This window comes from Vicugna pacos, chromosome 3 (genome assembly GCF_048564905.1).
Source record: "Vicugna pacos chromosome 3, VicPac4, whole genome shotgun sequence".
In the NCBI taxonomy this organism is placed as follows: domain Eukaryota; kingdom Metazoa; phylum Chordata; class Mammalia; order Artiodactyla; family Camelidae; genus Vicugna; species Vicugna pacos.
In genome coordinates, this window is record NC_132989.1 from 31,823,122 (window position 1) to 32,931,989 (window position 1,108,868).

A 1,108,868-nucleotide genomic window follows, 5' to 3' on the forward strand; every position below is an offset into this window, starting at 1 on the left:
TGAATATAAAGCTTGAGGCAGAGTTGTAAGTCCCGTGGCCATATACCAACACCTGGAACTCAACCTGAGATGAACCTTAGTCGATCTGGTAATTCACAGGGCCAAGACCAGAAAATATTCAATGAAAAAAGGAAAACAGGGAGAGGATTCTAAGACTCTCCAGAGTCTACCACCTTGAATAGTAGTGGGCTGCCACAGATCACCGTGTGGAGCTGGACACCATCCAAGGAGTGGGTGGTTTCACAGTAATGATTTTAGTGGGAATCCTCTGAACAAATTTCTGAGGATCATTCTGGAGAAATCGTCCCTTCTTTCTGGAGGAGTTTCTTCATTTATGCTGCTTTCATTTACTTTTCTAGGGAGCCTCATAGATCTCACTCAGAATGAGAGCAGACTGAAAGCTCTTTGGAAGGCTGACTGTGTCTTGGATTTGTCACATGAGGGGATTCCCAGTCCAAACCTGTACTGAAGCTGCTGCTGCTTCCGTAGTGTTGTGGGTGGGAGAAGAGAGCCAATAACTTCATTTTTAGAGAGGGTTTACACAGCTCTTATTTCTGAAACAAACTGACTATATGAATATTTGTTGCATAGCTTTTACCCAGTCCTAAAAAGATTTTTCCCTCCAAAGACTTACAGTCAATTCAGGGAAACAAGATTACCACATAAGATTATGAAATGGTATATAGTTAAAGGCCCAGATAAATGGTCCAGACTTTGTCTTGAAAAAGTGAGTGGTCCTTGAAATGTAGAGCTACTGGAAATGGTCTCTCAGAGATGGTGAGAATTGAGCTCGACCTTGTAGAATGAGGCAGATTGGGTACAAGGTAGAAAGTTGGAAGAATTTCCTGGAAGATAGACTAGCATGAACAAATTTTGAAGTTATAATGGGGATGACATATTGGAACACAAGGAAAAGATAGGCTAACGGGCCACCTTGAATGATGGTACCATGAACAACAAAAGAGAAGATTATTAGGTAGTATGGTATTCAGGCATGAGGAACCCTGAACACCATGCTGACCCATTTGGACTTTACCCTTTAGTCAGTAGCTACTGAGGGTCATTGGCGTATGGATGAGAGTTGATGGAAAAAAGAGGACCTTGGACCAAGCCCTAGGAAACTTTTTATCAAGAAATAGAATAGGAGGAGCTGAAGAGCATCTGGGAGAAAGAGGAGGTGAAGAAGTAGTAGTGAAACCAGAAAAGAGAAGTGTCAGGGATGCCTAGACAGCTATTCAAGAAAGTATCATGAGAATTTTTTGCTAACAAAATCAAATCTTCTCCTTTCTCCCCCATATCTACTCACCACAACCTCCAATCTTCATCTCTTTCTTCACATTAATCACTTTGTTGCAAGCAATGACAAAATAAATGATGTACATGATCCCTGTCCACCTGTAGACCTGAGAGGTAGCATGGCAGAGTAGGAAACAGATAGCCTTTGAGGCAGGAAAAAGAATTGAGTTTGTATCCGAGCTGCCATTCATACTTTATTCCTAGGATTATTATGAGGATTAGAAATATGAAACTCTCTAAGCACAGAGCCTAAAATACAGGGCATACAATAGACCAACAGCTGCTTTACTTATGTCAAGAAGAAGGAGCCCTGAGTTTTCCTCAGTCCCATCCCATGCCATATATTACCATGAATATCTAAGCCAGGATGAGTCTGCCATTCACAAGAGCTTTGCCCTTTTTATTCATTGTCTTTGCATCCTCCCCATCTCTCTAGATTGGGCAGGATGGAGCTAGGTTGGCCACACTGGGCTCAGTCCCAGGACAAACCAGGGCCAGGACTCTTTGTTTCTGAAGCACATGTTGAAGAAAGGTGGGGTCTTCTCTGCACAGGAGGTAGATTTCTACATTTCACAAAGGACCAAGGAAAACGGCAATAGGAAGAACCATTTATGATCCCCGAGCTTTGTGCCCAACAGCCCCAAGAAGGGTGGAAATAGCCTAGCTAAGTAAAAGAGAGATGAATCAAATGCCATAGTTGTATGTCAGCCACTTTAATTATTTCTTTCCATGCTGTCATCCTTTGCTTTTCCTGTAATACTCTCCTAAACTGTTCCATGGGCTGATTGAGTACATGCATGTGAAGCTTTGTGTAGAATAAATAGTTACACAAGACGGTTTTGAAGGCATTTGGCCTAACAAAACTAATTCACATCTTAAAAAGCCAGCTTCTCCAAAAGCCAGTTATGTCAGCTAACTATTTCTTCAGCAACCTAGCAATTTAATTCTTTACCCTTGTCTCCTTGGCCAAGTTACACATGAATGGTTTTCAGAAAAGAAAAAAAAAATGCTTTCCAGTATCTGTTTTAAATTTGTTTTTATCTACTTTATGTCTCTAACTTTTTCCTTGTATTTATTTTACAGCAAAAACAAAATAGAGAAAAGATATTAACTATGTCCCCAAAGGTTTATATATCTGTAAGTTCCCTTTTGCTGTTGATAATGAAAGCAATTCTGTTTCATAGCATAGGTTTTGTCCATAAACCATAAACATCCACTTCTCACTTCCTCAGGTCTCTTCTGAGGGCTGATGAAGGAAGGGATAGCCAGCGGCATGTGAGTGTCTCTCAAGGTCAAGCCTAATAGCAGCCATTTCTGTTGCAAGGAATCTAATTGCCTGATTGCTTGATCTTCTTCAAAAGAGGAAACTGAAACCATGCTGGAATCAGAGAGAGCCAGGATAAGGGGTTGTGTTTCTGAGCCCCTGGTTCTGACTTCATCCAATAGCTGTCAACTGACAAACCCTCAAAGAAATCACACTTTCTATGTAACATATCTGCCTAAACATGAGGCAACCCCAAGTGTAAGTAAGCACCCACTTTCCCAACTGAGACTGTTAAAGAGAGAGAGAAAGAAGGAAGTGTGGCCAAACTGAATCTATAACTGTTAGGAATTGTATAAAATAATAATATTCACTTTCTATTTACCAATTCATTACACACCTATTTCAAATTGTATAATATCTAAAATAATATATTGATTTAATATATTTTATTTCTCTACACTCACATTTTATAAACCATTTTTTATTTAAATTCCTTGCATGCATCTTTGCCCCATGTATGTTCTGCACTTTTCAAATCATTTAACAGATTTCCAAAGCATGCTATCTCCAATGTCACCTAAATTGTTTTAAGACATAGCACTGTTCAAGTGAGGTTGTACTGCAAAATTTTTCTCAAGCTACAAGTGCTCATTTGCATGGTATTAGAGCAGTTGATAATTTTTATTCATCCTATAAATGTATATTCATGATCTCTGCAGAGAAATCATTCACTATATTGCTTTTTAAAATTATCATTTAAAAGCATCTTTAAAGGTGATCTGAAACTTGCAATCAAGAATAATTACTAAATCTGGGACTTAGGGCCTTGATAAAGAAACTGAATTCTATTAGAGTTAAATCTTATTTTGAGTAAAATGGGAAGCCGCTGTTGGGTTGTAAGCAGGAAATGAAACGATCTGATCTCCCCTCCTGCTAGCTTCTCTGTGAACTGTCCCTGGAAATGCAAGGGCAACAGTTGAATCACAGAGGAGGTAACAGCAGTCACCCAGGGGGGACATGGTGGAGGTGGTAGGAAGGAGGAGCTTCTGGATATGTCTGAGAGAGAGCCCACACAATTTATTGATGAAATTGGTATAGGATATTAAAGGAAAAGTAAAAGAGTAAAGGATCATGTTGGAATAAGCCGCATTTCTGAATGGTGACTGAGCCTGACAAAGACTGCCACTCTTATCCTCTGCCAGGAGTAGAATGGGTTATCCCCATGAGAACAGCCTTTGCTGTCATTTAACCAATGACATCATGAAAATACTAGGCAATTTCAGCTTGTCCTGTGTCCCTCTTTAGTTGCCCTAGTAGTAGCTCCACAAAAGATAGTCTGCTGGAATAAATCTATATATTTCTTCCAAGCTAGAGACTAAAATTGTCCTTTCTTCCACGTTGATGAGTCCCATTATGAGATGTTTGCCCATCAGGAAGCTGTTGCCCCAGAGTATGGCCTCGTTTAGCATCAAAATTGTCCGATAAATGGACAGAAAAAATATTTTATCCTAATTGCATTATCCAATGAAGATGCATCATATTTAGAAGTCATGTGGTCTTTATCGAGCAAAGAAAATGTGACCCAAACACAAGATTTCCTAAAGGGTCACTTTGCTTTCATAGTCCTCCTCTGCTCTACATATCCATTCCACACACAGAACATGAACTAGGCTCTTGGAAACAAAGTGCACAACTTACCTCATTTCCCATATCTTATAAATACATACAAAGAGAAAAAAATACATTCAAGAAATTTGGATTGATAAAACATCACCACCATGTGGTTATCCTTTCACAAAAGAAAAGAAAAGGGGCTAGCAGAAAGATCTGGCAAGATGCAGAATAAGTCATAGGAAATAGTACTAGTAACTTCAGGAGAAAGAAAGGACATGCAAATATTAGAAAGAAAGCAATTAGTAAACATCTTGATAGCCTCCTATGTCTCTTCTTCAATCCTGGTTCTAAAACCACCAGCAAAATGCAACACTCCTCCAACCTGTTCCCAAATAAAGAGGCATTTCTTCCAAAAGAGGTGGTGAGAAATTCAATCCAGTTCTGAGGGTCATGAATCAGACATGACACAAGGATGGTTCAAAAAACAATATTCAGAAACATTCCCCATGGGAAATATTGAGTGGAACAACCAAATCCTCAAATTTTGCTTACAAATGTAACAATCTCTACACGGGTACTTTAAGCATAGACTCAGTACTATGTATGGCAACAGCCCTTAAACTCAAACAGCTGGGTTAGTAACCTAAACAATTGCCTGTTAAAAGCGTACTTATGACAATGGTGGTGAAAGCGTATGGAAAACTACAGCAGGAGCCCTCAAGTCAGAAAGACAAGAGTCTAAAAATAAAACCACACCTATCAAAATGAAGAATGAGACACAGATAAGAAAATAACAAGAAACAGATGACTCTGATATTTTCCATTGTAGTGTTTAAGTTTTAAGTTCTTGTTCTGAAAAAATTTCTACATGAAGACACTGAACACTTCTCTGTGCACTCTACCCGTGCAAGAGAGAATTGTAATACTTTGCCAAACTTGGAGAGAAGCATTTGGCTGGTGTGTTGGGGAAGACTCGGCAATCTAAGTACATCCCGAGCTCATGGAGGAAGGATTCCCCCAAGGCATGGGAAGGCACTGTGGGGGAAAGCCAGAGGGGGCCCTTCTGTCAAGACTTGCTTAGAGATAAGCTTTGGAAATTATACTGCTTAAATAGTGGGACACTTGCCACAAGAATCCTGAATAGTTCTATGGTTTTCTTTCTCTTCTCAGAATTAACCATTAAAAACTGATGCACTAAGATATTAATTCTTTACCAGCCCCAGAGAGAAGTCACCCTAAGACTGAAAATATAGCTCCCATTTAGCCCATCACAAAGTCTAAAAGAATGTCCTCTCCTGATTGGCAGAGGAGGGTAAAATTTATTTTATGTGCCTATCTTAGTCTGTTGAGGTGGCTATAACAAGAATACCATAGACTGGGTGGCTTTTCAACAGCAGAAATTTATTTCCCACAGCTCTGAAGGCTGAGAAGACCAAGATTAAGGTGCTAGCAGAGGGCCCACTTTATGGCTCACAGGTGGTGGTCATGTTGCTGTGTCCTCACATGGTAGAAGAGGCAAGGGAGCTTTCTGGGCTCTTTTTTATAAAGTCATTAATCACCCCCGAAAGGCCCACTTCCAAATATCATCACATGGGGGATCAGGTGGACACAAATATTCTATATATAGTATTCCCCTTGGGGGAGGGGTAATATTTCATCATCATTTCTAAGTATGAAAACTGCTTTTAAAATTGTTTCTTTTAAGTGTTTATTTAAATTTGCAGGCAAACTGATTTGGATTTTTGGTTTTTGTGTGGATCAATTCTCAGCATTCTAGGGGAACGTGTTCTAAAGGTTTTTCGTCCCTGAGTAAAGATGTTCTTATCAACTGGACTTGAAAAGAACTTTCTTGTTTCATATTTGGGCTAATCTTAGGTAGTGTAAGAAAAAATAAAGACAATGGGCTTCAGAATTAGATAAGGGCTTGAGGTCCTGCTCTGGTGTGTGCTATCTCCATGACTTTGGCAAATCACTTCACTTCAGTGACTTAAGTAAGGATTACTATTAACCTACCTGAAATTGTTATAGAGGTTAAGTGAAGTAAGGTTTTAAGAACTCCAAGCACAGAGTCAGGTTCAGAGAAGGTGCTAAACATATGTCCACCTCCATCCCCTGCTCACCACTGGTTTTCCTGCAGGTAATACTCTTCTAGGTTCAGATCAAGACACTCAAATGTCTCTTACTTCTCTCCATAAGGAGAAAATCTAGGTTAGAAAAGGTGGAACAAATTCTTTTGGTGTGACTTCCAACTCTCTTTAGTGTTATGTGTCAAAATTAATTTATTCAGTGATTTGGCTGATTTTTTCCTACACCTCAATCAGCGATTTGGCTGATTTTTTCCTACACCTCAATCAGCGGATAGCTGCCAAACAGCACTTAATCCCTGCCAACTCAGAAATCTCAGCTCTTATTTCTAGTCATACCAGCCCCTCCCTCCCTAAACCTTCTAGAAAAAGTAAAGCTGTTAAGAACACACCCAAAGTATACCTTGATCAAAGGAAAGCAAAGCATAGGTCTTGGGAGCCTGTCAGCTTTACCTTGACCCAGGGTGGGTTTGGGCTTTCTTCTCCAAATGTTCGTTTTGGGTAACTTTTCAGAATTGTGAGTTATTTTTCTTCCTCCCATTCTTAATACAGTGGGGAGAAAAAAAAGCACATGCCATAAAAAGCCCCAGTACAACACCTGAGCAGTATAATCAGCTTGGAAAGTGAGGTGTCATTGAACGAAGCCAGCCAAGAAAATGAAGTCAGCCATATTAACATATGAGCTGGAGTCAGAAAACATTCTTGGTGAGGAAAAAAAGGAGTAGGGGAGACTTTGCCGAACTGAGATTAACTTTTAAAATCACATTTTATAAAGACACTGTGCCTAGCTCAGTAATATTGAGAATTATGATAATGTTTTCGGTGGGGAGTAAAGGATGTACTTCCTGTGGGACTCCAGCAATTAATTGATGGTGAAACAAAGTGAAGTTTAAACAGTTAGCGTTTCCGAGTATTTCTTGCATTATCTAACTGTGCCCACAAGTTGGCAAACATGAGGACATGTTTGCATCCTCATCTGTGTATCACATTCTTTGTGGTATGTGGGATGCTACCCCTAGTGCAAATCAAGGAGACCACCCTGCAAGATTCAGAGCACCCATTTTTGGTAGCATTAGTCACCCTTCAGCTTTTATCAGGCTGTGTTTCGAAGTAACTGTATCCAGAGGAAGCCAAGGCAGTTCAAGAAATTTTAAGGACTACTTTTCTTTCCTGGGAAAGTTTAATTTGTTGATTAGTGGGCTTGGAACAATGCCACCCACAACAGATGCTTTAGCAAAGAGGAACAGTAAAACAAATGATTGCTCAAATGTGGAGCGTCTGCAGAGAATCTGGGTAAGAATTACTGGTGTTTAATGACCTAATCCTAGCAAAGCTGGCCAATAATAGAGTTTAGAACGAATCAAATCTTAATTCCTTGGTGCAAATGAAGCATAATTAAGATGCAGTGTGGTGAGTTCTTGCACATGTTAATTGTGCCTGAGTTGGCATTAATATCTCTGATAAATGTTCACAGGAGATTTTTTTGTAATTATCTTTTTAAACAGTATAGGTAATTGGTGTTTAGTAAGCTAATTTCGTATCTTTCTTTATGGTGTCTGTCTATAGAGGACAGTAAGATCCTTAAAATGGTGCCAAATGAAACCTGTAGCTACAATGAATTTCTCGGACCCAGAGCAGGTCAGATAGGTAACAGGGCTTCAGGAAAATACAACCCTATTCAGAGCAGGCATTTGCAATGCTGCCCACCCTCAAGACCATGTAACACATAACCCCAGAATGGAGACAAACCTGGGTACCTCCTAGGCTTCTTACAGAAGAAGTAAACCATTCCCTAAGTTAGCCAACATCTTGTAAAATCAGTGAGTCATCCTTATCAAAGGAACCGAAAGAGCAGGTGTAGCTATATTTATCACCCGAGCCAGGATGTCAGTATGTGTGTATTATGAGGTCAGGGGGGCCACCAACTGCCAAGTGTGTCATTCTTAAGGATTAGTATAAATCAGCATAGAAGGATGTGACTGGGCCCATGGGTATCCACCTCTACCCCTCTCTCCCTTTCTCTCATACACACACATACACACATACACAGAGGTTAGGATGGACCCATTGCTAAAACAGCCTGGTGAAGAAGAAAGAGTACTGAATTTGTAATCAATAATCTTGTTCTGATTCTCCTACTACTTTGGCTGTATGACCCAGGCAAGAAACTTTTTGTTGTTTTGTTTTCCTCACCTGTAGAATGAGTGTTGTATCCAGATCATTCCTGTGGTCCTTTCTAACTTGACCTGAGTTTGTAAGTCTATTTCTTGTGCCCACTCATTTTTTGCCTATATTCTTTAATTTAAAAACTTACAACTTCTTGGAGTTCCCTTCACCAGGATGGATCTTACAGTGATATTCAGAGTGAATAAGGGAGAAAGCTTAAAGAAATACATACAAAATGTATGGTGCTGTGATTCTTCAAGGGGCCACAATATTTTCTCAAGGAAACCTGGTGGTCAGAGGTGTAAACTGTAGAGAAGGCACAAGTATGATTCAGCTCAGTGTTCTATTCCTGTCACAGCTCCCTGGAATAAATACTTCATTTCTTCCTCTCCATGGCAATGGGCCACATCCTTCCCAGGCTTGCCTCACCCTTTTGGCACAATTCCTCTCCTGTAAAAGCAGGATCCTCCCTACTCCCAAGAACCTGGAAGGCTAAGGCATTGGCACTTCCACCCTCTGAAAACCTGCCCTCCAGCCCCAACTCACATCCCATTCTCCAAATCTACCTCTTTCTTCCCAGCTGCTACCACCACGAGGCCAAAGTAGGACACTAGAAAGTCTCTCTGTTCTTTAGCTTTCTTCTGAGGATGTTTAATGGTGGTGGATTGCACCATATCCAGCTAGCTACAGCAGAGAGGGAAGCAGCCTTTTTTCCTCCAATCACTGAGTACTCGGCCACTTATCCACCTGTGACCCTACTGCCACCTCTCCTGATTCTACCCATTTGTGTATAGAGTCGTCCTCTTTCAGCTAAAAGTCCAGCAAGTTTCTTCACTTTTTTTTGTGGAAGGGGGGGACCAAATTACATTATTTGAAGAAATGGTACAAAAGAAAGAATTTAAGTAGTTGTTTTGGTACAATTTATAGAAAAGATAAAGTTAATCCCAACATGCACACTCAGCCTGGTGACCAGGGAAATCACCCCCATGACTATGAGAAGCCAGCCTACAACTTAGCTCTGGTTGCCAGTCTCCCAGGTATATTGGTCAAAGAGATACTCTGCCATGCCAGATTTGGGGGCCACCATGTTGCACAAATTGGTTATGAGGTCTCCCAATTCTTTGATGAATTTCACCTGCTCATTCAGGTAATGAGTCTTGATGAAGTCAACAAAAGTTTAGTTTCCAGACTCATTCCATCTACAGAATTCATACTCTTATGCACTGGGCATTTTAAAGCCATTGGGAATCTCCATAATTTGGGAGATCTGTCAAAGCTGTGTGTCATAGAGCAACTATCGGCCTAGAACCAGAGGGAAAGGCAGGTGACAATGCACAGTAACTAACTCACAGGCCTATCCTTGCCTCTGCTAATGGTCTCCTTTATTCAACTTGCGGGGAGGCCTCAGAGCTTCCAAAAGGCTCAAGTGTACCTGTGACACATTATCTGGAGAGGACATGAAGATGTCAAATTGAATAAAGACGTGGATTTTTACAGTAAGTAAAAGTGAAGTATTGTAACAAGATCAGTCAGCTTCTCGTGTGGGACGGAACCATGAGCCCGTAGGCATTCTGTGTTTGGACCTTGATCCCATCCCAGCACTGGTAACCAATGCTGTCACCCGACTCCATGACACTGCCCTCCCTCTGAGACTCATCTGGCCCCTTCTGGTGATACAAACTTGATTCAGAGTCCAGGCTCCAGCACATAGCCTTCCCACTTAGGCTGAATCTTTTGTACAAATCCACAAACCAGAAATGACTTGGCAATTGCCCCCTCCATTCAGTTTCCTCCTTGGAAGAACAGGAGAGGGCCCTATCTGCTGCAACCAAGCCTTTTTAATGGAAGTATGGCTAAAAGATGTATTTAGAGGAAACACAGTATTGGAACTTCATAAGACTAACATTCTTTTTGTTCTTTTCTTCATAAAATGAGACTTCAAAGCCACATTATGTCATATTGTGGATGAAAAGGGGCTGGGTTCAAAATAAGGAATTTCATTATTAACATCACCATGGTTAACCCAAGTGCCAAGATTAACAAACTAACCTAGCCCTCTGGCAATTCATTGTCATTTAATATATATTTAGAGCCCACCCTGTGTGCAGAAATGAAGAGAACACACACGTGGTCCCTTCCCAACCAGACTTTACAGCCCAAAAAGGCAAGGCTCACATCTGGCATATCCTTTCCATAAAAATATTAAAATGCCACATAAGCATGGTCCAATCATACTAAAATGATTCTGTAAACCTTAATGTTTGATAGGTGTAACCTCTGTCACTGAAACATCTTATGGAGATTTGGACAGAAATAACAGTATTCTTCTTTTCCTTTCTCAGACTTTCTTGTTCTGCTACTCCCAAAAAGCCTGTTATATGACAGGCATTCTGTGAGGCTGAGTAATATATAGAACACGCTCTCAAAATACTCAGACTGGAAGGGAGAGAGGGAGATAAGAGCAGAGGTGGGACCAGATAAAGACATACTGGGGGTGTTCATGACCCAGATCATGAAGGAAGCAGCTCAAGAGTTTGGATATAGTAGATGAAGAGGGCATTGTATATGGAGAGTAGGAGGGCAGAGAGAAGATTTGGGTAGTAAACTTTGTAAACCAGGGAGGAAAATGATCAAGTTTGTCCTTCAGGGAGATAAGCTTGATGGGTGGGTGGGGAATGGATCAGAAGGGAGACTAGGGATTAAAGCTGCTGAAACGGCCCAGGAAGAGAAGAGGAAGGTTGGATTCTAAGGCGGAAGATATCTAAGTCTTTCCAAGTGCTGCCCAGGCAGATATCCCACCTACATATGTTTTCTTTCCTCAAAATTGTCAGATTACCCACACTAACTCACCACCAAAACCCTGGGACTGAGAGAGGGAAGAGCTGGGGAGTGTATCTAAGGCCATGCATGCAGAGAGGAGAAGTCGACCTGATCCCCTATCGATACCTACAGTCCTCCTCTCATTGCCCTTGGCAGCCACCAGCCCTCCATACGGCCCCATGGGCATCTCCTCATGTTCAGGAACCCTGAGTCTCCATCTGTCAGGTTCATGCAGGTTATTCTGTGCCTGCCTTACCTGACAGCCATGCCCTTTAGGGGTTGTAGGCTCTCCTTCCACTCTCTCCTACCCCCTAGTCAGAGGGCCCCTGAAAGTTCTGGGTGCTCTCTCATAGCACTTTCAGGGATGATGCTGGGCCTGCTGGAGCCTCCACAAACTTCCACTAGGTCTACTGGCCTCACACAGCACACACAGAACATGGAGTTTCTTCCCAAGGCTTAACTCTGGGAATCAAGTCACAGGATCACTTTGCTCTGGGACCACCAAATCCACTGGGGATACTGTTATTTCCTCCCCAGCTCTGGCCCAGGAAATACAAAGACAGGCTCGGGTTCAGAGAACTTCCATCCCCTTCAACCACTATCACATGCACAGTCTATTCAAACTCTTGTTTCCTTTCTCTCATCAGCAACTCCCTCCTTCAGCCTTGGGCACCTCTTATCTAGTGACAGTGGATATGGGGTGGCACTAGTTGTAGGTGATAGTCTCAAGCTCCTAAAATACCCAAACTCAAGGCTTTTGAAATCAAGGGCCCAGACTCTGCTGTCTTTGCTCTCTGGCTCCCTCCTGACACTCTTCCCCAGCCTGAGAGACAATGCCAGGCTCTGGTCTCAGGCCAACTGGCAAGAGCAACTGGTAGAAAGAGGTGGGGAACTTCAGTTAATACTTCACGTCCTCTCACTGCATTCATTTTATGTGACGTACACCTTAGGTGTGATCTGCAATATTCCAGTTTTCGTTAAGACCTAACTGGCCCAGGGTCTGACTGCAGCTGGCACTGAGTCATGTTCCAGCTGTGGGTCTGCGGTCAAGCTCATCTGAGCACACTAAGCCTAGCTCAGGAGGCCATGGGCACAGGCCACAAACCACTGGCCTGAGGCAAGCTGCTTGGCTTCCACTGGGAGTCGAAGAAACCCAAGCCTTACTGCACAGCAGGGGAGCAGGAAGGGAGGGTGAGAGCGAGGGGAAGCCAGTCTCCCATGCCCTGTCCACATCGGGGCAGAAACCCTGCCAGGATCAACAGCCTGGCTACTGGCAAAGCCTCTGCCAGGTTCCCTCAACACTGTGGTCACCAAAGGCCTATGATTTTCCTGAGATGTGGATTTTGAAATTGACCTCCTGAGGTCTGGCAAACAACTGAGTTTTTAAAGAAAAATGGACAGGGAGGTGACGGCTCGCTCATAGGGGGTTATGAAAGCAGAGCAGGCTGTTACTGCATGGGAATGGTGCTGTAACAGCATCAGTGAAGGGTCAGTGTTTGCCTCTATAAGACAATACTGCAGCCTAGGATGTGAAATCATATCATAGAAATATACCCCCTCAAAAGGCCTGGAGACCACTGAATCCATACCCTTCATTTCAGAGCAGCCAGCCAAAGCAGAGCACTGATAAACATCTGGCTGCCGTGATGCTTCCCCTTCTGTTCACTTACTTCCTTTGTGTGTTTTGCCTTTTACTGAGCTTTAAAAGACATCATAAGCAAACCTTGCCTTATTTTAGAAACCTTATTTTAGAAAATCAATACACCACTGACCTTCACAATTTACTGGCTTCACATCTGGACTATCCTCAGTTGCCTTATGCAGTCAAACTTGGAAAAGGAGCTGGGCCCATGAATTAGGTTAGGTGTGAGTCTGAGGCCTACCTTAGCCACAGATCAGCTGTGGCTGGTCACTCTGACAAGGTGGATTTGAATTGCTCAGTAACTCAGCTAATAGTAATCATCTGAATCAGGGTGTGGCAAGGGCCTGGAAAGATTTTGCGTCCCAACAGTGGACAGGTCAGAGTCTCTCTTAAAAAGGTTTGCATATGGGTCACACTAAAGACCAGAAGTAGAAAGTGATGGAAGAGAGAGGCTGAGTCCTAAGAATGCAGCTGTGTGTGCAGTGGGTGCCTGATTATGAGTAGAATGAGACCATAAGTGCCTTGGATCCTGCTGAGCGGCCGAACCTTGGGGAGTGACAACAGTGCGGCTCCCCAGGAGTCCTCACAGTAGGGGCTGTCCAGGCCGCTCCAGACTTTCTTCCCTCCATATGTGACGGAGAGACCGTGAGGGTCTCTGTTCCTCCCAACTTGAAACAGCAGCATGAGTGTAATCCACGTTTCCAATAACCAAAATGCTAACTCTTGTTACACTGGAGTTTTATTTTGTTTTAATGACAATCTTTCTAAAAGATGCACTTATTTTTCTAATTTCTAAAATGCTGGGCCCACAGTTTAGGGGTGGATGCCATTTCTCAAACCACTTGGCTCATTCATCTCTGTTATCCTCTGCCTGAGCCATGCAGTGTCATTACCTTACCCTCCTCCTGCTTCTGCTGAGAGACATTCCCTTGACTCTTCTTTCTGCCTTGTTTTCCTGTTCTTGATCTTCTCCTCTCGTGATCTCCTTTTCTACAGAGAAAACTGACCTTTACATACACTTTTGACCGATTATGGAGCATCTTATACTCCATGCACTTAGATCCATGCAAGAGGGCGCCAGCCAGGCCCTGTGATTTGTGTGCCCTTCCTTGGCTGTGCTCTGCTGTATTCCATTCCATGGGGTGGAAAGTCTGCAGGGTTAAGAAAGTATGATGACCCAGAGCCCTTAAACCACCTGCAACTCAAACATGGTCCTCAGAATTTCCTACCCCATTGGCTCCAGCCAGCTTCTAGAACCTGCACCAGCTTCTTCTCTGGGTCCTTAATCTAAAGTTCATAGAGATCCATGGCGTGGAGGGCAAAGGGCCGCTGTTTGTGAGAAGAATGGACAGAATATGGAAGCGTGGACTGAGGTGTCCACATACACGCACGTAAGGTCTCCTAAGCAGCAGTATTTCTTCTAAACCCCCAATGACTAGCTGTAAAACCTCAGGAAAAATCCTTCAACTTTTTGAAAGCCTCATCTGTCAAATGGGAGTAATGATATCTACCTTATAGATTTTTGTGAGAATTACATAATAGCAGGCATGTAAAATACTTGACACAGTGCCTGACTCATAGAAAACACTCAACAAATAGTGGGCATATTTGTAATATTATTATTGTCATTGCTTTTTAAAAATTAGTTCCTAAAATTTGCTATTGTAGAAGTATATCAACACGACAATTTATCTACCATTTCTTCCAAACAAATATCCAGAGTACTTTTTTCAAAACTGGTAATTTGATAGATTTTTGTCAGCTCTTTACTGCTTCTTTTGATGAGCATATTAGGAGGTCTGAGTAAATGGCCTGTGGTTGGCATAAACTCCTTCCCTACACCTACTACTCTGGTCACACCTTGGAACATAAAAGTACAACCTCAATATAGCAGAAAGGTATAAAAAGCTCATAAAAAGTTGAAGGAAACTTCCAGCTTCTAGAAATGCATAATGTATACATTTCTAACACAACTGAAACAACATTTTAACCACAGATTTTAAATGTGTTCACCTCAATTCACCAGCTTCTAACAGGCAGCTATTTTCCCCCAAAATAAGGGCAACATCGCCATCTACTGTTTCCATTTCACAACCACTGAAGAGAAATTAATTGCTCTTACTTATTAAGGTAAAGCAGGGAAAGTTTTCTACCTTATAAAAGTCATAATGCAGTTTCTATTTCAGCTTCCAGGATAAACTCTGTTTTACAGAAGTTAACTGCTTGGAAATCTCTTGTTGGGACCTGAAGGTGGCTTGATATTGAGTATGGGTCTTGCCTAAATTTAGTTAAATTTCTTCTTCTCCCAAATGTTGTACCATGTGTAACTGTCTTCAAGCCTTCACCCTCGACTTAGTTATACTTAAAACTGACTAATGAGTGGCAAATTGTGTATGGTTTGGTATCTCTGCCTTGTGAATTGGACAGGCATGGATCACCAGAAGGTTGGTGAAGCATGAGAAATATTGAGAAGCCAATCTTGTGGTTATTGCAAGAAAAGTAGTTATTCTTGCTTGACAGAGCTGCGTAAGACCCTGAAAGACTGGAGTCAGCAATCTAGATCAGCCTTGTGGTGCCCAGCACAAAATCTTTAAGCTGCCCCACCCCACAGACAGTTGACAGCTGTGTCATCTCCTGGATGTAAGTTTTTCTTCTACCTTTACCATAATTTATTACTGCATACCAACAAATGGCTAATACAGAGCTTTTTATTAACTGTAAAGTGCTTTTGGAAACAGTCTGTATGAAAGGCACTTTGCAAAATCAAGCCCTAAGTACTGCATGAAGCTGGAGAAGAGGTACCCTTTCTACATTTATGTACACACTTGTCTGGAGTTTTATTTTTCCATCACCTCACTCGGCCCCTGGAAACATCTTTCATCTTGGCACGGCTCTCTTCCACACTTCTGTGTTAGTTCAGTCTCTGGTGAACTGTTCCTGCCCCTGGGCGTGTTCCTCAGACACTAAGACTCTAAGATTCCTATGGAAAAATCGGGGAGGTGACAGTTCATTTTCCACTGACAATAAAATAATATAAAGTGTCTTTACCAGGATAAACTGCACACACCTCACAGAGAACAAGGACCCCTGTTCTTGGGCAGGAAGCAAAATGACTTAGAACAAGTGGGGATTTTCCACGTCTTTGAAAGTGTGTTCATCTCCACCACTGGATTAGATGCCAGCCTTTAGATTTCAGCTTTTTGGGGTCATTTCCCTCCTGGAATTGGGATCAAAGTGGACAGAGCCCACAGCCTGGCCAAGGTATACCCTGAGGGAGGCAGCTTGGTTTACTTTAGAGCAGACAAGGGGCTTTCCAAAACTAAAGTTATTGGGGAAAGTAGGAGGGAGAATGTTTGGAAAAAATGATGTTAACACCTGATCCATACTTCTTTCCTCTCCCTCTGTTCATAATCACTCACAGACTTGGGATGTTTAGGAACAGATTAGGTAACCTCAACTTTAAAGTTTCCCAAGACACAAAGTCCCTGACACCTCATCTCAACTCCTCTGTTTCTGGGTCAACTGTAATTGTACATATTAACTGTTTGGGTTTATTTTTTAACCTTTTGACCTCTTTCACCCATTTCTCCCAACCCTCAACCACCTGTCTTGGGCAACAACCAATAATCTGTTCTCTATATCTATGAGCTGGGGTTTTTTTTGTTTGGCTTGGTTTTGGTTTTGGTTTTTTAGATTCAACATATAACTGAGATTATACAGCATTTGTCTTTTTCTGTCAGACTTACTTCATTTAGCATAACGCCCTTTAGGTCCATCTATGTTGTCCCAAATGGTAAGATTTCATTCTTTATTTATGGCTGAATAATTGTGTATGTATACCACAATTCCTTTATCTGTTTGTCCATCAGTGGACACAGGTGAGGAACCTATGTTGGTTATTGTAAATAGTGCTGCAGTGAACATAGGGTTGCATATATCTTTTTGATTTAGTGTCTGCATTTTCTTCAGATAAAATATTCATAAGTGGAATTGCTGGGTCATATGGTAGTCCCATTTTTAATTTTTTGAGGAGCTTCTTACTGTAAACAATAGTGACTGCATCAATTTACATTCCCCCAAAAGTACCTAAGGATTCCCCTTCCTCCACATCTGTGCCAACACTTGCTGTTCTTTGTCTTTTTGATAATAGCCATTCTAACAGGTTAGGCGAGAAAAACTTTTAAAAAGAAAATAAGCATCACCCTTCCAGTATTTTCTTCTTTGCACATTTCCTTGCAGTTTTCTCCTCTCCCTACCAATTTCAGAGAGGTGTGTTAAAATCTACTACTATGGTTTTAGATTTTATCTATTTCTCCTGGAAGGTCTGTCCATTTTTACTTTACATATTATGAGACTATGTTAATTAAATAAATGTAAACTGAAAATGATTACATCTCCACTGTAAATTGAACGTTTTATTCTTTAAGAATAATCTGCTTTATTTTTTAGTAATGATTTATGCCTGGAAGTTTCTTTTGTCTGATATTAATATGGCTAATTATTAATATTACTATCAGTCTTTTCTTCAGACTTTAACAGATACACTCTCTTCTATCTTTTTCCTTTCAACCTTTGCTTATCTTTTGATTTAGATATGTCTCTTGCTAACAATATATGGTTGGGGCTTTTTGTATATCCCAACAAATTCTTTTTTCTCTTAACTGCATAATGCAATTCATTTAGGTTTACTGTAATTTCTATCTATTCTTGCTTGAGTATTTTTCATACTATTTTTCACTTTTCTATTTTGGAAGCTATCCAAAATTTTATTTAAATTGTTTATTTAAACATTGTCTTGCTTTTTTTAAAATCCCACTCAAGATATTATTGTCTTTTGTATGGTCAGTGCTTACTATGACTTACCTATATATTAGTTTCTTTTCTCTTCATCTGTTGTTATAGCTTAGCTATTCCTTCTGCATTCACTTTATTTCTACCTCATGACCAACCTTTGAAATTTTATTTTGTGAGGATTGCTGGTAGAGATCTCAATTTTTGTTTGTCTGCAAGTTTCTTTATTTCACCCTCATCTTTAAAATCCTGAGAACTTATTCATCTTTTAACTGGAAACTTGCACTTTTTGATCAACATCTCATTTCCATACCCTCCCTACTTCCAGCCCTTGGTAATCACCATCCTAGTCTCTGTTTCTTTGAGTTTGGCTTTTTTAGATTTCACATTTAAATGGTACCATACAGTATTTGTCTTTCCCCATCTGACTTATTTTACTAAGTATAATGCCCTCCAGTTTCATCCATGGTGTTACAATTCTTGCCACTTTTAAAATCTTTTTAACTTTTTTGTACAGTTTCACTACTAAATGCCTAGAGTGTATTTTTTATTTATCCAACTTCTCATTCTTGCTTCTCATATTCTCAGTAATTACCTTTGTTTTATACCATTCTTTTTCTTATTTCAGAACTCCTAAAGAATGTATTTTGATTTTCACACTCCTCCTCCATATCTCATATCCTCTTTTGTATTTTCCATCTCTTCATCTCTCTATACAACTTTCTACACTCTATACAACTTTCTCTGGCCTACCCTCTACTCTAGTCTACTAATCTCTTCAGCTATGTTGAATCTGCTATTAAATCTGTCCATTTTTTAAAATGTTAACTGTTTTTTTAAGACAAGAAGTTCTGTTTAGTTCTTAAAATGCTGCATGTTTTAAAAGCTTAAAGTGTCCTTGTCCCTGCAGAGATTTTCTAAATTGTCTTTTCTTTTGATTAGTACGTAAACAAAATTTTCATATTCTGTGTCTGAAAATTCCAATAGGATATTTGAGGGTCTGTTCCTCTTTTGTTTCTGCAAGTTCTTTCTTGTAATGAGTATGAGTCAGAGTTCTCAAGAGAAAAAGAATCAATAGGATATATAAGAATATTATATATATTATATGTATATATTATATGTATAAGAAAAAAATGTATTATAGCAGTTGGCTCACATGGTTATGAAGTCTATGAAGTCCCACAATCATGCATCCTGAGGGGACAGTACGGAAAAGAACAGGAAGCTGGCTCTATGTAGCTAAGGTGCATATCAAATGATTTAAATGAGCTCAGAGTCTTACACCTTCTCATACATAGAAAAGCACTAAATTCATTAACTTGAGATACCTGATTTTTCTTTAATTGACAGTAATCTTTTGATGTTCTGACTACCTGCTTTCTGTGACAAAAACTCCTAGATTTCTTGGCTTCTCCCTTCCCTCTTTGGAGCAGCCCCTCAGAACTATTTGAGAAGATTTCTTCCCTGCCTAAGTCCTCAAAAGTCTACTAAATAAAACATAATTCTCAACTTTTTTAAGGTTTTTTTTAGGTTGTGCATTTTTTTTCAGTTGACATGTAGTAACTTTTAATGGAGTATAAACCGTAAAAATACCGAATCACACTACTATACACTTGAAACTGATATTATAGACCAACCATACTTCAATTTTTTTTAAAAATGGGGATGACAATTCCCACTCAAGTTGACATACTCTAAGATTACATAATAATGTAAACTGCCTGGCACTTAGTGGGTATTCAATTAATCGTGTTTTTAGCTTCTCCTTTTCCTCATCTGTGTGACAAAAGCAGCCTTGAGGAATTCTGCAGTAATTTTATCCCAAATTGTTTCGCAGGCAGGAGTCTGGTTACTTAAAACTGGATGTCACTGAATTCCTCTCCCAGAGTCCATGTTAGACTGGGAAAAGCTGGAAACTTTCTACTCTGAAGGAGACCAAAAAATGTGCTAAAAAGAAAATGAGACCATCTCCTCCGTCTGCTCCTGAGGGCAAGACCCTGGCCTTCTTTATCAAAAAAGAACGGAAGCAAACATTTAAATCACGGGCTTCACTGTCCGCAGGTGCCACGCGGGAGAGCCCCTGACAGGACAAACCAGCAAACTGCCGCTCCAGGAAGCGTCCCCTCCCCACTCCCCCCGCCACAAGAGGCAGACACAGCGTGCGCTGCTCTGTGAGGTGGAAGTCTCCACAGGAGCGCGAGGCGCGCGCTGCCCTGTGACACACAGGCCCTCCTCAAGCGGGCGAGGCGCGCGCTGCTACCTGAGGTGGGGTCTCGTGCGGGAAAGGCGCGCGCAGCTCTGTGAAGCGAGGTCTCCATAGGAGGCCGAAGCGCGGTCTCCACGTAAGGGCGAGGTGTGCGCTGCCCTGTGGGAAGGGCCCTCCACGTGCGGGTAAAGCGCTCGCGGCTGCCTGAGGCAAGAGCCGGCACTGGAAGGTGAAGTGCGCGTTGCCCTATGGGACTGGCCCTTCACGTGAGGGCGAGGCGCTTGCTGCCCTGGGGGGCGGGGTCTTCACGTGAGGGGGGGGTGCACGCAGCCCTGAGGGGCGGGGCCTCAACGTACGAGCGAGGCGCGCGCAGCCCTGAGGGGCGGGGTCTCCACGTGAGGGCGAAGCGCGCGCTGCTCTGTGAGGCGCGGTCTGCGCAGGAGGGTGAGGCGCGCCGGTCTCTTCAAGATGCCTCAGAGAGCTTTGGGCGGGTCTGTGCCAGCCAGGCCTCGCTCCTCTGGTTGGCGTTTAATGAAACTGAAGTCAAAATAAGGAAGAAAGATCTGTTTTCAAAAGTAGAAAATATGTTCAAGGCACGTTCTTTTCTTTAGAACACTTCTCCAAAGAAAGAAATGAAATGGCGAAACTTGAGAAATGTGAATAGAAAGCAGGAGGGGATGCAATAAGTTAGAATTACAGTTGTACTAACTGGAAGAGGGGGGACAAGAAAAGGAGGCGAGGAGGGAAAGAGGAGGGAGGGAAAGGGGAAGGAGGGAGGAGGGGAGAGAAGGGGAAGGGGCGGGGGGAGAACGGGAGGAAGCGTCAGGGTTTCGTCAGCCGGTCTGCACCTGAGCTGGGCGTGACCCGGGTTAGGCAGGATTCCGCGCTGCGTTCGGGACCCTGAGGAGAAGTCAACCCTCAGCGTCTTTTGTTTCGGAAAAGGACCTCTCAGAAGACGGGAGGTTTAACGGCAAGTGAGGGTTTGCTTCCCATTCGAGTACTTTTCGGCACAAAGTTCTCTCAAAACAGCAGGCACCTGTAGGGCAGAATTGTTCAATAATCCTCAGAGAACAAAAGCCACCGAGAAGCATTTACAGGGCAGTTAAGATAACAGTCTTAACTGGTGCCTGGACTTGGCTGAGCGGGTGACTAATTTCTTAAGCAAATACTTCGACACCTAACAAAACATTGGCTCCCTTTCCTCCTTGTCTTCAGCATTTCACCCCCAGCCCCACCGCCCTCCACCAGAGGGGGCCGGAGCCACAGGGCTGCCCTCGCCGCGCTGCTCCCAGCCGCGCCGCCCGCAGCTTCCTTCTCGCGCAGGGTTTGGGGGCTCACATCGCGTGGGAGCCGCCTTTTAAAGGTGCCTTCAAGTAATGGAGGGCGCCCCTCGCCCAGCTCTCCAGCCCTAGATGTCCTCCCCAGTTCTTCGTCTTCTCTCCCAATGCGATTCTATTCATTTACTCCATAAATACTCACGGTAGGACCTGCTAGGTGCCAGGACCTGCTAGGTGCCAGGCACTTTGCTAAGTATTAGGGATACAACCACCAACCACTTATTCAATGATATCCTAATGATTAGCGCAAAGGAAACAAAAATCATGCATTGAAATGGTAGTTATTGTAGATTAGGCCTCAAGAATTCAAGCACACATGTCTTACAACATGCAAGCATTATTAGTGTAGTTGTTACGACCAGAACACTGAACCAAATCACCCATTTCTGAAAGCTCCAATTCTAATAAGGCTCCGTGCCTGTAACTCCATTCATCCATTCCCCTGTCATCATCAGCCTTCCCCGTTATATAATTTTTTCATTAATTTATTACTTCAAATATCCTGTATTGAAATCTCCTTGCTGCTCACAACTAAGATAAGCCACTGGAGATATGAAAGTGATTGTCAGTTAATCTAATTGGGAAATCAAGTATAAAACAATAGAATGGACCAAGGAAAAAGGTGGGAGGTCTGCAGAAGGAGTTTGGCAACAGAACATAAGAGAACTTTCATAGAGAAGGTGACTTTTGAGTTGTGTCATAAAGAAAGGGCAGAGTTTTGCCAGTTGGGAAAAGTAATGAGTAATATTTACATAATATTTTGTCATTCATAAAGCAGATAGAAGAGCGTGGGTTTGGGAAGCACTTGGTCCTCAGGCACTTGACAAGACAAGGCATTGATAGCAGATGCTTTTTCACAATGATAAGACAAATTTGTTTAATTTTTAAGTATTTCAACACTCCTACTTAGTCCGAAAATGTACTGATACTCTAATATCATAAAAGAAGTCAGAGTGGAGTGGGAAAGAGAAAGGATGTAAAAAGCCTTTGAATACCCACCATATACCCCTGTTAGTACTTAACCTATCAGTCAGGGTTAAATGGGAAACAAAATAAACTACATGGTCCATAGGGTTCATAAGATTTAAAAAATTCATTCACTTCATTTAGTGTATTCACACACTCAACAACATTAAGTGCTAAACAATGTTGTAAGCCCTGCCTAAGGTCATGCCCCCAGGGTGCTCCCAGGCTGGTGTAAAACACAGAACAAAGGAATAACTCTGATGCAGATGGTGAGGCTTTGGCAGGGGAAAGTGGGTGAGCACAGAGGGGTACAGTAGAGAGGACAGACCCCTAATGCAGCCTGGTGGCCTCAGAGAAAACTTCCCAGAGCAGGTTCTCAGCTTTCTTTTGAGGAAAAAGATCAGGGACAGACCAGCCAGTGAAAATGGGATATTCAACTTCTTGGAAGCAAAAAAAAGAGCCCTGTGCAGATGTTTAGTCTGGCTGGAGTAGATAGTTGAAGGCATGGGGCAGTGGGAGCTGAAAATGAACCTAGAGGGAAGCATGAAAGAACACGCTGAAGCACCTGGAGCATATCCAGAAAAAATAGGGAGCCAAGTGGTGGTGTGAAGCAGAAGAGCAATACCATCAAATCTTGTTTTAAAACCTTCAACCTGGCTTTAGTGTGGAGACGGGTCAGAATGATGTAGTATGGGAGCAGAGACAAAGGAGAAACCTGTTTTAATAATGTGAACTATATGATCATTTTGGCCTGTCTACAAAGTCCAGATCTGAGTTAGAGAACTAAAGAGAATAGAGATTTGGACTCAGGTTAAGGGGCCTTTGCTTGGGTTTACTGAAAGAACTAGCAAAGAAACAGTGCAAAAGAGGGACAATGTAAGGATACAAGTTGGTGGATGTACTCTGAGGTGGCCCCCTAGTTCCTCAGGAATGCACTCAACACCTTACAGAGATGTGGAGAGAGAAATTCACCTTAGGATAAGGGAGCCCAGATACTTGGTCCACATTAGTACCCAATCCACCTCTGCCAGGCATGAGAATTCTTCCTTTGCCCTGACTTAATAATCCCAGTCTCACAGTGTAGGAAATAGGAACTGACATCATAGCTAATCTATTGGTTGGAGAGAGGTAGAGATTTGAATTTTTCAGGAGAATAACGTCAATAGGCCTGGGTGATGGACTGTCTTGGGGGCTGAGCAAGACGAGAGCCACTCACTTTGTCCTAATTGCTTAAATATTGTCTTCTTAATTCTATGTCCAGAGAGATGTGGAAGAAAGAGCTCACATGAACTGAACACTTCCCACATGCCACTTATTTACATATATTAACTTATTTAAATTTCACAACCCCTCTCTGAAGTGGATAATCTTATCCTCAGCAGAACTGAGGAGCAAGGCTTACAAGGGACTGTGATCCTAGTGAACAACACAGAGTCAGCACGGGAACCCAGGTCATTCTCTTTTGAAAACCACAGCTACACTTCCATTTCCTCTCAAAGGAGTGCCTTGTCTGTATTTTTATACTCTGCTTCTTAACGTCTCTGGAAAAATGTGGTGTCCTGTAGTGAGCAGAAAATATTCCATTCAGTATACTATACTGGTGACTTTCTTCATCTTTTTTTTGAAGTTCAAGAGATAGCTCTTGTTTATCAGCTATTCTAGTGCACGTTCATCCAATAGAACATGTCAGCTCTGTGTGGCACCCTGAGCTCATGTGCAGCTTTCTGCCAAGGAGCTAATTTTGTGCCATGATTTTAGAAACAGAGGAGTATCTTTGATGTTTTGGAAAAGTTAAGCCTGTTGGAGATAGGAGCATGACTTTTCCTTTATCTACAGACTATTATTTGCAAGATAGTGATACCTTTTGGAAACTAATGAATATCTCCATAGATTTATATCTCAGAGTGTACTTTTCCAGGATTAAGAGGGAAAAAATATTCCATGTAATTTAGGTAATTTCTACTGAGGGGGAGAAATAAAACATAGAGCACTGCCTTTTTTGCATTTGTCTCAGCCATAACACCTGAGATATTTAATGGAAGTGATAAATTCAAAAGTGTTGTCTCTTCTAAGGATCAGAAACAAATCCAATCGAGAAATGAAAAAAAAATACAAAAAAGGAAAGGAATAACGTCAAGTGTATGAAATTTGAAATTATATAAAATCATGGTCTAATTGCTAAGAAAATTTCAAGATACAGGAATTAACATTAATAAAAGACTATTAAAATTGACACGGCAAGAAATAGAAAACCTAAAAACAGTTAACTGTGGAATGAAAACAACATAAATTAAGTACTGCTTCCAAAAATGATTTAATCAGATGATTTTATTGGTAGATTATTTCAGTGGTTCAATGGCTAATTGTCATGTTGGGTTCCAGACCCTGTATCTTACCTTTAACTCATGTTCTAAACAGCTCCTTTATCCTTATCCCACACACACACACCTTTCCCCAAACCAGCTAGGCTTCTTGTGTTATAAATTTTAGCTTCCACCCTGTGACCCAAGCCAGAAACTTTGATGTCATCCTCATTTCATCCCCTAGTCTCTCCTCCTACCCGCACTACATCCTGTTGCCTTTTAAAATCCTTTCTTTCTGAGCTCTCTATTCTTCCTGCTGCTGACTTGGTTCAATCCCTTCATCCCCATATTCTCTTACTTGAAACTATAATGCCCTCCCAACAACTGCTGATGCCACCAATGCCAGTAGCTCCCCCTACTATAGTCTGGGAATAATGAATGTCTCCTTAAAGCTTTTTTGGGTTTACCATTGTCTGGGTATGGTTCAAGAGTGACAGGGTGAGCTGCTGAGAATTTTATACAACAGAATAGGAAAAATCAAACTGTTTTCAATTACTTTGGAAAAAGCATAGTATTCTATTTTGGTGAGTAAAGACTCTGCTATTGCATTCTAAATGCAACTCTAAATGCATTTCTAGATACTATAGGTAAAGCAGACTGTTCTGTGATTTCGAATCAACTACCAGGTTTTTATTTTCCTTTGGGCCATACGGACCCAGTGTCAAGGAAAGGGGAAGGGAAAGAAAGGCTGGTTCTTGTCCCAGGGTTGAGGGGAGGCTGCTCCCTGGTGTGGGTGGGGACTAGGGTAGGAGGCAGTTCCAGGAGAGATACTACCCTAAGGAGAAAGGACATGAGGGGTGTGCAGATTGAACTGATGAAGACTAGCGAGTCAGGAATCCTCTGCCAAATACCCTCTGAACACAAACTTTGAATTGGGATTGACTGTGGGACTGACTGCTAGGGAAGGGAGTGGATATTAAGCATTCAGCTACAGAGCTTGGGAACCTAGTAAAGGTGTTGGTAGCTTGGATTTAGCCTGTTCACCTTTGAATCAACCTTCATCAGCACCTGATGAAGCAGCCAGCCATAGGTGTACCAAAGAACAGAGGCCCTTCCTTAATTTCCTGGACTACATCAACCCCAGAGTCCAAGGGCAAGCCCAAAGGAGAGGGCATGGCTCCTGACAAATAATGAAGTAATTCTAGTGGCCAACATAAAGCACTCTTTTACTACAGTAGTTGAACTCAAGATTTGAGTTGTTTTTTTCAGAAGCCATCGAGCACACTATGTAGTGACAAGTCTACCTGAACAATCAAGTCAAGCCTGCAGAGGTAAACCAGAGAGAAGAAAAAGGTAGACAGAGCTCTACTGACATTGTTCTGAGTCCCTGCTTACACTAACGAGTCCCTGAACTCAGCTGTCTTCTTTGTTAACCTGCCATAGGTTCTGTTCCTACCACTGAAGATCTAACATAAAGTGAAAACACTGAGGAATGCAGAAGGGAGGTCATTTTCTGAATTCACAGCTGGTGTGAGAGGAGATGAAAATAAGTGTACTTTGTGGAAGTAACTCAACAAATGAGGCATGGGTAAAGGACGGAGGCAATAATAAAGAAGGGAGGGTTGTACTGAGAAGGAACGTTTGTGAAGGGGAGGAATTTCACTCAGAACAGATTATTTGGCAGGAGCAAAGTATGTTTTAGCAAACCCTCCAGGTGATTCTGATGCACACTAAAGTTTGAGGAACCACTGTTCTAGTCAGTTTCAATACATAATACACCTGTGCTTCCTTACCGTCAGTTTTCTGAAAAACACCCAGTGTAAAATTTATGTCAACAATTCTAAACTCACAGGTGCATAGACAGTAAATAAAGGATTACCTTTACTGATGGAACAACCATAGAGAAAGACTACCTGAAAGAAAGAGGCCATATGTCTGAGAAAGCTAACAGGAGATGCTAATTAAAATCAACAGATTTTAAAGTTCAGGAAAAAAATACAACTTTCATTCTTCACAATTCACTGTTTACTGGGAGGTATGACTGCATAAAGAGGCAAATCTTTCACAATCCATCAAACTCTTTTCTTTCCTAACTTTCCATCCTACTACCCTCAACAACTTCAGTTCCCAAATAGTCCTTGTCATCTTTTTAATGTCTTATCTATTAACTCTTCTTAGAAACTCAAAAAGAGTTTTCATGGCTTAAGCAAAATGTTGTAGGCTTAAAAATAACTTGTGTCTTACTCGCCACTCACATAAACTCCTAAAGCTCGCTCCTTTCCACACTGTCACAATCTCCTTCAAAAATGGCTTACTTGGGGCTTAATCTTATTTAGAATGTAAAAGAGCAAGTATAATCTTATCTTACAGTAGTTGTTACATGCCATATGTGTACCAGAGGTAAATTAAAAATACACTGCCTGCCTAATTTTGAAATGTTTTGGTCTGTTAATTAGAGATGTGAGCTGGGTATGAAATTACCCTGTAAACCACTTGCCTTCTTCAGACTGTGTAAGTTAAGAATAAACCATGTAACAGACTGTGTAACTTCCAGAATAAAATCTCCACAGTTCTCCACCCCAAAAGCTTATTTAGCAGTATTCTAATGAAATTCTGTCAGTTACTATGTCTGGGGCCTCTGCTTTTGCATTCAGTATCCATGGATCACTGATACTTTTCTACAGATCAAAAAAGTAAATTTCATTTGTAGCTCTGGGCAAAATATCTTGCTAATCTGCATTCATATCTTAGAAGAGTAGAACAGAGGTTATATATATGTTGACAAGAACTAGCATTTTTGGGAATCTGATCTTGAGGACAGCAGCCATAAGTAAGCCTGAACAACAGGAGGTGACAAATTCAGAGGCCCTCACATTTCCCTCTAAAACAGTTTTTCCCACCTTGTCTAACACAAAATTCAAGGGTAGATTCAAGGGCAAAAAAATGGGCTGAAGTTCTTAATGCTACTATATTATAGGCTACCTAAAACTCCTATCCCACAGTGGTCTGTGACCACTGCCTTCGTGTTCTATAGAGAGCAACAATATCTTCAGGTATTTTAGTAGTCTACCAAAAAAAAAAAAAAAAAAAAGGAAGTCAAATTGTTAACCCACGAACACCTTTTGTGTACCTACTATCTGAACTAGCTAAACAGTACTTTCTGATGAGTATATCCTAGAACTTCTGCTGTCTTTACTCAGTTAAACATTAAACTACTGTCTGTTCACTCTGATCGGACAAATATCCTGTTGATTTGTAAATAAAGACAGAAATGTATCAAACACATTTATATTCTCTTCCCAGCGAATGAACAACAACAACAACAACAAAACCCTGCTGGCTTAAAGATGAATTACATTCCTGTTTTGAAAACCTTTGGATGGTCTAATATTAGGAAATACCACATTCATAGTTGTCTCTGAATTCTCTTTTAAAAACTCCCCAGACAATTGGCCTGAAAAGCAGCTTACTGGAGAAGAAGCAAGATCATACAATGCATATATACGTTTGTTTCAGATTAAGACAGCGTGTAGCTAACGTATACAATGCATATATACGTTTGTTTCAGATTAAGACAGTGTGTAGCTAACAACTTGTATTACCTGAGCATATGCTTGCTAGGCAAAAAGGTATGAGTAGTTTGGAAATGACCAATCTCTCCCAGCCAGTAAGTTATGGATCAGGCAGAAGCACATGTTAAGATGGAGACATCCCTGGAGATGGAAGATCTGGGCTCTGGGCCAGTAGCCTCTGTTGATTTATCACATAACCTTGGGAAACTTGCTCCAATGCTCCAAGCTACTTTCTCAATGGTAGAAGAGAAATAAGCTGTCTTGCACATATAATATACCTACTGTAATGTTCAAATGAGAAAGTAAAAAAGCTTTGTAAAACTTGAAACTACCTTTGCCAAAAATTTTCTAAAGAATCAGATTATATTCACAAATTATGAATCTATTTTAATCTTCTAGTTTCCTAATTCATAAACATGTGATTTAACCCAAAGATAAATAAAACAGAATTAGAAAAGCTGTATCATTTACAAAATATTAAAGTGAGCTGCATTTGATATGGCTCAATCACACTGTCAGTATAAAAGTGATTTTAACAAAGGCTTTAAAGGTAGTGCACAATTTCAAACAACTTTTCCAAGGTGTGAATAATAAGATAAAAGACTTAAAAAAAAAAACTCAGACATCCATGAAATAAGTTATATAAATGAGGTTAAATCACAAAGTTGACATCAATTTATAGTAACAGATAAAATATACGAGTAGACATTAAATAGTTTTAATGAATCCACTTCCTTTATTGCAGTAACCTCTGTACAAAGCAGCAACTGCAATACTCAACATTAAAACATTAGAAAAGCATCTGTGTGACAGTTATAGTACAGTATTATCAAAATATTACATTTTTAAACTTAGTAGATAAACATCCACCAGAGTTCAATTCTTTAAATTATTTTTCCATACTCTTTAAAAATATGTAATGTCAGAAATCATAAAAAAGAATGTAAAAGGAAACCTAAAGTACAAAATAATGTAACAAATAAATACTTGATTTAATTAACTATTAATAATCAACACCACCATTCTCTCTAAACCCACTGAATTTTTGCCTATAGAAATAATGAACTGTCATATGCCATTGCATAATTATTTCCAAGTTATCACCAATGATTAGAACTAAAAATTTGGTATTAAAATAATCAAATTCAGTATAAATAAAATGGAGTAGAATAGCTTCAACACTAGCTAGCATCTCTTAAGAATTAATCGTTCAAATTTATTAGAGCACTACAACAACCTTGACAATTTTGATCTGGTGTCTAGTTTTAAGTGAAAGTAATACTTTTTTTTAAAAAGTGAAAAGCTTCTTACATTATTTCACAGACAATATTACCCTCCCCCATTATGCATATTTAGATATATTTTATGTACTTTATACACATATGTATGATGTATGACATTTGGTTCCTGCAGTACAGATCACAATTATGGTTTCCTGAATGGGAAAAACTTAAAAACAAAAAAAAGTAAGTGTACCTGTGCACATTTCAAGATAGCAGCACTCAGTTATGCCCTATTATCCATTTAAAAAGGTCAAACATGATATTGTTTACTGAATAGTATGACATTTCTACTGTCTTTTCCCCCTCAAACACTACAGAACTTCCAATAAATGGTATGATTCTATGAGTTACAATGTAGGGAAAAAATTTTAGATTAACAACCTCATTCTCTTAACATCCTGAATTCAAACTTACTACCAGATCTCCATTTTAATATTAATTTAGTTCATGACTCATGCAGTAAAAATACTGCATTATTGACAACAGCAGTGATTTTACAGATTTCTATCAAGATTCATGAAAATCTGCATAAATTCTTTACCAGTGAAATTTGTACCAATGAACACACTGAACAGTACTTTGGATGAAATGTTCTCCATTTCTAACTGAATGAAGTTACATGCCCTTCAAATGATCACCTTTGTTCTCTATGAAATGTGTATCTCTCAGTCTAACTTTGAACTTATGTTTGCTGAAACAATTTTTAATCTGATTAATCGTGATCACCTTAAAATGCAAAAAACCAGTAACATGTCATTATAAATACACATATGCATCTGTGTATGCATATACATATACACACACACATACAGATATGTAGACATATATCCCTTGAAATGTTTTTAGGAAATCCTTCCTTGAATAAAAAATGAAAAAACTTCACATTAATAATTGCATATAAAGCTTTTTAGTAACAGTACATATGCACTGTCAAAATTGTACTAGTAGACTATGATGTCAAAACAGACATTTCAAAAGCACAAACTGGCAGTTTTTCTTAACACAAAAGTTTTAAAGTATTAAGAATGGGTTAAATTTAAATGTTCAGAATAATCTGTTCAAACCTGAGTATATTAATTAAGACTAAGTGTACTTGACAATTGAATGAATTAAGCCTAAAAACATTTCACTAAGAAACCCGTGGTCCATTTAACCATTTGATGAAACATTAAATATTTTAATGATTTATAAAAGGATGCTTTAGTGAAATTCCATGTAGTGTTTATTGGAATATTCTATTAAACGACAATGCTTTGTCTAATTTTCCTCCAAAAAATCTTTTAGCATTTCATAAAAGTCCCTCATATTTAAGGAAAACTCTAAATTAGGTAAGATCTTTCTTCTACTAACTACCAATAATCTTGAAATTTTTTGCCTAAAGAATGACATGTGAATTTTCAGCATGTTTTTTAGAAGTACTGGATAAATCTTCAACATTGCCTAAGATTTCAAGACAGGATAATCAAATAAAGATATAAATAAAAGCCAATTAGAGTTTGTTTTTTTTTAAAGGTTTATTTGGCCTTTTTTCTCCTTCAATCTACATTTATACAAACTCATGCAAACCTAACCTCAGGGTCACATTTTGGTTCCCATTTTTTTCTTGGATTTTTATTAACTTGCCCTAATTTCTCACTTTCTTTAGTGTATCTAACAGACACTTTTATATAAGTAATAGAAAACATACAGTACTCTCAACACTAATTGTTCAATGGAAGATGAAAAGCAGTGTCCATTTTATTTTAAGGTGAAAAGACTAAAAATAAAAAGAGCTAAAGGCAAAGTTTGACATTCTACAAATTTATAAAAGAGGATAGATGGATGAAATTTGGTTAATTTCAGAAGGCACCTCAAGGCTAAAGGCTTTTTGTACTCCTTTCATCAATCAAAAAATAACATACTTTTATTGCTATTCAAGTAGCAAAGGAAAACTTTCATGAGTTTCAGTCCAACAACAAGGAATCATCAAGAGTGAGATACAGAATTGACTAAAACTGAAGTCTCCGTACACATATCAATGAAGCAACTTCCCTGTGTGCTTTCAAATTAATGAAATAGTGAAAGAAAAGTCACAGTCTGCCATTGTGATGTTAACGTGTCATTGAAGATTTCAGTGATTTCAGTTTCACTAGGCACTGAAGTACCGTGTGGAGGGCTGTCCACTGTGCGGATAGAACATTTAAGAATAGAAGGTAAGGACACTCTGATGATTCCCACGGACTAGGAGAATTGGCGGTAGGTCCTTGGATAGAGCTTCTAACCATGCCATGTAGAGAGCACTAGACACAGCACCTTTCCGTGCAACTGGGAGACTCCTGGTATCCAAAAAACAAAGGCAATTAATTAAGCAATGCATTTAAGTTGAGAAGAATAAAATGTAATAAAAATTTATAAATTAAGTTACAGTAATAGTAACTAAAAATTACCAAAGTTACAGAATATTTTTGAGTGCAGGGAAATTCTGCCTATAATATAGCGACTATTATACTCACATATCACTATTCTCATTTTTTTCAAGTTTGAAAAGATTTTTAAAGTATTTCTTCCTGAGAACAGCAAATAAATATTTCTGTAAACCGTAACATTTAATATCTAACATTAAACCCCGAACTACCCTTTAGAATTCTTTTAGGAAAAAAGGATGTTTCTACCTGAATTTAGATAGTGGTAACTATACATGGACAAATGAAATTCAAACACAATTTATTTTACATATTAATGTCCATTTTCTCTTATCTCTCTGGGCTCTCATTTCCATTTGTAAATAGTGGTAGTATGTTCAGCCTTTCCACAGAGTGTTTTTCACTAGATTTCGATGTTTTAGTATCTTCTATTACAGATACTTGACTATCATCAGCAAAATCTACAATTTGCTGGTGTAGAAAATGTTAGTTGTTAAAATAACAACCCTTTGGAATGACTTTATTTCATCATTTGGCATGTGTTCAGAGGTCTGGGCCTTCCTTACCAATTTAAGGACCCAGACTCTAGGACTGTGTTCAAGAAAAGATCTAGCAAACCTGGTTTAGTGGAGGAAAAGCCAGAGTAAGCATAAAGATCTACATTCAATGCAAGGACACGTGTCTATATGAAAAGTTTGTGTGCAGGAACTTGGGGGTGGGGATTCAGATAGGAATCACGTTTTAAAGTTAATTCTCCACGTAACTTTATGGGGTTATTTTTATGAAGAAGCTACCTGGGGTCCAAATTTTAACTTGCAGCTCTCAAACCCTACATATGTTGACTATGCCGTGGTGTTTCCAAAGCTAAGGAATTTTTAAAAGAAGGGAAAAAGCACAAAGGAAAAATTACAAAATAAACTACTATGATAAAGTACTTAGATCCATACAAACTTCAGACTAAAATTTTTATTCTTCTTTCCTCCTATCTTAAATTATTTCTTCATATGCTTAAAGCAAGTGTATTTTTTTAAAAAGTTAATTTTTTCCTCCTTAAACTACTAAGTAATTATGTATGTTATGTAGATACATATTTGGTAATAGAAATTAATCCTAATTGCATTATCATAAAATGAATACCCCCAAAAATCTTAGTATAGGTATTACTTACATGACAATGATATTAGCTGTGCTTGAATGTTCCTTTAATAATTCATTTAACCTGATCTGCCGGTATGTCTGAAATGAAACAGAACAAAGTCATTCCTAGACTTTATGAAAATTAGAAGCTACCGTGGTTCATAAAACTATAAGGAGACAAAAGGAAACCAAAATCAATTTTGATGTAATAAGAATATCTGTTCCCTAATTTAAAAAAATTAATCCTTTGTACTATCCACATAAAATTCAAACTTCAAGTAGATTTAATTTACACAGCTGGTTCCTCTCATAACCAACTACAGTTCCTGATACTTATGTCTTAAGTAAAAAAAATCATAGGGAAGATTAATGAAAAGGAAGCAGGAAAGAAAGAATACCTTGGTCTTATAAAGTTCAAGCTCATTATCTGTTATTCGCCATGGTTCGTCTTCTTTCATTTTATCTGCAACATCTTGTTCTTTATCATCTTCATGAAGTCTGTATGGCTCAATCATTTCATCAAAAGCTATAATACTTACAGAGAATACTGACAATTAACTTTATTTTAAATTACTTAACAATAAGATCTTAAACATTAAATTATAACTTGAAAAGTTAGTGTTTTCCAGCTATTCTGCTCCCTTCTGTATCCTTAGATAATCACTGTGGGAATTTATTTAGAAAACAGCAATCACTAGTTTCTCAAACTGATTAGAAATTTAGAATCATACTCCTAATAACAGAATTGCAATTTTAACTGCTAATGCAGATCTCCTTTTATCTACCCCTGCTCCCACACCCACCACCCTCAATCTAAATAAATTTCACCCTGTAGCCAAAATAACCCTCTTGAGTAGTTAAGTAAAAGTGTGTTACTCCTTTACTCAAAACACTTAAAAGCTCTCCCAGTTCAAGTTCCAGTGAATATAAGTAGTTAAGAAAAGATTAGAATTTTGTGAAGGGAGGAAAGGGCAGATATTAAACATTTAGAAGATGCAGAATTAATCTCTAGATCTAAAGATACTTAACAAGACAGAAGATAGTACAAGAACATGAATAGCACTCTAATCCTCTATGAATGTGAAAAACCTATTTTTCAGTATCAAGTCTCATACAAAGCTCCTGAAATATATAATTTTATAAGAGGAAAGAAGTCCTCTCCCTGACTGGAACTTACAACGAATATCTTACTGTTTTCTATTTAAAATGAATTTTTCATATCAGCTTCATCATGTAGTCAACATATATCTGAGAGTAATTAAAATTATATACAGTAATATAAATATATAATAACAATCTCTGTATACCATTTTCAGGTAAAATAGTCCACAAGTCTACTTTTCTTTGACTTGAGAATTCTGAATGCAATTATTATAGACAAATTCTTAAATTTTTCCTATTTTAGTAAGAAGATAAAATAGTGGAAAGTAATACATATGTGGAGTAGGGACTGAAAGGTCATAGTGAACAAGAGATGAAAAATGGATATTTAAAGGACTGTGTGGAATTTCTGTGGCATTAGTAATTTTCAGAAATTACTTGTCAGGCAGTAACTGAATTCTTCTCTAAATATTGAAAATGCTTTGGACTTACTTCTCTTCTACAGGCATGCCAATTATCTGCTAGATTAAAACAAAAGTTGACTTTACATGTAACTAACAGCAGGCAAAACTCCCAGGTAATTAGTTTAAGTTAAATAATCTGTTTTACTTGAATGTCTGAGTAGGTCACCTATAAAAGAATCAGAGATTTGTACAAAGTAATTTATTCAATAACTTACTTTTCTTTCTTTGGTTTAGTATTAATATCTCCTAAGACCATGATATCAGAGAAGTCTATCCGGAACTTGCTAAGCAAAGTAGCCATCCTGGAACAAAAGACAGCAGTACTGAGATACATGAAGGGTGTATACAATAAGTATTTTTGTTCTATTTAGGGCTGAAACCATATATCTAAAAAGCATGATTTACAGGAAAAGTCTATCAAGTACTGAACAAAGTCCAAATGAATTAATTCATACTGTACATTCACAAAACAGACATCTAAATTCTCTGAGTAGAAAACTTCTATTGTATTCTTTTAGTTTCTCTGAATCTCTCCTTAGCATCCAATAATGAATGGACAAAACAAGAAATTAATAATAAAACTGAATAGCAACTACTTTAAGTTAATTTTAGACAAATTATATTGGTAAGTATATTGATTTTAGTAAAAACTTAGTCAAGTTATTTTAAAATTATTTTTGGATTATTCTTCTATCCATGAAGAATGCTTATCTCAAGAACCAAATATGACTTTTTGAGCAAACCTGAAGCTATTAACTGATGGCAGATTAAGTTCACAGTATTTTTTTTTCTTTTGAACTGGGCCAAGCACGGGAAAAGAACTCCAAGCCTCTGATTTTCCAGTGAATGCATACCTTTTTGGAGGCAGAGTTGGTAATGAATCTTTTGTTGGTAATAACAAAAAAGTTAAAACATACATATAGGAAAAGCAATTAACAAAATAGATTTTATTTTGAATAAAATGAGTTTTCTAAATTAAGATGTTAGAAAACAAATGAGCTACAGGTTTAACTTTTAAATTATTACCAGTACTTCTTGCATAATTCACTGACATTTTCTGAATTGTCTAATTTTTTTCCTACAAAATCTATATTGAAATAATGAAGTACTACTAGATAAATGTCCATTAATTTAAAATAGACTTACGCTCTCCGGTCATGGTCTATTCTGTTTATTTTTCCACCAATGAATACTCTGATCTTACAATCTTTCCACTTTTTCTTGGTAGTCAGAAGATAAGGTATCAATAAAGTCAGACCTAAATCATAAAAACATAACAAATCATTTATTAAACACTACTTCCCCAAGTAAGAAGTTTTAATTCAAGTTAGTTGCTAAAAACTTGTTTACTACAACTCAGTATGAACCAGTATTTTTCTTTCTGTCCCTCCTTAATAATTCAGTCAAAAAGTCATTTGGCACATCTGAACAAGAAAGGACCTGTAGAATCAGAGCCCATGTGAAGAAGGCAGAGAAATGATACAGTGGCCTGGCAGGGTCAGGAGATTAGTCACATCGGGACTGAGGAAATGAGAATATTCACTGAAGCTAACAGGAGCCATGTTTCTCACTGAAATGAAAAACATAAAAAGTGAGAAGCTGGACCAAACCCTGAAGTGCTGGACTGGAATTGGTTTCAATCTATATCTGTATATATAAACCAATGTATATATGTGTATTTCCTAGATCTGTCCACTGAGAGCGCCAGAGAGCAGTGACACCCTAGTAGCAACAAGCCTATCTAATACCATTACCCACTAAAAGGAATCAAGGATCCTTGAATAAAGCTGACTCAAGGATTGCTGTAGGTAAAGTACAAAACTGAGCCTGGAAGATTTTTTATCAGAAAATTAAAAAATGATTGGGACACAGCAAATGAAAGTCAGCCTAAATTAGAGGCTACTGCTGACCAAATCTGGGACAATCTGATCAAACACAAATAATGAGAATGAAAAATCATATGCCACTAAATAGGAATCTGTACGTTCACACAGACAGAAAGAGAAAGCTCTTCTTTACAGTAAAACACCAACTAACAGACGAGGAAGAAATGATGGGATTGATAAAATCATCATTTGGCAACCACAAACACATCTCAACAAAAACAACACTAAGAATAAATTCAGGCAGAAATATCATTGGATGCTAAAGATGGTGACAAAAACCACAGTAACAATGGTATATATTTACATAGTCTCAAAATAACTCCCATCACTCAAATGCCTGCAATTATAAAGGTGAATAACATTAATTTTTTCAATATATAAACCTGGTGAAAACCAACTTACTCAATGGTCAAAGCTAACCTCACCAGTGGTGAGATAAATTAACGGTATGTGCCACTTGATAAGAGACAGACAGAAGGGCACAGCATCACTTCTGTGATATTTCTACCCATAACACGTAACTTGAAACTAATTACGATGAATTATCAAACAGCACTCCAAATTGAGTGACATTCTACAAAATGGTCTGTAATATTAAAAAAAAAATTAAGGTCATTAAGCTCAGGGAAGGACTGAGCAACTTCCAAATTACAGGCCACTGAAGAGACCGACAACTAAGTGTGATGCCTGATTCTAGAACTAATACTGTTGCTTTTGAGAATGCTGGTCTAACGGGAATGGGGTTTATGGGTGAAGAATACACGCTATCTCCAAGTACTATTCCCACAACTTCAGAAAATTTAAACTTGTTTAGAAATGTTAGTAACCTTACCTCCATCATCAAAAAGCCACCAGACATCAATAGTATTCTTTCCCTGCTTTTTCTGAAACTGTGTACTAGCTTCAAGAAGCTTTTGATCAGCTACATTTAAAGGCACAGCAGGGCCTTTGGATTCTAAAGAATTAAGCAGAAAAATAAGATATAAATAAGGGAGGTAACTATTAAAGTCTCTTTAGCTAAATTCCTATAATTCTCTAACTTTTATATATTAAAATGTTTATAATGTAGTTAGTTGTATACCTGGCATCCATCATAAGTTTTTAGTTGTTTATAATTTAAACATACTTAAAAATCATTAAAGATAAACGTGTCTCTACAATACCTGTTTAGTATTGAGTATGTACTCATCCAAATTATCTTGCCTAATTTCTAATATTTGGAAACACTCTGAATTAAAGAGAATCATAAAAACGACTCGAGAAAATTATAAGTGACTGCTAGATTCTGAGTTTTGAAAAGCTGTTTTATGCTGAGTAAATTAAGTTTAGGCTTGTTCCATGAACATATTTCTTTTGCAATCTGGTTTCTCAATAATTTAAAGCTCGAAAAAAAATTAACACAAAATATTGTTATCTGTAATATAAAAGATAGAAGGAAGTGAAAGACATATCAATACAATCTTGCAATTATCACAGTGAAACCTCTCAGCCTAAGAAAAATCTCCCTCATGTTACCTCCCCTCAATATGTGAGACTGAATTCTGAAGTCATATCATCACCACATCTTTCTTTGAACCACAGAAAGATGGTGGGAACTCCCAGGAAGGGCACCCATCTGCTGTAGGTTTAAAGAACGATTTATCAAGGGAGTTCCCATTTGTATCCCTAGGAAATTAAAAAAAAAAAATGGCACTGGCTCTATGAGTAAGCAAATGACTATAATGAAATCCCTACAACAAATTTTAAAAGCAGAAATCCACAGAAGGAAATCTGATCACTTTTGTAGAATGTCCATCATTCACTTTTCATGCTGCCATGATGTACGCAAACATGATGAATGATTTTGCATGATGAAATATGGCTACCAAACCACACTGCTCCATAACTCTCACCTCTATCTCCTTCTCATAAAATTCATGTACGTTGACATGACTGTGTATCTCCCAAACGCAGCAGGACTGTGAGAAATATTGTAATTTTTGAAATGAGAAATATATTAGTATCAAAATTAAGGACTTGGCTGGGTACAACCGATGGTAAAGAATGCAAGTGACACTGTAAATAGACCTATTTCAGTGTCTCTATTTATCATCTAAACCATGCAGTTTAAATTAAAAAATTAATTTTCAGGATTTGAATATTTCAGAAATGCTATGGTGATTTAAAAGAATTTGTCTTTGATACATCACCTTTTCCTGTGATGATTTAATGCTTTAGTTGGACTAATGACAATTCTCCTAATCTGCCTTTAATAAATAACTGTAACATCACCTCACAATGGAATAAAAACTAAGATAAAGAAAGAAAATAATAAGACTGGAGTTAAAAAATCAGCAGTATGAGAAAAAGGATTAAAACAAAATGATGAAAAATGCCTGCCTTTTTTCAACAGTGGTTGAGTTGGAGTCTTGCCATCCTCTTCCTCATCTAGATTATGTTTAAAAAACACAAAATGTAAGTTAATTGCCTTTATATTAATAAAGTAATGAAAATATAAATAGAACACATTTATAAACAAAACATAGTATGAAGAAACAGTGTGAAAAATAATTAAGACTGAAGATATTTTCTACATTGAGTGTTCAGGATTTTAAAAGGTGTATTTTAGACTCCTCCAACAGGGCTACTCAAAACCCATCCCTAAATTTTATTCCTGTAAAACTGGAATTTTTACTTCAAAAATTTCAGAATTTTTAAACTTTCATATTTGAAAGCAGTTGAAAAGATGTTGAACTATGGATTACAGAGTAGAAACATGACATTAAAAAAACTGATGTTGCAGATAATACTTAAATTTCATACAGGCCACTGCATCACTTTGCAAATGACTACAAGTAATTTTAGAAACATTTAATGAATATTTGGTATTTGTAAAAATTAATCACCACTTGGAATATTAAGGAATTTGATCAGACACGAGTTTTGGTTTATATAAAATGCCAGGTTACACGGGAGTGATTTTTCATATACATAAATTTATATATGGATATGTATATAAGTATATGCATATATGTATACATATATTTGTCCATATATATTCACATATACATAAATATTTCCTGGGCTTAGCAGTTTCCCTAATTTCAATTTTTTTTCCTTATCACAAGCTATACTACTTTTAAGGCACATAAAACTCCCAACTTGGACAGGAAAGAGTACACTGCAGTCAGCTCTTAAGCCCAGAATTCCAGGATTACCTCTAACCCTTTTTCTGGCCATGTGACCTTGAGCTAGTTAACTCCTCACTTTCCTCATTTGTTAAAATAGTGAACAATACCTACCTCTTAAGGATGTTATATTGCAAGCATTAATGCACTCAGCTCAGTGCCTAGCACAAAATACATATTCAAAGGGTATTGTTTTTGTCCCTTTGCACATTATATGAGTCAATAAGACGGATATACCAAGTATAATAACTATACCAGAATGTTTATAATTCTGAAGACTTAAATTGTATAAACTTTCTAAATTTTCTATGCTAATTTTGAAAATAACTGGCTAAATGGAAAATAAACATGTAACAAAGTGAATGCTAATTTTTATGCCTGTTATGGAACAAGAAACATTTCAGTTATCACATTTAATTTTATAGTATTAAATATTGTTGTTCTTAGAAAGCAGACATTTGATATTATCTTTCTTTAATGATAATAAAAACATTTATAAATATAACTATGGACATTCTGCATTTATTTCAAAGAACTCACAAATGTCAAGGAAATCTTGACACTTAAAAATGATTTAAATTAAGTTAAAGGCATTTACATTTTTATACTAAATGATGAGCAGAAATGTACTGACCCAGTTTCCTACTCTATAATTACTTCATAAGATTGTGACACACATTCATTAATGAGCTAATGTATGGCTGACACCTACTACAATGTGCGAGGCACAGGCAGATGCTTGTTATTACTTCTTCCCTTGCCATTATAGCTTTACCTATTAATTCCTGACAGATTCCATAAAGAAAGTATCTGTTTTAGACATGAGAAAAGGACAACAACCAAAAGAAAAGTAATAGAAAAATGAAAGAATGTATACCATAAACTAAAAATGCAGGAACATAAGAGTTATCAGAACCAGTTTATAGAATTTTGAGGTAAAAGACAAAACAAATTACAATCAAGCCAGCAAAGAATTGAAATGGAAAGCGAGTATCAACTAAACTCTCAACTACCACTACTCTAAGCAAAAAGTTAAATAAAGAGGAAAGAAAAAGCAACATTAATGCTTCTAAATAATCTAGAAGAGATCAATTTCAGAGATAAGATTTGTCTAAGGTTATCAATTTCAGAAAAAGAATGGTAATTATTTTACAGGAATCAAAAGTGTGATATGGTTTGATGATTTACAGTGCAGATTTTTCTTGTTGCTTGTCAGCTGGGAGTAGGACAGATGGAGATACTAAACTGAACAGAGGTAGGAGTGAGGGTGGGAGAGTAAGATTTGGAAGTCATCTCTCTTTCCTTCTTATAAACATGACATAGAGATTTGTGGATGAAATTATCCCAAAGTCTTACGAGATTAGGAAAACTTTCTAAAAAATTAAACCACATTAGCCACTAGGGATATTTATGTCTATAATTATGACCCAAGAGTTCAGCAACCAAATACAAATAGCTAATTTTTTCAGAAGATTAAACTGAGGAATAAAATTGCGCTTGATATTTTATTACATTGTTTTACCTCAGCAACACCAGGTATAGTAGATATAAAAATAATCTGAGTATCTAAGCACATAAACAAAACTGCTAGTATTCAAATATCTTGATTTACCAAAAAATTATGCAAATTGATTTTATAAACCTCATACCTTTCAGAGTTATCATAAGCTATATGCACATTACTCCAAAATTACCATGTTTCTTTCCAAGTTCAGATTTAACCTATGCTTCAAACTAAAATTAAGTATAAATAAAAACATACAAGAGCATACTAGTATATAGTTAACTGGTATGGTTTCTGTTCAATGATCTACTTTAATATCTTAAAAATAATTAATCACTTGTAGTCATTTCTGAGCAACTAGAAATGAACAGTACAAGTTTGAGAATTGGTTATTTTGTAAGACATACCATATATAACAAAACCATTTCTTCCAAAATTAAAACATTACCATTAATAAAATTTCTTGTTTGAACAAATATTACCTTTATGTGTAATTGATTTTTCACTAGATGGTTTGGAAGTATCTATATCTGATTTTTTACTATACTCCACACTTAGTACCACATCCTTGACACCAGGAGATTTCTCTTGTGACGACAATAATTCTTCTGCAGACATAAAAGTATTCAAAATGTTATCTAAATCTTATTTTAACCAAAGAGGGCATCATGGTGTAATATCAACTAGATGACAACTTCAAGCAAAGTTCATTATGAAATAATGTTAAGTTTAAAATGATTTCTTAAGTAAACAATGTGATAATCCATGCTGAAACTAGGGGACAAAGTCATTTCCTAAGCTCATGTTGAAAAAGCTATTTTTAAGGCACTTTCTTCATTTTCTGCTTCTTGGGAAGGAGTTAGTAAACGTTAGCTTCTACCATTAAAACATATAAAGACAAACATGATATGAAATTGATCATCTATTCATAATCCTCATCACTGATACGTGTATAGTAAGAGAAATAACAACAGAAACTATGTAAGCCTACATGCCAGCACTATGCTAAGAGCCTCACAGGCAGTATCTCTTATTTGATCTTCATACAATAGCCCTACGAAGTAAAGAGGAGGAAACTGAGGCTTGGAAGTCAGCAAATTTGCCCAGGCTACAAAACTACTAAGAGAAAAAGTTGGAATTTTTTAAGTGTATCTGACACCATAGCCTATGCTCTTTAGCCCTGTGCTAAACCAAATTCCTGTCTTCAAATCTTAATGATGAAAAACGAGGCTTTCAAAACAATTCTCATGATTATAAACACATGAAAATATTTTGTCAAACTTCCAATCACACTCAAATCTCAGCAAATTATAGAACTATATAATTTATTAGCCAAACTGTGATACTTTTGAGAGTAAAAGGGAATACTACTAATAGTTATGCAGAGTTAACAGGTACCCCTACACCGAAATTACTGTTAGAGCAAAAGAGAATGGAAATAGTATTTTGCAAGGCCTACTCCAGAGTAACAAAATGCATTTTCAGCAGGCCATACTTTTGTGTTACATGAATAAAGACTTCAAAGCATTCCTTTCAGAACTACACAATACCCTTAAAACGGTGGGGGGACTGGGAGGATTAAAACAGTTTAAATACATAAACAGATGACAAAAGTTCATTATATGCCTCTCAGCTATTTAGGCTTAGCTAATTTTGATGATCTAGGTAATTAATTGATAAGGGTAAAATATTAGGTATGCAAACTTTCTTAAACTTATAGTTTTTTTTAAATTCCCAGGAAATCACTAGAGGGTATGGAATTTTCCAAAGTTTTTATAAAGTTGGCAAAAGTGATAAGTACACTTTAATAGGTTTTAATTAAAAAAAATTTTAATGCTTAAAAAATTACATAGTTGGAGAAGAGATTAGTGGGTGTCTGGGGTTAGAGGACAGGGGAGGAGTATGATAAAAGTAGCACAAAGGAGATCTTGTGGTGATGGAACAGCTCTGCATCTTGATTGTGGTGCTGGTAACGTGAATCAACGTATGTGACAAACGGCATAGAACTACACACACGTGCACACATGCACACAGGTACACACAAGTGTATGTAAAATTGGGGGATCTAAGTAAGATATGTAAATTGTCCCAGTGTCAATTTCTTGGTTTTGATAAAGAACTATAGATATACAAGATGTTACTGCTGGGGGAAAGTGGATGAAGGGTACACAAGATGCCTCTGTACTATTTCTTGCAACTTCTTGTGAATCTATAATTACTTCAAAATGAGAAAGTTAAAAAAAATAATTTATAGTGTCTCTTCTGAATAAAGAGTAAAAGATATAACAAAGTTAAGTTTTTCTTTATTAATATGCCTCTATGTACAAAGCATGACTTTCATAAACATAAAAATGTTTAAAATTTTTCCTCTGATTATTTATCATGTAATTTTACAAATCTGGCCAAACTACAATCATAACTAATGTTTGTTTCTCTTAAACTTATGATTGAAGTGAATTTTATTCTATTAATAATTACTAGCCACCATTCAGGTTGGTACAAAGAGAAAATACAAACTCTGGTAGAGTCAAACAGATCTGATCTTAAAGTGCCACACAATAAGTATATGACACAGAACAGATTACTGTAGAATTGGTAGAATTATATATAATTTTCTAACAAAGTAATTTGTATTTTTAAAATAAAGAAACATATTTCAAACAAGATTTACCTTGTCCTTGGAGATGAGATATATCCAGACCCTCTTTTAGGCGGATAACTACTACTCCATATTGTATATCAAAGGCATCACTATAACAGAGAAAAAAAATAAAAAAACTTTAAAAAATCATAAAAGTTCCTGTCTCTTCCTCTATAATTTTGAAAGCAATAGTAGAAGACTTCTAAAATTACTTTCAGCTATAATGTCTGATTTTTAAAATATGCTTTAAAAATTACGGCGATAATCACATTAGTTTCAAATCCTACACCTTTCTCTTTCCCCTTTTCTGTAATTCCTCTAAAAATTACTGAAGTATTGATATTTGTAGTACTGATATTCTACCTACAGCAGCTGTTTAAAGCAGTATTTTTATCCTATCATAAATAAACTAAAATTTCAAGAAGAAACAATGCTCAGAAATCCCATCATACTTAATTTAGGGTTATACCCTTAGAGCCAAAAGAAATACATGAAGACAAAGAAGACAGATTCTACTGAGAATGAGAGCAGGCTGTAGAATATGGAGGGATCATTTATCAAAGAAGAAAGGGTATTTTTCAAGTAATTATAAAGTTTTTACAAAACTAGTTTAAAAAGTAGTCCTAAGATTGTACACGCATTTGCAGACACGTATTCATATGTCTTTTTAATATTTTTAAACACAAACAGGGGCATCCTAGACACATGTAAAATACGTTAAAATCTCAAAGACAACTCTGAAAACAAAATTTGGAAACTTTGTTAACATAAATCATGTAGACCTAAGTTCCTCTCAAAACTACTGAAAGACTTTCAAATTACAAAACTTCAGGTTGTCCCCTGGAGTGGCAACAGGCATAACTTTAAGTAATATTCATTATATGTATATAAAAATAATAACATTAATCCACAGGCAGACATAACAAACAGAAAAAGCTAAAATCTAACAAAATGATCAAATTTTTGCTCCTACTAATAAAAACAGAAGAATGTGTTCAGGGTATTGTTGTAAATGGTCTTTTCTTATTGTTTTAAATCACAGGGAGGTTATATTTGGCCTCATTTCTATGTTGAATTAACTAAGGTCAAAAGAGATTCACTGGAGATAAAAATTGGAAATGTTAACCTTTCTCAGCTATACTGTGAAAGAACTAATCAATTTTTAGAGAAGAAACAAATACAGATATTTAAAAAAGTATTTAATAAATCAACTGAATCAAAATCAATTTCCTTAAAGAAAAGCCAGGGAATATAGCTCTTAGTTTACTTCAGATTGAAATAGCTAAATGTTTTTGCTACAGGTTATAAAAATTTCTATAAACTATACCATTTCTTTAAGCTATAAAAATCAGATTTGCAGTTTCAGAACCTCCATATTGTTAATACATACACAGTAAATAAAGTATATCTCAACTGCTGAAGGTATTTAGAATCACAACCAAAACTTAAGTGTCACAAAATAAAAGAGTAAGCAGTATCACTGCTTTAAAATGACCATCAACTAACTTCTATGGTGCCAGAAACCACAGAACAATATTTTACCTTTCTTTAAATTACTGCCTGACATAGAGTGCTTGAGTCATACTTAACTCTCAGAGCAAATATTCGCTTCAGTTCCTACAAGGTAAGAGTCAGAAAGACTCCCTTCTTCCAGCACTCCCATTATGACAGACTACAACTAATAATGAATGCATTATTTGCAAAAATGTCACTTCTTCTATTTTCTAGGATAATTTCTCCATCTCACTGGTCTTGCATCTTCAGAGAGAAAAAGCATACTCCATGGCTCAAGACCCACATGATGTCTTTCTTTCACACTGTCCTTCTTTCCCTAATCCCCATATATACAAAACACAGGAGACAAAGTTAGAAAGGTAGGATGAAATGTTGCTTACAAAAAATAATAAACCCAAAGCCAAAGAGCAGTCACAACCTATGACAAACCAGCAGGGCTTGAATTTTACTAAAAGTATTCAACAATACTTGGAAAATCTTATTCACTGTACACTTTACCCAAGCAATATAAAGAGATTTTTTAAAAAGTGAAGTATGAGAACTGCTCACTTCTACAAAGACATTTCAAGGTAGCTACAAAAATAAAACTATTACATGTGATACAGGCGAATAATGATATGGCTCTATCTATAGATAAACAGGAGTACCAGGAGGGGAAATAGTGCCAGTGAGTTAAGGGTAAGGAGATAAAAATTCACAAAGAAAGAGGATTTGAATCTGGTCTTAGAATTATTTTGCCAAATACAAATTTTTAAAAATGACAATTGTTTGTATATAAAGAAATATTTTATAAGGACTGAACAGCTATTTTATCAGCAGCTATGGCAAGAAAAAGACTTCTCTTCAATCAAGTATGATGTAGTGAGAGGGAAACCTTATCCTCTATAAAACAGTGCGAATGAGGTAGAGGGACCTGTTAAGTAAATCCCAGAACACTAGAAAGGTACATACTTCTCAAGAGTAAGAAGAAAATCTGGCAAAAATAAAAAGTTATATTCTTTTTATTAAGTAACTCACTTAGTTCCAAAAAGCATTTGTAATATATTAAACAGATACATATACAAAAATTAATAACATGGATAGAGTAAAATAAGAAATATAAAGTAACAGAAGAATAAAAAGAACTCAGTAGACAACCCATAAGAAGGAAGTTAAAGTGATATAAATCAAAACTAAGTTGTCTGATGAACAACACTGGAAATAAAACTGGAGAATGAATAGTAAACTCAGAACCTAGTACTTCAAGGGGGTGGAAAAGCAAACATGTAAGTGCATTTTAGAAACAGAAATGTAAATAACTTAATGAACTTTCAAATGATTAACTGCAAATTTAGTTTGAGAAGGAAATAAACCTAAACCTCTGAGGGCATCAGTGATGATGTGCCTGACAGGCCTTCCTCAGGAGCAGGCACCATAATGACTTGGCTTAGAAGATGAGTCTGACAACATTCTGGAACTCTGCTCAGCAACAGCTGCATGGATATGAACAAGCTTACTAACTTAAACAGGAAACCAGAGAGTAAGAGTATATGCGTGTGTGTGTGTGTGTGTGTACTTACGTGAATATCTGAGTGTATAAAGAAACTTAGAAAGATCCATTCGTTTTGTAGATCATCAATTTAAAACCCAATTAACCCCGTGTGATTATTTTCATTCTCATGCTTCTACTAGAAGAGACTGTCTGAGAAACAGGCTTCAAAAACCAAGGTGGGCTTTCAAAATTAGTATTTTCTGAATCCACTAAGTTACTGAATACTTACTGAAATAAGTTTATATACGTATCCACATCCCTCATATCTGCTTGCAACCAATCTTTCTTAAATCCAAGGACAAGTGTGTTTGGTTTCATCCGCCCAAGACCAGCAGCCTAAACCATAGGAAAAAATACAACTTTTAATAAAGACATACTGTAGACAAAATGTCTTTTAAATGAAAAACTCCTCTAAATGGACAGCCTCTAAACATTTAAAAGTTATGTACCCTTACTCAGCCAATTCTTGAGCATCCAATACATGCATATTTATAAATTATACATACTACATTAATTATATTACTTATGGTTAAACATGATACATAATATAAGATAAAATCAAAACACCTGAAAAATTCTAAATGTGTATTTTTCTACTTTTATGACTTCAAAATTTTCATATTTTTATTAAAAGATGACAGAATATACTAAATCTTTCATAAAAGTCATAAGAATATGGTGGTGTTCTTAGTTACATATTTTAGTAACAGTCATTAAAACCTAGAAGCAAAAGTCCAAATGGAAGACAGGCATTGTTGGCTGCAGGTCAGAATTTCATCAGTTTTTCTTGCAACGTCATCAAGAGTTGTAATTCAATATGCTTAAGAAATATGCCCCAAAATCCAATTAACTTCTACCTTTGTAATATTTTAAAACACACTAAAAATTCTATTACCAAGGTTGTATACACACTTTTAAGTTTTTTTTAAATTTTTTAAAAATAAAACATTTTGCAACTTTAGCCATTTTTAAATGTACAATTTGGTGGCATTGATTACATTCACAATGTTATACAACCAACCCATTTTCAAAGTTTCTCATCACTTCAAACAAGAATTCTGTAACCAGTTCTCTTCTCCCTCTAGGCCCTAGTAACACCTAATCTACTTCTGTGTCTCTGAATTTGCTTATCCTAGATAGTTCCTAAACGTGGAATTATACAGTATTTGTCCTTTGTGCATGGCTTATTTCATTTAGCCTATCACCTTTCAGGTTATCCATGTCACAGCATCAATCAGAACCTCTCTCCTTTTTAGGGCTGAGTAATATTCTGTTTTATGAATTTACCATATTTTGTCTACCCATTCATCTGTTGATGGATACTTAGGTTGTTTCTACCTTTTGGCTACTGTGAATAATGCTGCAACAAACATTAGCATCCAAGTATCTGTTTAACTCCCTGATTGTAATTTCTTTGGGTATATGTACGCCTAGGAGTAGAACTGTTGGTTATAATGTAATTCCTTGTTTAGCCTTTTGAGGAACCACCAAACTGTTTACCACAGCAGCTGCATCTTCATACTCCCACCAGCAATGCACAGGGTAAAATTTCTCCACATCCTCAGCAACATTTGTTATCTCCTGTTTTTGTTTACATAATTACATGCATGCTAGCAGTATAAAATGCTATATCATTGTGATTCTTTATTTGTATTTCCCTAGTAACTAATAATATTGAGTATCTTTCCATGTGCTTATTAGTGATTTTTATAAATTTATATCTTCTTTGGAGAAATGTTTATTCAAGTTTTGGCCCATTTTTAAATTGGGTTGTCTAACTTTTTGCTGATGTTTTAGGAATTCTATATATATTTTGGATATTAAACCTTATCAGAAATATGATTTGAAAAGATTTCCTTCCTTTCTGTAGGTTGTCTTCACTTTCTTGCTATTGTCCTTTTATGTACAACAGTTTTTAATTGTGATGAAGTTGAATTTGTTGTAGAATTTTGGCTTCATGTTCTGGATGGTTAGTTTTGAGATGTTGAGTTAATAGTGATGGCTGTAAATTATCATTAGTTAATACCATGGTACTATACACACACACACACACACACACACACATATTTATGAAGATGCTATAGGACATGGATATAATTTATATTTCAAATATTCTTATTGGCAATTTTAAGTTATTTTGGTCTACTTATTTTAGAACAATTTTTTAAAAATCACTGTTTTACTTCAAAATGTGGCTGATGAAGAAGTGGAAAGGTGTCAGAAACAGTATGTTTACTCAGGGTAACTCTAAGCTAGTCTTGCCTAGAGGAAAAAAGGTAGAGTTAGAGTTATGGCTACACAGAGTATTTGAATGAGATCCACTTGATTTAAAGGGCCATAATGATGTAATCTGAATTTTCAGTAAGAACAAGGGATTTTCGCTATTTGAAATAAAAGTTTAAAACTGGATTGACAATCAAGCGGCTCATACCTTACGAAAAAAAGGGAGAGGGATCCAATATACAAAGAAGTTAGCAATGTTAATACCCTTCTGCCAAAGGGCTCCTTCCTTAAAATAGTTAATCTCCAAATATATACTTATGATAATAATTAGTAACTAGACACATGAAGGGACAAAGAAAGGAAAAGTCAGAGTGTAGAGTACAACAAAGCCATCTAACAAGAACATCTCTAGAACTCTAAAATAAGTCACTGTAGAAAAAGATCAATGTACAAAAGAACTATTTTGACAATGATTACAAACCTCTAACAGACATAAAGCCATTTGACACTTTATGTAAAGGTTTCCAGAAGGTAAAAAGGAAAGATAAATACTCTCAGTGGCAACATGTACTAAAATTTCAGTGATTAGTTCTACAGAGACAATGCACATATTTCTAAGGATATTTTACACAGGTCTTCAGATAGCTCTCCCACTAGAATAAAGTCCATCTCTTGGGCATTTTTGTAAAGGAAATAGCATTTGCTATTAAAATGATACTATTCTATACATCCTCCCTGTGCCCTCCACTGGAAACTGTCATGATCCATGAGGGTGAGTATGTGAAGTAGAGGAGAGTGATTAGGAAGATGCATCCTAACTCTCGTCAAACATAATGATGTTGTCATTTATATCACAGAAACCCTCTAGAATAGTGGTTCTCAATGTGGAATGCCTGGAATGGACCAACAGCAGCAGCAGCATCACCTGGAAACCTATCTGAAACGCACATTCTTGGGCCTTATTACCCTAGACCTACTGAATCACTGTAAAGATGGGTCCAGCAGTCTGTGTTTTAAGAAGTCTACAAGGTGGTTCTGATGCAGGCTGAAGTCAAGAACCATTGCATGAAGGAAATATTTTACTTCATTTTGTTCATAACATTTATTAAATACATAAAGTAGTTATCAAAATGTTCCTATAAACTGTACAAAACCAAGCAAGATTTACCCATGAGAAACAACCTTATGACCAGGTAGTATTTAAGTATTTCACATACAAAAGTGAACAAAGAAAGTAATATATAATCATGTATACACCCAGCTTAAGAAAATAAACATTACAAACACAAATCAAGGACCTTATATATCCTTTTCAAGCCTTCCTTATATTTTTACTATAAATTCCATTATTTAGGCATACATACATATACAGTTTTATTTTACATACTTTAAATAATTTATAATATCTTCATATTGTTCTTTTTTAAAAACTTATTATTTTCCTTAACAGTTTTTGTTTTTGAGGTTTATCCCTGTTGATATGAATAGTTCCTTTTCACTACTATATGGAAATCCACTGCATGATTATTTTCAAGAATTTTATTGATGTTTGTTGAAGTTGCTTTAATTTCTTTTCCACTGTAACAAATGATAGTGCTATGAAGTTTCATATGGCCTTCCTCACATGTGTACAAGCTTCTCTGTAGTATACACTTAGGAATGGGAATGTGTCAGAATATCCACACTTTCAAAGTTGCAGGAAATTGCCAGGCTGCTGTCCCAGTTGGTTGTCCAATCTGTATTTACCACAGCAGTTCAAAGATCTCCAAATGCTCTACACAATTTCTAACACTTGGTATTGGCAGACCTAATTTTGGTTAATCTGATGACCATGGTTTTTTTTTTTTTCTTCCTGTGGGACAGGTAATTAGGTTTATTTATTTATTTTAATGGAGGTACTGGGGGTTGAACCCACGACCTTATGTATGCTAAGCATTAGCTCTCTCACTGAGCTACACCCTACCTCCCAACTGATGACTATGGAATAAAGCTGTATTGTGGTTTTAATTTTTACTTCAGTCATTTAAATTTCCTCTTCTTTTAATATCTTTAGCTCCTTTTTTTCCCTCTCATTAATTTATGGTATTTCTTTATATAATGTAGATCATATTCTTTTGCTGGTAACATGTTATCTTATCTCGCTCTGTGGCTTTGTTTATTACTTTCATGCTTTCTTTAGAAGCACAAAATTTTAAGTGTTAACTAAAAAATAACTCATCTCTTCTTCATAGTTCAAGTTCTTGTGTCTCAATTAAAAACTTCTTTCCTCGTCCAAGGTCAAAAAGTTATTCTATATTTTCTTCTAAAAGCTTAAAAATTTTGCATTTCATGTTTAGGTCTTTAATCTCTCTGGAAATGTGGTCTTTGTATGGATCTGTTTTATCATTTTTTTCAAGTAGTCAATTATCTCAGCTCATCCTTTCAGTGTTATCTCAGTCATGTATTAAAATTTCCTATACAAGTGGCTCTATTTCTTCTCTGTTTTGTCCCATTAGTTGAATTGTCTGGCACTCCTTCAATACTACAATGTCTTTATCACGATAGTTTAATGATAGGGCTTTATACCTGTCAAAGCAAGCCCACTCCCACCCCTTATTATTTCTGAGGATTGCCTAGGCTGTTCTTAACCCTGTGCTTGTCAAGTTTTAAAAAACACACAACAGGAAAGGCTCAGCAACAGCACTGTGCTCCTCCCATCTCTACTTCAACAAAGCAGCCCCACAATTAACACAGTAAATGGGATCTTGCTTAAGCTTTCTTTTGAAGAAAGAGGTTCCTCTAAAAATAAGTTGGCAAACACTGTCTCCCCACAACCTCTAAGAGTGGAGGAAACTGAGTTTCAGAGAAGTTAACCAACTTACTGGGTCCAAAATCCATAATAAGGAAGTGGCAGTGCTAGCATTTAAACCTACAGTTTATTACAAACCCCACATTCCAGCTACTATGCAACACACAAAACTGAAAGAGAAGTTTTAGTACTAGTAAAATAATAGTGAGAAACATAATAAGGATCTATAATTTTTAAAAAATTAAGGACTGCCATTACTTACTACTCTTCAAAAAGGCTAGTGAGGTGGTGCAGTAGGGAGTGAATGGGGAATATCTTACAGAAGAACAGGAACAGGCTAGGATAATTCCCAAATAGGTTCTTTACTATTTACAGCCAACAGCACAGTAGTTCTATAGTCCCTTTAATTCTCAAATTGTATAAACTCTATTAGTCTACTTTAATAAAGATATTTTAAAAGATTTACTATTTGTATCAATATGAACAATGAAACCTGGAATAAAAAAGTTTTTAAAAGCTTACACAAAACTAAAATATTATCATTTGAAAGGCTCAATAAATTTACCTGCATCAAATACTGTGCACCCTCTCTCAAGTCATCTGCATGTACTGGAGCATAAAAAGCCTTCATTTTGTTTTTAATAAGCCACCGTTGATATTTGGCCTGATCAATGGACATCTCTTTCATGGCCTGTCTTCGAGGACCCTTTAAGGTAAAAATATGAACAATGAAAGGTTATTTATTCCACCTTTATAAAAACCTTCCTGTTATCTTGGCTCAAACAAAGTTTCTAAACATGGGTGGAAGAGAGCATAATAACAGCATTTTATTTTCATGTTAGTGAATTCTTTCCAATACTTAAGATTATGAAAAGATAGTGTTGATGGAACAGTTAATGCAGAGGGTGACAGTAGAAGGTAGAAGAAAAGAGGAAGAAACACAGACCGAAAAATAAGTTTTCAATACTAAGTAAATGAGAGAAATTAGTAATTAAAAATGGAGAAGAAATTACACAGAGAAGAATAAGAGCCTTCTGTGTTTCTACAGAAAGTTTCCCAGCTTGTTTTTTGTTTCAGCCAAATGTTAATTTCAACCAAATTAATTCTCAGTAACCTAGTCATACAACTAAATATCAAAGTGAGCCATACAAATACATTTTTCTTCATACTTCTGTGAAACGATGAAATAACAGAAGAAAGGAAATGAGTTTTTAACTTGCAATTCTATTTTGATCCTTGCAAGCAACACATAAAATGTGTTACATGTCTTACCTAAAATGTATGAAGAAAAATCTAAAAATAAGATTAAGAGCACATCCTAAATATACATGAATAAGTAAAGGAAAAATACAATTTATCTTTCCTAGTAGAAACATTGCCCCATTTGTAATTTCTTATGCTCAAGACCCCAGCTTGAATTAACCAATCTGGAGACAAACTATAAAAACTCCACAAGTCCCAAATGGAGTCAATGCGTTCTTCCACTATCCTACACACACACACAAACACACACACACACACACACACACACAAACGCATGCAGCTGACTTCGCTACTATAGGAGTAGAAGATGAACTCCAGCAGGGGCTAGGACGTGGGCCATACAACATGTATTTCTAGCACCAAAACACGACAAACAATAGAGCTTGGGAGAAAAGTTAATCTGGCAAATAAATACTCCAATTTCTTATGCAGAAAAGGTGATCCATCACCTAGTGATTGTTTTTAACAGCCAAGATGCCCAAAACAGAAAACTATTTTTGAATGACGTTTATCCCTAATTTTTAATAATTTTCTTACTCATGAATAAAACTAAAATGTATGAGCAATTAAAGTGTCTTAATGTGGACATTCAGCATTCACTCTGCTCTTCTTAAATAACAGATATTAGATATTTATCATGATTTGTCCACCTTCTCCAGCCTCCTTTTTTGTGGTAAATTAATGTTTCCAGTATTCTCAAGATTTGCTGAGTAATATCAGTAAGAAAACACACATACTAAATTCCATTTAGGCTCCTTAGTTAGCAAGAAGCTATTTTTCTTAGCCAAGGCAATATAATTTGCTGAAATCTATTCAAATTATTTCAAGTCTACAAAGACCCACAAATTATAAATTGTATACACAAAGTGAAAAATCTTTTAATACAGAAAACAAAACTAATACTTACCATATGTACATGACCACAGATCATTAAACCAACATTTTTTGTGAAATCATGAACAAGATGAAGTAAGGCTGGGCGTGAGTTTGGAGCACCTGTCATAACAAGACACTGAGGCCTAATTTAAGATTTAAAAGAAAAACAAAATTAGAGAAATTTAGGCTTTTGGTAACATGGACATGATGTTACGTTGGTTCTCTAAAGATATTACACTAGACTGTTCTTTACGCAACTGTCCTTAAGACACAAGCCACAAGATTCTTACAGAAGATGACTTAACCAGGGTTCCTTGGTACATGAGAAATACAGCAACAAAACCTTCATGGAACAAACATGCCAAATGTCCTAAGTTGATAGGTAATATTATACATCAAGATTCTGGTAGGTATTATAGAAAGAAAGGACCATGTTAATTAAAAATATATAATAACTCTTCATCTTCTGAAGGTAATAAATATTTAAGTTCTTTCACAGAGTTCACAACATCCTGAAAGCATAGCCTTGCCTTCATGTAGAAAACAGGTCACTTTCCTCCTTAGTTTGATCACATCATAGTTAATTCTACTTTGTAATATTAGCCTTCCTTAATCTAGCTTAACTTTTAACGACTATTGTCATATGAGTAAAACCACCTGTGGTGAAGAAAAGGTTTCCATTTGAACTCAAAGTTTTAATTCTAATTAATTATGATGAAAACCAGAATTGAATTCAATTGTCTGTACAAACATTTTCATATATTTCATATATTATTTTTAAGTCCTGATTTTCGCTAACTAGAAATAAAAGTCAATCTTGTTTGAGGAAAAAGTATTCAGGTATCTATTTTATAAATTCAAACAGATTCACAAAAATTCTTTAATACAACAATGTATATAATTAAAAGAAACTTCAACAAAAATAAATAGACTAAAATTTTGACTTAACTACTCAATTGTTAGGGTAGTTCCTAACCATGCTCAGAAAATAACCATGAAAACCTGAATAAAGACTTAAAAAAATACTAACTTATTCAGAATTTTAGCAAGCTATCTGAAAAACTAATCCCGTCTGGGGAAATTGCTTTGAGACAACCAAACATGAAATCATCCTCTACGGCCCAGACTGCTACTAATACAGTCTCTCCATTTCAGCTTAAGCATGTTATATAGCTCCCCAGCTAAACATTACATTTCCTCACCTTCCTAGCAGCTGAAAGTGGCCCTATGAATGATTTACAGATCATACGATGTTCCTATTTCCACATCATGTCATTTTAAAAAGGGAGCTGGCCACCCTTCATACTTTCTTGCCCTTACCTATAAGCTAGACTGTGGAGGTAGCAATGACTTTGACCACATGGATAAAAACACGTCCCAGGGGATGGCAGAGTGATAAGACACAGGGAATGTGGGACCTGAATGATCAAGTGCAGCCACTGCCTACCAACCACGAACCATCCATCTGAACTATCACGTAACACTGATGTCTGTCTTATTTAACCACTGCATTTTTTTTCATCTTTTTATTATGGTAGCTAATCTACACTCTAATATAACCTATTACCGTGGAAAAACACACTTTAGTCCCTATCTTTACCAAACAGTAAACATACCATAAAGGCATAATTTGGTATAATTTTGTCATACCAAAAAAGGAATAGTACAAAATATATTAGGAATGACTTCCGGTAACAGTAGCAGAGTGAACATCTGCCTTCATTTAAGTCCTTCCTCAAAAATCTCCACGGTAGGATGGGAAATTTTAAGGCCCCCAAAATATGGACAAGAGTATAGGACACAATAGCACTGAGATATTTAAAGCCAGAAAGCAGATGGAAGACAATTAACGATTTGACAAGTCAGGCACAGGCTAAGTTCTAAGTGAGCGTAAGAGGAAACTGTGATGCTGCCTGACTGTATACCTAAGAATCATCAAAATGCCTGGGACTCAGAGGCAGCAGATAGCTCTGGAAGTGGCTGGGATAATGTATTAAAGAAACTAAAATAAGAAGGTTTAAAGTTTGCAGAAGAAACACCTAAATGAACCCAAACTATTTCTATCACTATGATGGGCAACTATCCCTGCCCCTCTCCAATTCTGTGAGGCCACAGCTTATTCATCAGAGAGGGCCTCTGGTCTGGGAGTAAGAGCTGAGAGCAGGAGCAGCTACTTCAGTATGGAAGTTAGGAGAACATTTACTATATGCTCAATCTCAAAAATTCCAAGCTGCCTTTCTACTTGGCTCTTAGAACTCCGGTAGCCAGAACATTATCAACAAGCAGAAGATTACAAGATTCTTTTCTGGGAAATCTAATCAGATCAAAAAAAGAAAGCCTTTAAGATGACTTAAACTTCTCAAAGAACCAGCAAAGCCACATTAATCTACAGTAAGAGCTTCTGTGACAAGTTCTGAACCCACCAATACAGAACTTCCCTGGCTGAGGATCACAGATACTTCAGACAAGGCTAAATCTAAGAATCCAAATTAAAGAAACGGGAAATAGGGAGAAAGATGCGTCAAGGAAATATAAACTACAAAGCGAAGAAAACAAACTCTTTCAGCAAGTTTGGTGAAGGCTGAGATAGTGGTAAAGAGAAATTTAAACAGAAAAAAAAAAAGAAGAAAGAAAATTATTGGTTACATAGAAAACAAAAAAACAAAAAGGCTGTACAGGGAAAAAAAGCAACCGTAACTTACTACATGGCTGACCTACAAATCATGCTTAAAAAATCATAAAGATATAAATGATCAAACAAAATCTAGTCCAAATAATGACACAAAAGATGTACTGGGAGGGTGAGATAAAGAGAAGGGTTCTTGTGTGTGGTGGTCATACATGAAAGACATCAACAGATAATGCCTAAAATTAAACCTCAAAAAATACATTGAGGCAAACATGTTATTTGGGAATATGAAGTAAAACATACTACACGATTCAGCCAAGAGTTGAAAGTGGTTGCCTGTCGTATGAGAGAAACAGGGATGAGAAATAGGGTAACTACTAATTTTCATAACAAACCTAAGTTTTTCCTCTTTAAACTATATTCATGTACAATTCTGATAAAAATTTAAAAACATTTACTAGAATAAAATTTAAAAAAAATTCTCATTACTATAAGCCAAAATAAGTTTTTTATTAATGATAAATTAACTCTGACTCTTGGTCATACTCTCAGTTTTGGGCTATAACTTTTTATATAAAGGAACGATTTCTATTTTCTGCCATACTTGGCATCAACTATTCAAGATGTTCGAAATGTGTTGTAATTAAAGTTTTCCTCTGAGAGCTCTCATTTCTCTGTCTTTTTCCAGTTTCTGTCTACTCCAAAGCTGAAGATCTGTGGTCTATGAAAACCTTTCATTTTGGAAATAAGTTGGGGGGAGGGGGGCCAAAAAGTAACAAAAAGAATATACAAAGATGTTTCTTATTGGAAGAAACTTGATAGAGAACTTCTTTTCTGGTGCTTATCCACTCTTCAGAGTTCCTTTAAAAAGATTTTGTCTTTTGGTTTACTGACAAACAAGGACCTTATTTCTGTGTTTACTGTGCAGAAGCCGATGAAAATTGATTGCTCATGACTATGAAAAATCACCTGTCCACAGCCAGGCGTATGTGAACAGTATGAGAATGACTGTTTAACAATCTATTTTTAAACAATGATAAGCCTATTTTTATACTATTGTTCAATATAAATAATAATCTATAATTTCTAAAAATGTATATAAGTAAATAATATTTCTGGATTTACAAGTGCTTTCTTTAATAACGGAATCTTATCAATTATTAGGAGCATATTAAATTAAAAAATAGTTTTTAAATTGATAACTGATAAAATAAACTATATTTTATTAGATAAAATATAAAACAATTTACTGAAGAAAACAATTTATTGAAGTAGTAAGAAATGCTCTTGAAGGCATTAATCAATTCCTTTATCACTAAAACTGGTTTCCAGTTCAATGATGAGAAAGAAGCAACTAACATGAAAATATTTTTTGCCTTAGTAAAATTATAAAACAAAGATGTCAAAAATATAAATTCCATACTCAGTAGTTATACAGTAGTTACCCACATAGGGAAGAAATTCACCTTATGACACCTACTATTTAAAAGTTTTCAAATGAGAGACCTCCAAAACTTCCCTAATGTTTTTTGTAAGGTAATTTATTTTGTAAGATAATTTATCTCTGCAAAATTTTGCTAAGAAACCGCAACCTTATTTTTGAATAAACTGCTCAAATCAAAGCAAAACAAAAAACAATATTCTATGCTTTTAGAAAACTTTTCACGAAATACCAGCAAATGAAAATGTTACTGAACAATAAACGAACTGATGGCCACTTAAGGTAACATAGAAACATTTTGTCTTATCTTTTACCTGAAGTTTTTCACATGGTCTTCCACTCCAGAAAGTCGAATTGAATGCTGCAGTGCATTCAGGTAAGTGAGGGCTTGTGTGGAGGATCCCCAGTTCACGTCTGTGGAAGGACAGTGTTTGTTCACCATTTAACACCAGCAGTAACAACCATCCATAACCAGCGTGACATATACAGAGAAGTAAACAATGCTAGCACATCTTTAAAGTAAATTGCTAAAATAAACTATTTTACTTGGAACATATAATAGTTCAAGTTCATGGCAGGACATTAAGACAATGTTAATCTTAAGTATAAATTACATTTAAAGAAAAAGTACAATTTCGAAAAGGCTGACATGATAGGGCAGCAGACATGCTGTGAAGAATACAATTAAAAAGAGTCTGTCACAAATAAACAAAACATTTAAAAACTGTTGTTTATACAGCCAAAGGTCTAAAAGGAAAAGAGGCAGTTCTGTAATTGTTATAAAGTACTTAACAGTTCAAGTTATTTGAACAGGCTAATTTTACTCCTGATTGAATAAACAGTCCAGACTCGAATGATGACTTTAGACATTTGTTACATTAGAGACTGAATAGGCATATGAAAGAAATAACTGCTCCTAAAATAGTAAAAGCAGTATCTTCTTTGTCTATTTCATTTCTAAAGCCACCACTCGAATCCAAAACCTCATTGTCTCTTAGTCTCTTACCTGGACTACAAAATGTTCTCTTACTGTTTAAAATGACTATACTGCAACTACTCTTGTAATCTCTTCCTAATCTATTCTGTTGGGCCAAAACTTTACAAACTTTTCTCAGTGGACTTTCTTGGTTTTCATACTAAGTACTAGACTAACCCTAACGGATTGCAGCAGCATCTTCTTACGCGGAGATATACCCAGAAGCCATCAGCATTACACATTCTAGGTAAACAGTTAAAACATGTTTGTTCAACTCTCCCTACTACACAGTAAGCTAGTGGGAAGATACTATGCAGTAGATACTGAAATCACAGTAGGTAATACATATGCTTCTTAGGCTAACAGCTACTAAAGTACTGCAAATATAATCCTTTCAAAGATTAATTTAAAAATACATCAAGTGCAACAGAATGATAGTTATATGAATTTGTTACTTCTCTACAAACAGGATTAGTTATATTTAACTTATGGTAAGAATGGAATTCCATAGAATAAAAAGCCTTGCAGTAATTGTTTCATTAAAACTACATATATTTGGAAATCAAGTAGTTTAGATTTTACACAAAGTACCTTTCAAATATACAAAACATGATGGTTAGATTGAAAAGTTACAAAGAGCTTCTAGACATTTTCGAGCTTGAAATACTAAATAGAAAAGGCTACTGACCTGGTTTTTTATAGGTAACATAAATGTAAAGTCCAAGAACTATCACATATGTTAGTAGTGCAGCCCACCAGTTAATGACAAACATTACTATGCAACAAAGAATTGCTCCAAGAAGTGATATCCACATGTTGTAGTATTTGAATGCAGGACGCCATCCTAACAATAAATAAAATAGATAAATGAAAGTTACTCAGATACGTCATCTGTTTTAGACAGTGGTACATACGTATGCACAAATTTCTTTGCGGCTTCTACAGTGAGAGGGCTTTAAGTATTAAGTATATGATTAAAACATAAAAGTAAAGTCAGAACATTATTGATCACAATTTAACTTCATGATTCTTGATGGCTATCAAGTGGGCACATCTATTTACATTCACATTATTCTATCTTACTAGTTCTGTATTTAAAAAGTTCCTTACTAAAAAAAATACAAATTGACCTACCTCAGCGAATACTAAACACTAAAGAAGATTAAAAAATTAGGTTTCAAATTGAGTCCTTAATATTGAGGCTTTGTTTTCTGGTTATTAACATGAGACTTCTAAATTCTAATGTATATATAAAACAACTCAAACTAATTGTTCTTCAGAATTGTTAAAAATTCATCTAGTCGCTAGAAAAACTAAGAGCTGACTGCAGAAACTTATCTTCCCATTTGGTGAAGTATGTATTAAGCTCACTCTAAAAAATGTTAAAGACCCATGCTTTAAAATTTTCATTCATAGGTAGTTCCAGAGTCAAAAATACTATCTTAAAATCATTTCAATAAAATTTATGTTCTTTTTTAAAAATTAAACTTTTAATTTTGAGATAACTGCAGAGTCACACAAAGTTGAAAAAATTATACAGATTCCTGGGACCCTTTACCTAGTTTCTCCCACTGATACCATCTTGCAAAACGATACCAGAATATCACAACTAAACTACTGATATTAATGTATCAAGATAAAGAAGAGTCCAACAAGAGAAGGATCCCTTGTGTTGCCCTTTCATAGCCACAGCCACACCCATACCCACCTCTACAATTTATATTATTAAATTAAAAACCAAAGCTGTTTCTGTCCTAAGTTTCCATACTTCTGTTCTGAAAAACTTTTGGACCCTTAGAAGGAAAAGTACTTTTGGACCTTCATTTCCTTCCCTAAAGTCCAACTGTTGTGATGGTTTCTAACAAAATGCCCACAAAAAAGAATATGGAGTATTTTTTCAGTTGAAAAAGGCCCCTTATATTAGAACTTCACAGAACTCATTGTGTTAACAATACTGCCGGACAGGTTAACAATATCATAATAATATTCTTAGAACTGAAAAAGCAATCAGCTAAATAATAAAAAAGGGGGAAAAAGAAGAAAATAATTCTTTCATAGTATGAGTCAGAATTTGAGATTAATGCTATTTTAAATGCTTTGATGATAAGAAACAAAATATTACCAGTAAACTTCATAAGAGAGCTCTGAAGACTTATTTAATTTGAATTTGAAATTATATTGAATATAATTTCAATTATAAAGGCAGAGTGAAGCAATAATGAGCTAACCCCCTACATGCCATCTTTTAAAACGTGTTAAAGTTTTTTCTCCAAAGTCAAAGACATTATCACATTTACAGAACTTTTAAAAAATGTAAAATCACCTGGAGATTTTGCAAGTGATGCATGGAATACTGAAAAATTGATCAATGCATACGATGCAAGGAAGAAGTTAGAGATAATTGGAGCAATAACATTCAACTCAGCTGCAAAAGAAACACGAAGCATATTTAATTGACATATGAGACATTTTTTAACTCTTCAAAACTATGATTTCAAACCTTTAGAAAATGACATAATACTCCTACATTTACCACCCAGATTTAATGAATTTTGCCATATATATTTATCTACTTTACTTTTATACTTAACATAAACCCCTTTTATACCTCACTGTCCCAAAATTGGAATATTCTTTCCAATGACAATATATAGTTTTATTACATATATATATGGTCCATAAGCATTATGTTGTGCTATTTTGGGTGTTTTAAAATTTACATAAATTATATCATACTATATTATCATTCCAAAATTTAACTTTTTCACATGTATTAAGTTTGAGATTCATCCATATTAATATATGAAAACCAAGTTTATTCACTTTTTTACTGCTTAACATCATTCTGCAGTTTCATTCTTCTGTTGATAGATACGTGGAATGCTTCCTTTTTCATTATTATAATTAATAACACTAAATATTTTTATATATGTGAATTCCTGTAGGGTAAAAACTCCTAAAAATAACTGTTGGATTGTAGGAAATTTTACTAAATATGCCAAATACATTCCTAGAATCACAGGGGAGTTGTTTCCACACCTGTGCCATTATCAGACTTTTAGTGAAAGTCCAAGGTCTTCTTCAGCAGCAAAAGACCCTTCAGCTCCCTTGCGATCAGAGGGAAAAGTGCCAAACAGATCAGCAGAGGTTCTATCCTCATGGAAGACACTGGAATACTTTTCCTTATGCTTCCTTATTAAATAAATATTTGCAGTATTTTCTAATACAACTTTCCTTTGATCAAAAACATACTTAGTATAGTAGGGAAAATAATATTTTGTTTATAATTTAATAATTCAGTGTTGACAGCTAATACTGTAAATGCACCAAAATCTACATTAGCACACCATTTATAGACTAACCAATTAAGATGAATCCAAGCGCAATTAAGAATGTTAAGAGGTAGCCACGAAGAGGTTCATTATTTTTCCCATAACCTTTAGCAAACATCTGGAAAGCTGGGTAGATGTTGTCCTTACATAGGGCCTAAGGAAGAAATGTAAATATTAAAATCAAATATATCAAAATAAGATATGCAGATCTGCTTACAGTTACAATAGGTTAATCGGGAATCAAACCCACGTATCTAATTCTTGGTCCTCTTTCTTTCCCCTCACACTGCTTCACCTACAAACTGTAAAGGAGATTCAAACATTTCAAGCATCAGAAAGGCAGGAGGTTTAGAATACCACTGAATTTTTAGTCATCTTACCCCACCCCAGGCTGAAATTCTTATATGAAAAGAGTCAAAGAAGCAGACATATATATAGAAGAAATTTGGAAGCTGAAGAAGTGTAACAGAGGTGTGACCTACTTTAAGAAAATCAAATCCAAAGCCTAAACTTAAAGAGACAAAAATCCTAATTATAATACTTAATCACTTTTCTTAAAACAATACTGAAAATAATTTTAGAAAAAGTTCTATACTTTTACTGTACTAAGTAACTACAACAAAAAATTAAGAAGAAAAAGAAAAAAATTACAAAGCTGTAGAATCAATTACATTTGTTTTAGTAATGAAAAGCATTTTATATTCAGTATCAGCTGTTTATTTAATGGTCACTAAAGGGAGACAATATCTATATTATTATCATTACACTGAGTACCTAACACAATGTATGGCATATATTAGACATTCAAATATTTGTAAAATGAAATATTTAAGTTGGCATCATGCTAATAGTAACAAGATCCTTTAATTCTTTTGATTTATGGTCTTGGACTTCACTTTCTATTCCTGGTAAGACATTATGAAAATTTATGCTAAGAGTATGTCAAAAAAGCAAAAACTCATCCCCACTTCCAGAAAAACAACTCAAAAAGCACACTCTGACAGTAGATAAACGCACAAGCGTTTATATAAGTATACATATTCACAGTTATATGCATAAAATCAAATATACCAGCCGACATATGTGTCTGTATGTAACATATAAATACATGGGGTTGATAAAAGTAAACAAATAAACTAAAAATGTTAAAAATCCCAAATTGAAATATATTGCCTTTAACTCCCCCTCTAATAAAGCTTGTAATGTGAATATACTTACCTGAAATATTTTGGGTGCACTCACAAGGGATGCTAATGCAGAAGAAAGAGTGGCTGAAAAGATACCTGCAGAAATTAGTGGCGCAAATCCTGACACCATGCTCATTACCTTTAAAAAGGTGACAAAAATGGAAAAATAAGTCTTAAATAAAATCCTTTATTATTCTAATGAAAGACTGATATTAATATTGGGGGAAATCTATTAACAGTAATAATGGCTATCTGTATTACAAACTTCTGAAATTGATTTACCACTAGTCCTTAATGTAAAAAAAAAACCAACCTTTTTCTTTTGTAAAATTTTGGAGACACACACAATGGCAGAGAAAAAGCATACTTAACTGCCAGGTATCCATCACCCAGTTTCAACAGAACCAATCTCTGCATTACTGTGAATCAAATCCAAGATATAATTTCATACATGAAAGTTTCAGTACATACCTCTAACAAGTAAGAACTTTTAAAAACTGTAACTACAAAGTCACTGCGACAGCCTGAGGATTGCATAATTCCCTAACAGCATCAGATATGGCCACTGCATTCTAAATCCCCAAACTGTCCCCCTCTTCTTGCTTTTTAAAATGGTTTGTTCAAATTAGGATCCACAAAAGGATGACAATTTACATTTGGTTGATACGCCTCTTAAGTCTTTTTCAATCTACAGGTTTACCCTTCCCTTTACATTTCATTATTTTATGTCATTTCTCCTACAGAAATCCCACACTCTGGAGTTTGCTGACAATCGCCACAGCATTGTTTAACCTGCTCCTCTCGCCTCTACTTCTAGTCAACAGATATAGGCAGATTTAGACAGTTGATCTAACTGAGGTGCAAGTTTTCTGGGAAAAATATTCAAGGTGGAGTGATATACTTCTGATTAATAGGTAGTTTCCTTTTTTGATGTTAAGATAGTAGATTGATAGTGTGGTTGTTTTTGTTTGTCTGTTTTTCAAGAGTCCTTATTTTTTAGAGCTAAAAGTAGAAATATTTCCAGCCAAAAGGATCTATGCCTAGAATCTGCCTCTAACTAATCTGGGAAGTGGGGAATCACAAATAAAACAAAATTAGCCATGCACTGATAAATGATGAAGCTGGAAAGTGTGTATGTTAAATACATATTACTTTCTCTATCTTTGCACATGTTCAGGCATTTCCTTATGAAGAAGTTAAAAATGGATTGATCACTTAGACCATGATGAGACAAGCAAATAAATCCAAACTGAGGGGTACAATGCAAAATAATTTGCCTGGACTCTTCAAAATGCCAACATCCTGAAAGATTAAAACAGGCAGGGTGGGAACTGCTCTAGATTAAAGAATTTTAAGATAACATAACTAAATGCCACGTGTTATCCCAGATTGAATCCTGGATCTGGGAAAAACTGATCTGGGACATTATGAGAACAAGTAAGTGTAAATATGGAATATATACTTAGACAACAGTACTTCATCAACACCGAATTATTTGGGTGGGACAACTGTACTGTGCTTGTACAAAATGTTTTAACACTCCAATCTGACTGTCATGTTGTGACTGTCTACAGTTTATTTTCATGTGTTTGAGGAGAAAAATACTATCCATATATATAAAGATAAAACCAAATGGGGCAAAATATAAACTAGTAAATACAAATGAAGGGGAGGCACGCAGGTATTCATTGCACTGTTCCTTGTGTACCTTCGAAATTTGTCAACATACAAAATTGATTTGGAAGAGTTGCTTGATGGATTCAGGTGCTATAGTGGTTGATTCAACTACTATAAATTTTACCAGTAATGAATGGTGATCACCACCTAGATTCATTACTTCATTAGTGGAGATTTACCTCTCATTTAAATTAACCAGGAACATGCCAACTGAGACAAGGAGGTAAGAAAATTAGGTTTAAGGTTGTTTATCAGACACTTGCCTGTAATTTAATACTTTCAACCAGATATAAAGCTAGCACAATCCCTAGCCATAACATGTAAGTCTGGTTTCACGTATACATAAACCATCTTGTTTCACTTAAGTTGCTCTCCCTGCATCTTTCCGGAGATTTAGGTTTAAAAACGAAGAATATATTTGTTTAAGAAACATTAGCATTGACTTCTCTGAGAATCTGAGGGAGAAAAAACTCACTGAAAAGATGATTTTCTATTCAGCTCTTTAATACCAATTTAGTAGTTACATATACACCATGCATTTTTCACAATCACTATCTTTATATAGTTGTTAATGCTAGCACTGCCAAATCTGTCTTTAGGGAAGAAGAATATAAAGGATAGGGTGGACCAAGATAAAAATGAGAAGACTTGATTTCTGCTATATATATTTATCAGCTAATACAAACTTCCATGTCTGTGTGTAATGACTTCAAAGTTAAGCAAGTACAAAGGCAGGAGGTAAATGAAGAACAAAGGGGAGAAAAGAGAATATGATACATTGATGGATTAAGGCAAAACTGACCCCAGGAACTTTACATATAACTATATTTCACCTTTCATGTTTTGAGGAAAAAATTCATTTTCTTTTCTTGCATCACCTCTGAATTAAGGTAAATAATGCTCCAAGCTTATCATGACTATGCTTCTATGATGTGCCAAGTTTCCTTTTTCCCTAGTTATATATTGATCCAGTAACCTTTGTGTTTCCTATCATTTTATGATAAAATGAGTAGCAAGTAAATGAAAATAAATGTATATAATGGTAACATCAGTGTGGTTTACGATACAAAAGATAAAGACGAGAAAAAAAGATGGTCTGGTCTTTAATAAGGGGGGATAAAACACAAAAGTCTAATTAAAGGTTAAAAAGTGGCAAGTAAAATGAATGGTAATTAAAAAGTGGCAAGTAAAATGAACGGTAATATTCTGCATGGGGGACGAGTATGTACTGATGATTTAGTGTTCAAAAAATCTTCATGGAACTGGGTCTCCCTGAAGGGCAGACAGAATTGGACATGTAAAAAGAAAAAGCCAGTGCCTTTCAAGCAGAGTGAAGCACCAAATAAAGGAACAAAGTAAAGTGTGCATGTTTACATACACAGACACGCAATGACTGGAGTTCAGCCTGGACGAAGCTGTGGCACTTAGCTTTGGGTATGAAGGGCTTTGACTGACAGAGCAAGGATGCTCACATTTTGCTTATTAAGCAGTGGTGAGTCAAAGGTTTCAGAGGACATTAAAATGTAGAAATAGAGTAAGAAACATAAAACTATAAAAAATTTAAAAATTTAAGACAAATAAAGTGACCCAATTATACATGCATATTTTTATCAATTATATGCAAATCAGTATCATATAGTGTGCCTTTGTATAGGTTTCATTTTGGAATCTCCACTTATATGCTCCTCATTTATGTTCTATTCACCATTCTTCATTCTCCAAGTGACAAATATTTTTACAGGAATGTCTTTCCATTTTGTATCGCTTTACAAAGCATTTTAAAAAATTTACTTAAACTAGAAAAGCAGCTTTCTGTATACCAAACTCCTCTTTGTTTGAATAAATCTATACTTAGGGTTGATAAACACAACACACTTTTGTACTTTAAGGCAAAAACACAGAAATCTGATTGGCATTTTCAGTCACTGGGCAGAGACCAACATTTGTGCCTTTCATACACAATATCAATGTCAGAACTGGCCTGAGTAATTAGCTGGATATGAATACTGTCTTTCATTCCTACGATTTTGCCTAGTCTTGTGACTAGGAAAAACAAACTTCTATTATATAATTGAGTTCAATATTTATAACCACTGAAATTGCCATCAATTGCTTGAAACTATACAATAGAAAATACAAATAATACCATTAAAATTTTAAGTTAAAACTTTTATTGTAAAATACAGTCTACATAAAATTTCTACATAATGTTCTGAAATACACTAAATCTTCAACTATTCTGTTTATTATATTTACATAATACTGGAAAAACACTAGGAAGCAAATTTTTTATTTTCCACTTTGAATTAGTAGAACCATCTATTCTATAAATTTGCCACAGAATATCTTGTTTTAATCTCCTGATCTATACCTTTGTGTTTTCCTTCTAGCATCCTAAGACTTATCAAGCAACTCTCAAAGTATCCTCCAAATTTTAGTAATCCCCTTTCTTCTTATAAATCTTTTCTAAGACCCATAAATTTTACAAAAATTTTATTTTGCTTTCAGTATCTTATAGACATAATAAAAAGCAGAACTGATAGTCTCCAAATGCTTGAGCAGTAATACTAATCTTTACATAGTTCATATATTTTAATAGTTCACAAACTTTCAAGCAACCGTTAATAATTTAATTCTGTTGTTAAATGGAGGTTTAACACAGCATCACTCTATAAGCCATATCTTATTAAGTAAGATTACTGATACTGATCAACACTTTTTTAAAAGGGTATTTATATATAAAGCAATTACGGAGAAAACTCAAATTAGAAAACTGAACCCATTTCAATTAGTATGGATTTAAATTGTTCAAAATAAAAATGAAATACTTAGGTATAAATCTAACAAAATATGTACAGGACATATTCTGTAAACTACATAATACTGATGAAGTCAAAGAAGATCTAAATAAACAGAAAACATATGGTGTTCATGGACTGAAACACTCAAACAGTAAATCTATCAATTCTCCCCAAATTGATGTACAAACTTAATGCATTTCCTATCAAAATTCTAGCAAGATTTTTTTTTTGTAGATAAACATAAGATTATTCTAAAATTTACATGGAAAAGTAAAGTAACTAAAATAGCTAAAACAATTGTGAAATAGAATTAAATGGAGAACTCAATCTACCTGACTTCAAGACTTACAACCTAACTATAGTAATCAAGGAAGTATGGTACTGGTGGAGGGACAGACACAAAGATCAATGGAACGCGAATCCAGCACACACAAGCATGCGTGAGATGTTTCCTTGCTTTCTGAAATAGTATACTACATATATGTACTATGCACTATATTCTATTATAAAAGTGTTACCCTCTGGGGCCCTTTTGCCATTAACAACTTCAGATTTTGTCCTTTCATATTTTTCTGTTTGCCCAATTAGTTGTGTACAGTCTTTGATATCTAGGTATAAAGCAATGACAATCTTCCTTTCTAAGTTACTGTTATATTCTGAATGGTCAGATTTGGTAGCAATCTTACCTCAAGATGAACAGAGAATTTCTGTATCATATAAATTTGGTGCTCACCTGGAAGTTGTTCATTAGGCCGTAGGCACAAGGATTGCTTTCACAAGATGAGAAATCAAAGTTTAATTCGCAGGCTGCTGAAGTACAGTTTGTTAGCTCTGTTACAATAGTGTCATTAATGTTCCCAGTGGCATCCCGAACGACACAAGAACCTGAAGCACAAGTGACAAAAAAAAAAGGATAATGAAGCTAATATTCATTTTCACTTCATGATGATATATACTGATGAAGAAATTATGGCACTGACTGTATACACTTGCTTATAACAGCATACACTGCATTTACAATTAAGATAGCTTTACCTGGAACAGAATTTGGAAAGCATCATGGTCCTCAATATTTTGGTAGTGAAATGGAATCTTATAAAGACTAGTATGTATACATACACACTTAAAAACCCTGTAAGCATCACTGTAAAAAATGGTGTAGTAGCAAAACCGTTTTCTGCACTGTTTGGTTAAGATGTCTTTAAGCAAATATAGAAACATTTTTTTTGTATGAGTGTGTGCTGAAGAGTTCCAAATGGCAAAAATGTTTTCCTATACTCCAAATATTTTATATTTAAAATGTGCCAAAGATCAGACTTGAGGTAATATCAATCTTCTGTGAGGGAAAACAATTTGAACATGAATTTATAATTCTATTTAAACCTCTGTATCAAGTAAGTCTACTTTGACAATAAGAAAATACATGGTATCTGAGATTTGCTTTAAAGTAACCCACAGGACAAAGTGAATGAGCATAGATGAAATAAGATTAACCATGTACTGATAATTCTTGGTAACTTTTTTGAAGAGGGATGATGGTTACACGTTGGACTCATTAGAAAACACTCTACTTTTCTGCAAAGTTGGAAGCTTTCCTAATAAAATATTTTTTAGAAGTTTTCTTGAAAAAGCACTTAATCCTTTGGAATAACACATGATGTAACAACTACCATTCCTTAGACTTCATATAGTTTTACTTCTGAAGAACTTTAACATTGCTGTATCATCATATATGAGGTAAAAATCATAGGTATTACTGCAAAAACTGAACAATAAAACAAAATTAAGTTTAGAAAGGAAGAATATTTTAATGACTAGACAGTTTTTTATTCTTAAATTTCTTCTAACTTTCAGAGCAGTGTTTGCAAAACCATCTTAAAGGCATTCCTGCAAACACTGAAGGGTGAGCCCTATCTAACCCTAAAACAGCTAAGCTTTTATGTTCTGATGTCCTGCATCAAAACTGGGGAAAAGATGTTCCACGGCTTGAACTAGTGACACAGTCACTGGTGTAGAACTGATCTTTATTAGCCCAGCTACTGAATAACAAGGATATTCTTTAAATTAAAACTAAATTTCCTTTAGCTAGCTTATGTATAATGTATATAAGCAAGCTAGAAACTTTTAGGGAAACACAAAAAAATTTTGCTCAGCCTAAATCTAATTCATTTGCTTTTTCAAAATGAATTTCAGAGATTTACATATGGATTGTAAGGATAAATGTAATCCAATTATTTTTTTAAATACTAATTTAGGCCACCGTAAAACTGACTACTAGAATTTCTAACCCTGTTTAGAAAAATTTTAAAATCATATATAGGCAAATTAGCAGCAGAGTTTGTAAAAAGTTCTGTAACTGCTTACAAACAAATGACTGGCAAAATTAAAAATGGCAACATTAAAAATTTTCTAACTCAAATACTATGGAAAATTTATATTCTGTAAGTCTATGAATTTGGAGTTTGTGATTCTTCTGATTAATACTTGACTAAGATTTATTCCTGAAGTATGCTTTAAAAACTTTACTGTAAAATCCGAATTTTGGAATTTAGACATTCAAGACAATGCTTACATTTTAAGAACATATGTTTTCTAGGTAAAGCATATAGTTTTATGAAAGTGTAATAAACTCAAAACAAGACAGGATTTACAGTCAATACACGCAAATTATATGTAAATCAGTAGTTATTAATTTTTTTCTGGACTAGAATGTTTCAATTAAAGAATCTACCACTATAAAAAGCCTTTAAAACGTTATTTATTTATAAATAAATAAGGCACCAAAACCCTCTTTTCCATGAAAACAATTTTTTAAAGCAAATGCCATTATCTCATTTTTGGTAGCAAAATCTCTAACCTTTAATTATCTATAAAACACAATAAAACAAGAATTTAGAGATTGGTTGACCACTTTTACCCTTTCTTCAAGTTCTAAAATGTTATGATTCCATGAATGTATTAAAATGGCTTAAAACTACTTTCATTCAATTTCTTAACATTTTTCATTCAATGTAGTATGTCCTGTTCAATGAAATCAGGTTTTATGGTTAAAAAAAAAAGTCAGGTACTGCTTAGTAGTCTTGAAGTGATCTTTATACAAGAATACATAAGAATATATAAGAATCATCACAAACAAAAATATTCCAAAATTTGTAAAAGTCAGAAACTTAAATGCATTTACTTTAATATTAATTAAATTTTCTATAAATGTATCTTGGTGTAATTTAAGAGTGCAGATAAGATTGTACATAATTTTCTAATTTACTATATAATTAAGAAAAATCCTAGAGGGAAACAATAGATCATTTGGTGGCTTAGATAATCTCTATAAAATCACTACTAGTTCACTTACAAGTGTTTTTGAAATAAAATATATAAAACTCCATGTCTTCTTAATAAAATACTTCTTAATTTAAAAGTTAAATATACTGTCATGAAAAAAGAATGTTTATAGTATGTTCATCATGAAATTTTTGAAACACATAGAGAAATGTAAGGGTATTTACCTACAGATACTGCAATTCCTATGTAAACCATCGTAGTAATTAAAATGGCTAAGAGTGTTCCTTTGGGTATGGCTGACTGAGGATCCTAGAAGACAAGAAGTTTTTTTTCAGTCTATCTTTAAAAATAAAAATATGTATGTCATTTTTATATGAAATCAACACAGCAGTTGATAATACTTACTGCAAGATCACCTGAGATATTTGCTCCAGCCAGTATACCAGTTGCCGCAGGAAAAAAGATGGCAAATACAGAAAAAAAGGTTTCCTCGTCTCGAAAATCTGGCCCAAAGTTCTCATTAAATATTTCAGCTGTAGAGAACAAAATATTTTTGGCAATTAGTGGATAGCAGATTAGACCATAATTTAGGTTAAGAGTAAGTGGTTATCTATGATCCCTGACTTTTCCTCAGTTCAAGTAATTAGTAAATTCTTGAATATTTCCTGATTCAAATACTGGTGTTTTTCTTTTCTTGTAGAGGCAACAGTTTACAACCAAAATGGTTATTTGACCTGGCTCATGCCGTACTGTCTTCTATACCTTACTAATTATGTTTCAAGCACCTCTAACTTGATTGTTCTCACCAGACCAAGAAGTCAAAGAAACAAGAAAGGAGGTAGGAGAACAAAAGGAACATGATACTAACCTGGAACCATTTTTTTTCCCCTGACATACAAGTTACATACTATCTGCACAGCTTTCTCTGTTTCCTAGTGGTGATCTATTTGATTTTTGAGGCTATTCATCAGGCATCCAGATAATTTTACCTAAGACAAACTAGGTAAAGGTCCTTTCTATTTCAACAATTATGAAAGCTTCAACTAGTCCTGTTGTTTCCATCTATTGTGACAGGCTCTGACACTGAAACAACCAATTAACTGTCATTTATCTATCCATCCATCCATCGATCCATCTATCATAAGAGTATACACCACGTGCAGGTCCTACACTGGAGCCATCTACTATCTCAAGGTACTAAGCGATAATTTAGCAACAAGCTACCTTCATGAAACTGAAGCGTATCAATGGGGAACTACAAATTAAGTACAGAAATAGGTCACTGCAAATAGCAGTAAACTACTGATGGAAACAGGGTGCTGTGAAAGAGAAATAATCTAAGTCATTGTGGTTACAGAAGGTTAAAAAGATGACTAAAGAGCTGACACTTAAGCTGAGACTTTACTGAGTAAGAATCAGCCATGTGATGATTCAGGGGAAAGAGTATACCAGGGAAAATCAACAACATGTACAAAGGCCCTGAGGCAGGAAAAAGGTTAAGCTCTTTTGAGAAACTATAAGAATACAAAGTTCTCACAGTAAGGGGGAGATGAAATGAGATGGGAGGGGCCAACAGGGGTGAGATTATGCAAAATTTTATAGTTTCAATTTTATCTCAAATATAATGGCAAGCCAAGGTGGGTTTAGAATCATGCAAATGACATGATGTGATTAATGCTTATGTGGATGCTATGTGGATGCTATGTGGACGGTGTACTGAAGGCATCAACACCCAAAGCAGGGAGACCACCTAGGAGGTTATTGCAGTGGTTCACTCTAGCAATGGGAGAATAATGAACTGACTAGAGAAGGATTAGAAGGTAAGAGGGCAAATAGAAAACACTGATATCCTGGTTTCTTTCACTTATTGGGATGGAAAAGTCTGAGTATGATTAGGTAGGAAGGGCATTAAATAAGCAGTTGAACGTACACCTACATCTGGAGGTTAAAGGAAAGGAACAGAAACATGTCAGCCTCTTGAGAGCCTTTTGAGCCATAAGAAAACATATTGCAGAAGGAAAGAATATAGTTAGAATGACCAGGACCACACTCTGTACAACTCTGACGTGTAGGGGATGGAAAGAAGAGAAGTGTTCACAGGAGTAATAGACATAGTGACCAGTGAACTAGGTAGAAAAGAACTGATCAGAACACAGTGTCTGACATCAAACAAAACACAGTACGTATTTCAAGGAGAATGGGACAACTAAATATATGGGACAACTAAAGTCTGCTGAGAGTCAGAAGACTAAAACACTGCACACTGTATCTAGCACCAAGTGACTGTGACCTTGACAGAAGCCAGGTAAGAGGGGTTGATAATGAATGAAATAAAACCATTTGGTGAAAGTATGATGGTGAATAGGCTACACACAGTCTCAAAGTACCTCTCTGCACACCACTTATTAATCACACAAAAAAAGGAGCAACCTCACAACAGAGAAACCTCTCAGGTACCATTTTCACCAAGTCATCAAATTTAAAACAATCAGTGATTGGGAAAATGGCATCCCAATGTGATGATCTGAGGAAGACACATTGTTTTCAGCAGAAATGAGCAACTGAATCTACGGAAATAAATCAGACAAACCCAATTGGAGGGACCTCCTAGAAAGACAAATGGCCTGTAATCTTAAAGAATGTCAATGTAGGGAAAGGGAAAAAAAAGGGTTAAGGCACTGTTCAGACTAAAGGGTACTTAAGATTAAGTAAAGAACATTTTTAAAAAAGAGAGATTAAAAAGACATGACAAGTCAGTGCAATATATGATCATGGACTGGATCCTGGAACAGTAAAAAAGTCTCTACAAAATCTTTATAGAAACAATAGGAATATTCTGTATGTGAAAAATATGTTAGCTATAACACTGTGCCAAAGTTAAACTTCCTGAACTGTCCTTTTCCTTAGTAGATACACGCTTAAGTATTTACAGATAAGAAGTCATGATTTCTGTAACTTATCTCAGAAGGTATCAATCATAGTAACAATAATTAGACATATATGAAGTGATAAAAAAAACTTGTCAAAAAAAGAATACAAAAGTGTGAATTTTTTTGTGAACCTAGGTGGAGGGTGTAAGGAGTTTACTGTATTAATTTTTCAAGTTTTCTGTAAGTTTGAAATTATTCTGAAATAACAAGGAATCAATGGAAAGAAAGGTTATGAGAAATTTGTCTATGAAAGGGGCTTGGAAAGTAAGGTGGTAACTGAAGGAGAATAAAAGACAAGAGAGTATTTTCAAGGAAGGGAATTACTAGAGCAAGTATGTAAACGTATATAGAGGTGATAGTTTCGATGCAGGGAAGCAAGAAAATTACCAAAGAATAAATGCTTTGAGAAAGTAAAACAAACAGGAACTAGGTCACAACAGGGGCACTGGTCTTTGGCAAAAGGGAGATAATTCACATAGGATAGAGGAGAAAATGAATATCCCTATTGGGAAAGTAGTCATTTGAACAGACAAGTTTATCAACATTTACTGCAGATACTACCTTAGAATAATGAGTGAGAGGAGGGCCAAGCAGTATCAACTGCCAAAAAGAAAAAGTCATGATCCAAAGTATATTTAAATTTATTCACCTCAGCTGAGATAGCCCAGATGTCCTACTTAAATACAATGTAAGTTATTCCTATACTAAAAAATTATGCCATACTTTTATAAGTTGTCAAGGATCTGAAAAAAAGGAAATGAAAAATATGGCCTAGTCGATATTTATAGATATTAAAGTCATAAGCAGAAAATATGTAACTAGAAATATTTTAGTAGTAATAATTTACTGTAATTTTAGAAATAAAAGTGTCAAAAACAAATGTTCAAAAATGCATAATGTAAAATTTTAAGTAAAAAAACATTCATAATTAGAAGAAAAGTCACAAATATAATTTCTTAGAGCACAAAATAGAGTGAATTATTATCTAACTAATGCTATTAAATTTCACTTCTGGCATGCCTTAAAGACACCTCATTCCCTAATCCAGGAAATGAGGATTAGAAGGTTAGTGCCTTGTTTTAAAAAGTAGGCATAAACACTAATAACCAGAACAGATATCATACTATCAACCCAGGATGAGTAGGCACAAATTATAGGCAGGTGTCCTTGGGTAAGGTAAACCTTGAAACAATTAGAATCAGAAAACTGCCCAGCCAAGTCAGTGTCAGACATAGGCCAAACCAATGCTACTCACATGTGACCCAACAACAGTGTGTTGTTACCAGGTGGCAATAAGATCAATAAGGAGCTTGCACCAGAAGGTACATCACCTAGGTCTCTAGGCCCTACATTTAGTTCAACTAATTTTTCTCCAGTAAGACTTTCTGAAGCAAGAAGTGCATTGATTTATATTCTGCATCTTTTCACAAATCTGTACAAGTAGCTCTGGTCTAAACAACTCAGGAGAACTGAAGCTAGGCTTTTTCTTGCAAGGCTTCAAAACAAGGAGTTTTTGTCAACTTAACACAAACCTATTACCCTAAGTGATAAGCATCTCTGATACTACTGCAACTATTCTTTCTGGCTTCCATTCTACCCGGCAGAGATGGGTTCAGAGCTGCTGCTCAATGCGGAGTGGGTGGAGGAGACATACAGAAAGACACTTTCGGAAATAATAAATGACAAGTAAATTTCACCTCTAGTGAAAATTAGGTGCAGAATGAAAAGGGTTATGAAAAGTGAAAACTGGAAAAATTCTCACACAATTAATAGTGTAAATTGTAAAAAAAAAACAAAACAAAAAACCTAAATTGCAATTAATGTAAACTGTAGAAAAACTTAAATTGCAAAAAACTATTATTTCTAGCTGCTTTCACAGCCTGAGGCACTTTTAGACTGTTGTGTTTAAAAATAACCAGAAGAATAAAAAGATGTTAGATGTTATGTTAGAACAAAAGTTACAATTTCAGTAACAAATTCCCCAAATGAATAGAGAACAATAGAATTTTTCCTCAATAGCATTGATTTCTCTACATTCTATCACCTTTTGTTGCTAATAAAGAAAAATGAAAGATGCCAATCAAAATGACTTTTTATTCCAATTATACAACAAACACAAAGGGAACCAAATTAAACTGAACTGTCAGTTAGTGTTAGTCAGTACACCAAACTCAATTACATTGCAAAATATCTAAAATGCACTACATTACAAAATATCTGAAATGCACTAAAATATTTAACACTAGAATGCTATAATATCCAGCTTTATAAAAAATAGTCTATTTTTCCTACTTACATTTATAACCAAAGAAACCTTTGGGCTTCTTGCTCTCCAATGGGATAAATGTTCCTATGATGAAATCAGCAATAGCAAGTAGTAGAATCACCAAAAGAACAATCTGAGCCTGAAAATTTAAAAATCAAAATCATATATATCGTGTCTAGACATTAATTCGTTTCCTAGAATTATACTATATATGTAACTTCCATGAGGGAAAGGATTTGTCTTGTTTCCCCAGTGCCTTAAACAATGCCAAGCACAAAGCAAGTCCCTAATAAATTTTTATCAGAGGAACAATCTTCAAGAACTATCCTACAATGTTCAGCACACTAAGGGGAAATGGACAGCAACAGTAGGATCATGCTATACATTTCTGAAATGAATCAAAGATGTGCAAGTCCTGCTAATAAGTGCCACAGAGGAAAAAATTACAGTACTATTATTATCTTTACTAGCTCCCCTGATAGGTGATTTACCCTATCATCCTTTTTTTTTTTTAACAAACTCTTAGATTACCTCTTAAAATGACTGTTATCTACAAATATTCCCCACATTGCCAAATAGAAAATCTTAAAAATAATCTTATACGTAAACTTCGAGAATGGCCACTTACGAATCTTCAACATCTAAAAATATTGCCCCACCTTAGAACACTCCTAAAATGTACACTCTAAAAGTTTATACATTCAACATATACAGATGTTCTAATGATATCATTACTTACTTTTGCCTCCCATTCCATTCCAGCTACTGAGATGCCTAAAAGGATCACCACTGTGATGGCTCCAATAATTCGGATATCATTGATTTCATCTATCATAAGTATGGAATGTTCCTAGAAGCAGAAAATAATACAATGAGCAATATTAGTTATTTCAGAGACATTCTTCATTTCTTTATGAAAGGCATTTTAGAGATATCACAGTGCCTCACACGCAGCAGTTGAATAAAATGTCTATTTAAGGAATGAATAGAGATACCTAGGGAAAAGGAATGAATTACTGTTTACTGTTAAGGTGTCATTCAAGCATCTGAAGACATCAAAAATATCAAATTACTGTATTTAATACAGTAACAAACAAAAGAAGAATTGCTAACAAGAAAATAAAAATTATAATATGACTAAATAGTACTAATAGGATTTTTTTAAGTTACGAGGCAAAAATGTACTTTTATTCATTGTGGTTAGTGAACCCATGCTTTTAATGTCTCTTACATTGCTTAAGGAAAACAGATGAACACACTTTCACGAAGCTGTTCAAAAACACACACTGTTCCATTCTACAAGCAAAATTATTTGTGGCCAAATATCAATGACATTAAACACACACTAAATTACACAATGAAGGAATATGAATTCTTAATGATTTTCTTGCTTGCTTACTGCCTTTTCTCCATCCTTCGGCCTATGCAGGTTAAGGTCAGTGCCAATGCAAATGCCAGTCCTTTTCAGATTTTATACTTCCTAACACATAGTATACTACAGTAGAACAACAGTTACAACCTAACATGAACACAGGTGTCCACTCAAGGTTTCTCTCATTTAATAACACTGAATCGTATTTCACTTCTGCTGTTTTAACTATACACATACAAACTAGTCTTTTCAAAACAGTTCTCTTCTCAACTTCAGAGCAGTATCATCAACTACCTTCCAGCCAGCTCTACTTAGATATACCAAATTAGACACCCCAAAATACACTGTTCTGAGTTCTCTCAGAGTTAAATCGCATTACCACCCATTTAAATCCCCCTCCTTCTCTAATTCCCCAAATCCCATTCATCAAGTCCACTTACTCAACTTTTTAAAAATCCCTCCAACTCACCCACATCTCTCGAACCCCACTGGTCGGTCACTGGTATAAGATTAGCCACCGTTTCCCCTTCCAGGAGAGCTACAGCAACTTTTAAATGGTCTCCATCTCCTTTTGTGGCCCCACAAATCCATCCTCTATATCGTGGCCAGTTATTTCCTTAGGCCCAAATCTGACTGTCATGGATCCCAACTCCAGTCAAGGTAAGACCCAAATTTAACAACAAATAAGACTCTTCCTGACATGATCCTTTTCTTCCCCTCTCATCTTACATCTCTTGCCAGCCATACTGAAATAGTTTCAGTTTTGGTTGGCTTTTTTTTTTTTTAAACACCATACTCTACCCTTTCCAGATCTTTTCTCTTTTTTCTTCCTTATTCCCCTCATACCATACATCTCCACTCCTATCTGCCTGCTAACGTCTAGACTCCCTTGGAAAACCCTGCCTTGAGACTCCTCTGCCACACATTCCTGGATAGTAAATTAAGTGATCCCCTTCATGTTGCCAAGGCCTCCTACTATTACCCATTTCTAACATTCTATAATAAACTTTTGGTCCCTCTCCCACACTAAACTTCTTGAAGGATGACTTTTGTGTTCCTTGCTGCTTTCCTAGCATCTTCTATGGTGAGTGGCACATCAACTCTCAATAAAGATTTGGGAAACCCTCAATAAAGATTTGGGAAACAAACGACAAGAAAAAGGTGATTTACCTTAAGCAACTCTACCACCGTTTCTGCAAATCCAACCACATACATAGCAACTGCGACAGCATTGGCAAAAGCGAAGATCAGGCCAATTGCACCACCAAATTCTGGCCCTAGACTTCTAGATATTAGATAATATGCTCCTCCTAAAGAAAAGGAAAAAAAACAACAAAAGTACTAATGTTAGGATTTTAAATGTCAGACAGTCATTTTAATTACACAAGAGTTCACAAAGCACATGCCTCCAGTGAACACAGCAGTTAAACTAAAAGGCAAGTGGGTGAGCATATTTTCAGAAAGAAACACCCAGAAAGAATTCTTTACAGCCCACTTCATTCATTAACAGTTCTCAACATCCAGAGAATTCTCTTCATGTCAAATATAAAATCATTCTGCTATTTAAATCTCTACTTTCTCTTCTAAAGCTTAGATTAAAATGGGTAACAGCGTCCTCCTCATACTCAGACACCAAGATCATTTCCCAATGATTTTCTAAATAATATTTTTAATCTTAATGTAACATTTAAAATCACAATTGACATGATTTCAGTTACTTAAATTAGTATGGTAATTTGCTAGTAATGTGAATACTAAGGTAAAAAACAGTATCACAAGAAACTTAAAGAACAGCAGTATACTGGCATCCCAAAGAGATATAGTTTGTATTCTAATAAGTCCTGCCTAAAAGGCAGAGTAAACAAAGACATTAATTGAGCTATCATGAATCAAGTATTTTTCTAACTTAAAAAATATATCAGTATTATAATTCTGAGTCACTCTAATGCTTAGCTGAAGTCTCTAAGAGCTCTCCTAAAATTCTCATTTATTTCTGGCCTCTACGTCATAATCAAAACTTAGTTTCAATAATAATGAAGTTACATGAAGTTATATACATTTTGCTAGACATTGATGAAGTATTTCATTCTTAAGACCATATAATGAAATGGCATTAAACAGCTTAATATTTATTTCTATTGCTTCCCCAATATAATGAAGATAAATGCAACAAAAAAAATTCTACTGTTTAATAAAGTACTAAATACGCAAATGTTATTCAGGAAATACCTGTGACAGGTTTTGTTGTTAACGTTATGAAGTTTCTCAAAATATTCTATACTTTAAAACTATCCAACAATACTTCCTTAGTGATGCACTCTACCAATTAATAATTTTTATCATCTTGGAAATTCTGAAGAAAAAGAATGCAACCTGAGCATTTAATATTAGCCTCATTTTTAAAATAAGATGAAAACTAAAAATTTCTCCAAAATGTTTTCAACACTAAAAATTCTAATGGACTTATATAATGACAATTTTTTGTGTCAAATAAAGATCTCTCTTGAAGTTCTAAAAATATTAAATCACATTGTAATTAATCACAAGGAATACCCCTGGAATATTATAATCATCACGGACTATATTTTGAAACGTTGTCAAAATGCATGTAAATTATTTCATTTGATACCAATACCAATAATGAATTAAGTATTGTTTACTCTGATTTTATAGATAAGAAACTCAAGTCACAATAAAAGCTTAATTGAAATCAGTCAACTACCTATGTGTTTCCATAGTTGACAATATAAACTTTAGAATGAGAACTATCACCAACAGAACCCGTAAAAGCAGGGAATTCATTTGTAATGTGTTTAAAGCTTTGATTTTATAAAATTTCAAGTCTTTCTATTATTAAAAAGAAAAAAATACATCTTATGATGGATTTGACATGGGGAAAGATAAAGGGAAGGGAGATGATGAATATAAGCAACAAATTCTGAGATTTCAGAACTACTTTAAAATCTTCTACCAATTCGGATATCTAAACTTAAAACCCAGAACACAGTTTCATTGCTTTTTAAAAGGTTTTTTAAGAAAATAAGAAGTTACACATGAAGAATATAAAAGCATCTTCTCGTCTTCCTATACTCTGAATTTCTGATGAACAGCAAAAGTGTACTAGTGCTCTGCCCTATTTCGCCTCACTTTCATTCCTGGGTCCTAGAAGCAATCAGCTTAAGAGTAGTTTTCTCCCCTACTTTTTTTCCCCTTAGCATCAAAATAGTATAAAAGACCTACTACTTAGAAAGACTGGTGTATTTCCTAATCAGCTTAGGGTGGCACATAAATTTTTATTTTGTTAAAAATTATACAGTTTACTCAATTCTAGCAAGTACAGTTAACCCTTGAACAACATGGGTTTTAGGTGTGTAGGTCCACTTATATGTGGATTTTTCTCAATAAATATACTCAAAACGTTTTGGAGATTTGCAACACTGAAAAAACTTGCAGATAAATCATGTAGCCTAGAAATATTGAAGAAATTAAGAACAAATTAGGAATGTCATGAATGCCTAAAATATATGTGGATACTACTTTGTGCTTACATAGGTATGAGTGATATTTAACATAAAAGTAATAATGTGTTAGTTTTCTCAGGGTTTTATAACTTTGCCTTCAAAGAATTAATTACTGTACAGTATGTGTTAATCTCTCTCTCTCTGAATTAGAGAAATTGTGTATCATCACAGATGAGTGGTTTTTTAAAAAATGTAACAATGTTCCCCATACTGTATTATGAATATGACTGCAATTACTGTATGCCATAAAAACTGTGTAATGATTCATTCATTACTGAATAGCCTGGGCTACCACAAAGCAATCATATCACTATACTGGGCTACAATAAAGCAATCGCAGTGCTGCCTCTTTGCTATCAGTGCATGGTTAGACCTGTAAATAAATACAAATTTCTTTTTTCACTTTATCTTTTCATTTTTTATCTCTAGTGTTAGTAATACATATAAGATATGTAGTGTTTTGTATCATATAAGACAATACTGATGTGGCTACTCAGATAAATCATCTTGTAGACAGATGATATAAACATATGGTATCAGTACAGTACTGTAAATGTACTTTTTTAAATAGGATTTTCATAATAACATTCTTTTTTTAGCTTACTTTACTGTAAGAATACAGTATATAACACATATACAAAATGTATGTTAATCAACTGTTTATATTATCCGCAAGGCTTCTAGTCAACAGCAGGCTATTTAAGTTTTGGGGGACTCAAAAGTTCATGGATTTTCAACTGCACAACGGTCAGCACCCCTAACTTCTATGCTGTACAATTATTATCCCCACTTTAGATATGTGAAAATCAAGGCTTAAAAAGGTTAAATAACTTGACCAATGCCATGCACGTACAAGGGGAAGAACTGGGCTTAAGCTCAGGTCTCTCTGACTTGCTTACACAGTACAATATGTATGATGAAATCAGCCTTTCTTTATCAATGAATAGGCTAAAGACTATGATAAAAAAAAATTAAGATCAATTAAAAAGCAACAACAGAAAAAAACTATTTTCTTTTTAAAAAATCTATTGCCCAGGCAAACAGAGCTTGATATGAAAAAAATACCCTCATAGGATCTCATAACTTGGCCATAAAATACTCAATTCTCCTGAGTGCAGAGGACATAAATGAGTCAGACACCACAGATACTAAGTAATAACAATACCATATATGATGGGTTCCACTATGATTACATATTGATTTAAGGATATACTTCCCTATAGCTTTCACTAGATTAAAAATCAATAACCAAAACCCTGACTAGGTTAATCAAGAAACTTATGATCACTGGCCATAAAACAAGTCTTCATAAATTTCAAAGAACAGAAATGAGATGGCATTATTGACCACAAGAGAGTTAAATATATGGATTACTAAATATTTGTAAATTATGCAAGACACTTTTAAGAAACCCACTGATAACGGAATAACCACAAGGGAAATTAAAAAGTATTTTGAATTGAATGATAATAAAAACAAAACATATCAAAATTAGTGGGATATAACTAAAGCAGGAATTACAGGGAAATTTACAGTTTTAAATGCTCATGTTAAAAAAAATAAGTGATCTAACTTTCTACCTGGTAATGATAATAATTAATAAAGTTATATAATGGACTAAACAAAAACTCTGATGATCAATGACAATCTATTTTACCAATACAGAAAGTACTTTCTGTCACTTACAACATGTGAAAAATGTTAGTTTTCCTCACTTCCAGTGTTTGGCTTTACTTGTATACAGAAGTGAGGTCAATTATTTCAGAGAAAACAAAAAGATATGAGTATGTGAAAGTAATTCTGACATATAGCAGACATTTTATAGTCACCAGCAGAATCTGCAGAAAATTTAATTTCATTTTAAAAAAGTGTATTTGTTTCATTTTTGCATAATGCAACAGCAGTGCTGCACTACATTAGATAATGTATGTGAAGACCATGGTATCACGCCTAGCAGTTAAATCTCAAAAAATAAATGCCACTATTATCTGAACATAAGCTCCAAGAAAATAGGAACTTGTCTGGCTTTCATTGTTGCAAATCCAGTGCCTGCCTTGAAGAACTCAACAATTTTCTGTTGACTGACTGAAATATAAGGAACAAAAACTTCATCTTAGTCACAGAATAAGTAGATTTCTAATGACTTTACATTTTCAGAATTACCTATCAAAATTTTGATGTACCTTGGGTTTTTACTTTAAGCTGGACTGACCTCCAGTTTAAAGTAAATGCTCCAAACCAGAAAGTGGGTGAGGAATTGCTTGCTTCTATGTCTCAGTTCATATAATACAGTGTAGTTCCAAAACCAGAATCTACATTTGCATCTTACGAAAGGCCGCCTGCAGTTGTTCTCTATTTCATAAATCAGTTGATATTCAGAGATGAATTATTTGAGGATGGAAGAAACTCTGGTCTGTGAAATCTAGGAAATGCAGATCTGAGGGAAAGTGGCTACTGACCAGCACCATCTAAGTTGCAGAACCTGTTACACATGACCCAAATAAATTCTGTAAAATCCAAGTTCTTAAAAACACTGGTAGGATTTGCAGAACAGGAAACAGCTTGGGGTTCCTAGCTACAATAATCTGTAGAGCATGAATGTGCCTGTTACGGCAGGGACTACACCAGAGATGAAGGTAAAGGGGGTGACTCCATCAGCTAGTTGGTGCTCCTAGTCCTAATCTGGGTAGGCAGAGAATTGAGGGGATGGTTCTCTCAGATGCCACTGGTAGATTTAACTACCACCCAAAAATCACTAGCAAAATCTAATCAAGCCTGAAATTAAGCATCTTGTATTTTCTAAGTTTTGATTCTTTTTTAAAAACCCTGAATATTTTCAAATTATTTTCATCCTAGACTTCACAACCAGACACTTTGTTTACAAATTGGCAGTTAATTTATATTTTTTAAAAAACTACACTATTCTAGATTAGTATCTGTTTAATCTCTAAAATGTACTGTTAAAGCCAATGTTAAAGCTACTTAGTAACATTAAATCTCTCCTTTGGCATAAAGCACAGGCAAAGTATACATTTTATACACTTCCGCAGAGCTGGAAACACATACCTTACAAAACAAGAATAAAATATTATTCAACATTAATAAAATTAAAATGTGGTAATTCAGTTGAGAATCAAGATAAACTGTCAAACACTACCCCAGAATAGTTCTTTATATTAATAACTACGTACTCAAGTTTAAAAGAGAGCTTTTCAAACTGAAATTATTAGACAGAGCAACCACAACCTTTTGTAAGCACACTGGGTAAGATATTTCCTTATTAATTCCCTTAACAATCAACTTTCAGTCCAAAGGAAATTAAGATGGGTCTCCAGACATCACTATTCCCATAGTACCCCTCCATTTCTCCTATCAAAGCCTTTGCGCCCTGCCCCCCTGGATGCTTCTAGCTCTATTATTCTCATCTTATGTAGCCTCTTCAAGAGAGGAAGCTGTGCTAGAGGGCATGCAACACAGGCACTTTAGGTCCTAGAGCTACTAAAAGATAAAATAATTTATTGTTAATAAATTCACATCTATACATTGAGTCTTTTAAAATTTGTTTTATCTTTTTTGCTCCTTGGGAAATTTTATTGAACAAGGATTCCTTGTTCCGGAAAGATCCCCATTCCAGCATCTGCTGTCGTCAGCCTCTAGTGTCACTTAGTAAGTTCATCTCTCCCATACATACTCCATAAAATGCTTCCTTGAGCTATAGGTATGATGCAATTCAGATTCAACTTGTTGGGAAACAATACTTCGCAGGTATTCTTATTGAGCAAAAAGTTTACAAAGTTGAAATATTCTAATTCTCTTTGTTTTTTCACTTATTTTGTAGAATAATGACCTAAAGAACAAATCTCTTATCAATTTCTTGGTTACACTGAGTTCAGATAAGGAAATTTTCATTCAGGAAACTTGGTTCACAATAGATTCTTTACCTTTATTTATCAATTTTCATAGTAAGTTGCCTAGCACTCTTCAAAGGTAAAAAAAGATTTTTTTGTGTGATGTCTGTGAACTTACGGAGTTTGTCATAAATCATGCTTTCATTTAAATCAGTAGCAGCAGTAGTATTGCTGTTCAAACTATCCAAACTTGAGTCAGTGTTAGCTTCCTCAATGTGGCTACTGGGTGCTTCTGACATGTAACTAGCAGCCTGTTACCTTCTTTCCTTTCTGCTGTGAAAAGATGTCTAGGCTCCTCTAGTACATTTCCAGCCCAAATCAGGAATAAGTCATTCCTCCAAGATTCCCTGGTTCCTTTGTATGGAAATACACAATGTAGGCACTAGGGGTGCTCAGTGATACTGCGTTGGTCATGTGGTACAGTGACTTTCCTAGAAAGAGCTAAGAAATATATCCTTTTGGGATAAAATGTATGAGTCATACTTTCAATTTAGAATCATGAATACAGAATACAATATAATCTCATTGGTTTTATACCTGTATCTACTTTCTTCCACACAGAAATAGTTCTTTCAAGAAACCAAATAAATCCTGTCACGGATCTCCAAGTCTGCAAAGCAGATAGAGAGGAGACAGAACGGGTTGACATTCACTGAAATAATCTCTGGGGACTTTCACTGCAGATGATACAACTTGTTTATATTCTATAAAGGATCATCTTGGTTTCTAAAGTCACTGACTGTTAAGTGAAAAATGAATGACTTCTAGCAAAGCTTCAAAGTATTTGGACATTTCTCTACATCAATGACTTTCTCTAGGTTTCATTATTTCAGCAAGCTTATTTATTTTCTCATTTATGAATATCTGGTAACAGAAGAACTCCAAATTGTATAATCCAATGACTTTTTCCCTAAAGTTTCTTACTTCATGAACTGACTATCATTTTGAGGCAGCTCAGGCAAAACTGCAACATGTGGTACTTTGCTGGAACACACCTTCATGCACTCCACGTTCTCACACCTCCTCGGTATCCCAGGAGAGAAGACTAGATGCAAGTCTCCAAGGCATTCATAAATATACATGAAAACTACTGGTAGTACCGAAAGATGAGATGTCTTTTTAGTCACAATACAGGAAAATCTATGCTTCCCATAATTTTGAATTCGCAGGGAAAACAGTCTGGGGTTCATGCTGACAGTGGGTTCATGACTCATTCCCCTCGAGGATCACAACCTAGATTCAAAGGGCTGAAGATAAGGAGAAATTCTTTGATGCTTTGCTGATCCTCACAAACACCTAACACTCCACCCCATTTCTCCTTCAGCTTTCGTTCCCCAATAGCAGCAGAATGAAATGAAGCATGAGGCATTCAGCACATAAGAAACCAAAAAGAATCTCACAGCAGTGTCTAATTAACTGTTGGACATATCCACATCTTAAACCCCAACTTGCTCAATCCAGATTCATGTACACAACGAAACTTCAGCCAACAGTGATGCATGCTCAGCATAGTCAAAATTGTATTGACGTGAGCTGCCAGCTTTCCCGAGGGCCATAGTGATCTGACTCCTCTGGTATTTAAGAAATATGAAGACTGGGGAAAAATGGAAAGCTCAATCTGGTTCTCTCTTTCTCCAAATACCAATGCAGTTAAAGCAGAAATTGTATGTATATAATGTCAAATACAGATATGCAAAGACAGTTGAGACAGAAGGAACAAGTTGATTATTTTCTCATTTGATCTACTATGACTTTACAGGGGCTAGTATAAATTTTCTCTCCTTTTTCTAAGGCTCTTCCTCTCACCCCAGCTAAATGATGAGTTTTGGTTTGGAAAACAGATTTTTCTTCTTGTTCTCAAGGGTCTCCATGCCATTCTCCTGGTGTCCTGGGTTTTCTCCTTAGGCAAAGTGAAATCTCACAAGGTAGATTTTGTGGACTACATTGCTGCCAAACATACTGAACGCTCTAAACAACTTGAAGCATACAGGTTTGTGTATGGATCAACACAAAATTTCATATTGCAAAATTTTAGTTCAAAAGCACTCAACAGCAACTTTCTTGCCTATACAGACCTGATATAATTATTTTTTACCTTAAAGAAAAACAAAGACTTAAATATTAATTTAGTATCGGTAATCCAATGATGATGATCTGAGAAGACTGAATTTACCTCCTCGTACAAATCCATTAGTAGCTATTGCTGAAGTAGACAATCCTGTGATAGTTGTCACAACAGTGGCCATCATTATTACAAGGACTGACAGACCTTTAGGGAAAAAGAAAAGAGACTTGAGGCTCAGAGCCTACACATGCACACAGCCACTTTGCCTATTCATTATCAAATGAATCAAGCAGTTTGTAACTTTACTTACCTATTCCAGCTTGACCCACAATCCATGACAATCTAATAAAGAGCATCACTCCCCAAATGTTTAACATACAACGTACCTAGGAAAGAAAATGAGGTCAAGTCACAGATGAAGAGTAATCAAACACAATGCACAGTAAATGCTAAATTAGCCAATAGCAGAATAACATATTTAAAACTATAGAAAGTTGTTTCCAATCTAACTCTTATCCCACCCTTTTCTTTAACAGCTTTTTGAAGAGCTTAATGAGATCTTACATGAGCTAATTTAAGTGTAATGTAACATATGAGTATTTGTATGTACATATTTTATCTACACATACACACATACACCCACTACAATTATCTGAAGCAGCAGGAGCAAATAAACAACAAAGGTACAAGGAGTATTTTAAGACTTCAACTCTAAAAAGTAATAGTTTATGTTCCCTTTTCTCAATATAGGTTTAATTTTTGCTTATTCTTTTATAACAGCCTCATTTCATGATTTCTACAGCAGATTTAAGTATTAGATAATATTTGTCAACACAAAATTGTTCACACATCTCTCAAAATCTAAACTCTTTGTAAGACAGTATGCCCAAATTATTTTTACTTTTATTCCTTATGCTCCTATATAGAACACAGTCTTCTAAAAGACCAAAATCGAAGAATAGGCAAACAGTACGACTCAGAGCTTAACATGTACCCTGATTAGACAATAAAATTACTACTAGAATTAGGGTTTTCCCTCTAATTTAGTGCTTCCAAAGTCTTGATGAGACTATCTACTCTAGTCAGATTCTTAGTACCTACTCAAACACAGAAAAACAGAAGTAAATCTGAAACTTAATCACCTAGTCCTGACTACTGAAGTGATCTCAACACTTACGTATTTCTCCTTTATTCTGTGCTTGTTAAATTCTATACATTTCTCTTCTAAAGATAAGGAGGCAGGCTTATTTCAGCTAAACTGCCTGCCCAGCTTTCTTGATTCTGACGCTCTCATAGATTTAATAGCTTCATACCTAATTTCTGAAAAGTGACAATATGTGAGATTCACAAGAGGTTATAAAATATCATTTAGAGGTAACCAAGTATATTTTGATTAAATTATTTCCTTTGCTGGATTTAATACCCATAAGGATGAGAGGTGTAAGTTATTAATTTGGTCCTCCATAACACTCAGATAAAACAGTTTAAAAAAGAAAAAGCCTTCTCTAGAGAATTAACGCGATTAGGAAGATTTTTTAATAAACAGAAATGCTATAATTCTAAAATAAAGTCTTTAAGTACATACGAGTACACCCTTGATCCAGCCGAACTTCACAACTCCTTTACTCTCTGCAGCATACGTAACCACAGCCTCTCGGGTGGGTGTACTTTCTTCCCCATTTGCAAAGCCATCCTCAAAAGGTTCCTGGTGATAAAAGGAAATGTAAACTATGCTTAAGAATTATTCATAGTTTAATATCACCTGATAAAAACAAACATCACTACATACACTTGTCCATGTTTAGGAGGACACAGTACAGATTTCCAACAATCAAGGGTTTCTGAGTGTTTTACCAGAGGAAAATGTAAAGCCATTAAGTGGAATAAAACCTAAATTACTGGGAATTTTAAAAATTTAAATTTTATCATGACAGCAAACCTATTTTAATAATTTCAAATTTTAATTATACTTTGGTGGTATCTGGAGCACACAATGAATACTGTTTGTTAAGTACAGGCTAGCCAGGACTGCGATTTAGACCGTCTCCCCAGGCACAACTTTATATTGCCTAGTTGGCATCCATCCCATATCTGAAATTCAGTGATAACTGTACAGGAATCCTCCTAGTCACCCATGAACAGGCTTCCCTTTATAGTCCCTGACAGCAGGACTCACTCCTGCCTTTACTCATCCCTTCTCTGTGTTCAGTCAGTCACTCAGCGCTCTCCATTCTTTCCTTTCTAATTTTTCTCAGATTCAGACATGAACTGGTTGACATGCATTTTCACAACTAGTGTTTCCTTCTAAGGCTTTATGTTTCATGTCTGATTCAGTAATTCTTAGTTTTTCGTTCTTCACATTCTCTCCCTCTCTCCATGGTTCTCAACTTTTGTTCAGTCCTAACACACCCAAGGCACATGACAAATTTCTAAACCAGTAGCAGTGCCTTAAACAGGTCATTAAGGGTGGAGGGAAGTGTTGGGAGACTGAAAATGTCCCAGATCTAGAATCATGTCCCTAACACTATCTCCACAGTTCCTCCTCTACCCATATCTCAACAGCAAGGAACAAACTACAGCTGTATTTCAAGCATTCTTTAAATGCAGAAGAGCCAACTAAATTATCATTTAATTCTGACCATTGTGATCTAGATTTCCTACAGTCCTTTTTTTTAAAAATCATTTTCAGTGGTTCACACTCTCTACTGAATTCTGAATATAAATTTTTTTCATAGAAATGAGCTGTAGCAAGTTCTGTTACAACACAGCAAATTCATGTGATAATCCAAATTTCCATTTTTTTCTTTGACTTCTGTTAGCCAAGTAGATTCATTTAATTCCATTTAATGCATTATTGCTATATGGTTTTCCAAAGTGCTATCAACCTAGATCAGCTCTCATATTCCATACTTACATACTTACCTACTACAAATTCTTAGATTTTTAAGCAATAGAAAAAAATTATAATAAATTATATGCCTATAATGTAATACTACTCAGCCATAAGAAAAGAATAAAATGCCATTTGCAGCAAGATGGATGGACCTAAAGATTGTTATACTAAGTGAAGCAAGCCAGAAAGAGAAAGTAAAATACCATATGATATCATTTATATGTGGAATCTAAAAAAAGGACACAAATGAACTTATATTTACAAAGCAGAAACAGACACACACAAAACAAACTTATGGTTACCAGAGGAGGAAAGAAGGAGGTGAAGGGATAAATTGGGAGTTCAGAATTTGCAGATACTAAGTACTATATACAAAATAGATAAACCACAAGGTCCTACTGTATAGCACAGGGAACTATATTCAATACCTTCTAATAGCCTATAACAAAAAAACATGAAAAGGAATATATATACATATAACTGAATCACTATGCTGTACACCAGAAATTAACAAATTAACACAACACTGTAAACTTTAATTTAAAAAAGTCATATGCAATAATTTCTTAATAGTAAGTTATATGCAATAATTTCTTTAAGCATTCTTTTTATAAATTATTTTACCCAGGTTTTTTAAAATAATCAAAATTTAAACTAATCCCCATGTTAACACTAAAAGACATGGCTATAATTTCAACTATGTGAAATCCATGGAAAATAAATCATTTTAAGACCACTAAGAACTTTAAAATGAACTTTAATCTTAACTACTTTTGATAGTTCACAAATTTTTAAAAACAGATCCCAAGAGAAATAAATTATAATCATTTCCCTTACAACACATAGTTTCATAACTACTACCTACTGTATCAAGGATTATTGTACTATAAGAAGGCTGCAGGGGGAGGGTATAGCTCAATGGTAGAGCACATGCTTAGCATGCATGAGGTCCTGGGTTCAATCCCCAGTACCTCAATTAAAAAAAAAAAAAGGTAGAAAGAAGGCTGCCCCAGGCTTATGGCATATAAAACTTCCATTAAAAAATTTTTTAATTATCCCAATCTGCTATACTTTTTAAAAACAGCTTTATTAAACTATAATTCATATACTCACTCATTTAAAGTGTAAATGTCAATGATTTTTAATGTACTCACAAAGTTGTACTATTATCACCACAGTCAATTTTAGAACATTTTCATCATCCCAAAAGAAACTCTATTCTCTATTTTCCCTTTCCTGAAGCTCCTGGCAATCACCTACTTTATGTCTCTATAGATTTGCTATACTGACATATCACATGCATAGAATAATGGAAATATATGATATGTGGCCTTTGTATGTGGCCTCTTTTACCTAGCATAACGTTTTCAAGGTTCATCCATGTTATATTACATTATCAGTATTTCACTTTTTTCATTGCCAAATAATACTCTGTTGTATGAATACACCACATTCAAAAAATCTCTTCATCAGGTGATGGTCATTTGAGTTGTTCTCCATTTTCAGCTATTATAAACAATGCTGCTGTAAACACTGGTGCACAAGTTTTTGTGTGGACATAATGTTTTTCACCTATCTTGGGTATACACATAGGAGAACTGCTGGTCATGAAATGCTTTTTGAAATAACTACTTCTGGTCATCTTTCTCACCTCTTCTGTATCGGACTGCAGAATGTCACTCCTCATTTCAGTCAATATGTCTGCCTATTTTTATCCCTCTTTCTCACTTAGAATTCAGTATAAACATGGAAACTAGTAACTATTAAGCTTGTTAGAAATATGTAGAAATAGAAAAAATGTAATCATAGGCCTGTGTGGCTCAATCATAAGAGAAACCCACTTTGGCTTGACCTCCACTGCTGTATGTGTTCTAGACAGTCAGACATCACTGAATTCCCCCAACCCTACTCCCAAAAAAGACTCCTGATGGGAACTGATGTTCAATTATTCAAATAAAGCCAAAACAAAAATATATGCCTATTAACTCAGTTGACTTTAAAATAGACAAATGTTCCTTAGTTTTCATTCTAGGATATCTGGTGCTTTTCAGGCAACTTATAAAATAATACTTTAAAATATTATATAACCTCCAAGTACTACAAGAAAATATAATGCCTATAGTAATATGCAAAGAGACATTTCTTTCCCATCTCTATTAAAAGACAGCTAAAAATGTGTGTACTTAATAGGCTACCTTCTCCAAGGCCAAGTATTGACGTGGGTGTCTTTTTAATAATTCAGAAGCATGCAGGCATCTTAAAATTTTCCCTGTGGGTGGTTATCAGAATTCCACCTTCAAGTTGAAGATCTAGCAATAATTACACTAGTTTCCACCACTATGAACAACTATATCCAAAAAACGAAGATTTTCCTGAGTGTATGAAGTAGTATTTTAAAATAAAGACAGATCCAAATAATATCAAAGTTTAATTTCCTTATCATGTTCCAATAGCTGTATTTTAAAAAGTGTTATTAATCTCTAAAATACAATTCAAAAATTAAAATCAAATGAGTATTTTTTATTTATATTTCAATCAATAGATTTAAATATAGTGAAATTAGGTCTATAATTATATTCATTTCCTAAACAGGAAACCAAAGCAGAATACATATTTTGTTCTTATAAATACATTAGTTTCAGAGAAATAAGGAAGTTGTTGAGTATGACATTTTATCTACAGAAACACAAAATTGTGCAAAAATCTTACTATCAGGAAAATTTCACATATACAATTATGAACTATAAATTATACTAATAGAAAGGTACATAAAATCTTCAGTCTCCCTACCATTTTCACAGAAATGATGAGTTTGTGTTTACATAACGAATGTCAAAAACAATAGCATAAATGATTTTATGGCTAACACCATATAAAATGAGGTGGACCAAATTAATTTATATTTATTTGGGAAAATGGTCTTTCAAAAAGTAGCCCTGTGAATCTGAGTCTACAAGGCAGGGATTAGGCTGGGAGCGAGAACAGAGCGGGGAAGAGAGGAAAAAACAGAGGAGCCAGTGGAAGACCCGGAAAGGCAGACGCTTAGCAATTGGAAGGATTTCTTAATGAAAGAAACAGAGATGCTAACAAGTTACCTCTGTCTGAAAGGAAATGATTAGCTCGGTTGGACATGTTGAATTTGAGGAGCCATGAGACAATCAGTTAAAGAGTTCTATCAGGCAGTTAAAAAATTCATGACTGGAACTTAGGAGTGGGGACAGGGATAAAGAGCTAGAGGGTGAAGCTATGGAAAAAGAATGAAAAGAGAAACATGGGGAGAGACAATGTGAAGAGTTCAACGTTTTTCTGAGAATACAGAAAACACAAGAATGAAAGGCAACAGTGGTCACCATGGTCAAAGGGGAATTTCTACACTGTGGATATTCTCCCTTGTATATTTAAATTTTCACCTCAACTTGACCACTCTCCTTTAACCACAGTTATCTTACTTGCACACTGCACACCCCCTCTTCAAATGCCCAGCCAAACTTGTAGGAATACTACAGCAGGTCCTCAGTGCATGCCATCCTGGCTTCACCATGCCACAACCCCAAAATAGCTTTATTAAGACATCCAAAGACTTCTATGTTGCCAAATATAGTGTACATTTTTCAGCCCGTCTCAGTGGATTTTTACAACATCTTATGATACTGTTGACCACTCCCTCTTTGTTGAAACTTTATGTGAAATTATCACAATCTCTCAGCCTTTTCTACCCAGCAATAAAGTGGTACCAGTCCCTTTAACACTTGGTCTTAGACCCATCTCTTTTTCTATTCTTTCTATGGTCATCTCCCCAGATCTATAGCTTTAAACACCATCTATGTGTGATACGTAGTAAGGAATGGCTCTTATACATTTCCAGATCAGATCTGCCCTCTGAATTTCAGCCTGAATAAAGGCTGAATAAAGATGTTTATTATTGTACAAAGAAAGATCAAGACTGTCTAGACAGTGCAAATTCTCAATATAGTTAAAATACTAATAAAACACATTTCTGGGAAAGTCTATTACCAATCTATTCATTTTTATGCTAATTTATTCTGTGTTTACAATTAATCTGATAAAGGCTTGGTAAAATATCTTTGCTCAGCAATATTAGGCTATACCAGGCAAAAGACAGTAATCTAGTGTACTTTTTTTTTTTAAAATCTGGGAGAAGGGAAAATGTTTGGGTTCTTATTTTGTTTTATGGGTGTTTTAAAGAACAACTGAGCAACACTATATCCAAGTATCTCTTTAGGTCTATGGCTGTCACAATATTGTTTCCAAGTAGACTTAAGGATGCTCAAGTATGAATACCCTTTGAAGAGAGAAATGTTCCAATCCCTTAAAATAACTTCAGCTGTTTTTATTTTTATTTTATTTTATTCTTCTATTTGAAAAGTCTGCAGTTGCAAAAAGCAGTTTCTGGGGATAAACCACTATCACATCCTTCCACTCATTCATGAAACAAATACTTATTAATCAATTTTATCAAGCACCATACTAGATATTTTGCAGGCCTCCCAGTTGCTATTTTTATAGTATAGGCTAGAGATAAAAGGTAGGTCTTTTATCTTAAACCCAGGGCATTTTCCACTATAACAAACAGCCTCTACTAAATTAAGTGCTTACTCCAGTCAAAAAAGGTTGAGTTCCTTTTCCATAAAACCTCCCTTTTCATGTCACAGCCTCTCTGTGACAGTTTCCCAATTGTAAAATGGAAATAATAATCCCTGCCTATCAGTACTATCCCCTTGGAATCTTAAGGCTCTGTAAATAAAGATCAATTTGTAATAAGACAGCCACATAAAGCAGCCAAGGCTTCTAGAGCTTGACTACCAAGCCAGCTGATAAGACTTGATTATAATATGGCAATTTAGGTTTCAGTGCCATGTTAGAAATGTGAGAGTGTGACTCACTGTTATACATTTCAAAAGGATTGGTAGGAAACTTATGCCGAGGCCTGGCTTTTCAATGGGTGGCCACTTTTTGACAAGAACAAGATTACATACTCAGCTGACCCTATCAGAGCAAAGACAGCACTTTCCCTGGGCCTGCACATGCTCTCAGTGTCGTCAATGCTACTCCTGTGGCACCTGCTGGGAAGCTCAAACCCATCACAGTATACGAAGGACCAAGGTCCATGCCAGTGAGCACCTCTTAAGTCTTGGCAACTAGGGATCCTCTCCCCTTTGTTCTCACACTGTATCTCTGAAATATATATTGCATTATATCTTGATCATGTTTTATGGGCCCACTGTGAATCTATACTTCTGTGTAAAGGTCCATTTATTTAGATGAACAAGATTTTCTATCGGCATCACCTCTGCAACTAGAAAGTGGCTATTAAACTAATACACTACCTTACATAGTTCATGTGAGGACTGTGTAAGATAAGGTGTTTGCTTACATAAAAAAACAAAGCTAATTTATCAAAAATGAAGAAGGCTGTAAAGGGAGAAAGGTAGGATGTCATATGAGAGAGTTTTACTAGTTTTTCAGTAAGATGACATTACATATACTACCTAATCATCTTCTTGCTGCCACAAAATACAGGTCAAACAATCATTTAGCACGCGAAATGAAGACTAGGGAACTACATTGCTTTCTAGCATTTTGATCAATGAAATAAAATCTGGATCCCAATCACAACTGATGTTACCTTTTACACAGTAAATCAACCTTACCAAATAATCTTAAGTGACAGAAAAAAAATGAACAGGAAAAGAAGGGGGAGCTTATATATAGCTATAAAGTCTTTAATGCATTTAAACTGCTTATTCAGAAGATGCTATGTACAAGGTAGTAGCTATGGTAGAGAATATCTTAAAATATACACAATGTTTACCCGCACTCAAGTTATCCAATTTCAAATTATTCTGGCATATCACATCATCCAAATGCTAAAATTGAAATAATCCTTTCCAGAAGTTTTAAATTCTATCCCAAACCAACACTTGTGCTAAATAAAAAACAAGATGGAAAAGCTTATTTAGCAGTGTAACGAGCTGCTTTAGTAGTTGAATACACATCATTTCTATCTGTTTCTAAGCAATTCTCTTACTATTTCCTGTAACAACACGCACACTTTGGAAACAAGGAAAGAGATTATTTTTTTCCCCATGACTTTAAGAGAACTTTTTACAAGTTCAACTCTGGATTAAGAATGGATTTATAGGTTAGGCAATAAATTGGTTTTGCAATTTGGAGTGAGGTGAACCCTGGCACAGAATCCAACCCAATTCAAGTTTATTGTGATACACGTCAGATTTTTTTGTGCTAAGTAATACTACAAGATACATCAAAACAGTAGTTTTCCTACAGTCAAGAAAAAAGTTCTCTACAAAACACAGTTGTTCATAATATCTATGTCTGGCTACCCATTAACCATTGGGCAAAATAAGAATTCTTAGTATATGAGACCCTCATAATCTGGCTGGCTTCCTTTAAAAACAGCCAGGGCTTACTGAAAGCCTACTGTGTGTCACATACTTCTCTGAATACTTACATGTACTACTTCCCTGAACTGGCACATCTTACAGGTAAACTTACCCAAAATCATGCAGGTATTAAGGTGGCAGTGCAAAGAATCTTCTAACTGGCAGAACTCCACACTTTATAGCGAGACAAAGTGAATTATTTTAATTATCTATTGTTGGCAAGGTGACAAAAGACAAATCACCCAACTCAGGAAACCATCCCACTCGAAATTCCCAATTGCCCAGCTATTTTTCACTCTTTACCTTGCTTCATCCTTCCCTCCTTTCTCTGCTTCCAAATCTACATAAGCTAAGGGTTTCTGACATAATCCTCATAAAAACAAAAATGACAGCCCAAGTTCTGCACTATATGGCACCAGAGGGGATTTTCAGAAATCTCTTGGTGCTTTGTACGAACTCCTCAGTCTTCAATGTCTAAGCAACTCTTCGCCCTTCAGGACTGTTACAGACAGCCGCACGAGACCACCTCTGGAGGAGAAAGAATTGCTGGTGTCCAGACAATCCATCTGGGAAGGCATGTAAAATGTCTCACTATGAAATTGTGTCCTAGAGTCATGTGAGATCTTTAACTCTGGAAGCTTATTTGGAGGCTATGGTGGTAGAGAGGGTGGGTAAAATAGGCCCTTCAGTTTGTGTATTACCTAGGATTTTCTTTTTCCAATTACAAACCCACATTAGCTTCTCAAGCTAGCAACTCATTTTAATCAAATGCTAAGTCCTACTAAGTTCTTTCTCCTCTTAAATGCTTTACTTACGCAACCTCTTGACCCCTGATTCTACCTACACATCCATGCCCTTTCAGGAAGGCTTGAAAAATAAAATTATCCACACAGAATTCTTGAGATTTGTCATCACTGTTTTGTAATCACACATAGTAATATTTGGCATGATTAAAGAAAAGGTAAATATTAGTCTGTTTTAGAAGGTCTCTGTACTTTTCCAATCACAGACCACTTTCCTATTTCTATTGTTTTTCCTTGAAATCTTTATACACCCTCAAACTCCCATCCTTTAAATTAGAAAATTACTGAAAGAGTTCTAACTAAAATATTTAATTTGACATGTTGCTTTATTGCTGAAATACCAGTTTTAAAGTATTTTCTCCTGGGAAGAGAAAGTCAAAGCCTTTAACATACTTTGAAGACGGATCTGAGATCATCCTTTAGATCTTAGCCTAAACGTAGCTTCCTTCCCAGAGCACCCAGCATAGTTTCTTCTCATCAGTGCCCCTTTAAAAACCTTCTTCAAGGGATGTACCACACTCAGTAATTATTTTTTTACTAATTCAGTTTTTATAATCTATGTACCTACCTCCACTCCTTCAACATGTATTAAAATGGAAGGTCCACAAGGGCACAAATCTTTCCTGTCATTTTAATCAAAGACATACTGAATGAATATTGAGACTTTATGGGTAATCTGCTTTCCAAAGAACGTCCTGAAATAGTAAGAAGTAAAAATTTAAGTGTCTGCTCCTCAGTTAGATCCAGGCTTAAATTCCAGCTCTGCTACTCACTAGCTATATGAATTCTGGCAAATTGTTTAACCCCTATGGCCCTACAGTTTACATCTATAAAAAGGAGATAATATTACCTACCCCATACTGTTTGAGAAGATTAAGTAAAAAAATATGCTGATTGTATGGAATACAGAAATTCTCATACACTGCTGGTGGGAATATAAATTGGTACACAACTTTGGAAAAAAGGTTTGGGCATTATCTTCCTCAGTTGAAAAAATGCATACCTTTTAAGCCAGCAATTCTACTTCTATATATATCCCTATAGATAAACAATACTTATATGAAGCAGGACACTTATATAAAAATGTTCTTATCAGCATTGTTAATAAGTGCTTAGAACTAAAAACACCCACAAACATCCGTAACCACAGAGTAAATTGTAGCACTTCATATAATGGAAGAAAATTAGCAACAAAAATGAATGAATTATAAATATACACAAACACAGGTGAGCAAAAGATGACAGATTTTAAAAATACTCTAATTCCATATAAAGTTTTAAAGCAGTCAAAACTAGACTAACAGTCTTTAGGAACACATAAAGGTTAAAAAAAAAAGAAGCCATTAAAAAAAGATCAAGACCAAGACTCAAAAAAATGATCACTCCTCCCCGCAAAAAAAAAAAAAAAAAAAAAAAAAAAAAATTCATCGCAAGTCAGGAAAGAGGACAATGACTATTTTCGGTGCAGGGGATTATAAAGGGTGCACAGAGGGCTTCTGGGGTGCCAGCAATGTTCTATTCCTTGATCTGGTTGGTGATCACTTAATGAAGTTACACATTTATGCTTTATTTTTTTCTGATATATTCCCTAATTAAAAGATTAAGCAAGAAAATATATTAAATGCTTGATACATTATCTAACATTAACAGAATAAGTTAAATTTTGGCTATTATTATAAAAAACAAATTACATAATCTATTATTGCAACTGTCCATTGAGTAGTTTAAATGACTCATTTTTAAACTCACCCAAAAATGCATACCTTTTAACCCAGCAATTCTACTCCTAAATATTCCCTATAGATAGACAATACTTACATGATGTAAGACACATATAAAAATGTTCTTTTCAGCATTGTTAAAAATTGCTAAGAACTAGAAACAATCCTATACACCATTGGATGAGTTTAAAAATAAATACTGCAATAGTATTAATCTAGATTCTAATATATCGCTTCTTATAATTTGATACTGGTAGAGTTTAAGATTACCTCTGGAAGAATAAACAAAAACACTGAACTTTACATACAAATATGGATCTCCATTTGGAATAGTGGCACAGGATTTATTATCCACACCATCATCAAGTCAGCAGGGTACAGAGTGGAAGAATCTGGCTTTGATAACCAACTATCACAGCACTACTAGAAATGTTTTGCAACTTCTTAGGCATTAAAAATGTGCTTAGTCAATGAAAGCTTCCTCCCTTTGCTATTTTCTTTAATGGCAAATGATAAACACTTTACAGCAGGGCTGGCAAGAGTTAATGTTAGATTGCACAGATTGCAGTCTGAGAATAGAAGCAAAACTACTGGGCCCAGCTTTATTTAAGCAAATTAAATCACTGTTGGTGATAGCCAGAGGAATGGGGAATCTATTTCAGAGCACAGTTAATATAAAATAACTCACTGCTTTGTTTACAAGCAGCTTATTGTTAATTGAAAAAATCAAAACGAAAAACAAAGTCACACTACAAAAAAATTAAAGTTCACCCGAAAATGCTATTTAAACCTTAAGAACAAACTTCTGAACTAATGTATTAGTAGATACTTTAAAAGATTAAAATTTTCTCATATAGTTTAACAGCATCTGCCTAATACCAAGGTAAGGTGTTAAAAATCATGAAACATAGTCAAATCACTAACTAAAAATAGATGCATACATATGCAAATTTAGATGCCAAAGTGGCTGGGTTTATTTTAACCATTTTTTCATCAAGTATTAGCCAATTATATCATCCCAAAGCTACCAACATTTCCTATCCGTGCTGTCGGTGATTGGTGTATTCAGTGTAATGCTGCCCATACAGACTACACTCTCAAAACAAAGTATTGTTTTACAGGAATCCAATCTGCTCTGGGTAACAATGGTCTATTAATATCCAGTGGCATTAATGCAAAGCTCAAAACTCAAGTGCCACAGATAAAAGTGGATGGTGTGACCATGTGACTTTACAATGAATCAAGTCAGAACTGCTGATTGCAGTCAAAGAATTCAGTCCTCTACCTAGCCCATGTGTTCTTTACTAACCATTCAAGACTGAGTTATAACGAAATGCATTAAGAATAGCGTAACTTATGCACCATTTCAAATCCCTCACAACAGACTAATGGCTGAAAAATATTTTCATTCAAATGACCAGAAAACTTGTACCTTCCAGTGTCAATTAATATCTGTGTCATCTACATTGCAAATTGTTTTATTTTTTAAAATAACAAGAATCAAGTTATCAAGAAGACAACTATGACTAGCAGTATCATAAATGGGTCAAGTATTAGAACAGCAATATAAGTGGAGAACCATGTAATTTAGTGCATGATATGCACTTGGTATTTCATGTATTTCTCACATGAATATATGCTATTTCTCACTATAAATTATCACCTTTCCCGTTTTCTATAAAAGGAAACTGAGGATTACAGGTGGCAAGTCTTTTTTTGGAAGATCACACAAGTATTAAGGAGAAAGGCCAAGGTTTAAATCCCTGACTGACAGCTTAACATATATGTATGGAAAATAACCTGGGACAAATTGTAAAAAAGCAAGCCCAGAAAGGAAATACTCTTGATAGATACAGCTGCAATGAGTTGCTGCCTTTTTAAACAGAACAGTTCCACAACTGTGTGTAACATGGATAGCTTAAAGTGAAGTATTACTTGCTTAAAATATCAGAGAAGTGAGCCGAAGAGACAGCAGAACTGGTAATTAAATGCAAATCTCTAGGGAAAAAAAAATGGAATGATAGCAAGGGTAAGCTCCAAATCTCAGGTGACTACTAAATCACAGAGGTACTGGGGAGGCCCCCCTCACATACACATCCTCTCCCACAATGAGACAGGCTAAAAAAGTAGCAGATGAAAAACACAGAACACAACAAAGATACCAGCAACTGTATAGTGGGAAGAGAGAACCCAGTGTGCAGTCTGAATCTAGACAAATCAAGTACCTATTAGAACAAAAACAATAATCCTTAGAAGAATATTTTAAAACAACTACCCAAAGTTGCTATAATGTATTATCTACATGTCCAATCTTTACCCTTAACTACTACTAAACAGGAAAACGTATCCCATAATCAAGAAAAACACAATCATTAGAAATTAAATTCAAGTGTGCACAGATGTTAGTTTTAAGAAATAAGACTTCAAAATAGCTATAATAAATGTTAAAAAAAATTAAAGGTAAATAGGGAATCAGTGAGTAACAGGGAATCTCAACAAAATAAATTTTTAAAAATTAGATTTTGAGTACTTATTTACTAAAGATTAATTATTTAATGCTGGGTAGGAGGACTGAGGTAAAATTACAGTTTTTAAATGTATATAAAAATGCAAAGTACCAAGGATTTGAGGTCTTTAACTTTTCTGTTTTCCAAACCTCCTGTATTATCTTCTCTTTATAATGAAATAATTAACATCTTAAACAAAGTACAATGAAACCCTTGGAGTAAATTTTTAGTTTTTGTTGTGAAAAGGATTAATCCCTCGCCTCTTAAAATTTGACACTCTAGGATGACTTGAGACTGAAATTTTCCAAAAACATGTAGCTGGTTGACTCTTTTGTACTGAGATTTTAAGCACCATTATTTTGTGCCAGCACTATGCTAGATGGAGATGCTGTGACAACCAGAACTGAAGTCCTGTCTCTGCGTCTGCTCTATAGGGCTATTCTAGACTGCTATTGTCTGAGAATTCTGTTTCTGCTTTTCCTAATCTTCTTAACTTCTCTCTCTCTCAACATGCTGGCCATTGTTGAATCCACCTCTGTCAGTGTTCATTTTCCCTTCTAACCTGCCCTGGTTCTGGAAAGCAGAAAGTCGTATTTGTTACAACTATGTATGAAGTGTTTAACTATGCCGTCCCCAAGTGCAGGTGTGCTTAATCCTTTTATATGAAAGCCTTTCTGTTATTATTGTTGCTTTGCTTAATTACTAGATCAGCCTTGTTTCTGATCAGCAAATCTGCCAAATAACTGGGGCTGAAATAGGTGAGACAGTAATTTCTTAAGTGCAACAATCCCAATCTATTATTTCTAGAAATTAATAGTAAGCCAGTGCTGTGAGTAATTTATCATAAAGCTTAATTTCTAAAATAATAAAGCCTGATTAGTTATGTCTGAAGCCATCAGGTTCTATATGAGAGGTAATATCTAGACCCAACTTTTCCAAGTGATATCTCATCATGATTCAAACTTACCATTTAGAAATTGTATATCTGACTTCCCTATAGGATTCTAATAGGCCACTTAATAAGCAACTTATATGTTTGTCCTAATACCTCACATGTGAGCTTTTATTAACGTGCCTAGGTTTAAATCCAGGACCTACTCCTTACTGGCAATTTGTTATTAGCCTGAGTTTCTCTATCTATAAACTAACTGGTATGGAAGGTTAAGGTGCCCAGATTACAAAATGCTCCTGAAACACAGATGTTGAATAATTGGTAACAATGCAATTCAGTGTACAAGTTATCTAAGGGTTAAAGCCAGATCTTTGATAGCTAGCATTTGTCTATATTAGAATGTTTAAAAGTTGACAATCAGCATAGCAAAAAAATAAAAAATAAAACAACATGCACTATGATTACCAAGGTGTAAGACTCTCAACATGATCTAGGACATTGGTTCTCAAACCTGGCTCTCTGAGAATCATTAGGAAACCTTTTTTAAAAATGACATATGTATTCTTTGTGAGAGAGGAGTCTGTAACTTTTCTCCAGGTTATTCTTCTAGAAATTTGGGGATCACTGCTACAGAAGAAAATGAAAGCGAAGCAGAGCACTAGTTTCAAAGAGATGCAGACTCACCAAGTATTAGTTATGCGCTTTCAGCAAACTGCAGCCTTGCAAAATACAACTGCCACTCCAAGACCTTCTGAAAATCCACCTTCTCAAAGACAGGTGGTGAAGATCAAACAGACATGTGAAAGTGCTTAACACTTTATACAATATTAAGAAATTCTTCACAGCCTTTCCAATTAAAGACCCAGATCTAAGAGATTCCACTGATTTAACAAATACTCCATTGAGGCCTAATATCTTCTAAACACCTTTATTTAAGGAAGGACCCCATGCAAAATTAGAAGAAAATTTGACTGTTTAATGGTTTTAAACTAGTGGTGATTATTTAATATGGAAGGAAAGGAAGGCAGGAAGAAAAGAAAGGAGGAACGAGAGAAGGAAGTTCCTTTATATATCACTTCCCTTGACACCACTGTCTAATAGATCTCCCTGTGATGAGGGAAATGTTCTACTCCACTGTCCAGTATGGTAGCCTCTAGCCACATGTGGGTACCGAGCACTTAAATGTGGTTCAAGTTACTGAACTTTTAACTTTAATTTAAACTTAGTTTAACAGCCACATGTGGCTACAGTATTGAAAAGTGCAAACCTAGAACATTAAAAAATTTCCATTACACTTTTGGGAAATACAGATAGGGAAAGGCAGAGGAAAAAGAAAAAAGAAACCCTCAGATTCCATTTATAAGAAACTTCTTTATAATTTTTTTTTAAGGTTTGTCTATAGGGAAAAGATACATCCATACAGTGAAGCTGAGGAATCCAAATATTTTCTACTTTAATGGACTAAAAATACAACTTTTTTTGAGTTTTTAAAAAGAAAAAAACCCACCAAGATAGTAAGAACTTTATAGTACTAAACTGCCGAATACTGGAATTAGCAGCAACTGGGAGTCAAAATGGTTGCTCCAAGTTCCAACCTTGGCTCTGCCAGTTACAGGTCCTATTTTTTTGGGACAGTTTACTTACCTCTTTTGTGTCTCCAAATGTACAGACTGGGGCAATCTGCCTGTCCAATGTTCTTTAGAGAGTCTAGTAACAGTATAAGGTATGTAAAAGAGTTTAAAATTCTTTCATACTACATTAATTTATAAAGAATAGTTCTGTTATTCAACATGTGTTGACTGAAGGTCTGCTATGAAGTAGGGCCATAATAATAAACAGACACAGTCTGTTTCTCATGGAGCTTGAGAAGTCAACTCAATTCAAGCTGACTCAAATAACCAGGTTAATAAACATACTATCACTAACTGAAGTAAGGGCTATAAGGGAAAAGGAGTTTGTCCTAGACTGGAGGAGAAAGGCTTCCTCTCTGAGGAAATGAGGATTAAAGTGAAATCTTACAACTGAAAAGTCAGCAGTGTGGCATGGGGGGAGAAGGGAGGAGTTCACGGACAGTGCTCCATACAAAGGCTTACAGCCAAGGGAAGTATTGAGCCATTGAGGAATTGAAACAATGAAGAGGCAGACCAGAATTAGACAATGTAAGGCTAGTTTTAAGCCAAGGGATAACATGATCAATTTTATTTTTAAAAGATCCCTTTGAACACAAAAGTGACAGGAGGGCATAGTAAATATAGGGAAACTAGTTAGAAGGCTGCTGGAGACGGACATGCTGCAGTTTGGTCTATGATGCCAGAAATGAGGATGAAAAGAACACTAAGGAAATAAAGGTGATACAAAGAACTCGGGGATGAATTGGATGTAGAGGGATGAGAAAAAGTGTGAAGGATGACTCAATTTTCTCACCTGCATAATATGATGAATATGTCTCACAGAGACCAAGGACATGCTGAAAGAAGGCCTGGGTTGATTTTCGGAGGAGGAAGGAGAAAATTATCAGTCTGTGACTCTAGGGTGTCTTTGAGCCATAAAGTGAAAAATGTCCAGCAGGCCTTGGGTGCCCAGAATTCAGAGAAGGGGTATTAGCAGGAGACAAAATTTAGGGAGTAATTAGCCTACAGGTGATACAGACAGGGTGATATACAGAGAGAGAAGACGACATAGGAAAAAGAAAAGCTAGAATCAAGCCTTGAGGATGGACAGTTTAGAGATGGAGGAGACTGCAGAAGACATTGGGCTGAAAGAGCCAGAGAGGGAGAAGGAAAATTAAGAGAGTGGTGTGACAGAAGCCAAGTAAGTGCCAAGAAGACTTCAAAAGAACATCAAATGCTGCTGGAAGGTTGAATATGGCTGCGAAAAAATGTTTCCTGGAACTGGTGATAAGAATAACTGATAATTTTAATAAGAACTACTTAGGGGAAATGATGGGGTAGGAGCCATACTACAGCACAGAGTCAGGGTCCTCAAAGGTCCTTTAAGTCTTCCTCCACTAGAGTAATAAAGCCTGCTCTACCAAGCCACTTACCCACCAAAAAGCTCCAAAATGACGCTCACGGTAAACTCTGTTAGAAGCTACACCATTGAAGGAACCAATTCACATCAGCCCAACGAATAGCCATCCAGAAGATTCTGGTTATTCTTAATCTAGATGAATAGCTAATTTGTCAATGTTCAGGAACAGCACAGTAAAAAATTAAAGCAGAGAGCTTTGTGAGCCCATGAGTACTATGAATATACCAGCCATAATTATCTTCTCCAGAGGCACAAGATTCCACTAAGCTACTTCTGCTTTTCAGATCTTCCCTTTCTAATCAGAAATCCCCAAGTTCTCTATGGGCTCCAAGTTTTTCATAATGGCTTAATACATCACTAGTACATGTTCTAGTGAAAAATGGAAGAATAATACAGCCATTGTCAGATGACAGCTTTCATATTTTAAATGGGAAATCATTGCTATACTTTAGACTTCAACATTTTAATTAGTTTTCCTTGTCCATTCCCCACTCCTTCACTTTGTGGAGGCAACTCACTAGTTCCCTGCAAAATACTCATTTTCATGGTTTTACCTAAAATGTAGCATAAAAGCACATTTTTATGCTATAAATTAAAACTCATTTTCTCAAGTTCTATTATTATTTCACAAATCAGTAGATGCAATTTTATAAGTGTTTGCCCCATTATAGAACTAATTTGTAGAATGCAACCCACCCAACTCTTTGAGTCCACCTCCCAAACTTGCTCTTCCTAGTCTTCCATGTCTCCATAAATATCGACTCCATTCTCAACAGGGGAAGACTCTGATCCAAACTGTCACCACATCTCAACAACTACATCCAGCATCTAAACACCAGTCATTGTATCAAACACTATCACTCTGTAAGAGTTATCATCGTCTCAACTGAAGCACTGCAATAGGCTCCTAACTGGTTTCCCAGCTTCCACTCTTACACCCTTACAGGATATTCTCCAGAGCAATGAGTGACAGTTTGATAGTGTAAGTCAGATCATGTCAAGTCTGTGCTCAAAACTCTCCATGACTCCCTACATCATTCAGAGTAAAATCCTAAGTCTTCATCATGATCTACAAGGTTCTACACTATTTGTTCTTCACTGCTCTCTAACCTCCTCTCCTATCACTCTCCCTCATCACTCCAGTCTTGCTAGCCTCCCTGTTTCTGAATCAAGCTTAGCACTTTCCAGCACACTCCCGCCTCAAGGTCTTGGTGTTTGCACTTCCTCTGCCCCAAGTATTTGCAGGGGCTGATCTTTCACTCCTGTCTAGTGTCTGTTCACATATTAGAGAGGGCTTGTCTAACTACCGTAGAACAGCACCACCCCAGCTATTACCATCTATCCACATTTAACTTCTTCACAGCAGTTACATCTGAGCTATTCGCTGGTCTCCTACCACCAGAATGAAAGCCCCATGACTTTGCTGTGCTCACAACTATATCCCCAGCATTCACAACAGGGCTATTTTTGGTGCTCAATTAAGATTTGCTGAGTAACTAAACTCATATTCAGTTCATTTCAGCATGGAACCAATTCAATTAGTACCACAGACTTGCCAAACACGTAGGAAACGTGTAATTAAAAATTAGTGAAAATAAACACACTCAACATGTAACAATCAAGAAACGTTCTTTTGGTCCTTTAAATTCTGGTCTGACAGAATCAGGAATTTAAGTGTGAACACAGACACACAGAGAAGACATCAATGAAAACAGCAATGTACAGATTTTTTGCCAAGTTTTAAATCCCCAAATTTACCTTTCCTTCTGCCCAGGCAGGCAGTTGGTATATACTTGGGGAATGTGTACAGTCTTATGGGTAAACCAGACTTCAGCCCTGGTGGCATGAGTTTAGAGCGTGGAGCCCCTGACAAAACTGTCAAATAGTTCAAGTTTGTGTCACACGCAAATATTTCTGATTAGAGTCCCACCTTTATTCATTCCTAGGACTACTGTACTCCTTATACCCAAGGATATGACCCATTCTTGTTCCTCCAGGGTGACCTTCACAGACTCAAGTTCTGTGCTGTCGTGATCAGTAGTATGTGAAATTTTTTGTCCACGAGTCAACACAGCCCCTTCAGAGCAGCAGCTACACTTGCTCAGTCTTAAAGTACTTGTTAAGAGGGAGGAACTGCCAACCCTGATACACTCAGTAAACAAATCTTTATTGAGTACCTATTCTCTATATGGAGATGAATGAGATGCAAGCTCAGATCCTAGTGAAAGAGACAATCATATTAGTTAATAATTACATTATCACAAACATCACAAGAAACTATCTCTTTTCCCTCAGTTATGTAATCATTTCACTCTCAGAAGGTCAAGGTAGAGGACTGATGTTTGCAATCTCCAACACATCCCCCCTCCACATCCCTGCCATATCAGAGCAGGTCTGGGGGATAGGCAGGAAGAAGAGGTAACAAGGAAGAGGAGCCACTGTGTCCTGGCAATAGTCAGAAAAACTTGGGTGTGACTTCCAGCTGTACCACTTTCTAGGAGAGTGGCATTATGCAATTTCTCCAGCTTCTATGAGCCCATTTTATCCTAAGTAAAATGTGTATAAGACCTATTTCACATTATATGAAAAAAACCAGCAAGCCCAGTGAACCATAAAAGACACTTGATGCACTTGCTTCCTTAAACCTTTCCCTTTTTATTAATGAGAAAGGCTAAAAATAGAGAAACCATATACAGAGACTGGACGTATCACCAGCAAAAGGCTCCCAAGCTTTGGCCTAAGGACAACTATGCAAAGGTAATGCTATCTTTTAAAGCTACTTTAATAATGCTTTAAATCCAGTAGGAACTAATATGAACTGTCCACCACTATACTTTTCCACATTTGATAATCATGCTTTCCATCGTACATGCTGAAGTTGTCCATCAAATACTTACTTCTTTCTCCTTCCACTTTTTAATTTCTTCTTGTAGGGACAGGAATCACTACTTTTTTGTTCTTTCAAATACTTAAAAAAAAAAATCAATTCCTGGCACCGGATTTGAAGAGTTTCTGCCTTCTTTAAAACTCTTTTCTTTCAGTTTCTCTGACACTGCTCTCCTGGCTATTCCTCACCATCCCAATAGCTCCTTCTTCATTTCCTTTGCTAGTATCTCCCTAGTCTCTAACACACCTTTAGACATTCCCTAGGCCCAATCCCAGGCTCAATTTCTGTTCTCTTAGCTACCCACTCTCCCTAAATAATTTCACATATAACTTTAGTCTTTCTCTCTCTCATATATATGTGTGTACACATATACACACACATATATACACATAATGTATATACAAATATAATGCCCTCCTCTCTCAAAATGACTGTTGGATTATGATGTCTTAACAGGCTACTCAAACAGAATTCTTTCTTTCCTCCCTCAATCTATCCCTCAAGTACAAAACTGGGGAACCAGCTTCTCTTTCACTCCCACATCCAATTTACCTACATCCAATTCATTCTGCCACCAACCCTTATTATTCATAAACAGACCACAGTAAAAGCTTGAGCATCCCTCCTCCCATTCCTTGCCCCTGCCAATCCCTTCTCTATGCAGCGATCAAGATGTTAAAACAAAACAGATCATGTTGCTACCTCACACAAAACCCTTCAATAACTTCCCACTACCTTTATAATAAAATCTTATACTGGCCTCCTCACGTTCTCTGGACGGACTACTCTCACCACACTATCTTCATAGATTTTGTTCCTTTGGTCTGGAACTTAGCCTATCATAACTTAGCCTTCAGGTTTCAGCTTCAAAGTCACACTTTGTGAAAAAGGCCTCCCCAACCCCAATTAAATGAGGTCCTATTATATCCTTCTATTATTCTACAGTTTTCTTCCAAAGCACTAGGAAAAAAAGTTTGTAACTGTCATTTGTACAACCATTTGGTTAGTCAGTATCCGTCCTATTAATAACTGCATCACCCCACAGTGCCACAGCCATGTGACCAAACACCTAAGAAACTCTTCTCCCCAGCAAATTTGATAATGGGAGAACTCATGAGTACTTGCCCTAGAATGGCTGCATAATACACCAAGATGCACCATGGTTATTTAACTATTCCCTTTTAGTTAGATTTTTAGGCAAAATACTTTAAAAAGTCACAGTGCTGGGCAACCACAGGAATTCAAGTAGAAGGAAGACAATATAGTCCTCTCCCCTAACAGGTTTCTGGAGTCTTTTTCTTTTGCTTCTTTTGTTCTTCCATAGTTCCCAGGAAAGAGTTAGATCCATGATAGATACTTTTAAGCATTTAGTGACCAAAGTAGACTACAGAATAATCAATTGCTAGGGTTAAATGTTACAGAATTCTAAATAACATGATTTCACCTAAGGCTAGAAGAACTAGAAAATGTTTTAAGAAGTAAAAGTTAATCTAGACAGAGTAAGGAACAACTTTTGGGAATCTATCCAATCTATATTATCAGCCTTCTCCTGCCTTCCTTCAATAGCAACATGTCTATAGCCAGATTTGTACTCCTTAACACTACACATTTCTTTAATCTATTTGCTAAATTCTAAACAAAATTATCTTCAAGATGAAGTTCTATGTTTAGTTAATCTAATAAACCTTTCTCTTTGCCCATACAGGACCCAGATGGTAAAATGTAAAAAACTATAAATAATTCATTACACTACCTGATGCACAAATGAAACTCTGAACATAACATTTTATAAACTACATTCACTCAAAAATGTAGAAATTAAGATCTAAAGTTGATCTAAAATTGAAATCCTAAAGTTTAACTATGTACTTTCCCAAGGACCCATATAAGATTGAAATAATAACTACACTAGCCATTATGTTGCAGGTACTGAACATGGGCCTTTATGTGAAATATTTTTCCTCATCTCCAAAATAACCCTGAAAGCTGAAGAAGCTGAATCTGAGAGGCTGGGGTGACTCCTTCAACTACTATACATCTAAACCAAACAGGTGTTCTCTTTCCGACTCTGTGAACTGACTGAAAACACCAAACAAAAAAATAAAAACCTGAAGTTTTGGAGAACTAGAAGTGTTCTGTTACTGAGAAAATTAAATATAAAATGACAAAAAATTTGAGGGAGCACACAAGATCAAGGTATATGATATCCTTCAATTTAAAAAAGCCTTTCTAAAACTCATAAGCAAATATAGACTGCTTTACTACTAAACTGCAGGGTTTTGGTGAAGTAAATCTGAAAACATCTAATATTTTCAATAACAAAAATGCTCTCAGAAAAGAGAAATTGTATGTATCTACTTTACAAGGATTTTGGGTTTTGAAAGGAAAAAATAATAGATTAGAGAGAAACTACAAGAGTATGAATAAAATAAGTGTTTTAAAAATTGTTTTCCTTCTGATATGACAAAAGACCACAACAGAGTAACAGGAGTAGTATTATCCAAAGCTAAATGCTGTCAGGCTTTTAAACAATCAATAAGTTGTAAGGGTTGGGACCTCAGTAATTATTTCAAACAGTATGAATGTTACATTATCATCACTGGAACAAGTACAATCTTTCCAAATAATCATATCCAAAAGAAATTGTATACTTTCTGTATTTAAATTTTCAACCTTATGATTATGTCAACTTATATGGTACCCTTTGCAGTTACAAAATTCCATCAATGTAGTCATTATACACTCATAAAGGCATACTTCAAGTTATTCGAACTCATAAAAAAGTTAATTATTAATCAAATATCAAAAGCATCGTTATCTCAAAATAACGATTTCTGTACCTGAAGAAATAAAAGTCGTTATGTGGCCAAAAAATATATATATAATTACAGAAATCAATAGAGTTTATAGGAATGGCTTTCTGTTCACAAAGTGAGTAAAACGACTTACACAAGACCCTAGAAGGTCTTATGGACATCCTCCACAGAAAAACAATTCTCCCATTTCTATTTCTCTCTTCCTCTCTTTTAAACTCTGCTCCCCATCTTTTAGATGTAATCCGCTTTTAAAAGATTTACATTATAAAAAGTGGATTTATGCCATTATCAGGAACAGCCTGTCCCAAGACTTAAGATTTCTATGATCTTTGCATACTCAAAACTGCAAGAACTAAGCTTTAATAATTCATAGACCACAAACACACTCTGTTAAGATTTTCCCTTCCAACACTAATGTTCCCACTCTTGGGACCCCTAATGGGTGTACGTAAGCCATACTACACAATCTTTAAAAGGAACGCGGATCCTAGGTGCTCTCCACTCTGTCCTGAGAGACGTCCTCACCTAAACCTTCTGCATATTCTCTTCTTCAGGCCTAAAAAAAGCACAACTGTCATTCAGAGGGACGGAAATTGTTAAGCGTGGGTGAGAAAAAAAAAAGCGTACACAAGATATGTTAACTGGATGGGGAAGGTTGTTAAATGCAGCCTCTCCTGTATCACGTAACTAGCCTAACCCGCTGCAAACTTTTAAGAGATTAAGTTACATTCCTCTGCAATTCCACCCTTGACAGCTGAATCTAGGGATGCCAGCGAGTCGTGCACGTCCATTCCCGCCGCCTCACCCGCCGGGAGCCGGCGGCTACATCCCGCGGTCCGCGCGGACCAGTGGCTAGGCAAGGAGGGAGGGCTGGCGAGAGGGCTGCAGGGAGAAGGCCGGGAGAGCTCACCTTTTCCAGCTCATCGTGGAGCTCCGCCAGGCTGGGCCGGAGCAGCTTCTCGCCCAGCTGCGCTGCTGTGTGCCGGTAGTGGTCGATCCTGGGCACGGCGTCCATAGTGTTGTGGCCGAAGGTGCGCAGGTAGTAGGTGTTGGTGTGGGTGTCATAGTAGTAATGCTGGTGGTGCCCGCTGCCGCCGCCGCCCGAGTGCAGGCTGCTCCCCTCGCTCAGCACTGTGTCCCCGCCGTTCTGGAAACTCACGTTGGGCCCGTCGCCTCCGATCCCCGCCGCATCCGACACGCTCTCGTCCGCAGACGAAGAGGCAGCTGGGTCCACGAAGTTCACGCGGAAGCGGCCCTTGGCTTCCTCGCTACCCTTGGCTAGCCCGCTTTCGCCGCTGGCTTTCCCGTCCGCGGGGGTCTCCTTGCCCCCCACCCCAGCGCTAGCCGCCGCCGCCACCGCCGCCGCCGCCGCCGCCGCCCGCCCGGCATTCTCCGAAACCAGGTCCACCTGGAAGCGGCTCTGGCTGGGGGTGGGCCCCAGGGGTCTGCCCAGCCCGTCCCCGGCCGCCGCAGCGCCCTCCCCGCAGACCCCACCGCCGCCCCGGCTCGCAGCCACAGCATCCTCCGGCACCGAGAGCACGGCCGTGCCGGGCAAGTCCACCCCGGCGGCGGCCAGCGCGGCAGCTGGAGGCGTCTCTCCGACCCCGGCCAGCCTCGGGGTGCCGGAGGAGGGCGCCGTGGGCCCCGGCTCCATCGCCGCCCGACCACCGGCGGACCCGGCGAGCCTTGCGGACCTCACGCGCTGCACGCCCTCCGCGCCCCTGGCCGGCGGAGGTTACTGCCGCAACGCCAGGTAAGGGAGTCGCTCTCCCAGCCGCGCGCTCGCCGCCGCTAGCCCGGGCCGGGACGAACGCCTCCGGCAGGCGAGTCTGCGCGCGAGTGCAGCGGGCGCGGGGCGGGCCCCGCTGTTTAAAGCCTCGGCGGGGCCACGGCGGTGGCGGGGCTCCGGCTGCAGCACGCGGGAGGCGGGGCCCGCGGTCCTCCGCCCCTCAGCCCGCCCACCCGTGGTCCGGCAGTGGTTCTCAGTTGAGGCTCCCTCGGCGCCCGGCCCGCTCAGACTCCCGCGCAACCCCACGCAGGAATCGGGCCCGACCAGTCCACGCCGGGACTCCGTCGTCACAGAACAGCGCGATCTGGGAGCAGGCGCGGCCGCTGGCCGCCTCACCGCCGTCTCCGGGAAGATCTCTGCGCCGCTACCTCCTCTTCCGTCGCCCTCCTCCCACCCTCCACCTCCTTCCCCCGCCCCGCTCTGCGGCGGAGAGGAGCGGGCCCCCCGGCCGCCTCCCTCTCTCTCCGTCCCTGGGGCCGCGCGTCAGTGGGCCGGTAGCCCAGGCCGCCGCAGCCCACGATTCGGACAGCGCCTGGCCCGCGAAGGGGCGCGCGGGCCCTGCCTCGGCGCTCGCCGATTGCTGATGCTCTCGCGGCAGCTGCCACTACAGCAGCTTCAGGGACTATCGCCGCTCGCTTTTTTTTTTTTTTTTAAGTTCTATGCTCGCAGTACAGGGCTGAGCCGGCGAGATCTCGCGAGATGCTGGAGGGCAGCCGGCCGCTTCCCCTGCGGCGCGTGGTACCTGAGGCGATGCAGTAGCCGCCGACCGCCCTGCGCTCCCGCGGGTGATGCCGGGGGCTTTCCCTTCCGGCCCGCAGGTGCTTCCGGAGTTGCGGGCAGAGTGCGCCCCAGTCGCGAGGCCTACTCTGAGCACCGGCCCGCCGAGACTTCCGATCTCACTACAGGCCTGAGCCTAGGGGAAGGCAGGATTTCCTCAGTGCTGTCTTTGAGGGGATAAACTCACTCGCGTGGCAGCGTTAGATTTGCATAACCAGATACTAATTCCAGTCCTGATGCAGTGGGTGTGTCCACAGTTCCGACGACAGCTTCCTTTTAAAAGCTGTGATGTTTGAAGGTGAGAAGGGAGCCTAGTTGTGATACCATGTTGTTTTAAGACAATTTTTAACTTGAGGCATTTCTGAAAAAGATAGGAAGCTCCACTTAGGAATGAACACACTGAGACAATACCTAATGGTGGAGAACTAACCTGGTAGCTTTGACAAGCTTTAAGGTTGTAAAGAATTCCGCTGTTTCAACTAAAACAGAAAGGTCTTCCTCTGCAGGCCTATTTTTTCTTTTGTAAAATGTTGGGTAATATAATTACTTTGCAACTTTCGTAGCAGCAGAATCCATTTCTAACCTAAATTTTACCCTCCGCGTTGCATAAAAACAACCATGAACGTCTTCTTCCATCAGTTGTCTTTCATTGTTGTATTGATATTTGTGTGTTTTTAAATTTTATTTGTGGGATAAACACCATCCTTTGCTGAATCCTGAAAGCAGGATCAAAGAGACGCAGAATTTGCAGAGCTGTTTGGAAATACCATGAAGAAAGCTGCAATCAGGCAATTTTCAAAAAGTTGTCTTATCCATGAATTTGACATTCACAACTTTTCGTATCAGTTTATTATCTCTTGTAAAGGTGGAGAGAGGAAGGAACCGCCCTTGGAACATGTAGCCAGGGTTTTTAAAGCCCCTCATGAGCTTTAGTAACATTAGCAGAAAACTAGGGAAGCCAGAATAATCAGGTGGTTCTTGAATCACTACAGTTTCTGCTGAAGAATTGCTGCCTTGGTAGCTGATTTGTGTGGTAACTTTTAGCTCCAAAGCTTCGTGGTTGTGGTTATTCAACATTCATTGATCTAAACAAATGGAGAGCCCCTACTGTGACGTTCTCTGAGTTATGGGGATATAGCAGTGAGCGAAACAGACAGCATCTTCTCTCATGAAGTTCATAGTCTTGTGAGAAAGAGGCAAGAAACAAGATAAATAGGTAAAGTATGTTGCCTGCTAGTAGCGCTAAGAAAAAGAGAATGGGGTATGTAAGATGGAGGTGGTAAAATTTTCATGGGGTGACCTCATTGAGAAGGTGACATTTGAGTGTGGAAATAAGTGATGCAAGTATTTGGGGAGAGAGTGTTCCAAGCAGAGGAAAAACTAAGGCCCAGAGGTGAGAGCTTGCTGAAAATGTTCATGGAATTTCATGTAGGCCAGTGTGGCTGAAGCTGCTTGAGGAATGGAGGAAATCACAGGCAATTAGGTCAGAGAGGTCAGAGGTTGCGGACATGACAGACCAGAATGTGTAGCACTTCTGGCTATTCAAAGGACTTTGGCTTTTACTCTGAGTGGGATGGTATATTAGCTTGGGCTGCCTTCTCACTACGTCCACTCATGGTGAAAAAAAGAACTCTGGTGTCTCTTCTTTAGGGCACCAGTTGTATCAGGGCTCCACCCTTATGACTTCATTTAATTTTAGTCACCTCCTTAAAGGCATGATCTTGAATAGAGTCACACGAGTAAGTGCTTCAACGTAAGGATTTTTGGAGACACAATTTAGTCCCTAGCAGATGGCAACTTATTAGAGGGTCTGAGTAGAGGAATGACATTATTTGACAGTATTTTAAGGATTAATCTACCTGCCTTCTTGTAAACACACAAGATGGTAAGCAGTGGTGGCAAAGAAAGAAGCAAGGAGATGAGTTAAGAGGAATTGCTACATTTGACCACTGTGGGTAGCAGTGGAAATGGGAAGAAAGTTGTCAAACCCTGGGGAGTCAGTAGAATTTGCTGATGGTTGTGGAAGATTGAAGGGAATCCAAGGATTTTGTCCTGAGCAAGTGGAACAATGGTATTACTGTTTTCTGAGATGGAGGAGATGGTAAAGGGAGCAAGCTTGGGTTGGAGGAATATCGGGAGCTCAGTCTGCTATATCTGTTGGGGGAAACAAATAAATATACAATAGTAATAAATAGTAGTCATTCATATAAATGTGTGATTGCATCTGAGAAGTTTTAGGACAAGAGAGGAATATGGTACACTGAGGGACCAGACTTGGTCATGGGGGAAGTGACTTTTCAGCTGAGGTCTGAAGGATGATTAAGATTAAACTATAACTGTCATGGGGGTTTCAAAAAAGGGAAATATTGTGGGCAAAAGCCCTCATGGAATGAATATAGCCTGTCTAAGGAGTTTGAATCCAGTTTGGTTTAAGGCTAGGAAATAAGGGGCAAGAGTGATAAAAGATGAGACTATTCTAAAAGCCCTATAAAACCATTAACGGGTTTCCAGGGAGATGGTAGGGGATGACCAGATGTACATTTATTTAAAGTCTCTCTAGTTATATTGTAGGCAGAAGATTGGAGAGAAGCAGGAGTAAGTATAGAAAGACAGGATACAATTTCAGTAATCTAGGCATAAGATGATAGTAATAATAGTAGCTGATTTTATAGGAAGTTTATGTCCTGGATTCTGTACTAAGTTCTAAATTCATAATCTTATTTAATTCTTACAACAACATTCTGAAGAAAATGATAACATTACCCATATTTTTACAGATTAAAAATTTGGTTAAGGAAAAAAGTTTAAGAAATTTTCTGTAAGAAAATAATTAATTAAAAAAATTTTTTAAAGAAACTTCTCTGAGGTCACTCCAAAACCAACGATTTGAATCCAGGGAAATTTCTCCACTAATCAAGCTTTAGGAGTTTGGATTATGGGGGATGCAGGGAAATGAGAAAGGAAAGAAAATCAGAGATACAGTATTTAAGAGGTAACTCAGAGTACTTGGAAATGGATTGAAGGAATATGGGAAAATAAAGAATAACTTGAGTTTATTTTTTTTATTTTTTTTTATTTTGGTGGGGGGAGGTAACTTGGTTTATTTATTTTTAGAGGAGGTACTGGGGCTTGAACCCAGGACCTCGTGCATGCTAAGCAAGCGCTCTACCACTTGAGCTATACCCTCCCCCCTAACTTGAGTTTTTTAATTTGTTCATCTGAAGTTAGATGGTAGTGACATTAGAGAGAAAGAGAACATTCTAAAACTAGGTTTGGAGATGAATATGAGAAATTTGATCTTGGGCATACTGGGCTTGAAGTACCTTTGAGACATTCAAGTGGTAAATTCAGGAAGTATTTGGTGACATGGGTCTTGTGCTCAAAAAGAAAGTTTGTATGAGACTACAAATGTGATGGTTCTCTGCAAATAGATAATAATAACTGACACTTGGATATGAATCAGCTCACTCAGGGAGATAGTGTAGAGCAGCACTGTACAGTAAAATGTTGGAAATGTCCTCTGTCAGTGCTGCCCAATTTGATAACCATGAACCACTTGTGGTTTTTGAGCCCTTGAAATGCCTAGTGCAATTGAGGAACTGATTTTTAAATTTTAGTTTATTAATTTAAGTTTATTAAATGGCCCCATGGGTTAGTGGCTACCATATTGAACAGCATAGGTATAGAGTTAAGGAGAAAACCTAGGGCCCAGACTGGTGTAATTCCAACATGTAATGACTAGACTGAGGGAGGAGTGGCCAGAGAGAGGAGAAAACTCAATGAAGGCATTTTCAAAGTAGGATCAGCTGTGTTAAAATGGGCCAAGAATTGGAGAAAGATGAGAGGTGAATATGTATTGAATTTGGTAACGTGTGAAATAACATAATGAGAGGGTTATGGCAGGGAGGGCAGTGTTTCAGTAGGTATGATCTTAATAGGCATGTGAAATTTATAGAAATGCTGTCAGGAGAGGTCTCCTGTGGTTCGCTGTTAGCAAATATTTTGTTTATTTGATTTACCGGGTGTTGATTTGGAGACTAACCTTGAGGAGAACAGGCTCATTATAAGGGCCATGATGGAGGGGTACCCTGGTCATTTTGCTCATTTTCGCCTTCTGCCAGGAAATCAGTCTTTGGCCATGTATGTATCAGTGTCCTTAGTACTATACATTGAACGTACTTAGAATTTTAGGACTAGAAGAGACTAGGATGTTGTTCCAGGCCTCTAATTTCACAAATGCAAAAATATCCTAAAAGGAGACAAAAATTATACTAGACCTATAGTTCTTCATATCTGCAGCATTAGAACATGTGAGTTACAAAACCATATACAGCCTTTAAAATCACTTTTTTTTTTTATTACAGTGAGTTTTAGTTGTGTGTTCTTTCTGTGCTTACATTCTACTTGGTTTTGGTTTTCCTTTTTTACTAGTTAACAGTCAGTATACAGATTTGGGCAATGGTATTTCCCTTGAGAAATAAAGTGATTCTCTTATCATGGGAAAAAAAAAAGTTACCCTAGAGAAGCTTGTTTATACTGTAAATGTTACAATTTTTGTTTCCTTACCTAAGTACCAATTGCATTCTTCTTAAATTAAAAATATAAAGATTTTCAACTCAGTCAGAATTAATCAAAAATCTAACTATGCTTTTTATCTAAATAATATTTAAATTAGTTATTTATAAATTATGTCTTTCAAAAGAGATAGCCCAAAATTTTACTGAATTTAAATCTTTTATGTTTTGTTTATCCAAGCAGTAAATTCATGACAAATGCATTTAAAATAAACATAAATCTGTCTTCTTTCATTCCCTACTTTCACCTACACGTTTGTCATAAATCTAATCAAGGAAATTGCTTTCACTCAGATTTTGTATTGCTGAACTTATTTTCCATCTGCACTGATTAACTTTTATACTTCTAATTCTGAAGGCTATGAACATTTGCAAACTTTAAAGTGCAAAATTGTTGTCAAATATTAATATATCAAGTAAATACTTTTACCAAATAGCTAAGTGGTTACAATCATGATCTCCATAGTCTACCTGGATTTGAATTGCACTTTCACTAGTTATTAGTCATGTGACCTCTGTGCCTCAGTTTCCTTATCTGTAAAATAGGAATAATAATGGTAGCTAACTCAGAGCTATGAGGATCACATGAATTTCTATCTATAGAATGCTTAGAACAGTACCTGATACATGGTAAGCCCTAATTTATGTAAGCATTGAATAATTGTTTAAAACAATGTTTTAATCAAATGAAGAAATAGTGGTAAGGGAAATCTTTTATTTTTTTTTAAAAATTTTTTCACTAAAGATTATTATAAGATATTGAATATAGTTCCCTGTGCTATACAGAAGAAACTTGTTTTTTTATCTATGTGTGTATATAGTTGTTAACATTTGCAAATCTTGAGCTCCTAAATTTATCCCTTCCAAACCCCTCCCCACTCCCCTTCCCCCAGGAACCATAAGATTGTTTACTATGTCTGCGAGTCTTTCTGTTTTGTAGATGAGTTCATTAGTGTCCTCTTTTTTTCTTTTTTTTTAGATTCCACATATGAGTGATATATGGTACTTTTCTTTGTCTTTCTGGCTTACTTCACTTAGAATAATGATCTCTAGGTCCATCCATGTTGTGCAAATGGCATTATTTTATTCTTTTTTATGGCTGAGTAGTATTCTATTGTATAAATATACCACAACTTCTTTATCCAATCATCTGTCGTTGGACATTTAGGTTGTTTCTATGTCTTGGCTATTGCGTGTAGTGCTGTTATGAACATTGGGGTGCATGTGTATTTTCAAATTAGACTTCCTTACAGATATAAAGCAAACCTTTTAAATTGTATGTCCTGTGTATCCTGTTTAGTTTTTAAATTTTGCTTTTTGTTTTGTTTTTGAGAGGATTTTAAATGACTTTTTTGCGTAGTATACAAGTTTTTTCTTTTTTCTTTCCTGTTACAGATTTGGGGTTTTTAAAGCAGTTGTTAGTGTCATTATTTTGCTGCCACTTAATTTGGAAGATAAAACAACAGCCTAGGCTGAGGATTTCTTTTTTATTTACCTTAAATCTATTTTTCCCTCCTGCCGTGCCCTTTAAAACTAGTGGTTTTTTTGTGGTTTGTTACTACAACCATTATGTACTGAATGTATGTTATATACTAAAATATGCTGTAGGAATGTTTTGTCTGTATTGCACTGTAATTTCCCCCAAATAAAGGTTTAAAACATATGCACTTACACTTACAAAATATACATGCCTTAATAATTAAATTGTCCCTCTTTCTGGAGTCAGATATTGTAATGTATCCCATAACTAAATTACATACCCACTTTTTCTTCACTCTTAATGAAAAATCTCTAATTTTTTATCTTCTTATATTCCTTAATGATTACTCCATTTTTTCACTTTCAAAAATCCACAAGTATAATTGAGATATATTTTTATAATTGTTGATGCCTAAAGACATTCAAAAAGACATAAATACAGAAGTGATCTTAAAGGTTTATAAAGTACACCCCTACTTTGAGGAATAGAGTAATCATTCTACCTTTGACCATTAAAAAAAAAAACCTTTTTTTTCTTTAGTAACTCATTCTCATGGTTACAAGTCCTTATAGTATTAGACAAGTAATAAAACACTCAAATACTTATTCGAACAGGACATTCTTCCTAATGGCTAAACTAAATTATTATTCTAACATTTCAGAAATTTTGATTCTTGTCCTGTTCTTCAGAGGTTATGGTAACCTATAAAATGTAAGGTTATTTTTGGTTTTATTTTCTAAATGATTTCCTCTTGCACATCATTATAGATCCCGATTTCTAAATATGTAATTATTTTTATTACTTTCCTCTGGGCTTTTTCCAAGTAATTTAATCTTTCTTATTTGTGAGCCCAAACTATTAAATGCAATATTCCAGTAAAAAGCAACAACTGATGATTATAAAGATAAAGACAGATTTTTACAGTTCAAGTAATTGTTTTTGCTTCCAACTGGGCTACCATGTCTGACTTCGAATATGGCCCTGAGTATTAGCTCTTCTGATTAGTCAAAAAATGTCAATTGTTCTTTAAAACTTTTGAACTAAAAGTCTATCTCTATTTTAACCAATTTCTAAAGACATAAAATTTCAGAATATTAATTTTAAAATCCACATTTGTGAGATCAATTAATTAGAAATAATATTTTTCTAATTATAAAGGTAATACATGTTTAATACAGAAGTCATAGGAAAAACCAAAGGGAAATAGTACTTATAACACCATCACCCTAAAAAAGCATTTACCTTTTGGTGTTTGATATAATAAAAAGATATATTATATATTTTGTAATTGTTTAAACTTACCGATGACATGAACATCTTTCTGCATATATAATCATCTTGTAACTGCATGATTCCTAATGGCTTCAAAATATTGCATCATTTTTATTTATCATGATTTACTGAATCTACCACCTATTTTGAATGCTTAGTTTCTTTCTTTCCTTTATAAATAAAGCAGCAAAGCTGCATTGAATATCTTTGTGCATATAACTTTCTTCATAGTTGACTATTTCCTTAGGATAAATTCCTAGAAGTGAAATTTCAGGGTATGTGTGTTTTTATAACTTTTGATGTACGTTGCAAAATTGATTTTCAGAAAGGTTGTATCAGTTTATTCTTCTATTAGCATTGTATTTTGAGTCTCTGAATTGCCTGATGGTTGCTGTAATAGACATTTGCTATATCCTGAAAGTTTGGCGTCCATTCTGCCTTGTTTTGGTAATAGCATACAAATTTTTTTTGGTGGGATGTGGGAATGATCTCTCTGTGCAGTTCTGGAAGGGCAGAATATTAAAGGACCTTGACTGCCTGTGCCTAGTTGTGAGCACATGACCAAATGTGCCAATCTGCTCTCTGAAGTGTTTTGAATTTTGAGTGGTATGATGCAAAGTCAGAAAGTAAGTCCAGTTGCTGGGACTACAAACTGCTCATAGTCACTGCCTCACTCACTAGAGAACTGCCTTGCCTGGGGGCAGCCCAAGGCAGAACTGGCTAAAGAGACAGTAGAAAGGCCTTTCCCTCTACTTGGGACTACTCTCAAGAGCAGCCCACAGGATTAATTGAGGCTTCAGCTGCATCTGCATTATAGATCTGCTTCTCCCTCTACCCAGTCCCGCCTTCCTCATTTCCTTAGAGATGTATCTCCTGAAAGCACTCACCACCTCAGTCTACTTCCAGGAAACTGTCCTTTTATTCCAGTGCAGCACTCAGAGAAGATTGTATAGTATTTCCTCTGGAACTACTTCTCCTGTTCTCTCTGTGTACAATTCTTCTTCCTTTCAGCTTTCCCATATTCTCCTAGTAATCCACTCTAAGTTAACCAGTGTTCATTCCCATTGTTTGCAACCAAGAATCAGTATTAATACAATGTTCCGTATTGTTTTTCTAATGCCTTTTATTTACCAATTTTAGGAGTTTTGTATCATAGACATAGACCTTAAACTAAATTGGTTCTGTTTCATTTGTCAATTGCATTGTTTTTGACACCATAGTTTTGTCATTCAGTTATTTTAAAAATGTATTGTGGTCAAATATCTCAATCTTTTCCTTTGTGATTTTCACCTTTTATATAATGCTTAGAGAGGACTTTGCCACTACAAGACCATGTACATAAAATTATGTGTATATAAGTTTCAGTTTAATGTTTTATGTTTAATCCCCAAATTCATATAATACTAATTTTACTTTGTATGAGGCAGTGATTTAGCAGTTATCTACAAATAATTTAACTGAGTATTTAGGCTTTTCTGTTAAAATCTACTTTAACAGTAGCCTCAAATTTCAATGAATAAATAAGGTAAACATTTATCTTTTACTCAGACAGCAGCCCAGAAATATATCTCAAGCTGGCCAGGTAGCTCTGCCATTCTCATCAGGAGTGCGCATCTCTGGGTCAGGCACTTGCTTCTTTTCTTGCTTTTCCTCCCCAGCCACTGGGGAGAGGGAACTAGAGAATGGAAAATAGGCAACCTCCTTAACACCACATACACACTCTAACACACACAGACTCACATGATTGCATCTTATTGGCCAGAATTTAGGCCCTTGGCTAGGCATAGCCGGTTGGGAGATGCCATCTTTCAGTGGGCAGTCATGTGGCCAGCCAAAACCCATGGCGTTCTGGAATTCTTTATGATGATGAGTCCTGCTAGTGGATAGAAATATTGATGCAGAATGGTATTGGGTGCTTTGTTTTTGTAGTTTTTATTATGATATATAACATACATACAAGGAAGTGTCTAAAACATGTATGTACATTTTGATGAAAGTTACAGAGCAAATATCTATATAAATCACAATGTAGGTCACCAAACATAACATTGCCAGGTCTCCAGGAGCCCCAAGATGTGTCCCTTCAAGCTTATAACCCTTTTGACCCCCTCCCCATAGTTTGTGGATTGTCATTTCCTTGGTTTTACTATCTGGATATACATCCCTGAACATACTATAAATGGATTCATGCTGCAAGTTGCTTTTATATATGTGCTTCTTTTCAGCATATGTTTGTGCAGTTGATCCATGTTGTGTGTATCCTAGTGAGTTTATTTTCACAACATTATAGCTTTGCCTTGTATGGATATACCACAATTCATACAGCCGTTCCACCATTAATGAAAATTTTGGTGGTTCCCAAGTTAGCTTTTGTTTTTGCTATTGGAAACATTCTTGCAGTGAACATTTTAGTACACATGTCATGGTGAATATGTGTGTAGGGTTTCTGCTGGGTCTATTTTTAGGAGGATGTTACTGGTTCACAAGGTATATTCTTCACCTTCAGTAGATGGTGACAAACCATCTATAGAAGGTGACAAACCATAGATGGCAAACTGTTTTCCTCGTACTTGTACCAAAAATGATATTATTTTTAAGGTTATTTACCATGTCTTCAAATATTTGCTAGAAGTTTCCTGAGAGAGGAAAGTGGTTATATTATAGTATTATAATTTTAAAATATTCCAGAAAGGATGGAAACCCATTCTTTCCTAGGCATAGTTTAAAAAGGTATCTCATTATGGATGATATATATTAATACATATTATGTAAAATATTTATTGTAAATTATATAGCATTAATATATAATACATTATAATTTATTATTTATGTATTACTATTTATTATGTATAAACATGTTATTGATGACATGTTCATACAACAATTAGATAATAATATAATATATAGGTAAATATAGATATATATTAAATATACTGTATATTACAGCATAAATATATAATACGGATAAATATATATGGCAAAATAAAATTTTAAGTCAGGCAAAAGTTATAAAATGAGAAACAAAGTCTCCACTAATTCCTCTCCCTAAAGTTCTGCCTTAACTGACTGCCTAATTAACAATTTCTTTTGTATGCATCCTAGAAAATGTTTATATATATTTTCTCCATATACATAAGCAGGTGACAATGCACATAGTATTACTTTTTGTTTATAGTCACTTTATTTAACAGCATATATGATTCCATTCTTTTAATAGCATGTATAATTCTTAATTTACAATACTAAATAATATTGAATTGATTGTGATTTGGTATATAATAATTTATTTAACCGGCAGACTAATTGATGATTAATTAGGGCATGTCCAGGTTTTGTTATTATCAGTGGTAAATGCATTGGAACATATGCCTTGTAATTTTTGAGAGTTTATTCACTGGATAAAATCCTAGCTGTAGACTTAAAGTTCACACTGTACAAGCATTTTCAAATTTATAGATATTGCAAAATTGCTGTCCAAAAAGTTGTATCAATTTATATTTCCATCACCTGCTATTTGCCAACATTGTGCATTACCAGAATACTTTGCTTTTCTGATCATTGAAAAATATAATTTGTTTTGGTTTGCATTTATTTAATTATGAATGAAGTTAAGCATGATTCTATTTGTTTTTCTTTTTCTGTCAAACTGCCTGTTAATATCCTTTGCCTGTTTCTGTATTGGGTGGTTGCATTTTTTCTCTTAATGTTGCCAAACACAAGAGAACACAGGTTCCTGTGTCTTCCTATGCGCAGTTAGACCAAACAAACCAAAATGTTGGAGTTTGGAAAAGAGAAAGGTTTATTGCAGGACCAAGCAAGGATAACCAGTGGCTAGTACTCAAAAGCTCTAAACTCCCTAATGGTTTTGGGGGAGAACTTTTTAATAGGCAAAATTTGGGGTAAGGGCTGCTGGGTGTGTGTTTTTCTTCTGGTTGTTTGGTGATGTAGGTGGTAACAAGGCTGTATTCCAGAACACCTGTGCTCAGCCTGAAGTTGTCATTCTCCACCTGGGTGGGGGCCTTAGTTCCTGCAGAACTCAAAGATACGTTGTTATGTACATTCCTTGAGGAGGAACTAGAACTCTGTTTGACTGTTCTCTTTTCTGGTTAGCAGCTGTTTGAATCTGCCCTTTGTAACTCAGGGACAATCTAGGAGGCTAATGCATTTTTCCTACAAACAAGAAATGAGGGACATGGAAAAGGCTTTTGTATCCAGAAGGGCCCCACAGGGTCCTGCTCAGTTTCATTAGTGATTTGTAAAACTCATTATAAGTTAAAGAAATCAACTTTTTGTTGGGGAGGATATAGCTCAGAGTTCATCCTTAGTGTGCATGAGGTCCTGGGTTCAATCCCCAGTACCATTTAATAAGTAAATTCAATCAATCAATCAATCAAATTACCTCCCCCACCAAAAAAGCAAAAACAATTTAAAAAATGGAAACAACATTGTCAGCCTTTTTGGAAAAAAGAAATTAACTTTTTGTCTATTATGTGTTATAAATATTTTCCTGTTTTGAAGTTAATTTTTGCACTTTGCTTATAACTTTTTTGTACATAAGTTTTAATCTTATGATTTTGGGGGTTCTACATAATTTTTAAATTACTTAAAAGTCTATTCATGTTTTGCCATTTGTTTTGTAAATTTGTAAAAACAGCTAAATTTAGTTCACATATAGCTCAGCCTTTTCCTTCTCTTTTTTGCCAGGAAGTCTTTGAGAACAATTCTAGAAGGAACCACTGTAGATAGAAGAATAGATGATTCCAATGAATCTCAGCTGTCAAACAAAAATGTGTTCAGCTTTTGAATAACTACTATTTTCCTTTTTCTTCAGTCATCCTAAAAGTCAATGGGAGAAGAATTGTTAGTAAAGAGCCTTATCTTACCAGACGTAAATTATTCTAAGAAGGTAAAGAATACCTTCCTTCCAACCTTTCCTTCAAACTACAGTTCCTCACTTCACCTAAAACACTTTATCAAAAGCTGTCAGAAATTCCAGTATTTACTATAAAAGTTTAATTCATGGTTAAACGTTGGCTTGTAATGAATGAAATGAAATTGGTTTATATGGACTTATTTCCTATATTCTGTACTTGCCTTAGAAAACCTATAATACATATTTTAATAGAATAGTTAAAATATGACATATATATAAAGTTTATCAAAACACTTAAGTACATCTAAATGAGTTAACATTTGAATATATAAAATAATCCATGTGAACTAGCTTATACTTAGTTCTCAGCTAAAATGACTTCTTGTTTAACCCAGATTTAAATAAGAGACTGAAACATGTCTAAACAGTAACACTTACAAGTAGTGGGAAGCACCCAATCATGCAAGACTTTTTAAGTTTATATTCTTATTTCTTGTATGTTTTAAAGCTATTTAAAAATTAATAAGTACAAAACAACCTACTGAATGGGAGAAAATAATTTGCAAATGATGCAACTGACAAGGGCTTAATTTCCAGAATATATAAACAGCTCATACAACTTAACAACAAAAAAAAAACAACCCATTCCAAAAATGGGCAGAAGACCTAAACAGGCAATTCTTTATAATTCTCTGATGAAGACACACAAAGGGCCAATAAGCACATGAAAAGATCTTTAATATTGGTAATTATCAGAAAAGTGCAAATCCAAACTACAATGAGGTATCACCTCACACCAGTCAGAATGGCCATCATTAAAACCTCCACAAATATAAATGCTACAGAGAATGTAGAGAAAAGGGAACCCTCCTACACTGCTGGTGGGGATGTAGTTTGGTGCAGCCATTATGGAAAACAATATGGTGATTCCTCAAAAAACTAGAAATAGACTTACTATATGATCCGGCAATCCCACCCAGGGACATATATCCAGGAATTCTAATTTGAAAAGATACATGCACCCCAGTGTTTATAGCAGCACTATTTACAATACCTTAGACAGGTAAACAACCTAAATGTCCATCAACAGATGACTGGATAAGGCAGTTATGGTATATTTACAGAATGGATTACTATTCCACCATAAAAAAGAATAAAATAATGCCATTTGCAGCAACATGGATGGACCTGGAGATCATCATTCTAAGTGAAGTAAGCCAGAAAGAGAAAGAAAAATACCATATGATGTGACTCATGTGGAATCTAAAACAAAAAAATAAGAAGACACAAACTTATCTACAAAACAGAAACAGACTCACAGACATAGAAAACAAACTATGGTTACCAGGGGGAAGAGGGTAGGAAGTGATAAATTGGGAGTTCAAAATTTGCAAATACTAGAGAAGAGGGTATAGCTCAAGTGGTAGAGCACATGCTTAGCATGCATGAGGTCCCGGGTTCAACCCTAGTACCTCCTCTAAAAACAGATGAATAAACCTAATTACCTCTCCTCCAAAAACAAACAAACATAGAAAACAGATTTGCAAATACTAACTACTATATATAAAATAGATAAACAACAAGTTTCTTCTGTACAGCACAGAGAACGATATCCAATATATTATAGTAACCTATAATGAAAAAGTATATGAAAGCAAATATGTGTATGTATGTTTGACTGAAACTTACACTGTGCACCAGAAATTGACATGTTATAAACTGACTATACTTCAATTTTTAAAAAAATTAATGAGCAAAATTAGCTAGTGTAACATCAACTCCGAAAGTGGCTTTTGTTCTGTAGACTAGGAACTCAAAGCCACCAGACGGAGCCTAGCTGGAAACATGAGCTTCCATATTGTTCCCAAACTAGCTTTCTCCAGAGTTCTTCAGCTCGGGCCTATGTGATAGCACCATCAGGCCGGTTCAGACTAGACCTCATACTTTTGGTTTTGGGGCTTGAGAAAGCTTCATATTGCACTGAGGCAATTTTGCGAACTATTCCACAGCTGGTGTTTAAAGATGATCCAGATCTTCTAGATTCCCAATTTCACAAAGCTGATTGTTTTCAATAAAAGCAGCTTGTCAGATATTTAACTAGATGCTATTTAGTTTGTAACTTTGTAGAAATTAATCTTAAAAAATTTTTTTTCTTAAACTGCGTCTTAAGTTTTACTTAAATACTGTTCCATTTATAATGTAAGAAAACTGCTTAGCTGGCTCTACTTCTATACATTAAATAAAACTGATGATACCAGGTAGAACATACATTTAAAATGTTCCTAAAATTTTTAAATATCTTCTCTAAAGTGTGTACTTCTCATTAAACTTCAGGATAACTTAAAAACAGCATTCTGGGCTGTAGTATTAAAAGTTGAATTGAATATGATACAGTGTTGTGCCTCCACTAAAGAAAATGCAGAAGTCAGTTCAGAAATGAGTTAGAAGGTAAAATATAGAAGTAATCAGTTACCTGGACCCTATCAGAAATAAACTCTTCGGAATATCAGAAAATTCAAAACAGCTGAAAAATTGTTTTGTAAGTGTTAGAATTTAAAATTGTCTTTAGAAGTATCTATGAGGTACTATAACCATTATTTCCTCCACTCTTTTAGAGGCTACTACAAACACTAACATTTTCTTGGCTTAGATCGACTTTTAGAGTGATGTAGCTATATAACATGCTCAAGGTGGTAGCCGTGGATACAAGTTTACAATACTCCATCAGTCTCCTGGGTGTCTGCATATCTTGGAAGCAGAGACTTTGATTATTTTTATTCCACTCTGTCTTTTCCTAAATGTTTGTATAGCAAATAGCTTTGGAAGATTGAGATTATGTGTCCCTGGGAGCAAAGATGAGATATGCTCACTGTCCTTTATGGAAGGTTCAGGTTCCCTAAACTGCTCTCTTGCAGCACAGCCACTGTGCGTGCAGGTGTTACCTGGCTCTCTTCGTATTGCCAGATGGGAGGAGATTGGGCTTGGGGAACTGATGCAAATGCTGATATTCTGGTGACTACTGTTGCTATGAGTAATATTAAAGTTAATTGTTTCTGGCCCTGGATTCTCATGTCTTCTGCCACCATCCATGAAAATACAGGCATACCTCAGAAATATCGTGGGTTCAGTTCCAGACCACCACAAGAAAGTGAACATCACAATAAAGTGAGTCACACAAATTTTTTGGTTTCCCAGTGCATGTAAGATTTATATTTGCACCATGCTGTAATCTATTGTGTGAAATCACATTATGTCTTTAAAAGGTGCATACCTTAATTTAAAAATACTTCATTGCTAAAATATGCTAACCATCATCTGAACCTTCAGTGAGTTGTAATCTTTTTGCTGGTAGAAGGCCTTGCCTCAGTGTTGATGGCTGCTGACTGAGCAGGACAGTGGCTACTGAAGGTCGGGGTGCTGTGGCAATTTCTTAACATAACAGTTTGCCACATCGATGGACTTCTCCTTTCACAAACGATTTATCTGTAGTGTGCAATGCTCTTTGTTAACATTTTTCCCACAGTAGAACTTTCAAAATTGGGTCAGTTCTCTCAAACCCTGCCACTGCTTTATCTACTAAGTTTATGTAATATTATAAATCCTGTCTTGTCACTACACCAATCTTCACAGTATCCTCAGCAGGAGTAGATTCCATCTCAAGAAACAACTTTCTTCGCTCATAAGAAGCAAATGGATGAGAAGTTGCTCATAAGAAGCAACTTCTCATCCATTCAAGTTTTTTCATGAGATTGCAGCAATCCAGTCACAGCTTTAGGTTCCTCTTCTATTTCTAGTTCTCTTGCAGTCACTTTCTCCACCGAAGTCTTTAACCCTTCAAAGTCATTCATGAGAGTTGGAATCAATTTCTTCCAAACTCCTATTAATGTTGATATTTTGACCTCTCCCATGAATCATGAATGTTCTTAATGACATCTAGAAAGGTAAGTCATTTCCAGAAGGTTTTCATTTTACTCAGATCCGACAGAGGAATCACTATCAATGGCAGCTGTAGCCTTATGCAATGTGTTTCTTAAAGACTAAGACCTGAAAGTTGAAATGACCCCTTGATCCATGGGCTGCAGAATGGATGCTGTGTTAGCAGGCATGAGAACAACATGAATCTCATTGCACATCTCTATCACAGCTCTTGGATGACCAGGTACATGGTCTCTGAGCAGTAATACTTTGAAAGGAGTCTTCTTTTCTGAGCAGTAGGTCTCAACAGTGGGTGTTTAAAATACTCAGTACACCATGTTATCAACAGATGTGCTGTCATCCTAACTTTGTTGTTCCATTTAGAAAGCACAGGAGAATAGATTTAGCATAATTCTTAAGGGCCTTAGGATTTCTGAAATGGTCGGTGAGCCTTGGTTTCAATTTAAAGTCACCAGCTACATTAGTCCCTAACAAGAGTCAGTCTATCCTTTGAAGCTTTGGAACCAAGCATTGACTTCTCCTCTCTAGCTGTGCATCCAAAGTGCTAGATGGCATCTTTAACAATATAAAGCTATTTCATCTACAATGAAAATCTATTGTGTAGTATCCACCTTCTTTCTTGATCTTAGCTAAATCTTCTGGATAACTTGCTGCAGTTTCTACATTAGTGCATACCGCTTCACTTTTCACTTTGATATTATGGAGATGGCTTCTAAACTTAAACCTCATCAGTCAATCTCTGCTAGTTTCAGCTTTTCTTCTACAGCTTCCTCCCCTCTCTCAGCCTTCACAGAGTTGAAGAGAGTTAGGGCTTTGCTTTGGATTAGGCTTTGGTCTAAGGGAAATTTATTATATCTGGTCTGATCTATCCAGACTACTAAAACTTTCTCCCTATCAGCAATAAGGCTGTTTCACTTTCTTATCATTCCTGCACTTTTGATTCCCTTCAAGAACTTTGCCTTTTATTCACAACTGGCTAACTGGTGTAAGAAGCCTAGCTCGTAGCCTGTCTCAGCTTTTGACCTGCCTTCCTCACTAAGTTTAATCATTTCTAGCTCTTAATTTAAAGTGAGAGACATGTGACTCTTCCTTTCACTTGAACACTTAGTAGCCATTTTAGGGTTATTAGTTGGCCCAATTTCAATATTTTTGTATCTCAGGGAATAGGGAGGCAGGACGAGAGGGAGAGACACAGAGAACAATGTGTTTGTGGGGCACTCAGGACACACACACACAACACAGATCGATTAAGTTTGCCATCTTGTGTAGGCATGTTTCATGGTACCCCAAAGTAATTACAATAGTAACATCAAAGGTCACTGATCACAGATCACCATAACAAATATAATAATGTAAATAATTGGAAATATTGTGAGAATTACCAAAATGTGACACAGAGACAGTAAGTGAGCAAATGCTGGTGGAAAATTGGCACCGATAGACTTGCTCCCACACAGCGTTGCCACAAACCTTCAGTCTGTAAAAATGCAGTATTTGTGAAGTACAATAAAGCAGCCATGCCTGTATAGCACAGTAACTTGTTAGCTTACCAGCAGGGTAAAATTCTCAGAACTTTGACAGGTTTTGCAAGATGATATATAACAGGAACCTGCAAACTTCTTCTGTAAAGGGCTAGGCAGATAATAGGTGATCTCTGTCTCATATGCTTCTTTGATTTTTTTTTTTTAGTGTAACCCTTTATTAATAGAAAAATCATTCTTAGCTTGCAGGCCGAATCACAACAGTGTTTGGAAAGGATCTGCTCTGTTGGTCATAGGTTGCTGGTAGAGAGCTCTCATAGGCCCCTGACATGGAGCACAGGCTCGAATGGCTCCCACATTTCCTCAGGATTTTTCTCTAAATCTTATGGCTTGCTTTTCACACCTGTTTGTCTTATGACTGAAAGTAAAATGAAGCATGTGCTGTTGCACATCTGTATGGAAATACAATATAACCCAAAACAGGAAAATCTTAGAGCAGCCAAGAGAAAAAAACAAAGCAGTGTACAAAGAGCAACAATTGGTCTGAGAATTGACTTCTTTTTTTTTCATTGTAGTAAAATATACATAACATACAGCTTACCATTTTCACCATTTTAAGTGTATAATTCAGTGGCATTAATTACATTCACAGTGTTGTGCAACCATCACTACCAGCATCATCCCAAACCAAAACTCTGTACCCATTAAACAGTAACTCTCCATTTTCTTCTCTCATCCCTGATAGCATATATTCTATTTCTGTCTTTTTGAATTTCTCTGTTATATATATATATTTCATACAAATGCAATTATACTATATCAGTCCGTTGTGACTGGCTTATTTCACTTAGCATAACATTTTCAAGGTTCATCTATGTTGTATCAGAACTTCATTTATTCTTATGACTGAATAATATTTAATTCATATTTAATTCATATCTGTTTGAATCCCTGTTTTCAGTTTTGTTGGGTGTATACCTAGAAGTGGAATTGCTGGGTCATATGGTAATTCTATGTTTAACTTTTTGAAGAATTGCCCAGCTGTTTTCCAAGAGCTGGCTTTCTAATAAAAATAAATAAGCCACAATATAATGGAATCTATTTTCAAAATGATGGAAAATGACTGCCAAACTAGAATTATATATCCAATGAAAATACCCTTTCAAAAACATTTTCAGACGAAGAAAAATTAAGAGAATTCGTCACTATCAGACCTAAGCTAAAGGCAAATTCTTTAGACAGATGTAATCTCAGAAGGTTGAAGATGTAGGAAAAAAAGAAAAACAATTAAAGTGGTAAATATTAGGGGGGGGATATAAAAGAGTATTAACAGGAAAAAGCAATAATAATAATAATAATAATAATTATAATGTCTTAGGTTTAAATATAGAGGGAATTAATATACCTGACAAGAATGGTGTATAAACCAAAAAAGAGATTAAGTGAGTTCAGGTTTACTAAGAACTTTGGCTTGTCTATAAAAAGGGTAGATGTATTAAATAATATTGGACTTTGATAAGGCAATGATATATGTTCTAATCTTTAGGGAAATTATTAAAAGACTAATAAAAGAGTGTGTAACCTCCAAGTTAATACAGAGGGCAAAATGCAATAAAAAATCCAAATGAAAAGAAGTTTGAAAGGATAGATAAGATAAATAGAAAGCCCTTCATAAAATGGTAGATTTAAACACAAACCTATTAGTAATTATATGTAAAAAATAAATTCCTCAAAAGTCAAAGTCAATGTTTATAGGCATAATATTTTAAATGTAAGGATGCAGAAAGATTAAAAGGATAGAAAAAATGCAAACATTTGCCAAAGGGATGCTAAGGTAGTGATATTAATATCAGAGAAAGAAAACTTTAGGGAAAAAAAAAACCATCATTGGAAATAAAATGTAAGCTTCATAATAGTGTTTTAATCTATCATTAAGATACAAAATTTTATTTATGTCGAATTATATAGCACTGAACTATATAAAACATAAATTGATGTAACTAAGGAACTAAACATTTTGTACACTAGAAGTAGAAGGAATTTCTTTCACATCATAAAACATTTGAAAGCCTACATTAAACATTGTACTTAAATAATATGCTTATATTCACACTTAAAATATTGAAACCTTTCCTTTTAAAACAGCAGTTAAAAGTATCATGGACTAGATCTACCTAAAAATGTGCAAGTCCCCCAGGCAGAAAGCTATAACATTTTATTAAGAAACATTAAAGAAGACCTAAAGAAGCAGAAGGATCTACCATGTTCATAAATTGGAAAACCACAATGTTATAAAAAAAAGGTAATTCTTCCCAAATTGGTATATTGATTCAATATAATTCCAATAAGACTTCTAATCAGGTTTGTTTTAGGGGTGACTTAAAGAAGAAGCAGCACAAATGACAAGCTGGTTCTAATATGTATATGGAAATGCAAAGGTTAAGAATAGCCAAAGTACACATGAAGAAGAACAAGGTGGAAAGGATTTGTTCAAATAGACATTTTGACGTATTAGAAAGCCATTGCAATTAAGTCTATGATGTATTGGCAGAAGAAAGACCTATGCAATAGTATGGAGATCCCAGAAACTCTTCCACACATGTGCACTTGATTTACAAAAAAAACACCACTATATTATAGTGCACAAAGGAGAGTCCCGTCATTATATGGTACTTCACGATTGGATTTCCACATAGAAAAGAAGATAAATGTTTCTTTACTTACATTTTACACAAAAATCAACTCAGTTGGATGTTAGAGCTAAATGTGAGAGGCATAAAATTCTTCCAGAAGATAATAAAGTATAATATTTTTATAAACTCATGGTAGGGAGGGACTTCTTAAACATAACACAAAAAATACTAATTGTAAAGCCAAAGATTGGAAAGTAAGACTAAATTACAATTACGAACTCTGTTCAACAAAATACACTATTAATAGGGTGAAAAGGCTAGAGAAACAGGATCTAAATGTGAGAGGCATAAAATTCTTCCAGAAGATAATAAAGGATAATATTTTTATAAACTCATAGTAGGGAGGGACTTCTTAAACATAACAATATTGATTCTTCCAATCCAAGAATGTGGTATGTCTTTCCATCTACTTGCATCATCTTCAGTTTCTCTCATCTGTGTCATATGTTTCAGAGTAAAGATCCGTTGCCTCCTTAGGTAGGTTTATTCCTAGGTATTTTATTCTTTTTGATGCAATAGTAAATGGGATTGTTTTCTTAATTTCTTTTTCTGATATTTTGTTGCTAATATATAGAAATGCAACTGATTTCTGTATATTAATTTTGTATCCTGAAACTACCAAATTCATTGATGAGTTCTAGTAGTTTTCTGGTAGCATCTTTAGGATTTTCTATGTTTGGTATCATGTTATCTGCAAACAGTGACATTTTTACTTCTTTTCCAATCTGGATTCCTTTCATTTCTTTTTCCTTCTTTGATTGCAGTGGCTAGGACTTCCAAAATTATATCGAATAAAAGTGGTGACAGTAGGCATCCTTGTCTTGTTCCTGATCTTAGAGGAAATGCTTTTGGCGTATCACCATTGAGTATGATGTTAGCTGTGGGTTTGTCATATACAGCCTTTATTATGTTGAAGTATGCTCCCTCTATGCCCACTTTTTGGAGAGTTTTTATCATAAATGGATGTTGAATTTTATGAAAAGCTTTTTCTGCATCTGTTAAGGTGATCATTTGGTTTTTATTCTTCAGTTTGTTAATGTGGTTTATTACATTGATTGATTTGTGGATGTTGAAAAATCTTTGCATCCCTGGGATAAATCCAGCTTGATCATGATGTATGATCATTTTAATGCATTGTTGGAGTTGATTTTCTAGTAGTTTGTTGAAGATTTTTTTGCATCCATATTCATGAGTGATATTGGCCTGTAATTTAACACTCTTTGACATAAATCACAGCACTATTTTTTTGAAACCAGCTCCTAAAGTAATGGAAATAAAAGCAAAAATAAATAAATGGGACCTAACTAAACTTAAAAGCTTTTGCACAGCTAAGGATACCATCAGCAAAACAAAAAGACAATATACAGAATGGGAGGAAATATTTGCAAATGATGCAACTGACAAGGGACTAAATTCCAAAATATACAAACAGCTTGCATAGCCTAATATAAGAAAAATAAGCAACCCAATTAAAAAATGGTCAGAATACCTAAATAAACATTTCTCCAAAGACATCCAAATGGCCAACAGGCACATGAAAATATGCTCAGTTTCACTAATTAATAGAGAAATGCAAATCAAAACTACAATGAGATATCACTTCATACCAGTCAGAATGGTCATCATTAAAAAATCTACAAATAATAAATGCTGGAGAGAATGTGGAGAAGAAGGAACCCTCCTACACTGTTGGTGGGAATGTAAATTCGTGCAGCCTCTATGGAGGACAGTACAGAGGTTCTTTCAAAAACTAAAAATAGACTTACTATATGATCCAGCAATCCCACTCCTGAGTATACATCTGGAGAAAACTATAATTCAAAAAGACACATGCACCACAATGTTCATAGCAGCACTATTTACAGTAGCCAAGACATGAAAACAATTTAAATGTCCATCAACAGATGACTGGATAAAGAGTATTACTCAGCTATAAAAATGGATGAAATAATGCCATTTGCAGCAACATGGATGAACCTTAAGATTATCATAGTAAGTGAAGTAAGTCAGATAGAGAAAGACAAATATCTATGAGGTCACTTATATGTGGTATCTAAAAAAAAAAAAATAAGATACAAATTTAATTTATAAACCAGACTCAAGGACATAGAAAACAAACTGTAGTTACCAGACAGGAAGGAAGGTGGGGCAATAGATTAGGAGTTTGGGACTAACAGATATGTATTTTATATATATATAAATATATATATATATATAATAGATAAACAACAAGGACCTACTGTATGGCACAGGGAACTGTATTCAATTTCTTGTAATGAGCCATAATGGAAAAGAAACTGAATATATATATATATGTGTATATATATATATATATGTATGTATATGTATAACTGAATCACTTTGCTATACACCTGAAACTAACATTGTAAACCAACTACAGTTCAGTAAAATATAAGATTCAAAAAAAAGAGGCTATGTAAGCCCCGCTTCAAAACATCTCTTTGAGTTATTTATTCATCACTGAACTCTCCCGTGTATATGTGCAAAGCATGTGTTAATAAACTTCTGTTTGTTTTTCTCTTGTTGTCTTTTGTCCATCTAAACCCCAGGCATTGAACCTAAGATGGATAGAGGAAAAACATTTTTTAATCTTCTACACTTCCCATTAACTGACAGAAACTTCTCAGGGAGGTCACTGCCATGCTCTGGATTACTCTGTACTGGGTCATGTGCACATCACTGGGACTGGCTGTTGGTGGATAGGGATAAAGTCAGCCTTGCCAGGACCTCTTGGCAAAGGAGACAGTGATTCCCCAAAGGGATGGCAGCTGGCAAACACACTGAACAACTGCATCATGAAATCCTTTTCATTTCAACTGCCTTGGTCTTACTGACCTAAAACAAATAGACCACCAGTTATTTCTCCAGCAAGAATGGCTTTATTTGGGATCAACAAAAGAATTGCATTTTGGATTCTAGAAACAGGGTGAGCCATGAGCAAGACGCCAGCCTCTTGACTCTATTTTAATTAAGGTTTCTGTGTATTAATTTTTACAATCCATAGCAGTGCTTTTTAATTCAGGCTGCAAGTTAGAATCATTTGGTGAGCTTTTTAAAAATAAAGATGCGGAGACTTGACCCTAGAGCAATTAAATCAGAATTTCTTGAGTAGAAGGTGGAGGGAGGAGGGGGTTAGGCATTCAGTATTATTTTTTAAGCTCTTCAGATGATTTTAATGGGGTATTTAAGTGTTGAGAGCCACTAGATTGTTGTGTAAGTCATTGAAGTAATATTCAAGGAAGAAAATAGCAAAAATATTTGTAGGTAATAATCTGTTGTCTCATGTGAGTACTGTCATTACCTAATATCAACATTACTTTTTCTTTTAATGCGTAGATCATGACAGCCTGTGATTCTAAATAAAGATTTAAAGAGGAGAGTTCAGCTCTTCGAGTGTTGGTTTGCATTCCTTAAGCCAGAGGTAAATATACCTTTATAAAGTCTTAATTAACATGCCTTAGTTTCCTCCCATCTTGCAGTGTTGTAAGAATTAGAACTGACAACTATCATCCTTCTGCAGTTTTGCTTCAGGATTTTAAAAAATTGCATAAATAAAAAGGGAGTAAATGTATTCCTCTTATAAAAAAGTAAAACATTACAGATAAGGAATTTAGTCTTTGATGACCATACTTTTCCCACCTTGCCAATGGTAACCGCTCATGTCAGCATGGTGCATAGTGAGGGACTGAATATACAAATGAACAAGGGCCAGACTGCATGTATCACCAGAACTCTGACATACAGTCTCTCTAGCAACCAACAGTTGGTCCAGAAGTGTCAGAGTTTGATCAATGACTGTCAGTTTCCAATTCAGGGCTAACCAGAGAAAGCCAAATATGCTCCCTAAACCGATCACTTAAGATACCCCTGCTTCTAGTTAGCCCACCTCTAGCTTTTCATGCCAACAATTTCCAATCACAGAATACCTGAAGCCTTCCCTTTTTTTTTCACTGCAATGCTTCTTTTTACCACTCCCCTGCCTGTCTTCGAGCCTCTGCCAAACATCAGTGATGGTGGCTGACTCCCTTTCTATAGCAAGCCCTATTTAAAATAGCCTTTTGAGACAGGAGGGAAGGGGGCAGGGCACAGCCATTAAAAAAGATGACACAGCAATTAGCACCAAGATGGTGGAAGATTCAACTCCCAGTAGACTTTGAGCTTCAGTATATGCTCATTGACATGCAATAAAAATAGCATACTAAATGGCATTCCCATAGGAGACATGACAGTTTCAAGTCTGACCATAAAAGGTCAAAAAGTGGGTAATGGCTCAGTTCCTGGGAATCCCAGCCCCTTCCCCAAAGTAGTTGGAATAATGCTCCCATTTGTTAGCATATGAAGTTACTGAGCCCATAAAACTAACAACCCCCACACCTCACCATCAATCTCATTTTTCCTAGCCAACCCCAGGCTCTGAGTCCACTGCTCTCCCTTCTGAGTAAGATGGCCCGCATTCTGCCTACAGAATGGGTATCTTCTAGACCTTTCTCTTGCCTTCTGAGATGGCCTGCACTCTGCCTATGGAGTGTACATCTCTCCAAATGAATCTACTTTTACTCAACTGTGGCTCATTCTCGAATTATTTCCTGCACAAAGCCAAGGACCCTCACTTGATGGGACATATCCCAGGGACTCACCTGGGACCTGGGACACAGCCAATCTCTAGTGGCCTCCCTTCATTTTTCCCATATCACTTTGATTGTTCTCATTTGGTGATCTTTGTTGATTTCCACAATAGCTTTCCAGTCTTCTTATTATGCATTTATAGATGAATATTCTTATGTACCCATGTGAAATATATACCTCTTTGTGAGTTTTTAAAAACAAAAACAGTGCTGTTGTATTACATATATTGTTTTGTTACTTGATTTTTTTCCTTAAAAATATCCTGGAAATCTATCCATGTTAGTTCATCCCGATTGTTTCCACTGGAGAGGGTAGTAATATTTATTCTGGTTTCCTGTAACAATTAGCTTGGTGGTGCTACCTACTCCAGTGCTTTGCAGGTTGCTTGCTTTTCTGTGTCCATCACAAAGGCTTTCTTTCTACCTTTGCACTTCCATCCTACTCCTCTCCCACCTACTCCCCTCCCACCCACATACCCAGGTTACTCCTCCTTTAACCCTCATCCTCTGAGCTGCAGCTGGTTCTCCCTGACCCTGGCTAGCTGTCTTCCATCATAGCCATTAGTAATGGCTGTCCTAGGGCAGTTTCTTCATCTATGCAAAGCTGAAACATATCTAGGACTTCAGAGATACTAGTCTCTGACTGCTCTAGGTCCTGTGTATTGTCTGCGCAGTTTCCTCATTGTAACATGTGACCAATACATTCTTATTCATGCTAGATTCTTTCACCCTGAGTCAGTTTTCCAATTGTATGTAAGGAATTTCTTACAAAGAATTAAACATACCAATCTTAGAAACAAGTTTGTGAAAAAAGTAAAATAAAGTTAAATGCTTTATTTATCTTTGTTTTTATTGAATAACTTGGGTCAAATTTGCAGCCATCCAAATAATGTCCCTCCTGGTAAATATCAAAACATTTAGAATTAAGACATCGATGGTGAGGTCTTGGAAGAATTGCTTTTATGTTTTGACAGTTTACAGGGACTGTTGGAACCTCTAGACTCAATAAGAACAGTTTAATGAATTGATAACTAGTATATATACTCTAGAGCAATATATAGCCTTATCTTTGAATCTCGATTTCTCTGATTCAGTGAACTTGGTCTAGTTTCCTAATTTCTATGAGTCTTAAGTTTTCTCATGTCTGCAATGAAGACGAAATTACTTACACTGCAGGATTTGTCACAGGAAAACTTTTCTCCTACCCTCTTGGGTTCAGTAACCGAGGACATGTGAATTAAACTGACAAGAGAAGATTAGCAAGAGAAAAAACAGCTTTTAGTCAACTGTACATGGGAGCACAAGGGAAAATGTGACTCTCCAAACAGCTAAAGACAAGGGTTTATATATCTAACTTCATATGGGGTAGGGAAGGGGAGAAAAGTTTTCTATGGGAAGAACAAAAGAGTTTCTATGGGAACAAATGGGAACTAAGAGAGTCTGTGATAATGTTTGTTTATGCAGGGGCAGGTACTCATCTCCATCTTCTCTCTGGCTGGTAAAATTCCCTTGGAGAGGGGATTTATGGCAGCCTCACTCCCAGAAGTTTCTGCCTTTATTTTGATAAGAGAAGCTCTGTAAAGGTATCTTTCTGCATCTGTTAAATCTGTTAAATCTCAAATGTCTTTAGCTTCAAATTATCTTCTTACCAACTCTGGGAGTCTGAGTGAGTCTCAGCAGGTTGCTGTGAGAATCATTGAGGTGAAGCTCATGAAACTCTTAGCATAGCACTCCAGAAGTATTTGCTGTTATTACTAATATGTGAAAATTAGTCTTTCTGCCTTGGCACCAGCAGCAGGTGGGAAATGATGGTGCTCTTTAGTTCTAACATTGAACTATTTAATAGATTTCAGCCAGTCTGCTTAATTCCTGGATCAGCATAGTTATTTAATTGTTGATTAATCTCCTTTTGCTTATATTCAATTAAATTCTCAATGTAACTTTTACAAATCAATTTCTTCTTGATTGTTAAACTTACCTTAGAATTCTTAGCAGTTGTCCTAAATAATTTGTGTGACGCAAGAAAATTAATATCTGCTATGATCTGTTCCTACCATTTTTACCTCCTACCTGGCCTCTGGAGGATGTTCTGGGATGTCACTCAAACGGGGGTTTTTCAGGGTTTTTTTTTTCCTCCATATTTTCTTCATTTCATTTGGCTTCTTGACTCACAGAGAAGAAACAGAAAAATGATATCTTTACTTTTGTGATCCTCTCATGTCATCAGTTGTTTACAAATGCTTAGCATTTATTGTACCCTATGAGTTAGTGGGGAAAATGCATCTTATCAATAGTTATCTTTTTTGCCATTTGATAACATTAAATGTCTTTGTAATTGGTCTTTGTAATTGGAGTGAGCAAAATTCTAATATGTTTAGGATAGGTCGGAAGATTTGGACATTAGGCTGTATTGCTTACAGAAGGTATGTAACTTCTCTTCAAATTGGCTTGAAACATATAAATTGCCAATATTCTCTTCTGCCTAAAATCACCAGATATATATTTGGTTTACTTTGCTTGGGAAAGCATTATCACAATAAAAATATTTTAGGTGTTCTCTATACACACGCAGTGGAGTATAAACAGGCTTATTAATTTGCTATTTTAACTTGGTAATTGCTATTTTAACTTGGTAATTGCTATTTTATTTGTTGTTAAAAGTTTTATTTATTATTATGATATTAAACGATTGGTATAACTATTTATAGAATTATGTACTAGTTTCTAAAAATATGTACTATAGCTTGTTTATGAAAATGTGTTTGAAAAAAGTAGAGTTGGTCATTTGACATGGAAGCATTATTTCATTTTGTATTCAAAGTTGCCAAGAGAAAAATATTTGTTGCCATTTGCTGAAGGCTAGTAAGTTTACAATTTATTGGACCACCAGGGGGAGTGAATCCTAGTGCTAAGAACCCCTCAGTGATTCTACAGTAGACTTGAATAAAATAAGGTGAACATCCATTTAGTTAACGAAACAGCCTGACAAAATGCTTAAGAAAGAGTTAGTTTGGTAGCCTTGGGAAATATGATTATTAACAATAAATTTCAATATTTTCAATTAAATAAACCATTAACTTCTCTTAAAGCAATGTTTGCATTTGATAAGTCTTTTCTTGCTGGAAAAGTAGAATTGTGTCTATGAATGTCAGAATAGACTCAACTTTAGGATCCATCTTTGTGGATGAGGAGTTTGCTCCTGGTTTACTGGCAACTAGTACAGTGCGAGGGCTTCTGAAAGAGCTCTTTCTAAAGTTTCTATCTTCCTAAGAAGGAAGTTGAGCTCTAAGATGTCACTTAGAAGATTGCCAACTCAAATCAGAACACTATTTACAATAAAAATACAATAGTTCAGGTCTATAACCATAATTACTTGAGTAACTTAGGGTAGGAAGCCCTAATTTTTCTAAATTGCCAACGTAACTGAGGGGTTATACAGTCAATTAGCCTGGATTTTCCCAGTGATTTACTGTACAATTCAAATTACCTGATAACTAACTCCATAATTTTAAGCCTTATTTTGAAAAAATGGCTTTTGTCAAGTTTTGAGATATGTAATTTAAAAAGGAGGCACCTCTTATTGAAAAGTACTACTAATTAGTGATTGAAGCTAATTAGCACATATTTTTCCTGCTTCATGGGATCTTAGAGATCCTGATGAGTATTTGTAGTTTCTCATAGTATGCTGTTGGACATTTATCCCATAGCATCTTATTTTCTCCAGCTGACAAAGGATAGTTTGAAAACCTGTCTGAACAACTCGGCCCTCTTAGGAGTGACTGGGATAAAGCCAATTGTTCACAAGACAGAGAAGTCATGAGGAGGATTGACTTCTTAATGACTGATGATCCACCATCTTAGTACAGAGCATTTGATATAAAAGCTATTCAACATGGATTCTAGGTAAAGCAGCTAGCTGGCCTTGGATCAGACCAGAAGTCACACCTGCATGACCTGGTCCTCCTTACATACCTGCTATTCAAGGAGAGAGGTGACACCAAGCCTCAGTACAGGAGCTTGACACAGGCTGAACAGGATTCTTATTTATTTCTGAGTATTGAAGCAGAATGAGAACCAGGACTAAGGCAGAAGTTCAGCTAAATAATTACCAGTGCCAGGGACTGAGGACCAAGATTGAATTCTGTTATCGTAGATATCTGGTCACACAGAAGTGATTCTAATGGTACCATCATTCATTACCGAGGCCTCCTATGTCAGACTTATTACTTTTTTTATCTCTTAACTCAAAGGATCTGCTCTCTCCTTTCATAAAAAAACTTGACTGCACAGTAGAACTATAGCAAAAATTATTGTCAACATAAAGCCAGCTTCATTTACTTAAGGGCAAAACTACTTAGTTTTACAAACATGGGACTCAAATTCACATTTTGAAGAAGATTGGAAATACTTGTTTTAAGTCCGGAGGGTACAAAGATGGAGAGAAGGAAAGATTCTTTTCCCCATAGATGTATCAATCTCCCTTTTAATACTAGATTAGAAGGGAAAATATTCAAAACTAAAAAAGGCTAACTGTTCATATCCAGCGTACAAATAACTTACGGAAAACAAATTTTTCTGAAGGGAAGTGCTATGTAATTTTCAAACATAGGGATAATAATGGGCTTTGTTTTCAATCTTCTGGCAGAAATGTTAAAAATGATAATTTTACCAGTATAGGCACTTTTTCTCATATGTGAAAATGAGTCACTGACATGATAAATCAATCTCTGTCTTATGCCTCTGGTTAAGGTAATAGGAAAGAATGTTGAGAATTTGACATCAGCACCATGTATGCTTCAAATGATACCACTTTCTTGATTTTCAAAAACCAGATAAGTATCAGTCTTTCTTGCCTGTACCGCCAAATTCCATTCCCAATTAAACGCCAAAATTTATCATCTTGTGGTGTACATAGAGAAACTCTATTTAAAATTGGTAAACATCCCTTTATGATCAGAAGGGGTTAATGTGACAGCTTTCTAAATGTCTCACTTAACAGCAGACACTCTGGGGAATTGAGCTTATTAATATAGTTTGTTTTGGTCTAGTTTTTAATGAGACTTATGAACTGCCCCCTAAACATTTTTATTAGCCCATTTGTGTCAGCTGTTGGGGTAAATACCATGGAAAATAAGACATAATCCTGATGACTAGAAATTGTGGCGTCTACTTGAATAGAGATTCTTGAATTTTTTAAACCTTCAATTTATTCCCATGAAAACATTTTGAAGAGGACTCCACCAAAGAAGTGCTAGAGACATCTTGGTGTGATTACAGATGCTTTTATGTTTCTAAGTTTTTTGTTTGTAATTTTGCAGAGAGTATATTTAATTTTTTATTGGTAGAACACTAAACACTTGTTTTTGAAGTGATGAACAAGATCTTACAAAGTGGTCCCCATCATCCACGACGAATGTGTCCCAAGACCCCTAGTGGATGCCTGAAACTGCGGATAGTGCAGAACACTACATAAAGAAGCTAGGTTTTCTCCTATATATACTATGATAAAGTTAAATTTGTAAGTTAGGCACAATACAAGTATATCTAAATTGCCAGCATTGCTATTCTTGTGCTTTGGGGCCATTATTAAGTAAAATAAGGGCCACTGGAACACAAGCACTGCGAAACTGCTACCAGAGAGCTAGTAAATGACTGATGGGCAGGATATGCTAGAGAAAGAGCTAATTCACATCCCCGGCAAGAAGAGGACAGCACAAGATTTCGTATGTCACCCCAAGTGCTGTGCAATTTAAAACGTATGAATTCTTTTATTTCTGGAATTTTCCATTCAATATTTTTGGATCATAGTTGACCACAGGTAACGAAAACTGTGTAAAGCAAAATGGCGGGTAAGGGGGACTACTGTGTGCTTTTTCACAGTAGCATGCTCAGTTTTTAAGTGAATGAATACGTTTTTCAAATTCTTGAACTTTTTTTCCCTTAAAAATAAAGGACATTTATTTCAGGTCAAAAGAATGCCGCAAGTTTCTGCTGGGAGAGGTATCCTGCTAACTTCATCTTCAACATTTGAAAACCACCGACAGGTAAGTAAAGAGCTTAATAAATTCTATGAATGTTAAATGAATGTACTCAATGGGTAAAGAAGGTGAATTTATTTTCTCCCTTTTCTTTTTCTTAATAGAACTGGGATTATTTATTCATTTATTTAATTTTTTATTAAAGTGTAGTCATTTTACAACGTTGTGTCAATTTCTGGTGTACAGCATAATAGTTCAGTCATACACATACATGCATGTATTTGTTTTCATATCCTTTTTTACTACAGGTTACTGTAAGATATTGAATATAGTTCCCTGTGCTATACAGTATAAACTTGTATATCTATTTTATACATAGTAGATAGTATCTGCAAATCTCAAACTCCCAATTTATCCCTTCTCACCCCTTTCCTCCCCTAGTAACTGTAAGTTTGTTTTCTACGTCTATGAGTCTTTTTCTGTTTTGTATATAAGTTCATTTGTGTCTTTTGTTTTTAGATCCCACATATAAGTGATACAATATTTTTCTTTCTCTTTCTGGCTTACTTTACTCAGAATGATGATTTCCAGGTCCATCCATGTTGCAGCAAATGGCGTTTTTAATATTTTTATGTCTGTGTAGTATTCTATTGTGTAAATATGCTACAACTTCTTTATCCAGTCATCTGTCGATGGACATTAAGGTTTTTCCATGTCTTGACTAATGTATATAGTGCTGCTATGAACATTGGGGTGAAGAGTTCCCTCTGGATATATGCCCAGGAGTGGGATTTCTGGATCATATGATAAGTCTATTTTTAGTTTTTTAAGAAGTTTTCATACTGTTTTCCATAATGGCTACACCAAACTACAATCCCACTAACAGTGTAGGAGGGTTCCCTGTTCTCAACCCCTTCTCCAGCTTTTATTATTTGTGGACTTTTTAATGCTGGCCATTCTGACTGGTGTGAGGTGATACCAGTAGTTTTGATTTGCATTTCTCTGATAATTAGCGATATTAAGCATTTTTTCACGTGCCTATTTGCCATTGTATGTCTTCATTGGAGAATTGCTTGTTTAGTATTTTCTCTCTATTCAATTTTAGAACATTTTAGAAATAAACATTATTGGTGTGTAGGATATAAACATGTTTGAGCATCATTATAACTTGAACTTATACACAACTGTTAAAGTCTTCCAGACCATTGTGATTGACTAGATTAAAGAAGGAATGCAAAAAATGTCTGTCTAAGCTGTAGGATGTAAAAATAAGAAAATGTAATGAAAACTGACCTTAAGTTACTAGGTTAGTTACTTAAGCTACTAGGTTGGTTGGCTGGAATGTGAGGGCTAATGAGTCCAGTGTTCCAGCTTTAGGTAGTCCACTCCCTTTCTTTATTTCTTCAGCCAGTGACTGTGTTGCTAAACTAGCCAGACTCCCTCCATAGATGTGCCATGATCTTAAGGAAGCCAGATAACAGGAACACAGTAACATCATGAGAAAACAATTCAAAATACAAACTTTAAAAACAGTGTGTATGTGTGTGTGTGGTGGGGGGGTGCCTTGGCATCAATATTGGGGGCAGAGCCAGGAGAGGGTGGTAGTGTTAGTAAAATTCTCTACTAGTTGAATATATGCCTCTGAGATATTTAGAGTCCCACTGAAGAGACAAGAGAGACACACCACAAATTAAATAAGACATATCTTGTGCTTTTATAAGCCACTCAGTTCCCTTTGTGCCATGTCTTGTAGGTGCAATTGGACAATACTCACGTAAGCTCAAAACATTTACCTACTACTTCCTGCCCAGGGCTTCTCTAATGCCATAGTGAAGGCCAGTGGAAATGCACGGACTTATGCATGTGCAATCAGGAAGTGCAGGCGAGTTATTGCCAGTAGAGCCATCTTTAATCAATGGGGGACAGGATCTTATAAGTAAATATTTCCTTCTTTCATCCCCCAGGTGAATTTTCAGAGATGCATTTCATAAAGCCCATTAGTAGATCCTGGTGAGACTTAGCATCAGTTACATACAATGGTGGCCAATTCAATAGGCATCGTTGGAGTGGCTCTCCCTCCTTCTCTATCCCACTCCCTCGGCCTTTCAATCATGCTCCTTGGGATCACTGCCCATGTACACTATCAATATACAAGCCTGTGTCTTAGCTCTTCTTTTGAGGGACCAATGTCAGACAGCAGGCAAGGAGAAATCCATGTGATGATAGGGCCATAGCCTAAGACAAGTAATTGCAAAGAGAAATCAAGAAATGGATTTCAGAGACTCTATGAAAGAATTGTTAGAACCCAGTAATAAAATAGTAAAGAATGAGAACAGTCAGCTTATAGAGCAAGTTGATGTGTTCTACTCTAGATGGGGCCAGAACATAATGGTAATACCCAGCCGGCAGTTGGCACTAAGATTTAGGAATCATTTTGACTGTTGAGATCCTGAGAATGAATGAGTCTCTAAAAGAAGACTTTGTGAAGAGATGACCAGTGGGCTATAGACTGAATTTCAGATAATGATCAGATTTCAGGAGTCAAGAGGAAAAAGAAAAACTAATAGAAAATAGGAACTCAGGAAAATAGGAGTTTAGGGCTATGTGTAATGGTGGGAGAGAACATATAGTTCAATTCTACCATCAGATCAGAGACCAGACTGAAATAGGTAACACAGAATGAAGAGATCGAGACAGTAATGTAGATAGCTTATTGTACAGATGATGAAGGTGGAGACAATTCACCCTTGAAATGCAACAAGCTTGCTATGGGTGAATTGAAAGAGAGAAGTTAGAAGCTTGTAGATTCAAGTAACTTTTTTCAGAATTTAATAAATGGAAAAAAGGTAATGGGGAGAACTTCCATATTAAAAAAAACCAACAAAACCCTGAGCTTATTTTATTTCTAAATAAACTTTATTGAAATTAATCATTAAGTACATAAAAAATCTGGGACTTACATTGCTCTCACACTTTAATGCCTTTTTATTCTTAAGAACACTCGTTTGAAAAAAAATGAATACTCATAAGCACTTCCTCTACAATGTTGGTCTACAGGATGGCATTATTGAAAAGTACCTCTCTTCCAGAAAATATTGGAAGAATTCCACTTGAATAAATATTGCATAACTCAGTGCCTACTTTTACATACCCATATTTGTGTTAAGCTAATCCTAGTTTCCAAAAAAAGGATTTTGTACTGTTGAATAGCATTTCTGAAATACTGCCAACCCCATCTTGTGATTGAGGTTCTTTGGTATAAAAAAGGTTAGAAAGGGTGAGATGCCATGCAGGTATTTAGAGAGAATTTCATTTTGATGTTTTATATTTGAATGAATCATGGTTTAGTTAATCTGTTTCTGCAAAAATGTTTTCAGTATACAATCTGATCATTTTCTACTTTTTCATTACATTTTTTTCTTTTTGGTCCTTTTCAACCATCTCCTTCAAATATAAATGACAGTTTATCACTGTGTGCTTAGATTTTAGCATACTTCGTCCCTCCAGGGTATGCTTGTTATCTGTTGGATTTATACTTTGGATTAAATAGTTACTGTATGAGTGAGATTAGAGACAGTGGCTAGTTGCCCACAGAGAATGAGCGAGCCTTACAAACCACATACTGTTTATACAATTAGTTTTTATAAACCTGTTGTTTATCTGCACAATATAACTATGACAATCAAACTATAATGCACTTGCAGGAGGTTTTTTTTTTCCTTGTTTCACATTCTCACGACCATCATATGATCTGATTTCACTTGATATTAAGCAAATGCCAAGATCTCTCTCTTTTTAAACCTTTACAGCTTTTAGTTTTACTGAACTTGTGGACTGACAAACATTCCACATATTTTAATTTTGCTTTTGATGTTAAACTTTCTTTGTTCTTAATGTACAAGAAATGCAAGTTCCTTACTGATAGTGAGATTTTTTGAAAAGGAGGGGAAATTAAAGTTTTGCAATTCCACTGTTCAGAGAGTGCTACAACTGACATTGTAGTTTATGCAATGCCACAATTTCCGATATGCCAATATATGAATAATTAAAAACAAAATGTTGATTATATAGGACAGAATCTCAGATTTACTTTTTTCATTAGCATGTATCATAAACTTATCATCTTATACTAATATTACCCTACAACATGGTTTATATTGGGTACATTATAGAGGTAGTAATCCATTTCTGTTAAATGTTTAAATGCTCTGTTAAATGTTTTAAATGCGCTGATCAATAGCTGTATAGTTAAATCTTTCCTTATTTCCTTAATTAATCCTTAGACTATATCACTATACTATTTCTGTATTTGAACTCTTTTTTTAATAAACAAAACCCTGCCTGAGTTTAACAAAAAAGAGGAATATATTAGAAGAATACAGGGCTAACTTAAGGACGAGAATGGAGCTAGAAACATTCTCTCGACTCCTGTGTATACTCATTTCTGCACTTCTGATTCATTACCTCCTCTCAGCCACCAGTCTTCCTTTGCTTCATTCTGCATGGATAAAAACATGGCCAAAGACAGCAACCAAGTTTATGTCACAGATTGAGCCACCTTGAGAAAGATGAAATCAATCCCAGTCTTCTCGCATCTCCCCACCCCGTTCACCATTCCAGATTTCCAGGATTAGCAGATGTTTACCTTGACACAATCAACTTGGGCCAAAGGGTGTTGTCTGATGAACATGGTTGCCAGGAGTCACCCTATAGCTATGTAAATGGTAGGGAAGAAAAGAGGGACTGGGGAGATAATCTGTAAATGCCATCACATTCTCATCACTCAGCGCACTCATCTTTATTTGGAGATATTCATTATACTAAATTGGCACTGTTAAACCAGCAGAAGAAAGGAAATTCTTTTTTCTTTCTTTAATAGGAATGGCTTTTTCTAAGACTGGGTTCATTTTATCTGACAGTGGACAGCAACACCTTCACGTGTTTTTGAGCTATACATCTACAAAAGAGAATCCTCTACACTCTAGTTTGAGGGAATGGAAAATTACCTATTGTCAAAAATCATGATAAGAATAAGAAAATTCTGTAGTGGAAAAAAATCTTAACATTTGTTAACTCTTCTCTTCTAGACTTCAATGTAAAATCATGTTTCTTACATAATAAATTTTATGGTTATTATAAGAAGAGTACATCTAGTATTGAAGAATAGAACATTAATATTTATAGAGAAAAACCATGACCAACTTAAAATAACTAAATTTTCTACGGACTTTCATTATATAATTAGAAAAACGATTCCACAGGAGAGTAAAATCTTCCCGTCAATCAGGTTAAAATCTTTTGGAGAGAAAGGAATTAATAGGATAGAAGGCTAGGTCTTATACAATTTCACCAGTTCTGTTTTCCAGAAAAGCCTCTAATGTTACATAAATCTGAGATCTCTACATTTGTGTTAGTTCTCTTATTCTCTACTTTATCTATTGCTATGTAACAAATTACCCTGAAATTTAGTAGCTTAAAACAACAAACCTTTATTATCCCACACAGTTTCTGACAGGAATCCAGGAGGAGCTTAACTGGGTGGTTCTGGCTCGGGTCACTCATGAAGTCGCAGTTAAGCTGTCAGCTGGGGCTGCAGTTATCTGAAGACTTGACTTAACTGGGACACCTGCTTCTAAGCTCACTTGGTGGCCATTAGCAGGAGGCTCGTTTCCTCACTACCTGGGCCTCTCCTAGGGCTGCTCGTGACACGGCAGCTCGTTTCCCCCAGAGCAAATTATCTGAGAGAGAGAGTTGGTTGGGAAGGGGACATGGAAGCTAACTGTCTTTTATGACAGCCTTGGAAGTGACAAGCTACCACTTCTGCCATATGCTATCGTCGTAGAACAACTGTAACATAACGTGGGAGGGGATTGATTATATGAATATCAGGAAGTGGGAGTCATTAGGGTCTCTTCTAGGCTGGCTACCACGTATACCATTCTCAGAGCTTAAAAACTGCCTTAATAACTTGATTTATATTTACATCTCTAGAACTCTGATTCCCTTCTATTTTTTTATTGGTACTTGCAATAATGCTACAAATCAATTGTAATTTTACAGTTTGTCTGTAGAGTCTTTCTTCAAATATCCCTAAAACTTAGGGCTTAGGTTTTTCTTACATTTTAATCAATGATATAAATTCTAAACTATACATGTTACGCTTATTTTAAAAAGTAAGTTGATTAAATTACTCTGTTTAGGCTATCATTCATGTATTGATTCATTCAACAAATAATTATTGAGTTCAGGGCATTGTGTTCTCTTTACTATTCCAAGGTGTTATCCTGTATTCTAGCCTTCTCTCTTAAAACAATTTTATTGACATGTGTTTCACAGATCATCCAATTCACTCATTGAAAGTATAAAGTCCCCCATTTTCAATCTATATTTTTCAAGACAAATGGCCTGACAATTTATAAATTGATCGAATATTTTTGGCCACCCTATACATACTTAAATAAAGAGGCCCACCTTTAAGACTATGGACACATGTTCTACCAGAGCAAACTAGAGGAACAGATGTCTTATTTATTCTTCCCGTGACTGCTCTGCAGAACTCTGGAAACCATGAAGGGGTGTTAACTGTATAGCAAACAGGACCAAACAAGTAACTTCAGTGGCCTTTCAACAGGTTTTACTAGGATAAGTTCTCCAACCACAGCCCTATGATTTCCCCTGAAGAACAGATAAACAAACCAAGTCCCAAATGACTCTATAAGACTATGTGTACCGAATTATCGGTACACACCCACATGCTGCTACTCCAAATAATCTGATCATTAATGAATGGCAATTATGTCTTAACTAATGATATTCCAAAAAATAAAAGATGTTTTCACATGTTCTTCAAAAACTGTCATATAAGCATAAAAAAGTATGTGTTGATCTTAACTGAAATGTGGTGTATAATCTTTTATTTTCCTCCTTTGGAATAATTTTACACTAGTTAGAAAAAATTATACAACTAGTACATGCACATTGCTGAAAAAACAAAAAATACACAACAGCAAAAGTGAAAGAGAATTTATAAGCATTCTTAATCCTGTTATCCAGAGATAGCCTGTGCTAGTTTTGGTGTGTAACCTTCCAAAAAACAGATTTGGCGAGGAGTATATATTTCTATGAATTGTAACTGGTATATTGCAAACTTTGACAATTTGCAATTAAAAACTGGACTTTCATTTGTATCTAATACTCAGATCATTCCTAACTGTTACATAGTCGGCCTGCTCTGATCTCCAGGAGGTATCCACCTTCCTGCTGTGGCTCCCCTGGGTCCACGTCCACTGACTATAATGGTCCTGAAGGAGACTTGCCGTCACCATTGCCAATGGTGCCCTTGCCTGTGTGAAGGCACCTTCCATCTCACAGTGCTTAGAAGGCTGCCCACTATCTCATGGCCTCAAAGCAGCATTGACATGTACCATGACTCTAGAGAAAATAGCTCTTTCAACTTCTCAGAACTCAGATCCAAATTTCCTATCAGCAAGACTGAAATGAGTACACACATTTATCCATAAGAACAAGAGACATTTTTAGGACAGTGAGATCCCAAGCCAAACATATAAAACAAAACAGTTCTCTTAAAAAGAATAATACTTGCACACAGTAAGCACCATATGCATATAAGCTAAGAACACTTTGCTTACCCATATAGGCAGCCTCCTATGTGAACCTCTGCGTACTCAAATATTCTTTGAGGGGCTCACCATCTGAAACACCTTCTATTCGGATGAGAGATCATCTTAATACTTGCATAAATGGCCTATTCAGGATTATTAGATCAAAGAAACAATCTGCCCTAAAAGTGGATTCAATACTGCAAAACAAACAAATCATAAAAACCAGCTCACCCCATTGATGGTCTTGTAAGGTTTTCATCTCCATCCAGGTTTCTGTTGGCCAGGTTTCAGTAAAGGATTGAGTTCAAGGTCCTTGTTCCTTGATTAGCAATCTCAGCTCCTATATCAATTCCTCTAACTATGGATGTGGATTGCAAAGGGGGACTTCATTTTCATGCTTCAGACACATGTATACTTGTAAGTTGTTGCAGTGAGAATATATTTGTACATTAGTTACATAATTTAGGGGGAATAAATCTGCTGGTTTCACTACCAACAAAATAAAAGTAGAAACCTAGCCACAAACATTGAGGCATCCATAGCAGAGCTCATGGTACATCTATTTCTAGTGCACTGTTATGTAACCGGGCGGCAGCATGGTCCAGTGGAAAGACTAGCTCAGAAGTCAGTGTGCCTGGCTCTGTAACAACTGTGCAATCCTCCAGCATGTCATTAAGTCCCCCAGTTTCCTTATCCATCCCATGTTATGTGGCATGCTGAGGCCTCTTGGAACTCCACTATTTAGAGTGTGTATGACACTCACTTGAATGCTCTGCTTGTAAGAAATGTCCCATTGTTTTCTTTCTCCAAATAAAATTTAATCTTTTGTTCTCTCTTACTATTTTGAGGGAAAATTCAATGTCACTCTTTTTTTTAGATTTCCTTCCCCTTCTGTAGGATTCTGTCAGAGTCCCAGGGACATTGTGCTATTCACACACTTTGGAGTAAACCTGCTGATCTTTGATGTTAAGCACCGTGAACACGTTCCTTGTCCAGTTCTGCAAGTACGTGAGTTGAGATAGCTCAGCTTCTTTCAACCTTGGTTTGGCCATGGAGATCTTTTAATAAGACTTCAAGGTACTACTCTTAAAATACATAACTCTCTCTCCTATACTGGTCATTTGTCTGTTCGCTTTCAGCTCTGCTCCTGCTGCTCTTCTTTGCTCTTTTGATATTCTAGAGAGCTGAAAGTCAGCAAGTTACATTTCCCAGGGTCCCTCGCCAGCAGGCTTCTGACTGCGGTTGTTAATGGGAGGCACTGATGGGATACTGGAAGTCAGGAAGTGAGGAAAAGTGATCCACCTATGGCTTCCCGTTTCTGACATCATCTCAGGCAGCAGTGATGGTATTTACTGCAGTGACAGTGTTGCCAGGGTTCCCTGGTTGGGGCAGCACCTCAGCAGAAGATCCAGAGCTGACTGCAGTGTTGTCTCTGTGGGCACAGTGGCAGGTACAGGCTTGTGAAGCCCAGCCCAGAAGCATTGGCAGTGTCTGTTCTTTGGGTATCATCCTTGCTTTTCATCCTCCACCTTCCTTCTTCCCTATTTTTTCTCTTACTACTTTGATAACCAATGCCTTGGATTAAATTTCCTCTAATTGCAATATTTAACTTGGCTTTGGTTTTCCTGACTAGACACTGATTAACAGACTCCATGTTTCCCTACCCAGTATTCTTGAGCCACAGTGTCACAAGATCTGGTTACCTCTTGCAGAACTCTGTGTAAGAATAAGATGCTGTCCCTGCTATTCTCAGATCCCATAAACCCCTGGTTGCTTAAATTTTGGGGGGTTATAAATGACAGAAATTCAATGGAGAAAACTTGAGATAAACTGGAAAATTTATTATAAGACTAAAAGCTTGAACCATGGAACCTTAGTGCTGGGATGTGGCTAGGCCTCCAGAACCATGGACGGAAGCACTGTAGGTAACTGTATCAGTTAGCTAATGCTGCATAATAACAACCCAAGACTTAGCAGCTTATAATAACAATTGTTTATTATTTTCCACAAGTCTGTGGGTTGGTTGGGTAGCTCTCTTCATTTGAGTTGGGCTTATGTGATCTCAGCTGGGTTTCTTCATGTCTCTTTAGTCAGCTTGTGCCTTACTTAGGGACTGGCTTCTTAATTTTCTTTCTTTCTTTCTTTCTTTTTTGTGTGGGGTGGGGTGGGGGAGGAGGTAATTAGGCTTATTTATTTATTTATTTTTAATGGAAGTACTGGGGATTAAACCCAGGACATCATGCATGCTAAGCACATGTTCTACCACTGAGCTATACCCTCCCCTGGAAGTGGCTTCTTAGAATGGCCTTGGATGGGCACATTACCTATGTTCCTTATCCTTCCAGCAAGCGAGCCAAGCATGTTCTCAGGAAGTGGATGGATCAAAGAGAAAAAGTATAAGCATGCAAAGCTTCTTGTAATCTAGGCCTGAAACTGGCACTCTGTTACTTTTATCAAGTCATAAGGCCAGCTCAGATTCAAAAGATGAGATACCAGGCTCTGCCTCTTGATGGGAAGAGCTGTAAAGTCATATTGTGAAGGGAGTGGCATACACGAAGGGGAGTGAAGAACTGGAGTCAGTTTTGCAATCTACCCACTCTAGAAAACCCAGGAAGCCACTGCTGCTTTTCTGTCAAGGTTTGATTTATTTTTCATTTGCACAACAGTTTTTTTTTTTTCTCTCTCTCCCTTACCTGGTTCATGTGGTAGAAAATGGTCTTTGCTACTGGCTTCCTTGTTTTACACGTTCACTATTCAAGAAGATTACCAGGTAAAATTGGAACCTCAGTCAACTCTGCATATCCTGGAATAGGTCTCAGTGGCTCATCTTGAGTCAGTTGTCCACCCGTGGATCAGTAAGTTGTGGTCTAGAAGACAGGGTCAAACTGCTGCCCCCATTGTAGCCATATGGGTGGAAGGAGAGTAGACAGTAGTTATCAGAGAAGGAAGCAGCAACCCAAATGTTATCCAAATGAGCCACAAAACTTTTAAACAGTTCCAAAATGTCTTCAATTTTATTTTTAAGAGAAATGTTTTTGTTTGTTTGTTTGTTTTACCAAATCTGTTTTCTTTAGGGGGGTGTAAATTAGGTTTATTTATTTACTTACTTACTTACTAACTTACTTTAATGGAGGTACTAGGGATTAAACCCAGGACCTTGTACATGCTAAGCACACACTCTGCCACTGAACTATACTCTCCCCCTACCAAGAGAAATACCTTTCTGAAACTGTGACTTAGGTCATGAACAAAGGAGGAAGATGGATCAATCTGGAGAGCAGGAGCGTGGATTCTAGAGTAAGACTGCTTAAGTAGGTATCTCCCATCTGCCACATCCTAGATGTGTGACCTTGGGCGAATTCTTGACCTCCTTGTGGTCCAGTCACCTTACTAATTAGACTGGATTCCTACCTTAGAGATTGTTGTAAGAATTTCATTAGAGAATGCTTACTATACATATAACAGTGTCTATGCATAGTAAATATTTGATAGTGCTGGCTATTGATACTCATTACCACTAAAGAAAAAGTTTTGAACACTGGGCGTAAAATTCAGCAGTACAACACTTGTTATTTCTGTTCACCCTCACTGTCAGATATATTTGCTTAGGTGCTGCTAGAGATCCCTAGTTTGAAATTGAATTAAACTTATCATAGGACATCCCACTGGAAATCCCAGATTTCTGTTTACCATTCTGAGGATTAGTCATCTTTTCAAGGCCTTCCTTCACGTTTTTGGGTATGCCTATCAAGGATACAAAGAGTTAAGCCAAAAGTGTACAAAGGCCAGGAATGTCAAAATGCCAGTGATGAAACCGTGAACCCATCAGAAGGTGACTCTGCTTGAAGCTGTAGTAAGTTAGAAAAACATGTAATTTTGAAGAAAAAAAAAATCATCCTGATCTAATTTTCCCCCAATAAAGCCCAGGAACTGGGAAGTGTTAGTGATTGTAAACCCAAGAATCCTGGTCAAAAAGGAAAAGAAACATTTACATATTAAAAGACTTAATACAGATAATTTAAATCATACTCTGTAGAATGCAAGTAGATAGGAATTTAGAGGACACCAAATCAGGACCTTATTTTAGTAAAAATAGGAAGATCTCTTTTTTTTTTTTTGCTTTTAATTTGTATTTATTTTTCTTTTAATTTTTAGTGTAATATAATTTTTTAAAGGTCAGATTGCATTCAGTGAACTCAGTTTAAAAGTATGTGCAAAATGTTATGAAGATGTATTAAAATAGCTTCTTCTGTTTTATTTACCACACCTACATTCTTCGTGCATAGTCACATAGGAAGCCGCTAAGACTGAAAGCAGGCAATTCCTTTATAATCTTATCAAAAATAGAAGCCAATAGTTGTAATGACTCACTTGTTTCCTTCTGTTTTCAATCCTTATCTTGGGACCACAGATTGCATTACAGTTGATAAGTAATTGTACATCTTTTGTGAAGCACCTTGAAGTGTTCTGTCATGACAATAACCTGGCTACGTTTTAGAATTCCCAAACAAAGCTAAATTTTATGACTGAATCCTGTCCCTTTAATATAACACTTCATACTATTTTGAGAACCTTCAGCAAGTCACTAGAAAAAAAGGTCAGAGCCAAACCCTTAACAAATAAAGTACATCAATTTATACAAGCGATTTCTTTGGAGTGAAATCTATTTCTGTAATTATTTTCTTCACTTCTAAAATGTACAATAAGCATGTCTCATTGTAAATTCTAGGTAACATCATGTTTAGAGATTTTTTTTCTTCTATATGGTCCTTGATTCCAATTTATGTTTTCTCTGCATGAAGTACATTTGAGTAGTTTGAAAACTATGAATAATGTTAGTTTGGCTGAGGGTCCAACTAAGATTAAAGAAATTCCTATGGCACATCCTAGGCACAACTAATTTGATTCTTAATACAAAGTTAACATGTGGGTGTGGTGTATAGAAGAGACTGTTAGTTGTTCCCTTAAATCCATTTTCCACTTATTCTCTGTTAATAAAGTCCCTGGTATTCATCTGGGCACATGGCTGCCCCACATCAAGGCCACATTTCTTACCCTCCCTTGTAGCAGGGTAAGGCCAAGGAATTCAGTTCTAGACAATGGGATCTAAGTAGTAGTTAGGTATGACTACCTATGGACTTGCACGTGAGAGAGAAATACACCACTATTACCCCACATGCCACCACCCACCTGCTCTCACTGTATAAAGGAATGATGGGAGATGACAGTAAAGTGAGTTCTTTGTCATTAGGTACAAAGGACCCTGAGAAGAAACTAACCTCTGTCTGTAATCAGGGTAACAGTCCTGAGTCTTCACAAGCATATCCAATTTCAATAGAAATGATATATGTGAAAGCCACTCTTAACAATACAAAACATTTGTAAGCTGGTAATTACTTTTCTAATGGAGACTCTCACATATTATAGCCATCACTAAGGTTCTACCTCTGTTAAAGGTTGGAAAATGAGAATTAGACTCAAATCACTGAAAGAGAGATTTGTGCCATAAGAAAAACTTAAGGAAGAATTTAAAGATACTAAAGATGATAAAAAGTGAAAAAAAAATCTAAATAAAAGATCTTAATACTGGTTATATCTGAAATAGGATTAATAGCGGCATTTTGTTCTCTAGTTTTTCCAAGTCCTTCTGCTATAGGCTTACATGAATCCCCTAAACATTGCATCTACTTAAAATTATAGAAGCCCTTTTCTGAGAAAAAGTATAGTAACCTTTATTCTTATTCTAATAGGCATTACTTGAAAGAACTACATTTGACTGCAGACATAATTCTTAGGGAGACTGAAAAAAATTAGCTTACATTTTAATTTTTGTCATGGAAACCTTAGATAGTCAGGTAAATATATATTTAGTCATATCAAAGCATCCAGTTAAACTATAATTTCTTAGCCATTTTACAGGTCATAAATAGGACAAAGATGTCCTCATTACATATTGTAAGTATTTTGTTAGGAGCATCAGGTTAGATTGGCTGTAATTACAGTTTCCTTTATCGAATTTAGAAGGATATCAACCATAATACACCAGTCATTTTATTTATTTATTCTATCAGTCATTTTAATCAAGTCTGAAAACAAGGGCAAACATCACTGTATTTAGTAGTCATATGTGGCCTGGGGACAAATATACCTAAACGATTCTTAATTCTCTGGGACAGGAGAAAGAATCAAATGTGGAAAAAAAAAATCTGTAGTTCCTTACAGTGGTCTATGCACATTCTTTGCTGTTGGTCATCTCCTTTCCCTAAAAAAAAAAAAATTAATTGATGAATAATTGATTAATTTATGCTCTTTCTATTACTCCTATAGTAACAGCAAAACTGACCCTAATTTTTCTCTTGTAGCTTGGAAAAGTGTTCCACAATAGCCACATTTCTTTAAATATTACTTATATCTGGGCAGCCAAATCCGGAGTTTTTTTCCTAAGTTTTACAAATACATTGTCAAGATGGAGACTCTACCAGTAGTGTATGTTTCCTCTTTTCTTCCTTCTAATTTTGATTATAGTTCACTTGTACTGAACCTTGGCCAGGATAAAACATAACATTATCAGTGAAGCATTAGGATATTTATTTATTTTTTAAAATTATTTTCCTGGTAAAATGTGATGCAATGAAAAGGAAGGTAGACCAGGAATTAGAAGAACTAGATTCACTTTCTGCCTCTGATGTCGATTTGCAGTGTGAACTTGGGTGTCCAGGCTGTTAGTGGGCATCATTGTCTCACCTCTTCTATCGAGGGAATTAGACTAAAAGATCTCTAAAATTTTTCTCCAAATTACAATATGCTAAAGTCATAATTTGAACAAACATTTTAAAATGCCTGTTTACTTACTTGGTATACTCAACTTATGTAAATTTTCCTGGTTTTTGCTTTTAAAACTGTAAACCCTAGAAATTATAGCACTTGTGGAACAATTTTAGTGGGAATTTTAAGTAGATCTTTACTGATGTTTAAAAAAATTCTGACTATATTTTCTTTCTGAAATGACTGGATTGTATATGATCATTTTTATAGTTCTATACTTCATAAGAATTTAAATATAGAACCTCTACTTATAACCTAAAGTTACACCTGGAGTAAATTAAATAATGAATAAGTCTGCAAATTTATTACTAAAATTATATTTTTGTTTTGTTTTGAGTTTTTTCAAGCTTTAAATGTATATTTTCTAAATTAATGCTTAAACTTTTGGGGAAGACATTTGGAATTATAAGAATCTTTATTCAGATTATCAGAAACCATAGACATAAAGCAATTCCAAGGATGAACCAGATTTTATTGTAACTCAAAGTTTGCACATTAGCCATTCCCATAGCCCTGAGTGTTATTTTTCTCACCCAGAACCCATTAATTTATATTCTCAGAAAAGGGAACCCTACTACACTGTTAGTGGGGTGCAGCCATTGTGGAAAACAGTATGAAAATTCCTCAAAAGACTAAAAATAGACTTACCATATGGCCCAGCAATCCCACTCTTGGGCATATATCCAGAGGGAACCTTAATTCAAAAAGACAACAGCACCCCCAATGTTCATAGCAGCACTATTTACAATAGCCAAGACATGGAAACAATGTAAACGTCCATAGTCAGATGACTGGATAAATAAGTTGTGAAATATTTATACAATGGAATACTACTCAGCCATAAAAAATGATAAAATAATGCCATTTGCAGCACATGAATGGCCCTGGAGAATGTCATTCTAACAGAAGTAAGCCAGAAAGAGAAAGAAAAATACCATATGATATCACTCATATGTGGAATCTAAGGGAAAAAAAGACGAATGAACTTATATATAGAACAGAGACAGACTCACAGACATAGAATACAGACTTGTGGTTGCCAGTGGGGAGAGGGATGGGAAGGGATAAACTGGGAGTTCAAGATTTGTAGATACTGACCGGTATATATAAAATAGATAAGCAAGTGTATACTGTATAGCACAGGGAAATATATTCAATATCTTGTAGTAGCTAATGGTGAAAAAGAATATGAAAATGAATATATGTGTTTCCATGTATGACTGAAGCATTGTGCTGTACACCAGAAATTGACACAATATTGTAAACTGACTACCTCAATTAAAAAATTTTTTTAATATTTTCAGAAGCCACTCCTCTTCCTGTCCCCACTATGAAGTCTCTTCTTGCCCTTACCTTCCCCAGCCACCTCCCCAGCCACCATACTATGTACTATTGATTACTGGTGCAGTTCACTTTGGCCTTTTCTCTACCAGCTGTCCACCAGGCACTGAGACAGCTCAAGGGAATGTAAAATCCCAGAGCTCATGGATTCAATGCAGTCTGTCTATCCTCGACACCTTTTTTCTCTTGGTTGGTTTTAGCCACAGAGCATTCACCCTTTGTCTTTGGAAGGTGTTGATCTTTGTTTATGTTGTATAATAAATGTAGCTAACACCTGCAGTTTCAAATTATTACATGTTTTACACAAATGAAAACATCAGTTCATATGGATTCCTCCTTGACTTTCAAATAAGAGTAGTTACCTAAAAGCTGACTTAAATCAGAATTATGCATTAGAAAACTTACAACTCATTGAATTTACCTCAGGACTTTCATTGTCACTTTTAAAAATTCTCAGCTCATCTATATTGACTTTACAATTTTCTGTAGAGAAAATGCCAAATAATTTGAAAGAGATAGTAGTTTCATCAGCTGCAGCATGAATACAAATGAGGAAAGAAAGAACTGAAATTTAAGAAGCACCTGGTGCTTCAGACTGACTGAACAGCTGAACAGCTGTTTTCACTTTTCTGAGGAGAATCATCAGAATGTAGGATCACAGTGTGTAGTTAGCTGACTGATAAGGACATCAGAGAGGTAAACTTTAAGCAACCGAAGACTGTAGAAGGTTAAAAATCAAGGGCATACTGAGTCATCTTAGCTTGAAATTATAAGTTGGGCAATGATAAATACTCTAGAATAAACTAAAATCTTTGTACTGTGGAGAAATGAAGACAAGAAAGGAAAGTTAGGTAAGCAGAAAACCCAAATGTGTAGACAAAACATTATTCAAAATCATGCTTTTCTGAACCAACACTGACTAGCAGTTTTTGTTTATATAATTCCCAGACATACTTGAAAAGTGTATAATTTCCATTGGTAAATATCATATTTTGTGTAGGACATTCATTCATAGTTAGAAACATTGTCATGATGTAATCATCTCTCCTTGGAGAGGAGGCTGTAGAGAAGTCAAGTTTTGGGGAGCTTTTCTTAAAAAACATTGCTATTCAACATAGTCTTGGAAGTCCTAGCCACAGCAGTCTCTCAAGAGAAAGAAATAAAAGGGATCCGAATTGGAAAAGAAGAGGTAAAAGTGTCATTATATGCTGATGACATGTTACTATATATAGAAAACCCTAAAAGGTCCACACAAAAGCTACTAGAGCTGATTGAAGAATTCAGCAAGGTAGCAGGTTACAAAATTAACATTCAAAAATCAGTTGCATTTCTTTACACTAACGATAAATCAACAGAAAAAGAAAGTAAAGAAACAATCCCCTTTAAAATAGCACCCAAGGTAATAAAATATCTGGGAATAAATCTAACCAAGGAGGTGAAAGAATTATACACAGAAAACTATAAACCATTGATGAAGGAAATTAAAGAAGACTTTAAAAAATGGAAAGATATCCCATGCTCTTGGATTGGAAGAATCAATATTGTTAAAATGGTCACACTGCCCAAGGCAATCTACAGATTTGAAGCAATCCTTGTCAAATTACCTGGGACATATTTCACAGAACTAGAACAAATCATAATAAAATTTATATGGAACCATCAAAGACCTAGAATTGCCAAAGCATTACTGAACAGAAAGAAACAGGCTGGAGGAATAACTCTCCCAGACTTCAGACAATACTATAGAGCTACAGTCATCAAGACAGCATGGTATTGGTACAAAAACAGACATATAGACCAATGGAACAGAATAGAGAGCCCAGAAATGAACCCACAAACTTTCGGTCAACTCATCTTCGACAAAGGAGGCAAGAATATACAATGGAATAAAGACAGTCTCTTCAGCAAATGGTGTTGGGAAAACTGGACAGCAGCATGTAAAACAATGAAGCTAGAACACTCCGTTACACCATACACAAAAATCAACTCAAAATGGATCAAAGACTTAAACATAAGACAAGATACAATAAACCTCCTAGAAGAAAACATAGGCAAAACATTATCTGACATACATCTCAAAAATGTTCTCCTAGAACAGTCTACTCAAGCAATAGAAATAAAAGCAAGAATAAACAAATGGAACCTAATGAAACTTACAAGCTTCTGCATAGCAAAGGAAATCATAAGTAAGACAAAATGACAACCTATGGAATGGGAGAAAATTTTTGCAAATGAAACCGACAAAGGCTTGATCTCCAGAATATATAAGCAGCTCATATGACTTAATAAGAAAAAAACAAACAACCCAATCCAAAAATGGGCAGAAGACCTAAACAAGCAATTCTCCAAGGAAGAAATACAAATGATCAATAGGCACATAAAAAAATGCTCAATATCACTAATTATCAGAGAAATGCAAATCAAAACTACAATGAGGTACCACCTCACACCAGTCAGAATGGCCATCATTCAGAAGTCCACAAATGACAAATGCTGGAGCGGCTGTGGAGAAAGGGGAACCCTCCTACACTGCTGGTAGGAATGCAGTTTGGTGCAGCCACTATGGAAAACAGTATGGAGATTCCTCAAAAGACTAAGAATAGCCTTACTGTATGACCCAGGGATCCCGCTCCTGGGCATCTATCCAGAAGGAACCCAACTTCAGGATGACACCTGCACCCCAATGTTCATAGCAGCACTATTTACAATAGCCAAGACATGGAAACAGCCTAAATGTCCATCAACAGATGACAGAATAAAGAAGAGGTGGTATATTTATATAGTGGAATACTATTCAGCCATAAAAACTGACAACATAACGCCATTTGCAGCAACATGGATGCTCCTAGAGAATGTCATTCTAAGTGAAGTAAGCCAGAAAGAGAAAGAAAAATACCATATGAGATCGCTTATATGTGGAATCTAAAAAAAAAAACATGAACAAAGCATAAATACAAAACAGAAATAGACTCATAGACATAGAATACAAACTTGTGGTTGCCAAGGGGGCAGAGGGTGGGAAGGGATAGACTGGGATTTCAAAATTGTAGAATAAATAAACAAGATTATACTGTATAGCACAGGGAAAAAATACAAGATCTTATGGTAGCTCACAGAGAAAAAAATGTGACAATGAATATATATATGTTCATGTATAACTAAAAAATTGTGCTCTACAATGGAATTTGACACAACATTGTAAAATGATTATAAATCAATAAAAAAATGTTAAAAAAATTGCTGAGTCCATCCAAAAGAAAAGAATCTAAAATATTGAAAAAGGTATAGTGTTAACCTGCTCATTCCTAGACTTGCTTTTAAGCTGCATGATCACCCTTTGTTTGCAAATGCATCAAATTTAATTTTAAGTCAGATAGATTTTTGCTACAGTACTGCTGTGTTCTGCTAGTGAATGCAAATTACTTAATAACTTACCACCAAATTCTTTAACCAATTCATTATCTGGGATTAAAGTGCTAACCATTCATTCTTTTGCTAAGTGGGTTTTCTTCAATTTAACTGAGAAATTTTACAGACAACAGAGAAGGTTTTCCTAGCTTTATAAGTGCATCAGTGTGTCTGTATTAAAATCCCATGCTTCTATTGAATTATTCATGCTACTGTCGTCCAATTAAGAATTCTGTCTTCATTTTGTTAGAGCATATTTTTGTTTTTATGTCACATGAAAATGGGTAAAAATGCATTTACTTGACAAATAAATGATTTTATCTGTAAAGTCCTTTGTAACACACAAGTTCTACAATAAAACATTAGTATTTTCTAAAAAAAATTAACAGCTGAGAATCACTCTATTAGTCACATATTAAATGACATTATTTGCACCTACATCCAAATTTTTTCTTTAAAACATCCTTTAAAATTGTTTAACAGAGTACAAGACTTCCTTGGGGATAACAAAATTTTGAATTATTTTCTGCTTTGAGAGCTTAAATACTAGTTGGAATCCCCTTCTTTTTAAAATTTATTTTGTGACTTAAAAATGATATATGTGTCACCATGGTCAGGTGGGTAGATTCTAATGCAAAAAGGTGAGGTGGTTAGCATTTCTACAGCTTCTGGGAACTCTGTAAATTAGAGGAGGAGGAGTGGTTATGGGGGGAGATAGCATGCAAATTCATATCGAGGTATCAAGATAAAATCCTTTTATTTTCTTACAGAGTTTCATACACTGGGACCACCCCTGGGAGACTGCCTAATCTCAAATTCTCTAAGTGCTTTAATGGGAAATAGTTAAGCCTTATGTGTTAGTTTTCTATTATAGCTGTCTTAACAAATTACCACAAATGTTTAAAACAACATAAATTTATGTTTTTTTTTATTAAGCCAGACACTGAGGTCTCACCGAGCTAAAATAAACTTGGCAGTGCTAAGTTTCTCTCTGGCAACTCTAAAGGAGAGTCTATTTCCTCGCTTTTTCTAGCTCTAGGCTCAAGTTCCTTTCTAGTATCCACATTCCTTAGCTCGTGGCCTCTTCCACCATTTTCAAAGCAAGCAGCTACAGTGAGTTCTCGTGCTGCCATCTCTCTGGTTCTGTGCAGCAAGGAAAGTTTCTCTCCTTTTAAAAATTCAGGTAACGAGTCTGAGTCCATCAGATAATCCAGGATATTTTCCCATTTAAAGATCCTTAAATTTAGGCACATCTGCAAAGTCCCTTTTGCCATGTAAGCGAATCACAGGTTCTGGGGATTAGGGCGTGGACGTATTTGGAGGAGAGGGTTCATTATTCTGCCTTCCATACCTTGATAGGCATGCATTTGCTAACCCCTTTTTCTTCCTCATCTCTCTGTCTGTGCTGATAGCAACGGACATTCTGTCTTCTCTTCACTCCCTTCTTCAGGAATTTCATTTACTCTCATGCATTTGACACTACATATAATGAGGATTTTTTTTTATTACCGACACACGATGAATTGTGTATTTTGTCTTTTAATTTCAGTTAACAATGTGAAGTCACTAATCTACTGTTACTTAGTTTCATTTATATAACCTGTAAATCAGTTATTAAACAGGCTAAGTTTTAGCTGATTTAGTAGTTTGTAGCAACTATGTACAAACTGATTGTTTTATTAGCTAAAAATATTGATGTAAATAAATGAGGAATTTTAATCTAGAATTCCATCTTCTAACTGATGAAAGGACTGATTTTCTGTTAGAGCCAAACTGCTTTCCACTTGAGTCTCTGATTGGCTGCATAAGAATACAGACTAAAATTTAACTATATTACAGGAACAGGAGTGAAGGGTAGGGAGATTAGAGGTTTGGAATTAGGTTATTGTCCTTTTTAGTGGTATTTGTCAAATCCTCCTGGTTTGTGGTCCTTTGATTTCAAGTCACTAAACTACTCACTTTAGAACTAGTGTTACCAAATGAAATTCAGACACTCAAATTTGAATTTTAAATAAACAATGGATAGTTTTTTAGTATAACTATGTCCTATGTAATATTTTATGACATACCAAAAAAAAAAAACCCAGTTGTTTTTCTGTATTTCAGATTTAACTGAGTATTCCATAGTTGTATTTGAGAAATCTGGCAACTCTACTTGGAACTAAAATTTGCACCAGAAATGTAGTTGAATTTCTGACAAAGATCAGGTTAAATTTGTCTTTACTTGTTCCCAGTAAATTTCTCACAAATACGCCGGAGTTAAGGATGGGATGATGAAGCCATACAGCAATTAGGGAAGCAAGCTGACTGTCTGTAATTTTTCCTCTTCTATCCTGCTAGGAATTCTATGGGAAATTAGAAGTTTCTATGGGAAGTCCTAGTCCCTTGCATTTTAGTTTTTTGTTTGAAACACAGGCCACCTAATTCAGAAACATTTGCAAATGGAAGACGATGCAGACCAACTTTGGAATATAACTTTAAATATGGATGAGATTAGTAAATGCGGCAAAAGAACACAACATGGTTATTATTTGTGTCACTTTCCCTCAACTTTATTTTCAACAAAACTATTTTTAAAGTTGCCACAGGTCAAATTCCCTTATCACTACCAGCTCTAAAAGCGACTGTACTTTCTCAGTTTTTGCTATCACTTGGAATTTTTGATGTTTCAGATATCACTTGAAGCAAAGGGGCAGCTGGCTGGTTGCTTTATCCTTGGACTGTACAGAATGTTAGTTGAACAGGGACATTTTGCCAGGGGGTTCTCTCTACTAGATGTCTGGAGCCTTCACTTTACCTTTGCCGTCAACCCTAATGCTTTTTAGATAAGTGTTTACATTTACATCATTAGTCAACTTTAGGCTTGTCGTAAATCTTTAGATCTCTGTAACCTTGCACATCTTCTTCCTCACCACCTAGTTTCCACATGTGGGCATGGCACCACCCTAGATTTTCTGTCATGAATTTTTCCAGAGACTTTGAATAGAGCCATTTCTCCTTTAGGAGCACCTTCTCATAGCTGCTGTCTTCTCTACCCCTCCTCTTTTAGGCAGCTAATATCATTTCTCCCAGGTAAGTCTTCCCTGGACCCCTTGAGCTGGCTCTCTGCCTGATTTCCTCTCTGACCTTTCCAACACTGTAGATTCCCTTCCATCTTGAACTTTCCATGACCTGGGCCTCAGTTTCACAATCTTACAGATCTTCTTCTTTAGCACCTGTTCCTTGGTAAGAGATCTCTGTTAAAGGATACAGGACACTGTGGGCCAGATCCCCTGCAAATCCAGTTGTGTCATTAAAAAGATTATAGGTTATGTCTAGAGCCAGAAACAAGTATGAGAGGCATGCAAGATCCAATCGGGACTAAAAGAACAGAAAAGTTTGCAGCTTTTCAGGATGCAGTAAAGAGATTAAGGGAATCAAATCAAAGCATGAAGGAAGTTAATTGCAAGCAGGATGAGGGTACAGAATTCTAGCTATGCCAGTTTGGGGGTTAAAGTTGACTTGATAAATAGCTTGGGCTTGTTAACACAGTTTATATGAAAAAGGTATTCCATTTGTGGTTTCAGCAAAATCATGGTTATGCAGATCTCAAGTCCCACTTCCTAGTCTTAAATTTCTGAACTCTATGTAACTGTATCAAAGTCCTAGAACTTTAATTTAATCACTTCATTCTACCTGAGGTGATAAATCTCCACTAAGTAAGTAAATGTCTTGCTATTCAGAAAGCTTTTAAAAATAAAATATAAATACAATGAAATAAATCAAGCCCATGGTACTTTATGCTTTTATATAGGAACATTTTATACAATCATTAGAAAAATGTGTGTATTTGTTACTTGAGAGATTACACATGTGACTTCCATTTGAAATATGTATTTGATTTAACACTATTTATGTGGAAAATATGTAAAATACTTTGAATATTTTTAAAATCAGTTGTGCAATATTTAAGTATGATGGGACAATTGTAATTTGCATTTTTTTGTAGATATAATTTATTAGATCTTTAAGAGTTATGTAGGAGCTGAGGAAGATCTTTCCTGTTGGGGTTGTAATTGTGTCTGCTCAGGCATTTGAAATGCTTACCAAAAATCAAGTCTTTTAAATGCATAATTTAAAATGTAGGATAAGATGTAATTAACTAAGTAAACAGAACTTCTCGTGTGATTTAATCTGTTTGACAGAGTATATATGAATTTTCATATATAAAGAATATATGAAAATAGTTTTTCTCATTTATATGACAATTATTAGATTATTTTAAATGGACAATTTGGCTATTGATCTCAAAGGCTTAAAAAATTAAATTAAAATAAATTGAATATTAAGACAAATAACTGTAGATAGCCCTATCTGAACACAAACTGAAACACCCAACATAGCACTTAAACACAGTATGTTTTCCCTTCCATAATTTGTTTTACTGCTGCCAGAATACAGTAAACGGCTTTCTGTTCTTCCTAAATAATTCTTTTTCTTCTGAGCCGGGTTGAAGTTCTGCGTCTTCAGAATATCTTCCTTAAAATACAACTCTCAATGATTATTTCTTGCTTTGAACTTCTAGTTCTCTTTTATCTGCTTCATTCACTTTGGACTGAACTGTTAGAATTTTCAGGCGGAACAGTGTCTCTTAACGCACTGGAAGGCAACATTTTTGCATCTTTATGACTTCTGGTGCACTATTAGATAGACAGTTGTCTGCATCAAATCCTTGACTGAGTGATTTTAAATATTTCAGTAACTCAACAAAATGTTTGTTTTATTTCACAGTGCAAAACATTTTTATTTTTAGCATCTTATTGGGGTATAATTTACTCACCATGAATTTTTCCCATTGAAAGTGTACAGGTCAATGATTTTTAATAAATTTATAGACTTGTGTAACCCTTGCCACATCCAGTATTTTTTTAAGTAATTTATGTAAAAATTTTTGAAAATTTTATTGAACTATAGTTGATTTACAGTGTTATTTTCTGGTGTACAGCATAGTGATTCAATTATACATATATACTTTTTCATATTCTTTTCTATTATATGTTATTACAAGCTATTGAATACAGTTACCTGTGCTATATGGTAGGACTTTATTATTTATCTATTCTGTACGTAAGCTAATCTCAGACTCCCAATTTATCCCTCCCCACCCTTTCCCTTTTGGTAACCATAAATTTGTTTTCTACATCTGTGAGTCTCTTTCTGTTTCATAAATACGTTCATTTGTGTCATTTTTTTTTAGATTTCACATATGTGATATCATGTGATATTTGTATTTCTTTGAATAACTTCACTTAATATGATAATCTCTAGGTCCATCCATGTTGCTGCAGATAGCATTATCTCATTGTTTTTTATGGCTGAACAGTATTTCATTATATATATATATATATATATATATATATATATATATATCACATCTTCTTTATCTAGTCATCTGTCGATGGGCATTTAGGTTGTTTCCATGTGTTGGCAGTTGTAAATAGTGCTGCTTTGAACACTGGAGTGCATGTATCTTTTCAAATTAGAGGTTTCTACGGATATATGCCCAGGAGTGGGATTGCTGGACCATATTGTTAACTGTATTTTTAGTTTTTTAAGGAATCTCCATACTGTTTTCCATAGTGGCTGCACCAAATTACAGTCCTACCAACAGTATAGGAGGGGTCCCTTTTCTTCACACCGTCTCCAGCATTTATCATTTGTGGACTTTTGAATGATGGCCATTCTGATTGGTGTGAAGTGATACTTCATTGTAGTTTTGAATTTAATTTCTCTGATAATTAGCAATATTGAGCATCTTTTCATGTGCCTATTGGCCATCTGTATTTCTTCATTGGAGAAATGTCTGTTTAGGTGTTCTACCCATTTTTTAACTGGGTTGTTTGTTTTTTGTTATTGAGTAGTATGAACTGTTTGTATACTCTGGAAATTAAACTCTTGTCAGTTGCATCATTTGTAAATATTTTCTCCTGGTCCATAGGTTGTCTTTTCATTTCATTTGTGCTTTCCTTTGCTGTACAAAAGTTTATAAGATTAATTAGGTCCCATTTGTTTGTTGTTGCTTTTATTTCTATTACCTTGGTTGACTGACCTAGGGAAACATTGCTATGATTTATGTCAGAGATGTTTTACCTATGTTTTCTTCTAGGAGGTTTATGGTGTCCTGTCTTAAGTTTAAGTCTTTAAGCCACTTTGAGTCTGTTTTTGGGTATGATGGGAGAGAGTGCACAATTCAGTTTTAAAGCATTTCAGTCACCTACTCCTCCAAGAAAAAATTCCTTTGTGCTTATTTGGAGTCAATCCTTATTCCTATTTCCAGCCCCAGGTAATCACTAGTCAATTTTGTCTTTATAAATTCACCTCTTCTGGACACTTTATGCAAGCTGAATCATATACTGCATAGTTCTTTGTGTCTGACTCCTTTCACTGAGAAAAATGTTTTTGAGGCTTATCTACACTGTAGCATATATCAGTATTTTGCTCCTTTTTATTGCTGAATACTATTCCATATATGGATATACCATTTTGTTTAATCATTCACCAGCTGAAGAACATATGGGTTGTTTCCAGTTATGGGCTATTGTGAGTAACACTGCTATGAACATTTGTGTACAAATCTTTGTGTGAATATATGTTTTCACTTTCCTGGATAGATTCTTAGGAGTGAAAATGCTGGGTCATATGGCAAACTTATGCTTAACTTTATAAAAAACTACCAAACTATTTTCCAAAGTGGCTATGCCATTTGTAATCCCACAACAACAAACATTCTGAGGACTACTCTTTTTCTAGACTCTGCTGGTTTCTGTGGTTTCAAAGACAACCCATATTCCCTGCTTCCTGGGGGTTCATAGTCTAGTATAAATGAGTAAATTTCCCCAGATTTGTTTTTTTCGGTCTTGTGAAAGGCAGGAATGCATTTGATTGTAAGTCATATAGTATTTGATTATCAAATTATCAATATTTCAATATTAAAGCTATTTAATGATCTCAGATGATAAGGAGTCTAAAGATAAGTATCTTGACTTGGGAGCAGCTGTCCAACAGTACTATCAGTGGCCAATATTCTTTGCATCTTTCCTTTCTGCTGTCCTCTGTGGGTTGAATTTTTATTCTAATGTTTGTCATACAAGGTTTCAGTATGACTATGTAGCTCCAGGAATTGCATCTCCCAACTATTGCATTCACAACCAGAAGAAGATATAGTCCTCGGCATTTTTCCTTTTATTATGGATAAATTCCTTTCAGAAATCATCCCCCATAGAAAATTTCCCTTATATCTGTTTGACTGATGCTGGGTTACATACCTACTTGTAACCCAGTCTCTATCAAATAAAAATGGGTTACTATGCTCACTTACTCTAGGGCTGGGTGAGACATAAGTGTTGAATCTCATAATTCTTTGGACAGTCTTTAGAATCCACACTGGGACCATCCCTTTGAGCCTCAGTTTCCTGTTCTGAAAAAACAAGGGGATTAAAGTTAAACCTCTGAATATTTTTTCCAGCTCAAACAACACCTTGGCATACTAAGGTTATTCAAATTTTTCCTTTCAAAATTCGAAATTTTTTTCAAAATTGGGAGTTTGAGATACTAACTAATATATATAAAATAGATAAACAACAAGTCCATACTGTATAGCACAGGGAACTATATTAAATATCTTGTAGTAACTTACAGTGAAAAAAATATGAAAAGGAATATATGTATGTTTATGTATGACCGAAGCATTATGCTGCACACCAGAAATTGACACAACATTGTAAACTGACTATTTTAGTTAAAAAAAAAAAATATATATATATATATATACACACACATAAAAGAAGAAGTGAAGAAGTGGGCAAGACATTTTTCTTTTTGTCTTCAGGCAAATCCACTTTTTTCTCCATCTGATTTCATTTGGATCATATCTTAGATCTTAATATACTTTTTAGATAGCATTGAAAGAATTCAAATCATGATCTTCAATACTAAAACTCCATTGTTTAAAATTGTCTTTGTGGTTGGCCTGTCTGCTATTTTAAAAGCACTATGATGCTTAAATATTCCAGCTGCTAAATAGGACAGGTGTCTGGTGATCCTCAGAGCAGTTGTCTAAAAATAGAACTTCAGCCTGGAATATATTCTCTGGCATAGCCATAAGCAATCACCACTATAATTAATGTAAATTAACACCAGGTAGCTTTTTTGGTGAATTTTAATGCACTACAAAAGGATGTTCATTATTTACCAAAAAAAAAAAAAAAGGGTCAATTCTTTGAGATTAGAACCTGGAGATTTACGATTTAGGGGGAATTTTTCTTAGCTTGCTGCCAAAAGGGTATGGCATAAAAATATTCTATGCCAGGGGATATCCATTTGGTATTTTTCATATGAAATTCTGAATGTAAGTGGCATGCTGAAATTAATTTTCTTGGACTTCACGAAGATGACAGGTATTGTGTTTTGAGAGATGATAGAAATCTGATGGAGATATGAGGACAAAGGATAGGCATTATGTAGAGCTTACATTGAACTCACTAATTTCTCAAGCATTTTACTTGCTTTATCTCACACAATCCCTGCAGAAAACCTATAAAGGAAGTACGACTATCCTCATTTTCCAAGTGGGAAAATGGAGTGATTAACAAAATTTTCCAAGCACAGTTACTAATTTATTTTTTTACTGAATTACAGTCAATTGCAATGTGTCAATTTCTATACAGTTATTAATTGATAAAACTAGGATTCAAATCCAGATTTAACTAATTTCAGAGCCATGCTGCTAACCACTGTGCATACTGCTTAAAATGAAGTTATGGTTGTTAGTTTTTAAAAAAGTATTTTTGAGATATGTTAGCTATTATTTTAATGTCAGAAAAGTACAGTTTAGTTGCTAATAAAGAGTGCAGTAAAATCACAGAATAGATAGTATACATAAGTCTTAAAATAACTTGGTGTATTGGGGTAAAATGTATCAAAATAGCCAAGCTCAATGGAGGATTAAGAACTCTTAGCAGAGGTCAATTACTTTGGGGGTTTACGAGTGGGTTGGAGTATGGGAAGTTGTATAGAATAAGGGGGAGACAATGTAGTAGTTAGAAAAAGAAATGGAAATAGGTGGAAGTTAGAGGTCAGCCAAAAAAGGCAAAATGAATTACTGGAGAGGAGCAATGAACGTAGCATGGGAGAGCTGCGATGGCAGATCAGGAGTCCAGGATCTTGTTCTAGCTGGGGAATAGAAGTAACGTATAAACTGGAAGCTGGAGTCAGTACAGAGATGCACCCCTATTGTTATAGCCAGAGATAAGAGCTGGGTAAAGGAAGAACTAGGGCCCTACAGGAAAGAGTTAGATGGGCTAGGAGGAGAAGAAGGCTTGTGGAAAATATTGTGTAGTAATTTTAAGCTGAACCTGACATCTGTAGTAAAAGCAACATGCTTGAGCACAGAATTAAATGGACAGAACAATGTGAGGATGTACCATGGTCTTATATCCCTCTGCACTTAGTCTGTAGGAACTGTGAAGAATGCGTCAGTGGCTGTGGAGCCCAAGGACTTGGGTCAAGTTTACTATTAGGCTGTTTACTATTAATCGGTATGATGTCAGAGTTACACTCTCTAAGCCTCAGTTTCTTCATCCGTAAGAAGAGTTGTGTTTACATTAAATGTAATAAGGTGTGTGAAAGGGTTGAATACTGAATTGTTTCCTGTAATACTATTCTTAAAACATTTTTAATGAAAAAATTAATGATTATTTAAATTAAAAGATCCAAAAAGGATAAAAAGTTATACAGTAAAAAGTGATTCTCTATCCACCTATTACACTTAGTCCTATCCCCTAGAAGCATGACTTTTCCCTAGTCTCATGTAGCCTTCCAAAAATACTGAATTATATATAAAATCTCCCTATTTAGTTTTTACATGATTGGAGATATTCTACACATTGCTTTTTTCACTTAATAGTATGTTCTGGAGATTATTTTGTAACAGCACATGTAAACATACTTCACTATTATAATAGTTTCAAAGTAGCAATTTATTTAAACAGTTCCCTCTTGATGGACACTTAGGTTACATTCAGACCTTAGTTTATTAGCAAGCACTGTGCAATTTAACAAACACTAAATATTTAACTTTTAATTAAGCCCTATTTTTAATATTATTAGATAACTCAGAAAAGATTTTTGCCATTAAAGAACTCACAACCCAGTAAGTGTAGTTGGCTGACAGTTGGTTCATGGCCTGTACACAAGAATCCAACCAACGTCACTTTTATCTTGGTTCCTTCTCAAAGAATATACATAACAATGCATCTTTGAATTATTCCATGGAAACTGAGGCCCCCACCCAGGTGGAAGATGTTAACTTCAGGCTGAGCACAGGAGTCCTGAAACACCGCCCTGTTACCTCACCACCAGTGAATCAGAAGGCAGTCACACACCCTGCAGATCTCACACCGAATTTTACCTATAAAAATTCCTCACAGAAAACCATTAGGGAGTTCGAGGCTTTGAGCACCAGCCACGCATTCTCCTTGCTTGGCCCTGCAATAAATCTTTCTCTGCTTCGAACTCCTACGTTTTGGCTTGTTTGACCTCACTGTGTGTCAGGCATGAAAACTTGTGTTTGGTAACACAGCCACTACCACAACCTAATTTTAGAACCTTTCCATCACCCTAAAAAGTCACTCCCCATTCCTACACCCAGCCCTAGGCAACTACTAATCTAATTTCTGTCTCTCTATAGTTGTAGAGCAGTTAAAAAAAATTCTTTTTACTTCTATCCACAGTAAGAGATATGTTCAATATCCAAATCATAGATGCACATGTAGACAGAACAAAAGTTTAATAAATAAAACTCTTACTCTGTTCAGTGTGCTCTGATAAAGTCCATTTTATTACCAAAATTGATTTTATGGTCCACTGATAAGTTTTGACCCCTAGTTGAAATGCTCTGTCCTAGAGGGTCTACCCTAGGTAAAAAATAAAACCAAACTAAACCTTGAAGCATATGGCTTCCTTATTTAACAGCTAAAGAAACAGAAATGTGACTTGCCCAAGGCAAAGGTTAAGATTAGAATTCAGTTCTCTTTTGTCCTTGGGCAGTTCATTCTACTTCTGATTTACATGACATAAGAACAAAAAATTATTGAACAGACAGGACAAAAATTGTTTAATGTGTTATCGTTTGGGGCAGGAGAGAAGAAATTTTATTCTCCCTGGGGGATGGGAGAGCATGGCTGGCAGAGCAGGTGTGAGGTTACTCTGGACCACTAGAGGAAAGCACGCCTGTTGCAAGGTGACCAAAATCATGCCCTGGAGGCCACAGCCTGGGGCTAATTGCCTTGCAGGCTATTAGAGTTGAAGCTAAGCAGCCTTTTCCACTGAGCTATCTCTTGTGACTCTGTTGCCCAGGAGGTTCTGGCATGATCGAGAATGTTTATAATCTCTAGCAGCAACTCTGCAGCCCAGGCAGAAGCTCCTTCATTTGCTTTCTGCAGTGCCTGCGAACTGTCACCCATCTGCATTCAGAGCACATGCCTACAAGTGCACTGTCATTCCTGTTTGCTTTGCTGCTTGTTGATTTGTTAGATCTCCATAGACTGCAGAAGAGTCAGTGTGATGACCGTGATACCTGTTGCCTGGGATCCATATTTTGGGTAACAAGTAGCAAATTGGAGAGTGATGGTAGGTGTCAATGTTAAGAACTCAGACGTTAAGCAATTAATCACTCAAATAACTGATGATAACTGAGAAGAGCGTTATGAAGGAAACATACAGAATGCCCTGAGATCTCACAACAGGGGTTACCTGGCTAGGCCTGATGAATGATGGAATCTGAACTTTTACCATTCTATCTACAAGATGGGAGAGGGGAGTGTTTCACATTTCTAAAGGTCTCCAAAACAGCCACTCCTGAGCTTTGAATGTGGCTGAGTAGATGAATGTAGTGTAATGGGAAATTTCCAGAGCCGTTCTCAGCTTCTTTGGTAGGGAGATGTATGATTACACATTTTGTCAACCAAAGCGTTCATAGAGAGGAGTCACAATGAATGAGGATTCCATTTCAGGTTCCAATCCCAGAACTTCTTACAACTACTTGGCTCCTAGGAATGGAACTAAGGGTAATGTGCTAAGGGTAACTAGCGAATGTGCTATTTATATTCTCATCAGAGGAAAGAACCACATATCTGTATGAACTCCATGCCATTGGGCTTGACCAGAGTGTGGAAGGACTTGGGGAATGAAAAAAAGTTGGATGCACAGTTCTTGTAGAGAACTGAGAAAATGAGAAAACAGTGCAACACAGAATTCCAATGAGATGGAAGAGAATTGAGACCTGAGTCAGGAGAATAAGAAGTAAAGGAAAGTGACAAGAGGAAGAAGATAAAAAAATCTACCCCAAGGAGAGGTAAACAGAACAAATGTGAGCCTCTTCATACTGAGAAGTGTAATACAATCTGGACTGTCTGGAGAAGTAGCATGCCTTCTCCTGAGAATAATGGTGAATCAATACCTGGCTCGTGAGAAAGGAGAGCAGACGAATGTGAACTAGATGAGAGAAAAAAAAAAAAAAGGAAAAGAATATGAGACAAATAGTGGAATACTAACCTGGGGAGAATTATGATTCATCAAGGAGGGCCTTAAGTATTGTTAGGTGAAAATTAACCTTCAGAATGAAAAACAGGCGTTTTGATTCCCTGTAGGTGCCAATATGCAGATTTGATGTGGTTTGTCTTTCCACAGTAAAACAGTTGGTGTAGAAAGTCTAAAGAGACTTGTTTGAGCCCATTTGTTGGAAAAGGAATGAGTTTGGAAGCATATTTGGTCAAGAAGTTTCTAGTAAAAGAAACTGATGGATCTTAGGCACAGGAAAATTGTCATTCACTTTTCCTAATCAAGTTCTGTGACTTTAGATGAGTGATAAAAATTTAACAGGTAAGGACTAGTTACCAAGATGGGATCAGAGAATGGGATTTAGGTCTCTCATTCATGGTTGCGAATAATAAGATGGTAGACTTTTGGCTGGGGGTAGGGCACATCTTGCTAGAATAGAGAAGAGTGCATTTGCCTGGTCTAGAGTTCTTTGAACTAAATCTGGAGGAAATGGAGAGAAGATGAAGAGAAACACCCAGCCCTCTGGGGAAGTGTTGGTTGACACAGAAAGAATATTGTGCGAGCTACTCAGGTTTTGACAAGTGACAATTGGCAGGGCACCAGAAATAACCCTTGAAGCCTTAGACATCCATCTCTTGTGTAATATGGGTATAGATAGCAAACAAGGTGAACAAAATGAGCCTAAGACCATAATCATCCGTATGAATTCAGATGCATCACTCAGTGTACTACGCCAAAGCTCCCATTGGAAAAGGGCAGTGGCAGGAGGAAGAGAGTAGAGATGATGATGTGTGTCAAGAAGCTATGTATCTGAAAGGGAATCCTTTTACCTGCCCATGCAAGCATGCTGAAGAATAGGAAAGAGAATGAAGGAAAAGAAAAGCATTTCCTTATCCTACAAGTACAGTTGAGTCCATCTGGTGAGATGGATGTAATGAACAATGCATCCCTGCTGCAGATCCTAAAATTGTCCCAGAGAAAATGTATGGTGGTGATGGAGCATTTCAGCTAGCCAGGCATCTGCCTGGCTGTTTCACTTGGCTAAAGTTAATCAAGTTCTTGTCTGATCTTACTGACAATTACATTCACCAAAAAGTCATTCCTGTAAGTCAGCCGTACTATTTCTCATTCAATGTGTATACTCTGATGGCTTCAGCCCATTTGAATAGTATTTTCAGTCCCGGAGAACCACAAGACTAACACCAGGTCACAGCTCTTCCAGAATTTAAATAAAGTTTATGTTGGATAGTCAATTGACTAAAACGATAAAAATAACCTAAAATGTTATGTTACCAATTTAGTAAATTTTCTTCTATTTGTTATTCTGATAGCTTTTGGAGTCTGCATCCTCCCCACCTCCCCCTTTTTTCCCTTTCAATGAAGGGGGAATTTTGAGTTTTCATTCAACATTACATTAAATGCAGGAGAGAGTAAGGGCACTGCAAGAAGGGAAAATGGGGTACAAGGCACTGCTTTTCAAAATAGTATGTCAATAAGAAAATGAAGTAAATAGGCCAGGTTAGCTGTGGTTGGCTGTTGATTTAATGAGAGAAGTAGTGGGAAATAATCTTGGGTAGATAGTTGGCAGGCAGACTGTGGAAGCCTTGAGTGCTAACTTAAGTTATTTAAATTTTATTTTCAAAGTATTGGAAGTCTGGAAATGTTTCAGCAGGAAGTGTCAAGACGAGAATGATTTTTAATATTAATTGGGTTACTATAGCTAGGGTAAATTTGAGGGACTAAGGGGGTTGGGGAGATACTGACAGCAAGAAAACCAGATAGAATAACACACTAGTGCAAGCAAGAGCTGGAAAAGACCTGAACTAGACTGATGATAGTGGTAGTGAAAGAGAGATGGGAAAGAGAGAATATGCAGAAGAATTTTCAGGATTTGGTAAGGGAGAAAGGGAGATGTGTGATTAGGCTGAAATTTGGAGTTCAGGTGACCAGGGTAATGAAAGAGAAGAAGAAAAATGAAGTTATTGATGTATGACTTCCTGGTGCTGGCAGAAAATCCAAGTGTGGAAGTCCAAGAAGCAATCTGAGATAAGAGAAGGCAGACCGGATTAGAGGATGGAAGTGGAAATACAGATTTTGAATTCATTTTCACAGAGCTATTAAGCTGAAGCTACAAGAAAATGAGCTTTAAACCTTTCATGCTGTTAGAACTATTTTTACTAAATATTTTTCTTCCAGCAAATTTTGTTGAAGCTAGGTTTTTTTCATACCTTTATCAGTCACAGAGTTCAGCTGTAGGCAACAAAGTCTAGCCCCTTTAAGCAGAAAGATGTTTGGCTCTTAAGATGTTTGTAGAATCATTGTGGAGAAGGAAGATGTAGAAAACAGTTCCTAGGTTGAACTTTGATGACTCCCTAAATCTCATTCCAGACCTGAGCATCACGGTGAGATACTACCGTCTCCCTCCGCTTGGGCCAGAGTGTCTGGAGCAGGAGGCCCTATCCCTGCTGCTGTCCGCAGGACAATGCTGCATCCGTCACAGACCCGGCCAGGAAAATGTCCACAGAACCCTGCCTTTCTCTCCAGGAGAATGTTTCTGAATCAAAATCTTGGACCGTAAATTTAAAGGGACCAGATGGCATTTCTTAGCTTTCCAGCTTCTACATTCTAGAAGGGAGCTGGCCTTAATGTTGAGCCAATCCACAATATCCAACATAGTGTTTCAGCCCCATTTTTACAGTGAATGTCTGGAGTCAAGCTGAACTTTGGATTTGCATGACTCTCTTAATTAGTTGAATGAGACTGCAACTCTGAACTTTCTGTAGGCAGAAGATCATGTTCTTTACAGTCTTTTGTTTTTAGCATGTTCTCCACAGAGCTACAAGTTCAGGCATGACAGTGAGAGCCAAGATTCTAAGGTTGTGCCCAGGTTCAATGAGAAGGCACGCCAAGGTTGATTAATAATATCTGCGCTGGGATGGAGAGGGGACAATGGTCCCTCCTATTTGCCATCTCCATACTAGGTCATTGCTTCATTAGTGATAAACTTACTACTTTGTGACTATAGATTACTGTTATTACATGTTATAAGAAACAGCCACTCCAATATTTTGGTGACTGGAAATGTTTTCTCTTAATAGAATGCTTACTAAGTCCTATGTACTCTGTGTGTATTATATATTGTAACTATTTTTTTTTTAACTCTAGGCTTATCCAGTAGTTCCTCCCTGCTTCTTCTATGATTCATCTCCTGGTTTTTCCCTAGCCTTGTTCCAAACTGCTGCCTCAGGTGAGTGAGACCCCTCTGTGTGTGCTTGTGGGAATGAGAAGTGGTATCAGGGCCACGCAGTGAGGTGTGAAGCTGGAAATGGTCAGCATCCTACCTGAGGGGATGAACTCTTCTGCTGCTGCCTGGAGGGCTTCCTCACCTTCCAAGGACGTGGTGAATGCAGAGTGAATTCTCTGAATGTCTCTCGTTGCTCCTCTGTACTTATGCTTCAGGGTCCCCTGCTCTTTGATGCTTCGTTGGTGACATCCCCTTCTAGCCCCACTCTAGACAGAAGTAGCCACTCCTTTATCTGTATTCTCAAATTACTCGGTGGTACACCCTCTGTTGTAGCAAATATCAAAGTACATTTTAGTTGTTTATGTACATGTCATACTTCAGACTGAGCTACTCAAAAGCAGAGGCTGTCTTTTTAAAACCACTATTTATTGAACATTTTACATACATTATCGCATCCAGTTCTTACAATAAACCTAAGAGGAAACAGAGGGGTTAAATATCATGCCCCACTGTAAGGTAAATACCTGGCAGAAACAGGACTTGAAAGTAGGTCATGTTTTATATGTACACCTAGTGCAGTGCTTGGCATCAGGTGTGTGTGTGGGATGTCAATAAATGCTCATCAAATGAGTAAGTAATTATATGAATAAACCGTATGCTACAAACTACAATGAAGGCTTTTGGCCGCCAGTTGAAAACAAGTCCTTTCAGTTACTCTCACAGCTCTGAGCATGCTGCAGACTTTAATTCAAACCAGACCTTAATACCTAAGAGAAGAATGTATCACCAAACCAGATTACTGGAAACAATGCAGCAGACCATCTCACTTAAGGTCATCTACTGAGCCTGGTCTTGCCCATAATGTGGTTCTCATCACAATGATTATTTAAAGATTCAATTAAAAATGTTAATACCCCAGTGTTAGAAACATACAAACATGGAGAAATGTTGGAATAAAAGACGGCTTCCTTCCATTCTGTGACTTGAGTTTTGTTCTGCCCTGTGTTCAGATGAGAGGTTTTCTTTTGCTAAATAAGCCCTTCCTAAGGAACTTGAGCAAAACAAATCACGCCAGTGTTTGTATATTCTTCATTGATTACTAGTTTTTGGTATCACTGTCTTCCAGTGTCTCAAAGGATTTCCTTGCTCTGATTTTAATAAATAAAAGTATTGTTCAACTAGACTAGTGATTCTGTCTGCTGGTATAATTGGTAAGTGGCAGCCAGGGGTCGGACTTAGTTTTTGGCTTTCCTTTTCTGCTCTGAAGTGGGTTTTTCCATCACTCGATCTTCTTCCACATTTACCATCAATGGGGAGGAGGTTGGGAGTGGCCAGGTGCTTCCAGGGTGCTGCGCTGGGAATGCTGGGTTCTATTCCCCTGGGTTCATGAGCTCACCCTGTTTCCATGTGTCACTGCGCAAGTGTTGGATTCTGGTGGAAAAATAGTTGAGTTTGAGTGGAAATAGCAGGGAGTGGGACAGCTGCATTTCAAAGCTTTTCATTTCCTTTTCCTCTGCATCCAGCATATGGCTTTAATGGAGTTGCTGAATATATAGTTCTGTGTAGTTTCCCCTTTCACTTAGTTTTCTCTTTTACCTTTGTGCTAACACCATCCCTAACCTTAAAAGCAAAATTGCATTCTCATGATCTGTCTCTTGGGAATATATGTTTCAATTTGATTAAAAACAATTTTTAAAAAGTTAAGCTCTTAGAAATTCTGCTCATATAACCTAGAGTTACTTTTCAATGTGACAATCTGCTGTAAGATTTTTTTTCTTTCTTTCTTTTTTTTTTTGGCAAATGAGTGGAGGTTTGGGAAGCGGCAGTGTGATGTGATAATATGATGGTCCTGTGGGTAGCTAGTAGGAATGGAGGTTTGTTTTCTGGTCCTAACTGTGCCTCTAACTAAATTACTATTTCAGGCATGTCTTATAAACTTTTAGATTTGTAGAACAAGAATGTTGAAGGCTAAATGGATGATTTATAAAATCCCTTTCAGATTAAAAAAAAAAGATTCTAGGATTATATCCTAGAATATACATTAGATGCCTGATGCCTAGTTTCCATTTTATTATTTATTTGTTTGTTTGCTTGTTTGTTTGTTTTTTAATTTCCCAGAATTTGAATGAAATAGAATTTGGAGGAAGTAAAAAGTGTGAACAGATAGGACTATTACTATCCAATAAGGATCTCCTACCATAAGCATGTTCTTCATTGATTTGTTATTCTGTACATTTTCTGTGAATCAAATTCTTCAAAATTATCTGTGGTTCACAATGTATTTAGAACTATTGGAATATAATTAGATCCTTTGAATGACTCTCAGAGTGACCACTAAATCGTCTCTGGAACTTTACTAGTTTATTGAAAATAGGGCCTTAGTGTCTTCTTAAGAAGAAACAGAGTGTGTATCTTGGGAAGAAACGTCTTGGAATGGGTTAGTTCAAGAATTTGTGCTCAGGATTTTAGCTTCCAGTTCCCTCCTCCTCACCTTTATTTTTGCACTTAATTTACTATTTAACCTTTAATCTCTTCATCTCATTAGGCTACAGATTGCCTAGGTAATGAACAGTGGTATTGTTTCAAAATTATCTAGAATTTAAGGGTTACCAAGTTAATTTCTGTAACTTGTTTTGAGATATTATTGTAAAAAGTGATAAGGACAATGTCTTATTTTAGCCTCATGTACCTCTTCATGCTGTTAAAAACTTCATCATGAGAAATGCTATTTCCGCTTTCCACGTAGAACTTTTGAAAATGTTGACAGTGATAACAACATTTTTAAAAGTTCATCAGATATTTATTAAACATAAGCATTCACATTATTTATTAAGCTTCAAATCATTAGCATTAAGTTCTCCCTCCCCCTCCCCTCTGGGAACTCTCCAATTTCTTTGCATATCTTGGTGATTAAAGGTATCTTATATCCACTAACAAGAGGGTGACTTTACTTTGTGCCAGATAGAAACTCTAATTCTCCCTATAGAGTTTAAACTGTATAGAGCAGATCAGAAGGACATCTCTCTTAGTTCTACCAAGGCCACTTTTATCCAAGGACCTTTATTCCCTGGCCTAATTTAGCAACAGGCGTCCTTTAAAGCTGAATGGTACCAATGATTGATAAATATAATCTGTATGGAGATATAACAAGTAACAATCTAAAGACTGTTCTTTATATTTGGCAGTGGAATTTCAAATCCACAGGTCTTTGCAGATTAAATACTTATCTCCTGGGTTGAATAACTTAAAACATCAAAAACTCATTGCTTTGAAGTGGCTGGCATGTAAACTAACCACATTATTGTCATCTAGATCCTTTATTATTTTATTTTTTCATGGCTTTCAAATGTTACACCAGTTGAAGTTCTGCTAGGTCAGTAAGACGGGCATTTTACCTGCTGATTTATGCCAGTGCAAGGGTGAATCCAGGTTTGGGGAGCCCTGTCTGAGTTTGTTTAGACTGCTATAAAAGAATACCATAGACTGGGTAGCTTATAAGCAGTAGAAATTTATTTCTTACAGTTCTGGAGGCTAGGAGGTCCAAGATCAAGGTGCTAGCAGAGGGCTTACTTCCTGGTTCACAGGTGGCTGCCTTGTTGTGTCCTCACATGGTAGAAGGGATAAGATCTCTCTGGGGTCTCTTTATAAGGGCACTAATCCCATTCATGGGGGCCCACCTTCATGACATAATCACCTCCCAAAGACCCAACTTCCTGATACCATCAAACTGGGGGTTAGGTATTAACATACGAATTTGGAGGCTGGGAGGACGGTGGGGAGAACACAGACATTCAGTCTATAGCAGCACCTAAATCTTATGTAATTGGAGGACTCTCTAAGAAAAAGAACACAAAGTAGATATAATGGTAGACTTAAATTTAGAAAATCACACAAAAATACATTTAAAAGAGCTGATAAATATCACAAGTAAAATTAAATTAAATTCCTGAAATTAAAATGCCCTCTCCCCAATGTTTTTGAATGTATGAGCTTGATTACCTCTTCATATGCCAACAATTTAAATTTTATATCACTTAGTGTAGATAAAATAGAATAAATTAAGCTTTTCACTAGCACAGTTGATTGAAAATTTTTTTTATTACTGATAGTTTCTGAAAGTTTCTTTTATTTCCACAATCCATTATGGGTCATGAAAAAGTTTCATTCACATATACACTCTCTCTAGTATTTCTCCAAATGCAGAAACTGTAATAGAAAAATTTTATTTCATGCAATGGCTATCAAAAGAAAAAAATGTGTGTTGATGATTGTATATGCTGTATTATTGAATATATTCCTGACAGAGAACTTCCTGACAGAAAGAGAACTTCTGCTTTGACTAGGCATTTATGGGAACTGCACCCTCCATTTGCAAATTTACAAGTCTGATGATTGGAAGAATTTTCCAAAGATTGGCTCCTGATTCCCCCTGTCTCCTTCTTCACCCACACACTTCTGTTCCTGGGAGCCTAAACATGTCATGTCATAGTACAGCCTCTGGCTCTGCACATTTGTGTTGTGATGTCAGGCGAGTCAGCATAGTAGGCGTTAGGGAAATTCCTGAAAGCCATTTCTTACAAACCGTCATGGCTAGCAATATCTCATTGATATGTAGAATAATTGTGAACCACAGGAATATATTTCATTCAAACCAAAGTAAATGTATACTGTATTCAATTTCTCTTTAACTGGATCTTAAATATGCTTACAGACAGGTGGCCACTACCAACATGAGAAGTTAAGTGATAGTCAGGGCATAGGAATTGAAGGAGGCAGTGATCTTAACTAATTGCTGATACGAGATCTCACTTTTCCACATTTTACAGAAATATAATATCCTCTGAGCATGTCGCTGGGGTCTTTCCCAGGGCCTCAGAATTTGTCCATGAAAGTGTGGATTCTCAACCTTAAGTGCTCTTAACCACACAGAAAACCTGGCTCTGACCAAGTGCCTGGGCTTTTTGCTTTTGGAAATACTGTTCCTTCTGTCTCTAGTCCAGGAGCGAACACCCCCTCAAGGCACCAGAGCATGGTGCTGACGTTGTGCTGTCAGGGAGTAGAAGTGAACCTCTCTCTTTCCCCTCCCCCTGTTTCCTTTTGCTTCTGGTATTTCTGGAGCCTTGCATTATACTTGGCACGTAGCATGTGGAGAAGCAAGAAGATGAGTCCATTCTAGAGTTCAAAGCCCACTTTTGCCGTTTGACTTTTGGAAAATTTGTTTCTGTTTATGAGCCTCAATTGTAAACTGGAGTTAATAACATATCTTTAAAGGCTTCTGCAAGAATTTGAGATGATACATGAAAATTAGTTAATTTTTGTGAACCTTGGTTTACTCACTTATACAGTGGAATTACAGATATCTTAAAAAGTTTTTTTTTTGAGGCTCTGAGATAATGCATGTATATTAACTAGCACGGTGCCTGCAAAATAGATAGCACTGATCAATAAATTATCGTTAATTGTAGGAAAGTCTCACCAAATTTTCCTGTGCTCGTCTATACTTCCCAGCCTGTGTTAGGTTGGAGTCATATGAGGAGCTCCAGTCAATGAAATGTGAGGGGAAAGTGGCATTTATGGGCCAAGACTGTTAAAAGTTGGTGTATTTCCTGTGTCTCCTACCTCAGCCTTGGTGATGGTGTGGCAATAATATGCATGGAGCCTGGGTCCCTGAGTCACTGTCAAAGGAGAACTTCACAGGAGAGCTTCTGGACTGTAAGGGACTTTGTGAGAACATGAAATAAGAGTTGGTTGTGTTAATTCACTATGAATTGGGTTTTTTTCCTGTTGTTGTTGTTGCTGTAGTTTAGCCTAGCATTGTATTGTCATTGTTATTATTGTTTTATTATTAGTACTGAATTGAACAGAACTACTCACAAACATCAACACTTTTAGTGGTAGAGTAATGGCTAGCTAGAGTAACAGCTCCTGCCCTCAGTAAGGGGGACATAAAAATATTGCTGTTGTACATTAAACCCCTAGTTCCTCCACAAATATTGATTCCAAGGTCAAACTAAAATAAAACAGGAGGGAGAAAAAAATGCATTAAACTTTCCATTTGGCTCACCAGCTAATCCTTTCTATTCAGGCTACCTCATTTCCTTGAAACCCTGACTCTAATAGCCAGCACATATTTTTATGACTTATTAAAATCTGATGTCCTTTTCTATCAAAGTTTTAGAAATTATGCTTCCTCCCTTCTGAGTTTCAGTGCCTCAGCGAACCTCCATGCCTTAATAAAAGGTCTAATCAGAGTGTTGTGCATTACCTTCACCATTGGGAATAAATTCCATCATCACGGATTCTCAGATGAGCGGCTGGTAGGTTACATTGAGTTCAGCCAGCAGCAGGCACTGGCATAGACTGAATATCTGTGTTTTATTTTGAGGGGGGGAACAGCACTTAAACTACATGGGAAACTTCTGTTTAACCACTTTTTAAAAATAGAGTGACGCTAAACATGGTTCCAGATGCCCAGCTCTCTTTGGCAAGACTGGTAGAAATGCTATCTTGATGAGCTGTTTCCTAGATCCTGTGCAGTTGTTAACAAGAGCCTCCAGGGCTAGACATAATTCAAGGGGACAGTGCAAACTTTGGCAAGAAATTAGTACCTGAAAGGGTTTCAGGATATGCCATCCCCAGATACACTGTTTTGGCATACTGCTTATTTTGAGCTAAAAACACTTGAGAAACAGCAGATGCAGGAAGGGCACTCTAACTCACCCTTTTGTACCTGGAAACAGATCACAAGGTGAGAAATATGCCCTTCCTGTACAAGGAAGGAATCGATTTTAAAATGGTTCTATACAAACTTACTAAAATAATCTTACCTTCCTAGTTTTGACCCTTCATATATTTCCTGGTCACTTCCCACAATTTGCTGCCTCTGTCCCAAACCCCTTTATGTTATTTTTTACAGTTTATTGTCTCTGTCTAAAATGTATAAAAGCTTTTTGCTCTGGTCACTCATTCTCTTATGCAGATCTCCATATAATGTAGAATTCTAATAAAACTTGCATGCTTTTCTACTGTTAATTTATCTTTTGTCAGTTTAATTCTTAAGTCCAGTCAGAGACCCTAAGAGGGGAGAAGAGACTTTGTCCTCCCCTACATACCAAAGAAGAAATACCAATATCAGGTTGGAAATTGGTGTGACTTGGTAGAGAACTAACAAGACCACAGGTCAGAAGGTTGAAAAGTAAGGTAGGACACGCATGATTTGGGAAGGAGGCCTTGAGCCAAGAGAGCACTGGATCTTGTTCTTTCTGAATGATGCCTACACACCTGGGATGGGGGCAGGCAGGTAGCAGGAGTGACAAACAGGTCACAGCCTTAACGATGTGGAATTAAGTTAGACTCTCAGTCCAGTGAGAATGCTCTTGACCCAAAGGAAAAATGCTCATATTTATTAAACTTGAAGATTTTATAAAAGAAATATATGTATATGGATTTTTAAAAACCCATAACATTTGACAGCATTTGGTTAAGGGAGCTTCATAACCTTAGTCTAAATATGGAAAGAAGGCTTTACTACTAGTTTCTATATGGTCCTTTTTGTCCAGATATTCCATGACAGAAAAAAGAGCAAAGATAAAAAAAACACATATCCAGAAAGACTCAAATCTCCCACTGACCCAATTAATTGTGTTGAAGAAATACTGGGATAGTCATAATGGGTAGGCCTAACTGGAAAAGTCTTCTTGGCGATGTTGAGATATGACTATTTGTTCTGGAAGATTTGAAGAAATCTACATGATAAATTGCAGAAATACTCCCAGTGAGGAGACATGCAGAGGAAAAGGAGAGAGGTCCTGCAGGTGTTCTGAAAGCAGGAAGAGTCCTTCTGCTGCCTCTCTAGCAGAGACATTGTCCACATTTGTCTACAGCTTTGGTTTACAAACACTAGCAACAGACAAGGAGTTCTGAGCAAATCAGAAAACCTCCCGGAAAAGGAGATTAAAATCCTCCCCCGTGGGCTTCAGTGCTTTCCCCACTTGCGAGAGCAGTTGCCTCCAGCTGCCTGTGGTTCTCTCTCGGGCCAGTTCAGTCTGGGTTACCACCTGCAGGCTTCTCTTCCAGTTCCTGCATAAGGTGCTGTTTCTCACACTTTAGCATCCGTGTCCCCTGGAGGGTTTATGAAAGCACGGCTTGCTGGCCCCGCTCCCCATGTTTCTGTGCAGTCGGTCTGCGGTGGAGCCCAGAAACCGGCCTTTCCAACAACTTCCCTGAAGATGCTGTTGCTGCTGGTTTGGCGACCACTCTTGAAGAACTTCTGCCTTGATACACACAGCAGAAGTAATTTTATAGGACATTATTAACAGAAGTGAATCTTTCTCTGTAATCCTGGAGTATGCTTACCAATCACTTTTTGCTGCTTGATGCTGAATGTTTATAATGTTTCTAAAGATCTCTGAATCAGCAAATTACTGAATCTTAGGTGTTGGACAAGCCTTACACAGGGCCACATTTTCTAATTTCCTAGTTCTCCCCGTTTGTTTATTGGGCTTAAGTAGAATTTCACCCTTTGTTCCCCAATCCCTGGATTTTCTGATAAAGACTCTGCCTTCCTCTCCAGTCAGCTATTTATCAGTGACAAGCTCCTTCTTCCTGTTTTTCCTCTTCCTAGGTAAGGATGGGAGTCTAAGGAACATGCTGACTTTAATAAAAGCACTGTAAACAGACAAGATACTGTTGTAATCGGTCCTCCTTATGGTCACCTCCCCTTTCAGAAATAGCACTTCTCATCCTAGCTGATTTTCTGTTCTTTTATTTGATCTTCTTTCGTTTTTTTCTCTATGAAAAAGTGATATAATCTTGAAGATGAGAATCCAAGTTAATGCCTTCTTTTTCCTAGTTCTGAAAATTCTGTTTTCTTTTCTCCAGATTCATGCCGTTTTAACATTAGATACTTTCTGTTATTGGCTCTCCCACTTGCTTTTTTTTGTTTGCTTGTTTGTTTTGATTATATATTATAATATATATATATACATATATTATGTATGTATGTATTTGCTGTGTTAAAATGTATGTAACAAAGTTGACCCTTTCAGTCAATTTAAAGTGTACAATTAACTGACATTAAGTACATATACAACACTGTGCTACCAGCACCATGATCCATTTCCAGTCATCCCAAACTCTGTGCCCAGTGAACAATAACTTTTCATTCTCCTCTTCTCTCAGTCCCTGGTACTGTGTATCTACTGTCTGTCTCTATGAATATGCCAATTTTAGGTCCTTTGTATTGAAATCCTGCAATGTTTCTATCTGGCTTATTTCACTCCCTATGTTGTCAGAATTCATCCTGACTTATTTTTATAACCTGTATGTCTTCTTAGTTCTCTACAACAAAGCTTAACATTTATTTTATCAAGTTCCCATTTGCAAAATAAAGCTCTTCTTTTTGTTTCATGACCCCCTTTTCTTTTGAAAACTGACTGTACCTATCATGAAAGTAGGGATTCTAGAATTGTTTCTTTTATTTGGCTTTTACTAGAAGGTGAATACAGTTTTGTGGGCTGATTATTCACCCTGTGATTCATGTGCAGCATGTCACTGAAATCTGTGCTCTCATCTTGTTCCACTACCAGCTACAGCAAGTAGATTCTCCCAAAACATTTTAGGGATCTTTCAGAATTTTGCCAAGAACTCTCTTTCTAGGTCTTTCTAGAAGTAATCTCAGTAAACTGAGGGCCTCAGAAATAGGGAAGAATAAAAGCACCTGTTGCAAGTAGTAATTGCTTGTTCTTTATCTGCCAGGCAACTTCCTCCTTAGCCTTCTGTCATTAACATGGCTGTTGTTTTTTCTCAAATAATGAGTGAAGAAAGTAGACACTAGGGTTGTGGAAAAGTTTCAAAGACAGGAGAGTAAAGACAGGAGAGTCTTTCAATCACCTTTACCAGTATTTTGTTTCATAGGCAGGTGCCTTACATCTGACAGGGCAGCAACACATGAATCTCTGCCAAGGGGGGAAAAAACTCAATCTGATAGATATGGTTGAACAGAGCGATATCATGGCTTTTGATTACATTTGAGTTCAGGTTGTGTATCACTTTGTTAAAGTTGTGGAGAAGGTAAGGGTATCTTCCAGGAAAGTAAATAGTACAGCCAAAGTACTAGATCAAAAGAAATTGTTTCCACCAACAGCAGTGAATTTCTTTTTCATTGTTTGAAAGTCACACTAGCTTATAAACTGCTTGAAATTTAGGCTTGTGCTCAGCTACTGCCTATCTACCAGTTGAATGATATCAACGTGCAATCAATCAAAAAGTTATTTTTGTTCATAATAGTCTCATTAATATAATACAGTTGTACACCCATGATTTGAAAAATTCAGAAACTTCTAGTTCCATTTTTTTCTTTAAAAAAATTGCTTATTGGTACTTATTAATGAAGGATGTTTTAATAAATAGTATTGTTTCTTTCCTTTTGTGTATGACAAACTCCTTGTATTCAGCAAGGATAGAGATTATGTGTTTTTACTGGATTTGCAATTTAATAGGCTAAGCGTGGCTTCATTTCCAAGTTCAAAGTTACTTTAGCAAAATGGGAAACATAGAAAACATTGTGTGTGCCTTTTGTAGGCAGATATAATAGAAAGTACTTTTGCAGAAACATTAGCCTTGCACATTCATTTTGCCTTTACCCTGATATAACATTCCCTCACCCATCATCAAACATTTAGAAAATTATGTTTAAAAAATTATTCACACCACAGAATCAAGGAATAAAGAGATGATTATAAGAATGGAATTTTAACTCCTCTGTCTTCCATTTAGGAACTCAGTTAATCCATATTGCAGCTGTATTTTCCAGCATGGAACTTCCCAACAGATATTAAAAAGAAAAATTTTCTTCTACTTCTATTTCTTTATTCTGTCTCTTATACCTTGAAGACTAAGATAATTTGATTTAATTTAGTCAAGCCAATATTTGAAAGAAATTTTGTTAAGCCCTGCTTTCTATTTGAAAATGAGTAATCAAAATTCCTTTTTGCAAAAAGTTTATAATTTCTCAAGGGTAAAGGGCAGGTGTGAAATGAGGTGAATAGACACATATGGTTTAAGACAGTGCAAAGGAAATAAATGCTAAGGAATGGTCTCAAGTGCTCTGAGGGTTTGAGTGGGGGAAGAGATCAAGTTCCCTTGGAAGGATAAGGGAAAAACAGATGGATGCATTTGAGATGAATCGTGATTCTCAAAGTTAAGTGTCCATCAGGATTACATGGAGGACTTGTTAAAACACGCATTGCTGGGCCCCACTCTTAACATTTTTGATTCAACAGGTCTGGGGTGGGGCATGAAATTTTGTATTTCTAACAAGTTCCCAGGTGACGCTCACCCTACTGCTTATTCAGACAGGGTGCTTGAAGAACCATTGCTCTAGAGAGATTGAAAAAGAGAAGAGGGTGTTTAACACAGAAAAAGAGAAGGGGCAGATTTGAAAGGCAAGAAACTGAAGGGCACTTTAAATAACAATAATGATACCTAACTTTTTTGAGTTATGCCAGTTTGGCCAGTGAGGAGATTAAGTTTCAGAGAGCTTAAAGAACCTGCTTAAAGTCACAAACCTAGTAAGTGGCAGAGTCAGGATTTGAACCTCTGGAGTCTGCATCCTAGAACTTTATGTCTAACTGTTATAATTAAGAGTAGAAAGTAGTACATCTTGACTGACATAGGCATTTTTTTAGGCAACAATGAGTGTTAAGGCTTAGCATGCAGGTCACGGTTGTATTTCAGGGGGCTTAAGTGCCAGGGTAAGGAATTTTGTATTTGGTACTTAGCATGTTAATAGAGATATATTAAATGTTTTTGATGCAGATTAATTGAGTGGCAATGTACATAATCAAGAGATGCAAAAGGAGAGAAGCCTGGTTAGAAGCCTTTTATAATAGCCCAAGTCAAAGAAAAGGAGGCCGGCCAGGGCAGTGGCAGTTGGAACGGGGTGGAGGCGTTGGGAGAAGAGCTCTTCTTCAGGTTTGCTCTCCTGGTGATTCTTTGTCCTTCTACCAACGGTGATTCCATGGTTTGAAAGACTTGGTTTATGAAGCAAACTGCTTTTAACTAAACAAAGAGAAGTGGGCTCCATCTGAGATCATTATTCTTCCCTCTGTAACACATCCAGATTGTAACTAACAGTTCATAATCATCAAGGGCTCAAGATCCCAGCACTGTCCTGGTTGTGACAACACCAAACTTGAATAAATGAGCAGATATTTAAAAATTATTTACTGCTTTCGGTTGCAGGCCTTTGTCCTGGTGCCCATATCCAAAGTCAAGCACATGATGAACATTTAAAATTTAAGTCTGATCTGTGTTCATGTTTCAGAAATTCTTCTGATGCCATCAAAAGCCAGAGGAATGTTGTAATAATCCTGAGATAATAAATTACCATACTGATGTAAAATAATTCCAACCCAAACAAAGAAATCCAGGTGGTTTTATGGATAAATACATAATTTGCACTAGGTATTTTAAAAATTGAATGTATCTTTCCTGTCTTTATGGTTCTAATGAGACTGACTGGATTTTGCTGCCTGGTAATGTACGTGGGGGCCCACACATAGGAGTCAAAGAACACTCTTGCTGTCAGAACTGGAGTTTTGAAGGCAGGTGGAGAGCCCTGACCAAGACAGGAAGTTTGGGGAACGGCCCCACGTGGAAGGCTTGGTGCTAAAGGTGACGCGGATCAGGACAGGCATGTTGGGATGTCTTTTAACTCAGGACCCTAAGGCAGGATATCATTACTTATCAGCCTTTATGAGAACAAGAAGTACTGAAACTTTTTGGAGTCCAGAAAAACCTAATTAGGTTTTCTTTCCAATGTGAAATATTTTAACCTGATAAACTTTTAGAATGACATTTTCAGATAAAGTGTAACTTTTCTAATGGTGATCTAAACATTCCACTTAAGCTTTCTGTCACTGCTTATATCCTCACATCTCATGGGGGGAACAATAAGAAAGAGTATGGTTTCTTTTAGACATAACAGCGGGAGCCCACAGGTATGTGGTCATGAAATAGTAAGCTGCTGGCCCCAGTAGGTATAGCTGGAGAACGCACTCAATAAGGAGAACCATTTCTGCACAGCAGGGTCTAGTTTCTCCCCGACAGCAGTGTCCAGCCTGAAAGTCAGTCCTGTTCACACTCTCAAAAGCCAGGGTGCCTGGGAGGGGAGTCATTCACAGAAGCAGGCCCTGTTTTACAGAGGGCCTGGGGAAGGAGAGTGCCTGCCTCTCAGTTCTAGTGTCTGTCCCGGGGAAAGTATGAGCTAGAGCTGTAAATACAATTCATTCTGTGTATTTGGAAACCCAATTTTGAGCACTTATCGTCAAAGATGCTGAATATACACTGCAAATGAGCAGCTCAACCTCACTAAAGGGAATAGCAGCTCTGACATATACTAAGGTAGGAAGTGAAACAGCACAAAAACAGGGAAATAGCAGCAGATAACATGTAACCAAGATGATGAAAAAAGAGGACACAAGAAAGACCATAGCTGCTATATTATTCTTAGCCACACATAGCTAAATGCAGCAGGTCTAAAATTATTTTTAGCCACACATAGCTAAACGAGTCACCATTCCCTAATGAGGGAAAATTAGAAACAGTGCGGAAAGGGAGTCATTCCAAGCTGTGTATCACTTACAGTGAATATATGTATGTATGCATGTATTTGCTTAAGTTAGCTGTTAAGGAAGCTCTATTTAGTTTATTTCTCAGTGGGGTTGAGTCATCAACAATTAAATCATCACTTTCTTTGTAGAGTCCATGAATCTTTCGGGTATCGCTAACCAGAACCAGGTGGATCCAAGAGGCAGTTGCAGCCAAGCCCCTGGTACCCAGCACAGAGAGATGAGGGAGCATCCCTGCGTGCCTTAAGCTGCAGGAGCATCCAACCAGGGTCGGTGTGGCCCTGGCATCTGGTGGAGCACAAGCTGGGACAAAAGGGAGATTTAGGAATGAACCTTTAGTTCAAGGTTAACCAGAGAGTGTCGTTGGGTAATGCAGGCTGTTGTATCTTGTACTTAAAAGGGTTTCCTGTGTGGTTACCTGACATAAATGGCTTGCATGAAACAACATGCAGCATTCTGCAGATACTGCGCAATTACCGTATACCATCACCATGCAGTCAAAAGGCAAAGAGAAAATACAGGGAGAAGCTTTTAACAGCAATTTGTAGCAAAGATGTTTGGAATAAGAACACATTGCTTGTTACCACTGGCTCTTATGTTAATCATCTAATTGCAAATTGGCTTTCATTAATGGCTGGATACAAGAAATAAAATCTATTTTCCCAGCCCTGTTATCTTGCTACTTATATTTGTAGAGTAAATGCCTGTGCATAAAGATTTTTCTTTCCACAAGTATTTAATGGCCCCATTTTTGGAGACAGAGAAACAAGACCAGTGAACCATGGGGCTGTATTCTGAACCCATAGCTCATAGATGGATTATAATATAAAAATGGAAGTGTTCTGAAAAGCAACGTATAGATTGTTATTCACAGAACAGCCTGCAATCAAGTCTGAAATTTGTATTTGAACTTTGCTCTCCTCTTACCATAGTCCATCCTGGCATGGTGACCCTCTGTTCTTAAAGAGAGTCAGGCTTAAAGCCACATGTACTTGCTGCATTCTAAAGGTGACTGTCACCTTCCATTAATGAAAAAGAACACTAACCACCCATTGCTTGTTGCACTTGTTAGTGTACAAAACCAAGAGCATAGTCTGCATGGTCATCCCTGCCCCCTAGGCATGTACCATTCCAGATGCTCCCATGGGACATATAGTATCAACACGTGAATAAGTAGCCCTTAAGTGAACCAGTCTGGACTGAGCTAGTAACTGAAGCGTCCTACCAAAGGAAAGGGGCAGCGCCAAGCAGGTCTGGGCAGCTTCTCCTCCACTCCCACCTCCTCCTCCTTTTAAAACTTCTCTCTAGTACAAAGTCTGTTCATTATAGAAAATCATGTAGCGAGGAAAAAGTGTACAGAAGAAAACAAAAATGATCCTTTCCCCTATGCAGAAATAATCGATACAAGTACTCCATGATTTTTTTATCCATTCTTTTTCAAGATTTATTTCTATTTTTTGATTCCTCTGGATATATTTATTTCATTATCTAAAATGAATCTATATTGTCATCCGTCAGAAAATGTTCCAAGCCTAAAGTGTGAATGCTACTAATTTGATAGACCTTTGATAGTATGTATTTCATGAAATGTGTTGATCTTATTACATTCTCTAAATATATATAAAAAAGATGTTCCAAGCCTATAAGGACTAGTGTTTAAACAGCCAAATTTTAGGTCAGTATAGCATTTAGATTACAGATGTTCCTTTTATGAGCTACTGAAAAGGAAAATGCAGAACTGCCTAGTCCATTTGTGGCATAATATAGCACCAACATGTATCACTGATTTTTACTTATTTCAAAGCAAGTTGAAATACCATGTTCATCTCCACTTGGAATTTATTCCCATAATTTTCTTTTTCATAGCTCTGGGTTATGCATTTTAACTCATTGTCTTAGTGACTTTACCTTCAAGTACACCGAATTCAAAATTTACCATTTATGAAAAATAAATGTGTCTTCTAAAATGTAACCTTAAGGAAATAAATAGAACACACCCATGTAATGAATAAGCAGGATAAAAGGAAAAGCTGTGAATGCGGCTTGAGTTTTAAATCTTAACTCCTTAGTTAAAGCCCTCTTTACTCTCTGAATCACAGAAAAAGGACTTTCTGTTGTTGTTGTTTTAAAATCACAGCTAAACATAGCACCAACTAAATAGTTTAATTTCTAGCAACTAAAGAAGTCCAGGTTCTCTGAAGCAAAGGATTTCCTTTTTCCTCTTTGTAACAGGCTGAACTTGCCATCCTGCATTTCAGAGGCTTTCTAAAAATGAACCTGCTGAAGAAAGTGATAAACCTCTTTGGTTCCAACTGAAAATTTAACAACCGAAATCAAAGTGATGAAGGTAGAGAATAGATTTTTGTGGATAAATTCAAGGAGGATGAATGAATTAATTCAATTTTTGATCTGCGTACTTTTTCCAACATCAGCTTCCCAAGTCTACTGAGCAAAGTTTCATTGCCATAAAGAAAGGGTGACCAGTAGTAGAGAAAAGGGGGAACATTGTGACCACTTCCTCAAATTAATCCCTAATGCCAAGGCTAAGCCCTGGCTCCTATGTAACGGTTAAAGGAGTTTTGCCAGAAAGGGGCCTGGCAGCTTCAGGAGACAGTGGCCTCCGCTCAGAGTTCTGCACTCTGAGTAGGGAGTGCTGTACCCTTAGAGGGCATTGGCGGTGGCCACTGCTTTTTGGTGTCCGCAGTGGGGGTGAATATCACCCTAGATCTAAGACAGGAGGCGAGGAGCACCAGCCAGAGGCCATCCCGAAGACTGGCTTGTGGAACGCGAGAAGCAGTTCTGGAGAAGTTTCATACTTCTTAAAGGGAACTGAGGCTGATGAGGACAGAGGCAGAAAATACTTACTTTGTGATAATTGTTTTGACAACATAGTTATTTTCTGGCTACTGGAACCTAGGAGACGTGAATTTTCCTTCAGCTTAGAGTTTGTGCTAGAATAAAGCTGAGCCAAGATGGATGGAAAAAGCATCTGAGGCATGGAAATAGGATTATATATGCATTTGCATATGAGACGCTGTCACATAATTTTTATTCAAGTGAATTGATTGTATCTTATTGATCTGCATGGTCCAGGTCCAGCTGGGTGTTGGATAGGAAGTGTATCAGCATATCTATCAGTTGCTAAAATATGATTTATTAAAACTTTATGGTATGAGGCACGCCACTATGTATAAAATAGATACACCCCAAGGACCTACTGTATAGCACAGGGAACTATATTCAATATCTTATAATAATATATAATGGAAAGGAAACTGAATATACATATATATATAACTGAATATGTGTGTGTGTGTGTGTGTGTATAAAACTGAATCACTTTGCTGTATACCTGAAACTAATATAACATTGTAAATCAACTATACCTCAATTTAAAAAACTCCATTAAATATACCACGGAACATATACATTAGAGGGATGGAAATAAGTTATGTGTGGCAAATTCCTTTCCATCGAATGTGTCTATAATTCTACGTGATGCAGTTGTCTTAATCATGGACTAAATGACTACCAGTAATTGTTAAGGATGTTAAAGGTGTGGCCTCTTATAAAGGAAGAAAGGAAGTATGTCTTTACAGGCTTCCCTTGTAAACACTGTCTAGTGCTGGGTCCCCATAAACAAGAGCTTAGTGTGGGGATTTAGAACCCAGGAAGCTGGTAGAAGTCAAGATAGTTCTGTAGTTTGGGAAATATAGCTTATCAGGAGAATATGCTCGATGTAAACCCCTGAGGCCATGGGCCTTATTAGTTTTGTTCAGTACTGCAGCCCCAGCACCTAGAATGGTGATGCTTATTAAATATTTGTTGAATGAATGAATAAATGGACATGCAATGAGGGTATCTTATACAACTTAGGGGGGCAGCCAGCTTCAAGCAAACTGGATGAGCACAGCTCAGCTTCAAATGAAATTAGAAGTTGTCAACCTAAAAAAGGACTAGGCAGTCTTTCCCAGGAGGCAAGGATGATGATTTTGGTCCAGAGGTAGTTAAAGAGATATGTTTAAATCAGGGCCACTGAGAAAATTTTGTAACTTAGCTGGACTCTTTATCAGCTATTTATGTCCCCTGCTACCTCCCCTCTGCCTTTAGTCAAGAGAGTTTTTTAGCGTATCTATTATGAGAAGTGTACAGGCTGCGTAGTTATATTAGTTATCTGTTGCTGAGTTACAAAGTTACCCTGAAATGTAGCAACTTATTTTGGAATCCAGATGCAGCTTAAGTGGGTGGTTCTGGCTCAGATCTTTCGTGAGGATGCTGCCAAGCATTTGGCTGGGGCTTCAGTCATGTCAAGGCCCAACTGGGGTTGGTGAGTCTGCTTCTAAGCTCACTCGGGTGGTGGTTGGTGGACTTCATCTCTTCACTGGCTGTTGATAGACCAGCAGGTTCTGGTCATGTGAACTTCTCTTTAAGGATGCTTAAACATAGGACACTGCTCTCCCCCAGGGTAGGTGATGAGAGAGACAAACAGAGAGAGAAGGGGGGGTGCGGAGAGAGAGAGAGAGAGAGAGAGGAAGAGAAATGAGACTGAAACTAAAAAAGGCAGCCACAATCTTTTATAACCTAATCCCAGAAGTGACATCCTATGATCCCTGCCATATTCTATGGCTCATACCAACCAACTTGTGAACAGTGTGGGAGAGAACTATGCCAGTGAGTGAGTACCAGTTGGCAGGGATCCTTGGGGCCATTGGAGAGGCTGCTTATGGTAATAGCTCTAGGCACAGCTCCATAGAGTGTGGCTCCACAGGGGAAAGAGTGGCCTAATCTTAACCCTCAAGGAGTGTATAGGCTATTCTGGACTATAGAAATGTTTGAATAAATTTTTCAAAGTAAACTGTATGCAAGTTCAAAATAAAATCCAAAGATCTTTACGTAGATTTCCACCACAGTGTTTGAAATGGAATGCTTCTACAACTAATTTGGGGGCCAAGGTCAGAAATGTATTCCAGGCTGGCATCTCTGGATCAGTCTTGTCTGTGCAAACTGTCAGAAGGGACAGAAAAGACTCACCTTTTCAATTCAGCTTCTATTGGTTCATTTTTGGGGCAGAAGTGAATTAAAGTGAATCCTTTAATTCACTCAACCCCCCATTTTCTGGGTTACACAAACTCTTTTTGACATTAGGATTATCTTCACAGTAAGGGGCTTCCTCAGACCTCTAGCACAGCCTCTAAAAAAGGTATATTTCCGTCTGGAGAGCATTACATCCACTACAGTCTCACTGCTTATGCAATGATTAAAAAGACATCTGACAAACGAGGACACGCACCTGTGTCCTAGGAGAGAGTCTGGGCTTCTCCATAGGCTGAGCTCCACACACTGTCCCCTGTGTGGAGTGTTTCTGTCTTCTCAGCCCTTGGTGAGGCTTCTCCTGTGACTAAATGTCCACAAGGGGGAAAGATCAGCAAAATAAGAGTCCCAGAATGTCCTGTTGAGATCCACCGCCAACCTGGCTACCCAACAAGGAGTTAAAGCTGTTCCTTTGCACCCAGTGAAGCAACACGGAGCAAGGGAGGATCTAATTGCTTCTCCAGAGCCAGCAGGGGATCGGTGGTGGCAGTGATCTAATGGTTTTTTTCCACAGCTATTGTTCTGAGCACCTGAGAGCTACTAGTAGTCCTTATAATCCAAAATGTCCAAAACCTGGCACTTGTCATGATTTGAGTTCAAACTAACCTTTAAGCCAATTTGTTCCTTAGATCCTTGAAGCCCTTAAACAATGAAAGTGCAAGTTGCTAAACTTCAGCTGCTTTGTAAAACCGCACGGTAAATAATAATTACAGAGGTCCTTTCCATTGCTTAGATAAGCTCTGCTGGTCAGATCGATAAACTTGCTCTCTGCATTTCAATGAGGGGAGTGGTTTTATTAAATGGCTGAGTGTTGATTCTAGCAAAATTCTTCTTTTTTTCTTCCTCCAAGTGTTTATATTTTATTTATTTTTAAAATTGAAGTATAGTTGATTCATAATTCTTTACAGTAAAAATAAAGGAAAATCTGATTCTTGTTTACAGGGAAAGTGAGGTTATTCATCAAAATTTTACTCTGATCTAAATTCCAATTTACTTAATACGTGTCTTTAATACATTTTATTGTAAGCACATTGTCTAAATTATAGACTTTAGTTACAGTTCTTGCCAACTCTCTGGGTGCTAAGAAAGCTAGCATTTGGAGGATTGTTTTTATGTAGGTATCTAATGAGAGAAGAAATAGTGCCTTCATTTAACACATGGGAAAGAAAACAGATGAGAATTTTTGGTGACCATGTTCTTTTTTTTTTTTTTTTTTTGGTCTCCAAGAGTTTATTTCCTGGGATTTTGCCCATCGCATGAGGAATAGGGCTACTTGGCAAAATCTGATCTGCTTAGTAGAATTCAGTTACTAAGGCAATCACACAAAGACGGTCCTACCTTTAAAAATGTACTTAGTCCTTGCACATAATGCTCCAGGAATTCTAGGCAGAACCACAACAAAAAAGGAGTGTGCATTTGGGAGTATAGTTGCAAAATATCCTCAACAGAGGACGTCTGGTCCCATGGATAGGTACTTCCACTGCTGCCAGCATGACTTTGAGAAAATGTATCACGTGGTTGTCATCAATGTCTTCACAAAGGTCACTTTATTCATCTGCTAACATTTAATAAGCACTTGTTGAATTCTACTTTGTGCCAGGTAGAGAAGTAGGTGCCCTTAACAACAGATGCATAGTATAGTTGTTAAGAGCTTGGATTTGGAACAGTGATTGCATAAGTTAGCGTCCTGTTTCTGACATGCTAATTGTGTAGCCTTGGCCAAGTTACTTGAATTCTTTGTGCCTTTTTTTCCCAGTTGCCTTGAATTCATTGTTTTTTTTTTTTTCAACTATAAAATGGGCATAATAAGAGTATCCATCTCATAGAGTTGATGTGATGATGAAATGAGTTAACAGACATAATGCGTTTAGAACAGTGTCTGTCATATACATGTTTTAGTTATTGTTATCATAAAATTATTACTAAAAACATAGTCTCCATTAACTATTTTCATCTAAATCTCTCCCCATCTACTCTTCACATATTATTTCTCATAATTGCTTTCTGGTTAACTATACAGGAAATTTTCATAAAGCTTCAAGAATTATAGCACTTTGCAATAGGAGACTCTTATGTTATAGGTTAAATCCAACCCTGGAAAGGCTGTATGAATGGGCCAAAGTAAAAAACAAACTTGGTTACAGTGCCAGGATTAATATCCTGTTTATACCTCTAATACCTTAATTGTGGCTTAAAGGTCAAGGTGGCATAGCTTTAGGGGCCTGAGCTCAGATCCAGGTCAGATCCTCTGGGACCTGGATCTCATTCCCCTCTTGCCACCACTGCCCAGTCAAGAAATCAGCGTTTATCCCTTCTCCACCAAAGCCAGAGACTGGCTTTGAATCTCCCTTAGGAAAGAGTTGTGGCTGCTTTCCCAACCCCAGGCATTTGTATAGCTAGCATTCATCTCAGAGTGAGGAAAACGTGAGTGTCTGCATTTTTCTGTGGGTCGGCCGTTATGTTGTTGACAGAAACCAATCCACATTAGCTTACACAAAAAAGGAGACGTATTCAAACTGAGGGAAGATGTGAGAAACAAACCTTGAGAAGTCTCCCAAAGACTAGAACTAGTTTACTTTCCGTAAGGATTCTCTGTCTCTCATCGCTGCTGGAGAAGCAGGATATTGGCTTAATTCTCCCAGAGCAGCTCTCCCCACGTATAGGGACCTGGCTGCCACAGCTCCAGGTTCAAGATCTTATGTGATACGACAGGCCTGGCTCACCCTGTGTGCCTATCACTGTCAAGGGGCGGGGGAGGTATTACAAGTGCACATTTGGGGGGCAGCAGAGCAAATGGGAGAATGAAATGACCAACTGTCTTTTACTATAACAAAACTTCCTCTGACATCTGTTAGTCTGGGATTTAAGAACCCAAAACTCCTCTCTGGGTTAAAAACACAGCAGCTCGCCCAATATGTATCATCACTTATCATTTTATAAGCACTTATATTTGGCCACGCATGGGGCAGTTGTTTACAAGCCATTTCACAAATAAGAAAACCAAGGATCTAGCTTGCTGTGGTCACATACTTAGTAAGTAATCAAACATGAAGCAGAAGTGGGTCATTTTGTCTCATTAAAGATTCTTTTTACATATTTTGCTAAATCAAGGCGAGCAAGGGTACTTACTGTTTCTCAGCTTATGAGCAAAAAAGACATTAATATAGTGTTGTAGGAACCTGGTTCAGGATATGCATCAGTATGTATTTGGTGAATGAATGAGTGTCTCGCCCATGTCCCAGAGCAAAACCTCAACAAGCTGGGGAATAGAAATGGAGATCTGTGCACCAGTGAGGCCCCATCAGCCTCCTTGACACACATCCACCAGGGCTGGCACTTTTCTTGAGTTCTGGCTAAGGAAAAGTTTTCCTTGTTTTGTTTCCTGATTCAGGTTGCCAGATCCTTGTGTTTGACTTTAAATTTATTAAGACAGCACATCCTGTTTACACGGGTTAGTCCACAATTATTCTTTTTGTCTTCTGTTCTATAACACAGGGGTTACTTTTTCATACCTGACCGGATGCTTAGCGTGTCCTTTATGTGTTTGAGTTTATTCTTGGAAATGCATTTCGCAACTCTATTTAACAACCTGATTAATTCATGGGATTGGGGGTGATGGTGAGTAGAGTAAAATTCTACAAGCTCTTTTGCCTGGCTATTAATGAAATGATTCATTCTATGTTTACTGTTACTCAAAACAATTCTTAAAGGGATCCAATTCACTAATTAGGTTGGTCATGATGTCCTCACTGAGAGTTTTTGATTTCCAAATTCAGGACTTGATACAGTGAGTAAGGACTTGAGAATATGGTTCTGCAAAGAAACTACTTCTGTTTCAAACCTGGGCAACACTTGACCAAATCTCACAGAGGCTAGAACATACACCTGAGGCTCCATAATTATCAGTGAAACCAGTTTTTAAAAGTGACACCTCAACCAACAAATAGCCAACAGTAGAAGTATTTCATAACTGGCAGCAACTAACCCTTTTTTACTTTCTTTGAGATGAGAGATGAGATTCAGTGTGTAGTTTCTCCTTTGAAGCCCCAAGCTCTTTGAAAAGAAATGAATTTACTTTTCATGGAAATGAAGGGCTGGCCTGGTCTATAAGTAGTGGAAAATTCCCATGTGTCATCTTTGGAGGTATGAAATTAGTGATCAGAGAATTCAAATATATGCTGACCAGATCTGTGACTATTTACATGTGTGGCAAAATGTACCACCTCACACTTTATGTATCTATAAATGTATACATTGGGCTATGTAAGCACTGGCTTTGTATTTAAAAGGTAAAAAGAAAACGAGCTCTACATTTAGGGTCTTGTTCTTAGGTTTTCAACTCAGTATTTGCTCCCATTGTAACCACATTCCCATTTCTTGGCCATCTTGTTGTTTTGATTAGTTTGCCCCTAAAATCATAGTTTAACATCAATAGTCTTCTCAAAGCACGTGCTGTGTTTGGGGTGGTTTTTCTATTCTTCGCATCTTCCTTGTCCTCTACATCATCTTACCTCGCATTTCTTTCTTGGTTTTTAATCAGCCTTCTTTACATGTACCTTTCCCACAGATTCTCCACTGCTCTTGGTTTTTATGCATTCTCAGTACTCTGCTTCATTGACTCTAATGCTGTCTCTAAAGAAGTCTCTTTGGGATGAAGAGTGGTGAAAAAGAGAGGCGCATTTTCTCAATGGCACTCTAAGGGTTGGCTTTCAGTTTTTAGAGTCTTAGTTTTTCTGGCAGCCATTCTGATAATACCTCTGTGTAGCAAAAACTTCTCAGTGTCAGTTGGTCCTCAAAACAATTCTAAGCCCTGTTAACGATGTCATTATCCTGAAAATTCAAAGAATCGGTATTTTTTTCACCAGCCTAGGTTTCTTTCTGGACAAAGAAAAGACTGTCCTGTGGTCTTTGCTATCAAGCCCAGGGCTAACATACAATGAGTTGTTTAGGAGTGGAAGAGCCTAGTCATCACTCAACTTTGGGATCCAAGTATGTCATGAGCCCATTTGACTGCAAGCCACTCTGGATGTCGAAGAACTCCATGTGTAGACAATCTGTGTGCATTCAAGACATTCTTCTCAATGTTACCTAAAATCTCTCGTTGTCATTTAGGGCCCTATTTCTCTTGTTTGTCTTGGGTGAATTCCTCTGCAAACTTGGTATCAAACTAAAGCCTTCTGTCACTCATTCTTTTCAAACAAACTCTTGTGCCATCCCCTGCTTTATTGGCCTCTTTTGGGTCTCCAGGAACACTGAGGATCACGGGAGAGGTGAGAGCCTGGCTTTTGTAGCCAAGCAAGGAGAGAAAATGAGTATGATCAGCTCCCAATGCCTCTGACTGTCACAAGATGCCACTGTTGGAGACCACCCAAGCAAGGTGGTTTGTTGTATTTATAATGACTCTAGGTGTCTAGACCCTGCCTGGGTCACAGAGGATCTTTAGAGGAAATCTGGTGCCACTCTCTCAACATGAAGCGTGGCTCCCACACAGGCCTCTCAGGGCATTAGAAGGCCTCAGGTGTGCTAGGTTGGCCTGGTCTAATACCTGTCTACTTACAGACCCGGAACTACATCTCCCCTCTCTCCTCTGGGTCAGAGTGTTTGATTTCCATCATACTAAGAAAATTTGCTCAGCCTCTCTTCTGATGCAGGATACCTCAGAAACACAGAGGTGTTTTATCCTCTAAGAAGGTCAGAGTCATTCCAAGGTGTTCATAGCTACTCTTCTTTTAGGTAGGGGAGGATCATTGTCCCCAGGGCACAGACTTCAGATTTAAAGGTGATTTTTGGGGCACTTTTCTAGTTGACTGTAGACTTTAATTTCTTTCCTAAACTGGGACATTTCTGAAAGGGCACTATTAGTACTTATATCAGACTCTGGTCATAAACAAGACGAATTAGGATGTTTTGGTCACTATAAACTTCTTTTGCTAGAGAGGGAAAGGAAACATCAATTTAATCTATGGTGGGCATTCTACTACAGTGGGCAGAACTGTAGCAACAGTTAATCCTCGACAGAAAAATCAAAGTTTGTCTTCAAACAAAAGTGGATATTATACAAATTTCACGAAGTCCCGTAACTCTTTTTTATGTACATAATCAACATTTATTGAGGATCAACTACGTGCCAGGTCATACTAGCCATGGAGGATATACATGTGAATAGATGCATGCTTTTTTGAATTAAAAAATTAAGTCAATCTTTATATTTGCTCTTCCTTCTATGAAATTACTGGTGTTCCTTATATTAGGCAGTATTAAAATTGAAATTATTTTTGATGCCTTGGTAAATTCCTTCTTCATTATTAGTTAAAATTTCCTTTTATTTAAATAGCAATTGAAAAAATGGTTTGGATTGGGAACACACCCATATTTTATTCTCCTTAAAATTGGAGAGTGTGATAACTCGGAAAAATACGCAACCTAGCTTAGCAAAAGCTTCAGTCATTGCTTATTGTGGGTATATTCAGGGTACATCTTGCCTAACTTTCCAGCTCAGAAGACAAAGTGCTTCTGAGGTTGTATTTGATACAACCTGAAGGTTATATTCCATCAGACCTGAAGGCTGTACCTCAGGATACTTGTGAGTAACTTGTGGGTAGATAACCTGTTCATGTGGCATAGTTAGATTCAACAGAGTATCAGTATGTCTGGATTTATCATAATAACCCTTGTGAACATTAATAAATGGCAGAGGCTATTTTATTTGCATTCCACAAAGGATGATCTTTTTGTAAACTTATGGTGTGGGGGAGTTTGGGGGGCTCTCTTTCAAGACAACTCAGCTCTTGTCTGGCTGTTCTGTGAATTAGTTACCTCGAAAATAATGTAAATTACAGTTACAATGACGAGTTACAAGTAGGGAGAGCTAGGATGCAGGTCGTCTAGCATGCAGAAGAGCCCTACTTAAATAAGAAAAAATGATTACATGGAGGAAAGCCCTGTCTATTAAGGTAGGCATTTAGGTCACTTGGTGACACAATGGAGACGAATTTATGGAATCATTATGGTGTGCGTGTGTGTGGGTATCACGCTCAATGGTGCTGGGTACCCATCATGATGCCTTGACCATAGGTACTGACTGCAACCCTAGCTCTGCCAGCTCTGGAGAGGGTGAAACAAGAGTAGTACAAATTTGTTACCACTCCTTAGAAAATAACTCCAAGTTCCCCCAATTCTAGAATATACCATGTGGTCGAGCATCTAATGACATGCTGCCCCGTGTTTTCTTGAAATTGTTTCACATAAGATACAGTCTTAGTTCTCCAAATAGATGTTAGCATGACTAGCCCCAGGCAAAACTTGGAAGTAAGAGCAGCTGGTGTTGGAAGTCCTCCCGCCTCCTCTCTCCTGGTCTCCTCCACCACACCCCAGGCCCCCAGCGTCACTATCATTCACTATGTCCTCTTTCCTCTAGTAGGAAACCAGCCAGCGTGACCTTTCCAAGTAGACAAATCTGCTTAGAATTCCCGCTCAGTACTTATTATGTGACCTGTGACAAGTTTCTTATTTCCTGGTTTCCTCATTTCTATGAGGCTAGAAATACAACGTGGTTGCAAGGAGTAAACAAAATGGAGTATTGAGACACCTTCCACAATGCCTAGCACATGCAGCAAAAACTGCTACTCCCTTCGGCTTCTTCCTCACTTCCCTTGGTCAAATTCTACCTACACATCATACCACACTCACTGGGGCTCTCATCTGGCTGTCTTGCATAAATTACAGCTAGTAAATGAAAATGATGTACTTTGAGGGATGAAAAGGCCTTAAAAGTGATCTAGACTAGAGATTTTCAAGGAATGTTCTGCAGGGCCTCTGGTGCCCCTGGGGAAGGTGGCAGTGTTGACCAAGAAGTAGAGGGGATGGGGCTCTGGCCCTTGACCTCTTTTGACCAGAGACATGCTGCTTTTGCCAGTTTTAAATAATGAAATTTTTAAAAATAAGATTTCATTTTGAGGATGCAGAAGTGCTCCGTTTGAGAACAAAAAGAAGTGTGCAAAGCTGCTTTGGCCGATACTGCATTTTATAGAGAGGTTAGAGGTCACTGCCTTGTTCCTTCCACCCTGCCAAGTCATTAGACTCTTCTCCTTGGAGCACTTCCTTTAGACTTCTTTAATGCCATTTGGTCAGGTTCCACGTTAGACTGTAGTCCTGTGAACCTTGTTCAGTAAAGATTTCATAAATTTAAATTCCCCCTGAAGTTTCACAACTGTTTGGCATTAAGGCTCCTTCTGAGTGTTGACATAATTCTTTCCAAGACACTGATGATTGCCAAGACTCTTAAGTTTTACTACCCAATGTATTCAAATTTCAAGAAGTGAATATATCTTTAAAAATATTTGAAGAAAATTACTTGAGTAATACATAAATATATGCTACTCAACATTCAAACAATGTAGAAATGTATGGAGTTAAAAAGCAAAAGTGCTTCTTCATCCGTCAGCTTTCCCCTGGGCAAGACCCACTAACTCCCTACCCCACTGTTGAACTGCTGTTAAAACACTTACCTTATAGCTTACCAGATAGTGTGCTATGTATCCACATACATTCACATGTAGTTTTAGTTTTCCTTACGTGGAGAAAACTCATATTGTTTTCTGTCTTGATTTTTTCCCTGCTAACACAGCTTAGAGTTTTTTCCAAGTTAAGTACATACATATCGATGTCACTCTTTTAAATAGCTTCACGGTATTTCCATTGTATGTCTTTCTTTTTTTTTCTTTCCCCCAAGAGATCATTCATTTATTCATTCAACAATTGGCATATGTGACTAAACAAAACAGTCAAATACCCCCGTTCTCACTGGCCTGACATTCTGCAGGAGGGTGTACAGGATGGAATAAGCAAGAAACAATCCATTGTATTTCACTGAAAATGGGCAAGTAGATGGTTTCCTTCCCCCCCCCCATTACAAATACTCTTGCGATGAGTATTCTTTTATGTGCTTCCATGTACACATTTGAAATTATATCTCTAGAATAAATGCCTGGAAAATTCCATAGTCAACTAAAAAACTTGATAGTTGTAGACATACGGCTCTCCATATTTCTGTATTTATTTGTATTCCCACTAGTAAAGAGTATATATTTCCTCATAATGTCAGTCAATTCAGCACATTTAAACTGGTAGTTTTCTCTTTTATTATATTTTCTATTTTAAATCTTAATTTTTCCAATCAGAAAGACTATAAAGACATATTTTATGTATTTGTTAATTGGTGGGGTTGACTGTTTTTGCGTACATTATTTCCCTTTGTAATATTTCTGCAAATTATCCGTTTGTCATTGTGCACATTCTTCCATTGGGTTGTCTTTTTCTTATTGATTTATTACTTTCTTTTTATATTTTGAGTATTAATCCCTTTTTATTAATCCCTTTTAAATATATTTTTTCCTAATCTTCATTTGTGTATATTGCATGTATTTTCTCCTAGTTTGTTGTTCAGCTTTTAATTTTGTTTATGGCCCTTTAATATACAAAATTCACATTTCCATACAGCCATATCCATTGATCTTCTGCAAGTCCTCCACTTAAAAAAGCCTATCAGATATTACTCCTCTCCTTAAAATTCTTTAATTGCTTCAAGTTACATTTAAGATAAAACCGAATCTTCTTACTCCAGCTTACAAAGCCCTAGATGGTCTGGCCTGCCTCTTAGATGTCATCTTTTATGGTTATAATTGTTCAGCTACATGAGCATTTAAGTTTCTTAAAAAAGCTAAGTTTAGTCTTAGTTTATGGCCTTTGCACTGGTTATTTTCCCCAAGTAGAAGGAATCCCGTTCAGCTCTTTGAAGTACTTGCTTCTTGATGTTCAAATCACAATTTAATCTCTTCAGAGGAGATACTCCTCCAAAAATAGCAAAGGTAACTTTTGATCATTATACCCACCTTTAATTCTCACCATGACACACATACCACTATTTAAGCCTATTTTTATTAGTTGGTTGTTCATTGAATGATCAGCCTATTCATTATCTATATATTCACTCAGCTACCTATCTATCCATCTATCCATTTGCCCATCTATTTCCCTACTAATGTATCCTATCCGCTCATTCATCCATCAATCTGTCTATCCATTCATCCATCTCTTTGACCTTGTGACTTGTATTTTTAAAAAGTATTTACTGCCATTTCTGAGGGATTTAGGGAGTGAGTAGAGATAAATACACATGATTAATTGTAGGGTGGCCATATAATTCATCATTCAAACCAGGATGCTTTTAAGAGTAAAAGAAATTGTAATTATGCTGAGACAAGAGGTATAAACTGGGACTGTCTCAGGCATATGGCTACCTAGTTAACTATCAGAAGCATTTTGTTTAAATTAATGAAGCTTCATAATGTTTTAATATCTTGTATGCTTTTTATTCCTTTATTTATTCTTTATTTAATAAAGCATTGACTCTTCTAATACTTTTTATTCTTCCTGATGAAATTTACATTAATATTATCAAATTTACATAACTCTATGTTGGATTTTTACTTGGAATTAAATTACATTTGTAGCAGAAGTAGTATTGTTCAGTAACATGATATATTACATTTGGTCAGAAATGACATTATTAAGAAACATAATATATTTCTCCATTTATTTCAGTTTTTAACAGCATTTCAGAATATTGAATGTTTTCTTCATATGAGGCCTATGTAATTTTTTGTCAACTTTCTTCTGAATTCCTTTATATTTTGTTATGCTGATATAAATGGGACTTTTTCCTTACCTGTTATTGTTGGTATGTAGGAAAGCTCTGAATATTTTCTTATTTATTTCATAGCCATTTAGAGTCCTACTTCAGATAGTTTTTCTTTCATCCCCAGTTATTTGTGTAGGAAATATATTGTGCTTACTGTAGAAGATTGTATTTTTTAAAGATGACTACAATGGCATCTCCCACCCCAAGTGCCCCTCTGAATAGGACATTGGCACTTCTCCACCGAGAGTCCCCTTCCATTGAATGTGGGCTTAGTGACTCACAACCAATAGAATGCAGCAGAGAGGATGCTATGTGACTTCTCAGCCATTTAGTTTCTGCCTAGTCCTTTTGAAACAATCCCACTATGGACATTCCCTGCTGGGATGCTTCTCAGTGTGCAGATGCCATGCTGTGCAGAATCCAAGCCCCATGGAGAGGCCATGGTACGTAGGTGTTCCAGTTCAGTTTCAGATGAGCATTTTAGTTATCCTCGCCCAGGAAGCAGCCTTGTGAATAAAATCTTCACCGTGCCCTGTCCAAATTCCTGGTGCTCTGAATCTATGAGTGCTAAATTTGGGCTTGTGTGTTATATAGAAACAGGTAATGAAACCTACATGAATCAGTGCATACATACATCTCTGCCATTTGTTAGGCTTAAGACCTTCATCATAACAATTCAGCTTTCCTGGACTCAAGTTTCCTTATCTATAAAATGAGGACAGTGTTATCTGCCTTTCCAAAACCACAAAGAATTGGTGAGAATTAGGTGAGAAAATTATATGAAAGCTTTTTGCGAACATGGATGTGAAAGGGTAAATATCACTCCATAAATATGAAGGAATGCATAAACATAAATATAAAGATGACTTTTTGAGTCTTTCTCTCTCTCTCTCTCCATATGGATCAGATAGGCTTAATGATTTCCCTGGGCAAACACGGCCAGACAGTGTGGGAAAGGAGATCTTGGCCCTATGAAACCACATGCTGGGTCTCTGAAACATGAAAAGTACTCTCTGCTCTTTAACGATAAATGACTGAAATTTCTTCTGGGAAAGGCAATGTTTGTGTGGTTCTATTCAGGATGGAAGAAATCCAGATTTCTTAGATGTGACCCAAGGTAAAACTAAAACTGCTAGAGAGTATCTCATCTTTGTAGAGGTTTTTCTTTACAACCTAAGGTCACCACATTAAAAACAATCGAAACCACTTATCGGGAGAGTAAGCATACTGTGTTACTTTAAGGCAAACCAAGGCATCGGCCGAAATGGCTTAAATCTCCAACTTGTAGTGCCAGAGCCATCAGTGATGAAGCCAAGCTCACCAATTTCCATGCAACCCAAGAAAATCAGTTTGCTAGGAAATTGACCCTTAGAAGAGCAGTGAGAGAGGGATCTCTCAGTGCTTCCACTCTCAATGTTTCCACCCTGTTTTCTTGTGGATCTAGAAAATGCAGGGTTTATACAGAAGGTATAAACTTGTGAGTTTTATGATTTTTGTGCCTGGGTTATTCTTCAGGAAACCCAACTGCAGCTCACCCTCTTTTTGACTCTATTGATTCTGCTGTATCTAAAACAATTGACCGTCCTTTTTAGTTGCCTGTCCATGTAAAGAAATTTACTGCTGTAAATAGGGAAATGAATAGTATTTAAGGCTCAAGGGTGGTGTGTGAGCTACTGTAAAGGATATTTACTTTTTAGTAGGACCTTGATTCAGATCTTCCTACACACATAGAACAGCATTGACTTCAGCTATCTACCTACACTTTTTGAAGCTCAGAGGTGCAGTAAACAGAGATAATAATATTTAACTTCTCTTGCTATCGTGAGGATTAAATGGCCTCTTATGTTTGGGGAAACAAAGTCATGCTGGTGTTTTCCCTCCAACTTCCCTGGATTAGATCTTCTACAAACATTACTGCTGAACATCCAAATTATTTCCTTCCTTTTTCTCAACTTTCTCCAGGTACTCCTGCAACTTCCTAGGTGTTTCTACGACTACTCGTGCCTGGGTCTCAGGCCTCATAAAGTTGAGAATAAAGCAGTTCTTCAGCCCCTCACCCTGTAGACTTCAGGCTGGAGATTAGCTGTAATTTCCTCTCTGTAATCCTAGTTTCCTTCTCCCTCCTGATTTACCTTCCTGTTCAAGGTCATAACTTAACTATCTTTTACTTGAATGCAAATCAGTTCATGAAATAGACTTGGGGCTCACCCTGAATTTTAATTTGGGCTTACTGGGACACCTGGGTCTCACATACATTATCTAATTTAACTGAAGAGAGGCTGAGTGACATATCCAGGATCACACAGTTAGGACTCAAACCCAGGTCTTGGGATACCACTGAGCCTCTTCTATAAGCAGCAGTTGGAGTGAGGCTCTGAATCAGGCTAGAGACCTCAAAACTAGGATCAGCCCCTTTCTCACGGGTGACTTGGGAAGAGTCCACTAGGGACAGTAGACTCAAAGGCTATCTTGTGGCTTAGCCTGATAGCTGCCCTTCATGATACTGACCTCCAAAGGTCACCCTGAAAAACCTGTGACGCCTTCTTACTCAGTAGGGAAAAAAACCACATCTTTATTCTTCACCCTTGGCAAATATGTACTTTTCCTATGTAAATAATCATTGTTTGTGTTCAATTTCTATTGTGTATTCACAGTTTCCATTTATGGGCGGAGTCATGGCTTAAAGTAAGCCAACCGCCTGGAATTTCATGTTTAATACCTTCCCTTTCCATTTATATCTTGTTAAAATGCTGCGATATTTCTTGGAAGTATTAGCAGAGAAGGTAAATAGTGCAGTCACACACATACAGAACAATCCAATGATTTTTGATCCTTTATCAAAGGAGCAGACCAGCGGCATCCAGATTCGGGTGCAGGTGACATGCAATGAATGTTCATGGGAGTCAGCTTCGATCTCAACTAGCTCACTGCCCTGAAGACCTCCCTGTAACTCAGGAACCTGATAGGCTGAAAATCAATATAGCATTGGTTTCCAGTCAAAAAACTAATAACTGCACAAATATTGTCAAAAGAGATGCAGCGTCAGTTAAAATAAGCCTTTGGGGTCCCTTTAAAGTGGGAGGTCTGCAGGCCTCCCCAAGTCTCAGCCAAATATTTTCTACCTTTTTGGAGGGTCTGGACTACAGACCTTAGAGAACTACATGAAGCTCTTGGCTCCATCTTGGAGACTCCTGAGGAGGTAGGAAAATCAGAGCTGCATGATCTTGTGTAATGAGAAAGGGGATTCCTGTAAAGGAATATTGTATAACTACTAAGTTATAACCAGGACTTTTATCATTAAAAATGTTTGGGAGAAAATGTCTCCTAAAGAATTCCTTCATGTCCTTCCTCATTGTCTTTATTCAGATTTCACTTCATTTCTTGTCTTTTTAGACCTTTGGGGCTGGAATTTAAACGAAATGGAAACTTGTATCAAATACCATAACCGCCAGGCTGACTTTCTAACCCTGAACCAAAGACAGGCCAATCAATTCATATTTATTTAAGACAAAGGGTAAACAAAAGGTTTATTTTAATTTTTTCTTCCCTTTTGAAGTTCCAATGAATAGACTGAGATAAAACAAACTTCTTTTTTCTTTCTTTTGATCAAGAACATCAAAATACTCTCAGAAATAAACTGAACAAAATGTCTGGAGTTTTAATTCCAAGGTCTACAATCAAAGGGAGAGGTTGAGATCACTACTCGGGCCAATAGGAAGACACCTCTTATTACCTGAGATGGGAAGATTAACAAGCTTTTTGTAGCTGTGGCTCATTTCTTTCTAGTGTTCCCTGTTGACTTCAGGAAGTCTATTATCTGAAATCGGGATTGATGCCTACACTTTCCTGGTGTTGCATTGGCTACAAAGTCCCTGGAATGCTAGGAGACTGTTAACCAATCAAATTATTGTTCTGTGTACTCCTATTAGCTCCTGATGCTTATAAGGCAGGTTAGGTACAGCTCCAACTTCCCGGAAAAAAAAAAAAAGACAAAAAACCTAATTTTTAAAAGATACTGTAGAAGAGCTCTCCTTTTAATGCTTGCATTATTTAAAATAATTACCATAACACCTGCACTTTGTTTTTCTGAGATGACCTCAATTTGTTGTAGCAGGCAAAAATAAGCCCCAGGACCACTTTGTACATTGAACTTCGCAGGGAAACAAGACTCTCAGTGTAGCCTGGCATTTCCATTAGTGTTCAAATGAGTGATAGCCATGCATCTCACATTAGAGCCCTCCAGTCTCCACCTAACTGTAACAGGGAATCACTCCTGACACTTCAGGGGGCAACTGTTCTCCACCCTCAACCCATCTTTATGTACCCAAAGTCTCACTCTTGTAACTTACATTGATTTTAGCTCAATTTGTGCTAGAGATAAGAATCTCCATTTTTAAATAACAATAACAGCTGATATTTATTGAGTGCTTATTATGTACCTGGTACTTTGGAAAGCACTATACTTATTAACTTATTTAATCCTTAGCACAACCCCACAAGGGAGGTGCTATCGTTCCCATTTCACATGGGAGGAAAGTAGAGGCATCATGCTCTACATTCCCTGAGTATGTAAACTCATGAGAGCCTGACTGGTTTTGCCCACTGCTGTCTTCTCAGCCTCTAGAAGGATGCCTGGCACATAGTAGGTGTTCAGTAAATGCTTGCAGAATGAATGAATGAATGAATGAATGCACAAACAACCCCAGGATCACACAGCCAACTGGTACCAGACTCAGCTGTCTGGCCAATGCCTGTGCCCTTCGCAACCTCAGCACACAGCTTCAGGCATTGTGGCCACCCTGTGACCTCACTCAGCTCGAAAGGGGAAAATGTGGCTAGCTTCTCATTTTCCTAGCCTTTGTGAGATCACCAGCCAAAGCAGGACCAGATTTAAGTCCTTAGGGCTGCCATTGCTGCTTCTTTGGGTATAATATAGTCTGGTGACCTGAAGAAGTAACATGGTGTAGTGGAATCTGGTAGAATGCTTAACCTTTCGATGTTCCAGTCCCATCATCTGTAAAATAGAAATAAGTGTATCTACCTCATATAGCTATCGTGAGGGTTAAATAGAAACAACACAGGTGAAGCAACTAGCACTGATGTCTTGCATAGAGCATGCGTTCAGTGTTTGTCCTCCTGCCATTGAACCTGTGGTGGTATCATGCATTTTTGGACAGGTAGTAAAATTCTCTGCTCTTTACCTTCAATGAAACATGGAGGGGGACAGCTTGAACAAGGACATTCCCTCTAGGATATGAAAGACACAAATGTACTCAATTTGTACTGACTGTTCTCCAGCAGGTAAAAACGTTTCCTTGCAGACATTTCTGCGTATGTGTAAAATACTCTGAGATAATCCTGGCATTCGTGGACATGGGGAAAAAAGCCAAACAGAGTAAGAGGTTGTGGACTGGAATAGAGCCTAATTAAATAAGTTGTGAAACCCTGTAGGTAATGTCTAAGGCCCTAGCTGTTTTGAGGTTAAGGAAGGACGCCTTTTCAGAATTGTTTTAAGAGAAGGAAGGATGATAATTAAACCTTACAAAGGATTCAAATTTTAAGAAAATCTGGATTTGGAAAAGTGTACATATGGAGCTAAATTAATGCAAAATTATCCCTTACAGAAGAAAAGGAGTGGATTCCTAAATTTAATTGAAATGCCTCTAAACTTTTCCCTTGAATACAGCCAGGGCTCCTGTGCAGGACTGAAGAGGAAGGGAGAGTGCTGGGGAAGACGAGCAAAGTTGAGGGGCTCGACTGCAGACTAGGGTCACCTGTGTTGCCGGCCCTGGGTCTGCAGCTCACCTCAGCTGAGCCCTGTAGCAGGAGCTCGTTATGGAAATAAGCTTTAATTTTGAAGAAGGAAAGAAAAGGGATGGGTGGTGAAGCGCGTGTGGAGGAGGCCACCTGTAGGACGGAGTCCTGGGAGCCCCAGTTCCAGAGCTGCTGGGTCGGCTCACGGTGTGCTGCTCCGAGCTTGCGGAGTGCTATAGTCTAAATTCAGAAGGAAATATTCCATCCCAAACAGGACCGTCAGCCAGAACTCAAGCAAGTCCCTAGACTGGGAAACAGGCTCTCCCTATTTACTTGTTCCTGACTTAACAGTCACCCAAAGACTTAGCGCTGTTGCTGGAACTCTATAAATTGTCTTGGAGATTCGAACAACCGAAAGAAGGCCTTCAGTGGAATGTGTTCCTTCTTAACGTGACGGCTAATAGAGCCAGATTTAGGAACAGAAAAGATAAAGCAAATATGAAGTCCCATTTGTCTTTTTCCTTCTGCCTCCTGCAGAACTACATTAAGAAGCAGTGTGTGAGGAGGGATGTCGGCTGTGCTGAGGTCCCATTTCCATGGCTGCCTCACCTATCTCCCTTTTGCCTGCCATCTTCTTGTCTTCTGGTCTTTATTTGTCCCCTCCCCCAATTCCAGCTATTTCAATTTCCAGGCTTTTCTCCTTTCTTCTTCCTTTCTGACTAATACACTCACACAGCACTTTCCGAACTTGATAGGTTTAGTGGTGCCCCTTTTCCACATCTCCCAAGCGATTAAATGTGAGAGATTTTTATTTTAGAGTTAATTTAAAAGAATGTTCCTCTGAAAGCTGTTTTAATAATTTGGAACTCATTCTGAGATAATTTGATGCAGATCGGGGTGTAGCAGGAGGGTCATGCATCCCAGCATTGGAGATGGTGGTAGATCCCAAGCCAAGTACAGTACATTTGTCTTCAGTACCGTGATGGCCCCAGAGGAAACTGAAGGATAATTTAGAGGTGACCTAACATGTTTTCTGTAAGCACGCTAGCTGACTACATTATTAACCCTGGACCTTCACAATATGATTATCAACTTTAATAAGAACTCTAAAGATCTTATTCATGTCTCAATCCTATATGCCTTAAACCAACTTTACATTATTCACGCATACTTAAACCAAAACATTTGGCATTCCCCTAGTATCTGGCTCTCTTCTTCTGTAACATATTTAGGGAAATGACCAGGATGCAAAATCCATAATAAAATCTACATAATATAACTGCATGTCTAATATTAATTACTTTTTTGGCTGAGTAGCTGCTTTGGTGATTATTCTTGCCCAATAACTCTGTTCACTTCTTTTTTCTATCCATCCTGGATTGTTCATTTATTCCATAGAAACTGAATGCCTACAAGCACATAATGCTACATGCTGGGAGTTAGAAATGCAGTGGTGAGTGGTCAGACGTGGCGACATCATCTTGGATCTTAACGTCTTCTTGTTTTCTTAAGTGCTTTGTTTAATAAAATGAGAAAGAGAAGTTTATTCCTTGACTTGGATATCAATACTTTCAAATAAACTTTCAAAATACAATGAATCTCATTTAAAGGTTGAAACAGTTTGGCTCAGAGGACTATATTTTGAAATCACTAATTTATCAAACCTTGTAAAGTATCTACAGGGTGTGATTCACTGGATATAATAAGATAAACCACAAGTAAAACCCAGATGCAGTCTTTGAGGAATATATAGCATATACACACATACATTTTCAACTTTTTTCTACTTTTGAGTTAGATTTATTTTTAAAGTTTTAAAAAATAGAAGTATGATTCACATAAAATTGATAGATCTTAAGTTTTCTGTTTAATTTTGATAAATGCATATGTTTATACAGGACACACCTCTAATAAGATTAAGGACATTTTTATTATCCCAGAAAGTTTCTTCTCCCATCCAATTTCCTCTTCTCTCAATTCCAGAGATCACTACTTTTCCGAATTCTCTTACCATAGATTAGGTTTTTCTGTTCTTGGTCTTCATGTGGAATCAGATAGTATATACTTTTTGGTTTCTGAGGGCTTTTTTCCTTAATATTATGTTTTTAGGATTCATCCATATTATTGAGTATATCAATAATTGGTTCCATTTTAAGTCTGTGTAGCATTGCATTGCATAGATGTGCTAGAATTTGTTTATCCATTCAGTTACTGATGGACATTTGGGTTGTTTTTAGTTATTATAGTCATGCTTCCTATACAAGTCTCTTTTTGGCTGGTATGGGGAGGGGGCAGGGAGAGATGAATAAGTGGAGCACAGAGGATTTTTAGAGCAGTAAACAATACTCTATATGATATTATAATGGTGGACACATCTTTATGCATACATCCGAACTCATAGAAAGTGCAACACTGTGAGGGAAGCCTACAGTAAACTATGGACTCTGGGTGGTTATGATATGTCATTGTTGGTTCACCCTTGGGGAAAAAAAAGTACCTTTCGGGTGAATGATGTTGATAATGGGAGAAGCTATGCATGTGTGGGGAGAGGCATATATGGGAAATCTCTGTACCTCCCTGTCATTTTGTTGCAAACCTAAAGCTGCTCTGTAAAAATCAAATCTTTAAAATGATCTGACCAAGTGTGCCTTCCTGAAAGTAATTCCTCTTTGCTGTTTATCTAGTTCCTTTCCTTTTGAAAAATTCTTTCTCATCATTAATTCTGTTTTCTATTTGGTACTGCTGAGTTTGCACATTAAATTTACTTTTGCTTTGCAGCACAGCTCTATATATGTCTTGTGGGAAATGAGATACTAAAGACAGAGGGAGAAAAAGACAGAGAAAAAGCCCGACATCGTATGGGATCTTTATGAGACTCTAGGTAAAACAACATATCTCATAATGAGCCCCTACCAGAATGTTGAAAAGGCTCACTTATAAACTTTTGATCTCTCTTACTTCTTCATGTCATCCTGTCTTCACTAAAATTTGCTAATAGTTATGGAGCACATTTCAGCATCTGTTTGCAGATTCTAATTTTCCCTCAATCTTGCAATAAACACGCTCAATTATTCTGCCAAAACACAGCCTCCTGTGAAAATGAATTTAATAAGAAGAAAAGTGAAAGGAGAAAATTGAAATTATTCTAGCTTTGGCTTGGTTTGCAATAGAACCCTCATCTGATTTTTCCTTTAATAATAGTTGACTATGCCAGTTCATTACAAAAATTAATACTACCTCTGAATCAGTGTTTGAGAGAATAACTACAACCCTGTAGACTTCTTGGCTAACTATTTCCATTACTCAGTCAATGGCTATTGTCACATAAACCCAGATTTTCCATCCTATTTTCTGTTTTTCTAGGATGAATGGCTCATCAGTTGTATCTAAATTTAGAATTTTAGAATACTTCTGAAATCTAGTATTATTGTCTATCTATTATCTGTTATTGCCTTTCTGGAGCCTATTACTATCCCTCTAGCTTCAAGTATTCTTCCTTTAAATTGTTTCAGGCCAAGAGGCAAGTCTCCTGATCTCCAGGAAAGCACATGTTCTTGTGACCCAATCCAGGACTCAGTCAATTATGCTGTTTTAATTTAATAATAGTGATGGGAAATGCAAAGTATAAAAGTCAGTGCCTTCAAGGATATCAGCATCTAGCTGGGGAAGTAAGACCCATGTATGTGAAAAAAAAACCAGCTAATACACAAGATTATTAAGTGCCTAGTGTAGGGTTTTGAATATGTGCTGTAGGAATTCAGAAGCAGGAGAAAGCAATGTGGGCTAGAGAACTCAGGAAAGCTTTTGTGAAGGAATGGAGACTGAAGGATAAATAGGATCCCAGGAGGAAGACAGAAGTAGGGATGGCAGTCCAGGTAGAAGACATAGTACAGGTGAGGCACAGAGATGGAAAGGCATATGAGAACTTGGGAAATGATGATTAGAACAAAACAGTTGGAGAGGAAGTTTTGAGCTCAGAAAGGGGATATAAGATTGGAAATCTAGGGTGAAATTTAGGATCCACAGTGGTGGATCTTGAATGTTACTAGTCTGGGGAATTTGGAGTTTGTTATGTGGGATGTGGAAAGCTATGTTCAAGCAGGGGAGAAACATGATAAATTTGAACCTACTCTCTTTGTGGTTCTCAGTAGACAAACGACTGCCATTAGCTTTTGTCTTCCATGCACTAAAAATTTATCAGACGTTAATTATTAAATTATGTCTGGTTCTTCCTAGAACTAGATGCATCCCTGAATCTGTCTTCAATTCTTTTAAGGGTATATTCACAATTCAGACTCTTGAGAAGACACTGTAGTCTTTGTTTTGCTGCTGGAGATGTTCAAGGAGGAGTATCTGACTCAACTGTCAGTTATTAAGCTGAGTCACCCAGTCACTGGCTGTGAGTCATGAACCATAAGATGCTAATGCCTCATATTTAGTTTTCCCTTTTCTTTTCTTTTTCCCTTACAGAAAACTTTTTTAGATTGATGAACTCTTTATTGGCAAGGAACAGGTCAGTTTTCTTTTGGGCTGTAAGATGCCTCCCAGAGAGGTGATACACAGATGTTTCCACTGAGAACTTATTTCACAGAAGAAGGAAATTTTCTGAAGGTCATTGATCACAGGAAAGGGTGAGGGGGCAAGAAAGCAACCACATACACTCTAGGACCTGCTATCTTTCCCAGTGACTTGATGCTGGGAGTCACGGAGATGAGCAACCTCTTGGTCTCAGCTAGAGAAAGTTTCCTTTTATTTTGACCAGCCCTGTACCATCCAGATCACTGCATCCTGTATTCATGGCTTCACAGAGCCTTGCTCTCATTCTCATTGGAGGCTCCTCTCTATTCAGGACCTTTGTTGTTGATAATCACCAAATAAAATAAAAGGGATCTGTTGTTGATTGGGACAGGCTGGACAGATCTGTGAAGTAGAAGCTCTTAGTCTTAAAATGGGGCTCTCTGCTGGCCCAAGCATTTCCCCTTGCTTTTGCATCTCCTACTTTCTCCTAGCTTTGAGTCTTTGAAAAATATTAACTTTGCTCTCTTTGTTAGTGAGGGTGTGACCTATCTATACAATCCTGTTGAATTGAATCTTTGGGATTTAAAATACTATGTTACATGACAGAGGTAGCATATTTGAATAGATTGACCTTTTGGTGCAGGAAAAATTGTATTGTGCAAGCTGCTTATTTGTATATATAGAATTTTAGAGCTAACTGAAACTTAACAGATCATTCATTCTAGTCATCCCATTTTACAAATGAGGAAATTAAGGTTCATAGATAGCAACTGATATGGTGATCAACCAACTGTCCTGAATTACCCTGGGCTGCAGGTTTCCTGGGCTGCATTGCTCTCAGTGCTAAAACTGGGGAAGTCCAAGGCAAATGGGCATAAGTTGGTCATCCCAACAACTAATTAACTAACTCAAAGTTTCATAGCAGTTATTGATACAGTGCAGATTAAAACCCATGCTTTCTAACTTCCAGGATAAGGTGACACCATAATGTGATAAAATTATTTCCTCATCATGAGCAACAAATTAAGAATCTAGAATATTGTAATGATCAGTTTGACTTTATGTTCCAAGATGTTTATGAAAGTTTTCTCCCACTTCTGATTTAGGCCATCTTATCCCTAAGAACTCAGCATTAGTACATAAGTTTTTAACTTAATTTAAATTTATTAAGGATGGTGGGCTATTTCTGTCTTTATTGGGTGGAGAAAAAAATTAGTGAACTGTATTGAGGATATCCAAAGAAAGCATTTGTCCTGAAAATAAATTTAGGGCCATAGTATGGCATCTAAACTATATGAAGCTTGGATAAAAAGCATAAGACAATGGATAGTTCTATATTAATAGAAATTGGGACAGCTAACCCAAAATTGTTATTAACAATTCTTCCAGCTCAAATTATTGTTGATGTAGCTATAAAACAATGAAGTCAATTGATGCATGTAACTTTCAGGTATATGTATATTTCAGATTCTTTTCCATTATAGGTTATTACAAGATATTGAATATTACTTCCTGTGGTATACAGTAAATCTTTGTTGTATATATTTTCTTATGTATTATTGTGTATCTGTTAATCTTATACCCCTAACTTATCCAGATGCATTCTGCTTTCAAATTGTCTCATTAATTTCTAGGTGAAACTCCTACAAATCTTTGAGGCTCCTTGTAATGAGGGTGAAATCCTTAAAAACCCAGGTTGATAAAAACATGCTGAACATGTGTGAAAACAGACCTTCTTTTATTCACTTCTTAAATATTGGTGATCCTTTGAATTCCTCTTAATCACTAGTGTCTTCTCATGCTATGTGCTGTTGGGGGGCAAATGCATTCTCACTCATTACTGGGGCTTCCGTGTATAACAGGCAAGCAAATGAACTGTGTGCTTGCCCCTACACCTCTCACCTATGCCATGGCTCACGTCACTGATTTGTCTTCATACCCATTCCTGCTCAACACTGACTTGGCCTTAAAGTCCTTCTGAACACGTGTCTTCAATCTAACTACAGACTGATCAGAATAGGCCCCAAGTCTATTCTTGGATCCACAATTAATCAATCTTGGACCCCGATTAAACCCAAATTTATATATCCAATCTAGACCTCCTCTGACCTATATATCTGAATGTCTCATCTCTACCTGAACAACTTAAGGGTACTTCCATTTCAACATGTTCAAACATGAAATCCTCATTTTTACCCCCAAGCCTGCTTCTCCTCTGTCTTTCTTACACCTACCATTCAGTTAGTCAGCAAAGCCTATTCTTGCCTCACTCTTGAATCCTTCTTCACTAAAAAATAAGAACAAGATAAATATTCGAGGAGCCTGCACCTGCATTCTTACTCAGAAAAGGTACCATTGAAAAAATTCTTTATAAAATAATTTGAATGTCACAGTGAATATGTTTCTCTTAATGCATGTGGAGAGAAGAGTATACTTAACAGTAAGAGAATATAAATTCTCTTTAAGCTCCATGAAATATTAATAAAAATTGACCATGTATTAGTTGTCACACACATATACACAAAAGCTCACTAAATTTCAAAATGGAGAATTTACTTCAGCCACATTTTTCTAACTTTAATACATAATAAATTAACAACAAAAGTAGAGTAAAAATAATTCATTCACTTGAAAATTATTAATCATCTTTCTATAATAAAATCTGAGTAAAATAAAAAATAAAACTCAAAAATATAAACAAGTTCGAGCTGAATAACATGGAGAATGTGGTCAAAACAATATGCAGAAGAAAATCCAGAGCCTTAAAAACAGTTAGAAGAGAATATTAAGATTGAAAATAAATGATCCGAGCCTAGAATTCTAGGTTGAGAGTGGCTTTCAGAATTGTGATGATACTGTTCTTTTGTTTTCTGGCAACCCTGTTTGCAGATAAGAAGTTTAATGTTGAACTGATTCTGTTTCCTTATTGGTGCACTCATTGTCTCTGTGAAGTGTTTTAGGATAGTCTCTTTGGTGTTTGGGTTCTGAAATTTCACCGGAGTGAGCCTACTGAGCCTAGAGTTTTGTTCTGTTTTATTTTTTAAATTTGGAGTTTTTCATCTGAAGGTGTGACAAAAACATTTACTCCTTTTTTTTTTAAACTCTTTCTTTCTCTTCCTCTTTCTTCTACATTTTAGAATTCCTACTAAGTAGATCTTGGTTCTCCCAGATCTCTTCCTCATGTTCCTTGGGTTTTTTCCCCTACATTTCCCACTTCTTTCTATATGCACTGCATGATGGGAGAGTCTCTTGTCTCTGTCTTCCTGCTGGCTACCTGACTCTTCAGCTTTGTGCATTTTGGGCCATCATATCTTGATCATATTTTCACCTTTGGAGACCTTCTTTGTTGCTTTTTCATTGCAATCTGTTCTTTTGTTTGACCACAGGATCCCTTCCAACCTATTTGAGGAAATTAATTATATTTATTTTGCAGTTTTATTTAATTTCCTATGTTTACATGATTTTGTAGTTTTCTTTCATTCGCTGTGATTCCATCATTTCCCCAGGGGTTCATTCTTTCATTTGTTGAATTTAAAATTTGTCGTCATTATTTTTTAAATTATATTTGATGTCTTTTCTGTTGGTTTTCCACAAGCAGTTAGACATCCTGGTTGTTCCCAGCTGTAGATGTGAATCTTCATGGAGATGAAGACCACTGTTCCTGTAACACTGAAAGATGTTCTGATTACAGGAGCTCGGCTCCAGCAGTTTGTGTGGGGAAGTGTGTGTGGGATGCGAGTACCAGGAGTCCCAGTCCCTCCAGGCACCACAGGCTGCCCATAGTACTGCTCTCCAGCCTCAGCCTCTCTGGAATTTCCTGTGCCTCGAAAGCCACCTTAGAGAGTCACCCTCATGGCTTGAATCTACAGCACAATCAAGAGTCTGTAGCTATAAGAAGTAATCCTTCTGTTCATGACAACAGGGATGTGGGTGGATACTGATGTAAATGTTTTGTCAGCCTTAATTAATCACCTCACCAACTGTCTTCATCCTGTTCTTTCCCCTAGTTCCCACTATTTCTGCTTGTTGGATTATTTTGAGGCACAGTTGGGAAAACACTCTCTGTTTGACCTCCCATTTCTTCTGTATGAGATTGTGACTTCCTTATTTCTCTTAGGTTTTACTTGCAATCTGGTGTGAACTGCTGTGTACCCTCCAGAAATCCAGTTGGTGGCATCTCTTTCAAATTTACCACTCTACTGAGATTTAAAAAAAGTATGTATATACATTTTTCTGTTATTTTATGGGAATTTTTTCTTAAAGAGTAAACCTTGTATTCAGTTAGCCACCTTGAACTGAAAAGCCAACTCTTTTTTAGGCCTTTAACATGTAACTAGGACTTCTCCATTTTATTGTTCTCTCTGTTGAAAATTTTAGAAGATGTGCCAAGGATCAGGTCAGAAGTATTCTCAGCTATGCCCGAAAAATTCTTCTGTGCTCATGGTCAATTGGAATTCCTTGCTGAGGCATATTTTAGATGTCTTCCTCAGGGTGAGACTTTAAAGACCATCTTACTTCTCCTTTTAGGGAGTATAGTCACAAAGGCTCAAACTTTGAACACATGTGTCGAAGTCTACTTCACATTTATCTTAGGAAGTTTTAAGAGCTTTATTCTATAAGGACCTCTAGTTCATTTATCCAAGAGTTTCCAAGGATCTAATCTACAGATTAGACCCTTTTGAATTCCCTTGTGTTTGTAGGATACTTTTCACTTTCCCTAGGATTTCACACTGATATTTCATTTGAGCCTCTTGACAGATTTTCTCAGTGGATATGTAATAGTCTCCTCATTTAGCACATGAGGAAATTGGCAGGTTACTTGCCAAATTATACAAGGAAAAAAAAATAGGGAATCCAGTTCTCAAACCCTGAAATTCTTTCTCTGACTGTATGTCATGTGGATCTTTTAGTGACTGAGGTAAGACTAGAGTCCTTTGACAGACGCTGATTTTAAGTCTGGTTATGTATCCTTGAGGCTAGACAGGAATCAAACTACACTGTAAGGGTTGGATTCAATACTTATTGAGAGAAATGTGCCTAATTATGACAGATTTGGGTTTTATATCATTTTTAAAAGTCATAGAGACAATTATTCCTTTAAAAATTTCCCCTGAAAAAAAATTTCAAAGGTGATTATAGGAATTATTGCTTTAGGGTGCTTGATCACCTGCATTAACTTCATACTTCTGTCCAGGTTTCCTTTATCAGGTGTATCATTTATGTATTATTGTTTTAAAAAGCATCCTCCTCCCGAGCTCATTAGCTTAAAACAACCAACATTTATTATTGCTCCCAAATCTACCAGTCAGCTGGGCAGTTCTGCTGATCCATCCAGTCTCAGCTGACCTTAGCTAGGCTCAGTCAGGTGTCTGTGTTCAGCCTGAATGTTGATTGGGAGCTGGCTACTCTACTCATGAGTCTGGTGGCTGGCTGACTGGCTGTTGGCTGGAGCAATGTCTTTCACCATCTAACAGGCCAACCTAGGCTTGTACATGCGGTGGCATCAGAGATCCAAGAGGGCAAGTGAAAGCTCGCCATACCTCTTGAGCCCTATAAATAGAACTGGCATAATGTCACTTCCACTGTATTTTGTTGGTCAAAATAATTCATAAAGAGAAAAGTGCACAGAACTAGAACAAATAATCATTAAATGTATATGGAATCACAAAAGACTCATAATTGCCAAAGCCATACTGAAGAAAAAGAACAAAGCTGGAGGCGTAACCCTCCCAGACTTCAGACAATACTACAGAGCTACAGTAATCTAAAGAGCTTGGTATTGGTACAAAAACAGATATGCAGATGGATAGAATAATTGGCCTAAATTTTGCTAACAATCTACCACACTTGTTTGTACCCGTGCCTCAGCTGCTCGGAGTGGTAGCTGCTAAAGGCTTTCCTTTCTGGAGAATTGCTAAAGGGGGCCACCTTGTCCTACAGATTATGCCCCATCTTTCCTATGAGGGGAAAGAGGTGTGGCCCGCAGTAGATGAATGTGGAAATACAAAAGGCCAGCCTCCTTGCCTCAAAGGGCAACAACTCTGTGGAGTGGTTTGTGTTCCAGAACCTCCCTGTAGTTCGAAGCAAGACTAGTCTGAGACCACATCCTTGCTCTGCTTTTACCCCTCCCCTCTCTTATTTCCCTCACCCCTTCGCATGTTTTTCCTCCCTCACTCATTCACAGGCATCCAGTTCCCTCCCTCAGCCCTACATCTAGGGAACTCTACCCAGACGGGTGTTTTATACTATTGATATTATGTGACATGTTAAATATGACATGATATTAAAGGACAGCAGGCACTTGTCATTAGTACATATTTATGCACATGGTGGCATAGTTTTAGCTTAGCTGCAGTCTCTATGAGATTTCAAGATGCTGTTTTGCACTTTGGTAAGAATAACAACGGTTTCCATTTACTGAGCGCTTACCATGTACCAGGCTCTGTGTTCAGCATGTAACTTGTATGATCTCATTTAATCCTCACTGTAACTATATGAAACAGCTACTGTTATCAGTTTTTATACTTCCAATGTTTTCTAAATGATTTCATATCTGGAATTTTGTTCTACTATTCTTTAGCAACAAAAGACTTCTATATCTGCATAAAAATAGCCTTTGACTCATGGCTGTGGTCATACATGGTATGAGGAAAACACCTGGAAAGTGTCACAGAAAGGCAACTTGACCTTCCTTCAGCCAGGAAAATCAGGCTCCTCTGGGTTCATCACTGAGCAGTGTTGATGGGGAGACCTAGTGAACATGGGAACAGTCCTGTTCAAAACATCATATCTTTTCAATGAAGTCAGTTGGTCACTGTGATCCATTTTGGTGTTGGATGTTGCAAAGTGTTTGCTAAACAATGCATTTGTGGGTCCAGACATGCCCATCTTACTTAGTAAAAAGTTGTATCCTCTCAGGTTTTCATCAAGTAGTGTTCAATCATTCATGTGACAAGCCTTTATTAAGTTTTCATCACCACATTTAGGTACTTGTCTCTCTCTTTCTCTCTCTTTTTCTCTAGTTACATATATATGTATATATACACATATATACATATACACACACACACATATATAGTAAGTGTTGTAGACGTCACAGGAAGATAAGAAATGAGTCAATAACAACTGTTCAAGTCAGTGATTCCCTAATTTCAGCAGCTGCAGCAGGAAATAGGAAATCTTATAAAGGGAGGGTCAAGGAACAGGCGTCAATTCTTTGTTAGTTGCATGGCGGTGCTTTATCTTTCTTAGTTGAGGGGGAAATGGCCTCTGACTCCAAAGGCAAATCCAGAAAGGAAGACCAAATAAGGCTGTTTGGCATGGTGCTAAGCCAGAAACCATGGCAGAGGGACCAAGGGGACGACCCCTAAGGTTACACAGCGAGGAAGTGGTGCAGTCCACCCAGAATTGAACCTGGGTGCTCTGCTGCCTGCAGAAGTAGCAGGCAGTGAAAGAGTGGGCCACGTGATGATGTGTAGCAGCTGCTTCCTGGAGAGGAGCTCATGTGGACAGATCTCTCCTACAGCAAAAGCAAAGCAGACTCCAAGAGGGAGCATCCCATGACGCTGTCATGATTCTACCTACCTGAGATAAACCCCTGCAGGTCTTATTTTTAGGGTTTTTAGTTGGGTTTATAAACTTAAACATATTTAGTTACCCAGACGCAGAACAGATGTTTGAAGAAAAGAGGAACATAAGACACAGACTGAGTAATGAATGTGTTTCTGACTTGGCTGGTTGGAAACCTCTGCGAAAACTGGCAGGAAGCTGCCAAGAGGCTTAGACTTTGGAGCCCTTGTAAGAAAGTTTCTCTGGAAAGTGAATAATTAAGACATAATTCTTTCAGTGAGCGAAACAGAGCCTATTTTACCAGGAGATTGAGTCCCTCGTTCTGTAAGAGATTGCAAGGTTCCATGGGGCAGTCTCTGAATTCCTCTGGGCAGGGGGGGACAGTCACTGGCATGGAGCCCACAAGTGACCCACCTGTTTGCACACCACACAGGAAGGATCCCCAGGAAGAACTCAAGTTCCCAAAGACTGTTCGTTTCATCTAAGAGAAACATCATCACCCCAGAGGCCCCTGAATGCCCAGCCTAGTCTCAGCTTTCAGTGGACTTTTATGTGTTTTGTGTGTGGAAGACAAAGCCAGCAACTGATTTTCACATCCTCGCAAGGTGGTCTTTCCTTGCTCTGAGCAGGCAGCTAGGGAATGCAGGTCACTTCTATTACCTGACACGCAGGAGGCATGTTATTAAAGAGAGAAATGAGAGCATGAGGCTGAAAGATTGGGTGGGATCAAAAAAGGGCACGAGGGGCCTGGTGAGCAATCCTTGGCAGGGGGCCCAGCGCAGCTTCAGGACAGGGACAGAGCTCAGGAAGAGCATTTCCTGCTTTAGGTTAAAAAAATAAACCCAACTATCCTCCAAGAGGTGGTCTCTTCATTCTTTACAGCACTGCATCATTCCTTTGAAAATTGCAACTGTCATTTTCTTAGCACCTAGATCCCCAGGCATCCCCCTCTGCACAGCTGGGTTATATTAATATTATCTTGCATATGGGTTGTTTCCCAGGAAGCTTCAGTCTTGGTAAAATCTTGAAGAGCCCATTGCTTCTCTGAAATTTCTCTTATGTTTCCCATCTACTTCTGTTTCTCTCAGCCCACACTTATCTTTGATGGAAAATAAGAAGTAATCACCATATAGGCCAGGAAGCAGCATTTTTTTCGTAGCCCTAATTATTCTGGAATTAGCAAAACCCTTTGGTCCTAGAATCCCGAAGTGGCTTCATGTTTCCCCTGCCCTTTAGAATTCATCAGTTCCTCTCATCAACGGGACTTTGCGAGTTTCCAAAGCACTCCATACTCTCAGTCTAGCTGCCTTTCTTTGAGGAAGCTGATAAGCCTGGCCCCTGTTTACAATTGGCCAGCCCAGGAAATCTTGAACTTGGGGAGGATTTGTCTTGTATGCCCATGTTTGCTACTGTGAACTGTTTTCTGTGTAAAATTTTCCTGATGCTTACACAACCTGTAATAAGACCACAGTCCTTTGAACTGTGAGCAGGTGTATGGTTTTACGACTCAATATTTTAAGATAGAATTTTTTTTAATCTTCCAGTTAAGCCTCTTTATACAAACAGAGCTGCCAAGAGAACAAATGCAATTCACTTGCAAGTTGTTTGTCTAGTTAACAGTAAGTAGGCAAATCAGTTTCCTGTTCACACAAAGGATTTTCTTGTGTTGGAAATCTTTGACCAAGGGGACATTGGCTTGGATATTTATAGGGAATTCAGAGTGTTAATTATGTATGGTGTTCTGTGCACCAGGATGTGAAGTGACTTAGCAAGCAGCTGGTAAGTACCAAACAAGTATACTGCCAGAGCAGAGCTTCTGAAAAGGAAATTTGTGTGTGCAGCACGGAGGCATCACGAAGGGTCCGAGGGAAACAGAGGTTCAGGGCAGTGAACGGTACCCGGAAGTTGAAGGACAACACAGAGGAAAGGAAAAGAGAAGCTTTATTGTCAAGAGAAAATTAAGACAAGGGTTTGCAAATGGTCCATTTCCTTCAGGTTTCGTAAGGGTTTCCTCTACTTTTGTCTTTTTCTTCCATGTATTTCTTCCTTTCTTTAACAAACATGAAACATGAGGCATTCCAAAGAGCTCCTGAGTCTTAAGGCCTGCTAGATTATCTTTGAAAATAAATTGTATGCAGTGTTCACAGAGGAGGCCCAGTAGCCGAGGCTCTATATGCTGTGGGAAGGGTGGTACCTTGGGAGCACTGCCTGCATACCCTTCACTTTACTGTACTTGACCCTTAATTTTACTGTAATGACGTAATTCCCCCTCCCAACGTATTAATTGATGTGCTTTTTCCTTTTGACGTGCTGTTTAAATCTCTTCTCTCAGCTTCATTACCCGAAGATATTTCTCATCAAGCCAAATAAGTTAGACACAGTTGCACATTGCTTGGGGGACGGGAAGACATTATGAAACCTGAATAACTCAACAAAATGTTAGCAAACAGAATCCAAAGACACGAAAAGATAATACACCATGATCAAGTTGGATTCATCCCAGGGACACAAGGATGGTTCAACACACACAAATCAATCAACGTGATCCCCCACATCAATAAGAGAAAGGCAAAAATTACACGATCATCTCAATATATACAGAAAAGCATTTGATAAAATTTGACACCATTTATGATAAAAACTCTAACCAAAGTGGGTATAGAGGGAACATATCTCAACATGATAAAAGCTATTCATGAAACCTGAATAACAAGGTGGCATATTCTTGGCTCTTAGGTTCAAAACTGCTGGTTTAGATGGAAGACAAGAAAATTCACAAGCATCCTTGTACAACCAGTTTCTTTTATAGTCAAGTCTGGGAGAATGTGGACGTGAGGAAATCCCTTGTTAAGTGTGCCATTTGGAAAACAGAAACGAATAACCAGGATTTGGGCCAGGGAACAGCAATTTCCAGGGAAAAGACACTTCCCTCCCTCCCATGCCATTCTGATATGACAGCTGGCAGGTATTGGTGAAAACCAGTGGCACAATGTCTCGAGGTAGTTGGGGCCAGAGACAGTTTCTTCAGTTTTACGTGCACGTGAAGTTGTGGGCAAAGGCACTCAAAAGGCCCCCAGGAGCAGGTCACTGATGTAAGCTGAGGGGAGCCACTGGGCTCTGGAGGTCCTGTGGCAGGAATGAGGAATTACATCATGACCAGGGGATTGAGGCCACATGCTAGCAGATGGACACCAGGATACTATCTGGGAGCCAGAGCAAGGTTTGCAGCCCTTCCAAACACCATAGGAATAAGATGTATTTATATGTGCATATGTATAACTGAATCGTCTTGCTGCATAACTAAAACTAACATCGTGAATCAACTATACTTCAGTAAAAAACAAAACAAAGCAAAAAAGATAGAACAGAATGAGTCACATCTGGAGCAGGAAGCCAGCATGGTCCTAACACAAAGACACCTGCTGCCCACTGCTGCAGGGCTGCCATCTGCTTACATCCTCTCTGAGCCTATTAGCATCAACCCCAGGATGAGGATAAAGAAGAAACAATCCTGAACAGAATTTTTTTCCTATTAAGTTTTTTATTTGAGATCTTTATAGATTCACATGCTGTTGTAAGAAATAATACGGAGATCCTGTATATCCTTTACCTAGTCTCTGTAGTGGCAACACCTTGCAAAACTACAGTATAATACCACAACCAGGATATTGACATTGATATAGTCAAGGGACAGAACATTTCCATCACCACAAGGATCTTCATGTTGCCTTAATATAACCACATGCACTTTCTTTTCGCACCCTTAATACCTGGCAACCACTAATATGTTCTCCTTTTCTGAAATTTTGCTTTTCTAAGAAAGTTTTCAGTTCACTTTCATCTTTAAAGAATTATGTCACTGATAAAAAAATTCTGGGTTGATGGCTTTTTTCTTTCAACACTTTAAATATTTAACTTTTTTCTTACTTGCATGGTTTCTGACAAGAAGTCCAATATAATTCTTATCCTTATTCCTGTATCGGTAAGACATTATCTTTTCTTTTGGCTTCATTGAAGATTTTCTCTATATCTGCTTTTTTTTTTAACTTTTTTTTTATTGACTTACAGTCATTTTACAATGTTGTGTCAAATTCCAGTGTAGAGCACAATTTTTTAATTATACATGAACATACATGTATTCATTGTTACATTTTTTTTCTCTGTGAGCTACCATAAGATCTTGTATATATTTCCCTGTGCTATACAGTATAATCTTGTTTATCTATTCTACAATTTTGAAATCCCAGTCTATCCCTTCCCACCCTCCGCCCCCTTGGCAACCACAACTTTGTATTCTATGTCTATGAGTCTGTTTCTGTTTTGTATTTATGCTTTGTTTTGTTTTTTAGATTCTGCATATGAGCAATCTCATATGGTATTTTTCTTTCTCTTTCTGGTTTAATTCACTTAGAATGACATTCTCCCGGGACATCCATGTTGCTGCAAATGGCATTATGTTGTCGGTTTTTATGGCTGAATAGTATTCCATTGTATAAATATACCACCTCTTCTTTATCCAGTCATCTGTTGATGGACATTTAGGCTGTTTCCATGTCTTGGCTATTGTAAATAGTGCTGCTATGAACATTGAGGTGCAGGTGTCATTTTGAATTAGGGTTCCTTCTGGGTAGATGCCCAGGAGCGGGATTCCTGGGTCATATGGTAACTCTATTCCTAGTCTTTTGAGGAGTCTCCATACTGTTTTCCACAGTGGCTGCACCAAACTGCATTCCCACAGCAGTGTAGGACAGTTCCCCTTTCTCCACAGCCTCTCCAGCATTTGTCATTTGTGGACTTTTGAATGCTGGCCATTCTGACTGGTGTGAGGTGATACCTCATGGTAGTTTTGATTTGCATGTCCCTGATAATCATTGATATTGAGCATAATTAGTAATATTGATCAATGAGCCTATTGATCATTTGTATTTCTTCCTTGGAGAATTGCTTGTTTAGGTCTTCTGCCCATTTTTGGATTGGGTTGTTTGTTTTTTTCTTATTAAGTCATATGAGCTGCTTATATATTCTGGAGATCAAGCCTTTGTCGGTTTCATTTGCAAAAATTTTCTCCCATTCCATAGGTTGTTTTTTTGTTTTACATATGGTTTCCTTTAATGTGCAGAAGCTTGTAAGTTTCATTAGGTCCCATTTGTTTATTCTTGCTTTTATTTCTATTGTTTGGGTAGACTGCCCTAGGAGAACATTTTTTAGATGTGTGTCAGATAATGTTTTGCCTGTATTTTCTTCTAGGAGGTTTATTGTATCTTGTCTTATGTTTAAATCTTTGATCCATTTTGAGTTTATTTTCTCTGTATCTGCTTTTTGAAGTTTGAAATATGCATAAGGGCATTTAACCTGTAAGTCAGATAGAGAAAGACAAATATTAGATGATATCATTTATATGTGGAATCTAAAAAAAGAGACAAGTGAAGTTATTTACCAAATAAAAACAGACTCACAGACATAGAAAATAGACTTATGGATTTGACTTATCTATATCTCTTTGTATAGCTTTTTCAGAAGTTTACTCTAGATATTACATTATATATACATTACTTACGAAAGCCTGTTGTTGGAGATAGGAAAGTATTGCACATTTTCAAATGCATTTAAAATAATAGTTCTCAATCATGTGTGGATTGTTTTCAAGGTGAAAGGTATGTTAATGCCATTTCATTGTCCAACCCACTGTGATTGGTAAACTTCTTGCAAAAAAGAAAAAAAGGTAACACAATGAAGAATCTCATAAGGTGCTCTCAAACTGGCAGGAAAATTAAGTTGCTTATTTTATAAAAATGCCATAATAGTCCTTTTAGTCCAATGCTATTTAGATCATCAGGAAGGATGAAAAAGTATCTATGAGCATCTAATATATATAAGACATGTGCTTTACCACGTTATCTCACTTTAGGGCAAATTCTAATTAACTTCGCTCTTGGGAAAATTCCGCCAAACTCATCCTATAACAAACCTCACTATCACTAGCGCTGGCTGGAAACACACAAAACATTCAACTCTCTGTTTTCCTGTATCTGGGGAAGGGCTGAGAAGTTCAGATTGGCAGTTCTCTGTTTAGTGTTTAACAACTATAGTTAATTATAGTAGTACCTGCTCAATACACAGTTGAAACACTCATAATTTAATCAAGCATATAGAAAGCCAACTATAGTAGACCCAAAAATAAATAAATAACTTGTTTCTCTATTTTCCAACTAGGAACTTAGCAATTTTCATTTCATCTAAGGATTTATTCCTCCTATAGAGAGTTCATTAGAGTAACAGAACATTTGTGTGTTGGAACTCAGAACTCTTATGAATTTACCTCAGTTTTCTTCGGGAAAAAGTATCACGATATTCCAACCTGTTAAAGGTGAATACGGTGCTAAAGAGAACAGATTTTCTTTGGGTTCATCACACAGAAGAGATTTTCCAGGTTTTTGGTTTGTAACCCGAGTATTTTATCTTCTGACTTTGATTACTAAAGAAAAGAAACTTCAGTATAGACAATGATTCTCTTTTTAAACCTAATTCTGTTTTCTTGGTATGCACTGAGTTCTTCAGTTCTTACTGAAAAAATAGAAGAATGGAACATTTTCTCTCAAATTACACTTTTCAGTTTCAATATTTGATTAGATTTCAGGAATCCATTAGTATGGCCTGATGCTTCAAACAACTCCTGCCATTACAGACAGGCCTTCCACAGCCTGAGCTCCTGATTCACAAACACTCTGATGTCTCAGGAGATAAACGCTGTGTCTCAAAATTGTGGAGCAAACATCGAGATGGAAAAACATTTTTTTTCTTTCTTTAGGATCTCTATTTGTTAAAGATTTCAGTAAGATGCAATCTCAAGAACAACCTTTTGGAATGAGTCTAAGTTTCTATTGTAAAATAATATGGTCGAGTAACTCCCAGAAGATAATTAGATTAATTTAAATTCCTGGCTTCTTCAATAAAGTGGAAAGGGAGCCACAGCCCTTCTGCATCCCCTGACCTTCCTTCAGGCATCTGAACCTGCAGTCTCCTGCAGACTAGACTGTGTATGACCTGACTCTCTGGAAGTTGTTCACCCCTACAAAGTAGCATTCATCTACTCAAGAAAGTCCATGGAGGGTTAAAAAAAACCCTCTAACCAATTTCCTATGTATTTATAAAAGAAACTGTGATAGAGAACTTTTCCCTCTCCTGATTTCTTTTTTAGTAGCTATTTCTTGAACTTCCTATTTAACATACTTAAAAGCTATAGTAAACATCTCTAAAACCAAAATAAACTCTCTATTATTCCATATATAAACTTGGGCTAAATTTAAACATCTGACATGATTGATAGAGCATATAATAAGTACAAGCTCATAGTAAGTCCTCAGTAAATATTTGTTGAGTGAATGAGAGAACATACATCTGGCTATTAATCTACTTAAAAAAAACCAGAAACTTATACCAAAAATGGCAGTGTGGTGAGAAGATTTCTAGTTTGATTTATAGTGATGCTGCTCCGTATGGTCCTTGGAGTGGTAGAGGGTGCCGTGGCAGGGAAAGAGACTTTGTTTTGTGCAAGAATTCCCGTATAAGTTACCAGCAGCTGGATTTCTAGAGTTATGATTTTAATTCACCCTTGGAGAAGCCTTCCCTTATATTAGAAAAATTACAAAGATGGTTATTTAATTACAGGAATGTGAAGCAAATCGTTGCTTCTCCTTCTTGATGATGAAGGTGCCGTTACCTACAGAAGAATGCAGAAGTATAGGCTGATACTTAGCGTTCTGTAAAGTAGTATACATTGGGATCATTTCCTCCTAAGCATAGATATCCATAGGACTGTTGGTATCCCACAAAGGGCGTTATTTAAGCTTGAATAACCCAGGTTTTAGGACATATGTTTAGAACCCATGGAGGCTAGAGACCACACCCTGTGGGTGGGGTAGACTTTTCTCCAGAAGAAGAATATTGTCATCATTAATCATCCTGGGGTTCAAGATGAACAGCTTTGGACTAGGAGAAGTAAAAACCTGCTCCTTTCTCTGGGGGAAGAAATAGGCTGTCAGCAGTGAAATGCATGGGTAGTGGTTGAGCTGGTGTCTGCCACATGGAAATCTGTTGAGAACAAAGAAGGAACTTGTGATCTTAAGTTTAGGCCTGTGAGTTACTTGAACTAACTGTGTGACTTTTTGCACCATATCTTGATTATTCACAAGCATTTGATGAGGTTTTGTCAAATACCACAGACTGATTTGGCTGTGCTTCAAGGAGCTAAGGGAGATGCTTCTGATCCTGGCTGAGCCCATCAGGGTATCAGAGCAGAAGTGGGGCGGGGTGTAGGCAGTCACAGTGTGGCAGGAGGCGATGACAGTGACAGACATTCTCTGAAGCTGCAGTGGTTCAGGGTGAGAATGTTAGATTGAGGTGTTGAGTCACCAGGAAGGTGGGATTTCTATCGGTTTCAAGGGGAGTACGACTCAGTGGAAGCTTGGACCCAGCTGACATCCTTTGCCTGTGATATCATCATTCTTAGAAAAAGGTGACATCAGATAACAAACTCTTGTTTAAGCTTATTTGTGACATTTAAGAAAATGGGTTCAAGAATTATTAGATAATACATCATGTGATTTTTTTCCATCCAAGAAAAAAGGATTGATGTTATTGGATTTGAGCACTAAGGGTCATTCTTTGTTAAATAAAAAACAAATGTAAACCTTTGGGATGGAAATGGTCAGACAATTAAATGTCATCCTGCCACAGGTTCATGCTGTTGAGTATCTAACTCCAGATGCTCAATTTCTCTGGGAAACTGGGAATAAGAACTGTTTTTGGTTTTGTTTTGTTTTACCATAAATGTCCTAGTTTCATTAGGTATGGGAAATCTCATGGCCAGCCCTGTCTTTTGCTGTGAACTTTGTCCCAGTGTACTAGTACTTTTATTTTAAAAAGGTTATTTCCTACTTGAACTTGATTTTCCTCTATGAGCAAAAAAGTTCTCTTGTGTATGGGAAATCTTAATAAAAGACTTTGTTGTATAGCCGGGAGACAATTATAATAATGATTTATTCTTTACAATTTACTTTTTTTTGTCTAATTTTTTCAGATTATGAGAGTTGGACTTTTTGAATCTCAGGCATCTGATTTTCCAAGTCCTTTAACAATGTTTGTTTTCTTATGTCTTTTGGAATATTTTTGCCTCTGCAGTCCCTATACTTGATAATTGCCAAATAAATATTACTTTGACTTGGGCCTGCAACGTTCATCAGCACTTCTCTATTTATTGAGTTAAAGCAAAAATTCTTTACTTCAGTGTAATGTAGAAGCAAATGATTGGGTTTTGGAATAAGCAGAGACTGTGGGAGATGACTAAAACCTGATTGAATTCATTCTTTCCCAGAAATGCATTTAAGCAGGAATATTATAGTTTCTTTGCTTTTGCTGAACTTCATTGAATCCTAGAGCACCTCTGTCACATTTCTGGGTCGGTTTCTCCAATGACTTGAGTTCCTGCTAGTCTTTAACAAGTGTGTTACCATGATTTCAGCTTACCATGTACATCACAATGAAAGTAAATTGTTAAATCCAACGTTTATTTAATTAGACAGACCACACATTCAACTTAACTTTCTCTCTGAGGAAAGTTCATAAGTAATGAAAAAGGAGAATGAAAACTATGTATATATTTCTGTAAAAATCTTTAGAATATTTCGAGAATGGCTTTAGTTACTTGTTAAATATTATGATTTTTTGGATTTTCAATTATTTTGAACCAGATACATTACCTGGTGATTTGCTAAATTTTCATTAAGAAACAAGGTCATCAGCATGCTAATCACCTTGTGATATTTACACCAGATAGTTTACAGGTCAGTAGTCTACTTCAGCAATCCACTTGCTCCTAAGAAAATGAGACTTTGGCTTACAGTGTGGGCTATAATCTGATTTTTAGTTTGTCTGATGCAGGTATTTGGCACAATCCAATTCTCTGGAGAAATGGCAGAAAATGGAAATGAACTTTGGGGGGCATACAGTGGCATAAATGATCAGCAAGTAATGTCATATTTTTCGCTTAACAATGCCTCAGAGCCAGAGGTCTGCAACACTTTTTCTCACTGCCTCCCACATCCCATAAAACCTGGATATTTAAAGAGTTCTTGTTACTAAGATGTCACAGAGGTAAGTCTGTTCACCTATGGACCAAATCTCCCCACTTCTGATTTGAGGATAACCTAGACCTGAGTCAAGATCAGTTTCTTGTAAAGACGGGTTAGCAGGGTAATATGACCCTCCATGCTTTCTTTTTCAGTGGCTGGTCCTTAGATATTTACAGGTGACAGGCTCAATTAATTATTAACAGCAGTTCTAGCTCTGTCTGTTATTTTATCTCCACTGTAAGGCTACTTTCATGCTGAGGGCTAGCCAAGGCATTAGCTGGGGGAAATTAATCTAGAAGCAAACACCCTCCTATTTGGGGTGTGATGGCATTTTCTTTTTCTCTCCCTCTCTATTTTTCAACTTTCTCAGCCTCAGTATCCCATGGGATTAAGACAATCTTTGGTGAAATAAAGAGATGGAGACTTGATTGTCATAACAACACATCAAAATTGCAGAGATGAGAGTTTGTCTTGGAGATAGTCCACTCTTAACAAACTGAAAGATTTAAGGCTTTCTACAGAAATGCACAGTAAAAACATGGCAACCTTCAGTGTTACCATGGTGTCAGATGCAATGGGCAGAACTTCAAGACTGGAGCAGGGAGATCTGGTCTGTACCAGAGAAGCATGAAAGACCCAGGGGACCGTAGGTTTTGAGGACATGAGAAGGAGGGACCAGAATCAAGGGACTTCTGAAGTGAGCTTTGTAGGGGCTGATGTAGACTCCATGGAAAAACTTCTTTTGGAAACTTGGAAAAGTGCTCTGAGTCATTTTCTGTGGTAGGTGTGTATTCATTATCACAGAGTTGTAAGTGGGTTTCATTTCTGATAATGAACTATACCTGAACATACATGCAGGCATTTCAGGTGAAACTCTGAAGTTATATACAAATACAGGAGAATTCTAGTTTCATAAGAAAACAGAACCTACTAGTAGAACCTGTGGTGTTTGTTTGTTTGTGTTCGTTTTTGTTTTTGTAATGAAACTCTAGAGTCAATATTGCAAAACTACCATGAGCCCCAAACCCAGTTACTTCCTTTAAAAAAAAGTCAGGTTTGGAAACTTTGTTTTGCAGATGGTCAGGATTCATAATCAGATTTTGTACTCTTTACATACTGTCGAAGACTTCTCCCCCTGGTTTTCAAGGAGCAATTCTCCTCTGGGGATAGTCTTTTAATCTGGGAACAAAAGTGTGACAGCTCTGCTTGAATCCAGCCCTAAATCAATGTGTCTTAAAATGCAGTTCCTGGAATATGTTCATCAGGAATACTGCATGTTTGTTAAAATGGATATTCCTGGGCCATACACTCGAGTCTAGGAATATGCATTCTTACTGATCACTCCTGCTTAGTTAATTTAAGAGCTCTACTAAAGCAGTGCTAAGCAGTTCATCCACGTTTCTCTTCCATTTTTCGTCTTTTATTGCAATCACCCTCACTTTAAAGAGACTCTTCACTGTGTCTATGAAGTCCTGAATGATAAAAAAAATTGTGATTTTCATGTTTGCTATGATATTTCTAACATCTATTACTGTGCCTGGTAGAAGAGTTTTAATGAGTATCTGTTGAACTGATTGAATTAAATCAAGATGTAGCAATACAGTCAGACTCATGGGAGAGCTATAGCTGTTTGCCTGAGTCATGCTGTACTAGGAGAGTTAGAATTAAGTACCAAGGTCTTAAAGTTAGTGCTTAGCTGCTCTCTTTGGATGGGAGATAGTTCATTTGAAAGGGATGCCTGGAAGAGGAATATGATATTTTCTATTCCATTAATTACAGGGTGACTTTCCTTTGCTCATCCTCTGTTTTTCCTGACATCATTTTGTGCTGTCCACAGCTCCTGGGTACAATCATAATAGTATATTTTGCTTTGGTCTTGGTCTTGCTCATAAAGAAAGAATCAGTATTATTTGTTTTCCCAAGGAAATGCGGTCCCAGGACACTTTCCCCAAAGGACTGCAGCTCTGATTCATCCATTCTTTCTTTCTTTTGACTTCTTTGGTTTTATTTCATTTCTACCCTTGCTAAATGTTAATAAAATACATGCCATAGAGAAATATATTCCAGAGGACACAGAAGGACAGACATCATAGCTATTTCCTCTGCTGGCAATGGTTCTACTTTTCAGACCCTAACATTCCCCTGTTTGAAGCTTGCCCTCCACAATGGCTTTCTGTTCACCATTGAGCTATATACTAAAATGGGATTCATGCCAGCCCTCCCTTGCAGTGTGACAAACCTTTGGTAAGAGAATGATGCTAAGCTCTTTGACCATCTGTCTAGTTTTGTGTTTTTCCCTCTCTCTATGTTACCAGGAATGTCTAAAAACATAGTATTCTACAGCTGTGTGGATTGTGTGATGAATATCTAAAAGGGAAACATTAAGTGTTGGCATCTGAAGACTCCTCATTTTTTGTTTCCTTCCAATGTGAACCTTATAGGATACAGTCAAACCCATGAACTTGAACTTGAGTTTGCCAATAAGGAGACTTCTTGCACTCTGGACTTTACCTTGGTGACACTTAACAAACCTTTATTGTTTTCTTACTGGGAATCTTTACATATCCTCATCATAGACCACAGGAGTGATGCTATTATCAAGGAAAACTGGGGCTTCTTGTAAACATTCTGCAGAGTCCTCGACCTCCAGGAAGGGATGGGGCTCCTGCTCGGCTTCCAGCTGCTGAATCTTCCTTTCCTTTTCCTCTAAAACTTCTTCCAGCTGAGTGATCTTCTCAGTCTGAAGGGAAACCTGGGTTGACAACTCCATGATCAGGCTGATTTTCCGATCACCTTCTTCCACAGGTGGGAGACCACCACAGGACACTCCCAGCAACCTGCCTTCTATATAGCAAACAAGAAAAGCAAAGTCTGAGTATTTTTAATTGGATTTCCCAGCAGTCAAAGAGAGGGAAGATGAAAAAGCTTCATTTCTCACGTTCTTAAAAGAGAACACAGATGTTGCATCATCTGGTCAGATAGGCTGAGAACGGAATCTGGACCCAGTGTGGGGAAGGACTCTGGGTGCTTGTGAAAAAAGAACGTAGAAGCCTCTGGAGAGGGAGGAGAATCCGTCTTTGCCAACTCTTTTATACACATTTAACTTGCAATTAACCATGAGAATGAGCTGTCCTTGACTATGCAATCTACAAACAATAGCCATCTCAAATTTCATGTTATCTTTTTCCTTAAGAGTCACAAGAGTTACAATCAAGTAGAAATACACTTGAATGTGAATTTTAATTTGACTGGGGGAAAAATGCTGCCACTGCCCCTTCTGGGAAAAGTGAGAGTGAGAAAAGACTAGTTTTTTTTTTAACCCAAGTCAGCTTTAAAGTTGGCAGGGGTGTAATTTGAGGTGATCAGGAAAATTCTATTAGCATGGTATAGAGTTTTAATTTGTTTTTGGGTCTGAAGACTTTCTGGCATGTCTTAAATAAAATTAGAAGTACTTTCTTGATGTAAAAGCTTATCTTTATCAATTTCTATCAGCTAACCCCTCAGATAAAGATAAAGGTTTGAGTGAGGAAGGGGAGAGGGGTTCAAAGAGGTGAAAGATTTGTGGCTGGCAGTCATCAAACAAATGTAGCTGCTGAAAGGAAACCTCATTCTACTAGACGTGAGCAGCCCTACCCTCCTCACCACTCGCATCATGAAATTTCTACCATTAACATAATTCCTCAGAGGTGTGTAAAAGGCAGCTTCAGCTGTAAGAAATAAGGGATGTCAAGGGCTTGAGGATAATCCCAGGAATAATTGAGCCAAGAGAATATGAGTGAACCTGACACATGTTGTCGACAGCTGATGACTAAAATTGAAGGTCCAGCCTTTACTCAATCCCCAGTGAAAACAAACCCATCAGCTGCACCCAAAAGAAACCTAACAGTCCAGGATACAAAAGCCTGCTACCATCGGGTACCTCCACACCTGCTTTTCTGCGGTACTCCACGCAGACGAGGACTCACCCATTTCTCAGCAAATAAAACTAATTGGCAATCATCACTCTCGCGAGATCACGGGGCAAAAAACGCGAGCACCGACTTGCGCATGGGCACGATGCTTCGGCATCGCAAGAGCGAGGAGAGGAGAGCGGCGTGTCCTGAGGGAGAGCTCCTACAAATTATTACTAGCTAACTGGTACGTTTCAAAAACTCATGGAGGAATTTTTCTCTGAATATTTGAAACCCTAACAGTAATATTTAAGGAGGTGGTAGTTTGAGTATTCTTAAAAAGCAATGAAAAAACCCCTCAAATCTCGAAGGAGCGTTTAATTTGTGGCCTCTGCAGTGGGGCTGTACTTTCAGGCCCAGGAGCGGAGCAGGGCCTTCCTCAGATCTGTGGGTATGCCCGGCCTCAGCTCGGAGCTTTGCTGCCTAGTACGGTCGCCACTAGCCACGTGTGGCCACTGAGCAACTGGATGGCACTGGTCTGAATTGAGATGCGCTGTAAGTATGAAATACACTTTGGATTTGGAGGACAGTTTGAAAATAATGGGAAATATCTGATTAAATTTTAAAAATTGAATGTGTATTAAAATGGTATTTTTTTTACATTTTTTATTGATTCATAATCATTTTACAGTGTTGTGTCAAATTCCAGTGTTCAGCACAATTTTTCAGTCATTCATGGACATATACACACTCATTGTCACATTTTTTTCTCTGTGATTTATCATAACATTTTGTGTATATTTCCCTGTGCTATACAGTGTAATCTTGTTTATCTATTCTACAATTTTGAAATCCCAGTCTGTCCCTTTTAAAATGGTATATTTTGATATGCTGTGCTAAGATATATTTTTAAAAATCCGTTTTACTCATTTGTGTTTGCTTTTTAGAAATGTGGCTGCTAGAAAATGTAAAATATCATTTGTGTCTCGTATTTCTGTTGGGTAGTGCTGGGCTGGAGTTTCCATTTGGGTAAGGCACGCTTTGAGACCCAGGTGCATGTGATCTTGTAGCGGGATCGTTAATAGTTATTTGGGAGGCTTGCTGGTCCTCGACCATTAGCACATAGATAATTTGTTTACTCCGCAAGGTGAAGACGTGGAAAACCTGGGCTTGGGAGAATGCGTTCTTATGGGTTGAAGTGATTTTCAACAGGAGAGGAAAAAATAGATGGGAAGAGGCAGTGAGAAAGATGGTAAGGAAAGGAACAGCAGGCAGGATGGGGAAGACTGGGCTTCCGTGAGGCTTGGGGACGCGGGGCATCAGGAGTGTCTCTTCCGGTCTGTGCCTGTCAACTTCTCCTTTCTTTTCTACCTCTTTTTAAATCTTTTTTTCCCTCAGTTTTTACTTTCTCTTTAGGAGAAGTTATTTTCTACAGATTTGCATAATGAAGAAAGGAGTTGAGTGCCATTCTGAAAGGCAAAGTGGTCAAAAATACTTTTTAAATAATGCAAGATAGGTAGAATACTTTTCCACTGAATTCTTTATATATATGTGTGTGTATATATATATATTTTATTGAAGTATAGTCAGTTTACAGTGTGTCAGTTTCTGGTTTACAGCATGCTTCCATCATACATGAACATTCTTTTTCATTATAGGTTACTACAAGATACTGAATTCCTGTGCTATACAGTATGAATTTGTTGTTTGTTAAACATATATTAGTCCGTATCTATAAATCTCAAACTCCCAATTTATCCCTTCCCCCTCCCCCCATAACCATGTTTGCTTTCTATGTTTGTGAGTCTGTTTCTGCTTTGTAAATAAGTTCATTTGTCTTTTTTTCTTTAGATTCTACATGAGTGATGTCATATGATATTTTTCTTTATCTTTCTGGCTTACTTTGCTTAGAATGACGATCTCTGGGTCAATCCATGTTGCTGCAGATGGCCTTACTCTTTTTTATAGCTGAGTAGTATTCCATTGTATAAATGTAACACAGCTTCTTTATCCAGTCATCTGTTGATGGACATTTAGGTTGTTTCCATGTCTTGGCTATTATAAATAGTGTTGCTCTGAATATTGGTTTGCATGTATCTTTTTGAATTAAGGTTCCCTCTGAATATATGCCCAGGAGTGGGATCTTTTTCACTGAATTCTAATGATAAAGGGGCAGAAATGCAGCAAGGTGTGGCATTATGTAGGCAATCACAATCACTAGGTCTGTACCCTCTGCCCTCTCAGAAAAGAGTAGTAGAGGGAGAAGGTGGAAAGACAATGAGAGGAGAGTCAGGGTGTGTTGGTTGGCTCAGGCTGCCCCAAGAAAATATCATATGCTGGATGTCTTAACAGGTTTTTTTTTTTGTCACAGTTCTGGAGGCCAGAAGTCCAAGATACAGTGCCAGTGTGGTCAGGTTCTGATGAGGACTCTGTTCCTAATTTGCAGACAGCCATCTTCTTGCTGTGTCTGCACATGGTAGAGAAAGAGATTACAAGTTCTCTGATTCTACTTATGAGGGCACTAACTTCACTAAGAGAGCCCTACGCTCGTGACCTCATCTAACCAATTACCTCCAAAAGGTACCATTTCTAATACTATTACATTGGGGTTGGGGCTTCAACATAGGGATTTTGTCGGGGACAAGTCCATCCGTAGCACAGGGAGAAGACAATAGGAAAAGGAGTAGAGAAGGAACAGGAAGCTGAAAAAAGGAGATGGCATAAGGCCTTTGATTCCCACTGTAATGTTTTCATATATTAAACGAAAATGCTGATGAGGAGACAAGCTAGAGTGTGCACACCAAAAAGGAAATTTCTCATACAAGTGTATTTTACTATTAAATGACCTCTTTACACATAGAACGAAAATATTTTTGTTCCGTTTCTAAACCTATTACAAATAACAAAAGTCTTTTAAGCTTTTCAACAAGTAAGGGACTCCAGGACTCTCACATCCTATTTGTATTGGAAATAGCCCAAGGCCACCCCAGTGCGTTTTCCAGACTCCACCACTAACCTTAGCATGCCCTTCCCTGCTCCGGGCTCTGTGTCTGTAGTAGGAAGGGCTGGGTGTCCCTAAGGTCCTGTCAGCTCTACAAGTCCTCAAATCTCAAACACCTGTGGTCTTTGCGGCCTTTGGCCAGGAGCTCAGATAGTCTTGCCAAGGCCATGGCTGTCTGAGGCATGGAGGATTCTGTCATCTGACCAGATAATCTGGCTTTAACCCCATACCTAGAGGCCCTAGGAGACCCAGAGCCTCTTTTATCTGTCAGAGAGAAGGGACAAACCTGAATAGCCACAGACGGGGTATGAAGTCATCACAATCGCTTCTGTTGAGAAGGTTTTTAAAAGCATATGTCATTTGCCATGATTTTCCCTCTTTCTGCCTTTGCTTAAAATGGGCAAAGCAGGAGTGGGAATGCAGGTTTAGGGTCATGGCAGAGAGGAGGCAGGAGAAGGGATGGTGGTAGTTGTGCAGGTTTAGAAATGTTTAGAAAGAGGACAGCCAAGAGGAGCCTCCTGCTTACAGCTGGACCAGGCTATCTTCACAGTTTTATGTCAGCTTTGAAAGATGACATATACATAGATATTACATATATACATATGTATATATACACATATATGCATACATACATATCTGTGTATATGTGTAACTGAATCACTTTGCTATACACCTGAAACTAACTTTCAATAAAAAACAAAAGAAAGAACCATTAAAAAAAAAAGAAGGCAAAAACTTGCCTTGGGCCATTTCCAACTTTGCATTCTTAATACTGTCAATACCTTCATGCTCTTAGCAAAGAGTCACATGAGAGCTGTGTCAAAAATAAATAAACAGATAATAGCTGAGGTAACTGTAGTTGGGGTAGCTCAGAGAATTAGAGTTGAAATGTTCATTTTAGGGGTGTTCTGACCTCACCTGTACAGTAACTATTTCTACAACATCCCAAAATGAGGATTTTCTAAGTGAGTGATTCTCAGATGTTACTGTCCCTCAAGCTCTTCCTAGATTAGCTGCCAATTGTAATCAATGAGTAGAATTTGCATTTTGCCACCAGTGCAGGTACACACTGTCATAGAGGTACCTGACAGGTGGAGGCTGTGATGGACAGAATCGGGGAGAGCTGGGTACAACCTAGTGCCAATCAGAGGAAAGAGATGTGGTGTAATATTAGGTCAGAAGACCTACAACATGTGAAAACATTGCCTAGTGCTTTTAGGAAGTTAAAAGTTTTGTGTAAACAGTGATACAGTACTGAAGGGCCGCTCAGTGAATGGCTAGAAAGCTTTTTTTAGATTTTATATTTCTAACAAGGGGTGTTCCCCTTTTCATTTCTTTACTGATGTCACCACCCAAAGTGTTCATTGAGCAGAGAAAAGCTGAGAACCACTGATCTAGTTTCTAATTCCAAACTTCTAAAAATGGGAAGCAGACTTGTTCCCACTTGGAGCTCAAGCATCCTGCATTGTCATCTATTCATTCATTCATTCATTCAGTAGTTAGTTCAGGAACTGGGACCCAGCACACAGAGTGAATCAGACGTGTGTTGGCTCCACAGTCCAGTTCCCTGGTTGGGTAGGAAAAGCAACACCGAGTTAGACCCTAAAGGACATTCAAGATTTAGCCTAAACAAACAACTCTGCTGGGTACTCACTGGTGGACGTTTACTTTTCTCTCTGCTGTTCAAGCTCATGACCAGGGCTGCCAGGTATTTACTCAGTAAGACTCTTACCGGTGAGGTGATTAACTACCTCATTCCCTCAGAGCCACCCAGGATTACTGTTTGGCCTAAGGTCTATGTCAGCTTCCTCTTCTGTACAAGCACCCATCACTCTGACTAACCTTCAGGCTGGTTTTGAAAGCTGTGTATGTTTCCGAGTAACCACAAGGGATTCCAGTTTCATCTGTTGCCATACTTGGACTTAAAAAGTGGCACATCCTTATAAAAACATATGCCTCTCATTACTTGAATAAAATCCAAAATGACAACAAAAACCTTCCTAATTTTCTATCCTTCTGTAGATTTGTACAATGAACATTTGAGAATGGAAATTCTCTGAAATAAATGATTCACTTATGTTTTGCATTCTTGTAGTGCAAATGTGTTACCAGTTGAAAATAAGATTAGTCTTTCTTCTTGAAGACTTCTCTGTCCTCTTTGATGTTTTGATTTGAACACTTAGAATACATTTGAAGTTGGCACGTTTGTTGATTTGGGGAAAAAACCACGCTGCATTAGAAGAACAGATTTAATTGGCGAGTAAGTTTGGTCAGTTAAAGTGATTAAAATGCAATGTGATATTTACTAAGAATTTTTAATCTGTATTGCAAAACTTCCCATATCATGATGGCCATTCTTATAAAAGAATTGTTTTAGAGGAAGAATTTGAGGTGCAGTGACAGACTGGAGCAACCACTGATCAGTCCCATCCCTAAGAGCTGAGAAACATCTGGCTGTTTTGATAAAGTGCTTTGGAAGGAAGACATACTTAGTTGAAACCTTGATGGAAAGGCTGTAGCCCTGATGATGTGGGGAAGTGCTGGGGACAGAAATGGGATCAGAGAGCCTATTGAACACCTGATGGAAAGAAAACCACTTCGGAAAAGCAGGGAGCAAGAGAGATGGTGTAGGAAACACTTGTTGCTTCATGTTCATTGGGCCTCAAGTAGATGCTGTGCCTGTGCGGGGTCTGGCTGATGTGGATGCTTTGAGGCCTTGTTTAGTGTTTAGGGACCAGGTGGGGTGAGAAGCATGCCTCTCTAACTACTAGCATCACTCCTGTGGTGGCGCTCTCACCATTAAGTATGTGTGGCAGCTCAGCAGTCCCAGGGAACTGCAGGTTCCCCACCTCCTTCCTAGGCCCACTCTGAGGCATAGATGCTCCATGATGCCCATGCTTAGCGGTTAATTACCTCTTGCCCAGCACAGGTAGTTGAAGTATTACAGTTGCGTCACATCTGCCACCCTGCTTCTGCCCTTTCAGTCCGGTTTCAGTTCTACACAGCAGTGTTCCATTAAAACATAAATTGGGTGTCGACACTCTTTTGTCCAAAATCCTCCAATGATTTTTCATCTCATGTGGACGGAAAACCCAAGTGCTTACACTGAGCCTTGTGATCTGGCCCCGTGAGCCTCGCTGACACACCTCCTGTTCCCCTCTCCTCATTCACCCTGCCACGTTGCCACCGACCTCATCTCCATTCCTACCCATGTTGCCACCCCAGAGCCTTTGCATTTCCTCGGCCTGGTTAATTGTACCCCTGGTTTATACATGGCTAGTTCCCTCAATTCCTTCAGGTCTTTCCAAAGTCACCTTCGCCCAATGAAGCCTTCCCTGGCCGTCTTGCCTGAAATTTTAACCCAGCCCCCATGCTCAACATGTCAAATCCCTGTTCCCTGCTTTGGTTTTACTGACATGCTACATCTGACTACTCTATATTTTATTTTTATCTTGTTGCTAGTCTTTCTTCCCCATTAGAATAAAACTCCACGAGGACAGGAGAACTTCACTACTATGTCATCTGTTCCTTAAACAGCCATGGCACATAGTAGGTACTCACTAGTTAACTGAATAAATGAATGAAAGTTAAGTGCATACATGATACAGAGTTGCCATGGCAATGACCAGTCCAAAGATTTCAGCCGGTGTATCACTGGGATGGTCCCTACCTTTTTTCACCAGACACATATTTTCTTCAAATAAAGCTCTTTCCTACTGTATTTTTAAAAGATAATAAACTGTTATTTTTGTACAACATTGTACTGAACGTCTCTGAGTTTAAGTTAAAGTGGAAAACTTAGAGTAGATTTCTTCCAGATCTATGGCTTAGATTATATAAGCATTAAAAAGGGTTTTCCAAGCTGGCACCTGGCAAGCCTCCTCCTCAATATGGAGAATCCAGGGCCTCACTGCTGACATTCTGCTCAAGGCAATCTAGGAGGATGTCTGAGAATCTTTTTATGAAGCTCCCTATGTGATTCTGATGATCAGCCAGGTTTTTGCAGTTGAATTTCTACTGACCTGTAGTAGACATGGTGACCCGAGCTTTTGGCTATGTCCTAAGAGGTAGGCCAGAAATCCCCTAGGACAGCCTCTTGACAAGGCTGCAGTGCACACAGCTGGAGGAGAGGTTTCACATTGATTACACTCTTTTTGCCTCTCCATGGTTACGTGAAAGGGCTCTGCCTATAAATGTCACTAGCTTACTGAATGCATCCGTTGTCCTCACAGTCCCACCCTGCTTCTAATGATCTTAAATCTTATCTTGGCGGTTCTAACGTGGCTAAATGAGCTCCAGGATACCCAGAGAAAATGACGAGTGCCTGAGAGTTTGTTTTTGTTTCTGCTGCTGTTTCCCAAGGCATGGATGGATCCATTTCCTCCCAAGCTGAACTCGAGAGGAGTCTCTCCTTTCCTTCCCTTGAGGAGTGGGTGGGTGAAGGAGTGAGCAAGGGAAAGGAAGGGGAGAGGTCACGCCTAAGGGTGGAAGCACAGTGACTCCCCAGCTTTTGTAAGAGTTTAACAGCTACCACTGCCACACAGGGAACAAGTGAATCCCCTCTGCAGATCTGAATCCAGGGTTTTCTTCTTGGAACCTGCCAGAGTCAGGTGATATGTCCAAGAAGACTGATAGAACACTATTACAGAAAGATATGTTAATATTTTGGCACTAGCTTGGGAGGCGGAGGAGAGTTGTTTGTATGGGAAAGCAAGTGAGAATGTCTCAAGGTGGTGCACAACATGAATATAGGTTGGGACGTGGTGGAGGGACACAGGCAGTTGACAGAATGCAGTGCTGTGTTACATCTCCTATCTACACCAGTAGGGCAAAGGTTTTGCTAGGGCGAGGGTAGGACAGCATAGGTTAACTTAGCCCATTGCTCCCTTTCCGGGCAGGGTTCCTTCCCACCCACTATGGGGTCTCAGACCACAGCAGGCTGTTCTGTGGACGGGTTCTTTGATGAGATACACAAACACTGTCAGCATAACAACACACCTGAGTTATCCCAAGATGAAATCAATCTAAGCAGAAGGAAGGCTTTTTGGAACCTCTCTTACCTCTTCCTAGGGCAGGACCTGGTGTCCCCTCCCATAGGTCTGGCTCCTTTGAAGAGAATAATGGGATAAACACAATGACTGACAGCCTAGCCAGAGGCCAAAAGGTAAAAATGGATTCTGGTGGGAGAACAGGACATTCAAGGGAGGGTGAGAAGCAGGAGATTGGGAGAAAGAAAGAAAAAGAAGAGACAATAGATGGAGTATTTCTATGCTTATTTGAAGTGGAATCAGTATGGTCTCAAGGTATTTTAGAAGAATTAAAGTAGGGGTAAGGGTGATTTTCCATCATTTGGACTGCATGTTGCACCAGAGTGACTAATAGTGAGACTTTTTCCTGCTTTTCTTCCTAGGTGCATGGGGATTTTATGAGGCTAAGTCCTTATGACATGAGGAATGCCAACTTCCTGTTAATTTTCAAAATATAATACAGTTTCTGGTATTGTACGGCATTGAGAAATAAAAAGATGCTGTAGTAATAATAGTATGGAGCCCTTAATGCCCTCCTGGCTTTAAGTTGGAGAACAGAGTTACAAGCCAGAGTGCACGTGGCTTAATGAAACTGGAAAAGGTAAAGAAAGGGATTCTTGCCTACAGCTGCTGCAAGGAACACAGCCCTGCTGATGCCTTGAGTTCAGCCCAGTGACACTTGTTTTGGACTTGTGACCTCCAGAACTATAAGATAATGCATGAGTGTTGTTTTAAGCCACTAAGCTTGTGGCAATTTGTTACAGCACGAATAGGAAAGAAATACAGAAGGGAAAACTAAGGAGCATCTGAGGAATGAGAAAAATCCATGTGCTGTAGGAGGCCCAGAAGCTGCTCATTTGGGTGCAGCTTCACCATTGGACTTGGATTTCAATTAGGGGAAACTCAGGGTTTCCTAACATGTAGAGAGGTCTGAATTCAGAGCCTCCTGCATCCTGTGGAATTTTGTGCCATTGCTATGTATTTCCTCTTCCTTGTAAAGGCTAACTTTGCTATGGGCTCCAAGCATTTAGCATTTAAATATGTTCTATAGCTACTGTCTGAAAAGGAGATAAAACCCTTTTGCTTGTTGACACCTCTTCAGCGGTTTCTCTGCCACTCTTCTCTGCTTCACAGTCACATCTCTCTGAAGGGTTGTCTATACTGTGACTCTCTTTCCGCATATGTGAACCCATCACACTCTACTTTCTTTTGAATTAGGTTACTCAGCTTGGCTTTGCTGAGGTTACTGATGTCACTAAATCCAATAGACTTGCTTCAACATCTGTCTTGAATGAGCTCTGAGCATTTGTCACTGTTGACAGCCCCCCTTAAAACACCCTTCATTTGACTTCTGTAATATGATACTCTGTGTTCCTTCAAACCTTCTGTCTACTCCTTTGGTCTCATTTTGTGGGCTTCTCTTCAGAGCAGTTACTGTAGGGAGATCCTTATGTTCCTGGTCTTCAACTTTCTTGTTTCTCTGCATAGATAATTTCATTTACTCCTGGGGCCTTGGTTTGTGAAGGGTGCCTAAAGTTACAACTCTAGGTGAGACCTGGGCTCTGGACTCTGGACTCCTCCCTTGACTTATGTCATAAACATCTCAGATATGGAGAGAGGGTATCGCTTGGTGGTAGGGAACTTATTTAGCATGCACAAGGTCCTGGGTTCAATCCCCAGTAACTCCATCAAAAAAAAAATCTAATTATCTATCCCCCTTAAAAAAAAATCTCAGATACAGTATGTTCCAAACTGAAGTTACTATGTAACCTCCAAAACAGATCTCCTTCCAGTATTTTCTAGCTGAGTAGAATGGCATCGCTTTGCATCTACATGCTGAAGTCAGAAATCTGAATTACTTTAGATTTCTCCTCTACACTCATACTCTTCCATCCATCTCATCACAAAGTCCTGTTGATTCAGACTTCTAAATAATTCGTAACTTCGTCTGATTGCCTCCATACCCATTAGGTCAGGAAATACACTCCTGCAACATCCTTCACGTTTATGGCCTTGTCATTCTTAATCAAAAATGATTTTAAAAATCTCTTTGGGGTACTGTTTTATCAGGGACTTTGCCAAACTCCATTATTTGCTCCTCAGTTTTAGTCCTTTACCAATGGCCATAAGGAACTAACAAGACGGTGGGGGCCACTTATCAGATGATATAAATGGGCTTTTTAGTGGCACATCTGAGCAGTCAGACACATTGCTGGAATCCACAGGTTCAATTCAGAAGAGCCCAAGAGAAAAGTAGGCTTTAGGGAAGGAGCCATAAAGTGGTTTAAGTGCACAAGAAGCAATAGCAGAGCTGAAATTGGTAAGAAAATCACCAAGAAAGAGGGTGGGTCTTATACACTTGAGAGGAATATTTCACAGAATGCTGCTTATCAGTCTTACCTCCTATGCAAGTAACTGTATCTAACTTTATTTGTATTAACTCTTCCCTTCACTTTTATTTTGTGTAACTTGGTGTCAGTTTAAATTTCATGGTAGTAAGACAACAGTAAGTTGTTAACAGTTAAGGGTAACTGACTCAGGGATTGGCGAGGACCAGGGACATCTCTCATAAATAAAATTGGCAGCATAAAAATGCCCTATTCTTGAGGACAGCCTGTGGAGCATGGTTCTTTGAATTCCTCCTCCCAGTGGAATGCCATTCTAATACAATCAGCTTGATTTTTATTTTTTTGAAATTTCAAGATGTAATTCCATCTTGAAATTACAAAAGATAATTCAAAAATGATGGAGAAATTCCCCAAGAGGGAGCTCAGATAAGCTGTTCTTTATTTAGGAAATCTTCTGATACTTGGTGCAAATGTTAATTTTCATAGATGTTTTCCCATTAGTTCCCTCTCTATCATGTAAATTACATGCCTTGAGAACATTATTGAAGCTAATGGAAAGGGAGTTATTTTCAGTTTGGGCTTAAATTCAGGGCACTTTAGAGAAGCACAAACAATTGTCTAGGAGTCTACTGAAGCATTCCATTCTGATACTGGGAAGTTTTCTATGTATTTTCAATGTTATTGCACATAAATATAGAAAAATAAAGATATATCATTTTTAGAGATGTCAAAGAACTTACATAGCTATGATTTCCTTTTTGCCTCTTTTCATAGCCTTCTCTATACTTGCAAGGCAGGAGGAGAAGAGGGGGAAAAGGGAATTGGGGAAAGAAATGAACATTACAGAGCACTGACTTCATGTCATTTTACTAAGAACTTCTGTAGTAATCACAGCAAAGCAGAGTAAATGTTGACATTTGGTTTGTATTATTATGACTGCTACCACTAGAATCCTTGTATAGAATCAGGTCTGAAACATGCAGGCCACTTTTCAACGTCCCACTCCACCCTGCCTCTACCATCAGGTGTTCCTGTAAGCCCAGGCCAGCCTCGTCCCATTGGCATAGCCTCCTGGTCTGGGATCACAGCATACCCATGGGGTGGGGGGGCGTATTCTGAGCACTTCTCAATTGTTTATGGAATATTCCTGGTTTTAAAAGAATAAAACTACAAGCCAGGTGTCTCATTCTTTTTTGTTTTTATCTATTATTAATGTCTGATCTGAAAAATGCCAAGATATTAGTAATCCTAGAAATTGGCAGCAGGATTACCATAAAGACTTGTGGGCATTTATTCTGGCTGCTTTCCAAGATGACCCTCCCATTGTCTTCTGGTTCTAACCACCTGGATAAACAAAGACTCAGAGACACATTAATTTTCAGCAGGCTGAGCTCTCATTTTGCCTCTGGTTTAAGATACAGAAATTATTGAAATTTAATCTGTATTATGTATTATTTGGTCACTTCTATTCTTTCAATTACTTAAATTGAACCTTCAAATGAGAACGTGTGCCTAAAATTTGAAAAGTATCTGTTCTTTTAAAGACTCAGATTAAATTTCATCAGTCAAGTACAGTGATTTTTCTTGGGGTTAGCCTCAAGGAATCAATATTGTCTGTGAATATATCCGTCAGGGTGATTTCACTTCCAAATAACAGGACATGTGACTCTAAGCCACTTAGACAATGGGAAGTTTATTATCACAAGTAAGGTGAAGTCGGGGAATTCCAAGGTTAGCTCATTCTGTGGCTCAAGGAAGCCAGGTTGGCTTCCCCTAGATTCTTTTGTTTCTCCCTCCTGTTGGCAAGGTGGCTTTGTTCTTCACAGGGCACTGTATAAAAGTTGGAAAGTCTTGTTGTATCTCCCCTTTTTAAGAGTTAGGAAATGAAATCCCCATGATTGCTTAACACGTTAATCACCTACTGTGGACAGGGTGCCCCTGAAGAAACACAACTGTTGCTCAGATTTTGGTGCCGTGGCGATCAATGTGACTAATAAGCACTGACATTCTAAGGTGGTAGATCTCTGAAATAGATTATCTGCCTAAATTGTTGATAAAATTGGGATTCAGCCAAGAAGGAAGAAGAATTTTTTTGTATGGGTGACTAATACTGTCTGCAATAGTGAATAAAACTGTTTTTATACAAAATGCCAGTAACAGTGTGGCATTCTGTACTATTTTTGTTGTAAGAAGCCTGAAAACCCAACTCTAACAGGCTTTTGCATAATAAAGAGAATGTACTGGGATAGGACAAGACTTGAACTAATAGTCCCAATAATGTGACTGAAGAGCTTTTGGTCTCTCTGCTCTTCCTTTACAATGTCAGCTTCTTCCTAAGCCTGGTACTGTTCTGGTAGCCAGAGGACTGTCTTCCAGGGATAACCCTCCTTTCTACCCAGTGTCAAAGAGGGTCTCTACCTGTATCAGAAAAATCTGAGGCTTTTCTCTCCCATAAGCTTCAGAAAATATCCTTCACATTCCACTGGCTCCTATTAGATTACAAGCTCATCTCTGAACTACTGGGTGGGGTATATAATTGATGTTTAAGCTTATAACACCATAATGCATTTAAAGCAACACAATTTATAACAGTGATTTTCTGACAGAAGTGAAAGGAAGTCAAGCAGACAAGCAAATGAATGAATGAATAATGAGTAAATAAAGACCTCTCCCAATTATTATGAGTTTCATGTTGTAGCTATTTCCCTAGCAAGGGTTTCATTAAATTGAATAGTCATTGTCTGGAAGATAGCTTAAAGTAAAGCAAATCAGAAAAATCAGGTTCATAGGAAACATCTAGTAAAAGCCACAACAGTATCAAAATCCTAGCAGAGCAAAAAAACTGGTTGTTCTGGATGGCATTTATTGGTTTTGAAAAAGATTAAGAAGTTACTAATCGTGACATTTTGATATTGGGGAAATTGAATTATTTTTTGGCTAAAGAACTCATGTAGAATGAGTTTAGGTTCAAATTTGGCTTTGATATTTTTATCATTTGAAGAGACTTTGAAGTTCTAAATAAATATTTTTAGTGGCATGTGCTTTTCAGCACACAATGATGTTTAATGTTAAAGGAAATGTCAACATTTCTGAAATAATGACTGTATACATCACAGTAAAAAATAAATATGTTTATGCGTTCTAAAATACACCTTTGGATAAATTAATGGTATGTAAGAGCCAACAAGTGAATTATATGACTCAGCATGGAAAGAGAGGGCAGCTCCCGAAAGATGCAAAGGGAGGGATGGAGAGTTGAGGACCTACTCTACATGAATGGCCAATAAAATAATGCCCTAATATATTGGACAAATCAGCCTCTTTTGTGTGTCAACCTCTTCATTTATAAAACAAAAATGTTAATCTATATAATCAATGAAAAGTTTTCCTGACTCTAGAATTCGGATTGTATTAGGGACTTTGGACTTGTGGGCATGTATCCTTAACTATTTGGAGACTTAATGTAATGTCTCATGCTGTTAGCTCACATGTCTGCATTTAAGCCTCTTATCCCTGGTATGACAGGCCATGCTACATCTATATTGCTCAGTAGTGGGTACAAAATAAGTGCCAGACTCTTAGACTGGAGGCAATTATGGTGATTATGACTGTCTTCCATAGATGGATGAATAGGAGTGAATAGCTTATTTAGTATCTCCCTAATTAATTAGTATCCCCTCTAAACTATTTGTCAATCTTTTCTTGTAGCAAAATAGCAGAAGTACCAATAATGGGCAGAAATAACTTGGTTAATACTTCTTCAGCTTTTTTAGCTTCCAGGAATTTATGAACCCTGTTGATGATAAACCATGCAGTTACGTATTTGCATACAAGCCCGAGTCTCCCTAAATTCGAGAACAAATTTCAATTCAAATTGATTGAAAAAAATTTTTTAATTGGTTATCTGTTAATAACTGGCATGATAAATGTTTGTAAAGCCAATAGGACAATTTAAATCCTCAAATTATTATCTGTCTGCAAGGATGGTTTAGGAGTGCAGGTGTGTGTATCTCTGCATATGTAAGCCTATGTGTGGTCCAAGAATACCCAGAGAAGCAGCAGATAATGTGACACAGAAAGTAATAAAGGGCTGGTGGCTACTATTCAATGGGGAATCCTTTATCAGGACTTACCCCACCTGAAAGCTGTACTGTGTCACAATAGCCCACTCTGCCCCTGAAGGACAGAAGAGAGAGAGGGAGGGAGAAAGGGACAAGGAGCTCCAGCAAGGTAGCAAGTGGAGGGAGAAGCTATAGGAATGGGGTGTTATTGGCAGTTTTTTGCAGAGGATACTCTGGAAATTGTGACTCTCAAGTCCCAGCACTGTCCTATGCAGTAGAAAAGTAAATCTGCTATCAAACCTCAATGGAAAAAGAAAATCTTTGTGCTTTGAGAAAGAACTTTATGCAACTGCAGATAGACTGAGAAGTCTCAGTATGGAAGTCCTGAAGAAAGAGACTGGCTCTGTCATTTAAGTTTGAAACTAGAACAGTGCAAGACGTGGGAGATTTCTTTGGAACCATGGCAATGGTGCAAAATATGGACAGAACCAGGAAGGAGTTGGTTTTTTAGCCACAAATTTCTTAATGAATAGGACTGGAAATTAATATGAGAACTACAAGGTTAGCTTGAGGTAAATTTAGAAAACTGTGTATAGTATGGTTTATAGTATGGCTTCAGCACTTCCCAATCCTTTCATCTTTATGAAGTTCTGAATCAAAGAACTCTTCAGATATTGTAGAGACAGGCATGGGAACCAGGTAGAAGCACCTGACTCTAGCAATCAAGTAAAACTGGATAAACAGCATCATTTCCCAAGCACTGCTTGTATAAGGCCTGATGCTATCTGGTGTGTCACACATTCCATGTGTGTATATACATAGTAAATACACACACACACACAAGCATGGCCAGGAGTCAGTAGAGCCCAGCTAAAATAATACATTCAACCAAGGACAGAGTGGTTAACCTCCCACCCATCCATGCTGTACTTTTATATAAGAACAAGTCAGCATAAAAGCTTGATTTCATTAAACATTCTAATGGATTAATGTCAATGAAGAGCAAAATGTAAGTAAGTGGAATAATAAAATTAGCATTTTTGAATGGAACTTATTTGTTTAGAGGTGGGGTGCGGTTTGGGGATTTGAACTCATTCATTCATCTAAAAGTGCCTATTATACACAAACTTCTGAGTTAGGTCTTCAGGAAAAAACAGCGACTAGAAATCAGTCTCTACCTTCAAGGACAAATGTAAATACTCTGATTCTTCTTATATAACTCACAGTAAGCTTGTATGGTCAATAATTTGTAAATTGGTTCAGTTTCAAGATGAAGAATTACAGATGTCCTGATACAAAAGACATTTCATGATGAAAGCAAGCATCTTGAGAAATAAGATAGTAACCTTAAATGTAAAATCTACCCCTTAGTTTCCTACAGGTTAAGAGGAGTGTGTGTAGAGTGATATATAAGAACTGTTTTCTTTGTGTAGAATGTGAAACTACAGTATAAATATTCAGAGAAGGCAGCAGTCTTCAAATGAGGGCCCCTCCAGTCATTTGCTGTGTGTGCTGTGCAGGGTTACTTTACCTTTGTGTTCTTCACTTTCTTCATTTGTCAATAGGACTATCAGTACATCACTATAGTACCTCATAGAATTATGAGACTTAACATGGGTTAATTCATGTTAAAGTCTTAGCATGATGCCCAGCACACAATAATTGTGCAAGAAATGTTGGCTATATTATTATTATTGTTTGCCTACTACTTCTAAGCACATTCCTCAAATCAAAGTTCACCATCTTCCTGTAAATTGATATTTCTATTTAGCAGAATAATTAAGCAGAAGTTTCCATTTGTACAGTTTCACAATCCCATAGCTGTATTTCCAAAATCCTAAAAGCTCTGGAAAATGAGTTTTCCATAGCTCATCTGGTGGCACAATCTGACCTGACCTGACCTGAATTCATTTGGCAGCAAAATCTGATCTGAACTGATAGGAAGTTATTTAAGTAGTTATACATCCCATTCAGTGTAAATATTAATATATTTGAGCTTGGAATATTATCCTCAACCCTATTGAGATTACCTTTCAGATTTGAAAAATTCTGCATTCTGAAACATATTTGCCGCCAAAGTTTCAAATAAGAAATTATAGAGGTATACTAGTCAAGATAGACAGTGTAGAAGAAATTTCCATCCGTGGCTCTGTAAGGCAGGATTTATTAAGCCAGGATGTGAGTTTCTCCAGTTATAAATATCCTGAACCAATCAGCACTGCAGATCCCAAAATGTGAAACGTCCTCTGTGACATCTATTATCACCAGATCAGTCTTCCCTCCTACTCATTCGATGTGCTGTAATTTCCAAGGAGCAGTTATTTTGGGTTTGGAACATTTATCAAGTTATGATAATTCTACCCCTTCTCCAGTTACTTTAGTCTCTTACCCCACTCCCAGTCTCTATCCACATTCATACAAATATACGCCAAATAGAGGTCAGAACAAACTCAAATTGTTGAGTGTAGGTATATATCCCCTTAACCCTGTTCTTGATAATTTTCTGCATTTTCCTCCACCTAGGGTAAGTCAAGGAATCAGGAAGGATGGGTCTGACTAAGCATATTAACTCCATTTTGCCCTCCAGCACATGTCCTGTTATGTGTGTGAGCCAGTGGTGGGAAGAACTGTCCAGGCTTCAGGCAGTTTGACTGGTTTTGTCTCAGGACTTTGATGGTAGATCCCAATCTAGAAGGTCTGTCCTTGTTAAGGGCTCCTAAGATCTCCGGAGTTGTCTGGGAGAAAATTTTTCTAAGGCTCCTTCCTCTCTATCTCCAGGGAGTCTAAAGCCATGTGTTTTAAACTTCTCCAAAATAGACTTAATCTCCACATCAGATTTAACCACAGTAACTATGGCTGGATTTAAAAATCTGATCTCACTCACATCGCTAACAGAAAACAGCAGTCTAGGTAGAAGTGAACCTGAAAAATCTCTTTTCCAGTGCACTCAGGATGTTTTTCTTTTTTGTGGTCAAGGAGGCCTCAAGATGTAGAACTCCTTAGTTACCAAGTTGGCAGCAGTAAGAGGTAAATGCAGGTTTAGAACAGACATTAGTCCAAACAAGTGGAGCGTTCATGCGCCAGTGAGGTAAAGACCCAATTTTGAAGGAAATAAGGTAAAGTGGCGTCTACATTGGAATTCTCCCTGGGCTATTTACTCGTGATGTGTTCTACTTAACTTTAGAGCAGACTGCTTAACTTCTTGGGGCTTTGCTTTATCACTGCCATGGGCTTTATTTTCTTTATCAGTACCATAGACATCATAATATCTACTTTTGCAGAATTACCGCAGATCACAGCAGAAAATTACTGGTCTGGGATTCAAATTTCTTTCTGTTTGACTCTAAAAACACTGATCTTGTCCTTACATTGTGTGGTCTCTAGGAAGTTGATGTGTAAAACAGAACGTTCCCTCTGCTGCTGAACAACCATGCTGGCTATTAATATAGTGTGAGAGTACGTTTGGACAGTTTAACTTTGCTAGTGGAACCTGGGGATGATCAGGGCTACAAGCAGAGCATGGCTGCAGTGTTCAATTTAAAAGGCTAACAAGTCCTAACTAACAGGGTGACAGCAGGGGCAATCCAGAGCTGGCTGTGGTCCTTTCATGGTTAGATATAAACCTGGTTATGTGGTACCGCATAGTAAACTTTAGGAAGTCTCATTGGAAGCATTGGGAGCTCACTGAGAGCTGAACAGAAGGGGAGAAGCTAGAGCTGAAATTTCAGTTGCTTACAAAAATCTAAACAGAGAGTAGAGAGTCCATCCTTCCCTGCAGTCCTGGATCTCAGATATCCTGGCTCCCAGGAACTCATCACTAAAAGGAGTCCATTTAAAGTAAGAGACTGCCTGCATCCCTCTTGTGAGGAGTCCCACTACCTAGGAGCTAGTATTCTCGGGTGATTTCTGTAAATATATTCTGTGGCTGTAAAGCCCTGGGCTTCCTGGGATACTTTAAGTTTCAAAATCTCTTTGGTATATAACCTTTAATCACCACATTTAAAAACAAAAAAGTAGAAATAACTTCTTTTTTCCCTAGACCCAGGAACTTGTTCTGCTTGGAGATAACAGGAAGACAGCATTATACACCACTGTTGTTTGTTACTAACGAGGATGCACAACTTATGCTTTAGAAGGAGGCTGCTGGGAGAAGAGCCTGAAAGCACCGTCTCAGGTCAGTGGCCTTTCCTGTTTGCTGTTGTTTCCCGGAAAAAACGTTTTTGCTGAGAGGTTGGGGTAAAGAGTAACAGTGGGTATAGGTCTTAAAATAAATGGGTAAATGGCTTAAAATGAGGCAAAGATAGGGAACTGTGGTATTAATTCCCTCCCTCTTTCTCAGTTGTATGTTGCTACCCCCTCCATGGGCCACAAAGTAAAAATTCTCCATAAATCTGTGTCTGTTAATAAATACACCTAAACTATGGAGCACACCAGTTTATGGTGCTGAGAGGAATACATTATGTGCTGTTTTAGTTTTCTATGCTCGTTTGATAGGAGAGGGTATAGATTTGGGGTCCATTTAGATTATAAGTAAGTGGTAACATCTCCAGAATCATGAGGACTTCCCAACTTGATACATTAATGGTGGGTTTTCTTCAGCCATCAGCACACTGTGGATTTTTGTTAGTATTTGCCTGTCTACATCCATACCCCCTCCTCTGGCATGTAAACTCCTTGGGGACTGAGACAGGATGTCACCTGGTTTCTTATCTCCATGGCTTGTACCGTTACACGGCCCACAGTGGTGATCTACAAATGTTTGGACTCTTAGTAAGATTGTAGGACTTGGGGTCTGCCTTGTGAAAGTTAAAAAGGGGATTTCTGCTCTAGGATCTGATGGTTGGACTGATAGTGAAGGGGCATGGTTGGGAGCTGTTTTGTGTTCTTATTGGATGATGTGCTATATATAGCTTGGAGGTCACATTTTACATAAAAGTAAATATTTCAGTTGACTAATACAAGTCACTCAGAGCAAGTTTGTTTATGTCTAATAAAATTACACAATGCATGAAGCTACAGGAAACTCACATTCTGCCTATCTTCATTTTCCAGCTAAATTAGGCTCCAAGAAAGGAAGCAGGCTTCTCTCTCACAGTCTGCCACTTTTAAACAACCTCAAAGGTCTATTCCCTGTGGGTTATATTTTGGCAGAACACTGCTATTAGCCTGTGTTTGGGGTCATGTGAAATATTGTGATCTGGACAGTGAGTGGTCCCCTGTTTACCACTGGATGCCACCTTTCTTCTGGCTTCTGCATGGGAAAAAAACTCCTCAAGTTGATCGCAGTGGGGAAACAATGGGAATGGTTAGGGGATTGTGCTGCATTCAACTAGTTAAACTCCTGTGTATTTATTCTGCTCTGAACAATCGCTAGGTCAACACTGGGCATCTATTATTGTCTGGATTTCCCTATCACACACCCAACCATTTAGAAGCACAGCTGGAGGTTTCCTTTTATATTGTATCATTCTGCGTCGATCACTTGCTAATAAAGATGAGTATATTAACCAAAAAATCTGAGAAAGGTAGAGCATTGGTTTCATTTGAACATGGATTCCTTGTGATTATTTAGGAAGCCTGTACAAAGCACTGCCAGCCATTCTTGCCTGTTGAGTTTTGCATTTTTTCTTTAGTGAGGGTGCCAAAGGCTTCTAGGGATCTGTTACATAGTGATCCAGTTTAAGGGTAAACAGAGGATTTTACAGTACATCCCCTTGAAAGCCATGAAGGCATATATCAGTTTGCAGATGTACAGACAAGATAGGAAGGGTCTGTATAGCCTGAACTTCAGGCAAAAGGTGCAGATCTGAGGTCACTTCAAAGCTTTGAAGACTCTGAAAGGTTAGCTTTTCTTTGTAACACTTTCTGATTATCTCCATCTTCTTAAAGGCACTTCCTCTGTTTTGTCTAAGTTTGACTTAAGTCTCTTTCACACCAGCACTTGTCTTAGTAGTCTCAGCGGGAATGAGGACACTGAGCCAAATTAAAATGAACATATTTTGAAAATACTGGAATTTGATCTTTATATTTTTTTTTCACAGGAGAGGTAATAAACATCTTAGAGTTGAATGGAGATTCTGGCCTTCTCTAAGTAAAAGTATATGTAAACCATTCTACCCAGTCTTGAACTTTTCCATTTATCTTAACCAGAAAAATTAGAAAAAAATAAAAGAAGTCATTTACCCATTAGTTCATTAAATTTCAGTGCATTGTTGTCTTAGCACTTATAACTAAAACTGTAAACAAACAAAATTCTGTTTCTTAGAAAGTGCCCTGGACCAGGTATCAGAAAATACAACTGTTGCTTCTCATTCCTTCATTAACTTCATAGTTTCATAGCTGTTGAGGTTGGGACCATTGTAAAGTAAGGGCACAAAAGACTACAAATTAGGTAGCAAATTTAAAAGTTACAAATGTAAAAAATAGGAAAAATAAAGTTGTTTCTTAAATGCAGCTCATTTCAGATAAATCCAAATCTAGTGTGGCATACCTCAACATTTAATTGATTTCTTCTTTTTATTGGTCTTCTATTTTCTTTTGGTAGCAGGGGAAGAAAATGAACTTAAACTTGCCCACTCAGCAGAACTATGTCCTTACAGTTTAAAATAGTCACTTCTCAGTCCCCAGAGGATTTAAGTCAGTCAGCTTTGGGGTCTTTTCACCCACCTTCTCCTGTAATTTTCCATGATTTTCACCCACCTTCTCCTGTAATTTTCCTCTTTAGGAGGTCCATAGACCATACAGCTAGGGTTTGACAGAAGGGTGTCTGGGAATTGTGCAGTCCTGCTGTGGTCAGTATTGTCCCAGTGTTCTCCTGTGTCTTTTACTGATTGGTCTCTGTTGAGCTAATGCTGATGTCACCTGCTTTTTCAGATGCTGCTCTGAATGCTTTCTGACGTGGCTCATTTTCTCTAGGCCTTAATGCCATGTTCTTGTCCCAAACCTGTGCCTCTTCAGGTCTCAGGTCTTCTGCCACTCACGAGTCAGTGCACATGCTAACTGGGGTGTTTTCTTGCTGGTATGTATGTGTGAGACATGGGACACCAGAAGTGCTCCTGGTTCTGGCCAGTCAACATGGGAGATCTTGAAGGGCAGAGCCCTCAGGCTCTGTGTGGTAAAGCAGCGAATTAGCCCACAGTCGAACTGGGTGTTTATACCACTGTCCATTGCTTACTGCTGGGGGTTTGTTTGACCTTGTGACTGTCTGCAGGAACCTTTTCTCTCTCTTCTCTCTGGTGCCTCCTCCCAGCAATAGTAAGGAATGAGTTTTCTTTGCATCACATCACATGATCTCTCTTCCTTCTCTGTGATATAGTATACGGCCACTTATCCATGCTTGTGTTTTTAATGTACATTGTATGTTGAATAATAATATATTTCCATTTTTGTAGGTCAAAAATGGCTAAAGATTAGAAATTTCATGTAATTCAACCTATAAAATTTCACTTTGAAAGTCTGGCAAAATAATTCTTCTTAAAACCTTATTTTCAAACCTATTATCTCTCTATGAAGCTTAAAAATCTCAGTTTGAATGCTAGAGCTAAACAATTATTCTTTGTTCTATACGATTGCTGCATTGCCCTGTCCTGAGGAGGAAGCCTCAGTCTCAAGGTCTACACTTCATGGCAAAAGGAAATTCAAGGGAGAAATGAAAATAAACCTGAGTTACTGAGACTAGAAAATCAGAGGGTGTTTCAGTACAATATTTTTTTTATCATTACAAAAATTCAGATTAGAAATGAATGTAACAGTTCCAAGTTTTCCTTGAGGAAGTGGTATGATAGTACTAATACGGTTATATTTTACCAGGAAGAAGTGATACTAAAATTTATTTGAGCTAATTTAGTTGAAGTTTTTATTCTGTTTTGGGAAAGTGAAAGATGAGACAAGAATGACTGGGAATCTAGTTTTAAGAATAATATTCCTTTATACTTCTGTAAATACTAAGATTACAAAAAAAAAACCTTTTCATATAAACTTCATTTAGTTGTTGGTTAAAAACCTGTAGACCTCTTAAGTTTCTAACAGAAACTGATTTGGCCCAAGTTAAAGAGCTGTTAAATTACATGACATGGGGAAATGACTGGGGTTAGACTAGTAGTGTGTTTTAAGTATTCCCCTCCTCAAAATAATCATCCATCCTGGGAAAGAACCATAGTTATGTGTCCTAGAGCTGAATAGGCTATGAAATGTGTTTAGTCAACGAGTATGTAAACTGAGGCATCAGACGGTGTGACTCATCAACAATAGACCAAAAGTATGGCATTAACCTGTTTTTAGTTGTGATTATCTTCTTAGAAAGTGCCAGCCTTGAGACAATAATCTCCTTCATTCCTTCACAAATATACTTCCTATTCATTACAACCTGATTACCCTATCTGCAGAGTTTTACACCGTTCCCATTGTGTCTGGAAAGGCAGAATGCTGAGTGTTAACCAAATCAAATATCTGGCTTGTCATTTCATATTAATTCAACTGAATGTAAAAGGGCTAAGAATTCTTAACGTTTTTTCTTGGTTGTACCTTGTAGAGAGGCATCACCATCATACCAAAGATTTGTGGTGATGTAGTTTTTCATGTTGTGTCTACTAGTTGAAGTTACTTAATGGAAACTTAAAACGTCTTGAAGTAGAACTGAAGTAAAATTTTTAATCATTTGAAATAGCTGTTTAAGATAGTCATTTTAAGGTAAAAATTTGAAATAGTTGTCAGACTTTAATATCTATCTTCACTAGTCTCTTTTTTTAAAATTTATTTTTATTGCACGTACTTGATTTACAATAGTGTGTTAGTTTCAGGTTGACAGCAAAGTGATTCATATATATATATACACACATACACTTTTTCAGATTTTTTTCTGGTGTGTATCCTGGATTCAGGGGATAAAAATGGCACTTCACCTAGGCAGTCTTCCCCAAAACACAGAATGCCTTTTGAATCAAGAGAAAAACATCGGATATGTCTCAACTGAGGGACTTTCTACAGAGTAGCTGGCCAGTACTTCATAAAATTGTCAAGACCATCAAAAACGAAGACAAGAGGGAAACACAATGGAGACATGATGACCAAATGTGATATGCCATCCTGGGTGGGATTCAGGAAGAGGAAAGGTCAATAGGCAAAAACAAAGGCAATCTAAACAACATAGAAACTTCAGTTAAGATTAACGTGTCAGTATCGGTTAGTCAGTTGTAACAAGCGCACCATGCTAGTGTAAGATGTTAATAATAGGGGAACTGGATGTGGGGTATATGGGAGTTCTCTGTACTATCTCCACACTTTTTCCTGGAAGTTTTCTATAAATCTATTCTAAAATTAAAGAAAAAAAGCTCAAGTTATGAGACACTAAGCTTTCCCAGAAGCAAAAGTTACCTCAAACAATTTGGTTTTTACATTTGTTAATAAGAGTGATTTGTAAAAACTGAAAAAAAAAAAGGCAGTGGTAGGACTTCTCAGTAGTAAAATGGGGTGATTTTTTTCAAAACAACTATGAGATAATACTGCACACCCATTAGGATGACTGTTATCAAAACAAGGAGAAACCATCCCCAAATCCCAGAAAATACCAAATGTTTGCAACGATATGGAGGGAGAAATTGGAACTTTTGCACATTGCCTGGTGGGAATGTAAGATGGTGCAGCTTCTGTGCAAAGCTGTATGGCAATTCCTCAAAAAGTGAAACGTTAAATTACTAAAGAGCCAAAATGTGGAAATAATCCTAATGTCCATTGACAGGTGAATGGTGAAACAAAATACAGTATATACATAGAAAGGAATATTGCTCAGCCTTAAAAAGGAAGGAAATTCTGACAACCTACAACATGGATGAAGCTTGAAGATACTTTGCTTAGTGAAATAAGCCAGACACAAAAGAACAAATATTTATTATGGCATTTATAGGTGGTACCTAAAAGAGTCAAATTTAGAGAGATAGAAAATAAAATAGATGTTACCAAGGGCTAGGGGAGAGGAGTTGTTATCTAATGGATACAGAGTATCAGTTTGGGATAAGGGGAAGGTTTTAGAGATGGATGGTGGTGATGATGGTTGTACAACAATGTGAAAGTATGTAATGCCACCAAATTGTACACATGAAAATAGTTAAAATGGTGAATTTTGTATATTACCACAATAAAAAAATGATGTGATTTTTGATCATGTAAATAGCTTGCCACTAACAAAATAGCTACTTTCTACCTGCACTTATATTTGCTCTCATGTATTATCTTTCTCCTGTTGGCTAGTGGCATAGTTTCTGTAGTCCTCAGTTTTCTCTTCCATCATTTGAAGTAGAGGAATTGGGTCTTCTCTTTTTGGGCTGTTATTAACACCTTGGATGATTAAATGGAAACTATTAAGCCATTACTTTAAAATAGACTGCGCTTTCAGTTTACTTTTTTGCGTTTCAATTCTCTTGGGAAAATTTTACAGACTATAGTTTACTTTTCCATGTCAGTTGTACCCTTAGATGGATATCAGTATGCTGTTTTGCTAAGGTTCATTATTATTTTGGCAAGTATCTTAAATGTAAAATTTTGGTAGAAAAAAGCAATTTTCATCATATATGTACAAATTTCCATTGAATAACTTGACATGAACACTTAATACCTACATTATCATTACTAGTTAATGACAGAAAAACAAAAGTATTATTTCTTAATAAAATGTAAAACTCCTTTCTATTCCAAAATTAAAATTCATTTTGTATGATATGAATAGTAGAAATAAAAGGAATGGTCGTTTATATGACACTCAGTTTTTTCTCAAGTGCTATGTAAAATTGCTTATCTCCTAGTTGTATGTGTAGGGAAATTGAGGCGTAGAAGATATAACCTAACACGTTAATAAGAGAGAGTTAGGAAGTAGTGTTTAATGCTAAACTATTATTAATAGGTTGGATTCTTTGTCTCTTGGGATAGCTTTATTCTAAGTAAGTCTACCAGTCAGGATAGAGTTGGTTCATCTGTGGAAACAAACCTGGAAACTTCAGTAGTTTAAAATATTAAAATTTATTTTTCGCTGATGCAAAATCTGTTACAAGTCCAGTGGTTCTGCAGGCAGCTTGTCATCAGCAGACTCTCAGGGATGCAGGACATTTGTCTCTTGTGGCACCATCATCTCAACGTGAGCCTTCCAGTTTGCACAGGCAGAGAACCAAAGAGATGGGAGGTGGGTGTGCAGGGGCATTTCATTGTCTCAGCCTGGGACTTGACATGTTACTTAAACTCCTAATCCATTGACCAGAGAAAATTGTTGACCCTCTCTAACTGCACAAAGACTAGGAAGGGTAGATGACACATCTGTACTCAGTGAGCATTACATGTCTCTGCCAAAATGAGGTTCTTTATTCTGAGTTGTTCCAAGTGGTCCGAACTGATCAAGTCCTGAGAATTGAGACCACAGGATATAAGAAAATGCCATATTAACTGCTGTATTAGTTTTCTGTTGCTACTCTAACAAATGACCACAGATGCAGTTTAAACATGCATTTATCTTTTCACAGTTCTTTAGGTCAGAAAGCCAGCATAGGTCTCACTGGGCTAACAGTATGACGGCAGGGCTGCCTTCCTTCTGGATGCTTTAGGAAGGATTCCATTTCTTGCCTCTTCCAGTTTTCAGAGGCTGCCTACATTCCTTGGCTCCTGGTTCCCTTTCTCTGTCTTCAGAGCAGTAGTTGTTGTGTTTCTCTGTTCCCTCCTCATGGTCACATTTCCTCTGACCACAGCCAGGTAAGGTTTTCTGCTTGTAAGGGCTCATGAGATCACACTGGGCCCACCTGGATAATCCAGGATAATCTCTGCATCTCAAGGTCCTTAACATTAGGCACATCTGCAGAGTCTCTTTTGCTATGTCAAGTAGCATATTCATAGGTTCCAGGGTTCAGGATGAGGACTTGTTTGGTGGCAGGAGTCATTATTCTACCCATCATAACTGCTTTTTATCATGATGACATTCACTCATTTAAATTTAGTAAAAATAACTAGCTGCCTCCTTAGAACAAAACAGTTTTCTTTGTTTATATTTTTTGCTCCTATAGTTGAAATACAGTTGATGTACAATATCATGTTAGTTTCAGGTATACTACGCAGTGATTTGACATTTGCATACATTGTGAAATGATCATCATCATAAGTCTAGTAACCATCTGTCTTCATACAAAAGTTATTAAAATATTATTCTCCATATTCCTTATGCTGTATATTACATCTCCATACACAAATGTTTTTAATAGACATGTCTATTTCTTTGGATTTTATTTCTTTTAAAACTACTGGTTTATAGTTTGGTCACATAAGACTAGACTTGGGATCAAGTGTTTAGCATTTCTGTTTGTAGTGGACAGCTATTTTTTTGTCTGTTTCTATCAGGTAGTCCTATCATTAGTAACACCATCCCAGTTTTTGAGTCATCTGCCACTTGTGCTCTCAGGCTGTAGAACTTGGTGCAGCTGACCTTACTCAAGGTCCACAGGTGTTCACGTGAACCAGGCATGCCCATCCCAAACTTTACATCATCCAATCATAATGATTCATTCAAAAAAAATTCTACGAGAGTGAACTGCAGAACTTAGGTAAGATTACTCTAAGAGTTCTTATCCCACTGGGGTTGCTACGCATGTCCAGTGTAGATGTGGAACCTCTGGTGTCCATTTTGATCTAGCAAGGGAAAGAACGTGCCTGAGAATGAACCCACTGGGCAGGAAAGCAGGGTGGGATGACAAGAGACAGAGTCCTGGCTCCCACTGACATCCAAGCATCTAGACCTAGTCATGCCTGAGAATTTTATTACGAAAGCCTTTACCTTCTCTTTTTATTTAAGCAAATTTCATTTGTGTTCCTAATACTTGTAACCACATGAGTCTTGACTGTTAGAGGCAATAAAGCTAAATAGAGGTGATAAACTCACATGCTCTAGAACGACTAAAGATAAGTAAGAATTTTGATCCCCACACTCAAATTAATCACTGAAGCACTAGGGTACTTAGTGGTTTGACCTGCCCAGGATAACTAGTATCATCACTTATAAAAATACCAGTGCTGATTGCTCAGTAGGTTATTGCCTCTGTGATGCCACAGAACCCCAGAAAACTGTCTAAAGCTATGGCAGGCAGCAGTTCTTGTGAGAACTTACTTCTCACTTTATAGTCATGCAGAGTGTTGAATACTCTGCTGAAGACCAGTCTAACAGTGGATGCATCACTTGACTTTCACTGCCAAGCATGATATATGTTCCATGAATGTGTACAGATAGGTATGTGAAAACCGGGGGTGATGACCCAGTGAGGAATGTTTGTGAAAGTAAATTGAAGAGCATTTAATAAACTGTTTAACTGAGGGCAGGAAGTTTTTTTAACAAGCATGTTGTGAATGTCAGACCAAGAATGGAAAAGACTGATTCATAGCTTCCTGCTGTTATGCTCTTTCTAGATTATTTGGTTACTATTGGTAAAGATTTATATTCCTTTCAATTATTCTCTTATACATATGATTTATTCATCATATTTGGGATCCCCATAGTAATGAAGTTTAAAAGATCTTATTAAAATGGAACAGAAAATATAGTATTTTGATGATAAAATAAGTACATGTAAATATATTTGTGTAGAACTGATAAATGAAAAAATTTTGTTGGGACCATAAGATTATGGGTAATTTTTATCTTGCTTAAAATTTTGGTTAATATTATTAATGAAATATTTGTTAAGTACTCTTTTTGGTGGACATAAGAATAATGGGCTTATATGTAAAAATGTTTATCAAAATTTTCTCTGATTAGGTGGATGTATGTAGTGGTTTCGTCGAGAGTCACTGATTTCAAGTAGATGCTTGTTAATTTCAAGCAGCATTGCCTTTCTCTTACTCCTGTGACATTTCCCCCATCCTCTGTTTCCCAAGAGTCAGAATTAGCATTATCTTGGGAAACTGTCCTAGTTTTGCCTCTGAAATTCCCTAATGACTTCTCAGCAGCTGTAGAAGAGGTGACATAAAGATGTTTTATATTGATACCCTTTTCAGTTTCAAACAAGGACAAGTCTCTGGGAATCAGTTCTTGGACAGCTTGCTGACAGCTCTGGGGTGTACTCAGGAGGGCCATAATCTTTTCCCAAGTCCCAAGAGACTAGAAGTAGCCGTCTGTCATATTAGAGCTGGTACATTTGTAACCTGCATTTGTTACTGAACTGGAGTAACTAGGCAGAAAAGGTTTCTGGAAACATCTGTTAAGCAAGTCTGATTTTTCAGAGGCTGCCGGTCCTCCCTCATCACAAACCCCAGAAGGCTCTCAACCAGGGGTTGAGAACACAAATTCCTGCATAGGCCAGTCAGGTAAATGTGAATGAGTGAAGGGGACTAGTGAGGGTGGTAGTGAACTCTGCCATACACGCCGCATCAAAAGCAAGTGGCCACACACTGTAGACATTTCTCACAGTGTGTGAAATCAGCCCTGTGCTGCAAGAAACCAAAAGTCTGAAAATTGTATGGAAGCTTGCTAAACACGTGGATTCTGGGACAACCCCCAGATACTCCAATTCAACTGATTTGGGATGGGCTCAGGATTCTGATTTTCTCTGTCACATCCAAAGGTGTTTTGATACAGAAGATCCCAGCCTCATTCTTCAAAAATTTTCTTTTTTAAAAAAATTTTTACTGTGATATATCTGCCTTAATTTATTATTTTTAACATTTTTGTTATTTTTATTTATATATATTTATTGAAATATAGTCAGTTTACAGTGTTGTGTCAATTTCTGGTATATAGCATAAAGTTTCAATCATACATGAATATACATATATTAGTTTTTACCGAAAGTTACTATAAGATACTGCATATAGTTTCCTGTGTTATATAATATGAACTTGTTGTTCATCTGCAAAAAACATTCTTAAAAGATTCCAGGTTTTACTTGGTAGCTTATGAAGGGGATTGGGACATGCTGCCCCAAAGTATATTGCTTTGACATATTAATAATTTTGAGCTGAAGGAAACTGAGAAACAGCAGATGTACGAAGGGCACTCTCCCCTCCCCTTTTCTGCCTGAAAGCAGAGCATACATTTCTCATGAGAAAGGTCCCTTCCTGTACTATTCTTATCTCTGGAGACAGGAATGCTGAGATGAATATGTACAAACCAACCTTACTAAATGACCCTCATCTTCCACTAATTTCCCCCTATACGTTTACCCTGCCACAGTTTATTGCCCCTAAAAGCCCAAATTCTTTTTCCTTTGTCTCCAGCGCATCACTCTTTGTTAAATGGTATGTAAGCTCTTAGGCCTAACTGCTGCTTTTCCATGGAGCTTTGGTGTCATGTAAAAATATTAACATCAAGTAAATTTATATACGTATCTTCTGTTAATTTGTCTTTTGTTAGGTTTAGCTACTGGAGGCTGCAAATTAAACTGAGAGGGTAGGAGAAAAGCTTTTCCTCCCCTACACTAGTATTGACCTACTTGAGGAGTAAGCTGTTTACCAGCTCCCTGACCACCTTGTCTGAACCATTTAAGACCATTATCTGTCTGTGGTGCTGCACCGGGCCTCCAGCTCCCCAGCTAACGTGTGTGAGGAGAGAGGTCAGGGAAACGGAGTTGTTTTGTTTTGGTTTTGGTTTTGCTGAACTAAGGCTGGGGATGGTGCCTGGTTAGTGTTGCTTACTTGAAACTTCGGCCTTGGTGCAGGAATACGCTCCAAGGATCTTTATAAAAAGAATACCGTGAGGGAACTGCACAGATTTCATCCTGACTACCCTGATACCCTCATCTGTATCTCATTTCGCTGGACGTGTTTTCATGTTGGGAAAACAAGGTTACTCATTTCTCCTTTGACTTTGTTGTTGACCGACTGGTCCTGAAGGTAGACTGGTTACTTGGGTTTGACAAAGCTTACAAATATGACAGTTAGGAAAGTATGCAAAGTAAAACACAGTCAAGGGCCATAATAGGAAGGAAGCACAGGGTCTGGGCTCTGGTAGGTCAGTAAGGGACCAAGTGAAAATAGGGTTGGAATGTTGCAATGGCTTCTGGGTGATGGGATTTGAGAACCGTCAGCGATGTGTGAGTTGGGGACACACACAAGGTGAAGAGTGCCTGGCTGGCTGAACACAGAGGAAGATTCTTGGTGGCTGTGTTCCTCCTCAAGCTTCTCTGGGGCTTCCTTTCTCTCAACCCTTCAGTAATTATTTAATTTTTGTTTTAATTTTAATTGTGCTCACTTTTCATATCTAAACTAATGACTCTTCAATTTTCTCTTAATTTTCAGACTCTTGATACTTGTTTACTTTTCTATTCAGTCATTCATAGGGCACATATGTTCACAAGACGCCCATCACCTCACATATATATTGTCATCAGCAAAAACTCTTACTAATCACTAATAAAAATACAAGTGAGAGAGAATTTTGCTAATAACCTCCTAAATGTTCCTTCTTTGGCCTAGGTTTATCCAAAAATAACACTAATCACTGATGATTATTCATGCCTTTATGATTTTTCAGAACAACTGATTTTTTGCCATTTGGAATAGAATGATTTTTCATGCTGTTACTAGCAATGTTATGATTTAACAAAACAGTTTGATTTCTTGAGGAACATTTCAGTGAAACAACATGGAATGAGTTTCATTATATAAGCTTCATGGAAGTAAGGAATACATCTTTTTGTTTATTGCAAATAGATGCTCAATTTTATCGTGTGGAGTAAAATTGATTATAATTTTAAGTCATGTCCCATTGTCTAGACTTTTTTACATTTCTGCTTAAAGCTTCTAAAGACTTAAACTTTTTTTAAACCAAATTCTGTGTTCTCTGGAGAAAAAAAGTTGAACCTAGAAATTCAAAGATTTCTTTCTCAAGTCAGTCATTTTTCAGAAAAGAGGCTATTTAGTAAGACGTGAGCCATAAAGCAGTATCAACTTTATACAGCACTGCTTTAATAAAAAATAATTTTAAAGAAAACCTAATTAAATATAAGGGTTTACACTATCCCTCTTACTTGTTAGTGAGGCCTGTAGGAAGCTAGGCAATTCTGTCCACAAGGTCATGACTCAGGAACGTTGTCAGTTTGTCATAGTCATAGGTGCTTTTGTGAGAGTGTTTTACAATTTTAATGTGTTCTGTTCTTTTGTTTTCCTGAATCCAAAATCCTTTGTACTAGTCTTCTGTAAACATTTGTCTGCCTGAGGAGAAACTGGAATTTGTTACCAAAAAATACCAACAGGCTATCTACAGTCAATATTTGGCCTTCAAAATTGGGTGATGCAAAGAATTTCCAAAGATGGCCACAGCAATATGTCCTGTCCCGCATGCTCTTCTGAAATGTGGACTGGCCACACCCCATCAAGAAGTGGAATCTGATTCCTCTCCCGTCGAGTCTGAACTGGCCTTAGTTACTCTCTTATAACTAGTAGGATAAACATAACTCCATTGTACTTGTACATCGGAGTTTAGGATGTTGCATTTCTAAAAGGAACAGACACCTTCAGGAAAAGGAAGGAATGGAACACTCATGGTTCAGGAGTTTCCATATGCTTCTTTCAACAAAATCTTGTAGCACTGTTCCAGTTTTAGAGCAATGAAGAAATTAAGGCACAAACAAATACTAGGGTTAGCAGAGCTGAGATTCGGATCCCGGTTTTTCTGTTTCCATTCTCTACTCTTTCTCCTGAGAACTAGAGATTCAAGGCAAATGCTGAGATGTCTCTGACAAATAATGGTACACCTGAACAGTATAGTAAACACCTGTGAATGCAGGTGCTTTTTGGAACTGCCTGGGGAGCTTTTGTTGGGGATCAGAAGTCATTACTTAAGTGTTAATGGAAACATGAACTTGATAACCACCAAGGAGGGTCCAGAACCCCTGTCCCCTGTTATGCCCATTGCCAAGTTCAGTGGGACATCCAGACATCCAGGGTATTTGGGTAAATATTCAAAGATAAGCATGCAGGTTGTTTTGAGAATTTTCTACATTAAAAAAAATACTATAAATATTGAGTCCTGCAAGGTCAAGTTCAGGCCTGAGTCTTTAAGCTGAGCTCCTACAAGCCCACAAATGAGCAGTTTCTCTGCTGAGGGGTCAGATTTGAAGGGACAGCAACTTTTCCTCATTGATCCTTTTCCTCTTTGTATGTGTGTGTGACCACTTTTTACATTTACGGCTGCCAGTTGAAGCTGTGTTTATGTCCTTAAGTTCAGAAACAGGCCCCCGGCTTGTTGACACTGCAGCTTTACGACTCAGCTAGCACCCCTGTCGTCCCAAAAACTCTCTGTCAACTAATTTCCTCTCCTGTGGACACCGTGTGCCTGCTGGGCCCGGTCAGCAGCCTCAGAGCAGGGCTTATTTCTCTGCTTCTCTGCCTTACCCTCCCCACCATGCAGCCTGCACACCTTCCTCTCCTCCAGCCAACATCTGTTTAGACTGGTTGCTTTGTGGTCCTCTCTTCATCTCTGTATTAAACGTTTGTTTGATTGGAAAGAAGTCCCTCTACACCCCAAAAATGAAGAACAGGAAAATGAAGACATAATTCCTACCTTTTACTCTGAAATGTAAAAATTACCAGCATTCTATAATTTTGGAACCAAATTTCACAACATGTCTGTGACTCATTCCTCATTCATTAACTTTTTATTTCCTTCCTCAAAAGCTAGTTGAACTCACTCTCCGACTGTTATCACTGCCCTGGAATTCAGAACAGGCGCCGCAGAGAAAGCAACACTGAGGTCAGGGACTCCTGCTCACAGCACGAATCTGTCCTCATTAGATCGGACTCATGTGTCCTGGAACCACAGGGTTATTGGAAAACCAGAACTCTGTCCCAAGTACTGAACTGCTACAGATTTACCCTGGAGCCATTTCAGTCAGAGTGCCGTCTTTCCCCCTTCCCAAGCCTGTCAGCAGGATGGTGAGCTCGGTGCAGAGCTGGGAATGGGCTCCCCCACAAGGCCTGCCCTTCCACATCCTCAGTATTCCATGGGCTCAGACTACCTTCTCACTTGATTGCTGTGTTCATGCCTATCCCCTCTCTGTCCTACTTGCCCCTTGTTCCCCCACCTTCTTACTCCTGCAAAACAGGTTACTTACTGCTGTCTAAAGTAGGGCATGATTTCAGGGTTTTTTTCTTAGATTACTGCACATATAAACAAACTATTATATAGAGAACTCTGAATCAAGTAACTAACTCAGGTCCCCTCTATTAGCTGATAATTGGACCATTTTAGGAACTCTTTGAGGCCATTAAAAAGTTCTCTAGAATGTTTTTAAGCTATCCAGTTCCTAAATTCGTATGTTAATGATAAAGCTGAAGTTAGCTCTAGTTACATTACTGTTACACTACCCAGTGCGTTAAGCTGCTCCTTTGATATCAAGAGGGGTTTTAATAACTGGATAGAATCCTGTAAATTAATTACTTCTGCAGCACATTAACTCATGTTCTATTGTAATAAAAGTTACTTATGAGGTAAAATATATTAAGTATTTTCCCATTTTCCAACGATTTTTATAAAAGTACTTTCTTCAGGTAGAATTCCCATTATAATGCAACATTTTGAAAGATAAAGGAATGAGAAAATTCTCTAAAGGCTAATTCCTAAGAGGAAACCTGAAAAAAGAAAACACTTTTTCTAAAACTGTTTTATTCCATATATCCAGAAGTTTGGTTTCCAAAGATAATATTAAAAACCCTCCAAGGCTTTACCTCCTCTTCTAAGAGTGTCCTGATTAGATATGCCTGGTCTCACATCAAGAATTGCTCTATTGTTAGCACTCATAACCTGAGAGCTTTATTTTCACATCCTACTGGGAATTCAACTCAATGCTTTGATGAAGTTTTTCTTCATATTCTTCTTTGCCTTCTGTAATGTGGTGCTACTTCTTCAGAGTTTCCGTATGGTTTAATTGTGGACAGGCAGCATCTTCCTTTTTGGCAGTGTCTTTCCTCTAAGAAACTAATTTTTTGTTTGATTTTTTTTTTCACTTTTTTTGGATTGAACATAGAATTTTTCTCTTTAAAAATGTCTTTAAGTAAGATAAACTTAAATGGATTCTGGTATCATATAGCACATAACATCTAGTTCAATTAGGTGGAATCAAATAATAGTCACATGTGAAGAAACTACTGTGTAACAGTTTTTATTTTGCTTGTGTGATTATATTAAAAAGTCTGCTTAAAAGGTATAGAAGATAAAGTATGAGAGCTTAAAAGAACACTAGTTCTGGGGAAGAAACACAAAAGAGAGGTTGACTTGAAGTTTTAAACCAAAGTTACAAAATTTTCTGGTAGACTTGGTTCATAAACGAAAATATTTTTCAATTTGAATTGAAATTTTTTTTTCAATTCAAAGCAGCCATTCTTTGGAAAAAGGAATGGTAGGAGATATTGTATATTAGTAACCTAGTCACTGTGGTAAAAACTTTCAGGTTGAGCAACTACATTTAGTTAATTACATTCAGAGCCTTTGTACTGCACGGATCATGATATCGTCTTTGTTCCCCCTCCCCCTCCACAAACCACAAAGCAGAGAATACAGAAAAAGAACAAAAAGAATCAGGGACCACAGGAAATTTCTGTTTCCTGAATGAAGGGGAACATAGTGCCACGATTAAGGTCTGGAGCTTAAGATCAGAATGAAAGAAATCAAAGTCTGATGAGTAAATGTAATAAATCACCTGTTAAATCATCAAAAATGAAAATTCCTACATCTCAATACAGATCTACTCAATCATAATGTCTTTTGAAAGAGCCTAGGAATTTAAATCTCACTAATTTTCCAAGTGATTTTTTTTGGTATATTAACATTTGAAATCCAAATAAAGCCAGTTTACAGATCTTTATTTAAAAAAATCATACAAAGCAAATTGCCTGATAACAATTAGTCTTCCTCTTAAGAGTATGTTTGTACCCTAAGATCAAGCTAAGTAACAACTCATGGTCAGTAATATTTTGTCTGAGGTGACACTGCTTTTTACCTAAGGATTTCATTTCTTAAAAATCTTGCTCTAGATTGTATTTTTGTGTTTAATTATCTCTTAGGACGTAGTCAACAAACTAATACTCATTAAAGACTCTCTAAAATGGGAAAGGCACTGTTGACTAGGACATCTGGGTTCTGGAGCTAGCTTCAGTCTTCTAATCTCTCAGGGTTTTGGTTTTTCTCTTCTGTAAAAGACTAAATCAGGAGCTGTGAAGTTAAGGACAGTGGGTGGTAGATGGTGCTAGTGGAATAAGGGGCTGGCACTGTTGAGCTCTAACTGAACGTTACCAGGAAAGAATTCAGACCCACTATTGCCTGAGTGTCTGACTTTTCAAGGGAAGCTCTAAATCCGGCTTGTAATGTGAAATCTGATTGTTAAATAGTTGCAACCAATGCAAAATATCTAACATATTGTACCGGACAATACTTTAGAGAACAATTAAAACACTCTGGTTGGCTAGAGTTAGCCTGTAGGCTAATTTGTGGCCTTGTTAAGATTCTTTCTAGTTCCAAAATCCTGTGTATCTCCTACATTTCATAGCTATCCAGTTCTTTGTTACCATATTGCGAACTCTAGGCACCTGGAGACAACCTGTGAATAGTAACTAAGAGAAGCTAGTTACATGGTATTTGCTTATTGACTTAATCCTACTTCGATATAAGACATTCATATTAATTTCAAGGGGATGATCCTAAAAAGGTAATTAGCAGAGTAGATGCCTGGTTGTAGAAATTTAAATTGTCCATCTTCCTTTAACATATCATGGCTAATGACTATATTCATACAAGTGAGTTAAGATTAGAAAGGACTAAAGGATCTGAGCAGTCAGATTGTCTGTAATTTATCAAGTCTATCCTCTAAGTGGTAGGGGTAGGGCCTGTGTTTCTATGTCATGTACATACACAGTGCAGACAGCTGATTAGGACAAATAAACATTTCAGCTGGGCCTCTTTTACAAATTATAAAGTCTTCAGGAATCTTTCTTTACCTCTCTCTATAATTCGTTTACTCTTTGAAGGTTTGGGGGGTTTTCTCCTTATTAAATGTCAGATAAATCTAATGCAATTTTATTGAATTAAAAAAAGGCCATTAAATCAAAACTACAGTATTACCTCACATCAGAATGGCCATCATCAAAAAGTCTATAAATCATAAATGCTGGAGAGAATGTGGAGAAAAGGGAACCCTCCTGCACTGTTGGTGGGAATGTAAATTGGTGCAGCCACTATGGGAAACAGTATGGATGTTCCTTAAAAAAACTGAAAATAAAGTTACCATATGATCCAGCAGTCCCACTCCTGGGCATCTATCCAGAAAAGATGAAAACTAAGATGAAAAAGTACATGAACCCCAATATTCATAGCAGCTCTGTTCACAATAGCCAAGACATAGAAGCAACCTGAATGTCCATCAACAGATGACTAAATAAAGGTGTAGTATATATATACAATGGAATATTACTCAGCCATAAAAAGAATGAAATACTGGCACTTGCAGCAACATGGATGGATCTAGAGATTATCGTATTAAGTGAAGTAAGTTGAAGACAAATATCCTACATCACTTATATGTGGAATCTAAAAAAATACAGATCAACTTATTTACAAAAGAGAATTAGACTCACAGACATAGAAAACAAATTTATGGTTATCAAAGGAGAAAGGGGAGAAAGGAGGGATAAATTAGGAGTATGAGATTAACAGATACACACCAGTCTATATAAAATAGATGAAGAACAAGGATTTACTGTAACACAGGGCATTATATTCAGTATCTTGTAATTACCTATAATGGAAGAGAATCTGAAGCTGTATACCTGAAACTAACACAGTATTGTAAATCAACTATAGTTAAATAAAAAAAAAACCAGGCCATTGTATAGTTTCTAAAACCTGCTCTAGCATACACAGCTGTAACAATGACACCCTATCCCCACACATACTTAAGTATGAAAGATTAAGTTCAGAAAGATTCCTTCAGTTGTATTTAGAAGCGTTTTCCCCAAAGTTACCAGCTTTCTACCCCTTGTGTTGAACTATCCTTTGCTATGTTGAAGTTCTGGAAAAATTTAGAAGTTCTGTTTGGCATTTTATACAGTGCTGACTGACTTATTTGATATTTCCAGATTATTAAAGGCCTAAGTATTTATAGAAGGGTTACCACCTTGTCTGCTCACCCTTTTTTTTGAGAGATTTGCTTACTAGGGAAATCTCTAAAGGTATGTGTATATATATATATGTATATGATATTGCACGTAAATATATACAGTATACTGCCACTTTTTTTAGTTTACGTATATGTACTGATCATTGTTTCTAAGAACAGATAAGAGTTTTAGCTTTTTAAACTTTCATAGTTATCAAAGGAATAAAGCCAACCACAAAATAGGTGTCAATAGAACGCAGTAATCCAATCATAAAGGCCAGTCAAATGTGCTTACACATATTCAAGAAATCAGTCATCCTGGGTACAAATAATAAGTAGTTCATTTGTGTCCCCATGATTGTTTTTTTTAGATTCCTCATATAAATGATGTCATATGGCATTTTTTCTTTCTCTTTCTGGCCCACTTCACTTGGAATGACAATCTTCAGTTCCATCCATATTGCTGCAAATGGCATTATTTTTTTCTTTTTTGTGGCTGAGTCATGTTCCATTGTATACATGTACCACATCTTCCTTATCCAGTCATCCATTGATGGACATTTGGGTCGCTTTCATGTCTTGGCTATCGTGAATAATGCTGCTATGAGCATTGGGGTGCATATGTCTTTTTGAATTTTATTTTAAAAGTATATTGAAGACACACTTGGATTGAGGTGCGCATCCTTGTTTTGCCATGAACCCTGGAATTTGGGGTAATAAGACCTGACATTTGTTGATTCTCTATGTGCCAGATGCTTTATGTACAATATTCATAATCGTATGACCACCCTGCAAAATAGCTACTCCCATTTTACAGGTGAGGAAATTGAGGCTCAGCGATAATGAGGGGCTTGTCTGAGTAACCAAACTGGGATCTGAACCTAATTCTGTATGGTTCCAAAGTCCATATTCTGTCCACTACTTCCTGGTGCCTCCCAGCACTGCAGAGTGGAGAGAGTTTTCTGGGCCCCAGTTTTCTCATCTGTAAAACACAGGAGTTGGACAGGATGATCACTAAGGTCTGTTTTACTTCTAACATCTATGCTGATATTTTAGGGCTTTCTGTTACAGAGACTATGACTCATTCTTAGGCGAAACCCCCTTTGGATGTTTTCAGATACCTCAGATCCTGGCTGAGATTTTCAAACAGGATGTTGACAGATATACTTAATATTAATCTTGACTCCTGAGGTATTTGGATTCCTGCCAATTCTTTGTCACTCAGAACAATGAAGAGCATTATTTTCTCTGGTCTTCTGCTTTCATATAAACCTACTCTATACTATTTCTCTTCCTAAGCCTGAGTTTATATTTAACCAGACCCTTGACTTTTTAAAAATCTTTATTTGCATTTTCAACGAACTATAATACAGATTTCCAAATCCGTTTTTTAAATCTGTAATAACCTAGGTTCTCTTTAGAACATCTTGTAAAACAATGCCATGTCTTCAGAGAAAACTGGACAATGATAAGATGATGCCAGAGGATCTCACTGTTAGTTGCCAGGTGAACTGTTAGAATTAGTGAAGGTAAAATTTAAATTCTCTTCTGATTACCTATGTATCTGAAATCTATATACACACTTGCAAATACTTGTGATTATTATGGGAATACATTTTGAGTTCACTTAGATTATTTTAAGGCATTTGGAAATCTAAGCTAGATCTCAGCTAATGTCAGCATCTTAGATGCTAAACCAATTTTTATATTAGTTAGAAAAAATGACTACCTCTGTCCTTTTCTGTGCTACTAGTTCCATCCAGGAATTAAATCTTTCTGATGTTTAGGTTTACATCATAACAAAACAGCAATGACAGCAATAAAAAATAGCCCTTTAGTTATCTCAAGATTGTCTACCTTTTCTTTTCAGATAGTGAGGGTCTGTGGTATTTACTTCATAACTTAAGAGGATTTCTCTGTTGCTCCAGAACGTGATGTAATAGCATCAGATAACTAATTCTGAAAAAAAGAAAGAAAGATCTTCAAATGATAATTGTGGTAGCAATCATTCTGTATAGCCTCTTGGCTTGTTTTAGGCTTAGTAATTTGCACAGCGTTTTTTGTTCTCATTCACGATAGTGATGCTTGGCTGAAAACCAACCTTTGTTGACAGCTTTCTTTATGCAAGACAGTAGTACTGGGTGCTGTGGGAGGATGCAAATATGCTAAAGATGTAATACATGCTCTCAAAGAGCTTATGGTATAATCAAGACGATATGGACAAAAATTGTTAGGGGAACTAAAAGATGGTAAATGACATTAAAAGAGCATTTTAAAAACGAGCATAAATCAGTCCTTAAAAGGGGTCCGAAGAGCTGGGCATTTCACTTTGGCCTTGAAGATCAGGAAAAATCTAGACGGGGACATGAAGAATTAGGGAAGGATAGTCCAGGGAAAAGAGATAAAACCAAGATCTTCAACACTTACATCATTTGGTCTATTCTTTTTGAATTTTCTATTTTCTAACACCTGTCATGCATATCTCTCATCATGGTTAACTCATATTTATTGTTAAGACCCACTGGGGGCCTCATCTTTCAGTTCTCCTCCTCCATCCCATTGGCTGTGAATTCTAATTAACTTTGGGATAAAGGCATATCCTTCTCAGTCTTCCCAATTTTATTAAGTTTATCTTCTGCTACTTATTTTCACAAGTTAGAATCCTAGGACTCATCTTTGTTACTTTCATCTCCTTCTTTCACCTCCACATCTAGTTTATTACCACATCTCACTAGTTTTATCTCCAAAATAAAGATTACATCAATTTTAGATAAAGAAAAGGCATATATGTATACATATGGCATATACGTATAATGGAATATTATTCAGCCATAAAAGGAGTGAAATTTTAATACATGCTACAACATGGATGGACCTTAAAAACATACTTAGTGAAAGGAGCCAGACACAGAGGGACAAATGTGATTCCACTTATATAAAATACCTATAATAGACATATTCATAAAGACAGAAAATAAAATGGAGGTTACCAAGGGCTGGAAGGAAGGGGGAGTTATTGTTTAATGGGTACAGAATTGTTGGAGATGATGAAAAAGTTTTGGGTATCAATAGTGGCAATGGCTATACAACATTGTGAATGTATTAAATGCCCCTGAACTGTACACCTGAAAATGGTTAAAATGATAAGCATTCTGTTATGTGTATTGTATGACAATAAAACATTCAAATTAAATCCATTCTCTCCAATTCTACTTCTCGGGTCCATGCCCCCTCTACCCCTCACCTGGCCTATTGAAATACTTATGTTTGATCTAGTCTCTGCCTGTCTTTACACACTCTTCCTCTGCTCTCCTCCTGCTCATTGACTTCACTTCAGGGATATTAGGTTTGTTACTATTACGAAAATGCATTGAACTGCTTTCCTGAGACATTTTTGTGTTTGCTCTTTCCTTTTGGAGTGTGCTCTTCCTCTGCCTCTCTGTATGCTTGACTAATTCTTATAATTTGTGTTTCAGTTGAAATGTCATCTCCTTTTAAAGAAGTTTTTTGCTGATATGCCTCATCAGCATGTTCTCTGCTTCTGTTCCATCCCTTATCATAGAACTCCATTTAATTTCTGTACTGTGTTTATCCCAATTTGTAACTTCTTTTTACCGATTTATATAGCTTGTATAACAGGGTAGATGGTGGTGCTGCTGCCTAAGATGGGAGAAGATAAGGTGAAACCATGTTTGAAACGTGGTTAGGTTGGAAGAGAAAATGTAAAGTTCACCTACAGACATGTGAATCTGGAGTTAAAGGGAGAGAGGGGCTGGAGATACAAATTTAGGAATTACTAGACTAGAGGTGATAGTTAAAACCATGAGAATGAATGAGACAATCCAGGGAAAAACTGAAGATTCAGAGGAAGAGGGGGCCCTGGACTAGGTCTCGAAGGTCTTCAGAGGTTCTTTAAAGTAGAATTCAACAAATTAGAGAAGTAACCAATAAGGAAGAAGAAAAATCAGGACTGTGGTTTGACATAGGCCAAGCGTAGAAATGTATCAAGAAGAAAGCAGTAATCATTTGTGTTGTGTGATGCTTTGAATTCAAGTAGGATGGACACAGAAGTTTACACTGGGTCTGACCTTGAGTAGAGCACTTCCAGTTGAATATGATCATCTAACTGGGGGTGGGGAGAACAAGACTGAGGTGGATTAAACAGCAAATGGGAGGCGGGTGAGAAAGTGAAGACATTGTGTGTGGTTGTTTACTTTAGAATAAGAGTGGGAGAAAGGTACTGAGTGATGAAGAATCAAAGGAAGTTTTTGCAGAGTTGTGAGATACCAACATGTGCCTATGCAGATAGAAGTGAGCTAGCAACGAGGATATGATGCAAGTGTGCAATAGGGTACATGGTAACATACCTACGAAGGTGAGAACCATGGGTCTGGAGCACTAGTAGGAGGATGGAACCTTGGATGGAAGGAGGAACACTTTCTCTCCGGGTAACAAAAGGCAAGCAAAGGCAGAAACAGACTCAGAGACATGGAAAACAAACTCATGGTTACCCAGGTGGTGGGGGGGTGAAGGGATAAATTGGGAGTTTGAGATTTGCAGACACTGACTGCTATATATAAAATAGATAAACAACAAGTTTATACTGTGTAGCACAGGGAACTGTATTCAATATCTTGTAGCAACTTGTGAAAAAATACGAAAACAAATATATGTATGTTCCTATATGACTGAAGTATTGTGCAGTACACCAGAAATTGACACAACATTATGAACTGACTATACTTCAGTAAAAATATAAATATATTGAAAAAAAAGGTAAACAGAAGAAGACAGGTGAGACTATGAAGCAGGATTTAGATCTGGCAGTAGAAGGATGAGATTCTCCATTTGATGACCCGTGTATTCTCTGTGAGTTATAGAAGAGGTCATCATTTGGGTGTATGTGTGCAGGACGGAAGGGAAGCTTGAGAAGAGATATGAGGATGCAAAGTAGTTGTCTTAGTGAGAAAGCAACCTACTGGGGGAAAAAATCATAGCTATTCTGCCGGGAAAAGTTAAATGCTTATCTGAGGTCTGTAATTATACAAAGTGAAACCAATCTGGCAGGTTTTGTTATTTTGTCAGCAGATACGAAGAACAGAGCTAGAGGGCTTCTACCAGGCATTTTGTCAGGCAAATGATGGAGAGAGGGAATATGAATGTGTCAAAGGACATTTTAAGAAATAACTCTAGAAAGATACATGGAGGCAGTTCATAGAGGACTCTGAATGCCAGGCTAAAAAATAGGAACTTTAATTCAAAATGAGCCGTTAAAATATTTCTGACTATGAAAGTGACGTTACCAAAACTGTGCTCCTGCATAATTAACCTGCCTATAATGTAAGTCACTGAGATGGTTCAAGAAAAAACCAACAAGACCATTTGTGAAGGACCAGTGATTAGATAATCAAGACTGAAATGAAAGTAAGCAACCAGACCATTGAAGGTTAAATTCTTAAGAGATCTTGGTATCTATGGGAACCAAACCAACTTGATGGGAATACCATCAGGCCACAGGGGAAAGAATTCTACAGGCTGGGCCAGGATTAGGCAGGATATTACTTAAAGCAGCTGGCAACAGCTGTACATCAAGGGACATACTGATTAATTACAGAATGAGCAAGAACCCAAGAATCACCTTGAGTATTAGAACCAAGTAAATAGTCGTAAAACTGTTGGTCATTGGTCAGGCGTTCAGGAAGAATTCAGGAAGTGGTATGCACCACGGGCAGGGTCATAGTGGCTCAAGGTATAGACCATGGTGAGCACAAGGATACTGGGTGCTGACCTGAGGTGCTAAGTAGGGCAAGGAGGCCAGCCAGTTTAAGAGTAGAATAAAAAGGACTTTGGAACAGTTCAGTTGTACAGATTTGGCCAATTTCATAATAAAGCTTTGATCTGAATCATGAGTGCTAGGTTTTATGCTATCTAAATAGATGTGTATACTGTCAGTATGAGTTGAAATAGTGAAGTGAAAAGTCAGAAAATAGCAGAGTTGGAGAGAGATCAATACCAACTTGTTACAGTGCAGTGCAGAAGACTCAAGAATACTTTCCATCAGTCCTGAGACTTGATAGTCTCCTTGTCTACAGGGAGCCAGTAGCTGTGCTGGTTGTCCCACAAACGTTACCAGCATCTGAAAGTGCAGTCTGTTCCCTGGTAAATCTGCCAGTCAGGTTGGCTTTAAATTTTTAGTTTTATAAGCAAACTTTTTCCAATGCCTAGCAGTTCATAACCATATTAAGCAGTGGAACACTGAGACAGATTCCCATTAAGCTGTATTCAGTGTCCATCTATCCAACATTTCATGACCTTCAATTGTCAGGCATAGTGTTAGGCTGTGGATATAAAGAAAAATAAGATGCCATCTCTGTTTCTTTTCAAGGAAACTCTAGTCTATTAGTAAAGCAAGATAAAGAGATATTTATATAGCAGATCTTATGACTGTGGTGTACACAAGGTTTATAGGTGCATAACTCATGGATAGGCTAGTGAGTGGGTTGGGAGATGCTAGTGGTGATGGAAGTAGTCCCAAAAGATTTTCTGAAGAAGGATTGGCAGGGGTGGGGAGAGGGGTTAAGGGTTAGGACATCTTAGAAAGAGGAGATAGATGATGACAAAGCCTTTAGGGAACTCAGCAGAGTGGCACCTTAGGGGAAATTCCTGGTAGTTGCCCATGGCTATATCATTTCAATTATGTTTGGACTTCACTTGTTTCATGTGGATTTTGTTTAGTGTAATTTTTATATATTGTTTTTTTCCTCCCTTGAAGTTCAATTAAGATTTTTTTTTACTCTTGCTTTACTTTCATAAGCAATGTGTTTAATACAATGAATGCATGTAATAAATCCAGGAATAATATGTAAAATTTCACTAACATAGAAATATACTTGTGAAATTAGTCATTAAAAATGGATAAGAAGATTAATTTATTGCATTAAATTAACCAAAAGGAAACTGATGTAATTGAGGCAATAAAAGACTGGTAGGTCCATCATTTTTCTTTAGAAATGTTTTTAAAGAAGGACTAAAGCCTTTTCATATCATATAGAGTGTTCATCAGCATGTGCTCATGAGGAAGGGGAAAAAAAAACCCTCAAGTTTCGAGTTCCTAAGAACTGGAATTTCTTCTGAAGTGAATTCTTAGCATCTTGATGCTGCTTTATTGACAAAAGAATTAAGGTACTTAATTTTATTTGCCAATATTCCCACATATACATCTTTGTTTAGAAGCCACAGTTTCTGCTAAATAAATTACTTCCCTTTGGCTTTAGATCAAAAGCAACCTCAAAAGGACATCTTTTCTCAAATTCAATTACTGACTCTTGGGATTTACATGGAAAAGTTGTGAAAAAGAAAAGATCAGCCACTTGCATCCGAAAATGTTTATAGCATTAAGATAGATGGATTATACAAGGTCTGGTTCTAATATTTTCTCTCCTAATGATACAATTTGAAAGAATAATCACCAATTCTTATTTTCAGAGTACTCAGCTCCGTATTTCCCTCACTGTCTCCTGGCATTCTCTTAGATTTGTGATGTTAATTATATTCTACTAACCTTCCTTTCTAAGATCCCAAGACTCTTAGCTGCTGAGATCCACAAATAACAAGTAGATAAATGTGGCCTTTCCACTCTCCCGTGCAATCCTGTTTGAACTATAAATATCATGATAATACATCTAGGATTCTGTAGCTTGGTCCTGATTTCAAATATTTTTGAGTATGGTCAATAGGATAAAACTTACTGAGTTCTATAGAATCCTAATATTACCTTAAATCTGAAAAAATTCCTAAATTTATAACATAACAGGGTGGCACTGAACTATCGAGGACAGGATTCTGACCTCTAGTATTTGACAAACAGTCCCTTTATCCTAACTGACCAGAGTAACAATTTTGATAGCTCTCTAGGGTAAGTAGGTTTTTCTAACTCAGGATAAGTGCCAAGACCTTTCATCTTATCCCACATTGCTAAGTAAATTTCTGTCAAAAGGTGGTTAATTTTCAATATGCTTTTACTTTTTGTAAGGTATGTCTCAACCAGACACTATTCATTTTCATTTAAAGTTAATATAATTCATATCTATTTTTAAAAGGTTACCTGGAGTTTTAAAATGAGAACTCTTTTAAAATACACTTTTCATTTCAAAGTTTTAATATGTCATAAATGTATAGTGACTGTGTTTTAGAACTAAAAATCAAAACACTGCCTAAGTTCTAGCAAACAAATTTACTAAAAAAAATTTGAAATCAAGACCATAGAACTCAGTGTTTTATCCTATTGACCTGAGTCTTGTAAGTGCTTGTTCTGCCTTTGAGGACTCAAAAGAATTCTTGTTTTCATCCATTTATGAAGGAAACACGTATCTCTCCACCACTTCTCTTGCATCCTTTAATTTCCTTGGCCACAGAGATTCACGTTTTGGAGTTACTGACCACTTCACGAGAATACAAGTTCAGTGTGTGGCTGAGGGCTCCTCTCTCCTTTGTTTACCAAGTTCTATTCAAAATGCCCTGGAATAGAAACAGGGCTTCTTCCTTATTCACTGGGAATGGCTGAGGAATAAAGGGGCCTTGGGACGATGTCAAGACCATCTATCTTTGTGGAACAGATGTTCTAACAGTGTGCCGAGTTTAAAAGGACAGCTTGTCATGGCAGGACTTCCAGGTCTTTCTGGAAAATCAAAGCGACATTGTCTGATAATTTCTGGGATTGAGGAAGGCATCTGCAGAAGAGCAATAATGTTTTCAGATCTTGCAGGCACTGTTTATTAGACCAGCATGATTAACACACCTCCTGGATCCAAGTGCATGTTAAGCATATAGGAATAATGCTGTTCCTCTTACCTTTCCTCTTTATTTCTTCTTAGTTATGTGTTCTTTGTACAGTATCAAACTGTGGCTTTGATTGAAAAATTTAGAGGCATAGTAAGGTAATCTGGTCCAAAGCAGCATATTTTTAAAAACAAATATTCTTCCAGACTACAACAATGCACATATATATCTAATGTATACATAAGAGTATAAATCTAACAGAATCCCACTGGACAGAAAGAAATGCCATGTTTTCAAATAGAGTGTTCCCACTTGTGCAGCAGAATCTTGTCCTGTGAATCCTTTCTGAATTTGATTTGATGAGCTCAGTGACCCCCTCCCCCCACAAGTATCCATTCATTCCTCCAGATTTATACATATGACCAATGTAGCCATCCTCCGGCTTCAACCTCCTGTCAGGAAACGCTGAGTCAGTCAGTGAAATAACATTGTGGTTTCTGGGGAATACAGGAGAGAATATCATTTTCTTTATCTACTTTGGCACCAAGAGATTTGTGTCAGGAACAGCTGCACCAGTATCTACAGCTGACTGACAATTGTATGCAACCTCAAACTCTCCAGTTCATTTTATGTTGACAAATAAAGCTCCATCTGCTCATGTTTGACAAAGGAGTGCTCACTATTTCTCTGCACATTTCCTGGAAGGAAGCATCTTCCTTCTCGGCTCTGGTCCGAGTTCTTTAACAGTATTTCCAAACGGCACAGGCTCTTCTGGTGATCATAGCAGTCTCCAGGGTTAAGTAGGAAGCCTTTGAAATTGATCAAGCTCCAATTCCCGTGTGCTTTGTCTGACATTTAGCTGGTGCTTGCCCTGTCAGCCAACCTCTCTGGATACAGAAGCCAGGAGACTTAAAACAAAACAAAGCAAAACAACAAAAAAACCTATTCCTAAGGGATGGACAGAAGGAAGGGAGCCCCATTTCCTGATAACAGTATAATTCCAAAATTAGTCTTACAAACAAAGGAGGGAGGAGACCCTGACATCATTAAATGCTCACAGCTGACCAGAGCTAGCAAATCCTGGACCCCAACCAAAAATTTGAGAATGGATCTTCTTACCCTTTGTTAATTATAATTTCCAGACATTTTGCAAAGGGCGGGCCTAAATAGGCACTTTGAACTGACAGGGAAGAGAGATTTTAAATTTTGCACTTTCCTGACAAGAGAAAACTGATCTTCTCATGACTGTCCTTCTCCAGGTTTATGAGATTTAACTAAAATAGATTAAAGGGGACAGTAAGAGGTATTTTTTTTTTTTTGTCTTCTGTCCGGAAGCTTTTCCTATCTTCTTTTATTTAATAATATTCCTAACCCTTGACCTTTGACACAGGACCCAGGTGTGGTCCATGATAAGATCCCATTGCCTTGGCCACTGTGATTGATCCACATAAGAATGTGCTACAAGTAGAGTCGATCAAATTCCTTCCTTGAGATTTCTGTATAGATTATGTGAGAAAGAAGTTGTGTTCCCTGATATTGGGTACAAATTAAGGTTCTTTGGTTGCAAGTGTTACAAGCCAATGCAGACTACTTTAAAGTTTAAAAAAAGAAAAGAGTATGTTGGAAGAATATGAGAAAGCTCTCAGTACTGAAGGGAAGTTGAATAACTTGACCTTGTGAAGTCAGCCCTAGGAAAAGCTATCAAAAGCTAATAGACAGTTGCTTCAGGGGGCAGGGCCCAACCTTCAGAATGAATCAGCTCTAGTTTTTTTCTGTCCTCCTTCATTCAACTCAGCTCAAGATTCAAATTCATGAAAAAAATAAAGGTGTGATTGCCTTAGCTAGTCAAAAACCTTTTCCTGGGTCAAGTGGGAAAGGGACATCATGACTGACACAGGACTGCAGAGAATGAGAGAGGGGTACTTCCCCATGCTTCTGTGACTAAAAGAGCAGGCAGAAAGAGCTGCTCACCAAAGACTGATAAGCTGTGGCAGCTGGGGGAATCTTTCCTGATTTGTGCTTGGAGTAGCTCAGATGGGGCCAGTAAGCAGAGAGGAGCCAAATGAGCAGTCGAGAAACCCTCTGCTCAGCCCTGCTGCCAGCCTTTGCAGCTAGTCAGTTTCTTTTCTGCTTAAACTAGTTTCATTTTGGTTTCTGTCCCTTGCAGCCCACAAAATCGTGAGCTATACCTGATTTTTACATGACTCATTTTTAGGCCTAGAGGTCTCTAGAATGTCCTTTTGAAAGTTAAAACCATCCTAAATTTGTACATACTGAGTAAGTAACACTTCTTGCAATCTTCATGCAATAAATCCTTAAGCTTTGCAGGGACTCCTAGAGCAGTTATTTACCTGTGAGGGAGCTTCTGAAATCAATGAGGCGGCTTTGGGTTCTATTTCAGGAAGACTTAAGGGGACAAAGGAAGAGGCAACCTGACAGGTAATCTCTGAATGAGACTAGGGATTATAAAGATAAATAAAACCTATTCCATGGGTAAATATTAGAACTCCTAAGGAACTTGTTATACTTAGAAAGCACACATTGGAGTTATTCCTATATTCTCTCACTTTCCCCTATTGTTAGTTTCTGGTATTTATTGATCTAAATGTACAATATTCCACTGTGGAACAGTTTCTATATCTAAGGATTCGGTGGGAGCGCTTAAAAGAAAACAGTTTTCTGCAAATGTTGGGATACTAATGTGGGTGGGAAGATCTCTACATTTTGTCTCCTTGAGTTCTTGTTACTTTCTATCAAGGTGGTAACACCCTTGGCAGCATGAGGGAAGTACAGGCTGCCTGTTTTTGCTTTGCCCAATTATCAGCCTGAGCTTCATGCAGTCTGACGGCCATGGGTGGTGAGCAGTGTTTCTGACAAAGTCCCAGCAGTGCAAACAGTGAGATGCCAGGGCCCTCCTCGTTACTTTCTTAGAAAACTCTAGGTAGATAGGTAAATAAAAATCTGTGCTCAATGGTAAGAGAAGGTTGTGCGTAGAACTGTTGGTCAAGTAATTGGTTCCTAGTCTGAGGAATAATAGCCTTTTCAAGAGCTGTGCTGAGAGTAGCAGAGAAGAGGATGGCCTCGTTTAAAGAACCTAACACGGTGGGCAACTATTCAAGACCAGCCTTACTCCAATAAATATTAATATGACCACTCTGTGAAAGCTTGGAATTTAACCAAGGCAAGATTTTATTTAGGCCCAAAGCATTCTTATTAAAATACACTTACACTTGACAAATTGTTAGTCATTACGTCTTCGTGACGATTGTTATAACCACTGTTTTTTTTCCCCCTGAGATAAAGTTCACATACCATAAAATTCACCATGATGTTAACCATTTTAAAGCGTACAATTCTGTGGTCTTACTATAGTAACAGTGTTGTGCAACCATTGTCACTGTCTTAGTCCAGAACATTTTTATCATCCTCACATCCCTGTTTTCTTAACATCTGGTTGCAATAGGAGCTTTGGTCCAGAGGAGGTTTGTAGGAGGAGAAATAAAAGAGGGAGGGAGGGTTTGGGCTGAGTGCCTGGTGATGCACATTAAGATAAAAGATGCTCTTTAATATGCTGGTTAGAGTTGGCCCTGGGGTTTTGGTAAAGAGGTATATCTCCAGGCTTTCTTAAAGGTATAGATAGACAGCAAGTCTGACCCTTAAAATTAATCGGATAGTGTTTAAAATAATTCTGTGTCACTAAAAAGTGAGATTATTACAAGCCTCCCTCACAGGAGTGGCTGGCTCTATTCAGACATTGGGTCCTGGAAAAGCTTGCCCTAGGACGCACCTGCACTACCTGGGAGTGTCTTCTTAATGAGAGTAAAACCAAGAGATGACTTTATGTGGATCGGCTTTCACTGGGACAGTGGGAACTTCATGTGGGAGCTAGATATACGTTATTTGATATACTAGCTTTGCATACTTAGAGAAAAGAATTAAAAGGAAAAATAATGCAGAAGAGTGCATTCCCTGGCTTGAAATCTATAAACCAGGTGTCTGATGTTCTTGTCAGAAAGAGAAGCTTTCATCATAGTGGGTGACTTGATGCTCATGTACCATCCTCAAAACTTAGTCATTAAGGTCTTTTGCAAAGTAACTTTGTCCTGTAAAGCTGAAGGAAGCAAAGATTGCTTTGAAATTTAACCTTAGGTTCCTGCATACTAAAGTTTACCAAAAGGTGGACTCAAGCTTTGAAGGAGTACAATAGACATTTCACTGAATTCTGCTAGTAAGTTAAACTGTAAGCACTTCAGGTGCAGGCTGTGGAAATGAGGCAGGGCCTGGGCTCTGAGTATTTGCACAAAGTAGAATCAATAAGCAATGCTCAGTCTGTAAGTAAGTTTCCTGCTGTGCCAGTTTTATAATAAAGGTTTTTTTTTTTTTTCAGTTGAACTTTCCATCGACTTAAATCATTTATTTCCTTGGAGGTAATTTTAAGTAAATAGCCAATGAAATTGTTTTTCTGTGTTAAAAAAAATTGGTAGCTCACTGTTTCATCAATTTGAATATGCCTTGAATAATAAAATTATTCCTGGTATTATAGGACATTCCTCTGATTAGGAGAGCTAAACAGCAACTTTATACACAGACTTTCTTAGAAAATGAACCAAAAAGGGTAATGATTTGCATATTTAGATAAAAAGAAATTCTTATTTATTTGGCTATATCTCATTAATTTGCTTATTATAAAGATAGGCATTGGTTTATAACTATAGCAGAGAAGTAATTTTATGTTAATGCAGGTAACATGTCACTTAGACTCAACACTTTTTCCCCTCTTGCAATTTCCATTGTTACAACAAGGCAGGCCTTCAGAATGGGAAACCGTGATACCACTTGATGGAGTCTGGAAGGGGACTCCTTTCCCAAAGTGGTTCACTCTTCAGCTACTCTGGGGTCTAAAATTGTACCATTGGACATTTATTTCTTGGGTCATGAAGGTCTTTTGTTCATCAAGAAGAATCTACTTAAAAAGTGCAAATATTCGTGGATGGGTAACTCATTAAGCATTTTATTATATTTTAACTTAATCACTAGTCAATAGTGTATTGGACATGTTGGTTTTGTCCCTCACTTTTTATTCCTCATAATGGGTTGTTCCTTTAAGGAAGTACTCCCCTCCCAGTCCAGCCCTATGCTGCTGGTGGGACCCACCAGTCACTACATTCTCCTTTTCCAGTCTTATTTCCCTCTCCCCCTCTACCCAGTGGCTGGTGTATGACTGAAGCTTGTCCAACCGTAGTTCCTCACTCCGGCCACAAAGAAGGATTCATGTCCCCGGGTGAGTACCCAACCTAAACCAGAACGGAGTATTTTCTTTTACTTTATCTAGCTGGAGCTGGTGGAAAAATGCTTTCTTTCCTCTCTGGAGGAGAGATAAGAGGGGTGGCCTTCAGTTGCTTGTGGCAATGTTTCCAGTCTCTTGTGACATTCTGCTTGAGAGAATGAAAGTCTTAACAGAAACAGAGGTGAGAGACAGAGTGTCCTGATGGTATCTGAGACCCTGTATCTGTTGGGCTCTAAGGCTGATGGCATGCGCTTTCTTAGTTTGTTTACACCTGTGCCAATAAATCACCCTTTCTTCTTAAGCTGTTGTGATTGGGGCATCTGTCATTTGCAAACAGAGGTATGAGAACCTGGAACAAATGTTTTATAAAAGGACACAAGATTAACTAGGGAAGGAGTGGTGTTCTGATCAAGGCAGTGTCTGGGAGGTGGGTCAACCCTAATTGTTCAGTGGTTAAATGGGAGTCATTGTGTGTTAAAGTTACCTCCATCTTTTCAGACTTTACTTTCAAATGAATTGAGAGGTAGGGCAAGGTGACCGAAGTCTCTGAGAATGAGAGCTAATATTAATCAGGGGCCACGATGGCCTTGTCAGTCTCCTGGATTATTGAATGCAGGGTGAGGCTACATGGGACCCATGGGAGAGTAAGATTGTGCAAATATTTGATTTAAGACCTTATGCTGTATGTCAGTCCACTGACTTGGTTTTTCCACCAAATAAGACAAGTAACACGTGGGTTCAGAAGGGAGTCACTGCTTTCATAATTGACGTTGGAGTACTTGGCTTTATTTAAATTTGTATCTGTTCATAATACATTAGGTTTTTTGTTCTTTTTTTCCTTTTTTTTTTAAACCAAAAAATGGGCAAAGAAGCAGATGTGGAATTTAATATTTTCTAACCTCCTCCACAATCACTAGAGTCCTGATACCTCAGTATTACTTTAATTTTGACCTATCAAAATATCAAAGGGAAAAATTATCATTAGATAACAAGTGATACTCTTTTTGTCAAAAATTAGACTAATAAGAGTTAGATACCTTGCAATAATACTTTTTTCACTAGATACAAAATACAGTTGAAAAGTTGAAAAATTCTCTTAGGTGAGCTGGAGAACTTTCTTCAGTGTGCTAAACAAGCATTCTCAACTTACACAAACGATTTGAAATCTGGCTAAGATGCCTTAGAATAAAGACCTTTAAATGGATAATATTCTCTAATGGATTTTATTCCTTCAGGTTTCATGGTGGTAAAAGCAAATTAAACTGTTTTGTTTATGTTGTTCTGTGGAAAGGGAAAAACATGTGTTTCAGGGTGACCGTGTTACATGCCATTTCAATCTCGGAAAAGTGCTATTCAAATTGAAAATTAAAACCAAACTCATAGTAAAACCTTTACCATGAGGTCAGGATGCTGGGAGTGTCTCACTTTCTGCAGCCACCACGTCACCTACTTCCTCCTCCTCCGTTATTTCCACGTTCCTCCTCTTTTTCCATAACTACTTATGAGTAATAAAGGAAGTGAGAGTAAGAACAATTCCATGTTCCTGGATTTACAAGTGTGCCACACATCAAAGGAAGACATTTATCCCAGAGAACCGTAGTTTTGCAGGAGATCCCCCAGGCAGAAGGAGGTTTGACGTTACTGCCGCAGAGCAGAGACATGCCGTGCTGCATGGGAGCCGCGCAGGCACCCTGGGGAAGGGTGTGCTGCTTCCTGGAGGCTGATTGCCCAGGTGTTGCACACACACGTCTAACCTAGGGCAAGGTATTAATCAACATCTCTAAACCTGTGCTTATTCTTGTGGAATTCATAAATGTACTTGCTTCAGAGATTATTCTGAGAATTAAATACATGTGAAGTGCTTAGCAAAATGCCTAGCCTGTGGAATTAAATGTTAACTCATTGCTGACGATGACAATCTGAGGGCTTTTTCCCCAAGTGTGTTTATAGTCTCTTAGACAAGACTTTTTAAAAAACCCAAACCAAAGTGGCTATTAAAATTTTTCTGAACCACCCAGATTTCATACCATCCAGCCTTCCCTGCTTGTTTCTAGCTCATTAGCCTGTTGTTAAAACACTCATTTCTTTCCTCCCTGATGCCTGTCGTAGTCTGTAAGTCCATCTACACTTTTAGACAAGCCTCTCTCTTTTCCTCATATCAAAGGCCCTTCCCTGGGGGCCTGAGGTCTGTCTCCTTGGGCCCTACACTTCCCTCACTGCTACCTAGCAGGACACTTACCTGGTGTTTTTCAGTCGAGCTCTTTAGCCACAGAGACTGTCCTTCAAGGAACTGGTTTTTCATCCTCTGCCTCTCATACAGTGAAAGTATACCCAGCCTGGAGCCAGCAATTTGTGTGCTGTCTCTATTCATGCAGAATGGAGGTCAGCTGGGTCAGCACGCTGCTGGTCCAGTATGCTGCTTGGCACTGTGGCCTTGGTTTCTGCTTTCCTGCCAGTAAAACTGTATACATCTCGGGACCATGGCCAATGTGTCATTGTCACGTGATAATACTGACCTCTAGGGGCTGGCTTTCCTTCACATAGAGTCTTTATCTTCTCATTGAGTTCCAGGACTGTGATGGCAGCCTCCTGCTTAACTGTTGCCAAATCGGTTTGTAGCTTTTTCAGTTTCCTTTTGTGCTTTAGTTTCTGTTAAAAAAAAAAAAAAAACACTTTCCATCACTAGAGACAGATGCATCAAAGGAATGAAAAGAACTAATGATGTCTGAACAAACATGACCTTTGAAGCCTGGCTTAGATGAAATGCTCCCTGTTCACCTTGACTGAGTCCTTACGAGGGACAGGCACTCCTGTCAGAGCACTGGAACCCCTAACAGTAAAAGCCCACTCTCTGCACCATAGTATTTTTTACCCGATTGAAGGGGTTCTGTCTGGATCTGAACCTTGTGTTTTGGCTGCATATATATAGAAGCAGTTATAGAAGAACTCCAGTTGACAGTTGGCATTTTACCACTGAGGTGCCAATGCCTGAAAGCATCGGACTATTTTTCCTGATCTAGTAGATGCACGTGAGGTAGTCACAGCCTTGATTCTGTGTCATTTTCACCCCAACACCGTAATGGTCTGCATTCGAATAAACTCTAAAGGGAGTGATGCTACCTTGGAATGCTGATATTTACCGATATTTACTATGCTGTCTGTATAGAGAAAGTGGTTTGGGATAAGAATGGTTTCCAAGTAATAGCGGACAGGAATTCCTTGCTATAGAATAATCTGATTTATGCCATCTCAACCTTTGAAAGGACTACATTAAGAGGTTGTTACATAACCAAAGGATTCCCTTTGAGACTGTATGACTAGAAAGCTCCTATCGATCTCAGGATGGATTTAATTTGTCAAAATTGGATTTCTCTGCAACTACAGAGCTATCTGTGGTGAAAAGTGCTGTCTTTGCATTTTTGTGTTGCTGCCTTTCCTCTAAAGAACTCACCTTGCCAAGACTTTGTGGGCAGGTAATTAGGAAGCCCAGGAAATAAATGACTAACGTTTCTTATTAGACATAAATCTTGAGGTAGGGAATGGAATGGTCTTTGCTCACCAGGGAAAATGATGTTCTTTGATTTTTAAAAAGAGTACCCTCTGGCAGTGGGGAATCACTTCCTGTTTTGAGAGTAAAATTAGTAAAAATTGGTTTATCAAAGATGGGGTTATACAGATACAGACCTCTCATATTAAAGTCAGGATGGTCAGGAGTTCACAAAAGCTTAATTAATGGCCTATGCATGGCCAAAAGGGAATGCATTATTCAAAGGAGGATGGTAGTCGTGGAACTTCACTAAAGAGCATTGGAGGGATGGAAATGGGTGGACTTCACTCAGGACCATCCTGATGAGGCGTGCCTGGTCTGCACAGCTGTTCTACTGGAGCTGTAGTTAGTATTCATGTGCCCATTTCATCACTGTAATTGTGAAGCACTCCTGTGGTGAGAGACACTGCTGGTCAGCTGTTGCAATTCCATCAGTGCTGGTAAGGTCTCCATTCTGTGTCACTAAGACCTTCTTACCAACTCTTCCTTAGTGTGCAGCCTAGTTCAGGGAGAGACAGGTGATCAAGAAATGCACATGCTTAGGTATTTGGTAGCTGTGTTTCTCACAGTAAATTATTAAGTTGGCTTGCCTAATCTGTACCTCCCTCTCTTTGTAAGTTGGTTTGCATCAGCTTATTCATGAGGACCTTGTCCCAGGCCTGTGGTGATCACACCTGTGGCGGACCATTCCTGATAGTGCTTCAAGATAGCTCAGTGCTCAGATTTTCCATACTTTGCTTTTACCGCCTAGAACTTTGGGGAGAGAAACTGGGAGGCAGGGTGTAGATATGAAAATTGAGAAAGTAGAGGGAATGAGGGAAAGAATGGCAAGAAGGATTCAGAAGAGAGTACTAATTAAAAGTATCAAAAAAAGAACTGATAACGATACACACGCTGATGAGCAAAACTTACACTGAAATGCATAAAAAGGTAAAACAGGCTGATGGCTTGATAGAGAAACTCTCAGACACATGATAAATTGAAGATCTCAAAGTGTTCATTGCAGTTTCTAACTATTAAGAATATGGTTGTTTACTATAAAATCATTTCAACTTTTCTGTGTTTGGAATTTTTCATGATAAAATTTGGGGAGGCAAAAGAACTAAAGATTTAGTTTCCTTACATTGCCCTTCCCTTAATTCTTAACAGATGGTGTTCAGATTCTGAAATGTCACAACTGTTTGTATTCAGATAAGTGTTGTCCCAGAAACTTTTCTCAAAGTAGGCATTGCTACTAAATAAATAAAAGTGAAAAATAAATGCAAGTTGGTAAGAATGGATGGACAGTGTCACCAAGAAAAATCTTAGCAAACTGCATTTCTGTTCTGACGGGATCACTTGATGGACAGTGTGCAGGAACTCAGTGGAATGATATAGAGCTCCTCAATATCGTTTTCAAATTTCACCTTTTAAGTTAAAAAAAAAACTCTTTTAAAAAATTCTAGTTTCCAGACCACCTTTTTGTCTTTCTCTTACGGTGATTATATGTTCTCTTATTATTGTTTTAACATTTGTCTATTTGCCTTATGATCTGAGAAAGAAACTGAGGATATTTAGTTTGGAGAAGACAGGGTATTGGAGAGTCATGACAGCTGACTTCATGGGGACTTCTAAGGGACTATTCAAGAAGACAGGAAGTTGAGTAAAATAATATTGTTCTAGAGATACTATGACAAACAATGGGTAGAAAACACAAGGAGGCAGATTTTGGCTCAGCATGAGAAAGCACCCTCCAACAATTAGAGCTTGTATCCATAACGAGATAGGATGGATCCTGGCAACGGCCTCCTGCTCTGGAAGAATCAAGCAGGAACTTGATGAACATCTTCAGGCAGGCCCGTAGCCACCTCTGGGAGCTGGGTCAAGAGATAATGGGAGGTCTGGCTTACCCCCAACTTCTTCCACCCCCAGCTTGCCCCAGCCCTCAAAGGGCACAGCACTTGCTCGAATAGACACCTCAGCTCTCATGGTCTCTAAGGTGGGTACAGTTGTCAGGGATACTTTAGAGACAATTCTGGTGTGTGTGAGGTGTCGAGTAAGAAGTCCAAGAAGGCCTCTGGGTCCCTCAGAATTCAAGGATAATGTAACTCAAAAGGTACAAACTTTATTGTTTAGCTATAAGAGAAAGGGGAGGGGAAATTTAAATTGAAATTGAAAGTGAAATAAAGGACCTAGATTGATTCCCTAAGATTTCTGTTGGAATCTTTTGGTTATTCAGATAAATTTCAAAATAGTCTAACGTCATTGTACTTTTTTTTTCTTTTCTCCAGACAAAACTACTGTATGCTATTAATTCATAACTCTAACCAAGCCCTTTGGGCATTTCTAAAAATTCAGTTTGCCAACATTTTTTTTTATTAGTCATAGACATCAAATGATTTCAGTAAGAATAATATTTTCCTTTGCTTTTTTGGCATTCTCTAGCCAGGCAACCCAAGTGTTGTACTTGAATCTCATGGAATCTGTTATGGTTTCCCTGGTAACTGGGAGCACCCCCTCAGTGATTACTGAAAGGATAGGAAGGCTTTATAGCTTAGAGGTAAATTCCTATTACCTTGCTCTTTTCCTACTTCTCCTACAGGCTGGACAGAGGGAGGAAATCATGTATTTGTGCAGTGTTTTGAAAAGGAAATATTTATCTGTATCGCATTGCTGAATAGCTTGCATTATACCAAGTCAGTGGGAATTAGGAATAATCAGGAAACTATTTTATTTATAGAAGAGTTTTGACACAGAGTTGCCAGCACTATTTAAAATTTCTTGGTCTTTCCACACCCTTTGAATCATAGCTTCAGATTCTAAGGCTGGGCCTTGTCAGTTACTGACCATAATTACTGGCCATGAGAAATCAGGCCAGGTACATGACATTTCCAGGCCCTGGGTCTCATTTTTTAGTGTTGGTGATTAAATGATGTAACACATTAATGACAGTACCCAATACTGTGTTTGCAATGTCATGGATATGTCTTTCTGTTTTTTGTCATTATTCCTTGAAAACACATCAGGAAAACTCTAAACCAACCACTAACACACCAAAGTATCTTCTCTAAAGATGACTCTGTCACACTTTACAGAAGAAATTTGTGCCTCATTAGATGTAAGACTTTTGTTGTCTTTTCTTTCTCCTCCTCGTCCTCTTCGTTTTTCTTCTTCTAAATTAAGTTTTCTGTGTGATGGCATTGATCTCCTTGTCCCTTTGTGTGGGTCAACAAAATTTTATGTCCTGCAAACAGACATGCAAATAGCCTTGATCCAATCTCCTGCTAGAGCTGGGCCAATGAATAGGCACAGGAAGCAGCTGCCTTCATGGAATGATATGAGGAGCACTCTAAAGCTCTACCTCTCGCGTCCTAGGGGATCTGTCTTGGGCCTGCCACAGCATAGCTCCTTCCCACTTTGCCTAAAATCTGTGCCATCCAGCCCACATTCATTCACTTAGAGAGCATATATGACAGTGTCTTCAGAGGTCCACTGATAAAATGCTCACTACCAAGGATTACAAGAGAATTTGGTTTAAATACAGAAGATATAAGTAGGTTTCTCCTTTAATTTCTCTTCTGGTAACATCATTAATAATGAAACTGTTAAAAGTGATAGCATTTGGATACAACGTGGCTGAAAAAATCAATTTCACATCTCTTATTTTGTTTTATATGTATACTTTCTCAGGTGAATGTTTTAAAAGTCCAGGGATGGTAAATATGTGCCATGTATGTTTCTTCCTGCTCTATGGCTGGCCTTTGATTCGGGGATCCTTTCACACTTGGTTGCACACATGGCTTCACAATCTTTAACCTACACTCGCAACAGCCACTTCAACAGCTCACTGAAGAAACCTAATTGTCATCTGTATTAGTGTCTCTTTTTGTGGCTGAGAGATCTGAGGTCCCAGAGAGCTTGAGTAGATCTAATCGTGGTCTCTTAGTAAGGAAGTAGCTAAATTGACTTGAACTAAGGCCTTTTGATTCCAGATGCTGATTTTTTTCCAAGGGTAACCTGAGGCTTCACTAATCAATAGCACTATTAATTTGTTAAGTTCTTAAAGGTGACCTTGGATAGTTACAAAGGGAGTAGAAGCAGAAAGACAGTGTAACAGACTTGGTTATAGAAGAGTAGCACTGAAGTGTGATGGCAAGGCATTTATATAGTATGAGTTGCTGTAATATCTTTCAAGGATTTGGGAAATAAAGGAAAGATCTGATGAACCCCTGCTAAGGACTACCCATGCCAGGTGTTGTTCTAAGTGACTTCCATCAGAGTATCCTAAATTGATCCTGAAGATTGGGATCGTTCTATTCTGTTGAGTCATCCGAAGTGACAAAGAGTGAATCAGATGAACCTTTCTTAAAAAAAAACAAAAACTTTGAATGAAAGACAAAACACAAACGCAAAATGTAGCTTAGTCTTCTTGCATTTAGTAAGGTCATGCAGGAACTAGTTGATGCACAGATCCTTAGGCCTCATCATAACTCAGCCAAGAGCCAGGTCCCACATGATTGCTGTTAATATTTAAAGGCCAAGAGAGTCAGACTTGAGAAGTCATAGCTGACACTTTTCAGCTTTTGCAGTATCCCTTCCTTCTGAGTAGCTTATTTTATGTTACAACATGTTAGAGAAATGCATTTTAATTCTGCTCCCCACACCCAGAGGGTTTGGAATTTCTAATAAAAAGAAAACAAAAATCCCAGTAATTAGACAAATATCTTGACTCACCACAGTGGAAGAGGTTACCTATAGTTGGAGCCAAGTCTCAGTTCTTTCCCTTTATGGGCTAAATAATTATTAGAGACAGAGGTGGAGTTTGCCAGTAGAAGTCCTACTTTCCAGAAATGCCTGTATAAGTGTTTATGTAAGAGATGGTACAAATTAATACAAGATAAAGAGATAAACTTTATCTTGCAGTGAATTAAAATAATAAGGTAGAACTTTCTAACAGCAGAATTGTCCAAAAGTTGAAATTTGTTTCCCTAAGAGTTAATGAGCTACCCTTCCTTGTGTGTGGTACAAGGACCATTATTGGGACTGTGCCAAAGAAAAGCTAACACTTACTGATCACTTGTAATATGACACCACGATCAAGTGGGATTTGTTCCAGAGATGCAAGGATGGTTCAGTATTCACAAATCACATATTAACAAAAGGAAGGATAAAAATCACATTATCATCTCAATAGACCCAGAAAAAACATTTGTCAAAATACAACATCCATTCGTGGAAAAAAACTCTCATCAAAGTGGATATAGAGGGAACCTATCTCAACTAATAAAGGTCATTTATGACAAACGCACGGCTAACATCATACTTAGTGGTAAAAAGCTGAAAGCCTTTCCTCTAAAATCAGGAACAAGATGAGGATGCCCACTCTAATCACTTTTATAAATCCATTTCTTAAAGCAAGAAGTGTCTAATTTCTGATCATGAAGTTTTGAACGATGGGCTGACCCCTCAGTATGATGTAGGAAATCAGAATCACTGAATTTTAGATGATACAGAATTGGGTGCAATCATTGGAGACAAATTGTCTAGTCCTTGCATTTTAGAAATGCAAAAGTGGAAGCAGAAAAAAGGACATAATTTGCCCAAAGTCACAGCTAATAAAACTGAAAGAAGCAGGACTCAAAGCCAGGTCCATGTTGCTTTTTGTCCATACGAACTGAGGGGCAGTGGAATGGATGTATGACTGAAACCTGGAGCAGTAATTAAGATCCGTGAGGCCTATGTCCCTGTGTCAGAAACAGCAGTTACTTAGACAGGCAGCCTTCCCTTCATGCCTTCTCTATACAGAGAAGCAGGAAGTCCTGGACTCAGGTCATACTATATGGTACATATAGAGGTTGTGTTTGATAGAAAGAAGAGTTTTTAGGTAATTGAGATCCTCCTAACTTGAAGGAAATAAGCCGGACCAATATCTACCAGCAGATTTGCCTTCATACAGCATTAGAATATCTGTATTCAGGCAAATCCATTTCTGAGATTAACAGGTACTGCTTGTGTGTTCTTTCTTGGTGTGAATGTAACCCTGCCTTGTCATTCTTATCCAGTAAACATTAAGCAAGCTGACAACTGAGATTTTTGAGAAAAAACCTGCAGTGCAATAAATAAGTTTTCAATATTACTAGCTGAGCACAGCATAGGACAAAATTGAGTGTACAGTTGGTCTTGCTAAAAGAAAAGGTAGCCAGCACTTGCTAAAGCCAAATCTACTTTTTGGGCTTACCATCTCAAATCACACCCTGAGAACAGAGGGAGAGGTGCATAATCACACCTGCTGGAGCCTGCAAGGAAGCTGGTTTTCAGTCTGAACCTCTCTGCGGACAGAAAAAGCCCAAAGGGCAAAGCTGTATGTGTAGCAATTTCATTTTCTCAGCCCCACCTCTACAGGTGTTGGTTTAACTGGCAAACAGCCATAAAAAGTGATGTGAGTGGAAGAGCACAGAAACCAGGGGACAGAGTATACAGGTGGTAGAGAAGAATTCCTGCTTCTGCCTGAGGAAAGTGCTGCTAATCTCCTCCAACATAGTGATGAATATCGTGAAGAGGTTTTTCTCTGCAGTGACTTAATTGGGGAGATACTTGTTTTGTTTTCTTTGCTCAGCACTCTTTTTGAACTTGACTAAGGCTGCCTTCTGGGAAAAAATCTGTAGTTATCAGCCATCTGTGACTTATCTTGAATCATACAGCAAAGGCATGTGTTTGAGGACTGGAAAAATTAAGATCCTGAAGCACCAAGTTGCTTAAATCATCTTGAAGGGTTTTTCTGTGTGGTAACGAGAACCTAATGAAGTTAACCTTTCCAGGAAGGATCCCTCTTCTTCAGAAACCCCACTCTTTTCCTGAGAGCAGTGAAATTTTAGGGGATATAAACTCGATGAGTACAAAAACTGGCCTGAAAACAACTTAACAAATCATTAGGAAATCTAAGTAGAGAAAAGGAAAATTATAAGAGCAGAAATGATTCTCATATAGCATGAAATAACTTTCTACAGTGTTCAAGACAAATTTGACAAAACAGCAAAGTAGGAATTTTTCTGTGATAGGTAGTATCACGTTTTAAAAAAACTGCTTTCTTTAAATTAAAATTTTTTTTTTTTACTTATTTTTTGCAGGGGGAGGTAATTAGGTTTATTTATTTATTTATTTTAGTGAAAGTACTGGGGAATGAACTCAGGACATCGTGCATGCTAAGCACGCTCTGCCACTGAGTTATACCGCCCCCGCCCCACAAAACTGCTACTTTCTTAATGCAGAATTAAACTATTTTATAGCAGAAATTTCTAAGTTTAAGGTGAAGTGGACCTGATCTCATATAAAAACCTATGATGATAAAAGTAAGAGAGTGAGTGTATGGATGAGTGTTTTGTAAATTGCTGAGTGGTGTTGTATTAGCTAATATTGATACTGCTATTATTATTTTAGAATCTTTATAAGTAGGACTTCTGGGACAGTGGTTCTTGGTGCTGAATTGTTGAGCAAAGGGCTTTACAGTGATATCTCTTAGTTAAATATTCTGTAGCTACAATTGAATGAGTAATTTGTCAATTCTTTAATTTTTCAATTGCTTTTGTCTGGTATGCCTGGAAACAAAAGTAGTTTCATAAGGAGCAAGAATCTCAAATCAAGTTACTCCCTAAGAAAATTTAGTATTTCCAATCAGGTTCATTGCAAGCCACATTTGATAGTTAATTTGACTAAGAATATTTAAATGCATATGGAGAAATCCCCAGAAATTGAAGCATTGAGCTTGGCTCCTAGCTCAAGTTGCTTGTTTTTTTTTTAACTCTTTTACTTAAAAGGGAGGATTCACTGGAATATTAAACTAATTGAACAATATTAATTCAAGTAGGGAGAATAAATTGCTGAAGCAGTTGGTGGGAAGTCACAACCAGCTGGTACTACTGAGCCGCAGAATCTATGATCTATAGTTCACATAGGCTGTTTTTACCTAAAACCTCAGACCACGTTCAGTAGTTCAGTTATTGCTTCCTAAACATTCTTGTCTTGTTTTTTCTCTTATCAGTTCCTTCTCACTATCCACTGTAATAAAGAGGAAGTCATATTGTAAAAAAAGACTCAGAGGGGACACGAAATGTCACTAAAACTGTGTTCTGGCCTTGGGTTAGAAAAACCTAGTTCCTCAAGGTACCATTGGTACAAAGCAAACAGTTGATGTTCAGGTTAATTACAAACATGTCTTGATGACTATAGATATAACCCAGTGATAACACTGTACTACTTCAGAGTTCATTTGTCCAAGAGCTGCAAGGCAAGGTCATTTTGGGGGTCTCATGGCAAAGACATTTTATCGTCCCCTCCCCAGTTCTGTTCAAATTCACACTGTCTTATGAATGTGAACTGATGATGCATGTGTGATAGATGACATTTTATCTAGTATTGGTGACGTTGTACTCTGTGTCCAATTGAAGATAAGAAAACCATGTTTCCAGCACTGCAACAAAATCTTTCCTTGCTTTTCTTAGCTAAAACCTTGCCGTCTAACAATCATTAACTTAGTCTCTCCTTTGGGACTTTCCTGCAGTTCCTGCCTTTGACCACTGGGGCAACCTTTACCACTCCTCGTATTCCAGCTATGATTTTAGGTTTTTTTTTGTCTTGTCCTCCACTATTTAGAGAAGCTGTATTGTTCATGTCATAAAGCCACATTTCACAGGTGGTGAAATAACAATATTTGGATTAATATATAGTTGTTTTCAGTAGTCCTTAGAACAAAGTTTAATTTCAGTCCCAATGCTGTATGTGAATTGAGTTATATGTATGCAAGATGATGTTGCAAAGGCTTAACCCAATGAAAGAAGCATTTGACACTTGGGAGTAGTATGCGAAGCATCAAGAGTGGGAGGGAAAGGTGTGGTGATGATGGGGACTTTTGCTCTGCAGATATTTGCAAGTTGCAGGTTGCGTATTTTGACAAGTCTAGACAAATGTCTTTGCTATAAGACAAGTCATCAGATACTGATTATTCCTTGGTTTTGTTGTGCTCAAGAGTCTGTCTCTCTCTTATTTCACTCTCTAGCAAGGTGATTTCTCTAATTCCATTAAGAAAGCTGGCAGTGAAAAGACAACACATGAATTTAAACTTCCAAACAGAAATCTTTAAGTAGATGTCAAAGTCCCATCTGGTAGACCTCTAAGCCTGCTCCCATCAACACACCCTTGTCTCTGAGACAGGCGAGGGGAACATGTGAACTGGGCTTAAAGCCACTTGCCTCATCTCTCGTTGGTGACTGGTGGTGTCACACTTTCCAGTGTCTGAGACTTGAGATATAGGGATAATCAGATGAGTTGTTCATCAGAAACAGGTTGAAGATTTCCCAAGTTAGACAAATGATAAATTAACTGTTCTGGTCCTGACCCAGGAAACCCACAAGACCCATAATTGATCAATGCTACTTTAGATGTGAACTTCCAGGTCATCCTTTGTAATTGTGGAAACACCATTGGCTTGACAGGAGACCACCCAGATCTGAAAATGTCACATCCCCAGAAATACATTGTTGGGAAACCCCAGACTGAATCTGATTCCCCATAGATAAGAATGAGGCTGACTTACTGCCAGTCAAGCATCAGTGAAACTAAAGTTCAGGAGATGCACAACAAGTAAATACTTTTTAACTGTTAAAGAGAATTAATAGATGAATAATATGCTCCCGAATTTTGCTCAAATCTGTCGACATCAAAACTGGCATCTACTTTCTCTAATTTCATTTCTATAGTGCCTTTTCTAAACTGACAGTGTCAATCATTGAGTCACAAATGCACTTGGCTTTTCAACTGAAGATTTTTTTTTCCTTTTTGCTTGTGGTATAAAACTCATGGCATAAAATTTATTAGCATAACCATTTCTAAGTGTACAGTTTGATAGTGCTAGGTATATAGTTTGGTAGTGCTAAGTATATACACATTTTTGTGCAGCCAATCTCCAGAACTTTTTTATCTTTCAAAACTGAGGCTTTTATACTCATTAAATAACAGTTTATCATTTCCCCTCTCCTACTTCCTGTTTCTATGAATTTGACTTCTCCAGTACTTTATATAAGTGGAATTATATAGTATTAGTCTTTTTCTTATTGACTTATTTCACTTAGCATAATGTCCTCAAGTTTCATCCATGTTATAGCATGTGTCAGAATTTCCTCCTTTTAAAGACTAAATGATATTCCATTGTATGTATATATTAGATTTTTTTAAACATTTTTTATTGATTTATAATCATTTTACAATGTGTCAAATTCCAGTGTTCAGCACAATTTTTCAGTCATTCATGGACATATACACACTCATTGTCACATTTTTTTCTCTGTGAGTTTGTATATATTAGATTTAGTTTGTCTGTTCATCCATTGAAGGTGTTGCTTGCAGCTCTTGCCTCTTGTAGAAAACATCTCTTGAAATAGCGATCATAGTTGTAAAATCATTACACTACTTGTGTTTTCTAGAAAATTGAAACTTTTAATTACAAATTGCATTTTTATTTACTAAAATGTTTGTTTTTTGTTTTTGCTGTCAACCAAGTACGCTGGTCCTAAAGTAGGAGATCATTCAGAAGCCACCTCAGATATTATTAAATGATTTTGGTTAAGACAATTTCTATCACAGATTTCTGAATTAGGCATTTCTTTTATGCCTTACATAGGGACCTCCTCCTTTTTCATAAAGGAAAGGCCAATAGTACTATCAATATGACTTACAATTCTTTTGCAAAGGAATGCAGAACTCCACTGACAGACAAACAGGCCTGGAATCATTAAGCAGACAGAACTCAAGAGTGCAATAGCATAGGAAACAGGTGCATTCTGGGAGCTATTTAGTGGTTATAAAAGGAACACTGAGGAGATGATGATTATCAGACAAGCTCATTCAGTGCTGTGCCGCTTTCTTTCATTGACTCTTTCAGAAGGGGGCTGTTAAGGCTTCCCCTCCTGCTCTCTAGGTTGATATCTGCCTATCAGACCCATCTGAGATGCTTTTTAAAGACACATCAACTAAGCTTCTCTCCAGTCCTACTCAATCAGAAGTGGAAAGAGTTTGGGCGTGTGCTGGTAATCCGGTTTTTAAGGTCTCTGGTTGGTTATGATGTGGACATCTGTATAGGTTGACTGGAGGAGTGTCTCTAGACCAGGGCCAGGTGCTGGCCACAAGGACAGTGGGAGAGTCCCGTGGACATCAGTGTGCTGTGTACCTGAGGGCAGGCATAAGTGTGAACTGGAAAAGTGAGGACAGTGGCAACTATAGTAAGCTGCAAATGAGGAGGTTTCCGTGGGGGCTTGGTCCACTTAATGTCTGCTGTTTTTTCTTTAGAAGGCCAATTGCAGCTGTAGAAAGAAAGAAATTAATTGGAGCAAAGGATTCTCTGGTGTTGGAAATCACACTATGCTGTGACATTGCAGTTAAGGAATTTGTGAAGTACATCAGCTTCCTTTCTTAGGGTAAATATGAAGGGATAGTAATCATGGTACCAAACTGCATCTAACCTTTCAGAGCACTAGCATTCCCTGCCTCCCTGACTGGGACACAAACACCTTAATCCTTCTGATTTTTATCTCCCACCCACAACTCCCTTGAAACTCTTTGCAGGTCATAGCAGCTAAGGATAATCCCCATACCTACTTTCACACTCACTGCATTGTTCAAAGTTATTTCATCGACTTTCATAAGCTTCAAAGAAATCTAGCAGGAAAATTCTAAGTCCTGTTCCGAAGTCTGTTAACAACACAGTAATCTGAGGCAAGTGCCTTGATGTTCACGTTCTCTAATGACAAATGGAATTTTTTAAACCACTTCAGGGTTTACGTATGGGTGAATTAACTCATCCTGATTAAATGCTTTGAGCCTCAAATGTTCACAGTGAGGTGGGGAACAGACACAATAAAAAGGATACTTCAAGAAAATCTCCCTTTTTTAGCTTTAAAATTATCTTTTTCTTTTTTAAAAGCAATTCAAGTTTGTTTTTATTTTTTAAAAAAGGAACCTGTGCTTCTTAAATGCTTTAAATCCCTTGATAATCCCTGCGTGCAATTAACACACACACACACACACACACACACACACACACACACAGCAGAATAGAAAAAGAAACATCATTTTTGTGGCACAAAATACCACAAGGTCTTTGCTGACTAGCCTAATTTTTGTGCGTTATAGGGGGAAAATTTTACGGGACCTCAGAGTACTCCAAGGTAACTCTGAAGTATTCTAGTGTATGAAAAGGAGGAATCCTAAATTGTCTGAAAAGGTTTAATGTGGAGTATAGTTACTAGACAGTCTTTGATCATTCGTATTGTTTCTGTTTATTTTTTCTATCTAAACCTAGACTCACACTGTGCATACTTTTAAGGAGAGAAAATATGATACCTAATTGCATCTCTGTTATTTTTGCTGTCTTTTTATTTTTAAATGAGGCTGTTATGACTGTCTTCTATGAAAGAGTAAATGAGGGAAAATCTGTAAATTAGATAAGAAATTATACTAGAGGTGGTATTTCTGTCAACCTAGGAAAGCCAAGCAAGAATATCAACAAGGGTTGAACGTTTCTGCTGGACTAATCCCAATTTTCCAAGCACATACACTATTGGAAAACTTTTTAGTCTGAGACTTCTGAGGACGTTTTTCTGATAGGGTCAAACATTTCAAAGTAGATAAAATTTTAAGAAGGAATCAAACTAATTGTAAAGAGCTGGCTTTCTGTGATTCTCTGTAATTTAGTTCAACAAACATTATCTGCTATGTGCCAGCCTGTAAGCCAGACACTGAAAATACAAAGATAAGGTATAATCCCTTTTCTTCAGAAACTCTTGTCTTGTGAGAAAGATACATACTAAAGTTGCCATGTAATGTTTTATAGTGGAGTGTGTATAGGGGCCTTTGGGAGCATGGAGGACGGATCTTTAGTCCTGCCTGGAGGGTCAAAGAAGGTTTCCTGGAGGAGATATTGCCTTAGCTGAATTTTGAAACATGGATAGAAATGAGATAAATTAGGAAGAAAGAGGTACATGGCCAAAGTCATTCCAGGATGCACAAGACTGAGGTTCATAAACATTGTCTATGTAAGAAACCTCATGAAGTCAAGCTCAGGATATCAAGGTGAAAAGCAAGAGCAATAAAGGGTGGATTTTGGATGATCTGTCAGGTAGTTTGGGGAAGTTTGGAGTTTATTTTCCAGAGAATGGAAGAATTTGGGGCTTGGACAAATGCATGCTATAGATAGATCACCCTCATGGCCTGAGGTGAGTAGAATTTTAAGGGAGAAAGTCTAGATACAGGGACTTCAGTTGTGAAAGCATTTCAGTAGTCCACGTGAACTGGAGAGTTACAGGAAGAAAAAAATATTTAGGAAGTAAAATTTAATTTGAGTGGTTGTCTCTGTGGTTGTGGGATGGTTTGGGGTAGGGGGAGTGGTAGAAAAGAAAGTATTGAATTCCATAATGCAGTGACTTTCAAACTTGATATATTATGACTTCCAAATTTTTGTGTCTATGGGAATTACTTAGGGAGTTTGTTAAAATGTCAATCCAGACTGTGGATCAAGATGACAGATTGATTTGGGGACATAGCCTTTCTACTCAAGTCATATGGTAACACAGAAAAATGTATTATAGATCTAAAAACATATATAAAAAGCTCCAAAGCAGGGAAGTGAGATATCTGGGTGTTAAAAACGCAGTGGGAACACAAAGCAAGTAATCTTGGACAGGAGTGGAAATGAAGCAGCCTGCAGGGGTACTGTGAGCAGTTTAGGGGTGGAGTTGTCATGGTCAGTTAGGAATGGAGTAAAACCTTGTAGGCTTTGTGCACATTAAGGAGCTGGAAGAGGACTGTCCTTCCCTTGCATGTACCCTTGAACTAGAAAGAGGCTTTTCAGTTGGGAAAAATGGCTGAAAATGCACTACTTACCAACTCAGGGCCAACCTAAGAATGCACCTTGGGTCCTAGTCCTAGAGAGTCTAATTCACAAAATACTTATTACTATAAATATTTACAACCTTTAACATCTCATGGCACACCTAGAACCTACACTTGGAACACACAGTTCTCTGGCACTCGTGTTGATAGAGTAATAGCTATACAGACAAGTAGGCTCAAGGCGAATAATTCTATGCAACTGGAGCTATGTGGTCATCAGGAACGATCTCGTACACCTGTATATGTGATGGCTGGAAGGGGAAGAGTCCTGTCTGATCATTTTTCTAGGGTTATTTTTAGCTCTAAAAGAAAGAGGTATGAATATCAAAGCATTCCCTATCCTAACCCCTGCTTAGGGTTTTTATTTGTAAACCACTGAGATGAGTTTAATTACAAAAATAATTTATTGCTGAGAAACTTGAAGAATCAAACTGGGGAACAAGCTGGACACAAGGGGAATTTTGCAACAATCAGAGCAACAATCTAAACATTCGGACAGAACTAGTTCAGGGTCACAAGCAGCCCAGCTTGCAAATCCTTCCCTGCGGTGCTGAGTGATGGACATGTCTTACAGCTCCTACTTCACCTGCCTCTGCTGCTTTGGAAACTCAAATTTGCTGCTGCCCCAAAGAATTCTTCCTGACCTTTCCTGTGCATCTCCAACTCCCAATTCACAGTCCAGGGAATGTGCTTCTGTTTGGTCATATTCCTGCATTCTGGCTGTGAGAGAGAATGGAAACTTACAGCTGGCCTGCTTGGCTTGGTGGCTCTGCTTCTTGTGAAGACCTGTATGATGGAGAATTCCCCCAGCTTACTTAGGCAAGGGGATTGGAATTCTGGGCAGTTGAAATGCCCACCAAGAGTGCTACTGCATCCCATAGAGCACCTCTGTGGAAACTAGTAAAAGGTGCCCCGGGGATGGAATACATCTTTGTGTTAGCCATTGGACTATCTTTTGAGAGAACTTTTTAAAGCACCCTTCCCTCTAGGTGAGTCCTTTACTGAGTGAAGATGCTCATCTCAGTGAGCAGAGTGTGGCTGGATATGAATCCACACTTGTCCCTCGGCTGGTGTCCTTATTCACAGAATAAACTACCCAGCTATAAGCAAATTCCTTTAATTTTTTTTTACTTTTATTTTTTAATTGAAGTGTAGTCAATTATATGGAATGTTCCTGATGGCTCTACACCTGTCAAAGATAAGGAGATTAAATGTGGTGAAACTACATCACAGAATTGGCAGACTTAGGCTGCAGCTCTGATCCCACACTGTTTAATCCATAAGGCCTTTATTTTACAACCAGCCTGAAAGCCATAAACTATTGCTTCATAGTCTATTGGCAAATGTTACCAGAAAAGTGAGATAAATTCCCTTTCTCTTGTTGCTGTTTTCTAGGTTCCTGACCTTAGTAAAGTGCAGGTGTCTGGCCAAGTATGATAAATTCAAGTGACTTATTTTGACTTAAGATTCAAAGGGTCTTATTTGGGTTTTTGGAGTCCTGTCTTGAGAGACTGTTCTTCACAAGGAATTTTCCTTAGCCTGGAGAATCCTGAGCGATCAGTCTTTATTTGGTCTAGGAAACGGGAAGGGCTTCAGGAAAATGTATTACTAAGAAGTTGAAGATGTGTTTCCTCTCTGTCCACCTTGGATCTCTCCCCACCTCTCATAGGTTTTGTGTGTATCCAATCCAAGTAAGGTATAAATTAACCATTTGGTGACATTTTGATTTTTATAAGCTAAAGAAACTTAAGGCCAGGAGGATGAACTCTAATGGTGGAATTTTGTTACTAGTAGACAGTAAAGAAAAGTTTTCTCAGGGTCAATCAGAAAACCACAGCATCCCAGGAAAACCAGCTCTCTCTGCATTCTGGTATTCCTGAGGCTGACCGTCCTCCAGAAAATCTCTAGAACACAGGTGAGCCAGGACTCTCACTGCCCTAGATCAGCGTGGACTCCTAGCAGTGAGCCAGATGCAGTCAGCAACCAGCCCTTGTGGTTGGGTTGTGGGCTGTGGCTGGGCTGGGAGTGCCTCAGAGGTGACATGATAGGGGGAAATTCTGGCTAAAGTACTAGGGCACAATAAAGGCAATCTCTATTTACTAATTCAAATAAATTCAAGGCAAGAGATAGATAAGTATTTCTAGTGTTTACACAGAAGCCTTTATCTCTGGGTAGACAGTAAATTGCTCTATTGTATGTTCTCTCTTCCACGTGAAATGCACATAACCAAAGTTACTCTGGTTTCTACAAGGGACACTGCCTTTATTCCCCCAAGTGATCTAAGTGTCTCTGAAGTATTAATGAGAGTTGACTCTTACTTAGTGTTTTCTCTATGCCAGGTACTATTATAAACACTTTACATATTAGCTCATGAAAATCAGTAAGAATTGCTTGTGGTAGAGACTCTTTAGCATCCTTATTTTGCAGTTGAGGAGACTGAGGCACAGAAGATTGGCTGAGGTGAGTGGCAGAGTTTAGGTAAGAGAACAGAGTGTACTGTCTGTACTAAGTGGCAGACATGGGTTTTGAACCCAAAAAACTGGCTCCAGGTCTGGACTGTTTATTGCTCTGCCAGAACGGCTCCAGGAAGGAAAGCAAGCCAGGGTTTCCAGGAAGAAAGTCTGAAGGCTGTGGCTGTGAGGTCAGATAATCACTAGCGCAGGGATGTGACGTAAATATAGACTGAGAGAAAGTACGGATATGGACACGGACTCAGGGAACTGGGGAATACAGATTTCGCTGTCACATTGAACAAAGACTGAACTCCTCTGTAGTCCGTCTGTTGTGAAGTTGTTTTATGGCCCTCAGAATAAAAGAACTCAAGAGTTCATGACCATGTTGAGGATTTACTGGAAGACAATTCAAGGAGGATGCAGAAATGTTTCCTAGACTGTGAGCACAAGAAAGAACCATGCTTAGGAGCAGTAAAACCAAGAAAACAGCAGTCACTCAAGAGTTGGGCCATCAAATATATAGAAAAGGAAAATCACCTTAAAGTGGAAAAAAAAAAAAGAAAATTGTTCTTTTACAGTGGAGTTGTTAAATGGAGACCAGTTAAAGGTTGTGTTGTCCTGTTGTCCTCCAAAGTAAAAATCCTGTGTTCTGTTCAAGTCAGGTTAAAAATAAAACACAACCCAAGAGGCACTCACTACCTATTACTTCCTATGATTTGATCCTCTGGTGATGCTGTTGGAGATGTGAAACTCAGGTCTTAACGAGCCTCAGTAGTGACTAGAATTCCTAGACAAGAAGCTTTGGGGCCAGTAATCCGGATGGCAGGATGCAGCCAGGCCCTGTTCTAGACCTGTGTTTGCATAGAAAGCCCATTGTGTTGAGTTAGCTAGGAGTTTTATCCTGGGTGTCTTGGGGGAGGAAGGGCCTTTGCTCTCCTAGCTGTGCCCTGTGCTGTTCTCGCTGCTGAGCATCCTGCAGAGGGAGCATCTCTAGTCTCCCAAGCACTTGCCTCAAATCTTCTTGAATCAGGTCAGCACTTAGATATTAATGTATGTTGCCTGAAGATAAATCCTGTTTTGCATTTCCTGACCAGCCGTTCCACATCAACTGGCTATAGATAGCTTGTTCACTTGAACCCTTGTTAGGTCTCTTTTCATTTTTTCCCGGAAACACAAACCACATTGTCCAGAAGAAACAAATTCATGGCACACAGCCGAAGTGAATAAGATTTATTTATTTATTAAAGCATCTACCCATGCCTGTTAGGATTACACTTCTGTCGGAATCTCGATTTCTATTGAGAAAATAAAAAGGGGGGCAACTGAGGAGTTAGAAACAAACAGGCCCACAAAACAATCTTATAAATACCAATTGATACCTACATTTTAATGTTTAGAAGATGTTAATTTTCCTTTCACCAAAGGTATACCAACTTTCATTCTCACAAGGTATTTAAGAGTGCCTTTCTTTTAACCTATCTTGTTTTTTAAATCTAACTTTTATATTTTACCAATGAGAAAGGTGCAAAATGACCTTTTATAGTTGTTTATAGTTGTTTTGACTTATTTTAACCTAAGAATAAGGAAAGTAAAATATCTGTTAATATTTTATATCCACTTTTATACATTTAAGTATTAATTTAACTTTGCTGTTTTCTGGTAAACTCATATCACTAATACTGTTTTTAAAAGTAGTTTTTTTTTAAATTGAAGTACCGTCAGTTATAATGTGTCAATTTCTGGTGAACAGCACAAGTCCCAGTCATTCATATACATACATATATTCATTTTCATATTCTTTTTCGTTAAAGATTATTGTAAGATACTGAATATAGTTCTCTGTGCTATACAGCAGAAGCTTTTTTTAAAATCTATTTTTATATATAGTGGCTAACATTTGTAAATCTAAAATTTTCAAATTTATCCCTTCCCACCCGCTTTCCCCAGTAACCAGAAGATTGTTTACTATGTCTGTGAGTCTGCTTCTGTTTTGTAGATGTAGTTCGTAGTGTCCTTTTTAAAACTTTATTTTAGATTTCACATATGAGTGATATCATATGGTATTTTTCTTTCTCTTTCTGACTTACTTCACTTAGAATGATGCTTTTGTGGTCCATCCGTGCTGCTGCAAATGGCATTAGTTTATTCTTTTTTATGGCTGAGTAGTATTCCATTGTGTAAATGTACTACAACTTCTTTATCTAGTCATCCGTCAATGGACATTTAGGTTGCTTCCATGTTTTGGATATTGTATATACTGCTGCTGTGAACATTGGGGTGCATGTTATCTTTTTGAATTCGAGTTCCCTCTGGATATATGACCCTGAGTGGGATTGCTGGATCATATGGTAAGTCTATTTTTAGTTTTTTGAGGACTCTCCGTACTGTTTTCCATAATGGCTGCACCAAACTACATTCCCACCAGCAGTGTAGGAGGGTTCCCTTTTCTCCACACCCTCTCCAGCACTTAACATTCATGGACTTTTGAATGATGGCCGTTCTGACTGATGTGAGGTGATACCTCATTGTAGTTTTGTTTTAATTTCCCTGATAATTAGTGATATTGAGCATTTTTTCACGTGCCTATTGGCCATTTGTATGTTTTCCTTGGAGAATTGCTTGTTTAGGTCTTCTGCCCATTTTTGGATTGGGTTGTTTATTTTTTCTTACTAAGTTGTATGACCTGGTTTTATATTCTGGAAATTAAACCTTTGTCAGTCTCAGTATTTGCAAATATTTTCTCCCATTCCGTAGGTTGTCTTTTTGTTTTGCTGATGGTTTCCTTTGCTGTGCAAAAGCTTTTATGTTTAATTGGGTCCCATTTGTTTAATTTTGCTTTTATTTTTGTTGCCTGGGTAGACTGCCTTAGGAGAACATTGCTAAGATTTATGTCAGAGAATGCTTTGCCTATGTTTTCTTCTAAGAGGTTTATAGTGTTTTGTCTTATGTTTAACTCTATAAGCTATTTTGAGTTTATTTTTGTGTATGGAGTGAGTGAGTGTTCTGACTTTGATTTATGTACTGCTATCCAGTTATCCCAACATCACTTGCTGAAGAGACTGTCTTTCCTCCATTGTATGTTCTTGCCTCCTTTGTCAAAGATTAATTGACCATAGATCTGTGGGTTTAATTTTGGGCTCTCTGTTCTGTTCCATTGATCCATATGTCTGTTTTTATGCCAGTACCATGCTGTTTTGTAGCTCTGTTGTATCGTGTGAAGTCTTGGAGGGTGATTCCTCCAGCTTCATTCTTTTTCTTCAATATTGCTTTGGCAATTCTGGGTCTTTGGTGATTCCGTATAAATTTTGTTCTAGTTCTGTGAAAAATGTCCTGAATAATTTGATAGGGATTGCATTAAATCTGTAGATTCCCTTGGGCAATATGGCCATTTTAATGATACTGATTCTTCCAATCCAAGAGCATGGGATATCTTTCTATTTCTTTAGGTTATCTTTAATTTCCTTAATCAGTGTTTTGTAGTTCTCCATGTAAAAGTCTTTCATTTCCTTTGCCAGATTTATTCCCAATAATTTTATTGTTTTGGATGTGATTTTAAAAGGGATTGTTTCTTTGCTTTCTTTTCCTGCTAATTCATTGTTAGTGTAAAAAAATGCAACTGATTTTTGTATGTTAATCTTTTATCCTGCTACCTTATGGAATTCTTTTATCAGCTCTAGTAGTTTTTGTGTGGAACTTTTAGGGTTTTCTAAATACAGTATCATGTCATCTGAATATAGTGACAGTTTACCTCTTCTCTTTCAATTTGGATCCTTTTTATTTCTTTGGCTTGCCTGATTACTGTGGCTAGGACTTCCAAGACTGTTGAATAGAAGTGGTGAGAGTGAGCATCTTTGTTTTGTTCTGGATTTTGGTGAGAAGGCTTTCAGAGTATTAGGCTGGCTGTGGGTTTGTCATAAATAGTTTTTATTATGTTGAGATATATTCCCTCTATACCCACTTTGGTAAGCATTTTTATCATAGATGGGTGTTGAATTTTATCAAATGCTTTTTCTGCATCTATTGAGAGGGTCATGTGGTTTTTATCCTTTCTCTTATTGATGTGGTGTATCACATTGAGTGATTTGCATATGTTGAACCACCCTAGTGTCCCTGGGATGAATCCAACTTGGTCATGGTGTGTGATTTTTTATGTGCTGTTGGATTCTGTTTGCTAATATTTTTTTGAGGATTTTTGCGTCTATGTTCAGCAGTGATATTGTCTTGTAATTTTCTTATTTGGTAGTGTCTTTGTCTGGTTTTGGTGTCAGGGTGGTGGCAGCTTCATAGAATGAGTTTGGGAGTACTCCGTCCTTTTCAGTCTTTTGAAAGAGTTTGAGAAGGACCAGTATTAAAATAGTTTTTTTGAGAAGGAGTATCAGCAGTTGTAATGGAACTAAGTAGTCACCATATTGATTTCAACTGAAGAACCTTATTGGAAGATGAGTTAATAATAGAGGGAATATGTGAAGTATAGTTACAATTTTATAACATGGGCTGGGAGACAAGGCTTTCTAAACAGGAAAAATGGAATTAAAAATTATAGGTCCATCCTGAATGGCAGACGTACAAACTGGAAAGAGACAACACCTCAAGCATAGCAAAGGGTTAGATTGTGAAACTCTTAAAGGCCATACTAAGGAAATTTATTCTGAAGAAAATAATGGGTCATATTTTTAGCCAGTGGATGGGCATTGAAATAACACTGGATCAGTGGGAAAAATTGGGGTCAGGGAACCTAAGTATAGAAGCAACACAATAAGCTAGTGAAGAAATGTTGGAGACGTGCACAGAACAGCACTGCAGGAATGCTGAGAGGGAAAAGTACTGATGACACTTTTCCGTGATAGAATTGACAGAATATGGGAACTGACCGGTCCTAGAAATGGGAATGAGGGAGGAATCATGGATGTTTCCATTTTTTCCTTTGGTTGACAAGGTAGATGGAAACACCTTTAACTGAAATACGTAATCCAAAGAAAGATCAGATTCTTTTGTGATGTGGGAGTATGTGGGGTGAAGATGGTGCAAAATGAATCCAGTTTTGACTCTGAGGTGACTTTGAGAAGTCAAGGGGAAAAGTCAACCCTGTTTAATGTATTCACTTCTTCAACAAATGTTACTGAATGCCTACTCATCCAGATCCTGTTCTAGGTTCTGGGGATACCATTGTAGGAAAGACACAAACCTGGCCTTTACAGAGGTTATATTCTAGGAAAAGTAGCTAGAACGTAGTTTACATTGGGTAAGTCATTCTAAATACTTGGTTGTATTCTTTTGATTTAAAGCATTTCTTCTCTCAGAACTAGTCATATTGATGAAATCTCAGGGGAAAAAGAAATACCTTTTATAGACTAGGTTTTGAGTGAAAAATGACTCCATTCCATAGACTAACTCTTTTGAAGTGAATTTGGAGATGGAGTTGAACTATGGTTGGTTGAAATTGCTCTCAACCTCAAGCCATTTCCTCCCCAGGAGAAGTCAGTGCCTATAACAGCTGTACCTGCAGGGTAGTCTTATTTTGGGCTAGTGTTTTTCACAAATAGAACAAGGCTGAAACCTGTCAACTAGAAGAGTTTTCTGGTCATGTACATGCTGTAGGTCTGCTTATTGGGGCCTGATCTTGAATGCACTCTTTCTCATGCCTGCCGGTGAGCATCATGCATCCTTGAGGAATAACATGTTGGATACACCAAAAAAGTCCTACACCTATCACAGTGTTTTTGGATGGCAACAGGTATTTGTTAAAATGAAGACTATCTTTCCTGCTTAGTTTGGATGGTGGTATTCACTTATTTTATTACAAATGTGGCCTTTCAAGTCAGTCCAGCTCCCTCTTACTATCTTGGGATTATTTATCTTTCACACATGATCCTTCTGAAGGACAGAGAAAAGCAGTGGATTATTGTTATCTTCAAAGAACCGCAAAGAGAAGCGTGGCACCCTTCGGCTTAAAAATAATAAATGAATAAGAAGAGCCAGTTGCGCTGTGAAATGATGGCACAAGGCCCTGTGTGGCTGCAAACATTATTTCCTCCTGTCTTCCCAGGGTTACTGGATGTTTTAGGGGCACCTGCTGATGGCATCAGCTGCCAGAATATTGCTGGCCCCACATGGTACAAAACAACAGAGGAGCAAACACAGGGTATTGTTGGACTGGTGGCCTTACAGGCTGCCACCATGAATACACATGTAGAGCAGCTACACCATCCACATCCTGCTGCATCCCCAGAACATCCCACTTGTCTGCCATACAGCCTTTCCTCCCCAGCCTTTGTCTCTGCAAAAGAGAAATCCAGTCTAGTCCAGCACTGGGTATAAAAGATCAGCTAATCACTTGAAATGACCTGGGGAAAGAACAGATACTCTCACAGGGCAGGGTGAACATTCCAAAAGAAAATTGTTTAAATTAAATCAAACGCTTCATCTGGCTGAGACTTAGGGTTCCATGATAGTCAAGGCACAAATTGTTTGTTTTTGACATTTTCCTTTGTAGTCTCTCTTTGTAGTTTCTTATCCGTCACAGTATTTTTCAATTAAGTTGTCTCTGAATCCTACTACTCCATTAAAAAGTTTAATCCACTTTGAAAAACGGACTTTTGAGGCACACAGGGGTGAGATGATTATGCTAGCGGCTTCAGGTATGAAATGTTACTATTACAGATGTAATCATTGCCTGCTCCAGGATCTGTCAAAGCACATAATCAATTACTAATCGCCCATCACCAGAGTTCTCTGAGGGCATAGAAGAGGGCAGAGGGAAAGACACAGAAATGAGGGCAGAAAGGCAAAGAAATATAAACTGGGGAACTCTTTAAAAGAGATTATTTTGTTTATTTCACATTCTTAAAGAAATAGGGCTGGATCCAACACAAAATGAAAATTTATAAAAATAGCCAGTCCATACAATGTGTGGTAACTCAAGAATGCATACTTTTCTAACATAATAATAATAAAGGAGATTAAAACACTTAGGTGAGAAGATGATTGTACATTTATACGTACAGTTTTTTCCCCCTTCTTACATCACATAACCTGTTACCAGAGCTTGTGGCGTGAAAAAAGGAGGAAGGAAAGAAATTGCCCAAACAAAAGACTGTGGCCCTTGGGTGGGAGCTAATACTCAAGTTCCTACAGTTGACTGGGCTCTAGAAATGTACAGACCCCTGGCTAGGTTAAGACTAATATACTTGGATAATTACTGTGTAAATCATAATAAAACCAATGGTGGCTTACAATCACTGGTGAAAAAAAATACAAATCACAACTCAAAAAAAAAAGATGAAAGAAATTTTCTTGGCAAATCCACCATCCACAAAATTAAAATGATGAAGCAGAAAGTGCATACTGTCACAGATGTCATAAAACTCCAATTCCTTGTGTGTGGGGAGTGTGTCCAGTCTAGTGGGTGTTAAATATGACGGCCAGTGTTTCTGTTTTCATTCCTTGTGGCTCTTCCCTCATCGGAGGATAAGGGGATTGGCCATGTTGCATCAGAGAGCTCACAGCTCCAAGTTCTAAGACTTTAGGATAATCATTGAGACACTCTGCAAGGTTAAAATCTGTTGCCCGCTCCTAGACCAATGAGCTTGCACATGTGTAGCATTCACTATATTATAAAATTTGTGTTAATTGCTAGTATTTAAAAATTGGAATGAATCACAGAAAAGGATGGATGCACAGTTCCTCTTGGAAACAGGACTGGCTTCATCAGTTGGGGAGTCTGGTACAAAATGGAATGCAGCTGCTCTTGTTCAAAAATAGTTAAGAATTTTATGATGGTGATGGTAGAACATGAGAGCAAGTGTGGGCCCTACTAAGTGCAGGCCGGATGTGCCTCCACAGGTGGCAGGCCCAAGAAGCCAGCATCCCACGAAAATTTGTATGAGCTGACAAGTGAGCCCCTGTTCTTCAGACAGCAAACAGTGGGAGCTGGAGGGTGGCTGCCCCTTTAAAACGGAGCCAGCCTTCTTACAGACATCCCAACTTCCTTCATTCCCTTTATCTCTTACATTAAGGCCAAGTGTCAGTCAGTTCAGTTGAGTTTTTATTCACCTTGAATTCGCTGGGCCATTTACATGACCAGTTTGGCCTCTGTATAAATACGAGTTTGTGCCCAAAGGTTAGAACTGGTCCAAAGGTGAAAACTGCTCATATAAAGACATGCTTACTGATCCCCCATTGGGGGTAGTGACCCACACCAAGGCTTTTATTGCTGTTTGAAAGTAGGAGTCACCCACATACAGGTTGGACAACTCTTTTTGTTCAAAGACAGTGCAATCAAGGGAGGAGAATGAACATATGTCAAGAAGTAGCTCAGCCTGACCCACGGAGACCTTCCTGCTTTGTGACCTCAGTATGCCTCTCATCCTCCTGAAGGATTACGTGAACAGTGCAAGGCTGGAAGATGGATGAAGCCCCTTCCACTGTAGGATTCAAAAAAGTCCATCATTTTATGGAAACCTAGAAGAATTTGTTCTAAAAACTAAAACCAAAATAAGAAAAGAAAAGACAAGCACAAATGCTCCTAAAAAAAAAATCACCCACACAAAGTGTTGACTATTCCCTTTAACCCCATCTGAGGGACTTTGATGAATCTTTCTCCTATAAAGGATAAAGCATGCTCTTTGGGAACCTGGAGGATAAATCTGAAGGGCTTAAATTTTCCTGTATGGTAACGATGGGCTTGTTCTCTTGAGCCTCAAAATTCACCATAACCTTGAAGGTTGTTTATTACAGACCTCACTCTGGCGTACTTCTACCCTCAAAAACTTACTTGTCTGCTAAGAGCACCTAAAAACTGAAGGAAAATCTTTCTGCCAACAGTTTCTCTTTTTTGACGTCCATGCAATCCCTGGCACCACAGAATTTTTCATTTTCTGGATCATTTCTAGGTCAGATCTTGTTGCTATACAAAACTTGAAAGTTTCTAGGGTCAGGTTTTTGACCAACTCAGTTGGACAGATTTCTCCCACTTGGGCAACAGTCTTTACCTCATCTCCTGGCTGTAACTTTTGCCAGCACTTTTGCACTCATCTAACTTAAGCACCTACAGAGTAAATATTTGGTAAGTACTTTATACGTGAATAAACACATAATAGATTTATTCTTTAAGTGATAAAGCATATCACCAATGTGATAAAACATACTGCTTTTTAATGCTTTTAATAACTCATTATTGTTGCTCTTAAGCAAAGATAGGTGTGAAAACTTTGTTTAGTCACTATTTGGTCTTTTTAAAAGAACTTGAAGAAAAGCATTAATTTCCTTGAACCTTGTTGCATCTCAGAAAATGTGAAGTAATTTAATAAAAATATATTTTTAGCATGTCTCCCTTCTTGCCTTTATCTTTATTCAGTTCTGCAATTTGTGCATACTCTTATAGGCACGCAAGGTGCAAGTGTTGCTACACGTATGTTTTTATTTTGTCAACTTGTTTGGAAAGTCCTTAAGGGAAGAGACTGCAAATGTGGTTTTTCCATGTAGCTCTGTCTCCACTACACCCATGTAACTCTAGGGCTCCTTGTGTCCTATGGTTACTCAGTAGACATTAGAGATAAATGAGATAATTTGATGACAGTAATACTTAAGCCACTCAACCTCAAATTTTCTTTTTCTTCCTCTTTTTTTCCCTTGAACCCTCAACTTTTAACTTCTTACCCAGTTATATGAGAATGTCCAGTTTCAGGGCCCTATGTAATGTTGCTTTCTAAAACAGTGGCTCTGTCTTCTTACTTATTTATTGAAGTATAGTTGATTTACAATACTGTGTTAGTTTCAGGTGTACAGCATAATGGTTCGGTATTTTTGCAGATTATACTCCATTATAGGTTAGTACAAGGTAACAGGTATAATTCCCTGTGCTATGCAGTATATATTCTTGTTATATATCTATTTTATATACAGTATTTGTCTCTGTTAATCCTATACTCCAATTTGTCCCTTTCCACTTTTATCTCCCCTTTGGTAACCACAGGTTTGTTTTCCATATCTGTGAGCCTATATCTGTTTTGCATATACATTCATTTGTATTTTTTTAGAGTCCACATATAAGTGAGAGCATATGGTATTTGTCTTTCTCTGTCTGACTTAGTTCACTGAATGTAATATCCTTTAGGCCCACCCACACTGCTGCCAATGGCAATACTTCATTCTTTTCCACACCTGAGTAATATTCCATTGTATGTATGTATGTATGTATGTGTGTGTATATATGTGTATATGTGTGTGTGTGTATATATATATGTCTCACATCTTCTTAATCTGATAAGCACTTGAGTTGGTTGCATGTCTTGGCAATTATAAATAGTGCTGCTATAAACATTGGGGTGTATGTGTCTTTTTGAGTTAGTTTTCTCTGGGTGTATGTCCAGGAGTGGGATTGCTGGATCATATGGTAACTAATTTTTGTTTTTAAGGAAGCTCCATACTGTTTTCCACAGTGGCTGCACCAATTTACATTCCCATCAGCAGTATATGAGGGTTCCCTTTTCTCTACATCCTTTCCAATAATTGTTATTTGCAGACTTTTTCTGCTTGTGGCTCTCATTCCTAGCCAAGCAAGGGCAGGGCGCTCTAGCTTCAGGTCTCCATGACTGGAGTCAATCTTCCCTAGTGTTCAGCCACTTCCACCCTTGTTTCAATGTCCATCTCCATGCCATCCTCCAACCTCTAAAACTGAAATCTCTGCCTTCACCCTCAGAGTTTGTCTTACTCATCTTAAGTGAGTCTGCCGTAATGACCCAGATTTGTTAAGCATACATAAGTGTTACAAACTTTTCCAGGAACTTTACATAGATTATTTTATTCAGTCCTCACAAAAGCTTATGGTGCAATTGTTACCATAAATCACCAATTCTCTGACATGTTTATTTCACGTTCTGAAATAGGAATGTGTGTTAAAGTATTGGCAGCATTTAAAGAAGCTTATTGGCACAAATGATGGTGTATGTATTTTATAATCTGTGGAATCTTAGGTTTGATGAAATATTCAACTGACAAGGAAACACAAGCTCAGAGAAATTAATTTAAGGCCATGAGGCCACAGTCTTCTTCCAAAGCCTAATCTCTTAACCATTATCCTGCAACTAATGGCAATAATCCCTGATACTTTTCTCCATAATTTCTTTTTCATGATTATGTTTAAATGTATCATTTGAAAACCAAGGATTATTTTCATTCTGTGATTTGAAAGTTAACACATATTTTTTGTAAAACTTTAAAAGGCAAAAAATTTAAGGAAGGAACATAAATCATCTTGAATTCTACTAAGATATTACCGTTGCCAATATTTTGGTATATTTCTTCCTGGCTTTTTTTCCCTCTTATGTATATTCACAGACAAGTGACCCTTGAACAACCCAGGGGTTAGTGCTGCTGACCCTCCACACAGTCAAAAACCTGCATATGATTTGTAGCCAGCCCTCCGTATCTGCATTTCCTCCCTATCTGCAGTTCCGCTTATGGATTTCAACCAATGATGGATTGTGTAGTGCTGGTAGTGTTTACTACTGAAAAATGCCTGTGTAGAAGTGGACTCGCCCAGTTCAAACCCGTGTTGTTCAAGAGTGAACTGTATATTTATAGCACTGGTAACACACCGGTGATGTGGTTTTTGCGTCCCTCTGTTTTATCCCTATATGGTGAGCCTTCCTCCCTGTTATTACACGTTGTATAAGTACAAGACTTTGAGTAGCCTTCTAACTTACATTGTAAGGTTGTGCTGTAATTGAACACTTAGGTTTTCTCTAGAAGTACATGTGATGAGCAACCTTATTATTGTCTTAGAATTCCAAGAACTGTTTCTAGTTCTTTTTCAGTTATCATTGTTTCTTCAGTTTTTCAGAATGAAAGAGTACATGTCTCCTATATAGAAGAGCTGGAAGTGTCTGAACAATCTAGAGCTCAGCCGGGAAACATTTCCCTAAAGAGAACACCAGTGGCTTCCTCTGGAGCTGCTTCTTGGCATTCAGCCTCTTGGGGAGAGGACTTTATCCTCGAAAACACTTTATCCTTAGAAAAGGCTTAAGTAATCAGTGTGTTTGTGGTTGAATTACTGTGGCAGTAGGGCCTTTACTCCTGATGAGTGCTGGTCGTATCATTGAGATGGAGGCTAGAAAACGGGCACAGCTTTCACACTGTTGGGTTGTAGAGTGGAGGCATGCAGAAACCGTGGATATGGGAACTGGAGACTGGGAAATCTGATCTAAACACTGGTAGGGCTCATTTTCTTAGTCTCATTTTCTTTTTACCTCTTCTGAGTACTGACAAGAGAGGGAAAAATTAGTAAGTAATCATTATAGCAGAGCTTAATCTTAAAAAATGTCACAGTGGACCATAGAAAGCGAGGGTTCAGAGCCCTTGGGAAGACTGCACATTCCTGACAGTTCAGCCTCTAATCCCCGGAAAGAAATTTTGTACATATTCCCATCTTCAGAAAATAGTAACTGTCAGTTGTGGTTTTTATTTCCTGGGTGCATTCCTGTTTATTATTGTGATTAAAATGTGTCTTGAAAGTTAATGTTTTTTGATGACTGAATGATACTTTCTCAGTATTCCCAATTAAAAGTCTTCAGTAGCATCTTTTAATTCTCAAACAATCTAGAACTAAGTAATCGTAACTTTCTCTAAGTGAAACTAAAGCATCGCACTCTTTCTAACTGTTCTGTCCTCGTCAGTACTTGCTATGTGTCAGCTCTGTGTGTGGCCCCATGCTAGGTGCTCTGGGGGCCACCAGGTGCATGTATTGCTTTCCCAGTGGCTATCACCTGAGGCAAAGTTTGAGAGTCTCTTTGATATCAGGGAGAAAAGGCAGAAGAGTGAATGTGTTTCCTACCTATGTGGGGGAAAGTCAGATAAGATGTATTTGTATAACTAATGCTTTCTAGAATTCACATAGTCCTTATTATTCAGTATTAAATAATGAATATTTGTTTTGAGAGTAATGGGTGTCATTTTTCAGGGTGAGTCTTAAAACAGTGAAAGTATAATCCCTATGCCCAAAGCATTTACGTTCTAATAAGGGGAGAGTGATTTCTCTAGAATCACCAGAACCCAAGGCGTTGTCTGAGCAGGCCCGGAAGAGAGACCCAGCATTCAAAAGAAGAGAAAACTGGTCGAATATGTGTATGTATATGATTAACTGGAACATTGTGCTGTACACCAGAAATTGACACATTGTAACTGACTGTACTTAAAAAAAAAACTGATGACGGTCTCATTAGGAAATTGACTGGAGGTTGATTAGGAATTTAGCCCTATAAATTGGGTAAAAGGAACTTTATGAGAAAAGAATCCAAAAAGGAAATATTAGCGTGAATTTGGGAAACTGCAGATTCTAGGTTAACTCCTGAAAAATATGAAATATTTCCTGATATGTGAGACCAACTTTCTTCTTTAATATTTCAATTTCAGTAAATGTACCACCTGTCTGAGAATCCCTTAGAACTTCCTGTGAAACGGGATGGGATGTATGCATACCTAATACTCACCATAGGACCAAATAGGAAGAACTAAAGTTAACTTACTTTTAAAATCATGCTTGTTAGCTTAATTTAAAGGCATGGTCATTATTTTTCTCTCTCCTCTCAAGTTACATGTTTTCTGAGACAGCTGGCAGACTTTTGCTGATGAGACAGAACAAATTTTGGATCTATGTAGCTTTTAATTTTTTGTATTAGTTTTCCAATAATTTAAAATCTGCTTTTCTCTGCTTCGTGAAAGAAAAATATACACTGGCCTCTGTAGGTTACCAGAGCACTGAACAACACATTTACCCTCGTTGTATTATTGTGCAGTTATATTTTCTTCACTTATTAGATGATAATGTTTTTATAGGTCTAAGACTCTTCATAGCTGTGTTACCTTCACTGGAGACTTAAGCAATTAGCAGCCAACCCTCAAGGATGCAATTGCTTGACTCTACCCAGGAGAGGTTGTTGTTTGCACAAAACAGTTGCTCCCTTTGAAAAATTATTGTGATGATTTCGGATTGTTTTTCAATTTGAAATCTTTGCCTGCAAAGATGCTATGATTGCAACATGTTATAAAACAAATTTGTATTATTTATAAAGTTTGTTTAAGCACTATTATTAAGTGATATTGAAGTTTCACTTTTTATTATGATTTCTATTTTTTTCATTTGATATCTAATTTTCTCTTTTGAATGCATAGTAAAATATGTGTAAGTTTTTTGGGTTTTGATGGAAGAGAAATTTTCAAGGTCTGTCTTGGTTGAAAATGGAAAAATTTCCTGAGAGACAAAATTCAACTGAATTGTTTTTATGCAGCTTATTCTAACACTTTTGTGGCTAACTGCAGAGATTTGATCTTTTGTAGCTAGAAATTAGCTTTTTTATTTAATAGGTTTATTCTAGGAGTACAAACAATAGGTTATCTGCAAACAAAATACTGATATCAAGCATTGTAACTCTCTTAAGATCCATAGATAGAGATTTGTACTTTGGTAAGGAAAAAGAAATTTAAAATACTCTTCTAAAACAATCATTGAAGCAATGTGAAGCAATTGTTATATGTAAGAAATAGTAAAACATATAAGCAGAGTACACAGAAGATAACGTTTCTACTCTCAAGAAGTGTGCTATTTTGTCTTTATAATGTGTTGTAAACAGAAACTAGAAGAAATAAATCGAAGTTCAAATCATTATATATTTATTGAGCACCTAATGTGCCCAATATTGGATACTAAGACAGTGAATTAGAAGTTCAATAATTTTTAAAGTGATGACCACTTGAAATTCTAACAAAATATAAATTTTTTTTTGGTCAGGTCCTCTCTTGCCTTTCTTTTTATTTATTTATTTTTTTTACATTTTTTATTGAGTAATAGTTATTTTACAATGTTGTGTCAAATTCTAGCGTAGAGCACAATTTTTCAGTCATACTTGAACATATTTATATTCATTGTCACTTTTCTTTTTTCGCTGTGAGCTACCACAAGATCTTGTATGTTTTCCCCTGTGCTATATGGTATAATCTTAATAAATAGTATTATATATATAAAAATATATATATATGATAAATATAATTTTAATAAATAATTCAAATAATAAAACTGCTAGACAAGAGGTATAAATTGTGTGCTATGAGAGAATTAATTAGCTGATTATCTGCAATCAGTCCATCAGTGAAAGTGAACAAGGTAAGTGTGAAATGAGAAAGAAGGAAGGGGCGTATGAGAATGTTAACACTTAAATTTTGCTCCAAGCCATATTTTCTGAGTAAGAACTACATAGAGGGCAACCAAAGAAACATGTTTCATGGGTTTTTTTTTTTGAAATTTCACATTGATGCTATTACACTATCGATAATAGCATATCTATGCCTGTATCTGTAACAGCCCTCGATTTTTGTCCTGGTGTGAGTCTCTTCAGGGAATGCACCCAGAAGTGCAATTATAGGAGTATAGGACATGTGCATTTTCATCTGTATTAGGTATCGTTTGAGGGCTGTAGGGTGAATGTACCAATATAAACTCTCCTGGCATTTTGTGACTTGTTGTTTCTTACATTCTCTCCAATATTTGATGGTTTTTCTATTTTATCCAGTCAGATGAATATGCAGTTGTATCACTGTATTTATTGATTTCTGTTTTCCTGATTACTAATGAAAGATATTTTCATTTATTTATTGGCCATTTAATTTTACCCTTAACTTCTACTTTTTCATACTTCTATTTTTCATACCTTGCTGATTTTCTTTTTCTTTTTAAAAAATTGACCTGTAGGAGTTCAATTCTTTTTCTGTTTATTTCAGTTCTATTTACTTGAATTTACTGTTTTATTCTTTATTTAGCATTTTAAAATTAGCAGTTAAATAAACTTATTTTCAGTTTTAAAGACATAAATACAGTTAAGGTAATGATTTTCCTTCTGTGTATCACTTTAAGTTTTATTCACAAGATTTTTTTAAAGTAATGTTCTTGTTGTGATATTTTTGTATTTCATGTCTGTTGTGATTTTTTTTAACTCATAGGTTAATCAGGAGTGAGTGCATGTCCATGTGTGTTGTTTAGTTTTTAAATGTATTTAAATATATTTTTAACTATTTTCTTATTAATGAATTCAAATTTAATTCTGTTTTGATGAGAGATCATAGTCTATAATGATAACCGAATCTTTTGAGGAATAGCCAGTTTTGGAAAATGGTTTATGTATCCTTGAAAATAATATTTTTTGCCAATTAATGGATGCAGGATTCTGCATGTTAGTCTGTCAGTTGTTTGTTTGTTTTTAATGTTTTAGCTATTTCTAGTAATTTTTCTGATTTATCTTTGTTTCTGAAAGAAGTGTATTGAAATATCCAGCTCTAACAGTGCATGTATCTCTTCTTGGAATTCCCTCAGTATACACTCATACTTCTTGGTCACTTTGAAAGAGTATTCGTGTTCATTGAGTGTTAACGTCTTCTCGGTAGAAATTTTTTTTTTCTTATGTCTCTTATGTCACTGTGATAACTTTTCCTTTTAGTTCTGTTTTGTTTCATGTTGTTTTGCCAGTTGTGGTTTGTAGTTTTATCTTTGCCTAGTGTGTGTGTGTGTGTGTGTGTGTGTGTGTAAAGAAATGTGTATATAAAGAAATATGTATCTTTATTTTAATGCATCCCATACTATTTTACTTTAAGTGTGCATCAGGTAAATTTCACAGAGCTAGATGTTATATTTTTAATCTAGCCTGTTCAGCTCTCATTTTTAGTACTGAAGTTAATATGTATACATATATTGTGATTCATATGTGGACTTATTTCTGTTATCTTATTTTACATTTTCTAATACTTTATTTATCTTCTCTTTTTTCTTATTTCCTTTCAGGTGTTGATCAGGATTAATCAAGTTTATTTATTCCTTTTTCTTCCTTATTTTTGTCTCTCAGAGTTTTCTCATTTACTCTCATTACTAGTTTGGCTATTAGATACTCTAAAGTTCCTGTATTTTCATATTAACCCTTATTATTTTTTAAACACATTTACCTGAACTAACAAAGTCTAAAGTTAATCAGTACCTTTACAGCCTAGTCCAAATGTTACAAGGACATTAAAATTTTTAACTCATTTTTAGCAATAAACTGTTTTTAAATTAAGATATGTACATTTTTTTAGACACAATGCTGTCACACACTTAATAGACTACAGTATATGTAAATATAACTTTTATATGTACTAGGAAACAAAAAAATCTATGTGACTCTCTTTATTGTGAAATTTGCTTTTTGGCACTGATCTGGAACCAAATCCACACCATCTCTGAAGAATGTGTATACATCGGCAAGCATCTCCTAAGAAAACAACTTCTGTATGACCACAGTGCCATTAGTGCATCCAAGAAATTCATACTGAGATAACAATATTACCCAGTATCCAGTCCATATTCTGATTTCTCCAGTGGCTTTTAAAGTAGCCCTTACTTGTTTTTGCTTTTAAGTCCAGCATCATTCCAAGGATCATGTGCACTGCCTTTCGTTGTCATACTTCTTTAGTTTACTTTAATCTGGAGCAGCCCCTGCCTTTTATTTTCTTTCATAATCTTCACATTTTTGAAGCATTCAGCAAGTTGCCTATAGAATGTCTCACAGTCTGGATTCATTTGACTATGTTTCCTCATGATTAGGTTAAACCTTTTGGACCAGAAGACTATTTAGATGACGGTTTCTGTCTCTTATCAGGAAGTACATAATAACATGTTGTCCTATTACCCATGATGCTAGACCCAGTCACTTGGCCAGGGTGGCGTTTTCTGGAGAGCACCATTGTAAATGTCTTTACCCCTCATTTATAATTAATAAGTAAGCTGTAGGGGCTCCTTCCTGTCCTTTATTTTTTATTTATTTAATTTTCGTTTTTACTACAGCATATTATGTAGCAGATAAATACACATATCGTTAGTGTGCTGCTCAGTGAAGTTTCGCAAATGGAGTGAATCCATGTAATTAATCAGCCTCCAGCTTGAGATATAGACTATCACCAGCATGCTGAAAGCTCCCCTCACAGCCTCCTTCAGGTACTTCCTCTTTCAAAGATAACTACTATTTGAATTTCTAACCTCATAAATTGATTTTATCTGATTTTATACTGTGACTAAACATAATTACACAGGATGTACCTTTCCTTGCCTGGCTTCTTTCACTCAAGGTCACGTCTGTGAGGCTTATGCGTGTTGTGTGATGACTTTGTTTTGTTCATTCTTCTTGTGGTTTTTACATTCTATTGCATGAATGCATAAATGATTTATCCATTCTCCTTTTATGAGTTTTTGGATAACTTACAGTGGAGTTATAATAGTTTCTGTAAACATTGTACATTTTTTCTGGTTAAATATTTATTTATGTTGGAAATACTCTCACAGAATAGAATAGCTGGGTCTCAAGATATGCCCAAGTTCTGTTTTCAGAGTCCTTTTATTAATTTACTTTTCCATATAAAAAAAGTGTTTAAGTGTTCTAGTTGCTCCTTATCCTTGCTGACACTTGATAGTATTAATTTCTTCTATTTTAGCCATAGTAGAGTCCTACTCCACTTTTAAAGTTCTCTAAGTTAATCATTTAAAAACATGTTAAAATAGACAACACTAAATTATATTTGCCCAACTCTGTTGCCTGGTTGTTTTTTTTTTTTTTTTGCTCACATTTATTTTTACATTCAGCTACTGTGCTCTTGGTTCAGTTTCCTGCTTGATAAAGAATATTAGAAGTTCTTTCTGTGGGAAATAGTATAATTTTTGACTCTGTTTATCTAATTATTTTATTTCACTTTTATTTGAGTGATAATTCAGTTGTGTATGGAATTTGGGGGTGATAATTATTTTCTCAGCCCTGTTGAGACTTTTTTCTCTTTGTTTTCTGCCTGTCATCATTGTTGATGAGAAGTCTGCTGTCAGTTTAATTGTATCTTTATAGGCATATATCTTTTCTCTCTGATGACTTTAATAAAATTTTCCCTTTTTGACATTGGTTTGTCAAAAGGTCATATTACCTTTGGACATTTTACTATGATGTATCTATATGTGAACTTCCATTATTTTTCTGCTGAAAACTTTATGAAATCCTTCAACTTGGAGATGTATATGTTTCTTATATGCTACAATTTCACATTTATTATTACTTTGGAAATTTCTTCCCCTCTATTCTCTCCAGAAATTTTTAGCCCTTTTCATTCTCTTTTCCATATGTCTTAAATTTTCTTTCATGTATTTTCACTTATTAATTTCTCTGCAAGATTCTGTGTGAGCCTCTTGGATCTCTCTTTTAATTTACTTATTCTGTGTTAGTCTAATGTTAAATTTGTCCTTTTGAGCTTTTAAAATTATAATCTACTGTATTTTTCTTTTCTAGAATTTCTGTTAGGTAATTTTTCAAATCTTCCTTTGATTTTTCGTACCACTTTCCCTTATTTTATGGTTTTCTTCATTTATTTGTGAACATTGTAAATAATTTGAAGTTCATTTAAAATTACTTCATTACCTCCATTTCCAAAATGCTCTACAAATCCTGTTTGTTTGCCAACTCACTCTTAACAGTGGTTGCTTTATTCAGAGAGGTTGTCAGTTTTTAAAATTATTATATCTTCTTTCTTGGGATTCATCTCTCTGGCAGTCCTGTTTACAATAGTTTTTAATAAATTTGTGTTAATATCTCAGCTTGGGGATATCACAAGGCCCTAGCCTTGTGTATCACATGAAGTATGACCTCTACTCTTGAACGGAGAAGGCTTAGTTTTTCAATTTCTTTTCGTTTATTATATTTCAACATACAGCTATGGGTAGATAACAAACTTCCTACCAATTATTCCAGAAATTTCTTCTTTTCATTTGACCTATGGAACAGTCTTTCCCAGCACCTAGCTTTATGCATAAAAGTCAGTTCTAGCTCTCTGCATCCAGGGTCCCATGGTCTGGTTTCTCTTCCACAAGCAATCAGGTCCTCAGCCATTATCAGTAACTTGCTCCAAATTTCTGTTGAGCCTCTCGGCATCAGCTTCAACTCAGCATTTTCACTTTGTGTTACTCTGCATATCTGGCAACTGAGAATTTACTCTTTTAAAGTCTTAATCTGGATTGTGTATTTAAGATTTTTTATGAGGTGAGGAATTGTTACAACTCAGCATTCCAACATCTTCACAGCAGCTTGGGAGATTTCCTGCATTTGATGTGTCTTCTATAAAAGCTCAGAGTCCTGGGTCGTTGTTATTGGCAGGCTACTTCTTTGCCCAAAAGTATGCTTGAGGGAGTCAGTTCTAAAATAGATGGAATAAGTTTCCACTTATTTGATAATGTACACTTTTACTGGTTGAATATTCTTGTTTGTTAAAGATAAATCTTCAGAAATATAAAAAACTTAAGTTTTACGGTGTCACTGACAGAGGAAGAGTATCAAGGGTACAGTTTCCACCACTGTGCCCCAAATTTTGAAATTCTACCATTCTCACTTGTCAAAGATCCTTGTCTGTGTCTGTATTGCCACTAGTAAACAGTTGTAGGGGCTACAGATGGGGAAACAATACTGCAAATATATTTAAGTGTATCGAATACCTCTGTGGAAATCAACAAAGACACAAAGCACTGATTCTGGAGATCATTAATCTAAGAAGTAAACTTAAAAAAAAAACCCCAGTAAAGTGTTGTATTTCTTCATGCATCTAGATTTTATTGCAAATATTTTATGAAATTGGAAAGTTTTTATTTGGGGGATTTAAAAAATACATTTCATGGTGTTAGCTGTTCTTCACCTAGCTCCCCCTCTAGCAATCTTTTGTTCCTTACTATCGCTACTTTTAGTTACCAGGAATTATGTTAAAAATAAACAAATAAACTCATTAGAATTATAGTGCTGTCACAGATATTTGAAGGACAAAGGTGGGAGGTAATTTGTGTTTTCTTCTTTGCAGCACAAGTTTATAAAGTTAATTACCACAATTCTGAAGAAAAGGTAAAAGAGGATCTAAATTTCCCATTTTGTTTACTTGACTTGTATTTAAAAGTTTCCAACTCTCTTCTCACTTTTCACTTCAGAGGTGCATTTTCAACTGTCTTTCAACTAAGTGCACTTTTCACGTCCCACAGGCAAATCAAAGGCAGTATGTTCAAAATCAGATTAATTATCTCTCCCCAATCTCTCCTCAACAGCTTCCCTCCCTTGTTCCACCCCCTTGCTCAAGCTCTTGCCTCTGACTTGGTTCTCCCCTGTTCCCTGTACATCTCCAGCCTCTCACGGTCCCACCGAGCTGCTGCCTTCCCCTGTTGTCTCTGAGGGAACCGTCACCTCCCACCAAGGTTACTGCAGTAAGTCTCCTTGGTCCATCTTCTCCACTTAACTTTCCACACTTCCCCCAGTTTGACATTTCTCAAATACCAGTCCGACTATATCTATAGCTGTTCAGTGGCGACCAACTCCTCTTAGCAATGCTTACCTCTTAATACTTACTTCTGAACCCCTTTCTGTTCCAAAATATGGCCATGCTCATTTTTGAAGAAATGAACATTATACCCCTCTTCTGAATAGACTTTCTCACCTGTGTCTGATGTGTACATTTTTTTTCTGGGAATGTTCCATGTGCTCTCAGCCTCAGTTAAGGACTCTCTTCAGGTACATATATACCCTGTCTGAGCACTTTTCATTCTGTGTTGCATTTAACTTGATTGTGTCATCCACCAATCAGAAAGTGCCAAAGACAGAGGCAGTGTTTATGTTGCTCACCGTTATGTGTGCACAGAGCCTGGGCCCTAATAGAGGATGAATAAGTATTTATTAAATGAACAAAGAGTAATTAGAAAACAAAGATCACACTATTTCTGATGGACTCATTTTTTTTTATCTTTTTGTTTGAACGTTTTAGAAATACAACAGATCACTCCAATGTGCTTGAAAAATCCAGAATTTACCCTAACTGAACCTTTATTTTATTCCTCATACAACTCTCAAGGACAGTGTGATAGCAGAGAAAGAAAGTTAAATGATTCTGATTCCAGATGGATCAAAACGTTGACTCGTTAGTCCGTTCCCGTTACTTAATAATACAGGAAATAAGTGAGGGCTGTGACTCACTGGTCCTCTCAAGGGTAATGGATTTTTCCCAGTGGTTTCTATTTATTTAAGATAAGTCCAAATGAATGTATGTATGTTCCTATATGACTGAATTATTGTGCTGTACACCAGAAATTGACACAACATTGTAAACTGACTATATTTCAATAAAAATATAGATTAAAAAAAGGAAAGTCCAGCTTTTCTTCCAGATGACATGTATAGAAAGTGAAGGATACTTTATATTTCTTTTAAAAATTGATTAAGATTTAAAAAATGAATGGATAAGTCAAGCCTACAAATCCTTAGCAAATAAATGAGTGGAGAATTTCTGACCTTGGTCAAGGATTTTAGCTGGTGTGAATCCAGGTATATGTAGGCCTCTTGTTCTGTCCAGGAACTGCTGGGACTACTCCAAGAGAGTAGGAAGTTACTATCTGACAGAAAGATCAAGTTGGAGGCAAGAGTTCCTTTATTGTTTTGACATTTATATGTTGGTCCACTATTTCAATACAGTCCTAGTACATGGCCCAGCTCTGTCCCATCGACGGGAGACTTGCCAGCATTAATGACAGTCAGCAGCACAAGGAGTTCTGCTGACTGTAACCTTGCCTAATGCTTTGATACCGATTAAATATTTAAAAACAGAAAGGTTCCGTATTTAAAGACAATAAACCGTGCCACTCTGAATTAAAAAAGTTTTAAAGTGTCAGACATCTCTAAGACTTTGGGCTAATCATTCACCCTTAGAATGATCAAAATAAACTAAATTTCTAATTCTGTGCCGCCATCAAGAACATTTGAAGTGGGAAGAACTCCAGGGCAACATTCTTCTTCCCGGCTTTATTCCCAAGGGACCCAATGGATGTATACATGGCCCCCCCAGAGCAGTTGCTCGAAACTGCCTTTGAAGCCCTAGATACTGCCTTTGAAGTTTACTACCAAGATCCAAGGTCTTGACAGACCACATGTGTATTTGGTGCTTGCAGAAAAACCTCTTTCTACTCTTCCTGGAAGAAGTGAAGGAACCACTCAACTTATCTGAAAAAGATTCTACACTTTGGGAATGTTTCTGGCTTACTTCGTGAAGCCTGCCCAGCCCTCCCCATATCTTGCTTCTTCCACTGCCAACATCTTGGAACACAGGCCTCAGAGAGACTACATAGGTGACTTAACTCATCCACTTCATTAATAGTGTTTTATTCAGAATTTCCATTTTAATTTGATTTATCAAATTTTAAAAATGAGTAAAAATGTTTAGATAGTTAATTTCAAATTATAGAAAGGTATGCTGATCAAAACATGGTTCTTTAAAAAAAACTACTTTATTAACATTGTCACCAAAGTGTCATCAGGACATTGAAGGTACAAAAACTCAATAGGTGGTCTTTTCTTGTTCTCCAGTGAAAGAGACTTATTTCTAAGTTCATTACAGAATTCAGTTCAAGATTACTATGGGTCAAAATTCAGCAAGGAGACAAATGACTGGGTTTAAACCACAGAAGAATTGGAGACAGTTGTCTCTCCAAGACATAAATTCTGTATTTTCTTGAAGCCAAAATCTTGCTAAAGTCATGAAATACTGTTAAAAGATAAATGGACAGCCCATCTTATCTATGGTTCAGAAAACACATGGATTGGGCATAGAACACTCAAAAGGAGATAAGAATTTTGTCACTCACTTAATTTCGTCTATACTAAAATGGTTTCTCTGGCAATTTGACCATGTCCCCAATAAAAAAAAAAGGCTCATGTTTATACCTGTCTGACTTTAATATATTTCAGGATATGTCATGATTTAAAACAGTGGTTCTTCCTACTTTAAAAAAAAATCATGGCCCACTTGATTGAAGGGGGTTGGAGGGAAGTCTAAAGTTCTAGTCTACCTGCTTGGTTCATTCCTCCTTTTTAATTGAAAAGAACTCAGTGATAAGGAAGAAAAAGAAAAAAAAAAACAGTTGGTAGTGTGAGCTTATACATATGTGCTATAAAACAATGTCCTCTAAACCAAAAAAAAAATTTATTTCATCACCTTTGTTTTGAGAGTGTGTTACAACTCAGTCTGCACAGATTCAATAGTACACCTACCAACAAGGTGCATGTAAGTAGCCATTTGGTGGAGGTGGGATGAGGTGGTGGTGTATGGGTTGTATACATCTTCTTTACCATTAGTGACATGGATGATTCCTATTTAAACCTCAGTATGCACATATCTTAATAACTAGTTACTTGAAAGACATAAGCTAAAAGCATCATTAATGTAAATAATTCATTAACAAATGATAACCAGATGGTCCTCAATAACCAAAAAAATCCTCAATAAATTAAATTGAAAATGATAAAGCTAAACTTTATAAACATTAATTTATAATTACAAAGCAAAAAAACCCCCAAACAATAGTAAACTGAAAATTGACCATAAGGTTGACGAAGTCCTGAGAATGAAGCACACTAGTTGTTCACATGCATGTGGGTAGCTTTCCAGCACTGCAGATGTTGCCTCAGTCTGACTACTTATAAAATACCTTCTTCCTTAAATTCTAACAATATGCTGAGTTTAGTTTATGAACCTCAAATATTAGTAATTCATAATGACTCACCTATTTAACTAGTAAAAAACATGTAGTTCTTCCTAAAAATGAATGTATATGGAATTGTACGTCTTTGGCAATAAATAGAAGAAAGGTTTTGTACTTTTGGATCAGTTGGAGGCTATCAAAAGGCTCTGTCAGAAGCACCTGGGGCTGTGGAAGCCCAGGTGTAGCAAACGGAAGACAGTTGTGGCCTCTTGGGCTGCAAGTTGAAGGGTTGGTGAACTGCTGAGAGCTAGAAGCCTGCCTAATGGGGCACGTCTGCTCATCCTTCAAGGACCGGGATGCTGCTGAGACATTTCAGTCTCTCATGGGCTTGGAACCAGATGGCCTCCAAGGCTCCTGATGACTCTGGGAGTCACCATTTATGACTGATGGGGAGATAACTGCACTGGCTTCTGCTCAGAGTTTTATTAGCTATACAGTTAATCTCTAGACAGTACTCTTTATATGTTCTGGAGAAAGCGACCACACAGATGACCTGCTGGCTTCTGGGCTTTGTCTCTGAACTATTACTCTAATTCCTTTGTGGTAACTTGTTTTTATATTCATTGTAAATTGGGAGCGAGTTTTAATAGATAAAGCAGAAGTGCTGTTAGCAATCCCTTTCCAGATGACTATCCATCCTTAGTTGGTCCTCTGCAAGGTTCTTCAGGCAAACCCTTAATGAAGATACTTTAATTTTCAATTTTATAGGAGTGTCAAAACTGATCAAAGAGGTGGACAGTTCTATTGTGGTATTCCTGTTGGAATATCTAGGTTATCTTAAAGATCATCTCATGTGTTTGAAAACTACCAAACTTGTCCTTTCCCATATTCATACCTTTTAATAAATACTTTCATTGTTTCTCTTGAAACAGGTATGTTTGGGTTCAAAGATTTGCCACCAATACAACCTTGTTTATCTTAACATAGGTGGTGAAAAAATAACCTACTTTGTAAGGAGCTCTGTGACTTCCTGAACATTCTCTTTTCTGAGAGGGAGTGAGCCAGACTGGAGGACAGCATCTCCCATGGGGCAGGAGAGACGGTGAGTGAGTTATGCGGCGATCCCACATTTTGTAAAACACTGAAAGCTTCTGTCTTTCTGAATCACAATCGATTTTTGGACACAGACTCTGATTTCATCTTGATATCTAAGACAATGGTGAAATTAAATGCTCTCCAAAATCTAGGCAACTGGATCTTTGTCCTTGGGTCTGTGAGATTCCATGAACAAAGTGCTCAGAAAGAGCTCCATTCCGTGAAATATTGGAGTTTTGGAAACACACAAAGCCTGTTTAATTTATATGAACCCCCAATGAGGGAAACATCAAGAGGTTTGAAGTAAAATTTTTCCACGTTATTTCACAGGCCCTGCTTCCTTGCTGAATGTTGCTTGTTTGCTTTTATAAATAATATTTTCTCTAGCTGGCACACTTAAACAGGATCCTTTCAAATAAAGTTCCTGGGACATTGAGCAATTCCGGTCTCTTTCTCAGTTGAAAATAAAGGTTGTATTCTTTCCTCTATCCTTCCCTTTTGAGTGGCTACGAAGAAGTTGTTACTATTGTTCATGTTAAAGAGAAAACTACAGCTGCTAATTTTTTTCTGAAGTGAAGCACCGCTTTCAGCCTTGGTCATGTCCCTGAAGACAGGCTTTTTTAGGTGTTACTGTTATTTCTCAAAGAGCAAGAAGTGGTAATAGAAGTCTGAAGTCTAGGTTTGCTCTCGTTTCTTTCCTGAATGTGTTGTGGTTAGGAGTCCTGCTGCTGGGTGGAGGTGCGCGCTGATGTGACCCCCTCGTTGGCTCATGGTGCTGGGTGGCATGAGGGCTGAGCATTTTGGAAGTGGCCATGATTTCCATCAGCAAAGAAAAATTGGCTAGTTGGCAATTAAAGGTCAAATCAATAATGATTCTTTTGTGTGGGTACAGTTGGAACAGAAAACCTTTCACCAATTTTAATAAAAACTCTGAAGCATGATTGTAAAGGAGCACTGGGTAATCCTATGACCTCCTTGGAACATATAAGAACAACTCTCAGGGTGATCCTCAAGGTCAGAGAGACGATGGAGCTTTGGGGATGGCTCTTTCCAAAGAGGGCATCATGTTCTCATTGGCTGTTTTAGAAGTAAAGCAGAGATTGCAGCAAGGCTGGAGAATAGAATTTATTGGCTAGCATGGGGGAAGAAAGTTGGCCCAGAACAGCTTTGTAGCCTTTAACCCATATGGTGGAGAGAGGCTAGTTCACTAGTAAAATAATTTTCAGTGTGGCAAATTGAACTGGGAAAATGAGTAGAGAGAGGATAGGGACATGTTACAGACATATTAAAATGTGTCTTCCAACAATGTGGTATAAGGGAGACTTCTGGACTATCCCAAGGGCATATGGGTCAACCATGCACTCAGTAATAAAAAGCAGAGAGCCTCCTTCTGACCAAATACCTGGGCAGATGGTAGGGGAAAGGGGTGTGGCTGCAAACAGCCCCAGGCTTTGTCAACATCAACTACCCACAGACTTGAAAAATGGATTTTACCCTTACAAAGTGTGGGAAAAACACCTGTGTGGTCAGATTACCGTCTGCACTCGTACTATCAGTATCCACTCAGGGCACAGGTACGACACAACCATACGCCCTCCTAGACACCTTCAAGAGAGAGGCAGGTTTGCCTGGATTTCTCTCTCACAATGCAGGGCTGATAGGCAAGGTATTTCTCTGGATTGGGGGCACTTCTTGAGGAGCACTGAGAGACACTGGTTCCTTTTTTCCTCGGAAATCTTGCCTTAGCACCTGCACCAAGGATGGTCTCCAGCCTGCAACACAGACCTAGTCTGGCCCTGACACTAGGTGTCATTCACATGCCTGTGGGGCCTGAGGGACCTGCGGCAGCAGCGCCTCATGCTTGAGGACCATGTTCTCTGTCGTGCTTCAGAACTCTTTTGTCTACAGATCTGCAGAGATCTGTGCTCTGAAACCAGCATTGAGCTTTGCTTTTCCTGGAGCCTCTCTGGTAGAATGTCCTTCCCTAGACATTCCCTGAGCTTGTTCCCTCCCGTTACTGCTTTTATATTGTCTCCCTAGTGAGACCGTTCCCTGTCACTCTGTATAAAATAGTCCACTTCTCCTAGGATCTACCCAATTTCCATGCTCTGTTTTTCTCTTATGCCCTTTTGCACCATCTGGCACTTTATACATTTTCTAGTTTATTTGCTTATTTTCTTTCTTGTCCCACTAGAATATAAGTTCCATGAGAGTAGGGATTTTGTCTGTTTTGTTTACTGCTATTTTTTACCACAGTTATATTTGGGAAATAAATGAGTGAGGGTCTTAAGCAAAGCTTGTAACTCTGATCTCTCTGTTTCCTGAAACCCATACACAGTTTGGGCATCAAGACAAACGACAGATGGAAAGAGATTTTTTGCAAAGGATGTAACCTGAATGGGGCCAGGGTCCCACCGTTAAACAGTGTACCCAAGGAGCAAAGTGAAAGCCTCTTTTCTCTGAAAAGGACAAGCAGTTTTCAGTGCTTCCGGATTAGGTGATGTTAGGTGATAAGGCAGGAACCTACCCAGCCCAGAATGTTGTCCCTGGAGTGACAATGGCAAGTTTCTTGTCCTCTGGGGAAAAGAATCAGGACAATTGATTCAGATGTGGCCCTAGAAAATGCCAGAGTCCAATAGTTACTGATCTGTGTCTAGATTTTAATTTCTTTAAATCTTCCCTTTTCTGTCCCTTGATATACATTTTTGAAACCAAGGTAGCCAGGGAGCTTGGGAAACATGCTTCATTTTAGATCTTTAAAGTCACATTATAGGAGTGATCTCCCAGCCTTAAGAAAAGAAAACATTTATTACCATGTTACTGACTCCACCACATCAGATAAAGGCAACTTCCCTATAACCTTAAATATTCCTCTGGAAATAACACGCTGATTGTTTACTCTACCAGAGAGCCACCTGTATTTGTTTGGCAATTGGACTTTAAACATAAGAAGAGTACAGGGCCATGAGCCTGAAGCAGAGTCTTTTACATAATTACGTGGTAACTATCCAACTCCCAGAGTTCTTTTAGGGATAAGAGAGAGTTAGGCACCTCTTGCTCTATATGGAAATTCCTTTTAAGTTTGTCTCCTAGTAGTTGCCTAGTTTGTGTTCCTCCGTGCTTTTCCGTGGTTGCTTAATTTAGAGATGACAGAGGATCCTTACCTGGGATGTGGGCTTAAGCACTTCTGGAAAAGTGGCTCTGCAATTGATATGAGTAGACATGGATTAAACACTTTACAGATACGTCCAGGATCCATTTCAGTAGCTAATGACTTCACCGGAAAACCCAGCACTATAGATTGTCTTCTACTGTGAGTCCCTGATACAGGGCACTAGGATGTTGCTACCTTTCCTCAAATGCAAGAAAGGGAGAAGATGCTCTGACCTAGAAGTCCTAACACTGCCTACTCAGGCTGGTTTCTGAGGAAACACTCAGTGGTATAGCCAGCTGCAAATTAGGTCATGTCTATTGGGCTTTTACTTAACAGTCTTTTCTTAAAGATGACATTCAGGCTCTTCCACTTCTCCCTGCCTCTGCATGGTCTGCTTCCTGTGCCTGGATCTCTCTCATGCTTACCCCATCTTCACTTGGCCAAAGCCTTCTCCCAGTTTAATACTCAGCTCAGGTTTCACCCCATACATGAAGACTTGGCTGGGCGGTCCCCGTCTGCAGCCTGGGTTAGCAGTGCTTCCTCTGAGTTCCCAAAGCAATTTCTGATTACTGCCATGGTATGTGATATGACCTGTGTATGGTTCACCTCTTTCTGATAGCAGTGGTTCTAAATTGTGGTTGTATATCAAAGTGATCCAAGGAGATTTTTGCACTCCAGGCTGATGAAATTAGGGTCTATGCAAGTGGGATCCAGCATTCAGAATTTTTAAAACTCCCAGTTGATTTCAATGTATAGCCGAGGTTGGGAACCACTGCATTAGAGGGCAAAGTCCTAGAGGGTGACGGTGGGCCCTTTCTTCTATCAACCCAGTGCACAAGCTTGTCTGATGCTAAAGTTTTGTTATATTAATAAATTAATACAATTCAAGCTAGAAAATTTTAGACTTTTCATCAAGTTATGTAAGAGATAGCAATTTCTTTTTTCTAGAATGCAAATGGGTTCAGGATAATAAATACAGGTATCATATTTATTAAAAATCATTAAGTCCATTGGTGTTACAGCATTTATTTAGGGGAAACCTATTGTGTTTTTTTCATAAATCATTTTCTGAAGACTCTTCTGATAGTATTCTATACTTTTTAATACATATTTCCTAAGGTAAAATGATGAATTTGAGGAATTGTGGATTTGTATGAATGCTTCTGCAGTGTTATGGTTTAGGAGATTATACATGTGAGACCCAGATACAGTGCTTATCAAAGTTGGTTTATAGACTGACTGTATCCAAAGTAAAATACATGTTTTCTAGACTCCAGCCCAGACCTACATTTAGAGTCTTTGGTAGAAAAATTGAGAAATCTACTTGCATCTTTTCTCTTTTTTATTGAAATATAATTCATATAATATTAACCCCTTTGAAGTATAAAATTCTGTGGGCTTTAGTATATTCACAAAGTTGTGCAATTATCACCACTGTTCAATTAGAGAAAATTTTCATCAACACAAAAAGAAACCTATACCCATTAACACCCATTTCCCATCCACCAGCAACCACTCCCTCAGGCAAGTAGCAACCACTAATCTACTTTCCATCCTTGTGGATTTGCCTGCTCTGGATGTTTCATATCAGGGAAATCATACACTATGTGGATTTTTGTTTCTGGTTTCTTTCACTTAGTATTTTCAGGATTCATTCATTTCATAGCATGAATCAGTACTTGATTCCTTTTTCTGGCTGAATAATATTCCATTGTTTAGATATACTGCGTTTTTTATCTAGTCATCAGTTGATATGGATATTTGAATTGTTTCCACTTTTTGGCTATTATAAATAATGCTGCTATGAATGCTTGTGTACAAGTTTTTCTGTGGATATGTTTTTAGTTCTCTCAGATATATACCTAGGAGTAGAACTGCTGGGTCATATGGTAACTCTTTTACCTGTATTTTAAACAACCTTTTTAGGTGATTCTAAGACTCACTGAGGTTGAGGACCACATTCCTAATGTCACTGTTTCCTCCAAGACACTGTACCTGCAATCTTAACAACTGCCAGCAAGTGTGAGATTGTGCCTGCTAATGAGTGGAAAAGAAGGACTATCATAGCATCCAATCAGTTATGATTCATAAATAAAAAGACTACTAAGTTAGAATAGAAAACTAATAATATCACATTGTTATCTATGTTTGATAAATTTAAATTCCAATATAGTAAAGGACAAGATTTAAAGAAACAGCTAGGAGTAGGTCAATCATTAAGAACCCTGGTATCCTCCCAGGCTACAGTTAAATTTGCCTCAATTTATTTTTGTCTAAGAACCTAGACAAAAGCTAGAGCTATTCTGATCAGTCTTGCTCCAGGAACCAGATTCTGGATTTGACAGGTGTAGTGGAAATATACCATTCTTTCTGTCTTCTGAGTATTTTGAGCACTTTTCCTAGACTTGGAGGTTTCCTTACTTATGTGTCCTAACCTTCTCAAGGTAGAAGCCTAAAATTCACTTTCCACCTCCTGTGCATCCTCATTGATGCTTGAGACTTGCTCTCTACCAGTCAGAAGCATCCATGCCAGAATTCAGATCAGAACCATTTCTGGGCAGATTCCACTCACAGCAGAAACACTCTGTACAGAGGTAGAGGTTCTCAAGGAAGCTTCCAGGGCTGGCATCAGAGGTACTAGTTGGGGTAGCACAGTGGTGGATGATTGCACTGGGGCAGTTCTGTGTAATTTGAGCATCATTCCTGGCTTCACTTTCTAAGTCTGGTCCTCTGGCCACCTTGGAGAGTCTGAGAGTCACTCATGATCTTTAATTAATTCATATTCTGCTAAAATTGGAGGGAATATATTTCTGTTAAACAAGAATATTATAGCTATCACAGAACTCTTCCTTTGAGGCCCCTTAATGCTGAACTGTCAGTAGAAGCTTACCCCAAATTTGCTGGTTAGCTTTAGGGCCCTGGCAAATCTCTTTTCCAGAAAAGCCCTCCTTTTTAGGTTTATTTTGAGAAATTGTCTCCACCATTCAGAGTTTAAGGGATCTCACTGATACAGTCTGAACCCTTTGTGATATTTGATACTAATTATAAAATATTTATCCACACAACTATATGTTGATTTCTAAGATACTCTCTGCAGAATACTAACTCTGAATGATGACCTCTTTGCCAAGTCCATCAGCCTAATAAGTTTAGGTGGTCTTATTTCTTAATCAACCTGTCTGCCCTGCTACCTTTCTCAAATACCGCAACAGCTTGAAAATACAATGTTTAATAGCTTTATCTGAGCATCAGCAATGGATGAAAAGTTTTGAGGAAAAAATATGAATCTGAGTTTTGAACTTTGTACGTACATGTTGTTATTATTTAATAACACCTAATCAAGAACATATCCAACCATTGCTTTTGACAAATCCCTTCTTACACTTTTTGATACAAAGAAACTTGTTAGACTCTAGTGGGCAACCTGGAAGGCCTATGAGAAGATGGGTTCTGTGATGCCAAAGGTATATTCCATGCAAGAACCTGTGAATGTACTGAAATTATGTTAAACCTGATTCTTCCCCAACCTCTTCCATCCTCAAATGGGCTACCAGCCTTAGGAGACCAGGTTTTGAGTTTTGTAAATCACTGTGAAATGAAATCCAGGAAAGAAGTGTTTCAGTTGATGTTCTGACATTTCATCTTGATCTTCCTAGAGGTTGATATTGCTCTGACATGTGATAGTCCACAGAAAATGTCACAAATATCAATCAATCCTTTCTAACGTACGTTGAAACTGACTTCTGCAATAGCTCCCGTGGTGTAAACATACACCATTCAGACCTAAGAATACATCTGGAATCTTACTGCTATGCGTTTTTAAGGCAGCACATGATCATTGCAAAAAGAAAGAGAGCCTGTTATTGTAATTAGTGTTATTCATGAGGGCTATAGAGAATTACAGGTTTAGGCTTTAAATTTTCCCAGAACGTATGCTTGAAAATAAAAATAAAAATCCATCCATGAAAACTGATCAAAGTTGAAGTGTCCTAAGAAAAAGAATTTACAATACTTAAAGAAGATTTTGAATACAATTATTTATCCTCAACAGAGTTTAAGACAATGCAGATACTTAAGACCTGACCGGGGGAGCAGTGGGAGCCCAGTGGCATAGAATTTTACTGGCTTGAATTCCCAAAAGGGTCACGCTTGAGACTGACCAGCAAAAGATCCATTTGCAAGGAAGTTATCCTGAAGTTTAAATTCATATCCTAAGATCAATGGCTGAAAGGCAAACTCCCCAGGCAACACACTTTTGGAGAAGTCATGGAACTATCCTCAAAATATTACTGAATCTCTTACCAACTAAACTGCACGATTCCAATATACTGAAAAAGCTACACATTTATGAGCATTTAACATGCTAGATGTTCAGGCAAAATCCACCTCGATCCTAGGTTTCCAACCAGTGTAACTTTTGTCTCCAGCAATAACTAGCTAAAAAGTGCAGCCTTTTAAGGGTTACTGTAACAGAGCTCTGTAATTACTTCTGTTACCTCATGTGCTGTATCTCTGGGGATGGGTGTGTATCAGGCATGGGAGAGTGTTGAGGGGGAAACATTCCCAGGAGCTCTGACTGGACATAACTTGTTTTTAATGCTAATGTAAACATCTAGCTGTATTCTCATTAGTCATTCCACAAAGCCAAATAATGCCTCTTATTCTCATTTCCGCCTGTTCCCTCTTTTGAACTTCCAGTCTGACTGTCTGCATTGTTCCTGCTCCCACCCCCAGCCTGGTGCACTGGGCATTCTCCCCTCCACAGGCAGCAGCCTCCCAGTTTGATCCCCAAACTTCCTCCTCCTGCTCCGCTCCTCCTCCTAATACTTCCTCTTCACCGGTTCTTCCGCCAAGACAGACAATAACAATTCACAGTCAAGACTCCCTGCCCCTAGTGAGCCTGAAGGATGAGGGACTGGCTTTTTAGGATGAGCAAAAATAGTGGAAGAATGAACAATTACTTTCTTTCGGTTTTTCATTTAACTGTTCCTCTTGCTTGGGGTCTTTCCATGAGAAGCTTAAGTTCTCCTTGGCTCCTGCCACATGATGTTGCCATACATTTCTAATGAAACAGATTTCAACAGATTTCAAAGTTGTGGAGTTACTATTTTAGGTTTTCTTCATTTTTAGGGTGACTCATACCTAAACCATGTCAACTCTCTGATTATCCAACTTTGAGAAACTATACCGGTTTAAACAAGTCTGTCTAAATGATTTCTGTTACAGGATTGCAGGTCATTGTTACAGGTTCTGAGGTTATGACAATACTTTTATCATTTAAAAAGCCTCAAATGAACTCTCTGGGACTCCTCTCTCCTGGCAGTCTCCCCGTGGGGTTTATGTCACTTCTCAATAAATGGAACTCAAAGGGAAGAGCCTGGGCAAAAGATTGGATTATTTATATTTGAAACAGTACGAATGATAAACATCTGCACATAAGCAGTTACTTAACATTTAAAATTAGAAACAATTTCCCTTTTTCATTTTGCAAAAGAGAAGGTTGACACCATCAGTGATTTCTAAGAAATGATATTAAAATTTACTTGCTTAAAAAGTTTCCTTACTCAATTCAGTTGAGGTGCTTCTATTCTAGAGGAATTCCTGACAGTATCTGAGAATAGTAAGGCCAAAGCCAAAAAAGGACAGAACAAAAAATAGGGCCAGAGAAGGTGTGAGCCAGCTGCCCCTCCTCTTCCCTCCGCTGGCTCCCCGACTAAAGGCGCACTAATGTGTCCAGAAACGTGCATCCAGAAATGGACGTCAGAGAAAACTTGGCTGAGTCAGCTGCATTTCATTTAGCACTACACAGGGGGAATTTGCGTCATCACAAGTCCCATTTGGGATGTTTGTTTATGGGGTCAAGCAAGAATTGGATGGAATCAGGTGGGGTGATATTCTCCAGGGGGCTGAGGAAGTAAAGGTTAGGAAGGCGAATGTGGAGGGGCAGGAGTGTGGTCAGAATCGCCTCTTAGCATCAAAGATGGTCTTTAGGAGTTGCAAAACTCCTCAGCAGTAGTTTTCCATTCCCCCTGGGATTGACAGCTGCCTAATACAATTGCTGTGTTCTTACTCAGGTGAAGGTGAGCCAAAGTGCCCCTATTAGTTCCTCTGCTTCTCTTCTGGCAGGTGCAGTATCCCACCTGCTCTCCTCATGCAGAGACAGAATAAGTACTTACAAGAATAAGTACTTTGATGTAATTGCTGTGAAGGTGGTAAAATACCTAAGAGTCAAACTCAATAAAAGGAAATCTGGTACTGAAAAATATGTGCTTTTATATTGTTAGAAGAATGTCAGAACATTTATTGCAAATGATCATCACGATAAAGTAGCAGCACCAATTAATGTGAAGGTCCGTGAGGGCTGGCTGTGTCCCAGGCACTGTTTTAAACCCTCTTCCTGTATCGTCTCATCTAGTCAGAAAATCATGATGCAGAATTCTCAGAGCATTCTCTCACCAAAAATTCTCTTAAAATTAGCACTGAACAAAGCCATAGGCATGTTTGCTGGCTTTTGCTGCTGCTGCTGTTGTAATTTTTGTTTTTGTTTTATTAGTTAGCCAGCACTTATGTAAGATTTCCTATGTGGCAGGTACTGATCTAAGAACTTGATAAGTGTTAACTCATTGAATCCTTGTGACAACCCTGGGTGCTATATACATTTACTATCATCATTTTGAAGTTGTGGAACTTGAGCTTCAGGAGATCAAGCAACCTACCAAAGGTCACCCAGCTCGTAAACCAGGAGAACAGGGCTCTGACCCCACAGTCTGTGTCTTTTACCAAGAAGTTGATGCTCAAGCATTTCTTAATATTTAGTCAACTTACCCAATTAACCAGGATAGGGAGGGGTGTGTGGAGCATGCGGGTATTGGGAAGAAGAGGTTGAGGAGGAAGCAGAGAGGCCTTTTTCCCATCTCTTTTCTTCTTCTCAGACTTTGCCACTGACTCTTAAACCTCCTAATTATTGGTGTGAGAGCTCACATTTCTTTCATCTTAGGAATGTTACTGCCTTGTAAACCTAGTTGTGAAGATAGGCTGATCATTGGAGATTAGAAGCTGTCTAACATGTGACTGGTCAAAGTCCATTTTAATGCTGACAGGTAAAGTTAACAGCTCAGATTTTATTTTACTTAATAATTTCAATACTTCACATTTAAAAACACAGTGAACTACAAAATATGTTATATTTCTAATCAGTTATCCAAGCATACATTTCTACCTATTTAGACAATCCCTTAAGTTTCAAATAAATCCAAAGTGGAAACTTCAGCCTCGTGAAGGGGAGTTGGCCTTACTCCAACACTGACACTACCCACCTCACGCTCTCATGCAAGGAGAGGAAATGAACATCCGTTGATGGAGTGTTAGGCATTTGGACAGCCTGTGATTGAGAGGCCTGGCCTCATTAATAAAAGAACCTAAAAATATCTCAAGTAGGAAGGGGATAGAGTTCAATGTTTTGAGAAGGAAAAGAAAGTAAACAAACTCCAGGGGAGGAAGTTGGTTCATTCAAAACAGAGAGGATGAGGTACTGGGGGAGCTTGAGATGTTAGGGACCATACTCCACTTCTACCCAGGTCCTTTAGATAATAAGACCTCAGATAGGCAAGTGTGCCAAGGAAGGCTGAATCCTGGTGCTATATAAAGACCAGGAGCTCCCACAAATCTTCTGGTAAGGCCTAGCACTGAACAAAAAGAGCCACTGGTCTTTGAAGAGCCAATAGGTATGGGCTTGGAGCAGAGGGATCGGCAGCCACAGTTAACTAGACAACAGTGCCTCCAGCTTTTGAATAGTAAAATCCCTGGGGGTCTTACGCAAACCCCGGGAGGGAGGGAAGACTACTCTTCCTACCAAATGCCTGAGACTTAATTTCCTCCTAACAATGACAAAAGGGGCCTGAGTCAGATTTGTATTTATTAAAAAAAAAAAAAGCAATTTGATATTTTTGTCTATTGGCTATCATGGAGCAAGATGTGGAGGGATATTGTACATTCTCTTTCATACCTTTTGATTGTCTAATAGTTACTGCATAAATTTTAATTTCAAGTTCTACCTGGTTTAATAATTATTGTTAATGATAATAATTGTAATTATTTACAAACCAATTTCTAATGTCCTTCACTCTGGGGTCAGATTGTGAATACCTATAGATCCAAGATAAGATGAATGACTTAAACACTGGTGTGACAGAATCTGACATCCACTCATCAAAATTCATGCTCCCTCTTCTTCCTGAGGGCTCAGCTAAACTATGTTTCCCAGCATTCCTTGCAGTTAATCTGGCCTCCTGACTAATTTCTAGCCAATGGAACATGAGCAGAAGTGAGGTGCTCCATTTTTCCAGGCATAACCCATTAGAAACCTCCCAAGCAAACCCCTCCATGATCTCTTCCCCTCTGGCCAACTGAAATAGACTATTACTGGAATGAGCAGGAAATAAACTTCTGTTGTGTTAAGTCACTGAGATTCTGGGGTCTCTCGTTACAACAGCTACTGTTATCCTAATATCAGAGTGGCTGAAACGACAGCCGTAAAGACAGACTGACTCCCCTCAGGTGTAGCCACACACTCATGTCCTTTGTAATGAAGATCTTACAGAACAGATGTAAGGAAATAGCAGTCTAAATTTAAAAATCAGTATAAATTTCATATTTAAGCTGCCTGTAACTGTGTTTTGATCGTCACACAGAGCATTCTATTTTATTTGAATTAATTGCCAACATTTATAAATGAGATTGCACACAAAAAGTTGGATTTTCATCTTCTGAAAAATTGGATAGTTTGGCCAACTTGAGCTTTATTCTCCCTTTTATGTAAGTCATGCGCTCTCCAGATTCACATGACTTGTTCTGGCCATCTTCCCTTGCCTGCATTACTTACTTGGCCTTTGAATGCCATTGAATTTGCCTAGTGGGTTATTATAAATAGCTGGGGATTAAAAAAGTATGCAATCCAGCTACACAACAATTACAATGAGTAAAGATTACTTTAACTATTTGCATGTTATGCCCTTGGCTTCTTTTGATGGAAATTATAGAAACAGTCATATAAAACCCATGGCTACATTTGCCGATCTGATATTTTTGATAGGTTTTTCCCCTTACTATATCTCTCAATATTCCCTATATGAAATCTAACATAAAACTCATTTCTGAATTAACTAATTAAAAAATAATTAATAACATCTCCTCCCTAATATGATAAAAACTATTTATCTGCTCATTTTTCCTATTTTGCCTCTGGCTGTTAGGAAGATCAAAGCTGTATTTCTGTTTCAACTCTACTGTGTGGGAATTTATGACTTAAACATGAATATTCTATTTTTCCTCCTTTTAATTGCTATTTTACTTAAATATATATATATGTTCTCAATTATGGTTATTTATATACTTATAAAAATTCAAAATTCAGCTGTTTCTTACTTGCATTTCTTATAAGCCACCTCAAATTCTCTGTGAAGTTAGAGTATAAATAATTAAGTATGATTAAGTTAAACATTATAGTTAATGTTTAATAACAGTATAAAATTATATCAAGAGAACAGATAAAGTTTAATATTCATAAAATGCCAGACAATATCCATTTAAGATACAAATTTTTATTTGATTTTGTTTCTTCCATTTTGAAAATAGGTTAGTTACAAGTAAATAATTTATTGGTGTTTCTTGATGATTGGCTATAAACTAGAGGGACACTCTTAATTTGCTGTTGTTTTATTTTAAACAATGAACATTAAACAGCAGCCAGTGTTTACAGATAGGTATGTTCTCTCATTTATTTGTCCATTCACTCAACAAGGCATCTACTGAACACCTACTTGATGTCAAGAACTCCATGTGAATAATAAAGCTGAGTCCCAGAACTTGGGGACTCACCTAATGGAGTAGAATTGAGGCTAAAAGAGAGATCCGTAGAATGTATACTTGAGAGAAGGTGAGCTCCTATATCTGAGGAGTCAGGAGATGCTTCTCACCTGGAGGATATGTGCATCCTTTGTTGAAAGGCTTGTAGGGATTGAAGTAGGGGGAGGGGCCTAATTTGCCAAGGGATGGAGGCCTGAACCTAGAGGAATCCTTAGTTAATTCCAAATCCTCGAATCAGCACCACTGTTGGGTGTCAACTGGCAGGAGAGGAGAAGAGGAGAAGTCCAGGAGATGAAACTGGCAAAGGAAAAATAGGAGGGACCTGGTCAAGGTCCTTACATGCCATGATAGTTATTTACTCTCTTGTAGTCAGTGAGCAGCCCCTGAGAGTTTTAAGTAAGAAATTTACGTAACTGAATCTATTGTCCGTGGAGCCAACTCTTGGAGAACTGCCACGGCACTTTTATGGATTCAGTCTTATTACTTCCCTTATGATGTGTTTATTTAATTTGGTATTGATACATTTTAGAAAGAATTTAGGGTAGCCTGAAAAGGTAAATAAATTTGAGTTACAAGCTGCTAGAATAAGAATTTGAAAGATACAGAAAAAGGAAGTTAAGGGTGGGGAAGCAAGTGTGAAGGCTGGTTCATACATTTTACACCCTGACATCCTACATAATCACTTATAGAGGTGGGGCACAGAGGACTTGGTGCTAGCCAAAATTATAGTCAAAATAACCATTTATAGAAACACAGACTCCATGGAGTAAACGCAAGCCCAGTGCTCAGTGGAGGTGCCAGTATTCCTGGTGCAGAATCTGCAGGAAAACATACTTTCTGATAGAACAATAAATGTTCTCAATAATAATCTGACAGCAAATATGTTAATAAGCTTCAGAGGACAATTATAAAGTCTTCCCAGACTAAGCCATCAGCATCGTGCTGTACCGCCTCCCCCTCATTCAATAGAAGGAATTCTAGGACAGTTTGATGAGGTCCAGAAATACGGCTTTCTGCTGACCTCAATTTAGGAATAATTTAGTGTACCTGCCTGAAAGAAAAAAATGGACCATCTTTCAGGTACTCCTCTGTGATATGCTTCCTTTCAGCCAAGTTTTTTTTAAAGCTAAGCATTGAGGCCGAGATGGCACTCCTGGTCAGCCTCTGAAGTGCAGGTAAGAGCAGAGCTCTCTGGTAGAAGTGGTCAGCTGCATTGGGGCTAGAACTGACATCTTGTTTTGGAAATTGTGGCGCCTAAAATGATACTTCTTGAGTTGAAAGTTTGCTCCCTTTCATTCACCTACTCACCCCTTTGATTGACTCATTCATTTATTCATTCATTCATTCAGCAAATACCTACTGAGAACCTACTGCTCGGCAGACACCATGAATTAGACCCAGGCTCTACTTTTAAGATACAGTGTAATCAGAAATACAGACAGACAGACACAGTTACAAGGAGACAGGTCTGTGAAAGGGTTCAGAAGACCTTCTTCAGGGGAAGAGATGAGCTGAGGAAGTACTGACAGGACACAGGACTCTCCTCAGAAATTAACTTTGAGTCTTTGATTAATCAACCTCCTATAAATAAACCTCTCTATAAAATAAACTGGCCGCTAAAATGTGTACTTTATTTTAACAGATTATTAACCACAACCCCATAAAGGTTTTGGAACAGTTACGGAAATAGTTTATTTTGGAATAACTGTTAACACATTTCTTTGAACCTAGGTTTGTGTCAGGCACTCTAACTACATCATATATGTTACCTCACTTCACAGTTAGTGGATCTTCCCCAAAACACTGTGAGGCTGTTATGTTATTAGCTTCTTTCCCCAGATAAGAACAGAACCATAGTAACCTTTGTCAGGCAGCAGCTAGGGTACCAGGCCCAAGGTTCCAGCCCAGGGCCTAGTCCCCTCACTGCTCTTCCACCTGGCAGGAACTAGATAGCAGGACCAGTGATCTTTTAAAACCCACTCATGATTCCTATCAATAGCGTATCTTTCTCTTCTCCATAGTGGAAGGATATGACTCTCACTTATGTTTAAGAGATTTGAATTGTTAAGGAAACAAAACATGATTTCTGTTAGATGCTTGTAGTAATAGTATAAGGTGAGTTCTGTGTGAGCATGAATGACTGGCAGTTTTGTGGATTAAATCAGCTCAGGATCATTTTTTTGACAAGTAGGTAGAGATTATACCAAAAGTCTATATTGAAATGTTTGGGCCTCTAAACTCTATGTATTCCTTTGAGAGGGTATCGGTATTAGAAGTCTAAGCTTCTCAAGTAAAAAACTGAAATAATGTGTTTGAAGCAATGCATAGTTAGCTAATAGGTATTTACCAATATACTTACCAAAATAGGTATTTACCAAAAAAGTGAAGGGATTATATCATGTGTCTGGTTAGGTGGGTCAACAAAGATCAGACACATGCAGTGGTTCTAAAGTAGCTGGAGTGGCGGGCATTGTCCTTGGGTGCTTGTTCAGCTTAAACTTATTCGTCATCCATAGAAAATGAAGAAACAGAACTCGGATCTAGTTAGAAAGGGAAAATGAGTCTTCTGGGTGTCAGCCAGAACCCATGCTTGCTTGATATGACTGTCCAAACTGATGCCTTAGGTCCCTGCCCCTCCATTTGCCTTTATAGGTAGATCCTACAGCTAAGATTAGTGGCTCCCATACCAATTTATTGTGCCTTGGCTTTTTAATGCCAAAAAAGAAAAAAGAAAAGAAAAAGGCAATTTTGATTAAACAGGAGTCTGGTGGCACTCTAGACTTTTGTATTGAATATTGTCTTATCAATGTGCTGTTAGCTCTTTATGCACTCCTTGCTAGGCAGGAGCCATTTAATGGCGCCCAGTGCAGGGAGTCCTGACTGAGTCTAGCTTAGGAGCAACCTGCTTGGTGTGATATGGGAACTCAGTTGCCCTCCCTTCAAGCTCGCAGAGAAGTTTGGCAGCAACACTCACCAGTGGGTTCTGTCCATAAATAATCATTGAGGAATTTTCCATGTAGATTAACATGTCTGGCTCTAAAAGAATGGCCCACAGGAAAGGAATTTCCCCATTCCACATTGGTTCCAGGTAGGGCTCTATTAGGTCCTAATACCCAAGTCTCTCAGGCTGATAACTCTGCCATGAGATCTGTAGATTAGAATAAAGTTTAAAGATAATAAAAATTAATTTATTGATATAACTGGAATGTGTTGGCATATATATTTAGCAAAAAAATCAAAAAATTAAAAATTAAATCAAGCTTATGAAAACAGGCCCTGGAGACAGAGTATCTGCATGCGAGTCTTTGCTACGTACAGGGTGTTTGCTGTGAGCAGGCTTCTTACTGCCTTTTTTTTTTTTTTAAATTGAAGTATAGTTGACTTACAATGTGTTAGTTTCTGGTGTATAGCATAGTAATTCTGTTTTTTATATATATATTCTTTTTCATTATAGATTATTGCAAGATATTGAATGTAGTTCTCTGTGCTATACAGTAGGATCTTGTCACGCATCTATTTTACATATAGTATCTGCTAATCCCAAACTCCTAATTTATCCCTACCCATACTTGATTCAGTTTCTTCATCTGATATAGGAGGAAGTAATACTTGCCTCACAGCACTATTGTGGAAAAAAAATGACATAATGTGGGTGGGAGCCTTTAGGAAATTGTAAATTGTTGTATGGCTGACTCTAAAGTGTTATTAATCACTGTTGCTTTCCTTCAGAGCTCGTCATGATGATTTAATGGAACGAAGTGATACTTCTTGAGTACACAGAAGTATGGGATTTAGAGAGGAAGGAGCAGGAGGTTCATTCTTGTTTGGCTCATCAGTTGAACAAACAGGTCCTGTGGGCCGCGATCCTAACTTGCTGATCTAAGAACCAGGCCTGGAGATGCTTCCCAGAGGCAGGAGCATGTGGACGGAAAGGCTGGCCCCCAACAGTGAGACACTGGTCAGGGGCAGTGCTGCTGGTGAGGACAGATGGTCTAGGCTGAAAGTGATAGGGATTTCATTGGACAGCATAGTGCTTCTCAGACATTAGTCATCCTCAGAATCATTTGAGGACTTCATAAATATGTACTCCCAGATCCCACTCCCAGAGTTTCTGATTCAGGAGGTATGAAATGAGGTCTCGAAGTTTGCATTTCTAGTCCCAGATGACTTTAATGCTTCTGGTCCAGGGGCCACACTTTGAGAACTACTTGGAGAATCTAAGAATTACAGCTTCTCAACTGTAAACAACTGAATCTGCTTCCTACTAGCTTAAAGAAAAAGGGAATTTTCTTCAAGCTAATTAGGGTTATTGGATGGTTCCTAAAAATGCACAAGAGTCAGATTCAGGAATAGGATCTAGAGCAGTCCTGGTCCAACAGCACAGACTCCTTGGCCATGATGCCTGGGTGTCACTGTAGGATGTAACGGTTCCAAGTGTTTTCCTCTCTTGCTTCACCTGAATTAATATTCAGAGTCCATTTGACTTAGGACACATGCCAAACCCCCAGCTAGTAGCTGAGAGGGTGCTGTGAATTATAGATCCTCCAAGACTGTACGATCATAGAGGTGCAATTGGCAGGATATAGGAGTACTGTTGCAAAAGGTGTGTTAATGGATGCCTAGGCAGCCAAAAACGGCAGCAAAAGCAAAAACATTCCATGTTTTCTATCGTAGTAGGAAAAGACCAATTAGCAGAGGACTTAAAATTCTAGGAGAAAAGAGTCTGTACTTAATCTAAATTGGAGGCTCTTTTCTTATTTTCCAAAGTAAAATGGGAGTTGATAGCTTCTTTAGAGAAGGAAAGGAAGAAGTTAAACCAGCTTTTTGGGGAAACCTCTGTCCTGGGTACTCACAGTGGTCCCCCCATGCCCTCTGTTTCTGACTCTGAGCATCAGGACCATTGCTTCTAAGTGTGTCCTCAGAAACTGTAGGTTACGAGCTTCTGATTTCAAAGACACACTCATCTATCCTACAGCTTGAAGCACCCTGTATAATTCATTGGAAGAGTTTCTTATGGATATTTGTAGCCGTTTAGTTTATTATGAATATTTCAGGCATGCAGGGCAGTATAGAAAGCAACATCGCACTCAAGTTATATACCACCTAGTTGTCCAGATTTCTCTTTTGAAATAATCCTATGGAGTATTATAGAACTTTTGGCTCTGGTTAAGTTTGAGGGGTAGCTAAACCAAGAGATGAGCTGGCCAGCCATTGTGAAGGAGGTGAGGGGTGGGGAGAGGCCAACCCCTGGACTCCTGAAGATACATCATCCAAGACAGAATGGATGGACAGGGCTGAGTACTTATGTGCTCCAGATACTAGAAGTAGGCAACCAATGGATTCAGCAAATTGGAAGGCACTCACTTTATTTTTATTTTTTTATTGAATTATAGTCAGTTTACAATGTTGTATCAATTTCCAATGTAGAGCACAATTTTTCAGTTATACATGAACATACATATATTCATTGTCGCATTCTTTTTCACTGTGAGCTACAAGAACTTGTATGTATTTCCCTGTGCTATACACTATAATATTGTTTATCTAGTCTACATATGCCTGTCAGTATCTACAAATTTTGAACTCCCAGTCTGTCCCTTCCCACCCCCCTCCCCTCTGGCAACCACAAGTTTGTATTCTATGTCTGTGAGTCTGTTTCTGTTTTGTATTTATGTTCTTTTTTTTTTTCAAGATTCTGCATATGACTGATCTCATATGGTATTTTTCTTTCTCTTTCTGGATTACTTCACTTAGAATGACATTCTCCAGGGACATCCATGTTGCTGCAAATGGCATTATGTTGTCATTTTTATGGCTGAATAGTATTCCATTGTATAAATATACCACATCTTTATCCAGTCATCTGTCGATGGACATTTAGGCTGTTTCCTTGTCTTGGCTATTGTAAATAGTGCTGCTATGAACATTGGGATGCAAGTGTCTTCCTAAAGTAGGGTTTAGAAGGCACTGACTTTAGAAGGATTTTTTTTTCTTTAAGTCACCTAGTCCTGATTCAAATTGCCCTAACATGAACAATTATCTTTAAATTATTATAAACATTCACTTCAAATATTTGTTTAATCCCATATAGTTCTCTAAGCATGTGAGTATCATGTGGGAGGGAGTGATAAAAATGCCCAGGGCACATGAGCCCTGTGGGTGGCTCGAGGGGCTGCCCATGTGTGCATTGGGAGGGCAACCCTTTGCAATCTTAAAATTATAAGCTGTGACTAGACACAGTTCATAGGATGAGATTTTAATCTTCAAAATATTAGCAGTGACAGCTCACTCTGAAATGTTCAGGCTTGGATCTTCTCCCCATTTCATAGCTTTCAATTTAAAATTTTCGATTTAATAGTATAATTTAACTATTAGGTTCTAGAATAGTGAACTCTGAATAAGAAGCCTAGACCCTTGGTTAATTTTCACGTTTAGGCCACAACTTGCTTTGACGTTTTTCTTTCTTCTTCTGAAACTGATGCTTCCCAAAACTGTAGTTTTCTTTCTCTGCTGTTTTTTCCTTCTATTTCCATTCTAAGGAATAGAATAGAACCTTCTGTCCCTTCTATGTTGTACCTTGAAAGTGTCAATTTCAGATTAAAGTAATGCCTTATGTAACTGGCATTTTTAAGAGTAAAATTTCATAAAGTAACTTTCCCAGAGATTTAAAGCAGGCTCTTATAAATTCCAAAATAACTTTACGTTTAATGTAGCCATGTTAACAATTCATTTTAACGAAATCTGTACAAGGCATTGAGCCAGCCACTGTTGAGAGACATACATGAAAACAGACTTGCTCCCTATTCTCCGGGCACTCACAGTCTTGGGGAAGAGCTAGACCACATCAGGTAATTCTATTGTGGGCCCTAGTGTGACAAGCGATAGAAGACAGGTACAAAGAAGTGCTGTGAAACTGTCAAAAAAGGAGAGATCACTTCTGGTTTGATGGTCAGAAAAAACCTTCCTGGAAGGAAATTTCTTGATAAGGAATGGGAAAAATCTGGCAAACACCATGTTGGGGACAGACATTCCAGTTGCAAAGAAACTGAGCAAAGGCCCCAGAGCAGGAATGCATAGGTATGCTTGGAGACATAGATGTGTGATGAGAGGAGACAGGAGAAAGGGGCATGCTCCCATTTTCATTTTTTTTTTTATTGACATACAGTCGGTTTACAGCATTATGTTAATTTCTGATGTATGGCATAGTGATTCAATTATACATATGTACATTTTTGTTGTATTCTTTTTTCATTATAGGCTAACAAAGTATTGAATATAGTTCCCATTGCTATACAGTAGAATTTTATTGTTTGTTTATGTTATATATAATAGTTTGTATCTGCAAATTTGAAACTCCATTATTTACCCCTCCACTCCTGCCCCCACTTTCCCCTTTGGTAACCATGAGTTTGTTTTCTATGTCTATGAATCTATTTCTGTTTTGTAAATAAGTTCATTTGTGTCATTTTTTAGATTCCATATATGAGTAATATATGATATTTTTCTTTCTTTCTGGCTTACTTCACTTTGTATGACAAATTCCAGGTCCATCCATATTGCTGCAAATGGCATTACTTTACTCTTTTTTATGACTGGGTAGTATTCCTTTGTATAAATATACCACAACTTCTATATTCAATCGTCTGTCAATGGACATTTAGGTTGTTTCCATGTTTTGGCTATTGTAAATGGTGCTGCTATGAACATTGAGGTGCATGTAATTTTTTTGAATTAGAGTTTAGGCTCTCATTTCCAGTGTGATAAATGCCACAGTCAGGAGGTTGTACTTTATTCTGGGGTAATGGTCAGCCTTAGTCTTCCTTTAGGGTATAGAACAGGGGAAATGACATGATCAGGGTAAAATTCAATTGAAGTCAGCAAAGTATATTAAGTGGTTGGCATAAGCTTGCCATGTACTGGTGTCATGGATACAGACACACATTCTTGGTGCTGCCCTCAATGACCTTCAAGTCTAGTGGAGGACAGAAGTATAAACAGATAACATAAATGAAATGTAGTATTTTGAGCTAAAATAAATGTATCTACAAGAGGCTGTGGGAGCCCAGAGAAGGTCATCTGGGGGCCAAGGGAGAAGTCGCTTCCTGATAAGAGTTTTGCACAAAGAGTAACATTTATTTGGATAAAGAGGAGAGAGCAGGATAGTCCAGACCATGAGAGCACAGAGAGCAAAGTCACGGAGCATCAACGAAATTGGATGTGAAGAGAAAGACAGCAGTTCCGTTTTACTGCCTAGCGTGAGGCAGAGAGAGTGGAGTGAGAGAGAATGGGGAGATGAAGGGTAAGGAAGGTCCTTTGGAAACCTTGCTCAGGGTGGCAGCAGGGAAATCAGGGGAGCACTGTAGTGGTTACATCCTCCAGCATGGTTATACTTAGGCACAACCCAGAGAGGAGTTTCAAACTGCACATGACTCTCACCCACTTAAGGAGGTTCAAGAACATACTGCCTGACAACTCTTACTAATATTCTCAATTACTTCTTAATCTTAGGCATCCCCAGAACTCCCAGGAGCCTTCTGATCTCCTATCTCAGAGGGACCCTCACCCCATCTACTGCGTTCCATTCTCACCAACCTGGTCCCTTAATCCTCCTTCTCTTTGATTCTCTGGTACATTTCACTCTCCCTAAGTGTTAACCTGGCTCTGTTTGGTTCTCTGCCCCCAGAACTACTCTGTTCTGTGGTGGGCAGGGGTAGTGGAGGCTCTGGACTTGAATGTGTTAATAATTTGGGGCCAGTAGCAATAATTGAGATCTATCATGGTCAAAAAGAGCTAGGAATTGGCAAAAAAAAAAAAAAAAAACGGAATTCAAGACAGGGAAGTGAGCTAACTTACTGAAGTATACACATAGCCTGACAACTAAATGTAGGATGGAAGCAGAGACAGGTGGGATTTTAATACTACTTTGTAGTTTGGATCTAGAATATTTAACAGCAGAATGAGATTGTTTGCCATGCCTGGGGAACAGAGAGGAACACATTTCAGAGATGGGGATAAAAGATGATAAATTTGACTTTGTACTAAACTTGGGGTATGAGCAAGATATTCAGGTCATATTTTATTGATAGTGCTTTTATTCTATGCAGTATGCCAGCCGTCTCCAAACCCATGTGCTTAAAATATCACTCATAGACAAGTACTCCTGGAAAATGACATGCTGTGGCCTTGGAGATTGTACACACACAAGTGTTGCAGTAAATAAACTGCAAGTAAATTTAATTTAACTTTATTTCCAGTGGCTCTTTCGTCTTTTTTCCCCCAGAATACCTATTAGCATGTTTTTTTTTTTCCAGGAACAGTGTTTTAAGAAATGCTCATTATAGCACTAAGGAGCTGTAATCAGGAGATGATTAAGATGGAAAGACCTTGATGGGGGTGGATGGAGTTGCTTATTTGCAAGGGAAAGAGAGTTGAATCATTATGAACTGATGGATCTCTCAGAGTGAATAGCAGGAGAGAGGAGGCTGGAAAGAGAACATTTATAAACACCGTTTGACACCTCCAATGGCATTTAGGGAAGAGACAGAGGCAGAGAGTTGTGAGAGCAAAAGCCTCGATTTCAGAATCAACATGTGTGGTGAATGATCTAATCTCTAAGACTCGGTGTTCTTATCTGAAAAAGAATGCTCACCTTGTTGGGTTATATTGAGATTTAAAATCAAAAACATATGAACCCTCTACCTCAGAGGGGAGAGACAGGCCACTCTCAATGAATGCTATCATTAATATATTATTTTTCATTTATTCTTGATGAGTTGAAGCAAAACCTTGGTGATTACCCTGCTATATTACAACCTGAGCATTAAACAGTTGCACAGGAAAAATCTCAGTGGTTGGTGTCAATACCCTAATACAAAGAAGCACTCACAGTTCAGACATACCTGGGCCAGGAACAGTATAGTTTAGGAATAGAATCTACAGAAGCTGAGAAATGGAAGAAGACACCACAAGAATTTCCCTACAGCACCCATGACCATGTGTTTTCATCAGTTTTTCATAAAGAGATGCTGAAAGCTAATAACTAAACCTTAGCGAGTATCTCTGCTTAAAAAATTCTGGACTAAAAACTCCCTGGGCAAATGACTGTAGATATCCATCTGGCATGAGGCAACATCCTCTGACAGTAGTCATTACCTGGCACCCTGAGGGGCAGGTCTGGGGAGAGGCATTTGTGACAGAATACTGGGCTAAGGAGATGGACTTCTGTCTGAGTATGTCACAGTGTCACAAATGCCGGCCTTAGTCATGTCCATGACCGGTCAATTGAGCACACAAGGCCAAAAAAATGCAGAATTTAGAGTTTAAAACTCTGCTCTCTGCCACAGCAGATTAGCTTTTCTCTACCCCAACACAAAAATGGGGCAGTTACTGTGATTTTATCCAAATCAGCTCATTCCCCCAAGGGACGGTGACCAGAATTTATTATTTTGCAGTCTTTTCTGTAGGACTTCTGGGCTGCAGCATCTCAGGTCTCAAACCTGTCTAAGTTGTTTGTTGTTCAGATTGGCCGTTTAACATGACTGGCCAGTGTCCTTAAGAAGTCATCTCATAGCACCCAGGATGTGGATGGAGGAGATAATGAAAAGGGTGTTGAGCAACTCTTGGAGGGAATACTTAAGGCATCAGATTGTTCAGATCCTTGGGACAGTGGCAGGTTTCTGGTTACGACAACTGGTTTATGCGTGAGAATACACAAGGCTGTCGTGGCAAGAAATGCTCACTAGTTGTCTTCTGAGCCAAGTTAGGCTAAAGGATAAATGAAATTTTCCCTGCAACATCACAGGGTCTCTCTCAAGGGAAGGCTTGCAGCAGAAAATGGGCAATTCTCTGATTTGTTTTGTGGTTGCTTGCCTAAAAAAAATCACAAGACTGGTGCAAAATAAATGTATGTAAAACAATGCTGCTGAAAATACAGTCAAAAGATAGGTAGCAGAAGCATCATCTGAATCAAGTGTCACTGGAAGTGTATATTCTCGGGTCCTGTCTTAGGCATTCAGAAAACTCCAGGAAGTTTGTTTTCAAAAGTGTTCCGGATGTCTCTTGATATACTAAAGTTCAAGAAGTGCTGCTCTAAGCCAACATTTGAGGTATCTGTAATTTCCACTTCCATTCACTCACTAAACTAGCCCAGCTTCCTTGTCTTTCTACCCTTAGTTTCCAGTTCTTTTATCCTGATGGTAACTTATTAGACTATCTGATTATATATAAGAACTCAGTTTTGTAATTTTTATCATCAGTGCAAATCAGAATTCTATTTATGGATAGCAACTCTATAGAGGCAGTAAAAATAGTGTTTCTTAGCCTTGTGGTTTGGTTTGCAGCAGAATGACCACAGTTGTAAGTCCTGAAAAATTTCTGCTCATTTCCAGTATAATAATGATGTAATTTTAGGAATGAAGAAACGAGAAAAACACTTACGTGGGCTGCAAGTTGCTCCTGGGTAGCTTTCACTTCAGCTTGTAATTTCTCAATGCACTGAAAAGGAGGAACATGTAGAAATAAAGTGCATAACTCTTCCTGTTACGTATTCAAAGTATTCCAGATATAAATATATACCAGTTCTCACATCTTAATGAATGGCAGCATTATCTCAGCTAGATGTTTTGAAAACCATCATTAAAGAAATCATTGCTTCTATCCCTGTAGCTCTTCCACTCTATGGAAGAACCCAGCAACAAAGTACATGAGTTTATTAAGAAATAGGAAATGATTGGGAAAAATAATGTTTGCTTGATGTGCTGCAGATAATGTTAATCCACCTTATATCATATATATATTTGACCAGATGAGTTTGTATCTGCCTTTGGAATATTTGGATACATTGGATATGCTGTTAATATGAAGATATCTATCCATATACAGATAGATCAGTATAGCTATGGGTAGATAACTACATTAAAAACATCTATCTATCTATCTATCTATCTATCTATCTATCTATCTATCTTCCAAAGGCAGATAAAAACCCATATGGGTTGAACAAGAGATACATTTATATAATGACATAGGTATGAATGTTCAGATATTCAGAGATTAGTAACTTTTTATAAAGTAATTGATTAAAAGTGTGTGAAAAAATGTTTGATACAATTGTTTTACTATGCAGAAAGAAACTATTATTCCTTGATTAAGTTCAACCTTGAAAACTAAGAAACATTTGTACAGTCAATACCACTTTCAAAAAATATATAATATTCAGCTAATATAGTTCAAAAGTATACATATCTAACAAACTAAAAATATCACCAACAAAGTTAATTTTTTGTCTGTGAATACTCATCAGGGAATACAATTACCTGGAATAAATACAAATATTATTTACCATCTTGAACTTAAATATGAACTTCCAACCCATTCAGAAATGGCTACAGATTGTCAGTTTATGTAAGTATATGTAGCTTTTAAAGTAAGGATTACTTTTCTTCTACATCATACCTGGTCTTTTTCAAGAACCAGTTTTTCATATGGTTCCCCACTGTCTTCCTTATGGTCCAGAGCCTCTAGCTTTCCCTCTAGCCAGGAAACTTGCTCAAGCAGTTTTGATTTTGTTCCTTCAGAGGCTGCAAGCTAAGGACATTTAGTTGTAAGAGTATAGAAGTATAGTGATTTTTTTAAAGCTCCTCTTAGAAGTCTGATTTATAAATGAGTTAATTGCCAATATCTATTAAATATGAAAATGGCTATTGAAATATTCCTCATAGATAGACTATAGAGAGGTAAGGAAATAATGTTGATTTTATTTATTTTTAATAATAAAGATCTTTCTGTGTAAGAGATGACACCACATAATTACAGCAGGCAGAGAGACGTCTAGTGCAGTAGTCTCAATACTCATCTTTATTATGTTTCAAGATTGCACTTTATGTGTACAGCTGAATCTGCAATCTGTATTATGGTTTACATAGAGTTCTTGAAACTTAACTCTTGAGGGGCAAAAGCTCTCTAGAAAGAGTAGGTGTTCTGACTCCCTTGAATCTTCACCACATAAATAGCAGGGTGGATGAAACTGGAGGGAAATGCAGGAATTTCTAGTTAAAGTCTGATCAATGGCAGATCTATGCTAAACCATACCCTAAAAAATGTCTAGAGGTGACTGTTTTCTTGTTTGTGGATCTCTCTTGAGGGGAGTGGTAGTTTGATAGTCCCTAATCCCTTAATTCCCTTGGAGAGCCCTTGCCCTCACTTTCTTTCATTCAAGAAGCTTATTGTGCTTTTTCTGTATAGCTCAGCAACAATTCTGAAAGAATCCCTGAAAAGGGACACACAATCTTGTATTCAGTACAACTCGCAGTGTATCCTCTGAGGCATAGATTATCTCTAAGTATCTCTTTCATATTACTCCAAGTATTATTGCAAAACATGCTATCTCATCTTGAAAAGGGCAACAGCATTTAAAGACAATTTACCAAATGGAGAAGCATGAAGAAGTTAGTCTGCCATGGTAATAAGTTGGGCACATCATGTATACTGGCATCTGTCCGTCCGTCCATCCATCCACCCACACAGTCATTCACTTAACAAATGTTTATTTAGTTGGTTCTGTATGCAGCCATTGTGTTATACGCAGGGAATTACTAAAGTGCAACGTGAGGGCCAGAGGGAACACATACGTCATGAACTATGAGCTTTGCCTTTCAGCTTTCAGTGGCCTGGGAGAGCTGCAGTGCTCACATGGGCACTGGCATACTTAACTTTTGGGTGCCTGACGATTTGAAAATGTGGCCTGGTTTCTCTGAGCACCTTTCCATTTTATTACATGGTATAGTGTAATGGCTAAAGACACAGACTCTTGTGTCACAGTTGTTGGGTGAAAATACCAGTTTGCTACTTGCTAGCTTTGTGATTTGGGCAAGTTGACTGGTCTCTCTGAGCTTGATTTTCCTACCTATAAAAAGGATCCGGGATGAAAAGAACAGTATTTACCGCAAGCATTTGTTTTGAGGTTTATATGCATTTATACAAGGGAGACACTTAGAACAATGCCTGAAATATATAAGATACTCAGTAGCTATTATTATTATTTCTTCTACTTCCTCGAGGCTACAATAAGCATTCATATGAGATTTGTCCAAATATTCATTATTTATCAAATTGTAAAACAAAACATCTGAAGAGATTACAACTTCTGTGAGCTAGTTACCCTAAACTAAAGTTGTATTTGGTTTGCTCACTTCCTGAAACCACTGTAGTCTTCAGGAGAAGGGCCTTTGTAGGTCTGTTTTTTTCTCCTCTCAAATATGTTCTTTCTCAGTCTGGCCCATTTTGTTTCTATATCCTGACTGACCTGTAACTCATCCAGTCAACATTTGGTTGCCTTTCTTTTAAATCGAACTCCTATTGTTTTTAGCCCTTTATTTATTCACTTAACAGATACTCATTTATTCACTCATTTGTTAAAGAAATATGTTGGCTATTTATTATATGTAAGATTTTGGAGGTAAAAAATGAAGGTGATATTATTGTTTGTATTTTAGAAAACTCATAATTTACTCAGAAAAGCAGACAATTAAAAAACCTATTATGTAATATGACTGTTATAGATGAAGAATAATAATATTAATAATGCTTAATATTTACTGGGTGCTTACTACATATCAGACACTTGAGAACTTTTTGTTTTCATATTCATTTATCTCAGTTCAGCTTCATACCCATTTTGCAGATAAGGAAATGCAGTAAATTCAATAATGTTGTATAACTTGCCCAACAACATAACAAATAAATATTTGAACTCAAGCTGAAGTAGTGGACTCTGGGTCTGATTCCCTAAACCTAAATATGACCCTAGAAGTGGTGCCTGATAATCATGACAATCCCATCCTCTCTCCTGCTGATTGGTTTAGGCCTTGATCCTGAAAATTAAGGAATCAAGGCCTAAACCAATCAAAGTGTGGCTTTTCTCTGGTAGCAGTTAATGTATAAGGAAATGTGACGTAATTGGGACCACTCACTGCGCAGGAGGAAATTTGATGATTTGGAGAAGCACTTTCTCTTATCTACCAGCTATGAATGCTACTGTAGCTATCCTACAAACATCCAGGAAACCAGTTATATACTGAAGCCACATTCTGAATGGACGTGTGGACAACAGAAGAAACCTGGGTCTTGTTGACATTGTTGAAATGTCTTATCAATCAATTTCAAAACATCTCCTACCTTGGGACCTACATTTAGTAAGCTTATAAATTCCCTATTGTTTAGGAGTTGACTTTTCTCTTAACTTGCTGCAGTAAGCATTCTAGTGATAAATTGTCCGATTGCAAAATTCCATCATCTTGACCAAAAACAAGTGAAGTCTATGAAAAAATAACAGTAACTAACATTTCCTACATATATGGTGTGGCTACACCATACCACATACCATACCACATACAGATATATATATATCCGTATTCTGTTGCTCAATATCCTATTAGAAGTTTTGTTACCACTATTTTAAAGATTGAGGATCTAGATGCTTTTAGGGGTGAATTGGCTTGCCCACATCTAATAAGCAGGCAATGGTCTGCTTCCAACTCTGGGTTCTATATTATATTCAAACCCTAACTGTAAGGCTGCCTGCAAAGGTCATGTCTTTGATTCACTACCACCACCACCCCCACCCCGCCCACCCCAACTATGTGGCTTTCAGTATTCTTTCTCTGTGTGTTTACTTATTTACCTGAAGGAAAAGAATCTTTCTTTTTCTTGAAACCTGAGAACTCTCTTCTGCCATCTTGACTTCTTTGTATATGAATACCAACCCCATCTCTTTCCTGTCCTCTTGAAATGGGTTTCTGTCTAAATATCACTTTGATTCAGATATCTTTATGTCAGGTTCAGCTTAACTATAAGAAACCTTGATGTAGAATCAGTAGATCTGTGTCTTAGGCTTGACCCCACAACCCTCTGATGCTATGACCTATGTACCCATAATAAAATTTTACTGTGGTACCTTGCTATATTTTTACAGGGTAGTTCTCCGATCATATGTATTCTAACTAGATTGTAGATTTCCCAGAAGAATGAATGGAGAATTCTGTCAAAACTTATCACAAGACACATCATATTGGCCAGGAACAATCTTTGCTTAATTGTTTCATTTTTTTAACTTTTTAAACCATAGGTTTTAATTCTCCTATGTATCATGACCTCACAAAAGCAAGATAAAGGATCTTATTATTTCCTTTTCATCTGTATACACTAGGGCAAGAACTCATAATTTAATGTTGGATTCCATTATATAATGATGAAACTTTATTAGCATAGGACAATTGATATTCCCCTAGTCCATTTGAAAATGACCCATCGAATAAGTCTGATAATCCAAAAGGAACAAAGAGAAAAAATAAAATAAAAACTATGCATTTGAGGTTTGTTTTTTTTTAAGTACTGAATAAAAGACTATACTCTTGCTGAGTCACAAGATATTAACTGCCATTTTGAATTCAATCCACTGTTTTGATGGGAATTTTAGGACTTTTCAAAACTTAATTTTCAATTCAGGAAGCCCTTAGGAATGCTGCTTAAATTAAAATTCAAATTATGAGATAGAAAACAAGGCATCAAAGTAAGTAAGAGGAAATCCAAGTTAGCAGCTGCAAGATACCACAATTGAATTAAAAAACTTCGGGAACCTTGAACATTGCTTCTTTTTTTATTACAATTTTTTCTTTTCTCTTTCTTTTTTCATAAGAACTACTTGGTTTTTACAGAGTTACTGTTTTGAAGGGAGGATAGAAAAAAAAAGCTCACTCCAACCTAGTATTCAGGTATTTGCTTACAAAAAGAGTAAAAATGCATCTATTCTTGAAGTAATCAATTTTTATGTATCCTAATTAGCCATCTTTGTTGGAACATACGGTTTACATGATGTTGAGAGGTTCATATTCTCTCTTTGATTTTTGAAAAGCAGGTGCCCTGTCCCTCTGCCCAAGATTCTAACAATTTTGAAGGAAAGAGATGATTTTAAAAGTATGAGCAGTGACAACTTTTGTATCGTAAATTCGAGGCTGTGTACATCTTCAAAAAATCAGCTTTTAATATATACCTCAGCGTTCAATAAAAGATCATCATAAAGATAGTGCAATATAGTTAAAAGTCAAAGAAAGATAAACTGTGTCCATTACATAGTTTATCGATGCAGTCAGGAAAGGGTACTGATGTATTTTAGAACTGTATTCAGGATAATAGTTAAAACAAAATGACTTGGATTTCAAAGAAAATGGCAGAGTAGGGAGCTCCAGAAAGTGGTCTCTCCACGTAACTAATTTTTGAGCTGGCAAGAACTGTCAGAACCAACCATTTCTGAACTCTGGAGTCTAGCAGAACACTTTCAGCATCCTGAGAAGCACTTGATGAAGAAAGAGACTGACATTCAAGGAAATCTTCATCAGATCACTGGCTAACTGCAGAGACAATGGAACAGGACTTTAGTGACCACACATGACAAGAAATATAGTCTCTGCAAAATTATTTTGGATAAGTAAATAAATGACTATAGTCCTCAGCAAGTAACAGCAGCAATTCTTGGGATGGGAGGAAGAATCTGATTTCCAGAGCCACCATGTTATACTATTCAAAATGTCTAATTCTCAATGAAAAATTACAGAGTTCACAAAATAAAGTATGACCCATTTATGAAAAAAAAAGAGTGAAATTGATTTAAAAAAAAACAAAAACAGCTATCTCTGAGGAAGCCCAGATATGGACTTTTGGATTAATGCTTTAAATATTTTGAATATATTCAAGGATCTGAAACAAACCATGGGAAAAGAAGTGAAGAAAATTAGGCGAATGTTGTATGAGCAGGTAGGGGATATGAATAAAGGGATAAAAATTATAAAAAGAAACCAAGTAGAAATTCTGGAGGTGGAAAGCAAAACAGTTGAAATGAAAAAATCACTGGAATTCAGTAGCAGACCTTAAGTGGGCAGATGATGGAATCAGCAAACTTGAAGATAGGACAACTGAAATTACCCATTCTGAGAAGCAGGAAAAAAACAAGAACACAGAAATAAACAGAGCCTAAGGGACTTACAGATACTATGGACAACTACCAAGCATACTAATATAGATATTAAAGGAGCAGATAACAAAAAAAGATAGGGTCCAAAAAAGGAAAAGGGAATAAAAATGGTACACTACCAAAAATCAACATGAAATAAAGCAGCATTGGAGGAGCTGAGTAACAAAAAGATACAAGGTATAACAAATAGCAAAGTGGCAGAATTACATCCATCATTTTCAGTAGCACTTTAACAGTAAATGGGTTAGACTCACCAATTAAAAGACAGAGACTAGCAAAATAGACAAAAAAATGTGATTCAACTATATACTTTTTATAAGAGACTTATTTTAGAGTCAAAGAAACAAATAGTGAAAGGATTAAAAATATATATATATTCTATGCAAATAGTAGACAAAAGAGAGCTGGAGTGGCTATACTAAAATCAAATAGTATCAGATAGATGCCAAGTCAAATTATTACAAAATACAAGGAAGGACGTCACATATTGATAGAGTAAATTCATCAGAATTATAAACATACATGCACCAAACAACAGGAACCCCCAAAATATGAAACAACCATTAACAGAATTTAAGGGATAAATAGGTAGTAATAAACAATCAAAGAGGAGTTAGAGACTTCAGTATCCTGCTTTTAATAATGGATAGAATATCTAGACAGAAGATTAATAAGGAAATAGGCTTGAATAATACTACAACCAACTAGACCTAACAGACGCGTACAGGATAATCTACCCAACAACAGCAGATACGCATTCAGGGAACATTCTCCACGATAGACTATATGTAAGGCCATAAAATAATATTCAATATGTTTAAAAGGGCTGAAATTATACAAAGTACCTTTTCCAGTCACAATGGAATGAACCTAGAAATCAATAACAAAAGAATAATTTGGAAATTTGAAAATAAATGGAAATAAACAACACATTCTTTAAAAAATCAATGGGTCAAACAAGAAATTACAAGAGAAATCACAAAATTTCTTGAGACAAACGAAAATAAAAACACAGCATACCAGCACTTAAAGAATGCTGCAAGGAAACTGCCCAAGGAAAATTTATAGCTGAAAACATCTACATTAGAAAAGAAAAAATATGTCAGATCAACCTAACTTCACACCTTGAAGAACATGAAAAAGAAGAGCAAACTAAATGCAAATCCAGCAGAAGGAGGGAATAATATACTAAAGCTGACATAAATAAAACAGAATAGGAAAACAATAGAATCAATGAAACCAGAAAGCTGGTTCTTGGCAGTGATCAACAAAGTTGACAAATCTTGAGTTATATTGACTAAAAAAAAAGAGAAAAGAGAAAAATATAATCAAATGAAAGTAGAAACATTCTAAGAGGATTATGAGAGAATACTATGAATAATTGGATGCCAACCAATTGTTATATATTAGTAATGTATATATGAGTATTATAATTACTAGATAATTATATTATCTAGATGAAATGAATATATTCCTAGAAAGACAAAAGTTACCAAAACTGATTCAAGAAATTTTGAAAATCTCAATAGATCTACAAGTAAAGAGATGAAATCATTAATCAAAAACTTTCCTCAACAAAGTCCACAATCAGATAGCTTCACTGGTGAATTTACCAAGTATTTCAAGAACAATTAACACTAATCACAAAAACTCATCTAAAAAATGGAAGAGGAGGTAACATTTCCTAATACAAAATCAGACAAAGATACTAGTTCTAGAAGAAAACTATGGACTAATATGACTTATGAATTAGATGCAAAAATCCTCAACAAAATTCTAACAAATTGGACCTACAGTATATTAAAAAGAGTATACAACACAACCAAGTGGAATTTATCCCAGAGATGCAACATTAAAAAATGTTCAGCATTAAACAGTTCAGCATTAAAAAAAATCAATTACTATAATACACCACATGAATAGAATGAAGGGGAAATACAACATGATCATCTCAATAGGTGTAGGAAAAATATTTGACAGAATACAGCATGATAGAAATGCTCAGCAAACCAGGAATAGAAGAAAAATTTTTCAACGTGATAAAGGGGTTTAATGAAAACCGCAGTTAACATCATATTCAATGATGAAAGATGGAAAGCTATCTCCCTAAGATCTGGAACAAGACAAGGATCCCTGCTTTCTCCATTGCTTTTCAACCTTGTACTGAAAGTCCTATCCAGATCAATTAAGCAAGAAAAAGACATTTAAATTGGAGGGAAAAAAACACCTATCTCTGTATGAAGATGACATGATCCTATATACAGAAAATAACAACCAATCCACAAAATAGCTATTAGAGCTAATAAATGAACTTAATAAAGTTTCAGGGTACCCGATAAACACCCCAAAATTAATTTGAGTTGCTGTATATCTGTGTTTCAAAATGTAGATTTTATTATTATTCAGGTATAGTGAGATCAACAGATGAAGAGATGACTGCCTCTGTTTGTTACTCACCATTCCCAAGAAGAGGAGCCAAGATTTGGGGGAGTGGGATGCACATGGGGAATTATAAGGATCAGTCAGGAGGTAGAGGAAGCAAGGGAAAAATGTAGATAAGAACATTTGTTGTAGTTACTATGGAAAGGAAGGGGTGAGTCAAGAGAAATAGGTTTAAAATTGTCTAGTTTGAAAAACTTCAGTGGGCTCTGGAACATAGAGTTTGTCCCTAGTTGTGTGGTACTTGGACCTGGGATGATTAGGGCAGTGGAAGAGTGATCCTGAGTGTGAAAGCCTGTTAGAGGAGGTTGGGGGGGGGGCTTTGGATTGGTTAGTTTGCACATGAAAATCACATTCACAGGCAAGTCATTTACTCTCTAGGAATTGGCAAGCATTGGGAGGGGCAATCTCTCCAGGGTCAGCAAGGCCCCAGATGTCATATCAAATCATCTGAAATACAGAAAATAAAAGACATGATTAATACAACCAGCAATGAGCAATCCAAAAAGGAAATAAAGAAAACAGTTTCATTTCCAGTAGCATCCAAAAGAATAAATTACCAAGGAGTAAACTTAACCAAGGAGGTGAAAGAGTGATGCACTGAAAACTGTGAAACATGGCTAGGGGATATTAAAGACCTAAATAATTTTTAAAAACCTCATGTTCATGTATTACAAAACTTAATATTGTTAAAATGTCAGTACTCCACAAAGCAAACTACAGGTTCATTGCAGTCCCTATTAAAACTAGAATGACTTTCTTTGAAGAAGTGAAAAAACCAATCCTCAAATTCATACGGCATTTCAAGGACCCAAAATAGCCAAAACAATCTTGTAAAAGAAGAACAAAGTTTTAAGAGTCACATTTCCCCAATTTCAAAATGTACTTTAAAGCTACAGTAATTAAAAACAGTGCTATACTGGAATAAAAGACACACAGATCAAAGGAATAGAGTTGAGAGTTGAGAAAGAAACTCAAACATCTGTGGTCAATTGATTTTCAACAAGAGTGCGAAGACCATTTAATAGGTAAAGAAGAATCTCTTCACAAATGGTGCTGGGACAACTAGATAACCAGGTGCCAAGGAATAAAGTTCTATTCCTGTCTCACCTCCATAAACAAAAATCAATGGGGAACAGTTTTGTAGTACATCAAAGAGTTAGAAATAGAATTACCATATGATCCAGCAGTTCCACTCCTAGGTATGTACCCAAGAGAAATAAAAGCATACATCCATACAAAAACTTGCATAGAAATGCTCATAGCAGCATTATTCACAATAGCTAAAAGGTGGAAACCAAGTGCCCATTAACAGATGAATGGGTAAGCAAATTGTGTTGTATTCATACAAGGGAATATTGTTTAGCTGTAAAAAGGAATGAACTACTGATACTTGCTATAACTTGAATGAACCTCAAAAACTTACGCTAAGTGAAAGAAGTCAGACACAAAAGATCACATACTGTATGATTCCTTTTGTACTAAAGATCCAGAGTAGGTACATCCATAGAGAAAGAAAGTATATAAGTGGTTGTCAGGGGATGGGTTGAAGGGATTATGGGGAATCATTAATGAGTATTCATCTTCTGGGATGAAGAAAAAATGTTGAAACTTGAGAGAGGTGGTGGTTGCACAATATTGTAAATACACTAAATGATGCTGAATTGCATCTGTTAAAATGGTTAATTGTATGTTATATGAATTTCACCTCCATAAAAATGAAATAAAATGACTTTCAAGTTAGCTCTCAACAGTCAAGGAAATTGTTAGCACCACATCCATTCACTGAACGTTAGAAAAAAAATAACAAAATTGGATTGGTTTAATTTTACATTAAAGAATTCAAGTCTCTGACAGATACTCAACACTGCCCTGAAATCAAAATATGCTATTTTTCTCCAAGTAAATTGGTTTTCCTCTTCTCTGAGATAACTCTTTGTTACTCTCAAGTTATTCCTTAAGTATCATTTCATACTCTCCTTCTCTTCAAAATTCTGTCCCCACCTCTCACCCCAAATGACCACCTCATCAATAATTCACTGAGGAAACAGAAGCTGCCAGATGGTCACTCCCTCACCTTCCCACCAGCCAATATATAAACCCTACTGCAGTAGACACTGCTAATCTGTTTCCCAACAGGTGTTTCCCCATTTATCCCTGTTACCAGACACCAGGTTGGATTGGCCAGCAGCCATGTGTTTTGGGGAGCTTGCCTTGTTCAGCCCCTGGAACAAATCACAATGGCTAAGTCAGCCTTGTTGGTCTCATTACCAGAAATTAAAAATCATTTTAGGTATGGGCTTGCAGTCTAGTAGAGGCCCCTGGAGCCTGAGGAGAAGGATTTTACCAGATGTTTAAAAAAAAAAAAAAGACATGCAAGAGGAAGCATATATCTTTTTCTCAGGATGTTTTGACTACAAATAATGCTTGGAATTGCTGTGGATGTCTTACAAGTATGACACAGCACTGAGGATGTTAGAGCAAAGAGGGGAGACACTTGTGTTCTTGAGCCATTAAATCATTGAATTAACCAACCTTAAACTGCTACATCTCTGGTCTTTTTTTTTTTTTTTTGGTGTATATATATATATATATATATATATATATATATATATATATATATATATATTTTATTGAAGTATAGTCAATTTACAGTGTGTCAATTTCTGGTGTACAGCATAATACCTCAGACATACATGAACATACATATATTTATTTGCATGTAAGTTACTACAAGATATCAAATAGAGTTCCCTGTGCTATACAGCATGAATTTGTTGTTTATCTGTTCTATATAATATCAGATAGTATCTGCAAATCTCTTAACTTCCAATTTATCCCCTCCCACCCCACTCCCCTTCCCACCTCCGGTAACCACAAGTTTGTTCTCTATGTCTGTGAGTCTGTTTCTGTTTTGCAAATAAGTTCATTTGTTTTTGTTTTTGTTTTTGTTTTTTTTTAGATTCCACATTAAAGTGATAACATGATATTTTTCTTTCTCTTTCTGGCTTATTTCACTTCTGTAGAATGACAATCTCCAGGTCCATCCATGTTGCTGCAAATGGCATTATTTTATTCTTTTTATGCCTGAGTAGTATTCCATTGTATAAATATACCACAACTTCTTTATCCACTCATCTGTTGATGGACATTTAGGCTGTTTCCATGTCTTGGCTATTGTAAATAGTGCTGCTGTGAACACTGGAGTACATGTATCTTTTCGAATTAGAATTCCCCCTGGATATACACCCAGGAGTGGGTTTGATGAGTCATATGATAAGTCTGTATTTCATCTTTTGAGGCTTCTCCATACTGTTTTCGATAATGGCTGCACCAAACTACATTCTTTTTTTTTTCCATTTTTTAAAGTCTTCTTTAATTTCCTTCATCAATGGTTTATAGTTTTCTGTGTATAATTCTTTCACCTCCTTGATTTTTTTTTTTTCCAAACTGCATTCTTACCAACAGTGTAGGAGGGTTCCCTTTTTTCCACACCCTCTCTAGCATTTAACATTCAGGGACTTTTTAATGATGATCATTCTGACTGGTGGTCATTTGTATGTCTTCATTGGAGAATTGTTTGTTTAGGTCTTCTGCCCATTTTTGGATTGGGTTGTTTGGATTTTCTTATGAAGTTGTATGAGCTGTTTATATATTCTGGAAATTTAGCCCTTGTCAGTCTCATCTTTTGCAGATATTTTCTGCCATTCTGTAGGTTATCTTTTTGTTTTGCTTATTGTTTCTTTTACCATGCCAAGGCTTATAAGTTTAATTAGATCCTATTTGTTTATTTTTGCTTTTATTTCTATTGCCTGAATAGACTGCCATAGGAGAATATTGCTGAGATTTATGTCAGATAATGGTTTGCCTATGTTTTCTTCTAACAGGTTTATCATGTCTTGTCTTATGTTTAAGTCTAAGCCATTTTGAGTTTATGTTTGTGTATGGTGTGAGGGAGTGTTCTAACTTCATTGATTTATATGCAACTGTCCAGTTTTATCCCAACACCATTTGCTGATGAGACTGTCTTTACTCCATTGTATATTCTTGCCTCCTCTGTCAAAGACTAATTGACCAAAAGTTTGTGGATTTATTTCTGGGCTTGCTGTTTTGTTCCATTGATCAATATGTCTATTTTTGTACCAATACCATGCTGTTTTGATGACTGTAGCTCTGTAGCATTGCATGAAGTCTGGGAAGGTTATTCCTCCAGCTTCATTCTTTTTCTTCAATATCGCTTCGGCAATTCTGGGTCTTTTGTAATTCCACATAAATTTTAGGATTGTTTATTCTAGTTCTGTGAAAAATATCCTGGGTAATTTGATAGGGATCGCATTAAATCTGTAGATTGCATTGAGAAGTATGTCCATTTTTAACAATACTCATCCTTCCAATCCAAGAACATGGGATATCTTTCCATTTCTTTAAGTCATCTTTAATTTCCTTAGCGTCTCTGGTCTTATTTTTAAGTGAGATGATAGGAGGCCTTAACACATGGCTTTAACTGGGTTTCTGTTTGCTGAAGGAAAAAGCATCTTCACTGAACAAATGGAGGAGGCCTTCTACCAAAGGCCAGCCCTTGGCTTTGAATCTCATCTCCTCCAACTGTCAAAAGCCTTGGTCCTATAATTTCTATAACCCCCTGCCAATCCATTTCTGCACTATCTATCTCACCCTTTCTTGATGATTCTGTTTAGCAGATAAACACATTATAGTGATTCCCATAAACAAAAACTGTCTGTTGAGCTTCCTCCCACCTCCTTCTCCAATCACCATCCCATTTCTATGCTGCTTTTCCCACTCAAACTTCTTAAAATGATTGCCTACCCACACTGTTGTCACTTCCTCACAATATTCTCACTCTTTTTTTTTAAAGAAAAAAATTATTGGCTTATGTAACTGAGGAGTAAGAATTAGATATTTGTCTCACTCACAACTAGATTCCACAAACTCCAAAGAGGTCACAGTATTCTCTCTCTTTTTACCTCAGTATCTTGGTGCTGCTCCTGTGTGTTGGCTTCATTATTTCTCAGTGCAGACAAGCTTTCTTTACACATTGGAGAAAATGTTACCTATACCCTTCCAGGGTCAAGTCCTCAATAGTAAGACAATTGTCCTCCAGTAACAAATTGAAAATGACTCTGTCTGCCTCATCTATGTTCATATGGCCACTCCTGGATTGGTGTTTATGGTCAGCAAAATGGGATATAATTGACTGGACCTCGGTCATGTGCCTAAATATCATTCCCTCTAGTCAGGAATACTGTGATTGACAGACACAGGATTATTAAAAGATCAGAACCATAAGGAGTTTTTCTCCAGAAAAGGTGGACGTAAACAGAGGCTACTGAAAGTCCACCCTCTGGGTGTTCAGCACAATTACATCCTTATGCTCAGAAGTAGGTACATTTACCCAAATGCTCCTGCATGACATGATGCATCTATTCTACACCAGTCCAAAAATGCATGGCCCCCTTCCGAGAAGAGAGATCCCAAAGTCATATCATGTTTCTGCAACTGGCTCTGCATTCAGATCTCCAAACTTGGTGCATTCCTCCCTGAATCACATCCATACGAGGCCTCATCACGATATGGCACCTGAAGACAAAATTTAAAATGTTCCTTACCTAAATGTTTAAATAGGGAGAAAACAGGACAATCACAGTATAATCCCTCCCTTGAAAAAGAATAAAAGGGAAACCTCTTACACTTGTCATAGGCCACTGGAAACATCACATTATATTAGAGATAATAAGGCCCGTCCATCCTGGCAGGTGCGGTGGGTGGAGGTTTCTGATCTGCTTGACTGTTTCTGACCTCTGGGAAGCTTCTTTGTCCTTTTCTTTCATGGCCACCATCAAGAAAAAGGCTAGAGGGTTTTCCTTTGGTGGGGTTGTACTGAGTTTGAGCTTCGAGTATGTCACTAATTCCTCTATTTGTCAGGACCATTTTGGTTATGTAACAGGAACCCAGTGCAAATGGTTTAGATTAAAAAGATAATTAATTGGTTAATTTAACTGAGAAGTAGAGCACCCCTAAATTTTGAGTCTTAAAGTAGATTCTCAGAATTCTCTCTCTCCCCCCCTCCCTCCTAACCGCTCTCCTTTTTAGGTTATAGGGGAAAAAAGTTCCCAGTGTCTGTGTAGAGGGCTACCCTAAATTATTTTTTTCTCCTAATCACTCTTTGGTTGCCTTCTGCCCTCCTCTGCTCCTCTACTTTGCTGAAACTAATCTTGCCCAGGTTACCTATGATTCTCATTTTTCCAAATGCAGTGGATGCATTTCTGGTCATCTTATGCAACCTCCCAGTGAAATAGTCCACGTTTGAGCACACCATGCCTTGTGAAACACTTTTTCTTCCTGCTTCCAGGACACGATTCTCTGGATTTCTTCCTGATTCTTAGTTTCCTTGGCTAGGTTTTCCTCCTCTCCTAGTCTTCTCAATATCAGGATCTGAGAGTCCTGGGTGAACTCATTAGGTGCCATGGTTTAACCCTAGTTGTACACATGTTTATGACTCCCAGTTTTTTCACATACAACTGCGTAGCTTGTTGGATATATACATCCAACCACCTACTTAATATTATCGTTTGAATGTATACTAGGTATCCAAGAATTCATGTACTCAAAATGAACTCCTCATATTCCATACCTTTCCCAGACTTCCCTCTCTTAATAAATGGAACCATCCATCCCTGTGTTTAAGCCACAAGTATATTTAAAGCTTCTCTTTCACTATCCACCCCATCCATCAGAGTACAATGATTAAAACCACCCCATTAAGTAATGTGAATTTTTATGTTTATCTCTTGTCACTGTTGGTTCTCCTGGATCTTCTTCTCCACAGCCCACACCCATATACACAGCAATTAACATTGTAGAATAGGTTGCCAGTGTCACTCAAAAACAAATTGAGTCTTGGCAACCCTTGCAGAGCTCAGGCTACAGAGAAGAGTGGCTTTATTTAAAAACAAAGACTTCCTTTGTGCTAAATGCTTTGCAGGCTGACTTGGACTAGCACTACAAACTATGAAATTTCTTGGCAATAAATAACCAGGGCAAGCACTGTAAAAATGAACTGTCCTACCTGTGGAACGGGCAGGAACCTCTGTGCCTAAAGATACATTTAGGTCACAGAACTGGATTGGTCTCATTTCAGTTTTACGACTGAAAACAAACAGCAAGTTCCTCATCCTGCCCTGTCCTAGACAACAGAGACTTGTACATATTTCTACTTTTAACAAGTTATTTCCAGCCATTTCTAGGTTTATGCACATCTTAAAATAGACGTCCAGAGGCCTGTAATTTAGAATTATGGTTACCCCCTGTATTAGTTTGCTAGGGCTGCTGTAAATGACTAACACAAGTTGAGTGGCTTAAACATACATTTACTGTCTCACAGTTTTGGTGGCTAGAACTGTGAAATCTAGTGTCAGTAGGGTTGGTTCCTTCTGAGGTTGAGAAGAATCTCTTCAATGCCTCTTCTCTGATTTCTGGTGATTTACTGGCGATCTTTGGCATGCCTTGGCTTCTAGGAACATGACCCTGGTCTCTGCCTTCATCTTCACATGACTTTTTTTGTATGAGTCCAGATTTCCACATTTATAAGGACACAGCTATATGGGGTTAGGAGCTCACCTTTTTTCAACATGTCCTCATTTTAACTAATTGTATCAGCAAAAATTCTCTTGCCAAATAAAGTTGTGTTCTGAGGTACTGGGAGTTAGAACTTCAACATTTGAATCTGGGAGGGACAAAATTTAACCATGATACCCCCAAATTGGGCTAGGGCAGGGGAAGCAGGAAATGCTGAGTAATAAACATTTACCACTGAGTGAAGATAGAAGTATTCACCAAAAAGTCAATTGATAATTGAAATATAAAGGTAGCAGTTCAGGAATTGAGATTCCTAAGATTCTTTTAATCTCCAAAAAAGTCCTCTAGGCCATATGAATAGACAAAAATACCAGAGAGAAAAGGGACATGGGAAAAGGTGAAGCAATTAATCGTTGACTTGGATGTAAAGGTCAAATGCTTAGATGTAAAAGTCAGAAAGTAATAATACCAGGTTCTGAGAAATTAAAGCCAACAACTGAAGGGACCTAGAACCCATCCCTAGGATACAGCCTGTCCCTTTAAGATCTGGCCCTTTCTCAGAGCAGTTTTGTGGAACAGGGCACAGATACCCCTGCTGGTAGGACTAACAGGGATCTCTCCACTCTCTTGCTTGGGTGAAGTGCATTCTCCTATCCTTGAGTTTCTGTCAAGGGTCGCTCTTTCTCTTCAAATCTCTGTAGTGTCTGGCTTAGTAGAGGACAGTTGGATTCTCAAACCTGCTGTGTTCAGTCTTTCCTATAGCATCTAGGAAACATCTCTCTGTGTACTTATGAAAGAGTAACAGTAGAAAAGGCCAATAAACTGTTACTACTACTGTGTGAATAGTTTAGACTTGAATATCACCTAAAGGATAGCAGGGACTGTCTGTCACTACACATCCATTCAATAACTGCAAGAGACTTACATTTATACACCTCTAAATTTAATCACTAAATTTTTCCTGAGGCTAGTAAATGAGATCTTCATTCACAAAATACATAGTCATCCAAAAATTAATCCTAGAAACAGCAGGGATTGAAAAATGGGAAGAAGAAAAACCTATTTCTAAGATATGGATTAAAGTTCTGCTATATCAAAGGACTGAAACATTCAAAAGACCTAGGTGAAGAAATCCAAATTACAAAGTATTAAGTTGAGTCCAGGGCATCCTTGGGGTAAATTGAACCTGTAGGGAACCTTCCACAGGAAAAGAATCACCTTTAACATCTAATGATTCAAACAGAAGACAGCTAGGGTGACCATAGATCATCCAGTCACCTGAAATTTGGGATCAGTCTTGAATACCACTTTCCATTTAATTAATTACAAAATTCATCTCGTAAATATTTCGTCTCTTTCATCTCTTCACTACTAACAGGCATTCATCATTTCTAAACTGGATTTTTACAAGAGCCTACACACTGATATACCTGACTCTGGTCTCCTCATAAATCTGTTCTTCCCAGGAGCCTTAGAGTTTTTTCTCTGTGTGCAAACCTGAATATCCTTCAAACCCTTTAATGTCTCCCCACTGCCTGTAGGTCAAGTCCATTTGTTACACTAGAAAGAGCATGAGCTTTGACATCAAAGAGATAAACGGATGAATCCTAACTTGATTTAAGACTCAGAGAAGTCACTGTCTGCAAATCTGTTCCACGGAACATGTGGTATAATGGGAGGTACAGACAAATAGACAATTACTGTTGGTGGAAGTGGGGTGGCAAATTGGGAGAAGGATTATGAGAGCACTGAGGAAGGATGTGTAACTCAAATTTGAAAGAGGAAGCAAAACATTTTGGAGTATGTGGCATCTGATTGAAGATTGGAAAGGAGTTTGTTGGGATTTGTTGCATTATGGGAAAGTGGGTGAGAAGAGGTGGTGGGAACAGAGCAAAGCAATTCGAGGCAGAAGCAGAGGGAGAGGGATACATTAATTAAAGCTTGGTTCTAAGGAACACAGCCTTTGTTTTTTGGTTGTAGTGGAGAAAAGTAAGAGACAATATAGTATCTTGTAGAAATTGAAAGTGATGTAATAGTAGTATGCCGAGGGTGGTGTAAGGTAAAACTGGAGAAACAAGTAGGAGGTTAGACCACAAAAGATTGTAAAATCTGTTAAGAAGTATAGATGTCATTCTGACAGTTAAAGGGAGCTAATTTAGGATTTAAGCAGGGAGAAATATGAGGTGTGCATTGTAGAACCTTTACTGTGGCTGTAGTGTTGAGGAGCCATTAAACAAGCCATTAAATATAGTGAAAGTAAAGTAGGGAGAAGTTTCTGCAGTTGGTGGCCTGGACAAGGACAGTAGTGGTGGAGATAAGGAAGATGGATTGAAGAACTTTAAATGAGAGTCATCGTTCATAGTACTTAACAATTGATTGGATGTGTGGGGTGAAGAAGAGAGAAGAATCAAAGCATCACAGATTTCTGATATGAGCCACAGGGTGGCTGGTGGCACACATCCCTGCCCTAGGGGATGTGGGAGAAGGAACAGATTTGGGTTAGGAAGCTAATGGCTAGGTAGAGCTGAGTTATGAGAACCTTGGTGGAGCTATTCAGTAGGTAGGTAGATATTTCAGGTCTTGGGTCAGGAGGAAGATCAGGACTAATGATGATGAAGACTTATTTCTTCTTGGTAGGTTGTGTGCTTTAAAGGCAGGCCACCAAGAAAGAAGGTATAGGAACAGCAGATAAGAGGTCCATAATCTCACAAAAGAACTTCCATCCTTTATAAAATGGGAATACAAATTTTAGGGCCAGTGGGAGCTAACACGTATGGGAGGACCCAGCAGAATGCTCAGCTCACAGCAAGGACTCAATAAATACTTCACTGAAAGAATAAATGAGTAATTGAACAAGAACATATACCTAATCTACTAATTTCCTTGTAGAGATTAAGCAAAGTGAAAGTGAGTTTGCCATCTCAGAGAAAATCTTACAAAGAAAATGCAGGTTATGCCCAGGCAAAAGGACACCTGCTTTTATCAGCAGAGCCAAGACTTAAAAGGGGCAAGACATTTTGCTTTTTCTTAGACAAGAAAAGTCACATTTATTAGTACCCGGTCAGCTATTTGAAACTGACCTCTGTTTGATCTTGACATTTACAAGCAAAAGGAAGTCTTTAGTTATGCAACAGGCCAGAAGTCCACACATCCCGTCCATAACAACAGTAACAACAGAAGCCCATTTGTCACTGTGCTTGACTCTATTCAGAATAACACATCTCACCAGTTTGTGTTTTTTCCTTTTTCTGAGATTCCCAGTTGATGCCTAACAATCCAGTAAGAGGGTTAAAATTGACATCTGCTTAGATAGGAGTGTGTGTAGGGTGTGTGTGTGTGTGTGTGTGTGTGTGTGAGAGAGAGAGGGAGAGAAAACAGGGAACTCTTCTGTTATAAAATAAACCAGAACCAAATTATTTAACAAAAATCTCAATTACTAGGTTTCATGGTGATTAGGGAACACATTCTAAGTCAAACAAGCTGCTTGTGATTTTGTGGCATGAAAGTAGACTTCCAAATAGATTGGAAAACAAAAACTCATTCACAAAAACTCATGATTTCAGATTGGCATATCAAGCATAATTTCTGAGCATTTGCAGAAATGAATACTCCTACCAAGGGCACATTACTTATTTCAAATAAACTTGCCATCAAAGGATCCACTGTTGCATTTAAACAATGGAAAAAAAGAACCAGAGCATTTTTGGGGGCAATCTCAGTATGCAGCAAATCACTTTTAGCCACTCATACACATGTTCAGCATCTAAAATTTTGCTGGGTATCTATTTCTTTCTATTCTTAAACTTAAAATTTAAATTGAACACTAAGAGGCAAATAATGGGATCTTATTTTAAAGCCTTAGGTATAAAGCAATGAATAAATTTTGGTTATTAGAGTCAAACAGACTAGTCTTTTGTCTTTGTTTGCTTACTATGCTAAGTGCTAAAGGTAAAAGATCAGTTAGTAGATACATTTAATCCCTAACAACTATTGCATACGCCAGAGAGGTTCACCATAGGTCTCACACTAAAAAAGGATATTGGTAAAGAACTCAGAAGAATTAATTTAAGTTCCAGCTCAAAAAGTCACCTGCGATTTACAACCAGGATTATCTGCTAAAAATCACACCTTTAGAGTGCCATGGAATTGAATTGAGAATCCATAGAATCATGAATCTATGAATAATTTTTGACAAGCTTGTCAAGACCAATGGGGAAAGAATCATCTCTTCAACAAACAGTGCTGGGAAAACTGGATCTCCACATGCAGAAGAACATAGAAGTTACCAGGACAAAGCAGTGTGTGCAACAGTATGGCCGAGGGGTTGGTTGAGCTAAGAGGATATTTGCTAACCTATTACCCATTCTCCCTTTCTTAGTAAAAGAGTCCTCATGCTCTTGGGGTGGCAGTGTGTCCAGCTGAAAACCCATTATTTCTTAGTGTTATTTCTTAACCTCCATGAAAATAGCAGTGGTCAGGTGTATGTAGGAATTCATTTTATTGGAGAAAACCTCTTAAAAGAGGCTGTTCAGCTGGCAGTGATCCATCCCTGTTTTGCATTTGTCTTTTCTTTCTCCATGCTGTGAACTTGGACACCCGTGTTACTGCACCCCCTTCTACGCTTTGTCTCTGTTAGTGCTTCTGCTATTTTTTAAGATGGAGGAGAACCTTAGAGAGATCCCAGGGGAGAAAAATAGAATGACTGCGGCTGCAGGTGCATCTTGGGCCGTGAGGATGGAAGCCATGTTTGTGAATGTGTGGGAGACCGAGCCCAGAACCAAGCCTTCCTGGGCTGCCTGTGTCCAGACTTACTTTATATGAGTGAAAAATAGACTTGTTTATTTTTTTTTTCCTACTTGTTTAGGCCACTCTTACTTGGGTTGTTTGTTTTATGTACCCAAGACTAATCCTGACTAATTAACTTAGTTCCTGTGCAGCTGAAGGGCACAGAACAAGGGTGAAAATTCTTTAGGTTTGGGTTAGGGCTGGAACTTCACTTCAGCTTAGAGGGGGAACTTGTTAGAAATGCAAATCTTGAGGTGGGACCCCAACCCAGGTCTACTGAATGGGAAAGTCTGGGGGTGGGACCCAGCAGTCTAACAAGCCCTCCAGGTTCCAGTTTGGGGACCAAGTAAGTTCTTGTTCAGTGCTGCTTAACTAGGAAACTTCTTTTAAATGGCTTTGACTTGTGATCACATGTTCTAAAGAACAGGGTCTTTGAATTTTAAAAATACTTAGGTCCTATTATCAGCCTCACCTTGGGAAGATGACTTAATGCTTATAAGTCTCCTTTTCCTTATGGGGATTATAATAATAGTGCCCCTCATAGGGTTCTTGTGTGGATACAGTGAAATGTCTATCAGTCTAAACATAGTACCTGGAACACTGTAGGTGCTTAATAAATGTTTGTTTCTCCACTCATGGCCTATACATTGTAGGGCTCTGGTACCAGAGATGTACTTCTATAGGATGTGAACTTAGACACCCCCATCACTGCACCCCTTTTCATGACTTGTTTCCATTATTGCTTCTGCTATTTTTTAAGATGAAGGAGAACCTTAAACAGAAAGATCTCAGAGGAAAGAAGAAAGAGAAAGGAATTGTCTTTGAATATATAACATAATCAGTCAAGTTTAGTAAAGAGTGAGGATACTGGAAGCGCCTGTTACTAGTTTTATTTTGGGCCTCTGGAAACAGCTCTCATCTGGTAAGGGAAAAACTATCTAACTGGCATGTGAGCTATTAAGAAGAAGTAAGAAAAAGGCTCTCCCACGTGCTTTTTCTGAAATTTGTGGAATAAAACTACCATGTCCTTCTCCATGAAATTTCTCTGCGTTTTGAGGGTTACCAATAAATCTCTCTTTATGAAAACAAAAGAGGCAAAATTATATTGCTACTCCAAAAGATTAAGAAGGACCCTTTGCTGTGTCTTGTCTATGCCTTATTCCTACCTGGAAAAAACAATAGTTAGGGGGAAAAAAGGTCATTTTCCTCACCAAGTTTCCCACCTCCTCGGTCTTGCTTCAAATCAGGTTATTTCTTTCCCAGCTAGGTTTTAGGCCATACTTAATACACAGCTAATATTTTGCTAGATATGGTGTCCAAAAAATGCCTGAAGCTAATTCGACTACGTAATTATTACTAGATTCACCTCCTTGGTGAAAAAATGATCACAGATTTCCCCTCACTTCCCAGTTTCTTCCCCCTCAAACTTCTGAAAGACCAAATACCAGCACTGCCCATTCCATTCCCAGTCTGGGCAAAATCAGAGAGTGGGTAGAAACAGACAGAAGACTTCAGAGATGAAGCAGAAAGAATGAAGGTTAAAGTACTAAAGTGTCTTTACCAAGCCAAGGACTGAGAAAGGAGAGAAGAGGAAGCTGGGTGGGGAAGAAGCCAAGCAGCATAAGGAAGCCGGGGTGGCGGGGGGCTTTTCCTGCTCAAAGACTTAAAGGTTGTGTTGCAACTGGGTGTCTTTCAAACACTTTGAGAGATCCCAGTTAAAAGTGCAACTTGTTAAATCTGTACAGACACACACACACACACACACACACACACACACACACGCACTAGCCCATGACACGTGACTCAGAGAACCCCTCAGTTCTGGGTACTAGAAGAAGCAGAGATAACTGAACAGTTTTTGAGAAACTGCTGAGAGCCTGGTACACTTAATTTGATCCTCATAACAGCCCTATGAAACCAGTGTGTTTATCCCCTTCTAGATAAGACAGCTGTGTCTCAGAGAGGCTGAGTGAGTTGCCCAAGGTCATAAAGCTAGCAAGCAGTGGGGCAAGAGCCTGCACTCTCCTGGGTCTGCTGCTGGGAGCGGGGAACCAGAAGCCAGTGATGAATGCGAGACATGGGCCAACACTGTTGCCAGAGAAAGTGTCTCAGAAACTGGCCTGCTGTGGCCCTCTGCACACACACACAGCTGTGGGATTCGAGCACAAAAGTGTAGGATCCCTTTGCTGGTGTTAAGTGGTAAACTGCAGCTTACCAGAGCCCCTTTCTTTGTCCCTCCTGTGTGCACTGGGGATTGAAGCCAGCACACAGTCTAAAACTGCGTTTTATGAGTTTCTCCTGAAACCTTTTTACTTCTTACCACTTTTCTTTCTTTCCTGCTCTTCCTCCTAGTCCTCTTTCAACTACCTAATTTTCTAGGCATTCTCTTCCAGTGATCTTAACCTATGGGGAATATAATCAATTATTTTCTTTAGGAAAACTTAGCAATATTTTGAATTATTTACCATTACTTTCCAGGACAAGAGTTGGAGTCTCACGATCCTTTCTCTCTCTGACCAGTTGCTTTGCTGCGCACTTACTTCTTACAACTGTGAACAGGCCAGATTAAAAGTCTTAATTGTAAATTACCCTGATCTCATATTTCTTTTATTTTGATACTAGTGACACGACTGCAGAGAAAGAAAGAATAATTGTTAGCTAGAGGGAAGCCAACAAAGAACTCTGTTTACTGTGTGACTTCACAGAGGAAGTGCCACCCTCTCCTGATTTCCTCACTGTTCTAATTTCTCCTTTTTCCTGGTGACTCATCAGAGACCTTGCTGGAAGGGATCCTGGAAAGGTTCAGTTTAAGTAAACTGAGGCCCGGGACCAACGGATGCTTAGTGTAGATGAACCCCTGGGCATCTCTCTTGAGTTCATTCCATGTGCAGCTCTAAGAGGCAAAGCCAGGAGGTAAGAATTTGGCTAACATCAAGATTTACCCTTTTCTCAAAGACTGGTTACCATACCATGACCTTCTACTCCTGAGTTCCAGCACAAATCTTTGTCCTCGACATTTCCTCTGCTCTCCCCACTTGTTTCTAGCCCACCTGGCTGGTGGCCAACCACAGTGCTGACAAAGTGATTGGGATTTCCAGTGAACACCAGCTAGCATTCCCCCCCATCTTTGTGACAAATCCTAATTAGTAGTATTTAGATGAAGCCTTAGCATATGTACATGTATGCCAGAGAAAATATTCCTTGACACACACACACACGCACATGCACAAATGGTCTGTAACAGTAAAGATTTTTTTTTTTTTGTGACCACTAAGTGGCACAGCCTGGTAAGGAAGACAGTGGCACCCAGTGGACAAACGTTTGATTGTCTGAGACAGGTGCTCCACTCTGAAATATCTCATCTCTTAGTCTTAAGAAAGGTCATGTGTTCCCTGTATTGTTCCCTATCTTTCTGTCATCATTTTTTTTTAAAAAAACACCTACTAGGTTTGAAAGCAGAATGGGGAGGGGAATGTTCTTACAGTTTTTCTCTCTTTAAGAATAAGAGTAAACTGAAACAATAGACATGGCAAAAATTTCAGGATTAAGTCCTTTGAGAACAGTGTCTGTGTGTGATTAACCTGTTTCAACAGTAACGGTGGAGACTAAGCCAAATCGAACAAAATACTCAATTAAAAACTTAATATTGAAAATGCCATTAATGTGCTTTAAAAAAACACATTAAATTCTCCTTTTCCTCATGCCTTTGCCATCTTCCAATTAAATTCACGTGGCTATGCAAATTTGGCAACTGCAGAGGCAAGACTTCAGGAAAATAATGCACACAGACCCTGCAACTTAATGCTTTCTGCAGTCTGTCTGGGAGCTGTACAAACACCCATTCTCACTCTCCAGCTCTTAGAGTAATTCTTCTGGTCATGAGCTACTTGGGTAGAAAAGCTTTACTTATCTTCCCCAAACACCTAACTAGCATCTTACTCATGGTAGTTACAAAGAAGTTGAGTGAAATCCAGTTTCCATTTTCTATAATTAATCTGCTAAATGCTGAAAAAAAAGTATCTCATTGTTTGATGTTACATAAAGGGATCATCCAGTTAAGAATCTTAAATATTAAGGGCTTTTTGCATTGGATAAAAATATTTTCTAAAGAACAAAGGGGATGAGTAACTTTATGGGGGAATTGAATTTTATTGATTTAAATCATTAAAATCAGTACAGGCATTCAGTTACAGTACAAACATGTATCTTCTTAGTGCAACCTTATATGAGCAAGTGTGCCCTCTTTTAGTTAGCTATTCCAAATTTCTCCAGGTTTGCAGGCTCTGAAATTCTTAGTTTTAATGCTTTGAAATCATACTTCATGTTCATCTTTACATTCTTTGTAATTCATAATTTTGCCACAGTCTGAAGCTTGGCTTTTATTTGTTTTAGAGAAAAGACCAGCTGGTAAGCTAGGGTTATTGTATGCGGATAGATGGAAACTCTCTCCTGTGAGTCTGGGCCTAGGGCAACATCCTTTGATTAACTGACCTATGGCCCCGGGCGACTGCTTGCATCTCTCACGTCTAGGCAATCAGCAGTAAACACATCCCAAAGTACGAGATGCACTTTGTCTTGTACAATTGAAAAAGAAATGGAGGCTGTTTGTGTGTGTACCCTATATTACATGTTAATTGTACTTCTTTTTCTCATAACACAAACATCTCCCCACCCTGGTTTCTGTAAACATTCACATAAAATCCTGATGCAGTCAAATTTTGCTCTATAGGCCTATGTTATTAAAAAAAAAACCCTCAAAATCCTTGTTTAAAAGTTTGTAAAAATATGTTAGTCAAATGTCTGATGTCCATGATAGATCAGTAAACATTTGTAACATTTCAGGGCCTCTGTCCTCTTTCCTCCACTGACTGCCAGCAACAGTGAGCACTGGTGCCCTGGGCTATAGGAGGACTTCCAGTAGCTTTGCTCTCTGCCAAGCCCCGCTGCCTGTGGGGAAGGGCAGCAGTAACAGTGGGATCTGCATCAGGCACGATACTGTTTGCCAAGTGTAATCATGCTGAGAAATGGTCTGCGCTTTACTGATACCCACACTCCGTGTCTGAAATCGGAGAGCTTGTGTGTATGCGCACGACCTGTAAAGCAACCTGACTGCCCAGAAGAGGCTACGCTCCACCTGTGACCTGTTTTGCTTCTGTGAGTTTCAAAACCCAAGAGCGAAGTATTGGGTTGTGAAACTCTTTTCAGCTAATTTGAGAAAGTTGCTCCTGTATGGTTCCTCTAGGTTTTATTTTACTTTGGAGCTCATCTGTTTATAATGCAAATGTTTCGCTTATTCAGAAATCTACTTGCTTAAAGATGGCTTTCCCAACTCATGGGCTGTGGTGAATGAAAATCAAAATATAAATGTGAAAGGAATTTTAAAGGCTGGAAAGGTTCATATAGATTAAAGTAGTTATTGTTATACCTAAAATTAATGAAATGCTGGTGTGTGCATGTGTATCAGTAGGTACAGAGATTGAGACGCATATTTAGACTTACCCTTGCTCTGCTGCACAGCGAGGAACATACATTTCCAGTCCCAGTGGCAGGTATTACCTGTTCAGATAAGGCTTTAGCCTTTTCTTCTGCTTCCTTTAGGCAAATCTCCAAGGAATCCAGTTGTGCCAAAGTAAACGCCATCTGTCCGGTTTCCAGGGACTCCTTCTTTAAAACAATGATCAAGTATTAGTCTTTGACATGGGTCATTTCCTGAGCATATCTTAAACAACTCTGCGGACTAAGGATAGGCTGAATAAACTCACACAAATCACCTCCTTTTCTTCTTCAACATAGTAATAAAACAATGAAATGTTTCAAAAACGATAGTGTTATTTAACAGTTCACAGTCTAAAGGCTAGAGTGAAAAAATTCATATTAAATTATGACAATGCACAACTTTTTTTAAAAAGTTGAATAAAAGCCCATGTTTAAATCTGATTAATTGGCAACTTTTATTCTTGATACAAACAGAACTTTTCTTCAAGAGGTTAGAACCAAAATTTCACATTCCTAGTGAGAGATGTCACCTAGAATGCCTATATTGTTAACATTTTCCTGGATCTTGGGGGACATAGTCATTTGAACTCAGAGAAGCTCTTGTTTCCTTTCATCATCACCCTCTTATCACAAGTTCCCTTAATGCAAAGATAACACATGGTTTATAATCAAGTCATTCTTCCCCAGAACATGGCTAATGTGACTCAAATCAGCAATGTGTAGATCTTGCCTCTCAAAATTGTTCTAAAGTTGTTCTTCCTCATCTGCAAGTGGAAGAATATGCAAAATCGGTATGGAAATATCAGTCACCTGCACTCTGGGACTAGAGCACTTCCTGACTGTTCTGTGGCTATTGTGACAATTAATAATGACACAGCAATACAACAACTTAAAAAGAAAACCTTATATGTACTAGGCTTATGACTTTCCTATATAGCCTCCTTGGGTGTGGCCTATTTTCTTGTGAATGTCCACGCTGCTGCAGCTGCTTCCTGTTAACCCCATAGAAAAGAAAGAACTTTACTCCTACGTACTGAAAAAAAAAAAATCAATTTTTTCCCCTTTGGTTTAGGAGCCCACCAATTTTACACGTGTCCATTTCCTGATGATACAATAGAGCCATCTGGTGGTAAATGGAACCAGTCATAAAAATAAAACAGTCATTGAGTTCCTAATTGTTCACACCACACTCTGAGCCTTAGGGCCCTGCCATGGACCTCTAATATAAATTAAATTCTGTGGGATGAGCGACAAAGAAATGCTGCGACGTCTCAAAAACAGTGTGGCACCTAGGTCACACCCGGCTGCACAATCTCTCCCCACATCAGCCTTTGGGGATAAAACACTGATATTTGGGCTGAACCAATGATCCTCAGCACCCCATACATGATTCCAGTAATTTCAAGAGTCAGTCCAAAAAGTCTCAAGCCTTAAAACAAAATTCTTGTGGATTTACACGTACAGATAGTTTATGCTACAAAAATTTTTAAGAAGAAAGGAAAAATTGTTAAGAGGCCAAGCTATTCCAGAAAAGATAAGCCCCTCATCTGGACCACTCTTTCCAGGGAGAATCTTCTTGTCTAATGTTTGACCTCAAGAGGAAGTTTTCAAAATTTTTGTGAGTAGACCCAGCAAGATCTAATCTATTTCTTTAGGTCTTTTTCTCCAAACATCCCAAATTTCCCCAGCCAACAAGGACAGCCATTTCCAGTAAGACAAAAGCATTGTATGTAGGTCAAAGCCAAATGAAACAGGCTTAACTGGACACTGTTAGGAAGTAACATAGGACTTTTGGTGCAGGTAGATTTAAGAAATCACCACGTGTTACATAGAACAGGGAGAGTCCTGAGCAAACAGTGAAGAATGCAAAGCCTATTTTGTGCGCCTTTACCCAGCTGCCTGCTGTCACTCCCGACTCCCTGCCCTGCCTCCCTGTCCCCCACTCCTTTAACCGGAAGAGCCATGAACCCATCCACATGGAGGTAAAACTGGCTCACACCAAGCCACATACTTTTTAATAGGAGGCAACCCCCAGCCACCAAAGGATGAAAATTAAACCAAGAATAACTTCAGGAATATATACATTCAGAAGTATATACACGGGGTTAAGAAGTTTTGGAGGTAGGTGTGTAATTTCACAGACCCTAGACAGGCCTAGTTAGTTGTTATCCCAGTTGGCAAGGATGTGAGGGCAGAAGGGCGGAAAGGTGAGACTCACACCACTACGTTCATTCTGCCTCAGGCACATGCGGACACACCCAACGTGAAACGATTTGTGTTTCTTACGAACACGAAAGTGTCTTGGTAGTTAAAGTAATTGATGAGTGAATTATACTGATCAAAAGTGAAAATATATGATACAGATGGTTGTTTGCGGATTGAACCTGTGTCTGTGGAATTCCAAATGGTAAATTCTCGTACTTCAGCGGGTATTCCAGGTTTTAACTTCAATTTGTTGTCTTAAAATTTTCTACCTAAATATCCATCAGTAATCTAAGTGCATATGTCTAAGATAACCAGGATGATCAAATTAAAAGAATATTACAGAATATGAAAAATTCAATACTCTTTGATTACGGTAAATACCGTAGACTATTAGGTGTGTGTTAAAGTTAACAGTCTGCTAATTGACAAATCTGCAAAATGCTAAGAGTAGATTTTCTTTGGCTGCAATGACTCCTCTCTTGAGAAGCTGGAGGGAAATCTACTCTTCTTTAAAATTTAGTTTTTCTTGATTTCTCTAACCCATCTCAGTACCTTGTCATTGTCCCCTTCCTTACTTTTAAGTCAGTTATTTCTTTGTCTTCAGTGACCTTGCTCTTACGCCTCACCATACAAATCCCTTACATCCTTCAGGACTAGTTCAAGGTCTCTGATTGATCCAAATCCTCCATTCTGCTCTGAATCCTTGTGCAGCACTTAGAAAGTGCCCTGCATGCAGAGGCCCAATAGCTCTGCATTGAGTGTTTAGTAGGAACTCAATAAAGACATGTTGATTGAAGGCCCAGCAGTCAAAGAAGGTGACTGCACCAGAAGGAGCAGTCCTTCTTGCTGAGAGGCTGTAACAGTGACTTCTTTGAGCAGTACTTTCCATGCATCTGGCTTAAAACACTGCCAGGGGTCAGAGCCCCAGAGAAAGTACACTTGCCAAGGCCAGGGCTCAGACAGTCCAGCAGAGGGCCAGGAGGTGGCTATGAGTTTAGGTGATGACGGCAGGGCTGATGTGATGAATAATGCGGTAAATCGGATAACTGGACAGATGAGGTGCTCGATTAATATTATTATTAATAACTCTATCATCCTAATTCCTTTCAGGAGAATCATTTGATATTAAAACTTTCTTGCTTATTTTTAAACCCTGGGAATAGAAAGTCCCTATGGAGGCACTTTTGTAACAGCAAATGATCAAACCACAGCAGTGGGAAACTCAGTCAAGTATGCGATTAGAACAAAGTTAATACGTTAAATATATGTGTGTACGTTTCTTTAAAAGCAAGATTGCTAAATCAAGATGTGGTTATGGCAAATTCCACCTTTACAGAAAAGCATCTTGACATGGGTCAGTGTAAGACAATTAAATGTTTTTTAGCAATCTGAAGCATCTCATGTCCAGGGTTCCGGCAGCAGCCCCTACCCAGAAGTGCAGTAACTTCCTGCTTCCTTATTGCCAGATGAAACGTGCTTTCAACACATTTTTCAGTAGTCAAGCTTCCTGCTTGATGTCTCATCTGTTTATTACAGCTTTCCATTCCTTTCTCCCCCTCAACAATCGCCAAAGGCCCTTAAGTTCCTTACCCTTCTACAACCTGCTCATATTTCTCATGTAGATTTAAGTCTTTCCACAGCCCCCCACCTCAAGCTCTTACCCCTGGGCAAATTTTTTCATCCCTTCCCCAGTCTCTGGTGATCAGAATTTACTTTACAGTGAAAACTTACCCACTCTTGTGTCCTTTTGTGCTCAGCTTTTGCAATAGCTCCTTAGGCTAAATTGCCAATTTTAATTTAGACAACAATTTAGCAACTCAGTTTTCCTGATTCTAGTCCATTCTAGTGAAAACAGTATTCCTCTGTGTTTGGTATTGTGTCACTATTTACCTTATGAGACATTTAAATTTAAAGCTTGAACTATTGTCAAAGTCCAATGAAAAGAGATTCCAGAATGTGCCCATTACTACAACTATGAAGGAGGTGGTCATGGGAGGTCATGGGAGGTCATGGGAGGATGAACCCTGACTGAGGAGAACTCTTGCTTTAATCTGGAAGGCCACATTCTGGACCTGACAGGACTCACACTGACTATGTGACTTGGGCTATGTGACTTTTGGGCTTCACTTCTCAGGGCCTCAGTTTTTTCATCTTTCAATGAAAAGTGTATTGGTCCAGTCCCAGCAGGGACTAGATGGCCACTCCAATGGAGTGACTGAGGGTAGTTTAATGAAGGGAACAGCATGGGTACAGTTAAGGGTGTCAACAAAGGATGGTGAGATACAAAGATACTCTTTGCCTTATTACCATGACCTGGAGAGGTTATGGGAGAGCGTTACTGCAGAATCTAGAAAGGGAGCTTGTGGAGAGGGTCATCCTGTGAACTGAGACCTTGGGCAGAAAAATACAGCCACTGCCAATCTGTACCCAGGCAGTTATGGTGAATGGACCAGTGGAACAAATAGCCCAACCCTCCTCTCCTCTCCCCCTCTGTGCTTCTATCTGTATCTTTCTTGGGCTAAACCCAATGAGAAGCCAGAGGGCGAGAGAGCCTCTATGACAAGTTCAGAGAGACCAGCTCCCTGGCAAAGAGCAATGAGGGATGGATGAGAGTGGATTTGGAGGGAGAAGCAAAGAAATCTCTGGCCAAAGGTTTTTTTTTTTTTTTAATTGAAGTATAGTCAGGTACAGTGTGTCAATTTCTGGTATACAGCATAATGTCCCAGTCATGCATACATAGACATGTATTTGTTTTCATATTCTTTGTCGTTAAAGATTATTATTCTCTTTGTGCTCCCCAAATGCCAGCCCATAGGTCAGTGTTAGTTTGTGATAACATTTTCACCAGTCAGCAGGAAAAGGACAAAAGCAAACTTTTAAGAACATTGTGAATTTTTCATGAAGCCCACGTTTTTCCATTTAGAAGACTGTTGTTTATTCTGAGATGATGATCATCCAATAGATTTTGGTGGTAAAAAGATGTTTCTTTAATGAATGACAGTGATAGCCTTTGGGAATTATTGTATTTCACTGTTTTTTTTCCCTTGAAAAACTGAAAAGTTGACAGTCCTACAAGAACTAACCCCAATTATTTTTGATGGAAATTCTTACTGGTTTGTGAAATCTAAGTGTAGAGACTCTATCAAATTATACACTGGATGTTTTATCAGGTGGTCATTCTAGAACTATAGTCTCTGAATTCCCCTGGACCAGGTCCAAGATGGACCTGAATTCAATATCAAGTTGCTTTAGCAAGATTCCAAGATACTATTATTCTAGAAAAAAAACCCACACACACACACATTTGTAAAGGTCAGCCTTTTACCCTGTGAAAGATTTAACTCCTTTTCCATTTCTATAGCATCAGTGATAGAATAAAAAAGGTATTCAAAAGGAATTGTTGACCCAGATTTTAACTTACAGAAAGATTGTTGGCTTGAAAGTTAAAGAAAAATGGCCATGTGGCATATGATAATGGCTTACCTGAAACTCTAAAGAGGCCAGCTCATTTTAGTTTAATTCAAAGCAATTCAATTCATTAAAGTTAAACAGTATTGGTAGCTCACTGTTTGCCAGGTACTGTGCTAAGCAGTGGAGAATAAGTAGTAACCAAACAGACAGGATTAATATACTCACCAGATTCTTCATTTAAAATTTCTCTCCAATACAAAATTCTAGGATTTAGTTTTATGTAAAACTCAAACTAATGTCAAAAGTTTGGTGGTTAATTTAACATTTTTATACTCATTCATAATACATTGCTCTGTGCTTTGGGGCCCTGTTCGTTTCTCTTTGATGAGGATGCTGGTAAATATTAGGAGGAGTAAGGCAGTCCTAACCTGCTTTCACATATTCCAGATCTGTCTCAAACAATGGTGTTTTATAAGTCCTTATAGACTGCGTCTAAATAGTGTCAGAGGGAAAAGGGGACCTACTAAACAGTATGTATCTTCTAATCATTTAAAGTTAACAGTAAAGCAGGGATTGACTTAGGGGAGACCTGAATTGGAGCTCATATTATGTTATAGGATTTGTTCCATGGCTTAAAATAGCCCTCAACCATTTTGGTTTTATGATTTGATTTCTTAAAACTGAGCGTCACAGATACACCTGATAATATCAGTCAGTTCTCTTACTAGAAAAAAAATGCCATTGCACATGCTTGCACACATACACAATAAGCACACGAGCATGCAATTTTGCATGTACTTTCAGGTTGTTTCTTTCAGTGCTATTCGTGTAGCCCAAATTACAAGTTCAGAGGGAATAGTGTATTCCAGCTCCTTTAATTTTTATTCTAAAACAAAATACCAAATCTTAATGAGAATATCGATATTTTCTCACTGCCTGTGTTGTAGATCAAATGCAGATGAACAAACAATCTCTTCCTAGAGAAATGCCCCAAACTCAAAAGAAACAAAGTGGCTTCTCTTTCTGGACAGTACAGCAAATAGCATACCTTCCCAGGGACCCCTGTTTCCTGTACCTGAAACCACACAGCAATTAGTGCTAACCTGCCCTGCTGACCATCACGTGAAGATTTTATTTTATTTTATTTTATTTAAGAATGAGTTGGGTAGTTTATTTTATTTTTTTAATTGAAGCATAGTTGGTTACAATGTGTCAATTTCTGGTGTACAACATAATGTCCCAGTCATATACATATGTACATATATTCGTTTTCATATTCTTTTTCATTATTGATTACTACAAGGTATTGAATGTGGTTCCCCATGCCATATAGAAGAAATTTTTTAAAGATCTACTTTATATGCAGTAGTTAGTATTAGCAATTCTTGAACTCCCAGTTTATCCTTTCCTACCCCCTTTCCCCTTGGTAACCATAGGTTTGTTTACTATGTCTGTGAGTCTGTTTCTGTTTTGTAAATAAGTTCATTTGTTGTTTTTAGATTCCACATATGAGTGATATCATATGGTATTTTTCTTTCTCTTACTGGCTTACTTCACTTAGAATGACAATATCCAGGTCCATCCATGTTGCTGCAGATGGCATTATTTTATTCTTTTTGTGTCCAAGTAGTATTCCATTGTATAAATATACCACAGCTTCTTTATCCAGTTATCTGTCAATGGACATTTAAGTTGTTTCTGTGTCTTGGCTGTTGTAATAGTGCTGCTGTGAACATTGGGGTGCATGTATCTTTCATGAAGTAAAGATTTTAATAATGAGAATATATTTCCTTCATAATAAAAAAAATAAAAATACATAGCAAGGTAATTTGCTATTAAAAAAAGATTTTGATTTTTTTAAAAACTAAAGGAGAGAGTGAAATGGAGAGTTGTTATTCAGTGGGTAGGTGTAGAGTTTCAGTTTTGCAAAATGAAATTCTGGAGATTAGTTGCACAAAAATGCCAACATGCCTTAAACAACTGAACTACAAGTTAAAAATGGTCGATTTTATGTTATATATATTTTACCACATTTAAAAATTTAAAAAATTATAAAAGAAATGTATAAATTATGGGGTGAAGTCAACACTAAATTAATTTAACTACACTACCTATTTCACAGGATTGTTGTGAGAACAAAGTGGAAAAAAAGATTGAACATAATAAAAACTGTAAAAGTTAGGAAAAGGAAGAAACATAGTAAAATGATATTACTGAAGGAAATGATTTTGATTCCTCTAAAAACTGAAAAATACTACTTGTTTTAAATTAAATTTTAGTGTAGTGGAGTATATGTAATGCAGATACATTCCCCATTTGTAAAGATAATGCACTTTGAATAATTGAGTTTTTTGTGATAGAATTACTTATTTTCTCACACATCATACAAAAGTGCAGATTCTGAGTGCTTTGGCATGTTGACCAACAACAGTGTTTTCATTTTCCCACTGTTTCCCAGTGCTTTGGTAAATGCATATACCTGTAGGAACAGGGGTTTTCAGGTCAGCTTATGAGTACAGTGATGGAATTCTATTGCCCAAGCTGAAGTTTTTCAAACTTACTTTTGTGACTAAATTATTGCTATAAAGTGTGTAGTCAACAACAAGCTTTTATGATTGGCAGTTTCAAAGTGAAGGTAATTTTTTTTCTGCCAGTGACTATTAGGCTCTAAATAACTAACTTTTGTTTAAAAAAATCCGAAAAATTTAACTGCAATGATAAGGACGTCGGTACTCTAATGGTGCTTTTCCCAGAACTAGCAAGGAAATCCTCGGTTGAACTTGATGTTCCTTGAGAAAACTTTTCCATGATAAACCCCCCCTTACCCCAAACCAGCCTGGCATTTGCTCAGACTCCCCTCTTTACCAAGATCTGAAGGAGAAATGTGTTATGCATCCTTTTGGATCAGATAAAAGTTCAGCAACAATTTCCATAGCACATTCCAGTGTGATAAGGTAAGCTGAGGACAAATATGAGAGCTCTCTTTTGTGGTAAATTTCCACTTCTTTTAAGGTCTCCCAGTCAAAATAGCAAAAGAGGCATGGCCAGAACGTCAGAAAAGGTGGCATAGCTACTCATTGGGACTCAGTTTTCTCACCTGTGAAATGAGATCATTATATCTAATTCATCTTGCACTCTGTGGTGGCCATTTATCACACTATATCTTTCCCTGTTTGGAGAATTTCCCATCTCGTGAATCCCATCTCCCCAAAGTGTAAACCAGGAAGTCCCTCTCCAGCCTCCTTTGCACCCCACTATAGGCATGTGACTTAGGTTCCCCAAATCAGACACACCAGCCTGAGAATTCAGTATCAATGAGAGTGGTATGAAAAAGGTGCCAAATAGAATGGAATCTGGCCAGGTTGACAGGGTCGTTCTGCTTTCATAAGCTGCAGTGACTTAGAAGTAGCATCTCATACTCAGGGGAAGTGGCAAGAATGTGGGCCTGTGCCCAGTGGCAGCAATAACAGGTTCTTCACCAGAATCTGGCAAGGAAATTGGGTATAGTCTCCAAGCCTCATTCTCTGACTCGCCTAGGGATCTTCTGAAATCCATTTTCTCCCTAATACTAACTAGAATGGATCCTGTTGGTTTCAAATGTGAATCTGACTGATTATTACTAATTGTTCGTGTAGCTTTAAGCAAGTAATTTAATTATTCCGAGTCTCCATTTCCTTACCTCTAAAAATAGAGGACATGATATCTCAACAAGGGCAGCTGTGATGGTTACATGTGGTAATTGTAGAAAAATGCTCAGCATAACGCCTGACCCGTAGAAGGAAGTTTTAAAAATTATTTTCCTTTTAAACTCTAGGTTTTATTTCTATGATGTAGCTCTAGGAGCTCACAGCTTAGGAAAGAGCCCGAGCCTTGATCATAAAGACCAGAAACTCTCAGAAACTCTGGTGGTCTTGGCACTGTGTAGCTACACCTGGCCTGGTTACTCCTTGTTGCAAAAGTAAGTCATTATGCGTAATATGAGAACAGAAATTCAAAAACATGTTAGAAGAGGGAGCAGCCTGTACCCTCATCTGCCTGCTTAAAGAGGGTTTGTCCTTGGTTTGCTCCATTTCTTCTTTTTCATGGTTTCTTGGTAGTCATGTTTTTTTGGGCTTCTGAGATGAAAAGCGGGAGACTGAAGAGCAAGAGGAGAATGAACTAGGGCTAAAGGCAGAAGTGTTCCAGGGAACCTCTGGGGTGAAAACTTGGGAAAAGCTTTCATGTGAGATAGAAACTTAATGGAAAAGGAAAGAAGGATTTTTTAAAAAGTGCATCTCTGAAATTTTTCCTCACATACTGTTTAATTAACAAAATGTAGCCCTCAGTATACCATCAGAGTTCCTTGGACCCAAATGTAGTTTTGAGGGTTTTTGTGCCATTCTATTCATAAACATCTATATTTTACAGATTTTATTCTTTCTTAGAGGTCTTACAACGAATGCATGTGTATATATATATATATATATATCTATGTGTGTGTGTGTGTGTGTGTGTATACATATATATCTTTAAAATGAAATAAAACTCACTCTGTCTTGCAAGTATCATACACATCTATTGGAACCTTTTATATAATCTAAGACATTCTGGAATCTTAATGATCTTATTTTTCCTATATTTGAAATATATTGCTACTTAATCATCCTAGGAATTATTTTTTATCATTATTCCTCAATTATTTCCAACTATGGCTTCAAAAAAAAAAGGCTAAGAAAACAAAAAGAACTGTGGAATTGACTAGAAGGACAACATAATAGTAAAAGTAATCATTATCTCTCAATTTCTAATTGTATTACCAAAAGCATGGCATCATCTTTCAAGATAGAAAGAGGAGACACCATTTTTATAGGACATTTTTGGCTTTCATTAAACACAGGTGAGAATACTGCATTTTTCATTTTGCATCCATCATGCCCAAAGAGAAGAAAACAGGCAGAGGAACACATTTCACGATCTCATGCAGATCAGAAGGTGAATCTTGACCAGCACAGTGCAGTGCAATAGCCACTAGCCACCTGTGGGGTTGAGCACTTGAAATGTGGTCAGTTTAAACTGAGATGTGTTGTAAATATAAAATAGACACAAGATTTTGAAGACTTAGCCCAAGCATATACAAGAATGTAAGACATCTCAATATATTTATTTTATATTGATTACAAGTTAAAGTGACAGTATTTTGTATATATTAGGTTAAATAAAATATATTATTAAAATGTATTCCACCTGTTTTCTTAAAAATATTAATGTAGCTACTAGAAAAATCTTAAATGGCTTGCAGTATATTTCTGTTGGACAGTGCAGTTCTAGACAGTAGATGGTAGAATTAATCATGTAAGGGAAATAGACTATGCATCTTCAAATCCTGACTTCCTAGAGATTCAGATGAATGTCCTTGAGGTCATGAATCAATGAGTGAAAAACAGATCTCTAAGGACAAAAAAGGAAATAGGGTATGCTCATAAAGATAGGCTATATCACACAGTATTTTGTGATAAGAACTTGGGCTTTTGTGTTTTGTTAAGAAGAGGTGTAACAGTAGTCTTCCATATTTTATAACATTTATATGTCAAAATTTTTACTTGATAACAAAGATTTGCTGTGTTTAAATTCTGACCAAAATTTCTGATGAGGTTCTTTTACCTCTGCCTTTTTTCTTCTGTGAGTTATTTGAAAATGATTTTTAAAAAAATTTATTGGGGTTATTTCATACAGATGGTAAATGGTGAAGACTATTTTCCTAGTATACTAAGGATTAAGACATCGAGTAATCTGAAAGTTACCTTGTGGGTAATAGACTGTTTTCACCAAAAAAGCACTTCTGAGATTGGGCCATTTAGATCTCAGTGTTAGATGTTAAGCAGTTGCAAAGAAAGTTATTATGGGAGACTTTGTGTAGATTTTCAGTAGCGTGATTGTCAAAAAAAGAATGTCAGGACACATTTGAAAGCAAAAGGTCAAATGCTTTATTCAGAAGAGAAAAATTAATAGGATCAGAATATAGTCACCGTGGACACAGATATTTCTATTTTAAGGAAGAGTCCAAGTAGAAATAGCCCTTAGGGAAGCAGACTGTTCTAGAATTTATAGTATTTTCCTTAAGCATTTGAGGCAGGCAAAACAAGGCTTACTCCCTTCTAAAAAAACACTTCTGAACTACATTTAATTTTAAAATATCTTACAATTTAGTCTTCCTTTGCATTAAGTGTATGATTCAAGAGCATTTTCTTCTCTAACTGAAAAATGTGTCCAGCTATTCAATAACAAACACGTGAAAATCATTTATATATTGATTGAGTGCTTTTTATATGTAAGGTCCAGAGCTAAATCCTGGAGGATAAAGCTGAATTTATCAAACTCCCTATCCATCAGGAGCTCAAAATGTGAAAAAGTTTGAGAAGGAGAGGAGAGATGTATCAATATTTTAAGGATGAGAAAAGACAAAGGGTAAAAGACATGTATTGAGCATCATTACTGTGCCATGAATTTTCTACACATTATGTCTCCGAAATTCAGAGAATATAAATGGTATAAAAATGAAAATGAAAATCATCCAGAATCCTACAACCCAGAGATTGTCACGTGTTATTATGGACTGAATGTTTGTGTCCCAGGCCCCCTCAAATTCATGCATTGAAGCCCTAACTCCCCATGTTGATAGTATTGGGAGATGGGGCATCCGAGAGGTCATTAGGTTTAGATGAAGTCCTCAGGGTGGGGTCCTCATGATGGGATTAGTCTTTATAAGAACAAACCTGAGTGCTCTCCCCTTCTGTCACCTTCTCTCTCTCCCTTCCTCACTTCCCCCATGTAAGGATATAGCAACTAGGCAACCATCTGTATGGTCTCTGACTTCCCAGGCTCCAGAACTGGGAAAAATCAGTATCTGTTGTTTAAACCACCTAGTCTCCAGTATTTGGTTATGGCAGCCAGGGCAGAATAAGACACCATGTTTGGTGCACATCCTTCTAGACTTGTGTGTGTGTGTGCCTGAAGATGCAAATTATATAAAACATTGATTCATACTCTACATGGTTATATATGATTAAATTATGATTCTTTTCAATTAATAATATGTCACAGGTACCAACTATATTTGAATAATAATAAATGTCATTTTCCACAGTTTTTAACTTTAAAAGTTGCCATAATTTTTAATGGTCACAGTGAGTTTTGCTACATGTATATATAGTTTTCCCTTCTATTGGACAACCCTGTTAAAAGCATATTTATGCTTCTTTGTGAACTTGTTTTTTAATTAATATAAATGGAAAAAATGGTTACTGGATTTTAAAGAATGTATACTTGATACACATTAAAAATTACATCCCCCAAATTAATATTCCCACCACAGTACATGAGAATCAGACTTTTGTTACACGTTTGCCAGTAGTGATACTTTCAATACTTTTTATGTCTGTCAAACTCACAGGTAAATGTAATATCTAAGTTTTAAAAATTGTCTCCAGCAGTAAATTTCAGTTTAACAAAACTATCGAAACAAATTAAGCTGATGTTATCCAATCTGCCTGATGAGACTGAGGGCAGCCAAAGGCCATGTTTTATCCCTGAGAGCCTGCACCCTTGTGCTTTGTCCCTGAGAGCCTGCACCCTTGTGCTTCTCACTCCCTAATCAGCCCACCCTCTTCCAAGTTCCCTCCAAGCATCCAAAAATGGCCACCCAAAGGGAGACTTAACTCCTTTGGGAAAGGCTAGATTGAGTAATTGTCCTAGCCCCTTGGGAGGATATTTTGTCTCAGGAAATTTTGGAGTTTGGTCAAGTATTTTTCTTCAGACCACAGCAATTGAAATGTGCTCTCATAGTCAGGCTGACTCCATGGTCCCCAAAACACGCTTTTCCTCTAATCTAAATATTCAGATTTTAGAAGATGAGCAGATTGTACGTGAAGCTTGAGTTTATCCAGAACATTAATTTGAACTAATATATTTAGCTTTGTATAGTTAAATATATGTATATATTTAAACTCTGTCCCCTTTTTACATTTCACAGCTTCCTTCCCTGTATACACACAAACTTCTCAATGTTTCCACCCTCACAGAAAATAAAATATGTCAGCACTACACAGCACAAATTACTGTGCTTTCCCCAAATAATGCCCGTTGTTTGGAACTTTTTGCCTTTTGGAGAAGCCAAATAGAGAAAAAATGTCACGGGCAGCTGATGAAACAAATTTGCAGAGACTCAAATGCTTCAGTTTATAGAGGTCCTTTGCGCCACTGGTGCCTCTTGGGGAAATTCTGGAAAACTATCTGTAAACAATCTGTTTCAGTGCCACATGTTTTCTAAATTTCTTTGCCTGTTGACATTTAAAAAAAAAAGGAACATATTTGCATGTGAAAACAGGACCTTTTGTTTCTTACATTTACTCTATCAGAGATACTAAAAATGAAATAGGTCATGTTGCCCAATTGCCTATAAAGGATCATTTTTTTCCAAGTATAGATGTTGTTTAATAAACTTTTAAAACTAACAATATGAAACATTTTCAATATTCTTTCCAATAAGAACTTCTTATTGAAGTATATGTTATGTTATTGGCATATATGTGTTGTGTTAATTTCTGGTGTACAGTATATTGATTCAGTTTTTTATATATATATATGTGTGTGTGTGTGTGTGTATATATATATATATTTCATCATGGGTTATTACAAGCTATTGAATATAATTCCCTGTGCTATACAGTAGGACCTCATTATTTATCTATTTTGCATATAGTAGTTTGTACCTGCTAATCCCAAACTCCCAATTTATACCTCCCACACCCTTTCCCCTTTGGTAACCACAAGTTTGTTTTCTATGTCTGTAAATCTATTTCTGTTTTGTAATAAAGTTCCTTTGTATAATTTTTTTAGATTCCACGTATAGGTGATATCACATGATACTTGTCTTTATCTGACTGACTTCACTTAGTATAATACTCTCTAGGTCTATTCATGTTGCTGCAAATGGCATGATTTCATTCCTCTTATGACTGTGTAGCATTCCATTGTGTATATGTACCACATCTTCTTTATGAAGGATCATTTTCTAAGGGATACATCCTAATTCTTTGGGCAACCTTATTTTAAACTAAGGTTTTTTTTTTAATGGTCTCTGTTCTCAAGTTAAATAGAACTTAAAAATGAGAGATTCTAGAGGTAATGTTTTATTTTGTATCTATCTATAGCATTTCCTTTCTTTCCTTAGGTTTAATTTTCTTTTTTATATCTGGTTTTATATTGCTGTAATTTTTGTCCACCAAAATTTTTCTAAAAATTCTCCTAGGCGCGTGATATGATTTCATTTGCCTAGTCCTTCAAGTTGTTTTTGCCGTATGACTGTTTTGATTAATGCAGTAGGAGCAGAAGTGGTGTGTGTAACATGCGGGCAGAGTATTCTCTGTGCAGTTCGCTTCTCCTTTCATGTCTGCTTGCAGGATGGCAGAAGTGCACTCCTGGGCAAAGCTTCCGTCCAGAGGGCCCCTTACCAACTACAATGAATAGAGTCCCTCTGCCCCCACCTAGGATGAGTGTTGTGAAGAAGAAATAAATTATTCAGATAAATAAAATATCAAGATAAGCCATTAGCCAGTTGAAACTGATAACCTTCCAAAATTTTAATGAAGTTTTGATCTTTCTTGATAGTAGCCAAAGGAAAAAATAGATATAATGGTGCCATCACTATGGCTTTTCTGTGTGCTGCTTGACCTTAAATTTCTGTTGAAGTTCTTAAAGAACTTAGGCTATTAAACTAGGTGAACTTTGAGATGATTGTTTAGGGACAAAGGTGGGATAGGGGCAAGAGAACATAATATGAACCAGCCCCTCACTTATCACAGGATCTCAGCATGAAAGTAGTTATACAAGAGGTTGAACAGTGAGTATAAACTCCACCAAACATCTCATGTCTCAGTATCTGAGGAGATAACATTGCTCTCCTGGGTAGAGTAACGTTAAATGCTGTCTAGATAACTAGCAGATGTCCCTAGAAGTAAAGTTTCAATTTCTGGACTATCTATGTTCTTTCTTGGGGAAAAAAAAAACTTTTTTCAGGTTGAATAAATGAACATTACCATGTTTTATTAAATGAACATGAATAGGTGCTCAAACGCCGTCAGTTATTAAGGAAATGCAAATTGGAACCACGATGAGATACGCCACACCTATTAAAATGGCTAAATTTAAAAGGCCGACCTTACCAAGATGGGAGAGAATATGGATGAACTAAAACTTTAATACACTGCTGGTTGGAGTGTAAAATGATACCACAACTTTGGAAAACAGTTTGACAGTTTTTAAGAAAGTTAAAAATACACCTACCATGTGATTCAACCATTTCACTCTCAGGGATTTACCCAAGAGAAAAGAAAGCATACGTCTATACAAAGACTTGTACGAGAATATTTATAGCAGCTTTATTTGCGAAGAGTCAAAAACTGGAAATAACCTAAATGTCAGTCAGTGGGTTGAAGGGATCAACTAAACTGGCACATTCAATTCAGGGGGATGCCACTTACTAATAAAAATGAATTCTTGATACTCACTAAAACATGAGTGAATTCCAGCATCATTTTACTGAGTGAAAGAAGCCAGTAAAAGGGGTACATGTTGTATAATTTTTTATACATATAAAGCTCAAGGAAGTGCGGAATAATATACAGTGATGTGAAACAGACCATGCTTTCTTGGAAACGAGGTGAAAGAAGTGGATGAGAGGGGCTACCAGGGAACATGAGAAACGTCTGTGGGTGATGGAAAGTCTCATTTTCTTGACTGTGATGCCAGTTTATGTGTGTACACGTATGTCCCAACTCAACAACTTGTACACCTTAAATTTGTCCAGTATGCTTTATGAAAAGAAAGGAAGGGAAGGGGAAAGAAGAAAGAAAGGAAGGAAAGAAAATGAAAGAAGGAAAGAGAATGAAAAGTCCAAAACAAGAAGTTCTGAGATAGCATTTCTCATCTATTAGAGTTGCAAAATAAATAAATAACCTATCTCTTACACCAGCCTGAATCCTTAAATATACATAGAAACCCAGTTCTGTGTTGATATCATTTAAAGATAAATAGGAATGTCTCTTTTAAATCATTTGACATGCTCATTTAAAGCACAAGTGATATATGAACAAACTATAATTTATGAATGATTTGAAAGTTCAATCAGAGGGAAAACTCTTCTAAAAGCCGTTTTAGAATGTGAAAATTTAGAAATGTCAGAAACATGACCAAATATATGCTTCCTGCAAAAGTTTATTATATTTAAATACTTGATGATACCAAGTACTGGAAGAATAGAAGTTATACCGTGGACACAATTTAAGGTATCGCTTGCCTTTCCCACTTTATCAAATGTAATATTTTTTAGCTAATTTAAGGTTATTTTATAAAGCTGACTTACTATATAGTGTGCTATGAATTTGAACTTACCAAATTAAAAATTAAAAAGTGCTTCAATATCTTTGGCACTTAAAATAATTCTTTAATGAAGTCATCACAGAATCACAACTTGAACACTAAATGGCTTATGAAGTTTTATAATAAGCTTAGTTCTGCACAGTTAGTGAAATACTTCACACATATTCTAGCACTAATGAATTCATACCCACACTCTCACTTTCCAGTGTGCCACTCCACGTAACCTACGTTCCTCTGAGGTTTTACTTCGTTCATTTCTACTTGTCCTAGTTCTCAGGAGTAGTTCAGGGTGAGAAACCCTAAGCCAGCTATCCGGTTCAGGTCAAGCCTCTTTGCAATAGAATTTTTATTTCCTACACGGTTTCACATGAGGTGATTTATAAGCACTACCCCTTATCTGTTAAAGAATGTTAAAGTGGAGCAAAGGCAGCAGTTCAAATAACATTCAAATCCTCCAACAGGACCAAAGGAAAAAGGCCCAGATAAACGGGACAGCTAGCACATGAGAAATGCATCTAAATAAGTTCTCACTGGCTTATCCCATAATGTTCCTGCTGTACAGTAAATACATGACTCATCAATCACTCAACAGCTAGACTCTCCCTCAATCTCCCTGACTCTAAATTTCTTAATTTCTAAAGTGGTAATAATAGTAATAACAATATTAATAGTGAAGAGGAGGAGGAGAAAGAGGAAAAGGAGGAAGGGAGGGGCAAAGGGCAAGAAAAGTATCAGTACAACAGTGATGATTCTGAAAAACCACCCCTATCTGCTGCCTAAGAATTCAGGGGGTTGGCGTCTGTCAGTCACTCAGTGCTATATCTGGAGCTCAGCCCATTTGTTCTGTTTCAAATAGTACTGATGGAATGCCATTTTGATATCCAAAATTTTGTCCCAGGGACATAGAAATGAATAAAGGCTTTAAGAATGCACAGTTTACCGGGAGAGTTGAACAGTTAAAAGTCCTATTGAGAGACCAACTCAGGTCACTCAAGGCAAACTGGGAACCATCGTCTCCAGATAGCGGTGCCACAAAGGTAGAGCATGTTTCACTCTGCGTGGATGGTCAAGGTATCTTCACACCCTTGGAGAGATTTTGATCCTTCATCCCAGTCTTCCCTACCACAGTTAACCAGAACTAGTTAAAAAGAGGCATCTGAGATCCACCTGCAGTTTAGTCCTGCATGTACAGAGCAGAATCTATTCTGCTGAGTGATCATTTTGTGAGTGCCAGGATTTAAAAGGGATTGTGTCATCAGGAGGCAGCACTAATTGTGACTATCCTGTGGCCTTGAGGTGTCTAATCCTAACCTCCTCCACCTACTCCTCCAGCTAAATATATTCTTTTAGAAATGTAAAAATTCAGTAACTAAAGCAGAACCAGTTACTTCAAGCCCCAGGGCTCCCAGCTATGTTAAATGTAAATTGAAAGGAGATAGATTCTGAACTCCAGGAAGCTAATTAGGAGCTCTAGGCAGAAATCCTGAATGTGGTAATTGCCACCTTGTCCTTTTTCCAGTCTTAAGCCGCCAATGGGATGGTTACCTCTAGGGCGCTAATTGATTAGCATTGTTAGAGGAAAAGTCAGTAAACAGAGATTGGTGAACTGAAGTCTCCCATTTCCAAAACTCCAATTTAAATACTAGCCCAAGGGTTCCAGCTAACTGGAGAAAAAATGTTTTCATATAGTGCAGTTGAGGGACACTCTTTCTTTGGGCAAGAGACTCGTAAATAAAATAATAAAATAATGTCACTTGCAGCAACATGGATGGACCTGGAGATTGTCATTCTAAGTGAAGTGGGCTGGAAAGAGAAAGAAAAATGCCATATAATATCACTTACATGTAGAATCTTAAAAAAAAAAGGACTCAAATGAACTACTTAATATTTATAACCTCGATGACTGAGTTCTTGAATATGTGTAAGCACATGTGACTATCGTTTATGAGTGTATTACCGCATTCTGTTGATTCTTATTTTGTGATTGGCTTTATTCCTTTGATAACCATGTAAGTTTAAAAAGCTAAAGCTCTAACCTGTTCTTAGAAACAATGAACAGTACATATATGTAAATTTAAAAAAAGAATTTCACTATCTAACAGATTAAAAAAAAGAGAATCGTAAATAGCTCTACTGTATAAAATGAAAACTAACATCAGGTTTTCTTTTGCTAGATTAAAAAATATAAGCTAAGACTAAACTGTCATTAGAGTTAGAAAGCAAAATTTTAATGAAAGTCATAGTCTACTCATCTAAGTTGGTTTCCCTTTGGCTTGTATTTCTTCAACAAAAATCTTCCTCCTGAAAATTATTATGGATTTGAGATACACGCCCAGTCTGTCTGGGGCCAGATTAAATGAACTCTACTTAGAAAAGAGATGAATAAAAGTGATTGTGCAGAAGTAAATTTCGGAATATGCTGCTGACTAGATGACTTGTTCTTAGCTGGTGATGCTGGGGTGGGATGAGAGTAGAAGAGCAGAATTGCTGAATCCAGGAAGAAACAGGGAAATCGAAGAGCAAGGTCCCATGGTTTTCAGGGAAGCCCGTGTGAATTGAGTCCATTCTGAATAGCTGTACTCCTGTACATTCATAGATACTCTCCCATCCAGTTTCACCTCCCAAACATCTTATTTGAAGTAAACTCTTAGAAGTCTCATCATCCTCATTCTTTGGTTGAAAAACAGGCTCAGAGGGTTGAAACGTGTTGGCTATCATCACACAACTTGGAGGTGGCTAAGTTGGGCCTGATTCCTGGTCCTGAGATCTTTCTTGTATACCACACTGCCTCTACATCAGAGCTAAAAAGATTGTTCCAGAAATGTCTCTGGATGGAGTCTAGGGGACTCCTTACTACTGAATAAAGGGTGTATAGATAGCTTATGTTTTTCTTTTTTAAGGGAAATTCACAGACTTAAGTCAAAGTAGAGAACTACTAGAGTGAGCCTGCACATGCCCATCACGCAGCCTCAACACTTCACCACGTGCACAGTTGTCACCTGAGGCCTCGAGAGGGGCTAGAGGAGGCTCAGGTGGAAAGGGCCCAGCTGTCCAAGGACTGACTTGAAGGAGCATAAACTGAAAATATCCGGAATAGACTGTGATTTACACCCAAACCTAAATGAACCAAATAATATGATTTACCCAATCTGTATCATATCTAAATTCCAGGATTTTCTCTCACACAAGCCAATACTCTGAAGTAACCCAGAATGTCTCTGATACTGTAAGACCACAGAGAGCAGTGTGGGATTCCAAGTAAAAACAGGGGTGGTCACACCACACCTACCTTCCCTCCTGCCCAATAACATCCTTTAGTTGGCACTCTGCCCACTTTATCTCATCCTACTTGAAAAAGGACAGTTTGTTTTATTTTTAAATTTTTCACTAGTAAAATGAAAGCAAAGCCGTATTAGGAAAATCTCAACAGTAATGAAAGAAGTTACAGTTTCATTAACTGTAATGTTTAAAAAAAAGAAAATCATGCAAATTTCATTTCTTACCGGTATTTTGTTTGTTTGTTGTGTATCTGACTCTAAACTTCGGGACGTGGTGCTGAAATAAAGTAAGAGTTCAGAATTCCAGATTTTTATCCCAGACCTGCACACATTCATCCACACACACAGACACCTCACGTCTAGTACATCTTTATGCTGTAACAGTGAAGCTCCATTTTCTCAAGTATTTCCTCCCAATGTCAATTTCTGAACACTTCTACAGGAAATCAAAACTAGGGAATGTAAACTTTACTTGAAGAAGATAAAATAGCCTTTAAAGGTCCTCTTGAGAATAAGCAGTGTGAACAGTACAATCTGTTCTGAAAACCTGCAAAATATCTTATTTCAACTAAAAAAAAAGAAAAGAAAAGGAGAGGGAGGAGAGCATATCATCCTATGAAACAGCAGACTTAGGGAATTCTTTGTCTCCTACACTGCTTCTCAGTCAATTTCTCTCTCTCTCTCTTCTGGGTCATTTCCAATAATTTACAGGCATGCTGTTATTTACTGCATCTTGAGCATTCTTAACCCTTTAGTTTCTCCTTGATTATTCTGACCCCCATTAGAGCAAAACTGTATTCTCACTGTCTCCAGTTCCTTTCCTCCTATTTTTCTATAAAGTCACTATGTTCAGCCTGTCACAAGTGCCATTCCACAGACACTGCATGTATTGAATTCACCAGTGGTCTCCGCATGACTGTGTCTAGTGGTCATTTGTCACAACTCACCTTACTTGACAACTTTTGACATGATGCATTACTCCCTCCTTGATACTTGTTCCACTTGACTCCCAGGACATTATAAGGTTCCAGGCTTCCTTCCTGTCCTACCTGCTGGTCCTTCTCAGTCTCCTTGGATGGTGAAGAACCATCCAAGCTGGCAAGCTCCAGGGCTTCCTCTCTCTTCTCTACTCATATTCACTCCCTTGGTGATCTCATCCCACTTCAGGGATTTAATTATCAATATGCTGATCACTCCCAAATATATGTTCCCAATCTAGAATTGTCCCTTGAATTCCATGTTCATTCATTCAGCTGCCTTCTTGACATCTCCAGCAGGATGTCTAAGAGACATCCCAATTTCAACATTTCCAAAACCTAAGTCCTGATTCCTACTCTCAAATCTGCCCCATTTACAGTCTTCTCTGTCTTAGTGGATGATGACATCATCCTTCCAGTTGCTCATGTTAAAATCTTGACTCCCCTTTTTGTCTTAGGACCCATGTCCAATCCAACAGGAGATTCTTGGCTCTACCATTACAGTATACCCAGTATCTCATCGATTCTCACCACCTCTATTGTTAACACCCTGATTTAAGCCTCAAGCTATCATCAGCTCTTCCCTGGACTGTTGCATTAACCTTCTAAATAGCTCTTTCTGGTTCCGCCTTGCCCCCTACCTTCTATTTTCGATACGCATCAACCATAGAAAAAATTGTTTCACTCATCTGCTAAAAACCCTCCAATTTACTCATTCAGAATAAAAGCTAAAGTCCATATAATGACCGACAAGGTCCTACAGATGTCTCTGCCATTCAGCCTTCCCACCCACCATAGGACTCCATTCCATTCCCTCCCTCTCCTTCCAAACACAACCCTGCCTTCACCTGCCTGAATTCATCTCATATTCTCCTTCTGTATCTCTCCCCACAAAGGTCACACTATCCTCCTCATTGTTCGTCAGTCACCTCTGCCAGGAACACTTCATCCATACTTGTCCACCAGGCACTTTCCCATTTCCTTCTTGTCTTTACTCAGATATCCCTTTCTCAGGGAAGCCTACCACATGTCCCTCACTTAAAATTGAATTCCTCACCTCTATACCCCTCCTCATCACCTTGTTTGATTTTTCTCTGAAGTACTTGCCACCTTCTAACATATTATATAATTTGCTTATTTATTATATGTATTGTTTCCCCCCAACTGAAAATACAAATTCCTCGAAGATGGGGAATTTTTCTGCTATTATTTTGTTACTCCATCCTTAGCATCTTGAAGAGGGTTAGGATGGTCAATAAATATTTGTTGAATGAATAAGTAAATGGATGATTTAATAAACTTCAATCTTAATAAGTCTCATTCTCCTGTTACAACCAGTAAGTCTTATTTAAAATACCGAGTTGCCATTATTTTCTATTTTACCATCTCTCTAATGAATGTATTATTTTATATCCATATTTCTGTACATGTCTTTCACTTTTCAAAAAATTTAAAACCATTTAAAAGGTTTACAAAGTAATCAGGGAGTACTGAACAAAATTAATTAAATTCCCACTTTAGTGGAAGGACACACTGGGGTTCTGAGAGATGTAATTGCTTTTCTTGCATCATATCTAAATCATCAAGGCGCAGTATTTTGGTGCTTTCTACTTGAGAGTACCTCTTTATCATGAAATGGAAAACAAACTTTTGATCATTGCAGTTGCTGACCAAAACAACAAATGGTTTTGAAGGATCTTGATAAGCCGGCCCCTCTTACCTTCTAACTGATTGATCTTCTATCAGTGCATCTCACAAAATTGGCATGGTCACCAAACTCCACTACCCTATAGTGTCAGGGTACTTGTTTATCTTTTTCTTCATTTGTTTCCTTTGACTAGAGTGCTCTTGCTCTCTTGTCTGTTTGTTAAACTCCTACCTATTTACACCGTGACTCAAAGGCTGTCTTTCTCTGGAGTCCCTTTGGTCCAGTGGGTCGCAGCTAGTTTTTGCCTCTGTGTCCACAAACAATTTTTGGATGTCTGTCTTGTATAGCCTTACTAGCTCTCATGAAGTATACAATTATTTGTCTACCTATGTTTTAGCCTTTCTCAGTGACATCTCCTAGAAGACAAGGAGTATGTATACCTTGTCCAGAAATTAATACTTGGTCATTGAATGAAACCAAACAAACAAAACCATTTTGAGTATAATACATGTGCATGTTCAGATGTGCCACAAATACGTAAGAGAAAGTACTGTTTGAAGCTGAACCTTTTTTTTTTTTTAAATAATGCCTGAAACAAAACTACTAGTTTAAAACCGAAGGAGCTTTGGCTGCCTGACAATAATATTTAAAGGTCATGAGTCATGGCCTCAGAGTAACCATAGTAACTCAGCATACACAGTACAAGTCATGTTGTACCGTAATTAAGGGAACAAAAGCTTTAGAAAGCCTATTAGCCTTGAGAGAAAACAAATTAGAATTAACAAATGTATTTATGAAGCTTGTTTTTATTGCAGTGTTTTCTTAATTCAGCGCCCATGGAAAAGCTGAAAAAAATCTTTAAATTTCTATTGGCAGGGAGTAACACTGTGACGTCTAAGCCTTACAGTTGCTGTTTTCAGTATTTAACGATAACATAAATATTTCCTTCCTTTCAGTGGAACATCTGTGTATCTGTTCTCACAACTTCTACTCTGTGCTGTTTATGGGGGAGTACTAATTAGTCACCAATCAGTCCATGTGAATAAGTGATTTTAATAAAATTGGTTTGAAAATACAGCTATTGAGCACTCGATTCTTCTAGGAGAGGATTTCCTGGGAAAGTGCTTTTTTATTCCCCTAGATTAATTGCATCCAAGGTCTAACCCTCCCCGGCTTAGACAGCATAGGCTCAAGTTCCCATTTGGTTTATATAACTAAAGCAAAGGTCTGTCTCAAGGGCAAGAGGAGAGAGAGGAGGAGAGAAAAGTAGGGCAGGCAGACAGGCACATAGCACGGGTTTGTTCCTGCTTAGAAGTGAAGGAGCTGAGTTGAACCCATCTAAAGGTGAAGCGAGTCAGCACGGTCCTCCACTCTCTCCTGCATCAAAGCCCCGCTCTGTGTTTGCACAGAGCACCAGCTCCATGTGCCAGGAGAAGAAACACCAGTGATGTACAGTGAGAGCAAGTCCTGCTTTCCACTTGGCTTCCCTGCTGGTGGTGCCCTGGGCTACTCATTTAAAAGTTGTTAATTACAGGCCGTTTTTCCTCCCTTTGGTAACATTACATTCACCTCTCCAGTTGTCAGCACATTGACCTATTGTCTTTTTAGGTGCTGTGTTCAGAGAAATGAAAAGAAAGAGAGCGTTTACTAAATTTTTATTTTCTTTAACAGACAAAAAATTTCCTTCCTCCCAAAGGCTGTTAATATTTGAGGATGCCAGACTCCTTTGCAGATTGAAACATTTCTCATAAAAATTGAGGGGATTTGTGAATTTTCCACATCATCTGTGGATCATAGACCCAAGCTTACAAGCCAATAAAAACAAGGCCCACACATTTCATGTAATGAAAATACATTTTCAACTTTAACAAAGCAGAACAACGGTTACATGTGTACGTATCCCAAGGACACCACCTTCCAGGATCCAGCTCTTTCTACAAAGGAGTTATGGGCATCTCTCATTCAAGGTTTAAAAGAAAATTCTCAAGGAAAGTTATTTCCCCATTTTTAAGGGGAAATGAGTATTGTGTCAACATGTAAAGTTTCCAGTAATTAACTATAGATCAGTTGTAAAGGTGAACTATGCTTCCGTATTTGTAGCCAGAGTTGGTTTCTGTTCTTATTTGAGGAGAGCTGGAGGGACCTGGCTTCTTTTGTGTATATCTCCTGACAAGGGGGCTGTGAAGGTGACATTTTATTACAGCAGTCCTGAAAAAGGGCTAATTCAGCCCCCTTTCCCACACGAGTAAAAAAAAAAAAATGTTGGGTTAAGTATGTGATTTTGAGAAGAGCAAGTGAGGGACATTTATTCATTCAACAAATATTTAATTGAACATGTACAGCATGTTAGACCCTGCCCTACGATCTGGGAAGACAGCGGTACTCAGAGAAAGGGGTTATTCTCCAGGAAGGGAGAAAAAGCCTGTCTGATGTTTTCTCCAGACATGAAGGAAAGGTTATCTTTGAAGCACTAAGTGAAGGCTACTTTCCCTAGAAATTCCCATGAATTCTTTTGGAACAGAAGGAGCTAGGAACTCACCTGCTTCTCTCTGGGGTTTCAGACCCTGGGGCCGCAGATGTCCTGCTGTAACATTCTCCCATCTCAACTCAGGCCCACTGAGGTACCCTGTCCATGGGACAGACATTGACTATCCCCATTCCTTGGAAGTTTAGAATCCCTGTTACTGCTCTGCTGTTCCCTGTTGCTAGGCAACAGTAATGGCTGTGGAAAGGACTGTTAACTTCCCAGAGAAAAAAATCTCAATTACAAAGCCACAGTAACCTCTTAAAACATCTCACAAATCAGATCCAGGCATGAGTATAGGTGAAGAATCACTGCATATTCATCATTTCTGGAAAATGCGTTCAGAGTGGGCCAGAAGCAGTGGTTTTGTGTTCAGGGCTCAAACCACGGCATGTTTACATCCAGAACCAGTGCTAAGGAAACAGTCACACTGCTTGTCTGAGATGGGTACACACATTGAAATGGTTTGGTTTACAGGTTAGCAAAGGTTTTTGCCACAAAACCACCTCCCCTTATGATAATCTTCATTTTGTGGGACCCACAGACCCCAAGCAAAAGACCCCACCTGGCTACATCATAATTAAGGCTCCTTTCCTGTCCCAGGATTGCAGAAGTGATAAATTGTGTAGGTTAGCTGGCTTTTTGCTCACTGTCCCAAAGCATCTGCAGCCACTGCTCATTCTTCCTTGTTTGTCCAAAAAACACCAGCCACTGTCTCCCAGCCAGTCGGTGCATCTCTCCCTGGATGCATTTGTGGACCCAGGTCAGCTTGCCCCTCTGGCAGGAAGTTAATGTAGGACCTTTGCAGTCTACAGATCAGACTTACTGCTGGGTTTGAATCTCTTATGTCCTGGGCTCACCCAAACCTAATCGCACAGCCTATCCCCAAATAAATTAGGTTGGTAGGACAGAAATGTTTCTTATCACAGCGTTTGTTTCTAAGGATGGAGCATATAGACCAAATAACTACAGTAGTAGTGGGAAGAGTCGAAACTTAGCAATTAGAGAGTGTCATTAGCAGTTACTTCTCCATTAGAACCAAGATCCTTGGTAAAACAACCCAGCGAGTAAAGTTATGAACTGTTGAGCAGTTGGTGTTCCGGGCGGAAAGATCAGCATGAATTAGGTAGGTGTGGAATGACGAAGATTGGGGTATTGACCTTGCATCTAGTTGGCAGCCTGTGTGGAATTCAGAAAATCATCTTACTTTTCTATGACTTAGTTTTTTTTTTAGTGTATAAAAATCTCACTTGAATTGTTTCTGTCATCCCTTCCAGCTTTAACATTCTCTTCTGTTTCCTTAGCCCATCTTATTAAAACCACACAGAGTGGATTATACTTCAGTGCATTTTAGAGGAATGTGCAGATGTAGTTGGTTCATAACAATTTATGAAAACAAGGTCATCTCAATAATGGCTGATGAAAGGCAGTGTAAGCACTAATTATTTATAATGCTTATTAATCTTATCTTACATCTCACTGATCAAAAAGAGGCGGAAAGATACATCTGGTACCAAAACCAGACTTTCAAAAAGTCCTTGAAAAACAAAGTGACTTTTCCACTGTTACTCCTTCTTAAATGAATGCTATAGAGAAGGATTTCAGAAGGAGGTGGTGAAAAAATTAATAGGCTTATTAAAGCCACATTGTTCTACAGAATTTTTGACTGAACAGGCTCAGTAATGAAATAAGTGGCAATATTCTTTATGATTAAGTTAAAGGAAAGTACTTATTAATGAAAGTCATTGAAATGATCCTATTTTTTAAAAGTTGGACTGAATTTTGAGAAAAACTACAAATTTTCCCTCTAGGCTAGAGGGAAGAGGGGCTGTTATAACAAAATTTTTAGAAATATATATAAATTATTGACACTTACACCATTACCCTGTGAGCTCATCAGGGATACTATGCACAGTTTGAAAACCTGTGGTCTCTCAGAAACGCATCTTTTCTTAGAGTCAGACATCATATATCTGCTTATAGCAAGGAGGAATCTTAAGGGGTAGACATACTTTATGTGCTCTAAGGCTAATGCTTATGAGTATGTCTCATTATACTTTGGTGAGATCAGATACAAGGTAAGAAATAAGACCAAAAAGGAAGGGAGAAGATGAAATATACAATTAGGAGAGGGCAAGGCAGAACTGATAGGGTAGATTTACAATGAAGCAGAACAGCTGAGGAAAGAAGAAAATGCTACTGTGGAGGTTTTTAGAGTCTCTGCTTGGGAAAAGCTCTTTGGTTTTTATCTGTCCACTCACTTTCAATTGTACCTATGCTTATTCCCCAAATATTGAAAACCCACTGTGCACTAGGCATGGCACTCGGTGTGAATCAAATTGATACTGTCTCTGTTCTTTTGGAGCTGATCCTCCTATCAAAGTTATCATTCTAGTAGCTGTGAATGTTCTATTGAAAAAAGAGTAAATGAAGCAGGTCTTGGATTTCCGAAGGCTCTTCTAAGTTAAAAGATCCCAAACATCGAAAAAAATAAATGACTGAAAGCAAAGAGAAGTAATTCATAGGTATTCCTCCTGTGGAGGTACAATCCTGTGGAGACTACATACTGCTTTGCACAGAGTTGACCTAGGGACATTCACTGTGCCCTCATTGTAATGAACACACGGTGACTGGGAGTCAGGGTGTGTCTGAGATAGGGGAGGATAAGGGGAGTGGGTGGAGATGAGAGAGAAACCACGATAACATCACGCAAACAAGTACATGGACTGCTCAGTCCATGAACCATAACAACCTAGATATCTTTCAGCTGATTGCAACAGCTTTCCTTCTGTTTCCCTCAAGAATTAGCCAGCTCTCTTGTCATTGTTTTTTGTGACCTCTTCCCTGGGTTGCTGATTGCTTGACACAGTGGGTCTAATTATCTCCAGACTTCCAGCCTGTTTTAATGGAGAAGAATGTTTATCTTTGTGAGCAGAGAGACTTGCCTACCCTTTGGTCCTAAAGTCTTTCATCAGGAAACAGGAGAGAAATTGAGAACTGTTAACTGATGACCAGGAATGTAAACTTTTCACTTATGGCTTTTCTGTTTCTATTGTTATTTTTTTTTTTAGAGGGATAGGTAATTAGCTTTATTTATTTATTAAAGGAGGTACTGGGGATTGAACCAAGGACCTTGTACATGCTAAGCATGCACTCTACCACTGAGCTATAAGACGGCTTTTTTTAAGGACAGGAAGTAAATATTCCTTTTCTCACCTTACGGTTGAGTGGTACATAAGCATTTGTCATTTGGGGATCCCAAATAGTCCTTTATTTCCCTGCAGGAATTGTCTCCTCCCCCTTATATTCAGTTTGAAGAGAAAATAAATTCACATACTCAGCCCCATCATATAACCCAGGGTGGGACAAACACTGTCTAGACACAGGGCTGCATAGCATCTGAACTTGGCTCTTCAGCATCTGGATCCTGGGACTTTGAATCTCAAACACTTGATAGAATAAAAGAAACAGTTGAAGTCCCACTTACCCATTTTCCCATTTATTTTTCTCACAAATATTTATTGAAGCTCTGCTATATGACAGGTATTTTTCTGAATGCTGGTGATACAGGGGTAAGCAGGACAAAGCTGCTGCTCTTAGGAATTTCATACTTTAGTTAGTGGAGGTGATCAAAGGAATGAAGAAGATCATTTCAGACAGGGACAAGTGCTACAGAGAGAATGAAACAAGGATATACAACCAGGAGCAGGAGACAGCATACAACCAAGACATGAAGGATGAGAGGGAACCAGCTGAGGGGCCTTGCAGGGAAGAGCGTTCTAGCCGGTGGTTCAGTGGTCATAGGGCTACGTGCTAAGTAGCAGTTTTTTTTTTCTGTCACTCTTTTTTTTTTTATTGTCATATACTTGATTTAACATATTATGTTAGTTTCTGGTGTACAGCAGTAATTCAATATTTTATAGATTATACTCCATTTAAAGTTATTACAAGATAATGACTATATTTCCCTGTGCTATACAATGTACCCTTGTTGCTTATTTATTTTATGCATAGTAGCTTGTATCTCTTAATCCCATATCCCTATCTTGCCTCTCCTACCTTCCCTCTTCCCACTGGTAATCACTAGTTTGATCTCTATATCTGTGAGTCTTTTTCTGTTTTGTTACATACATTTGTTTGTCTTATTTTTTAGATTCCACGTATAAGTGATAAACAGAGTATTTGTTTTTCTCTGTCTGACTTATTTCACTAAGCATAGTATCCTCTAGGTCCATCCACATTATTGCAAATAGCAGAGTTTCATTCTTTTTTTATGGCTTTTTTTAACATACATATCACATCTTCTTTATCCATTCATCTGTTGATGGACACTTAGGTTGCTTCCCTATTTTGGCTATTGTAAATAATGCTGCTGTGAACATTCAGTACATATATCTTTTCTTGTATATACATTTTTTTAATTGAAGTATAGTCATTTTACAGTGTGTCAATTTCTGGTGTACAGCACAATGCTTCAGTCATACATGAACATGCATATATTTGTTTTCATATTCTTTTTCACCATAAGTTACTATAAGATACCTAATATAGCTCCCTGTGCTATACAGTAAGAACTTGTTGTTTATACTAACTGATATATATAGAATAGATAAATAGTAGTTTTAAGACCTCTCTGACCTCATGCCTTTCTGTGCTCCCCTTCACAGGAAAATTCATCCCAAAAAGTTGTTTATTTTTCCATTTCTCTTCAGTCTTCTCCAACCATTCATAGTCTCCACTGAAATGGCTTTCCTTTAGGTCACTACCCACCTCCACCATGTCACCTTCCTTAAATAGCTGCATCCTGACCTGAATTGTCCCTTTCATGAGTCTTACCTCTTAAGTCTCTGGAATGGCCTTGATTTCTGCCCGTTCCTAACCAACCCTAACTGCAACCTGCTAATTTCCTGAGCTCTAATGTACTGCAAGTTAAATCCCATTTTCTTTTCTGAGCCAGAGTTGGTTTCTGTTGCTTTGAATCAATAAAAGCCTAATTCATGCACTTGTATTTTTCATATTATTGTTGGTTTTTATCCAAGAAACCTAATTGTTCAGCCTACAGCACAATCCTCATCCACCTTTTCCTTACATCCACTGTTTTCCTTAAAATGTTATACTGTGCTATTGAAGACATACTTGTGTTTCTTCTGTGACTGACTTATTGTTCCTTTATGGTTATTCACCTCTTGAGAATAAGTCATTCATTCACTTAAAAATATTTATTATTATGTATGTTTTTATCACAGTGCAAGATATTGGCACAGACATAGTTCAAAATAGTAATGGTTCCAAGATGTATTCACTGAGAAATTTCTCTTTTAGGTTAATGTATTTTAAAAGCATCTTCCTGTTTTTCCCAGAGTTTTGTGGCAGTAGGCTCTGTAGAGTCCATGCCCTTTGTGTCTGTAATTGTGTCTTTATTAAAGTTTCTTAGAGATTTGTTAGCTGTAAAATTAAATATAAGTTATCCAAATGTTATGTTTTTACTTCTTTAATAATTTTCCTATACTTCCGATAAAGAGTCTAATCTCAAATAAGTAAAACCAAACAAGGTGACAGTAGAAATTCTAAGAAGCCATTTCTCAGAAAAGTCATCTTTCCCTCTGGAAGTTTTTCATGGCTCATGGCCAAATGAGTGAACATGTTTTGGTGGATATTGTATTGTGAAGACTTTTCAGTTACAAGTAACAGAAAGGGCAACTCACAGTTAATTCATAAGGGAATTTGCTGTCTCATGTGAGTAGAAGGTCCAGAGATTCGAGGTTCTTCAGGGTTAATCAGTGATGTTATCAGTGCACAGTATCTTTCCTTCTTGCCATTCTTCTGTCAACAGTGTTGGCTTCTTCTGAAGGCTTGCTTTCCTTGTGGGCATAGAAAGGCTGCCAGTAGTAAATGTGAGTGCGGGTGACTTTGTTCATGGCTAGAGGTAGAGGGTTGCCTTCCATGACCTTAGGAAGAAAGTCCTATGTTTTGTTCTAATTGGGTGATCCTAAATAGCTGAATCACTTCATCTGAGGGAATGCTGGTTGACTTAACTCTGAAATATATGCCCACACCTAAACTACTGTGGCAGTGGGAAAGGATCCATGAGACCCTTTCCCCCTCAGGACTGGGAGTGGGATCAATGCTATTTAAATCCCATGGCTACTACATAGTAGGGAAGGATGAAATATACTTGAGAGTCTAACACTATCCAGTGCATGCCTACATTTGCATATACTCTGTATATAATTCACATGTGCATTATTTAATTACTTTATGATAGAAATAGTAATAATCATATCTTACTAACATAAGGTATTGCCATATAAGTGCTAGTAGTTTATATATAATTTATCTTCAAAATGTAATATTTCTATTTAAAATACATTATACTCACTAATCTTACTGCATTCATGAAATTACCAATCACCTTGTAGCTATAGCTTAGAAGTTATTTTGAAATTTTTATGTCTAATGATGTATTTATTTAACTTAGAAAAGATATCCATTTTAATATCTCTATTCTTTCTTTCCCCTTTTTGAGTTTTATTATATAGAATTATTACAGTTTGACTGCACATACACATTATATTGCATGTAAATACATATATATAGTATACTACTTTTTTTTTAGTTTTCATATATGTGCTAATTATTGTTTCTAAGAACAGATTAGATCTTTAGCTTTTTAAAGTTACATAGTTATCAAAGGAATAAAGCCAACTACAAAAGAAGAATCAACAGAATACAGTAATTCATCATTAATCTCTCTATTCTGAGGGTGAGGGAACTTCATCTTTACCTTCACAGAACCAGCAACAAAACATCTTGCTCAGTTCAAAAATGCACTGAAAAATCTTCCTTCATATTTCAGTGTGGTTTGTTTCATGAGTTATTCCTTTTTTTCTATTCATTGAATTCATTCACTTGACTGAATACTGTACTCTCTGCCAAGCACTCTCCTGAGCACTGAAAGTGTGTGTGTGTGTGGGTGTCTGTGTGTGTTGTTTGCAAAATGGACAATGGTTTTGAGAGGGTTTTATACCCTTCCTGAAGTACACAGACGTTGGGGGAAAGCTCAGTAGACTCAGAATTGGGATAAAGACAGGCAAGAACAGAGATAGGAGAGAAATACACACATTTTCCTTACAAAAGGCTAAGACCGGGCCACTGAGTGACAGGAGAGAGTTCTCACCTCCATTTCCCAGAGTCTGAACATGACTGACAAGTCGTATCATTAACCTGTAAACCACATCTTTATCATTATCCTTCACCAAGAAGACAACACCTTGGAACTTGATGTGAATGTGAGTTGAAAGTAAACAACAAGTAGAAAAGACATTCAGCACCATCTGTACTTATTCAATGCAGGGGACGTTTCGCTGTCTAGAAGTATTAATCATCGTGAGCTGTCAGCGTGGTGGGGAAATGATTCCTTTTAGAATCTATTTCAGCACAGGAATGCATTTGTTTCATAGACAACATATGGAAATTTTTTAAAAGATGAGTTAATCTTAAACAACTAAAAAGTATTAAGAAACGTATTTATTGTTTTAATTTAGGGAAGAAAAGAATTATCAACTGCAATCTAAACAAAAGAGAAGAAATGTGATCTTGGAGAGGTTTAACATGTGACAGATCAAAAATAAGGAAAAAATTTAAATAGAGCAATTCAAAAAGGTGAACAGTTTTGTCAGTGTTGTTAGTGTTAATTAGGAACACCCAACCTGTACCACGCAGGGGCAAAGCTCACCATCTACCAGGTACACCTCAACCAGTGAGTTGTTGCTTGTCCTTTTGAGACATTGATTATTATTTTATTATTCTATGAGAAGGTGTGTGAGATGCTTCCTGAATCTAAACACCATTCAGCAAGATTGTTAAGTCCCAGAAACTGTTAAGATGGAGCCAGCTCGCCACTTTCAATATATCATACTTGTTACTTATTCACAGAGGATTATTTTGGCCATTCTGATTTGCATTAGTGAAAGAAGTTACATGAACAGTAAATCCCAAGATTGAGTAGAAATTATAGGTAAAAGAAAGAAAGAGAATGGAAGATAAAAAGCATGACTAAGTGCCTTAACAAGTGTCATTCTTAATTTTTAGCTACAATGAATAAATATACCATAATTTGCTGTCATCTAAAGGCTCTCGTAAAAACACAATGGTTTCTAAGTTGATTTGTAAATTTTAGTTACTAAATAAATTTTGGCAAACTGTATCACAAGTGTAAAACTTACAAATGAAAAAAGTAAAGAAATAGTTGTTATAGTCCCATCCCTCCATCTTCAGAAGTATGTTGTTCACAAGATAAAAATGCCATATACATAATTATTAGGATCAGCTGTTTGTAATTTATGAGATGACTGTGCCCAGCCTTCCAGGAGTCGTCTTTCAATCTGTGTTGCTGGAAACAGACAATAAGCAAATATTTAACAGTAAGATATTTTTCTTGCGATAGGAAAAACATTGACAAGAATAAGACAACCTTGTCAAGAGAAATCCTTTCTCTATGCAGTAGACATCAGCTGTCCCTTTAATCGAGACACAGCGTGATAAAAGGGAGGCTTTATGAGACTGCTCCAAGAACCAGTGTATCCTCCTGATAGAACAGTTCCCAAAATAAATTGTCATGTTTGGCTTCTCTCTGTAGGTGTATTGAATTTCCTGAATGATCTGCCTGTCATTTCACACATGGCAGATGCAGCAGATCAACAACCAAACAAAACCCCTGCCAGCGGTGGTTGTTGCTCACTTAACCCACGAAAACTACTTTCATTTGCCTCTTGAGTTACCTAATGACATTTTTAAAAAATCATAAATCTCACATTAAGATTTCATGAATTTTGCTTATGGAAAAAAATGAAGCAATCAGTCTTCACTCATTGAAGATGGAAATGTAAATGAGATTAGAACCACAAATTGAGATGGTGCTGTAGCTTATCCTAGGTTGACAACCTCTCCTTAAAGTAAGATATTTCCCTAGTTAATTTACAACTTCAAAAATCACAGTTTAAAGATTAACTGATAGCTAAACTATATGTCCTCAAGATTTTTTTTGTATCTCTCAAAACTTGTCTTTAAACATATATTCAGAAGGTGTTGTGATTTATTTTCATTAGTAGAAATACCAATTTTTGCTGGCAAGGAAGTCTCTAAAGTCTGTTAACCATCTGTTATTTTCAAATATTGAAACACTACATTACATTAGCTTTAATATAGTGTTGAGTTCAGGAGCAAAGCCAAGTATTCCATGGTACACTTGTCACCTTACTGATTGATTTTAAGATTCAAGTGTTCAGTTACTCCCATTAGATATAATATGCTAGGAAAATAATTACTTTATAGAAGTTTCTAAAAGATACTTATTGAAAATACAAAGTTTAAAAAACTGTTCTGGAAAAAAAAATACTGTTCGCTAGCTCTGTGGTACTGAAACAGCATAAAAGAAAAGTATTAATCAGATTGTATAATTCAGTATTACCCCCTGACACTAGTATTAATGGTACACCAGTGACTGTTCACTGGATACAGAACTGCTAGATACAGCATTGTTAATAAGCTTGGGGTAAAATGATTTTTTCTGGCAAACATCATGCCATATGACTATGTTTCAGACCACATTAAAAAAAAACAGTAGTCTATATAGGGTACTTTATTAAATGTCACTATATGAACATTTAAGCTTCTACAGCAGATAAATTAAGGATTGGTTTATTTGCAGTATTGAATGTTTATTCACTTCATTAAAAACCTCAGCTTTTTTTTTTTAGAGGAGATACATGTGCCCTTTTAATTGTACGTGGAGATTGTGCATTTGGACCAGAAGAGAGGATGTATAGTGGTTCTCAGATTTTCAAAAGACTCTGTTTCAGCACAGTTTAAAAATTGTTTCTTTAGTGTAATGCCCATCTCTCATTATCACACATAATTTGATTTACAAAATATTGATTTACTTTGTTTTGCAAAAGAAAATATACCCACATAAGAGAAAAAAATGCTGCTATAATATATATGTCTGTTGATTATGAGGACGAATGCACTCAGAACCTGAGGAATATCATTAAAATGTATTACATCTCCACTTTTATACATAATTTAAGAGTGCATAAACAATAGCATTGTAAGCAGAGCTATCATTTATTGAGCTCTTATAATGTGCCAGACTGAGTTCTGTTTACATTATTTCATTTTAACTCTGGTGACAATTGTTAAGATTATTGCCATTTCCCATATAAAGAAACCAGGACTTGCAGAACTTAAATAACTTACCCAAGATTTCACAGCTAGTAACAAGAGGGCCGGAAATTCAAATATATGTCTTTTTGTTACTGAAATCCATACTCTTCACTGCTGTGTTAGCATGCATTTCCTTCAGCCTACCAGCATTCAGAATATTATCATGGATTTTTTTAGGTCAGATTCATCCACTGAATATTAATCAGAGGCCTAGCAATCGCGGTATTTACTTCTGGAAACTGGAGAGGTCAGTATGATTCCCCTTCCTTCCCATCTTGGTGCCTCGCATCTTTCAAGAACGAGTATTAGTTAGCATAACCTCAGACTGCCCTTTCTTTTTGCATCCACTTTATGTTGAATGCAAAAGGCATTGGCAACTTAATTCAAGGGTTGATTTCTCTTGAAACTTATGTCATCAAAATGGGTTCTTATTTATATAAACAACTGGTCAGACTTACTTTGGGGGATAGAGTTTAAAAATACATAGTTTTAGAAAAAATAATTTTAGTTGAATTCTTTTCATTTCTAAAATTTACATAATGAAACTCAGAGATCTTTTTCATGTCAACTGAAAAAAACAAAAAACAGAAAACCTTCCAGGGATCCTCTGTGCCAGACATATCTTTGGATGTATCCTTAAAGAATAGAATGAAGATTTGAATCCTTCATTCAGCTTATGAGTGGCAGTTAGGTTTCTGTCACAGCATCTGTGTTTGAATAGCTGAGTCATGTTGCTTCTCTTGGAATGGTCTGAAATTTATACACTCCTGTAGCAGTAAAAATCAGGAGCATGATATGTAGAACAACATATTTCACCCTTTTTTTTTAAAAAAATCTCAGTGGATTTCTAAACAACATTGTGGTACTGTTGCTAATGAGGAGACTGAGGCTTGGAGAGATGTCATGAATTACTCACATAGGTAGACGTGCTGGGTGGTATCCAAATGTCCTGATTCCAAATCATGTCCTCTCTCTCCATCATAGTGTAAGGCATAGCTGGTCGTTCTGAAAGTCACCAAATGGAGAAGGTCGAGGTGAAACCCAGAGTTGTCCCTTCTGAGATATTAATCTCTCCTTGAGGAAAACACTATAAGGCATTTCTCTTATGTTGAATTATTGCCTTACTAGTTAAGTGCTCTGTGAATGAGGGCTGAGGCTACTCCTAGTGGATCAATCCCCATCTTCCTATGAGATGTTTATTCTGTTGAACTTTCCATTGACAGCTGTCTTTCCCCTTGTGCTTGTGGCTCATATCTAAAAGTAGAACAATCTCTCAACTCCTTTAAGGGAGGCATCAGACGTTTTATTTCCTTTGAATTGCCGAGGATAGGAACTCTCTTAACCTTTAACACAGATTACTGGACTTCTCTTAACTAATCAAAATAAGATGACATAATATGGTAATAAGAAGAAGGAATCTGACTTCGGGCAGAAGGGAAGCAACTGCTCTGTTTTATTTAAAACAGAAGGTGTAGTGGTCCCTCAAACATGGCTTGATCAGGGTCAATTGTGAATGAGGTGATATGTTTCCACTTCTCCATCCCTCTATTCTGGGTTCTCCCTCAGCCTGCTTCAGTCTACCACTAACTCTTAAAACTCTAAGGTTGTCACCTCCTTTTGTGTGAGAAAAAAAAGACTTGATGGATAAAAACATAAACTTACTTTGTTGACTGCTGAATTCATCATTTTGTGAAAACCTTTCACTTTGTGAATGTGTGAATAAAATCTCTGTTATTAAATTTCTCCTCTAGTTTTCATAATAATAAACATTTAAATAAGTCGAAGAAAATAATGTTACCCTCATCCCTACCAAAGGAATCTCCTGAGGTGGCATTTAAAGTGATGAAAGCAAAAGTCAAGGAGTCAAGGAGGCGGAGGCAGTGTGGAAAGGGAAGAATGGCCTTCTCTAGTCCCCTAAATTATAATTTCTGCCTCATAAGCAGAGGGCCATATGAGACATTCTTAGGCAAATTACTTACGTTAGCAAAATGCTCATAAGTTTTTAAACATTTTCACTCACATTAACACAGAAATGCTAAGGGACCAATATTATTCTAGAGGAGGCAACAGAGGTGTCCTCAAATGGAGTCAGAATGAATGTGCCTTTGTACAATATTCAGCCCTCCACAATAAACATTTTCTGGAGAAATTATACATCCCACTATCAAAAAGTAAGCTCTTCATTTTTTTTTAATCTTTCACAGAATCTAGCCAAGTTTGGGCATATATATAAGTAGATACTCAAATCTATATAAATAAAAGTACCTATAAATACATTGCTATAGAATTTCCAATCTTTATTGTGAAATTGAAGTAGTATCCTTAAGAATCCCAGTGCTAGTTGAAAAGTAAAATGTTGAGTGGATATCCAATCAGTTCTTTAACAGAAATAACAAGCACAGACCCAGGAGCTGTCATTAACTTTCTTTGTCAAAAGTAAACACGCCTGAGACCAAATTTCTTCAGGCCATTCTAAAATCCACACATTGCCCTATAGGATATGATAACTCATTTGTATGAGAATTTCAAAATAAATATTTGCTCTGTATTCGAAGATATGGTATGTTAACATCACAGTTTTGTACCTTGAAAAGTCTTCATTGGAAGCTCTGGAGGCAGAATATGCCACAGAGGGAGTCTCACTGGGAGACAGTACAGTAGTGGAATGGGTCCAGTTATGGCTGTAATCAAGGTGTCAGCCAGGCCTGGGGTCTCATCTGAAGATGCAGCTGGGAAAAGATCTACTCCGAAGTCCGCATGGTTGTTGGTAGATTCCACCTCCTCATGGGCTGTTGGACTGAGAGCATCAGTTCCTTGCTGGCTCTTGGCCAGAGCCTACCCCAGGCTCCTTGGCAGGTGGGCTTTCCCACGTGGCAGTTAGTTTCATCAAAGCATGCCTCCAAGATGGCAATAAGGAGAATCTGCTCGCAAGATGAAAGTCACAGTGTTTTATTGCCTGATCACGGAAGTGACTTTCCATTCCTGTTGCCATATTCTACTGGCAGTACAAAAAGGGGAGTCACAGGACAGCTCACATGTAAGGGGGAGGGGATTTCAAAGGGTTGTAAATACCAGGTGTCTGGGGTCCTTGGGAGCCATCCTGCAGCTGCCTACCGTACTAATGCATTTTGAAAATTATTTAAATAAGGGCTTAAATATTTATAAGAAGTAAAAATATACTTTTTGACAAAAGAGTAAGAGAAAATAATACCTAAGAGCCATTTAAACAACCTCATTTTAAAATATTTTTTAAAACCTGAAAGAAAAATTAAAATTTAAAATAGCTATACAAAAATACAAATTAAAATAATTATTATTTTTATGTGTAAAATTGGAAAAGATTAAATATTTAATAGTACCCATTTTTGGTAAGGATAAATAGGTACTTTATAACCTGCTTGTGGGGTTAAACATTTCTGAAGGCATTCTGGTAATATCAAGATTTGCATACCATTTAGCTTATCAGTAGTAGTTCTAGGTACTTATTTTCCAGAAATAATTAAGCCAAAGCACAAAGATTTATGTACCAGGATGTCATTGCAGTGATACGTATCTGTGTAGAATTATCCAGGTAGAATTATATGTGTATGTGCTGGAGTGTTTTTTTTTCCCATAGTTTCAGAAGAGAAAATCTGAAAGGATATTTATCAAAATATTAAGAGTGATTACCTTTGAGTTGTGGGATTATAGATTATCTTTATTTTATTTTTATGGTCTGTATTTTTCAGGTTTTTTTTTGCTTTGAGCATAGTTATATTTTATAATGATAAAACATAATGAAACTATTTCCAAATAATCCTTAATATAATTTCTTCCTATATCCCTATATGATAATGTTCTCAGCTTTTATCATAGTATATGTTAATTTTAAAAGTATAGCATCATAAGATCCTTTCATTTTGAATGTTTTAGCTGCTTCTATTGATAAATGAATATGTTCCAAGTCTTCCTGGCAAATTATACTTAAAAAAGAAAAATTCTCCGAATTCTGTATACACACAAGTATCATCAATCAAAGGGGAACTGGAAATTAACTATCAGGTTTCTCCTTAACCTGGCTATTTTGGAAGAATAACTCACTGGGAGACTAGCCCTGAAGATTTTGATTAGCTAAATAAGGAAATAAATCTTTGTTTGCCATAGTTAATCCTTCACTCATCATTTATCCTTCATACCCTCAACATTTTTTAGTATCTACTATGTGCTAGGCCTTAAGCTAAGTGCTGGAAATGCAGTAATTAATCAGAAACACACTGTGCCTGCTCTTACAGCCTAATAAAGACAAATCTAAGAATTGCACTGCAGAAGATGTCTCAAAGGTTGTAGTCCAGAATTTCCCAACCCCCACTTTATGAATCTGAGAAACAGATTTTCATCTTCTCTTTTTTACATATATTGTTTGACAGAAGACTACCATACACTTCTCTCTTCTATCCTGTGACAGGCAAAATTCTAAAATGATCCCCACAATCTCTGCTCCCTGGTGTTACTTTCATAATTGTGTTATGTTTTATAGCAAAAGGGATTTTGCAGATATAGTTAATGTTACTGATCAATTGACCTTAAGACAGAGATTATCTGGGTAGCCTAACCTAATTACATGAACTCTTTAAAAGCAGAGCATTTTCCCCATATGGCAGCAGAAGAAGTCAGAGAGATTCAAAATGTGATAAGCATCCCATGTGAGGAAGGTGCTCCATTGCTAACATAGAGGGAGTCACTGTTCAAAGACCTGAGAGGATTCTATAAGGGCTGAGAGCTGTCCCAGCGAGAAATGGGGACTTCAGTGCTACAACCTTAAGGAACTGAATTCTGCCAATAACAGGAATGAGCTTGGAAAGGACACCCTGGGCACCAGATGAGACCACAGTAAGCTGCCACCCAGATTTCAGCCTTCAGCAGGGCACCCAGTCATGTCATCCCAGACTTCTGTACTACAGAACTGAGATAATAATTATTACACGAAGCACTAAATTTGTGGTAATTTGTTACACAGCAATAGAAAACTAATACATACCCTTTTTCATTAGTATGTCATTCGTGGGGACTAGTTAGCACACTACAGTATGGTTGGAGCTCAGATCTGTGAATTTCTACTATCCTCCTTATTGTCCAGATGATTAAGTTGAGGGCAAATGTTTCTAGCCATATTGGCCTTTTTTCTCCTTTTAAATTAATTGATTTGTCTTTTTGCTTTGAAATAATCTGAAATGTATAGAAAAGTTGGAAGTATAGTACATAAAACTTTTTTTCCTTAAGTATTTGGGTGCATATATTGCTGACATGGTGACCCATCACCCACAGATACTTCAGTGCATTTTTTGTAATCAAGGGCATCCACCTACATACTTAAAATATGACCATCAAAATCTTCATAGCAAATTCATCTCTCAGATCTCAGTCGATTTTCACAAAGTATCCAAATAACAGCCATTATAGTCAAAGATCCAATTTGGAATTACATACTGTGTTTAGTTGTCACCTCTCTTTAGTCTCTTTCAACGTGCAACAGTTTCTCATTCTTTCCTTGGCTTTTATCATCTTGAAACTTAAATATCACAGGCCATTTATTTTGGAGAGTGTCCCTCAGTTTGGATTGGTCTGGTTTTTCTTCATAATGGTTGTGCATGTTGGGGAAATAATAGTTTTCTTTTCACTGATTACTATAGAATAGTATACAATTTCCATTTTTATAATTCCTAACGATGTTAATTTTAATAAAGGTGGTGCCTGCCAAGATTCCCCATCATGAAGTTTCCCTTTGTAATTAACAGATATTTTGTAGAAAGGGAATTTGAGAGTATATAAATATTTCATTTCTTATCAAACTTTAAATTTATTCATGTCTAACGCTTATATCAGTATGGGCTCATGGTTTTCTGTTTTATTCAGTGTTTCACAATATGCTACCATGATTATTTATTTTAATACTCAAATTGCCAGAAATTGGTCAAAGGAAACTTCTTAAAGCTGGCTTGCTTCAGTGATGTTTTGACAAGTCCCCTCCATCCTTTGAGCATCTCCTTACTTACTGACATAGCAAGATATCTTTGGCTCATCTTGTTCTTTCCCTTTCCTAGCGCTGGAATTGGCCATTTTTCCAGGGAGTCCTGGTTTTTGTTAGTGAAAAATACTGTTTAGAAACCAAGATTCAGACTCTGTTAGAGTTGTTACTGTTTCCAGTATCACATTGAACTTTCTTTAACTTTTCATGCTCTCTCCTGCCCAAGGCTTTTGTATATGATGTTCCCTCTGCCTGGAATGCTTTTCCCTTCTCTTGGCATAGTGAACTCTTACTTATCCTTCAGATTGCAATTTAAGCCTTGCTTCTTCAAGCAGACCTTCCATTAGTACCCAGACTAATTGAGGTCTCTGTCATAGCATCATGCTCTTTTAAGGAGTTTTTAGTGTAGTTATCATTTGGTAGCATGTTTTCTCCTCACTAAACTTTGAAGGACAAAGGCTGGATTTGATCAATATGGTATCACTAGTGCCTGGAACAGTGCCTAACACATAGTCATTCTCAACAGATACTCACAGAAAGAATGAGTGATGTGAGTGAGTAAATGAATGAATGAATAAACAAATTAATGAATGAAGCCAGAACCAGATCCCTGGACTTTCCAGTTATTCCACAATGGACACTTAAAACTTTTATACATAAAGAACTCACTGAAACAGTACTCACTAAATGCTCAGACATAAAGGCATAATTTGAATCTTTCTAACAAAACCATGGATTTGTCACACTGGATCAAATAACTTTCCACATTATTTCTGGTTAGTTCTTCTTGGAATGGATTCAGACAGAAATGGAAAACCAAGTACCCTCTGAAAAGGTCATAGAGTTTGCCACTATTGATTAATCACTTGGTTTTATTCTCCATTGGATTTATTACATTCTGAGTAACTTTGCTAAGTTGTTAAGAAAACAAAAAGCTGCAGAAGAATATTTAATCTGATTGCATAATGCTAAATCTTTTGCCACCTCCTGGGTCCCTAATTAAATCTTGCTTTTACACAGCACCTTGTCCTTCAATGTGGGCTGCTCTAAGAGTCTCAGGAAGGGAATTTATGACAGAGAGAATCCAGAAACTTGCTTTTAGACATTGTGGAAATCTAATAGTCCTACCATTGTCTCTACAGGAAGAGCAAACATAAGTTGTCTTCTTGGCCTGACGCTTTATGGTTTTCCTCTGGTTTTGAATCAGACCTAGACTCAACAAAGACTCACCTAACTTTAGACTCAACCTAAACTCACCTATAGTTTCTGCCTTTCCCCAGCAGTAACTCCAATAACTGTCCCTGGGAATTATGTCAGACCTTTTGGCATCCTCTGAAGCATTTGATTATTGAATTCTGTTGACTTGCTAGAAGGAAAGTGGGATCAGAAGGGCAGAACTAAAATAGTTCTAGATCTTTCAGTCCTGAAAGATACATTAGAGTTCTTAAAGGCTTTTTCTCATTTTATATTTTCTGAGATGGGACCCTTGGTAATTCCTCTTCCATTTATTTTATATTATATGAGGTTTATTATAAAAACAGAGAATCTAATAGGTAACTTATGCAATGGAAAATGATTATTCAACTATTTTTCCTTTTCCCCGACTTGTACAATGGTTTTCTTCCAGTCTAAGATATCTGGGAAAAGTGAAGACCTGGTTGAAAAAAACTACATATATTTCCATTCAAATCAGATGAGAAATGCAGAACACCCCCTACCCCATGTGAATGAGGAATCTCTCCTTTATTCTTCTGGGGCTGCGGTGGAGGAAAGATTCTTGGCCATATTGAGGCTCCTATAAATTGATATTTTAATATTCCCACCAGAGAACCTAACCAATATTTCAAATTCAAGAAAAATCCCTCTATGCTTTAGCCCCCTTCCAGGGGTAAATTTTCCTTACTCACTTAGTCATGTTTCAAGTGGTTTAGCATTCACTCATGACCCATTTAATCTAGTTTTTAAAAGGAACAGTTATTAGTATATCCCATCTCAAAAGTAATTGAGATGGATGCAGTTGATTGATGTAATTTAATTAACCAGAACTTTACCTACACTGAGGAAATCATAATGTGAGCTTTACTGAACTAAAATTACCTGACCAGGAACCAGCAGAGTATTCAAAGAATCAAAGGCAAGAAATCAAAGCAAGCTTACAAAAATCTCCTCTAATGAGCACAGTGTTTGAAAATATATTGTTCAGCTTTGAAGTAAAAAAAAAAAGCTGAGCAACTAGGCTCTAATATTTTCTCAACAGAGATAGATTTTAATTGCTGTATTACTTTTGAACTTTAGAAGGGAGATTGGCAATTTATGTGCCATTTCTAGCAAAGGAAAAAGAGAGGTAATTGGAATTCTGTGCACCATACCTTCAGTAATGGCCACAGAAGATGGAACTGCAAAAGACCCATTCTTCCCTGTATGACTGTATTTCATTTGTCAGGATGAATATGGGGTATGAAGTCACTCCCAATATTTAGTAATGTTCTCCCAGGTCAGCAGAGCACCATAGTTGTATGCAGGGTAGAACATACTGACAAGAACAGAGATGCTGGTAATATTCTAGCCTTGTCAAATGGCAGTGTCTGGCCATGATGAATGTTGGATAGGGCTCTGTAAAATTATCTGAAGAATTATTAGATATCTGGTTTATCTGTCTGAATAGAGAGCCTCTTTCACATCCTCCTGTAAGCTACTTAAAGTAGAATAGCATCCTACAAATGCCATATTCTAGGGAGACATTCAATCTAGAATGTCTATTTACCTACCAAAGCAGATGAGTAGGAGTGATATTATGTGATAAGTGTGTATGTTTTTGGCATAAATGTTTACTTGCCTCTGCTTCTCAACAGCTGAGTAGTTTCTCTGTCCTCCCATGTGGAGTCATATGATATCCAGTGAATTTCGCCTCCTTTGGAGGCTGCTCGTGTTTAACTTCCAAATAATCTTAAACAGAGCTCTTGATTCAGGCAACAAGTGAGCCTGAATTTCTGAGCATTATTTCTTCTCTATTCTAGAGTTTTCCATAAGGGCAATTACCTTTGTAAAGTGCTACTTCTTTCAACACAAATCACAAGTGTCTTCTTGTTTAGAAGTTAAAAAGCAAATACATATTTAAAATCAAAATAAAAAATATCCATATATTTAGAAAATTCTATTGCTCTTTTAACTTTAAAGCATATTCATGAGAGATTTTAACAAAAGTTTTAATGTTCACAAAAACGGAACTATTTAGGGAGTTTACAAGATATCTGAAAAAAAATTCTTAGTTTGACTATAATCCTTTCTTACATAGAAAATTAAGTTGGCTTGTAGAATTAGAAACTAAAATTTGTAAGTTCTGTGGTGGCAGAGACCATAGTAACCTCAATCCCTAGCAAGTAGTAAGTGTTCAATATCATTTGTTGAATGGATGAATAGATGGATGGAATACTGACAAAATCAAGTCTTGTTAGTAAGACAAAAATAACAATAGAATAATAATACAATTATATAGTTCTTTTTATAATTGAACATAATTTTGACCTATTCATTGGAATTTTTAGTGACTTTATATTTATCTATAAGAAGGACATTCTGAGAAAGTATTACTATAGTATCATCTCTGTATTCATTCTGTACTGGTCTCTCTTTGCTTTACTAAACATACTTTCATACTCATGCCTAGAGTAAAGAGGACTTTAAAATGGCAAAGACAACTGACTCTAAAAACAGCATAACACAATGAAGAACGGTCATGGCAAATACACAGAAGTAAACCAGACTGTTTACGTGGCAATTTTAAAAGCTTATCACATCTATGATCATTATTTCATTATAAATCATTTGGCAAATATTTTAAAAATTAGGTTTATTCAATTTTGTTTTTTCAGAAGCCTTTTAAGTCTCTGGGAAACAGAAATCAAACTTGTTGAAACTTAGGAAATAATTTACAACATTGCTTAGACGTTCATATTTCTTTTTAAACCATTATAGAATGATGAGTCAATATTTAGCATCTACTATGTACCAATACCATGCTGAACAATTCTTAGGATGTAAATTGAGTGTGTGGCATGGTCCTACATTCAAGTGACATATTGTTGTAGGGAAAAAATGTAACAATCATAGAACAAATAATAAACAACTGAAAATAGAAGGAATTACATTTTAGCTAGTTAGAAGAGAAAGATGCTGGACAAAGATGTCATGAGACGGTTGCATCTGACCTTATGTCTTACGGGTAAGAACTAGGAAAATGAAGGGAAGGCTGAATATGTCCAGCCTGTGAGGAACCTGACAGCAGAGGGAGGAACGCACATGAAGAGTGAGATTAGAATACTCATCCAAGGAGAACTGGTGGTGCTCTATCAGAGAAGCATATGAGATGCTAGAATCCTTTTTAGATGCCCTACAAGCTATTGTTGGCAACAATGTGAATGGAAGGAATTCTATTAGAAACCACATTAGAGCTGAACAGCATTCACTTGTCAGGAGAATCATTTGAAATACCAATTCACTCTCACCTCCTGTGCCATTTCCATGATGGGTCTTGAGATATGGGGCCACCATTCAGCCCCACACCTCAACAGGAGGACCTGTTTTCTCATGGGGCTGGAGAGCAAAGCCTCCAAATTCTTGGCTCCTAGATTCAAAAACATTGATGCAAGTATAATGTGTGACCAAGTTTTAAAAGGAAAAGCAACCTGGTAGAACTCATCAGTGCTTCTACTACTGTCCCCAGACCAGAAAACCATCTGAGCTGTGCAGGAAAAAGGAGCAAATTTGGAAGAGAAGCAAGAGCACACAGACTTTTGTCAGTCTTTGTGCACTGCCCCTGCCCCTCCCCATCTCTCACCCCACACCTGAAGGTGGAGAAAAATACAATGGAATTGTCATTTAAATTTTGATTTCCTGTAACAAAAGGGATACATTTCTCTCATCCTGGCCAAGGCTCACTGAGAGAACAGCCTGCATAGAGAAGTCCTGCACCATCATGATGGGAGAGAATACCTCACTGGTCCAGTCTGAACTCCAAGAGTTAGCCACCAAGTCAATGTCCTTAATGAGAGCAGAGTTTCAGATAATAGAGCAGAGATGGGTAAGAGACAGTGTTAGGGACACAGTGGGAGCCTCTGAACATCCCTGAGCCTGGAACCTCAAGATGGGGGAGAAAAACTAGGACGTGGAAAGGAAGACCAAAAGAAGCTTGGAGGCTGGGCCAAGGAAAATGCATTGTGACAACCAGAGACCATGGCAACATCACAAACTTCTAAATAGGTAAACCCTGGGAAGAGGCTAATGACCACTCTGAATGTAAAATCGTGTATTTTGGCAGGTGGTAAAACATGAGATGTGTCTGAAAATCAAAGCAGATTAGTTACAGCTCAAAGGACATCTGTGTAGGATCAAAACACATCAAAACTAAGAAGTAAATGGCTTCCTTCCCAACCATATTGCATGGCTTTGGAGCATATTTATTTATTAACCCACCCTATTCCTCCAGCTCAGACTCAAATCCAGGGAGAAGAGAAGGGAGAAAAGCCAAAGAGGAAGTTCTGTCCAGAATGTGCCTGCATTATAAACTAGGATTGCCTGAGAAATTACCATATTTTCACTGTGTTTATCTAGAACAAATCATGATTATGTTTGTGTGCATGAACACAAATGAAGGCTCAAAGTCAGGAAATGTATTTTAATTATAGAAAGTAGCATTGTGTTTTTGAACTTCATTCCATGCCCTCAGAATGCAAGCCTAATAAATTCATCTTCAGGGCCCTTCAGTTACTGCATTCTCCCTGCCCACCCATTCTACAGGGGACCAGGGTTCAGAATTATTTAAATATCCGTAGTGCACAGTGCTGCTGCTGAGAAATGCTTCTATAGCTAAATTATCTTCATTTCCTGAACAATCAAGTGAACCTGTGGGTAGAGAGAACAGAAATAGTCTTTCTGGATTTAGCTAAGGATCTATAGTGTCTGAGTGGGATCCTGAAACTTCTAAGACTTATCAAGCTATAACTTTTGCCCTTACTCATGGAATAGTGCCAAATTGGCATGGAAGTGTTTTTGATTTTTTTCCTTTTATCTGTTTTGTTATCTATCCATTGTCTCTGTGGTACACCTCTGCCCCAAACACCAGTCTGCTTAGATGTGGCCTAACATCATCATCATGATATGAACAAAGGCTGCCATTGATCACATGACTACTCTGTGTCATGCTCTTAATATACATTTCCTCATTTAATGTGCACAGCAACTCTATGAGGTAGATTGTACTATGCTGAAACCAAGGATTGGAATTAAAGATTATCATTCCAAGCCTCACATCCCTGGTAAGAGGTAAGGCCAGAATCAAATGATGATAAAAACTGTGCCAGTGACTATTCTATACTCCACTACCGCCGTCTACTCTTTTTTCATTAATTATTATTCTCCAGGAATTAACATATCCAGGTACTATGCTTTCCCAGTTGACTGAACTGAGTGGTTCATATTGCTCTAACACAAATGATATGGCTCCAGTTTGGAATCAGGACTGTCTAAAGATGCCTTTGGTTTTTGCAAATTCATCAGCCTGGAGATGAATGTATTCCTGAATGTCAGTACAAACTTAAAGTTTACACTTTCTTTTGACAGTTAAATATGGAGAGCTCCATTTTCTTCCCCTTTATCCACCCACACACTACACAAGTTTCCATCTCCAGTGCCCTTGGAATAACCAGCCTTAAGCCTAGATTTGTGGCCCTGGTTTCAGATAGGGACATTCTTTGTTTTACTTTGTCTCATTTCGGGTAAGACTGTGATATTAACATTCACTGACAAAACAACATTCCAGTATCCAAGCCTACAAAGATAAGCCTTTTTTCTGCAATACCATCGCTGCTTATTTGGATATGTAATATTATATATTTATTGGCTTGTTATTTAATAACTATGAAGGTAAATGGTCTACAAATGAGTAATTGGTCTCAAATTTTATACATATTGAATTGACGTCTAAACGATGGGATGGGAAAGATTTATATCTTTGTATCTTTACATTTCTGTGAAAAACAGATAAAATGAGCAAAGTCAACATAGATATTCAAAGCTCAACATAGGCTAGATTTTCCTCACCAGAGTTAGTTTAATTTGAAGGCCTCAAAATTTGGAATAATTGGGAATGGCTAAGTGCTGTTTTACCTGCTAGCTTGTTCTTCTGACAGTTCCTCTACTGCTGACTGCTTTCTGGCCTATACTCTTAAAATTCATGCCTTCTCTCTATAACTACTCCTTGGTAAATTATTTAAATCTTTTAAAAAACTTGTTACTTTGAATATCACACTTATAAAAAAAAAGTTGCCAAAATAGCATATGCTTGTAGACCTTTCATACAGCTTCCTTAAATTACTATATTAAGTAATCTATATATTTTGTTCAGATTTTGCCACATTTCCTATGTTCATTTTCTGGATGAGAATCCAATCTAGGACCCCATGTTGTATTTAGTTGTCACATCCCTTTGAGTCTCCTTTAAACTGGGACAGTTCCTTGGGCTTTCTTTGTCTTCCGTGACCTTGACTCTTTTGAAGAATATTGGCTAGTTGTTTTGTGGAATGTCTCTCAATTTATGTTTGTCAGATGCTTCCTCATGATTAAATTCAGTTGTGCATTTTTGGCAAAAATACCAAAGATATGATATTGTGCCCTTGGTCTAGAGATGAAGCCAAGGATGTGACTGCAAAATCTCTTGTTAAGTCCTCAGTAAGATGAAAGGTAGGGCCTCAGAGAACTATTTAGTCATACAAAAGGCCCTTTGAGATTAAAGATGTGGCACTGGCACCTTGAGTTGAAAAGGAAAGAGACAGTATAAAAGTACAGAGAGCAATTGGATCCCCAAGATATCAGAAAGTAGGCTGGGAAAACTACTCATTGGCAGATGTGACCTCTTTCATGCAAAAGGAAGGATGACTCGACAGGCTGAACCAAGAGCCTTGTTGTGGACTGAATTGTATCTCCCAAAATTCATATGTTGAAGCCCTAACCCTCAACGTGACTATACTTGGATAAAGGGTCTTTAAGGAGGTCATTAGAGTTAAATGAGGTCATGAAAGTAGTGGACAGGACCAGCATCTTTCTGAGATGAGATATGAGATCTCTCTCTCCCTCACAATGCATGTGCACAGAGGAAAGGCCATGTGAGGACATGGCAAGAAGGTGGCTGTCTGCAAACCAGGAAGAGAGGCCTCAGCAGACATCAGCACTGCTGACCCAGTGATATTGAACTTCTGGCCTCCAGAATTGTGATAAAAATCAGTGTCTATTGTTTAAGTCACCTGGTCTGTGGTATTGTTATAGCAGTCCCAGCTGACTCACACAAGCCAAGAAGGCATAGTCAAAAGCCACAGAGAATGATTCCTGGGCCTAATCAAGGAATTTCCAACATTTTTCCCAGTTAGGGTTCAGAATTGCTATGCGTTAAATTGTCTTTCATGGCTCTCATTTTCCCCTTTTTCTGACCAGGGGTATTTATAATGGTTATCCTATAGGCCTGGAACCCCATTATCTGTGTTGAGTGTGTGAGGCACAGGTAACGTGGATCTTCAGTTTCACAGGTCTGTATGTTGAGAACAGTTGCACACAAGAAGCTGTATTTAAGAAACTATACCTGAGAAGCCTCATCCATATCTGGACCTGATTTAGATGATGAGATTCTGGACTTAGAGCTGATGCTGTAAGGGAATGAGACTCTGGAGACCTCGGAAGGGAAGAATGTGGATTATTGGGGCCTAAAGTGCAGAACGTAGTAGACAGCCTCTCTTATGGCCCCCTGTGATCCCCGTCTCCTAGTGTTCTCACCTTATGTAATCCTCTTCCTTGTGGGCTGGACTTACTGACAGGCTTTTAACAAACAGAATATAGCAGAAGCAATGGCATGTCATCTGAAATTAGGTTACAAAAAGACTGTGGCTTCCATCTTAAATTTGCTCTCTTAATTGCTCCCTAAAGAAAACCACTGCCATGTTGTGGAGCTACCCAGTGGAGACACACATGTGGGCAAGGAACTACTGTCTCTGGCTAGCAGCCAGTGAACATCTGAGACCAGTCAAGAGCTACATAAACGAGTCTGGAAGCAGATGTTACCTAGACAAGCCTTGAAATGATTTAAGTTCATATCAACAACCTGACTGCACCTCTGTGAGAGACCTTGTTCCAGAGACACCCACCTAAACTGTGCCCAGATTCCTGATGCACAGGATAATAAATATCTGTTGTTTTTAGCCAGTAAGTTTTGTTATAATTTGTTGTGCTCTGAGAGATAACTTGTACATTTGTTATCACTGCATCTCTTCTTAAAGTATCTCTAGTGTGACTTCTAAGTTTCTTTTTCATCCAATATTTGCTTTTACCCTCCAATTTTTAGCCTATTCGTCTCTTAGATTATGCTTATGCTAATTATACATATAGTTATATGTCATATAATTATTACTTATATAATATACACTATATATAATATAGTATATAGTAACTAATTGTATATAAATATATGTTATATATTTCAGGTAGAACAAATTTTTTATTTTTATTATTTATTTTTATAGAGCATTTTAAAGGCATACAAAAAGAGAGTGAAAAATATAGTGGACCCCATGTATCCATCACTTAACTTCAACAGTCATGATCAACATTGACACAACACAGCAACCCATAATCACCATTGTTCCGTGTCTATCTCTACCTACTCCTCTCCCCCAGATTATTTTGAAAGAAGCCCCAGACACATCATTTTTCTGTAATATTTTCAGCAAGTGTTACTTTTTAGAAAAACATTTTAAGCATACGAGTTAACCCCATAAATCACATCAAGGAGTATCTTGATAATGAAGACAAGGTCTTCAGAGCGGAGCCTAGTGTAACCATTCTTGGTAATATTCTTCTACTTGAAGATATAGATATATTATTATGCAGAAGAAGTGAACAATAATTTGGGGGTTAAGGATTAGGAGGCTGAGGAGAGAGGGGGAAAAGGGTAAAGGAAGAAAGGGGAACCCAGCAACATGACAATAGACTGCAGCCCAAGTCAAGTATATAACCAGTAAAAATTAGCTCAGTAGGAATAATCAGGGTTAAGAATAAGCTTGTCTAACACTGAAGGCTAGAGGCCATCAAATATATAACTCTCCTTTAGCACCGCATGTCCTTCAGGAAAATCTGCTATACAAATAGCCTAGACCCAGGGGTATTTCGATAGTGGAGAGATTCAGACAGTGTAGCACAGAGTGAAATAGTGCAGAAAAGGAGCCTGACAGCGAGTGAAAGGCAGAAAAGAGATTGAGAATTCAACAGAACAAGAACTAGAAGGCAGAAGTCATCAGGAAAAATGTAAAGCGACATCCCTCACCAGCAAATCCCGACAAAAATCAATGCAGCTCCTGGAAATATGCTAAGATTCCAACAATATGTGAAAAGAGGAGTCAATGAACTTAATTATTAAAGGAAATCTAGAGTACTTGTTTTACTCTGAGAAGCTAATGTCTTGGTTACACACACAGGCAAAAAGTCTCACATACAGATAGAGCTCCTATTGAAGGAATCAGAAACAGTGCTACTGCTGATTGCTTGTATAACATCTGTAAGTTCATGATGGATTTTGTATAAGAGGAGAGAATTAATTTTGCCACCTGGTTATACCCTATCAGTGAACTCACAGATATGATAGTGCCCAAATAGGATTGGCCCAGCTGAGTACATCTACAAAATGCAGACACACTATTCCTTCACAAACTGCTCATGAAGGTTGTTAAAGATACAATAATACAGCAAGAATATCATACTCTATTGATACTAGGAAAGATAGCTTTTAAGTCCTAGTCTGTGAATTATAGCCGTTTTCAGTTAAACATGAAGTAATATATTTTTAACAGCTGAAGAATCCTGTGGCAAATCCAATCCAATTTACTGTGTCTCAAAATTAAGAACAAAACAAAACAGAAATTTTGATCTTTTTGTTTTACACAATCAAGATAGCAGAGGGAAAATTGTGAATTTTATATCAGAATTCCTTATCCTGGTCTCCGAAAACTCGCTTTTTTGGCAACAGTACCCATGATTCACAACTCTTCTTCAACCCATAAAATGGAATTTTCATCTCAGTCACCTAACTTACTGCACTGGAGGAATATTTTATTTTTCTTGGATTTTATCATCGAATGCAGAGGAATAATATTACAGAGCAATTTTCTTTCCTTTACCCATAACAATGATAAATCGGAAATGTGTGTAAGTAAGGAACAAGTATAGTGTCAATCAAAAGATAATCAATTTTGCCACTTAAAGAGATCTTTTTTAATTAAAATATCTTCCTGATATAGGTGTTGACCTGCCCCTGTTTTCTGAAAGGAGGATGGTTTTGCTGGATTTAGTCAAGGGCAGCCAATACCTCTTTTGTTTCTTATACCCTCTCATTTTATGGGATAGCCATAAAATGCAGAGTTAAAAATTACAGATTGTTATCTCCCAGCAACCTATCATGTTCCTGAGTTTGTCAGAAACATTTTAATACTGGTGGAAGACAAATATTACTTGAAGGTTAATCTAGGTATATTTGGTTACCTACATACCCACTCATCCAGCCATAAGCATATATGTGTATATGAATGTGTGTGTGCAGAGAGAGGGAGAGGATGAAAAAGATAGAGAGGAATGAAGAATGAAAACCATTGTACCATGCACAGTCCCCTCCCTGGGCTTCCATTTACCTTCACCTTCATCTTCTTGATAGGTGTATCCTTCTATCACATCTCCTCATCCAGCACCTCCCTATCATGTAAGATCCTTTGTGAGCCTTTCCCTGACCACTGGTTTCTGCATTCTCCCTCTTCTTCTTGCCCGTCTAGTATACAGTTTTATGCATCACATGACTTTGCATTTAACTACGTACTTTATTGCTCTCCAAATGTTCGGTTTGTCAGCTTTGTCTCCCCAACTAGATTATAGATAACTGAAGAGCAAGAACGCTGTATTATCATGCATGAGCACATCTTCTATTGCTATGCTGTATCATCGATGCTAAGTAAATGAGCACTGATATAATGAAACAACAGAAGTTCCAATTAGCTTGTGATTTGGATGAAGAAATTATAATTGGTTGTTAAATTGGGGACTCAGCTTTTTAGAATGTTTCTATGCATTCCAGACATCCATTTCCCCTTTTTGAAACATAACTTAGAGGTTAAAGCCACACTGTTTTTGAATCCTGCTTTCCAATTTATTAATCGTGTGATCCTGAGAAAGTAGCAATAATGTTCTCTGCTTAGACTTACTCTCTAAAGTAGGGATAATGATAGCATCTTACTCATAGACTCTTGGGATCATTGAATGAATTAATTCACGATCAGCATATAGAATACCTGGCGCATAGAAAGCACTCTACACTTGCTGACTGTGGTTAAATGAAAATCATAGCTTGTATTTCCAAACTGGCAACATGCACAGTTGGCTTTTATTAGTTTGAAAAACCAATGTCATTTTAGGCTCAGTTTCTAGAAGATGAATAATCTAAGAAGATATGGATGGGGAGGTGACATCTTGAGTTAAATCACAGGAGGTTTATGCCAAACACAAGGCAGGAACGATCAAGGTTAACCAAAAGTCTAAAATGTTATATCTTTCCCCTGTCCTAGAAATTTTTTAGATCCCTGACCAAAAAGGGTTTAGACCAAATTAGTACAGGAAAGTTGATTTCAGATCAACTCTAATGTAGTAACTTGGTGTTTTGAGAGTAATATGCCCAATAGCTGAAAAAAGTGTGTTGTTAAGCTGAAAGAGGTACTGTTTTGGGGGTGAGGGAGATAAGAAAAAATAATGCATGTACATGACATAAATTCATAAATGTATAAAAATGCTATTTGTCATGCCCCATATATATCTGTCTACCTCTTGAGAGCTTTATTAAGAATAAAGGTGTCTAGGATAAGTTGTAAAGGGTCCCTTGGCCATATCATTATCTAATAATACTCTATCACAGCATGACCCTTAAAATTTATTTCATAAGGTGTTCGTGAAAATTAAATAAGATAACGTTTGTAAAGCTTGTACCACAGTATTTGGCACAGGAGAGGAAGCAAGGTAGAAGATAACATGTGTTACCTTCTCTTATTTTATTATCACAATTAGAAAATGGTAACTCAGAAAAACAGTAGTTGCTCTAAGATAGGTGAACAGCAGAATGAAATGCAGCAAACTTACATGAGGCTCAAACTTAAAACACTCATTTCTTTTTTTTTTTAATTGAAGTATAGTCAGTTACTGTTTGTCAATTTCTGGTACACAGCATAAACACGTATTTCTTATCATGCTTCCATTTCCCTCCAGTCTAGCGTGACTTCTGAATCCCAGGTGGACTCCAGCACATTGGCCCCTCACTCTGGCTCTGCCAGACCCAGCTCTCCTTCCAAGCATCTGGCTGTGACCCTTCTTTACTTACCAAATTGCCTTCCTTCTTGTAGTCCCTCCAATTGCAGCATTTTTCCAGGCTCTTTCCTCTCCCTGCACTTGGTAACCACATTGAATATCGCTGTTCCAGTCGTTACCCTATTAGAACCACTAAGTCTGGATCTCCATTCTGATTTCTGTCTTCCGTTCTGAATTGTAATCTTGCCTTTATAGTTGCCTGCTCCATATTTCCCTATATCTGTTTTATTGGAACCTTTAATTCAAAATAAGGGACTCATTACTTGCTCATCCTCTGTATCCACTCTCTTTCCCCAACAACATGGAACTTTTAACATTTCCAGTTATAATAAAGGAGTGACTCTTCTTCCTTTGACTCAAATCCTCAGATTCTCTTCCCTCTCTTCTTCCATGCTCCAATCCATGTATGCCGAACAATATGGTAACCGCTAACCACATGTAGGTATTGAACACCTGAAATGTGGCTAGTTTGAATTGCGAGGAGCTGTAAGTGCAAAATGTACACCACATTTTGAACACTTAGTACAGTCAACAAGAATATAAAATATTTTAGTAATTATTTTTCACATTGATTACATGTTAAAGCAGTAATATTTTGGATATAGTATGTAAAATAAAATATTAAAATTAATTTCTTCTATTTCTTTTTGTTTTATTTCAATGTAGCCACCAGAAAATTTAAATTACATACATGGATTGCTTTATATTTCTATTGGACAGTGTTTTTCTAGATCATGTTAGTTTTCCTTCTCAATATTTCTTGAAGCTCTTCCATTCCAGTCTTAGTATTATCGTCTAGTTCAAGCTTCTTACAATGCATCCTAGCTGGTTTCTTTGCCTGTACAGTCTCCCTCCTCCGATGTCCCTCATCTGTGTTGTGTTCTGTCTCCGAATCAGTCTTCCTAGTGATAGGTTCAAATCAAACCATTCCCTATTCAAAGATATAAAAACAATTACTTTGCTCTGTCCATCAGATAAGGTCCTCGGCTTTTTGCTCCTTCACATGTTAGCTGTGATACCTTGGGGTATCAAGGTAAAACAGAGCAGGATGGAGCTCTGTGTAGCTGGAAGAATCTTTCCTTTTCTTTTTGAGAAGGAGGGGGCTCATGTGGCATCTCCGTGGGGGCTCATCAGACTTGAACAAACCAGGCTCAGAAAAAGTTACCCTTCAGAAATATTTCATAAGCTGAAATAATATATCTTCTTTCATGAGTCCCCAAAGTAACCCATCTGTTGACAAATCCAGCAACTTGTATAAAAACAGGATAGAAGCAGGGGTTCCTGATGCTGCTGAAGGATGTTGGCTCCTCCTTTGAGATATCAGCATTGATTGTGTCTTCAAGATCCCAAATACTTAAATTTTATCCACCAGTAGGACTGATTCCTCTTTGAGAAGAACAAGAAATAATCAAACTTTTCTGAAGCAATTAATTGAAGCAATAGGAAGTACACAGGGAAGAGTGACAAAAACCTCATGCAAATATTGGGTCATTCAGTACGGCTTTCTGAGTGTCAGTTCGTGGGTGGAATGGACTCACAAGATTTTGTTCTTCCAAACTAAAATCTGATACTATTTTAATATTAGATCTTGTTGTTATTGTTAATATTGTTGAAGGTAATCTCCTCAGTTTGAGATTCAAGACCAAAGTCTACTACTTTTTCTTTCACCATGAACACACCAGCCCATCTTGATTACTGCTCATTCTAGACCATTCATACCAAGTCCATGCCTTTTGATGGCCAGAGAATGGTAGAGCTGGAAGAGTATTTGGAGATCATGCAGCCCAATTTTTCATTTTACAAATGAAGACCCTGAAGTCCTGGAGCCCATGAAGTAAATTTCTGACAGTTACCAGAACCCAGATCTTGTGCCTTGTATATCACATCATTCGTTCTTCCCCTTTCTTCTGATTTTGCATATTGAAATCCCATCTATTCTTCAGCACCTAAGATAAATGGCACTTCCTTCATTATGACCAACCAGCAGAGGTCCATCCTTCCTTGCCCACCCTCAGTCTGTAATCTGCTGTATGTTTTCCTTAGCTCCTTTATTGGATTTTAAACATTTTGAAGCCGATGAACACCATCTATGACACAATTTGAGCCCAGGAAAGTGCCTCTCACATACGAAACTATGCATTTTTGTCAAATAAATGATTGAACAATGGAAAATGACATAGCACCTTGAAGCCTTGACTTCTAAATCTATAATATCAGAAAATGGATGCATGAACATGTAGGAAAGGAGAAGCCATAATGCAGTGCATTTTGATCTCCTTGAACAAAAAGGCCCCACATATATTTCAAGGTTTGTTATTGATTTTTTTTAAATAATTTCATCCCTCCTCATTAAGCCTTTCCTTTCATTTGAACAAGCAGAAGGGAATTAGTGAATTGTAGCAGAGACCAAGCTATTAGGGATTTAAAGATTAGATTTGGAAATCCATGTGTCTCTTTAAAATATGAAGAGTACCAGTTCAGCTGACTGCAGAAGGGCTGCCAGCCAAAAAGGTCCAGTCAAGTTAAACTGAAAAAGAGTTGGTTAGTTTTTGCCAGTGGATGTTTAAATGTAAGATCATCCATCACCCCAATTCTTTGGTCCTCGTATGTTTATTAAGTAAATGTTTATTATACTAAATTCCACTTCAAACTGGGGTTGTAGGGTAACTTTTAAAAAGCAGAAACTTCATGTAAAATGGGATTAACTTAAAGAGACAAACTCCTCAATATATTTCTGTTTTTAAATATGTTATTTACATAGGGATCAACAAATGGCTGGAAAGTAAAACTTACTCCCCAAGTGCAAATTAGCCCCAAGGAAAATTCACCCTGCCCCTACATACAGAATTCCCTTTCAGAGCGTCTACTAATAATTATTGAAATGGGAGGGGTTGGACAGAAAGAAAAAGGCAGTAACAGGCCTTCTAGGTTTTTGACCTTAGGAGTTAGTATGGAAGTTTGTCACAGGCAGTATTTAGTGGCCACAAGGATAAGTAGATATTTGCCCACTTGCCTCAATTAAATTCACTCTATGCTATGCAACAAATAATTATTCAATATTTGTTATATCTAAGGCAGTGTGCTGACTAGGAAATGTGAGGTAAATAAATATGATTACAAATAATCCCTATGCTCAAACCGACCAGCGATTTCAAGTACTGTGGATACTACTTACAGATCAGCTGATCTGAATAGCAGCCCTTTCCCATTTATAGACTTTAGCACTGGTTCCTTAGGGGAAAAGAGGTCTGAATTGCATGGATACTGCTGTCTATTTACCATTTAACTTATTTAATTTGGCTTCCTAGAACTTATGGTTCATTGTTTGGCCTAAATCCAAGTGTTTTCTTTAAATCTATCTTAAAGACATTTCTAGAAATTAAAAAAAAAACATTGGATAGTTTTGGGATCTGATGACATCATTCAAGACATGTATTTCAATAATACTTACTCATATATCATATTTTACTGGATTCTGTGAAATGTTTTACAAGTATATTCATTTAAAACTAATAGAGGGTAATACTGTTTCTGGACAGTAAATTGATACACAGATCAAACTTAAGGAGCATCTTGAGCAAAATTTTATCAGCAAGTTAGCTTCTTCAAAAATAATTAAGTAAAAAATGGAAGCTGAGCCTTTTCCTGCATCCCAACTAGAATGTATACTCCTCAGGAGGAGTTACTTGCATGTATCTCTCCAAATCAGATGAGGGCCTAGTACAATGCCTGACAGTCATTAGGCACTCAGTAGTGTATGTTGATGAATGAATGAACTGATTAATGGGAAAACGTGACCTTGCAGCATTTGGAAACTTTCACTTCTTAAATGTAAACTACCCAGAAAGGTAAGCAAAGGTAGAGAATGACTCAGTAATGTAGGACAATCCAAGAAAAGAGGCAGGTGTTTCGCAGGGCAGAAGAGAGATGTTATCTTTTGAGAAAAGTCTCTGAGGGGGATAGGAACTGACCACAGAGGCACCTCTACTCAGCCTCCCAGTGGTAGCCTATAGGTTGCACCAATTACAGCTCTCTCCCTAGAGCTGGAGCCAAAAGCTGTGACCAATAACCTGATATCTCAGAAAACTGTCCAATGTACTAAGCAGAGCTATCCAATTTCAAAGAGTCAACGGGGTTTATTGCCAAGAATTTCTTTGCAAAAGTTAGAGGACATATCATTCTCATATTCGCCCTCCTTGGTGAGATATTTAAATAAACACATAGTTTCCCTCCTAGACTCACTAGCTGGTTATTCTTTGAAACTTCAGTTATAGGTCACTCAAAGGAACAGAGTGACCTCCATGAAAGCTCAGTCTTGGAACTCTGTGAGAAGGGTAATCACGAGATTATGTTTTCCCTATTTAAAATGAATTTAAAACTAAAAATAGCTGCAAAAGCCTCTACTTATCTTAGAGGGGGTGGCAGGCTGGCAAGGGGCAGGGATTATACGGCTAGAGAACATCCACCACAAATTCTCCAGTATTTCAGGATTAAATACATTACTTGGGACTACGAAGTAGCCTTTGTAACACATGCCATGTATCTTGTTTTAGTAATAAAATGTGTGGTTAATCTATTTCCTTCAGGGACTCAATAGAATTTCATTATTTTCAAAAATTCATATTTTAATATTTAATATTTTGGCAAGGTCTTAAGCACTTAAAGATCATTGATTTATTTGCCAAATAGTCCTATTTATTAATTCCATTTTCTGGGGAACATGAAGGAATTCAATTGACTTTACCAAGGTCACCAGCAAAGCAATGATAAGAAACCTGAGAGCGAATCCTTTCTGCTTCCAAACATTTTGAAAGTTAGCTCATGTAAAGAAGAAAATTTGTGTGATGAAAGAGCACTTCTGGGAATGAAAAAGAGAAACCTTGTCTCTCAATGCCTAGACAGTGACACCTCTTTTCCAGGCGGTTGCGTAAAAATAACAATAATAACAACAACAAAAATGTCAGCAGAAAGTTGAGTCAGTTTAGTGTTTCTATATCTAGAGTCTTTATTTCTGGAGCTTTTGCTGTTGGTTTGATTCCTAGTGCTGTTTTGTAGATAGGCAAGCACTCGTGGCAAACTGAATCCCAGTTCTCACTTTGTCTCACTCTGGCTGTGTGACCTGGGGCATATGATCTAAGTTCTTCACGTCTCTTTCATACTGGTGTTCAGTAAATGGTTCCCGAATTTCTAACTATAAATCCTTTTTTTAGGAAGGAAAAAGGTATTTGGAAATTAACTAGTCCAAATATATCAACTTAAAGTTAAAGAAAATAAGGCCCGGAGGAACTAAGTGACTTCATAAAAGCCCCTCAGCTAGCTCCTTGCAGGACCAGTAAAGAATCCAAACTGTCTGAGTCCCAAGCGTGTACACTTTCACTGTTTTGTGCTCTCCCAAGTGGATTAGTATATGATTGATGATCTCTGCCACCAGGAGGAGTTTTTTCAGGCAGATATTGCCTGATTATTTTCGTATGTAACCAGAGTTACAGTGCTGGACAGAGAGGTGGGTGTAGCCAAAAGTCTGTTCACTGCCTCTGAGTTTTAAGCTCTAGCAAATGTGGCTAGAGTCCCTTGTTGCCATTTGTGTGACTCCTACTTGCCAGTTTGGATTTCAGCTGAGCTCTGAAACTTGCTCAAATAACACTTTGGTGGCTTCCTATCTTCTGAAGCTCTCCTATAGACTTAAATGAGTCTTCATGCTTCATAGGTTTCCCCTCTGTTAACCATCTCCATGGAGTGTCTCCATGGAGCTTCCTGTGAGGGGCGTTTCCTTACAATGACTTCTGCCAACTGATCTAAATACATTGAGATTCTCTGTGGCATGGCCCAGGGCTTTCTGCTTGGCTCTGGTGTGTTCAAAGTTTTACCATTAATGTGGATAAATATATAGAAGGCTTGCTGAGCCAACCTCTGGATGACACAAAAGGGGTGTGTGCAGTGAATGTGAGAATGAGGGAATCGGGTTCTAAAAAGCCTACAACAAGGGACCAAATGGAACACAATGAAATCAAAAAAGGAAAATTTTAAGTTCTTAAACTTGGGTGCAAATTTTTAAAACCGTAGGAGAATAGGATGGGAATTTGTTTGACATCCCATTTGACATACATGGTATATGTAAATTTCTCCCTTGGCACAGATAAAAATGCCAATTGTTTAGGCTGACCATGAATTTGGTATTAGTCAACAGTAATGTGGCTGCAAAAGATCATTTCTTCTTGGGCTGCCTTACAACATGTGCTTTTCAGAACCAAATAAATGATACTTTGGTTCTACTCAGCCACATATGGATTATTATTTTCCTTTATATGCAGCAGGGACATAGTTAAACTGAGGAATGTCCAGAATGTTTGATAAGAACAAAAGATGATTCCAAACATATGACATTATGAAATATGGCTGAAGGAACTAGAATTTTTTTTGTCCTGGGGGAATAATGATAACTGTCAAAAAATGTGAGATTTTACTGTCCTTACAAGATGACATGTTAAGCTGACAGTTTTGTGGATGGTGGTGGAAGACCCAAGGAGCAGAGACAGAGGACAGTTCATTAGTCACAGCACTCATGGTACACAAGCATCAGCACTTCCCTGTACCAGTTTCAAAACGTAGGCCCAGTTCCCACAGGGTGGTGCAAATAGGACCAGCTAATGCTTGTGCACACAGTGGGTTGCATTATAGGATACGAACCCTGAGCTTAGGAAATCCCAATTTTTTATAATAGACTACAAACAAATCTGCCCAGCCATCTTATTACGGAAAGGGAGATATGATCTCTAAACAAACATCTTTGAAAAGAACAAACCACTGTCAGTAACCCTGCTGACAAGACATGCAGACAGAGGGGTCCATGGAGAAGTGTCTTTCAAAAACAGCTACATCTTTTTTTTTTTAAATTGAAGTATAGCCAGTTTACAATATTGCATCAATTTCTGGTGTGCAGCACAATACTTAAGTCTATAGGAGCATATGTATATTTGTTCTCATATTCCTTTTCACCATAAGTTACTATAAGACAATGAATAGAGTTTGCTGTTTTATACAGTATAAACTTGTTGTTTATCTATTTTATATATATTAGTATCTGCAAATCTCAAACTCTCAGTTTATCCCTTCCCACCCTCTTCCCTCCCTGGTAACCAGAAGTTTGTTTTCTATGTCTGTGAGTCTGTTTCTGTATTGTAAATAAGTTCGTTCGCTTGTCTTTTTTTTTAGATTCCACATACAAGTGATATCATACAGCATTTTTCTTTCCTTTTTTGGCTTACTTCACTTGGAATGACATTCTCCAGGTCCATCCATGTTGCTGCAAATGGCATTATTTTATTCTTTTTTTAAGGCTGAGTAGTATTCCATTGTATAAATATACTACAACTTCTTTATCGAGTTATCTGTTGATGGACATTCAGGTTGCTTCCATGTCTTGGCTATTGGGTATAGTGCTTCTATGAACATTGGGGTGCATGTGTCTTTTTGAATTAAGGTTCCCTCCAGATATGTGCCCAGAAGTGGGATTGCTGGATCATATGGTAAGTCTATTTTTAGTGTTTTGAGGAATCTCCATACCGTTTTCCACAACAGCTACACTAAACTACATTCTCGCGAACAGTGTAGGAGAGTTCCCTTTTATCATTTGTGGACTTTTGAATGATGGCCATTCTGACTGGTATGAGGTGATATCTCATTGTAGTTTTGATTTTCATTTGTCTGATAATTAGCGACATTGAGCATTATTTCTTGTGCCTGTTGGCCATTTGTATGTCTTCACTGGAGAATTGCTTGTTTAGGTCTTCTGCCCATCTTTGGATTGGGTTGTTTGTTTTTTTCTTATTAAGTTTGTATGAGCTGTTTATATATTTTGGAGATTAAGCCCTTGTCAGTCTCATCTTTTGCAAATATTTACTCCCATTCTGTAGGTTGTCTTTTTGTTTTGCTTATGGTTTCCTTTGCTGTGTGAAAGCTTATAAATTTAATTAGGCCCCATTTGTTTATTTTTGCTTTTATTTCTATTGCTTAGGTAGACTGCCCTAGGACAACATTGCTAAGATTTATGCCAGCTAATGCTTTGCCTATGTTTCCTTCTAAGAGGTTTATAGTGTCTTGTCTTAGGTTTAAGTCTTTAAGCCATTTTGAGTTTATTTTTGTGTATGGTGTGAGGGAGTGTTCTAACTTCATTGATTTACATGCAGCTGTCCAGTTTTCCCAACACCGTTTGCTGAAGACACTGTCTTTACTCCATTGTATATTCTTGCCTCCTTTGCCAAAGACTAATTGACCAAAAGTTTCTGGATTTATTTCTGGGCTCTCTGTTCTGTTCCATTGATCCATGTGTCTGTTTTTGTACCAATACTATGCTGTTTTGATGACTGTAGCTCTGTCATATTGTATGAAGTCTGGGAAGATTATTCCTCTAGCTTCGTTCTTTTTCTTCAGTATTGCTTTGGCAGTTCTGAGTCTTTTGTGGTCCAATATACATTTTAGGATTGTTTATTCTAGTTCTGTGAAAAATGTCCTGGGTAATTTGATAGGGATTGCATTGAATCTGCAGGTTGCTTTGGATAGTATGGCCATTTTAATAATATTAATTCTTCCAATCCAAGAACATGGGATATCTTTCCATTTCTTTAATTTTGTTAGTGAATGTTTTACAGTTCTCCTCATCTAAGTCTTTCACTTCCTTGGTCAGATTTATTCCCAAGAATTTTATTTTTTTGGATGCAATTTTAAAAGCAATTGTTTCTTTTCTTTTCTGATATTTCATTGTTAGTGTAGGGAAATGCCACTGATTTCTGTTAATCTTATATCCTGCTACCTTGCTGAATTCTTTTATTAGGTCTAGTAGTTTTTGTGTGGAGACTTTAGGGTTTTCTGTATATAATAGCTACATCTTGAGGGTTATCATGTTAAAGAATATTAGAAATCTGTCACTGCAGAAGAAAAAAACAAAAAAAAAGGAAGAAAAAGAAAAACAGTGTTCAGTGGGTGAAAATTACCAAAATACAAATTAAGAGTAGGTAAGAAAATATTTTATAAAAAACAGAACAAGCTCAAAATGGGATGGACTCCTTAAGATGTTGCTGAGGGAATATTCATATAGCAGACGGATACTGAGTTTAATGTTACAGTGAGCCTCTTCCAGCTCTCTCCACTTAATCAGAAAGTCGAGTGAAAGATAGAAGTGAGGTAACTAGGAAAAAATGCATGACAGAAAAGGATAAAGGGTACTTTCAAACTTGAAATACTTGGTTGTATAACTTCTGAAGCTCTGTCTATGTCCTAAGAGGATCCAGACATCACTTTGATAAACCAGAGATAAGGCTGTATCCAAAGCCTTTATGAACTTTATGTTGTAATCTCCCTTGGCGGGCCTCTTCAGCTAAGAGAAACAGCTCAGAGGTCTATTTGGAAATAAAGAAACTTTGAAGCACTATCCTAGATAGATTATCCTGTGTTTTGAGAAATAGAATCTTTGCTAAAGAATCCTTTATAATCTACCTGAAAATATTTCTGGTTGTCCAGACACCTAAGCTGAAGCTTTGGAATATCCCAAAAGAAAATATATTGTCCACAGGGTTTTTTTTTTCCTAAGAAGCTAAACTCGTTTATTCCTTCCTCCTCCAAAAAAAAGAGAGATTATTTAAAGATAACTGTCATGTTAATTAACAAAAGGACATTTTTCACTTCATAGATTTATTGACTGCTCATTCTGTTTGAATTCATCTGCACACACACCACGTATGTAAAACGACACAACTGTGACCAATGGGTGGAGAATGACCGTTCGATCTCTTTGCTTCTCTGTTTCTTTATATGAAAATTGAGGGGGTTGAGATAGAAGATAGCAGTGTTTCTTTTCAGCTTTTCAAACTCCAAAGAATTCAGGAAGAGCCACCTTCTTAAAAGCTGGCAAAAATTTGGAGCCCTAAGGATGTAATAGGGCTTAGAAGAAAATAAGGGTGAAAATCCCCTTTGAAAGATAGTTTAAGGGAATCTCTCTTACCCTAAAGCATAGACACATTAATGAGGATACCTGGAAAGTCTTACGGGATGGAGTGATATAAGACTATCTTGTGGTGCTTTGTGAAACTGGAAATAAAATGTCCACTCTATTCTAAATTCAGCAGGGAAGCCTATTCTAAAAAATGGCCTTGGTAAGGGCCCCAGACTGGCCGAAGTGTTGGGCACTGACTCATCAGGCCAGAGCAAGCTACCGGATGGGGAGGCCTTATTTCTGTAGAGGTAGGCACCTATCTGGATATAATTCATTTATTCTTTTAAGAAACAGGAGATACAAAGTTTAGAGGGTCCTTCTTTTACATCTCAAAACAAGCAAATAACTGACCTCTTCTGGCATGGGTCAGTTTGAGTCCAGATTGCATATATACATATAGTGATTTGAGCATGTTTTGTTTTTTTCTGGAGATCTTGGCTCTACAACTTTGTGATTAATCAATAATTGAGACACCCTTCTGCATAATTGCTCTCAGTAGACATACATATCAGATCTCACAAATCCCATCTCAGAATTTATTCAATGATTTGGAGCTTAAATATTTTTTGAAAATAATTATGTTCCCATATGTTTTACATGTCAGTTCTGAAAGTTGACATCTTGAAACTACCAGGCTTTTTAAAATGATTTATAGTGGGCAAGTAAAATTTCTCATCACACCAAATTTATCAACATAATTACAATATAAAAGCTTCAGTGTTTCAGTAAAACACTATGCAATGAATCCAATTAAAAAAGGGAACTTGAATACATATTTTTCCTGTATGTGTAAGGATCTACTCAGATTTCTGTCTCCCAAAACTGTTGCTTATTTTGTTTCAGCTTTAACCCTTAGAAATAAGTAAAAGAATGATCTGGCTTGGAATGCTCATTAGTTTAACAGCAGGAGTCAAGTTAATCTCTTTCAAACCCCATGTTGGACTCATGTACAGTGTTTAAGATATTTTTAAAAAGAGGTCTCTTGGAAGGAGCAGTGTTGATCTAGAACTTGGGGTCTCTTGGGGGCATAAACCAGTCAGGACTCAGACTGGGAATGAGTTCGCCACATTTTCCTGATTCAAAAGGGAGCTCTGTTCTAGAGTGACCTTGGGAAAGTAATTTTTGTCATCCTGGGATGCAGATATACATGATAGAGGGCAGCTGCACTCATTATAAATATCTTGTAAGGTAGACAAAATGCTGCACTGTAACTCCTGTAGCCAGAAAGCAGGGAAAGAGGAGGCTTATGTGACCTTTACAGAATATGCTGTTTACCCCAAGGAGCTATGAGTAATTAAAACAGAGAGTTAGCACTTCTCACAGGAGGGATCAGTTTACTCTGAATAGCCCAAAGCTTTTTATCACTTGTTATGGTACTTTTGCTCTGGACAAGGGAGGAGTAGAACAGGGGAGACCCAGAGAGAAGGTGGTTGAAGACGGAGCAGTAATCTGAGAAGGGAAGACAAAAATAGAGTGGGGGATAAAGAAAGAAGAGCTGGCCTTGGGAGGCCCCGTGGCACTTACTGGCAGTTCTGTGCTCAAAGGCCCCGGTTAGGGGGGGGTGGCAGTGACTGTTTATGTCTGTTCTCATTATAGAAGTAGATCCCAGAGTGGCCCCAAGGAAGAGTGCCGAACCTGGAATTGACAACTACTCCTCATGTCATTTTCTTTCTCAAGAACCCCCAGTGACTCCCACACTTCATTTTCCCTTTTGGGACCTTCTGATGTTCAGCTCTACCTTTATTCTTCCTGTGGGAGTTCCAGCTGCCCTTCCGACTATCTTCCCAGCCAGGCTGCCCTCCTACCTCTAAGCCTCACACCCACACCTCCTTTTCCTGTTCTACGGGTTTCCCTCTCCTTTGCTCCTTTGCACGTATCTAAAACACTTCCATCCTCTTAGGTCCAGATGTAATTTATTTCATAATAATAACTTATATTGCATACAGCTTTATACCAAGCACTTAAACATGTGCTATCACTGCCTAAGCCATTGTTTCCTGGGTCATTTCCTTGACTTTCTTGGCCACCCAGCTCTCGTATTGTATCTCCTGAAGCATTTGTGCATTGACCCACTTCTCCAGAATTAATGTCAGGATGGAAGGCTGTAGGAATCTAAATTTTCCACCAGCTCCCCAAGCAGAAACTGAGGAGACACAGTGACCTCAGAAGGCAAAATTTTGACTATTGCTATTTCCTTTGTGCTTTTCCATATTGTTTATACATTTTTACCGTGATCATGTACAACTTTAATAATGAAAATTAGTGTATATTTTTTAAGATGCCTGATGATTCTGATGGTGTGGGAACCATAGGTTCCCACAGTCATTTGGGCAATGATTCAGACACATGCCTTCTTTATTCCTCAGCTCTCCAATGAGGTAGAAAGTTATTCAAGAGAAAGAACTAGCCCTATACTTTTTTTAAAAAAATCTCTCCAGTGCTAGAAATGCCAGGCTCAAAGCAGGTGCTCAATAAATACTTGAATGGGTTGAATAGACTCCCGATAAAATAATACAAAAATTAAATAAGGACATTCATTACATTACATTTGAAGAAAAAAGAAAACTTTATAATTATAGGTTAAAGAAAGATGGAATAATAAGGCAGAAAAAATACACAGGTGACTTAATAGACGGAAGGATGGTCACCAATCAGCATCAGTGTTCTGCTTTAGATCTAGAAGCAAAGAATCTTCGAAGGTATCAATTATCTTGTAGCGTGAAGAAACCAGGAGGTGGTTCTCTCTTTATAATCTGGCTCATCCTTGAAGTGATGTATTCAGTTATAAATTCTATAGCTAAAGAAGAAATGTGAGTAGATGGGGAGAGTTAAGAAAAGAATCAAAACTTTTATACATTGCCAGTGGAATGTAAAATAATGCAGCTGCTTTGGGAAACAGTCTCACAGTTCTTCAAAAAGTTAAACATAGAGTTAGCATATGGCCCAGCAAATCCACTCATAGAAATTTATTCAAGAGAATTGAAAACACATAACCGTACGAACTCTTGTACAAGTGTGTTCATAGCAGCGTTCTTCAGACTAGCCAATGGATAACCATGACAGATGTTGGATAAACAAAATATGGTACAGCCAAACAATGGAATATTACTTGGCCATACAAAGAAATGAAGTACTGATCATGCTACAACATGGTTGAACCTATCTTGAAAACATGCTAAGTGAAAGAAGTGAGACACAAAAGGCCATGTGTTCTTTGATTCCATTAATATGAAATATCCAGAGTCGGCAAATCCACAGAGACAGAAAGTGGATTAGAGATTACCAGGGGCTGAGAGGATGAGGGATGGGAAGTGACTGCTGATGGGTATGGAATTCTAGAATTAGTGATGATGGTCACACAGTTTTGTGAATTACTAAAAGCGATTTAAAAGTGATTTATGTACTTTGAAAGGATAATTTTATGGTATGTGAATTATATTTCAATAAAGCTGTTATTTTTCAAGAGGAAACATGGAGAGGAAGGAAATCTGGACAGAAGGACCTCCAAAATGTTTTAAATAAGAGACAAGTTAGCAGTTTTACTAAGGGCTGCCTTTTTAGGCACAATTGGCTTTTTAAACTTCTTTTCAATTTAAAAAATGATGGCTAACTGAGGAGAAAGTTAGATGATACAGACTATAAATACAACTTGAGGAGTTTAGTTTAGGTGCAAGTTTGTTCCTATTAATACAGAAGTTGGAATAAGAGGTTTCACATCTTTCCTTTTGGTGGACTTAAAACAGTGCTCAGAATAGGTCTCATGGGTCAGGACAATTTGTGGGAGCCCTTTCTGAAAGGGGAGAGGAATGAATTAGATGACTTTTCATGGTCTTTGCTCTTTTTCTCCTTCTCAGAACAGAGGTACAACACACTGCCTCCAGAGTGCTGGAATAAGAGAGGAGACACTTCTGTTTCTTGAACAGTTTTATTTAGTTTCTGTATTCAGCCATATACACACATTCCTCTGAAGACTGTAAAAGTCTTCTCTAAACAATTAACTTTTTATTTGAAACAAAACAACTTGAAGCGGCATTTGCAACCTATTATTTCAATCAATTGTGCAAAGACAGTAAATTCAATGTTATGCATAGCTACCTCTACACATGTTACTAATATGAATACCTAGAATGCACTTGGCCTGGTAAATAGTTTTAAAACCTTCGTAAGCTTTTGAAATCAGTTTTATTGGAAAAATAAAGTGATATCATCCTCACTCATGTTTTCCAGGGATAGAACCACCTCTTCGAAGCCCTCCCATTGCCTCCCAGTGCTCTTTGCTGTAGGAGAAGACAAGTACCTGTGCTGAGGCCACTCAGCACAATCTTCCTCATTCTCTGCCCAGCACCCAGATTCCCATGAAAATAGAACAAAACTGGGAGACAGAATTAGAGTGAGGAAGCCTCTTCTTGGCCCTGTCATCAGATTCAGATCAAATCCTTTCTAATCCTTATACTCTGGTCAGGTCTGACAGTGCTTCATTTTAGGCAAAGTCACTATTGTTGCTCTTGGTTTCACCATCACATGCTTTCAACAACATTCATTCATTGAGTAAATATAGAAATTCAAACTTTCCTATTTCAGTTAGTAATAGAAATCTCCATTTCCAATATCCTTAAATGTCTACCAAATAAATGGATTGTGGTCCTAGAACCAGATATGGTTAAAACTTGAGTTGCTGAGAATGTTGATGGAAGAGAATCCCTTGTGAAGACATGAATCACTTCTCCTCCTCAGAAGCAGCACCTGCTCCTGTCCCGCTAGGCAAGGGCATGGTCAAACTGCCCTTTCTCCAGGCCTTCAAGTCCGTCGGCCCAGGTTGAAGTCGGCATGCTCCGATACGGGTCCAGAAGAATCCGGAAGCACCTCACGATGAGGATGCCCAAGAAAATAAACAACAAAATCACAAAAACAAATGTGGTTTTCTGCTCCAGAGACATGCTAGAATCTGACGACACATTCCCAAGGGGCACCAGAGGTGAAGGGACGGGGTGTCCTCCCTCCATCGTCCAGGGAAACTGGAGCACAGGATCTCCCAGGTTCTTTCTTTTCCATCATCAGACTGCTGAGATCATGGTGGTTGCACCCTGGAGAGGCTGCAGGAAGAAAGAAAGGGAAGGAAAGGGAATAAACACCAAAAAACAACATTATTTCTAGGCTGATCTTCATATTTTTCAGAGAAAAGAAGGACTCGCTAAACTTTTCACCAGGGATATTTAATTCTGTATAATTATGGGGAAAGATATGTTACTGTTGCATGAAATTACCAGGCTGTCCTCAGAGCAGCCACCTGGGGCCAGGAGGACTGGGCAGGGAAGGCAACCAGAGGACAGGAGATGAGAAATGTGCAAAGTAATGCTGACCTCAGGGTGTGCTGCCAGCTTGACATCCAAACCCAGCCTCCCTGCCAAGTCTCTTCTAGATTCCCTCCAATAATAGTACTCTCACATCATTCTTACAATAATACCATTGAACGGACACTTGCTGTGTGCCAGGGCAGTGGCTAAACACAACAGAAATGAGCCACTCTACTGCAAGCTTCATGAAAGCAGGGACCTCTAGCCCAAGGAGAGGAAACTGAGGCTGAAATGTCCAGCCTCTGGTCTCCAATGAGTGTGGGACCTTGAAGAGGTCACTAAGCTGTAATGAAGGACATAGAAATGGTTGTGTATCTCATGGTGCTGTCATGAAGATGAATGTCTGTGAAAAGCCTTTGAAAAGTATGTGAAGATGAAAAACAAACAAAACAAAGTGTTACTTCACTGAAGGCAGGACTAAGGGAGCTACGATACCTCTCCTTTGCTCTCTCTAGCCTGGACCGTGGGAAAAGGATGTCTCAGACTCCCAAACCATCAGACTCCTGCTGCCTTTTCTCTTTTCTTCAAAAAACAAAACCTGGTTCAATACTTGACCCTGGGAAGGACCTAGAGAACTGAGCCAGGGAAGAGAAATTGATTGCATTTTTAAAAGCCTTGCGGCAGCTTTCTACTGTTTGTTAAAGACCATTTGGTGAGAGGAAGAGAAGGAAAAAGATGTTATGTTTTGCTAGTAGAAAAATTAAGGTATAAGGATACTTACTGTTTGTCTTTAAAGGCAAATTGAACTGTACACAAAGGCCATGAACACCTTCATATATTGAACTAAATCTATTTAAATTATGTTTTATAAAGAGAAGTATCTATATTACTGTATAGAAAAATCATATGACATATTTATGAATCTGTAAGAAAAATTACATAGTCATCTATGGAAATTAACATGGCTTCAAAAGAAATTATGCTCAATGAAAATGAGCAACCAAAGACAAATAGAAATTATTGACCGAAAGGATTAACACAGTATTTCTTAAGTTAGCTTATAATCATTACCTTGAAGTATAGCATTAGTGATCATATTAACAGTTTTGCGTGTATGTTGACACTTCAAAATTTACAAAGTCAAAGTTAAAAAGCAGTTTTTAAAGGAATTTACAACCAGTATCTGGGAGGAATGAGTTACTAGTTTGCGGAAAAGAATAGTTTGCAGCTCCATGACTCTGGACTTTCTAAAGGCTAGAATAGTTGCGATAGATTTAATGATTTTTTTTATTTCAATGTAAGATTGGGATAAAATTTGATTCTATTTTTTAAAAGCCTCCTTAGTAACACAGAGAATATTCATGGATTGGGTTTGGTTTTAATTTGCTTGTTGTTAAGCACCCTCCCTGTCTGAGAGGTAACTGGAGAAGGGGCAGGAAAGGTTGGCCAGATCTTCCAAGGCAACTCTCCCTAGTGCTTCTAACTAAGGACATTCACATACTCAAACTGAACTTAAATATAGCAAATATAAAATTTTCCAGGTGCTGGGTCAAAAAAAAGCCAGGTGGTGATAGAGGAATAGTTGTCTAAGCAATACCTGTCATGTTCCCTCTTGTCCTTTTATGTCCTGCTCAGGACCTGTCACTTTGACTCCTGCCTTCCCTACTGGCTTCCTTGAATCCCTTTCTATGTCCACTTTTCCTCCAGCCCAACTGAAGCCAGAGTCCTTTTCTCTGTCTGTTCTCAACACAGCTGAGACAAGTATACATTTTCAGGAAGTATTCTTTATGGAAAGACTATATAATCCAAAAAGGAAATATAAGAAAAATGAGGACCATTAACTGTGTAAATTTACAACATAAAGATTTCTGGATCTGTGAGACTCAATGAAAACAGTGAAGAACTGGATACAGAACCTTTTGAGCCCATGATAATAACTCTCTAGCCATAAGCTGGCAATCTAGTATAGCAATACCTGTTCAGTCCCTCCCTTCCCAGGCCTGGTCTCCACTTGATGAATGCCATCATGACACCCTGGACCAGTCTTCTGCATCCTTGTTCTACCAAATCCTTTTCTCCTAGCTCAACGTCTCTTATTTCCCAGGCTTATCCCATAACTCAGGTTTTAGAACTGGGACTCCATTCATGTGGGGGCTGTCGTGATGGACAACCATTCTAAGAAGCCCCAGTAAATGACCAAGTCGTCCCGATTCAGATTATCAGTCACAACTCCAGACTCCAGAGTCTGAGGTCTGGCTTCTTCACAGGGAAGCCAAATATTAGAATGATTAAAGACTCAGTTTTAATTTGCAATTTTACCACCCTATGCTGATTCAAAGGCAGATGCAAGGGTATGGTTAACCCTCTTTGCAGCCTGATCACGGGTCTTGAGAAGCCTGCCAGAATATAAATACATATTCCTATCTTCCCACCCTTTCATCACCAACCCCTTTTAGATGTACCAAATTGATAATAAATGGAGATGAAAGCATTTTGAGAACTCTACAGATCTGTATCAACTGTAAGCCTCTCCCGTCCCAGCACGTGGTACCCAAGTTCCTATTAAAATGACGTCATTGAGTCCAGTCATCAAAGGCCTCTATTAAACTGCAGTATTTTGCCGAGGAAAGTGACGCATTAAAACGTTGGTAGGGATTTGTCTTTGAGTACTGATCCTATTTGAAGGAGGAAGAAAAACAGTAGATAGCAAGGAAATTGAGGGAAGATCTTGCTGAGTGTGAGGGGCTGCAGGAGAGGTCTTGTGGGAAGCAGACATGGGATGCGTGAACAGATGGCCCAGCAGAAGAGTCCGGCGGAGGGAGGGGTGCAGAGGTGAGAAGAGCAGGAGATGGTTATAAAGGGAGATGGAGATCCAGTGATCTAGAAAGAAATGCCAGCTATTTCACAATGTTGCCTAGGACTGATTGATACCCCTAGAAGAGCCTGCATGATTTTAAACCGCAGTCAGCTAGTCAATAATTTACAGATTTGGAAAGCTCCACAGCATGTTTAAGTTAAAGGAAGCATCCATATAATAAGATGCAGAGAAAGAAATGTTACCACTTGGCTACCCAAGTACAAAACTATTCAAAGACATCTAGATTTTTTAAAATGTCTCTCTTAGGTGAACACATTCCTTTTTGGTAGAAATGATTCTCAGAAAATGTTTATGATTGCTTTTAAATAGATAATGAAATGTCTCTTTTAGATGAATAGTGGAATCTAGGCAGGTACATTATCTCAAAAGATTTTGACACAACCATCAGAAGTGTTAATAATAAGAAAAGGCAGTTATTTTAAGTCTAAGAAGGACCACAGTTACTCACGGCAGTATTTTAATCCTGCCTGACTTCCCCCATCACGCAGCACACCTGTCTTCCCTCTGCCGGCTCCATTTGTGTGTGCTCAGGAAATAAAGTCTAATTTTAATATGAACCCAGGAAACCTTAATTAAAAGACGCCATTTTCAAAAGTTATATACTACATCCCTTTTGGAGCAAACCAAGCTCCTTGGACTCTGATATTCTCAAAATGTAAATTCCCTGAATTACTTATGAAGCCCCATGTGAGCAGTGCATCCTAGCCCAGTTATCCTAACCACTGACCACTTACTTTAAAGTAATTTTCAAAGAAGCCCTCTCTCTCTTTCCCCATACTTCCTTCATACTGCGTCAAGGTTCATCTTTCTAAGCTCAGATCGTACCACTCCTCCCCTCAAAAAGCCTTTGTCTTCTGATGTCCAAGACCCTAACCCACCCATTAACCCCCTTATGGACCCAGTACCCCTGTTTCCTGGACCACAAGTTGGGTCATACTGACAATGGGTTTTTCTAAGGTATTAACATATTTTCATAACAAGTTTAAAAAGGAACAAACATCACATCACATTTGGTTTCGAGCACAAAAACCAGTGGATAAGAACAAACTTACATGCAATTTATCTGCAGACACCTGAGCAGACCGTCCAGACTTTGCTCTGCAGCTCCACCTGACACCTGCTGTTCTTTGAACACCTCCAGGTTTCCCACCTCCGAGCTTTGAGTCATGACGCTCTCTGCCTGATACTCTCCTCCCTCCCCTGTTCCCACCTGGGGATTTCTCTTCTGCCTTCGGGGCCCACACAGAATCAGTCCCTCCTCCTCGGTCCTGGGGGGCCCAGTCTCTCCCTTCCCCAAGGGCACGGGGGCTTCCTGCTGTGTCTTCAGCAGTACCTCCCCTGCATCCTGCAGCAGCACCTATTACAGGGCCCGTCTCTACGGTGTTCGTCGCCTTCCCCTTCAAGTCCAGGAAACTGAATTCAAACTTGGAGACGCCATCTGATGGAGGGGTGGGGGGCTGGGAGCACATGTTTTCCAGCCGGACTGGGATGTCAGACCATTGTGTTTGAAATAGATCTCGTTTCAAAGAATCACAAATAGTCTAAGTCTCAGTGACACTTTAGTAGTCACATATCTTATGATTTAAAAAGCGGTTGTTTGGCTTTTAAATTTTTCCTTGCCCTCAGTGCTGGTGGGTGGGGTCCACTGGAATTAAGCACTCTCCTTTCTGCTTAAAGTGTCAGTCCTTTCTTACCTGAATTGCTTTTTTGTGGAGAAGGGTAGTCATTGACAATATCCTGAATCCAACTGTCTTACATGGAAACTATCATTGTCAACCTGTACCCTTCTCAAGCTTGGGTCCTTCAGACATCTCGTTAGCATCTCATTGTACAATTTCACAATAAGGAAAATATTTTATCGAAAGAAAATATACCCTCAAGCAATGGCATGTTTCTTTTCTTATTTTTCAAGTGACAGCAACAGGATTTGTTCAGTGCACTTGGCCCCCTTTTTTGTTTGTTTTTTGGTTTTGTTTTTTGAATAAAGGTAGATTTATTTAGAGAGATACATACTGCATCGAGTGTAGGCTGTTTCAAAAGGCAAGAGAAGGGTCATGAGTTATGGGGGTTGGGTGCTCAGGTTAAAGTAAAAGTAGGTACACACTCCACAGACAGAGTGCGACTTGGCCCCTTTGTTTTGTGAAACCACACCCAGGCGTTTGATTCCACCTGCTCGCTTTTGCGGTCGTCGATGCATGCGCCCTCCCTCCCACAATGGGTAGATGCAGTACATGTGTCGTCCTGACTGGCATGTAGTGAGTGTTCAAGAAATAGGTAAGGATGAGTGTGTGTTTTTCTTTGTCTCATCTTTGTGCAAAACGAGGTTTATTTCTAATTTCCCATGAAGGAATGGAGCCCCAAATCATAAAACTCAAAAGAGTACCATCCCCCAAGGGGTGTGGGATCACAGGCTTCTCTCTGGCACGTTGCAGTGAGTAGGAAGTCCTCATCCCTTGGCTGCTAATGGCATGCAGGGTGCAGTGAAGCGGCGCTGTCTGTGTTTTAAGTACTCCTAAACCAAGTAATTGCTGTACCTAATTTTTAAAACCTCTAAGCCAGAAACCTGCTTATGTGACTTGACATGTTTTCAAAAGTAGATGTAAAAACAGTCTGTCCATTGAGCAAGAACACTCAGGGGCTTGTCCAGTTTCACTCACATGTGACGGACAGGACACTTTGTCCCACAAAGACACCCTGTGTACCTTGTTTGTATTTATCTGGCTGCCGAGTGAGACCGATCTGTGGACTGTAACAGGAAGGGAATTGGCGAGGTAGGCAGGACTGAGTTTGCAGTGACTGGCAGAGGCAAACTTACCCAAACTGCTGCATTATTCTTCAACAGTCATGAAGCTGACTGTTGAAATGTTAACGTGGCTTTCAGTGATTGAAGTAATACATATCCTGAGACTGAGGGAGAAAAGAATCCCTCTCGACTGGAACTAAAGGAAGCCTCAGCTGCATTGCTGTTTGTATAGCTGGAGTCTCTGGAGTTACACCCCACCCTCCATCCCGCCAGACGTGTACACATCCCAGTCAACCCCATCCTACATCTCCCCTTACAGCTGTGAGCCCTCCACCAAAGCCACCTCATCATCTAAGTAATCAAATGACTACCTAAGCAAAAGTTACCCTCCTGTGAATCTTGTGGAAATTCTGTCTGTGAGCCCAGTGAACAGTAACTTGCATTCCAGGATATACACACAGAGATACAAAATATTTCGTATAAATTCAAAGAATCTTGGTGGCCAGCCAAGAACTTCAGGTAAATATTTCCTGGCTCTTTCTAGGTACTTCATGCATTTTAACCAACCCTCCTCCTATTTTTTTGGCTGTGATAAATACATGGCAACTTGTATTTTCTTCTTTTCCAAATACAGTCCTCCCATTCCAATACAATAGCCCCATTGCTTCAGAATTCACAGGATGGTTAAGAGTAAATATTATTTTATACACTCAAAAAATAGACCCAAGGCTAGTAGAAAGCCCATAAACAATGATTTTAAAGACAAGTGAATGTGCCCAGCTACAAATGTCAACAGGCAGTTTTAGAACTGTTGCCAGCCCTCACTGCTGCACTGGGAGGTCTGTTTCCTCTGGCCATGCCTGCAAAGTCAGTCTGCAGACACGTCTGCTCGGGTTTGGGAGTGGACCCTGTTGTACCCCGTTCACCGTGCTTGTCAGCTCTAGGTCGGCAGGAGATCTTTGTCTTCAGCCTGAGCCCTAACCTCAGCTTTACTTGTTCCCTGTCTTCATCTTCCTCCTAGCATCTGCTTAAAGAGTTTTAAAGGGACTGCAGGGCAATGCTGCAGCCTTGCTGAGAACATTAGAAAAATACCATGTGAGTTCCCAGGCAGTACATGGGGGTAGCAGAAGGCACCACCAGCAAGATGGAACTTTTTACTTAAAACAATACAGCTTATTGTTCTACCCAGTTTTCTTTCTCTTTCCTCGTGTGTTTCCTAAAGAAAAAGAAATTTGTCTGCTGTTATCTCCAAAGGCCAGGGCTGCTCACTGCTCATCACCTAGGGATGCAAGGGACAGTCAGCCCTATCATTAGGAGTTGTTGCTTTGTGATCCTTTATAAACAAATTAAAACATCCCTGTTACATTTTGAAAGGTTTGAACGGCAAAAAATATTGTAATGGGCAAAGAGCTTTGAGGAATAATTTACTGCAGTCTAGCAAAGAAAAGCCTTGTTTTACTATTCCTTTATCCAGTATCAGTAGCATTATAAACTTAAACATGCTTTAAAAACAAAGGCATAATTACATTTCACCCCCTTACATTAACTTTACCCAGCAACTGTTTAATTAGACTTTATCTGACAGCTAGATCTAAATTCAGAACTTGGATCCGAAAGGCATCCATGCGATTACTGCTCATGCACAGATTGCAAAGTTAGAGAAAAGCATTTAATTAGCCCATCATAGACACAGATTTTGGTCAAATACCTGGATCTGGTTGAACAAACACTTGATCCATTTCCTGGTGGAACAGTTACAGGTAGTTACAAGCCTCTTTAGTTTCCATTCTTCCCGACCAAGCTGTGTTAAAGCAGTAGACAGTAGTGGCTGCAAGCAGCTGGTGGCACACCCCAGATCTAAAGCTGTTGTTTCAGGCTTAGAAACTTCCCATCAAAACCCCCGAGTTAAAGGAGCATCGTCTTCCTGTGTGAGGCATCATTAGCGGCCAATACAGCTGCTTCTCTGAGGCGAGCCATGACTTCAGTTCTGCCTCAGCAACTCTTCAGAGGATTCTGCTTCAGTGAGTAGAGGCAGTATCCTAGCAGTGTGTCTGAAATCATCTTCAAGAAAGCATTAACATTCAAAAGGAGTACGGGGGAAAACATCACTGGGCATTCCCATACCTTTTCAAAATCAAAGCCATAAATCTCCCCGTGCTCTGCTCTTCTCTATTGATTGTTGACACTATTCCTCTTTGGGGATGTCAATTAGCACCTTGCAGCAACCGGCCTCCATATTGATTATGGCTTATGACCTTCAGGCCAACTTAATTAATGGGAAGACTTCTAGGGAAGGGCATCAACTTAGTATTTGGGAGAGGAAAGAAAGACTCCTTTTCCTAAAGAAAACAAAACCGACCTTTCAGAAAAGCAGCAATTAAGGGAGGCAATGAGGAAAGAACAATTAAAAAAGAACAGAATTCTATTTTCACCACCTGTTTGTAAATTTACTAGGCTGTGGGTTGCCAGGTCCACTGTCTCCTTTGGCCAGCCTGCATCACTGTGACCTTGGCCGGACCCTACCCTACACAGGCCAGCTGAGACCACTTGATGAATAAACATAGACCTTTGTTGAGAGAAAGTTGTTCTCATTCTAAAGATTCTAGTTACTCGGCATAATACTTTAATTATTTTCTTTGGATAGAGTGCTTAAATAAATTTGGAAAATATTTTAGCATAAAATTCATCTTTTTTAAAAAAAAAGTACTTCTCTGGAAAGAATTCAGCATCATCCTTAAGAGGGAACATCCTTGTTTTTTGGCAACTCACCACTTTCTTTGTTGAAGTGGAAGCACAGTTCGCAGCAACACCCACCCACCAAATGATGGGGTGCATGATATTTCAAGCCAGCTCTGTCTGTGCCTGTCAGCTCTGCTGTCTTGTCTCCTTTTGTGAGAAGCTGGCCATTACCCAGAAGCTCTAGAGGACTGGAGTGGGGCTCATTTCCTAAGAGGAAACCTGCCCCCGCCCCCATCTGCTAGCAACGGATGACAGTCCTGGATAAGCCTCAGACCCAAGGAAATTCAAATGCTAAATGTTGGGGTCTAATGTTGGAATCAAATGCTTGACATTAGAACCTCCCCTCTTGAGAATATGAGGGTTCTTTCTTTCCCCATATGTTTTTCAGATTTTTAAATGAATTTCCTTTCCAGTTAGTGTCACTTACTATATTTTCACACACACACACACAAAAATGGGACAAACAAAATCCAGCAGAGCACTATCGTTCAGTACTAACTGGTTTCCTTGGTGGTTTTCAGCCCACAGTGCCGGTAGACAGAGTGCCCTGTCTCAGCAATGCCAACAGTGTGGCTGAGGGAACATTCTGACCCCACCCTGACTTATATACTTATCATTCCATGTGGTCAGAAAGAACTCAAGTTAGAAATGAACCTGGATGACTGCGGGCTCCCCGTGCCCAGAGGCCTCCTCAGATATTGTTTTAGCCTTTAGACACGGGGAGGTGGGAGGGAACGTGAGAGGCCTGTGACTGTCCTCCGGCTCCTCCGCAGGCTGAAGCCATCCCAGAGATGAGAGCCTGGCCTATTTTTAAAACTCTCCAGTGAAGTAGATTCCAAAACCCCCCTCTGACAACCTCTGTTTAAACTAACTCCTCCGTTGCTTACTTAATCTAGATGAGTTGGCATGTTCCTTTTTATTCTATCCTTGCCGCAGTCATTAACCACCACAAGATTTTGTTAGAACGCTCTTACCCCAGGGAAGCTGAACTAGGTAAACCAAAGAGCATTTGATGAAGATCTGCTGGTACAAAGATCTTCTAGCCAAGTTTTGGATATTTCTATGATAATTATAAGTTCCATTATGTTAATCACCATGAATTCTGAAACAGTGAATAAGGATTTACAGAAACTTTCTTTCTTTGATAGCAGGTCCTGTTTCTTTAGTCTTGAGTAATCTTTGTAGCTTTTTTGTCTTTCTTTTTTTCTGAGTTCTTCCCCCAATTTCTGCTCTCTGGTCCAGCTTTAATCAGAAAGCATAGAAGGCTGTTTGATGTTTCACCCTAACATGAAATGGTGAAGAAACAGGCTGATTTCAGAGGTCGTATATGCCATGCTTCTCTCACCCATCCTGATCCCAGGGTTATTCCTGTGTGGTAATTTAGTCTTTCTTTTTAACCACACAACACCATGAGTTAACATTGTTAAAACTCTTATTTTAAGAGCTTTTCCTGCCTTCTCATTTTGTCTCACCTTTAATGTTCTTCAGGTTACAGTTCTTCCCTAAATGTCCTATACTGCACTTTTCCATAAAGAAATAGACAATGAATATGAAAAAAAAAAGGGTGCCAGGAGCTGTCAAACTTGATGCCAACAGAAAGCTGTGCTATTATTACTATCATTATGTTTCTTTCTGGCTAATCCTCAAAATAAAATTGAATTATTTCTTAGTATAATCTTCAAAATATAAACATGATTTTCTTTTCATTTTCATCACTAGCTTCTTGGTAAAAATCATTTCTTCTTTTTATGTACATTTTCTCTTTGATGTCACTCAAGAAACATTCATTAAGTTTATGCATTAAGTGTCATGTGTGTTCAGTGTTCAGTGTTGCAGATAATAGAAACTATGGGTACTAGGTCCCTGCTTCAGTTTGTCCAGGTTGTGGACTGCACAATTCGAGGAGACTTCTTGATAAGGGTCCAGAGGAGCTCATCTTCTAGCAATGGTTGCTTGGCTTCTTGACAGATGAACCCACCTCTACTATTTCCCACTTCTTTACCCCTCCTTCACTCCTCACCCAGATATCTGAATTATGTCCTCACCTCTCTACAAGACCTGATTTCACAAGGTCATCTCTGGCCTCTAATTGACTCAAGCAAAAACAAAAACAATATCTTTAGCATTAATCTTCCTTGTTCTTTGTGACAACATTGGACATTTCTGACTACTCGCTTCAAGAAAGTTCCAGATAAAAGAATATACAGAGTAAGATGGATGGTGTGGCAGGAACTGACCTCTCAGCCCTTAGGGCCCTTCTTCTTTGGGACCTTCTCCTTTCATAGACAATTGCCTTCTGAAGCTAAAGCCGCTTGTAACTCATGCGACTACCAGCCAATGTGAAGCTGAGGGTGTAAAACCAGGCAGACTCAGATACACGTTAATGACTCCACCACTTTCAATTCATTTAAAAAGAAGATTTGGAAGTCAGTTTATGTGTGTCATTTTTAATTTTGTCTTAGTTTAAAAAAATCAATACAACATGCAACATGAAGTAAAAAAGAAAATCAAGATTAGCTCTCTTTCTAATATCCCTCTGGTTTGCCAGGTCTAAGTATCAGTTTATTTATCCACTCGGCTATCTTCACAGGTCAGTGAACATTCAAAGTTCAAGGGAGTAGTAGGAAAGGTTTAATAATATTCACACCAAGCCTGTGAATTAGGATCTATATTCAAGCATTATTCAAAGCAAGCAGGTTAAAGTCCAACTGCAAATTGGCAGCCTCCTGTTTAATCTTTTCTGGAATGCATTCCTGTACACCTCACATCTGTGGTATGTTGAATGCTCAATTAGTAGCCGATGAATCTGGAGCAGAGAAGTATTCAAAATGAAAACGAGAGACAAACAATGCACACCTCGGTGGAAATAGATTTGAAAGAAAGAAAACACCGATGAAATTTCATACTTGTCAGGGTTACAGATTACCCTAGAAATTACTGAGTTTGTTTACTTCTTCGTTTATAAGTCAAATACCATAAAGCGGATAAGAAGGAAACACATGCTCATGAAAATGCTGATGTCCAACCCTAAAAAGGAGCAGCGTCACAAAATACATTGGATTAGTTCTAATTAAAGACAATATTTGAAAAATTTTAGTTGTTAATTCTAATTATAGTATGAGAGTACAAGAACATCACTGTAGATTATTCACTGTTCAAAGGAAATTCATACTGAGGAGTTAACAGCCTAGTGGGTAAATTTATTCTTTTAAAATGACTTGTATAATAATAACAATATTCTTAATGACTTTGAAATACTTAATGCCTTTAAAATGTCATATAAAGTGCCAATTAAGAGTTTCCTACAAACCATCCCTCTCAGTTTTTATGCTGTCATTTGGCACTGTTCTTTCTTTCTGTTCAACAGCTGCATTTCAGAAGGGAAGCTGTGTGGACAGTTTGACAACTGAGCAGTTTAGAACATTAAGATGATTTAGAAAATGAAACAGGCTGTACCTGAGAATTACTGACCTTTGAGCCTGACTTTTATACCTGACAAAATTCTGCAACTGAAAATCTTGCCACTGAAAAATCAAGTTGAAAATAACCAGAGAGGAAAAAAAAATCATATGAAGCCATTAAGAAATTCTTGTTAAAAAAATGATGAAAACCCCACCTCAATTTCTGATATTTAAACTTGTAGAAATTAGGGAAAGGAGGCTGAGGCACTGGTAATGAACAGCAGTTACGATGTGTGATCACTGAATGCAAGTTTCAGCTATCTCCTTGTTGCATTTTATAGATGATGCTTGAGAAAATATTTAAGTTTACAAATATTTCAGTGAGATCAGTCAAAAGTTTGTCATACAGCATATTTTAAAAGGCACTAAGAGTATATGGTTTTCTTTCAATTCTACATTCCAAACTTTGGTAAGAGGCCTGTCATCTGTAATTTTGTCTTTAAATAACACATATTACATGTTTATGTATAGCAAGTGCATAAATGGTATAAATCATCTGTGTTTCTGATGTGATAGTAAATGACACCAATTTAATTTATAAATAAAAAATATTGATATTAATATTAAATTACATCACAAGCTTGTTAAGCATGCAGTTTGAGAGGCCTGGGCCCAGTTGATTGAATTCAGTAAGGCCAAGAATCTGTATTTTGAATAAGAAACCAGTATGATTAATGATGTAAGGCATGTGAAGCCTGTATTTTGAAAATGATATGGTTAGGTGTTTTTTCCCTCTCCTTGAATGTCTGGCCATATTAGGCATTTTAACTCTGAGTTTTAAGCTTAAAATTGGGGAATCAGAGACCTCTTTGAAAAAACTGATTGAATGCATGGATCCATCATAAGAAAAATGCATATCCCCTGCTTTGAGAACCTCCGGCTGAAATGCCCATTCAAAATACATGCATCTTCTCTTTCTCCCTTCCCCCCTTCCTCCCCTGCTTACCTCCCATTAGAGTGGTGGTAAACAATGACCAGAATAAAAGGCCATAGAAATAAAGACAACAGGATGGAACAAGAGGCAGAGAGAAGCTTGGTCTATTTCTGGGAGAGGAGAGTGGATGGAGGAGTGCTGACTGGAGGCGCCCAGCTTAGAAAACGTGCACAGGAGGCCGCAGCTGCGTAGGGGATGACTGCAGGGCAGGGAAGGCAGGAAGAGAAGAGGGGCTAAAAATAGGAAGAAGTGGGAGGCCTGGGGACGCATGAGTGACCCCACTGCTTTCTGAGCTTGTAGAGGTAACTAACTAGTGGGCCAGGAATCCTGGTGCAACCGTCTGGAAGGGTGGTGGTAGAGGCTGAGCTGAAGCATCACCTGTGATGGCAGAAACAGAAGAGATGATGTGAACATCAACAAAATAGGCAAGGGTGAAGTCAGTTTGTTAATAAGATAATAATAAGAGAACTGAAGAGGGCAACTGTTAAATTTTCATTCTCTTGGGATGAGACTTGAGAGATGAGGGCCATGCAAAGGGTAGCTCCTTTTCATTAGAAGCCTTCCTAAGCAATTTGATTGTTTAACCACATGCATATTGTTTGACTATGTGCAATTTCACTTTGCAAAGACAGTCAGTGTAGTCTGAGCAAACCATTAAGAAATAAATAAAAACCTTGCCTGAAACCCAGGCAGTGACTCTCCTTACAGTGTCATCCTAGGTACCAACAGCAAATGAGTGGATAATTCTTTGAGAACAGGAGCTTTTTTGAATACCCAGAATCTCCCCTGAAGGGCTGTGGTCCGTTCCGCATATAAGTAAAGCTGACCCTTCTTGGTCCTCCCCAAACATCTTGTGTGCGCTTAAAATCTGATTTTTTGTGATCACATAGGTGCAGTAAAATCTGAACTATCATCCTGGTTTTCCCATATTACACAGACAGCATCTTTTTTGTGTTATCTATTTATTCATTTATATTGCTAAATTATATTTATTTACTTGTTCATTTATTTATGTGTATATATTTATATCCCATCCAATTTCAGAAATGCTGGAAGAAAGCTATGAAGTAGAGTATATGTCATTAGTGATAACAGACTATTTTGTTTTATTTTTTATTATATGTTCAGTGAATTTTCCATTGCTAGGAAAGGCTAGATGTACTTGTTTTCAAATTTTCAAAGATAAAATCTTTTCAGAATGGTTGTGTGGCTGAAGCAGTAGATAGCATATTTAATCTAAAAAGTACTCTGTTTTATAAAGTTTATTTTGCAGGAGTTGTACATAAACAAATGCAGTAGTGTATTCTTCAGTATATTCAGCGTATATTACTAACACAAAGGTGAAAATGCTGCTTGGTAAATTAATAGGGACTGAATATAATTCAGTAACAGTTTTCAAAGAGCTTGTGGAAGAAAGCAGCTCTTCATTTGAAATGTTCAAGAATGGCACTTTGAAAATAACTTGAGACAGAGCAGATATTACCCAAGTCTCACTTCCACTTGCTTTTGTCCTCCTGAGAATGTCCTTCAGCGTTACTTTCAGTAAGGGGCCTTGTTTTTGTTCTTAATAGTTTTCTTAATTCAAAAGTAGGTGTAATGTCAATTGAGAAAAATGAACATTTAGTGTTCCCCAGGGCCCCATCTTTGGTGTTGCCTGTCACGAATATGGGTAGGAGCTTGGGTCAAATGCCAATTCAGTATCCAGTGGACTATGGATTACTGATATGTTAGCCAAGAAAAGCTGTGTTTGCAAATGCGAAAAGGATGAAGAAAAATCTCTGCATCATTCTCTGGACATGTCCACATTCATAGGCCAAGTCAGGACGGAAGAATGGGACATTGATCATTAACAGTCACCCCTCCCCTGGCCCTGCCTTCCCATGTTAGCCTCTATGATCTGAGACAAGCTCTCGCTGGCTCCTGGGGCTCTGTCTTGATTTCCCTCTAGGGATAGGTGGAGTCCAAGCCTTGTCTGTCTACCTGATTACAGTTCCTTGCATCTTTTCTTTTTTGGAAACTTTCTCATTTTGTAGTCCCATCACTATAAACCACAACTTTTCCTATTCCTAAGCCATCTGTTTATTTAAAATAATAAATTACCTTTCTTCCTGCAAGTATTGTCCATTCAAAAGTTACCTGCCTCAGAAACTAAATACTCCAAAGAAAAACATTGGAACTTATTTTTTTCAACTCCAGTCAACAACTAGTCTTTTTATGTCTTCTTAATATCTAACACCACAAAGACAACAGTAAAATAGTAATGATGATGGTGATGATGATTAGAATAACAACACAATCACAGTAATATAACTCAGCAACCTTGTACCTTTGTTCTCCTTAGACCTTGGACTCTTGCAATGGCAAGATTTGGACCCTTTACGTATATTTTTATCTGGTGAAAGTTGTATGTTGTGTGTGTGTGTGAGTTTGTTCCAACATTCTGATTAGGCTGTAAGATACTTGAGAATAATGAAGATTGGGTCTCCTATTAACATATTTGTCACTTGACTGGCTATAATATTAGCAAAGGTAATACTTTATCCACAGATTTCACTCTTTGTTACAAATTGTTACAGATCGTCCTAAATAAACTTTGTAGTCGTATTTTTTTGCAGATGTTTTCTTTTGCAACATCATTGTCCTACTTTGCCTGTCATATTAAAATAAGTCTAACCAGGTATAACTATTAATTAGTGGTTTCCAACCAGTAATCTTCATTTGTATCACTCAAGAGTGGCTAGATAATCCTGTGATCAAAAAAAAAACACAACAAATTTTCGGTGGCAGAAAATAACAAAAATTTATTTCTGGCTACATGTTCATTGAGGGTTATTTGGGAACTGTGCTTCAATGTCATTCCAAGACCCAGAGAGGCCAGCCTCTACCAGATATGGAGGTACAGAGAAAAGAGAACATGGCAGAGCTTGTGTTGGCATTTAAGGCCTCAACCAGGTGGCTTAAATTGCACTGGACAAAGCAAATCTCATGGCCACATCTGAATTTAATAGGCTGAGAAGTATAATCCTTCCCTAGGTAGGAACATGGAACATTGTCATACAGTGACATATCTAGTGACATTTAACTAGAGTTTTACCCTTTACAGAGTGACTCTGCATAGATTATTTCCCCACAGTAACCTTTCTTTGGCATCTCAGCATCCTTGAGTTTCAACCTGTACCAAGCTGTCTCCCATCCAGCTCCACCTCCACCTCATCTAGGTCAGATCTCCTGCTTAAACCTCCCTGTATCTCCTTTGCTTCTAGTCTCCACTTGGACTTTTTTTTTTTAACACCTTTATTGTTGTGTAATTCCTGTACAGTAAACTACACATATTTCAGATGTACAATTTGATGAGTTTTGATAAGTGTATGCACCTATGAAACCACCACCATAATCAAGATAGCTAACATTTCCATCACTCCCAAGAGGTACAGATTTTGAGCTTACTATATGATCCAGCAATCCTACTCCTGGGCATATATCTGGAGAAAATATAATTCAAAAGGACACATGCACCCCAGTGTTCACAGCAGCACTATTTACAGTAGCCAAGACATAGAAACAAACTAAATGTCCATTGACAGATGACTGCATAAAGAAGATGTGGTATTTATATACAATGGGATACTACTCAGCCATAAAAAAGAATAAAATAATGCCATTTACAGCAACATGGATGGACTTGAAGATTGTCATTCTAAGTGAAGGAAGGCAGAAAGAGAAAGAAAAATACCATATGATATTGCTTATATGTGAAATCTTAAAAAAAGGAAACAAATGAAGTTTGATGGATGCCTCTGGAAAAACAGTGACATTCATTTCTTAGTGGGCAGGGATGGTGGATATGGACACTACAAGAGACTATCAAATGTGAAGTTAGAACACTGCCCCTCTGGTCTGTAGGAATGTCTTGTTCCGGCAGAGAGAGAGAAGGAGCACAGCCTTGGTGGGTCTGAGAGGCTGGGGCAGGGCAGGGAGAGGCAGCAAACTGGATCTCTGCAGTAAGGCAGCCAGCCATTTCTTGGGTTTGAGATCCTTAGGGAAAAGTTATTTAGGTGCCCGTTTTCATAATTCTGACCTACTTGCTTTGTTTCAAAAATAATTTTTTGTTAGAGTATTTTCATTTCTCTTCCTTGTTCTCCTGTTCTCCAACCTCTTTTATTATTGTCCTAATTGGGCAGAGCCTCTTAAATCCTTCTTGTCATCACCCTGACCTTGGTCAGTCCCTCTCCTAGATCCACGTAGAGTCAGAATTTTAAAAGAGCAGTACCATTTCAAATAAGGTGAAGTGATAATTTAGATGACTGGAGACTGACTCCTCAAGGTATAAACATTGTTAATGGATTTTACTTCTTCGCTGCCTCTAGGAGAACATAAGCCTGAGGCTTCCTGAGTGCAGAGGCAAAAAGCTCCTCAGAGCAACAACCACAAACCTCCCCCTCCAAATTCACCCTCATATCTGAAGTCCATGTTCTTGATGGAGACTGGTCCATTCACCTTCTTGTGTGACTATAAGAGTTCTGAGATTTGTAAAGATCCTGAAGTGGCCACCACGTATGTAGCAAGACCACTGACTCAACAATCAGGCAGCTGAGTTCCCTTGGTCCTTTGTTACCTGCCTCCACCTCTTACGTTTAGACAGTTGAATGTGCTCTTGAGTTAAAATACTGGATTTAAGTTGCTCCACACTGAGCATAGCATTGGGTCTGGGTTTGCTTTGGGGGAATAGACTAGCTAATTTATAAGTCCACATAAATTATGAAAATGTGTTTTAAAGAAGAACTTTTCATCAATTTTTTATGTTCATGTTTTATATTATAAAAGCATTTCTCAAAATTGTATTCTAATGAGCTTGGAACCAAAAGAGAGTGTTTCATCTCAATGATGTTTTACTATAGGAAATATCAATAAATAAGGCAATCACTGCTCTGCTACTTTAAGAATATTGAGTTCTTTTATTTCAGGGAGAGTATTTTTAAGTCTCAGACTATATATTATAACCAGAACAAGCTGCAATTTGGAGGGAATCTTATATAGTTTTGGACATGGTAACTCATTCAGAACACTATAATCTCCTACTGAGAAAAGAGGATTAAGTTACCTAAGAATCCGGGGCCATTTGAGTTGTGACCTGTGAGAGGCAAAGCAGTGCAAGGACCCTAGAGATTTGCATTCTTACAGTGGCTGCAGGACAAAGTCACCCTAAGCTCTGGGGGTCCCATGCTCCCCAGCTATTAAATTAAGAAGGTTATAACTAGACCTGAAATTCTGTGATGCTACATCTGTCATGTAACCAAAAGAAAAAAATCTCCACTGTCTTCCCATGCTTGGAAGAGCTTACCAGAACACTCACCATCTCCATCGGGACTCCCTTCAAGAACTCCACCTTTCCAGGGGAGAATGGTTCCACCAGCACTGTAGGAGGAAAATTAGAAGGGAATTTTTGTCTGAAGGATGAGAGAGATGTCTTGAGTTTTCTCAGATGTTCTTCAGAAAAATATTTTGCAATACTGCCTTATAGACTGTTTCTCTGAAAGAAAGGAGGGGAATGACAGTTCATTACTATTCACCTCAAGTCTTCACCTGCAGAGTCAGAAGTCAGAGGTTGGAATCTCAGGAGTGAAGGCTCTGAAGCATGGTAAGAAGAGATACCATCTTTTCATTTTGCAGGAAAGTTTTGCACAGTTCCTACACGTATGTCAGCTCTCTGGGGGCAGGAGAGAGAATCAGGTCTGTTGCAGATAAAGCACAATCACACCTTTGATACACAATCCTACCTTTAAAATTGAAAATGTCAAATATCCAGAAGGATTTTCCACAATCCATTTGAGTATCAAAATAGTTCAGTGTTGCCTATAAACCAATCATAAGGAATTATACTGTTATTCTGAGATACTTGAGCTTTCTTCTTACTGATAAATGACGGGAAAGAAAAATTCAGTTCTAGAAGTACATTTTCATAAATACAAAGAAAACTCATTCAAATCCATCATGATTTGAGTAATTGGTTCAATTCAAACTTGGTGGCTGGTAATAGCACTGGCGATGTTCCTTTCAAAGGTTGTTTCTAATATGAAAATAAATTCAATGGATTTCAAGCAGAAGCATATTCTATGAAGACCGAAATGAAGATTAATTTCAGAGAATAATTAGAAATCATGATGCTTACATCAGTACTTCCAATGGAAAGCTTTGGGGGTGATTTGCTAGATGAGTTTTTGCCTTTAGGACTGCTTTATAAAACAATTGACTAAGTACCTTTATTTAAGCATCTTTACCATTTTGGAAACTGGTCATATTAAACCAGAATTAATTTCAAAATTATTTCCATTGTTAGCAACTGTCATTTGTGTTGGCTTCTCCAGTTCTCTGACTCCTCCCTTAATGATCTCCAGAAACTTGCCATCCACTGTAGTCAAGTGACCCTCCATGGAATACACAATCAGCAAAACCTTAATATAAATAATTCATAGATGAAGCTTCACTTTAAAAATTAAACTGATAGATTATAAACATAAATGAAAGGCCAGGAGATCATAATTGCCATCAACATAAAATGTAAAACAATTCAAATAATGGCATTGTTCTTCTTTTTCTCTGTGCCTGTTATCTTGTGGATGTAAAATTGGGATGACAGTAGTACTTGCCTAACTCTTAGCATTGTTGTAAGGATCAAGTGAATTAAATTTATATAAAAGAACTAAGATTAGATTCTGGCACAGAAATGTATGCTATTATATAAGTAGAAGCTATTATATAATCATAAATTTTCCTTTTATCTTCTCTCTTCTGATTGCACCAATAATAATAGCACATCTTCCCATGATAAAGTACATTATAATTTTTCATTTCAGCATAAATCCAGCAAATTCAAATACAAGTGTAATTTTTAAATCTCTACCTATTCTCCAATTGGTATTGGAAACCTAAAGAAATACTGAGCTCTATTCTGGATCATTAATGTATATGTTATAGTTATTTTTAAAATTTTCACTATGTGCCAAACAGCTTAAACGTGCTTTACATGTAATAATCAATTTAATCCTCACAAATCACTCTCAAATCCTCACAATCTGTTGTTTTTATAATTTTGCAGCTGAGACACAAACTGGTTATGTGACTTGCCCAGTATTGCACAGGTGCAAAGTGAGGAATGAGGAAACCAAACAGAGGCAGCTGGCCTCTAGAGACCATTTGATTAACCTGTACACTGTTTATATGCATGGAAAATTCCACATTCCACATCCTGAGCTAATAGCTACCTACTATTGTGCAATAATGGGTAAATCAGTGTATAACTTTTGCCTTCTGTAACTCAGCAGAGCTGTCCAAGTTCATGTTCTTTACAAGGGGCACAATTTTGTTTAACGAGTAAATGGTCACATAATATATGTCCTATCTCCCTAATTATACTTTAACCTTCACGAGGAGATTTATATCCTCCAGAGTGTTCAGTATAGATTAAGACATGTAGAAAGCCCTCCATAAATATTAGAACTCAATGTGATACCTTCCCACTTGATTGTAAGCATTACAGAATTTCATTTGAGTAAAGTTATTTTCTGCTTCTGATTTAGGACTGGTTTCCTCTGCCAGTACTTCCTCCCTCTTTCACACATTTGGCTGAGTCTGCACTGAGTTTTCTGGAGGGCCCTGCCTGGCAAGGCTTTGTCTTCATTCTTCTGTGAGCCATCTGCAGCTATCTTGCTTTTAAAAGATAGTTATCACTCAGGTCTTGATGTAAATACGGGGCTCGAGACGATGTTAGCTTAAGAGCTGAAGTTGTCAGGTATAGGGCTTCAGGACCTTCCAAGGAACCCTGGGTTGGGTAATACAGATCCTATCATGGGTCTCAGGGTGATTTTCTTGCAAAGCTACAGTGTGCTGAGTTAATATATTTCAACTATGTCTAACAGAGACAGCCACATCTAGACATGCAGATTTCATTAATTTCTAGAACAGGGAGGTAAGCTGTGATAGAGGAGGAGTCCAAGATTTCTACTCAATGGTACAAATTCCAAATCTGCCATTTCCCACACACTGTAAACTTGAGTAATTTACTAACCTTTTCTTTTTTGTTAATTGAAGTACAGTCAGTTACACTGTGTCAGTTTCTGGTGTATAGTACAATGTCCCAGTAATGCATATACATATATTCATTTTCACATTCTTTTTCATTAAAGGTTATTGCAAGATATTGAATATAGTTCCCTGTGCTATGCAGAAAAAAAACTTGTTTTTTTAATCTATTTTTATATATAGTGGCTAACATTTGCACGTCTCAAACTTGCAAATTTATCCCTTCCTACATACTTTCCCCAGTAACCATAAGATTGTTTATTATGTCTGCAAGTCTGTTTCTGTCTTGTAGATGAGTTCATAGTGTCCCCCATTTTTTTTAGGTCTAGAGTGATATCATATGGTATTTTTCTTTCTTTTTCTGGCTTAGTTCAGTTAAAATGACAGTCTCTAGGTCCATCCATGTTGCTGCAAATGGCATTATTTTATTCTTTTTATGGCTGAGTAGTATTCCATTGTATAAATATACCACAACTTCTTTATCTAGTCATCTGTTGATGGACATTTAGGTTGCTTCCATGTCTTGGCTACTGTATATTCACAACCCTTTTTGAGTCTCAGTTTTGTCAGATGTAAAGTGAGGACAGGGGTGCCAGCCTTCCCTGTTTGCTACTCATGAGTATGTTCTCACTTCTTAATTAATTCCAAGGAGCACTTTAAAGGCTGAGTGTGCCTTTAAAAGGCATACTGTATAGGGAAGTAATGAATCAGGATCATCATTCTTGTTTGTCTTGTTTTGTTTCTGTATATATTGACACATAGTTGATTTATAGTATTATGTTAATTTCAGATGTACAGCATAGTGATTCAGTATTTTTATAGATTATGCTCCATTACAAGTTATTAAGAAATAATGGCTGTAATTCCATGTGCCTATCTATTTTATATACAGTAGTTCATACTTCTTCACCACATACCCCTATCTAGCCCCTTTCCACTTCCCTCTCCCTACCGGTAACCACTAGTTTGTTTTCTCTATCTGTGAGTCTGTTTCTCTTTGCTATACACATTCATTTGTTTTATTTTTTTAGATTCCGCATGTAAGTGATATCATGCAGTATTTGTCTTTCTCTGTCTTATTTTACTGAGCGTAATATTCTCTAGGTCTAATACCCACTTGCTGCAAATGGCAGAATTTCATTCTTTTTATGGCTGAGTAATATTCCATTGTATATTTATCTCATATCTTCTTTATCCATTCATCTGTTATAGACACATGGTTTCCACCCATATCTTGGCTATTGTAAATAGTGCTGCTATGAACGTTAGAGTATATGTATCTTCTAGAATTAGGTGTTTTGGGTTTTTTTGTTTTTTTATGACTATATACTCAGGAATGAAATTTTTGAATCATACGGTAGTTCTCGTTTTAGATTTTTGAGGAACCTCCATAGTATTTTCCATAGTGGCTGCACCATTTTAACATTTGCACCAATAGTGTACAAGTGTTCCCTTTTATTTACATTCTCTCCAACATTTGTTATATGTAGACTTTTTGATGTTAGCCATTCTGACAGGTATGAGGTGACATCTCATTGTGGTTTTTGATTTGCATTTCTCTAATAATTAGAGATGTTCATGTGCCTGTTAGCCATCTTTATATCTTTTTTTGAAAAATGTCTCTTCAGGTCTTCTGCCCAATACTTTCAGTGGGTTGTTCTGGTTTTTTTATATTAAGTTGCATGAGCTATTTATATATTTTGGATATTAACCCCTTATTGATAATATCATTTGCAAATATTTTCTCTCGTTCTGTAGGTTGTCTTTTGTTCTGTTGATGATTTTCTTTGCTGTGCAAAAGCTTTTAAGCTTAATTAGATCCTGTTTGTTTGTTTTTGCTTTTATTTCTTTTGCCTTAGACAGATCCAAAAAATTGCTATAATTTATGTCAAAGAATGTTGTGCCTGTATTCTCTTTTAGGAGTTTTATGGTTTCAGGTCTTACATTTAGGGATTAATCCATTTTGAGTTTATTTTTGTGTACAGTGTTAGAGCATGATATAATTTCAGTCTTGCACACGTAGCTGTCCAATTTTGCCAGCACCACTTATTGAAGAGACGTCATTTCTCTGTTGTATGTACTTACCTCCTTTGTTGCAGATTAATTGATCACAGGTGGATGGCTTTATTTCTGGACTCTCTCCTGTTCCATTTGATCTAATTGTTTTTGTGCAAGTACTCTGTTATTTTGATTATTGTAGCTTTGTAAGGATCATCATTCTTGAAAGTTAGTACTTTTCTCCTCTCCCCAACTTTTCCTCTCTTTAAGATGTTAATGGGTAGACAGGATACTCAGACTTTATAAGGAGTGAGTCTTATATATCCATCAAAAAAGCATGGTACTCAGCTAAATGATGATCAGGACCTGATAAATGAAACAACGTGCATTGGGATTAAGCATTGTCAGTCTCCTCAACCTCAAAGATAAGGCAGGATTAAACCCAAAATGGCTAAATAGGTAGAATGGAAGAGACTGAGAATTTACAAATCCGCTATGTGGGAGAATCTTGGGGAATCATTTCCTCTCTGCCCATCGTTCTTTCATATGTGAAAACCTAGGCCCAGACTCTTCTTCAGCCATTGACCTGCCAAGACAAAACTAAGGAGAGTGGAAAATTCCTCTCCAATTCTCTTAGCAATGCACATTTATTTATTGACATTTAGGAGAATATTTTAGATACAAAGCAATTGTTTCCTCTTTTATTCGGTTTTCTCATTTAGTTGCATTCACAGTGGGAAGAGCCGTTTCCTTCTGACTCACTGTGATTGTAGAGTCACCTTAGCTTGTATGAGTTGTGATGGTTAAATACTGTTGATGGAAAAAAACTCCACAAGTATGCGATGTCCTCAAAATATTAAACACGAATAATTGATGGTGGAAGATGTGACTGTCCCAGGCAGTTGCTCTTTTCTTCCTCAGGGCTGTACTTTCTTTATGCTTGCATTTCAGAATTTCCTACTTTATATTCTAATTCAGAGATTGGCAAACTCTGGGTAAAAGGCTAGATTGAAAATTTTTTCAGTTTTGCAGGCCAGGGAGTCCTGGTATTTACAGCTAAATTCTGTTGTAGCTTGTAAGCAGCCATAAGTAACAAAATAAACAAATGAGCATGTCTGTGTTCCACTAAAACTTCATTTATGGACACTGAAATCTGAATTTCATACAATTTTCACGTTACCTCACATATTTTTTGTTTGATTTTCCCCCCTCCTACTTAAAAATATAAAACCGTTCACAGCTCTTAGGCCATACAAAAACCCCTGCCCATGTTTGAATTCATCTATATAAGGCCTTTGACAGCAACAACCATATTTTTCTCAACTAAATGAATGATAATCAGATAATCAGCAAGGAATATAAATGCCAAGGATCACAGGAATTTTCAAACCAGTGCAAGAGAGGAGAAAGGAAGGAAGAACAGAGAAATAAATAAATGAAATGTCACATCCTTAAGAGTTGCTGAAATGGCACTGTGCTATCTGTGAAAACATTTCTTGATAAGCTATTTGGAAATATTGCCTGTATTTTTTACTTTTAGAATTCGGGTCACAGTTGAACATGGATTGCTCAGCAGTGCTTCAAGAGGCTGCTGGGGCTTTGCCGTGATTAGCATCAGAACTAAAAAGATGGGATACAAGCCATGATTGTTAATGGAAGCAACGGCTTCGTCGTTTTATCATTGTGCATGGCAGACAGAGGGAAAGCAAATCCAAATCCAAAGAAAGAGATCCCAAGCTTGTTTATCTGTTTTGATCCTAGCCTTAGGGTTGAAGAGGATTTTCAGTATAATTCAACCAAGGCTACATCTCTCTGAACCTAGGAAAGAACCTTGAGATGAAGAGATTTCTTCAGAGTTACCTGGGGCTTCTAGGTTTCCATTGGGCATCTTTAGCCATATTGAACTCTGCTGATAACTTGTGGTGTGAGTTCACCTGGTGCCCAGGGGAGAAATGGGCTCAGTGCCAGGTCAGAAAGTTTCCTACTAGTTATTACCCTGATCAAATGAACACATCCTTTCCCAATGAATAGCACAATCCCTGGGAGAGCTACCTCAAGGCATAAGACCAAATCATTTTACTTTCAGATCTACGTGGGTTTTTAAAAAAATCATACTACTACAGCTAGATATTGTTAATGCAAATAAGTGCCTTTCTGCAAGTCTCAGAGTCTCTAAAACTTGGGCAACATGAAAGCACTCTAAAACTACTTTCATTCCAGTAGAAGAAATCTTAGAATTACCAGGTTGGAATAAACTTTGGATACCCTGTAGTGCTCCTCGGCATTTATCAGAACAATGCTTAGGTCATTTCAGGTGGAAGAAAACCCCAAGCACCCTCCACACACACCAGATCTTCTGTCCTAATATTTATGGGGCTTTCACATCAGAGGGAGGACCCTTATTTACATCCTAAGAGGCAGTTCATCTGCTAGACCATTTTTCTGGAAATTCACAAAAACATGTGCTACAGGAAAGGCAAGATATGAAGTGACTCATAAAAATCTAGTCAAAAAGCTTGGTCCTAGACCACTCCTCTAGTCTAGAAACTGAACTGAAGCGAAAAATAAATTTGGGGTTTTTGATGTTGTTTAGGAGTAATCAGTTTTACACCTGCAGCTTTTTGTTTGGCACAATATAAGCTTATTTAATTTTAAAATTTTTTTATTGAAATATAGTTGAGTTAAAGTGTTTCAAGCATACAGCAAAGTGATTCAGTCACACAATTTATATATGTGTGTGTGTGTGTGTGTGTGTATATATATATATATTCTTTTTCAGATTCTTTTCCATTATAGGTTATTACAAAATATTGAATGTAGTTTCCTGTGCTATGCAGTAGGACCTTGTTATTTATCTATTTTATACATAGTAGCATGTATCTGCTAATCCCAAACTTCTGATTTATCCCTCCTCCTGACCTTTCCCCTTTGGTAATCATCAGTTTGTTTTCTATGTCTGTGAATCTATTTCTGTTTTGTAAATAAGTTCCCCTGTATCCTTTTTTTAGATTCCACATATAAGCAACATCATATGATTTCGTCTTTCTCTGTCTGACATACTTCACTTAAGTATGATAATCTCTAAGTCCATCCATGTTGCTGCAGATGGCATTATTTCATTCTTTTTATGACTGAGTAATTTGTGCTGTATATATATATATGTATATATATATACATATACACCACACCTTCTTTATCCAGTCATCTGTCCAATGATGGACGTTTTGGTTGCTTCCATATCTTGGCTATTGTAAATAGTGCTTCTGTGAACACTAGGGGGCTTGTGTCTTTTCCAGTTAGGGTTTTCTCCAGATACACATATATGCCTAGGGTTGGGATTGCTGGATCATATGGTGACTCTATTTTTAGTTTCTTAAGGAACCTTCATACTGTTCTCCATAGTGTAAGCTCATTTCTGCCATCTCGTAATGAGAGCTCTTCTTTCACCTTCCCTCAGCCAAGCACTTATACCTCCTCTCTTCCAACAAACAGCTCCTCCAACACACATACCCTGAAGCCTTGCCTGCTACCTCTGAAAAAATGTGGGGATCTCTTCCTAAATCTACCTTTTCTAAATATATATTCCTATGATTCTTGGTTTTTTTCACTAGAGTAATTAAATGTCTACTAGAGTCAATAGATTGTATCACCCATTTAATGATATAATGTGAATACTTATTTAATTAGTGGAGCTGGTAGATGCTTCATATGTCTACCTGTATACGAATTTTATGTCAGATTGAAATTGAGGGTAGTGCAGGGACTGAGTTTAATTAATTTTGTGTCCCAGAGGTGTCCCTAGACACTGTCTTCAGGACTGACCTTTTGTATTGGCAAAGTTCACACACAGACTTCCAGAGAGCCTTCTCTATTTTCCTGCATCAAAACTGACCAGCTTAGAGCCCCTTGTCAGGACTCTGCTCTCAACCGGCTGTCAGTTTGGAAGGAGCTGTGATAAATGCAATGATGTCAACAGATACTAATGTCTTAACATAGCACTTTTTTTGGAATACTGTACTTATCAGAATTGTACTGAGGAGAGTCAGAACGGCATAAATGAATCTGTATCAGAGCTGGAATTGCAGGCCAAGGTGTGAGACATTTGTTAGCCTGAGAGCTTTCTGAAAGCTCTCATGTGGGAGACAGGCACCTCACCGCCCCCACCAAAGCTAGTCTAAATAGCCCAGCCCAAAGAAGTGCCTTAATATACAGTTTTGATAGTAATGACATACACACAGAATGGACATGAAAAATATTCATGGCAAATAGTATACATGGCAAAATTTTTAAGATTATGATTGTAAACAGACTGTTAATATAATAATTATAAAGAACAGGAAATCGCTAGGCTACATGGAATTTATTTCAATAACAGTATAATGATCTCAGCTTCATCATATTGACCATATGCTTGAGCTGTACATGGGCTTATGAGCATAATTAGTCAATTCATGAATTTCAACCCACTTATACTTCTAATATCAAAATTTAATGTAAAAATTTTTTTCTTGTGTAAGTGGCTCAACCTCAGTTAAGTCATTAATTGCAATGAGAAAGGAAAAAATGTATTTGCATTTTGAGTAGCTCATATTTCAACCAGGCTTGGTTATTATGTTTCCCCATGTGGTCTCTAATGAAGGCAAAGCAAATGTTTCTTAAATACGTGCTGCAGCTAACAAAACAGTGGACAATGACCATACAGGGAAAAAAGTAGTTAGAAAATTCATAAATGAGTGTTCAATATATATTTCTGTGATTAAAAGGGCAGTTCTCAGGTTAAGGAAAACCATTTGCTTTTATTACAGATGTAAATATTTGAGATTATTACTTGAACTTGAGTCACTCTTATTAAATTCCTGTGATCACCCAAAACTTTAATGAATATTTTTGCATTAAATAAACAAATAATTAGCAGTGGGAAAAGATCTTTAAAGGGATCCTAGGTTATAAATGTGTTTAGTTTTGCCCTAGATGCAGGTAATAAGAATCCGCCCCACCACCTTTTTTTTTTTTTTTGGTCATAACAAACATGTTTATATAGATCTGAGTTTTCAGGAAGAATTTAGGAATATCTATAGAAAAAGTATCATTGCTAAAACTACATTTCATAAATATATACCCAAATATTTAAAAGGGATGGCTCCTCACGTTTTTAATTATATTCACTGACTTATGATTAGAGAACTGTTTTTGCCGACATTCATGATTTATTGCTTATGTCATTTATTTTCAGATTTATTTAAGAGGCAGTTAGTTTAGTAATCACTTTATAGCTGAAGGAAATAAAACTGGAAAAGCTTAAGTCTCTGTGTCTCTGTGTGTGTCTCTCTTTCTCTCTCTCTCTCTCTCTGTCTCTCTGTCTCTCTCTGTCTCTGTCTCTCCAGGTAAGGTGGCAAAATGACTTGCAGAGGAAAGGAGAAAACGTGAGCCTTCTGCATCGCAATACAGTGTTGAAATCTGCCAGGAAACATCACTTAGTGCTTAATTCTTAAGATACTTGTATCCATTCAGGCTTGTTTACTGTCAGTGGATGCATGAGGTGTCAACAGATAAGCTCATGGAAATCTAAAAGGAAAAAGAGCTCATGCTTTAACAGTGTCAGCATCGTTTCTAGGTCCCTTACCAGAATATGGGGGGCCGTAGGCCTGGTGACAGGGCCAGAGACCAGAGCTGACAGTTGGCTGTGGCACCCAGCAGGAGAGGAAAATCCTTCATCCAGGCTTAGCTCACATTTTCCTGGAGTAAGGGGACCCAGACTCCGTCACAGATCTTACATAAAGTAATTCTACAGAAGCCCTGCCCACTGGTGGGAGCTACCACTCTCAGTGTGCTAACCAGGTTGGGATGACTCGGTGTACCATTAAACTCCAATCCACACTTACTCGGTAATAAATAAACCTTTAGACTTCCAATTATGGAGAATGGAAAAGGTCCCTTTTACATGGAGTACTAATGATTTACACTTTCAAGCCAGGAAGGCAAAAATTACATTTTGAAGAAGATTATGTTATATCTGAAGGGCTTCAATTCCAAGAGGATGACAAAGGGAAATTCTGTCACCCCAGGCTGTCCAGTCCTAGCTCTCTCTGATGGAGACCTTTAAAAAGTCCATCAAGGCAGGATAGTGTTAATGGTGTTTTCTTTCTCCTCCCTTGGGTGAAATCTGGTGAGGAAACCTCATGGCCTGAGGTGTTAGGATTGTGGGACAGAGTATGTCACCTCTTGACACCTGGCATTGTGAGCTTACTTTGGAAGATGTGGTGGCAGCTCCTCAGGGAATCTTCCACTGCGGCCGTTTGGCTGCACACTTGTCATGTGGTTGTGTTATTCAGTGTCTCATTCTCTTCTGTCTCTATGGGTCCACTGGCATAGACACCAGAGTGTAGAAAAGCTCAAGATGCACTCATGTTTGAGCGGGGGCCTTAGATCCTCAGAGGACTCGGAAGACCTGAGGAGAGGTGGTGCTGGAGGGGGCAGTGGAGGGCGGAGAGAGAATGTCACATTCATCACAGCTTCCATCAGAACCTCCTCCGGGTGAGCAGGTGCAATTGTTCAAGTGTGAATGAGAAGTGGGAATACTCTAACACTTCAGTTATTGGATTTCACAGCACTGCACTGGGGAAGTGAAAAGATAATTCACAGGAGTCTCGCAGAAGTTTTCTGTAGACTAGTTGTATTCCAAGAACATAATTCACCTAAATATCTTGAATAATGGTGAAAATATTAGTGTGGATAGCATTAATTGCTTCCCGTGAATGTATGGTATATACATATATGTAATCTTTAAATTTTCAAACATATATAGGGATACAAATAAAAATGCCATCATTCAAATAATAGAAATATAGTCTGTATACAATACATAATCTCATATATACGTACAGATATGTATAGATATATAATATGTCTATATGATCAGTCAAATCATTTTATCTTGAAATTGGTGAGGCCGTTCAGCCTCCCTTAGTAGTCCCTCTTCCTCCATGACAAGCCTAGAACTTCCAAATTAAAGGGCAACAAGGAACTTGAAATCTCCTCAACCATTTTACATAGTCTGGAATTTTTTAATTAGGTTCACAATTTGTATCCCAAAATATAACACTTCATAAAATCAACCTTTATAATCCAATCCAAAGTGGTACTGCTAACAACAGAGTCGTACACTAGGCAGTGTTACTTTGCGCCCAGAGTTAAACACAAGGACACATAGACACACAGGCATGTGTTCAACTTACTGACACATTCAAGTGCCTTTCCCGCTGGGAGTTAAAACACCAACCCTTCTCAATTCCACCACTGAACATTGCTCAAACCTCAGGGGAGACAGAGAAGCAAAAGGAGGTGGAAACCCAGGATTTGACTATTTACCCAAGAGACTGAGAATGAATCTTCAAGTCACACAAGTTGCCTAGAAGTAACTAGATAAAAACTTTCTGTTAGAAGGCATAATGAGAAACAGAAGTCATTCTATTCTTGCTTCAGAATTAAAACAATAAATAAGGTTGCATTTCTTTTGCACAACTCAGGGTTATGACTGTAAGTTATATAATAAACTGTGCCATTTTTAATTTCATTTACAACATAAGATTCAAAGCTGATATTCAGAAACTCTGGGAGTACCAAATAGTACTGAAAATACTGAGTTGTACATGAGGTAGGAGTTTTGCTGGGTGAATGCAAAGCAGACTGCATGAAAAACTCTTTGTCTTTAAAATCAAAGTTTAGTATCTACTCTAATTCATATGCTTGTAAAAGTTACTGTGTGATAGCATCATAATGGTCTTTTTCTCATTGTTTATTTTCAAGCAAATAAAAAGGATTAGAGGATGTGTGTTCGAGACAAATCAAAGAGACTATACAGAATCACTCATGACAAATAATATTTTCTTGAGGATAAACCACAAAAATTATCAGCTAAGAAATACTTCCTTTAAATCTGATATTAGGATTTGGGACATAAAACATAAACACAGGAATTACTTTGTCACAGGGGAAAATGCAAGTTCTCTGAATAAGTAATTAATTCAGGTAAAACACAACTGAAATACTTCTGATCTTTCCCAGTCATGTAAAAATAAACTTAAAATGATTTTTCCTCTAATAAAACAAAAATTAACTTCGAACTTCATTAGTAACTTTATAAACAAAAGAAAATCATTTTCATTTCAGTAATTCCCATTAGTTATCATTATTTTATCCATCAAGTCCCAATACAAATTTAAGAAGGGAAGACTTGAATAAATTGAATAGATTAATGTTGACAGCAGTGTTCAAATTATCTGAAAGAGAGCATGGATTGGAATCAAATGAGAAGAGACTATACCCACCAGGTAGAGGTGTGGAGGCATGTTCTACTTACTGAGCATCGTTACTGCTAATGGGACCGTGACATGTCTTCCTGATGGGCTAAGGCAGAAAGAAAAAGCAGTATTTCATCTGAAATTCTCAAAGGCATTTCCCATTTCTAGTATCATTCTAATGCATATTGTAAACAACTAACCATTGTTAACTTGAGAAGCATTAATTTATACCAAAACAGCTCAATAACTGCATGTCCCTTTTACAAAATCACTAAAATTCTAAATCTTAAGATTAATAAATGTAGGGGCATGCTTTTGGAGTAGCCCGTGTGAGGAATGACTCAATCAGACAAGCTCCAAAGATTGAACTGAGAATCACAGATTTATATAAAAAGCCTCAGTTGTCTCGGTGCAAAAACAAAGGTTCTAGGCTCTTCCACATAGTTCTCCATATAAAGAACAAGGGTTTCCTTTAAGGAAAACTGAGTCACAGGCCTCTTCCTATAGGACCCTGTTCTCACCCACTACTCCATTGGGGGAGAGATTCCCAGACTTCCAGATTTCATGCTAAGAGCGCCTCTGATGTAGTCCCTGCTTCTATGATGCATAATTTGACCTCTTAAAAAAGTGGCAGCCAACACATTACCAGGATATCCAACCCTCATTAATAGAAAAATAGAGTCTGAATGATTGGATACAAAGGAAATTTAGTCTCATTCAGGTTGAATTGGATTTTCTTCATTCTTGTCTATGGGAAACACAAGCTCTTACAAGATTCCAATTGAGATACACCAATCTTTAGTGTAAGCCATCATTTTTATGATCTCATCATCCATTCTCAGTCATGGATCTCATCAGGAAATGCAGTGGATTCACTAACTTCCATTATACCTGTCTCTTCCTCTGTGGGGAAGGCTGGAAGTAGAGAAAAGGACACCGTGCTGTCCTTGGCCACAAACATTCCATCTGAAGCTGTGGACTGTTTGCCCTGAACAATGGGTGCGAAGTAATGTTCTTGGAATCCCACCTCACTATTTTTCTAGGGATTACTTTAGCCTCTCTTCTGTGTTGGTTTCCTGTTTCCTGTGTCCTGTGTTTTCCTGCTTTTTGATTTTCTCTCTCAGGTTGGTGGATCACATTTTCCAGTAGCGTGCTGGGGTTTTAAAAAAAAAAAAAAGGCTCTTACCTTTGATAATATCTGCATTCTGTCCTCTCGTGTGACTGATATTTTGACTCAGTGTCAAATTCTGTGTGGGAAATAATATTCTGTGAATTTTAAAGGAATTCTCCATTTTTCCAGCTTACAGGGTTGATAGGATTTTTAATGCATTGTATTTGACTTGCTTTTTCATCTGGAAGCTTTGATAACCTACCTTGTGCCTAGTTCTGAAATTTCACAATGATGTGCCTTGTTATGTAAGCCTATTTTTCACTTGCTATTTAAGCCTCCTGTGAGCCCTTTTAATCTGAAAATTTATGACCTTCAGTCCTGAAAAAATATTTTCATTTATTTTCTTGATGATTTCCTATCTTCAGTTTTCTCTGTCTTGCTCTTTTAAAATATCTATGATTGTATATTAGATTTTCTGAACTGTTTTCTAAATTTCTTTTCTCCCTCACCAAGTTTCTGTCTCTTTGTTCTACTTTCTGAGCTATTTCTCTAACTTTATTTTCAACTCTTCCACTGAGTTTTTCATTTTTGCCATCATCTTTTATACTTTCCCCCCAAAATCTTTTTTGTTTTCTGAATGCTTTTTTCCATAGCATCTTGTTTTCAGTTTATGAATGCACTATCTTCATTCTCTGGAACATGCATAATAGACTTTTGAAGGTTTCTTCTTCTGAACTGGTTTCTTTTTTTGCCTTATTGTATTTTCCCCACCTGTTTTGGTCTTCATCTTCTGTTTTGGAGGTCTTCCCTAGTCAGAAGCTCTGAACATGTGTGTAAGACTTGTTGACTTTGAGCTTCATTATGGAGTGATCTGGGTGGGCCATTTATCTGAAAACTATGATGTACAGTGACTTTTGATCTTTTCTCTTAGGCTGCTCTGGCTCCCCAAAAAGAGAATTTCCTGAGTGCTATCTGAGCGATGGAAGCCTAGTGGAGCACCTAGACACTGAGCATCCAATATGTGTAAATCCATCTAAGACTGTTGTTTTCAGAGTGGTTGCTTTCAGGATGGTTTTCAGGATGGGGACTGGTAGTCTAAACTCTCATTACTGCCCCCTCCTTGGTCTCCCTGTTTTGTGAAGTCCATTTGAAATTTACTGTTTTAAATTATTAAATATGAGGAGGGTATTTTCATCTCATTGACCACATCTAGTCATTGACTCATTTATTGCTCAGATATGATGGAAGGACACATAGTATGATTTCTATATACAGATAGGAAAACTGTCTCCTTGATGGCACAGGGTCTTCTAAGCAGTAATGTCCCCTATTGACCTGGGAACCTGGTGATCAACTCATTTCTCAATGCAGAATCTTTTATTCAAGTTCCAATGCCAAGGATGTAGAGCCATTAAACTTAAATCAATCCAGTGCTTGTAAACAGTAAGCATATAAGGCTCATGGTAAGTGTTTCAGGTGACTACAAGCTAAACTTACATGTCCTTTTAGTGCTGTTAATTAACAACAGACTTCTTTTCTTAAAGAAATAAGCTAAGGGAAACGAGATAAACTATAAGTGCTAGTGCCAGTCATAAGAAATTCTTACACAGTGCTTATCCTTCAGTCATTTATGCACTAGTTTTTCACACCGAACAAATACTTTCCTTATGGCTTCCCCTGTTTTCTGTATTTTATTAATTGTGATTTTTTTCTCTTCTATTTGGCATTTTTTATTGGAGGTTTTTTTTTTTTAATTTTCCTTTTTTTTTTTTTGATACTTGTCCACCTCCTTTTACGAGAAACAGCTGTTTCTCGCCCCCATTTACAGAGTAATCTCATGATCAGGACATCTTCTAGCCAAGGTAGCTTCACAGTTATCAGTAAATCAACCAATAAATGATTTCTGACTAGATTAAGTGTGTGAGAGTATGGATGTGTGAACAATAGAAGAAAGGGTAAACCCAGGAAATAAAGCATGAGAGGTATAAGAAGTCACCTCATGAGTATCTATGGTTGTAAGGTTTTTCTATGCAAACCAGTTAAATTAAATGTATGCAAAGTGTAACATAAAAGGTAGAAGAGATCCCTAGTTAAATTTCCTCCTGCTGGTTCTTTTCCCCCAATTGACATTTTTAGGGATGACTAGCATTCCACAACATCCAAGTTCACAGTGTCAGTGGATTGTCTGTGAGCTAGTCTAGGTGAGTAGAAATTCATTCAGATCTGGTTAATACTATTAATAAAAAATAACATGCTGGCAAGATGTGTCTTCTATCCTTTATTCGCCAAATCTCCATTTTGAATGTAATCAGAACATACTTTTAATACAGAAAGCAGCTCAGTAATAGCCAACATTTATCGAGCATTCACTACAAGTCATGCAGCATATGACGAACGTGCATTATTATATTTCATCCCTTCGGATCTCTGTGAGATACTTGTGATTACTCTGAATATTTAACAGGTGGAAAAACTGGGTCTTAGATGAATAATGTGCCAGAGGCCACCTAGCCAGAAGAACATAAGCGTTCATGGTTCCGGTGGCCATGCTCTTACCCTAAAGGATGCTTTATTGTCTCCAGTACTAGATAGACTATACTTCAAACAACGAATCCCTTAGGTATTCAGGGTAATAGTTTTCAGTGTTTCTCCGTGCTGTTTTATTAAGAATCCATGATAGGGAATAAGGAATAAAGTCACCCAGTACTGTGAATCCTGAAACATTCTTCATACCTCAAAACTGCCTAAGCATTAGAACCACTACCTCTGTTAAGAATGTGTTAGTTACATATTGTTGTTGACTAGGAAACATTCCTGTGTTTATTCTACCCTATGTCAACACTTCTGACACCAGATGTGTGGGTTATCTACATGAAGCAACTCTGACACTAACTGCCTAGGTTAGTGCAGCCTCCCCAGGTTAAGGGCTCCGTCTCACTAGACTGCCCCCCACTTCATATTCCAGTCACAGGTCAGGGGCAGTCTTGTAGACTGAGCAGGTCCCCAGGTTATTCACAGTTTCCTTTGGATTCAGCTACAAAGGCTGAGGCTCCCATGTCCCCCTCCTCCAGCTTAGTAATTTAATAGAGAGGCTCACAGAGCCCAGGAAAATAGTTCATTTAGTATTGCCCATTTATTACCAAGAATAATTTAAAGGATACAGTCAGATGAAGAGGTGCAGAGGACAATGTCTGGAGAGGTCCTCAGCACAGGAGCTTCTGTCGTCTTCTGTGGAGTTGGGGTGCACCATCTTCTTGGCACATGGATGTGTTCACCAACCCAAGCTCTCCAAACCCCTACTTTAGGGATCTTTATGGAGGCGTCAACATGTAGGCATGACAGATTATTAACTCAATTTTTAGCCTCTCTCTCTCCTCTCTGGAGAATGGGGAGTGGGGCTGAAAGTTCTAAGCTTCTAAAGATGGCTTGATCTTTCAGGTGACTAATCCCCATCCAGGAACCCCACCCCCCGAGAGTCATCTCATTAGACCAAAAGATGCTCCTATCACTCCTAAACATTTTAGGAGCTCTGTCAGGAACTAGGTCAAAGATCAAATATTAGCAAGATCTAGGGCAGAGACCAATATGTGTATTTCTTATTACTTCACAGTTGCATAATTAATTACTATAAAACTTAGTGGCTTAAAGCAATAATAATTATTTTCTCTGACAGTTCTTGTGAATAAGAATTGAGCAGTAGTTTGGGAAGTTCTGTATTTAACTTCCCACTTCTCACTTTTTCAAATGAGTTGCAGTCAAATGTCAGTCAAAACTACCATGATAATGAAGTTTGATGGGACTGGAGGATCTGCTTCAAGACAGTTCGGTCACATGGATGGCAATGTGAATGCTGGTGTTGGCAAGCAACCTCAGTTTCTCTCTACATGGGCCACTTCACAGAGCTGCTTGAGGGTCTTGAGGCATGGCTTCTCCTAAAGTGAGTAATGCAAGGACCAAGGTGGAACCTGCAATGACTTTAGTGACCTATCTTCAGATGTCATGTATTGTCACTTCTAGCATATTCTCTTGGTCATACAGGCCATGATTATTTAGCCATGACTAATTGTAGGTGGAGACTACACAGGCAGAGTGATTTCCAGGAGGCAAGAATCATTGGGGGCCATCTTGAGGCTCATTACCACAAAAGAAAGAACTTGTTTTGTTTGGTAAATACTTGGAAAGCTACTGTGTGTAAGACATGAGATCTCAAAGGGTTTGGGGGTAGTGATAGTCAGTGGTAGAGCAGCTTCCAAGGGAAGTGGAACCCACTGTCTATAGGGCTGCTGTTTCGCTGAATGGGGTATACTTGCTGAAGGTGAGGGCAGTATTACTCCAGAAAATGGAGAAGTTTCTAAGGGAGAAAGGGAAGGAAAGCAGAAATTCGAGGCAATCAGAGAGGAACTCTGGTGAAGTTCTGAAACATCTAATGCCAGATATTATCATTTGGGTTTCTTTGTTTTTGTTTTTGTTTTTGATTTTTGTGGCCAATGTCATTTTGCTTTCCTGTCTTCCTACCAAATCTTGTTAACAGCTACAGTACTTTCAGTGTGCTGTGGAATTGGCTTTGTTCTTTGGGATGTAAAGAAAATGTTGAATTATGTTTCAAAGTGAACCCAGACTGAAAAGAGACAGAGCCCCAGAATCCTGTCGTGTCTGGGGAGGACAGCTCCATCACCTTCTTACCTGAAGCTGAAGAAAAGTACCCCTCTCTGGAGAAACTGTCTTACAATTTATTTTGCAAGAATGATGTATTCATTGTTTTCACAGTGTCATCAGAGATTTTAATGAAACATTAAGAAAAACTGTCAAGTAAATGAGATACTTGAATGGCTGATGTTGAAGATCATATAATCTGTCTCAATGACTTCTTAGCAATGAGTTTTAAAACTTTCATAAGTAAGTGTTTGCTCCTCCATCTTCCACTCCCATTCTCACCTCTCTCCATCAAGCAGTAGTTGGAGGTGCCATTTCTCTGGTGCTCTGGGAGGAGCTGGAGCAGGTCACCTTGCAGTCTCTGACAGCTTTACATTCCTACCCATCCCTCGGGGATAACTAATAGAGAAATACCTAAAACGGTGTGCAGGAACATGTCATGAATATAATAAAAACTTGCCTCCCGGCGTGACATATGCATTAAAAAAATTCCCCCTTGTAGACATTGACCAAAAGTGGAATTTTTGCTTCTATTGCTGTCTTGTTTCAAGTTCTCCTTGGTCTGTTTTCCATCACATTCAGAAACTATTTTCAAGTTTTTGATGAAGTTTTTATCCTTTGAAAATAAGAGTCATCTTTCTCCAATTGTACGTTCACACACATTCAGTTGTTTCCCTTGTGTTTGAAACCACAGGTGAAGTCTGCCACCCTCATCACAGCAGTCTTGACAATGAATTTTTCTGAGATTCCCAGTGTATTTACCTCCAACTGACCACATAGATTCCTGGCAAGTTTTCCAGATTGATTTTGCATTATTTAATTAACCAACCATCTATTACAGATTGTGATCACTGACATGACTCTGCATCATAATACAGTAGTATGGAAATTAGGAAAAGTGTCTCTTGAAATGGACTTGGAAAAAGAAAATTTTAAGTTTAATGTATGTATGGCTTCAGGTTTAATACATTTGTATAGGTGGTAAAGGTGACTGTCCCACCTCCCTGTACTCTCACCTAAGACCTTTTACCGAGGGAATATAACAGTTACCACTGGATAAAATCATTTAAAAGGTTTTGCCACTAGTCAGAGATTTCCAGAATCAGGGATGAAACTTACAGCTGCTGCTCCATGCACAAAGAGCTGATTAACTCAGTTACTCAAACAAAATTCCTCCTTTTGATAAGCACATACTGGCCATTCTTCCCTCTGTTTTTCTCTTACGCAGGGTTTATAGGAAGGAAAATAACACTAAGTATGTAACAAGGAAAAATCTGCTATTTTGAGAAGAATGATGACATTACAAATTTGGACTAAAGGATATAAGGCTGCAGATAAAAAGCAGGATATTCAGTAAACATAAATTTCAGATAAATAACTAATGACATTTTTAGCACAAAGCTATCCCTGATATTTTACTGAATATCCTGTATTTTTATCTGCTAAATCTGGCAACCCTGCTAAGGGATTTTGAGGAGCCTTTCTTCATTTTCCTTCCCCAGTTCTAATGGTCATGAAATGACTTGAAGAAGAGTGACCGGAGCACTTGGCTCTGGAGGAGGATGTGTAGTTTGCGGAAAAGATAAAAATGTCTGCTTTCTAACCATTTATATGGGGAAGTTGGCTGAATAAATAGCGCCGGGGATGCTTTTGTTAGCACATGTGCAGTCTCACACAAAGGCATGGTAACGATTTTGAAAGGCCACAAGCTCTGGGTTGGTATAACCTGGCCCTGCTGACTGCTTGCTCAGTAACCTCAGGTATGAAATTTGATCAGAGTTGCATTTCATTGCCTGTAAAATGGAGATCTTCACCAAACTACTTGGCAAATGGCTCGTGCCCAGTGTGTAGGCTTGGCGTTTTCTTACACATTGATGAGAGAGGTTGAGATTCCAAGACTGAGGGAGAGAATGCTACTTGCTCCCAAACTCCTTAAATTACCTGGTCTGGTCTAAATTATAGGGATGGGAAGCAGTGTCTTGTCTAAAAAAAAGTTGTGTCCGGGGTAATCAAGGTGTATCTGAATAAAAAGACAAAATTTATCTGAAATTTTGTGGGCAATGCTGTTTAAATTAGCAGTTTATCCTACACTGTATTCTACTATTTTCTAGCAATCTGTATGGGAGAGTGTTTTCTTCTCAGGATATTTATTAATCCTTGAGGGAATATTCTTCAAGTTCTTTTGTGTTCCCTACTGTTTATAGTAGTTTACAGTTACTGTAGCTTTTGCATAGAAAACTGGGATATGTAGCCTGACCAACAAATGGGTTTTTTAGAATTTGTTAATTTACATATGAAGCCAGCTAACATTGTACAAATTTAAGTTCATTATTTATACTTTTAATTGATTGCCTCTGTTGAAAAGAAAAAGAAATCCATGAAAACTAGACTGTCCATAAGATCACAGTGTGTGGTTGTGGTCCTTCCGGTCCTTGGTGTATCCCTGGGCATTCCATACCTCTTGAAACCACAGCGTTTATGGAATTAAGAGGGGGTATCCAGATTTCATAGGTACCAAATAGACTTCTGGGATGGTGGGAAATAAATGGAAACATTCATTTCACTGAATGCTTGAAATTTCAACTCAAAGAGCAGTGCAATAGCAATTAGATTGCCACTTTCTCACTCCAACATCTTCATCTAAAGATAGCACAGAGTGCATAGTAAAAAGTACTCAGGACTGGAGAGCCTGACCTGTAAAATCAATACACAACAGTAAGAGCATCAAAGGAAGAATGCTGCCAAGACAAAAAACCCAGCAAACTTGATGATTTCCTAATGGAGGCTCCTTAATGTCTAAAAATAAGTAAATAAATGGGCAGTGGACTATGTGGAAACAGAAGTCCTGGGGGAGGGAGGACCCAAGGGCCACATTGTGGCTGTATTGATTCAGTACAGCCTTAGGAAGAGGGCTGTTGCTTCTCAGGAACAGAAGGACTTTGTCACTGAGATGTTTTCTTTTGAGGAGACAATGAGTCCCAGTATGTCCAGGTTAAAAAAATTTTCAAGTCTAGTCACTCTCCTCTTTAATTTCCTATTACCTCCCCATTATGATTTGCCTTCCAATCTCAGAAAGAGGCATCCAAGACAGATGTGACATCCACATTTTAATAGTCATGGATGTTTACACAATTAAGCACATTGCTTTAATATAAACCAAAAGCTGTTAGATATTCAAAGGGAAAACTGACATACCTAAAATCATACAGAGAGAATTTAACATAACTTTCTTAGATACTGTTTAAGACAGTAAGGGCATAGGGGATTTGAGGTTTATCATAACAAGATTGAATATATATATTTTACACAAGAAATAGAGAATATACGTGATTTTTTAAAACCTGGTAGAAATTTATAAAAACTGACATAGTTTAGACCAAAATAACCCTCAGTAACCAAAAAACATAAATCATACATACTACATTCTTGTACTTCGATGCAATAACTGTCTAAAATGGTCAAAGGAAAAAAGAGCCCATGAAAATTTTTCAGTGACTCAAGTTAAAGAAAGAAACTAAAAGTGAAATAAGAGGATAATTCCCTCAGAATAAACTGTGATATTCTAGTAATTAAAGCAGATCAATAGATCCAAAGAGCAAAGTCCAGAAACAAATGCAGATAGATATCAGAATTTAGTATTTGTTGAAGATGGATTTTTGAGTCAATGGGGAAAGAATATGTATAATTCCAAATGGCTACCCATTTGGAAAATGAAATAAAGCTGTAGTTCCTTTTCACAGTCTGTGTAAAACTAGTTTATCTGGATTACAAAGCTATTTTTAAACTATAGTAACATTAAAAGGAAATGTAGGATACATATGTTGTGTTACTGTAAAGGAGATGGCCAATTCCCAAAGTTGTAAAGAAACAAATTTGATTATATAAAAAGGTAAAACTCCAACATGAAAAACAACAGTCTAGGAGAAACTGTTGTCTGCTGTATACAATAAACAGTGAGAGCCTTTTCAGGATACATAAGAGTCCCTGTGAATAAATAATTACCTATGGTGACAAACTCAATATACAGGCTGAACAGACAGACCATAAGTAAAAATAGAACTCTGACCCACAACCTCCAGCAATCAGCCCCCAAAGTCAATTACCCCTGTAGCAGTTGGTCCAAAACAGCCAAGACTTACTAACTGACAGCTCTCCTAATTTCCCCCTTTTCCCATCTTTGGACCGACTGGAGAAAGCCAAATATGCACCCGTAACCAATCATATAGGATGCACTGCTTCTGGTTAGTCTGCCTGCAGCTTCCTCATGCCAACAACCTCCAATCAGGGCATACCTGAAGCCTTCCTTCTTTCTGCCGTGAAGCTTTCCCTCTCCTTTGCTTGGCTTTGGGTGTCTGCCGAAAGCAAGTGATGGTGGCTAACTCCCTTAATGTAGCAAGCCCCGAATCGGTAGACACTGGTTGATCTCATTTGAGTAGTCCTCATTTATTTCCGCAATGGGAACTCTTCATTAAGTTTCTGTGTACGTGAATTTACAGAGAAAGCGTTGTAAAGTCATTTGGCTGGTTTTACATTGACTGGGGATGGGGAAGGTGGTCTTACAGATCAAGGGGTTTTCGTTTCTTTTCCTAAACACGTTTGTGTGGTTTAAACAAGGCCCAGGCCTTTCTGCTGTGTTCCACTCTTTTGGTTCCCCCACTTACCGGCGCTGTGGTTCTGGTGCCGCTCCAGAGATCCTGTCAGGAATATAATAAACGTAAAGCTAACCCAAACTGTGGGTTAGGCAGCATGGCAGGATCTCAGAGTTTCTCCCTCTGTGACCCAGTGGCATAAAATCCACTGGATAGCACTTACATGGTCAACACACTCACTTCTGCCATCATTTTACTCCCTCCGAAGCAGGCAGTGTGCTGGGAGAGTGTCTGTCTTCAAAACAAGGAACTCAGGAAGGGCTAATCACAACAGAGCCGGGGGTGGAGGGTGGGGGAGAGGTGGAGGTGGTGCCATGTTTAACCTGCTTGGACTCTTTGTTGGATTGTGGTGGGTTTGATATTGTTTTTAAAATATGCCGGATAATAACCCTCACTGAAAGGGAGCAGCTTTAATTGAAAGATCTAGAGACCAAAGTCCCATGTGACTTTCCCTCAAAATATAGTTTCAGAGAACAGGCAGCAGACTCAGGACCTCAGGAGAGAGGCACTCGGGCCTGGGGAAGCCTTGTGCCACCCAAACACTTCATTTGGGGAAGGCAGCGTATAAACTGTACAGTGACTCCACGACCACTGAGGCAGTTTCATCGGCAGTGTTTTTAAGTATTGGTACCTACCAGGATTCTCAAAGGTCTAGAGAGGCCCAGGCCGCTTTTGTTCGTTGAAAAAAGAAGAAATGCTAAAATAGGGATGCAGTGTTGTGTCAACATTTTAAGTGTTCAGTCTTGACTGTGTACCTCTGTGCCTGCCCGAATAACCCAATTTAGAGGTCCGATTTGCAAACGAGGCCTGGGCCCAAGGCCGAGCAGGGAGCCAAAGGCTCTTGAAGACGGGGGTCCATCCAATTAAGATGGAGCCGCACATGTGACTATAGTTAGGATTATTCTTTTTCCACGTTTTGCTCTCACTAGGGTAGATTTTCTAATTTTTAAGGATGAGTTAAACTTAATTAACTGGTATACTGGTGAAATCAACATTTACATTTTTGTATGATTTTTATTTGTTTCCTCTTGTGGTGTCTGTGCTTTCTTCCATCCATTATCCACAACTGACGTGAGCTTTGTGGCTGCCGATGTCTAAACACCCCAGAGTCCCCTTCCTAAGCAACCCAGGCAACTGGAATGTTCTGTCTGACCCGCTCTTCAGTCTTATACTTTAAAAAATTCTGTTGGAATGTCATAGCAAAAATTTAAGTTGCTTCAACCTTGATTCCAGTCTAACGTCTTCAAGCAAATTTTATTCAGTTCAGATAATTTATTCTGAGAAGTAGAAATGTTAGATTATATATTCTAATTCCAAAAATATTAACACAGATGTCAGTGACAAAGTTACTAGGAAATGACTATAAATTCTTGGAAGGCAAACTCAAAGTAATTTGTCTCCCATAGAATCTCAATGAGTTTAGTTAGTAATTTATAAAAATGTTTTCCTGCATCAGAACATTGTAGTCTAGAGAATAATAACCAAGTCACAAAAATAGTAAAAAACAAATTACAAAATAGTGCAGGAAAGAACTTTTAGGACCTTTTAAAGTAAAGGTGATTTGGAGGAGTTCAGGAATCATTCCCTGAAGCCCAGGGATTTAGTCTTCTCTTTTTAATGCATGTGTAAACAAACAACCATTTAGTGATTTAATTGAAATAATTTATAAGTCTTGACTCTATTTATATCTATAACTCAAGACTATACCTAAAAGGAGAAATTTCCTTGGATTTATTTTAACTGAAAGTATGTTGATGGAGTTTGGGATATTTTTTTAACCTGACAGATGTTTCTAGTTTATGTTACTCCACATTTGTTAGTGGTCAAAGAATGATTTCTCTAAGATAAACATGGACACTAGTTCTAAAATATGTTCAGCCTACTTCCTTCCAGCACAGACAAGACCCAAATTTACTGCTGGAACTTCTATGTCAAGGGCTTTTCCAGATCCCATGTTTCCCAGCGAGGACAAGGCCTTTTCTCTGGGAACAGATCTGAGGCAGTAGGCTTGTATTAAATATCATTCATGTTTATATCCACCACATACTCTCCAAATAAAGGAGAAATATTAACTCCTGAGTATCAAGGTAGTCATCATTTTAATTCCTTTATGAAACAGTATGGTTTCAGACTCTAAATCCCTGTTTCCTTTCAAATATATAGCAAGTTGCTATCAAGAAAAGAGGAGCACTGTCGACTGAACTGCCTACCCTCAAAATTCACATGTTGAAGGCCTGATCCCCAGTACCTTAAAATGAGACTGCATTTGGAAATAAGGTCTTGAAAGAGGTAATTAAGTTAGAATGAGGTCATTAGGGTGGACCCTAATGCAGTATGACTAGAATCCTTTGACAGGTTAGGACACACATGTTACAGAGGGAAGATCATGTGAAGACACAGGGAGGAGCCGTCTGCAAGCCAAGGAGAGAAGCCTCAAAAGAAAGCAAAACTGGGGGGAGGGTATAGCTCAAGTGGTAGAGTACATGCTTAGTACGCATGAGGTTCTGGGTTCAATCCCCAGTACCTCCTCTAAAAATAAGTTTAAAAAAACCTAATTACCTCCCTCACCCCTGCCAAAATAAAATAAAGTAATAAATAAAATATTTTTTTAAAAAAAGAATTCAAAAAGAAAAAGAAAAAGCAAACCTGCCAACACCTTGATCTTGAACTTCCACCCTTCAGAGTTAGGAGGGAGTCAGTTTCTGTTTTTGAAGCCACCCAGTCTGTGGTGCCGGGTTACGGTGGCCCTAGCAAACCAATCCAGAGGGTAAGGCCTAGATTCACGGCCCAGCTCAGGGTAAGTGACTTAAACCCTGAGAATATCCTCATAATGGACGTAGCACTTTCACTAAAACCTTCTAACAGCTTTTATGGCTTTCCATTCTGTCTACATGGCTGACTCTGACTGTCTGTCTCCTGCCTTTCTCCCAAATCCACACTCAGCCACCTGTACCCTCATATCTCTATCCAGAGGTCTGATGTGCATCTCAAATTAAAATGGCCAAAATAAAACTACTGTTATTCCCCACAAAAATGGAATTCTTCTCACTAAGGGGAAACTAATGTTCCAGTGCCTCAAGTCAAAATCTTGGAGTTGTGCTTGAGTCCTCTTTTTCTGATGTCCCCCAGCAAATTCATCACCCAACCCTGTCAGCTCTACCTTCAAAACATATTTACACAACTATACCACTGTTTAAAAAAGAGTAACAGAAATCTCTATGAACTGATACAGAGTGATTTCCAGGAGATGATATTAAGTGGGAAAAAAGCCAAGGACAAAAGAGCATATTTAGAATGTCCTAATTTGCATAATAAAGAAGTGAAAATTAGAAAATATGCATCTGTTTTCTTATGATTACAGAACAATCAAGCAAAACAAAATATACAGGAATGATAAACCCAGAGAGTAATGAAGTTGGTGGCCAACACGATAGCCATGGTAGAAGGGATAGATGAGGGAGTGACACTTCTCTGAGTATATCATTATGTACAGTTTTGATATTTGAAAGTGTGTTAATATTCTACATATTTGAAAATAAAGTTAAATCAATAAGGACAGGAAATTAAAATTGAAACTGAAAGTAAACTGAAACAAATGAATCTTAACTGTATGGCAAATGAATACTACAGCTGCACAGAAGGGAAGGGAGAGAGGGAGGGAAGAAAGAAGGAAGAGGGTTGCCAGATATAACAAGAAAAAAATATAGGACACCCAGTTAAATTTGAATTTCAGATAAGTAGCAAATAATTTTTTAGTCTAAGTATGTCCCATGTGATACCTCCCCTTCCCCTCCTTATCTCTGTGTCCCCATCTTGCACTACTCACTCACTCAGCATCAGACACGTGGACCTTCCTGTGGTCCCTCAGATGTGCCAAGCAGCTCCCACATCAGGGCTTTGCACTTGTGTACTTCCCCCTCACTTTAGGATTCTGGTCAAAGGTCATTATAATTGAGAGATCTTGCCTGCCTAGCACACTCCTTTTACTTCTTTGATATATTGTTGTTTTCTCTAGCACTTACCAGAAGATACATATATATGTGTGTGTGTGTGTTTGTATGTATATAGATATTTGTGTGTGTGTGTATATATATGCCTATATAAAAATATATATATATATATAGTATGTGTGTGTAAGAGAACATAGCATGTAAGAAATGCTCCACAACTGTTTGATGAATGAAAAAATGGTGGTGTTGGGCCAGTTGAATGAGTAGAGATGTGAAGCCCCTGACATTGAACAAATGTTACTTCTCATTTATTCACCCATCTTTGCATACAGGAATTTCCTTTTAAAGCCTAGAATCTAAAAACTAGTCAAGAAATTCAGCAAAAAAGAGTGCAAAGAGAGGGGAGGTGTTTTGCCTCTAGCTCTTTGTGACTAATCAACTCTGCTTCAAGGGCCTTGAGGAGCTATTTTTCTTCCAGCTCTAGCTCTTCCATTTAAAATGGTAATCCCAGGTCTCATTTCGTATTTTCTCTGGTACAAGGATGTGAAGGTCACCCACTTAGCAAACTCTTCAGTTGATGCAAAATGCATGTAGAAGCAGCAACTAAAGCAATATAAAAGTGAAGATGAATTGAAGTTATTTATATTCAGAAAAAATGTGTTGGAGGAGTAGGGTATAAGAAAAATGTGTCTCTCCAGCAGGAATGCTTTATCCATGGTTAAGAAATACCACCAGCCACCAGCTAAGGTTACTCACTTTTTCCCAGAAGTGTCCAGGCCAGGCAACAGGCAGGATGGTGAGGATGTGCCTAGGGCATCTCTAAAACAGAGAACCACGGGTTCTGAGTGAAAAATGGAAATGATTATATATGTTCACATGGCATTAAAGTGATGACCAATGGAAAAATAAGAATTTGATTAGTTTATTCCTCTTTTATACTTTAGTCTTGTTTCAAGTTAAATTATGGTGTAGAGATTCTTCTTAATCTTTTCTGGGCTTTGATTTCTCAGGGTGGTCATTTGGCTCTTTTCTGAATGACCATTTAGCTCATCTAAAAAAGTGAACTCCATCCTCCATCAGCTAGAACCTTACCTTTCCCAGTAATACCTTCTCCTCTCACCCAGTAGAGCATCTTTAGAACATCTTGAAGCATCTTCCAGCTGGAGATAATTTTGATATTTTTCCCGAATAAAATTATTCAACCCTTAATAACTCCTTTTTTGCAGGGAACGGGATCATAAGTGATTAAGGGAATCAAATAGTAGCACTTTTTCTTCTATACATGTGTTTAGCTTGTGTTGACAACTTTGATGGGATTCTGTGTGTGCTGAAATGTAACTACAGGTGTGTATAAGCAGTAAAATAGATTCCAGTGAAATTTTATCAACACTGTAGGACCGAACCACCTCTGCGGCTTTGGAAAAAAATCTTATTTTTCTTGATAGTCTGAGTTACTCAATATCATTGTTCCACAAGTCATTATGCATCTAACAAAAATAATTTTAACAAAAATGTGAACCATAATCTTCATGAATCTTCACGATTCAAGGATTTAACTTTTTAATCTTTTTATAATGGAAAATATAAAACAATTAATTTGGATTGCCCATGATCATGGTTTTCTCTTTTTAGCTCAAAATGAGTTTTTGTATCATTTAATTGAACAGTATTTTTAATATTGCTTATTATAAAACCCATTTAGTGGGTCATAACAAGTTGTTTCTTAATGAAATAGAATAAAATAGATAGAAATTACCAGAGTACAGCTACAGGAAGGGAAATTATTTTTCATAAAGCTTTTATTTCAAAAATATGTAAATGTCTGTCTGTAGTATGTATATGTACTGGGCTGCACCAAAAGAGGTACTTTTTACTGTGGATCACAGTGTAAAAAAAAAAAAAGTGAAAGCCTTAGATTTAATATTTGCACTTTCATAAGCAATTAACAGACACCCATAGCAACTAGAAAATCTAATTCTTAGGTTAAATGTAAAAGAAACACCTCTATGTGAACTACTTTATAGATAGACATTCAAAAATATGAATGTCTCTCAAGAAAAACAGGTACTTTACTACAAAGAAAACATGTTTTGACTTCTTGAAAATCAAATCCCAACACATAAGCTGAAGGGTAAAAAAAAAGGAAAAATGTTATTTACTTTAAATAACCTTTAAACTAGGATTTATGATGACTGGGCTTTGTTGGCATTTTGATGACTTAATTTGAAAATTTTTTATTAAAATGAAATGCAGACAGATTTATTGGGATTTAACGATCTTAAAAGAAGCCTTTCCAGGGCTTATTTCATTATGATGAAAACCATGATGAACCCTTGGTGGGGGGAATGACATCTCTTGCATCTCAATGGATGATGTCAAAGATGGGCACTTGAGAGATGTTGCCCTGGTCTCTACCCTTGTTCTGGAACCCTCAGTGGCTGCCCATCTTATGACTGCACAGAAAGTCAGGCTATGCAGGGCCATAGCAGGAGAGTAAGACTGCAGCTTGGGAGCTGCTCTGGGAATGAATGAAAACCCTAGGAATTGCACATAAAGATTTGCCCTTGGGGTCTTCTGGCGGCAGAGATGGCTGATGTGGAGACCCACTGAGATGACCCTCAGGCTTCTGAAACAACCCTGTGCCTTGGGGGTCAGTCTGGGATACAGTGCTCTGACTGCAGTTATTCAGCCTACTTTGCTCTCTGCCGTTGATTGCTGTTTGCCGGTATGTTTTGGAGCTCCTTTGTCCCCATCTCACTCCATGGTACCCTTTTATTGAATGCCCCTGTGTTTTTGGAATAGAAAAATCAGCATAGAATGTGAGACCTGAGTAAGAACAGAACAGTTTACAGAAGAATCTGCATCTTGGTTTAATGCTTTTGGAGAAAGTCTTGGTGTAAAAATTAATCTAGTTCATCAGTAAGAATATTTGAAACTCATTGACTAGCACTAGAAACCTTGACAAGTCATTTTCAAAATGGCACAGACTATAAATGGAAAATGGAAAATGTTGTTTTTGCTGGGAAGAAGTCCAAAACAGTAAAGCACTCCTAAAATTTATTTCACAGCATCTACATATTCCTGCTCTCATTCTCTCTTGCAAACAGAGGTGTAAGTTTAAAAGCTAAGTTCCTAAGCCCAAAGTCCATAAATAAATTCTTACCAGAGAGACCCCTGTGAGACAAGATGGTGTAAATATTAGAATTATAACAGTGGCTGCAGTTTAAACTTTTACACTATCCTTGTATATCCTCAAATATGAGCATAGGGCCTGCTAACTCTTAAGGCATTCTGATATCCTAGTGTTTAAAAGAAATCTCAGCTAGAAAAAAAAACTGAGGGCTGTAGAGCATTTGTTTACTGCAGTGTACCAAGTAATGGACCCCCAAAGATGTTCTTTACATCCTGAAAAGTGCCTGAGCACTATTTCATCAGTTGCTACTCATTTAATAGCAGAAAATGGAGGATAACAAATTTGCTTACTCACCCAAATAATCTGAAAAATTCCATGGTGGAAATTTTTTTTTTTGATGTGACATCTCAGAAAAAGTACAGTTTTAGTGAGGTAAGAATATATAATAAACTGGATAAGTGGAGATATGACACTGGAACATATTTAAACTACTGCAGTTTTATAAATAAATCAGGCTTCTATGAACGCTGTATTAATTTCTAGGATTTCTCAGATCCGTCTTTGCTTACTTTGGTTTGTACCGAAGTTTCTGAAACAGTAAAAAGAAGGATGGATTAATTTACCTTCTCTTTCTTATATTTCTGTGATATTACCAGGTGATTTTCCTACTGGATGTATATTTTACTATTTACTTTAGATGGGATCAGGTGCTTCAGTTGAAGTCCAAATAGACTATATTTTAACAAATAAGGTAATTTAGCTATTTTAAATCAACAGTTGGTAAAAATATTTTCTCCATCATTAAAATTTCAGGAGTAATTTCCATGCTGTCAAAGATAACATTTTTCTCCAAACTCTTCCTTCTTATTTTAGAAGGTATCACTAAATAAAAGATTCATTCTTAGTATCTTATCCATTCATATGTATCAGTGGTGCTTCAAAACAGGAAAGGTTAAGTACAAATACCACTGGTTTTGATCATGATCATTAATGTTGGACTTCTGTGTCACACACACACGAAAACCATGTTAAGGAGAAAATTGAATGTCAGATTCTCTAGGGTTTGATATTTCTGGAATAATTTTTTTTAATTTATTTTTTTGAGAGGGAGGTAATTGGATTTGTTTATTTATTTTTGGAGGAGGTACTGGGAGTTGAACCCAGGACCTTGTGCGTGCTAGAAGTGTGTGTTCTACCACTTGAGCTATACCCTCCCCCTGGAATAATCTTTTGGAATAATCTGGAATAATCTCTGGAATAATGGAGCAAATATTTCTTCAGGTTCAGTGAAAGTGCCTGCAAGCCATAAAGAGAAATCTTGAAAAGTCAAATTTGCATAAGATTTGAAATATGAAAGTCTGAATGGTAGAATTCAAGAGCTTGCAGGAAAACCTAAGAGGTGATTATTTTGTCTTATCCTGGCTCTAAGTTTCTCTTTTACAAGTGAGAGTTGGCCCCCGTGTAAAATACAGCCTGAAGTGCAGAAAGTTCACACAAGAAAGAATTCACCCGAAAAACTTGCAGATAAAAAAGAGCCACGCAGCAAGCTGGCAGCAAAATGAGAAACAACCTCTCAGAGAAAGGTCAAGAGATGATGTGGAGTGAAAAATCTCCAGGGAACTGTCACTTTCTGAAAAGGAAAATGACAAAAGTGACAAATTTTAGAGAGTCTGAGGAGAACAAAGGACAGAGGTTGAAAAACATAGAGCAGGACTGCCTGCCTTCTTTCTTTGAGAGATCATTCAAGGTCATTTCCCCAAGATCCCTTAGGAATTCTCCTTGAAAGGAAAAGAGGTGAAATCCTCATCCCCTCATCATTACTAACCAGGAAGAGGCATCTGAGAAGGCAGAGATCTGGGTTCTCTGAGCTGGCAGCCATGTCCCCAACCTTACTACCCGAGCTCCATGAAGATTCTCATTCTCCAATATTAAAAATAAAAATGCATAGAAATGTCAGACCACCTGCCTCACAATGATCTCCTGAGTGATAATGACCAAGCTTAAATCCACACACACACAGAGTTAGAGAGTTTTTAAGCCACTTCCCAATTGGTGACCACTTGCCACGTCATTGGTAGGGAACCTTATCTCTCTTTCTTTCCCATCATTTTGTTTTGTCCCTTTCCATTTTTTCTCTCCCCTCATCCAGCTTTAAAGGTAGCAGGGGAAGCATCCAAAGCATTTCTTTGCACCACTGATAATACCCCACAATTTAAAAGGTTCTCAAGCTTTACACGTCGCTGTGTTTTAAATCATTTTGAGATACAGTGCACCGCCTCCAGTCAGAGGGCTCCTGACTTGGGGCCAAATGGAGACTGAACTGAGAAAGTTCTGAGGGTTTGCAAATAAATATACAAGCCTATCTCCCAACCAGTTACTCTAGCCTCAAAGAGATAAAGAGCTGAAAAACTTCTCTTTAGATAGTAAAATATGTAATGTTTGTCCAACAGTGAAAATTCTTTGCTTTTAATACCTCCAAATTTAGAACATAGTTTAAAATATACAGATATCCATCATTTAACCACTCTAAGATAACTTTATATCTTTGGAGTTTTGATCATTTCTTTTGAAAGTTATTTTTAGAGATGTTCATTTTTGGTGGAAGCACTAAAATACAATAGCATTCCGAAACAGCAGTTTCCCATCAAAAGCTTTTTTCTGTAAGTTGTGAAAGCAACATTGATTATCCTGCCAAGCGCTGCTGAAAACTGCTCTGCATCATAAAAGGGTTTGGAACCTCATTTATTATCATCTAAATTGTACATTGTACCCTTGATAGCAACATGTTGTAAACTAAACAGTCTTTCCTATCCAGACCAATAGATACCATAATAAAACAATTCAGGCGTTTTGTGAAAAGCATGATTTGGTGGATTCTGAATCTAAAACAAATCTTTTTGTTCCTCTGTAACAAACGCTGATTGTGTGGCTGCCTCAGTAGTTTTGCCCAACAGCGTTTGGTAATCCCAGGCACTTAGAATAATAGCAGTGAAAAAGGTTAGATGAAATGATGGAGATGCTGAAAGTGTCTGAATCCCATCACCAAAGAGCAAAATCCTGAGGCAAATGCCTGGTTTTTGGTTCTCACATTACACCACACAGAGGTGTTTGTGTTTTCCTCCTGGGAAACATCAAAACTTCAGAGAGACAAACTTACTTGCATTGAACAAACTAATCCAAAAGTCTATCCTATTAGAACTAAGATAATTTTCCTGATATCAACAAAGTCTATGTCAGTTTTGGAACTAAATTTGTGGTCTAAGTTCCCATGGTGTGGACTGCATTTCTTCAGCCAGGTAGAAATAGGGAAGCCAATCTTATGTCCATGGTCTAAAAGCGAGGTTCAGAGTGTTGGAAACATGAGTGCTGATCTCATGATTTTCTAACACTGGCACAACAAAACGGGATTGACTCTTGAGCTCTGTGTATTGCAAAATGTAAAAATTCAGGTTGATAATGAAGAAAAACTAATGCAGAATTCATTCATTCACTTAACTGACTTTCGTGACACAGGAATAACTTTATTTGACCAGTATCATCTATACTCCCATACATAGTACGTAAGAGAGGACAGTAATGCTGGTTTTCGTATCTGTCTGCTCTGGTTCCTTACAACTGATGGAATATTCTGGGCTGAACTTATATACTTCAAGTGGTTTATTGCTAATGCAGATCCATAATACATGAATTACTGAATTTATATACATGTAATTTCAAAAAATCAAAGGATTTAAGTTATAACATTATTTCTAAACTTCTTTCATTGGATTTTTTACCATCAGAAAATATATTATCTTTATAACCTTTTGTATTTTCTAAAACTGTCCCATCCTATGTGTTCTTACAGATCTTGTCATTCCCTACCAAGAGGAGGAGCCCTCATCTCTTCCCCTTGAAACTAGGTGGGCCGCTGACAAATAGAATGGGGACGACCTGATGCCATGTGATTTCTGAGGCTAAGTTAGAAACCATGTAGTGTCTTCCAGACTCTCTTGGGATGCTCACTTGTGGAGCCCTTAGCCTCCAAGGCAGGAAGAAAGGCCTGGTGGCCAGGCTGTGAGGAAGGCCAACTAGGACAGACAAAGAGTCCACATGGAGAGGCCCCAAGACTGTGTGAAGCGAGGGAGGTGCCCGGACAGCCCCCAGTTGCAGCAGCCACACCCGTCTGCATTCACACAAGACATCTCTGATAGAACACCTACCCTCAGCCAAGCCATTTGTGGATTTCTAACCCGCAGAAACAGGGAGCAAGAATAAATTATGTTTGTTGTTTTCAGCCAGTTAGTCTGGGGATAATGTGTTACATACACAGTATTAGATGACAGGAAAAAAAAATTTATACTCTAAGTAAGGGACCTCTGCCCCCTTGCAGTGGATCTGCACTGTATTGCCCAGATTTTGACTCCGTCTCTCTCCATCCCGATCAGAACCAAGGAGCTGATTCCTCAGCTGAGAAGTGTTGGCTGCTGAGGGTCCACAGCTTTGTCCCTTCCAGACATGGCCCTCAGCCAGAGGACGCTGTCTTACTCAAGGTATGCCCTGCCGTGAGGACAGCCTGCGGCTAGTGTGGTTTATGTGGGATTATGAGAACTTGCCTCCTGGCCTAAATTCAGGCAACACAGCAGGATCATTGCAGCCCCAGAGATGCTTGTGGGGTAGGTAGGCTAAGGCCTCGGTTGCCAACAGTGTCATCAGCTCGATCTCTTCCTTCAGTCAGTCTTGTTTCCCTCGCTCCCTTACAGGTGTTACTCCCCGTGTCTGCACCAGGAACCTCCTGCCCACAAATTCCATTTCAAGGACAGTGTCCGGATAACCTGAACAGGCCTCAAAGGTTAATTACCATTGGGAAAGAAGATGAAGTTAGGCTCAGAGATACTTCAGTTCCCAGAGTTTTAGTCTGTTTAGGCTGCTGTTTTTGCAGTAAATAGCAATAATAATTTTTTATTGAAGTATAGTTGATTTACAATGTTGTGTTAATTTCAGGTGTACAGCATAGTGATTCAGTTATACATAAATAAGTACACACATATATATTCTTTTTCAGATTCTTTTCCATTATAGGCTATTACAAGATATTGAATCTAGTTCCCTGTGCTATATAGTAGGTCCTTCTTGTTTATTTTATATGTGGTGTATATGTATATGTTAATCGCAAACTCTTTATCTGTCCCCGCAACCCCTTTCCCTTTTGGTAGCCATAGTTTGTTTTCTATGTCTGTGAGTCTATTTCCAGTTTGTAAATAAGTTCATTTGTGTCTTTTTTTAGATTTCACATATAAGTGGTATATGGTGTTTTCTTTCTCTGTCTGACTTACTTTACCTCATATGATAGTCTCTAGGTCCCTCCATGTTGCTGCAGATGGCATTATTTCATTTTTTTATGGCAACAATAATTAAAGATATATTGATCCTCACAATGACATGAACAAAGTTTCTAGTCAGTTTATAATTGCCTGTACATTGATATGATTTCCCTGACAGTCTTCAAGGCATCCTTTGCTCATTCTGATACTTGCTGGACATAATTTAACTTGCCTGACCAAAACCTATTTGATCCCAAGAAGTTTTGACAATGTGGTGTTTCAGAAGAGAGCATGTTAAAAATAAAGCCTTTGTGTTATGCATCTGCATTAGCAGTGAAACCAAGACCACAGCTCATCTCTAAACCTTGGTCCTGGATCTGCAGCAGAACTTAAGTAAATATCTGCTATAACTGTTTAAGAAAGAAATTTTTACAGCAAAGCTTAGGATATTTGAAGGTGCCTAGTTCCATTCTTGCTGGAAGAAAATGTTTCATTTTCTTATTTGTTGTTTCATCTCTTATTTTCTCCACCAGTCATCTTCCCAGAAGTGATTCATTATTTCACAAGGACTGTGAAAAGAAAGACCGAGTTCAGAGATCTTTGCTAGAGGCTGATGGTGTGGGGATAGCTCAGTGATTTAAACCCCAGGACATTTTTATTTTTCAAACCAGGTCCTATCCTCTCCTTCCGGCGTTTTATGATTAATTCATGAAGACGAGCTTCAAACTTGTTTTCTCACTTGTCTATCCTGTGTTTGCCCGCTCCTCCATATCTTCATGTGAGCATAGCTCCCAGCAGGAACTACTGATGTCTCAAATTTTTTCAAGTTCTCTTGAGGCCATTCCATCAGCACTAAAGACAATCGGCAGTTGAATGAACACACTTTTATTGGCTTCCCAGTAATCTGCACAGTGAAATAAGAAATTGTTCTGTATTGCTTTACTAGCTTAGGAAGCAAAATAAGGTACCTATCTTTTTAATATTCTAATTGAGTTACTCTAGTCCCTCAGTCCACCTGTGAAGGAATGTATTTCTTCCATCCCTGAGTCCTTCCTTCCCAAAAGAAGTCCCAAGACTCAGAGGTGTTTATTCAGTCCAGTTGGTCCATTTTCATAGCCAACTAATTCAGAAGAGAAAATGCAGTACCTCCTTCATCAGTTTTAGTCCCTTCAGGTTACTGTAACAAAAAATACCACAGACTATGCAGTTTAAAGAGCAAACATTTATTTCTCATGGTTCTGGAGGCTGGGAAGCTGGGAAGCCCTAGGTCAAGGTCCCAGCATATTTGGTGCCTGGTGAGGTCCTGCTTCCTGGCTCACAGAGGGCCTTCCTCGCTCTGTGTCCTTACATGGTGGAAGGGTTGAAGGAGTTCTCTGGAGTCTCTTTTATAAGGGCACAGTCCCATTCATGAGGGTTCTGTCCTTCTCACCTCATCACCTCCCAAAGGCCGAAAGGCCCATCAGTTGGTGTCAGGATTTCAACATGTGAATTTGGAGGAACACAAATAATCAGTCTCTAGCAGTCAGTTGAGCGGTCGGTGACCATTACCTGCACAGGCTGTTACTGCCACCATGCCAGCACACCTGCCAGTGCTGACCTGATAGGGACTTCTCCCCACTTGGGGGAGAGAAGCAGGGGTGTCTTGTTCAGCTTAGATTACTCTCAGCCCTATATCTCTCTAGAGACACAGCTCCCTGGCCTGTACATGAACCTAGTTGCCGTCCCAAGGACACCATCCCATGATGCTAAAGTAGCTGGGCTAGAGGTGTCCAGTCATCTAACACCTGCCCAGGTTTGCATCCTTCTATCCAAACACCAGTTACTGCCATGGCTTGATTAATCCAGTCTCCTTGGAAGATGAGTCCCCAGGGCTACTTCACTAGTCGCATAGGGATAGGCTCAGATCCACAGAATCAGTGGTCCTGCTGCTACAGCCCAGCCACCTCAAAGCCAAGGGAAGGTCACAACCACACTTGATCTGTCCACCCTCCAGCTCCAGGGCCCAGAGGTGTCCTGACCTCACAAGCTTCTGTTGCATTCTGTCTCATCCCCATAGCCTGCCATCAACAATCCCGATATGGTCCCACTATCCCAATACACAGAGGCTTGATTTCCCGTAACACATCAACCTGGGATAGCAGGAGTCTTAAAGCGATACCATTACATAGCATTTCTCTGATTCATCTCCCCTCTGTCTGGGGGAAGTCTAGCAGTTCTCCCCTCAGAATACAGCCTGCTAATTCTGGGAATTCTCAGAGGGGTCCTGCACATGCTCCTGGAAGCACTTCCTTCTGTGGTCACGTCTTTCAATTATCTCAGTGTTCACAGCTATTATTGCTGCTCATCAGGGAGCCGTCTTTGTCATGGCTGACCCCAAAGCATTATTTCCGTCACTCTTGGCACTGCCCACGAGAGGCCTGGCTCTGTGGGCATGCACCAGAAGGCTGCCACCATGGCACCTTCCTGGCTGGGGCACTACCATATGGCATGGCCACTGGCGGCTCCCAGCAAAGCCACATCAGATCAGGTGCCATGCACTGCAGGGGAGCTGTCTTCCATCAGCGCCCACTCAGGAGTCCTGGATTGCTGGCACCTTTTCTCCAGGGTCTTTAGTTTTTGCCCCATCTCACTTAGGCCTCCTTCTTTGGATACAGGACTACACCCCTGCGGACAATTACAAATCCACCCTGTGCTTCCCCAGAACTCACTTTGTGCAATACCCACAGCATGACTCACTCTGCTTCTAGGGCACCTTCTTGGCCAGCGGGTGCCCTGGTCAGACAGGGAAGCAGCCTGGCAGCCCGGCCACTGTTCCGCGGACGTGTTCACACACACCGGAGCTCAGGGGCGAGTGCGGCTGAGCCTCCTGCTGCCACTTCTGTGGCTGGCACGAGGGCACGTGTGCTTTATGGATTAGGGTGGACTGGTGGCTGTGGGCTCAGAGTCTCGGGGGAGAGGTTGAGATGGGGGTGATGTTGAAGTGGGTGGGATGCTGAGATTTCTTCTGTAGGACTTAATCAGGCACTAAAGTTCAATGTGATGAGGTGGGAAGTCACCAGAAAGTTTCCTCAAGAAAAGGAGGAGGAATGTTCGGGGGCCGCAGCTCAGTTATAACATTTTCATTTCTCCTTAGTTTCATCACCGAATATCACTTTGATTATCCTTTGAAACCTACGTTTTCCAGCAAGGATGAATTACATTGTGTTTATTGTGTGAAGAGAGCGACCCTCTGAGAGAAGTTATGTATTTTATGATAGTTTCGTCCCCAGGTCCAGAGATTTAGAGCACTGGAAGGTTCTTTGTGGAAAAAAAATTCAGCTTTCTAAAATCCATGAAAGGGAAACTGTCAGGTCTATTCGTAAGAAGTCAATTAATTAAAGTTAAGTCCCCACAAACACTGCCAAATGCCAGCTCCAGATTAAAGGACGTGGACAGGCAGTACGCCGTGACCTCTTGTCACTGGTTGAGTACCTGGCAGATTTGTGGAAAGTAGCTTGTGTGCTGATCCAACAGAAATGAGTATTAACTCACCAGGAAGGGAGATAAAGAAAGAGTTCAAGGACAACCTGGAGCGTTTAAAGTTTGTGACTTCTCATCTTTTTTCTCCTTCAGCTCCTTTTTGCCAAGTTTTCTACTTTTTTTCACCCACGCTTGGATTTATTGAATCGCTTCAGTACTGTCTTCTCATGGGGGTGTCTGAGATGAATGACTGCTTTGAAGTCTGTCTGATTTGGGGTATGTGTGGCCACCTCTCTCGGCTAACATACCTTCCTCTCGGATTTACAGAGATGCGGCGTGATTCTGTCGCAAAGCGCTGAGTTTAAAGCCAGGCACAGAGGAATCCAGAGCAGGTGGCCAGTCGCTGGCTGTAAAAGTTGATGCCCACATTGGCAAAAAGGTAGTTTTGTCATCAGAGGAGCACCAACCTGGTGGTGGGGCTTCGTGGGGTCCTTCCAACCCTAAACCTTTCCCGTCAGGTTGCACAAGCATGAAAGTTCAGGGTCTGAGAATTCTACTTGCTTTCTGTCTTCCAGATTTCTCTGATAAAAGGTAATCTCCAGTCTAAGCTATAATCAATCATTTCTACCTTAGTCGAGATTCGTTTATTAAATGACTTTCTGGAATAAGTAGAGGAAACAGAGTGCAGAGCAGGAAAATTCAAGAATGCTGGGCTTCCATAGAGGGCTTGTAAGAGTTTAGAAAGAGGAACAGGGCTAGGAGAACTGGGAGGGAGGAAGCAGACAAAGGAATGCCCATTATGTGCACAGCAGCCCCAGTACATGGGTATTAATCCCCCTACAGTAGGTACATGTTATTTGGGGATTTTTTAAACTTGAAAAAACTGAAGTGCAGAGAAGTTAATAATCTGTCCTACTACTGACTGTGGCGCCAAGGTTCCAATTCAGGACGACCTGATCCGTCTGCCATGGTACTTCCTCGGAATCTGACATGTCACTTAAATCATTTTCCCAGGGAAGCCACAGCTGGTAGAGGGCCCACCACCCCTGAGCCTGGGGAGGGATGGCTTCACAGTTCCCTCTGCTGCGTCCTGGAACTGTCTCTGCTTCTTTGCCTGCTGGTGGAGAGTTGCTGAGAGTCTAGTTGGATATGTCTTAAATCAGATGCCCTGGAATAATAACTACTGATAACTAGTGTAATAATGTTACTGATTTTTGAGGGCGTGCAGTGTGCCAGACGCTATGCTAAACACTTTATAGCCACTGTCTTGGAGAGAATGCACGTTAAGCAAATACCATCACTGGCCATCAACATTTGACCTTTTCCTTAGAACCCTCAAAGCCACATAATCTCAGTATGTGTTCAAGTCATGGAACCAGCTTATTAATTGATCTAGATACCAGTTTCATCTGCCTGTTAAACTCCCTTATCCGTTCTCTTCTGACTCTGAAATGAAATCTTAGGGATGTCTCTGGTTTCTAATAATGCTTAGATTAGAAAAGCTCCCTCTTCCGAAGGAGTTAATTAAAGTTAAGTCCCCACAAACACTGCCAAATGCCAGCTCCAGATTAAAGGACGTGGACAGGCATTATGCCGCAACCTCTTACATTCAAACATTATCGAGTCCAGTCTGGTTGACAATGACGGAGTTCAGTCTGTCCTAGTAGAGTGACAAAAATCCAGACTCATTTAGAGTTAAAGCTTGTCCTCTCCCCACCCCTCCATCCAGCTCTGCTCCCTGCTGGAGTTATGCCTTGAGGAAGGGGAGGAGCAAGTGATGGACCTCTTTCCTGTGGCTGTCTCCTCTCTTCCCCTGACAGGTTTCTGTTTCCGAGGGCTCTGTGACTAGGCCTGAGGTTTGGGTTTCCAGAGAAAAAGTACAGATGTAAACTTGTGTCAGTGCCCTTTAGGCTTGGGCAATATCTCAGGTTGGCTTTTATTTTTATGGGGCACTTGGGCTGATTCCTCAGAGAACCCAGCTGCGGCCTTGGGCCACATGCCCTTGAACAGGCAGTGCCTCTTTTCAGGCTGGCCACTTAGCACCCTCTTTGTCTCTGGGCTTCAAACGTGGTCGCTTCTGAGGGATCTTCTCCCCACTCCAGACTCTCCTCGGGGTCAAGCTGGCTTTTTTCTATGAGACTCACATCCAATCCATGGAAAGCAATCCCTTTCGCCCTGCTGTCTTGTTTGCCCCCAAGGAGGTACAGTCTCCTTTGCGCTGCCAGCTCCAGGCTGATCTAGCCACAGACTCCAGCCTGGGGGTGGAGCATGCCAGACGCAAGGTCAGCTGTCTAACCTTGAATTTTCTCTCCCTTGGCCCAATGGGTGACATTCTCCCTGCCCCAAAGCCAGATGGGGTGGGAGAGAAGAGAGCAGGGACTCCCACAGCACTGCGAACTGTGTCCAAAGAATGTCTGTGAACGGTTGATCGGTTTCACCGAGCTCATGGCGTGTCCTTAACATGCTGGCACATGGGAAATAACAAATTTGGCACCTCATGTTTTCCTATTGGGTTGCGGAGCTCAGTGGAGACAGTGGAGATGCCTTTGAGGTCCTGTTGTACTCCGGGAAGCATACCCATGCACATTCTCACCCTTCCTTCCAACACTCACACCTTCTGAGAAATCCTGCGCTTTGTAACAATCGGAACCCCTTGTACTGCCACGTTCTCAAGCAGCCAAGAGCACCCCCTGCTCTGGCTCTCTCTCGTGTGTTGTGACTGGATACAAACCCCCACTTCTGGGGAGGGGGAAGGTTAGGCCACTAGGATTTGTCACACTTTTGAGGCTATGGCAGTTTTCTAAGTATTTTTGCAGTCGTCCCATCCCCCTCAATAGTTTATGGAGTATTATTGCAATGAGACTGAGAACAATTTTATAATCATTGTAAGGATCCTTTGGAAATGTCTTCTACATTAAGCCAGCTTTTAGAAACAATCCCGTCTTAGACTAGCCCTCTTCTCCAAGCTTTAAACATGACTCTGAGGCTTTTATTTTTCTCTCATCAGTGATAACGTGAAGCCCATGTAATATGGGAGAAATTTTATCTGAAACTAGACATGGAGAGAAGATATTTTTTATTGTCACCACTAAATACATATATTAATCCGTCTCATAGTGGCTCCTTAAATGATCACAGGCTGAAGAATAATGCTCAAATTGAAGCTTGAACTCTTCACATTCAATCCCAATATAGTTAACTAAATTTTATTGTTAAAAACAAAAAAAAGCTTTGCAATGTTGATAGTTGCTCACTGAAATTTCATTGATTCTTCTCATTTATTTCCAATGATTAGTATCATGAATATTAGTATTATGACTATATATATAGACTTTTTATACTGTGTGAGTGTAATAATATAGTTAAATAACAGTATGTGTGTTAGATAAAATATAAAGCCATAGCCCTGGGTGTGATGACTAAGAACTCTTTTTAGAAAAGGACAGGGTCTTGATCAGACCCTGTTAAAGTCAAATTAGCTGCCTCCCTTCCTTCTACCGGGATAAATTTCAGAGCAATTATCAAGGCCCAGGAGGCTGCTTTTGTAACCAGAAACTATTCATTAGGCTGTAAGCTCCTCGAAGGCAGGGGATGGATGCTACGTAAATGTATATGCTGTGGGGCATCTGGTAGGTTTTGCTACATGACGCTTATTATTTTTTTTTATTGAAGTATAGTTGGTTTACAATGTGTTAATTTCTGACATATAGCATAGTGATTCAGTTATACATATATATATAAATATTCTTTTTCAGATTCTTTTTCGTTATAGGTTGTTATAAGGTATTGAATGTAGTTCCTTGTGCTATACAGTAGGACCTTGTTGTTTATCTGTTTTATATATAGTAGTTAGTATCTGCAAATCCTGAGCTCACAATTTATCCTTTCTTACACTCTTCCTCCCTGGGAACCATCAGTTTGTTTTTTTATGTCTGTAAGTTTGTTTCTGGTTTGTAAATAAATTCATTTGTGTTGTTTTTTTAGATTACATGAAAGTGATATCATATGGTATTTTTCTTTCTCTTTCTGGCTTACTTCACTTAGTATGATGATCTCTAGGTCCATCCATGTTGCTACAAATGACATTATTTTATTCTTTTTTATGGCTGAGTAGTATTCCACTGTCTATAAATATACCAAAACTACTTTATCCAATCATCTACCAATGGACATTTAAGTTGCTTCCATGTCTTGGCTATTGTAAATAGTGCTGCTATGAACATTGGAGTATATGTATCTTTACAAATTAAAGTTTCCTCTGGATATATGCCAAAGAATGAGATTGCTGGATCATATGGTACATCTATTTTTAGTTTTTAAAGGACTCTCCATACTGTTTTCCATAATGGCTGCACCAAACTATGTTCCTACCAACAGTGTAGGAAGGTTTCCTTTTCTCCATACCCTCTCCAGTGCTTATTGTTTGTGACTTTTGAATGATGGCCATTCTGACTGGTGTGACGTGATACCTCATTGTAGTTTTGATCTGCATTTCTCTGATATTTAGCAATACTGAGCATCTTTTCATGTGCCTGTTGGCCATCTGTATATCTTCTTGGAAAAAAATGTCTATTTAGGTCTTCTGCCCATTATTTGATGGATTTGTTTGCTTTATTTTTTGGTTGTTGAGTTGTATGAGCTGTTTATATACTCTGAAAATTAAACCCTTGTCAGTTCAATTGTTTGCAAACAGTCCCCCAGTACATAGGTTGTCTTTTCATATTGTTTATGGTTTCCTTTTCTGTGCAAAAGCTTGTAAGTTTGATTAGGTCCCATTTGTTAATCTTTGCTGTTAATTCTATTGCCTTGGTAGGTTACCCTAGAACATTGCTACAATTTATATCAGAGAATGTTTTGCCTGTATTTTCTTCTAGGGGGTTTATAGTGTCTTGCCTTATATTTATGTTTTTAAGCCATTTTGAGTTTATTTTTGTAGATGGTATGAGGGAGTATTCTTACTTTATTGATTTACATGCAGCTGTCCAGCTTTCTCAACACCACTTGCCAAAGAGGCTATTGCTTTTCCATTGTATATTGTTGCTTCCTTCCAATTAATCCAACGATTAATTGGCCATAGGTGTGTAGGTTTATTTCTGGGCTCTCCATGCTGTTCCATTGATCCGTACGTCTGTTTTTGTGCCAATACCATGATGTTTTGATTATTGTGGCTTTGTAGTATCGTCTGAAGTCTGAGAGGGTTATTCCTCTAGCTTCATTCTTTTTCTTCAGTTTTGCTTTGGCAGTTCTGGGCATTTTGTGATTTGATATAAATTGTAGGATTATTTGTTCTAGTTTTGTGGAAAATGTCCTGACTAATTTAATAAGGATCATATTAAATCTGTACATTGCCTTGGGCAGTATGGCTATTTTAACAATATTGATTCTTCCAATCCAGGAGCATAGGATATCTTTCCATTTCTTCAGGTCATCTCTAATTTTCTTAATCAATGTTTTGTAGTTTCCATGTGTAAGTCTTTCATCTCCTTGGTCAGACTTATTCCTAAGTATTTTATTGTTTTAGATGTAATTTTAAAAGAGATTGTTTCTTTGCTTTCTTTTCCTGCTATTTCATTGTTAATGTAAAGAAATGCAATAGATTTCTGTATGTTAATCTTGTATCCTGCTACCTTGCTGAATTCTTTTATCAGCTCTAGTAGTTCTTGTGTGGAGTCTTTAGGGTTTTCTATATATAGTAACATGATGCTTATTTATAGAATATCCTTAGTATGGGTTTTATTTCTCTTTCTGGGAGCAGTCAAAGGAGATAACATATTCTCCATGGAACTGATGGAGACATCAGAGATGTTTCTTTGGGGAAGTTGCAGTGCTGTGGCATCCCTCACATTCAGATTTGCATCACTTTACTGGTACTTCTCACCACTGAGGCCCTGGCACCAACATCCTGTCTTCAGAACCTCTTTTCTTCTATCACATCCCCACTTTGATACTGTAAAAGGAGTCATCACTGTCCAAAATGCTCTTGTTCGTTTGTTATTGTGTGCCTCCCGTTATCTGATGTTTAAACCCCAAGAGGACAGTGTCCTTGACCTTGGTTTGCGGCTGCTTATCTGGGACCTCGAATGACATCTGGCACACGTTAGATTCCCAACAAAAGAACTTACAGCCACCGACCAGAGAAACCTTGAACAAGTTATTCCATTGCTCTAGGCTTTGGGGCTTTATCTTCAGAGTCGGAGAGCTGCTCAAGGTAATTTTTAAACTTCCTTTGACTGTAAAAGAACACCACTCCTTAAAATACTGATATCCTTATGTAATTTGCCTTTTTCATAAATTCACATTGGTGGTAAAAGTGGGAAGGAGCCATATCCTTACTAGTCATCATTATCGACTTTCAATTAAAGTGTATGTCCTCAACCTAATCTCTCTGGTATCTGGGAATAATTTGAATATATAGTTAATCTCTTCCCATTAGTAGATTCTTGTTCCTTAAATATTTTATCACAAACTGCTGAAATCCCTCTAGTAGACTTCCAGTGCCAGCCTCCCAGTCCATCTCTATGGCAGAATGGAAGGTTGATATTCTGTGCTCAGGAAGTCCCTGGAGAAACCACAAAGACAAGACTGGGCGAAGCTCCACAACAGAAGACACCAGAACATGTAGCCAGGAGTATCTACAACTGCAGGACACACAGAGGGACGGGGAGAGGCCTAAACAAGAATGTATCCACAGACTCAAGGAAAAGTATGAGAGAAAGATTTCCCTACAGATGCCTGGAAACTCCAAGGAAAACCCATAGATATTTTCAGGAATGAGACCACACGCAGGCACCTCTGTCTGTGATAACACCGACATGGGACCTGGTCTGCACACCTGAGATGGCACTACTTAGGGTTTGATAGTAACCCATACAGAACATGAGGCTGGCAAGTCATCATTCCAGCCCTTAAAAACACCTGGATGTTTCTAAAATGGTTTTCAGAAAACTACAACTGTGAGAAGCAAGGTGGCCTCGCTCAACATTCAGGGTCCCAGGCCTTTTCAGCTTGTAAATCAGCGTGCCCAAGCACTTGTTTCTGAGGGACAGAAAACATTGACAAAGGAGCCAGCTCATTTGAGCCAGCATTTTCTTTAGGCATCTACTAGAGTTTCCAGCCCATTTATTTACTAGCAGTAATCAGCTTTCTACTCTCTGGAGATGATCTTGGCCTGAGTTAATCTGTAGGTAATCTGGATTAAGGAGTTCTAGCCTCTTAGTAATAGGGGTCACCCTCACAAACAGGTACAATAGTATGAAAACAGTTATCACCATCTTCTAACCTCCTCAGCCAAGAAAGATACTTTAGCTGAATTGCTCAGCGCCCTGACCTTTGTCTCATGGATGTGGGTAGTGGGTAACACAAAGGGAAGTACTAAAAGATGCTACGTTTATTTACATAGTATTTTTTTCCTAAGAAAAAGCTTGAGCTCTCTGGAAAGGAGAACCTTCAGAAGCAACAGGGGAAGGAGGAAACAAGGCTGAGAATCACAAGCAATGAAGAGAAAGCCAGGGACTCTGGAGATGAAAAGAGACAGTTGGGAGGGATTTGGACGAGCCGCTGCTGGGCCCGGTAGAAAGCCGAACAGAGAGGTTGCGGGGCAATTCATTTGTGTCTTACATGATGCAATCCCCCTTGACATGACTTCACTAAAAACACACTTTATGTTTCAAGCCTGTGGAAAGCAGAAATTTCTTTAACATACGTTACTGCCTTGGGCTGGACCTTAAAGCAGGAGTCCATGGCCACGATGTGGGTTAGAAAATGAAAGGATGGCGTTTGAAGTTCTGCCCTTGGGAACAGAAAGTCACTGAAATGGCCCAAACCTGTCAAGAGCAGTTAACCCTAATTCATGTGTACTTACAAGCCAGATGAGCGAGCACCACGTGACCTCTGCTTGCACCCTTCTGCTGCTCCTGCCCCTCCCATGGGCTCCCACCAGGAGTCCCTGCAGGGACCTTGGGGCACTGCCGTGTCTGCTGGCACCTGCACCACCTCACACACACCCCACCAGATTGCCTGCAGGAGGATGTGCTCCCGAAACGTCCAGTCATTTCTGACATTGTGAATGGTTTATTTTCTTCCGTAGCTTTTTCTATATTTTCCAAGTATGCTGTGATAAACCAATAATCGATATGGTTATAGTCCCTTGACATGCACGCATTATTTTAAAAGAAAGTAAGCATATCATCTTCCTAGTTGTGGCAGTGATTAAACCATGGGTCAGGTCAGTTGCAGTTGCTTATAGAATCAATGCCTCTGGACAAATGTTTGAAAAATAAAATCAGTGACTTTGGTAGTTTAGAAATGAGTCCTCTTGGAAGCCTAAAACTGGATTCAGCAGTCCTTAACGATCTCTTTCTCCTCTGTGTTAAGGGAATGCGTCTTCCTCTTTCAGCTTTCTCCCTCCTAATCCATTTTTATGCAGATCTCCTTGTCAAACAACACGCACTTTGATCATGTTCAGAAACCTACAATGTTATCAGCTGAATTAAAGCCACAGTCCTCTGCCAGGTTTTCAAGGTCTCCCATACACAGGCCACTTTACCTCTCAGATCTCACCAACCACAGCCAGCACCCTCGGCCCACTCCAGCCCCCAGGCCTGTGTACATCCAGGCCACCCCTGCTCCTGCTGGCCTGAGAGCCGCCCCCACTTCTGCCCCTCCCCACTGCCCAAGTCCGCTAGACCCTTTAAGCTCCAGCTCAGGCGTTGCGTCCTCCCGTGCACCCTCCCTGTTGGCAGTAGTCCCTGACATGCCAATAGCTCAGTCTTTAAATTCCTTTGAATTTATTGCTTGTACTGTTTGCACCTTTTTTTCTGTGTTCTGATTTCCTACTTAGTTGTTCTGCACAGTTGAGCCTTTCCATGTGTCAGTGTATCACAGCACTGCTAGTTACGATGCTGCCATTGTAATAGGTGGACCTAACGTTGCAGGCCCTCCTGAGTGGGGCAGTTTTGGCAACTAAACTCACCTGGTTGGCTGGGCAGTCCATCTGGCCCCCAGAAATCCATCTGCTTCAGAGTCCTATTTTAATTGCCTTGGAAGGGCTGTTTTAGTAAGATTATAAAAAGACAACCAAACTTGAGAAGCAACGGTTTCTCATAATGGGCTATGGAATATATCATATGATTAAGTATTTAGATGATGCATTTAAATTATACAACAAAATGGATCAAAAGTTTGTTCTTTGGGATTATTTATAGACCTCATACATACCCCTGAGAATGTTCAGTGGTCAGATAAATTCAGTAAATACTGGGTTAAGCAAACAGAAAGCAGGTTTCCTTATTCTCGCATTTCTGACAGTCTCCTAATGTTTGCACTGGGAAGCTCCCTGAGTGGGTTAGTGGATAGTGTATTCCTACCAATGAGTTGACCACGGGACTGTTTCTCAGTGGAGCAACTTCTGGGGAGCGTGTTCCAAGAAACTCGATCTGTCTGATACTGGTGTGGTTCGGGCATCCCCTTCCAGAGCCCCCCTCATCAGGATCTCGCTTGAACCGTCACTCAAGGGACAGCTAAAGGAAATGTTTATTTTCTGTTCCCATGTTCCTCTGTGTTTTGTCTCCTGGTCTGGTCCTGTGAAGGGCCCTGCTCTTTTTTTGGCGTGTCTCACACTTGTCACATTCAGCATTCAGCTACATCACAAACCACAGATAATTCTTAGGCTCTGTCTGCATTTGCTCAGTTTGAATGCCAGCTCAGAGAGGGAGCTGCAAAGACCAATTAACATCGTGGCCTCTGGGGTCACACAGCCTGGCTTCCCTTACCAGCTGTGTAAACTGGGAGCATTTCTTAAACTCTTGGTGCCTCATCCCTAAGGTAGGAATGATTATGGGACACAGTTCCTAAGATGTTTGTAATACATGCAGTGTTATGCAGAATCTGGCCTCTAGAAGCGCTAATAGCATTGATTTCCAGTATAGTCCTCAGTGATTCTGTTTCTCTATCTATAGTTAATGCTGTAACCATTAGCTGTTGTGAGGATCCTTGTAAATCCTAAAACATCAGGAAGTCTGACTCATGACTTGAAAACTGCTTGCTGTATTTGCCTGAGAAAAATCTCCCATCTGTTCTTCGGTGGGAAAAAGGAAGAAGAGAAATAGTGAGAAGAGGTTAATCTCTGTTGGTGAGAAGAGAACAGCTTCTGGGCTGAGTGTTACCTCAAAGAGTTCTTCCCCATGACTGTGCTTCAGAGGCCAGCAAGCTTTTTCTGTCAAGGGCCGGATAGTAAATATTTTAGACTTTGCGTGGTGCAAGGTCTCGGTGCAGAATCCTCCGCTCTGCCATCGCGGTGTGAAAGCAGACCTGAGAGATACGTAGGCGAAGGGGCCTGACTGTGTTCCAGCGGAACTTTATAAAATGAGGAAGCTGGCTGGATTTTGCCTGCAGGCCTTGTTTTGGGACCTCAGCCCTCCTATTATCAACCCTGGATTTCCCAGCCATGGGATTTGAATAGGAATGCCAGGGTGGCTCTGACCAACAAATGTGAACAGAGAAGCCTGCCCATCTGGGAGCCAGCAGAAGTGGGACAAGCCAGTCCAAGAAAAAGCCAACAAAGTTTGCAGAGTAGCTTTGAGAGAACCGCTGGGAACAGCAGCCCAGTCCTGGTGACGTTGTAAACTTCTAGACCAGTTAGAAGACTAAGCCTGCCCTGCCTCAGGACTTTGATGGTTACATAAGCCAGGAAGTTCCCATTTTGTTCAAGCCAAGTTGAGTTGAGTTTTCTTGTCATGTGCCAACCAAAGTCTTCTGTCGCTATGGTGTGATTACAGTATCTTAAATACATCAGCTCACACATTATGGGGGATGTGCCTGGTGTTTAATTTGTGCTGTATGTCTAGTTAAAACTTTTGCTGACTTAAGAAAAGGAAATTGAACAAGCAAAGCCCATTCCAAAATGAATTTACAGCCATTCATCTAAAAATTTCTAGGGCATGCTCATCATTTCTAAAGTGCTTAGGGACATTATCTTTCAAGTATCTATTATTCCTATTTTATTTATAAAGCTCTCTTACATTTTGGTTATATTGCTTCTGGCTCTACTGTTATTTTGCATAATAAAAACAAGCAAATTCAGCCATCAATCTATAACCCCTCAAAGTCCTGACTCTAGTCGAGAAGGACTCTAAGTAAAAACAGAGGCGTTAGCGCTGCCTTCATAAATCAACTTCTTATAAAAGTTTCTTTAATGCCTCAGAGTCAGCCCTAAACGTAAAGCTGCAGGATGTTGTGACCACCATTTTCTCTGCCGGGCAGTCAGGTGAAGTGTCTGGAAATGTTGTCTAAGTCCACCAAGAATCTTGAAAACAAGAACTGGTAAAGGCCTTACTCATGGCACTTACCCCAAAGATTGGGACCAGGCCTGTGACGTCTGTGAGTGAGTGGCGGGAACTCAACACGACAGACACCATCCCTCTTCACTCACACACATTCACACACACACCCCACCCACCCACACACACACAGACACACCCTGTGCGCCCAGGACTTGACTGACTCACTGAGCACCACTGGAGACTGCATGATAAAACAGTCCTCGCTTTGTGCGACGGTTCCCACATTGGCCCAATGACAGGACTCATCAATGTAAATGTAACCTTTGTATGCACTCGGAAACCAATCCATGTGACATGCTGTATTTCAGTATTCACTGTATTGTGGCGGTCTGGAACCAAACCCACAACACCTTCCTGGGAAGACTGCAATGAGTATTTGCCCACTAATATTAGCATCCATCTGTGGTCTTTACTGTAGCAAGTGGTGTTCTAATGGTGATTTTCTATTTCCTTAATTCTTCTTATGTTCAATATTTGGAATTCTTCTGTAAGAAAGATTTACGCCTTCTCCCTTATTTAGTTATTCATTTATGTATATGACTATAGACTCATGGATAATCATTTTGTTCTTTGGATTGTAATCCAATACTATCATTATTTCTTTTGTTTGTCCAGTAGTTCTGGCTCTGGCTTTGGACTTTGGGAACTCTTTGGCACTGGCTCCTGTGCCCATTTGACATGTCCTGTTTTTTTGTTTGTTTGTTTGTTTTGGTTTGGTTTCAGCATATCCTCGCCTCCTAGTGCTTACTGTAAGATGCCCCAGGCTCATCCTGTATTTTTCCTGTCCCACCCCGAAAATCATCCATTTCTGCACGAAGCCCTAGTTTCTTTATTGGAACATGGTATTAAGAAACCAAGATCTGGGTACTGTTGTGTCACTGGAGTGATTTGGGCAGAAGAATGATATCCATGACTTATGTTTGTAAAGCATCAGTCTTAGGACTGTGTCCAAAAAAGCTACATGGGGGTGATGTTGCAATAATCCAGACTTCTTGACAGTCATCTGGAAAAGTTGTTGAGTGAAGTGATTCAATCATGGTGAAGCGCCTCAGGGACCCTTCTGAGAACCCACACTTGAACCACAGCTATTCTTCATTCATGAAATTTTTATTGAGCCTCACTATGTCCCAGGTACGGTGCTATCTGCTGTTAGGAAAAACAGCTTTCCCTCTCTCTGGGGCATTCACAGTCTGGTCCAGGAGGTGTAGCCCTGCAGGGGAGTTAAGATTTTTAAAAGGTTAAGTGTTAGTGCAAAGGAGAGACTAACTTTTTGGGGAAGAGAGTCATAGACAGCAGAACACAAGGCTAGAGTGTGGTTCTGTAGTTGGAATCAGGATTCTCCCTTGTATTAGCTGATGACTCTGAACCTTTGAGCCTCAGTTTCCTTATGTGGAGGGGATGACAGCGCCTACCTGTGGGAGAGGCCGTGCTGTACCCGCCATGCAGTTTCACCTTCATCCTGCATTTCTTGGTTTCCCTGCAGCTAGGAGGGGCAATGTCTCAGACTTGTGGCAGATTGAATGTGGGGGAAGTGGCGGGGTACCACCCAGAGGCCTCCCTAAAACATCCTTGTGACCCTCCACATCCTCTCTGGCTTCTACACCAAAACTCCGGGACGGAGGAGGTACAGTATGGAAGGGGCATGGAACCCTGTGCTCACCGCCTGAAGGGGAGCCTCTCAGGAAATGCCGCCAGCCAGGAATGTGTGCTCCAGACCCTGCATGAGACCGAGACAGTGTAGCTGCAAGTCTGAGACTACTTCTTGCAACAGTCAGTCTATCCTGATTAGCACACTGTCTCAAAGGTGGCTGAAACACCCAAGGGAGAGAAGAAGCACATGATAAGCTCTCAACAACTGATAACCACCGCTAGTATTACATGATACAGAGAGGGGGACACCCTGTAGAATTGGGCTTGAGAGGATCTGCTAGGTGGATGAGGGGGAGAGGTGGGGAGAGCTCTGAGCAGAGGGTAAAAAGTGACAAGTGAAGAAAAGAAAAGGGGAAGGGGAGAGTGTGAAAAAGAGGGGGAGGAAAAAGATGACCCAGAACAAAGGCAAGCAAGAGCCATCCAAACCTTGGGCGGAGCCACTGCTGGGAGGAGTCCTTGCCCCAGGGTCCCGCCTCTGTCATGTGCACACAGGGGCGGGGTCCAGCCCACCAGCCTGCCCCCACTGTCCTGCTCAGAGCCTCCCTGATGTTTCTCCCCCAGCTGCTCTAGATCCAGACGGAGAAACTGGAGGCCTGGCTTTTTCATTTGTCTCAACTTGATGGCAGGATCCTTCCTGGACACTTGTTTTTCCTATTTGAAATGTGTTGCTTTTATCACCTTCTGGCCACAGGAACAGTCTTAATGGAGTGTAGGACTGGAGAGGGACCAGAGAGCTCCGCAGAGGGGAGGCCAACCAAACCAAGGACAGAGGTGCCTTTGTCTCTGCGGGTCGTCAGGGAACAAAGGACGAATGTGCAGAATGGAGCTGGAAAAGCTGCAGTGGACGCTTTTCTTTAATGTTCCCTCTGAACGACATAGACACTTCCCTGGGCTTAGGGGTACAACCCATGGCCAAGCAGAAATTGCTGTCTGTGCAAAGCTAGCCAGCCTGGAAACTGAGGCAGCCTCACCAGACCTCAGTAGCGCTATGGTCAAACTGGCAACCTGCGGGGTGGCCTCCCCACAGAGGAGAGTCCTGAGGCTCGGAAGAGCACTGTCTGTTGTTCTCTTCGCTTCAATTTACTAAAGTTCACTGATCCGAAAAGTCCTTGTTCTGGGGAGCCCATAAACGTTGTTGAGCTTTGGGGATGGTTAAGGTACAGCTTTCGCTGATGACGTGAAAGGGACACACGTATGCAGCTGGAAAATTGACCTCAAGCTGACTGGACCAAATCAACCTAAGTTGTATAGAAATCTCATCAGACAGAAACCCCCATGTGAGAGAAAATAAAGCAGCCAGTGTTTCCAGGCAAAAGGACCACCCAGGCCTGAAAAACAGGAGATAACTAGCACAAAGCAAACAAGATCCAGATAAATAAAATTTGGATACATGTGAAATTGAGGGAACCTTTCCAGTGAAATGTTGAGGTTCATGCCCCCCAATTTCTTCCTCTCTTCAAATCTTCCCCTCCTACTTCCTCACCTCCGTGTCTTTCCAGACTGACCATCTACCAGTGAGCACATGGGAGTGATGCTTCCCACTGAAGGACCCACTTTGACAAGCCCCGACTGTAGCCCAGACTTCTACAAGGCTCCGTGTGTATAAAGTGTATTAGCCATCGTGCCCTTTTCCTGGAAAGGAAATCACATCTTCTTATATGTATCTGTAAATCAAAACCCACTTGTCTGTGGCATTCTCCTGGACATGCCAAAACACAGGCCGGCTTGGCTTGCAAGAGGTCTGAGCACACAGACATCTGTTCATGCTCTCGGACCTCAAAAGAATCATATGGTCCAACTAAGGCCACAAGATGATCGCAGTCTGATTTCAAAGGTTTGTTTTTAAAGGTACCATTCACAACTGCTGCTAAAAAATTGTTTTTCCCTTTAAAACAAACACTCAGAGATAAGAAAAAAACAGAAGGAACGTCCAGTCTGGCTGGAGGTCATGTCTCTTTAAGATATGCAGCTGGTGTTACATCGTGAATTGGCTGTAAAGTCTTTTTTAAAAAGCCTCCTATATACCACAGGGTTTACTCACAGGATGTGCTGAGGAAAACTGCCTGAAATGTCCACAAATATCATCACTATTTAATTGCATCAATTTCTTCCACGTCTTAGCTAGTACAGAATTTGGGGGGAAAATTTTCTTCCTTTACTTCTTGAGCTTACTTCCTTCCTTCATTTGTTCCTCTTTCCCTATTTCTTCTCTCTCCTACCTGCCTTTGTTTTTATCATCCGTTTTTCATGAAAGGAGACAAGAAAGATATTAACATACATTGATGTTAGCCACTATATATAAAAATAGATTTTAAGGAGTTTCTTGTGTCTAGCACAGGGAACTATAGTCAGTATCTTCTAATAACCTTTAGTGAAAAAGGATATGAAAACAAATATATGTATGTATATGTATGACTGGGACATTGTGCTGTACACCAGAAATTGACACATTGTAACTGACTTGTACTTCAATTAAAAAAATAATAAAATTAAAGAAAAAAATTTTTAAATAACATATTGAGCACCTACTTTGATGACAAGTGTTTCCATGTATTATTCAGCCACCATAAGGCTGCCATCCCTTGGCTTAATCTGAAAGTCTGTCGTTTTTCCAATGAGTTCATTTTAGTAGAAATTTATTTTTTAAGTAAAACAGGCAATTTATTAAATGCACTGTTTTAAGATGTCAGAGTCCTCTGAATGACTTAATATGGCCAATCATATCTAAACTGCTGCCCTCTTGTATGATTTTCAGAGGATACATTTTCTGGTTGGATATAAAAAACACACAAATGTACACACATATGCACAAACACATGTTCTTTCTTCTTTTGTAATTTGTATGCAAAGTTTTTTTGGCTATTGGTTCTCTCTCTCCCCCTGCAGGACTTAATTTGTTTCTGGGGAGAAGGTACAGTTGAAGCAGTCTTGCGAAAAGAAACCTCTCTGTCCTTCCAAGGAACATTCTCTGACTTTGCCTAACCTCCTCTTCCTCTGCGCCACCTTGCCTCACCCACTTTCCAAGTAGGCTTCCCCAGCTGGGCATCTGCAGACCTCGTGCTGCATCTTAACCCGGAGCAGGAGCCCGGGAGGGGAGGAGGGGAGGAGTTGCTATAATTGCTCGGTATTTTTCCAGAGAAATATCCATTATCCCTTCAGATTAAACTTCTGTGGAATGAGATAGTTACTCGAATGGAAACAGGTTGAATTTATTTAAAGGATTATGTGGAATCTTGAGAAATGAATACAGTGTCCCTTTTATGCACCCATTCTCACCCTGCCGCCCCTGACCTGGCCGTGCCCGCACACCTTCCCGGGCACCTTCCCACACAGGGGGGCCCGGGGCGCCTCTCAGACTCGCTGCTGCAAAGGGGAGGGGACAGGGTGGTCTGCAGCCTTTTCCAGAGGTTTCATTCACTCTTCTCCAGGTATTTTCCCATCCGGTCAATTCCTTCCTTTACTGCTGCTTCACTAGGCCTTCTCCTAAGAAGGAGTGGGAAGATTAATTTTCTCATATGCTTGGGACCAGATAAATTTTAAATGAAGTTTTACTCTTTCCCAAAATGGCTTCTGAGACGCCTTTGAAGTTATGTTTCTCTTGGGTGACGTCACAGTCGCGTGCATCACAGGTGCTGTCTCTTGACCTTCTAATGTTAACAACCCACACCTGCTGAGCTCTTTGCTCCCTTAGTGTCCACAAAAGTAAGATGAAAGGATTATTTAACCTTCACTTTAACGATGAGCAAACTGAGACACAGAAAGGTTGAGGAGAGCTCGGCCTCTAACTGATGGAAACCCCTGCCTTCTCCAGAACCATCCTTTCACTTGTGCCCAGGGAGTTCTGGAAGAAGGGCCCACAGCCTTGGAGGTGGTGGCCAGTGCATCTCCCCCGCACCCCGCCGCCTTGTTTTCAGGTGGAGATGATGGTAGCAGTAATCTCACTGCTGATAAAGAGCCCGCTCTACCAGTGTTAGCTCATTTCACAGGGAGGCGGCTGAGGTGGGAGGTCACGTAACTGAGGGCTAGTTGGTTCGCACAAATGGAAGGCGCCATCCTTGGAAGTTTCTTCTGTTTTCCCGGGTTTTGTGTGGTAAGTTTAGGAATCTCTAAGAGGACGCCATAGCATGTTTAATTTTCTAAATGTGTTTGGCCATGGGACTCTCTGTCTGAATAAAGCCACAGGGCCCTTGTTATATAAGATTCCTGGGACCTGCTCATCTTGGTGACCTGGCTTTAACACAGGGTTTTCAGGGTATGCATATAAATTAATTTATCGGGCTTTTGTTTTTTTTTTTCAATTGTAGAATGAAGCAGCAAATCTGGGGACATGATGTGGTCGAGAGTGCCTAGATGGTGGTGACGTGGCCAAGAGCGGCAGAAGGAGGCGAAGGTGGTGGTGCACGTAGGTAAGTGATTTAAAGTTTCTCAGCCTTGAGTTTCTTACCTACACAGTGGGTATGATGCTGTCTCCACTGCAGTGCCGTGAGGATTGGGAGGATAGCTCTCGGTACGGGGGATGCGTGTGGTCAGTGTTGGCTGGTTTTTCTTCTCCTGTTATCTATTATAATGAGCAGGGTCATCTTGGGCAAATTGTTAAAATAAACGTAGCCGCATTTCGTCCTCTATCAAACAAGAATAAATGTTCTTAAGAGTTGAACAGATTTTAAAAAAACCCAAAAACACCTAGCCTCATGCCTGGCACTCAGTGGCTTCTCAATATGTGATGCGAATTAGTCCTTTAGCCAGTCCTGCCCTCACACAGGGGCCCCCCTTTAACCCGCTTGCCTCTGTCCTGGAGAAGATGGAGATTCTAAGGGCATGAAAACCTCTTGCTTCTTAATCCTTTTTCTACCTTCTACTTGGGCTAATTCCTTTATCCTGGGTTCATTAAGCTCATCCATCAAGCCTCACACAGTCCGGTGAGGAGCGGGGTGGTTTAATTTCCATTTTTAGAGCGCGTAGCACAAAGCACACTGTGATTGAAGATCCTGCCTGACAGCCCTCAGAAATGCACGTCGGCAACTGCTGTCACAGAGTCCCTAATGCGCTTGCTCCCACAGCCTGTGTCTGACCCTCCCATCAGGTGCCAATTAGCGCTGACCTGATACTGGGTCTGCCTGGGGGAGGCAGAGCCCCTGTAAATCTATTCAGTACAGAGGACCTGTCAGCACTCAACAGAATCCTGTAGTTCTGTGAATACTCACTTTCCATTTTCTTTTGCAAAGCGCAAGACTATGGATCAGGGAAAGCATCGCAGATGAGAAAAAATGAGCCCAGTTTTGCTTGTATAAACTTCAGCAAGGTCTTGGCATAGGGGATCGTGCCCCTGAGGCCAAGCAAGGGAATCTGGAAGGCTGGCAGCTTCTTTATGACTGTTTCTGTGCCGTCCCCTGCAGGGTTACATAAACCAGCACCTGAGCAGTTTTTAATTTTCAATAGAAGAACATAAGGACTAGGTTTTGTAGAGATACCTATACGCTGCATGGTAGAGAGGTGAACTCTGTCTCGCAGTTTTGCCGTCCGGGGCAGATATGCTATCCATACCAGCCATTTTCATTTTTTGCAGGATCTGAAATTAAACCATGTGATAAGCTCATATAAGGTGGTACGCATCATCCAACACATGGTAAAAGCCAGATAAGTGGCAGCAAAGACTATGTAGTCATGGGATTTTGTGAAAACCATGCTCATGTCTCCAACTTACTAGATCTTGGAATTAAAAGAGAATTCGTAAAACATAACAGAGTCCAAGTTAGCGTATTTCTTTTACTCAGAAGAAATGGAGTTAATAAGGACAGGGTAGTGGGGAAGCTACCTTATTGCAAGCCACTTTCTTGTGAGATTTGTCTGGTTTTGAAGCTTATGGACGTTGATGTGTAAACATTCTGTGTGCATCTGGTGCCCTCTAGTGATGGGGGCGCAGACTCTCTCCATGTATTGTCTCATTTGAAAGCCAGAGAATTTCAGTCTTGCTAAGTATCCTTCCCTAGACTGACAGGGAAGGGAGAGGAAGTGGAGAAACTGGAAGGCATGAAGGTGCTTTGGAGTGCCTTTGTAACTCAGCACTCCAAGCAGCCATCTGGGGTTTGCAAGATAAGGGTCTTAAAGGCCTTGGTGGTTCTGCACTTCTCCCAGAAATGAGGACGTTCTTCAGCCAGGTATCTCTGAGAGCCTTCCTACTATGGGAACTGAGTTATTCCAGGCTGCCTCAGATAACTCAGTTAGCCTCCAAAAATCACACAATTCCTCTTGGCTCTGAGGGACTCGGGAATAATGAGACAGAATTCAAATATTCCACAATCCCTAGCCAGAACAGAACATGGACCTCTCACGAGCTGAAATCCCTTAGAGCCAGCAGAGGACCAAAGATGCCATCCACCTTAGTGTCCTCCATATATATGTACTGTCCAGAGCCTTTTGTTGCCGTCAAAACAGCTCCTTGGCTTGGAGGACCATCCTCGCTGATGGTATCCACACCACCTCGGGGCAAAGACCACACTCGTTCTGAGCTGGCATTATCACCTGGCGATGGGACATCTTCCATTCATCTGTCCTGGACACCACTGCCATAATCCAGGCCTTGATCATGTCCCACTGAGACTGTTTTTATTTCTTGCAAGTTGGGTTCTCTCTCCCTTGCTAATTAATGCATCTTCTACACTGCTACAAGCTGTTTCTCTTAAAAATTTTTATTACCTGGTGACCTTATGGAAAAGTACAATAGCATGAAATGATCCCAATTCACTTCTTCAGCCCTTCTCCCATTTCCCCAGAATCAGAATGTGTTGTCCTTCTCTAAACATACCACATGCTCATCTTTGTGCTTTGCCTTCTCCCCAGAACATTGTAGACCCTGGCCATCCTTGCATCTCTCAGAAGCATCCCCAGCATCCTCATGTCTCCCACCCATGATCCTACACCTTCTGCTCTGATAGCAGCGCTGCTCCCAGAAGTCTTGGTACCACTTGCTTAAGTGTTTGTCTCTAGTTTGACCTCCTGTAGAACAACACAAGAATTACATTTTTTTAATTTAAAAAACATTTTCTTTAATACTAGAAAATACTATACAGAAAATACGCAATTTTGCTAAAACTAGAGCAATCTAAATGAACATGCGCTTTCATATTTTTATTGAGATATAATTGACGTATATATAAGTTTCTAGTGTATAACAATGATTTGATATTTGTATACATTGACAATCATAATAAGTCTAGTTGACATCTATCACCATACATGCATCCTTTCTTGTGATGGAACTTTTAAGATTTCTCTAAGCAAATTTCGCATACAAAATTATGTAAATAATTGCTATTATGAACTCTAGGAGCCATGCTGTACATTATATTCCCATGTGTTATTTCCATAAGTCCCCCACCTCTGGCAGCCGCCAATCTGTTCTCTGTATCTATGAGTTCTATTTGATTCCACATACAAGTGAGATCATTTGGTATTTGTCTTCCTCTGAGTTATTTCACTTAGCATAATCAGGCTTCACATGCCCCAGAATTGCCTGGCGTGTAGCAGCACACACAAACAAGATAGTTATAATTCTATGTAATTTTGAAGATCAGCTTCATTTTATCTGTACTTCACCAGTCAGAATGGAAGGAGCTTGAAGTTCAGCCCTGACAGCACCGAGCTGGAGTCTCCCTGTCACCTCTTACCAGCTGTGTGACCCTGGGCAAGTAGTTCACCTTACTTGCAGAATGGAGATAATAGTACTTTGGTGCCAAGTGAAGACTGAATTCGGTAATGCATGAAAGTGCCTAGGAGCGCTTGGACGCAGGCACGCGCTGAGCAGAATTTAATCTAGCCATCTGATATGTAATATACATGTGTATATGGTTAAGTGGATCTCATCTTTCTGCTTCAGTTGTGGAAACTCAGAAAATCTAGTTAATTGTTTCTCTGATCTCATGCTGAATAGATCTATTCTTTCCACTATGATTCCATACACATTTTCACTTGAATTTGAATTTGGCATAGGCTGATTTTTTTTTTTAACTAATGAAAGCTTTTTCAAGGGGCAGTTACTACTTCATGGAAATATTTGTCTCTCATTCCTTAGTTTCTTACTAAGAAGCAGGGGGAAGGGTTGTTTTTACTCCTAGGCAATTTAATCATTTCTTCCCCCTCTCACCTCCTATATATCCACTGGGGCCAAGTCAGCTGAAAAAACAAAACTATATAAGCAGACCTCTCCTTCATCATCTTGTCTCAGAAACTCCTGCTGGCAACACACATTTCATATACCCAAAATGGGGTGTTCTGAAAGAGACAGACAGACTCCAGCTCCCTAATTTACTGCCCTCCGTTTTATAACATCAGATTCATAAAACATCGCCTGGGTGGCTAGCTCTCTCACTGCCGGGAGGCTGAAGCAAGGCACAGGGAGTCTAGGAAGGAGACGTTAATGCCAGGTCCCTGCTGACAAGAATACTTGCCTACACCCTTTTAAAGTGTTTAACATAGGCAAAGAAGCAGAGTGGGAAAACCCAGCTTCCCAGGAAACCATTACGCAAATCTAAAAATCTGGTATTAAGTTTTTCCTCATAAGTGTTCTTTCCATGACAAGCCCTGCTCATTGGCGTGTCAGTTTTCAAATGATTTCAGTTTGTATGTTACAGAAAGGACTTAAGCATCTAATTAGCTTTATTTGTTAGAAACAGTTGTATTTTTTTTCTACCTGTTAATTTCCCTGTTAGATAAAGTAGTGAAAGAAGTAAAGTTAGAGGAAGAATTTTAGGCTAATGCATTAGGTCATAATTTTTCCCTAAGTGATGTGATTTATCTGGGATACACCAACTCTGCAAAGGCAGAAAGAAGGAGACTCATCTTTACACTATTGGGAGGAAAGCATGGATGAACCAGCCCAACAGTAGAGAAATAGAATAGGTAATCTAAGTGACAATTGAATTGAAATCTGATCTGAGTATCTGTAATACACGTTGTGTAGCATTCTATGCAGTTCCAGCAATAACCAGATCTTGAGTTCAGTTGGTACAAACCCACACTTTGGGGCCATAGCAAGCTACACAACCATCGCGGAACTCTCCCCACGTTAAAGCTCTCAGGGGAATGGACAAGTAGATTTGCACAGTCTGTTAGTTTCTAACAGGTCACCCCTGAGAGCCCCAAGGCTGGATCCCAACCTTCTGTTGTCATTTCTTTGCTCAGGGTTTTAAGAATTGGATAAATTTATATAGAAATCCAGACATCTGGATACCTCGTGGGGAAAAATCAGGCCTTGCCACACCAAGGCCCACGGTCCCCGTGACCGCAGTCCCCTGGAGCTGAGCGCACCTGTCCTCTGTGGTGGGCTTTGTGTTTTCCAGGGCAGCCCCTTGCGCTTCCCACCTCTTTTGCTCCCCTGAGCTCTGCAGGCATTTGACTTTGCCTATGATGGTTTACGTGTGCTTTTTAATATAGTGGTAATGAGTTTCTAGCAGTTCTTGGGCTACAAGTTGAAGATGTCAGCAGGGTTGCTTTCATCTGAGTCCTCTTTCCTTGGCTTGCAGATGGCTGTCTTCCCTCTGTGCGTTTCTGTCGTCAGCCCTTGGTAAAAAGTCACCAGTCACGTTAGCTTACCGGCCTCATTTTAACTTAAATTACCGTTAAAGATCTTATTTCTAAATACCATCACATTCTAAGATGGGGGTTAGGACTTCAACATAGGAATTTTGGAAGGGCATAAATCAGGTCCCAATAATTCCTGAAGATAGCAGGTAAGACAAATAGCAAGTTTAGTCTATTCTGCAACAACCCACAATTCTGTAGCAATTAGCTTAAGCAAAATTGGTAAATGGGTAGACATTGTATTCTTTCTGGTTCGTGTAGCTGAGCAATACCCCTTAAATGCAAAATCGCAAACACAGATGAGAACAGGAAGCTCTGGAGTGCACCACCCTGGTTTCCAGTTCAGCCAGTGCTTTTCTCTTTGGCTTAGATGAGACTCCTGCTCTGACATGGAAGTGCTCATTGCATAGTTTTCCCCAGTCATTCTGTATTTTGTCCTTTTTCCATAACTCACTCTCCTCAACGCTTTATTAGTCTCCTCCTTTTCTGTCAAGCTACCTCCACCATTTTTTAAATTAAGATACAGTTGACATTACAATAAACATTATATTGGTTTCAAGTGTACAACATAATGATTCAAAAGTTGTGTATATTGTGAAATGATTACCACAGTAAATCTAGTTAACATCCATCACCACACAGTTAATTTTTTCTTGTGATTAGAGCTAAGATTTGTTCTTAGTAATTTTCATGTATACAATACGGTTTTATGTACCATAGTCACCATGCCGTACATTATATTCCCATTATTAACTTATTTTATAACTGGAAGTTTTAACTTTGGAACTCCTTCACCCATTTCATCCACCTTCCACACTCCAGCTCTGGCAACCAGCAGTATGTTCTCTATATCTATGAGTTTGATTTCTTGAGGGTTTTTTTTCTTTTTTTAAGAATTTACATGTGAGATCGTACAGTACTTGTCTTTCTCTGTATTTGTCTTTGACTTAGCATAATATCCTCCCTCCAGGGACATCCACATTGTTGCAAATGGCAATATTTTCTTTTTTATAGCTGAATAATACTTCACTATGTATATATACTTCTTTTTATCAAAGGACACTTAGGTTGCTTCCCTGTCTCGGCTATTGTAAATAATGCTCCAGTGAACAAGGGAGTGTAGATAGCTTTTCAAGTCAATTTTTTTTCCTTTGGATAAATGCCCCAAAGTGGAATTGCTGGATCATATGGGAGTTCTATTTTTATTTATGTTCCCATCAGCAGTGCACAAGGGTTCCCTTTTTGTCACATCTTTGCCAACACTTTTTAATTTTTTCCAATTTTATTGAGATATAATTGACATACACCACTCTGTAAGTTTAAGATATGCACCCATGCTGGTTTGGCTTATATATATTTGAAAATGACTACCACAGTAAGCTTAGTTATCATCCATCATCTCATTTAGAAACATTGAAAAGAGGAAGCCAAAAGAAAAAGATTTTATTCTTAGGATGAGAATTCTTTAGGATATACTTTCCTACCACCTTTCATATATATCATGCACCCGTGTAATCACAGCCACTCTCCTATACTTACTTACAACTGGAATTTTGTACCTTTTGACCAGTTCCATTGGGTCCTCCCTTCCGCCAACCTCCTGTCTTTGGTAACCACACATATGATCTCTTTTTCTATGAGGAGTTTCATGGTGGTGGTGGTTTTTTGCTTCCATATATAAATGAGATCATAAAGTATTTGCCTTTCTCTAACTTACCTTACTTACTGTAATGCTCTCAAGGTCCATCCATGTTGTTGCAAATGGTGAGATTTTTCCTTCTTCTTTGATGGGATAATAATAATTGTATATAAACAGCACATCTTCTGTATCCATTCATCTGTCATTGGATGCTTCCATGTTTTGGCTAGTGTAGATAATGCTGTAATGAACATGCCGGTGCTACTGTAAGTGGAATAATTTTCTTGATTCCTTTTTCAGAAAGTTCATAGTTAGTGCATAGAAACATTACTGATATTTGTGTGTTAACTGTGTGTTCCGTAACTCAGTTGGATGATTATTTCTAAGAGGTTTTTGGAGGAGTCTTTAGGATTTTCTGTATATAAACTTATGTGCAAATAGAGACAATTTTACTTCTTCCTTTCCAACTCTGAGGCCTTCTATTTCTTTTTCTAGCCTGATTTATCTGGCTAGGACCTACAATACTATGTTTGAATATAAGTGGTAAGGGAGCATGCTTGTCTTGTTTCTGATCTTAGAAGAAAGTCTTTCAGCTTCTCACCATTGAGTATGATGTTACATATAGTCCTGTCATATATGGCTTTTATGTTGAGCTCTTCCTTCTGTACTCAATTTGCTAAAAGTTTTCATCATGAGCAGATGTTGAATTTTGTCAGTTTTTTTAGATGATCATATGCTTCCTTCCTTCCATTCTATTAATGTGATATATCACATTGATTGATTTCTGTGTATGCTGAACCACCCTTGCATCCCAGGAATAAATCCCAGTTGATCGTGGTGGATGATTATTTCAGTATGCTGCTGAATTCAGTTTGCTAGTATTTAATTAAGAATTTTTGCATCTTTGTTCATCAGGAATATTGCCCTGTCATTTTCTTTTCTGGTAGCATCCTTTTATGGCTTTGGTATCAGGGAAATGCTGTCCTACAAAGTAAGTTTGGTGGTGTTCCTTCTAAGATATTTTAGAAGAGCTTGAGGAAGATTGACATTGATTCTTGTTTAAATATTTGGTAAAATTCACCAGTGAAGACATCTGGTCCTGGACTTTTCTTCATTGGGAGGTTTATAGTTGCTAATTCAATCTCCTTACTTCTTATTGGTCTGTTTTGAATTTCTTTGTAATTCATCCTTTGTAGGTTGTGTCTTCCTAAGAATTTCTTCTTTTATTCTGGATTGCCAGTTGGTTGACATATAGTGGTTCATTGTAGCCTCTTAGGAACGTTTGTATTTTTGTGGTATTAGTTGTAATTTCTCCGTTTTCAGTTATAATTTTGTTGATTTGAGTCCTCACTCTTTTTTCTTTGGTTATTAGCCTAGCTAAAAGTTTGTCAATTTTGTTTATCTTTTCAAAGAATCAACTCTTAGTTTTGTTTACCTCTTACATTGTTTTCTTGTTCTTTATTTATTTCTGCTCTCATCTTTATTAGTTCCTTCCTTGTGCTAATTTTGGACTCAGTTTGTATTACTTTTTCTCAGTTGTTAAGGCACAGAGTTATTTTACACCTTTTTTTCTTAAAGTAGGTATTATATGAAATTCTCTTAGAAGTGTTTAGTTTTAGCTCATAAGTTGTTTTTTGGTGGGTAGGGGTTGAAATAAGTTTATTTTTTAATTGAAGGGTACTTGGTTTACAGTACTGTTAGTTTCAGGTGTACAGCCAAGTGATTTAGTTACACATATATACATTCATGTGTTTATAACCATATTTTTCTGATTCTTTTCAATTATAGGTTGTTATAAGATATTGAAAATAGTTCCCTGTGCTATACAGGAGAAACTTTTTAAAATCTATTTTTGTATATAGTGGCTAACATTTGTAAATCTCAAACTCCCAAATTTATCCTTTCCCACCCCCTTTCCTCGGTAACCAGGTTGTTTACTATGTCTGTGAATCTGTTTCTGTTTTGTAGATGAGTTCATAGTGACTTTTTTTTTAGTTTTTACATATGAAGGATATCATATGGTATTTGTTTTTTCTTTCTGACTTACTTCACTTAGAATGACAATCTCTAGGTCCATCCATGTTGCTGCAAATGGCATTATTTTATTCTTCTTTAAACCTGAGTGGTATTATTCCATTGTATAAATTTACCACAGCTTCTTCATCCAGTCATCTGTCGATGGACATTTAGGTTGTTTCCATGTCTTGGCTATTGTATATAGTGCTGCTATGAACATTGGGGTCCATGTATCTTTTTAAATTCGAGCTCCCTCTGGATATATGCCCAGGAGTGGGATTGCTGGGTCATATGTTAAGTCTATTTTTAGTTTTTTGAGGAATCTACATACTGTTTTCCATAGCTGCTGCACCAAACTACATTCCCACCAGCAGTGTAGGAGGGTTCCCTTTTCTCCACACCCTCTCCAGCATTTAACATTCGTGGACTTCTGAATGATGGCCATTCTGACCCGTGTAAGGTGATACCTCATTGGAGTTTCGTTTTGCATTTGATTGATAAGCGATATTGAGCATTTTTTCATGTGCCTATTGGCCATTTGTATGCGTTTCCTGGAGAATTACTTGCTTAGGTTTTCTTGCCCATTTTTGGAATGGTTTGTTAGTTTTTTCATTATTAACTGTTTATTCTGGAAATTAAACCTTTGTCAGTCTCATCTCTTGCAAATATTTTTTGCCATTCTGTAAGTTGTCTTTTAGTTTTGCTTATGGTTTCATTTGCTGTGCAAAAGCTTATAAATTTAATTAGGTCTCACTTTTTATTTTGTTGGTTTATTTTCTATTGCCTGGGTAGACTGCCCTAGGAGAACATTGCTATGATTTATGTCTGAGGATGTTTTGCATATGTTTCCTTAGGAGGTTTATCATGTCTTGTCTTATATTTAAGTCTTTAAGCCATTTTGAGCTTATTTTTGTGTGTGGTATGAGGAAGTGTTTGCAGTTCATTGATTTACATGCATCTTGCCAGTTTTCCCAAAACCATTTACTGAAAAGACTGTCTTTCCTCCATTGTATGTTCTTGTCTCCTTTGTCAAAGATTACTTGACCAAAAGTTTATGGGTTTATTTCTGGGCTCTCTATTCTGTTCCATGGATCCACGTGTCTGTTTTTGTGCCAATACCATGCTGTTTTAATTACTGTGGCTCTGTAGTATTGTGTGAAGTCTGGGAGGGTTATTCCTCCTCCTTTGTTCTTTTTCTTGAGTATTGCTTTGTCAATTTTGGGGTTTTTGTGATTCCATATAAATTTGAGGATTATTTGTTTTAGTTTTGTCACAAATGCCCTGGGTAATTTGATAGGGATCACATTAAATCTGTAGATTGCTGTGGGTAGTATGGCAATTTTAACAATATTAATTCTTCCAATCCAGAAACATGAGATATCTTTCCATTTCTTTAAATCATGTTTTGTTTTCTTGCTCAGTGTTTTGTAGTACTGCATGTTAAGTCTTTCAGTTCCTCGGACAGATTTATTCCAAAGTTTTAAATTTTTTTGGATTCAATTTGAAAGGGATCGTTTCTTTACTTTCCTTTTCTGATACTTCCTTTTTAGTGTAAAGAAATGCCACTGACTTCTGTCTGTTAATCTTGTATCCTGGTACCTTTGTGATTTCTTTTGTCAGCTCTAGTAGTTTTTGTGTGGAGCCTTTAGGGTTTTCTCTATATAATATCATGTCATCCACATATAATGACAATTTTACCTCCTCTTATCCAATTTGATTTTCTTTCTTTCTCTCTTTCTTTCTCTATTTCTTTCTTTCTCTATTTCTTTCTTTCTCTCTCTCTTTCTTTCTCTCTTTCTCTTTCTTTCTCTCTCTCTCTCTCTCTCTCTCTGTCTGTCTGCCTGCCTAATTACTATGCTTAGGACTTCCAATACTATGTTGAATAGAAGTGGTCAGAGTGGGCATCTTTGTCTTGTTCCAGATTTTAAAGGGAAGACTTTCAGCTTTTCACCATTGAGAATTACACTGGCTGTAGGTTTGTCATAAATAGCTTTTATTATATTGAGATATGTTCCCTGTATACCCATTTCAGTTAGAATTTTTATCACAAATGAATGTTGATTTTTATCAAATGCTTTTTCGGCATCTATTGAGATGATCATGTGGTTTTTGTCCTTTTTCTTGTGGATGTAGTGTATCACGTTGATTGATTTGCTTAAGTTGAACCATCCTTCTGTCCCTGGGGTGAACCCAGCTTGATCATGGTGTATGATCTTTTTTGTGTTGTTGGATTCTGTTTGCTAATATTTTGTTGAGGATTTTTGCATCTGTGTTCATCAACGATATTGGCGTTTAGTTTTCTTTCTGGGTAGTGTCTTTGTCTGGCTTTGGTATCAGGGTGATGGCGGCTTTATAGAATGAGTTTGGGAGTATTCCCTTTTGTTCAGTCTTTTGGAAGAGTTTGAGAATGACTGATATGAGTTCCTCTTGGTATGTTTGATAGAATTCCCCAATGAGGCCATCTGGTCCTGGATTTTGTAGGGAAGCTTTTTATTGCTGATTCTATTTCACTTCTAGTGATTGGTCTGGTCAAATGATGTTCTTTCTGTTTAATTCAGTTTTGGTGGACTGTATGTTTCTAGAAACTTGTCCATTTCTTCTAAGTTGTCCAACTTATTGCCATATGGTTGTTCATAGTATTCTCTTATGATTTTGTATATTTCTGTGGTGTTGGTTAATTTCTCCATTTTCATTTCTTATTTTATTTATTTGTGTCATCTTTCTTTTCTTGGTGAGCCTGGCCTGAGGTTTGTCAATTTTGTTTGTTTACTCTTTCAAAAAAAACCAGCTCTTGGTTTGAATGACTTTTTTCTATTAATTTTTCAATCTCTATTTTATTTGCTCCCTGATCTTTATTATTTCTTTCTTTCTTCTGACTTTAGGTTTTGTTTTTTTCTTTTCTAATTCTTTTAGGTGGTAGGTTAGGTTATTTGAAATTTTTCTCATTTTTTGAGGAAAGCCTATATCACAGTGAACTTCCCTCTTAGGACTGCTCTTGCTGCATCCCATAGATTTTGTGTGGTTGTGTTTTCATTATTATTTGTCTCAAAGTACTTTTTAATTTCTTCTTTGATTCCATCATTAATCCTTTTTTTTTAATAGCATGTTTTTTAGTCTCTATGCTGAAATTTTTCTCATTTGTTTTTCTGTGATTGACTTCTAGTTTCATGACATTTTGGTCAGAGAAGTTGCTTCAAATAATTTCTATCCTCTTAAATTTGTTGAGGCTTTTTTAGTGCCCAAGTGTGTAGTCTATCCTACAGAATGTTCCATGAGCACTTGAAAGAATGTGTATTCTGTTTTGGGGGGATGTAATGTCTTAAAATTATTAACCAAGTCCAGTTATTCTATTGTGTCATTTAGTATCTCTGTTGCCTTGTTGATTTTCTATCTGGGAGACCTGTCCAGTGATGTTAGTGGTGTGTTAAAGTCTCCTACTTATTGTACTCCCATCAATACAAAATTCCCATTAATTTCTCTTTATATCTGTTAGTATTTGTTTTATATATTCAGATGCTCTTATAATGAGTGTAATAGCCTCATCTTGTATTGCTCCTTTGATCATTATATATTGTCCTTCTTTATCTTTTCTTGTGGCCTTTGTTTTTGTCTGTTTTGTCTGAAATCAGAATTGCTATTCCTGGTTTCTTGTCATTTCCACTTCCACTTGTATGAAATATATTTTTCCATCCTTTCACTTTTAGTCTATATGTCGTTCATTCTAAAGAGAGTGTCTTGTAGGCAGCATATTGTAAGCTTTTGTTTTATTATCAGTCTGCTACTCTGTGTCTTTTGATTGGAGCATTTAGTCCATTGACATTTCTAGTAACTACTGATACATATGTGTTTATTGCCATTTTGAACTTTGTTTTCCAGTTGATTTGGTATTTCTTCTTTTCCTTTTTGTTTTTCTTTTTGTGGTTTGATAAGTTTTTATATTATCTTGGTTTCTTTTTGGTTTTTGTGACTCTTATTGTATGTTTTTAATTTGTGGTTACCCTGTTTTTCAAGTATGTTAACCCTTTAGTGTTTATTTTTGCTTTAGACAGTCAGTCATGTAGGCTTCATCCTAAGAAGAATGAAGGGGAAAAATAGAAAGAAAAACTGAAAAAAAAATTTTTTCTTGCTCCCCCCTCACCCTTTGTGATTTTGATACCCTTTTTTTTCTTTTTATATCTTCATGTTTATTCTCTTGCAACTCATTGTTATCATATTTCCAAGTATGGTTTTCACGTTTCTATAGCTTCCTGCTTCTTTTCTATTTAGAGTAGACCTTTCAATATTTCTTTTAGCATAGATTTAGTCGTGCTGAATACTTTAAGTTTTCGCTTGTCTGTGAAATTCTTTCTCTCTCCTTCTATTCTAAAGGATAGTCTAACTGGATAGAGTATCCTAGGTTGCAGCTTTTTCTTATTCAGGACTTTGAATATCTTGCCACTCCCTTTTGGCCAGCAGTGTTTGTGTAGAGAAATCAGCTGAAAGCCTTATGGGGGTTCTCTTGTAACCAATTTTTTGTTTTTCTCTTGCTGCCTTTAGAATCATTTCTTTAATTTTGGCCTTAATATTATGTCTTGGTGTAGGTCTGTTTGGGTTCTTCTTGTTTGGGACCCTTTGTGCTTCCTGTACTTGGTTATCTGTTTCATTATTTAGCTTTGGAAAGTTTTCAGTCATGATTTCTTCAAACACCTTTTCAATCCCTTTTCTCTTTCTTCTCCTCTGGGATCCCTACTATGTATAGGTTGGCACGCTTTATATTATCCCATAGATCCCTTATATTGCTTTCATTGATTTTTATTTGCCTTTTTCTCTTCTGTTCTGATTGGATGACTTCCATTGTCCTGTCTTCTAAGTCACTTTTTCTTTCCTCTGCATTGTCTAGACTGCTTTTGATTGCCTTTTGATTGGCTCTTATCTTTGATACTGAGTTTTCTGTTTTAACTGGATCATCTTTATAGTTTCTATTGCCTTTTTAAAGTATTCTTTGTCTCTGTTCATGGTCCCTTTTAATCCCTTTGGTGCTTTGATCACTCCCTTCTTGAAGTCCTGATCTAGTAGACCATTGAAGTCTGTTTCACTGATCCTTCTTTCAGGGGATTTCTCTTGTTCTTTTAATTGGGAGTAGTTCATCTGCTTCTTCATTTTACTTCATATTTCTCTGGCTCTGTGGATTTAGGAATGTCAGTTACCTCCTGTGGTCTTTAAGGGCTGTTTTATTTTTTGTTTGTTTGTTAAAGTGGGATCATTCCCATGTAGGCTGTGCGCATCTAAGTTTTGTTGAGAGGGCTGTGTTAGTATGGATGGTTGCCACATCGTTCTTCAGTGTGTGTTGGCTGTTATCCCTTTGATTGGGGGTGTGGTTGGTGCTGTGGTGATCAGAGTCTGCCATGTTTGTTGTTGTTGAGTGGGGGCCCCTTTATTGTTCTGTGGTTGTCACAGCCTTGACAGGGGCTGGGTCTGCTCCCCTCTTGCTGGAATAGAGGCTTTTAGACCAGTTTCTGAGCTGTGCTGCGTGGTAGGCAGGGTTGGAGCACTTCAGCTGGGAAGAAGAGTCACTGAGTGTACCTCTGCAGGAGATGTCCACTGGGAAGTGCCCTCTGTGGTGGTGTCTGTCACTTGTTATGTGGGCTTACAAAGCACTCTTTGTTGACACTGCCTTTGTCCCTGCCTCAGCTGCAGGAATGTCAGCCACCCTCTCTGGTGTCCCCCAGGTTCTTGGCCCCAGGAAAGACCAGTGCAGATCGGCCAGTATCAGGCACTAGGTCCTGCCGTAGGGAGCACGCAGTCACACACCTGAATCCATGGTGCACCACAGGGTCATTGCAGACTCCAGCCTTGCCTTTGTGTATGGTACGGCTCACTGGCCTGCTGTAAATACCCAAATTTGCCCCCACTGCATGCCAGAACTTTGTGCCTGTTTGTCCCAGAGGTGCATGTCCACCAAGGGTCCAGAGAGAGAAAATCAACCCTCTCTTCCTGAGGTTGTAAACAAATCTCAGTCCCACCTATGAAGTTGCAGAGCTGCTGGTTATGGATTCAGCTTTCAGCCCAACTCTGCACAGCAGTGATGGCTATGACCAAGCCCTGCCTCTCTTCTCAAAAGAATACACCAACAACGGAGTCAAGGGGAGGAAGCAACTGGTGTGGCTGTGTTTCACCCCTCCCTGCAACACACACCATTAGAGGTGCTTTTTTATGGGGGTCCCAGGCTGTTCTCTTCCACACACACACCCAGAGCTCACACAACCCTCCAGTCCCCTAAGGCTGCCTCAGCTTGGCCTTGTCACCAATCTCCAGCAGCCAGTGTCAGTTTGTCCTTGCTGACTCGCATCTAAGGCTGGGGACTAGGGACCCTCCATGTCAGTTTCCCTTAATTCTGTCTACCTAGCAGCTGCCATTTTCTCCTTTGAGCCTTAAAAGTTCCACTTCTGTCCACACTCACCTCCGGCTGGAGAGGGGGTGTCCCAGCCTGAGGGTGCCTTCCTTCCTATGCTGCTCCCTCCCTGCCTGCAGAACTGGTCCTGCACCAATATTTTCTTTTTTTTTTTTTTGGGCTTACCAGATTTTGTGAGAATCCTCTTGTATTTTGAAGTGAGAGACACTCTAACTGCCAGAGATCAGTAGGTATTCTGTGCAATTCAGTGGGTTTGTAGATGTAATTCTTGGTGTATTTGTGGGAGAGGGTGAGCTGTGAATCTCTCTACTCTGCCAGCTTGGCCTTGGTCCACAAAGGTGTTTGTTTTTTGTTTTTTTGTTTGTTTGTTTGTTTTGATAAATACTACACATACTACAGTACTGTAAGATCTGTGGTTGGCTGATCTGTGATGCAGAGTTATGGGTATGGAGGGCTAACTGTCTTTAAGTGTCATAGTTACCCTTGAAAGATTGTATTTGAAGTTGCTGTTCCGTAAGAGTTCTTGGCAGCCAGTAGCCAGTTGAGACAAAAAGGAAAAGGGTCCTTCTAACATGATATTAATATGATGAGCACTTCAAAAAAATCATCATACACCTTTGGGAAATAAGTCGAGGTATGATTTATTTATGACATATTTACATACGTACAAAATTGGTTTTATCCAATACATCATCCTACATAGTGTCTTTTTAAAAAAGTATATTCTGGGAGTAAAAATCCAAGTTTTTAAATTTATGCATAACCCAGCATCTTTTAGAGCAAAGGATACTATCATTTTGGCTTCAGAGAACACAAATTCCTGTTCAAATTTTTTTCTAACCAAGGAACAAAGTAAGTTCAGCATCTTAAACTAAGTTAGTTGACCCTGAGTAATGACTAATTTGCATAATGTTGAATTGATGTACATGATACACTTTCATCTGTATTCTTGTCTGTTTATATTATCATACTACCATTTTGTCTACATCCATTCATCTCAATTTTCTGCCTCATTAATCTCTTGAGAGAAAGAAGAACAAAGAATGAGGAAGTACTCAACAGAGACTCAGGAGACACAGCTACTGGTATTGTGTCATGCTTTCCCCCTAGAATTCTGAGGCCATGCTCTGCACCCAAGGTTACCTAATGAACTTACTAACAGGACAATATTGAAAACTTTGAGTACTTTCTGTCCCTGAGTATGATGTTAAATTACTCTTCCTGCATTTTTTCCCCATTCTTTCATACTGCTTACTTAAAAGAAAAAAAGTGTACAAGCTTATCAAATTCAGTACATGGTTCTGGGAGCACTTCAGAAGAAAAACAACACAAACATAACCAAAACAATAGTGGCAAAGAACTGTGATAGAGACAGATTGTCCCAAGAAGCTTGAGGGGGCAAAAATAACAAATAGCCCCCAGCTCAGCTCTCCCTAAAAAATGATTGTGTGGAAGTTCAGAGGAGACCAGGAGAAGAACAGGGGCATGTGGGCGAGTGGCAAAGGGAAGGAACCGTGGTCTTAGGTTGATGGTCAGCCTATTTCACGCCAAAATGAAACCAACACGGAAAGACCGCCTGGCTAACGCTGTTGTGGTGTGTGACAGACAACCGGTTACTTTACTTGTCCCTTGTACAGCAGGGAAATCTAAGAATGAAAAGATAAAGAGGCTGGGAAAGTTGAGTGTGTGGAGTCAGTCATACACGGATACCTTTCAAAGGTAACTGGGCCAGAACGAGATCATGTATTTATCTTTTCCATCTTCCCTCCCCTAATCCTCACTTACAAAGCTCTGAAGGTGCAGACTGCCAAGTGCAGGGAAATCACCTACACCCACGCCTTAGAAACAGTCAGCCACTGGTGTTCGGGGACTCTAGGAAAATCATCCTCTAATGGAGTATCAGTGTCCATGATTCTATGAAAACAACCCTGAATATCAAATTAAGATATTTGAGACTTGGTAAAACAGAAAATTAAAACTCAGATATTTTTAGGACTTGTAAAATTTCCCTATAATTGGAGGAGGAAAAGGCAGAAATATTAAATATGGGCATTTGTCCCTTCACTCCAAACAGTGATGTGTCATCAGGCCAGTGCTTGATAAAATATTAGAAAACGGTAGCTTTTAAAAATAAAGCACAGAAACAAATGGTAGCGAAAGGCATCTCTTATTCAAAAAAGATGGAGAAAACACAGATGAAGTGTTCCAAAAATACCAATAAAGAGGGAGAATAAGTATTTTGTCCCTATTATGCTATAACAACTGGCTACATCTGTCTTCTCTCATTACTTTCCATGACACAGAGTCTGAATTGCACTGAACAATCATTATATAGTGCTTGGAAATTAACACATACCATAGTTGTAAAATTAATACTTAATCTTCTCATCCTCAGGTAGAAAAAGAACAGAAATCAAGTAAGTACTTGAAATAATATTAATACAAAGCAAACATTACATGTAATGACAGTACAGGATAACAACTTCAACACCTTAAAAGATTTTATAAGATTGTGCTACTTCTTTTACATCTAAAGACTTGTATAGAAGAGTAAATAAAAATTAAATTACATTTGTATAAGAAAGTATTTTGAAAAAGATATTTGAACTGTCATACACAGAGTTCAAAAGTATATGACGAACTTTTTATTTTTGATTTATATAAATCCCAAAATGGTAAAATATATTATTTGGGGGAAAAAGAAGCTTTCATTAAATACAAACGTAATGGACTAAATAAATCACACTAACTAAAAAATAGTTCCTTTGAAAGCTTCCATAAAAAGTAAAGGCAGAATGGCACAAAGTTAGAAAAGCAGCATTTAAGGCAAACTAAAGAAGTAACCTTAATTAAAACAAAAGGCATACAATTCCATAAATAACAAAGTAACTCCATCTCAAAAGTTTCTCTATTACAGTTGGGGAAATGAGTGACAGTAGAAATAGGGGCTGCTGTCACAATTTACCTGGAAGCACTGAATGGTATTATTAAAAAAAAAAAACCAAAATGTTTCTGATTTAAATACACTAGAATCATTTGTCCCTTAGCTGTCAAAAACCAATGAAAAAATACCAATGCTCAACATATACTAATACAAAATGCTAAAACTTATTTAGAAAACAGAATTTTTCAGACTATGTATAACATGTTAACCAAAAGAAAATGATGGATTCCGTTATTCTGGCCCATGTTAAAAATATGCATAGAAGTGTGCACCATCTCCCTATAAGGTGCCTAGGGTCCACAGTTGAGCACACCGCTCAGCCGCAGAACCGCGATCACGTGCACACACACAGTTTCAAAGACTGGTGTGGAAGAAATGAATCATGAATTGAAAGAAACCATGCTTTTAAGAACTATTCAGTAAACATGTTCTGACAAGTATTTCTTAAAAAAACAAAGTAATCAAGTATATCTTAGCGCTTAAATTTTCACCTTAAATTTGGTGTATCAAATTGTCCTATAAAAATATTTATATACTTTTTGAGGACCATGGTATGTGAAATTACATAATCATAAAAAGGATTTTTCTTCTCACCTACTGGAATGATACATGCCTTCCTAGGAAAAGAGAAACTGCAGCCTACAGGGAAATGATCAAAGGTGCCGGACTGATCAGAGCTGTCCCGTCTGAGAAGGAACCACCTTTCCTCCCCCAGCAAGCTCACCGTGGGCAAGCCGCCGTGTCCCGGGCGGGCGTCCTCACACGGCCCTGGGCGGCAGGCGCTGCTTGTACATGCCCGCGATCGCTTTGGCCGCGCTGTAGATCATCTGCCGCCGAGACATGCCCGTGAAGGTCATGTGCCAATCAGTCCGGCTGACGTTTAGTAAACTCTTTTCCAAGACTTCACCCACCGTCACCAAAAGGCCTGACCACCTCAGATTGTAGTCCTGGGGAGTTAGACTTTGAGCCTAAGGAAAAAAGAAATTGGTATTTTAATTTCATTAAAAAGTATCACTGGAAGTAGCTATAGGTGGTATTTCGAAATCTCTCAGGTTGCTTTTAATATAGATTATGACAAACCCTAAGACAGCTAAGCTGCCAACTGTATCTTTGAAGTTGTAAGGCTGCAAAAGAATCAAGACAATATTGCATGCATACACTTGGTTTAAAATGTCCACAGTAATCTCATTTTGTTCTTTAAATATAATCCAAGTCTTAAATCTAATGACTCCAACCTAAAAGAGCTCAGTGTCACAAGGTTTAAATTATAGTTCTACATTCAGCATCACTTCAGGTATAATAGTAAGATTAGTGCTAAAATAGGAATGTTACTTTCATCTCTTTAACAGTAATGAAATTCCTACCAGAAGGAGGTAAACTGCTTACTAACGCGTCAAGCCTATCAGAAAAGAACGGTTAAAATAATTTGTAGAAGAACATTCCTGGAAACTTCATTTACACGTGAATAAGACAATACAGATCAAACAGCATCCAGCCTAGGAGAGAGCGAGCACCAACCTCTGTCACGTCACTCACGCCTAACACAGCCTACGACTGCTGCCACTGAAATCATGTATTCACCTACCCAGGTGTGAGAGTCAGGCCACTGCTTGATATCCTAGAATGATGGAGGGCTTTTTGTTCTACAGCGTTAGGTCTAGTCCAGGGAGCTACCTGTATGCAGGATGGATATCCATGCAGTGATTCCCAAATGTGTGCTATACCTTATAATCACCCGAGATGCTTTTCTTTTCTTTCTTTTTTTTTTTTAACAAAACCACAGTTTTCACGTCTCACCTCAGACCACTGAATTGAAAACTCAGAGATGGTTCCAAGAGAAAGAGCACAGTATTTATAAAATAGTTTCCAGGAAAATTTGCTGCCCATAGCCCAGCAGCTGGGGACCCTGCCCTCAGTCTTCTCTTCCACAACATACGCTGTGCTAGCAGCATCTTCCTATGTTTCAAAGAAGAGAGACAGCAGATAAAGCAAAGCACTCAGGTCCTCAGAGACACTCGCAGAACTGTATTTCTCAAATGTGATGTACACCAGGCACCTGAGGATCCTGTGAAATTGCAGATCCGAATTCTGTAGCCTTGGGTTAGGGCTCAGGAGTCTACTTAAAAAAAAAAAAAAAAAAAAAAACCAACAACAAAAAAACCCCAAACTAAATGGGCAATGCACAAATCCCTTTTTCCCAGTTTTGAGATGTAACTGACACACACCATTGTGTAAGTTTTAAGATGTACAGCATGATGGTTTCACTTACATTTATTGTGAAATGATTACTGTGATAATCATCTCATTTAGATACAATAAAATGAAGCAAAAAAAACACCCCAAAATAAAAAAGAAAACTTTTTTCCCTATGATGAGACCTGTTAGGATTTACCCCTTAACAACTGTCATATACATCACACAGCAGTGTTAACTCCCCATTCTACACATCATATCCCTAGTACTTATTTATCCTGTAACTGGAAGATTGTACCATTTGACCATCTTTCTGTTACCCCCCATTTTAATGCATTTTTAACAAGTTTTCAGGTGATAATTACGGTTCTAGGCCTAGGATTACACTTTTGAGAAACAAGATATTTAACATCAGCAAAAGTCCAGAAACTGGGTTTTGAATTGGGGGAGGAGGGATCATTAATATTTAAGTTTAACAAGCGTAAACTGTATAAACTTCCTGATTTTCACTAGTGTATGTGCTGATTGTAGGTACAATTCCCTTCAAGACTAATTTCTATTAAATAAAAAATTCCAACTATAAATTAGCAAGGAATCAAATATTTCCCAATGGATAAAAGAAACAGGAGAGCTGAGAGCAGGGGTAAGAGGAAGGCATCTCAGTACACACACACTTTTGTATCTTAATTTTGAACCTTGTGAAAAAAATAAAACAATGACAACAGAAAAATGGAAAACTAAAAAGCAAATGACACCCCTTGAACACCACTGTGCAGAGTTAAGCACATTAAAAGCCTGTTGTGTTTTTTCCAGGCCTTCCCCCTACCATTCATTTATATACATTTTAAGGTAAATATGTGTATGTGTATACACACACACACACAAAATTATGTATTAGTATACAGTTTTGATTAGTTTATATACTTTTTAAATTAAAGTATAGTTGATTTACAATGTTGTGTTAGTTTTTGGTGTACAGCAAAGTGATTCAGTTGTACACATAATTTTTCCCATATTCTTTTCCTTATAGGTTATTCCCTGTGCTGTACAGCAGAACCTTGTTGTCCGTCTATTTTATATATAGTAGTTTGTATCTGCTAATCCCAAACTTCTAATTCATCCCTCCCCGACTCCCTTTCCCCTTCAGTAACCAGAAGTTTATTCCCTATATCTGTGAGTTTATTTCTGTTTTGTAAAGTTTATTTGATCATTTTTTAGATTCCACATGTAAGTGATACCATATATTTGTCTTTCTGTCTGACTTACTTCACTTAGTATGATAATCTCTGGGTTCATCTACATTGCTGCAAATGGCATTTCATTATCTTTTTTGGCTGAGTAGTATTTCATCACACACTCACACACACACACACACACACACAGCGCCACCATTACTTTATCGAGTCATCTGTCGATGGACACAGCTTACTTCCATGCCTTGGCTATTGTAAATAGTGCTGCTATGAACACTGGGGTGCATGTATCTTTCAAATTAGTTTTCTCTGAATATATGGCCAGGAGTAGGATAATGGATCATATGGAAAGTCTATTTTTAATTTTTTAAGGAATCTCCATACTGTTCTCCAATGTGGCTGCACCAAACTACACTCCCACCAACAGTGTAGGAGGGTTCCCTTTTCACCACACCCTCTCCAGCATATACTGCTTGTGGACAATTCAGTGATGGGCATTCTGACCAGTGTGAGGTGATACCTCATTGCAATTCTGACCTACATTTCTCTGATAATTAGTGATAATGGGCATTTTTTTGAGTTTACTGACCATCTGTTATGTCTTCTTTGGACAAATATCTATTTAGGTCTTCTGCCGATTTTTTGCTTGGGTTTTTTTTGTTGTTGAGTTGTATGAGCTGTTTGTATATTCTGTAAATTAAGCCCTTGTCAGTCACATCGTTTGCAAATATTCTCCTATTCTGTAGGTTACCTTTTCGTTTGATGGTTTCCTTTGCTGTACAAAAGCTCCTAAGTTTTGATTAGGTCCCATTTGTTTATTTTTGCTTTTATTTCCATTGCCTTGGGAGTCTGCCCTAAGAAAGCATCGCTATGACTTATGTCAGAGAATGTTTTGCCTCTGTTCTCTTCTAGGTTTATGATGTCCTGGTCTTATGCTTAAGTCTTTGTTTTTGTAAAAGATCACTGACTTCATTAGGATTAAAGTGAAATGAAAAACTAGGTATCCTGATTTTAAATCATTATTCACTAACTAAATCTGACTAGACCTAATCTAATGCCAAGAATCACAGAATCTAATAGTAACTGAAAATTCATAATCAATTCCCCAAATTCTTCTGTTTTAGGCAAACTGCTACCTAGAAAAGGGAGAGAAGCTATTAATTCCAAACACTTTAAGCTCCCCACTGTTGCGGCCTTGCAAAGATGATAAGCTACCCAATTATGTCACTGCTTTATTCCTGTTTGTAACATTTGCATTTTAGGTGCTAAAAAAGTGGCATAAACAAATTTCAGTGCATTAGGAGAAATAGTAAACTGTAACAACAACAGAAAAATGTAAATCACAGCTACCTACGGATTTTTATGGACTATAAACCTAATTCCCATTTATAAAATGGACGCCAGCAATTTATGTATGAAATTATATATCCTTTGAAATTTTTTGCTTTATTTATTTATTTTTATTGAAGTATAGTCATTCACAGTGTGTTAATTTCTGGTTTTTTAGGACTCTCCTAAGTTTAGTTTTTTGAGGAATCTCCAAAATGTCCCAGTCATGCATACATATACATATGTTTGTTTTCAGATTCTTTTTCATCAAAGGTTATTACAAGATATTGAATGTAGTTCCCTGTGCTATACAGAAGAAATTTGTTTTTTAAATCTGTTTTTGTATATAGTGGCTACCATTTGCTAATCTCAAACTCCCAAATTTATCCCTTCCCACCCTGTTCCCCCAGTAACCATAAGATTGTTTAATAATGTCTGCGAGTCTGTTTCTGTTTTCTAAATGAGTTCATTAGCGTCCTCTTTTTTCTTTTAGATTGCGCATATAAGTGATATCACATGGTAATTTTCTTCCACTTTCTAGCTTACTTCATTTACACTGACTATCTCTATGTCTGTGTTGCTGCAGATGGCATTATTTTATTCTTCTTTATGGCTAAGTAGTATTCGATTGTATAAATATACTACAACTTCTTTATTCAGTAATCTGTCAATGGACATTTAGGTTGCTGCCATGTCTTGGCTATTGTCTATAGTGCTGCTGTGAACATTGGGGTGCATGTATCTTTTTGAGTAAGATTTCCTCTGGATATATGCCCAGGAGTGGGGTTGCTAGATCATATAGTAAGTCTATTTTTGGTGTTTGAGAATCTCCAAACTGTTTTCCATATTGGCTGCGCCAAACTTCATTCCCAGCAACAGTGTAGGAGGGTTCCCTTTTCTCCACATCCTCTCCAGCATTTATCATTAGTGGACTTTTGAATGATGGCCATTCTGACTGGTGTGAGGTGATACCTCACTGGAGTTTTGATTTGCATTTCTCTTATAATTTGTTCTCTGATAATTTTTTCATGTGTCTACTGACCATCTGTATGTCTTATTTGGAGAAATGTCTGTTTAGGTGTTCTGCCCATTTTTTCTTTCGTTTTCTGGGTTTTTTTTTCTGGTTTTATTAAGTTGCATGAGCTGCTTATATATTCTGAAAATTAAAACCTTTGTCAGTCTCACCTTTTGCAAATATTTTCTCCCATTCTGTAGGTTGTCTTTTTGTTTTGCTTAGGGTTTCCTTTGCTATGCAAAAGCTAAGTTTAATTATGTCCCATGTGTTTATTTGTTGCTTTATTTTTCCATTGCCTGGGTAGACTGTCCTAGGAGAACATTGCTGAGATTTATGTCAGAGAATGTTTTGCGTATGTTCTGTTAGGAGGTTTATCATGTCCTGTCTCATGTTTGTCTTTAAGCCATTCTGAGTTTATTTTCGTTCATAGTGTGAGGGAGTGTTCTAACTTCACTGATTTACATGCAGATGTCCAGTTTCCCAACACTACTTGGCGAAGACTCTTTTTTCTATTGTATATTTTTGCCTCTTTTGTCGAAGATTAATTGACTGTTAAGTCTTTGGGCTTATTTCTGGGCTCTTTCTGTTCCATTGATCCATATGTCTGTTTTTGTGCCAATACCACACTGTTTTGATTACTGTACGTCTGTAGTATTGTCTGAAGTCCGGGAGGGTTATGCCTCCAGCTTTATTCTTTTTCTTCAGTATCACTTTGGCAGTTCTTGGTCTTTTGTGGCTGATACAAATTTTAGGGTTATTTGTTCTAGTTCCCTGAAAAATATTGTGGGTAACTTGATAGGGATCACATTAAATCTGTAGATTGCTTTGGGTAGTATGGTCATCTTAACAATATTAATTCTTCCAATCCAGGAGCATGGAATATCCTTCCATTTCTTTAAATCATCTTTAATTTCCTTTATCAATGTTTTATAGTTCTCAGCATGTAAGTCTTTAACCTACTTGGTCAGGTTTATTCCTAAGTATTTTATCTTTAATATGATTTTAAAAGGGATTGTTTCGTTGCTTTCTTGTCCTGCTATGTCATTGTTGGTGTAAAAATATGCAACTGATTTCTGTATGTTAATCTTGTATCCTGCTACCATGCTGAATTCATTCACCAGCTCTTAGCAGTTTTTGTGTGGCGCCTTTAGGGCTTTCCATATACAGTATGATTTCATCTGCATATGACAATTTTACCTTTTCTGTTTGAATTTGGATCCTTTTTATTTTTCTTGTCTGACTAGTGTGGCTAGGACTTCCAAGACTATGTTGAATAGAAGTGGTGAGAGTGGGCATCCTTGGCTTGTTCCAGATTTTAGTGGGAAGGCTTTAGTTTTTCACTGCTTAGTATTATGCTGGCTGTGGGTTTGTCATAAAATAGCTTTTATGTTGAGATACGTTCCCTCTGTGCCCACTTTGGTAAGAGTTTTTATCATAAATTGGTGTTGATTTTATCAATTGCTTTTCCTGAATTTCTTGAGATGGTCTTGTGATTTTTGTCCTTTTGCTGAAGTGGTGTATCAGATCGATTGATTTGCTTATGTGGAACTATGCTTGTGACTCTAGGATGAATCCACCCTGATTGTGGTATGTATTTTTATGTGGTGTTGTGTACAGCCGGTTTGCTATTTTGTTGAGAACTTTTGCATTGGTATTCATCAAATATACTGCATTGTAATTTCCTTCTTTGGTTATGTCTTTGTCTGCTATTGGTATCTGGGTGATAGTGGCTTCAGAGAATGAGTTTGGGAGCGTCCCCCGCGCTTCAGTCTTTTCTAAGAGTTTGAGAAGGATCGGTATTAGTTCTTCATTGTATGTTTGGTAGAATTCTGCAGTGAAGCCATCTGGCCCTGGACTTTTGTTTTCAGGGAGGTTATTAAATTGCTGATTCTGTTTCACTTCTAGTGGCTAGTCTGTTCAAATGATCTATTTCCTCTTGATTCAGTTTTACTGGACTATATGTTTCTAGAAACTTGTCCATTTCTTCTAAGTTATCCAGTTTGTTGCCATAAAATTATTCAGAGTATTTGCTAATGGTTTTTGTTATCTCAGTGGTATCAGTTGTTATTTCCCCCTTTCATTTCTTATTTTGCTTATTTGGGTTCTCTCCCTAATTGTCTTGGTGAACCTGGCTAGAGTTTAATTTTGTTTACCCTTCCAAAAAACCAGCTCTTGGTTTTATTGATTTTTTTCCTACTATTTTTCTAATCTCTATTTTACTTATTTCCTCTTTGACCTTTTTTATTTCTTTCCTTCTGCTGACCTTAGGTTCTGTTTGTTCTTTTTCTAATTTTTTTAGGTGGTAGGTTGGGTTGTCTGAGATTTTTCTTGTTTCTTGAGGAAAGCCTATGTCACTGTGAACTTCCCTGTTAGGACTCTTTTACCTGCATCCCATTGATCCTCTGTGGTTGTGTTTTCACTGTCATTTGTCTCAAGGTATTTTTTAATTTCCTTTTTGATACCATTGTTGACCTATTAATTTTTTAGTAGTTTGTTTAATCTCTATTCACTTTTCTTTCTTTCACATTTCTCTTTCTGTGGTTGATTGCTAGTTTCATGCCACTGTGGTCATAAAAGATGCTTGAAATAATTTCTTTCCCCTTAAATTTGTTGAGGCTAGTTTTGTGTCTGAGTATGTGGCCTAGCCTAGAGAACAGTCCATGTGCACTTGGAAAGAATGTGTAGCCTGGTTTTTTTGGTTGTAATGTCCTGAAAATACCAAATTAAGTCTATCTGTTCTATCGTGTCATTTACGATCTCTGTTGCCTTAATGATTTTCTCTAGATGATGTGTCCAATGATGTGAGTGGGGGTTGAAGTCTCCTACCATTGTTCTGTTCTCATCAATAGTATATGTATTTTTGATGCTTTGTTATTTGAGTATAATGTCTATCTCTTTACAATATATATTTTTTAAATAAAATAATAATTGTCCTTTTGCAATGATCAGACAGACATCTAGAAAAGAGTCACCAAATTTTTCTGAAAAGGAGCTACACAGTAAGTATTTTAGGCTTCATGGGCCCAACAGTCTCTACTGTAAGTACTCAGTTCTGCTGTTGTAGTATAGAAGCAACCAGGAACAGTATGTAAACAAAAGGGTACAGGTGAGTTCTTTACAAAAAAAAAAAGAAACTTCTTTACAAAAACAAGGGTCAGTCCAGATTTGGCTGCAAAGACATTTTTTGGAGGGAGCTGGTCCCTGATTTCAAGTAATGTTAAAAAGCGACAGTGACAGAAGCAGCCTTACAGTTACAAGGTTTCTAATGTATTATCATTAGATCTCATTTTTGCGTTTCCTTTCAAAGGTATACACGTACCCTTTAAATCTTAATTAGCTAGGAGTTATGAGCATGGTGGTTGTTTCTAGCAAATACTTTTCAACTCTATTGAAATCCTTTTTCTCTGTTAATCTGTTCATGTTTTCAACTACATTAACTGATTCACTTTTGTCTGAGCCATTTGGCCATTCCTGGGATAAATCCTTCTTGGTCAGAATATAATGTTTTTGATACCATGATTTATAATAAGTAGTACCTATCTCATCTTCGTCTCCAGTTTCTGGCACAGTGCTCACTTGGATTTCCTCCGGGCTAAGAGCCATAAAAAAGGTGTTTTGTTATGTTAATGAGGTGATTTTTGAAAAGCTCTCAGGTAGCCTAAGGATGGGGGTTGGTGGCCAAGGGACCCAGTCCTGTGACGACAGTAGGCACTTGCAGTCCCATTCACCACCCCATCTCACCCAACCTTTTGGGAGGGAGGAGGGCTGGAGGTAGAAATCAGTCGGGCCTGTGTAACAAAGCCTCCATAAAAATCCAAAAGGACAGGATTTGGGAACCTCCAAGCTGGTGAGCATGTGAAGATCCGAGGAGAGTGGGGCCCAGAGACAGCATGGAAGCTCCATGCCCTTTCTGTATACCCTGCCCTGTGCACCTCTTCCGTCTGGCTCTTCCTGAGTTATATCCTTTTTAATAAACCAGTGATCTAGTGAGTAAACAGATTTCTTGAGGAGGAGGAGGTATCTGGAACCCCCAAACTACAGCAAGTCGGTGAGATGCACAGGTAATAACCTGGGTTGGCTACTGGCATCTGAGGTAGGGGGCAGCCTCATGAGAAAATGAGCCATCAGCTGGGGCAGTAGCTGGACAGATTAATCAAAAGAAAGACTGACAAGAGGGCCAGTGTCCCTTGGCTCAACCCCTGAGGACCCAGAGACCTCTGCACAAGATGGGGTAAAACAGGAGTGGAGAAGGAGTCCCTTGTGCTGTGTTACCAAAGTCCACTGGTGAAGTCCTGACGTGTGCTACAATTAGACTGAAAGAAAGTAAAAATGTAAAGATTGACAGGATTATGAAAGTTGAATGTAACATAAATATTTACCTGGTTGGCTATGATGTCTGGCTGAGGAACACTTCCCTGCTTAGTGTTACAAAACCAAAGGCCACTGATGATGGAATTACAGTAAGTTTGTAGGAGAACTGGTACGTCTGAACAGGTTTTATGAGAAGTGACTGTTTTTTTCACCTGATTGTATTTTGGGGATGGACATTGTGTCTCACTAGAGCATGTTTCCCCCGTCCAGTATTGTAAAAGAAGAATGTAAATCCACCCTTCCAGCATGATTAACTGGGCGTGCGATATGGGAACCAGGCAGTAAAACTGCCCTGACCCACACAGTGCGGCAGGGAAGCTGGAGTGCTGGCGGGGGACACAGTTCTCTGCACCAGAGCCCTATGTGGGGCGCGGACTAAGGCTTACAGCAGAACTCTGTGAGCGCCTCCCAGCAATGACTACTTGGACTCTAAAGTGGAACTTCCACTGGAGGGGTGTTACTACCTAGCCATTGGACAGTATTAACTGAAGCTACTTCTATGATTGAAAGATGTGAAATTATCTTGAAATATGAAATACTCCTAATGTCTGGGACAATGTTGGAGAAACACCCTAATAGGGAAGGCAGTGCCCAGAAGAGTTTATAATCACATGGAAACGGTTTATAACAGGATAATGCTGCCAGGGGGAATACAAGGAGGTGAGCACAGTCTCTTTTCCTCTAGGACAGAGTCTGGGGTCACCTGAGGAGCTGCTGGAACTGAGTGCCCCATGCACAGTGCCGTATGAACAGCTCTCAAGCACAAAGAGCTGCTTGGTTTATGGATGGCAGTTCCAGGTGAATGGATAACATACCATCTGGAAGTCCACTACTCTGAATGACGAAGGTAAAAACAAATCAGCTCGGTAAGGCTGAACTGCAGGCTGTTTTCCCAGCAGTGGTGAAAGAACTGAACAGAGGTCAAGTCCCCTACCTCTGTTTTCTTCTGACTCATGGGCAGTGGCCGATGGTCTGGCCATACGGTCAGGCAGGAGGGCAGTGGAAACCTGGCCTATTAAAAGGATGCCCATATGCGCTCTACAGCCCTGTGGAATCGCTGTGGGAATTTGAGGACTGCATTGAAGTAGGACATGCTGATGCCCATCAGAGGAACTCCTTTCCGGGTTTAAAAGGTAAATGGAACTGACAAGCAGATATCCCCTGTGCTCCCTTAAGACGGCCTCGTGGGTCCATGAAGTGAGTGCATCTGGGGGCAGTGCAGCAACACAGGGATGGGCTGACTCTAGACCCATTCCTCTCGTACACTGAGGCACCACTTCTGACTGCCAGCAAAAAAAGACTGCAGATGGCTCCGTGGCATATTCCCAGTTGGGAAGGGCCTGAACATAGCTGGCAGATCAGCCTGATGCTGGAATCTCTGGGGGACAACAAACGGGTCTTCACAGAAAGAGACGCTGACTCTGGGCTGGGCTCTTCTTACCCAGTGGTAGACAAATGCAGAGCCCTGTAAGAGAGCTGGCACAGAGGACAGTGCACTCCTTTGCACAGCTGAGCAGCATTTCTTCAGAGTAAGGAACACAGCTTTACAGCCCATAATGTCCAAAAGCAGGCAGAGCACGCCCCTCAGAGGACTAGTCTGATAGAGGACTGGGAGGGGCACTGACACACGGGCTGTCTACAACAGGGGGAGACGAGGCATGAAGGGCTGGTTACAGGACTTCGGGAATGCATGCTCACACTTGGCGTGAGGGGCCTAGAGTGGTGTCTTCCCTGGACAGAGTCCCATGTTGTCCTGGGGGAAAGAATGCTAACAGGACTAAGCAATTCTTGCTAAGGGAGGAGAACACTAGTATAACAACTTTTTTCTTTCTTCCTCAGGTTGCCTGTACTTTTCCACCATGTGATTATATGACCAGACTTACAGATACAAGCACTGGAAACAGATGATTCCTCAGCCAACCGTAAGCATGCTTTTAATCTATAAGCAATCCTTGTTCGAAGAGCAGGGGGTGGACTGTGATACTGTGCTTTATAACAAGAAATATATATCTGGTCTTCAACACTAGTTTCTGGCACAGAGCTCCTAAGAGCCCTAATTAGAAAGCCCTCAAGTAACCTAAGTATGCAGGCTGGTTGCCAAAGGAACCAACCATGTGATTAGAAGGTTGGAAGCTTCAGTCCCACTTACTCCTCACCCAGGCCCCCCTCCACCTTTGGGGAGGGGACTGGAGGTCAAATCAATCACCAATTGCCACTGATTTAATCGGTTGCGCCCATCCAATCCAATGAGGCCTCCATAAAATCCCAAAAGGACAGGGCAGGGAGCTGTGCCCCCCTCTCCCCACACCTGCCCTGTGCATCTCTTCATCTGGCTGGGTTAGATATATAATAAACCTGCCATCCAGGGAGTAAGTGCGTTTCCTGAGTTCTGTGAGCTGCTCCAAGGAGAGGGTTACAGGAACATCTGATTTATAGGCAGGCACTCAGAAGTACAGGGTACGACCTAGACTTGTGACAGGCCAGGGGGAGGTGCACAGAGGCAGGGTCTTGTAGGGCTGAACCCTTAACATGTGGAATGTAACATTGTTTCTAGAAAGTATCAAAGATTATAGGATATACAGCTAATCAGAACCCTTTTTAATGTTCTTCTAATACATTTCAAAATTTTATTAATTTTGCCACTGATTTTGATATTTAGTGATTAAACGATACAATTTTTTTTTGTGTTAGGTGACAAGCTGGTCTCACAGAATAAAATAGGAAACTTTTCCATCTACCCATCAGAGCCTATGTACTTTGTAGATCTCACTTTTAACACCATTAGGGCTCTGATTTTTTTCTGGAGCTAGATGAAATCTTCCATCATAAAGCTTCAATAAAATACTTAGGTTGACTCATATGAAACTGCCAAAATTGGAATGGTTTTGACTTCAAAGACAGCAGTTCCATGTGGTTCAACCTAATGGTTTGAAACTGCCATTTTATGTAATTTTTCTAAATTACTGGTCTAACAGTATGCACAGTATTTGTTTACAATCTTTTAATCACCTTCATGTGGTGGACCACCTTCTCAGAGAGGCAGTAAAACAATAGGGAAGGAACAGAAAAGCAAAAAGTGAAGCAAAATCAAGAATATATCATTTCCAATTAAAAACTCTTATTTTGAAAATAGTATTGCAAGTTTCTCTGGAGATTATGAAAAAGAAAAGGATTAAAACTAACCTGCTGTACAAATTCCAAGGGTACTGGGGTGGCTTGTGTAAATGCTTCCAGATGAATGCCATGCACAGGGTCTTCAACTATCAGACAGCCGATGTCAAACCACCTGCAAAACAAGGTGTGACTTGCAAGTTGTTTATGTGCTAAGCAAGTCATAGTGAACAGATGAAGTACTGTCATGCACATAAAACATTAGATTAATTAGGAAAATATTCTTTTGAGGTTTTCAAGAGAACAATCCATAAAAACATTACCCTGTTGGCTTAATTCCAAGAGGCAGGAAAAGCAACAATGAAAAAAATTGAGTATTACATATTATGAAAAGTTCCTTTTCTTGCTAAGATTCGAGGAGAGGAAAGGGAACAGGAATATTCAAATACGCAACAGGTAAATTTACTCATTTGAAAATGCAAAGGCTCATCAGAAATAATATAAAATGTCACTTGTTAAAATATGGGAAATAGAAATTTTCATTATATATTTAGAATTATTACTAAATTATATTACCATCTCTATGATTAACATATAGCTGACTTGCAAAGTTACTAGCAAATCAAAAAATAAGCTAATTCAGGAAATAACAAATCCTCTCCTCATTTCCTGATAAATCCTCCTTATCATACTTTCTGAATTGTTCACAATGAATCACTCTTTGAAAACAGCTTCATGAAATCAAAGACACTTTTTCCATTTAAAGATACTCATATAAAAAAAAAGTGATAACACCCCCAGCATTTTACCTAAGGAGCATCAGGAAACCAGGAGATGCCCTGAAATCATGAGTTTAAATGAGAAGATGCAAAGCAAGAAAATTAAAAACCAACCACATCTATTAAAGTGTGACAATATATAATAATAAGGTTGCCAATCCACATTATATTTTAAGAACCAGCAAAACAATATATTGAGTAACAACTTTGCTGAGTGTTAAAACAGCAGTTTGTAATGTCTGTAGTATTCACATCCTCAAAGTTTGCTTCAAATTAAGAGCCTTAAATACCTATCTTACTAAGTGTAGGAATCTGTCCTGTATTTTCCATGCCCGCTGTGTTATGCAGGTGGTGGGGAGTAACTGCAGTGACGCGGCTCTCGGGCACGGCTTCCTGAGCAGCAGCCTCCCTGAAGGTACAGGCGTGTCTCCTACGAGGTCTGTGAACACACGTTAGAACGCCAAGGGCCCCTCTGCTAGCTCTTCAGGGCAGCCCACTCTCCTCAACTCAGCTGTAACCCTGCAGTCACGCCCACCCACACCTGGACTGCCGACGCAGGAAACTTTCCCTTCCTCTCCCTCCCCCCCTGCACCAGGAGGAAGAGCACTGGTCTCCACTGCTCACGTTCCAAGACAGTCACCGAGCATCTCTCTTGTCCTCCTGACCCTCCCTATGTGGCTGGGGAACTAAGGGGGACTTGAGCAATCCTACAAGGAGGCCCCTCTGACTTAAAGACTGAAGAAGAACTGTGGTTCCAAGATACTCAGATTTCATGTAGAAGAAAAAAAAGATAGAATCTGAGGAACTGAAACAGGTATGCCAATTTGTATTGTATCAGAGATAGACCAAGATTTTTCAACTTGTGAAGTGACAGTTCTTGCTTATACAGGTGTTCCATTTTGGTATATACATCATGTTAATGTTTCTCCCATGGCGTGAACTGATGCAAAGTTCATCACAGACAAATGGTCTATACTGGCTCAACTCTGTTAGGGGCCAACGACACTTGGGGTTTCTTTTTTTGGCTGACGCGCTCTTCCCTTATCTTAGTTATAAGCACGCGCTTCCCTGACTTTATCTTCGGTGCATTTATTGCCCATGGGAACCATATCAAGTGTTTTGGATCCTCAGTCCCTTATTATCACAGTGTTTCCATCCTTTCTCCTCCTTAATCCACACTAGAAACCATCAACAGACTTCCTAATAATGCTATATACTATTCATAATCTCCCTAACATGGCACTCTTCTGCCCAAAAGGTACCTGGGAGGAAAAATACCACATCTGCATATGATGGAGCAATTGATGGCAGATCAGTGCCCCCAGGGAAAGCTAGACAAGCACACAAGCCATATGTAAAGGCATCCAAGAGCTGTAACCGCAAGAAGGACAAAGTGGATGTAAAGGCATCCAAGAGCTGTAACCGCAAGAAGGACAAAGTGGAGTAACATTCTGGACAAGGACAACCTTTCAGAGGTAAGCTGGTCCAGGGAGGAGTTCACAGAAAAAACTAAGTGAACAGACTGCACAGAATAACACTAGTGCTGTTGAGGGAGTGCAAACTGCGTACACAACTAAGATACCAAACAATACTGAAAAGGTGAAGGGGGGTAAGTGGTATTAAAAGTATTTTCAGATTATTAAGTCATAATTTTTATTATAATGTAACACATGGAAAAAGGCACAATGGCCTCTCTAAGGTAACCCTTAAATGAGTATTGAAAGGCTAATAGAGGGACAAAATGAAATAATGATCACTGGAGGGTTCCTTGGTGCTTACACAAGTTACAAACTTGCCAACCCAGCATTCCAAGCTCTCCAGTCTGTCCGCGAGCTGCTGCTTCATTTCCTGTCCAGCAGTGTTCAGGCAAGCTGATAGAATCCGTTACCCAGAATGCATCTTAGTCAAATGTCCTACCTATTCATTTCCACTTAACCCTGTTTTACCCACTCTTCAAAACTCAGTTCAAGTCCCAAGCATTCATAAATCTTATCTGATGGTGTCTCCATTGAAAATGTATATAGCATATCCTATCAGTATGAATTTACAGTCATTTAAAACTGGTCACCTGTGCGTGTTTTCTCCCCCAGCTGGCCTGTAATACACCCTCTTTGTAGGTATACTATAGCTACCAAGTACTAGACAGAATATTATGAAAGATAAACTAACCACAAAACCACAGTGTAATTACAGGAATGTAGTTTTGATAACTGGAAAGTTGTTATTTTCACTATAAATCGACTCACAATATTAAGAAAGCCTCTGTTAAAAGTCCAATACCTCAAAAACAATGATGAATTTTCCACACTAAAAGCTGAAGTACTGCTCAACAGAACTCAAACCAGGTGAGTTCCTCCTAGCTTCCTCCTCCTGCATTAGAAAGACAGACGAACAGAGACACTAGCCCCCTCTTTGTCCTCTAGCACAGAGACACTAGTTGCCGCCGCCTCCTTCTCTTACTGGAGGTCAACATCCAAGCCACTGTATCATATTTAGTGCTGTTAAGTGACAGTTATCACAGTCTTAGAATGCAGGTATCACATGTCCATTTCACAATTAAAAAGGAGAGAGAAGAGCAGAAATGTGAGCTGAGCTGCACAGGCTACGTAGAGGATACAGCTGGACCAGCACATGACTTTCTCTTCTTTCTCATTCTAAAATAGGATATTTTCCTTACTAGATATATGAAGAAATGCATAAATTCCTGAAAACACACAGCCTCCTACGACTGAATCAAGAAGGAATACAAAATCTAAAACTGAGGACTTGTAAGGAGACTGACTCAGTCATCAAAAAACCTCCCAACACACCAAAGTCCAGCAGATGGCGTCACTGGTGAATTCTACCAAAGTTTGAGCATACCAATCTTTCAAAAATAGAAGATGGACACTTCCAGACTCACTTTGCAAGGCTAGCATTACCTTGATAGCAAAACCAGATGAGGACAGCACAGGAAAGAAAATGAAAGCCCAGTGTCTCTAGTGAGCAGAGATGTAAACTCCTCAACAGCATACCAGCAATGCTAGCAAGCTCCCTGCCATCAGCTGTAGCAGTGACTTTTTGGATTTGACACCAAAAGCAAAGGCAACTACATCAAAAAGCTTCTGCACAGCAAAGGAAACCATCAACAAAAGGATAAGGCAACCTATCAAATGGCAGAAAATATCTGTACATCATGACAAGGAGTTAATATACAAAAAAGAAATTCATACAACTCAACAGCAAAAACCAACCAATCCCATAAAAAAAATGAGAAGAGGATCTCAATAGCCTCCTTTTCCAAAGACATAGAAATGGCCAACAGGTCCATGGAAAGGCGCTCAGCAGCATCAGTCCTCCAGGGAAATGCAAATCAAAACCGCAGGGAGACAGTACCTCACGCTATTAGAATGGCTACAAGCGAAAAGACAAAAAATAACAAGTGTTGGTGGGAATGTAAACTGGTGCAGCCACTACGGAAGACAGTAAGCTGAACTACAAAATGATCCAGAGATTTCATTTCTTGGTCTCTATCTGAAGGAAACAAAATTACTATCTTGAAAAGATACATGTATCCTCATGGTCACTGCAGCATTATTTCCAACAGGTAAGACATGTATTTGTTGATGATAAAGAAAATGCAAATTATATATGCAGTGTGTGTGTGTGTATATATACACACACACAATAAAGTATAAATAGGGAGGAAATCCATTCCATTTCCAACAAATGGATGGACCTTGAGGGCATTATGCTAAGTGAAATAAGACAGACAGAGACAAATACCATATGATACCACTTCCATCTGGGGGTAAAAAAGTGAAATCGCATACACCAAGAACAGATTGGTGGTTGGAGAGGCAGCGTTGGAAGGGAGGGTAAAATGGATGAAAGGGATTAAAAGGTACCACCTTCCAATTATAAAATTAAAAAATCATTAGGATACAGTGTACAGCATGATGATGATAGTTAGTGATGCTTTTTATACATCTGAAAGGTGCTAAGAGCTGAGCTGCACAGGCTCTTGTCTTGAAAGTTTTCTTTACAAGAAAAAAATTCTAACTATGTTTAAAAAAATAAATCTTCTTACTTGTCAGGAAGCAGTTCTGCAATGAAGTTTTCTACTGACACGGCAGTCTGCTTTTCATGGATCACCCCAGTTCGACGCAAGCTATCAATCCGTTCCTGGGCACCCTGAGCAGCAAAAGTGTATGTTAGAAGCGGTTTCTATTCTAGTCAGTATTAAATATACTAATTTATGATTATATAAGTAATGCATGTATACATCTATACACTCACATATATACTCATTACAAACATTCAAACAAATGATATGATAGGACTGTTCAAAAAGCAAGATGAAAGTATTTCTGAATAAAACTACCCATGGATAATACATCTATTGTGGACACTACAAGGAAAAAGGGAGACCTGCTACGTAAGTTCAGAACCTGCTTATGGGATTCAAGGGCTATAACAATTTCAGTAATGGATTTAAATGTTAATACTGGGTTAAGAAGGTCTCTTTTAGGACTGACTACTCTTTTTGTGCTCCTGGCATGTGGTTCCTCCCTTGCCCCAATAATCAAAATCTCTTTGGGGTTTCTTTAACACGCCACTGTTATCTTCCTAATACTATAGAGCTGTCTAATCAAAAACCAGATTGGTGTATCAGTATGTAAAAACCCATTAGCTTCATACAGATAGGATTATCATCAGAATCATGGAAGAATGTAATGTATATAGTGATGTTCTCTTACTCACTTTTAATCCAGCTGCATAGCCCACTGGTTGTGGGGCAATATTGGACTGTCCAGCTTCCCCTATGACCATGGCTAAGCCGAAGACCTCCTGGAAGGCATCTCGGACGGCAGCAACTTTTACTTCTTTATTTGATGTCACTACAATATCCAGTTCACCTCCAGATTCTACAAAGACCAGAGGAAAATTTCAGTTCCATAGTAAAACAATGAAATTCTCTTAGTTACTATCATCCACTAACATTTTATTACATTATTACTACCATCCTCGCAAAACGATGCGAGATGTAGACTAACTTTTGTATTGGCTGACAAAACTTGAGGCAGATAAGGTCTCCCCTAGGGTCACACAGCTACTCAGCGGTGTCAGAACTCAAGCGAAGTCTGCATCTGTTCACTGCGCCACCTGGTGCACGCACACGTTTCCCCCTGTCATCTAACGGCATCTGAGTCTGTGACTTCTCAAGAAAAGCAGTTTGTACTGGGAAATATTTGGGCCTCGAAACAATGGTATGCTCGGTTATTATGAATATATGAACTGTATATGGTTGGGTCCAATTTCTAAATCCTTTGGCAGTTATGAACAGAATAAACAATTATAAATGGTACTTATCATTGCTATGTCTTCTTTGACATTTAGTAGACAGTAAACCACCAATAGTCACAAGTTGTGAAAAGTCACTTTTCAAAATGTTTAAAATCAGTGGAAAAGTACTGCCTTGTTATTGCTACTAAAAAATGTCACTTCTGCGTCCTAAAAAACAGTATATTTTGAATATGTATTAAGATGCAACATACTGTATATGTGAAGTTAAAGAATTCTAGGATGGGTGGGGGGAAATCGGAAGACACAGAAGTCTCTGGTCAGGGGCTCCCCCTCCCCCCACACTGAGTACACACTGATGTACGGAGCCATGCCAGGGTCCAACGTTGTGATCATGCTCTCCACAGAATGTTTGGTTTTATCAAGTACAGACTTCACCACAGGGTTCCCAGCCACACCCTGCAGAGAACAAACACACAAATACCCCTTCTGAGCAAAAACACCATGATAACCCGATACTGAAAGAAAAACTTTTGAAATTTCCAATAAATTGCAGACTCGTACTTTTGTAAAATTTAAGAAAAACGAGGTTATGGCAGCGTCAAAATTGCTGTGAAGTTTCAAAACACTCCCTTGGTGTATCATCATAGACTGACAGCAGTCTGCAGACCCCGCTTCAACTTGCACTGCCCTGAGAAGCATGCTTATTCTATCTATATATATGTTTATTTCATTTCTATGGATACATCTTTTCTTTCAATTACTATTTACATATACATACACGTATATATATACATACACAAGACTAGGCAAAACCTGTCCATCAACTTCCCAAATAAAGACTGTAATCAGATGTCTCCAAAGACCGTACTGTGTTCCCTAATGCAAAAAAGAAAACAGCAAAAACATTTCTCATCTTTATTCCCCAGAGTAGTTACTTAATTATATAATATATGTAATACTCTACTATGTTCTACTAAAGTTTCTTTTTTCCCACTTCCTATTTGTTTTGTTCCCAAATTCTCCCTTTTAATAAAGCCAGACCTATTCCTGTGAATTCTTAGAACCACACTGTTATCCAGGAGAAACCAGATCTGAGTCTTTCTTTCTTTCTATACTTCTCCCAGAGCAGTGCCTTCTGAGATGGCATCTGGCTTGACAGGTCATGATTCTACCTTTTCCAACAGACCATTAAACCAAGGTGACTCAGAAAAAAAGATGAGTTCATTAACACTGATGTTAAAGACTGTTGACCCATCTAATGCTGAATTTTAGAAGAGTTACTTACGGGGCCTGTAGAGTTAAACTGGGTATTACAACAGGTAAGTGACACGCTGACACGTGTTCTTAACAAGGAGAAGAAGTGACAGTCCCCAGATAAAGAAAACCTTTAAAAAGCACTAGAGGATGCAAGGAAGCAAGCTGAGAAAAACGCTCTTTCTGAAACAGAAAACTCAAACGCTGTAAATCAGTTAACCATCTACCAACTTAAAAGTACATTTAATATATAATTAAATAGCAGCCAGACTCAGCAGGGTACTGAGGGGCAGCTGACAAAGTGATTCCAAATTTCATTAAGAAAAATAAATGGAAAAGACCAGTAGAGAAAAATTCTGAAGAAAAAAAGAAATCAGCTAACTTACACAACCAAATGCTGATCTGTCTTTATAAATGCAGAGACTGACAACGACTGACCTTTCTGTCTCACTCATCAGTGATGCCCCTCATCCCCACCTCTGCAGAGTAGGCTTTCAATAACCATCAGTATCATAAATAAGCAGAATCACAATAATTAAAATGGAGTGGTACCACTGTGAAGACAAGCAGAACAGTGGAATCCAACACACAGCCCAGAAACTGACATTCACACACAACTGAGTAAGAGAACAGTGACGCATCGCGTCACTGGGATGTGACTTTGGAAGAGCTGATAAAGTGGCTAGAAAATTATTATGTGAGGCAAAAGTCACACTTAAAGTACCAGCTTCATCAAATTGGTAAATATAAAAAATTAAACTATAAGAAAACTAGATTAAATCACAAAATGATCATAAAACATAGTTGGTAAATGTCATTTTTATCATGTAAAAAACTGACAGAAATGACTTGAAATTTCAAAGCTTTGGTGTAAAAAGCATGATAAAATTAAAATGTCCGATAAAAATGGAGAAAACAAACATATTGAGAGCATATAATAAAACATTCTTACTATATTCAGAGCTCTTATGAATTCCTTGAAGACAAAAATCATCTCAATTCACACCTGGCAGAGAACACGAATACAGACTTCAAAAGAGACACAAATGGCTAGAAACCGCATTAAAAGACGTTATAACTCAGTAACAAAGACATGCAAAGTTAAATAGGTATTTTTTTCCCTATCAAATTAGAAAATGGTGTATTTCAATTAATAATCAGCACTGGCAAATGAAAGATGCTGGGAGAGTGTATCTTGGTATAACCTTTCTGGAGAGCAAGATGCAGTAATAACTCTTAAAATGCTCACTCTGACATTCCACTGACATACCTCTCAAACAGAGACACACATAAAGACCTACATACTAGAGTGCTCATCGTAACTGTATTGATAATTATGGCTAGAAAATGCCAGTAACGGATAAGTGAAATAAAACATGGGAAATAAATGCAATGACATGTAGGGCAAAGTAGCCATAAAGGAAACAAGTTCTGGAGGATATTTTATGGCTGAGATGTTCATAATACATGCTAGGTAATGACAATCAAGAGACACAAAATAGTGTCCACATGTCACTACTCCGATTTGATTTTTATTACAAAAGAGGCACACCTACACAGATATGCCCATCCACAAGACTGAGAGGAACTACAGAGGGAAAAAGTGTAATAAGAATAAAAAGCTATTTTATTTTTCCCTTGTACCATTTTTAATTTTCAACATTCTCTCCAAAGAAGACCTACTAGTTTTGTAATTAAAAAACTAAGCATGGTCTTTGAAGTAAATACCCCTTACCTTAATAAAACCCCAGAGTCCACCAGCTGACACCTCATCCTGACCTCGACCAATTCTAGGATCTTCTTGTTCCTCTGGAAAAGTAATGGCTGATGTGGTTCCAGTTCCCTGTGCCAGAGATGTCAAACCAGCTTGCTGAGTAATAGGAGGTGGCAAAATACCTAGTGAAAGGCAAAAATTTCAATATATGTACTGTACTCCGTAAATGATTTCCTATGAAAAGATACAACATATGAGGTAAGTAATTCAAAGCAGCTTTAATAATGTAACCATATACTCAGGCATTTCCACACTGAGTTATGTGCTCAAAGAATCACCTAAACCTTTATAAAATACAAATTATGCAAAACTCCAAAAAAGAAATTTCTTTCCCTCCTTATAGGTCTATATCAGATGTCCTGAAAATGGACAAAAAATATATACCCAAAAGTACTTCCTGTCTGTCCTGCATAGCAGTTGGATGTGGTCAACCATAGTCTGAATCTCCTTAATGCATGAAATTAACTGATGTGAGCACTCAAGCCCATCATATAAGCAGCTTGTAAAAACCAGCAAACATATCCACATACCCAATTTTAACTCAAAAAAGAAAACTGACACATACATATACATGAGTGTCATACATATACTCTGCAAAAATTTTTATTTAAGATAGTTAAGCCAAGTTGGATAATAAAAAAAACGCAACAGTTGTTTCTTTTCCTAAGATGAAAAAAAACAGGCAGAATATGACAAGGACGAAGTTTTCATACTGGTTTCCAGCAACCATTCCAGGGAAGCCAAAAAAGTAGGTGTAAGTGACCCAGAAAAGAAAATAGTCCAAAACCATCTGCTTGTGGCACAGACACTATTTACCTGACTAAATAAAACCACTTCCTGGACCACTGAGTCCTGGTAATTTTTTAAGTAAAGCTTTAAAAAAAAACTCAGACTTCACCTTGGTGTCCCTCTGTAAGTGCACAAAATGTTAGGACAGAAGTTTGGAGTTCTGACTGACGATCCATATACTACTTGTGTACTATGTTTTATACAATATAAACATCATATACTACATAGCATCAGCTTTATTTTAACAATTTATATGTGAATACGAAGCTCTGGAGATCTAGGAAAAGAGAATAAAATACTTTTTGCAGAGTAACTGGAACCCTCATACACTGCTGGTGATAAGAAACATGGTGGCAGCTGCTTTAGAAAATACTCCGGTAGTTTTTCAGAAGTCAGCAATTCTGTGCCTACATGTTCACCCAAGAGAAAGACAAACATGCCCACATAAAAACTTGTACATAGTGTTCATAGAAGCAGTATTTATAACAGCCAAAAAGTCGAAACAACCTAACACGTCATCAACTGATGACATGAATAAACAAAATGCAGTATATCCATATGGTGGAGGGTTATTCAGCCTTAAAAAGGGAGCTCTGACACATGCGACAACATGGGTCAATCTTGAAAATACCACACTAAGTGAAAGAAGCCAGACACAAAAGACTACGATTGTAGGATTCCATTTATAGGAAATGTCCAAACAGGTAAATTCAGAGACAAAAAGCAGAGTAGTGGTTCTCGGCTGTGAGGACTGGGAAGAAGTAGGCAGGGACTGCTCAAAGCTGTGGGGTATCTCTCAGGGCGATTTAAAAGGTTCTACAATCAACTGGCGATGGCTGCACAACTCAGTACATATGGCAACAACTCCTGAATTGTACACTTGAAAGGGGTGAACTGCATGGTACGTGAATTATATCTCAAAACTATTACTAAAAAAATACATCAGCTATAACCATTTTATTTCAAAGCATCGGTAAGAGAGAGAATTACCTGTTACTGGAGGTGCGGAAAACGACGGCATCAGGGGTGTCTGGGGAGCTCTTCCTGCATGTCCCCTTGTAATGTCGTAGGATGAACCCACGGAAAAGCCTGATGTGGGGGGACCCGAGGAGGGCGCAGCTAAGAGCGTGTTTGGGGCCGGGGCCGGAGGTGGGAAGTGCGATGGAGGAGGATTACTGAAGGCGGCAGCAGCAGACGGAGGAGGGACAGGAGGCGGGACAGAGGTGACAAGCGCTGGAGCAGAAGGCACGGGGGAAGGGGCCACAAAGGGCACCGTGGAAGAAGGCTTCACAGGAGGCAGGGACGGCTGCGGGGTGGAGGACGCGTGCGGCGGCAGGGGCTGCCCAGAGGACATGTTTGGAGAAGACAAAGAACTGGCTGCAGCTAGAAAAAAAGAGGAGGGAAAAAACACATAACTGGAAATGCTTTTCACTTAGTTTTCAAAGTATCTCATTACCTTCTCCTTGCAAAATTTTTAACAGCCCCTATCCCAAGAGTTATTTTAAAATGTGTCATTTAAAATGTATGAGTATGATTGAGTCAAATGACATTCAACTCCCATCAGCTATTTCCCTTCATCCTGGCAAAGATCAGAGAAGTTTTAACACACAGGCACACTTCATTTTACTATGCTTCACTTTACTAGGCTTCTTACAAACTGAAGGTTTGTGGCAACCCTACACTAAGCAAGGCTTTCGGCACCATTTTTCCAACAGCATTTGTTCTTTGTGTCTCTGTGTGATATTCTGGTAACTCTTGCAATATTTCAAACTGTTTATAATACGATATTTGTTACAGTCATCCGTGACCAGTGATTCCTGACGCTACTAATGCAAAAAGATACTAACTCTCTGAAGGCGTACATGATGGTTAGCAGTTTTTAACAATACTTTGGCAAAGGATTTTTTAATTAAGGTATGTACATTGCTCTTTTAGACATGATCTCTTGCACACTTAACAGACTACAGTATAGTGTAGTATATTTGCATATACACTGGGAAACCAAAAATTCATGTGTCTCGCTTTATTGCAATATTTGCTTCACTGTGGTGATCTGGAACCAAACCCACCTATCTCCGAGGTGGGCCTGTATGCTTTTTGTTTCCTGACTCTGAGAAAAGGTAACAGTACCTTGACCACCCTCAAACACAGATGCCACACAACTGCACGTACCTAGAGGGGCGGGGGAGGAAGACAGCGTGGCGGCGACCAGTCCTGCGGAACTGGGCAGAGGGGTCCCAGGGGGTGTGCTCTCTATTCCACTCTCTTCCATCATTTTCCTTCAGTTAGACTGTAAAAACAGCAAAATGTAGTAAGTGATGCACAGTCACAAAACTATGTTTTTAAAGCTTGTATATTTAGGAATAATTTTTTAAAATAATCAACAGATACATGTCTGTCTTTATAATTTATAATGCCACTTATTTCCAGATGAAGGGTCAGTCAAGATTCCTAAGAAAAGTCTGAGAATATATAATGTGCCAACAGTCTGAGCAGTTTCATATGTCTACTTTATCACTGGGAAATAATTTTCTGTTACCTATGTAATTAATTACCCAATATATATATTAAACAGTAAATTACTAATTTAATTTTGCCATTCAAGTGCATGTTAGATTTATATCTAGATTCCAGCTCCTATTACTTTTAAAATAAAAATAAATTATTTAAGGCATTTTTCCAATACTTCCTCTCGCCACATTAAGCAATGTATGTGGACTACTACTGTTAACAGTAAAAAACCAAAAAACAAAAACTTTTTACTGTGCTCAATTCCTAGGTTTTCCTAGTTCACATTCTAAAATGTATCCAGCAAAGGCTAAATGGTATCTCTCAGGTTTTAGAAGTTACCTAGATACCATTTTGTCCTAATGGATAAAAATGGACTGCAAAGTATGCAAAACCTCCTTAAAAATTACACATTTTCAAGCCTGCCTCAAGTATAAAATCAAAACTTCTAAATGTACCAAATTTGGTTTTGAAGTTTTACTCCTTTAACAAATACTCAGTGAAAGCCAACCACTTGCCAAGCACGATACTGGTGTCTCTGGAAATACAGCGTAAGCAGAAACAAACAGGACACTTACAGTCCACTACAGGCGACAATCATGTAGGAACACCAACATACAAAGAGCCATAGCCCAATGATGTGCTCTGAGGGTCAGAACACATCTGTTTGATACGAACATGATTTCAACTTGGGGTCAGAAAAGGGTTCCCCCCAAGGAGCTCACGTACAAACTGAAATCTGAGGGATGCTGAGAATTTAATTAGGCAAGGGAAAGAAGAGAAAAGGAGGGCACATGCCAGAAAAGTGAATATACAGAAGGTATAAAGGTCCTGTGAGGTTAAGGAAACATGACAGGTTCAAGACAATGCATGTGGCAAGGAGCAGAAAATAATGAGGACTGGAGACACGGGCAGGAGCCCAGACTGCGCTGAGATTTACAAGCCAAATTAAAGAGCTGGGTCTTTTAAGAACAGAAAGTCACTGTAGGGCATTCAAACTGGGGTAACATATTTGCCTTTTGTTTCAATTTATTGAAGAAATTTTATATTCACAAGAAGATGCCACAATATAGCAGACTTCAAGAATGTTGTAAACCCAGCTTCTTCCAGTAACAGCATCCTACATAACTGGAGCACCGTGAGCAAGCCCAGGAAATCAACACTGGTACAACACTAGGTACTATAGACTTTACTTGGATTTCACCTGTTTTTACATTCACGTGTGTGTTTGTAGTTCTATGAGGCTGCATCATATGCAGTGACTCATGCAGTTGCCACCAAGATCAGGATATAGAACTGTTCCATCACCCCAAGAAACTCCCATATGCTGCTCCTCTGTCACATCCTCTCATCAACCATAAGCTCTGGCAACCAACTGGTCTCCACCACTTTCTCTGTTACCTAAATGGAATCACACAGCATGTAACCTTTTGAGATTGGCTTTTCTCACTCAGCAGAATGGTCCTGAGATCCATCTAAGTTGTTGGATATATCAATGGTTGGTTCTTTTTTATTGTCGCATAGTATTCCATTTTATACATGTACCAGTTTGTTTATCCACGTATTTGTTGAAGGACATTCAGGTTGATTCCAGACATTAGCAACTCACATTTGTGTTTTAAAAAGATTCCTCTGACTACAGCATGTAGATTGGGCCACCACGCAGTCTGAGTAGATGCAGAGACTATTAAGAAGGATATGGTGAGGGCAAAAAAGATACAGAAGTAATTCGAATAATACCCTAGTCTAGTGACTCTCAAATGGGGGGTGGAGGAGGGTGATTCTGCCCCCACCCAAAGGTCATTTAGCAATGTCTGGAAACACTTTTGGTTGTCAGAACTAGGGGGTTTCATCGGCACGTAGTAGGTAAAGTCTGGTGATACTGCTAAAAATCCTACAATGCACAGGAAGGCCCCCACAAGAATTATCTGGCCCCAAATACCAATAATGCCAAGGCTGAAGAATTTCAGCCTAAAGTGATGACTATGGAGATGGAGAAGAGTGGACAGACTCAAGAAATGTTTAGGTGGTATTCAGTGATAGACTGAACATGGGGTCCAGGATGGGGAGAGGCATGACTTGCACAACTGGACAGATGGTGGTGCCACTCAGGAAGACAAGGAACACTGGAGAAGATCAAGGTGTGTGTCTGATGTCTGGGGGAGGAGGGATTATGCAGTATTTAATATTGGACACACAAAGTTCAAGATCCTTGAAACATGGAAGTACAGACATTGACTTGGTCAGCAGCTCAGAAACCACAGAAATGTGGGCTTCACCAGTTTACTGATAGTCTCTAATGTCATGTTCTGAAAAGGGGATTATCTAAGAAAAGAAAACCAAGTGAAAAAAGATGATGATCCAAACAAGCCTTGAAGAACAGCCAGGGAGAAAAAGCTTGCAGAGAAGAAGGAGACAGCAGAAAGACAGGAAGAAAACCAGGACACTGTGGTGTCCACAAGCCACAGAGGAGTGTTTCAAGGTAGAAAGAGGCAACAGTATCAAATGCTGCAGAGAAGCCAAACTGGACAGTGCATGAAAAATTCAATGGACTCCCAAACTGCAGAAACTCCATGGAATGAATGGGGACAGAAGCCAGCTTCAACTGGATTGAGGTGGGAGGTGAGGCAAACATGCACAACACTTTGAGAAAGTTTCACTGTAAATGTAGAAGAAAGATACGGCAATAAGTAGAAAATAGAGACCCAAGGAGGCAAAATCCTTTCATTCAATACCTACACAAAAAGGTACACAACCTTGGCCAGAAATGGCCTTCTGGGGACTTTATCAAACCCTGACAAAGCCACCTCTTTCACCTCCCTTCACTGGTTATTCATCTTCCTCCTATAGATGCTACCAAATCCTCACAGTGGTCACACTTCCCTCACAGGGGAAGTCAAATTTAATGATGAATGTTAATGAATGCATTTGCAAAACAACTTGTACAGTGAATACAACCCATAAAACGGAGTAATTGGTGGATTTCGTTCAGCCTTTAAAAGCTGTAATTTTTGAGAATAGGATTAATAACAGCAATGGGTAAATTGTGGATACATAAAAACATAATACCTTCTACTTTAAAAAAAAAGCTACGTTAAAATAACAGCGAAGTTTTAGAGTTAGTAAAAGGTTCTAGTGCTCAAGTCTCCGCACAAAAATATTAATGTATCAACTTTAAAGAAAAAGTGACAGAAATGGCTTGGAAAATTGAGTCCTCAGTCACTGGACAGACCCTGCTCTTCCAATCTGCTTGTGTCTTTCCCTTTCTGTTAAAAAGTGCGTGGCTATTTTTAAGGATACAAGAAATGGAACAATGAACCTTTGATAAACATAAAAGCTTATTAAAAGCAGCTACTATTGTTGACATACTACTGGTTCAAAAGACAGTCTCTCCTACCGCACAGTGAACACTGCTGCAGCAGGGCCTCAGTTTTGTCCCTACATTCCCAGATCTGACCCCAAAATAACTCCCAGAGTGTTCACTGATCAAACAGTGGCTGCACAGGGAAGAAAGACTGGAATGCCAAAATGTGTCATGTTCGCAGAAATGTACATGCTGTGTCTCTCAAAATAACTGCTTTGAATGACAAAAGCTCTCTTGGATTGGACAAATTCTGCCAATCTATGAGAACGGCTGTGCCACAAATTTGCCTGAAGCAGGTCCCAGGAATGAACAGAGACAACAGAGTGCAAAAGCCCTCTGGAGCAGCGCTAGGCGCGGATGGGGGAACCTACTGGAATAGAGGTTACTTCCCACCGCCAGTCCCGATTTGTTGACCTACGAGTCTCCTAGGCAGGAGCGGCCGAAATGCCGTTCCTGGAGACAGCGCCCCCCCCCCCCCCAGGCTCTGCCACGTCTCCCGGCCAGGCTGGGCCAGGCTAAGGTCAATGGGCGCCCGCAGGCAGTCTCTCACCTCTCAGGAAGGTGGAGCCAAATGGCCTGGGACACCGGGGGGACCGGCGACAGGAGCAAAGCGCACAAGACCCCCGGGCCGCACCCACGGCGGGACAGCTTGCCCCACGAAGCGCACCGGTAACCCGGCCGCATCCGGCAGGCTCCCAGGGCCCGCGCCCGGACAGAACCCCCGCGGGGCTCCGGAACGACTCTGGCCTCCCCGGGGCCGGCCGGCCCGCCCACCTCGCAGCCGCTGCGCCCCTAAACGCCGGCTGTGGTGCCCCCGTCCCGTCCCGCTGCCCGCACGCACCCGTGCTGCTGGCTGTCGCTCACCTGCGGGCCCGAAAGAGTGTCTGCGTGACAGTGAAGAGTGGGGGCTCGGGAAGCTGGGGTGTAAGACTAAGGCTCTGAGAAGACGAGGAAGATGCCCACAAGAGCTCGCCGCGCGCAGCCCCGCCTCCAAGATGGCCACCGGAGGCGCGTGTGCCTGCAGCTGCCACGTCTGCGCGCCCCGCCCCGCCCCGCGCAGCACGCCGCCCGGCCCCGCCCCCTGCCCTGCGCCCCGCCCCGTCTCTCTCGCGGGGAACCCCGGCACCGAGGCCACAAGTTAAACCCGCCGGAGGACCTTGGTCCGCCCACTAGGGCAGGGCGCTGCCCCACTCTACAAGCATTCTGCAGCAGGACTGCCCTCCTTTCCGCTCCACAACCTCCGTACGCGAGAATGGCACCTTTGTTACCAGGGGTAGCTCACTTAACGCTGTGCTGGGACCTCCCACGGGGAGGGTGATGGGCCAGCCAGGGTCGTCTAGGCCAGTCCGGGCCTCTAGGCAGGATCTCGCTCCGGAAACAGGAGACAGCCTTTGTATTTTCGAAGATCGCCAGATAACAGCTCTTGCATCTGGAGAGAGAGAGAGCAGGGTGCGAAAATGTAGCAGCTATCAGACTGATGTTTCCCTCGAAGTTCATCTTTTACACTTTTTTTTAAATGGAAAACCGAAGACAAAAATGATCAAGTTTCTTAACCTTATGTGCTGCACTTTAAACAGTTCCTCAAAGTCGGTGCTCAATAATGTACACCAGATAAATCAGCGAGTAGAGTGCAATGGAGTAAAACAAGCAATTTGCCGTCAGAAGTCCTGGTTTGGATCTGGGACTGCCCTAATGCCATTTGTGCGGTTATGTGACCTTGTACAAGTCACTTATCCCCTAAGTGTCCATATTTCCATCTGTAAGGTGGGAATAATATTTGCCATCTCTCATCAATCAGGTAACAGAGTCACATAAAATAAGACATGAACGTACACTTTAATCTGCTGAGTGTTAAATGCATGAAAAACTCTTGTTTTTATTGTTCCAAAATTCCTTCAGGAACTCACTTGTAGATTTAACATTAATATATCTCTCAGACTTGACAGCTGAAAGCATTTAAAAACACCTCGCTGAAAAGTCAGTACTATTTACCTTGCCCTAACTTCAGACAAGGTGATTTGTACCTGCAATGGGCTGTTCCCTTCAGAGGTGACTCTTATCCTGTCCACGGAGAATGTGTGTAGGTGGCTGTCTAGATTACTCTCCAGAAGGTGCTGTTTAGGGTGGTGCTGATAGTTACCATCTCTGTCCTCTTTGGTTGACACCCTTAATAGCTACAAGCTCTGTGGGTTTCTTCATTTGTTCAACAAACATTATTTACTAGTGGCTGCAATGTGCTGGAAATGTAGCAATGAACAAGACAGACCAGATCCTGACACTAAGGGAGCTTTCATTCTCAGAGAGAGAGGCTATGAATGAGAAAATAAAGAAAGTAAGTACTATCTGCAATGGGCACTTTGAGGAAAATCCAAAGTGTGATGTGATATGAGCAGTCATTGGGGTAGGCCACTTTGGGTAGGACAGGTGTGCAAGGCCTCTCTGAGGAGGAGGGATCTGAGAAGAGTCTGTAAGGAAGCAGGTCTGTGGTTATCTGGACAGAAGGAAGAACATGCAGAGGCCCTGAGGGAGGGTGCCTGGCACCTGTTCCTTGCAGAACAAGGAGATTGGGACTGAGAGAGTGATAAGAAATGAGGTCAGAGAGATTGCAAAGCCAGACCATATCTAGCCTTGTAGGCATCTTCAGGCCTTTGGGTTATATTCTGAGAGATATGAGAAGCAGGTGGGAGGTTTTGAGCAGAGGACTGACAAGATCTGACTTCAGTTTTAAAACATATTCTGATTGCCGTGTGGACTCCAGGGGTGCAAAGACTAAAGCAGAGTGACCATCATGAGATGACACTGGTTTAGATTAACTAATGGGGTGGGGGTGGGGGACATGGTCTGGACATAATTTGAAGGCTGAGCTGTCATGATTTACTGACGGATTGGATATACCTGTATTTGTCTCCTAAGTCTGCCAAAACAAGTTACCACAACTGGGTGGCTAAAAAAACAGGAATTTACTCTCTCACAGTTATGGAGACTAGAAGTCCAAGCTCACGGTCAGCAGGGCCTCCCTGAAGGCTCTAGGAGAGTCTTTCCTTGCCTCTTCCAGCTTCGAGGGAGTCAGATGTTCTTTGGCTTGTGCCAGTGTAACTCCCATCTAGGCCTTTCCATTCACAGGGCCTTCTCTCCTGTGTCTCTGTGTCTCAAATCTCCTCTGCCTTTCACTTATAAACATACTTGTCATTGCACTTAGGGTCCACTCTAAACCCACAGTGATCTCATCTCAAGATCCTTAAGGGTCCAAATCCTATTTCTAAATAAGGTCCTATTCACGAGTCCCAGGTGGCCATATCTTTCTGTAAAGGGCCCTATTGTACCCCCTACATGGGTCATAAGAGACAGGAGTCAACCAAATAAGCAGGGTTATAAAATAAGTTTTGAAGTTAACCTTGAATTCCATTTATAATATCTTACACTTTACACACTGCTCCTCATTTAAATGTCAAAAGAACTTTGTGTGGCAGGTATTATTATTTTCATATTAGAAATAAGGAAACTTAGGCTCTGAGAATGATGTAAAGACCTGGAATTGGAACCCAGAATTCTTCAGCTGTACCCTAAACTTCTTGCCTGCTTTTAGGGTGGTAGGGTAAGATGATGTGTTCTTAGATGTAAGACAACAAGGCAAATCAATGGAAAATTAGAGCTTCCTGACAAAGCAAAAAACTACTTAGCTTTTTTAGTTGCTGCTAGCAGAACTCATCAAGTTTTTTTCTTATAGGAAGTTTCTAATACATCACAGACTTTATTTCTGAGCTATAATGAGAGCTACAGTGCTAGAGTGGAATTTTCTTTTATTGCTCAAAAACAAAGGCAAACAAAACTACTTCCCACTTGAGTTGAGGCTTTTTTCTAGCTCATTTCACAATTGATAGATCTATTCTTGAATATTCTTAAAACTGTCCATAAAGTTTATACTATTCATGTGAATACTGATGTGTGTATTTCCAGGTTCTCTGCCTGGAGACAAGGCTGAGTCTCTGAGCATCTACAGCATAACCAGGACTAGAAGCAGAGCTGGGTCTGAGAGCCCATGGGCTCTGCTGAGAGAACAGTCCACGAGTTACAGAGCCACGAAGGACACTTCAGCAGATGTATTAAGGGTACTGGCCAAGGCAGAGGTCAGGGGCTCATGCCCACACCCAAGTCATCAAAGAAGATATAGAAGTTCCTTTGGCAACTAGGAAGGAGGAAGAGGGTTGACCCAAACATCGCAGGGGTTCTTGTACTGAACGGTTCTTCATTGCTTACGTGAAATTCAAATTTAAGGCAGCAAGCAAGCCATGACCAAGAGTCTGAGAGGCAGTGAAGTGCAAATTACAACATAGATGTTGGTAGCAGATGCCCTGGATTTGAATCCTGGCTCTCGCACCTGCTAAGTTAACAGCTAGCCTTGGGCATGTCACTTAAATTCACTGTGTCTTGATTTTTTTCTACCTTTAAATGAGAACATAGGTTAATACCTACCTCGTAGTGTTTTACTTGAGAATTAAATCATTAATTTGTGTGAAGTGCTTAGAACAGTGCCCAACTCATAATATTCTCTAAGTGTTCTAAGTGTTAACTCTTACTCTTTGACTTTTAAATTGTCTAAATATTCACCTGACAATGACTGTTTTAAACCAAAAAGATTTTTACTTAGGTGAGATTGACTTAGGATTTCCAAATTGAGGTTTTATTCGGTTTCTTTTCAACTAAAGAAAATTTAGTTTAGTTGGAAACAGAGCGACTCAACCTCTCAATTTGCCCAGTTGGGACACTCCCAATTTAGGGCTGTATTCCCAAGCATAATTATTAAAAGCTCTCATCTTTTATTCTCAAAAGTGCTCCAGTCTGGACAATGAATCTTGTGCCCATCCTATTTACAGACGTGTTAAGAAGTTACTCTCTTTGCACGTGTAAGTAGTGTTAAAATGTCAGTAACTACCCGCCCTGCACACATATAACTATCAATACCAGAGTCCATTCCAGTTTGCTTCAAAGAAGAACTAACTTGTCTTTCTAAAACATGTACTTATAAAAACACTCTCTGACTCCTCATTGCCTGCATAGGAAAATCTTAAAAACTCAACTCACCCTTACTTGCTAGACTCTCCTCCCCTTCCTGCATTTTCCTCCATACTCACCAGGCACCAGCCTCAAAGATCTGCTCCCTCCTGAAACCACGTGCTTTGCTCCTGTCATTCCCTCTCCCTGAAACGCCTTTCCCCTTTCCACAGGCTGCTAGTAAGTACTCCTCATTTTTCAATGAAGCCAGTCTAAAGTTTTCTTCCATCATAAACCTCTGTGCATTACATGTTTATTGGTTGGCTTTGATGGTTGGTTACCAACCTCGACGGTAAAAACTTTGTCTTTAAAATCTCAATATATTCAAATGTTTACACAGAGTAAAGAATACTCTATGAACTTTCTGGGAATTGATTTAAATTTTCTATGAGAATTCATGTGTAGTATGCACATTGCAAAAAGTACTTATTATCATCTCCTTTCTCTCCCTTAAGTATGATTTTACAAAAAGAAAAATTGTGTAGGATGCAGAACAAATATGCTTCCTTTGGAAAAGTATAGATTTTACTTTCAACAAGAAACAACGCAACTAAAATGAGTTCTCTGGCCAAAAAGATGCTGATAATATGCAATAACATACTAAAAGGATTCCAGTTCTTTCCCAGACTTTTGTGTTTTTATGAAGTTTGCATAATTTCAACCAATGGTGCTCAATGAATAATAAATCCTAAATATTTAAACCTGTAGTAGTGTTTCTCAAGCCTTTGAATTTACAGAACACTCCACTTTTCCCCTCTAGGTTTTACATCATAGCTTAGAAAAGGAAATATAACACAATTATTCTTACAAACACCTTCATTTTCGAACAGTGTTTAAAGCCCAGAACTTGCATTCATTCTCGTTGGCAGTTCAGCATTTTCTCTAAGGCTTACAAGTGAAATTTTGGTAAGACAGCCTAGGAGATGAATGAGACCAATTCATATAACCACACATCAACCCAACTGCATGTAAACAGCCATGTGATGTCATCTCACTTGCTGTTTCCTAGAACTGCCACTGAGCAGGTCATCAGAGTAAGGTGAAAAACACACTAGACTAGAAATCTAATACTACCACAAATTAACAATGCAATTCTCTGAGCTTTAGATTCCCCCCCTGACAAGGGAAGGATAGCTGAGTGATTTCCGTAGCAGATGTTAATTATGGTTGACTTCCTAACAAGACAAGACAAGAAAGACAACGTTCTACTTATCAACATAGACAGTCCTAAATGAAATGTCAGAAAATGGAATTGAGGGGGAGAGTATGATGATGATGATGATGATGATGACAGTCATAATGCTGATGATATATATACACTGTGATTAAGTAGGTTTTTCTCCCCAAGAATATACAAGGGGCTCCGTTTCAGAAGAATGTACTGATGATTTAATAAATATTAAAAGAAAATGAATATGATAATATCAATAGATAAAGGAAAGAGCATTCACTAAAGTTCAATTCTTTTGCCTGATAACTCTTGGTTAGCCAGAATGAGAAGGCATCTTTAACCTGATAAAGGGCTTTGGCAAAATAGCACAGCAAATATCACACTTAATGGTGAGCTATTAGAAGATTTTACTTAAAGTCGGTAATAATGTAAAATGAGAGAAAAATTTTTAACAGGGAAAGTAAAAACCAACACTATTCTCATTTGCAGTGAAACTTCCTGTTGAAATGATCCAGCACTTATTCCTTGCATCTCTTTTCCCAAATTTCCAGTGATCTAGTCCTTGGCCTTAAACGACATCTATATTCTAGTGGTTTCCCCCCTTTATACGGCCAACCGTGACATCTCTCCTAAACTCTGAACTATTCAATAGCTTTACTTTGGGGTCTAATCAGGAGGCTAATTAAAACTCTTGATGTTTCAAAAAAAGAAAAAAAACCAACCCTACTCCACCTGGACTCTTCCTGCTCAGTAAATGGCAACTCTGCTTCTTCATCTGCTCTGGTTAAAAACAAAAACAAAAACAAAAACACCTTGGATCAAAGTCAACATCGAAGGTGCTAAGTCACGTTGACAAAACCTGCCCTTCACAGCATGTGACTAATCCGGATTTAATCATGAGAACAGAGACAGGTTCTACAACATATCCGACCAGGATGCCTCAAAACTGTCAGGGTCACCAAAAGTAAGGGAAGTCTGAGAAACTAACACAGCCAAGAGGAGTCTGACACAATGACAACTAAACTTAAAGTTCTGTGGAAACAAACAACGGCCACCCAAATGAGAACAGGAAAAGGCTATTTATTCAGAGCTTGCAAGGAACCAGCCACCACCAGTTTTGTGTGGCAGGGACTCAAAGGCAGGCAGCGGAGTGGAAAAAAGGGAAAGCTTCAGGTATGCACCGATTAGAGGCTTGGTGTGAGCACGTTCTAGGTGAGCTAATTAGAAGCCCTGCATCCTATGTGACTGGTTAGGAGGGCATATTTGGCTTCTGCTGGTTTGTCCTAAAACAGAAGCTGTCAGTCGTTAGGCAAGTCCTGGCCATCGGGGGCTGACAGCAGGGCTCACGATTTGGCTTCTGGGCAGGTTGCTGCACGCTGCGGTGAGAGCTCTATTTTTATATGTGGTCTGGCCATTGACAATTTTTATATTCAGTCTCTCACTAGGATCCTAGATGAGATGCTGGAACTAAAAAGGACATCAGTTTAAAACTAAGGAAATCTGAATGAAAGCATGGATTTCAGTCAATAATATAGCAAAGTTCGTTCATGTATTGTAACAAACGCACCATACCAATGTAACAGGTTAGTAATACAGGAAACTGGGTCTGGGATATAAAGGAGCTCTCTACACTACCCTCTCAATTTTTTTGTGAATCTATAACTATTCTGAAAAAAAAGTTCATTTAAAAACAACACCATCTACCAAACATTTGGAGAAGAGTTACACCTATCCTGAAACTATTCCAAAAAATTGCAGAGGAAGGAAAACCTCTACACCCATTCTATGAGGCCATTATCACCCGGATACCAACATCAGACAAAGATATCACAAAAAAGAAAATTACAGATCAATGTAACTTATTAATATAGATGCAAAAATCTTCAACAAAATACTAGCAATTGGCCTCCAACAATGCATTAGAAGGACCAGACACATGATCAGGTGGGATTTATCCCAGGGATGTAGGGATTTTTCAGTATCCACACATTAGTCAAGGTGATCCACCACGTTAACAAATTGAAGAATAAAAATCATATGAGCATCTCAATAAATGCAGAAAAAGTTTTTTATAAAATTCAACATCCATATTATGATAAAAACTCTACAGAAAGTGGGCATAAATGGATCATACCTCAACAGAATAAAGGCCATATAGGACAAATCCACAGCTAACATCATACTAAGTGAGGAAAAGTTGAAAGCATTTCCTCTAAGATCAGGAACAAGACAAGGATGCTCACTCTTAGCATTTTTATTCAACATAGTTTTGGAAGTCCTAACCATAGCACTTGAAGAAAAAGAAATAAAAGGAATCCAAATTGGAAACGAAGAAGTAAAACTGTCACTGTTTGCAGACGACATGATATTATACTTAGGAAACCCTAAAGATGCCACCAGAAAACTACTAGAGCTCATCAATGAATCTGGTAAAGTTGCAGAATACAAAATTAATATACAGGAATTAGCTGCATTTCTATACACTAACAATGAAATAGCAGAAAAAAGAAATTAAGGAAACAATAGCATTTACTATCAAACCAAAAAGAATAAGATATCTAGAATAATAAACCTACTTAAGGAGGCAAAAGACCTCTATTCTGAAAACTATTTAACCCTGCTGAAAGAAACTCAAGATGACATAAACAAATGGAAATATATACTGTGTTCTTGGATTGCAAGAATCAATATTGTTAAAATGGCCATACTATCCAAGGCAATCCACATATTCAGTGTAACACCTATCAAATTACCAATGACATTTTTCACAGAGCTGGAACAAAAACTGTTAAAATTTGTATTGAAACACAAAAGACCCTGAATAGACAAAATAATCTTGAAGAATAAGAATTACGCTTCCTGACTTCAGACTATACTACAAAGCTACGGTAAACAGTATGGTACTGGCACAAAAACAGACACACAGATCAGTGGAACAGGACAGAAAGTCCAGAAATAAACCCACACACTTATAGTCAATCTACAACAAAGGAGGCAAGAATATAAATGAAGAAAAGGCAGTCTCTTCAATAAGTGGTGCTGCGAAAACTAGACAGCTACCTATAAAAGACTGAAATTAGAACAGTCTCTAACACAGTACCTAAAAATAAACTCAAAACGGATTAAAGACTTAAATGTAAGATCAGATACTATAGAACTTCAAGAGGAAAACATAGGCAGAACACTCTTGGACATAAATCATAGCAATGTATTTCTTGAACCAGTTCCTGGAGTAATGGAAATAAAAACAAAAATAAACAAATGGGATCTAATTAAACTTAAAAGGTTTTGCACAGCTAAGGATACCATCAACAAAATGAAAAGACAGCCTACAGAATGGTAGAAAATAGTTGCAAATGACGCAACCGACAAGGGACTAATTTCCAAAATATACAAACAGCTTATACACCTTGACATAAAAAAAAAGCAACCCAATCAAAAAATGGGCAGAAGACCTAAAAAGACATCTCTCCAAAAAAGACAGACAGATGTCCAACAAGCACATGAAAAGATGCTCAACATCACTAATTATTAGAGAAATGCAAATCAAAACTACAATGAGGCACCACCTCACACCACTCAGAATGGCCATGATTAAAAACTCTACAAACACTAAATGCTGGAGAGAATTTAGAGAAAAAGGAACCCTCCTACACTGTTGGTGGGAATGTAAATTGGTGCAGCCACTCTGGAGGGCAGTTTGGAAGTTCCTTAAAAAACTAAAAACAGATTTACCATATGATCCAGCAATCCCTATCCTGGGCATAAACCAGGAGAAAAATATAATTCAGAAAGACACATGTACCCCAATGTTCATAGCAGCACTATTTACAATAGCTAAGACATGGAAACAACCCAAATGTCCATCAACAGATGACTGGACAAAGAATATGTGGTATATATATATATATACACACACATATACACACACACACACACACACACACATATACACACATACAGTGGAATATGACTCAGCCAGTAAAAAGAATAAAATAATGTCATGTGCAGCAACATGGATGACCTGGAGATTATTATTCTAAGTGAAGTAAGCCAGAAAGAGAAAGAAAACTGCCATGTGATATCACTTATATGTGGAATCTGAAAACAAGGACACAAATGAACTAGTTATTTATACCTGAGATGACTGATTTCTTGAAATATGTGTAAGCATGATTGGATTACTGCATTCTGCTGATTCTTATTTTGTGCTTTGCTTTATTCCTTTGATAACCATGTAAGTTTAAAAAGCTAAAGCTCTAACCTGTTCTTAGAAACAATGAACAGTACATATATGTAAATTTCAAAATGGTTTTCTCTCTCAACGAGTTGCTCTTCCTAGAATAAGCTTTGTTTACCCCCCAAAAGAAACAAAATTTAAAAATAAGTGGGAAAAAAAACACCACCACCACGTTAGAGATACCCTGACTCCTCCCTTTCTCTCACCCTTCAGCAAATTCTTAGCATTTGACCACACCCACCCTGCTGTGCTGCTATCACCTTAGCCCCGACTCCACCGTCTCTCACTTAGAAACCTTCAGTAGGTTCTGAAGGGCCCACCTGCTTCAACAGCGCTTCTCCACAGAGCTTTATTGTGGTATACAAAGCAACAGAAAGCTTTAACAGGTCTGTGGCCCCAATGAATGTGGCTGGTGGAGGAGAGAGAGCTGTCAAATTGCATTTCTAATGACTGGATCAAACACAGTCCCTAAAAGAGTCGGCAGCTTGCTCTTTTCAGAGACTGGGTCCTACAAGCAGAGCTCTTCCTTGCTTAGCAAGTATACATTCAAATGTTTATTTCAGATAAAAACTTAAAAATATTTTTTTTAGTTGAAGTATAGTCAGTTTACAATGTGTCAATTTCTGGTGTACAGCATGTTTCAGTCATATATGTACATACATATACCCCTTTTCATATTCTTTTTCATTATAGGTTACTACAAGATACGGAATACAGTTCCTGTGCTATACAGTAGAAACTCCTTGTTAATCTGTTTTATATATAGTAGTTAGTATCTGCAAATCTTGAACTCCTAATTTATCTCTTCCCACCCTCTTTGCCCCTGGTGACCATGTTTGTTTTCTATGTCTGTGAGTCTGTTTCTGTTTGGTAAATAAGTTCACTTGTGTCTTTTTTTAAGATTCCACATATAAGTGGATATCATATGGTATTTGTCTTTCCCTTTCTGTTTTACTTCATGTAGACCGACAATCTCCAGGTCCATCCATGTTGCTGCAAATGGCATTATTTTATTCTCTTTTATGGCTGAGTAGTATTCCACTATATAAATATATCACAACTTCTTTATCCAGTCATTTGTCAATGGACATTTAGGTTGTTTCCATGTCTTGGCTATTGTAAATAGTGCTGCTATGAACATTGGGGTGTTTGTATTGCTTTGAATTCGAGTTCCCTCTGGATATATGTGCAGGAGTGGGACTGCTGGATCATATAGTAAGTCTATGTTTAGTTTTTAAAGGAATCTCCATACTGTCCTCCATAGTGGCTGCACCAAATTACATTTCTACCAACAGTGTAGGAGGGTTCCTATTTCTCCACACCCCCTCCAGCATTTACCATTTGGACTTTAAACACTTTTTTAAAGTTTGATTTGATTCCATATATTTATTCTGTTGGTACTGTACAGACAGTACAAAACACAAAGTTACAGAAAAGTGTGTAGTGCCACTTTTCTCTCATCAGCCTGTACTCCAACCTCATATTCCTCTCCTTAGAGATGACCGCTGCTCTGTATCTCACAAGCACATGTAATACATGCTCTTTTTCTTGTGTTTTTCACACAACTGGAGACGCACCAGATATATTATACCTTAGTGCGTAGTGTGTATATGTGTAAATACTGCATGCACACACACATGCTTGCACATACAATTTCCACATCACTCTGTTGCCACTACTTCATTTTTAACGAGTTCCATATGCTTCCATTCATTGAATTAGACTGTCAATAATTTCTTTAACTGGTACCAATTCCTAAACATTTAGTTCATTTCAATCTTCTGTTCATATCAGCAATGCTATATTGGTTCTACTCAGGTACATGTCATTTTACACACATTCAAGCATATCTGTAGAATACATTCCCCCAAAACAGTATTACCTGATCAAACGGAATGTGTCTGTGGAGTTTTGATAGATGTTGCCAAACTGCTCTCCACTAAGGATGTATCAGTTTATACTCTCACCAATGACCTCCCAGGCCTGCAGCCCTATTTCTTCTCCAGCTACAATTTGTTACCAAATATCTCAATCTTTGCTGATTGACAGGTATAAAAGATGTCCCTTTGCATTTACTTTATGAAGAGTGAGATTAAGCATTCTATGCAAAAGTAATTTGTATTTCATCTGATATGCTCTCTAGCTTACGTTATATTATCGATTTTTAAAAATTAGTTTACAGGAGGTCTTCATACAATAAAGAAATTAGACCTTTATATGCAATACATACTGCAAATATTTTGCCGCCTTTGTAATTCTGGTTTTGACTCTGTGTGTGTCTCTTTGCCATATGGAAATTTTATATCTTTCTAGAATCAAATTTATTAGATCTTTATGATCAGTTTTTGTATATTACAGTAAAACTCAGATGAAATTTTTATTGAGATCTTATCAAACGTATAGATTGCATTAAAGAAAGCTGACATCTTTATAATGCTGTGTCTTCTTATCCAAACTCTTTTTATGTGCCCTGATAGCACTGAATTTTTTTTTAAAAAATACAGAACTTTTATATTTTTTCATACGTTTCTTAGGTATTTTATCTTTTTCTTGTCATTGTCAATAGTTTTTTCTTCTATTACATTTTCTAACTGATTATTGCTTGTATATAGGAAGGCTACTTACTCATTATATTAATTTTGTTATCAGTCACTCTCCTGAATTGGCTTGTTTCCAATAGCCAGTGAATTCATTTGCTTTTGTTTACCAATTCTTTACAATATTTACACTTCTTATTTCTGTCATCTACTTTTCTTAAATTGACTAAGGTTTTATTTGTGTCCTAAAAGGGTCCAGTTAAGGCCAATCTTCTATGGGTATGTAAAAAGAATGTGAAGTCATGGAACTTAATGACATGCAAATCAATTTTAACTACTTGTTACTTACATTTCTTATGTATTCCACTGACGAACTAAACTTCTTAGTTACTTGCTCTGTCATGAACTGAGATATTGGATTTAGGATCTCCTATAACTAAATTGTCTCTATCTCCTCTTGTGTTTCCTGTAATTTTTTGCTTTAATTATGTTGATACAAGGTTGTGTGATTAACAGGTATTTACAACGATAAGATCATCAAAGTGGACTGTACCCTTTATCATTTTCTTCAGATGTGTCTGATAGGACTTTGCTCATCCTTTGATTTTCAATTTTTATGACTCATTTTATCTTAGGTGTGTCTGATTTTGAAAATACAATTAAATTTTGTTTTATGATTCAATTTGAGATGTTTTCTTTCAATGAGCACTTAATCAATTTACCTGACACATGTTTAATTTTCATCTGATGTTATCATGTTGCCTGTTATTTTGATTTTCTCTTATCATCTTTCATTATATTGTCTATAATGTTTTGTATGTGTGTGTTGTCTGATAATTTGGAGTTCGTGTTTTTGTTCTAGTGATTACCTGTATAATTATCACTATATATATCTGACCCACTATGTAATATCTGTGGACTCCCAACTGTGAATGAAGATGAAACCAGTATATGTCCATGGCCTTTTCTTACTGCTACTATCTCATTTTAGTTGATTATATATTTTAGTAGTATTTATTTTTACATTTTAAATCACACACTTATGTTACTTGATTTACTGTCTTAATACGATTCCCAAGAACTTTCCTAGTCTTCCGTTCTGTATCTCCAACCTCAAACCCTCACACTCAATCTGAGAGAAAATCAGAGTCTAGGCCAAGCCAGAAAACAAGTCCTGCAGCAGAGCATCAGAGCATCAGAGCAGGGAAAATACAGAAACCAGTGCCCTTTTTCAATGGGCAATTCTGGGATCTCAGTTTCAGACACCTGGGGACAGAGGAGCAAGGAGGCATTATGGGAAGCAACGCTTTTCAATTAAGTTTGGAGAAGCAAACTAAAACGGACTTTGCTTTTGAGAATATTCATCAAAATGAAATACTCCATGGGGTTTGTGAAACTGGAGCCTGTGAAGGAGGTCAGTGAGACAAAGACCATGTTCTGAACATGGGTTTTCAGCTGCTACTGTCTAGAGAAAAAAGAGGATGCTTCTTGTTGTAAAACTCAGTACTGTACTTTAAGAGTAAGAGGAAGTATGAGCTTTGCTTCTTTCCAATACAAAAGGTTGATTTCCTTATTAGACCATTTCCTGCATCTTCAACTGTACTTTTGATTCTGCACTGCTCTTGTCTACTTCTTGCCCCCATTCTGTCCCACAGCATTTAGTAATTACCAAGAACTAATGTCCACAAAGAAAAGAAAAACTCAAAGTTAATAAATGCTGAATGCCTACTGTGTGCCAGGCTCTCTCTGGAGTTTTCAGGTGCTTGCTCACAGATTCCAAACAATTCTAGGAGGTAAATACTATCTTTATTTTCTGATGAGAAAAATGAATTTCTAGAATGTAAGGGCCAAATCCACACAAATTATAAGTGGCAGGATTCAAATCCTTGTCAGATTCTAAAATTCCTTCTCTCTCTTTCCTTTAAGTAACAGACTGTATTATTTAGAATGGCGTTAGGTTTATAGAAAATTTGAGTCTTGTATGGGTGTAGTGCCTTTGTTACAGCTGATGAACCAGTACTCATGGCATACTTTCACTGCCCCCAAATTCCCCAGTGCTCCCTCTACGCCTCCCTCCCTCCTTCTGGATACCCAACCCCTGCCAAACACTGATCTTTTCTCTATCTCCACAGTTTTGCCTTTTTCAGTTATAAAGTTGGAATCATACATATGTAGTCTTTTCAGACTGGTTTCTTTTACTTAGCAATATGTGTTTTGGGTTTCGCCGTGTCTTTTCACAGCCTGATGGTTCATTTTTTTTTTTAACCACTGAATAATACAGTCCACTGTAACGATGTACTACAGTTTCCTTATCCATTCACCTACTGAGGGATGTCTTGGCTGCTTCCAAGTTTTATAATGAATAATGCTGCTGTAAACATACATTTTTGTATGGACATAAGTTCTCAACTCATTTGGGTAAATACCAAAGAGCATGACTGCTGGATTATATGGTAAAAGCATGTTTATTAGTTTGCAAGAAACTGCCATGCTGTCATCCAAATATGCTGTGCAATTTTGCATTCCCACAAGCAATAAATAAGCATTTCTGTTTCTCCACATCCTAGTCAGCATTTGGTGGTGTCAGTGTTATGGATTTTAGTCATTCTAAAAGGGTTATAGTGGTATCTACTTATTGTTTTATTAGCAGTTCCATAATACATGTGATGTTGAGCATATTTTCATTCCCTTATTTTCTATCTGTGTATCTTCCTTGGTGATGTGTCTGTTCAGATATTTTGGCAAGTTTTTAATCATGTTCTTTTTTTTCTTATTCTTAAATTTTGTAAGTTAGATTTTTAAGCAGTAGATTGTCAAGAAATGGTTCCATTTCATCAAGGTTGTGAGCACAGAGTTATTTGTAATATTTTTCATTATCCTTTTAAATGTCCATGAAATTATGGTAATGGCCCCTATTTCATAGCTGATATTGGTAATTTGTATCTTCTCTCTTCTATTCTTAGCTGGCTTGCTTGAAGTTAGTCATTTTATTCATCTTTTCAAAGAACCAGATTTTGGTTTTATTCATTTTTCTCCATTAATTTATCATTTTCAATTTAATTATTTCTGTTCTACTTTTTATTATTTTCATTTAGTTCAAGATATTTTAAAATATCTCTTAAAATTTCTTTGACTCTTACTTACTGAGAAGTAGACAGTTTAATCTCAAGCATTTGGGGATTTTCCAGCTTCCTTTCTGTTACTGATTTCTAGTTTAATTTTACTGTGGTCTGAGAGCATACTTTATGATTTCTATTCTTTTAAGTTTGCTGAGGTGTGTTTTATGGCCCAGAATGTGGTCTATCTTAATAAATGTTCCATGTAACCTTGAGAAGATCGTGTATTCTGTGGTTGCTGGAGTAGTCTATAGATGTCAACTAGACCCAGTTGTTGAAGGTGCTGTTCAGTTCAACTAGGTCCTTACTGATTTTCTGCCTGCTGGATCTGCCAATTAGTAAAGTCATTAATTATAATAATGGATTTGTTCATTTCTCCTTGAATTTCTTCCAGTTTTTACCTTATATATTTTGACTTTGTTGTTAGATGCATACACAGTTAGGATTATTATGTCTTCTTAGAGAAGTGACCCTTTTATCATTATATAACGTCCCTCTTTATCCTTGATAATTCTGCCTGCTCTGAAGCCTGCTGCCTCAGAAATCAGTAAAGTTACTCCCACTTTCTTTTGCTGAGTATTAGCATGGCATATCTTTCTCTGTTCATTTACTTTTAACCTATATGTGTTTTTATATTTACAGTGGGTTTCTTGCAGACAACATATAATTGAGTCTTGCTTTTTATCTACTCTGATAGCCTCTTTTAAGTGGTACATTTAGACTAGCAATGTTTAAAGTGATTATTGAGATTGCTGGATTAATGGTACCATATTTTGAAATGTTTTCTACTTATTACCTTTGTTCTTTGTTTCTTTTTTTGTCTGCCACTCTTTTCCTGGCTTCTATGATTTTAACTGACCGTTTTATATGATTCCATTTTCTCTCCTCTCTTAGTATATAAATTATGCTTTTTGGGGGTATTGGTTACCCTAGAGTTAGCACCCTACACATTTACGACTAATCCAAGTCCACTTTCAAATAACACTGTATCACTTCACAAGTAATACAAGCTCCTTACAACACAGTGTTTCCAATTCTTCCCTCCCATCGAACATTGCTCTTACTCAATCCACTTATCCATAAGCTACAGTCACTGAATATGTTGTTGCTATTATTATTTTGAACAAACTGTTATCTGTTAGAGCAATTAAGAATAAGAAAAAACGATCTTATTTTACCTTCTCTAATGCTCTTCCTCTCTTTGTATAGATCAGTGTTTCTAACTGATACCATTTCCCTTCAGAAGAATCTCTTCTGTCACTTTTTGAAAGGCAGCCTACTGGTAGTAAATTCCTTCAGTTTCTGTTGAGAAAGTTTTTATTTCTCCTTCAATTTTGAAGGATAATTTCACTGGGTATAGAATTCTACATTGGTAGTTTTTCTTTCAATGCTTTAAATATTTTATACCACCTCTTTTTGCACAAGCTATCCATTGCTGTGAGTCTGTGCTGTTCTTATTTTCCTGTCCTGATTCCAGCTACTAGTAAAGATTTTTGTGAGCTAACACCATCTTACGAGCACTATACTTCACAACATGATCATAACTACAACTTACATTTGCTGCACATTTACTATTTCCTAGGTGCTGATCCAAGTATTTTACCTTGATTATATTCCTGTCACAACCTTCTTAAGTAGGAATTATCACTATCCCCATTTCACAGCAGAGAGAGTAAGTCAGTCTGTCAGGTTGAAGCACATGTATTGCTAGTACCAGGCTTCAACCAAGCCCTGTGAACCCAGAGCAGGCTCTCATAATCTTCTGCAAGACCAAGTTATTGAAAAGGAAGCCCTGCTGGCCACAAGATTACTCGCTATAAAATATCATTTTGCTTCCTCATCTTGGTTTTCATGGAATTTTTAAAAATTTATGTCTCTACTGTACTATAAGCTCCACAGGAACAGGGACTTTATTTATTGCTGCAGCTCAAGGGCCTGTGTGCTCAATAAATATTGGCTGGTTTGAACTGAATGAGACCATGGCAGTTTAACAGTACGCTTTAGAAAACTTTAAACGAAAAATTGGAGAGAAGGTGCCAAGATGGTTGGGTAGAGAGACTCACAGCTTCCTCTCTCCCACAAATACACCAAAAATTACATCTACAGCCCCACTGAATCACTCAGAACACCTACTTAACTCTGGAAGAGCGTCTCTTGCTTCAAAATACAAAAGCATTCTCACAGAATCTGGTAAGAGCGAAAAAAGGAAAAAGGAAAAGAAAATTGGTATGGGACCAGTCCTGCAGACAGAGGGCAGCAGAGGAAGAAAGGCACCCTCAGGCTGGGACGCCCCTTCCCCAGCTGGGAGGTCAGCAGGGACACACGTAGAGCTTGCAAGGCTCAGAGGAGATAGCAGCAGCCACTTGGCAGACAGAACTAAGGGAAACTGACATGGAGGGTCCCTGCGATCCCCAGCCCTAGACGCGAGCCGGCAGGGACAAGCCGGGACTTGCTGCTGGAGACAGGTGATGAGCCTGGGCAGAGGGCTGGGGCCGACTGCACAGAGGCAGCCTCAGGGGACTGGAGGGCGGTGTGAGCTCTGGCTGGGGGGGGAGGGGTGTGGAACAGAACAGCCTGAGACCCCCACAGAAAAGCACCACTGCTGGTGTACATGGAGGGGACAGGCGCAACACAGCCGCACCATAGCCTTATCTCTGCCTGGCTTCACTGTGGGTGCGTTCCTTCAAAAAGAGAGGTGGGGCTTGGTCATAGCCATTACTGCTTCACTGAGGCAGGGCTGAAAGCTGAATCCATACCCAGGGCCCTGCAACTTCATAGGTGGGACTGAGATTTGTTTACAACCTCAGGCAGAGAGGGTGGATTTGCTCCACTGGTGCCTCTGTGAACCTACACCTCTAGGATGAGCAGGCAGTGAGCAGAGTTCTGGCACACTGCGGTGGCAAGTATGGGTTTTCCAACAGGCCGGCAAACTATACCACATGCAGAGCTGGGGCTGGGGTCTGTGCTGACCCTGTAGCACACCATGGATTCAGGTGTGCACTGCATGCTCGCTATGGCAGGTCCCAGGGCCTGACATTGGCCAATCTGCACCAGTGGTATGGGAGCCCAGAACCTGGGGGACACCAGAGTGGATGGCTGACATTCCCATAGCTAAGGCGAGGAGAAAGACAGCATCAACAAAGAGTACTTTGTAAGCCCGCATAACAAGTGACAGACAACAACACAGAGGTCACTTCCCAGTGGACATCTCCTGCAGAGGTACACTCAGTGACTCTTCTTCCCAGCTGAAGTGCTCCAACCCTGCCTACCACGCAGCACAGCTCAGAAACAGGTCTAGAAGCCTCTATTCCAGCAAGAGAGGAGCAGACCCAGCTGCCGTCAAGGCTGTGACAACCACAGAACAATAAAGGGGCCCCCACTCAACTACAACAATCAGGACAGGCTCTGATCACCACAGCACCAGCCACATCCTCAATCAATGGGATAACAGCCAACACACAAGGAAGAAAGATGTGGCAACCATCCATACTAACACAGCCCTCACATCAAAACTATTAAATGCACAGCCTACACAAGAATTCTCCTACTTTAAATAAAAACAAACAAAAAAATAAAACAGCCCTTCAAGACCAGATGAAGATACGACACTCGCCAACATATATGCACCCAATATAGGAGCTCTTAAATATATAAAACAAATACTAACAGACATAAAGGAATAAATTGGTGGGAATACAGTAACAGTAGGAGAATTTAACACTCCACTAACATCATTGGACAGGTCTTCTAGACAGTAAATCAATAAGACAATGGAGAAACTAAATGACACAATGTAACAGTGGACTTGGTTGGTACTTTTACATCCTTACATCCCTAAAAAACAGAATATACATTCTTTTCAAGCGCCCATGAAACATTCTCCAGGATAGACCACATACTCAGGCACAAAAGTAGCCTCAACAAATTTAAGACAACAGAAATTATTTGAAGCATCTTTTCTGAACACAATGGCATGAAACTAGAAATCAACCACAGAAAAACAAAGGTGAAAAAGTGACAGCATGGAGACTAAACAACATGCTACTAAAAAAGCAACAGGTCAACGGTGAAATCAAAGAAGAAATTAAAAAGTACTTTGAGACAAACGATAATGAAAACACAACCACACAAAATCTATGGGATGCAGCAAGAGCGTCCTAAGAGAGAATTTCATTGTGATATAGGCCTTCCTCAAAAAAACAAGAAAAATTTCAAATAAACAACCTAACCTATCACCTAAAAGAATTAGAAAAAGAACAAACAAAACCTAAAGTCAGCAGAAGGAAAGAAATAATAAATATCAGGGAGGAAATTTTTTTAAAATGGAGATTTGAAAAAAATCAATCAAATGAAGAGCTGGTTTTTTGAAAAAGTAAGCAAAATTGACAAACCTCTGGCCAGGCTCACTAAGAAAAGAGAGAGGACACAAATAAATAAGAAATGAAAATGGAGAAATTACAACCAACACCACAGAAATACAAAAAATCATAAGAGAATACTATGAACAACTGTATGGCAATAAGTTGGACAACTCAGAAGAAATGGACAAGTTTCTGGAAATATACAGTCCATCAAAACTGAATCAAGAAGAAATAGATCATTTGAACAGACCAGTCACTAGAAGTGAAATAGAATCAGCAATAAAAAAAACCTCCTAGCAAACTAAAGTCCAGGACCAGATGGCTTCACTGGGAAATTCTGTCAAATATAAGAAGCAGAGCTCATACCAATCCTTCTCAAACTCTTCCAAAAGACTGAACAAAAGGGAATACTCCCAAACTCGTTCTATGAAGCCACCATCACCCTGATACCAAAGACAAAGACACTACCAAAAAAGAAAACTACAGGCCAATATCACTGATGAACACAGATGAATACAGAAAAATCCTCAACAGAATATTAACAAACAGAATCCAACAACATATAAAAAAAGATTATATACCATACCAAGTTGGATTCATTCTAGGGACACAAAGACGGTTCAACACATGCAAATCAATCAACGTGATACACACATCCACAAGAGAAAGAAAAAAAATCACATGATCATCTGAATAGATGCAGAAAAAGCATTTGATAAAATTCAACTCCCACTTATGATGAAAACTCTTACCATTAAAAGTGAGTATAGAGAGAACATATGTCAACATAATAAAACCTTTTTATGACAAACCTACAGCCAGCATAATACACAATGGTGAAAACTTGAAAGCTTTCCTGTTATAATCTGGAACAAGACAAGGATGCCCACTCTCACCACTTCTATTCAATATGTTTTGGAAGTCCTAGCCATACCAATTAGATAAGAAAAAGAAATAAAAAGTATTCAAATTGGAAGAAAAGAGGTTAAATTGGCCTTATATGTGGATGACATGATATTATATATAGAAAACCCTAAAGGCTCTACACAAAAACTACTAGATCTAATAAAAGAATTCAGCAAGGTAGCAGGATACAAGATTAACATACAGAAATCAGTTGCATTTCTTTACACTAACAATGAAATATCAGAAAAGGAAAGTAAAGAGACAATCCCTTTTAAAAGTGCATCCAAAAAAATTAAATACTTAGGAATAAATCTGACCAAGAAAGTGAGACTTATACACAGAGAATAACAAAACACTGACCAAGGAAATTAAAGATAACTTAAAGAAATGGAAAGATAGCCTATGTTCTTGGATTGGAAGAACTAATATTGTTAAAATGACCATACTGCTCAAAGCAATGTACATATTTAAAGTGATATCTGTCAAATTACTCAGGACATTTTTCACAGAACTAGGACAAATAATCCTACAATTTATATGGAATCACTAACGACCCATAATTGCCAAAGCAATACTGAAGAAAAAGAATGAAGCTGGAGGAATAACCCTCCCAGACTTCACACAATACTACAGAGCTACAGTAATCAAAACAGCATGGTATTGGTACAAAAACAGACATATGGATCAATGGAACAGGATAGAGGGCCCAGAAATAAACCCACAAACGTTTGGTCAATTAATCTTTGACAAAGAAGGCAAGAACATATACAATGGAGTAAAGACAGTCTCTTCTGCAAATGGTGTTGGGAAAACTGGACAGCTGCATGTATATCAATGAAGTTAGAACACTCTCTCACACCATACACAAAAATAAACTCAAAATGGCTTAAAGACTTAAACATAAGACAAGACATGATAAACCCCTCAGAAGTAAACATAGGGAAAACATTCTCTTGACATAAACCTTTGCAATGTTCTCCTAGGGCAGTCTAACCAGGCAACAGAAATAAAAGCAAAAATAAACAAATGGGACCTAATTAAACTTATAACCTTTTGCATAGTAAAGGAAACCACAAGCAAAACAAAAAGACAATCTATGGAATAGGAGAAAATATTTGCAAAAAGTGAGATTGACAAGGGCTGTATTTCCAGAATATATAAACAGCTCATACAACTTAATAACTACAACCAAAAGAGCCCAAACAACCCAATCTGAAAATGGGCAGAAGACCTAAACAATTCTCCAGTGAAGACATACAACTGGTCAATAGGCACATGAAAAAATGATCAATATCGCTAATTATCAGAGAATGTAAATCAAAACTCTAATGAGGTATCACCTCACATCAGTCAGAATGGCCATTTTTCAAAAGCCCACAAATGATAAATGCTAGAGAGGGTGTGGAGAAAAGGGAACCCTCCTACACTGCTGGTGGGAATGTAGTTTGGTGTAGCAGCTATGGAAAACAGTATGTAGATTCCTTAAAAAACTAAAAATAGACTTACCACATGACCCAGCAATCCCACTCCTGGGCATATATCCAGAGGAAACTCTACTTTGAATAGATACATGCACCCCAATGTTCACAGCAATACTAGTTACAATAGCCAAGACATGGAAACATCCTAAATGTCCATCAACAGATGACTGGATAAGGAACTTGTGGTATATTTATACAATGGAATACTACTTAGCCATAAAAAAGAATAATGCCATTTTCAGCAACATGGATGGATGTGGAGATTGTCATTCGAAGTGAAGTAAGCCAGAAAGAGAAAGAAAAATACCATATGATATCACTTATTTTTGGAATCTAAAAAGAAAATAGACAAATGAACTTATTTACAAAACAGAAACAGACTCAGACATAGAAAACAGCTATGGTTACCAGTGGGGGAAGAGGGTGGGAAAGAATAAATCGGGAGTTCAAGATTTAGGGATACTAACCAATACGTACAAAATAGATAAATGAATTCATACTGTATAGCAGAGGGAACTATATTTAATATCTTATAACATGGTGAAAAAGAATATGAAAATGAATATATGTATGTTCACATGACTGAAACACTGTGCTGTGTACCAGAAATTTACACAACATTGTAAACTGACTATACTTCAATAAAAATATATACATACAAAAAGAAAAATTGACTTCATTAGTTAAATATTAATCAAATAAGCAATCTAGAAGCATTTAGAAACAAAAAGTTTATCAACATATACTCATTGACATTCTCTTCTTGTCATAAGTAAGTTTGTTACATTTCCTCAAGGATAAAATGATCGATTGGACTAAATAATACTGAGAGCCTCAACCAGAGCTATCTAAATTACAGGATTTAACAATCTAACCTCTTGGTTTGAAAAAATATTTGTGTCATTTTTGTAAACTTCCACTAGGGGGCGAGATAATGTATGGTTCATCAGTAATGCAGGTGAGATGGAGAGGCTATTCCCGCAGTAACACTGAGTACACATTAATTCTTCACCAGCATGGGAGCTCCACTTAAAGTGAGGCAGCAGTAAGAATAGTTCTGAGAATTTTTAAACAGCTTTATATGGGATTTATTACCTAATTGAAGTTTCTTATTGTTTCTGCGAATTTTTTCTTTGGGTCGGTAGAGGGAGCTCAAAACTTAAAAAACGTTTTTCTGAGCTTTGCAGCACTTGATTGCCATCTAAGACTTCCAGACCCTGAATGCACCACGATCTTTTTAAAAGAAGTTACTTTAGAATTCCTCAAAAATTAAAGCAAGAATTGTTTTTCTAAAAGGTCACAAAGAGTGACTATCATTAGACAAATTATGTAATAAAATCTATAAGCAACATTCTATGGACATCTAGCAATGGTTAAAATCCTTGCTTTGTACAGGTGAAATTTTTTCCTCCTATATACATTAAAGTTTCCCTTTAAGTTACATTTTAGGTGCACACATTTGGGGACAAGGATTTTCTTTTTAATTATGCTCTAATTATTTTCTAACTTCATTGTTCTTCCTTGTCCCATGGCTCCTTTAAAATTGTATTTTTAAATTTCCAGTCTATGAAGATTTTATATTTACATTAGTTGATATCTAACTTCCTTGGGCTGAGAGATAAGACCACAGTCTGCATCATGTTAGTTCTCTGATATGCTTTGAGACTTGTGCTCTGGTTTCTTACAGAATTTAAATTATGAGCACTGGGTGGTGTGTGTGTATGTGAAAAAGGATGTTAACTATGACTTTTTTATTGTTGTCTTGGTGTTTTCCAGAAGTTGCAGAGGCGTCAACATGCATCTTAGCTAGGCATTCTAAGAAAATGTGAGATGAGTTATGCAACCCTCAGATTATCACTCACTTCAGGAGTGCATGAGACTAGACTAGGGGGCTGTTCACATGTTGATGAGGAGGTCAGGGAGGAAATGTTTCTTTAGAGAGGTGGAGAGCCCTGGTGTTTCTCCTCTCCTTCCAGATGTGGTGCTAATGCTATTCTCATTTTAATCAAGGAGAACATTTCAAAAAAACCAGTCAGAGAGCTAGACAGGTGTTCTGTAGAATTTGGGGACACTGTAGTTGGTACCTGATTTGTGAATAAAAGTTGTAAAGGTGAGAGCCTGGTTGGAGGTGTGCCTGGATATGGACTGTACTTTCAGAATCTGTTAGCAAAATGGATGCATAGTTCTCTCAGGATTTTATGGATGCTTGGAAAGAAGATACTCCCAAGAGCATGACTTAGGAAGGATGAGGTGACTAAAACAGAAGGATGGACTGTTGGAAGTCAGTAGCCAATCCAGGGATTTATAAACTGCCAATAATGAGGGGTCTCTTAAAAAAAAAAAAAAAACTCCAAAAAACACCTCATGGAAGTGTCTCTGAAAAGAAAGAGCCAGAATTTGGGTGGGGTCTACAAAGCAAAGCTTCATACCAGACTGTAACCCTGTGAGCCTTGAAAGATTGTTCCCTTTTCCTAAATCCCTTTTTATGCCCTGCCTCCTCTCCCCATGGGCCAAAAACAGATCTAGAAAGAGAAGATGGGAGTATTCCAAGGCAGAGGAGAGAAGCCAACCACATCCTGGTTCCTTGTGGCTTTTACAAACATGAGAGCGGAGCTGGGGAAGGAGGGCATCCAACACTGAGTGAGGGTAGAGTTGTTTCTCCTGGACTGCACTATGCTTTTATTTCCCGAAAATGACTGAAAGAGTTGGACTTGTCAAGACTGCCTTCAGGAGCAAAGTCCTGACGAGTTGAAAGATTAGCTAGTTCCTCCTTATACTTTATAAGAACCAACTTGACAGTTCAATAAATCACATATAAAGACACAAATATAAATGTAACTTTATCCATGTCTATACATGTATCTATATTATGTGTATCTAGGCACATACACTCTCATGTAAGATTAGCCCTAGATTGCTGTATTTTTAAAACATGTTATGTTTTTCCCAACTTTTGACATTTTCCACTTTTTCTCCAAATTTGTTCCATTTTCCTTTATACGAATTGAGCTCACACTTTTAGGCTCACAGGGACTGAGAATCATGACTCCTAGGTAGATTATTTTACCCACATTTAGGAGTTAGTTGTCTCTAATGAATCTTTTGCCTCACAGTCTATTTTGTTTGACATTAACATCATAACAACTTTCTTTTGATTAGTATTTTTTTGACATACCTTTTCCCATTTTTGAAATTTCTACCTTCTTTCATTATCATGCTTTAAGGATGCCTCTTTTAAGCAAAAGAGATGGAGCTACTATTTTATACAATATGAAACTCTTTTTATCTGACAAGTATAATCAATTTTATTAATGTTTATTTTAGATTTTAGATTTACTTCTATCTTTGCACATTTATTTTTAGGACTTTGCTGTGCTTCTTTTTTCTCCTTTCTTGTGATAAAATAGATAAAACTTCTTTCCTTTTCTTCACTTCAATGACTGCAACCCTCACTGATGTTCTTTCTATACTTTGTAGGTTCACTTAATCAAAAAGGTTAATTTTCTGAACAACTATATGGAAACAAATTGGACAACCTAGAAGAAATGGACAACTTTCTGAAAACATACAGTCAGTCCAGCAAGACTGAATCAAGAAGAAACAGACCACTTGAACAAACCGACCACTAGAAATGAAACAGAATTAGCAATAAAAAACCTCCATACAAACAAAAGTCTAGGACCAGATGGCTTCACTGGGGAATTCTACCAAACATACAAAGAACTCATACCAATACTTCTCAAACTCTTCCAAAAGACTGAAAAGGAGGGAGTACTCCTAAACTCATTCTATGAAGCCACCATCACCCTAATACCAAAACCAGATAAAGACACTACCAAAAAAGAAAATTATATGCCAATATCGTTGATGAACATAGATGCAAAAATCCTCAACAAAACATTAACAGAATTGAACAGCACATAAAAAAGATCATACACCATGATCAAGTCGGATTCATCCCAGGGACACAGGGATGGCTCAACATATACAAATCAATCAATGTGATATACCACATCAACAAGAGAAAGGACCAAATCTATGTGATCATTTCAATAGATGCAGAAAAAGCATTTAATAAAATTCAACACCCATTTATAATAAAATCTCTTAACAAAGTGGGTATAAAGCGAACATACTTTAACATAATAAAAGCTATTTATGACAAACCTATAGCCAGCATAGTACTTAATGGTGAAAAAATGAAAGCCTCCCCAGTGAAATCTGCAACAACAAGAAATCTCCCACTCTCACCTCTTCTACTCAACATAGTCTTGGAAGTCCCAGCCACAGCAATTAAGAAAAAAAAATAAAAGAAATCCAAACTGGAACAGAAGAGGTAAAATTGTCATTATATGCAGAAGACATGATACTATGTATAGAAAACCCTAAAGGTTCTACACAAAAACTACTAAAGCTGATAAAAGAATTCAGCAAGGCAGCAGGACACAAGATTAACATACAAAAATCAATTGCATTTCTTTACACTAACAATGAATTAGCAGGAAAAAATTAATTTAAAAAAATTCTTTTTTAAAAATTGCATCCAAAACAAGAATTAGCAGGAAAAAATTAATTTAAAAAAATTCTTTTTTAAAAATTGCATCCAAAACAAGAATTAGCAGGAAAAAATTAATTTAAAAAAATTCTTTTTTAAAAATTGCATCCAAAACAATAAAATACTTAGGAATAAATTTGACCAAGGAGGTGAAAGACTAATACATGAAGAACTACAAAACATGCACTATATACAATAGCCAAGATATGGAAGCAACCAAAATGTCCATTGACAGATGACTGGATAAAGAAGTTGTGGTATATTTATACAATGGAATACTACTTAGCCATAAAAAATAATGTCATTTTCAGTAACATGGAAATCGTCTAAGTGAAGACAGAGAAAGAAAAATATCATATGATAACACTCATATGTGGAATCTAAAAAAAAAAGGACACTATGAACTCACCTACAAAACAGAAACAGACTCACAAACATAATAAACAATCTTACAGTTACTGGGGAAAGGGGGTGGGAAGGGATAAATTTGGGAGCTTTAGATTTACAAATGTTTACCACTACATATAAAAACAGATTTTAAAAAAAGTTTCTTCTGTACAGCACAGAGAACTATGTTCTATATCTTGTAATAATCTTTAATGAAAAAGAATATAAAGATGAATAATGGAATTAATATATGTATATGCATGGCTGGGACATTGTGCTGTATATCAGAAATTGATACATTGTAACTGACTGTACTTCAATTTTAAAAAAAGTTTATGTTCTTAAATACAAGTTTAAAAAGTCAAAGCCTTTGTGTTTAGACTTATGATGAAAAGGAAGAGGCCCAGCCTTACTATTTTTAAATTCCACTGCCCAAAAGAAACCTCTCTGAACACTTTTTTTCCTTCTTTTATGGAAAGATCTTTAAAATTCTGTTGTGCTTTACAATTTTGAAAAGTTTCACACACATGAATTCATATAATCTCATAATACTCCCCTCTTTTTTTTTTTTTTACTACCTCCCTCTCCCTAGTGGTAACCACTAGTTTGTTCTTTATATGTCAGTCTGCTTTTTTGTTTTATTCTCTAGTTAGTTGTATTTTTAAGATTCCACATAAGTGGCATCATACAGAATTTGTCTTTGTCTCACTTATCTCATTTAGTAAAATACTCTCCAAGTCCAACCATGTTGCTGCAAATGGAATATGACCCAGGAATCCCACTCCTGAGTATACATCCAAAAAAAAACAGACATACTCATTTGAGAAGGTACGTGCACCCTAATGTTCATAGCAACTCTATTTACAATAGCAAAGACATGGAAGCAACCTAAGTGTCAATCAACAGATGAATGGATAAAGATGCGGTGTATTTCTGTGTAATGGAATACTACTCAGCCATAAAAAGGAATGGAACTTTGCTCTTTGAACATTTTCAGCTCTTTGAATAATTGTTTTCATACTTCTAAATAACATTTTTATGCTACTTTTAAAGCATTTTATTCTAAACACTTTCTGCTGACTTACTACCCTATCCTCCTGGTATTTCCTCTTCCTGATTATCCTGATATTGCTATACTGGCTCTCCTGCCCCCTACACCCAGGCCCTATGACTTTTCATTTCCTACTTCACCAACTTGTTCTGAGAGAATATATCTTTCTGTAGATTACTAAAAAGGGAGTGCCTGGGAGGCAGATTTTCCTCCAAACTCGCATGTCTAAGAATATATTTATCCTACTCTCATACTTGATTATTCGGCTGGATATGATATGCAGGCATGAAATTCTAAATTGAAAATCATTCTTAGACTCTCAAAGGCATTTTCCTGTTGCCTCACACATCCCAATATTTCTGCTGACAAGTGCAATGTCGTTCTCTATCTGATTCTGTGATTTCTCCTGGAAACTTTTAAGTTTGTCTTAATCACTCATGTTCTGATATTCCACAGTGATGTGCTTTCATAACAGACTTTTTCTTTTCACTTATTCTGATGTGCACTCAGTGGAGCATCTTCAATCTGGAATCTCAGGTCCTCGGGGCCTCAAATTTCTTTGTATTATGTCTTTGATACTCTCTTCCCCAGGTTTCCTGTTCTCTTTTTCTAAAGCTCCTGTTATTTGGATGATAAAGCTCTTGAACTGGCCCCTAATTTTCTTATCTTTCTCTCCTATTGCCAATCTGTTAGATTTTTTATTTATTTATTTTTAGAGGAGGTACTAGGGATTGAACCCAGGACCTCATCATGCATGCTAAGCATGTGCTCGACCACTTGAGCTATACCCTCCCCCCTAATTAGGTTTATTTATTTATTTATTTATTTTGAAGAGTGACCTGTTAGATTTTTGTTCTGTTTTCTGGAATCTTTTTTGAACTCTGTATTCCAACTGTTCTATTAAAATTTTTGTTTCTGCAGTCATAACTTTTCTTTCCAATGCTTTTGTATTCTCTAACTTTTCAATAAAAAGTCTTCTTATTACTTCAAGGACATAATAACTGATTAATATTCCATGAAAGATAAAAGTTATAAAAGATTATAAATAATCTTTATCAAATTATTTGCTCCATCTTCCAAATTCCTTTTTTCCCTGCTTATTCAGTTATTTTTTACTGCTCTTTGGAGGTTTTCCTTTAATGTCTAATGATCACGGGCTGTCAATTCATACTTAAGAACAAGGCCCTTCAGAAGCTAGCTGGAACGTGGAACACCCTCAAATGATAGAGGATCCATAGTTGCTTTTGCTTGTTTGCTTTGTTCTGTTCTCTTGAGCTGGTCAGTTTCAACGAGGAGTGGGTGTCATCCACCTGAGTGAATCAGCCTGGCTTTCAGCCCTCTGTGAGCTCAGGGACAGGAGACAGCTGAGGAGGGAGGCTGCAGGGCTTGACTGCCCTGTTTCAGTTTAGCACTGCGTCCTGCTCTTAGTTATACCAGCATCCATTGCACCAGAACTTCTCATAAGGTCAGTGTCTTCACAGAAAACACTTCTTATTTTTGCTGTGGTGAGGGCAACGCAGTCACTTCGTTTATAGCATGGAGATGATTTGAGGTTCAAACTATTTCTTGCACTTTCAATCGATCCTCCTACTTTCCCTGCCCTCCAGCCCCACTTTAGCAAAAGCTGTCACCTTGAATTCTTTGGCCTTTCCTCACCCTGTGACCTGAATCAGATTGTTTCTATAGGCTTCACCTATTTAGGACTCCCGCATTTCCTTTTTCCCTGTTCTGGTATATTCTTCTAGTTCATACCATAACCCCTGCCCCCTCCGCCTTTTTTCTTTTAAACACAGGCTGTCTGCTGCCATCCCATCTTCTGTTTTCTTTTTTCTTGTGGGCTTATTTCTTTCTTACTCATTTATTGCTACTTTAATGGGATTGGGGAAATAAGTGGTGCTAAATGCATATGTTTAAACTGGCATGCTGATAAGAAATCCTACCTTTATTTTTTATGCCTGCTTGACTTAAAAGGATAAATTTATTCATATATATTCATCTGCTTCCTGAATAATAAAAGTTTCACAGAACGATTTTAACTATCTGTCCTCCCGTCTTCCATGTTATTTTGACCTTGTATTTTTGGTTATTCAGAAAAATCTCATTAATTCTATCACTTGTTGTTTTCATATTTCATTCTTATTTTAAAATATACACATATTTATCACTATTGATTCTAGAACCCATTCCTTCATTTTGCATTCAATGTTCTTATTCCTGAACTATATTAGCAAATAGGATCTGTGAGCAAAATGTCTTATTTGTTTTTTTTTTAACTAAAATGATTTATTTTGCCTTCACTTTTAGATGACAGTTTATGTCATAGTTTTGCATTCTTGATACTTTGTCTTAGATCTATGTTTCAGATCTTGTTCTGCATTTGTTTGGTTCCCTGAGAAGCAGACACCAAGATGGGATTACACAGCAAGAGATTTATTGAGGGAACTGATGGTGAAGAAAGAAGAAAGGGGCTGGAGGTAGGAAGCTGCAAGACTGTGACAGAGGTCTGACTCCTGTGAAGGAGATGGGGAAGGAAGGAGTGTTGGGTAAGCACTGTCTTAAACTGCCTAGAAGTTTCAGCCAAACCAGTGGGGAGTCTTGGGGCACAGCCAATCACCAGAGGACTCCTGAGACTTAAAGGACTCAGTCTGCCTTAGTATCCCTAGTGCACTCAGTCACTGCTTTGGATCAGGCTGTTGGGAGCATGGCCTCTGCCTGAAGGTAGGGATGGATTCAGAGCAAAGCACCTGGGGTCACTCCTCAATCACACTCCCCCCAGCAGAGCTGACTCGCAGTTTCAAGGCTGCCACAGATTCCTGTTCAACTGTGTGTAATCTGCTGTTTAACCCTGATAGTTTCAAGGACTATATGCTCCATGTCTAGAAACTTCATTTTATTCTTTCTCAAATCTTTTTCTTTTGTCTTGATGTGTTGGTTCTCCTTATGGATTCCATTCCTTTGTTTACCCCTCTATTTAACATAAACATAATCATTTTGTTTTCTTCTTCAGACAGCTTCATTAACTCAAATTCTTGGAAGTGTTACTCTTCTGTTTACTGGGTTTGCTGATTTTCACCTACGGTATCATTTCCTTATTTGTTTGGTAATGTTTGTCGTCAGTGTGTCTTCAGTAAGAATTGTTTAATCACTAATATCTAATATTTAATTGTTTTATCTTTAATCCTATGTGACTTCGGTTGTGGAAGTGACCTTCTGAAAGAGTACTGATTTTTTACAGTATGTGGTAACCTAAGGGTATCACTAGCCACTGAATAATTTTTAACATCAAATTTTCAACTTTGATGATTGTCTCACCCAATGACCTATATACATTTTCTTCTTCTGGAGATTTTTTTCCTTTGCATTGCTCTAAACATTCTTCCTCATCCTTGGTCCTACAGATGTCATCTTCCCAACCTCCCGTCAGGGAGCCAACAGCCCTTTCTATCATCATGCACATTTTCAGTTCACATCTCCATGGGGGACTAGAGCTTTCACCCCTGTTTCTACCCGGACATCAAGTCTTCAGCTTCCAAACCTGTAAGACCTAATTGTGGGTCTGATGTCCCACCTCCTGACCCCAGCAGTAGTAGTCTCCACATCTACTGGTCTGCCTTTCAAAGAACTCTTCATTCTGATACCAGGAGGATTGTCCCCTACCACTCCTTTTTTCCTCTTGCATCATCAGCCATGTATTTACATTATTTCCCTATTTTTTTTCCTCCAGAATCTTCATGTGTTGATAGCAGGAGAGTATCCATGTTAGCTAAGTCTACAACGTTTTGGGACCCAGAGTGGTCCTACTTTGATTATTCCTTCTACCTGGAGCGGTCTTCTGTATCTCTGTTTAAGTCCATGTTCCACTCATTCTTCAGGAACCATCCTGGGAGATGTTCTTCTGGGTCTTTCTTCCCACACCCAACTCTTTTAGAAGGAAAGAAGCACTCCCATCCCTGAATATTATTTAATATCTGCCTTATGACATAGCATGGCCCACTTTCATAAGAGCTACTGGGTTACTTAAGATTTTGAGGAAAAGGACATGTGTCTATAGCCAAGTCCTCAATACAGTATTACCTATAAACAGAGGGAAGTGGAAAAAATACTGCATTAAATGTTAGACACCTGCTAAAAGCCTTAACTTCTCTTCACTTTACTTAACCATAAAATGAATTACACACTCACTCTTAATTAAATTGAATGCTAAAATGAATCTTTCATTTAAAGAGAAATAAACTTAATGATGAAAATAGCAAACCTAAATTGTAAGTGACATTCTAGGAGAATGTCATAAACTGAGACTACTTCACACACATACAAAAGAAAAACCACACATGTACCATCTCCTTGGGATTTAATTTAAAGTTGCATAAAAGAAATCAGTGAGGAAAATATAATCTAGCTCCCATATCTGTTGTGTCAGCAGATCTCATCAGACGAGGAAGTTTCCTCATCCCCCTTTTAGCATTTTGGTCAGGTTATCTGTGAAAGCACTCAACCAGCTCAGCCACACCTGCGAAATTAACACTGCTTGGGTATGCATAGCTGAGTGGCTAAGAACACAGGACTCAGAGCTAGACTGCCTGAGTTTAAAGGCTAGCTCCTCCACTTCCTAGTAAGATGAATTTGGTCAAGTTATTTAACCTCTCTTTTGTTATCTGTAAAATGGGTAATAAAAGTTACGACCATAAATTCTCCTTACTGTGATTTAAGTGAGTTAATACACGTGGAGTTTGGAACAATGTCTAGCACGTATGCTGGTAGCTACAAAGATTAACTACGACTTGTCAGGCACTGGGTTAAGTATTGGGAGTACCAAGCTGGAGAGGGTTCTTATAACCAGAAGATGGGAAACTGACCTTGAGCTAAACGTTTGTCAAAGGGCATCGATTAATAGATTAATGGCTGGGTAGGAAAGAAACTTGGCAAAAACCTTGATGTAAACTATCAAATTACCTTTGATGCATTTAAGGGAAATAGGTTTAGCTCTTACTGCCCTCAGTGATAGAAGGCACAATGATTTGAAGTTCATTTGCACTTGGCTTTGCCATGGTCTTATCCTTAGGGGGCCCATTTGTCTTCAGTGGTCTTACTGAAGTCAATATTAAAATGATTTTTCATTTTATCAAGACAACAGTCCATCACAGAAGGAATTAGCATATAGCTCGGTAACAGAAAGCCAATCTGGATCACGAATTGGTTGCAGAAAATTCACAAAGCACATCATACAGACAGAGGACAGTCAGCATCAGTACACACTCTCAAAGCAAACAGTTATTCAACATCAGTGCAAAATCGTTTCTACAGAGAGGAGGATTAAAACCTAAGAACCTCTTCTACTACTGTATTACATCCTTGGTGTGAATAAAGTTAAAATTTATATTCCTTTACCACAGATTAGGTGACATTTTTTGTACTGTTATGATGTGCTCTTAGGTAGTTGAGATAATGATAAAATAATAGTACAATAATGTGATTTTTTAACATCATCTAAACTCTGTGTTCTGTGGAATACAGAAAGAGCTGTAGTTTCATATGGAAATGGAAGTCTTCTACTATTAGAAACAGTAGTATAAAATGTTAGTTATTCTAACTGGGGTTTGTCATTTAAAAAAAATTGGGGGGGAGGTAATTAGGTTTATTTATTTGTTTGTTTAGTACTATTTTTAATAGAGGTACTGGTCATGCTTGCTAAGCGTGTGCTCTATCACCGAGCTGTACTCTCCTCCTCTAATTGTCATTTTTACAACCTTTAAGTGAAAAATCTTTCTGGAAAGGTAGAATTTCCAGATTCCAAATGTAATGCTGATATAATTCTCACCTATATACAGAAGCTCTGTAAATCCCCATTTACTTTATTTCCCTTTTTTCTTTGGCTTTTGTTGCAAATGGGCTGTGAAATGACAGGAAACCATTGTCTGAACTGCCCACTGTACGTATTTTCTACTTTTATCAACTAGAAAGTTTAGAGGGGTCAGAGGAGGACTCATCTAACAGGTGGTTGGACTTTTTGCCCATTCGTTTGGACTGTATTAATTAATGGAATTATTTTTCCTAGTAACAATTGGGCTTAAACTCTTAGTATGGAAAATAAATTTACTTTCAAACATTTCTTAGACTGTAAGAGAAGAAAAAGAGCAACGAGATGTGCCAAGAAATCAAAACCAATCAAGCATCTTTTTGTGACAGTGCAGAGATGCAGAGACTTTGAAGTACATATTAGAATCAAAAGCATTCAAGTACAACATGAAATTTCCAAAACTTTCGAGGAAAATCTGTCAAGTGGGAACCTACAAACACAGTGCTTTCCCCCTTATAATAAGCTATTATGTTTCATACATTTAAAACATTCCATATTTTTCTTTTTCTGGCAGAAGCATGGGATTCCAAATGCCAGAGGACAATGAACAGAAACCCAAAGATCAACATGCTTCTAAAGGATTATATTGTTGCCAGTGTTTCCCAGACTGTTTATTGTGAGAAACTTAACTCCTTCGAGCTTTTCAGTAATTCACCCATTTTATCCACGTCAAGATGAAGTGGCCCCTTGTTTCTAACAATGAATCACATCATCAAAGCCCCTGCAACTGGACAAAGCAATGAGGCATGTCACACTGTGCAAATGGCCTTCAGCTTGACTGCCATGGCACTGTCACCATTGTGTCACATGCTGGCAAAGCCACTGCCACAGAGATAGAGCCATCGGGTCAAGCCATCACCCTAGATGGGAGAATTCACTTAAAATAAAAACACAGTCCATGACCAAACTCATGGACATACTCATTTTACTTTCTGATAGCAGCAAACCATGAACATAGTTCTCAACCCACCTAAAAGATGACCAGAAATAAAAGGGAGGAAAGGGAACAATAATCAGAGGACTGTATTAAAGAATGATTCTTCCCCACAGCGAGAATGGTGTACCCTATTTTGAAACAATTCCTCTTGGGTTTTTGCTTGCATTTGCTTCCTTCGTTCATCAGATTCTGTTTTTGCTACAACAGAATTCCATGTTTCAAATTGGAAAATTAGGATTATTTTCCAAAGAAGCTGGATGCTAATGGTGTACATAGAAAAGGGGGGTCCCATCATGCAATACTTTCTCCTACTTTTGTAAGTAAGTAGCTCCTGCATCATAGATACGGAGAACAAACTAGTGATTACAGAGGGAAAAGGGGTGGGGAGGGGAGGCAAAACAGATGAAGAGGATTAAGAGGTACAAACTACCAGGTACAAAATAAATAAGTTACAAGGATGTAATGCACAGCACAGGGAACAGAGCTTATATTTTTTAAGAACTTTGTATGGAGTATAATCTATAAAAATACCGAATTACTAGGTTGTATACCAGCAACTAATATAGTATTGTATAAATCAACTCTGCTTTCGAAAAAAAAAAAAAAAGCTGCCATAGGCACTTTCTCTTCACTCCACCTGCACAAATCTCTTTTTGTCATTTCTCACATCTCATTGTAATTTTGAAGTCAATGTTTGTCTCCATTAGCCTATAAGCTCCTCGTGTGCACCTATGATGTCCCCCTTATCCATCATTTTCTTTTTTAAAATTTGCAAACCTAATATTTTGACATGGTGAACAAAAATCAAGAGTGCATATAATGAAAAGAAAGTTCCCTTCCTGCTCCAGACCAAATGACTGTGTTTTCACCAGAAGCAACCACAACAGGTTGCATGTCCTTCCAGAACTTTTCTGTGCATACACAAATGTTTGCAACCTGACGGCATGTTACAAAACCTATTTCTGGACTGAACAACTCACAATAAGCAAGCACTAATTAGTAAACAGAAATAAAAATATAAACAGTCGTAGGAAAAATAAGATAAAAGAGGTATATTTAAAACATATCATAAGCCCAGGTAAATAATTTTATGTGATATTTCTTACCAGCTTATCACCTGCAACAAATGCTTACCAATCTTACAACAATTGATTTGACGGTATATGCTCTAAGTTACAATCCCTGTGAAACACCCTCAGTCGTAAATGTCATGGGAACATACAATCAGTGTCGCATCAGCTCTTGGGAGTTGTAACCTTTCCTTAAATGACTTGAGGTCCCCTTTTCATTCTTGACCCTGTGACTGCCTTCCTGAGAGCTGAATTACATTTTTTGTCAAGGCCATGAATTGAGCATCTCTAAGACCATTTTAGAGAATCTCTATTCAGGCTTATTGGTTTATTTCTCTCAGGATGAGAAGAGATTAGTAGGTTTAGAGATGAATGTTAACTTTCATATTCCCAATGGGAACATAAAAAGGAGACAGTTGCTGTAAAATCAAATCTTAAACCTTAGCTTCTAAAAAGTGAATGTTAGAAACTGCCAATTAACTGCCCCTTATTAAAAATTTGCAACTATCACAAAGGCCAGACATCTAGGAAACTCTTCAGATCCAAATGTACCTTCATAACCCATTCCAGTTCAGACACACATGATTGTAGCTAAGCTGCAACTGACCTGAGATAAACTCAAGGCAAGCTGCAGTTTCCCTCTGAGTCTCCTCTGACCAGGAGCCATACATAAGAGTGTTTGCTGGTTTAGAGAGCACACAACAGATGTTCATGGCACACCTGTGCAAACTGGGTTATTAATCCATGTGAGTTTCTCCTTGGATTAGATAAAAATCTATGGTAGGAGCTTAGGTTCTTCCCACCAAATTTGGCAGAATTTCTACCCCTCCCTAAGCTTGTATTGAGGCAGGATTCCACTTCTTGCATAACCCATTTGGCTTCTGTCTGAAGTTTGATCCAGGAGAATTCAAAGCCCTTCAATGGACACTGCCCAGTTATGACCCTGGACTTCCTGCCTTTCATACTGACTGCCTCACAGAAATTTTAAAAGGCTAAGAAAAAACAAATAGCAAAGCCATAGGGCATTATATCTGTGTGGACATGATAATGCATTACACTCCAGTGAAAGCTCTGAGTGGTGGACTAGATGTGAAAACATCTAGCCCCATCTCATTGATGTGCTGAAGGACTGTGAAAAAATCTTTAGCTTTCAAAAGTCATAAATGACCATACTCCATTTTCACTTAAGCCAGGGAAATGCTTTAAAACTTAGGATAGATCACATATGATGCTGAATGTGGACAAAACATTCTCAGGTAGCACAAGCAGAGATGATAGCAAGTATCAAAAAGTAACTAGTGTCACTGACATAGAAAACAAACTATGGTTACCAAAGAGGAAAGAGCAGGGGAGGGATAAATTAGGAGTCTGTGATTAACAGATACACATTACTATATATAAAATAGATGAACAACAAAGACCTACTGTATAGCACAGAGAACTATATTCAGTTTTTTTTAATAATGTATAATGGAAAAGAATCTGAAAAAAACATATGTATATGTATAGCTGAATTGCTTTGTTATAACCTGAAAATTGTAAATCAACCTAAAATCATTGTAAACCAACTACACTTCAATAAAAAATAAAATTAAAAAGTAATGAGCAACACTATAAATCAATTATACTTCAGTTTTAAAAAAGTAATGAGACATTGGTATCTGAAAATGATCGCAGAGAAATAAAGGTTAACAGCAGTATTCAAGTCCCATTTCTCTTGGGTTTCTCTTACCAATTTATGCAACTATTTGGATGACTTGATTACAGACAAATGAAATCACTTGTTGCTTAAAACAGAAAGTGATTTACTGCCCAGCAGGGTCTTAACAGAAAAGGTTTCAGCCATTATTCCATTCACGTTTGGATGAGAAAAACGAAAGGAAAAAAAGTGCAGAACTGTACAATTTGAATGAATTTTAGACTCTTTGAAATGAACAAGCAGTAGTTTGACTCAAGTAGTGAAAGAAATGTCTGCTTGCAATATTTTTTATGACTGTTTTAATAAATACTGTGAACCTTATTCTTAGGATGCATAGTTGCATTTTAATATGTTAGAACTTTTCAAGGATTCAGAGACTACCAGGGACTGTGGAGTCGCGTTAACATTTCTTTCCTGGCTTTACCATTACACACCATAAAGAATGCTTGCTCCAGAAAAGGAACAAAATTCAGTTTAGACCAGAAGCTCCCAAAGAGTAAAAATAACTTAAACATACAACTTTTCATTCTGCACCATACGTATAAAAACCATTACATGAAATGCTAAAAACGAAACTTTCAAAGTGCACATTTCTTCTATTAGTGAGAGAAAACAGCTGAAATGCTAATCATTAAAAACTTCCAGTAATACAACGTGGGCCCTTTCTAGGGTGGTACTGAACCAAGGAAGGACCTTTCTCAAGAGGAAAGAATTAGGTGATTATTCTGAAACGCAATTTCACACTCATAATTTTAGAAGTCATCATTTACTTGACATAAAAATGGCATTTCAGACTTCCAGTTTCCAATCCGTCATTGTGAGGAGCTTAGAAATCACCACTCCACCCTCACAACCAGTAAAAAGCCGAACTAACTAAAAAAAAATCAGCAGCTTCTCTCAAATTCGCCAGAGACGTTAAGATTACAGGCAAACCACTGCTCTCAAAACTGAAGGCAGGTGGAGAACGAAAAGCACAACTTACCGGAGCAGAAAGCTCTGCGGGAACCAGCGCCGAGGGCGGAAAACCCCAACCGCAAGGACGGCACCCCGGAGGCTCCGCGTGCACACGGCTGGGAGGCAGAAGCGTCAGGGGACCCAGTCCGAGCGCACCTCCAGGCTTCCGTGAGCTTTACGTGGAGGAGCCCAGAGCAGGTTCTCACAGGGGCAGCGGAGGAACCCCGCAAGCACCCAGCCCGGCGCGGGTACGGGGCCGTTTTAAAAAACACCAGAGCAGCTCTTCTTAACCAGCGTGACCTCAGGAGAAACTCCTTAACCAGAGCCTAACCTGCTGGCCTGTATCAGAGCCTAATGGACCTGGGCGGAAGGGAGATAGGCAGCTCCAGCCCTCTCTCGCCAGCCTGTCCCACCTGAACACTGAGAAGCACCTGTGAAGTTCACAGCCCAGGAACGAGGCCCGTGAACAGCCGAGGCCAATCACAGGGCTGCAAACGCTTCCCCTCCCCCGCCCCTGCCGCTGTGGTGCTGAAGCCAATTTACCGTCGGTCCCTTCACCTAATACATCATGCCCATCTTTCAACGAAACATTACACGGCATAGTGAAAAGCAAAAGCAAAGTGTGAAGAGACTGAGCAAGGGTCAGAACCACAGTCAAGATATAGCACCAAGGTTGGAATTTTTAAAAGCTTTCATTAATATATTGAGGGATTTATTGGAAAAGTAAACAACATGCAAGGACAGGTGGAGAATATAAACAGAGAAGTGGAAATTCTAAGAAAGAAGGAAGAGAAATGTTAGCGATCAAGAGCACAGTAACAAATGAACAAAGCATTTGAGAGGTTCACAGTAAACTGAACACAGCTGGGGAAAAAAAATCTCTGAACTTGAAGCCATGACAATAGAAACTTCTAAAACTTAAAAGCAAAGAGAAAGAAGACAGAAAAAAAACAGAACAGGATATCTAAGAACTGTGAGATGACTATAAAAATTGTATCATACACATAACAAGAATAGCAGAATGAAAAGAAAGAGAGAAAGGAACAGAAACAATATTTCAACAATAATCACTGAGAATTTCCCCCAAATTAGTGTCAGACACCTAACTACAGATGAAATGGAGAAAGTTGGTGAATGAATAGACAGATAAATTAACTGAAACAGAACAGAGAGCCTAGAGATGTCTCACATAAATACCGTCAACTGGTCTTTGGTAAAGGAATGAAGGCAATATAATGGAGCAAAGATAGGTTTTCCAACAAATGGTGCTGGAACAACAGGACATCCACAAGCAAGAAACAAACTGAATCTAGACAAAGATTACAGCTTTCACAAAAGTTAAATCAAAATGGATCACATTATATATTGCTAAATATACAATGCAAACAATAGGCTTCCCAGAAGATAACATAGGAGAAAACCTAGGTGACCTTGGAGGATATAACGATGACTTTTTAGATATCATCAAGGTAGGACCTATGAAAGAAATGATTGACAAGCTGCAATTTTTATTTAAAATTAAAAACTTCTGCTCTGCAAAAGACAATGTCCAAAGAATGAGAAGACAAGCCATAGGCTGGGGTGAAATATTTGCAAAAGACATGTCTGATAAAGGACTGATCCAAAATATACAAAGAATTCTTAAAACTCAACAATAAGAAGACAAACAAATGATTTTAAAAATGGACCAAAGATCTTGATACTTCACCAAAGAAGCTATAGAGATGGCAAATAAGCATATGAAGAGACGTTCAGCATCCTACGTCATTAGGGAATTGCAAATTAAAACAATTAGTTACCATTTCACATGTATTACAATGGCCAAAATCTGGAACACTGACAATACCAAACACTGGTGAAGATGTAGAATTACAGAAACTCTCATTCATTGCTGGTGACAATGCAAAATAGCCAGCCACTTTGGAAGATAATTTGGCAGTTTCTTACGATACTAAACATAGACTTGCCATACAATCCAGCAATTACACTCCTTGGCATCTATCTAAATGAACTGAAACTTACATCAACCAAGCAACCAAGATGGCCTTCAGCAGGTGAATGAATAAATTGGTACATCTACACAGTGGAATATTATTCAGCACTAAAAAGAAATGAGCTATCAAGCCACGAAAAGACATAGAGGAACCATTTACATGAAAGAAGCCAATCTGAAAGAGCCACCTACTATAATATCCCAGCTATATCTCATACTAGAAAGGGCAAAACGGTGGAGAATGTGAAAGGATCATTGGTTGCCAGGGATTAGTGGGAAGGGTGGAATGAATAGATGGAGCACAGAGGATTTTTAGGGCAGTGAAATTGTTCTGTACAATACTACAATTATACATTATGACTTTATACATATATCATTATACATTAGTCAAAATCCATAAAATGTACAACACCAAGAGTGAATCCTGATGTAAACTATGGACTTTGGGTCACAATAATGTGCCAATGCAGGTTCATCACTTGTAACAAATGGACCACTTTGGTGCAGGATGTCAATATTAGGGAGGTTGTACATGTAGGAGCAGGCATACATGGAAACTCTCTGTACTTTGTGCTCAATTTGATGTAAACCTAAAACTGCTCTAAAAATAAAGTTCCTTAATTTATTTAAAAATATTTTGCTAACATGAGATTATCCCTGTATTAAAAATAAATAATTGACTTAAATAATGCAACTGTGACTAATCGTAAAGTCAAGATCAGAATTCTTTAAATAGACTAGCAAAATCTTCTTTGCAACATAAAGCAGTGTTACTCAGAAGAGATGGTGTGGTCTGTAGGTGGTGGGATGGAAGTTGGGGAGGAGTTCAAAGAAGGGTGAGATGATCTTCTGTTGACTAGCACAGAGAAATCAAACCAACATCTTCAAGTTCTGTTTAGGAATGCCGCTGGCCTCCTCTAATCAACAAAGTAATGGCTGTGCACAAGCAACGTCTCCGCTTTAAGTAACAAGATGCTGATAGCGGCTGTGAGTAAAAATGTCAAGAAAAAATCCACTGCAACCAGAGGATATGAGTTCTGGTATATCACACCCATAAGAGCTGAGGTCACCAGCCAGCTCTGTCACTGGGTAAGGGCTACTGCGCTCCCTGCCTCCCAGAGCAATTGCTGGTTTTTCAAGATTTCTCTGAGGTTTTCCTGGAAGATTTTGTTTTCCCTTAGCCTCTGAATCAATTTCTAACAATACAAGAGCTCTGACTATAAAGTGGTGAGTCTAGGTTTGTTTTGCTCTGTTTTGTTTTAATGAATAATTAAGGCTATAAATACCAAGCAAATGTTTCCCTTGAAGTAATCACCTTGGGTTGGTGACACAATTTTTCTAAGAGATGCTGTCTTGGCTTAAATCAGTCTGCCTTAGAGCTAGTATTAGCCAAAGAGGAAATTCATCTTGCATCATAGAATGCACAGTTTCACGAAAATGTGCTGATATGTTATTCTTAGTTTTTAAGCTGTTGTTTACTGGCACTGTGGCTTTTTACTATTCATGATATTTAATACTGACTTTTGCTGTAACAGTGTCTAAAGCACTTAATGAAGCACATAATGTTCTTGTACTTGTTTGTTCAATCCACATTATCTAATGAAATCCTATATTATTTATACCAGGTATTGCTGGTCTCATAGAAGAATCAGTTGCCCTGCTGAAGGAAATGGTACTCTTTTCATAACCAAAAGGAATTTTCTAGTGATTAATGTGGCCACACGTTCCCCATTCTCGGTTTAAGGGTATCCATGGGTAATCATCTTATATATTTCTCTGCGAGGGAAAAGAGCAATATTTTCATCCTCTGTATCTGTTTTCCTAGCTTTTCCCCCTCCTTTTGTCCTTTTTAAAATGATACATTCTTTCTGGAGATCAGCATTTCAACTTAGCCCATCAACCTTCTCTTTCAACATCTCAGGCATTTAAGAAAAATCTTGCCTTTTCATTCTGGTTTTAAAATCATCTGTCAGGTGACTCCACTCTAGTTTGTTTTCTGCCAGAAATAAAATCTACCTACAATACAAATAAAATATTCAGGACATTTTTTTTAACTTAATAAATTTGTAGCTACAATTCAAACAAAAAGGATAGCAAGTTCTGTGTATCAGTGCCCAGCTGTTTAGTGAGCAGAAATATTCAAGTGAATCTTTTTAAAACTAGTGCAATATGAAGAAAACAAATGGTCGAACCAGTTCTTATAACATAGAGATGTATTTTTAATGGTCTCAGTTGGGCATCCATCCCGGAAAAAATCTCAAGTGTGTGCTATTACTTACTCACAGGGTTAAGGAACTCTGTGTATATTATAAACAATGGTGTAATTAAATAGCTTCCTGCATAAGTACATTTTTTTCTGACTGGCAATTCATAAATAAACCCTCATGCTAAGATATTATATATTATATGAAGCCTAGGACCCTTGATTAAGTCATCCTCCAATTCAGGGCTTCACCAGAAAGCCACTGACGAGGGGAATTTCTTCATGGCCAAATAATTAATCTGAGGATTTGCTAAAAGGCAGTCCTATCATCTTTTTCTAGTAAAATAAGTACAACAGAAATATACACATTTGAGGAGACTCAGCTCATGGTATTTTCAGTGCTTACTTGAATGTACAACTATCTGGACCTCCATTTTTCTGGATAGAAAATGAAAATGAACAAGAAAATGTGCTCTGAGCTCCCTTCCAGCTCCTACACTGTATGAGTCAGTGGTAAAGATCACGACCTCCCTGCTTGGACAATCAGAAAGCAGGGACATGGTAACCTAGAGATGTGCTGAAGCAGTCACATGGACTTGTGAGAGCCAATAGTTCAATTTTCAGTTTTGTGAGCCAGTTGTTAAATATATCCATTATTAAAATTAAAGTAATAAACCTATAATTCAATACATTATATTTTTAAAGTCATACATACTCAAAACTCAGCAATTTTAATTATTTTGCTATCTTTTACTAATAGTTTTGCCCTTGAGGTCATTTACATCTACTGTGGAAACACTATATAATGGCCCACTACTGAGTATCTCTTCCGAACTCCACATTCAGTGATGTCCTGTTGGTAGATTCAAACTGGCCACGAGGGGAGTAGTCACACCATGGAAATGAGAGAATGCTACAAATCACTGCCTTTTAATTTTGTCAGAGCGCTGATTGTTAAACATTTACTAGCATACTACTGGGGTGACTAGGCTGAGACCAAGGAAAGGAGGGAGCTGTGAATTTAAAGTAACAGAGCAGGGCACCACCATAAGGCAGACCACACAGATGCCTGCACAAGGCAGATTTCAAGGGGCGGATTTTTAGCTTGGTATATCTGGGGCATATACTCCCTTTAGGCTGCTGCAGGTCTGGTCCTGTGAAGAAGAAAAAGTAAGAAGATCCTAGAGTGCAAGCATACTCTTAAGAAAGTTTAGTTCAGGCCAATGAGGAGACTTTGGGCCAAAGGAATCCCTCCTTTCACAGAAAAGGGTTGCCCTTGGTTTCCTTCCTGCACTCAACCACTACCTAAGAGTAGCCTATGGGAAGTGTGGCCATGGAGCAAATGTTATGCAGGTAGCCAGAGGGACAAAAGGAGAGATGGGGGAAAGGGCAGGGAAGAAGATGGTGGGGGCTGGGCTTAGTGATGCCCAGCAAACAGCACAACTCAGCTATAATCTAGGGCTCAGGAAAGCCAAGAGTGGCAGAGGTTGAGTGTAACATTTCCCATTAACATGCACTCCCTGGCAATACCTATATTGAAAAATTCAGTGGAAATGCTCTTGACATCCCAAACCTCTGGAGCTGGAGCTTTCAGCTTTGTGGGTAAAATATCAAAGAATTGACTTGAGCTTTGGAATAAAATAAGAAAATATGTTGCTAGACAGACAGGCTACTGTTGTTCTATATTCCTGTAGGTTACTAGCTTCCTGAACTTACCATTCTCATCATGGAATACTCCAGATATAGGATGGGATGGAAGGAGCAACACTTCCAAGTCACCTAAGAAGAATGCTGAGGAAGAACAAAGCCAAACCTGGCACTCCCAAAGTTAGCAGAAGCCATTATTCACTCATTCAATCCACACATATTTATTGAAACCCTTCCATGGACCATGCAGAAAATATCTTGCTCTCATGGAGCTTACTCTCCAGTAAGAAAGACAAACAATAAATGAATAAATGAAGAGACTGAGTAACTTAACTTCAGGGATTAAGCCATGTGAAGCTAAGTAAGCAGGGAGAAGGATATAAGATGGTGGTCTATCCTGCACAGGGTAGGAAAGGCCTTTCTCAAGAAGAGATTATTGAGTGGCAGCCAAGATTAGAGTTTTCCTCTTTCCTGATGAAGACTATAATTTGCCTCCCCTTATTCCAGACCCCTCTGCCTAAGAAAAGCTGTATGTGAATGAACAACCCCCGTCCTTTATATTGAGCTCATTCTCTACTTACAAACTGCTTAAGAGCTAAGAGATGTTATAAACATGTTGAAGCAGAAGAGTTTATACTAGTTTCTCAGTTCCAAAAACACTTGTTAGAAAAGTCTCCCCAGTATTTTGGGAGATGATAGCAAACTTTTAAAAAAACAATAACTAGAATTCCATGAATGTGCCAGCAAGACCATGGGGATATTTTAAAAAATTTTTTTACTTTTTTCCTTAAAAACAACAGTTGTTCCTTTTTTATTTTCTCCTCTAGAAATAATATGTGCAAAATAAAAAATTCTTACCCATTTAGAAATGTACAATATCTAAATCAGATATCTTGACTTATTAACTTCCATCCAGTTTTGGATAATTTGTTAAGATACAAAACATCAGGGGTACAGAAAGAACTAAAATCCTCTTCTTTTTTTATTACACACAAGATTTAAATACTTAGTCTGAAGTGAAATACTTAATCATTGTCGCTTTCCTCTACAATTGCATGTTGATATACTGATTATATTATTATGTAACATAAAATACGCTATTATTGTCAAGTTTACCAACCATTTGTATGAAATAGGTTATAAGAAAGACAGTCTCTTTTTCGTTAACTACAAAATCAGTCTTACGACATGACTCCAAACACTGGAACTCTGCTTTCTTCATGGTCATTTGTGGTGTGGCATGCTTGGTAGAACTCAAGCATGGATGCTAGCACTGAGCCTCCGAACCTGCATGTGATATGTAATGACTACTATGTCCGTAAACTGTGACTTTCATCCACAGTCACTGAATTCTTTACCTTAATTTCAACATGGCATCTACAGTTCTATTCTAAATACCTGGGAAGCAATGTCTCAAGTCCCTGATCGTGGCTAGACTTCTATCTGTTATCCTAATTGTTCTAATGTACAACATGCAGCTAAAGCAAAACTAGCCTGTACCGTTAGGCAGAAGCCTAGAAAATGGAAAGGCTCAGGCATTAGTTCTGCAGTATATTCTCTGTTTTGTGGAGTATGCAGGAAGGTTACAAGAAATGAATGGACTTCAGGTTCTGCTCTTAGGTATTTAAAGACCACTTGTTCCATAAACCTGTCAATCATATGGCAATCATCAAATAAACTGTGACAGATTCACCACTTTGTGGCATATGTGGGTTTTTCTATTGCTTTATCATCAGTAAATTAGTCCAGGCCATCAATATAAGAGGAAGTACAACCCACCATAAACCAATGGCCATACTTTTGCTGATTTCTTGATAGCAATTCAATAAAGGATAAGCTGGTGCTTTGGTATTTTTAGCTTATCCTGTGCCAGTCTGTCACATGGTCTCCCTTTTCTCTTCCTGTTGCCACTGTCTCTTCCTGGTCTATGTTAACTGGGTCAGACATTTCAAGAAGAATAGAATGGGGGCTACTTAACAATCTGCTGTCAAGTAGCCATGCTGTCCCAGGAAGAGGGGCACCTGACAGAGCTGCAGGAGAAGAGCAGGTAGGAGAACGTGTCAGGCAGTCTTTTGTTTCTTCCCACCTTGGCCTCCTCACCCTTCCTGCTCCCACCCTACACTCTCTCTGTTCAATCCAATTATCTTTCCTTTGTGAGCAGTCTGTTAATTCTACTTGTACTATTTTAAGTTTGTTTTTTTATAGCCTTAGAATTCAGAAATTTCACCAGGATTTGGTCCTCTCCATATTATTTCATGAATGCTGTTTCATTAGCCCAGCAGATTATTTTTTCTTTTTTTTTTGCATTCTTTTTTTTATTGAAGTATAGTCAGTTTACAATGTGTCAATTTCTGGTATACAGCATAGTGTTTCAGTCATATATACATATATTCCTTTTCATATTCTTTTTCATTATATATATATTCTCTCCCACTGCTGCACAACACAAACTGCAGGGACATTCTTCTCTTACTTTCTCTTTGTGTATCTCCCAGGTGGGCTGGCTTTCCCCATGCTCCCTTCCCCAGAGTTCACCCCCATCAATTCCCAGCTACTCCCATTTATATTCTGTCCTCCACCTGCACCTTCTTTCAAGAACTCAGTGTCTCACTGCATGTGGAACCTCTTCAGGTTTCCAAGATCAGCCCTTGATGCTTTTGGACAGCTATAGTCTCCAGAATGGAATATAAGGCAAGGTTACCAACTTCCCACAAACCAACATCCAAAAATTTAAAAATCATTTTCAAATCTTAGGACGAGAACACATTACTGGAAGATGAAATTATATTATTACTGCTTTCCTAAATCACACCTCTAGAAATGAAATTTGTATGGAATATTTTGTATTACAAAAACATCAGGATATGGTCACATGAACATTTAGCTTTTATGATATCCATTGAATGTTCACTTCTGATTTACCAGCCTCATCACTTATCTGGTTATTGCAAACCGGCTCATATCATTAGCTAATTTTTCATAATAGTTCTGATAATCAACACTAGCTGTCCACTACGTGTCAGGCACTAAAGCAAGTGTTTTGAATGTACAAAGATGTTAAATTCTCACAAAACCCCTTGAAATAGGTGCTATTGTTTCCAACATATTATAATATAGAAATCAAGGTCCTGAGAAATCAAGTAACTTCCCAAAGTCATGCAGCTAGTAAGATGCTTTATTCCCTTAACCAAATAATGAGCTACTTGAGCTCGCATCTTCTATTTCCCTGAATCCCCTACTGTGCTTGGCGCTCAGGTCCTCTGCAGTTATTGAGAGAACCAGCAATGTTTTATTCGTATTTGATGCCTAGAATACGGTGCTATAACATGAAATCTTCAAAAAATGTTTTACTTACAGAAAAGTATTATCAGGCTGATGAGATTTAAAAAGCAAATCCACATAATATAACTTGAAACTGTTTACAGAGACCTGGTTCTCAGCCACTAACCTGAGTTCCAGGGATCCAGGGATCCAAATATGAATAAAATGTTGCCTCTGTCCTTAAAACACAAGTGACCTGAAGAAAAAGCAGATACATAAGCAAATAAATATAATAAAATGTTATTGTTTTTTAAATGTATATGTAAAGTGCTAAGGGACCATACATGAAAATATTAATTTTTCCAGTGAGATTGTAAGTTTTTTCTTTTCTTTAATTAACAATAGACACAAACATAGAAATAAACACTACTGTAAAGTTTTTTTATTATTAAGTTCATTGCATCAATCTACAAACACATTCGTTAATATAAATGACAAGGTAGGCTAATACTACTAAAAGTTAGCCATCTTTGAAAAAGAGATATTTTAACATTGAAAGATTTTTTTGATTGCTACAATCAAGTAAATCCTAATGTGTCTTAATTTATTTTTACTTTTTAAAAATATATTATGATTTGTTCATATCAAAAGGGAGCACAGATTAAATACTGAACTAGAATAAGTGGTCCCAGTGTTAGGACACCAATATGAAGAGGACCCTACAAGGGCAGTTTGCTCAACGTCTTTAGTTAATAGACAAGTACCCATCCACACCATCTGCTTCACATTTACATATCTAGGTACACTTCCATGACATAAAGCCTTGAAGACCAACATATCTCTTAAATATTTATTGTGAATAATAAAGATGTTACTCAAAGATAGAAAATCCACTATTTTAAAAAACATAAACTTAAAACTCAGTTTTTTTGTAATTTCATCCTGTTGTAAGTGGCAAGTGGACTTCTAACATTAACAAGGATTCTAAATGGCTTTGTAATACTCTTGTATAACTTCTGCAATATTTATAGTTTAAAAATTCCAATAATTGATAACTACCACTGTGGCTCTTTGGGGTCAAAATGATCACATTTTCATAAAGTTATCTGCATTTCTCACAACACATAGTCATTGTGCTAATGGATTTGGTTGGGACAGGTTAGAACTGTCTTATAAAATTCTACACTGGTTTTCCTGAAATTGGTGAATAACTTTCCATAGAGATAATGCTAAAACCCACTGAGCTCCCTGTTAACATTACTACTATAGCATGAAATAGAGAGGGATTTATATCAAATGTAAATAATTATGAATATTCCTTATCATGTAATTAACTACAAATAACATTCTCCACATTAAAGCAAGCATATGAGCTATTATTTGGGCCCGTTTGGATGTATTTATATATAAATGCAAATAGTTTATAAATTTTCTGATACATCAACCTCTAGGGAAAGTATAACAGCTTGGCTGACATTCCTACCTGAATGGCTTTTGCTACGTATTGCCAAGCTCATTCACTGCTGTGACCAGTATAGGATATAGGGTAGAGATTATTTTTAGGATCCCAAATTAATATGGGTTCAAAGGTCATGAGAATAGATTCACTATGTATGAAGAATGACTTCGCCATTAAATTAAATTTGACATATCTGGAAAAGTCCAAAGGGCTGTAATTTCAGGGGAAAAACATTTTTCAGGTCCTTTTGTCTTGTCTTTAATTCTCATTCTGACAAAAGTGTATCTCTATTTACAGACTCTATGTCAAAGTGTCAAGGAAATTTTGACCTCTCAACTAGACATCTCCAAATATAACACGTAGTTTTACAACATCCAAAATGCTACATGTGTTCTGATGTTTGAAAAGTCCTGAGTGAACTCTGACAAGTAAGACTCACCTCAGGTGCAAATGCTTCAGGACAGCAGCTACCCTGGGCAGGCGACCTATCATAAAGATCGCACAGGGAGGAATGGCAGTGCCCCTTTCAGGTCCACATCTGCTGCCCAGGTTTCCTACTTGTGTTGCTGTTGCCTTTGGGCATGAAGCTTTTTCTTTTTCTAATACTGGAATGAGAAAAGAAACAGGTTTTCATTTTTGTTTTTTTACCTTATCTCCAGAGAGTAATAGGGAAACTCAAACTTACCATGAAGCTCTGACGAGATGAATCTTAAAAAAGAAAGGGAAAGATGTTTTATTTTTCTCTAACCCAAAAGGACTCTCTGTGACTATTGACCCAGAGTGTCTCAAATTAGATGTCTATCCCCTAGAATCAAGGGCCATCCAGTGGGTAACTGTTGGAATAAATCAATTGTTTCTATGATGGGTTCCAGGTAACTCCCCACTTCCTGGGTTAACTTTGGATCAACTTTGGAGTTCCCTAAAAGAAAGAGCTATCAAAGGAGTGAATGCTCTAAGTATGTCTGATCTTTCATCCAGCTGACCAGACCAACATCACAGGTACAGGTATGCGGTATGGAAGCACTGGATGTCCCAACAGGGACAGTGCCTTCTGTACCCTGGCAGAATGGCAGCATAATGCATACTTGTTAACTGACTCACTGAGATAGGACACCACATAGGGTTTCATGTCTTTAAAAGATTGCTCTTAAGAAGTTGCTTCCTCATTCAGCCTTTCAGCCCTTGGGCTTGCTCAAGTAGGTCAAAGAGAAACTGGTTTTCTTGCATCATCTTGGCATTCTCTGGAGATAACTACCTTGGAGTAAAAAATGTGATTACATAAGTATGCACAGAATGAGCATTTGTTCTGGGTTGCCTGGGACAGTCCAAATTTAAGCTCACTGCAGGATAATTATTAATAATGCTCTTGTTTCCTCTCAAAAGTGTCCTAGTTTGGATGATCAACTGCATGATCACCTTAACAAAGGTCTTTAGTAAGATCAGTCTGCGGTACTTACTTGGTGACAATGGCTCCCAACTTCCCCTTGGTTTAACCAAGACTCAGGATCCACAGATCAAAAGGAACTTCATTTCAGAATATTAAAAAGCTTCTCTATTTCACATATAAGCCTGTGGTTACTGTACTATTTTAGTAATGACCAATTTTAATGGATTCGATTTATATATTTTCATCTCCTCCTTCCAAAAGAAAAAAAGAACAATGCATTTTTCTCAAGCAAAAAGAAAAGTGGCAACAACACAAGAAACAATAAACATATAATATTTTTTCATTAACAATCCAAACACTACAAAACATAGAATATACAGCTTAAAAACGGAAATACAAATTAATGAAAAACGGGATACATGTCATATTAGCAATGCAAAAGACCAGCTTAAGCATAGTTTCTCTAAACCAACAATTAATAAAAGGAAAGTGCCCTTTTCTCAAATATGCACAAAAATATTTCAGTCACTTCTAGGGAAAAATTAATCAAAAAGTTCTGCTAATTCTATATTACAGCATGTATTACTAATGGTTTACAAAACTTAAGCATCATCTTACACCTAAAATTTACAACCTTTTCCAATCAACTTTACACTCATTCAATGCAATCCGTCAAAAATAAAATTATTTCATTTCTGCATTTATGAAATAATTATTGATATGTTATGGATGTCAAGTGGCGAATGTGTATGACAGGGACAATGATCAGAATAATGTCACGGATCTAAAGTGAGCCAAGGGTCAAGCAGAGAGAGAAGCCGCTCTGCCTGGCACATCTGTGTACTGAGTCCTGCAACAATTCTAGTATTTCTAAAGTAATGCTAATTTCCTCATTCTAATAAAAGGCTAAAGTTTTCATATTGAAATTTGCTATCCACCTCCAGAGTTTATTCAGTCTCCCCAGATAGCCACTTGGGTTCCTGCTGGGATTGTTATCCTTACAATTCTGAGTCCAGTTGAAGAAAAGGTTAAACCATAAGGACTCAATAATATGCCCCTATTCTTCTACATGTTGAGCAATCCACACTCTTATGAAGTAAATTTTATGGTAAACTGCACAATCCTAGGTACAGCTTGATGATGCAAATGGGAAAGAAAATATTTAAATTTTAATTTTTCAAGCAATAGTACCTATATCCACTGTCACCTGCATCTTTGAGAGAGTCTTGCAAGTTCATGCTTTTAGCCAAGATTTTACAGTAAGTCATGCTTCATGGGTGCAGTTTTAAAACTAACAAGAATGGCAAATCACACTGCTATCTCCTTCGGGGCCACCTGTACAAAAAGGATGGACGGTCAGTCAGCCTCAGCTTTGAGCTTCCTGGTTCACGTCCAACAACTGCCTACCAAGTAGATTAACATTCACATAAGGTGGCAAACTCAAGGATGGAGAAGAACCGAACTGCAGTTCTGGAAAGGGCTCCAGCCGCTCCCCAGTGGTCCTTTGGTGTCATTCACTACTGCTGCTGCTGCTGCTGCTGCTGCTGCTGCTGCTGCCATCCTCTTGCTTGGGGGAGGATGAACTGTCTCGGACTGGCAGCAGGTCATAATGGCAAGGGATGTGACTGTTCTTTGGGAGGTCATACGGATCCTGGGTGAGATGCCCATTATTGCTGAATATTCCTTGGACAACACTCACGGTAGGTTCTGTGACAACCAGGGACACATTAATTCATCAGCAATGGATATTAAAAAAAAAAAGACTATGGCATTTCTTGCAAATATCAAACATACCAGAGGAGATTTAAGAACAGTATAAGAAAATATTATTTTTAAAAACAAATGCTCCTTTTACAATCACAGTGAGGTGGCACCTATGTGGTTGGTAGACCCACTGACAAACACAAACGGTGTTCAGAACAAAGGGTGACTGTATGGTTGGGATGCAGACATCAAGGGAATATAAAATCCTGGATACAAATCACTGTCAAAAAAAACCTTGCAGATAATCTAGTCCAAACCCCGTTCTCAACAGGTAACAGCAGTAAGGTCCTTCTGGGTTCACTAGACTCACAGCCACACGGAACAAGTTCACAACTTTAGGACTCAGGCTGTCAGGTGAGTTCCCATCTTACTTCAAAAATATATTTAGTTCACTATGTCTTCCATTTTAAAAAGCTGTCCTAATACTTCAAAAAGACTTCTATGTCTTTTCAGTGATATGTCTATGGCATAAAATGAATTACTACTGACTAGAGTTAAATGAGTTAAATGCTCCCCACCCTCAAAAGCTGCAGCTGAAAATCCACACATAACTTCACAGTCAGCCCTCCTATCCATGGTCTCACATCCTTGGATTCCACCAACTGTAGAACTGTAGTATTTACTGTCGAAAAATATCTATGTGTAAGTGGACCCATGCAGTCCAAACCTACGTTATTCAAGGGCCAACCGTAGTAGAGAATTTTTTCAAGTTTAAATCGTAAGTACTGAGACAGAGATAGAGAGAAAGAAAAATGAAAATATAAAGGCCTACTGTCTAGCCAAAGGTGCGCTGATATGTTTTAACTTTCCTCAAATGGTATTTGCAAGGGACAATCAAAATAACGTTAAAATTAATTGAATTCTTATTAATTTGTATCAGATTCATATCTAAAACTATTACTGATTTATTGGACAAATTTAAAAGTAAAATGTTCCAATCCTGCTAAAAGCATTATGTTAATATAATGAATGCAACCAGGAAATGGAACCACCTGTATAATCCACTTGAACCATTTGTTTTGGCTAAGTCGACATATTAGCTAATATGATACATATGTTATTCCACATGCGTGCTAAAATATTCACTATGGTTACAAAACAAAAGATGGATAACCAGGTGGGAGGGAAGGAAAAACTTACTTTAAATTTTCTAAATAGCATTTTCCCTGAAAAGTTCATTTGACACCAACTAATAGGATTACCATAAACACAGGCTGCATTTAAAATACGAACAATTATTGTCATTAAGGTTTATATGAACTGCAACTATTGTATTCTCAAGGACTTTACAACTGTTTCAGAATAACTTCCCTGTACACCAGGTTCTTTCTCTGGTCAGGAAAACTCACCAACTTCATAGACATTCTTGTGGGCAGAAGTTGAGTTATTGATCTCTGCATATGGGGAATCTCTCCGTGCTGGTGACTTCATCTCCACATACCCACACTCTGAGTGTTTGGGGATAAGTACAGGTGGGTCTTTAATGGTGGCATATGGGTTTTCAGAACTGCTTAGGGAGCAGTTACTTGAATTATATTCAGAATTCTTTCCCAGGTCTGTGAAGAGAGATGGAGGGGAAAAAGCAAATGTTATTTCATGGGTAACATGATTTATCTTCTTGGTGATAATTTACTTGGGCAGATTACTTCTTTTCCTTTGTCGCTAGTTTTCTATCATTTTTAACAATGAAAATAATGCTATCCATTTCCACCAACTTCGGAGAGAATCTGCTATAAAATTACCCATCTATATAGTGATTTTAGCTCCTCTCTAAAGTGAGTACCAATGTAAACATCATGGACTTGATTTTGTTTTTATCATCACACTCAAAGAAACTTAATTCCACTCTACTTTACTAATAGTCTCTGAATTCTCCAAGATATCCATCAAGACACCAGCTGTTGCTGGCCCCATAAGCACAAGAAGGTTCTATTATCATGGTAAGAAAGGCACCTGGGCTGTCAGGATCCTTGTAAACCTCAGTTCTGGGCACATGAAGTTATCACTCAAATTCCTCTTGAAAAGCAGGCTTCAAGTGAACATGTAACCAGGTTGATCTCTTCCTTTTTTTCCCGCTATTTGCTTTTTCACATTTCTCTCTCTCCAGAAGACATATTTCTTTGAAAGGAATTATGAGTGTTTTTTTCAGCAAACTGACACCTTTATTTACCAAGACTTTTGCTCTAACAAGATCCATCTATATTCACTCTCTTGCTGTCAGTCAAACATGTCTGTGTGTTTGTTGGAGCAACTCACCACATGAATGATTTTTTATTTTCTCTACAGTGCCACTTTTGCTGGTTTAGCAAATTATTTCTATCTCAGATTAAAAAAATTGTGATTCTGATCAATGTATTTCTTGGTCAGATTTCCACCATACCTTTCAAGGACTTTCCCATATAACTTCTGTCAAGTCCAAAAGCACCTGTGATAAAGGAAGAAAAAAAAAATACCCAGTGAGAACCAAAAGGAAGAGAAAATGCATCTAATATTCCCAGATCATTGGAAGAAGATGGTTTGGGCACCCACAGTCTCCCCACCACAGGGAACACCCAAGACTGCTGCTTTCCAAACCCTGACACCAGATCACGTGTACCAGATGTCTCAGTGCTTAGAGGTTAAAAAAATGTTATATACATATATAATATACATAATATATACATATGCATACATACATATATAATACACACACATATATATATAAACTCTGAGCATTCTCCTGCTCGTTTCAGTGACATTGGGAAAGTCCAGTCAATATGGAGTAGAAATAGAAGCATGAGTGAATCAGCACGCTTGATTCAAGGTTGCTAAGTGAAAAGGACACAGCCAGGCTAGCATGGCGACAAAGGACTGGGATTCCATCACATGTCAGCTATGTGACTTTGCCCAAAGTGTTCAACTCTCTGAGTCTCAATTTTCTTACCTCTAAGATGGGGAAAACACAACCTACCTTACAGGTTGTTGTGAAATTTAAGTGAAACAGAGCACAGGGAAATGCCTTGTAAATGTTGAAGCATCACACAAAAGAATGGTGAGGAACTATAACACTTACTGTGTTATATAATACCCTTAGCTTCAGTCTACCCATAAGCATTCCAAGGCATTTGCAATTAACCTTTAAAGGAGTATTATGGACTTAAGTTAAAAACAGAGTAAAACAGTAACTTGTGATGAACATTCAAATAAATATGAGAATGGTAAGGAAATGACCCCCCCTGCATACACTTCTGCGCATGCCTTTTTTAGAGTGATGTTAAGCTCAATTTCTGAAGGTGATGTCCCACGGACACACACTCTTCTGGAGAAAGAGGGAGGATCCTCAAAGGGAGAGTGTGTGTCTAACATCAGCTGCTGTAGGACAGGAAAGGGGAACGTTTCCCTCTCTCAGGTACATCCTCTTGGGTCTGATGGATGAAGTCTAGTCAAGCCAGCTCCCAGCTGGTGGGAAAGGCACCAAGTTGTGCAGGGAGACAGGATAAAAAGATGTGTTGTGAAGAATTAACCTTATCAAAAAGAGGTCTGGCCTGTGCCTTTGGCTCCTGGGAGGTGATCTCTAAGTCCCTGGAATGTCCTGCCTGAAAAGAGTGTTTTTTGTTTACCTGGGGGTCTGGATAGTCTAATAAGGTGACCTATGGGAGTGGGTTGGTATCAGTTCAACCTCCAGATGGGCTGAAGACTAAATCAACTACATGGGCAGTCAGCCATGTCTCTGTGACCAAGTCCCCATCAAAATTCTAGACCCCAGCGCTGAGGTGAGCTTCCTTGGTAGGCAACACTCTGTGTGTACTGTCACATACTGTAGCTGAGAAAAGTTAGTATTTCCCAGGATTCCACTGGGAAAGGACTGGAAATTTCATGCTTTGAAGTTTCCTGGAATCTGCCTCCTGGGTCTCTTCCCTGCTGATTTGAATCTCTATCCTTTTGCTATGATTAACTACAACCATGAGTATAACCGCTATAGTGAGTTCTGCCTTTCTAGCAAATCATTGATCCTGTGGGTGGTCCCGAGAACTCTCAAACTTGGAGTTGGTATCAGAAGTGACGGCGGTCTTAGGGATCCCCACGAAGAGAAGAGCCCAATCAAGGAACTCTGTCTAGTTATTCTTTTCATGATTTCCTTGATCATCTCCAAAGTGTAATGAAGTCTTGTTAATGTCCATCTTGGTCTTAGCTACGCAATGGTTAGCCTTGCCCAAGGGCTTAAAGAGAGGAGCAACATGGGGCAGATAGTAAACTAGGGAACAAGAGTTGGGCTATGAGACCAGACACTCATGCCAGATTCCCTCTTCCCTGCCCTGGAAGACCAGGGTGCAGTTTTAACAAGGAAGTAGGTGGGCTTCCTCATAAACTCCCCTCTGTCTCAGTCCCTGAACAGGGGCTTTCATATGCTTAAGTTAATCTACTTCCTACAATGAGCCAGAACATGATCATTATCTCTATTTTACAAATGAACAAATCAGTCTCGAGAGGGTGACTGGCACAATGTCATATCACTTAACCAGGAATTGATCTCAGGGCTTTGGTGTCAAGTTCAGGACTCTTTCAGACAGCATACAACTTCTCCATCATTTAAAACACCCATATACTTCATTATCCATAACATGCCTTAGTCTGTTCTTTGTAAGAGAAGACTGTTTCTATGCAGCAACTTTAAAGGGATATTAAATGCAGAACTACTTTCGGACGGGAACAAACCAAAGAGATTCAGAATTTCTAATGAAGATTTTATGTTCCTGGTCCCTTGGGTCTCATTGATACAAAAAGGAGAGCAATTTGTCTGTAACCATTATAGTGACTGTGTGTTCTGGAATCAGGACAAACTCCATTAAGTGGAGATGGAACCAGAGAGCTTTTCCCTCATTGGTGCCAGGTGGCATTTTACTAACATCAATTCATATACTTCTATGTGCTAGATTATTAATGTAACTCGGACTTTTCAATCTCCATAAAGCTAAATGATTTCACCAGTAAGTATCTGGGAATCTGGTATATAAGGAATTTCACTGTAAGTGTGTAGAAATACACACCCTATTGACAATGTTGGTTACAGAATGCAGACAAAAGTTAAAAATTTGTACTAATTTCCTACTTAAACATTTGCATTTCTGTAGTAAGAAGGGATTCCAGAGCCCACAGGGATTGGCTCCTACATCTGGCTCAGGTGAACTGACATATATGGTGTTCACAGAAGGATCATACGGGAGCCGTCAGAAGACCAACTCTGAGAGCTTGTTTTACTCCCTGCCTTCTATGAAATATTGAACAAGAGAGTTAACCTCTCTGTTTATTCCTCTATAAAACAAGATCTGTGGAAGGGCCCCCACAGTAGGGGTGCCACATTTAGCAAAAAAAAAAAATAGAAAGTCCAATAAAATTTGAATTTTAGAGAAAACATGAATGGATAGTTTTTGGTATAAGTATATCCCATGCATTATTTGGGATATATTTATATAAATATTATTTGTTGCTTATCTGAAATTATAGTTTAATGGGATTTCCTGGCAACCTTACCACCAAATAAATGCATGTGAAATAAACACGTATTGCCCATAAGGCACTGCATACGTGTCAGTTACTATATCCTGGGGCTCCTCCCTGAAGATAAGGGAATGCACCACAGGTTCAAAGGTGTATCACAGCAGTTCTCCAGGTGCAGTCCAGGAATTCCCATCCCCTTTGCAGGAGGGCCAGGAGATCAAAACTATTCTCATCAGTAACATGACATTATTTGTCCTTTCCACTCTCATTCCCTCTCTAGCGCGTGGTGGAGCTTTCTACCAGCTACACAAAGCGTGAGATCACCCCTGACTGAACACAGAAGCAGATATGAAAATCTAGCTGTCCTCTGTGAAGCCAGATGTTAAAGAGATTTCTAACAGCGTTGAATAGTGCCACTCTCCTAAAATTTTTTTGGTTTTGTTTTGGAGAATGTAGTTATTTTTCATAAAAATGCATTTTATGTTATCATGAAATGAGACAGTTATTATAAAATAAACGAATAAACAGCTCTTTAAAACACTGTCAGATTTTATCTGTAATATAGTAAATGCCATGTCAAAAGGAGCTCTTTGGGATCCTCGATTGCTTTTAAGAGTGTGTCTGTGTGTGTGTGAAAGGATCCTGATTCCCAGACGTTTGAGAACAACTGACTTAGTCTATTCCTGTTGATACCTCCATTGCCTCACCTAGAAGGGGAAGGGGCCACAAGTAAGGGTGCCCCAGATTAAAAGAGAGCAGAGAGAAGCACACACCACAGAACCAAGCCAACTGGGTTCAAATCCTTGCTCTATCATTTAACAGGCTTTGCAAACTTACACAAGTTACTTAACCTCTTCACGACTCAGTTTCTCAGCTGTGACAGGGAGATGATGATGATAATGGTACCACCTGTAACAGCTCTCGTGAGGATTAGGTGAGTTAGCACACAGAGCGGTGGAATGGAAGCTCCAGCAGGCAGAGATCCTTTTCTCTTCTTCTCAATTTCTGGCTCATAGTAAGAACTCAATAAATGTTGAGTAACTAAAGCACTTAGGACAGTAACAAGCCCCAGACAGGGGTTAGGTATAATCCTACTACTCTGTTTCCTCGTGCCCATTTGCAGTAGATAACTCTGGCACTGACATGAATCTATGCCTGTCTGAGGTCACGAAAAGATGAAGATGCTTGTGAGCTGGGGGGCGGGAGGACTTGCCGAGCTCGTTGAGGTAGCCGCCGTGCTTCCAGTCCGCAGGCAGCGTGCCCGTGTAGTCCACCACAGGGCCTCTCTTCCCCGGATTCACATTTTTCAGATTCACAAACAGCTGGTTGTTTTTTGACTGTTAAAAATACAAACAAAAAATTTTTTTAAAACTTAAAAAAATACAACGTGGCACAGTGCAGTGTTACCCACAGTGCAGGGGAAAGCAAGTCATGTACCCTGGTCCTCACATGAGGATGCACCCAGGGGGAGGTGACAGCCTAGAAGCAGGTGGGACTCAGAGGCAGCAAGAGTATATGTCCCTCGGCCCCCACTATTCCCTCCACCGCCTCAGCTTCTTCATTTCTCACCGTTGCTCTCTGCCCATTGGAACTCATTTGGTTACATACTTGGAACTTTGAGTTGAAAAACAAAACAAATTCTTGGTCTGAGCTCTTCCATCAAACACTGTATGATTTTTTTTTTTTGGATTTTCTAATTTCCATTAGGTTTTGTTCTAAATGCGTTACTTGTATTAGCTTATTTACTCTTACAGTACTCCCTTGAGATGTGTGCTATTTTATCTCAAATTCATAGATAATAACATTGACACATGTTACAGTTTTCTCAAAGCCACATGACTAATGGAGGCAGAGAGACAGAGGCAGAATCAAAATTCGCTTTAGTAGGCTCTCAAGTATTATTTGTTGATGGGAAAAAAGAATGAAAGAATCATGAAGATAATTACACTGCAGTGTGACAGAGGTTAACATTTAACCTTTAACTTATCACCATAAAAAGGACACTGTTACTATCCTCATTGCATACATGAAACACTGTATGATTTTGTATGAGTCACAAGTGACTCTCTGTGATTTTCTCAGCTATAAACATGAGAATTGGGTGATCTACTTTGCCTTCCTCCCTGAATGTGAACGAGACGAAATGGTATGATAAAAATCAAAGTCTCCGCAGGATGTGACGTGCTATTTAACTGTAAGGCACTGTAATTAAAATCCATCTGCATTAATTTAATCTCAACTGAATTAATTTAATTAGCTTGGCCTTTTTTTCTAAGAGGGCTGGAATTAGACAATGGGGTTAGAAATATAATTCGGGTGCAGTTGGAAGGGAGAAAGGTCTGGGATTTCAGAGCGCTGTGGAAGAGAACTGGGGGCGAGCCAGGTGGTACCAGAGGAGCTGCTCTGGGTTCTAGACAGCACCGGGTCTAGAACCTCTGTAGGCATCTGGAAAATGGGATAGTCACTCTTGTTTCATAGGATTGGTGTGAAAATTAAATGAGTTTATATTTGTAACATGATTAGAAATGCTTGGCACATAGTATTAGGTTGTTTCTGTTTGATAATTTTTGACAAAAATTCAACTTCAGGTGGTTCAACCTAATACCGATTTTTGCTGTTGCGTTACTTAAGCACAGGCGGCCAGGGGAGGGCACTGCAAGATAGGTGGTGAGAAAAGACGGAGCTGGCGATTTTGCCCAGGCTCGAGGCTCTTATAGTTCTGCTACGAGACAGTATTTTAAGACCTCGTGCAATATTAGAAACACGTTTCCAAAGAGGTATAATGGAAACAGCAGAAACTGTCGAGACAGGGAGACGGACTCACATCACAGCTGCTTCACGCATGAGCTATGTTGGGAAGTGACTTAAATTCCCCATTACTCAGGTTTTTGGGTCAGTCAACTGGAGATTCCTAACACACAGCCACAGGATTGTATAGAGATAACGGATGAACAGTGCAGAGCACCGCAGCTGGCAAAAACACACGTGCTCCTTCCTCCCACCCCTGCGTACCCTCAGCGATGTGGCCCACGTCCTCTCACCTTCGCGATGGTCATCCTGTCCCTGTTGTTGACATGAGGGGACGTGGCACACTGGGTGAGAGTGTGGTAACTGGGATTGGTGAAGTAATGGCTGTTTGCATTCCCACCGCTGCCGTGAGGAAGGGTTTCTGCCAGAAGAGAAGGAAATGGTTAAGACGGCAGACTCCCTAAGTGTGTGTGGGAAAGAGGGCAGCCAGAGCACAAGAACAAATGTCTGGACCGCTTCCACATCACAAGTGGGGCAGAATCCCCTCCCGCCCGGCATACTCAGCAAAGCTTCGAGAAACCGCAGGCATCCGCCCTCCTACCTGCCTTCTGGAAAAATGTGGAACTATGCACAAGCAACTGCTCTTTGCTCTGGGGCTCGTGCAAGCTGGGAAGGCGTCGCTTTGAAGCTACCTTCAGCTTGTGGCTTTCCTCTCTGTTTAAACACTTGAGTTCTTGACACAATATTCTACACTAGAAAGGCAATGCTAAGTAAATCAGCTACCTTATGTATTCCCCTACAATCACTTCACTTATAAACCTATTATTGACCTGAAATCCTTCAGTGATTGCACCCAAATTAGTAAATATCTTAAGTTTCCAAATTCCTTCATTATGTGGTTACTTCTTCTGAGGATTGAGGGTGTCACTTAAAATTTTAGTTTTACGGTGTCTTGTGACAAAAAAGATTCGAAAGAGTTTCTTAAAGAACAGATTTGGTTCTTGCTAACACCAAAAAACTGTTTCTTAAATAACCTGGTTGCTGTGCGGCTAATGATTTGCATGCGCGTGGGGACAGGCTGGACGATACCTTGGGAGAACCCAAGGCCAGAGACAAGAGACCTGGTCCTCGTCCCTGATCTGTTCCATGACCTTGGTAAAGTCACGGCCACCTCCCTCTCTCTGCTTCCTGTCCCCTACATGTGACAAAAGCTTGGGACTGGGCACCCAGCAAAACTTCTTCCTGGTTGAAATTCCCAAAGTCTACAGCAACCACACAGTGGATTCAATTTTCAATCCCTCTTAGAAGACAACAGTGATGGTCTCACCACTGTTGACGTACAAACCGCACCTCTAACAACGTATCCTCCGCCAAACATAAGATCTCCTCGAGGCTAACTGACCAGAAGAACGGGCAGCACAGCCAAACACTCGGGTTGAAAGAACCAGGATGAATCCTCACTTTTCAAGGAGTAAAGCGCCTCTTGTGACACCGGTCTTACCTGAAATGGCGTAGTCTGCATTCATGACCCTCATGGCAGGGGTGTAGGTGACGGCGGGCATGCTCGAGTCCTTCCCCTTCTGCTTGTGTCTATAAATAATGAACAACGCCAGGAGGAACAGAACAACAAGGACAAGGATGACGATGCCCGCGATGGCCCCGATCTGGTAGGAGTCAGCAGGGAGAGCCGTACTGGTTCTGCTTAAGCTGTTCAGATTTCCAACTATTATAACACCAGCTAGCAAAGGAGAAAAAGAGATGTGACTGAGGATGATAATGTGCCGGAAAAATATCTGATCTCTATTTACAAAACTCTCCCACTGTGCTAATGCCTGGATATTTTTCGGTTCATGAAATGTTAATGTGGAAACTTTTGGAAACAAAGCAGAAAGGAAAGACAAACATTCCTCATTTTCAGATGTTGCTCGCTTGTCTGTGCCCGGAAAAAGGCTGCTCTAATCCTCAAAAAAGAGACAGGATTTTCTGAACCCAAGGACTCAACAGTAGTGTTTGGGAGCTTCTCACGGATTTCTGACTAAACATTTAGACAAGCAATTAATTGGGGGTAATAATTTATCTAGTTTTTACTGTCCTTTATTTATCATCCACTATAGAACTTATGAATGGCTAACTCAAGTGCCTAATTTAATTATATGTCTACCCTTCGCATTTCTAAGAGGAAATTTTCCTTCTAATCAAGAATAACTCCATTATAAATCTAGTCCAAGATCAGAATCTGCCTTTCCCTAATTTCAATGGGCCTTTAACCTCAGAAGATATGTTCTATGCAATTATTTTCTACATCAAAAAGGTCGGTCCCAATAATCCCTGATATCACAACCTGAAAATCTTACTCATTAAAATTCTAAACTTAGGTTTACATAGTTCCTCCATAGTTCCATCAAGTGAAGACACAGATGATATGGACTGGGAGTCAAGAAACCTAGCATCTAAAAAATTGATCCATACATTTTGAACTTTGCCTTAAGCTCTCAGGCTACAGTTCATCATGTGTAAAAGAAGAAACTGGCCTCCGTGAAGGTACCTCCAGCCCAAATGTCCCTATGACTTTACGATTCTAAATGCTGGACCTTCTTATCAGACAGCCTGCCCTGAAAGGTAGAGCACCAAGGCCAGTGTGGTGTGATTACACTGTGATGTGATTGTGGAATATAACATCATATTGTTATGATGGTCAAATATAAATCATGAACAGGTAAAAGTTATTTTATGAAAGAAAATTAAATACAAGTACCCACATAGTTTACAGTCTCAGATGACTCTACCTATAAAACTATATGAATTTTCTACAGCCTTTACAGCCCATGTATTTAAGACATAGAGAAAGCACCATGTGTGCTAGGAGCTCTCTGGAGGCCACGCTTCAGAACCACCTTTCTCAAGGAAGCCAGAGTCAAAATTGCCCGAGGAGGACTATGTATACTATAAGTATTCCCAGGTGGCTGTGATATACATCCTAGTTAAAACCCTGGGCACAAGTTTCTTGAAAAGTTCAACAGGAACCTACCATATGATCCAATCATTCAACTCCTATGAACTTACCCAAGAGACATGAAAACATATGTCCACATAAAGACTTGACACACTATTGCTTACAATTGCTTAACCTGTAGTAGCCAAAAACTGGAAACAATCCAAACGTCCCTCAACAAGTGAATGGGTAAATAATTATGGTATATCACACAACAGAATACTACTCAGCAATGAAAAGAACTGAAGTACTGATATACACACAACATGGTCCAGTCTCAAAACAATTATGTCAAGTAAGCAAAATCAGACAAAAAGAGTATACTATGACTCCATTTATATGAAATTCTAAGAAATGCAAACTAATCTATAGTCAAAAAAAGTAGATCAGTGATTACCTGAAACCTAGGGGATAGTGGTGGCAGAGAGGGAAATCAGGAAACTTCAGGGGGTGATAGATGTATTCATTATTTTTATTGTGGTGATGGTTTCATGGGTGTATACATCAGATTTTATCAAGCTGTATACTCTGTGTTGTACCTATATGTTATAAATGTATGTATCTATGTACAGCATAATTATATATCATATATAGAAATATATTTTATATATGATATAATAAATAAACATACTTTATAATTATATTATACATATATTAATACTTTATGTATATTAATATATATTTTATATATATGTATTTTTTACAGGTTCATTATACCTTAACAAAGCTAAAAATTGTAGGCCCAGCAGAAAATTCATGAGCTTTGGAATCAGACAAACCTGGCATCAAAGCCCTGACATGTTCTAGATATCAGCTATGTAACCTTGGGCAAATTCCTCAACGTCTTTGAGCTTTAGGGTCCTCAGCTGAGTAATTATCACATACCAGTATCCTCACCTTGATCACATCGTGCCCCCTTCCATCCTGGGCTGCAGTAACAGGTCCCGGTGATGTGGTCGCAGGTGGAGTTGTTCAGACAGTCACAGATCTGGCGACAGCCATAGCCATAAGTTCCCGCAGGGCACTCTGAGAAGGAGATGAGAGCCCAATGTAGCTCTCCAGCCTTGGAAGCCTGAGGCAAGCAGCTTACTGTATGGTCTGGTGTGTCTAAAGGCCAGCCCTTCCAGGGGGCTCCTGTTTAGGCAGATGTGTACCCACCAGGGTGTTTGAGAGCTGGCTGGCATTCTCTGAGTCATGGTGGGACTCACGAGCCAGGCAGCACAGGGCTGGAGACTGGAACTTCATCACAGTTCCCGGCAGTTTCAGATTCTACGTACCCACTTCCCGGATGGGTATGTAAAAAGTCTGTGGAACCCAATGGAACTGATGAAGATTATCACTGAGGGCAATTTGAGACGACTCCACCAGGCGAAACTGTGGGATTGACGGGGACTATACCAAAAAGTATAAACAAGAGATGCTTCCCCCAGAACATGTACATTTTGCTGTAGGCTTTAGGGCCCTCCTAAAGGCATATACTGACTTGGATTAGCTGGGAGGAGGGGAAGAGGGAGAGGGCAAGTTATGTTAATTTTCTAGGTAAGAATTTCATTTCCCACAGAAAGCTCAAAATCTGGATTCGTAGGTTGAAGACTGACAGATTAAAATAGTGGGATTTTTATGATGTAGTCGTAATAAGAGTTGGACATGAATTTCAAAGAATAGTCAAGGTAGGTTAAATCGAAAACTCACCATGACAAAATACTGATGCTTTTTGTAAAGTGAGCAGCAGAGGGCAATGTGCTATTATTTTCAGAGTCCTCTGCCAGATATAGGGTTTCTGTTTACAGATGAGCATTAGAAGTCTCCAAAAATAGGGACATTTTAATTTGATGTTCAGAGTAATCACGGAAGCACTTCAGATGCTTTTATTTAATAAAGACTATAACCAGTCTGGCATTCAAGCGAAAGTCAGTTTAGAGCCCATTCTGGTTTCTACACATGTATGTGTATAGACACTTAGACATTTACACACTAACACACATTTACACACACACAGGGCTGTGCAGGCAACTGTGTGACTCAGTGTCTGCTTCATGATTAAGAGAACTAGCAGTGTAAAACTGAAATGGGGCCATCTCTGTCCAGGCTGATTCCTGGCCATCACTCTTGTTATTTACTAGACGAGAGGATATGCAAATATACCCTAGAGTTTAGCATGTAAAATTGAAACAACCCAGCTGTCCAGGGGTGCTGTGAGGTTCTGAGGAGGGGAGATGGAAGGTGCGTGATGCTTTTTTGCCAAAGTCCAGCTATGCTGATCAAACTTTCTAGGCCACATTGCTCCTACGGCCACGTGATCTTTGCTGCATCCGTCTCAAGAGCACGCCCTCTGTAGGCAGGAAATGTCCTGCACTGTGCCTGCCATTTATGATGAAAGAGTGAGCCCCAGACAGCTCTCAGACCTTAGTGATTCATCCTGAACCTTGAATGAAAGTCACAGACGAAAAGAACAATGAACTACTTTGAAATATTCCACTGAAGTGAATGTTCTTCCAGCCCTGTGAGCAGAGGCTTAGCTGGTGGGGTGGAAATGGAAACTCGAGGAGGGGGCTTTCCAACAGAGCAGATTCTCCCTGAATGGGATTAGAAAAATCGCAGGCAATATATTGTCTTGAAGGTTGTTAAGACTAAGATGAAGAGTTGTTAGTGGAAACAGGATAAGAGCACTGGCAAGAGAAGGTGGCCAACAGCATGCAGTGTTTGCAGGGACTTGTCCCCTCACCCAGAGTCAGGCTGGCCCAGTCCCTCTGCCTCCCAGACACCGAGCCTGGCCCCACTACGTTCCCCCAGTGTGAGACCCGGGCCCTGCCTCTGCCATGAAGAAAGCTTGACTGGCTCTTGTAAAGCTCTGAGCAGCCCCATTCCAAAAATAAGAAGCAGAAGAAGAGAGAGCCAGGATGAACAGATGGAAAACTTGAATTCTGTCTTCACCCTTGGAGCCACACCCCCTCCACCCAGAGCACTGATCAGTTCCTCGGGAGAAGAATTTTGAGGAAAAAGACAGCCAGCCAGAATCCCAAGGTTGGCAAGGTGCCTGGAAGGGGAAGTCAACTGCGCTGCTAAGTGCCAGCCATTGCTCAAACTACCTGGAAGCTGTGGGTTCTGCCTTTCTATTCTCAGGCAGATAGGAAAGCTGATTCTAGGGGAGAGCATCGCACCCAGAGATGCCACGCTCCCATACTCACTCTGCTCACAGTGCTTCCCCATGAACCCGGTGCGGCAAGTGCACTGCCCAGAGATGTGGTCACAGTCAGCTCCATTCTGACACTGGCATATCAATGCACAGTCCTTCCCATAGAAGCCCAGAGGACACCCTGTGCGAGGAGGAAGGACAGAGAGTCAAGAAGCCACGGAGGAGAAACCCAACTCCGCCTCCAACATGTTTGTGTTTGAACCTGCAGGATGCTGAGCCGGAGAGAGAGAAGAAAGACAATAATGCACATTGTGGCTTCTCACAACGGCTTCTTTGAAGTCCCAAGATGGGGCTCTTGGGAGGAAACTATACTTTATAAGCAGGAGGCAGGACGGGTCTATACCTGGGGCAGTTTAACCATCACTGGTACGCCTGAAGGCAAGGTAGTGTCTTCCAACAAAGCATCCCATCAGCCCCATGGAAGTCGGAAGACGTTACCTTTCATTTTTTTCACTCAACTACTAGAATCCTGGACTCAAATTCCATGGACAGAAATGAGTACTTTATGTTAAAATTACCTACCTGCTTTCACTTAGAGTACGGAATGTCCCCCACGTCTGCTATTAGTCCCGTCCGCTGTATCTGACTTAAATATATTATCTCCTTTGCCAAAGATGTGCAGGAGAATTCTAAACTTTAAAAAATCCTGCACTATATAGGTGCTTTGTAAAAAAAAAAATGCAATAAGCCTTCTTACTGCAGCACAATTTTTAAGACCCAGACCACCAGGGCCTTTGGCTGAGGACATGTACAAGCCCTATTGGATTTCCTGGGCCACAGCTGCCCTGCAGGAGTGTTTGGGCTCTTGGCCAGAATGAAAGCTTCAACGAAGGCTGTTTCGATGGCTGTTTCTGAGTATCGCATGTGTTTTTTATTTTCCCTTTTTCTTATAGGGAATTTAATGAAACCTCGACTTTCAAGAAACAGAGGCAGAGCACGGATGCCAGCATGCAACAACATCATCACCACATATTTACGTGGCACCTGCTCTGTGCCAGACTCTCAGCATCCTCTCACTGAATCTCTGCAGTAGCCCAGAAACACAAGGATGGGTATTCGCACCCTAAGGATGGGAACTGAGCTCCGAGTAATCGAAGTCACACAATCAGCAAACAGCAGGGTAGCAGGGCCATGGCACAAACGTCAGGGGGTCTGGCTGCAGACCCCACGTTCTTCCCACTCTGTGATGCTACTTTTATTTTAAAAGGTCCTCTGACCAAAGCAGATCCTAATTTTAGAATTACATCCAATAACTTACAAACACTTTTCTCTAAACAGCTCAAAAACTTTCTGTATGTACAATCTTGGCAGAATATGCTTGAGATAACCTTCCTCCTTGCCAATTCATTTCAAATCACAGCTCAAGGTCTGTACCCCCTTCTAGCAACTTCCAAAAGATGTGTTCAGCCAGCCTGTTCTCTAATTACATTCTCTAATTAGTGTTGCATAAGAATGGCCAAATTTCTGACCCATCTTTCCTCCTCAGCTCACTGCTGTGACTTAAACTACATATGATGATTACTGATAGCCGGAAGACATGCTTTCCTGTCTTGCTTCCTTTATTCCATTGAAGGCAAGACGGCAGAGATCAGTCTGTTTTCCCAACATTGCTGAGCTGTGGAGTACTTTGTACCTTCTACCCTATGATGCTAAATACCTCATAGAAGAAGAGATAGTGAGGACATTATGGGATGGAAAATGGAAAATGGAAAAAAGAACTCAGCGTTCTCAAAGCATGATCCCAGACTGACATCACTCCCTGGAAGGTTGTCAGCAACGTGAATCCTCGAGTCCCGCCCCAGACCTACTGAATCAGACACTCTGGGAGTGGAGCCAGCAGTTGTGTTTATCCAGCCATCCGGGAGGTTCCAAAGCTTGCTAAAATTCAAGAACCAGTGAACTCCGTCTTCTCCAAGAGCACACATTAGATCAGGCAGTGAGTCTCGTGGTGTTCACTGCCTTTCTAATCACTGCCACTAGTCCTAACCTTTGTGCTGTTAGGACTAATGACAGGGAATTTGATCCACATAAATAGGGTCTGGTTAAAGGAGGCAAGAGAAAAAAACCTGCACACCATCGCTGACAGCCACTGCTTGACCTCAGTGTCCTGACATGACTCAAGGAAAGAAAACCTGGAAAGTGGCAGCTCTTAGCCACCTGGAGGAAGTTGGATGTCTAGAGGTCACTAGGTGGTGACACTCTTCCACGTCAGAAGCCTTGGCGAGCTCAGCTCCTTCATGCACAGGGTGGGGCTGCGCGTCCCACTCCCACCTTGGGGGAGCCTCAAAAGGTGTGCCACTTACTCTGCGTGCAGTAGAGCCCCGTCCAGCCCGGAGTGCATTTGCATTCCCCATCGTAGGCGCTGCAGAAGGCCCCATTGTGGCAGTTGCACGTGTGGATGCAGTTTGGGCCCCAGTGCGCAGGTGGACAAGCTGAAAGCACAGCACGCATGGAAAGCGCCATTAGAGTCCTGAGGCCAGCACCCAGCAGAGAGGATTCCACCGCCTTACACTGCCCCTCGCAGGTGACAGGTCAGCCATGTGCATCAGGACCAAGAGAGCACAGCGCTCCACATCTGACTCAAACCCAGATGGCAATGCTGACGGCAACGGGAACCACCACTCCTGATACCGTAGCCATTCAGACTGAGGAGGGAGGCAGGCAGAGCCAACAGCATCCCAAGTTTCCAGATTTAGTTCCTTGACAAATGCACATTGAGCACCTCTATGCTCAGCACTGTTCTAGGTCCCGGAGGAGACAGCAGAGGAAAAGACAAGGTCTAGGTCATCCTCTGAAAGCTTGTATTTTAGTAGGGGAGGTGGGCAAACCAACCAACCAGCCAGACAGCCAGCCAAAAGAATAATGGCAAGAAGAACTATAAGAAAAAATAAAATAGGGTAAGAGGAACAAAAAAGATGGAAGCCACTCCTTTAGGGAAGGCATCTGAGGAGAGGATATTTGAGCGGAGATCAGATGTGTGAAATGATGTGACTCGAGAGAGGTTAAGGGACCCAAGGTCCTATAATTCACGTCTGTGATCCCTGGATCTGCAAGTGCAGGTCGACACACAGTTGTCACTAGAGACTTGTTTTCAACGCAAAGGTCCCCCACTGTATGTAAGAACTGGTTTACTGTAAAAACTCTTAATTGGAAGCAGAAAATCATCGAACTAAATCATTAGGGGTCACTGCCCACTGAAGAGCAATCAGAACCTCAGATAAAGTATCTGTGAGAGGAATGTAAGGTTATGGGGTAAAATGATTTGATTTACCAAAAAAAACAAGCCAAACCAAACCAAAAAACACTTTCCACTAACGCTAATGCTTCAAGGACATAACTGCTTAAAAGAAAGGTCACTTTTAATTTCTATATGGTTACCCAGTAGGGAACATAGCCCAAGAAAGGTAATAAATAAAGTTGAAGTGATTTAAAAAATGAAAAAAAAAATTCTTTCCATAATTGTGTGTACCATTTTTGTCCAAGAGCAAAGGAAAAACAACAGCTGACACTTGAAGTCTAGAATGAAGTTTTGAATGGATTTTCCAAGTATAAGACCCTCATTTTACAGATGAAGGATCACTGAATAGTGATAAGCCAAGTGCTACCTATTTTGGTTCTTTCCAAGACATGAATTAGATTTAAATATAGGACCATTGCATAGAACTCTTAATGGGGGAAAAAAGCCACTCAGAATTTAAAAATCACATATCTTATTATTCATATATTCTTTCTTGATTAAATACTCATACTTCAATCCTAAATAATTTGAAAACAAATGTCAGAAAATGGTTGATCGGTTGTTTCCAAACAAGACTTACGTTGAGAGCAGTCACTGCCGATCCACCCTGGATAACACTGACAAGATCTGTCGATGGGGTTACAGGTCCCATTGTTGGTACAGGTACAAATTCCTGCACAGTTTTTTCCAAATCTGCCACTGGGACACACTGTGAATAAATTATAGATCAGAAACTCACCATTATACCTCATCTCACAGAACCCTAGACTCTTGGGATAGTGGATGACTTGAAAGGGCATCAACCCAGCTGTCCATGTGGTGGCTACCTCTACTCAAGAGCATCCCTCATCCTGAACAGGCTCATTGGTACAAACACATGAAGCTAAAGACCCTCATGAAGGCATCACAGACCAGGAGATATCACCACATTTCTAGCAATCTTCGTGGCTTCTTCTCAGGGAGTCAAAATCCTTCCTTAGAGTGATTTTTTCATGCAAGGCTGTTTCCAACTAAAACTGAGAAGTAGCACAGCTCAGAGAATAAAGAGATTCTGCTGAGCTTTTCCAAAGCTCAAAGTCATATTTACAGAAGCTGCAGACACAGCACACCAAAAGGCACCGCTAGCTGCTAGCTAACAACACGTCCTTTGGGAAGCTTGAGGACAGACTGCACGGGGCATGCTCACCACCCGTCTCTCCACCACCCATCTCTCCCAAGGCCTCACACCCTACCTTCATTGCAGAGGGCGCCAGTGAAGCCAGGTAAGCAGTCACACAGGCCTGTGATGTGGTGGCAGGGCCCACTGCTGTGCACACATTGTGGGCACGTCTGGCTGCAGCGATGCCCATAAAAACCAGGAGAGCAGACTGGAAACAGACAGGAAATTGACAGTTATCTTCCTTGAGAGGCATTTCTTTGTATTTCACATAAAGATCCAGTTCATGTTTGGGGTAAAAAAAATTTTTTTAAATGATACTGAGAATTTTCCAAGTATAAAACAACAACAAAAAGAACAAGAACGCTCTTTACTAATGAAAAGAAGCCAGTAAACTCTGAATTGCTTGAGGGCAGGCAAGTGTCTTAGTTCTCTTTATTTTCCCATTTATGGCCCCAATTAGCACGAAGCTTGGCATAGAGCAGAGGCTTGAAGAATTTCTGTTGAGAAATAAATGAAAGAAAGCAATAAAATTCTAAATACTAATAAGGCCCAAATAAAGGCTCTTGAGCCACATGTTAATCCTTCATTCTTTAAGAGTCACTACTGGCCATAAATAGATTTATAGTCAGAATTAAAAGTTTGTTCCTCTTCAAAATGCTCCAGGTTAATTACTGTGATTGAAAAGTGAAAAAGCACTTTAGATTTAAGTATAGAATGGACTGCACAGAGCTCTTAATGAAAAAAAAAGTCATTTAAAAAACAAAATAATGTATCTTATAATTAGTCCTATATTCCTTTCTGGATTACATTTACTAAAAGCTTCAGTGAAATCTTGTGGATCACTCCCTAACTCAAAAATCGTATTTATCAATCATGTCAACAGCTCCCGTTTTTAACTCTGCAACTCTGTTTTCCCCGGAGCACTGGCTTTCAGACCACTAGCGGGATGTATGATTTGCCACAGGGTTTGGCTGATGTTGACTTCTGGTAATTGAGGTACAGCCAATGCCAAAATGGGCAAATAAAATATTTACAGGTCAATGGATTTCTAGAACACCATTTGCAAGATTAAGGCAGGATCAAGAAACTGATGGTGATGCCAATGAGGCAACGAAATCATTACTGAGAAGAAACGGCTAAAGTCCCATCTGTTAGCTTAGTCCTGAAGGTTGGAAAGAATGAAGCCTCTGGGGAACCGCTATTGAGGCCAGCTCTGCAAAGGACAGGGTGACCTACGACACTCTCCTCTGGCCTTAAATACAACAGAACATCACTATGAATCGAGGGGCAGGACAGAGATAATTCTGTACACAGTGATCTGAGTCAGGAAGCTGGAAACCGCTGTCCAATGAGACACTTACTTCTCTGACAAGTAGTGCCTCGGAACCCTGGCGCACACTCACAGATGCCGTCGTCGGGGGAACACGAAGCCCCGTTTTTACAATAGCAGGGCAGGGAGCAGTTGGGGCCCCAGCGTCCCTCAGCACACACACTGTCACAGTGGACACCTGAAACGAGACACACAAGCAAGGCTGAGTGAGAGGCTGTGGGGGCGGGTGCCTGGGATGCTAAGCTGGAGACCAGGACCAAGGTAGCCACATCAAAAATGAGTTATCAAGAGCAGCAGTGAGCAGGGATAATATGAGGTTAAAGTCCACTCATACACATCAGTACATCATCATGTATTGTATGGTCATACATCGTATCAGCATAACATTAAAATAATCCCAGAACTGTTTTCTATAGCATCATAAAGGAGAAGGAATAAAACATTTCTGTCATACTGATTTTTCTTCTTTAGGAGGAGAGAGCAGAGAAGCCCAAAGACTCTGTCTATGAAAGGCAAAATTTATCAGAAATACTGTATCATTTAGCCCTCAGTGACTTCTTCCCTCCCCCATCCTTTGTTTTTACAGAGAAATGGGCAGAGGGGGAAAACAATAAAATGAAGCAAAAGGTGGCTGAATTGTTTTACATCAAGAAAATCTTCCCTTGGAGCAAATAAATAAATACAATCTTAAAATATTTTGAAAATACATTGTGCAAGACAGAAAGATCTACTCATCTGTGCCACCAAATTCCTCTTTAAAAATTTAATCTGCCAGTGGGCAGACACAGGCAGACTGTCACAAATGATGTTTCCTATAGTTGTTGTCTGAGCTATTATCATGAACCTACATACAGGTGTTTAACTCTTAGTCTAGAAGCAGAGAAACTTTAGAAGCAGTCAGGAGTGAATACATACCTAAAGGAAACATAAAGAAAAGCCAAAGTTGCAAATAACTAACTAAATAAATAAAACCAGGTTTTACGTGAGGTGAATGCAAGTCTCTTTTGTAAATTTGTATTCGAAATACAACAGGGGCCTCTTTCTTGTGAATCAGAATACTTCACAACTCAAAGGAATGCTCTTTGCATTGAGAGGCAGTAAGAATGAGTTATAATTAGTAGTTGAACTGGCAACTGCTGGCCTTGGACCAAGTGAAAACACGTTAAGAACAAGCATGTTCACACTGTGAGGATTCCAGAACACGAACACCGCCCGGCACCCAGGAGGCTGACGAGCCCGTGTTTTGTATTAGTTTTTGCTCCTAAATTGATTAGGAGAAAAGTCACTGAGGCCCGAACCTTAACACACAGAAGTAGCCCCAAACCATAACATGGACGTTGCTAATCGGGGGGGGGCATCATTTCTGCTGAAGTAATTCCACTTTTGACTGTTCCTGTTTTCCTCCTGAAAGTCTTCCGCATGGCAAAGGCTGTGAAGTAGGCGTGAAAGAGCACAGGCCTCACTGTGTCCAGGCTGCACTGACAACAGAATGTTATTTTATCTTGAACTGCTGGCTGAAGAAAGGCGATCAGACCAACTGGGGTTTAAGTATTCCCCACAGAATAAAATATGGAATTTTGGCATACTAAAATATTTTTTCTTGAGTTCACAAATATTTGATTCTTTTTTCAAACCTCTTTTGAAAGCCTGAGATGGAAATGCAAACTCTATGCTCCCCAAACGTTTTAGTAGATATAGAGTCTTTTTTTTTTAAGAGAGGTACTGGGGATTGAACTTAGGACCTCATGCATGCAGAGGAGGTCCTCTGTGAGCTACAGCCTCCCGCTTACCTGGTGTTTTGACTCATGGCTCTACTAAGCAGAAGCAGCAAATGGGTGGAGGAGTAAACCACTTTGAAAGGAGGCTGCAGACCTAAAGTTTGTTTTGCAAACTTGAAATAAGTCCCAATAAAGGTAACCCACTACAGGCTTCTCTCTCTATTCAAATTCAGGTCCTGAGCTCTGACTGTGAGCCAGGACTCCTATTAATAGCAGCCAAAGTGGGGATACCTGCTTCACAGAGATCCAGACAGGCCCGGCCATTTGGGTCTGGAGCTACCCACGCAAAGTCCAGTCAGGATTTTGGAGAAGTGGAAGCTGAGTGACTATCTGGTTAATCTGAAAATCATCCTGAAAATGAGTCCTGATCTTTGACCTATTTTGTGGGGTAGGAGTTTAGGGGAAGGCAGAGATTTAGCTATTTATGGTGATTTAGTTTATCAATACTTACCAAATCTTTACATTACACTTAATATATGCAGTTCAGATGGAGTGGAATACACTTTACATCAAAAAGTATATGCTTCTTTTCCACATTGCAGATTATCATGATTTATGTACCAACCAGCACATTCTCGAGAATGTGAAGAAAAATGTCTCCAGGGTAGATTGGCAAATCAGAATAAAGTGATCCTTTATTTCATATCTGATTCCTCTTCCCTAATAGGTTTGTCTAGCTGGTTAGCATAACCATCAGTTACAATCAACTTTATGGGGTAATTGTCATATAACAAGGCCCCCAAGATAGCAAGGAGGTCCATTGCAAAGACAAGGTCGTCTCACATGATTTACCCATTATTTCATTTTCAGAGAAGCATAGGGAATTCTAAAGATCATCTATCAAACCTTCTGCCTCCAATCATATGAGCATATTTCAACAGAACCAAGCTTACTTTTAAATAACTTTTATTTTAGGACTGCAAAGGTGTCTTTTCCTGGAAATTCTATTACCAACTGTCTCTAAAAGTTCAATTCCTTTTCTTTTTCTCTGTCATCAGTAAAAAGTGAGTCATTATTTTGCAGCTATCAATGCCAAATCTATTTGAAGACAAATACAAAGCAGGTCTCAGTCAGGGGGCAATTCCAGGAAAAAGCATGAGGCTGTCTTCTTTTCTTCTATTGCTATTCCTCCCCTTTGGACCTCTGTGCCCTCTTGTTATCTTTCGCTTCATCTTATAGTCAGAAAAGGATAAGCTAAATTCATTATTGCTTCTCTAGAAAATACTAGTATTTTAAGAGAACATACATGTTAGGAGCCAAAGAAATAAATCTCTAATTGTGGAATTTCAGGTAGTGATGCTCACAGAGAGGGAATGGGGTAACTGTTTCTCTAGGTCATACTCAGTATATGGCCACTGATGTGATCTCCATATAAGGCTAACCTTACAGTGAAAGTCTCCACAATAGGAGACTGTAAGCTTGCTTTAACCATTTTTTGGGGCTGTGTTTTGCGTGTGTGTTTTATTCCTTAGTTATTTCCAGTGATCTCATCCAACCTTGCTGGCATCACATAAGACATGTTTTTTTTTTGTTTGTTTTCTTGCTTGCCAAAGACAGAAAAGAGAATTCAGCTCAATAAACATTCAAGGGATCTAGAGACTGCTGGTTTGTGGTGAGAAGTTCTTTAAGAAAGACCTCCAACTCTAGAGTGACAATGGCACCAGAATAGTTATCTCCAACCCTGTCTGGGGATCACGATCAGGGATGGAGGTAGCTTGTTAAGGTGGACGAGGGTCCCAGACTCAGGCCCTAAGAAGTATGTGTCTATCCTTCAGAAAGTGCTGGGGACAGCTGGGAAGAACAGAAAAGGCATCTGGGCAGCCAGGTAGTGGTCACATAGGGAAGAGCCAAGAAGGCTATGCTGTGGAATGTGAGTTTCCTCCTGGTAAAAGCATGGGACCACATGGACAAGAAAGTAGGAGAGGGGCACAGTTAGACTGGTGTTTTGTAAGAGGGCAGATGATGGTTGAAGCTGATGACCCTGGAAGAAAGACCTGTCAGGTGTCAATATTTTTACCTGGCTATATTACCCAGGTAAAAAGTGATAAAAATGACAAAGTCTTGAATTCAATCAGTGGCACTTGGGATGCAAAGGGAGATGAATTCCAGAGAAGTACAGGAGAGAATGCAGATGAAAGTCCACCCCGCTCCACCCTCTACCCAAGGTAATGTATGAATTCCAGCAGCTCCATGAGGGAGAGACGGTGCCTGCTTTTGCTCACTGCAGTGCTTGGCACATGGTGGGTGTTAAATAATGTTTGTTGAATGAGTCAACGAGCACAGATCCTTCTTCCAACATGATACCTAGGACCATTTTCCAAATGGATGGAACAACCATATCATTCTTGGCTTCTCTGAAGAAGTGACGAGAAGAGTACTTAATATTTTGTGCACCTAAAATGGTGACCCTTCCTGGCTATGGCGCTGAAAATGTCTGCCTTACTCATTCTGGGCAAGACGTACTTTGATGAACTCAGGTCTGTGTTTTTAAATGTTAGTCCAGATTATAAAGTCATGGGAGAATATGGGACATCTTGAAGAAATTCTTTGGGAATGTTTATCAAAGTACAGATAAAGGCTTTAACACGAGTTACTTCAAAATACAACTTCCTACAATATTTGGAAGGAGGGGCAAAATCAGAAAGGGGTATCTTTAAATGTGCAGGATTCTCTGGTTCAATAGAAGCATTTTTTCCTGATAAATGTTCTAACGCTGATAAGGAGATCTGTGAGGGACTGTTTTTGCCAGGACTGAGGACAAAGAGCTCTTTGATAGCCTTCACAAGTTGCTAGGCAATGGCTGAGTGATCATGATAAACTTCAGCTAAGCAACTCTAAAGAAATGTTCATGCATTTAATGCCTGGTGCATTATGCCAGCAGCCTCAACGTGAAATCAGCATTCACTAGGCATTTGTGATTGCATGAATGTAGTAAATAAATCATCTGGCATGTCATTATTTCCCCTCTCAGAGATATAACCCAAACGCCTTGTCTTGCTTAATTGTTTATATTCCTTAGACCAGTACTGCAATATTTGGGGTGCTAGTGAATGAAGGAAATGATTGTGATTCAATGTCTTGCTCCCAAGCAACAAGCTATTAAACACATATTAGAACAAAGAGTGAGATTAGTTAGTAATAACTGGGCTTGGTGATGACCAGAGAGAGGAACTCAAGTATTTAGTCCTAATGTTGTTTCTGCTTTTCTAATCCTCTGACACTGAAACAGAGGCACGCAGCATAGAGAAGTTACTGGTGCATCCACCTCTGCCCACATGGTGCTGCCCTGAAAGACGTATCCTCCTGTCAGCCAGGAGCCGGTGTTCCCTCACCTTTCTGTTCCCAGTACTGAAGCACTACGGTTGCATCCAACATGGAGACACTCAACAAATGGTTGTTAAACCAAATTTTTCTATTTGGATGCTATAAATGTTAAAGGTCCATTAAAAAGGATCTGCTTTATATAGGTCACCAAATTTAAAAAAAACAACAACCTTGATAAATAAATCATATCAATCAGAAATGTCTGCATTTGTAGTGGCAACTCAAAACACCAAAGAGCATGGTCTGTCTTAGAACAAACCAAGATGAAAGCAAACAGAACAGAATGCCAGGTAGACTGGGAGACCTGGAAGCTTAGCTTTTTCTGCAGCCTTTCTTTTCAGAAGGCAAGTCCCTTCCTCCACCCTCACTTTAGGGACCCCACCTTCTGCTTTTAAATCCCTCCCTTCCCCCAAGACTACGTGACAGACAGACATATGCCTATGCATACATGCTGTCCCCATCCCCAATACCCTTAAGCGACAGACAGCAAGTCTTCTGCACTAATGGCTGACTGGGTACATACATGTTGATTAAAATTCATGTACACTTGAATATGCACTGCTGTGTCACTGGACAAAGAAGGGTACATCTCCCCCTTATTATGACAATTCAGGTATCACAGATCAGTACCTGAAGTTGCAGCTCACTTCTTCAGCTGGTCAAACTTGGGGTTTTGGGGGAAACTTAGAAATGGGGGCTGTCCTTCTGGAGAGGGACTGGGACCACTTCAGGCCTGGTTCAGCTTGCTGGGAGTAGTAGAGAAGCTGGACTCTTCTCAAGAACTTGCCTGCAAGTTTTCCCCCTTCCTGGCCAGGCTCAGAGGAGCACCCCAGCTCTGTTCCTACTCTCCTTTTCCCTCCTCACCATCATACCACATCTCACTCTCTTTCCTAAGACTCCTAGAGGTTGATTTGGCATCTTAACCTCTTTTCTCTGTTTAGCATTTAATGTTTGCATTCTGGTATGAATGTATCCCTAGGCCTCCTCAAGTCTGTTGCCACTGGCTAAGAGGCTGCTGTCACAGAAATGTTCCCTGGGACCTTACCTCTTCAACTACTGGAGTAACAAGGCAGAGCAGAGGCCGGCCACAGATTGGTAACTGCGACTGCACAAGCCTTAAAGGCAACTTTTTAAATAACAGACAGGGCTGCCAAGTCAGGTTGTTCAGGTTGTACACTACACAAGATCCCTAGCTAAAAGGCAAAGTCAGGGCAGAAATCTAGCTCCTTACACTCCACCTGCCCAGAAACATACTGCAAGGGATTTCCAGACCATTTCCAAATTTGTACAAAAGGTGCTTTACAGGCTGGCAATGGTTCATTCTCCTCCTCACCCACCCATGAGATTGTTATTCAGTAGGTGTGAAGTGGGGAACGAACTGAAATATACAAGTTAAAGGAGTTCTCAGGTAGCAGTGATCTTAGCCAAGGCTGGGAACAAGGCTGGAGACTGCACTTGCTCCCAGGCAGCTGGACTGAAATCTTGATTACCTATAATACTCAGTGAAGAGGTGATCTGGCTGACTGAAGCCAAAGCAGAAAGGAAGTGGAAAAAAAAAGTCAGCTTGTTCCTACTGTTTTGGGAAAATATTTTATAAAGCCTATCACTCCACTACTCTGGAAACGCACACCCACACACACACACTTAATTATATTTCACTGACACCTTGAATTCCAGAATAATGATTTTGAAAAGCCAGTCTCATTTTATTACTCTGTGTGTGCGCGTGTGCGTGCGTGCATGTGTGTGTGTGTGTGTGTGTGTGTGGGTGTGGGTGGGTGGCAGAGGTGCTGGAGAAGGAGCCCAGGACACAGCCTGTATCCTGACAAGGCTTTATTTTTCCCCATTTTTTTTCACTGCAATCTGACTCTGTTTGACAAAGCAATCTATTGGTTAAATCTATCAATAAATTAAGGTTTTAATTAACAACATACAATAAAAGTGCATGTATTTTGAAAAATCGTGCATTTCTTTTGGAAATAATATCTGGGATGTCGGATGCAAAATTTTATTCTGGTTAATATTTATGGTAGTACACTTTGAAGACTTATTGTCCAACTGGTAAAATGGGACCATCAATTACAGTAGAAAGAAGTAAAAGTCTCATTTCTTTCAAAAGAAAAAGACCATCAAACATTAGAAAAGAGGGTGAAGTTATGAGAAGAGGCGAATGAGCCCTCCAGTAAGAAAGCAAGCTGCCTTCCTCAGTGTATCACGTGGGCACATGTCTTCCTTAGTTTGGGTTTGCCAATTTCTTCGTCCAGAAGGATCTCCTGACCCTTATTTCTAGCTTCAAACGTGTAGACCAGATCAGCCCCTCCCCACAGTGACCGCAGTGGCTGAGCACTGTTAGTGCCTCGATGCTATCCTGATGACTTGGTCAAGGGAAGAGCCCAAGTCCCAGTGTTAGATTTCACTGAGTCCTTCACAAAAGCCTCACTGTCCCCCAGCCTACTGCTGCCCTGTCCTGCGATTCTCAGCATTTCACCTAGTGCAACCCCCACAACAGGAAGAAGGGAAAAAGAATCACTTTCTTCCCTGGACTTATTTATTTTTTGCCCCAAACCTGATATCCAAATGACAAGCGAAGCTTTCTTCATATTGGGAAAGGTCCTTATGTGATACTTACTTGAAGCCAGTTTGTGATGAAAAATTCCAAGTCTACCCAGTGTTGACCAGGAAGTGGTGTTCTGTGTAAATGACACAAGTTTACTCTTCTCTCCTTTTAGAAAAATAAGCCAGTTCTTCATTCAAATGTAGGGTGTTTTTTAGAACTCCAGAAACTGTCTTTTCCTCTGCATACGTTTGCTTAAACCAAGTGTGTTCTGTGAGTGTGGGGGGTGACCTCTCTAAAAACAAGTCTTCGAGCAGCTTTAGATACTTACAGACCAACAGCCCACACAGAAGACCCAGAGAAATAAGACATTGGAGTCATGAAGCAAAGAGACTGTGGGCAACAAGTGATAGCACAAATGAAGCAGCAAAACTTCCTCCCCGTTGGAGAAGCAGACCAGTCACAGATGGACAGAGGATTACAAGACTGTTGTGTGACAAAGCCACTGCATTCCCACAGGAGCGCCACAGGTCTAAGGCCAGAGGGGATCATTTGTCTTACCCGATGACCCAGACTATGGAATGCAACTAACACATTTTCTGGCTGGCTTCTGGCCAAATCATACCTTCTGCTTTTCTCATGTATACTAGAGCATGCCTTTCACAGGCTGGTTCTAAATCATCAAAGCAGGTGGATACTTGAGTAGTGACTGGTGTGTTCAGTAACATCTTGCATTTCCTCTATGTTTATAAGACAAAAGTAGATTTGGTAGAGTATATCCCCAAACAAATGATGTGGCTTCTCAGTTAGGAAAGTTCTGAATTTGCCGGGGAGTTCCAATGCTATTCGCTTTGCAGTGCTCATTGAGAACTTAGTACTGGCCACTCCATTTGAGAACTTCAAGAACTCTTGTGAAGTCATAGACTCTGGTTTAATCCTGGGGGTGATGTAGTTTTAACACTGAGTAACTGACAGCCAAACAGGAACATGGAAAGGTGGAATTTCATATTGTGAAGTCAGAGTTACCTCAGCCTCTGCAAGTCAAGGAGGAACTAGAGGGCTGGAGAGCTCCTTGTTTCTTGGGGGAGCTCCTATTGACAGAAAATAAAGTCTTTACACAAGCTTTGACCTGTTTCCCAAGGTTGCTCTCAGACAACAGAAATCAAACACACGACAGTTAGTCTCAGTTTACTCCTGTCAGAAACCAAAGAAGTTCTCAAATTCCAAAGGGCTGAGAGCCACCACTGCAGAGGTTACTGATGACACCCTACGTTCACAGATCTGAAGACTTAGTGTGTTAAGTTGGCAATGTTCCTCTCATGAAGCTATAGATTCAATGCTTATTAAAGTTCCACCTTGTTTCTTTGCAAGAATTGATACGCTGATCCTAAAATTCATATGGAAATTCAACGGACCCAGGACAGCCAAACTATCTTGAAAAAGAAGACCAAAGTTGGAAGACTCACACTTCCTAATTTTAAAACTTTCTACAAAGCTATAGCTATCAAAATAGTGTGGTGCTGGCATAAACGTAGACATATATATCAATGAAATAGAATTGAGGGCCTGGAAATAAATGCTGTCACATTTATTTTATGGTCAATTGATTTTTGATAAGGATATCAAGACAATACAGTGGGGCAAAGAATGGTCTTCTTAATAAATGGTGCTGGGACAAGAGGATACTGACATTCAAACGAATGAACTTGGACCCTTCCTCACACCATCTATAAAAATAAACTCAAAATGGACCAAAGACCTGAATGTAAAAACTAAAACTATAAAATGCTTAGGAGACTACATAGGCATAAATCCTTGTGACCTTGGATTAGGCAATGGTTTCTTAGATTTGACACCAAAAGTACGAGTAACTAAATAAAAAAAGATACACTGAACTTTATCAAAATAAAAACTTTTCTGTATCAAAAGACACCATCAAGAAAAAATATCTGCAAATTATATACCTGATAGGGGACACAGAGCTAGAATATATAAAGAAATACTACAGCTCAATAATAAAAAGACAAATAACCCAAGTTAAAAAAATGAGCAAAGTATCTGAATAGACTTTTCTACAAAGAAGATACACAATGACCAATAAACACATAAAAAGATGCTCAACATCATTACTTATTAAGGGAATGTAAATCAAAACTGCAGTGAGATAACATTTCACACTCACTAGGATGGTACAATCAAAAAGACAGATAATAGCAAATGTGATGAGAATACAGAAATCTCATACATTGCTGATAGGAATGTCGAATGGTGAAGCTGCTTTGGAAAATAAGGGTAGCAGTTCTTGAAAAGATTAAATTAGAGTTACCACACAACCTAGTAATTCCACTCCTAAGCATACAGCAAAAGTACATACATTACACAAAAACTTATACAGGGAAGTTCATAGCAGCATTTTTCATAATAGGCAAAAATGGAAACAACCCAAATGTCTATCAATTAGTCAATAAAATGAGGTCTATCCATACAATGGCATATTATTTCAAAGCCAAAAGGAATGAAGTACTGATATATGCTCCAATATGGATGAATCTTAAAAACATATGTTAAGAGAAGGAAGCCAGTTCCAAAATACCATATACTATATGAATTCATACAATATCCAGAATAGGCAAATTAATAGAAACAGAAAGTAGATTAGTGGCTTCCTAGGGTAGGGAGCAGGGAGGGGTGGTTGGTGAGCTGGGGATACAAAGAGAAAGGCTGCTAATAAGTACTCATGGGCTTTTGTCGGGAGGCAGTGAAAATCTTCTAAAACTGATAATGGTGATGGTTGTATTTCTTTGAATATACTAAAAACCATTGAATTGTATACTTCAAATAGGTGAATTCTATGATATGTGACTCTGTTTATCTATCAACCTACCTACCTATCGATAAAGAGGCTCCTAGTTGCCTGTGCTGATCACCAGGGTCCTTCCATATAATTCTCAGAAGCCTGCATCCACGCTGAAGATAAATCTCAGTAGAACTGCCCCCTACCCCGGCACTTCCAAGACCAAGTCTGCGTATGGCAGAAGAATGCAATAGCTAAGACAGCTGGCCACATGGTAGGACAGCATTGGGGTAAATCCTGTTTCAGATGTTTACTGACCCTGGAACTCTGGGTCAAGCCACTTAACTTCTCTTTGCCTCAGCCTTCTCATCTATAAAAAGGAGAAAATAACATTTCCTACCTCACAGGGTTGCTGTGAGCCTGCAGTTAGCACTCAAGAAGCATTCCTTATTATTATTTCCCTAGAGTCTTCTTTGTGTGCATCTTTGCTAACAGGTAAGACCACTCCATAATTTCTCAAACATGACATAGCTGGTATGGAGGCAAAAGATTCACCTCTGAAATATCCATCTTCTGAAAATATGAACCATCAGTGAAGGGGATGCTTGGCTTGCTACCACCAATTTCTCTCTCAGAGGACAAGTTAAAACCCGTTTTGGAGGATATGGAATATGGAAACAGCTCTGCCTTACAAATTCCCCTCTCTTCTCTAAATATATACACAAATATACTCAGATACAAATATAATACACACACACACAAATGACTTCTAATGAGAAGATAATTTTAAAAGAAGATTTTGGTTCATTTATCTTCCTGTCATCCAGTCTCTAGTTTAACAGGACTTCGCTCTAAGTTGGCATGGCAGCAGTCAACACAACATTTCAATCTACCTTCAGAAGAAATGTTCGTCAGCACGTTCAGTTCATTCCTCCTAATGTTTGATAACTTTTCTACTGCACTTCCATTAGTAATTTTTCTTAATAAGTGTTTAAAATTCTATTTTTGGTTTGCTCTGTTTTCTTTGAGTAGGCTTGACTTAATTTATCAAATGGAAGAGGAAGATCCCAATTTGCCTGGGCACTTAGTGCCAGCTCCCAAGCCTACACATCATGAGCAAAAGCATGGTTCTTCTTCAAGGCCACTGTCAGTTTGCTAAAGTTCCATGAAGCCACATAAACAAGGAGAAACTTCCACCTTGTGGTTAGAAAATTTGCACTCTATCATATCATGAATTTTTATGGCTTAAATATTACTATAAAAAAAGTTTAAAAACTTTTATTTCTAGTAATAAATACTTTAGTATTTGTATATTAATCACACTAACATTTAAGAGGTGAACTTAGTTATTTTCTTATGGTGTATTTCGATTATTCTTTTCTCAGTGCTTAAAAATATCACAGAGGTCTTGCTAAACTCTTCACAGCTGTTTACATCTTCCCGCTCTTGCCAGCCTGAATTCTGATAGCTGGACCCTACATGAAGTCACAAGAGAGCTGTCCCCGCATGATTTCCCAAAAAGTCATCCCTGGACTACAGATTAATTAGACCTAGCAGCACTGTGTCTCGGGTGAAAATGTGTCAGTCTACTGGAGACTTTACTGTATTTTTTTTCCTGAAAGGCTGACTTGTGTTTCTCTAAGCAGCAAGGAAGAGTGCCAGGCACATGTTGGTGCGTTTCTCGTTTCAAGTAGCGGTCCTCAGCTCTTACCTGACCATCCTGGGAGGCAGCGGCAGTGGCCCGTGGTGGGGTGGCAGCCATCCGCATGGCTGCAGTCACAGCGCTCGGCACAGTTCAGCCCATACGTGCCATCCTGCGTAGAAGACAGCAGCGAGGGTACATGAACTCCCATGACCGGAGAGGAAAGGGACCCAAGTCAGCCATTCCAGAAGCAGCACCCTCCTCTCCCAAACACCCCCCAACAACATGCATTACGATCACCTCTCCCGTGTCTTGCTGGCCCCCCAAAAAATAGGCTGCAGGAGGTCAGTGTTTTAAAATCCCTTAAACCTAGTTTACATCTAATACAACAGTCAAACATACGAATGGTAAACCAACTATGCCAATATGCTGATGTGCATTTATGCAAACACACATAAATATGCCAAGTAATTAAAAGTATTTCTATCTTATTGTAAGCTACAACTCATAAAAATATTGTCTTTTTTTGTTCCTAGAGATTTTTATGAAATACTTCAGTGTTCCCCTACAAGGCATTCTCTTTTTTCCCACTGAGGTATAACTGATATACAATGTTATATTAGTTTCAGGTGTAAAACATAATCATTTGATATTTGTATATATTGTGAAATAATCACCACAATAAGTCTAGTTAACCTATATCACCATACCTAGTGACAATTTTTTTTCTCTACAAGGCATTCTGTTCCTTAGTAGAGAAGGGAAGACCCTGACCCACATAAAGAAGCCCTATAATTTTTAAAATAACATAGCTTTAATTGAATTAACATCATTTCCATAAATTGTCACTGAGATACAGAACTATAAGGAAAAAGAAAATCTCTTGTCACTTTTCCTAATTAACATCCTCCTTTCCATGATGACATCCAAATAACACCAAGTATTCTGATTCAAGATCCTAAGAGAGGGTTGAGTGTGTTGGCACACCCCCCTCACTCGTCCTCTCCCCAACCTTAATGTTTTCACACGCACATGCACGTTGGTAGTCCAACAGAGATTGAGTCTCTTCACAGACATAATCATCTAGTTTGTGTGAGAGGAATGAAAGCTCTACGTTTACAAGCCCTGTTCTTTCGTGCCAGGTCCTGACAAACTGAGGGAAGGCACCACAAAGCTCCCATACCACCAAGCACTAAGAAAAACAGGGGGTGCAAAATGATCAAGAAGAAGGCACCTAGAGCCAGTCTAAAGCAGGTAGTGGGTGTTAGATGGCATAATCATTTATCTAGTACTTAAAAAATAAAATACTTAAACAAAAGTTAGGCCTCACTAATATGTGGTTGGGCTTATAGGATTTAGCTTTCACAGTATGATCCACTAAATCACCTCTAGCCTTTGCTGATGTACTAATGCATCTAATAATACAGAAAAAAGGACAGGGGGCTGGGGGCTTTGCACTGCCTCTACTCAGGCTGGGAGTGAACAGTGATCTCCAAGCCCATTTCAGAGCACTGGTAATCTGTTCACTGGTGAGGACAGGAAGCAAAGCTAACATAACTGTCCTAGCAGTTCAGAGGGCAGGGAATAGCCCCGGGCGGGGTTGGGGAGGGACGCGCTCTAGCCGGGGAATGGGTTGCACTTAGTGAGGAGGAAGCCCAGGAGAAAAGAGCCCCGTGGAAGGTCCCCCTCAGGGGGTCAGTTCAGGGGGTCACAGTGTCTTCTCACCATCAGCTGATCCCCTGGAGGCTGAGAACACACACCACTGAGAGAACAGCTTGGGGAAGAACTGTGACAGTAATAAAGAGTGATGGAAAAGAGGAAAGGAAACCAGCCATGTACTTGAGAGGAAGAAAATGAAAGGGGCTGTTGCCATGGAACGCACTGCCCTTTGTCGCCCTGTCGGCAGACTCAGACGGGGTTTCTGATGACAAGTATCTCCAAAGCAGGCCAAGGGGATGGAGTCAGCACTGGACCACAGAAATCTCTGGAGATTCGTGTGACTCTTGAGGTATCTGTGTTAAAAGGCAGTTTCCAAACCTTTCACCACCTCAGTGAGAACTTCTGTGACACCATCACCACCCCCCTTTCAATGCCCTGTCACTTTCCACCCCAAAGGCTGGAGGATTTCCATTACAATGGAAACACAGTATTTAGAGAGTTGACAGGCATACACTGGATGTTTGACTGGCTACGGTGAAGAGATGAGTATATTAGAATAGAGAAAACAGAGGGGAGTGTTGGGGGGACCGGGGTGGAGGGAAAGAAAGGGATTCTCACAAAGCTGCCTAACCCGTTTCCACGTCTATCCCTTTGCCTATCTTGTATCCAATCTGAGTTCAAACGCTCATCGCTTCTAATAATCACTATGGTTGGGTTCACACTCAGGCACTTTAAATCAAGAAATCTGCAAAAATAAGCTAACCCTCTGGCATCAGCTCCTCCCAGCCCTCCTCGTTGAGTCATACCTGGCAGGAAAATTCACATTTCTCCCCGCGCCATCCAGGTGCACACGTGCAGGTCCCGTCCAGGGTGTTGCAGGCTCCGCCATTGAGGCACTGACATGTTAAGTTACAGCCAAAGCCCCAGGTGCCACTGGGACAGCTGATGGAGCAGTCCACCCCATGCCAGCCTACCGGGAGAAGAGCACCAGGGCATGTGAGCAAACAGAGGCAGCAGGGAGTTCTGCTGAGCCTTTCCAAGACACACTTCCCTTTAGAAACATCTTGGAGGTGCACAGCAATGCCCTTGCCCCCACAGGGAGCATTAGCTCCGCCACATAAAGCCTCCATCAGAAATGAACTAAAGCACCCACACAGCTGTCAAGGATGCCAACACTAAGAAGCACTACTGGGTACTGAGGGAAGAGAGACGGGGTGGGGGCACCTCTAACACGCAGGGATAAGTACTGGGGGATACTGAGCTTGGTTTAGGTCAGGAAAGCGAAACATTTATACGTGAGGGAGAAGGGAAAGAACCCCATTTAAAGATCCCATTTAAGGCAAGATCCCATTAACCATGAACAGTGAGTATCCAGGAACCATGGACACACACACTCTGGCCCCCACATACAATACGTGCTTGGCTGCATTTCTAGTCAGGACTCCAGGACAATCAATTCAAGACATGGACACACGTCTGCTTGCTTAGTCTTCCCCAAAGTACAGAGACTCACAGACTTTTAGAGCTGGCAGTGACTTCAGAGATTGTCTCACGTGAGCCTCTCCCCTTGACTCACGAAAGCAGGAGAGCCCTCCCTGGATGAGGGGCTTGCTGAGTTCAGGCATGGTATTTCGGCACAGCTGGAGCTGGAAATGTTTCTTTCCTGTGCCTTTTGGAGCTAACATGACCAGGATCAGACAACAGACTCATTCACCCACTCACCTGCCTTGCAAGTACAAGACCCATCCACAGGAGAGCAGATAGCATCATTTTTACAGCGGCAGAGAGAAGAACAGTTTATCCCGTAGGATCCCAGAGGGCAGGGAGTGGAGCAGTCGATTCCCTAGAGAGGCGCAAAGAGGAAAATGTATGCAATTTTACTACCTGAAATAAGGCCAGCACAAATAAACAAAAATATATCTTGGCCATGCTAATTACACTCTCTCTCTAATTTTAACACGTTGTATTTTTAAGAGTTGTTACAATGTCACCACTATACTAATTTTACAGATTCAAGGCCAATGCCAGCTAGTTTATATATAGGATACAGTATTGAATAAGACCCCAAAAAAAGTCTGCTGCCTGCATTAGTTTTGCTTTATAGCAAATCCAAAACCGTTGTCCTTGCTCAGACAACTAGAAAGAAAATAAAAGGTGTAAAATTATTGTCAATAAATAAATATAAGTATGAACTATACATTAAATTGCAACACTTCCTAGACTTCCTTGTATAAGATGTAATGTGATTAGTGGTTGAGGCAAAAGAACAGAATACACTCTGCTAGCAGCATGATTCAATTTATTATCTGACAGTGAGCATAAAACATACAGGTCGGTTACCAAAGGTGAGTGGAGGTTACCTCCTTTAAAAACAGAAGAGGCTCTTAAGACAAGGCTAATTCAGGAGCTCAACCAAGGAGTTGTGACACAGGTTAGAAAACCCCGTAAAGATCTCAGCTCTGAGACTTTATGAACCACTCGCTCTATATTATGTGCTCTGGAATATCCATCAGCATGCCTCGCAGTTTAATGTTCTCTTTAAAACAGGAGAAAATAATTCAAGGACAACCCATTTTCTTTTAAGGCAAAAATTCCTAATTTGTTGCTAAGAAATCCTGGAAACTCGGCAAAGTTCTGCTCTGTTGGCTCACAGGCATACTGGTCAGGTCTAGATTCTCAAAGGGAGTAAAAAACTCACATACTACTAATTCCTGGATGTAAATGCATAATAAATGCTAACTTGATGAAGTAAGTGCCTTCAAGCTGCATGGAATTAAAACAAAAACTGTCAACAGTAATACTTATCCTATTTAGAGAAGCCCATTCTTTGTTGCCTATGAAACACAGTAAATAATTATGTAAGGAATAATTAAAATACATCTAACTCCATGACATATATTAATTAAATAATTAAGTGTTAATGCCACTTGGTAGTTCCACCAGCTTGCCCAGATGTCATTCTCTGGTAACTGCTTATATCTCTTAATATTACTTCTCTACTTTCTTTCTTGTTAATAATGTGATTGATTTTAGCACATTCACTACACTTTAGGAAACGTCATATAAATGGTGGTATTAACATGCTCCAAGTTGCACCCCTTATCTGTTTCCTCCAGAGCCCAAGCCACTCACTTTGAATCCCGGGGCACAGGTGCACTTCCCAGTCACACTGTCACAGTCGGCCCCATTGTGGCAGCTGCAGATCTGTTGACAGGCTTCCCCGTAGAATCCAGGAGAACATGTCTCATTACAGTAGAGTCCCGACCAGCCTGGCTTGCAGGCACACTCTCCGGACATGGGGTGACAGCTGAGAGACGTGGATGAAAGGAGCAAGTCACTCTCTGGTAAATGTGACACCCAAGGCCCCTGAAAATGTTGCTTTAGCCATGATCACTAAATGTGTGGGTAATTCCATGCACGATCATTTAAACTTCATTCCCAGGCTTGGTATGATTTAATTAATCGGCTGAAACCCGACTGGTACCACAGAAATGTTGCATGAAATCAGCATTAGGCTCCAACAGGATGACTCCTACAACTGTGTCCTTTTGTCTAAAACTCATTTTAATTTTTGTAAATTGAGAGCACTAATTCGATAAGAGGTCAACCACATGAGAATATCTAAGAACTCCATCCAATGAACAACACAAAGTCAGTAAACCAGGGTGATGTCCAAGGACCTCCAGAAGCAGTGACCTTTTCTGCTTGTTTGTCTCGGCTCCCCATACCTGGTGGCAGAGCAGCTGTCTCTACCTGAAACAGCAGCCGCATTGATGGGCCAGGCAGCCAGCTGTCGCCCCACAGCAAATGGACACATCAGCTGTGCAAAGAGGCACGCGTTAGCGAGGCTCACACAACAGGGCGCTCTGTGTCATTCAAAACACATGTGCTTCTCGCCAAAGGAAAATCTGAACAATCAAACCAGCCCTGCTCAAAACTGGAAGACTGTTGAAGATGGTCTTTCTCCCCTGATGGAGAGAAAACTCTCCCCTTAACGCGGCCCAACAACAGAAGCCACTGTCTCATCCAGACATTTGCTAAATGACCTCTCATTAGAGGACTGTTCCTAGATTTTCTGCAAAGAACTGTGACCTGGAAGGGATGAAGATTTGGGGATGTAAATTCCAGCTCTCCCACTACCTGGCTACACTTAGTGGAAACACGTGCCCTTCCTGGGCCTGATATCCTCATCTGCTGAGTGAGGGTCTCAGCCAAACCCCATAATCTCATTTCTTAACCCTCATCTTCTTAAAGAAAATGCCTGCGGGTTGGACACTTTGTTACTCATTTTAAGAAATGTATTTAAATATACTTTTAGATCCCTTCTGTAACTAATTACCCACAAGCAAAGGCATAGGCATCTGTCACAAGTATCACTCAGGAAACACCGCAAGAAGAAATACCAAGTACAACTCTACATTCAGGATGGTTTCTTGGGTATAGAAGGTCTGGATTCATAAGACAAGGGTTTGAACCTCAGATCCACTTAGATCTACTCATCTGTTATTTATCCTTGGGTAAAAGACCTGGCATCTCAAACTTAACACACCAAAAACGGAGCCCTAGTTCTTTCTTCATTCCTCATTCAGCATTTCCTTCCAGTTACTTCCCACTGAAGTAATGGTATCACCAGCCACTCAGAGCTTGAAGCTAAAACCTTCACAGTTACTCTTGATAACTCCTTCTCCCTCATGTCCCATACCTCCTTCATCACTAGGACCTCACCATGCTAACTCCAACATGCATCTTGAATCTCTCCACATCTCTTCATCTTCAGTGTCACCATCCTATTCCATGGCAATGTCATCTATCTCAACTCCTGAACAGGCTTCCAACCCTTCTCCCTGCATTCACTCACGTCTCATCACCTAAAAAGTAGATCAGATGGTATAATTTTCCTTAAGTCGCTTCAAAGTCTCTCTTTGAAGCCAACACTTAGAATAAAATCCACACTGCTCAATATAGCTACAGTGAATACAATTTACTGTCTAAAGTAGAACATTTTTAAGAGTGAAGAAGGAGTGACAAATAATTACATTAGGAAAATAGGCCTAAACCAAACAGTTCCTGTGACTCCAGATACATAATGACCCTAAAGATAGCCCATGAGCCTTCATCATTTGGCCACCGCCTACCATCCACCTCTTCTTTCACTGTCATTCTCTCTTTATTGCTATGCTCAACTGATAGTTTTGGGGTTTTGTTTTTGTTTTTTAGTTGGTAAGAGCATTAAGCTTTTTCAATTTAAGGGCTTCACATGGGCAATTCCCTATGCCGAGAATGCCATCTCTCCACTCCTGGCTTAGCTCTCTGCATCTTACTCTTCCAGTCTCCGCTTAAGTATCTCTTCCTTAGCAAGGCCTTCCCTGACCCCTCACATGTCAGATAGATCTCTCCTTCCTCACCTTCATAGCACTCTGCTCATTGCATTTCTCACAGCCTGCAATCTCATGTTTCTTTTGACAGTCCTTTCCCTTTCTTCCCTCCCCACTAGACTTTGAGCTCCAGAAGGACAAGAAGGAAGTCTGTCTTGTTCGCTGGCCCACACAGGCCCACAGTAAACGTGGACTGAGGGAACAAGGGAAAACAGCACAGCTGACACGTGTCGGGGTCTGACTCCGGGGATCGTGCTTCCCCCGGTCTCCCCGCATCTTCCAATAATGTAAAACTGTAACCTGTATATCTGCATACAAAGGCCAGATTTCCCCTAAAATTGGTTTTTAAAATGTCAAAAGTCATGGCTTAAAGGGAATCACCATTAATTGCAGAGAACTCTCACATAAGAACGTTTATGATGACTTTGTCAGGGGATGCCCAGACCAGCAGCTAGCATTCCCAGAGCACTGAGTGTGTGTCAACACCACGCTAAGCCATCCGTGTGTACTATTTCATGTAATGCTCACAAGTGTTTGGTATGGTTCCATCATATAAATGAGGGAACAGAGACCTAGAAAGACCTAGAAAGAGGAAGTAATTTATTCAAAGTCTCACACAGGTAGTGGCAGAATCGAACTCGAACCCAGATTTATTTACTTGTTTTTATACCAAAGAAAAAGGAAGTTTGATAGCAGCCTGCTAGGAGGGCTAGTGTGAAAAAGAATTGCTAGAATTCAGGATTTGGCACAGGTCAAAGGGTTAGCAGAACCAATAAAAGCCTGGATTGTGCAAAAAGCAGGGACAAATTTAATTTAGTAGGCCAGATATATGATAAAAGGAAAAGAAATATTCCAAGTGAAAGATTGGTTAAAGTAGTTTACCTTATACTAAAGGTATACTTAAAAAGGACATCTTTTGGTAGAAAATATTACTTTACATTAAAAAGTAGGAAGTAATATTCATGGTATTAGACATAAATGTTAAATAAAATAGACAATCTGGGGACAGGGAATTGAACTAAGCTAGAGGCAGACAGAGAAATTGATAGTCAATGCCCCCCAGTGGGTATCAGTGCAGCACGCTGGTTCTCAGATTGATTGACACCAAAATTAGTATTCTGCGATTTGTAATTAGATGTAGGAAGCCAAGCACTTTGGAGGCATTTGATGGGTTCTCATGCAGGCAGCTGAATTGATAATGAGATTTACGTGTTGTTGTCAGAGCAGCAGAGTGCAGGTTGAAGGGTAACAGCCTCCTACCTGATTTCTTTCTAAAGAACAGACTTCTCTGTGTAATATGAAAATAAGATTATATACAGATAGGAATACCTACCGTTTTATACACATATATAACTAGATGAAAATATCCTAGTACAGTTTTCAATTTAAGAGTTAAATTATTACAGGAATCCAATATAATATTGGCTACAACAGAATGAGTCACTGAACTTCCTTTTATTCATTTCCTTGAATATTCCTAATGCTAAAATGCAATGTCAATTAGGTGGCTTTTGCAAAGAGGCACATCCTGACTGCCCACAGCTATTAAATGTCCTTCTTAACAAGAGCTAATATACATATCCCATGTGGAATCTTACTGAATCTTGAATTCTGTTTTCCTGCTCAAAATCATTGCCACCAGAAAAGTTAGTTTTCAGTTAAGAAGTCCAGCTCACAGAGTATGTCCTTAGGCGCTATAACAGTGCTATAATTTAAAATACTAATATCAGTTATAAATATATTAAATTCATTTCAATATTATGATAGTTTGCAAAATAAAAATGGCTACAAAAGCTTTATAACTCCTCCCATTAAGAAGTGGAGTATATCAAACCTGGACTTGGTTCTGTGATCTTCTCTGTTTAGAGGGACATTAGAAAACCTGACATAAACAAAGGTTTGAAAAGTGTTTGCATGTTGGGGCTTGTCCTGTCTCTTGCTGCTTTTGGAAGCCAGCGACCATGTACAGAAGCCCAGGCTAACGTGCTAGATGCTGGGGACATATAAATCAGTCACTCTATCACGCAGCCAAATGCTAGACATGTGAGTGAGGAATTTCAGGACCAAGCAGCCTCAAGTCCATCTGCCAGCTGGACATATGAGACCACCAGAAGAACCACCAAGCAGAGCCCAGCCCTAATAGTGGCACAAAATATCATCAGCAAATACATAATTGCTGTTTTAAACCATTATGTTTGTGATATTTTTTTTAATGTGGCAAAACTAACTGATGCAAACCCCTACCCAAATATATGTCTTCAATATATGTCAATATGTACATCCATAGAACTCAAAATTTACCTCAAGTACTATAAACTAATGGTTTGTACTGCATTAGTTACCTCGTTAATTATAACAAAGGATTTTAGAATAAATATATATTATGAATTAAGCAATAGCAGGCTAAGCAACCTACATCTTTCCTGATTAAAGTTTGATTTTCAGTTAATACAAAGATTCTATACTTTTTGCTTCTAAGGAATCTTATGTTTCTAGGAATTTTACATACAAGTTCAAGATATAAAAATAGGTGGATGGCTCCTACTATGAATTCAACTAGACAGAGTCACATAACCAATATTCAACTAGCTTTAATAGAAATTTATAAAAGCAATTTTTAAAAACAGCTTTCATTATTTAGAGAAGCATTTCATAGGCTAATTGCTTTTTAATCTCCTGGTTATGTCATACACATTATTAGATAGATTTTAGTGTTATTTTGATCTATGTGACTATCAAGTAATTTCACGTACTTCTTTGTTAAAACATACATGCTTAGGTACAGGTGACCTATGTCAAATCTATCATAGTATTGCTGTTAATCAAGTAACTGTCCACTTGCACATTGCTACTAACATGGTACCTAATTCCAACAAAGCCAACATTTTCTGTTTCTCCAATTCCTTTCATAGCAGAGATCTTTTGTAAAGGTTTACTAATCTATTTGACTTCAGGCTGTGTCTACATACAATGAAACAACACACTGGCGTTAAAAAGTCCTTAGCTATTACTAATGAGGCTTAACTTTTGCTGGGACAAGACTTATACTACAGGAAAGGTAGCCAAACTCACAACTTGTCTCTAATCCTGCCAGTGCCTTCAACATTGGAGAGTTGAAAAATAAAATCCTGAAAAGATCATTCATTTTTACTCTCCAAGTGTTTGTTTAACCTGTCACATAAAGAGTGGCAATATTTTCCAGTGAAGAAAACCAGAAGTTGACTAAAGTTGCTTACAAAGTTGCTTGAGACAAGTTAAGAATGCACTTAGATATGTCCCACTAAAATATATTTCAGCACACACACACAGTGCAAAGTCAATTTTTTTTTTTTTTTTGCTCCCAAGAACAGTTTAAAGAAGAGACCAACTACAGGCTTCTATTTACTTTTCATTTTTGTTCATTTGAGATTTGATGTGGCCACAAGTTATCTTTCAGACGTATAAACGAAGTAACAGCTGTGCTGAATGCAAATAAAGGTAATTCTGGTAACATCTGAAGTGCTATACAATTCACTGCAATTTTGTCAAACTCAACGCTTCTAGCAGTATGCAAACGAGGCCCAGAATTCTAAGTGACATGTGTCTGGGCCTTAGGGGAGGGAGAGGAAGAAAGAATTGGAAAGATATTTTCAGGGACAGACAAGGTACAGTTAAGTGGGTGGGATCTTGGTTTCCTGTTCTTGCATTCTTTGAGAGGTTTTTGAGCCAAAAGACCCCCGTGAGTTCTATGTCAGAGTAATCAATTCTGAATACATATCTCACATGTGACGACCTCATGTGAAGCACTTCACAAAACTTCCATCGGTATACTTCCTGCCTATACAGATGTCAAGTGAAAAAAAAGCAGCAGCGAGAATCATTTTGTGATATTTTTACATACTAAACTGGGCTTAACCTATGTCTCTCATTGCATCTGTGCTTCATTGGGAATGTCACAGAATCCCTCTCTCAGGGAAACATTCTACTAACCACAACAAGTTTAATTTTTGCCAGTGGCCATAAATAGAGAATAAGATTTAATAGCCATCCACAACCATCTAACAATTTTAGCACTTCTGACTTGGACCATTAAGCGGAAAAGTCTTCCGTTTACTTAGTGGTTGCTGCCCAGGGTGACCCAGAGGCAGGAAGGGTCTCAGGGTGGGAATGACTCTGCCGATCCCATCTTCCAATGTTTCATACTGCGGTGAAACATTTAACAGGATATATTATTCCAGGGGCAGCCAACTCTCACCTCTGAGTGTTGTCCAGGTGGCAGGGACACCGCTTGTCACACTTGATGCCGTAGAGCCCTTCCGGACACAGGCGCGCCTCACAGAGGTCACCAGCAAAGCCTGCTTCACAGAGGCACGAGCCGGTCACGTGGTAACATTTCCCTCCATTGACACACCGGCAGGTCTCAGCACAGCGAACTCCGTATGTGCCAACAGGACACTCATCCTGGCACCTGTCATACAGGAGGCGGGAGCAAAGACAGATTAGTTAGTGCCATGTGAAAATAAACAGTCCATTCAGACATGCTTTGTTATGTGTACACTGAAATCCTGTCCGGGTTTGGTATTTATTTAGTGATCATCCTTTTACGGATATGAAAAGCATTAAGATAAATTACAGTAGTAACAGCTGTATGGCCTGTCCAAAGAAATAGCAAAAACAAAATAAAATCATGAGCTGGGGACAAGAAGCATGTTTTACATCTAGTTCTTGCTAAAGATATACACAGCACTTTAGTAGACACCAGGAAAGGAAGAAAATAAACTGTCCACATGTTACTCTCAACCCATAACTAGGAAATTAAAATGTAGGCTTTCCCTATTTCCAAGAAAACACTCTGTAGCAGATTTGAAACAAAACATTAATTCTCTTGGCTTTCATGTTGACATTCATTTTTAATTTCAGCCATGAGTCTGCTCTTCTCAAAGCTGAGTGGCAATCACTGCTCCTCATTTAGAAAGTTCTGTAACTAATAAAGTCCTCCTTAGATTTGAGAAAACCTCTGCTATTGAAATCAAATGTCCTCAGTTCCAACCTGGGGAACTCCTGCCAGTAGATGGTAGGGAGGCCAGGAGTTCTCCAACACAAAATTTTTGGTAGGTTGGGTTTTGCTATCTGTTGGGAAGAAGGGCTACCAAAGGACAAGGAAAAAAATGTCAGATCTCAAAAATTCAGTTTAATAGCTTTCAAAAAATGGCATTAGAGTGCAGTCCTGATGGAAGGATATATGCTCTGGGTGAGCTGACTCTGGCAGGGAAGCTGAGTTGCTGGAGGGAACGATGATAACGAGAAAATCATCACTATCGCTCCCTGGAACGTGTGACTTAGCTCTCAGACCAGCCAAGCTTCTTTTTGACCAGCAAGGTGACTCGATTGGGCTTTCTGTAGCAGAAGGAGCACGTTCTGGCAAGGAAGAGGGAACCAGGGTCTCACAGCCAGAGTGCTGCTACAAGCGGGGAACACTTTCTGAGTCTCAGCCACCACTACCCATGTGGCTCTCAAGTCCCGCCAGACCCGGAGTCCAAAATGTAGGTCAGCACTGCAGTTTTTCAGATGGGTACAATGCAAGCGGCAAGTGCATGATAATGAATGCCAGCAGACTTCAAAGCAACAGGGAAAGGGCTGCAAAGCAAACATTTTCCACAAGGCTTTGCATATTTTTAATGATAGGGTGTGATGACTAACAATACCAGGGCTGGATGGGATTCTATTTCAGTGCAGAGGAGAAATCTTGAGAACCTTTTGGTATTTTTCTGGTTAACTCTGGCTCTGGCACAGATTTAAGGAAAAGGGTTTCTTGCAAATTTGGTTCCACAGACTCTAGACATCTTTAGGTTTGCAGATATGCAAAGACTTCAAATCAACCACTCAATAAAGCATCAGAAAAGTGCTGGAGTGATTGAACTAAGTTCATTTAGCATAAAATCAGACATGTGCTGTAAAGTTACATGTGAGTATACCTATTTTTAGACCAGAGTATTTTTAACAGGTACTCTATTTTTAAGGTGTAAGAAGCCTTAAGAGGCCAAGTCACTTAGTTTACTCCTTAAAGATGTAAACCTTAGAGGAAGAAATGCTGTAGTACAATAACTGCGCCTCCTCGTGGCCCTGCTGAAGGCTGGCACAACGACTTTGCAACCTGTCTGTCGAGAGGTTCTTGCAAGTCAGTAACAGAAAAAAAGGAAAAGACACACTCAAGGTAAATAACGTCACTAAAACAAACCCAAATATTAAGCTCTGGGTTCCAGGGTTCTAACTTAGTCAAAAACATAGCTCTAAAAGTGGGTGAACAGAGTAGAAATGGGAAGCCGGGAAAAGGGTCGGCCCCCAAATGACAGGGCAGCAGTGTGTGCATTCTAGTCTATCTTGGCAGAGACTTCCTCTTCTCCAAGAAAACAAAATCCATAATAACTGGTCCTGACCCAAATTTACCTTTCCAACCCATGATTAAACATACTACTAAGTTTGTATTTTCAATGGCAAAAAGCCATTTGAACTTTATTTACTAAAGGAGCCAGTAAAGCTTGGCTCGTATCTCCGCTTTTTTGGTCAATGTTGCACTTGTAAGAGAATCCTGTTAATAACAGTCATGTCTCTTTCTACCTACCACACCAAAATAGTAGGGCACCTTTCCAGAAGCAAACGTTTTCCATCCTGAAAATAAACGCAATCGCGAAGTGGCTTACACCAATCTGACTGGCTGAATTAAAAGTGTTTGTCAAACACATCACTGTATATAAAACATAACAAGGACCTACTGTATAGCAAAGGGAACTACAGTCAATTTCTTATAATACTGTATAATGGAAAAGAATCTGAAAAGAAATATGTATGTATGTATGTATATGTATTACTGAATCACTTTGCTGTACACCTGGAACTAACATTGTAAATCAACTACACTTCAATAAAAAGTTAAAAACAAAAACAAAGAAAGAAAACAAAAATACAGACAAAAAAGCCTTTGTCAAGCAGTCTTATCTCTCTTTTTGGCTCCTTTTTCTGAAAGAAGCATCATTCCCAACAAATTGTATGCCCTTAATGTGGCTTCGGGGTCTCACATGGAGTAAGAAAAGCTATCTTAGAAATGACTAAAAGAGGAAATATTTTCTTAGGAGAGATGGCAGGGAGGTAGATAAAAATATAGCAATAAATATTAGCCATAGTAAAAATATGAAAAATTTGAAGTTTCTATTTTATTTTTTTAGATTTTGAATACCACCCTGGAACCAGAAAAAAAGGACAAGCATTAAGTAGAGATAAACCAATAAAACATGACACCAATACCCAAACCAATGAGAGTCACAGGTTTGTCTGAATATCATTTCAATTATTATACTGCATCTCACTGTGAACTTCCGGAAAAGAAAGTGAGTCAGCATCTAAGGGGTGCCAGCTCCCTCTGTCTCCTTTGTCCTTTTGAGCATGGCCCTCCCCAGAGCGACTGGAATAACTGGGCAAAACCATGATTTAGTGTGAAAGAATCACATTCTTCATTAAACCTGGATCCATGGATTGACGGCCTGCCTTTCAAACATCTGGAACTGCTGCTCCGGGGGAACAGAAAGAGCACTGGGCAAAAGCCAGCCTCTCCACAGACCCAGAATCAGGAAAGAGTTCCTCTATGAAGACCAGTTCTGCACCCCTCCCATTCCTGCCTGTAATTTCCGACCATACCTCCCTTTGCCCACAGTCTTCTTCACTTTCGAGGTGGTACAGAACACAGGCGTGCCAGGACAGCCTCGAGCTCCACCTTCAGAGTCCAGAATTGATCCGGGGATGCCCTCCACCCAGCTAACACAGGAGGAGCACCACTTAGGGACAGGACGCATGAGAGACTGTCAAAGGCCCCCGCTCGGCGATGCCAGGACAGCCCACTAGCATCAAGAACACTCTTCTAACCCCTTCAGAAGAATCTGTGTGAGGAAATGAGGACCACGTTCTCTTCACTCTTACTCGGCTGTGTGGCATTGCATTTCCTCGGCACACCATCCTCTCAGCCTCCCCACAAACCACAGGCTATTCTGTGGGCTTCCATGGGCAGCTCTGCCTGCCCACAAGGTGCCCGTTCCCTTGGTTCTGTTTTCTCTCTGGCTGGGAGGGCCATCCCCACATCCTGGGAGTGCTTTGGGGCAGCTGCCTGTGGTGGTACCTGCTCCTGTCTGGCCTGACCTCAATGATCAAGTTACGCTGACTTCTCAAAACAGGGGAGACACAAGACCCCAGACCCTCGGGCTGCTTTCCCCACATCTCCTGCCACAAACTGTCCCATAGCCACTCGCGGTTTCTCTTTCAGGGTGACAAATGTGCTTGCTGTCATTGTGTGTGTGTTAACTCTAGAACCCAGACGGTGAGAGCATAATTGAAAACAGGAATCATGTCTTCAGTTCATAAGAAAAACAACAGTTACAAACACAACTCAAGAAGCAAGTTCCCTGTTGCCTTTCTTTCTCTTTCTCTGGCTCTTTGCCTGCCTTGCCTTAAATCCAAAATTCACCTGAAAATTAGCTGTTGTTCCCTTTCCCTGTATTCTAAATAAGATGAGCATAAGCCTGCCTGGCATGTTTGTTGATTTTGTTTTGCCTTGACTTTGAGACTTAAATCCCTACATGGCAGGAAAACAATTACATTTAAATTTTTAGTGTCCAAAAATATTACACAAAATCATTATTTAGGATTCTACCTGGTCCCTGCTCTCCTTTCCTGACTCATCTTTCTATAATAAGACCTGAATGTCACACGGATCCAGAATTCATCTAACAACGTTGTCTATCCAAAATACAACCAGAAACTAGGATAGGATTAGTCACAAAAACTGAGTAGCCCAATTACATGCTATAAAAATTATGCGCCAAAGGTGTCAGTAATCCATAAAACACAAAATAAAGGAAAAATATGTAATTATATTTTAAAAACATGAAAAAGCCTTTAATGAAATTAAACAGATACTATTGCAACAAAAATTCCTAATAAAATAAAAATTAAGAAAAAACTACTCAAACCTGGAAAAGACAGTTCACTAAAAATCAGTAACAAACATGAAACTATACTGAAGCCATGTTTAGTAAAATCAGGAACAAGGCAAGAATCCCCACTTTTACCCCCATCTTTTGACATTCACTTAGAGGTTTAAATTAATGCTATAATTCAAGAAAACAAAATAATCATTAAAATATTGAAAACAGACTAACATCTTTATTTGGAGATGAAATAATCTTAGTGTTTGCTAAAAATAACATGAGAATTAACTAAGAAGCTTGGTAGAGTTAATAAATAAAAAAATAAATATTCAAAGGCAAGGTTTTCTTTATCCAGAAATATCCAATTAAAAACTTCAGTGGGATTTTTTCAAAACTTACAAAATAGGTAGAAATAAATTTAACAAGATGTTGCACAGTCTAAGGAGGGGGGAAAATCATCCTATAGTATCTTATTAAAAGTCATAAAATTAGAGCAGAACTTTAGGAAGAAAAAAAATTAGAGAGGAAAGTTAAAGGAATTCATAATTCACAGATACCACCAAACATTAATGACAGCTAAGATTTATACAGTTCTTAGACATCACTCAAATTAATAAGTGCTAGTATTTATACAATTCATAGAAATTGCTCAACTATAACAACAGCTAATGACACATGTTAAGTGTCAGCACTGTTCTAAATGCTCTAATGTATTCATTTAATCCTTATAACAATCCTACAGGAAAGTACAATTTATTACTTGAACAGTACAGATGAGGATGTTTCTAAGGAGTCAGATTCTAAGATCTTTGTTTTTGGCCATTATATTCTTCTCCCTAAGCCTCTTTTCTCTGTATTTACGCACACATCCAGCAAGCTTGGTTATCTAGTCTTCCAAGACATAATGGATTAAAGAGAAAATTGGAAACCACAGGGTAAGCAAAGCACTCTAGGTAACACTTTACCACCTAACACAATAAAAGGACAAGCAGTGGGGGGAAGGACCACATGAGCATCACATGGGGCCAGTAAGAACCACTGGATCTTACTTACTCTGTCACCACAGCACAATGAAACAACTGATGTCCTTAGAGAATACAGCATTGTAAGCAGGTAACTGTATGCCTGACATACTTTTTAATGATACCTAAGTACACATCCCATTTTAAAATAAAACTATCCAAAAATCTTTAAAATGTGAAAAATTGTGGTCCTTGAAGTGGCTCTCCTAAACACCTAACTGTATAGGACGCATCCAGCATGGGTTCTGATATTTTACTATTTTTCTAAAATGCGTTCTCTGTACCTTCAACTCACCATCAGTCTGATTCAGTTTCTACGCACTGCGTTGGGAAAGAATCTGTCAAACACACACATAGATGCTTCTGAAGTATTATAGAGTAGTCACAGATGCATGGTAGTGAACATGTTCCCTAGACTCTCCAAGTTTTCCTTTCCCACCATGCCAAACAGTCACAGAGAAACATGAGGCTGTCCCTTACCGTTCCCCAGTGTATCCCGGACTGCAGTGACACTGGCCTGTGGCGGCATCACACGTCCCTCCATTATGGCACTGACACTCTTGCGAACAGTTCTTTCCAAAGCGACCCTCAGGGCAAGGCTGACCACACACCGTGCCCTGCATTCAAAGAGACTTGAAAAATTAGATGGGCTTCTAGCCAAGGAAGGGCCAGAGGAGAAGGGAGAAAAGACAAGAAACAGAAGGGGAAGAGGAATCTGGCAACAGGGCTGCAAGAAAATCAGACAAAGGAGATTTTAAGAACACATAAATTCTGCTCATCATCTCAGAAATGTTAGAAGTTTTAAAATGACTTGCTTGCTTAGTGAGCCTAAGTCTCAAGATACAGTCAAAGGTGGCAGAAGAACAATCTTAAGAAATACCCATATTAAAAAAAATTAAGTTACATTAAATTATTATGGCAATCTAAGGAATCTGCAAACCCTCAAGGGTTCTTCCTTGCGCCTTGCATGTACAGTAAGTCAACAGTACTTATTGAGCATCCATTCCATAAATGACAACATCTGGCACAAATGGAATATCCAAATGCTTTACCATATGTTCCAGAGAAAATACACATTATCATTGGCTTTATTTCTTATAATGAAGCGTAAGAAAGGATTGGAATTTTGTGTACCTGAAGTAACAATAACACTGCCTAAGAAATACTTCAACAGAAATGAACCTAGACATTTTATTTCAGGAGAAAAAAAATGCTTTTATTTTCAGCAGGTTCAACAAACACTGCTGGGCCAAGATCAATAGGAAAGCTTATTTCCTGGGGAGTAAAATCAAGAGAGTAACTTGGACACGTCTCCTCACCCTAGAGGCTGTCCATCTTGTCAGACACTGTCATGCTGATTCCAGTCCTACGTGGAGAAGAGTCAGATACTGCACCAGTAAGTCAATGAAACACTTGAGTATTTTCTACTTCACTTGGCTGTGTAACTTGGGCTTGTGGCTTATCATGTATTTATTGGAGTTACTGTTAAAGCAAACAATGTATTTCAAATAATGGAGGTTTTTACAGCGTTTTTAACTGCTGGAAGCTGTTCCTTTGTCTTCCTTCTCTATAAAAAAGACAGACTGTGGGCACTCTGAAATTGGAGGCTACTGAACACCAGATGGTTTGTGAATGTTTATTCTGGATAGCATGAGGAAATACATTTCCTCTGACTCCTGGCTACCCACAAAGGCAGTTGGTGTGCTAATTAAGTCTCCTCTGATGGTTTCTAGCTATCTACCAACAAGGAAAGTTCTTCCAAAATCTTGGAACTGAAAAAAAACTTTGAGAGATGATTCAAATCAATGTTTCACTGAGAATCAGCTATGTGCCAGGCGTAGTGCTAAGGTCTGAAAATCAAAGATAAAGTCACAATCCTTAATTAGCTCACAATGTGGTGAGGAGGACAGATGTTACAATAGGCCTGATGCCTCCATTCCAGCACAACATATTAACATGACTGAAGGAATAAGAAGGCAGGGGTCAGTCTGTGGAAAACAGTAGCTCTGGTAAAAATTCTTACTGTTTCAGGGACTAACCACTCACATTTTGCAATGGTCCCACATAAGCTTCAGAGATGCTGTGGAAATACTCTTTGCAAATAAGGATTAATGTGAGAAAACAGCTTTAAGTAGGACATTATTTCTAACTGAAATACATATGTGTGTGTATGTGTAAGGGGAAAATATATTCATCTTTGAAAAGCACCTGGGATGGGATGATAGCACAGGTGAAACATTGTGGAGAAAGGTGTAAGCTGGAAGCTCAGCTCCACATAGAGAAAAATGATCAGAAAACCTTTAGTAAGAAATGTCTATCAAGATAGGGGGCCCAGAGTACAGAGGAGGCTCCACTGTGCTGGTCAGGATGGCCATCTGCCTCCCTGGTGGGACTCACGGTCCAAGCCTATGGTTACCACTCCCATATCATGACCACCTCACCCAAGAAGAAGAAGAAAGCTTCGATTTCATGACGAGACAACTCTACAGACCATGTGTACACAAAAGTCCTAGGAGTAACGTGCACACAGCTCCTCATCCAAAGAACATGTAGCTATCTGAAAACTCTGCTACCCCAGCAAAATCCCTCCCTCACCAAGGACCAAGCAATGACCAGTACTGGCAAAAGGCTGAATATACGAAACAAAAGCAGAGAAGGAGTCAAAGATAATTCAGCATTTCTACTTTAGGCAACTCAGAGAGAAGTGATGGTTTTAACCAAGATAGAAAAGATAGAAGAGGAATAGCCTTAGGAAAAGCTTAGGTGTATGACAGATTTGGTTTTATTAACACGGATTTTGATGGGCTTGCTTCTGGCTCAGTTCTTCAACAGCTCCCTTGTTCAGCTCCTCCTCAGGCACTCAATAAAAGGCCCTCTGGCACTGATGCCATCGCTTCATGGAGTTTCTCCAGGCTCTGCCTCCAGAATCAGACCTTGTCTCGCCTGCTTGCCATTCCCAGCTCTCACCTTGGGTCTGATATTTCTTTTCTACTTGTCCCAGGGTCTTAACATCCTGAACTCTCCCTGACGTCCCATGATTCTCACTGGGAAGTGAACTCCAGCTCTCCTCTGATCCACGCCTACACCGAGGGTAATGCCAGACCAGTACCGTCCCAGGTTTGGCTCCTAAGGCTCCAGCCTGGGTAGAGTTCAGACAGATGGGGGCTTCGTGTCTATAGGGAATCTAGGTGGGGTGTCTAACAGCAAACTGAAAATACACATCTGTGCTCAGGGGAGGTAAAGTCAAGATTTGGGAGAATCAGCAGATGACTGTTAAAGCCATGGATCTTAACGAGATTTCCAGAAAAGACTTATAGTGAGAAAAGAAAAAGGCAAGATGGAAACCTAGGACATACTGTAGTAGAGAGGTAAAAGATGAGGGATTAGGAACAGAAATCTTTATTTAGTAAGAAAGATAGGAGGAGAGGTTATAAAAGAAGTGAAAGGAAGGGGAGAAAATAGCTCAAGTGTTAGAGTACACGCTTAGCATGCACAAGGTTCTGGGTTCAATTCCCAGTACCTTCTCTAAAAATAAATAAATAAACCTAATTACTTCCCACCGTCTCCAAAAAAATAGTAATAATATACTTTAAAACCTTTTTTAAAAGAAGTGGAGGGAAAAGAGATTAGGAAGGGAAAATGGGATGAGCAACAACATAAAACGCTTTGGAGAAGTGAAACGGAATGAAGATTGAGGACTTGTCACTGGAGGTGGCACTTAAGTCACTTGTAGTCACAGTTTCACCACAGTCCCTGGAGATGGAAGGTGACCATGAAGTAAATTGCTCTTTTATTTGCTGTATGTTAATAAAGAAACAGACATTGGTCAATCACTCTTCCACCTTCAAGCGGATTCCTGCACAAACCAACTCAGAGAGATATGAACCAGTATTATTTCCCGATTTCAGAGAAATCCACTCAGTAAACCACTTCTGACATTGTGTATTCCACAGAATATTACGCCTGTGAGACACTACATAGAGAAAGAGCATCAGGGTCAAAGTTCGGCAAGTGTGCTGAGTAATAGCTTCCTCTTAGATGATCATACTAAAGACTGAGAAGTTCTGCAATACCTGGAAAACTTCTTTTACCTCAGCGTGTCTCCAGACTTATAGGACCAGATAACTTTGACACATAACCTGTTGAGAAAAATATTCTCAAAGAATAAGAGTGACCCATAGAACATAATTATGAAAATGATTATTTAAGTACTTGAATACTTGCAGTGTTTAACAGCTTTCGCTGTCATGTTTAAGATGAGATATTTCCCTTTTAGATCTTGCGGGGAAATGCAGGATAGATGTCCTACTATCTTTTCCATGAGGACCCTTAGTACACTTCAAGTGCAGGATTAATCACCTTCTGCCTTCATAGAACTGAAAAACTTCAGCTTAGATATGGTCGGGCACTTCCAATTTTGGAATCTTTAAAGATTAGTGGGATTTTCTTTTGTGCTGAAGTCTTCCACATGCATTTTCACTTGAGAATCCTGGAACAGGTGACTTTGAGTGGGGAGAGGGGCACTTACCAGCCATCCAGAAGGACAAGAGCATTCTCCAGTGACGTGATGACATATGCCGCCATTTTGGCAGGGACATCTCTGCTCACACTGTGGCCCGTGCTTACCAGGGGGACAGAGATCCTCACAGCTGAGGAATTAATATGGGACACCATGATTTACCCAACCACATAACCCGTAGGTTCACAAACACAACAGCACCCAGGGCCCTAAAATAGATAAGCTTTCTCTGTCTTACATGGTTTATTTCATTGACATCAAGAGCATCAATTATGTTGGCTGGAAGGGTCTTTGAGGGGTCACCTAGTCCTGGTCTTTGCTTGGGGATATTTTCTAATGAAACTGTTTCCATTTGAGAACCTGTCCTATCAGCGAGCACCAAGGATAACTCTTGCTGGCCACTCACTCCTTGGTGACAGGAATTTTCCACAGAACTTTTATAAAGCCCATGTGTTACACTGGAAGTCTGTTTTGTGTGTTTGTTCTAACCTCAAAGGAGACAAATATCTACACATCACCCACTGAGTGTACATACCCTTCAGAATCAATTTTCAGAGTTCCCTTCTTCAGAATGACAAACCCTCCATATTGCATGAACAAACCTTGTTCTCTAAGCCTCTAATTGTCTTTTTTTACTCTCCTGTGAAATTGTTCCAAGTTTCCCAAAAACCTTAACTGCGGCCTTAATAAAAACTCATAAGAGCAATATTAACAATTAAACAATCTGAGATGATCATCCATTCTTCTGGAAATCAGAAGGCTTTAGAGGCTAATGCAATTTTTACTTCAGCTCTACTTTACAGCCCTAACACTGTCAGCAGGAAGTATTTACCTAATCAGCCACATTTTTTCAACTTCTAGCTCTGTGATTTACAAGTGTAATTTTCCCAGTAAGGGAACAAGAATTTTTTTTATCTCCTACTTTTTTGGCAAATTCCACCTCTAACTCTGTTTGCAAATACAAGCAAACCAAAGAATGTCCTTCCCACAAAGTAAAGGAGGTTGTTGAGATTGAGTAGTTGCTTCAGTGTTCTCCAGAAAGAATTAAATTGTGTGCACATCCTACACAGATGTGACACATGTACTTTTATATTCATGAAGCAACATATGTATTTTTGGGCATTAAATAATCCAGCTAACCTTTGATCATGGACTATTTCTAACGTCTTTCACCTTTCCTCTTTTCCAAGGCACTGAACCCATCAGCTGTATCCAGCTAATTAACCACCACACAGAGCAGAATAACATGGACCATTAACAGCCAGAATGCAATTGAGGGAAAATCACAGCAGAACCCAAATCTGCCCCCAAACTCCAAATACTGCTATTCAACACAACATCCTGGCCCTCTCTGTCTTTGCTCTGCCAAAAGGAAGGCATCAGAGCTGGTCCTTAGATTCTGGCTGGGCTCTGATGTTCAACGGCCAAAAAGCAAGAGCACCTAGTGGCCATCAGTGCTCATCTCACATCTGTGCCTGCAGTCCTGTCCCCTCAGTAACCCTTCAGGCAGCAAGAGAAACAAAAGCACAGGAATATGACGCCAGCAGCAGCAGAATGGAGAGGGTAAGTTGGCTTTGTCACAATGCTCAGCGGCGCGTCACTTACAAAGCTCCAGTGTATCCCGGTGGGCAGCGGCACTCGCCGGTGACGTGATCACAGGTAGCTCCGTTCTGGCACTGGCATCTCTGGTGACAGTCGTTACCATAGGTGCCCTGCTCACAGCGCTCCTCACAGCGCCAGCCCCGGAAGCCCGCAGCGCAGTGGCAAGCCCCTGTGATGGGGTTGCACAGAGCCCTGTTTTTGCACTGGCACCGGCTGCTGCAGTGAGGCCCCCAGTGATCGCCGTCGCAGGCTAAGGTTAGGGAAAGAAACAGTGGGAGGCGTCAGAGTACGGGTGTGGGTAATGGCAAGCTCTTCAGAACAAGCTTTCCTCTCCCCATGGAGAGAGCAGCTTGATGACCTCTTCATCACCATTCCTTTGCAGAGCATCAGGGCTCCAGCACCAACCCTTGGCAGTACTTCACTGGTACTGGCAGTGGGCCACTTCCTATCACTCCACTGCTCAAGCATGGCTACACTGTTCACCCCCATGCCTTTGCTCTGCTCATTCCCTGCACCTGGAGTGCTGAGTTTGATGTGGCCAGAATCATTAGCTAGTGGACGGTGTGAGTGGTTGTGGGAGCGAGGAGGCTGGCTGGGCAGGTGGGAATGGTCAGCTTATGCAGGGGCTTTTATGCACACTAAGCAGTTTGGATTGCATCTTGTAGACAAGGGATCAATAGTAAAGGATTTTAAGCAATGAAGGGCAATGAAGATTTGCCTTCTAGTAAGATCAACTAGCTACAGGATGAGGAAAGGGCAGGAAAGAGCTGATGATGAGGGACAGGAGACTGGGCAAGGCGTGTGGCAGTAGTTCTGGAGACCAGTGAGGGGGTCTAACCTCAGGAAGTGATCAGAGAGATGGAGAAGCGACCCAAAGGCAGTCCACTGAGGAGTGGACTGGCCCAGATACAGGTCTGGGCCGAGCTCTTGAAAACAAAACTGCTGATCTGCTTTCAAGATATCAATCAAAATACATGTGATTGGCAGTAGGAAACAAACTTATGGTTATCAAACAGGAAAAGGTGGGGGGATAAATTAGGAGTTTGGGATTAACAAATACACACTGCTACATATAAAACAGAGAAACAACAAGGACCTACTGTATAGCACAGGGAACTATTCAATATCTTGTAATAACCTATAATGGAAAGTAATCTGAAAACCAATATATACATATAATATACATATAACTGAATCACTTTTCTATCCACCTGAAACTAACAGAACATTGTAAATCAACTATACTTCAATTATTTTTTTTTAAAAAAAGCATGATTGGGAGGTAATCAGAAAAGGCAGAAAAAAATTGACTAAAATGTTTAAATTCACTGACTTATTTTTAAAATACAACAAACCAGAAATTGAAAATGAACAGCAAATAAAAAAATAAGAAGTATATGGAACCAGGTAAGATGAAGGCAGAGAACAGCCTTTGAAAGACAGATTTAAAAGTGCAGTTCCAAAGAAAAGGAAGAATGGCTGTGATTCAAGTCAATGAGCAGGAAAAAAGGAGTAGGGAAGGAAAAAAACCTCAATCCCAAACATTCTAAAATTTATTAAGGGTGACAATAAGCAAAGCCTACTCTTAATATGCATTGCCTAGCCAGCCGTGCATTTACTAATTAGATGCTATAAAAATCACTAGGGCAGATGCACCCTGCCTAGAGCTCTTAGGATAAATTGCTTTTATGATAAAAAAAAAGTTTCATTTCATAAAAATTTTGTAACTTCAACAGATCTGGAATAAACTATTGAAAAAAGCAACACTAGGCACACAGCAAACCACTTATTAGACCTGCAGGATTCATTTTCCAATATTAGGACCTACCTTCCATTTCTTAATATCAGAAGTTTTAAATGTATAATTCTGTTTTTAATCAGTATGGCTTTGGTCTCATTAGTACTTTAATAAACATACTTTAATATAATTAAAAGCAATGAGAGAGAATTATTGAACCTAAAGCAGAACAAGAAAGTAATTACCTAAGAATTCACAATCTCCTTCCACAAAATAAGATTAGGTGGTAGTTCCAAGATGAGATTTAAGCCTAAAAATTGTTATTCATATGAATTGTTTCTTTTATTGACTATGGATATGGACAAAGTTTTTTTTTTTCAATTTTAATTCTTTCAGTTTAGGATCTATTCTTAAAAAAAAAAATTACTTAGTATGTTTCTTAAAGCTCTCTCAGCTACTCCAGTGGAGAAGAATCTATCCTGTTTTTAAGGTCTCCCAAAGTAAATTACATAGTCCTTTGTAACTTGTTCCCTGTTCCATCAATTCTAAGAGTAAGGAAAGTCTTCCCATAGAAGCCAATTATCCTATAATTTGATTCTTTTTCCTCCGTCCCCCTCACAAAATAGTCAATTCTGTGCAGCACTGTTCTCTATATTATAAATGATCCTGTTCCTGAAATGTGAATACAACAAAGCTGCTCTTTGCCATACTAAATAGTAAACCTCAATACTTTTACAATATTTTTTTAAGTTTATTAAATTTCACTCATTTTCTTTGCTGAGCCGTCTCCAAAATTTACATATCCTTCCCAACTTCTAGGAGCCTCAGGTATTAAGTTAAATATCCATTTTTACTTAAGTATAATGAGGGATTAAATGACTGACACACACAAAAACAATGCAGCTAATATAATCACCTTGATAAGGACATCAAGGTCAGGTCAAAACATTTAAAAAAAAAATTCTGATGGGTTAGAGCTCTTCTCCCTCACTATGAGACTGGGATAAGAGTGGGCTGGAACACATACGTTTTACAGAGTGTATTTCACAACGACAGGAGAGCAGCAGGACAAAGTCAAGAACAAAGTCAAGAACTGGCCTCTCCTTTATAACCCATTTATTTCCACATCCCATTCAACAGCTTCTCCCCCAGCAGAGAAGTCAGGTGGAGACCAATTCTATTTTCTTGGGATTAAATAAAAACACAAACAAAAACCCTTAAGATATCTCCTTATGGTAGAAACAAGTTTATAGCAGACATAGATAACTATCAGCATTAAAGAAAGGGTTTCAGGCTTTTAAAGAAATATTATCGCGCCGACATGGTTAATTTCCTGGCTATATCTAAGCACTGTGGCATGCTTTGAAGTGACAGCTTCTCCCTTTGGGGTTGCATTTCCCTAAAAGGCCACTGATACATGGGCCTCACGATGCGAATACTAGGCACCAACATGGACTATACTGGGAGGAAAAACAACACACAGAAATCTACAGACAAATAGACAGGAAGTAGAACAAGTAAGATACAGAAGCCTGGCTTGAATTTAGGCGTCACTGTAACTTCCTTTCCTTTCTTCATTTATCATATTTAACTCCTTCAGCACATCCATTTTTAATGTATCCCAGTGAGTTACACAGTTTATCGCACAAAAGCCAGCTCTCTTCCCTGATTACAACAAACACAAGAGTAGGTTGACTGTCTAGACAAGAGGCAGAATTTGTTCCTTATGTTTAGTGCTAAGCTTGACTGATTATCCTGAATTCAAGTACTGTATTTGGAAAGGCAGTTTGGAGAGAGTCTGAACTCAAGTTATCTGACTGCTTTTGCTTAACACCTCACTTGAATCTCAAGGGGCAAATGTTTTCAATTCTCAGGAACAAGGGACTGGGTTGGTTGCTCGTACTGATAACTTAAAAATGGTAGTAAACGTGGAAAAACTGCTTGAATAGCGTAATAGGAAAAGGTAAATGAACAAAACTTTGTTTCAGATTAAACTGAAAAGAACCTAAATGCTAATAAGGGAGCGAAGACTCCGTCCCTGTCAGCCTCTGGTTTCCGCTCTCATTGTGTGAACGGCTGAAAATGGGCCATCAGAAGCCGTGTGGCCAGATTTATGCAGATGTTTCAGGAGACAGCTTAAAGAGGGTCTCAACATGGACAGCTTGCTCTGATAAGCTCTCAAAATAAATTGGAAGTAAAAGGAATTTTAAGCTACTGTGTAATATCAGAAACAACCAGCCCATGCTACACCCTCGGGGACAACTAGTAGAGCCCTGGATCCTCTCAAGACGATGGACTCACCCTGAGGCCCTTATAGCTGTGACTTCCACTGATGCCACTAACCAGAGGTTCCACTCGTGGGCTGAGGACTGAAGTTCTCTCAAGTGATATCTCTTAAGTACCTGCCTTGTGCCAGCTGTGCTGTAGGCCTTGACTTGAATAAATTCATGCTTCTACAAGTTTACAGATTGCTGGCAGAGGCATCGAGTTACTAGGTAATAAAATGCTCTGTGATAAGCTATAAGATAAGGATGGGGCAGGGTACAACAGAAAACACAGGGATGACAGGTAACCAGTGTTGGTGAGTCAGGAAAGGCTTCTCAGCTAACATGATGTCTAAGCTGAGATCTAAAGGCAGAGGGCACCATGATTAGGTGGGGTGGAGGGTATGTACACAGGAAAAGAGGGGACTGCAAGGAGAGGGAGGTTGCCAGAGGTGTTGCATTCAAAGAGCATGATACACGCAACAGCCAACAGCTTTGAAACGGGAAATATCCACCAATGCCCTCCTGGGTTCTACACCACTGCAACAGGGCTATTACCATCTTTCTGAGCTGTGTGCATGACAAAAAGAAGTATAGAAATAAGTAGAAATGGAGAGATATTAGACCTGTCTTCTCCTGCCATGTCTCCCCCCTCCCCTAGTCTTCCAAGCTCAACCCAGAAACCTCTGTGCTTCAGGTGCATTTTACAGACCCAATCTGAGATGCTCTCTAGAAAAAGGCATTATATATTTTCCGTGACACTCACTTTGCACTTAGATTACAGTTTTTACATACGTTCACCTTGTTTCACATCTCCCAAATAAAATTAAATTTCATGGGTGTTTAGACACACAGACACCCTTCTAGATCTTAGTAGCTGTCAAAAGAAGGTTTTATACAACCAGGCCCTGGCACTCACTTGGCTGACAATGATGGTTAGGAACATTCTGATTTCAGAGATGTTACACTGGGAAAAAGTGTGTACCTGTGTCATGAAGTAGTGTAATAAGAGTGATGAAACTGATACTGCCAGTGATTTTGACAACCTCTCCTTTTTCTGGAAAAGCAGCACACTTACGCACTATGGGAAAGCAGATGACCACATCCAATTTAGAGATTAGTGTGGAAAAGTCTATCAAAGGCCCTTTACTCAAAAATTCCTCTTGTGAGATTTTTCCAAAAGAAAAAACAGAAATATGTAAAGACAGTAACAATTCCCAACAGTTAACTTATTAGTAATACTTATGCTGCACCCACACACTGTTCTAAGCACCTGAGATAGATGAACTCTCATAGAGTCCCCATGAACTAGGTACTACAGTTGCCCCTATTTCATGCAAGAAGGAACTGAGATGCACGTGGCAGACTTAAAGTTACACAGGGAGAAAGCAGTGAAGCAGAGACTTCTTGTCTGCAGTCTGTATTCTAAACCACTACATTCTCTTCCCTCCAAAGCTGTACGGATCTTTATCCCAAGACTTTTTCATAATAACAAAAAATTTGAAAACAGCCTAATTTTCTAGTAATAGATGACTGGTGAAAAAAATTGTGGTATAATCATATAATGGAATATCATGCATCAATTAAAAGTGATACTATAGAAGAATATTTAATGAATTTGAAAGATGCTGTCAATATCATAATTGTAAAAAGTAGATTAAAAAAACGCATACCACATGATCCAATTTTAGCAACAGATTAGAATAAACCAGATGAAAGTGTCATTAATTTAGGTGTAAAATGGCCCAATATCAGCCACTGTCTATGGTAGATCCTAGTATCTGGGAAAGGGTGGGGAGAAGATGGAGAAGGAGAAAGACGGAGAGACAGATATCGAAAGGCTCTGTAGTCAAATGGGACCATCAGGTAACTCCGGGTCTTAAGACTGTTCGTGATTTGTCTTTTTTTCATTTGCGTTAACTAGATTTTCTAAATTTTCTGCGGTCGAATGTATCCTTTCGGCAGTAAGAGAAAAGCAAGCAAAAAAGTGTATTTTTATATGGTTCGATCTGCTGAGCATTTACCATTGTGCTCCACACTTTACACACCTCTCTCCAGTCCTCACAGGACTGACGAGGTGGGTATCATCACCTTTAGCACATGGAGGATATTTAGGATGAAAACATTTAGGTAAAAATGTCCAGACATACCCAACTGTGGCATCAGTACTCAAACCCAAGAGTGTCTGCAAACAAAAGTCCAAGCACTTTTCATGAGGCCATTGTGCTCCTAAAGTAGTGAAATTATGTATTTTTGTTAAACATAATATCCCACAATTATGTTTTTCAACTCATGTGATCCATCGAGGTGGAACAGCCAATGATAAGACCTTTCACTGAGCAAGTCTATGGGGTCAGCCAGTGACTCAATATTTAGGGGCACTGAAAATAGGCAATTACATTAGTCGTGGGAACATAGGGCGTTTCTCAAAGAGAAAATAAAATTAAGGAGACGGTTAGGACTGAAGAGCTTCTGTAAATTGAAAATAATTCTATGCAAACAAAAAGCTAGTGAGCTCACTGTGAAAACTGTATTGATACCATTAGCTGTCTTGCTAAGAAGTACTCTGACTTGAAAACTAAACCCAGATGGTACCTGGCACATGGCTGGCTCTTAAGATATATCTGGTGAGTGAATCAAAGTGACTGCATGCAGAGCAGTATGACTAAGTTTGACAAGCAGAGGAACCTGTAAAACCAGCATCACAATTCTAGGTGCATTCTCTTCTCCTAACTTCACACCCTCAGTCCAATCTTCCACGCAAAGGACGGGGAGACAGAGAAGAGGTTCTAAGATAATGCTGAGTTTCGAACATGTGTCGGCAGTGTGCAGCTGTTTTATTTTAACCTCACAATAACTCGATGAGATAGGTATTATTATTCCAACATTTCACGTGAAAAATGGACTGAGATGATAATTTGTTCAAAGTCACTTGGCATTCAAGTGGCAAAAGCAAGGGTTCAACCCAAAATCATCATTGCCTCCAAAGCTGCCATCTTCCCCACATCATGCAGACCATCCCAAGTGGATGATGCTCATTAATTACAGGACCTAATATCAGTGCGTATTTCTGGCTTCTGATTGCTTTTCAAAGGGCAACACTCTAGAACAAAAGTCTCATGGATGTTTGAGAGATAATCCTTGTTTGCCTAAAACAGCAGTTCCCAGGCTTCAAAGTGTTACTAGCACGTTCATCTGAACAGTTGGATGAAGAATGTTCCAACATGTGCACAGCCACACATATACTGACAAAAACAAGGTATTAGAAAACATATTTGAACAAATGAGAGATGGTTTAGTAAATCTCTTGTCTGGTGTAGACAAAGAATAAGGAAAGGAGCACAATCAGAGATACAAAGAAATGCCAAACTGGGAGATACTCCAGAGGAAGAAACAAGGGCACATTAATACAGTCTCACCCAAAGGACTCCGTCAGAGGGGAAAAAAAAAGGATGAAATCATTGTTCCCTTGGAGAAAGGAGTGATGTTTACCACAAAGTTCACCTCATTACAAAATTTATCAATCATGAGCTGGCTCAAGGAGGAGATACAGTCATGCAGTATTAGACAGACCTGGACCTTAGCAGGGACAAGGCAACTTCACAGCTATGGAGACTTGAACCAGTCTCTGACCTCTATACACTTAATTTTCTTTTTGTAGAAGAGGGATGGTGAAACATACTAATTACACCAAAAGTACTTGTTCTTACGAGTGACGCAGCACAGATCTGGTAGCAGCAGAAATTTTATTTTGTGGTTGACACAGTAGAACATCCCAGCCCAAGAAAAACATCCTCCAGCTGTATATGAAGCTGGAATAACATGCCTGTCATGGGTTTGTATTATTTGTTTGTCTTGCATGAATCATTCATGCCAAAAAGGACAACTTGGTTTTCACACTGTGAATTCCAAAAACAAATTGCCCTGTAACTCCATAAAGTAAAATAAAAAACAAGCTTTGGGATCACTCCTTTCATCCATTTTTATAAAGCCAGTTGGAAAAAGCTCAGGCCTGCAGTGAAACCCAGTGCTAATTTACATCCTATTCTTAATTATCAATTAAGAACTGGATTTAGAAATTTCTCACTTGCTGATGATTAATGTGCCCAGAGGTGTCAGCTCATACGTGAAGCTCAGAAATGTAAAAGGAGAAACTTGGAAACAAACGTGTGAACTTCTTAGTTATCTTCCCCTTGGCATAAAGAAGTAGATAATCATAAATAAAATCTGAAGAATCCTGTCATATTAGTAGGTACCGAGCCCAGGACTTGATTTTTCTCCAGTTTACCTATGCCCAGGAAGACCACAGAAGCAGCCCTGAAACACAGTTTGAAGTATAAGATGCTTCTGTAAAGCAATTGATTCTGAATTATAGAGAACAACAGAAGGACCCAATTCCGTGAGCTGGTGTTAGATCTAAACAAACCCTAGATGAACTGAGAAGTCCATTTCTTGTTCTGTGTTTTTGTTTTGTCTTGGTTTAATACCTCTGGGATCTAAAAAAGTAAAACTGTAAACCTCTATGGGATCCAAGAACCCTGTGGGTACGTCTCTACCAGATACAGCAGGATGATGTACTGAATCTTGGAACACATGTTTTTCATTGGGAAAGTGAAGTCAGTTTATAACACACGACGACCCTCACCAGGGTTGCTATTTGAAGTAACTAAGACAGTAAGTACCCTTAATATCTAAATGTCAAGTATCTATTAGGATGTATCAGTCAGCTGCTACACAGATTTAATATATTTTTACAGGAGTTTTGCCGTGATGTTTGTCTGCCACTGACTTGAAACAGGAAAATTTATCATCATGAGAGAAATGAATAAGGAAGAAAGTTCAGCCTTTCATATTCTCATATAGAGATAAAGCACAAATAATTCACTTTCAAGAAAATATCTCTACAGAGTGAATGGCTTTTAGAAGAGGCCAAAATAATTTTCTGCTGTCTCAGAGGACAGAAAACCACAATTCTCCCTGAAATATACACCCTTTCTTCCCAAGCCTTGGTTCCCTCGGGGTCTTTTATCTCCCTGTGATTTCATTCCCTGTGCCTCAGGCTAACAAGGCGATGGTGTGTCATTCCCTTTGTTAATGTAGAAGAAAAGATCCTCATTGAAAACATCAAGTGCTTGAAAAATAAGACAAGTTTGTAAAGCTTCTCCATCCATGAAGAAGAACAATAAAAATGTATTTTCCAGATCCTCTGAAAGCACTAAAACCTCATGTCCTTCACATGTCAAAAACCCAGCTGGAGAGCTGACAGAGAGCCAGCAATCACCGCAGACACCCACCCAGGCCTGCTTATATGAATATGATTCAGTGGCTGAGAGAGTACCTTTATTCTTCTTTAGAAAATGTTTATTAAATGAATCTTCAAAGCATGAACTGTCATTTTATAACTTCAGTGTAAGCTTACCCTCAAATTATGAACCAGAAAAAGGGGCGTGAAATGTTTATTCTTTAATGTGTCTAAATGTAAATGTTGATGTCTCTCTAGGAGACCACATTGATGGCCTTATTCACAGTGCAGGAAAATCTCAAGGATATAAATCGTAGGCTGGGATTAAGAATGGGATTTGGGGGGATTACACTTATTCAGTGAAGTCAAAAGAATAATCACAACCTCGGAAGCCATTACAGGATATCTTGCTTTATGAAGTCTTGCTGTATTTTTGCTGTTTTGCTCACTCATTCTTTTATTAAAAATGTATTAAGCATCTTCGTTGGCTACTGAGCTCTGTTTATTGAGCACTTACTACTTGCTCCTCCCTAAGACCTGTGCTATAGCTAAGATTTCTTTGCCTCCTGGAAGAGACTGGCTCACAGTGAGACATCATAGAAGAATGTGCTAAGTGTTACAGTGCACAGGATGCTCAAGGAACACAGAGGACCTCTGGGCCGAGGGGAGCCGGGATGAGAGAAGGCTTCCTGAGGAGGTGGGCTACAGATGAGCACTGAAGGATAACTACTCATGACCACCATTGTGCATATACTTACAATTTTCACACCACATGTGAGAAGCCAAAGGGCAGAAGCCTTAAATGATTTGCCTAAAATCCAACAAGAAGGAAAACCAGGTTCCAAACCCTCAATGCTAATTGGATGGTCTGAAAAATTTAAGAGTTTTCTTGAGTGAAAACTACGTAAGGCTACAAGTACTACTATAGCAAAGGTCCCTATACCCACAACCTAGAATTAACTGTTGTGAACATTACATCACATTTGCTTCATTGCTTAATGCAAGAAAAAACACATTGCAGATCAAGTTAAATTTCCTTTTGTCTTCTTTGTACCTCATTTTCAGTTCTTTCCCTACTCCGACCCCAGAGAGAACCAATGTCATTATTTTAATGTGTATTATTTTAGCCTGTCTGTGTGACCAGAAATAATATATTGCATTATTATTTCATGTATTTATTAGGTTTACATAAAATGTATATATCACTGTGCATCTTGGTTTTTTCACACAATATTATGATATTGAAATATACTAATATTGGTCCATATGCTAACACAGTATATTACTATATAGCAGTTTGTAGAAATGAAAGTCTATACAGCATTCCACTGTATTAACAGGCTCTAATAAATATATTTTTCCCATATTCATGGCCATTTTCACTTGTTCCCAAATTTTCAGTTACAAAGACACAAAGTCTTTATCCCCTAGTCCATGTATGCAAAAGTTTCTCCAAGGTATACAAATTATAAAGAAGTAAAAATAAAATTACTGGATTATATGGTGGACACAAATTAAAATTTTACTCTAGAGAGCCAAATTACTTACTCTGCCAATTTACCTTCCTGAGAGCAGTGTGTGCAAGCTTCCTTTCACATCCTCATCAGCACTTGATATTGTCAGACTTCTTAACTTTTCCCAGTTAGATGGTGAAAAATGACATCCTGTTCCCTCACCATCCCCTTCACTGGTTATTACAAAGATAACATATTCTTACAGGCTTATTAGTCAATCAGGTTTCCTTGCTCTGAATTACCTTATTGTATGCTTTGCCTAATTAATTTATTTTTCATTATCTTTTGCCTTTTTTAAAGTTGCGGGGTTTTTTTCTTATTGATTAGTAGGAGCTCTTTACATAGTCTATATAGTAACCATTTGTTTTATATGTTGCAACAATCTTTTTCCACTCCCTTCTCTTTTAATTTTGCTTATGGTACATCCTGTCTTAAAGAATTGTTTAACTTTGATGTGTTCTACATACCCTAAAAACTAATTTACAGCATGGATGAATCTGGTTTATGTAATACTAATTATACAATATGAGGTTCTTTTTATTTGTAAGTTTAAAGCTGATTTTTTTACATATAAAAAAATTATAATGGTACACTAATAGGAAATTCAAATAAATTTCATTAAAATTTAAACTTTCTTTGGAAGTTATTCCACTCATCCTGTGCAACAGTTGTGAGTGGTAAAACCTTTAGGTTTTTACAAAATTTTATGATATTCTTCATTTATGGTCCAAGAGCAAGGCTCTTAAAACCTCTACTACTTACTCGACTGAAAGTCTTTAAAACTAGGGTAAACATTGTTTTATAACGTTCTACCCTTTAATTAGTTTTATACCTGTCAAACATGATTACTTTGCTTACACTCAGAGTTGAATAGCGTGATACCCTGAGTGGTGGTGGGATGAGAAGGGCAGAGAGGGACAGATGAAACAGGGCTTGGTGATCATGTCAGGGATTTGCATTTATTCTAACTATAGTGGGAAATACTGGGGAGTTTTGGGAAGGGGAGCAGCATGCTCTGATTTTTACAAGATCACTCTGGTCTCAGTAGAGAGAACTGACTCGAGTAGGGTCTGAGCAGATACAGTGGCAGCAAATGATCATGAATATCAGTTAAGAGAGGAAGCTGGCTTGGAGTGAAGTGGCACCAGTAGGGAGGAAGAGAAGGTTAGATTATCTTATATTCTGAGGTTGAACCAAGAGTTTCTGATAAATAGATGTAGAGGGAGATTACACAAAGTTAAAAAAAAAAAAAGGAAAAAAAAATCAATGAGTGATGTGGAGTGGAGTCAAATAAAATGACAGCCCAGTGTTGTCTTTCCAGCCATGGCAAATGAACCAATGAGCAGGAGTAACATAAACATCTATAATGGTCTCACTATGCCTGAAGCGATATATACCAGACATGAACTCATCTAGTAAGGACATTCATGGTCAGAGGATGGGAATAATGCAAAAAACTCTACTGGGCTTCTGTCTGGGGAGCCTCCTAGCAAGCCACTGTGGACAATGAGAGACTCCAGCTCAAGGAGGGTGTGGCCTGCAGGATGCAACAAGATGTCCACAAACAGCCACTCCATCTGTTATCCAGTCCAGAGACCAGACTGATGCGGGGAAGTCTGGTGGAAGGCACATCTGTCACATGGGAAATGTTAAGTAAGCACCTTTCACTCAGCCATTATCATGCTGCCAAGCACAGTGCTGAGGGCTCAACAGGTACTGCGTCATTTAATCTCCACAAGCATATGAAGTAGATACTCTTCTCCTCTCTTTCAAGCATGAGGAAAGAGAAGCCCAGAAACAGCACAGAAAGGAGAGCCAATAGGACTGCTGTGATTCGGTTCCAACAGGGAGGTAGGTAGGGGTGGAGGAGAAGGTCTGCCCCTCCAGAGTGTAACCAGCAACAGCCCAGGTTTCAGACTCCTTCACAAAGGCAAAATCAGCAGTTTCTCTGTGTGACCTCTATCAGAATATTTGGGCAGTCCATCAGTGAAAGTGGCTTTGGGCAGTTCTGACGGACCATTCATTCCGAGCTCAATCCTGCCCACCTACCATCAGTGTCCCGCCCCCATGCCAGTGAACCCAAATGATCCACTCTTATTCTTGCTGCCCCATCAACCTGATTTCTAAAGTCATCCTGACAGCGCGATGGGCGTGTTAACGACTTGCCGTGAGGACTGGGCTCCAGCACCTCCTCTCCCCAGACAACATCGATCCTCTATTGTATCCAGTCAATAGACATTTACAGCAGACCTTGCTGGCGAACAAGTCAGCTTTTTGTGCCTTACAATTTCTGACTTGTAATATCCTTCAAATGGATTCCCCCATTCGAATATCCTGCAGGCAAACTCTTATTACTTACTCCAAGCAGCACAGCGAGTCTGCTTTATATAAAAGGTTATTGGTGTTCCTAATGCTATATCTGAAATATCTGTGAGCTGGTCCTGCCTCCTGGGCATGTTTTCACTATTGCCAAGTACATTTACCCAGAAATGCTATTGGTGACTAAATAAACTCCAGTTTGGATTTTCCAGACCAAAATTAATTTTCATTTTTTGCCTCTACTTGGTACTAATGTCAAAAGCCCAGGGAACAGAGGCATTTGAAAACTATCTGCTGGCAGCTGGCTGATTTAGGGCTCTCCATGTGCTCTGAATGTACCCTATAGCCAGAGGAAAAACAAAGTTCTCTGCAGACCTTTTGAAAACCATAAATAGAATTATATGGGTTGAGAGAACAAATGTGTGACTGCTACTCATATAAAAGGTTTAAAGGGTTTCCAAAACAAAGAAAGGTCTCAGGGATTGCAGACACTTATTTACTAGAGTAAATCACATACAGAATCATAGGGTTGAAAAGAACCGTAAATATAATCTGATCCCACAACCTGAACACTGCAAATGAGGAAATTACAAATTACAAATGCATCCAACCAAATTGGTGTCATTTTAAATGACATGTTAGTGTGCCCTCAGTATCTCTCAGGGACTTTCTTTTAATATCTGTCTGCTGGGGTCAGCCCTGCCTCCTGCTCTCATTCCCCTCTTTGTCACTTGCTCTTGTCACTTTCACTAAACCTCCTTTCCAACCTCAGGAGGCACCATACACTTGTGGTTAAAATTACTGGCTCTGAATGAGATGAGAGCTGGGCTCTACCATTTACCAGATGTATAAATTTGGGCAGCACACTTAATTTTTCGGTGCCTCCACTTCCTCATCTATAAAATAGGAACAAGAATTGTAACCATCTCATCTGTTTTGAGTATTAAATGAGGCTTTTGCTTTGAAGCCCTGACGATGATGCTAGGCACAGACTAAGCACTTGATAAAGGAGCACTTTTACCGTCATCATTATCATCATCAACTTGCCCAGCCTCTGCTCCCCTTAGTACCGGCAGATTATCTCTTCTTCAGTTCACCAAGAGAAGAAAGGTCATCAAATACGAACTCCCCCAGGTCCTCCTGCCCACTGCCCGCCAGCTCCTGAGCCCACAAACCTATGGAAACGCAACTACTGGGAATGGGAAGTACTTCTTGCTAATCCCTCCATCAGTGTCAGGAGCCCTTCTGTCTTCTCAGGAGCCATGGCCCCTCAATTAAATGACCTCTCAATTGAGTCTCCAGACTCTCCTTTTCTTTCACCATCCTCCCAGCCTCTTTCACCTTAAAACACAAACAAAAGCAAACAAGCAAACGCAAAACTTTCTTTTGAGCCTACACTTGTCTTTTACTAAATCCCTATCTCTTTGCTCCTCCTTGTTGATGTCCCAGATAAGTTTCTGGAACACGAGTTTATCTTTGAGTGTCTTTTCATTACCCCTCACCCCAAGAAGTCTGCTTTCTGTCCCCAGCATACATTAGACCCTTCTCTCTAGTCCACCCAGAAAACCTCTCATTACTTTACTCAACACCATTTCTAGCATCTTCAATCCACCTCTTCTTCTGAAGCTGTTCTTTTCCTCAGGATGAGATATTTACACTTCTGTCTACTTTTCTCCAGGCCGTGAGCTCTGTGAGCCCAGCAACTGCCCCTCATTTGTTTCTCTATCCACAGCACCCAGTATGGTTCCTTGCACACAGTAATGAAAGTTCCCATCATGAACACATGAATGACCTTCTCAGAAACATACGTTCAATCTCATTAAATGAAACAAACATTTACTGTGCTCCATCTGCATGCCAAGCACAGTGAAGGCTAAGGAGATTAATAATACACAGCCCCTGCCCTCCAGGAGCTGTTTATCATCCAGTGACAGAGGAAGAGAAATACAGGATTGATGAAAAGGCAAGAGATATTGATGGCGGAGAGGAACAGAGAGAGAACAGGAAAGAGGAGGAAAGAGATGGAGGCAAAATAGATTAATTCATACAGGCTAGGGTATACATTAGGAAGCCAATAAAAGTAAAATATGTGTGTGCTTTTAAAAAAAATCATTTAATCAAATTTAAAAAGAAGCAATATGCGTGAATCTAGTCAAATAAATCATGATTTCACTCCAAGCAAACAAACTTTGTTTGCTGACATAACTTGGTTTTTCATACAGAGAATACATTGAGACCCAGGAACACTGACTATACAGTCACCACATACAGAAATCCTTCTGTCCACAGACAAGGTCAACAGTCATGCTATGTCTCCAAGGGAAGCCTTGTAAACGTGTCATTGTGAAGAGACCTGTCAGTCTCTTAATCTCTCTTGTATACTGGGAAGGAAAAAAATACAGAAAGAGAGCTGTGTATGAGAGTTATCAATTTATTGCCATTTGGCCATTTTATTTTACTTTATTGAAGTGCTATCAGTTACAATGTGTCAATTTCTGGTGTATAGCACATACATATATTCATTTTCATAGCCTTTTTCATTAAAGGTTATTACAAGATATTGAACATAGTCCAGAAACTTTTTTAAATCTATTTTTATACATAGTGCATTTGGCCATTTTAGACTCAAAACGTAAATAAAAGGAGTCACTCTTCTGGCTAGAATAATCGATCCTGGTAATCAAGGGGAAACTGGGCTGCTGTTACATAATGAGAAAAAGCAGAACTCTGTCTGGAACTCAAGAGATTCTGTGGGGCACCTCTTACTATTTCCACACCTAGTAAAGAAGGTGAATGAAAAGTGTCAATAACCAAAAAAAGCAGGAACACTGGGAATTCAGATCCTTCAGGAATGGAGGCTTTGAGTCGTGCCTCCAGGTAAAGAACCCCAAGCAGCTGAGGTTTGGGCTGTGAGGGAGAAATATGGAATGGAGCCTAGAAGGAGGCCACGTATGCAAAGACAGCCTGCGACTGATCACAGAAAAGAAGCTTCTAGTAGTTTTTAACATTTTCTATTTTCTTGTTACATGTATGTGTGTATTTGTAGAAGCTATTTTCTTTTTTCTCCTCTTTCTTTGCATTTTTATTTATTTTAGATATAAGTTGTTGGAAGATAACTTAAGGTAACAAAATATTCAGTGGAACTTCATCTGAATTTCAGGAAAAAATATATATAACCAGCAATGGATAAAATGACTGTTGGGACGAGTATCTCCTCATTTTGGGAAAAGAGTGAGAACATCTGAAGATAGCTGGCTGTATGTATCCTATTAGGTGGAACTGTAGAGTTGTTTCGTTGGTGTACAAGAATTCAAATGTGTGTAGAAAGGTGCACAGAGGAGTTGAGTAACCAGAGGAGTGGACCTTTTAACATTTTATAGCCTCTCAGCGCTAAATTTATCCTTCACTTGTATCTCCAGAAATGGGTATGGGCCCTTTAAATATTCTTCCCCTGCCAGCTGGCTGGCCGTTAAGCACTTTCCACAGGGTGCTGGAGAGACCTTGCAGGAGAAAGGTGTTTCCTATCATGGTTCTGGTACGCTAGCTCAACTGACTTCCACAGCGCACTGGCTTCTCCAGCACCAGCTCCTGCCTTGTAAGCACAGTGGGAGTGGCTTCTCCAGCATCCAGCTCCCACAGTGCACTGTGGCTGGCAGCACCCATCACCCCACAACTTCCCCTGACATCCCCCTTGGGCTTTGGTAACAGAGTGCTTCTGCTAAGACACTTCTCCAGGACAGCTTTCCCAAGTATCCTATAGAACAGATTTCTAGCAAGTTCCAGAGAGCAGATTTCCAGCCAGCTCCGCTAGGGGTACCATGGCAGCCTCTCTGCCATTCAGTGAGCTGTGGCTGTGCTCCAACAAGTCTGCATCACATCCCTAGTAGGACTTCTCTTTGGGTGTTCTACCTCAGCCCTAGAAGTAGTGGATGCTTCTTATATCTGCTATTACTGTATTCCGTTGAGTGTTATCTACTTCTTACTAGCCAATCTCTACAGCAACCCCCTATTATTAATTCTTTTTAACAAACTTCCCCTGTTCAAGTTACTATGTGTTCCAGGAGCAATGAGCATACCCAACACCCAAAGCTTGGTTTCTAAATACCATTCTCCAATGGCTCATTCTAGTACTGAGGCAGGAAGAACACAAAGTGAGACTGGAGTATCCTACAGTGGCAGAAAGTAAGGAAGTGCTCAAAAGGCAAAACAAAACAACCAGACAAAAGGATGGAGGCATGTCAAAAGGACGCAGAAGCCACCTACCAGAACTCCCAACTGCCAAAGATAGAACAAATTAAGCAACAAAATAATGTAATGTTGACTAAGAACCCAAAATGTCATGTACCCAAGTTATACAAATGATTGATTAAATTGGGGAGAATAAATAAATCTTCCCTCCAGAAGAGTTCCAAATAACATACGCAGATATTCCTCCTCTCAGAGACATGGAGCTTAATCCCTTAATCCCAGTAGGCTAAATTTAGTGGCTTGATTCCAGAGAACAGCAAAAGGAAAGGGAAAAATAGTAACTTTATGTGGAGAAATACGGTAAACACTATACATTACCAATGATGAAGGTTAACCAAGTGATGGCATCATCAGTGACGTCATGTGAATATCATCATACTCCTGACATGATGTTAAGAGATGGGCACTCCAAATCTGCAGTGTTCTTTTCAAAACCTGTGACCCTAGTCTAGTCATGAGGAAAACAGTCTAGGGGACATTCTACAGGATACCTAGCCAGTTCTCTTCAGGATTGTCATGGTCATGAGAAACAAAGACTCAGAATCGTCATAGACCAGAGGAGATTGGGGAGACATGACAATGCAGTGTAGTGCCCAGGACTGGATCCCGGAACCGAAGGAGGATGTTAATGGAAAAAATAATGAAATCCAAATAAAGTCTAGAGTTTATTGAACTAACTGGTAGCATATTAATGTTAGTGTCTCAGTTTTGACAAGCCAATGGTGACTTAAGATGTTATCAAGGAGAAAACTGGGTGCAGGTAGGTGGAAATTCTCTATTCTTTTTGCAACTTTTTCTGTAAATCTAAAATTTTTCAAAAATAAAAGGTTTACTCAAAAAAATTATTGCAGTTTGTCTACTGATTGGACCTGGACTAATACAAGGAACTGGTCTAGCTAAAAAAAACAAAAAAACAATTGTTTTATGGATTTAACATACATGCTCAAATATATGCATAACAGTAACCAAAGAGGAAGGGATATGGAGATAGAAACCTTGGGAATTCGGCCATTTTAACTCTGCTACTTAGTAGATTACTAGGGTGTGCAGTTGCTTCAAGAATTATCTGTTCCTAATGAGTAATATTAGAGTAACTGCTGCAGACAAACTCCAGGAAACAAAACACAGTGCTCTGGCTCAGAATAGCATTTTCCTATGTGCTTTAAAAAAGGAGTCAGAAGTGTTTTTTTAGAATATCTTTAAAGACTTCAGATATCTGCCCATGTTTATTTATGCTTCTATTCATTATAAACTAAAAGTTGCCTTAATATCATCTTCTGGGATTAAAAGAATATGTATTATCATAATTCTAGAGGCTTCATTCAAAAGTCAGTCAACTCCAAAATAAAGAACAGTTTATTTTCTAGATGGCCTCAGTCAGTTCAAAAACCTATGTACATGGAAACAGCCTAAATGTCCATCAAGAGGTGACTGGATAAAGAAGATATGGTATATTTATACAATGGAATACTACTCAGCCATAAAAACCGACAACATAATGCCATTTGCAGCAACATGGATGCTCCTAGAGAATGTCATTCTAAGTGAAGTAAGCCAGAAAGAGAAAGAAAAATACCATATGAGATCGCTCATATGTCGAATCTAAAGACTCATGGACAGAGAATACAGACTTGTGGTTACCAGGGGAGTAGAGGGTGGGAAGGGATAGACTGGGATTTCAAAATTGTAGAATAGATAAACAAGATTACACTGTATAGCACAGGGAAATATACACAAAATGTTATGATAAATCACAGAGAAAAAAAAACCTATGTACACTTTTGTTTTGTTCACACATTCTTTAGTCTAATCCCTTAGTTTCAGGTAGGCTGCAGCTCTTAGGGGACAAAGTATGATAACAACTAAAATTATTCCACAGCATTCTCACCCTGAAATTAGTAACAAACTCATTTCTCAAATGAAGAAATATATCCATTCTTCTCTTTCCTACTGGTTTATATAATAGTATTTAATATTATTTAAAATATTTTTATATATTCTATTATATATATAATAATATTTTTTCTTCCAAATGTGTAGGCCAACTGTTCTTTAAGCTGGAAAAGTCAACGAAAACAACATTCCACTTGAGGTCGCTCGGCTAGAAAAGTGGACATGAGCCAGGTCCCACATCCCAAACACTGTGCCCCAACAGCATGTGAACAAAATGCCCACTCTCCTCCTGATCTCCAACAGAAGGAAAACAAAACCCTGAAAGACAGTTACCCATTGCAATGGGAAGCCTGTCAGGGGCAGAAAGACACACATACACATACACACACACACACACATGCACACACAAGCACTCTCTGTTCAAGACATAATAAAAAGGCTCTTTCACATGCAGTGTTCTGTACACTGACAGCACAAGGACTTCCCCTGGAGATGCTGTTTTAGAGACAGCCAAGAGATCACAAGTCTAAAACAAGCAGCAGTTCTCACAAGATAGAGTCATCTCCCTAGTCAAAATGGGAGTAAAAATTCCTAAAACAAGCTCATCTAGGCTGCTTGAAGTACTTTTGAACTAGTTTCAGAAAATTGTTTGATAGCCATAAGGACAAATTTGTGTCGTCATGAGAGCCTGCTCATTTTTAAAAGTAATACTTCCTTTCTCTTAGTGTTAACGTTTCATGCATTACAATTTAGTTGCACTTCAATTCCTTCTCACACTTTTTTCAAGGCAAAATGAAGTATAAAGGAACAGGAAGAGTACAAAATCACACACGCAGCAAACCTAAGTTTTAACTGAAATTTACAAAAGCAACTGTATTATATGACATTCCATCATTTAATCCTCATAATAATGAATACAGGATTTTAAGTGCAACCTGCTTATAGTCCAAAATACCAGCATCTTAGAATTATAATTCTAACACAATAGAGACAAATGATATACTATATTATGAACTGGTTTAATATCTAAATGTTTATGATTTTCCATTTGTTACAAATAATTCTCCCCAGTTATCTGAGCAAGTACTTATTTGCACCTCAGAATTCAGAGATAAATAAATACGTTAAGTACTGAAAATATCAGTTTTACTTCTGCTTTAAAACCAACAAGTGGTGAATTTTTCTCACCAAGAAAATATGTTAGATAAATAAACAAGTAAAAACAAATGTTAGAATACAGTGGTTATATTACTGCAACTGCCTTACTGAACTAAGCAGTCTTAAATTCTGGACCCTACTCTGGAAAATGCATTCATATTCACAGAAGTATCAGAACCAGATTACTGAAATCTCCTTTCCAAGCATCTTTCTTTATACTCTATTAGTAACAGTTCTGTGCATAACACATGCACAGATTTAAAAGAAACTGTATTTGTGAGTTGGATTGGGAAACTACACCATGTTCTACATCGGGCTAAAGAGGTAAATCCGTGGCTCATGTAATCTGCAGACAAGGGGCCCATACAGCAAAAAACATCCTGAGACAGACAGCAGCAGGTGGAAACTTACCACTGGAGCAGTTGGTCCCACCCCAGCCAGGCTCACACTGACAGGTGTTTGGAGCAATGCAGCGACCATGGACACATTTATCAGCACAGTGGGCTGTCAGAGAGAAAAATCAATCAAACAAGGAAAGTTGGCACAAGAAAAAAACCCCAACAACACAGCTGTTTCACATCTCAGTCTCAAGTATCACTTAAAAACAACATGCATGCTTGATAATTTTCTTCAATCCATTCCTCAGCCCTCTTACAGTCCTCTGTGTAACCAAACAATTCCCCTTCTTATATTGGTATCGCCAAGTAAATTCCTTCATTTCTACTATTTAATTCTACTTCATGCTAAATTAGGAAAGAAGTTTCAAGGAAAATTGCCTAATCCATTTCAAAAAATTATCAATGACTACCAAATATATCCTTTTTGTTTCAGGAGGAGCATATGTGGATGCGGAAACAAACCACAAAGCAAGATCTCAGGACTCCAGAGCAACAGAGTAGACCAAGAGGCACTCCCTTTACATAATACCTTCACTTGAAACAGTAGTCAAATGTCTTTGTGTGCATGTTATTCACAACTATGACACAGCAGAATTAGATGTCCTTTTTCTATTGAGGAGAATATTCGAAAAATGTCACCCAGGTCTTTAGAAAACAGTAAAACTCAATTCCTCTTTCATTAATGAACATCACAGGTGTGACCCAACCCGTGAAGATAAGGAGTATCATTGGAAACATGAGCAGATGGGTAGTCTGATGATTTCCAAAGCAAAGTTCAGTGCGCTCACAGAAAGAGACATCATAAATATGCTGTGCTGAACATCAACATTACTCTCAACCTTAGTGTCACTCATGTCGGTTAAACCTTCTTTAAAATACCTGGATATATGAGTAACTGTGAGAGCATATTGGAAGAGTTTGGATTTCAGGTTTCCTAAAACTTTATTTAAGGATAGGATAAGATATCCTATGCTTTAGAGATAAGTTTTATAAATTCATGTCTTATTACAGAAGCAAAACAGGTCTACTGTCCAAATATAAAATGCCAATAAGCAAAATACACCTGTTTCTTTTTCTTGAGGAAGAAAAATGTTTTTCAATTTGCCTTTCCACTTAATTGAATAGGGAAAAAAATCTTTCTATGCGATTAAATATTCTTCTGTGATATTTATATGTGTGTATAGTCTAAATTGTGTACACATTTATATAATATATAAATATATATTGCTGGGCCAAAAGTGATAATCACTTCTAAGGTTTTTATCAAAAAGATTTAGACGTAAAGGACATAAGAGAAGGGCGTCTTAGATGAAGAGAAAGCGAAAGCAAGAAGTAGCAAGAAAAGCAAATGGAAATGAGAAGATCTTTTTGAGTGCAGTGTTTCGAGCAATAGCTTCGGAAGAGAGGGAGACACTTTGAAATCCAAACTAAGGTGTCAAGACTTTACTCTGAGAATTAACTGGAATAGTCTAATGAAAGATAGAAATTTGTTTCAAGAAACCACCAGGCAGAGGACACCACAACAGAACTAAGTGACTAAAATTTCGGGAAGAGGTTCACTTCCTGTTACCAGAATAATTCTTTAGTACCCAGGCAATTTGGTGATGCGTGCCGGGCCAGGTGAGCTAGAGATTTTGACAACAGAGTTTCAAGGAGATTCTTAGCAACTTCATAATATTTGATAAAGACAATTACATATATAATTGTAATCAAAAACAAAATCTGCCTGTAACATATGAACACACTGCCCTACAACATGTTGACTTATGCTGCCAGGTTAAGCTGACAGTGCCAACCTCAGGGGTCTGTGCCTCCTGCCATCTCTATACATGCCTGACATTGTAGATGTGTTGTTCATTTTTACAGTCATAGCTCTGTACTGTTATTGCTTTAAAATTTATGTATGCACAAACAAACCAGCAAAATACCTTAAGTGGAGCATGCAAGTCAATTAAATGCCATGGAAGGCTTGGGTCTAATTGTACAGGGCCTGCTCTGGACGCTGTACCACACTACGTTATCTGGTACCACTTGCACCAGGACACTCCCATCTCACAGAGAGCTGGCACCCACTGTAAATATGTGGACAGGAGAGTGCTTGGTCTAACTTGTCTTAGGTATTGATGGTATATGTGTTCCCAACATGCTGTTAGTGATCAGTGTTCAGACCCCAAATTCCCAATTTCACCTTCTTTTAAGACACTAAAACTATTAAAAATTTGGTTTGTATATTTAAGAAGTTTAAAAAATCAGATACTATTTTGTCTTTAATAAGAAACAAGAATTTTCTGATACTGTGCATTTAGAAGAAAACACAGAAATTGGATATGGTGAAAACACTTCTTTTCAGGAAAAGAAGTGTCACCCATATTCTCAAATGGTAAATTTTTGTGTTTATTTAAAATATTCTTGTTCTCATCCATCACTTTATACTAAGGAAATGTTATAAATGTTAAGGTATAAGGTAAATTTATATCAATAAAATAATATTTTGCTTTGATATCTTGGGCACCTATATAAAATATAATTTGATGGAAAAGTCAATTCCACCATTTGAAAATTTGAAACTCCCTGGGTTCCCAGGACACTGGGTTGGAAGACAGCAACCTGGGATTTCATACCTGCCGGGTGGGGGTGGCCAGGAGGGGAGAGTTTGGATGGGTGGTTCAATGGGCTGGTCTTAATTTGTCACTCTTCTTTTCCTCTCTCCTTCATTTTTTTCACTCCTTATCTTCCCCTTCACTTTCTTTTACCACTCATCTTTCTCTCCCCCAAACTACTTCTTTGCTATGCATAGTCACCATACAGGCTACAGTTTAAACTTTCGAGTTTAGCTGTAGTTGTGTTAGCTCTTAGCTCCTGAGTGATCCCAAATGATTTCCCCTGTACCCACCTGAATAAACCAGAAAAAAGGTAAGATTGAACAAACAGGTCTAGCACCTTACCTCCAATATCAAGATGACCTTCACTAAAATGGATAAAGAAATGCATGATTTAAGTTAAGCCCGTGTCCCAAAAGGTTATGAATCAGAATTGCATATGCTTGGATCCCAGTTGATTGTTTTTTGTGATTCTTGTTTTGTTGATTCCAAAAAACAATATTAAGTGTATTTCTACATGTAAAAACTCAAAGGAGATCTGCTTCACAATGCTTTGAGATTACTGAATAATTATACGAATGTTCTCATGTTTGATTCCTGATGATGCAAACTTTGTGTTCTATGAAATGAACACTCAGAAGTCCAGTCAATTATAATAAATGAGAAAAATCCCATGATGTAATTTTTAAAATCTAGATTATTTTTATGAAGAATTATTTTTATGAAGAATTTATAAATTATAGATTACATTTATTATTTTCTTGAAATAACATTTGGCTAAAGTCTGAAGCAAAATGTAAATAGTTAGCAGAAAACAAATTAGTAAGTTAATTAGGAATTGAAAGGGGCAATCTGCTTTTCTAATGATTTTTTTTCTTAATTAAAGCTAGAGTCAAAGGAATCACCTCTAAGCACTGAAGCCTAAAGTCAAATAATGATCTAAATAATGGAAAATGTTGTTGGTATGGGTACTCAAAGGAAAGAACACAAAATTCTACTGCCGTGGTGCAGAACTGTCACCTGGCATTAGATGGCAACACAAGTGCCAGGTCCATCCATTGCTCTCTCCTGTGGCTCTGGACTCTCCACATGCAGCAACAGCTCTCACCAAGTACCCACAAGGCTAGCGGGAGCAAAGGGAGACAACAGAGGAGAAGAGCGGAAGCTAGAAAACACTCTGTTTCCAATGTCCCAACTCACCCAGTTGCTGGCACACTAACCATGGGACATATGGTGACAAACACAGACCCTCCCTCTGGGAAAATGGCAGAGCTAGATCCTTCCCTACCCCATCTTTCCTCTTTCAGCCTCAAATGCCACCAACTCTGGGTGTCTAACTTTCATGACTAACAAACTCCATGTGAGAAACCAAGGTGGGTAAAAGACATCAATTTGTTGTAGAGAAAATTCCAAAGTCAGCTGGAAAAGAAGAAAGGGGACAGAGGTCCCCCTTAGCAAATGTTCAGCAGCTTAGATTTCAAGGACAAGCACAAAAGATCCATCATAAGTATGACTTTCTCATCAGTAGAAACTGTCATTTTATTCCCTATCCATGTCTTTTCTTATTTTAAAAAAAGCAATTAAAACTAGGGAAATACTAGTAAAGACAATCTATTCAATATGATTACTTTTCACACGTCTCTTTTAAGAAAATCATTAAATATCATATTCTGAGTTTTCAGTAATCTTTTATAGAGGCCAGATATAAGCTAAATATGTGGACCCATACTTGGTACACTGCTGCAGACACATCAAGTTGCAAGGAGCAGCCAAGGCATCTTCTCCCTCAAGAACTGGGGGGTGGAGGGCGGGCAAGAGACAGTAATGAGAAGAACATGCCACGTCTTTGATGTGAAAGCACTGGACAGCCTGTCTGCCTGATGGACAGGTGAGGGCTGACCTGATGACCCTGGAATCTTCTCTAATTAGGCTCCTGTTTCAGCCTTAGTTCCTAAATCCACTTAAATCCCACTGCCAGTGACTGGACCTCATTCCATTCCCTTGTAAATACTTAGCTTTAAAACTGAGAGCCTCATATAATTTCCCTTTGGATTTACACCTAGGGTATGGCAAAAAGGTAAACGTTAAGAGTAGGCAGACTAAAGACTCCTTTAAACCAATTACATCTCTAAATAGTACCCACTGTTGTCCTAAAGGATATAATATAATCAATTCATTTAAGTTAATTTGAAAAATGTTTCCATGATCAAAGTGTCTCTTGAAAATAAGTGTCCAGTAAAAACACAAACCTTCCAGCTAATCTATCTTTGCTCAGAATTTTGCTTTTATTTTGGTGTTATGAATAAAGAGCATAAATCACATTTTTTTTTTTACCGAACATCATTCCTGCATTTTTCAGACAAGAAAACAGAGACTAGGAAAATGCAATGATTCTCCTAATATTCACAGCTGGCATTAGAGGCAGAAGTAGGAGAGAATTCAGGTGCCTGAATCCCAGTGGACCAAAACTTTCAATGAGTTTGAATGGAGGTGGGGATGCAGGGGTGAAAAGGATGGTAGAGGTTGTGTTGGTTCAGGTGCACTAGATGGCTGGGAGTCAGAAGTCAGAAGATTCAACTGAGGAAGAGAGAGAAAGCAGAAAGTTGACTTTCCAGATAAACTTTATCCACTCCTTAGTTTTGTTTGAGGCCAATTATATGCAAAATCTTTACAAAAATTAGACTTTGCTACTACAATGTTCACTGTAGACAGGAATCATTTTGTTTTCAAATTTCCAAACATTACATTCCAGCCTACCCTATCATGTTTGTTTATAAAAGAGAAGGGAATTCTCTTTTCCTTCAATTTAATATTTACTGATGTAGCAGGCATGTTACTGGGTACCTCTGTGGATACAAAGATGGCAGATCAGGAACTCTCAGTCTACAGAGGAATCAAATAAAGCCCCCTCCACAAACTCAATATTCGCAGAGCAGGACACAGGTGTAATACAGAGGTATGAACAAATAATTACTGTGAACCATATGCAACAATTCCATTTATATGGAGAGTCCAATAGGCAAATCTAGAGACAGAAAGTGTATTAGCAGTTGTCTAGGGCTGGGAGGGACTCATGATGAATGTGGGGTGATGGTTAATGGGTATAGGGGTTTCACTGAGGAAAGAAAAATATTCTAATATCTAAAGTGTGTTGGTTGTACAACTCTGTGAATATAAAATATAACATCACTGAATAATGCACATTAAATGGTTGAATTGTATGGTATGTGAATTATTGTCAAAAAAGTCATCATAAAAAATACTGTGGGAGCCACAGGAAGGGAACAATCAGTTCCAACTGGAGTCAAATCAAGGAAGGTCTCAGGAAAGAAAATATCTGAGCTGAGGAAGTGGACACCTCAGGAATAAAGTTGCAGGAAAGAGGTGCTAACAGCAGCTGCCTCATACTCCACCCTCTTTCCATCCCATCCCCAAAATTGCATGACCCACGGTATGAGGTCAGGGGCTCTTACCCCAAAGCCACCAGTGGTCCACATGTGTGACTTGCATAGATAGCCAATCAGCCATGGACAGTGAGAAAATACTAGGAGCCTAGAAATGTGCACTTATAAATTTAATTTTTTTAATCCAAATCTAAAATTCTTTTCTTTCCATTCCTGATAGAGCTTTCATGGAGCCCAAGGAGAAGTACATAGAGTGATTACTAGCAGTGTCTTTGGCATACATCACTAATTATATACTTAACGTCTATTCTTCCTTTCATCCTTATTAACAGAATACCACTTTCACCAATGGTGTGACCAGCAATTAACTACACTCCCCAGCCCTCTTTCTGGACTGAAGTGTTCATGTTGAAAATAGCATAGGGGGACAGATTCATTGGTAAGCGCAATTCCCCATCTCCTTCTCCTTCCTGATGCCTGGGGTGTGGACAAAATGGCTGAATCTGCAAAAAAGATTGGGCAATTCTGAAGGAAGAGCCTAGAGAATCATGGAACACTTTGCTCTGAATTTCTTGCATGAATAAATAAATGCCATAAGTTACGTATTTCCAGACTTTTCATTATATAAAAATAAAAAACTCATCTTTGTTATGTTTCTGTTTTTTCAGAAACCTACTTACTGCAGCCAAACATGATTTGTAACTAACACACTGCTTGTATAGAAGATCTTTCAGGTGAAAAAGGTCCTAAATTGAAAAAAATTCATAATAGCAAGAAATAATTATCTTAAAAATGTCCAAAAAGCACTTGGCAAAACCAAACATCCATTCCTCAAAGAAATTCTTTACAAACTGGAAACAAAAACGAGCTTCCTCTACCTAAAGGGTAAATATGAAAAACCTAGTACTAACATTACATTCAATAGTAGAAGAATAATGCTTTATCCTTAAGATTAGGAACAAGACAAGGATGTCTGATCTTATCATTTCTGTTCAGCATTGTACTAGAGGTTCCATCACGGTAATAACACAAGAAAGAAGTAAAAGATGTCCAGATTGGGAAGGAAGAAGTAAAAATTCCTTTATTTACATATTATGTAAATAAACACAAATAGGTGGAAAATCTAATGAAATCTACAAAAAAAAAAGGTGCTAAAATAATAAGAGAGTTTAACAAGTTTTAGATAAAAACCCATAATTATGTTTCTATATACTAGCAAGAAACAATCAGAAGTTGAAATTTAAAAAGCTATTTATAATATCACCAAAAATACAAAATACTTAGGGATAAATCTGACCAATGATGTGAAAGACCTATACACTAAGAACTAAAAACAGTACTGAGAGAAATTAAAAAACTGAACAAAACTATCAACCAATTTGATCTATTTGACATTTATAGAACACCCCACCCAACAACAGCAGAATGTACATATTCTCTCTAAACAGAGGGAGGCATTATTTAAGACCCAGATGACTCACTATTGTTAAGCTATTAATTTTCTCCCAAATAGATCAACAGATTAAATGCAATACCAATCAAAATCCCAGCAGCTTTTTAGCTGAAATTGATAAGCTGATTTTAAAATTCATATTCAAACACCCAGTACCTATAATAGCCAGAACAACTCTGAAAAAGCTAAAGGCTAATACCACTTGATTTAAGGACTTAAAAAGCTACAGTAACCAACAGAGTGTGATACTGATGTAAATATAGGCAAATATGTTCAATGGAACAAAATAGAGAGCCCAGAAATAAATTCACATATATATGGACAATTATCTTTTGATAGAGGCACAAAGACAATTCACTGAAGAAATAACAGTCTTTGCAACAATGCTGAAAAATTTGGATATCCATATGCAAATAAATAAGTGTGGATATGTAATTTTGCACCATATATAAATATTAACTCAAAATGAATCATAAACCTAAATATAAAACCTAAAAGTATGCAACCTCTAGAAGAAAAAGTAGGAGAGAACTTTTGTGACCTTGAGTTGGGCAAAGATTGCTTAGATATGGCACCTAAAAACCCAACCTGCCAAAAAGTAAGTTAATACATTTTTCCATCAAAAATAAAAACTTCAGCTCTTCAAAAAATACCACTAAGAGGATGAAAAGATAAGTCACAGAATGGAAGAAATATTTTCAAAAAATACTAGCTAACAAAGAACTTATATTCAGAATATATTAAAATTATAAAATAAGAAGATAAACAGCTCAATTTCAAATAAATTTAAAAGCAGGCAAAAGGTTTGGACACTTCACCAGAGAAGATATACTGATGACACATAAGTTCATGAAAAGATGTTCAAGTATCATTAGTCACTACATCAGTATGAATTAAAACTACAGTAAGATAATACTACATATCTATTCAAGTGACTGAAATTAAAAAGACTGACTGTATCAAGTACTGGCAAGGATGTGGAGGAACTAGAATTCTCATACATTGCTAGTGAGAATGTAAAATGCACAACTGCTTTGGAAAATTTTGTCAGATTTTTAAAATGTCTGTGGACATTTGGATTATTTCCAGTTTTTGGCTATGACAAAGTATCTCTGAACACTGGGCACAAGTACCAAATGATTCAGCCATTACACTCCTAGGTATCACCCAAAAGAAATAAAAGCATATGCCAATACAAAGACTCAGACACAAGTTCTTAAAGCAGCTTTATTTGTAACTGCCAAAACCTGGAAACAATCTAAATGTCCATTAACAAACAAAAGGATAATAAGTTGTGGTATATCTATTCAACAGAATATTATTCAGCAATAAAAAGGAATGAACGAATGATTCACGTGACAATACGAATGCATCCCCAAGTGATCATGCTCAGTGAAAGAGATCAGACATAAAAGAGAATATACTGAGATTCCATTTGTATAAAGCACTACAAAATACAAACTAACCTGAGAGTGACAGAAAGCAGATTGGTGGTTACCTGGGGGAGGGGAGGTGCAGGGAGGAGTGACTGGGAGGAATTACAAAGGAGTGTGAGGAAAATGTCTGTATGTGATGAACAGGTTCACTATTATGGCTGAAGTAATGGCTTCATGGTTAGACATAAGCCAATACCTGTCAAATTGTACACTTAAATCTGTGCAGTTTATTTTATGCCATTTTTATCTCAGTAAAGTTGTTTCAAAAAAGCAAAACTAGAACGTGAGGAAAACTTCCAGGGAAATGCAAAGAGAACCCTCTATACACAAAAGAGAGGGAATATTAAAAAAAAAATCTGAGCTAGCCCTAAAATAATGAACACAATTTGCAATTTCAGGAAGAGTCTGTGGTCATTTGTGGATAGGCTCTACAAATGCTTATGAAGATATTGGCTTTAGAATCTTCCAAGAAATATTTATTTGGGGAAAGGCTAATACTACAAACTCACAATGCAATATTCTATACAAAGCTTTTCCTCTACAAAGGAAATGACATATACGAGAAAAAAAATAGTTTGTGCTGAAATTGACTATTGTAATGAATCCCACACAAGGGACTGAAATACCAACTGTGGAGCACATAATCCTATTCATTTACTTAAAAATGGAAAGAGTGTTCAGCTTAATTCCACACATATATAGGCATTATCTATTCTGGCCACAGCTCCCCACATTGTATCTCTTTAAATTAAATCAGATTTAAATAACATAAGTAACATGATCCTAATGGACCACAGTTTCAAAAAGTTAACAAGTGCTGGAATAAATTTTCCTAAGGACAAATTCCTAACAACTCAGCCTACAACTGGTCTGATGATACAACTGCAGGCTGATTCAATTTGAGAAGGATTTCAAAATCACCAGCAGACCGTTTAGAGAAGAAATCTGAAGGAAAGTACCTTTACTGGGGATGAATTATTTCCCTCCTGGTCCTGTCCTGTTTATCTACAAGGAAAGCATAGCGACTCTGTGGGAAGTGCCATGCCAGGCTCTTCTGTTTTTAGAAAGGCATTCCTCTGGCTCCACTCTCCATGAAGCCACAGAATTCTTTCACAAATATTCTTTGCCACAGCATGTTCTGCACCACATGGCATTTCCCCGTCTGCCCTATTTCATCTTGCTGACACTTGTTCCCAGAGACTTTGCTTCCGACTATCCAATACATCTGAATCACCCGTGGATAATAAAGGCCAGCCCTAGGGAAACTGAAGAGGGCAGAAGCGATCACGTTTAAGGTTATCACTTTTCCCTTTCAGTGTCCCCTCCCTGCTTCACTCCTTGGTGGTGGTCCCTGGACATTTCCTTTTGGACTCTGGTGCTCTCATGTTCTTTCTGCTCTCCTTCCCTGTCTACACTAACTTGAGAATAAACAGAGTCCTCATACCCAACAATCAATGACTAACAATAATAGCGAAGGTTATTTCCCTTGTCAAGAGGGACATTTGCATTTTAGTATGGAAGCCTTAGCTAAATGTATCAATTAGGTGGCAGAATTTCTTCAAAAAGGGGAGGACCAAGGGTCTAACAGAAAGCTGGCAGTAGGATCTTTGCTACTAGAATACCTCATAAAAACTAGGGAACACAACTGGAATGCCTGCAGGAGCCAGGTGGGATCAATGAAGAGTAAGCAGGCTGGGTAAGGTCTGGAAAACTCAGACATCATGTGCTCGCTGAAAAAGGGGCAGCTCTAGGGGTTCAAAAGGTACATGTTTCCAGCTATAAAATTAAAAAGTCATGGGAATGTATTGTACAACATAGCAACTATAGTTAATAATACTTTATTGCATATTTGCAAGTTGCTAAGAGATCATACAAGTCCTTATCACAAGAAAAAAATATTTTGTAACTATGTACAGTGATAAGCATTAACTAGACTTACTGTGGTGATCATTTTGCAATACATACAAATATTGAATCACTATGTTGTATGCCTGAAACTAACATAGTTATATGTCAATTATACCTTAATTAAAAATAAGTAAGTAAAAGGACAGGTTCCCCTTCAGTGTCTCCTGTCTACTGTTACATAAGACCGTCAAGCCAGTGTTATCAATCTCCTGATTCCTCCATGGAAGATGAAGTCATAAGTTTTAAGTTAAAAGTTTTTTAAATGTAAAATACTATGTGGACCAAATGAAACAGGATTACATATCAAATCATTCAGCCTGCTAGTTTGCCACTTTTGGCAAAGATTATTGGCTTGCTTTATGAAAAGGTCAGTGAAGGTACTAAAATGTTCAGAATAAAGAGCTTTTAAGTTCTTTGACAGATTACATTGTAAACTTAAGCGTCCTTTTTCTTAACTTTAGTATCTATCCTGTATTAACTGCAAATCTATCATTTATACAGCTATGTTGAATTCAATGTCAAGATCTGTTTCATATTCATTGACAACTTCACTTTTGATAAACAACTGTTTGCCATGAAGTATCTCTGCTAATAATAGTTCAAAACTTGGAAGACAGGCCCAGCCAGTCCTGTCCCAATTGATGAAGACAGTAAGCAGGTACATCTTCTATGCAGTGGTGAAGGGAAGGAAGTGTCTGCTATAGTCTGTCATGACTCAACTAAAAATTTCCCTTTCTTGAGCTGTTAAAACAGACATTATCACTGTTCTTAGAAGAAATTACACAGGAGTGACACAGCCAACATAGCTGAAAAAGACATCTTTTGGTATCCGCCCACAACAACAATTCAACATTCACCCATGGATAAAAGTGCCTTTGTGGGAGCTATGGGATCAGAATCCCTAGCAAGGATGACCAAAGATATTTTATCTCCCAAAGTCAGTTAAGACTGGAGAAGGTTCACACCATACACAAAAATAAACTTAAAATGACTTAAAGACTTAAAAACAAGACAAGACACTATTTACCTCCTAGAAGAAAACATAGGCAACACATTTTTTGACATACATTTTAGCAATGTTCTCCTAGGGCAGTCTACCCAGGCAATAAAAATAAAAGCAAAAATAAACAAATGGGACCTAATTAAAATTATAAGCTTTTGCACAGCAAAGGAAACCATAAGCAAAACAAAGAGACAAGCTATGGAATGGGAGAAAATAGTTGCAAATGATGCGACTGACAAGAGCTTAACTTCTGGAATATATAAACAGCTCATACAACTTAATAACAAAAAAACAAACAACCTCAATCCAAAAATGGACAGCAGACTTAAACAGTTATGCAAAGAAGACATACAAATAGCCAATAAGCACATGAAAAAATACTCAATATCACTAATTATTAGAGAAATGTAAATCAAAACTACAATGAGGTATCACCTCACACCAGTCAGAATGGCTATCATTAAAAAGTCCACAAACGATAAATTCTGGAGGTATGAATAAAAGGAAACCCTTCTAGACCATTGGTGGGAATGTAGTTTGGTGCAGCCATTATGGAACACTGCACAGAGATTCTTCAAAAAACTGAAAATAGACTTACCCTATAATCCAGCAATCCAATCCTGGACATATATCTGGAGGGAATTCTAATTCAAAAAGATACATGCACCCCAATGTTTATAGCAGCCCTATATAAGAGCCAAGACATGGAAGCAACCTAAATGTCCATCGACAGATGACTGGGTAAAGAAGCTGTGTATATTTATACAATTGAATACTATTCAGCCATAAAAAAGAATAAAATAATGCCATTTGCAGCAACATAGATGGACTTGGAGATAGTCGTTCTAAGTGAAGTAAGACAGAAAGAGAAAGAAAAATACCATACAATATCATTTGCATGTGGACTCTAAAAAAAAAAGACACAATTAAAAAGACACAAATGAACTTATTTACAAAACAGAAATAGACTCACAGACATAGAAAACAAACTTATGGTTACCAGAGGAGGAAAAGGGTAGGAAGGGTTAAACTGGGAATTTGAGATTTGCAGATACTATTATATATAAAACAGATCAACAGGTTTCTTCTGTATAGAACAGGGAACTATATTCAATATCTCATAGTAACATACAATGAACAAGAATCTGAAAATGAATATATATGTATATGTATGACTGAAACATTATACTATGCACCAGAAATTAACACAACATTGTAAACTGCCCATACTTCAATTAAAAAAGAAAAGACTGGAGAATGTGACCACTACTATAAATGTGAAGGCAGAAACAAAAGACTTGAAGGAACATTAAACTTCAAGGAAAGATGACACCATCAAAGGAACACAATAATCTTCTAGTAAACAACATCAAAGATACGGAGATCTGTAATTTTCCCAATAAAGAATTCAAAATTGCTTTTTAAAAGGATGTTCAATAAATTATGAGAAAACAAAGAAAGACAATTCAACAAGATCAGGAAAATAACACACAAACAAAATGAGAAGTTTAAAAAAGAGACAGAAATCTTTTTTTTTTTAAATTCTGGATCTGAAGAATATAATGAATGAAATGAAAAATGCAGTAGAGAGCATCAACAGAAGACTGGATGAAGCAGAAAAAAGTATCTGTGAAGAGGAAGACAGATATTTTAATATTATTCATTCAAAGGAGAACAAAGAAAAAAAGAATAAAAAAGAATGAAGAAAGCCTATATCATCTATGGGGTACCATGAAGGAAGCCAACAGCAAATCATTGAAATCCCTGAAGGAAAAGAGAGAGAAGGAGACAGAGAACTTATTTAAATAAATAATGGCTAAGAAATCCCCAAATGTGGGAAAGATTTGGATATTTAAGTACATGAAGCTCATAAGTCACCAAATTTAACTTAAAGAGATCTTCTCCAAGACATATTGTAAAAATACTGTCAAAAATTGAAGACAAATAGAGAATCTTAAAAGCAACAAAAGAAAAGAAGTTCGTTATTTACAAGGGAGCCTCCATAAAACTAAGAGCATATTTCTCATCACAAACCTTACAAGCCAGAAGATAATGGAATGATGTATTCAACATTACAAATGACAAAAACTGCCAGGCAAGAATACTCTATCCAGCAAAGTTGTCCTTCAAAATAAAGGAGAAGTAAAAAATCTTCCAGACAAACAAAAGCTGAAGGAGTTCATCACCACTCTAACTGCCTATAGGAGATGCTAAAAGAAATTCTTCAAGCTGAAATAAAGGGCTGCTAATTATTAACATAAAAATATGAAACTATACAGCATACTGATAAAGGTTAAGTATATAGTGAAATTTAGAATACTGATACAAACAGGATTTCGACAAGGATATATGCACACCCATGTTTATCAAAGCATTATTTACAATAGTCAAGATAAGAAAACAAGCCAAATGCCCACCAATGGATGAATGGATACAAAGATATGTACAATAAAAATATGCTCAGTATTTCTAATTATTAGAGAAATGCAAATCAAAACTACAATGAAGTATCATCTCACATCAGTCAGAATGACCATCATCAAAAAGCCTACAAATAATAAATGCTGGAGAGGGTGTGGAGAAAGGGAACCCTCCCAAATAGTTGGTGGGAATGTAAATTGGTGCACCCACTATGGATAGCAGTATGGAGGTTCCTTCAAAAATTTAAAGTAGAGTTACCACATGATCCAGAAATCCCACTCCTAGGCATATAATCGGGAAAAGACAAAAACTCTTAATTTGAAAAGATACATGTACCCCAAAGTTCATAGTAGCACTATTTACAATAGCCAAGACACAGAAGCAACCTAAGTGTCCATCAAGAGATGAATGAATAAAGAAGATGTGGTATATATACACAAAGGAATATTACTCAGCCTTAAAAATAATGAAATATTATAATCTGCAGCAACGCAGATGGACCTAGAGATTATCATGAGTGAAGTAAGTCTGACATAACAACAAGTATTATATGATAATACTTAAATTTAGAATCTAAAAAACACAAATAAACTTATTTGCAAAACATAAATAGACTCACAGACATAAAAAACAAACTTACGGTTACCAAAGGAGAAAGAGGAGAGGAAGGACAAATTAGAAGTATGGGATTATGGGATTAACAGATACACACTACTACATATAAAACAGATAAACAAGGATTCACTATATAGCACAGGGAACTATATTCAATATTTTATAATAAGCTGTAATGAAAAATAGTCTGAAAAACAAACACACACACACACATATATAACTGAATCACTTTGCTGCATACCTGCAACTAACACAATATTGTAAATCAACTATACTTTAATTTTAATATGTGTTCATATGCAGTGAAATATTATTTTGGCATGAGAAAAGAAGATATCCACCCACATATGATAATATTGACAGACTTTGAAAACATCATGCTAAGTGAGGTAAGTCAGACAGAAAAATACATGTATTATATGGTACTGAAGTCCTCTGCTATAATTGTATTGCTGTTTCTCCCTTCAGATCTGTTAGTATTTGCTTAATATATTTAGGTGCTCCTATGGATTTACAATTGTTACATTCTCTTGATGAACTGACCCCCTTTATATAATATAATGATCTTCTTTGTCTTGTTACAGTTTTTACTCTATTCTGTCTGATAGAAGCATAGGTACCCCTGCTCCTTTTTAGTTTCTACTTGCATAAAATAGCTTTTTGTATTCTTCAGTTTCAGCCCATGTGTGTTCTTAAAGCTGAGGTGAGTCTCCTATAGGCAGCATATAGTTGGGTCTTGTTTTTTTTTTCATCAAGCTACTCTGTGCCTTTCGATTAGATAATTTAATACATTTTTAAAATGAGGATAGTTTATGGGGACTCTAGAACAATATTAAGCATGCTAACATTCATATTAGAAGTTTCTCCAGAACAAGAAAGAAAGAGGTAGAAAATATATTTGAAAGAATTATAACTAAACACTTTCCAAACCTGAAGAAGGTAACAGATAACTAGGTATCGGAGTCACAGAGAGTCCCAAACAAGATGAACCCCAAAACAGCCACATCAAGGCATATCATAATTAAAATGACAAAAGTTAAAGAGAGAATTTTAAAGGCACTAAAAGAAATACAAGGAGTTACATACAAGGGAACCCCCATAAGGCCGTATCAGCTGATTTCCTTTGTAGAAACCTTGTGGGCCAGAAGGGAGTGCTGAAAGGAAAAAGCCTATTACCTAGGATACTCTATGCAGCAAGATTATCATTTAGAATTGAAGGACAGATAAAGAGCTTCTCAGACTAACAAAAATAAAGAGTTCATCAATACAAAGCTAACCTTAGAAGAAGAGTTAAAGGTCTTTTTTGAGTAAAAAGAAAAGGCGACAACAAGAAATAAGAAATTATAGGAAGGGAAAAATTCCACTGGTAAAAAATTTATAAAATCAGTTATAACTACAAAAAACAGTTAAGGGATAGACATGAAGATGTAGAATATGACATCAAACATAGGGAAGAGGAGTGGTTGACTGGATAAACAAAACAAGACCCATCTATATGCTGCCTACAAGAGACTCACTTCAGAGCTAAAGGCATACAAAGACAAAGTGAGGAGGTTGAAGAGGTGATATTCCATGCAAATAAAAACAAAACGAAAGCTGAGATAGCAATACTCACATCAAAGTAGACTTTAAAACAAAGTCTCTAATAAAACACAAAAAAGAACAGTATATAATGATAAAGGGATCAATACAAGAAGAGGATATAACATTTTTAAACATATGCATCTGATAGAGGAACACTTAAATATATAGAGCAAATATTAATAGACATAAAAGGAGAAATTGACAATAATACAACAATAATAGGGGACTTGAACACCCCAATTACATCAATGGAAAGGTCATCCAAACAGAAAATCAAGAAGAAAACAGGGCCTTCCCAGTTGGACTTTATTAATAGATATGTACAGGACATTCCATCCAAAAAGTGCAGAATATACATTCTTTCAAGGGCACCAGAATAGATCACATGCTAGGCCACAAAATAAGTATCAACAAATTTAAGAGAATAGAAATTATGTCAATCATCTTTTCCAATCACAGTGATGTGAAATTAGAAATCAATTGTAAGAAGAAAAATGGGAAAAACATATACATAGAGACCATACAACATGCTACTAAAAAACCAGTGGATCATTGAAGAAATCAAAGAGGAAATCAGAAAATACCTTGAGACTAATGAAATTAAAACACAACTTTCCAAAATCTATGGGACACAGCAACATAAGTCCTAAGAGGAAAGTTTATAGTGATACAGACCTAACTCAAGAAACAAGAATTATCTCAAATAAATAACCTAATTTTCCATGTAGCAGAATTAGAAAATGAAGAACAAGTAAAGCCCAAAATTAGCAGAAGAAAGAAAATAATAAAGATCAGAGTAGAAATAAATAAAATAGACCAAAAACAACAGAAAAAAAGTCAATGAATCCAAGAGCTCATTTTTTGAAAAGATAAAATTTGATAAGCCTTTAGCCAGCATCATTAAGAAAAAGAGAGGACCCAAATAAATAAAATAAAAAATGAAAAAAGTTACAGCTGATACCACAAACTTAAGAGAATTCTACAAATAATTATATGCCAACTAACTGGACAACCTAGAAGAAATAGAAACATTCCTAGAAACACAGTCTTCCAAGACTGAATCAAGAAGTAGATGATCTGAGCAGACTAATTACTAGTAATGAATTTGAATCAGTAATCAAAAAACTCCCAACAAACAAAAGTCCAGGACTGGACAGCTTCACACGAAAATACTACCAAACATATAAAGAACAGTTAATACTCATCCTTCTCAAAGGATGAGCCAAAACTCCCAAACTCATTCTATGAGTCCATCCTTACCCTGATGCCAAAACCAGACAAAGACACTAAAAAAAAAAAAAAGAAAAGAAAAGAAAGAAAGAAAATTACAGGCTGGTATCTCTGATGAACAGAGTTGCAAAAATCCTCAACAAAATACTAGTAAACTGAATTCAATACTGTATGAAAGGAACATATACCAATAGTCACATGAAAAGGTGCTTGTCATCACTAATCATCAGGAAAATGCAAATCAAAACCACAATAAGACATCAATTTATATCTGTTAGAATGGCTATCATCAAAAAACAAGACATAAGAAATGTTGGTAAGGACATAGAGAAAATGGAATTTTTGTGTACTGTTAGTGGGAATGAACATTAATATAGCCACTATGGAAAAGACTATGGAGGCTCATTAAAAGGCTAAAAATTGAATCACCATATGATTCAGCAATCCTACTTCTGAGTACATATCCAAAGGAAATAAAATCAGGATCTCAAAGAGCTATCTGTACTCCATGTTCATTGCAGCAGTATTCATAATAGCCAAGATATGGGAACAACTCAAACATCCTTTGGCAGATGAGTAGATGAAGAAAATGTGATACATACACACACACACACACACACCCCAAAATAGTATTCAGCCATAGGAAAAGAAGAAAATCCTGCCACTTGTGACAACATAGGTGGCCCTGAGGGCATTATCCTAAGTGAGATAAGTCAGACAGCGAAAGACAAATATTGTATGATACTACTTACATGTGGAATCTAAAAAAGCTGAACTAATAGAAACAGAGAGTAGAATGGTGGTTGCCAGGGTTGGGTGTCAGGGGTGGGGGGAGGGGAATGGGGGGATGTTTGTCCAAGGGCATAAACTTTCAGCTGTAAGATGAACAAGTTCTTAGGATGTAATGTACAGCAGGGTAACTACAGTTAGCAACACTGTATTATATACCTGAAATTTGCTAAGAGAATCTTAAATATTCTCACCACAAAAAAGAAATGATAATTATGTGACATGATGGAGGTATTAACTCATCTGTCATGTAATCGTTTTGCAATATGTTAAGTCTATCAAATCACCAAGCTGTATACCTTAAACTTACATAACGTTATGTCAATAATGTCTCAATATAGCTGGTAAAAACAAGAAATTAAAGATCTAAATGGTCTCAGATAAACCTAAATGTTTATAATTACCAGTCTAAGGTTATACAAAAGCAAACCAAATGACTTACAGCATTGTTTTCCAAGTAAGTAGACTCTGCGGACTATTAGTCCCATTATGTTCTTGGGGGAAAAAAAAAGAGAGAGAGAGAGGTGGAGGAGGAGGGAATTTCATGGGCAAATAAATTTGAGACATGCCTTAGTATTCCCAAAGTTTTCAACAGATTATTGTAAATTTTTGAGAAAGGGGATCTAGCACAAGGCATTTCCCAATTGTACTGGGCAATGCAACAATGAATTATGCAAGAAGCGTATTTAGTAGCTTATACTAGGGGCATGCAGCTACACATAATGTCCAGGATCCAAGTTTCTGGAAACCCATTCTCATCCCTTGATTAACAGATGGATTTCATCTAAGGTGGCACATTTCCTTTTCTGCCCCTCAATTACTAAGTTCAATAAATTAACTCAGTTGTTTTTAAAGCTTAAACCCCAGTTTGGGTGCCATATCTTTAGACTTGCCATACATCCTCTGCTCCTCCAATGTGCCCAGCTGGCTCACCTTCAGATCATGCTCCCCTCTGTGATCTAAGAAGATTGCTTCTCTATCTGCTGGTTCTCTTGGAACTCTAGTTGATTTCCTTTAAATCTTTTTAAGAATTATTCATCGAGAAAAAAAACCACATCTGGAACTTGGGATATTCCTGCAGCTCAAGGAAAGAACAGTGTCCACATAGTACTGCCTGTATCATCAGTACATCACTCTCCCTCTCCCTTTAGCATCTGTGTGTGTGGCTGGAGGGCGGTACAGGTTTACCACCAGACTGTGCTGACAGTAGCTATCCTAGACTAAAAATGCAAGTTCTGTCATCACCCAGTCATGTCAATGTTTTGTGGTTGGTCACTTAGATCAAAAGGTGCTTTTCCCATTATTTTTAAATCACTTTTCTCTAAAAAAGATTTGAACCACAGTGCAGTACAAAATTGCTTCTCAGTTCTGAGCATTTATATTAGCTATTATCTATCCCTGCAAGGAGACTGCATAAATTATTAGGACTGTAAAAATTCTACCTGCCCTGCAAAGGCTGAAATTGCAGGAACTCATTTTCGAGAGAAGGTAAAGCCTAACCATGGTTTCCCTTCGGCCCTGTCTCCATGGGACTCTACAGTCAGGGTTTCTTAAGCAAAAAACAGGTGACAGATAGGATTTCCATCTGTTTAGATGGAGAGTATCTTGAATTCATAGCGGTTTATGACTATTATTAAATTCATGGCTTCTATTTTAAAAATCCTAAGTAGTGAACAAGCATTGCCAATCAATAAAGCAGAAAAGTTCCCCACATTATTTAGCCAGATTTCCAATCTTCACTACTAGCAGAGACCAAAGACCAAAACTGGAGTAAATTAGATTCCAATAGATGTGTGGGAAAATCGGAATTTCTGCTGGTGTAGTATGTGGACAAAGAGTCTTTCCCAGTATTTCACTGGTACGTTCCTCTGAACCAAGTCGGGCTCCATGGAAACAGAATACAGGGTCCCTATGGAAACATGAAAAAATCCATTGCCAGTGGCAGAAAGGGCATCACGGGTAGGTGTACTTAGGAACGTACCATCTGACTGCTGTCAGCTCAAGGTCTCTCTGGCTAGCCTAACAGGATTGTCTCACTTTCATCTGCACTCAAAAGGATCTGCTTAAAAGAGACTACACATTCAGGTTGCTTGGAAATACTTGACAGGATCACAACTTTATTATTAAACAAGCCTGTGAGTGTGAGAGTTAAACAAGTCCAAATGACAACTTCAGGGAGGTGCTCCTCCTCCCCCAAATTCTCACCAGGCTCCCCTAAATCACCCAGAGAAGCCCAGCTCACCCCACAATAGCCGTCTACCGAAGGCTGAATTTTCATAGCCCCAAACAAGGCTTCTTGCCCTGCACCCCAGCTCTTCTCATGCTGAAAAATCTGAGCCCAAAATTTCAGCAGCAAAAGACCAAAATGACCTAAGCCTGGATAAAGAATTAAAAACATGTCCTTCCAGCATCTCCAGGTGGGGGAATCAAATACCTGCAGAGCAGCTCTTCCCAACAGCCTTGCCCATGTGGCCAGTTCCCCAACCTGCAATCGTCCGATAGCTGGCACCAAGGCAAAATGTGGCCACTGAAAACCTTTTTCCATTCCCTAAACAAAACTACTCACAATATAATCCTGACTTAAGTTGCTAAATATTCCAGCTCACAAAGAGGAAATTCATTTTTCCTGGAGAGAACAGCAGGAACAGTATAGAGAACTTCCCAGTTAAATGGAAAAGCTAGGTATAACAGAAGCCTATGACCAGGTGCAAGATTTAGGAACCTCAACTGATAGCTCCATGACTCAAGAAGTCCAAAATGTCATAGGATGCCAGAGAGAGTCTCATACAGATATAGCAAATGTGGGGCACTCAGGCCACCCAATGACCATGACAGAAATCATTAATGAGTCACTCTGTTTTCTCTCTCAGCACAGACATGGCCTAAGAATCCTTCTAAACACAATGTTCCAGGTAGCTGCTTCTAAGAAATGTTACCCTCTCTTCCAAAAGGGAAGCTTTTCTCTAACTCTGGCCTATATAACATAATATTCCAATATAAAAGGAAGAAGTAGAGAGAAATGTAAGAGTTATATGGTAAACAGCCTAAATGGGCCCCCTAAAGTGCCACCTGTGTGGCTTGTCTCCTGGAAGAGAAATAGTCCTTGGGTAAGTGAGCTACCAATGTCTTTAAGCCCTTAACCTAAAATTTGGGTTTAAAACCCATTGCTTACTAAACCATGACATTCAAATGAGAGTAAAGTTCATCTGCGGGAATAATTTTTTATATAAACACCAATCACAGTTCTAACTCCATATTTACCTCCATCCAGCTCAGGTTTTCATAAAGTCGGCCAAGTTAAAAATCAGCTGTGAATATTCATTCAGCACTATGATAATCAATTGTCACACTCCTTTCTGCAAAGAACAGGAAATCATATATAGTTCAGTGTGTGGGAGTGAAGGCTTCTTATTTACGGTTCCAAAGTTCTCTTAATGAGTGCCAAAGGCAGCCAGGGCACATCCACATCCATGGGAACTGATCCTCTACCATCAGAGCTGGCCGACAAGGCCACAAAGTAGTGATCCAGTACCCAAACCTCTTCCTCTGTCTTCCTTGCAAGCCACACTGCCTGTGATGTTCTCTTTACAGCTTTAATTTGAAGTTAGCATTTGACCTCCGCTATCTAATAAAAAATAGGGTAACAGAGTCAAGTCCACCACAAAGGAAACACTGATCAGAACAGTTTCCTCTGCAGCACCAACCAGGAGGAAAAGACTGGGCATCTGGGCAAAAGGATGAGAATTGCACTGGAGAAGAGACACCATGCTGTGCTCTTTGTCCATTCCTGATTCTGCTGCAAGTGGCCCTGCTTTCAATGACCTGTTTTCTCTGCCATCAATTCAAGGACATTACAAGGACAGTGTATGGCCAACCTCATTTCAGGATTAGCCATTCCCTCCCTTAGAGGGATAGTTGCCAACTTTCTACTCTGCTGTGCTTGTCCTGTGAGCATTTCTGAGTCCCATGAAACCAAATTTAGAAATATGGGACCTAGTTTGATGTGGGGAGCTCAAAAACGGTACACGAAGATGAAGGCTGTACCCTAGAGACAGTGGAGCAGAAAGGTGGAAATTACCTGGGTTCCCTACTGGTTTACCCACCTCTGGACTCATGTGAGAAAGAAACAATTTTCATCTCATAGCCAGACTTAATCCCACTAAATTTGTCTTATGAACTATTCATGTGTGCAAAGAGATACAAAATATTTTAGTGGCTGTAGTCAGCATCATTTAAGAGTCCAACATTAGAACAGGTAGGTAGATACTTAGGCAGGCAGGTAGGCAGGAAGACAAGAAGGCAGGAAGAAAATGTAAGTGAGGCAGACAAAAGAGTGAGGAGGCAATAGATGTTAACAGATAATCTTGGAACATACTACATTTAAGCCAAGTTATGTTATACATCCTTTCATTTTAGGAATAAGATCAAAATTTTAAATTAGAGAACTATATGAAATCTTGGGGTGAGGGTGTTGAGAAGATGGAAGGTGGAAAGTGTCTGGAGACGGTTGATCCACTCTTATAACTTCAGGCTGTACATGGGACCAGCATGAAGGCAAGACAGAAAAGGATGAACATGATGATCTTAGAGATTATGATTTCATATTCAAACACAGCCATGACATTTGCAAAATGCAACCAGATACCAATATTTACAAGAGATGTGTGGTCATAAAACATAATAATTATATGAAAAGAATACATAATTATAGCAATTACCAGGGTAGTTAAAGTTGGCCAAAGAAATACACTTTTATATCTTAACACTTAAAGATACACAAATCCAATCAATTGGATTGGATCCAACCCACCTGGTTTGAGGGCTGTAATCTAACTTGAAAACTAGGACTAGTAAATCATGTGTCTTAAAACTATGGAATATAGGATGTAACATCTAGAACAGACAATGGACTCAGTATGTTTGATCAAGGCAGTCAATTAAGGAACATGTTCTCAGGTATTTTAAAAACATCAGAAAACAATACAAAGGAATATTACATAGCCTTAAAACAAGAAAAGGAAATCCTGTCACAGGCTATAACATGGATGATGCTCGAGGATATTAACTAAGTGAAACAAGTCCATCATAGAAGGAGAAAGACCAGATGATTCCACTCACATGAAGCATCAAACATTGTCAAAATCCTAGATATAGAAAGTAAAAGTAAAAATGTGGTCTCCAAGAGCTGGAGATAGGGAAGAGGGTGAATTAGGTTTTAACGGGAATACAGTTTCACTTTCAAAAAATGAAAAATTTCTAGAGGTCTGTCGCACGACAGTGTGAATAAACTCAACACCACTGAACTGTACACTTAAAAATGATTAAGATGGCAAATTTAATGTTATGTATTTCTTATTATAAGCAACTAAATAAATAATTTTAGCAAACTGAAAAGAGACTATCAAAATATTACTTTAAAATAAACCAAAAAACATGAGATGATATAATTATTTGCTTAGGGGGGTAATTGACTATCAGCCTTGTGAATATTTTGAACTTTATATAGAAATATGTAAGAGAATCAAAATCTATAGTATTCATAATTTTAGTTTTAAGAGGATAATTGTAATATTTAAAAAAACATAGTCTATTACAATAAGAGGTCAGTCTTTTAATTTCTTTTTTTAATGTGTAGTAAAATAATTGATTAGAAATGTTATTTTAATGTTGAAATCTTACAAATGCAATATTAGAACATTTAAACTAATTTAAGATTCTACCTTATTAATAAATTGAACTTATCAAATTTACAAAAATTATTTAAGCACAGGATGGCTTGTCAGCCTAAAAGTTGAATCATTTAAAACAGAAATCAAATTTATTAAATATACAAATCCTATTTTAAACACCTGATGGAGTTTAAATATGTAGAACATTAATCAAAGGCCCTTTGATGTATTTGTTAAAGTTTGTTATACTGATACATGAAATATCTGTAAGATAAATGTAGCTTAAACAACTAGGGGTTTTGTTGTTGTTGTTGTTTTATTGAAGTATAGATGATTTAAAATCTTGTGTTAGTTTCAGGTATATAGCAAAGTTATTCAATTACATATTTTTTTCAGATTATTCTCCATTACAGCCATTACAAGATAATGAATATAGTTCCCTGTGTAATATAGTTAATCCTTGTTGCTTATCTATTTTATGTATAGTAGTTTGTATCTGTAAATATCATACTCCTAACTTATCCCTCCCCCAACTTTCCCCCTTTAGTAACCATAAGTTTGTTTTTTATGCTGAGAAGCAACAAGGTTTTGGATTTCCAACTTTAGTAAGTCAAAAATTAATTATTAGCACTAAGTTAAAAAACCATCAGAAAAAGAAATTAAGAAAAAAATCCCATTTATAATTGCATCAAAAAGAATTAAATATCAGAATAAATTTAATCAAAGAGGTGAAAGACTTATACACTAAAAACTTTAAGACACTAAGGAAACAAACTGAAGAAGATACAAATAAATGGAAAGACATTCCATGCTCATGGTTGGAAGAATTAATATTGTTAAAATGTCCATACTACCCAAAGCCACCTACAGATTCAATTCAATCACTATCAAATTTCCAGTGGCACTTTTCACAGAAGTAGAAAAAGAATCCTAAAATTTGTGTGGAACCACAAAAGACCCCAAATAACTAAAGCAATCTTGAGAGAGAAGAACAAAGCTAGAGGTATTACAATTCCTGATTTCAAACTTTATTACAAAGCTCTAGTAATCAAGACAGTATGGTAGTGGCATAAAAACAATATGTAGATCAATGGAACATAATAGAGAGTCCAGAAACAAACCCATGCATATATAGTTAACTAATTAATGGAAAAGGAGCCAAGAATATATGAGAGAAAGAACAGTCTTCTCAATAAATGATGTTGGGAAAGCTGGACAGTCACATGCAAAAAAAAAGGAAACTGAACCATATCTTACAGAAAGAGAAAAGAGAACCCTCTTGTAATGTTGGTAAGAATGTAAGTTGGTGCAGCCACTATGGAGAATAGTATGGGTATTCCTCAAGAAATTCAAAATAGAACTACAATATGCACTCTAGCAATTCTACTTCTGTGTATTTATCTGAAGGAAATAAAACACTAATACACACAAAAAAATCTGTACCTCCATGTTCTCTGCAGCACTATTTACAATAGCCAACAGATAGAAACAATTTAGTATCATTAATGGATAAATGGATAAAGAAGATGTGGTATCTATCTATCTATATCTATATAGATATAGATAGTGGAATAGTATTCAGCCATAAAAAAGAACGAACTCTTGCCATTTGCAACAACATGAATGGATCTAGAGGGTAATATGCTAAGTGAAATAAGTCAAAGAAAGACAAATACTGTATGATCTGACCTATATGTGGAATCTAAAAACAACAAAACAAAATGAAAACAGAATCCTAGATATTGAGAACAAATAAGTGGTTTTGGGGTGGGGGTGAAATAGGTGAAACAGATTATACTAGACTTATCGTGGAGATCATTTCCCATCATATGCAAATGTCAAATCACTACGTAGTAATCTTAAACTAATAATACTGTATGTCATAATAATACTGTATGTCGACTATATTTCAATTTTTTTAAGTCAAGAAAAGAAATAAATGACATTCCATTTTTTAAAAAGGTAATGAAACACATGATTAGGCAATAACAATAACTCGGAAAAATGAATACACTTAGAAGTTTAATTAATTTTCTGAACAGGTTAAAATCTCATGGAGGAATCACAGACATCTTCATGTGTAGTAATGTTTTCTTTACGGAAAATTTTCCAATCCATTCTTTTTCCAATCCGACTCTTAGGAAAGGGTTTTAACCACGCGATTCCCTACACTCTCCATTTTGACTCTTCTCACCTAATGGCACATGTCTATCTTCTGAACAAAGAGCCTTGTTATTCAGAGTGTCCTCTGTGGACTAGCAGCTCTGCACAGCCTGAGAGTTTAGCAGAAATGTGTAATCTCGGCAGGACAAAGCAAGGGTGGGGAGAAATGGAAGGATGGGACGTGCTCTCCAGAAGAGCTTCTCCAGCTACCTTAAAAAAACTGGTTTTCTAATATAGGTAGTTACGTGAAAACATCCTTTTTTGCCTTCCAGCTAGAAACTGACTACCAAAAATTAAACTAAAATTATAATCAATTCCTATGTTTCAATTCCTTTTGATAATTTCCTAGAAAAAGGTTAAAAATAGTGGCTATGCTATATGTTTGGCAGCAAAACCTAGTCAAAAAAAAAAAAAATTCTGAAAGCAGAACCAAGAATCATGTGTCCTCTCTTCCTTCTGTATCCACAAGGGTGCCTCACTAGAGCCAGCTGTTGAGAGTAGGGAAGACTTACCAGAGGCGTCCCCAAGAACAGGGGGAGTAAGGGAAGCTCTACCATCCTCTGGGGTTTAACTATGGAATGAAGACATCAGAGGGGAGAGATGCAAAATACCCTAAAGACACCAAATAGCTCCCAGGCCTCTGAGACTGACAGTAAGCTGATTAAATACATTAACATATCTAAAGGAAAAATGTTTCAGTCTCCAGGGCAGTTGGTCAGCCAAGAAGGCTTAGAAAAGAATTTTAGAGGCAAATGCTAGAGATGTCCATCCAAGCAGTCAGGAGGATACTTTGCAATCTGTCTAGTGTGGGATCAAGGAAAAGTTATCTCTGCCATCCTATGATGGTAATAATTTTTACCAGGTATGACGGTGCGGTGGGATTGTGCTGCGTTCTGAGTCAGTCTGCTGTGGAAGGCTGGAAGCATTAAGCACTGAAATTCTCTAAATAACCTTGCTCGGATCCATGCTCCCCTACATCAGCTGCCAGTAAAATGCAGCTTCCCACATGCCAGACCTTCAAGAAGAGGAGGTATGGCCAGAAGAGTGTGTAAGCACCTCTCCAGGTTCTCTATAACAATGAATTAGCATCCTGGCTTTAAACATGATTCCTATGACCTGGGTTAACAGAAATGAATCCTGGGAGATAAAACTGTTTTCTCAGTGTGCTGACAATTGTGTTCTAAGTCTGAATCCTAGCAAGGACACCGAGATAATGTCACTTGGAAGCCTCCAGGCAGTGGCCAGCCTCACCAGCCAGGCCTCCCCACTCTCCACGCCATGTGTATTCAGGGCTTTCCTTTGAAAATTTCCCATCAGCCAGGGTCAAAGAGATAAGTTTGTGATTTTTCTCTAAGAAGTTTGATTATAAACATGTAATTTTTCTTATTCAGCATCATTATTAATCAAAGACATGCAAATAAAGAAAAATAGCAAAGAGAAAATTAGCACAGAGTATAAGCAAAAAGACATTCTATACTGCTGATGGGGGTATAAACTGGAAACACACCAAACATTCTATGTGTATGTATATACCTCTGACCCAGCAATTCTACTTCTAGGAAGTTATCCTTACTAATTACATATACAAACAAAAACTTAACCATAATGTCTTCTAAAGCAGTCCATAGTAGGTAAAACCTGGAAATCATATAACTACTCAACAGTTGAGATCAGTTAAATAAAAATCTATAATGTAATAACATACTGACATTTGCAATACATTACAGAAGTACATTTACTGACCAGGAGAGACATTTGCAATGTATTTGTATTTTCTTCTTTTTGTCCAGGTACATTTTCTAATGCTTTTTCAATGCACATTTATTATGATATATAGCTTCGGTTTTGAATCAAATTTGAGGAATCACCCATGACTATATAGAGACTAGAATCCAGGGATTGAAAGATGACATACACTGGCCCAAGCCCTCTCTCTACTCAAGCAAATTAGCCTCAAAGAGCTAAAAATGGATTATCCAAGGCCACCCAGTGGAGTGTGTCAGAGCCAGTGCTATCACTCAGCTCCGTGGAGTTTTAAGCCCAAATGCGTCCAATCATTCCTACTGCCTCCAAGTTAGAGTAGAACTTTGTCTCTCTCGATGCTACTCAACACCAGCATCTTGGCTCAGAAAGCATAGGTGTTCCTCTAGCTTTGTGTTGAGCCAAAATATTTCAATAAAATCATTGTGAATGATCTCTCTTCTAAGTGTCCTGCACACCACAGCAAGAAACCCCAACTGCAAAACACACCTCGCATGATATTCTAGGATTTCCTAAAGGGTATCATAAAACATCAAACTTATCTCAAGGTACCTTAGGATGAATTGGCAAGACGGGGAGAGGACAGGAGAGAGAAATGACAATGGAAGAATGTCTACTCTGTGACCCAGACGTATAGTCATCTCTCACTGTGAAAGTGCCTCTACTTTTAAGAAGCCTATCATTCTGTGTCAGGAAAGAACAAGCTGGCCTCTCGGAAGTTGACTCCGGACTCTGGGGAGCTGTTGCAGGAAGGTTATATCTCTGTTCTCTTCTGTGACCTAAGTCTAATGACTCCCTGACCAGTTTCCAAACAGACGTGTACTGAACAGCTGTAACCACACTGCAGCATTCGGCCTTGAATTATCTTTCTCTAGTATCTGTTTTCTCTTCAAATGACATTCATTTGGATATTTTTGATAGGACAGCGGGACACAGTGAATGCGTCCTTCCTTAGAGATCAAGAAAGCAGCAGTGAGTAAAAGGAAATGATCCGAGGTGCCCCATCTCCCCAGGCCTCCGTCTCGGCTGCCGTTAACAGACACAAACCAACATAGCAAAAAATAAATGAACCTTCAAGAGGTATAAATCTTACTTACGGACACACATTTCCCTGCTTTCATAAAATCCAGGGCAACACTGGGATTTGCGCCTATACATAGTTTTTTCTCCGTGTCGATAGGCCGTCCGATAACTGATTCTATATAAAGGGGAAAACCACACTGTTACTTCTTTTAACCTGCAATTTGCTTCAAAACCAAGAATTTATCTTTTAATACAAAAAAGAACTCTTAAGTATAATAAAAGTATAAGAAGTAAAGTACTCCAAAATATTTAAGAAGAAACATGGGATATACGTTTTGACCAGTATTATGCTAACTCCCCAATTTGCTAAGAATATACTGATTGCCCATTTAAGCCAACCTACACTTTATTTCAAAGGATCAGAAGTTTCATGACCTCCCTACTTCACTTATCTTGAGATATCTTGGAAGGTATTAATTTCATACATGATACTTACCTAATAATCCATCATTTATCTACATACACTTTAGAGGAAAAATTCACAGAATTCTTTAAAAAATCTGTCAGTGTAGTCTTATCTCACTATAAAACAGAAAGCTAATAGACAAAGACCTATACATTTAACTAAAGCTTCATTCATTTACTGATTCATTTCTATAACACACATTTATTAAGCACTTCTTATATTCTTAGGCACTGAGGAAAGAGCTCATAGTGAGTGAAAAAACATAAAACTCTTGCTCTCACTGGGGAATACAGATCTGCAGAATTTAATACACACATTAAGCAAACAAATGCATCAAATAGTAGCTGGTAATGATTAAATGCTGTGATTGAGTAATCAGGGAATAGATTGTGACAGGATGGGAAAGTTGGTTTAGACAAAGTGGTCAAAGAAAGCTTGCCTGAAGAAATGACACTGAACACAAACATCATTTAGTGTAGCAGAAATCAGAAGGTGTCACGCTCCACCCAGGACCCATATAACTCTAAGTATTTCACTAATGAATTCAAGGTACCACAGTTTTCTTCCCTATTAACACTATTATTTAATATGTTGTTTCTGTTTTCACATTTTAGAAAAAAAAACTGTGGCTTCTTTTGGCTTAAGGTGAGGTCAAATTTAAGTTAGTCTGAACTGAATCAGATGTTCAAATAGAAATAGAGGGTAGGATACGAGTTTCTTGTTATCTGGTGTCTCCCCCTAGTTATGCCCAACAGCTGGGTGAATTCTTGCTAACCAAATGAAGGTAATCGGGAGAAGTTTTCTGTGCAAGCTCTTTTAAGTGCACAGACAACATTTTTGCTTTTCTCTGTCTCCTGTGATTTGGAATATACTGCTATGCCAATAGCAAGCACTCAGTAACCATTCACTAGATGAACGGATGCACCTTCTTAAGTGTTTAATATCCCTGATTGTATCAGAGTCCTTCCCAGTTAGCCAAACTCATCAATATAGCTGAGCTTCCATTACCTGTGCCGCGTGCATTTAAACCAGTTCAGAATGTCAGTGCAGCTAGTGTAGTAAATTTGATCAAAGGGATGTGGGTACGATTCTTGTACGGTCACAGAATAGCTGAAAAGAAGAGGAAAGAGAAGGAATCGGTATTACTCTTTCTTACATTAATGATTTGCTATGTACAAAAAACAATCGTAGGCTAAATTATTTCCACTTGCAACTCCACACTGACTTAACAGAAAATGTCTATGTTTACAGGTTTCTATTTGAACTAGAACCCCAAATGGTCCAATATTAATAATACATTTGTAATTCTTATTTTTATTGAAGTATAGTCATTTTACAATGTTAGTTTCAGGTGTACAGCAAAGCGATTCAGTTATACATACATACACATATAATTTCAGATCCTTTTCTATTATAGCTCATTACAAGAAACAGAATATAGTTTCCTGTGCTACACAGTGGGTCCTTGTTGTTTATCTATTTTATGTATAGTCACGTGTATCTGTTAACCCCAAACTTCTAATCTAATATTAATATATTTAAGACAGGAGTTCTTGCAATAAGCTTCCAAAAAATTCTCATTGATGAATTACCGTAAACTCTGATACTCCTAAATTTAAAAGCATATCACCACGTATTTTTCTGTATTTAATTCCATCCCCCAGCCCCCAGGGGTCCAAGGACAACTAAGACATTTAACAAAAAGTTTTCGATCTAGGCCTTCTGTAAATAATAAGGGTAAATCAGCAAAGAGACAACTCGAGTACATTTAGCTACCGATTCCAGAAAATCAGAAAGAGTATACTTTTCTGGTTGGAACTTGGAATAATTTCGTTTTGTGTGCCTGCCCTACTTCTCAGGCAATGAAAGAATATATACGACCTCTCCATAAAAGCTAGAAAGTCTTTAAACCTGATTCTAAACACATGGCTGAGACAATTAGCCTGAGATAATCTTACCAACAACCTGCTACTAATTAAACAGTCTGTTTTCCAATATATTTTCACTAACAGCTTCTTGTTAGAGTAAAAGCATGCAATTCTGTGGGCCTAAGAATGTGGGGGGGAAACATCCATGAACTATACAGACCATGTGATGTTCAAATCCCATACTTTTTCTTTTTTTTTTTTTTACATTTTTTATTGATTCTTAATCATTTTACAGTGTTGTGTCAAATTCCAGTGTTCAGCACAATTTTTCAGTCATTCATGGACATATACACACTCATTGTCACATTTTTTTCCTCTGTGATTTATCATAACATTTTGTGTATATTTCCCTGTGCTATACAGTGTAATCTTGTTTATCTATTCTACAATTTTGAAATCCCAGTCTATCCCTTTCCACCCTCTACCTCCCCCGATACTTTTTCATTCCAAAGCAGTCTATTATATGCACAAGAGCTTAGATTTCTGGCCTACAGGAAAATCTGGAGAATTCCCTTTTCAGAACAATTTATTCTATTTTCTTTAACAGTCTCTTAAAGATTCCCACTAAAATCTTGAATTCACACTAACTACCAAAAAAAAAAAAAAGGGTCACACTCATGTACTCACTTGCTGCAGATCAATAACCCAAGTTCATTAATACGAACTATCAACTATATACGGTATGGAAGGAAATGAGGTTAAAATTTCAGCATGAAGAATTCAGGTTAGATAGAGAGCAGAACTGGCCTCACAAACAGTGGGAGTTCTTTCTCCAGGTGGCCTCCCTTAGTCATTATGAGACATCCATAAACTAATTACACTATTCACACTTGTGTATTTTATTCTCTGTGACATTGCAACTTGATTTCTAGGTAAATTTAGGGATCCTCACAAATTATAAGCAGGGGCAATAGGTCCTACTGAAAAGATCCCTGGATTACAAGAAGGCAGGGTTAGAATCCTGATCTGATCCTGAGAAACTGCCTGACCTTCAGCAGATAAGCTCACTTTCCTAGGTTTTGATGATGACATCTTAAAAGCAGGGGGTCAGATGTTCCTGACTTGGCATTCTGGATTTCTAACATGCATTTTAGAGGACTGCTTCCTTCCACTCCTACAGATGACACCCTACAAGAACAGGTTCAGACAAGTATAGAGTATGTGACTCCCTACATCTCTGATGTAACTCCTTCAGGTTAAAGCGAGAGGCCGCAGTTAAAACATAAATGTTCTTGGAGGGAACTATCACATGAAGTTACTTGTATTTCCTTCAGACCCCTAGCAGTGTCCTGAGGTTCAGGATGATGCAAATTCTAAGACTTCCTAGCCAATCCTTTTTTCTCCCTCTCCAGCTGCTTGTAAATAACTGAGTCTTGAGGCCTGCAGCCTTCTCTCCCCACTCCAGTTCCAGTAGAGAACAAAGTAAACGCATGTCCTGTGTGTGGGACGGCTCTACAGGCAGTCCTACGTTACCCTCGAGCAACACAGAGCAGCTTTTCACGTGTGCGGTAGGAATGCGAAAGAAACCACTCTAAATTAATGCCACTTGGGTAAAACAATGTCATCTCCCAGGCCTTACAACACTAATCGAGCTGAACTAAATTAGTCGGTTGGAACAAGATGTGATGCAGTATTCCCACGAAATGTTGCAGGCCACGTTATGGTGTTAAGGTCTGAACGCTTTGGAGAGCAAAAGTAATGATCAGCAAACACAGGCCACTGTATGTGACGGGGGAGTTGACTCCACAAGCACATGTGAAAAGTGTCTTCACTAATTTCTAGCAGCCTGGAAGGTTGCTTACACGGAGAAAATGTTACAGTACAGGAATTTCCTCTTCTGGACAATAGCTTTTCACCAAGAGCACACATTGCAGGATGTGTCTCTGCTTTTAAGACATAAAAAAAGCTCATCTCTATAAAAGGGTAATCAAACCATTAAATATTTCAATTCAACAAACAATTATTGAAAAACTCACATGCAATTCCTGCCCTCAAAGAGAAGCCAGCAAGCAAATAAATGCTAAAAATAACATGCTATGACTTTAATGGAGAGACATATACAGTTTGGGGGAAATCGGAATCTAAAATTCACTATGGTGGAGCATTTCTCTTCAATCTTAACACTTCTCATTAGAATTATTCGGAGTCTCAAACTCAACGAAGAACAGACTGAACGTAAATTACTTTTCCCTTTGATCAGATACTGAGGCTTCCAGTTTACAGAAGGGTTCTAAGCCTTTTCAATCCAAAATTCTTTTATACATTCTTTTTTCTTTTCTAAACAATCTCTCTTTTTATTTTTCATTTTTAATATTATCGTCACAGTAGAAAATCTAGAAAACAAACTTTTAAGACAGTGAGAGAATTTCCTAAGTCTGACCTAATCACCACCACCATTTGGCTGAATTTCTTTACAGTTGCTAGGGGTTCTTAGTTTTTAGTGTTAGTTTAGCTTTTTTGTTTTTATATTTTTATATTCATGCTATGCACATACCTTTAAACCTACTTTAAGAGCATATCATAAGCATTTTTCCATGTTAGTCAAACTATGACTGCCAAATACTCGTGACTACACCAAATTTGCTCCATACCTACTAATCTTTAGACAATTAAGTTTTTGTCACCTTTCAAGCCACGTTCTGGAAGCTGTGTGCCTGCATCATGAAGGAAAATATCTCTGAGAAATGGACGGCCTCCTCTGGTCCTTATCACTGCTTCTCTGGCCAGTACCTGGGATGCTGTTTAAACTTAATTAGCACCTTTGCTAACAAGCCACACCTCCATGTTCAGCTGCAGCTGCTCTTAAAGTCACAGAACGGGAAGGAATCTTCTCGATTGTCTAGCCCAATCCCATTTTCATCACAAATAAGCAACGAGATCCCAGTACTAGTGGTCAGTCTGGAGCTAGCACTAACACCAGGACCCCCCAGACACCATCCTGCCCCTCTGTCCCTCTCAGATGTCACTAGAACAGCTAAAGTTTCTACAGTAGACAGTGAGCGGCAAACTGTAGTATAAAAGGAATTTGATCTCAATTCTGCACTATTTCCAACATCAAGATGCTAAACTCTTTATCTCCTGCTTGTTTGTTTAACCTTCTCAAACACATTGAAAACATATCATCATCATGATTCTAACCTATTAAGTATTATCTGCAGAGGAACGCCAGCAAGATTTGATTTAAGGTCAAAGAACAGGGGGAGGAAAAGCCATCATCACTTGGACACATTCCAAAGTGGTTAATTACATTTGATCTACCTAAATTACCTTGTTACTTAATCAGATATGGTAATAATGATCATTTCTTAACTGTTTGCTTCACGACTGCAGCTTCAATTACTACCAGTATGTGTCCCACCCCCAAGGGACTGGGCAGAGAATGGCTTCTCTTTATTTGTGCCTTCTTTAGAAGAAACCCCAAAAGAGGGAAACGCTTAAACCCACACAACAGGGAAAGGGAATGTGGAGAAGGAACAGATGATTCATGGCATTATTCATTTTCCAAAAGGATGCGGTACAGAATTCCTTTAATAACAAGCATCCCTTGTGTATTTTAAATGATTTAATTTTCCTTAATTTCATTTCATGTACAACTTCTAAGAATCACAACTGCTGCATTAAAATGAGGCATGCTTTTCTTTGAAAGCAAATGGTTCAGTATGTTTGGGGAGGGACCTGAGAGTCTGCATTTCCATCAAGCTCCCAGCTGAGGTTCCTGCCACTACAGTTTCACAGACCACACTCTAAGAAATAAGGCTACAGGTGAGGCCAGGGCTCGGATGTTGGTGACAGGTGTGTTTGAGTATAAGGAAAACCTACAATGAGCCCTACTCAGCTCTACCTCCAGGAATTTTGTCCTTGAAGCTAATCATCTTCTGCCCATTTCAATTCAAGCTCATTTCAGTTTTTGAAAACACAGGAGAACCTGTCACCAACACTCTTATTTGTTTGTTTTTGTTTTGTTTTTTAAATATATTTTTATTACAGTATAGTCAGTTTATAATGTTGTGTCAATTTCTGGTGTACAGCATAATGCTTCAGTCATATAGGAACATACATATATTCATTTTCATATCCTTTTTAACCATAAGTTACTATAAGATACTGAATATATTTCCCTGTGCTTTACAGTATGAACTTATTGTTTATCACCAACACCTTTATTTGATCTTTTAAATAATAAATACTCCTTTCTGCACTGTTGCCAAAGCAATTTCAGTTTTTTTTTTTTAACCTGTCTTCAAAGCTTTATAACAGCAAATTTATCAGTAAGAAGATTTTGGCTGTCAATTTTTCTTTCTAGCAGTTCTTGGAAAAATATGGACAGGAAAAAAATATCCATCATTTCCTGATTTTTTCCACACTCAATTTCCCTCCCCATTAGTACTTTAGAAGTTACTCTAATCACTTGTACAAGAATGGAATTACATTACGTTTAGAGATTAACATGCTTCTGCTCTCTCTCTCCCTGCTGCCCCTACTAGTGATGTCCACATTTCATCATTTCCCATCAAAGCATGAGCTTCCTCATCAACAATTATTTACTGAGCACATACCATATGCAAGGCAGTGTTTTAGACACTGGGAATTAAAAATGGCAAACAGAACAATGCAGTTATGTGTTGGTAAGTTTAGCTAAATATTGAGCAAGGAATCAGGACAAAATGTGTACATTTGAGTGGGTGCTGGATTACTTGCAGACTTGGGTTCTTTTCTCTTTAGAGCCTCTCCCTCAGAGAGTTCATCTGTTCAGGTCTCATCATGCTGGAGACTCCCAAATCTATATTCCCAAACACTTCCTGGCCCATGTATCTACTCGATCTTACGACCACAACATGACAAAATCAGTGATCTCTTCCCTGTCAAATCAAATCCCTTCCTTTTTTTTTCCACATGTGCAATTACACCTCCACTCTTTCCCGCAGCAGATTCTAAAGCTCAGCCTTTTCTGCCTCTTTCACATCCTACAGTTAATGTATCACTAAAGCCTCTTGATTCTTACTTCACGAAATCTTACAAATTTGACTTTTTCTTCCATTCCAAAGCTATCATCCTCCAAGGAGTTCAACCACCAATGGACTCCCCCTTTTCTAAATTTGATATGTACCCGTAATTCATGTATTCATTGATTCACTTTTTATTACTTTAATAAATATTTATTATGTACTTTGTGGGTGAAATGTTTTCTGGAAGGTTCTGTGAAAATTATAAAGATAATTAATAGGAGGTCCCTCCTCGTAAATTCTGTATAATAGTCAATGCCACAAATATGTAAACTTTATTACACATACATGTTTCTTCTACAGCTTAAAGTGTCATAATGATACATAACTCTATTGATCCATCAAGGAAATATGTTTTTGTGACCCTAACTGTAATACTGCCAATGGAGATGTGGACCGGCCCTCGCCAAAAAAAAGCACTGTGAGTAAGGAACCAGTGTGCCCCAAGAATAACACAGCTGCTGTGCTTGAAAGCCTCTGAGCTTTGTGCATCCTACCCATGGGTGACGACAGTGATGAGAATGTGTACTGTGGTGCACTAAGCATGGTGCTGAGGGTGATGGGATAAAAAGACCAAGAGTTTGATGTCATTGCACTTACAGCTATTAAAAAGGTGTATTACTCTTAGTACCCCATACTGTCTATTTGTCTGAAAAATTTGCAGTGTTAATTTTGGATAAAGATACATACTTTCTTAGGAATGCAAGTAGCATTAGAGCAGAGTAAACTGCGTTGGACTGCACTACGATATCACTAGATGATTCGAGCTATTTTTGTGTTCCAAAGGGACTATGAGATGACCTTTTATTTTGTACTTCCTCTGTATTTCCTACTGCAAATCTGGACACATATCTGGACATTACATCATCTGCTTTCATATAATCTACTCAGTCTTGTCCTCCAATACTGTACTGACCCTCATCTTGTTGGTCACAGCGTTTCATGGTCTGCATGGCACTGGTTTCAAACTACCTTCCTTTCCTAGAATCCCTCCAATCACTGTCATCCATTAGTCTTATTCAGGTTTTCGGAGACATCTCAGGTGACACCATCTCCATGCAGCCTTGCCAGTTCCTCCAGAAATCACATCTCCTTCAGGCCACCTACCACAGAATTTTTTATGCCATACATTTCAGCACTGTAGTACGTTACTCCCTACTGTCTCCCACTGCTCTTATTGCTGCCCACACGTAAGTCCAGCTCCACCAAATTATTGCAAATAGATACAGAGCAGGCAGAAGCCCTTAGGGAGGTCACTTTAATAGAGTTATTCATGTTTCCCCTGGACTTACAATCACACCTGTGTAAGAATCAATATATCAGGGTTTTTTTTTTACATTATATTCTCTAAGACCAAGTGACTTATACTATCTAATTCATTACATATAACTAACGATTTTTACATAAAAGGAATTTTACAATCTCTTCTGAAATTCTGATTTGATATATGAAACTGATAATGATAGTACATAAAGGAATCTATCAGAAATTACTTCTCAAATGACTTTTGAAACTATTACCTTTCCCAGTGGCTACACACATTAGGGTCTTCAAGGTTCAGAGATGATGCTGTTCTGATCCAGTGGCATAACAATAAGCAGATAAAGCCCAGGCACGAGTTCAAAGAAATAACCATCTTTTCTGAAGAAAAATCTACAAGAAAAAAAATCCAAATTAGGGAAGCATTAAAATGACCCACATGGAATTCTTTTCAGTACAGTAACTATTCAGTAGCAGTTGTCACTAGGGCTGAAACACACATAACGAGTCTTGGGTTTAAATAGATGGGTCACCAGCTTTCATGGTCCAGGAGAGAGAGGTATTTCTTATGTTGTCAGGATGGCCACCATTTTGTAAATTACTAAATGTGCAAATCATTGTTAATTGCCACCAGAACAAAAGGCCTTCTCATCCATGCCAGCCAACATTAAAGGAATCTACCCGAACAACTCAGAGCGACACAGGCTTCCAGATTCTCTCACCAGGCGTATTTCCCTTCTGGAAGAAGAGGTCTCACAGAGGAATCTGGCCTCATTTGTCCTAGAGGATAAACAATGAGACAGAAGCTCCATTGACTCAAGGGAGAGGCACCTCAGGCTTAAACTGAGATTCATTCAAAAATTCATTCAACGTGCACTGAATGCCTACTCTGTCCTAGGCACTGTGCAAAAACTGGACAGAAAGCACAGATCTACTTCCTGTTCCTGATCATTAAGATCTTGATAATTTAATAATCATGACAAAAATCATGACATTAGTTTCTTATATTTAGTGCTTCTGTTTCCCCCTCTGCTAAACAGAAACAAAACCAGCTGTTTTATAGATGTTTCTCCATAGGTGTACAGAAAACAGTGTAAAGGTGTTTGGAGGTGAAAATTGGAGAAAATAAACCTGTTATTATTGACAGGAAGAAAGATCATAATGGAAAAACAAATAGTAACATCTCTGCAAAAGAATTAGGCCTGCAAAGGAGATAGAAGAAGAGGGAAGAGAATGTTTCAGGCAAAGGGAACAGAGGTGAGGGAAGGTCAGGCACCCGTAAGGAGATCAAATTAGCTCAGCTGGAGAAAGAGACAGGGGGCACATCACAACGGGTTGTATAAGACATCAGCAAGTATGTGAACCTCATCCAAGGGTAACAGAGAGCTAGGAAAGGGTCTGGGGTGACATCAGAAAAATCACTGGCTGCAGGGGAAGAAGGACATGCAGGGGGAGACTGTCAGAGGAAGGTCATTTGAATCACGACTTTGGGTGAAATAAGGATGTAACACTGGGGTTGCAGGGAACTGAGTGATTCTGCGGGTTTTTCAGGAGGTGAAACTGATAGGACTTGGTGATTGAATGCAGGAGTAAGAGAGAGGGACCCTTGGGTGCAGGGTGAGCCCCTCATGGAGATGGGAAGCACAGAAGCCCTCATCCTGGGAGGCAGGGAGGGCAGAGGTAGGGGGAAGAGGCTTTAGTTCTGTTTTAAATATGTCAAATTTGAGGTTCCTGTGAGACATTCACATGAAATCACCTGTGGGCATTTACTGAACCCCTGCCCTGTGCCAGGCACTGGTCAGCTCGAGCCTGTAACAGCTGCAATGCATATGCCTGGACACCTTCCCTGTATCTTTGCCCCTAGAAACCTTGCACTTTAGTGAGGAGGAAAAGTTCAACTGTCACACTACATAAAATGACTTTATACAATCATAAAAATGGACATGGAATTAGAAATAGCTGATGCATTGACTAATGCAAAAGAAAACAAGCATTCACCTGCCTGTTAGTAAACTGGTGAAACTGAGACAAGAGGGAAGTGGGCAAGGCTACCCATGAAAACAATGACATAGCAACCCAAGATTCAACTCCCAGTGGACCTTGAGGCCCAAGATGGAGGGAGACCTGATCTCCAGCGGACTTTGAGCTTCATTACACGCACACTGTATTGTGTTAGGATGGTGAGTGACACACCCACAGGCATCATGACAATTCTGAGGCTGACCATAAAAGGTCAAAAAGTGGGTGGTGGCCCAATTCCAGGGAATCCTTGCCCCTTCCCCAAAGTAGCTGGAATAATCCTGCCACTTGCTGGCGTATGAAGTTACCGAGCCCATAAAAATCAACAACCCTGCACCCCGTGGTCACTCTCTCTCACTTTTAAAGACAGCCCACACTCTGTCTATGGATTATGTATCTACTTTTCCTTTAACCACCCCACACCTTGTGGCCAATCTCACTTTTTTCTAGAGGACACCATGCTCTGAGACCACTATCTCTCACCTCTGAAGATGGCCCGAACTCTGCCTTTGGATTGTGTATCTCCTAGGCCTCTCGCTCTCTCTCACCTACTGAAACAGCCCACACTGTCTGTGGAGTGTGTATCTCTCTGAAAAAAATCTACCTTCACTCTACTATGGCTTGCTCTTGAATTCTTTCCTGTGCAAAACCAAGGACCCTCACTTGGCGGGGCATGTCCCAGGGACTTGCCTGAGACCTGGGACATGGCCATCCTCCCATACCCCATTTTCCTGTATCAAAACTAGTAACAATAGGCCAGATTATGAGACCAAAGCAGTTATTTTCTGGGTGAGAGCTGGCATTTTGAGAAGTTATACTAACTTTCCACTCCAGGAGGTTACCAGTTTTTACTATCTAGGAACCAAATTTATTGAGGAATGATCTTCTGGTTTTAAAACGTAAGTTTATGAATCACTAGGCTATACACCAGAAACTATTACAATATTGTAAATCAACTATATTTCAATTTTTTAAATTTTAAGATAAATAAATAAAACATAAGATTATCTTAATAACAATACCAGCAAAAACCTAACCTTAGGAAATAGTTTAATTCATCAAATACAAGAAAATACATTAAATGAAGAAATATTAAATACTTTAAAACCAAGACTGTTTATAAGGACAAGTATATTAAGTATATTATGACAAGTTATCTATCTCTAACTCCACAAAGGCTAAAACAAAAGAAAATGTTTGATTTGGAATAAGGAATAAATGTCATGAATTTGTAGAATAATTAAAAGATGGTGTCAGCCACTATCTGAGATTGTGAAATCTTTAAAAGGGGGATTTCCCAGACTCATAGACATACAATACAAACTTGTGGTTGTCAGGGGGGAGATGGCTGGGAAGGGACAGACTGGGAGTCTGAAATTTGTAGATACTGACAGGCATATATGGAATAGATAAACAAGATTATACTGTATAGCACAGGGAAATACATACAAGATCTTGTGGTAGCTCACTGTGGAAAAGAATGTGACAGGGAATATATGTAAGTTCATGTGTGTCTGAAAAGTGTGCTCTACATTGGAAATTGACACAACATTCTAAACTGTAACTCAATAAAATAAAATTTAAAAATAAAAATAAAAAAATAAAAAGGGGATTTCCATCACCACAAAATAATTCCAATATATAAAGCATAAATGAGAAGCCAAAATATAGCTTATAAATTAATTCAAGTTACTGATGTTTCTAACCATCATGAAGTTGCAGAATCTGAAGCTGAATGTTATATAATTAAAGAAGCTATTCTGCTTAACAGGAAGGGATAAAAAGTAATCATGCTGACAATGATGATAAACAATAACCGCTAACATTTCCTGACCTATTACTGTGTTCCAGGTGCAGTGTGAACCTTTGACATGAATTACCTATTTAATCCTCCCAATAACTTACCTAAGAAGGTATTTTTATCATCCTCGTTTCACAGTTGCAGACATGTAATATACTATCGTGTATTCCTCATCCATCAGAAAAAGAACACCTTTCATATATTTGGTTGTAACAAATAAGCATGGCAAATATCTCTCTGTCTCATTGCCTTATCTATGTCAGGGTAAGTATTTTGTTTCAGTGAAGTGTGAAATATGTATATTAACTTTTCATTCTTTCCTCCAAGACAGAACACGGGAGCTGGTCAGCAGTAATCTGCCATCTACTCACAAACAATTACCCCAAATTGGAAAGTTTATGTCCTGAGTCACCATCTCAGATGCAAACCATCCATTTCCCAATTAGAAATGTTTAGTCTGTAAAGCTGGAGATTGCTGTAAGCAATGAATCGAACTGCCATGATAAAGAAAGAGGCTGTGTGTCGTCTTTTAATTTAAAAATTATAACGCCAAATTCTTGCTTTGCACCAGATGCATGGCCCTATGAAAGCTTTAGCCTCTCCATGGGGATGGCAGAAAAAAAAATGAAAAAGTAGAATTTGGTCACCTCCTCATTGCTTTTGAGATTGAGCATACAGAAAAATCAAACTGCATTGCAAAGTTGCTGGTGACGTTCATGTAAGGGAAAATAATAGTATATTTTAAATGGTATGTATGTCACTTGGTCTCTTATTCCCAGAGCATTTTCCAAATTAAAATTAGAAAATTAACTGAGTTCTAGAATAATCTCCATCAAAGTATAAAATGTTAAAGGCAAAAAGAATTGCTAGGTCAAGATGCAGGGATCATGCAAACTCACATAAACTGATTAAAACCATTTGAGAAAATAATTCAAACGTTACACATGGCAGAGGAAGAAGACTTTTCACAAACATACCAATGAGCTGTACAGAAGTACAGAAATGGAACGTTTCCCTATATTCAGAAACATGGGTGGTCTTTCCTTTTGTTCTGTTTTGTTTAATAAAAGCACTGATAGGCAATCAAAACAAGTGAATGGGGGCATTTCCTATACTCTTTCCCTATTTTATTTGTTTTCTTCTGTAGGTTTTGATGAGTAACCATGTGGACCATTTTTCCTTTACATCTACCCTGAAGGAAAAAAGTTCAATAATACATTTTTCTTCCCCATTTCTCTTTTAAGCTGTTATCTTGTTTGACACTATAATCTACCACTTTAGAGTACAAATGAAAACAAAATACAATCTTTAAAAAAAATAGCATTATTACAATTGGAGAAAAAAAAGCAACACAGTGATAACATGTTTCCTTCAAACAGACATTTTCAAACATTCAAAACTCTAAATTGGATGTGAAGCTACCCCTACCCACCCAGTCTTCATCTTTCCTTGTGGTTACATTTAACAAAATTTAAAATGTAAAAAAATAAAGTCATTTGCATGAACCCCCTAGTGTCAAACTTGATTGCATTCCATATCATTCACTTAATCATTATGGAAAAATCAAAACAGAAAATCAGTACAACTGATTAGCATTGCTAAAGTGCTCCTATTAGAAAGAGGAAACGCAGCAGGCAGAGTTAACTCTTACTGCCTACTCGGAAGGCAGGCTTTGCTTATTGTACCACAAAAACCTCAATAAACAATCAGGTTGAATAAAATCCTTACAATGGATGAGTCAGCGTTCTGATGACAGGGAGTAGTTTCTTTATAAGTGTGTTAGAGAGAAATAAATAATGGGGCGTTGACTTGCTAATTTATTTTTGCAACAACGAAGGAATAAATGATTCCAGACAATTCTTTCAGGCTCTAAAATCTATTGCCATCCTAGAATCGTTAAGTGCACCCATAGCAGTAACTTGGGTGCCCTTGCCCCGTGTTTTTTCAAGCTCATTTCTCTAAAATCCTCTCACAGTTCTCTAAATGAAAACTGATTTCCTGATTAAGAACAGCCACATTTTCACAATCCTCCCACCCTACCCAGATACCAAGAGCCCCCTAGTCCACTCGATCAGTCTATCATGTTATCTACAAAGGATGTACTAGCTTTTCCTTAAACTACTCAGAAAGGCTGCCCAGGTGTGCTGTGTTCTTCTGAAGCTCTGAGCCTGCTGAAGAGAGCATCAAAGGTCCAGCTTCAGAGTATTAAAGATGTCAAAAGAGTAATGCTTGCTGGTTGCCCCAAGAACAACCTCAGACGAGGACATTCATGGAAATACTTCACCGATAAAAGGAATCCCTGAGGCACTGTCCTGATTTCTATTTTCACCATCCAAAGCTAGTGATTCTAATAGCATATGACTTTATTCAAGCATAACTACTCATTTGAAATGGTACAATGTTATATATTTTTGTCTGGGAATCCCCAGGTTATTTTGCTAATCTCAAATACCACAACCAAGATAGTCTTCTAAGTCAAACTCAATCACGTTGTAATAGCGGCCACAAAGCACTTCTTGGAAGCTTCTAAGAATATAAGTTGAGTGTGGCTATTAACATTTAGTAAAATAAAAAAAAAAACCTCCAATTCTATTTTATAAACTTATAAGGGCTTTATAAACAACAACAAAAAAGCCCTAAACATTAGCATGAAGTGGGTGTTTAACAGCAGTTCTGGCATTCACTGAGCACTTTACATCAAGCAAAAACTGGGCAAATCCTTGAGGATGTCAGGCATTGACATACCTAAGCGGACTCACACCATCTCAACGCAGCAAGACAGAGCCAGGAGAAGACCAAACAGGCTGCTAGGGGAACACAGAGGCACAGCCTCACCTAATTAACCAGCTGTGAATGAAAAATATTGCCAACCATATCAGTGAATAAAGGATGCTGTGGCCATCAAGTCAGCAACCGCTACAGCCACTCCCCACGGTGAGGACAAGGTTACAGGATGCAGACAAGCAGGCAGCCTGGCCTCTGCAGCCATCCCCTGGTGCACCCTGAGGGAATTCAGGATATGAAAGAACAGCATACTGGCCCTAGATAGTTAGGTGCATATCAAAGGAATGATTTCAGTGAGCCCAGACCTTTGCACCTTTCCACACATAGAAAAGTGCTAAATTCCTCAACTTGATATCTGGTTTTCTTTAATTAATAGTAATCTTTTGATGCACCAAGTACCTGGTCTTTGTTGCAAAAACTCCTATATATCCAGGCTTTTCCTTTCTCGGGGCAGAACAGTCTATTAGAACGATCTGAGAGGCTGCTCCCACCCCCGTCCTGCCCCAGGCCTGAGTCCTCAGAAAGTCCACCAAATAAAACATAACTCTCAACTTATAGGTTGTGCATTTTATTTCGCCAACCCCACAGCTGTAATCCAGGTGGCATTAAGGGGCAGTTTTGGGGAGACCATGGTCATCCACTCATCACTAACTTTGGGAAGTACTCTACAACAATGCTGTAAATCCACCTCCTACAACAGATGGAAAAACATCCACAAATAATATCCACTAAGGATCTAAGGGCACGCAACTGTGCGAACTCCTGTGCCTTATAAGGCATGGTCTCTATCTTCAATAGTTCAAAATCTACTCCAGAGGAAGATTATAAATAAAATATAATTACTTGCCAAATGAGTCAACGTAGAAGGAAACTGACAGAGTTTGAAAAGAGAAAAGTCAATGTGCGCAGTGAAGGCTCATGAAAAAGGTCAAACATGAAAAGAAGTTTTCAAAAAATAAAAAACTAGAAATCACTGAGTGCCTACCTCAAGCCTCGTGCCTCACATACGGAATTTCATTCGCTGAGATTAAATGTTTCACCTGAAATTAGATAGTTAGAGCAGAGATTTGAACATGTCTGGCTGATGACTGCAATGTCTGATCCGCCCTCAGCATCACATCAGGATTAAAGGAAGCCTGTGGGCAAATGAATACCATGGGGAGGGGCCAAGAGGCAGAGAGAAAAGTGTGAGCCAAGGTGGAGAGCACAAAGTCTTGTAAGGAATTATGAGAAGTAGTGCTAGAAAGGAAGGCAGAGCTTCTTGACGAAAGGTCTGAAGCACCAAGCTAAGGAATCCCAATGATTTCATCCTGTCTGCATTGGAATACATGTAAGTCTTTGAGCAGGGTACATTATTTGATGAAAGAGGTGTTTTGGAGATGAGCACAGAGTAGGGGTTGAAAACCAAACCAAGGGAACGGCCTCACCTCCTGAAGGCAAAGAAAGTGGGTGGAGGTTAGTTCATTCAGGTGTGGGCTGGGCCTGCCTGTCCCAGTGCAGTAGTCTAAGGAATGGGAAGTATGTGAGAAACAACGAAGGGGAGAACAGGCAGGACAGGAAGAAATAATAGAAAATAGGGTTGATATTGGGGAGAGCTGCTTGGGGGTTAAACCATTCTGAATCCCAGTTATATTTTCTTGGTTCTGTCTATTTATATCTCCTACTGGGCAAATAATACATCTCTTCTTTATTAGAAAAAGAAACTTCAAATACTACTTCTTATTCCAGAATTTGGTAAATAAAATTATATTTATCTTCCTAAACTTCTCACAATTTAATATTTCTCAGTAATATTCCTACTCATTCTTCCCAACATGAAGAGTCCTCATTTTTTGGCCTGTCCAACAACAACAACAACAAAAACCTTGAATCCCTTTTACAAGATGTACTCTTTCTCTTTTTCAACAACTATGCTCTGGCAGTCCTAATTATACACTATTGTTGTAGCCAGGCTCTAAGGTAGCCTCCGACGAACCCTATCTTGTGTAAACTTTCCTCACAATGAATAGAGTAAACTTCTGTAACCAACAAGATACTGCAAAAATGACAGAATATAACTTGCAAACCTAGGTCATCAAAGACATTGCAGTTTCCATCTTGCTTTTTGAATCACCATTCTGTGAGAAGCCAGCTGCCATTTCATTAGGACACTGCCATTTCATAAGGCTGAGGCCTCCTGCCGACAGCCATGTGAGCAGATCCTCCAGCCCCTATCAAACCTTCAGATGACTGTAGCCCCTGCAGACATACTAGCTACAACCTCATGAGACCCTGAGCCAGAACCTCCAAGTAAGCTTCTCCCAAATTACTGACCCACAGAAATGATGAGATAATAAATGTTTGTTTTTTTAAGCCACCATGTTTTGAGCTAACTTGTTAACACAGCAATAAATAACCAACATGCCTATATTTCAATATGTGTACATCAAAAAAATATTTCATCTGACATCCAAAATAGCTCTCAGTAGTGCCCACCATCTCGTTGGCATCTTTAGTAGCAGTAGCACACAGAAGAACCCACCTGAAATGATTCTGAAATCTTTTCTCTACATTATAACACCTGGCAAGAGTCCCTCATCTTTTAATTACATTAAGTTATTTTGTCCCTGGAGGCATGACCTCACAGTGCCTGAGTTTTAAGGTGCATCTGCTGCCTTCCACACAAAGCACAATCCCAGATTATCCTGCCATTTATCCTTAACCATTTAACATTTGACCATCTGGAAGGACTGACCTGCCTCACAATAACTTGGAGAGCCTATCACATGCTCTGTGCAACAAATCATTTATAAAATATTAAATGAATGGATTCTTGACTCTTCCCTATATTGATTTTTCATCTACAAATACATGTTCCTTTCATTTTCTTGCAGTTGAACTAATTTTCTATGAATATCTTTGATAGGATGGTATATAAAATTGAATTATTATTTCATTTTTTAACTTTTTACTTTGAAATAATTCCAAGTTTGTTTGAAAGCTACGAAACAGAACAGTGTCCTCCACTCAGATTCATCAGTTGCTAACACTTTACCACATTTACTTTGTCACTCTCAACCTACATACACATTTATGTGCAATATAGATACATATTCTTTAAGCATTTTTTAAAAAACAATTTTTGGGGGGGAGGTAATTAGGTTTCTTTCTTTCTTTCCTTCCTTTTTAATGGAGGTACTGGGGATTGAGACCAGGACCTCGTGCATGCTAAGCATGCACTCTACCACTAAGCTATACTCTCCCCACATTGTTTAACCATTTGAAAGTAATTTGTACATATACAAATACTTCTAAATACTTCAACTTACATTTCCTAAGGATAAGAACATTCACCTATATAACTATAGTCCAATTGCCTACGTGAGGAAATTTAACATCAATGCTGTACTACCATCTAATCTATAGATCTAATTCAAATTTCATCAGCTATCTCTAATAATGTAATTATTTTAACAATCTTTCACATAGACATTCTTCAAAGCCTTTGCTCAAGAACAGACATCTGTTCTCTCAGTCAGCAAAAATGGGTGAAGCCCTCCCTGGCCTCTAGGAGTTTACAATCTAATGTGAGAACTGTGTCATGTGGATGGTAATAACAAGGCAACGTAAACCATGATAGGGTCAAAAGAGGTTATAAAACAAGTATAGGAGTTCAGAAAGTATTTCTAGCTGGCAAGTGGGGATTGGAGCATATTAAAGACAGCACTGGGTAGATGGAACACAACAGGCTGCACCCAAAGGAACCAGCAGGAGCAAAAGCAAGAGAAAAGAGCTTCCCACAGGGAAAAGCAAATAGGCAAGATTGTCTAGAGCACAGAGTGGAAAAGCAAGTGAGTGAAAGAGGAATTTTAAAGCCAGGTCAGGAATGGCATTAAACCATGATATTTAAGATTTACTCAAGGTACAATATTCAAACACTTTGAGACCTCAGGCAGTCTGAGAATAAATGTGTATAAGAAAAATGAACTAGAAAACAAAACTGGATCAGCCCAGGAAGAAAGGGAGACTAATTGCTTTTTTTCCCTTTCCACCAACAATACTGATTAAAGAACCTGAACATTTCAAGTTTGACCAATCCTGACACAACACAAGCAGGAAAAAAATCCAATGGCAACAGAATAAATGACAAAAGAAGGCAATTTCCTTTAGAAAAGAAAAATCAAATTAAAGTAAAGGGAAAGAGAAAAAAATAAAATTCTCCGATGTGCAGCAGGATACTTGAGGGTCAGGAGAATCTTAGGTCCTTCCTTGCACACAGGTGTACAAGGAGGAGGACAGGGACAATAATGGGAAGCCTAAGTATTTGCACGGTCCCTCTCTCAGTAAGGTCCTTTTCAACGGTGCAGCTGCTATAGGAGGAGGAGAAGGATGCTCATTCTGCCCCCATCACTGGTGTGACAAGGAGCACTTACATGTCACCTACTTGCCTAACTCTTGGTCATCATGCTAACCACTAATCGTCAGTTCCTGAGATACTCACCATTAGGCACAGCTGAGCAATCCAAGTCATGCCTTCCTTTCCTCAAAGATCATTTCTTAGAAAAGAAAATGCAGATGAACAGAGACACCATGAGGAAAAGAATTACCATGGAACCAAGATTTTAGAAAATTTTCCTGACAACTGCACCAATCTAGATTCTACTAAGGCAAACACACACACACACAGAGCATTCTTCTATTTTTGATACTTCATAACAGGTCATATAATTGAGGCTTTTAACACACATTTGGCTCCTCAAAAGTTTCCAAAGCACTACACATGTCATGGGTTCCACAGAGCTTTTGTGTTGAAAAAGAGAACAGAAAGTTATAGTTTTAAGCCTTATGGGATCCAATCAGAATCCTTTAATTTTATGGATGCCATAATTGAAGGCCTAAGTTAGGATGTCTTAACCATGATCATGGAGCTAGTTTGTGTGAGGTCCAATGCAAGAATCCAGAACTCAGATTTCTTAACTCCAGTCAAATTACCTCTCCATCAGGTATAATAGTCATAGTCTTTCTGAAATAATACCCTGTCTGTGTACTGGAGCCTATTGAAATGCAAATTCATTAAAAGTTAGGTTCACCAAGTAACTAAGCTGCTTCCTGGTCTAAACTGAAAATGTGAATTAGAAGGTACATAAGGCATTTCCACATTTATACTGTACAGATGTTTCAAATAATCAGTGCCAGCGGAACTCAACTGCCATTCTTCCCAGGGTTACTCAGCTCTGAACCACTAATCCAGACCAGGAGGCAGAGTGACCACAGACATCTCTAGCAGCAAGCATGGCCACAAAAGAGTCTGTATACTTATATCTGTATGGTTTTAAGCCCACATGGTCCAAAGCTTTGAAGATTTGAGACAAAATGTGAGGAAATTGCTGAGGAAGTGTAAGTAGGCAGAAGAACGTAATTACTCCAAGTTGCATTTGGCCAGGACATTCCAGAGAAAATGTTTGGACTGCCATCCCTCCAACCTCCACTTCCTCACCAATGCACATATATGCAAATATAAGAAGCCACAACCCAAACCCCAACCTTAAGACTCTTAAAATAGGGCTTTGTTTCAGTAGATAAATTGCCACATACTGAAGTAGCAATACCACTTCCTGTGGTCTCTAGACAGACCTTTCATTCAAGACATGACCTTGTCTGACCCTGAATAATAGTTTGAGAACAATCTCATATTGATAGCAAAGTTAAGAGCCATTCTCCACACTATTCCCTTCATTCACGAGACCCATAATTCTCTCTTTTGATTTCCCTGTGTCTCCTTATTTGTCCTTCTCTGCTATTTTGGGGGGAATCCAGGATCTGGATGCCATGGGGACATTCTAGTCTGGCTCAGCATCAAACTCTGATCCCTGATGGGTCGGTCACACATTGTCTCTCTGCTTTATTTCCCTTTCAGAAGTATCAGCCAGGAAAGCAGCTTTAGTGGCAGGGAAACTTAACAATGAGAGCAGTATTTTCCATTTGCCTTTAATACAAACCTCCACCATGCCTAAGTTTCATTGACTTTTATGTGAACACAGCCACGAGCGGGAAGCTATCCAATACTTTAACTCACAGATGATGATGCTCAATCCAGAGAAATTGAGTGTATGCCAAAGTCACAAAGCTATATGAAATAGCTTCTCCTTAGCCTAATCTTGGACCAAAATCCAAGATCCTGTCAGCTTGTCTTGCACAATATTATGAATTATTACACACAAAGATAATAAAGATGAAATTAGTCTTCTATGGCTGATGCTAGTCTTAATAGAATACAAATACACAATTTTAGGCCCTCGGGTTCTCATACAAGTTTAACACTAAAATATCGACAAAATGGCCAACACTTCAATCAGGCAACTCATGAATACTCTTTTTCATTCCAAGGAGGAGGAGCTCACCATGAATTATGTCCACTCAATCTGTGCATTGCCGGAGCAGAGTAAACACCAGCCTCATAACAGTCTTGCTAACGTCTAAGGCAAAGGAGTTGATATGAGATAAATGGACATTCCCCCAATTCCTCTGTGCAATGGTGATTTTTAGTTCTTTGTGATATCCTTGGTATCTAGAATAGCACCTCACAGAGAGGAGGGCAAATGAATGAGTGAAGAACGAAATGAATGAAAAAATAAATTTAGAGAATAATAGAGAAGAGTCAAGTATGTGGACGTGAATAAAGAATTCAAAAAGAGAAAACTAGTTTAAAGAAGAAAAAGGTTTGGGTCAGGTAAGACTTCTCCAGCGAGAATTGGAATTGGTGAATTGAACAAATAAAATCTGTTGAAAAATACGTATTTCAAGTCATGAATTTTTCAAAAATTAATAATTTTATGAGGCCACTGTGCATCCCTTATATACCTTAAAGTATTTTCTATTTTTAAAGAATCCTGAGGGAGATTTCTGATTTTGTTGCTTTGAAATATGGCATAATTTTACAACTTTTAAGGGCATTTTAGTTTTTTCTCTCTCATTCTTAATCAATTATGCTTGATCTTCTTATTGGAAATGTTTCTCACTAATTTATTTTTCATTATTTTTTAGGGCTTAATAAGGCAATTATCCAATGGCAGAACTGTTGCAAGAGTTACCTCTTTTCTCATGTATTGATAAGCTTTGTATACCCTAGGATGATTTTATAATTATTTTTTAACATATCATTTGGCAATTTTATCTGCTTTCCAAAGTACTTTTAAATTCATTTTCAGCCAGTCATGCCAACTATATCTACTCAGTATGGTGTCCCAGAATTTTAAATTGTTTATCACTTTAATATCTTAGCAAAACTTCTTTCAGGAATGCAAAAACGTCCAATTTTTGTTTGGTTCTTCCTGAGTCATTAAGTTTTTAAATTTTATTTTAATATTAGAATACAAAATAAAGAGTTGAGAGATACAAGCCTCTCTCATTTATTAACTCAGTTTCATTCCTCATTCTAAGTACAGCAGTAAACAGTTCAGTAGTATTGGTCCTTTAGTTTGACTTTTTGTTGCTAAGATAAAGTAGGTTTTACTCATGGCAAGTTTTAAAATCAAAGCCTAGAACAACTCATTTTAACTAGTTTTTCAGTTTGCTCAGTTTATCCTTTTCTCCAATTAACCTCTAATTTCATCCTCCACGCTGCCACCAGTTCTCTCAAAACACAAATCAGAACATCACACTTTTATACTTAAAAGCTTTTGAGAGTTTGCCTTTGAGATAAAGTCCAAACTGGCATTCATTCACTCAACGTGATCCGAGTCCAGCCTCACCACCCAGCAAGTCCCCACACGCGTATGTCACTTGAGCAACTCCTACTACTTCAATTTTCCATAATATTACATGTTCGCACTCTTTGTCTTTCCCCATGCCGTTCTTTCTTCTTGGAATGCCTTCAATGATCTGATCACTTAATTCTCACTAATTCCTCATGAATCAAATGTTACTTCCTCTTAGAAGAGCTCCCAGGCTAATTGAGACATCCTTCTTCTTTGCCCCCATAATCTCTGGGGCATCCTGGGAGTAGGTGATAGGGATTTTGTCAGAGAAATAACACAAACTATTTTATTCGCCATTTTCTTACTCACCTCTTCACTAGCTGGTAAACCCCCTAACGTCGAAACAGTACACTGTTCATCTCTACATGTTCTTGCCACATATGGAGGGCTCAATAATATTTCTCAGCCACTAACTGACTGAATGAATGAATAACCCATAGGAAACATGAAGCTTAGAATATATAAATCAGCTCTTCTGGATCTTGAAATATTTTTCCCAGTTAAAAAAAAAGAAAAAAAGGAAGGTTAAGATTTTATCCCATTTAACTGATAAACTATTCTACTGCAAAGGGAAGTCCTGGAGTTGAAACAAAATGATTGCAATACTAGTGATTATAAACATAGAAAAACAACAAAAGCTTTGCTGGAAAAATTATTTAATTAGAAAAAAAAGTATGTCATTTCTAGAGAGAAACTATGGACACTTTCAAGGGCTTAATGAATAGTTAGTTATTCTGTAAATTCATTTAAAAGTTGAAGACTTTCTTTTCATGGGCATTTCTTTATTCTCAGTAAGTGGCCCTGTTCAAACATGGCTACATTTGGCCATGATTCTTGTGGACTTGTATTCATCTGAGCTGTGGGCAAAGTGCAGCGACCATGAACATGTATCTGGGAGCAGAGGAAGTAAGGACCAGGATGTGCTGGGAGACAAGCTATATAAGCAACAAAGCAAGGTACGGGAGTCAGGGGCAAAGGAGCAGTGGGACCAGACTCTCAACGGAAGCCTTCTGTTGTGCTAAGAACTCTTGGGTACAGTTGAGTCCTCATGGCTGAAAAATGCAATTCCTAGGGCCTGCCTATGTGTGCTGGTTCAAGTTCACCAGAAAAACAATGTCTGGGAACACCCCAGAACAAACCCTCAATAATTAATAGGTTATTAAAGTCTACAGCAACTGAAGGACAGCCCTGCTTCAACATTTTTGTGAAGTGTAATATAAGCACAGTTTAGAAAAGGGAAAAGTTACATTACAAACTGAGTTAAAATATATGCTTGAAATATAAAAGGAAAAGAAAAATTAATGTATTTGTAGGCTTAATTTTGAGAAGTAACTAAGGACTTCGATGGCCTTTGATGAAGGTTACATTGTGACTGTAAGCAAAAGAACATTTTAAAGAACCCCAAATGTACGTAAGTATTTGTACATCACTCAAATAAGGCAAGGAAATGAAAAGCACAAATGGGCATTAAAAAAACCAAATATAATGTTATGAATAAATAAATAAATAAATTATAACATTAATATCAACATAATTACAGGTTTCATGGTGAATAATATCTTTATTCTGAAGCAGATTCTGATAACTCTGTAAGGCCATTTGAACCAAAAAAGCTAAACGTATTTGAACTAAAGTCATGAATTCTGAACTCTGCACAGCCCCAGGCTATGCAATTGATGGCATTTTCTTTCATCTCTTCCTGTCTTCTGTCCTTGATCTTTAAAAATGTCATTTCCCTTTAGCCTTTATTATAAATACCCTTCCTTAATTCTTTTTTAATTTCAAAATCTCTAATAGCAGTATCTTTACTTTATCAAAAATATTGGAAACTATAGGCAGCAAAAAGCATTCAACATTAAGTTGACCCCATCACACTGAATACATTAGTTTCCTTTGTATGATGAAGTTCCTATAAACTATATTACTGTCATTTGTTCAAGGTTTTAAACTTCCTAATCATTTAATTTAAAAAGGAAAAATAAAATCTAATGGATTTAAACTATACATGAAGCCTATCTCAATTAAAGATCTATGAAGGATGGAAATAGTTTCCTTCATGGATTATATTTTTCTTGTCCTGCTGATTTGAAAGGGTCTATGATTCATCTCTACAATTCCCTTGGGTCAACATGTAAGCCTCCTTAATTGTCTAAAATTCAAACCATTACATAAGCTTCCTGTCAACTTACTTCTTTCTTTGCAATAATTTATACTCTCACTCCATATCTAATTAGTGATGGGTTCAGGACTTAACTAAAAATATTCTTTAATCTTTTCACTAAAAATTGCATAGAAATCTCTGCTGGAACCAACTCTCTATAACCTTCATCTGATACAGTTTACCTTGGGCTACTGGTCACCTTTTCACAAACCAACCCCATCTCCTCAACAAGATCGTAAGCTCCCTGAAAGCAGGGCCCATGTCTTTGTCATCTTTCACTCTACTCCTCTGTGATTTCTCTTTCTCTTCCCTTTCGTATGACTATAATAAATGCTCAATAAACGGTTGATATCGAGATAGGTCAAAACTTGGGTGGCAAGGCATGCAACATTCACGTTGCATTGAGCAGTGATCTGAGAGGTTGAAGGACAATCAGGAGATCATCTCCTGTGAGTCACACACAGTTGATACGAGTGCAGAGCCTTGAGGTGAGAGATTAATAACTGAGAATGGGATCCATACCTGGGGAAAACAAACACCGAAGTAACTTTTGAGAAACCATCCCTGAAATGATCTGTTTCACCAGGAGGTGGCGCTTTGGCACAGGGCCACTCTTGGTTAGCCGAGTTTCCACTTCATACAAAAGGTATCTCCATGAATTTATAGAAATATTTCCCCAGCAAAGGAACTGGAACTCAAACATGAGCTGTATCATCCCAGAAGATCTTACTATTGTTATGGAAAATATAACAAAACTAACTGTAATCTCATTTCTGAATACTCCTAGCCACAGTGTCTTTGCTTGAACCACAGGTCTATCCCACTGTATCTAGGAGGTCTCACTTTTTGATGCAAGGTGTACACAGAGATGGTTTCTTAAAACAAATTTTAATGTGGTAAGTTGAGTCTGCACATGCCTACTTTCATATCTGGCAAGAGAAATGTTTGACATCAATGGCAGAAAAATGTTTAAATGGATAAATGTAGTAAAAAGTTATTTATAAATATTATGTCATTTGAGTAAACAAATATGAAGTACCATTAAGGTTGGTATATGCCTTTCCATGTTGGTGTGTGTACAAAAGTTAAATACATACAAATTGCTTGTTCAAGGCTAATCAGATGAGCAGGTCAAGTTTATGCTTTATTAATATATGGATTGAAATTAAATTAAATCTTGATTATGCTCTATGAATCATCTGCTTCACCGGGTCAGCTTAAGAGAGCTAAATTTAAGAATACAGTCAACTGGAAATTCTCTTGGAACTATCCTGAAAACCTCAAAATTATGCATTAGGAGACAAGGAAATGAATCAATAATTTTATAAAATGAGAGCTAGGCCCTTTTCCAAATATTTAAAACAAACATCTACCTAAAGGACATATACTTTTTCTATCTGTCCCAAGTCATCAAATTCTTAGATTCATTTTCTACAGTGATGAGCCAGACTCATGTTCATCATTAAAAAAGAAAGGAAAAACAACCTTCATTTGCCTTAGAAACTGCCACAATCAAAGACAGACCTTTCCAGATGTAATTAATTCTTTTTCCAAGATAATTTATCTTATTAAAATATGGTAATTTACCATGGTTTCAGGTTATCTGAAACCTTTCTAAGATTGAAAGCTGAAGTTAATTTCGTGCTGTAAGCAGTATAATTTGAACCGAAGAGACTCAGGGAGCATTTTATATTCACACAAGCACATAAAAGCTGAAATTGTTTATTTATATACAAGGTACCGAGAGGAATCAGATGGTACCCCAGGAATTTGCATCTGCTATGGTATTGTGCAAAGGGCAGCCCAGAAAGAACAGAATTGTCCTCACCAAAATGGATCCAACCTATCCCTGGCAGCACCTCTGGCTGATAAGGACTTAGGAAGAAAGGCCTTGCAGAGATGTCATTTTTGATGACATCAGGATGCCCAATTCAAAAATGAGCGTGATTGGAAGTTTAATGAGGCACTTTGTGATTCTCTGCAATAAAAAATAGAGACAGGGTTCTTCAGGCTTAATTACCACATCTGTTATTAGGCACTTTACCGTGATTGACTGGAGTGTATGTCGGACATGGTGCCAAAAACGCCTCCCCATGAAAGCAGCTTCCCGCTCGCTGCCTGAATGGCTTCAGCCTCTGTTATACCAGGATTTCCACGGCAAACAAGCAAAGCTTGGTGCGCGCAGGCCCCACGCCAGCTGAAGGCACTTTTTCCTGGAACCAGTTAAGCTGGGAGCAGGGCCTGGGCCGCTTGCTCTGCTCTCACTTCTTTTTCTCTCCCTCCTTCAGGCTCCGCTGCATTCCCTGCAGCCCATGATGAACAGGCACAGTGGGGAGAGGAAGGAGCAAGGCAAGACGAGGAGGTGCCAAGCTCTGACCCTGTGGTGATGCCTCCTTGCAGACATTCAAATTGGGAGCGATGCTAGGATGCCACAGATGAAACACATTTGCTAGCTCCTGAGCTAAGTATGACTTTAGAAAATGTAGCTAATATGCAATACCAGCAAGCCGGTTTCTCTGGACACCTAGTTCCTTGGATGCCTTGGGACCTATGAACCAACCACCAAAGTGGATTTTAGGAAGTTAATGTCTCATTCTGTAACATACACGTTAGACAAACTTACTGCCATCGTTCCTTGTCCTCAGTAAAGCTGTTCATTGACTCTGAGTCTATGTAAACTGCAGTTCATTTGCAAAGGGTTGCCTTTAAAAAGGACATCATCATTCAACTTTAAAACTGCAAAAATCCAGATGCCCACAGCTCTCTGCATCCTTAAGTCAAATTACTGTGCAGGCAGCAGCACAGGGACAATTAATTACTAGCACGGAAAACCACTCTTTAGACCAGACGCATAAGCAGGAAAGCTGCAGCAAACAATCTCACATCTGAACACATGCCAGGTAGGGGAACAAACCAGTACTCACCTACCCTCGCTGTCTAAAGTAAACAACAGCCCAGTGCCACAGAAGCTGGGATCTATGGTTGTAACATAAGTAATGAAAAAAGACTAAAACATATATACCTTGTAAATATTCTTTCGGAACAATCAAGTATAAAGAAGAATGTCTTTGATGTATTCTCTCTCTCTGTGTTTAATTTGCTTTTAGAGGATGAGATTGTATAAATTTATGATGGACTCTCCAGTTGCATTTTCACATCAAGCAAAATCCATGATGTTTTGGATGTGTGGCTACTTATTAATGGTGATTTCTGCATAGAATATAACCCAGAAATAATAGCAAAGTATGAGAAGTTTTGCAAGCAGGGAGAGGATTTTTTAAGCTATTAGAAAAATCACAGCAGCATTTAATAAAAATAAATGTATGGTGTTTTCTAAAAAGGAATAAACATTTATAAAAGTCCTTGTCTATACACTCAGAGGCGTTTCAGATAAGGAACAACTCTTTCTGCTCTTGGGATGGAAATTGAGTGTCAGTTCCTGAAGGTTTGCCTCTAAGGTATGCCCACTTTTCAAGGATCCTTCCAGCCTGAATGGGAAAAAACGGGCTTTAGGAAGTAGATCTCAGCCTTCTCAGACAAATGGCGGTCTAGTGTAGTGTCACACACTTCAAGTTGTAATTCCTGAAGCGCCCTCTCATATTCTCCAGACTTCAGAAATATGGCCTTTCTCTCCTTGGCCCCTATAACATAGATGATTGAGGCTCTTTTCCAACTAAGCCTTTCCCTCATTCTCTATTCTCCTTATCCACAATGAGCCTTTGTCATCTCTTGAAGAGGAGATGGTAGAGCATGGTGAAAGTGAAATCAATCATTTCTGAAATTATACAAAGCCCACCTGGCAAACAAGGAAAAACAGAAGCTATTTCAAAGCAAAATTCCTTCAAAAGGTAAAATTACACAAGTAGTGTTTTTTGTAGTATTATGAGAAAGGAGCTACATGTTAAAACACCTAAAAGAAATTTGGCAATGATTTCTTGCATATGACACTAAAAGCACAAACAACAAAAGGAAAAACAGATAAACTGGACTTCATAAAAATTTAAAAGTTTGTGCATCAAAGGACACTATCAACAGAGGTAAAAGGCAACTTACACAATGGGAGAAAATACTTGCAAATCATATCTGATAAGGGATCAACATCCAGAATATTAAAAAGGAAAACACCTACAACTCAGCAACAGTAAAAACAGCCAACAGAATTAAACATGGGCAAAGAACTTGGATAGAACTTTAAAGAAGACACACTAATAGCCAATATGCACAGAAAAAATATGTTAAACATCACTAATCATTAGAGAAATGCAGATCAAAACCGCAATGAGATACCTCTGTACCCATGAGGATTGCTATTATCGAAACACAAAACAAACAGTCAAAAATCAGAAAATAACAAGTGTTGGTGAGGATGAGGAGAAACTGGAACCTCGTGCACTGTTGTGGCAATGTAAAACACAGCAGCTGCTGTGAAAAACAGTATGGTAGCTTCAATTAATTAAAAAAATTAAACATGGAATTATCACATGATACAGCAATTCTACTTCTGGGTATATACTCAAAAACAAATTCAAAGCAGGGATTTGAACAGATCTGTACACCAATGTTCACAGCAGCATTATTCAGAATACCCCAAAAATGGCAGTAACACAAACACCTATTAATGAATAAATAGATAAACAAAATATGGTGTATCTACACGATAGAGTATTATTCAGCCTTAAGAAAGGAAGGACATTCTGACACACACTACAAAGTGGATGAACCCTGAAGACATTATTCTAAGTGAAATAAGCTAGACACAAAAGGATAAATATTGTATAATTTCACGCATAGGAGATACCCAGAGTAGTCATATTCATAATCAGAAAGTAGACGGGTGGTTGCCAGGGGCTGGGGGCACAGGAAATGGATAATTAATTGTTTAATGAGGTCAGAGTTTCAGTTTGGGAAGATGAAAAGGTTTTGAAGATAGATGGTGGTGATGGCTGCACAACAATATAAATATACCTACTGTCACAGAACAGTGCACTTAAAAATTGGTTAAAATGGCAAATGTTATAGCTATTTTACCATCATTAAAAAAGAGAAATATCTAGATGTAAGTCAAATTCTAAGGTGTAAGTGTGTCTGCCCAAGAGGCAGGGACTTCTTGTTTGCTTCTTTTTATTACCTATCTGCATCATTAAGACAGACATCTATGCACTCTTGAACAGATCATGCAGAGATCTGTAATATAATCGTTAGAACTCAAGGGCAGAGGGAGGGAGAGGTCAGCACACATAACAACAGTGGTGTGATCCCGCATCAGCCCAGTCCACCACAGCCTCCTCTGTGGGGCAGGGGACCAAAATGTGTCCTCTCTGCCCTTCTAGAAGCTCTAAAACAGGTAACAATTCCTCCAGAACCCAGACACAGAAGCCAAAATAGACAATTTTGCTCTCTCTCAGTGGTAAGCAATCCAAAGGGCATCTAATATTTTGAAGCCAGAATCCCAACCCTGTCAGAATCCCAGCCCCCTAACTACATCTGCCTGAATTCAAAACCAAACTTATGGTTACCAGGAGAGGGAGGGGGATGGGAGGGGAAAATTGGGAGTTCAGGATTTGCAGATACAAACTACTAGATATAAAATAGATAAACCACAAGGCCCTATCGTATATAGCACAGAGAACTATATTCAATACCTTGCAATAACCTATATTGAAGAAGAATATGAAAAGGAGTATACATATATATTATATATGTATGTATAACTGAATTACTATGCTATACACAAGAAACTAACACAACATGTAAACCAACTAAACTTCAGTAAAAACAAACAAAAATAACCCTCCCAATTCACTTGTTTCACTTGGAATGAATGGCCTTAGGGATCTGGACTTGTGTGCACATCTTACTTTCTCACAGAAGTTCGAAGGAATTTGAGGTTTTGGAGTAACTTGCCTTCCTCGATTTCAGTTCCAAATTCCTCAACTTGGATTTTCTGGGTCAAAACAAAGTAGCTTTGCTTTGGGGTTTTATTCTCCTCCCCCTCAATTGCTAATGAAGTTAAGATGACACAAAACAATGCCTTTTTCAGCCTAGAATGCAGCTCTCAACCCCCTCTGGCAGGTACTCCTACAGACCAGTTGTTATTTAGAATACCTATAAGGGAGAAAAGAGATTAAAAGATCAAGTCCCACTGCACTTCCCCACAAAGCCGGCCACAGCTGTACACCGTTTAGGAGCAACTGGTCGGTGAGGAGACAGCAGGACTTCTGTTGTCCCGCAGGGTCTGCTCAGGTCACTGCATGTGGCGTGGATTAGACAGTCCAGCTTCTGTTACCCAGCGGGGCCGGACTGGGCTTTCCCCTTCTGAACAGAGGCTCCGTGCCATCACCTGACACACTTCTCTGAGTCTCTTAGGGAATAGCAGCCAATATCAGACCAAGTGCTAACAATTCCTATTCTTTCTTAAAATTTTTTTTAAAAGAGAGAAGAAACAACTCATTTTTACCCATTTCCCTGAAGAGCTGTCATAATGGAGTAGAAGAAAACATATCCACCATGGATAAAAGAAGGTAGTCTGGATTTGGTCTGAACTTAGCTAAATTTGGGGACTTAGCTACAGCTGTGCTTTAAGTTCCACACATTAGAGCCAGGCTGCCCAGTCACCAGGAGCCCCCATGAAAGCAGCTGTTCCTAGACTCATCCTCGGCTTCTCCAGGGCAGAGAAGAGAACAGAGGGACAAGCTCTCAAATGCACACAGCAGTGCTTCCTCCACAGGGTGTCAAGCTCAGCAGCCACGCCAGACACTCAGCCCCTGCAAAGCCTCTGCTCTGCTCAGGGTGCTGCCAGCGGCAGCACGCCCTCACCTACCCTAGTCTCCCCACCCACTGGGCAGCACCTTGCCCTCCAGACATGCCCCAGAGGCTTCCTGGCCAAGTTCATGGGGTTGCAAAGGGCCTTTTTGACCTCTTCATCCTATAAATAAGGAACCAGGCACGAAAGAGTTTTGTAGGTGCCTAAATCAAACGGTGGTGGATTTAGATCTCAAGTCAATGTCTTTCAGCTTTAGATGCACTGCTCATCACCCTGTTCTGGACCACCTAGCAGAGCTGTAGGGGGACAGCATGCTCCCTCACTCTAGAAGCATTTATTTGTTTCACTCAAGGCCATGCCTAAATATATATATATATATATATGGATTAGTGACACTGACCTTGAGATTTACATCACTGCTAATGCTTTTCATTGTCACCAAGATAAGAAAACATTAAAACATTACCTCAAGTTGATACAATTTGAAAAGTGGGCCACTACGCATGAGGAATGCTGGAATTTGAAACTTGGGGGATTCCACCACCACCCCCAACTCAGCATCAAGTACGTTTAAGGGAAAACTTGAACTAAGTCAATGCAGTGAAACTTCTAAAAAGTCAATCCCTCCTTAAATAATCTTCCTTCATCAGGACTTCTTTCCTTTAACCCTGGGGTCCCCAGCTGGGACCTCAGCAATTATTCTGAGGCTTGACACCAACTGACCGCCCACAGGCGTCTTCACTTTTCTTAGCTGCTCAGCTGCCAACAACTGCTGGGCCACAAAGAATGGGTAGGACAGTCACTGCGCATGGATTTTTCTTTGTAGGCACAGTGGCCAAAGCCAGGCAGAGGTCATTTCCTCACATCTCAGGGAGCACACAGTGGAAGAAACTTCAGTATACATTGAAGAAGTCTGTTCTGCCTGGGGTCTTACTTCAGTGATGGAGCCAACTCCCAGACGGAGACTGGGAAGCTGCTTTTGTTTTAAAGAGCTGGTCCGTGTGGTACTCAGTGACAAAACTCGCCGGGCTTCCAAAGCCCTGTATTTACTGACTGATACTTTGTTCCGAAAATCTGCCTCTCAGGCCTTGGTTGCCATCCTCCTCAGCAGCAGAGCCTGACACATTCACCATCAAAGGAAACAGACAGGGCACGTCAGCCACTAACCCATGAAAACACTGTGGTCTCCCCATGGGCCAGTGAATGAATCGACATGCCAACTGGGGCCCTAATGACATCGCCTCATTTTCACAAATAGGACAATCCAGCCAAGAGTTGAAAAATGCTCTTCCAAATTCTCCAACTAGACAAGAGTTTCTTTAGATCAAGCTGTGAGAAAACCTACCTGGATAGAGAGAGTTAATGTCTCTGACTGCTACATTTGATCTCTGGACAAATTCAGAAAGATCAGATTTTGTCCTTGACGGAGAGGGCTTAAAATTCTAAAAGCAAATTTAGAGCTCTCTGGATTTTATCACATCACGATATCCTTAGTTAAAGACAATTATGCTAGAAGGTGACAATGGGACCTGGAGGGTTAGCTTATAGGATGATGATCACGATCATAAAAATTAAACTCTACAGCAGTGATGGGCTGTGGGGAGGCCCTCCGAAAGGTCCCCAGTGGCTGCACAAACAAAACTACAAAGCATCATTTACATCCTGCCTTGGAAAAAAGGCCAGGATTTCTTCCTCCAGCCCTAGCTTGGCAGAGCTCCACATCATAAGCTTTTTTGTTTTTGTTTTTGTTTTCGAACAGCGGAAGAAAAGTGCCTTTGCTCCAGGCTAGTCTTCACCAAAACAAAAGGAGACCATCTGGGCTGGCTCTACAAGGAGCTCTCTGCACCTGAATCTTTGGCTGGGCTCAGGCACAGTCCTCACCCTTCTCGAAGGAGGAGTTCTTCTTCTTGGTGCCAGGAACCACTGACTTCTCCCAGCCCAGGTGAAGGCTACCTCACGACATCCTCTCCACAACTGACCCTGCCCTTCCACTCTCGCCACTACAAATCCTCTGACTCCTGGGAAAAAACAGGTCAGCTGTCCAAAACCTGAAAGTCCAAAGTATAAACTGCCCACTTCTTCCCTCCCCTTGCATCCTCCAGACAATGGTTCTCACTTGCTATTGACAGTTCACCACTCATTAGCACCCTCACTAGAGGAAAGATGGGGTCTTGGGGAAGTTTCAATCAAGCAATGATGTTACCCCATGGCCTCACTGCTATACAGTGGGAGACAAGGTCAAGGTTATCCATTCAAATGAGGATGAGGACTGTGGGTCAGGTCCTCTTCTTCATGTTCTCACATCCCTGTAGTTCTGAATAATCTCAAAATTAGGTCCACAGATGTTAAAATTCTCTATTTAAAAAATAAAAAAGAAAGGAAGGAAGGAAGGAAGAGAGGGAGGGAGGGAAGGAGAGGGATAAAGAAAGAAAAAAGTCTACATTCACAGACACAGAAACAAACTGTGGTCACCAGAGGGGAAAGCAGCAAGGCAGGGGGAACAGAGCAGGAGTCTGGGGTTGACAGATGCACTCTACTACGTATAAAACAGATAAACAACAAAGCCTTCCTGTATAGCACAGGCAACTATATTCAGTTTCTTGTAATGAGCTGTAATGCAAAAGAACCTGAAAATACATACACATATCTGTATGCATGTATATGTATAACTAAATCACTTTGCTGTAACACCTGAAACTAACACTGTAAATCGGCTACGCTTCAATTTAAAAAAAAAAAAGGAATTAAAAAAAAAGAAAAGGCTTGCATGCCTTGGTCTGCTCAGGCTGCCAAAACAAAATGCCACAGACTGGGTGATTTAAAAAATGGAATTTTATTTCTCACGGTTCTGGAAGCTAAGAAGTCTAAGATCAATGTGCTGGCCAAATTCAGTTTCAGGGCTCTCCTACTGGCTTGCAGGTGGCCCCCTTCTCACTGTGTCCTCACACGATGGAAAGAGAGTTCTGGTGTGTCTTCCTCTTCTTATAAGGGCACCCACTCTATTGGATTAGCACCCCACATTATGACCTCATTTAACCTTTGTCACCTCCTCACAAGTCCTATTTCCAAACACAGTCAGTCACATTACAGGGGTAGGGGGGTTGGACTTCAATACAATTCAGTCCATGGCCCTATGCTTGACCATTTGGAGACTGGAAGGTTAATAATACATATCATATGTGTTCAAAGAGTTCACATTCTAGAATCAATTTATGCTAAAAGTAGAAGAGCCCTCAAAGTGTATGTAGTCTCTTCCCATAAGTGTCAAGGATTGCTTCTAAACACATTCCCAGAATGTACCTCCTGATGAGGGAGTTGGCTTGTTCATCCCAATTCAGAGAAAGGGCCACAGAGGCACAGGAAGCTGAGGTGGCCTGTGGCACTTGTGATGAGATAACACAAAGAAATTAAACTCAAATTGTGCCTGTGTCTCCCTAGTAAGGTCTGGGAGAGCAACCACATTCCTTATAACTGGACTCCTAATACTGAAAGGGCAGTATCCAGTATCTCTCAGGCCAAGATGTTTGAAAAGACTTCTTAATTCACAATGTAGAAGTAACAGTATCTGGGAGCTGTTGCCCAAGCCAAGATTAGGACTGTAGTTTGTTAGAGAGAAGAAATTTGATTTTCTGAATTATGAAGGCAGAGTTTCTATGCTAATTAATCCAACAGGTTCAATATCCAAAATAGTATGGTCTGTTAAAGAGACCTCAGACCTGAGATGCAACACACCAGGATTCTGCAATAGCCTCACTGAATTAAAAACAGAAGTGACCTAGACAAATCCTTGAGTAGAAATTAACCAATACGATACAATCAAACTTACTGAGCGTTTACTGTAGTGTCCTAAGTCCTTTCCATTTATCATCTCAATTAATCCTCGTAACAGCTCTATGAGAGAGCTAATATTATCCCCACTTAATTGATAAAGAAACTGAAGTCTGAAATAACTGGCTCAAGGTCATACATTTAGTAAACAATGGAGCAAACCAGGATTCAAACCCAGGAAATCTGGTTCTAGAACCCAGACTACATTATACCACACCTGGGCCTTATCTTTTCAACTACATTTTTCCACTGGGTTTAATAGTCAATACTTGAAATGTCTACCAAAATATAAATCTAAGAGGGCAGGGATCTTGTTTATCTTAGATATTGCCCTATCCCTGGCATAGAAAGTCACATGGAACATAACAGGTGCTCAATAAATATTTATTACATAAACAAATAGCAGATTGTATTAGATTTAGTGGAACTGCTGCAATAAGTCTCTTTACTGTCTTCCCCATTTTAATTTCATTTTCTACTCCTATCATCAGTGATAACCCTTTGCTCTTCACTGCCTAGTGAATTTCAACAGCTTTCAAAGATTTTCCAACTTGGCCCCAACCTATTCCAACCTTATCACTTGATATTCCATTAGACAAACACTCCACTCTGGCCATCTCTGCCCTCCCTGCTCTGGCCCTCACCCATCCTCACCCAGCCCTGTGTTTTCCTATCAACTGGGTTACTCCCTCCCTCTTGTCTGATCACATGAAGCTCACTTATCTTTCAAAGTGCTGTCTCTTTTCATAAGCCTTCTTTGAACAACAAATCCACAGTGATCACTCCCTCTTCTAAGGTGGGCTCAACCAAAACATATCACCTGCTTCTTCATCCTTTCCTGTCTCCACAGACAGGAAATATGCTATGCGCCAGGGCCAAGCCTCATCATTTTGAGTAATCTCTCCAATGTGCAGCATAGGCTTGGCTGTTCAGACACGTCATGAACACAGATTGACCAACCAATGTAGATACATCTCATCAAATGTGAAACATCTGCTGATTTCTTTTTAACAAAGGTAAAAAATTAATGGGGGTAAAATTCACATGACATAAAATTCATCATTTAACCACACTGTGCAACCAACACCCCTATCTACTTCCAGAACATTTCATCACTCCAAAAGGAAATCCCAAACCCATAACACAATCGCTCATTCCCCAGCCCCCAGCCTCTTGCAACCATGAATCTAATTTCTAATTCCATGGATTTGCCTATGCTTGGCATTTCATATAAATGGAATCACACAATATGTAGCCTTTGTGTCTGGCTTCTTTCACTAGCATTATGTTTTCAAGGTTCATTCATGCCCTAATATTTATCATACTTCATTCCTTTTTATGTATGAAGATATGACATTTTGTTTCTTCAGTCTCCAGTCATCAGTTGGTGGACAATTGGGTTGTTTTCCCCTTTTGGTTACTGAGAATAATGCTGGTAAGAACGTTTATGCACAAGTTTTTGTTTGAACCCCTTTCTCAATTCTGCTGATATCTTTCTAGGGAAGAACAAATTCATTAACTAAGAGCCTCACTGTAATTCTGTAGTAGAGATAAATAACTTCTCCTTTACTAAAATACTATCTTCATTAAAAAAAATCATGCCCATGAGTAAATTTAACTGTTGTTATATTCCAGAATATTTTAAATTTCTTATAACTTATAATAGCTTAGAGTATATTAGAGGCTATACTTTCTAATTTCTATATTTAATTAATAGTATCTTACTTAAGCACTTGGATGACTCTTTCATAAAAAGCATAAGCAAGACATTCCTCCCCATTTTAACATTATTTGGTGTCAAATCATGATAGCTAATATTTATTGAGAGTTTACTATGTAACTACCACTAGGCTAAATGTAACACTCTTTGAAATACATGCCATTGTCATTTCACAGGTGATGAAGAGTCTTAGAGAGCTTAAGTAGCCTCCCCCAGGTCACCAGGGTTTGGAGTGGAGATGGAATACCAACCCAACTTGTCACATTTCACACAGTAAATGACAAGGCCAGCCAGGAGTAGACCCAGACTATCAAAATCTTCTCTAACTCATGAGTTTAGTCATGTTTGTGTAAATCAACTTAACCTTTAAGCCCAGTGCCCAAAGAAAGTGTACAGAAAGGGTACTCAGACCTCTCACAGATGTGCTAGAACTTTTCAAAACTAAGGACTCAAAATTTCTCTCAGAAAAACAAAACAAAACAAAACAAAACAAAACAAAACAAAACAATAGCTCCTATTTTCTCCTTTTGAGTCTACCAGCTCCATATAGTAACAGCAAGAAGCTGGGATGATCTATAGGTGCAATGACCCACAATGATGATGGCCGATGTCCTCTAAGATAGGAAAAAAAAAAAAAAAAAACACAGGCCACTCATGTGCTGGGAGCATTATTTTGCTTATAGGGCTGTTTCACCTGTACAGATATTGCTCCTGGAGCTCACTGTGGAGCTCAGGAAGCGATGGTAGAAATAAAGTGAGAGAGAGAGAGATGAGCCAAAGACCCTACACCTCATCTCACTATGTCCCAGTTAGAAAAAAATGAAAGAAAAAAAAAAGCATTTCAATATTAGACTTCAACAGAGATGTCATCTAAAGATTCTGAAAAATATCCATGACCCAGAATAGTTCTCTGATTTTTCCCAACAGAGGAAAAGAACAGGAGGAGGGTGGAGGGAAGAAGATTTGCTAGTGGGCCAACCTGCAGGGTTGCTTTGTTTTAGACTCTGAAGAGTGGGGCTCTGCTGACACTGCTGATCTCTTAGGTACTGGATTTGCTGCCTGGAAAAGGAAAGCCATCAACTGTGATGGTGCTGTTCCATTGCCTTCTGACACATAACTCTTCTGACTATGGAAGCAAGGGCAGATTAAAGGGTGTTTAAAGCTCCAGGTCCACTTAACCCCACCGAGACCCAAAGTTTGTGACTGTTAGGATTCTCAGAATTTACTGTTTTCCATCACTGCTACAGGTTTTATTTTACATTAAATATGCTGCTTTAAATTTTTTTCAAACTTTTTATTGAAGTTTAAAACATATACCAAAAATGTACACAAATCAAAATTAAACAGCTCAATACATTTTCACCAAATGAACACACCCAGAATTAAATAGAATATGAGCATCCTAGAAGCCCTCCTGGGGCAAAGCTTTAATTCTGACCCCAAACTAAGTCCCAGCAAGCATCCTATGCCTAAAAATGCATTTAGCATTAAATAAGCTACTTGGGACATAAACAACCACAATGAAAGACAACACATCACTTCCCTACTTTTTTCAACAAAAGCCGCATCTACACAGAACTTCAAGTGGAGCACGGTGCTCAACCCTCACAGCACTGCGGGGCAAGCCTCTCTAAACCACAAGAATGGAGCCAAATGAACAGGCCTAATGACAACGAACTGAAAACTAAGTAACCAACCAGGAGCGTGTTTAAGACAATTCTTCTGCCACCTACAAAGAAACAAGTCTCCTCTTCCCCTTCTTCACTTCAAAGGCACCTCTATCATTGGTAAAACCAAATATCCACTTAGTAAAGTATAAACAAAATGCACGGGGGAGGGGGAGTGGAAACATGAATAAGTAAAGCCACTTGCCTCTCTGGAATCCACTTGCTTCTCCTTCCTTAATGGATTTACAATGATAGTCTTTAATCAAGGTGCAATGATGGACTTAATTATAAGAAGCTTTAAATGACCTCCAGCAAATCATACTTTGCCTTCTCCTGGGTACAAACCTTCTTTAGCCTGATACTCCCAGTCGGGAAACCTCTTATCTCAGAGACAAAAGGATTCCTACGGCCAATGAGCACCAGCTGCCTGAACACTGTGTAAATGGGCTCTCCATAACCCATTATACCCAGGAAAGGCTTTCCCCATTCTACCTCACTCAAGGCTGTACTGTGTCTAACTTAAATTCTAAAAAAGCGACCTACAAATATTCTCAGGAACTAGGGACTAACTTTCCCTTTGAAAGAAACCCAGAGGCAAAGACTGAACGAATGACATACTTTTTCATAAAAGGAGTAATCAGGTTAAAAAACCAATCTTGTATGAAAAGTCTGTGACCTTTATGAGGCTATGACCTTCAATTTGGACGTTCTTCAGACGCAAAGGGTGTAGCCAGCTGTTGAACTTCAGATTAGATCTTTACAGGAAGTTTGCAACCCTCTCCCTCCAGGGCTAGAATTTGGAAGTCGGGGGTGAGGACTGGTATCCACATGACATCTGGGGAGTCCCCCAACCTCATAACCTCCAAATATAGGAATAACTTTCTAATGGATTTAATAGTATTTCAATCGCAAAAAAAATTCTCAATTTCTAAACTGATAACAGACTCTAGATTTGGAAGGAAATTATGAATCTATCATATACGTGGTCACCATACCTGGGAACAAAGAATCACTCTCTGAGGTCCAGACCTTAATTTAGGTGAGCTTTCAGATCAGACACTTGTCTTTGAACTTGAGGAAAAGAGGCTGAGAAATGCACCTCTGCCTATGACTGAGGAAGATCTTTTTTATTTTTAAAAATCAATAATAAAACCCTGTAAAAAGTCATTGATCATAGTAGGAAACAACTCTTCTGTGACCAAGGGTCAACCAGGAGTTCTAAAAGACTTGTGTTCCTTTAATGCCGTATCTCATGCTCCCAAACCAGCAGATTAATGATGCTTCTGCAAAATTACTTTTTTCCTTCCCAAATCCTACCTCTGACACATTGTCGCAAGTGGTTTAACTGTGAAAGGCCTTGACCTCCTTTCTTTGTCTCTCTGATTCAAGTGTGTCTGTTTCCTTGGGGCTACCAAGCTCAGTTGGATGGCTGGCCAGAGTGGAATGAGGCATCAGCCAACCCCCGAACAATGGGCCCCTTTCTCCGGCTGTCACATGAACAGTGTTGTGTTACAGTCATTGTCCCTTCAAGCAGAGACAGAGAGGCACGGGTTCTCACAGACCAGCTATTCTCTCTGACCCCTTCTGAGCAAGTCACTAAAATATCTAGAAAGAAAACAGGAGAAAAAAGCAAAGGAAAGAAGGGAAGGGAAGGGGAGAAAAAAGAAAAGAAAATTAAAGAAAAATTCATTCCTTCTGAATGGAGCAACAGAGCCCTAATAAGGATTTTTAGTGCATCCACAGGCCACCTGTGTCAGAACACCTTGTTAAAAAATGCACATCCCACATGTTACTGTAAATAAAATAAACAACAAGGTCCTACTGTGTAGCACAGGGAACTATATTCAATTTCTTATACTAAGCTATAATGGAAAAGAATCTGAAAATATATATATATATATATATATATATATATATATATATATATATATGTTTGTATGTACAACTGAATCACTTTGCCATATACCTGAAACTAACATTGTAAATCAACTACACTTCAATAAAAAATAAAATTTAAAAAAAAAGCACATTTCTGGGCCCCACTGCACACCTACTGAATCAAAATCTTTAGAGGTGAGCCAGTATCTGCTGGTGATTCTCATGCCCCTAAAGGTTGAAAACAGAGGCCGAAAGCATTTCTAAACTCACTGATGGCTCAATTTTGCACCTCTATCTGTTCAAGGGACATACCAGATGGGGGGAATACTGAAAAGGCAGATGCTTCATACCAGGGTTATTAAATCTTCCTGTGAGGGAAAATACCTGGGGAGAAGAGAGGTGAGAAAGATGAGGGCACCAACTAATGTAAGGAACGAGACGGGCGATTTTTAAAAATACTCACAGCTGTTGAGAAGATAATAGGAATTTGGAGGTAGGGTCAGCAATGAGCTAAAAAGGGGGTGTAGGAGGATAAAAGGAGGTGCTGAAGCATCTTGGCAGAGGCTGCACCTTCAAAAAAGGGTGGACGATGAGAAAGTTACAGTGGTGCGATGGACAAATGGCTTTCAACAAACAAGCATATGTAGTATTTAGTCATAAGTTTTAAGATGCAAGCTTCCTCCATAGTCCTAAGCCTTAAAAGTCAGCCACTCAGAGTCAAACATCTGGTGGTATTGTGTGAAATGAAGGAGATATGAATGAAATGATACCCATGGTTGAGTAGATGACTTCATGCTAAAAAAGACAACATAGTAGTGAGGCAAGATCATCCTTAAATTAAACTTCTTATAGGAAAATACGAATTCAGATTGAGAAGATGTGAGAAGAAACATGAGTCCTGTCTTCATCCACACCCCCAGGAAGCCCCACGGTGGTTGAAAAAAACAGCAGTTTTCTCTTTTCACATCTTCTCATGAAATGGGGGCTCCATTTTAACTTGACTCTCAATAGGGCACCCCAAACCACATCTGGTTCACATAATAGAATAACAGCAGTGTAATATAAGGGCCTCCTTCAGAACATGTAAGTGCTGTGGGAGCAGGCAGAATCCAGCCCCGGGGCAAGGCTGTCATAAAATGGCTCTCAAATGTTAACTCACTACTCTGTGGAATGATCTAGTTACTATTGCTTAAGGATGTCTTGCAAATTCCAGCAGCCACATGTTTGCTGAGCTCACTCCCCTGTCTAAAATGCCTCATCTGCTCAAAATCCCTCTCCTTCAAGGCCCCACACAGCCAGGAAACCTCTGACAAGCACACAGAGCCCTCTCTCTACAACGAGCCCTCAGAGCTCCCAGAGCTGCCCACCTGGCCCCCGCTACACCCAGCCTTACACAGTCACTTCTATTTTTTTAAATCTGCTTTTTTAATGCAAGTATCTTGATAATTCCACATAGTATTTATCTCCATGCTCTACAGACCGAATAAGTATCTGATGGAGAAAAAATAAAGCTCACACCAATTACTTTTTTAAAGATCAAAATTCTCATCTAGTCCTCAATTCCTTGTCCAGAAAAAGATAAAGTTCCCTTCTCAAAATAACGGTGGGGGTAGATATTTGAAATCTTTTGTTTTGATTATAGAATTAATCCCCTGGATCCAAAACAAAGATTTCATCTTTTCATTTTGTTTCCATGTGAAACAAATTCAGTTCATGGGGGTTGATTTTCAATTTGCCGTCAAAAATTATTTTTTAAAAAAAAGACAAACATGATTCTTTACCAGAAGGTATTAAAAAGATCCATCATAGGAATGATCATCTATGGTGAGGTTTTAGAACTGACCCAACCTGAGCTCAGCCAGCTCAACTAGGATATAATGACCAGTCACTCAGTCACCCTCTAGAATGGGGCCTCCCAAACCCCAAAGGTAAGATGTTTTTAACAGATGCGGATACCCTGCACATGTATGTATCAAGATGAGGCTTTCTACACTGAAATACTGTTTTCTTTGTCTTAGAAGCGGGGAGGGGTACAATTTATTGTGCTCTGAGTAGGAAATTGAGGTGGTTAAAATGCTTTACATAGTTTCTGTATCTAGGAGAATAAATCACTGGAAATGAAACAAGAGAGGAAATCACTAGAAACGACAATTGATAATAACAGGATATATTATCACATTCACACTTTCCAGACAGGCTAATGGCACAGAGTATGTGTCATCAAATAACAACCACACTATGACCTGTGGTTTTACAAATAAAATTGTAATCAAGGAAATTAACATTGGTTTGCATCTTATTTTTTTCCTCATAATATGAGAAATCCATTTACTAAGCACTATAATCCTCTGCAATAACTATTTTTAAAAAGAGAATGATCACAGTGAAAAATAATCTTAAATTAGGAAGAAAAGAGAGACAAGACATAAATGCAACATCCTGGGAAATTCAGAGAGAGAGAATAAACGAATAAATGAATGAATAAAGAGATTAGGAGACCAGTGAAGAGACTTACAAAAGAACAGCCAGGTGCAAGCTTAAACTAAGGCAGAAAAAGTGCATGCTGGAAACAGAATTGAAAAAGAAGACACATCAACAGAACCCAATGACTGTTGCATTAATTCTGAAAGCTAAGCTAATTTTTAAAATGAAATACTGGGTATACAGCCTAGAGAAAATGAGAGCAGAGGCAGTTCTCAACACTGCTCTGTTCAAAGTCCAAACAATCTGGATGTTTGTACCTTGTGCATTGATGCCGCTACCTTCCTGCCCTATGTCACTGGAACTCTCAAACATCAGACTATGAATGAACATTTTTTTTTTGTTTATTTTACAGTGGAGCTGCCAATGAGCTAAAAGTTCAATTTTCAAAGCGTCACTTTCTCAGTCATTACTCTGCCATATGTTCACTTGTTCAAATATTATTGCATATTTCCATTATTATGAAAATAAATGAGTGGAAAATGAAAAAAATGAAAAACTTAATCATAACTGGAACAAGTTTTTGTCTCATAAGCTTAATATGTGAGACAAAGAAGGAAGATATTGGACATGCCAAAAATGCTAAATCTTTAATCTGAATCAGACATTTATTTAACTTGAACAAGTCAACTGGTGTTCAAATGAAGAGGAAACACCAAAATTATAGAACATTTAAGAAAGAAAAAGAAAGAAGTAAACATGGAATACTGTATCTAAGTGGCAAGGTATAATTAGAAATTTATAAAATATTTGTCTCTCTAGGGCCAGCATCCCCTAAAATATGTAAGCTTTTACACAATCTTTGGGCCTATTTAAAGGAATGCAGCCTGTACTCAAGTAGGAAAAACAATATTGAACCGGTCACCATGTTTCTGATCAAATACAGAAACAAGTGTAAAGGTGTTTTATAAACTAAAAAGCACAGGGCAAACCATTACAGTGCCTTGACACTGCCATTCACAACCAAAACTATTTCAAAGTTATGAAAAATTCAGTTCTTGTATCATAGTGTTGCCATAGTGTTGAACATGTAAAATTAATTCAATGGCATTGGCTGTTTCCTCAGTCTTCTTAGGATAGTCTATCTTGTCCTTTTTCCACTCTAGATTATTAACTTTGTAGATACGTCTAGCCAAATTGTAAATTCTTGAATAGCTTCTCCACAACCGGTAACACATACAAAGTGACGATCCCAAACAGTTGGTGCACTAAGAAAATGTCACCTGCGTTGATTCATTCATTCTTCCACATTCTTTAGGCATTTATTATCTAGCTACTTTGTGTTGGCCCTTTGGATAAAGGCTTAGAATAAGGGATGATAGACTCAACAATTGGTTGGAGAAAAACTCATGTAATAAACATAGTTGATACAATATGATAAAGCTATTCACAAAGCAGAACAGGAATCACAGGACATATTACATATTTTGCAAGAGAATTAGGAAAAGCTTCAGATGGGAGGTCGTAACTGAACTGCATCTTGAAGGACAAATGGGTAGTAAGAAGTTGGTTAAACCAAAACGAGGAACAAGACCTTTCCTGCAGAGGGAACAGCATTCACAGCTGGGTGAGAGAGGAGTGAAAGAGACCATATACTTTTTTTTTTATTGAAGTAAGAGACCACATACTCTTTAAAGAACAATATCAAGGTCAGTGGGGCTAAAGGGCTGGGGAACAGGGAAGTAAGGTAACAACACAGAGAAGATGACATGAGGCCAGTCTTGTATATCATGTTAAAAAGGTTAGGCTTTATGCTATACGCCAGTGTGTCTCCAAATGTGACTGGTGGTCACCTCTACCAGATTCACTTGGGAATCTGCTCAAATGCAGATTTTTGGCCCTTACATCTGGGATGAAGCTCTGGAATCTGCATTTTCAATAAGCCGCCAGGTGACACAGATGCTTACCATTTGGGGAGCCACCTAAGATTTTTAAACATGAGAATGACAATCAGATTTATGTTTCAGAAATACACTATTAGACAATCATAAGGAAAGTAAACTTGCTGCTGCTCAAGGAGCATGTGACTGGGGCTTGAATTACGACCATCCAGGGAGCTTGTAAAACTGCAGACTTTCCACAGCACACCCAAGACTTACTGCACCTGAGTCCAAGCAGAGATGGCTAGGATTTACACTTGGTTGCACTACATGAAATCACCATTTTATGTAGGTCAAACATAGTCAGATTTTGGCAATTTCTCACAATTCAAACTAATACTCTTAACAAGGCCTGCTCCATGCTTCTGATGTACATCAAAGGCTGACAATAGTTAATGAAAATACAAGCAGAGCTAAATGCGTTTCCTTTCTCGTTAATTATCAGTGTCATTACTTACCTTGATTGACATGTAATGATCTAAGTCACATAATTTATGTACTTAAAACAAATGTTAAAAGAAAAAAATGTTCAAAAACAGCTGCCAGTTGAACTAAGGCAGCTTAATCTAAGGATGTTAGAGGCAGAAGGAGTGCCAGAGATCATCCAGCTCTTTCCCACCTCCCCACACAAGTGTACACACAATGATGCTGCTGGGAGAAGTGCCCTGCTTAGAGGTTATACTGAATGTTTTGTTCAAGTCCTCAACCATACGTGCTCTTCATTTTAACAGGTATTGAAATAATTAGGGTTAAAAAGTATTTCCAGTTTAATTTATAGAGTGCCAGTGCCACGTGAAGCCCTAAGTTTGAGGTGTGTGTGTACGTATGTGTTTGTCTGGCATGGGTCGGGAGGTTTGGCATAAAGCATAAAGCAAATAAATTTCTAAAATGAAGCCTCCGAACTTAAATAATATAGAACCTAGAACAGCCCTTGAACTGTAATAGATGCTTAATAAATATTTATTGAACAAATGATTGACCTCTAAAAAAATAGGTTAAAGGAGGTATAGCAATGTAAGGAGTTTCTAAGGCAATGTATTTTAGGGGTTGTAAACAGTGAGGGGCCAGATTTCCCACCTGCTAGCCTCTCCCAAGCATCCTTTGGTACCCAACCAGCACCCCTCCTTTGCAAGTCCCAGCCCTGCCACATGTACCATTTTTTTCCTCTGAAGGGGCCCCAGCAGAAAGCAATACCAAGACCATGACACAGCAATGTCAGATAATGCATCACGTTCTGGGTAGAAGTGAAGCACAGCTTTCAAAGCCCATTCAAATAGGAAGAATAGCTAATACTAACAACTAATAAAAGCTATATCATCATAAAATAAAAATAATAAATAACAGGCAATAATAATAAAAATAGTAGTAATAATATTAGATAATACATGTTTACTAACTGCCAGGCTTGTTAGCACTCCACACATATTAATTCCTTTAATCCTCTGAACAACCCTCTGGTGTAAGCATTGTTATTACCATTCTGATCTTACAGATGAGGAGAGAGGGGTTAATTAACACCCAGAATCACACAACTGGAAAGAGGCAGAGTTGAGTTGCCCACAAGCCGCCTAGTCTCAGAACATCTTCTCTACTGAACTCTCTGACCTCGTAGCATCACAGCAAAAAGTACCCTGCAAGCTGACCTCTTGGAGCAGTCACATTAGGAAAATGATCCAGTCCCAGTCTTTTCATCCATAAGGAACGAAGAATCTTTAGTCAGAAACACCATACACAAAGTGAGACTCTGGATATAAAGGAGAAAGGCCAGGAAAGCCAAAAGGGGAGGTCATTCTTCTCTGCCTTGGGATATAGCATGGCATCACTGCCTGGAAATTTCAGGGCTAATAAAATCTCAAACTTTGACTTTCCCCTGAAGAATCTGGGTACTCGAGTGGGGATATTTTCTAAAGAAGTATCAAATATATCTCTATATTTCATTTACTCAGTGGTTACACTCTTACTTCCAGAAAGAAAAATAAAGACGAAATATCTCTAAACCAGGGGTGAGACTCCTAATCAAAGGAATTTAAAAGACCAACAGTAGATAGACATTTCCATGGTAACTGTGGCTGGAAGAATCGCCCCTCCCAACACTCTCTGAGGGGCCAGGTATTCAAACAAGTAAGAGACCCCTTCAGTGTAAGTCACCCAGCCTGAGAGCCTGATGCCCCTGAGGGCCCCGAGGGCGCAGAAAGAGGGAGCATCCCACGTCTGACCCACCGCACCATCTGAATATCAAGTACTGGAGAAAGAGAAGTTTAGAAAACAAGTCAGGATCCCAGGGGAGGAGTAAAGCTGACCTGGAAGCAAGGGCCCCCCTTCTTTTCGTTCTCTGTCTGATCCTCCCCAAACCTCCCTACACCCAGCTATGACATGGGTCAACACAGAACCAACAAAGAGAAGGCAATACAAGGGCAGAAATTATGCAAAATAAAATGTGTAATGCAGGTGTCTGTCTCCCCATCAAAAATACTACAAGAAGTTCCTATCCAACCCCAAGTAACAAGACCAAATGGTAACACTAACAATAAACCCCTGAAATAAGCAAACAAGCCAGACTGAGCCATCTCGCCCCGCCTCATACGGCACCCAGGTATCCTGGCTAAGGAAAATGCGCCCCTCACCCTTAAGAAAATACCCAGCGAACGGCCAGGGTCCAGCGGCTGCCAGAACTGAGTTTGCCCAACTCTTACCCGAGATTCTGAGGTTCACAGCGCAACCCTTTTGCCCTGGTTTTCAAGCAACGCCAGCAGAGAAACAAAAATCTGTTCCAAACAGCGCACTTAGCCTCCAAGCAGCGTCCCAGAAGAGAGCGGCACTCGAGTCTTGGTTCAAGCTCAAACGTGGAGATGCGCGGGAAAGGACGCCGGTCTCTGCACGTTTCCAGACCCTCAGTTCTGCGTACCGGGAAAGTACTCGCTGCAAACTTGAGTAAGGTTTTCTCCGTCTGGCCCGAGATGCTGGAGGAGGAGGGGAGTAACCCGAGCCGGGCCGGGATGTGAGCAGTTGCCGCTGTTGCAGCTGCTGCCGCCGGGACAGTGACCGAGGGAGGAGGGCGTCGCTTGGCGCCGCGCGGAGCCCCTAGAGCCACCGGCAGGATCCTCCCCGCCCGACTCCTGCGCCTCGATCGCGGGTCCCCCCGTCCTAAGCGGCTTCCACCTCCCCGGAGTGATTCCGCCAAGAGTCTGGCTACCAAGTTGGCAAACCTTCGGGTCACCGCAGCATGTGAAATCAAAAGGTGGCGGAGAGAGTGCCGGTCTGCGTCCCGACCCACTCTTAGCACCCCAGTGTCAAAGTCTCCAGAGGTGTTCTAGACCCGCTATGAGGATTTGGTCGGGGGACGGGGACTGAGGACAGCACCCGAATGACCAGCTAGAGGGGATGGCACGTTCCCCGCGGTGCCAGGGAGGGAGCGCAAATGTGGGGTGGAGAAGGGATGGGGGAGCTAGCGGTACAAGAGTGCGATGCAGCAACAAAGTGGTTAGGGAGGTGGGGCGAGGGGGTGGGGGTGAGGGGGCCTGCTTTACAGAGGCGGGGAGGAGAGAGAATTCCCTCGATCCACAGGAGAATCCCTCCAGGCCCTCTAAGAGGCCCCGCGCGGAGATTTCTTGGGGAATGGCTCCCTCTGCTGTCTCGCCAGGGAGGCCCCTGGAGACCCAACCATAGAAAGTTAAACCGATGAAAAGGCTTTTCCCTCTCTGTGTGTTGGGCAGGACATGAATTCTGTCATCTACTTCTCTGCCTGATCACCTTCCTCTTTCTTACTGAAGAATTACCCTGCATGAGAACGAACCAAGAATATACAAACTTCTTATTGGTGCAAAGTGTTTCTTTCTTTCTTTCTTTCTTTTTTATGCTAAGCTGAATTCCATCCTCTCCCCGTGTCCACCCCACCCAGAAAGATTAGTGCTTCATACTCATGCCAGATGATCCTTTTCTACCAAGTTTCTGTTCTTTACATTAATATGAACTCTTCTCTTTTTACAGAGTCCTCCAACACATACACGTCCTCAGTCAGTAACAGGACCTAGCAAACTTGAATGGTGCCTGAATGGAATGAACGAATATATACATGCTTGAAGTCCCTTCCCATCCCCCTTGGTCACCCCTGAAAACAAGAGGGGAAGATTATGTTTGCTTGTTTCCCAGACTTCGTTGTCCCTTCTTTCGGTTAACTGCCTTCATTTTTCTTTAGGGGACCAACCGTGCACACTCAAGGCAGTCTGGATGAGAAGGTCAGTCAGGATGGTCCAGCTTTTCCCTGTCCAAGAGAGGGCACCTGATCTAACCTAGTCCCCTCAGACTTTCTCTGCCAGGAATCCTAACTTTGATCAGAGCAGCACAAGGAATAATAAATCGGAGCTGATTGATCCACATGACAGTGCTCAAGAGACTGGCCATTAGGTCACAGCATTCATTCCCCAAATCTACCCTGCTTTATGTTTTATGAAACCTGGTTGCTCCACTTCCTTTGATTTTTTAAAATTAACTTTATCGAGACAAGATTTACATTCAATGTATTGCACTCATATTAAGGATACAGTTTGATGAGTTTTGAATAATATATACACTCATGTAACCACTACTGCAATCAAGATAATGAAAAATTCCATTACCCTAGAAAGTTCCCTTGTACCCCTTTGAAGGCAGTTCTCCACTTCATCTCATCTTTGGCCCACTGAGCTGCTTTATATAGAGATAGAGATTAGATTTTATTTCCTAGAGTTTCTACAATGGAATCATACATAAACTGTGTATTCTTTTATGACTGGCTTCCTTCGCTCAGCATAATGTTTCCAAGATTCATCAATGTTGCTGTTTGTGTAAACAGTTTGTTCTCTGTTTATTGGTATTATTCCATTGTATGGATATACCACAATTTTTGCAATTTGGACTCCTTTCATTTCTTTTTCTTATCTGATTGCTCTACTAAGATTTCCAATACCATGTTGAATAGAAGTGGTGAGAGTGGACATCCTTGTCTTGTTCCAGATTTTAGCAGGAAGGCTTTCAACTTTTCACCATTGAGTATTAAGTTGGCTGTGGATTTGTCATAAATAGCTTTTATTATGTTGATATATGTTCCCTCTATACCCACACTGGTAAGAGTTTTCATCATAAATGGGCATTGAATTTTATCAAATGCTTTTTCTGCATTTATTGAGATGATCATGTGATTTTTGTCCTTTCTTTTGTTTGATGTGATGTATCACATTGATTGATTTGTGTTTTTTGAGCCATCCTTGTGTCCTTGGGCTGAATATAACTTGATCATGTGTTGTTGGACTCTGTTTGCTAATATTTTATTGAGAATTTTTGCGTCTATGTTCATTGATGATATTGGCCTGTAATTTTCTTTTTTGGTAGCATCTTTGTCTGGTTTTGGTATCAGGATGATGACGGCTTCATAGAATGAGTTGGGAGGAACGTTCCCTCCTGTTCGGTCTTTTTTTTTTTTTTCTGTTCAGTCTTTTAAAAGAGTTTGAGAAGGATCAACATAAGCTCTTCTTTGTATGCTAATCAGATCATTTGTATTCTTATTATTGGACTGTAGGAGTTCTTCATATATTTTGGATATCAAGTCTTTGTCAGATATGTGTATAGCAAATATACTCTTCCAGTCTGTCTCTTGCCTTTTAATTTCTCAATAATGCTTTTCAATTAGCAGAAGTTTTTTTTTTTGACAGTGTTTAATTATCAATTTTTTCTTTTATGGTTGTGCTTTTCATGTTTTATCTAAGATGTCTTTGCTTACCCCAAGGTTATGAAGATTTTCACCTATGATTTCTACCAGAAGTTTATAATTTTAGCTGTTGCATTTATGTCTGTGATCCATTTAGAGTAAATTTTTGTGTATGGCTTGAAGTATGGACTGAAGTTCTTTATTTTTCACATAGATATCCATTCATTTCAGCACTATTTGTTGATAAAATTATCTTTTTATGAATGCTGAAACAGTATCAAAATTATCCATTGAATAACCTTCCTGTTCCCTTCATTTGATCTGTATTTCTATTCTTTTGCCAATACCATGCTGTCTTGATTACTGCAGCTTTATAATAAGACTTCAACTTGCATATAATAAATTTTCCAACTGTTTCTTTTCTTTTCAAAATTTGTTTGGTTTTTCTACATTTGGGTTTTTTTTTAAATCTTTCATATGAATTGCAGAATTACCTTGTCAACATTTAAAAAGCTCACTTTGGAACTTTAATTGAGAGTGCCTCAAATATACTGATAACATCATAGAGAACTGACAAACTAAAAGTATTGAATCTTCCAATCTAAAAACATGTTGTAGTGCTCCCTTTGTTTAGGTCATTTTTAATGTCTCTCAGCAATATTTTACAGTTTTCAGCATGCCAGTTTTTCACATATTAAAATTTTTATCAAGTACTTTTGTATTTGTAATGCTATTGTCAACAGAATTATTTTTGAATTATAGTTTTTAATTGATTGTTGCTAGTCTGGAGAAGTACAATGGGATTCTGCACAGTAGCTTCATATTTTGCAACCGAACTAAATTTATTATTAGTTCTAGTAGTTTTTTTTTTAAGTTCCTTAAAATTTGCTGGATGCAAATAAATACAGTTTTGCTTATTTTAGTTCTCTTTCTTGCTTTATTGCTGTGGATAAGAGGCCTAGTACAATGTTGAATAAAAGTGGTAAAAGTTAATATCTTTGCCTTGTTCTCCACCTTAGAGTAAGAATAGTCTTTCACCAGGAAGTAGGGTGTTAGCTGTAGATTTTTCATAGACACCCTTTATTAGTTGAAAAAGTCCCTTCATTAAAAGTTTTTAATCATCAGTGATTACTGAATTTTGTCAGATGTTTTTCTGTATCAGTTGAAGTGACTGCATGGCTTTTCTCCTTTGTTAACTGATAGAATCAATTGTTAAAACTGCCTTGCATTCTCGGGTTAGAGCCTACTTGGCCATTGTGTATTATAAATTTTATGTACTATTGGATTTGACTTGCTAAAATTTTGTTCAAGAGTGTCTATATTCAGGAGGAATAGTGGTCTGTATTTTCATTTTCTTGTGACTTTATCTGGCAAGAAGTTCATTAATTTTTTTATCTATTCAATGGACCTCATAGCCCCATTCTCACATTGCGATAAATGTCCTGCTGCCCTCTCCATAAAGACGGTGCCCCCAAAGATCTCCTGTTTATATCACCACCTCAAAGCCTCCTGTTCACACTAGTACTCCAATTCCCTCTTTAGTCTCACAGTCATGGTTTGCCTGCATCCAGGAGGTTTCCCACTGAGTTCCTGCACCCTCTATGACTCCTTGCACTGCGTCTATGAGCTGGAGGTTCTACTGAGCTGCTGCCCCTGTGTGGTTCATCTGTGGCCCACAGAGCCACTACTCTCTCTGCATGCCCATACTACCTGTTACTAATTACCAGTGTTCTGCCTGCACTACAGAGGGTTTCTTCTTGATGGCTTAGAGATGGCAGAGCAGCTGTAGCCCAGGCAAAGCAGCAAACTTCTGTGCTCTCCAGTGGATTGAACTATTCTTTCTCCAGTGAGCTCTGAACCCCTTCCAGTTTTGTCCTTTCTTGAGCACTTACTCAGCCCTAGAGTACCATACAGAATTGTCACTTTTTATCAGAGTTAATAATTCTTTATAGGAATCCCCACCACCACCACCAGTTTAACCCACTGTGTTATTTCTATCTCCTCATGGACCCAGACTGACACATTATTATAAGGTGTGACCTTTCTGGGGTCTCTACTGAATGTCTTTAGATGTTCACTGAAGACTATTCACTCTTCACTCTGTTTATCAGTCCCTCAAGGTCCCTGGGAATTATCCAGCTTACAGCTTCTTGGTTGGTGCATGCCTGCCTTATACAGTTTCACCGCATTTATCATGGCTTATTATTCAGCAACAGAAAGAACCTATGCAAATTTATGGAGATTTTTCCTTGTGTAATTCTCTCCTCTTTGGTACACTGCCCTCCAAATTCCAGCCACCTCGGCTTCTGTGAATCCCAATGTCTGTCACCTGTGCTCACCTGCACTGTAGTCCAAGAAGCACCTCTAGTCAGAAAGCCAGAGTTACTCTAGGGTTCACCTCATTTACTTACTTTTTCTTTGGGACCACAGTCTTCTGGCCCAATGTCTCGAAAGAGCTGTTCCAACTTCGGTTGTTTATGGCAGGATCTTAAGTCCAGTTTAGTTTATTCTTTATGATCAGAAAAAGTTCTTTCCCTTTGATTTTTTAGGAGTTAGTCTTGAACAAATTCCTTCATTTTTTTTGATATGTTTTTATTTATTTTCCTTGAGTTGGATAGACTTGGTTTTTGTTGCTTTCATCCAAAGAACACTGGAAAATACACATTTGGTACCCAGAATGAGGACATAAAGCATTTCAGATAAAGCCTGAACAATTCAGATTAGAGTGAGGTTTTTACTACCTTTATTCTGAATACTATAAGCATTATTCATTTAAAATTAAATGGGCTTCTTTTGTTGGTAACTATATTATTCTGTTAACATAGAATTTATAATACACTAAAACTCCAATTATTTTTCATGTTTGCTATTAAGTTTGACTTTAGAAAATATTATTTATATAATTAGTTGGAACTTGCATAGTTATTTTACAGGACTATTTACTTAACCCTATGAAATTCCATTTTTCTATATGTAGTTTATTCTAGAACTTGTTGAGCTCTTGAACTAATTCTTGTCCTAGTGTATTAGCTAGCTAGCTCAAAATCAAGATATTTGAAGTTTGATCAGCAAGCCACAATGTTCTTGAGCAAATACGGATTAAACATGTAGAAGCAGGTCAAAGTCAAAGGCATATTCTAACAGGGACTCTATTCTCCATTTATATTTATTCACATCCTGTAGTATGGTCATTCAACCACTTATAAATACTATTATATCCAGCCTAGATTCTTCATCTGATCCACAAGGATTTCATGAGATTTTTTTTTCAATTGCCTTATAAATCCAGATGTATTCTCATTCCTTCAATTTACTTGTCTGATAATATTTCCAACAAAGAAAATCAAGTCAGCCTAGCAGGTCTACCTCTTAGCAAACAAGTTTGTCTTCTTTTACCCATGACTTCCTCTAATGCTCTCAATCATGTCTTTAAATCAGTGATTTAAAAGCATGTCTAGTGACAGTAATAGACTGGAGTTCACAGAATGTACCTCTCTGTGGCTAGCGGGCAGGCCTCCCAGTACTGGTAGCATCCGCATCCTTTTCATCTGTCCTGAGCCCTGGCTGCTGTTTTCCTACCTGCTCACCACCCCTCGTGCAGCTCAAAACTCTGGATAAGGCAAAAGAGAAATGAGTCTCTTTGGTAGTAGCATCCTGCTCAGCTGGGAAGCCAGCTGCTTGCTCACATGCTCTCACTTCCCCTCAAGGGAGGAATCACTGGCTCCTCTGGCACTGATTTGTGCCACACTGAGGGAGGGGTGACACGGAGAAAGTTAAACTGTTTCTCTTGTCTCTTCCAATGAGTCTAATCTTGGATTTTTTTTTTCTTCCAGTGGTGTGCTGGCACTTCTCCACTGGACTCCTGAATTTCGCCAAAGGCTCGCACATCTGTGGATGATTGTCTAAGTCAGTGTCTCCAAGTGCTCTTGAGCCTTGGCTGAAAGGGATTAAATTGGTTCATGGGCCACTTTAGGGTCCACAGCCCAGAGCAAGGTCTGTATGCCAGCCCCCTCCCAGATCCTTTGGTGTCTGATCCCATAACTTGCACAAAGTCACTTTTGTCCATGGATGCCAAATCACTATTGGGGAGTGTGGGGATATGATGAGGGTCATCTTATTGGGCCATCTTGCTTGTTTCACTCTCCAGATTTTGTTTTTACTGTCACCCGCAGTAAGAAGTACATTTTTCATCACTGCCAAACTTAAAGCTTCATAGGTATATAATTGGAACAAGTTTCATGAAACAACACTATGTATCATGTCCTCTGATATTTTCTATTGTTGTGCTCCTCAAACATCAATGTCCATGTTAAACAGCTAGGGATTTTGTTAATATGTGATTCTGATTTAGTATCTGGGGGTGAGGGTGGGGTGCTACATTATAACAAACTAAGTGGATGTGGATGTGGATGTGGATGTTTTTGCCTCTTGGAGTGCACCTTGAGTAGCTAAGTTCTATCCTATTTCAGTTTATGTAAGTGCTAAATAACTCCTATGGCTTTCAAATATATTTGGACTGTCAGTTTGTAAAAGCACTGCTGGTATATTTCCTGTTTTAACACTACACTGGGAGAAGCTCTTGAACAGACAACACGCCTATCTAGGATATTCCTGTAGAAGTCTCCCTGTGATGTGATACCGTGCTTCAAAGTGTTCCAACAGGAAGCAGGCTTTATCTTCCATATACCAAGGCCAGGAAATGATAGAAGTAAAGACACTGATATCTTCCTGACCTTGCTTTTTAAAATTGTAACACTGGACATAATAAATAAATCTATTCCAATTTGGAATAAATAAATGTAAGCATTCTGCATACTAAGGACTCTCATAACTGTGTGTGAAAAGTTACAGAGGTGACCAAAAGTGACCATGGCAATGAGAGGAGTATCAGAAAAAAATTTTAAAAACCAACATTTCCCATGGTGTGACCTCCTTTTGTCTGCAACATCAGTGCTTACTGTGTCAGTCAAGGTTCTTGTTTTCAAGGAACAAATGTTAACTCTCACTAACATAATAAAAACAAAACTGGAGGAGGCTACTGAGGGCCTCCAAGAGAGAAGGGATGCTGTTGAGGGACTCCAAGAGAGGAGGGAGGCTGTAGCCCCAAAGTTGAATATAAGAAGAAACTCCTCTAGAAGGTTCCAAAGACAGAGCAGATACAGCCTGGCTGTGCTGTCTCCACTGAGATGAATGAATCTGAACCATTTCTAACATTAGTCCTCACACCACACACTCTCAAGATCAAAGTCACAGGAGAGAGCATCCACTGGCTAAACTTGGGTTTTGCATTCCCTTTTGCCAGACCTGGGATAACATGAAGTACCTGGCCCTTCAAACTTCCATAGGAGAGTAGGTGTCTGACATACCATCCCTCCTCAAGCAAGAGCACAGAAAAGTGGGGAGAGCACATGTCCCAAAAGTAAGTTGGAGTGGTAGTAGGAAGAGGAAATAGATGTTAAAGCACTGATGAACTATACATGACAGAGTGCTGAGAGTCAGGAAGGGCCTTTATTCCAAATATAACAGGATGATGAATGGGGTTTTCCAGTTGTTTGGGAATTGTGGCTAGACTCTCTGAGCCAAAGAGAGTAGGTGCTAATTGGCCCACATTTTACAGAATGCATGCAGACACAACCCTTGCAGAACTTAACAGGAAGTAAAGCAAAGCAGCTCTGATACCACCATCAAGTACTGCTACACAAACCCCACCCCCACCCCCACCCCCACTATACACACACACAATCTCTATCCCTTTATACCCCTAGGAAGAAACTAAAGAATTCCAGAAGAGTTGTCAGAATTCCTGATGTATGGAAGTCATCACCCAACTGGTGACTTTTCTCCTGCCCATATTAGAGGGAAGGGGAATATTTCCTACCTGTCTATGGCGAGTTAACTTAAGATGTAGGGGAAGGTGAGGGAAACAATCACAAGATGAGGAGTGCTGGCCAGTGATGGGAGCTGGCATCACCCCAGCCCCTGGGCAGACTTCTGCTTACCTGGAGCAGGCAGAGTTCGCTACACATTAGAACAGGAGGAAAAAAACTGTCAAGAGACAACAGTACACAGCTTCTGCTCCCACCGCTGGGTGAGGCAAAAATGCCTGGGTTTCTTTAGGGCTGAAAGGACACACTGGAGGGTATCTCAGTTTACATAATTTTGTCAGAATCCCGCCAAGAGAGTTGCCTGCCAGTGTGGGAATGCAGCCAAGGAGCAAGAGCTCAAAGGACAGGAGGCAGAAGAACTGGTTAGTGATGAATCACCCCTGTCAGAGGCCTGTGCAATGAGCGCAGTGCCCTCTATCCATGCACACTTCAGCAGCATCCAGACATCTCCTCTGCAGTAGGACTGACCATCCAGTGTGGACCACAGCAGCTCAGCAAGAGATAGCAGTCCCTTCCCCCATTCCTCCTTCAGGAACCAATGCTCTGGAAGAGATGGAAAAGATGGACCCAAAAGATGAAGGAAAGGAAGGAAGGAAAGGAGGAGGAAAGAAGCAAAGCACACTAAATCCCCTAGGGTGGGACCATTTGCACCACTGGTCAAACCTGGGCTGGAGAGAAGGGAAGAGTGTAAAACTGGATGTGAGATTCATGCTGTACAGTGGATTACACTGTCCTTGTTGTTTCAAAACCTGAACATATCTGGGATGCTACAAGAGCTAACTGAGACGTTGTAAAGGAACAGAAAATAAGCCTTCATCAAAGCACATCTGAAAACCATGTTGGAGAAACAAAGTGGCTTCATGTTAGTATCCCACTGAGTTCAGACCCTCCAATTAACTGACCACACAGCAAAAGAAACTGAGTGCTTTAAGCAGAAAAGGAAATTACTGAGAAGCTAGTAGGTGGTTGGTGAGGCACCAGGAAGGCTGGAGGACTGAGTTGGGAAGGTGCACAGGGACAGTGAGGTTCTGCACTCAGAGCTAAAATCACTTGTCAGAATTGGTCTGGGAAGCCCTGCCCCCACAGTGGATACAGGATGGTGGAGGTCTCACCACCAACGCTCCCAGCCCTGGACACTGACTGAGACAACCACTGCCTCTAGGAATGGGATGGTGCTGCCTCCCCTCGCCGCTAAAAAGAATTTTCCTTTGTCCCAGTTCCCAAGTCAAAGTTCAGGGCAAACACATCTGACTGGCTGAGCCTCAGTCTCATGTCCAAGGCCCTCTCACAAAGGAGTTTGAAGTAGCAAGGATTTGTCCTTTGTGCTTCTGTCCCACAAGGAAGACTCTTCCTCTGATCAAGTCTCCAGAGCAGGATTGCTATTAGCCTCTGCAGTGCTCTGTGCAACTGAGGAAAATGCATGCCTCTAGTTGACAAAATTAGAAAAGTCTTTCCTTTCTCCAGTGCTTACAGGCCACTGTCAGGGCTTAAGAAACAGAGCACACCTGGATTTTAGCCTCACTTGCCCTCTGCTGGGAGCCTTTGTGCAGAGCACAGACCACAACTGTTTGCTGGAGATCTGCTCGTAAGATGAAAGGTTCTCAAACACAGAAAAATGATACAACTGAGATGACAGGTATATAAAGGAGATGTCCAGTTTAGGCAGGAATACAGTTAGCAGATAATAAGCACATAGCCTGATGAAGACCAGTAAAGAAATGTTGTTATGAAACCCAGGCAAATAAATAAAAGATTGGCAAAAACTGGACCTTCCTGACTAATCGCTTAGTGTGAAACTGAACCACCATCACTAGGAGAGTTTCTCTTCTTGCACCATGCATGGAATTTGGCCTCAAATGAATGGAGATACCAAGTGGTATTGAACCAGGGTAGGCATATCTAAATCAGCATGTAGAATTACTTGGAACCACTAAAAGTTTAAATCAGAAAACTATGCTAAAATCCACATCAACTTCCCTCCTGGTTCATGAAGTAACTGTCTGATGCTTAACAAAAAAGGAGATTTATGAAAATGTTTATATATTTTCATGTTAAAATGAACAATCACTTGTTCACAATTACAATAATTTAGTCAAGTATTTGTGAAAAAAGGTGCATATTATTTTAATAATGTTTAATTACATAAAAATCCTTTTGTCCAAGTATTCATTATGAAATTAAAAGTAAGTACTAGGAAAATTGTCATTATATGCGGATGACATGATACTATATATAGAAAACCCTAAAGGCTCCACACAAAAACTATCAGAGCTAATAAAAGAATTCAGCAAGATGGCAGGATACAAGACTGACATACAGAAATCAGTGGCATTTCTTTACACTAACAATGAAATATTAGAAAAGGAAACTAAAGAAACAATCCCTTTTAAAATTGCACCCAAAAAAATAAAATACTTATGAATAATCTACCAAGGAAGTGAAAGACTTATATGTAGAGAATTACAAAACAGTGACTAAGGAAATTAAAGATAACTTAAAGAAATGGAAAGACAGCCCATGTTCCTGGATTGAAAGAATTAATATTGTTAAAATGGCCATAATACTGAAAGCAATCTACAGATTTAATGTGATCCCTCTCAAATTACGCATTACATTTTTCACAGAATTAGAACAAATAATCCTAAAATTTATATGGAATCACAAAAGACCCAGAATTGCCAATGCATTACTGAAGAAAGAATGAAGCTGGGGAATAACCCCCTCAGGCTTCACACAATACTACAGAGCTATAGTCATCAAAACAGCATGGTATTGGTACAAAAACAGACATATGGATCAGTGGAACAGAACAGAGAGCCCAGAAATAAATCCAAAAACTTTTGGTCAATTAGTCTTTGACAAAGGAGGCAAGAACATAACAATGGAGTAAAGACAGTCTCTTCAGCAAATGGTGTTGGGAAAACTGGACAGCAGCATGTAAATCAATGAAGTTAGAACAATCCCTCACACACCATACACAAAAATAAACTCAAAATGGCTTAAAGACTTAAAAACATAAGACAAGACACTATAAACTTCTTAGAAGAAAACACAGGGAAAACATTCTCTTGTCATAAATCTTAGCAATGTTCTCCTAGGGCAATCTACCCAAGCAATAGAAATAAAAGCAAAAATAAACAAATGGGACCTAATTAAACTTACAAGCTTTTGCACAGCAAAGGAAACTGTAAGCAAAACAAAAAGACAACCTACAGAATGGGAGAAAATATTTGCAAAAGATGAGACTGACAAGGGCTTAATTCCTAGAATATATAAACAGCTCATACAACTTAATGAGAAAAAAACAAACAACCCAATCCAAAAATTGGCAGAAGATCCAAACTAGCAATTCTCCAACGAAGACATACAAATGGCCAATAGGCACATGAAAAAATGCTCAATATCACTAATTAGCAGAGAAATACAAATCAAAACTACAATGAGGTATCACCTCACACCAGTCACAAAGGCCATCATTCAAAAGTCCACGAATGATAAATGCTGGAAAGGATGTGGAAAAAAGGGAACCCTCCTACACTGCTGGTGGGAATGTGGTATGGTGCAGCCACTGTGGAAAATAGTATGGAGATTCCTCAAAACACTAAAAATAGACTTAACATACGATCCAGCAATCCCATTCCTGGGCATATATCCAGAGGGAACCTTAATTCAAAAAGATACATGCACTCTAGTGTTCATAGCAACACTATTTACAATACTACTCAGCCATAAAAAAATAAAATAATGCCATCTGCAGCAACATGGATTGACCTGGAGATTGTCATTCTAAGTAAAGTAAGCCAGAAAGAGAAAAAAAAAATACCATATGATATCACATATATGTGGAATCTAAAAACAAACAAACAAACTTATTTACAAAACAGAAACTGACTAACAGACATAGAAAATAAACTTATGGTTACCAGAGGGGAAGGCAGTGGGAAGGGATAATATTTGGGAGTTCAAGATCTACAGAAACCAACTAATATCTATAAAATAGATAAACAACAAGTTTATACTGTGTAGCACAGGAAACTATATTCAATGTCTTGTAGTAACTTATGGTTAAAAAGAATATGAAAATGAATATATGTATGTTCCTGTATGACTGAAGTATTATGCTGTACACTAGAAATTGACACAACATTGTAAACTGACTATAAAATATACTAAAATATATTTATATAAAATAAAATATAAAAATATATTTTAAAAAGTAAATACTAGTAAGTTATTCCCATTTCATTCTGAAAATAGTAGGAACAGTAAAGACAAACAAATTGATAAGATTATTCCATTTTGACTAAAATGGAGAAAAATAGATTCAATTTAATGAAGTGATTGGGTCATAACGCCATCCTGTACCAGATCAACTCTACTGTGCATGTGTCTCAAAGCCAGTGCTCCTGGGTTGGTTGATGTTACAGATGCTATGTCTGGAGTTTCTTTCTATAGTGGAGGAGTGAATTGAAAATCTATTTGGAGGCAACTGAAGACAGAATGGAAAGAGAGGTATTTGACAAAGACTACTGACAACTCTTTCAAATTTTGCTCTGAACTGCAGCAGAAAAATGAGACAATAATTATTTAGGTATGTAGGATCAAAGGAGGGTTTTCTGAGGTGGAAGAAATTACTGTTTGTGTATCATGTTGGAAATGACCCAGTGGAAAGCCAGGGTGAGTGGGAAAGGGGTTCACAGTCACTCTAACACTGTTTCTGATAGCTGCTGGCCAGAACGCTTACATTTTGCAAAACTGAAACTCTATACCCATTAAACAATAACTCTCCATTCACCTTTGCCCCCAGCCCCTGGCAACTAGCATTCTACTTTCTGCCTCTATGAATGTGACTAAATACCTCACATAAATGGAATCATACAGTATTTATCTTTTTGTGCCTGGCTTGTTTCACTTAGCATAATGTCTTCAAGGTTCATCTACATTGTAGGATATGTCAGAATGTTCTTTCTTTTTAAGGCTGAATAATATTGCATTGTATATATAAACCACATTTTGTTAACCATTAGTCTGTGGATGGACACGGGTTGTTTCCACCTTTTGACTATTGTAAATAATGCTACTATGAACATGGGTTTACAAATACCTCTTAGAAACCCTGCTTTCAATTTGGGGGGATAAATACCTAAAAGTGAAATTGCTGGATCATCTGGGCGTTCTATGTTTAATTTTTCTAAAAACCACCATACTGTTCTCCACATAGCTGCACCACTACATTCCCACCAACAGTGCAAAAACAGTTTCTCCACATCCTGCTGACACTCGTTACTTCCCTTTTTTAAATAGTAGCCATCCTAATAGTTATGAAGTGGTATTTCGCTGTGGTTTTGGTTTGTATTTCCCTAATGATTAGCTATACTGAGCATCTTTTCATGTGTTGTTGGTGATTTGTATATTTTCTTTGGAGAAATGACTATTCAAATTTTTTGCCCATTTTTAAATCGGGTTGTTTTTAAGTTGTGGGAGTTCTTTATATAGTCTTCTGTCCTTGCACCCACTCCACTCCAGACACATCAGTCTCCTTCTTTTCCTCAAACCCCAGCCATGTTTCCCCTTTAAAGCCCTTGCTATTCCCTCTGCCTGGAAAGTGTGATTTGTTCCCTCAACTTCTCATGTCCAACTCAAACTGTGCTTTCTCCATGAGCCTTCCTATCAAATACTGTAACTCACTCCTGCTCCTCGGCACACCTAAGTTCCTTTAAAATATTCTACTCTTTCTTTTATATATATATTGCTTTTCACCTTCTAATATCCTATATAATTGATTTATTCATTATGTTTGTTGTTTGATATGTCTTTTGCCCACTCAGATAAAGCTTCTCAAGGGCAGGCATCTTTGTCTGTTTTGTTTACTGATACATCTCAAGCACCAAGTGAAATCCTTGTGCATAGTAATTTCTCAAAAATAGTGAATATATTTTTAAACAGAAGGTGTGTAACTCAGTAGAAGATTTTTATTTTCCACTTGGAAATTATCTTTTCTAAGTAGAAAATTATTTTAAGATCAGAGGCTTCTGAGCATGAATTTCCTTAATTCATTTAATAATTTGCCCAAACCACAGAGTTGCACAAATACAGCTCTCAGTAGATTCAGTCTTATCTCACAGATTATAATAATTATCTCACTCTAGCTATAAAGGTAAAGAAAAGGAGGAGGAGATGCAGATAAAAATTAATTAATCAAGCCTTTAACTTTTCTGAAAACCCAGGGAATTTTTATTAGCCTGCTTTGTTATTTACCTAACATTGGTCTCTGGAATATTAATATTACATCCAGAGACTTACAGCCTTATAAGGCCATGAGATATTCACACAAGTGAAGAGCAAGTGCTCAGAAAGAGTGATTCCTTACACTCCTTGTACATTAATTCACTTTGGAGCCCTGACATTCAGGAATATTCACGTGCTTTACTAAAATATGGTGCCTTGCGGGCTTTTTCATAATACTCTAAGGTGACAGGTATGTGTCTGCAGTATACAGGGATGAACAAGGGAAGTGGAGCCCTTGGCAAGGATCTCTGGTCACCCATCCCTGCTTGGCCATCCCTAGGGCTGGCTGACCCACCTGTTGAGAAGCTCTAGTTAGATTAGATGATGTCCAAGGAAGTTAATTCTTACCAACTGGTGAGTGAAACCAATTCTCTATGACAAACATAGTCTGTAACTTCAAATTATTTTCTTTATCAACTATTTCAACATATATTTTCCTACATAGTCTACTTTCAAAAATTTAAGTCAACGACCCTTTGAATTTTTTACATAAGAATCTGAATATCATAGGAAAGCTCCTCACCCCTTCTATGGGATTTGTCTACTGACATCCAGCACCCATGAAAAACTGTTCTATCTCTTCTTTATATTGCAGAGGCTGGCGGCCCAAAAAGCACATTTCTCTGATACTCTAGCCAGCTAATTTTGGGGATGCATTTTTAGGTTTCATCTAACAGATAAACTCACATGATACTTGAAAGGCAGCAGGGAAGACGAAGTCATTTTTCTTTGCTTTCTAGAAGCAGTAGAAGGCATAGCAGGAGCCCGCCAAATGTGAGTTTCTGGAGTGGCTTCTGTCTCTCCTGCCATTCCACCCATCTTGAAGCTACAAAGTACCAGGAGATGGGCATTTCCTGACTCTGCCAACAGAGGTTCTCTAACTCTCTGTGGTGACGCACCTAAAAGCTAGTGGCAGCCCTCTGCCTCACCTCTTCCAGCCTCTGTAATGGTGTTGTAAGCACCTGATTTTTTCATATTAAAGCCTCTGCCTGAAACACCTACAGTGCTGTTTATGTTACTGTCTGAGCTGTGACTGAAACACTCTTCTTTGGAAATAGACCTAGAAACCACGTTTTGATGTACGACATATAATAAACATACAGCTTTAACTTTCATTTTATAGTAGCAGATATGTGAGTACTCTCTCAATGTTTTTCCTATCTATTCATGGGGTGTAATACCCAGCATAGGGCTTATCTGCTTACATTTTAACTGACTCCCATTCTTTAACTTTCCTACTAAACCACCAACAAGGACTATGGTTTCTGCTCCAGTTAGTTTTTGGCCAAGAGTAAATTAAATAATATCAAGTTTATAATACTCTGTCACAAAACATGTGACAAGAAAATGAAAGGGATGTAAGTCCCTAGAGGAAAATCAAGGACTCTTTTGAGAAAAAATGGTGAATGAATTTAGAGATGCAAACAGCAAATATTCACTACCATCTAACTACCTAAACCTAATAAAAGTAATCTTTATTTTGTACATTACACCAAAACAAATTTCAAATAGATTTTTTTAATTGGTGTTAAAAGAAATAACTCATTTCAATACTAGAAGATAACTCCAATGACTATTTCATTCTCTTAAGTGTGAAACCAAAGGCAAAAAACATTTTTAAAAAATAGGTTTTTCAAAAATAGTTCCATTTTAGAAGATTTAAAATACATCAAAGTTAGAAAGGTAGTACCCACCACCTAGATTTAACAGGTGTTTACATTGTGTTATGGTTGCTTCATGCTTCTTATCGTATCATTCCAAAGTAAATGAAAAATACCGAGATACTTCACTCCTAAATGCTTCAGCACAGATCACCAAAAAGTTGGAATATACTCTAAAAAAATGACAGTACCTTTATCACACCGAACAAAATTCATAATTATGGAACTATTATTCCATAAAATCCTCCAATATCTAGTCCATTATCAAATTCCCTCCTTGAAACAAAGAAAATGAACTGTTTCTGTTTGAATCAGGATCAAATATAACATTTGGTTGTAATGCTCTCTGAAAGGCTCTACAAGGCTGTAAGTCTCTCTGAAGCCTTTTGAAATCTAAGACATTACCCTCTCCTCCCACTTCATCTGCCCATGACACTGGACTTTCTAAGAGCTCAGATCAGTTTTCTTGTAGAAAATACCACATTCTGGACTGATTATTTCTTTGTGGTGTTATTTAACTTGATTTAATATTGCTAGATTCCATTCTGAAAAAAAGGAAAGAACTGAGACAGACATCCAGAGTGGTCCAACAGCACTTTCTGCAATGATAGAAGTGGTCCATGTCTATGCCACTCATCATGGTAGCCACCAGTCACATAGCTACTCAGCACTCAAAGTGTAGCTAGGAACTGAACTGTTATTCATTTTAATTAATTTAAGTTTTAACTTTAAATAGCCATGAGTAGCCAGTGCCTACTGAATCATTTGTGTAACATAAAAGTGGATATAAAGTGTCTGCATTCTGCCTGTTCATTGCAGGTATGTGATAAATGCTGGCCTTTCTCTTTCAAATATATTCTTTAAAAGCATGTTATACAACATATTACCATACATCAAATACTGAATGAAGGTGTATATTTGATCTTACAGTGTGATTATAGTGTGACCTTTTCAACAGCAGAGAAGTAAAGGCCATCTGTTTATTTCAGAAATCCTTATTATCTGCACCAATTTCTATTGTTAGCAAGTTATGTCCATGATCCACATCAAAAAATGTCTCAGAAATAGTACAGTTATTCTGAAGTCTATATTTGCACCTTTAACATACATACATGAAGAATTAAAATTCACATTTTCTGAAATAGCTAGCCCTGCACATTCACTTCTCTTTCAAAATGCTTATATTGTGTGATTAGGATTACTTAGACCAACCCAGAGCAATGAGATTCAATACTGTAACTTTCATTCCAACTTAAGAGATTATTTTTCCATGGGAATGAAATGAGAAAGATTGAAGGTGAAGTACCTGAGAGCCTGCCTGATAGTACAACACAGAGAAAAGTAGAAATGAGACACAAATCCACTTGTCTCCTGGATCCAGCTATGCCTGCAGCAGACAATGCTGAGTGAGGATCATATCTATACTTTTCAGTTTTATGAGCCAATAAATTCCTTGTTTTCCTAAGCTAATTTGAATAATTTCTGTCTTTGGACCTGAAAGAGTGCTATCAAAGTGTGACAACCAAAGGAGTACACAATTTGAAATCAGACAAACTAGATTCTGATATATCTCTGATCCAGTTTCCACATCTAGAAATAATAATGCCTTTCTCTTACGCTTGTCATGAGAACTAAATGAAACAGTATGATCCACATGTGAGACACACTGAACATGCTGGTTCCCTTCTTGAATTTCCCCTGGGAGCTGTATTGATATCACACCCTTGAGTTCTCACACAATGTGTTCCTTTTCTATTGCTCATTAAACAGATCATTTATACCCACATGTAATGTGAGGTCATCTGAACCTTAATTAAAAATGGAGAAGGGCAGTTCATACAATTGGCAATGTAATGTTTCCCATCTAGTTTGAAAAAGAATCAGTTTAGGGAGCAAGAATATTTGCCTTTGGTCATACAGACCTAAAACGATGTCTGTGAGTTTGTATTGCCCTTCACACAGTTTATAACTTTTTGGATTCTGACATCAAGGTAAGGGATTTAATCTTATTCAGGGTCCAGTCACATGGTGCAGTTTCATTTGCCTTTCATGTATGGAATCTCCTCTATTGGCACTAAAGATGTACTTGTCTTTTATGATCATATTGGATTAAGTTAAGTAGCTTGATAATCAGACAGAATATCATTAGTTAATCATTTACAGGATTACCTAGGCTAAGAATCAACACAGTAAAATACAGGATGTTTATGCCCATCTAAATCCCTGTATTAATAAAGGTGATCAGATTATGTAATTCAAATGCATTGTCAAGAAAATATCCCTGGCATAGAGGATTAGAAATATGTTTAAGCTAAATTTAGAATTCAGGAAAAGCAATCCTACAGCTTACTTTCCATTATTTTTTTCCCCTTCAACTAAGCTCTTAAGCTGAATAAATTAAAGTCTCCAAGATGTTTAAACAGGTCAGGCTATATTAGTATGCCATGGTTTATTATAAAATACAGTTGTAAAATCATTGCCAAGTTACCCTTAATACCTGCATATTCAAAACTGGAAATATCTAGCAAAATCATCAATGTCTTACTTACCTATTAATTTTAGCTCCTTATCTACAATTAATCATCACCCCCTTGAGATACTCTCTCTCTTCCCCGAAGTCTCATCCCTGTCTCTGGAGCACTGCATCACAGGCGTGAAATCATAACCCCATCTGTCAGACAAAAAGCCACTTCCTATTGTCTAATAGTATATCTAATATAATCTATTGCACTTTAAGAATTTCTTTCATTCTTTTAAGAAGTTTATTACAGTATTTTCAAACTTTCAAAATTAAGAAAAGCAATCCAAATTTTCTTTAAAAGTAGGCAATACATAGTACCACATATATTTGCTAAAGCAGTAGGAATTTTTTATTGTTGCCCTTTTCTCTTAGCATGGCTGTTACTTTGTTATTTTTAGCAAATATTATAAGAATTTGTCCCACCCCACATCTAATTCATCTCTATTTTCACCCCATAGCAACACGACCAGGATAAAAAGTACTGATCTAAAACTTTCCCCATTTCTATCAAGACCCTCCTTTTTAGTCCAGGCTGTTAGGCTTGAAGACCCAGACTCGGAGAGAAAAGAGACAGAGCTAGAGAACCAAAGTATGTAAAGGAGAACTAGCTGGAAAGATATATGACAGAGTTTTTCTTAGACTCAATTTTAGAATTCTCTGGACGGGAGAGGGAAGAACAAAAAGGAGAGAAATAAAATAAGTGAGTTGGGGCCCTATTATCCTGTACTCCTCCAAAGATCTGAGGGTGTGGAACTGATCCTAGGCAGCTTTAGGATCCTTACTAAAAGGATACTTGTCGCCTGCTTTCTGTCTAGACAACAGAGAACAAATCCCCACAGAAGGCTGATGTTTACTTTAGTTGTTTGCTGGATACTACAAGCTGATTCCCACTCTTCTAAGCTCTCCTTTGTATCACAGGGGCTAGAAGTCTGGAAACTAGGTTTCCCAATCTCCCCTGTTAGGCATGATTCAGTTGAAAGGACTTGCCCAAGATTAAAGTGAATGCTGGGACAACTGAATAGTCACATGCAAAAGAGTAAAGTTGGACCCCTACCTCAAACCATATACAAAAATTAACTCAAAATGAATCTAAGATCTAAATCCATAAAATAAAACTATAAAAGTTTTAGAAGAATACATAGGGGTAAAGCTTCACGATTGTAGATTTTGCAGTGGATTCTTAAATATGATACCAAAAGCACAGACAGCAAAGGAAAAAAGAAAAGAAAACAAATAAATAGAACTTCATCAAAGTCAAAACCTTTTATGCACTGAAGGACATTATCAAAAAGTGAAAAGATGGCCTATAATATGGGATAAAATGTTTGTAAATTATGTATCTGATAAGAGAATTGTGTCTAGAATATATCAAGAACTATTACAACTCAATAATAAAAAGACAAATCATCCAATTAAAAATGGGCAAAGTATCTGAAGTCATTATTTCTCAGAAAAAGTATATACGTATCATAGTAAGTGAAGTCAGATGGAAAGACAAATATCATATGATATCACTTATATGTAGAATCTTTTAAAAATGATACAAATGAACTTATTTGTTCAGAAACAGACTCACAGACATAGAAAACAAAATACAGTTACCAAAGAGGAAAAGCGTTGGGCAGAGGAATCAGGAGTTTGGGATTAACATATACACATTATAAAATAGATAAACAACAAAGTCCTACTGTTTAGCACAGGGAACTATATTCAATATCTTGTAATAACCTATAATGGAAAATAATCTGAAAAAGATTATATATTTGTATATGTATAAGTGAATCACTTTGCTATACACCTGAAACTAACACAACATTGTAAATCGACTATACTTCAATCTTATTAAAAAGTACATACAAATGGCCAACAATCACAAGAGAAGATGCTGAATATCATTACCCATCAGGGAAAAGTAAATCAAAACCACAATGTAATACTATTTCATACCGACTAGGAAGGCTATAATCAAAAAGACATAATAACAAGTGTTAGTGAGAATGTGGAGAAACTGGAACACTTACATCCCACTGCTGGTGGGATGTAAAATGGTGCAGCCACTTTGGAAATCAGTTTAGCAGTTCTTCAAAAGATTAAACTTAAAGTTACCATATGGCCCAGTAATTCAACTTCTAAGTATATACCCAACGTATATACATCCATATAAAAACTTATACATGAATGTTCATATCATCATTATCAAAAACAGCCAAAAACTGAAAACAACCCAAATGCCCATTAACTGATGAATGGATAAATAAAATGTGGTATATTCATAAAATGGAATATTATTCAGCACTAAAAGCAAAGTACTGCTGACACATACTACAACATGCATGAACCTTGAAAACAGTACGCAAAGGAAAAAAATCCTATCACAACAAATGACATATTTTAAGATTCTATTTATACAAAATGTCTGGAATAGGCAAGTCCATGGAGACAAGAAGTCACTCACTGCTTTCCTAGGGTGAGGAGGGAGACAGGGGGATTGAGGGGTGATATCTAAGGAGAAGGGGTTTCTTTTGGGGATAATGAAGATGTTCCAGAATTGATCATACTGATGGGTGCACAACTCTGAATATGCTAAAGCCAGTGAATTATACACTTTAAATGGTTGAATTGCATAGTATATAAATTACATCTCAATAAATCTGTTTTTTTAAAAAAAGATTACCGGGAATAAGGAAGACAGAGCCACACCTTCCAGCCTTGACTGTGGGAGCAGCAGTACGCCCTGTGGCGACCGCACTGTCTCTGCAGGGGCACGGGGCACAGGCCCAGAGCAGCAGTTCAGGGTTAGATGGTGTGGGCTCCTACAAGGGCAGGGGCAGCTTCCTGGAGTTCCCAAACACTGACTGACATCAATTTACTCCCTTCCTTTTTTCTCTTTCATTCCTTCCAACAATTTTGTAGCCTAATTCCCTGGGTTAAATCTCACTCTGCTTGAAATTCCTAGAGTGATTTGTTTTCCTAACTAAATCCTGGTTATTATTGCCTAGAGAACATCTGTTCTCCTTGATCTTTCCCTAACAAATTCCATATTTCATTCAGGTCCTCACCCCTCCCTAACAATGACAATGCCAAGGAGACAGCGAGTCTCCCCTCAGCTTCAGCATTCAGCCTGAAGGGTAAGCCCATTCCTTACTAAAAATTGGTTTAGAAATAGGCCTATGGCACCATTATGCCAACAAGAAAGAAAAAGAGGTCTGCCAGAAACTTCTGGGAATATTTTTCTTCATTCTTAAGAAACAAGCATGAAAAACCAATTAGATATAAAAGAGAAAGCCCTAATTTCTGCAGGCAGCTCTCATACAACCAAGACAAGGGCCCGTCTTAGAAAGAAGATGACAGGGAGAAGGCAGGGCAGAGGGAACCCAAGTCTTTAACTGCTGGATCAACAGACTCTGAAGCTCACCTCACCTCTTGACTTCTTATATGAGGTAATAACTTGCCTTTAGGCAGTTTGAGATAAATTTTCTGTTACAGCTGGAACCATCTTAACTTACGCCCTGAGCCACTTTACAATGGCAGTCTCTCCAGTCAGAGAGGGCATAAGATAACTCACCAGTTTCCCATAGGCTCAGAGTGGCATGAAATATCATGCAGAAGCTACCTCTAAAACCTGGGAAATTTAGCTGCATGGGTGGCTTGGAGGGGACTTGCAGCCATAATGAGGGGACACAGCAGCATGAACCATACAAAATCGGAGATGATGTAGGAATGCGGACATCAGGACAGAAGGGTGATGACAACCAAGAACCATGTGGATCCCACATCACAGCAAATGCCAAATAGGACAGATGATGACCTGAGGGCATAGCCTCCCCACCCAACATCTCAATGCAACTTAACAACCCCTCCCCCCACAACATGCTCCAATCACATATCTCAAGCCTGGGAGGATGATGGTTTGACTGGGTTACTTTACCACCTCCAAACAGAATAGAAGTTCAAAATTAAGACTACTGGATCATGGGAAAATGAAAGAAGCTATGGGTTGAGAAAATCATAACTCTAGGATAATGTATTCCCCAATAACACAAAACTAATTATTTGGTCACTGGGTGGCAGGGGTGCCATGATTACCTTGATTCCCAACCCCACACCACAGTGACCAGTGCTGTCATGGAAGGTCACAATCAGCCTTGTCAGGTCTTCCTCTGCTACCTATTCTCATCTGGAATTGTTCACAGTTCAGGCTCAAACCATCTCATGAGTGGAATTTATATTGCAAGGAGCTCTTGGGTGCAATCCTGATTAGAGGACTGATTCCAGAACTGTTGCCTTTCAATCACTCCAATGATGCTCATCACCACTGTCTTTGTGATCAAAAAATGTGTATGTAATTAGGTAGGAGAAAGTCAGAGAAATGCTCATAAATTCTGTCCTGAAACCATATGCCTTTTTCCTTACATATCTTCCAGTCACAGTGTTCCAAATCTGAAGAAGAGGATAAATTTTAAATCATGACTGATGGAAAACATACAACGCAAAAGTTGATCTAACTTGGAATGTGAAAGTACTTACAACTCTTTTCTCTGATTAAGTTTGTAGAATTTAAGTGGCACAGCACTTAAAAACAACTGTTATCATCATGTAATTACTTATTTCTTATGTTCTTCCTCATTTGTGTCCCAATCCCTTAAAACCAATCTTATTTCCTCAATGTTGTCTCTTCCCAAGGAGAAATGATTAATGCTAACACCAATGTCATTTGATCTCTATTCGAAAATTAAGAAAATTTTTCCATTTTTATTCCCAAGGGAAGAGAATTCACTGTGCAAACCAAAAATACTGAACACAATTGGAAAAATAAAGTTACATGTCAGATTTGTGGGTCTCTGTCTGATGCCTGTTATCATCCTTCTAGTAAAAAAAATCTAAACCTTTGTACTTGCAGCAAATAATTTAAGCTTTATACTTCACCACTATGTTAAGTATATTCTTTAGTTGTGCATTTGATAGAAAATTCTACTAGAGGAATAGAAGCAGATCTTAATTCTTAATGGATGTGAAAAAATTAAACTCTTTTTAGTCCTTGTGCTAGCTCTTACAACTTTATAAATAAGTAATATTTAGCAATTATATATATACCTATTACCAAGAAATTTAAATGAAAACTAGACTTCTTCTATATCTTGTCACTGAAAAGTTGAGTTTCTGCGTAAGTCTTTTTGCTAAGGACAAAGCTTTCTTATAATATTTGAAGGTTTATTTTTAATATTTCTACCAAATGCTGGCTTACAGCCTTGTGATTAGGCCATGTGTTATGGATTACTTTGTTTGTTAAAATGTTTCCTGTAAAAGATTGTATATGTTTACTTAAAATTATAAACTAGATTTTTCCTAACAGGCTAGTGTTATCCACCAACTTGATGAGAATAAACCCATTTGGAACCCTCCTACACTGTGTGGTGGGAATGTAGTTTGGTGCAGCCATTATGGAAACCAGTATTGAGATTCCTTAAAAAACTAAAATTAGACTCACCCTATGATCCAACAATCCCACTCCTGGACATATATCCAGAGGAAACTCTAATTCAAAAAGATACATGCACCCTAATGTTCATAGCAGCACTATTTACATGGAAGCAACCTAAATTAAATGTCCATCAACAGATGTTTGGATAAAAAAGTGATGAGATATATATATGTGTATGTGTGTATGTATATTATATATATATAACATTCATACACACACACAATGGAATACTACTCAGCCATAAAAAATAATAAAATAATGCCATTTGCAGCAACATGGATGGATCTGGAGATTGTCATACTAAGTCAGTCAGAAAGAGAAAGAAAAATACCATACGATACCACTTATATGTGGAATCTAAAAAAAAATGACACAAAATAACTTACAAAACAAACAGACTCTCAGACTAGAAAACAAATATGGTTACCAGGGGGAAAGGGGAGGGAGGATGGAGGTAAAAACCAGGAGTTTGGGATTTGCAGATACTAACTATTATATACAAAACAGATGAATGACAAGATCCTACTGTATAGCACAGGGAACTATATTCAATATCTTGTAATAGCCTATAATGAAAAAGAATATGAAAAGGAATATATATATATATGTATGTATAACTGAATCACTATGCTGTACACCAGAAATTAACACAACACTGTAAACCAACTATACTTCACCAAAAGAAAAAAAGGGAAGAAAAAAATTTTTTAAAAAGTAAACCCATCTGGCCACCACCTGATCTATCTTAAATATTCCAACCTCTGTAGAAGGAATGAGGGAGATTTTCTTAACATTTCTTAACATTCAGAAACATGGCTTATAAGGATGCAGGTAAAGGCTTAACAGTGTAAATTTTAAACATAGTTCCAGGTAGAGTTTTGAACTGGCAGGCACAGATGGCCACAGAGGCTTCTGGGCATCATGGAGGGGCAGTGGTAGCAGCACAGATTTCTCAGAAGGTGCCAGTGGTTGGTTTGAGATGGAGTTGCCAAGGTGACAACAGTTTTCTCTAGTGTCTAGTGGGACAGTGGCAATAGCATTTCCTCTCTAGGCCAGTTCAAGGGCACAGTTTCCTGGAATCCCCTGGATGTAGTGCTCCCCATAAACAAGGGTATAAACAATGAAAGAGACATGGAACTCAGCAAATGGAAGCCCCAACATGAGGAAAAGGAAAAGGAATGTTCCCAGGATGACAATGAAGGGAAGGTCCTGAAAAAGAAGGACAGCAAGTCTGGAGAGTAACCAAGCCCAGTGTGAAGTGCATATTTTCAAGAACAATTGGAATTCTTAGATTTTTTATTTTTTGAGTGCTTGACTGATTTGTGAAGTTCATTCTTTTTGCTTTTTTCTTTCTCTCTCTATCTCTTCCTTATTTCTACCCCTCTCTCAGTTGTATCAATAACAGAGTGAATTTATAAGTGGGTAATTATTAACTTCCTCCAAAAGCAAGCTACATATGAAAGGGAATTGTACTGTATAGCACAGGGAACTATATTCAATATCTTGTAACTTATGGTGAAAAAGAATATGAAAATGAATGTATGTATGTTCAGGTATGACTCAAGCATTATGCTGTACACCAGAAATTGATACAGCATTGTAAACTGACTATACTTCAATAAAAATATATATATACAAAAAAAAGAAAGGGAATTATAGGACACTATGTATAATATTTACATAGATATACTAATTTTAATGTTAGATACTGATAGAGCTAAAAATCTATCAGTATCAGAGAAGGTGAAATGTGTGCTCATTTGTTGGGGTGTTTTTGTATAGGGGAAGGAGTCTGGTTGTGGTGTGAAGCGTAGGTCAGAAAACTAAATCTTACTTTTCACAATAGGAAGTGAACTGATAATCTGCAAAACTGAAAGAGAAAATCAAAACTTAAAGATCCTAAAAAACTTCTTGTTTGAAAATACTATGTATACGGTACAGCCACTGTGGAAAACAGTGTGGAGATTCCTCAAAAGACTAGGAATAGACTTACCATATGACCCAGAAATTCCGCTCCTGAGCATCTATCCAGAAGGAACCCTACTTCAAAATGACACCTGAACCCCAATGTTCATAGCAGCACTATTTACAATAGCCAAGACATGGAAACAGTCTAAATGTCCATCAACAGCTGACTGGATAAAGAAGATGTGATATATTTATACAATGGAATACTATTTAGCCATAAAAACTGACAACATAACACCATTTGTAGCAACACGGATGCTCCTGTAGAGTGTCATTCTAAGTGAAGTAAGCCAGAAAGAGAAAGAAAAATACCATATGAGATCGCTCATATGTGAAATCTAAAAAACAAACAAACAAACAAAGCATAAATACAAAACAGAAACAGACTCATAGACATAGACCACAAACTTGTGGTTGCCAAGAGGGTGGGGTGTGGGAAGGGATAGACTGGGATTTCAAAATGTACAACAGATAAACAAGATTATACTGTATAGCACAGGGAAATATATACAAGATCTTATGGTAGCTCACAGAGAAAAAAATGTGACAATGAATATATATATGTTCATGTATAACTGAAAAATTGTGCTCTATGGTGGAATTTGACACAACATTGTAAAACGATTATAAGTCAATAAAAAACATTTTTAAAAAAAAGAAAGAAAATACTACGTATACACCAGGAAAAACTGCTCTAAGGGCTGGAAATTATTGACTTTGAGAGTGGGAATCAGAAGCTAGAAAGAGTAAAGCTGAGAACTACTACTACAAGCTAGCAGAACTCATCATATTTAATGTGAATATGTGTAACTAAGACAAAAATAAAGATTAAAATTTTTAAGAAAAATAGTTTCTAAATTTCCCCCAAAATGACATTACTATTTTCATTAGAATTTCATTGAGTTTATACATAATTTAGGGAGACTTGACATCTTTATAATTCTGATTAGTTCTTTCTAAAAAATATGGTTAAGACTTCTTTTCTATCCTCAGATGGAATTTTATCATCTTATGACCTATGTATTTTTCATTATTTATGCCAAAGTATATTATTTTTTGCTGTTATGATGACATCTTTTTCCATTATAACTGACTTTTTCCATTACAACTTATTTCCATTATAACTGAATGTTGCTAGTATATAAGAATTTTTCTATTTTTAAATTTTATCTATATTTATTACTTATATTTGTATTTACTTTATTATTATTTTTTCTATATTTTCTTATAACTTGCCACCTAATGAGGACTTCTAATATTTTTTCAACTGATTGTCTTCAGTTTTCCAGGTAGACAGTCTTATAAATGTGTAATTATAATCGTGTATTACCATTTTTCTTTCAAATAAGTATGACATTTCTTTTATCTATCCCATTGCGTTGATTAGAACATGTTGAATACAGCTCTAAAATGGGACAGAATGGTTGTATTGCTCTCAACTTGAATAGAAATATGCCTAGTTTTCTCCAACATGAATATTATTTTCATTGATTTCAGACATAAACTTGATCATCTGTTTATTATTCTATTTCTAGTATGTCCTCTGTCTAAACAGTTCTTCACAATTTATCATTTGTTTAGTTATCTATTTTTTTCTTACAATGTATGGTTCTGGTGGTATGGGTCAGGGTTTGGTTTTATGCCAGATCTGAAAGTAATGCCTGGCTCAACAGAAATTTGTTGAATGAATGAATGGGTCAATGATGGGCAGTTCACCCTTAGACAGTCAGGTGCTCTGTCTGTTTAAACTTGTGTAAAGCATTCATAACTGTCATACTATTAAAAATACTTTTGCACTTTGGAATAAAGATTACTTCACTGTGGGGTGTTAACTGTACTTCCTAGTATTTTAAATGTTCACATCTGTGTTTATGAATTTGAACTGTAGCTTTGTTATATGTTATCTTTATCAGGTTTGGTTTCAGGATTATGTTAGGCATATTAAATGAATTAAAGTATTTAGTATCTTTGCTCTGTAACCATTTTCAAGTTATACGAAATAGTGGCTAAGTTAAGAGTATTCACCAAGAAAATGATCTGCCTCTTGGCGCTCCTGCAACTTCTCTAGTCATTATTCTTTGGTTTCATTGTTCTTTGTTATACAAGATATGTTGAGCATGCTTTCATTATAAAAAGTTAAAACTGTATCTAAGTGTAAAGACTAAAAATGTGAAGCTCTATCTCCCTCATCCCATCCCAGAGTTAACCATTGTCAACAGTTTACCATTTTGATTTCAGTATTCTTCCTATGTCTTCCCACACACACGTGTGTACATGTGCGTGTAAAATAATAAATTGAGGAATTATCCTGAAACTTACTTTTTACACTTCTCCTGGAAAGTTTTCACATATATGTTATAAAAATATGAAAGTCACATACTACCTTCTTTTAAATAATTGTTTGTTATTCAACATTATGACTTAACCATTAGTTAATTGTTCTTCTGATGATGAGTATTTGGCTTTTTCCCATTTTTCACTACAATAAACATTCCTGCTATGATCATTCCTGTGCACAGAGCTTTAGGTCCATGTACATGTGAAGTATTCTTTAGAATAAACTCCTAAACATGGGGTTGCTAAGTCAACAAAAATGTGCAGTTTTTATATTGAAACTGAAAAATTTCCCTTCAAAAAAATGTTCATCTTACCGTCCTACCAACAGTATATCAAAGTGCCCATTTGCCACATCCTTAGCAACACTGAGTATTATCAAACTTTTATACATTTGCTAATCTGACGTGTGGAAATTGATAAAAATGTATCACAATTTACCAATGAGTTTGTACATTTTGGTAGTTTACTGAATATTTGTATTTCTTTTTCTGTAAATTGCTTTTCATATCTATTGCTAATTTTTCTACAGGAGTGTTTTCTTTTTCCTATTGATTCATATTGATACTAATCCTTTATTAATATAACACAAATATATTCCCAGGCTGTCAGTTGTATATTAATGTTATTTTTTTTTGCATACAGATCTTCATTTTGAGTTTTTATATATTTAAATATGTAACTATTTTCCTTTATGACTTTACTGTTTATATCTTTGACACAATTTCTTTACCCCAATCTTAAGAATGTTTTTTCTATACTTTCATTTAAGAATTTTAGATTCAGTTCTTTGAGTATGGTATAAGGCATGTGTCTAACTATATTACTTTCAAAATGGACAATTAACCCAACTGTATTTCTTTCCAAATAGATAACTGAACTTCACTCTGATTTGAGAAGTAATCAACGTCTTCCAATTGATTTGTTTACCATCTTTATCATTGACAGAAGCTAGTGCTTAAATAGTTCTGACCATATTCCAAGCATTCTCCTAAGTGTTTTATGTGTATTAACCTATTTAATCTTCACAATAACAGTAAGACACAGATGGCATAATGGTCTCCATTTTACAGTATTTTTCCACTATGAGTGGACCAAAACTTCAATCTTTTAGCACTGCCTGAGCTCTGGCATTTCTATTCATTTCTTAGGTCCACAGCAGCTGCTGTCTTGTTGGATCTTGTGTGCTTGTATGATCTTAACCTACACATGTAAAAATACCAGACCAGTTTTCAGACAAAGAGCTAAAGAGAATCTGCATACTGATTTCTTGGACCTTTATCTATGCAGCTCACTCCTTTCTGGAATGCTCTTTTGCTAATGCCAGCTTGTCTTTACAACCTCTCTGTTTCATTTTCTCCCTCCTCATTTCAGTAAGACTAATGTTCTTCACGTGGGCTTCACATCTCTGTACCACATTCAAGAAAGCACCCCTAGACATAAAATAAGGTTGAATGTGGTGCTTATGTCATGTATTTCCGGTCTCTCCAGGACTCTAGCCCTATATTATCTATTATACAATGCCTAAAAATAGTCACCACTTATTCTGTTAAGTTTTATAGCGGAAGAGTAAATTCAATAGCAGTTACTCCATCACAGCCTGGAAATAAAGATGTAATAGAGGAAACTGTTATCTTTATATTCCTTCCATCTTATTTCATTGGCTCTTTAGATTGTGTTTTCTTGCTGCTCCCCCACTAAACACACACACACACACACACTTTGGCACTTTTTGGAATAATAGTGCTTTCTACGTGTTTTTTTTTTCTCTCATGGTCTCATTTTAAATTGGATTTGTTTAAAAATTTTTTAGACAAGTTTAATTTATTCTCTATCAATATCAATGTCAAATACACAAATACATATCCTCCTTGTTTGACATTAAAGCCTCATATTATTTTCCTTCCTCTTGTCTACTCCTCTCCTCGCATCACATCTCTAGGCAATTTTTCTTTTATAAAAAATAAAAAAAAATTTCTTTTTAAAATTCTTTCTTATAAATTGTACTTAGTTTCACAACCACATTACAAATAATTATTTGTAGTTTAATAAGGTTTTATTGCTCACTGTTCTTTTTTTCTAAAACATATCTTTATTAAATTCTTTATTTTGATTAGTTTTTGCCTGAAGATCTACTTTAAGTGTCATTTTTTTCAAAAAGCATACATGAGTCATAATTTCTGAATTCTTAAAAATCTGAACCAGGCTTTCATTTGCCCTTCCTTTTAGATAATAGCTTGGTTTGGTCTATAATTCTTGGAACATAATGCTTTTTCTTCAGAAGTCTTTACATTTTCTCTGAGGTTTTCAGGCATTAGTTTTGCAAATAAAAAGTCCAATGTCATTCAAACTTTTTTAGTGAGCTTTTTTCCCTCAACAGTTGGCTACTTCCAGCATTTGCTCATTATCCAGGACATGGAAAACCATCTCAGTGTGATTCCTTTTCATTATACTTGCCCAGTCTTTGGTAAAGCTTCTCCATGTAAAGAATAAATCTTTCCACTTAGAGAAATTTATTTTTTGTTTCTTTGATTATTGATTTTCATTCTTTCATAGTATTTTTTCCTTCTGGAACTCCTGTAACAGTAATATTGCTTCTCCTGTTTCAATCTTTTCTCCCTCTCAACTTTTCTCTTGAATTTCCAATTCTCAGGGTTTATGCTCTGAACTCTAGAAGAATGTCCCATAATTCTTCTTCTTTTTATATCTAAGATCTATTTTTCATTTCTCAATTTTTACTTTATTTTTTTGAATTAATATAGGATGCTTTTTTATCATTTTAACTTTTGTTTAAATTGTAATATATTCAGTTTACAATGTTGTGTCAATTTATGGTGTACAGCATAATGTTTCAGACATACATATACATATATATATTTGTTTTCATATTTTTTATTGTAGGTTACTACAAGATATTGAAAATAGTTCCCTATGCTATACAGTAGGACTCTGTTGTTCCGTCTAAGAAAATTAATTCCCTCACCCCTAAGTTCTTCCCTTCACTCTACAGCAACTCTGTTTTACTAGAGGTTATTTAATCTGAAAGCTCAACATTTGTGCCACCTCTTTTGAACCACTGAATTCTTAAATTAATTTGGCAATTTCCCTCTCATTCTTACAGAGGAAGAATTAGTTTTTCCAGGACAAACAGCCAAAATGTAAACAGTGGCTCATCACTGCCCCCTTCTTTCACTCCTACCTGTACCATTTCCATCTATAACTCTTTAGATTCTTGGATGTAAGTGAGAAGTTTCTGATGCTGATGCACAAATAATCTTTTAATCTTTACTTTTATTTTGCATTTCTTGGGTTGTTTGTTTCTAAAATAGGAAAAAGGAAGAGATCAAACATGTGATTAGGATACCATCTCTGTCACAGAAGTTTCCATTCATTTCTTGTAGACTGTGACAAGAGAAGTTTTATATTTGTTTTCCACTTAAAATTCTTTAAAAGAAAAATTGGATATACTTCAAGTTCCTTCTTTATAGTGAAGTAGGAAGTTGCTCTAGTTTTAACATTCTTATAAAGAATCTCTTCTTGGTGAAAGGGGGGGATGAATTTTTAAGTTACTTTCCTCCCATCAAAAACACCTTGAAATACTTTCCTTAATACTACCTTTACAATGTTGAGTTTACTGTGGACTTCTGTGTCCAACTGCCTAAACAAGGTCAGGGAAATATGCCCATGAAAGTTAACCTCTGCTGAATACAACCATGAAGTAGAAAAAACATGGGGAACATCTGTATTTTATACTGCCAATATGTTCTCTCTTATTCTAGAAGCACAGGATGCCTTTACTCTGTCAGCTGCAAAAATATTATCTCTCTGCAGGAATGAAACAAGTGTGGAATATATATTATGCTACCACATTACATGCATACCTAAGCAGAAAACAAAGAAAATAACCATTTAATATATAACTCAATTTTGCCTCCAGGGACAGATAAAACTTTTTATTATAATGCCCAAATGGTACAACACATAAATATACATGGGAAATGTGAGAGGGCCAAGTCAGGTTCTTTTGGCTAGATGCTGGTGGCTAAAAATTTATCATCTAAACTTATCTTAATCTTACCCTCTTGGGGACATGAAGTAGGCTGTATTTTTATGAGGGCCAGGAATCTGGGGCAAGAGAGACCAAAACCCATCACCATTTTTTAGCAGATTGTTAATTTCTGAATGTTTATAGAAAATAACTATTGGCTGATATCTTTCAGTTTCATTTCAAACATTATACCTTATACTGTTTACTTAATAAACAACCAATATAGTAAAAAAAAAAAAAAAGAAAGAAAGAAAAAAGAAATAAACAGTAACTAAATTAGTAATTTAATAACTTCAGATGATTCTAGAGGTTTAGCGGTGTTTATTCTTTTCAAAATCAATAACTTTTCATTCGGAATCTGAAATGCACTTTAATGAGCATTCTGCTGGCAGTCGTTTTATTCAGGATCTGAACTTACACAAATAAAAGTAACAGAGGCTTTTACCTAGATTACAATTCACAGTTAACTTTTGCAGACCACATGACCAATTTGAATGTATAAATCCCTGCAATCCCATTATATAGTTTCTTAAAATGTTTAAATGCTTTTAACCAGAGAAGAGGTTATATAGGAAGAGCATTCTCAATGTGAGGAATCTGGATGTTGCTCAGTTATTTGCAACATGTCTGAAATGGCTCTTCTGATACTGGTTCTACCTTTGTAAGTCCATACAGAGCAGTACCATGACTTTCTTACAGGCAAAAAATTAGAAACATCCTGAAAAAATGCCACTAGCGTTCCACATAAGTTGTATTTTTATTGAATTATCAAAGTGAAATATTTGTCAACACACAAGACCCTACATTCACTGAATCTGTTTTAACTGACAATCTTCCGCACTATTTCTTCTCTATAAGAAACTTTTCAGGGTCATGTAATCTTATCCATGTAAAACTTATGAGAGATATCTTCCACAAAACAAGGGGCTAAATGTTCCTGTAATTGCTCTGTCTCTGTGTCCCAGACACCCAAGTAGCTCTGGAAGCCTCCAGAGGGTGTTCAGGAATGAAACTAGTTTTTAGACTCATCACAGATGCTGTGATGCTGTCCTGTCTTGCACTAATGTTGCTTCCTGGGAGCATTTCAAAGTTATCATGCCCTTAATACACCAAAACTGTGTTGCATTCCTTTCATAGTTTACAAAAAACAATGACTTCATTATCTGTTATAATTCTGTCCCCCACAGGGCTCAAAAACTAGTCCTTGGGCCATGTGGGAAGTAGCACCAAGAAATGCCTCATCACCTGCCCCTCTCCCAGGGGCCTTATAACAAAACCTGTCTTTAAGCCAAAAAAAAAAAAAAAAAAAAAAGAAAAGAGAGAGAGAGAAAGTGCAGAGGACACAGAAAGACATCCAGGTAGATTCCAATCCCAGTTTCTGCCCAGCTAGGGTCCCTTGCCCCATCTGTAAATATTTGAAGATCAATGACCCTTATCAATGACTAACTTACTACTGCTTCATGAATATTCCACCACCACACTTACTCGAGAATAAAGCCAGCAGAGAGGAGAGCAACACAGGAGACAAGGAGAGGCCCCCACCCTCCTCATCTGAGCCTGAAACCAGCATCCACTTTTGGTCTCCTCAGTTGCATGTGCCAGTGAATTCCCCTTTTTGCTTAAGTCAAAGGTGGTTTCATGTCACTTGCAACGGAAATAATCTTGACTAATATACTAATAATTACCAAATTGTATTGGTTTACATAAATATCATTGCCTCAGGAACTTGAAACAACAAATCCCAGAGATTTCCAACCGTGAAAACTCCAGCCTGATGAGTGATTTAATTAAACATGTACATACAGATCACTCCCCAAGCTATATCCGTAGAAATGAGACAAATCTGAAGGAGACAGAAAAAACATTTTCACATTTTGAATCAATGTATTAAGGAAACGCCATGTGCCCAATGTCTAGGACTGAGAAGATAAATGATTCCATTTTATGTTGTTATTAAATTGTATTACTCTTCATTAAAGTTAAATGCATTTAGAGGAATTAAGCTTATCAAAAACTTGGCAGCGTAATATAAGCAATGATTCTTTGTTTATTTGACGACATCCTCCTGTGAGTTGATTCACAATTTTAATTTTGGAAAACAGTATTTCCTTGATGGGGACTGACAGAATGATGTGAACTGCTACATCATTTTGCATGAAGTCATATTGATTGTGAAAGGAAACAGAGGCCAAGTGACTTAACCAATTTTTCAAGGAACACTGTGACAGTAATGGTTCTAAATTGTCAAAGGGATCATATCAACTTAAGAACTGAAATTAAACTTCAGGAGACCATCTCCTATCCTTTTGAAGATAAGCACAATGGAATTCTATAAAGAAAAATTCTAAATATCTTTAGTGGAAAAAAATCTGATTTTTAAAAAATAGGTCTAAAAATTATCTATCAATACCAAGCACCTATTTTGACACAATGGTAAGCAAGACAAATACATGAGAGAGCTTGTAACCCAGTGAGAGAGGAGCATCAATCCAATCACAGAGGATTACAATTCTAATTGGGATAAATGTTATCAGACAACTGTGCCTACCACCACAGAAGACAACACTAGATGCTTTATTCTAAACAGGCAGACCAAGGAAGGAGTTCATGAAGAAGTGATATCTGAAGAATGAATAAGCACTAAGCAGGTAAAGAGATAAAAGAGCATTCCTGTAAGAGGGACAAGCCTCTCCTTAAGAGTAGGGAAGGATGAGGTAAGATCAGAGCCCTGACAGGGCTGTGAGCCCGGAACCCAGGGAAAGGAGATGGAGAATGTGGAGGGGGCAGGCTGTGCAGGGCTGGTGAGTTTCCTCCTAAAACAATAGGCAGACCTTGAAGGGTTTTAAGGAGTCTGGGAAGATCAGTGTTGCACTCCACCCCCCAACCCACCCCTCCACAAAATCACTTTGGCTTCAGGCTGGGTAATAAATAGGAGGTGGTGCCAGGATCCAGGCAAAGGAAAATAGTAGCGGGGCTCGGCTGGGTTGGAGTAGAGTTGAGGCCAAGACACAGAGAGGTAGAGAAAGTATCTGTCACGGCTGTTTATCTTCATCATGTATTGAAAATCAGCACCATGAAATCTGACTGAAACATGTATTAGGCAAGGTTTCAAATATATTTAAAAAATAGGCAGCATAATGTAATAAACCACTATGTACTCAACATCTAGCTTAAACCATGTCCAGCTCAGAGCTAATTCTTGTTTCATCAATATCCCCACTCATTTCCATCCATACATATATATATATATATATACACAAACACACAAACACATATGTGTATATATATGTAGAGAGAGGGAGAGAGAGATATATACACACATATAGAGGGAGATGAAACAAGAATATAGGTTTGAAGTGTTCTAATTTAAATATATATGTAGGATGTAGAATCCAAACAAGGATCACTCATTGCATTTCACTGTCCTGCCTCTTGAGCCCCCTTCGCCTTCTTATCTGTTATGACACTTACGCCTTTGAAGAGTCCAGCTAATTGCAGGATGTCCTTTAATGTGTGTTTGTCTGTTTCCTCATGATTAAATTACAGTACTGTTACATAGGTGATGTTGTGTCCTTCTCAGTGTATCACATCAGGAGTCATATGATGTCAGCTGTACCATTATTAATGATGATTCTTTCACCTTTTCAACTGGCTCAATTCATATCCTGTAGACATAATCCATTACTGAGGAAACCAGACAAAGACTGCACAATATAATTTCTATTTCCCCACGAGCATCTTAATGCCAAGCGACATTAACATAGGTCATTTATACAGACAAAGCTTTGTCGGTTTTATTCACAAAAGGTAGATCTACATCATAAACAGGCACCGACAGGGAATGAATATCCTGCAGCAATTAGAAATTGGCACACTTAGAAATTAGAATCCTAAGAAGTAAAGCGTGGAGGTAAAGCCTAAGGCCTCAGGAACTAGACTGTCTTGTCAGGGAGGTCATCCTGGCCCTGCTCTCAACACCTGTGTGACCTTGGGCAAGTTATCTTCCCTTTCTGGATGTGCTTCAGATCTGTAACGTGGGTAATCATTGAACTCATCTAATATGGCTGGTGTGTGTACGGAGTTGCTATTCTTTAGTGTCTGGCACACAACAAGCGCTCAGTGGTGTGATAACGATGATATTTCCAGTGAAGGGCCACTAAACTCCATCTGTTGACTAGAGGAAGAACCTAGGTCTTCTTTATAAAAAAAAGTACTGTCTGAAACTTGGACCCTGTTAGAAATATAGTATGGTAAGATGTCATCATGTTTGCATAAAATCGCTAACATCATCATCTAATGAGAACTACTTAGGGCAAAAGGGTTTGAGTTTAACAATCAGATGACAAGCATTAATATTTCTCCAATAATAAATAGTAATCTTAACAATGAAATGTACCCAATGTCCTTTCCCACTGAGGATTTTCTCACCTCCTGTTCATTAGTGGTAAGTATGTGACCTGTGACCTGTATCTAGTGAATAAGTGTATAAATTATTTACACACCCAAAGACCTAAATCACACATTAAAAAAGGCCTGCTCAGAGATCTAGACAAGGATCTAGTATAGTCTCAGAATCACTTCATAAATCTTATAATTTCAACTAGCTTTTAAAGTTTCCAAGGTATTTCTCTGATTAGGAAACTCAGCCACAGTATCTTTACTGACCATCTTGTATTTGCACATCTGTCTGTGTGGTAGTGGTGATGGCAGCCCTAGTTATTTCCCTGATTTTATCCCACTACCCTTTTTGGCAACAATTACTATCTTTTCCCTATAGGATTTTCACTGTTAGTTACTCATGGCTTAATACAATTATCCAGTTTTTAATGTACGTACTTTTGTTTTCCTTAAGTGAACTAATTATATTATCAAATATAACAAAAAAGTAATCCTTAACTTTGTGTTTTTATCATTGATTTTTTCCTAAAATGTGAAAATAACCAGAGTGGAAGTGTATACACATATATACACACACATACATAACATACAATGGAATACTACTCAGCCATAAAAAATAATAAAATGCCATTTGCAGCAACATGGATGGAACTGGAGATTATCATTCTAAGTAAAATAAGCCAGAAAGAGAAAGAAAAATGTCATATGATATCACTTATATGTGGAATCTAAAAAAAAGACAAATGAACTTATTTGCAAAACAGAAGCAGACTCTCAGACATAGAGAACAAACTTGTGGTTAACAGCAGTGGGGGAAAAATTGGGAGTTAAGAGATTTGCAGGTACTAACTGATATATATAGAATAAACAACAAATTCATGCTGTATAGCACAGGGAACTTTATTTGATGTCTTGTAGTAACTTATGGTGAAAAAGAATATAAAAATGAATATATGTGTGCTCCTGTATGACTGAAGCATTGTGCTGTACACCAGAAATTGACACTACATTGTAAACTGACTATACTTCAATAAAAAATACATATATACAAAACATTTATTTATTAAATAGAAAAAAAAACTTTAGGATAGGGAAATGGAAAGAAAACATAAGTAGTAAAACATTGACTTTGGCACCATATTCCAGCTAGTCCAGGAGATGACAGAGCAGGGTAGAAACATCTAGAGAAAACAGAAATAGAGGAAGGGAGCAGGGAGAAGCAAAGAAGCAGAGGGAGGGAAGGTCCAATATGGCTGGTCCCTGAGTCCCCACCATCCCACCCTGCCCAGGGCTCAGAGTTGCTGCCCCACCCCCACCATTTCCATCACTCTCAAGCTTGCTTCCCTCAAGAGCCCCCTTTGGCTTCCTCCAGCCCCAAAAATCTATGCTTCATTGATTGCATCCCCAACTCAGTCCACCTACCAACACTGCCAAACACATACAGTACTTCCTTTCTTCTTTTTGTCTTATTTTTTCACCAGTTCCTTCCATGTGTCAAAGTTAAATAACTTCTATCACAGGCATAAGTTTTACAGTCACAAAACCCAGATGTAGAAACATAAAACTGCCTTTTTAAATTCCAAACTGACTTAACTCACAAGTCCCCATTTCCTCAGATGGAAGAATACCTAATTTTGTCAACTTAAGGAAAACTCTGGCATTTCTGTGATTTTTCTTCTCAGCTTCTTTGGATAAATACAAAGTCAATATGAATTTCACAGTCTTTCTCATTTCCTTCTGTTCATTCCATCAAGCCCCTAAATGCGGGGGTAGGAGGATATAGTTATAAGAGTGGAGCAGCACATGCTGTGGAGAAGAGGGGGTCAGTTCAGAAGAGAAGACAGGAAATAGTCCAGTAAGTGCCCATCACAAGACCGATGAAGTGCAGGGTAGCAGAGGGACTATACAGGAGCACAGAGGGAGCCAACAGAACAAGACCTCAGCCACAAGGGGCCAGACAGCTCCTGACAGGGAATGACTTTTCAGTTTTATCTTCAAGGGTGAGTAGGAGTTAGTCGGGTTAAGAAGATGGGTCAGGAAGTCTCAGGGAGCAATTGCTAAAGTGTGGAATCAGGGAAAGCACAATAGGCTTGGGAAATGCAAGCGGCCCGGTGTGGCCAGAGCTCAGGGAAGGTTTAGAAGAGCAGGTAGGAGGTGAGCCTAGAGAGGTGAACAGGCTGTACGTCAAGCCAAGGAACTGGGATCGGATTCTCTAGGCCAGGAGTTGGCAAACTGTGTGTGAAGTCCAGATCAGCCTCCTGCCTTGTTTTGTAAACAAGGTGTTACTGGGGCACAGCCAGGCTTGTCTGTGCAATATTCACCTCACTTTCACGCAACAGCATCAGAGTCGGAGAGTTCTGACAGACACTGCCTGGCCACTGAGGCCTAAAATATTCACTCTCTGGCCCTTCACATAAAATGTTTGCTGACCCTGCCCTAAGCCTTTTGAAAAATATATGCACTCTCTTTAAAAGAAAAAGTTCTCTTACACTTGAAGAGCCATTTAGAGATTTTTTGGTGTATTGGCATTTATATTTGTGCAAATCTAAAACTAGGTGTGTCTCATGCTTGTAGCTGTTATATAACTATACAACATATATTACATATATCTTATATATATATATAACTATATAACAAAAGACAGAGACTTCATTGAACTTCATCTGTCCCAATTGCCTCATTTTTGTGTACAAATTCTCTCTGCCTTCTTTTTTGTATCAGATTTTGATAATTACAATAGTGCCCATTGAAACAATGAAAACAAAAACACATGGGCAGGCAGTGAAATCAATTGTCAGTACTGAGTTCTAAGGCAGGCATCCAGGGTGATCCCCAATTGCTTACATTGTTTCAGTGACATGTAAATAAAATCACAATCATTTGAAAATATCACAGAGAGCTGCAGATTCTGGATTACATGCAAAGCTAGTGTAGAAATCTGATACTTATTGTGGCAACAATATAGCTAAAAGCAGCGAGTCCAAACTAGGTAAATTAAAAAGGCGGCAATGGGTTAGAGAAAAGAAGACAAATTTGAAAATACTCAATATCTGGATAAGACTCTAACATTGAATAGAGGGAAAGAAGGAATGTGGGGGAGGATTCAAGAATAACTCCCAGGTTCCTGGCCTGGGTATGGACATCCAGTGAGGTGAGCAAACTATGGGAGGGAAAGACAAAAAGTTCACCTGGGCATGTTAACATTCAAGCACCCATGAGACAAAGTCTTTATCTTTAAGGAGTTAGGTATATGGGATTGCACAGTCATGAGCAAGGACTGGCTCAGACAAAAAGACTGGGGAGCTGGAAATAAGCGGTTGTTGAAGTATTTATACAGATGCTGGTCCACACATAGAGAAGCAGACAGTGAGAGAAGAGGAGAGCACAAAAGCTGCCTGTAAAGAACTAGTCATTAGAGGCAGCTGTATAAATAACCACATGAAGGCACCACAAATACTATCAGTTCAGGGTGATCTATGCTGATGGAGGGAAACTGTCATATACTTAATATGAAATGCCAATACAAAAATCACTTATGCCTTCTGATGAGCGCACAGAGGAGAGAAGTGTTTGCAGAAGATTTACTTTTGTTCGCTAAAACTTGATTTGCTCTTCCAGAAGGCACACTTAAGTTGAATAAAAGGGCAAAATGATATCAGATGTGGCAGTCACTGCTAGTGACTCACTCAATATGCATTCCCCCTCCTTCTTTACTAACAGATCCTTAACTTCCCTCAGAGTGTCAACATGCCCAGCCTCCTTTGCACCTATGAGTGACCATGTGACACAGTTCAGGTGGGTGAAATGTAAGTGAAAGTCATCAGACGGAACTTCTGAGAGGGCTTTTTCAAAGGCAGATAGACTCAGCTGACTGCACGCTTGGTCCTCACCCTTCATCCTACCTGGAAACATCATGCTTCAGGCAGGACAACCATGTTGTGACCTTGAGGCCCCAAGGACATGGTGAAGATTACTAAGGAGAAATACAGGACAGTCCTGGGGGCTTCATGGAACCCCAGAATCAGCTCTAGACTTCCTACTTCCAAATATAAGAAAATTCTAATTCTTGTCACTGTTTTCTGTTTCTTGAGGTCTAGTGCAATTTCAACTCACCCCAAAGTCCTATTTCAAAAAATCTCAGGTAAAATCTCTCATTAGATAGCCTGTAAAGTTAATATATGTCCAGGAAAAAAAAAAGTTGGTTTCCACCTAGAAGCCCCAGGAAGTCTCTTGCCCCTGTTACCTGATTAAATAAAATAAGGGGGAAATGGAGGTGGGCACCCAGGAGAAAAGCCGGTCACCTTAGATGGATTCTCTTTAAGACTGGGTCCATCTAATCTCCACTTTCTAGCATCCTCCCCCATGTTTTTCTTTTTGGCTTGCTTTTCCCCCTCCATCCTTAACACAGTGGAAGAACAAAAGTGAACATAAATATGAATTACTATGACCTAGTAACCTTCAGTGGCTTCTCACTTTCCATCCAATCAAGTATACATAGGAAAATGTACTGAACTATTAATCTGCACGTCGTATTACCAGTGTTTCTCCCCCTATCATAAGCAAGTGGTAAGGTTAATACCACCTTACTTCTGGGAGCTTTGTGGTAAAAGCCTGAAGGCAAACACTACTCCCCTGGCCTGTTGTGTGGCCCCAAGAGCTTGAGTTCCCCAAGTGCATTATGCTGGAGGAGTGAGGCAGAGGCAGATGTAGAAGGAGAGAACAGAGACAGCGCTATACTAGAAAGGCATGGTGTTTCCAGAAACAGCAGGGACCCAGGTCCTACTCCCGGCAGTGCCTGGGGAGAGGACAGGGCCTCCGAGGGCAAGACCGACAACAGAGCTCCCATGTTAAGAAAGACTCTGGTAGCCCCAAAAGAGCACAGAGAACCACTGCCTCCTGAGGTTCTGACAGCTTTGACAAGAGGACTACCATGATGAGCCAAGAATTAGGGGCACTTCCTCTATTTTTTAAGGAATCACAAAAGTCTCTGAGATACTGAGGGATGGAAAGAGAGTCACCAAATGACAGAGTGAATTTACTTCCAGCAAGTTGCAATAAGGACCCAGGAGAACGTCTTGCACACTAGTTAGTGATTCCACAGTTATCCCTATGCCTGTACCAGTTCCTCCTACTGGAGTCCAAGCCTCGACAGCACAGTCTCTTCAACCTGGTGCCCCAGACGCTGGCTTTTCTCCTCCTGCATGAATCCTACACTCACCAGGCTTTCTTGTCTCTAGTTTTGCTCAAGGCTCAGACTCTTTCCCTTCACAAAAATCTACCTGATCCTGAAATTATGTCATAATTTTCTCCTTTTCATCTCCAAATTACTGGTTTGTGCTTCTCTTGGGATGTTTATCCTGTACGACCTTGTGCTATACTCTCCTATCTGCTCCCCAACTACATACACCTTTTAAAAATGTTACTGAACATCTATGATGCACTCAGAGGACAGTGACTGCTTCTTTCCCAAGTACCAACCATAGTACCATCCATTATTCATCTACCAGCAGACGCTCTGTGAGGGCCTGCCATGTCCCAGCCCCTGGAACACCACAATGAACAGGACACGGAGCCTGTCCTCGAGGCTCTGCCAGTCTGGGTACCATGGTCAAGGCTCACAGGTATGAATATAAAAAATTCTCAGTGAGTGGTTATTGATATTATTTCTTAACATTTTAAAGCTTCCTTCAGCTACTTATAGGAAATTAAGCAAAATGGGGAAGATAATTATGTTGGGGAGATAATTCCTGATACTTCAGAATATGCCTCTAAGACTTGGTGGTGGGCAGGAGGCGGGGAGTGGGGGGTAACCACTACACTTACTAGAAATCTAAAATAGCAAGAAAACCTTATAAATGTGTTGTAATCACTTTCATTTTGAAAGTACATCAGTAAAAGAATTTTTATTTTCAAGACAATTGTGCAAATAAATATTTCATTCCTCTTCATTTGAAATCCATGAAAAATGATGAGATGAAGGAATTGTTGTCCCAAAGCTACTTTCTCTTCTCAGGGCTTATTTCATAGTCTTTCATTCTTTTCTGCTGTCACTGCTGCTTTGGAATTTGCTGTTATGTGTAACAAGACTCCATCACAAATGTTTGTGGGCGCATCAAGAAATGTTCACTGGAGATCTTGGCACAGGCTGCAGTGGAGACTCAACCCCTGGCCTCCCTTCCCACACTCCCATCCCATGCTCAGGCTCTCTTTCTCCTTCCCAGTTCTCCAATCTCCTGACTCCAGTAGCTCTTGGGGGCAAACTTTCTGATTTCAATCCCCCAAGTAAGTCACTCATCTTTTATCTTACTGGGCTAATGAAGGAAACAACACTGGCCTGGAATCCAGAAGCCCAAGCTGATTTGGTCATTTTTTTCATTCAACAAACATGTTTAAGCATTTTCTGTGTCCAGTATGGGGCTAAGCCTTGGAAGACAGTGATGAACAAGATAGTAAAGTCTCTGCCTTTAAAAAAATTACATTCTAATGAAGAAAAACAATAAACAAGTACACAGTAATCAAGAAGACTACAGATAATGACAAACATTAAAAGAGAAAGACATGGGGCGCTGTGATAAATAGTATCTGTAGAGGTACTAGGAATATGCCTGCCAGAGAAGGCTTTTCTTATATTTAAGCAGAGACTTGATCTATGAGAAGGTACTACAGATTCCAAGGAAGAGCACTTCAGGCATCTCATTCTTAGATGGGAAAGAGGTCAATGTGTCTAAGGTACAGAAGACCAGTGTGGCAAGAGACAGCCAGCAAGATGGACAGGGATCCTATGTGAGGTCCGCAGAAAAAGATTAGCTCACGGAGGGACTAGTAGCCACATGATTTTAATCTAAGAGTATGGGAAGTATTTGATGTGCTTTAAGCAGAGGATTCTATTTTTTAGATCACTGTGCCTAACGGGTGGAGAGCAGAATTAGAAATACTAATTAGGAGACTACTGCCAAAATTCAGGAGAGAGAAGGGGAAGGATTCAATATTTTAGAGTTGGGACTTCTAGGACTTAAAGACGGATCCCATGTATGAGGCAAGGGAGAGTCATCAAGATGGTGCTTTTTTTTTTTTTTGGCTAGAAGACTTTAGTAGGTGATGCCCTTTACTGAGATGGAAAAGCATTCCAAGCCTAACTTCCCTGACCCTGAGCAATTTGGTCTCTTCAACTTTGAAATGAAGATATTGAGAGACAGAGGATATGGCCTCAGACACTTCTTCAGCACTAAAATATCAGCATTATTGGATAATTAGGACATGATATGTTTTTCTTGCTTCCTATTAGGAGAATAACACAAGCTTTGGCAAAACAAAGGCTAGGCACTCCATAAAGCTCCCACAAAACTCCACAAAACCATGTGACTTTGTCAGAGAGATGCTGTGTGCCTCATTCTCCTCATCTGCAAAATGGGATCATAAACCTGCCTTGCTCACTGGACTGCTCGGAGGGATAACTAGTGATAAGGTTATGAAGACCCCCCCAGATTATAATTATATATCCTCTTTTCATAACAAACTCAACACTTGCTCCTTCTCTCCTTTTACCCATTTCACTTTGTAAATATCTTGACTCAGCGACTTCTCTGTTTTCTGAGGATGAACTAATTCCAAGATCTGGCGTTCCCGGAGCAGAACTTCACCCGTGTCCCTTCCTATGATAGTCACTCAGCCGTGACCTCTCTGCCTTCTCCCCTGGAGGTGAGCACTGCACAAGGATAGCACCACAGACATCTCCAAGCCTGTGGACTCCAAGGTATCAACACTAGGGTTTCCACATTCCAGCTTCAGTTTGGCTTACTCACCTCTCCCTGCTTTCTAGCTCCAAACCACTGCCTCATGAATGGGGCTTCAAGAACTGGGTCTCAAAAGATCTGAGGGAATGCTTAGGCTGCTGGTGAGAGAGATCTCAATGCTGAAACTCCATCCACACAGCTTTTTATTGCTGAAGACCTTATTACCTGAACCTTGGGTAAACAGATGGGCACACTATAAGATGGGACATGACAGTCTAACATGTTGCCCAAACTATGTTTTAGTTACCAAAAACTAAAATTTTAACCATAAAAATCCACTGATGAAAAAAATCCCCTTCATTTTTAAAATTTATTCCTCTGTTTTTCATTTATCCTCATCATCCATTTTTTTCATCTCAAAAAGAAACCTATAAAGTAGAATTCGCCAAGTGTCCAGCAAAAAAAACGTTTTTCCAAGGTTTCTTGCCGACTAGACAGAAACCCAGGTCATGTCTGTAGTTTCTGCTATGGCAGCTAGAGGGCAGTGCAACTCTCTCTCTCTCTCTCTCTCTCTCTCTCTCTCTCTCTCTCTCTCTCTCCCCCCCTCCCCCCTCCACATTTCCTCCCATCCCCCTTCCAGCTCAGGGCAGAGGGGAAGAGACACAATGGAGGGAAATATGCACAAGCACCACTGGAACAGAGGAGGAAGTGACTTGAAAATAAACAAGCAACACGAAGTTCACAGATCGCCTATCTTGGTCTTGCTTCCTCCTGGCTCACACAGCCTTAGCCGCTTTCAAAACCATCTAAACACATCCTTCACCATTTCTCAGCCTGTTTCTCCATCTTATCCCTACACCCAATTCTTTACATTCTTCCAATGTGAGCTCATCTCAGCCTCACCCTAGTGCAGATGTACTCAGCACCGCCCTGAATATGCCGACAGGCTTTCAACTTTTTCTTCCTTTCCAGCTGAGTGCTGGCCCCTGAGGGCCTGTGACCCTGACTGGTACAGGTGACTGTACTCTTAGGAGGTCTTGGTGTGTGACAACAGGCAGACCACGTGGCAGAGCCTAGAGATCTGCTGCTGGAGGGCCGCCCAGCCCCACAGGCAGGGAGGGCGTAACAGGTGAGTGAGCAAGTGACTGCTGACAGACAGAGAGGCCGCTGAGTGCATGAGTGCTCCAGGTGCCACACTGGTCCCAGAAGAAACAGGAGCAGCTGGTTTCTGTGGGCAGGGCTAGGCGCAGAACTAGAGCAGGGGTAAGGGAAGCTGCAGTAACATCATCTAATACTCACAGAGAGTTTTCTGCCTTCAAAAACTCAGGCACAAAGACCCTAGTGTATCTGTTGCTTCAATTACAATCCCCTCTTTAGAAGCAAAGAAACAGCACACACGCAGGTTAAGCTGCCTGTTCCAATCAGACAGACATTTCTAACAGAGGTTGGCTAGAATCCGCTGCTGGGGTGACAGCTTTACCTAAAACATAACTGGCCTGTATAAAAACATGTACCAGGAACAAACTTGTCATGTGGGACAGTATCCCTGACAGGGGTTAGTAAGGTGAAGGTAAGATTTCTCATCATTTCAAAACCATTAGAGCCCTACCAAGGTCCTTTTGTATATCCAGGTACTCCCTGGGAGGGTCAAGGGAAGAGATCACAGCTGAGACCTTGAAGAAAGAAAAGGTGATTAAATAAGAGCGCTTACCCTCTCCCATACAAGACCCTTTGGGCACCAAGCTCTTGTGAGAGGTTTGAAAGCTTGGGACAGCCTCATTCTCTTCCCTTCCCTCCTCCTAGACGAGTGTTCTTATTACCAGGATATTCTCACTGTAACAGCTTGCAGTGAGGACACTGCAGCCCACCCACTAGAGGTTTTTGCCTGCAGGAAGCTTTTTTATTGGTAACTCAAAGACAAAATGCTCTAATAGCCTTCCCCACTTCCCTCCTATAATTTTAAGGAAGAGGAAGAAAAGATAAAAAATGAAAGATAGCCTAGTGGTCACCTCTAGTCTGGAATGAGTAATCAGTGTTTTAGTTTTGCTTTTAAATTGATTCTTCTTCTCTAAAGTATTTCTTCCAAAAAAATACTAGAAGAGAAGGTATATTCTCTATTTTTATATTTACTCTAGTATTTTGATTCAACTTTGTGACTCCCTTTTGAATTTCTCTGTGACCTAGATCAAGCTGCCTTGTTTCAGGTTCCACCATAGTAAAAATTAAAGTGTAGCTTCCATCAAATCACACGTATCATGTGGGTTGATGAAGTAACTACAGTAAGACCCTAGTGACAGAGTGGCCAAAACTAAACTGTACTTGTGTAAGATGTTAATACCTAGGTGTCTTGGCGACGCTTCCTGAAACTACCTGTGAAAGTTTGTTCATTTTTCTTTTAGTTAGCAATTACTTTTCTTTTACTTAAAAATAAATAAATAATAACCTGAATAGACAGCCAGAGTACCTGCTAAAGGTGATATGAGTCACAGCCAGAGTACCTGCTAAAGGTGATATGAGTCACAAAGCTTGTTCCCAGGTAGAGATCACATTTCTTCTTTTCCCTGAAGAAATGGTTCATCCGAGAATACATCCAAGTAACTGACTACTTGCTGACCTCTTGGATACATCATTGATTCTTGTGAATTGTCCCTTGAAGACACGCTTCAAGATGGCACACCCAGCACGTATGTTTACTTCTACTCCTTCACAGAAATCACAGGGCATTTATGGTAAAGAAATACAGCAGCCACAGCCCTGACACCAGTTTGACCGGAAGGAAGGGTATCAGTGAGAAATATATTTTGAGACATTTCTTGGCAATAAGAAAGAAGATGGGACCATTATTATTGGATAAACCAGAGTGAGGGAAGCTAAACCCAGAAAACACCTGGAAGAAGACTGCAGCAGAGGTGGAAGCCATTCCTTACGGCAGAGTCCTAGGAGATCATATATATACAGATGATGAGAAATAGGAGCAGAAATAGGATGCAAAGCAGTCATCAGTGTAATTAAAGTACTGTTAGGAAATATCTTGTCCAGGTAGCCTCCCCCATCCCACTCCCATCCTCCTGTATGAAAGCAATTAGAGCAGAAGAACGGCTGCCTTCCTACTCCACACAGACACACCCTAAAGGAAAACCTTCCTGCCAGTGTCACCAACTGGCAGATGGTCAGGAGAGATGCTTCTAAGAGAACAAAACCCATGTAGCAGCAAGGAAACACATAATGGTCATCTGTAGGATCACTAACACTCAAATCCATAGCCAAGATAAGAGATTTGAGAAGGGTCTCAAGGGGACTTTTGAGGTCGATGAAACTTCTCTATCCTGATTATGGTGGTAGTAACCTAAGGGTATTCACTTACAGAAACATCAAACTGGACACCTCTAAAGGGTGAATTTTACTGTATATAAATTATAGTCCAATAAACCTGAACTTAAACAGAGAAACACCAACCAGAAAAGGAAAGAAGCTTAAGTTGTTGACATCTGACTTAGTCTGCAGCATTCCTGGAGAGGTTGTCCCCTTCCGTGACAGCACAAAGAAATGGCAAACAGAAAGGCTGGCAGTAAGATGGCCCCATCGACATGGAAGCAGAAGGGAGATAAAGTCCTACATACACTGAGGACACATAAGCACCAGACAAGGGCCCCTATTTTATTTAATTCACAACACTGTGGATACGACTGCCCAGGGAGATGTCCCTCATCCCCCTAGATAGGACTGTTTGGGGATGTCTTACATCAGCCAGGGACACCTAGATAGGTGTTCAATAAATGAGAACTAAAGGTCACGGAAACAAAAATAAAAGAGGCTTCTTATTTAAAAAAAAAAAAAGAACCAGTAAATAAGAAATGGTTACTGGAAATTAAAAATACAGTTGCTAAAACTTTTTACAAGTAATAGAAGGGCTGAAAATAAAATCAAGAAAATCTACTAAAACGATCAAAAAAGAAAGAAATCAAAAATATGAAAAATTAAAATACAAAAAGTTAAAAATAGAAGATCGATATTAGAACTCCTACACCCAGCTAACCAAGGGGTCCAAAGGCCAAAACTGAAAAAGTGCACAGGAGAAAATAATTAAAGCAACAGCAGTTGATGAATGGATACACAAAATGTGGTTTATACATACAATGAAACATTATCCAGCCATAAGAAGGACTGAAGTATTGACATAAGCTACAACATGGATCTTAAAGACATTACGCTAAATGAAAGAAATGAAGTACAAAAAGCCATATGACTCCATGTTTTATGATATGCCTATGATAAACAAAGCCATAGAGACAGAAAGTAGATTAGTGGTTGTCAGGGGCTAGGGGAAGAGAGGACTGAGGAGTGACTGATAATGACTGTGGAGTTTCTTTGGGGAATAATGTACATGTTCTGAAACTAGACAGTGGTTATGATTGCACAACTTTGTAACCATACAAAAAATGGTATGCTTTCAAAGGGTGAGTTTTATGGCATGTGAATTAGATGTTAATTTGAAAAAAAGAAATAGAAAAAATTCTCAGAACTCAAAATACAACAGCAAAAGAAAAACATAAGATTTAAGACTGAGTATTAAGCAGAGTTAATATATTCTTATTTCCAAATCCATCCCTATGGAATTGAACACCAAAGAAAAAGAAAAGAGGATCTAAAAAAGCACCAAGAAAAAGTTATTTATAGAAAAGTTGAAATAAAATTGCATCAAACGTTTTATCTATAATACCTCTAGAAGACAATGGAACCACAGCTTTTCATAGTTCTGCAGCAATATGCTATTGACCAAATTAGAAGAGCAAGTCAGGCACTGACGAGAATATCTGCTAAGAAAGTACCCTCCATTCAACAAAGAGTATATGATTAAGAAGCTGACCTCTCAGGAACGTAATGGAAATGTTTGTGTTTCTAGTCTCCACAAGAAAAAACTAAGGCAATTAATAACTTACAATTTTAAAAAAAAATTGTTCAAGAAACCAGTGTTCAAATATGAACAAGTAAAGCGTGGTATAATTTTGAAGAATCTGCTTGTGCAGAAATAGAACCAATGTTTGGAACATGCTGCCTCGAAGTGTTTAGTGACAGAGGATTACATTCTCTCTTCTAGGGGTTAAACAACTTCACTTGATTCTGCACTTACTATTTCTATAGTAAAAATATGAAAAGTGATGTTTATTGATAAAAAGCTACAAATATAACTGATAAAGGAAATGTACTAGATATGGGGAAGGAGTAGAAGTTGAAGAAAAATTCCTCATCTTTCAGAGTGAGGAGGCAATAGATACTGTTTAAATAATATGTCTGGAATAGAAGAACAGGCAAATTACTTTAAATTACAGTCATAACCATCAAAGACCAAAAAAAAAGAAGCAATTAAAAGTGATTTCCTCTGCGGAGGATACTGGGACCTGGGATAATAAATTTTCATTTGTTGTTTAATACCTTTATATATTGTTTGATATTTTGTTTTACTACATGCAAGTATGACTCTTATTAATTAAAAAAAAATAGAGAAAGAACAATTCCCAGATCTGCAAACTTAACTGACTGTCATTGTTCAGAATACTTCCAGCAGCAATATACAGAAAACTTGACCAAGAGTGGCTTAAATCATGACATTTATTATTTCTATTAAAGAAATCAAGGGGTCAGCAGAGTGGTTTGGTGGCTTGCTGAGGTTAGGGAAAACCCAGGCTCTTTCCATCTTTCTGTTTGGCCGTTAACAGCACAGGCTGTGGTCTCCCCTTGTGATCCCACCACGGCTGCTGAGCTCCAGGCATCAGTCTTCTCACCACCACATCCCAAATCAGGAAGGAAATCAGCAGAGACACAAAGGACTACCTCCTACAGGCTGATCTCCTTTTACTTCTCTTCCAGAAACTACCATCCCTTCTCCCTCCAACTCATTCAACCCCTACTTCCCTTACATTTCATTGGCCAGAATTGCATTGCCTTTTTGTCTCTAAACTATTCACAAGCCAAGGCGTAGTTCACCATAACTGGATTAGGCCAATCATATCTCATCATCCAGGGCTAAGCACATTGCTCCTTGAACAAAACCAGTCTTCCTTAACAAGGAAGAAGAGAGGATTGCCTGTTGGATAGGCAGTAACAGGGTCTACCACACTGAGCAGCCAACAAACTAACCAGTTACTGTCCCTCACAAGGAGAGGACTGCCAATCAATCTGTCAGAATCGCAAAGTTCGGATTCTCTCATACAAAAGTCTGTACAATCTTGAGCCTTAATCCTGTGTTGATTTAATGTGTATTAATCTTTCAAGATAAAACCCATTAGTCATGTACTGGCATCTGCAAATTAACACTGGCTTCTAGGGAGGAACTCTTGAGAGAAAAAAAAAATCACATCACTGCATTTTTCAAAGGCTCAACATCAAAAATTTATCAAGTGTAAAAACCCAGTCTGTTTGATACTGTTAAAATGATTAATTTTACAAATAGCTACTAGAAATAAGGCATATCTGACAACCTGAAGAATTAGAAGAGGAAGCAAATGTTTTCCTTTCTGAATTAAAAAAAATCAGTCCCATCATTTCCACTTTTCCTCCGTTATCATTTTAGTGTTTCTCGCACATTTCTTAAGTCAAAGACTTTCTTGTGGATTCCATATATCAAGACGGTTATTGGCTTGCTCTTCAGCAGCTCTATCACAGCTGATTTACTAATATATCCCACAGACTTTCTGTGAAATGTATACAGCAAAAGCCCGTAGTGCCTCGTAATTCCCACCTACTTTAAGTTAAAGACTTAATGCATAGATGGGATCTGACATATGAGTGTTGCTCACCAGTGCACTGTCAGAGCAGGTCTGAATCATTAGTACCAGCAGCTCTTCTTTCCAGATATTAATACCTTATATCACAAATGTCAAGCACAGCACAATGCAACCGGAAAACCTCCTAAAGGAAGAGCGCCTATCAATCACGGAGGTTTCACTCTATTTTCCTTCCATTTTACTATCAGAAAATAAACCCAGGGTGGTGAAATTTAAAGTCTTGACCTCCTCTTATTTACTGCATATTGCTGCACCTTCCCTGAAGCTGTCCCCTGGAGAGAGGGCTGAGAGGGGAGGAGACTGCTCAGCTGGGGAGGGATAATGACACGTTCAGAGGGCAGAGGAGTCAGTGGAAAAACAACACCTCACAGCCGCATTCTGGGTGGTTCTGTGCCCTCTACCCATGACTCTGTGCTGCGTGCTTTGGAGACATGGAGACTGGGCAGTTGTAGAATGCAGGCCCGTGGAAAGGGGGTGTTTCTATCGGGATTATCTCAGCTCCCGCCCTAGTCGGTGGAGAAAACAGTCTCTTTTCTGGTTAGAGAACAAGTGTGAGAATGAATATTGTAATAAATTTTAATGAACTTGCTGAGGGTACCAGGCCCTAAACCAACACCCTATTCAAACCAGGCCCTCTCTCTATAGTTAGCAAGGCCACCTCTGACCCCACCTCTAATTATAGGTATGCCTCTTCTAGCTGCAATCATAGGATCTTTAATTTTGAGATAAGAAAGTCCCTCCTCCCCCCACCAAAAATTAATTATTCTATCTTTAGAGTACTTTGGCTATATTGAGCTGAGGTCAGTTTCCTTGAAACTCCTGTCACTTCATCCAGTTTCCATCCCCTGGGGTCCCACTGGGCAGTTCTATCTCTTTTTTCTATTGGAAGTCTTTTGTGTATTTGAAAAGTGCTCTCAAACCTCCTGTAAATCAAGCTGACCAGCCTCAGGCTCTTTAACTATTCCTCCTATGACAAACTTTCACATTTCAGTATCTCATCTAAGGCACAGTCTGCCTCTCCCTCTTAGAGTTCTCCTGAAAATGAATAAAACACAAGAGCAGCAACAACAGTAATGAGAATACTTAATATTTCTTGTATGCCAGGCACTGTCATGCATTTTATATTCATCATTTTATTCCATTCTTAGAAAAGTACCATTCGGTACCTGGTTTTACAATCTTCAAATTATAATGAAAAAACTGAAATTCGTAGACATGAGTTACTAACCTCAGGCCCACACAGAGCAGAGCCAGAGCTCTCTGGCCCTGTGCCATCTTGTGCTCCAGAGCCAGGACTACCCCTTCCTTATTCTAGAGTACCTACTTTGATGAATAAGGCCAAAGACTGAACATACTATTTTTGTTGATTCTTGAGATTATTTCCAAATCTCTATCTTTAGTCCAAATCTCTCTCTTGGGTTCTAGATTTTTATCCAACCACCTGCTGGACATCACCACTTGGCCAACACCTGATCACCTCAAACTCAACATGTCCCAAACTGAATACATCACCTTTTCTCCCAAATATGTTCGTGTCCTGCTGTTCCCCCAAATCACAAAATGGTTTCGCTGTCAACTCATTGGTCCCAAGACAGAAGCCTGAGAGCCACTCTTAAATCTTCTCTTGCCGCCACATCCAAACCATTGCCAAATCCTTGATTCCCCTTCTGTGTATTTCTCAGCTCTGCCCACTTCTTTCCACCTACCCTGTTGCGTACTGATCACCATCTCTCACCTCAATGACAGCAACAGTCTCCTGACAGGTCACCAGACACCTAGCTGTGCTCCCTCCTGCCTCCTCCCTCCTCTACATTGAAGCCAGTGAGGACCTTCCAGTAGGAAAATCTGAGTAAGTCACTTCCTTGCTTAAGAATTTTTTTATTTGTCATCCCACAAAAAATAATATCCAAGCTCTTTAAGTGACTTGCAAAACCTTTCCAGACCTACCCCAATTCTCCCTCTCCAATTTCCTCTCATTATTTCCCCCGCCCTGGATGTCACAGTCTAAATGAGCCTCCTCCCATTTCTTCATTATTTTATGTCATTTTCCCTCCAGGCCTTTATACCTGCTGTTCCCTCTTCCTGGAGCATTCTTTCCTCTCCCTATTGCTTCGTAAGCCAACTCCTGCTCATCCTGCCCATTTCAACTTTAATGTCACTTTTTCATAGTAAACTTCCCTGAATGTTAAAGCTATGTATCCCCTAGCATACTGTCTTTCTTTACTTTCTTTCTTTATTTCTTTATTCAATTATTTCCATAAGGAAAGGAATTATGTCTATCTTGTTCATCACAAAATCCCCAGCACTAAACAAAGAAGGGGAGCAAAGAAGAACCTTGAAAAATATTTGAACGGATGAATGGAGGAGTAAGTGACAATTAAAAGCCTACTCTACAACAAGGATATATTGTACAACAAAGGGAATGTAGCCAATATTTTATAGTAACTATAAATGGAGTATAACCTTTAGAAATTGTGAATCACTATATTGTACACCTGAAGTTTATGTAACATTGTAAATCAACTCCATCTCAAGAAAAAATAATCCCACTCAAATATGGTGAACCGAAGCATGTCTCCTTCAACACATGTGGTGAGAGGTTGGTAGTTTGGACTCCAGAGAGGATATCCCATTTATTCCTCACTAACCTTCATGCTGTGAGGTTTAGTTCATCATTTCAGGTTGCTCAGATGTTTTGGGTTCCTGATTCTCTCTAACCTATCCTCTAGTATATTAGCTATCACTCCAATTTAATGTTACCTGAAAACTGGACTAGCATACCTTCTGCATTTTCCTTAGCAAGGACAGAGCCTAGTGATGCCCATTAGGGACCCCTCCATTAATCAGCACCCATTGGCTATATTATATACTAATTCAATCAAATACAAACATACTACAATTTTTTATCATCCTCAAGAATATCATGTGTAAGCTGATCAAGAGTCTTGATGAAGTCCAAGTAAAGGTTACTCTAATTCTCTAATTCCATGATTCTCAATTTTTTTTTGGATTATCATACAAACAGCTAATATTCAGATAATGTCCTCTGGGCATACTCAAGTTTTTGTGAAATTCCTAGAAGCACAACTAAAACTCCACCTCTTTCTTTTCGCTGCCATTAAAGAAATCACAGTGGTGAGCCAGTGGGTGACTGAGGTGTAACGACAGATCTAGCAGGAGTCCTGGCTCTTCTGGAGATGAAGCTCAGACCCATGCCTGGTAGCTAGCCAACAGAGTGGTCACTGCGACCTCCAGGGCATTGGTATAATCCATGTTCCAGCTGTCAGTTCTCACCTCTCCTCCAAAAAGAATGCAGCATTCCAGATCCCTTCCCTCTGGTCCTGACTCAGCACTCAGCTCACATGCTACTTTCTTTCTGACATAGTCCCCTGCTAGCCTCCAAAGATACTGGGATAAAAAAAACTATGTGGTTAAACTGACTCTATTAAAATCAGTAAAACTAAAATGTGGAAGTAACTTTTACCTGGAAAACTAGGTATCATATCAAAACAACTGTACTATGATACAATGCATCACCCCTACTACCCTAGGTGACAGCCTCTGAAGTCCTAGAATTGCATGAGGTGATGAACACCAGCATGGACTATGTCCATGAATGAAGCAGAGATCAGTGAGACAGATGTCATCCATAGCACAGTCAACTGGCTGCAGGGGGCATCACAGCAAGTCAGATGGAAAAAATATGTGTTTGTTCTGCAACAATACACTTGAATTGCTGGTACTAGGTAAGGTCCCTGGGGCAGAGTTCTCAAAGAAAACCGGAAGTTGAATTCCCTAAGAGAATGGGTACAGAGTTGGATATTGTAACATTCCATTTCTAATACATCAGGCTTTATGGACTGAGATCCTACCTATACACTCGTAGTCAGACCAGCAGCAAACAGCAGTTGAGAAGAACACAGAGAAAAACAGACCAAGCATAGGGATTCCAGGCAGTGATGGGAAGCAAATGTGATATTAGCACAAGGAAGGACCAATGCCTGGTCATCTGATGGTGGGGACTTTCGATCCAATAAACTCAGAAACAAGCAATTAAGGAGAACTTTAATTAACAAGCCTGTCAAACAGGGCACATGAGGGTTACCTATGTATGGCAGATACTACTAAATGCCTCCCCAAATCTATTCTCCACTACTACCTTGTTTAAAAATTCTGAAATTTTTAAGCAAAAATACATTGCTACCTAATTAAAAGATTTTTTTTTAGCTTTCCTTTCAGTCAACTTAGGACATAACTAATTTTTGCCAATGAGTTGAGTGAAGAACACTATGTGCTAAGTTCAGAAAATTTTGTTGTATGAGAGGGGATTTATTTTTCCTCTCACCTTCCTCCATCCACCTGCTTGGAATGGGGATAGAATGGCAACCCCCAGCTGCCATCTTGGACAGTGAGGTGGCCTTGAGGATGAAAGCAACAAACACTACATGGCAAAACAAGTCAGTTTCCTGACACTGTTGCTGCCACACTAGACCTGGATTGCCTTATCTCCAGGTTTATTTCATGTGAGAGAGAGAAAAAACTATCCTGCTTAAGATACTATTTTTCATGAGATTGTTACTCATGCAGCCAAACCTCTAAACCATCACTGCTCCCTCTTCTAAGTGTTCACCAACTTCCTGAGCTCAGCCCCACTGCCTAGCTGCCCAGACTTATCACAGGGGGATCCAGACCAATTAGCTCAAGTCTCACTCTGACAAGGGGCCCCAAATGTAAACTGTTCACCTTTTCTCCAAAATCTTAGTTCCCCTAACACATTTAGCTCTGTCATTATGGATTATCTACAGCTTTCTAGTAAACCTTTGTAGTTCCAATTTCTTTCCTCTTGGGATAATAAGGATCATGATTTTATTATCCATAATGTAAAGGTAGTTCCACTGATTTGTTCTAATCTCAGTCAGCATTTTCAAAACCGAATAATGCAACCCTTTTAGTCATGTCAACTATCAAGCCATCATACCTACCAATGATAGGGTTATTACTGAACTTCAACCAGCTGGCACTCACAAAATAAGCAAAGCTTTACTTTAGGGAATAATGGCTCTGATTTCTTTCTGCATTTCCCAGAACTCTATAGAGTCTTTGTCTGGGCTCCTGGACTCAGCTAGATTACTATCACATGAGAGATGAGACTGGGGATCAGTTTCTACAGAAATTGTTGGAAAATCACTTGGTACCACTTTCAACAAAGTAAGATCAATTGCTTATGTCTTTCTTCAATGTCACCCCAACACGCCTCCAGGCATCTGCCCTATTTCTCCATCAAAAGTTAAATTCTGCATCTTCAAATCAAGAAGGCCTCTTTATCCAAAGAGAGTAAAGCAAGCTCATGGGCCACATGTGAGCTGCTCCACTTGTCAGGTGCAGAACTGAAGTCTTGCCTCGTGTGTACATCTATTCTTTCTGACTCATCTCAGGCTATTGCTTTTCTATAAACTTGAGCAACGTTATCACTTCCTCAGGGGATGTCTGAACTCAGATAAATTTCTGATTTCAAAAAGAGAGAGTAATATTACAATTAATGGAAGTATCTTTAAGGGGTTTCTATATAAAGAGTGTATCTTGACTCTCCATATTTGAGCTTTGTCCCTTTCTTGTATATATTTTCATTGGGAAGTTATGAGAAGTGTGTTCAAGCAAGGAAACACTGTGTTTGGAATTTAGATATGTCATTAGAATATTTTTCCCAGGTTCTCTAGTTCTTACTCAACTGCAAAGAGCTTTTTCTTCAGCTCTGAGCAGTTCTCATCTGATGTACGTTATGATTAGAAGCTCAAGCTCCTATGGGACTGTTGTGACTGTTTGGGAAGCAGTCAATACTGGTCAACTAGAAAAACTGATTTTAAAACATCAAGTAAGCATTGGTTGGCCACATATTCAGTTCATTCAGTCTGACAAGCAATGACTATTCCTGGTCACTGAGTGTTGTCATTTACTATCAAGCCATTGAGTCCTTGCCATTTGCTGGAAGCCTCATCCTATAATCCATAGAGGCTTTCGATGGATTGATTTCTTCGAGTTAGTTTTCCGTTAGCACTTTTCACATATAAAGCCATCTATGTCATCCAATTGTTACATTTGACATAGACTAAATAAAATATACTGGACATGGGTTCATGAGTATGAAGAAGCTACATAACCCAAGTCTCAAATAATTTGATGCACAAGTGACCTTTGGAACTGATTATCTTCCAGAATTGCGGAACAATACTTGGTCCAAAGAGCTATGCTCGGTGCCATGGGCGTCCCCTCTTCTACTTTGGACATTAAAACTTAGGTAGGAGAACACCTTAATATCACTGTTTGATGAGTCAACAGAACATAGTGTGAGCTCCGTAGCATGCTGCTGCCCCACAGGAAGAACATTTCCAACCTTTATCAATAAGGCATTTTTCACAATATATATTCACAATATATTGCCAATTTGTGATTAGGGTCCCCTTGTAAGGGACATTTTGGAAGCATACATCTGATGTCACATAAATCTTAAAATTTTTACTCTAGACAACATCTGGAGAATATCTGTTATTACATGTACTACAATGTCTAATGAAGTCTTTTCAATTGTGGTCAATTCATAGAAATATTCATGTTGCATTTTCATTTTCATTTTGAACATTAGAAAAGTCCTCTTGCTTGGTTCCTTCTCAAAAAACAAAAAAGTTAAAAAAAAAAACCTCAACAGGAAGCAAGCAAGCAAGCAAGCTAATTTAAAAATGGGACAAAGACTTTAACAGATACCTCACCAAAGAAGATATACTGATGGCAAATAAGCATATGAAAAGATGCGCCACTTTTTATACCATTTAAATTAAATGAAAATTAGACAACAGAGTAAACAAATTAAAATAATGAGACACCGCTACACACCTATTAGAATGACCAAAAACCAAACACTGACAACACCAAATTCTTTTTTTTAAACATTTTTAATTGATTTATAATCATTTTACAATGTTGTGTCAAATTCCAGTGTTCAGCACAATTTTTCAGTCATTCATGGACATATACACACTCATTGTCACATTTTTTTCTCTGTGAGTTATCATAACATTTTGTGTATATTTCCCTGTGCTATACAGTGTAATCTTGTTTATCTATTCTACAATTTTGAAATCCCAGTCTATCCTTTCCCACCCTCCACCCCCCTGGTAACCACAAGTCTGTATTCTCTGTCTGTGAGTCTATTTCTGTCCTGTATTTACGCTTTGTTTTTGTTTGTTTGTTTTTGTTTTTGTTTTTTAGATTCCACATATGAGCGATCTCATATGGTATTTTTCTTTCTCTTTCTGGCTTACTTCACTTAGAATGACATTCTCTAGAAGCATCCACATTGCTGCAAATGGCATTATGTTGTCGGTTTTTATGGCTGAGTAGTATTCCATTGTATAAATATACAACCTCTTCTTTATCCAGTCACCTGTTGATGGACATTTAGGCTGTTTCCATGTTTTGGCTATTGTAAATAGTGCTGCTATGAACATTGGGGTGCAGGTGTCATCATGAAGTAGATTTCCTTTTGGATACAAGCCCAGGAGTGGGATTCCTGGGTCATATGGTAAGTCTATTCCTAGTCTTTTGAGGAATCTCCACACTGTTTTCCATAGTGGCTGCACCAAACTGCATTCCCACCAGCAGTGTAGGAGGGTTCCCCTTTCTCCACAGCCTCTCCAGCATTTGTCATTTGTGGATTTTTGAATGACGGCCATTCTGACTGGTGTGAGGTGATACCTCATTGTAGTTTTGACTTGCATTTCTCTGATAATTAGTGATATTGAACATTTTTTCATGTGCTTTTTGATCATTTGTATGTCTTCCTTGGAGAATTGCTTGTTTAGGTCTTCTGCCCATTTTTGGATTGGGTTGTTTATTTTTTTCTTATTGAGTCGTATGAGCTGCTTATATATTCTGGAGATCAAGCCTTTGTCAGTTTCACTTGCAAAAATGTTCTCCCATTCCATAGATTTTCTTCTTGTTTTACTTCTGGTTTCCTTTGCTGTGCAGAAGCTTGTAAGTTTCATTAGGTCCCATTTGTTTATTCTTGCTTTTATTTCTTCTAGGAGAAAATTTTTGAAATGTATGTCAGATAATGTTTTGCCTATGTTTTCCTCTAGGAGGTTTATTGCATTTTGACTTATGTTTAAGTCTTTAATCCATTTTGAGTTGATTTTTGTATATGGTGTAAGGGAGTGTTCTAGCTTCATTGTTTTACATGCTGCTGTCCAGTTTTCCCAACACCATTTGCTGAAGAGACTGTCTTTATTACATTGTATATTCTTGCCTCCTTTGTCGAAGATGAGTTGACCAAAAGTTTGTGGGTTCATTTCTGGGCTCTCTATTCTGTTCCATTGGTCTATATGTCTGTTTTGGTACCAATACCATGCTGTCTTGATGACTGTAGCTCTATAGTATTGTCTGAAGTCTGGGAGAGTTATTCCTCCAGCCTCTTTCTTTCCCTTCAGTAATGCTTTGGCAATTCTAGGTCTTTGATGGTTCCATATAAATTTTATTATGATTTGTTCTAGTTCTGTGAAATATGTCCTGGGTAATTGGATAGGGATTGCATTAAATCTGTAGATTGCCTTGGGCAGTGTGACCATTTTAACAATATTGATTCTTCCAATCCAAGAGTATGGAATATCTTTCCATTTTTTAAAGTCTTCTTTAATTTCCTTCATCAATGGTTTATAGTTTTCTGTGTATAATTCTTTCACCTCCTTGGTTAGATTTATTCCCAGATATTTTATTACTTTGGGTGCTATTTTAAAGGGGATTGTTTCTTTACTTTCTTTTTCTGTTGATTTACCATTAGTGTAAAGAAATGCAACTGATTTTTGAACGTTAATTTTGTAACCTGCTACCTTGCTGAATTCTTCAATCAGCTCTAGTAGCTTTTGTGTGGGACAACACCAAATTCTGACGAGGCTGTAGAACAACAGGAATTCTCATTTATTCCTGATAGAACACAAAATAGCAGTTTCTTTGGAAGACGGTTTGGTGGTTTCTTACAAAATTTATATACCCTTACCATAACATCCAGCCATCATGCTCCTTGTTATTTACCCAAAGGAGATGAAAATTTACGTCCACACAAAAACCTGCACAAGAATGTTTATAGCAGCTTTATCCATGGTTGCCACAACTTGAAAGCAACCACCACATCCTTCAGAAGGTGAATGGGTAAGTAAACTGTGGTACATCCAGACAATGGAATATCTGTCAGCATTTAAAAAAAAAAAAAGAGCTATCAAAACATGAAAAGATATGGAGGAAACTTACACACATATAACTAAGCGAAAGAAGTCAATCTGAAAAGACTTTCCAGAGTTCCAGATTCCAACTACATGATATTCTGGAGAAGGCAAAACTCTTAAGACAGTAAAAGATTAGTGGTTGTAAAGGATTAGGGGAAGGACGGATGAACAGGCAGACAGCAGAGGATTTTTAGGGCAGTGAAACAACTCTGTATGATACTGTAATGCTGGATATATATCACTGTACATTTTCTAAATCCATAGAATGTACACCACCAAGAATAAGCCCTAATGTGAACGATGGACTCTGGGAATATATGATGTTCAGTGTAGGTTCACCAATCCTAACAAACATACCACTTGGCAGGGGATGTTGATAATGGGGAAGGCTATGCATGTACATGGGCAGGGAAACCTCTGTACTTTCCTCTCCCAATTTTGCTGTCAGCCTAAACTTCTCTTTAAAAAAATTGTCTTTAAAAAACAAACACCCCAAAACAGAAAAACCAAACACAACAACAGCTGTAAGATGGTTGGGATAGAATGGTCTGAAAGAGAAGAAAAAGGCGCACATCTAGACTGTCAGAAAATCTCGTTCCTCCAGTGTGCCTCTACATCCACTGGCAAGCATCCATGTGGTGAAATCCTGCTGGTTTTCAGTTTTTGCTCTTTTCACAAGCATAGTTCACACACTCCAGGCCCACAAGATGAGTGATTAGGGAGGTGTCAAGAGGAGAGAGGCTGCCAAGCTTTGCAAATGTGTTTGTTGTTAATGACGATGTCCGTTACTTTCCAGATGCTTTCAAACACATGAAGGACACTCCCTGAATGACGAGCTTTTAACCTTGCAGCTGGTCATTTATTTTTCTGAGGAGGACGTGCTACTGTCTCAACTTCCAGGTGGTTGTTCACTGAAGGCAATAATGGCCTCTTGTTTACTGATCTCCAAACTGTCCCACGTGTTGCCGACTGGTTACTGTCTGTGATGCTGCCTTTGAGTGCTAAACATTAGCGAATAATCACTTTCGATCGTTCTCTCTTTGTTGCATTAGAGAAAACCATAGAGTATTTAAAATTTTTGCATTTATCAAGGGAAACAATTGTGCATGTGTTTTTTTTAACACTTTTTGAGTTATAATCATCTTACAATGTTGTGTCAAATTCCAGTGTAGAGCACAATTTTTCAGTCATACATGAACATATATATATTCATTGTCACATTTTTCTCCTCTGTGAGCTACCATAAGATCTTGTATATATTTCCCTGTGCTATACAGTATAATCTTCTTTATCTATTCTACATTTTGAAATCCCAGTCTGTCCCTTCCCAACCCCTGCCCCCTTGGCAACCACAAGTTTGTATTCTATGTCTATGAGTCTGTTTCTGTTTTGTATTTTGTTTTGTTTTGGTTTCGTTTTTTTAGATTCCACATATGAGCGATCTCATCTGGTATTTTTATTTCTCTTTCTGGCTTACTTCACTTAGAATGACATTCTCCAGAAGCATCCGTGTTGCTGCAAATGGCGTTATGTTGTCAGTTTTTATGGCTGAGTAGTATTCCATTGTATAAATATACAACCTCTTCTTTATCCAGTCACCTGTTGATGGACATTTAGGCTGTTTCCATGCCTTGACTATTGTAAACAGTGCTGCTATGAACACTGAGGTGCAGGTGTCATTCTGAAGTAGGGTTCCTTCTGGATAGATGCCCAGGAGTGGGATTTCTGGGTCATATGGTAAGTCTATTCCTAGTCTTTTGAGGAATCTCCATACTGTTTTCCACAATGGCTGCACCAAACTGCATTCCCACCAGCAGCGTAGGAGGGTTCCCTTTTCTTCACACCCTCTCCAGCATTTGTCATTTGTGGACTTCTGAATGATGGCCATTCTGACTGGTGTGAGGTGATACCTCATGGTAGTTTTGACTTGCATTTCTCTGATAATTAGTGATATTCAACATTTTTTCATGTGCCTATTGATCATTTGTATTTCTTCCTTGGATAATTGTTTAGGTCTTCTGCCCATTTTTGGTTTGGGTTGTTTGTTTTTTTCTTATTGAGTCGTATGAGCTGCTTATACATTCTGGAGATCAAGCCTTTGTCGGTTTCACTTGCAAAAATTTTCTCTCATTCTGTAGGCTCTTTTTGTTTTACTTATGTGCATGTGTTTTAAGACAGCAAACTTGGAATTGGGGAGTTCCTGAATACAGAGCAAACCCATCCAACAAAACACGCTTTCCAAAGTAAAATCAGTAATGATGAAACCCCAGGTAAAAGCTACTCCTTAGAAACGTTTTATGTTAGTTAACAGAGCCCTAAGGACCACATACTCCTACTTAACAGTTTTGCATTTCATTTGTTGCATTCATAATTTACTTAATTTCTATCCCTCCATACCTTCTCCCATTGTGAACTTTAATAACATCAGGGATTTTAGCAAAATCCCCAGTGGTGTGTACTTTCAGAATTAGGCAAAATCTTTTTTATATGAGACTCTGAATAATTGTTTCATTCTCTCGTTGAGAGAAAGCCATGACTGCTAAGCCTACAGTGGTGCATAATATGGTAAATCGGCTTAATGATGTGTGAATAAAATAATATTAAGAAAAAAAGGGCTTGTTTTCCTGGATTCAAAACAGAAGAGACAAAAAAAAAAGCGACAACTCTAGGGGCTTCAGGGAGACTGAAAAATCTATACCACAGAGTTCTAGGGTTTTTTTTTTTTCTTCAAAGCCTTTAAGCAACTATCTTGGACAAAAGGCAAGCTCATAAATAACCCACTGGGAGTGAGATCTCAGCTTGGGTTTATATTTACCCATTATATTCAGAACTCAAAATTTTAAAAGCCACTGAAGAACTAACCTTGGTCTGATGGGGCTGGAGGGAGAATACTTTTTTCCCTAACAACATAAAAATCCCAGTGTTCACTGCAGTTGTCATAACAACTGTTTTTAAATAAAATATGTATTATTCATCAAATATTGGCACCCATAACGCGGCGCCACCTAAAAATTATTGTCTATTCTTATCTCCATAAACCTGGCTTGTATGGCTAAGAGAAGGTAGAATTCTACATCATGGTGGAGAATTCTCAGTTAAGGGGAGGAGGTTTCCAAGAATGCCCACTGTCCCAATTTGCTTCTCTAATTCTTCAGTCACATGAGTCATCTCCCACCTCGGCCAGAAAATAGATGGGGGCTGGAATGGAGATGCTATACCCACCAAGAAAATGGTTCAAGATGATGTACACTAATTGGGAAACCCCAGTCACTGTGACTAAGAGATTTGATTTTAGGGAAACCCGTATCTTGGAACCACTAAGCTTCAAAAATCCTCTCTCATATCGGCTATTTCATAAGACTTTAAGGTTTTAAAAATTTTAATTCTCACACTTGGAAAATATTCAAACAATAGAAAAGACTGTTCAGTGAATCATAAGCCTTTTCCTACCCACCCCAGATTTTCCCCAAAGCCAACCCTGATACTAGGTTTTATGCCTATGCAAACATATATTTTTACTTTTCTCTTATTTTCATTCAAATATTTAGAATAATAAACACATGATTCTGTACCTGGCTCTATTCAATTAACACATCTTAGAGAATATTTCATATCAGTATGTCAAGAGAGCTGCTTTATTCTTTTTCATGACCACACAGCTTCATTCCTGTTGGTTGCCACTGAGGTTGTTTCAGGTGTTTTGCCCCTGGAAATAGTGCTAAAACAAATTTTATTGTCTTTTTGCCTTTATTGCCCTAGCTTTCTAATAGGCCCCCTTGCCTTCCATAGTAATCTTCTCCGGCTTTCTAATCCCCCACATTCCTGCCTGAATAATCTATCTCTGTGGCAAGACCGATCTTGTCACCCCTCTGCTTTAACCCATCAACAGGTTTCCTATCAACCACACAAAACATCCAAATTCTTCCAAATATAAAAGCCTCCACAGTGTCCTGTCTGCTTTTTTAGTCTCACCTCTCACCATTCCCCACCAAACATGATCATGCTGAAACAAGACTTCTTAAAACGTTTCTGGTTTCCCAGGCTTCCATGCCCTTGGCATCACTTACCTTTGCTCCTTTTATGAGTTGTTGGATGTGCCAGGGGTAACGCTGGGCTCGACCTTTTGTTCTGAGCATGGAGCCTCCAGGGAAGCCATATTTAACTGCTTACTGCCATAGGTTTCCACCTGCTGGTTTCAGATGAGACTCACTTCAGACTTTAGCAATTAGCACACCTGCCGCTTTTTATATGCGGTGCGAATTGACCTCCTGCTAACTAACATTTGCCTCCTGACACCTTGGCTAAACCTCATCCTATTTTGTATGGCCTCTGCAACTCCTGAGGTACCAGAAGCAAAATGCCTGGCATATAAAGGGATATTCAGATAAAAGTTCTTCCCCAAGGGCACTCTGGTCTTACTCTACTGCCCTGCTCTGATCAAACACCTGGACTCATTCCCTGGTTCTTAGAAGTAAGCCTTCTGGCCCCCTTTCATCTGACAATATCTAGCATCTCCAGTCTTACCAGTCAGCAACCTTCTTTCTTCCAAATGCCCTCCCTGTCATTATTTTACCCAACTTAAATATCATATTTCCACAATTCTAAAGTAGGATGATGCTGTCCCACTGGTGAAATGAAATTTTTCATGCTACAAAGATACTGGCCCAGGAAAAATACATATTTGTTTATATCAAGGAAAGTTCTGACAAACATAAGAAACAGAAATATGCTAATAGTTAGGTGTCATCTTGTTCTGTTTTCAAAACCTAACATTATTGTGTGACCCAGACAATTTAATAGAGGATTGCACACTTTAAAAGGTGACTGTGGCTAACTGGTATAGTAGTCATGTAATGTGTTCAAGGGTACAGCTGACACTAATATGCCAAGCGCAGGCAGCAAGATCTTTCATCAATGCCATTTAAAATGAATACTCAGTCTGCTTCCTCCTATCCCTCTGCAAACACTCACTGGGAAAGAAGGGGTAAGATTCTCTTTAGAGTGGGGTCACTCTTAAGGGCAAATGGATGAACAGACTGTGTGTCATGATAAAAATAACGAGTGAGTTCTGTTTGAAAACATCCCCCATGGGACCAATTGTTAGATTTATTTCCTTGCACTAAGACACTGTATACAGAACAGCAATATTAAAGTACAAACATCTCTCTTGGCAGGGGCAGCAATACATTAATGCAAAGAGAAAAATTGCTATACATTTATATTTAGCAACTGCTACTCTGTTCAAGAATATTTTAAAGCAGATGTTTAAGTGGGAAAAAATTAGATGTAAACCCTTTAAGAAATAGATTGTTGTAGAAAAGAATATTAATTAGATACTCTTAGGTGAAAAAATAGATTATCAATGAGTGTTTTAACATCATCTCATTTTTATAAATGAAAAAATATGCAAACACCAGGCCCTCCATCCTCCCTTCGAAAATGAAAGAACAGCCTCCACAGTGTTCATAGTGCAAATATCTGAGTGGCAGAATATGAGATATTTTTAATCTTCTTTTTTAAAAAAATTTTATGAACATACATTTCTATAATAAAATGTCCTTAAGAGTTATAATTCTATGTGTATATTCATACATTTTTCTGTATGTGTCTTTTTGGGACTCAGGTTTTTCCACTTCTAAGTGTTTCTAGGTTTAATTAAAGCGCACTCTCAGTGGAGATGAGCATTTAATGTGAAGGAGAGTGAAGAAATGGGATCTGAAAGAGAGAAGGATACATTGTGCAGATACTTTCTCTCCTGATAGCTGAACTGTGTGGCCTAAGGGAATTTTTTTTTTTTCTCTGAGCCAAATGAGAGTCAAGGCAGGTACAGTGAGCAGAAAAGGCCCTGGGAATACTTAGGGTACAGGGGCACATGATGCCTTCTTCCTAAGGAGTTCCATGAAGGTAATAAAACTGGACTTTGACATCCGAGCAGAAACTTCCTAAGTCATGGAAGTGGCTGTCTAGCTTTCTGAACAACAGAGATACATTGAGAGAAAAACCAAAGTTCTCTCCAAGAAACAAAAGGGGAAAAAATAGAATTAGATTAAGTAATAATCATTTAAAGTTGACGCTTATATGATGGACTTAGACTACATTATACCTACATTAAATTGCATATAAACTTTATTTGTATTAAGAAAATCAATATTTACTTTTTAAAAATAGAACATAATGTTTGAAGATGGGAAAGCACATTTAGTTGACTACGGACCTTTCTTGACATGCAGGCTATCCAGCCCCTCTTCGCTCTCTCGACTCCCTCCATGAGTCTCTCTTCCGTAAAATCCAACAACAAAAAGAATATTCCATAGCTGTGCTCCCCCAGTAAGGCTAAGGCTATGCTGGTTTTATCTGAATTGGTTTCTGCTGAATGATCTACTAATCAAATCAAAGTGCAGGCTTTTAAAGTCTTTCATTTCTCAACTCTGAGTGGAGCAACACATGAATTAATAAAAGGAGAACTGATTTTTTTAATTGCACAGTGCTTTTTAGTTTATACAATTCTTTTATATTTTCTCATTTCACCTTCGAACCCACTCAATTTCAACAGCTATTTCAAGTGTCCATCTCTAGTTTTGCCCTGCTCAGACTCTATTCCTCCCACTGCTTCTGGTAGTAAACCTCAATTTTCCTTTGATGAGGCATACCCCTCCCACTTGTATGTAAGTCAGATGAGACTGACCTTATCCCATCTTCTAATCCAAGTGTGGACATGTGACCAGGATGTAAGCAAACAGTATATTCCACCTCCCTGGACACAGTGGTTGGTTCAGAGACAGACACATGAGTTAAATCAGTCCCACAGACTAAATTCTGGGATTTTCCTGAAGCTGATAAACCAAGAGGCTCTAAGCTGAAAGCTTGTGGGAATCGCTGTGATGGGAAAGGCTGCCCAGAATGGTGCCGACACCAAGGAAAGCAGAACTGACAGACGGAGAGGCCCCATGTTCTGCTGAAGCTGCTTAACACCTGAATCAGCCACACTGGAAGCCAGAGACACCCTTACACCTCATGGATTTACAATCCAGTAAGCCAGTAAGCACCTTCTTCTTCGTCCAGCTGGAGTTGAGTTTACGTCACTTAAAATCAGGAGTCCTAGCAGATATGGTCTCTACTCCTCAGTCTGTCCAGGCAGCCCTATTTCGAGACACCATTTACACCTTGAAGGCAGCTACCTGAACTGCTTCTTTGTGCTTAAAAGAAAATGAGTATTCTAAAAAGAGGTGGCTAGTATGTCATAATTAATGAAGTATGAGTTATTACAAACACAAGAGAGATCCACACATTGAAGTTGTAAGTATTAGCAGGCAAGTCCCTAAGCGGATCAAGTTCTGACTTGGAAACACCTATAGGCTTTAGAATAAAGACAGCTTCCAATGACCAATTCTGAGATCTTTGCCTAATATCTTAACCTTCTGAGCCCAAGTTCCCTTATAAGCAGTAAGAGTAGTAGTATTCTCCTCACAGAGTCTTTGTAAAGACTTATGGTATTGTAAATATAAAATACTTAGCACACTGCTGGGCACAAAATAAATTCTCCATAGAGAGTCATTTTTATTAATAACTTGGGATCCTTTTAATAATATGAAAGAAGTGGATACCTGCAGTGGCATACTCTGGTAGAATGCCCTGACCAACTAGAGAAAGCATAAAGCCACTAAAGAAATCTGCAGGTCACAGAAAGAAAGTAAACAAGCACTACTGACCAATGTGTCTAAATCCACTGTTTTTCCTGGGCCAGTACAGCCAAAGAATATTCTTTTGAATTTGGGGACTGGCCTGGGTAACCAACCATCCCAGTTTGACCTGGACTGCTGTGTTTCCTGGAACTCAAGACTTTCAGTGCTAAAACTAGGAAAGTCCTGGGCAACCTGGTATGAACTGGCCACCTTACCAGCCACCACACCACCACATTCCTGAGAAGGGAGAGCCCCACAGCCAGGAAGGGGAATTGCCTGGAAAAGCATCTGAACACTCCATCCTCACCAAAGAAGACCAGTGGATATCACCCTACCACACTCCAAGAGAATCAGTGCCCAGAGTTCCAAGAGGGAATTTTAGAGAGAATGAAATTAGCAACAATCAATTCCCTTGTTCTATTTAATCCTTAAGTGACTGGCAAAAAATAATTTAAAATCATTTTTAACAGCATCATATTTCAATTATCAAGCGCTGAATTAAAAAGGAATGCAAACACTAAAATTCAACACACTGCTAAAAATGAACATGTCTGAAATATTAATAGCAACTCTAAATGATTTATAATGCCCTCTTGGGCATATTTTATGATTTATTGATGTCATTTTAGCTGCTCCATGGGTGACAGAGTCACTTCATGTGTGTGCTCTGGTGGGTTTCTAGGGTAGTTACTAGGAAACTATACACTCAGACCTTTGCTGCATGAATATCAGACTGTAGGTGAAGTTAAAAAAAAAGTAAAAATATTAATTTTTCCCATAAATCAGAGAATTGTGGGGCTAAACAAACTTTAAAATTGGTCATTTCCGGTTTTCTCAACTTCATGCAGGACCATGTTGGAGCTATCTTCAATGGATGTGAATTTCACAACCTCCCTTATTATATTGTCAGTCTTTGTTGACAAGAAATTCTACTTTAGATTCAACCTGTTACCCTTTCTGCATTAAGAAAAGCCCATTTTCTGGAGAACAGTTCATGATTTCTTTGGTAGTTCACTTCCCTTCTTCGACCTAATAAAGCATTTTTCAAACCTTCCTGTCCATCCCACAGATATTATTGCCCAGCAATAATCTACTTTATGATTTGCTTTCTATTTTTTGATTTGTTTTAGCCTAAAGATTTTCTAAAACTCTCTTAGGCTATGGTACCCAAAATATGTTTTAATCAAAACTGGACTTGTCTTCTACATCTTTTCTGACACTCTCAGTCATTTCTTCTTCTCCAGAGATACAAAGATCTCATTCCATTCTCTGGACACCCAGAACTTTTCCTTGCCTCTCCACTGACAGCTGTGCACATCTAAACAGCAGTGACACAGACCTGCACTTTTGGAGAATGGCTTATGCTCAGAAAGTACCATTCTCTCCTCCACCTGCTCTGCCTTCAAAGCTCCAAGCCCTTTAATATAATATATGGATATGGGGGAATTAGGGAGGGGACTCTGAGAGCCCATCCAATTAAATCATGTTGACAACTCCCCACTTAAAAATATAACCACGACCCAGGATTCTGTGTACTATTAATAAACTAGCCAAAAAACAAGCAAGCAAACAATAACAAAAAAACAGTCTTTTACTCTGTTTATTTTTCCGTATCCAATATGTGATTTACTTTTTGAACTCCAGTTCAATGTTGCTGACTCATGGTCACTGTATTTTTCCTTGCCTCTCCCCTGACAACTGTGCACATCTAAACAGCAGTGACACAGATCTGCACTTTTGGGAAACGGCTTATGCTCAGAAAGTACCATTCCCTCCTCCACCTGCTCTGCGATGCACCTGTATCCACCTCAAGGCTAAGTCAGGAACAGTGCAGGACAGCAGAGGATCCAAATGAAGTATGTTGAGCCAAAAATTCTAAACTCAGTGAAATGGGTTCAAATACAATAAGATCAGGACTAAAAAGGGTGGCAGTGAGTGGTGTAGCTCAGGAGGGACCTAAGCATTAGGTTTACCATCAGCTGGAATTTAGGACTTTCTTGTACATGCAAGAGAAGCCACAGATACAAATGGGTCACTGTGGCTATCAGGGGTGTAATGAACAATTAAAAATACATAAAACACTCTGTGAGTGTCTCTGCTTTAAGTAGAGACGTGACTTAAAAACTTTGGGAAACGTATGGCATTTGCACTACATTCTGGCAAATGACATAGATATTCCTGGTCCATACACATGAATGAAGCTGGGTGTAGAGGTTAAGGAGACAGCCTCTGGAGTGAGATCATCAGTTCAAGCCCTAGTACTACTGCTCTGTTCCCTGTGACCTGGAGAAAGTTATTTATCCTCACAACCTAAGCTTGTTATGTGTAAAATAAGGACAAAAACTAGTTCTCATCAAATAGGGTTGTTCTGCAGGTTAAACCCATATTATTCAATGGGGGAGTCTTGGAGCAGCAGAGCCACCATCACCTGGAAACTTGTTAGAAATGTAGAATATTAAGCCCCTTCCAGAACCTACAGAATCAGAATCTATACTTTAACAAGATCCCCAGGTGACTGTGTGTCAAAACTTAATACAGTGTTTGGCCTGTAGTCAACACACAACAGATATTACCTGCTATTGTTTTTGTTTATAATTGTTATTTTCATCCTGAATCATCTTGGGCAGGCACATCACTTAAAAACTTGAGCTTTCTAATCTGTACAACGGGAATCATAGTAATATCCAACTGCCCGAGGACCAGATCATCTTTTAAAGTCCCTTCAAATTCTAGGAGACCCCTATGAGTCGAGCATGATCACATGATGGTAATGGCTGATATTCTGACAGCGTTTACCGTGTGTCAGATGTTGTTGTTAGTGCTTTACTTGTCTCATCTTAATCATCCAACAGTGCTCTCAGAAAGGTACTATTTTTAATGCCATTTTACTGATGAATAAACTGAAACATGAAGAGATTAAATAATTTGCTCAATAAAACACACTGGGGGTAGAATCGGGATTGCAACTTTGGCAGTCTGACATAGTGATTCATACTTTTACTCTTGTCACGATTCTGTCCCTGAAGCCAGGCTGTCAAAGAGAGAGTTAAAGTAAAATAACTTTGACACAATCGGTGTGGTCCTATGTAGCATGTGGTACATCATTGTTACAGCAGTCAATATTCAGGTTCTGGCTGCACACTAGAGTATTTTTAAAAGAGTGAAGATTTTTAAAAATACAGACTTCCTAAGTCTCATCCCCACAGATTCTATTTCAGTAGTTTTGAAGTGGGACCCAAGCTTCTTATCTTTTTCTTTTTTTAAAGCTGTTAGAGATTAATCTGATGCAGAGTCAAGGTTGAAAATGTGTGGGAATATGGATTAATAAGCTACCACTTCTGTGTCCAGTATGTGGTGAGTCAAACTTCTTTCCAAAGTAACTGGAAGGAATAAGGAAGGCAGAGAGGAAGGAAGGGAAAAAGAGGGAGGGAGAGAGTTTTGTTGGTGATGGAGGTGTGAGAAATTCTCTCTAATTCCACAACACACATCCTCACGTCTAAGCGGTTTCCTTGCATGCGCTGTAGACGAGAATCGTACATCTCCTGGCCACTGTTTGGGGAGGTTTAGTGGCATTGAATAGGAAGTATCTTGGTACCACTGAATGGAGGAATGTATTTCACCTTACCTTCTTAAGGTGGACACTCTTTCAGGCAAAAGAAGGTGACTAGGACCCTGCATGTCACCTAAAACAACAGCAAGAAGACTACACCACAGCTGGAAGAGAGAAGGTGGAAATAGGACAGTTCTCGACTGAGGAGGCAGGACTGGAGGGACTGGCACAGAATCCACAGTTGCTCCCAGGCACACAAGTAGAGTAGGACATCACTATTTTCTAGAGCATTCCACACTTAATTAGGTCGACAGAAATAATTGATAAAGCCTAGCCTTGAAGCAAACTTTAGCTCTGACACAGAGAGCCAGAGAACAGTCTGAAAGTAGCAATATGGGCCCATCTCAGCACAGAGAGGCTGAAAAGTGGAACTCAGGAGAATAGATGTGCTAACATAAAAAATCCTTGAGCCCCTCTGCAGAGGAGGAAGAGCTGGACAATGAGAGCAAATTCCACTTCGCAAGAGCTTGTAGTTTGTTGTTTATATTCGTGCCAGAGTTGATAATTAGTTTTAATTTCAGGGGATTGGTTTCAATTATTCTCAACAAAACATTTGATTATCTTTATAAAGCCCTCAGTTTAAAAGACCTTCAAAGTTATCATACAGACAACTGGACCAAACACAGCCAAGTTGAACATTATGTTAGGGTTCTGATACTCAGCTTGAGTAAACAGGAACACCTAGAAAACACTCCCTCTCAAGCTTGATTTTGCTACTGGGGTAACACATAACACAGCCAACCCCAGGAGGCTAAGGAAAGGGAACAGGTTAGCAAGCAAAGTGGGAAAATCACTCTTCCTTGTGACTAGGACATTTTGAACTGAACAAGATGGCATAAGGTACCAGACTACAACACACATAGTAAGAATCCTAGATTTGAATGGAGTGAAATCAATAGCTGAAATTGAGGAAGCATTCAGGTTAAAAACAAACAGATGATCATTTATAAATAAAGCTTTAATTAACATTTATTCTTAAATAAAATATTATAAATGTTACTTTCATTGTTACTTAACATTCCAGCATTCTTCAGGGAGGTCCTGACTATGAAGAATTCACCACAGCAGTGAATAATTCATGTGGAATATCGAGTCACAGATAAAGAAGAGCAGTTGATTGGTTTTTTCCCCCAAGAAATTGTTAATGTTACATTACATTTTATTGAACCAGCCTCCAAAAATAACAGAGCCTGCACATTATTATTGCCGTTATTACTTTTCCTTTCCGAGTGCCATAGCTTGTTCTCTCTTGAGTTGATACATTCTGATTACTTTTGCTTACTTTAGAGATTTGCTTTTTCTAGTAAAAAAAAAAAATGCTTGACTCAAACCTCTCATATTCGAATTTCTTCAAGTTATAACCACTTGCTATCAAATTTAAGTCATCTCCCTTATCTTATTGGAATCCATGTGTTCATTTCCAACCTACAACTTCCATTTAATATACAGACCTGTTCTTTGGTGCCCTTTCTCTCTGACTATGCAGGACAAATGTGCCTTTCATTGGTCACAGTCAGAGCCACAGCCCCACATCATCTGAGGCATCAGGACAGCTGACACGGTGTCTGTGCAACTGGGACTACGGCAGAGCCGAGCATAACTGAAAGACTCCATGGGTCCAATTCACCTTGGACTAAGCGAGGGAACTGATTTCCAGGACCTTGAAAACAGCTGCAATGGAGCAAGCAGGCCATTTAGCGAGGGTCACAGATGTGTGGCCTGGTTTGGCCTATTTGCCTCTTCATTTTCAGAAAAGCTTCAGCAGCTGACACTGCTCCAAGTTTCCTATGAGGCTCACCATTGTGGAAATGTTCTACTCACCCTAGTGTAGGAATCTAATGATGAACCAAGTGTTTCTGTTTGGGGGTTTTGTTTTATGATTTGGGAAATTTTTTTTTTTAGCTTTTTTTGGTTTTGGGCTATTGTTCAGGGAAACTAAGGTCAGAGCTCCTTATGCCTAGCTTTAAAGCTGTTAAGCTTTTCTTCTGTATCCTTGATAAAATGTACTATTCTTCATAGAAGAAGCATGCAAATTGTATTGAAATTTGTCTTTGTGAGTTATAGGAATTCCCTTGGTTCAACAGGGGCAACTTGGGGTGGAGTTTGGGACAAAGAAAAATGTTGGGTTCAGTCTCTCCCATTGCACTCCTTTCTCATCCTCAATTGCTAAAAATTTTTTAAAAAAATTTAAATCACAGGGGCAGGGGTCTTGTTTCGCTATTACAAAAATATCACGAACTGATGGCTTAAACAATAAACATTTATTTCTTACATTTCTGGAATCTGGGAAGTCCAAGATCAAGCTGCCTACAGATGGCGTCTGGTGAGAACCTGCTTTCCTGGTTTACAAACAGTAGTCTTTTCACTATGTCCTCACATGGTGGAAGGGGCAAGAACTCTCTGGGGCCTCTTTTATAAAGTCACTAATCCCATTCATGAGGGCTCCACCCTCATGACCTAATCACCTCCCAAAGGCCCCACCTCCTAATATCATCACATTGGGATTAGGGTTTTAACATATGAATTGGGGCAGGAGGTTGGGGGGTCACAAATTTTCAGTCCATACAACAGGTAACCAAAGTCTTTAGTGTCAAGTAAAGTTAAGAGACAGTATCAGTAAAATATAATTTGTGTAACTAGTACATCTTATTTCACAGGTTTGTTTAGTAACAGCCAGTCTTGCCCCAGGAAGGTCCCTGATGCCACACTAGATACCCCCCTACAATGTCCCTATTAGCAGGAAATCAGTTTATCTCTTGGATCCCATTAGTCCCTTCCATACAAAAGATATTCCAGGATGCTAAACACTCTAAGGAGGGAACCCTGCTTGTTTCTGTCTCACTAATTCGCTACTTTGGAGCCAAACGCACCCCCTTATGACTGGAGAATGTAACCACAACTATAGGAGCCCGTTGGCTTGGAGTGAACAGGCACGTGGAAGGCTGATGAAGCTGCAGTTGAAGCCTGGACATTCTGGAGTGGTTTCCTCTGCCTGCTGCTGCTGTTTCTGCTGGTGCTTAAACAGAATCCAAAGTGATCGGCTGAGGTTGCCCTCTGCAGTGCACCCTCTGCTCAGCCTCTACTGGTTCTTCTAGGTTCCATGCAGAGAGCCTTCTAGGTTCAGCCAAGAAGCTCGAAACCAACCTTCCTGGGCTTTCAACAGCAGCTCTTAAGCTATCACTCCCTGACCTTTTCCAAGGTCAGGAGTTCCATCCTGGATGCTGGTTTCAGGAACCTCAAAGAGCTCTCATTCATGGAGCCCCCTACTTCTCCACCCCCAGAAAAAGAAACTCTTATTTTAGGCCCCAGAGTTAAAAGACAGGAAAATCTCACCAACAACTGCTATTATGGGATCTCCAACGTCTATACCCTTAAGTCTGTTCAGGTACAAGGGCAGTCATCTTCTTTTACATATAATGTTTTCTTGAAAAATGAGTAATAGGAAAATGTGAGAATTTGAAAGACTTCCTGGGATCCATTTCATGTGAACTAAAAATGCATGTAACTATATATTCATATATCCTAGTAGTGAAAATGGCTGTTTCTTATGAGGATATGGGGGCACAATGTCAGAAAATTGTTGTTTTTCATAAGACAACATACAAAACTATTTGACTCTTTAAAATATGGCCATTTGCAGATTTGATAATATAAAAACAAAAAATTTAAATTTTTGGAGAAAAGAAGTAAATCACATGCAGACTCAGGAAAAAGAGTAACTTCAGATTTCTTAGCAACAACAGAAGCCAGAGGCAATGGAGAAATGCTTTCTAGTTTTTGAGAAAAATGACTTCCAAATGAGAATTCTATTCTCAATCAAACTCTTATGTCTTGCAGTAGAAGCTTTCAGCTTGCAAGGCATATTGGCCAGGTTAGTTTAATGCAGCAGAAGTTATTCTAGCCAGTTGCTCTGGTGCAAATACTTGTGTCTACCTCCAAATTTACCTGTTGAAATCCTAATGCCCAATGGGACGGTATTAGGAGGGTGAGTCTTTGGGCATTGATAAGGTCATGGGGGTGGAGCCCTCATGAATGAGATTAATACTCTTTATAAAGGAGACTCAAGAAAGCTACCCTGCCCCTTCTGCTATGTAAGGCAGCCTGCAACCTGGAAGGGGGCCCTCACCAGAACCTAAGCATACTGGCACCCAGATCTTGGACTTCCAGCCTCTAGAGCTGTGAGAAATAAATTTCTGTTGGTTTTAAGCCACAAAGTCTCTGGTATTCTGTTACAGCAACCCATATGGACTAAGACACCAGGGTAAGCCAAAAGGATTAGCTATGAGATAGAGAGAATTCAGAGACTGCAGGAAAGGAAATGGACTGCGCTTCCAGGAGCAACACCCCAGCACCACAGCACAGAGCTGCCCGGTGAGGGTGTCACTGCCTCTGACAGAAACCGCCAAGCCAGGAGGCTGCTGTCACCAGTTCCAGCCTCTACCTCTACCTCTGCCACCACTTTGGACTCCAGGACCCTGCAATGCAGCCTTACTCAGGCCTGTGCCTGTCAGATGGAAGCCTCCAGCCCTGCCTCCTCCTCAAGTAATCCAGCTCTGGACCCAGATTCTGACTCTGGCACAAACGCAGCGGACTGGTGTAAACAAAACACATGTCTGTGCTCCAACAACTAGAAAATGACGTGGAAAATGTCCTGAATTAAGAATGCAGAATTTATAATGTGGGAAACTATTAGAATGATGGGAGAGGGGTATTCAAAAACTGAGAGCAGCCAGAATAACAAATGACCACTACACAGAGACTTGAACTTTTACCTTGTACAGACTTTTTTAGGCAGCAGCCAGAAAATACTAGCTTCATCATCAAACAAGGGAATGAATCAAGAAAAAGGAAGATACCAAATTAGGAAATAGGAGATCTAACACAGGGAGACAGGCATAGGAAGTTTCAAGATGAAGATAAAGGGAAGGTTTAATCAGCACTCTTGGTGTGAGCTGGAAAATGGAGCTTGTACAGAAGAGATGGGAATAGGGGAGGGGAAGAACCAGGTAGATCACCAAGATGTTTTCAACTCTATTGAAAGCATCCAAAAACACTGTCAGAGAAGTAAGACAGGCAACAGAGAGCACTGAACAAGGATGGGGAGAGTCAAGTATTAACCCTAAGAGAAAAAAAATGTTCACAGCATTTGTAACTGTGGATAACCCTGTGAGGCGTACCCTCATCATATAAAGTTTATGATGAAATTACATAGAAAGGAAGCTGTAGTTGCATTAGTAATATATGAAAGCTTTCTGGTAATTATACTTGCAGTGTTTTTCTATAAATGTCACTTGTTTGGTTATAACTCTGCTATAATAAAATGTACTAAAATTTAAAAAAAAAGAAAAGAAGAAGTTATATAAGGAAGGAAATACCATCTTAGCATGCTATATGTCTTCAGTGTGAATAGCATTTGCATGAGCCTGATGGTGTAAACACTCGCTATTAACAACGGAAGCAGTGATGTAAGTACACCACGCTGGAGTGAGAAGGGGAAGAAGACTCACTGGAAGGGAAAATACAGCGGCTGCGAGTCCTCATCTCTATGTTAGGAAGCCAAAGATAATATCTAACATTTAAAAATCAAGAAACAGTACTGTAAGCACGTTACTTAGAATGTGAAAGTAAACACCAGAAGAAACAGTTTTTTTTTTTTTTGTAATGTTGAAATATGTTGCCTTGAGGGAACAGAAGTTTGGAGTAAGAAAGGGTGAAGATTGCTGTTTTCATCATAAGCCTGACAGCATTATTTCATTTTTAAAGTCATATATATATATACATATATATATATATATATATATATATATATACACACACACACACATATACACAGTAACAGATAGAATTAGTAATTAAATTTTTAAAATTAGTTGTAGATAAAAGCATCTCTAGGTGTGCACGTGTAGCCTCTCTCTCCTTGAGACTCATACGTCTGCTGTCTCAGCTTCTCTGCTTTTTATGGTATACCTGTTCATTCTATAAACCATCCTCTCATCTTGTCAAGATGACAAACTACACTGGCCACTGGTTGCTTTCTGAAAATCAACCCTAAAGAAACTACAGAAGCCAGAGGGAAACTTGGATTTGAGGAACTAATAACAAAAAATAAATTAAATAAAGCACTTTGAGAAGTCCCTGGGAAGTCTGAAGACTCAGAAATTATTATGTGGTGCTGTGGAGGGGTGGAGGTTGGAGGGAAAGGAGAGAAAGGCTTCAGTCTGGGAAGGAGGGAGCCAAGGTGGCTACGAGAAGAGAGGTGAAAGGAGAGCTTCCCTTCTACTCTTGCTTCTCCCCAACATGCACGATCACAGCCTGCAAATCAGCACAGAAACTGGCAGCAACAGCCAGGGCTGCAGGGGTCAGGAGGTACAAGAGGTGTGCAAAAGCCCTGCAGGAGAAAGGAGGGATGCAAAGGGTGGATGTGTACTGACCAGCTGCCTTTGGGTATTCTCCAAACCACCAGAGCAGAGACAGTAAATCTATGGAGACTGCATCTAGAGAGTTTAAATGGGAAATACAGACTAGAGGAGTTATTTGCAGGCGGTGAGCAAATTAGAGTGGTCACCATCAGTCCTCCGGCCCCTGAGGCTCTCTTCCCTAGCCTTAATTCACCTACAGGTACAGCAACTGAAGCCTGGGCTGTAGCCATTTCCCAGCACAGAACCATGTGTAGTAACTGCTAGTCCAAGGGGAGGAGGAGTTCTCTGAAGAAATAACCAGAAAGCCATATAAGGAATACAGCTACTATATAAGAAAGACAGCAAACTCAACAATATAAACCATCTAAATTAGAATTCTAAGAGGAAATGGACCAAGAAATTAAAATAATGATGATGACTATATTAAGAGGTTAAGGCTGATATCAGCAATATGAAGCAAAAACAAGAAAACATAAGAAAGGACTCAACTGAGTAGTAGGTATGGAATATGTAGTGGCTGAAATGAATAAAGCAATAGATAAGATACGTAGAAAGATAGACAAAGCTGATGAATAAATCAGTGAGCTGGAAGCTCAGACTGAGAAACTCTCCCAGAGGTCAACAGGAACAAATAAAGACACACAGACAAAAAATACAAAGAAGCTAGGAGATGTAGATGGTATTAGGAAAAGAGTCAATACCTGTTAGCTGTGGCTTTGCACTGTGTCAGCTTAGCTAGGCTGGACTCTTTCCCAGAATCCCCTTTCCTGTACATTTCCAGTTAGGGTGGGCCATAAGCAAGATCCCTGTGAAAGGTTCAAAGAGCACTGTTACTTACCTGTCAGCTCCCCTCATGGGTGTGAAGAAGCAGTGGAGCCCCCAACTGCTCCAACTTCCACAGATCCTCTTAAGCTTCTCTGACTCCTAGACCAGGTGTGTGTTTGGCCATTGTGATGAAAGGCCGTGATCTCTGCAAGAAACACATAAAATCAAGGTTAGAGGCAAAGAGAATTAACATGAGTTTCAAGCTGTCCACAGGTCCAGCTTGTGCTTGTACAAGGGTTCCAACTTGTCCTGCTCACCCCCATCTGACTTCCATCTTCCCTTCCCAACTGCTTGCTCTGTAATTTTAAAGCTTCAGCAATGGAACTGATATACGATACATATATATGTATATGTTATGTATATCTATTTTTTAATGCCATTACACTTGAAATACAATTTGGCTGGATATAAAATTCTAGGTTCAAATTTATTTTCTTTTAAGATTAAAAAGTATTTTTCCAATTTGTCATCTTGTGCCCACTGTTCAATTTCTTATTCTAGTCGATGACTTCTTTATTTCTGAAAGATTTTTTAATCCTTTCCTTGTATATACAGACACTGATAAGTTTAAGAAATAAATAACGTAAGTAAATATGAGTAAGGGTCTTAAAAGCAGCCACATTTGAACAAAAATAGAATAACTTTTTGAGCTAGCAGAAAATAAAAAGAAAGTACCATAAATTGAAAATACAAGATATGGCAGGAGAAATAATTTCTAAAATAAAAGCAATTACAATAAATGTAAGTGAACTTAACTCACAAATAAAAAGACAAACACTTTCTGATGTCTGATTAAAAAGTAAAAGCAAAGTCTAAAAATATGTTGCCTATGAGAAACATTCTGAAAATCAAGACATAAAAGGTTTGAAAATGAAAGAGTGAAAGACAGAGGAAAAAAACAAAACCATGAAAGAAAGTTGGAACAGCAATCATAATAGCTGACGAAAAAAAAAAAAGTAAGGTGAAAGGTAAACAAACGAAAAAAAAACAGAGTCAGAAGAGATAACCATCACAAACAGATACACCTAATAATAGGTCACAATAACTTACAGCACACAGAAACATATACACTTTTTAAAACCAAACCATCAAAAATGTATTAAGCAAACAAAAATTAAGCAGATTTTATATAAACAGTATAATTAGTAGGCTTATATTATTAATTACATTGTTCAGATCTTAAATATATATGTTCAATGGGATGCTGTGTATAACATATATGCTTTATATATATGCTATAATCGTTCATGAAACAAATAGCAGATGTACATTTTTAGAAGCATACACTTATTTACACTAACAGATTAGGTCTACAGGAAATATCAATAAACTCACCAGGAACAATACCATGCAGATTGTATCTTCCCAACACAATGAATTAATATTATAAATTAATTATACAAAGTTTTTTAATGTCCTATATTTTGAAAATACCATATTACTAAATAACCTATAGGTTAAAAATTAAAATATAATCAAAGTGAGGGAGTGTCTAGAATTGAGTGAACATGAAAACACAAAATGTGTGGGACGTAACTAAAAGGAGCATTTACACCTTTAAATATGTTTATCAGGAAACAGTAAAAGTTGAAAAGAACTATAGTAAGCATCCTACTCAGGAAGTTACAAGGAAGAACATCAAGGCAAGCCCAAAGAAGAAAAGGATATAATAAAGGGAAAGAAAGAACACGGGTTTTTTAATAGACAAAATGAATAAAACTAAAGTTCTACCTTGAAAAACTTACCAAGAGAAACCTCAGATAAAACTGATTAAGAGAAAAAAAGAGACAACAAAAGTAAATAAAGCACAGATCAAAATGAAGATGGGGAAATAATTAGATTTAAGAAATAAACATATAAAATGGGTAAATTCCTAGAAAACACAAGATGCCTAACTGTTCCAAGAATAAAAAGGGAATTTAAAGTAGACTTACAAGGATTAAAGACATTTAATTGGTAGTTGAACCTCCATCCCAAATTGCTCTAGGCCTGGATGCTTTTAAAATAGAATCCATCAAACTGTTAAAAACCAATTCCTATGTGACATAAGTTGTTCCAGAAAATGCAAAAAGAAAGAATAATCCTCAGTTCATTTTCTGAAGCTAATTTATCTCATTTCCCTTAATGCCTCTGGCTTTTAAGCCACAGTTTGGAAGTTTTCCTCACTGTCATGTTATCGAGCAATTCATTCACATCTTGCCTAGTACTTGCATGGTTTCACCGTATTTTTACATTTGCATTTCTGATCCATTTGGAATTTATTTGGTATATACTGTAAATAATGAATCCAATTTTCTCTGTTCCCATATGGCTACACACAGTGGTGTGCTGGAGCTGGCTCATGCTAGCTCACAAGAGCTGACTGTTAAATTTTTAGGAATTTTGTGAGCTGATTGCTAAATACAGCCAATATTATAAAATACATTATATAAATGTACAATGAAATAAATCACGTTAAAAGCAAAACTAATAAATACTCAAAACACATCACTTCCTAATTATTTTAATACATTGTACTATTAGCAAGGTTCTTTGGGTGATTTTTGTCTGTTGCGTCCATATGGTAGAAATACTATAGGATGGTATGCTGCTGTATATCCTTTCTCAGCTCTGTATTAAACATCATACAGAGAGCATGAAATTGGCTACGGTGGGAGTACTCACACCATGGAAGTTGGCGATGCTAAAATCAGGGCTTAATTTATTGTTTTGTTGACTATATGGAATAGGCATCACTATGGCCAGTAGGCCAAATCCAGTCAGCCACCTGTTTTTGTAAATAAAATCTTACTGAATCATAGCCACACCTATTGTGGCTGCTTTTGTGCTATCATGGCAGAGGTGAATGGTCGCAACAGACACTATATAATGCCTAAAAGCCTAAATAAAGTATTTCCTATCTGACCCTTAGAGGAAGTTTGCTGACCCTCCGGACTAGACTTAAGAAAATGATGGAGAAAATGTCAACGACGTAGATTTTTCTTAAAAATGCATTTTGTCTGTGGCTATTATACTGTGAATAGCACAAAAAATGAGGCATTTCCAATATCTGAAAACTATTATCCAATGCAGCAAAGAAGGCCTCATGCTATTGACAAGTAAGTCAAGATTCAATGTGTCTTTGTCATTTCATTTCCATCTTATTCATTAATGTAAATGAAAATATCAATCTACATTCACACAAGAGCAACACTTACCAATTACAAACATAGGTTGATTATGGATAAGAGTTTGGCAAACACCAAAGAAACCATTCTGTGACAATTAACTGTATGGAATTTACAATATAGAATATACTATATCATACATATGTATACATACACAACACATACATGTATGTGTGTGTGTTAAACATTTAACAGCACAGTACTGGCTACACAACATTTCAATTTCACTTATTAAAAAGTTTATAACTCTAGTTTAAGGTGAACACAATAAAACCATTATCTGTGACATTGGTCTGGAACTATAAAGCAAGGAACAAAGTTTTAATAGCTGGATTCCATTGACAAATACTATGCTGAATTTTCCTAAGTGTGCAAACCTTTCTGTAAGTAAACCACAATCTTCTATTATTAAAATTACTTATTTTTAAAAATGTATCTTTTCCTTACTGATTTGAGACTCTCCCTTTATTGTAACTAAATGTCCATATACATGTCCATGTTTAGTTTATTTCTCATTACTCTCTTTTGTTCTGCTAGTCTATCTGTCTACTCATGTGTCAATACCAAACTGTCTTAGTTATAAAGGGTTTGTAATTTGTTGTAATGTAACTGCAAACCCTCCCAGTCTCTCACCCAACTGCTGTTCTCTTTCAGGATGTTTTAGCCATTCTTGCTTGTTTGTTCTTTCAGATAAGTTTTATAATCAAGTTGTGTTGCTCTACATGGAAAAAAATCTGGTGATATTATTATCAGGTATTTCATAAGTTTATAAAATAAAATAGGGAAAACATATTGTTTAATGATGTTGAGTTTTTCTATCCAAGAACAAGGCATATTTTCCATTTATTCAAATCAACTTCTGTACCCTTTGGGTTTATTTTCCTCCTGTAGGTTCTGGAGACTTCTAATCAAGTTTTACCTCGACATTTTTTTTTTAATCATAAAAGGGGTCTTCTTTTCCATTACATTTTGTAATTGGTTTTTCCTCTATTATGAAGGTTATTGATTTTTGAATGTTAATTATAAGCTGCTACATTACTAACTTCTTTTATTCGAGGTCATTTTTTACTAATTCTTTTGGGGTTTTCAGATATATAATCATGTCATCTGAAAACAGAGTTCTAACTCTTTGTTTCTATTATATCCTCCAATACTTTTCTCTTGTCTAATTAAAATACGTAAGAGCTTCAAAATAATGTTATATAAGAGTTGTATGATTCCTCTGTAATACCTGAGTTTACTGGAAAAGCCTTAATGTCTCATTAAAAAGCATGCAAAGTTGGTGGCTGAATTATATATATCTTATCATGTTGAGAAAGTGTAGTAGTCTGAATAATGGCCCCCAAAGATATTAAGTGCTATTCCTTAGAACCTGTAAATGTTACCTTATATGACAAAGACTTGCAGATATGCATCAAGTAAGGGTTTTGAGATGAAGATATTATGCTGGATTAGATGTGTAGACCCTAAATGCAATCACATGTATCCTTATAAGAGGAAGACAGGAGATGTGATACATACAGAAGGAGAGAAAGCAATGTACTCATGGTGGCAGAGATTGAAATGATGTGGCCACAAGCCAAGGAATGCTGGCAGCCACCAGAAGGTGGAAGAGGCAAGGAGTAGATTTTTCCCGTGAGCTTCCAGAGGGGGTGTGGCCCTACCAGCACCTTGACTGTGGTATAGTGTTAATGATTTTAGATGTCTGGCCTCCAAAACTTTGAGAGAATACATTCTGTTGTTTTAAGCTCCCCAATATTATAACTATTCAGATAGCTCAGCATGGTTGCCAACATCAACTTAAATATTTTAAACTTACAAAATCATAAAAGGCATATTATAAAAGATAAAGAGCCATTCACTATTCAGAACCGTATAGCATCTTAGAATTAATTTTAGCCAAGACTACACTCCAAAGACACAAACCATGACAAAAACTTATGAATCTGATTAAAGCAAAACTAAGAATTTCTAGTCAATGAACAAAATAATGGATAGAGTTAACAGACAGAAGATCAGGAGAAGATATTTGCAAAACATAGAACTAACATGGGACAAATATCCAGAGCATACACAGAAATGTTGCAAAGCAACTAGAAAAATATAGGAACTTCAAAAAAAACAGACAAAAGATATGAGTAAGTAATTTACAGGAAAGGAAACGGAAGGCTAAGGAGCATATAAAGAGATATTCTAACTAATTGGTATTCAGAGAAATGCAAACTAAACCAAACTAACATCAGTTCTTCGTGACTTAATCCATCAATTCAACACAATCTCAATTAAAATCCCAGCAAGTTATTTGGTGGATACAGAAAAACTAACTCAAAGTTTAAGTGGAGAGACAAAAGATCCAGAAGAGCCAACACTATACTATAGGAGAAGAACAAAGTCAGAACACCACCTAATATCAAAACTTAATATAAATCTATACTAACCACGGCAATGCAGTATTGGCAAAGGGAAAGACATCTAGATCAATGAAATGGCATAGAGAACCCAGAAACAGACATACATAAATGTAGTCAACCAATCTTTGACAAAGCAAAGAAGAAAAGGTAGTTCTCTTTTTAATCAAATAAATTTGACATGTAACAGTATGTAACATTATGTACAATGTATTACCTTGATACATTTGTATATCATAATATGATTGCAGATATAGCAATATTTATCATATTACATAATTATTATATAATAAACAACAAATGGTGCTAGAACAACTCGACATCCATTCATAAACTCATCCATTCACAAAACTTACTCCCTTCTCAAAAATTAACTCAAAATAGATCATAGACCAAAATAAAAAATGTAAAAGCATAAAACTAATAGAACATAACATAGAAGAAAATCTAAACGACCTTGGGTTTCACATGGCTTTTTAGATACAACACTAAAGGCATGATCCATGAAAGAAATAACTGATAAGCTGGATTTCATTAAAATTAAAGACTTCTGCTTTGCAAAAGTCAAGAGAATGAGAAGACAAGCCAGACTGTGAGAAAGCATTTATTTGCAAAAGACATATCTAATAAAGGACTGTTATCCAAAATACACAAAAACTCCTAAAACTCAACAATAAAATACCCAATTAAAAATTGGACAAATGATCTGGACACCTCACCAAAAAAGATACACAGATGGCAAATAAGCATATGAAAAGATGACCCACATCATTTATCATTAGGGAAATGCAAATTAAAACACTAATGAGAGACCACTACACACCTATTAGGATGGTGGAAATCCAGAACACTGACAACACCAACACCAAGTGCTGCTGAAGATGTGGAGCAGCAGGAACTCTTGCTGGTAGGAATGCAAAATGCTACAGCTACTTTGGAAGATAGTTTGGGGGTTTCTTACAAAACTAAACATATTCGTACCTACAATCTAACAATGGCATTTATTATTATTTACCCAAATGAGCTGGAAGTTTACACAAAAACCTGCACACAGATGTTTACAGTAGCTTTGTTCCTGATTGCTATCAAGTATAAGCTAAAGGAGTTCTGTATCCCAAACCAGCTTTACAAGAAATGTTAAAAGGGCTTCTCTAAGAAGTAAAAAGAAAGAAGTAAAAAAACAAAAAGGCCACAACGGAGAACATGAAAATTGTGGCAGGAAAAAGCTCATCAGTAAAGGCAAATATACAGTAAAGGCAGTAAATCAACCACGTACAAAGCTAGTAGGAAGGTTAAAAGACAAAAGTTGTATAAGTATCTATATCCACCATACCCAGTTAAGGGATACACAAAACAAATGGACATAACTGTCATAACTTGGAAGCAACCAAGACATCCTTCAGTAGTTACTGAGTAAGTAAAATGTGATACATTCAGGCAACAAAATATTACTCGGCAGTAATAAGAAGTGAGCAACAGAGTTATGGGATGGCATGAAGAAAATCTTAAATGCATATTACCAAGAGAAAGAAGCCAATTGGAAAAGGTTATATACTGTGTGATTCAAAATATGTAACATTCTGGAGAAGGCAAAACTACATACAGAGACAGTGAAAAGACTGGTGACTGCCAGAGGTCAGGGACGAGAGAGGGGTGAACTGGAGGAGCACAGCAGATTTTTCAGAGCGGTGAAATTCTTCTGTATGATGCTATAATGGTGGACACGTGCCAACACCTATGGAATATATAATACCAAGAATGAATTCTAATGTAAATTTGGACTCTGGGTGATGATGTGTCAATGTAGGTTCATCAGTTATAACATATGTACCACTCTGGTGCAGGATGTTGACAAGGGAGAAGGCTGGGTCAGGGCAAGGTATAAATGGAAACTTTTTTTACCTTCCATTCAACTTTGCTATAAACTTAAAACTGCTCTAAAAACTAAGTTTATTTAAAAGACAAAAAATAAAATGAGGCATCACTTTGCTCCTATAATGTGGGCAGATACTAAAAAGCTGGGAAAGGTCAAGTGCTGGTGGAGAGGAAGGGATATCACACTCTACTGGTGGGCACATAGACCGGTGCACACTCTGTAGCACAATCTGGCAAAGCTGAAGTGCATTTGTCAGCATAAGTGTGCACATTTCTCAAACCCATTCCTGAGACCCTACCACAAAGAGAGCCTCACATACATCTGTCAGGGAACACACAAGAGGGTGTACATTTCAATGTTGTTCACTGGAGACTATCTGGATGCTCAATGCCTGGAACGAGGGAAGGGGAGGTGAACAGGTCAAATATGGTGGTTGTAGCAGTTAGAAGACCACCGACCTGAAAGACACATGGCAACATGTGTAATACTAAAACACAGTGAAAGAAGAAAGATACAGAATGAGGTATAGAACACAATACCACTGAAAGTGAATTTTAAATATATGGACCCAGTAAAGACATACAAATAATACAAAGAAAAGAATCCACATTAAATACATTGGAATCATTTCCTATGTGGGAAGAGGCAAACAGGAGTAAGGAACTTGCATAAAATTTGTAATAAAGTAAAAAGAAACTAAATTAAACAGCAGTTTTGTAAGTACTGACATGGCATAAACTGAGTGTGGTCAATTTAAACCTCCACACCTGAGCTCCAATAACTAAAGGAAGGAAGGAAGGAAGGAAGGAAGGAAGGAAGGAAGGAAGGAAGGAAGGAAGGCAGGCAGGCAGGCAGGCAGGCAGGCAGGCAGGCAGGCAGGCAGGCAAGAAGAAACTATTCTCTCTCCCATTATGGCCACTGTAATACCACCACTACCACCACTGCCCCAGAGAGTTCCATTTTCAACCCTTGACCTTCATCTTATATCTAAGTTTGAGTTCTTTATACAATAACAATTAAGAAGCTCTTTTACTTCAGGATGCAAATACTGTCCATATAATCTTCTACCCTCATCTCAGTAAGTCCTCTCCCACCTTCCACACCTTATGCTGCAATTTCTGACGCCCCCCTTGCTCATTACGTGATATGAACAAACACACTTGAGAGAAGAGGGGAAGGGTCTCCTTACCTAGAGGGCGACAGCACTGTGCAGGGAAAGAACAGCATGTGCAAATGTGTGGTGACACACAGGGAGCATGTGGAGACCTGCATTCAGACCACGGAGAACCCTGGTCTGACTGAAATTTAGGGTGAGAAAGGGGAGCTCTAGGAAATGACTCTGCAGAGGAAAAGAGAGTCGGATCAGTTTACAAATGATTGTAGGTGAGGCTAAGGAGTTTGAATTTAAACCCGAGGCAAATGCGGAGTCACTGAAGAATGTTAAGCAAGGAAGGGAGTGACTTGATTGGATCTGTATTGAGAACAATCACTCTGACAGCAACATGGAGGAAAGGGAGGGCAGGAAAGAGGGAGCCAGTTAGAAGGATGCAGCCGTCCTCCTTGCTAGAGCATTCATGAATTTAACAAAAGCCCTTGGTAGCATGACTCTCTTAGAGGATGACACATCCATTGTAAAGTCAGAGGACTAGGTAACATGGTTTCCACATGTCTCTCCCTGCTCTATGATTTTTCAAATCCTGCTTACTTTATATTCAATCCAAGAAAGCAGTGATGAAGCAGAGAAATCTGCAAATTTGTAATCAATATGCAGAACTCACATTTCACAGACAGGAGGCATTAAAGGCTATACACGATGCTGAATGCGTAGATAACTCTCTGTGATCAAGCACACTTTACAACTGATGATAAATTTTTTGGATTCAGGTGAGGTCTGCTATTTTTTTAGGTTTTACTGTTTCTAAGTGTGTGGGAATACTCTGTTGAGTTTCATGATGAATATTCTAAACCAGGGCCGAAATATTTTAACTTCACTAGAGTCATTGCTGTATCTCCCATTCTAAATAAGATTGGACTTGATAGGAAAATCTAGGGCATTGCCTTGACAATTACCAGGCTTAGTCTTAGTTCCACTTAGGCTTTATATAACTCCAATCAGACAAAAAGCAGAGGGCTGCACGTGGCAGAAATGGGTCATCACCTCTGCCTCTTTTTATCAGAGCGTTCGGACTCCAACAGTAACTAAACACAACATTAAGCCACTTGTACACAACCCTGGCTGCAAGTTAGAATCACTTGAGCATCTGTCACAAATTCCTTGTGCCAAGGCCCAATCCCTAGTTTCTGATTTAATTGATCTGGAGTGAGAAGGCTTTAGAAGCTTTCCAAATGATTTTAACATGCAACCAGGGTTAAAAACCACTGCACTGGAAAATTAACACAGCGATTCCCGAGATGCTGCCCAGGGATGGCTGGAAGTTGGGAAGGTCTTCCAAGTGGCTGGTAGTTTGGATTCTTGTGTGTTTGGGTTACTGTATGGCTTGCCAAAAAAAAAAAAAAAAAGAATTTTCACATTAAAAATAAGTCAATTCTATCATTGATGTCCCACCTGAAGGGCACCAGTGTTTTCATAAATCTGTTTGGTAGTTTCACAGAATTGTTTTAATGGAGCAAGGGGAAGTAGGAGGAAAGGGAAGAGAGGGAGGAAATGCAGAGATTCCACTATGAGAGTTCTCACACAAGAGTTTGAGAACCACTGGGTCCAGGGAGCAGGGTCCACTGCAAGGAAACAGCACATGTGCAGGACACCATCTGCTTCCCATTATGCCCTGGGGTGGGGGGCGCTTCTGAGCTCTGTCATATTATAGTCTTCTACATTGTAGCATGAAATTGCCAGATTTTTTTTTTTAAGGATTGTGGATCACAATGCTGCCAAGTGACCTATCGATGCTCTCCCTCTCTCTCTCTCCTTTTTTAAGAAAAAGCCTCAAATCAATAGAGGGCTTTTATTGCATCTTTAAAGTATCACAAATAAATCTGAGGAACCATCCAGCATCCTATAGTTTCCACAGCTGGACAACCCTCAGAGCTTATTCAGCAGCCTGCTCAACTCTTCCTTTTTCAGTGATAAATACCATGCAAAAAGTTTCTGATATCCTTGCTTTTAACCGTTGTGGCTGAATCAAAGCAGCTAAATTTGATATGAATTCAATGTCATTTCCTTCAAGACTTAAGTCATCTTTCTGGGCTTGAAATAATGAACAAGCAACGCATGGCCTCATCTGAATCCTGCGAATATATTTTTCAACCAACAAATTCCAGATTTCCACAAGAGACCTGTTTTACTGAATAACACCGTTGATGGGGAAGTGAGAAAACACACATCCTGTGACGGAAGCCCAGTACCTCGCTCTCGAGCATGCTCTGTATATGAACTACAGAGAGTCTGCACTGTGGCCAGTTTCTTTCTGCTTCCCCACTGCTACAGACTGAGTGTTTGTGTTCCTCCCAAATTCATATATTGAAACCTAATCCCCAGTATAGTGGCAACTGAAGGTGGGGCCTTTGAGAGGTGGAGTCCTCATGAAAGGGAGTAGTGACTATATACCTATGGACCAGGAAGCAGGTCCGCATGGGCAATAAAATCTGCAGCACTTTGATCTTGAACTTTCCAGCCTCCAGGACTATGAGAAGTGTCTGTTGTTTATAAGCCACCCAACTTATGCAATTCTGTTACAGCAGCTTGAACTGATGCTCATCATTCATCAACCCAGAGCTTCTTCTTTTTCTTTCCAAGGAGACTGAGCTCTATAGTGACGTGATTTAAGTCCCTCCCCAGGGTTCTTCTGGGACCCTTCATAATAACTGTGCATCCCTTCAGAGTGATGTCCACATTTCCTAGGATAGTAACACTCTGATTTCTTAAGATGGTCCTCATTCTCACAGTAGATGTGGCAAAGAGCTCAAGGTCTCTTGATAATGATAGAGGGAGGGGTCTTATTTATGGTATTCTTTCTTTTCTATCATTATAAGAATTATTATATAAAAATATAGTTATGTATTCATTTTCTAGCATTGCCATAACAATGTGCCATAAACTAGGTGGCTTAGAATAAACAAAATTTATTGTCCACAGTTCTGGAGGTCAGCAGTCTAAAATTAAGGTGCCACTGGGGCCACATTCCCCCAGAAAACTGTAGGGGAATCCTTTCTTGCTTCTCCCTAGCATCTAGGGGTTTTGCCACCAATCTTTGTTGTTCCTTGGCTTGCAGCCAGTTAACTCCAATCTCTGCCTTCATCGTCACTCACTATGTTCTACGTGCCACTGTCTTCACAAGAGCATCTTCTTATAAGGACATCAGTCATACTGGAGTAGGGCCCACCTTACTCCAATATGATTTTATCTCGAGTAATTATATCTGCAGCAACCCTATTTCCAAACAAGTTCACATTCTGAGGTACTAGGGGCTAGGACATAACATGTCTTTTGGGGGGACACAATTCAACCCACAACAATATCCAACTAGGTTATTTAGGGATTTTTAATGTAAAAATTGAATTTTTAAAGAAATCAATTCATTAAGCTCTGCGTGCCAATATAACTTTTGATGAAGCTGTTTCATTTCTGGTGCTCTTCACAAAAGAGCCAAAGATGAAGTGAGTCTCTGCAATAAAAAGAGAGACCCTTGACTAAAAGAATATGCCCTAGGGACTATTCCTCTATGATCATCTTCTTTTCAATTAAAGCAAAAGAGAAAATAGGAGGAAACTTCTCTCCTGTTTACTTTATATGAAATTTTAGTTGAGAATTTACCTTAAAACCTTGAGTTGTGTTGGCGAGGAGAATGTTTTTAAGGAATATGCAAAGTTCCCATCTTTATTAGTGTTAAACATGAGAATCTAAAAAGACTGAGGAAAAAAGGCACTCTAATTTCTGAAAGCTATTTTTTTTGTTTGTTTGCAATACTTATGACAACTTGAAACAGAAAGACCTTGATGATATAAAATGTTATTCCTCAGAGTTTTTATTGGTAAAACAGCCCTTGTTTTTTCTGTGCTACTGAATGAAACTTTATCCTTCAATCTATTGAACTAAAAAAAAGTATCCCTATCAAGGATCTAAAGTAATGAAACCAAAGAGGAAGAAGTTTAGATTTTGTTTCTTCATTCATATGAGCATATAGTAATTACAGTAAAAAATACTTACAATAAAAAATATAGATATGGGGGTGGGGGGTGTAGCTCAGTGGTAGAGCACATGCTTGGTGTGCATGAGGTCCTGGGTTCAATCCCAGTGCCTCCGTTAAGGGAAGGAAAAAAATACATATGGATATAAATAGGCAGGGAAGTAATCAGCAAAACTCTAAATAGTATTTCACTTTCCCACTACTGCTGTGACAGAGTAAAGCACTACCCACACAATCCAAGAAGACAGAGAATCTGAATCCTCACCTCAAAGATCTACACTAAGGCTCTTCCTGGGCATGGGGCTAGACTGTCCTCGTCCACACTTGCCCAGCCTTTGGTGAGTGCAGTCACGTCCATGCCTTGCACTGACAAGTTGTGACAGAAATCCAACTCAAACTGCTGTAAGAAAAGACAAAAAAGGCTTGTAACTAATGACTGGACACAGTGGCTCAACAATGTCCCCAGGATTCAGCTCTCACATGCTCTTTTTCCTCTGCTTTCTTTTGTGTTGGCTTGACTCTCCACATGGAAGCCCCTGGCAGGCTGACTCAGCTTCAAGTCCAACAGAAAGGAAACACATTTCTGTCATTCCCAGTAGGATCTCCTGAAACTGGAAGACTTGTCCATCTTGAGCTGTGACCAATGGAATGAAAGCCCTTATTGGACAGCCTGAGGTCAGCAGCTACTCCAAAGTGAGGAGGTTGGATCAGCATTATGTGAACTCCAGAGACTGAAGAGGGCAAAGCCCATGCCCTACATACCATCAAGAGCTGTTGCTCAGGGTTTGGAGACTGGGTGGGAAAATACAACCAATTCCTATTTCAAATGAGGATAAAGAATCCAGAATATGAAGAGGTCTACTTGGGGAAATGAACTGAATCTTAAGTCTCCTCTATCTGAAGCTGTGATAAACACATGATTCAATTTTACGTTTTCTGTGGTCCATCAGAAGTAGTGTATCAAATGATAACTACTCTAAAGCTACAACGTGGACGGACATCAAAAATATTACATTGATACCTGCCGAGTCAAAAATCTGTATATAACTTTAAAGTCAGTCCTCTGTATCCACTGTTCCACATAAGGGGATTCAACCAACCTGGGGTTGTGTAGTACTGTAGTAGGTACTTACTTTAAAAAAAAAAAAAAAGAAAAAACGTACATAAGTGGACCTGCACAGCTGGTATTCAAGGGCCAACTGTACTAAACAAAAGATGTCAGACACAAAAGGTCACATATTAAGTGATTCCATTTATATGAATATCCTGAAAAATACATCCATAGAGACAGGAAGCAGATCGGTGGTTGTCAGGCATTAGGTTGAGAGGGGACGGCGCTGTGACCACTTAAGGGCACAGGGTTTTCTTTTGCGGTGATGAAGTATTTTGGAACTTGTTATAGGGAGTGGTTGCATGACACCATGACTGTACTAAATGCCAATGAACTGTATACTTTAAAATGGTTAATTTTATGTTAGGTGAATTTCTCTTCAATTACAAAAGAAGGACTCTAGACACTGTGCAGGACTTAATCTGAGTAGAAATCCTGATTTTTTTCCTTTCTTTCTATCTCTCTCACCTCTTGCTTAAATGCTGTTGGAGGTTCACAAACCTCTTTACTTTTTTGGAAATAAAACATTTGATCTACACTCTGGATAAAGTAGCCTTCATGTACTCACTTCTCATCTAAAGCCAGCCATCTAGAAGCTTCCTGACCATAAAATTTTAGGTTATTTTATAGGACTTGGCCTCTGATCACTCACTCACTCCCCCTTCACCCTCCCTGTCTTCAGCAAATAGGCAGCTGGTGTGCTTTGGCTTAGGGTATATTTTATTCCCTCATTTTCTGCCTTCTGCTGAGGTGGTACTGTTTTCAGCCCATAAGGATTTAGCTAACACTGCATTGGTAAATTTCAGTTTCACATTTTGTAAATTCCAGGAGGGTCTCAACTTATAGAGGCCTCACAACAACCCACCCAGAAGTGTTCCCAAAAGAGAGTCTAGTCATTTGAAAAATGGCTCTGGTGGGTTTTGCTAAAGCCTTTATTTCTGCGAAGTGTCATGTCAAATTTTTAGACCGATGTTCCTAAACTCTTCACACTTACCAGAAAATTGGTTGAAAACCACAAGGAATTATGCAGTTTTAGGAATATTGTGTGAATTTTTATCTGAATCCTGGCTGTGAAACGTCAACAGTTCAAACAAAGACAGAAGTAATTGTTTAAGACGTATTTCAGGGAGAAATATAAATTGCTGTAGTGGGTATGAAGCTCAGTGAATAAATTCAGGGGTGCCAGAAGTAAAACTTTTTTCTTCTATAGTAACACTTAATTTCTATTTAGAAGGCCTGATCCCCCCTCCCAAGACAGCAGGAAGTTCTCTTGTCAGTCAGAGATCCTGACCCTTACCCTGGGGTTGTAAGTCTAAGTTCCAAGAGGTCAATGTCATGCTAAGTTTTGGGAACGGAAGCATCTGGCCCTTGGCGCAGTCCATGCATGCAGGGACATCCCTGGACCTTGTCTCCTACTTTCACACCACACATGAAGACCTTGTAATCATTCTGTGATTCTCTGCCCTATTAGGACCTGGAAACCTACAGGAACCTACGGAGCTGCCCATACCGTGTAGGCCTGGACTCTGTGCAGACATTCTTCCTGTGCCCTTTCAAACTCCTTAGGACTCTTATAGTCACAAGGCCCTTTTTATCTCAAATTGCTTCCTTTCTTTCAAGGCTTTTACCATCTCCCTGGGACTCTGCTCAGGAAGCAGGTACAGAGACACTCCTTCTGCAATTCATCAAACTCTTCTCACATCCACTTCTCTCTGTCTCTCCCTACATATATCCCTAGCCAGGGGGAATCTTCTAGTGGGGAGCCCAGAACTTCATGGAGGCTTGAATAGGGGTGATGGCAAGGAGAGGAGAAATCAATGTATGTTTCCAAAATATATCATTTGCTTTTTTGCTTTGAGGATTGAAGACAAAAATAGCACAATTTTGCATGCACCCTCTCCATCCCTAAATAGTGGATCAAATCCTGGACAAAAGAATGAACCTAATTTCAAGACATTTACCCTGATTCGTTCTTCCTACCCAAGCTGGAGCACTGACCTCCTAGCCATCTCCCATGTTAGCTTCCCTGTTTGCAGGCCCTCCCCTGTTGAGGAGATGCATGACCATCCAGGACACCTGCAGACACAGGCACCCAAGCCTCAACACAGTTCTGAGAGGAAGCACCTCCCACCCCAGGAAACACTCAAAATATTGGCTGATGATTCTTAAATATCTGTGAGACAATTTTGACACACATCTTAATCTAAAAAGAAGACTGTAGTCCAATGAGCATTTATGCCACACAGATGCCAAGGTACACAATTCTGTGTAATATTAAGTGTATTTGTATACTGTAGAAAGGGGGCACAGAGTTTGCTCCCCAGCTGGATATTAAACTCCTACAGGGCTTGGACCTTGTTTTATATTCCATTTTTTATCCCACTATTTCATTCTGTGCACACAATATGATGTTCTGTTTATAGAAGATGCCTCAAGAAATTCTTATAAAGAGGACAGATGAATGAAAACCATACACTAGGAAAGCTAAAAGGAGCTTGAAAATTCATCTAGCCTTTTCCAAAGCCTTCAGGCAGGTCATAGTCAAGCCAAATCAAATAAATGAGAACTTACTCAGTCTTTTTAGAGCCCCAGCAAAAAAAAAAATTCTAAATCCATTTTCAAAAACTAGTATTAATATGGCATTCAGCAAGTCTATCTGAAACTTCCTTACCACATCTAAAGTGAATGTGACAGAGAGAAAACACTGGACTGGAGACAGCGGTTGGAGTGGGGCCTGGCTCTGGGGCTCACAGAGCCTTGCCCTTAACAGCATCATTTACGTTCTAGGAGTCATCTGTAAAATCTTGGGTATTGATAAAGGATCCATAAGCTCACTAATAACTGTAAAATTCTACTAATCTTTATCATGGATGTCTCAGGAGGTGAATAGTGAGGTTCTTCTAATAAGGCAACTGAACTGTGTGGTATTGCTTCCCTTGCTTTGCTGCTTCAAAGAGCTAGAATACATATGTTTTCTCTTTATTTTCCTAGGAGGAATTGAAGATGAACAACCCTCCTGCCATCCCAGGATAGGAGAATTCGATTTTGGGCTGCTAATGATTCCAGAGTCTAGTTTTTAGGGGACTGAAAGTCTACTTTTAAGAAAAAGGGGAAAGATGTTTATAATGAGGGAGTACCTCTGACAAAAACTCAAAGAAAGAGGGAGGATTTCCTCCAGACCAAAAAGAAATCAGGTACCTCAGAAATTAACACAACACCGTAAATCAAGTATACTTCGATAGAAAAAAGAAAGAAATATTCTAAGAAAGAAAGAAAGAAAGAAAGAAATCAGGGATACTGGGCAGTGGGCATGGAGGGAGGGGCTGGTGAAGGAGCCTGGGAACCTCTCCTGAGGAAGTTGCTCAAGAATTCAAAGACAACTGTGAGTTCACAGAAGCTCATGGGAGCCACGCCATTGCCACAACCACTCAGCCTTCAGTGAGGCACAAATCTCCTGTCCCTGCCCTGCCCCATTGGTCCTTCTGGTGGCTGATCAAGAGGAGTACGCTTCGTGGGCACCCAGCACCTCACAACTGCTGAGTGCCTGTGGGTGCTATAGTCTCTGTTCAGCCTGGCCCTGGTTCCGAGGAGACATTCCTTATGCGCCAGGACAGCCAGACACAGCAGAGCCAGGACATCTAGTGGGAGGGAGGTAAAGAAACTTAGACCTCCTGAGCCCAGGCACTGAGGGGTTCATGGAACCCCAACAGCGGCACATCCAGGTTCTGTGGAGCCCAAAATACACACAATCGAGGGATCCTCTTTAAGAAAATGAACACACAACATGAAAAAAATTAGGTAAGAATGTGAGTATTTATACTGAGATGAGAAATCACAACAAATTACAAATTTTTAAGAGCTCACAAAGACCAAAAAACACCACAAAATCCAGGAAAATAAAATATGTTTTATTCACTAATTACCTGGCACACTTCTATTATAATTGTTTTCTATATTTATTGGTTGTATAATATTCGAGTGCCTCTTCTTAGGAATGATGATATAACATCTTCTATAGGGGAAATAGAAAGGTAATTTGGTCTTTCCTTTAGGATGGCTGGTCAAAATATTTTTTCTGATAGCTGGGATACAGAAGACACGGTTACACACATGGACACTGTGACTGTTTTTCAGTCCGCTGTAGGTTTCTGCCTCCAAGTACAGAAATTATGATACATTCTAAGTTCTGCAATTCCCATCGAAAAAGAAAAAGACTATATGTGTGGTGTGTTTACAACTGCATATGCTGGATTATTAATAAATATTCCTATAAGCGAGAACATCCATTTCAACTAGGCATCAATGAGAACCTCACCCTCCATGTAAAATTTTACATACCACATATACCCCCAAGAAAGGAAAGCAGAGTCTCTAGGAGGTATCTGTACACCCATGTTCATAGCAGCATTATTCACAAGAGCCAAAAGGTGGAAGCACTTCAAGCGTCCATCAAAAGATGAATGGACAAACAAAATGTGGTATATCCATACAATGGAATATTATTTAGCCATAAAAGGAAGGACATTCTGACACATACTACAACATGAATCCACCTTGAAGATATTATGCTTAGTGAAATAAGCCAGTCACAAGAGGACAAATATGGCATGATTCCACTTGTATGAGGTATCTAGAATAGTCAAATTCAGAGAAAGAAAGTAGAAAGATGGTTTTAGGGTGGGGGGCGGTGGGAGAAGGGAATGAAGAGTAACTGTTTAATGGATATATAGTCTTAGTTTTGCATGATGGAAATAGTTTTGTCGATGGATGGTGGCGATAGTTGCACAATATGAATGTGCTTAATGCCACTGAACTGTACCCTTAAAAATAGTTAATATTGTAAATTTTGTTTTGTCTAATTAACCACAACTTTTTAAAAATTTAAAAAGTTATACATCAGATGACTGAAAGAATTTTCCAGATTAGCTCCTGACTGTGCATTTTAAACATGGTTCTACTCAAATACGTGTGGTATTGGAAGCTACAGGACATGTTCATATCACTATATGACTTCTGGTTCTGCACCTTCATGTCATAATGCCACAGTGGGCAGCAAGAGTATTCCTGAAAGCCATTCCTACACCAGATGGTTAGGAATAACTTAACTACACACAAAAGTGATTTCAACCCTTATAACTCTGTCCTACTAAAAGTGTTCATTTCTCAACTTTCTCTTATTTGGGTCCCAGAGATGCCTCAATTGTTCCTCCACCATCCAACATAAGGGGAAGTGTGCCACAGAGGAAGTCAAACTGGAAATAAACAATAAATCTGAACTGATTAGGATTAAACATTTTGCAAATTTTAGAAAAAGAGAAAAATACATGAATATAAGTCTAACACATTTCCTAAGACCTTGGAAGAGGCCCATGCAAATAAGGGGCCTGAAGGGTGAGCTTCACTGGCCTCTCAGTAAATTCACCCAAGAATTCCCATTGCACTTAAAAATCCTTTCTAGATCAGTATCATTCCCATTTGTTTTGTTCTCACACTATATGTGAACTGCCAAGTCAAAGTTCTTTGTACGGTAATCCTTTTGTATAGACATTGTATATTACTTTTCATATTCTCTCCAACTATGCTTAGTCTTTTTAACTTGTCTTTGCAGGTATTGTTTTCTAAAATTTATCATGCCTACATCTGCATGATCTATCATAGATCATGAACTACTTGAAAACAAGAAATAGTTCTATCATGAAACTCAACGGTATGCCTGATAAGTGTATTTGGACAAGGTAATGCATTTGTGTGTATGTGTGTGTCTGTGTATGTGAGAGAGTGTGTGTGGAGGGGATTCTCCTCTTAAAGCCTACCACAATTTTTTTTACCCATCTTTGATTGTGGAATCCAGAGGTGGGCACAGAACTCTGCCCAGGGTTTCTAAATTTTATTTGTATATGTGTGTGCATGTGTGTGTGTGTGCGCACATGTATGCGTGTTTACTACAAAATGTACGTTCATCTGCATCAGTTAGGAATTGCGTTCAACTGTGAGTAGCAGAGACCTAAAAATAGAGTGGTTTAACTAATATTTATTTCTTCCTCATGTAATGGAAATCCAAAGGTGAGCGGTCCAAGGCTGATGTGGGAACTCCCTATTGTCACCAGGAACCCAGGCTCCCTTCAACTCTCTGACAGTGCTGTTCTTTTTTTTGTGTGTGTGTCAAATTCCAGTGTTCAGCACAATTTTTCAGTCATTCATGGACATATACACACTCATTGTCACATTTTTTTTCTCTGTGATTTATCATAACATTTTGTGTATATTTCCCTGTGCTATACAGTGTAATCTTGTTTACCTATTCTACAATTTTGAAATCCCAGTCTATCCCTTCCCACCCTCTACCCCCCCCCAACCTCGGTAACCACAAGTCTGTATTCTCTGTCCATGAGTCTATTTCTGACAGTGCTGTTCTTTATCCTCATACTTATAAGATGGTTGCTGGAGCACCAGCCCTTTCTTTATAGGCCATCTTTTCTGCAATTCTAGGAGAAAGAAGGATAAAAGAGGTGGAAAGGCAATAAAACATGCTTCTTAAAGACCTGTCTCTTTTCTAAGAATGTTCTTGGAGGTTCTGCTACATAACTTCTAAATATATCTTATTGGCCACCCCTAGCTGCAAGGAGTGAAATGGATAGAAATTTAGAAACATGGTCTTTTGCTTGATTTGTGTCTATGCAAAATGAAAACTGGGACTCTAATACCACAGAGATAGTTGGATATAGGGTAAGCTACCATCACTTCAGCTGTAATACCCCAGGCTGCCCTGGTCCTAAGCAATCTGTGAAGAGAATCATGGGCTGTTCCCTGCTTCACCTCTCTCCCTCCCACCCCTACTTAGGAACCAACATTGTCCTACCTCAAAGGAAAAAAACAGATTTTCACGTTTAGGGATAATAATGAGAAACTTTAGATGCTGTCTTTCCCAGGAATTTGTGTTTTAACAAACTGAAGGGGCATAGCCTTGAGTTAGAGAAATAAAGTCATCATCATATATATTCAGGTTCCAATAAGTAAGATATGGGTGATCAGGTTTGGGAAAGAACATTTGGGTTCGGATTCCCTTGTCTCTAAAACTCAGATCACATTAGACAATGTTTCTGGTTTTTGTTTTTTTGTTTTTTTTTAATGTTCCCATTTAACTTCAGTGCATCTCTGAGCCCTAATGGCAAACATGTTACCCACCATAAATCCTAATTTAAAAAAATTTTTATTTGCCCATAGCTCATCATTCCCCTGATTCTAACTGTAGTGTGTGTGTGTGTGTGTGTGTGTGTGTATGTATGTGTGTGTGTGTGTGTGTGTGTGTGTGTGTGTGTGAGTGAAAGTCTTTTTAATACTAATACTAACTGGGCTTTAGTGCTGTGCTTTTTATTGGATGTTTATCATTCACACAGCATTGTGTGGGCGGGTGGGTGGGTGGGCACGGTGAAGTGCTTTTCATTTGGTTTGGTTACTCACTAGACCAGCAAGCCCACTTCAGCACACACTTAGGCAGTACATGAGAGATGGTAGGAGACCATCTCTTTTATTCCACCAAGTCTGTCAAGTAGGCATTAAGCAGAAGATGAGGTTTAGTTTCCCATGCTACGATAAAACATACACTTTAAAAAGGAATACAATTGCCTTTGAGGTACTAATGCTTTATTTTGAGTACTATGAGGTCTTCAGGCAAATATTTCTGCAAACAGCTTTCAGAAAGGATCATATTAACTGGCATTTGTAGACCATGTTCTGGTTTATAAAGCATTTTCACGTTTATTGTCAGTGCCCAACTTTTCTCTGCTCTCGGCTGCTAGCAAATGTCATCTCGGTTTCACAGCTTTGAGATGGCCTCTGGGATGTAGCTTTTGATCTCCTCTGCCTCTAGAATGGAGACCAGAGGTTTTAATAATGGCCTAAATCACAGGTTTCCAGAAGCAACAGCAAACTGACCATTTCCTGACTTTTTTCTACCCCAAAATAATGCTATTCCCTTTGAAGCAAATAGTTCCCTGCCAGGCAAGTCAGTGAGGGGACGATGATTACAGAAAGGAGAGGGATGTTGGCAGGTCAGGATGACTTCTTTCACCCCATTTTATTCTTTCTGCTGCTCTCACTCCATGGTAACCTGACTCAAGACCAGTGTAGAGCAACAAACACACTGATGTTTCCTTGGGGCATCAATAAATCAATCACTGAACCTCAGAGTTGACAGAAAACATAAAAGATCTGAAGACCAAGCAGCCAGATCTGTACTACCACCTTGGAAAAGGACAGTTTTTATCTCCTAGAAGGAGCAACAGGATCAGGAGTAGGCGTTCCCAGGGAAAACAGAAAACAGGCAGACAGGGTCACAGATAACAAGGCTTTGTTCCACCCCACATCCCATCCCATCTTCTGAAAATTAAATCTCTCTGGCTATAAAAAATGCTCCAGAATCTCCCATCACACACACACATATACACACACACATACACACACACACACACACACACACACATACATATTCAGGTATCTCCCATCTCAAAAAAAAAAATCCCTCATATTGTAGTGACTGGAGGTAATGCTAGTGAATGGAGCTAACTAGATGATTCTCTCATCCAAAAATCTTCTTCCAGTGATCCACACTCATCACTACTCTCTCACCTCTCATCCGATGCTCAGCCTACTGAAATCTGGCTTAGTCCCATCACTACTCTAATACTCATCTCCAGTGACTTCCTGTTGACAAAGCCAATGCACATCTTTCAGTCTTTTATTTTAAGACAGCAGCATTGGCATGCTGACATTTTTTACTCTTGATGGTTGTGACCCTGGATTCTCCCACTCTCGTCAGATCTCCAACACCTTCCCAAGCTCCCTTCCCGTGACCCCATCCTTGGTTCCTCCGCTTCTCTCTCTCCCTACACTTCCCTGGGTTAGCTCATTCATCCCCTTGCTTTCCTTACTACCTCTGTGCTGATACTTCTTTAATCTGCACCTGGTATCCACATTATTCCCCCAGCCTCAGACTCAGATATGATTCTTCTAAAAGGAAGGCCTCCACTGAGTTGCCCTAAAACTAAACACATCATCTCTCTTTAAACCACTGTCCTTCTCTACCCACTTCTTCATTTGGCTTTAAAACTCATTAGGGGTGACCTCCCCCAGGAAGCCATCCCTGATACACAGGTATACTGGCACCCTGCATAGTTCTACACCAGAACCTGACTCTCCTTAAAAACTATTTATCTACACTGGTGAATTTACCATGTAATAAAGCCTCAGGGATCTTGCTCACATAGGCCCCTCCCAAAGCCCCCTCTTAAGTGTATATTCATAACTTTGCATTCTTTTTCTTAAGGAGGTCCCTCACATTTATATAAGCTTTACACAATCAGGATCTGCCCCTTTTGGGGTCTTTTTTATCCTCTACTTGGTGAATTCTCCAAATAACAGGCAGGGTCTGCCTTATTTATTTTTGTACCAGCAACACACATTAAGCATTTAATAGTTGGTTTTAAATGAACAAACAACCTAGAAATCTAAGGCAAGATTGACAAAGGAGGAGGAGACAGACAAGCAATGGGTGCAGGCTGAGGTGAGATGTGGAAGGAGAAGTTCAGAACGAGGAGCACCCTGGTTCCCTGAGAACAGCCAGGAGAGGACATTAGCCTGGACACCAAGGTCAGAGCGGGGCCATGAATCAGACTTTACACAGGAAGCAAGGGTCAGACACCAGGCAGACAAACACATGCTAGGAATGTGCAAATGCCGGTGGGCAGAGCAGAGCAGAAGGTCCAGGTCCAGAACAATGGCCAGGAAACAGAGGAGCAAGACAAGCAAGCAGGAAAGCAGAAACCAAACAGCAACAACCAGCAAGCACTTCCTGCATGGGTCTCCTATGATTCCATGGCTACAGAAGCCCTCCCGTAAGGGCAGCCCAGGGCAGGGGGGGCAGGAGTTCAGAGCACTCAGCTGAGTGATGGGGTGTAAAGGGGACAGAGGGAGCCAGCAGCCGTGGTGGGCAGATTGTGACTGCCAGTGTTTTTCCCACTTGGACTGGTGTTCAGGGAATATGTATTTCCAACCCTGAGCATCTGTGGAAGGTGAAATGATAAAAATGCTGCTGAATTTACAAAGCCCTCTTAAAAAAAAAAAAAGGAATTAAAAATCTGTATCCATCCTGTTTTGAGATATTCTTTTAAAGATTTGCTTTCAATGATGCAACAATGAATGGCTATGTTATAGTATGAAATCAGGACAGCAGTTATGTAAAAGAGGCAAAAATGGCTTCATTAAAATGCATGGAAGGAGAAGCAATGGATTACAGTATGGATCACGCTAGAGAGGAGCAGATCACTGAGCACTGGGCACACGAGGGAGACAGATTAATGAAAAATAAATAAAGAGGCTTCAGAAAAACAGCATGAAGCTGAACACTGATCTGCTGCTTATCACAGAATATAAGCCCAAATGTGCACAGAAAACCTTTTCTTTCATTTGAAATGTTGATTTGCAAGTTAATGTTATTTGCCTCTTTCCCTAGTTCTCCACTTTATTTGCTTATCTTTTGGATAATTAAAGACAATTTTTAAAACTAGTAAACATCAGCATACAGGAACATCTAATGCAAGTTGCTTACCCTGGGAAAACGGAAAAGGTGCAGTGCAGTTTTCTTAATAGTACAGATAACCACTGAAATTTATCAGTAAAAGAACTGATCCTTCTTGTCACTACTTTATTGTGTGTTCTGTCTGAAAAAAACTTCATGGATGGTCCTTTGAAGGGAAAGTCACTTAAGGCATTGAATGAAGAATCGAATTTAGAGTCAGACGACCCAGGGTTTAAAGGCAATGCTAACATTTACATTGTGTGATTAGGACAAATCACTAAGTCCATTTGAGCTTCAATTTTTGGCAGGAAAAAAATGATACCTGCCTTATTTACTTCTGAGTTCTCAGTGAATCTCAAGTGATCTATCAAGGAAAAAAATTTGTAAAAAGCTGTACAAAGAAAAACTGTCAATTACATATGCAAACTCCGTTGGGTTTCAGCTGGATTTGGGTTTCACATAATCAGTCTAATGCATGAATAAGAAACCCTGCAGCAATCACCTGAAAATCACACCTACCATTTATAATGTTGATACTGACAGTTAAAGGCAAGTAGTGACTATTTTTAAGAATAGTATTAGTTTCTGATATTTACTTAATCATTTTAAAAGAGGCTTCAATTTCTACAATGTGTAAGGTTAAATAAGTCACTTCTTTTGAATGTAATAACCTGCAGTAAAGTATTTATGATAATTATATGTACTTCTGAACACTTATATGCTTAATTAGAAGCTTGAAAGTCTTAAGGCAAGTAAAAATAGCTGAACTTACATATGCAAGAACACTGAGAAAATGCTGAATATGACTATTAGGATCTGGTCATTTGCTTATACAAGTCAAGAGAGCTCCAGAAGAAGATGGGGCTGGAGATGTATATTTCAGAGTCATCAGTCAATAGATGACCTCAAGTCATGGAAATGAGAGTGACTATAGCTAGAAGGGGTCTCAGGCCTGAGCTGTGGGACACCCTAATGTTTCAAAGCTGCGGAGAAGAGGGTGATCCAATGAAGAAGACTGAGGAAGATCAGCCAATGAGGTAGGAGGAAAACAAGTGTTCTGAAAGACAAATAAGGAAAATAGTTCATGATGGAAATAATGTCAATTATGTCAAATGTTGCTGAGAAGTCACATATGATATGGAGTTAAAATTGGCCAATGGCTCTAGCAACTTGGAGGTCATGGTGACCTTGAAGAGCAACTTCAACAGACTGGAAAGCAACCAAAAGTGAGGATGGGGAGAAGATGCTGACCTTTATTTTATCCTCCCCTTGATCCTTTGATTTTATTTCTAACCCAAGCCCATGCATGTAAGAAGTGGAGAGAACATGAGAGAGAGGGGGAGACCTTGAAATTAAATTTGGCCCTATTAGAGCCAACAAACCCAATCTTAGTTTACACGGTGGCTCTGTAAAATAGTAAAATCTCTTACAGAAGAATCAATTCCCCAAAGAGATGGACCCTAATAGGCCATATAATTACAATCTCCATATTTGCTGTACCAAAAGTTCCACAAAGATTTGGTTTTGTTGTTTTTGAGTTGTGAACTTAGTCACAAAACTTTACTTTTACATTTACATATATATTGAAAATAGCAAAGTCACTTAAAAAGATGTTCTGGATAATCTGAGGTATACAATGATCTACATAGATACCCTCTTGCCCTTAGGCAGAATTACATCTGAACCTTTGTGAATACCTAACAGTTAATCTTGATTTTTTCCCCAACAGCATTTAACCTAACAGCTTTTGTGTACAAAGTAATATATTGAGCATTGATCTTTATCAGGATCTCGACTTCAGTTGCTGATCACACTGCACCACTAGAAAGCTCTAACTCAGATCTCCAATGACTTTGGGCTCTTTTGGTGAACCCAAAAATAAACCATTAAATGTTCACTTTATTTTATTCCTAAGAAATATGTCAAAATGAAATCCTGCCTCCATCCTCAAGAAATCCCATCTTTTGCCCTATCCTTTGCATCAAAATGCATGGCTTGGGTTTGCCCATGTTCTCTTTCAGTGTGTTCCCCAGTGAGATGGGAGAGACAGCCGCAGTTCACCATCTGTATGACATGATGGTCTTTTAAATACCATCCATCTATCCTCTGGGTAAAACCATTACCATTCCTGTAATTTGTCTCCATTATCCTTTTCTCCAGCGAAATAGCCATTTTTACCTCTCTTGTCAAATTCAATGGGCTACAGAATTCTAGAAAAAGTCTGGCCCAATTTCTCAATGATTGGATTTTTCCATGGTTCTTACAAGTTCTCCTAAAAAAAAATTCCAAGATGTTGCTTTTAAAAAATTCTTCTTCTTCTTCTTAAAAACAGCACTGCCCTAGAAGAATACTGCCTTTCAAGACGTCCTTCTCAGCAAACATATTATTTATTCCATTTATAGTTAGAATTTTCATGTTCATTTTCCTCTTCAGTGAACTACTTTCCAGAATTTCCTTTCCTTTTCCCTATAATTAGTGCCACATACCACTGATAAAGGACCTACATTATCAGAAAGAAAAAAAGCCATAGGAGCATATTGTGTATTCTTAAAGGAAAATGTTCCAGCACATGAGTTTACAATATTCAAATAAGAAGGTGCTTCCCAAACAAGAAAGTAAGAAACAAATAGATTGGAAAACTTGCTTCCTATACAGACACTCATCTATTCAACTTTCATTTAAGGAGCAGCCATTAGATGCAAGGTCTGTGGACCCTGGTGAATACAGACTCTGGCACAAATCCTGCCCTGGAGGAACTTACAGTCTGGAGAGGAGAGAGCAGGGCCAACCTTGTTAACATGCCTGTAGTACAGAGTAGGGAGAGTTTCTTTCTAAACAGGAACCTAAGGGAAGGCAGTGAGGAAGCGTGTCTGATGACTCCTGAAGCTTAGGTAGCATTTGAAGTGAGGGTTAGAGAGCTAAAATGAGGGGAGGAAACTTTCAGAGAAGGAACTAGTGTAAACACAGAATAGCACCTGGGAGAGTACGAGTCAGCACAGGGAGCCAGGGCTCAAACGCTCAGGAATGTGCAGGAATGGGAGGGGGAGACGATGAAGTTGGAAAGACAAGTCAGTGCCAGGTGCTGCCATGCTGAGAACGCCAGGTGGAGGGTTACGAGCTCCATTCCTTGGGCAGTGAGAATCCACCAGGGAGCAGAGGAAAAGATGAGAGCATTCGTGTATAGTGCGGATTGGAATGAGGCCACGCTGGAAAAGGGAGGCCAGTTACATGGTTTCTGCAATCATAGGCTGGGCCATGATGAAATAATAGGATAGCAGGGCTGTAGACTTAGAAAGGAGGGAAGAGATCTCAAAATACTTCACAGATGAAATGGATAGAGTCTGGTATCTGTTGGAAGGTGGAAGGTGTGGGGAAGGGAGGGGTCAGAGTTAACCCTGAGGGTTTGAGACTGGCTGAAACTGGATTACAGGTGGAGGGAAGCTTTGGGAGGGACAATCTATTAGAGAGAGGCTGCAGAAGATGCCTGATGACTGTTGGAAAATGAAATAGTTTTTTAAGAAGCCAGAGCTGGAAGTACAAACAAATGTGGAAATAATCTGCACAGATGTGACAACTAAAGTCATGACTTTGGATGGGGTTTTTAATTGAGAAATGGACACATTACTGTCTATACATCACCAAGTCAGACGGTGTTTTGCTAATTATCTACTTAGTTTGATGAATGTAGACAGTCAATATCAGATCATTATAGCCTAGAGACTTTGCAGACTGAATGGCCCAGTTCTGCAGCCCGCATCAATCAAATTAAATAAATCATCACCAGATCTGTCCTTGGCTTTGTGCTGTGTCAATACAGCCAGTGGGTCCACGATCAAATTGAAATTGAAAACCTGATTCAAGGCCCTGAGGTGCCAGTGTCAGATCTCCTTGTCTCCAACCAATTCAACCATCACCTGGCCATGACACGTCACACCAGGTCCCACCACACAGTTCACAGTAAATTTCCTGAACAGTGTCTCCTTTAAGAGACACTTCCACACAATAGACAGGTTTATCTCCATTTCATAGATGCAGAAATGTGAGGCTCAGAGAGGTTGTAAATTGCCTAGAGTCATATGGCCAGTACCAGGTAGAGACAGAACTCCAACCTAGGCTTCAGAATCTAAGTAAATGGCGCAGAGGTTTCAATTTGGTGTTTCTTTGTTTTACTAAACCACACTGCCTAACCTTTCAAAAAAAATTACCTTCATTACCAAGTAGCGCCAATGAATAGAACAGGAGGTTATCTATGTCTATTGTCCACTTTTTTTTGCTTATGGCCCCTTCTTTTGCCTCCTCACTGCATTATCTCACTGGAACTGACTTGAGTGAGTGAGTGGTAAGTATACACACACACACATACCCACCTGTCTCATTAATCTCAACCTACTTGGCCAGTTTAGGAGAGCTCTATCTCAAATGACAAATTGTTAAAACCATAGGCTCTAAGTGTAGCTTTCATGGTTCTTTGATGGCAGACAACCAATACCAGCAACTACACTGCACAAGGCAAATTGGTAATTTGATCTAATTTTCACATCCTTCAGAACATAACCTTTAAGCCAAACATCATACTGAATTCCAAACTTCAAAATGAAGGCCACTGCACTGTATAAAAAAAGATCAGTCCAAAGGAAAATCAAGGGGTATATTCCAGGTAGGATGATGAGAAGAACAAGACAGTGGTGAAAAACACTTTTTATCTTGCTCTATGATTGGGCAGATTTATGATATTTCTCCAAAGTCTGCTAGATCTTAACATGTGAGGTTCATTATACAAGACTTAGGAACAAATTTTCAAAACCAATCAGAGAAATGCATCCAGATACACCTTTACTTCATCATGTTCTGTCCTTCTGCCAGGAGTGAGAACAAAGAACCATAGGGCACTTCTCAATTGTCACAGGGAGGCTTGGAGAGGTAGGCCCTGAGCCTCAATGCTTCTCAGAAGTAGACTGAGGAAATAGCCTACCTTCCCTTAACCATTTGTATCCACTTATTGGGACTGAAGAGTTTCCTGAGTTACAAAAGACTTGAACCATCATAGTATCGGAACTCAGACATAAACCACCATGTTGGATGGCTGGGTGGTCCTAGGGAAAGATTACCAAAAGGAGCAATGGAGCTTCTGAGGGAACATTTTGGCCATATTATAAAGCTGACATCTCACAATCCAAATTGTTTTCTATTTCCACACAGCAACATTAGAGTTGATGACAAGAATTGGTGAGAATTATCTTTTCATTTAAATAGAGGGCATAAAAACATCTGGACTCCGAGGACGTGAGGGAAGAGATTTTCCCTGCACAGCACTGTGCTATGCAACCTTTGCATTTGGAAAGCTGGTAAGGGCAGGGGGATCACTTAAAACCTAGTGATCAGGATTTCGACAGGACTGCAATTGGAGAACACGTGGGCTTGTGTCTGACCTCACTTAAAACTTCAAATGAGCCGAGGAGTAAGTCAAAGAGTAAATGGCTGCATGGGCAGTCTAGGCTCTCAGAGTCTGTAAAGGGAAAAAAATGGATGCATGTTTCCCACGCAGAAGTGGGGCGAGAATATGGGGTCTGCTTCCGTTCTGTCCAATGAGACTTCCCAGAGGGGCAATGAGGCCCTCATGGAGAGAAGCTAAAGATATTGCTAGATATCTGGGGGTTGCAGAAGGGGTAAGCAATCAGCCATAATGGAGATGCCTGTCCCTGGGTCAAGAGAGCTTCTGGTGAAAGGCGTACAGTGATAGGTTCTCCAAAGCACTAAAGTTTAATTTAAACAGCTGCTCACCCCATAGACCACAAAGCTACGAGGCAGTTTCAGTCATCTGAGAAGTGTTCTGTGCCCAGTCAACTCGTCTTCTTCCCCTACAGAATTCAAGCTCTGGAAGGGCAGAAATAGATTCTAGCAAGGGAAGAGGTGGAGAGGACTCTAGCTCCCCACCTCTGTGGGCTCTGTCTCCACCCAAGCAGGGCTTAACTGAGGGAGGGAGAAGATTTAACTTCAAATCAAGCTTGGAGTGTTATTATTTTATGAGCTGGACCTTCCGAATAAAGATTGTGTTTGGTCACCTAAAAATTTGTATCCAGTGGTTGGGGGAGGCAAAATTAAGTTGCTTTATGATTACATCGCATGAGTCTTGCTTGTTCACCGTATCAGTTACACACACTTGTCCTCCCACTGAGCTATTTGCAGCCAACGACTTAGTTGGGATCTGAGGAGCTTCCTTAGAGGGCAAAAACCTAGAAACACAGTGGGAATCAGACATACACAGCCATGTTTGATGGGCTGAAGTGGGGGAAATTCTGATTGCAAGGGGGATACTTACATTGTCATTTAGATATCAGTTGAGGTCACGTTGCCCTCTGAGTTATATAAAAGGGACTCACATCTTCCCCTCCCCACGGTTAACGGAAATCCAAGCTCCTCCTAAACATTTCCGACTCCTCCAAGGCTCTCCCTCTGATTTTCCCTTTCCATGGTAGAAGTCCATCTTCTCTCTCCCCAGCCCAACCCAGGGCTGTTCTACTCATTCTGCATTCTAGTTCTCAGATTTGTAACACAGACTCTTTTCCTCGACTTCCCCAGAAACTCTCCTCGCACAAAGCCTCACCTCAGTCCACTACCTTTCAGGGCAGAGCAAGCAGCTTAAAATGGAACACAAAACATACTTGCCTATGAACGTCCTCTGGTGACTGGTGACGTGTCACGTGTGGCATTCCTGCAGACCGACGGCCTTCCACCCTGTGGCTTAAGCCCTTCTCCTTAGAAGCTCCTGCTCCCTTCTCCTCCTTTCTCAGCTCTTCTCCCCAGAAAACCCTTGTTTATTTTTTATGCTGAGTGGTTTAGCTCTCTGTTTCACTGCCTCCTTCCAAATCATGCCCTGCGGGCCTCATCTTTGCTAAATAAAAGGCTATTTACTCCAGAGAGAAATTATGCTACTTCCTTCCAGGCTGGAGATGCCGCAGCCACTTGTGATTTTAAATAGTAGTTGCTTTATCTGTGCTCTAAGACCAGCAACAGGGCTTGAATTTGAAGGGACAGGTGATCATGGTTATAGGTGGTAACACATTCCAGAACTCATTGCCATTCAAGGAGATTGACAGCCTGTGTTGGTCTTGAGGAGAAAAAGGTTCTGTGTCTTCATTGAAAATACATTAAAATTCTGTATACTTCAATAAAAAGTAATTTTAAAAATTTAATAATTTTTAAAAAAGAAAATATATTAAAATTCTGAAACTCTTTTGGCTCTGGTGAATGCATTATGGGTCCCTCTACCTCACTCCACTCCCAGCCCTGCCCACATGCAAAGCAAAAGGAGTGTTCTTTTCATCTGGTGGCCATCAGGTGTGGTGGCCATCAGGGTCCCTGATCTTAAGGCACGTGGAGAGACTCTTGATTCTTCCTGCCGGGGGCAGTGGGTTTCCAGCTTTACCAGCCACTGTGCATATGATGGGGTCTGGCACCACCACCTGCAGCTGAATGAACTTTATCACAGCCATGGAGGGCTTGAGCAACTTGGCCATACCTATCCCAGCTGAGTGCAAAAATAAAAAAGAAAGATCTTCCCAGCCTCACAGAAACAGTAACGAGGACCTCAGGGCCTTGGGGAGCAGCAGTTTATTCCACTGTACAAATGACATCAGGCGTAGGGCTCTCTGTCTTCACTAGTAGCAGCCCCAACAGGAGCAGGGTGGTAGGCTGGGATCGCAGCACTGTGCAAACGACAGGACATAAAGCTGCAAATCCGGGCTCAGCAAACAGTGGTGAGGAGTAATTGTGGACATATGTGAGCGCCCCTTGGAGGGGCTCTATAAATGACTGGGCTTGTGTGAGTCAACAAAAAGCCAGTCAAAGGGGGGTTTGCTCGCTGCTGTTGACATTTGGGGTTTAATATGATGTGACTGCATTTGCAATGGGCAGCTGCTAAATCCTGAGACACTTGGATTACATGCTATAAACAGCTTTGGTCTCTAAGTCTGTGACATTCAGAGATACAAGGCTGCACCATTGTAGAATTATTCTTTGACTTTGATCCATTCTACCCACAATGTTTTCCAGAACACCACTGGAGAAATTTCCACACAAAATATTAGAAGAATTGGTAATAATATCCGAATATCACCTATAAATATTAAGTACTTTACCTACCTTATCTTATTAAATCCCTACCATGCCCTGAGAGGAGGGCATGATTATCCCTGTGTTAGAGATGCCAAAAGAGGCTCTGAGATTTTAAATAATTTAAGGGCAGACAACTAATAAACATTGAAACCACTGAAACTGAAGATGTGAAAACAAGCACTAAAAGAGGGCAACTGAAAGATCCTAGAATATAGGTCTGACACCCTTTATCTTAGATCAGGGCCCCTAGAAGCAGAAGTGGAGACAAGGATTCATGTGCAAGTGATTGATGGAGCAGGATCTCCCAGAGGCCACTCATAGAGGGTGAGGGAAGCAGGGCAGGGCAGTAAATCAAGCAGAAGTGTGATCTTAGGTAAAGACCCTCTGAGAGTGACTGCAGTGGATCCTACAGCAAAGATCTAGGATGTTAGCTCCGCCTTAGGGTCATCCAACCAGAGACAATGCCACATCTGTCAGTCAGGGCTGTTACCTGAGACATAAAGCCACAGGCCTGGCCACTGAAAGCACATCATATCAAACCTACTGGCGCACACTAACAGTAAAGAGAGATCTGAGAATCGGGCCAGAGTACCAACATTATCTGCTGCACCTATTCAACAGCAGAGCCGACTCAATCAGCTGCAAATCTTTGAAAGTCATCCTCAGTGAGAGCAAAGTTAGAGGGAATGCTTCCATAATTTGGGCTTCAGACCCACTTTGTATACCCAGGAGGAGTAGAAAGGCTTTGGTCAAACTTTTTGTTTATTGAAGCCAGTCTGTGATTTGGGAGCCTGGCATTTTCAGGTTTTACAAGGGGAATGAGTGTGTAGCCAAGAAGGCAGCTTGATGTGGTGAGGGACCTCTGGCTTTGCCCAAAGATGAGGTGTGCTTCCCTCCACATGCCCAATGACCTGGCCCTGTGACCCTGGGCAAACCACTCAACTATCTGAACCTCAGTTCCCTTAGAGGAAAAAGGAAGAAAATGATCCATCCCAGAGCTTGCTGGAATAATCAAATGAGATGATGCCTATAAAGGTGCTTTGTAACTGGTCAGTATGATAAAAATATTAGTTTAGTAGTAATAGGTTGTAGGTGGATTAAACAGAATCATATTTCCATTTAAATGGGCTGTAGGTAGGTAGACATGACCGTGGTTAGATTAATTTCAGAGATGTGGAGTTTTTTCTTATTCACAAAGAGGCTGATTCTGCCTACTTACTAACATCTCTAGCCCAACCATCATCCATCTGGAGATTAGATGGATTTGGAAAGAGAACAGCCTTGAGCTTTAGGAAATCACAGCTCACAATGACACAAGCCAGCGAGTCCCTCCGAAGGCTTAAGCCTCACTGTCTGCTCTGCCCTAGAGGGGCCTGTACCTCACACCCTCACACATCCTGTGGCCCTGGTTCTCCCTATCAACCTGCACTGACCTCTCCAGCACCCCCAAGAGAATATGACATGACAAACACACTCACATAAAGGTACAAATGTCATAATGGCATAACCCCCCCCCCACTACTTGGCACAGCCTTGACCCAAAAAAAACCACACCAGACATGTGATTTGGTGAAATAAAACTAGCATTGTTTGTAGAAGACTGTTTCTCTTGAGAGTAACTTCCAAATGTAGGGCACAAGGGGCCTCAATGATCAAAGAATGTTTTTTTCTCAACTATCTTCTGGACAACTAAATAAAGAAAGAATAGACCTGGGACTAGAACAACCTGTTTTACTCCGAGCATCAGCATTTACCAGTCATGTGACCTTCAGTGTTATCTGAACCTCAGATTTCCCATCTGTGAAATGGGATCGAGAGTACCTCCCTCACGAGGTACTGTAAGAATCAAGTGCATGCAAACTATTTAGCACAGTTCCTACTACACAGCACATTCGACCAATCTTATCAAATCAATAATGTAAATGGTCTAGACCAGAACCTATGACATAATAAAATATTTATTATTGTTATTATTATTGTAATTCTTCTCCTCAGAGAGTATTTTGGTGGTTTGCAGTAGTAGGCATGCAGTAAATGTTTGTCAGTTTAATGAATACACAAATGGTTGCAGCCAGCAAGCTTCTTAGCCCACAGAGGACAGAGAACACTTCTGAATTTCATGCCTGAAGAATCTTTACGCTACATCTTAAAAGTAGCTCCTGTTTCAGCCCAGGTCTCATCTGCCCTGCTATCATCATGGCAGTTCCTCCCTGTCATCCCAGGAGGAGAGCAGTTGGTGACACACATGGCCTTCCCAGACAAGGGGCTGGACATGAGGCCATCACCAGCAGCAGGGCAGCGAGTCACCAACTGCTTCTGTCTGGAACTGGAGTATAAGTGCTGAAACCATGAGGCTGTGCTATTTCACCTGGCTTCAAAGGCACATGTCAGAGTGGGAACATCACAGATATTTATGTTTCTTTCTGACATGTCATCTACTTCGACTTTGCACAAATTGTGGTGCCATTAGGCCAAATACGTCTTCATGCCAAAGAAAAATGTGCAGAAACACATGACACCACCAGTATCAAGTAAGATGTTTTCTCTCTTTTCAGCTATCTCCTCCACTGTCAGACAACCCTTCCTTTGTGGCAGAAGTTAGTAGATCTGCCTTTTCAGGCAGCCTATCCCAAAAGAGGCACTCTCTCCTGGTGCTAAACCTGAAAAAGCCAGAGAGAAGAATCCAGAACAGGAATAAGAGGGGTGTCGGGGGGAGGTGGCTTACTGCTCCATCAGGAGGCTGTGTTGGCAGCACCCTTTTGGACACACAGGGAAAAACTATAATTTCTGAAGTCCAATTTCAAACAGATATCACCAGGGCATGGTGAGGAATCCTGGGAAATGACAACTTCTTCAGTGAGGAAGGGAAGGAAGATGATATTTCACTTGATAATAACAATAGTCATTTATTAAGGACATATGCAGACTCTGTGAAAAATACCTCGTTTATCTGCACAATAATCCTATAACAGGTACTGTTTGCTACGGCTGCCGTGACAAAGTATCACAGACTGGGTGGTGTCAACAACAGAAATATATTATCTCACATGTCTGGAGGCTAGAAGTCCAAGATGAAGGTGATAGTGGGTTGGTCTCCTCTGAGGGTCATAATGGAAGGATCTCTTCCAGGCCTCCCTCCTTGGCTTGCAGACAGGGCCACCCTATTGCTGCCTCCTCACATGATCTTCCCTCTATTCATTTGCACCCTCGGAGTTTCTTTCGTGTGTCAAGTTTCCTTTTCTTATAAGGACATGAGTCAGATTGGATTAGAACTACACTAACCGCTTCACTTTAACTTAATCACTCCTTTAAAAACCCTACCTCCAAATCTAGTCACATTCTGAGGTACTAGGGGTTAGGACTTCAACATGTGAATTTTGGCAGGGGGACACAACAATTCAGTTCATAACAAGAGTTACGATTCCCATCTTGGTTATGAGGATTTTTAAATCTGCCATGTATAACATAGCTAGTAAACAATGAAGGCCGGATTTGAATTCGGGTCTGATACGAAAGTCTACTATCACCACCACAGAACACTGCCTCGGAAAGCTGATGAGCAGTACAGACATGAGGCTAAGAGTGACGTCAACATCAGCATTTGTAGGCTACTGCTATGTCTAGAAGGTTTTGGTAGGTGATTTTCTTAGAAGCCTACTTTGAAATGCATAATAAGTATAAGTCCTGCAGGTGTGGATTAATTTACATTTTGTTCCTCTGTTACTAGAGAAAATTTCTCTAAGCAACAGAGAAATCTGTAACCCGCCCCTGCACAGGCACATACCTGCCCTGGCTAATTATTTAAGACTTTGTTCAAAGCTATGATCCTAATTAACAGCATGCACTGCCTATGCCAAAACATGAGCCCAGCATCTCTCACAGTTCGTAATCCATCTGGTCTCCAGGCCCATGCTGCCAGTGTCAGGTACAGCTGCCATCCGCACGTCCACACGTCACCTCTCTTCCCACATGGGGCAGGAGGAGGGGTCCACGATAGGTAATGAATCAATAAGGCTCAGCCAATTCTCTGGACTCTGTTGACATGCATGGCCAGTTTTCTCTCATGATTAATTACACTCGCTGCTGCAGGAGGATTAATTTACTTTTCTAGAGCACTTTTCTTATTTCTGCTGTTAAAAAGCAAATCTCAACAATTTCCCAGCTCAGAAAGAATGGAGTCCAGTTCAGGGTGGGTGATGACAACTGTCAAAATCACAGCTTGAAAGGAAACATGGTTACCAACAGAAGGAAGGGTGTGTGTGTGTGTGTGCGTGTGTGTTTGTTGTGTGCATATAGATACATATAGTATGCACATATATGAGCATAAACATAAATCTTGTACAATTATGATTTTTCTCATTAGGGTGATTATATGTCCCTTTTATCAGGGTTGCCACCTATTTCAAAAAGCCTACTAAAATAAATGTAGAAGCAAATCAGATACTGCACATTTCAGATAATAGTACAGTCAAAAAAAGAAGAGCAGATAATTGGAGACATACACAATTAGAACTCTCTTCAGATAAAGAAGTATCCCTAGTTAATTAATGTTTGTCAAGCACTTAAAAATCATACAATTTAATATCCTAGACATTCCCACCTAAAGACTGGAAGACAAAACGGAGGGGGAGAGCAGCACAGACTGGTTCTGGGTCTGTCTTGCTCAGTTATTCATCAGATTTACCAAAGACAGGAGGAATAAAACCAGATGCACACAAAGTAGCTGAAGATAAATTTCCTTAAAAGCTATTGCTCTACCTCTATCTCTCATTTTTCTTCATGAGTGAATCGGGAATAATTCTTCAGAAAATCATTTCACAGGAGCAGTAACATCAGATCTTAATTATTAATATCACGGTTTGTTATTTATTGAGCATCAAGAGTGCATTAGATGTTGCACAAAACAGAGATCGCTCCAAGTCGTAAATCAAGCTGATTCACTCAGAAATGTGGGTCTTTAGCCTTGTTTTTTGGGGGGAGTTGGTTGATGGGATTTTGGACAGTGAGCTGGATAATGAGATGCGGCCTGTCTTGGAGGGAAGTGTCTTTCTAGCACTTCGGTTTTATCATCCACCAAATAAAAGCAAAGCAGTTTCCTGAGAATTGAAGACTCCAAACTAGGGAGTGGACTTTTAAGGAAGTCACGTCCAGTGGCCTCCGACTGGCCTCCAACCTTGGCTGAGCACTGGCCCATCTCAGTAAACTATCTGAGCACACATTCTGTTATTTTTATATATTCACTTATACATTACACATATACAATACTTTACCAATGTATTATAATCTTTAAAGCATACAAAATGAGAAAATGTTAAAAGGTAACATGAAGAACAAATGTTTTACAATGTTTATTTTATTATATTTTATTGTTGTATTAATAGGAATAAAAAAGTCTTTGCTCTCACTAAAAAGATGTCTCTGTTGATAATATTTCTCTACTGAGAATCATGAAATTGAATATGATTCATTATTTGTTTAAATCTTAGTATAATACATTGTGATACTGGGATATGAAATTTTGATGCAGCTTTAAAGGCTGCCACTAATGAGAAAGATACTTCTCAAAAATACACCCATCCAAGTAGGGAAAAAACTGCATTGTTGGCTGGGCTTACTAAATTATGAAACTAATTTTTAATCTCATCTGCCAAGTATGTAAAAGTTTTTGTAGAAATTTGCTGCTTCTATTTCTCCTGCTCTATAGTTTATTCTCGTCAACAAATTAGAACTTACTGTAGTTTTATGTATTTAATAAATTAGTTCAAAATATACTGAAACTCTCCATTTTTAAATCAGTTTTGAAATTCTATTCCTAAGTTTTCTAAGTTTATGATGTTGTGGTGTTTAAAGCTTACACACTTATACTTTGGTTTTGCAACAAAAATGACATTAGTGATGGAAACATGTTAAGCCATTATTTTCAAATGCTTTCTCCAAAGCACAAGATTCTTTCAAAAAGCAACTGATTTCTAAGAATAAATTAATGCCATTTGCAACAACATAGATGGAACTAGAGATCATCATTCTAAGTGAAGTCAGCCAGAAAGAGAAAGAAAAATGCCATGATATCGCTTATATGTGAAATCTAAAAAAAAGGATTCAAAAGAACTTATCTACAAAACAGAAACAGACTCACAGACATAAAGAACAAACTTATAGTTACCAGAGGGTAAAGGGAGGGGAAGGGATAAATTGGGAATTCGAAAACTGCACCTCTAGGGAAGTGATGGAAACGTTAGCTATCTTGATTATGGTAGTGGTTTCACTGGTGTCTACATCTATTAAAATTCATTAAGTTGTATATCTGAAATATGTGTAGTTTACTGGACAGGAACCATACTACAAAAAAGGTGTTTTTAAAAAAAAGCAACTGATTTGTCATTTTAGAGAAGGTGTAAATTAATTTAGTTGACTGATTAAAAGCTTCATTTAAACCTAACTCTTTCATTAACTGGCTTGTTAATCTTGGGGCACTAACTTCACCCCTGTGTACCTGTTTCCTCATCGGTAACATGGAGTTAGTAGTCTCTACCTTCTAAGACTGTGTGAAGAGTCAATGACTAAACTCATTAAAATAGACGAATGCCTGGCCGATACTAAACCCTTTGTAAATGGAATGTGTTAAGTGTGTTTAGTTTTACAAAAATTTCTGCTAAGAGTTTTACTACCAACAGCTACTTGTCATCACAGGAGGCCAGCATAATCGGACATCTGTCTTTTTGTAAAAGAAAAATGCAAACCTTTAAGTTTGATTATGCTTAAGTTATTTTTGACCCAAGATAACCCACAAACCTCTCTGTGACACAAAAGACTGTCATGATTATTCCCCATTTCATTCTGTATATTGTAAAGATTCTACTATTTGCAATTCTGTTATTTAAAATAATGTAGTTCATACATTTCTTTAACAGGGCACGATGAACCACAATACATGGAAACATGCTCATGTGAACGAATAAGGAAGGCACTGCTGCAGCCCTAAGTATTGGAGTTCTCCTGCTCCGCCTACAGTATTTGATGTGACACTAGACTGTCTGATTCACACAGTAAAGTATGTAAACTTTATCAACCTCAAATACCAGTAAGCTTCCCTCCCTTTTTAAAGGTGTTAGATAAAATGTCAATGTGAAGGAGATGTCCTTGTTGTTCTTCCTTCCACTGTGGAGCCCACCGATCTGGCCCAGTGGTTTCCCAGCAGAGAGTCTCTGGATTCCACCCAGAACTGCCGAGTCACACTCCCGGGTGCAGCCTGCTTCCCAATCAGCTCCCAGCCTGTGTTGGTCTGACAATAGATGACTATCTAACCTCCCCACAGGGGAGGCTTCCTTCCTGCAGCCTTGACAGGAGGTTATCTTCTTGAACGTTTCCAATGACAAAGAGTTTATTACCTTCTAGTGTAGCCCATCTCATTTCTAGACTCCTGTAATTGTCAGAAAATGTTTTCTTCTACCTACCTGTAATTTTACCCCCTTGTGTGCGTATTTTATTCTCTGGTGTCAGACAGAAAACACTTCACACCATTTCCCCCTGCCCCTATTCGCCCTCTCCCCTCTCCCGAACCTTCAATCAGTCCCCATTTGACATGGTTTCTGAGATGTTTTTCCCTCCCAATTCCCCTTCCCTGGCTGCTCTCCTGCTTGGAAATGTTGGTCAGTATCCCGTGTGTCATCAGACCAGGTGAGGATGCTGTCTAAGTGTGTGACCTCCTCTGCTGCTGTTGCAGTGGCATCATGAAGGCCAAAGAAATCCCTCATCGTCACAAGCTAAGTGTACTGCATTCTCTCCACATGGGTGTACCACATACCTTCACTGACAGTAGAAATACCTTTTGTAATTGAGCTGATGTATTTTCAGACTCTCACTAGACATTCCTTTTATGTCTCTGCCTATGTGATATGCTGGTTCACAGTGCAAAGCCCCAACGATTTGATATTGTCTGTTTTGTGTCTCTCTATCTTAGTCTTCTTTCATACTAGAAAGTATGGGGTCAAGACAAACAATGGTCCTATAAATAAGGTCACCTGGTACCACCTAGGTAACTTTTAGCAGGACACTTACCCTTTCTACATGGCTCTGTACTCACCAATAAAAGGAGGATAGCAATGCCTACCCTCCTGACCTCAGAAAGTATGAGTGAGAATTAAATGAGTTATACATTGTGAAAGCCTTTTAAAATGGTTTAAAAGTTATAATATATTATTATTATTACAATGCAACCTGTAGGTGCTTAATACATATTAATGGGGAAATGAAACAGATAGATAAATGAAGGAGAGCCGACTAAATAATGACAAGAAGGGAGGATGAGAAGAAAGATAAGATGTAACATCAATTCAAGCTCTTGGCACCAGAAGCCAGTGTCTGTCACCAATGGCAACACAGAGAGAATCAATGTTTAAAAAGTCCAGTGCAGTGTTTAAAGAATGCAGGGCTTAGTTTCTGGTGAGAGATCATCTCACCCATGATTTCGATAGTTCCATGCAGTTAATGAGGCATCTAGTAGCACCTGTTCAGAATTTATCCAGGAAGAAATGTAAGAGGTAGGAGGCAAGAGCTAAGAGGCAAGACTCACATCCATCAATGCACACTGCTAGTCTTCCAGGGACAGCAACATATTTAACTGCGGAGCAGCAAATCCCATCTGACTGTTTAAGTAAAAGGTAATGATTGATATCAAGCTGAAAGTGTCTGCCTTTCTACATTTTATTAAATAAAATACACTAATGGCATATGTATGAAATAAAATTGCATTTTTCACAAGTTTTCCATTCTCCCATGAACTCAGCACCACAGGATATTTGGTCTTATGCATTTAGTCATCCATCCATTTACTCAAACAAACATCTCTTAAGTGAGTATTATGCGCAGGCTTTATCCCAGATAGAGCAAGACTAAAAGATGAATAATCTTATAGCCTGGGATCTAGAGAGCGGTGGGAAGGAGAGAGAGATGGGGAGAGAGAACAACTTCAACATAGTACAGTGTGATACAACACTGGCTGACTCAGGGTGCAGTGGGCTCCCGGGTGATCTTGGAGCAGTGGGTGAGTCAGGACTCAGCTGCAGATCAGAGAAACCACACTAGCTAGCTTAAGGGAAAGAGATTTAATACAGGGAATGAGGTGCCAATCAAATCACTGAAAGATCAGGAGGAGCACTCTGTATGCTGAGCCTAGAGAGAAGAGTTCTAGAACCATATTGAAGAATTCCTCCCCGCCACCCCAAGGGGAGTGCCCTCTGCCAAACCCAGGAAGCCTGGGAATCAAGAGGCTGCCAATGAAATGTTAGCTCCAGGAATATATCTCATTAGCCTCTCTCCAGGGATCACAATTATTAGCTCCTGCTAGATCCTGGTTGGGTAGGGCAGCAGGGGAGGCTAATAGACCACCATGCTCTCATTATTTAACGGAGTTCTGAATTTAAGTCTTGTGTGAATGCACCTGATTAGCAGAGCCCTAAAATCGTATCTGGAGCCCAAGCTGCAGGGAAGTCTCTTTTCAGCCCTGCAGTACCAGAGCACGGGGGAGAGTGAACAGCTACAAGTGGATGGATACAGCCAGTACACGCAGCTCAGCAGAGAATGTAAAGATGGAGAGATCTTAGGGCAGGAAAGGGGATGGGCTGAAGGTAGGAGGAACAGCATGCACATGAACCTAACCAGCACTGAAACTACACCCTGATGAGCTATGAACAGAGCCAGGGACAGCATTTTAAATGTCACAATCCTTTTGGTCATCAATGTTAACTGGCTTCATTTTTCCCATCTGGAAAATAAGGAGAGTTTCTATGCTTCTCTCCTAATTAATCAGGAATGAATAAGAAATAGTAACATTGAAAGTCACCATCTTGGTGTGAATAGTTTTACACATGCTAGTTAGATATTCAATTTTATGAGAGAAAGGTGATCTTCATGGTTATTTGCAGAAACTCACATTGTGACCAGTAAATTCCTTTCCTAATATTACAGCATTGCAGTTTCATTAGGACAATGTCAGAATGTTGGGCACCCAATAAGTACTTTGTTGATATGAAATAAAAATGTAATCACTGTGAAATTCTGTTTTCCTTGGAAATGCAGAACTTTTCTCAGCTTTCTTCTAGAAATCAGCAATGGTGACACACATGTAAAAAAAATGAGTGAGCCAGAGCTTTACACTGTTTGCTGGGGCCTGTGCACAGCCATGGTGAGCGCTGGGCAAGTGGAGGATATTCCATTTGGAAGCTTTCGTGAATATGTAATGTAATGCACCTAGTCATAATAGATGTATTTTATGCAGCTTGGAAAGTCACATGCTATTTCCTTGCTAGAATGGACTCCTCTGCCCCTGCTTAAAGACGAAAAGGTTCAGCAGCTGTTAAAGGTCAGGCTACCACTGACTTACTGAGTCACGGCACACAGCCAGTGGAGACCAGATGGTGTGCAAATCACCTGTGGAAGCACAGGCGACATTAGCTGGTAACGAACTTCAAATGCCTCTCTCTCTCTCTCTCTCTCTCTCTCTCATTCTCAACCAAGAGGAAAGAAATCCACGCAAGCTATGAGAGACTATACAATCAGATAAGCTTTTGCAATTGGTGACGGGCAGAGAAAATACAGTGAAACATGAACTGACTGCTTCATTTGCTTGGACTCTGCCTCACGATCTGCATTTAAGTGATAGTGATGATCAGAAAGGAGGCTAGTGCTAAACCAAGAAGTCACAAATAACCCCAGAATTAGACCCTGGTGGGGGGCAAAAAATTGTGAGTAGTCATCTTCATAAGCACCCATCCACCCCATGATAGTGGAAGCAAAGAGTAATTGTGGGTTGTGAGCTTTCCCCAGATGAATAGAGCTAGTAACATATGTCTCTGCTGTGTGTTTCCTCATTTACACACACACACACACACACAAAGAAGAAAGAAATTTCACAAAGATGATCTATGCCCTAACCAATTAACAACTACAAAAGAAGAAATATGACTATGCTATAATTGAATTGTCACCAACAGTACAAGAGGGCAATGCCAAAATTTCCTTTACTTATAATGAATTTTTCTTATATTAAATATCTTTTTTCCACCAAGTTTATGCCAGTTACTCCTGTCTTGTCTCTTTGACTAATGGGAATAACTGATCCCCACTTTTTTCTAACATTCACATCTGCCCAAGGACTATTATTCTTTAGTCTTCCTGCTTTTCCCCAGAACATAGCTAACACTCTTAATTTTAGAAAGAATCTTCTAACATTTATTACTATTTCAAGAGATTTCTTCTGAATCCTGGCCAACTTGACTTGCTATCTTTTTTTAATGAAATGTTTAAAACTTAAGAATGCTTCATGCCTACAGACTAACTATCACCAACAAGCTAGTTTAAACTGAGATTTTTTTTTCCCTCTGTTTTAATCTTTTTAAGATGAAGTAGTCACTGAGTTTATATAGTCATGAAAAGATGGTCTGGGGCTTCAAGTGTGGTCAAAATGTGGATGTCATAGAAGACTGGCCCCTCTTATGTCTGCTGAATAATTGTGAAAGGGTTGCTGTGAGGACTAAAAAGGGCAGAGCAGGAACTGTGGAAACAGAACCTCACGCAGGAATTATGGAAAAGAACACCATACAGAACTAGAGAGCCTGGCACACGGCGTAGGCCTTGGGTCAAACCCGAGGCCATTCCTCCAGTATTTTCTGGGCCATCTCAGGACTCCTGGCCCTGACACAGGAGTCTTCTCTGTGCAAGACACTTTCCCTTAGCAGGCAGGAGTCATGCCGACATGGCTTGGTTCAAAGGGGAGACAGGCTGGTTCTCAAATGCTGAAGGGGATGACTGTCAGGTACACCAAGAGGACCCATCTGCCCTCGGGGGCCAGAGCACACCATTTCCCTAAGATAATGTGAGCAAAAAGATGGGTTAGTGGACTCTTTCAGGGGTAAAGAGGGGCATTATCCAGTTACTCCAGCCAACAACCCATGCAAGAAGTAGGAGATCCTAGAGATTTCTTGCCTAAATATCCGAACATAACCTCATATTGTGTTCACAGGCTCTGGATAATTGCTCTGCACTTTTGCTTCACTTTGCCTGAGCAGCCTCAGCGCTCATGAAGCACCTGCAACATGGGGTGAAAGCTTCCACAGAGGCACGAAGGATTAGCCATAAATAACACCTTTGCCTACTGCAGATTTTCCCATTTTTTCATGTTGCTTACAGCAAAAAAACCCTGCTTTATTAATTATTCTAGCTGTTTGCCAGTTACTTACGTTTTAATGGGGCTTTGATATGTTTTCAAACCACATCTATGTTAATTCCAGCGGAAATGAAGTGCAGAAATAAACAGCAATGCTGTCGTGTGGGATCATAGTTCATGGACACGGTGGTTCTTCTCCCATTTCCGCTGCTTCACTCTGAGGACATTAAACTATTATCAAGATCGTCTTCCCTTCCAGGCCTCAAGGATGGATCTAATTCTGTACACCGCTCAGTCTTGATGGCTAATAGCAATAATGCTAACACAAACATCTGGACTCACTACAGGAAATCCTTTCCTTCATCTTGAGAGCCAGCCGCCAATCCGAGGGAAAGGCAGGGAAGAGCTTCTGCACCTCAGCCCCCAACGGAGAAATGCAGCAGACAGGTTTTCTAGGAAGTAAGGAGGGGGACTGACAAGAAATGAAAACTGAACTTCAGAGAACATTCTCCTGCCATCAAAGTAGTACTCCATGTGGAGTTTTTATATTTAAAAAATACTAGGGCAAGAGATTTAGAATACAGGATTTTAAATTTCTTTTAAGTAACTCACAAACATTCCTAATTTAACTAAAGTCATGCACATACCTTAAAAATGCTGACAGAACAAAGTGAAATAGAAGGTTTTTAATAACTATATTTGGAACCCTGGTCCTAGCCCAGTAAGATGGAGGTAAGGTCGATCTAAACTCCCAAGCTGGAGATAGTAGAAATCCAATATTTCTCTGATCATATGGAGGGGGGAGGATTTATAGTCACAGAAGTGCTTTTTTTCAGCTTTCCAGCCTCTCTGAATTGCTCTCTGAGGTTTCCTGTGTTTACACTCACTATGCCAGTGACCCTACATGGGACTCAAATCCTCGATGACTCCACTTGCCATGTGCCCTCTCACGTCTACCACCAAAGCATCATCAAACATGGTACCAGGATTTTCACCAGAAAGAATGGGAGCCTCCAAGTGGGTACCATGGGGACAATGTTATGTTACATCTTGCACTGTAAGAAAAGTACTTGAAAACCCTGAATTAATCTTTTCCTTCATCCTACCACCTAAGCCATTTAACTTCCCACAATTTTGCTGATCCTTCTCAGCTCTCTTCCCTCACAGCTGTTATGGGGTGAATTATGTCCCCCAAAGACACATTCAAGTGCTAATTCCTAGTAATTGTGGATGTGACCTTATTTAGAAATAGGGTCCTTGCAGATGCAGTCAAGTTAAGATGAAGCCATTAGGCCTAATCCAGTATGACTGATGTCCTTATAAGAAGCAAAGAAGAGGTCCAGAGACGCACAGGGAGAAGGCATGTGACCACAGAGCCAGGGATTGGAGTAATGCAGTTACAAGCCAAAAAGTACTCAGGATGGCCAGCCACCAACAGAGCTAGGAAGAGACAAGGGAAGATTCCACCCAGAGACTTAGAGGAAGCATAGCCCTGCTAACACCTTGATTTTAGACTTTCAGCCTCCCAAACTGTGAGAGAATAAATGTTTGCTATTTAAAGCCCCCACTTTGTTAGGGCACTCCTAGGAACTAATGCAACATCTCCCTCTTCCTTCTCTCTCCCTCCCTCCCATTTTTTCAGCAGAGATATTTAGCATCTCTTAAGTGACCTTGATACCCACTCTCAGATCCTCAACTCTGCCCCACCAGCAGCTAATGAATGTGTTTTCCTATTTAAGGGCGGTTCCATCTGTAAGAGACATTCTGGTGCCAGTGGTTAAGAAACAAAAATTTTTTTCTCTGCTACATAGAGTATATTTACAGCATTAAAAACAAATAATCCAAAGTGACTAAATTAGATTTGGAGATTAAAACTCTCCAAATCAGCTGTTGGCCTTGATCAAATAAGCAGACTCTTGCTTCGTAACCACTGACAGCTTCTTGTTGTCAATAGAGATGAAGACCCTCCTGCTTATCCTAAAGCTGATGTGAACTGACCTCTGCTTCCCTCCCTCTGCCTTACCCCGGACTGCTCCCCAGTGTCTATTCTTGGCTCTGACAATACCAGCCTCTTTCACTTCCTCTTTTTCAACACATACTTCCTTCACCCTCACAGTGTTGACTCTGTCTCTCCTATGGCCTGGAACTCTTTTTCTCCGGACCCCTGCCCCAGTCCCTCTCTGAACAACTGCCTGATCATTCTCTGATCTCACTCAAATATCAAGTTCTCTGTGAGGTCTTTCTTCACACCCCAGGACTGAGCCACATCCTCCAATCACAGACCTTTATGGCACCCATTGCTTTTCCTTACAAGTGTCTATTAGTTTTTAACCACCATAGAAATGCTTTTAATTGAGCTCCTCTGAGGAATTAACTGAAGTCTTCAAATCTGTCTGTGAAATGTTTTGACTGACTGCCAGAGTATGATAAATGCTTGTGACTTCTGCCACCTAGTAAGTAACCTCATCACTTCTACCCCCACCAACTGACTGAGCACTAGCCTTACAAAGAGGAGGTTGTTTTTGTTCCCAAACCCGTTTCTGGTGGTTGAACTTGATTACTATAATTACATAGTTTTATTAAATATCACCTAAACTGATCAAATATGAGCATAAAAAGAGAGTCGCTGTTTCTATGAAAACTTAAGTTCAATGACTTGAAAAAGCTGGGGGAAAAATTGCTCTTAAATCAGTGGTAGGCAAGACAAGTGTAAGAGACTAGGGAAAAAAATAATAAAAATCTAAATGAACTCAAATTACTTCACAAGTGTCTTTAAGTTCTCCCTCCACTTTAAAGTGTCTGAAACAGCAAATTACAGATGATACACATTTTGAGTGGGCTTTGTACAAGAAAGATGATGTAAGCTTTCAGTTACCAGCCTGATCCTCAAAGAAAGCACTTTGGCCCTACCAAATTTGGCAAATAAATGTTCATTTACATGTTTTAAGGAAAAAATAAAATAATTATACACACACACCCATTTTCATCTTTTAATTATTTCCCATTCTACCTGCATTTTCCAATTACCTAATCAGCTACTAGTCTTGCTCTCATTGGAGAAAGGGCCTTCTACAGTAAAATATCAGTAAATATTTATTGATGTGATCATATGACTAGCATTCATCTTCCCCAGTTGACTGTGAGTTCCATTACAACAAGGGGCATGTCTACTTGGTTCGACCCTAGAGTTCTAACGGCTAGTACTGGCACACAGGACGTACTCAATAAGCATTATTCTGAAGAAATGAATGAAAGAGAATTTCCCTTTATTTTGGGCTGTCCAGACATAGTAGGTCATATAGAAAAATATTTAAGCATATTTCTGAAAGATGCTGAAAGCAGTGAAAATTATCCCTCAGAGTTCTTCTGAGCAGTAAGTGTTAGCTTCAGCTCTGTGGAATAGTGCTCAGAGTGTTCGGGCATGTTTGAGGACGGCAGTGTCTTTTCCTTCTAACCGGTAGGCTGGTTGCCCTGTTCTGTCTGAACAGGACGCCCTAGATAGGTGTGGGTCTGAAGCAGGGAGCAAAGGAAGCACTTTTTACTCTCCTCTCCTCTTTGTATGCTGTGAGGAACCTATCCGCCTCCATGATCCAGGCTTACGGGACATAACAGATGGGGTTAATCCATAAAAATGAAAAACTTTTCCCATTTCAACTCCATTTCCTGCTTCTCTAGGTAAAACAAAGCTTTCCCTGAGGAAATGATGTAAATGCACTCAAACGTTCTTAAAAGAGCCCACATAGCACAAAATATTGCTATACATTGAACCATGTTTCTTTTCATTTACCTTTAAAAAGAAATACTAATGTAGTAGTGGAAAAAATACAGATGGGGTTAGGACATGCTTTCCAATCTCTGCTTCATTGTGATTCCCCTCCTAAGCTTCAATTTCCTTGTCTGGAAAATGGGCTTCGGTAAAAAGAAATTCCCTACCTATCTTACAGAATTACTGTGAAGGATCAAAATAAAGAATATACATGAGAATCCTTGGAATACTACAAAAGGGGATACATGTGAATCCTGTCGCTGTCACTGCAAGGTCCCCACACCAGATGTCCTCAACAGCTTCAGTCCCTGTCCTTTGTGCCTGGCAGGCTACATGGGATTCACTGCCTTTCCAACAAACACAGGCAATTGTCTGTCACCGCACCAGAGAAGACGCTGGAGTCTACAGATTTGGGGGTAGACAGCCCTGTCCTGCTCCAGCAAACCTGGAGAAATCCACTGGACACTCGAACCACATCTCTTCCCACAGTCTTTTCAAGACAGATATAGAGAGGGGGCATGAGTCAAGGTCCTGGGAAAACTGTAATTTCATTGTCAGTATGGGTTTAAACTTTAATAGCTTTGGTATCCATATGTAAAATGTCATTTCTTTTGGTTCCATCCTAGCAGCTCAAACAATAGAAAATCACGAATCCACCTCCCTCTATAAGATGTAAGAGTCTCCAGTCTCTGTATAACAGATGTGCACTCAAGCTATACTAATTCATTCTACAATTACTTTTATTTTTTAGCATTTTTATTTGGCTCTTATACTACATAATTAATGATGTTTACATGGAAAGGTTCTTTAACTAATGTAAATGGCATAAGTGGATTACTGAGCAAGCCTTAAAACAAATAAACATTTTTCTCCTTCTAAAATTTTCTTCACTCTCCTCTGAATGTCTGGCACAAGGGCAGAGTTTTTTAAATGTCAAGAGGAATACAGAAATCAGGCTTCTGAGGTCTAGTCTCCCCTGGTAAGACAGGGTTATAATTCTGTTTCCCGTAATGGCTGGCCTGGGGGAGTCAACAGTGATCCCCATGACCCATCACATCCAGACCCAGAGGCCTGTCTTTTCTTTGGGAGGCTGCCACTGTTTTTCTCCATGACCTTAAACATAAGAGTATCTGGCCCCTACAGATGATTTCCTGCAGAGTTTGCAGTACTGAGGATAAGACACTCATGAGATAAACAAATAAGCTCACTGTAAAGACCAGGGAAGGAAACCTATCCGGTTTCTAAATACCTCCACCATCATGATCACATCACCCAGCTGGGACAATTATTGGGGCTGTCCCTCCAAGTCAAAGTTTAGATTGCATGTTTCTTGAGGGGCAGCACAGAGCCAGGTGACTGTAAAACAGAGTTGGCATGACAGTCACTGACCATCAGGACACACATTATTTTTCGGAAGTATCCTCTAGGGAAAGCATTGACATCAAAAGCCGTTTCTTTGCTCCTGCTCTCCCAGAGGCAAAGCCAGGCCGATGGGAGTAAAGATGCCTCATTCCCCACCACATGTCTAGCCCTTAGAAGGCCTTGAGGGGAAGCCTGGCTGCAGGTCATCTCTGAAAGAACAGGCAATATGTTTTCTAAATACCCTTGGAGTTAACTCAGGAGTTGTAGATCAGGCTATACCAACAGGCTTTCTCTAGGGCTGACTTCTATCTCTGGACTGACCACAGAACTGTTAGGGCCTTGAGATCTAAAAGATAAACTCAATTCGGTAAGTTCTATACAGACATTCCAAAACACAGAGATTCTTGCACGAGTCCTATCCAGATTCCCAGGACATAGCTTAGAATTGGAGTCCAAACCTAGAGGACAAGATGTAGGTCAAATGCCTATGACAAACTCATTCTGAGGGAACAAAACTGCACGAGACCCATACCTACACTAAGATCTTCCATGTTCTTTGAACATTCCTACTTTCAGATCACAGAAACATGCAAAAAAATATATATATCCCACCCTTAATGATTTTGCCATTCAGGATTTTATGATTTTGCTTTTGAAATTATTTGGGTAAAATAATTAAAATATGCTGTGATTTCTCAACACTCATCACACATATTTTAAGAACTTTCACTCAGTAAGAGTATCTCATCTAAAAACTGTTCTCAAATGTAATGAAATTGTAATGGACATTAAATCCAGCAATTAATGAAGGTGACACAGTACTACAGCTTGTAACTATTTAACAAATGTTTATTAATTTTGCTTTGGCAGGTTTTTTTTTTATTTTGCAGACAATAATTTTTCCTGGCCAGACTTTAGACATTTTCCCAAGCTTGAGCACATATGCTTAGCACTATGAGGCCCACACCTAGAGGTAAACTGGTCCTCTGCACTTGTGGCATTCAGCCAAGCTCCCCCAGAGTGACTGGGCATCGACTGCAGTTAGTTCTCAGGGATTCCCAGCTATTTTACAGGACCTCTACCCTCAAATAGAACAATAAGAGAAGGTACAAAGTCTTGGGCCATCACCAGAATAATCCAAGAAATTCTTACTAATTAAATACAAATTTTGGAAATCTGTGAATTTTTGACTTCTTGGAGAACTTAACTCGTAACCAATGCTAAAAGCCTTCACTTCTGGCCTTTGATGGAGTCATTCTTCTTATTCAGTAGATGAAATCAGGTTTCATAAATCCAATTTATTTCTGTTCTCCAAGAAGAAATAAGATTTGGAAGCTGACTTGGAGTTGCATTTCCAGGAAGCTTTTCTATCACTCCACAAAATGTGAGTTATGCATGTTCCACCAAGGCATTTATAAGTAGACCCAAGATAACTTCTTTAAAGAAAACAAATCGGCAACTGTTAGGTGGAGTATACTTTGTGATTTTTTTTTCTTCTTACTTTTCTTCAGAAAAATTAAGTTTTATCAGAGTATATCAACTCAAAAATAATCATAGGTAGTCTGCTGACAGTCACAAAATCCCCTCTTTTGTTATCAGCAAATGCTGAAGTGATAAATTAAGAATTTAAAAACCCTACCTTCTAGATGTGTCCTCTGAAGTTATCATATAACCTTTGTGGTTTGTTTAGGGGATTCATCCCTGATCTTAGCCTGTTTCATAACTTCTTTTAAATCACTGAATACATACTGAGTACATAGTGGTAAGCTCATGGATGCTAGCACCAGACAGCATGAGATTGAATCTCAACTCTGACATTTTCTAGCTCTGAGAACTAGGGTAAGTTACTAAGCTTCCATTTCTTCATCTGTAAAATGGCACTAATAGTTAGTAGGATTGTCCTCAGGACCAAACAAGTTAATGAGTATGCAGCTGATGGTGAGCCATCAATAAATGTTAGCTTTGGATATTACTCTTATTATTATCCACCATTTTCTCACTATTTACAGTAACACCATTCAAGCCACCACACCTCACCTCAGACTACTTAGCGGCCTCCTGCCTTCCCTGCTTGTACTCTGCTCTCATCTGCCCCCTCCCCTCCTCATCTCCTTCCCAAAGCTGAGTGATCCTTTTAGAATGAAAAGGCGATCAATTTAACCTGCTTCCCACACACAAACAAAAACAGAGGAAAACAAAAATTCCTCCAGTGGTCCTGAGCACAAACCTGAAGAGCCCTGCAGGGTCTAGCTCCTGCCTACCAGCTACAGCTTGTTTCCACCACCTCTTCCCCCTCACCAAACCCCCAATTCCCTTAAGGCCTCAGCCAGGCTAGTGACTTCCCTTTGCTTTGCCCACTCTCCAGCTCCCTCCAGTCCCACCTTTCCTGAGTCTGGAGAGCTCAATCCCTGCCCCACTTGCCCTACACATCCCAGCCTAAAAGCTCTCTCTTCACCTAGAACACAGATTTTTTTCATAGCTCCATATTGCTTCCCTTTCAAAGCACTTAGCCCAGGGAACGCATGACTTATTTAACGGTAATTTCCTAATGTTTGACTTGTCTATACAACTTTAAGTTTGGGGAGGGTACAGCTGCCAGTTTCGTACATCATCGTGTTCCCCATAGGTGGGACCCAGAGGAGTAGGAGGAGGAGGGCAGGAAATATTGAATGAATTAATGCCTGCAGGAAGGAGTTAAAATGGCCTGGATGGCACATTCTCAGGACGCTGGCTCCCACGCCTGATGCTCCTTATTAAACAGTCCCCAAACACACCGGGTCACATTTCCGTGGCTTTTTTTTTTTTTTTAACAGTGCGGTCCTGGTTTTTGTCTCTCTCTTTTCACGCGTAACAGCCCAGGCGCGGTCACCCTTCAAAGGGACGATCTGCTCGAATCGGAGATCTAGAGACCAGCCCCAGGGGCGGCGGGTGGGGGCGGAAGTGCGGGGCACGGGGCGGGGGCAGCGGGCTGCTCCGGCGGAAGTGCGGGGCGGAAGCGGCTACACAGACGGCGGAGGCTCAGGTGGGTGCTGTGGGCCCTGCACCGGCAGGTGGGCGCTCGCGGCGCCCCGCTCGGAGCCCGCACGCGGGCTGGAGAAGAGACACCGGAGCCCGGCGCTGTGCCGCACGCGGCCGACTTGGATTGTCGTTAGATGAAATTTAATTGAACCGGGAGCCATAAATCTGTGAACCTCCGGGGGCCGATTATAAGCATTTGTGCGTGTGTGTGTGTGTTCACTCTCAGAGGAAGTGAACAAAATAACGGGTAAGAAAAGGCAGCCTTTTAAGAGAAAACAGAAAACATCACAACTTCATGGTTCTTCCCTGATTCACAGATAACCCTGTTTCAGATCTGAGTTCTATGAAGAGGCAATATAATCTCAATTGGCAGCCCGCTGAGATGACTGCCTTTTTAAATAAATACTTTTCAGGAGCTATGTTAACCTTTAATTGGGGGTGAAAAGGTTTAATCAGGGGTGCAGTAGGGAACATTGTGAGTCCTTAGCTCTCTGGGCCTCCTCTCTGCTTTATTGGGCAAAAGTGGCCCTCTGGGTGCTAAACTGTGAGAGAGTAATTCAGAGACTGTACAGTTCTCAACAAATACTTAGGCATGTCAGTCACCCCTGACAAATACCGCTCACACAATTTTTTAATAAGTCCAGGATTACAAAAGTCCCAACTAAATTGTTACTAAGTGAATAGGCAAGTGCCTGTTTGTAAGTCTGATCTGTTAAAGAACAAGTTTTGGGGTTTGGTTTTTTTTTTTTTCGGCCTGGCTGATCTTTATTCTTGTTTCTTAACAGAAAGTATCTTATATACTACTTTATATTTTAGAGCACTTAAAATCCACACTGTGGTCCAGCTTGACCCCGAGATGCTCAGCTCCTCCAGGAGAGGAATAATGTCTAGGATTTGTTTTGTCCCTACACATAACCTGGGCTCACGTAACTACACGTTGCCTTGGTTAACCAACCACTAGAGTCATGTGTCAGTGTGGGCAACACGGTGAACAATGATGTGGTTGTTGGAGGCCACAGACTTCCCATTTACTAATTATGTCAGGAATACCTTATGAAAATGCATATGAGGTTCTCTACCAATATTTGGAGCTGTATACACTGATATTTAAAACACCTGGGAAAAGCAGTGTACCCTGGAAATACTGAGAGGTTATATAAATATTGAGGATAAGGCAGAACTAATCATGGTTCTGTGTGAAATGTAGCCTAATAACCTGGGTCCTCTTCTGCTGAGGAAGTGCCTGGAACCAGCCAGAAAGGTCCTGTTGTGAAAATTAAGGTGGGGGGGGGGGGGGCTGGTGTTTTAGACAAGGAGGCTCCCCAGAGTTTTCTTTCTTGAAGCTTATTGTGATCAGTCGTAGCTGCCTGCCAAGGAAGGATCAATATTTTTTTCGTCTCCTTCACCAGAGGAAAATGTGGCTGTGTGGTTTTCTTTAGATGGACTGATGGCAGGTAAGGTAATGAGGATTTTCCAACTCGGGAATTTATTGGACTGTATTTCTGTTTTATTTCAGATGCCTGATTCTTTCGTACTCTTAAGTACCCAGAGGCAGTGTGGAGGTATGCCTTCAAAATAAGGTGTTTTTGTTGTTGTTGTTGTTATTAAGGCTTTTGTATTTCATAACGTGTGCATATGTCACCTGGCCAATGCATTCAGTTACTCTAATGCCAGGGCTCAGGGTTTCACATGGAGCAGGACCATGAGGTGATCTGGTACAAGTAGTAAGGTTTTTTATGTTCCTTATATTAAATCTAATTTTGCCACTGCTTTATTCAAGGAGTGTACATCAGAGGAAGCCAAAAGCCAGCTGGAATAGTTCCTGCATGCAGTTTTAATCTTGTTTGCAATAATTTTGAAGGGGAGAAACCATCTGGATCCAGAGATGTGTAGCTACACAGGTAGCAGGGACTAGGTAAGCTTCCTTCATCCTTCCCCTAGTATCACATAGCAAGGTGGAGGGACAAAATTATTTGAGGAAGAATATGCAAAATGAAAGGTTTTGGCTATGTTTCATATAGATATTATCCCACATCCCTACTTCCCCATCTCAGTTACAGCCACAGGGAACTGGAGGCATGAAAACATTACCCTCTTTACATCTCTCTCAGTCAAACCCTTACCTAAGATAAGGTTTCCAGAGATAGAGGCAAAACTCAAAATACCTTCTATTTTCATAAAGTATCCATCTCCAAGGATTTCAGCACATTTTACCAGTAATACCTAATAACAAACATTTTACTGCTATAGACTTCATCATTGTAGTATTGTATTGTTTGTAAATCTTTCCCTACCCAAGGTGTGAGTTCCTTGAGGGGAGGGAAAGTATCTTAATCACTTTCATACTTCTAGTACCTGGCATGATGCCTGGCCCGCTGCAAACACTCAGTACATGGTATAGAAATGAAAAGATGGTGTCCCTGAAGGGAGCCTGGATCTATAAGGAGTGTGAGAGCATCACTGGGAAAGCAACAAGTTAGAGAAAATAATAAATAAAACAGAAAACTTTCACCAGATGCAGTTACAAATGCCACAGTTACTAACACTTTGATAAATAGCTTGGAGTAGGGAAGAGCAGATGTGAGCATCTGCAGATGGTCACAACAATGCCTTCCAAGGTGATCTAGCCTGGTCAGTGGCAGGGTCTTTGTTATATTGAATGAAATATGCAAAGTGAAAGGCCCCACCAGCCCTGTCTCCACTCTCCATCCAGGCCTGCCATGCCCAACTTCTCACCCAAATACTTGTTGAGTGAATATCTGAGAAGTATCCATTTGAAGGTGTACCACAGTATTAGCTTACTTAGGCCACTAATATCTTGCTTTGGCCCTGCCTTAAGGATAGAGGACTTATGTTTGTTCACTAGGTTACCCAAATAATATTGAAAGAAAGCTACATTCATCTTTTCTACTTTACTAACATTCCAAAAGCATTCAAAGTCGACAGCTTTTTGTATTGCAATGGGGCAGGCATGTGGTATATGCTGCTTCCATTGCCAGTAGGATTCTAGCAGAAACCAGAATGTTACTACTGGAAACACATGAACTTCCTCTCATTGTTCCTGTACTTTCTCATATTAATCATGAAATAATGGGAAAATGGCTTCTAGTTTAGTCAGGAGGAAGGGCATAAACAAAATTAAATAATTTAATCTTAACTCCTTGCTTCTTAAAACATGTAGTTCTTCCAATCTTCCAAGAGAAAGGATACTGTTATTTAATAGAAATTCAGTCAGCTGAAGCAGCTTAGGACACAAAACTGGAAAAAAAGAAAAAAAAAGATCTAAATTCAGCCCTGTTTCTCCAGGTTCAAAAATGAAGTTAATCTGTATCTTAGATTTAGAGATCAGAATCTTGTTCTCATAGTAAAAGAATTCTGCCATCTGAAGCTGAGACTTTCCTCATTCTCTCCATCCTTAAATTAAACCTTAAACAAAATATGGTATCTGTTATTAAATACTCTGAGGATTAATGTATAAAGCTTTTGAGACTTTTTTGGGAAAAAGAGGGTTGAACTTGGAGAGCCCTTCTACTTCTGAGAATTCTATATTGGTCTCATTATGTATAAAATAGGCATTATTCAAAGAGAAAATATAAAAAAAGTTAAAATTAAAAAAATGCCACATGAAAGGCTTTGGTTAAATAGTTTATCCATCAAGGGAATCTCCAAAGTCACTTCCAAATTCCATTATATTAAGATATTCTATCAATGACAGTTGTCAAGTAACAGAATAGGATTCAGAGAATTGCAGAATCTCACATAACTGAGGGTTGCTGGAGCCTGATTTCAAGACAGTTCCTAACATTAAGGTGTTGATGTCACAAGTCCAAGGAAATGCTGTTCCAAAGTCATTTGCTACAAAATGACTAATAATGAATAAAACATCTTTCAGGTCTTTTATAGTCATGTGGGTAACTTCGTCTCTTTGGCAAGATGAATTGGAAATGGTGGAGTATTGGTGACAAATGAAAGACTGCCTGGGTAGACGGATTGTGAATTGCAGTTGTTTTTGGAAATGAAATTTTGTGCTTTTTAGATAGCAAGGAAACTGGCATTACTAGCTGGGTACAATAAGACTAAGATGTTTTAATGAAATTGCCTTCTTTCTGGGTCAGTATTAAGTATCAGAGATACCTTCAAAGCGAATGGGTCATTTTGGTTAAGAAAGATAATATGGAAAGGAGTTTGCATAATTCCTTATGCACTTTGTTCCCATCCCTTGAACTCAAATGATTTTGCCCTCATCTTAATGCCATCTTTATGGGATGAGGGAATTTTCAAATTGGTTTTTAAACTCTATTAAGCCCTCATGTATGGTATAACCCAACCACATTATTCAGGTTTTCTTGGCTTTCAGGAACAGCTTTGCAGCCATTATGTCGTAATTGTACTGAACATTGTTGTACGCTCTGAATTCAGAATATGCCTCTCTGGCTTCAGGCCAGGTGCTGAGTCAGTGTCTTCAGGGTTGAAGATGAGGGGAGGGGTGCAGTGTACACAAGGCTCATTGTGTTAATAGAATTCGTCCACAATCCCCTTTGGACCCCTGGGTGCTAGAGGGAGTATACAGTAACAGTATATTACTGTTCTTGATTAGCATCTGTATTTTTCTCAGCTGAACATCTTTCTGGAAACCAACCCCATTACCAAACAGACTCCTCTGAAGGAATGATCTGGAAAGTGTAACTGCTAAGGTCCAAGACTCTTAAACTGTTGCTTACACTGAAGATTCCTCCCCTCTTCCACTTCACGTTTGTCAGCTTGCTATAGGCCTCAGCAAACACAGCGGTGCTTCTGAAGTGGAGGAAAATGCCAGGGTGACAAGGGTCTGTCATTAAAAATCATTTTTTAAATGGATCTATCAGTACAAAAGAAAATTACATTCCTTTTTAAAGACATTTTTCCATCTCAGATGCTCAAACCGTTGCAAGTTGAGTGCCTAGCCACTCTAATGTCACCTTCCCCATTTCCCTGCTGGGTCTTTTCTGATGCCATGGCTTCCCAGTTATGATTGAGGAGCTAGAGAAGCGAGTTCGTGATGAGCGAGGACCTTTACCCTTCTGCTGGGATCTCTGTGTGAACTGTGGTCCTCTTAAAATGGCCTAGCATTTTGGACTCCTACACATAAAACTACTTTACTTATTTGGGGTCTTTTGACTTCATGAGCTATTACCATGGTGTTTCTTCTGCATGTGATTTCCCCTTCTCTGATCAGGAAGACATCTGATATCCAAAGTTTTATAACAAAACTATGGGTACAGTTTCTCCTGGTCTCTATAAAATCGAAGACCAGGACAGGGGTAGTATTTCCATTTTACAGTTGATGAAACTGAGGTTTAAAGAGATGAGGAACTGCCTACCATCAGAGAACTAGCTGGTGGAGTTTCCTGTCTTTGGGGTATTTATGAAATCCTTACACAGAAATGCACCTTGGCATTCAAACATGCTGGATTCTAACTGAAACTCCATAAGAAAAGCTACCTTTAGAGCTTTAAATGAAGAATCATAACATTTGTGCTTAGTTCCCTGACCGATGAATTAGTGGGAGTTATGTTCATTTAAATTTACTTTGACCTCTCTACACAATTTATTCAAAAATACTTTGGAGCAAGTTTTGTCTTTAAAGATTATTAATAAAATCCAACTTTACCATTGTCTAGGCAGCTTCTGTTTTGACAAACATGTGTTGAAGTTATCATTGGTAAAATAACAATGGTACTGAATTTTCCCTTCTTTGCAAATATAAAGGCAAGTATTGGGAAGGAGTAAGAGGAGGGGAAGTGACCTTCATTCAAGACCCATCAAGGGGAAACCTCAACTCCTTGCAAACTGAGTTTTAGTGCCCTGTTCTGTAACTGTGTGAAGCCTGAGTAAGCTAAGCCAATACCTGATGCTGAGGTATTTGCTGGTCTAGATTTTGTCTTAGCAGAAGCTAAATTTGTTGAGTCTTTTATCAGTGATACCCTTTCTCAGGAATTCCTATTCAAGTAACATTCACAATTTGAAGTTTTCAGCTATTTCTGTTCGAAATATTTTTCAGTTTTGCAATTCCCTATTTCTGTGAACAGGGAATGAGGGCCCCATTCCAGGTTGGGCCTTTACCCCCCACTCCCTGTTTCTCTTCTATAGCCTCATTCTAACCCTGTTTAGCCCCTTGGAATTGACACCTTAAAGTATCTGCTTAATGTGCAGCTGTGGTTGTGTCCCTATACACTCCTCTCCTTGTCACTCTTGGCTCCACACTCACACTCAAGATCCCAGGCTGGACTCCCACTTGTTTGGGAGGGAGCGAGGTTTGGACGCAACTAACTGATCAAAAGCACCTAAGATCACTGGGAAGGCATCATTTGTCCCTGTTTCCCTGGATTAGATAGAGCTCAGGGACCCAGAGTCCCCTAAGAGCAACCTCACCCCATTATGTAAACTTTCAGTAATCTAAAATAATGGGTTTTGTTCCCAACAGAGGGGTCTGTGTGTGTGCGTGCGCATTCACACGCACACGTGTTTCTAGCCATTGGGTAAAAATAGGAATGTTATACTTTGATGGTAATGAATGTGAAATGCAGCACTTAACATCTCACATGGCATAAATGATTGAACGGAAGCCCTGAGCCTCTTTCTGGAACACAGGTTCAGCAAGAGCTACAGTAGTAGTGTTTGGTTAATGTCAGCTCAAAATTCAGTTTACATTATACTCTTGTGAAGAAGCTCCAACGTTACCTGTTAATAACGAAGGTGGTGCCTCAGCTTATAGACTTTTTGATTTTGCACATGAACCAACAACACTGCAGCTTGCTGATGAGGGATCATGTAAGCTTGGAGATTCAGTGTGCCAAAGGATTCTTTGTATGAATAAAAATTCTGGTCAATGAAGGTCAGTTTCTCTACTCAAGCAAGAACAATGTTGTTTCCCTTCTAATCAGACACTGCATTTGAAGAATCCAGTAGCCCTGCATAAGTGATGTGCACCCATAGCCTGGGCAGCTCCTCATGCAAGAAATGAATAATCCTTATTAAAGGTTCCAACAACCCTGGCTTCTTTCTGTTCTATAATCAGTTGCTTTAATGGTCTGCCCTTCAGTGCTTTGCAGGGAAAATGCTATAAAGTTAAGTTATCTTCCTCATCTTGCTTCAAGGAAGACTGAATTGGTCCAATCAGTCCTCCCCCATGTTGTATCTGATTCTGCTGTAAAGAGCACTGAAGTCAGCCTCAGTTTTGTTGAAAAGCCAGCATTCCCTTTCTCTTTCGGGGTGATCGTGCCTCTGAGCGGCAGTGGACTTGAAACAGCAGGAGTCACCATCTTTATTGTTAGGCTGTGGAATTTGTTTTAGGCACATTCTAAATCCAGTCTTATGCCTTTTTTTTTTTTTTTTGGTCTGTGACAAAGGTGACCCAATTGTGCTTCTTTGATATTATGAACACAGCTCTTTTTGCTCATATCACAGAGGCATATAACAAAATACAAAGGATAAAATTGTGTCTATGTGTCTAGGAAGGACACATATTTCATGACTAAATTCAATGACATAATCAAAAAGGTGTTGTCCTCCCCCAGTCATGAGCTAATAGACAGAGATAGCCTTTCAGGATATTTTTTATAGTGCTGAGATATTGTTCAAAAATAATAGAACTAATGAAAATGTCACATTGACAGAGTAGTCAATATTAAGATTTTACTTCAAGAATGCATGACTGGGTGAATGTGACATTGACAGCAATGGTGTTAGGGTTTACAGAGTTAATAAAACATTCTAAGAAGAATATTATAGAATTCCAATTGGAGTGTATCATTTTTCATTTTCATTTTTATTTCTAGAACTAAGTGAACTCCAGTGTTCAGAACTTTAGCCTTAATATCTTATTTCTGCCTAGGAGAAGTATAGGGAGCTTTTTTTTTCTTTTTAACAGAGTCTAATACAATTTCAAAATACAGTGCTTACATAGAAATACGTTAATTTAACAATGTGGTAAACCGCATGTGCCTTAGGGCTTTTGGAAAATATGCAGGTAGTAAAATTGCATAATACTAATGCATTTCTCAGTAAACAAACATGCCATGTTTAAGTGATTAAATATATATTTAAAAAGTAAAAATGGAAACTAACAGTGGAAAAGAGTTTGTTAAACAGAGTGGTTGTGGCTCAGTGAAGACTTTACTTAGCTTTGTGGGTTGGTTGAACAAATATTATAGCAAATCTGAAATGAACAGCAACTCTGTTTACTATGACAGGTTTTATTTGTCTTAGGTGCAGCCAAGACCACATGCTGTGTTTTGTCATGTTGGAAATACTGAAACAGATTTCCATTGTGAATGTGAATTTTTTTTTCTTTAACAAAAGCTTTAACACCTCAGTCTCAACTCAGCCAGGTAAAAGCAATAAGTTTTCCTTTCCTTACCAGCCAGACATCAATAAATCTTCAATTCTACCACCGAAAGCACATAGCTGCAGTTCACTGTCCTGGTTGTAGTCTCAGGTCACTGCCTTAGGTGGCCTGAGCCTTCTCATTTCCAAAGGCTATCTTCCTGCCTTTACTATATCAAAACTGATTTAAAAATTTTTCTTTCTCCTTCATATAGTATAGCTTCTTTAACTTCATACCTTAGGAGGGCATGCCGCTGTTGGCATAAGGCCTTCCTAAAACCAACGATTCAGAAATTTCTACCTAGCATAACATGGCTAACATTCTATTTTCCCACTTCATTTATATCCTGTGTAGACAGAACCATGTCTAGAAACTGTTGTCTCCAACCGCATTCACCTACTGGAGATTTGATTCTGCTGAATTTATGGAAAATGTGTGTACCAGGGCTTAACACTTAGTTGAGAGTAGTATAACATATTGTGAAATTGTTTAGATCCACTTTCCACCTTAGAAAAATGCTGGGTCTGTACAAAATTCTCATCACACTCCTTTCTGACGTATTAGCAGGACCATTTAGTTAGCAGGGAGATCTGGGGAGAGATGGAAGGCTAAGGGTTTAAGAGAGAAGGAAAGATTATTGTTTTCACCAATCAGAATCCAATCTTTTTGCCTTGTCTTCTTTATTCTAGTTTGATATGGGTTTAGTGCTTTTCTCTAAAGTCATATCATTCTGTTTGAAATGAGTTTAAGTCTGATCTTACACTGAGAAGCCTCGTCACCAGTAGAGATTAGCACATAATTAATACAGTCATGCTCTATGAAGCAGAGCAGGAGACAATTCGAGGTGGTGGTGAAGGACTGCAGCACCCTGGCCTGCATTTCATGGACACCTTGAGGAGCACTGACCTTTGCTTATGATATGAGATCTGCCCAAAGAATGACTGCTGTGCACACTGAGTGTCTGATCAGGGTTAGATGAGAGAGTAAAGAGGGAGAGAAAGGCTCACTCCAATAGTATTAATTGTTCAAACAACTATTTGAACACCTACTATGTACCAAATTAACTGTAGAGGCTCAGGGATATGGGATGAACAGGTATCTGATCCTATGGAGCTCTTGTTGTAGTAGAGGGGACATATAGGTAAAGAAATAATTTTGGATAGTGAAGGATAAAAGAAAACTGTGGCAAGATATGAGGAAGAAGAATGGTGGGCTAGCCAACATTGATAGGGTAGTCACTAAGGCATCTCTAAGGAGGTGACATGAGCCCAGGCCAAATGAGATGTTACTTAAGAGCTCTTCACGCAGAGGGATGGCAAGTGCAGAGAACCTGATGAAGAAATGATCTTTGGGTATTCAAGGAACAGAAAAAGAATCTGCACTGCAACCTGCCAGCATAAGGGAGGGGGAACTAACAGATGAAGTTGGAGAAAGAGTGAAGAGAAGAAATGAAGATCCCAGGAATGAATTCATGCTGGAAATATTGTTAAGTGATAAAGTCAACAGTACATATGTGTTTTTAAAGTGAAATTAGCATAGTAGTTTAAAGTACAAAGCTGGAGGTTCAGGAGAATAACTAGGAATAAGTAGGTTGTCTTATGTTGAGCGAAGTAACAGGATGAGAGAACTTCAAAGCCTAGTATTTGACATGCTGCTATTACCAAGCTGTTCTTATTGGAATAACTCCAGTAGAAACACTAGTACATTTGTGTGTATTTTTTTAAATGATGGCAATCTTCTTTTAAAATACTTCTTACTTTAAAAAAAATATTAGGTTTATCTATTTATTTCTTTTGGTGGAGGTACTGGGGATTGAACCCAGGACCTCGTGCATGCTAGGCATGCACTCTACCACTGAGCTATACCCTCCCCACTAAAATACTTCTTAAAGGGTTGAGCAGATTTTTGTTTCTGACAAGTTAACTCAGCCTAATTCTTGCCTATAAGTTCCTCTGAGTACAGCTCTGTGTTTCCCCACCTCTTATAGCAGAGGGGCATAGATCTCAGAAGTAATAGCCTTAGCCTTCAGCTGGAGACTTGTGCAGCTTACTTATTGTTTCCTTGACTGTAGAGGTAGCTGGGCATTGTTGAATGCTTGCCAATAAGATAAGCTGTCTCTGGGAATAAAAAACATCTCAGGAAACCTCTACATTTTAGGGGATCATCAGGATACTGGCAAAATCTGCCGGTGAAATTTGCTTACAGAAACCAATTAGACACACAGCTAGTCCATACATTTGGATTTTTCACATTCTAAATTCTGTTTTACTTGGAATACAGTGAATATTGAGGCATCATGGAGACTTCCCAAACATCTGGGCCTGACACTCCTGGACTCCAAGAAGCAATTCTGAAGTCTTCAAATTCCATCACAGACTTGCAGCTTACTGTTTGATTCTAAAGACCAAAGTCTAAGGCACAGAAGTTTACTAGCCTGTTTTCCTTTTCACAGAATTAAGATGCTCTGGTTTCAAGGAAATAGCATGCAGCTTGCCAGATACTCCTTTCGACTCCTCTTGAGAAATCTCTCTGCCTCCAAGACTGCTCTGCCTGTGCTGACCTTATTCACAAAGGTACAGAGTAAAGTATTAAAATGCTGGGTGAAGAAAAGTTTTACATTTAAGGGAGGGGGAAAATAGGGAAGGAAAGCAATGGTATAAACTTTCTGCAAGCCTGATCAGTTTTCCAGTTCTAGTTACAACAGTGATAACTCTTATCCCACCCAGATACCTCACTGTCTCACAATTACTAAAGGATAAATTAATATTTTTACTAGTTGTCCTACCCCCACATTGAAAGAAAAGAATTATCAGATGTTTACAAATATATCACTTAGAAATGTAGTCAATTCTTGTTTTTTGTGATAGTTGTGTTTTATAAAATCACCAGAAACACTGACTTAACGAGTACTGAACCACTGCTCCTAAGGGAAATATAGAATTAGATTCCTATGAGCTCTGGTCACAACATTTTTGCCAACTGATCAATACATAACCTTGTTTTATGTGTGTTTCTGTTTAAAAGTGCCTTATTTAATATATATTGTTGGTTCATTAACATTGAACTCACAGCCAACAGCACTGTAACTTACACCTGAACAAAGCTTAGTGACTTATGCATGAACAAATCTCATCTAACACAATATTTTCTCCATGAGGCCCATCACAGCCTTTTTGTGCTTAGAAAACACTAGACAGCACTTCAGCACTTACTTGGGCCATTTTAAATGTCAAAATCACCAACAAAAAGGACAAAAATGTGAAAAGCAAAGCATGGCACTAAATAGATCATGAAAAGGACACTTATTTACAGAATGAGAGCTGGAACAAGAAGGCATAGCATTGTGTTGTCCCACCTCTGCCAGGAATGTGCACTCTGGGCAACTCAGGTTTTTCACTGGTCTGTGCACCTGCATGTCTGTGAATGACTGTGAAAGCTTGAGTACTGATTTTGGGGTTACAAGTAAGTTTTAGCAAATAAGTGAATTCGCAAATACAGAATCCACAAATAATGAGGACTGACTGTACTTACTTTCTTACCTCTAACACTAGTTATAAGCCATAAAGCTGGTTTAAATTTTTTAAGAGCTTTTTCCTCTAAAATTTATAATACAGACATTATTGATTTCCTTTTGCTAGTTAACATTGCTTTGTGTGATTTATAATCAAAAAAGAAATAAAGTGCAGGACCACAGAATTAACTTTAGTGAATGATACTGCAATTCACATAAAAAGGGTCTCCAGATTTCAGGCATTTAAGCAATCTGAATATATCTGACAGTTATCTAATAATCTTTTAAAAATTAATTTCTCATTGAGAATAGTTAAGCTAAACTACTTTTCATATACTGCATATACTGCACTATTGGAAATTATGGAACAAAAATATTTCAGCCTCTGTTCATATTTCATCATATGAGAAATCCTTGTGAAAATCAACCACAAAACTAAAATAATCCCTTAAGGCTAGTGGTGCTCACTTAACCTAACTATTCTGCACTGTTTTTCAGTTTGGACAACAGCCAAGTTAGCCAAAAACATTTGCCAAAAGAACCCCACTAATCTTCCATTCAGCTTAAAACTTGTACCGAACCCTTCATTTGTGTCATTAGACATATAATAAAATATTACTCTTAGCTCCAGGAGTTCACAATCCACTGAAAGAAAAAGTACAGTATCAGGTCTCTTTCAGTTACAAATAATAGAAAGAGTACTTCCCAGAGTGCCTTCAACAAAAAAAGGATTTTATGGGTTGGTCTGGTTTCAGGAGTAGCTTGATTCTAAAACGTACTTATATTAGCTTCAGTCTCTTCAGCATCACATCCTGTGTGCTAAATCTGTGCTCACTCTAGCTCTTCAGATGGATAACTGCAGAGATCCCAAGCCCCAGATCTCATATTTCGGGTATCTACAGAAAAAGCTTCACACTACCCATTGGTTCTGATTGGCTGATCCCTGATCCATTTGTAAGTGGAAGGGATAGGATGTGCTGGATGCCTCGGCCTAAATCAGGTGCTCCACCCTCTTTGTTCAGGGATAGAGTCAGCCACATGCTGCGAGCAGTTCCTGAGGCAAAATCACAGCATTTTTGCTTGTAAGAAAGGGGAGTGGGTGGTTGACAGCCAACCCAACAAATGTCCACTACAATTCAGCAACAGAGTAAGTAAGTGCTTTATTAGCATCATGGAAAATCCTAGACAAGGATGTACAAATGTTCCAGACTGCTAGGTCTTGTTATTTTTCAGCTCATATATTTCTTTAAAATTTGATGAAACTTTCCTAATAAAAATACATACACACGTGATAATTTACACAGGCTTCCATGGTCCCCTGGTTTTAAAAGAAACAAACAAACAAATAAATAAATAAATAAAATTAAAAACCTGATGCATGCTCTACTAAAGTTTTTTATTATAAAAGCAAAAAGTGCCAAATTTGGTACTTCTGCAATTTAGCTCGTTCTTGTTTTGCTTTTGCTTTTAAGATCCTCTCTTGACTTTTTGAAACTTTCTCAGAAAATTTCAACATGGTAATCTTAAAACGTCACAGACTATCTATTATGTTTTTGTTGACACTGCTAATAATAACATAAATGAGCCTAACTCTCTGAAGCAAGAAAACAGGGCCAGAAAGACCTTTATAAAGGAAACCTATCTTTTGATGATTTGGGTCCTTATTTCAAAATAAGGTGAGTTACTGGAGGAAGGACCTCTCTAACAGCTTATCTTTTCCTGTCATGTTAAAGATCATGTTAAAGAGCATATTTTAGACAAGCATCAGTAATGTTGAATCTATTTTACACTCATACAAGAGAATCTATAGTAGTCCCCGCTTATAGAGTCAAGGCCTGAGAAGCCTTTAAAATCTGCCGATGATCCACAGCATTCTCGGCAGACTTCTCCACGAGATGATTAGGATGCACACAATTGTCACTAAAATTTGCGTGCTTCTAAGGTGGAGAGTTTGTCTGGGAAACCTATTGCTGACACTCGTAATGAGAAAACAGACAAAAACATTAAGGAGTTGGTACAGTCATCACCCAAAGTAAAGAGACTTTTCCCTTTTTAAAGATGGGGCGATCACTAACTCCATCCCAATGGGTGTATTCCTGTGGACTAATTAGAGAAAACAGGCTGGCAAAGCTCAGTGGCTCCCAGTCAAAACAGACTTTAAGCCATTCTGGTGATGTCAGCCAGGCCAGGAGGATGCTCCCGACCTAGGAAGGACAGAGCCCTAGCACTACAGATCACTGAAAAATAATCTTCCCAGATATCAATAAGATGAAGCCAGGAATAAAAGATGTAAGCATCTAAATGTATTCTGTGCACACAATATAAGCATCAAAATTTATTAGATAGATTTGTCAAGAAAAATCAAAACGCAACAACCGAAAAATGCTGAAAGCCCACTTACCATGAACTACTAGCTATTTATAAGGTTCTATGGCAGTGTTTGGCTTTGGGAATAAAACAGTGTAATTAACCTGGTAGAAAATAGTCCTTTAAAAGTAAGTATAATCTGCTGCTTGTGGTTTTTGTCAGGCTGAATGCCATTCTTTGGGTTCAATGGCTTTTTTCTTCCTGTAGGATCCATGCCCTCTTTGTGATGAAGCCAAGGAAGTACTGGAGCCTTATAAAAACAGGGTAATATACTACAGTGTGGCTTTATGTATATGGAATGGATGGTGTGTGTGCTATAAAGTATCTGCCCAGATCTTTTCTTTAGGAAAAGAGATTAAATGATTTTTCATTTAAATTTTCTTTCTATTCTACAGAGAGAGATTTTAGTGCTAATCTCCATAAAACTCATTACACCTAAGTGTTTTTTCTCAGAGCAGTACTGGTTTTCTTACTCTGACTCTTAGAATGAGTCAAAGTTAACCAGCAGGTGCAATATCCGTGCTTTCTTTAAACTTTTGTCCCTGTTCCTTTTATCTCATTTTATCATTTCCATGGAAGTGTTTTCCTGTAGCAAACCATGACACCTTTCCCATTCTTCCAGCCGAAACATGTCTGTATTGATTCTTAGGCACCTTCCCAGATGGGACGTAGTTTATTTCATTGAAAACTAAGTAGTGCCAGGAAGCTGAATGTGACAAGTGCCACAGAAAAGCAGCAAAATCAGGAATTAGGGAATATAATGAAATCAGGGTCATTAGATGACTTTGGACCTCAAATAAACAAACAACAGTAAAAATCTCTCAGCATTAGAACCAGTCTGGGGGTTGCTTTTTCACTATAGCCATCGCACTGTTCTGTGTTCTCTGAAATATAGAGCTTTAATCTGTCTCTGTTTCAGTTTATTTTACAGGAGGTGGACATCACACTTCCAGAGAACTCTGCTTGGTATGAAAAGTATAAATTTGATATCCCCGTCTTTCATTTGAATGGCGAGTTTCTGATGATGCATCGAGTAAACATCTCAAAACTTGAAAAACAGCTCCAGAAACTTGAGCAGCAAGTTGGGGGAGGCTGATAAACGCCCTCATGACTTTCTACCCTCTCTGTCCAGAACGCGTTTTCCTAAGGAAATGACCGTGGTCTCATACTCCTTTTGTCACTTTCATACAGCTCTATGGAGGTTCTGAACACAACATTACCAAATAAATGGTGGCATTCCTTTTCTTATTAATGGAAGTACCAATAACAAAACAGTGAGAACTGTTTACCTGTTGGCATTTTATAAAATAAGAGGAGTGTATTGGCAGGGAGGGGATGATGGAGGGCAGGAGAAATCCACTTGTTTTATTTATTTTTCTCTTTTGTACTAATATGGAAGCATTTCACATTCACTGGACAGAGCCATTTGTACGAAGAAGGCTCTGTGTCCCTGCTGCTGCCCTAAGGGCTTAACTTTTTAATGAAAGAATAAATGTTCTTCCACTTGGTAGATAAAGTGAAATGTGAACTGTAAATAGCAGCACACAGTCAATAAAGGGATGTTTTAACAAATATATCTGTATGAAGTCTATTTCAGGGGAATTTAATAATACCTGTTTAAAATTAGAGCTCTCTTTTTTTTTGGGGGGGGTGGTAGAAGAGAATAATTATCCTAACTGAAGGAGCTTTATCTGAGAAAAACAAAAGACTTAAACCCCCAAATGTATCTAAGAATCTCAGTATGTTTCACACGTAGTCACTGAATTGATTTGTAATATCTGAGTACTATCTTTGATAGTTCTTCAGTTATCATCAGTAGAATTAATTCAGCTTATTTTAAGACAGTAGTTTTATAAGGTTTTAATATCTTGGGGAAATTCATGTCTTACCAGAACTGAACAGATGTGTCATCTAAAGACAAAATATTCTTCACCATTTTATGTAAAGTATTAAAAATATAGTTGCATACTCTTATTTATATCTAGTCAGGTTTAGCCAATAGAGATATGGATTCATTTAAAAACAAAACTGCCTTTTTCTCCTAATATCACATCACTGCAATTTCATCCATAATGAAATGCTTTTGTTAACTATTTCAATGAATTTGGATATTATGAGTCACTTGCCTAGATTTTAATTTTATCAGTATGAATTAGTCTTAGAAATTATAGGATTTTAGATCTGCCAAACTTAGACATTGTCTAGTCCCACCTCCCTCATTTTATACATGCAGAGGAATGTGACATTCAGAAACTTAGCCTAAGGTCACACAGTCAGCCAGCTGTCAGACCAGGTCTTGCTATCCACCGCAAATTTTTAATACTACCTGGGCTCACTGTGGGGGCCTTATATTATTTCACATAAAGCACAAAAAGCATCTTTAACCAACACAAATAAAGAATGAACTTTAAAAGCCTTCCACAGTGACAATAGAAAAAAAATCTTACAATTGAATAGTTGTGTTTCTAATTTATAAATTTCTGGAACACATCTTATTTGATTTTATAAATATTCATTGAGTCCTGTGGTAGACAAAATTCTAGGATGATCCCCATGAACCATCACCCTTGAATTCTGCCCACTTTGAGGACAGAATGAAATATCCCTGCTGTAATTATGTTACATTACCTGGCAAAAGGATAATTATCCAGGGTGGGCCTGATCTAAATGGGTGAACCCTTTAAAAGCAAAGAGTTCTCTCTGGCTGCCTATGGAGGAGGAAATCAAAGAGATGTGCTCCAGCTAGCCTGGAAGGAAGCAAACATCAATGCTGTGAACTGCCCAGTGGGGCCACAAGGCAAGAAACTGTGGGCAACCTCTAGGAGCTGACAGTAGTTCTTGGCCAGCAGCTAACAGGAAAATGGGGTCATCAGTCCTATAGCTTCAAGGAGATAAACAATTGGTGTCAACAACTGGTGAGCCTAGAAGATCCTGAGCCCCAGATGAGAACCACAGGCCTGGTTAACACCCTGAGTTCTGCTCAGTGAGACTGATCAGAGAATCCAGCCACACCATGCCCAGACCTCTAATTGCAAACGCTGTGAAATAATAAATGTGTGTTGCTTCAAATTGCTAAGTTTGTGGTGATTTGTTACACATCAATTGAAAGCTAACAGAAGTTCCTCCAAAACTGAAGCACAATGGTAGGTGGTGGGAGTACAAAAATGAATAAGGCAGTCCTTGTCTGAGAGACACTCACTGTCTCAGGGAGCAGGGAGAGGCAAGTTCACAAAGCATTATGACACAGTGCTATGAGAGCTGAAGCTGAGACATGTGAAAAATGGTACAGCAGCCAGATGGTGAAATTGGCAGGAAGGCCTCACAGAATATTAGACTTAAACTAGGTGAAAAATAAAAGTGTAGAAGGGTATGGCATATTTAGAAATAGCGAGTGGTTTTGTGTGGAGTAAAGGGGAGGGGAGTGAAGGACATGAGACTGACAAGACACTGGGGTCCACATTGTGAAGGACCTCAGGAAATGTGACTTTTTTCCCTACAACAGTGTCCTCCCCTGCTTCCTACCCTGATCCAGAGTCAGCCCTTCTGGCTCCTGAGTGCTCAGAGCTATCTGGCCTCTACTCCAGCCTTTCCAGTCCTCAAGCATGCTAAGCTCAAAAGTCCCCCTAGTAGCCCTGCAGGACATTCACGTCTTCATACAACATAGACAAGATCACCCACTCGTGTGTCTGGGCACCCTGTGTTCCTTCCTCCCTGCTCCAGGCCACTATAAAGCTGAATGGCCCGTGTCCCAGGATTGCTGATCCTTCTCCTGGGCCACCAGTGGGAAAGGTTCCGAGTTTCAGGGCCTGCTGAGCTCAGATGGAGAGAAGCCACTGGTTCCCTTCAGAAACCAGGGCTGTCCAGACACCCTGGGGCTTTGCTCTTTTGGAGCCCATCTTACCTGAGTATAGCCACGTGGTCATAAGTGTATAGGATGTATAGGGACTTCATCCAGACAACACATTTCTGATGTTACAATTTCAAACAAGCAAACGAAAATCTACCATATACTACAGGGTGTTAAAACTAAAGTGTTGGCTGAGGCACCAAGACACATGAGGTACTATATTCCAGAGGAAATACCAGATCACATAAAGATTGCTGAAGACTTGGAGAGAGGGTATTTGGAGGATTTTATTAAAGAAAGGTGTGCTCTCACTTCCTGCCAAAGTAAAAGGTGGGGGTCACGTAATGTCAAGAGAAAGAGACATAAGCGGGACTCATCAGAAAGCCTAATGTATGTGGTCATGTGATTAAAGACTCCTGGAGCCCTCAGTAATCCCTCTGGTCCCAGCAGCTGGCAGGTCAAAAGGCAGCTATCTAGAAACACATTATCTAAAAATGTGGTTTGATTATCCCACTGTTGATGAGTATCAGACAATGTTGTGTAACTTACTATAGTCATTTTCATACAGTATTTGTAGCATCAATTACTTTTCCTTTCTAAAATTATGTTTAAGGACCGATTTGTTTTTAAATAAAGACTGATTTTTAACTTGTAATATTGTAGCTTGTAATATTCTCCCACTCCCAAAGGAAATCGTGATATAATCTTTTTTCCTAAGCTAATGCTTTAAAAGGAAGTGGAATTAACATAGGATTCGGACTACATATTGCTGCTCTTGGGTACAGTGCTGCTTTCTTCCAGATGTCCCATCATAACATTGTAAGGGCTTACTGGATCACATAACTCTTTGGTCAATTTATCGAAGGAGGCAGGGGTTCACTTAGACTAGGTTTGTTTTGTTTGTTTGCTTATAATAATGCAGCGACTTATGGAAATCTGACAAGAGGAATCACAGCAGGGCCAGGCCTTAAGAAGTCCTCTTAAAGAGCCACAGAAAGGATATAATCTACAGCACAATAAATACAATCAACACTGCTGTATGCTATGTATGAAAGTTGTTAAGAGAGTTAACTCCTAAGAGTTATCACAAGAAAAAAAATTTGGTCTATTTCTTTAATTCTGTATCCATGTGAGCTGATGGAATTTCACTAAACTTATTGTGGTAATCACTTCACAATGTAAGTAAGTCAAATCACCATGCTGTACGCCTTCAAGATTCAGGGCTGTATGTCAATTATATCTCAGTAAAACTGGAAAAATAAAGCAATGGGCCAATATGAATTGTTTTAATTCTATTAAATACAAATGGTAAATTAAAAAAAAAAAAAGAACCACAGAAACTGAGGCAGTACCCTACTCACAGAGCCTCAGCTTCTTTCTTTCCCTGTTCTCTCCTTACTGTCTCCTCTTTACTCAGTATCTGCTTTCTCATAACTTCGGCTTGCTCATGCCCACATTCCTGCAGACCCTTCTGTTCAGCAGTACAACAATCCTAGTCCCTGAGCTTCTCTACTCTGAAACTCCAGAAGAGGAATTTTACTCAGCTTGTATTTCACAACCAGCCACCCAAGTCATACATTGGCTGATCAAGCCTGTAGACAGAGCCACCCTTGGGTCAAGCACCCATCCCTGGCCTAATCTGCCATGGGGACCCATCAGGTGGTATGCAAATCATACCCTCTGCCCACTCAGCAGAGACTGGAAGCATGGCTGGCAATGATCAGGAGGTCTGGTACACATCCAGGAAGTTTAAGAACGTGTTCTTCCGCCACATTCAAGAGAAGTCAAGAGAAACAGTTTGGTAAGTTCGTTTACCTCCTACTCATGGGAGTGGATGAGAACTTGAACCAGGGCAATGGGAAGTAAACAGATAACAGGACATGTTCAGGAGATGGGTTGACAAAACTTCATGATCGGCTGGAGAGGTGGGGGAAGAGTGAGTAGAGGGAAAGCATGAAGTCGGGGAGAACTCCCTGTCTTCCTGCAGTGGCTGTTAACCAAATCCTGGTACTTGCCATTCACTGAGAGAAAGAGTATAAGAAGAAGGGAGGTTAGTTTTTTGGTTATACTTGGTGAATGGCAAAGATGGAATGTGGGGAATTTGCTAAGCTTGTGGGACATCCAGGTAAAGATTAAATCTGGAAGTTCAAATCAGAGGTCTGGGCTTGAGGTACTGACTTGAGAGCTTCCAGAATGTGGCTGGAACTGCATCTATCGGGAATATGAGGAGAAAAGCAGACTAGGACCAAGTCCTTGGGAATACCAATCTTGACCACATGGGTAGAGGAAGGGCCAACGAAGGAATGTAAGCATGAGAGGTGACAGAACTAGGAGTGGGAAAGTTCATCCAATTTGTATTAATCAATGTCTTTCATTATTTGATAGCGTAAAGACTATTCTAAGCATTGGGGATAGAGCAGCAAACAAGATAGCCTAGGTTTCTACTCAGGGACTTGCATTCTAGAAGGAGAGACAGACAACAAAAATATCCCAAGAATAACAAAATAAAATAACCCATATCTTGAAGTCAGAGGAGGAATCGTTCCCGGAGTAACTGACAGTACACCAAACGTCAACTGAGCTAGGATGGGGACTGAAAAGAAGACGATGGATTTGAAAGTTAGGATATCTATGCTGTGGTAAGCCGAAAAATGGTCCCCCAAGTATCCAGTACCTAATCACTGGAAACTGTGAGTGTTACCTAATATGGAAAAGGAACTTTGCAGATGCAATTAAGTAAAGGATCTTAAGATGAGGAAATTATCATAGATAATCCAGGTCAATTCCAAATGTAACCACAAGTGCCCTTATGAAAGGGAGAAAGAGGGAGATGTGACTACAGACAGGAGGTGAGAGACGTGACAACGGAAGCAAGAGGTTGGAGGGATATGTGAGAGGGGCCCTGAGCAAGGAATCCAAGTGGCCTCCAGGAGCTAGAAAAAGCAAAGAAACAGATTCTCCCCTAGAGCCTTCAGGAGCAAGCCCTGCCAGCATCTTGACTTTAGCCCAGTGAAAGTAACTTCAGACTTCTGGCCTACAGAACTGTCGGAGAATAAACTTGTGTCGCTTTAAGCCACCCAGTTTGTGGTGATTTGTTACAGCAGCATTAGGAAACTAATACAAAAAATAACTTGACCTTATTGAGAAAAATTCTGGTGGCGAAAGGGAAGAAGATACAGACTCAAAGAAAACTGCATGTAGATGATGAGTAAGAGGTTGCAAGAGATAGTAGCAGATTATCTATCTTCCAGGAAGTTTTCAAACATATCTCACTTCATCCTCTAAGGAAAAGCAGAAGAGAAGAGCTGAAGACATGATTGATTAGCTCAAATCTCCAAAATGGTAAGCGGTGTTGGGGAAATACTAGAAACTTCAACCCATCCTAGAAGAGCTAAGCAACTGGGCAGTAGAGTTCAGGGGCTTCCAGAGCACCCCTGACACTCGAGAGTAAACCATGACAATCCACCTTAGTCCACAGACATGCACCGGACCTAAGACTCCCGCTCACCACAGAGCCCAGAATCTTTAAAACTGTGACTCAAAATCCTGTATCCGCGACAGATCTTATCTCTCTCCAGTGACACAGAAACTCATGCCAACCAATGAGGTAGTGTCATAAGAGATTGGACTCATCTGGCCAGTCTTTAATTTAGGCACTGATGTTTTTTACTCTTTACCTCCCTTCTCAGGTTCAAAAGGGATGACCACCAAAACCACAGTATTTCTGAATTCTAAAGCCAAGAAGAGTGTGGAGCTTCAGGAAAAGGAGGAACTATTACAATCATACAAAGATGGAGAACAACTCATAGGAGCAGTGCCAGCCAACAGATTAGAGAAGAAAAATTCAGCCATAGGCATCCCTTCTTCATGCCAAAATGTTGTATTTGATCTATTCCTGATGGAAAGCTTTCTACTCTCAGAAACAAGGTATGCAGCATAATATTAACTGGAACTTTTCTTAATGATTCAGAACGATGAAGAAGTAGAAAGGAGACAGGTTAAAGACAAGTTCAGCCTATGGTCTCACTGTTCTACCCTGAGAAATCCTGATGGCCTTGCCGCAGCATTGCATTGTACAGAACCCCAGCAATGACCCCACATCCTCCTGTCAAGGTCAACACATGCTCTGTCCACCAAAGCAGGAAACAGGGAAACCAATCATAAAAAACACTGCACTCAAAACTAGGTTAAAAACGTACAATTGCATCATGGGACTAGGTTAACTATCAGTTGGAAAACTCCCTTATTCAGGACAACTTATGCCTTGACCAGGTTAAAGAAGGCATTATTGTATGTTCTTTGTAAGGAATTTAATGTCAAGAAAAGAAAATGGGCATCTATTTATAATCTGGGTAATAAAGAGGCATTAGAAATTGGGGCAGAACTGACAGAGGAGATAAGATTTAGGAATTAACTCCACCTGTCCCTACATTTTCTTTGTAAAATTATCACCAAAGTAAGGCTAGCATCACTATTTTAAGGGTGGAGATTAAGACATTCAAAAATCACAGTTTGTGAGATTTATTCACATTGTGATTGCTGACTTCTAGTATCAGCTTTTGTTCTGCATGACAGCTCTCGTCTTGCAAACTAGCAAGATTCCTGAATTTGGCAAGGATCCCGCTCTGTGAAGCACTTTCAAGTTAGAGCTTTTAGCAATGTCACATTTCTCCAAGCCAGTAATAAAGAAAAGGTTGAGAGGGCAAAGGATGCCACTGAGTTCTCAACTAATCTGCATCCAAGCTGGCAGATGCAGGCCAACACATCTAGGGTGATCATGACCTTTGAGTTACAAAAGTATTTTTAATCTCTTTACCTTACCAAATAACTCTGATAGATCAAACATAATTTAGAGATCCCCACCCCCACCCTTTGCTCTATTCATTTAAAGTAGTGCTTTCTATTTGTATATATGTGACTACATGGAAAATACAGTATTTCATTTCTTGCTATGTTTAATAGTCTGTACACAAAGTGAAGCCAAAGGATGCCTTAAGAGAAATAAAAAGAAACACTACAATCATTCTAAGTAAATTTTCCAGGAGGAAGGAAGAGTGAAACATGTGATTACAAATACTTAGGAAGAAGCTTCACTTTGCCAATGGTGCAGAGCCTACAATTATGTGCAATTCCCTACTTAGACTTTTTAGTTATGCTGAACATTGAAAAAAGCTAAATGAAGGGGAGGAGAAAACAGAAAAGGGGAGATTTAAGGATTCAGTGTATGGTGTACATTTAAATGGAGCACTTTACCATAAGGGGGCAGTTAAGAGTCTGATAATCCTGCTGGTATCCTATTGGCAAATCATTTTTTTTTTCAACCATGAATTTTGGATCCTTATAAATCTTCCTTATTATTTTGAAGTCAAGAATGGTTCCTCCTGCTCACAAAACATGATCAGTTTCCATTGATATTTTTTAATGCTCTGACTGGTTTTGCATGTGTAGAAAAGACAAATCTTCAACTATTGGAAATAAATCTTATTTTTCCTCGCTGCCAAATCAATAATATGGTCCTAGTCTATCACCATCAGATAAGTAGATGTGCCTTGCATAGCTAGACATGTGCTGTGATTTTCAGCAAGAACAAGAATGTAGTTAAAGACCCAGACTGAGACATGTTCAGAGCACATTATGAATTCTTTCCAGTTCTATCCTAGGGTGTCCCCTGAAGCCCCAGTTTAACTGTGTGACTCACTCAGGGAGGACATCCTCCCAAACTGGGAATCTCAAGGAGGGGAGAGAAGAGGCCTTCAGGACTTGGGCCTCAGCAGGTAACAGGAAGATCACCAGATGACCAGATACGAGAAAGAGGCCAGATGGCTGCAGGGCTTTGGCCTTTACAGATCCCTGGGGTCTTCTCTACCCCTCAAACTGGAGATGAGTTTACATTAGAATTGGTGCTCTGGGGAAGGGGTCGCAAATCTGAAGATGAGCAAACCACAGGACCACTCAGAGGCATCAGAAAATGAAGTCTAAGATTCTACAACAGCCCAGACTTTTTTTGTTGTTCCCTTTCATCATTTACAAGTAAAATGTGAAATAAGTGATGAGAAATAGCAGTTATATTACCTAGAGTTAAATAACATTTTCTATTTTCCCCCAACTTGTATTTAAAAAATATATTTAAAAAAATTTTTTTTCTTCCAGAAATCCTGGGATATAAATAGGGCCAGTATTATTAGCCCTACTTTTGAGATGAGAACTGTGAGGCCCAGAAAGGGGAAGTGGCCTCCATCAGGTCATGTGGTGAATCAAAGGCAGCCCAAGGAAGACTACCCAGTTCTGCTCTCGTTTAATCCAGAACATTCACTCTATTGGCTTTAAGCATCCCTTTCCTCCTTTTCCCTTTGGTGCTTCTCTTTTGAACATGATCCCTTATCAACTGTGGAGTGAGGATGGATCCACGTTCAGAGCTGCAAAGAACTGTTGTTGAAAGGTCCCCCAAGGGGACTGTTTCCCTTGCTTACCTGCAAAGCCAATGTCTGAAAGTAATACGGAAGTCCCTTAGAGGCATCTGCTGGGATTCCTCCCACCCGAGGCTGCTGTAATTAGCTCTGCTAACAACTGTGATTGAACACAGCTAGTTGGAGTCACTGTTCACTGACAGGCACAGATAAGAGCCACATCTCAGCAAGTGGTGCTCTAAACGGTATTCCCTGCTTGGTTAAACTCATGTAAGGCACTTATCAGAAACACTGTTCTCAAACTCAGCTAGCAGCAGGCAGTGTCATTGCAACACCTTCCACAGCCCTCAGAGGAGGCCGTAACAGATCCCCAGTGAGTGTAACGCCAAGCAGTGAGAGAGACTGTCAATTCTGACCTTGCCCAGGAACTGGATGCCCCTCCTTCTAATGTAAAACATAAGTGTGGCCTTGCACGATTATTAGAAAAAGCAGTCTTCGTCTTCCTGATCCTTAAGACTCCCACAGTTTCAGATCTTCCCTATAAGAACACTTGTAAGTGAAAGTTACAATGCATGGTACATTCAGCCCATGCTTTTCAGAGGCTATGCTCTTATTAGAAGCAAAACAAAATGCTGTTTACGAACACCTGCTGGTGAGGACCGAGCCAAGAGGCAGCGTGGGTGGTGGATGGGAGGTGTTGCCCTGGCAGTAAATCCAAGTGGCTCTCACCAAAGGAAGTGTATCTAGGAAGCTATCAGAGCAAGAGGTAAATACTTAGTCATTCAACAAAAAGGACTGCTCATCTCCAACAAGAGGAAGTCTGATTTCAAAGAGCTCACAAAATGGTGGGATGGCAATTCTCTTTTCAATCCACTCTCTATTCACAATATACATTCCTTTGTTAAGAAACATGAGTCTCTGTAATCAAACCCCTGTTGACAAGGTGTTAAAGAGCTACAATTTGGCTGCTTGGTGTTATTTCAACAATAGTTTTTGCATTGTGATTCTAAATAACTTAACAAAAAAGGACCCAAATCCTTCTGTGGTCTAAAACACCCTGCTGTATATATCCTATGCCTTCTCATCTACTCCCCAGTGTCATGAAATTTTGGTTCTACTTCTGCAATGTTTTCTCAAATCCACCTGTTTGTTTCATTGCTCATTGCTGCTATCATACTTGAGGGCTTCATCATCTCTTTCCTACACATTGCACTAGCCTAACCTCCTCAATGGTCTCTTCTGCCCTCCCACCACATCCCCCATCCACCTCATCACCACCACCAATTATCTTTCCAAAGTACAGCCCTGATCAGTCCACTCACAAACCTATCGTGGCTCTCCATTGCCTACAAAAATGAAAACCAATCTGCAGAACTTTTGGCAGAATCTGCAGAATTTATGGCAATAAAAGCCCTGCATCTAGCTCCCATCTACTATACCCTTCATGTATCCTAAACTTCATCCCTTACAGATAACTTGCCCTTGAATGAAAGCACCATCACTTTGACTATACCTTTAAGCATGCCTTTCCTCCTTAAAAAAATCACCCTTTTGACTTAGCTCAAATGCCACTTCCTCCAGGAAATTTTCCACCACTTTCTTCCAGTTTAAATTAATTAATCACTCTTTTCATCAAGTTCATATAGCACTGTATATATACATATATATATCTTTTTGAGATATGATTCACATACTATACAATTCACCCATATAAAGTATATGATTCAATGGTTTTTAAAAAGTCACAAAATTGTACAACCATTAATACAATTTTCAAACATTATGTGAACTTTTTCCAGGACAATATAAATCTATTATGTTTTTATTTTTCTTTCTAAGGAAATAGAGAAACTAGCTTTAACTAGTTTCTAATTTATTAACCAATTTTCTAACTCATTTAACCTTTTCTCCATATGATCTAGCTTCTGTCCTGGATTCTAAGCATTTATCTTGCATTTTTTGAAAATGAAAACCAAAATTAAACATAATGCCTATATTGGCTCTGATCAGTTCTGTGTTGGCATTTTATATTTTTACCTTGTGATATTTTTTCATCTTTACCCTTAACTTGCACCTAACCTTACTGACTTCCTTTAGAAAAACATACATTCTTCCAATTTATTAAAGGCTACTTTGAAGTGAACCGAAACAAACCAAAAAAAACAAAAAAACAAACATTTTAATCACCCCTAAAAGAAATTTTGTACTCAGTAACAGTTTCTTCCCATCTCCCTTCCCACCACCTCCAGCCCTGGGTAACCACTAATCTATTTTCTGTCTCTATAGATTTGCCCATTTAGGGCATTTTATATAAATGGAATCATGCAATATGTGGTGGTTTTTGGGCCTGGCTTCTTTCACTTAGCATAATTTTTTTTAAGTTCACCAATGTTGTAGTATGTATCAGTACTTCATCCCATTTTAGTGTTGAATAGTAGTCTGTTTATAGATATGCTACATTTTACTTATCGATTTATCAACTGATGGACATTTGGGTTTTTCAACTTTTTAGCAATTATGAATAACGCCTCATATACACTTTGATTATCATTTAATATGTTCAGCTTAGTTTTAAAAAGTTTTGGTGTTTTGGTCTGTTTTATCAATTGATTATAAACTCCTTGTGGACTAAGACCACTATTTTCACTCTGTAATCTCCACATAGCAAGTATTCAATAAATGTCTGAAAAATGGATGAATGGGCAGGTATTCTAGGCCCTTACTGTGCAGATTATCATACATGATACTCAGAATAAAAACATTAGGGTAGACTTGGTAATAGTCCTGAAGTGGGCTCAGTAAGTTTACCCAATGAATTATAACATTTAAACATTATTAGTTCTTAAATAAACTTTTATCTCTCCACTATTTCCTGGAATTCCACACATGGATACTACAGTTGAATATCTCATAGAGGCAGTTCTTTCGCTAATAATAGTTGTGAACTAGGTAGACAGAACCTGGGAGACACCAGATTTTTTCTCCTAAATTGACTCCACAGTGTCTTATTGTTGCTCTTGGCTTGACTGAGGTTATTATTCTAATCTAGTGTAGTTCTCAACCTTGGCAGAGCATCTGAATCCCCCATGGAGCTTTTTCAAGATACAAATTATTTGGGTCCAACCTCCCAGATGATGATTCTGTACTTTGGGTAGGGGCCCAGGTGCTCACATGTCCTAAAAGCTGTAAAGATGTTGCTCATACACAGCCAGGTTCAAGAATTCCTATTTCAAAAGTTGCCCTGAGGTTAAAAAGAACAAATTTTACAGAGCATATATGAGCACCTTTACTCCTGGAGAGTATTCCACTCATCCTGGGATCATGCCCATTAATACTATCTAACATTTATAAGGCCCTTTTTATTTGGAAAGAGCTTTGCGGCCATCTTTTATTAGCCAGGCTTGCATGCTGGGTGACCTTGTACAAATCACGTAATTTCTTAGTGTCTTAAATTTCCTCAAATGTAAACCGTAGGTGGTAATACTGACCCACCCTCAAGGGATACTGTGGAGACCAGTAGGGGACTGAGAGGCACTCAGTAAACATAAAAATGTTACACGCATGCTTATTAGACAGATATGAAGTCCTAGTCACAGCCCTTTAAAATGAGACAAATACCAAAATAAACTCTTAAACAAGACTTTCTGCAACCTTCATTGTCAACTGAGAGATCTTTTCCGAGCACTAAAGTACGGTAATTCCCCCTTTCCACCTAGACTAATAAGCAGGTATAATCTGCAGTCACAAAGAAAGACAGAGCTAATGATGGCAGCAAATAAATGTATAAAACAGTCCTGAAATATAGTTTGTTAACCTTCTCATTTATCATTTGTAGTGCAATTAGAGATTATATATATATAAATACACCCTTCTGAAAAATATTCTTAGAAAACCTTTGTGCATGTTCACATAAGTCTTTAAGCTGGTGCTACATACTCACTGTTGATGTTAAGCTTCAAGTTGTTTTCTATATTGCTGATGGATTTTCGTGGCCATATTTAGCCTCTTCTTGCCTCCCCCACGTGGCTGGAAGAATACATGGTCAAAATGAGACCTTGAGATCTATCTCAAGTTGGGAGTGGGTAAGAACGGGGAGGCAGAGGAAGAGTCTCCAATCCTGGAATCAGAGACAGGTCTCATGAGGATGATGACCCACAACTAAGGGCTCAATTGCACCATATTTTCAGCTTCTTGGAAAAGGGAGGCCAAAAACAGACATGGTTTTTCCTTTTTTTCATTTTGCTTTGAGAGGGCCACAAAATTTCAAGGGCCAGGTCTAACTACATATTCTAGTTCATTTAAAGTTGAATGGTTTCTGCGACTGAATGAGAATTAGTTCCCTCATGTCCACCATGGCTGATTTGAGCCAGGAATCCTAAACAAGCATGACCTTCCTGGGGCCACTTGGCCTCGACCATGATCTTTCCTCTTAGGGTGCCTGAGGGTTTGGGCTACATTCCCAAGGGAAGTAGTCTACTTTGGTTACGCTCAGGACCTGCTAACAATTAAATTCTATTAAACAAATATTCACTGAGTACCTGTGTCTGTGGTTAATACTGTCGTGCTTACTGTGGAGGCTACATAGAGTTCCTTGGGAGGCTTACAGGGTTGCTCCTTGAGTCAGCACAAGACCAACAACCTCCCCACAGAGACTCCTAGGGTTTGGTCAGCCGACAGACTGATTTCCTGGGGACACTTAGACTGGCCCTCAGCAGACACCAAGTTGAAGTGTCACTTAACTTCTCACACAGCATTTTCCTACCTGTGATATCCCATTAGACCTCCATCAGAATTCAGAAGCTCCCGTGAAAAGAGCCTCTGTGCAGAAAGACTTATTGGACAGGGAAATTTTCTGTTACAATAGTTACTGTTTTTTAAATAAGATTAATTCCAGTATGTTTCTATCTCAATGATCTTTGAGAGTCTCAGCATTTTTGCTTAACATCTTAAGGGAAGAAAGAGTTACGTAGGCTTCATTTTAATAGTTAAAAGAAATTAATGCTAATACATGCCTTCAGTGGGATTCGCTTGGTACCCTGAACTCTTCCTTCCATCAATATGGAAAATCCCCAGAAGTATGCATAGTGGATTTTTCCTCTGTAAAGAGATGCAAATGGTTACAATCAGTTGTATGATTTCCTCTGAGTCTTTCAAAGTCCTGTTTTCTCCATATCTCAAGGTAAGAATCTCTGCTTTGCAGATCTAGAAGCCAAGACATCAAGACTTAGTTTCAACACCTCCCTCTATGAAACACAGGCCACTGCGTCTCAGCCCAGTGCTTTCCCTGAAATCACAAGGAAAAGTCATATATTTTAAGACAGGAGAAATCAGGTATAATTTTCTGGTCTGGTACTTGTTTTCCATATCTTTCACAGGGGATTCTTAAGATCTTAGTATCTGAAATGAAATTTAATCATCCTTATATGTTAACTATACCTTCTCTCTTTCAACTTCTTAAAAAAACACACAAACATACAAAAAAAAAATGGAGAAACACTCAACTATTTACTCATGAATCTATGACTCCGGTCACAAAATACAATCTGGGCAAAGCCAAACAAGGCATTAGAGGGTTGAGAGACAAGGAGAATGTTGTATATCAGATCTAGAATGTTGAAATGCCCCATTTTGGTGGTTCTCATTTGTCTTCATGCAGAAAGTCAACACTGGCCTGTCATTTGTAGTAGATATTTGCCCTAGAGAAATATTTCTCTGACTGATCATGGACAGGCATTTTTAAAGAAAACTTTCACAAAACCAGATCGATAAAAAGCACCCTATTTAACAGATGTTAAAATTTTCCACTTTTAACTTTTATGTCATCTAAAAATCCTCTTTAGAGCATCTCTTAATTTCTTTACAGGAAGATTTAAACAAGAAATCTGTTTCCTTTCTAAATACTTCTGGGTTAACAGTAATACTTCTCTCACTTGTATTTTAGTCCTGATGATTAAACACTAAAAATGCTAATTAGCAGCCTCTATCTGGAGAGAGGAAAAACTATTTCTTGATGGGCAAAATTCAAGCTGAGATGGAGACCTCATAGGGCACTAAGATAAATGGGTTAGGTTACATGCTAAGGAGAAGCAGTCAGGGGTCAAACTGACCAACTCCAGAAAGAGACTCTGTCTTAGTGGAAAGACTAAGCTGAGGTCAGAATGTATTAAAGATACAAGACTAAAGTTAATAAAACACAGACATTTGTTGTTAGTTGTGGGACAGAGAAAACAGGGGAAATACCCTTTGAATTTCTTTTTAACCTGGAGCTGACTTTAGACATAGAATTAACTCACATGTTAAGAAATTACCTTTATTTCTCTCCTATTTACTTTTTATTTCTGGAAAGACAATGAGTTAGAGTGAAGGGGATATTATTAGATGGGCATCCTGGGTACACTGTCCAGAATCTGCACTCATTCTTCCCATAAGTACACATCCGTGAGGAAGTGAAGAGTGCGCCTTTCCCATTCCACATCTGTCAGTTATATGATCATTTTCTCACCCACTTAAGGAAGGAAAATAACATATATCTTGTTGGAATGCTGTGAAGGTTAGAAAAGTCAATGTATGGGAAAACACTTGGAGACTAAGCAGATAATAACAGCACTCAATACATGTTAGAATAATGAGTGAATGGGAGAAGTCAGAGATTAGTCCAGCCCCCATTGCCCACAGGCTAAAACCTATATGTTTAGCTGAGAATTCAGTGCCCTGGAAAATCTGCTCTTTCCACTCTCCTGCCCTTTTTCTACAACTGCCCTGCTGCAGTCCAACATTCTCTAGTACATCTTGAATTTGCCCACCTTGGTGTCTCCCTGTCTTTCCCACCACCGTCAGCCTCTATTTGCCAAAATTCTACCCATCTCTCAAGAGTCTCAAATCCCACTCTCTCCAGAAATCTTTAAGGGACTCTCCTTCTCCTCTTCTAAACCCTGGCGACTGCCGTCTAGATCACTCTGGAAGACATAATCCACCAACCACTTATTGCCCCTGCAGACTGCAATGCACTACCCACCTCTGTGCATCACAGACCACGGTGCCTTGCCAAGACTAGGTGCTGAATAGACTCATGATTGAATGAATGCATGATTTGTCACCCTGCCCCTGTTGTGCTCTTGGACAAAACACTTTGCCTCTTTCAGTCTCAGCTGCCTCAGCTGTGAGCAGAGGATAACAGCACGGATGTACTCCCCAGGTGTGCTGTGAAGAATAAACCAATGACTGAAAAGCAATTTGAAAATGTAAAATGAAATGCTATATATAAATGTTACATAATCAAAATCATTTCCCTCTGTATTATGTTTTATTTGGCTTTATATCTTGGAATCCTTTGTGAATTTCAGAATTTCACAGATGCAGTACTATCCACATTAGCACCTAAATTCTCGTGGGTAATAAATGATTGTGTGTATTATAGCTCACGGCTACTTTTCCCTGGCATACTTACATGTGAATCTGTCATAATTTGGGGTATTCATAATAACTAATGATACAATTCATATCTAAAGGATAATCCATTTTTTTCCTTCTTTGGCTAGCCAGTTATCATTTCCATATTGTTGCCTCAAGGGAAATAATTTCCATTAAACTCAAAACCCAGACGATGAGCACACTGTTTAGAAGTCCAAGTCTTCTAGGAGCTTACAACATAAGACCGGGAAAGTGGTTTAGAGTTTTGAAGCACTTGTTTTTTAAGACCCTTTTTCTGTTAAATGGTAAGTCCCTCATTTGCTTTATTGTAACATATGTGCCACTAAGTGCTCACTGTAGCCTGATTTCCTATGTATCAGGAAAGGCTGGATTAGTTCACTCCATATGAAAGCAAGGCAATGGTAGTTTTAAAAGCTATTTCCTTTCTCAGTATGTTCAAGGAAGAGGTTGCCCATAGAAAAATAAAAATTTTTGAAATATCTCCAGCACCCATAAAAAGAGGATTTTGACTTTAAGTGCACAGCAGGATATTATTTCTAGACTAGTCCTTCCACACAGTAGAAACTGAGGAAGAGATGGCAGTGACATCATGAGGTAGTTAAGGATCAAGTGAGTCATTAGCTGAAGAGGCTCAGAACAGTGTATGGCATAAAGTAATTGCTCAATAAATATCAGAGGTTGTTATTATTGGTAGAGAGCCCACTATCAGCCCTGCTCTGTGCTATGAGTTACATACAGCTTCTTGTTTCAGATCCACAACAAGCCACTAAGAAAAAATTTATCCCCTTCTGGCTCTGAGAAATGAAGCTACTTGTCCAAGGTCTTAAAATCAGGAAGCAGAGGAAAGAAAATCCAACCCTTGCTCTATGGTATTTCCAGAGTCCATATTCTCTGTCCTGTTTCTTAGCAGCCTTACTGTTCTTATTTTTTACGAAGGTTGGAGCCCATTTTCCCTCCCTGAGGACATGATCCTCCCTTCCTCCATGTCTAATTCCTAAGTGTTACTCACTTTGTTGTCAAGTTTTAAAATTAAGACTATTTTTTACCTCTTCTGGCAGACTTCTGAACAATCTGTCTTATTTTTATATCAGGCCAGTTTTGACAATCATTCTAGCTTTTCATCCCATTTGTACACACATAGTGGCATCCATTTTTAAGAAGCTCAGCATAGTTTTCCTTCTGGGGCATGTATGAAGAAATTCCATGTTTTTGTGAAACAGAGGCTTCCCTTCCCCACCCATTTCTATTATCACGTTTTTACTTAGTTGGATCTGTGGCAATATAACTCTCACATGGGGTAGTGGCACTGTCATTCCAATGCAATGAGATATCATTGTTTTGTGGGTGGTATGACCCTGGCTGCAGATATTATGCCAGAGTTCTCTCTCTGTTACAAAAATATCTCCTAGTTGTGGTACACAAACTAACACCATACTTTAGTTTGCCAAAAAACACCTACATGATATTGTGTAGTCTATATTGCAATTAACATTTCAAAGTGCCTTATCATTAGTTATCTCTATCTCTGTGAAATTAATCACAAGTATCACTGCAGTTTCATAGATGGGAAACTAAGGTATGGGAATGTTAATGGCTTGCTCATGGTCTAAGAATGAACTCATAGCATAGTTGGTAACAGAATCTGCTGCTTCTGATTGCATTTCTTTGCTAAGGTCTTTAGCTCAAACTATTCAAATTCTGAATAATTTTCCAAATCGAATATATGTTGAGAGGTGGCAGACATGGGAAAGGGAAAAAATACTATTCACTTAAGTAAAGCTTCCCAAACATTTGGTAATCAAAGAATAAGGATTGTGAGGGCTGGTTTCCCTCATTTCCACTTGTAGAATGAAAGGACAGTAATCCAAAGAGATTAAAATGAATAGAAATTGCAAGCCGAAAAAGGAATTGTTCAGACCACACCATTTTCCAATTTCCACATCATTTTGTTCTCCTTTTCAGCAGTTGGTACAGCTATAAATGCCATGCACTTACAGTGTTGTGTCACCATCATCATGGTGTCCCCCTTAAGCAGATAAACACAGTGGACCAATCCTGCCACTGCTGTTTTATGGCCAAGGATGCAAAGGTAAACAGAGGTTAAGTGACTGCCAGGAGCACTCACCACATCAGCCACTCAGATTAGAACCCCTGGCTCCTATCAGTCACACCCTATTGAAATTAGAAGGTTCCAAAACACTGTTTCAGTGTCAGAGGAGGGGCAACAAGTACCTGAAGGCAAATTTGCTCACCATCCAAAAAGGGACCAGCCCTGCTTCCATGGTCCCACCTCAATCTTCTTATTCCCAAGTCATGCCACAAACTTTATCATTCCTTTGAGGGAAAGAAAATTTCTTTTGGTGAAATAAAACTAAACAAGTAACTTCCACGTTCAGATTTCCATGGTTTTTTGTTTATTTCATACAGATAGGACCATAATGAGTTCTTAGACAAGTAACAGATCTAACTTTCCCTTGTAGAATACGGGGATAGCCCCAACTCAAGAGATCATTAGGGGGACTGGCAGCAAGTGGAAAAAGTCTGTGCCTGAGTGATAAGCTCTTGTCAAGTACCAATTACAATAGAAGATGGTGTGGATATATGAGCGCAATCTAGATGTGCTCTTCCAATCTCATCCCTTCTATAAGGGAAAATGAGACCAGTTACTCGTCCAGGAAACCACAGTCTGTAACGTGTGTCTGAAACAAGCGGAAAACCTTGGAAAACAGGACATGGAAGTCACTCATTTAGCTCTTATTTCATGAAAAGAAATTTCTTATTTCCTTTTTTCATCATTTAACATAAATGCTACACCAAGTACAGTCAACAGCCAACGTTTGGCTCCTATTACCAAGGTGATTTTTAAAATAACCATTAGCATCTGTGAAAAACTTTCACAGGATGTTAATATAATCAACACTGTCGGCAAACTTTTTCTTTAATTATATCCAGGAGTGGGGAATAAAAATCCAAGGCAATGTATTTTCTCCCTTAACCCCTATCCCAACCTAGGCAGAGAGAGTCCTTGTATATATTCCATTCACATGGTCTACATCTAATTCCTTGTGGGCAAAGGCCATCCTACCAGGCAACTTCACTAAGCAACTGTTGGAATTAGAATGGAGTGGCCTTCCTCGTCTGTACCAGTTCTTTGGTTCACTAGATGAGGCAAGGTTTAAATATGCACAATTTCTGCATCACAAATCAATTTTGCAGGGTCTGCTAAGGACCAGACCCTGATCTTCTTGCCCCTTGACAGCCTGACTTATGGACCTTTCCCCATTAAGACAGGGAACTGAGATGACACAATTTGAAGCTCAATCTAGGCCACAGCTCACTTCAGAGCTGCAGCCGACCCTGCTGGAGAGCGCCCTTTCACTCCTTTTCAGTGACAGGCCTTTTGCCTTCCTTCTTACCAATGACCCTCATCAGAACCTGCTCATAAAAAGTAGGCTATCCATGAAGTAGGTTCTTACAGGAGCCAGGCAGTCATTGAAATAATACCCATAGAGGTCCATACTCCCTCACACATGATATCCTGAATAGCTACCCAGACTGAGAGACTGATAGAGACCCATACTGTGAGACTTCTGGGATCCGAGGGAGACAATGGTCAGTGACAGAAGTGTCAGGGCACCAAGGAGCTTGACCCCTCTCCTGCCATGCACACCTTCTTTGTACTAATATGGGTTGGGTGTTTCCCTGTGGCAGGTGCAGTTCCGCGCACATAGAGGCTGTTTCCTGCTCCAAGTTTAGTCTAGGGCTCGCTGACATTCTAGGCCTCAGCCTGGAAAGCAACACCTACTCTGCTTTTTGACTCTTGATACCCATACCTCCATATGTATGTGTGCTGCAGCCAAGGGAGGCTTAAAACCCGGTTAGAGTTTATCTGCCGAAAAAATGAGCCACAGTGGCCGGCCAGGAAGAGCAGAGCCCAGAAAGCCTTCCTCCAGGGCCACTCAGCCGTGACTGACCAGTGAGCTCAGGCTACCCCCAGTTCCCCGCTACAGAGGCCTCTGAGTTAGGACCTGGCACTTTCGAAGGGGAGGGGGGGAGAGCGTGCAGTGAGAAAGCTGGGGCTCATGAGTTCCTTCTGCCCGCTAAGATGGACGGTAATGGTCCCCCTGGCAGACCCCAGGGACAGCAGCAGGGGGAGCCACCGCTGCAGATGCCCACTCCGCCGGGCAGTCCGACGGTAGAGCACCCGAGCCCACTTTCGCCCCCGGGCTCTGCCCAAGTGCCTGGGCACCTTGGATCGAGAAGGGAGCCCAGGTGCCTGGTAAGGTCCCGGCTGCCGGCACTGTGGGAGGCAGGGGTGAGGAGAGGACGTGTGGTGAACTTTCCAGGAGGCTGGCGGAGTTGGAGTTTTGTTTCGGAGATAACCACCAGACCGCAATCAGAACCTTTTCAGGGAGCCCGGAGCTCCACTTCTGGACCCAGGCCTCCACTGGTAGCTGGGTGATCTGGTCCGGGACTCACCCTCTTTGGGGCTCGGTTTTCCTCAGACTACGGGGCCTCCTTTGGGGCCGCCAAATTCCGCACCTCCTGGGGGCGCCAGGGGTGGGCGGTGTCTACCGAGTCTCGGACGGCGCTGCGCTCGGGCTTCCCGCTCCACAGAACGCCAACATGCGACGGCTCCGGGAGGCCTCAGGCCTCTTCAGCCATGGGCCTTCGGGGGCAGCCACTTCCCTTCGGAGGCGCCGGAGTCCCGCCGCAGCCGCCCCCACCGCTCCAGCCCGCAGCCTGTGATCCCCACCGCCGCCAACTTCCCCGCTGCGGGCGCGTCTCCCCGCCGGCCCTCCGCTGGGGGCGATTGGACGGAGGCGGCGGGGCGGAGCGGGACGCTCGGCACCGCCCCGGCCGCCCCTGGCGCTGGAGCCCCCGCGATTGGCTGCGGGCTCCGCCAGTCACGGGTTGAAGGGCGCCCCGCCCCACGGGGCCGGCCCAGGCTGACTCCGCCCCGCCCGCCGCCGGCCCCGCCTCCCCCCCCCCCAACCCGGAGCCGGATCGCCTCAGCCCGGCTGTCCGCTTCATTCGCTGAGCAGGTCCATGAATTGTCAGCGCGCTCCAGGCAGCTACTGAGTCCGGGCGGCCGCCCGGCTTGTCTGCTCCCTCCGAGGTGCCTTCCCGAGCCAATGTGCTCCGGTCGGCTACGGCTAGAGCTGTCGCCGGTTCGGGGCAACTTGGGATTCAGGACCCGCAGCAGGGGAGTCGATTTGCTATCGGGACTCGGCGACAAGGGTGAGTGGCCGAGCACAGGGCAGACGGCTTTTCTCGGCGCTGTTCTGCCAGCCGGGGGACTGGACGCGTCTTGGCGCGCGTCAGTCAATCCGGCTGAGCGTGGCGGCTGTGGGGAGGTCAGGGCTGGGCAGCATTCACTCCTTGCTGGCATCCCCACTCCCGAACTTCTTGTTACAAAGCGTCGCAACTCGGCCCGGGACGCGGCTCTGGGTTCGCAAGAACTTGGCGTGGTGTAATTGCCATCATTAGGTGGGGCTTGGGGACGCATCCACTGGCCCTCTGCGGCGGCAACACCCGCGCTAGGGGTGGCCTTCGTGCCCAGTGGTGTGTGGACAGGAGTTCCTAGGTGGCTTGAGGACGGGTTCCTGAAAAATTAACACGCTCTGGAGTCGGTGCGGCGAGATAACCCTATGACTGTGTGCAATACGAAGCCAGATCCAGCGATCGTAGTGATCCGTTGGGTCTTTAGGGGTCAGAGAACTTAAGTGACCAACCAGGTTCTGTAGCAGGGGCTTCAGTACTTTGCAATTATTGAAAGGAATTGACAGCACAGATATTAAACTTTGTAAAGTAATTACTTTCTATTAGCATTTGAATCCGCATCCCTTATGAAGTGCTAGGACCTCCACATCCACCTGCAAGGTGTGTCGGAAGGATCTGGTTAGGACCAACGGGGAGCTGCTGTCTGTCCCAGTGCCCGGGGGCCTGGGATATTCAAGATGAGACCATAAGAGCGACCACCAGGCTGGTCGGTTGGTGTTTGTTTGAGCACCTGTGTGTTTAAGTGATGAAGTTGTGACAGGAACTGACAGCAGATGATTCAAGGTTAAAGCTGACACTTCATGTTTGTGACTCAGTCTGGGATAGATTTTTTTTCTCTCTCATTGATAAGGAGTAAAAGCAGCGGGTGTTTCTGAGGGCAGTTTCATACATGTAGCTTATATTATGGTGGACTAAAAAGAACTGAATACAGTATTTTCTTGTAATTGTTATTTGACGTGAATGAGAGTTTATTGAGAGTATTAAGCACAGACTTGGGTATAGAACTGGGGAAATATTTTGATCTTTGAAAAATGTATGAAAGCACTGAGGTATATAGCTGTCCATGCACACGGAGATGTACCTAAATGGGTGTACTTACATGTGTGTATATAACTGATAAGTGAATGAAGTAGAAATAGGGAGGGGGAAACAGCCTTGAACTTGCTCTGGATAGAGAGACGGATCCTATGATCTGTGGGTTGTATGTTGAGTGTGTGTGTGTAAGCATGTCTGTATCTGCCTAGTCTGTCTGTCTGGGTCAGTGTATGTCCATGAACTTTATGAGTATTCAATTCAATACCACTCGGTGCAGATTCCTGGTTCCTATTTTACAGCCCAGCAGCCACTAGTCAGCCCATCTGTTAAAACATAACATGTACACTTCAGTGGGAGCACCAGGGTGGAACGTGGGTAGGGGGCAACCCTTAGTAGAAACAACATGCTACAAACAAAGCCTGCCTCTCAAGTCTATTTTCATTTATAATTCAGTCTGAAGGTGTGATTTTTGTTGAGGAGAAAGGAAGTGTTTGACTCTTCAGAAATGGCCAACTATATTTTTTGAAATAATTACAGGCATGGTTTGGGAAGGGGGAGTTTACCGGAGGAAAAAAAAATCCCTCTAGAAAAGAAATGTGGTGCTTGTCACACACATTACCATGCAACACTGGTTTACTGCTTTGCAGTAGCATGTATATCAGAAGCTGTTTTCTTTTACTTCTTAAGAGAATACATTAAAACTGAATTGTTTTGCACCAAAAAAAAAATCTTAATAGAAGTAAACAGAGCTTTATTACTGAGGCTATTTAATCTACTAGAGCTAAGACTGCCTTAGTAATTCTAATGAAACATGTTTTTAGAAATTCATAACTTGGATATAAATTCATATTCAGTCTAATCACTAGTTGCAATGGTTCACAATATATAGTTTAAAAATAATAAAAAGCCTTTATCACAAAACTTCTGATGACTAAAAAGGTATGGGAGGAGTATAACAGCTTATTAAGTCCCTGTAGCCAAGTGACTGATACTTAAAATAACTATAAATTCCTTTAATAATATGATTACTTTTGGTAACAAAGAAAAGGCAATATTTTTGAGAGGCATAGTTGATATTTTTCCCAATAATTTTAGGCTCATAATTATATTTTAATAATGGTGTTTATTATATGTGGGTACAATAAACTGGAATCATTCTTAAGAACTCATCAGAAGAAGTATTATTTTCATTTGTACTATTTTCAGTACATTGCATTGTTTAAAATGTACTTAAACATTTTGGGGAAAATATTCTAATCCCTAATCTCTGTCTTTAAATTTCTGATGGGCCATGTAGACATAATAATTCTCCTCCTTGATGTGAGTCACCTGAATCAACTGGGTTATTCCTTAAAGATTCAGCTTATGGGCTGGACTCCTATCTCCAAGATGATATTCAGGAGTCTGGAGTGGGGCTTAGGAATCTACATCTTTAACAAGCACCCGCGAGTTATTCTGATGTCAGGGATCCCCTCACCATACTGTGAGAAGCACTGGAATGGTGTTTATAATATAAAAGAACAATTATAGTCTGTGAGTTGATTCAACAAATAATTGTTCCAAAATTTCCAGGTGGCATTTACCAGCCTTGTGAAATTTATAGGTAACGTTTTAACTCTCTGCCCTCAACAAAGGCACCTTTTGTCCTGTGTTGAGAAGTGTTTCTGGAATCCTTAGCTATCCTTATTCCAAGTTATTAGCCTCAATTTCAAGGAAGTCTATCTAGGGAAGCAAGGTAATTTAAGACCCCAACCTGGCCTGATCCATTCCCTACTCCAAGGCCAGTGGGTTCCTGGGGTGCTCTAGGATGACTCTGCCAGTCCTAACTCATGTTGTCGGGCATTTCTCCCTGGAAAGGAGAGGAATCCTAGACTTTGAGAGCCATCTTTGACTCATTAAAGCTCTTCCAAGCTTGGGGGCTAGAACCTCAGCAGGGCTAGTACAGACTTATCTGAGTTCAAGAATCTCCTTGGGAAGCTGTAGCTGGTCTGCCTATTGGTCAGGAGTGTCCAAGAGGCCCAGGAAGTTTCATTTTCAGGAAGTCATCTTAGAATTATTTTGAGGTGTCCAATTAAGTGGGCACATAGATTTTTCTTAGTATCACAGAGAGATGGGTTGAAAATTGATCGTCACCTCTCCTTTCAAATCAGTATGATTCTGATTCATTAATTATTACCAATTAGCTTTTTCATATGTAGTTTGATACTGACATTTGGATTCTATTCTCCCATTTCAGTCTGGCATAGTTCTCAGTGTGAGACTCCTAAAGTTTAAAAGAGAAAGGATCTGTCAGAAATTGTTCTTTCCCTGCTTCTACCATCCAAGAACCTGAAAAACCAAATGACTTCTCACAGGTCAGAAGTGGCCAGAATATTTACTTCCCTGATCACAAAAGGACATGGATAGGCTGGGACCCTGAACTTGGATTGTTCCAGGCCACTAGATCATTACTGGGACTTTTACGGAGCAATTTATGTTTTAAGGAGCACTTGGCAGGCATATTTATAGGTCGCTTATCTTAACAATCGTTTAAATGCCATGATTTTTTCCTACTTTGTTACAGATGAGCAAACAGCAGCCACAAAAGGATAATATATTTGTCCCTCAGTACCCTTGGGGGATTGGTTCAAGGACCCCCAGCGGATACCCAAATTCGGGGATGCTCAAGCCGCTTATATAAAATGGCCTAGTGCAGTCATCATTCCAAATCCACGGGTTCCACATCCACAGATACTCAGCCAACTGTACTTAGACTGTCTTTCACATTCAAAGATGACACCAGTAACTGTGAAGTTGGCCTTGCATTTTGAACTGTTTTTATTTAGCTTCATGGTGAGATGACAGTTATGCTTAGTCATTCATAACATTTAGGGGTTTTTTTTTCATGTCTTCAAATTTTTTTTATGTTGAATGTGACCCTGGAACAGTTTTCTTTATAAAATTAACCACTATATATAATAATTGGTTCAATGATCCTGACCTTAACCATTCAGCCTTGACCCAGAATGGCAAATAAATTTGTGAAAGGTCACAGAGCCAATGGCAGCAAAGCCTATATGTAAACTTCTGGGGACTAATATTTTAACCTGTACTGTTTGCATATTGAGTCATGTTATGCAGCTAATAATGTTTCTACACTCCCCCCCAAAAAAAGTTGCTTATATTTCATTTGCCTGGCTTCTGCATGATTGGGTGGACCTAGAAAATTTCCGAAGCCTAAGGTATAATCACAGCCCCTGATTATACAATGGGACCGGTTTGTGCCTAGTTGAGAAACTACAGTAGAATACTACTTTTCCTAAAACTGGGCCATAGGTCATTGCAAGTTTCTAAGTAACAATTCTCACTCACTTTTTTTTTTTTGGCTATGGGATATGTTTGGCAAAAAGCAAATTCTTTTCAACTTTTTGACCCTTCTTTCCATACCATTATTCCCAGGGTGAAATCCACTTATAAAAAATTCACTTTTCAAGTCAATTTGCCCTTTCAACAGCTCCTAATACTTAAATTTTAGTCATTCTGACTCTTTTTCCTCCTAATGCCCCCTTAATCTCCTACCTTCACTTTGGTTTTTTGAATCCAGTAACATCTTCTAATAATAGAATAGCCACTGAGCTACAGAGGTTCTATTCTAGCTTTAAGTTTGTGGATTTAATTATAATGATATTAAGAAAAAAGAAAAAGAAGAAAGATAATATTAAAGTCATGTTGAATGTATCATTAGATATTCCCAGCATACAGTTTCCATGGGAAACTTAAGATTCAGATGAATGAAGTGACAGATGCACTCGTCTGTGTCCTTGCAGACACTCTTCTGATACAAGCTGAAAAACATAACTGAAGACAGCATCCTGGGTTACAGAAGAAAAACAAATGTTAAGCTCTGAGAAAAGAACTGGTGCAAAGTGAAGGGTCAGGGCTGGGATGGGTTGGAGAGAGTGGTGAGAAAGAAATACCTCCAGTAAAATGCTAGACCAGGTGGTAAGAAATTTATAGAGGTGATGATGGTTTGGGGTTTCTTGGGGGCTTTAATTCTGTTTTGTATTGTCTTCACAACCCGCTCGCCCTGCTTGCTTTAAATAATTTATTATAGCAGCAGGCCTTCCCCGGTTAGTTTCTTTTTTTATATATGTAACTTCTTCCTTCTCATCTCTGGGTCTAATCAGAAGCTTGTGTAACAGGGCGGCTGCTCTAGAGTACTTAGGAAAACCCGTGATCAATATCGCCACATTATAAACCCATGGCTGTTCTGTTCTATTCTGCAGTGTTCTCTCCCCTGCTATATTAACTCAGTATCTGTGTTTTAAACAATATTTTATTAATCTTTGCACAATGAGACTTCTGGGCTTATTTTTCTTGGCTGGAACTATCTTTTGAGTAATCCATCATCAGACCATTGATCTAATGATGTATTTATTGCTCACTACTGCAGCACTGGCAGGAAACCTAGTATGATTCTAAAAATTTGATTAAAAAGAAATCAAGTTTTTGCAAGGTGTAGCCATCCAATTATGTTAGCAGCTGCCAAGTATATTTTATGCTAAAGTATACACACATATTTCAAGTGAACAAAATGTGATCTTTTCAAACACTTTTAAAACATTTTGCTACAAAATAAATGTATCAAGAAGATGCCTCGTAATTAGAAAAATTACAAGTACACTCCCCACCTCAGCCAAAAGTAAGGTATAGTGTTTTTCAGAATATACCCCTAGACAGTAAAATGGATAGGTTTATCTTTTTGATTGACAGTAATAAAAGCAGTGGTGATAAGAACTAGCTCCTGGTCCTTGAACAATCTTCCAGGTAATCATTACAAGTCAAAATGAATGGAACTGAATTAACATAGTAATCAAGTACCCATCACGGGTAGCCCCTCTTCTCGGCTTAGCTAACTCAAAATGCAGTTCAAGTACCAGCACCTTGGGAAGCTTTTCTATGTCCCTGTTTGACTTGGTTATATACTGCCAGCAGAACCCTTACCTCCTATTATCTCCCCCTCCAGACTGGGAGCCCTTTGAGGACAGGGACCACACCTGTCATCTTACAGCTTTTCAAGAGAGAGTGCTAGGTACACTAGAGGCTACAAAGAATTACAGGTTAACACCTGCAAGGCCTTAAAGGGACATGCACAGGATATTCACCTAAAGTTTGAATGGTAGTTAATAACTGGATCCTAGTCCCAGACTTTCCACTTTAGTGCCACTCTCAGCACTTCATGTAACTATCATCCAGCCTGCTCCCTCCAGCTTCAAAGTCCCTCTGCTCCCTTCCACCTTGCCTCCTTCTCTCCCACCTCCCTGTTGTGTCTTCTTCCAGAATGTCTCCAACTCCCCTCTCAACCCTGTCTAGGCCCCCCACCATGTTCCTCTGTTGTTCCCTTACCACTTGCCATATCTTAAAAAGGCAGCTGACTCATGGGTCCCCGCTGGAGACTTGGGACGGTCTCACTCTGCCACCATTTGAAGTCTCAGATGGCTTGGTTTCTTTTGCATCCAGTGTAGGCCACGGGAGGTTTAGGGGCCTTCAAGGAACTAGCTGGTGCAGGGCCTAGAGGCTGCTGACAGCCAAAGCTTAACATAATGGGGAAACTTGACATTTTTAAAGTGAAGCTTTTTTTTTTTTTTAAGAATTCCAGCAGACTTTTTATTTCAGAGACTAAGTTTCATAACATTTTTCACGCCTTGTGATTCAGGAAGCATCCCTAGTCATGTTTATGATGTAGTCTGAGGGCTTAGATGAGCAGCAGTTCTTAGGTCAGAGCTGGGTGGCTGAGGTGGTGTAAAGACTGTATGTCCTGGTAGAGTTTATGGATCAGCTGAATTAAGCATAACTGCTTGAGGTCAGGGCCATTAGGACAGCCCTTTTATGTTAGGTCGTAACAGGCTTTACATGACTGCAGGAGATCAAGGACCTCTATTTTCTGTCTCATCTGGGAGATTAAGCCTCACTTAACAGAGGTGCTCTCTTCTCATACCTGCCAAGAAAATATCACTGGAAAATTGAGTGGTTACATCTCAAAGTTATTTCGACGTTCAAGGCAACAGAGAAGATGAGCCACCTAGATTAAGATTAGGTCATGGACTGAAATACTGGTTTCTTTTGGATCTTGTAAAAGTCAGCAGCCTCTGCCTCTGCATATCCCAGAGTTTCTGCTTTCCCCTAGGAGCTGGGACCTGGGAGCACTGGAGGGAGGCTGGGGTGTGGTGAAAAGGTAAACATCTGTAGAGCAATACTCCACTCGTCCCCTTCCCTGCATCCAATGGAGGTTCTCCCTGTGGTGCCTGGTCTGAGCATTTTCTCAAGTCTGCCTTTCAGTGTCCCTAATACCAAATCTTCTTCCTCTTAACGCTTTGTGAACCTGTTACACAAACAGAGGTTCTCACAGTTTTCAAGTTCCCATCCTTAACCTCCTAAGTTTCCCCAATTTCACCTTCTCTCCTTCATGTAGTCCCACCCTCCAGGAATGTTTTCCTTTCTTTAACATTCTCTTTCCCTTCTATTCAAGAACTCTACATTGCAAAAGCTCTGTGGCAATCAGTGTTACCATTGATCTTTTCCCTGCAGGAGTAACTGCATTTGTGACCATTTTCAAAGGATTTTCCTAGAGCATCCCAGTGTATCTTTCTAGTGCTAAGAAAAAAAAAAAAGAAAATCACCATAAAGTAGCTTCTCCTCACTGGGCTATTACATGCTCCGACAGTCTTACCCTGTGCAAAAGTAATTAGTCTCACAAAACCTCTGTTTTCACCAACTTTACCCATACTTGCCAGTGACACCCAGCCTTACCTGCCTAATCACTCTTACCACCTCCTGCTCACCTTTTATATCATTAAGAAACAAGACCACTCAGCATCTCTTTTGGCAATAGACATATTCGTTACAACGAAGGAGATAAAGCTTTCTACAAAAAAACCAACACAGGTACACACAAAACAGAGAAGGCAGAGCTACCCTGATTTCTTTAAAAGCAGGACACATGGACTGATGCAGTTTTTGCTGATGAGTTCTTAATTTGTTGCTCTAACCACGGCCTATTTCTCTTTTGAGGCTGGCTGACTGCCTTATAGCTAATGTCAACACTTTTTTCTTTCCCTTCAGAATTATTGCCAATGAGTTTCAGTTTTCCATGTTTCGGTTTCTTTTTCCTGATCGACTTAAACTGTGCTGCTTATATCTCCTCCAGATATTTCTCTCCCACTTTCCTGCCCCTGACAGCATCTCACCTTTCAGACATCATCCTCACACTGAACAAATTTCCATTTTCGCTGAGATTAATAATGAAGACATTAAGTGGAATCCTGATAGTGACTCTTTCAAGAACTAAGGCACCATTTACTATTCTGTTTTAATTATGGTCTCTTAGCAAATTTTCACCAGTTATAATGTTCACCCCATTTTCTAAGTAATGTTTCTCAAATACTATACAAAATTATGAAATCCATGTGCATTACACATTCTGCTCTCCATTATGGGCTAAATTTATAATTCTGTAATTTTCTTGTAGGAAAAATGCTTATTAGACTGGAATGGTTAATTTGGTTTTAAGCCATACTGCTTTTTTGCTTATTGTGAACCATTAGACATTTATATAATCTTTTATTTTACTTCATTCCCAACCCCCAGCAACAGCTCCTTAAGCAATAATTCCACTGCATCCCTTCCCTACACAGTCAGTTATCATCTATGCCTATTTTGTAAGATGGGTATTTTATTTTACTGGCCCCTAATATTTCCAATTTTAAAATAACTCTCCATAGCTAAACCAAAAACAGCCAATGTCCTATTGTGATCATGGTATTTCCTCCTTCTTTTTCAGACAGGTTTACCTCCTCCCTATAAACCACGATATTGCACCTCTTCTCTGGAGTACTCTTGCCTTGCGTGGGATCTATGCTAGTCCTATGTGTTCTCTGTTGATATTCTTGTAATTGGATAAGGGTTCCCAATGGCAGCCTTATGGAACAAAAGACCAGTGAGGGGTGAGCTTTATCTGCATCTTGGGGGGAAGAAAGAAAGATGTCCTAGACATTCAGGAGATGAAAGTCAAAGTTTCTGAAAGACTAAGAAAGCCAGAGACAGGTTATTTGGTACCAGCTACACATACGACAGTACCATCTTCCTGTTGTGAGTTCTAGGGAGTTTTCCCCTTGGGCTTTGCTGGGTGACTCTCCCAGTGTGATATCACAAGTAAAATGCTGTATCACCTCATATCCAGGATTGATGGAGTTCCCTGAGCTAGAGTCAGAAGTCCTACTTCCATTCATAGACCTTCCCAGAGACAAAGGAACGAGTGATGTTTCCAAGTGGAAATGCCGTCGTGGAGGTAATGTGCCAGGAGGCCTGCACAAAACAAAAGACCCCAACCCAAACTGACCTACACAGCAAGGAAGTGTACTATCTCATGTGAGAAGCAGGGCAGGCAGTGGGATTGGTTAATTCAGTGGCTCAATACAGACTCCTTTCACCTCTCTGCCAGTGTTGTCCACAGGGACCATTTCACCTAAGACTGGATCCTTTCTTTTTTGCAAGACAGCTGCAGTCGTGGAGATGTCACTTGCAGGCATTACAGTATCTAAAGCACAGAAGATGGATTCCCCTTCCAGGTTCTCCTTTTGAAGAATATGAAAACATTACAGAGAAAAATCTAAGAAGACCTGTCTTCTCATTGATGAGAACAGGATCACAAGCCCCATGTCTGTATCAGTCACTAGCAAGGGGCTCTCCATCACTGCTTGAGACAGGAAAGAAGTGAACTTGAACAAAATCAGGATTCTGTTAGTAAGAAGTATGTGTGTGGAAGTGAGGGGGCAACAGATGCTACCAGGCAGTTGTAATTGTCTACTAAATGTTGTGACTTGAAAAATAACAAATTCTTATGACTGCTGTGTAGTTGGTAGGTACACTGAACTGCTACACATTTCTGGATACAAAATGACAAGGCTAGGTTGACAAGGAGAGAAAAGCCACAATGCAGACTAATTGAGGACAGAGAACTGAGCCAAGATCAATAATTATTCTGATTAGAACCACAATAAGCCCTAATGAATCTGAACATACTAATTTATGTCTAGTTGTCCTTAGCAAGTATATGGTCTTTACTGAAAATAAAAAAGATTCATTTGCTTATTTCTCAATAATCCTCTTCTTTCTGATGTATTATTTTACAGTATAGGCCTATTTGAATGTAAAAATGTTTTATTAATTTTATTTACATTACATAGCATTAACAATAATGATAATTACTGATGATTGTAACCGGTCATTATTTATTGAGCGCCCTTTTATAAATTAGGAATTTAGCATCTAAGGAGACGCTAGTAATTTGCTTAGGTCACATGGTGGGCAGGCTAGGATTTAGACTCGGGTTCGTCTGTTTGTGTCCCTTCCCCGCTGTCCATGGCTTCCCCTTGCCTTGAAAGACAGTTTGAAGACGACTGTGGCCTGCCAGGCCTTAAGTGATCAGGCCCTTCCTGTCTCTGTGACCTCATTACACCCTCCTGCCCTCACTCAGTTGTCCAACCGCACCAGCTTCCTTGTTGTTTGTCTAATAAGCCAGTCTCACTCCCAACTCTGACCCTTTGCATCTGCTGTCCCTCTGCTTGGATCACACATCTTCGGGTCATACGGCTACCGGCTACCTCCTTTCCAATCAGGGTTCCTCTTACAGCCACCTCCCAGCACTCTCCCATCTAATCTGTTTATGCCCCACACCCAGTTCTCTGTTTCTGCCCCATTTTTATTTCCATTATGGTACTTGCCACAATCTTATGTAATTTACTTATTTGTCTACTTGTTTTTGTCTGTTCCCCTCACTAGAATATAAGCGCCATGATGGCAGAGACTCTGGCTGTATTTGTAAATAAATGAACAGTCAAGTGAATAAGTTAAACAAGGTCCTACTGTATAGCATTGGGAACTATATTCAGTATCTTATAATAACCTGTAATGAAAAAGAATATGAGAAGGAATATGTATATACATTACTGAATCACTATGCTGTGCACCAGACACTAACACACTGTAAAACAACTATACTTCAATTTAAAAAAAAAATGAACAAGTTAATGAAGGAATGAGTATTTAGAAGTTTTAACCTCCAATACTCCATAGTCAGTCTTTTATCTCCTACACTAGATATAAAGTAGGATAATGATTGTGATTGAGCTGAGTTCAGGCACCTACAATTTTTTCCTGTAAAATCTGAGAACTAACAAAACCTACTTTTCTTTCTTTCTCTGAGGGAAAGTAAGATGCAGATATCAAAGTTCTCTGGAGAAAAGACTGACATACTACAACAGTATTACATAAGAGTTCATAAGCTTGGTCCAAGAGGGAACTTGGAGTAATACTCTTTAGTTTTCATATTAATTATAGTTTTAAGGATGCCAACTCCTTTCATTTTAGGGCATAAACCCTTAAAAAAAATGAAGGTATACATATAAGACTAAATTGTAAATTGGGTGAATTATAATTGCATGATAATTTGGAGAGGCAAAATCACTTAAAATTGTCTTCTCCACTTACACATAATTTTTCACTTGAACTCATGTATCTACTAAAATGATTTATTCTTAGAACCATGTTATTAATTATTCTGAGGTAATTATGAAGGTGCAAATTAAAGAATAGCTTTACTTCACATATTCATTTGGAGAGGGTTGACAAAAATGAAAAACAGTGCCTTCCTCCAAAGTTCCTTTTCTTTGGCTTTCAGCTCAGGACCATGAAAGTATGTGCTTTCATGTTTTTTCTTTCCCTGTTACTGTGTGGGTTGACATATCATTTGCTAAATACATTATAAGCCATTATTTTTTGAGGTTTGCAGTGTGACTTTATCACTCAGCAAAATAAATCATCAATTCAACTTTGCCAAGATCGTCATGTTTCTTTCCTACTTGCTCATCTTCCCCAGACCTTTATTCAGGGGACCTCGGGAACTACAGTGTCTCACTCTGTGCCCAGTATCAGTCTGAATCCACCTGATGGTATTTTCTGCTTTCTCGTGTTCCCACTACCACAGAAACTTGTTAAGAATTGCTTACTATGAAATATACTTCTCAGCTAAACTCACCATATCAGATTTCCAAAAAGCAGATCTCAGTTTTATGGTGAGTAGAATACATCTCTATTTAAGAGTAATTTTTAGTCTAGTTCTTCCAGATTGTGTTTATGTTTTGTATCAGATAGAAATTTGAAAAAAAAAACTGCAGGGAGGAGAAAGGGAAGAGGATGTTTTGATGCTGTTCACATTGTACTTTCTTCATGTGTATCCTGGAGGGGATGCCTTTTCTTCCTCACTTTATAACCTGGGTAGATTTGGGTGTGTGATTGGTTGGGTAAGAGGCCATCAGGATCCAGGTGACAGTGAGATAAGTAATTAAGTGCTGGGTCAAAGTCTCATTATTATTGAAGTTAGACAGGTGCATGGTCTATGTGAGCTCTTGAGAGCCTCCTTTGATAGGGTAGTTTCCATATACAGTAAGTTGGACCTTTTATGGTGCAACAAAGCCTTTCTTGCTTCTTTTGCTTTCTCAGCTGTGTGGTGGAAAACAGCAGGAGGTTACAGAAAATGTATATAGTAAAAGCAGCAGCAATGAGAAAGAATCCATAATGGGTACACACACATGGCTGGAATATTTCCCAAGGATTTGAGGGGTGGCAGTGAGACTTCTTTGGCAAGGGCAAAGTAGAACATGTGCTTTTCCATGTGTGAACGCTGTGCTTTGAAAGGTCCTTTATGATTCACAGAAGCAGCTGCTTTTGAGCTGGTATAGCCACAGAGTTTGGGAAATTCACTTAAATAGGTGTATTGCAGACTCCTGACATCTGTTTTGGAGATTTGGTTGAGTGTTGGGACTTTGCTTATTCACAAGTGACATGTAACAAGTATTCCTCATTAGAGTGCTGGATCCTTTGTCATTTCTTTAGGGTTTGTGGATCAAAGCTAACAAGAAAATACTTAAAATTTTGAACAGTCATTTGCTATGTTACATACACACATACATAAATTTGCAATGAGGGCTTTCTTCTTAATTTATAAAACTGCATGTGGCAGTTTTATTTTGCCTAGCAAATCAACTTTCCTGAGTTACTTTCAGATATATTTTGTTATATTGTAAGGCTTTCTTGCTCAGCATTTGTAATCTTATTGTGCATTGTTTTTTTGCTGAGCTTTCCTTTTACCTAACAAATCCTGTGGCTCTATTTGTACACTTCTCTTGCATTTCTGAGTATTAGTTTTTGTCTACTCTATTATCATCATTAATAAGTTATTTTCACTTTTCGAAGAATTCCAAACCTGAATAATACCAGCAGTGTTGTTTCAACAAGAGTCATGTGTGTCCAGTTCTTCAAACAAGATAAGTAACTAGGACATGATCCTTTTCCTTTCTGTTTATTTAGTTTTCAATTTATTAGATATTGATATAATGTAGCATTTTCACAGGTTGGTTTTTTTTTTTAAGGTGAAGGCTTTGTTTTTAATGGGTTACAACTATTATTATGCTTCTAAATGACAAAGCAAAATGAGATTACAACAAAATAAGATTAATGTGGATATCCTGAGTTGGAAGTCTTTTGAAACGTTTCACAGCTACACTTTGTGCTAAATATAAAAATAATTGTGTTTCCCATGTGTGAGCATCAAAAGGCCCAGTTGGAAAGTCACATGGTATAGCAAGTAGGTCACTATTGATGGTAGGACATGAGACAGGAAATGTCACAGCTAAGATCAGAGACCTAAGCAGTATGTCTCGCCATGCTTACTGCACTGTTCATTCTAGGAAGTGGAAGAACTCAACAGGGTATAACTAACTTTAGCCCAATTTGAAAGTGTTAGCAAGGATAGCCTTTTAATCTGTCATTTCTGTTTGTTTCTAGAGAACTCACTTACCCATTTGGGCAAAATAATTGAACTGCTTGGGTTTGCACATTAGCAGACCTCTGAATACCAGTTAAAATGGTAGCCCTCACCTAGGAGTATAAATGTGAAGTAACAATCAGCTGTATATAGTTATAGCTATAGATTTACCTGTTGTTTGAGATTCCTAACAAGGAATAAGCAGCCAGTTAAAAATGAATTCTCTTAAAATCTCATTTATCTTCCTATTTGAAGGTGAGGTCGTATAGGGATATGGGTGGAAGTACACGTTAACGGAATCCAGCTACTTTTTACTTTTATTTTGGGGGTAATAGGAGGAAGATTTAAGATTTATATGTAGGAATGTTCACCACAGAAGGCACCTAGTTTGCATATTCTAATGTTTACCCAAAGACTAGGAAAAGAAGCAGTGCTCTCCTGCATCTGCCCCAGTGAGAGATACTACCTTATATTGTAGGGGGCAGACCAAGATGGAGTCTTGGATTCTGAGAGAAGCCATCCCTTCATGCTCGATTAAGCAGCTGAACACAAGCCCAGAGAGCCAGCAGTTATTTGGATGAGCAGACGGAGGCATGCCGAGATGATTGAATTTGAATCTGTCTTTAGAGCACCGAGTATTCGTTCACTTCCAGCACAGAGTCCTTCACAGGAGTACCCTGGCTTCTGTGTTCGAGGTACTCTGCGTCCACAGTTTCATTGCTTGAACCTCAGAGGCCTTCCTTGGCTCACGTTTTCAAAGGTCGTTAATGCAGATTATAACACTCTACTTTGAACTCAGATTATTTCACGCAGGTTGTAACTTTCAAGAGGTGAGGTGAACGGTGTGGAGGCTCGATGGAAACCAGATTTTGACAGTGTTTTTAGTCTTTATTCCTTCGCCAGCTTAAACACAGAGCCTAGATTTTTATTCCCGATCCAGGTATAGTACATTGGAAAGGGGTTAGAAGCACAGCTCTCACAGACATCCCTCTGAAATGAAAATTCTGGGAGTGGTTTCCAGCTGGCAGGAAAAGATCTGCTGGCTTCTGATCGAAGCAAACACAAGTGATGTGGCAATTGGGTCTGGTCGTGCCACTGTGTGTGCCGGGTTCTGGCCCATGATGAAGTAAGCGGGTTATGAGCTATAAAATTTGCTCGTTTTCTAGGCCTCTGTCAGAGAATGTCAGTTGACAGGGGTTGGTGGGAACATCCTCGAAAATATTTAGGAGTGCCTGAAATAGATTTTTACTTTGAAAATCTTTTAAAAGTCCTTTTTCTAGTTTCAAAAATGAATAGCAAATATTTAAATCTCTATATGCCTTGTAGAACTCCTTACCACCTTATGAAATTGGTTATCTAACTTTAGTTACTACTATGAGATTTCTCTTTGATGCCAACGCAAATGACCAGATGGCCAGGTCCCCCATTCTGCTTTGACCCTAGTCAGAACCGTGAGCCTGGGTCTGGCTCTGCCTCTGACTAGAGGTGGATGTAGAGTAAGTTACCAGACTCCTTTCGGAGCCTTATGTCCCTGCTCTAGGAAAGGAACAGAAAAATGGATCATTTTTTGGACTTGTTCTAGTGTTGATACTATATGATTCTACTCATCTTTCAAGCCTGTTTATTTTTCTTTTCTGTAGGGAGAAAGATAAAATTTTCTCGTCTGCAACCTCTAATTGTAAGGGCAATGCTCACCAGCTTACTGGTTGGCTGAGTTCCTATTCGGGCTGTTTCTTTTACCTGTGTCATACAGAAGAGCTCAAGTACAATTTGTCTGATCACAAGAGAGTTTAACTAGTAGGTTTCATACTTTAACCGCAAGAAGGGCATTAAATTAGGGCCAGGGGATGGGGTGGTTGGGATTGGTGGGGTACAGAGGGTCTAGTTTCATGGGAAAACAGAGGGAATCCAGTATGCAAACATGTAACAGGAACCCAGTCAGGATTCATGCAGTTAATAACCTCTGTCCCTTCACATAGGAAATACAACACCAGTGCTCATAAACCTGTGTACAAGGAAGTAGCACAAGTAAAAGCTTGGTTTATAAGAACCATCTTGTCACTTTCTAAAAGGCTTACTGAAAAGGGTATTATAATTTTAACTGAGATATAAATAACCCTTTATTAGCTTAGGTTTTCTGATAATAGATAATGTTGGTGGCATCTCTAAAACACAGAAAACAACCTAGATTGTATTATTTTTCTTGTTGTCTTTCTTTTTGTTAACAAACTTTCCTTCCAAAGAAAGAAAGACTGAATGGCCCCTATAGTCTCTACACTACCCTGTCCTCAAATACGGTCACAGCCGTTCAAGGTTAATTTTCTAAGAGTGACTTACACTTAGCTTTTGTGAAGAACCCTCTGGTTATGAGTGGTTAACCTCTGAAAGGAATTAGAGGCTTTGGAATCTCCTTCTTGGGAGTTCTCAAGGGACAGAAGAGAAGCTAATTTTCATGGAGGAAATTTGACTGGACCACATTCCAAAGATCATCTTTTGGTCCCGTCTTTCTTTATTTTAAAACCTACCTATGTTCTTGTAAGTCAGTGCCTTAAGAGATTTTACTTAAGGGTAACCAGATCTCACCGCTGTACAGATAATTTCTCCTAGATGTTTATGTCTGTCCTTTCAGACTCTTGAAATAGGCTCGGGCTGCTGAACTGGGTTGTCTGGCCCGCTGCCTGGGAGATGACTGTTACCACTAGCTGCTGTGAGCACACTAGACTTCCTGAGCTCCTGCCCGTTAGCATGGCAAATGTAGAAAACCATCTTCAAAGAAAATAATCCAGGTGATAAAAGTCTCTAAATTTAGAAGACTTTTCCCCTCCACATAATAGAATACAATTTGTTTCTTCTTCCCACATAAAATCGAGCTGTCCAGAAGAACCACTGTGAATACACATGACCCCGTCACATCCCTCCCACCTGCACCTGTCAAGGCTTCCAAGGAAAACTTGCGTGTGCTGAATAATTTTGCTTTGAGACACATTACAATCACATGTTTTAATGTTTGTGGAACAAACTGTGGACTGGAAGCACTGTGGAATGAAAACTGCCAGTCCATTTGAGGGGTATGTGAAAGTAGGCTACTGGGGAAAACAGAGACTTGCCAACCTTACCTAGTTCTTCTGGATGGATTCAACCAAGCTCTCTGCTAGGTGACAGAAGGAGAAAATGTACCCAGGTAACCTGCCTTTATTCCTCACTCAGTGGACTTACAGAAGGAGAGTTTCTCCAGAGCGATCAGAAAACAAAAGTTTGGGGATTATCTAGGAGTTCTTTGAGCAGTCAAACAATGATAGACCTTTCTAGCAGAACATCCATTAAATTTTAATTTTTGAGTTGGAAATGGCACTGAAGATTATCTAGATCAGGGTTTAGAAAGTAAAGTTTCCAAGAAAATCCACTGGGGCATGGGGAAAAAATACTAGAACTTCTATTCATTTTTTTTATATTCCAAAAATAGGAAAAAATGCATTTTGCTAATACACAGTATATGAATTTATATATGAACTTTCCCTTGTTCTTTAGATCAGATGGCTCTATTCTACGGGAGGAATAAGCTTCCCTCAACATGCAGAGGTGGACCCTGGTCCTCTCACTTATCTATAGCTTGTTGCATTCTATTTTCTGTGTCCCATTAAGTTACTTTGCAGAATATTGTTAGTTTCTATTAAACTAGCCTTCAACAACAACAGCAGCAACAAAAAACAGGCCAAGTAGCTTAGAAAGATTCTGGCAGAAACAAAAACAAAGTATGGGTTGAAGATATCACCAATTGTGCAAGCCAGCACAAGGGAACAAAATGAAAATGGAGCAGACGACACTTCATTCTAGGACAAGCTCTTCATGAGCCTCATTATGACTTAAAAACTAATTGTAACAGTACAATCAGTTCTGATCAGAAGTCAGCCCTCATCTCAAAACTATGGAGACAGATAACTGAAATATGGACTTACATCTACCCTCATTAAGAATGAACACTTTAGAAGGTGTATACTTTGCCTTGAGAAATTTCCTAATGATAATATGAAGGTACTATGATTCGAAAAAATGGAGAATAACCTCTGCAACTTTTTTAAACCAATGTTTGAGTTCACCTACAAAGCTTTATAAATGGTGTTTTTGAACCCTTTTTGACATTTTTTTTACTTGTACCCCAAAGTAAAATCCACATATCTTTAGAAAACACTTGTTCTTCCTCCTAATATAAGACTAGATAAGATTCATTGAAAACAATCTATCTAAAATGAGTTTCATTACCAGAAAATGCTGTTGAAAGTATAATTGAAGATATTTCTGAATATTTGAAGAAACAAATACTGTATTAAAACAAGTTATAGGGGGAAGACAGATTCTATATTGGTAAGATGTTAGATCAAACCTATTATATTTGTTCATTTCTCTTTCAACAATGAAATATACTAAGTGCTTCTTTTTGGTGAACCACCACTAGATGAGATTTATTCACAATCTTTATAAAACTGTTTTATGGAAAAAACTGAGTAGTGTTTCGTCTTAAGCAGCAGCTGTTCCTTAGAGAAGGATTCCAAGGTAAGGTTACAGGAGATAAATTCATTCACTGCATCATTCATAAGCAAGCTAGTACAGCCAAGCTGTCAAAGCCAGAGAAATGCAAAATGCTGCAGGATGCTACTCTGTAGCTACTTTTATAAAAACAAGCCTTTAATATACAGTAGAGTAGGACATTTTGTGTTAGGTTGAGAAGGGACCATGAAAATCTTTTGTACCTCACAGAGGTTTGCTGGTTATCTTGTTGAAAAATACTTGAGTTGTCAAACTTACAGATAAGTTATACTCATTTTTCTTTTTATAAAAAGGAAATGGCTTCTTATTTTGCTAATCACTTACATGATAATAAGCAACTTCAGGAGTGTGCTACCTAGAAGTCATTTAATATATATATAAAATTAATTTGTCCTTTCAAAATAAAAGTGTCATTTCAATACAGAGTAAGAAAATAACTGAATTTTAAAGAACTCTTAGTATAGAGAGAACTTTCTGAAAACAATGTGTGGAAATGTTTATGTCGTATGTGCTTTTATTGCTGACAACTATGACAGTCATTAAAACCCTGCTATGTAAAATAAATTGAACTTAAAACTAGACCTTCAGATTGACATATAACAAATAATTAAATCCAGGGGGCAGGCCTCTGAGTGACAGCGATACAAGATGGAAGCCAACATGAGCTTGGACAATTTATGAAAACCAAATATACAGCCTTAAAATAGAATGTGGACCCAAATACCTGGAAACACCCCCCCCTTTGTAAGATTTGTAACAAAAATTAGTATGAATAGAGGTAATAGTTCTAATGGAGTGGTGGACCCAAGAGCCAGATCAGTGCTAGCAAAATGGCAGAATTCATACAGCATCAAAGTTGTCCTGCAAGAGCTTCAGCGCCTACTGATGTCTAAAGAAAATATGAAACTCCCTCAGCCACCTGAAGGACAGTGTTACAGCAGTCAATCAAAAAGAAAAACCACAGGCCCTCCTCTACCCGCTATTCGATTGAAGCAGTCTTCATTTCCCACAGACCTGAAAGTACTGGAAAGGAAGATCCCATTCAAAGGCAATTTATCTTAAGATACTGTAAATGATACTTATTTTTCATCCATTTGAAAAACTTAAGTTGTGCTATAAAAATAATAAATAAATCTAGATTTTCAAACATGAAGCGTATTCAGTCACACTGCTCCTGATAAAATAATGATCATTAAATATTAAGATGAAAAGGGTTTGTACTCTTAAATATAAGAAGATAAATATTTCAAGTATTGTTTATTTCATATTTACCTTGTGTATTTGTCATTTTGATGTTTGTTTTATAATGTACCTAGTATGGTACATGTGTACATATCTAGTACACAAGCGTGGTGTGCATACTCAAAAGCTTTTTAGTGTTGGGATTCACAATTCAGGAATTTTGGAGACTACTGCTTAGACTAAAGATTTTTAAACTTTTGGGGGCAGGAAACAGAAAGTCTTTGAAACAATAAAAGATAGATACCCTCTTCTCGGAAAAATTTTACACACATTCCACCAAATAAAATTTTGCCCAGATTTTAAGGGCAATCACATGTCCACTGATGGCTCTTGTCATGGACTCCATTCAATTTCCTAGATGAGGACATGAATGCCCTAAAGGGTTATGCCACTTACCCACGGTTACACAGTGACATAATGTGATCTCTCAATCAAGACTTCCTGAACAAATGTCATTCTAGGCTTTGGTCTGGTTGCTGAGGATGCAAACACGAGGATGGAACGCCATCTGGGCTCTTAAGGAATTCCCAAGTTCACTGGTGACTCCAGTGTGCAACAAAGAATCACGCTAAAATTTGTGTCTAGGAGAAACTTGTTTGTTTGACTGGCATTAAATGATACCAACTGTGTGAGGGCATTACGCTGAACTCCACAGGAAATGCAGAGATGGGCAAGGCACTCTTGTTGAGAATCAAGTCCCAATGACTTGCTCCAGCTTCCAGTGCTTTTCCTAATGCACCTTTTGTGTTGCTGAACACCGTGATGCTACTCATTAGGGTTTGCAGCTTCCTGCACTGAATGATGATGTGCAAGTAAAGGGAGGTGAGGCAGGGGGTCATACTTCTTCCTATTTCTAAGCAACCAAAAGCTCTCTCTTTGGGTTTATGTGCACTGACATGCACTTCTTTGCCTGTGGAACAGAAAACTGCACTCTTAGATAAATTGGCGAATGGAAGAAGACAGGGAGTAATAAAGGAGGTATGGAATTTTATAAGCTTCATGATCTCCTACCCCAAAGGCCTGAATCTATGTAATGAGGTAATAGAACAAATTCCTGCCGATTATGAATTTATTCCTATAAAAAAAGAAATGATAGGAATAAAATAAATGTAATTTTTTTTCTGCCTACATCATTAGTTAGTAATATTCTTGAAGATGTTATAGAATTTCTTCCTACATCCATTATGCTCTATGTAGGGCTAAAAATAAACAGTGGCACAGGGAAATAGGCAAGCATTATTGATCTGTGTCAGGGCCATTTCCACCTGAATGTTTGCAAAAGGCACAGCCCTCTGTTGCAAACCAGTTTACAGGGAGCAGTTCGTTCATTGCTATATACAGATGATAAAAAATGAAGTGAATTGTCAGGGAAATGTTGGCTGATATTACAAAATAGAACTAGAAGGGATGTCCTTTGGAATCAATGAAGAGGGCTCCTCCACTGTGTTCCTGTGGAACAAAGGGAAGAACTGTGGAGTCCAGTGTCTGGGGCTCCAGACCTGAGTGTCACTTCTGGTTGGAGTTTGCCCCACTGGCTGCACCCAGCCCCCCTCAGCTGCCCCCTTGTCCTGGGAGCAGGGGCACTTCCCTGACCCCTCCTGCCCTTCAGCCCTTCTAGCGAGTTCTAATTCCCCATTGATACTGACCGTGCTTGTGTACACACGTATGTGCACGTTTGTACTCACATGCACACCTGTGTGCAAACAGAATGTTTTCCTGGGATCCTCTTTTGACATTTGGTTCTCCATTCATTTTTTGTAAATTTCTGTTATTTTTTTCTCCTCATTTATTTCCTACCAGAGTTGTTACTCCTGTAATATCCTCAACCCTTAATTTTCTCACTTCCTTCCCACTCCACTTATCAAGCTTCTACCTCTGAGGCTTCATTTTTTCTTTTCTTTCTTTTTTTTTTTTATAACTGTCATTTCAATTCAACAAGCATTCAGTGAGTGCTGGGCACGTGCAAGGTTTGGGGCTAAAGAGACCAATAGGACAGAATGTTTGTCCCCAAGTTGCTCAGTCCAGTGGGACCTGTGGTCTGCGCTCTGCCCTCTCCTCTCTACTCTAGTTATCGATCTCTCCCTCCAGGCAGTTTCCTGCCAGTGTACTCCACTGCAGTAACAGCTAAGAGTGGTGCAGTAGAAATTAATTCTGTCTTAAACCCCCATAACATGGGATGTGTGACAAGAACTGGACTTGGAGCAAAGGGCCTTACCCACCCTGAAATGTGATATGAGAAGCAGTTGGATTCTGTGTGTTAAAAATGCCCAAAGGATGCTAATGGGCGTGACCACCTTCTAAAGCTCTGTAGTGATACTGTTTCACCTGAGGGCACAGTTGTCCAGGCTCTGGAAAAAGCCTATTGACAACCACTCTAAAGGGCTGGTCTTCGTGCCAGCGCAGCACTGGAATGCTAAAATAACTACCCATTTTTAAATCAGTACCAAAAGCAGACAGACCAACCCTGACTGAGCACAGTAACAGTTCACTCCACTCTGGGGCTGAGGAAATTGCTTTCCATCATCTCTGTATCCATCTCTTTCCTTTAGATCTTTTCTAGGTTTCTCTGCCCATCCAAATACAACATCAGTCTATTTTCAACGAAAGAGACACCAAGAATAGTGTCAGGCAGTACATCTTTCACAGTCACAAAACTATGCCAGTTGTATATAGGCCAGACTTAAAACAAGCAGTAGGGGAGGAACTTAAAAACTAATAGATATTTTAAATATAGCCCATCTCTATTCCTCAGTCTTCTGATAATCAACAAATAACTTGTACCAAGGGCTGAGATAACGTAAGATCTTTACCCTTCAAGGCCTTTGTTGTGTGGATGGAATTCTTAACTGGTTTCATCACTCGTGATAGGGTTAATGTCTTTCTGATGGCTGGGCATTATTGGTTTCCCACCTTCATTCTTGAAATCCTTTTGTGCCATGTCATTCTTCACTAAGTTCCTTGGTCTTCCTCTGTTTCTCATTCCTTACCATCTGGAATATGTCACTATGTGTAGTATCCATTCTGTAGTATCTCTGAGTGGCATGCATCCAAATGATTACAGCTATCTTCCTGGAACCTTACCTTTGCAAAGAGGAGTGATGCTTTGAGGCCACTGGCATTGCCATGTCCAAATTAGCCCTCATCCTCCTGCATGTTATATCACTGCCCTGCGTTCTAGGCCTAATAAAAGTTACTGGGACCAAATTCACCATGACTTCCTTGCATGTTATGAGTACCCTGATCACTGGCTGTTGCTTGGAGAATAGACTGTACGTGGGCAAGAGTGGAAGCAAGGCAACCAATTAGGAGGTTCCAGCAGTAATTCAGGGAGGATCTGTCAATGGCTTGAGTAAGGTAGCAGCAGTGGAGATGAAGAGAAGTGTAGAATTTCAAGATAGCAGGACAAACAGGACCTGAAAGTGAACTGAATATGTGGGGTGAGGAATGGAATGGAATCAAGACATGCCCTAAGTTTGGAGGAGAAGGAGGTTAATGAGGGAGGTATGCTAAAGGGGAGGGGAACAGAGATAGCACAAATAAAGTTGGCTAAATGATGTTAAGGATCTCTTTCAATTCACTAGTAAGAACTGACTTAAGATCATTAATACTGAAATACATGTACTAGCCCTTTGAAATCTATAAAGTTTAGAGTAACTCTAAGGCACTGTTACTATGTTGCATTGGTTCCATAATATGGCTTCCAAGGAGTGGGGCATTATTAACAGGTAAGTTCTTTGAGGGTGAGAGCAGTGCCTTATTCGTTGTGCCTTCCGCACTAACAGTCTTACAATAATGGTGTTGGGTAGGTTTGTTGAACAAATCAATTAGATTGTATATTTGATGTATAGAGTGACCATGTGGAAACAAATAGTATGTCTTAAAAAATCTCTCTCTCTTTGAGGGGGAGTGCTGCCCCCCTGAAGCAGCCAGGTGCCAGCTGGGAGGCATTACTGCAAGGTGACTGGCTGGGCAGAAGCTGTAATGGCAATGAGGGAAATCTATGCCTGGGAGAAGAACAGTGAGGGCCAAGCCTGAAATCAGTGACACAGCAGCCTGCAAAAATGAGGAATGAAGTTTGGAGCGTGGAGGCCCAGGATGTAGGTCAAGGCATTCAGGACTTGGCCCTGTAAAGAGGCTCCCTGTCCTCCAGGCACAGGCTGCCCACTAGGTTATGCGGGGCTGGCCAGCTCTGATGGGCTCACTGAAAGCTGGCCTGGGCATAAGTGCCATTAAAAACGGGCACTGTATAAGGGGGAAAGAAGTCTGCCATCTCGAAAAAGGAAGAAAATGGACCCATTTTCTGCATCATCTACATTAGATAAAAACTTCTTATCCCTATTGGCAATATTTTTATGTCTTTGCCCCAGTGGAGGCCTGTAACCCATAGAACTGCCAGTATTACAAGATCAATATAAAAATTCCTGCTGTTCTGCTGACTTTGGTATTCCCCAAGGGATTATTTGGGAGACAGACCTGAAAAGCAATTTGTGGCAAGTTCAGTATGCTAGTTCTCCTTGAGAAGGGCCGCTGAGAAGGAACTTTGCGGGAGCCTCTCCAGTTTCTTGGCATGTCTGCTCCCCTCCTGACGTCCTGTGGCATGTGGTAATACTTCCTCCAGTTCTTAGGTTTTTACTTCAGTCCGTCACTTTGGGGCCTCTTTTCGTGACATCCACAAATATTTTGGAGCTTGTTCTTTTAACCACAAATCTTTATAGCTTTTCTGTTTGTTTTGGCATGGTCTGGGGATTGGCACGGAGGGACGGGTGCAAGGGAACAAGTGAGACTTTTGTTTAAAAACGGCTTTTCTCGGGTTGATATCCAGGGAAATACCTGTGAGTTGTCCTCCTGGCGGTGATTTTTAAAGGCTTCATGAGGCTCCCTCCTCTCCACCCTGTTCTTTACTTTCCCTCACCTCATCCTCCCACCTGTTCTCCCTGGTGTGAGAAAGTAGTACGTCTGTGGCCCCCTCCACCTGATGGCTTCTGTGTGTGGCCTCGGCTGGGAAATGCTGCATGTCTGCACTGGGTTTGCAGAGAGCCAAGTCAAGAAACAAGCACACTGGCGTGAGGCCATGTGCCCGCCTCCTGCTCCAGGTTCGCCCCTGATCCAAGCTGGAGTACATTCTCCAAGTTGTGGAAGGCCAAGGAGCAGCTTGAAAAGGGAGCAGGAACTCTGCTTTATTCTTAGCTACCGGGGCAGAGTCCTGGTCTGCCGAAAGTCAGCACTCTGTGCTTGCTGACTGGCAGCCAGGCCTGGCTGCTCCGCTGGCTGCCACACGGGCCACTTGGAAGCTGCTGCTTTGGCGCTTCTACGCTCCCTCCTTCCCTGGCACATGATGTCTTCTAACTTCCTCTGTGACCTACACAAAATTAAATAATCCACCAAGACCTCAGATTTCCAGTGTTGTGAGATATATTATTCCCTGTCATTCAAGAGACTGTTTTATGATGCCAACCAAGAGAGTTTTTTGGACTAAGCTAATATCCTTTAGTTTTTTCCTCTTACTATTTCCTCAGTTGTTCTTAGACTGCCAACAGCCTCCAATGGGTTTCTGGAATAACAGTGCTTCAACATTTTCTTTCTAGTGATAAACCATTAGTCAATTATTTGTCATTTTCTAAAATAACTACCATGATCCTTTTCTAAAATAAGTGGTCATTTACTAAAATAAAATAACTTATTGATGCCATAGCACAAATAGTTAATTCCCCAACAATGCAGCAGTCAAGCCAAGTTTGGTTAGATGTACTGAATGGACACAGAATTATTGCTCATTTCATGTAATTTCTTTAGAGGGAGAGGGAAAAGATCTGAAAATGATGATAATCTTACCAAAAAATAAGGTCTGCAGTCATCCTGGCTAAACTGGCATTTAGAAGAGTAAACTAAATAGGTAATTCTACTGTTTCCATTAGAATGAGAATGTGAATCACGAGAAAGACTGCCCTGGATGCCCTGGCCCTTCTGCTTTGGGGTACCAGTGATGGTGAGAAATAGTAAGCCTGTTGACCAGGGTGGAGATCTTCCTCTTCCGACTCCTGTCCCCACACTTGCAAAAAGAGACAATGTTTCTCAAGAAGGCTTTTGGGATAGAGCACTAAGCAAATATACTGATAAAGAACAATCCTTTAAAACGGAGGCTGGCTGCTCTAGTCAAATACTATTCACATATATGGCAAACCTTTTTACCTCTGACAAAGAAAGGGAGATGAGACTTTGTTTTAAAGTGCCTGTGTACATGCTCAAGCACACATGTTGGCTCAGGGAGAGGGAATTCCTTCATAGTGTTTTCTCATTACCAAGTCTAGTTCATGGGTCTTGGTCCACATAGCTTCAGTCTTTAATAGAAAGGTATTGCCTCTGTGATTGAGAAGGGTTGGGATTTTCAGATCTTGGAATTCTTTCTTCCTTCCAGCACTGATTGGATCCAAAACAGAATTAAAAACAATTGTCTGTTTGTCAAGTGAAAGGTTCACCACATTGTTTTCTTGTTTTCTCATTCTGTTGTCCTTCCCTTGCTTCCTCTGCATCACCAATCCAAACCCTAGTCCTTGTCTCCACCAGGAAGCCGTCTCTGCCTGGCTTTCCCACACAGTCACATCATGTCTGTTGTCTTTCTCTTTGTCTTAACTTGCTGCTGCGCTCTACTGTTCACTGCTCAAGGACTGGGACAATGACATATCCAGTAACCACTTATTAAACTGTTTAATAGTTATTGAAATGAACTTCTAGTCCCCATATTGGCCCTCTAACAACAATTGCCAGTGGTCTTCATATTAAATTGCAAGTCAGCCCAGGAAGTATTACAAGTATTCCTTAATACTTCATGTGATCCTCATCATCATCTACACAAGTAGTTAAAAATAAACTCAGTTGCAGAACGGTATAAATTGAAAAGTAAATTTTCCTTTCTCCTACCCTCATTTTTCACTTTCCAGTTGTAACCAACATTAACGATTTTTATGCATCCTTCCAGAAGTTTGTGTGTGTGTATAAATATAAATGGGAGTCCCTTACACGTACTCTCCTGCACCCTGATTTTCAACTAATGAGTAATTCATCCTAGAGATCTTCCTATCTCTTCATACTGTTTTTTTTTTTTCCTTACTGGCTCTGCAGTGTCCCATTGTGTAAATAATTATTGATTTAAGCAGTTCCCTGTTGATGAACATTTAGATCATTTTCATTTTGTTATTAGCAATGATAGTGCTCCAGTGAAGTTTCTCCTGCATTTGTTATTAGCTTTTTTTGCTAACACCACTCCCCAGGGGATTAAAGATCCTGGATCCATACCCCACTGGAGAGGAGCAAGTGCTCTCCCCTCTCTTCAAGCCTGTCCTTTTCTCCCTTTCCACTTTATTTTTATTCTTCACTCGCCTCCTCATAACTCAATTCTCAACCACAAGCAGTCCACTTAAACGAGGGTCCCCACTGAAATGCCTCATGGACAAGGTGGTAACTTAATACAGGAAGCTGTAGTGTGTGAGAGAGTTGGATACATTGGGATTCATGGAGAAATGGAGAACCCCAAGGCCTGAAGACATGGAAATTCCAAAAGAATTTTAAATAGTCGTGGTTTTCAGGCTCCAGGATACCAGCTAATAATAACTGATTTAAACAAATCTGCACTCACAAGGCCCTTTATGCGAAGTAGTTCCTCAGCCTGGGATGTCTGCAGTCTCAATCTTCTTCATCCTTCAAGGGCCCAGCTTAAATTCCACCTTCCCAGATTGTTTCCGCTCCTGCCTTCTACCTTACCACTATATTTCTGCCTCTGCTTATAACCCATCACTCTGCCTTCCATGGGGGGTTTTGAATTGCTAATGTAGGCTACCCAAAAGGCTGGATCTTTGAGTTTCTCATTCCTTCTGTCTCTTGCATTTATTTCCATATAGCAGTTCCTAGTAAATGTTTTTACTGGGAAAAGGATGGGGGGGGAATAAAGCCTAGTTTCAAAATGGAGACAGTATATGTATATTATGGTCATGGCATTCAGTAGAAAATTAAACAAAATCCTTTGAATGTCAAGGACATAAATGTTTATCAGCTAAAAATAATTCTCCACAAGTAATTTATAAGAATATCACTGAATTAGTTACGTCTCTCTTCTCCGTGTCATGTCCAGTCAGAGCAATAAAGATTAATTTGCTTTATCATAGAAAACACAGGCACAGGGCAGACTTAAATTCTCAGTCGGAAAGTTTCTTGACTCCGATGATTGTAAAAGCAGTGACATCCAGGTAGTGAGAATTCTAAGCAAAGCAAGGTAGGAATATATACGCAGCATCCCGCAAAGTCAGCAGCACCTTCCTGTCAGAATGTCAGCAGCTCTCTCGTGAAGTTCAGGCTTGAAAACATCCTAAATGTGTTACCCTACGCATGGTGGCATGCTGACACGTTGGCTCTAATGATTTATGAATTAGTGCTTTATTTAAACTTTGAGTCCAAGAGTGACTGAGTGCCTGGCATCTGAGCACTACCAGATCCAACTTGGGAGAACACCTCCAGATCGTGATGTAGGTGGGAAGTTAATGAGCTGTTTTGAAGGCTGCCTTTCTTAATCACTGAGCATTTTCTGCTGAGATTATGTCTTCAAGTTGGGTTTATTGTGGTCTAACTTACATACATAGTAAAATTCACTCTTTTTGTAGTGTACTATACTACACATTTTTAACAAATACATACCATTGTGTAACTACTACCACAATCAAGATATAGAATAGTGCCATCACCCCCCAAAACTCTCTTGCCTTTTTTTTTTTTTTGGTGACTTCTTTTGGTAGTTGATATTTTATTTTTCATGACCTATTATAGTCAGCTCTTCCTATGACTCTCAGCCTCTGACCACTACTGATCTGTTTTCTGACCCTACAGTTTGGCCTTTTACCAAATGTTATATACAAGGAATCAGATGGTATGTAGCCTTTTGAGTCTGGTTCCTTTTATGCAACATAGTATGTTTGAGACCCATCCGTGTTGTGTGCACTAGCAGTTGGCTCCTTTCCATTGCTGAGTAGTCTTCCATCGTATAGATACACTACAGTTTATCTCTTCACCAGTTGATTGAAGGACATCTGGGTTGTTTCCAGATGAGTCATTATGAATAAAGTCACTGTCAACATTCATATACCAATTTTTGCGTGAACACGTTTTCATTTCTCCTACATAAATACCTAAGTGTGGGACTGCTGGGTTGAATGACAAGTGTGGGTTTAATTCTTCTAAGAAACTGCTGAATCATTTTCCAAAGTGGCTGTTCTGTTTTGCATTCCCGTAATAGTCACTGAGAAAAGGCTACAATTAAGATCACATCAACACCATCTTAGATCACTTCAGCAGGGTTATATATTTCAGGTAGACTGAAAGTCGCTTTAAGGTGTCAATAAGGTTGTTTTGCTTCAGCTGTGGATGAGTCGAGAGGAAGGGAGGGAACTGGAAGGGTAATGTGGACCAAGCCTTTTATTTATATATAGAACATTTTTTTTTCTGCCTGAAAATGATTAAAGTGAATGTTTGGCTGCTTGGCAAGTCACTGCCCTGATATTCAGGGGAGATTAGTGCAGCTTTATAGATAAGCTCAGAAAATCTACTGGGCCACAAAGTCATTTCCCAGGCCCTTCGGGCAGTCACCAGTGTTATGCTGTTCATGACACCCGGTAATACTGAGTACTGGGAACCTGAAGATGGTACGTCTTTTAAGGATGACGTTACCAAGTTTCATCCAAATTTTCAACTGCCTAATAACTGACTTCCTTAGCACCTCACCTAAATGCTTTCAGATTCTAACTGTAGGAGAAACTTTGCTCATGAGGCTTCTTATGGTCTAGATTTCATATGGTTAGTAGGGGATTATGGATCTGGCCTCTACCACTGGCCTTTAACCTCAGCCCTAATTCCAGAGAGCTGTATCTGTGTGCTTTCTGGCTATTGCTGCCGTCAGCATCTTTGTACTTTGTACAAGAAGATCAGTTCAAAGGCTGTTTGGGTTGGCGGCCTTGTCCTCCCATGGCCTGTTGTGGGTCATGGTGACTAGCTTTAGAATCAGCTGGGTGTCAAAAACAAGAAGGGAAAAAAAATCAGTGACTTGTGGACCTCTGATGCCCTTTTGTAACCTCCAGAGTTCTGTGGCAATCAAATTAAGCACCCTGACCTAGAATTCAGCCAGTAACCTCAGGAACCAGTTACTTACACTCTTTAAGTAGGAACTGACAGAATGATCCCAACGAAGGAAACCTTTCAGCCAAGGGCACTAGACTCAGTGGGGTTTTTGTATTTTACTCACAACTCCACTTTAACAAAGCAGAAAGGAGATGGGAAAGCAAATGGAAAGTGATGATTTTCTGTCTGATTTTGCTTCCGGAGACTTGTCCATTCAGTGCTCGCCTCTCAGGCACAGAGCTGCCAGCTCCCCTTCCTTCCCTGAGCTCACACGCTCAGAGGTACTCTGGAAAGTTCTTCAGCATCAGTCGGAGGTCTTATGTTTCGGGCTGATGTGACATTCTTCCTATGGATGCCACATTGGACAGACTTAAAGCCCAATAAATATGATACCTGTGGTATCAAGAGGAAGCAGCTTGTTTTGTTTCCAGGTACAGATCTGACTGCTGGTAACCTTTTCAGAGCTGAGCTATGAGAATTTGAGAGCAGACAAGAAGTTGGGGTGGTGGGGGGGGAGACAAGCAAAGGTTTTGATTGTACCACATACCCTGGGGCACCCAGCAGCTTTGTGACTGTTCACTCGGCATTAACTAAACCCACAGGATGGCCTTCCCTTTTATTGTCCAGTAAATTGTTTTCCCAGAGCTGCCAGCATTTGCAGCCCCAGTGAATTGTCTGACTTTGTATATTCCACGTGGCCTGAAGAAGACCCAATTGGCAGGCCCTGCACATCAATTCCGAAAGGCAGCAAGTAAATGGAAATCTCTCTGGGGACTCTCGCTTGCTAGGCATATGGTGCATTCACAAAGCTAGACATTTTATCAGGCCAACAAATACATTTGCCAAGGAAAAGAATATAGCGATGCAGGGAGAAAAAACTCAGAGAAGACTGATGCTGCTAGATTTCATTCTTAAAAAGGTGAGCTGATATTACTGCAGAAGACACTGAGGATCAGAGTATAACATAATAGGAAACTGTTCATAATTATCATTGATGTGCTTTGAGTTTTATAATTAATATATTCATACTGGTGCTATCAGCGGAACATTTCTCTCCTCTATGTGTATTACGATTTATGGTTTGCTAGTTCACAGTAATACTGAATACTCCACAAATCTCACTCCTCAGCCAAGGGAAGATGTTAGTGGACCAGCTCATGAAGCATCTGGCCCATTTTTACACCTCGATTTACGGTGGACTAGCACTCGCACACTGACAGAATCCATGGTGTCTGGGGAGAGGGAGGGGTTACTAAAGTGTTATTTTAAAACTTCCTTTGCTTTCTGACAAAGAGGACAGTTTAGAAATTTCCCAATTGTCTTGCTGTGTGAGCCTCTAAATCTGCATTTGACACTGTTTCCCTTCGGTCCTATTACGACAGGCTTTTCCCTTCTGCAGTGAAGTGTGTTGATGTCAGTGGGTGTTACCTACATAAAAAAAATCTCATTCTAGTTTGAAAGAATATTTTTGACTAAACTTCTTTTTCTTCTTTTACATTTGTATGAAACTGATACATGTGTAAGTTAAAAAATAAACCCCACGTCCAACAGTGAGAAGGGGTTAGATTTTAGTCAGGAGTTTGCAGGTAGGGCTCCTAATGCCCGAAGGGAGGGCTTTACTCTAGAGAGCTGACACACACGCCAGCCCTCCAGGTTCTTTCCAGATAGCTTTTTTTTTTTTAAGGTTTTATTCTGAACTAATTTTAGACTTTGAGAAAAGTTATAAAAATAATACCGAGATTTTCTGTATATTCCTCACTGAGATTTCCCTAATGTTAATATCTTACATCCAGGCAGTTTTAATACTTCTTTCCAGATAGTCCTGTGATAGTGCCCACAAACAAAATTTTGGGTTCTAGCACAGTGCATGGACCTAAGGCCATGAATGGGGAGGAAAGTGAGGGGTGCCTGCAGGCCCCATGTACATTAGGTAGACTTCAATGAACCTGTTCTTCACCCACTTTAACATCTCAGTCTCTGCTGCCCAGTGAGCCAGGGGTTTTCCTGGCTCACTGCCAGGCAGCTCACTCCCACCCTCCCCCTTAACCCAAGTTTCCTCCTACATGTTCTAGGCTCTTACATTCTTGTTCTTTATCAATCAGGGCTCTCTAGAGAAACAGAATCAGGTAGATAAAGATATGCATAGAGAGAGAGAAAGAGAGAGATTGATTTATGTTAAGGAACTGGCTTATGTGATTGTAAAGGCTGGGAAATCTAAAATCCACAGGTTGGACAGACAGGCTAGAAATTCAGAAGAGTTGATACTTCAGTCTTGAGTCCCAAATCCATAGGGTTGACCAGCAGGCTGGGAACTGAAGCAGGATTTCTATGTTATGGCCTTGAGGTGAATTCCTTCTTCTCTGGGAAACCTCAGTTTTTGCTCATAAAGCCTTCAATTGATTGGTGGAACCTCCTCTCCCACAGCCCACTGCATTATATTATGGAGGTAAGTCTGCTTTACATAAAGTCAAATGATCATAAATGTTAATCCCATCTACAAAATACCTTCACATCAACAGCTAGACTAGTGTTTGCCCAAACAGCTGGGTGCCGCAGCCTACCCAAGTTGACAGATAAAATTAACCATCATCTGCTCTGTTCTCTTTGCCATTCTTTCCTTGACCTCCCAGAAATTTGTTGAAATCTTTCTTCTTTCCCTGATGTTCCTTTCCTGGTTGTTTCATGTCATGTCCCTCCTCCTTTTAGTATCATTCTATTAGCATCCAGGAAGACAAATGCTTGTACTCATTCCTCCATCTCCTACCAGTAGAAACTGAAGTTTCTTGCATGAGACCCTAATTGCTCATCCAAATGCCTTTCGTACACATTGGCATGTCGGCAGAGCAGACCTTTTGAGATTAAAAGATACATATATCACATGATTCAGCTCAAATTTATTTGCTTTACACATTACTCTAGACAGATTTACTAACGTTGATTCTTAGGTATCTATTGCACTGTACTTGTTTTGAATTTTTCAAACATCCATTTAATTTAATCTGACATATCTAACGAAATTATTTTCCTATTCATTGGGTGTAAGTCCATCCAACCTTGACATATTTGAAAAAAATCTTCATAATGTGAATTCTCAACTTTGTAATTGGACCCCTAACTTTCCTATTTTAATTTTCAAATCATAAACAAAGCTCTCTGAAGGACTTATTCACCTCTGTAATTCACAAAAACCTATCACATAATTTACTAATAGTGTACAAAGATTTTTAAACATGCTTAAGTTTTCTAAAATTTCTTTATATTTGTATAATAATGTCACAATCTCATTTGATACTTTAGAGATTTCAAATGCTTCCACTTCTGATATTAATATTCACTGCTCACATCTGATGCTCCTTGTGAGGCAAGGAGGTTGCAGGTATTTCTAGTCTTATTGATAGAACACTTGGGCTCTGTCTGAAATGGTACATAATTTGCCAAGGTCATATACCTTATAGTTTAGTTTCTGAATCTGCTTGATTCCAGGTCTTCTGACTCTTAATACTGTGCTCTTTATTTTGTGTATGTTACAGTGTGCTGTACAGATCCTTCGGGAACATTAGACAATGAGCGTATCTCTATAAATCCTAGTACTGTTAGATATGCTTGCAGTGGACTCAGAAAGGCCATATTCTGCTAATGATCTAAACTATCTCTTTCTTTTGTAAGAAGCTAAGTTTCCCTGGACAGTCAATCCACTTTACCCTATCATTGTATGTTCTGTACCCATAGACCAAATAGAGTCATGCATGAAAAATACTCCCAAGGCCAGGCTCTCTCCCAACAAAAGCATGTTTAAGAATCAAAAGCCACTGTGTATTTTCAGAACCAGAGCCTCTTCACCACGACCAAAAATTCATCCACACAAAAAAGACATGTATTAACACAAAAAACACCCAAATAACCTGTCACATGATTTACTAATAGCAAACAGAGCTACAGCCCTTTCCCTCCCAAACCTTCCAAGACACAACCTTTCAAAAATAAGGTTGTGGTTTAATTAAATGACTAGATGAAAAGTAACAATACCTTGTTTTAAAAAGGCATCGATATTAGTATAGGCCCACCGTAACAAGTAAATATTCTTTCCTTTTTTTTTTTTTAAAGAAATACCATGTGTTGCAATTTAGTATGAAACAAATGTGACAAAAGCCAAGAGTGGTTCCCAAAAGCCAAGCCATCATCCAGGGCCATTCACCATTGTTCTGAATGAACTTTCTCCTACCACCAACCAGGAAGTGAACAGTTTCCTTGCCAACACTTCCTACCTTTGGTTTCCCAGCTTTCCTTTATTCTGCCTTTTTTCAAGACCTCTCTCCCACCCTCCCAGCCCCAGCCTCTCCACAAGACTCACATACAGTCAGGTGAAGGGCCTAACTAATCTGCTGTAAACTATGGATTCTTCAGACCAGTTTCAGGCCAGGCCTCATTCCACTCAGTTTTTCAGAGGTTTAAAGGATTAAACAATCTTTCAAGTATTCCCTGCTACCACGCCTCTTCTTTCAGTGTCTGGGGGCAACCTTTGGGCCTGGGGCTCATAACCTCGGGTCTGTGACTTAGCCTATGCGGATGTATGAATCTCCAGAAGTGAAGGTAGAATAGCATGAGCGCAAGTGTGTTTTCCTGGGAAGTGGTTCTAGGATTTCCCTCACATCCTGAAAGAGACCCATGACCCAAGAAATGTTTAAGAAGCACAGCTGGCTCTCCAAGGCCTGTGTGCTCCCTCCATCTCCTTCTGTTTTCACTAGAGGCCTGGACAAGGCTCTGGCATTCATCCCGAAAGTCCCGGAGCAGCAAGGTCCTAGGGCAGCAGCCTATTTTCCATCTGGTTCCCCGATCTGCTGGGCTTTGCCTCCTCCACTTTCTCTCCCATGTGCTGCCCCTGGGCTAGACCTAACCTCTGCCTGGCTTTTCTCACTCCTTTGTATATCCCCTCGTCCTGGCGTAGAAGGGGGTCCTGTCCTATTTATTTCCAAGCACCTTTACACCAGGTTGGTTTGTCCTGGAGTTTCCATTCTGAATACAGAGAATCACCAGGAGTTTTCCTCATCCCTCTGCCCCCTCATCAGACCACCCAGCCCATCCCAGACCCACTGCCCTCCTTAAGGGGTGACATATTCCCTTCTGAGGGAATGACATCACTCAAAGACCAGTAGCATCCTGGTGCCCTGAGAAATCTTGGCATTGCCTTCCCTCTCATCCCCTAAAATTGCAAGATCCCACACTGACAGTATATACTCTCCCCCCTGCACCAGTGCCACCTGGAGTCAGGTGAAGTTCACAAGCAGGTTTTACCTTGCTTCAGCCTCACGTTAATAACTTCTCTCTTAGTCTTATGGTAGCAGTTTCTACATTTTCTGGTTAATTCTTCAATGTTCAGAATTGGAAAAAAAATAGCCAACACTGATTAAATATGAAAAACATAAAGAAAGCTGGACACAGATAAAAGTTAAGAAAAAGATAAAGGAATGTAGACTTCCAATGCTTTCTTTTGATTGAGGTCTCTGCTTTGGTTTGGGCCTCCTGTAAGAGAACCCCTTGCATCCTGTGCTCCTTATCAGCCCTCGTGGAGGGTTTGAGATGTGGATGGGGGCTCAGTTGGAAAGGAAGCTAAGGGATCTGGCTCCTCCACCGCAAGAGCCTCAGTGGACTAACCCCAGCATGAAAAGTCATTTCGGGAGCGAGGAAGGATCTGGGGCCCCAAGTAAAATGCCGTTCCAGTCCAAAGTTAGCTCCCCGCGAGGTCTGCATCCTGAGCCTGCTGACACTTCCGGTCGCCTTCGCTAATATCCGAGCGAGAGAGTTCAAGCCCTGCCATATTTAGATCCCTGCCCTCAGCCAGAGTTCTGAGCTGCCCCAGAGCTGTTTGTGATATTCAATCCTGAGCTGGGGAAGTGACCAGCCGGCGGCCTCACAGACTCACAGGAAAGCCTGGTCATGGGCAGAGTAGTTCCTGTCCTTAGTCAGGGACGGGAGCGCCACAGCCCCACCGGATCGCTTGCCCACCTCTTCCCTCCCATCCCAAAGCCAACTTTTCAGAAAGGATCATCTGTTCCTTCACTGTTAAAAAATAAGCGGCTCTTTTGGAAGCCAAAACCACCTCCCCTTTGGGGCACGTGGGAGCTGCTGGGCAACGTGTGCACCATCTGGCTACACGATTCCTCCACTTGTTTCTTAACCCAGTGCTCCTCCTGCAGAGGGGAGATAATGAAGGCGTGCACGGCTGACTCTACAGTTGACAGTTGCAAAGTATTTTAGAGCCCATCGCTACCAGGTATCTCAGTTTAATCTATACAAAGAGCCAGTGGGAAGAGAAAAAATGATTAGTGTTCAGTTGGCTGTGTGAATAGGGTGTCAAGAACAACCTGAACCCATGTGTATAGCACAATGTAAGTTTCCTCCCATCACACAGCACACTGAGCTCTTCCGACTTCTAACCCATCGTCCTTCCACATACCACACTGCCTTCAGGCACCACTCCTTTCAGCATTTTAAGAAATGAAAATAGCACAAAATGTTGGGACTTAGCTGTGTACCCGTGTCAGAATTAGTTTAAGGGCCACTGTACCCTCAGCCAGCTGAGTCATTCTGCCTTTCATCAAAGGAGTCCCCCTGATATGGGACCTTGGAGGTTCTTGGTTGTCACTCAGCTGTATTAGCAGTGTGACAAGGACAATTCAGAACCAAGGCATATATACCCGACTCTACAGCCCACTTTCTGAGCACCTTCCATGTGCCAGGCACTCCACTCTGCACTTCACAGCAGATCTCATTCAACTCAGAGCAGCTCCACAAACAGGGTATATTTGGCCCATGCTACAAGTGACAAAATCAAGAGTCGAGAGTTAACATGGCCCAGGTATCACAGCTAACCATTGCCAGACCAAAGTAGGAACCCAGGTTTTCTGACGCCAGAGCCTTTCCTTGCTTGTCCTACTTACACCATGCCATCGTGGCAGGCTGTGAGATCCCAGAGCTTCACGTGACAGTCATCTGGGGACTTTGACAATAAGCCAGAACCTCTTTAGGTGGGGCCCAGGCAGCTTAGGGAAGAGCTGCAAGCACTCAGCTTCCTCTTGAGCCCTGAGAGGACAGCCTGTCTCACCGTCACCGCAGGCCCAGCGTCGGTCCGAGCAAAACCACAGGCTCCCCTGCTCCTCCTTCCCTAATGATGCCCCTAAGACGAAACCATTCCCTGCACTTCATTCAGCCTAGGGCTCAGCCATGATGCAGGAAAGAGTGGAGCAGGTGACTGCAGGCAGAGAGCCAAGCAGGGGAGCTGTGACACAGGGCTGGGTCAGGGAGAGTCACTGAGGGCACAGAGGCAGGCAGGCAGGCATGCAGGCGAACCTGAGGAGGCAGAGTGGGGAGAGGCGGCACCAAGCACAGTGATGGATGCATGAGACTTGAATGAGGGCAAAATGACTAGGGTTTAAAGTTACTGTGGGCAGGAGGTTTTATCATTAACCAAGATGAGTAAATGCAAAGGAATACTATGTTTGGAAAGGGAAAATGCTGCGGTCACGTGGTACATGCCGAGTGTGAGGTGTTAGAAGGACTTGACTACTGTCAAGTGAACATTGTGACGGGAGACCACAGGACCTGCTTGACTTCCTGAACGCACTGAGATGTGATGTATACTCAGAAGAAAGTGAGAAAGTTCATAGCAAAACTGCGGAGTTCATAGCAAAACTGCAGCCTGGTGCTTTTGGAGCACTCAGACAATACTCATGTGTATGTGTATGACGTATATATAGATCTCTTAAAAACATTATGCCAAGTGGAAAAAAAAACAGACACAAAGTGCCACATACTGTAGGATACTATTTATATAAAATGTTCACAACTGGCAAGTCCATGGAGACAAAAAGTAGGTTCATGGTTTCCAGGGGCTCGGGAAGAGAGGCATGAAGAGTGACTGCTGATGGGTATGAAACTTCTTTTGCGGGAAATGAAAATATTCTAAAATTGATTATGGTGATGGTTGCATTACTCTGTGGATATACTAAAACCCACTGTAATTGGGTGAATTGTATGGCATGTGAATTATGTATCAATCTTTTAAAAAGGGTATATACATATATCCTGCCCAAACTGTCATTGCTTACTTGACTGAAAATAAAATCCAAACAAAAAACGAATTCCAAATTGTATCCAACCTCCAACTCAAGTATGTGGCCACCCTGACTCCTTAGGCAGAGAAAATACACCTCTTTATTCATCTGCCCTTCATAGGTTACCTTAACTGTCAATGCAAGAAACAATTCCTGTGAATTAGGAGACAGGGGAGCCCTTTAAGAAATAATTAGATTGTTTATTTAAAGAACCTCAGTTGTTTGCAGGAGACAAAAGCCCATGATCCTTTGCTGCCTTGTTTATTCCCTGGGAGAACCATCCTTACTTGGTCTCTAGTTAACATACAGGTTCGGTAATATTTAGGATTTGAAAAAATGGGATAGAAAAGGAGAGATTGAACACAGATTCCTTCTTTGGAATTTGCACTAAAATACAAATTTGATCTTGGTTCACAATTTTTAAACCTGAAAAGTAAAAATGTTTGGACAGTGGTACCGGGTTCCATGACCACTGGTTTATCCTTATAACACATTGGGACTGGGTATGGGAAAATCTGAGTTAACCTGAAACTTAGGCACAACTTATCAAGTTGACTTAAAAGAAAAGGAAAGTGTTAACAAAAGTGGAAAGTACTGTTTGGAAACAGCCTTAGATATTTCACAATAAACCTTGGGAATACTTCAGTATAGGGATTCTAAATACTGTAGTAGAGTCATGTGTTCTTGTAAAATTAAAACAAGCATGCCTGGCAGCCTATGAAGAACGAAGCTTCACTCCAAACATAATATTTGATACTGTCCACACTTTAGTTCTCTGTTACTGTTGGCTCAGGTATCTGAGGCGATATTTTCTTTATTTTCTTTTGTTGTTGTTCAAAGAAAAAAGGTTGGAAAATTCCCAATTTACTGATGTGATGGCAAGGAAGTTCTATGCATGCACAAACATAGATTTGTTTCCAAACTAAACACATATACAACACCTTCGGTATGAAGAGAATACTGTGTCTAGCTATTTCCCAAACGCTTGCAAAATACATTAATATTCTGCTTCTATTTCACTAATGTGTTTAAAAAAAAAAAAGGCTTCAGGAAGTTTTGTCCACACACAGTTCTTAGATCTGGAGTAGGAACTAATGCTTAAAGTTCTCCAGAATCTCATCTTCCAAATTATGCTTTTGCATGGCTTCCTCCATCAAACCCTCAGAGCCTGCGCTGTCCAGGAAGCAGGCTGAGGGCCCAGGTGCTCGAGTGCCAGAGTAGTTGATCCCCAAATGGATCCAGATTTATTTGGCATTTTGCACAGCCTTGCTTGACACATGAAAAGGCAAAGTAGGAGAAGGTCCATTCTTCTGAGAAGCAGGCCTTCCTCACCGGACAGCAGCTAGTCAGAGACGCCCTGGAAACAGTCATTTGCTCAGGCTGATTTACTGCCCCTCAGAGGCACACACAATGCAAGAAGGCATGCGGCGGGTGTGAATTTTTCTACAGGTTCAGCACAGCAGTGCACAATAACAACCAGCTTGTCAGTGCACACCCAGACAAGGCTTTGAGCAGCAGAGAGCCTAACTGGTAACTTAAGGGAGGAAGTCCCACACAACTGGTACTCCCTGCTCTGGATTTTCCATTTGGGGTCATGGATGGCTTACTTCAAATCCACAGACAGTCTAAAATTTCAGTGTCACAAACCTTCCAGTAAAGAATCTGACAAGCAGCAAAACTTGAAATATTCCTTTCACCTCCCCTCCTTACCCTCAACCTGCCTGACTGGACCAGAACATGATTCCGGATATTCCCCAAATGAAAACTGAGTTTGCATCCTCGTGGCTCACAGGCCCACCCAGCCACAGATGATGTGTTTTACTTGGCCTGTACGCTGTTTTTAAAAAATATTTGAATGAGTTGTCTACATCGAAAACTCAGGAAATTCCACATAAAATCTGCGTTTCTGGTTTCTCTTAAAATTCTGCAGATCTGACCATTCTGGGCCCACATTCGCAAGTGATAATGACGTGGTGAGTCCCAGGGGCAGCTGTGCCTTCACACTAATGTGGCTCCCTTCCTGGCTGCCCCATTTCTCACCCAGCCCACTTAAATCACTTCCATAACCTACTAGTCCCTGTAGGCATTTGGGTGTGGGATCCCCAGCAAGAGACGGAGCTCAGAGAGGAACGATTTTGCTTTCCTTGCAGGTGTCCATGGTAACAAAGTCCCCACCAATATGAAATCTGATCTACTGATGAACAGGATTATCATACACATGCCGGAGTCCTGAATTCAGAGACGGGTGAAAAGAGTTCAATTTAGCATACAAAATTCCACAATCATGGCTAATAAGGAACAAATACTATTTCAAACAAAGTTAGAGACGCAAAAGGTAAAGCACACTAAATGGAAGACAAGTAACCCGAGTTTTTGACTCGACCCCCCTCACCCCATGCTGATAGAGGTCAGTTTCCTTACCTTCCTGATGGAACGGTTAGTAACCACTTGTCATCTCATTCAGCCTTCATTCAACATTTATAGACAGCACGGGACATTGAGGGTGTAGAGTCTTGCAAACATGGATCTGCACTTAGGACTTCATTTTCTGCATCTATAAAAATAAGGATCATAATAATAAACACTCCAGTGTCTGGCTTGCTCTGTATACAGAATCATTGTGAGCTTTTATTTTTTAAGTACTAACTGTATGCCAAGCTTTGGCTAGGCTCTGGAATTAGGAGATTTTTTTTTTGGCAAAGTTCCATACCAGGGTCTAAATCCAAGGTTCTTCACATTAAGGGATCAGCCCATTGAGATTTGAATTAGACATGACCTCCTCCCAGAAAATTGTCCACACACAATAGTTTGTTTAACATTCCAGGGATCTGGGAGCCCCGGAAGCCCATCCATGGGGTCAGTTCCATCCCCAGGACTTTCTCACTGGGTTGGCCACATAGAATGTGGAGGCGGTGGTTCTGAGAGGTGATTCCAGAAGAGACAGAGCCGCACATAAGGGACAGTCAAAGGGGCAGTTTTGTGTGAGGGCAAGGGACCGAAGTGCACAGAGGTGAAGTGGGCAGTGAGGGGAGGTTTTAACAAAGACATTTCCCTTTTTTATATTCAGATGACACTAACGTAGTCAGAACTAGCGTTCTGTCTGTCTGTCATGTAAACAATTGTGGCCACTGTGACCCAAGTTCTGAGATTAAATTCTCACCTGTTATAATTCCACTGTTTTTTCCTAAATTGCTATCTGCCATCCTGGATCTGAAAACTCATGTCAATATTTATTAAGTCAGACCACTGTTTTGCAGAGGATTCAGCTTATTTCATTTCCCCTCTTTTCAGTCTTTACCTACTCATCAACCTGCAGTTCCCAGTGTGCACAGAACTGATTGCACATGAGGCCTGGTTATCTGCTGATGACCCCAGTGGGGCTGGCCACACTGGCCCACCTCTGCACTTGACCTCTCTGACCTTTAGGTTGGATGTAACACTTTATCACACCCATTCCAAAACAAATCCAATTGCAAAAGTACTGGGAAACAGGTAGGTTTTACTGAGGGTTTGCCAGGCAGAATGAAAAGAAAATTCACCGCATTTCACACCAAAATTCTCAACAGACTGCTCTCAACTGCCAAAGCTTGTCTCTTTCAAAGGCCAGGCCCTCATCTTTCCTTTGTACCCTCCCCCTCCTCACTCTGTAGTGTGTGCTAATTCAGAGAATGTAGCTCCCTGAGCTCCTGCAGTGTTGCCGCCTCATTCCTGTTATTTAATAGGCCTTGAATATGAGAAAGCCTCTGTGCTGAGGATGATGATTTCGTTTATACCAGGCAGCCAGCAGCAAGCCCTCCTTAGTGTCTATGCTATTTGTGGTGGGGCTGGGAGAAAGTTTAAATAACAAATACAGCCTCCTCTTCTCCCCCACCACAAATGTTTCTCTTTTTCACTTAATACACTGAAGGCATCCTTACATGTAAACTCATCTCTCATTTTTGAACAGCTGCACAGTGTGCCATTGTGTACACACACCATGATGTATTTAGCCATATCTGGACATTTACTTTATTTGCTTTTCTTTTTTTTTTTCTATTACAAACAATGCTACAGTCAAACAAATATTGCACACTTGTGGGAGTATGTAAGATAAATTTCTGATTGTTATTTCTGTTTCATGAATATGTGCATTATAACATTTAGTAGTTACCACTGTCCAGAAATTTATCTTCCAACCAACTGTGTAAAAGAGACTCTTCCAGTTTACCATAAAATTACCCCATTCCATATGTTTGTTTATGCACATCCCACTACAAATGAGCAAGGGTTTAAGGTGGCTGGCAGAGGAAGATAAATGAGAGGTAGATGGGAGGGAAAGTGAAAAACAAAGATAATGACATAAAAGGGATTGGTGAGTAAGGTTATTATAAAAATTCACGCAAATTCATTTTATGCCCTAGGCAACCCTCAGATTTGGTACTAAGCTTTCCAGGAGCCAATGCAAAGAGGGAACACTGATCAATAATAGAATCCACAAATGAAAACAAAGCCATGACTTGGTAGCCTCACATAAAGGGCATCATACACTGAGACGGTGTCCTTAGCAGTGTGACCTCATGTGATCCCTACAGCACCCCGTATCTGCCCATTTTTCTCAGACCCAAAACATGTAGCCCAAGAGTAGAGCCCTGTCTTGAGGTGCACATGCGCTGATTAGGTTGGGTGGGGAGCAGCTTGGCCGAGACTGATAGACCAACCTGCTGCCTCTGAATGTGGCCAGATAGCAAGGAATTCAGAGCAGGCATCATCACTCAAACACACAGGCCTTCCTTTCTCCTAAAAGCTTCTGGGAGCTGCCCTGGAGGATGAGGCCAGAAGCAAATCTGGACTAGTATGTGTTGGGCAGGTCAGGGAAACACTCCTAAAGGGACATCCCCACATGAGCCGCGTGCTGGTGAGCAAGCAGAATGCCGGATGGATGTGCTCTTCATGCTGCCCAAGGCCAGGGCGGGGTTTCCAGAGGGAGCAAGGAGCCAGGGGCCACCTGTGCAAACTGTACATGTCAAAGAGTGGGCTTCTGAAGGGGCTTGTCGCATTTCAGCTCTGAACCTTGGACCTTGGACCTCAGAGAGAGGCAAGAAGAAAGAGCTGAGTGAGCTCAGCTGGGTGGGGAGACTGTGCTAACCAGCCCTCCAGATGTGGAGCTGGCAGAGAGCAGGTGGAAGATGTGAGGAGGCCTGGACAGAGAGATAAAGGAGATCACCTTCACAGAAGTCACCAAGGGCCTGAGTCTCCCTGCAAAGAGTCAGATGGCTCTTCAAGGAAGCTCTGACCCAAAGCAGATGAACTGAAACTAGATACCAAGCAGCAGAGTTGCTAAAAGAGAGCTGAACTTGAACCAGATTTGAAAGCAGGGCAAACTAGCAAGAAAGGAGAAGAAGGGTCAGGACTGGCAAAATAGAAAACAAAATTGACTGAGTCACGTAAGACTTTGTCCCCAGGCCCCAGTGAGCTGTGGGTAATTTTACCCTCCAGATACCCTGCACTTTAGTATGGACACCAGACATGTCCTATAGAGGATGTATCAGGAATGTATCATGAGCAGGAAAAAAAGGATAAAAAACATGTGGCTCAGCCCCATGAATACAGACAGGGAAGTATCTTCCAATGTCATTCCCTGGGTGACAACGTAGAAGAATGGAGGAGAAGGTTATCCAAGGGGAAGAAAAAGACAGACAGCAAAAACTTGACTGAAGGTGCCTTTTTTGAGCATTACCCTGGGGAGTCACAAAAGAGACAGGGACATAAGAACAGCAGGCGCCTCCAAACGGAGTAAAAGAAACCAAAAGAGACACTGGGACAGGCCTAGTGGGGATATAATATGGCACGGGGAGAAAAGGAGATGCGTTTTCCTATTAGAAAAGATTAATCTCCTCAAGGGGCTTTCAATTCCCTTGATTCCTTTTCAGTGCATCCACGTAAGGGTTTGCATTTTGAATCATCCTGAGTTTCAGCCAGAACAGTTGTTTTGGGTTTTAGCTTCACCCACAAAGACCCAGATCCACTATTTAAAAACCTGCTCCCCTTCACATCAGTTTGCTAACTAACTACTTTTGCTCCACCTGGGAGAAAGGCTTCCAGGCTTCCTCATTCCCATGTTCTGCAGCCCTCCAGGCTGGCGACAAAGAGCTCCCCAGCATGTCTGGCCTCTGTATTGGCAGAAGGTGGCTAATGAGCAAATATGACCCCAGCTGAGGTTCTGGTATGTTTCTGGGTAAGTTTACCAAAATACTATACAAGTGAATATATAATTCAAACTTATAAATGGGAAAACATGACAATGTAATAGTAAAGTTCCAGTGTTAGAATGCCATATTCCACTTTAAAATAGATTTAAAGGTGAATGTTAGCCAGATGACTTCAGCTGTCACATGTAACTTAAATAGGTTTTCTTTAAGACTTCTAAGTCATAGATAAAAATTAATTTATTGAAATAAAGTAATGCTCAGAACATGATTGAATATGTAAAAACTTAATAAATAGAGTGCACCTTGCAAAATAAGACCCATTTTCCTATCACTTATATAGTCTGTTTCCATAAATTTAGTGTGGTGATCTGAAATCTTGGTCAGGACTCCCTGAAATCTAGTTTTAAATGAGTTCATCATATGAAAACTTCTAGAAAGGTGCTACCTCTGATCAGTGTAATGCTTTTTATTTGAAAACCCCTAATTAAGGATCTTAATCATTTCCTTGGTAACAGAGAGTTCTGAAGACAAAACAAGAGTAAGAGCATTATTTTAAAAAAATAGTTATTTTCCCTCCACCTCTGATGATCCAGAGAGCAACAAAGCCAAAGTATGGAGGAAAGCAGAGGCTCTACTGACCAAAAGAACAGAATTCAGAAGTAGAACATATTGGCAAAGCTTCCCTCTTCCAGGAAGGTGGTCTCCAGGGTTTTTTTCCTGGGTGTAGCTTTGACAGAGTAAGGTAGGAGAAGACGGAGTAAGGGGTCCAGGGGCCGGGACCATCATCCCCAGTGATCAGACCTTCTCAGTAGAAGGATGGTTCCCTATGCATCGTTTCCTCATTCTGAGCCCTTGCCTTGAAAAATAGGTTTTGCTTAGTACTATGGATATGAAGTACATATTCCTCTAAGACCTCCTTCAGCCCCTAATTATAATATTTTTAAATATGTTCTTTTCTGCCATCACCTTCAGCAGTTTTTGTATAGTGATTAACTACAAAAATTTATATATGTTCTAACAGAGAAAACTTCCTACTTTATAACTACAAGAGAAGCAATCATCAACACCCAAACATTTTTTTCCTAGCACTACTGAACCAAGTGAAGTCATTACAATCCATTTTAGGCAAAAGTGATGTGAGAGTTGAGGACTGTTCCCCCAAACTCTCTCTCTGCTACTTTCTTCGCTCCTGAGATTGTCTGCTTTAGCATCTAACTAGGTGAGAGGCTCAGACACCTGCACGAGTCAGGACAGCACAACCTCTGGGTTGCCAGGTTGCACGTGCCTAGCCTGCAGATGGAAGCCTTACTTCCTCTGGTTCACTCCACCTGGCAGGAGCCCCACAGAGGTGGAATTCACCGCGGTGCCCTCACTCGGGCCTTCACAAACTACAGACTGCTGCAGAATGTGTTTACTCAGTTACTGTGACCTAGCCCACAAACATGTGGACACTGAGGAGTCACAACTCCCATGGCAGCTGAAGGAACTATGCAGGTCAGGTTGTGAAACAGCACCCATGGTTATTTAGAAGGGCGTTTGGAATTCATAGGGAGGATGGTTTTGTTTTAAACTCTGCTTATTACACTAGTAGAAAACAATGAATGTTGATTACCCTTTATTCTCCCTAATATCAGTGCTTCTCAAGGGAAGTATTTGCCATGTTATTCTCTAGGGAGACATGGTAACATGGAACTGGGTCCTATAACCAGGTATATGATAAAAATAACTAAATAAAAAGCCTGGGAAAACATTCTGAAATTATAAGTAAAAGTAAAATGTGAAAATCTGATACTATGAGCAAAGGTATCATTGGTATTCAAGGCAAAAAGAGAGAAACTATTTTAAAACTGATATGACTATCACGTAATGTAGAGAAATAGGTATATAAGTTTTGCTGGGTATGGGGGAAATGCAGTATATAAATTATGCAGGAAGCAAATTTCCTCCCTTGCCAGAGGGTGTTGGGGATTTGTTTCTAAATCATCTTGAATTTGTAAGTTTTTTTCCAGTGTTGTTTCTTACATCCCGTCTCAACAACTAGGTCTCAATCATTGGACCTCCTTCCCCCAAGATCTGGATACTTTTTTTCCCCTCTCATTTGAACAAGAGGCCAGTGAAAATGAATTTGAGCATTCAGTTGTAAAAGCCTCTCTCTCCCTCCACTCACGTTTGACAGCAGCCACAGAAGATGAAACCTGCTGGGGGTGTGAGTGGTTTGTAGTAAGGCGGTACCAGGTAGGAGGAATATGCTGATGAAGGAATCTGGCTCTCAATTAATGAATGACATCAACCGCCTTTCATGTTAAACGGCACACCCGAGGGCTAGGTGAGACAAGCAGGAAGGCGAAAGATCCTATCTTGTTAACTGACTTAATCTCACCTCCTCCCCTAGAACTCCAGACTGTTTACAAACCAGAACTTCCTTTTGTTTCATCAAACTGCCCTACCCAGAAATGAGCCACAGTAGTGGTTATGAATAGTGATTACGAACCAGAAGAGATTTTGCCCCATCTCTTGTCATTACTTCCTGGAGGAACTAACTTCTTTAGGGAAAGCTGAAATGAAACTCACTTCTTGGTTTTTTAGGGTGGGGTGTTTTGTGTTGGATGCATTTTTTTTTTAATCTTTCAATTTTAACAGGCCACACCCTCCGTTCCAAATGGACTGCAGATTCCACTCTGTGTTCCTAACTTTGTATTATAAATGTTGGACTTGGCAAAAGCAACAGCAGTGGAACTGGTGTGGATAATAAAAGCTTTTGGTCTTGGAGAGAAAAAAATGAAAAGACCTGTTCAGAATTGCAGGGCCAGGGAGCCTGGCAGTTTTTCCTCATATTTCTAGGTGACAGACAAATTATTAGTTACCACATGTATAATTTATTCATAATTGCTCTAATTTGCCTCAAAGTTGTCTAAGTTGCCAGTTCAATGAGATCAACTATTTTGTACCCAGAAAATAGGAATCATGTGATAATTTAATGAAGTAGCTAGCCAGTGAGGGCGATTTCTGTGCAAATGCAATTACTGCCATTATAATTTAGAAAAGTGGGGGAAGAACAACACAATCAAACTTCTTAGAAGCTTATTGACTACTATCACTCAGTGGGACTACCATGCTACACATACAGTTCCCTCTTGCAGACGTATGGATATTTTGGGTTGGGTTGCAGTCTATCTGAAAGAAAAAAATGTCCTTCCTTCTTGGAGCATTATAGGAGCTGCTATGGGGTGGATGCTTAGTATCTCCTGTGGATGATGTGGGAGACAGAGGACTTGGGGGTCTGAAAATGAAGCTTGGAGCAGAGCTGGGCCTGAGGGTTGACATAGAACTTTTGTTCCTTCGTCTCAAAGCCAGTGTCCCAATTCTCTCAAAAAATGATTAGCTGACATCAGGTACTGCTATTAAGAACCCAAATGCAAAATGTTTTTGTTAGGTAGTTAGATAACTTGGGCACCGGGCAGACATGTGGAGGAGAGGGAGAATGGTTTGGAAGATGGCGTTAAGCCCACCTCCAACATAAAGGGGCTTTACTTCCTCTAAATGAGTGCCAGCAAGCAACCGGTTATAGCCCGACAGCCACAACTGCACGGTAGCAACAAGGACCTAACTGGACATGACCCAAGGCTCATTGTAATATAATTAGCATTGCGGTTTAGGCCCCGCCCCATGGATTTTTCTGTGTGCATCATGGGTAAGAACAGGTGCAAAGAGGACAAACATGACGAAGCATTCCAGGGGCAAGAGCAATCAATCAAGAGACCACCTCTAAGCAAGGGTATACCCTAAGAGAAGGGGAAAACAAAGACAGCTGCTTTTCCTCCCTGAGGTCAGCGCACCTCCCATTCTTGGAGGTGTGCTTTCCCTTTGCTACTCAATCCTTTAAAATCTTTCGCTAAACAATGCTCTGTCTCCCATCTGAATTCTCATCTTCTGGGTATGACAAGAGCTGGGGTCTTTTCCCTTCCCTTTTTGGGGTAACATCTTCTTGTGTCCAGCCTGTCAGATTTCTCTCTGTTCCTCAAGCTCCTCAATTTACCAACAGAAACATTTTCTACTTATCTTCTCTACTGAATAGTCAAACAAGCTGAGGTCTCATTCTGCCTCTGTGCCATCAGCAAAACTGTGAAGTCCCTTCTGCTTGCTGATCTCTGTTCTGGCTGATTTGTAAGAGACAGGAACACAGTTTAACATTTGATTCTCAGGCTTAAGCTGGTGGTCCTGGAAATGGCAGAAAGTAGGAAAAGGAAGTTTTTAGCTGACCTTTGAGAAATTAGAAGTACAAGTGACAGGATAAATGTGGATGGCTCAGGATGTTTTAGAAAGTCACTCTTTTGCCCAACTCAGCTGGCAAACATCCTGGGACTGATAAAACTCCTTGCAGTTGATCAGAATTTGACTTTGGCTCAATCTGTCAAAGTCACAACCACATCTCTCAAGAGTACCATTTGGCCACAGGTCAAATCCATTATCACAAACACAGTGGATGTTCCTGAATAGCATTCCTAACCACAGCTGACGTCCACGTGCTTCAAGTAAATCAAATACCAAAAAAATACCAGAAAAACAAAATGATTTAGATAACCCCTGCTAATTTATTGAAATCAAAATACATTCTCAAGGGACCAAATGGCATTTGGAAAAATGACCATATTCCTGGAATCTGAAATGAGACTATCAGTGACTAAGAATTTAAACCAAATTTGGAAACTATTTATGGCCTTGTGACTTCCTTAGCATACTGTTAGTATGTTCCCAACCAAGGTGGAGCACCAGATGAGTCTCCTGGCTTAATGCTGGCTTGATCAAGGTTCAGTAAGCAACAGGGCAGGATGGACAGCCCATTTATTCTCAAAGTAGGGTCTTAGGGCCGGAATCATTAGCATAATCTCGTAGCACAATAGAAAGGCAAAATTCATAGGCCTACCCCAGTCTATTATAGCAGCAATTCTGGGGAGCAGGCCCAGGAATCTGGGTTTTTATAAGCTCTGCTGATGATTCTGATGTTCACTCAAGTTTGAGAACCACTGGAACAAACTGACAAGTAGCAATTGATGGTTCGTGGATATACCTAGATGTGTTTCTTTCTGGAGATGAAAGAAGTGTGGCCATCATGGTGTCCTTTTTTTGGTTAGAAGCTAGCTACTGACTGCTGATTTTTGCTTTTGTTTCTAACATTTCCCAATACATCGATCAGAACTATGGGACACCAAACATTGAAGCTGACTTACGATTATAGCCTGTGTATAAAATAAACAAGAAGTTCATATTGTATAGCACAGGGAACTATATGAAATATCTTGTAGTAGCCTATAATGAAAAAGAATATGAAAATGAATATATGTATGTATATGGATGACTGAAACATTATGCTGTACACCAGAAGTTGACACAACATTGTAAACTGACTATACTTCAACTTAAAAGAAAATATTAGTCTGTGTTTTTAAACTTGGGACTATAAGGAACACATCCTAAATCTGTTTGGACTAAGAGGTAACCATATGCCTAAACAGTAGTAGACACTTTTCCTGAATCAGCTCTCTAAACATCTCAGCATTCTGCAGTATAGCAAAAATCCAGAAAGTAGACCAAAAAGATCTCTCATCATTCAACTTACTATGAAAACTGTGCACCAAAGTTCATACTTCTAAAAAAAATTCTTGGAGGCTGTCAAACTCTGTTTACTCTGACTTTCCAAAACTAGTTATGGCTCAGAATCACATGAGAAGCTTTTTAAAAATTCAGATGCATGAGACCTAAATGTAAGAGCTAAAACTCTAAAGCTCTTGGAAGAAACTTAGGTGTAAATCTTTGTGATCTTGGATTAGGCAACAGTTTCTTACCCATTACATCTAAAGCACAGGCATACAAAGAAAAATTAGATAATTAAAATTTAAAACTTTGTGCTTCAAAGATGCAATCAAGATAGTGAAAATACAGCCCACCCAATAACAGAAAATATCTGCAAATCATTTATCTGAAAAGAGTCTAGTACCTAGAATATTAAAAAAAAAAAAAAGAAAGAAAACTCTTGGCACTCAACAGTTTAAAAAACACACAAATAATCCAACTTAAAAATGGGCAAAAAGTCTGAATAGATATTTCTCCAAAGAAGACATGCAAATGGCTGATAAGCATGTGAAAATATGCCTGGCATCACTCATCACTAGGGAAACACAAGTCAAAACCACAATGCGATGCCACTTCACACTAGGAATAAGTAGAATCAAAAAGACAATAACAACAACAAAAAAACATACAGTAACAAGTATTGGGAAGAATTTAGAGAAATCAGAAGGCTCACACATTGTTGATGGGAAATAAAATGGTGCAGCCAGTTTAGGAAATGGTCTGGCAGTTTCTCAGAAAGTTAAACATAGAGTTATCCTATGACCCAGCAATTCCACTCCTAGGTGTACACCCAGTAGCACTGAAGACATAAAAACTTGTCCATGAATGTTCACAAGCAACCCACATGTCCATCAACTGATGAATGGATAGACAAAATACAGTGTATTTATACAATGGGACATTATTCGCGCATAAAAAGGAATGAAGTATTGACACATGCTACAACATGGATGAGTCTTGAGAACATTAAGGTAAGTGAAAAAGCCAGACACAAAAAAGCCACACATTGTGTGAGTCCATTTCTATGAAACATCCAGAATAGATGATGCCTTAGAGATAGAAAGCTGGTTAATGGTTATCTGGGCATTAGGGAAGTGAAGAGCGAGTGACTACTTCTGGGTATGGGTTTCTTTGGGGCTGATGCTGCTGCTCTGAAATTAGTGGTGCTGGCTGCACAACTCTGTAAACTACTAAAACCACTCAATCGTACACTTAAAAGGGTGAGTGAATTATATCTCAGCTTTTAAAAAACAGGCAAGTCAGATTTGGCATGTGGGGCCAAAGTTTGCCAATCTCAGTTCTATTGTGAAAGGAAAAAAAAAAAGAGGAGGAGCAGCAGACACATGAAAAAAAATGACAGAATATTGATAATTGCTGAACTGGATGATGAGGTGGTTCACTCCACTATTTTTTTTGTACTTTTGAGTATTTTCAAACATACACAAACATAGTTCCATAATAAAAAAATAATGTGATACACCCTGAATTAGATATTAGAATCACCAAGGATGGGGTCTGGGCATCTACCGTTTTGACAAGTTTCCAGGTGATTTGCTTGAAGCCAATCAATTGCTGGTTTGAAAATCAATAGCTAGGAACCACTGCTCTAACATAACTATAACATATATAGTTCTGTTAGTTTGATTATCTTAGAAGTTAGAAGAGAGGAAAGCAACTCCTGCAGATAGACAAATAGGGAATAGTAGGGGGGCGGGGGGAAGGCTGCTGACAATCCAACAAGAGAAAAACAGGAAATAAGATGCAAGTACAAAAACTTACAAAGCTCAGGGCTCTGAGACCATTTAGCAGAGAAGCAAACAGCCCCATATGCCATAACAAACTGAAATTTTCACTGTATTACAGAATAGCACAACTTTTGATATTCATAATGATGACCCGGAGGCAGAGAGGATTAAACTGTACTCAGTAAATGCCATTTAAGACATGTGGAAGTAAATACTCATTTTAGGAAAAAGCATTTTAAGAATGCTCCAAGTGGTAAAACCTCAAATATTGAGGAAATCTGATTATCCAGGTAAAATTGTTTAAAAAAATTTTTAAGGTTTATTTTAAAGTTTAATGATTTTTTTCTACTTGGCTTTTATGAACACCATGCAACTAAGGAAAAATAATAGGTTATCAACTTCCTGAAACAAGCACTGGATACAGAAAACATTTTGGGGGAGAAAAACTGAGATGGAGGATTTTTTTTTTTGAATGTATACTCTCTTCTAAGCCAGTAGTCTTTTTTTTTTAATCAACTTCAATGAGGTATAACTTATGTATCACACTTTGAGCATATCATTTGAACACCTTTGACAAATGTACACACATTCATGTAACCACGTGCCCTTCAACACTCAGAATCTTTCCACCTCCTCAGAATTCTGTGCTCCTTTGCAGTCAGTTCCCCACCCCAATACCCATCTTGCCCTGAGACAGCTGCTGTGATCTGTGTCACTGTTGATTAATTTTGCCTCTAGAATTTCACACAGACTCACATACTTCATATGTTCTTGTGTCTGGCTTCTTTCAGCATAACTATGAGATACATGTATGTTGCTGCATGCTATTAGTTCATTTCACTGGTAGTATGCATTGTATGAATACACCCAAAATTACCTATCCATTCACCTACAGTTTTCTGTTTGGGGCTACTATGAATAAAAATGTGTAAGTCTTTTTATGGACATGTATTTTCATTTCTCGGGTAAATACCAACTGCTGGGCCACGTGTTCAGTATGTTTAACTTTGTAAGAACTGCCAAACTCTTTTCCCAAGCAGTTTCACCATTTTATACTCCCACTGGCAGTACATGAGAGTGACAGCTCAAGCCCATAACCTTGACTTACAAATTAGTAGAGAAAATTCCCTCCCTCTTTCATCGCTTTTCATCTCTCACTGGCTCCTCTGCTTCAGAAGCTTCACCCTGTATTTATGTAAACTTTCTCCATGCGGTTCCAAACCCTTTTTAGGCTTCAACCAGCATTAATATTAATATATTGCTAATTAATTATATATATATCATTTATATATAGAATTAACAGTGCATGTAATTAATGTACCATCAATAAACCAACATTTCAAACACAAAGTATTTTTCCCAGCACTGATAGCTAAACGCTGTTCCTGAAATAGCATTTATGTTCCTTTCTAGTAAGTAGGAAATGACGATGAATGAATCCTTGACCACTTAACATCTTGGCAATTTTTGTTTACTCTTTGGAAAGTCAACTTTCTGTGGAAGTCAGTGCCTCTGTTCATGAAAGAGGAGCAGTGCAGTTTACCGATAAAGAGCTCTAGATTAAAGAGCTAGGCAGACCAGAGAGAGAACCTTGGCTTCTTTCCACAGGCACATTCTTTAACACAAAGAGTCTTGGTTTCCTCATCTGCAGTCCGGAGGGTCACAATTATACATACCTCATGTGATAGTTCTGAAGCCAGTGATCTCATGTATGGAAAGCCTTTGGCAATGTTCCTAGTCCGTATTTATTGCTCAACAAATGGAAGCTTTAAAAAAGATGTATTCCAAAAGTCATCCTAGGAAATACAGGATGTGTTCTAAAATGTGAGTTCTCTCTCTTCCTTGCTTGGACCAGCATCATGTTATCTCTGTGCCCTAGGAAGTCAGGGAGACTCCCATTCCATTAGCTTCCCACAAGCCCCACCCTCCTCACGATCATTAACTCCCCCACCTCCTTGGGAGCTAGGGCTGGCTAGTTTGATGAGGGTATGCACCTTTTTGCACCAGGTTCCAGTCTAGCTCACCTGCTCAAAAGCCGGGACCCAAGACTCAAAACTGGCTTACCATGTTGCCCTCTGCCTCAGCTGTTTCAGCTAATCTCACATTGAACCATCCGGCTTCCTTCCAGAATTCAACCTTAATTAACATCCCACATGTTCAGGAGATCTACTAGACCTGTGGGCTGAGGGATTAAGATGCAGCTGCTATGTGGACCCCAGTCTCAAACAACCATAGTAAGACAATAGGAAAAAAAACTGGACTCACATCTTAAAATTCCAGGAAAAAAAATTTTTTTAAGTTTAATTTTTCAAAGACATGGACCATAAGAAAGGGAAACTCCCCAGTTTCAGGCTTTCAACTTAAAGACCATTTGGTAAATGTTTCTCTTTGCATTTGCACATAAAGGGGCCTTTACAGAGTAGCCAGTATTGCATCTTCCCTAGCTCGTGAATCAGGAGAAAATGAAGTCTGTCAGGAGGTGAATGAATCAGATCAGTAAGTCAGTTAATTAAGAAATGTAATGTGTGTGTGTGTGTGTATGTATATGTGTGTGTGTGTGTATACATACATATATATGTGTGTGTATTATATATGTGCCATATATATGTGTGTGTGTATATATGTGTGTGTGTATGTATATGTGTATGTCTGCTTTTTTTTTCCAATCGTTAACAATAACATTCCAAGGATTTTACTTTCCTTGATAACTCTGACAAGTTACCTATGATTGGTCAAATCTTGGTTTATATTTATTTCCAAAACTCAGATGCTTCTTCTCTAAGTAACAGTAATTCATTAAAAAATATTCTTCTAACAATTCATAAAAATAGGTTCTCTTCCAAGCAATCATTCTTAGCTCACTTATTTTATAAACAAAATAAAGAGGGCTAGAAAATAGTATTAAAAATGTATCAAGTGCTACTGTGTGCCATGCACGGGGCTAAACATTACATACATTATCTGGGTAACGCTCACAATATGCTATAAACAGTGAAAGGTGCTTATTATCAGCTTAATTTATATAAAAGGAAACGAAAGCTTAGAGGGTATTAACTTGCCCACAGTCTCACGGACTGAAAGAAAATCTTATTAAAAAATAATAAAATAGACTCAATAACAAATTATAGAATCACAAGTTCATACTTAGTCTTATTGTTGCTGCTGTTGTTGAATGCATACAGTTATCATATATATGCATAAACACACACACATATATGATCACTGTAATATAACCTTAGGCTGGAAAGGAATTACCACGGAACATCTAAGATCCTCATTTTCCAAATGAAGTTAAGGTCCGTGGATGTGAAATGACTAGCCCACAGGCACACAACCAGTTAACTGAATTTCAGACTCAGTCAGCAGATGTATATGTGTGCCCTCTGTAAACATGAGATCCTTAAACGCTGGCAGTTTGTCCTAACTGCCTTCCTTCCCTGACTTCTCACATTGCAAAACCACTGCGCTCATTTCATAGACCCATCCTTGTTTCCTCAGGTGATGCTGCCTCCCTCGCTCTGTAGGACAAAGAAATGTACTGCGTATTTCTGTTCAGTTTCACAGATGACTGTTTACACTGTCAAAGAGTAACCATGCTAGCTTCCACATTGTCACTATCAGCCTGTCAACAGAATTGTGTATGGTATCACTGGAGTTGTGAAATAACCATTAATATTCATCTTTGTGTTTATATTTAGCAGTGAGTGTTAATGGTGTGATTATAGGATGTAAATAAGATCCACCCAGAGAGAGACCGAATGACTAAATGATTGCCTGGGGATCAGGGTTACCCAATGCATATTGCACTCTGAAATGAAAATATCCAGCATAGACAACTTTATTATGACTATAAATATGGCTTCCTACTATTACCACTTCAAGCCAAATTATATATGTTTGATGAGGCATAATTTCTTATTAGATCCAGAGAATACCAGGGCAGAATACATATGATGGAATTATAATTTGAATTTTAATCAAGCTTTGTTCATTTCCCAATACTAGCTAATGAAATAAATTCAATACTGTAGTCGTACAAATGAACAGGGAACAACATAGGGCAAAAAAAGGAACAAATTATATTGCTCACCATAAATATTTTTTATAACAGTAAGCATAACTGTTGGCATTTTTCCCCCTGACCTTTCCATGAACCTCTTTCATCAGCCTTATGGTGGTCGCTTCTGAAAGACAGATGTCTGATTGGGTTTTGGCATCTCTGATTAAGGATTTAACATGCTGAATTCAGCCCTTGAATGATTCTCTAAAGTTTTATTTTGATAACCTCTACGCAATCACTGCATGCAGGCCAATGTTCCTCATTTCTGACAAACAGAATGTGTTGAAACATATCACTAGTGGAGAGGGAATTTATGTGACGGACTTTGGTTTGCTCCATTCTGTTTGCCATTTCCTCTGTTCTCTTCTTCCAGCATAACTATTATAGAGACTCTTAGAGTAAGTGTTTATAATGAGATGCCACTGAATGAATGAAGTCATCGCTGCAACTGCCTCCAACACCCCATCATCTTGTCTGTACTAACCGTACCATCAGCCACATGAGAATAATATAAATAACAGAAAATTAAGTTACCTGAATAATGAGCCATTTTTCCTTATTCCTAACCACTTTTAATTTATTCTGGTGAGTATTTAACTTCCAACCAGAGTGTTTATTATCTGGTCATTTTTCTAAATAACAATAACATACTTGAGTATATGAACAATTAGAGTTTTGTAAAGGTTAAGGAGTCAGATGGAGTAAGCCTGTGGACACAAGGGGACATAACTTTGAATATTAAAACTCTGGTATTTGCCATATCGCCAGACAATCTCTCTTTAATTGCAAAAAGTGGCAAAATATCATTGCTGTAAATGGCTTGGAGGTCTGGTAAAATATTGTTTTTCTAAAATGTTGAAGTCATCAAAGCAGTAGCAGGAGGTCAGTGTCTACTAGTGTTGCTTAATACCTGGAGGCAGATCAGGATGATCTTAGATTTGTTTTTCAGAACGTTTTCACAAGGGCAAATATTAATAAAAAATTAAAAACTTTTAGAGTTTGCACAAAGTAATAAGATTTATACTCTGCCTCTGTAAGGGTGTTGAATATCATTTCAGCTTGCAGATATTGGTACAACTGTCATATTATTTTCACATTGTGACAATTTTGAATTTTCCTCACTTGAAACATTGTCCCAGGGGGCATTGTGACTGTTAAACTAATCTTTATTCATGATTTACGCAGCCTGAACTCAAATCTCCGGAACAAAATTAATAAATCATGTGTCGATGGAGACAATGGCAGAGACCGTAGATAATTTGATGAACAATTTCTATGTGTTAAATTGGTACCTCTTATCCAACTTTTAGTTTACGTAAATTTTCTACTTAAGATATAAAAATTCTTAGGATCTTCTGGAAAGTGTAGAAATTGTTTCTTGCCTGATTTACTTAAAGATGGGTTGAAGCCAGGCTGGGCCAAACTGATGTATGGTCAGCTCACCCTTTAAAAGATAACTAGCAAGGAATATCACATAGCTTGAATTCATAGCATACCAATACTCTTGACTCAAAACTCTTTTGTTGCAATTTATGTCCAGTTGTTCTTGCTGTTTTCTCAAAGGAGCTCTCAGAGTATAACTGAGTACCCTCTGTGGAACTATAACTAAGTAATAACCTAGGAGAAAAGTACATTGGTAATTAGTCCAGGAAGTGGTGCCGGTTGGAATACCAAGCAGGGCTAGCTGTCTGTTAGTTACTGAGTTGTTTTCCATGGTAGTATAGTAACTTCACCTTTAAGAATATCCAGGAAGGACTGAAACTATAGAACTCCTAGAGGAAAACAGGCAGTAAGCTCCTTGACATCGGTCTTGGCAATGATTTTGGATTTGACACCAAAAATGAAGATAATAAAAGCAAAAATAAACAAATGAGACTTCATCAAACTAAAAAGCTTCTGTACAGCAAAGGAAACTATCAACAAAATTGAAACGCAAGCTACAGAATAGGAGGAAATATTTGCAAATCATATATCTGATAGGGAATAATACCAAAAATACGTAAAGAACTCCTACAACTCAATAGCAAAGAAACAGTCTGATTTTAAAATGAGCAGAGGATCTGAATAGACATTTTTCCAAGGAAGACATACAGATGGCCAGTGGGCACATGAAAAGATGCTCCATATTGCTAATCATCAGAGAAAGCAAAGCAAATCCGTAATAAGCTATCACCTCATACCTGTTAGAATGGCTATTATCAAAAGGACAAGAAATAACAAGTGTTGGTGAGGACAGAGAAAAGGGAACCCTTGTGCACTGCTAGCAGGAATGTAAACTGGTGCAGCCACTATGGAAAACAGTATGAAGGTGCCTCAAAAAGTTAAAAATAGAACTACCATATGATCCAGCATTCCACTTCTGGGTATTTATCCAAAGAAAATGAAAACACTAATTTGAAAAGATATATGCACTTTCATGTTCACTGCAGCAATATTTCTAATAGCCAAGATATGGAAATAACCTAAGTGTCCACTGATGGATGAATAGATAAAGAAGATATGATATCTATATTGAAATACTATTCAGCCATAAAAAATAGTGGAACCTTTTCATTTATGGCAACATGGATGGACTCAGGGCATTATGCTAAGTTGAGTAAGTCAGAGAAAGACAAATATCGTATATGTAGAATTTAAAAACAAAACAAATAAACAAAACAAACAGACATAAAAACCCCAAACTCATAGATGCAGAGAACAGATTAGCGGTTGCCAGAGAGGAGGGGAGTAGGGTGGATGAAATGGGTAAAAAGGGTCAAAATGTACAAACTTCCAGTTATAAAATAAGTCATGGGATGTAACATACAGCATGGTGACTATAGTTAATAATACATGTATTGTGTATTTGAAAGTTGCTAAGACAGTTAAAAAAAAAAGCCTTACATTAGTTGGATATGTCTGTTTCAACTATTAACCAATACTGATACATTATTTTTAACTAATGCCTATATTCCACTGAGATTCCTTAGTTTTTACCTAATATCCAAATTTCTGTTTCAGAAGTCCATCCAGTATCCCACATTACATTTAGTTGTCATGTCTCCCTAGGCTCCCCTTAGTTGTGACAGTTTCTTAGACTTTCCCTTGTATTTGACAACCTTGACAGTTTTAAAAAGCACTGGTCAGGTATTTTATAGAATATTCCTCAACTGGGATTTGTCTGATGTTTTTTCTCATAAATGGACTGGGGTTACTACTTTTGAAGAAGACCAAAATAAAATGCTTGAGTTCATCACATATGAAGGGTTCATACTATCAACATGACTCACTATTGATTTTGATCTTGATCTGAGGTCTGAAGTAATGTGAGGTTTCTCCATTGTAAAGTTACTCTTTCCCCCTCTTTCCCCACTGTACTCTTTGGAAGGAAATCAGAATGCACAGCCCACACTTAAAGAATGGGGAATTACACTCCACATTCTTGAGGTGAGAATGTCTACATAAATTATATGGATTTCTTCTATACAAGAAAATTTTCTCTTCTCTGCACCACCTGGCCCCCACCCTCTGGTTATTTATTTATACAGTCATTCACTTACATCAGTATGGACTCTTACACTTTGGGTTATAATGCAATATGACTTTATTTATTTTGTTGCCCAGACTGTTCCATGTTTGGCCACTGGTGCTCTTATGCTTGGGTCCTACATCTCTTTGAAATAACCCCATCATTGTGGGGTTTGTTTTTTGTGGGATTCTTAAAAGTAATTATTTGTTTTCAAGTTAATTGTTTCTTGCACATTGGTGGTTATCAACTTGTCTCTTCTATTTCAGTAATCAATCAATTTCTATTCAAGTGAACTAGTAGCATTTTAAAAAAATGAGTCACATTGGATTATTAACCAGATTTTTCAGTACCCTTGATCTTCTCCTTGTATATACTACCCAGTCATGAGACCCTTTTTGGATTCAAAGATCAGCTGTTTTATACGCAGTGAAAAACACATTAGATCAGAAGTAAATAGGGACACAGACTGGAATATGAAGAATTAGATAATGAACAACAAAAAATACAGAATACAAAAGCAGAGGGCTTTTAGAAATAAAAAAGTGAATTCTCTAAAAAACAAGCTTGAAATTCAAGTACACAAGACCATTTGTTAAACTAACACACCTCCTAACATAATCAAGAGTGTCTCAGCCAGAGAAGCAACCTGCATACTGAATGGTAAGCTGGAGACACAGTATTAAAACCACGAATGAACACATTGTAACTGACTATACGTAAAAAAAAAAAACATGAATGAAACTCTTTACGTAAAAAAAAAAAAAAATGAATGAAACTCTTTTCACCATGACTATACAGCATTCTTCTGGAAGCTACAGCCCTCTCTAAGAAAAAGAAATCAAAGGAAAGGAAGAAAAGATAATCATTATTTGTATGTTGTATTCCTATTTACCTAGAGGCTTAACAGAACCAACAAAAATATAATAAATATTTAATAAAAAATAAAAATCTATACATGAAATAAACCAAAATCAATAGCTTTTCTATGCATGGGCAATAAGTAGTTACAAAATATAATGGGAAAGACCCCATTTACTAGAGAATAAGATATTCAGTCATAAATCTGTATTTGGAAAATTAAAATACTTTACTGAGGGAAATAAAAGAAAACTTGCATAAATGCTGTATTTTCCTAGGTGTTAAGTGTAAATCTCAACTTTACAATGGCAACTCAAAAAAAAAAAGGGAAAAATAACAGAAGTGATCAGTAAAATCTAGGGGATAACAATATTGGTGATCTACCTCTATCAGTTATTAAATGAATTACAAAGCTATAAGAACTTTAAAATGTGATGTTTTCCAAGAATAGACATATTACTAAGGCAGAACCTAGGAAAAGATTCCAGTATGTTCAAGAATATAGGTAAGGTAACATGCAAATTAAGAAGTTATCAATAAACAGACTTGAACCAATTGATAAACCACTTTGAGAAAATGAAAGTTAGCTTTTGACATCACATCATACACCAAAATAAATTATAAATAGATTGAAGAGTTTATAAAATCATAAAAGTCATAGAAAATCTAGGATGAACATTCATCTGCACTTGGAGTGAAGGCCCTTCTAAGTAGAGCAATATTAGAAGACACCACAGAGAACATGATTGATGGCTTTAAATTCTAAAACTTGAGTCAAATAGACTATAAACAAAATTAGAAACAAATAACAGGATTAAGTTAAATATATATATGGCAAAGAGTTAATGTCTTTAATATATACATAGAATTTCTAAGCACCACTAAGAAAAAGACCAAAGAAAATAGCAAACCGGGGAATAAGCATGAATAGTGAAATCAGAAGACAGAATATTATGGCCCAAGAAAACATGATGAAGTTTTAAAAGAGTATTTTTTACTTTATATTTATTTATGTCAAGAAACTAATAACAAAATAGCATACTTAATTTGCCAGTTTGAAGAGATGTTTTAAAACAATGAAAACCCAGTCGTGACAAAGATTTAGGGAAATGGCATTTTCATTCACTACCAGTGGAAGTAAAAATTTGGCAGAAAATGGACACTTTTAGGGGTGGGGGCATTCACGGAAAGAAGACTGGAATGCAGGCTGAGATCCTAGTCCAAGCTTTCTGTGTTGCTGTGTGAACCTGAACAGGAAGTATAAGATCTCTGCATCTTTGTTTTTTCATCTGTAAACAAGGAGGTGGGTTTAAAAATATGATCAGTTTAAGTGAAGACAAGAGAAGCCCTGAGACTAGGAGAAAGATGGGAAACTTTGGGGCCAGAAGTGAATTGTTTCAGGAGAGAATTTGACTAAAATTTCAGATTTGTTTATTGTCATAGTATAGAAACCCCAGAAACAATCCCCCAAATATATGTGGCAACTTGGCAGAGGGTAGATAAAGCATTAAAAATAAGTAGTGAAAGGAAGGATTATTTAATAAATTATTCAGCTCTTATTATGAAAAAAGAAAGGTAGATTAATGCCTCATCTTATACAGATGGATAATTTTAGATAGATTAAGGGCCTGAATGTATAAAATAAACCTTTAAATTTTTTAGAAGGAAATACGAAAGAATATTTTTATGACTGTGAGGGAGAGATTATTTCTCAGTCAGTACACAGAAAGGACAATTCATAAAGGAAAGATTACATTAAGAAGTATAACTCTTTTATGCAAGAGCCACTACAAATAAAGTTAAGACAAAAACCCTGGACTGGAAAAATATAATTTCAACACATAAAACAGAATATACATTGGTTTCCAGACTATAGAGATGGAGAATCCTTACAAATCAGTATGAAAAAGACAAACAACTGACTACAAAAATGAGTAGTAGCAAAGGATGCCTGCAGGCAGGACACAAAGGAGGAGATTTAAAGGACCAATAAATATAAAAAGAGATGTTGAGACTTACTAACAATTAGGAGAAATGCTTACTAAACTAAAGAGGTACCATTCCTAATCCATCAGAATAACAAAAAATAAAGAAGTATAACTGTCCAAATGTTGGGCAGGATGAATGGAACAGAGAATTTTCCCAGCTTGCTAGGCATACAGTCTGATACACCTTTTTGGAAAGCAAGTTGGCAATACCTGGTGAAGTTGAAAATGTGGTCTATGAAGCAGCAGTTTTACCCCTAGAAATATTCCTTAGAGAAGCACGTGCAACAGAAGCCCTGTGCAAGGACATTCACCAAAACATTCTTCGTCATGGCAGAACCTGATGTCTGTTAATGGAGTAAAGATAAATTCTACTGTTTTCACATTTTGTTTCTGTTGTTGCTACATCCCTAGCCACGAGTTGCTGGAACATTGTTGGTGCACATAAATTTGTTGAGTAAATGAATATGGCACTTCATGACATGTAGGGCAATTAAAAATGAATAAACTAGATCCATATATATCAACATCAATAGATTTCAGAAACATTTTTGGGTGAACAAATTATTTTGGAATTTGAATACTGTGGTATGAATGTAACACACAGGAAACAATACTATATATTGTTCATAGATACCTATAGATGTAGTAAAAATATTAAGACATAGTCTAGAAGGAAACACACAAAATTTATAATGGTGGTTGCCTCTGGGAGAGAAGGAATGAAGGTAGGAAAGAGAAAGGGAGAAGGAAAATGAGAGTAGGGGTTGGGAGACAAAAGGAGACTTCAGTTTACCTCTATGATCTTATTTCTTCTAATAAGAAAAATTCATTTGAAGCATAAATGACCAAGTATAAATTTTTTTTTAAAATCTTACTTGGTGTTTATTTTCTCTACTTATAGAACTTTTTACATAAAAAGAACACTTTTATTCATAAAATAAGAAGAGATAATTATATTAATGGAAGTAAGGAATAAACAGTGGAAATTCCAAATACAGTGAATGAAATAAAAAATTCATTTGCTGGGTTTAAAATAAAGTGAAGTCAAGTAATTAAAAGACAAGATTGAATATACAAGAGAAAATGTAATGGGCCTGGACACTCAGTCCTACAAGTGCAACATCTGGTTAGTAAGAGCTCCAGAAAGAGAAAACAAAGACGAGGAGGGGAAGTAACAAGTATTTCAAGAGATAATAAAACATTTCCTAGAGCTGAGAAAACGTAAGGACCTCCAGATTAAAGTGGCAAATCCTTATGAAATTCTGAACACAAAAGATAAAAGAGAATATGCCAGTGGCATTCAGAGGGGGAGAAAAGTTGCTTACAAAGAAGAAAGAACCAGAGTGGCATTTTATTCCCAATCAGCAACATGTTAGAAGAATGAATTTATAGTTCTGAGGGAAAATAATTGTGAACCTACTATTTAAGTACTATTAAGCTCTTAGCCAATGTAAAGGCAGAATAAAGATTTTTGGAAGACTCTGGAATAAAGCTCCCTGGGGAGATAATTAAGAATATTTTCTAGCAGAGGAATAAGGGAGTCTGAAAGAGAGAATAAAGAACATCATTTGAAAAAATACTGACCCTACTCTCAGAGTACAGTGAAAAGAAACCCTAAAGTTGTGGCAGGTTTAGATAACAGTATGTCTGAATTACAAGATGAAGTCAGCAACAGGAAACATTCAAAAAGAATGTGGATTTTCTGTATTGATTTGATTAACCAGCTATATGATCTTAGTATTAAAGTGAAAAATAAGCTATAACTATCAACAGGATAGAAACAAAACAAAAACAAAGGCAATTCAAACTGTCAGGAAAAACAAAAAGCTCCATAAGAAATACATAGTCCAATTAAGAAGCTAATGAAAATGTGTTTGGATTTTAAGCAACTGGTCCAATATAATACAATTTTTAAAATTTTGACCTTAAGGCTTGGAGGATTCTCTTTCAAGCAGCACGAGTTAAGGAACTGAGTATCTCTTCTTAGGGTCTGAAGTGAATAATATCTATGAATTGTAGTACTGAAATGCTCTTTCTTGGTTTTCATTTTCTGCAGTTTATTTTTAGGGAGTTTGTGGAAGGCAATTATGATTATCAGCAATTTAAATTATGAACCCTAAAATGCAAAATGTATGATATGGCTGAGAGAATTTTGGTGATGGAATAGAGCAACGGAGAGAAGTGAAATGGTACCAGTTTCCACAACTTACACAATTAAGAGATACTGGGTTTAAATTGATGGATTAAGAAATAAATGTTGGGGGAGGGGTATAGCTCAGTGGTAGAGCTTGTGCTTAGCATGCACGAGGTCCTGGGTTCAATCCCCAATACCTCTATTTGAAAAAAGAAAGAAATGTCAGCATGTTGTTTAAAGTTCTAAAGCTAGCAAACAATTTAAAAGTAAAAAATAGGGCAAAATTTGGGGACAGAAGGAAGGAGGGAAAAAAAGGTAGTGAACTAAATTTCTAATTTTTTTTTAAACAGAGAGTTAACTGATGCTGCTAAAATTTGAAAAATCAAGAAAAGAGGTAAAAGTACTGCCAGAAGAACTAAAACCAAGAAATCTAGCAGATCGTTACCAGGACTAGGAGTGGTGTATGAACTGGAGGTGTTATGCCTCCATTTATATCCTCCTTTAGTAAGTGAATTTGTATTGCTGTGAGAATTCATTACTTTTATAATAAATTTTAAAAGGGAGATAAAAATTTTTAAGGCTCCTTCTGCCTTGCTGATTCCTCCGACCTCACTCCATAAACCTCCGTAGTCTTCCTAGAGAGTAAAGAGCCTCTTGGCCACAACTCAAAAACCCATAGAGCAAATACTGAACAATGGACAAAAATGTCAAAGAACTCAAATGGAAACATTTAAGGTCGGTGCCTTACAGACAGTGCTGTTAGAGTATGTCTGACCCACTACTCTCAGCCAGATGAATCAAACATCACCTGCAATCAGCAGGGAAAAGATCAGTCCCGTGAACCCAGTCAGCAGAGAAACAGACGGGCTCAAAGGATTCATGGGGGTATACAGACATACAATAACGAAGGTGAAACTCTGCTCAAGTTCACTGTTCACTCAAAGGAACTTACCGTAGTCAAAGTATGACAAACTGTATCATGAAAGAAATCTCCAAATAGTACAACATTTTGAACCCCATTAAAGATAAAAATAAATAATAGCAACTAACATGTTACTGAATGCCTATTATAGCCAAGGACTGTGCTGAGCACTTAATGTGTATTATTTCATTTAATCTTCAAAAGATTCCAGTGAGGTTAGCACTATTATTATCCCCAATTATAGATGAGGAAACTGAGCCACTGAGGGATGAATAACTTGCCCAGAATTACACAGCCAGTAAGAATAGCACATAGATTCCAAATCTGCCTAATTCAAAAACCTGTGAGTTTAGAAAATATGAACACATTTTGTTAGAAGTAAATAAGTATAATCTCAACACCCTGGGATTTTAATGTATTTTAATGTATCTCATCCTACCAATATACTTTATTTATTTATTTGTTTGTTTTTAATTTGGGGAGGGAGATAATTAGGTTTATTTATTTATTTAATTTTAGAGGAGGTACTGGGGATTGAGCCCAGGACCTTCTGCATGCTAAGCATGCACTCTATCACTTGAGCTATATCCTTCCCCACCAATGTACTTTCTATGTGTGATACATTTTCTATTTCTTACCAATTTCGGGATCATGAATTTCTATCTATACTAATATATAGTGTGTATGTGTATACATACACACAATATATTGTTTGATAATCAACTTTTTTCATTTAAGAATAATTGAATATTATTTCACATGATTCAATAGCCTCTGCACTATCAATTTTGAAGTTTGCCTGGTATTAATTTATTCATTCACTTAATCAATATTTATTAAAGTACAAGGCGCTGTTCTAGACACTGTACTACAAAAGTAAACAAGCACACAAAAATCCCCAATTTATGGAATTTACATTTTAGTGTGGGGAAATAACAGTAAGAGAGTAAGTGAAGTGTATATTATGATGGAAGGTGGAATGTACTACAAGGATTAAAAAATATAACAGGATAAGAAGGATCAGGAGAGCTAGGAGGGTGGTAAGGTGATTGAAGTTTTCATTGAGAACATGATATTTGAGCAAAGCCTTGATGGAGGTAAAGGAGTAATCCAGACAGTAATCCCTCCTGGGGTAATCTGGTGAGAAAACTCTTATAAAATTGAGATGTACTTCATGTATGATAAAACTCACCCTCTTTATATATAGAGTTCATTGGCTTTTATTATTATATTAACAAAGTTGTGCAACCATTGTCTAATTCTCTAACATTATAATCACCCCCCAAAAAATCCTGTACCCGTTAGCAGTCACTCACCATTGCCCCCTCCCCCAGCCCTTGGCAACCACTAAACAACTTTCTGTCTCGGTGGCTTTGTCTGTTTCATACATTTCATGTAAATGGAATCATACAATGTGTGACCTCTTGTATCTGGCTTCTTTCACTGAGCAAATGTCTCCAAGGTTCATCCAGGTCATAGCATGTATCAATACTTCACTTCTTTTATGGCTGAATAATATTCAATTGTGTAGATATACCACAGTTTATTTATCCATTCACTGGTTGATGGATATGGGTTATTTCTATTTCTCGGGTACCATGAATAATGCTGCTGTGAACAGTCAGGTACAAGTTTTGGTGGGAACATGTATTTTCTGTTCTGCTGGGTATATACTATATTTAACTTTTAAGGAACTGCTAGACTGTTTTCCAAAGTGGCTGTGCCAGGAAGAATTTATAGCAAAAGGAACAACCAGTGCAAAGGCATATCTACAGCACAGGAGGGAGGCCATTGTGGCTGAAGTGAAGCATGTGAGTCAAAGACAGGGTCAGAGAGATAATGGGGGGAGGATTAGAACATACAGGGTCCCTTAGGCCATTGTATGGGCTTGATTGTGGTAATGGTCCCACAGTGTATGTAGGTATGTATGTGTATGTATGTGTGTGTATGTGTGTGTGTGTGTCAAAATTGATCTTATTGTATATTTTAAATTTCTGTATTTTAGGGTACTTTCAGTTATACCTTATTAAAGCTAAAAATAGAGATAATTGGAGGTAAGACATAAGAAAACCTCTTGAGGAGATTAGCTGCTAGAGGATCAGAGAAATGAGATGATAGCAAAGAAGAAGTGGGATAAAAGAAATTGTTTTGATGTGGGAGAAATAACCACTTATGTGTATGCTGTTGGGAATGGTCCAGTAAGAGAAACTGACGCTGTTCAAGAGGGGAAGATTGCTAGAGTAAATTCTGTAGAGTAGATAGGCCTGCAAGGGGGGGGAGGATCTAGAACACAAACAGAGAAAGAAGAGCACACGTGGTTCATTTACAGTGACAGAGAAGCTGAGTCTATGTGTACAGGTGTCAGTAAGGGAGGAGATGGGATGGTGAGTGTCTGTAGAAGTTCTTTCTGGATCACTTCACTTTTCTCCATGAAGTAGGAAGCAAGGTCATCAGCTGAGAATGAGGATAGGGAAGAAGGCATTGGAGGTTTGAGGGGAGAAAGGTCAGTATGAACCTGTTGTCAAGGAGAGGGAGAATGTATTAAGGAACACATTAAGGAATAGAGTGAGGAGTGATTGCTGGGCACCATTTAGGGCTCATTGAGTCTTGTGGTCATGAATTTCCATTCAGTGAAGTTGTGTCTTTTCCTCAGTCATGGACAACAGCAAGGGAGCAGGCAGAGAGTTGGGGGAGAATTGGATCATGGTTTTGCCAAAAGAACAGATGAGCAAGAGAGGATGAGTTGTAAGTGCATGCAAGAGATTATTTATAATGATGGACCATTTGTTTAAACTTATTTGTGTAAATGGGGTCAGGAGAGAAGAAAGAACATCAATGGATTGGAGATCCTGTGGGAGTCAAAAGACTGTTGGAGTGGGATACTGGAAGGCGGGAGTTGGAAAGGTAAGGGTGATGATCAGAGAGTGGAACACACGGCACAGTATTCCATTACATGGATGTACAGAGTTTGTTTAACCAATTGGGACCCTTTTCTAATATAAGTCTGTAGGATTACAAAAACTAGTTTCTTTACTTCTACCACCTCTTGTTTCTTGGTCATTGCTGTTTCTTCCTGAGAGCCCAGGAATTTCTGCCACATTCAATCCCATCATTCTCAGATCACTGAACCCAACCTAACTATTCCTTTTAAGCACCTTACTGTCTGTGATCCCAACTCTAACACCTGTCCTTGAATCGTGCTGGGAATTCTGTGATCCCTTTGAGAACCAGAAAGAAAGCGAGAGGAAACCAGTCCACTTGCTTTGTGTCTGTCCCTCCAGCATCTCCCTGGGGGCAACTTACCTTGTCAAGATCGGAGTCTTGGATGAAGCATTAGAATGGAGACAGGTGGAGTGTTCTTCTTTTACAGCAGAGGTTCCAGCGTCCTTGTCCAGAACTACAAAGATAAAGGAGTTTAAGTTTTTCAGGGTGTAGCACCACCTTTTTAGGGCTCTCACTGAATGGAATGTGATCTGCCACTCTGTCCTAGAAGGTATTCTCTACCTCCTGTTCCCTCGGAACCACTGTGTTATTTGGAGATACACCAGTCACTGTGGTGTTGCCGTATTTTTCTGGGTTTAAATAATCTGTGTGTTATGATCTTTAATGGGAAATCAGTTTAACAGGAAAATTAAATTCTTTAGGGAGGCTTAATTTGAGATTCTGTATCATTTATTAGCTGGCTAGTGCCTCATTTTAATATATCTACATAAAAGAGCTGGAATTTGGATTTGCATGTATTTGTATCTGGGTTTGCCTCTTAAGCCTGTCTTTTAAGGTATTTCCTCCACTGGGATTTCCTTTAATAAAGCTAAAATGTCATTCAAAAGAATTTCTTTATGCTAGTATTATAAGCCTTGTTGATTACCAAGAAAGATTTCCCTTCACGGCAGGAAAACTGCTCCTTTCCCTCTACCTGCCCACTTTCCCATACTGTTTGCCTCCCACCTCCACACCAAAAAAGGCACACACCCACAAATACATACAGCAGATGCTGCCAAGCCAGGAAATCTGCCTTCACCATGATACCTTTCTCAGCACGCTCCTGCCAGGCCGGATCACACCAGCACTGATTTAGGGAGGGTCCATTCACTTTCAGTAGTTCTCTGTTATCTCAGTGTCCCCTCTGTGCACTACAATCTTTCTATCCAGAACTGTCACCAAGTTCCAGGCTGCTGATCTGTGTGTTACAGGTGACACAGACATGATGAAATTCATGGGCACTTAAGAAATAACCTTCATTGAACCTGGCCCAAAGATCATCATGCAGAACTCCATGTAACAGAGAAACTCCAATGCCAGTATTTTAGGCTGTTTTCAACTCTTCATTCTCACTTTCGTTCTTTCATCCAGTGTACTGTTTCTCCAAGGAGCACGGAGATGATCAGGGGCAAAGTTTTCTCTATGTCTTTGTGTGTTTCTGCACCAGCCCTGGTCTGGTGCACAGAGTGGACGCTCAATTTTTAACAGACTGGGTGAGAAAGCAGGCAGCCCCATTGAAGACTCCCGACAAAGCCTTGTAGTGGTGGCCCAGGGTCAGGGTTCGAGGGGCTTTCAGTGGGAGCCCTTAGCACCCTGGGGATTGGAAGTGGACAATTCCTGATGTGGCACTGTTTTATTGCTGTAGGAAGTATATATTGCTTTCTCTCTCTACCAAAAGATGCAATTAAGCCAAGGAAGGAAAATGCAATTAAGCCAAGAAGTGGGTACCTGCAGATAGATCATTGATGGAAATGTCCTCTCTGATCAAAAACACAGTCATCATGTTTAGGGTATCTGTTATCACATTACCTGTGCCACCCCTCCCTCTCCCTCTCATAACACCCTGCCACACACAGGTGCACCCACCATCCTAAAGCCTGGTGCAAAGTAGTCACCTAATAACTATGATTTCAATGACAGCCTGAACTGGCATGTGATAACCTGCATGAAGGGGAAGACATTCTTTTGTTCTTTTGCTCCCTCACCTTCCTCAGTGGAATCAAGGGTTTGAAAGGTTATTTTTAGCCACCTTTGTCAAGAGAGTAAGGAGGAAAGGGGAAAGTGAAGAAGCCCTGATGTTCCAAAGTAACTTCCTGTAAAGAATGGGCTTTAAAAAACATCATTGGTGAAGATTAATTCCTCTGTCAATAAGTGCCGGCAGCTAATCTAGTGCCAATTGCATATGCCTGGGGAATGAGCCCTGTGGAAACTCAAGGAACCTAAATCATCACGAGATGCGGTGCTTGTCTTTTCTCCCAACCACTGACCAGGCATCTGCCATTACTCTCCATTTTTTAAACTGCAAAGGAAAAAGAAATGCCAAATGGTTCTTGAAACTTTAAAAGGCAAATTGGATATGGTTTGACATATGGTGAAAATAAATTATTCTAAAATCTATTCACTATAGAATTATCTTTCTGGAACACCAAACTAAATGTCTCTTTCACCTCTCAAGTTACTTTATGCACCAAGCCACTGGGCAGCGACTTACCTTGGATGGTTTTAATTACTGAGTTTGACTCACAGTCAGGGCTGAGTAACCACAGGGCAGCTGCAGTGCAGGTCCTCAGCAGCCGTTTCTCCACATTCACACAACCATCCCTAGGAGACTCTCTCCCTTCCTGGTCTTTGGCTTTTGGTCACTTTCATGGGCCACCGGATGGCAAATAAAGCCGTCCTACCCGGCCCAAGGAACATCAGTTTTTATTGGAAGCTTAAAAGCCTTGGAAACCCAGGGGAATAAATCCCTAACTAATACACTTCCGGCTCCCGAAGCAGGAAAAAGCCGAGCTGGCCCTACTTTTCTCATTCTGCCTCCCCCAGTCCCCAAAGCTCACAGAAAGTTTCCTGGTGAAGCAGGGACTTCCAAACTTTTTAACTGGCGCCCTCAGGAAGAAATTTTACATGGCAACCCAGTAATCCAGCACACAAATACAAAACAAAACTTACCTTGCAACGTACAATGGGCTCCGGTGCTCCCCCCACCATTCCATTTAATTCTTTTTCTTTTTGCACTGCTCAAGACTCACTAAGCTGTTTTCACACCCCACTGGAGGGTCACCATGCAGAGTATGAAAAACACTATCCTAGACTAGAGAAATAGCAGGGTTTTAAGGTGGGAAGAAGCTACAGAGACAGCTCCTCCCGGTAGAACGTGCGCGCCTGCCCCGTGGCGCGCCCGCGCGGGGTCCCGTGCTGAGCAATTCTGAGGAGCTGGTCCTGCTAGGCGCCTCACCTGCAGCTGCACAACCGCCCCAGGAGATCCGAGTCCTAGCATTACCCTGACTTACAGATGAGGCTCAGCTGAGGTTGGAAGCTTGCCTGAGGTTCCCCCAACTGGTGGAGCCAGAATTCAAATAACCTGGCTCTGACCCCACCCCCACACTCCTAACCTTGACACTGCCTGCCCAAAGCCCACTGGTAGCCACCATTGCCCTTGGGGTCAAGTGGAACCTCTTACCTCTCCAGCTTCATTCTTCTCTCCCCACTCCCATTTTGCACTGTAGCCTTAAGGAACTTCCCTCGGCTGCTGTGCTCAAACGAGCTGGGTATTCTCACAAGTTGTTACTTCTCCCTGGATTTTTCTCCTCATTATTTAGGTCTCAGCTTAAACCTCATTTCCTCCAGGATACCTTTTCTGAATGCCTTTGTCCACCCCCCACAACAATAAGTGTCTCCTTTTATGCTCTCAGACCACTCTGTGCTTTCTCCATCCTAGCACGTGTGCCATCCTATTATTTTGCTTCCATAGCCAGTGGTGTGCTGGTAAAAGTTCAACAACCAGCTCTCTAGGAAAGAGGGGAAGGGACAGTGATTTGTAGCATTTGCCAGTTTCTAGCGCAAATACTTAACACCTCTGCCAATTTCAAGCCATCAGCCTGGCTTCACTGAACATGGAGTTGGAAAGAAATTGGTGAGAATTGGAAAGAAGCTAGTTCCAGCACACCATTGGACCTCTGTCTTGTCGTCTCTGACCCGTGGGAGAGGAGGGATCATCTTTGACTTGCTGACCTTTGTATATCAAATTAGTGAAAATAAAAAGAAGGGAGGAAAAGGCAGTCAAGAAAAGGGACTGGTATTCTGAGAAATACTAAGATAGTCACAGTAAGTAAAGAAGGAATGGGAGAGGAAAAGATAAATGCTGTATGTGGTAAAAAATAACAACCAACAACCACCCTTCCTTATAAATTATAAAGTGCTTCCATATGGCTTATGTCATTTGACCATTTGCTCAGAAATGTTATAAGGATAGCTGTTATTCAGTAGGTAAAGAAACTGTGTCTCCCAGAGGTGAAGTGATCTAATAGGGGGGTCACATAGATCACACAGCTCACACCTGAGCCCAAGGTTCCCTGGGCTCTAGCCCCATGTTCCTTTATTATTCAGGCTGACTTCCCACATCAACATACCTGCTCACAGTGTGAAAGCAGGTATTTGGACACATGCAGGGAGTGGAATGGGGAGGGTAATAGTGCTGGGAAGGGCGGAGATGCCCACGTATGACAAACGTGTGTGTGTACGTGTGCACATGGGCCAGCACATGTGACACGGTGTCTTGAGAAAGTAACACCACGGGAGTGACCGAGCTGTTAGTGCAAGATCCCCTGCTATTGGGAGGCGGGATTGTGAGTGGTTAAGAGCAGAGGTTCAAGAATCTGATACCTGGGTTCACATCCTATTCCACCACTTCATTACGTGACCTTGAGCCTGTCATCTTCTTGTGCCATGGTTTCCTACTACTAACTACTCCTTTTTCCCACTGTCCTTACCTACCATCCAGTGAAACCACAGCCAAGGGAACTGGCTTGGCGGAATCAGCGAGGAAAGAAGACCCTGTTGAGCTTGACTCTAGTCTGGCACAGTGAAGAGACATGAGCGGTACACAATAAATGGCAGCCCCCCTGCCTCGGCGCCATGCCCTCCAGGGGGCGGAGCAGGGTCCACCGGCCTTGCGGTCTGCCAATGAAATACCACTACTCCGATCATTTTTCACCAATCCCTACTTCAGAGAACTGACCTGAGGAGTAAATGAGATGATTCATGCTAAATGCTTAGAACAGTGCTAATCATTGAGTGAACTCTCAGTATTATTTTTGTATCTTGTATTACCTTCTCATTTTTTAATCAGTGTTTTCTTTAAGACGCTGGCATGTTTCAGCATCTTTTAGTGATGTGACTCATAGGAAAAGAAAACCTTGCCAATAGTGTAGTGCTGTTAGTAGGGCTAGAAATGCCACCCAGCATTCGAGCTCAGGAATATTTTACTGTATTCCTGAGGAAGTTTCAAAACATGTCAAAAAACTGTCCTGAGATAGTCACAGAGTTAGAATGAAAGCCAGTGACCACCTGGACTTGTCTCATAGAAACTTCTGATGATTGCTTTCTCCATGTACGTTCACCAGTGGCTTTACAGCGCTTAAGACATGCTTTGCAATGTACAGTGTTTGAATAAAATGTATAGAAACACTAAACTCCATCTAATATAAATGACTTGTCCTCTCATGTTTTCTTACCATGTCTCGTGTATACTTATCTGTCTGTGTTTTATTTGTATGTCTGTATCCACAGTCATTACAGTAAATGCCTTTAGGATAGGGACTCCATTTGCTTTTTTGAAGCAAGAGAATGATCTTTACGTTCTTAAATGGTTTTTAACAAAACTAATACAAAGACTAGTATTTTATGACTTGTGAAAATTATGTGAAATTAAAAATTCAGTATCTATAAATAACATTTTCTTTAAAGTTCTTTATAGCCACACTTATCCATTTAATATTGCCTATGGCTGTTTTCATGTTACAATGGCAAAGTTGAGTAGTTCTGACAAAGATCAAATGGCCTGCAAAGCCTGAAATATTTACTCTTTGGCCAGGTACAGAAAAGGCTTGCCAACTCCTGGCTTAGGATAACTAGTAGAGCCCCTGAAATGTTCAGGTCCCATCAGTAAATGCTACGATGGCCATAATGAGGCTTTCAGGATTTTCACTGCTTCTTAAATAACATGGGCAACTGTGGAAACCTTGCTGTGGTGCCCTTTTTTAAAAAGCCACAATGCGACTGAATAGCTCAAAATGCTCAAGAAGGCTTGCTTTCAGCCTCTAAGACAGCTATGAAATTCATTTTAGGTAAGAAGCATGAGGTAGGAAGCTGCGACCTTGAGTCTCAGACAGTACCAGGATTCTATAAACCAGTGATAATAACTGATATTGCATGGGGCTATTTAGACTGACTGAGTTGATCTGTTCGTTGTCACCATAAGATCTCCTCATTGCATGCTTACACCTTACAGGACTTAACTCATTTCTTCCCTGGACCTCTTCCACAGGCTGAGTGCCCGGGAATCTGTCTGGGATGGAAACAATAGTGGTGGTGGAGTCAGGGTAACTGCTGGCAGCTCCACCAACAGAAGGGCCCCCAGACACTTCCATGGTGCTCGCTCCAATGAGCCAGCAAATGAATGAATGAATGTGCTTTCCTGGGGCAGGGCCCACATGCAAACAGTGACTCTGCCAGAATCTTACTTTACTCTGCATTTTTTGGGGGGCTGGGGAGGTAATTAGGTTTATTTATTTAATTTTCTAAATGGAGGTACTGGGGATTGAACCCAAGACCTTGCAGAATCTTACTTTAATGCTGTCCCAGACCTACATCCAAGTCCGTCCTGCCTTATTCAGATTCTACTCGGTGGGACACTGTTCTCACACATAACACAGGCTCTGGCTTAAGTTTTGAAAACCCAAGCACAATGCTGAAAACTGTTTCTAACAAGTGTGAATTTTCCCACCTGTTTTTTTTTTTCTATTTATTACACTTGCTTGTTGGGTAGATGGTGACATTTTTCTCCACAGTTTAGATGACAATTTTTTAAAAATAGGTTTGAACTTCTAATCTTACCTGCAGTGTTAGAAAGCTCCTGAAATGCAGCTCAGCTCAAAAGGGCTTAAGAGGACAGAGGCCTCGTTTTAACACGTTCAATTCAGCATCTCTCCTTTTCTAGAGACTTCAGGAATTGTTCATCATTCTTCCACCAAATTCTGAACATAACATTTCCGAACCAGAATAAGTTATAATGCAGTACTGGTAGTTTTACCTGAATTATAAAAATTAACTTCTGTTTCTTTTCTAATCAGAACTCACACTCAACACTTCATCTTCTTTCTAAAACAGAATTGGAGGAAATTTTGTGATCTTGTAGTTTTACATTTTCCACTACTCACAGTAACATTCATTAGTTTTTGAAAAGCAAAGCTTTAGGGGGAGGGTATAGCTCAGTGGTAGAGTGCTTGCCTAGCAAGCATAAGGTCCTGGGTTCAATCCTCAGTGCCTCCATTTAAAAAAAACAAATAAGTAAAGAAAACTAACTACCCACCCCACAAAAAGTATACAGTGCTATATGTCAATTATATTTCAATAAAACTGGGAGAAAAATAAGTTAATTAAGTGAATTTTTTAAAAAAAGCAAAGTTTCTAAGACTCACCTACTTGAAAACAAAACAAAACAAAACAAAAACAAGCAAGCAAATAAATAATACCCAGTTGCACTACAATTGTGATGGCCCTCTAGTGGAAAGATATCTTTCACTGTTCAGCATAAGAGATCACTTTAATTAAGACTTTATTAGTGCTTAGGCAAAAAGGAGATAAAGCACGATCTGCTATGGAATGAGAGGCAGAATTTTTACATTCAGTTCTTAGTATCTGTGGATTCTATATTTGAGAATTTACACCTACTTGCTGAAATTTATTTCTAACCCCAAAGTCAATACTTGCAGTGTTTTCATGGTAATATGCAGGTATGCACAGAGAAGTGAAAATTTTGAGTCACCCTCTGTGCACCTTCCTAGCCAAGGTCAAACAAGACAGTGCTCTGCTCTGCCTTCTGGTTTGGGTTCTCATATTGAAGCAGGTGTCTTCTTCGCAGTCTACTTTTGTGTTTTCTATTACTAATGTTGCTTTTCGAAATGGCCCAAGCATAGCACTGAAGTGCTGCCTAGTGTTCTAAGCACAAGAAGGCTGCGATGTGCCTTATGGAGAAAATATATGTTAGATAAGTCTCATTAAGGCATGACTTATAGTATTGTCAGCCCTCAGTTCAACGTTAATGAATCAACAACATATAGTAAATAGGGGGGAGGTGGGAGGAAGGGATAAATGGAAGTTTGAGATTTGCAAATATTAACTACTATATATAAAAATAGATAAAAACAAATTTCTTCTGTATAGCACAGGGATATTCAATATCTTGTAGTAACCTATAATGAAAAAGAATATGAAAATGAGTATATGTATGTATATGTATGACTGAAACTTTATGCTGTACACCAGAAACTGACACATTGTAACTGAATATACTTCAATTTTAAAATATATATATACATATACAGTAAATAAGCTATATTTAAACAGAAACACACATAAAACAAGGCTACGTATTGATTGATTGACGAAACTGTGACACGAGGCTCACAGGAGCCTGACCTGAATTTCCCCTAGGAGCAAAGTTTCAGTATTCGCTAATTCAGCATTCTCAACAATTTATAACTACCTCAAATAACAAGATTCAGCCATATTTGGATTTCATTTCTATTCAAGTCTTATATTTGGGGCTTAAGTATCGTTAGTCCAGATAAACCTCTGGCTGTTAAAATTACAACTATATTTTATAATTACAACAATTATTTTCAAAGCACTAACAAGAATTGTTTCCAGTCCTTCCAAGATAATTACCACCCTCTATTTTATTTATTAATACTGTACCAGGTTCCAAAAGGAATCATACTGAGGGCTGAATGCCCAGCACAGATGATATAGGAAGGGGTTGAGGATAAGGAGGAAATGACAAAACAGGTAGCAGCCAAGGAAGTATTAGTAAGTATTTCCCCATCTCAACCACTTCTGAGACCTTTGCCTACCCTGGCCAAGCAGTTTATACCACTTAGGGAAGAAAGGGGGTGGAGGAAAGGGCACGAAGGGTGGGATTATATGGATGAGATGTTGATCCAGCCTTTTCATACAGGGAAAGTAGAGCCAAGAGGATGGAGTTGTCAATGAATGAATGATATTAATAGTGTTAAAACTGAGGGCCGCCTGTTAAAGTCAACCCTAACATAAGGTTATGTTTGTAGTAGAGTTGGATGCTAACAGCAATTTGTACATGGCGCTGTTATTACGCACTATCCAAAAAGTGCAAAACCTCTGGCAATCTTTATAAGGTTTTCCAAGAAAAAGAGCCATTTGCAACTTTAGTGACTAATGTATCCACAGAATTCACTTTCGTGGGAGGATAATCTTTGATTTCCTGCCCGACTCCCGAAATACCTAATTTTAATAGCAAAGGAGATCCATGTGGATTTTGTTTGTTGTCTGCAAGAAATAAGGAAAACTATTTATTTTGGCTTCTGCAAAACTGAGGAAATATTACATTTCCTTCATTGTAATGCACCTGTGAGGTTATTTCTCTCAAACCAGATCCTAATTTTCTGTAATTCAGTAAGACAGCTCACAGAACTTTCTAGCCCACGGTTCTAAAGTGCTGTGGGGAAAAAATTAAATCATTGCTCAGGATGGGAAGTGGGTGAATTGTGATGCTTAAAAAAATGTGTGATGATTCACAGATAAAAAGTTTCATCCACAATATGAGCCTTTTGGGAATTCTAAGGAAAGTGATTTAGCTTCAAGGTTTTTAAAATTTATTTTCTACTTTTGTGCCCTATTCGTTAAAAAAAAAACAGTTATATGGAATCAAACCAACAGAGTTGAGAATGATGTTCTACTCTCATCTAAGTAAAATGTATGATTTTGCAACTGTATATTGTTAAGATTTAATCATGGAATCTTGCAACCATTACACACTGTCTTACCCAACTGTTAGATACCATGAATTCTTCCTGTTTCCAAATTTGACTCTTATCAAAAGAATATGTACTTTCCCTTTAAGCTTTCAGTCCTACTCAGTGTTACTAGGACACTTGGGAGTTCTCTTGTGGAATATGCTTGTCATAACTGGAGAAATCACCTACTTTATTATCTTTCGGGGAAAAGGTTTTCACATTTTTAATTTCCCTTGCCCTACTCCTCCTTCACACCCCACTCTCACCCCTGCCAGAATGACTAAGGGTACCTTGCATCATATATACATTCGATCTGTTTTAAATAACAATAGTGATAACAAGGCACAGAAATTGGGGTCAGAAATGGAGTTATCAGGTTCTTCCGCTAACTTTAGGATACTGAGAAAATCGTAAAATCCCTTTGCTTTGGTTTCCTCATACATGAAACAGGTGAAAATGTTCACCAGTTCTCATAAGGCCACATGGTTTAAATATACAATTGATGGCCAGATAATTATATAAATTCCAAACAAGAATGTAAGTGATGCTTTAGAAAAACTTGGCTGGTTATTACAGCTTCTGTTTACACATTTGTCTGCTCTACCAAGGATATGACTCACATTAAGTATATGGGGTTTTAGTCTAAATTGGCATGTTTCTGGTTAAAAAGAAAAAAGCCAACCACATGTTAATTTAGGGCACACTGTATTTATATGGGGGAAAAAAGGAGAGAGCATCCTGTCTGGGTCATTTTGTCTGTCCACTGTTGACATCCGTGGCTGGCACCCAGGGAGGAGGAGGGGCCGCCAGAGGATTCAGTTCTGAACTTGGTGTTGAGGACCGTCAATGACCTTTTGTCACGTTGGTGCAGAGCTTTGTACTTGGGCGTATTTGCAAATTTCCCACTTCATTTTATTCTGACAACACCCAGGGTAGCTCATAGAGCTAGGATTGGTTCTCATGTATTCCTGATGAAAGAACTGAGGTTGAGGGAAAGGACACACCAGTGGCCCCAGCCAGTCAGCAGCAACGAGCCTGGGGCCTCTGGGGCCTGAACCAGGGGTCTTCCCACCAAGCAGCTGTTTCCTGGGGCGGGCTGCCACGGGCGGGGTTTGTCGAATTTCCTTCCCTAGAGATCTGTAATGTCATGTCTGCACCTATGGACTCAAAGAAATCCTTTGGGCTGCTTTTTGGATTATTTATGAAGAGGGCGTGTGCTTTTTTTGAATGTTGGTTTGGCTTACTCTGGTTTGGTTTTTGTGCTTATTGTTTGTTTTCTCAGGAGGTGGTTTAACATGCTTCCCCTCCTGAGGCTTCTAAAATGATATTTGTTCTTCTTTTTTTTCTGAATATGATAAAAATATATTTTACAAAATACAGAAAGGCTAGACAATAAAATTAAAATAAGAGAAACTTATTGCCCAGAGAGAACCACTGTTCACATATTGATATACCATCCTTCTGTCTTTGGTAGTTGAAATTATAGGTATAAATATGTGTATATTGTACTTTTTTTCCCCACATAGCCTTATGTTGTATTATGTTGTATTTTCAGTGCCATTAAATGTCGATTATAAAACTATATTTATGGTCTCAAATAATATGTTATATGGAAATACAGTACTATATGGAAGTACTGTATTTATTTAACCTTTCACCAGCTGTTGGACAGTTGTCTTGTGCTACTAAAGGGAATGCTGCAATGTATAAAAGAGCACTGCAGATTGTGCATAAGTCATCGTCTGCATTTCTGATTATGTCCCTAAAATAGATTCTGCAAGAAGCAGTTCAAACATTGTGTTCTAAAAAATAGATTCCTAAAAGGAAGGCACAACCATTTTAAGGCCATTGATAGACACTTTCCAAACGCTTTTCGATGTGTGTGAGGATTCATCCCATGCTGAGAAGAACCTGTGTCTTCTCTGTCCAGCACACCCGTGTCATCTACTCTCTTACTGTGTGATCAGGGATCATGGATTACTTTTTACATAGCCTGACCATCAGTTGGAAGGTAATTGGGAATTTGCTTCAATTTTACTTTATGGATCTTAGAGCCAAATATACATGTGTATACATACATATATTTGGATTATCAGCTCTTTGGTGCTTCCTGCTATATTAGTCAGTTCTCTCCAGAGAAACATAACCAGTAGGACAGGAGGGAGGTAGATAGATAGATAGACAGATAGCTGGACAGAGAGACAGACATCTGGATAGAGATTTATTATAATGAATTGGCTCACACAGTTATGGAAGCTGACAGCCCCAAGATCTACTGAGTGAGTTGGCAAGCTGGAGAGCCAGGAGAGTCAATGGTGTTAGCTCCCTTCCAAAGGCTGGCAGGTTTCAGACCTAAGGAGAGCCAATGTTTTATTTCAAGTCTGAAGGCAGGAAAAAAACTGATGTCCCAGCTCAAAGGCAGGTAGGCAAGAGGAATTTCCTCTTATTCAGGAGTCAGCCTTTAGTTTTATTCACATCCTCTTTAGGGAAGGCTATCTGCTTTGCTCAGTCTATCGATTTAAATGTTAAACTCATCCAAAAAAATACCCTTACAGAAACACTCAGAATGATATTTGACCAAATATCTGGGCACCTTGTGGCCCAGTCAAGCTGACACATAAAGTTAACCGTCACACCTACACTTTCATACCACCTTTGCCTGCCTGTCTATTCCAACCAACAGCTACAGGTGACTGAAATAACGACAATTTTTGTTTTCTTTAGCTGTTTCTGGTGGTTTTGCTACTTCCCATCATTCAGAAACAGAATGGGCATCCCTTCTTTAACTTGAGATGGTGGTATGTTTTGACAAATAAAACCTGATGATGTGATGGTTAGATTCCAACTCCAGCTTTTAAGGAGCACAATCACCTAATAGGCTTTCTGAATGTGGACGTAATTGTACCATTTCAACTATAACAGCCATTTTATCCCCCAGTAGGGAAAATGTATCCTTGAATTCTAAATCAGGATGCCAGAAACATGCAGCTTGCACCATGCGTCTGTCTCACACAGCACATCAGGAACCTGGGCCTGGGTAGACAGGATGGGATCTTTGACCTGAGAGTCTCCTTTTCTACCCTTTCAAACTGTCCTGAATTGATGGAGAAATGGGAATTGCTTTACTTCTGAAGTATTGTGGATCTTCATCTACTCGTTCAGTCATTCATTCATTACATTCATTCCTTTTTTTCTTTGTTTCCTCAACAGTACCCTCTGCGCCAGCTGAAGAAGACTATGTGCTTAAGGGCAAGTAGGAAGGGAATTAGAAATTCTTTGTTTTAGAGATGCTTGCAAGTCATTTCTAGGTTAAGATTTCAAATTCACTGTCTGCCTGTTACTCTTCCTGAATGACCTGTAGATAGGAGTGCCTGATCTCAAGTTTTGGTAATGAACATAAGGATTATCCAAAATTCAGGGGAAAAAAACTAAAATAGCATAACTATCAAATAGTAGAGAGGATAGTAGACTACTTAGAAGTTAGGTCACATAGAGGGTATTGTATTTCTAATAGGAGAGCTGTAACAGCCCAGTGATTTATTGTGTGATTTAGTGACCTGGACCCAGAATTTGGTATCAAGATAGTGAATTCATTTATTTATTAACTGAGTCAGCAAATATTATATGCCTGACACCTGTAAAAAAAAAAGAAGTGGGTCTTAATAGTATTATTCTAAAAAATAAAACATACCTTTTAATGCAGTCTTCCCAGAGACTGCATTGCCATTAAAGAAGATTGCTCATGTAAAGAAACCGCATGTGTTTTTGTAGTTTAAAAAAAATGCAGTTTACTGAAGCAGATTGGAGCTTTATTCCTTGAAACTAATAAAAGAGGCTTATGGGAGTTGGAAAGAAATAAAGAGAATGACTTTATAATCATTTGTAGATATGCAAGTATCTTTAAATGGCCTTTTTACTCTTTTTAATGAAAATATCCCCAAACCTCCACAGTAATGGGTAATTCACCTAGGAACTCATCTTCATTATTTGTGTGATTTTTAATTCCCCTAGCTTTTAGTTTCATGTACATCAAAACTACTTAAGGGCTTTGAAAAGATACTGAAGAGAACGCCATGTTAAGAGCAGAAAAGTCCGTTATTGAATTTACCAGCACGATCATCGTTTGTAAATCTTAAAAATGAGGCCAATTTATGAACAGACCAAGCTGGAGAAAACAGCATGCCTCATCTGCATCCATACACACTGTCATCATGGATTAGCTCTGGTTGCATTTTCTCCCCTAGCAGACAGGACACGTATTTTATGTCACCTTGAAATAGAACTTAATAAAAATCATGATGCAGTATATTCCAGCCTCTTTCAAGTGTCCAGATCCTTATGACCCAGATATCCAAAAAGCTGTAAATTGCTCCTTCCACATATCCCTGTTTTATTAAAAGGACATACATCTCTCCCTAATGTACCTAGTAAACATCCAAGTGGACCCTGTGCTGAGTACTGTGTAAACAAGATAAAGAGAGTGCCCCATTCTAGGAATGTTGGCATCAACAGATGGAAGTGGAATTACAAACTCAGTTTGATTCTTCCTTTATTGTTAGGCAATAACAGAAAGAATGGGACCGTTCATTCCTCTGTATCCATACTAAATGCTTCAGAGTAGCTATCTCATTCTGGGGCCAAACTGGTACCTGGCTCTTGGGTAAACCCAGGGAAGATAAAGGGGAAGTTCCAAGAGCTATAGTGGCCCACCTGGCTCCCCAGAGCCTCACAAATGCCCTTCATCAGAAGGGAGACAATCTATTCTGCATTGTATTGATGCTGTGTTTTAAGATAATATGCTCTGCATGCTTTATCTTTCGGTAACACTTAATTTCTTTAGATTCCTGATGTGCCTGGGTATGTGTGTTCAGTCTCACCCCAAAGTTCCCCTGGCAAGTTCTGATTTGTCTGCCCCAATCCAGGATTACACCATCCAGTGTCAGGATTCGTCAGGCCCACCTCTGTCCCTCTCTGGAGCCTTATCATAACAATTATCTAATCATAATCGGAGATGCTGAGAACAGGACCCTACTGGACAAGGCACTTTACAATCCCTGTGGGCTCACTGCACAATGACTCTGTAAGGAAGTCAACCACCCTCTCCTTTTTCACAGATTGGCAACCTGACATGCAGAAAAGTTAAGCAATGTATCCAAGATTGAACCCTGGTAACTGGTGGCAAGAGCCAGGATTCAAAGCCACGTACCTGATTCCTAAGCTGCTTTTTTTCTGCTCCTCCACTCTTCCCATATTAGGATCAGTACTGTGATAAATGTCTGTTGGCTTGAGCAGAAATATCGAGAACAATAGTTTACCCTAGAGACAGTTGAGGTTGCTATGACCCTAGCACAGTATTGCAGGTAGCAGTGTTTGCTGTGTGGCAAGCTCTCTGCTAGGTACTTGATATACATCATTCCATTTAATCCTCAGATTTGAGATGGGCACCATTTAATCCTCAGCTTGAGGAGATGTAACTGATAGATGGAAAATCAAAGAGTTAAACCAAAGGTGTCCAATCCCATGGCTCACATGCTGAATGACTGCAGCAAATAACCTTCTCCGACTTTGTTTTTAAACAAGAAAATTGTAACATTTTTACTCGTGAGGCTAGTGATTTCTGCCTTCTGTGCTAGTCAAGCTGACTATAGCCACTGGATGTGATGGTGCCTATTTTCCTCCCATTGTGCCCATGTTAGAACTTCACAGTAGGGATTATACTTGAGTAGTCTCCAGGCTTCATGGCTAAGTCCAGAATGATAAGGATTGTTAGCATAAACATGGCATTATATGCCAATCGTTCGTTGAATAAATTGCAGTTTTACTGGACTGAAAAGAAAGATGGCATTATGTAGGGTGCACGCACGCACACGCATGTGTGTGATGTGCATGTGTGTTAGAGGATATGCTTTTATTTTCATTAGCCAAGAAGTCAAGAGCTGAAAGCATGACTGGAGATCCAGATATCTGAGTAATGATATTACTTTCTGTCAGAGAACTATTTACTAGAAAGATTCTCAGTAGGAATTGAATTGCTTTCATTAGTTTATTTAAAGTGTGCACTTCCTTTTTCACCTCTATTTCAAAAGAGAGTATTTACGCTTTTTCAGAATGTGTGAAAGTCCTCCATTTACAAAGTCACAGAAGATGTTTTCTGCCAGTTCCCTGGTTCAGCAGCTCTCAGTGAGTTCCAGGGAAGCCAGGAAAAAAGGGCTTCCATCCTGCTCATCCCCTATGGTGTACATTTCCTGCCCCTTTCCCCTCGTGTGTAAAGCAGCGGTCCCCACACTGGTGTCTGCAGGGCCATTTAGGAATTTCCTCCGATTCCATCCCTTGATTATTCCTCGTCTCACTGCTTTGCTAGTCTTCACTCAATTTCAAACTTAATGGAAATTCAGATGGGCACATGAGCATCTAGGCTTCCCAAAATACACACTTTTCATGAGTGCTTCCCTCTTAAAGTGTGTGGACAGAGCCAGCATATTAGCTTCCCGTTATCATTCTGTTTTAATGTCTAACTGACAGATGCCTGTCAGTAAAACAAGGTGATAATGGGCAGAAAATACCTCTGCTCTTAGCAAAAAAGAAAGACCCTGGATTTCGTCAGTCTCAGAGACACTTGTCAGCTATTGTTAAGGAAGACTTATAAATGCCTCTGTGGCAAATACCTACGAATGACCTAAATGTTTTCACCCTCATTAGTAAGAAGACGAAAAGGGAGCTGTTTCTCATACATGTGCAGATTTCACCCACATGCAGTCTCTCCCCTCAGTGGAAACTTGCCCAGTGTGTTAATGTATCACCACCATGGCGGCCTGAAGCTGGGTGTGGCCAGGCCAGATGGCACCTGCAGACCTCATTGGATGGGAATGGCTTCCTGGCAGGTCACAGACGAAGCCCAATAATCTGACACAGGCTTAATGACCTCAACTAGCCAGTCTGAAGTGGTGTGGTTCTGCTGACTCACTCCCAGATGCTGGTAGCACCCTCAGATGTATTCAATAAATAAGAAGACAGTGGAAATCCACCAGGGCAAATGACACTAAGTCATCTGTGCCACAATAAGCAGAAGAGGGTAGATTTTAAGATTGTTCTATTTCTCAAGGGGTCAGTAAATGCCGAAGGCCTCTGTCTGCAGGGAGTGGTCAGCCTAGGGAAAGACCCTATCAACCCTAAAGACAAGAGTCACAAATCAAAGTAGGCAAGGGGCACAGTGCCTGGCCTTCCAGTCGGAGGAGAGCTACAAGATGGCAGGGACTGTACTCGGATGTATTTTGTGTCCCTTTAAATCACAAATCCAATTCTCTATACTCAAGCAGAAAGTTTAGCTATAGGGTGTTTGGTTTCATTTTGGTTTAATTTCAGTAAAGACAGGTGGACCTCTAAGAATAATACAGACAATAACAAAAGCAACTCAGTTACTATAGGAGGTACCCAAGGAACCAATTCCTTACTCTGAAATTGGCAAAGGGAAGAATTAAACAGTAATCATGCCTTTTCTGTGCAAATTTTATTTCAGAATAACCAAATAGCAAGGGTTGATGAAGGGAAGTCCTTCACATGAGAATTCTAGCCACGAAATGTGGAAGGGAAGTTAGAATTGGAAAAGCATAATTTTGTCACGCCTAAATGAAAAAATTGATCCAAGCACCTGTAATCAGTAGATGTGATCATTAGACCTTTAGAAATACTATGGGGAACTTCACAATGGAGGAATCAGGCTGCCATCACCTGAACCCACTAAAAGTGGATGATGATGATGATGATGATGATGATGATGATATTATTATTAGGAGCCTTCTGGCAATGATGTAACAAAATAAGTACACAGCACCAACTATGAGGTATTGTTGCCAAAGAGTTGAACTTGAACTTAAGCCAATCATTAAATTTCCAGAAAATGCAGGTGATAGAAGAACAAGTTAAGTGATACCACAAGAAAAATTAAATGTGGCTATTGAGATGTGGCTCAAGAGGCACCCTATAAGAGTTTCTTTAGCAAGACAATGGCATGGGGAACAAACACAAGTGAGAGCGACTCAAGAGATGTATCCAAACATCACACCTTGTTTGGATCATTTAAACAAAGCCACCATAAAAGATTTTTTAAGATAGTTGGAGAGATTTGAATACAGTTTGGGTAACAGATGATGTCAAGGAATTATTAAGTTTGTTAGGTATGATGATGACTTTGTATTTCTATAAGAATGTCCATATTTTTTAGAAATTCATACTGAAGTAGGTAGGGGTAAAAATGACAATTTCTGAGACTTGCTGAAAAATCTTAATAGGACGGAAGGAAGGAAGTGAGGGCAAAACAAGTGTGACAAAAATCTTGATTAAGTGTTAGATTGGGAGGATGGAGAATATGTGGGTTTACTGCAGTATTCTCCCTATTTAAAATTTTCATGATAAAAATATTCTTTAAAAAGAGTAATAGCTCTCTCAGAGGAGGTGGTGGGGATCCACTGGAGATGTGATTAGAAAAATGTCATTATCTGATGATAAAAAATTTTTGTTTTTTCTAATTTTTTTCATGATATCCTTTATTAAAAAAAAGAAACTAGTTTTGTTAGAATTTTTTTGAGTAGCCACTAGAAACCAGTTTCATTGCTTTACATCAAGCAATTGGATGAGAATCTGGGAAACAATAGTCTCCGGTGTGAAAGTGAATGCTGATCTTAGCTGGAATAACTTGCTTTTTTTCAGCATTTGCCGTGGCTGGTCTCCAGGGACTTATCTGGCTACATGTGTTTTTCACATTTATTAGTGAAATTGGAGAGTCAAGAGTAAAACACAGTTCTCGGGAACAATGTGTTAATTTGTGACACACTAGAGACTTTTTAGCCCATAAAGCAAATGAATGAGCTCCATGGGGGGGTAACTGTTATTTTCACCCTGGAAGGCAGTAAAGACCCACTGTATTTATTAAGTACCAAGAGAATGGAAAATGAATAGTTCTGTGAAAATAGAAAAATATACTCTCACTATTGCTAGTAATAGTGGAATTTTTTTTTTGTCTGTTCTGAAGGAAAACTACTATCAGATGAAAATTTAAAAGTAAAAGTAGACCTCTGTACAATATTTGGCTGTATGGTCTTGGATAGTAACTTAATTCAGTGTCAAAATAAAGTTATTTTGCTTTCTATCAAACAGGCGGGATCAAGTTAAGGAATCTCATTCATTATATTTGCAGAACCAAACACTCAAAGAAATGAACAGACCAGATATTTCACTTAGAACCTTCCTCCTGAGTGGTTGAGGGCTAGGGGAAGGTCTGGTGGGAAGACAGACAGCCCTCTGTGTAAGCTGATGCACTGGGACATTTCTTGCAGGCTGTAAACCCTCAGCTCCCCTGGAGGCTTGGGGACAGAGCAGGCTGGTTCTCACAATGAGAACATCCAGACAAAGCTGACACTCCAACAGGTGGGGACTGTGTAAGATGCGGGGACCAATGCAACTGCCAAAGTCAAGATGCATAGTGAGACGGGACAGGCAGCCAAAGCAGCAAGTGCAGAAGGGGGCATGTGCTCTGCTTAGAAAACAAGGCGTCAGGGTTCCTTTGAAGGGGTTCAGAAGTGCTTCGCATTGAGGTTAAGTAGGAAGTAACCATTCTCCACTGATTCACGGTTCACAAGAATCTAGGATATACAGCTGTAAAGAAATCAAATAATAAAGTGATCTCAGGTAACTTGGCCCTTGGCTAAGTATTACTTTTTCTTGTGCTTGTTTATATCTTGCTGATTTAAAAGTCTGGGTGGCAGAAGGGGAGGGTATAGCTCAGTGGGAGAGTGCATGTCTAGCATGCAGGAGGTCCTGGGTTCAATCCCCAATACCTCCATTAAAATAAATAAACAAATAAACCTAATTACCTCCCCCACTAAAAATATCCACCAAATAAATACGATATTTTTTACAAAATAAAAGACTGGACACATTTTAAGGAACCAACAAAAAGAAACTATGGTTTTGTGTGTGTATGTGAGTGTGTATAGTGGAGGGGCAGGGGAGCAGTGTCTCAGTGTCTAAGGGCTGAGGGGGCGTTTCTGTGTTTTTCACCTGTGTTTATTCAAGACTGTCAAACAGATGTCAGCAGGCCCACAGACAGAAGATGGGAGGGTACTGAGGAGGACTGCAGAGGGGTGGGCTAGGCAAAAGGACTGGAGGTAGGATCTGGAAGAACCTCTCTTTCCCCCTCACCCAGCCCTCGGCTGTAGTGAGAGGACCCTACTGCACTGCACTCTTAAGCACTGCCCGTCACCACGTGGCTACCACAAGCCAGGCACACCCCCGCCCCCAGGTCCGAAGGGTCAGGGGAGAAACTGAGGCTTAGCACCAAGTAAGTGCTGGTTAGCAGTTCAAAGCCAGGACTCCCTGATCCAAAACCAGAACTCTGTCCCCTCCCCCTCAAAGGCTTCCAAAGGTTGCCCTGAATCCAAAGACAAGGCAACACAGAAACACCCAGAGACTCTGTCTGGTCAGTAAACCACATGGGAAAATAGAAAATAACAAGTGGGGTTTGGTGAACTGTTAGTGATATGAAGCATATAATACAGAGCCCATCCATCATGCCAAAGATGGAGCTGAAAAGCAAAATCCAAAGAGTTTTGGTCTTTGCTCTGCCCTTGCCTTGCTATTCCTTGGCGAGCTGAGCCACCTCAGATATTCTTGCATGGAAAAGGAGGTCAACCAGCCAGCGTCTCCTGGGGCTTCAGCAAACACTGCAGGAAGACCTGCCCCGCCACACCACCCCGAGCCTGGCAGGATGCAGAGCCCAGACACTGCCCTGTGAGAGTGCAAGACTGCAGCCTCCCTGACGTCTTGGTGAAATGCAGCCGGGGAAAGCCCCAAGGAACCCTGTGGCTTAAAATAAGCTACAGCTGGCTTTATTCCAGGGCCTGGGAGGCTGGGGTGAAGAAGGAAAACATCTGTGTAGCTAGTACTGAGTTGTTTGTACAAGGAGGGTGAGGTATGCCTTGGAATGATCCCCAAATCAACTTCCTTCAGTGGCAGGCATTCACTTGGATGCCAGTGGAAGGTGTGTATAAACCTAACCACAAATTCGGAACTTGTTCTGAGGTTCAGTTCTTATTTGTAGCAGAAATGTTTTCCTCCCGTATTATCAGATATCCTGGTCAGCTTGCCGTGCCTTCCATATCTTGCTTACACTAAACAGGTAGCTGTTTGGCACCGGGCACACTGAATATCATTTGAAGAATACACATTAATTCCTCATCTCCGAGTAATATCCTGTGAACATCTCATTCTACTTTGCCTGCTCCCCTCTATTTTTTCAAACTTGATATTTCAGCTTTTCTGATGTGCCCTGATTGTTCCCGAGCCCCTGGCACTCATCCGGGCAGCTCTGTTTCCCTGTGACTCCCCCAGCTCAGCAGGGCTCCATGTGTAGGAACCAGTTGTTATTTATAACGTGATTCAGCTGTCGCTGTGTCTTTGAACACACAGGGCTGTTGTGGGATTTTAATTGCCATTTTCATCTATATAATTAAAATTAAATGAAAAAAATGGATAGCCTCCAAAATCTGAGTTAATTTCATGCATACTTCTTGAGGGGAAAAAATATGTATAAATATGATCATTGTTACTTGATTTGCCATCAGCAGAACTAGAGGATTTTACCTGGCTGAAAATAAAATACAGTCATTTTAAATGGAAGAAAAATGAGTCTGATACTTCTTGTAGCTGAGAATCAGAGTTTATCACATGGATGGGAAGCAATAACCCTGGATACGGAGAACAAGTTGCTGTTACACTCTCTGGATCCACCCTGCTGTATGCTGGTCTGGGTTTTTTTCTCCCCGTGGTTCATTGTTGGTGTTTACATATTTCTCGACAAAATGCCATAACCTCCACCTTAGAACTTCCTTCATGCTCAGAAACGGGCATCCATTTGCTCACTCTGCTCTGTAAGTGTGACAGCGAGCACAGAGCAGGGCAGAATGAGATGACAAAAAGAGAGGTTTTGTTTTTGTTGTTTTTTTTTTAAATTCATTGGGCAACCAGTGTTTCACTCTGCAGACTCATCAAGCACCTGATGGACATGTTTATAAAGACTTGGATGGTCACTTTATTTGGAATGAGAAACTCTCCGCTCTACATAATGAGGTCAGTGAAGCATCCAGAAAAGAAATGTATAATTTGGTAGCTTGGGTCTGTAAGCACAGCCCTGCCGTGGCTATTTAAGTTTAATGAAGCAGCTACTTTGCCACTAACACACTCTTAGTGAATAGCCTCCTTGGCGTGTTTTTGAAAACTTAAATATTGCTGGTAATCATGTCCCAGCAATCTCCTCGGAGAGCCTTTGTGCCCTGTTCTCAGAAGGAATATGCTGCTTTTACATGTTAATGGTTTTGAAATTAGTCGTTTGCTCCATTTTCTTTGCAAAGGAAGGTCAGTGTGTGATTTCCTGCCTGCCTTCATTTTCTCTGAACATTCAGGATACTCTTAAATCAGTTCATCGGCCTTGCAGGGCACTGTCTGGTTATAACATGCCTGAAAAGCCGGGGAAATGTTCTATCAAAGAGCGTTACTATTCTCAGAGACTGTTCTTAGAATTCAAAGTCTCAAAATCTAACTCAGAGGGGAAAGTTCCTGGACAGGCCATTATTGCTATTTTTTCCCCTTTCAATCACCGACCAGCTTGTATCACCCATTCCTTGGCCTCATTAGAGGAGGCCTTGCTCCCTGAACATGCAGCTCCTCCAAGAAGGCTAAGGGACATTTAGAGATCCCTTTTGAAGCAAATTTGCTCATGTAAAACTAAGGTCAGGCTTCTGAATCCCAGACCAGTGTTAATGATGCACAACTCTGTGGGAGCAGAAAGCCATCTAGCCATTCCATAGTTCCACACTTTCATTCCCTCAAATTTAGGGCATCTGGCAGTTTCCCCTGACTTAGCAGGGGCATGACTGCTAATGGAAAAGTTCCATGTCCTCATGGCTCTGCAGCCCTGGAAAGAGTCTGGGGAACCCTCCAGACTGTTTGGTGGCCTCTGCTTTTCCTTGGCAAATATAAAGTGGGACATAAAATGGCTAGACCATGACCACCAGAAACTTCCTAGGAATACCTAGTGAGTTTTCAAAAAATATTTGTTTGAATGGATGAAGGAATGAATGGATCTATGATTTGCTCTCTTGACCATCTCTGGTTGTGGAGGTGACACAGGACCCTTCCAGGATATACTGGGACCTGAGGAGCCTACTTGTTAAAATCTCTGGAATTGGCATTAGGGTGGAATTTGGAAGTCCAGTCTTGCTTTTAAACTGCCCCTTCAAGCTTGGACCTGCTCAGACCACTGCCCAGGCAGCCCACACGACCAGGTAGTGCCAGCACACACACACCCTCATGCTGTTATTTTCACCTTTAAATCCTGTGGGTAATTTTTATACCCAAATGGAGACGTCAGCATACCAGGTGCCTCCCTCAGAGAGCCTTAGCTCCCTACATCTAAGAGATTAAAGTTGACTTGGCACTGAAAATACAGGTCTGGTAGAAGCTGGCCTGAAAAGGCTCCTGGGAGTGGCTTGTGTTTTATTTTCCAGTGTATTTATCATGCAGTAGATCAGCTAAGATAATGGAAGCTGATGTAACAAATAGATTGAAGTATCTCAAACATAATAGCGGTTTTTCATCATGTGTCTTTACTGACCATTTTCATGAGAAAGTGGAACCTGTGTTGGGGGATATGAAGGTGACAGGTCTAGGGAGAGTGAGGAGAAGCGGGCGTGAGGAAGAGACTTTTTGTGCTCCCAGCTGGGAGAGGTGGTGTGGGACAATGTCAGGGCTCAAGTGTGATCCAAAAGCTGCAGTGAGTACAACGTGACCAGCCACAGAGAAAGACAGTTTTAGAAGACCGAAACGAGATGCAGCCCAGGCAGGGAAAAGAGCAGGAAATAAGGTTAACATAGTAATAAACTGTGCATGTGCATGGATCCCGGCGCATGGCTCATTCCACCTTACAAAGCACGTTCACATGTATCATCTTATTTTCAGTCTCACAAACCAGATGAGGTGGCTCAGGAAGTATTAATACCCTAATTTCAATTATGCAGGAAATCTCAGCAAAGTCTGAGGGACTGAGTGGTGAACCAGGGGTGCAGGCTTGGGTGTCCTGACTCTAACAACAGAGCATTTACCGTAACTCCATTATCCTTATGGAGGTTGGGGAGGGGGTACTGCCGAGGCCAGAGGGCTGCAGAAGTGAGCAGGGCATGTTTCCCTGCCCTGCCCCACATGGAAATCACTTACCATTGCAGCCCATTCAGAAATGCAGCCACGATCTGCTGCAGCCTGGCTGGGTCCTTGCTTTTGTGAAACTGTACTGTGTCCTTTAACGGGGTCAAAGTTTCACAGACAGGCCTTTTTATCTTAACAATTGTCTAATCAGGCTTTCATTTATGTAACCACTCACTACTTTTTCATTCGCCTCCCTCTCCTCCACCTAGTCCCAGTCCTCCCACTGAGTGCAGCTGAATTTGGCCAGCACCAAATCATGTTTTGTTCCCAGCCTGAGGAATTATATAAGGTGTCAAGCCTGTCCAGCAAAGAACCCCTCCCATCAGTGTAATCGGAGGTTTCAAGTTTCTACAGACACTGCTCCTTCCCAGCATCGCAAGTTTTTGTCCTGAGAAATCCCAGAGAACAGAATTCTTGGGTGGACGTCCTAGGAGCGGCACTGATAAAGTGGTCAAATGGTGCTTGACATTTTGCAGAAAGATCAGTGGAAGAGCAGCGCTAGGCTAACAAACCCACAGCTCAGCTCTTTCTAGCATTCACGGCAACAGCCTGCTGTTTTCCCAGGTGGCTCTGGAAGAGACAGGGGAATGCAGTGGGCCATTTGTCACTGCCCCAGGTGCAACATATGCATGCCAATTGGTGCCCGAAGCTTGCGAGGCCCACTCCTGGCCCACCCACCTCTGGGCTTCCTTTGGCTGAGTCTGGGGAGACTGCTCCCGTCTCTCTTTCTCCACCTGATTAGATTCACTCTTCTGGGGCTGGAACCAGCTTGGTCCCTCCCACCGAGATCAAGATGCCCAACTTCCATGTCATCCCTCCCATCCCATTTTCAATTCAAGACTTTGCGGAGTGCGGGGACTCATCGCGGGTGTGCCGGACTTAGTGTCTCAGGGTTATTCTGCTGTGTGGTGGTCAGTGGATATGCTGGGCTGTTGTTCAATGAGTGCTGGACTCGACTATCGTTTCAGCCAGGTCCTAAGTTGGTTTCAGGGTTCTGCAGGGATGGCACAGAGGAAAAGCCGGCGCCTACTTGCAGAAGAAGCCAAGGTAGAGGAGCTTTTTGTTTCTTTATGCCCAGCTCAGCACTCAGCACCCTTTGTGAGTAGAATAAACTCATCAGATGGCGGATAATATCCCGTTCGCCGTTGAGAAGACAAGTGAAACGAAGCATATCATCCAGAAGCGAAATTACAGATACAAAATAAGTGTAAGGGAAATTCTACTTCCAGAATTGTTTTAAGGACATTTTCTCACAGATTTAGGTCATACATCTAGAACTGCCCTTTTGTTGAGGACTTCATCTAGGTTGTAAGTGAATGAACTTGGGGACCCTGTGTGCCTGATTGACAGTCCCTCGCTGAGGGCAGCCTCACTGCTGACAAGCCTGGTCTTTTCTCCCTCTGCATCCCTCTCCACCTTCTTCCAGCTCTGATGAGCGGAGGAAGCCCTTGGCCCTCAAGTTGGAGTTATGCAAAACCCGAAAATAGACTTTTGGAGTGTGCCCAGACATGATTCCGCGCAGCAAGAAGGTCACTGTGTCTGCTTTTCCTGCCAGCACACCCCTGGCTCTTAATCTATGGCTGCCTTGTGAAGCATGAGAGCTGTGCCAGGAAGTTACACTTTGTGGCTGGGAGGCATTATGAGAATTTAAAATCATGTCAATGGGGTTTTACAAGGGCAGGCCAGGGGAGAAGGGTTAGACATAGCTTTCCAAGCCGGCCTTTGGACATCCTTTTTGTGCTGTGGCCTGAGAGCTAGCATAATTTGGTTTAAAAAAAAAAAAGCTATCTGACCCCAACTACAAATCAACTCCACCCTGCCAACCCTGCCAACCCTGCCAACCCTGCCAAAAATGGACAAGACATCCACCCCAAAAGTTTACTGTTTGGTTATTCAAGCAGTGGGATTTTGAGTGAGTTTTATTGTTTTCTTTGTGCTTTTCTGTACTTTCTATAACATATACTTCTTACTTTTGCAGTATGAAAAAAAAAGCAACAAATCCTATTTAACTAGCTAATTTTTGTTATTGTTTCTCGAATGCCTGGTACCTGGGGGTTGAGAAGCCCAGCAGAGTCATGACAACAGCATAGAATGCTCCCACATCAGGCTCCAGATCAGGGCTGGTGTCCACCCCTTTCCCCATTGCTGGGTTCCAAAGGGCCCCTGGGAGAGGCCAGACCGCAGACACTGGGAGGACTAGAGGCAGCCAAGGAGGAAAGGAAAGGGAGCACACTGGAGCGAGGCCAGCCAGACACCTCATCCGGAAGGAGGGGATTCCGTTCCCATCCAACTGGCTCTGATGGTCAGGCCTGCTTGATATGTGCTTGTCGGCTGGGACGGTGTCAGCTTGAGGTCACCTGGAAACATTGCATTCTCCTCCTGAGAATGTCCAGTTGATGCACATTGTTCTGGAAGTTGGGAAGATCCTATTTTCCAGAGCTGAAGGAATCAAGTAAAATGTGATAAATAGGGACAAATATTTGGGAAAAAAAAAAAAACCCTTTGAGGAATTCCAAAAATCCTCTTAGGGTTGGGGCAGATTTATTTAGACTCCGGGCCTTGACCACCCAGACTGGTTATTGACAAGAACTCAGTCTGTCCACCAGTCCTGCTGCTGTCTACTGGTCCAGGCCATGCCAGCCTCAGGAGCTTGACGTGAGTGAGCAGGCTGGGCAGAGGCAGCCTGTGTAGACCATGAAACTGTGTCCTCTCACATAAAGAATTCCTCCTGTGAGTTTCTATCAAGTCCTCTATTTCTTTTTTTTTTTATTTTAACATTTTTTATTGATTTATAATCATTTTACACTGTTGTGTCAAATTCGTGTTAAGCACAATTTTTCAGTCATTCATGGACATATACACACTCGTCACATTTTTTTCTCTGTGAGTTATCATAACATTTTGTGTATATTTCCCTGTGCTATACAGTGTAATCTTGTTTATCTATTCTACAATTTTGAAATCCCAGTCTATCCCTTCCCACCCTCTAACCCCCTGGTAACCACAAGTCTGTTTTCTCTGTCCATGAGTCTATTTCTGTCCTGTATTTATGCTTTGTTTTTGTTTGTTTGTTTTTGTTTTTGTTTTTTAGATTCCACATATGAGCGATCTCATATGGTATTTTTCTTTCTCTTTCTGGCTTACTTCACTTAGAATGACATTCTCCAGGAGCATCCATGTTGCTGCAAATGGCATTATGTTGTCGGTTTTTATGGCTGAGTAGTATTCCACTGTATAAATATACAACCTCTTCTTTATCCAGTCACCTGTTGATGGACATTTAGGCTGTTTCCATGTTTTGGCTATTGTAAATAGTGCTGCTATGAACATTGGGGTGCAGGTGTCATCCTGACGTAGATTTCCTTCTGGATACAAGCCCAGGAGTGGGATTCCTGGGTCATATGGTAATTCTATTCCTAGTCTTTTGAGGAATCTCCACACTGTTTTCCATAGTGGCTTCACCAAACTGCATTCCCACCAGCAGTGTAGGAGGGTTCCCCTTTCTCCACAGCCTCTCCAGCATTTGTCATTTGTGGATTTTTGAATGACAGCCATTCTGACTGGTGTGAGGTGATACCTCATTGTAGTTTTGATTTGCATTTCTCTGATAATTAGTGATATTGAGCATTTTTTCATGTGCTTTTTGATCATTTGTATGTCTTCCTTGGAGAATTGCTTGTTTAGGTCTTCTGCCCATTTTTGGATTGGATTGTTTATTTTTTTCTTATTGAGTCGTATGAGCTGCTTATATATTTTGGAGATCAAGCCTTTGTCGGTTTCACTTGCAAAAATTTTCTCCCATTCCGTAGGTTTTCTTCTTGTTTTATTTCTGGTTTCCTTTGCTGTGCAGAAGCTTGTAAGTTTCATTAGGTCCCATTTGTTTATTCTTGCTTTTATTTCTTCTAGGAGAAAATTTTTGAAATGCATGTCAGATAATGTTTTGCCTATGTTTTCCTCTAGGAGATTTATTGTATCTTGTCTTATGTTTAAGTCTTTAATCCATTTTGAGTTGATTTTTGTATATGGTGTAAGGGTGTGTTCTAGCTTCATTGTTTTACATGCTGCTGTCCAGTTTTCCCAACACCATTTGCTGAAGAGACTGTCTTTATTCCATTGTATATTCTTGCCTCCTTAGTCCTCTATTTCTTGTATGTCCTCACATGCAGATCTATTTTGGATGTAGGGTTCCTCACTCCAGTGTGTCTGAATGCTTTGAACTTGAGGTCAAGTTCAAGCCTCTACCCCACAGATCCGGAGCAGAACTTCTTGCAGACTATGATAGACTATGTGTTAGGGAGGTAAGGCCCTTATTAAGAATTCTTAATAAGGTGGCAGAGATCTCATTCATCAGTTGCTTGTATCTACCAATGCGTTCCCCTATGATGACGCGGTGTCCTTGGATTATAGGTAGCACACAAAAAAGCAAAAACTTAATATTAATGCACTGATTGTAATGTTCATTAAAAATATATGTAACAAGCTCATCAAACTTGTCATCTCCTGAATAACTTTATTGAAGACAAGGCTAAAATAAATTTTCTTTTTACCTATATATTTTTTTTCTGTTTCTTTTCTACTACAGCTCATTACAAGAAATTGAAAATAGTTCCCTGTGCTATACAATAGATCCTTGTTTATCAATTTAAATATAGTAATGTGTATCTGTTAATCCTAAACTCCTAATCTATCCCTCCCACTACATTTCCCCGCCTGGTAACAACAGTTTGTTTTCTGTCCGTGAGTAAACTAGGTTAAGTTTTTTAAGGAAGTTCATTTTCAAGACACATTAAGTAGATAATTTTATTACGGCACACATATGGCAAAAGTCATGAAGGTGGTACATTAACTGAGTGATTCATCTTTGGCAAATGTTGCCCAAAAAGGTGTTACTTGGCCAAATTCAGGGTTCTTTCTTTCTTCCTTTCTCTTTCTTTATTTCTTTTTTCCTTCCTTCCTTTTTTTCTTTCTTTCCTTCCTTCTTTTTTCCTTTCTTTCTCTCTCTCTTTTAAATCTTAGTGTCTCAGAAAGAAGCTGCATGGAGTATAAATTTCTTACAAGAACAAAAATAGTTGCAAATGGTTGTAATAATGATTCTAATAAACTTTGAGAGAGTGTCAACAGACTTACTGCTTCTCTGGCCCAGAGCAAGAGAACTGCTTACCTCCTCTTCAGATCAGGCTTCAGAGCTATCATTCCCTCCCCTCTCCAATCCTAAATGTTTATGTGTACCAACACGCTCGCTGCCTTGTTCATAACCACGTCCACTGTTTCTCGTGGGCTCCGTGTGGACACGTGTATTAAACAGTAACAAGATAATATGCCACATCTGGGCTACCTCTGTTATTCATATTAAATAATGACATGATGATGGTGGCCAGTAATTCTCCATTTTCTATGAACCACCCTGCCCAAGTCAACTGTTTTCTGATCTCTCTTAGATGGAAATCCTGTATGAATGTGGAAGACATTAGCAGAGTAATTGCTGTCTGTTACCATGACAACCAGCCGCTGCAGTCACCTGCCCGAAGTGCTGCCCGACTGCACCAGCTCAGCCGCGCCCGTGGTGAAGACTGTGGAGGACTGTGGCAGCCTAGTGAATGGGCAGCCGCAGTATGTCATGCAAGTTTCAGCCAAGGACGGGCAACTGCTGTCAACAGTAGTGCGGACCCTCGCCACCCAGAGGTAGTACCACAATTAAAAATCAATAAATCTGTAATCGAGCCAGAGGATTCTGTTAGACGGGAAATGCTAAAGGGAATGTAATTAGTGCTCAGGTCTTTGTGTCAGGTGAGAGGAGGTACTGGGTAAAAAAACCACGCAAGTTCTGTCATCGCCGTTTCTATAGCAATGGAGTAAAAGCTAAAATTCACATTATCGCGTTTTCCACTTAGAGTCACACTTGCAGATAGCCGGACGGGGAAGGACCCCACAAGACACAGGGTCGCTTGCTTTACATTTGTTATTTCGGCACTGCTACGGTAATTACATTCTTGTTGTCACCAGGTGCTAGCCAGAGAAGCCCTTTGTTAGAACAGAAAGAAGGATTACTCTGATTTCAGGCTACTGAGCCAAAGTGACTGATTACATGGGCAAAACTTTGGAAGTGACATGCTGGTGTGCATGCTAATCAGCACCTAGTGATGACGGCCTGTCCAGGGCTATTTCCTGGGGCTGTCTCCTCTCTGGCACATCTCCACCTGGGGGCCTCTTCTGATGCCCCCCGCATCAGTCCCCATACATCCCACTCATGATCCTTCGTACACACTCTGCCCTGAGAAGTTCTACTGTTAAAACTCCCACGGCTTGTCTTCCCTGGGTGATGAGCCAGAGCCAGGCTGAAGGCTCTGAGCAGCCCAGAGACGGCTTATCCCAGCCAACAGCACTTTGTCCCTGGAGGTCTCCCCGATGCTCTTGCTGCCCAGTGGCAGGTTGGGAGCTACAGGCTGCACAGCCCATAGGTGCTCCGTGGCTTCTGCAGCTTCCTTTCAGAATGGATAAGTGGGACTTTGACTTACGAATGGAAAATGTATTTCAGTACAGTTCTTGCCGGCTGGTTTCAGCACTGACACTTCCAGCCCCAAAACTGTGGGTCAGCCACTTAGGCCTTGACTGCTTACCTTGGTCTGATCAATTCAGCCAACCCCTCAGGTGCAGACACAGGCCCACCGATCCATACGTGCCTCCGCAGCCGGGCTCCTGGTGACAGCACCGCATGCTCTGTCGCCCCCCACCTGGATGTGGTGGCCACCAGACAGAGACTCACACACCCATGCATGTTGTAAACACTGTCCATGTGCTTTCTACTTTCAATCTGTGCAGCTATGGCAAAGGGAAGAAACAGAGGGGAAAAAAGTCTATATTTTTTCACCTCTGAAAAATCTTCTAACAATTGGTTAGGACTCAAAGTACAATGAGGCAGTGAGCATCATTGCTCATCTGTGAACTGAGACAGGTAACTGCTTCTGCCCCCGTCACCCCTGAGCCTTCAAATACCTCATGTGTTCAGGAAGGACAGATTGCAGAGCTGAAATGACAGACCTGTGAGCCAGTGTGTGTGTGTGTGTGTGTGTGTGTGTGTGTGTGTGTGTGTGGCATATTTGCATGTTTGCCTACCATGTAGTAATGTAAACCAGAGGTTTGGTTTTTTCCCTTTTTTAATAAATAATTGTACATTCATTTGGCTCAATGTGAATGATGGTTACCAGGAATAATGAGAGGAAAAAGTCAGCTCTTTAAACTCTCTTTTCCCACCCCTGAGCATGATGGGGTCTTTTGGCAAGTGGGAAGGAGATCTTTTCCTCTTTTAATCCCATTTTAGCCTTCACACATTCCCAGGATCATCCCCAGAAAGGCCTTTGGGAAACAGTAGTGTTTCCATGGCTGTTTTCATTTGGACCAAAGATGGACTCAGAGAGAGTGGTGGGCGTGAACCTGGGTTACTGTCATCTTTGGGGGACGGGAAGAGGCAGGGGAGGGTGGGTACAGAGGCTGGTCCTTGGGTTTTCGCATACAATGATGACATTTTAAAATCTATTACCCAGTAAAAGACCTCTAGCAATATAAGATGACATTGATCCAAAAGGGATAGTCCTCTCATAGGACATAGAGTCCACTGAGACAAGAGCTCATCCTAGTTTGAGCCTTCCATTGGCCACTGACTTCTGTGATGAGGGCCATGTTATTTGATTTTCCTCAACCTGAGTTTTTCTACAAGTAAAAATAGTTAGCATTAACTAGGCATTTACTATGTGCCGGTTCCTCTTCTAAGCTTCTAATCTGGACTATCTTTTCTCATCCTCACAGTTGCCATATGAGAAAGACACTGTTCTCTGTACCCATTATAGAGATGAGGAAACTAAAGTCCAGACAGATGACATTACTCACCCACAGTTAGCCAGCCTGTGAGCAGGAGAGCTGGGGTTTGAGCCCAAGCGGCTGGACTCCAGAGCCTGCCTCGTGATCCACTATACTGTGTGCCCTCACGGAACTGCAGGGGCGGTATTTCCACGTTAACAGCCAAGCTCTAGACTGAGGCCACCTTGATGGGACATACCTTTACTCCCTCAGCATGGTGTCCTCAGCAATCCGAAGAGCATCCCAGGAAAGCTCCAAGGACTGACCCGCCCCAGCTCTGTGCTCTGCTCACACTGCAGTTCTGTGCAGCGGCTTCAGAGTTGGCTGCCAGTCCGTTTCCGTCCCCATTCTCTCATCCCACTGAAAGGATAGAAGAGAGGAAACTCTGGTTATTTACAAATGTCCCAGCCTGGTTCAAAAGACCTAATTTGTCTAGAAACCACAACTGGTGCCATTTCAAAATAATTTCATAAAGGCAAGAGATGATTTTCATTTTTTGATGGGGAGTTTGCCTGAACTACGTCGATGTCCAAGGGAAAATTAACACGTTGCTCCTTTTTACTCGTTTATGGCCCTGGGCCCGCCTGCTGTGATATTGGTGATCCCGTATTTCTTTGTATTGGCAAAAGTATGTGCCCAGGGACTCTGGCCCCCGCTTCCGAATGCCAGCGTAGATCTCGGGTTTTAAAAACAGACACCTGTCTGTTCTGAGCAGCTGCCATGGGGAAGGGCTCAAAGGACACAGAGCCAGAGGACCATGGTGTGGCAGTGGTTTCCAGCCCAGTGACCAGCTGGTGCCCCTCCTTTTCTTGCAGCCCCTTCAATGACCGGCCGATGTGCAGGATCTGCCACGAGGGCAGCAGCCAAGAGGACTTGCTCTCTCCATGTGAATGTACAGGGACCTTGGGGACAATTCATCGGAGCTGCCTGGAGCACTGGCTGTCATCCTCAAACACCAGCTACTGTGAACTCTGCCACTTCAAGTTTGCAGTCGAGCGCAAACCCAGGCCGTTAGTGGAGGTCAGTAATTGGGGCACGTCTTGAAAACTTAGCTCTAATGAGCAAATGATGTTTGCTTTTATGTCCAGATCACAAACCCTGTGCAGCTTCACTGAAGCACAGTAATAGCTCTGTGTGTGTGTGTGTGTGTGTGTGTGTGTGTGTGTGTGTGACACATACAGAGTGAGCACTCAGGAGCCAGCAGTAGAAAGGTGACCTCCACAAGGTGGAGATGAGAGAATAGAAGAAATCAGTGTTGGTGGGCAAAGGGGAGGGATAAATTAGGAGTCTGGGATTAGCGGATACAAACTACTATATGTTAAACAGATAAACAACAAGGTCCTAATGTATAGCCCAGAGAACTACATTCAATATCTTATCATAACCTATAATGAAAAAAAATGCATATAAAACGGAATCACTATGCTGTACACCAGAAACTCACACAGCATTGCAAATCAACTGTATTTCATTATAAATCAACTATACTTCATTTAAAAAGAAAAGAAAGAAATCAGTATGAGGAGAAAGGGCAAGTTTCGGGACTTGATCTCCACTTTTCCATTCCGGTGACGTGGAGCCAACAGATCAAACACTTTTCTCTTTGCACACCATCTGCCCATCTTGAAGCAACAGATAAATGGGCATTTGGGTTGCAAATTCTGAGAGGTCTTTGTGACGAAACATGGCTGCCTGGTATAATGGATATAGACCTGGAATTCCTGGGTTTGAATAGTTCTCTGACCCTGGGTAAGCTCCTTCACCTCTTGCAATTACTATGAGAATTAAATGAGTTAATATTTATAAAACACTTATAATACGAGCTACATATACAAGCATTTGAATAAAAAAAGTCTTTCCTAGGAAATTATATGTAAGCTTTTTTCAGCTAATAACCTAGTATTGGAATCTCTTTTCTTAAAAGGGAGGCTGTCAACCCAGGCATTAAAATGGCAGGACATTCCCTTTCCTCTTTTAGGGGCCACATGATTCTTCTTTAGACACAGGGTCTGGTCTTGTATTAGCCAGGGGAATTGGAAAAAATTGTTAGGTTACTTTTGCTTTCTCTCCTACCCCTCAACTTCCAGTCAATCAAAAACTTGGATATTGGCAACAAAAAATATTCTAGTATATCATGAATCAGTGCTGGCTGAAAGAAACCAGAACAGTGTGCCTATAACCCAGGCGGGCTGATAACCTCCTTATTTCAGCAACTGACCCAGTGGAACTTCAGCATTAAACTAGAGCTGGAAATCAAGAAGCCATTCTTGGAGACTATTTACAACGGTGTGTTAGCGCCTGTGCACTAAGGCTCTAGAGAGCTCTTGGTTTTGACCTTGAAAATGTAATCAGGACCTGTAACTGGGGCCTGTTTTAGCTATGATTTGCTTGCCAAATGGCACAACATTTATTTGACTTGCCCCAATAAACTCTATGCTTTTTTTTTTTTTAAGACTCTGGATCAAGTGACCAGCTAATGTAGGCATCTTGCTGGTTGGCATCCGCTTTCAGAAATTCATCTTTGTAGCGTGCCATGAGGGATTTGGCCCTATGCCAGGTTCATTGGGATTCACATTTCAGAACTTCTGTGCAGGGGGGAAATATAATTAAATAATAAACAAAGGAGGCGAAGATTTCCTAGCCCAATGGCAAAAGTTAAAAAGCAGCCTATTTCTCCTTTCCAGAAACGTTTGAAACCTCCCCAAGTTGATTTTGCAGCTTCTTTCAGGGAAGCTGGCTTCCCAGGGTAAGAAAACCCTGCTTTGAATGGACTGCATCCAGTGGTCTATATTACTAGTATCTCCCCAAGTAAAGAAGACTTTTATTTTTGCTTGGTTAAAAACCCCAGCGTGTGTGTGCAGAATAGATAACAAAGGCGGGTAGGTGTGTGCATGCATGTCAGATAACATGCATGCGTCAAATCGCCCAGCGAACCCTTTGAGTCTCAGGGAGGGCCACGTACTCTGACACAGAGGTTTCTCAAGAGCTGCTGGTGTCGGACTGTAGACAGTGTCCAGCATCCTAGGCAACTGTCATTAAATGAGAAAACAAGGCAAATGACCTTGAGAATGTGTGAGGTGCTCTGCAAGATTTAGGGCCAAGCCTACAAAAACTTCACCCAAACGGTCACTGGTGGTGAAATTTTCATTGCACAAATGGAATGTGACATTTTTCAGAGTTAATGATGATTGAACAAGTTGAAAGCGAAAGGCAGACCTTCTCAAGCTGGGGAGGCTGGCCGTTTGATCATCCCATGGCGAAATGAACTTGCTGTTTGACCACAAGCAATAAAAAGAAGTTGTCTTTTGTTTCTCAGCTGGAGGACAAATGAGAACCAGGTGCAGGCAGATTTTTAAACAAATGACATTACTAATTGACTTTTCTCCTCTTCCCAAAGATTTATTCAGGGTGAGCATTGCTTCTCAATATGTTTACCCCAAGATAAAGATGAATCTTTTTTAGTAAATCAGCAAAACCTGCCTCTTTGGGTTGAACATTAGGAGGATTGTTTATTTCTCATTTTCACTCTTTTAATTGCTTTAATCATTACTTTATTTACCAGTTGGATCTGCCTTCTCATTAAATCAAGAAAATTCCCTCACGTTTAATTTCAAAATCGATGTGATAATAACAACTCCCATTGCTAGAGGAAGCAGTTGAAAAAGTCATTTATAAATTTTAATTGTCAGCCTCCAGACATTACATCGGTCAGAATTGCTTTAACACATCAGACTCCCATCTTTAGGAAACTCTCAGCCTTCGTTCTGCATAAGCCTTCATCTTCCTCATACTATGTTCTGAAGACACTTCTCCTTCATGTCTTTCCTACACTCTCTGCAGCCAACAGTTGGATGTTCATTTTTAACAGAACCCTGAGCTGTTGCCTGTACACAGGCTGCTTCATGAAGTCTTTCTTCCCCCATCCCAGCAAAAGGGAGATCAAATCAACAGGCTGTGTTTATTAGCTTCTCCAAACCGGGCATCACCTCTCCACTTACCACTGACCCCTGGGTGGCGTGGCTCAGTTTCTCTGAGCTGCAGTACAGAGGAGGGTGAGCTAGGCGCTCTCTGTGATCTCTGTGGTCTCTATAAGGCTCAAGTTCTTGTGCAAAAAACCACATTCTACACTTAAAATGAGTACATTGTATGGCAAGTAAATTACACTGCAGTCAGTTGCTTGTGTGTATCTACTTACCTACCTGCCTACGAAGCCAGACTAAATCTTTTAGTCTTTTAAGTTCATTGCCAATTTTATACCCTGAATATTTTCTGGCTGTTGCTTGTATAACAAGAGCTAGTTTCAACCCAAGAGAGCTACACTGGTTTATTCAATTGTGGGTGAACTTCCTCTATTGTCCAGCTCAAATTAAGTCATAAGATCTGCGTCTGCTTCGGCAAAGCTTGAAGGAAAGCATTTGGAACTATACATAGTGAAAAAGGAAGAGCAGGTAGAACCCACATAAATTTCATACCTACGCAGCTAGCACTTCTCTCGTGAAGGCTACGTGTTTTTTGCTGATGATGGAAGATGTACCTACGGCAATTTGCCAGATGAATGAGCCCCGAGAATACTGACCTGGCAGAATGCAGTAAATAGACATCACTAACCATGAAAGGATTCACTGAATGACCAGCCCGGGTGGTTTTATAGTCTCCTTCCTGCTCATTTTCAGTTTTCCCCATTTCTCTCTGTAGTTGAACTCTAATATTATGCTTTTATTAGGGTGAAATACAGCAAACCAATAAAAACATCACAATTTCCCGAAATTGTGTGCCTTGACTTCTGCCTATTGCCATGATTGCAGATCTGACTGCGCACTTTGCCAAGGAAGCCTAGCTTACTCTGTGCAAATAGCATGCTTGCAACATCAGCTCCCGGTGATGGGAGTATCTGCCAGCGGGCCTTCCTAAGACGTGTATCAGGAACACTCCGACCCCTGCCCGCGAAACTCATGAAGTAACAGATCAGCTAAGCAATGCTGTGATTAACACCAAACAGCCGGGAAATGGTGGAAATCTGCAGGAAACGCTTCCTCGGCTCTGATCTTCCTCCAATCAGAGACAAGGTGATTTTTCACAGAGGGAGTGATTAGGCTTCTGTATTCCTGCTTCCTTTCCACAGACCCAGCTGACTGATAAGAATCGTATGAACGATTTACAAGCTGTTCCCTGTGAGTCAAAGGCTGAACTAAACTGAAACTGAGAATGTTTTCACACGTATCAGTTCCTCAGAATAATGGGATAGAAAGCTCGGGAGATGAGGATAAAGGATTTGTTTTCAGACTTTTCATTTATTCTTTTTAAGTCACTGTTGGAAAATAGTTTTTAAGTGTGCTCTGGATTCAGTGTCATCCACCGAATCCAGATGAGCAGTGGTGAGCTGCCGCCGACAAACAACTTAGTACCTTGGCGCTTGCTACTGAATAGATTTCAGGCTTCTCTGAAACCCTCGTGCTATGTTTGTGTCAGACTTAGGTGGGGACGTTGCTCCACTCATTGTAGTGGGATTTGCTTTGTTGTGATTTTTAATGTATTCGTTTAAGCAAAAACCTGAGCTTTTGGTTTCAGAATATTCATTTTCCTTGGCAAATCCTTCTAGCATTGGGATAACTAGGGGATGACATCATAGGGGATATAAACTGATTCGAGGAGCTTCCCAGGCACAAGGACCACCCACTCCCCCCAAGGAAGACAGGCAAGCTCCCCTCTGCTTTCCAACTTGTGAGCGTTGCCAACAAGCAAGGTGGAGGGACCAGAATCTCAGCCTGTGATAGGCAGTCACGGAGACTCTGTTCATTCAATAAATGGATGAGTGGAGAACCGCCCCACCATTGCCAACCATATATCGCATTTGGGGCCTGTGGTTGTAAATCAAAGAAACTGACCCGTTGCCCTTACAGTTGAAGACAGACACAAACAAGGGCTTACATAATACAAACTAGCACCACTGCTTTGAGCCACACAAATGCCATGATTCTGGCAAATCCTAGCTCCCATCCAGTCATCAGTCCTCAATCAGGTTTTCAGTCATGGCAGCCCAGTATGTCCTGTAACCAGTGAGGAGAGGCTCCCACCCCTCAGTCCCCCGGGCTGATCAGGCCCCTTCTTGCCAGCTCTGTCTCAGCTCTTCCATCTCAGCAGTCCCACCTGCTCCAGGCCGGGGCCTCGCCAAAGCAGAGTCAGGACTTGTAGCATGAAGGACAAAGGAAAGATTACGTACCAGCAAGGGAGTACACGGAGGGACTTCGAGTCTGTTTTATGGAGAACACAACAGGCCCTCCCACCGAGTGAAATCTGTGCCAGTGACTTCTCCACGCAGGGCTACTGTCGCTGCTGGGGCTGCTGTCCCAAAACCGTGGGACAACCAGCTGGCTGCCAGCCATCTGGGTGAGAACCCAAACAAATCATTCCTCTCACAGCACCGGCCTCCTCACCAGTGAAACAGCAGAACCAGCGGACTGGCACCCTCATTCAGGCACACAGTGTGCTCTATTGAATTAACCCGCTTTTACATTCGAGAGCTTTCAGGTGGGACGTGTGGGCTCCATTTCTTCCAACCCCGGGAGAGGGGGGGATTGGCGTGAGCATGTCTCACCTGAAGGCATTCAAAAAACCTTTTTTTTGCTTACACCCATCCCTCTTTACTCTCCTGCATTACATGCCTACTATTTACATTGGAAATTCTAGAACAGGGTGATTTCTCCCACCTTTAAAAGAGTCCTCTAATGCCATGTGGTTTATTCCTACCAATACCTTTCTTCCAGGGTAGCAAAGACTAAACCTAATGACTTCACTCCCCATTGTAAGTGAGCTGAAATGGCTGGTTCAAAACCCCATGAAATATGAACCACCAAGAGACAGGTGACTAGCATGGACAGTGGTGAGAAGTACCTTGCGCTGCCACGTGCCTTAGTGTTGGCCAAACACTTCCTTCACCTCGCATAAGGTTGCTGAGCAGGCCAGCAGCTACCACATGGACTGGTGGCCCCATCCTTGGTCCAACAGTTGAGATGACCTGCCTGCTGACTGAAGTCCAGCAGTCCCTGATCCTGCGGGTGTTCAGCCTGGGATTTTTCTCTTGGTTCTGGTGGCTAATTTGGCAGCTGCTTCATTACTTAAAGCTTAGTGACAAAGAAGCTGTTGTAAGGTATCTGTTAAATTCACAGCTTGCTTCATTAAAAGTCGCTTCATTAAAAAAGCAAGCCAACCGAAGTGTTCACATGGCCATGCCAGATGGAAGGGAGCTAACTGCCTGGTGCCGGGGTTTTCAGCCCAACCACTGCTGGGAAAAGACTGACTTGGAGGGGAAATCCTGTTCTGGGCATAAAGAGAATGACATGACCAATTCTATTGTTTTGAATTGTATTCATACTTGCGGTAAACTTGGGTTGAAATACGAATTAGAATTCACATTGTCAAGAGGCCCTTTCTGGGTCCTAGTGGCTGCCCTCTGCCTCTCCCCATCTGAGGACCTCCAGGAGCCAAGGCACAAAGGTGTAAAACACCAAGAAGTGTTTCACACAACTTTCTAATTTTAATTACTCTGTTTTAAAAAATACAGAGGGCAAAGAATACTATATCAAACAGGTGTGTATCCTCCACCTAGAAATAACGAATGCTACCGTTTTGTGAGTAATATGCCTTTCAAAGAATGGCCTCTTGAGGAGACATGGAGAGAAGGTCTGTCCCCTTCACTAAGTCATCCTCACGCAGTCTAAATACAGGAGACAATTCAGCCAGGTTTTTCTTAGGCACATCGGGCCAAGAACAAGAAGTGGACAACATGAGACAGATAATCCTGAAAGACTCTGGACTCTCTGAGCTAAGTCCAAACGTGAGGACAGCTAGTACAGGTAGGGCTGGCCACCAAGGGGTCCATGTCTTTGAAAGGCCGACATTTAGACATCAGCGTGGGCGTTCAGCGAGTCGGGGAGGCGGAGGTGAAAGTGTCCCTGGGCAGCTGGTAAGAGAGCTTTGTAAAGTGGGGTCTGATGGAGAAGCAGTGAAATGTCACCGAATGATTGTGTCCGGTAATCATCTCTCTCCTGAGTCCTGCCGAAATAACAAAGCACGGCTCGCTCACGGGAACTGCCCTGTGCACATAGAAGGCACCAGGTTGAACTGAAGGGAGACGTAAATTGCATAAGGCCTGGTGCAGACTTCAGATGCAAAGAATCACAGAATATGCATAAAACTCCCTGCTGAGGGCCTCTACCTGCCTTCCTCTTGCCTTTTCAGTTTTAAGTGTCAACTCCTGACACTTTTAACTCTGGAGAAAGACTACACATTTTTAAACAAATAATGGTGTGAAATACTGTGCGCAGTACATGATTATGGTTAAATGCTGCCTAATGGACAATTATATTTGAATGAGCCAAGTGGAGAAGTATCTTCAGTTAGGCAGTGGGAGATCAGTGGTCACTTGTTCACCGAATAACACCCTGCTTTGCTCATCTGTGGTGAGAACTACGTTTTCTAGACTAGGCATAGATCTTGACATGACACTGCGATCCAGTGGCGTTCACTAATTTCACTTGGAGCCCATCTATTTTTAGCCTTAAGATGTTCACACCCCAGAGTGTTTTCTTCTTAAATTATTTAACCATTTCCGGGCAAAGGGAAAATATGACATGCTATACACATTATGTAACCATTTCCTTTGAATGCCTCAGGTATCCCTAACAGACACTATCCCACTTTGTAGATGAGTAAGCTGAGACTCTGAGATATTGTTGTTGTTCAGAGATCTTAAATACCTTCGGCCACAGGGCTAGTAAGTGGAGAAGGCAGGAGAAGAATCCAAGTCCCTCTGGCCCCTGAGTCCGTGCACTTCCCACCACACCTGGCTTCTTCCTTCCTGGCTCAAGGCTATTTTCTCTCCCTCGCTCACTGACACCCCCGGGCACAAGCACGCACAGAACAAGGGCTTCCTTACCAACAACCAGCATTTCTAAGGGACTAGATGTGCTGCAGAAAGGGGAGAATGAAAAAAGTGGATTGAAGCCCTGATCTCCTCCGGACGTTGACTTCGTCTATTAAATCCAGAGCTGTTAGTGAGGAAGGAGGGTTGAATAGGTAGAGCAGAGAGGATTTTTAGAGCAGTGAACCTATGCTGTACGATACCACAGTGGTGGCTACATAGCATTATTTGTCCAAACCCACACAATGTGCACCCAGAGTGAAACCCAATGTAAACTACGTACTTTGGGTGATTGTATCATGTCAATGTAGGTCCATCGATCCTAACAAATGGACCACTGTCAGGGGAGGGTGTTGATAATGGGGGAGGCAGAGGGTATAAGGGGAACTCTCGGTAGTCTCCACTCAATTCTGCTGTGAATCTAAAACTGCTCTGAAAAACAAAGGGGAAAAAACCGCACTGTGCCAGATTGAGTGCTGGGATGGTGCAACGGCATTCCTCCTCTGTGCCTCTGATGCCCAAGTCTAGTTGGGAACCAAAGCTCTTAGGTACACCTCCCTACTAGAAGCCAGAAGAGTCATTCTTCATTTCCAAGGGACCTGACATACCCTTTCTCTTTTCCTTTTCATCTAGTTACTCTGCCTCTGCATTTGAGTCTTTATTTCAGTAAATGGTTATGTCATCCATTTCTTCTGTGATCTCTCCTAAGGGAGAGATGTTATGACAAAGCCTGATGAACTCAAAATGCTTCCAAGCCTTCTCCCTCCTTTCAGGAACAGGTCGTGAAGGTTCACCCCTCATATGGCTGTACACACTTGTAAGGTGAATTCCTTTGAAGACCGGCATCTGGCTAATTAGATTGGTAGAACTGGTTTTCCCACTCATGAAGGAAAACACAGGCTTTTCTCTTGAATTATTTATAGAATTGCCTCGGTTCTTTGCTGGACATTCTTGACAGGTGCAACAGATTTGGGGAAAGATAAGAAAGACCCTATCGGGTCTTACGGCTTTGCATTCCTCCTCTGTTGTTCACTGAATGTATCTTCCCGTGTGGGGCCTCATCACTGCCTGCCTTCATTTGTGAAGAGATGGGGACCCCATGAGATTGTCTGGGAAAAAACCGTTTCTTGCCATCCATTATCACAGAGCTGGGGGTATATGTTTACACCATGATGGATATATGAGAGGAAAATTATGTTTGTGTGTGTATAACATGGGGGGGGGAATGCTTTTGAAGCTTTTAGTTTAGAATACTGAAAAACAGGGTTAATTCTTAGGTGTGCCACTGATGAAAATGTGCTCAGGTCTGTTTGTAGATTGAGGTCAGATTAAAAGGAGAAAATGAAATATTTCCTACTCATTATGTTATCATCACTTCACTTCCAGCAATGCTGTTAGAGATGGAAGGCTGGCATCAATGGTGAAATTCAAAATTTTTTAGGACTCTGAGGAAAAATGGCTAGTCTAGTATATATGAAATGCAGCTGGCAGGTAGCAACAGCGGGAAAGTTGTAAAAAAGAATTTATAGGCATTAAGGACTAATATCTGTGTAGAATCAATAAAAGCAGAAATCAGGAGATGAAGAGAAAATGTTCACTATCCTAGAAGATTATGCCGCCCCTCCCGGCACTCCGCCTACTTCCAAAGGCTAGCTCTTTGCGTGAAGCCTGGTAGGTGATGGAAGAAAAGGCATGAGAGATGAAAGTAATAAAATGGCTCTAATATTTTTCTAAACACTGGCTCATCTCCTTAAAAGCTATGACTTTAATGTTGAGACCCAGAAGTTATCCGTTCATCAAAACACACTATTTTCAGCTGTTTGCAAGACGTACCTGACAGATACCTATATCTGAAAAATAACCCTATTAGATGAAGACGTGGCAAAGCGGAAGGAAATATCTACAAATCAGAATCCCTGCAAGCGGAGGGACTCTTCGGGGAAATCTACAGGACACTCCAAATTATTTTTACCAAAGATGTTTTCCAGTCTCAGATTTTTAAAACACCTCAATTCACATACAAGTCATACACCATACAGTTCATGGATTTGAAGTGTACAACTCAGTGACATTTAGTGTGTTCACAGAGTTGTGGAATCACCATCACAATCAATTTTAGACCATTTTCCAGCTCCCTAAAAAGAAACCTCACACACTTCAGCCTTCACTCTCCAGTCCTCAGATCCCCATCCCCACCCCTCCCCCAGACCCCCGGCAACCAAGACTCTCTTTTATTTCTCTATGGATTTGCCTATTCGGGACATTTCCTAACAATGGAACCCTGCAGTATGTGGTCTTCTGTGACTGGTTTCCTTCACATAACAAAATGTTTGCAAGGTCCAGTCTCAGATTCATAGAAAATGTACCTTAACCTTCCTTGCTATCACCATCATTTTATTTTTGACTTCCTGTCAATATCCTATTTACTTTAAATACTACTCCTACTCGTAGACACTGTCAGGTACCGAGTCCTAACCCTGTGCCACTGTGCCAGGCACTTTTGTGTTCTATCTGTAGGTACAACCTTCTGCACTTTAGAAAGGAGGAAACTGGCACAGAGACGTGAATGGTTTCTTCCCCTCATAAAGATTTGCCTTTTCCCCATCACAATTTATGTGATGAAACCCTGTTCAGTTTTTTTTTAACTCATATTGTGTGGAAATCATTTGTGCATTGATTTTTTTTATGTTGTCTGAATTTTTGCCATCTTTGTCCAGTAAAAGTCCTTTTTTTCTTCAAGCTCTTTAACTCAGTTTGGTTGCTTTCATGATTCTGTTGCCCTACAACTACACAGTCAATTTTTTAAATATCACATTTTGTGCCCTAGGTTGATTTTTTTAAAAAACAGGGTCTAAGAAGGAATTATGAATTCTCAGAAGACAATCAAATCCTACTGCCCATATTCTTAAATCCATCCAAGCTCAAAAAGTCAGACTAGAGCAAAAAGTGTCTTAAGACAGTTTAGGAAAATGTTCTAGAACAGCACTGCTTCTCCTCAGATATGTTTGAGAATCTGATAAAACCTTGAACTCTTTCCCCTGAAATGCCCAGATACCCAGCGTTCAATTAAAGTCACAAAGAGGGATACAGGTTTTCTGAAGCCCTACACCCAGGGTCAAGGACCTCAACCTAGAAAGACAGTTATGTAAACTGCAGGGGAACACGTAGATTTCCCCAAGACATCTTTTACACCCTTAAAATGTTTTAAGCATGAAAAGTAAGGGGAACTTCACTGCAAATCTCTTTTGTAAGAAGGCCACATCATAATTCTGTGAGTGCCACAGAAGTGGACATGATTTGCTAGCCTTGAAGGAAGAGCTGGTGATTCAGCTATGCACATATACTGGACTGGGCTAGTTATTAACTTGGGTTCTTCCATGGTTGGCTTGGTTCTGCCATGGGGATACGTGTCTCAGGATCACTCAAGCTAGAAATGCATGTGTGTCTCCCGGCTGGAGTAGAGCTTTCCCACAGAGAGCAACCGTGTCCATCCAGCCACTCTCCTGGTTGCCCTTCTGTCAATGCCAGTCCTTGACGTCATGATCCCTGTCACTAAGCTACTGCCTCTACCCTTTCAGAGTGTCTTCCCTGAAGACAGCCCTGTGAGATGTGTAGCAAAATGGTCCACAAACATTGAACATAATCAAGAGATGTAATGCCAACAAAATGGAAGCCAACGCCCTTACCTCATATAACATGACGACGTGTTGTCACCTGGTAGTCTGGTATTCTGGGCCCCCTACCTAATAAAGGATATCTGAAAAGTCCAGGGGAGCAATAAAAACAGGTTTCTGGGGTGGTCTGAACAGAAAGAGGGAGACTGTTTCATGGGGATGTGAGGACGCTAAGGAAGGGCATGTCTGAGATCTGAAAAATCATGAATAGCTTAGATAAAGTGAACATGGAGTGCACAGCATGATCCAAAGTACTAGAATGCTGGTGGGCTCCCTTTGAAATATGAGAGTGGGAGTGTCCAACAAAAATAAAGGGTCCTACCAAATACAGCAACTCATGCACGTAAGCCATTGCCTCAAGTGGGACCTTGAGAGATTCCAGATGGATCCGTTGCTAGCTCCGATGTGTCTAACGTCCATAAGGTCAGACAGGCCCTAAATATTTGGGGAACTTTTTGGCAGCAAAACTTTGGCCTGTAAGTAGTGGGAATCTGAAGTTCCTCTGCTCTCACAGTCGGCCATCTAGCAGAAACTTCCCTTTCTCAATGTTCCTGTTCCTGCTTGCTTTGGGAATATGTGGCCCTGGTGAGAAAGTCTCTTCTGTCCTTTATTTTACACACGTCATATTTTGTTGAAACCCCGCCACTACACTCAACTTGGGTAATTTTCAGACCCACATTCTCACCACCTCCAAGGGACATAGATCTTTCAGTGTGGTCCCCTTTTGAGGTCTTGGCTGTCAATTTGATTTCTCCTTCTCTCTTCCTTTAAACATCCTCAATTCTCAAAACAGAGATTTATTATCCTTATTCCTGTTATTCATCATGTTCTCATATTTGTCCTGTGTTCCAACTGGGGCTCTTACTTGGTGCCCCATCCGGGCACCTGTTACCCCATGATCCTGTCTTACTGCTAGCAGTAATTACTCAGAGCTTCAGAAACCTGGGCTCCAACAGCAGGCCAGCAGAAGGGGTGTCGGATGCCAGCTACTCTACCAGCTGGAGGGCCAGGGGCCCCATAAGAGCTAAAAGAAAGCAGCGCTCAGGAGACTGTGAGCTGTATGTGTCCTGTTTATAACAGACTACATGGTATGAATCCACTGTCTCGCCAGGTAATCATTTTTATTTCTGGCACTATACACTTTATTTATCAATTTCTTCCAGAAATTTCTGTTTGCTTGCTCTCCATCCTCTCTTGGCTGTTTATCTCATCTTCTCATGTTTCTGGCTTCACACTGATCACATATGCCACATAATTCTGCAGTATCTTCTCGTGTTTCAGATAAGCAATCTCCATTTGGCTGTGATCACTTCTGCACAGCAATGATCTTAAATAATTAGAGTGAAATGATTCCCATTTTGCTTATCTCTGAAATTGCAAGTGAATATATAGAATTATTTTGCCATCTAACCCTGCTGTGCTGCTAATCCTATCTTTGGAAAATTTCACACCATTGGTTTGAGTGTGTGGAGTGTTTGTTTAAATAATGCTGAAGCCAAATTCTAATGTTCCAGACACAAATACAGTATTTCTGGAGAACATTATAGCCCATTAATTGGCTTATTGGCTTGAGTCCTCCAGGGAGCGCCAGAAGTCTCCAGGGTGTCCTTGAGTATGACGGACGCTTTGGCCAGATCACAGCTGGGAATGCCCGAGTAACTGCGAAGTGTGTGTCTGTGGCAAAAATTACTTTACTGTATTTTATCAGAAGAGTCGGGTTGAGGGGTGATCTTATATATATGTATAGATTTCAGTTAAACTCATCTGATGTCTCTACTCAAAGCAATCCTCTGGTCGGGAAGCATTTATCTACTTCTTTGACCAATATTTATCAAGTACAAATTAAATATTTTCGGAAGTGCGGATGTAACAGTGAACAGGGCAGAAGCACGCTGTGTACTAACAGAGCTTACCTGCTAGGAAGACAGACAGAACAAACACAGAAATAAATCGAAAGCTTACTCCTCATAGTGATGAAAGTCATGAAGGAAGAAAGAGGCTGTTGTGGGAAAGAATAATGGGGGTGAGAGAAAGTGGGAGTTGTGAAGGCCTCTCTAAAGAGGTGACACATGAGCAGAGGCACAACTGATAAGATGGAACTGGCCGTGCAAGGAAGAGCAGCACGCAGGAGGAACAGCCACTGCAAAGGCCCTGAGGCAGGCCAGTTCGCTTTTCTGAAGCAGGAAAAAACAAAAGGCGCTAGATTTCAAGGTGCTTAACCTGCCGTCTGCTGAAGCCTATGCGTCTCTTCTCAGAATCCTGTTTTTCATGGCATAAGATAAAATACATAGGAATGCACAGAACACCAATGACATCATAATACAGATATCAAAATATTTAAAAGACAGAGCTGTGATATAAAAGATAAATGCTGTTTTAACACATTCTATAGATCTAATAACTAACTATGAAGTGGCAGTTTGTCAACAGATATACAACCGTTGTCATGTGATATGAAATAGCTGTGATTTCTCTTGGTGACAAAGTCAGAGGTACTGATCATGCCACCGAGGCTCTCTGCATAGCTCAATGAAAGACTGTGAAAATAAAGGTGTGGTTTTTTTTCTTCCCATCTTAAAATCACAGATCCCATAAATCCCATCCTTGGACCCCTTGGGGTCTGTGGCGCCCGGGGTAAAAACACGTGGGCCACGTGACACAGGCTTGGTGGGCCGTGACAAGGTGGTGTTAGGCTCAGTGAGAGGGGGAGCCACTGGGGAATTTTAAGCAAGGGAAGTGGCATGATCATGCTGCTTCATATATAGAAACTGGATTCTAGGATAACGGGAGTATAACAGTGAGGCGACTTACATGGTTCAGGTGAGAGATGAGGGTGACCTGGAAAAGAGTAGAGGCCCTCGAGAGACAGAGATGGGAACACGTTCAAGATGTGTTCCAGAAGGACTTCCAGGACCTGCTGACGCATTGGAAAGAGGGGGCAGGGTCTGGGGGAGGGGAGAGTAAGGCTGGGGCAGAGGTGTTTACACCAGGTGCTGGCATGGGCCCTACTGGTGTGGGACCACCTGGGAGAGAAGTCAGTTTGTGGGAGAGTCAGGGTGGTGGCGGAGAATCCAGTGTTCCATCATGGACCTTGTGAAGTCTGGGATGTTTATCACACAAATGGAGAGAGCCCTAGTAAGCAGCAGACACACCAGCCTGGAGCGCAGGAGAGAGCTGGGCAGAAAGGTGATGTGTCTACTTTGAGGTCAAACCTGATGGCTTTTTTTTTTAACTGAAGTATAGTCAGTTACAATGTGTCAGTTTCTGATGTACAGCACAGTGTCTCAGTCATACATTTACATACATACATTTGTTTTCATATTCTCTTTCATTATAGGTTACAAGATATTGAGTAGAGTTCCCTGAACCTGATGTTTTGAACAGAAGTGGGAACTTAAGGCAACTAGAGAGGGTCCTTCACCACTCCTCTCGAAGCTGCACCTTCCCTCCTCCGTTGAGGGAGACCCCCCATTTTCCACTCCCCCAGCGAGGTGACAACTTGATAAAAGTCACACAGCATGAGGGGAACCAGGAGGGGGCCCCGTCCTGTCTCCTGCTTCCAAGCCCGTGTTTCATCCCTACGCAGTGCGCTCCTCCAACCGTATCCATCGTAGGAACAAACAAAGATGAGGGTCAAGGTTTTATGTGGCACAAAAGCAAGCTGAAGAAAGGAGGGGAAAGAACAGTAGGCTGGAGATTTCAAATACTGGCTCCTCCACCAGGCAACCTTGAACAAGCCACTTAATATCCTAATTCAAAATGGGAATAATAACACCACCTATTAAATTTAATAAAAATATCTTGCACATAAAAAAGCACTCAGTACATTTTTTCGGTTGAACTTGGGTTGTGTAATTTTTAAATGGACATTTGGTATTGTCTTTTTCTCATACATTTCAAGGTAATTTTTGCCTAGAAAAGAAAAGATAGTAATTGTGACTAAAACAGTCCAAAGGACCTTGAATAATGTACTGGATTTCTCATGCTACTTCCATGACCTATGGAAAAAGAGCTGGTATCCCATGATTATTTACATCTTAGGAAAAGAAGCTTGAATAGAAACTCCAGGTTTTTCACCTTGCAGCAAGAAAGCACTGTGTAGATATTTCTCTTGGGGACCTAAAAGGAGCAGTAACATAAGGAATGCTCTCTCTATCCAGAAGGCTAAAAGCAGTGAACTTCAAAACTTGATGTTTGCCTGCCAGCAAAGTTTCTCCTTACCACTTGATTTAATCAGTCTAACCGATATTGTAGATCATTTCCGGTGGGGGCTCCTGGCATCTCGGGTGCTTATTCATTCATTTTCATTAAGCATTTACTATGTTCTAGCGCTGTTCTTGGACTGAGGCATACAAAATGAAGTCCTGCCAGCATGGAGTGCCCACTGAAGTAGGGAGCAAGAAATAAACAAGTAATCAAAACAACAGATACACAGCATCATTTCAGAAAGTGTCATGTGCCCTGTAGAAAATACAGCCAGGTGATGTTCACAGGTACAAGGAGGGTTTTCAGTGAGAAGGTGCCATCTGAGCTGAGACCTAGATGATAGGGAGGAACCAACTGTGCAAGAACGCAGGCAAAGCCTGTTCCCCATATAGGAACAGCCACATATCAAGTTGGAAACGAAGGAGGAGAAGTCATAAGAGACATACAGGGGAAGGCAGGGTTGAGGTCAGGTCTTCTTGTAGTCCCAGGTAAAGAGTTTGGACTTTAACCATTGGAGAGTTTTAAGCAAAGGAATATGTGACCTGATTTATATATTTACGAGGTCCCTCTGACTGCTGTTTTGGAACTAGACTAGAGTGGGAGCAAGGAGGCTGTTGCCTCCCAAGGAGGAGGTGATGGTGGCTCAGGGATGGTGGCAGTGGAAATGGAAAGAGAGATGCACAGATTCCAGGTGTACATTGAAGGTTGTGCTGACCAGACTTCTGGAAAGGCTAGATGTGCAGGGTAAGACACAGAAAGGAAACAGGTTGACTGAGCGACTAGGTGGTTAGTGTTGTCATTTACTGATATGGAACCTTGCAGAAAAGATTGTGAGGTCAGTGCTAAATCAAGAGTTCTGTTTTGGACAGATTAAGTTTCAGTTGTCTATTAGTCATGTAAGCAGAGCTGTTGAGTGGGCCATAGAATGTGCACATCTGGAGCTTTGGAGAGAGGCCGAGGCTGGAGATTGGCATTTAGGGTCACAAGCGAATCATCTGTGAAGTTTCTGTTTGAGGTGCGTTGCTTCCAGCCTGGTTTGAGGGACACCTGGAGCGAGCATCCCCGTGGTTCCCCTGGAGTCAGAATTTCCTTCTGAGCAACTTCAGCTATTCTGGAAATTCACTGACAGACTATAGAGTTCGGGGATTAAAAACATTGGTGGGAGTGTAATTGTTTTTGTTCTCTGCTGTTTCAAGTTAGCTGAAATGCATGATTTTCAGGTTTTGTCTTCAAATCATGCAAAGGACCTGTCACCTGTTTTCTGATCTTCACATTGCCCCTTTCACATTGCAGCTCTCCAGGCAAGCAAGACAGCTTGGTGTAGGCTGTGCTGGGCTTCGAGAATAAGCCCCACCCCAGGCATTTGACAAGCGCTGGGTGAATAACTGCCAAGTGTCAGATTAACAGGAGACACTCAGGCAGATAAACCCAAGTGAGCAAACGTTGTGAGACCATGCCTTCTTTTTCCTTTTTTTCCCACAGCATAGATTTGTTATGGTTTTATCAGTTATTATCCCTTCTATCGGTTTCTGTCATTCTTGTGATGGTTTCTCATTAAGGAGATTCATGGAGAAGGTTGTAATCGATCAGAGCTATTAGCCACCAGAGTGTAATCTGGTTCTAGCACAGACTGATCTGCACAATGTCCTGTCTACCTTGAGGCTTTAAGCCGATTAACTCAGAGTCTGGGAGGCAGGATCTAATGTCCTGTAGCACTGCACCCCCTTCACCCCTACCCACCAGTAAGGGAGTTAACAAATTGACATTGTAATTAGAATTGAACCCACAGCTAACCCACCTTGAAAGTAACCACCCGCGCCTGGCTCACCTTGGATGTACGTTTACAGCCAGTGAATGATGCTGTGTTGCTGGGAGTAGATTAATGTTGCTTTAATTCCCCCTGCTGCCTCGGGCCCCCCTCTGCTGGTTGGAGGTTTCTGTTTTGTTTAGTTGCTTGCTTGCTTGGTTGGTTGATTGGGTTTTGTACCTATTTCCAACAGTAGATCAATCTCATGGTTCACCAACAAGTTAGTAATTGGAATGAGATCGCCACATAAAAAGGCAGCTCGCTGCCAGGGCTTTCAATAGCACCGTCTCTGTCTGCTTTATGTCTCTGATGGGATCAGAGAACAAAATGAGGAAGGTGCCCTGGGCCGCCCACAGATCCCCCGGCAGCCATATGGGTGGGCCTGCCAGGTGAAAGACGCCAAGGAAATTAGTCACTCGATCACTGACATCAGCTTTTAAAATACAGCTAACCACCAAGGAGAAGCTGAAGACTAAGGTTAAACTAAAGACTCTTCAGGAATGATATTTTAGCTGCAAAAGCTGTCCACGAGCGGCAGGATGAATAAATTGGTATTTCGCACCAGGGGAAGCATGACAGTAAATATTCCTTCTTGCACTGATAAAAACGGTTAAGGTACAGTCCTCCTCCTCCCCCTCCTTCACCCCCCACTTTTTTTTTTTTTAACTAAGAGTAATGATATAATAGAGCAGTTAGGAGCACAGTCTTCGGAGCTAAGCTACACGGATCAAAGCCAAGGCCAAACTTCCACAAGTGATTTAACTTCTTTGTGCCTCAGTTTCCCTGTGTATAAAATGGTGGCGAGGATAATAGTACCTCTTTCAAAGATTATTGATGAGCAGATCAGTAACCACACGCAGTAGATAAGATGGTGCTAAGCATAGTGTAAGGTCTGAGCAAACATAAGCTGCTGTCATTCCTTCACCCGTGTCAGCGCTGACCGTGCTAGGGGCCAGTGATACAAAGGTAAGGGCACCGCAGGTCAAGGGGGAAGATGGACCTGCAGACACAGCTGCTGTTCCACCTCAGCCCGCTCTTTTCTGAATGTTTGGGACATAAGGACGCTACTACGGAGTAGGTATAGTACTCCATGTGTGACAAGTATAACTGGTAAGGGAGGCGGAAGACACACAAGAGCAAGGATGGAACTGAACAACTGAGACCAGCCGTTTGTCTATGATGAATTAAGCTAAAATGCATGATAATGAAGCTGAGATTAAACACCCAGAAACTGGACCTCACTGTGATTTTAGGAAAGGAATTTACACAGAACAGAACAGCAGCCTAAGAATATTTTATAAAATTACCATGATAACATCCTGGCCAGTCAACCATTCAGTTACCTGATGTACCAATAAAACAGCAGGACTTACCATACCCCACCTAGCTGAAAATTTACAAAATATCTAGTGTGTGCCTGTGCAGCCCCCACACACACACAAATGCCATTTGGTGCAGAAAGAAAATGTAAGTATGGAAAGCATGGAACAGAGGAGTGAGGTTGGTTCGAATGTCACCTCTAATACCCACTTGCTATCTACCCTTAGGTGAGTTACTGAACTCCACTCCCCAGTATCTGCATCTGTAAAACTGGGGTAAGGTAGCATCTGCCTCACAGGGTTACAGTGAAGAGTCAATGAGACATTGCACAATAAACTCCAAGTTTCTAGCTCTGGCTTGCCACAGCCTCGGCTCAGTATAGTTTATTTTATTGCTGTAGTTTGCTACTCACTAGCTGGACACCTCCCTCCCCCAACTCCCTCCTCTCTCCCTCCTTCTTTCTGTCTGGATGTTTTGTACATAACTAATAGCTACATATATATTTACAGAGGCAATCCATGTTCATTTTAGAAAAACGAGAAAATACACACGAAAAGGAAAAAATTAAAGACCATTCTGATTCCACCACCGAGAGTAATGACTATTTTGCTATATACCCTCTGGCCTCGTCTGTGTAAATCCACAGCATCTGTGCAAATGTAAATGACCATGTGTATACAAATACATCACTACAGACAGGGTCATACTGTTCATTCTGTCTAGCAGAACTCCTTCCTGCTCAGCAGTATATCATGTCAGTAAATATAAAATGTACATTATCATTTGAAATGACTTTATGGTAGCTTGTTTTAATAAAATGTACATTATCATTTGAAATGACCTTATGGTAGTTTGTTTTAAGTAAATTCCATAACATATTTAGACAATCCCCTATTGATGGAAATTTGAGGTGAAATCTACTTGTTTTCTGTTAGAAACTCCGTGTGTATAAATATCCTGTATCAACCTACGTGGCTACGTTGGCAGAGGTTCTTCCCAAGGCACAGGGCAATTTTTTTCTCAGCACCAGATATTGCCCCATCTTATTCATGGCACCTGATTTGTGTAAGAGATGAACAATACTTAGCGTTCTGAAGAAGTCACAGATTTTAACATCATAGAACCTGTTGGAAGAACTTCATATCTAAATATGAATATGACGCAGCAGCAAACAACCCAAAGAACAAACTGAGCCAAAAAAATATGTGTAGTGTTAATAAGGTGTGGAATCCAGGTATTGTGTGATCACAGACGTGTGAAATGGCCTGGAAGTATCTGAGGAATACAGAAGATCAAAGAACAATTAGAAAAGAGGAGACTAGGGAACAAGCATAGTAATTTCTGGTTTGCCCCTGCAATTTAGTTCACATCAGACAGCTCAGTAGGGATCCGTCTTTCCCTCCTTCCATTCCGAGTCTTTCGTGGAGAAATGTTAGGGGCCATGTAGATATGTAAAGTGCTAAGTTTTTTTTTTTTTAAGAGGCTTTTCTTTGTTCCTTTTATTTATTTTTATTTTTTAACTTTTCATTCTTATTTTTCATTGAAGTCTAGTTGATTTACAATTAGTTTCATGTGTACAGCAAAGTGATAGTTATACATATACATATGTATATATATATATATATATATGCATATATTTTTGGATTCTTTCCCACTACAGCTCATTATGAGAAATTGAATATAGTTCCCTGTGCTATACAGTAGGTCCTTGTTGTTTATCTGTTTTATATATAGTAATGTATATCTGTTAATCCCTAACTCCTAATCTGTCCCTCGGGCATGCTAAGCATGTGCTCTGCACTGAGCTATTATCCTCCCCCTGCTAAGTTAGTTTTAATAAAATGTATTCAGAATTCTCAAGGGACAGAAACTGAGGTCAGCTTGTCACTGCACATCTGTCGCGTATTAACTGAGAACCTACTGTGTTCCACCAAGTCGGGGCACAGGGAAAAGTGGGCCAGGCTCCCAGATCTGCTTCCAGGGAAAATCTAAACTGCCAAGGGAGTCAGGGTGCTGCAAGGTCAGCACCCTTATTTAAGAATCTGGGTTTCTGAATTCTTGCAATTTTAGTTTTCAAATACTTTACTGCTAGGACATCTGAACAAGAGAGAGCCCGAGCCTCTTCTCAGTGTCACTTGGTTTATCTGCTGAGCCTCTGTAAAATTAGGATAAAAATGCCTGGTTTCTACTCTCCGTTTCTTAGCGATATTAAGCAAGAAAATGTTAATTAGTAAGAGCTCTTTGAATCTCTTTGAAGCTGCCGAGATGTCTGACATAGCGTGACTACACGTAGCAGGGTTAATATTGTTTTGCACTTGATCGTTCTGGTATTTATATTAAAGTTGTATAATACTGTGTTTAACATTCATGGGCTGGTTGGCTTCCCATTATTTATTTTTCAATATTTGTTCGGGTCCATTTTTGAGCTGGGTTGACTTCTTTCAGCATCACAGCCCATTTTTAAGGTGGGCTATCATTGGAAAGTGGTATGTTAGGGTTCCAGGTCATTTACTATTTGCCTCAGGCACACAGTCAAGGAAGGGCACCTCCCAGAAAACTGTCTTCTGTGCCTCTGACCTCCCATCCCTTGTGCTCACTCCTGAAGGCTTTGGCTGGCCCTTGCACAGCTCTTTCCTCAGCTGGCTTGCCCTCTTTGCATCTCTTCTGTCTCTTGTGCCTGCCCTTGAGCATGGCCTTCCGTCTCTCTCCAGTCAGATCCACCTACTCTTGTCCACCATGTCATGGCCCCTTCCCTCCCACAATAGTTTTGTGGGAATTGCTACTCTGGCCCCTCAGGGCATCTGCCCAGCAGCCCATAGCGCTCCCACTTGGGGACAAGCACACAGTCCCCGGGATGAGATGGAAGACGGCCAACCAGTGTCTCTCCCACCTCACCCCATCACCTGTGTGTGACCTCATTCTTTCCCTGGGCTCCTTGGCCTCTGTCATTATTACATGGGATAGTGAGATGAGAATACCAAATTATTTGGGCGCACGTTTCTGCTATAATCCAAGAAAACAGCACCAGACCTCATTACCAGTAAGCACTGACACCAATATGTAAGTATGACGTCTCCTGGCTCACGGAAAACATTTCAGCAGACGTTCAGCAATTCCCCAAGTGGGAGGACAACAACCTGTTCCCTGTCCTGCAGGAATTCTCATCTCTAGTCTCTCAAAAAGCACAACGTTTTCCCACCCTTCTGGGAGCTGGTTCAGTCAAGATGGCAGCGCAATTAAGATGTCAGAGTCACTTCCAAGTAGGAGGTTCAGGTCCTAAAACATAAGGGAGGGAGCATCACAGAGTTCATGGGGGGTGCGGGCAAGACGACGGTCAGGCTCAACGACTGACCCACACGACCCAGCAAAGCTCTTACACTCATGGTTAGCGATTATTACAAAAAGGGATGCCAGTTAAAAGCAACAGAGGGAAGCGGGGCATTGGACAACGTCCTGGAGAAACTAGCCACAAGCTCCCAGATGCGCCCTCCCAATAAAGCCACACAGATGTGCTTGCTTTTTCCAGCAACAGTCTGTGACATCCGTCAAGCTGATCAATCAGGGGCACTCACCCGAGCCTTGGTGTCCAGGGATGACTGGGGTCAGTCACACAGGCATTCGTGCCACGTGACTGGCCTCAGCTACTCAGGCCCCAGCCCTGACAGCAAACCGAGGCGTTCCGCGTCAATCACACTGTTGGCATGAACTAGCTGCGACGCTGGTACCACGGGCCCGAGGCCTCGGGCATACAGAAGACGCTTAGCAGGCAGACTGTTACAAGGACTCAGAGCTCAGCTCTTAGAAGCTCATCTTAAAAACAGGGCCTCCTTGGGAATGTGCTGGATTTGCGCACCCGGGCCTGCTGAGCTAACCTGCCCCCGCACACATCCCCAGGGTCAAGGCACTGGAAGGCTCTGGCCACGGGACAGCTCTTCCTGCACCTGAGCTGTCACCTTCCAAAAATAACATCGTCTCTGCCCGCCACACAGGGTCACTGTGGTTCGCAATAATAACCACCGAACTCTTTTCAAAACCAGCAGGCCATCTACAGCAAGGATGCTTTTATTATTTTTTGTTGTTATTATCATCATCATAAACACTATTATTTAGGGGTTGGGACATGGGCATGACGCCTTAATACTTCCTTGTGATCTCAGAACAGGTCAGAAGCACCTTTTCCCAGATTCTGAAGACAAAGACAACCTCAGGGTAGCGTGTCCCCACGCCTCCCTGGCATTTAACCTTGTCCTTGCTTTTCTCTCTCTCCCTTCCCCTGGCAGTGGCTCAGAAACCCAGGCCCCCAGCACGAGAAGCGGACTCTGTTCGGAGACATGGTGTGCTTCTTGTTCATAACTCCGCTGGCCACCATCTCGGGCTGGCTCTGCCTGCGGGGCGCCGTGGACCACCTGCACTTTAGCAGTCGGCTCGAAGCCGTCGGACTGATTGCACTCACTGTTGCACTCTTCACTATTTACCTCTTTTGGACACTAGTAAGTATGGCCCAGGGCCCGGGGGTTCAGGGTAGCTGGAGCGGCAGCCCCACGGCCTGCACAGCCGCCCCTCTTGTCTGTAGCACATCTCACCTGCCCGGTAGCAGACAGACCTGCAGATGCTGGCAAGAGTGTGTGGTTTGGTTTACTACTGCCTGTGAGTGTGTGAGTGTGAGTGTGAGAGTGTGAGAGTGTGTGTGTGTGTGTGTGTGTGTGTGTGTGTGTGTGTGTGTGTGTGCTGCTGGGAAGAGCAGATGAGGTAAAGAAAAAGCCCGCCCTTCTGTGAGTTCACTAAAGACATACACCCTGGACGCCTCTCTCCTCTACTAGCCTGGGACTCCATCTGTTAGAGGCCCTGGCGATTCCTTTCTCTCATTTACACACCTCACTTTTGCTGGGATCGGAGGGTGTGACAAATGATGTGCTTGGCCCCCGTGGCTGTCACTGCCTGCACGGATCACGAATCCTCCTGCTGGTCATTTCCCTCTTTCGTCCTGACTCCGCCCCAAGTCTTTGTTGGACGTGGAGCTTCACTTCACCTGCTGATTATTCTGCATTGGGATATTGACTGCACTGCCCATAAAAACACTCATTTATCTAGCTGAGAAGCTGCCACCAAAGAAAAACCGTTTCCCAATAAGTGCTCCTGCTGTATATGAGGAAAAATGTTAAACACCTCTGGGGTTTTTTGTGTGTAACTTCAAGACTGCTTGGGCACCAGTTAGCAGCACCCACAAAGTGCAGCATTTGCTCTCTCCTGGTGTCGCCCTTTGAGACCTGCAGGGAGGAACGTCGCGTTCCTCCAGAATGTTTTCAGACGCCAGGCCCCTGCTTCCTGGCATGACTCTCCGTGGCTGCTCATCTCTAATCTGAGCACGTTCCATTGTTATTCAATAGGCATTTCCTGTCTAGACTGTACATTCCCATATCCCACAGCACGGTGTCTGCACGTGGAAGCTTCCAGTGCTCACACTTGCTTCCTTGCTCTGTCTCCCAGCCCTGTGCCAACAGCTGCCATTCCTGCCACGCTGAGCACAACCCCCTGCTCATCTCATTTCCCTCTCGTTCAGCTCTGTGCCTCCTGTCAGGTCAGAGTGTTCAGACCGTAAGTGGGGGGACACACTTCAATCTCCGTAAGAGGGGCTTGACTTAAGCCTTGGTAAATAAGGAGCATTCCAATGTTTGCAAATTTTATCTGAGTCCTTTGATTAGACATTCTGTCCACAGCCTAATGAAGCCCCCAAGCAAAGCTATTACTGCCTCCTTTAAACATCTATGCTTCCAAAGTGTGTCCTGATTCATTGTGAATCAAGCAATGAGGCTGACTCAGAAGTCACAAGGACACTGTGATGGGAAGAGGGTTATAAATAAGAAATTAAATTGTCTGTTTACCACTGTCTAACTCCTTGTCAGCTGTACCACCTTGGGAAAGTCATTTCACTTCTCTGAGCCTCAGTGTCCTCATCTGTAAAGTGGGGATGATAGTAATATCCATCCTACCAATGTCCCCTGGCCTTAAGACACTTAAGTGAAAGCGTACATGGAAGGCACTTTGGAAAGTCTTAAGTCTAAGTTTTTACCATTTTATTTTTAGAGGTTTGCTAGTCTATGATTTTTCTTAAAAGAGTTCCTAAGATGAAGGATGGGTAGAGATGTAGGCTTAAATGCTAGACTTTCAAACCAACTTAAGGCCTTTTTGAAAACCTGCTTTGTAAAGTATACACTTACTTAACAAGAAAGAAGAAAAGAGGTGGGCAGGCAGAAGGAAGAAAAGGGAAAAAGAGATTACCTAGAGGAAAATGGATGCGATCCTGTTTCATCTCAGGTGAAAGGAAGGTTTGGATGCAGAAGTTACCTGGAATGGCTCTTTCAGGGGACTGTTAATATACTTCATTCCCAAAATGTTTCCAAGAGGCAGTGGTGCTGGTAAAAAACACGTGCATTCAGAATCTAAAAGCTCTGTATTTAAAGCCAAGATTTAGCATCCTGATAGCTGTGTAACTTCAAATGGGTACCTAACCTCTCTGGTCATCTTTCTCCTTATGCAAAAATTTGAGGAAACAATTGCTAACCCCTGAGTCAATGGTATATCGTGGGGCTGGGGTGGGATAACTTGAACAGACATCAGAGCACCTGGCACAGGCACGGGTTTTCTTCCTCTGGCTGCTGTGCCCCGCCCCTCGCACTGCCCGCCAGCCCTCTCTGTAAAATGCAGAGCAGCTGGAGGGAAAGAAAGGCGTCTCTCTCCTTTGGTGTGAAAAACACAGAGCGGCCACAGCTCAGCAATAGGTTATTGAATCTAGACTAACTCCTTCCCAGATAAATGCTGTACTGAGCAGCCCTGGCAAGAGCCGTAATTCAGAAGCTGACAGCACTTGGAAACTGCCCTCCGGCAGAAACCCATTGTAAACAAGCTGTCAAGCTTAAGGAGAATATGCTGTGAAATGTCTTAGATAAACAAACACAGTGTCAGTCCAGCCCTGCTCCTCGGAGGAGCCTTCCTGGAAGGGGCTCGCTGGGTGCTGTCAAGTGGGATGCGCACCCGCGCTGCTGGCCTGGAGCTGCCTTTGGAGCTCCTGGCCTCCACCGGGGCTCAGGCTTGATGCAAACTCAGGGGAACCTTCTGGAACCTGCTGTGCAGAAACGCAAGTGTCTGGGACCTAGGAGGCCAAGGCCAAGGCCTTGGCCACTTCCAGCCTGAGAGCTCAGGGGAGAGGTGCCCCAGAAGCATCACTTTTCACATCACAGACCATTTGAAGTTCACAAACAGACAGAGGAGAGTTAGATGAGAACTGAGTCCCAATAAAGCATTTAGAAAGTGCCCACAGTGGGACTCATATTAGCCTAGTGTCACGGTGCCCACAAGCAGTTACCCACAGGAGGTCCTGCCATCCCCCGCATCGCCAAAACAGCCAGTGCCCAAAACAGAAGCCTGTTATATCACAGAACGAAATGAATGAATGATCAGCTCCTCTGGCTGACTCCCAGTCCCATGGGGTAATCATTCAAACTCTCTTTACGAAGGGGGAAGCTCCAATAGAACAAGGCTCACTGAGACGATGGTGTAGACACACCCTGAGGGTGTTGAGTGTGAGCCCATGTGACTGATTTACTCCCACACAGCCCTCTTCTCCACGGTGCAATCACAGATTGCTGAGCGGGGCCACTTTGGGGAAGACAACTTTCAAAGCCCTGGCCCCCCAGTACGCTTCGGTCTCACCATAAACTCCCAAGAGAAAGGGCAGAATCAAAATACATAACGAGAAGATTTCCCAAAGCCTGACGTGACTTGACAGCAAATCTTCGGCCACAGCCTGTCACCTCAGGGAGAGGTGGATGCTAACATACTCTGGCCCGCTTTGTGCCATGCACGTGACCACAACTCTGTACAGACCTTGCCCGTGATGAGAGGTTAATAAATATCCTTTAGATGAAGAAATGAAGACAATTCAAGAAACCCATCCCATACGGCGTGTTAGTTTTAGAAGGGTGGACCTGTGCTTTCTTCCTCCTCTCTCCTTAAAACCTCAGAAATTTAAGAATTCCTAAATGAAGTTCCCAATGTTACTACTGCCATAGCTTCTTTGTGGTGTATGTTTTTAATTTCTTCCTCACTGCCTCTTTATTTCTCTAAATCAAACTTCCTTTATTTCTCTTCTGTTCCACTGGGGGAAGGAGTGGCTTGGAGCTCCGAGGCTGGAGCCAGGCCTACCCAGGGCGATTGCAAACCCATCATCCTTCTGCACTGCACCTACCTTCCTTTATGTTCCCCGATGCAGCGTCATCTTCATGTGATGCTTTCTTCTTATTGATTGAATTTGCCTGCACAATGTGGTGGTGAACAGCAGTTAAGACAGATTAACGCGCAGCAAGATTTCGTTCGTTTGTCTGAACAAGCAGGCCGATTTTTGTACTTCCCAGCCAGGGAACCAGGAGACCTGCTAAGTCGTTGACTCCCCGCGTTCCTTGAAGCCGAGCTTCTCCCTCCCGCTTGAGTGTACATGCGAATCACCTGCGGATCTTGTTAAACTGCACGCTCTGATCCCGTAGATCTGGGCGGCGCCCACGATTCCGACATTCTAACAAGCTCCCAGGTGGTGCAGCCTCCACGGCCACACTGAAAGCAAGGCTTCAAAAAGGGATACAGCCCAACCTCTCTTCCCTCCCCTTCTCTCCCCCCAGTTCCCCGTATCTAGGAAGGAGCGCCACAAAATTACCTTGTTTTCCATACTCGGCACTAACACGTGACAGTGACTGTGCTAAGTGCTTTTTGTGCATGCTCTCTGCCATCATTATTCACATTTTACAAACGAGGAAACAGACTTGGAGGAGGCAAACCACCCTCCCAAAGTCACGGAGCCGCTAAGAGGAGGACGCGGCTCCAGCCAGGTGTGCCTGCCCGGAGCCGTGGGCTGCTCCCTGCGTGGTGGTTCCGCCTACTGACCGAGCATGCGCAGCTCTTCAACATCCCGGGCGCAGGGGCTTCGGATTTCAAATCCAGCTTTCCTGGAATATTTCCAGATACCAGACTTCTCGCACTGCCACAGCTCTTCATGAGTGCTCGCCTGTGTCCTACCTCTTCCCTGCGCTCAGCCCTGAGCAGCACGCTTTCCAGCCTGCCTCTAATAGTCATGAGTATCACCAAGCAGCAGCAGGACAGAATAGGTACGAGAGAATCAAGCTTAAAAAAAGAAAAGAAAAGGGGAAAACCTCTGATCCACTTTGGCATGTTCAGAGCCTTTTGGAGAAAAGCACGTCTGTGTAAGTTTAAAAGCTTGTGTTTTCATACTCAAATCTCTCTGGCACTCGGCCTGTGGCATCTGCTTTCTAGCCTCAGAAATTTGAGTGAGTGGCCTTGGATTCCATGATCCTGCCATAAAGATGAACAAGCCCTTTCTGATCAAGGGCCTGCATTCCCCTCTACTTCTGGAAACACTGAGCTCAAACCATTGGGTCAGCCCACTCTTTGGCCAGTGTGGACCCTGTACTAGGGTCAACGTGACCCACCCACCTCAGGTGGTTAAACAGTCCATTATGGGATAATTTGTCACCCTAAGGTCATGGGCACCTTCCTCCCCAGCACTCACCCAGTCATCTGGCTGCACTAGAACTGCACTCCATTTTTAAAGGCAGTTTGTACATCTTCACAAGTTAAAGCTCTGAATTTCCTGGGCAGTGCATCAATGAGTTGTGGCAGCTTTCTCAAGAAAGAAAGAAAGAAAGAAAGAAAGAACCCACAGATGTAAGCGTCTCATTCCAGTATACTTACACAAGAAGCAAGCAATTTGGGGACACAGTTATGTCACAACTGATGATGAATCTACTGCTCGTACTGTTGTGAATTATGTAAGTGAGGCCTGAGTCTAAAGCAGCGTTGCAATTAGAAAGCACAGGATATTTTATTCACTCGTCCACTCACTCAGCAAACTTAACTGAGCAACTTCCTAAGTGCCAGACACTGTGACAGGTGCAGGGCACACAAACATGAATACAACATAAGCCCTGCCCTCAAGATGCTGCTGGTGCAGGGAGAGAGAGGAGCAAATGAAGTGATGTACAGGGCTCTGATGCCAAGCTGTGGTATGCACAGGTGCTGTGGCTCAGGAAGAATTCATCAGGGGAGCTGGTGCCCCTGCCGAGGCTCCCCCACTGGAAGCCATGCAAGGCTGGAGCTGGAGGCAATGGGGATCAACCACAGGGACTGCCAAGTACAGTTGTGCAGGTTGTGCATGGCACAATTGGAAAGGAGCCCTTCCTATCACAGTCCATGTGAATAGGGTCCTTTGAGTTGTGCAGTGTCCAACCTGCAGAGCAGTGCATGAAGCCCCAGCAACCTTCTATGTAACATCAGAGAGAAATCTGACAATGAGAAAGGAACGTTGCCCAGCCCCTCAACTTCCTGCTACAGCAGTTTCTCCAGGGGCTCTCGCCCCACGGTGCTGCTGTTTGGAGCTGTTTTAAATGACGTTTGTTGCTTGGAGTGATTATCACCTTCCGTTTACCTGAAACCTTCCCTTATTTTTCCTCTCCTAACCCCAGGTGTCCTTTAGGTACCACTGTCGATTGTACAACGAATGGCGTCGGACCAATCAGAGGGTGATTCTCCTCATTCCAAAGTCTGTCAACGTACCTTCCAACCAGCAGTCCTTGCTGGGCCTCCACTCTGTCAAGAGGAACTCAAAGGAGACAATTGTTTGAAATCTGTGTGGTTGGTTGGTTGATTCGTTGTTTGGGGTTTGGAAGTTTCTGCACTGGGGCTCTGTACTGAGCCATCCCCAAACCCGTCCTCAAGCCCGTGGGTCGAAGAACATCCAGAGCCATGTTATCCCATCGCCCTGAGCAACGGACTCCACCTGAAGGACGCAAGTGCTGGTTGACTTCAAATGATGGATGCTGCAATCATATATTTGCTAAGCTGCCAAACATGTATTTAGCAGATACTGTATGGAATTTTCTCAACACCTCTTTAACATATGAGGAAGGTTGTCCTGCTAAGGATGCAATTCAATTCTTCCTCTTTTATTACTATTTCAAATATATATATATATATAAAATTTAGATAATAATCAAAATTGAAAAGCCAATGTTAAAAGTGGTTTCATGGTTTGGATGGGTTTTGTTTGGGCTCGTTGGTTGCTTCCCAGTTTCTACTGTAGATTCTTTGGGTCATTTGATAGCTTGAGTGGTCTTTTCCATGTCCCTTACTCAAGAGGACAGCAGAACAACTGCAGAACAAGTCATATTTGAAGGATGTTTTGTACTAAACTTCATTTAATTATTCAGTTTTTAAAGGGAAAAAAAAGCGTAGCAACTCTCCTCACAGTGAGCTGTTTATTTAAATTTCATTAAGGGGGAAAAAAATTATGGTGAGAAGCACGCTCCTTTCAACCTGTTTGGTACTGACAAGCTGATAGAAGCTATTTTCTAATAATAAATATCCAGTGTGTGAAAGACAAACTGCATTGATTGCAATACTTTTTTTTTTTATCGTAAAACCTGTGAAGTTGCCCAAAGTAGATCTGAAGAGGGGGAGGAGGAAAATGTTGGTGTTCGTACTCCCATTTCATTTAGTGCATGTCTTAACTCTGCATTCGCAATGACTCGGAGGATCATTAGACATTTCTAGGAAACCCTGGACCTGTTTTGCATATCAATTAGCATTCCCATTGCTCTGTTGAATTTCTAGCTTGACAGGTAGATGTGGCCAAAAAAAAAAAAAGCCTGTCCTCGGAGTCTAAGACCCCTTTGTCTGATGGTCAAGAAAAAGAGCCCCATGCAGTGCCTTCCCTCAACCATGAGCTAATTCTGTCACAGGCTGAAATAGGCTTTTTCTGAGGGCTCCATGTCCTTCTTCTATCCATCGCCGTGGAAAGGATCTAGACTGCACCCTGCGCTTGTGTGTCCACTGGAGCCAGGGAACAGATGTGTCATCTAAGGAGAGCACTCGCTCGGGCCAGCACTCAGTCTCCCCTCCACCCACCCACCCACTCGCCCTGGAGAGAAGGCGGAGTCCAGCTTTGAGGAGTGCTCAAAATATGGATTTCTAAAACGTGACCCATATCGGGACTATCACTCCAGCGTCTGCCTTATGCTCCGGAAAGTGCAAAGGAACAGGCAGTGAGGAGGGTAATGATTTTTGTCTGCAGATTGATCAAGCCGATGCAGGTGTCGCCTTTGTCTGCCAAGCCCTCCATTCAGACTACTCCCCACGCTGCCTGGGGAGGGAAACAGCTGTACTGCTCTCCGCTGCAAAACTCAGATGTGCTTTATGGCTTGTGACAATAGATTTCCTCCCCACCACGCTTCACTTCGACACTTCAATTCCAGTAATATACACCTCAGCCCTTCTGTTTACTCGGCCCTGCTCACCCCTCTAGGCTGTCATTAGCTGCACGACCATCAACCGTTTCTTAATTGACCTTTTTAAAATGCTGGACACCACTGGATGCACGCAGCTGTCACACATTAAATTTCCAGAGCCAAGAGTCCAACTTGGTAGCTTATGAATTGCAGCCCTGTAATATAGTTGATAAATGACGTCCACCCAGCCTTGGTCCCTGAGCTGTCAGGTTAACTGGTGACACCTCTCAACTGAATGGCGCAAACATTCGTGAGAAGTCCATGCCCTTTCTGCTCCCTGCTTTTTCCCTGAATTAAGGAAGCAGCGGATTCCCAGGATCATTTCCTGTTGAGGTTGGCTGCAAAGAATTCCTGCTGTCTTGGTCCACGAGATAAGATATAATAAAGCAAAATATCAAAGGCAGACAGGTCCCTGGCAGCTTGCAGGGGCTCCTGCGCTGGGCAGGTTGGTGCCTGGGCCACGCCTATTTCCCCAATACATGCACCCTGGGAAATTAAGCAGAGTCTACATGCGAGCAGTAGGCTGCTTGCGGGGTGGTGGGCAGGTCACCCTGGCCAAGGGAGGCATCATCGCTGCCCTGCCCAGTCTCTCCTTCTGAGAGACTGATCTCCATCAGCACCAGGGCCCATCTAGGATTCTGAAAGTTCTTGGAGGACACTTCATGCCCTCTTGGCTGTTGTTCAAGGCGGGAGAGTCCAGGGAACTGCAGCATAACACAAGGCACCAGCCAAGGGGGCAGAGGTAGCAGGGGCCTCGGCCCAGGCTCTGGCCCGTCTCCTAGCCCCGCTGCATCTGTCTGAAGGTGGGCGCGAAGGCCCTGCCCGGGTGACCGGAGACCCTGCTGGCCTTGTACTCTCTCTGCCTTCACTTCTTTTTGAAAGATCCAGAGTGAAAGAGGAAAAGGAAGGAGGAGGGGCAGGCAAAGGATCCTGCTGGTTCACTGCTTCCCTCCCGCCCCCTTACGCAGTCCTCTTTCCAGGCTTCTTGCCATATCCCATCCGGACCATTTCCCGTGAGAACATCAGATGGAGACAAACACATGCCACAGAGAAGCCAGCGGGGAAAGCAGCGACAGAAACAGGTCTGGGGCGCTCTCGCCTGCGCACGTGCATGTTTCTGCTCGTTCTCATCTAGGGAAAGACAGGAACATGGAGCATTCATACAAATTCTCCAGCTCCTCAGAGAACTGAGCAAAAGCCCAGAAGGGCTATACAACCCACCTAAGGGAAAATAAATGGCATGACTTGAAAGTTCCAGGTCTTTGTCTTTCATGTCCAGGTCTCCCTCCCCGTGCCCCGCGTGTCCGGAATTGCCATGTGCAGATGGGCTGTACAGCCAGTCAGTTCATTGTCAGGGAAAGTAACTCACCTAGGAACACGGAGAAGCCAAAGGAGAAACTGGAAGTGAAACAATGGCCTGGCTGCTTGCACCAGGGCCAGCAGCAGCTGGAAGCGCCCCTTCCTCCCCAGTCCTCTCTGTTTCCCTCTTGGTACCATGCTGGCTACCTGTACATCAGCTGCGGAGCTGGCAGCCTTAGTGCAGGATAAGAATTATAGGTCGTGATCCTGAAGCCTTAAGTGGGATGGGAAGTGGGCCAGCAGGCGGGGACAGGGTTCAGGATTATTTTAGGTCGAGAGATTGGGACCAGGATGGACCTGGCTGGACGCTGTCCCTCCCGCCAAGAATGTGAACGATCTCGCAAGCGGCCAGCCAGAGGCTTTGTGCCTCAAAGGCTGTAGTCATGAGAAACCAGCTCTAGATATGCACGGACAACTGCAGACCCTCTCCAAAATGGGTCAGCTTGGCAGAAATACATGGTCTGTTATGCCCCACCATCCACCTTCCCTGACCTTACTAAAGTCTCAGTGTCTTAGATTTGGCCTTGGGAACTGCTGCCTTTCCCTGGCTTCCTGTTGGGACAGAGTGGGAGAGAACCAGCTGTGAGTCAGGCTACCTTGGTTTGACTGTAGCCCCGCAGCGTCCCAGCTGCAGCTGTGCACTAGTGACCCCACCTATGTAAGCCTCAGTTTCTGCCTCTGTAAAATAGGGATAAGACCTACCTTGGACAGTCCTTGTAAGGTTGGTAAGGCTCAGCTCTCAGTAGGCAGTTCATGAATGAACGGTGCTGCCCTTTCCTCCCCTGTTGCTCACTGTTTCTAACGTCTGGGTGATTGCCTGAGTTTTGACAAACAACTTTGATCAGTGATTTGAAGGACCATAAAGTTTTAAATTTCAAAATCTCTCTTCAAAAAGAAGAGGGATTAATTTTAAATAATCAACACATTTTTATTGAGCACACTGTGTTTGGGAGTAAAAAGAACTGTGAGAGATCTTTCTGGAGGTTGAAATTACTGACTTGATTGAGATTTTTGAATTACATGTGAATTTCAATTATTTTGCATTTCCTGATACTGGAGCCTAGGGCTAATTGAGAATTCATCACAGATAAAAAATGTGCTAGTTCTGGATCTGGTGCTACTGAGGAAAACAAATATAGCCCCTCAGCTGTCTGTGTTCCCAGAAATGAGGGACTCGTGAGTCACTGGGCTCATATATCTAGTGCCTTCTTAGAGGCTCTGAATTCCGTGCACAAAGACAGCAGGAGATGGGCTCAGGGATCTCTGCTTTGTTCTGAGAAACTCTCCTTTCTGGACACACTTTTCACCTACTGGGGCCATAGTTACCCCATCAAGGAAATGAGTAAATGGACCTATCAGAGGTTTTATCTTATTTGTGGGCACCAGGTACAAAGAACTGAGTTAATCATACATTTTAGTCCATGACACAATTTCTATCACCAGCAGCCCATACAGGTCCCTCTTGTTTTATTCCACAAATGTGTGCACAGGACCAAGCATGTCCTCCCTCAAGCCATGCACTATTCAGCACTTTGAAAATCACCCCCTTTTAATCCTTACAGCGACCTCATCCACTGTTACCTAACACACTACCCCCAAATACAGTGAACTCAAACAAACAAATAAAAAAAACCCATTCTGTTGCACCTCACTGTTCCACAGGTTGGCTAGGGCTCAGCTGGGCACCTGTGGGCAGTCCCCCATCTGGTCACACTTGGGTGTTTCAGTCAGACGGCCCCGTGCTTCTCCTGTGGCCTTTCTCTCCACATGGCATCTCAGCTTATGGGCCCCTGTCCTTCCACAGACAGGGCTCAGGACGCCAAGAAGGAAGACACCTCTTTCCCACTTCCTGCCTGAGCTTGGAAGTCCTGCAGCTTTACTTCCTCTAATCCTATTGCTCGAAGCAGTCACAGGTCTCTCCTCTTGGAGGAAGCAGCTGCTTGCACATGCAGGGAAGGACAGAATTATTTGGGGCCATCCTTGGGGTTAGCTATCAGACCCTTATTACAGATGGAGAAGCTTAACCAGAGGGGTTATTTGCCCAAGGAAACAGCTAGTAAGGGGGAGAGCTGGAATTCAGACCCAGGCTCTGGAGTTCATGCTCTTAACCACTGTGCTCTGATGCCTCTCAGCTTCTACCACACTAGTATTTATTTGTTCATTTTCAGCCAGTTTGACAATATAAACCTAAGTCTTATTGCTTATATCTGTTCACATTTACACGTCTCTATTTTTCGTAGTGGCTTGGCCATCTTTTCCTTTTTAGTCTCCCTTGTCAGGTTGATGTGCTCATGTGCTGTATGTTCAACTTTCTCTTAATTTCGCCTATGTATACTTTGTTGAACTGAAATTCTTAACTTTGACATAGTGGAAACTGGTATTTTTTTTCCCATGTGTTTTGTACTGGGGTCATCTTATTTACATTTTTGCAGTCCTTTCTCATTCCAAAGTCACAAAGATAGTCTCCCATATTTTCTTCCTTTAGCTTTATGGTTTTATGTATCACCTTTAGGCATTCAGTCTATCTGGAGTTCACCTCTGCAGACTATATAAGGATCCAACTTTATCTCCCCAAGGAAGGCTGTGTGCCATCGCTATCTAATAAGTACTCTCTCCTTTCTTCATTCACTTGTGGTGCCACCTGGAGCCATATCCAGTTCCATATAATCATGATCATGGCTTCAACCCACTTGTCTGTTCCCTGTGTTACCTGTTTTTCTTACTATGGCTTCATGACATGCCTCATTATCCAGTGGAGTAAGCAACTCCTCCCCAACCCCCTTCACTCTACCATTTTTCAAAATTGACTTAGTTATTTGTGGACAAACTTTTTATTCTCGTGTATAAATTTTAGAATAGTTTTGTTAAGTCATTTTAAAAGCCTTGATGGAATTTTGATTGTAACTGTAGTGAATCTATACATTAACTTCATGAAAATGAATGTCTACAATTTTTAGCCAATCCCGTATAACGATCATAGCATAACACCATTTATTCAGCTGTTCTTTGTATCTTGAAACAGAATCTTGATAGTTACCAGTAAAATTCTTGTGCATCCTTTGTTAATTTATAAATAATTTATAGTTGTGTTGCTATTGTAAAATAAATGATTTTCTGTTCTATTTTCTAGTTGGATAGTGGTGGTGTAGAGGAACTCTTGCCATCCTTTGCTGACCTCTGTATTTTGGTTCTCACAGTCTGTTGATCCCCTTCTAAGCCGGCTCGTTCCTGTCTTAGTGCAGCGGCCAGGCCCTCCAGGACTGTCCATTGCAGGTGGATGCGCTGGTTTCCCAGTCTGAAAGACTGTTCCCAGTGTCTCCACCATTGATATTTGCTATACATTTTCCTTACATAACTTTTTGAGCTTATTCTGTTTCCCTTCTATTTCTAGTACTCAGTGAGTTTTTACATCATTTTAAATAACATTGAATTAGCAATAATAATTAAATATGATTAACAATATACCATTGAGCAGTTTGTGTGACTTTCTACTCTATAATCCACAATAGTAACACAATTGTTGAACCATCCTTTCAGTCCTGGATAAACCTAATATTTTCTATATCTCACTCTGCATCTGTTAGAAACTAAGAGTTCACACCAACACTACCATTTCCAGTCCAGTATCAGAGTTCAGTCTAGTTTTTTCCATTTCCATATTTACAGCTCCCTTTCCTACCGTGAGAATCCTGTTTTCATTGTCCTTATTCACCTACTTAATCAGCCGCTCTGCCAGTAACCAATCTCTCGCCTCCACAGCCATGCCCTCCCCGGGGTAGATGTCCCCGTCACCGTCCTCGGGTGCTGACACCCCGTGGCAGGTCCCCGCCAGGCTCTGGAGCAGCCAATGGCTGTTTCTCACCTTCATTCCCTTATTCGTTGGTGCTTTATTTTCATCCTCTTTTATTCTTTTGTCTAACCAATCTGAATTAATGATGTTCTTATTTAGTCTTTCTGAAAAAAGTTAGAACTTTCATCTTCTCTTTCTTTCTTTCATCCTCTTTTGTCCTGTTTTCATTGATTTTTTAGCCTTATCCTTCTTACTGCTTTCCTGGTTTATTTGTTTTTTTCTAAAAATCTCTCTTATTTCAGCCTTTTTGTTTGTTTTTTGGATGAATGATTTAAAGCTATACATTTTCCTCTAAGCATTTCTTCATCTCCCACAATTTTTGAAAATTTTAATGTTTAAATTTTAGGTCTAAGTAATTTTAATTTCCCTTATGCTCCTTTCTTTAACCCAAGAGTCATTTCATAGTGAGTTATTTAACTTTTAGCAAATGAGCAGGGCTGGCGAGTGTTATTCTCTTGTTTCATATTTGTTATTATTACTTTATGGTCAAAGAACTATGGCCTTGATTTGATTCTTTGAAATTATGGCACTTTTTGTGGTTTAATACAGGCTTGATTTTTACAAGTATATATACATATATGCATGTATGAATAAATAAGCTACAGCTTATTGTGTAGTTCGTATCTTCCTATCTTTTGCTTTTTTTCATGCTTGATCTGTCAGTTTCTGAGAGAATATACAATTTCTGATGACAATTAATTTTTTTCTCTCCCTTTAGCCTTACTGGTAGTTGCTTTATGTGTCTGAGGCAACATAAATAGATCTTTATCATTATATCTCTTGATATGTTGTTTCTCTTACCAAAATATAATATTCTGCTTATCCAATTGATGTTTTAAAATTCTTTGAACTAATGTTAAACACTTTTGTATCCTTTTATGACTCCTGTAGACAGACAGCTCATCGCTAAATATTCTCTTTAAAATTTAATCTGAAAATCTCTTTGGATTGTTCAGTTTAATTCATTTACATTTGTTGTACTATTATGTTGGGTCTTAATTCTACCATCTTATCTCATGTTTCACTTTTTTTCCCCTGTGATCTCATATTCTCTTGGGGATCTTGACTTCCTTGGCCAGTTATGTACCCACAATGGGGGGGAACTCAATCCCCAGTGGGTCAGCAGAGAGGGTGGGCCACACACCTAGGGAGGAGACACATCTAGGTGCTGCCAACTTGGACTCAATCACTCTCCACTTGCCACACCTCAGCAAGTGACTTGGCCCCTCAGGGATCATCCTCACTCTATCCTCATCACATTTTCTAAGTCCCATCCGCCTGGATTGCAATCAGCTTTCCTTTGAAACACAGAGGGCTAGAGGGGGAAACTGTGCAGCTGGCATATCTGCCTGCACATATATTAATGCACCTACCTGAGTGTGGATGAACACAGCCCTAGCGGTACCCCCACTGACCTGCTGGCACCGCTCTTCTGTTTTCTGGGATGCGATGAAGCAGGCGGCGATGCAAAGGTACTATTAGGAGAGAGCAAGGACACACTTCCTCAACTCTGTCCCTCAGGTTTGCCCCTCCTCCCACCCATCCCTCTTCCTCCCACACCTTCTGCAGCCCAAGAGTTCCTTTTTTTCCCCCTCATATCCAGGGTTGATTGTAGGGGTGGGGAAGTGAAGGGGGCCAAGACTCAGAGGAAGTTTGCCATAGAATCTGCCATCAGCACTTCTCAAAAAGCCCTTCTTGGGGCCCTGAGTTGCTGCAGGGGACTGAGTATGGGAAGAGCCCCGTAACCTTGGCTCTGGTGCCCCAGCCCCATCCAACCACTTTACTTCTGCTTCGTATGGTGAGGACTGGGGCCAGCAAGATTTCTCTCATAGGAAAATTAGTGTTGAAGCTTCTTAGGTCAGTTTTTAGTTCTAAAATTCTGTGTAAACTCATCTAGCTCCTTGGCTCTTGGGGACCCTGGGTTTGTAAAGGGCAATGAAGTGCTTGGCAGATCTGTGTTGCGTGGGCCTGTCCTGTATGAAAACCACCGACCACTCGTCTCCCTCCCCTCCCCTCCCCGTCTCCTCCCAGTTCACAGCAGGGAGGCCTCTGTGTCTTTTAACCCAGAACCACATTTTGTTCTCAGATAAGACTTAAAGGCCGCTGACGCGAGGATTTTTTTTTTTAATCTATCTGGAGATTTGTGGGAGAAATGCCTGAGAGCAGACGGGAGGGAGACTGTGCGGAACACCCATCACAGTCCTGTGTGGAGGCCCCTCAAGGCCAGGGAGGCAGTGGACAAGCCAGCAATGAGGATGCCCCCCACGATGGCCAAGGGGCATTACTTTTACCGCATAACAACTAGAACTATGTTTCCTGCCCTTTAAACAGGAAGCTCAGACTGGCTTTGTGGAAATTTGCAAATGACTTTCCTAACACACATGGAAGTACTCCTACAGAGCTCAAAAACGTCACTGGCTTTTCTCCATCATTTACCTCCCTCATACCTGTCCATGCCTAGTAAATGCAGGACCAACCATCTTTGATGTCTCCCACTCAGCAGCTGAGGGAGCCAGATGGCTGGGTGACACCCACGGGACACCACTTGGAGCTTATCCTCTACCAGGCCTCTCAGCAGTGAGGGGCTAAGGGCAACCCAGCCCCGGACCCTGGAGATGCTTAAGGGGAGTCTAGGGGAAGCGATCTAAGACTCCATCATCTGGGTATTAGTAGATCTATTCTGCAGTCTGTGTGAGGGCACAGGACCCAGGCCTCATGGGCAACATCTTACAACAAAATTAGCAATCCTGAGTTAGAAGGTGTGTGTGTGAGAACCTCCCCAAAGGCATGCACCATTCTGGAATGAGTGGGCAGCTCTGAATCAACAGCCTATGGAGCAGGGCAGAATCTTCACGTGGCCTCGGCCTGAACCTCCCCTCTCAGAAGCCAGTGCTAGCAGGCAAGGTGAGAGAAAAGAATCTATCGGTTGTGAGTAAATTTGCTTCATCCCAGAGGCGGAGGAATTAAACTCAGGCAGGGTATGCAAAGGTTAAGGGACTTGCAAACATGCACTTAAGGGAGTTCAGGTGGGATTTAGTTTGTTTAATGCACCTGGCGAAAAAGTCAGTGGCCATCAATCACCTCCTTGTGCATGACGGGGGCCCCCTCTGTGTGTATACATATCCTGTACAGGCTCACTGTTATCACACAGTCCTCAAAAACTGGGCACACCTGGTTGTGGTCTCCGAATAAATACCGTTTCCTATGAAAAAGAATCAGGTCTCCTTGAAGAAATGTCTGGGTCTAGGTCAGGGGCAGGGAAATGCAAGGTGAACCTAGAGCACCTTGTCTACCAGAAAATGAGGTGGACTCCCATGGTCGTGTCCAGAGGACACAGGATCCAATCCAAATAGGCTCCCACTAGAATGCAGTTTGATGCAGCCACTGTGGAAAACAGTATGGAGAGTCCTCAAAAGACTAGAAATAGACTTACCATATGACCCAGTAATCCCGCTCCTGGGCATATATCCAGAAGGAACCCTACTTCAAAGACACCTGCACCTCAATGTTCATAGCAGCACTATGACATGGAAACTGCCTAAATGTCCATCAACAGATGACTGGATAAAGAAGATGTGTTATATTTATACAATGGAATACTATTCAGCCATAAAAATGACAATGTAATGCCATTTGCAGCAACATTGGAGAATGTCATTCTAAGTGAAGTAAGCCAGAAAGAGAAAGAAAAATACTATATGAGATTGCTCATATATGGAATCTTAAAAAAAAAAACAAAACATAAATACAAAACAGAAACAGATTCACAGACATAGAATACAAACTTGTGGTTGCCATGGGGGTGGAGAGTGGGAAGGGACAGACTGGGATTTTAAAATTTGTAGATACTGACAGGCATATGCAGAATAAACAAGATTATACTGTATAGCACAGGGAAATATATACAAGATATTGTGGTAGCTCACAGAGAAAAAAAGTGACAATGAATATATATATATATATGTTCATGTATAACTGAAAAATTGTGCTCTTCACTGTAATCTGACACAACATTGTAAAATGACTGTAACTCAATAAAAAAAATGTAAAAAAAAATAGGCTCCCACTAGCCTAAGATGGAACAATATGAGTATCATGGAGAGCAAGGGCTGCACTGAATTTTTACCACCATCTATGTTAAAATTCATGAGTTTATAATGATACAAAAAAAAAAAAAACCCTCGCTGGTCACCTTTGGAGTATGCTGAAGAACCAAATCATTATTCCGATAACTGCTTTTTAGAAAGTGTCCTGTGTGCACTCTACCTTGGGATATAATTGATGAAAGAAAGTTCTTTAGAGAAAACTTGCACCTAAAAAGTGTGGAAATAATGATAGAATCTAAATGGAATCATCGATGTGCCTAATGATCATCAGAGGATGCTAAAACCATTAGCTGATGGGGAACTTTATAATAGAAGAGTCAACCCTCAACGCCTACACCCAGATCGATCTTAACATCACAAGAGCGGAGCTGACACCGTGTACCTCCTGACAAGAAGCCACAGGAAGTACACAGAAACACTGAACATGTATGGGGTCAGGCACTGCTGCTTCCTAGTTCACAGGAGTGAGAGGGATGGATAGATTGTTAAATGACACCAACAGCATGGTTTCTGGCAGCAGCACTACTGACACTTCGGGGTGGATAATTCATTTAGAAGACTTTTTAAAACGCATCAACAAATGTAACACGTGGACCTTGTCTGGATCCTGATTCAGAAAAACCAAAGGTAAAAAAAGAAAAAAAAATCATGAGACTATCAGGGAACCGTGAACACTGGATACCTGATCATATTAAGGAATTATTTGTTTTAGGTATGATAACAGAATAAAAAGTCCCGTCTCTCAAGTTACATTCTGAAAGGGCTGATGAAGCAGTTGTGCAACATCTGGGATTCCAGGGGCTGGCAGAGCAGGAGGGAGTATGGGAGACAAGACAGGGGTTGGGGGGTGGTGTACGGACCACATTGAAGCTGGGTGATGGTGTACGTACAAGGGGTTCACTATACTAGTCTCTCCATTTTATATATGTCTAAACTTTTCCATTGTAAAAAGTTATTAAAAAAAAAAAAAGGTGGCATCGCTGCCTGACACTCTCTAAAAGGACTCACCGCTCTGCGGGGACCAGGGAGCTGAGGCAGGGTGGGCTGTAGCTGACCCCATAGGAGAGGTTCCAGATAACACAAGAACTAAGGATGGGCTCGAATCAGAGGCTGGAGGGTCAAGGTGGGTCATTTTCCTTAGCGAGGTTATATACGCCAAGGTCAATTACTTAGCTGTTTGCCGCGCTGGAGTGAAACTCCATCAGACAGCAGGGGAGGACAGGGGCGGGGCCCGGAGGGGAGGGGAGGGGAGGGGAAAGTCGGAGAAACCTTGAGTTCCAGTTCCCAGAACGATGCTTTCCATCACGGATAGAAGGCGGAGCGGCCTCGGCGTATCCAATTAAAAAAACCCCATGCCCAGCTGAGACTGGAGGGCGTCAGCGAGGCTTCCTTCACCTGCCAGGCCTGCAATGAGGCCTCCGCGCCCTGGAGACAGAAGGCAAGCGCCCGGCAGCCCGGCGCGCGCGGCGTGGTCTGGAGGCGGCAGAGGGCTTGGTAGTTAGAGGGGTGATCTTCATGATCTCATTCTCCGCGCGTCTGCAGATCAGTACCGGCTGCACCCAGCGCCCCGAGGGCCAGGAGCATCCGCGCGGGCTAGCATGTCTGCCCCGACCTCCGTCAGGCTTCCCGGGAGGATGTTAGAGTCCTCCCTTTCCCTACTGTTAAGGAGCAGCGGCCAAGTGTCCCTGCAGGCAGAGAGGCCCCTGCGAGGACACAGCCTCTTGATCTGTCCCAGCCTCCTGGCCCCTAGGGCATGAGAGAGACTTGCCACCCGGAGGACAAAATGAGGAGGAAACTTTGTTGAATTGAACCCCACTGTGGTCCAAAATGAATGAACAATTAGACAAAGGACCAAAACTGGGGTTCTTCTCCTAGAGGAAAACTTAACCAGTTTAAAATATCCACCCCACTCCCAGACACAAACGTGTGTGCATGTGTGCGCATTAAAAAAACCCTGTCTCTCTCTCTCTCTCTCACACTCACACACACACACAGCATTAAAGGAATCCTGGGACAGGCCAGCTCTTTCCATTGTCACTATCTGCGTGCCCTAAGGCTACATTATCTGAAACCTCGTCCTCCCTCTCCCCTGACCACACGAGTTCAGCATCACTCAGGGAAGAAGTGCCTGGAACGGGGTCATAAGCCCTCAGAAGGGGACAGTTTGCTTATGATACAAGTCAATGAATGGGACGCAGACATGTTTACATTTCTCGTTCCTCCCACCTCTTCTTTGAATAAGCCTCTTCAAATAATGGCCTTCCTGTCGGCTTCCTCATTTCCCCTGAAGACAGTATGGCTGGGTGTTCAATTGTTTCCCAGTTATAACCATCCAAAGTCATTCCCTTCAGGTCAGCCGTTGCCTCCCAAGGGTGTTGATGAGAACACACTGAAAGAAAAAATTGCTTAAAAATAGCAAGACACCCTATGATCCACCATTACAGGGCTGAGCTCATTACTGTAATTCAGGATTCCTGTGCCAAAGATGACACAAGTACCCCAACTGCCTTCCTTTATTTCATAATTCAGTGTTTCCCAACCTTCATCAAGCATTTTGGGAAAGAACTGCCAGAGACCCACAGTTACTTCTTCTAGCACCTGGGCGGGGAGGAGCAGGGCAGTCCACCCTGGTTGGTCATGTGCTGCTTTAGCTAACACGCCAGAGGCTTTGCCCGGTGACACATCAATTCCCTTTCCAGCTGAAGGCTTGAATAATTTACTTGAATGAAAATCTAAAATCAACATAGAGCCATCAGATCAAGGACAAGAGAGGTCCTGTCATCTCAGTTCCATGGATCAAGCAAGCACAGCAAGTCTGTGTTCAGTGTCTGGGTGAGGTCAGCTGGGATTCGGCAGCGTGCAGGCCCTGTGCACCGGGAGCACTGGTGGGGAGGATGGCCAGCCGGCATGAGCCAAAAGATTTTCTCAGCGTTTGGGTCTCAAAGGAGAACTGGGAAGTGATAATCAAACAGAGTCCAGAAAACCTCTCTACTTCCCATTTGAGCCCTGAGCACGTGGGGCACCTTGACAGTCACTGTCATCTTCAGTCTGTGACAGGCTGGCCACATTCGTACTTCATTCACGTTGTTCAAAACCAGAGCTCACAAGTGCCTCTCTCCTGCCTCCTCGTGTGGGAGACCAGCTGCCTGTGGTCTCTTACAGGAGACCTGCTGTGTGTGATGCCTTCCTCCTAGAAGTGACCTTACCACAGCTGTAGTTGTCCATCTTCGTGTGCTTATTTCACTGAGACCCAGACTGGGCTGTCAGCTCCATCAAGGTCAGCACAAGACTGCCTTTTACTCAGCATTCTATCTGTCGGTGCCTCATACACAGCGTGGCACTTGGTAAGTAATGAACAAGTGTGAAGTTAATATTTATTCCTGAAAAAAGTAAAGCGTGGTGCTTCTGGCATGCCCAATGGCTTTCCCTGTTGAATCACTCAACTGACCAGAAGTGTTAGCTCTGAACAACATTGCCTTCTCTTGTAGACTTCTGCACACTAACAGCAGAGAACAACCTGCCCTCCACCTTAAAGCCTCACCTTACTTCCCAGTTCCCCTAATCAAAAATGTTGAAATAATCATTAGTTTTAAATTCCTGTTTATTTCAACCTACTGTATTGGTACGTCCTTTCTATGTGCTCTACTTTAACTCTCCCATCAGCTCTCTAGTAATAGTTTTTTTTTAGTCTCAATTTACAGATAAGGAAACTGAGAAGCAGGAATATTAGCTTTCCAGGCTCCCACTGTTAAGTGACGCATCTTAGTAGCACTACTGCTGCTCCTCTCAGGGGTTTCCCAGTCACAGAGCTAGTTTAAAGGCAGAAACAATGCAGCTCTTTCTTCTATTTCCAGCCTGTCTGTGGAGAAGGTCCATCCATGTGGGAAAGTACAAATTTGGGACAGATCCATGACTACACTTGGCATGTTTTAAAGAACAGTTCTCCAACATTAAAAAATTTTTTTCTTATATCCTTTGTAATCAGAGCTGAGTCACCAGTTCCAGTAATTCCTGTCACTCATAGCCCCCCACTGCCCACTAGGATAAGTGGGGCGGACGTGACAACTCTCTGGGCCCTTTTCAACAATTCCCAGATCCATGACTAACTCATTGCTTCACTAAGGCCCCACCGGCTTTCAACTACTCGCTTAGTCCTCCACCACCTTTGCTTAGCTTAGCTTACCTTACGGTGACCCCACAGGAGGCTTTACATCAGGACAAATGCATCCTGACTCGCACCCAGCTCAGGAAAGGGCGGGCCACCCAGGCTGTGTTGCGCTGTTCTGTCTGAGGGCACGGGGGAAGACAGGAACACGCAGCGAGACCGCAGGCTCTGGAAAGAAAGCAGAATCCCTCCCTGCTCCTGACCCAGGCATCAGCTCATCCACATGAAAGCATTTTCTAAACTGCAGCATGTCAGTAACATTTATGACAACTGCCATTGGTCTAAAGAACATTAGAAACAGAGATTTAAAATAGGGATTGGGGGTGATCTGACAGTGGGAAGCGTTTCCATTCATTGTTGACGAGGAAGAGCACGGTTCCCACTGGCACACGAGTTATGCACGTTCTTTTCTACCAGCCGGGGGAAAGAGAAGGGGCACAGTGGTCAAGAAGGTGGCCTGTGTGATAGACTGAGCTCCCAAGAAAACCACCACATCTCTCATCGTGGTATTCTGTCTGTGTGCTAGGGCAGTGCCTGGCAGAACTCAATCCCCCAGGGAGAAGCTGCTGAAGGAATGAAGGAGTGAATAAACGACTTAACCTCTGGGCAGGTTACCCCCACTGTAAAACAAGGATAACACCCCTTACCCAGGGTGGTACTGCGAGCTTTAAGTAAGGTAACGGTTGGTGATGACCCTGCACAGAGCACCTGGCTGTGTGAACCCCGTCTGTTCCTTTCTCTCTGCCTCCTTCTTCTTCTTTATGGATCTTATGTTGCTTTTCCTCCTCCTCCAAGAGAATGAGGCTATTCCATGTATAAGGAAGAGACATCAAGACAGCACTGCACATCTGGAACCCTGCCCCTGCCCACTCCTCTTAGTTGGGTTCCAAGTTCCCCAGATGCATGACACAGCCAAGGGTGCTGCTTCAGGATCCTCTAGGAGTTTCTGATACAACCACTCTGAGTTACCCAAAGCTTCCCCCTCTGATGCCCAAACCCTTCCTTCTCCACAAAAGGCCACCGCCCAGATTTGCAAACATAAGCACTATTCCTGGTGACCCCGTAGCCACATCTCTGAGTTCTGTCCAGGTCCATTATTTCTTTCACAACGTACAATAATGACTGTGCAGCAGCCACTCAATGAATGTTTTCAGCTTTTTTCCCCCAACGTTCAAATTTCCTAACAGTTCTTTTCTTACCAGGGCAAAAACTTCAGAGAAATGGGCACCTGGGAAAATGGTTCAGAGGAAGATTTTGACCCTAGAAAGAGCCTGGGTTCAGATCTCTTGCCACTTGTGGGAAGGCAGCCTCACAAAGGAGTGGGGAGCTTGCAGCCAAGAGGAAGGCTGGGTCCGGAAAGGAAGGAAGAGAACGGCTGCCAGAGTCTAAGTCCAAAAGCAGTGCTCATGAAAGGGGGATGTGAGCTGGGAGGCTCCCAGGCTCCCATGTTGAGAGAGGAAGAAACGAAGGATGAAAGAACCAGGAACCTGGGACTCAGAGTCTGGGAAACTAGACAACGAACAAGTCCTTGAAGATCACTCTCAGCCACTAAGCTAGAAAGCCTGCTTCTGCCGGAGCTGAGCCCTGCCAGCTGGAGCCGTGTCCTTCTGTTGTGATCACACAGTGGACACTTAGCTAGCACTCGCAGCTAATGTCCATCATAGGACACAGGATTATACAAAAGGGGACTGTGGAAACACCCACGTGTAGTCAACAGATCAAACCAGACAGTTGGAAGACAATTACCCAAACTGAGTCACAAAACACTGAAGGAAAACAAACAGTAGGGGCGGTACCTCCACACAGTTGTACGGGGAGGTCTGCCCCAAGCTGGGTGCATGGAGAAATTCAGAAGGCTGGCAGATGCTCATGGCAAGGATTAGGGCACAGAACTGTGGGCCAAGTGGGTCATGAAAGAAGGCTTAAAAGGCAAGTGAGGATTCTATTTGAAATCAAAGAAATCAACACCAGTATTTAAGAAAATGGCATACAAAATGCAGAGAAATCATTAAGGTACACAGACTAGGGCCCGCTGGAAGTAACACACAGCCAAAGGAAGTATTCAGACCACTGGAGTGGAACAAGAGCTGCATTTCTCTAACAGCTAACTTGGCTGGCATTTAAACTGAGAATTCCAACTCAGACTGGTGCAAGAAGCCTTCCCATAATAAACCTGGGTGACCATGTGTTTTAGTGCCATAAATAATTAAACTACTGAATAGGCTATCTCCTTAAAGTAAAAGGTCTATTGTGGCCTCTGGAGAAACATCAGCAGAAGACAGGATTTACTGTGCTGATCAAATGAAGGAAAATATGTACCATGCAAGTGAGGCGCAGGAGGGAGCGAGGTGACTCCCCACTGGGGGTCCGATGCTTGTCTCCAGGGCAAACTGTCCCCTGCCCGCACTTGCACCCTCCACAATGGCACTGCAGCCTCCAAGTACGGTGCTGTCTGCATTAATTCACTCTTCTTCCCACTCCACGTGCTCATGTGACACTCTCTCTGACATTTGAAATGCTACCTCTGAGAGCTTCACTATATTTTGCCTGTTTTGCTCATTCGCATCAACTTGGTTCTGAATATCCCTTCATTAAGGTAAGACAAAGGGCAGAAACACCAAATCCTGAATACTACCTCCTTCAGTGCCCTTTGTGGGAACGGAAGGAGTCAGTCCCAATTTCAGAATCCTGGGTTTTGACAGGTAAATATCATCGAAATACCAGAACTTTGCTCCACAGACTCAAAAGTTCGAACCTTAAGAGTCCTTCTCCTCTGGTGGTACCTCCTAAAATTCATATCCATGCTGCTACTTCATGCAGTAGAACTAAAAAGATCTGTATTTTGTTTAGAAGCCAGTGATCCAGAAGCATGGATTAAAGTCTTTTCAATTTCTCACTTGGTTTTAAACATGTGGTTTGGCCAGGAAAAGAAGGGGCATCCAAATAAATTTCTTTGTAATTTAAGATCTGGGGAAAGGGATGGTGGGTAAGAAATTGAAACCCAGAGGAACATAATTTAGCATAATCATATCTCTTAAAAGTATACACAAATGCAAATAAATGTGCATATCTGTATGTGTGAAAGATGGTGAAAAGGACTGACCAAGAGAACCCCTTCCTCTCGCTATAGAATTGATAGCAGAGAACTAATTTTTGTTTTAATATAGAGCCAAGCTTAAAAAGACAAGAAATGCCCAGATACCAGAGAGGAACCAAAAACTCAAAGTCTGAAGGCTAAGCCTCGGGGGCTAGAGGTGGGGACAGGAAACACGGCTGGGTCCCCACGAGGGAGAGGCCCCGCCGCACGAAGCACAGCATCCCATGTGACCCCACACGACCAGAACACCGCCTGCCTGCCCAGAGCAAAGACAAAGTCCTGCTGGGGGCGCCGCGGGTGGAAGTTACCTGCGAGGACCAGAGAAAAGCCCCCACAAGCGTCCCAGTGGATTTTCACTGCCACAAGGTGAGAAAACGATGAAAGAACTCCAGAGCACTACACCACGTCATCCGTGGGGGCTGGCACAGGAAACCCCCAAATTACACTGTAGCAAATCCCTGGGACGTGGACCACTCAAAACAAACAGCCCTTGGCTGAAGACACACTCACAATCCTAAAAACCCATGACGAAGCAAACCACCATTAATTTTTCTGAAGCTGACAGAAAATATGAATTTTAATCATACCTATTTTATAGTCTCTGAACTCAAGAAAATAGAGACTATAAAATAGGTATGATTAAAATAAACTTTATAAAGGAAGACGAGAACTATAACGAAAAAAAGTGAAAAAAGAACAGGCAAATTTGAAAAAGAAACACCACTTCAGAAATGGAAACTATAGTTAGTGAAATTAGAAACTCAATGAGCAGGATAAACAGGTTAGACAGGGCTAAGAACACAATCAGTGAGATAAATACAAAGAAGTTACTGAGAATACCACACACAGAAATCTAGAACATATGGAAGAGGACAGGTTCAATTTAAGTCTGAAAGAAATCCCAGAAGGAAAGAATAGCGAACAGGATGAGATAATATTCAACAAAATACAAACACCCAGAAGTTTCTTTGTGATAAACACTGAGATGAGAGCTGAACAAGGGAATAAAAATCAATCTGTGTGTGAATACAGTGGTGAAACTAGACCACTGAAGACAAAATTAAGGGGGGGGGGGATTTCATGCTTGTTACAGTTCAACCACCCAGAAAAGCGGCTGGAACCGCCACTGCCGCGGGCCGCACTGACTGTCACGATGCGGCACGTGCAGCGCCTCTGCCTCCCTGATGCTCAGGGAACGGCTGTAGGTCGGCTCACGTTCCGAAAACTGCTAATCAGACTCAACAACCTCCTGCCACGCATTTCGGGGCACCCAACTAAGTATTAACCGAGGCCTGGCGTTTTACTCTAAATTTCACTCGAATATATGATATTCCTCTGTATTAAAACTGCCAAAGTTTCTTAATATCTAACTAAAGTGATTTAACCTAGATTTGATCTAGAACCTAATTTAGCTAGCAATAAAGTACCTAGAATGAATTCTGATGATGAGAACCCCAACTTGTGGCAATACTTCTCACAACCAAGTTGGGCATCCATGGCGTGGCCATTTTCATTCTGAAGACAAATCTGTGTAGAGAAGTTATCATTTTATCTGCTTCACCAGACAGAATTTCTAACCCAGCATTCATCTTGTGTCTGCGACGGCACCAGAGTATGCAGTAAATCTGCAGAGCACAGTAATTCTGGGACTTTGTGAGTTACTTTCAATGTAAGCTGCTAGTCTTTGCGCAGCTTACTGCAGGAATATTTTAAGAGAAACGCAAACACTGACTCTGGGTTCGCTTCTGTGTTACCATCAGTTTACTCTAGGGATGGTTTGGATATTCCACCCTCTACAAGATGAACCCTCTCAGCTAAAGCAATCACAAGATAAAAATTCTCCAAACGCCTAACAAATGACACCCTGGTTATCACCATACGTTACTACCCTACACAGCACACACTTTCCTGTATTTTCTATCACTCATGCCTTACTCTTCTAAAAGGTGAATTTTTCTCTTCTATATTTTAAAAGATAGTAAAACCAGATTCTAGAAATATTATCTCCTTTTTTTTTCCTTAAAAGTAGTGTCTTTCTAAATGCCTTCTCCCACTATGTTCCCAAGTGGCACTCC

At 39.1% G+C, this 1,108,868-nt stretch overlaps 7 protein-coding genes, 3 long non-coding RNA genes, 1 other non-coding gene and 2 pseudogenes across 37 annotated transcripts; 7 read left to right on the plus strand and 6 right to left on the minus strand.

The window, feature by feature from the left end:
- Positions 1-28,774: 28,774 nt before the first annotated feature.
- SLC12A2 (solute carrier family 12 member 2) lies at positions 28,775-113,045 on the minus strand. The gene is made up of 27 exons (XM_015247662.3): positions 112,114-113,045; positions 88,815-88,934; positions 87,540-87,615; positions 87,338-87,433; positions 78,906-79,045; positions 77,103-77,213; positions 76,394-76,502; positions 71,573-71,700; positions 71,392-71,476; positions 68,619-68,770; positions 63,439-63,546; positions 62,251-62,374; positions 61,212-61,313; positions 59,577-59,732; positions 58,227-58,326; positions 53,874-53,985; positions 52,269-52,409; positions 46,922-47,028; positions 43,677-43,756; positions 41,488-41,613; positions 38,714-38,761; positions 37,167-37,289; positions 35,595-35,706; positions 34,664-34,750; positions 33,282-33,417; positions 32,915-32,982; positions 28,775-31,659 (listed from the first exon to the last, which is right to left on the minus strand). The coding sequence occupies exons 1-27, from the start codon at positions 112,855-112,857 to the stop codon at positions 31,524-31,526; spliced, it is 3,627 nt and encodes a 1,208-aa protein (XP_015103148.2). The 5' UTR covers positions 112,858-113,045; the 3' UTR covers positions 28,775-31,523.
- Positions 31,452-77,349, plus strand: LOC140694014 (uncharacterized). Of its 3 annotated transcripts, XR_012069748.1 has the most exons (4): positions 31,452-31,536; positions 64,151-64,294; positions 71,868-72,005; positions 77,126-77,349. It is a non-coding gene; the product is annotated as an uncharacterized lncRNA (long non-coding RNA). The 3 variants fall into 3 exon arrangements; XR_012069741.1 differs by lacking the exon at positions 64,151-64,294 and having other exon boundaries at positions 31,480-31,536; XR_012069749.1 differs by lacking the exons at positions 31,452-31,536; positions 64,151-64,294 and adding an exon at positions 64,793-64,844.
- Positions 113,046-144,718: 31,673 nt separating the features above from the next.
- On the plus strand, positions 144,719-193,720 carry LOC140694095 (uncharacterized). The gene is made up of 3 exons (XR_012069849.1): positions 144,719-144,768; positions 179,661-179,742; positions 193,502-193,720. It is a non-coding gene; the product is annotated as an uncharacterized lncRNA (long non-coding RNA).
- Positions 193,721-223,573: 29,853 nt separating this feature from the next.
- Positions 223,574-563,840, plus strand: LOC107034508 (uncharacterized). Of its 2 annotated transcripts, none has more exons than XR_012069844.1 (5): positions 223,574-223,647; positions 259,498-259,632; positions 338,080-338,194; positions 534,632-534,733; positions 563,683-563,840. It is a non-coding gene; the product is annotated as an uncharacterized lncRNA (long non-coding RNA). The 2 variants fall into 2 exon arrangements; XR_012069846.1 differs by lacking the exon at positions 223,574-223,647 and adding an exon at positions 241,217-241,268.
- CCDC192 (coiled-coil domain containing 192) lies at positions 239,638-415,146 on the minus strand. 6 transcript variants are annotated; one of them, XR_012069828.1, is made up of 8 exons: positions 415,020-415,146; positions 410,081-410,132; positions 389,550-389,714; positions 363,659-363,790; positions 362,642-362,698; positions 295,145-295,277; positions 280,421-280,522; positions 239,897-239,975 (listed from the first exon to the last, which is right to left on the minus strand). XR_012069828.1 is itself a non-coding variant. In XM_072957532.1 (7 exons), exons 1-7 carry the CDS (start codon positions 415,079-415,081, stop codon positions 239,689-239,691), a joined length of 885 nt encoding a protein of 294 aa, XP_072813633.1. In that variant the 5' UTR covers positions 415,082-415,146; the 3' UTR covers positions 239,638-239,688. The 6 variants fall into 6 exon arrangements, 4 of the variants coding, with proteins under 4 accessions (XP_072813633.1, XP_015103144.2, XP_072813632.1 ...); XR_012069835.1 differs by lacking the exon at positions 239,897-239,975 and adding an exon at positions 279,995-280,074; XM_072957532.1 differs by lacking the exon at positions 280,421-280,522 and having other exon boundaries at positions 239,638-239,975; positions 389,550-389,711.
- On the minus strand, positions 458,597-467,559 carry CTXN3 (cortexin 3). 2 transcript variants are annotated; one of them, XM_015247660.3, is made up of 2 exons: positions 467,278-467,559; positions 458,597-459,747 (listed from the first exon to the last, which is right to left on the minus strand). In XM_015247660.3, the coding sequence occupies exon 2, from the start codon at positions 459,655-459,657 to the stop codon at positions 459,412-459,414; it is 246 nt and encodes an 81-aa protein (XP_015103146.1). In that variant the 5' UTR covers positions 459,658-459,747; positions 467,278-467,559; the 3' UTR covers positions 458,597-459,411. The 2 variants fall into 2 exon arrangements, with proteins under 2 accessions (XP_015103146.1, XP_015103147.1); XM_015247661.3 differs by lacking the exon at positions 467,278-467,559 and adding an exon at positions 463,879-463,941.
- PRRC1 (proline rich coiled-coil 1) lies at positions 550,578-582,883 on the minus strand. Of its 2 annotated transcripts, none has more exons than XM_072957529.1 (9): positions 582,727-582,883; positions 578,163-578,280; positions 576,981-577,373; positions 575,163-575,323; positions 572,527-572,629; positions 571,631-571,794; positions 570,957-571,060; positions 566,181-566,283; positions 550,578-553,864 (listed from the first exon to the last, which is right to left on the minus strand). In XM_072957529.1, the coding sequence occupies exons 2-9, from the start codon at positions 578,263-578,265 to the stop codon at positions 553,655-553,657; spliced, it is 1,341 nt and encodes a 446-aa protein (XP_072813630.1). In that variant the 5' UTR covers positions 578,266-578,280; positions 582,727-582,883; the 3' UTR covers positions 550,578-553,654. The 2 variants fall into 2 exon arrangements, with proteins under 2 accessions (XP_072813630.1, XP_072813631.1); XM_072957530.1 differs by having other exon boundaries at positions 582,704-582,882.
- Positions 582,884-583,094: 211 nt separating this feature from the next.
- MEGF10 (multiple EGF like domains 10) lies at positions 583,095-949,419 on the minus strand. 11 transcript variants are annotated; one of them, XR_012069865.1, is made up of 32 exons: positions 949,260-949,419; positions 880,977-881,111; positions 868,130-868,261; positions 853,648-853,769; positions 749,065-749,197; positions 741,622-741,723; positions 740,222-740,322; positions 711,102-711,194; positions 690,318-690,564; positions 688,722-688,842; positions 684,674-684,810; positions 678,452-678,664; positions 671,975-672,149; positions 670,565-670,685; positions 669,649-669,812; positions 667,253-667,355; positions 655,123-655,269; positions 653,835-653,969; positions 653,183-653,311; positions 651,668-651,796; positions 649,357-649,485; positions 647,066-647,194; positions 644,678-644,914; positions 643,470-643,597; positions 641,642-641,765; positions 637,331-637,375; positions 636,300-636,506; positions 634,378-634,893; positions 633,257-633,437; positions 632,239-632,404; positions 630,528-630,596; positions 583,095-583,291 (listed from the first exon to the last, which is right to left on the minus strand). XR_012069865.1 is itself a non-coding variant. In XM_072957544.1 (28 exons), the coding sequence occupies exons 5-28, from the start codon at positions 749,178-749,180 to the stop codon at positions 634,697-634,699; spliced, it is 3,429 nt and encodes a 1,142-aa protein (XP_072813645.1). In that variant the 5' UTR covers positions 749,181-749,197; positions 853,648-853,769; positions 868,130-868,261; positions 880,977-881,108; positions 949,260-949,419; the 3' UTR covers positions 633,460-634,696. The 11 variants fall into 11 exon arrangements, 10 of the variants coding, with proteins under 10 accessions (XP_072813645.1, XP_072813642.1, XP_072813644.1 ...); XM_072957544.1 differs by lacking the exons at positions 583,095-583,291; positions 630,528-630,596; positions 632,239-632,404; positions 633,257-633,437 and having other exon boundaries at positions 633,460-634,893; positions 880,977-881,108; XM_072957541.1 differs by lacking the exons at positions 583,095-583,291; positions 630,528-630,596; positions 632,239-632,404; positions 633,257-633,437 and having other exon boundaries at positions 633,460-634,893.
- LOC102532882 (large ribosomal subunit protein uL6-like) lies at positions 878,615-879,462 on the minus strand (annotated as a pseudogene).
- TRNAT-GGU (transfer RNA threonine (anticodon GGU)) lies at positions 880,757-880,827 on the plus strand. Its single transcript has one exon. It is a non-coding gene; the product is annotated as a tRNA-Thr (tRNA).
- On the plus strand, positions 920,776-936,639 carry C3H5orf63 (chromosome 3 C5orf63 homolog). Of its 6 annotated transcripts, none has more exons than XM_072957570.1 (6): positions 920,780-920,826; positions 922,339-922,384; positions 922,603-922,737; positions 931,640-931,760; positions 935,273-935,329; positions 935,985-936,639. In XM_072957570.1, the coding sequence occupies exons 4-6, from the start codon at positions 931,647-931,649 to the stop codon at positions 936,159-936,161; spliced, it is 348 nt and encodes a 115-aa protein (XP_072813671.1). In that variant the 5' UTR covers positions 920,780-920,826; positions 922,339-922,384; positions 922,603-922,737; positions 931,640-931,646; the 3' UTR covers positions 936,162-936,639. The 6 variants fall into 6 exon arrangements, with proteins under 6 accessions (XP_072813676.1, XP_072813671.1, XP_031528972.1 ...); XM_031673112.2 differs by having other exon boundaries at positions 920,822-921,069; XM_072957576.1 differs by having other exon boundaries at positions 920,822-921,069; positions 935,997-936,639.
- Positions 949,420-957,751: 8,332 nt separating the features above from the next.
- Positions 957,752-1,089,314, plus strand: MARCHF3 (membrane associated ring-CH-type finger 3). Of its 2 annotated transcripts, XM_031673114.2 has the most exons (6): positions 957,756-957,991; positions 1,047,869-1,047,955; positions 1,055,524-1,055,767; positions 1,058,755-1,058,959; positions 1,082,147-1,082,356; positions 1,088,396-1,089,314. In XM_031673114.2, exons 3-6 carry the CDS (start codon positions 1,055,580-1,055,582, stop codon positions 1,088,552-1,088,554), a joined length of 762 nt encoding a protein of 253 aa, XP_031528974.1. In that variant the 5' UTR covers positions 957,756-957,991; positions 1,047,869-1,047,955; positions 1,055,524-1,055,579; the 3' UTR covers positions 1,088,555-1,089,314. The 2 variants fall into 2 exon arrangements, with proteins under 2 accessions (XP_006213947.1, XP_031528974.1); XM_006213885.2 differs by lacking the exon at positions 1,047,869-1,047,955 and having other exon boundaries at positions 957,752-957,991.
- On the plus strand, positions 972,532-977,537 carry LOC102533378 (ubiquitin-conjugating enzyme E2 variant 1-like; annotated as a pseudogene).
- Positions 1,089,315-1,108,868: the final 19,554 nt, after the last annotated feature.

What these genes read in the sequence shown, in the direction of transcription:
- PRRC1 (XM_072957529.1), bottom strand. Translation starts at nt 578,265, where the DNA reads ATGATGGAAGAGAGTGGAATAGAGAGCACACCCCCTGGGACCCCTCTG. An exon ending in GACTCTGGGGTTTTATTAAG is followed by an intron (nt 572,630 to 575,162) that starts GTAAGGGGTATT and finishes TGTTCTCTGCAG; the next exon opens with GGTGTGGCTGGGAACCCTGT. An exon ending in GCAGAACTGCTTCCTGACAA is followed by an intron (nt 566,284 to 570,956) that starts GTAAGAAGATTT and finishes CTTGTTTTGCAG; the next exon opens with GTGGTTTGACATCGGCTGTC.
- MEGF10 (XM_072957545.1), bottom strand. Translation starts at nt 749,180, where the DNA reads ATGGTTATTTCTTTGAACTCGTGCCTGGGCTTTATCTGCTTATTGTTA. An exon ending in CACCTGGACAACACTCAGAG is followed by an intron (nt 672,150 to 678,451) that starts GTGAGAGTTGGC and finishes CACGTCTCTCAG; the next exon opens with CTGTCACCCCATGTCCGGAG. An exon ending in CCTGTGCCCCGGGATTCAAA is followed by an intron (nt 670,686 to 671,974) that starts GTGAGTGGCTTG and finishes GCGCCTCTCTAG; the next exon opens with GGAATCGACTGCTCCACTCC.
- MARCHF3 (XM_006213885.2), top strand. Translation starts at nt 1,055,580, where the DNA reads ATGACAACCAGCCGCTGCAGTCACCTGCCCGAAGTGCTGCCCGACTGC. An exon ending in AACCCAGGCCGTTAGTGGAG is followed by an intron (nt 1,058,960 to 1,082,146) that starts GTCAGTAATTGG and finishes TTCCCCTGGCAG; the next exon opens with TGGCTCAGAAACCCAGGCCC. An exon ending in TTTACCTCTTTTGGACACTA is followed by an intron (nt 1,082,357 to 1,088,395) that starts GTAAGTATGGCC and finishes TCCTAACCCCAG; the next exon opens with GTGTCCTTTAGGTACCACTG.
- CCDC192 (XM_072957531.1), bottom strand. Translation starts at nt 415,081, where the DNA reads ATGGGAGAATGTTACAGCAGGACATCTGCGGCCCCAGGGTCTGAAACC. An exon ending in GAAACCCCAGAGAGAAGCAG is followed by an intron (nt 410,133 to 415,019) that starts GTGAGTTCCTAG and finishes ACTTTATTTCAG; the next exon opens with CACCACGTCCCGAAGTTTAG. An exon ending in AGGAAAGCCAGCCCCTAGAG is followed by an intron (nt 239,976 to 295,144) that starts GTCAGTATTATC and finishes TTTGCTATATAG; the next exon opens with AAGGCAGGTTGCTGGGAGTG.
- SLC12A2 (XM_015247662.3), bottom strand. Translation starts at nt 112,857, where the DNA reads ATGGAGCCGGGGCCCACGGCGCCCTCCTCCGGCACCCCGAGGCTGGCC. An exon ending in TAATGGATTTGTACGAGGAG is followed by an intron (nt 79,046 to 87,337) that starts GTAAATTCAGTC and finishes CCTTTTCTTTAG; the next exon opens with GAGGAGCATATTATCTAATA. An exon ending in ATCACTTGCAAAATCTCCAG is followed by an intron (nt 59,733 to 61,211) that starts GTGATTTTACAT and finishes ATTTATTGTTAG; the next exon opens with GATGGCGTCCTGCATTCAAA.
- C3H5orf63 (XM_072957575.1), top strand. Translation starts at nt 931,647, where the DNA reads ATGCTCTGGTTTCAAGGAAATAGCATGCAGCTTGCCAGATACTCCTTT. An exon ending in TGCTGACCTTATTCACAAAG is followed by an intron (nt 931,761 to 935,272) that starts GTACAGAGTAAA and finishes TTCTTCCTGTAG; the next exon opens with GATCCATGCCCTCTTTGTGA. An exon ending in TGGAGCCTTATAAAAACAGG is followed by an intron (nt 935,330 to 935,984) that starts GTAATATACTAC and finishes TCTCTGTTTCAG; the next exon opens with TTTATTTTACAGGAGGTGGA.
- CTXN3 (XM_015247660.3), bottom strand. Translation starts at nt 459,657, where the DNA reads ATGGAGGGAGGACACCCCGTCCCTTCACCTCTGGTGCCCCTTGGGAAT.